Source organism: Schistocerca gregaria, chromosome 8 (genome assembly GCF_023897955.1).
Source record: "Schistocerca gregaria isolate iqSchGreg1 chromosome 8, iqSchGreg1.2, whole genome shotgun sequence".
NCBI lineage: Eukaryota > Metazoa > Arthropoda > Insecta > Orthoptera > Acrididae > Schistocerca > Schistocerca gregaria.
The window spans coordinates 87,699,432-88,851,080 of record NC_064927.1 but is presented as its reverse complement, the minus strand read 5'-3'; the positions used below and the strand labels follow the sequence as shown (position 1 = coordinate 88,851,080).

The following is a 1,151,649-nucleotide window of genomic DNA, read 5'->3' as shown; positions in this document are numbered from 1 at the left end:
GTCTTTGATCCCTCACCCTTGTCAACCTGTGAATTTTCTCATACTCCAGTGCTAATCTAACCACTGCATGGAGATCTTTAGGCACCCCAGTGCGCACCCACTTCCACATTTCTGGTGCTACACCTCTCAAAACTCCATCATTGGTCAGCCTCCAGCAGTACTACTTTGTTCATTACCTCACTCTGTGACAATTTATAAATGTGAACATTCAGATTCCTAATTCTATCTGTGAAGTCCTCTACAGCCCTATTATGCATTCTATACACCATATCCAATTGCTCACGAAAAAATGGTGCACTGCTTTGCTTCCTATATCTCTTCTCCAACTCTTGTCTCAGTTGATCAAAAGTCTCTGAATTGTGTAAAGCTTCTGTACACTGTATAAACAACTTCCTCTCCTATTAAATGCACTGTCGCAGTCTACAGTAATGTTTGTCCCAGCCAACACTGTATTCAGCCAATGACTTGAGAGCCTTTACAAATGAGATATCTTCAAACACCAGGAAAGGGAGAAACATGGTTAACAACATCCAGATCCACTTCTAGAGTGTGTGACTTCAACAATTCTATCTCCCATCTTTTTCTGCCATTTTATTATCCAAGCCAATGTATCTGCCCTCAATTGAGCTACCTCGTTTTACTAATGACCCTCCCTATAGACTCTTCTCTGATGACACCCAATGTCTGATTTTTCTCTTGACTCACTGTTACTCTTTTTTATGGCTCAGACATAATAAATAAAAAATAACACAAAACAGTAATCCAACACTAACCCAGACCGACCACTCTACAGCTACTTCTATTACCTATCTATTTCTTCTGGCTAATCATGAGCCACCTGGACTCTTCACATTGTCTAGCTGTGTGCTTAAAACATGTAAAGCAAATCAGTGCTAAAGAAACAACACAAGGAGAAAACTGCCCAAGAAAATTACTCTGTGTACAAGTACAGAACCAACAATTCATCTCTTGCATTATTCCTAAACTGTGACAAATCCATTGGTTCCTCCAGTCTTACAAACATAGCCCAAATATAATAATACCCCCTAGACTTTGAGCCCACGACTGTCATTACACAAGAACAAAAAAGATCTTACTCATCCAAACAATGATACTGTGGGCTCTGGCTCAGATGTTGCACTGCAGGGGAAGGCATATCTCGCACTGCGTAACATTGGCATCCCTGAAACAAATCTGAAGGGTGTAGTTACACACATGGTGGTTAGTGATAGTGGTGACAGATTGATTGGTCAAGAGGAAACACAGTTTGCAGTAATGAATGCCTTTATTTAATTCCAATAAATAATGTATCTCAGTTCAGTGAGGCAAAAACACCTCACTTTGGTCTCCCTGGCCAGCACTGATGTACGGGTGGTGGCTTCCACTGTGTAGCTGCCCTGCAACGGTGAGGCAAGCCCTGTGGCAGGTCAGCAGCCTCTGGAGGCTGAGCTCATGCCGTAAGTGGTATCATACTTCCCACGGTGGCACCTCCGCCTCGTACTCGTTTACCGCGACAACACGTGGAGAAAACCAGTGGGCTCCAAATTACTGCTCTCTGGCAGGAGTCAGATGGCAGCTGGCACTGGGGCACTAGGTCCCTCTAGGAACTCAGTGCCGGTGGCAGCTGGCACGGATGGCAAACTCAGCGGGGTTGTGGCACTGAGCGCCGTGAGAAACTTAATACTGGTTGCAGCATGTGCAGCCCGATCTCGAACGTGTGACTACTGCCAGAAATTCCCAATTGTCCCATTCCCCAGTGTGGCTCTTGGCATTGCGGTGGAAGTGCTGGACTCAAGAGATGAGAGAATATGTCTACCTCAAAATTGAGACAGATTTGTATCATTCTGGGGCATATTTGTTTCACTAAAATCTGATCCCTAGTCATGTTGCCCATGACGAGAGACTGGTCCTGGTGTGGAAACATTGACTCACCTGCATTGCCACTGTGCAGTGCAGTTTTCTCCTGAGCATAGGTAGCCTCCTTTCACAATCACTTTATGTGTATTTTAATATGACCAACATGTGGTCACACTTGCAGCTACCAGACTGTGGTTGTTGATGCAAAGCTTTCTCACTACTTCTCATTATTTTAGCTAAAAACTGGTTAGTGGAACATATCCTCAATACATGCTCTGTTTAATTTAATTTTTGTTGGTGAAAACTGACAGTTTTTGTCCACCAATGACATTTGTCTTTTCATTTACCTAAAGCTTCAAATATTAGTAGTGCAGCACACACATAAATACATGTTTAATAATGTAGCATACAATGCAAAAACAATGTGAGAAATGGCTTGCAAACAATGTGAATGTACTTTGAGAAATGTTTGCTGCCATTCTGGACAGATCCATCAACACAAAAAAGGTTGGAAATATATTGCAAAACATAATAGGAAATGGGTTTGCAACAGAAACATGTTTCCAGTAGCATTGTGTATGCAGCTTAACAAAAAAATGAAGAAACTGTTCACACTTTTGTTGCAATGAATAACTTGGCATTGTCAATCCAAAGGGCCCGGGTTCGATTCCCGGCTGGGACGGAGATTTTCTCCGCTCTGGGACTGGGTGTTGTGTTGTCCTAATCATCATCATTTCATCCCCATCGACGTGCAAGTCGCCGAAGTGGCGTCAAATCAAAAGACTTGCACCAGGCGAACGGTCTACCCGACGGGAGGCCCTCATCACACGACATTTCATTTCATTACTTGGCATAATGAGAGTGGCCCCATCTAGCACCTAAAAAATGAGAAACAAGTATTTCATATCGGGGAAAACTAGTCATAAAGAGTTAGTCTCATCACAGCCTAATTTGAATCTCCTCACGATTCTTTATGTACATTTTTGCACCTTTTGCATTGTAGTGATTTCTAAACCTTTCCTTTCGTCTTCCTCTACTACTACTACTACTAATACTACGCTGTTACTCTACTATTACTCCTTCCCTCCACTGTTTCACCCTCCCTCTTCCCCTTTTCTTTTACCATTATTTATTTGTACACAGTCAATAATATGTTGCAGCACGCAGTCACCACAGTCTGAAGTGGAGAAATCTACCGTCCCATGGCAAAGAAATGTCAGTGTATTCTAGAGATGGCCAGAAATGAAAAATTCAAGAAACTGAGAACCAAAAGTACAGGAATATACATCCAGGAACCAACACCTTTGAGGAGTACAACAGCCAGCCCTTTTTGAGTAATCTACTCACTTACTTGTGCCCATTCACTGCAAAACGATATCATGGGCAAGTACAAAATATTCTTAAAAGTTTTTTTACCAGCCAGATCTAAACCAAGTCAAACTAAGCCAGTGTGTCGTGTAGCAATCAGAATGACAAACAGGCAGAGAGTCGAAGCTGGAAATAATGAAGTATCCCAGAAGCTATTGCTTCGTCTCAGCCGAGTGAGAAGCCTGAATCATTAGTTCAGCAATGTGACGTTATTAAGGAGGGATCATAATGTAATTCTGACAGCACAGCATGATGCTGCAAGAATGAGTAGGTGTTCCACAAGAACACCTATCAGCCTGCTGGCATGATGGAAAAGCATTAACCTGAAGCACTGAAAGCTACTGTTGTGCCACCAAGGTGTGGCAAAGAAGTCCAGAAAATGAGGACACGTGCGGCCACGCTCGGCAAGACATAATGTTATTGCCTCAGGTGTACAGTAATAAATACTCAGACTTTCAGACCCACGTTTATTTAGTTACAGTGAACCAATTATGATGCAGCCCCGTGACATGCTACCTACTATTTTACTGATGACTTCCACCTTCAAGATTGCTGCCTACCTGTCTGCCAAACCTGGTCACTGTAGGTCACTATCATGTCATCCACTGACGTGAAGTCTTGGGGACATCTACCTCAAGCTTGCTGAGAGATCAGCTGACAGTGTTTGACTCACCATCAGCCCGACACTGTATCTGGATGGTGTTTTAAAGGCTGCTGCCTCTGACTTGCATCTGGTGCTCGCGGCCTACCTCTGGTGGGGAGGTCATGTTGTAAATTTGCACTTCCATCTACATCTCTTGTAGAGCAGCTGGGGTTCACTCAGGTACACCATTCTATATCCAAAAGAGTATCCTAGTAAAAAGTGTTAGACAATCCTGTGGTCAACGCCACTGTACGAGCTATGCCTGCCAATCCCTACACAGCATCACACCGAGGTTTACAGGAACAACCACAACAGGGACAATTGCCTCAAGAATCTGCTGAGGTGAACGAGTGAGCGTGTTGTGAGGTTGTGTGCTCTATCCACTGTTCTTGCCACAGATGTGGAGAAGATGGTTCAGTTGTAAATCTTAAATTGAATAAATACATGTCTTGCTAATGGTATTTCATTAGTGCACAGATAGCCAGCCAGTCTTAACCACCATACTCCATGCCTTGGCATGCTGCAACTGCAAGATTCTCAGCCCAGGTCATTACAGATTGGTGCCAGAAGTGTTTATGTCAGCTGCCATCAACATAACTGCAGTATCACCATTGTCGACATTGGGACTTCCAACCCACTATAATGTAACGAGGTTCGCGAGCAACTTTCTGTTGGGTTCTCTGGAGGTGTTTATTGTATGTAGTCATGCCGAATTGTAGGAGTTAATACCACTCTCAAAGTGTCATTTGTTGAACTACAGGAACTTGCTGACTGGTCTTTGTTTAGGGAAGATACCATGGAAGTGTATTTAATCAATACCAATGAGGTACAAATTGTGTAATCAGCACTAGCTGTGTGTGACATTTATAGACAGTTTCTGTCCTGAATCATAATGGGTTTTGATCCAGCATAGAAATTAGTTGTTGTCCATTGTTGTGTGTAGTGTAAGTGTAGTTTTTTCCATATCTCTGTTACATGGCAGCTGTAGAATATGCAAAATGATAGAAACAATGTGCTGCTAATACAGGTGAAACTGTTACCATTTTAACACTGTGAGTACAACTGCATGTACAGGGAAATGAAGGACCTTGTAGACAGGACAAAGCATTACAAGCTGCAGTACAGTAGCTGCAGTCAGGAAAAGGAGAAGCTAATGCATTGTTGAGTGTACCCTCCTCTCCTCTCAATCAATCAGCAGTGAACTTGATCCACCTTTTCTGGGAAAGATAATGGAGGATGCAGCTGTATTCATTAAAGATGTATTAACTTTTGCCAAATTGTGTTGTTGGATGGCTGAAATATGTTTATGCATGCCTAATTAATTAGTGGGAGAAGCTAAAACACATATAATGTGTCACGAGGCACTTAGTAAAGCAAAAATGATTCAGGAGTTATCTGATGGCCTCAGCCTATGCTACTGGAAACAGAACAGTGTAAGATTTTTCAGGAAAAACTAAGTATTCTGGTGCAGAAACACGAGTTAGTGGAATCCTTCTTGTATAGAATCCAGAAAGTTAATGCACAAACGTATGAAATGAATCGATGTGTGGGGCCGATGCAGTTTATTTGCATGAAGCCAAGAATAAGGCTCTCAGTGTACCTGTAGGGTAGATCCACCAACATGCTATCCACAGTCAGAATAGAGAATCTATCTGATCTGCCTACAGCTATTAAGATCTCGAGACATGTGAAATAATTCCGTATATGACAGGATATAGTGATCATTTGATATTCACCTCTGAAGTGAAGTGCAGCAGATGTGAACATATAGGTCACCTGCAAAGGCAGTGCCATCAATCAGAGAGTTATGACTGTGATCGCATTGGTCATGAGACACGAGAGTGCACAAAGAAGAAACAAGGGAAATGTCACCATATAAAGCATCCGTTAAATGCAAATGGGCATTTGTTGCCTGTTGCAAAGCATTCCCAGAAGAATGGAATGCTGCACAGACACATTCAGAGTTGAAGTGCTGCTTGTTAGGTGTAGTACACAGCAAGGAAGACAAGTTTTTAGTGGACATAGGTGCACACATGTCAGTGTGGATCTCTTGAGGACTGTTTATAGGAAGTTATATTGTGCACCAAAGCACCTGCAACCACTGATGGAAGAATTCTTTGATCAACAACAGAAGGAATAATAGAACTTAGTAATAGTCCACAGAGAGCAAGCATCACATCATTCTTAAAAAGTCACCAGATGGTACTAGGAAGTACAGTTTCTGTTGCAGTTACTGATACTTGAACACAAAAACTAATACTGACACATATCCTACCTCCAATATTACTGAGACATGGGCAATCTAAGCCAATGCAGATATTTTACAACATGGATCTAATAAGCGGATGTTGCCAGCTAGAAGTAGTTGCAGAAGATAGGCCATAAACCGCCTAAACAACACCATCTGCTCATTATCAGTAGCAGTGAATTCTGTTTGGGCTCAGAAAAGCACGAGCTACATCTCAGAGACTGTTAAATGGAAACTTTGTGGATTGAAACCCAAGAAATGTATAGTATACTTGGATCACATCATTGTACTTTTGAATGATATGGTAGAACAAGTAAAATGTTTGGAAGGAATATTTAAAAGCCTACAAACAGCATGTCTGATGCTCATCACAGATAAATGCCATTTTGTGCAGACAGGAGTTAACTTCCTTGGTCATGTAATGCAGGGCTGCAATGTTTCAGCACTCTAAATGAAAGTGGGTCATTTAGAATGCCTTTTTAATGCTCTTTACAAAAACGTAATCTGTTTTCTTCTAACATCCACAGTTTTTATGTAATTCATAAAGCTTCTTATTTTTAAATTTCCCATATAACATATACTGCAGTAGATTGTAAAGGGATTCAACATGATTGACTGTGATAAGAATGATTCTTCCTGAGTTGTTTAGAAGTACACAAATGCACCACAGGCACGTGAGTATAAATTTAAAGTGAAATTTGTGGATGTTGATATTACAAGGTCATCAAGAATATTATGTGTGAATGTCATGTGTTTTGTTACATCTGTAGGTCTCTGACTCTCAAAAGCAGGAGAGAGAACATAACCTCATTTGGGATTCCAGTAGTATGGAGAGAACAAGGAAACCATGTAGATGATTGCTATTTTTGTATGGTGAAAGTTGGCTGGCATAACAAGGACAGTATCAAAGGAAATGTTTATCAAAACAAAAATCAGCCATAAGACCCATACCACACAGTCCTCCCGGTACCGAGTGCCACGAGTTTCGAATCTGTGCCAGGCGGCACAGTTCTCAATTATCACTAGAGGTCTGTGCAGGAGTCACCACGCTCCTGGCCCACGTATAATGTCAGAGAGCCACTGTGGAGCAAGTGTTCCCAGCAGCCAATAGCAACGTACTCTGTCACATAGTTAAGCGCCTGCCTCTCACTCAGCGAGGCAGTCTGATATTCGTGTGAGTCCCTCGATATCTCTCTTACAGACATCGTGTTTACTTTGCTTATTTCCACGTATGAGTGGACGTTGTTGCTTTCATGAGGTTTTCGCTTTTGACCCCGTTACTTGTTGCATGTTGTTGTCATCGGTGTCTCGCTCGGCCGTCTGTCATTGTGCACTTCCAGCCTTTCCCATTCATCTGTCTTGTTTATTTGCAGGCGACTCCCATTCAGTCCCGCTGTGCTTTCGTTCACGGCCATCCACAACATTTTTGGTGTCGAGGTGAACGGTGGTAGTTTTTAGCATGGAGGCGAAGTTGGTCTGTCTTCTGGAGCAGCAGCAGCAGTTGATGCAACAGCAGCAGCTCCAGTTAGACATCTTACAGCAGCCGCTGCAGTTGCTAATGGACAAAGTTGATGCAAGGGATGCACCCACAACAACTTCCAAGTCCTCTGGTGTCCGATGCTTTCCCACGTCTGCCGTTGTCCCCACCATTTAATGACGCTACAGAAGACTGGGAAACATATTTACATTAACTGAAACATTTCACGGCCCTTCAGGTCACGGATGACTCGTAGTGGTCGTTTTTGTCTTGGGCCTCCCCAGACACATTCTTTCTTCTCCCCAAGATGGCACCGTTGTCCGATCCTGTGGCTCTCTCTTTCCAGAAGATATGCCTTTTGCTGACAAACTATTATTCCCAACACTACCATGTGGTCGCCTCTCGGGTGGAGTTCCACCAGTACCTCAAACAGCCTAGTCAATCGTATCATTCCTGGGTGATGGGCTTGCAGGGTCTCAGCCGTCAATGCGATTTTACGTGCTCCAGTCAGTAGTGTAAGGCTTTATATGTAGACTCCCTGATCTGGGATGTGGTGGTTCAGCTGGCTCCCAATCCTGAGGTCCGCACTGCAGTGTTGAAGCTCGATAACCCCTCCTTGGAAGAGATTCTCCGTATTGCCCACTCATTTGAAATTACTCAGGCAGCTAACGAGCGTCTTATGGCGCGGCCGCAGGTGGCGGCAATAGAGGAGTCACAGCGTGTTCCGCCCTCGCGATGTCGACGTGGCCCGGCCAACAGAAGCCAGCGCCATCAGGAATCCTCTTTGTCCAACGTCTCTATGGCATCGGCACCTCTGGTCGCCCCTAGTCGCCAGTCGCGTGGCCCTCTTCCATCTTGCTCACAGTGCTTTACTGCCCATTCTCCAACTGATAGTCCCCACCTATGGAAAACGTGCACCCTGTGTGACAAGGAGGGCCACATCCGATCGGTTTTCGCAGTCACTTGACTTGCTCCAGACCTTCCCCTCCTGGGCGCCAATATACTGTACACGCTCTACAATTGGTCGGCGGACTGGATGACCCATCAGTGTGGAAGCTTTTCCTCATGCTCCGCCTTTTTACTGAGAATTTCAGTTTTCAGGTGACACTGGGGCCACTGTCTCCCTGAATAATTTGGCAACATATACCCGACTGGGCTCTCCTGAGTTATCACCTCCCTCTTGGCGTTTGGTCTCTTATGGAGATTGTTCCATTCCCCTTCGTGGGCAGTTTGTCGTCCAGGCGATGTACAAACATATTCCCCGGTTCCTTGCCCTATTTGGCGTCGACCATTCGTCGGCTTCGAATATTTTTGGCCTGGATGCATTTCAACTGTTCGGCTTTTCAATTTCCTACGTAGTTAAGGTCGTTTCCACAGCTGTTCCTTGTCAGGACTTGGACGATCGGTGTTCAGCTTTTGCGTCGTTGTTTGCAACTTATCTCTGATGTGCTTCGGATTTTCAGGCGCACATCAGACTTCAGCCGTATGTGCAGCCTCGCTTTTTCTGGGCCTGACCCATTCCAGTGGCCTTACAACCAGCAGTCAAGCAAGAACTTGATCGGCTACAGGCTGCTGGCGTTCTGGAGCCTGTGACATGGGTTCCTTCGGCTATGTGGGGACTTTGGCACTACTGTCAATGCTCAGTCCCTCATACACACTTACCTCATTCGCCAATAGGAAGACCTTCTCGCCAAGCTTGCCAGAGGAGAGTACTTCTCAAAGATCGACCAGGCTGAGGCATACCACCAGTTACCCTGGGATGCCGATTCCCAGAACATCTTGGTTATCAACACACCTTTCAGATTATACAAGTACAAGCGCCTTCCGTTTGGTGTCTCTTCAACGCCAGCAATTTTCCAGTGGTTCCTGGAGCAACTTACGCAGCCTATCCCCGCCTGTGTGAATTATCTGGATGACATCTTGGTCACTGGGTGTTCCTGCCAGTAACATATGCAAAACCTCAGCGCCTTATTTCACGCTCTGCAATCTGCAGCTTTATGCTGTCGGCTGGACAAGTGTTACTTTTTTCTTTTTCAACCAGAATACTTAGACCACTGGCTTAGCAAAGATGGCATTCACCCTTTGGGTCGTAATGCGCGGCCATTGAGACCTTTCATCGTCCCAAGGACTTATCTGAACTCCAGGTGTTTCTGGGAAAGGTTACTTATTACTTAAAGTTCTTACCCCAGGCTGCCTCCATTGCTCAACCCCTCAATCACTTGCGTCACAATGGACTCCTGTGACCAGGCTTTTCTCCGTTTAAAGGTGATGCTGAAGTCGCCCCTTGCCTTACTCCCTTCTCTCCAGACGGCCCCTTGGTTGTGGCAGCTAATGCGTCAGCATATGGCATTGGGGCCATCCTCGTACATGAGAATGCCGATGGCTCAGAACAGCCCATCGCTTATGCATCTAAGATGTTGACCCCAGCACAATGTAACTACTCCCAGATTGAAAAGGAAGCCCTGGCAATAGTGTTCGTTATCCAAAAATTTCCCACCCATGTCTTTGGGGCAAAGTTCACCCTCCTGATTGACTGTAAACCCTTAGTTACGTTTTTCAGACCCCACTCCCACCTTCCAGAGTGGACGGCTCAACATCTCCAGCGCTGGGCGTTATTTGTACAGAATCAAAAATGGTTCAAATGGCTCTGAGCACTATGGGACTTAACATCTATGGTCATCAGTCCCCTAGAACTTAGAACTACTTAAACCTAACTAACCTAAGGACATCACACAACACCCAGCCATCACGAGGCAGAGAAAATCCCTGACCCCGCCGGGAATCGAACCCGGGAACCCGGGCGTGGGAAGCGAGAACGCTACCGCACGACCACGAGATGCGGGCTGTACAGAATCACGCTTACGCCATCCGGTATAAGCCCACCATGCTAATGGGGACGCTTTGTCACTTCTCCCAGCGGGCCCCGATCCTGCATTTGACAAACAGGAGGTCCTCTGCTTTCATATTGATTCCGCCCACCAGGATTCGCTGGATGGTCTGCCTCTTATGGCTGCTCACATTGTCATGGCTACACACTGAGACCCTATCTTGCGTGGCCCACAGGTGGCCCTCCCATATTACTCATCGGTTGCGGACTGACTTCAACCTGTGGTGTCACCTGTCCCACAGGCTCTCTGCGGTCGACGATGTCCATCTGTTGGCCACAGAGTCGGATGGTCATCCCTCCGGATTTGCGGCATCAAGTGCTCAGTTTGTTACACTGCAGGCACTGGGGGTATGTTTTGGCTCGTCGGCACTTATCGATGGTGATGTTGCCTGCCTGGTCTGTGTGTGTGTGTGTGTGTGTGTGTGTGTGTGTGTGTGTGTGTGTGTGTGTGTGGGCGCGCGCGCGCCACCAGGCAAGCCCCTCTCCCACTCGTTTGCACCCTGGCCTATGCCTCTCCTGCCCTGGAATCACATCCATCTCGATTTTGCAGGCCCATTTTTGGGAGTCTATGTGGTTACTTATAACTGATGCCTGCTCCAAATACACATACGTTGTCCGCATGGAGTCCACCACCATGGCCCTGGTCCAACTTCTCGCCATTGAGGGGTTGCCTCACACATTGGTCTCCGATAATGGGCTCCAGTTCACAGCATCCTCCTTCCATGACTTCTGTCAGGCCAATGGTATCAAACATGTCCGTAGCCTGCCTTTCCACTCTTTCTCCAATGGCGCGGTGGACGGGCTTGTCCACACATTTAAACAACAGTTGACGAAGGCGGTCGAAACATCTCCAACCACGTCGGCCCTTAACCTGTTCTTGACCACCTATCGCACCACACCAATTGAGGGACATAGTCCAGCAGAGCTCCTCCATGGGTGACAACCACGGACCCTGCTCCAATTGTGCCCTCTCAGCATTACAGTCCCGGCAGGGGCATGTGGGCCTGTGTGTACGGGGAGCAAGACGGGTTGGATGCCCGCCACGGCCGTTGTGGCCCATGGGTGGCATTTGCTGTCACTGCAGATGTTGAAAGGGTTGGAACACCCTCATCATAACCAGCTCCACCCGCGTATCTATCCAGGACTCTCGCCGCCGCCTCCTCCTCTGCTGCAATCTTTGGGTACAGACATGGTCCTCGAGTCCCGGGTGCTGCCTCCCACGAGCCTGCCGCCAGCCCTCCCTGCCTCCAGGTCTATCAGCAGCTCCCTCCTCCACCCTAGTCTCTGTATCGACCATCATGGACACCTTGGACATCCCTTCCTCCCTGCCAACTGCGGCTGACGAGCCCGGGTCTTCTCCTGTCTGCTGACTGCCACGGCACCGTCCGGGCGTTTCTGCCCCTATGTGCAAGTTTCAGGGGGGAGGGATCTGATACCGAGCATCGTGGGTTTTGAATACGTGCCAGACAGCATCGACCTTGATTACCACTAGAGGTCTTTGCAGCCGTCACACCGTAAGCCGTGGCTGCGCACACTCCTGCCCCGCATATAATGTGAGGGTGCCACTGTGGAGCACGTGGTCCCAGTGGCCAATAGTGATGCACCCTATCATGTATTTAAGCGCCTGCCTCTCACTCTGTGAGGCAGTCTGATATTTGCAAGTGTCTCTCAATATTTCGCTTACAGATATCGTGTTTACTTTGCTTATTTCTGTGTACAAGTGGATGTTGCTGATTTCGTGAGGTTTTAGCTTGTGACCCCGTTGCTTCTTGCGTGTTGTTGTTCTTGGTGTCTTGCTCGGTTGTCTGTCATTGTGCATGTCCATCCTTTCATGTTTGTCCGTCTTGTTTGTTTGCAAGCCACTCTCATTCTGTCCCACCATGATTTCGTTCACAGCTGCCCTACGACTGGAACGGTCACGGTTTCAGCAGTCCTAACATTCCTGTGCCTGAACCACCCACTACTTTAGAATCTTCAACATCATCATTGTCAAGAGAATCTTCAGATTATGATTATAACTCTAAACCCACAGGACAATCAGAGCCTTTTACATAAGAAGAATTGGTAAGAGATTTTGATCTGTAAAAAGAAGCAGCATAAGTTTCCAGGTCTCGATTAAAGGAAAAACATTTGCTTATCCTGGGCACAACATTCTATTGGTTTCCATCAAGAGAATAAGAATTTAATAAGTATTTCACTACAGAAGGCTCTCTTGCATATTGTAGGAACATTGAAGATCTGGTATTAAGATATGGTGTCACATACAACATGGCCCAGTGCCAGCAGCATATTCTATGCACTTGAAAGAAACCTATGAAAATATGGAGCTGCTGCTGAATGCATTAAACTATTCAAAACACCAATGAGATGTATGTGGAGAGCTGAAAGTAAAAGGACACCAGTCAGTCAAGCTTTACAAAGTTTCCTTGTTTCCTGTGCCTCTGGGGTATCTGTGCTTATGCATTGCATTGGAGTAGAATAGAATGGCCTGCTAGAACAACAATGAATACCGGGAAGAAAAATGTGATAAGAGAATCTGTGCTGAAATAAGAGAAAATCATCCTGCTGCCTCTTTGTATTACACTGGGAATCACGAAACAGTTCATCAAAGCATTGCCTAAAGATTGTGATTATTTTAAGCACACAGGTTCCAAAATTTCTCTTCTGTCTGGGGCTAAACTCAAAAGAAGAAATATTTATGGAACCAAATATTAGAAGTTTGGTGTAAGATGAAGTATCTGAAAATGAACTAACACAAGAAGAACAACTGGTTTGGACAGAATTTAAGAATGTGGTTGACAGTTTCTTAGGGAACAGGAAACACCCAGACTTTAAAGCCATGGTGGAAAATATGTTGATAGCTCTGAAAATTTTAGGATTGAATATTCTTCGTAGCTATCGTGACTTCTTCCCTGACAATCTTGGGCACGTTAGTGAAGAACCTGGAGAAAGGTCTCATCAAGACATGAAAGAAATAGAAGCACGTTGTCAAGGCAGATGGGGTGAAGGGATGATGGCTAATTACTGTTGGTCTCTAAAAAGAGATAATGTGGAGATTCAGCACAGAAGAAAACCTTGAAGACAAAATTTCAGTATGAAGAGGAAGCGGTACTGGAAAAGTGCAGTGTCTCTGTAAGACTTGAAATATGTTGAACTTAAACTGTGATTAGGTTCTATGACCAAATGCATGCTGTTTGATTTTGTTTAGTGTATACATATGTAAACAGTTACAGATTAGTAGTATAACTGTAAGTGTCTTTATTAATGTATTAAAATGTCTTAATATTGTATATAACAATCAAAAGCTTGCCAATCACAACAGTCTTTTATGTCTGTGTTCTACCGCCACTTGGTGAGTAGATTTTTTATCTATCCAATTAATTAATATTGTATATATTTAACAATTCTTTATAGCATTATTACAGTTTTCTCATATGTGATAACCAAAATCTGATACACCATTTTTCAGTAGAAACCAGCAGTTAATAAAAATCACCCATCAGGATTAAAATCCTTGAACAAAATTGTAGTTTTGCAGCCCTGTGTAATTGATGGAGAAGGTGTGAAAACCAACCCTCAATTAATTTGGTAGTCCAGGAGTTCACAACATGGAAAACAACCAAGCAACTTCAGTCATTCCTTGGCTTCTGCAATTATTATAGAAAATTCATCAAGGATTTTCTGAGAATTGCTGAAACATTAAACCATTTATTAAGAAAAGATATAAAAGTTGAAGGGACAGCAGAATTCCAAACAGCGTTTGAGGCATTGAAAAAAATATTTATATCAGATTCATTATTGATATTCTCAGATTTAAAAAAAATAATTAATCCATCCTTGTGCTCCTGGCAATAGCGCTCAGTCAAACATTAGACTGTGAATAAAATCTAGTGTATTATGCCTCTAGACACCTCAATAAGGTGTAACAGAATTAATCCACAGCAGAAAAGGAGATGCTAACAGTCTTTTATGGCATCACTTATTTGCATGGTCAGAAATTTTAAAGTTGTAACAGACGATGCATTGCTAAAATGATTGTGGCTATTAAAGAATCCCTCTATTACTCTGATAAGACTGAGTGAATTTCATTATAAGCTAGACCATAAACCAGGGAAGAACAAAACAAATGTGGATATGTTGGGCTGAAAACTCAGAATACTGAAAACACTAGGTAGAAGTGTGACTCCGTGCCAGAAGGCTAAAGGAAATGACAGATTGTCAGGCATTCAGATTACAGTCACAGTTTGTGATGCACAATGGCTTACTCTGCAGACAGATAAAATGCAGGCCATGCTTGGTAGTTCCAGCAGCTTTCAGGTCAAAGTTTGGAAAACAAGCATATGATCACATATTAGCAGGTCATGGAAGTCACAGAACTACAGACAGCAGACACATCTCCTACTCTTCCATGAGAATGTCAGTCAAGAAGGCTAGGAGAGTACTGTTACTAGAAAGAGCAGATAAACAGTTGTTCGCATCCCACTTAGTAAATGAATCGACTTCATTTACTTCCGGTACGATGGACGTGGAAGAATTATGGGTAAATTTTAAACACCTTGTAAGTCACGCATTGGGGAAGTATGTGCCGAAAAAGTGGGTTACGAACGGAAAAGACCCACCGTGGTTTAACAGCGCAATTCGGAGAATGCTCAGGAAGCAAAGACAGTTGCACTTGTGGTACAAGAAAGATTGGGAGAATGCGGACAGGCAAAAGTTAGTAGAGATTCGTGCTGCTGTAAAAAGAGCGATGCGCGAAGCATACAACCACTACCACCGTCATATCTTAGCGAAAGATCTTGCTGAAAACCGAAAGAAATTCTGGTCTTACGTAAAATCGGTAAGCGGGTCGAAGGCTTCCATCCAGTCACTCACTGATCAGTCTGACCTGGCAACGGAAGACAGCAAAACGAAAGCTGAAATTTTAAATTTAGCATTTGAGAACTCTTTCACGCAGGAGGATCGTACAAACATAACGCTGTTTGGGTCTTGTACAGATTCCCGTATGGAGGACATAGTGATAGACATCCCTGGGGTTGTGAAGCAGCTGAATGGTTTGAAAATAAATAAATGGCCAGGTCCTGATGGGATTCCAATTCGGTTTTACAGAGAGTACTCTACTGCATTGGGTCCTTACTCAGCTTGCATTTGTCGCGAATCTCTTGCCCAACGTAAAGTCCCGAGTGACTGGAAAAAAGCGCAGGTGATGACGCCTGTATATAAGAAAGGTTGAAGGACGTATCCTCAAAATTACAGACCAATTTCCTTAACATCGGTTTGTTGCAAGATTCTCGAACATATTCTCAGTTCGAATGTAGTGAATTTACTTGAGACAGAGAAGTTGTTGTCCATGTATCAGCACGGCTTTAGAAAGCATCGCTCCTGTGAAATGCAACTCGCTCTTTTTTCACATGATATCTTGCGAACCATGGATGAAGGGTATCAGATGGATGCCATATTCCTTGACTTGCTGAAAGCGTTTGACTCGGTGCCTCATTGCAGACTCCTAACTAAGGTACGAGCATATGGGATTGGTTCCCAAATATGTGAGCCGGCTGCGGTGGTCTCGCGGTTCTAGGCGCGCAGTCGGGAACCGTGCGACTGCTACGGTCGCAGGTTCGAATCCTGCCTCGGGCATGGATGTGTGTGACGTCCTTAGGTTAGTTAGGTTTAAGTAGTTTTAAGTTCTAGGGGACTGATGACCACAGCAGTTGAGTCCCATAGTGCTCAGAGCCATTTGAACCATTTTTTGAAACCTAATATGTGACTGGCTCGAAGACTTCTTAAGTAATAGAACCCAGTACGATGTCCTCGATGGTGAGTGTTCATCGGAGGTGAGGGTATCATCTGGAGTGCCCCAGGGAAGTGTGGTAGGTCCGGCTGTTGTTTTCTATCTACATAAATCATCTTTTGGATAGGGTGGATAGCAATGTGCGCCTGTTTGCTGATGATGCTGTGGTGTACGGGAAGGTGTCGTCGTTGAGTGACTGTAGGAGGATACAAGATGACTTGGATAGCTTTTGTGATTGATCTAAAGAATGGCAACTAACTCTAAATATAGATAAGTGTAAATTAATGCAGATGTATTGGAAAGAGAATACCGTAACGTTTGAATACTCTATTAGTAGTGTAGCGCTTGACACATTCACGTCGACTAAATATTTGGGCGTAACATTGCAGACCGATATGAAGTGGGACAAGCATGTAGTGGCAGTTGTGGGGAAGGCAGATAGTCGTCTTCAGTTCATTGGTAGAATTTTGGGAAGATGTGGTTCATCTGTAAAGGAGACCGCTTATAAAACACTAATACGACCTATTCTTCAGTACTGCTCGAGGGTTTGGGATCCCTATCAGGTCGGATTGAGGGAGGACATAGAAGCAATTCAGAGGCGGGCTGCTATATTTGTTATCGGTAGGTTTGATCATCACGCGAGTGTTACGGAAATGCTTCAGGAACTCGGGTGGGAGTCTCTAGAGGAAAGGAGGCGTTCTTTTCGTGAATCGCTACTGAGGAAATTTAGAGAACCAGCATTTGAGGCTGACTGCAGTATAATTTTACTGCCGCCAACTTATATTTCGCGGAAAGGCCATAAAGATAAGATAAGAGAGATTAGGGCTCGTGCAGAGGCATATAAGCAGTCATTTTTCCCTCGTTCTGTTTGAGAGTGGAACAGGGAGAGAAGATGCTAATTGTGGTACGAGGTACCCTCCGCCACGCACCGTATGGTGGATTGCGGAGTATGTATGTAGATGTAGAAAGGATGACACGCACATGGTCATCTTTGGCAAGACATAATGTCATTACCTCAGATGTAGAGCGATAAATAACGAGGATCTTTGCCCACATGTGATTCAGTTGCACTGAGTCAGCTATGTGGCAACCTCTGTGATATGCAGCCTACCATCTGCCAGACGACTTCTCCCTCAGAGATTGTCGCTCGTCTGGTCTGCCAAACCTGATCGCAGCGAGCTGCTGACATCTCGTCTGCTAGTGGGAAGTCTTGGGGACTTTACCTCTGGCTAACTGAGAGATTAAGTGATGTTGTTTGGCACACTGTCAACCCTTCACTGTTTAGGGAGATGTGCTAAATCCTGCTACCCCTGACTTGCATCAGAGAGCCGACAAAAGTGGCCACACCTACATCCGGTGGAGAAGCACATCGTAAATCTGCACCACCACCTACATCCTGTGCAGAGCTTAGGAGTTTACTCAGGCACATCCCTCCCCCCTTCCCCCAGACCCACAATGTTCATGAGAGTGTTCTTGTAACAAGCAGTAAACGATCCAGAGGTCGACTTCACTGTACGGGCTACACCTGCCGCCCTCCATCCTGCACAGCACCGCGGTGTTGTGCGAGTGGCTGCAATAGAGGCAGTGGCCTCGAGAATTTGCTAAGGTGGATGTATCAGCATTTTGCGCTTCCACTGCCGTTGGCATGCCCACAACACAGATGATGATTCAGTATTGTAATGCTTTAACCAAATAAGTGTGCGTATTGCTAATACTATTTCACCACAGCACAGAGCGCCAGCTGGTCTGCATCATAATATTTCATGTCTCGCCATCCTACAACTGGAAGGATCGCAGCCCGTGCCCTTACAGCCCCTTCACAGAGCTAAAAGAAAGAAAGAAGGAAGAACACCTTTGAGATGCAACGGCATGCTTCGATTGCACCAACACAGCTGTAAAGTGCAGAGTCAATTATATGCAGTAAATTGCACCTAATTTTCTGCATTTACTCTCACTCAAGAAATTGCAGATAACACCTGAGGTATTCACAAACAAGTTGGGCAATACCTGAGTAATTACGATGGAACTAGTTTCTAGTTAGTAAAAGCCATATTCATCAGTGTTTGTATATGTAGTAAAGGATGACTATTGTTTCAGGACATAATGCAGTAAAACATATCTTCCATTTCAGTTTCTTATAGATGACTCTAAAGAACTCTGTTCGCTTCTATACAGCGCACATCAAAAAAGTTTTGCATCACCCTGGTTCCCAGAACTCCTGAAGACAGACGTTGACTGTGAACCTTGTATCACAGTCACAGTCCTTTTGACTGTTCAGAGATGTCACTAAACGCGCCAAAAGATATAAACAACCATGCATGAGCAGCACCTATTAGACGGAGGGAGTCCGACAGCTGATTAGCTCCAGTCATTCCACCCGGAAGGAGGTACATGGCTCATGTTGTCTGTAGTTCAGCCATGCCTAGAGGGTCAATACCGAGGTTCGATCACGTCCGCATTGTTACCCTGTGCCAGGAAGGACTCTCAACAAGGGAAGTGTCCGGCTTCTCAGAGTGAACCAAAGTGATGTTGTTTGGACATGGAGGAGATACAGAGAGACAGGAACCGTCGATGACATTCTTCGCTCAGGCCGCCCAAGGGCTACTACTGCAGTGGATGACCACTACCTACGGATTATGGCTCGGAGGAATCATGACTACAACGCCACCATGTTGAATAATGCTTTTTGTGCAGCCACAGGATGTCATGTAATTACTCAAACTGTGCACAGTAGGCTGCATGATGCGCAACTTCACTCCTGACGTACATGGCAAAGTCCATCTTTGCAACCGTGCACCATGGTACAGATGGGCCCAACAACATGCCGAATGGACCCCTCAGGATTGGCATCACGTTCTCTTCACCGATGAGTGTCGCATATGCCTTCAACCAGACAATAGTCGGACACGTGTTTGGAGGCAACCCGGTTAGGATCAACACCTTAGACACACTGTCCAGCGAATGCAGCAAGGTGGAGGTTCCCTGCTGTTCTGGGGTGGTATTGTGTGGGGCCAACGTACGACGCTGGTGGTCATGGAAGGCGCCATAATGGCTGTATGATATGTGAATGCCATCTTCCAACCGATAATGCAACCATATCGACAGCACATTGGCGAGGCATTCGTCTTCATGGACGACTGTTCCCGCCCCACCGTACACATCTTGTGAATGACTTCCTTCAGGACAACGACATCGCTCGACTAGAGAGGCCAGTATGTTCTCCAGACATGAACTCTATCAAACATGCCTGGGATGAATTGAAAAGGGCTGTTTATGGACGACATGACCCACCACCCGCACTGAGAGGTCTACGCAGAATCGCCGTTGAGGAGTGGGACAATCTGGACCAACAGCGCCTTGACTAACTCGTGGATAGTATGCCACGAAGAATACAGGCATGCATCAATGCAAGAGGACGTGCTACTGGGTATTGGAGGTACCGGTGTGTACAGCAATCTGGACCACCACCTCTGAAGGTCTCGCTGTATAGTGGTACATCATGCAATGTGTGGTTTTCATGAGCGATAAAAAGATCGGAAATGATGTTTATGTTGCTCTCTATTCCAGTTTTCTGTACAGGTTCCGGAACTCTCGGAACCAAGGTGATGCAATACTTGATGCGTGTATGTTCAGAATGTTCTGTTCAACTAAAGTAACGCATGATATTTATTAATCACGCTAGAGATTCTGAAAATTGAGAAACTGATAGAAAAACTGGTCATTTTCGATACATGTACACTCTTTCACACAGCGCAAGCCCCCTCCTCACACTGCTGTCTCACCCACAAAGAAGTGTTCTATGACAATATTATCCTCATAGTAGTTTTGTAGTCTGGTTAATACTGATCCAAGCCTGCCAGAGATCACAGAACAATACATCCATTCATTCATTTTAATGTGCTCCTTACTGCGGAGTTACACATCATATGCTACGCGTTGTGTTTGTTGAGGCTCCTTTTCACCGGAGCGAACGGAAAATAAGGGACGAGCATTCGCAGACGATTCGCCACTTGTTGAAACGTTACAGTAAATAATAGTAGGCTTATGATGTCTGTTGAAAACAGTAGCCTGGGTTTGTTAAGGTTGCTCTTGTTTTGTCACATTCTAGTATCTTTAATTTTACAAGCGTGGAAAACAACTTGGGCAAAGGGAAGTATGTCCGTTCATTATTTAATAATAACCATTCGAGTGAAGAAATCGTTGCACATACTTATTGTTACACTCCTGTAGCATCTTTTACAGCTGAAAAGGAGAAGGGGTTTACAGCTTCTACAAGGTTGTAAATGGAGGTAAGTGAAAACGGAATAATTTCTGGCTGTCTTGGACTTAAGAGAGCAATTCTCATCCTTTTCAAGAGATTGCAGTCTTTAATTTTCCGATTTCAGGGTCAAAACGTAAAACGTGTTATAATTTTCTCCAGGTCAGCTCATCAGAGAAGTCCTCGCCTTCTGCATATCGATCTAAAGCAAGACAGTTTTTTTTCCTCCCTACATCGTAAAACCAACCACAATCATGAAATATGACATTAGAAAATAACCGGTTCGTACCTCTCTCGCTAATGTAAATCCCTCTTATGTGGTGCGACCAAAGATTCCAACGAGACTCAGCCTTAGATCTGATTTTCAAAATTATTAAATCATTTTTCTCTCACTAAGCAGTCAAACACTTTTCTATCGCTGTCAATGAACGCAAGTCACACAGCAGAGATTTTACACTGGCGACCGTTTACACAACGTAAATATACACAGATTTATCATATTTGTTATATAAATATGTACAAAGAAACAGTATTGTTGTTACATAAATGATTGTTTCACGTCATATGCAAGTGAGCGCAAGACGCCGAGCAAAATACAATGATAAGGAAATATTTTCCATAGTTGTGAGACAGTACAACTAGAACAGAAAAATCTGGTAAAAAGCCAATCCCAAAATATTTTCGCGATGGCAGCGAAACAGCACGTCAGTACGCATTCCTAATGCTTGTTAAGGTAGAATGTGGGAGTAGAACTGATTTTTAACGAGACCATTCTTGTAATGGAGCACAAACATGCTTAGCGTGCGTGACACAACTGTTTTGCAAAGAAATATTTTTCAGTAGCATTGGTAAGTTACAGCTAATCGTTATCTGGGAACTGTTTAAGTAGTGAACATAAGACGAATAAGAAAGAGAAGAGTACTTAATTTTGGAAATTCATAGGACCTACGCGTTATTATTGTTTAAGCTAAGTTTGAAATAACAGCCATGGAAAGTTCAGAGGAAGAGAACACCGACATACTATACCCGAGGCTATTGTTGAAAATGTTCATGGTAACAGTAGCGATTTTGTCGCATCACCAAATGACGCAACGTCACAGCCGGTGAGCAGCACCAGTTTTGAAGTAGCAAACCCTACTTCTGACCCTTTTGTACAACTATGTCAAAGGATAGAAGATTTACTCAATAAAAACTTGATGAAAACAATAAAAAACCTGTTAAAAGATGTGACCGAAACAATCAAAGACTTGACAAGACTCCAGCAAGATTAGCGGCTTTGACTAAAGATGATAGTAATTCTATTCAAATGCAGAATACATTGAAAACAGAGGTTGCAAATCAAGTCACTAAAGTGACATGCAGCAACTCAGAAGGAATAACTAATGGCATTTCAACGCTGAAAAGCAGAGTAAAAGAAGCCAGAACAGATTAAAAAACTTACAAATGATTTGATACAATGCGGTTAGAACATGCAACAGAACAGTTCACAATTCAACAGGTAGGTGAAATAGCAACAAAATATGAGAGACAAGTTGAAAATTTCATATGAGGGAAATAGGTTTCAGTGGATAACAGTTAGAGGGAGAACTGCAGAAGGCTGTTGAGCAAACCATTACCGATGTGTACACAGAGCAAAATACGTCAGTATTAAAGATACTCTCTGAGTTACATCAGATACAAAGAATACTTACAGGCTCTATCGAAATGGAAAGATCACCTGAAAACACAAATAAGAACACGATTAGAAAAATTAGAAGGAGAGTGAAATAACATTAATAAGGAAGCAAGGAATGATAGTAGCTACAAATTAATACACTGAAAAGCCATAGAAGCTGATACACCGTCCTAATATCGTGTAGGGCCCCCCGCGAACGCGCAGGAGTGCCGCAACATGACGTGGCATGGACTCGAATAATGTCTGAAGTAGGGCTGGAGGGAATTGGCACAATGAATCCTGCAGGGCTCTCCATAAATACATAAAGATACGAGGGGCTGCATGTCTCTTCTGAACAGCACGTTGTAAGGCATCCCATATATACTCAGCATTGTTCATGTCTGGGAAGTTTGGTGGCCAGCGGAAGTGTTTAAACTAAGAAGAGTGTTCCTGGAGCCACTCTGCAGTAATTTGGGAAGTGTGGAGTGTCGCATTATCCTGCTGGAATTGCCAAGGTCCGTCGGAATGCACACTGGACACAAATGGATGCAGGTGATCTGACATAATGCTTCCGTACGTGTCACCTGTCAGAGTCGAATCGAGATGTATCAGGGATCCCATATCTCTACAACTGCACACGCCCCACAGCATTGCCTCCACGAGCTTCAACAGCCCCTGCTGACATGGAGGGTCCATGTATTCATGAGGTTGTCTCCATACCCGTACAGGTCCATCCGCTCGATACAATTCGAAACGAGACTCATCCGACCAGACAACATGTTTCCAATCATCAACAGTCCAATGTCTGTGTTGACAGGTCCGGGCAAGGCGTAAAGCTTTGTGTTGTGCAGTCACCAAGGGTACACGATTGGGCCTTCCATTCCAAAAGCCCATATCGGTGATGTTTCATTGAATGGTTTGCACGCTGACACTTGTTGATGGCCCAGCATTGAAATCTGTAGCAATTTGCAGAAGGGTTGCACTTCTGTGAAGTTGAAAGATTCTATTCAGTCGTTGTTGGTTCCGTTCTTGCAGGATCTTTTTCCAGATGCAGCGACATCGGAATTTGATATTTTATCAGATTCTTGATATTCACAGTACACTCGTGAAATGGTCGTACAGGGGAAATCCCCACTTCATCGCTACCTAGGAGATGCAGTGTCCCATCTCTAGTGCGCCGAATATAACACCACGTTCAAACACTTAAATTTGATAACCTGCCATTGTAGTAGCAGTAACCGATTCAACGACTGCGCCCAGCATTTGCTGGCCGCGTGGTTTGACGCGCCATGTCACGGATTGTGTGGCCCCTCCTGCTGGAGGTTTGAATCCTCCCTCGGTCATGGATGTTTGTATTGTTCTTAGCATAAGTTAGTTTAAGTAATGTGCAAGTGTAGGGACCGATGACGTCAGCAGTTTGGTCCATTAGGAATTCACATACACACAAACATTCGCTGTTTTATATGGCGTTGCCGCCCGCAGTACCGTATTCTGCCTGTCTACGTATCTCTGTATTTGAATACGCATTCTTATACCAGTTTCTTTGGCGCTTGAGTGTAGTAATGATGCATGCCATGGTCCAGTTTCTCATGCAAACGAATGTGCACAAGGAGCAGCAGCTAACACAAACATAATACCACAAAACTCTATTACACGAAATGTGAGTGCAGGCAGCCCACTTTCAACAGTTATACTAGAAGAAAGTCTTCTAAAAAATCGACAGTTACAGGTGGTCACCCCAGAAAAGAAATCTGTTCATTCAGTTAATTTCGTAGCTTGTTCCCTTCAGCAACAAAAGATTCAGTGTGTATTGGGTTTGATACAAGCTGAGAGTGAGGCCGCGCTTTGGGCGTCCGAGATGGCAGAAAGCTGTCACACATTACTACAATTTGAAAATGCATTTCTGGTGAAATGTTGGTCACGTTGTGGGCAGGGAAGATTAAGAAAACAAGTATTTTTTCGAAAGCCATACAAGATCAGGCAGGGATCGTTACGAAAATATTTCGAGAAGTAGATAAGTAAGACTGGCTTCTGGGATGAACCCATGGCTCTCAGTAATATTCTACACATTTTGAAAGCAAAACTTCTATTTCAAATTAGAGAATAACTGGCACAGGCCCCAAAATCTAATCTAGAGTCTTTTTGTCGGTCCTCAATTCTGCGTGGTAGTGGTATTGCTATCAGACAACAAACAAAACAAAGATGCTAAAGAATGTTCATTATTGCCCTCCAAAACAGTCGCCACCCAGTACAACACAGTTTTGACAATGTTCGCACAGCTTCTGGAAACTAACAGGAAAAGGCGCCTGTGGAATCAATCGTAGAATGGTTGTCACACAATCTTTGATGGCACTCACGTCCGCACGACGTTCACCTTTCACGGCCCCCTTCAGACGGGGAAACAGGAAGAAGTCCTCAGGAGATGGAGAACAGTTACCATCTTCTGCGCACGGATCGCACAGCGTGCAGGGGCATTGTCACGGAGCTGCATCCATTTCCCAGTCCTGTGCAACTCTGGCCGAACCCGCCGGATATTCTGTAGCAATCGGATTGGTAAAATACAGCATTAATGATTTGAGCTGCAGGAACAAATTGTGGATGATGCCGCTGTTGTCGAAGAAGGCGATCTACAGTGCTTTCACCTTATTAGGGACAGCTATAATTTTTCTTCTTTTTTTGTCGAGGGGAAGTCGGTGAACACCATGATATCGATTGCCGTTTCGATTCCGAATCGAACTGTCCTACTGGCCATTAAAATTGCTACACCAAGAAGAAATGCAGATGATAAACGGCTATTCATTGGAAAAATATATTACACTAGAACTGACATGTTATTACATTTTCACGCAATTTTGGTGCATAGATCCTGAGAAATCAGTACCCAGAACAACCACCTCTGGCCGTAACAATGGCGTTAATACGCCTGGGCATTGAGTCAAACAGAGCTTGGATGGCATGTACAGGTATAGCTGCCCATGCAGCTTCAACACGATACCACAGTTCATCAAGAGTAGTGACTGGCATATTGTGATGTGCCAGTTGCTCGGCCACCACCCACAAGACGTTTTCAGTTGGTGAGAGATCTGGAGAATGTGCTGGCCATGGCAGCAGTCGAACATTTTCTGTATCCAGAAAGGCCTGTACAGGACCTGCAACATGCGGTCGTGCATTATCCTGCTAAAATGTAGGGTTTCGCAGGGATCGAATGAAGGGTAGAGCCACGGGTCGTAACACATCTGAAATGTAACGTCCACTGTTCAGAGTGCCGTCAATGCGAAGAAGAGGTGACGGAGACGTGTAACCAATGGCACGCCATACCATCACGCCGGGTGATACGCCAGTATGGCGATGACGAACACACGCTTCCAATGTGCGTTCACCGCGATATCGCCAAACACGGATGCGACCATCACGATGCTGTAAACAGAACCTGGATTCATCTGAAAAAAGGACATTTTGCCATTCCTGCAGCTAGATTCGCCGTTGAGTATACCATCGCAGGCACTCCTGTCTGTGATGCAGCGTAAGGGGTAACTGCAGCCACGGTCTCCGAGCTGATAGTCCATGCTGCTGCAAATGTCGTCGAACTGTTCGTGCAGATGGATGTTGTCTTGCAAACGTCCCCATCTGGTGACTCAGGGATCGAGACGTGGCTGCACGATCCGTTACAGCCATCTTATCCCTGTTGACTCAGGGACTGAGACGTGGCTGCACGATCCGTTACAGCCATGCGGATAAGATGCCTGTCATCTCGACTGCTAGTGATACAAGGCCGTAGGGATCCGGCATGGCGTTCTATATTACCCTCCTGAACCCACCGATTCCATATTCTGCTAACAGTCATTGGATCTCGACCAACGCGAGCAGCAATGTCGCGATAGGATAAACCGCAATCGCGATAGGCTACAATCCGACCTTTATCAAAGTCGGAAATGTGATGGTACGCATTTCTCCTCCTTACACGAGGCATCACAACAACGTTTCACCAGGCAACGCTGGTCACCTGCTGTTTGTGTATGAGAAATCGGTTGAAAACTTTCCTCATGTCAACAAGTTGTAGGTGTCGCCACCGGCGCCAACCTTGTGTGAATGCTCTGCAAAGCTAATCATTTGCATATCACAGAATTAATTCTAAGGGTGGAGGACAGGCTACGCTCACCCGGCCTCAGTATAACAGCAACAATCACGGGTGAACACTTGATGCGTTCCGCTATTGGTGACACACAACAGGGTGTGCCGACATCAGTGCCTGGCCGGGCTGACGGGAGCTCTCCAAAGTATAGAAGGAGACGTAGGATTGATGACAAGTAGCCCCCCTATCGTCCTGGTTATTCGAACAACAGTAACGCCAACTGGAATGAACAGAGCAATAGAAGTAGGTGGAGACCACCGCCAAATAGTTGCTCACAGTACAGTACGAATAAGAATTTTCAGAATCCACGTTGGCAATGCCACCAGAGAAACCAGTAACAATTTAATCAGCAGAGAAATACACTACTGGCCACTAAAATTGCTACACCACGAAGATGACGTGCTACAGACGCGAAATTTAACCGACAGGGAGAAGATGCTGTGATATGCAAATGATTAGCTTTTCAGAGCATTCACACAAGGCTGGCGCCCGTGGCGACACCTCCTACGTGCTGACATTAGGAAAGTTTACAACCGATTTCTCATACACAAACAGGAGTTGACCGGCGTTGCCTGGTGAAACGATGTTGTGATGCCTTGTGTAAAGGAGGAGAAATGCGTACCATCATGTTTCCGGCTTTGATAAAGGTCGGATTGTAGCTTATCGCGATTGCGGTTTATCGTATCGCGACATTGCTGCGCGCATTGGTCGAGATCCAATGACTGTTAGGAGGATATGGAATCGGTGGGTTCAGGAGGGTAATACGGAACGCTGTGCTGGATCCCAACGGCCTCGTATCACTAGCAGTCGAGATGACAGGCACCTTATCTACATGACTGTAACGGATCGTGCAGCCACGTCTCGATCCCTGAGTCAACAAATGGGGGACGTTTGCAAGACAATAACTATCTGCACGAACAGTTCGACGACGTTTGCAGCAGCATGAACTATCAGTTCGGAGACCGTGGCTGCGGTTACCCTTGACGCTGCACACAGGCAGAAGCGCTTGCGATGGTGTTCAAAAATGGCTCTGAGCACTATGGGACTCAACTGCTGTGGTCATCAGTCCCCTAGAACTTAGAACTACTTAAACCTAACTAACCTAAAGACATCACACACATCCATGCCCGAGGCAGGATTCGAACCTGTGACCGTAGCAGTCGCACGGTTCCGGACTGCGAGCCTAGAACCGCGAGACCACCGCGGCTGGCTTGCGATGGTGTACTCAACGACGAACCTGGGTGCGCGAATGGCAAAACGTAATTCTTTCGGATGAATCCAGGTTCTGTTTACAGCATCATGATGGTCGCATCCGTGTTTGGTGACATCGCAGTAAACGCACATTGGAAGCGTGTATTCGTCATCGCCATACTGGAGTATCACCCGGCGTGATGGTATGGCGTGCCATTGGTTACACGTCTCCATCACCTCTTCGCATTGACGGCACCTTGAGCAGTAGATGTTACATTTCAGATGTATTACGACCAGTACCTCTACCTTTCATTCGATCCCTTCGAAACCTTACATTTCAGCAGGCCAATCCACGACCGCATGTTGCAGGTCCTGTACGGGCCTTTCTGGATTCAGAAAATGTTCGACTGCTGCCCTGGCCAGCACATTCTCCAGGTCTCTCACCAACTGAAAATGTCTGGTCAATGGTGGCCGAGCAACTGGCTCGTCACAATACGCCAGTCACTACTCTTGGTGAACTGTGGTATCGTGTTGAACCTGCATGGGCAGCTGTACCTGCACACGTCATCCAAGCTCTGTTTGACTCAATGCCCAGGCGTATCAAGGCCATTATTACGACCAGAGATGATTGTTCTGGGTACTGATTTCTCAGGATCTATGCACCCAAATTGCGTGAAAATGTAATCACATGTCACTTCTAGTATTATCATCTGCGTTTCTTCTTGGTATACCAATTTTAATGGCCAGTAGTGTACTTACCAACAATCGAATCGTGCTCTGAATCCGAATGGGGAGCCACAATGTGGAAATTCAAATCCAGCAGTGAATGTAATCGATATCACCGATAATGCACATTCGGTGATTGAGAATACATCAAAATTGGGATGTTTGAGCAGATCTTTAACAACATTCCATTGTATAATACACCATAAACACCATCATATCTAATACACAATAACAAGGGAAAGAACGTGTGGGTTACACCGATTCCACGTATGCCTAGGAAGGAAGTATCCTTTGAAGAAAAGGTAATGCAAGTATTAATATCTTTAACACAAAGGTGAATGTGCGAAGCATTCAGTAGACAAGTATCTGTGTAGGGTTAATCAGTTCTCTGTTGGAGAAAATGTACTGCTAAAGACCCACTGAAACCATCATTGTCACAAAAGAAGGCTAGCAACAGGCATTGTCATTGTCAACAATTTAATTCATCTTGCTTTACTTCCACACCATTATTGCTCTGTTTACCTCTTATAATCACATTTTTCATACATTTCACTTCCTTGTCTCCTATGTTAATCTATATTGTCTCCTATGTTAATCTATATTCCGTTGCTTTCGTCTATGACATCTACATTTGTCTGATCCTCTCTCTTCCCCAGGTTATCATCAAATTCTTGTATTTTGATTTCATTATGAATAACCTCCCATAAAGTCTCCTTTTCAGTGTTTTTACAATTGTTTCGTTTATTTGGTACCTTCTCAATATTTATTATACAGGAAATTATCATACTTTTCATATTCGTCCATTCAGAGTAAATTTCAGTTTATTGATTCTTAATTTCCTCATTATAGATAAAAACCAAGTTCCCCACGTGAGTTTTCAGAAAGTTTGATCAGCTGATCAATCTCCTCATTGCACTGCTAGTGTCTTCAGTCTTCTAGGTAATTTGTATAATTTTGTTATTACTTTACTTAGTTTCTAAGAACGCCTGAAGAAACAAAGGTAACGATCTTGAAGTTGTACTAAATTTGCGAAATTTACTCGAAGTACCGGAGTATTTCTTCTAACATTAGCTGCATTGAATATAACGATATTACCTATTGGTGGCACAAGAAAAATGGACTACATATTGTCGAAATCAGAGTCACTTTGCATAATGGGGATGAAATCATCTCCCAAAACCTTCACTTACCGATCAATAGTCACTGTGGCATCTAGGAATACCGCACCGATTATTCCGTGACTGGACATTGCACACCAGACATTCACCCGTTAACGATCGCGAAATGCCGATTCTCAGTCTACCAAACGCGCCAATTTTGCTTAATAACGCATTCAAACGAAAGTGGCCTTCATCGCTAAATCACTATACTAATTCCCGTCATGCCCTGCGGCCAACTGCGCAGTTTGAACATCCTAACACAAACCGTTCAGAAGTTATGACGATTTTATTGCATACAGTCCAGTAACTTTCAGCGTGTATTCAACGGTTAATTCATGTCTCTTGGTAATTTACTAACGCATGGGAAGGAAAAATATAACAACTATTTCGTTAATTAAGTAGAAAATAATTTAAAAAAAAAAACATTATCCTCATGACGCAAGTGACAGTCTGCTTTCTCACCGCTTGGAGCGCTAGTGTCGCTCCAGTTGTCACACTGTTTTGGTTAGACTGTGGTGTACGTCGTACTGGACGACACTGCGGAATTATGGCGTGAATCGACCGTTAATCGATATCAAACAACAAACCGCTTGCCCTCCGTTGTTTTTGTAAAAAGGTCAGAGGCGGTCTTCGCATACCGGCCAGAAGTAGCGTAACAGTTCCCCGGGGCCTGCACTCGCTCGTGGATGCCGGAAGCGCCGTGTCCTACAGCGGCGCAGCGCTGGCAGCACCTCAAGGCCACCGCGCTATGTACATGTAACTACCCCACCCCCCACCTGCGCTCCACGGCTGAGGCTGTTTGTTGTGGCACGTGACGGTCCCGTTACTCTCCAGCTGCGCCCTGTCACTGCAGCAGTTATCCTGCCTCTATAATAGACGTTTACCGCTGCGGGGCGGGAAATCCTGTTCCACGGCAGTTCCGAACCATGCCGAGAGGCTACCAAAACAATGCAATGGGAGTCACCAAAAACCTTGCGCATCGTTTATTTCCTGAACGGTTCGAGATATCGAATCGCTCTTTTCTGCAAGGCATAGTAGGCAGAAGGACAAACAACTCAGTTGTATGGATAGTATTCCTGGCTCTCGTATCAGTCGAGATGGTGAACTAGCTACAGATTTTTTTTACTGGGACAATACCTAGTTGACAACATTCGAAAGCTTTTAAGAGCACTTCTTCTGTCATATAACACATGTTAGTGTTGCCAAGAAATATGCTAAGGCTGAAAAACACAACAGAGTCGCAGTCGGCTATTGCAGAATAAAGGCCAGTTTACACTGATCACGCGGCGTCACATCACGTCAAAACATTCTGCAATGCATTTCAAATGGCGGCAGAGACTGGCTGTTTCATCCCGTCACGTCACGTTACGTCCCATCACGTCACGTTACGTCACCGTCAAGATTTCAAGGGAAGAAAGTTTTGATGGCTTCCGTAATCCGTCCGCTGTTGATCACGTGACCCTCAAGCTCATTTCCTCCTGATACACGGCCATGCGCAGATCTCCACATTGCATTACGTCATGGTTTTTGTGGTTGATGTCAGTTGTTTGTCGTTCATTCTTTGATATAAATTCTTTCATTTCCTTATTTTTTTGTTAAAATTGTGTAATAATTAATGGAAGGAGGCACGCAGTAGGTTAATTGAAACAGTGAGGTAGTAGTCGGAATTGCACAACATGAGTGTATTATATTACTTGCTCCTTATTACATTTATAAACTGGATTCAAATGGTTCAAATGGCTCTGAACACTATGGGACTTAACTTCTGAGGTCATCAGTCCCGTAGAACTTAGAACTACTTAAACGTAAGGACATCACACACATCCATGCCCGAGGCAGGATTCGACCCTGCGACCGCAGCAATCGCGCGGTTCCAGACTGTAGCGCCTAGAACCGATAGGCCACCCTGGCCGGCATAAAGTTGATTCTTATATATACAGTACAGTATTGAATAGTTTACAATGAAATGGATTGCAAAATGGCTGAAACTTGTAGTAAAATACCTACTGTGGAAAAATCAAATTTATCAGTAAGTGGAATTTATTTGTACATTGTCAAGCATCAGTAGTGGTTCATTAAGAAATGGACTAAAACCTTCAGACACTGACACAGTGGCTAAACGCTTTTTTTGTGCACTGAAACCTTCAGATATCGCAAAGGAGGTAACATGCTTTTCTTGTGAACAAACATCAAGTTATGTATTAGAGTTATTTGTTTAAATATGTCTTTGTGGCAGACTTATTTATTATTAGTAGCTCCCTTGGTCGTGTGCGGGACAGTTTTGCAAGCATCAGTGGTCAGTATTTATGTGGTTTCCAAAACCCAACTACAAATAAGGCACTTGAACTATTAAAAGCCAAAAACAAGATTGACAGCTAATGCACAAAAATTTCCACTACACTGGCATTTAAATTTAACGCTGTGTTCCTTTTAGTAATCCTGGGCGCAATTTGACGTAAAAATAAAACCGGTTTTCGACTTACTAAAGTATTTACAAAATACAGATCCCTCTTCCTCGACTCCTTGTGTAGTGTATGAAATTCCTCTTCTGTATCATGTAATTACGTTTTTCGGGACACAGTCTTTTTTGCGTTGTTTTGCGCACCTCTTCCTTCTCTAATACACAAGCTATCCATGCGAGCTGCAAACCATTTGCATAAATGTCATTGTCGTACAAATTTGGACTCTAGCATCCACGTGCATAAAGCTACTGCCAGTTGCAGACAACTGTGCGAATTGAGTTGACGTGACGTGAACTGATTTGACGTCGCTGTGACGTGAAGGACGTGTGAATACACCTTGACGTGACATGAAGCTGTTCACATAAACATGAGCATGTGCACACATTTAAGTTAAAAATGTCAGCCAAAACATAAAGGTCACGTGTTTAATATCGTGTTGGTGCACCTCTGGGAAGCGAAACAGCAGCCATTCTGTGTGGCAGGGATCCAGGTATGTCACACCAGGTACGCACCGGCCACGCATTATCCGTAAAAGTAATGGAGGACGGTGGATATAAACCTGAACTACTTCAGTGGGTCATAATTTCCCGCCGCCAGATCGTGGAAATGGGAAAGTTGTTTTAATGATTGCAGCAGCTCTGAGAGAATCAGAAGTAGCGCCGGTTGCCAGCAAGCGGATTGTTGTTTCCGCGCATGAGGTCCTTTGTCCGGTATAATGTCGCGCTTGCTGGGCTCGTTATATACTTCGTTCGTAGCCTCGTCGGTTGCGGTTTGAGATGTCCTTCTGTGTGTGTGTCTGCTTCGGGCGGCGTGACAATAACGAGCATTCCGGAGAGAATCCAATGTGCGCGATGTTCCAACAAAGACAAGTGATGTTCTAAGCAGTGGCAAACACCCGTAGACCATCACTGGGTGCGGAGGTTACTGATAATGTTCAAAGACGCTTGGAGAACTCTCCAAGGAACACTTTGCATGGATTGGGTCAAAGACTGGCATATCACATGGCACATGTCAAAGCGCTACGATGAAATCGGCATTGCAAGAAACAGATCACGAGAAAGAATACGATACTCTCCAAGCCTTCAGGGGTTTCTTATTCAGCATCGAGACATACTCTCCATACCTATGTTTACAGAAGAGGTACGGTTCCAACTGTCAGATTACGGCAGCACAGAAAACAGCAGATACTGGGCTGGTGTAAACCCCCACGTCATCCACGAAACACCATTGCTTGATACGGTGCACGGTGTCAGCGTCCAGGGTTGTTGGCATCATTGTCTTTGATAGGAACTCAGACACTACAGTTTATACCGGCATCTTCGATTTGTGCAGCAGTTGTATGATGTCGAAGTTATAGAGGGTATTTACAACAAGATGGGGCCACGTGTCACACGTCTATCGCTTCCATACAACTTGTAACCGGTTTCTTTGGTGACCGAATAGTCTCAAAAAATTTGTGCCCCCCCCCCCCCCCCCAATCAACTGACCTCACACAGAAGTCCGACTGCACTGGGAGCCGCCGGTGTGAATGGAATAACAAGATATCCGATGTTAGGAAATAGCACAACAGTTGCGCTATTTCTTCACATTGGCATAATTCAAAAACAATGCCTGAAACTGATGAACAAAGATTCAAATGACAAGATTGGTCTTTGCATTGGATGTGACGTGTGAGGGGATATGCTGACGTAATCGGTGCTTGCCTCTACCAACACACGTGGCAACGTTTAACTTGACGCAATTTTGACGCTACAACTGCTAGGTTGTGAGCGTTTGCATAAATGAAAAAAAAAAAAGGACGTCGACATGGAGTGTTACAGACAAATCCAATATGTGACGAAACCGAACGACGGACCCATCGGACACCTCTTATTGTGGCATTTATGTTCCATGATGCTACTCCAGGCGGGTGTAAATCAATGTGCGCAACGTACAATAATAAACGCTAAAATGATGATTTGGCCTTGTCTGACTGCCGACCTAAAGCAGATCTTAGGATCTCTTCATTCTCTTTTTACATATAAATTACAATCTAAACATAAATGTATGATGAAGGCAACTAATACTATTAAATGATAAACGTTGTTGTTCAATACATATTTATTATAGATTAATATCAACCTTAAAGTATAATTGTCTTTATTTCCTAACTAAAATTATTAATCAATTGCCCAACTCTACCCCTTATTATGACTCCGCGATCTAGTATCAATGACGCGAAATGACTGACATCATCTACGTACCAAACACTAGAAGACGCTCCTTTCAAAGATCTCAGGTGGTGAGGAACCTCACTGGAAATAAACTAACGTGATCACAGCTGTTTAGCTTTATAGCCCTAATAAGCCGAAGCAATTTTCTACATCACCGTATGTACTGTGTCCGCTGCGTCAAAGTGATCGTTCTCATACTCGTCTGTGACAATAGAAGAACTTCAGCCACAAATAAACTCTTTCGAACACTAGGACGGTAGAAGGCGGTCCTCTAATACTTTCTCCTCTCTGTGTTCTACAGACGAGAAACGGCAACTCCCAGCCACAAGAACGGAGTTCTGATGTCTCAACGTAAGTATAGGCAGAAGAAGTGCTCTCAATTACTGAACGCTGCGTACCCAACGACGACTTCCAACCCGGAGGTGAAGTCCAGAATCGTGTATGGTCGCAACAGTACAGTGCCTAAATGTTCTAACTATAAATTCTCCTGAGAGCAAAGACAGCAAGTCCGTCTGTACCAGCAAAGCTGATACCGAGCGCCCGTCACACACGGGCGTTCACAATGGAAGATCTCGTCTCTCCACCGCTCGCTTCTCAGCAAGGACCGGCTCCCCACCCTCGTAATTCCGAAAACGAATCATATTCTCGAAACCATATTCTGCCTCTCTACAGATTCTTCCGAACGCCGACCAACCAGCGCGAAAAGTTTGCGAAGAAAAACCTATACTCGTACAATGGTAGGCTTCTGAGTAAAACTCCTTGGAAATAACCCAGCCTGCGTGGTTTCAGAAGTGCCGCTTCTTCGTTCCTCTCACGTGCGTCCAAGATTTGCAGAGTTCCCAGTTATCCTTCCGGTCGTCCACCTCATTGTGCTCCAGAGCTCAGGTGCCGCGACGTCCGTCTAGCTACTTCCTGTTTTTGAGCAGGACCAACACCTGTGCAGGCCTTCCACCCAGTGCTTGACTTCTGCCTGCCGTTTCATCTCCACTGGCATTCCAACATCTAGTGGTATAGGAATTCATCCTGTTAATAAAGAAACTCCGTCACTTTTCATGCAATAAGCGTTAACAATTGTTTACAAGGCATACGTGACAATGTCAGTCTCCTTTAAATATTCATATATACGATGTTCAACCTATCAAATGATACTTAATTGTGGTTGTAGTTCACGGCAAAGTATGAGGATGAGTGCTTGTAAGGTGCGAAATTATAGCCACTTACATTTTACAGTTACCATTGTTAGCAAAGCGGTTACCACAAACATGAATGTGCAACGTTTTCCTTTCAGTTCTTGCTCTGAGGAGGATAATCAGGCTGTTAGCTTGTTGATGTACTGAATATCTAACAATAAATCAATACTTAAATATACAGCTGTAAAACCAGTAATATATCCAGAATGAGATTTTCACTCTGCAGCGGAGTGTGCGCTGATATGAAACTTCCTGGCAGATTAAAAGTGTGTGCCCGACCGAGACTCGAACTCGGGACCTTTGCCTTTCGCGGGCAAGTGCTCTATCATCTGAGCTACCGAAGCACGACTCACGTCCGGTACTCACAGCTTAACTTCTGCCAGTATCCGTCTCCTATTGCGGAGACATGGCTTAGCCACAGCCTGGGGGATGTTTCCTTTCTTTCAGGAGTGCTAGTTCTGCAAGGTTCGCAGGAGAGCTTCTGTAAAGTTTGGAAGGTAGGAGACGGATACTGGCAGAAGTAAAGCTGTGAGTACCGAGTGTGAGTTGTGCTTCGGTAGCTCAGATGGTAGAACACTTGCCCGCGAAAGGCAAAGGTCACGAGTTCGGGTCTCGATCGGGCACACAGTTTTAATCTGCCAGGAAGTTTCAGTAACATATATTTGTATCGCCGGTATGTCGATATTTTTTCCATTTATATATTGATAATATTTTGCGGCATATTGAGGCTCGATAATGGTATATTTTTTAATATCGATAAATCGGACTCCGGATATTTTTTAAAATATCGACATTCTAGTCTTGATAGGAGAGTGTGCAAGAACAGTATACGGAAAACAGCAGAATTCCGTGAGGCCATTATACGTGAAATAAGCAACGCGGGTGAAGACAGAACGCTGCGGAATGTGGTGAAACAAGATCAGTTGTGCGTCGATGCTGATGGAGGGCACTTTCAACATTTGCTGTGGGGACTTTGTATGTACGTATGTATGTAATTTTCCAGGTGTATATTATCATTCCCCAAATTGCAAATGTGCCCCGTTATTGGTTCAAATGTTACAACTCATTAAAGTAGTTCAGGTTTATGTAAATCACACTGTTGTAGTACTAGTATTGGTTTTATTTAACCGTTCATTTCTTTTACAAGGATATTGGACATATCTTGGTATTAAAACTTAAGAAAAAGAAAAATAAAATAATTCAGCTACACAGACATTTACCGACAATGACAAGTAGGAACCATCCCGGCATTTACTTGATATAATTTAGAGAAACCACGGATAATCTAAATCAGGATGGCTGGATGAAGACTGGAGCCTTCACTCTCCCGAATTAAAAGGCCATTCTGTTTAAAACATTGCTGGCTCATTCAGTTTACCCCAGAGTGGTTTGATAAGTCTGGCGAATGAAGCAAGACAAAATATTTGTTTCGTAAACAACAGACGTTACTTCTCGGCGTAGTCTCCTTTAAGGGATGTACATTTGGTCCTGAAACTTTTTCATCCCATTGGAAAAGTAGGTTCTGTCAAACTCTGCAAAAATACGTTGACTGCAACTATCACTTCCTTATTTGATGAAAATTCCCTTCCAGCAAGCCAAAGCAAGCGAACAGCATTAAGTCACTTGGGGGTGGACGAATAACCAATTCAAAGCCAAATTCATCCAGTTTCGTTATTGTTATCGTTGACGTCTGGTATGGCACATTATCCTTTTTCCGTGTCAACACTTGTCTTTCTTTTCAGCCAACGTAAGTATCAAACGATCCAACAATGAAGCATAATAGGGCTCAATTAGAGTTCTGCGTTTTTCGAAGTAATCTATGAGGATTACTCCTTGGTAATCCCAAAAAACAGTGGCGCTCACCTTACCAGCTGACAAAATGGTCTTTGCCATCTTCGGTACACTTTCACCAACCTTTCACCTTCGTTGTGACCGCCGTTTTGGCTCTAGTGTGTAATGATGGATCCAGATTCCATCCACAGTCACAAATCGGCCCAAAAATATCGCGTATTGCGCTTGGACGTCGCCAGACATTGTATTGAAATGCTGTGCTGGATGCGCTTTCGGTTGACTATGAGCAATCGCGGCACCCATCTCGCACACAGCTGCTTCATAGACTCTTCTCCATGGAAGATATTATGCACTCGCTCAGTTGAGATGCCTACAGTCTCAGAAATCTCACGAATTTTTATTCGGCGGTCTTGCATTATCGTATAATGGATTTTGTCAATGGTTTCGTTTGTGGTGAGCACACTCGGACGTCACTAGCGCGATTCGTGCTCGGTGCGTATCCGATCGCGTTTAAATTCATTGATCCAGAAGGTCCCGAGTTCGAGTCTCGGTCCGCCACTGAGTTTTAATCTGCCAGGAAGTTCCATATCAGGGCACACTCAGCTGTAGAGTGAAAATATCATTCTGCAAATCCAGATGTAAATGGTCTTCAATTATGGTGCAGAGTCCGCACGAACTTTATCCAGTTCTGTTATGATTTATGCGGCAGTACGATTCTTCGAATGAAAATATTTAATAGCAGCACTGAACAAAGTTTTCTCCATTTTCCGTCGCAGTCGACACACTGACCAATTCAGACGGCTGCCAACAAATGAAGTGTACACTTTAAATTATTGAAACTCTTTATACGATCCTTGGAAAAATCAAGTTAATTAAAGCTGAAGGAGCAACAAAAATGTTTGGTTCTTTCACGCAACTTTACCGGTCTTATCAAACCATCCTCGTACTATACTGTTTTACGAATAAGTTATTTAGTGATGATAGAATACAGATGACATATTGTTCATTTGTTTCTCACTCTCAGTCACTGCACACAGTACACACATTACACACACCATTTTCATAACACTACACATACTGTCAGCTGATGTGCACCGCCCCACAAATAGCCGTTTCCTAGCCTCAGAAACTGAGTCAGCATCCCCCAACAACGAGTAAGATGTTGACAAGACAAAGACGATACGCTGTTTGTACTATACATTGCATATCTTTCGGCGTACGTTTTTCCAGGAGAGGAAAAAGAAGACGGGAAAATATGTAGGCTGGAAGTGTTAATGGATTTTCGATGTTTGATTATCGTTGTTACTTCTCTTACATTTTTTACCAGACCCCAACACTATGATATCTAAGCAATCATGCAGTGTGTAGAATGTTTCGATTGACAGTTACTTTTTAACAGCTTTTTTAAATAAGTTTGTCTTAGCAATTTCTTTAACCTCCTTTGATAATTTATTATACGAACTTGATAGAAAATGCTATTCTGAGTTTATACTTCCTTGGTAAATGTAATTTCAGATACCATAGACAGAGATGTTTGTGCAGTCGTTACCTGTGTCATTTTTAATGCGCAAAACTGTATTGGCAGCGTGTAGTTAAAATCCCCAGTGTTTTGAACGCCATTTGTGGGCCGATGGTTTGTGAGTGCGGATCTGACGCCCAGTGCCGTCCCAGATGTATTACAACGGGTCCACAGCACCATAATTTCATCTCCAAGACATTAGCCTGAGTCTCCTGTCATGCTCCCTGAACTCCCGTAGTACGAGTGTGTATTCTGACACGGGCAATTGTTCTGCTGGAAGCCGCGCGGTTTGAGGCGCCATGTCACGGACTTCGCGGCCCCTCGCGCCGGAGGTCCGAGTCCTCCCTCAGGCATCGGTGTTTTGTGTCGTTCTTAGCATAAGTTTAAGTAGTTTGTAAGTCTAGGGACCGATGACCTCAGCAGTTTGGTCTCTAGGAATTCACACATTTCTGCGCGAAGATCTAACGACATCCGAGAAGACAATAAGCGTGAAAGTACGCAGTGGTCCGAAATGACGTTCTCCATGGCTGTCATGGCACCTTCGATTACTATCACAGATGCGATGTAATCCTGGATGAGTGTACCCCATAGTATAATACTACTCCCCACCCCTCCTCCCCCTACCCCCCAGCCCTCAGACTACGTTCGTGTCGCGGTGCATGTTTCAAATAACCATTGTCCTGCATGTCACTGTATCTGGACTCGACTATCGACCTGGTGAAACAAGAAACGTCATTCATCCGACGAGGTGACACGTATCCACTGATACATGGTCTAGTCTCGGCGAACCTATCCTTGTTGCAATCGTAACTGATGATTAGATTAGATTAGATTAGATTAATACTTGTTCCATAGGTCATGAATACGACACTTCGTAATGATGTGGAACGTGTCAGGTTAATAAAAGATGTCTGTACAAGATATCACATTACACAAAATATTGCATGTCACTAATGTTGAAGCTAGTTTTTTTTCCTTCTCCTCCCTTAATTTGTATCTAAAAATTCAGCCAGTGAGTAGAAGGAGTTGTCATCTAGAAATTCTTTTAATTTATTTTTAAATGTTGGTTGACTATTTATCAGGCTGTTTGGTAGGTGACCAAAGACTTTTGTGGCAGCATAATTTACCCCTTTCTGTGCCACAGTCAGATTTAACCCTGGTGTTATAGCTATGCACACTGCTGTTACTTTTGAACTGGGTAGGATTATTAACAACAAATTTCGTAAGTGAATATATATACTGTGAGGTTACTGTGAGGATCCCTAGATCCTTAAATAGATGTCTGCTGCATGACCGTGGGTGGGCTCCAGCAATTATTCTGATTACACGTTTTTGAGCAATGAATACTTTTCTACTCAACGATGAATTACCCCAGAATATGATGCCATACGAAAGCAGTGAATGAAAGTAGGCATAGTAAGTTAATTTACTGAGATTCTTGTCACCAAAATTTGCAATAACCCTAATAGCATACGTAGCTGAACTCAGACGTTTCAGCAGACCATCAATGTGTTGCTTCCAGTTTAACCTCTCATCAATAGCCACACCTAAAAATTTTGAAAATTCTACCTTAGCTACAGACTTCTGTTCCAAGTCTATATTTATTACTGGAGTTGTGCCATTTACTGTACGGAACTGTATATACTGTGTTTTATCAAACTTTAAAGAGAGTCCGTTTGCTGAGAACCACTTAATAATTTTGTGAAAAACATCATTTACAATTACATCACTTAGTTCTTGGTTTTTGGATGTTATTACTATACTTGTATCATCAGCAAAAAGAACTAACTTTGCATCTTCATCAATATGGAATGGTAAGTCGTTAATGTATATCAAGAACAGTAAAGGACCTAAAACCGAACCCTGTGGGACCCCGTACTTGATAGCCCCCCCCAGTTTGAGGTATCAGCTGTTGTTTTAACATTACATGAATCACTTATTTCAACTTTCTGCATTCTTCAAGTTAAGTATGAATTAAACCACTTGTGCACTGCCCCCCTCAAACCATAATGATTTAGCTTATCTAAAAGAATTCCATGATTTACACAATCAAAGGCCTTTGAGAGATCATACAAAATACCAATGGGTGATGTCCGGTTATTCAGAGCATTTAATATTTGATCAGTGAAAGCGTATATAGCATTTTTTGTTGAAAAGCCTTTCTGCAAACCAAACTGACATTTTGTTAGTACTTTATTTTTTCAAATATGGGAGGCTGCTCTTCAATACATTACTTTCTCAAAAATTTTTGATAGAGCTGTCAGAAGAGAGGATCGGCGATAGTTGTTGACATCTGACATATACCTCTTTTTATGCAATGGTTTTACAATGGCATATTTCAGTCTATTGGGGAAAACACCCTGCTCCAAAGAGCTATTACATACGTGGCTGAGAATCCTACTTATCTGTGGGGAACAATCTTTAAGTATCTTGCTGGAAATGCCATCAATTCCGTAAGAGCTTTTACTTTTCAGTGAGTTTATTATTTTACTGATTTCAGAGGGAGAGGTTGGTGGAAATACAGTTGTTTCAAACTGCACAGGTATGGCCTCTTCTATTAGAAGCCTTCCCTATTCTAGTGAAGATCTAGATCCTATTTTCTCCACAACATTTAAAAATGATTATTAAAAATATTTTCAATTTCTGATTGTTTGTTAGTACACTTGTCATTCAGTTTTATGGCACTAAAGTCTTCCTGTGCTCTTGGTTGCCCTCCCTTTCAATAATATTCCAAATTGCTTTAATTTTATTATCAGAGTTACTGATCTCAGACATGATACACATGCTTCTGGACTTTTTAATAACTTTTCTTAGTACCGCACAATAGTTTTTATAACATTGAACAATTTCGGGGTCAGTGCTCCCTCTTGGTGTTAGATACAGTTCTCTTTTACGGTTGCAAGATATTCTTATTCCTTTAGTTAGCCAAGGTTTTTTATATGTTTTCTTGGAATTATGTTTAACTATTTTCTTGGGAAAACAATTTTCAAATACCATTAAAAATGTATCGTGAAATAAGTTATATTTCAAGTTTGCATCAGGTTCCACATACACTTCATCCCAGTCTAGCTGCTTTAGGCTTTTCCTAAAGTTTGCAATATTTATATTGTTAATTGAACACACTGCTTTGAAATTCTAATTTGATATACTGCATGGAGCTATGTCATGTACTGTAACTAACTGTGCACCATGATCTGAAAGACCATTCTCAACAGGATAAGCATTCATGTCCTTAAATTTATCTTGGTCTATAAAAAGGTTATCTATCAATGTCCTGCTGTTCTTTGTTATCCGAGTAGGAAAATCAATGACGGAGCTCAAATTGAAAGAACTGAGTAATACTACAAGGTCATTCTTCCTATTACACTCTTTCAGGGAATCAGCATTGAAATCCCCACAAATGATAATTTGCTACCCCCTGTCTGACAGATAGCACAACAAAGCATCCAAGTTTTCTAGAAATAGCTGGAAATTCCCTGAGGGGGACCTATACACTGTTACAATTATGAAAGTGCCATCATTTAGTTTTAATTCAGTGGCACATGCTTCCATATGTTGCTCTACACAAATTTTTTAGTTTCTAAATTTTTTACACTGTGGAAGCTTCTGACATATATGGCAACTCCTCCTCTCATCATATTATCTCTACTTACATGTGCAGTTAATTTGTACCCATTGATGCTAACCTTTTGCATATCAGTGACAATGTGATGCTCAGACAGGCATAGTACATCCATTACATTCTCAGTTTCTATATCTTCTAAACAAAGCAGAAGCTCATCAATTTTATTCTTCAATCCCCCAATATTTTGATGGAATATATTAACACTGTTTTTCACTTTACTTTTGTGAGTATCTTGAACTTTTTTAACATCTTTAGTACTTGCCTGGCTGAGTTTCGCACTGAACACTGATCTTACACTAAAAAAGAGTTTCCACCATGAGATGTAGTTCCTCCCCCCTTTAAATTTCCTGCTATCAGCCCAGCCAGTTTACCCTTCCCCTTCTTGTTGAGGTGTAGGCCATTTCTAGTATAGTCCCACCTACTGAGTGAATCAACAGGAACCACACCAATGTGTGACCCCGCACCAGATCCAAGTAGCCGTCCCAACTCCAAATTAACTCTCCCGACAGAAGAGCTCAAATGAGGCTGGTCGTGGCGCTCCAGAACCGACACAAACCCAACACTGGTATGACTCGATGCTGATGAAATACTTGCCAGGTCACACTCTCTGCTGTACCCCGGATCTCTGTCAATACTGTTGCCCGGCCCACCCACAATAACCACGGTATCTTCCTTAGTAAAGCCTCTACATAGTGAACCTAAATCCTCTGTAACCTGGATCAACATGGGAACACGTAGGGGTCGTCTAGTGTGGAGCCCCATATGTGAGGTGAACGGTGAGCTCCAAAACACTCGTGCTAGGGCCAGTATTGCACTCTGTCGTCAGATCTGACACAGATCACCGCCTATTCTTCTTTACAGAGCGGGGTAGCCTCCGACTTCCACGTTCTGCCATGAGCTGTATACGAGGTCCGTTCAAAAAATTCCGGAACTCTGGCCTCAACATTTTTTTACGCTTATCCTTTACTTGTTCTGGGCGGTCTCCTTCGAAATGCTCTCCTCCACAACTGATGCACCGCTCCCAATGCGGTTTCCACTTCTAGAAGCAGCCTTGGTACGCCTCTTGCTTGATCGCCGAAGCGAATTTTCGATAGGCCGCGGTGGCCTAGTGGTTCTAGGCGCTTCAGTCCGGAACCACGCGGCTGCTACGGTCGCGGTCGCCGGTTCGAATCCTGCCTCGCGCATGGATGTGTGTGATGTCCTTAGGTTAGTTATGTTTAAGTAGTTCTGTCTAGCGGACTGATGACCTCAGATGTCAAGTCCCATAGTGCTCAGAGCCATTTGAACAATTTTTTTGCGAATTTTCTTTTATCTCGTCTATCGTTGCAAGGCTTCGCCCTTTCAACTTCGGAAATAAAAAAAATAAAATCCGCAGGTCCAGGTCAGGAGAATACGTAGGATGAGGCAGCACAGTGATTTCGTTTTCTTGTGCAATAGTGACCCAGCAAAATGGGTGAGTGTGCGGGTGTGTTATCGTGATGCAAGAGCCAGAAATGGTCTCGACGCATTCCAGGCCGTTTCTTTCTCATATTTTCTCGCAAGCGTCGCAACACGTCTCGCTAGCTCCCTATGGCTCGAATTCATTATGAATTAATCCTTCAAAGAAAACTATCAACATGGCTTTCACATTTGACCTGAGCTGATCGTTTTTAGTCTTGTAAAACCTTCCTGATCCATTGTGAGTAATGAACTTCGGGCTCGACATCACAACCGTAGACCCAAAGCCTCATCACCAGTTATGATTCTCTTAAGAAACATCTCGTTCTCATTTGTGTGATACATTGGGCTTCACAGAGGTTAGTGTCTTTCTGGTCTTGACTCGTGATCCGTGTGACGAACTTGGCTGTGTCAGGATGTGATGACATGATCCAGCTGAAATGTTACATTCCACTGCAATCTCTCGGACAGTCAGTCATCCACTGACACGCACAATTTGACGTTCCCGACATGAGCGTCGTCGGTAGACGTCGAAGGGCTTCCTGAAAGAGGGTCATGTTTAACTACCGCCGGGTCATTTTTGAACCGAGTGAACCATCTGCAACACGGAGCACGGGTTAAACATTCATCACCGTAGGCTTCCTGCATCATTTGCCGTGTCTCTGTAAAGACGTTCTTGAGTTTCGCGCAAAATTTAATGCAAATGCGTTACCGCTCTAACTCTTGACATCTCGAAATTCGCCAACTTTGCGACACAACGTTCCACTCAATACTGCACTGAACAATAACTAGCAGATATACAACAATGGAAGTTCCGGCAGTTACACATTAAGCACAGGTATGTGCAGGGATGCCAACCACATTCGCTCCAACACATCATTGGTGCGAAATTGGGAATGTTCCGGAATTTTTCGAACAGACTTCGTACGTCCGACACCTCTCCGCCTAATCGTGGCCTGACCGCCCTTCAGCTACTCCCTGTCTACGCTCACGACTGCAGCCTGCGCACAGTCGACCAGCTTCACCGTTTCTGAGATGCTCAAAGCAATTGCAGCATCACAACATTCCGGCCTTTGTAAAAGTAGCTCGTCAGTGGATTTCTGCATTTGCGGTGGGTATCGTCGCTACAACGATCGCCCATTCGTCTCTGCTCCGCCTATATGTCGGGCTGGTGCATAAGTTTGTAGCGTTTCCCCGTCACGCGGGGTAGCCGAGCGGTTTAGGGCGCCTTGTCACGGTTCGCGCAGCTCCCCCTGTCGTAGGTTCGAGTCCTTCCTCGGGGATGGATGTGTATGTTGTCTTAAGTGTATGTTACTTTAAGATTAAGCAGTGGTAAACTTAGTGACCGATGACCTCAGGAATTTGGTCCCATAAGACCTACCACAAATTTCCCAAAATATAGGGTTTCCCGTAAGTTTAATAAACACAATACATACTCATACCGAATACTTGAGTCATCAGTAATGTATTCCCTTGCACTATTTAGAAGTCTGCCAACACTTTTCGACTCCTGGACTGTAGAAATCGCCTGGTTTTAAGACAAATAACTCTTCGAGCCATGTTGGAAGCACGTTCTCGTAGGAAAAGGAAGTTCCTTGAAGATTGTTCGATAGAGAGCGGGAAAAGTGAGGGCGCAAAATCAGGTGAATAAGGTGAGTGCGGAATGACTTCCCAACCCAACTTCTGTGCAGTGTTCCCTGTCAATCTAGCAGAAGGCGGGCGTTATGATGAAGCAGCGTCACTTCGCATAGCCCTCCTGCTCGTTCTTGGATGCGTCCGCAAGACGTCTCAGTTGTTGACAGTAAATATCATCAGTGATGGTTACACTGCAGGGAATCAATTCGTAGAAAACCACACCATCGCTGATTCACCAGATGCATAACATTATCTTTTGCGTATGTGCGCAGGTCTTAGTACAGGGAGTTGCTGCTTTGTCCAGGCTCGATCATTCCTTCCTTTTATTATATTAGCATGAAAACAAGATTCGTCGTCCCCAGTAACGATACAGGATAGAGGAATGATCGTGGTTGTTCACGAGCCAACTAATGACGAGCGAGCAGTGATGTACGCTGTGGGCAGGGTCAGCGAGAGATCCCGGCAGTGACTTGATGGGACCTCGGGTTTGGTATCGCGGTGATGCACTGTTGTGTTTTGTGGCTATTCTGCTGCGAGGGCATGTATAGGTTCTTGTTACTGGCCATTGAAATTCAGATGTGTCCATGGCGTGACCGAGGAAATGTGTGATGCTCGCCGCTGTTGCATGTGAAAACGCTTCGTCTGCCTTGTGTCTGTGCAGGGAATTATGTGAAGTAAATAGCTGATACCATGGCGACGTCTTTCTTTCACGCGTTGTTGAATATATTTCGGAATTACTTAATGGCCAAGAAATCCCACGTGGAAAATAAATGAAGCCATTTGCCGCCATACTGAGGCACTATTTTATTCTGCTTACATCTGTGTCAGTGGCCGAGCAACTCTAGACGCTTCGGTCCGGAACTGCGCTGCTGCTGCGGTCGCAGGTTCGAATCCTGTCTCGGGCATGGCTGTGTGTGGTATCCTTAGGTTAGGTTCAAGTAATTCTATGTCTAGGGGACTGATGACCTCAGATGTTAAGTCCCATAGTGCTTAGAGCCATTTGAACCATTTTCAAATGCCATGGGTTTGATCCTCGACCACTTCTACGGTTTTTATCTCTCGCTTTTCACTTTTTTCGCCTGTCAAACTGCACCCTGGTTGGAAGCCCACGTTAAACTATAACTGCCTGGTATGTTGGAAGCAATGCAACGGCATACCATTTACAACAGGGTCATTCCTAGTAACCACTGCGGCGTTCAGACCAACCACACTGATGACAGCTTTACCTTTCCACCTCCACAAATTTGCCGGACCTGGTCGTACAGAGAATGAAACCAACAGGTGTGTCTTCTTGCTTCTGGTACGAAAGTGTCAGCTTTCTTCCATTCTAGCTTGCCTGACGTTGTGTGCAAAACACCGTAGAGTCAGTAGCGGGGCGTTATCGGCCTTGCTCCATTTCCCGCAGACACCATTAACTCCATTACGCAACGAGCCGCTGTCTTAGAATCAGAGAAAGTGAAACATTTCTATGCTTATAATAACACCTTTCGCGTATTGGCAATCACCATTTCAAAGCATCTAAAAATAAAATGTAGCATACACTAAAAACAGACAAGTTAACAAACTCTAATAAAAAAAGAAAGAATTAAGGAAACGACGCACAACGAAAGAATTACCCGAACGCGACGGATGTCGTAGAGAACGTCTAGTTTTTGTATGTCTATTCTTGTGGTTGACGGTCTGCGGGACTTCGGCCTTTCACTTACGTAACAAAATGAAACACCTACAGCCGTCGTTTTGGTGTTATTTTATTATACTCCCACCAGTTTCGGTGATTCAATACACAATCTTTAAACCTTAACTGACACTGAGGGGTTGCAGTTGATGGTTGCAGTCGCATCGTCGCTTTTACAGTATTCCGCGGAAGCCAGTTCATAAATGTGGGCCACTGATGGGTTCGTGTATACGATTGCAGTTTACCCTTTTAGCGTCAGTTAAAGGATGAAAGTGGTACACTGAGTCACTGAAATTTGTTGCAATACAATAAAGTAACATCAAAACCTCGCTTCATTTTACTGGGCTCGGAGCACTATGGGACTTGACATCTGAGGTCATCAGTCCTCTAGAACTTAGAACTACTTAAACCTAACTAACCTAAGGATATCACACACATCCATGCCCGAGGCAGGATTCGAACCTGCGACCATAGCAATCGCGCGGTTCCGGACTGAAGCGCCTAGAACCACGGCCGGCGCCTCATTTTACTACGGAATATATGTACAGACAGATAAATAATAGCAATTTCACAAAAATTGAATGAATTATTCAAGAGAAAGAGCTTCGTAAACTGAGCAGATAAATAACGTGCTGGTTCACCTCCGACCTTTACGCAAACAGCTATTCGCCTCGGCACTGATTGGGAGAGCTGCTGGCTGTCCTCCTAGGGATATCGTGCCAAATTCTCTCCACTTAACCAGCTGGATGGAGGACCGTGCCGGTAATACAAATTCTCATTTGAGGAGAGATCCGTCGTCCTCGTTTGGCAAGATAGGATTTGACGAGCTTGAAGACATGCTGTAGAAACTCTCTCGCCGTGTGTGGGTGGGCATTATCTTGCTGTCATGTAAGCGCAGGGTGGCTCGCCTTGAAGATCAAAACGAGGGATGTACATAATATGATTATTGGTACCTTAATATGTACCCACTTCAGTGCGTTAGCTTCACTACTGGCCATTAAAATTGCTGCACCACGAAGATGACGTGCTACAGACGCGAAATTTAACTCACAGGAATATGATGCTGTGATATGCAAATGATTAGCTTTTCAGAGCATTCACACGAGGCTGGCGCCGGTGGCGACACCTACAACGTGCTGACATGAGGAAAGCTTCCAACCGATTTCTTATACACAAACAGCAGTTGACCGGCGTTGCCTGGTGAAACGTTGTGATGCCTCATGTAAGGAGGAGAAATGCGTACCATCACGTTTCCGACTTTGATAAAGGTCGGATTGTAGCCTATCGCGATTGCGGTTTATCATATCGTGACATTGCTGCTCGCGTTGTTCGAGATCCAATGACTGTTAGCAGAATATGAAATCGGTGGGTTAAGGAGGGTAATACGGAACGCCGTGTTGGATCCGAACTACATCGTATCACTAGCAGTCGAGATGACAGGCATCTTATCCGCATGGCTGTAACGGATCGTGCAGCCACGTCTCGATCCCTGAGTCAACAGATGGGAGCGTTTGCAAGACAACAACCATCTGCACGAACAGTTCGACGACGTTTGCAGCAGCATGGACTATCAGCTCGGAGACCATGGCTGCGGTTAGCCTTGACGCTGTATCACAGAGAGGAGCATCCAGATCTCTCACCAATTGAAAACGTCTTGTCAATGGTGGCCGAGCAACTGGCTCGTCACAATACGCCAGTCACTACTCTTGATGAACTGTGGTATCGTGTGGAAGCTGCATGGGCAGCTGTACCTGTACACGCCATCCAAACTGTGTTTGACTCAATGCCCAGGCGTATTGCCCGTTTTTACGGCCAGAGGTGGATGTTCTGGGTACTGATTTCTCAGGATCTATGCACCCAAATTGCGTGAAAATGTAATCACATGTCAGTTCTAGTATATTTGTCCAATGAATACCCGTTTATCATCTGCATTTCTTCTTGGTGTAGCAGTTTTAATGGCCAGCAGTGTACTTTCTCTCTGCACTGTGTCACCACAAACACCTGACATAATTTACTACCTGATGTTTTCTGCACCGTCGAAACTCGACCACTAAGTGGACTGCGCCAGTCAATACAGACTATTCGTTTCGCAACTGACCTTCTACCGTGGGGGAAACAGGCATTAATGGTTTGCTCTTGCCACATGTACTTGCAGGTACTAACCAACCTAAACACATACTACTCCTAACAGCTATATTTAGTAGTCTGCAGATGACTTAAATACGGTGTAATGTTGTTCAATACATTGTCCTCAGTCACCAACAAAAATATTCGCGCTTATACGCCTAACACTACATATGTATCGGGTGATCAAAAAGTCAGTATAAATATGAAAACTTAATAAACCACTGAATAATGTACATAGAGAGGTATAAATTGACACACATGCTTGGAATGACATGGGGTTTTATTAGACCAAAAAAAAGTTCACAAAATGTCCGACAGATGGCGCTGGACAGTAAAACGTCAGTGACTGTCCATGACAATCGTGTATAAAAGGAGCTGTCATTAGAGAGAGAATCAGATGCGCCAGCAGTCGCAGCATGTTGACGTTACCTGTCAAGGCGCTTTTAGTGAAGCTGTATTATCAGAATGGGGAATGTGCTAGTTCAGCGTTACGATCCTATCGCCATAGGAAGGGGATTCGAACGTGTAAAGGTCCGTTGTCAAATGCAGCTGTGCCGAGAATGATTTCCAAGTTGGAAGCCACGGGTTGTTTAGACGATAGACCCCGTAGTGGCAGACCGAGCACAAGGCGTAATGCTGCTGAGACAGTTCAGGAAGAAATGGAGACTGTAGCGAGTTCGTCTATGCACGGGGAAGTCAGCGCTCGTGCAGTCGCACCGGCATTCCATACACTACTGTTTCGTTAGCGCTTAGGCGTACCCTCCGATGATATCCGTACAAAATCCATCGGCATCATGAACTGTTACCTGGCGATTTAGTGAAGCGGAGGGCATTTGCGGTGTGGGCGTTTCAAAAGATGGCGGAAGATGACGATTGGTTGAGTAACGTGTTGTTGACCGACGAAGCTCATTTCACGTTCCGAGGGGATGTCAATGCCCACAAAAGCAGAAATTTGTCTACCGAAAAGACTAGAACTGTCGTGGAAACTCCATTGAACGACGAGAAAGTCACGGTATGGGTTGGAGTTACCACATCTACCGTTATCGAAGCTTTTTTCTTCGAGGAAATGCGTGATCCTGGTTTTGTAACTGTTACCGTGACGGGTGAGAGGTACACCGATATGTTACAAAATCGCATCATCCCCAGCCTGGCTGATAAACACCTACTGGAACGTACAATGTTTACGCAGGATGGCGCTCCGCCCCATATTGCTAGACGCGTGAAAGATCTCTTGGGCGCGTCGTTTGGTGATGGTCGTGTGCTCAACCGCCACTTTCGTCACGCTTGGCCTCCCAGGTCCCCACACCTCAGTCCGTGCGATTATTGGCTTTGGGGTTACCTGAAGCCGCAAATGTATCGTGATCGACCGACATCTCTAGGGATGCTGAAAGACAACATCCGACGGCAATGCCTCACCATAACTCCGGACATGCCTTACAGTGCTGTTCACAACATTATTCCTCGACTACAGCTATTGTTGAGGAATGATGGTGGACATATTGAGCATTTCCTGTAAAGAACATCATCTTTGCTTTGTCTTACTTTGTTATGCTAATTATTGCTATTTTGGTCAGATGAAGCACCATCTGTCGGACATTTTTTGAACTTTTGTATTTTTTTGGTTCTAATAAAACCCCATGTCATTCTAAGCACGTCTGTCAATTTTTACCTCTCTATCTACATTATTCCGTGGTTTATTAAGTTTTCAGATTTATACTGGCTTTTTGATCACTCGATATATACAGGCTAAGTCATATTAGAGGTACACCCCTTTTATTTCCTGAACGGCTACACATATCGAACAGCGGTTTCCGGCATATGTTAGAGCGTCGAGGGGCACTTATGATTTTCTTTGGTTAATGTTTTTAGCGCTGGTATCAACAGAGATATTGAAGCAAGTACGTTTTTTTAAAAAATGGAACCGTATTCATTTTATTACTGCATTTGATAGCTCATGAGAAGACAATTACAGTGATACAGCGTTTGTTAATGGGACATTGAAACATGTCGTAAAAATTTGGAGAAGTTCTGTGGTCAGAATTGGCAGTAGCGGTGCAAACACCGCCGGGTAGAGTCCCCGTGCTACGCTGTGTCATAATTTCAATGTATTTGCCTGTTTACTTGCCTGCATTGCAGGCCGCCAATTTCTCTGTCAACATTCGTTGCGTTCAGATAGATACATCAATGAGGAGAAGTTGGATACACTACTTTCTCGGTATATGGTGAATGTAAAAGAAGTGCTGTGAGAACTGTACAGCGGTATAGGGATATGTATCCGGATCGCCAATGTCCGACGCGCCAGGCAGCTGCACGAATTATTAAGACGCTGCTGCAGACAGGCTGCTCGAACGTCAAAAAGAGGACGAGAAAGAAGACTGCAGCCGACAGTGAACTCGGCGAATCTGTTCTGGCTACGACGCTAATGCATCCCCACAGTGGTCCGGGACGTACTGGCAAGGAATGTGGAACGGGCCAGGAGAGTGTTATTCGCGTCCTGCATCGACAGACTGTACATCGCTACCACCTGTCACTGCATCGGGAGCTCCACGGCCGCGAATTCGAACGTCGTATAGAATTTTGTCGGTTTGCCCTATAGCAACTGAGAGACGACATTACGTTTTTCCAACGTGTGCACTTTATCAATGAACATTAACTAACCACTCCAGTGTAAATTTGAATGGCATGCACTACTGGGTAACTGAAAATTCTCGCTGGCTCCGTCAGGTTCAACATCAGCGGCCGTGGACCGTAAACATACAGTGCGGTATCATAGGAAATCACAATGTAGGGCCCTACTTCCTCTCAGGCGTTCCAAGTGGTCATTCGTACACACACTTTTTGACGAACATTCAGCCGGTTCTTCTAGAAAGGTACCACTGATTATTCGACATTGTATGTGGCTGAAACACAAAGGTTGTCCAACTCACTCACGCCCTGTTGCAAAGCAAATACTGAGTGAGAACTTTCCTGGGCGTTGGATAGGACGAAATTCCGTTGTCAAGTGGCCTGTGAAGTCCTCCGATTTCACAATGTACACAATGGCGAAGCCCCAACTACGCCAGACGATATGCGTCGTCGAATCGTCAGTGCATGCTCTTCCACATCATCCACTGTAATTACATCTGTTCACCTTTCTTTAGAATGGCGAATGCAAATGTGCCTTTCAGTCAATGGTAAAGAGTTTGAAAACATGCGTAAGTAATGGATAAGGTTATGTTTTTGGGAGACAATATTTATGTCTTGTCACTTGGGTGGTTACCAAATCATTGTCAGTAAATTGTTTATTTCATTTATATGTGTACTACACTGCTTTACAATGTCAAATAAGTCGACAGCGTGTACTGCACGTAGCTTATAACACTGACATTACGCGCTTAAGTTCAGCATGAAACGAGGTTTCGTAAAGAAGAATATTTAATTTGTTGTGTATAGGTGGTCAAAAAAAATGGTTCATATGGCTCTGAGCACTATGGGACTTAACATATGTGGTCATCAGTCTCCTAGAACTTAGAACTACTTAAACCTAACTGAAACTGCTAACCATACTGTAATGTACAATCAATTTTGCAACACTAAAGTTAATTTAGAACATAAGTATCAACCATCAGAACACAAAGGTTTTCATTTACATCGCAAATGAAATGTAGAATCAAATGTGTTGGTTCTTAATTGTGAGAACAGGCACACTTGATATTTGTCGATTACAAAGCCATCTACCATGAATGAAAGCAATAGCCTTAGCGCAATCCCTGTATGCAATAAAAATGGGAGGGAGAGATTCCATCCGAAAATACAAAAATGATCCCGCCCAAGTAGGAGGGGTGGTTAGAAGGTGGTGACATAGCACATACAGATGTCGTCCTCCGCTCCCGCCCCCTCTTTGCTAATATTAATTTTTTATCTAGGATATTTTTTTTCGGATGATGCGTGGTTTGCGAGATTCTTACTTCATGAAACAAAGTGAGCATCTCTGCACCAGTGAAAGCAGTCTTTTAACTATGCAATATCCTGCCGTCCATGGTGGCGGAATGGGGTACTGACACGCTATGTGAATCGAGGTTGTCTGCTACATAATGACTCATCTGAGGTACTGGTGACAGACGGTTTATTCGGTATGGATATCGTGAGAAAGACCGCCTAAATTGTGGTCCTTCTTCGCGATTGTTACTGAATGCGGAAGTTGCGCGTCAAAATGATAATCTTCTGTTATTAATATTAAATAAACTGAACAGCATATTTAACTTTCGTTTCATATTAAAGCGTCCCTCAATAGCGTGCTATCATTCCATTATTTCACAAGTATTAACAACCAGCACAACAATGAACAATTTCTAAACGAAAAGACAGGCAAACCACTTCAGTGATCTTCAGATCACGCCTAACTTGGATGATGGGCGAATTGGTTCGGCTGTAAGATCAGAGCTGGTTCGGCAGTGTCGGAGGAGAGACGTGTCTGCCGCGGTCGGTGTTATTTAAGACTTTATGAGCAATTTCTGGTTATGTGGACACGTATGTGAGAACAGTGTGGTAGCAATTACGAAAATACGCAGTTCATTATTTTGTTGAAGAATCGAAATGATTTGTGACTCTAAAGTGGAATGTAATTGTGCAGTTTCTCGTCGTGTTCTGCTAATAAAAAGCAAGTAGCATCCCGTATAAGCAAACTGATTAGAAATTTAATTATTTCTAAAATATTTCTTTCCTCGCTAAGAGTTTATTACAGCCTCAAGATAACGGATTCACGACTTACGTGTTGTTTTCTGCGCAGAGGACAACTATAGAAGACTGCAGGTCGGTGAACATTTATTAGAACTTATACATTCCACTCAGGACGGTGGAAGCAAATAAGAACCTCACGTGCACTGCAATCTTAGTACAAACGAGATCAGTGACACGTCATCTATGGTAACACAGAGGAGATATGGAGGAGAAATATATTCGAGGGAAGGGGTTTATCACGTGCACGTGTATTTCTCGCTCACTCTCTCTCTTATTTTACTCGCCGTAATATACAAAAGTGTGTGTGTGTGTGTGTGTTTCCGTAAGAGCGTGCAGAAATGTAACAGGACACAGAGAATGCTCCACTGAACAATGTGAGGTAGGGAACCCGTGGTCGGAGAAGCCAGCTTAAGGAGATACGGAAGTTAAATTTGTCGTCCGCCTCATTTAGCATTACTGTTATCCAGCTTATTTGCAACTATCATGCATACAAGTTTAAATGTACTGTGCTGTTTATTTACTTGTATATTCTTTACCTCCTGCAAGGAAACAAGGAAGACGAGCCTGATTACCAGGAAGTCACGAAGCAGGTTTTGTTTACTTGACTTGTCCAAAAGGTGGCTTTCTTGTTTGTATTTACATTGTCCAATGACAGAACGTGCTGTTAATCAACGATGGACCCATTCATTACTCAGTGCTACTCAGAGACTATCAGGACAATGCGATGGAGCAGTACCAGTCCAGTATTTCCTGGTCGCTGTTTGGGGAGAGCCTGCGAGGTCACCTGGCCTCAATCCCCCTCATTACTTCGTATGGGGATATCTAAAACCCCTATGCATGAGTTCCCAGTGGATATGGAGATGGAATTAGTTGCCACAGTTGTAGTTGCCTGTGATGTGATTCGAAACACACCAGCGATATTTGTCAGGGTGAGTAAGAACCTTGTTCACTGGTGTTACGCTTGCAATAACGTTGATGGCCGTCAGTTTGAGCACATTTTGTAAGACACACTACAAATGGTACGTTCATTGTCATAATGATGGTATTTACAGTTAACTATAACTAAAGTAAGCCAACGGCTTTGCCGCAGTGGTAACACCGGTTCCCATCATATCACTGAAGTTAAGCGCTGACGGGTTGGGATAGCACTTGGATGGGTGACCATCCGAACAATGTTGGCACGCGGGGGGTGCACTCAGCCCTTGTGAGGCAAACTGAGGAGCTACTTGATTGAGATGTAGCGGCTCCGGTCTCGGAAACTGACATACGCCCGGGAGAGCGGTGTGCTGACCACATGCCCCTTTATATGCGCATCCAGTGACGCCTGTAGGCTGGGGATGACACGGCGGCCAGCCGGTTCCTGTGGCCCTTCATGGCCTTCTCGGGAGTTTTAAGTAAAGTAAATAAAATAGTACACAGTAATGTGATTTTATTGCTATTATCTCCTTAAGCTCACTTCTCCGACCCCCGATTTCCCACCTCATATTGTTCAGTGTAGCATTCTCTATGTCCTGTTAAATTTTTGCAAGCTCTTACGGAAACACCCTTTATATAGGCGAAGGTAGGGTAGAACAGGGTGCCTTTACTTTGAACAGTAATTTTTCATCTATTTCTTGTGATATTTAAGAAATATTAAACATTGTTCTTTGTTATAGATCTACAAACAGTTTTGCAAAGTAAGAATGCTAAACCAGTAATTAAACATGTTAAATTACGTCTTTTCTACAACTATGCACCAACACCTGCCTTTTAACTCAAGAAAGCACTCAGGGATGCAGCGGGAGGCCATTTTTCAGATGCAGTAAACACGACAACTGTGTGAGTCATTCGAAAATCACGTGATACTGGAGAGAATGATGCTTGATGCTCACGTGGGTAGCTCCCATGTAGGTGGGGCTTATTACTAAATGAAAGAAAGGCGAATGTTCATTTGATCGGGTGAAACTGACGTATGCCCCAGTTCGTTTCTGAAACCCCACTGGGCGAAGAAACGACGAAAGTTCAGCAAAAGCACTCATCGCCCGATACCAGTTGTGGCAAGAGGCGACGCCACAATGCGGTGCGTGAACACTACAACAATATAGGCAGTTGCGAGTGTGTACTTCGGGGGAACTCTGCTCTTAGAAGGGCCGTGCGCTGGACGGAGAGCATCCCTTTCTGTCGTGGCTCCGGAGCAGACATTTTGTTGTGAACTCCTGATATCTAGTAATACCTCCAGATTGGAGATCACAAGCTAAGAACTGGCTTACTTAAGTTCTGTCAATAATTTGAGGGCAACAGTGTACACATCGCTCAGTCTTAGTGACTGAACGTTTTTCGCCTCACAGAAACTTATGTCAGTTTACAACCGTATATTCAGTCAAGGCCAGAATAGAATTGTGAGGTCTACATGTTCGCTAGGCGTCGACGTTCCTGCCACTGATGCTCGCCAGAGCCGCCCACGGTCTGCACAAGGTAAGTACCGCACGCTCAGATGCTAAGTGTGGGAGTCACTAGAGTGTGTTTACTTCCGCTTGAGAGTGGAGTTGATTTGCGTAGTTTTCCCTCGCGCCCCTTTCAGTCACGTATTGCACGTGTCTTCTTGCGGCTTAAAACATGGGGAAGGCATTTGGCAGGTAGAACATACTGTACCGCTACAATAGTAGTACAGTCAATTGTGTGATTTTTATAACAGTGTCAGCGTAATATTTTGGGGTACATTTTCATGTGTTCGTTATACTTAAAGCTGTGTTAGTATTCGTTTTTGTATTGAAATTACGCTAGTGTAAGGCTTGTTTTGTTTAATTTTCATGTGTTTATCTTGTTTGAAGTTAGGTTCATTAAGATTTTCTTGTATTAATTTTTCCTTCATCGCAAAATACACAAACTGAACCCACTGCGTATGGCGATTATCATAATCAAAATATTTAATACAGGTAATACTTGTTTGATCTAAAGTAGTAGTTACCACTTCCTCATTGACACATTTTAGGTCATATATAACACCTATTATTCTGGTGTAGAACGTCACGTGGCGCCTGCCGCTGTGGCCGAGCGGTTCTAGACGTTTCAGTACGGAACCGCGATGCTGCTTCGGTCGCAGGTTCGAATCCTGCCTCGGGCATGGATGTGTGTGATGTCCTTTGGTTTAAGTAGTTCTAAGTTATAGGGGACTGATGACCTGAGATGTTAAGTCCCATAGTGCTCAGAGACATTTGAACCATTTTGAAGACCGCCCGAGCAGGCGTAGCTTCATCTTAGTGTTTCTTCTTCTCTGTTAATAGATGACTTGACATGTCATATACCAGTAGAAGGCTGAGAAATCGATCTGTTTAGAGGTGTATAACACACTTGATTTCTTTCGATATTTTGCGAATTATAAGCAACAGTTTTCCCGTTTTGTTCGGTATATCCCCCCCCCCCCACCCAAAAAAAAAGTGTATAGTGTGGAAAACAAAGTAGAAGAAAAGTGTGAGAAATGCCTGGTGGCGTTACACATATCTGTATTTATGTATTTCCTCGGGTATACCATACCAACAAAACCTAAAACAGTGTTCTCTGCACTTCTCGTCACTCCAATAAATAGTTACGATAAATTTTGTAAAGAATTCGTATCAAAAATAATATAATTTTGAGAAGAGTGTCTAAAATAAAAAATGCTGAGTTTCGTGAATGTAAATAATAAATATAGGATCGACAATGAGGAAAAATTATTAGTAACTCAATGCGTTAAGCAGACGGTCCTAATGCTTTTGGCTCATAAAGGTAAGATACTGGGCATTTGTTACTTACTGATCACATCTGTTAAAGACAGCTACAATACTTTCCCATGTGAAAATTTTGGCTGTTCTTGACAAATTATTCGCCACGTCTCTAACACTGGAAAATCATATACTCAGTAATTCGGTGGATTTTTTGTGTCATACAGCAGTTATTTTATTATTGCATACCACAAAGGTATGAATGCTGTATCAGATGTGCACCTGTATCGGATACATGATACTAATGACAGCTTTCGCTGTTTAATATGGCTTGTGAATCTTTCATCAACATCGTCGTTTTACAACTCCAGCTTCCAGGGTGTGGTGTACAACCGCTCGCCATCTTCTTCCGTCCAGGAAAACTTCCCATTTATGACCTTTCTCCCCCACATCTGATCTTACAGTTTCTATCCAACGTTTTCTTGGTCTTCCCCGTGGTCCTCTTGGCGGGTCTTTCACTGTTCGTTCTCAGTATGTGTCCGTACCACTGAAGGCTGCGTTTCTTTATGACAATGGTAATTCACCTCATTCCTAATTTTGTCATTTATAGTTGTCTGACTTATAGCGCTAATGAATTTAATTTCTGTTTCCAGAATTCTGCTGACATCTTTGTTTAGTCGGATACATGTTTCTAAACCATATGTAAGGACTGGTACGAAACAGGTTCGATACATCATCGCTTTTACTTTTCGTGGCGTTTTATCGTCCCAGAGAAGATTTTTGATTTGACTGGAAAAAGTGGATGCTCTTTGTGTCCTGCTGAGGACTTCCTGCTTACTGGCGTTGTCTTTCAAGATCATTTTTCCTAGGTGCTTGAAATGGGAAACAGATTCTACTTTGACTCCTTCTAGAAATGTATTTGAGGTTGTTGATGGTCATTTCTACTTATTTTTAGTGTGAAATTTCTGAATGTGTTGTCCCAATTGCGCCGTGGTAAAAATTGTTGTTTTGAAGAGCGCGGCCTAGCGCGTAGTGTGAAGCAGTCGCCCTCCATTTCTGGCGGTGGCAATCGCAGCTTTGGTGTCTCCCTCTGGTGGAAAGGGGAAAAGTGGCCTGTCCACGTGCATTTAAGGGGCGCTATGAGCTCGCCAGTCGGGCAGTCTGGTCAGTTGGTCAGCCGGGTCAGTGTGGGGCAGTCAGTGTCTGTCTGTCGTCCGGAGTTCTAGTATGTGTTAGGCCGCCAGTCTGCTCGAGTTGCTCGGGCAACAGTCTTTGGCGATTGGATCGATCGGTTGGTCGGTAGGGCACTGGGAAACAAGGTGACTTGTCCGTCTTGAGCGTCGGCGCATGTGAGGTCGCCACGTCAGTCCAGTGACTCGCGCCGTATGGCGAGGGGTAGTGGCTTCGCGGCAGACACGAGAAACAAGAGTCAACCCACGACCTCAGTCTGGCCGGGGCGAGCTTTGCCGCCGTGAGACGGGAGATCGGCGCGCCTTCCTGCGTCCGTTGAAGCGGCTGGCAGTGGAAGGTTCGGGAGAGCGTTTTGGGCGTGCTGCGCCAGGTCTTCGCCAGACATCGCAGTTTCTTAGATCGGCTACAGAAACGAACGCGTAAGTCGTGAGCAAAACCAAGTTCATCGTAAACAAAACCCAGAAGAAATGCCAGAGATGTAAGTCAGAAAGTAACAGCTTGCAGGAGGAGCAAAGTGTGTTAAGCAGCTGGGCGTGTAGACAGTCACTCATACGAGGTAGTATTTACTGCCCAGTTGCGGGTGTTAAGTTACTCGGTGGCTTTGAATGACTGAGACGACATGACGCCTTTCTCTCCTTTATTAGCACCCTGTAACGCCTCCGAGTCGCTATCGATATATTTCGCTGGCGGGGATCTTATCACCGATAGACTACGTTTTATGGCAGTCCTTATGAATGCGTTACAGAGTTGATACATAAAATTCTTATAACAGTGATAACTTGACTTCCATGTTTCACTGTAGTTTAACACCTGCAATGATGAATATAACAGCCACAGGAGTTCTGGCTGCTGCTGTAATAGGTGTGTTGAGTCATTTTTGTTGCTTCTGATTCGTACTAATACGATATAATTATACAACAAAAATATTTTTGTATCAAATCACACGATAACGATCTTCTGTTTCTGGAACTTGAAGGCGCCAGGCTGCTTCTCTTCACACGTGTTTTGTCACCTGGCTGATATTGTTGTTGTGGTCTCAGTCCAGAGACTGGTTTGATGCAGCTCTCCTTGCTAATCTATCCTGTGTAAGCTTCTTCATCTCCCAGTACCTATTGCAACCTATATCCTTGTGAATGTTTAGTGCGTTCATCTCTTGGTCTCCCTCTAAGATTTTTACCCTCCACGCTGCCCTCCAGTACTAAATTGGTTATCCCTTAATGCCTCAGAATATGTCCTACCAAGCGATCCCTTCTTCTAATCAAGTTGTGCCACAATTTTCTCTTCTTCCCAATTGTATTCAATACCTACTCATTCGTTATGTGATTTACGCATCTGATCAGCATTCTTCTGTAGCAACACATTTCGAAAGCTTCTATTCTCTTCTTGTCTAAACTATTTATCGTCCACGTTTCACTTCCATACCTGGCTACACTCCATACAAATACATTCAGAAACGACTTCTTGACACTTAAATCTAAACTCGATGTTAACAAATTTCTCTTTTTCAGAAACGCTCTCCTTGCCATTGCCAGTCTACATTTTATATCCTCTCTACTTCGATCATCATCAGTTATTTTGCTTCCCAAATAGCAAAACTCCTTTACTACTTTAAGTGTCTCATTTCCTAATCTAATTCCCGCAGGATCACCTGACTTAATTGGACTACATTTCATTATCCTTCTTTCAAGACACTGTTCATTCCGTTCAACAGCTCTTCCAAGTCCTTTGCTGTCTCTGACAGATTACGATGTCATCGGTGAACGTCAAAGTTTTTATTTCTTCTCCGTGGATTTTAATACCTACTCCGAATTTTTCTTTTGTTTCCTTTGCTGCTTGCTCAATATACAGATTGAATAACATCAGGGAGAGGCTACAACCCTGTACAACCCTGTCTCACTCCCTTCCCAACCACTGCTTCCCCTTTCATGCCCCTCGACTCTTATAACTGCCATCTGGTTTCTGTACAAATTGTAAATAGCCTTTCGCTCCCTTTATTTTACCCCTGCCACCTTTAGAATTTGAAAGAGAGTATTCCAGTCAACATAGTCAAAAGCTTTCTCTAAGTCTACAAATGCTAGAAATGTAGGTTTGCCTTTCCTTAATCTATTTGCTAAGATAAGTCGTAAGGTCAGTATTGCCTCACGTTTTCCAATATTTCTACGGAATCCAAACTGATCTTCCCCGAGGTCGACTTCTATTAGTTTTTCCATTCGTCTGTAATGAATTCGTGTTAGTATTTTGCAGCTGTGACTTAATAAACTGATAGTTCGGAAATTTTTACATCTGTCAACACCTGCTTTCTTTGGGATTGGAATTATTATATTCTTCTTGAAGTTGAGGGTGTTTCGCCTGTCTCATATATCTTGCTCACCAGATGGTAGAGTTTTCTCTGGACTGGCTCTCCGAAGGCCGTCAGTAGTTCTAATGAAATGTTGTCTACTCCCGGGGCCTTGTTTCGACTCAGGTCTTTCAGTGCTCTGTCAAACTCTTCACGCAGTATCGTATCTCCCATTTCGTCTTCATCTACATCCTCTTCCATTTCCATAATATTGTCCTCAAGTACATCACTCTTGTATAAACCTTCTATATACTCCTTCCACCTTTCTGCCTTCCCTTCCTTGCTTAGAACTGGGTTGCCATCTGAGCTCTTGATATTCATACACGTGGTTCTCTTCTCTCCAAAGGTCTCTTTAATTTTCCTGTAGGCAGTATCTATCTTACCCCTAGTGAGATAAGCTTCTACATCCTTATATTTGTCCTCTAGCCATCCCTGTTTAGCCATTTTGCACTTCCTGTCGATCTCATTTTTGAGACGTTTGTATTCCTTTTTGCCTGCTTCATTTACTGCATTTTTTTATTTTCTCCTTTCATCAATTAAATTCAATATTTCTTCTGTTACCCAAGGATTTCTAGCAGCCCTCGTCTTTGTACCTACTTTATCCTCTGCTGCCTTCACTACTTCATCCCTCAGAGCTACCCATTCTTTTTCTACTGTATTTCTTTCCCCCATTCCTGTCAATTCCTCCCTTATGCTCTCCCTGAAACTCTGTACAACCTCTGGTTTAGTCAGTTTATCCATGTCCCATCTTCTTAAATTCCCACCTTTTTGCAGTTTCTTCAGTTTTAGTCTGCAGGTCATAACCAATAGATTGTGGTCAGAGTCCACATCTGCCCCTGGAAATGTCTTACAGTTTAAAACTTGGTTCCTAAATCTCTGTCTTACCATTATATAATCTATCTGATACCTGCTAGTATCTCCAGGATTCTTCCATGTATACAACTTTCTTTCATGGTTCTTGAACCAAGTGTTAGCTATGATTAAGTTATGCTCTGTGCAAACTCTACCAGGCGGCTTCCTCTTTCATTTCTTAGCCCCAATCCATATTCACCTACTATGCTTCCTTCTGTCCCTTTTCCTACCCTCGAATTCCATGACTATTACATTTTTCGTCTCCCTTCACTACCTGAATAATTTCTTTTATCTCATCGTACGTTTCATCAATTTCTTCATCATCTGCAGTGCTAGTTGGCATATAAACTTGTACTACTGTAGTAGGCGTGGGCTTCGTATCTGTCTTTGCCACAATAATGCGATCACTATGCTGTTTGTAGTAGCTTACCCGCATTCCGATTTTTTATTCATTATTAAACCTACTCCTGCATTACCCCTATTTGATTTTGTGTTTATAACCCTGTATTCATCTGACCAAAAGTCTTGTTCCTCCTACCACCGAATTTCACTATTTTCTAACCTACCTGCCTGATTAAGGGATCTGACATTCCACGCTCCGATCCGTAGAACGCCAGTTTTCTTTCTCCTGATAACGACGTCCTCTTGAGTAGTCCCCGCCCGGAGATCCGAATGGGGGACTATTTTACCTTCGGAATATTTTACCCAAGAGGAGGCCACCATCATTTAACCATACAGTAAAGCTGCATGCTTCCGGAAAAATTACGGCTGTAGTTTCCCCTTGCTTTCAGCCGTTCCAGCACCAGCACAGCAAGGCCATTTTGGTCAGTGTTACAAGGCCAGATCAGTCAATCATCCAGACTGTTGCCCCTGCAACTACTGAAAAGGCTACTGCCCCTCTTCAGGAACCACACGTTTGTCTGGCCTCTCTACAGTTACCACTTCTTTGTGGTTGCACCTACGGTACGGCCATCTGTATCGCTGAGGCATGCAAGCCTCTCCACCAACGGCAAGGTCCATGGTTCATCGGGGGGACTTCTATTGTGATTTAAGAATAAATACCAGCTTTAGAACATTTCCGAAGGGAGCGTCCAGTTCTAGTGAAATTCGATGTTTTCTTCGGTAATGAAGTCACTTCATGGATCATTCAAATCCACAATAGTACCTGGACATTTCTCAGAACTGAAAGCAATCTGATTGCTATGCAACAGAGCCCCGAAGAATATTTCTCCATACTTTGGTTACCTCTTTCAGCTCAACATGGTGTCTGCAGCATCTGGAGCAGATTTCTACAACGGCGGAAGCGTGTAATCGCTATCAGTTTCACACTTCGACCTGTGTACGCTGTATGTATTTACCCACAACAGTGAACATACAGTTACTCACACACATAGAAAGACAATAGAAGGTGGTGTGGGAAAGATTTCAGTATAAAGGTCCTGTAGAGCTAAACAGTAATTAGCCTACTAGTAGTAGTAAACCAATTTTTTTTTTCAAATGAACCTTTATATATGGCGACTGTGACAGGACACGATCCTGATACAACAGTACATGAACAAAATGAATAGTGAACCTGCAATATAAGTATGTTAGGAATTGAGTAATTAATGTTCCATTGTGTGTATATATGTCTAGTTCTATAGAGTAACTACATTATGGTCCTTTGTATGTTTCATGCTAACGGAACGTGCGGGACTATCTTGTGAACAGAACGAGTACGCCGTCCCAGCAGCCGAGCAGAAACTTCAAAAGGGCCAGAACATTTGAATTACCAGCTTTCTTGAGCTTTTATGCATTGTAGTGACCTTTCACGTATTGATTTTCTAAATATGAATAGTGTTGCTACATTAGTTTTACTATAATTCCAGTATTTCAGTAGATATAGTAAGACAATATTTTATGTGTTATCTATGTATAGCGTTTGTGTCACATTATAAAGTGTACATTAACAGCATTAGGACATTAACTTTTTGCATGTGTAAAATTTAACAGTCACTTTAGTAGGACTTATTTAGTGGAGAAACTGTAAATTGTTCATTTACATGGTGATAACTAGATCTATGTTACAAAGCCAATAAGCAAGCACGCATCACAATGCCACAAAATGAATTCAATAGTGTGAATGCATCGTCAACTAGTGCCACAGAATTTAATACCGGCGTAGTTAGCGATATGTCGATTACGGCTGAGCAACCAGGAGTAATTAAGTCCCTCACGCAGTCGACACAAGTGGTTGCTAGTTCCGACATTCATATGTCGAATGAAGTCCAGAGAAATATGCAGCAACCGACAAACAACATGAATTTCATCCCTGACACAGACGCGTGCGAAAACGAAATGACTGTACCGAAAAATGTGTCGGTACAATCCTCATTAAGCCCAGTGCAATCGACAATTGCTGAGAATATCGATTTGTTATACCAGCTGATGTCAAGTTTAACTGTCATAACACAAGGGATTAAAGCATTGGAAATCACGCAATCCACGTTTGCAAATGACATGAATCGTAGATTCCAAGTATTGGAGAGTGCGCAATTTAATTTGGCTCAGGAGCAATGTAATAAACTAAAAGAAATAAATGATAAGATTACTGAAAAATTCCAAAGTTTGGAAACAAAGCAGAGTCACTTGATTGCCAGTCAGGCTCAACTCATAGTTACACAAGAACAACAGTATCAGGAATTAACAACCAAATACAAAGACATCTTATGTCGTCAAGATACACTAAATCATCAAGTGCAAGAAGTTATTCATGTACAGAACACTATTGCGCACGACGTGAATACAATTAAGTACGATAACGATCAAGCTGCCATTGAGCTTACTCGGAGGATAGACACTCTCAGGCTCGAAGGCGAGAAACACATAGAGAAACTTTTCAATGAACGTAAGATCGCATTCTCTAAGGACATTGAAGATTGGGCGAAAGAGCAAACCGAGACAGCGCGAAATTATCTTGACACAAAACCTTGAAAGAAACAGTTTCTAACGTGCAAGTTAACAACGAAGCTGCACAAGAACAACTTAAAGCAGAAGTTAAAGAGATTAAGGAGAATAAAGGAGATGAATTTCCTGCTTGGAAAGCAAAGATAGAAAATACATTAAAAGCATGCCAGCAGGACCTAGGAGCACATACTACTTGCAGTTTATCAAAAGCAGACGTTATTCCTGATGAAATCAGTGAAACTGAATCCATGCAACAATATCCAGGTAGCGGTGCACATTCACGTAATCAACCAGAAACAAATTATCAAAATTATCATTCACCACGAAGTAGCCACCTGAATACACCTGTGACTATGAATGAAGAAAAAATGCTTAAATATCGTCAATTCCAGATATTTATTCTACATCTACATCTACATCCATACTCCGCAAGCCACCTGACGGTGTGTGGCGGAGGGTACCCTGAGTACCTCTATCGGTTCTCCCTTCTATTCCAGTCTCGTATTGTACGTGGAAAGAAGGATTCTCGGTATGCTTCTGTGTGGGCTCTAATCTCTCTGATTTTATCCTCATGGTCTCTTCGCGAGATATACGTAGGAGGGAGCAATAAACTGCTTGACTCTTCGGTGAAGGTATGTTCTCGAAACTTTAACAAAAGCCCGTACCGAGCTACTGAGCGTCTCTCCTGCAGAGTCTTCCACTGGAGTTTATCTATGATCTCCGTAACGCTTTCGCAATTACTAAATGATCCTGTAACGAAGCGCGCTGCTCTCCGTTGGATCTTCTCTATCTCTTCTATCAACCCTACCTGGTGCGGATCCCACACTGCTGAGCAGTATTCAAGCAGTGGGCGAACAAGCGTACTGTAACCTACTTCCTTTGTTGTCGGATTGCATTTCCTTAGGATTCTTCCAATGAATCTCAGTGTGGCATCTGCTTTACCGACGAACAACTTTATATGATCATACCATTTTAAATCACTCCTAATGAGTACTCCCAGATAATTTATGGAATTAACTGTTTCCAGTTGCTGACCTGCTATTTTGTAGCTAAATGATAAGGGACCTAACTTTCTATGTATTCGCATCACATTACACTTGTCAACATTGAGATTCAATTGCCATTCCGTGCACCATGCGTCAATTCGCTGCAGATCCTCCTGCATTTCAGTACAATTTTCCATTGTTGCAACCTCTCGATACACCACAGCATCATCTGCAAAAAGCCTCAGTGAACTTCCGATGTCATCCACCAGGTCATTTATGTATATTCCCGAAAGGAAGTCGATCAATCCCATGGTATTTATCAAGCAATTTAGAGGGATATTGCCATGAATGGGGACTGAGCAACAAAAAATTATGTACGTTGCAGGATTCATACATGGAGATGGATCGATGTGGGCGTCAGAAGCATCCGATTGGTGTCAAGATTATGACCCATTTGAACGCGCTTTCTTGCACAAATACTGGAATAAGGGAGTACAAGAAAGACTACGTAAGGAGTTTTTGCCACAACCTTTTTCTTTCGAAAATGGATCTTTAAGAAAGTATTTCGAAAAGTATATAAATAAAAGCAAATACTGCAATGAACCAATCCCGACGCAGGATATCATTCGGATATTAAAGGGCAAACTTCCACTTGGAGTTAAGGAAAATCTTCTACATGTGCCTGAACAACATGGGGAAGATTTTCTAGCTACATTGGATTCAATAGACATTCTGTTCGAAGAATAACGTGTGCGCTATAACCAACCAAGTTAACAACCTAACAAATACTACAGTAACAACAAAGAGTATGGAAACAAACCTTTTGCACAAAATTCACCAAACCCACAGGTGAATTATTTCCAGAAAAACGTGAAATTTGGTAACGAAAATCTCGACCAGTGTAATCATGACCAACAATGTGAACAAACATATAAACGGAAATGGAGGAAGAGTAATGAGAAGAGGAAAGAATACTATCAAGAAGGGAATTATCAGAAAAAAACGCAGATCAGGAACCAAACCAAGAATATCATAACCAACCACAAACTTCAGGTTGGGTACCAAATGCTAATGCAAATGAATGGAGAAATCAATTACCAATAATAACTGACGTAACGGAGCAGGCATCTACTAATAATGGACAATCGTCAAACTAAAGTCAACTGTCAGAAGCCCCGACGGTGCAGTCGAGGAAGTTTTGAGGGGGGACAATTCAAGCGTCAATTTTTTTCGGTACAATGATGGCAGATTATTAATAGAAGAACTTCAGCAAGATATGATGCCTTGTCAAGAGGAACGTATCACTGAAGCTGTTGCGAAAATTCAGGCGGCAATTGAAGGTTTTACTGTGCAAGTTACTTTAGATACAGGAGCAGAAGTAAATGTCGTTTCTGAGAAGTTATTCCAGAAAGCAAATCCACCGATTTTTCCTGTTCAATGTTGTAGAATTGTAGGTCCTACTGGTCATAAGTCTTCTCAGATTAAAGTGCAGACTCAACTCCAGTTAGATATAGGAAATGTAGCTATAAATTGGTTGAGGATTGTATCCTGGGTATAGATGAATTTAGAGAGAAAATTGGCATATCGATTTTTCTCTAGGCCGTGCCAGTTTCACAATAATGGATCAAAAACATCAAGTGAATCTTCTCAGGGAATATAGTACCCATGGAAAGTATTGTCAGGGACGAAAGCTGCAAATAAAATGGATGCATAGCAAACCTGCACGGTATTACCAAATTAATTACTTGCAACCAGTCTTAAAACCTGAAGATGTGGTATACGAAAAGGTGCAAGAACCTGAATATTTGCAACAACATCAAAGAAAGCAATTACATTATCTTCTACAGGAATATCATGAAGACTTTCAAGAAAGACCTGGTGTAATCAAGGGATACACATCCCATTTAGATGTGATTCCACACCAAGTTTTCTGCCGTATTTTTTATGCAGTACCGTGGCACCAACGAAATGCAGTTGATGCGGAAATCCAACAGATGCTTGAATGGGATCTGATCGAACCTTCGACGAGTCCATACTGTAGTCCGCTTAATGTTGTCCCGAAAAAGTTCGTCTCGTGCTAGACGCACGGCAGATAAATAAGATTATCGTGCCCGTGCGATCTCATCCGGAAAATATAGATGAGTTAATTCAAAAGTTCGAGGGGATAAAATACTTAACAAATATTGATACGAGAAGTTCATTTTGGCAGGTGGCTCTAGACGAACCATCAAAAAAGTACACCGCGTTTGTACATGCACGTAGAAGCTATGAATCTAAGGTTTTACCTTTCGGGCTAAAAGTGAGCTCAGGAGTTTTTATAAATGCTCTAGATTACGCATTGTGACCTGCACTTCGAAGCAATTTAACTTTGTTTGTGGACGACATGCTCATAGCTACGACCACATGGAAGGAGCACGTTGATTTATTGAGAAGAGTGTTTGAACGTTTCAAGGAAGCAGGCATAACCGCAAATCTGCAAAAGTCCCATTTTGCACGAGATAAAATCAAATTTCTGGGGCATCTTATAAATGCAAAAGGCATCTTACCGGACTCCGAGAAACCGAAGGCAATCAAAAAGGCAATTAAAGGGCTTCCTCAGAGTTGTCTCTTTTTTCAGGCGTTTCATTCACGACCACTCTATTCATGCAGAACCGTTGTACAGCTTGTTGCGCAAAAGTACTCCGTGTGTGTGGACGCAACAATGCCAGAATGCATTTGAAGCAATAAAACATGCCTTATTCAATTCACAAATATTATGTCATCCAGATATGAGCCACGAATTCGGTTTGATGGCAGATGCTTCGGAAATTGGAATAGGTGTATGCCTCTTCCAAGTAAAGATGATAGATAGAAAATCAACTTTCTGTGCAATAGCTTTTGCTAGCCGACTCTTAACAGCTTGTGAAAGAATTATGCGACTACCGAAAAGGAAGCATTGGCCGTAGTCTGTTCATTTAAGAAATTTCACTATTACCTATACAGAGCGAAGACAACAGTATACTGTGACCACAAAGCGTTAAGTTTTTTGCAATATTACATCCTAGACTAGCCAGATGGGCGCTCTCACTCCAAGAGTTTCAGTTTGAAATTGAATACATAAGCGGACAAAATAATTTCATCGCTGATGCACTGTCTAGAATGACAGATGGAGATTTGTCAAATATCAACATCACGGACAATCAATCCGAATTTAAAGTTCTTATAATGACTGATAGAATATAGAGGAAACATTTTCTTGACCTGTGTAAGAACATGGGAAAACTACAGAATGAAGATCCTCGTTGGCATTCAATAAAGGAAACTTTGGCAAAACCTGGAAACGATGATCTGAAGAGACTGTACAAAGTTGAGGACGACGTCTTATTTTTCAAAGGGCATCTTGATTCAGATTATTGGAAGGTGTGTATTCCCGAGAAGAATGGGAATGACTTAATTTTGTACACGCACATAAAAAAAAATGGCTCTGAGCACTATGGGACTTAACATCTGTGGTCATCAGTCCCCTAGAACTTATAACTACGTCAACCTAACCAACCTAAGGACATCACACACATCCATGCCCAAGGCAGGATTCGAACCTGCGACCGTAGCAGTGAAGCGGTTCCGGACTGAGCGCCTAGAACCGCGGGACAACCGCGGCCGGCACACGCACATCACTTAGGGATATTTTGGAGTATTAAAGTGTGCTCGGAAGACTCAAGCATACTGCTACTTCCCAAATATTCGCAGGAAAGTACACAGACAGTTAAGGATATGTAAAATTTGTCAGCTAGCCAAACCAGGAAATGTTGTGTGAAAGATTTCCTACATCCTATTATACCCACTAAACCGCTGTCAATCATTTCGGTCGACGTCTGTGGTCCTCTACCATCATCAAGGGGAGGATGCAAATATATTGTAGCTTTTCTTGATATATGCACTAAGTATGTCAAACTTCATCCGTTAAAATCAGCTACTGGTGCTTCCATAGTCAAGAAGGTGGTCAAGGATTATATAGTCAAGGAAGGCAAACCAGAGGCTATTCTTTCTGACAAAGGGTCAATATTCACTGGATTTCGTTGGAGGCAAACATTAACCAGTTGTGGTATAAAAAGATTCTAACATCAGTGTACCACCCTTCGGCGAATCCCGTGGAACGAATTTTTCGTGAATTAAACCGGTTAATGAGAACATATTGCCACAACCAGCAATCCAAATGGATCGATTATCTTGACGATTTTCAGAAAATTGTAAACAAATACCACATACTACGACAGAATACACCCCATACGAACTGATGTTTGGAAAACAGGAACAGAATGTCTGGATTCGACCAATTCCTAAAGTATTTACCCACAACAGTGAACATACAGTTATTCACTCACATAGAAAGACAATACAAGGTGGTGTGGGAAAGATTTCAGTATAGAGGTCCTGTAGAGCTAAACAGTAATTAGCCTACTAGTAGTAGTAAAGCAATTTTTTTTTCAAAGGAGCCTTTATATGGGGGGAGACCCACATCTTGACCTACTCGTACCCCAGACCTCAATCCCGTAAAGTTTTGGTTATGGGGGCACATGAAGGAACGCTCTACACCACACCAATGAAAGATGTGTGGACACAAACGCTCGCGTCTTCAACGTGTGCCAACGAGTACAACAGCAACCGGGTGTACTTCAAAGATTGCGTCATTCCTTACGCCGGAGGGAAGAGAGGTGCATTGACATGAATGGACGCCACGTTGAACACCCACTGTAAACATGCTCTCTTACTGCAGAAAGTATGCATTTCCGGATCCATGTTAATTGGACTTATTTTTCTTGTTTCGATATTCGACACGGTGTTTTTGAACAACCCGTATATTACAGAGCCATCGGCCTTGCCGCAGTGGTAACACCGGCTCCCGTCAGATCATCGAAGTTGAGCGCTGTCGGGCTGGGCGAGCACTTGGATGGGTGACCATCCGGTCTGCCGAGCGCTGTTGGCAAGCGGGATGCACTCGGCCCTTGTGAGGCAAACTGAGCAGCTACTTGTCTGAGATGTAGCGGCTCCGGTCTCGGAAACTGACTTACGGCCGAGAGTACTGACCACATGCCCCGCCATATCGGCATCCAGTGACGCCTGTGGGCTAAGGATGACACGGCAGCCGGTAGGTGCCGTTGGGCCTTCCAAGACCTGTTCGGACGTAGTTTAGTACATTACAGTAAAGGTAACAAAACATCAGCTAGTCAGACGTCGATCCACGCATAAATTTCATAATAGACGAAAAACGCATTTCTGAGTGAGAACAACTTCCCAATCGCGTCGTGTAAGAAAGAGATGAAAAAGGCAATGACCACTCTCGGCAAAAAAGTTATTTCCTAAACGAACCTTTGTTTTTACAGTCTCAAACTTTCACCAACCATTTATAATGCATAAAGTAAAATTCGTTTTACAAACACAAACGACTTTTTCTTGCTCGATATCATATTTATTCGCGCTTTTTACATTAAAGGTATTTTCAGTGGACTTTTTCTGTAATAACACTCTTCTCCTTACGTATGATACTTGTACGTTACAAAACGTCAGACCTAACTTATTGTGGGGATAAAATGTTACTCACAGTTAAGAGCCAGTGCTGCCAAAAGTTGTGTTCCTCTCATCTGGTCATGGTTACTTCAAATTCAGTTATCAAAAAGTGGTAAATATTCGCCCACAGTCTTCAGGTTTTTTACTTTTGATTCTTGGTGTTTCGTGAGCTATTTCCTGGCAAGAACTTCAGACCTATCTTACGAGAACTGTTAGCGATTTTGTCGTAAATCAGTTTGTTCGCCTGGTATCTCTTGTCATAAGAGATAACAGAACAGCAACTGACATTGACATCAAGACTAGGATATTGACTTCCGATTCCCTACACACTGTAGGGCACGCTGTTAATTTGTCTCACAACACGAAGGATGCAGAGAAAACCATTTTGTCAGCTGAAAATGCGACGGCAAGGCCGCCGGACAGCCTGTGTCCCGTGTTCGGTTCCAGACTGCCCGCGCAGCACAGAAGTGAGTGGTACCTGTCGCGGCTGACCTTTACTGTGGCTCGCTGGATCAGTAGAGCGGTGCCGGCGATTGCCAGCGATGGAGGCGATATAGCGCGGGAGTAGAGCACGCAGGCGCAGCCGCAGATCGCGGTCAGCGGTTCCGCACGCGGCTGTGGAACGCGTTCTCCATCTCGAGACCGGGCAACGCGTAAGGCCTGCCGGACTCCGCTCACTCCCCGAGCAGGTGGCGCATTAGACGGACGCTGCGCCGGTGTCTGGGAGGATGTGGATGTAAATCCCTATAAAACTGTCCGTATTCAGGAGTTCCCTGAAGAATTTGACAAGGCACTGAAATACCTAAGTCGAAACAAGGTTCCGGAAGTAGACAACATTCCGACTGAACTACTGTAGTCTTGGGAGAGCCACCCATGACAAACTTCTATCCTCTGCTGAGTAAGATCTATCAGACAGGCGAAATAGACTCAGACTTCAAGAAGAATATAATGATTCCAATCCCAAAGAGAGCAGGTGTTGACAGATGTGAAAATTATCGAACTATCAGTCTCGTAAGTCACGGTTGCATAATACTAACACGAATTCTGTAGAGACGAATGGAAAAACTGGTAGAAGCCGACCTTGGGGAAGATCAGTTTGGACTCCGTAGAAACGTTGAACACTGGAGGGAATACAGACCCTACGACTTATATTAGAAGATAAGGAAAGGCGAACCTACGTTTGTAGCGTTTGTAGACTTCGGGAAAGCTTTTGATAATGTTAACTGGATAACTCTCTCTAAATTCTGCAGGTGTCAGGGGTAAAATACAGGGAGCGAAAGGCTATCTAGAATTTGTACAGAAACCAGAGCGCATTTACAAGAGTCGAGGGGCACGGAGGGGAACCAGTGGTTGGGAAGGGAGTGAGACAGGGTTGTAGCCTCTCCCCGATGTCATTCAATCTGTATATTGAGCAAGCAGTAAAGGAAACAAAAGAAAACATGGAGTAGGAATTAAAATTCAGGGCGAAGAAATAAAACCCTTGAGGTTGGCCAATGACATTTTAACTCAAACTTGGAAGATGATTCAAATGCCTCTGAGCACTATGGGACTTAACATATGAGGTCATCAGTCCCCTAGAACTTAGAACTACTTAAACATAACTAACCTAAGGACAAAAACACACATCCATGCCCGAGGCAGGGTCCGAACCTGCGACCATAGCGGTCGTGCGGTTCCAGTCTGAAGCGCCTAGAACCGCTCGGCCACCACGGCCGGCAGAGTTGGAAGAGTAGTTGAACCTAATGGACAGGGTCTTGAAAGGAGGATATAAGATGAACATCAACAAAAGGAAAATGAGGATAATGGAATGTAATGGAATTAAATCAGATGATGCTGACGGAATTTAGATTAGGAAATGAGACACTTAAAATAGAAAATGAATTTTGCTGTTTAGGGAGCAAAATAACTGATGATAGTCTATGACAGAGGATACAAAATGTAGACTGGTGATGGAAGGAAAGCGTTTCTGAAGAAGAGAAATTTGTTAACATCGAGTATAGATTTTCGTGTCAGGAAGTCATTTCTGAAAGTATTTGTATGGAGTGTAGCGTTGTATGGAAGTGAAACATGGACGATAAACAGTTTAGACAAGAAGAGAACAGAAGCTTTTGAAATGTGGTGCTGCAGAAGAATGCTGAAGATTTGGTGGGTAGATCACATAACTAATGGGGAGATACTGAACAGAATTTGGGAGAAGAGGACTTTGTGGCACGACTTGACTAAAAGAAGGGATCGATTGGCAGGACATGTTCTGAGGCTTCAAGGGATCACCAATTTAGTACTGGGGGAAGCGTGGAGGGTAAAGATCGTAGAAGGAGACCAAGATATGAATACACTAAGGATATTCAGAAGGACGTAGGTTGCAGTAGTGACTTGGAGAACACTGCAGGCGCTACCACCTGATTTTTCTAGGAACTTTGCTCACTGGAAGAGTAGTCGAAATAAGCGAATTCGTGTCTCGTATTATCCGTACGTACTCGACCGGATCTGAAAAAAAAGGATGGTCAAAGTCTTTGAGGAATTTTCCAGGTACTTTATGTGCCTTCTACCTTGACATGTCCTCAGACGAAATGATGGTTCAGTGGTTAGCATCGCGGCTTTATAATTTTGCGTCCCGTGTTCGAAACCCGACTATTAGAGTCCGCGCAGGATAGTCTGGCCCACGCCCAGTGACCAGTTACCGTTCAAAGCGCTGTACGAGTTCATTCGTTTGTGCGGAAAGGGGGGCCCACATTGTTTGCCCTCTTTCGGTGGGTCGGCGACAGCAGAATCGAGGCGCACGCCATGCAGTTTCGCATTTACGTTACTTCGGCTTCACGATGACGTCCCCATCATTTCGTTAATGGTCGTATTCGTATGGAAGTAAGAACACAGCACCAAATTCGAAAACATTTGCAATGAAAAATTAGGACAGCTATGACGTTGCGTGTGGAGCGTATTACATATGTTGCTGTGGATGAAATTTAGCTAACATAGTGAATTTTTTGTTTAGAGTTTGGTGGAGGTCACCAATGTTGAGAAAATAGCTCTGATGTAGCACACTCATTTGTGACCCTGTGCGACAGCAATAAAGGCAGAGTGAAATATCCATAGAATTCTTCATATTTCATAAAAGGTTTGAGATACTGAAGTGAGATTTTGGCAGCTGATAGCATGCAAAGAGGAGAATATTTTGCCATATTGTTACTTTTTTTTTTCACTTGCTGCTTTATATTTAATGACCCACCGCCTAATTTCTTATGGTGGGTCTTATATAGCCTCTTGGCCGCTGTGGCTGGGTCCGGGGTCCGGGGTGGCTGTTGTGCCATCACCCCGGCTCCCGTCCCCACCCACACCGTTGCCCGTGTCCCGCCACGTGGAGGCGGGCTTTGTATGGTTCTTATCTTTTTTTTTGTTATTGTGCAGCACATTAAAATCTTAAAACTAATATAAAATAAGTAGGATACAGACAGACAGACAAGTATACGAAAGAATTAAGAAAATAATAATAAAAAAACTTAATAATTAATAGGATGTTTGGAAGAAGTAGAGAAAAGGGAAAGGAATAGGGAAAGGAATGGTGTAGTATGGGCCCGTCACCTGGTTGTGGGCGGCGTCCAGGGTCTTGGAATGATCCTCAAGTCGCTGGACGTCGCTCACCATTCCTTCTAATGTCTGCCATTCTAAGTACTTACTTAACTATGGAAGGTTGAGGTACATTAGCCAACTAACCCTCCATGTCTAGTCTGCAAAGCTACCTTGTGATGAATAACAAATAATGCCCAGCTTTATGATCTGGCTCAGAAGTTATTGGTGGAAAGTTGTTATGGTAATGGTAATAGAGGTGAGATGGAATGTGGCTGTTTATTTCGGGCTTGCATGGCTCCTAATAAAGACTGTTCGGTTGTTAGCACCTCCCGGCCCCGCCGACAACACGGCCTGAACGGTGGTTTTCCCCGATCTACAAGATGTATCTGTCGGGTTGGGCTCAGTCAAGAGGAACCACAATTAAGATCCTTCCATCCAGGCCGTGTGCCGCCTCTTACCAGGAGGCGTAGGTCCCTTGAGGAGGTGCCTACCTTTAAGCTTTGGCTTCGATGGTATTGGTAAAATAGTGGTTATGGTAGCGGTTGTACAGGTGCATTAAAACTGACAATTTGTGTTGAAGCAATAAGGCTTATGATACTGCATAATGCGTTAGTTAGCACCTCCCGGCCCCGCCAGCAACACAGCCTGAAAGGTGGTTTTCCCCGATCTACAATATGTATCCGTCGGGTTGGGCTCAGTCAAGAGGGACCACAATTAAGATCCTTCCATCCAGGCCGTGCGCTGCCTCTTACCAGAAGGCGTAGGTCCCTTGAAGAGGTGCCTAGCTTTAAGCTCATGTTAGACATGGAGGTACTATTAACTATATACATATTTACATTTAGGTGCAATCAGTTTTCCAGAATTTATGTGACATATGCACCATTTGTCGGTCTTACGGGAAAAGTCTTTGAGGCCACTTTAGTTGACACTATGGGTCATACGCGCTGGACGCCTCAATATCTGTGTTGGTGCCTTGGTCTGCATCTGTGTCTTCTTCTTCTTCACTCGATGTATCAGTAATGTCTGTGATCCCCTGGGCATCCTGTTGTCTGGTTGTGCCGACTTGCCTTCTGTATGGTCTGTTGCGTAAATATTCAACATGTTGAATCTTTGAGATTTCGTCAGTCAGTGTATTAAGTTCAGTCCACCTTTCAGGATCGCGTACTATGGCATGTAGTTCATTTTGTGTGTTCAAGTGGTCTACGTGTACTGTGTGTCTTGTGATCGTGCGTTGTCCGCAGAAAAAGACGATGTGTTCAGGGGAACCTTCTTCCCCGCATGTGCATCTATTAGTCTGCTGCAGACTCACGCGGTTCAGGTGCGTGGGATAGGGGCCGTGTCCTGTGATGAAGTGTACCATACCGCGGCTGGGATCGATATGTTTCAGTTTTAGTCTTTCCCGGATGTCAGGGAAGAAGTTGTATACTCGGCGGCCCTTATCGCTGTTGTCCCACTCGCTCTGCCAGGTATCCACTCGCCATGTTTTAAGTTGGCGTGTTGACTCAATCGGTACACCAGTGATCTGCCGAACCTGGTCTATTCTCCCCATCCTAAGCCAGTACATTGCTGCACGGTACCTGATTGTGATGTCTATTGGGAAGATTCTCATGACCACACATAGTGCATCAATTGACGTTGTGTTGAAGGCCCCAGTAAATCGAAGTAAAACACGTCTTTGTCCTCTACGTACGATGGTTCTGTTGGTTGAGAGACTCAGTCTGTGGGCCCATGTACTGGCAGCAAAGCATAGTACTGACTCGAAGAGAGCACAATGGTATGTTCGTGTGACTGACAGGGGTAGTCTAAATTGTTCCGAATTTAGCCTTGCCAGTTTGTGTAGTAGCTTTTCTGCTTTGTTTGTGCATATTCGCATGTGTTCGTGGAAGTTCAAACGTTCGTCAATGTATACTCCTAGATAGCGTGTAACCGCGAGTCTTTTTATGTTTGTGTCCCCTATTTTGACTGTTGGGTTCCCGCGTAGGATGCCCTTTAACAGTGTGTATGTTGTTTTGGTTTCTGCTATCTTTAGTTTGTTCTTAGCACACCAATAGGTTATTGTATGAAGTGTTCCATTGGCTCTTTCTTCTAGCTGGGCCCGGTTATTTGCTGATACAACCACGAGTAGATCGTCAGCATAGGCGACAACTCCATCTGTCAAAGTGTGCTCCTCTAGTAACTGTAGGAGCGGTTCAATCACTATGTCCCAGAAGATGGGGCCGCAGATCGACCCTTGTGGACAGCCTTTTGTAATACGTTTGATTACTTTCTGATTGTCCATGTGCCAAACGACTGTCCTGTCTTTGCAATAGTCGATGAAGCTATTGTACAGGGATTCCGGCACCTGCAGGTGTCTGAGCCTCTTGAACAAGGCCGGCCACCACAGGTTATCGAAAGCACCTGATATATCTATCATAATGGCAAGTGTGTATTTGTTAGGTGTTTTATGTACTATTTGGAGTGCTCTGTTTATTGCGTCGTCTATAGATTTCCCTTCCCTGAAGCCGTATTGGTGTGGTGTTAGTCCCCGTAGTGTTCTATGTGCTCGTAATCGTTTACAAAGTAGTTTCTCTTGTATTTTACCCAGTGTGTTGATGAGGCATATTGGTCTGTATGACTTGGGATCTGAGGGGTCTTTGTCTGGGGCTTTTTTGATGATGACCGCCTTCGAGGACTTCCACACTGCAGGCACTCGACCCAGCCTTAATGCGTCGTTTAGCAATGTTGTGAGATATGGGGTGATCTGCGGTGCAATTTGTTTTAGTACCTCAGAGTGGATACCGTCTGGTCCTGGCGCCTTTTTGTTTTTTAGTTCTGAAATCGCTATCGCGACTTTTTCCTGTGCAAAAGGACAGACGACAGTTGGTGTAATGTATGCTGTGTCGAGTTCGCGTCTCAGTGCTGCTTGTTCTGGTGTGTCAGTGTCAGCGATGTCATCAGGCAGGAGTTTGCTTAGCAGGAACTCCGCTGTGCGTCTCCAGCCCTTAGTCATCGCGCCGTCTTCCTGTCGCAGCGTTCCCAGAACCAGTGGGCTCTTTACTTTTTCTGTCACTATTTTGTATGGTTCCCCCCAAATGTTTAGTTGTGTTTGTGCTGCTACATGGCTGTTCCAGTGGTCTTTCCTGGTCTTATTCAGCTCGAGTTTGTACCTGTCCTTGGCAAGCCGGTAGTCGTGTAGTCGTATTTGTCTTTCTCTGTCTGAGATTGCTCGTTGATAAAGCTTACGCTTACGTTTTGAGTCCTGTTTGAGTCGCGTTAATTGTGTGGTCCATGGAATGTTTTGGTGTTTTATCTTGCTTTGTGTAGGTATGCAGGTGTTCTGTATTTTTGTGATGATGTCCGTCAGCATGTGTGCTCGGAAGTCAACGCTACCGGTGATGTCGTGCAATGTGTGCTCATGTATTGTTCGTCTGACCCTATTCCAATCCGTTTTGTTAAATAACAGTCTTTTGGGTTGTGTGACTGAGTTGATGTTGGATGTACCATTTAAGGTTAGTGTGATGATGTTGTGGTCGCTAGCTGTGATCTGATCATGTACAGTCCAGTCTCGTACATGGTTAATGGCAGCATTGTTGGCGATGGTAATGTCTATGTTTGATGTGTAGCCGTTGTGTCCGGTGTAAGTCGGGTGGTGTCCTTCTTCGTTGAGTATGTGGAGTCCATTTTCATTAATGATGTCGTTTATGATTCTGCCTCTGTCGTCAGTTCTGTCTGAATGCCACAGGGTGGATCTGGCATTTATGTCTGCACAGATAAGTAGTTTCTTGTTGCCAGCATAATTTGCAAGATCTCTAGTCAGGTCTGCATATGGTATAATGCTGTGACAGAATTGGGCGTACAGCGACGCGATGATCCACGTATCCCCCTTGTGCGTGACTTCGACTGTAGCTAGGTGTTCAGAACAGAGTTCTGTGATTTTCACCGGGTATATTTCTTTGTTTAGAATTGTGACGGATGCCTTGCAGCCCGCCCCCTCCGCAACTGTCACCGCGCCTGGAGGGAGATTAGGGATTTGACCTATTCTGGTATATGGCTCCTGTAAACACAGAATATCACTTCTTAGTTCACGTAGGGCTTGTGGGAGCTCCGAGTTGACGAGTATACTCCGCATAGCATTAAGCTGTGCTAACAGCAGTTCGGGTGTTTAACAGTGGCGTAGCACTTGCTGCCAGTTTGACTATAATCGAAGTATGTTCTCCCATGAGCCCTAACGTGATCCTTATATAGCTTATCTAGGTCGAATGGCTCCTCCCTGCGCGCGCACACCTGCATGAGCAGATTAAGCAGGCTGTCAGGATCCGTCGGAATGTTTTCTGTTTTGAGAATGAGTCTGTCGGTTTGCTCCGATGTACGAAAACAGACCGAATCTCCATGAGGATGTAGGGTGCGAATAAGCATCCGTTGTGCCGTCTCTAATATGTCCCTCTTTTCTAGCCTACTTAATTTTACATTTAGGTCTAACTTATCGTATTTAAAACTAGTGGTGGTGGTGGCGTGTGTTGACGTGCCCGCTGCCGTGTCGTGCCGTGGTGGTGTAGTGGAGTCGTTGTGCGCCTCTGCGAGAAGCGCTGGATGGGTGCCCATGTTGGTCGTTGCGGGGGATTCCAATGGCGTTGACGTTGCGGTTGTTGATTTGGGAACTGAGGGTGTGTTTACACCACTGGGGGGAATCACTATTTTGACACAAGGTGTTGGAACAGCCGGCAATTGCCGCGGTTGGTCGTCACACGCTTTCACTTTTTTAACTCTCTTAGGCTGTTTAGGTTTATTACGTGGGTTTAGTTTCTTGAAGGCTGTGATTATTTTTGTGTGTTTTTTGTGTGTTTCATTTGTGCTATCTTGTTGTGTTTTAGATGTGTTGGGTGAGTGTACCTTAGTTCTAATTCGGTCTGACACGAGTTGGTTCTTACAGGTCTGCTCTTCGTCATTATTTGCATCGGTCGTATCAGCTTTGAGTATGATATGCGCACTGTCAGCTTTAGTTGCGGTTGTTGCCCCGACTTTATGCGTGTCATTTGCGGTGTCGGTCAGTGCTGTGGCCTGTTCAAGATTGGCATTGGGATTTGGTGGATCATTTTTGTGTACGCTGCAATCTCTGGCGTAGGGGCAGTGATAGACGTCATCTTCTTCCTCTGCCGATGAGTAAGTGTGAGTTATTATTCGTTTGGATTGAATGCAGCCTGGGGTGTCTGATTTGTCTGTGTCTTTTGTTTGAGTTCCATTTTCGCTGGCTTGCATAACGGTAGGGTTCAAAGTCTCACCTAAAACGAACTTAACTGGTTTGATATATCCTTCGCATTTCGTGGTATCGTATGTGCGTCGTTGCGTTGGAGTAGAAGGGCCTCGTTGGGTCGTTGGTGGTGTTGTTTTGCATGGTTGCTCTGGTTGGTCATATGTGTTGTAGCATCCTGATCTGTCAGTGTCGGAGTATGGGGTTACCATGTCTAATCTTAGTAGTTCGTCTTCAAGTTCGTCTATCCTGTTAATGAGGGTCGTCTGAAACGTCATCCAGTACCTTATCTGTCTTTTAATTAGTTTGGCGGGTTCTGGTACTATTTGTCCTGTCAATGTGAGATCGTCAATGTATTCGGTAACTGCGTGAAGGCTGTCTTCCAGGTTTGTACTGTTCATCAAGCCTGGGATGTATCCATTGTTGGGGTAGTCGTCTGCTAACAGTTTTTGCCTCTTACGCCAGAGTATTGCACGTAGGTGGTTTCGGTTTTTTGTCGAAGGTGACTTGTATGACTTCGTTTTAGCAGGGTGTGATTTGTGGAGCAGGTCAGTTGACGCAGGGGGGTGTTCAGTTGCCATAGTCAGTGCTGTCAATTAGTCTGTCAAGCAGTTGTTTGTAGGTCTGGCAGACCCCACCCCTACTCTTATTGCAAATTCTGTTTCTATTCCTACAGGGAATGCAATCGATGGGTTCTGATGCATGGCACTCTGCGCGTTTGTGACCCTTCTTGCCACACCTTGAACAGGTCGCACTTGTGTCTGCGCAAGCTTTGGTTGTGTGGCCTAGGTCACAACAATTGTAACACTGGCTTACGGAGGTAAAGTCTTTGACGGTTAATGATTGAAAGTCTATGTACACCCTTCCTTTTTTAGTGAGATACCAATAAATTCTGGGTGTAACCTCCAACACCTGATGGTTATATCCCTTTCCTTTTGGACCTGTGCGGAATCTGATTTTGACGTCTCTGTCAAATTCGTCTTTTGTGAGATCGTCGCTGAGGTTCTGCTCGTACAGACACTCCAGAAATTCTCTATCTGAGATAGTGTCTGTAACTCGGTGGACTATCACCAGAGGTTGCCGTTTTCTAGGCCCTTCACACGCAATGTTCTCTATGTCTTTCGTCTTTTCTATGATTTTACGGCAGTCCTCCTGTGTTGCTGCTTCGACAATAACGGCTGTCTTCGTGTTTCTTATCGATTTTATATGTAAGTTATCACGTCTTGGGTTTATTTTTTGTGTCAGTGTTTGTTGTACTGTTTTTGTGTCTTGATTGTTTGTTGATTTTATGAACAATGTTGTTGCCTGTTTGGCTTTGGCCGCCTCAATGCGTTTATGTTCTTTGGGTGCGGTGGATAGAGCTGCAGCATATGTTAATGTTTTGGCCTGTTGCTGCGCTTGTTCAGTGACTTTCCCTGTCAGTTCCCTGATCTGGTCTCTAAGTTCCTGATTTATTTCAACAAGCTTGGAGTTGTCCTCCTCTAGTTTATTAACCTGTTCGGTGAGTGTCTCAATGCGTAGGTCCTTTACTGGATCTGCTGAGTATTGCAATTCTCGCAGTAGATCTTTATTCTGTTCTTGCAGCAGTTCGACCTTGGCTTCTGCTGACGTAAGTTGAAATGCCAACGGGAATATTTTAATCCGTATTGTGTTCAGTACACTACTAGACACGTGTTTAGCCTTCAGTTCCGCTGCAATGTCATTCAGTAGCTCGTCAATTGCAGCGATCTTTTGGGTCGGCGACATGACGGCATATTCGTGAATACCAGACGCCATGCCTATTTGCGACACTTTGTTAGTGATGTTTGCCCTGCCAGGTGGCCCTCTTGTCGATGTCGGTGTGGTGCTTGCACCACTAAGTTGTCGTACTCGATCCAGGGTTGCGTGTTTATGTGGTGACTACTCGGTTGCCGCAAGGGCGCTACACTGTTACATGGCCGGCGGTGGAAAAAAAAAAAAAAAAAAAAAAAGTCTCCAAAGCGATATGCCAAGGCGCTGTGCTAAAGCGATGCGCCAAAAGCGATACGTCGTGCTGCGCGGCTGAGTGCGGATATTGTTACTATGCAAAACCTCTTTACCTACCATGTTATTCCACTAACTACAGTTTTTCGACGGAAGGGTGTAATTTTTAAGGGCCATCGATAGTCGCCGAAACGAGAACTGCTATGGGTTTTGGAACAACGTAAGTGAAAACATTAGTTTATTTTTGTACCGATGATTCGCTATTTCATAAGATACTGACTGTGTCTTTCCTCAGTTCCTCGTTTAATAAACTTAATGAACCACTGTTTCAGAACTCTCTCACAATTGTCTCTGCACAATGTGTTAGTGAGGCAAGACTATGTAAACTCCGCTCTTGTTTTGGTAAAATAAGCAAATTTTAACATGACAGCAAGAGAAATTTACTCAAAATTTGCTGCTCATGGCGCTTCTCTGAAAGCTGCGAATGGTTAACAACCAAGGCGAAAATCTGCCCGCAAGGCTAGCCGCGCGGTCTAACGCTCTGCTTCCCGAGAGGTAAAACGTGCCTGTCCCCGGCACGAATTCACCCGGCGGATCTGTGTAGTGGGCCCGTGTGCCAGCCAGCCTGTGGATAGTTTTTAGGCGGTTTTCCATCTACCTCGGCGAATGCAGGCTGATTCCCCTTATTCCGCCTCATTTACATAATGTCGGCGATTGTGCGCAATCACCGTCTCCACGTGCGTTCACACACACACACACACACACACACCACCACCACCACCATTACTCTACCACTCAAACTTTTGAGGTTACACTAGTCTGGTATGAGACGTCCGCTGGGGGTCGACTTTTTCGCCTTTTCCTTGAATAACTCGAAAACCATGGCTTCTAGCGTAACTGTTTCCCAGTAGAAAATTAAAGTAAGTTAAATTTCCTATGAAAAAGCTCCTATTAATTTTTCCTCTAGTACTAATTGTTCCCATATTCCAAGTGGTGTAAAAGCCACAATTAAAAAAAAAAACCTGTTTTAATGGTGTAAAATTAATTTTTAATATCCAGTGAACTTGGAAATAACAGAAAACATTCATTGCTTATACAGGGTGTTACAAAAAGGTACGGACAAACTTTCAGGAAACATTCCTCACACACAAAGAAAGAAAATATGTTATGTGGACATGTGTCCGGAAACGCTTACTTTCCATGTTAGAGCTCATTTTATTACTTATCTTCAAATCACATTAATCGTGGAATGGAAACACACAGCAACAGAACGTACCAGCGTGACTTCAAACACTTTGTTACAGGAAACGTTCAAAATGTCCTCCGTTAGCGAGGATACATGCATCCACCCTCCGTCGCATGGAATCCCTGATGCGCTGACGCAGCCCTGGAGAATGGCGTATTGTATCACAGCCGTCCACAATACGAGCACGAAGAGTCTGTCCATTTGGTACCGGGGTTGCGTAGACAAGAGCTTTCAAATGCCCCATAAATGAAAGTCAAGAGGGTTGAGGTCAGGAGAGCGTGGAGGCCATGGAATTGGTCCGCCTCTACCAATCCATCGGTCACCGAATCTGTTGTTGAGAAGCGTAAGAACACTTCGACTGAAATGTGCAGGAGCTCCATCGTGCATGAACCACATGTTGTGTCGTACTTGTAAAGGCACATGTTGTAGCAGCACAGGTAGAGTATCCCGTATGAAATCATGATAACGTGCTCCATTGAGCGTAGGTGGAAGAACATGGGGCCCAATCAAGACATCACCAACAATGCCTGCCCAAATGTTCAAGGAAAATCTGTGTTGATGACGTGATTGCACAATTGCGTGCGGATTCTCGTCAGCCCACACATGTTCATTGTGAAAATTTACAATTTGATCACGTGGGAATGAAGCCTCATACGTAAAGAGAACATTTGCACTGAAATGAGGATTGACACATTGTTGGATGAACCATTCGCAGAAGTGTACCCGTGGAGGCCAATCAGCTGCTGATAGTGCCTGCACACGCTGTACATGGTACGGAAACAACTGGTTCTCCCATAGCACTCTTCATACAGTGACGTGGTGAACGTTACCTTGTACAGCAGCAACTTCTCTGACGCTAGGGTTATCGTAAACTGCACGAAGAATTGCCTCGTCCATTGCAGGCGTCCTCGTCGTTCTAGGTCTTCCCCAGTCGCGAGTCATAGGCTGGAATGTTACGTGCTCCCTAAGACGCCGATCAATTGCTTAGAACGTCTTCTTGTCGGGACACCTTCGTTCTGGACATCTGTCTCGATACAAACGTACCGCGCCACGGCTATTGCCCCGTGCCAATCCATACATCAAATACACATCTGCCAACTCCGCATTTGTAAACATTGCACTGACTGCAAAACCACGTTCGTGATGAACACTAACCTGTTGATGCTACGTACTGACGTGCTTGATGCTAGTACTGTAGAGCAATGAGTCGCATGTCAACGCAAGCAGCGAAGTCCACATTACCTTCCTTCAATTGGGCCAACTGGCGGTGAATCGAGCAAGGTCAGTACATACTGACGAAACTAAAATGAGCTATAACATGGAAAATAAGCGTTTCCGGACACATGTCCACATAACATCTTTTCTTTATTTGTGTGTGAGCAATGTTTCCTGAAAGTTTAGCCGTATCTTCTTGTAACACCCTGTATTAAACAACATATTATCTTCGATTTGTACATTTCAAGAATCAACAACTGTATCATCGTCAGCGTATCAAGCAACGGTGCACCATTTGTACTCGTGCCATGGCACGGGCCGCAAACCACTAAAGAAATGATTCCTGCTTTTCGACGACCACATCGTTCCCCACACCCAGCAGAACATCGGCAAAAGATATTGCTCAGCATAGCTTGAGGTGCTGCTGGGATGGAGCGATCCGTCCTCCCTCGCTTCCACCCCCAGTCAGTCGTCAGTATGGGGTTGTTGAGCCACTGTTGTATCTGTAAGTAAGTAACCAAACATCAGTAAGTAATAAAAATGGTATTGTAACAATAATTATATACAAACAGACACACTTAATAAAATTAATTCACCTGTATAAAAACTCTAAAAGAGTGCTGGGGTGTAGCTCCTATGGTTTGCGGTAGTGAGGCAAGGTCTGGTTTTGACTTCATTGATGCCTTCATATCAGAGCTCATTTCTATCTTGCAGATGTTCATTCGATTGATACATTTATAGAAACATCTTTCACCAGCCTGTGCGATCTCCTCTGCTCGTGACGAGAGGTTATTGAAGATGTCGGATGTTGTCTTTATTTGCCTCGGGATCTACTGAAAAGCTTAATCAGTCCTCCTCTGCTGTTGTTGTAAGTGGCGGAGGTTGCGTGAGGCTATGCTAAAGGCATGGAGTAGGAGGATGGTTTCAGTAAAAGGAAGTTGCTGGAGTTTATCTGTTGAAAACAGTTTGGATTCAGCCTTGCCCTTACCAGGCTCCATGCAGTATGTGTTAGTGCCGGGCTGTGAAAAAGCATTCAGTAAAGCAATTAAGTCGACGTCTCCCCCAGTTATCGTGACAGTTCGGTGCAGGCAGCTTCACCTAAAGCATATCTCACTATCGTACCGTCAGCATCACCTGTAGTAACTGCTGTATCCATTCCCTTTGCTGTCGTTTTGTTACTAAGCAGTGCTATAGAGCCTGCTTTTGTTCTTTTCGTTTGCGAGAAAATGCTCCTGTTCAACAGTGGCAGTCGTGCTTTCATTAAAATTAATGTCAACTGAAGTTTCTGTGAAGACCCTTTTCTTCTGCTTTGCTCGTTTTGTACTGTTCACATCACCATAACAATCAAATACCACAGCAGAATTTCTACCATAATGTTTGAGCACATAGGCTATGTACTGATTGCAAAGTGCAGAAATACTGGTGCGCACAATGTGCGTTGTGTAAATATAAGGGCGGGCAGTCCTCAAGGTGGGGGAAGGCGCCTTTCCCAGAAAAAAAGCCCCAACAAAAGTACAGTGTGCCCAGGAATCAGCTACCGGTGCCAGGTGGTGCGCAGAGATGTACTTAGGTTTTGTTTGTATGTGTAGTTCTATCAATAACTGATATCTGTATTCCATTTAGTGTTAAAGGGAAAAAAACCATATTAGGAGGCTGTTTGAAACTGATTTTTTTGGAATTTGTTTGGGTAGAAAGAGTTAATTAGAATTTAACCTAATTTTTACATCATTTCATTCATATTTCATACAGTTTTCTGATTTTTTTAAAGCTGTGATGTCCGCTGGAGGTCGTGTGCATAGTTCTCCAATTCTGTACACTGTAGCCATTCCGATTTTCATCTGAAATCAAAAAGGCTTTGATTTTACATTAATAACTTATTTTCTAAGAATATTAACCTCAATCAAGGTGAAAAAAATTAAAATTAAAAATGTTGCAGGCGTTGGAACAGTTTACTTCGATTTTCACGATTTTTCTCTAAGTATGCAAATTTCATTTGCTCGTGTGGCTAAGGCCCCCGGTCGGCAGACCGTTCGCTGGGTGCTGGTCTCTCAATTTGACGCCACTTCTGTGACCTGCAGTCGATGAGGATGATAGGATGATGATGTGGACAGCACAATAGCCAGTCCCTGGGGGGGAAAATTCCCCGACCCAGCCGGGAATCGAAACCGGCACCAGAGGACTGACTTTGTCACGCTGACCATTCAGCTACCGGGGGCGGAAGAGTATGCAAAGAAAAATACCCTTAAAATCATGATATCATCTCGCACAAGTTGGTTCATATAATTCATAATTTTATAAAGAATCATATTATTAATTTCATAATGTTCGGTTCTGTACTTTCTGAGTTAGACTGCATGCAAAAGTGAAAAAAAGTCATTTCAAGATAAACACGTTTGAAAAATAAATTCTCTGAAACTAGAAATTCAAGGAATTTAACAATAATGTAAAATGCTTACCGATTAATCTGTGATTCCAGCACCATATAGTAATCCTTCTTCTTCCTCACAGGCTTCGTTTTGCGCTAGCATCAGTGCTTTCCGAGCTTTCCGACGTTCGTTCCACTCCAATGAACTACTTAGATTCTGCCAGCTCACGCGCTGCTTACCCATTTGTTCGGCAAAATTGAAGCTTTGCTTGCCTACTACAATTTCTACCTCGTTCATGACTATCAGAAGGAATGAATTTGCTTAACTGAATAAGCCCGCTGCTAAATACAAAGCCAATTCAACGACGTTTCGTCCGGAGTGCGAGCGTTTAGAGGCTAAACGCCAAATAGTGGAATTAAAACTTTCATTCGAATTTTTTGTGCGGCCACCTAAATATCTCTCCAGTAATGAACCCTTAATAAATCTGCGTTCGAGCCTGTACTCGATGTGCATTCGGTTCTATGCTCATAAAATCTAAACGAATGTGAATTTCGCTTTGAAATTTTGACAGCGTATTCTTGGATAGTTCAGCTAACGATTTATACATTTAAAAAAATCGAATTTTTTGAAACGCTTAATGTGGTTTCTCCCCTTGATACATGCGTGGAAAATAAACACTTCTAACAGGTGTCCTCGTACAACGCATTTTTTGAAATATCAAAAATCTCTAGGTGCGTCTGCGACATGCGTCGCCAGTGGTTTATGAGGTGCGCTGTGGAAGGGTCGGTATAACTTGCTGAGACATCCTGTAGTTGCTTCTTGCGACGTAGTGGCGTAGGTGGACTGAGGACTCACTAACTCGCCCTTCGCTTTGCAGAGGCACAAATAAGGGAAGGGCATCACGTCATTCCGTCTCATGCCTTCCATCATCTTCCACCCTCCACCGCCCCTCCCCGCAAACTCCACCCTCACCTGCTGCCACCTGTAACATCCTCAGAACAAAATTTATCCCACAGAACTTTTCTACTCTACGCAAATGAGCTGTAGTCATTTAATATTTGGTCTTAATCAACTTTATTTAACAATAAACATTAATTATATACCATTAAAACATTATTTTCATATTTTTGCTATTTTTCCACCCCTTGTAACGCTAAAATTATTGGTCCTAGAGAAGAAATAAATAGGACCTTTTTTTATAAAATTCAGCGTACTTTAATTATGTACTGGAATACATTGTCGCTAGAAATCTCAGTTTCCGAGTTATTCAAGGAAAACGTAAAAAAGTTACCTAAACGAACCACCTCCCTACTCCCCGCCAACTAAAACGCTCACACCCTACAGGTCAGGATTTTTAGCATGCTGTTCGTGACATTCCACCCTAATATTATAAAAAATTTGCGACTACACGAATTTTTTCCCGTAATCACCATTTTTTGGTCTGCGTTGACCGGGCTGCGGTCGGCAACGCCTATATAAGACAGCAAGTATCTGGCGTTTTGTTAGATCGGTTACTGCTGCTACAATGGCAGGTTATCAAGATTTAAGTGAGCTTGAACGTGGTGTTATAGATGGCGCACGAGCGATGGGGCGCAGCATCTATGAGGTAGCGATGATGTGGAAATTTTCGCGTATGACCATTTTACCAGTGTACGTGAATATCAGGAATCGAATAAACATCAAATCGTTGCGGGTCGTAAAAGATCCTGCAAGAACGGGACCAGCGACTGCTGCATAGAATCGTTCAACATCACAGAAGTGCAACCCTTCCGAAAATTGCTGTAGATTTCAATGCTGGGCCGTGAACAAGTGTCAGCATGCGAACCATTCAACAAAACATCATTGATATCGCCTTTCGGAGCTGAAGATCCCCTCATGTGCCCTTGATGACTGCATGACACAAAGTACGTCCTCGTCTGGCCCGTCAATACCGACATTGGACTGTTGATGACGGAAACATGGAGGTGTACGGGTATGGAGACAACCTCATGAATTCATGGACCGTACATGTCAGCAGGGGACTGTTCAAGCTGCAGGAGGCTCTGTAACGGTGTGGGGCGTGTGCAGTTGGAGTGATATAGGACCACTGATACGTCTAGATACAACTCTGACAGGTGACACGTACGTGAGCATCCTGTCTGATCACCTGCATCCATTTATGTCCATTGTACATTCCGACGGACTTGGCCAATTCCAGCAGGACAATGCGACACCCCAAACGTCCAGAATTACTACAGAGTGGCTCCAGGAACACTCATCTGAGTTTAAACACTTCCGGTGTCCACCAAACTCCCCAGATATCAGTATAATTGAGCATATCTGGGATGCCTTACAACGTATTATTAAGAAGAGATCTCCATCCCCTCGTAACCTTACGGGTTTGTGGACAGCCGTGCAGGATACATGCTGTCAGTTCCCTCCAGGGCTACTTCAGACATTGTTCGAGTCCATGCCATGCCATTTTCGGCACTTCTACGTGCTCGCGGGCAGGGGTGGAGTACGACTTTTGATATTTTTAAAAGTATTGGGAAAACGATATATAGATATTTAAAAAATATATCGGCCATCAATATACATAGAAATATGCTATTGATGTATCGACAGAAAAGATATCGACGTACTGACCAAAAAATATCGGCTGCGCATTGTAAATATACTGTCAGCTGTAGAGCTGTATATTTGAGTATTGATTTATTATTAGATACTGTGTACATCAACAACCTAAGTGCCTGCTTATCCCCATCAGAGCAAGAACTGAAAGGAAAACGATGCACATTCATGCTTGGTGATAACCACGTTGCTGACAATAGTAATTGCATGTAAAAGGTGTTAGATGGGTTCATCGCTAGGTTTCGTCACATATCGGATCTATCCGGAACATCTCCCTTCGACTTCCCTGGTTTTTTTTTTTTTTTTTTTTCATCTCTGCAAACGGCAGCGACCTAGCAGTTGTCGTGTCAAAGTTGCATGGTGAAGTTAAAAGTTGCAGTTTCTGTTGGTAGCGCCACGCACCGATTACGTCAGCTTTTCCCCTCACATGTCTCCACCCACTGCAAGACCAATCTTGTCATTTAGTTTTTTGTTCATCAGTTTGAGCAGCTGTTTTTGAAGGATGCTGATGTGAAGAAATAGCACAGTAGCTGCGTTAAAAATTTGTTTAACGCAACTGGTGGGCTATTTCTCCATATCGGATATCTTGTTATCCCATTCACACTGCACACCCATTGAAGTCAGACTTGTTTGTTTGCTTCACACCGTAAAAGAGAGAGACTGGACGTGATGAAAGCTCAAAAGTGGCAAGACGTCTTCACACAGTGAAAGTAAAATTATGTTGTGCTACAGTTTCCAAAGAACTACTTCAAATATTTATCGAAAATTGTGAAAAAATATTTTAAAAGATTTCAACACTCGACATCGATATATTGTTGAAAATATATTGCTGATATATATCGATATTTTATTGGAAAATTTGTCAGCACATCGATATATTTCAACAGCCCCAGCATGGAAAGCTATACTCGACATTTACAAAACTAAGCGTGTAGGATTCAGTTTGGAATGGCGTTTCTCCTACAGCGCCTGCCCGTAATCCCCACCACTACCGCTCTCTTCACGCATGCCCTGCCGACTGCGTATCTATAGGGCACGTTATTCTGCACGGGCTCTACTACACAAAGTGCTGTCCTGAGAATTTTGGCCATTTGGTGTACATTCAGTCAACAGCCAATATTCTACTAACAAGGAAACCTCCCCATCGCACTCCCCTCAGTTATAAGTTGGCAGAGTGTATAGGCCTTGAAAAACTGAACACAGATCAGTCGAGAAAACAGGAAGAAGTTGTGTGGAACTATGAAAAAAATAAACACAATATACAAACTGAGTAGTCCATGCGTAAGATAGGCAACATCAAGGATAGCGTGAATTGAGGAGCGCCGTGGGCCCGTGGTTAGCGTGAGCAGCTCCGGTACGAGAGGTCCTTGGTTCAAGTCATCCCCTCGTGTGAAAAGTTTATTTTCGCAAAGTTATGATCTGTCCGTTCGTTCATTGACGTTTCCGTTCACTGTAATAAGTTTAGTGTCTGTGTTTTGCGACCGCACGGCCAAACCGTGCGATTAGTAGACGAAAGGACGTGCCTCTCCAATGGGAACCGAAAACATTTGATAGCAAGGTCATAGGTCAACCGATTCCTCCACAGGAAAACACGTCTGATATATTCTATACGACACTGGTGACGATATGTGCGTCACATGACAGGAGTATGTTGTCGACCCACCTAACTTGTACACTTTGCGAATAGGTAAAAAGATTCTTCTACCTTGCCCGATTTAGGATTTGTTGTGGATGTGATAATAACTGCCAAAAAAGTGATGAAAACATAAGAGTTTGTCACATAAACTACAACAAATGAATGCAACAGTTTCACAGTCGCACAGTTTTCACTGTGCTCTGACAAAACATATGTTTTTAACGTTTTCAGATTTTTCCGTGTGTAAACCGTCATATCCTGCATATGTCCAAGCAAATCTGAACGTGTTCTGGAATTTTGGAGAGCGAAGTTGATTATGTGTGAGTACCCGAACTTTGATAATTGACTGAAAATAAAAAAATTAAACTTTTCGCTAGAGGGAAGACTTGAACCAAGGACCTCTGGTTCCGCAGTTGCTCAAGTTAACCACGGGACCACGGCGCTCCTCAACTCACAGTGTCCTTGATGTTGCCTATCTTGCGCATGGACTACTCAGTTTGTATATTTTGCTTATTTTTTTCGTAGTTCCACACAACTTTTTCCTGTTTTCTCGATTGATCTGTGTTCAGTTTTTCAAGGCCTATCCACTGTGCCAACCTATAACTAAATCTGAGGGGGGGTGCGATGGGGAGGTTCCCTTGTAAGCAAGTGGAGGTAACAGACCTGTCTGAATGGTCACTATGCAAGTGTGGGTATAGAGGGGCTATACATAGCATTTACAAAACTGTGGGTGTAGACCTCAGCTGGGAACGGCACTTCCCCTGCAAAGCTCGGCTCTTACCCAGAAGCGTCTGCCTGCAACCCCCACCACTACCTCTTTCCTCACCCGTGCCCTGACGACTGCGCATACACCGGTCACGTTATTCTGCCCGGACTCTACCACGTAAAATGTTTTCCAGCCGTGCTGAGAATTTTGGCCGATTGGTATACGTTCAGTGAACAGCCAATACGCTAGTGTACTTTGACGGAAACCGCGTGGGCGTAGCAACGGAAGCTAGAGGGAGTACGTAGCTAGGCAGCGGGCATCTTCCCGAGACGTCGCTCCCTGCGCTATTCCGCCGCAGGTGCCCCGTCAGCTGACGCAAGGACAGGCGGCTGGAGGCTGGGCTGGGCTGGGCTGCTGTTGTGCGGGGGCAACAGGTGCGCGTGGGCAGCAGGCTGTGCTGTGCTGTGCTGTGCTGCGCTTTGCTGCGGCCGACTTTCGCCGCAGCCGCCAGTTCGCGCCGAGTCGCCGGCGAGCGTACACCTAGAGTTCCGCCAGCTGCCGCTGCCCTTCCCCACGTCTCCCGCGATGCAGACGCTGCTGCTGCTGGTGGCGGCTTCGACGCTGTCCGCCGCTCTGGGCAGGCCCACCCTCTACCACGTCAATGACAACGACAAACTGGAGCCAGGTGAGTCGCTACCGCGTCTCGCCATCCCTCCCCTACGTCGTACTGCGTCCTTTCCTTCATCCGTCATTTCGTTTTGGTCCTCGTGTGTTCACCAACTTGGTGTCATACATAAATCTCGGGCAGGAAGAACGAGGGACATTTCATAAATAATGCACGCAAATAGTTTTTTACTTACACGTTTATTTACTTTTGTTCAGCATCTCTTTACAGTCCTTCAGTGTAGTCTAGCTGCTTTGCTACGACTGAACCCCAACGACTCGGAAGCTCTTATTATTCCATCCGGGTCACCACATTTCTTTGTATGTCGAATGGCGCGGGTAACGTTCAAATCGTTCAAATGGCTCTGAGTACTATGGGACTTAACTTCTGTGGTCATCAGTTCCATAGAACTTAGAACTACTTAAACCTAACTAACCTAAGGACATCACACACATCCATGCCCGAGGCAGGATTCGAACCTGCGACCGAGCGGTCGCGCGGTTCCAGACTGTGGCGGCTAGAACCGCTCGGCCACACGGGTAACGTGGTAGAAGCCCCTCCAGAGAAGGGTAACAAAGTCCATGCACACATTTTTTCAGCTTCGGGAAGTCTGGTGGACTCACGTCTAGGCTGTCAGGAGGATGTGGCAACACTTCCAATCCGTATTCGCGCAGTTTCGGTCTGCAACATTGCGGATATTCGGATGAGCTTTGTCGTGGAGAACGAATGGCCCAGCCTCGAGCAACTGAGGTCGAGTTTTGTGCAGTTTTCTGCGTAAGGTTTTACGTGAAGTTACGATAGTACACTGCTGTGATATTCGTTCCACATGGGACTCTATCTGTCATGATGGTTCAAATGGCACTAAGCACTATGGCACTAAACATCGGAGGTCTTCAGTCTCCTAGACTGAGAACTACTTAAACGTAACTAACCTATGGACATCACACACATCCATGCCCCTAGCAGGATTCGAACCTGCGACCGTAGCAGCCGAGTGCTTCGTGACTGAAGCGCCCAGAACCGCTCGACCACAGTGGCCGGACTGTCATGATGATTCCTTGGCGATCATGAGCAAAAATAATCGTTTCCTTGATCTTTCATTGAGCGCGTTGAATTTTTTTATGTGGAGAATCTGAAGCTCTCCACTCACTGGACTGTGATTCCAACTCGGGTTCGAAGTCTCTAATCCGCGTTTCATCAACAGCGACAGTTCGAGACAACAATCCTTGGCCTTCACGGCCGAATCGTTGTTTGAGCAAGGTTGCAATGTCCCCGGCGTTTTCAGCTGTCAAACTGTGTGGGTCCCATGACACAGTATTTTTTCTCTGTTTCAAATCATTTGTCAATACCGACATTGTGGGGATTCCTGTCGCTGCAGAGAGATTCTTGCAAGTCGTACTACGATCTTCTTCAAGAGCAGCTGCCACAAGTTTCACACTTCGTTCATCTTTTGTCGTTCTTGGCCTCCTGCTCTTGGATTATCGTCAATGTTCGTACGACCACCACGAAAGCAATTAACCCAATGTGAAACCGTACTATGGACCACTGTAAACTCGCCACAAACATCACTTATCGCACTGTCAGGTTTTTGCTGCGTGATCTTGATGTACGACCTCTGGTCACAGTACCCAAGGGCCCTGCAGGATCCATTTCTGCCTCTCGCCATGCTAGTGTACAGAGTGAAGAAACAAAAACATGTGCTTCATCCGCAACCGCCCAACTACATCTGATGTAATCCTAATTTTTCTTGCCGGCCGGAGTGGCCGAGCGGTTCTAGGCGCTACAGTCTGGAACCGCGCGACCTCTACGGTCGCAGGTTGGAAAGGTTGTAATCCTGCCTCGGGCATGGATATGTGTGATGTCCTTAGGTTAGTTAGGTTTATGTCGTTCAACGTTCTAGGGGACTGATGACCACAGATGTTAAGTCCCATAGTGCTCAGAGCCATTTGTACCATTTTTTTTTTAAATTTTCGGAACAATAATTCCTCTAAGAGCGTGCCCACAGATGACTTATCGACACTGAGTCCCTCATTTCTTCTAAGCGGGTTATGTGCCAACTGTGTTCACACAGCTTCATCGGCCACTGAATCCCGATAGGGTGAGGCAGCGGCCGGTATTTTAACTTTCCAGTTATCCACGGAATGGCCGTTGGAAATACAGTGTTCACCCACAACACATACAGTATGTTGGCCTGTAGAAGGCAGGAGTGCCGTTAGAGTTGGATGCACCGCTTTTGCGCAATGTGTGTTGTTCATCCCACGTAACTCCTACCTCAGTGGCAAGGAATTTCGTAGGTTGCAACCATTTCTAAAGGCAGGACGCCTTTCACTCATCTCAGAAGAGAGACCATACTAACCGCTGGGTGAAATATCATATCAGCCTTCTGCCTCTTCATGAGTATGACAATTTTTGTAGAAACATTGCCAACGAAAGAAAGAAAGACTGTAGATTTAACATTACTTTCCTTCAACAATCACATTCTTTAGTTCTATTTAATACTATAATGCTATCATCTATTTATTTTGCCTCCTACCAAAACTGTGGGGAACTTATCAGATACACCTCTGCTTATATTTTCCAGTAATGTTTGTTCTCCACTGTATCTGACATAACCTACATCTACAATCTACAACCATACTCTGTAAATCGCTGTATCGCTGTGAAGTGAATGGCGATGGGTACTTCCCATTGTACCAGTTTTTACGGCTTAATCCTGTTTTCGTATGGATCGCGGGGGAGAATGAGTCCTTAAATTCCTCAGTGCTCTCGTGTTATATATATATGAGACTGTAGCATATTCCTAGCGTAGTCCTTCACTTAATGTTCTACTTGACTCGCTTTCACTAGGCTATCTCGGAACGGTTTACGTCTGTCTTCAGGAGACTATCAGTTCAGTTTCTTCAGCGTCTGAGTGACAGTATCCTACGGGTCGGACAAATCTGTGACCATTCGTGGTGTCTTTCTCTGTGTACGTTGATTATGCCTGTACGGCCAAACTTTCAGGAAACATTCCTCACACACAAAGGAAGAAAATATGTTATGTGGACATGTGTCCGGAAACGCTTACTTTCTATGTTAGAGCTCATTTTATTACTTCTCTTCAAATCACATTAATCGTGGAATGGAAACACACAGCAACAGAACGTACCAGCGTGACTTCAAACACTTTGTTACAGGAAATGTTCAAAATGTCCTCCGTTAGCGAGGATACATTCATCCACCCTCCGTCGCATCGAATCCCAGATGCGCTGATGCAGTCCTGGAGAATGGCGTATTGTATCACAGCCGTCCACTATACGAGCACGAAGAGTGTCTATATTTGGTGCCGGGGTTGCGTAGACAAGAGCTTTCAAATGCCCCCTTAAATGAAAGTCAAGAGGGTTGAGGTCAGGAAAGCGTGGAGGCCATGGAGTTGGTCCGCCTCTACCAGTCCATCGGTCACCGAATCTGTTGTTGAGAAGCGTAAGAACACTTCGACTGAAATGTGCAGGAGCTCCATCGTGCATGAACCACATGTATCGTGGTACTTGTAAAGGCACGTGTTCTAGCAGCACAGGTAGAGTATCCAGTACGAAATCATGGCGGTGAATCGAGGAAGCAGAGTACATACTGACGAAACTAAAATGAGGTGTAACATGGAAATTAAGCGTTTCCGGAGACATGTCCACGTAACATCTGTTCTTTATTTGTGTGTGAGGGATGTTTCCTGAAAGTTTGGCCGTATCTTTTTGTAACACCTTGTATAGACGAGACTAGTATGGCATACACTTGGTATATAAGGGCAGTGCATTGGCGAAGCTGTCATTTGTACTCAGGTGATTAATGCGAAAAGGTGACTATGGCCGCACGACGGGAATTAACAGACATTCAACGCGGATGATAGTTAGTGCTAGGTGCATGAGGCATTCCTTTTCGAAAATCGTTAGCAAATTCAAAATTCCGCGAAACACAATGTCAAGAGTGTACCGAGAATGCCACATTTCATGCATCACCTCTCACCACAGAGAACACAGTGGCCGACGGCCTTCATTTAACGACCGAGAGCAGCGGCGTTTGCGTAGTGTTGTCGGTGCTAACAGACAAGCAACACTGTGTGAAGTAACTGCATAAACCGACGTGGGACGTACAACTAACGTATCTTTTAGGTCAGTGCGGCGAAATTTGGCATTTATGGGCTCTGGCAGCAGACGACCGACGCGAGTGCCTTTGCTAACAGCAGGACATCGAATGCAGCGCCTCTCCTGGGCTCGTGAGTGTATCGGTTAGACCATCGGTTAGACGACTGGAAACACGTGGACTGGTCAGATGAGTCTAGATTTCAGTTGGTGTGGCTCGAATGTGGCGCGGACCCCACGAAGCCATGGAACCAAGTTGTCAAGCACATGGCGGATCCATAATGGTGCGGGATGTGTTTACATGGAAGGGACTCGGTCCTGTGGTCCAACTGAACCGATCATTGACTGGAAATGGTTATGTTCAGCCACTTGGAGAACTCTTGCAGCCATTCATGAGCTTCATATTTCGAAACAACGATGGGAAATTAATTGGTGAAAATGGGCCATGCCACCGGGCTACAGTTGCTCGTGAGGCGTTTGAAGAACATTCTGAATAATTCGAGCGAATGATTTGGCTACAGACATCCCCCGACGTGAATCGCATCCAACTTACACTCCTGGAAATTGAAATAAGAACACCGTGAATTCATTGTCCCAGGAAGGGGAAACTTTATTGACACATTCCTGGGGTCAGATACATCACATGATCACACTGACAGAACCACAGGCAAATAGACACAGGCAACAGAACATGCACAATGTCGGCACTAGTACAGTGTATATCCACCTTTCGCAGCAATGCAGGCTGCTATTCTCCCATGGAGACGATCGTAGAGATGCTGGATGTAGTCCTGTGGAACGGCTTGCCATGCCATTTCCACCTGGCGCCTCAGTTGGACCAGCGTTCGTGCTGGACGTGCAGACCGCGTGAGACGACGCTTCATCCAGTCCCAAACATGCTCAATGGGGGACAGATCCGGAGATCTTGCTGGCCAGGGTAGTTGACTTACACCTTCTAGAGCACGTTGGGTGGCACGGGATACATGCGGACGTACATTGTCCTGTTGGAACAGCAAGTTCCCTTGCCGGTCTAGGAATGGTAGAACGATGGGTTCGATGACGGTTTGGATGTACCGTGCACTATTCAGTGTCCCCTCGACGATCACCAGAGGTGTACGGCCAGTGTAGGAGATCGCTCCCCACCCCATGATGCCGGGTGTTGGCCCTGTGTGCCTCGGTCGTATGCAGTCCTGATTGTGGCGCTCACCTGCACGGCGCCAAACACGCATACGACCATCATTGGCACCAAGGCAGAAGCGACTCTCATCTCCATTCGTCCCTTCATTCACGCCTGTCGCGACACCACTGGAGGCGGGCTGCACGATGTTGGGGCGTGAGCGGAAGACGGCCTAACGGTGTGCGGGACCGTAGCCCAGCTTCATGGAGACGGTTGCGAATGGTCCTCGCCGATACCCCAGGAGCAACAGTGTCCCTAATTTGCTGGGAAGTGGCGGTGCGGTCCCCTACGGCACTGCGTAGGATCCTACAGTCTTGGCGTGCATTCGTGCGTCGCTGGGGTCCCGTCCCAGGTCGACGGGCACGTGCACCTTCCGCCGACCACTGGCGACAACATCGATGTACTGTGGAGACCTCACGCCCCACGTGTTGAGCAATTCGGCGGTACGTCCACCCGGCCTCCCGCATGCCCACTATACGCCCTCGCTCAAAGTCCGTCAACTGCACATACGGTTCACGTCCACGCTGTCGCGGCTTGCTACCAGTGTTAAAGACTGCGATGGAGCTCCGTATGCCACGGCAAACTGGCTGACACTGACGGCGGCGGTGCACAAATGCTGCGCAGCTAGCGCCATTCGACGGCCAACACCGCGGTTCCTGGTGTGTCCGCTGTGCCGTGCGTGTGATCATTGCTTGTACAGCCCTCTCGCAGTGTCCGGAACAAGTATGGTGGGTCTGACACACCGGTGTCAATGTGTTCTTTTTTCCATTTCCAGGAGTGTATATGGGACATAATCGAGATGTGAGTTCGTGCCAAAAGCCTGTAGCAGCAATTATGGGCGGATGTAGGGACAGGGTGGCTCAATATTTCTGCAAGGAATTTCCGACGACTTGTTGAGTCCATGCCACGTCGAACTGCTACACTACGCCAGGTAGAAGTAGGTCCGACATATTATTAGGATCTACCCATGAGCCGGCCGGGGTGGCCAAGCGGTTAAAGGCGCTACAGCCTGGAGCCGCGCGACCGCTACGGTCGCAGGTTCGAATCCTGCCTCGGGCATGGATGTGTGTGATGTCCTTAGGTTAGTTAGGTTTAAGTAGTTCTAAGTTCTAGGGGACTGATGACCTTAGAAGTTAAGTCCCATAGTGCTCAGAGCTATTTGAACCAACCCATGACATGTGTCATCTCAAAGTATTACGAAATAGATTCGCGTTTTGCGAATCTGGATTGACGTCAACTTTTGTGACTACGAAGATTTGTGCCAGATCGGAACTCGAACTCGGAGTTCCTGCTTATCGCGAGGCTTCGGCTGTAAGAGCACGCTTCCAGGACCGCCCCAAACTTCCAAATGTCACCGAGTCTACGAACCTTACGCTCTCACGTTTCATGATTCCCACACAGGGCGAGACAAATATTTTATCGTGATTTTAGTACATCATTGATGGCTACAGTATATGTGTTTATACTGCTCTAATCGTAAGAACAATGTTGTTTCAGACATACACGCATGTCCCAACAACGTTATAATGTGAAGATAATGACGCTGTAGAAACACAGACATTGTAACCGTCGTATCCTTGCGTTGTCGGGCTAAAATGACGATGAAATAGTTCTCTCCCCATGTGCGGGAATCACGAAACGTGCGTGACATGTGGAATTTCGGGTCAATCCTGGAAACGTGCTCGGATAGTCGAAATAATTAAGGCGACCGCTCGCGAAGAGGGGGAAAACTGGGTTCCAGTCCCAGTCTTCCACAAACAGCTGGCACCACTCTGGATTCCCAAAATGCGAATCCGTTTCGTAAGAGTTTCCTAGTCTTTGCTTCAAAGATATAGATGTGATAGATCAAGCGGTGATGAACAACTTTTGTTTGAGACAAAATATTTGCTGACAGCCATGCGCGGACGAGATTTCACCGAACTCGCAGGGTCTATTAACCAGTTATGCTGCATACTACCTATTCCATAAGCTCATAGAGCAACTTTCAATAGGAAAAAGTTCGAAATAAGTGTCACAAGAAAAGATATTTTAGAAGCGAAGCAGGAACTTGGTGGGTCTTGCCCTACACATGCGGAGCAGTTAGCTGGATTATAAGCAACACAAAAGGCGCACGCACACCACATAGTGCCTATACCCTGCCGTCTCTCAGGCGCACAACCAACACAGAACACCACTTAGCGTCTCGTGGAAACGTTAACGAACACTATCACACACAGACGTTGAAGCAAACTTTGAAACACCCTGTATACATTTTCCGACGAACAACATTGGCCCAATTTCATTTGGTGTTCATTCTAGAAGAGTATGAGATTTAATGCTGTCGTTACTCAGCGCTAGGTAGTATGTATGCAGTATACAAAACGAAATTCATGAATTAAAATGCAGTTTTACGTCAGCAAGCAAAATGAGATTATTAGATCTCACTATTAAGACTGCTCAACAGATACTATTATTATGGAAGTCAGTGTTAATACTATACAGTGCTTTACTAGTGAAAATAATACGTAACGATAAAAGACTAACAGTATAGCATATGTGTTATACTTGGCCCTTTTAAGTACTGTAGAGTCAGATAAGCTCTGGTGAGTTGAAATATGAAATAAATGTCTATAATTTAGACATAGAGAAAGTATATTTGAATTGGTTTACACATAGCGTTGTACCAGATAGTTAGATTTTATGAACTATACACTTAAAAATTTTGAATGCTTGGTGGTTCAATGGTTCAAATGGCTCTGAGCACTATGGGACTCAACTACTGTGGTCATCAGTCCCCTAGAACTTAGAACTATTTAAACCTAACTAACCTAAGGACATCACACACATCCATGCCCGAGGCAGGATTCGAACATGCGACCGTAGCAGTCGAACGGTTCCGGACTGCGCGCCTAGAACCGCGAGACCACCACGGCCGGCTGCTTGGTGGTCCGCAGCTTTCATATATTTATTAAAAGACATCTTCTATAGACCACAGCACAAGAAAAGTTTTATTTGCCAAAATCTGTTTACGGGTTTATAGCCCATCAGCAGTGGCTTCTGATACAGAGAGACAAACAGCTGTATTTGCATCGATTTCCACAAAATGATAAGTGTACGTATATTGCAGTAGTGTAAGTGTACTTACAGTATGTACTTCTATAGCACTGCCGTGCTTGTCAGTTAACACGACAGCATCTGAAATGTGTCCTATAAGGTAATACACAGTTTTTCATGTACGTTATTGCTGTCAAAGTTTCAGGCAGACACAATTCTTCATTGTGTTTGACATAACTGTCATATAGAGTAAACATGGAACTGGCTGGCCAAGGACTCTCCATTTCCTGTTTTATTGTTTCTAAGATCATGAATGTCTGTGACGTGACAGTTTTTTACAATTGACATGTGAAGATGGAACATACAAAAGGTATGAGAATGCAAAATAATCCAACGTAGCACGTCAAATAAAACAAATTTTACGTGCAGGACACAGACTCCAAACCCAAATTTTCGCTTAAAACACTGTCGAAATTTTGTATATGCATCCTATTATGTAAGACTGTTTATTCATCCAATGTATAACCTGACTGTTTTTCCATAAGTGTGTATGTTTCAGTTTCCTCTAGAATATCTAATAATCTGTCTTTTTCTGGTTAGCGGAGAAGGTCATTACCAGAATGCTTGTATTATCGCTGAGTGCTGAGGGTTTGGCTCCACTAACGTTAGTATTCCTCTAAATCTGGCTTGGAAGTTCCTCCCTGTTTGCCAACACAAAATTTATCACAATCATTTGTATATCTGAATCATATCGATATTGTGTATAAGGTGTGATTTTGCATTGCCGTCTAGTGTTTGGAAATAAATGACTTATTTTACCAGAATATTTTTCTGTTTGCTTGCCCTTTTCTAATGTAATCTGATATCTACTCTTACTCTGTTCGTCATGTTTTTTGTGTGTATAATGTCATAACTACAGTCCTGGAAATGGAAAAAAAGAACACATTGACACCGGTGTGTCAGACCCACCATACTTGCTCCGGACACTGCGAGAGGGCTGTACAAGCAATGATCACACGCACGGCACACCGGACACACCAGGAACCGCGGTGTTGGCCGTCGAATGGCGCTAGTTGCGCAGCATTTGTGCACCGCCGCCGTCAGTGTCAGCCAGTTTGCCGTGGCATACGGAGCGCCATCGCAGTCTTTAACACTGGTAGCATGCCGCGACAGCGTGGACGTGAACCGTATGTGCAGCTGACGGACTTTGAGCGGAAATATGTCTCTTTATGGAATCGTGGATGGCAGGAATTGCTGTGAATCTTGCAGTCAGATGTATTAGGTTTTCGGAATAATGTGGACACCTTGAACTTTCAGTTCCATGTTAGTCTACGTGACAGTTATGTCAAACATTATCAAGAATTGTCAGTAACTAAAACTTTGACAGTAATAACGTACACTCCAAACTTTGTACTATGTTATAGTACATATTTCAGATCTTGTCGTATTAACTGACAAGTATGTCATTGCTGTAGAAGTTCATAATGTAAGTACACTTACATTACTGGCTCTGAGCACTATGCGACTTTACTTCTGAGGTCATCAGTCGCCTAGAACTTAGAACTAATTAAACCTAACTAACCTAAGGACATCACACACGACCATGCCCGAGGCACGATTCAAACCTGCGACCGTAGCGGTCGCTCGGTTCTAGGCGCTCGGTTCTAGGCAGACTGTAGCGCCTAGAACCGCACGGCCACTCCGGCCGGCCCTTACATTACTGCTATATGCGTACAGTTCTCATTTTATAGAAATCGATGCACGTCCAGTTGTTTGTCTCTTTGTATCAGACGCTACTGATGATGGGTTATAAACCGGAAAACCGGTTCTGGCAAATGAAACGTTTCTAGTGCAGCTCATGGTGTACATATGTCTTTTAATAAATTTACATACGGTTATCCAAAGCAAATGTGATAAAGGTGACTATTACATTGTTTACTTATATAGGACATAATAACAAATAAAATATGCTGTAATTACTTGTTACATTCTTTGTTTATTTTGAGTCAGGAGAAACAATTCGTAGTCTATTATTCACTGTAATGCACACAACACTGTGGAAAATTTGTCACTTTTTTCTGCGCTTGCTGGGTATCCGAGAGATGCGCACACAACACTCGATTCTCTTCTGCTGCGGACAAATTCCGAGCAAACGCGTCTCGATGCAACTGCGCCAAGGTGCGGTAAACGTAGCTCTTCACGTGACACCGCACGAAAGCACCGAGGCGAGCGGGTCCGGTGATGATGTGAACACCAAAGGAGTGGCCGAAGACCGTACTTCCGTCCGTGTGTACTCTTCAGGTGATGCGATCTTGGACAGAGGGCGCATCTCCACGGAATTCATTCGAAAGACAGCGCAACACACCACTTCCTACGCGCGTCTGTGTGAGCGCATTACCGCTGAGAAGGTGGTTAGATACGTTTGGTAAAAAAGGAATAAAAATGTTTGTTTCGTAAACAGCTCACCTTATTTCTCGATATAGTTGGCTTTGAAGGATATACGCTTGTTCCAGCTATCCTCTATCTTTTTTATCCCATCGCAAAAAAATAATAGTTGACTGCAACTGTTACTACCTCCTTTGGTGAAAATTTCTTCCCAGCAAGCAAAGTTTCAAGTTATGGAACAGGGAGAAGTGACTTTGGGCTAAGTTTGATGGCTGTGGAATCAATTAAAAGCCCAGTTCGTGCATTTTCGCTATTTTTATCGCTGATGTGTGGGATGGTGTATTAAGCATAATAGGATCCAGTAATGAATCCACATTTTCAAGTAGTTTCTGAGGATTATTCTTTGGTAATCTCCAAAAAACAAAAAAACAAAACAAAACAAAAAAACGTGAACATCAGCTTATCAGCCGACAAAATTGTCTTTGCCTCCTCTGGTGCACTTTCACCAGCCGTTGTCCATTGTTTAGACTGCCGTTTGACCCTGGTGCGTAACGAAGGATACAGGTTTCGTCAACAGTCACAAATCGACGCAAAAAGTCTTGCGGATTCCGATTAAATGTCGCCAGACATTGTGTTGAAATGTAGTGCCGTGGGCCCTTTTGTTCGACTGTGAGCAATCACAGCATCCATCTTGCAGACAGCTCCTTCGTAGATAATTCCCTGCGCAGGATATTGTGCTCTTGTTCAGCGGAGATGCCTAAAGTATCAGCAGTCTCACAAATTTTTATTTGGCGACAATGCATCAGCGTATCATGAACGTTATAATGACCTCAACTGTTCGGCCGGAGCGCACTTCCTCTTCGGTGGTTTTCGGACCACGTATGAATTAATTAATCCAACAGTAAATGATGGTGGATAGTCCGGTGAGCTTCATCCTATTTTTATCTGTGCGACAACCCAGCCCTTGTAATGAAAACGTTTAATAACAGTACACTGACCAACAAACGGCTGTCAACAATGAACTGTACGCTATATATTGTTGAAATTCTATATATTATCCTTGGAATAATCAAGCTTACCATCTATGAATACGCAACAAAAATTTTCAGTTCTTTCGTGGCAATTTCCCAGACTTATTAAACCGCCCTTGTGTTGTGAATGCCGGAGCCAGTTTCTGCTGTCAAACGCTTTTGTTCTGTCTCGAGAGACTAGGCTGGTCTGGCCTTAGTCCTTCTGAACGGGTTGCGGCCTGAGCTGTTTCAAGGCGAGTCGTTTCCCCAAGATGGCGAGGGTTTTCCAGCATCTGTTCGAAGTGAGCTTTGAGAAGGCCAGCCGGGGGACTGTGTTTACTGAATACTGTCGCCAGTGGGGGCGGGAAGCGGCGAATTCTGTTGCTGAGGCTGGCTGCTTGAAAATGCTCAACGATCGATAACTTCGTAGGACGGACTGGAGCACGTGGAATCGACCGGCCGACCACCAGTAAGTGTGAGCTGCAGAACTTGTGTACCAACGTGGAGTTTCTTTCCTGATTAACCGGGTGGTTTTTCGAAAGTGGAGAGTCTGCAGGAAACGGAGGTGGTCTTGTAATTACGTTCAGCCGTTTTCAGGTTTTCCTAGTCATGTGTTGTGGTTTAATGAGCTTGGACATGTTCATTACAAAGAGACGGTATAGCAGAGAGGGGAGTGACCAGCGAGAGGTGATGTTTGTTAACAGCGGCGGAGATCGTGAGGTTTGACTGAAGCCAATAAACCCCTTTTTCCATGAAATGTAGTATTTTTATGTGACTTTTTCCTGTTTGTCTTCGAATAATATTACTAATTTCTTGTTGTGAGTTATTATCGGCGGTAGTTGCCCGTAACTAGTTGAAGGCGCTATATGAACATGCACTACGGTAAAAAATAGTACATCCTTTAGAGGTTTACATATCGCTCAAGATTTATTGCTGCAACAGTGCATATGGAGTACACGAATTGATTACATTTTCAGATAAGTAGCACAAGCAGATGTGAGGCAGCAGGTTTAGACCCACGCTGAGATTACGACATTAGTGCGTGGTGTAGCCTCCTGAGCTGGCATCCAGTCGATCGTACAGGTGGTGAATACAGTACTGGGATACGTTATTCCACGGCTGCTCGACCTGTTCACGTGGTTCTGTGAGAGTTGTGAGGTGAGCAGCAGCACGAGCCACTTCTTACCCAATCATATTCCACACGTGATGGGGTGGAGACAAGTTTGGAATCATGCTGGCCGGGGAAGTTACTGCACGTCTTGCACAGCACATTAAGTTTCACGGACAGTGTGTGGGCGAGCTATTCTGCTAGAACAACACATCGCGTTGCGAGAGTGGGAAAAGAACGCGTCTAACAATATTCTGCACGTACCGAATGTTTGTTAGTTTCCCCTCCACAAACACCAAAATAGACAGAGTTGTAGTTTACCTCACACGAGACCATAAGGCCTAACCGAGCGAGGTGGCGCAGTGGTTAGCACACTGGACTCGCATTCGGAAGGACGACGGTTCAATCCCGTCTCCGGCCATCCTGATTTAGGTTTTCCGTGATTTCCCTAAATCGTTTCAGGCAAATGCCGGGATGGTTCCTTTGAAAGGGCACGGCCGATTTCCTTCCCAATCCTTCCCTAACCCGAGCTTGCGCTCCGTGTCTAATGACCTCGTTGTCGACGGGACGTTAAACACTAACCACCACCACCACCACCACCATAAGGCCTAGGATGGGGCCAATGCTCTTGGATAAAAGCACTCTATGAGGCAGTATTCACCATGTGTAGTCGTACCCACAAGTAACCACCACTTGCGTGCAGGCACAATCTGCTTTCATTGATGAAGACCACATCTGCTTTCATTGATGAAGACCACGGCGCGCCATTCCACCTTCCAAGTGATCCTCTGACGGCAGCAGCCGAGCCTTGCCCGTCGATGCTGTGGCGTGATTGGAAGACAGGCTAGGGGTGTGCGTGCCTCTAATCCCAGTGCTAATAACCAGTTCGCAACAGTGTGTTGACCTGTGCTGTGGTAGCTGTACGATCTGCCTCTGCTGCGGCGATGTTAGTGGGCGTCTGTGCTGTGTGGACATCCACGACCTCCTCTACAGGTGTGAGAATGTGACCACTGATACTAACATCGTTGCACAGCTAACGCAGGATGTCCAACTCGTGCGGCATTTTACCGAAAACACCACCCTGCCACTCGGAGGGGCCCCAATGTGACTTCTTACAAATACGCTCAGTTGGCTGTCGGAAGGACGAGAGCATCTCCATCGCACGGTTGTCTCCTTGCTTCACACGCTTGTACCACACTGAGCCCACTGGCTGTGTACACAGATAGTGTTCTTGTAGCTATCTGTTAACGGATGACGTTGAAACCATTATCAGTACGTCTACTAAATCCCAATCATCGTATAAGAATAAACGTCGTCTTTCCAGACGTACTAATTTTCTTTGCGCCAGTGTATTAGCAGTTCAATGGCCATCTCTCGGAATCAAGTAATTACATAGCAAGAAGGCTTTTAATTATTCACTTTGCTGTAGTGAGAAGTTTATCCTTGTCTCTCGGGTCGAAGCGATGCTGCCGAACCTTAATTAGACAATTTTTATACTATAGCTGAGTAGAGAAGTAAATCGATCCCGCCAATAAACGTACAACAATAGAGATACATCTGTTTTGGCTAACATATGTTAACATATATGTTTCAAGCAAGTGTTTAGCTTACACTGAAGCGCCAAAGAAACTGGCATAGGCATGCGTATTCAAACACAAAAATACGTAAAGAGACAGTTGTTAGATCGGTTACTGCTGCTACACGGGCAGGTTATCAAGATTTAAGTGGGTTTGAACGTAGTGTTATAGTCGGCGCACGAGCGATGCGACACAGCACCTCCGAGATAGCGATGAAGTGGAGATTTTCCCGTGCGCCCATTTCACGAGTGTACCGTGAATATCAGGAATACAGTAAAACATCAAGTCTTCGACATCGCTGCGGCCGGAGAAAGATCCTGCAAGAACGGGACCAACGACGACTGAAGAGAATCGTTCGGCGTGACAGAAGTGCAACCCTTCTGCAAATTGCTGCAGATTTCAATGCTGGGCCATCAACAAGTGTCAGCGAGCGAAACATTCAACGAAACATCATCGAAATGGGCTATCGGAGCCGATGTCCCACTCTTCTACTCTTGATGACCGCATTGAGACAGCCTTACGCCTCACCTCAGCCCGTCAACACCGAAATTGGACTGTCGGACGAGACTCGTTTCAAATTGCGTCGAGCGGATGAACGTGAATGGGTAAGGAGACAATCTCGTGAATGCATGTCAGCAGGGGACCGTTCAAGCTGGTGGAGGCTCTGTAACGGTATGGGGAGTGTGCAGTTAGAGTGTATGGGATCCCTCATACGCCTATACGACTCTGACAGGTGCCTGATCTCCTGTATCCATTCAAGTCCATTGTCCATATAGCCGGACCTGGGAAATTCCAGGAGGACAATGCAACACCACGCACGTCCAGAACTAGGAACACTCTTCTGAGTTTAAACACTTCCGCTGGCCACCAAACTCCCCAGACATGAACATTATTGTGCATATCTGGGATGTCCTGCTGTTGAGAGGAGATCTTCGCCCCCTTGTACTCTTACGGATTTGTGGACAGCCCTGCAGGATTCATGGTGTCAGTTCCCTCCAGCACTACTTCAGACATTAGTGGAGTCCATGCCAACTCGAGTTGTGGCACTTGTGCGTGCTCGCGGAGGCCGTACACGATGTCATACAGGTGTACCAGTTTCTTTGGCTCTTCAGTATATATAAGCTAATAAGCCAAACATTATGACCTGTTCAATAACTTGTTGGTCCACCTTTCGAATGCAAAACGGCGGCAATAAGGCGTGTCATGGATCCGACTTGTCTGTGGTAGCACCAGATGTTTGCACAGGTCACTCAATGCCCGTACATTAAGAGACGGTGATTCGTGTCCTTGGAGGTGGCGCCGAGTAGCCTCGCAGGCGCCTTCATCGGGTTCAGATCAGACGATCTTTCTGGCCCAGACGTCAATGTGAATTCGCTGTCGTGCACCTCAGAGCAGTGTAGCACGATTCTGAGCTCGTTACATGAACAATTATCCAGTTCGAAGACACCACACCATCAGGCGAGACATGAAGCTTGAAGGGACATATGTGGCTCACAGCAATGTTCACATAGTTCACAGCTAACACGGCGCCTCGTCAGGCGAATTTCCTCCGTAGCAAAATACAGTCCCCACTGGTCAGTGTCTGTGACGTGGTGCATGTTTCGAGCAGCTGTTTGCCTGCCAGACGCATAACCGGACTCAACCATCGACGTGGGTTAACGAGAAACGGGATTCATCTGATGGGACGAAACGTTTCCATTGACCTCAGTCCAATCTATATGATCGGATACCCGATGGAGTCGTATTGACAGTGTCGTCCGGATTAGCGTGAGAAGGCATGAGTGTGGTTTGCTATGGAGTTCTGTATCCGACAGCGATTTGTGTTTCCCGCGTAACACGGACGTGGACACGTCAGATGCACTTGAACTGCGAGCACCGACGCAAGGCGAGCCACGTCACGGGGCGCCAAGCATTTCGATCAATATTTGAAGTTGTTCTTCTGAAACTGCAGTAGAACATAATTTTACTTTCAGTGTGTGAGGGAGTGAAATATCGTGTGGCGAGGGCGTCCCGGCGGGTACACCTGTTCGCCTGGTGCAATCTTTCGAGGTGAGGCCTCTCTCTCCCAACATGACAAACGGGCGCGCTGTCCACCCAGCTACGGTGGCGGACTGTAAGGGAGCGGTACTACTTTTTGAGCTCTCGTCTCGTTCAATGTTTCTGTTTGACTGTGTGGAGCAAGCATAGATGACACAAAGAAGAAGTCCGACTGCACAGTGGGGTGGCGGTGTGGATGGAATAACAAGCTATCCGATGTGAAGAAATAGCACACCAGTTGTGTTAAGAAACAATTTTTAACACAACTAGTGTTATTTCTTCACATCGTCATTGATCGAAAACAGTTGCTGAAAATGATGAACAAAAATGTAAATGACAAGACTGATCTTGCGGTGGGCAGAGGCGTCTGAGTGTAAATGCTGACGTAATCGACGCTCGGCGCTTCGTACAGAAACTGCAACGTTTAACCAAGCAATTTCGACATTTCAACGGTTAGGTCGCTGGCGTTTTCAGAAATGAAAAAACATGGAAACCGACATGAAGCGTAAAATCTTATGGGACTTAACTGCTAAGATCATCAGTCCCTAAGCTTACACACTACTTAACCTAAATTATCCTAAGAACAAACAAACACACCCATGCCCGAGGGAGGACTCGAACCTCCGCCGGGACCAGCCGCACAGTCCATGACTGCAGCGCTCCTCACCGCTCGGCTAATCCCGCGCGACGAAGGCGATGTCTTTTGCTTTTTTGCTTGGTACATCGATGTTTCTTCCGTCGATATATCGATATATAGATAATTTTTACGGTATGTTGAGAACGATAACGATATGTTTCTTTAATATCGCTATATCGAAATCCTATATTTTAAAAAATATCAAAAGTCCTACTGTGTAGCCATTTTTGTCGCGGCATTGCACAGCCAAGTTGATTCGTTTTCTGGTTTCAAATGGTCATTTATTTGCTACGCTAGGTCTCGCATATCATTGTTTTCTGAAGTGTCTAATACCCAAGACCCAATTGGAAGTGAAGAAAACTCGATACGTTCTTGAGATAAGTTTTACTGAAATTACTTACAAAAACACAAACCAGACTTACATAGATTACTTTGCCAAATTAATTATGGAAAGTGTGGCTACAAATGACGAGTTGAGCGCAAGATACAGCAGCTGTACTTGAAGGCACGTCCACTGATGTCTGAAGAAGTGCCTCAGAGGATCCACTGGATTCCGACCACCGCGATGGCTATGAAGCACTCGCTGCGTCGTAATTCCGAGGGACGTCGACTTCTTGAGCTGAAGGACTAGGAATTCCTAGTAGAGACGCCTCAGGCATATTTTCATTTTCTTGGTACATCGACATGAAGAAATGGTAGAGTGCGTCACTGGCAGATTTTCGGTGCTGAATGTTTCTACGTTCAATGGCTCTTTCCTTTTTCCTTTGTTCACTCTGTACAATGGAATGTCATGTAACCTTGGAAACGTCTCCTTCATTTTCTTCGGCTGTTCTTGATGAGCAGCATCCTGAGACTGAGATGTAACTTCCACGTAATCACCCAAATTCACCTACGTTGTCCTCACCCTGTACATTACCCCGGGGGAGGACGTGTGGAGCCTTCACAGTAACTGCGTCGCAGCACTGCGTGGGGAAGGCAGAAGCAGCCACTGTGCTACCCCGCCCTTCGCCTCAGTTTCGCCGTTGTATTTACACTCGTGATCACAAAAGCCGCCACGCTGCCTTACCCTGTCCTTCGTCGGCTGCGTCCCAGTGTGCGCCCGTCCTAGAAATCAAACCCGTTGTCAAAGTCGCTTACTTAACTGTATGTCTCCATTTGCGGTCCATATCGTCGCTGGAATGGTTCCGCATTCGTTTGCGCTCCGCTTACATACTTTCCTTCCGTCTCACGTGACCGCAAAGCCGCCGCGATGGGCAGTGGTCAGAGTGTTTTGCTCACCTCTGATAAAAATCCTTGGCCGGTGGCACGCCAGACATGTCTGCGTATAGCAAAACCGTATTCACTCGGTTCTAGAGATGGAGCAGAGAGATGTGACCAGAGAGCTTGTCGGTTCAGCCGTCCACTCACGGGACGTGAAAACGCACGTAGACGAGGAACTGGTGACATCACAGCATGGAATTCGAGGCCAACAAGAGAGACAGGCCATCGCGCTTACGTCACAGCACGCAACATTGCAGATCTGCCGTCTCTCTGTGGGGGGGGGGGGGGGGGGGGGGCGAGTAACTATTTCCGATTACTTCGACAATTCTTAACAGCTCGTTTAAATGCATGCAAGTCATCAATACCACACGACAAAATTGAGACCTATAGTGGGTACCTTTTTGGATTAAATATTGATTTCTCGTGGACCCTTCACAGAGGCGAACGTTCCAGAAATATGGCGGACAAGCCTACTAGTGTGACGTCACTAGCTCGTTGCAGGGCCCATATTTCTCGTTGGCCCCGCTGGAATTCCACCTTCCACTACAGTGCGAAGCGTGAATGAATAATCTGGCACATCAGATTTTGGCGTCGTGGAGAGTGTCCAATAAGATCCCACGCTATTTTATCTCACATGCAGAACTGGAGTTGAATTAAACTACGTGTTTGGTGAGTTTTCCTTATCACAGTGGACGTGGAGTGAGTATAAGCTGTTTCAAAGCATCGCCAAATTGAGAATCTGTCGAAAACCCGTCTTTTTAGCTACCATTTGTTATAGTACAATGACAGTAACTACACATCGGTAGATAGTTCCTGTATTTGATGTTTTTAATGTTATAGCTAGTTCGATGTGAAAGTCGATGTTATTTATTATAAATAATGTACAGTAATTGCTGAAATTATTGCTGCAAAGACCAACGACTGGAGTGTTAGCCCTGTTGCCAGAATTCTTAACGTGAGTGTCAGTCTGTTCCAAGAGATGAACACAGATTTAAGTGGAAGTTTTTGCTGTTACGAAACTCTCGGTAAACTACACTGACGAGAAAAATAACTCAACACCAAGAAGGAGTTATGCGACATAAGTGAAAGTTGGTAGGCATGTCTCTACAACTGAAAGATGGGTTCTATTCAAAGTTCGCGCCAGTCGCATAAGAGCGGCGCTAGAGCATGCAAATCAGATGTGCTTTAAATACAAGATGTAACGGTCATACGCGTTAGTTACATTTGATATTGGACATGGTGAGTTGATATTAGTCAGGAATGTCATTATCAACACCTTGTCATGTAATAGCGCACCAAAAGGTGGATATTCCTTCTTCAATGCTGCATAAATACTTGGAAGGAATGTTAACGCGTTACATGAGTTCAGCAAGCCGTGATTGCCAGAATTTACGGTCCCAAGAAGACCGGGCACCGAACGGCCACATGGCACTGCCAAGAGGAAAGACCATAGTGTTCTGCGTATGGCTCTGGCGCAGCAGCAATTTGAGCAGTAGGCGACACCACAGCGGCACAACGAACTGTTGCAAAACGATTACTTCGGGGACAGCTCTGACCCAGACGCCGTGTACTGAGCATTTCAGTGTCCCCAAACCACCGCCGTTTCGACTTCAGCGACGTCAAGCGAGAAGTCATTGAGGGCAGGGTGGTGGTCTGTTATGTTTTCCGATGAAAGCTGGTTCCGTTTCGGTGCCAGTGATGGCTGTGTGTGAGTTAGATGGAGTCCGTTTGAGGGCCTGCAAGCAATCTTTCTGCGTGGTAGACACACTCGACAGACACTTTGAGGCCAGGGATGCGATTTCGTTTGACAGCAGAAGCCCTCTCGTGGGTGACCCACACACCCTGACTGCAAATCTCTACGTCAGTCTGGTGACAGCCTGTTGTGCTGCCGTTCTCCAGGGTGTTTTCCAACAGGTTAGCGCTCGCCCAGATACTACTGTTGTAACCCAACACGCTCTACAGAGTGTTGAAATGTTGCCTTCGCCTACTCCATCACTAGATCTGTCTCAAATCGAGCACATGTGGTACATCATGAGACAACAACTCCAGCGTCATCCACAACCAGCATTAACCGTGCCGCCGGCCGTAGTGGCCGAGCGGTTCTAGGCGCTGCGGTCTGGAACAGCGCGTTTGCTATGGTCGCAGGTTCGAATACTGCCTCGGGCATGGATGTGTGTGATGTCCTTAGGTTAGTCAGGTTTAAGTAGTTCTAAGTTCTAGGGACTGATGACCTAAGATGTTAAGTCGCATAGTGCTCAGAGCCATTTGAACCATTTTAACCGTGCCTCTACTAACCGACCAAGTGCATCGGCCGTGGAATTCCTTCACACAAACTGACATCCGGCACCAGTATAATGAAATTCAGGCACATTTCCAATGGGTTATCTTGCGCTTACATTATTCTGTGATCTTGAAATGTTTATTACTTAAATATGTTAGCTAGACAAATACACACATCAAAAAAAATGTTTTGCATCCGAGAGTTCCGGAACATGTACAGAAAATTGAAATAGAGGTCAACATAAACACCATTTCCACCGTTTTTATTGCTCATGAAAACCACACACTGCATGTTGTACCACCATAAAGCGAGACCTTCAGAGGTGGTGGTCCGGACTGCTATACACACCAGTAGCACGTCCTCTTGCATTGATGCCTGCCTGTATTCGTGCGTGCTTGAGGTTTACGAGCGCTAAACAGCGTGGCCACCAGCGCCCAGCCTGTATTCGTGGAGCCATACTATCCACAAGTTCATCAAGGCAAGGCACTGTTGGTCCAGATGTACCTCTCCTCAACGGCGATTTGGAGTAGATCCCTCAGAGTGATTGGTGGGTCACCTCGTCCATAAACCTCGTTTCAATCTATCCCAGGCATGTTCGATAGGGTTCATGTCCGGAGAACATGCCGGCCACTTAGTCGGGCGATGTCATTATCCAAAAGGAAGTCATTCACAAGACGTGCACGGTGGAGGCGCGAATTGTCGTCCATCAACACGAATGTCTCGCCAATGTTCTGGCGATATGGTTGCACTATGGGTCGGAGGATGGCATTCACGTATCGCACAGCCGTTACGGCGCTTTCCATGACCACCAGCGGCGTACGTCGACCCCAAAACAGCAGGGAACCTTCACCTTACTGCACTCGCTGAACAGTGTGACTAAGGCGTTCAGCCTAACCTGGTTGCCTCCAAATACGTCTCCGACGAGTGCCTGGTTGGAGGCATATACGACATTCATCGGTGAAGAGAACGTGTTGCCAATTCTGAGCGGTCCATTCAGCATGTTGCTGGGCCCATCTGTACCGCGCTGCAGTGTGTCGTGACTGCAAAGATGGTCCTCGCCATGCTCGTCGAGAATGAAGTTGCGCATCATGCAGCCTATTGCGCACAGTATGATTCGTAACACGGCGTCCTGTGGCTGCACGAAAAGCATTATTCAACATCGTGCCGTTGCTGTGAGGGTTCCTGCGAGCCATAATCAGTCATAGTCCGTAGGTAGCGGTCATCAACTGCAGTCGTAGACCTTTGGAGCCCTGAGCGAGGCATGTCGTCGACAGTTCCTGTCTCTCTGTATCTCCTCCATGTCCGAACAACATCGCTTTGGTTCACTCCGAGACGCCTGGTGACTTCCCTTGTTGGAGCCCTTCCTGGCACAAGGTAACAATGCGGACGAGATCGAACCGAGGTATTGATCGTCTAGGCATGGTTGAACTACAGACAACACGAGCCGTGTACCTCCTTCCTGGTGGAATGACTGGAACTGATCGGTTGTCGGAACCCCTCCGTCTGATAGACACTGTCGTGGATGGTTGTTTAGATCTTTGGGCGGGTTTAGTGACATCTCTGAACAGTCAAAGGGACTCACGGTTTTCTGCGGCGTTCGTAGGTACTAGCAAACAGAGTTAACGCGCAGCTGTTTAACGCGGATCTATTTTTTTGAATAAGCCGTATGGTTCTCGAGCCAAATAAAGCAGACCACGGCCTCTGGAGAGAACTGAGATTGGAGATCCCGATAAACGGGTGCTCGTCCCGTGTGAGGGCGACGCTGTCTTTCGTAAGGTCGGATGTAGCGTCCGCGTCCACGTCAACGTCAGCAGTCTCGCCCCGTGTGAGGAGGGCTTCGCTATTGAGTCTCGGCGTGGAAGCGCCCAGCGGGCGCTGTCGTGTCCCGGAAAGACGAGGGCGTGGGTTCGAGGGCGAGTCGCCCACCCACCGGGCAGCGGCGAAACCCACCTCCCACCTCCCGCCATTCGTGCTCGCCTCTGCTCGCGCTGCAGCCGCCAACACGCCACAGTGCGGCCCTCCTCTAACCACAATATTATATATGTGATCGTTCCAATTTAGGTTATTTCTATTTGTAATCCCTAAGTATTTAGTTGAATTTACAGCCATCAGACTTGTGTGACTTATCGCATAATCGAAATTTAGCGGATTTCATTTAGTGCTCATCTGAATAACTTCACACTTTTCTTTCATATGGTTCAAATGGCTCTGAGCACTATGGGACTTAACTTCTGAGGCCATCAGTCCCCTAGAACTTAGAACTACTTAAACCTAACTAACCTAAGGACATCACACACATCCATGCTCGAGGCAGGATTCGAACCTGCGACCGTAGCGGTCATGCGGTTCCAGACTGAAGCGCCTAGAACCGCTCGACCACAACGGCCGGCTCACACTTTTCTTTATTCAGGGTCAACTGCCACTTGCTCCACTGTACAGATATCTTATCTAAATCATTTGGCAATTCGTTTTGGTCACCTCATGACTTTACAAGACGGTAAATGACAGCTTCATCTGCAAACAATCTAAGATGGCTACTCAGATTGTCTCCTATGTCGTTGATTTAGATCAGGAACTATAGAGGGCCTATACCAGTTTCTTGGAGAACGCCGGATATTACTTCTGTTTTACTCAATGACTTTCCATCTGTTACTACGATACGTGACCTTTCTGACAGGAAATCACGAATCCTGTCGCACAACTGAGGCGATATTCCATAGACACGCAGTTTTCTTAGTAGACGCTTGTCAGAAATGGGTCGAAAGCATTCTGGAAATCTAAAAATATGGGACCAATTTGACATATCCTGTCGACAGCACTCTTTACTTGACGAGTGTAAAGAGCTAGTTGTGTTTCACAAGAATGATATATTTTTTTAATCCGTGCTGACTACGTGTCAATAAATCATTTTCTTCGAGGTAATTCATAATGTTTGAACACAGTATAATTATGTTACACAACCTTACTGCAAATCGACGTTAGTGATAGGGGCTTGTACTAGTAATTCATCGAATTATTCCTATTTCTCGTTTTGGGTATTGCTGTGACTTGAGCAATTTTCCAGTCTTTAGGTACGGATTTTCCTATGATCATGATGTCCCACACTCCGAAGAGCGTTGTGGACGATGCGACACGATGCGATGTTGACGGGCCCAGGTGTAAAGCTTTGTATCGTGCTGTAATCGAAAGCCCATATCAATGATGTTTCGTTGAATTCTTCACACGCTGACAGTTGTTGATGGGCCAGCATTGAAATCTGCAGCAATCTGCGGAGGGATTACACTTCTGTCACGTTGAACGATTCTTTCGCGCTGCTCTTGCAAGATCTCTTCCCGGCTGCAGCGATGTCGGCAATTTGATGTTTTACTGCCTTCCTGATATTTTCGGTACACTCCTTAAATGGTCGTATAGCAAAATCCCCACTTCACTGCTACCTCGGAGATGCTGTTTCCCATCGTTCGTGCGCCGATGTAGCACCACGTCCGAACTCACTTAAATCTTGATAACCTGCCACTGTAGCAGCAGTAACTGATCTAACATCTGCGCCAGACACTTGTCTTACATTGGCGTTGCCGAAAGCCGCTCCGTATCCTGCCTGTTTACATATCTCCGTATTTGAATACGCATGCTTACAGCAGTATCTCTGCCGCTTTAATGTATACCGACCGCGGCAGACAACATGGCTGTCCTCCGAGACTGCCGAACAGCCTTTGGTCTTACAGCCGAAGCACTTCGCCCGCCATCGAAGTTATTTGCGATCCGAAGACCTCCGAAGTGCTTCGTCTGCCTTTTCATGTGGAAACTGTTTTTCTATTCCGCTGGTAATCAACACTTTTGAAGTGATGGGATGAGAGCTCCTATCAAGAGGTGGTCCTATATGAAATGCAAGTAAATACACGGTTTAGTTTTTTTCTGTGTCAGTAACAGAAGTTTATGATTTTGGCACACTACTTCAGAACGCAGCACCCAGTCGCAGAGAAGGACCATAATTTAGGCGGTCTTTCTCGCTATACCCGAAACGAACAATCCATCTGTCATCCGTGCCTCACACCACATTACGTTATCATGCCACTGCTGACTTGTCATCTGATATAACACGAGCTTCTTGTATCTGGCTGATGTAAAACCATAAATATTACACCCGGACGACCATCGTTCGCGAGTATGGGAACAAGTCACATTCTTGCAACATTTTGGAGAGGCACAGCGGTATCATTCGTGGCGTCACGGTGCAGCAGCGATTTTGTTAGGTCACAGCTGGTCGTGACTGAGGGAATTCTGAGGCACAGCAGTGCGTGAATGAGATCCTTTATCCTCAAGTGATACCTGTCAACCGGCAGTCCCGCGAAGCCATTTTTCAGCAGTCCAATGGCCGTTCGCAGATGGCACCTGCCTCTATGAAGCGTCTGCGTGATGCTGGCCAGTCCATCCCCGCTTCTGTCTACGATAGAACACGTGTGGAACTAGCTCGAAAGTCAACACCATCCCAGTGTCGGTATCGAGGGTATCAAGAGCCAGTTACAACAGCTGTGGTAGACCTCGTCTCAAGACAGGTTACGGCGCCTTTATGACAGCATTCCCAACCGAACAGGAGCGTGCATTCAGGCCAGTGGATGCGCGACTTCATACTGATAAGCGTGTTCGTTCTGCTAAATTGTTTTACAAAAGCTGACTCGGTTTTGTAATCACTGAAATAACATCACACATCATTCGAACACGTCGCTAGCGTTGCTGCCTCTGGATCACGGAGTCTCGTGTCCGATTCCCGGCTGGGTTGGATAGTTTCTCTACCTAGGGACTGGATGTTTGTGTAGTCCTTATTATTTCACCATTGTCATCATCATTCGTAGCACTGCTTAGATTGGACTGTATAAATACTGGGATTTGGTACGAGCGCTGAGGACCGCGCAGTTGAGCGTCCCACAAACTAGACATCATCAGCATCCATCCCAACACGTGTTTCATTTCGTTTCCTTCTTCCTTTGCACGTGCTTCGCTTTTTCTCTCCGCCAGACTGTTGATCTCGTTAGTAGCTACTTACTCGTTGCTCGGCTGCTGCGGGATGCTCCGTACTGCTGCCGAATAGACCTTGTATCCTGACGGCGTGACGTCAGGCTGTGCGCCCGAGACACCTTACGTCAGTGTGGGAGACGTGCCGGAGTGATTCAGCGGAGGGAAGCTGGTGTGGACGAGTGTGGGAGGCCTCGGCGTCGGACGTTCCGGAGGTGACACAAGAATCACCCAAGCCTGGTCCCCTGCTGGCGGCAGTGCTACTGTGAAGTGGCGGGGCAGCGCACATCCAATAGTCGCGCCTAGTTCTCACTCCCAGGAACTCAGCAACAAACCGTACAGCTCAAGTGTTTAAGGGGAACTTCTAGAGTTATTAACAGCGTTTGCGACTGCTTACGTCTAATGGATCTAGGTTAACATGGAAAGGGCCCAGGGCGATCCACGGGTGTGGCGACAGACAAATGAAAAGAAATTCGAGGTGTAAAGTAATAACAGACCGGAGAGAGTGTGTGGAGTGGTGGGGACCAGTGAGACGATCTTACCAGCATGATTGCGAGTTTCGATACGTCCCGTAATTTGCAAAGGGAATTGGGGTAATGCGTCATACCGAACAGATTATACGAGAAAAATTCACTTCAGCATATATTTAGTCATTCTGATGTTATCACTGATGTCTCTTCTTTATAGCTGACGTGATAGGTGATGGTGTTAACACAAGCCGAACGGATTCGTATAATTTTCCCCGTGTGGGGCACCATAGCCGTATATTTGTAGACATAGATTGTAAAAGTCCGTCTCGGCAGTTGTTTACGTGGGTTTGCTTTACTTAATTAGGGAAAATTGGCCAAATTCTGCCTCGTTGGCCATTCTCGGGTGCTGTAGGTGTCAGTATGTCGAGAATGGCCTTTAAAGCCGAAAATGGCCACTTGTGCGTGCGTAATTAAGTAAAGCAAATACTTGTAGACAACGACCGAGCTGGAACCTTTCCGTCGAGATTGTCCTGTTATGAGGAGTGAGGCGCGGCAGTGTTATCACACACGACTAGAGAACGACGTCACCTACACGGACCACTCAACGCCCACACTGAGGTTGAGAAATTTCTCGCGACATTCCGTCAAACTGTCTGTGCCGCAGAGAAACCGATAGCTGTACTATCGGAAACGGCTGCGGATGAAGTAACCTCAGCCGCTGTCCTGACACCGTTCAGTAACGTTCCAGAGCACAGTAGTCGCCTTTTCTCCCAGAAAACTGAGATCACCCCCGCCACAATAAAAATAATTTTGTCCTAACATAAAAGTCACCCTTATGCACTTAAGCGTCAAAGAAACTGATACATGCATGCGTATTCAAATACAGAAATAGGCAAACAGGCAGAATACGGCGCTGCGGTCGGCAAAGCCAATATAAGACAAGAAGTGTCTGGCGCAGTTGTAAGATCGGTTACTACTGTTACAATGGCAGGTTATCAAAATTTAAGTGAGTTCAGGGTACATTAAGAGCAAGCCATTAGGTGCATTTGTGAGACGACGGTACGCTGCTGTCTGAGCACGCGACATTTCCGTCTTTCTTTCAGCACGATGCCTCGGTGTCCAGTTTCGCCGAAGATGGCTGTGTCTTAAACGTCTGTTGGCTACCACTTTCCCCGGATGTAAATCCATCAGATTTCTCTCTGTGCAGACATGAGGAGGCAATATAAATGCGCCGAAGCTTAAAAACGTAACAGACCTCAGAGAGCGACTTCTTGATGTTTGTGCTCGCATTCCGGTTCACGTGTTGGTCAAAGTCCATGAGGAGTAGATGAAGCCCATAACAACAATCCTTACAACGTGCTGGACAACACCAGCATTTGCCACGTCATGTACGGAATGCGACGAAACTCGCATGTAAGACATCACTGTTTTTGGCGTGTAACTCGCTGCCTGTTAGATGTTTCACAAGAGGCCCACTAGATTCGAAAATTACAGATTGCATCCAAGACGGCGTCTTTTCCATTCACCGCCATGTTGGTAACCTAAGCTCATAGCTATAGCAACCACTGTAGTGACAATTCGCAGTTGTTCACAAACACAACTTTTATTTATGTACGTTTACAAGGTTGATGACTGAACCACAAAAGAAAGATAACAACGATGCCAGTAAAAGTCTCCTAATTGAGGTAAACAAAAGTTCACTTCTAATTTTCCACAAAGGTTGGTGGCCAATCAGGTTTTGGCGTAGTGATACTTCCTGTAGGCCGTGGCTCGAGCTCCCCCTGCAGGAAGTAGTGCTCGGAATGTCTGTTTCCATTATCTTGTATGTAAATAGCCGATGTTTATCATGGCGCTTCTAGTACGCCTTGGACATAGACAACCTCATCCTCTGTGGTGTAATATAGGTTGCCGGTCCTCAGAGGCTACATTGGCTCCGGCATAACAAGTGGGAGTACAACTCGCCCTCTGAGCGTTCCGTGCCAACTTAATTACGTGTCTTGATAATAACAATAATAATAATAATAATAATAATAATAATAATAATGACCCTGCCACCGGTAACCTATGAAATTCTCTCACTCGCCATTCTGGAGCGTTTAGAAGCCCAAGTCGCATATCAAATGCGTGAATACAAAGGGGGCTTCAAAAAAGTCGCTCAGCAGCCGAACAGATCTACAACCTCAAAACAACAATGAGATATTATTCTTTAAGGTCCAAACACTCCCTCTCAGTCTTTGTGGACTTCAAGAAGACATACGTTTCCAGGGAGGTCTTGCTGAACATCCTAAACGAGTCCGGAGTTGACCTTAAACTGTAGGCATTAATTACAGCTACTCTAACTGATACTCTCGGATTCCTTTGATGTTAAAACAGGGGTCACGCAAGTTGATAGCCTGTCTCCAATGCTTTTCAGCTGCGTGCTTGGAAAGATCATCAGGACCTGGTGCGAAAGATTAATGGAAGCAAACTATTGCCCGTTGCGAGTTGGAACCAAATCGGATGGGATCGAGGTAGACTGCTTGGCTTTTGCCGATGACATTGCCGTTCTGTCAAACAACGTAGACAGCACTAGAATTCAAATCGAACTGTTAAAAGAAATCGCTGTACAAACTAGTCTGCAAGTATCATTTGAGAAAACAGAAGTCATGACTAACATTAAAGACGCCCCACCAAAAGTCCGTACGAAATATGGGGTCATCGCCCAAGTAGACGTATTCAAGTACCTGGGTGAGACCATCGTGAAAAATGGACTGGACAAGAAAGCGCTTAGGGAACGGATACACAAACTAGAAACAGCTTACCAAATATCCCGCACCCGCACGATCTACAACAAGAAATGCCTTTCCCATGTCACTAAGATACGTCACTACGAAACAGTTTTGAAGCCAGTAGTTTGGATGCAGCCCAAACCTTATCTCCAAACGCTGATAAAAGACTCCTCGAAGAACTGGAGATGAAAGACCGCAAAATCATTGGAAGAATCCTAGTTTCCAAGTACAACAATCGCATCCATCGAAACAAATCCAACAAGGAAGTCTCCAGTAAAATAGAAAAAATTACAGGCGCAATCGGCAAAAGATGGGCGCAATTTTATGGTCACCTCAAACGAATGGACGGAAATAGGTTAATCAAAAATATATTTCTCTTTTTTGACTAAAAATCAAAAACTACGATGCCACGGTTTAAAAACACCAAAGAAGACCTCCAGATGGTACATATCGAATCCGAAGATGCTTTTGGCAGAGTTCTTTTCCGAAAGGAGATAGTGACAAACGGAATAACCCGAGCAACCGAAAAGGAGACACGGTGCCCTTTGGACAAAAGTGCGCAAGCAGGCCCGTTCACAACGAATGAAGGAAATCTGGGCTCAGTGCTAAGAGCAACAAGACTCAACGTCGTCTTAGATGGCCCCAGCGAGTAAATAAATAAATAATAATTTGGTGTGGCTCAATGGCCTGGTGCAAGTCTGTCTACGGGAAGCCTCTTTGGAGACGCCGGCCGGAGTGGCCGTGCGGTTCTAGGCGCTACAGTCTGGAACCGAGCGACCGCTCCGGTCGCAGGTTCGAATCCTGCCTCGAGCATGGATGTGTGTGATGTCCTTAGGTTAGATAGGTTTAATTAGTTCTAAGTTCTAGGCGACTGATGACCTCAGAAGTTAAGTCGCATAGTGCTCAGAGCCATTTGATTTTTGAGACGTGTTGGCCCCTAACCTGCCATAGTTATCCAACTGGGGAAAGGGGACGTACAGTTAGAGGTGGAACCCGAACCACGTGTCGTTTGTGGCGAAATCTCACATGGTTGAGAGGTGGAGTGAGATTAAAATAATGACTGAAAAATCTCAGGTCCGCCAGGGGTTCGATTCCGCGACCTCTCGGTTTCCAGGCAACTGCTTCACCACCGCACTACCAGGCCAACATGTGCGTAGATAGTTTTTCGAGAGTGCATTTACGATTATCAGAATACGAGACATACGTGGCTGTATATTTTGACTGCACTGGCTTTGAAGCCTACGTTTTTCACAACGTCAAGGGACTGTAGACCTTAGTATTTGGCATAAATTTGAACCTGATACCTCCATCCGTCCCTGAGAAAAAGGTGTCTTAGCAGCCAGACAGAGGGATAACAGACTGACCCGGTAACGGTTCCGTCTCTACCGATTGAGGTTCGGAATCTATAAAATGAAGCTCGAACTTGTTCAAAAGTTAATTGATGCCCTCAGATCCTAAGCGCTAAAGTTCAGTGAACAGACACAGTTCTTACAGTTTGTCTCGGACCGCTATAGTGAGCTGAAAATAAGAAATCCCCGGGAAGATGGAAGTTACCAATATGAGAAGTCATAACTGCGGCCTGGCATTCGCACGAGCTTGTCATAAAATGCTCTGCCGTTACGAGTGCCGCTAGCACAAAAAGAGGACTTGTTCCTGTTCTTTTCGTCGTGCCTTTGTCCCTCATCGGGGCAGAGTCGGCACGGCTTTAATTGGCGTGGATCGTTTACAGCAGTGGTTCCCAAACTTTCGGAGACCATTACCCATGACTGCAACCAGATATAAGCTAGTAACCCTGCACTCCTCCCATCATTATGAACATTATCACCTAACTTAATTTTAGAATAAAAAGGAATTTTCTTTGAGCGCTTTCATTTTTAAGATGACTGCAGATAAATTACATTTACTTTTTATAGGGCTTTATAACACCAAGGACTAATGATTCAGCAAGACAATTGTTGCTGTTTATTTCTAAGAACATTTTTGAATAATAATGAAGCAGTGTTCAGTTTATGCCGAGTGTTAGCTGTAACTCCTTCTCAGAAAAGAAAGCTGACTATCCACATTGCGGATTGACACTCGTTACAGAACAGTCTCCCTCAGCACCACTCCTCTTCCTAGCGACACCTGCCTCACCCATTCCCTGCAGACTCATTTAAAATCGACCAAAGTGAAACATGTGAACTACTCATAGGCCTGCTGTTTGTACGTCACCTGATTGCTGGACCCCTTACTTCCCAACTGGTATAAACTGAAAGACGTCAAGCTGTCATGTTTTGTGCCCCACCCTGCCACTATTATTATTATTATTATAAATGATAATACAGTGTAGGTCCTAAAACAGCTTAGTAGCCATTGCCTAGTTACTAGTGTGTTGTGCTGTCGATTGGTTCATTTATTTTTACGAAGGGAATAAAGAAGTAATTTATGGTCTATTGTGGCAACCACCTGCAACTCAGACAACGTATTTTCATTATATTTCTAAGCATATGTGATTTCCACGTCTCAATTTTGCGGTCATAGATGCAATGCACAGAGTATGTATGTGAAGAGCATGTCGTTTGTACTTTCATTTCACAGACTGTAATATATATATCACACTGTGTCACGAATTAATGTTAAATTTTGAAACAAAAATGCAATTGCTGGAAATTAATGTAACCAGTATTACAGTTTAAGGAAATAATGATAATATGGATTTTAAAAATAATTTAGCGTCATTACCGAAACACAATTCAACGCTATTGTTTTTGCCCATCAGAAAATTACAAGGGTCGTTCCGAAAGTGATGACTCCTATTTTTATTCAAAAAATGGTTGAAATGGCTCTGAGCACTATGGGACTTAACATCTATGGTCATCAGTCCCCTAGAACTTAGAACTACTTAAACCTAACTAATCAAGGACATCACACAACGCCCAGTCATCACGAGCCAGAAAAAAATCCCTGACCCCGACGGGAATCGAACCCGGGAACACGGGGGCTGGAAGCGAGATCGCTACCGCACGACCACGAGCTGCGGACCTTATTTTTATTCATGCAAACTACAGAAGAAACATAATTCACAATAGCACTGCTAAATAGAGCAACATTCCACCTACGTACTGTTATTTTTCCACATAGTCACCACCATTCGTTACGCACTTTTGCCAACGATGAAGCAGAACTCGCATGCCGCGCTTGTAAAAATCGGAACCAGCTGAGGCTAACCACTTCCTCACAGCTTTGACAACGGCATCCGAGTCTTGAAAATGTTCACCACGTAGGCCATCTTTCAGAGGCCCCAAGATGTGGAAGTCTCTAGGCGCTACATCGGAACTGTACGGTGGATGTGATAAGGCAGTCCAGCCGAATTTTGCAACGAGTTGCGTGGTCGGAAAACTGGTGCTGGGCCGGCGTTATCATGTTGCAGGTGAAAGCTCGTCATCTTCTCTGGTCTTACCCTGGAAAATTCGGGCTTTCAGCTTAGTCAGTGTCGTCTTGCAGCGTGCTGAATCGACAGATTCTCCAGGCTCCAGGACATCCGAAAGACTGTGCACATCACTTTGGCAGGAACGTCTTGAATTTCTTCTTGGCGGAGAATTCGCCTGTCGCCATTCCCTGGACTGTCTTTTGAATTCCAGATCGTAGTGGGGGCACCACGTCTCATCTTCGGTGACGGTGCTGTTCAGAAAGTTGTTACCTTGAGCATCATATTGGTCCAGCAGGTCCCGGCAGATTTCCATTCGATCAGTTTTTTGTGCTGCTGTAAGCGTCCGCGGCGCCCAGGTCGCACAGACTTTGCGATAACCAAGGTGGTCCAACGTTGTTTCCGAGGCATTACAGCCGACGTTCAGCTGTGCACACAGTTCTCTGGTCGTTATGCGCCGATCAGCACGGATGAATTAATCAAGACGCTCATCGCTGCGAGGCATGACAGCTGTGCAGGATCTATCGGGCCGTGGCTCGTCATGCACAACTTCTTCACCGTATCGAAAGCGCCGCATCCGCCGACGCACATAGCTCACGCCTACTGTATCGTCTCCATAGACCTCTAGCAAGCGTCGAGCATTTCAATCGGCGCAGTTTCTTCAGCAGTGAGGAATTCAATCACACATCGCTTATCGCTGTTGCACAGGGTGACAAGTATTTAAACCGGTAAACTCTGGGAGGTTGTAGGGGACATCAAAACAAATATTTTTCCCTAATGTCATTTTTTCCTATGAGGATTATTTAAACCGGTGGAGGCCGTATTACGCTCTTCAGTTGTCAGAGGCCGTATTACCATCTTCAGTTGTTAGAGGGCGTATTACGCTCTTCAGTTGTAGGCTACTACTGTCCACCAGTGTAGTAGCGCATTGTCTCTGCTTACTACTGGAGCTATACACCTGGAGTGAGTGCACTGATATGGTTGGTGCGTACTACGTAGCGCACCACAACGGACGAGCTGCACAGCGGGTTTATCAACAACAATATCCTAATCGCCGCATCATACGACCTTCGCTGCTGTGTACCAACGTCTGAGACCGGATCATTTAGCAGATTACCTGGACAGGGAAGCCGTCGCACGGTAAGAACGCTGCAATTTGAGGAAGCTCTCATGCAGCATGTGGAGCAGGATCCTTCAATCAGCACTCGTACAATTGCGCGTAACATGGAGACGAGTCAGACAAATGTAAGAACAGTCCTTCGAGAGCAATTGTTACGTCCATTTCACTTACAGCGTGTCCATAACCTGGAACCAGTTGATTATCCACCCAGAACACAGTGGTACCTGGAACAGTGTGAAATGCATCCTACATTTCCATCCTCTGTGTTGTTTACCGATGAAGCAACGTTCGGGCGCGATGGAGTCTTCCACATGTACAATTCGCATGTTTGGAGTGAGGATAACCCATATGCCACAGTTACTAGCGCTCATCAAGTGCGGTTCTTCGTTAATGTATGGTTCGGTGTTGTTGGGGACTGTGTAATTGGACCGTGTCTGCTACCTAGGTCATTAAATGGCAAACACTATTACAATTTTCTCGCCAGAGCATTACCGGAATTACTGGAAGACATCCCGCTACCTACAAGATAAAGCATGTGGTTCCAACATGACGGGGCGCCGGCACATTTCAGTCGTCGTGTGCGTCGATTCCTGGACCGACGGTTCCCAGAAACGTGGATTGGCAGAGATGATCCTCTACCACATAATGCTCGATCCCCAGATATTTCCCCTCTGGACTTTTTTGTGTGCGGAGAGATGTGCAATCTTGTTTACGCAACTCTTGTTGCATCAGAACAGCATCTGGTTGCCCGGATAGTAGCATCATTAGGAACAATACTCCTGGGGTTTTTGCCCGTATCAGACAACATGATTCGACGGTGTCACCTATGCTTAAGTATCAACGGAGCCATTTTTGAAAATCAACTATAATTGAAATTGGGTTGTGTCAATGTGTTGCCTCTTGGTCATAAAAAAAAGGGAAAAGTGTTTGTTGGTTTAATTAATTTGCCGCCAGAGAAATCTTTCTCGACCGCTTTAAATACTCCTTATAGGAAAAAATGACATTAGGGAAAAATATTTGTTTTGATGTCCCCTACAACCTCCCAGAGTTTGTCGGTTTAATTATTTTTCACCCTGTATATGCGCGTCCATATCAGACTCCATATTGGAACATTCCTCTGCTTGCGCCAACTACCGCAGAACAGCGGAACCACCTGCAAATGAAACAGGAAGGTATAAGCATTACCACTACACCAGCGACATCTGGCGCGGATATCCAAAGGCACCACAATGAAATAGAGGCATTATTTTCGGAACGACTCTCGTAGTTTCACTCCTCAGGGGATGATTAGCCCCAAGTTGGGAAATACTGGATTAAAGGGTGACACAATGCCCTTCCTGTCCATGCCGCGATGAAATGTGTGTACCGCAACTACACTACTGGCCATTAAAATTGCTACACCAAGAACACATGCAGATGATAAACGGCTATTCATTGGAAAAATATATTATACTATAACTGACATGTGATTACATTTTCACGCAATTTGGGTGCATAGATCAAATGAAATCAGTACCCAGAACAACCACCTCTGGCATACGCCTGGGCATTGAGTCAAACAGAGCTTGGATGGCGTGTACAGGTACAGCTGCCCATGCAGCTTCAACACGATACCACAGTTCATCAAGAATAGTGACTGGCGAATTGTGACGAGCCAGTTGCTAGGCCACCATTGACCAGACGTTTTCATTTGGTGAGAGATATGGAGAATGTGCTGGCCAGGGCAACAGTCGAACATTTTCTGTATCCACAAAGGCCCGTACAGGAAATGCAACATGCGGTCGTGCATTATACTGCTGAAATGTAGGGTTTCACAGGGATCGAATGAAGGGTAGAGCCACGGGTCGTAACACATCTGAAATGTAACGTCCACTGTTAAAAGTTCCGTCAATGCGAACAAGAGGTGACCGAGACGTGTAACCAATGGCATCCCATACAATCACGCCGGGTGATACGCCAGTATGGCGATGACGAATACACGCTTCCAATGTGCGTTCACCGCGATGGCGCCAAACACGGACGCGACCATCACGATGCTGTAAACAGAACCTGGATTCATCCGAAAAAATGACGTTTTGCCATTCGTGCACCCAGGTTCGTCGTTGAGTACACCATCGCAGGCGCTCCTGTCTGTGATGCAGCGTCAAGGGTAACCGCAGCCACGGTCTCCGAGCTGATAGTCCATGCTGCTGCTAACGTCGTCGAACTGTTCGTGCAGATGGTTGTTGTCTTGCAAACGACCCCATCTGTTGACTCAGGGATCGAGACGTGGCTGCACGATCCGTTACAGCCATGCGGATAACATGTCTGTCATCTCGGCTGCTAGTGATACGAGGCCGTTGTGATCCAGCACGGCGTTCTGTATTACCGTCCTGAACCCACCGTTTCCATATTCTGCTAACAGTCATTGGATGTCGACCGATGCGAGCAGCAATGATACGATAAACCGCAGTCGCGTTAGGCTACAATCCGACCTTTATCAAAGTAGGAAACGTGATGGTACGCATTTCTACTGCTGTTTGTGTATGAGAAATCGGTTGGAAACTATCCTCGTGTGAGCATGTTGTAGGTTTCGCCACCGGCGCCAACCTTGTGCGAATGCTCTGAAAAGCTAATCATTTGCAGACCACAGCATCTTCTTCCTGTCGGTTAAATTTCGCGCCTATAGCATGTCATTCGAGGCGGCGCATCTCCCCGTCTCACAAGCGGTGCTTTATCGCGGCTATCCGGGCGGGTAATAAAAGCAAGTGATAAATCAAAGAGTAGAACTTTGACTCAGTTTCGCGCAGCAATTAAAAAAACTGCACACTGCACTACATAACTGACAAGTAAATGAAAACAGTTTAATTTCCCTTCATTATGTAAAAGTAAACCCTTGTCTACTGAATTAAAATCTCGATATGTATTTCTTTGAATAATAATACAGACACAGCGCTTCACAGAAATAGCTTGCTAACAGCAACTGAAACTGTAAACCCTAGCAGTTCAAAGGTAATTTTTCTTACATGTACACACATAAAAAGAGTTTTGCATCACCTCAGTTCGCAGAACTCCTGAAGATAGACGTTGATTATGGATATTGTATCACAGTCTCTTTCACTGTTCAGAGATGTCACTAAACCCGCCAAAAGATATAAACAACCATGAATGAGCAGCGCCTATTAGACAGAGGGGGTCCGACAGCCGATCAGTTCCAGTCATTCCACCAGGAAGGAGGTACAAGACACGTGTTGTCTGTATTTCAGCCATATCTAGACGGTGAATACCGCAGTTCGATCGCGTCCACATTGTTACGTTGTGCCAGGATGGGCTCTCAACAAGGGAAGTGACCAGGCGTCTCGGAGTGAACCAAAGCGATGTTTCACAGTATATGTAAATGACCTAGTAGATAGTGTCGGAAGTTACATGCGGCTTTTTGCGAATGTTGCTGTAGTATACAGAGAAGTTGCAGCAATAGAAAATTGCAGCGAATTGCAGGAAGATCAGCAGCGGATAGGCACTTGGTGCACGGAGTGGCAACTGAGCCTTAACATAGACAAATGTAATGTATTGCGAATAAATAGACAGAAGGATCCTTTATTGTATGATTATATGATAGTGAAACAAACACTGGTAGCAGCTACTTCTGTAAAATATCTGGAAGTGTGCGTGCGGAACGATTTGAAGTGGAATGATTATATAAAATTAATTGTTGGTAAGGCGGGTACCAGGTTGAGATTCATTGGGAGAGTCCTTAGGAAATGTAGTCCATAAACAAAGGAGGTGGCTTACAAAACCCTCGTTCGACCTATACTTGAGTATTGCTCATCAGTGTGGGATCCGTACCAGGTCGGATTGACGGAGGAGATAGAGAAGATCCAAAGAAGAGCGGCGCGTTTCGTCACAGGGTTATTTGGTAAGCGTGATAGCGCACGGAGATGTTTAGCAAACTCAAGTGGCAGACTCTGCAAGAGAGACGCTCTGCGTCGCGGTTAGCTTGCTGCCCAGGTTTGGAGAGGGTGCGTTTCTGGATGAGATATAGAATATATTGCTTCCTCCTACTTATACCTCCCGAGGAGATCACGGAGGTAAAATTAGAGAGATTCGAGCGCGCCCGGGCGCTTTCCGGCAGTCGTTCTTCCCACGAACCATACGCGATTGGAACAGGAAAGGGATGTAATGACAGTGGCACGTAAAGTGCCCTCCACCACACACCGTTGGGTGGCTTGCGGAGTATAAATGTAGATGTAGATGTTGTTCGAGCATGGAGGAGACGCAGAGAGACAGGAACTCTCGATGACATGCCTCGCTCAGGCCTCCCAAGGGCTACTACTGCAGTGGATGACCGCTACCTACGGATTATGGCTCGGAGAAACCCTGAGAGCAACGCCACCATGTTGAACAATGCTTTTCGTGCAGCCACAGGACATCGTGTTACGATCAAATTGTGCGCAATAGGCTGCATGATGCGCAACTTCACTCGCGACGTCCATAGCGAGGTCCATCGTTGCAACCATGACACAATGCTGTGCGGTGCAGATGGGCCCAACAACATGCCGAATGGACCGCTCAGGACTGGCATCACGTTCTCTTCACCGATGAGTGCCGCATATCTCGTGAACCAGACAATCGTCGGTGTCCTGTCTGGACGCAACCCAGTCAGGCAGAACGCCTTAAGCACACAGTCCAGCGAGCAGAGCAAGGTGGGGGTTCCCTGCTGTTTTGGGGTGGCATTAGGCGGGGCCGACGTAAGCCGCTGGTGGTCATAGAAGGCGTCATAATGGCTGTACGATACGTGAATGCCATCCTCCGACCGCTAGTGCAACCATGGTGGTTGGTGTGGTCTTCAGTCCTGAGACTGGTTTGATGCAGCTCTCCATGCTACTCTATCCTGTGCAAGATTCTTCATCTCTCAGTACCTACTGCAACGTACATCCTTCTGAATCTGCTTAGTGTATTCTTCTCTTGTCTCCCTCTACGATTTTTATCCTCCACGCTGCCCTCCAATACTAAATTGGTGATTCCTTGATGCCTCAGAACATGTCCTACCAACCGATCTCTTCTTTTGGTCAAGCTGTGCCACAAACTTCTCTTCTCCCCAATCCTATTCAGTACCTCCTCATTAGTTATGTGATCTACCCATCTAATCTTCAGCATTCTTCTGTAGCACTACATGTAATTTTCACATCTGTCAATAACTGCTTTCTTTGGGATTGGAATTATTATATTCTTCTTGAAGACTGAGGGTATTTCGCCTGTTTCATACATCTTGCCCACCAGATGGTAGAGTTTTGCCAGGACTGGCTCTCCCAAGGCCGTCAGTAGTTCCAATGGAATATTGGCGAGGCATTCGTCTTCATGGATGAAAATTAGCGCCCCCATCGTGCACACTTTTGTGAATGACTTCCTTCAGGATAGCGACATCAACAAATGGCTCTAAGTACTATGGGACTTAACATCTAAGGTCATCACTCCTCTAGACATAGAACTACTTAATCTTAACTAACCTAATGACATCACACACATCCACGCTCGAGGCAGGATTCGAACCTGCGATCGTAGCAGCAGTGCGGTTCCGGACTGAAGCACCTAGAACCCGATAACGACATCGCTCGACTAGAGTGACCAACAGGTTCTCCAGACATGAACCCCGGATAAATTGAAAAGGGTTGTTTACGGACGACGTGCCCACCAACCTCTCTGAGGGATCCACTCCGAATCGCCGTTGAGTAGTGGGACAATCTGGACCAACAGTGCCTTGATGAACCTCTGGATAGCATCCCAAGACGAACACAGGCATGCGTCAGTGCAAGAGGACATGCTACTGGGTATTAGTGATACCGGTGTGTACAGCAGACTGGACCGCCACCTCTGAAGTTCTTGCTGTGTGGTGGTACAACATGCAATGTGTTGTTTTCATGAGCAATAAAAAGGGTGGAAATGATGTTTATGTTGATCTCTATTCCAATTTTGTCTACAGGTCCCGTAACTCTCGGAACCGACCCGATGCAAAACTTTTCTTGGTGTGTGTATTATCAGCGGTGGACCTCAGACGCCCAGAAAGAAAGTGTCAATTTAAGTTGTCATAATTCAAGTTTATTTACTTCCGATACCACTGAGAGCGTTTAGAACTGCTTAAACATTATTTTTGTATATTAAATAATAAAAAATTAAATGATAATGGGAACAAAATCAACAAATCATAACATTCACTTCGCTCATAATTGTGTTTTGTTATAAAAGAACAACAGTTTAATTTCAGCCCACTGCGTAAAGCAAAAAGAATTTACTGTCTCGTTGTGAAACAAATTTTTTCACAAGGCACAGCCTCCTTTCTGTGTTTTCCACAGACGTCTTTGCGACACTGGGAGCAGGTAACAGTTGACTTTCCCAGCTTGTTGTAGTTGATCGTAGTAGATGCAGCACGGGTGGCACCGTCCGCTTGTTCCTGGCTCTGCTTTTGATGCTTAAGGTTCCGTAGTGCAGCTCAGCTTCCGTTGTGTTATGCTTCTTCGTTGATATTAGTACAGGACTCTGCATCCCGTGCAAATTTCAGGTCCGTTTATCTACATGAGGCCTTATTAGTCCGAGACCAAAGTTAGTGAGAAAAACTCTTCTGCGATTTAGCAAATCCTTTTTCCAGTTGAGAAGGAAGACTGAATATGCATTTATTGCTGCTATATCAGTGAGTGTGTAGAAGAGGGACATATGCCATCATCTTGTTCCTCTCTTCGTGATGTAATTACTTGCCATCTGGTCCACACCTGCCTTTGTAGATTTATATAAAAAGATTTGTGTTAGTCTTTTCAGAGTCTTCACTAATCACCCGTTCTGAAAGCATCAGAGTTAACGCGAGAAGAACTGGTGGCTTCTCTGTCTGAGGGTCAGTGTATGCACAGATGGACGACCGTGCTCTGTGGCCAGTTGTAGTCTTCAGCTCTTCAGGTACGTGTCGTCAGTTTGATCGCAGGGTGCTGACCAGTATCAGGGGAAAATGTCCATTGGTCCATTTGGATGCCGTGCATTTCCAGACTTTCCTGTGTAGACTTCCATGCTGATCACACATGTAATCCCAGAATCAGACAGAGTTCTGATAAGAATACCGTATTTTTCACGTTTTTTCTATTAGAAACTCCTTGAATGGGCAGGTACCACGGAACGAAGGGAAAATCTCATCCACTATGGTGTGTAGACCTGGAATGAAATACAATAGAAGCGAAGAATTCAAGTTTTCAAAAATTTCCCTGGCTGGAGCAAACTTATCAGACTCACGACGAATTTCTCTTGTATTCTTATCAACAAACCTCAATATTTTACTCAGTTCGAAAAATTGGGTCCCAGTCCATAGTACACTTGTTGACCCTGAAGCATAGACCATAAATGTTAGACAGGTACCTTATTGTCATGATTTGAACCCGGGATTAGTAGAAGCCTTGTATAACAAAATAATTCATCTTCGTCGGTGTGTTGAAATCCTAGTGAAGAGGCCTCTTCATTTGAGTGTAGTTTTCTTGGGTTCCTAGAGTGAAGTGTAAAAAGTAAGTCTATAGACTCTTTTGGAAACTGAGTTTTCATTGTTGCCTTAGTCCCGTTGTTTCCCACTCCATATTTTTTACAGAACGCCGATATTCTCGTTCCAATTTTGACAACAGATAGTATCATTAGCATCTGGTATCAGCCCCCGGTAGCTGCGTGGTCAGCATGACAGAATGTCAGTCCTAAGTGCCTGGGTTCGATTCTCGGCGGGGTCGGAGATTTTCTCCGCTCAGGGATTGGGTGTTGTGTTGTCTTAATCATCATAATTTCATCCCCATCGATGCCGAAGTGCCGTCAAATAGACTTGCTCCAGGCGAATGGTCTGCCCGACGGGAGGCCGTGGGTAGGGCTAAACTTCATCTTCATTCTCAGACGGCGAATCAGGTCAACCAGTTTCTCCCATATCGTCGTCCGAATCTGATTCGTTCAAGTTTTATTCAAGCACTCTTTCCATAGGGCTATCACGTAAACGTTGTCTATTCATGTTACTTGTTCAACAGCATCAGAAACAATGAAGATAAAAAGGTCGACTTCATAAAAATATGTTTGAAGGCAACAAATGGTTCAAATGGCTCTAAGTACTATGGGGCCTAACATCTGAGGTCATCAGTCCGCTAGAACGTAGAACTACTTAAATATAACTAACGTAAAGACATCACACACATCCATGCACGACGCAGGATTCGAACCTGCGACCGTAGCGGTCGCGCGGTTCCAGACTGTAGCGCCTCGGCCGGCTGAAGACAACAACGCAAAAGTTCGTTTCTATAATTGCTCAATTATAAATGAAATAATGAGCAACTAGCTTTGATTTGAAGTTCATATATCAAACGATGCAGATACAACGTAATAAACATGGAGTCAGTTCGGCTAGGACCTCCGTCCCCCGTTGCTAATGCTAGGGTTAACAATAACTCCAACAGCTCTAGCACAATTCTATAGCGCCCAGTTCAGATCGAATGCAATGCAATATTTGACTAATGCAATCTTGAAATTGACTACCTTTTTTTTTCGTGACATTGGCGAGTCGTGGATGCCGCACCTTATAGTCCGTGCCTCCAAAGCACAAACATCAGTTTCCCGACTACTGCAGTCTTCTAAACTATGCGTCGCACAGTGACATACGAGATACGTTCAAAAATTTCCTTTTACTTACTGTGCATGGTCTCCTTCGAAATACTCACCTCCACAATTGATACACTGCTCCGAACGCCGTTTCCACTTCCGGAAGCAGTATGCCTCTTGCTAGATCGCGTGAAGGGCAGTCTGCAAATTCTCTTTTATCTCGTCTAGCGTTGGAAATCCATTCGACGGGGTTTTCAACTTTGAAAATAGAAAAACGTCCGTTTTTATGCAATGGTTACGCACCAAGACGGATGAATGTACGAGTGCGTTATCGTGATGAATTAGGCCGTTTCCTTCTCGTATTTTCTCGCAGGCGTCGCAATCTCACGGACAGTCAGTCTTTGATTGGCACGCAACATTTCATTAACGTTCTCGACATGAACGTCGTCAGTAGATGTCGAAGGGTGTCCTGAACGAGGGTCATCCGGCCATTTTTAAATCGTGTGAACCATTCGTAACACCGAGTATGGCTTAAGCACTCATCACCGTAGGCTTCCGACATCATTTAGTGTTTCACTGTAAAGGTTTTTCTTCAATTTCACGCAAAATTTAATGCAGGTGGGTTGCTCCTCTGACTATGCCATCTCGAAAGTCGTAAACTTTGCTACATAATGTTCTACTCTATACAGCAGAACAATAACCAACAGACATACAACAATGAAACTTCCGGCAGTTACACATTAAACACTGGCGTTCGCGTAGATGTCAACCGCATTCCGCTCCAACACACCATTGGCGCGAAATTACGAATGGCCCGGAATTTTTTGAACAGACCGCTCAATTTTGCAGGTACACTAAGAATATATGAAGGGCTTATTTCAATAGTGGTACGAGTCCATTTTTGCTCATTCTGAGATACAGTGAGATACAGAGTCCTAAATTTAAATGAGCGCTGAAAAATCTGCAGTTGAGATATCAGAAATATTCAAGTATGTATATATTTTAAGGTATCTCAATTGCAGATTTTTCAGCGCTCATTTAAATTTAGGAAATATATATATATATATATATATGGAAACATTCCACGTGAGAAAAATATATCTAAAAATAAAGACGATGTGACTTACCAAACGAAAGCGCTGGCAGGTCGATAGACACACAAACAAACACAAACATACACACAAAATTCAAGCTTTCGCAACTAACTGTTGCTTCGTCAGGAAAGAGTCAAAGAGAGGGAAAGTCGAAAGGATGTGGGTTTTAAGGGAGAGGGTAAGGAGTCATTCCAATCCCGGGAGCGGAAAGACTTACCTTAGGAGGCAAAAAGGACGGATATACACTTGCACACACTCACATATCCATACACACATATACAGACACAAGCAGACATATTCAAAGGCAAAGATTTTGGGCAGAGATGTCAGTCGAGGCGGAAGTGCAGAGGCAAAGATGTTGTTGAATGACAGGTGAGGTATGAGTGGCGGCAACTTGAAATTAGCGGAGATTGAGGCCTGGTGGACAACGGGAAGAGAGGATATATTCAAGGGCAAGTTCCCATCTCCGGAGTTCGGATAGGTTGGTGTTAGTGGGAAGTATCCAGATAACCCGGACGGTGTAACACTGTGCCAAGATGTGCTGGCCGTGCACCAAGGCATGTTTAGCCACAGGGTGATCCTCATTACCAACAAACACTGTCTGCCTGCGTCCATTCATGCCAATGGACAGTTTGATGCTGGTCATTCCCACATAGAAAGCGTCACAGTGTAGGCAGGTCAGTTGGTAAAACACGTGGGTGCTTTCACACGTGGCTCTGCCTTTGATCGTGTACACCTTCTGGGTACAGGACTGGAGTAGGTGGTGGTGGGAGGGTGCATGGGACAGGTTTTACGCTGGGGGTGGTTACAAGGGTAGGAGCCAGAGGGTAGGGAAGGTTGTACTGTTCTTGCAACCAGTTCGCTTCACAATGCCCCACCAGCTAATCCGAGATGAAATGAACTTATTCCTGACAGAAGTATCCTCACGCAAAAATCCCATGCGCCGTGTTTTTTTTTTTTTCTAGCAAATAACTGACATTCTGTTCCACGTGACCCCCGAGCTTATGCCAACCCTCTGGGAGAAGTTCCCCTTGATGTCTGTAAGCGTGTGGAACTCTCGTTTGCTGCTGAGTCCCAGAGCAGCGCGTTGTTCGCAGACGTTGGACACTGTAAGTTGGACGCTGTGTAGGGATATTGGGTGACATTTCTGGCCATGGGTTTCCATACTCGTTCGTTACTCAAAATACCCTCCATAACCCACTGTTACAGCCCGTATGTGCGACAGTCATTCCGATGCCAACCCCTCCAGTTTTTCTGTGTTTTGAGTTTGAGCCAGACATTGTTGGTGTCGTACAATTGTTTAGTTTCCCCAGTAGCGTCGTGTTGGTTCGTTACCGTGCGACAGATGGCAGCAGCAGCAACAGGAGAGAGCGTTCCAAAACGGCGTCTGTCATAAGGCAGCGTCACTGCTAAAGGAATTACGCGAACGAAAATCCATCGATGGTTGCTGAAGGTGTGCGGAAACGGTACAGAAGGTGTGAGTGATGTGAGGCTGTGTGGAACGTAGAGGAATGTTCGGTACTAGACGTCGGCTGACCCGTGACGTAATGGCTGCTGTGACGTCACTTTTTGGTGCGTAGTTTGAATTGAATTTCTGTGTAGCCTTACATTATATCGATCGTCATCTCGTTGGTTTATACAAAAAGTAGTCTGTTAATCTTTGCGTGGGATTTGTAATTGCTTTTCAAGTATTCGTAGCATCTCGAAATTTGAGGCGAGCTCGGTGGCAAGTTCTGCTCCTGATTTTGAAGATGTGGAAAATAGTGGGAGTAGGGAACCGTATACCTCACATTCGTTTAGCTATTGTGAAATTAGCTGATGAATTGAGGGAACCGATGACTGTCATCAGTTTTGCCGGACTGTACAATTTAATTGTTTGCTACTGAAGCGAAATGTTTGTGGAAACGACATGACGTTTTCCTAGGTTGCGAAGAAACGCAGGAGCGATTTGTTTATGTTCCGCTGTGCATACGATTGTGTGTGGCGGTCTATTCGTTAGAGGGACGTAAATTGAGAAATCAATGCTTCCTATTACTTACTTACTTTTTCTGTTTAAGGTCTTCTACACTCCTGGAAATGGAAAAAAGAACACATTGACACCGGTGTGTCAGACCCACCATACTTGCTCCGGACACTGCGAGAGGGCTGTACAAGCAATGATCACACGCACGGCACAGCAGTCACACCAGGAACCGCGGTGTTAGCCGTCGAATGGCGCTAGCTGCGCAACATTTGTGCACCGCCGCCGTCAGTGTCAGCCAGTTTGCCGTGGCATACGGAGCTCCATCGCAGTCTTTAACACTGGTAGCATGCCGCGACAGCGTGGACGTGAACCGTATGTGCAGTTGACGGACTTTGAGCGAAGGCGTATAGTGGGCATGCGGGAGGCCGGGTGGACGTACCGCCGAATTGCTCAACACGTGGGGCGTGAGGTCTCCACAGTACATCGATGTTGTCGCCAGTGGTCGGCGGAAGGTGCACGTGCCCGTCGACCTGAGACCGGACTGCAGCGACGCACGGATGCACGCCAAGACCGTAGGATCCTACGCAGTGCCGTAGGGGACCGCACCGCCACTTCCCAGCAAATTAGGGACACTGTTGCTCCTGGGGTATCGGCGAGGACCATTCGCAACCGTCTCCATGAAGCTGGGCTACTGTCCCGCACACCGTTAGGCCGTCTTCCGCTCACGCCCCAACATTGTGCAGCCCGCCTCCAGTGGTGTCGCGACAGGCGTGAATGGAGGGACGAATGGAGACGTGTCGTCTTCAGCGATGAGAGTCGCTTCTGCCTTGGTGCCAATGATGGTCGTATGCGTGTTTGGCGCCGTGCAGGTGAGCGCCACAATCAGGACTGCATACGACCGAGGCACACAGGGCCAACACCCGGCATCATGGTGTGGGGAGCGATCTCCTACACTGGCCGTCCACCTCTGGTGATCGTCGAGGGGGCACTGAATAGTGCACGGTACATCCAAACGGTCATCGAACCCATCGTTCTACCATTCCTAGACTGGCAAGGGAACTTGCTGTTCCAACAGGACAATGCACGTCCGCATGTATCCCGTGCCACCCAACGTGCTCTAGAAGGTGTAAGTCAACTACCCTGGCCAGCAAGATCTCCGGATGTGTCCCCCATTGAGCATGTTTGGGACTGGATGAAGCGTCGTCTCACGCGGTCTGCACGTCCAGCACGAACGCTGGTCCAACTGAGGCGCCAGGTGGAAATGGCATGGCAAGCCGTTTCACAGGACTACATCCAGCATCTCTACGATCGTCTTCATGGGAGAATAGCAGCCTGCATTGCTGCGAAAGGTGGATATACACTGTACTAGTGCCGACGTTGTGCATGCTCTGTTGCCTGTGTCTATGTGCCTGTGGTTCTGTCAGTGTGATCATGTGATGTATCTGACCCCAGGAATATGTCAATAAAGTTTCCCCTTCCTGGGACAATGAATTCACGGTGTTCTTATTTCAATTTCCAGGAGTGTATTTGGCCTGCTGCTCGCGAGACAGAAACAGACCCTAAAACTGTTATACACTGGTATTCGTTTTGCCGGGAAGCTTGTTCGGATTTTGTTATGAGAAGGGGCAAAATTGGTGGGCTGGGTGTTATTATAGAAACTGATAAATCGCAATCTGAAACCAAAAAGAAGAAGTGAGGGGGGGGGGGGCATGATGTTGTTGGACCATGGGTCGGGGGGTCAGATGTTTCAGGGCATCACGCTTCTCCAGACATGATTTTTTAAGGTAATTAACGATAGGACAGTTTGTACTATGTTTCAGTTAGTAAAAATTTATGTATCAAATAGGTCAATCACAATGTCAGGTGAGTGGGCTAGTTATATGGGATTAGACGAAATTGGATACATGCATTTGGCTGTGAATCATTCAGTTGAATTTAGGGACCAAGAAACATAGGCATGTTCAAACACAATTGAAGGGTGTTGCCTTACCAATAAAAAGTTTTATTGGGCAAGGAAAAAGGAGAATTTGAGTAATTCAGTGTCATATAAATGAGTATGTCTCGAGGCAAAATGTTCCACAAAAACGATGCTTGTTTATGTTTCTTTTGATAGGTCTGTATGTACCAAAGAAAGAGAGTTGACACTCTGTTTATGGGTGATGCTCCATTTTTTCATTTTAATTTTTGCAGTTACTTTTGTTTTCTCAATTTTGTTTCATGTTTGCTTTCGATGTATGATGGTGGCTTTTTTAATAGTTCATAGACACCATCGATTTCTTGGACGTCAGCCTATTGGGAGGTACTAATGTGCTATTGGTAAGTACTGATGCGTACCCTGTTACAGTAATTTTCATTTGTATACTACTCCTGTATAACAGTGAGTTGCTGCGTGATGTTTCTTGCATTGAGCAATTGTCTGACGTTGGCAGTTGTCTGACGTTCATGTTCACGAATCTGTAGATAGCAATTGAGCATATATGGTGGAGGAGGTGGAGTGAAAAGAGAGATGTATTTTTTGGAACTATTGAAGAAGTTCCGAATTTCCGAAAGAGTGTTTACCTCGAGAGATTATACAACAGCTTAATGTCACAATAATGGACTGGTTTAGTTGTAGGTCCATGTTAGGATGGAATGTGATGATTTGGATGTGAACTGGCAAAGCCAACGATTCTTACAGTGGGAAATGTGTCTCTGGTGACACACTGATCTGTAGCGTAACCTGAGGTCTAGGTTAGGTTGAAATGCGACAGCTTGGTTGTGTGTTAGTGAAACCAATGAATATGACAGCGATCAATCTTCCTGCGGTGACAGGCTAATCCACAACGTAGCCTGAGGTATATCTTAGGTTATAATTCAATAATGTTCTAGTTAAAGCCAAGAAAACTACATGTGGTAAGAGACTCACCTCTAGAGTAGCAAGAGATCTGTGTTAGGTGTAATGTCGTTGAGGTGTCGAAGGAAACGAATGGCAACACGAATGTACAGTGCCTGGTTGATCTGTATCGTATGTTGTGATGTATGATGCTGTTTGCAATATCCTACTTGAATTTACAACTTCGCCGGATATTTGGACTATATGGTTCAGTTACGAGTTGTAAGTAGAAAACTGCAGCTGATATTATCAACAAATGAGTACTGTTGTCATAGGCTGAAAACATACTATCGGTTTACCGTTATCACTTTGTTCGTTGTGATGCTTGTTTGGGTTAGTTCGGAATATGATTCGATTTACGAGTAATAATTTATTAGAAGAATTTCGCTGTTTCCGAGTATAATATGAGCTACAGTTATTCGGGATGCAAATATTATTTCCGAGCATCATGGGAGCCATTATTAACAATAGAAGATCTTACAAGATAACAGTAGCAGACTTTGGAAAAGTTGCTGAACTTATAAGCGTATTCCTTGTTTACTATTTTGTATCATAGTTTTGACTCGTTCGGTTAGTAGCAAGTTTTTTCCAGTTACATGGACTGTATTTTGCGAAAAATAATGTGTAGCTTTTATTTTGGTAGTTTCCGGCAGTACCGCTAGTGGTAATTCTCGTTTACGATTCGATTTAGTGTCCAGTCGCTCATCTACAGTATTTGTAAATTCGTAAAGAAATGAACTTTTTTATATATGAAGTGTATTTTATCATACTTTCCATTTTTACCAGAATCATTTCTTTCCACTTCATATTCTATGTTAAGAAGACGAACTTCCGCTTGCAACGCCGGCGGGAGTGGCATTGCGGTTCTAGGCGCTACAGTCTGGAACCGAGCGACCGCTACGGTCGCAGGTTCGAATCCTGCCTCGGGCATGTATGTGTGTGATGTCCTTAGGTTAGTTAGGTTTAATTAGTTCTAAGTTCTAGGTGACTGAGGACCTCAAAAGTTAAGTCGCATAGCGCTCAGAGCCATTTGAACCATTTGAAGCGCTTGCAAGACGATAACGCCAACCCCACAGCAATTTTGCGACTATAAGACTCTACCAAATTTCGGTGGACTGTCCTACCTGGGACATCCACTGCACAGCCCAGATTTAGCACCTTCAGACCTTCACATTTTTGGGCCTACGAAAGATGGACTACGTGGCCAGCATATATGATTCTCTGACATGGCAGTCCTCAGCTGCTTACGATTTTTCGGAGAGGGGCAGACAGTCTCTTGCTGGTCGATGGCAAAAATGCACAACCAACGGTGCTAACTGTTTGGAAAAGTGACATTATGTAGCTGTAACCTTCCTCTATTTAGCTGTGTTTTCTGTATCTGTCATAGTTTAAATTAAAGTAAATGGGAAACATTAGTTTGAGAACAGCCTATGTACTCTGATAGAGAGAAAGAACAACACCACAAAAAATTATTAATTCAGACTAATGAAATTCGCGAATAGATTTGTGTAGGTCGCAAACGTAAGCGAGTAACATTGCAAGATGATGCAAGATGACAGGTTAACGTAGACACGAGATAAGCCTTTGCAAATGTGGAATGCCGGTACATTAGTAACCCTAGAATTGGAAATGCAAGTATAGAAACGTGCGTGCATTGTATTACACAGGTGCCGGGTGTGAGTTTCTCGGATGGAGGTGCATGCCAGTTGCATCTAGCCTCTCAACAGAGAGACAGTTAATGCTGGTTGTAGATAATACTGGAGTTCTCGTCCGATGATTTCCAATATGTGCCCGACTGGAAACAGATCTGGTGATAGAGCAGGCTAAGGGAACATGTTTATACTCCGTATAGCATGATGGTTTACATCTGCGATATGGGGCGAGCGTTATCAAATGTTCAAATGTGTGTGAAATCTTATGGGACTTAAGTGCTAAGGTCATCAGTCCGTAAGCTGACACACTACTTAACCTAAATTACCCTAAGGACAAACACACACACCCATGCCCGAGGGAGGACTCGAACCTCCGCTGAGCGTTATCCTGTTGGAAAACACCCTCTGGAATGCTGTTCATGAATGGCAGCTCAACAGGTCGAGCCTACAGTTTGAGTACAAATTTGCAGTCAGGATGACCACGAGAATGCTCCTGCTCTGATACGTAATCGCTCCCCAGACTCCAGGTGTAGGTCCAGTGCATATAACACGCAGATTGTTTACAGTCGCTCAACTCGCCTCCTCCTAACCAACACACAGCCATCACTGGCATCGAAGGAGAATCCGCTTTCATGAGAAAACACAACAGGCCTCCATCCTGCCCTCCAATGAGCTGTTGCTTGACACCGCCGAAGCCGCGAATGGAGATGGTTTAGGGTGAGTGGGATGCATACTGCAGGGCGACTGGCTCGGAGCTGTCCTTGAAGTAACCCATTTGTAGCAGTTCGTTGTATCCCGTGATCCCAGCTGCTGCTCAATTGCTCCTGCACATGCAGTACGATGTACCAGAGATCGACCACCAACACGATTCTCGTCCCTCTCGATAACGCTGCATGACCGTCCAGAGACCGTACATTCTCGTGACCACCGCTGCCAGCAATCATGTAAGTGGCTACGTGCCAAGTCTTTCTGCCGCGTCGAAGGAGGAACATGCAGCTTCTCGTAGCACAGTTAGACGACGTCATTCAAACTCAGTGACGTGTTGATAATGGCATCTTTGTCGGCTTAAAGGTGTTCTTGACTAATATCAACTCACCACGTCCAATTTCAAAAATAACTAACGCTCACGACCGTCGGTTTGCAGTAGAGTTTTGGATCATATGCTGTATTCAAACATCATGAATCACCTCGAAGGGAACGATTTATTGATACGTAATCAGCATGGTTTCAGAAAACATCGTTCTTGTGCAACGCAGCTAGCTCTTTATTCGCAAGAAGTAATGGCCTCTATCGACAGGGGATCTCAAGTTGATTCCGTATTTCTAGATTTTCGGAAAGCTTGACACCGTTGCTTACAAGTGACTTCTAATCAAGCTGCGGGCCTATGGGGTATCGTCTCAGTTGTGCGACTGGATTCGTGATTTTCTGTCAGGAAGGTCGCAGTTCGTAGTAATAGACGGCAAATCATCGAGTAAAACTGAAGTAATATCAGATGTTCCCCAGGGAAGCGTCCTGGGACCTCTGCTGTTTCTGATCTATATAAATGACCTGGGTGACAACCTGAGCAGTTCTCTTAGGTTGTTCGCAGATGATGCTGTAATACACCGTCTAGTAAGGTCATCCGAAGAACAGTATCAGTTGCAAAGCGATTTAGAAAAGATTGCTATATGGTGTGGCAGGTGGCAGTTGACGCTAAATAACGAAAAGTGTGAGGTGATCCACACGAGTTCAAAAAGAAATTCGTCGGAATTCGATTACTCGATAAATAGTACAATTCTCAAGGCTGTCAATTCAATTAAGTACCTGGGTGTAAAAATTACGAATAACTTCAGTTGGAAAGACCACATAGATAATATTGTGAGGAAGGCGAGCCAAAGGTTGCGTTTCATTGGCAGGACATTTAGAAGATGCGACACGTCCACTAAAGACGCAGCTTACACTACACTCGTTCGTCCTCTGTTAGAATATTGCTGCGCGGTGTGGGATCCTTACCAGGTGGGATTGACGGAGGACATCGAAAGGGTGCAAAAACGGGCAGCTCGTTTTGTATTATCACGTAATAGGGGAGAGAGTGTGGCAGATATGATTTGGGATGGAAGTCATTAAAGCAAAGACGTTTTTCGTCGCGGCGAGATCTATTTACGAAATTTCAGTCACCAGCTTTCTCTTCCGAATGCGAAAATATTTTGTTGAGCCCAACCTACATAGGTAGGAATGATCATCAAAATAAAATGAGAGAAATCAGAGCTCGAACAGAAAGGTTTAGGTGTTTGTTTTTCCCGCGCGCTGTTCGGGAGTGGAATGGTAGAGAGATAGTATGATTGTGGTTCGATGAGCCCTCTGCCAAGCACTTAAATGTGAATTGCAGAGTAATCATGTAGATGTACTGCGTGTATTTAAAGCGAACCTGATTTGCACATTCATAGTGGCGCCACTAGCGTCACCCTTATGCGACTGGCGCGAAATTTGAATGGACATCGTCTTTCAGGTGTAGAAAAACGCCTACCACATTTCGTTTATGTCACGTAATTCCTTCCTGGTGTCGCAGAGTATAAGAAGAAAAGCAGTGAGCTAGAACAGACCCCTGTGGCTCACCCACCTTCGCAGCGGGCGCGCGCTCGGCGTCGTGAGGTCAGACCGGCAGAGCGTCGCGTCCTCATTACAAGGTGGGAGCCAGCCAGCTCTTACCTGCCGCCGCGGATTTCTGCCTCCGGCCGCCGCCGCTGTTGCGCCACTTTGCAGGCGCTATTGGGCATCCGGCGCTGTCGACAACGCGATGCTGCCCGACGTTCTTTAGTTCCACTGTGAAAAGGAGTAAGGGAGATTGAGGTGTAACGTGCCGTCGACGACAGGGACATTGGGGACTGAGCGCAAGGTCAAGCTGGGAGGATGGGCAGGGAAACCGGCCGTGTCCGTTCCAGTATTTGTCTTGAGCGTTTTATGGACCTCGGGAAACCTAAATGTGGACAGTTGGACTGGAAGCTGGATCTCTACCTTTCCGAATGCGAGGTCAGTGTGTGTGGTGCACTGAGATGAGTTTATGACAGTTGGTGCCAGAAGTACTGTGGACGTCCGGAGCAGGAAGACTGCTGCGCGCAAACCGAATGACGCTGACCGAGAGAATGACGGCCTCTGGAGTGGTAGCGCCACCAGCAAGAGAGACGCGCGCTTATGTAACCGTGTAGAGCAGGAGTAGTCAGTCCGAGACTTGCTACGGAGTTCTGCAGAACGTCGGTGAACTCTACAAGTCGTCGAGTGAGACAGGCAGGTGTTGGTCTCCAGCAGAAAGAGAGCGGTGAATAGGATTGTCGTGTATGGACAGAGAATTGCTGCCTAGTCATTTAACTGACAAGGGAAGCCCACGACGATGGGGTCACTGATTTACTTCAAACTTTGTACACCTTTATTAGTCTATTAAAACAACATAATGAACAAGTAGTATGGTGCCCTACTCTGGCAATTCCGAGAAAATCGCTACAGAAGTTTTACCTGTCCGTGATGTAACTGACGTATCTGTGGTGGTCAAGTCGAGAGCAGTCGAGCTACATATGACGAGCGTATATGAAGCGACAGTTCGACTCCTGCTCCTACTTAACATATAATCTATTTTTTTCCTCACTCATCGTATTTAATTTATATGACATCTGAGAGGTAATATGAAGAACCATGTGTATTTCCACGAGGTTTTAGTGAATTTCATGTTATTTGGCTGCTTACTACTTCTAAATAAATTTATTTATTAGAACTAACATCTGTACGACAAGAAAATGTAGGAACACATAGAATTTTTTTTACTATTGCTGCCTGGGCGTGGCAACCATAATTTGGATATGAAGTAGGACGTGACCAGGTTGTGACTAAATTTGTAGATACAGTTCCAATTAGTGTCCAAAGAATATTCCTGATTCGTGGCCTAAGTCTCTGTACAATACTGAATCACACAGTGTCGTGTACACAGTTCCGCGTAGTCAGCGCGTACACAACTTTCCCACTAGAGCGCGCCCCGCTAAGAACAACAGCGCATGCGCAACGCTCGTCCGTCTCCGCACTACGAGATGGCGCTGCCTTAGAGACGGACCAAATTCTGCTTCCGCCGATCCACGTATTAATATGTAACGCAGCCAATGAGATTGCTGCTAGCGTAGAACCTTTTCTCCTCACGGATCACACTTGCGCAGCGATACCTGAATGCGCGAGGTATTATAACGAGTGTACAGACCTCCGATTAGTCAGTCAGCATTAGTCTGCATTTGTCTGTACCAGTCTGCATTAGTCTGTACCAGTCTATAGTCAAGTTTCAGTCTGCACCTAATAAGATTATCATATTCCTGTACATAGCCATGAAGAAAAATGTATAGATACTGTTGTCAAGTATCAGAGATATGTGAGAATAAGATTAACGTACCAAGAGCAAAGGAACTTCAGATTGTAAATTGTAAACAGCATCCAGACTCAAGTTACGTAATGTCTATGATTTTTATTATTTTAATAAATGTGTGTGAAAATTAATCAAGTTCTGTTTAAAGTGGGTCACCGTCAGTCTGCTACTTTAAGCGTGCAAGTGGCATTTCTATCGTCTGACCTAACGGCAGAAGATAAACACGCCACAATAACACCACGAGACATACTGCTGACACTCGCCTACTACGTTAGAGCGACAAGTCAAATAATCTGATGGTGTGTGTACGTAATGTCTTACAGTACGTACACCACACACAGCGAGCTAGCTAACTAGACAACGAACGACGGCACTGATGACTGCAACGAGCTGTCTGCAAGACCCCCTGACCCGGGGCCAGCGCTCCTGTTATATCGTGTAGCCAGAGGGCGCTGCAGGCCCCCAGCCTGCAATGGCACGACGTCTCGGTCGGTGGCAATGCCATGCGCCGCCGCCGGTCGCGACGGTTAACTGTGGCAAGCGATGAGACGGCAGGGCAAGCGCGCTGCTCGGTTGGGTCCGCGGAGACAACAGTTTTCCTGAAAATATATGACTGTCCTGATCTGAGAAACCCTTGATACATGCAATCTGGTCAGGTACCCGGAACTACTTTGCAGCTCGACGCTTCGAGCTGCAGACAGACACAGATACAGGTCTCATGAGGCTGTTAGCCGTGTGACGTTGATAATGTAGCTAGAATGAATAGTGTAAGTGCAAATTCTTTGAATATCACAGAATTTACACTTACACTACAAAAACGAAGATTTGAGCGGGAACCGTGAGCTCATATTCGTTTGTCTTACGTAGCTCGCTTGCTAACCACTTGACCACCGGTCCCTACGCACAGTCCCATCAGTTACATAATAGACGCGTAAAACTTCTCTTGCGATTTTCTCGGAATTACGACTTGCACATTATCTTCTTTTAATGGCCTACTAAAGGTGTAAAAAGTTTTAAGCAAGTTCGTGATTCCAAGCCGTGGCCTCTCTTTTTAAGTAGTGTTAGCTTGGAACAGTTCTGCCAGTTGAGCGTCAAGATTGAAAATTAGTTTTCTTCCAACTGTAATTCAGAGAACAATATTTGGTTTGTGTTCATTGAACTGATGTCAACGCAGGACACATAGGCCTAACCTGTATTCTACAATTGCTGTAACCAGCGTTACCAAAGTTGAGTAATATGCATTACTATTCACTATTTGTGTTACTATGATTCTGTGTGTGCTGGCCTAGAACTACGCATCCGTTCCAGCAAGACACCATTATCAGGCTTTCTCATCAAAGTGGACGCAGTCAGCGCACAACGCAGTGAGCTAACCATTGCGCCACCTCGTGCGGTAATTTCAGAGTGAAAAAAACTAAGTCGGCCTAAGTGGCCGAGCGGTTCTAGGCGCTTCAGTCTGGAACAGCGTGACCGCTACGGTCGCAGGTTCGAATCCTGCTTCGGGCATGGATGTGTGTGATGTCCTTAGGTTAGTTAGGTTTAAGTAGTTCTAAGTTCTAGGGGACTGGTGACCTAAGATGATAAGTCCCACAGTGCTCAGAGCCATTTTTGAAAAAACTACAAACAAGGAGAGACAGTACTTGTTAAAACATTATCTTCACAAAAACCGTGCGTTATTTTACTTATAAACACCTGGACGTGTTTCCAGACAAACCCTGTATCAACAGTCACTCGTAAAAACGTGCAAATTTCCAATGTTTACATGCAGACGTCATGGTAGAGTGTGGAAGGTATAACGTAGTAACCTGCCGCGACTGTAAACAAGGGAGAACTTGCGCCGCCCGACGGGAGAGGGTCTGAGTGAGTGTACAAGAAGCCAGCCCCCCACCTATCGCATCGCGGACTCTAGCCGTGCTACGATCTTGTGCCTTGTGCGGAAGCAGATCTGACGTAATGGTCACAGAGGTCGCCCACCCCTTGTGGCGTTGTGACGGTCGCACTCCAACCCTGTCATCGGCCAGCCTCAGTCTCCGCACGCGTTTCAAAACAAGAAAAGAAAACAACGGGCGAAGCAATACAAAGCATTCGGTGACGGCGACACCGCGGGTTCAGGTAGGAGCTCTTAGCGAAGCTGACGCCACCTCAATTCAAAAAGCCCCGCACTTAAGACTGCTACCTTTAAAGTGTCTTGCACAATACGAGTACTTCTCAACTATAGCAGACAGCAAAAAAAGGACCATTACCCAGGTATTTAACACCATAAGTACGTACAGTAATTTCTACTGTAGGAGAAGTAAGCTAAAATGCAATGAAGGTATATTCCACACAAAACGATTTGCCGATCAGTGATCACTGTAAACGTCCGACGCCGGTAGCTGAGTGGTCAGCGCGACAGACTGTCACTCCTAAGCGTCCGGGTTCGATTTCCGGCTGCGTCGGAGATTTTCTCCGCGCAGGGACTGGCTGTTGTGTTGTCCTAATCATCATCATTTCATCCCCATCGACGCAAGTCGCTGAAGTGGCGTCAAATCGAAAGACTTGCACCAGGCGAGCGGTCTACCCGACGGGAGGTCGTCATCACACGACATTATTATTATTATTACCACTCTAAGCGCTGATCCAAACAGATTCTGAGTCAACATGCTCCCCAACATTTAGTTACAAAAGACACAGTATCTTCTCCCTTACACAGTACATATCAAGTTTTTTGTTAATTATTTTCATTTTCCTTTCGGATAAATCGTAATGATGTGGAACGAGTAATTTCGCATGCACATCGTAAATTAATGTGTGAATATGGCTAATGCTCAACATATTTTTAAAAAATCCCTTAGTTAGTTAATGCTACCCACCACATTTTACAAATTACACACAAATTCTTCTACGGAATAGCAGTTGTTAAGGAGAACCTTTTTCATTTGGTTATGAAATATTACTCTGCCGTCTGTCAGAAATTTTTTATCCCCGGATAAGTGATCAAAACTTTTAGTTGCAACATTGTGCACCCGTTTTTGTGCTAAAGACAACCGTAATGTGTCATTTTTCCTCCTGAAATCTTCCTCGTATTGATGGAACTTTGGTTGTTCTTACATACTTCCGCTCCACCGCCGCATCACCAACAGACGACTTTGGCAGCTTTAGAAGGTCTGATATGTCCCTGCTGGAGTGTCACTCAGATGACAGGCAATGACTGCTCCGCCGGCCGGGGTGGCCGAGCGGTTCTAGGCGCTACAGACTAGAACCAAGCGACCGCTGTGGCCGCAGGTTCGAATCCTGCCTCGGGCATGGAAGTGTGTGATGTCCTTAGGTTAGTTAGGTTTAAGTAGTTCTAAGTTCTAGGGGACTGGTGACCTCAGATGTTAAGTCCCATAGTACTCAGAGCCATTTGAATGACTGGTCCACGTTCAAAGTCAGTGCGTTCTCGTAACCGACCCAGTCTGCAGTTACCGCTTGGCGTCATAATGCTATCCTCCTTATACACTGACGAGTCCAACTGTCGTGACATCTAGTAATTGCGTTATATGCGGTTGGTTGTCCGTATACTTTTGATCAGTCCGTATAATAATTAGGGTTTCTCCCTTACCATATGCGTAAATAGAGTGCGACAAGAATGTCCGCCGCGCGGGATTAGCCGAGCGGTATAGGGCGCTGCAGTCATGGACTGTGCTGCTGGTCCCGGCTGAAGTTCGAGTCCTCCCTCGGGCATGGGTGTGTGTGTTTGTCCTTAGGATAATTTAGGTTAAGTAGTGTGTAAGCTTAGGGACTGATGACCTTAGCAGCTAAGTCCCATAAGATTTCACACACATTTGAAGAATGTCTGCTTAAATGGTAGCATGTATCTTCAACCATCATCATCTTCGTGACTCTGTCTCAAGAGTCAAACAAACCTGTGACCATTCGTTCTGCCCTTCTCTCTATACTTTCAGTATCCCTTCTGAGTCCTACTCGGTTTGGGTCCGCCACACATCAGCATTATTCCAAGATGGGTCGCACAGGTGATTTGTAAACAATCTCTGTTGTGAAATTTTCGCAGTTTTCTACCAACGAGCCGCAGTCCGCCACCTGCTTTACCTACGACTGAGGCTAGTCGATGGTTCCATGCCATATGCCTAGGAACAGTTGCACCCAACTATTCACATAAGCTGACTGATTCAAATTATGAGTCATCGATGCATTAGCCACGGGATAAGACCTCTCTGTGTTTTGAAAAGTGCATAATTTTACGTTTCTGAACGTTGAAACGAAGTTACCAATCTTTGCACTACTTTGGCAGGTTATCAATATCTGCTTGGGTATTTGTGTAGCATGAACAAAGATAAGTGTGTCAAAAACTCTGTCGGTTTGAAGTAGTGAATGCAACAGTAGTCGTAATGGCTGCTGTGACGTCATTTAGAGGCGTGTAATTTAAATTTAATTTCTTTACAGTGTTATTGGTTGTCACAGACCTGTGACTATTCGTCATTTCCTACACCCCCCTCTCAGTCTTAGTAGGACAGGACAACATCACTATGGAACTGAATGGAAGGACCATAAATGATGAGTCACAGGTAGCAAACTTATTTAATGATCATTTGTTAAATGTAGTAGAAAGTATAGGGACAAACAGTTCAGGAGAAAACATGTAGCACTTATGCTCTGTGGTAGTGCGGTAGGACATAGTGTTTGGGCGATTTTTCGTGGTTATACTGACTCCCCCGTAGTGCTCTTAAGCAGTCGCTAAATGGCTATGAACGCGTTTTGCAGCAGTGTGTGCTGCCTACTGCTGAAGGACAGTTCGAGGACGATGACTCTCTGTGCCAGCGTGACAACGAACGGTGTCACAGTGCGGCATCTGGGAGACAATTCCTGAAATGGAGTGGCGTGCGCTCAGTCCCGACCCGCGCCGAGTGCAACAGTTTTGGGACGAGTTGGACTGTAGACTTGACTCCAGACCCCATCATCCACCACCACCACCTTCCCTGGTTCCCGCTCTTCTGCTCCTCCGCAGACATCCAAGCTCCCCACTGAAGATGTCCAGTTGAAGCCGTCACAAAGTCGAAGGCTGGACACAACCCATATTGCGTCCACTAATAGGCGCCCAGATGCTTTTCATCGGGTAATGTATATCGTACAATGAGAAGTACTCTCTACTACGCACTCCAGTTTTGTACGGTGCAGGTGTTGACGATAATGTAGAATTCACACCTCTCGCTTGAGGGCCTTCGTCTTCATACAACAGAGCTCACGTAACTCTGAGCAGGCTTCGGAAACGCGCACTTTGCGGTCTTGAGGCGCCACGTCATTCAGAGCTTGATTACCATTTGATCCAAGGTCGCTGGCAAAACACTTGGATTTCTATCGACAGAGCCTCTCCGTTACTTCCAATAACAGATATGCAGTCGACAGTGCAAAGCCCTATAATGACACGACAAAAAAGTGAAGTACCTAGAAGACATAGCAGGTCAATGTATCCTCTTACACGTACACACCATTGACAGGTACGTGAATGATTCGAGCTGCAGTTTGCTGTGACAAGTAGAACCACCACCGGTGTGGTTCGTGATTACTGTTGTTACCAGTCCAGGTAGCGTACATAAGGAGTGAGAACAGCGTCAGACGTTGAGTGGCCATTGTGAAGGACGCGCAAATGCCACGTGCTTGCGTTATCACCACCTGACAGAGTTTGAAAGGAGCCTCATTGTCGATCTCCATTTGGTCAGCTACTCGAATCGTGCTGTTACCATACTCGTGGGGCGTCCAGATGTGACAGTGGCCCAATGTGGGACTGCCGGGAAATGTGGAGGCAGGTTCTGCACGACCAGGTCTGACCAGGAGAAGGAAGGGTCGCAGTATTGCGCACCAAACACACACTCTGAGTGGGGCGTCCAGATGTGACAGTGGCCCAATGTGGGACTGCCGGGGAAACGTGGAGGCAGGTTCTGCACGACCAGGTCTGACCAGGAGAAGGAAGGGTCGCAGTATTGCGCACCAAACACACACTCTGAGTGGGGCGTCCAGATGTGACAGTGGCCCAATGTGGGACTGCCGGGGAAACGTGGAGGCAGGTTCTGCACGACCAGGTCTGACCAGGAGAAGGAAGGGTCGCAGTATTGCGCACCAAACACACACTCTGAGTGGGGCGTCCAGATGTGACAGTGGCCCAATGTGGGACTGCCGGGGAAACGTGGAGGCAGGTTCTGCACGACCAGGTCTGACCAGGAGAAGGAAGGGTCGCAGTATTGCGCACCAAACACACACTCTGAGTGGGGCGTCCAGATGTGACAGTGGCCCAATGTGGGACTGCCGGGGAAACGTGGAGGCAGGTTCTGCACGACCAGGTCTGACCAGGAGAAGGAAGGGTCGCAGTATTGCGCACCAAACACACACTCTGAGTGGGGCGTCCAGATGTGACAGTGGCCCAATGTGGGACTGCCGGGGAAACGTGGAGGCAGGTTCTGCACGACCAGGTCTGACCAGGAGAAGGAAGGGTCGCAGTATTGCGCACCAAACACACACTCTGAGTGGGGCGTCCAGATGTGACAGTGGCCCAATGTGGGACTGCCGGGGAAACGTGGAGGCAGGTTCTGCACGACCAGGTCTGACCAGGAGAAGGAACGGCCGCAGTATTGCGCACCAAACACACACTCTGAGCTCCCATCCCAGAACAAGTAACGGACTCCTTGCAACGTTCCGTGTAATACCACTCCAAGTCCACCCCATGTGTAGGCTGCTGTTATCACAACACACGTGGCTGCTTGTGGACTGTAGCCGCGACTGGGAAGTGCGAACAGCTATTGAATGGCGTCGCGTTGTATTCAGCGTTGAACTGTGCTTCTGCACTCTACTGGATGACCACCGTCGTTGAGTTCGAAGGTGACTTAGTGAGAGGTACCATTCCTCCAATATTTTGGATAGACACAGCGGTGTTACTTCTGACGTCACAGTTTGGGACCCATTAGCTACGATTTCAAGTCACAGCTGCTAGCGATTGGGGGAAAGCTGACAGCACACCAGTACGTTAGGGGCATCCTGTGTCCTCATGTGTTACCTCTCACACCATAATGTCTTGACATTTTTCAATGGGGCAGTGCTCGTTCATGGCACATGTGTCTCTGAACTGCCTGCCTGGTGTTGCTGAACGTGTCTGGTTAGAACATGTGTGACATCAGCTCATGGTTAACTTCGCTCCAGGATGTCAAGGGGCAGTCACGACAGTTGCCTCAGGAGAGAATACAGCGGCTTTACGACACCCTTCCCAACCTAATCAAATGGCTCTGCGCACTGTGGGACTCAACATCTGAGGTCATCAGTCACCTAGGAGTTAGAACTACTTAAACCTAACTAACCTAAGGACACCACACACATCCACGTCCGAGGCACAATTCGAACATGCGACCGTAGCGGTCGCGCGGTTCCACACTGTAGCGTCTACAACCGCTCGGCCACCCCGGCCGGCCCCAACCGAATCAACGCGTGGATTCACATCAGATGGGGCGAAACGTCATATTGATAATTGGGTAGATACACCCAAGTATTTTGTTAAATTTTATTCGATTTTGTAATCATCGAAATAACAATACATATCCTCTCAACCCACGGCCTTTAATTTTGTTTCACCTCTCCTGCGTGCTTCACTTTTTTGTCAGGCAGTAGAGTTTCAACGCCGCAGCCATTACCAAGCACTTACGTTCGACGCAGCCAGACACACGCTTCACCATACTACTCGGCATTCCTATCAGTCTGATCATTCCACCTGTCTCTTCACTGGTCCATTGAGGAGTGAGATTCCTCAGTGGCACGGATGCCCAGTCCGCTCACATGCTGTGCACGTACCTCAACTACTGCGAGACCTTGCTCGATTCTGACGACTCAGACCAAGTTCTTTCCCTCGCACAGCTTTGCACACAATAAAGGCACCATGCAACAAATATCAAACTAGCATTGAGTGTGCTCGGGTATACAAACGATTTTAGCATTTTAGCACCACTACAGAAAATAGGAAGGGTTAACGCTATCTAGGTTCCGCATAGGGGAAAGATTACATAGCGTGTTTCTCGTTCATAAATCGCATTTGAATGTTGTTTGTTAGTGATAAGATCGTGTTATGTCTCGCTTGACAACCAGAAATGTCTACCAGACTGTGTCAGTTGCAGCACCGTCACCCATCAAGACTGCAGTTTGTGATTCAGTAACGTTGCTGCTCGCGTTGAAGTGATCCGACGACTGTCTTGTAAGAAGAGAATCGATGGGTCCAGGAGATCCATGCTCAACGACATGGGGGATCTAAGAAGCTTCACACGAGTAGTGTGTGAGAAAACACACACACTGTCTACTCGACGTGTGGGGCAACCACAGATCGTCAGCGCTGCGACCATTATTCTAGCAACAGCAGACAGAGACTGTGGACACACCACAAGGTCTTTTGAAACGAATCCCAGCTCTGCGTGCAGTATCGCGATGCATGTATCCACGTGTGGAGGCTCTGAGTCGTGGTCGTATGGAGTGCCATGGGTACACAACAGATTCACTTCCGCCTGACATGTACGGTAATGTGGACAGCAGGTATTAAATTACTAACATGTTAAGAAAGAGGCTGCCCCCTACATTGGTGACTTCAAGATGTCTTCCAACAACACAACGTAAGACCACATGTGACCTGTGCTGCCCTGACCTACATCATTACAGGTATTGGACTGTTGCCCTGGCCACTACGTCTCCGGATCTCTCACCCTCTGAAACCAACATCTCCCAGATAGCTTCTACTTTTCTCGTCATCATGCACCCCTATTGTATGGTTAAAGACGAAGGCATCCACTTGGGTAAAATGTTCCAGGTGTAAACCAGCCACTTATTTAAATCACCAGGAGGAACTATGCAAGAGGGTGTCATCACCAGGAAAAATTAGTTTGGCATTCCAAGCGTCGCAGTGTGGAATGTTAGGTACCTTAAGTGCGTAGGTAGGTTAGAGAATTTAAAAAGGGTAAATGATAGGTTAGGTACAGTGGCAATTACTGCAGTTTGGTGGCAGGATGAGTGGGACGTCCGTTCAGGTGAGTATGGGGCTATAAATACAAAGTCAAATAGGGGTAATGCAGGAGCAGATGTAATAGTGAATAAGAAAATAGGAATGCGGGCAAGTTGCGATGTCTATATAGTGAACTCATTATAATAGCCAAGATAGGAAAAAAGCCAACACCCACCACAGTAGTACAAGTTTATACAACCATTAGATGCGCAGAAGATGAAGAAATTGAAAAAAGGAATTATGAGATAAAAGAAATTATTCGTATACACTACTGGACATTAAAATTGCTACACCGAGAAGAAATGCAGATGATAAACTGATATTCATTGGACAAATATATTATACTAGAACAGACATGTGATAACATTTTCACGCAGTTTGGATGCATAGTTCCTGAGAAATCAGTACCCAGAACAACCACCTCTGGCCGTAATAACGGCCTTCATACGTCTGGGTATTAAGTCAAACAGAGCTTGAATGGCGTGTACAGGTACAGCTGCCCGTGCAGCTTCAACACGATACCACAGTTCATCAAGAGTAGTGACTGGCGTATTGTGACGAGCCAGTTGCTCGGCCACCATTGACCAGACGTTTTCAATTGGTGAGAGATCTAGAGAATGTGGTGGCCAGGGCAGCTGTCGACATTTTCTGTATCCAGAAAGGCCCGTACAGGACCTGCAACATGCGGTCGTGCATTATCCTGCTGAAATGTAGGGTTTCGCAGGGATCGAATGAAGGGTAGTGCCACGGGTCTTAACACATCTGAAATGAACGTCCACTGTTCAAAGTGCCGTCAGTGCGAACAAGAGGTGACCGAGACGTGTAACCAATGGCACCCCATACCATCACGCCGGATGATACGCCAGTATAGCGATGACGAATACACGCTTCCAATGTGCGTTCACCGCGATGTCGCCAAGCACGGATGCGACCATCACGATGCTGTAAACAGAACCTGGATTCATCCGAAAAAATGACGTTTTGCCTTTCGTGCACCCAGGTTCGTTGTTGAGTACAACATTGCAGGCGCTCCTGTCTGTGATGCAGCGTCAATGGTAACCGCAGCCATGGTGTCCGAGCTGATAGTCTATGCTGCTGCAAACGTCGTCGAACTATTCGTGCAGATGGTTGTCGTCTTGCAAACGTCACCATCTGCTGACTCAGGGATCGAGACGTGGCTGCACGATCCGTTACAGCCATGCGGATAAGATGCCTGTCGTGTCGACTGCTAGTGATACGAGGCTGTTGGGATCCAGCAGGCGTTCCGTATTACCCTCCTGAACCCACCGGTTCCATATTCTGCTAACAGTCATTGTATCTCGACGAACGCGAGCAGCAATGTCGCGATACGATAAACCGCAATCGCGATATGCTACAATCCGACCTTTATCAAAGTGGGAAACGTGATGGTACGCATTTCTTCTCCTTACACGAGGCATCATGACAACGTTTCACCAGGCAACGCCGGTCAGCTGCTGTTTGTGTATGAGAAATCGGTTGGAAACTTTCCTCATGTCAGCACGTTGTAGGTGTCGCCACCGGCAACAACCTTGTGTGATGCTCATAAAAGCTAATCAGTTGCATATCACGGCATCTTCTTCCTGTCGGTTAAATTTCGCGTCTGTAGCACGTCATCTTCGTGGTGTAGGAATTTTAATGGCCAGTGGTGTAGTTAAGGCTAACGAAAATTTAATTGTGAAGGGGGACTGTCATTCGATAGCAGGAAACGGAAGGGAAGGAAAGACTGTAGGTAAATATAGACGAGGGGGAAAGGAATGAAAGAGGAAGCCACCTGGCAGAGTTTTGTGTTGTGTCGTACGAAAATAAACTCGCGGACACGACGATGGGGTTTTTGGTTTGCTATGCGAGAAGCGGTACAGTAACACATAAAATTAGGGTGTTACGAAAAGGTACGGCCAAACTTTCAGGAAACACAAAGAAAGAAAATATGTTATGTGGACATGTGTCCGGAAACGCTTACTTTCCATGTTAGAGCTCATTTTATTACTTCTCTTCAAATCACATTAGTCATGGAATAGAAACACACAGCAACAGAACGTACCAGAGTGACTTCAGACACTTTGTTACAAGAAATGTTCAAAATGTCCTCCGTTAGCGAGGATCCATGCATCCACCCTCAGTCGCATGGAGCCCTGGAGAATAGTGTATTGTATCACAGCCGTCCACAATACGAGCACGAAGAGTCTCTACATTTGGTACCGGGGTTGTGTAGACAAGAGCTTTCAAATGTCCTATAAATGAAAGTCAAGAGGGTCGAGGTCAGGAGAGCGTGGAGGCCATGGAATTGGTCCGCCTCTACCAATCCATCGGTCACCGAATCTGTTGTTGGAAGCGTACGAACACTTCGACTGAAATGTGCAGGAGCGCCATCGTGCATGAACCGCATGTTGTGTCGTACTTGTAAAGGCATATGTTCTAGCAGGACAGGTAGAGTGTCCCGTATGAAATCATGATAACGTGCTCCTTTGAGCGTAGGTGGAAGAACGAAACTAAAATGACGTCTAACATGGGAATTATGCGTTCCGGACACATCTACACATAACATCTGTTCTTTATTTGTATGTGAAGAATGTTTCCTGAAAGTTTGGCCGTACCTTTTTCTAACACCATATATTCTGTTAATTTCGTACAATGTATTTCCATAGGCATGTTCTGAGTATTTACAAGCGTCTATGAATATCAAAGCATCACTTGATGGAGATAAACTTCCAAGCCTCTTCTCTTGAAGAATGAGTGGTATAACGTCCACATAAAGCTCTTTGTAAGATATGTAATACAGTGGTGGCATCTTTATGGCGATGCTGTCGTCTTGGTTGTTGATACGAACGGGACCGAGCATTCCTCTGCTCCGCCGTAATAGATGAGCCGTTGCAGCGGCGTGGAGAAACTCTACTGGAGTGGCTACGCCGGCGTTGCTGATTCGTCGGCACCACATGCGTTGGCCATAGCTTTCTTTGGTTTGGTTGCTAGGTGCAAACCTTGGTTCGGCAACCCCCTCTTCTAACGACACCGCATTTTGAACAGAGCGTAATTCAATCATCGCTAAACTTGGGTTAAGAACAGCGTGGAAGAGGTCTGTAGACACTGGAAGCTTTTAGATTGATTATATACCGGTGACACAAAGATTTCGGCACCTGATTTTAAGCTTCAAGACATTTCCAGGGAGAGATGTGGACTCGGATCACAGTTTATCGATTATGAACTGTAGATTAAAACTGAAGAATTTCAAAAGGTAACATGTAAAGGCACTGGAATACTGACAAGTTGAAAGAGAGGTTAAAATGAAGGATTTCACAACCGGATGACACTGCTGATGGTAAACCTTTCGGGGCATGAGACTGGCGTCCACAAAAAGGTGACATCTTCAGAGGCGTTGATTCTCCCCTGCTCGGCAAGACTCAACGCCTCTGAAGATGTCCAGCGCAGTTCTGGACGAAACGTTAGGGACAGAAAATTTCGCGGACCACGGTCTTATACTCCGGAAGGCTCAACTAGCACCAAGGAAAGAGAGGTTGTAAGTAGGTTTCAGCTTCGCTGCTTAAAACATTTATTGATAATCACGACAGCTGTTTCGGAAGATTTCCATCTTCAAGCACGTCTGCGTTGTCTTGACGTACGTGAATATATAACATCTGGTATGACTGTACCTGGTGACTGTTTTAGTTAAATTTCACGTGCTTTTAAAATATCCATTTCACCACAGATGTTATATGGTGTCAACGGTCAAAAATTACAGGAAATGTTATACAAAAATATTACGGCACACTATATAAAACAGTACAAAATCGATATGAAATCGATATCTTAGGATTTCGTGTGAAATTTAACTAAAACAGTCACCAGATACAGTCAGACCAGATGTTACATTCGTATATACACGCACGTCAGGACAACGTACACACACTTGATAATGAAAATCTTCCGAAGTAGCTGTCGTAACACTCAATAAATGTTTTAGGCAGCGATACTGGAACCTAACTTGCAATGTCCTTTCAAGACATATATTTCACTGAAGGTCTAAACATCAAGAAAGAGAGGTTGTTAGTAATATTTACAAACGTTGAAAAAAAAACACAGCCTCACTTCTCACAGCAACAAAAACCGTAGAAAAGACCGAAATCTGCTTGTAGCGTCTAGTGTGCGTTTCCTCATGTAATTCTAAAAGTAGTCACTAAACCGAAACACCAGACAGGACACATTAAATGTGTCCTTGGATACACTGTCGTCAAGATACAATGTGTGACACCTCATTTAAAAAAACTTTTCTGTTATGTTATAATTTAAAATGGTAGTAAAATGAATGGCAAAGATTTAATTTGTATGTTAATAAATAAAAAGAAGGCTCAGCCTTAATATGTTTTGGGAGGCTATCCTTCCTGTTCTGCAACTGATCATCACTTTCTTGTGCAGCTGTGATTTCGTAATTAATAATGGTATTTGAAAACAATTTTAGTGTACTTATTACGTCACTGATACATTCATTCTCTACTACATTTTGGTGTATTAACTTGTCAGTTTCAGAATACTTTTCAGATCAATTGTGGAGAATGTGCTATGGACTGGTGTGGCTTCCGATCCGCCATTGGCGAGATTTGTTAACTTGTTTAAAATTCTGTTTTCACTGTACAGTTCAACCAGCATCTTCGGTGACGAAGTTCGAATACGTATCACAGTTATTTTGCTATTTCCATTAACCGCATTCTAAATTACGACGGACCACATCAGGAGCTTCGTGTTTTCGAATAGCTGCCTGGAACAACCACTAGCGAAAAGGTTAAACCTTCATACGCAACTCAGTCGGAAAAGGGTAATTACTTTATTTTATTGAAAGGTAACGTACATACACTCTCGCTTACACCATCCAAAGCAGGTATTGCTCAGTTTAACAACACTACGACACGCACGTGAATCTAACGATAAATAAATGTTTTTTAAGGTGCAATTGCTCATTAGACGTAAAGATGAGGAAGTACCACAGCGATTATCGTTGTTGTTGTCACCCGTTCTTTTCCGAAAGAAAAACTTGATTCGTTGTAGCGCATTTGTTGGAAGATTAGGACAAAAATAAGTAAAAACAATGATGAGACTTGAGCGCAACAGCGTCAGATCTCTAGTATACGCCCGTAGCCAGTTGCGCTAACGCCGCAACAGAAAGCTGGCGATTTCGCGTGTCAATGAATAGGCTCACAAAGATTTGCACATTGATTTATGGAAAAACGCTTGAGTAGGATATCGTGTAGTACAGCCTTTGTTACATCCATGTTTGTGGTACGGTCGTGGGAAAGATGAGCAAAATTGTTGGAGGTATGCTTCTTGCCTTGCAGTGATTCACGACAAAATGTGTTGGTGAGTCGCATGTTGCGTTTATAGTTCAATCACAATATTAGTGCAGTTGGCCGTAATCGGAAACTGTCGTTGGCGCTACAGTAAACAAGCTGAGTGGTGACTGAGGAGCACCATCGCACTGTTGATGCATTAAGCTCGGCTGTGCGTGTATTATCGTCCCGAGTAGCCCTGAGTCAAGATATGGCGACCGAAGCCCCCAAGCCCATTTTTGCATGTCCATCGTTCTGATTGGAGGTTTGAACAACTTCGGTCGACGCTTACGTAATAAAATGGAACACCTACAGCCGTCCTTACGATGCTATTTATTATATGGCTACCAGTTTCGGTGCTTCCGTGGACCATCTTCAGGTCGTAACTGACGCTGACGGGGTTAACTCTAACCGTATACACGATTCATTAGCGGCCAACATCTATGAGCTGGTTTTCGCAGACAACCTGTAACAGCGATGTTGTGTGTCCAACCGTCAAAAAAATGGTTTAAGTGGCTCTGAGCACTATGAGACTTAACATCTGTGGTCATCAGTCCCCTAGAACTTAGAACTACTTAAACCTAACTAACCTATGGACATCACACACATCCATGCCCGAGGCAGGATTCGAACCTGCGACCGTAGCGGTCACGCGGTTCCAGACTGAAGCGCCAACCGTCAACTACCAACTAGGTGCCCATATAATAAATAGAACTATAAGGATAGCTGTAGGTGTTGCGTCTTATTACAATAATATTGTTATCGACTTGCACACTACACGAGACTAGAGAGCCTACATACTGAGGCTCCTTATATGAGACAAGCTGCCTGTGGTATATGCATCGGCGTGCAGCCATGGAGTGAGGCATATGTGTGTGTGTGTGTGTGTGTGTGTGTGTACCACGGAACAACAGCCTGGCTAAGTTAACGAGCGTATTTCGCAAGCGGCAGGAGGTGACCTCCGGCTGTTGTGCTTGTGGGTGTTCTCCCAGCGACTTTTCACAGCAAGGAACGAGACAGAAACGTTGAAACCTTCTGGCCGCACACCAGAGGACGCTTTCATTTCCGTCTCACGAATCCAAATCGCTCCCCCTCCCCCCCCCCCTCCCCTCTCCCCCAGATCCACTCTTAACACTAGAATATTATTCTCTTTAATCTTATTAATTAACGACATAAATGTTTTTTACAAATTTAAAAACTTATGTGAAATCTTATAATGTAAGCTTCCAAGAAATGCTTTTAAGGCGTTTATATTGTTGATTGGCTGGATTTGGGGGAGGGGACCAAACAGTGAGGTCATCGGTCCCATCGGATTAGGGAAGGATGGGGATATAAATAGGCCGTGTCCTTGCAAATGAACCATCCCGGCATTTGCCTGAAGCGATTTAGGGAAACCTAAATCAGGATGGCCGGACGCGGGTTTGAACCGTCGTCCTCGCGAATACGAGTCCAGTATGCTAACCACTGCGCCACGTCGCTCGGGGTGGGAAACCACATAAAAGTTATATTCCAGCTGGCCGGCACTTTGGCCCTAGTACTTAACTTTATCGTGGATTCGATCCAGACCCGGCGAATCTTCCCGAATCCCGGAAGTAACTTGCTAAAGCGCGGCTATACAGAAGCACACTAGTAGCACTCCGTCGTCAGTCCACGAGTGGCCTACCGGGACCATCCGACCGCCGTGTCATCCTCAGTGGAGGATGCGGATAGCAGGGGCTCTCCCAGTGGTTATGATGGTATTCTTGACCGAAGCCGCTACTATTATGTCGAGTAGCTCCTCAATTGGCATCACGAGGCTGAGTGCACCCCGAAAAATGGCAATAGCGCATGGCGGCCTGGATGGTCACCCCTACACGTGCCGACCACGCCCGACAGCGTTTAACTTCGGTGGGCTCACGGGAACCGGCGTATCCACCGCGGCAAGGCCGGTGCCCTATACAGAAGGGTTTACGAATAATACTACATGTAAAAGAATTGAGATCCGTATCTGTGCAAAGATCAGTATTTCCATTTTAAAAATAACATATGGTAGAAATATGTGGACAGTTATGTTAGGCAGAGACAAGATAAGAAAAGGGATTATCAAATGGTTCGCAAAATGGTTCAAATGGCTCTAAGCACTATGGGACTTCACAACTGAGGTCATCAGTCCCCTAGGCTTAGAACTACTTAAACCTAACCAACCTAAGGACATCCACCACATACATCCATTCCCGAGGCAGGATTCAAACTTGGGACCGTAGCAGCCACATAGTTCTAGACTGAAGCGCCTATAACCGCTCTTCCACAGCGGCCGGTAAGGAATGTATCAATCAAGCAAATTTTGCAAAAAAAATTCATTTGCTAATAACCAGCTTTGAGACATAATTTGAAATAATCTTATTGATTAAATGATTTACGTCCACACTTCATGTTAACTAAACTACTTGTAATACATACTAATATTGCAAATGCGAAAGTAACTGTGTGTTTAACGCTTTCATGGTGAAATCGCTAAAGCGATTTTGACGAAATTTAGAACGATGATAGCCTAAACGCTAAGGACGAACATAGGCTGATTTAGGAAGGGTTCAGTACATTGTATTTATTGATATGAAAAATATAACACGAAATATGGAACAATAATTACGATTTGGAAGAGCTATTTATTCTGTGGTTTTGTTGTTTGATATGTTCCACACAATACGATTCAAAGTAATGAATACAATGTTTATACAATCCTCAGCGTGTTTAATCAATACTTCCACACCAGTATCAGTCATAAGCCCATCGAATTTTAGCCACTAAGCATCACGCTTCTCTTATGACTTCTGAGACGCTTGTTGACTCATGACTGTACAAAAAACAGAGAGACGTCGTGAGTTTATTCGTAGAGTGTGACAGATTTTCAGTGTGGCTGCATTTGATTATTATACGTGAGAGCAGTCGTGGGTTAACAGGCACACACTTTTTTTTTTCTTTATTGTTATTTTAAACACCTTGTACAAAGGTGGGCTGTCAGCAGCATAGGACGCTGCTCTTCAGCCTCGAGTGGTACAATATAAGACAGAAAAGGGGGGCTACAGATGATACAATACAAATGGTGGGCAAAAAACTGTAGACACAGAAAACAATATACATGAAGCTGTTCATGCTGGACAAGAAAAAACACTAAAACCTATTGACACAGCACACGAACACTGACGACCGCGACAGCACATGTGAACCGTGGGGCGTGACGGCGAAAGAACACCAAACACAAACACGAAGGCACACACACGACACACTGATGGCGATGATCTCCGGTGCGCGAATGTCTACTGAGCCTGTACGAGTCCATGGACCTGCCAAGAGAGGAGGAGGGGGGTCGTAGAGGGAGAAGGGAGAGCAGAGATGCCAAGGGCAGGGGAGATATTGGGGAGGAAGGAAGGGAGGAGGGGGGGAAGCCCGGGGGAAGAGGGGTGGAGGAAGGGGTGATGGAGGGAAAAGGAGAGAGAAGGGAGGGAGGGTGCCCAAAGGAAAAAAACACAGGAAGTGGGAGGGGAGGATCAGAGTTAATAGGAGGGGTAGATGGAGGGGATGAGGGCATCATCAGGGAGGGGGAGCTGGTGGAAGCCACCTTGGAAGAGGGTAAGAAGGATGGAGAGATGGAGAGCAGGTGGGACGTGGGAATACAGGTGCGGCAGCAGGTGGGGGTGGGAGAGGATGGGTGAGACAAGCGGGTGAGGAGGATCGAGTTTATGGGAGGTTTAGAGGAACCGTGTCCATTCGAGGAAAGGGGGAGGTGGGGGAACGGAATGAGGTCGTACAGGATCCGCTTGGGGGATGCAATAGGCGAGGCGGAGAGCATGGCATTCAAGGATCAGAAGGGATTTGTAAAAGGTGGGGGGGGGGGCGGAGATCCAGGCAGGATGGGCGTAACAGAGGATAGGTGTGGAGTATGGTGGAGGGGTCCAGACGCCACGTACGGCCAGGAAGAAGCTTGAGGAGACGGAGTCGGGAGTGTGCCATGGCTTGGATTGTCCAGAGATGGGGGGTCCAGGAGAGGCGACGGTCGAGGGTGATGCCGAGGTACTTAAGAGTGGGGGTGAGGGCGATAGGACGGCCATAGATGGTTAGATAGAAATCGAGGAGGCGGAAGGAAGGGGAGGTTTTGCCTACAATGATCGCCTGGGTTTTGGAGGAATTGACCTTAGGCAACCACTTGTTGCACCAAGCGGTGAGCCGGTCAAGATGGGATTGGAGAAGGTGTTGGGAATGCTGCAGGGTGGGGGCAAGGGCAAGGAAGGCGGTGTCATCGGCAAACTGGAGAAGGTGCATGGGGGGTGACGGCGGCGGCATGTCCGCCGTAGACAAAAGGTACAGAAGGGGGAGAGGACGGAGCCTTGGGGCACACCGGCGGATGGAAAAAACGTACAGACACATGACTGCAGATGATGTCATTACAAGTACAAACATTATAAAATATGGGCTACACCCAACTATAAATTATTTATTTCTTGCCGCAAGGGATTAGCCATCTGTCACAAAGCTAAAAATGTGGTCCAACTAATACATTCATATTTCTGTACATACTACACGAACATGTAATAAAAATGGGGATTCCTATTTAAAAAAAAAAAAACGCAGCTGATATCCGTTTGACCTATGGCAGCGCCATCTAGTGGGCCACCCATAGCGCCATCTGGTTTTTTCGTTTGACGCTTATTTCATGAGATATTTGGCCCAGTCACGATCAATGGACCACCCTGCATTGCTCCTTCGTGTTTACAGTATCTGATCAAAAGCACCAGCACAGCCCTATGTAATGCGCAATTGACCACTGGATGTGACGAGAGGTGTATTCCCCAGTATAAAAGGATTCGGAGATTATTTTGCTGCCAGTAACAGCAAAATGGAGCAGCCAGGAGAGTGAACTGACTTCGAACGCGGAGTACTCAGTGGCTGTCACCGGGCTAACAAATCCGTCAGAGGCAACTCATCTCTTGTGAAAGTGACTGTTGGTTATGTGACTGTGAAGTGGAAACGCGGAAGAACAACCGCAGCTAAAGTGACACCATTCAGATCTCGTGTTCCGACAGACAGGGATTTTCCAGGTTTGCGGAGGCTGTTTGTAAAAAAAATCACATGAAATCGGCGGAAGGAACCACTCTTGAGTTCCAAAGTGATTCCAGCAGTACAGCTAACATAGTGACTATGAGTACGCAGTTAAAAAGAATATGCATTACAGTAGTCGAGAAGCTGCTCAAAACCAATACACTTCTGAAGTCCATGCTAAGCCACGTTCGAGGTGGGGAAAGAGCGACGACACTGAACAGTGGTTGACGAAATGAATGACTTTGAGTAATGAATCACAGTATACCATGTGGCAATCCAATAGAATGGTTTGGGTTTGGCGAATCCATGCAGGACTTTCCGTGCCAGCATACACTGGTGTTCAAAATTAAAGCAATAAAATTTTGCAAGATTAGGTTCATTTTTCCACAAGACAGTATAAACAGGCGACAGTGAAGTAGAAACAACTTAAAGAGTACTTAACGTAAACAACTGCAAAATATTCTTCGTTTTTTCCAACTTAACACATTTACGCACACGTTCCGACAACTGGTTAGTGTGCTCAGGATGCGGTGTGCCTACATCTGGAAGGGATATAGGAATGACAACGACGGGATAAGCTGTGAATGATGTCATCAATCTCATGTTGAGGCATTGCTCCTGCAGAGTGGTTTGTGGAGCTGTCGTGACGCAACCCCTCTCCAGGTGCATCCCAGACATGCTCTACAGGATTCAAATTGGGAGAGTGAGCAGGCTACGCCATGAGTGCAGTATCTTCCGTTTCCAAGAGAACATGAACCATCTGCGCTCTGTGAGGTCGAGTGTTATAGTACATTAGTACAAAGTTCTGGGCCCACACCACCTCGCAACAACCGCAGATCAGGTCCCAAGATCTGGTAATGATATCTTACAGCAGTTGAACCTCGCTGATTCACCCATACAATTTCGCGAAGTGGTGTTGGTGTGGTTAACATAAGCCCTGTCCACACTGTTAGGGACCCTCCTCGATATTGGTCTCTTTCAACAGTATCTGTGTCCCTAAATCAAGTTCCGCATTCCATCCAGATGCAAATCCGTCGAGAATCACTCTCCAGAGCAAATCGGGACTCATCTGCGAATGAACATTGGTTCACAGTTCGACCGTCCAGGTGACATGTCGACGGCTCCACCCTATACGTTCGCTTCTGTAAAGATGCGTCAGAGGTACACATACGACAAGAAAGACCACTCTGCCGAAGCCTTCTGCACACTGTCTGCGTCAATATCAACAACAGAGCGATTCCCATTAAGCCATCTGGCCACAACAGTTTGCGACTGTCCTGCTTCCATTATTCTTATGGGAATCCATTGCAGAGAGCCTGGTAGGCGTCTTCTCTGTGCCATGCTGCACCGTTTGTGACTGTGTACGCAGCAACTGTGGATGTGGGACAACCCAGCAAACACTATTCTGTTTGACAGGTGCCCTGGCGTCTTCGTTAGTGGAGCGCAAAGCCACCTTTCCCGCAGAACACAATCGTACGGACATCTGTTGTCAGTTTGTATGATTACGCCGTGAATTAGACGCAGAACGGAGAAATAGTGGTTTGCTGCTTTAATTTTGCACACCAGTGTGTATAGCTCCAGGTGTGGTACCATAGATCGATACCACCCTCACTGGCGTCTCACAGTTGGCAACGGATTCACACGTTTCCGGCAGACGCCGATAGCAGCCGCTTCTTGTAAGAGCTTGACTTTATTGCTGTTTGTTCTTCTGTAAAGTTTCTTCACAGCACTTGGAGAATGCTACAGATTAAGCAACACTGGTGTTTACTGTATTTACGTGTTCGCTATCATTTCCGCTCCTGCCCAGCTTCCCTTCGGCGACACCAGCTGCCCCATTCTCTGTCTCACCCCTCCTAACCGTTGTGTACGACGAAGTACACGGTACCAACAGTGGAGTAAGGAGGAGGTGGCATTACGGTGTGGGAGTTTTATTGTGGTTAGGGCGTGTTCCCCTTATCGCACTTTAGAAAACGCAAAATGCGGAAGGGTATGAACACATTTTTTTACAACATTGCGTATTGTGTCCAGTAAAGGAACAGTTGGGAGATGATTACTGTATCAGCATAATTCACTCTGCCATAAACGAATATCTGTGAGACAATGATTTGCGGACAACAATATTTCAGAATTGGGCTGGGCTGCACAGAGTCGCGACCTGTACCCAAGGGAACACCTCTGGGATGTGTCAGAAGGTCGCCTTCCCTTAAGACCTCAGCGTCCAACATGTCTGCCTTTCTGCTCTTGAGGCAGAATAGTCTTCCACTCCTCCATAGATACTTAGGCACCCCACAGAAAGTGTCTCCGTCGAAGTTCCAGCCATCATAGAATGGAACGATGGCCACACACCATATATGTTTGACGAGACAGTAGGGTGAGCAAACGACCCGATTAATCCGGTTTGAAGCCCAAAAATTTGTCCCCACTTTTTTATTAAAAAACACTACAAATTTGTCCCAATTTTGTAAGGTTTATTTTCAAACTAGTTAAAATCTTTTCTGTCGATTTCATAAACTAACAATCGAAACTGACATTCCCTATGTTGATACCCCCTGATACGTATAAGCGCTGTAATCGTTGCGTACTCCATTTCTTTTGCTCAGGCATTGGTGTAAGGATCAATTTCGTAGAGTGCTAGCACGTAACAAGTTGTAATTATTATAAAGCCGAAACGGAAATCAAAGTTTTCGGAAGAACTCCAGCCGGCCGCAGTAGCCGAGCGGTTCTAGGCGCTTCTGTTCGGAACCGCGCTGCTGTTATGATCGCAGGTACGAATCCTGCCTCGCGCATGGATGTGTGTGGTGTTTTTAGGTTACTTACGTTTAAGTAGTTCTAAGTCTAGAGGGCTGATGACCTCAGACGTTAAGTCCCATAGTGCTCAGAGCCATTTGAACCATTTGAAGAACGCCAAAACAAATGCATTTGCTTCATTGCCACAGACAATGTTCGTTGTTCCATTTTCATACTTTTTCTGTTCCTGCCCATGATGCAAATTCTGAAAGACTTTTCAGCTTACTGCCATCACAGCGGACAGATGGGAGGAGTAGATTTACGCTGAAAAGTGCTGCGTGTGTGCTACTGACTTCTTTCAAACTCAGCAAATGGAGTTGTACTGTACCTGTTAAGCAAATCTGAGTTGTTGAATGAAATTTCATTTTCAACGAAATATGATTACAGTATGGAATCCATAAGAACATAAATTCCTTGTGTTCATTCAAAACTTTTTTTCTGTCACTATTCTTATACTATGCCTTTCTATATTCTGTATTATGAACGTTACATTTGTTAGTATGCTAAATTCTGCAGGTTTTAAATGTTCTTGTTTCAAAAAAATTATTCAAATGGATCTGAGCACTATGGGACCCAACATCTGAGCTCATCAGTCCCATAGAACTTAGAACTACTTAAACCTAACTAACCTAAGGACACCACACACGTCCATGCCCGAGGCAGGATTCGAACCTGCGACCGCAGCGGTCGCGCGGTTCCAGACTGAAGCGCCCAGAACCGCTCGGCCACTTCGGCCGGCCTTACAGTTTTTCCATTACAGTTTTGTCGTGGCGTAAGAATATGCACATGAGTATCTGGCGGTAGTATTGCGTACACAAGGTATGAAAGGACATTTCATTGGTGGAGCTGTCATTTGTACTCAGGTGATTCACGTGAAAGGGCTACCGACGAAGTTGTGGCCACACGACTGGAAATTATAAATTAAGAAGGCGGAACTGTAGTTGAAGCTAGGTGCAGGAGGCACTCCATTTCGGAAATACACTACTGGCCGTTAAAATTGCTACACCACGAAGATGACGTCCCACCGACGCGAAATTTAACCGACAGGATGCAAATGATCAGCTTTTCAGAGCATTCGCACAAGGTTGGCGTCGGTGGCGACACCTACAACGTGTTGACATGACAAAAGCTTCCAACCCATTCCTCATACACAAGCAGGAGTTGAACGGCGTTGCAGGTGAAACGTTGTCATGATGCCTCGTGTAAGGAGAAGAAATGCGTACCATCACGTTTCCGACTTTGAAAAAGGTCGGATTGTAGCCTACCGCGATTGAGGTTCATTGTATCGCCACATTGCTGCACGCGTTGGTCGAGATCCAATGACTGTTAGCAGAATATGGAATCGGTGGGTCCAGGAGGGTAGTACGTGGGTTCAGAAGGGTAATACGGAACGCCGTGCTGGACCTCAACGGCCTCGTATCACTAGCAGTCGAGATGACAGGCATCTTATCCGCATGGCTGCAACGGATCGTGCAGCCACGTCTCGATCTCTGAGTCAACAGATGGGGACGTCTGCAAGACAACAACCATCTGCACGAACAGTTCGACGACGTTTGCAGCAGCATGGACTAGCAGCTCGGAGACCGTGACTGCGGTTACCCTTGACGCTGCATCACAGACAGGAGCGCCTGCCATGGTGTACTCGACGACGAACCTGGGTGCACGAATGGCAAAACGTCATTTTTTCGGATGAATCCAGGTTCTGTTTACATCATCATGATGGTCGCGTCCGGGTTTGGCGACATCGCGGTGAACGCACATTGGAAGCGTGTATTCGTCATCGCCATACTGGCGTATCACCCGGCGTGATGGTACGGGATGCCATTGGTTACACGTCTCGGTCACTTCTTGTTCGCATTGACGTCACTCTGAACAGTGGACGTTACATTTCAGATGTGTTACGACCTGTGGCTCTACCCTTCATTCGATCCCTACGAAACCCTACATTTAAGCAGCATAATGCACGACCGCGTGTTGCATGTCCTTTACGGGCCTTTCTGGATACAGAAAATATTCGACTGCTGTCCTGGCCAGCACATTCTCCAGATCTCTCACCAATTGAAAACGTCTGGTCAATGGTGGCCGAGCAACTGGCTCGTCACAATACGCCTGTCAGTACTCTTGATGAATTGTGGTATCTTGTTGAAGCTGCATGGGCAGCTGTGCCTGTACACGCCATCCAAGCTCTGTTTGACTCAATGCCCAGGCGTATCAAGGCCGTTATTACAGCCAGAGGTGGTTGTTCTGGGTACTGATTTCTCAGGATTTATGCACCCAAATTGCGTGAAAATGTAATCACATGTCAGTTCTAGTATAATATATTTGTCCAATGAATGCCCATTTATCATCTGCATTTCTTCTTGGTGTAGCAGTCTTAATGGCCAGTAGTGTAGTTAGTGAATTAAGTATTACGAGATCCACAGCGTCAAGATTGTGTCGAGAATACCAGATCTCAGACGTTACCTCTCACCCCAGAAACGCAATGGTCGATGGCCGTCACTTAATGAGCTAGAGAAACAGCGCTTGACCTGGCTCGTGACCATATCGGTTGGGTCCAAGACAACTGGATAACAGCGGTCTGATCAGATGAGTTCCGACTTTAGTTGGTAAGTGCTGATGGTAGGCTTCGAGTGTGGCGCAGATCCCACGAAGCCATGGACCCAAGGTGCCTACAAGGTACTGTGCAAGCTCCTGATGGCTCCATGATGATGTGCGCTGTGTTTACATGGAATGGAGTGGGTCCTGTGGTCCAGCTGAACCGATCATTGACTGGAAATGGTTATTTTCGACTACTTAGAGACCATTTGCAGCCAATCATGGACTTCATACTTACAAAAAAAAAAAAAATAGACGCACCACGCCACTGGGCCACAACCACAACTGTTCGCCATTGATTGATTTGAAGAACATTCTGCACAATTCGAACAGTTATGGTGTATAATCAAGAGCGCCATTCGTGCACGGAATCCTGCACCGGCAACACTTTCTCAATTATGGACATCTAAAGAGGCAGCTTGGCTCTATTTCTGCGGGGGACTTCCAACGACTTGTTGAATCTCTGCAGAGTTGAGTTTCTGCAGTATGCCGGGCAAAAGTAGGTTTCACATGATATTAGGAGGCATACCATAACGTTTACCTCAGTGTATGTGTACATTGCTGTCGAAAACTAAAGCAACAAACTGAAATTTTGCAACATTTAGTTTATTTCGCCACAAAACAGTATACTCAGGTGATAGTAAAGTAGAAACAACATACAGAATACAGAAAGCAAACAACGTCAAAGTGCATAACGGTAGACAAAAATGTTCTTAGTTCTTTCCGATACACGGATTTACACACACATTCCGACAACTGATTAACGCGCGCATTATGGAGTGTGACCACCTGTGGCAGCCATACATCTACATCTACGTGATTACTCTGCTATTCACAATAAAGTGCCTGGCAGAGGGTTCAATGAACCACCTTCAAGCTGTCTCTCTAACGTTCCACTCACGACGGCGCGCGGAAAAAACGAGCAAATAAATTTTTCTGTGCGAGCCCTGATTTGTCTTATTTTATCGTGATGATCATTTCTCCCTTTGTAGGTGGGTGCTAACAGAATGTTTTCGCAATCGGAGTTGAAAACTGGTGATTGAAATTTCAGGAGAAGATCCCGTCGCAACGAAAAACGCCTTTGTTTTAATTATTGCCACTCCAATTGCCTGCCAATGAGGACAATATTATGGAATTGGAAGAGGATGGAGATGAAGATGAAATGGGAGATACGATACTGCGTGTACAGTTTGACAGAGCACTGAAAGACCTGAGTCGAAACAAGGCCCCCGGAGTAGACAACATTCCATTGGAACTACTGACGGCCTCGGGAGAGCCAGTCCTTACAAAACTCTACCATCTGGTGAGCAAGATGTATGAGACAGGCGAAATACCCTCAGACTTCAAGAAGAATATAATAATTCCAATCCCAAAGAAAGCAGGTGTTGACAGATGTGAAAATTACCGAACTATCAGTTTAATAAGTCACAGCTGCAAGATACTAACACGAATTCTTTACAGACGAATGGAAAAACTAGTAGAAGCCGACCTCGGGGAAGATCAGTTTGGCTTCCGTAGAAATGTTGGAACACGTGAGGCAATACTGACCCTACGACTTATCTTAGAAGAAAGATTAAGGAAAGGCAAACCTACGTTTCTAGCATTTGTAGACTTAGAGAAAGCTTTTGACAATGTTGACTGGAATACTCTCTTCAAATTCTGAAGGTGGCAGGGGTAAAATACAGGGAGCGAAAGGCTATTTACAATTTGTACAGAAACCAGATTGCAGTTATAAGAGTCGAGGGGCATGAAAGGGATGTAGTGGTTGGGAAGGGAGTGAGACGGGGTTGTAGTCTCTCCCCGATGTTATTCAATCTGTATATTGAGCAAGCAGTAAAGAAAACAAAAGAAAAATTTGGAGTAGGTATTAAAATCCATGGAGAAGAAATAAAAACTTTGAGGTTCACCGATGACATCGTAATTCTGTCAGAGACAGCAAAGGACTTGGAAGAGCAGTTGAACGGAATGGATAGTGTCTTGAAAGGAGGATATAAAATGAACATCAACAAAAGCAAAACGAGGACAATGGAATGTAGTCGAATTAAGTCGGGTGATGCTGAAGGAATTAGATTAGGAAATGAGACACTTAAAGTAGTAAAGGAGTTTTGCTATTTGGGGAGCAAAATAACTGATGATGGTCGAAGTAGAGAGGATATAAAATGTAGACTGGCACTGGCAAGGAAAGCGTTTCTGAAAAAGAGAAATTTGTTAACATCGAGTATAGATTTAAGTGTCAGGAAGTCATTTCTGAAAGTATTTGTATGGAGTGTAGCCATGTATGGAAGTGAAACATGGACGATAAATAGTTTGGACAAGAAGAGAATAGAAGCTTTCGAAATGTGGTGCTACAGAAGAATGCTGACGATTAAATGGGTAGATCACATAGCTAATGAGGAAGTATTGAATAGGATTGGGGAGAAGAGAAAATTGTGGCACAACTTGACCAGAAGAAGGGATCGGTTGGTAGGACATGTTCTGGGGCATCAAGGGATCACCAATTTAGTATTGGAGGGCACCGTGGAGGGTAAAAATCGTAGAGGGAGACTAAGAGATGAATACAGTAAGCAGATTCAGAAGGACGTAGGTTGCAGTAGGTACTGGGAGATGAAGAAGCTTGCACAGGATAGAGTAGCATGGAGAGCTGCATCAAACCAGTCTCAGGACTGAAAACCACAACAACAACAACACAAATTCACGTATCATGTCTGTGACATTATCTCCCATATTTCGCGATAATACAAAACGAGCTGCCCTTCTTTGTACTTTTTCGATGTCATCCGTCAGTTCCAACTGATGCGGATCCCACACCACACAGCAATACTCCAGAATAGGGCGGACAAGCATGATGTATGCAGTCTCTTTAGTACACCTGTTGCATCTTCTAAGTTTTCTGCCAATGAATCGCAGTCTTTGGTTTGCTCTACCCACAATATTATCTATGTGATCGTTCCAATTTAGTTTATTTCTAACTCTAATCCCTGAGTATTTAGCTGAATTTACAGCCTTCAGATTTGTGTGTCTTATCGCGTAATTGAAATTTAGCTGATGTCTTTTAGTACTCATGTGAATAACTTCACACTTTTCTTTATTCAGGGTCAATTGCCACTTTTCGCACCATACAGATGTCTTATCTAAATCATTTTGCAAGTCATTTTGATGATATGAGACTTTACAAGACGGTAAATGGCAGGATCATCTACAAACAATCTAAGACGGCTACTCAGATTGTCTTCTATGTCGTTAATATACATCAGGAACAATAGATGGTCTTTAACACTTCCTTGGGGAACGCCAGATATTACTGCTGTTTTAATCGATGACTTTCTGGCTATTACTACGAACTGTGACCTTTCTGTCAGGAAATCACGAATCCAGTCGCACAACTGAGGCGATACTCCGTAGGCACGCAGTTTGGTCAGAAGACGCTTGTGCGGAAAGGTGTCGAAAGCCTTCTGGAAATCTAAAAATATGGAAACAATGACATCCCCTGTCGATAGCACTATTACTTCATGCGTATAAAGAGCTAGTTGTGTTTCACAAGAACGATATTTTCTGAATCCGTGTTCGCTATATGTCAATAAATCGTTTTCTTCGAGGTACTTGATTATGTTCGAATACAGTATATGTTCCAAAACCCTACTGCAAATCGACGTTAGTGATATAGGCCTGTAATTCGGCGGATTACACCTACTTCCCGTTTTGGGTATTGGTGTGACTTGAGCAATTTTTCAGTCTTTAGGTATGGATCTTTCTGTGAGCAAGAGGTTCTGTATAACTGCTAAATATGGAGGTATTTTATCAGCATACTCTGAAAGGAATCTGGCCTTCAGATTGTCCAGTTCTTGTCGGAGATGGTGTGCGCTCAATGTACAAGAGTTTTGGGCACGCCATTCTTTTGTGTCGGGTGGTGGCAGCTATCCGCATGTAGGTACAAATCGGGGTGCGTCTTCGTCCTATACACGCTGTGGCCCAAAGCGCCGTCAGCTTGTCTTCTAATCAAACATCTAGGAAAGGTAGCATCCCAACCGTTTCCATCTCCATGGTGAACTTAATATTCTCGTGTCTGGAGTTGAGATGTATGAGGAAGTCTGCCACTTTATCTATTCCATGTGGCCACGCGATGAGTGTGCTTATAGGAGCGCCTGAGGCAGGAGGGGGATTGTCCTATATATACCTGGCGCCCGCCTACAGCCGGTCAGTTCATCAGCGATTGCGGAAATATTGTGTCCTATGCACACTCATACTAGGCTGTTCACCCGAAACTTATTTTGTCAGTGACGGTATTGATTGCGTCTTGCCACTGGTGTGCTTTATGTATGACCAGAATCTCTTTGGGTTTTCTGCCAGATTTCGAGACAGAATTTCGTTGTGGAAATTATTAAAAGCATCTTACATTGAAGTAGGAGCTATTTTTCGAACTTCTGTAAAACTTTGCCAGTCGTGGGGATTTTGCGTTCTTTTCAATTTGGCCTGACAATCGACGCGGCCATCTGCCCAGGGTGTCATCAGTCTCATGTTGAGGCAATAACGCCCATCCTTCTTGCAGCGCTGCTCGCAGGTCTTGGATGGAGAATGGCTGGTGGATGGAGAATGGCTGGTGGATGGAGAATGGCTGGTGGATGGAGAATGGCTGGTGGATGGAGAATGGCTGGTGGATGGAGAATGGCTGGTGGATGGAGAATGGCTGGTGGATGGAGAATGGCTGGTGGATGGAGAATGATTGGTGGATGGAGAATGGCTGGTGGATGGAGAATGGCTGGTGGATGGAGAATGGCTGGTGGATGGAGAATGGCTGGTGGATGGAGAATGGCTGGTGGATGGAGAATGGCTGGTGGATGGAGAATGGCTGGTGGATGGAGAATGGCTGGTGGATGGAGAATGGCTGGTGGATGGAGAATGGCTGGTGGATGGAGAATGATTGGTGGATGGAGAATGGCTGGTGGATGGAGAATGGCTGGTGGATGGAGAATGGCTGGTGGATGGAGAATGGCTGGTGGATGGAGAATGGCTGGTGGATGGAGAATGGCTGGTGGATGGAGAATGGCTGGTGGATGGAGAATGGCTGGTGGATGCTGACGTGATGCAGCCCGTGTCCCCAGTGCGTCCTAGACGCCCTATTCTATTAAAATCTGGAGAGTGAGCTGGCCACGCGATGAATGTAGTATCTTCCGTTTCTATGAAAACATCAACCACTCGTGCTCCATAAGGTCGAGTATTATCGTCCAGCAGCACTAAGACTGGGCCAACAGCATGTCGCAACAACCGCACATGACGTCCCAAGATTCTTCACGATACCTCAAAGCGTTTAAACCTTGCCGATTTAACCGTACAATTTCAAAGAAAGGTGTTCGAGTGGTCAATATAATTCCTGCCCACACCAGTAGATACTATCCCCCACCGGATGGCAATCCGTCGAGAATCACTGTCCAGACCAAAACGTGACGCATCTGTGAAAACAACACTGTCCACTGTTCTAGCGTCCAGGTGCCATGTTGGCGTTCCCTTCAGTGAGGTCGCGCCAGAGGTAGACATGCAGCAGGTCTCCGACACTAAGGGCCACTCTGTCGAAGCACGAGCAGTGGATGCTGCGAGGTGAGACGCCAGTTACCGTGCAGTACCAAGACGGTACCGTCATTAGCCCTTATAGCCAAATAACGGTTCTCTCTTTCTGATGTTACACGTGCTCGACCAAGCCTGGTCTTCGGCATACGCTTTCGATCTCGAACTGTCATCACATCCGAAAAACATTAAACACATCAGTTCCCACTGACCTGCTTCCATACTTCCAATCCCTCTCCACCTCAAAGAGCCACATAGGCGTCTTCTCTTTGCCATACTGCGCCGTCTGTGACTGTGTACACAGCGATTGTGGATGTGGGACTATTCGGCAACCATTATCCCGTTTGATAGGTACCCCGATGCCATCGTTGACATGGTTGCCGTCGTCTTCAATGCCATCTTCCGAGCAGAGCTTGACAGTTTGTCTGATTATATCGTGAATTAGATACAGAACGGAGAAACTAGTGGTTTGCTCCTTTAATTTTGGATACCAGTGTATATTTAATTACCATTACTCATATCAGTAACTGCTACGCTTGCAGAGGAGGAGAAAATGTTGGAAATAAAAAGCGTTACTTAATGAGATATTAAAAGTTGTCCCTTTTTTTCTATTTTGGCCAAGAAAAGTACACTACTGTCCATTATAATTGCTACACCACGAAGATGAAGTGCCACAGACGCGAAATTTAACCGACAGGAAGTAGATGCTGTGATATGCAAATGATTAGCTTTACAGAGCATTCACACAAGGTTGGCCCCGGTGGCGACACCTACAACGTGCTGACATGAGAAAAGTTTCCAACCGATTTCTCATACACAAACACAGGTGACCGGCGTTGCCTGGTGAAACGTTGTGATGCCTCGTGTAAGGAGGAGAAATACGTACCATCACGTTTCCAACTTTGATAAACGTCCGATTGTAGCCTATCGCTATGTGGTTTATCGTATCGGGACATTGCTGCTCGCGTTGGTCGAGATCCAATGACTGTAAGCAGAATATGGAATCGGTGGGTTCAGGAGGGTAATACGGAACGCCGTGCTGGATCTCAACGGCCTCGAATCACTAGCAGTCGAGATGACGGGCATCTTATCCGCATGGCTGTAACGGATCGTGCAGCCACGCCTCGATCCCTGAGTCAACAGATGGGACGCTTGCAAGACAACAACCATCTGCACGAACAGTTCGACGACGTTTGCAGCAGCATGGACTATCAGCTCGGAGACCAAGGCTGCGGTTACCCTTGACGCTGCATCACAGACAGGAGCGCCTGGATGGTGTACTCAACGACGAACCTGGGTGCACGAATGGCAAAACGTTATTTTTTCGGATGAATCCAGGTTCTGTTTACAGCATCGTGATAGTCGCATCCGTGTTTGGCGACATCGCGGTGAACGCACATTGGAAGCGTGTATTCGTCATCGCCATACTGGCGTATCACCCGGCGTGATGGTACGGGATGCCATTGGTTACACGTCTCGGTCACTTCTTGTTCGCATTGACGTCACTCTGAACAGTGGACGTTACATTTCAGATGTGTTAAGACCCGTGGCACTACCCTTCATTCGATCCCTGTGAATCCCTACATTTCAGCAGGATAATGCACCACCTTATGTTGCAGGTCCTGTACGGACCTTTCTGGATACTGAAAATGTTCGACTGCTGCCCTGGCCAGCAGATTCTACAGATCTCTCATCAATTGAAAAATATGGTCAATGGAGGCCGAGCAACTGGCTCGTCACAATACGCCAGTCACTACTATTGATGAACTGTGGTATCGTGTTGAAGCTGCATGGGCAGCTGTACCTGTAGACGCCATCCTAGCTGTGTTTGACTCAATACCCAGGTGTATCAAGGCCGTTATTACGGCCAGAGGTGGTTGTTCTGGGTACTGATTTCTCAGGATCTATGCACCCTTATTTCGTGAAGATGTAATCACATGTCAGTTGTAGTATAATATATTTGTCTAAAGAATACTCGTTTATCATCTGCATATCTTCTTCGTGTATCAATTTTAATGGTCAGTAGTGCATGAAAATCCCACTTTTGTCATAAGAAATTGTCCCCTATCAGATAGTGTACACCAAGCAAATCAAAATAATAAACTGTGACGTTAGAAAGATTGTCTGTCATTCGGAAATTTACCAGTAATCGCACTTCTCTCGCCGCATTCGCGACTGGAACGGGCGAGCTGCGAAGTTAAAGTGGTACATAAAGCACCTCGAGCAGTGTGGACGTAGAGGCAGGTGTTGGCGCTCCGTCTGCTGCGACCTCTCTCTTTCTAGGCGCCGTGGGCGTCTCTCTAGTAGTGTTGGCTTGGAATAAAAAGAAAGAAGAAAAGAAGGTGGTGAAGGGTGTGTGACGCTGCCACTCGGGTGCGGAATGCGGCCTGGGAGAGTACCGTAAATACAGCTGCCGCGGCGCCGCTCTAACCCGGCTGTACCTGGCGCGGTTTGTCCAGCAAGGCAAGGTCCTGGAGGCAGCGAGCCAAGGCCGGGCCGCATTTCACCGCGGCGCCGCTCCAGCTGTTTCCAACTCCGCCGGAAACTGGGCCACCACTTTCGCCCGTTCCAGCGGTGGTGTCAACCCGGGTTCCTGTCTCTCTCCACGCCAACCATGACTAGCTACTTACAAGGAGGGGCAAAAATATCGCCCGACCTGAATAGTACAGAGTCCAAGAACAGAGCACTGCGGATGCCCAAGTGTACCAAGTGTCTCCGATACCCTGTGACACATAAGACCCTGTTTAGGAAACCAGGACATAGGACAGCTAATACGCATACAAGATGACTAGAACTCTATAAAGAACATCGCAGACGAAGTACCACGAGCACAATATGCGACATACGAACAGGAGAGACCATACGCTAGAATAAGACAGGTTCCACATCGGACAGATCAGCGGTACATAGTCAACGACAAAGACACAAACACAGACACCGAATGGGATGCTGTACCACACACAGGAAGTGACGACGAGATAAACATACAAACATCGTCAAAGTAACCGAAGGTTGTACAACACTAAATCTGAAAACTAACTCAGTATGTAACTGTTTGTTATACTATTTCATAGCATGCAACACTATCTGAAGGTGTGACATTTCTTCCTCTTTCGCAGCATCGAAGTTTTACCGAGCCCTCGCACCAGGTGCAGCTGACTATGACATTTCAAATCAACTCCCAGTCTCCACTGTCACCTCAAGTTCGGAAACACATTATACTCATCTAATCAATACATCAAATTAAGTATTACCATTGTCAAGACAGCATATGTAACAGATGTAACCATACACGCAGAAGGTATAAAGGGGAGAACTGTCACATCATATGTAAGTCAAATTGCCATATCTTGTTTCTTCTGTTAAATACAGTTTTAATTTAAATTTAAAGTACATCGACAACCTATTATACATCTCATTTATTTTCATTATCATTATCTAAGTTAGCAATAAGTTTAAACAAAAAGACCATATGTACTACTAATAATACTGAATTTCTATGATATAACATCGAAAAGTCGCACAATGTACGACCTGCTATATAACAGGCAGCAGGTCTTTACCTGACAATTAATAAATAAACAAAAGTGCCAGTGTTCACAACTCCCTATCGGTCTGTGGAGCTTCAGCTTGCTGTTTACATCGTCAAATAGTAGCAATATAATAGTTAGGATACAGTACATGTCGAGATTCGCTGCAGTTTAACTAATCGTATCATTTCTTTTGAAAATAATTATTCGAGCACGTAGAAACGGTTGAAATATAAGAACTCCATGTCTATAGAATTACTACACATCAGGGGCATTTCACATCTGTTTCAGTGCCTGACTGGGTAGACTGCCGGTTTACGAACGTAAAAGACGAGCGTTCGAATTTAACTGGAGTCAGTCCTCATCTTTTTAAAATTTAGACCTGTGCAGATAAAACTTTACATCTTAGTTCGCTGCAAACTGTGCAGTTTTAGGCTTTTCTAGGTTCCATATTCTTTCAAGAGACTCCATTTTATAATAGTCTAATCGTTAACTAAACAGATAAATGTTCACAGCAAAAATATTGAACATGGTTGAATTTATTTGTGATTTCTTCGACCACCACCTGGTGTCTCTACAGTTTTCAGCTAAGAGAAACGTATCTGCTGGTTGGCATACGTCGTAGATCTCCTTCAAAATGGCTGATGTGAATATTCGCTAGCTCTGTTTGCAAACAGTGTTAGTGCATCTGAGGCAGGACGTCGTTATGGTGTTGATGCTTCCACAGCAAGGAGATGGAGTAGACGACTTCGAAATAATGGGGAGGTAGCGAGGCGTCCAATACTTGTAAGACCACGAGTCTCTACTCGGAGACAAGATGAAGAATAGGTCATGGCGCCCCAGAATGCACCTGTCACTCATATAGGAACTAAGGGGAGTTTCGCATTTCGTCGAGAACAACACTCAAAAGACTAAAGGACCGTGGAATGAGGTCCCGTCGTGCTGTTATCAAACAACCGTTGTCTGACGAGCAAGCCGTGGAGCTTCTGGGAAGATGTCGATTGGAGAAAAGTCATTTCCTTCGATGAGTGCGCTACTGTGACCACGAGCAGAGGTGCTGCTCTTGTTTCAGTACAGACGGGCAACGATATGACGCGGCCACACGCGCTAGAAGCGGACGCCGAAGTGGGAAATGTTGGGGCTGGCGGTCTTACATGGGTGCAGGAATCTTACAACGTGTCCAAGGCAAGTTCAGTTCAGTGTTCGATGAACATTTCCTTGAAAATTTTATGATTCCTCGAACTCGACTTTGGTACCTCTCTAACAATCCTACCACAACAAAGGTCAAAAATCAATTATGATTGTAGTATTGCTCACGCTGCTAAATATTGCATTTTGGGGCAACAACAAAGTTATATTATGTGGCAGGTGTCATTAGAGCAGAGTTAATAAAGTCATTATTTGAAATAATGGATAAACTAGGCAGTCATCTTTTCGTGTTCCCCACGCTGGTATCGTTGTGAACTCATGGCCAAGTCGTCGAAAATCTAGGTAGTGATGATTCCAAGCTCGGATGCAAAGAGGCCTAGGCGTTATTCCGCGATATTCAAAAGTTTTATAGATGTGTTTCATAAACCATTCTTGAAGATCAAACTTTTGCAAGTTAGGACAATGGTGATGTAAAAAAGTAATCAGCACTCCGAATTTAAGTTACACTTCTTTTTTATTACTTTTGTTGCAATATCACGTAACTGGATCCAAAACATCATTTCACAATATAAAACCTACTTGAAAATATCTTCCTCACTGTTAAAGTTCACATTGCGTCTTTTTAACATGACGACCAAAGCTTGACTCTCTAATAACCGCTTTCGCGCCCTAAAATCAGAGTTACTAGTCCGTCAAAGATCATAGTGACAAAAGAAAGAATGCACTTAAGAATAATATCATTGCAATATATACATATCGATGTATCGAAGTACCTCTTCATTAATGTTGTCACAGAAATATGTTTACTATTTTACAGAAACACAGTAGAATATTGCTGGTGTCGAGAGGTTGAGGGGAGGTGCCGTAATGTTTACGCAATTCAAGTACCATTACACCCCGAAGGACGTCTCACTTACCGACATGATAATTATCCATCACATACTATCAGTAGGAATCCGAGCTGATTTCAAAGGAGGGACAATGTTATTCATTGCCTTCAAAAAAGGTTCAAATGGCTCTGAGCACTATGGGACTTAACATCTGAGGTCATCAGTCCCCTAGAACTTAGAACTACTTAAACCTAACTGACCTAAGAACATTACACACATCCATGCCCGAGGCAGGATTCGAACTTGCGACCGTAGTGGTCAAGTGGTTCCAGACTGAAGCGCCTAGAACCGCTCGGCCACACTGGCCGCCCTATTCATTGCCTTCCATGGCCTCCAAAGTCACCTGATCTCAATCCCAAAGAGCACGTACGAGCTCAACTAAAGAAAGTTCTATGATAAAATTGACCAGACCCTCCTCCGGGAACTGTGAATGCGCTATGGGATTTGGGTCATTGTTCATGAGAGCGAACTGCCATGAATGAGAACTTTTTTGATACACTTGTAAATTCTATGGCTCGAAGGATCCGAGCTGTTCTTGATGTCAATGGCATGTCGGCAAAATACTGAAGCTATAGTAGCCTACGCTTCATTTCATTTTATTTCATTTCTTTGTAAAAGGACTACACAGTTATTAGGCCAACAATATTAATTTCAGAATACAAATCTATTTGGTGCTATATTATTTGTACTTTTATGGGAGGTCAGATGAATATCACCGTCCAAGGAATATTATTTGTATTTTTATGAGAGGTCAGATGAATATCACCGTCCAAGGAAGATCAGTTTTAGACATCAAATTCACAAACGGTAATTGGTTATTTACTGAAGACAACACTGAAAACAGTAAAATGAAGAAAATATAATTTAATAACAAAAAGTAAATAAAGCACGAAACATATGCGATGCGATTTAAAAAAAGCTGCGGTGAAATCCGTTCCAACACACATTACAGCTACCAGCACAGTAAGCTGGCACGCTACCAAGGGTATACCAATCTCTTCTTTTTAGGGTAACGCTCGAATAGGTCTACCGTAGTTGAAGAACGAATATTAAACTGGAAACAACAGATACTGGAAGGCACATCCACTCGCGTAACGACTTAGAAAAATATGCCAATCATCTGACACGTTTCTCTTAGCTGAAAACTGTACAGACACCAGATGGCGGCCGAAGTATTTATAGCTAAATAGATCCATTTTCAATATTTTTACTTCGACCATTTGTATCTTTGCGTAAAGATTAGACTATTATAAAATGGGGTCTTTTGAATGAATGTGGAACTTAGAAAAGCCTACAACTGCACAGTTTGTAGCGAATTGAGTTTTAAAATATTACTTGCACAGGTCTAAATAAAGAAATGCCAACTGATTCCAGATAGATGCGAACGCGTGTTCTTTACGTTCGTAAACCCTCAACCTATCCACCGAAACAGATGTGAAACGCCCTCGTTGTAGTAATTCTATCGGCGTGGAGTTCTTATATTTCAATCGTTTCTAAGTGTTCGAATAATTGTTTTTAAAAGAAATGATATGATGACTTAAATTGCAATGAATCACGGCATATGCTGTATCCTAACTATTATACCGCTTCTATTTGATCATATAAACAGCAAGCTGAAGATCCACGACCGCTAGAGCTGTGAATACTGACACTTCTGAACTAGGGCATGCAGAATGCTCTATATTATTCGGCTCGGGCAATCGTTTTGTACACTCAGGCTGTAGACAGAAGCATGGGAACGCTAAGAACACTTCACATTACAATGCCTAACATTGAGTATCAAGCTTGGAACGCGTCACAACCCTTGGGCACCAAACATTGTACCGTGGGGTGACACGTAACCCTTGTACAGTAAAGCGAGCCTGCGCGGTAGCCATGTGGTCCATGGAAAACCACGACATGGCTGCCCAAACCATCACAAACCACCGCCATATTTCACTCTTGGGACGTAAACTCGGCCAGCTGTTGGGAACAGCCTGAACAAGACTCGTCTGGCCAAATGGCTTTCCTCCATTTCTCCATAGAACAGTTTTATGGCATCGGCAACACGTTTTCCTGTTACTACCGTTTCCACCACTGATGCGCAGTTTTGGAATTCTGGCTTGACCTGCAATTAGCAGCTTTTAGGGCTCGTTCCATGTTGTTTTGGCGCTGAGCCGGTTCGCGAGAGAGAATTTCAGTTCTGCAGTGACTTTTGCGGCTCACGACCTCTGATTTTTCTTCAGAGTCCTTTTCAATTACCGTCTGCCACAATGACTCAAGACACACTTTCGCCCGGTCGTGACCTAGCGGATGATGGTTCTCCGCTTTCCTTCCGTGCGGTACAAATCTTCGATACGGTGCCTCTTAAAACACCAAACGCTTCGGCTGCCTTGGTTACGGAAGCACCCACGGTACGTCCACCAAGAATCTGCCCACACATAATGCAGTCACAACTAAACGGAACTCAGTTCTGATCAGGCACTTGCAACGTGTTGAGATCACTGCAGGGGGCGTTCGTGGGCAGATACAACATCGCAGCCTGCAGGCTTTCGTGTTAAAGAATCCATCTCTCGCGGTGTTTTTGTCCAACTCTGGTACTGCTGTGGGTTAGATCACAGATGGTACAGACCACACATGACGTCATTATATATCGATCATCCAGCTAGTGGCGACATTCATTTGCAGGCGACTACCAGTATACTCTTCCATTTAAGTTTATCTCAGTTGCAGTATTTGCGATGAAGGTACCTCCAGTACCCTGCTTAAATCTCCTACCTCGCCGACCGGTGTGGCCGTGCGGTTCTAGGCGCTTCAGTCTGGAACCGCGTGACCGCTACGGTCGCAGGTTCGAATCCTGCCTCTGGCATGGATGTGTATGATGTCCTTAGGTTAGTTAGGTTTAAGTAGTTCTAAGTTCTAGGGGACTGATGACCACAGATGTTAAGTCCCATAGTGCTCAGAGCCATTTGAACTGTTTTTTTCTCCTACCACGTTTGTTTGCACCAAGTGACATTTCGTTTCATAATTAATGTTGTTTTCGAAAACAGAATAATTTGGGATCGCATTTCTCGAGATACTGCAGTCAATTTATATGTTGAAACTAATAAATGGTATCATTATCAAGCAGTTACCGCCTATTTGAGTGAAAGTATTTGCGTATCAGTGTTATTAATTGAATGGTAAGGGTCGTTATACCTCATGTCGCAAAAATGCTTCAGGATATTTATGAAACATTAATTGCAAAGTCTTTCTTTTTTCTGCTCAACCTCATAACTTTTTGTTTGTTTATTTACAACATGCTCTATTACATACTATTTGTAATATTACATGTTTGTATTTTGTGTGTGTGTTCTGTAATGTTTATGTTGTATGATGATGATGGTGATGATGATGATGAGAGAAGGGACAGGGTGAGACACGGTACCGATGGACCATCACCACACAACACTGTCGCGTGCTCTCACTTCATCAGAAGCTGCGGAGAGGTTTGGTATTTAAACCAGCACGTTGGCGCAAAGAAACTCTACACTACCACCTCATTTCCCCCTGCGGGCCAAATACTGGCAGCGAAAGTTTTTTCCATCAACAGGAGTCGAACCGGCTTACCCCCGAGTCGAGCGACACGACACAAGTATCCGTTAGCAACCTCGCCCACGGAGGTGAGGAACCTCAGCGCTTGATTTACTTCATTTTGAATCTCGTTATAGTTTTCCCACTGCAGAAGTACGAAGGCATGTTTGTACCCTTCCTAAGAAAAGGGAGAATTTCAAGTCAGATGACTACTCAAAGCCACGCAGCAAACATTTTTCACCTCAATATTTAGGCGCTGAGGCCTTTTATATCGGAAAAAAACTAAAAGTCACATGCTGTGTCATCAATTTTCGATTTTTCTCCGCACTAAACGCCTTAAAAAAAAGAGGAACCAGAAAATTGAATGCTTGCTGCCAGAGTGCTATTTTTCTGCTACGCCTTTGGGAGTGGTGAACTAGAACACTCATACTCGAACACGGCCGTGTACTCGCCGAAGGACTGTAGTTCCGTCGCCTGTAGAAGAAAGAACATGTTTAGGAGTGCTGGTAACCCATTCACCTGTCCAGGTGCAAAAACAATAGCCATCGTACTGGTACTGGGAACCGCGGAAAAATTAGGTTAGCTGTATTGGTGCATGTGTAATACTAATACAACTAGTCGTTCAGTGCTTAATTTCAGCTACCAAAAAGAAAAAAAAAACTTTAGGCTAACTACAGGCTCCATTTCACACCGTGCGTAATGACAAAGTCGCCTCTTTGCACTCCACTCACGTGACTTAACAAGATGAGAACACGACGTTGGGGTCACAGATTTACTTGAGACTTTGTACGCCTTTGTTAAGCCATTAATACAACATAATGGCAAGTGGAAAGTAGCAATTCCGAGAAAATCGCAAGAAGAAGTTTCACGCGTCTTTTATGGAAGTGGCGTAGGTGCCAACGTTAGACTTCCTGGTGTCAATTGCTTAGCGTTCGTAAGACGGAGGTGTATGACGCGACTGTTCGTCTCCCACTCAAACTTAATTTTTAATTTGTATTTTTTGATCACTGGTCGTGTAATTCAATTTATACGGCATTTGAAAGGTAATACAATTAAAAATTCCACGTGTATTTGCATTAAGTTTTAGTGAATTTCACGTTATTTGACTACTTACTATTTTTATGTAAATTTAATTATTAGAACAAATATATTTAGAGGTATGGAAAAAACGCATGGAGTTTTCCTGCTGAAAGTATATGCCTGTCGTGATTTGCAAAATCCCTTACATGTGCAACCTGGTAAGATACCCGGATTTGGTACTTAACCTCCTTAGCGATGAGCAAGAACGAATGGTATAGGTGCAAATTCTTTGGATATCTGAACATTTACACTTTACAGGGTGCGGGAGCGTTCATAGTAGGATATTAAAAACACACCATCAGGCAGTAACGGTAATTTATTTATTACCTCTTATGTCAATTAAGAGTTAAAGGTATGCCATTTACTAATGTGTAAGTCATTGTCAATTGCGTGGATTACTTTTTGAATACGACTCCTGTCAAACGATGCCCCCTCCGCACAACACATTCATCTAGGCGGCATTGTAAGCTTTCCGTAACTCGGCTTAACGTATTCCCTGGAACTGCAGTTCTGGTGCGATCCTTCAACTCAGGAATGGTGGCACAAGGTGTTCGGAACACTTCTTGCTTCAGGCAGCCCCGAAGGAAAAAGTCTGCGCATGAAAGGTCAGGTGAGCGAAGCGACCAGGAAATGTCACCAAAACGGGAAAGTGCTCTACCGGGAAATGTCTATCGCAAGAAATCGATGCAAATTCTGGCTGTATGGGAAGTCGCTCCGTCTTGTTGAAACCACAATTGTTCCACATCCACATCGACCATACCTTATTGGGTAGAACGAAGTCTTGCAGCATCTTCAGGTGGCGTTCTCTAGTGACAGTTGCAGCCACACCGCGGTCAAAGAAGTAAGGGCCAATAATCCCAAAGGAAGCGACTCCACACCACACTGTGACACGAGAACTGTGCAAGGGCTCGGTGTGCAGTTCATGAGGCTCTACATCACTCCAGTAACGCGTATTCTGTTTATTTACTGAACCACATAACTGGAAATGAGCTACATCTGACATCAGGATGGTGCGCAACATTTGTGGATTTTGGCGAAGGACATCACGCATGGCCAAGCAGAATGTTTCGCGTGAAACGCAATCGCGAGGCCTAATTTCGTGAACAATCTGCAGCTTATATGGGTGAAAATGGAGATCTTCGTGCAATATTCTCCTGAAAGTTAGATGAGACATATGCACTGTTTGCGCATGACGACGAACATATAGTTTTGGGCTACGCAATACTGCAGCACGAATATTTTCCACGGCTTCTGGTGTCCGCACAGTTCTTTCGTACGACCGCCAGATGGCAGTCAAGTGGAGGATGCGTGTGAAGAAAGGAGGTTCGGAACGAACGAACGAAGTTCGTGAGCCGTAATATTACTTGTGAAAACCAAGCTCACACTTGGCGGTAGCTGATGGGGACGAGCGTAAAGGCATTTCCTACTATCGCTACCATCAGCCACCCCGCCGACGTCAGCTTAGTTTGCGCGAGTAATACACGAACTAGTGATGACAGAAACGATATACAGCGAGTACACAGCTCCCAATACACACGATTAAAACCAAGAAATCCAAGTATGATGAATAAATACGTACCTCTTATTTGTTGCAGATGCAATGCAAAACACACACACCTTCTTTACACACGAGCAATAGCACTTGGATTATGTATTATATTTCGCGTATTTCAAAAACGGCCCTAACGACTTGAATGAAATTTTGTATTTTGACTGATTTTTGCTTTTTCAGTTCACCTACATAGTTTTAGTTGTTACTATAAAACACACGTTTGTAGTTAGATACGTTCAAGCCACACAACCAAACTGGCATACCACGTAATTTTGCACCACCTTTCGCAGAAATCGACTCCTCTTTCCTGGCATACTTAAATAAAACAATAGATGCAATCAAATCAAACGTGACCTTTCATCAATTAAGGCATTACACGTATAAATCGAGATGCACACTTGTAACGTCATATGCATGTTTACTCATAAATAAACTATTTCTGACATATCTTATCATGACGCAGTTCGATTCTAACACCATTGACAATTTCAGACATGTCTTGCCCTCGGTGAGTAAGATGTAGAACTTTTTACATTGCGTAAGAATCGTGCCATCGCAGACTAGAATGAATCGTGATAGAATCGTGAAGGAATCGTAGGAATCGATTCGCAATGTGAGATTGAATCGTAGGAATCGAATCGGGAAAAAGAATCGTGTTGCCCAACTCTACAGCTAATTAGTACACGAATGCGGAACGAGCTGTCGCGCTTCCCTGCAGTACGCCATTGTACTTCGTCTTACAAAGTTCGAAAGCTAATTACTTGACCACAATGAGCTCTAACGCCAGATACCTGCGCACAGATGCATCGGTTACATAATAGACGCGTAGAACTTCTCTCGTGATTTTCTCGGAATTGCCATAATAGTGCACCTTTCAACTCGCATATTATGTTGTTTTAATGGTCTACTAAGGGTGCACAAAGATTCAAGAAAATTTGCAATCCCAGCGTCGTTGCCTCCCATTTTTAGATATTGGTTTAAAATGTTAACACGACGGCGATAATTCCGTACATAGTCTATATGTATCCATGGTCTAAGAATTGTAGGCAGTTTTGCAGTGGAGAGAAGTCCGCTGAGAACGTACGTCAGCCATGGTGTGTCTCTTTGCATCTCTTGTGTTATTTGTAATTCAGTGTCGCCATCGGACCACACGACGGCCAGCAGAAGTGGCAACGGCTCATCAGATTGTAGCAGGGTCATTTGTCGGCGCATTTTATCGCTGTGGCATGCCGATTGGGCTGCACTTATAGACAACAAGCTTCGGGACTTGAAACCTCTTCCCGCGGCTTGGACTTCCTCCTCACGTCCTTCTCGGCGGGAGGAGGTCGTTTTGGCCCGGCTACGAATTGGACACTGCCGGTTCACCAATGCCATCTCCTGACGGCTGCGCCGGCGCCGTTCTGTCCATGTGGGCAGTTGCTGACGGTCCGCCACATTTTAACGTCCTGTCCGGATTTTACTACCCTGCGTCTTGATCTTGGCCTGCCATGTATTCTGGATGCCATTTTAACGGATGACCCAAGAGCTGCTGCTTGCGTTCTTCGTTTCATCAACTTGACACACCTGTCTAAGGACGTTTGATTATGCTGCAGTTTTTTTAATCATATGTCTCTTAATACGTCTTTTATAGTGTTGTCCCTTTTAGTTGCTGTTTTAACCTTGTGCCTCGCGGTACATTCCTAAATTAGTCAGGGCGCTAACGACCATTGTAGTTGTGCGCCCTCAAACCACGAAAAAAAACGGCAGATGAGACCTTGGATGACACCTGTTACCTGTGGAATAGTCAGTGCTCCAACCCCTGGGCAGAAGTGGCTTAGCAAGTGGCGCGTCACAAAGCACGCAAAAAAATGTTTCAAATGGCTCTGAGCACTATGGGACTTAACATCTGAGGTCACCAGTCCCGTAGACTTAGAACTACTTACACCTAACTAACCTAAGGACATCACACACATCCATGCCCGAGACAGGACTCGAACCTGCGAACTTAGCGGTCGCGCGGTTCCAGACTGAAGCGCCAGAACCGCTTTTTTCTTTTTTTAATCTTACTTTGTTCGCTTTCGTTTGTCGCATTGACTCGGGGCGGACGCCGTAAGACATCCGTTTCAGTTCGTTGTTGATCGGTGCACTCAGTTTTTTTATTACAGAGGGCAGCTAACCCTCTGACCGAACACGCTGAGCTACCGTGCCGGCGAACCGCTCGGCCACAAGGCACGCGACTTCAGCTGGAACACACACACTCTTCTAACGCTGCAGCGCTTCCTGGGCTGATAGTACGAACCGCGGCGTCTGGCACATCACACCACTGGCAAGTGGTGAATGCGGCGAGCGACACTTTTTCCAGGCGCCACCTCTCTGCTAATGACATTTCACGAACGTTTCTCCTTTCGTTTTACGGTTTTCTCCGAAGACTGGAAAATGAGAAATGTTCCCGGCTACAATAATCATTTTGTTAGTTCTGTGGAGAAACAGCCATGTATTTACTATCACAGCAATGATGACTACAGCAATAGATAAAGATTGGGGAACGAGCGCAGGTGACATACCATAGACAGGTACGGTAATTAGAATTCATTAAATTTATTTGCGGAAAAAAAGAAGATCTATATTGTCAATAAAATTCTTCTGGGTTAGAGACCGCATTGTCATTTATAAAATTCCAACGTTTCGGCGTCTGTTGCAAGACGCCTTCCTCAGGGTGTGTTGCTAACTGCTGAATGAGCGCAAGTGTGGGTACATATATACTATGGAAGAGTGTTGTGATTGGATGTGAGGATGAGGAGAAAGGGTACTAGGAGTTTATTTAATTGGCGTTTGCATTGCGTCTTGTTATTGGCGGAAATAGGCGTTTTTCATAGGAGTTTCCTTTACTGCCTGCCATTGGTGGAAATCGGCGAATAGGAGACTTAGCGGCGACTGCAGCGTAGCGTTGTTTACTAACTGCCTAGTTTCGACTAGGCCGCGTCAGCGCTCTGTGTACCATCCTCCGCTGTGGCCTACCGCACGCCTGTTGCTTTGCGCGAGCTGTCCTTCCGCAAAGCTGTCACAGCAGGCAGCCAAGACGCTGGAAGTCTGTACCCGTCTTCTCTGTTCATATTATCGGGTCGCTTGGCTATTTCTATAGCCTCTCTAATCTTCCTCCTCAAACTAAACGGCTGTTTCGCCAGTACTCGGGCCTCTCGAAATTCGATGTTCATCCTGCACTGCTCATGATGTTCTGACACCGCTGATTTGCTATATTGTTTGAGGCGGATATATCTCTCATGTTCAGTTAGCCTCGTGCTTATTGGACGCCCAGTCTCACCTACATACACCAGTCCACATTCACACTCGATTTCATAAACTTGTCAATTGTATCTTTTGTCGAGCCCAGAATGTCTTTTATTTTGTTGTTGCTACCAAAAATCGGCTTAATACCTGCCCGACGGAGAATTTTGCCCAGACGTTCAGTAACCCCTTGTACATACGGTAGCACGGCGGTGTTCTGTGCTTCGTTCTGTATTTCCCTGTTGCCCTCCTCCTTCGGCGCCATGGTTTTGCGTATCAGCCTCACACACCCTGAGGAAGGCGTCTTGCAACAGACGCCGAAACGTTGGAATTTTATAAATGACAATGCGGTCTGTAACCCAGAAGAATTTTATTGACATTGACAACGGCCGCGGAAGCCTACGGTTACATTTAAGATCTATATTAATTAAACGACCAAACCCGGTGTACGGTCCACGGTGCGCTTCTGCGCTTGTAGGTTGCCTATGTACCACCTCCCAGGGACATCAAAATTTGATTTACAGTATTTCACGTAATCATTGCACCAAATAAAAAATTTAAAATTAATCTTTTGATTAAAAGGTATAATCTTACGTTAAAGTTTTTATCACCGTACCTCAAGTGCAACAGGTAGAAACTGTGTGCATGTCCTGAAACAATATATAACTGACGGCGCACGGAATTACCCACTTAAGAATGACAGCATTTACCGTGTTCCAACACTTAACACAGAATTTCAAACATTTACGAAACTTTTTCTCGCTGACACACCCATAAAATTCTGAAAGCTAAAGAATTTATCGCTTACTACATTTTCGCTTTTCAAGCACTAAAATTTCAGTGCCAAGGATGGCGTTATAAAAATATTCAAAAGTGTGTGAAATCTGATGGGACTTAACTGCTAAGGTCATCAGTCCCTAAGCTTACACACTAGTTAACCTAAATTATCCTAAGGACAAACAGACACACCCATGCCCGAGGCAGGACTCGAACCTCCGCCGGGACCAGCCGCACAGTCCATGACTGCACCGCATTAGATGGCGTTATAGCTTAATACTTCTTCACTAGTATCTCCATCCGCAACAGATTTTCTAGACAGTATGTGCATATACAACTGGATGTACTTGCAAAATTATGCAGCACATAGTTCAGGAGATATGGCGTCTTCAACACTAAGATACGTGAAAGGCTAGCTTTCTCTTAATACGGACAGAAAATTACCCAGACTATACTCATTCAGTATTTCATAATGGGAGCACTCAGCGACCTCCTACAAACTTTAAACGTAATTTCAAATGTCTTCTAAACTATTTCTCACGTGCTTAACGCCATATATTTAACACATTATTTCGTTTGCAAACGCATCAGACATTTGAATCTCTTTGATACATCGGAGCCGAGTGGAGTGGAGAGTTGACTAGTAGGGAATTAAACAGAAATACGTAAAGTGGTCTTGTACAAAACGTATCTCTAAATCTTTTTTACTAATTTGTTGACTATAATGTAATATCAAATCCTTTCGTCATCCAGTAAACACTGCCACGAACCCGTATAAAGTTTTGTATGTCACAAATATCCTGAACTACCACATCGATTTTACTCAAGTCGCTGTTTACTGAGGTATCCAACAGCGGGGTCTTAGACAGTAGCATATCAAAAGAACATTCTACAAGCCTTCTTCCCGAACATATTCTACAATTGACAACTCGTCTACGAGGTTATGGTTTCATTATCTATTCTGTGAAAGGAAAATGTTCTTTCACAGAAAAACAATAAGAAAATATGGAGTCTTCTCTCGATAAAGGTGTAGGTTCCGGAAGGGGGAGTGCGCCTTCAAACAATGATTTTCCTAAAGAACTTCACTTTAGTAATTACCCATCACTGTTGCAGCCATACCTACCAACGTTAAGTGATAAAAATAATCCATTCTGAAAACAGATAACAAGCTTGTGGATTGTAATTATGAAATCTTGTCCAGTTTTAGCACGAGCTTTAGCTCTGATGTCCTTTCTGTCGATGCTACAAATACAGTTCGGTAAATTACATAGATCCCAGTGAAGATCAGCTATTTTCTTTCAGATTCGTTGAGTTGATGGTGATAAATATGCAGGCTGTTGATGTTCTCGTATTGCCACTGACGTGCCAGCCACAGTTCTGGGACGGTAGTATGTTCACGGAAAAAAATTAAAGAAAAGCGGTATACATATAATCTCCTAAAATAATCTTAAAAGCACCACGTTTGTTCACATTTGCATACCAGTGTGGATACACCTACGAACGTCTTTTAGACTTTTGTTGATTACCACTAATTAACCCATAACACGTTCGTCGTTCGAAGAAGACGTAGTTCCAAAGTAGCAACGCTGAATCACTTGTCTTGGCGTCGAGTCATGCGCATGCCACTCCCCTGCAGTGTATGTGACACGCTTGGCCTTTATCTCACCTCAGGTATTGTGCCAACTGCTGCTCAGCTATTGGTCCGGGCTACAATTGGCACACACAGCGGTCGATATTACTTTTAACCATTGCATCGATAACGCTGTTTGTTGTTGTCACATCTTATAATCTTACACTTATTTCTTTTTTATGGTTGTAGGATGTAAATGCCGCCAGTCCACTGGCGTCTCAGTTATAACGTGCAATATCCATTTTGGAAGGCTGTTCCACAACTTATAAAAGTCGAGTACAGTACTAAAGTGAGTTCTTTTTAAGAGACCGTCTCCACTCCCTCGGAGCTTATCAAGTAAGCGTAGAAAAGATGTGGAATGATTTCAAAGAGGTAATGTCGACGGAAATTGAGAGATGTATACCACATAAATTAATAAGTGATGGTACTGATCCCACATGGTACACAAAACGGGTCAGATGGTTGTTGCAGAATAAACGAAAATCATGCCAAATTTAAAAGAACGCAAAATCTCCAAGATTGTCAAAGATCTGCAGAAGTTAGAAACATAGCGCGTGCTCCAAAGCGAAATGCTTTTAATAATTTTCACAAGGAAATCTGACAGGAAACCCAAAGAGATTCTGGTCACACATAAAGCACACCAGTGGCAAGATGCAATCAATACCTTCACTGGGCGATAACAACGGTGAAGTCACTGATGACAGTGCCACCAAAGCAGAGTTATTAAACACGGTTTTCCGAAACTCCTTCACCAAAGAGGACGAAGTATATATTCCTGAATTCCAATCAAGAACAACTGCTATGATGAGAAACATAGAAGTAGATATCCTCGGTGTAGCAAAGCATCTTAAATCACTTAATAAAGGTAAGGCCTCGGGCCCAGATTCTATACCAGTCAGGTTCCTTTCAGCGTATGCTGATTCAATAGCTCCATATTTAGCAATTATCTACAACTGCTCGCTAATAGAAAGATCCGTACCTAAAGACTGGAAAATTGCTCAGGTCACACCAATACCCAAAAAGGGACGTAGGAGTAATCCGCTGAATTACAGGTCCATGTCTCTAACGTCGATTTGCAGTAGCGTTTTGGAACATGTACTGTGTTCGAACGTTATGAATTACCTCGAAGAAAACGATTTATTGGCACATTGCCAGCACGGATTGAGAAAATATCGTTTTTGCGAAACATAACTAGTTGATGAGGTAATGAGTGCTATCAACAGGGCATGTCAAATTGATTCCATCTTTTTAGATTTCCAGAAGGATTTTGACACCGTTCCTCACAATCGTCTTCGAACCAAACTGCGTGCCTACGGAGTATCGCCTCAGTTGCGCGACTGGATTCGTGATTTCCTGTCAGGAAGTTCACAGTTCGTAGTAATAGAAGGAAAGTCATCGAGTAAAACAAAATTAATATCCGGCGTTCTCCAAGTAAGTGTTATAGGCCCTCTATTGTTCCTGATCTATATTAACGACACAGGAGACAATCTGAGTAGCCCTCTTGGAATGTTTGCAGATGATGCTGTCATTTACCGTCTTGTAAAGTCATCAGATGACCAAAACGAATTACAAAATGATTTAGATCAAATATCCGTATAGTTCGAAAAGTGGCAACTGACCCTGAATAAAGAAATCTGAAGAGTGTAAATTCAAATAAATACTTAGGGACTACAATTACAGATACCCTAAATTGGTAAGATCACATAGATAATGTTCCGGATAGAGTAAATCAAAGACTGCGATTCATTGGCAGAACACTTAGAAGGTGCAACAGGTCTACTAAAGAGACTGCTTACACCACGCTTGTCCGTCCTACTCTGGAGTATTGCTGTGCGGTGTGGGATCCGCATCAGGTGGGACTGACGGATGACATCGAAAAACTACAAAGAAGGGCAGCTCGTTTTGAACTCGTATTCTCACGAAATAGGGGAGACAATAACACAGACATGATACATGAAATGGAGTGGCAATCATTAAAACAAACGCGCTTTTCGTTGTGTAGGGATCTTCTCATGAAATTACACTCACCAGTTTTCTCCTCCGATTGCGAAAACATTCTGTTTGCACCCACCTACATAGGGAGAAATGATCATCACGATGAAATAAGAAAAATCAAGGCTCGCACAGAAAATTTAAGTGCTCGTTTTTCAGGCGCGCCGTTCTAGAGTGGAACAGTAGAGAAACAGGTTGAATGTGGTTCATTGAACCCTCTGCCTGGCACTTTATCGTGAATAGTAGAGTTATCACGTAGATACAGATGTAGATGCTGTATCCGATTGAAATGTCCACTTCATAGTGGAGGGTAATCAGTAATGAAACTATGCGACGGCTTAAAACTGCATGCCGAGCTGGTTCTTGAACAGGGAGCGTACTGCGGACATTGCTCGTAAGCAGTTGAGCTGTTCGTAATATTTTGTAAGCGGACTGACTGCGCAAGTGAGCATTTCAGCAAACAGTTGTAATCTACACGTCATACAGAAACACAGTGCATACTGTCGACATTTGCATTGCTCGCAAATACATTGCCTGACAAGAAATTGAAGCATCCTTCCCAAATGTCAACGTGCCTTCGAACGCATACACACGGCCGGCGTGTATTTGAATGACTTGAGCTGCAGTTCTCTGGGACAGGTAGAGCGACCATCAGCGTCCATCGAGTACTGTTCGTGTTTAGTGTTGTTACTCGGCCTCATAGGATATGCGCCTGAAGAGCCAAAGAAACTCGTATACCTGCCTTATATGTGTACCACCTCCGCGAGCACGCAGAACTGCCGCAACACGACGTGGCATGGACGTGACTAATGGCTGAAGTAGTGCTGGAGGGAACTGACACAGTGAATCCTGCAGGGCTCTCCATAAATCCGTAAAAGTACGAGGGGGTGTAGATCTCTTTTGAACAGCATGTAGCAAGGCATCCAAGATACGATCAATAATGTTCGTGTCCAGGGAACTTGGTGGTCAGCCGAAGTGTTCAAGCTCAGAAGAGTGTTCCTGGAGCCACTCTGTAGCAATTCTAGACGTGTGGGGTAACGCTTTGTCCTGCTGGAATTGCAAAAGTCCGTCGGAGTGCACAATGGACATGAATGGACACAGGAGATCAGACGGGATGCTTATGTACGTGTCATCTGGTGGTATCTAGACGTATCAGAGGTCCCATATCGCTCTAACTACACACAACTCACACCATTAGAGAGCCTCCACCAGATTGAACTTTCCTCTGCTGGCATGCAGAGTCCATGTACTCATGAAGTTGTCTCCATAGGTCCATCGCTCGATTCAGTCTGAAACGAGACTCGTCCGACATGTTTCCAGTCATCAACTGTCTAATGTAGGTGTTGATGGACCCATGTGAGACGTAAAGCTTTGTGTCATGCAGTCATCAAGGGTAGACGAATGGGCCTTCGATGATGTTTCATTAAATAGTTCTCACGCTGACACTTGTTGATGGCCCAGCATTGAAATCTGCAGTAGTTTCCGGAAGCGTTGCGCTTCTGTCACGCTGAACGATTCTCTTCAGTCGTCGTTGGTCCAGTTCTTTCAGGATATTTTTCCGGCCGCAGCGCTATCGGAGATTTTCTGTTTTACTGGATTCCTGATATTCACAGTACACTCGTGCAACGGTCGTACGTCTCCGACGTAGCGATGAAGCGCGGAATTTCATCCCCACTTCATCGCTACGTCGGAGACGCTGTGTCCCATCGCATGTGCGCCGGCTATGACACGAAGTTCAAACTCACTTAAACCTTGATAATCTGTCGTTACAGCAGCAATAACCGATCTAACAAATGCGCCAGACACTTGTTGTCTTATATAGGCGTTGCCGACCACAGGGCCGTATTCTGCCTGTTTACGTACCTCTGTATTTGAATACGCACCCCTAGACCAGTTTGTTTGGTGCTTCAGTGTATTAGGGGCGTGAACAGCGACAGATGTTAACTAACCACTGTGAAGGACGCGGAGATACCGCGCACTCATGTGAGGCAGCGATATCAGCACCGAACAAAGTTTGGAAGAACCCTAATTGTGGATCTCCATTTCCGTAGGTGGTCAAATCGTGCAACGTCCAGATTTGTGGGGAATTCAGATCTGACAGTCACCCCATGTTGGACTGCATGGCAACGTGAGGGCGTACATACTCGCCGTCAAGATGTTGATGTACCACATCTTACCACAAGGGACGATCGGCGTATTGTGCACCATGCAGATCGTAGCCCCTTCACCCACCTGACGCTGTCTAACGGGATCAAGTGATGGGCTCTTTGCAACACGCTGTGCCATACTGCCCCATCGATCCGACATTACCAGCTGCTGGACGAGACAGTTACCACCCTAAGCGTAGGCTGCCACTACACCACAACACGATCGGCTGTGTTTGGAGCTGCGAAATGAACCGTAGACTACTCATGAATGGCATCGCAACGTGCTCAGCAACGAATCGCTGTTCGGTGCCACCCCTGATAATTGCATTCGGCGAGTATGGCGACTACCTGCGGAGGTGTCAGTCTCCCAGCACTATGGAGGGTCACAGAGGAGCAGCGGAGTTTGTCATGACGTGGAGAACCGCCGTGTATGGCTTCAGGTCACAGCTCGTAGTGACTGAGGAAAGTCTGATGATACAACATATGTCACTGATACCCTTCTCCTCATGTACTTCCTCTCATGCGACAGTATCGTAATACCATTTTCCAACAGGACAACGCTCGTCCACACATGGCACGCATCTCTACGAGGTGTCTCAGTATTATTGAGGTACTGCTGTAGGGAACAATATCACCAGATCAGTCCCCGACAGAGGGAATAACTTTAACAGCAAATCCATCCCCGTGCCAGGTCCAGGATGGTTCAAATGGTTCAAATGGCTCTGAGCACTATGGGACTTAACATCTGTGGTCATCAGTCCACTAGAACTTAGAACTACTTAAACCTAACTAACCTAAGGACATCACAGACATCCATGCCCAAGGCAGGATTCGAACCTGCGACCGTAGCGGTCACACGGTTCCAGACTGAAGCGCCTAGAACCGCACGGCCACACCGGCCGGCCAGGTCCAGGATATCGACGACCAATTAAAACGGTTGTGGACCAGTTTGACATAGGAGAGGATACGACTACTGTCTGATAGCCTTCCCAAGCGAATGAGTGCATGCATCCAGGACAGAGGAGGTGCAGCGCCTTGCCGGCCACTGTGGCCGAGCGGTTCTAGGCGCTTCAGTCTGGAACCGTGCTGCTGCTACGGCCACAGGTGCGAATCCTGCCTCGGGCATGGATGTGTGTGACATCCTTAGGTTAGTTAGGTTTCAGTAGTTGTAAGTCTAGGGGACTGATGACCTAAGATGTTAAGTCCTTAAGTCCATAGTGCTCAGGGATGCTTTTTTTTTTTTTTTTTTTTTTTTTTTTTTTTTTTTTTTTTGCAGCGCCTTACTGATAAGAGGACTCGTACTGCGAAGTTGTCTGTACATTTGACTCGATCTTGTAATCACTGAAATAACACACTCTCTCAACCCTTGTAGTTTCATTTCGTTTCCTCTTACACATCTGGGTGCTTCAATTTTTTGTCCCGCGCTGTGTATTTTGTATTCAGTGCAGAGAGTAAGATAAAGGGGGAGACGAGATTAAACCAATTACTCTGTAACGACCCACGGGAGACTATGCACCAAACCACTAATAAAGTGTCCCTGAAAAATATCGGAAATTTTATCGGTGGATTTCGGGTTTACCGTAAACTGGAGTGGACCAACTTTGGCGTGAGACTATAGTTTCACAGGTGACTGTAGATAACCACTGAATCCAGCCTCCGAGTGAGATAGCCCTCCATCAGCCCAGTAGGTTTAAGTCCACTTCTCTCGGTGGACAGTGAGCCAGACCGAGTTGCACGCGTTTGGCAAGAAGAACTGCCCGTCACGGATGTAGGCCAGGTGCAAGGTGGTTGCTATGTAAATACGGATTTGGGAGTCAATGGCACAGTCCCGCGCGCTGACTCAGTCGGAGTGTCGTAATTGTTTGCTCAACACGCGGGATGTTTACCTAGTGGTGACTAACGCAAACGACGTTTTCACAGAGACACGCCGCTCTGCAGAAAAATTCCTCGTTCCGTGTTCTAACAAAAATTCCGCAAACCGCCATAGGACAGGTAAGTAACAGGGTGAGGCCTTCGAACATTGTTGGTTTACTGGTCCTTACTCATCAAAATATACAATGATACAAGACACTTTGTAATTAATAACACGGTAGATAATGAAGTTTTACATAATAACGATATGGTAAAATACTCTCCTCTTTGCATGATATCATTTGCCAAAATGTCATATCGATGTCTCAAACCGTTTATGAAATATTAGGAATGTTTTAGATATTTCACTCTGGCTTTATCACTGGCGCAGCGCGATCGCAAATCAGTGTGTTACATCAGATGAATTTTCTCAACACTGCTGACAGATTGATACCTCTGCCCGAGTCTAAAAGAAAGATTCAATGTGTTAGCTAAATTTGATGCGCAACAACATTTTATGTAATGTGCACCAAACGCAAAACCATAGCGACCTCTATGTTTTATTGCACACTTTTCCGAATTTCGCGCAGTGTCTTACTTTCTCGTAAATATCACGATAACTATGACCAGTAACGAAATGATCGGCACATCATCATGAATCTGAGGTACAAAGCTACACTACTGGCCATTAAAATTGCTACACCACGGAGATGACGTGATACAGACCCGAAATTTAACCGACAGGAAGAAGATGCTGTAATATGCAAATGATTAACTTTTCAGAGCATTCACACAAGGTTGGCGCCGGTGGCGACACCTACAACGTGCTGACATGAGGAAAGTTTCCAACCCATTTCTCATATACAAACAGGAGTTAACTGGCGTTGCCTGGTGAAACGTTGTTGTGATGCCTCGTGCAAGGAAGATAAATGCGTACCATCACGTTTCCAACTTTGCTAAAGGTCGGATTGTAGCCTATCGCGATGTGGTTTATCGTATCGGGACGTTGCTGCTCGCGTTGGTCGAGATCCAATGACTGTAAGCAGAATATGGAATCGGTGGGTTCAGGAGAGTAATACGGAACGCCGTGCTGGATCACAACGGCCTCGTATCACTAGCAGTTGAGATGACAGGCATCTTATCCGCATGGCTGTAATGGATCGTGCAGCCACGTCTCGATCCCCCAGTCCACAGATGGGGCCGTTTACAAGACAACAACGGTCTGCACGAACAGTTCGACGACGTTTGCACCAGCATGGACTAGCAGCTCGGAGACCATGGCTGCGGTTACTCTTGATGCTGCGTCACAGACAGGAGCGCCTGCGATGGTGTACTCAACGACGAACCTGGGTGCACGAATGGCAAAACGTCATTTTTTCGGATGAATCCAGGTTCTATTTACAGCATCATGATGGTCACATCCGTGTTTGGCGACATCGCGGTGAACGCACATCGGAAGCGCGTATTCGTCATCGCCATACTGGCGTATCACCCGACGTGATGGTAAGGGGGGCCGTTGGTTACACGTCTCGGTCACCTCTTGTTCGCATTGGCGGCACTTTGAACAGTGGACGTTACATTTCAGATCTGTTACGACCCGTGGCTCTACCCTTCATTTGATCCCTGCGAAACCCTACATTTCAGCAGGATAATGCACGACCGCATGTTGCAGGTCATGTACGGGCCTTTCTGGATACAGAAAATGTTCGACTGCTGCCCTGGCCAGCACATTCTCCAGATCTCTCACCAATTGAAAACGTCTGGTCAATGGTGGCCGAGCAACTGGCTCGTCACAATACGCCTGTCAGTACTCTTGATGAATTGTGGTATCTTGTTGAAGCTGCATGGACAGCTGTACCTGTACACGCCGTCCAAGTTCTGTTTGACTCAATGCCCAGGCGTATCAAGGCCGTTATTACGGCCAGAGGTGGTTGTTCTGCGAACTGATTTCTCAGGATCTATGCATCCAAATTGCGTGAAAATGCAATCACGTGTCAGTTGTAGTATAATATATTTGTCCCATGAGTACCAGTTTATCATCTGCATTTCTTCTTGGTGTAGCAATTTTAATGGCCAGTAGTGTATAAGTAAAGCAAAAAATGAAATTTTTTATCGAATAGTTTGAGTAAAATCGTTTGCGAAAGATTGCAGGACGCGTTGCTCGATTTTGTCATCGTCATCGCTGACCGGCCGTAAGGTCGAAAAGACTTACCGGCCTTCCCTTCTGCACAATCGAATGAACTTGCCCAGCGCTTTGGACGAAAACTGGTCACTGCGGTTCCTCCACAGTGACAGTATCCTGCGCGAGCTATACAAGAGATGGGCTGGAAGACACGATGATACTGTAGCCGCAAGACTTTCAGCACATCGTGTACTAAGCAATATCCCGTCGGTGTCGTTTCTACTGAGTGATTTCCGTGCACCAGCGGTCGACGAGTTGTCATCCAGTATCCACCAGTCAGAGCATTAGGGGCAACATAACAATAACTCTTCAGTTTTCTGGGTGAAATTGCTGAGATTAGGGGGAAAAAACAGAAAAATTGGCCAATGAGAATATCTGGGACAATGGCAGCAAGGCAGGCTGCTGAGTCTTTTCACGTCCAGAGGAGCACTTCAGGTGACTGAATAAAAGACAAAGAACAGGGAAAAGGAAGTCAGAAAGACGTCAAGGGTTCAATAGGGAAACGTCAGATACGTCTAACAGAAGAAAACAAGTAAACAGTTCAAATAGTGATGCTACAAATAAAAAGCTCCGAAAGAAGGTGGAATTTGGTGGAGATACTACAGCAACGGAAGAGAGCACAATATGTGTAATATGTTGTAAATAGTTTGAAGAAGGTTGGCTGAAATTCACTAGACGAAAAGAGAGAGCACATGTTGGTTGTGTAGGCAGTGAAAATATATTGTATTTTTTTATGAACATTACAATAATTGACCAGTGGTCTTTAAAATTAGTGAATTTTGTTCATATAATAATGCGTTTAATGGTTTTATTTACTTGTGTAATGTTATTTATCAATAAAGTCTGACAGTCTTCCTATTGAGGCACTGGCCGGTACTGGAAGATAATTTTTGCAGTGACTGAAAAACCACCTGTTTTTACTTCTACACGACCTGCAACTTTTGTAAACTTTCAGGGAAATCATACTTGTACATCCGTAAGCCATTAGTTTACGTACCAGAGTATTCTAGTAAATTCCCTAATTTTTAAGTACTTCACATTTTACATGTGTAAAGGTTAAGGTGGCCGGTACTGTAGGAGTCTCCCCTATGTTACTGTGTGAAAGCACTCTGATACGGAAGCGACCGATCAGAGAGATAGACGCCGGCCGCATGATGGCCGAGCGGTTCTAGGCGCTTCAGTCTGGAACCGCGCGACCGCTACGGTCGCAGGTTCGAATCTTGCCTCGGGCATGGATGTGTGTGATGTCCTTAGGTTAGTTAGGTTTAAGTAGTTCTAAGTTCTAGGGGACTGATGACCTGACATGTCCCATAGTGCTCAGAGCCATTTGAACCATTTTTTTTTTATAGATACAACATTGCTATTCAAAAGTAATGTCCCAGTTTTCTGTCCCGATCCTCGCTTTACTTCCCACTGCTGACAACACTTTCAGCCAGGGCACAGTAGCCACATGAAACAGGAATTAGAATATGACTTCAATACCCTTATTCGTTCTTGTGCAACGCAGCTAGCTCTTTATTCGCACGAAGTAATGTCCGCTATCGACAGGGGATCTCAAGCTGATTCCGTGTTTCTGGATTTCCCGAAGAAATTTGACACCGTTCCTCACAAGCGACTTCTAATCAAGCTGCGGGCCTATGGGGTATCGTCTCAGTTGTGCGACTGGATTCGTGATTTCCTGTCAGGAAGGTCGCAGTTCGTAGTAATAGACGGCAAATCATCGAGTAAAACTAAGTGATATCAGGTGTTTCCAGGGAAGCGTCCTGGGACCTCTGCTGCTCCTGATCTATATAAATGACCTGGGTGACAATCTGAGCAGTTCTCTTAGGTTGTTCGCAGATGATGCTGTAATACACCGTCTAGTAAGGTCATCCGAAGACCAGTATGTGTTGCAAAGCGATTTAGAAAAGATTGCTGTATGGTGTGGCAGGTGGCAGTTGATGCTAAATAACGAAAAGTGTGAGGTGATCCACATGAGTTCCAAAAGAAATCCGTTGGAATTCAATTACTCGATAAATAGTACAATTCTCAACGCTGTCAATTCAACTAAGTACCTGGATGTTAAAATTACGAATAACTTCAGTTGGAAAGACCACATAGATAATATTGTGGGGAAGGCGAGTCAAAGGTTGCGTTTCATTGGCAGGACACTTAGAAGATGCGACACGTCCACTAAAGAGGCAGCTTACACTACACTCGCTCCTCCTCTGTTAGAATATTGCTGCGCGGTGTGGGATCCTTACCAGGTGGGGTTGACGGAGGACATCGAAAGGGTGCAAAAACGGGCAGCTCGTTTTGTATTATCACGTAATAGGGGAGAGAGTGTGGGAGATATGATTTGGGATTGAAGTCATTAAAGCAACCTACATAGGTAGGAATGATCATCAAAATAAAATAAGAGAAATCAGAGCTCGAACAGAAAGGTTTAGGTGTTCGTTTTTCCCGCGCGTTGTTCGGGAGTGGAATGGTAGAGAGATAGTATGATTGTGGTTCGATGAACCCTCTGCCAAGCACTTAAATGTGAATTGCAGAGCAGTCATGTAGATGTAGATGTAGATTTTTGCACGCGCGACCGTATGACCGTATTACGTGTGAGTCGCGGTTGTAATAGACGAATATTTGCAAGAAAAGCGTCAAAATTCCAGCAGATGTTTAACAACGAAGGAAGTAAAGATTCTTAGATGATATTCTGAGTTCACGCATGACGAGGTGCCTAAACAGAATGGCCTTCTTCTTGCCAAACAGCATGGACTCCAGACACATCGCTCATGCGAAACGTGACTTGCAATTTTGTCATACGACATTCTGAAAGCCATGAATCTAGTTTATCAGGTATGTGCAGTATTTATCGACTTCAGAAAACCGTTCGCCCCTGTGCCTTATCGACGCTTATTGTCGAAAGAACGATCGGATAGAGTGTCAAACAAGAGTTTTGATTGGAGTGAGGATTTCTTGGCACAGATGACACAGCATGTTGCCTTCATGGAGAGTCAGCAACAGACATAGAAGTAGAAGTAAGCGTCAGTGTTCACGTTGTATATTAATAGTCTGGAATACAACTTTAGTAATACCTTCAGAATTTTTACAGATAATGCAGTTATCTACGATGAAATACTATCTGAAAAAGCTGCACAGATAATCTATCAAACGTTAATAGCGTGTCAGAGTAGTGCAGGTACTGGCAACAACTTTATATATTTAGGTATGTGAAACAGAGAACTTCGAGAAACCAAAAATTTAGTTCCTTCCGAGGACAAGTTACTTCAGTTGTGACTACAATACCACAGATGGAGTCATTGTTGTAATCGGTCACCTCATACAAACACCTGGCGACACTAATTTGTAGTGATACATCAACAGGCCTATCTCAACATGCTGAATGACAGTTAAAGCTGCCAGCAGACTTCAGCTGATTCGTAGAAAGCTATGAAATGCAATAGCTATACAAAGGAGATTTACAAAACACCCGGGCGTCCCGTCTTAACATATTGCTGAAATGTGTAGGGCCGGTATTAGACAGGACTAAGAAGGGATACCGAGGTACAAAGGAGGAAATACAAGTGGTTATATGTAGGTTTGACGCAAAGGGGTGCTGAAAAACCCACACTATCAGACAGTAGAAGATAGGCATCAATCGTCAGGGTAGAGCTACTTACAAAGTTCCGATGACCAGTCTGAAGTGAGGAATCTAGGAACAGACCACAGCCAGCCACGTATCGCTCCAGTAGGAAACGCGAAGGGAAGAATGGACTGCAGTGCGCACAGAGGCGTTTAAGCAGGCGCTCTTTCCGAGACCCAACACGAATGGCACGAGAAGCGGCCCTAATAAGTGGTGCAGTGGGAAGCAGCCATGACATGCATTCGGAGGGTTTGCAGTGTGCAGATGTAGAAATAGATCAATTAATTTTGGGAATTTTGCGCCGTGCTAGCTTTTATTAGTATTTTATTGTATTTATTTGGCCTCTGACAGCCCACCTATTTATGCAACTGGATCGTTGTTTAATACGCTTGAGACGCACTGTTACACCCACAAGACAGGACAGGTAGTTTAAATTGTGGAAAGGAGCCAAAATAACATGCTGTCAGTTACACTCGAAGATGAAACTTCATTTATTTGACTAAACATTACAAGAGCTAAAAAATTTTTTAAAAGAATACACAGCATTCATTTTTTGAGCTTTATTACCGGCTGAAGGCGCCATACAATCTCATGCCTCAAGGGCAAGACCACTTTAATTTTAAATCCGCTGAAAGCCAATAACTTAAGACTCAAACCAAAATCAGAAATTTAAAAGGCAGAAGTTCTTTCAATTAGGCTGAAGGTCCAAACAATCTCACACCTTCAGAGCGAAACAACTTTAATTCAAAAATCGGCTGAAGGCCCATCACTTAAGACTCAGACCAAAATAAATTTTTAAAAGGCTAAAGGCCTTACCCTAAAACAGTTCTTTACGTTAGGCTGAAGGCCCAAACAATCTTACGCCTTAAGTGCAAAACAACCTTAGTTTGAAAATCGGCTAGAAGCTATACAAATACAAACAACAGGAACAAATATGAGAAGACAGTACGCCCATTGGCGCTCAAAAGTCTCGAAGGGTCGGCCTGGAACTGAAACACTAACGCTAGCTTAGGTGAGACGGGCAGTCAGCCCAACCATTCTCCATCCGACGACAACCCAGCCGACAGACAGTCAACGGACTCATCGACAACATATCTTCCGCTCCACCCGACCAGCACACAACAGGGAGTTCAATCGAACAACGTAGAAGGTACTGGCGCCCACAACAAATTATACATTGAGCTGTCAAACTACACACCATGCTGGACAGCGACAAGACGATGAGGAAAATACGCTGCCTGAATTTACGTCAACGGCAAGGGTACGTAACCGGAACGTAAACGGACAGAAGGCAGAAGATTCCGCTGGTGCACTTCAATTCAAAATAACCAAGTACAGTTAAACTCCACCGGACGGTGGTTAAAATTTGCCAACTTCAAAACATGCGTTGTTGCTCGCGGAAATGTCCCAACAGCCGACAGCGAAATCCAAACGACACAATGTGACTTGCTGGTAGATTAAGTCAAAACTCAACTTTCGTGTCCAGGATCAGTGAGCCACGGACCTTGTAGCAATGGCAACAGTCCCACACACTCCGACACCGCCAGCGGCCCCGGCCAAACTACGCGCCACAGAGATTTCCTCGCTGCTCCACGCCAACCGCACACAGCACAGCCGGAAACTATAAGGGCTAGACCAAAGATAGTAAAATGTGCGAATATGGATGCACACCGCTGCTGCCACTCGCAGAGAGAAATGATAACAGCATAATCACAATAACTGCAGTAGACTAAACACCGAATAGCAACCAAGGTTTAACACAACATATTACATGAGCCAGCCACAGCTCAACGCTGTGCAGTCACATTAATGTGACCACCCGTCAAAAGCCTGAATGACCACCTTTTATGAGGCGGACTGCTGCGACAGATGCAGGAAGGTACTGATAACTTTTTTCGACATAACGACACGAACATTCCAAAATGCCATAATTGTGGCATGAAGAAAGCCAGAAACTATCTGCCGCATATTACCGTAAATGTAAAGAACAAGAAAGGAAGCAAAATGAAAAACAAACTTAAGTTACGATAGCCCTCTACGTGCAGCGAAAAACAGCAATACCGTGAGCGTAGCTGATGATCTTCCTATAGCTATAACTGCCTCTTCTACAGTTGAGCTATTGATGAGTCAGGTGAGACCTTATTTTATTTAGTTGTTGCTAAAAAATTACACATTTTATATAAAAAACGAATTTTAGCGGTGTAATTCTCCATTATTATAATCTGCGGATTGGTTCGTGATCAAAAACCTAAATGTGAAATTATCTTTAAAAAATGAAGAACACTCTGCAGCCTCGGATGTCCGGCTCCCGACTATCGAGCCGTCAACACTGCACAGCCATCGTAACAACGCAGCATTCCAGACTTGCGTCTGCCTCGATCCCCGTAAGTGCGCAACTTTTCTGTTGCACCATGAAAAATGCGAATTTCCTTCGGCACCGTGTGCATCAATTCGTTTCGTCCAACTAGGTTACACATTATAACATTTATCTTCAAATGGTCTTACCGAAAGCCCAAGAAGAGGTAACTGAGGGAAAGGCTGGTGGATGAGACCAAATAACGTGTCGCCGGTGTGGAGAAATGTTCTCGAATCGGTCGTGGTCAAGTCAGCGGCTACGAAATGACGTAAGAGGTCACGTATTCGGTTGGTGCAAAAGTTCTTAGCGTTTTTCAATAAGTGAAATAAACACGGCAGACACACGTAACGGAGACTTTAGTCATCAACAATATCTTCTGTTTTACGATGTACAACAGTCCGCCAACGCTGGGGTAACTTCCCGGTTCTGCGATTGTAGAAATCTCACAGTTTTGAGTCGAAGAACTGTAGCCATGTTGGGAGCACATTTTCATCCAGAAAGGAAGTTCCTTCAAGGTCGTTTAGTAGAGAGCGAAAAAGGTGGAAAACTAAGAGCACAAGATCAGGCGAATAAGGTGGGTGCGGAATGGTTTCCCAACCCAAATCCCGTTTTTTGTCAGTCTAGCAGAATGCGGGCTGACGTCATCGTGGAGTTGCATCACTTCACGCAGTCTTCCTGGTCGTTGTTGGTGGATAGCGTCTGTAAGACGTCTCAGTTGTTGACAATAAACGTCAGCAGTGATGGGGAAGCAATATTCGTAGACCCGACACCGTCACTGTTCCACCAGATGCATGACATCATTTTCTGTGGGTGCGTGCAGGTCTTTACACTGGGAGTTGCTGCTTTGTTTTGGCTCAACCACTCGTTTCTTTTCATTACATTTGCATAAAGACAACATTTCTTGTCACCAGTGAAAATGAAATGGCGTGTGACGAGGGTCTCCCGTCGGATAGACCGCTCGCCTGGTGCAAGTCTTTCGATTTGACGCCAATTCTGCGACTTGCGCGTCGAAGGGGATGAAATGATGATGATTACGACAACACAACACCCAGTCTCTGAGCGGAGAAAATTTCCGATCCAGCCGGGAATCGAACCAGAGCCCTTAGGATTGACAGTGTCGCGCCTACCACGTTCTTTTTATTTTTTTTAAATCTCATTTTGTTCGTTTTCGTTCATTGCATCTGCTCGGGGCGGACGTCGGAAGACACTCGATTCAATTTGTGGTTGATCCATTAACTCTCTTTTTTTGTTACAGAGGGCAGCTAACCCTCTGACCGAACACGCAGAGTTACCGTGCCGGCTACCACTCAGCTACCGGGGGCGGACTCTTGTCACCAGAAACGATACAGGACAGGCTGGTTCAAATGGCTCTGAGCACTATGGGACTCAACTGCTGTGGTCATTAGTCCCCTAGAACTTAGAACTACTTAAACCTAACTAACCTAAGGACATCACACACATCCATGCCCGAGGCAGGATTCGAACCTGCGACCGTAGCAATCACACGGTTCCGGACTGCGCGCCTAGAACCGCGAGACCACGGCGGCCGGCGATACAGGACAGGGGGTGGTCGGTGTTGTTTACGAGCCAATTTATGACGATTTGGCAGAGATGCACATATGGCCAGCCACTGATTTTGGTGGTTTTGGCTTAGATCATGCGGTGGGCATACACTCCATAGTTGAACCGTCCCCAATGCATGCAAATGTCGCACGATGGTGGAATGATCTCAGTTCAACACATTTTCCAGTTCTCGAGTACACTGGCGCGGGTCATTGTGGATTAATGCATTCCAAAGACTTTCATGAATCCCCGAAGGTCTTATTGAACACGGAGGGTAATTAGTAACGTCAAAATTATCCTCCTCAAAACGAAAAAACCATTTTCCTGCCGTGCTCTGTCCAATGGCGCTAACCTCATACACGGCGCAAATGTTTCTGGCTGACTCAGCTGCTATCACCCTTCTACTGAACTCAAACAGAAGAATGTGTTGGAAATGTTCCCCACTTGGCACTTGATTTTTTAGCGTCCACAGCTCCCCTCACTATCTCCAAATGACAAAACGGCATCATGTAAACACAAATAGCGACAGTGAACTCCAAATAAAGAAATGACACTCGATGAAGAAACCGATAGCAATAGGAATAGCTCCATGCAAAACAAAAACGCTACGAACTCATGCACTTACCTACGACAGTTGATACTCACCGCATTAAACTACCTATAATCGAAATGAAGCACCGTCAGACAATAATTCCTATAGACTAGCATCAGGCTATTGCGTATAGTATCATTTGGTCGACAAAGTTGCCTACGAAAGGAATATATATTCCTTTTAAGTTGACAAACCAGAATAACTAGAAAAATGATATGCACTTCTGCACTTCATACTAGAGGGGAAGACAGAGTGTAAAAGAAGAGAAGAGCGGAGGAGAATATCTTAATAACATAAAGCAGCGGAGAAGATCACCATGACCAGGTGAAGTATTACATACTGCGATTCAACAATAAATATGCGTCGTTTGGTCGCCATTATCTGTCAGTGGAGAGGCAGAAGAAGAAGAAACAACAATTTCAAATCAAGATTTATTCTCCTGATAAGACTATGCTTTTAAAAGAAAAATCACTTTTCTGACACATACAGCCTAATGCATGAATGCTGCTGTATGCATTATAAAGGTATTACATAAATATATTTCGTCTTATGAGACACGCATTACAAATGTGTGTTTCAAAGACACTATTATAGTGATGTATTCGACTTGTAGAATATTATCTGTACGGGGGAATGCGAGAGCATTTGGTGCAGAAACTTTGTAGGAGAATTAGCAGTTATAAAATTCATGATTCTCGATCACAAACTGCCTCAGATACACCGTGGTAAGCGGTCCAGACGAGTAATGTGCAAAATCAGATTACTCTGGAAACAGTTGCTGTCGAGGATCTGTATATTCACTGCACACTCGTGCCTGTGAGAATTTGTCGTGAGCGAGCAGAAAGATGCAGTCGATCTGGCGCCTTCACCTTGGGTGCCACAGATTGGATTTCATAATTATATCGGCTGATGGCTTACCTTGTGACTGGTACCGTTGCGCCGCGCTCTGACTTCGTTTCCCGGTTTTCTTAAGTTTCTGCTGAGGACGGAAACCGAACCGTTGTGTAACTCGCAGTTCGATTCGCCACAGACTGGTGCTAAGCAACGGTGTGGGCAGCCGCAGAGAGCTCTCTGTATTGTTGCGTACTGCGTCAAGTCGTCATTTGTTTTTTGTTGGCACTACGAGGATACGCGAAAAATAACCGCCGCGCAATTGAGGAGACTACCTAGCGACAATAGCAGAGGGGTAAACAGGCTGGGATAACAGGGGCAATCCCCACGAGGATAAAGTGCCGATGGGGAAAAAATAGTAAATATAAAGAAAAATTAAAATGGGACGGAAAATGGAACAATTTGTAAAATCAGTCACGAGAAGTAATTACCTATGTTAATATAATCAAAGATTCTTTTGGAAATCATTCTGACGTGAATTGCCCAGATCAGTCTGTATTAGGGTACGACCATTAGTTAACTGAGTGTATGGAAGAAGGGAACTACTGTAGATATTAGGAAATCTTTCAGGGAAAGCTATGACGCAGCATCCGTCAGAATGTTGAATGCAATGGTGTACAAAAATGAATCACGCTACAATTTAAATATGGTCTTTAAGAGCGTCGTAGACTACGAGACTAATCAAGAAACAGCCACGCTCTCCGAACTAGTAGAGGCTGTATACAAATTTTTTGGTCACAAAATACTACGGCTGCAGCAGTTAAGAACTTGTTCCGTGAATATTTCTAGCGTAACGCTAGAGAAACTAAATTTATCGCGTTGAGGCTAGCAGATACGACGCTATCTATACGCTCAGACTTAGGTTCACTGATCTTCTTAAGCATCTGATAAACGTCATTCGAACAATTATGAAATGTAACGAACGAAGTGTAGCAATAGCTCTCCCGTACGTGATTGAATCTTACAGCTTGGATATCATTTTAACGTCGAATGTAAAGTAGTAGAAAGAATCAATACTGCAGATGAGGCCATGTACGGACGTGCACCTGCAAATGATATGTTATGAACCGCGCTATTAGAAATAAAGGAAGATCAGAGAGTTCAGCATCCTGTCGACGACGAGGCTCTTAGAGATAGAGCGCAAACTCGGATACGGTAAGGATACTGGCTGTATACTTTTCAAATGAACCAACCTGGCAATTTCCACAAGCCTTTTCGGAGGGGGAAAGTAAAATTACGGAAAATCTCAGTCTGCATGGGTGGACTGGAATCTGAATCACTTCTCCCTGCCCCAAGTGTCTTGCTACTGCAACATATCGCTCGGTTGTTGTCAGAAACAGCCAGCGTCAGAGGATCATACGACACAAGGCACTTTCAACGTGATGTCTTCCAGAGGTAGCGGTATCACACCAAAGTCGGCAACGCGAACCGATGCGACAGACGTTAGCGAGGTTCGCAACCAATGGAAGGCGCGCCTGCAGACCCCGCCCCTCGTTCAGCATGGCAGCGCCCTCACGCCGGGCTCAGTGTCGTGTCGAGCGTGCAGCTCGTGGCCTCGTCTGACAGAGTTAGGACCGACGAGTTGGTAAAGCTCCTGATCAACTTGTACCTTACTAAATGTTGGCCATAGTACCTCAAGACAACATTTTGTTAATTAGTGCATCAGGTGATGCTTTGCTAGTCAACGAAGGTTGTAAATTGACCAGTACACCTGTTGAAAAGAAGTGTTTCAAATCTTTCATTCATTAATATAATAAATTTAACTAATATTCTATATGTTCCAGCTTGATGAGCCTTCTGCCAGAGCAATCTAAGAGTCCATAGTTAAGGCCGGACGAAGGTACTTTCGATTGGTCACAACATTTGTGAAAGATGAGTCATCGAGTGTAAGTTGTCTAAAAAACGAGTAGAAAAAAGAAGCATTTCGATGGACTTCGCGAGGACCAGAGGTTGCCAAAGCCCGTAACTTGAATTAGAATGGCACCTTATTTACCCACTGATTAACAACATTTATTGGCAACTAAATACATTGTATTAAGGTATGAAATATGTTGTCGATACATACACAGCAATAAAACTTTTTTTTGTATCTACCTTCAATGACTAAGATCCTCAAAATCAAGCACTGAAGTTTTTCTATGACATTTCCTCAAGACACAACCCTCTCCTTTCCAGCTTAGCGGATGTTGATAAGACTTACCTGCCAAGTACAAATATAAAAAATGTCTCGTGTAAAAGACTGATGTCGAACCACCCTGAAGTATGTATAACCGTCCTGATGAATCTAACAGAACCTACGGCTGTTGTCTTCACATGCTACTTACAATTAAAAATAAAAACACTTTGTTCTACAGCACGGGCGTCCTGCCTTTTAGCTTACGTGGGCTATGTTAGAAGAAGACGAGTATTTTTAGGACGCACATAATAAACTTGAATACTCATAACAACTGCCGATAGAATAAAGGAAGGTATGGATCAATGAGAGAATAGAAATGTTTGGCAGGATCTTCACATTATAATACTCAGTTAATCATAACTTTACATAAACGGAATTTTATGGACTTTTTTAACCCATCGTCTGATAGCTGATGATTTCTTGGGCCGCATTGATACTTGCTTTGGGCCGCGTGTTGGACACCCCTGTTCTACAGTTCGTCAGGAATGGTTATGAGGTTTAGATGTGCTGCCAGTAAATAACAGAAAGGTGCCAAGGATGAAAACACGCTGGGGAGGCAGTGTAACATAAATGTTGAAAAGTCGTAACTAGAAGCAGGACACTGTATGTCTTTCAAAAACATGTCCTCTCAAATTTTATGAGCGTGGTTGATTATTATTGAGCTTCCGGATATCCCACCGAGTTGTTGTTTCCATTTTATGCGTAGTATTTCGACGAGCGACACAGTCGTCTTCACAAGTCACTGCAACTTTTACCCTCGCTGCCTGGAATCCAATCACTGTGAACCACCGTAGGTCTCGCGCCGCTATTTATAGCTGAGTTTGATTCCCGACATCTACTACGTCATTTAATTGCTTCGTTTTGCAGATACTGCGCTGATACTCCGTCAATCGCAAATTCTCTCAGCGTTACCCAGCTCTGGTGGATGTGATGGCCAGCGAGATCTCAAAACATCCAGTGCCGGGTCGCAAGTTTTGAACTGAAACCTGCGCTCCTGTTCATTAGATTTTCCGACGCCTTTCTTTAGATAGAATTTTTTATCACACAGTCCCAAATACTTGGCGTTTTCCCCACGATACTGGCCTCTTCATGATTATCTTGCCACGGTTCGCGCGGCTCCCGCTGTCCGGGATTCGAGTCCTCTCTCGGGCATGGTTATGTGTTGCCCTTAGCGTAAGTTCGTTTAAGTTAGATTAATTAGTGTATAAGTCTAAGGATCGATGACCTCCGGAGTTTGGTCCCATAGGAACTTACCACCACCATGATTATCTTCGAGACAGAGCTCGGCGGCAGCTGATTTGCTCTGTTGTTTTCATCTGATCTGGTGCTGATGTACCTTGCATCATCTGACCTCGACTGTTGTGTTAGTCAGCCCTAAATAAGACACGTTACATTCGCACAGAAAGCGCTACACACCCGGCTTTCGAAGACATAGATTGTCATCCGCATTACAAAGAAGACTTTTTATTTTTATATTTCGCTCCCTTCAAATAAGATGAAAAGTCTTCTCCTGTCCTCTGTGTAACCATCTAGTAGAATTCCCGTTGATAGACTGTAACAACAGTTCACACAGAGACGTCCGAACAGTCATTCTTTACATGCTCCATCCGTAAATGGTACACTAACAGATTTAATTTTGGATTCAGTAAGAAGTATCATCTGCCGCGCGGTTTACTAATTCGCAGAGTGTGCGTGAAGATGTAGATGTGTAAGGGAATTTCGTTCAAGAATACGCACTATAAGGTTTTCTGCGTCGACTGCACATTTTTTTCCGCTGCAGCAGGACGTGGACACAAAGTCTGGATGTATATTGTTGCCCCTCTGATCTTTCTTAACATTCGCCTAAGAAAGAATTTTTGGTTAGGGTTGAAGGTGACATACGCGCATCTTAGCTTAACTAAGTTAACGTAACCAGTCACTGGAGTTTAATTTATTGCATTAGCTCCTAAGTTTACATGGTATTGCTCCCTTGTCCACGAGGTACAAGTGCGTCTGTCATGTGGTAGTACGAAGCATGTGCCGGTACCGTTCTTTTTTAATTTATTGGCTTTCAGAACTTGTCCATACAGTCAGTTAATCAGCGGAAATATCATATTAAAATTGGTTTTGACAATTACTTAGTCGTGGTCTCGTACAATGTAACTTAGGAGGCATAATGGACTGACTCGACACATAAGAATTACAATCAGAATATACGAAAACGACTAAACAAGACGAACACCGAATACAGGATACACACTGTTAATATGCAATAAAAACCCTAATGTTAACGCAATAAGAAGTCATAAATCGCCGCTGGTACACATGTGGGATATTCCCAGTTCAGTCCACATTAATGGCTATGTATTTAAATTAACAGTAAAGTGTTCTTTATACGTCCTGTGAGAAATTGTTTCAAAGGTAGCTGATAGAGAACTGAGCACTTGTGGAAATCTATAAGTGCCATCTAGACAGAGCTGGAGAATAGTTTACAAGCACCAGAATTGTGTATTACAGCCACACGTGTAGAAACACCAGTATTCATACTCGTACACATAGGAAATACATGGTGACATACATTTAAAAGCTGAGCGTTCCTTATTCTCCAGAATAGCACGTAGCGATACAGTCACTTAATTGAGCTTTGGTACTCCCCTAGCATTCTAAGTACCAGGGGCATCAGTTAGCAGCGCAGGGACTTATAACTTGTTGTTGGCACTGTTGACGAACACATACAGTAGCTTATATGTTGCAACATCGTTGGATGCTAACAAGGTTTGGTGGCTGCTTGGGAACTAATGACCAACAGCCCAAAGATTACCAACAAGGACTTTTATGTGGTGCATGTTATGAGGACATTGTAGAAATACACTGAAGAGCCAAAGAAGCTGGTATAGGCATGCGTATTCAAATACAGAGATATGTAAACAGGCAACACCTATACAAGACAACTAGGCACAGCATCTCCGAAGCAGCGATGAAGTGGGAATTTTCCCGTACGACCATTACACGAATGTACCGTGAGTATCAGGAATCTGGTAAAACATCAAATCTCCGACATCGCTGTGGCTCGAAGAAGGTCACGTTCGTGACACGTACGTATGCATCCTGTCTGATCACCGGAGTGCATTCATGTCCATTGTGAATTCCGACATCCTTGGGCAGTTCCAGCAGGACAATGCGACACCACACTTATTCAGAGTGGCTCCAGGAACACTCTTCTGAGTGTAAACACCTCCGCTGACCACCGGACTCCCCACACATAAAGACTATTGACCACACCTGGGATGCCTTGCACCATGCTGCAGGTGTACCAGTTTCTTTGGCTCTTCAGTGTCAAATAGACGTTAACATAATTTAAATTGCACGGCAGCCCACCAAGATCTGAGTACGGCGCCAGCTTAAATATTATTTATTTAATAAGTTTTTCACGTTTCAAATGTCTCTAAGCACTATTGGACTTAACATCTGAGGCCGTCAGCCCCTAGGCTTAGAACTACTTAAACCTAACTAACCAAGGATATCGCACACATCCATGTCCGAGGCAGGATTCGAACCTGCGACCGTAACAGCAGCGCGATTCCCGACTGAAGCGACTAGAACCGCTCGGCCACAACGACCGCCTTTTCACGTTTCAGACAAGTGGATCCATAAAACTGAAATGAGCCTATATGAAGTTTGATCGGTACGAAAACTGTTTATGCTTAATACACGAATAAAAGATTTTCGAAAACTGTATTAATTGTTGTTATGTTGTTGTTATATACAGTACAACCATCAAGAATAGACATTCGGCTTCAAAATGAATCGTAATTTTCATTTCAAATTCGACATAAGGTTCTTGACTTACACGGCAGACGAATGGTCACATTCGGAAAATAACACAAATTTTACCAAATTGTAACTTGGAAATTAGTGCACGTTTAAGAGATAACTTTATTAAAGTAGTTTTATTTTACAGTGACTGTTACATGTAAAAACCTGTTAATGATTTTAAAAAATACAAAGTCAAGTTTCTCGTTTTTCGTCAGATTTGAAATGGAATAGCTCGTCCTCTGCGGCGGTGCCCTACACTGGAGCGAGCTGTTAGGCTGCACTGTGAAGCCTCAGTTAACTCAGACATTTCCTCTAATATGTAAGCCTCCGCTCAGGGTGGGTGGAGGATCCGATACCGAAATATCAGTCCGCTCTTTCTTTGTTAGTGACGTTTATTTTCGGCAATATCGTTATACTAAAATAAAAAGAAATTGCTCACTATTTCCACCATAAGTATCGAGGCTTATGACGCCCTGCATTTACGCGCAATACGGTACTTTTATTTACGTTTCATATAGGCTGCCGGTCTTCGTACCAGGTACTTATCATCTGGGAATGGTCAGTGCCACTTTAAATCGCGTACAAGACAACAACGCCACGAATTCTAGAGTAATGTTTCAGTGTTTGGAAACCCTGCAAGTAGACATGGCTGAACATATCTGGCGAACTGATAGAAGCCCTGCTGGCACGGTAATAGGTCAGTACAGCCACACGAAAGTGTAACAGAAATGCTGGAAGGACCCTAACAGGAATTATTTGGAAGAGAGGCGCCATAGCTCTTGCGTTGCCCTGTTGAATAAACTTAGAGAGTCTGTATTCGAAAAAGACATCGCGATCATTATGCTGTCAGCAACGTGTATTTCGCGCAGGGTTCTTGAGAATAATATAAAAGATGACAGGGGCCCTACATATTCGTACAAGCATTCATTCCCCTCGCTCGATTCGCGAATGGAATAGGAATTAAAACCGGTAACTTACACTAATTCGAATAAAACATTCCACAAAACACGGGTCTAGCTTGCATTTGTTACAGGGATACGGCTGGTTGCCGTACCACGTTTGTCTTGAAGTTCAAGTTGTTTTTAATTTACATAACCCAATTATGAACGGAATGGATAGTGTCTTGAAAGGAGGATATAAGATGAACATAAACAAAAGCAAAACGAGGATAATGGAATGTAGTCGAATTAAGACGGATGATGCTGAGGGAATTACATTAGGAAATGAGACACTTAACGTAGTAAAGGAGTTTTGCTATTTGGGGCGCAAAATAACTGATGATGGTCGAAGCAGAGAGGATATAAAATATTGACTGGCAATGGCAAGGAAAGCGTTTCTGAAGAAGAGAAATTTGTTAGCATCGAGTATAGATTTAAGTGTCAGGAAGTCATTTTTGAAAGTATTTGTATGGAAGTGAAACATAGACGATAAATAGTTTAGACAAGAAGAGAATAGAAGCTTTTGAAATGTGGCGCTACAGAAGAATGCTGAAGATTAGATGGGTAGATCACATAACTAATGAGGAAGTACTGAATAGGATTGGGGAGAAGAGAAGTTTGTGGCACAACTTGACCAGAAGAAGGGATCGGTTGGTAGGACATGTTCTGAGGCATCAAGGGATCACCAATTTAGTATTGGAGGGCAGGGAGGGTAAAAATCGTAAAGGGAGACCAAGAGATGAATACACTAAGCAGATTCAGAAGGCTGTAGGTTGCCGTTGGTACTGGCAGATGAAGAAACTTGCACGGGATACAGTAGCATGGAGAGCTGCATCAAACCAGTCTCAGGACTGAAGACCACAACAACAACAACAACAACAATTATGAACTGTGATTGTGATTTGTGGGTCAATTCTACTGTATCGTTTAACAATGCTGGGTGTACTTACAAATGCTGAGTACGCCAACATTTATTTATTTATTCATTTATTCGATTACCCCTTTTGCAAGGAACGATAAATCAAAGATGGCGAAGTAAAACGCTGAAAATGGATGCTAAATAAAATAAAGTTGAAAACTGACGGCTGACAGTTACTTTGACGTCCTCTACAGAACAGCCGAGTCCCGCAACCATACAGAAAAATCAACTTTTGTTTTGCTTCTTTGGATTTAGTTATCGTTGCTTCCAGACTTCCTTCATCCTTAAAAAGTGTCGTTTCTTTTCTTTCTGGGTTCACGTTTTTCTTCCGCAGCCCTCTTTCTTTCCTGAAATCCTGCCTTTTCTGTTGTTTCTCTAAAACGTATTCTGTTATCTGTTATGTCCACACTAACTGCAGTGTTTTTCTTCTTCAATTTCGCTTCTGCGTCGACATCTGCATGCATAGTCTGCAAATCATACTTAAATCCCTGGCACAGCGTTCGTCGACCCACCTTCACAATAATTCTCTGTTATCTCACTCTCGAAAAGTGCGCGGAAAAGAAGAACGCCCATATCTTTCTGTAAGGTACAGTGTCAAAAGTCTTCCGGAAATCCAGAAACAGCACTGAACACTTGGTGTGAGTAAAGATTCAGTTGTGTTTCACAAGAACGATGTTTTTCTAAATACCAGTTGACTGTGTATCAAATGGCTCTGAGCACTATGGGACCTAACAACTGAGGTCATCAGTCCCCTAAACTTAGAACTATTTAAACCTAACTAACCTAAGGACATCACACACATCCATGCCCGAGACAGGATTCGAACGTGCAACCGTAGCAGCAGCGTGGTTTCGTACTGAAGCGCCTTGAACGTCTCGGCCACAACGGCCGGCGACTATGTACAGGGTGTTTCAAAAATGACCGGTATATTTTAAACGGCAATAAAAACTAAACGAGCAGCGATAGAAATACACCGTTTGTTGCAATATGCTTGGGACAATAGTACATTTTCAGGCGGACACACTTTCGAAATTACAGTAGTTACAATTTTCAACAACAGATGGCGCTGCAAGTGATGTCAAAGATATAGAAGACAAAGCAGTCTGTGGGTGCGCCATTCTGTACGTCGTCTTTCTGCTGTAAGCGTGTGCTGTTCACAACGTGCAAGTATGCTGTGGACAACATGGTTTATTCCTTAGAACAGAGAATTTTTCTGGTGTTGGAATTCCACCGCCTAGAACACAGTGTTGTTGCAACAAGATGAAGTTTTCAACGGAGGTTTAATGTAACCAAAGGACCGAAAAGCGATACAATAAAGGATCTGTTTGAAAAATTTCAACGGACTGGGAACGTGCTGGAACGGTAGGGCGACCGCGTACGGCAACCACAGAGGGCAACGCGCAGCTAGTGCAGCAGGTGATCCAACAGCGGCCTCAGGTTTCCGTTCGCCGTGTTGCAGCTGCGGTCCAAATGATGCCAACGTCCACGTATCGTCTCAAGCGCCAGAGTTTACACCTCTATCCATACAAAATTCAAACGCAGCAACCCTCAGCGCCGCTACCATTGCTGCACGAGAGACATTCGCTAACGATATAGTGCACAGGATTGATGACGGCGATATGCATGTGGGCAGCATTTGGTTTACTGACGAAGCTTATTTTTACCTGGACGGCTTCGTCAATAAACAGAACTGGTGCATATGGGGAACCGAAAAGCCCCATGTTGCAGTCCCATCGTCCCTGCATCCTCAAAACGTACTGGTCTGGGCCACCATTTCTTCCAAAGGAATCATTGGCCCGTTTTTCAGATCCGAAACGATTACTGCATCACGCTATCTGGACATTCTTCGTGAATTTGTGGCAGTACAAACTGCCTTAGACAACACTGCGAACACCTCGTGGTTTATGCAAGATAGTGCCCAGCCACATCGCACGGCCGACGTCTTTAATTTCCTGAATGAATATTTCGATGATCGTGTGATTGCTTTGGGCTATCCGAAACATACAGGAGGCGGCGTGGATTGGCCTCCCTATTCGCCAGACATGAACCCTGTGACTTCTTTCTGTGGGGACACTTGAAAGACCAGGTGTACCGCCAGAATCCAGAAACAATGGAACAGCTGAAGCAGTACATCTCATCTGCATGTGAGGCCATTCCGCCAGACACGTTGTCAAAGGTTTCGGGTAATTTCATTCAGAGACTACGCCATATTATTGCTACGCATGGTGGATATGTGGAAAATATCGTACTATAGAGTTGCCCAGACCGCAGCGCCATCTGTTGTTGACAATTGTAACTACTGTAATTTCGAAAGTTTGTCTGCCTGAAAATGTACTGTTGTCCCAAGCATATTGCAACAAACGGTGTATTTCTATCGCTGCTCGTTTAGTTTGTATTGCCGTTTCAAATATACCGGTCATTTTTGAAACACCCTGTATCAATAGACCGTTCTCTTGGAGGTAACTCTTAATGTTCGAGCACAATACATGTTCCAAAATCCTGCTACATATCGAAGTTAATGATATGGGGCTGTAATTTAGTGAATCCTTGAATACGGGTGGAGGGTGGGGGTGCCCTTGTGCAACTTTCCACTCTTTGGGCAGTTATCTTTCGTCAATCGAGCGGTTGTGTATGATTGTTAAGTACGCTGAAAAGGAGTTAATTGGTGCACAGTCTGAACCAGAAGAGTTGCATTTGTTAAGTGATTTAAGTTGCTTCACTACTCCGAGGATATCCACTTCTAAGTTACTCAAGTTGGCAGCTGTTCTTAATTCGATTTCTGAAATATTTATTTCGTCCTCTTTGCTAAAAGAATTTCGCAAGGCTGTGTTTGTACTCTTTTAGCAGCACTGTAAGTGATAATGTTTACATTGCCATCGTGCAGGGAAGGCATTGATTGTGTCTTTGTGCTAATATACTTTACATACGACCAGAATCTCTTTGAATTTTTTGCCAGTTTCGAGACTAAGTTTCGTTGTGAAAACTAAGTGTTATAAGCACCTCGCATTAAAGCCTGCGCCAGATTTCGTACTTGTGTAAAAATCCCGAGTCTTGTTGGTTTTCCGTTTGTTTGGATGTGGTTTTTTCAGCAATTGTGTCATCTGAGTTGGGAGGTCGGTAAAAGGATCCAATTATTATTTTATTCTATACTTATGCTATACTACTACTGGATTTTATACGTCCTTGCCAACAATGTGAGTTTCGATTTATATCTATAAGTTGGAGATCTTCTTGGTTAGTCTGTTCTTATCCATTCGAGTCTTCTTTTCCTCATTAGATCAGTTGGCTTCTCCATTTTAAAGTAGATCACTATGTTCGATCTTAACTATTACTTCTAGTTCCCATTGTTTTCCTTAGAAGTCTTCTTTCAACTTTTTCCAGCTGTCAACATCCCTGAATCTCGTTAATAAGCCGATATAGTATTTGTGTACGGCTTTTGCAACTGGAACGTTGCTGATACCTCTAGAGAATACGGTAGACGGTCTCCTACGCGCAGAGTACCAGGTTCGAACGTGTTTACGCGCGTTTCCACTAAACGGAAAGAGATTGGTGGAGTGCTCAGCAGTCAGATCTCACGTGAACGTGCAAATGGACGGCGTGGATGCAGCAGAAAACACGATTCATTTGGTGGAACGCAGTCATTGAACAAGCACATGCAGAATTTCTGCACTTATCGGTGTTTTACATGCAAGAATATTGCGGAAATGACGCACAAGCGACATCTGGCCTTATCATTGACAGAGATTCAAGAGCTCAAATAATGAGATGAAGGTAGCGATTCGAGTTTTGAAGTCGGCTAATGGCAAATCGCCAAGTGATTCAGTTTGCTGATGGTCTTGCATTTAGTCGTGGCGATATCACCAATAGCACCCGTAACTCACATGGGTGGTCCTACTAAAAGCCACATGGGTTTGTGGGGAAATGTTTTCAAGAACGCTTCTCGGTAAATAATGGTGTAGTGTGATGGACGATCTCTTGACTGTTGTGTTGCCGCATCGCCTCACAGGGTCCAAGTATCTTTACTTTCTTGTAAACAAGCGTCCAGCATTATTGTGAAATTATACAGGACTGGGCTTAAACTGACACACAATATTTTTTAGCGCAACGCAATCTGACTTTCAATAATCCCTATAAAAGAATGGCCCTGACTAACATTAACCTATACCTTTCACAAATCACTTACCTCACAAAAATATTCGTTACTCGAACTACTGCAATACAGCGAGCACCACCACTGATAAATAAAAGATTCAAACTACTGAAAGCACTTAACTACTGATAGGCATAGTTAGCAAATGCAAGATTTTGATAGAGAACAAACAATGTATTTACCTCAATAGTGTTCAAAAGTCATAGTGTATATAGCAGTTCATGACATCCTGTCTTACAAATTTCAAAACTCCGCCACTCTCCCCACATCCAGCACTGCTGACGGCTCACCTCCAACTGCGCAACGCTACGCGCTGTTAACATCCAGCTGCCCAACACTACAATAGCGAATATTGCAACAATGCCGACCAGCCTCAGACTGCACACAGCACAGTCAGTGATTTCCATACAGAGAGCTACGTGGCGGCAGCGTTACCAATATAAGAACCTTAACAGCCTACTTACAATTGGATGAGGTTCGTTTGGATACAAGGATGAGTACGTTTTTCCGGTGAGAGGCACTTTCTGATTATCTGGTGACGCATCTTCTAAACCAACCTTCCGTAGAAGATGCGTCAGCAGAAATGACCACATTTCTTGGCCAGGAAAGTCCTAGGAACGTATTCCTTTACATTTTTCCTGTGGGAGGTCATTCAAAGGCAGAGTCTACAAGGAACAAGTAAACGCAACAAGAGACGAACAGATCGGTCGGACTGTGAACAGTGTTCCTCCCCCCCCCCCCCCTCTCCCGAAGAGAACACCGAGAATGTGAGCGAAATTTATGAAAATCGTCTTTGAACTGACTCATTTGCATCTTCTTAACGTCTCCTGCATCTGGGTCAGAATGAGACGGCTGTACCCAGGTCCGGCTGGGGAACAGTTTTGCACAGAAGCGACTCGGCGTTTGTCGCCACCGCCGCCCTCCACTGTACACTTCCGCCCGCGTCAGTTGCGCTGCTACCTGTGATACGCACTGTTCTGGACTTCGGCGCTTCAAATTGTGATACGTCCTGTCAGCGCTGCCGGCGTTTGTGCCAAGCGCCAAGCTGAACGGAGATGGCTACCAGAGGCGTCACGATCGTACGGGAAGTTACCACAGTCAGTAGCATCTGCCCCTGCCGCACAAATGCAACGTTTGTGCACTGCGAGAATCGCAATTATTAGCGAGGGATGAAGAAGGGGGAGGGGGGGGGGGGAAGATGGGGGCGCAAAAGATAAGTCGCTTGTGTCGACAAAAAGTTGTCGAAGCAGACCTGTGACCTACACAGATAGTTACAGCTGTGGCGCATCTGACACCCATCTCAGCGTGGCATCCTCAAGCGGCGGCTTGGATCGCTTTGCCCTTAACCTGACACCTGCTAAATCTCTGTAACCAATAAGTATTGCATGCATGTTACACTGACGGAAAATGCACACTTCAAAAAAACTTTTGCATCACTCCGGTTTCCAGAACTCCTGAAGACAGACGTTGACTGTGGATATTGTATCACAAACACAACCCCTTTCATTGCTCAGAGATGTCACTAAACCCGCCCAAAGATGAAAACAACCATGCATGAGCAGCGCCTATTAGACGGAGAGGGTCCGACAGCCGATCAGCTCCAGTCATTCCACCAGGAAGGAGGTACACGGCTCGTGTTGTCTGTAGTTCCATGCCTAGACAGTCAATAACGCGGTTCGATCGCGTCCGCATTGTTACTTTGTGCCAGGAAGGGCTCCAACAAGGGAAGTCACCAGGCGTCTCGGAGTGAACCAAAGCGATGTTGTTCGGACTTGGAGGAGATACAGAGAGACAGGAAATGTCGATGACTTGCCTCGCTCAGGCCGCCCGAGGGCTACGCCTGCAGTGGATGACCGCTACCTATGGATTATGGCTCGGAGGAACCCTGACAGCAACACCACCATGTTCAATAATGCTTTTCGTGCTGCCACAGGACGTTGTGTTACGACTCGTACTGTGCGCAATAGACTGCATGGTGCGCAACTTCACTCCCGACGTCTTGGCGAAGTCCATCTTTCAAACCACAACACCATGCAGCGCGGTACAGATGGTCCCAAGAACATGCCGAATGGACCGCACAGCATTGTCAGCACGTTCTTCGTGCCTCCAGCCAGACAATCGTCAGAGACACGGTTGGAGGAAACTCGGTCAGGCTGAACGCCTTAGACCCACTGTCCAGCGAGTGCAGCTAGGTGGAGGTTCCCTGATGTTTTGGGGTGGCATTAACTCGCGTATACCACGAGGTGGGGTCTTTGGGACCCATATGTTTAAACAGAGATTTAAGGCAAAAATCATTTGAAATTTTTAATTTATGCTATATAACACTTATTTTTACATTTATTTAAGTGTTGCTTAAATATTTCTAGTTTATTTTATTGCACTAAACAAAGCATGCAGCGTTTTACTATCTTCTTTTAAACAGAACACATAAATAGACTGTTAGAGTACTGAATTTTACATTCTGAAAAATATACAATCTCTATAGCAAATAAATTTCCAAATAATACTAAATTCCAGAGTTTAAATTTACGCACAAAAATTCCATCCTATACGTGCATTCGATCTTAACAGACACTTTAAGTATTTCATTGTAGAAACAGACAGATCCCCATCACAACTTTCCTGAAGTTCTACCTCTGAATGATAATCTTGTTTGAAGTTCTACCTCTGAATGATAATCTTGTTCCATAGCAGTACTGTGATCACTGGTTGATGTAAAATCGTCGTCTTTTTCGTTTATTTCTTGATCTATACCACTGACACATTACTATATAGACCGATTAACAATTTCATCAGACTCGGGAAAGTTAAAAATGACACGTATAACACATTTTGAGCTATGTTGTTGTTGTGGTCTTCAGTCCTGAGATTGGTTTGATACAGCCCTCCATGCTAGGTACCGTAATGAAGAAAACAGATACGTAGTTCACGAGGCTCGGTCTAGCAGACTCCAACACCTATCACTAACACGTGTCAACAATAAACACAGAAGGCGATAACGCAACCGACAGCAAAACATCGTAGGCTTGGCTATTTTAAGAGGGTAGGGGGAGCATAGAAGCATTCCACCACAACTGGCCTTGGAGAGCGAGTTCGAAAATTTTCTCGCGGTCTGAGACCACACCTCGCGAGTTAAGGATACACGATGCAACCGTCGTAAGCGTTAGTTACTTTCAGACTGGACATGATGAGTCGATGTTAGTCAAGAATGCCTTTAAGGCAAGAAAGACGTCATCATCAACACCTCACTGAGTTTGAACGAGGTCGTTTAATAGAGCTGAGAGAGGCTGGATGTTCCTTATGCGATATTGCAGAAAGACTTGGCAGTGCAGCAGGCACTGTACATAATTGCTGGCAGTGGTGGTCGCGAGAATGTACGGTCGCAAAAAGACCACGAGGTTTCGGAAGGCCACGTGGCACTACCGAGAGGGAACGCCATCTTGTTCGGCGTGCGGATGTGGCACATCGTAATCATATCAGTAATTGCTACGTTTTCAGAGGAGGAGGAAAAGTTGGAAATAAAAAGCGTTACTTAACGAGATATTAAAAGTTGTCCCTTTTTTTATTTTTTTGGCCAAGAAAGGTAACTACTGAACATTAAAATTACTACACCACGAAAATCTAGTGCCACAGACGCGAAATTTAAACGACAGGAAGAAGATGCTGTGATATGCAAATGATTAGTTTTACAGAGCATTCACACAAGGTTGGCGCCGTTGGCGATTCCTACAACGTGCTGACATGAGGAACGTTCCCTACTGATTTCTCATACGCAAACAGCAGTTGACCGGCGTTGCCTGCTGAAACGTTGTTGTGATGCCTCGTGTAAGGAGAAAAAATGCGTACCATCACGTTTCCGGCTTTGATAAAGGTCAGATTATAGCCTATCGCGAATGCCGTTTATCGTATCACGACATTGCTGCTCGCGTTGGTCGAGATCCAATAACTGTTGGCAGAATATGGAATCGGTGGGTCCAGGAGCGTAATACGGAACGACGTGCTGGATCCCAACCGCCTCGTATCGCTAGCAGTCGAGATGACAAGCATCATATCCGCATGGCTGTAACGGATCGTGCAGCCACGTCTCGATCCCTGAGTCAACAGATGGGGACGTCTGCAAGACAACAACGATCTGCACGAACAGTTCGACGACGTTTGCAGCAGCATGGGCAGGAGCGCCTGCGATGGTGTACTCAACGGCGAACCTGGGTGCACCAATGACAAAAGGTCATTTTTTCGGATGAATCCAGGTTCTGTTTACAGTATCACGATGGTCGCATCCGTGTTTGGCGACATCGCGGTGAACGCACATTGGAAGCGTGTAATCGTCATCGCCATACTGGCGTATCACCCGGCGTGATGGTATGGCGTGCCATTGGTTACACGTCTCGGTCACCTCTTGTTCGCATTGACGGCACTTGACGTTACATTTCAGATGCGTTACGACCCGTGACTCTACCCTTCATTCGTTCCCTGCGAAACCCTACATTTCAGCAGAATAATGCACGACTGCGTGTTGCATGTCCTGTACGGGCTTCTGTGGATACAGAAAATGTTCGACTGCTGCCCTGGCTACCAATTGAAAACGTCTGGTCAACTGGCTCGTCACAATACACCAGTCACTACTCTTGATGAACTGTGGTATCGTGTTGAAGCTGCATGGGCAGCTGTACCTGTACACGCCATCCAAGCTCTGTTTGACTCAATGCCCAGGCGTATCAAGGCCGTTATTACTGCTAGAGGTGGTTGTTCTGGGTACTGATTTCTCGGGATCTATGCACCCAAATTGCGTGAAAATGTATTCACATGTCAGTTCTAGTATAATATATTTGTCCAATGAATACCCGTTTATCATCTGCATTTCTTCTTGGTGTAGCAATTTTAATGGCCAGTAGTGTATGTTGCCGAGAGAAATGTATTCTCGAAATTTCATTACCCTACATTAATTATGTTTTGGTGTTGCGATTATGTTTTCGTCGGTGTATATGGAATGTTATATTCGTATTATTCTGAAGTAACATAAGCTACAATACTTCCTATTTCTCCTGAAACGCTTTGCCTGTCAACGTAATAAATACGACATATTCTGCAGGTCTGCTGTCACTAGTACAGGAGAGATTGCAAGGCGAGGAGGAGCCCGCGAATGCTGTTCCAGGCGTCGCCTGGGCTAGGGCAGTGTGTGCGGGGCCAGGCGACGTGCGCCTGCAGCTAGCGCACGGGCAGTTGGCGGCGGCTGTGCTGGGGGAACGCAAGCCACGCCGGGTCAGGGCGGCAGGTGAAAGTAAGGCCGTGGCTCCGGAGGACGGCCTGCCTGGAGCCGCGCCAAGCGCAGAGGCTCGGCCTCTTCAGCGCTTCCACCGACGCACGGAGCGAAAGTGGATCTGCTCCATCAAACTGAAGCTGGCGGAAAGGGCTGATAAGCTGAACCAGTTAACCTTACCATTTAACGGGTGATCAAAAAGTCAGTATAAATTTGAAAACTCAATAAACCACGGAATAATCTAGATAGAGAGGTAAAAATTGACATACATGCTTGGAATGACATGAGGTTTTATTAGAACAAAAAAAAAAGTTCACGAAATGTCCGACACATTGCGCTGGACAACAAGACGTCAGTGACTGCGCATGACAATCGTGTATAAAAGGAGCTGTAATGAGGGAGAGAATTCCCCCACCTTCTCCTTTTCCTTGAACACATCCGGACACTATATATTGTCCGTCGCCTTGAACCCCCTCACCCCCTGGTGTCTCCCTTCCTCTCCACCCCCAACCAGTTGTGTCTCACCCTCTCTCCATCTCCACACCCTCCATCTCCTTTCCCAACACAACTTCCACCGTCTACCCCTCCCGGATGATGAGCTTCGCCCTGACATCTACCCTTCCTACCAACTCTAACCCCATCCTCCTGCCTCCTCCTCAGCGCTCCCTCTCCTCCCCCTCCCTCCTCCTAAGTGGCTTCCCCCTCCTACTCCCCCTCCATCTCTTGTGCCTCCTTCCAGTGTCTCTGCGCTCCCTCCTGCCCTGTCTTCCCTCTTGCTCTCCCGCCCCACGTGTCTCCTGCCTCTTCGTGAACCCACGGTTGACCCTCCTCTCTTCATCCCGCCGCTTCCCCAGTTGCTCCGTGCTCTCCCCTCCTTTTCCATCCTCTCTGACCTTTCCCTCGGCATGTCCCACTTGCTAGTTTTCTTCTTCGTCGTGTGTGCTCCAAGTGGGTTTTAAGTGTGTTGTTTCGGAGTGTTTTTAATACTGTGGCCGACTTTTAACCTGTGCATGCGCGTTCAGTGTCTTCTCTGTGTTTTAAGAGTCGCCAACTGTGTTTTTTAACTTTCTGGTGACTTTTTTAACTGTCCCCCATGAACGTCTCCATGTCAGTGTATTTTTACCTCCATTTTCTCCCCTTACTCTGTTTTATGTTCCCCTTTATTTCGCCTTATGATGTAACATTTTATTCTTATTTTAGTTGTCATGTCACTGCTACCGTGACGGGAGAGAGGTACGCCGATATGTTACAGAATCGCATCATCCCCAGCCTGGCTGATAAACACCTGCTGGAACGTACGATGTTTATGCAGGATGGCGCTCCACCCCATATTGCTAGATGCGTGAAAGATCTCTTGCGCGCGTCGTTTGGTGATGGTCGTGTGCTCAGCCGCCACTTTCGTTATGCTTGGCCTCCCAGGTCCACAGACCTCACTCCGTGCGATTATTGGCTTTGGGGTTCCCTGAAGTTGCAAGTGTATCGTGATCGACCGACCATCTCTAGGGATGCTGAAAGACAACATCCGACGCCAATGCCTGACCGTAACTCCGGACATGCTTTACAGTGCTGTTCACAACATTATTCCTCGACTACAGCTATTGTTGGGGAATGATGGTGGACATATTGAGATTTTCCTCTAAAGAACATCATCTTTGCTTTGTCTTACTTTGTTAAGCTAATTATTGCTATTCTGATCAGATGAAGCGCCATCTGCCGGACATTTTTTGAACTTTTGTATTTTTCTGGTTTTAATAAAACCCCATCTCATTCCAAGCATGTGTGTCAATTTGTGCCTCTCTATCTACATTATTCCGTGATTTATTCAGTTTTCAAATTCATAATGACTTTTGGATCACCCAGTATATCCTTTCCGAGGTATAAATATATTCGGTAAATGTTTAACTGGTATGCTTCGCTACGTTACCGACCCGTACACGAAAGCGCACGACATCAATAAGTTCCAAAAACTCGCGCCCAAAACTGTGATTTTTCAACGGGTGATATACCGGGTGGTTATAATTAAACTTCCCCTATTTAATACTCTATAACACGGGAACTAATTGCCGTACGAGTACCAAACTTGGTAGCATTAATATCCAACATACGGGGTGCACGATTTCCATGCGTCACAGCGCCACCGTCTAGTTCCAACTATGGCCACCGAGTGCCGTGATCAGTCATCGTGAGTTAGAGAGCCTGTATACAGAGAGAGTGGCCATAGGTGAAGTTGCCCGTGATTGGTTGATTAGCCTTGGCGCCATTTTTCTGCCAAACGTCTCTCGCGCTTCCTATGTCCGCCGTGCTTTTGAGTTCAATCGAAGTTCAGAGGACTTTTGGAAACGATTAAAAGGTATTTGAATTATTGAGAGCCTTGTTATGCGTTGAGCATGCATGTTCGATTTAGTTGTAAATCGTTTTTAGTACGTAATTAGCGTTTGCGATTTTAAATACGTATTGAAATAATGAAGTGTTTTGTGATGAAGTCGGTAGGCCTACATGTTTGATGTAAACACCTTGGTAATTGTACAGTATTGTTTTTGACATCTGTAATTCGTTCTGCAGACGTTCGTAAACGATGCCAGGTTGTGCTGCATTTGGTTGTTCCAATAGAGGCGAAGGTGGATTTCGCATGTTAGCATTTCCACGCAACGAAGAAAGACGAAAGCAGTGGGCAGTCGCAGTCAACAGGCTGACATAAATCCGATACAAAACAAATGGTATACACTATATATTTTTTTATATACGTTACTTTCATTGCAATATGTCTAGTAAACGAACTTTAAGGGAGATAAATGCAAGTAACGAATAATTTTTACAGCCACTGTATCAAATTTTCCTGTGATGTACATAGTAGGCTACTATGAGTATATTATAGCTGTAAAGAAAGGCATTTAACGAATGATTTCGTCATATTGTCTTGCACTTTTGATTGGGTGAGTGTGTACTCCACTACTCCACTACTGGCCATTCAAAAGCCCCGCCCGCAGTTTGACAGAAAAAGGGCCGCCGTATCGTCCGGTTGGCCACTCTCTCCCTATACGGGCTCTCTATCGTGAGTCAATAGTCTCACACAACTGACCAGTCGCAGTGCACATGTTGACGTGTCAACATGGACTTGGGCAAAAGGAGCAGGGCATTATTGGTGAAGCTCTGTTATCAAAACAACAGCAATGCTGGAGCTGCACTTCGAGAATATCGCCAGCTGAAAGGATTACGGAAGGGTCCTCTTTCTCCGCCTGCTGTGCGGAGCGTGATGAAGTTCCAGTGAGCTGGACAATTGGGCGTCGCTCCGGGGAGAGGCCGGCGACCGGTTGCACCGCAGTTGCTTGATGAAATCGCTGGTGCTATGGCAGACAAGTTGCACGCAATTCCCGACCGTCAGGCGGTGCGCGTGCCGTGTCCCGAAAGTTGAACATCCCGTAGTACATTGTACAGAAGGGCCTTCGAACCATTCTCAAATGGTATCCGTATAAAATCCATATCACACAGCGGCTTGAATCGCAGGTCGCACAACGACGTCTTGACTTCGCTAGTTTTGAAATTGACGAGGGCGGACCTTGGACCGTGCTGTGCACAGTCGAAGTTCGTTTTTCTCTGACAGGTGAGATGAACACACACAACTGCTGAGTGTGGGGATCTTCACCTCCAATCACTGCACATGAAGTTCCTCTGTGTGATGAACGTGTCGCCATATAGTGTGGCTTCACGGTTACGTTCATCATTGGCCCATTCTTTTTTGATTAGGTTGGAGTTCAAGGACCAAAAGCAGTATGAGTGGCCAGCGTTAGTGCCACATGCTTCGCCAACATGTCATACCCGCTCTACAGGAGAGAGACGCATTGAACGCAACAGTTTTCATGCACATCGCTCGTGAAGTTGACCTGCTTCTCCGAAACACATTTGGAAACGATCGAATTATCAGCCGATCGTTTCCAAATTCTTGACCGGAACGATCACCTGATCTCACTCCCTGTGATTTCTGGTTGCGGGGCTACCTGAAGGACGCGGCTTACCAGCGGAACGTCCACACAAGTTCTGACCTGAAGAGCAGCGTATAAAGAGAGGCAGCCACCATACTTACGGACATGCGTCGTTCCGATGTGCAGAATGCAGTCCTGCGCTTTCAGACTCTTCTGGACACTTATGCGCGCCGTATTGCCCCCCTTTTGTGGCAGTAATGGCACCGGTATGTAATGCTACGACGAACTGTAGCGGCACATTAAAAGTATTTCAGTGGAATTGATTGGGCGTTATTTCTCTTCTTCATGACCTTGACATTAATGCTACCAAGTTTGGTCCACGTACGTGTTCAATAAAGAGTGCATAATTACACTCCTGGAAATGAAAAAAAGAACACATTGACACCGGTTTGTCAGACCCACCATACTTGCTCCGGACACTGCGAGAGGGTTGTACAAGCAATGATCACACGCACGGCACAGCGGACACATCAGGAACCGCGGTGTTGGCCGTCGAATGGCGCTAGCTGCGCAGCATTTGTGCACCGCCGCCGTCAGTGTCAGCCAGTTTGCCGTAGCATACAGAGCTCCATCGCAGTCTTTAACACTGGTAGCATGCCGCGACAGCGTGGACGTGAACCGTATGTGCAGTTGACGGACTTTGAGCGAGGGCGTATAGTGGGCATGCGGGAGGCCGGGTGGACGTACCGCCGAATTGCTCAACACGTGGGGCGTGAGGTCTCCACAGTACATCGATGTTGTCGCCAGTGGTCGGCGGAAGGTGCACGTGCCCGTCGACCTGGGACCGGACCGCAGCGACGCACGGATGCACGCCAAGACCGTAGGATCCTACGCAGTGCCGTAGGGGACCGCACCGCCACTTCCCAGCAAATTAGGGACACTGTTGCTCCTGGGGTATCGGCGAGGACCATTCGAAACCGTCTCCATGAAGCTGGGCTACGGTCCCGCACACCGTTAGGCCGTCTTCCGCTCACGCCCCAACATCGTGCAGCCCGCCTCCAGTGGTGTCGCGACAGGCGTGAATGGAGGGACGAATGGAGACGTGTCGTCTTCAGCGATGAGAGTCGCTTCTGCCTTGGTGCCAATGATGGTCGTATGTGTGTTTGGCGCCGTGCAGGTGAGCGCCACAATCAGGACTGCATACGACCGAGGCACACAGGGCCAACACCCGGCATCATGGTGTGGGGAGCGATCTCCTACACTGGCCGTACACCTCTGGTGATCGTCGAGGGGACACTGAATAGTGCACGGTACATCCAAACCGTCATCGAACCCATCGTTCTACCATTCCTAGACCGGCAAGGGAACTTGCTGTTCCAACAGGACAATGCACGTCCGCATGTATCCCGTGCCACCCAACGTGCTCTAGAAGGTGTAAGTCAACTACCCTGGCCAGCAAGATCTCCAGATCTGTCCCCCACTGAGCATGTTTGGGACTGGATGAAGCGTCGTCTCACGCGGTCTGCACGTCCAGCACGAACGCTGGTCCAACTGAGGCGCCAGGTGGAAATGGCATGGCAAGCCGTTCCACAGGACTACATCCAGCATCTCTACGATCGTCTCCATGGGAGAAGAGCAGCCTGCATTGCTGCGAAAGGTGGATATACACTGTACTAGTGCCGACATTGTGCATGCTCCGTTGCCTGTGTCTATGTGCCTGTGGTTCTGTCAGTGTGATCATGTGATGTATCTGACCCCAGGAATGTGTCAATAAAGTTTCCCCTTCCTGGGACAATGAATTCACGGTGTTCTTATTTCAATTTCCAGGTTGTAAAACCATCCGGTATATGTTACTGGAACGCTATCCCAAAACCCGCAATCCGGTACCAGTCGCAGCATACGGGCAAAAAAAAATTCGATTTTTAATATTTCGCACACTTATTGAGCGAATTTAAAAGTTAAAGATACTGTAACAATGTACTTATTGATAGTTACATACATTTTTATATTAAAAGCTGAACACAGGAAGAAAAGTATTGCAGATGAAAACAGTGTGTTTGTCTCAAGCCACCTTAACTGACGGCGCGCAAATACTGGGCCTTCATTCATCAAGTATTTGAGGATGAGAGCACTCTGCGACTTGCAACAAACTCCACACACAATTTCTAATCTTTACGGAACCGTTTTTCGCTGACACCTCCCACAAAAGGATGAAAGGAAAAAAAAGTTTATCGTTTACTATATTTTCGACGTGCATGTAGCCAAGTTTCGGCATCAGGCCTGACGTTTTCATTTATTATTTCTTTACTATTAACTCTGTTCGTAATACATTTTGCAAACAGTATTCATATATACCACTGAATGTACCTGCAAAATTATATCATAGTACGAGATATAAAACAGGTCAGAACAGTGTTCAGAAGTAACAAAAAAAGCACGCCGTATTTAAAAGAACGGATAATCCGAAGATTCGCGAAGTTTCACAGGAACTCCAAATTTAACGTGAACGTCATTGCCAAATGGTTTTAATGGCTTTCGTAACGAAACTCTGTCTTGAAATCTGGCAGAAAACCCAAAGAGCTTCTGGTCGTACGTAAAGAACACCAGTACCAAGACGTAATCAAAACCTTCACTGCGAAGTGACAATGGTCATGTTATTAATGAGAGCGCAACTAAAGCATAGTTACTAAACATGGTTTTTCGAGATTCCTTCACCAAAGAAGGTGAAATAAATATTCCAGAATTCGACTAAAGAACAACGCCCAACATGACTAACATAAAAGCAGACATCCTCGGTGTAGCGAAGCAACTTAAAACACTAAAGAAAGGCAAGGCGTTCGGACCCGATTCTATACCAGTCAGGTTACTTTCAAAGTATGCTGATACATTAGATCCATATTTAGCGATCATATAACCGCTCGGTCGTAGAAACAACCGTACCCAAAGACGGAAAGCTGCACAAGTCACTCCAGTATCCAAGAAAGGAAGTAGGAGTAATGCAATGAATTACAGACCATTTCGCTGATATAGATTTGCGGTGGTATTTTGGAGCACATATTGTGTTCGAACATTATGAATACCTCGAAGGAGACGATTTAATGATAGACAGGCAACACGGACTATTGAGAAAATATCGTTCTTGCGAAACACAAGAAATAATGCGTGCTATCGACAGGGAATCTCGCGTTGATTCCACATTTTTAGCTTTCCAGAAGACCTTTGACACCGTTCCTCACGCAGCTTCTAATAAAATTGCGTGCCTGTGGAGTATTGTCTCAGTTTTGTGCTGGAATCGCGTTTTCCTGTCAGAGAGGTGTGACTGGAATCGTGATTTCCCGTCATAATAACCGACGGAAACTCGTCAAGTGAAACCGAACAGTATCTGACGTTCCCCAAGGAAGTGTTATAGGTCCTCTGTTGTTCCCTATCTACATAAAAGATTTAGGAGACAATCTGAGTAGGCCTCTCAGTTTGTTTGTAGATGATGCCGCCATTTATCGTCTTGTTAAGCCATCAGATGATCGAAACGAATTGCAAAATGATTTAGACAAGATATCTGCACGGCGTAACAAGTAGCAATTGACTCTAGATAATGAAAAGTGTGAAGTCCTTTGCGTGAGTACTGAAAGGCATCCACTAAATTTCAGTTACACGATAAATCACACAAATCTAAAGACTGTAAACTCAACTAAACTCTTAGCGATTACAGTCACAAATTACTTAAATTGGAACGATTAGATACGAATAACTATAACTGGAACGATCACGTAGATAATGTTGTGGGGAAAGCAGACCAAAAACTTCGATTCGTTGGTGGAACATGTAGAAAATTTAACAAGTCTACTAAAGTGACTGGTTACTTGCAGAGTAACCATGTAGATGTGGATGTAGACGTAGTGCAACATTTAGTTGCGTGAAAATCTAGCATTTGGTTAAAATCGAGTGCAAATTACCTTGTGTTTTATATTCATTCTGAAAGTTTCCATAAGAAGGACAACCCATTTTATTCGACAATGGTTTCGGAGTTTTCAACAAGCGCAGATATAATCTCGTTACTTAGGAGTACTGTATTTTGGCAAACCACCAAGAGGCAGCCGTGTTCCCATCTCCCTTCACCCTCCAAGCTCATTTTACACTCATCTCCTTTCAATCTAGATTTGACCTGAAGGAATGATCAGGAATGGTGGCGTTCAATTTTTTTGGCACTCCGTGATTATTACCGTCAGGGTTTTTGAAATAAGAAAATCGCTGTTCGACAGAGAAGCTACAACAATTTATGATGGCGAAAGTGCAAAGGGTCTGGAATGATTCAACCTTACACTTTCCCAGATTTCTTCATTTAAATATGCATTTTCCACATTTAAGAATGTCCCGGAAGACAAATGCATGACCCTAAATAAGAAGAATTTGGAAGAGAAGCTCGGCTCACCTCCGATGCAGCTCTTTTCGTTTAAGCAGAAGGGAATTGGAATCCTTCAGGAAAGAAAGGTGGTCGGAAGGAATTGTTTGAGGCCTTTAGTATGGGACCAAACCCGGCAGTTGCCTTAACTGAAATGGGTAAACACAGAAAACCATTCTCAAACTCGACTCCCAAGTCCAGGGACTGCTAGATCAGCAGCTCAGCACACAGAGCTACCCGAAGTCGGTACAGTATTTCGAGAAACTGGTTGTTGTGCGTTGTTTTATAACAAAATGCACACGACTGAATTCTGACAATACATGCTTTTCCTTCAATTGTGCATGTTTAGTCATCTGATAGTGTATGAATGCACGCATGTTTTAAGACTGAATTGTGCATGGAATTTCTGGCTTGAATTATTACAGTATCACAAGCGAAAATAGGTTTTGGACGAAGGGAGGAGGGAGGGATGCAAGGTGCAGTCGCAACTGCGTATCTCTTTTTCGTCGTATGATTGGAAATCAAAATATCTTTCAATTTCTCTACAGGGTAACTAGGTTGTGTATAATTTCGTTTAGGTGATAGGGGATGGGAGCCTGGACCTCTGCTGCCCCCCCTCCCCTCCCCACCCCCTTTGGGTATGTCCTCGTGTTTGGTTCTCTCTCCCTTCACTGCTGTAGCAGCGTCAAATTTGGTTGCTTGTGAGATGTAAAAACCTGATACAGTACACAAAATTAATGCCACAAAACGTCATAGCCAATACACATTTCAACACTCCTACTGTAGTTGCACTCGAGCAAACAGGAAGAACAGGGAAGGAAACCGGTTGTCTCTCTTCCAAAGGAATGGTCCCGATTTAGGGAAACCATGGAAAGCCGACAGGGCGCTCAAAATAAAACTGTCCCTGAAAATGTTCGCAGTACGACTGACGAGGGTTAGACCCTTGTTAATGCGCATCACAGAATTTGTTGGAAATGGCCACCGTTGATGTCGATGTAGCTCTGCGGTCGATTGATCGAACTGTGCGACACGTTGCAGCTATGCCTGAGAAATAGCAGCAATAGCGCTTTCATTGTTCTGCTCTAGCTCTTCCAGCTCTTCTGACCCACAGGTAAAAATTATAGGGGGAGGGACGAAGACTTAGCCAAATGGGATGGGGATCCATTGGATGCCGACCTCCCTATCACCTACTGTAAATGAAAATACACATTACCTAGATGCCGTGTATGTGATCAAAAGTACCCAGACACACCCAAAAAGATGTTTTTCATATTAGGTACACTGTGCGTCCACCTACTGCCAGGTACTCCATATCAGCGACCTCAGTAGTGATTAAAAATCGTGAGAGAGCAGAATGAGGCTCTCAGCAGGACTCGCGGACTTCGAACGTGGTCAGGTGATTGGGAGTCTCTTGCGTCATACTCTGTGCGTGAGATTTCCACGCTCCTAAACATTCCTAGGTCCACTGTTTCCGAAGTAATAGTGAAGTGGAAACGTGAAGGGGCATGTACAGCACGAAAGCGTACAGGCCGACCTCGTCTGTTGACCGACCTCGTCTGTTGATTGACAGAGACCGCTGACAGTTGAAGAGGATCGTAATGTGTAATAGGCAAACATCTATACAGACTATCACACAGGAATTGCAAACTGCTTCAGAATCCACTGCAAGTACCATGGTAGTTAGGCGGGTGGTGAGAAAATTTAGATTTCATGGTCGACCGACTGTTCATATGCCACACATCAAGGCGATAAATGCCAAACGACACTTCGCTTGGTGTAAGGAGCGTAAACATTGGACCATTGAACAGCGGAAAAACGTTGTGTGGAGTGACGAATCACGGTAAACAATGTGGCGATCCGACGCCAGGGTGTGGGTACGGCGAATGCCCGGTGAACGTCATCTGCCACCGTGCGTAGTGCCAACAGTAAATTTCGGAGTCGGTGGTGTTACGGTGTGGTCGTGTTTTTCATGGAGGAGGCTTGCACCCCTTGTTTTGCGCGGCACTATCACAGCACAGGCCTGCATTGATGTTTTAAGCACCTTCTTGCTTTCCATTGTTGAAAAGAAATTCGAGGATAGCGATTGCATCTTTCCACACGATCGAGCACCTGTTCATAATACACGCCTGTGGCGGAGCGGTTACACGACAATAACGCCCCTGGGATGTTTTGGAACGCCGACTTCGTGCCAGGCCTCACCGACCGACATCGATATCTCTCCTCGGTGGAGCACTCTGTGAAGAATGGGCTGCCATTCCCCATGAAACCTTCCAGCACCCAATTGAGCGGATACCTACGAGAGTGGAGTGGCCCAATACCACATTGAATTCCAGTATTACCGATGGAGGGCGCCACGAACTTGTAAGTCATTATCAGCCAGGTGCCCGGATACTTTTGATCACATAGTGTACGTACTATCGCTTGTCAGCGGTGCTAACGACAGATTTAAACTGCCTGTGCATTCGTAGCACCGTCGGCTATCGCCCATGCCTGTTTTTAGCAAAGACCAAACGTTGGTCTTTCTTGAGCTCAGTTGGTGTTTGGTTAATGAGTTCAGTTCTTACTTGTAGTTGAATTGAATGTGAGTGGTACCGTTTATTGTTTTTTTGCGCTGTGTGCTTTACCGACAGTTCCTAATTATGGATAAGTTTGCAGCAAGTACGAAGAGGAAAACCTATTTTGGTTCATCCACTAGCGTTATGGAAAGCTAAAAATACCTATGTATAGCAGTTTAATGTTAGCACTGGAGTCGTTATTTGGAGGCTGGTAGAACTTTGGGGTCACAATATTTCAGTATTTCAAAAGGCAGCGGAGCGGTAAACATAATTACAAATAACATTAAGTTAAAATCAGTGCATAAATGAAAAAAACTTGGATTTGTCTGTGTTGCCCAAAAGTCACGTTGATCAACAAAAATATCGCTCAAGTGGCGATGGCTGCATTTCTTTAAAAAAAAGTTGCTCAGTATTCTATCATTAGTAGCCCAAATGGAAAAAATATCGCCCAATCTGGTCACCCGGGCAGTGCCCAGTTATGAAAACCAGTTCTGATACAGAACAATGGGGAAGGCTTGTGAAAATAGGAAGGTGTAAGTGATGACAGACAGCACATTGTATAGTTCGTTCTTTTCTGACAGATTTTTTTCAGCAGGATGCTTGACTTCAAACCGACTGCGCCCTGTATCCCTCCCAGCCCCTTTCGCCCAAAATCTATTCACGCTCTTGTAATACTATAATAACTGAATCCAGGAACTCCATGCACGATTAAATCTTAACATACGCTTGTATTCATGCACTATCAAATGACTACACATGCACAATTATAAGAAAAACTTGCAATATGAGAAGTCCATCTTTGTTGTGACGCATTTCTTTTTTTCTTTTTTTTAAAAAAACTTACTCCTCCGACTTTAGGTAGCTCTGTGTGCTGAGCCGCTAAGCCAGCAGTCCCTGGACTCGGGAGGTCAGTTGGTTTGAAACCGCCCACTGGCAACCTTTGAAATGGTTTTCTATCGTTTCCCCTTTTCAAGTTAGGCAAATGCCGACGTTGCTCCCTTTTTTATGGGCCGCAGCCATTTCCTTCCGAATATCTTCATTTCCTGAAAGATTCGAGTTCCCTTACAGATACAGCCCCGCTGCTTAAACGAAAAGAGCTGCATCAGAGGCGAGCCCAGCGTCTCTCTGGAGACTCCAGGCACTAAATGCCATATGATAAATTAATAATAATCCAAATTTTCGTCATTTAGGCTCATGGATTTGTCTGTTGGGACATTCTTTATGCAGAAATGATATTTTTAAAACTGCAAGAAGTGAAAGGTGCGTACTTAAGTGAGAAAATTTGGGAACGTGTGAGGTTGAATAATTCCAAATACTTTCCATTTTCGCTACCAAAAATTGTTCTAGCTTCTCTGTCGAACAATGATCTCTTTATTCAAAAACCCCGTCGGTAATAATCACGGTCTCTCAAAACGTTAGTGCTTATGCATTCCTGACCACTCCCTCAGCTCACATCAAGACACAAAAAAAAGAGAATTGTAAAATGTCCTTGGAGGATGAAGGTAGATTGGAACATGACTGTTTCTTAGTGGTTTACCAACATATAGCACACCTAACTAACAAAATTATATCTCTGCTTGCTGAAAACTTCGAGATCGTTTTCGAAAATCAGTCTCTTTAAGGTACTCATTAAGAAATCGTACCCCACCCCCCTCCCTTTGACAAAGCCCTGGCTACGTCTCTGTCCAAAGTAATGGCGGATGTGAACCATTGACCCGGCAACATTTGATATGAAAGTGAGCGGTTGCTAATGTTGCTTCTCTGTACCCTTCGTGCCAAGTTTCAAACACGATTTTGACCATCTGCTGTGTACACACACAGCCATTTCTCGTGTAGCACTCCCTAGACAGCAATGCAGTCAACATTACTTGTTGCAGCTAATTGTCTTACGCTGACACCAGCGTTGTCATCAACTGCACCAAGTTGCTCCTCCAGTTGAGATGTCTTAGTTGCGAGTAGTAGCCTCAAAACTTTCCGTGCTCCCTAAGACCATGATCAGTAGCTCCAAACATCCTCATGTGTGGGCACCGTTGTCCTGGGGATCTCTCCCAACACAAACGTTGAGCGCCACAGCCAGTACCATCTGCTAATTTGTGCCAGTGCAACAAATGGGCATCTGCCAGCTCCGCATTTGATTCCAGTTCCATTGCACTGTACTGGAGACAAAGTCCATGAGAACATTAAACAGTTCATCCTACGTGGTCGATGATAGCATAGAAATGAACTGAATCACATGTCACCATTACCTTTGTTCAGGTGGAATTACGAACACTGACAGTGAACCAAAGAATTAAAGCTTACTGTACATTCCAGCCAAACATAAAAAAGAAACGTTGCTTTTAAGGCTAGTAAATTTTGCTCCTGCACATTTCCCGTGATTAATGTTATTGTGAAGAGAAGTAGAAAATGAGCTCCAACACAGAAACAAAAGTGTTTCTGGACTAGTGTCCAGATAACATATTTTATTCCTCTATGTGTGAGGAATGTGGCCTGAAAGCTTTTTGTTACAACCTGATGACATTAATCATGAAAAGTCTTTATGGTTTGAAGTCTCAAGGCCCTAATTGCATAGGTTTTATTAGTTTTGGATTAGTCACTCATAGACTAATGAAAAAGTAAAACCAAACTAAATGAGTTTCTGGCTCCGTTTTAAGTGAAACTAGTTTTTCACATTTTTCAGGGTCTTATCTCCTACACTGTGTGTCATACAATACATAACTTTGCAGGTGCACCCAGTGGTATTTGTGGATACTGTTCGCAAAATACATTGCGAATACAGTAAGCAGCAAAAAGTAAAAAATTGGACCATCTTGCTCAGGCTGAAGTTTTATCTTATGAACAGTAAAAATGTAGTAAACTATAGACATTTTTCCTTTAATTACTTTGTAAAGAAGTCAGCAAGACAAGATTTTGAAAGGATTTGAAATTATGAGTAGGTTAAACTTTGTTCGAAGATGTTAGATGCTGTCATTCTCAAACATTGGAAGAAAATAGCCTGGGTAATTTACACTCCCTGAGTTATGTAGTGTCTAGACGTATACTCAATTTCTAACTTAAACACTTAACGTATTGTCATCAACTTTTAAAATAAGAGTACACCTCTTAATGAAAGATTGTGAGAGCATTTTAAATTTTTATATCCAATCAATAATTATATGAATTAGGACTGCTGATATTTTTAAAAATACCGGGAATGCGGTATGTTGTTGCTGTGGTCTTCCGTCCAGAGACTGGTTTGATGCAGCTCTCCATGCTGTTCTATTCAGTGCAGGCCTCTTCACCTCCAAGTACCTACTGCAACCTACATCCTTCACAATCTGCTTAGTGTATTCATCTCTTGGTCTCCCTCTATGATTTTTACCATCCACACTGCCCTCCAGTACTAAATCAGTGATCCCTTGATGCCTCAGAACATGTCCTACCAACCAATCCCTTCTTCTAGTCAATTTGTGCCACAAATTTCTCTTCTCCCCAATTCTATTCAATACCTCCTCATTAGTTATGTGGTTTACCCATCTAATCTTCAGCATTCTTCTATAGCACCACATTTCGAAAGCTTCTATTCTCTTCTTGTCTGAACTATTTATTGTCATTGTTTCACTTCCATGCATGGCTACACTCCACACAAATACTTTCATACATTTAAATCTATTCTTGATGTTAACTAATTTCTCTTCTTCAGAAACGCTTTCCTTGCAATTGCCAGTACATTTTATGTCCTCCCTACTTCGACCATCATCAGTTATTTTGCTCCCCAAAAATCAAAATTCCTTTACTACTTTAAGTGTCTCATTTCCTAATCTAATTGCGTCAGCATCACAAGATTTAATTCGACTACATTCCATTATCCTCGTTTTGCTTTTGTAGACGTTCATCTTATATCCTCCTTTCAAGACACTGTCCATTCTGTTCAACTGCTCTTCCAGGTCCTTTGCTGTCTCTGGCAGAATTACAATGTCATCAGTAAACCTCAAAGTCATTATTTTTGCTCCATGGATTTTTATACCTACTCCATTTTTTTTTCCTTTACTGCTTTCTCAATATACAGATTGAATAACATTGGAGATAGGCTACAACCCCATCTAACTCCTTTTCCAACCACTGCTTCCCTTTCATTACCCTCGACTCTTATAACTGCCATGTGGTTTCTGTAAAGATTGTAAATAGCCTTTTGCTCCATGTATTTTAGCCCTGCCACCTTCAGAATTTGAAAGAGAGTATTCCAGTCAACATTGCCAAAAGCTAGAAACATAGGTTTGCCTTTCCTTAATCTAGCTATTAAGATAAGTCATAGGGTCAGTTTTGCCTCACATGTTCCAACGTTTCTACAGAATCCAAACTTATCTTCCATGAGGTTGGCATCTACCGGTTTTTCCATTTGTCTGTAAAGAATTCATGTTAGTATTTTGCAGCCGTGACTTATTAAACTGATATTTCGGTAATTTTCACATCTGTCAACATCTGCTTTCTTTGGGATTGGAATTATTATATTCTTCTTGAGGCCTGAGGCTATTTTACCTGTCTCATACATCTTGCTCACCAGATGTTAGAGTTTCGGCAGGACTGGCTCTCCCAAGGCTGTCAGTAGTTCTAATGGAATGTTGTCTACTCCCGGGGACTTGTTTCAACTCAGATCTTTCAGTGCTCTGTCAAACTCTTCACACAGTTTCATGTCTTCCATTTCATCTTCATCTACATCCTCTTCCATTTCCATAATATTGTCCTCAAATACATTGCCCTTGTATAGACTCTCTATATAGCCCTTCCACCTTCTGCTTTCCCTTCTTTGCTTGGAACTGGGTTTCCATCTGAGCTCTTCAGATTCATACAAGTGGTTCTCTTTTCTCCAAAGGTCTCTTTAATTTTCCTGTAGGCAGTATCTATCTTACCCCTAGTGATATATGCATCTACATTGTTCCATTTGTCTTCTAGCCATCCCTCCTTAGCCATTTTGCACTTCCTGTTGATCTCATTTTTGACATGTTAGTATGTTATTTTTGCCTGCTTCATTTACTGCAGTTTCATATTTTCTCCTTTCATCAATTAAATTCAGTATTTCTTCTGTTACCCAAGGATTTTGACTAACCCTCGTCTTTTTATCCACTCGATCCTCTGCTGCCCTTACTATTTCATCTCTCAAAGCTATCCATTCATCATCTACTGTATTTCTTTCCCCCATTCTTGTCAATCGTTCCCTAATGCTCTCCCTGAAACTATACACAACCTCTGGTTCTGTCAGTTTATCTAGCTCCCATCTCCTTAAATTTCCACCTTTTAGCTGTTTCCTCAGTTTTAATCTACAGTTCATAACCAATAGATTGTGGTTGGAGTCCACATCTGCCCCTGGAAATGTCTAACAATTTAAAAACTGGTTTCTAAATCTCTGTCTTACCATTACATAATCTATCTGCACCTTCCAGTATCTCCAGGCCTCTTCCCTGTATACAACCTTCTTTCATGATTCTAGAACCAAGGTGTTAGCTGTGATTAAGTTATGCTCTGTGCAAAATTCTACCTGGCAGCTTCCTCTTTCATTCCTTTCTCCCGGGCCATATTCAGCTACTTCTTTTCCTTGTCTCCCTTTTTCCACTATCGAATTCCAGTCACCTATGACTATTAAATTTTCATCTCCCTTCACTATCTGAATAATTTCTTTTGTCTCATCATACATGTCATCAATCTCTTCATCATCTGCAGAGCTAGTTGGCATATAAACTTGTACTACTGTGGTAGGTGTGGGCTTTGCGTCTATCTTGGCCATGATAATGTATTCTCTATGCTGTTTGTAGTGGCTTACCTGCACTCATTTTTTAAATTCATTATTAAACCTTCTCCTGCATTACCTCTACTTGATTTTGTATTTATAACCCTATAGTCACCTGACCAGAAGTCTTGTTCCTCCTGCCACCGAACTTCACTAATTCCCAGTATATCTAACTTTAACCTGTCCATTTCCCTTTTTAAATTTTCTAACCTACCTCCCCAATTAAGGGATCTGACATTCCACACTCCGATCCTTAGAATGCCAGTTTTCTTTCTCCTGATAACGACGTTCTCGTGAGTAGTCCCCACCCAGAGATCCGAATGGGCGACTAATTTACCTCCGGAATATTTTACTCTAGAAGATGCAATCATCATTTAACCATACAGTAAAGCTGCATGCCCTTGGGAAAAATTACGGCTGTAGTTTCCCTTACTTCCAGCCATTTGCAGTTCCAGCACAGCAAGGCCCTTTTGGTTAGTGTTACAAGACCAGATCAGTCAATCATCCAGACTGTTGCCCCTGCAACTACTGAAAAGGCTGCTGCTCCTCTTCAGGAACCACACATTTGTTTGGCATCTCAACAGATACCCCTCCATTGTGTGGTTGCATCTACGGTACATTGTACGGCTATGTGTATTGCTGAGGCACGCAAGCCTCCCTATCAACGGCAAGGACGATAGTTCACAGGCACGGGGAGGAGGGGTTTGGGGGGGGGGGAGAGGGGGAATGCGATTTATTGATATTTAAAAATATGCCATTATCGGCCCTCAATATATTGAAAAAAAATTGTTGGCATATCGATGGAAAAAATATCGACTTACCAGTCTATATAAATATCAGCTGCAAATTGTAAATGTACTGCCATTTTTAGTTCTGTATATTTAAGTGTTGACTTATTATTAGATATTTTGCATATTAACATGCTATCAGTCTGTCTATCCCCCTTAGAGCAAGAATTGAAAGAAAAATGATGCATGTTCACTCTTCAGCATAATCGTTTTGCTAACAATGGTTACTGCAGGTAAGTGGCACCCAATAAGAGGTGTCCCATGGATCTGTCATTCAGTTTCGTCACATCGAATTTTTCTGGAACACTTCAAGTCGACTTCCCTGTTTATTCATTCCTGCCAATGCCACTGACATAACAGTCAGAAAATTTGGAAACTTATGGTAATGTCTTATGGGACCAAACTACTTAGGTCATCAGTCCCCAAGCCTACACACTACTTAACCTAACTTATGCTATGGACAACACACACACCCATGCCTGAGGGAGGACTCGAACCTCTGACAGGGGGAACCGTGCGGACCGTGACAAGGTGCCTTAGACCGTGCGGCTACCCCACACCGCTGACAGTTGTCGTAGCCCCTCACACATCTCCACCTATTGCCAAGGCCAATTTTGTCATTTAGATTTTGGTTTATCAATTTCAGCAACTGTTTTTGAAGAATGCTAATGTGAAGAAATAGCTCACTAGTTGCATTAAAAATTGTTTCTTTAGCGCAGCTGGTGTGCTACTTCTTCACATCAGATATCTTGTTATTCCATTCACGCTGCCGTCCCCCAAGGCAATCGGACTTCCTCTTTGTGCCATCCCTACTTGCTTCACATGGTCAAAGAGAAATACTGGATGTGATGAAACCTCAAAAAGTACAAAGACTCCTTCACACAGTGAAAGTAAAATTATGTTTCGCTAAAATTTCAAAGAACAACTTCAAATATTTATCAAAAATTGCGAAAGTATGGTATAAAATAAAAATAAAGGCAATTGATATTGCCATTTTGATATCGACATATCAATATTTTATCAACAGCCCTAATACGAATTACAGAAAGTCAAATTTTTGTTGCCCCTGGAATTCGTTAGGTAAACAGCCTGCAGAGAGACTAGGTGACTGTTTTGACCTCTGTGTCAACTACAGACCTCCTTCATCTGCAGCTACGTATTTCCCTTTTATCCTGAAGTCTAGGGGTACAGCTTTACTGAATGTTGCATATCCTCTATGTAAGTACAAGAAAAGTTCCATAAATAATGCAACATATTTTTTTCCTCTCTCAGCCAATTTCAGCTGAGAAATGCAAAATTGTTGTGGGACATCATGGAATATTCCCACTTCAGCCCTTATAGATTCACAAAGTACCAGTGGGTGGTGACATTGTACATAGCATTCAAAATGGCGGCTCGGTGATGGATGTGTGTTCCAAGTAGAGAGCTGTGATTGAGTTTCTTTTGGCAGAAACCACAGCATTGCAAATATTCATTGGCACTAGTAGATTGTCTACAGAGACATGGCAGTGAACAAAAACACAGTGAGCCGTTGAGCAAGGGGTCTCTCATTATCACAGCAAGGATGCGCAAACCTGTCCCATCTCCCACGTGGCAGCCAGCTGCACACAGCTTTGATTCCTGCAATGTTGCAACATGTGGACATTCTCATTTGAGTTTATCAACATGTCACAGTCAAGTGCTTCACTACATAACTGGATGCTTCTGTTGGTAGTGCTGACACATGTCAACCAGTTGGACTGCTAGGTTCCTCATCGCCTAACATAAGACCATAGAGAGCAACAAGGGGTTATCTGTGTGGAATTGTTTGTGCATTACTAAGCCGATTGAGACAATTTTTTGTCAAACAGTGGCAATGTGGCTTCATCACTTTGAACCGGAAACAAAACGACAGTACGTGAAAAAAATGTTCAAAGGTGTGCCCTCAGGCAGTAAAGTCATGGTGACAGTATCCTGGGATTCTGAAGGGTTTTTCTGTTTGATGTCATCCCTCGTGGTCCAATGATCAACTCTAAAGTGTATTGTGCTATCCCCAGGAAACTGAAGAAATGACTTCAGCGTGCTCATCACCACAAAAATGCAAACAAACTTCTCTTTCTCCATGACGATGAAAGACCTAACACAAGAGTTCTATGAATGCTCTGCCAGGCACTTGTGATTTGCAGAGTATTCATGTAGATGTAGAAGTCTGTGGACCTGAGAGAAAAAACTTCACTGGGCTGTTCTTCCTCATCCACATTACAGCACAGATCTTGCATCTTCCGACTTCTGTCTGTTTGGCCCAATGAAGGATGCACTCTGTGTAAGCAGTACATTCATGATGGGGAGGTCATTGATGCAGCAAGATGTTAGCTCTGATGTCAACCAGTAGAGTGGTGCCATAAGGGCATACAGGCCCTTCTTGTAAGGAGTGTAAGGCTGTCACACTAAACGGAGATTACATTGAAAAACAGGGTTCTGTCGCCAGAACGGTGGGGAATATTTTTGGTGCACTGGAATCCTAAATAAAACCAAGCTACTTTCAGAAAAACATGTGTTGCATTGCTTATTGGCTGCTCCTTATTCTAGCCTGCCCATTTACTCCTTCATCAATTGAACAAATTACTTGATGGAAATAAAAATATGACATGGCAACAATTACTCAGTTACAGTCCATGGATTAGTTTCTGCTCTTAGAGGCTTACGTTATTGTTTTCTGCAGCTGACAGAGCTATTTCCCTGACATCTTTTACTTACCAACTGTAATTTCCTATCAACTTTGCATGTGTGAGAACATTATTTAGATTATGTTCATACTCACTGCATTCCTCCATTTACTTAGTGTTAACACTGTGTATCTTCGCAACTGTGAGCTCCTATCAACAGTGAGGAGAGACTAGGAACAGTACAAGAAGTGTCTCACCTTATCACAATACTTTATTTAACTATCTGTAATGAATTCCTGTTGATGAGACATTAAAATCTAATCCTCCTTCCTTTTCTTTTCATTTAATCGGAGAAATGTTCATCACATCACTCATTTCCGTGTTATGTTCCACACTGTTATGCTACTGCTAACCTTAACTTAGTAAGAGGAACAAATTCAAAACTGAAATCCAGAATGGCAGCTGCTACCAGTGAGAAAAAGACAATATATTCTGCTTTCAGTCCCTTGTGATCAAAACTGTAATTGGTCAGAGTGCTTTATTAATGACATGAAGAAAACAACAGTGCAAATTGGGCATGATGTTAAATCAGTTATTGCTTCATAACTGCTGCCTATCACTTTTCAGAATTTCTCAAAATGGAACCATATGTAAAATAAGGGGTAGACAGATGGAGCACAGAGACATGTAACAGGAAAGAGCATTCACACTACATTTTGAGCACTAACTCTTTTTCTATCAAAAGAACACACATTCAAACTCACAACCACACAGACACCCAAATGTACACTCCCATGGCCATGGCAAGACTTTCTATTATTTTAAGAAATGCTCCATCCAGGAACTTTTGTTATTGTCAAAATGGAACAGATTATAAATCCGTATATTAGGATGACCATGCTGCATATTAGAATAATGTCATGACACTATACTAATAAAAAAATGCTGGTACACATTTAAATAAAACTGTAAAATATAAAATTTTGAAGGTTGTTCATAGATTTTGGACTAATATGCCAGAAACAATCTGGTACATCTGCTTCAAGGAGAAATTGCTACTGTCAAATATTTTGCATATATTATTTCTGGTGATTACTTGTAGTATGAATCAAATACAAGATTTAAAAAAATAACATATAAATCCTTTATCATCCTGCGATAAATAAATTACAATTCAACAGCAATTTTGTGGCTTCTCTCTCTCTCTCTCTCTCTCTCTCTCTCTGCATATTTGGATAGTTATGGTTTTCGTCAAGCTACCTGCTGTTAAACAGCACATGGCATCTGCTATACAATCATATGACTGAAATACAGGTGACTCATCAATGAATAGAATTGTATGGGTATCTCTGAAAACAACAAACATATACATTAAAAGAAAGCACATGCATGAGCACTATAAAATAAAAAGGCAAGTAAATGTTACATTTCTTCCTGTTTATTGCATCAATGATAAGATACATTTTATTGGCAGATTCCAACAAATGCACAAATTTTCTGTCCCATAAGTTTAAAATTATTCACAGTTATAATTTGTATTATTTTCATCAGAAATGGCTGTTGTTGACAGAATTTATATAATGCATGTTAACAGCTTGTGTTCTGGCTACAGGAAAAGACATTTCACATATTCAAAACCTAAAGAGACAGCTTACACTACACTCGTTCGTCCTCTGATAGAATATTGCTGCGCGGTGTGGGATCCTTACCAGGTGGGATTGACGGAGGACATCGAAAGGGTGCAAAAAAGGGCAGCTCATTTTGTATTATCGCGTTATAGGGGAGAGAGTGTGGCAGATATGATACACGAGTTGGGATGGAAGTCATTACAGCATAGACGTTTTTCGTCGCGGCGAGACCTTTTTACGAAATTTCAGTTACCAACTTTCTCTTTCGAATGCGAAAATATTTTGTTGAGCCCAACCTACATAAGTAGGAATGATCATCAAAATAAAATAAGAGAAATCAGAGCTCGAACAGAAAGGTTTAGGTGTTCGTTTTTCCCGCTCGCTGTTCGGGAGTGGAATAGTAGAGAGATAGTATGATTGTGGTTCGATGAACCCTCTGCCAAGCACTTAAATGTGAATTGCAGAGTAGTCATGTAGATGTAGATGTAGATGAGCTTGACAATTATTGATGCAAGTTTGATGAGAGAGTTCGTTTATCTATTTCATGCTCCGGGTCACACATCCATGGAAACTCATGCACAGGATAAAATAATTAACTTACAATAGCTGAGTAATTAAAAGCCTTTTGATGTTATTCAATATAACTGAACACATGACACTTTCAGGAAAAGATTTTATTTTCTATCCACTGAACCCTTGGAAAAATGAAAATCATTTTATGACAAAATAACACATGGCGTAAAACTGAGTGTGAAGCACTGATTAATGACTTTATTTATTTATTATGTACATTTTTGAACAATAGCTATCAGTGAAATGTGTATTTTTCTTCTCCTTGGTTCACAATTGATTGCTTACGATATTTCAGTGGTTCCCAACCTTTCTTAGATCATTACTCCTGAGAGCAATTGGACATAAGCTAGTAACCCCCCCCCCCCCCCCCAAAAAAAAAAAAAAAAAAATCAGTCACGCCTCCCCCACAGTATTACCAACTTTAGCACCTAGCTAAACTGTAGAATGAAAGACTTTTCATGGAACACTTTTATTTTTAAAATTATGAAAGATGAATGACATTGTGTGTGTGTGTGTGTGTGTGTGTGTGTGTGTGTGTGTTTTAGAATTAATGACAAAGGTATTCATGGTGCATTGCAAGTGCTACCCATAACTCCTTTTCCGATAAGAAAGTGGAAAGGTAGACACCTGTTACAAAACATACTTCCCCTGCATTACTCCTCTCCATTGCGGCACTTGCTTGACCTGCACCCCCATTTAAAATCAACCAAGTTAAAATGTGTGCACCTATACTTACTGTTTGTAAATCACTCGATTGCCACCCTCCATACTTCTAAACTGGTGAAACTGGAAGACGTCAGGCTGTTAATGTTTTGTATTTGACCACAGCTGCTAATAGCAATAGTAATAAAATGATAATAATTACTGTGTACAGCAGTATAGTTGGTCTTATGTACTTACTCTTGTGTCATGCTGTAAATTAATTCATTTTCCTGTTTCAAAGCGAGTAATGAGAATTTTCTGGACTACTGCAAGTACTATCCACAGCTTGGAAAAGACATTTTCTTGAGATATTTAGCATTTGTTACAAATATACCCTACTTTTATCATTAGCAATATAGGGAAAAAGCACAACATGTGTGTGGACGATGTGAAAAACCTTTAACCTCTGCCACATTAATGGCAATAATTGAAAAAGTAATTATTGATAACTTATATAATTATTCATCTTAGGGTTGAAGCTCTTTTGTCTGTGTTCGCTTTAGCAATACATATGTTTTTGGATTGGGTCCACCTTTTTTAAAAGTAATTTAGTTTTGTGACTGAAACAGAATCAAATCGTTTAGTTTTCACCCCTCATAAAATTTCATTTTACCCCTCAGCTGGTAATTACCCCCATGTTGGGAACCACTGCTATATGTAGATACGAAGCTGACATTCAGCTCGATATTTGGTAGGAGTGATCGTAAAAGCATTTCCCATTTACAGTCACTCCCATCAGCCATCACACTGAGTGTCAACTTAGTTTGCACGTACAGTGCTGTGCAGCACCCATTGTGTGGAAGTTCTTGATAGATTAAAACTATGAGCTGGAACATGACCCAGACCTGTAAGTACTGTCCTCTAGTACTTCAAGACCAGTGTCACGCGAGAATACAATTTATCTGACTCAACATACAAAGGATATTTACATCTTGTAATGATCATTCAATTTCTCAAAATTCAGAAATAACATGGATAATCAAAGAGTCTACATTGCACATAACATATGATTTACTACCCACAGCAGTAGTATATTGAGGAAAGTAGATAAAGGATCATCCCTGAATAGCTCAGTTCATATGATTATTGAACATAAGAGGCAAGAAACTGGGTTTGAGACCTGGTCCAGCACACAATCTTAATCTGTCAGAATATTTCAAAAGACCACATATTTCACTTTAGACAAAAAGATTCATTCTGTGTACAGTACTGATACTAAGTAATGCAACTCACTTACTTCACAGATCTCTCATGATCTCTCTTTTGCTTTCAACAAACCAAATCCTTCTGTTGCTTTCTTTTTTATGGACACCTTTTACTTTCTGGAAAAAGGAATTGTCTTTATAGAACTAAAAATTCAGTTCTTTTTAAGAGCTGTCAGTCACACGCATCAGTTAATTATTTACAGAGACTGTTCTCTTCCTTAATTAATTAAGATTTCCACAAATGTACTGAATGAATACTTTTTTCTGTTCACAGTAATGGTTCCAGTATCTTCGACAGTGATTCCGTTGCCAATCTACCAAGTTAGTTCAGGAGTGGAGTTTGGAGGAAAAGACTACAAGAACCACAAGCCTGATGAGCCTATAAAGCTAATTACAGGTAAGAGTTTTTGTGGTTCCCTACAATTATCAAAATCTGCACAATTAATTTTTTTAGACTATACAACAGAAATAATTACATTAAAGATGTAATCAGTTAACACTCACTTGTTGTATTACATAAAGAAAAAAGAGAACTAAGAAAGTAAACAAAATATACTTTATTTGTTTGCTCTCTGTTTGATACCTAAAATTTCAAGCAGTTCAGAAGTCCTACTGCATAATTTACAATGACCTCTCTGAGAAAATGAAACACAGTTTAAAAATACAGTTAAATTTCTTTAAATAATTATAATAAATTACACAGTGAATCACTGATCTCAATATTCTGTTCTTTACATCTTTGAGTAAATATTGCAGCAGAAGGAACTACAGAAGGAACAGCACACAATCTTTAGTGGTGTAACTTTTCTTCACGCTACCAAACTATTTAAACTTGTTCTCTTTTCCATTGTAAAGTAGTCTTCATGTAATATCTTAGAAGCAGTAGTAGCTGAAAGTAAGGATATTAATGCACACTTGCCCCAGTGATGTTTCCACTCCACTTTTCTTTTGGCTTGTATAGTTCTGGCTCATAGTTACAACACTCTGAGGCAAAGCCACACAAAATGTATATTAAAATACATTTCTCAGTAATGGATTACAGAACATGAATTATCAGAACACATTTCAAATATATACCACATGAATTCACGTAATGACAGTCAAAATTTTTTGAACTGTTAATACTGAATGGCATTTTTCGAACAGACAGCAGCCAAGGCTGTGTCTTGAAATACTGGTCAACTCTGTGAAGCAGATATTTGGAGCAAGGTTGCTACTGAGTAAGGCTCTTATGGACCTCCTGAAGGCTAAGTTGCTTTATCTTAGCTGTTCTCCATCACGTACATGTCACAAGCAAAACTAGGAAGATGCCACATTAGGTTCAGTTGAGCCAATATCTAGTGGGTTTAATGCATGGTTCTATGTTATAGCTTACATCCAATGAACCCTCCCCCCATGAACCATGGACCTTGCCATTGGTGGGGAGGCTTGCATGCCTCAACAATACAGATAGCCGTACCATAGGTGGAACCACAACGGAGGGGTATCTGTTGAGAGGCCAGACAAACGTGTGGTTCCTGAAGAGGGGCAGCAGCCTTTTCAGTAGTTGCAGGGGCAACAGTCTGGATGATTGACTGATCTGGCCTTGTAACACAAACCAAAACGGCCTTGCTGTGCTGGTACTGCAAACAGCTGAAAACAAGGGGAAACTACAGCCATAATTTTTCCTGAGGTCATGCAGCTTTACTGTATGGTTAAATGATGGTGGCGTCCTCTTGGGTAAAATATTCCGGAGGTAAAATAGTCCCCCTTTCGGATCTCCAGGCGGGGACTACTCAAGAGTACATTATCAGGAGAAAGAAAACTGGCATTCTACGGATCCGAGTGTGGAATGTCAGATCCCTTAATCGGACAGGTAGGTTAGAAAATTTAAAAAGGGAAATGGATAAGTTAAAGTTAGATATAGTGGGAATTAGTGAAGTTCGGTGGCAGGAGGAATAAGACTTCTGGTGAGGTGAATACAGCATTATAAATACAAAATCAAACAGGGGTAATGCAGGAGTAGGTTTAATAATGAATATAAAAATAAGTTTGCGGGTAAGCTACTACAAACAGAATAGTGATTGTATTATAGTGGCCAAGATAGACACGAAGCCCATGGCTACTACAGTAGTACAAGTTTATATGACAACTAGCTCTGCAGATGACGAAGAAATTGAAGAAATGTATGATGAGATAAAAGAAATTATTCAGGTAGTGAAGGGAGACGAAAATTTAATAGTCATGGGTGACTGGAATTCGACAGTAGGAAAAGGGAGAGAAGGAAACGTGTAGGTGAATATGGATTGGCGCTAAGAAATGAAAGAGGAAGCCGTCTTTTAGAATTTTGCACAGAGCATAACTTAATCATAGCTAACACTTGGTTCAAGAATCATAAAAGAAGGTTGTATACATGGAAGAATCCCAGAGATACTAAAAGGTAATGGTAAGACAGAGATTTAGGAACCAGGTTTTAAATTGTAAGACATATCCAGGAGCAGATGTGGACTCCAACCACAACCTATTGGTTATGAACTGTAGATTAAAACTGAAGAAAGTGCAGAAAGGTGGGAACTTAAGGAGATGGGACCTAGATAAACTGAAAAAATCAGAGGTTGTACAGAGTTTCAGGGAGAGCATAAGGGAACAATTGACAGGAATGGGGGAAAGAAATATAGTAGAAGAAAAATGGGTAGCTCTGACAGATGAAGTAGTGAAGGCAGCAGAGGATCAAGTAGGTAAAAAGACGAGGGCTAGTAGAAATCCTTGGGTAACAGAAGAAATATTGAATTTAATTGATGAAAGGAGAAAATATAAAAGTGCAGTAAATGAAGCAGACAAAAAGGAAGACAAACGTCTCAAAAATGAGATCGACAGGAAGTGCAAAATGGCTAAGCAGGCATGGCTAGCGGACAAATGTAAGGATGTGGAGGGGTAAGATAGAAACAGCCTAAAGGAAAATTAAAGAGACCTTTGGAGAAAAGAGAGCCACTTTTATGAATATCAAGAGCTCAGATGGAAACCCGGTTCTAAGCAAAGAGGGAAAAGCAGAAAGGTGGAAGGAGTATATACAGGGTCTATACAAGGGCGATGTACTTGAGGACAATATTATGGAAATGGAAGAGGATGTAGATGAAGATGAAATGGGAGATACGATACTGCGTGAAGAGTGTGACAGAGCACTGAAAGACCTGAGTCGAAACAAGGCCCTGGGAGTAGACAACATTCCATTAGAATTACTGATGGCCTTGGGAGAGCCAGTCCTGACAAAACTCTTCCATCTGGTGAGCAAGATGTACAAGACAGGCGAAATACCCTCAGACTTCAAGAAGTATATAATAATTCCAATCCCAAAGAAAACAAGTGTTGACAGATGTGAAAATTACTGAAGTATCAATTTAATAAGTCACAGCTGCAAAATACTAACACGAATTATTTAAAGACGAATGGAAAAACTGATAGAAGCTGACCTCGGGGAAGATCAGTTTGGATTCCGTAGAAATGTTGGAACACGTGAGGCAATACTGACCTTAAGACTTATCTTAGAAGAAAGATTAAGGAAAGGCCAAACTTCGTTTCTAACATTTGTAGCCTTAGAGAAACCTTTTGACAATGTTGACTGGAATACTCTCTTTCAAATTCTAAAGGTGGCAGGTGTAAAATACAAGGAGCGAAAGGTTATTTACAATTTGTACAGAAACCAGATGGCAGTTATAAGAGTCGAGGGGCATGAAAGGGAAGCAGTGGTTGGGAAGGGAGTGAGACAGAGTTGTAGCCTCTCCTCAATGTTATTCAATCTGTATATTGAGCAAACAGTAAAGGAAACAAAAGAAATATTCGGAGTAGGTATTAAAATCCACGGAGAAGAAATAAAAACTTTGAGGTTCACCAATGACATTATAATTCTGTCAGAGACAGCAGAGGACTTGGAAGAGCAGTTGAATGGAATGGACAGTGTCTTGAAAGGAAGATATAAGATGAACATCAACAAGAGCAAAACAAGGTTAATGAAATGTAGTCAAATTAAGTCAGGTGCTGCTAAGGGAATTAGATTAGGAAATGAGACACTTAAAGTAGTGAAAGAGTTTTGCTATTTGGGGAGCAAAATAACTGACGATGGTCGAAGTAGAGAGGATATAATATGTAGACTGGCACTGGCAAGGAAAGTGTTTCTCAAGAAGAGAAATTTGTTAACATCGAGTATAGATTTAAGTGTCAGGAAGTCGTTTCTGAAAGTATTTGTATGGAGCGTAGCCATGTATGGAAGTGAAACATGGACAATAAATAGTTTGGACAACAAGAGAATAGAAGCTTTTGAAATGTGGTGCTACAGAATAATGTTGAAGATTATGTGGGTAGATCACGTAACTAGTTAGGAGGTATTGAATAGGATTGGGGAGAAAAGAAGTTTGTGGCACAACTTGACTAGAAGAAGGGATCGGCTGGTAGGACATGTCCTGAGGCATCAAGGGATCACAAATTTAGCATTGGAGGGCAGCGTAGAGGGTAAAAATCATAGAGGGAGACCAAGAGATGAATGCACTAAGCAGATTCAGAAGGATGTAGGTTGCAGTAGGTACTGGGAGATGAAGAAGCTTGCACAGGATAGATTAGCATGGAGAGCTGCATCAAACCAGTCTCAGGACTGAAGACCACAACAACAACAACAACAACAACAACAACAACAACATCCAATGAACAAATGGTGTTTCAAAGCACTACCACATTGAGGATCTCTCAAAAACACATTGTTATTGGTACAATTTGTATTAAGAAAATGTGGAATATGTCTTATTTGTGGTTAAAGAATTTTAGTTGTTTTGATATTACAACTCAAGTGTTAGGAAAAGGCTCTGCTTCAAAGCAATGGCCTATTGAAGGTGTGCCGAAAACATCATTCTTGGTACAATTTAGCATAATTAAAATGGCAGTTCATGACATATTGGCAATTAGGGTATCAGACAATGTGAGATACCAAAACTTGCAAGATCATGGTAGTGTAGCAGTTAAAATTCCAGAAGTCTTTTCATTCACCTCTGCATTTTCTAAAAGATCTTAAGTACTCTGTCTTCAGGCCACAAGTGGCCCATCAGGACCAACCAACCACCTTGTCATCCTCAGCTAAGGATGCAGATAGGAGGGGCGTGTGGTCAGCACAACTCTCTCCTGGTCGTTATGATGGTTTTCTTTGACTGGAGCCGCTACTGTTCAGTCGAGTAGCTCCTCAATTGGCATCACGAGGCTGAGTGCACCCCCAAAAAAAGGCAACAGAACATGGCAGCCCAGATGGTCACCCATCCAAGTGCCGGCCTCGCCCGAAAGCGCTGAACTGCGGTGATCTGACAAGAACCTGTGTATCCATTGTGGCTAGGCCATTGGCAAAAGATCTTAAGACTTTCTCATTAATTTAATAGAAGTATGTTCTGCAATATTAGATTCATTTATGTATAAGAGCTTTATTTCTCAGGAGGGACTTCATTATATTATGCAAACATGCTAGAGAATATGAGCCAACAAAGACTATTTTCTATGTCACTCCCTGATTTGATCACAGTTCAGTATTTATTTTGTCATCCAAAAATCGCAAACACAGCACAAGACTTGTGATGTACCAGAAGCATCACTCTTTCGTCACACAAACTCATTAATTCTGTGGATTTCGAACAAACTCATTAATGCCGTGGATTGAACAAACAAACATTAATCATCTCCTGTTTAGAACTGATAACATGAAAACTATTAAGCATGCAGTGAAGCTAACATCCATAGAATGAAATGTCTTTCCAAATCATGTCTTTTAGTACAGTTTGTTGTGGTAAAGTGTCGGGAAATGTAACTTCAGTAGATAAATATGCTACCTCTAGATTTTGTCTTGAAATTACATTTTGGTATTGTTTATTATCCGATTACGAAACAGAAAGAAGATAGAATATGTAAACTTCTGGATAAAGTGTGAATGCTCACCCCTCCCTCCCTCTGAAATCTTGGTTGTGGTGACAGATTGATGTGTAGTATAGCCCAACAAATGCTGCCGCCTTTCCCAGTGTGTAAACCAAGTGCTATACCTGGTTATGTTCAGTTCACAAGGCAAATTCTCTTTAATTTCATTAATTGTGTAAAAACAGCAGCCTTTCAGCAGTGATTTTGAGTTAAAAATCACACGGTGTGTGGTCGTCTCAAAAAAATAGGCCCACAAAAAGTAGTTAGAGCATGGTTTGGGAAAGAACTTATTTCAAGAGTCCAAGAGAATTCCCAAAGAAGAGATGGATCAATCAGATTAGACATGATCTGGCAGGATGATATCTGAATTTGCAGCAGATTAGCGACCAAATATGCCTACTTGGACAGAAATAATGGGTGAATCTTCAGAACATTCAACTGATGTTCCTTCTATTCTTGGGTCATCATCAGACAAGAATCACAGTTTGTCACAATCCAATGCACATACAATTTTTCAGCTAAAATCACATGACTAAGCCAGCTGAGATTCCAACCCCTTCTGGAAGTTCCCTGACAGTTTAGCAACAATTAATTTGCGCCAAACCATTGACTTTCTGAATGTGAGCAGTACCAGCTAAAGTCAAAAGCATCTCTCATTGATGACCATCTTTAGTGGACTAATGACTGTTTTTGAATTGGAGGAACCATTCTTAAAACTGCACTTGATTCCATAAGACAACTTCAAAAGTTTCCATTTTTCTCACAGTACTATGAAATTTAACATCGTATTATTACTCATGTAAATCAAATATTGCAAAAAAATCATCATAATCAGTACAGTAGCATTCACTCAAACAACAATAGTTCATAATCTAAGTGAGATATAAACAATGAAATACATAAATAACAGAGAAAACATGATAAATTTTGGCAAAAAGGCTTTATTTGTATGCAGGCACAGTTCTCAAAACCCTTATAGACTTAAGGATATATGTACTTAATAAAAATTATCTGTTTATAACAAGCAGTGAGATTTTGATTTTGAGCATTGTACATGTAACATATACATACTAAAGTTGTGCATCAGTTTTTGAACTAAAAATGAGTGTGACACATTGTCCAGTTTAATTATGAATGTCACCACAAAAAAAGACTTAATGGACAGAATAGATGATACATACTGACTTCCAAAAAGTTTGCACATATATGGTTCATTATTGTACTTTGACAATGTCTGAAATATCTGTTTCAGCTACAAAAAAGAAGACAAGTATCAAAAAAGTTGAGGACAACACTGGTGAATAAAGCAAGTAACATCATTTAATTTTCCCACACAGCATTAAAAACCTTTCTCTGGGGAATATTTCAGCAACCACCCAGTACTAAATACAAAGATTTTCATGTAACTGTTACCAGGCTGAACTCATGTTAATGCTAAACTAATGTGAGAATGACATTCAAGTACATCTATAACTGCAAACAATTATCACATAAATGTCTCTTACTGTAACCCCCATTTTGTAACAGTATTAACAAGAATGTGTAATAAGTCAACATATCACCCCATCTAGATGATAATAATATTGATAAGTGAAATTAATGTGTTAGGAAAATAAAATGCTTTGCTTAATATATTACAAATAATGTATAAACTAATGTAAATATTAAGAAAACCCAGAGTTATATACACAAGTTAATTTTATTTAGTTACTCTGTTTTACACAAAATTTCAAAACAGAATACAGTTTTAAGGTTGTACAGACATATATACAAATCGATAAGTGCAGTGCAATAAAAATTCTAATGTTGTTTTTCAGACTACAAGGTGTTTCATGTAAATATATTTTAATGAACATTATCAGTTGGAAGCAAAAAGAAAGTATATATCATGTATAAAAAAAATTACTGTATGTACAATGCTACTCGATATGTATTTCATTAGGTTATACAAGTGGCACTTAAACCTAATTCTATCGGTATCAAAAACATTTGAATATATTTTTGTAAATAATGTGAAATAAACATAATGCAAGAATTCTTTGGTATTTGATTTTTACATACCTTGAGCTCCTTCCTCTCAACCTTCAAAATTACAACTGCTATTATTTGTTGCTAGAAAGTAAAAATATAACGGTTTCTCCAAAAAATATCTTTTTTTTATTTACTATTGGGCAAAATCTCTTAGTCTATCAAATTCTCACAATATTATCGAAATACTTAGCTGAAAGAGCACTCTTGCTATGTAAAACAAAGATAATATGTTAATTTTGAAACAAATTCTACTGGCAGTGGTGAGTATACTACTAACAACTGCGTGGGGTAGTCGCTCAGTCTGAGGTGTCTTGTCACGGTCAGCACGTTTGCACCATTTTGATCCTCTTGAGTGTACCCCCAAACATGGCTCTGACTGTTGAAATCACCTATCACAATAGAAGATTTTCCTGTAATAAAATTTTCAGGTGGGGTAAAGGAAAAATCTGTTGCTGGAGGTTTATATATTGATATGACTGTACAGTTACTTAACTCAACAGTAATAATTTCAGTATTGTTATTGTCTGACTAAAAAACAATACAGACTTCAAGGTCATGTCTTATAAAAATGGCGCTTTCATACTGTGCATGTGGTCTTTCAGCAACCAGTTTCATTACAGAAACAGAAGGACGTCTGTGCTGGGTATCCCTATGTATTTCTTGAACACGCAAAACAGCACAGTGCTTAGTGTGGCACATGTTTTGCAAGAATTGTTGCTTGCAGGGAGATATTCCTTCGATATTCACGGATATTACAGAGGCAGGGGTAAAATACAGGGAGTGAAAGGCTATTTACAGTTTGTACAGAAACCAGATGGCAGTAATAAGAGTCAAAGGGCTTGAAAGGGAATCAGTGGTTGAGAAGGGAAAGGGACAGTGTTGCAGCCTATCCCCGGCATTATTCAGTCTGTTTATTGAGCAAGCAGTAAAGGAAACAAAAGAAAAATTTGGAGTAGGAATTAAAAATCCATAGAGAAGAAATAAAAACTTTGAGGTTTGCCGATGACATTGTAATTCTGTTAGAGACAACAAAGAACCTGAAAGAGGAGCTGAACAGAATGGATAGTGTCTTGAAAAAAGTACATAAGATGAACATCATCAACAAAAGCAAAATGAGGATAATGGAATAAAGTGGAATTAAGTCAGGAAATGAGACAATTAAAGCAGTAAATGAATTTTGTTATTTGGGGACCAAAATAACTGATGGTCAAAGTAGAGAGGATACAAAATGAAGACTGGCTATGGCAAGGAAAATGTTTCTGAAGAAGAGAAATTTGTTAACATCAACTATAGAGTAAAGTGGCAGGAAGTTTTTCTGAAAGTATTTGTATGGAGTGTAGCCATGTATGGAAGTGAAACATGGACGACAAGAAGAGAATAGAAGCTTTTGAAATGTGGTGGCACAGAAGAAAGCTGAAGATTAGAAGGGTATATCATGTAACTAGTGATGAGATACTGAACAGAACTTGGGAGAAGAGGAATTTGTGGCACAACTTGATTAGAATAAGGGCTCGGTTGGTAGGACATGTTCTGAGGCATCAAGGGATTACCAATTTAGTAGGAGGGAAGCATGGAAGGTAAAAATCGTAGAGGAAGACCAAGAGATGAACACGCTAAGCAGATTCAGAAAGATGTAGGTTGCCGTAGTTATTTAGAGATGAAGAGCCTTGCACAGGATAGAGCAGCACGGAGAGCTGCATCAAACCAGTCTCTGGACTGAAGACCAGAACAACAACAATGTTCCGCTGCCACTTGGTAAGTAGACATTTTATCTCTCCAATTACATTATATACATCATGGAAGAATTACCAGGCAATTTACTTACAATCAGTTGAGTAAGCAGTTCAGTATGTTAAAGGAAAGGAAAATTTAATTGCTCATACATTATCTAGGTTACCAGCTGGGGTGGAGATGGATATAAGACTGAAACTGTAGGGGAAAATTTCAAAAGCAGCCTATGTACCTGAAAGCAGTAAGGGATGGAAGGAAATTAGGGCAATTTGCAATCAGTTCAGAAGAAATCAAAACAATGATGATAATTGGAAACTTGTAAAAAGCTATACAGGAAAGATGGGATATAAAAAAGAACAACTTTACAATCAAATATACAAGGATATTTTATTTTATAGACACAGTTCTGACACTGACTCGAGAAAGTTAGTTGGCCAAACCAATATTTTGACACACTTTATAAGAAATACTCAAGTAAGTTTTGGACAATGAAGTGTATTCAAAAAATTCAGGAAAAAGTGTTTTCACAACGCTGCCAGAAGAGTCAGAAGGTTTGTTGCTAGTTGTGACAGATATCAAAGTGTAAAGGTTAGTAACAAAAAGAGTTGAGGCTATTTACAAAGAGTTATACCTGTTTGGCAAATTGCCAAGAGCAAAAAGTGGTTTTCAGTGTATATTTGTCATGGTAGATTTGTTCTGAAAATATGTAAAACTATACGCTTTGAAGAAAGCAATCCACAAGAAAGTCATTACTAAAACCACAAAGAACTATTTTCACAGAGTAGGCATACTAAAAGCAATTTTATCTCACAATGAAAGTCAATTCACATCAAAAGTACGGAAACAATTTAACAAAATCTACAACATAAAATATATACTTGTTTCCACTATCTCACAAAGCTGTAACATGACTGAACAACACACAAGAAAAATAAACTGTTTATGTAGAACCTATTGGATTATGGATCATTCAGGTTGGTTAGAATATACCAGTAGTTTTGAAGATGTAGTAAATAGGTTACAACACATCACAACAAGATTCTGACTGCATGAAAATTTGTATAACAAGAAACCCACTTTTCTCATTAGCTAACTTGCTGAAGTCCCAGCTTCCAAAAACATATCTGTCACTGAGAGAGAGGATGTTTTTAGACAAACTATGAAACAGCATTACAACAAGAGGATGCTGAGACATGATAGGAAAGTAAGACACAAACAATTTAAAATTTGAGGTTTAGTTCTAGCAAAAATTTATACAAAATCTAAAGCATTACATAGGGAAATTAAGAATTTTTGATATTTACATACAATCTTTTGAAATTTATCAAAGCCCACACTCTACTGCTTACAGGCTCATTTATCCAAAATCCAAAAAACTTTATGGACTCTGAAATGTAACTCAATTGAAACCACACATGCATTCTGACTAAGATAACACATTTTACACACCAGTTTGTTTATCCAGAAATTTTTATACCAATTTGGAATCTTCTTCAGACACATATGATCATTACAACCCTCAGGGGAATGCACACTCTTTATGCATTTTGTGTGTGACAAGCACAGGGTCCTAGCCATGTGACATTTCTTCAACATCAAACACAGTTTCTTATGTCATATTCCTGCCTTTTCCTGTTCCTATAATCCTTCTATACACACCCAACAGAACACATACTCACAGAAAACTTGCAATATATGATTCACATATGAGTACAATTTTATCATGCATATACCCACTTGAAACTCTTACCATTCATTTTGCACACATGCTATCAACCTGTTTATTACACCAAAATACTTATTCCTTTCGGATATAAATTTCCTGTACGCTTCTTGTGTCATGGATGAAAACAATTCCTAACAATCATTCTTTTAAACAAGAGAAAACTGATAATAAATCATCTATACTCATCTATCTGAATATCTGGTAAGATACATGCACATTTATTGCTCACATGCTTATATAAATTTACACCTGTCACTTTGCTTATTGCCACTCAATTTATTACATACAAACGATTGCATTGTGTACTACATTGCTTATTGTTCACACTTGTCTGTGTAAACCAACACTTGTTGCTCAATTTATTACACAGATGATTGAATGGATTCTATACTGCCATGCTTATTGCTCATATGTGTCTATTTAAAACACTCAGTTCCTTTTTTTTCCCACACACATACACACACAATTATATGAATTCAGTAGCAATTGCCTTATTATTCCTATGCTTATAAAAACTTGCTCTTGTCCCTTAGTTAATAACATATGTGATTGGTTGGACCTGCTTTTGTCACTTGGATTATAATTATGAATTACACTTGTGGCTTTGCTTAGTATCAGTCTGTTAATTAAAACTTAGTTACATAAACGTACATTTCTCACGATGCATTAAAATTTACTTAAATTATATAAACTTGGGCTTATGTGGAATTTTAATTACCTATATGAATATATGAATGAACTTTTGCTTCCCCATACATACAAGAACTTATGAACATTTGCATTTTGCTTTTACTTTTACATATTACACACACACACACAACACAATTTTGGGAGATCATGATATGTTACTGTGCATTGTGTTCAGGCAGTTTCTCATCTTATTGCACCAGTACATACACTGGAAATTATGCTTTACACATTGCATTGACCTAATCTATAGACAGGAGTTAATAGATATGTTTTGAGTAATCAATAGTCCAATGTTGGTGTTGACAGGCCCAGGCAAGGCATAAAGCTTCGTGTCGTGCAGCCATCAAGGGTACACGAGTGGGCTTTGGCTCCAAAAGCCCATATTGATGAAGTTTCGTTGAATGGTTTGCACACTGACACTTGTTGATGGTTCAGCACTGAAATATGCAACAATTTACAGAATGTTGCACTTCTGTCACACTGAACAATTCTCTTCAGTCGTTGTTGGTCCCGTTCTTGCACGATCTTTTTTTTTTTTTTTTTTTGGCCACAGTGATGTTGGAGATTTTGTTTTAGTGGATTCCTGATATACATGGTATACTCATGAAATGGTTGCATGGGAAAATCTCCACTTCATCATTACCTCGGAGACTATAATACCATGTTCAAACTCGCTTAAATCTTGATAACCAGTCATTGTAGAAGCAGTAACCGATCTAACAACTGAACCAGAAATTTCATGGCTCCACCAGTTTCATTAACACTTCATTGTTATTAGACTAATGATTTGGACACTTTATTGCCAGATACTTTATTATTGTGATGTAAAAAGATGGTAAATGATTCTTGAAATTGGATCTTCCTTGGGATAGTGAAAGTAAAAAAACAGAATTATATAAAAATATGAGTCTTAGTATGTAACTGCAAAGCATTATCCTGTCTGCCAGGGCCATTTTCAAAAGACTGTTACCACTGAAATAAAATATATTTTATTAAAACTAGGAAACCAACCAGGCAGAAATTATATTTGATATTTTATGAACAATCCACTAAAATGTAATTTGTGTTGTATAATTGTCTCTCTTGCTGCTTGCATTGTGAATGAGACTGATCTGAAGCAAGACTCATATATTGAGTAACACTATTTTATTTTACACTTCATATAATATCATTTACTGTTCTGATATCTGTCAAAATTCATGGTATTTCTTTAATTTTCTGTTCTTAACAGTCATGTCATTGCAAAAAAATGTATATAAGGCCCATGAGAAACCACTGTAGGGGAAGGAGCATTTGTCTCAAAGTTTCTGTGCCAGTCTCATTTGTAAATATGTAAACTATTCTGCCCCCATGAACCATGGACATCGGCATTGGTTGGGAGACTTGCATGCTTCGGCTATACAGATAGCTGTACCATAGGTGCAACCACAACCGAGGGGTATTTGTTGAGATGCCAGACAAGTTTGTTGCTCCTGAAGGGGGCAGCAGCCTTTACAGCAGTTGTAAGGGCAACAGTTTGGATGAGTGACCAATCTTGCCTTGTAACATCAGCCAAAATGGCCTTCGGTGCTGGTACTGCAAACAGCTGAAAGTGAGGGAAACTACAGCTGTAATTTTTCCCAAGGGTGTGCAGCTCTACTATATGGCTGAATGATGATGGCATCCTCTTGGGTAAAACATTCCACAGTTGAAATAGTACCCCATTCAGATCTCCAGACAAGGACAGTTCAGGAGGATGTCATTATCAGGAGAAACAAAACCGACATCCTATGAATCGGAGTGTGGAATGTTAGATCCCTCAATTGAGCAGATGAGTTGGAAAATTTAAAAAGGGAAATGGATAGATTGAAGTTGGATATAGTGTGAATTAGTAAAGTTCGGTGGCAGGAGCAACAGGACTACTGATAAGGTGAATATTGGGTTGTAAATACAAAACCAAATAGGGGTAATACAGACATACCTTTAATAATGTATGAGAAAATAGGAAAGTGGGTAAGCTACTGTGAACAGCATAGTGAATGCTTTATTGTACAAAAGATAAGAAACAATTCCCACACCCGCCACAGTTGTACAAGTTTTTATGCCATCTAGCTCTGCACATGATGAAGTGATTGAAGAAACGTACAATGAGATAAAAAAATTATTCAGATAGTTAAGGGAAATGAAACTGTAATAATGATGGAGGACTGGAATTTGGTAATAGGAAAAGGAAGAGAAGGAAAAATAGAAGACATATCATGAAAGAAGGTTGTATACATGGAAGAGGCCTGGAGACACAGGAAAATTTCAGATAGATTATATAATTGTAAGTCAGAGATATCAGAACCATAATTTAAATTGCAAGATATATCCAGATGCGAAACAAATACTAACAAAGAGATAGAGGGGCTGGCCAGTACTTACCTCAGCTCAGTACAGCTGATAGATACACAAAAAACAACCGAAAATTTACGTTCCTAGCTTTCGGAATAAATGTTCCTTCATCAAGGAGGAGAGAGGGGAAAGAAAGGGAAGAAGGGAAAGTGGATTTAGTTACTCACAACCCAGGTTATGAAGCACCAGGGAAAGGAAAACAGGGAGGGTAGCAAGGATGGAGGCATGGTTGTCAGAGGGAAGCTTCCCTGGCCAGCCCCTCTATCTCTTTGTTAGTATTTGTTTCACATCTTTATGTGAGATTTTCATTTATTATTAAGATATATCCTGGGACAGACATGGATTCTGACTACAATTCATTAGTTATGAACTGTAGATTACATACTAAAGAAATTGCAAAAAATGTAGGAAATTGAAGAGGTGCGGCCTGGATAAGCTGAAAGAACCAGAGGTTTTTGAGAATTTCAGAGGGAGCAATAGGCAACAGTTGACTAGGGGAAAGGAATACAATAGCAGATTAATGAGTAACTTTAAGAGGTGAAACAGTGAAATCAGCAGAGGATAAAATAGGTAAAAAGACAAGGCATAATAGAATCCCTTGGATACCATAAGAGATACTGAATTTAAATGATGAAAGGAGAAAATATAAAAATACAGCAAATGAAGCAAGTAAAGGGGAATACAAACATCTAAAAAATAAAATTGGCAGAAAGAGCAAAATGGCTAAGCAGGAATGGTTAGGGGGCAAATGTAAGGATTTAAAAGCATGTTCCACTACTGGAAAGATAGACACGGCCTACAGGAAAATTAAGGAGGCCTTTGGAGGAAAGAGAAGCAGCTGTATAAATATCACAAGCTCAGAAGGAAAACAAATCCGAAGTAAAGAAATTAAAGATGAAAGGTGGAAGAAGTACATAGAGGTTCACATAAAGGAGATGAACTTGAAGGCAATGTGATAGATATGGAACAGGATGTAGATGAACATGAGATGGGAGATACAATACTGCGAGAAGAATTCGACAGGGCACTGAAAGATCTAACTCAAAACATAGCCCCAAGAGTTGATGACATTATATTAGAACTAGTGGTAGCCTTGGGAGAGCAAGATATATGAAATAGATGAAATACTCACAGACTTCTAAAAGAATATAACAATTACAGTTCCAAAGGAAGCAGGTGCTGACACGTGTGAATATTACTGAACTAATACCTAAATAAGTCATGGTTGTGAAATACTAACATGAATTATTTATAGAAGAGTGAAAAAACTGGCAGAAGCTGACCTTGAGGAAGATCAGTTTGGATTACAGAGAAATGTAGGAATACATGAGGCAATACTGACCCTACAACTTATCTTAGAAGATAGGTTAATGAACGACAAATCTGTATTTTTAGACTTAGTGCAAGCTTTTGACAGCACTAACTGTAACACTTTCTGTGAAATTCTGAAGGGAGCAAAAGGCTAACTACAACTTGTACTGAAACCAGATGGTGGTTATAAAGAGTCAAGAGGCATAAAAGAGAGGCAGTGGTTGAAAAGGAAGTGAGACAGGGTTGTAGCCTATCACTGATGTTATTCAATCTGTACATTGAGCAAGCAGTGAAGGGAACAAAACAAAAAATTGGAGTAGTAATTAACATCCAAAAGGACTTGAAAGTGCAGTTGAATGGAATGGACAGGTTTCTAAAAGGAGGTTATAAGATGAACATCAACAAAAACAAAATATGTGGAAGTATTTAATGGAGTGTAGCCATGTACGGAAGTGAAAAACGGAAGATAAACAGCTTACACAAGAAGAAAATAGAAGTTTTAAAATGTGTGCTGCAGAACAATGCTGAAGATCATATGGGTAGATCACATAACTAATAAGGATGTACTGAACAGAACTGAGGAGCAAAGAAATTTGTGGCACAACCTGAGTAGAAGAAGGGTTAAGCTGTTAGGACATATTCTGAGACATCAGGGGATCATCAGTTTACTACTGGAGGGAAGTGGGTGGTGAGGAGGGGTGTAAAAATTTAGTATTGGAGGACAGTGTGGAGGGTAAAAATCATAGAGGGAGACCAAGGGACGAATACATTATGCTGATTCAGAAGGATGGGAGATGAAGAAGCCTTGCACAGGATACAGTAGCACGGTGAGCTGCGCCAGACCAGTCTTCATACTGAAAACAACAATCAAATCTGAAAAGGCACACACAGTGCCAACTTTGTACATTTGTACCATGGCTTGTCTTGTTGCTCGAATGACTTCATCACAGAAATAAACTACATTTAAGCTCAAGATCAGGTGTGGCACAAATTGATGTGGGCGTTACTACCCACCTGGTCAGTCTTGGTTATACCAGGAGTTCAACTTACTTCTTTTCTACAGCAACAGCAACAAATCAGCTCTACAAAGCAGATAATTCACATTCAGTATTTGATGCTTGCCCAATAGAGGAGACATTCAGTGGGTAGGTATATAGGTATGTAAACGATAAAACAGATGAACATTTTAAACTTAAGTATCTCAGATTTCTTTCAAATCTTCTTCATTTGACAATTGTAGTAAGATAAGAATGACCACCAATCTGCAGGTGAATATGACAAGTCCGTAGGAAATTACTCACCTACATAGTTTGAAGACTGTGAATTCTCAACACAGATTTAAAGATAAATGACTACATCTCTGGTCCTAATTCAGGTACTGCAATGGTATGTTTGTCACTCGGTTGGTTGGCTGGATGTCACGTTGTTTGGTTGGTAGGTAGGTAAGCAGGTTGTTGTCCCGAGACTGGTTTGATGCAGCCCTCCATGCTACTCTATCGTGTGCAAACTTCATCTCCCAGTACCTACTGCAACCTACATCCTTCTGAATCTGCTTAGTGTATTCATCTCTTGGTCTCCCTCTACAATTTTTACCCTCCACGCTGCCCTCCAATGCTAAATTTGTGATCCCTTGATGCCTCAAAACATGTCCTACCAACCGATCCCTTCTTCTAGTCAAGCTGTGCCACAAACTTCTCTTCTCCCCAATCCTATTCAATGCCTCCTCATTAGTTACATGATCTATCCACCTTATCTTCAGCATCCTTCTGTAGCACCACATTTCGAAAGCTTCTATTCTATTCTTGTCCAAACTAGTTATCGTCCATGTTTCACTTCCATACATGGCTACACTCCATACAAATACTTTCAGAAACGACTTCCTGATACATAAATCTATATTCAATATTAACAAATTTCTCTTCTTCAGAAACTCTTTCCTTGCCATTGCCAGTCTACATTTTATATCCTCTCTACTTCGACCATCATCAGTTATTTTACTTCCTAAATAGCAAAACTCTTTTACTACTTTAAGTGTCTCATTTCCTAATCTAATTCCCTCAGCATAACCCGATTTAATTTGACCACATTCCATTATCCTCGTTTTGCTTTTATTGATGTTCATCTTATAACCTCCTTTCAAGACACTGTCCATTCTGTTCAGCTGCTCTTCCAGGTCCTTTGCTGTCTCTGACAGAATTACAGTGTCATAGGTGAACCCCAGAGTTTTTATTTCTTCTCCATGGATTTTAATACCTACTCCGAATTTTTCTTTTGTTTCCTTTACTGCTTGCTCAATATACAGATTGAATAACATCGGGGTAGGCTACAACCCCGTCTCACTCCCTTCCCAACCACTGCTTCCCTTTCATGTGCCTCGACTCTTATAACTGCCATCTGGTTTCTATACAAATTGTAAATAGCCTTTTTCTCCCTGTATTTTACCTCTGCCACCTTCAGAATTTGAAAGAGAGTATTCCAGTCAACATTGTCAAAAGCTTTCTCTAAGTCTACAAATGCTAGAAATGTAGGTTTGCCTTTCCTTAATCTAGCTTCTAAGACAAGTCATGGGGTCAGTATTGCCTCACGTGTTCCAATATTTCTACAGAATCCAAAGTATTAAGCAGGTAAACAATACAAAATATGAACATTTTTAACTGCACCACCTCTGATTTGTATCAGATTCTCTACATTCAACATTCCTGGAAGATACAAATGACCACTATTCTGCATGTGAATATGACAAGTCTGTGGGAAATTCCTTTGTTGCAAACTTTGAAATCTGTGAGATATAAAATCATATTTAAAGATAAATGACTGTAGGTCCAGTTATAATTCAGTTTGCACCATGGAATTTCTATTATTTGGTTGGTTTGTTGGCTGTCTGTATGGTAGGTAGGTAGGTAGGTAGGTAGGTAGTTATGTAGCTATGTAAACATTACAAATGATAATTTTTTTCAACTTGAGAAACTCTGATTTCCTTCATTTTTCAATCCTGTAAGATACAAATGACCATGAGTCTGTAGATGAATGTGATAAGTCCATGGGGGATTACTCACTCTCAAAAGTTGAAAACCGTGAAACATAAACATGCATTTCAAGATAAATAACTATAATACTTGTTCTAAACCATGTACTTCAATGCTGTGTATCAGTTGGTAACACAAATATTTTGTTTTCTACACAAAAGATAAACATTTAAAACTTAATCATCTCTGATTCCTTTCACATTTTTTATATTTGACAATGCTAGCAGGATATGAAAGATCATCAGCCTGCAGATATACGTGACATGTTTATGAGAAATTACTGTTCTACAATGTCCGAATATTGTGAAAGGTAAATGAGTAATAGATAGTCTGTCACTGGCTTGTTTTCTGGTTGATTGGTTGGTTATGCAATTTTCAAAGCTTGCAGAAAATTATTGTAGGCTTGAGGGTTTAGGAGAAAGGGCTAATTTCTTAATTATGTGGTGAACACAAACCCATTATTGCATTTTTCTAAGTAAGCCATACAAAACTTAAAATTTTCACCTGAATCATCTTAGATTTATTTCTTATTTTATGCATTCAAAAATCCTGTTAAGATATGTAGCCACCAGTCTGCAGATGTTTATGACATGTCTATAGGAAATTATTGGCCTACCATGTTTGACTACTATGAAATTTAACCACACATTTCAAGATAAATTACTATTCCTATTGTTCTAATCCAGGTAATGCAATGTCTATCACTTGGTTGGTTGGTTGGTTGGTTGCTTCATTGGTTATGCATTTTTATAAAGCATTAGAAAATTATCATAGGCCAGAGTGTTAGATGGGGGGGGGGGGGGGCATGGCTGAATTCTCAATTTTCTAATGAACAAAAACACATTAATTTAGTAAATGACCAAAGATTTTTGTGACAGCATAATACACACCTTTCTGTGCCAAAGTCAGATTTATCCATGAGTAGTGTACATCATCCTTTCTTCTAGTGTTGTAGCTATGCATTTTGCTATCATCCCAATTCAAAAATAACAGCAAAGGGCATAGCTATGACACTAGAAGAAAGAATGCTCTTCAATATTCTGGATTAACTCTGAGCAGAGTGAATTGTGCTGCCACAAAAATCTTCGGTTATTTACCAAAACACATTAAAAGTCTGACAGATAGCCAACCGGCATTTAAAAACAAATTAAAAGAATTTCTGAATGACAAATTCTTCTACTCAATAGCAGATCAATTTTTTGATATATGTATCAACATAAGATTTCTTTGCTAAATTGTTGCAGAAGAAGCCGAGTAGCACCGTGGTGTAGTGGTTATGATACTAAATTGTTGCATGGATGGTTGTGAGTTCAAAACTCACCTGGACTGTACAATTTTAATTTCTATATTCAGTTCGAGTACATTCTAGAAGTATCCACAAATGTCAAGAATCATGTAATGGGATGTTCTGTAGCGATATATAAGACTATATTTCTTCTGGCAAGAGGCAGTTCGCTCCGCGCTCTTGTATGTGCAAGTGCTGAATAAACCTTCAAGTGAAGTTAGTGTTTGTCATTCACTTAATTACACCTTCTTCTACGTGACATTACTCTGGTGGAGACGCTGAGTATGGGAACTTGTGATAGCAAACTTTTTCAATGACACAGTGGCTCCCATCAGACCACTGCAGAGCCGCCTTTTACGTGGCAAGAAAACCGAGTTCGAGCCATATTCAACAGATCGCAATCTATCAGAGAAAGAAGAAGAAGAGGAGGTTACGATGACAGCAATTGTGTGCCACCACATGAGACATCCTCCTGGTTCCTCTGGTGATGATGGCGAAGATCCAAACAAGTGGCTGAAGATATATGAGTGTATAGCCAAATTTGACAAATGGGATGACAGTGTGTGTTTGCCTAACATATTGTTCTACTTGGAGGGCACTACCAAGCAATAGTATGAGAACAACGAGGAGAAGTTCACAAGCTGGGAAGTATTCCAGGTGGAACTGCGCAAGTATTTCGGCGACACACAACGACAGAAGTCAAGGCTGAAGATAAATTAAAGTGCAGGGCACAGTGTCCAGGAGAAACTACAGCATCCTACATTCAAGATGTCTTGGAGCTGTGCAAAATAGTGGGTCCTAAAATGGAGGAGGAAGATAAGGTTGCACATCTCTGTTGCTGAGGACATGTATCAAGCCCTACTCCTGAAGGAAGTTTCGACAGCAGACGACTTCATTAAATGGTGCCAGTATATCGAGACAATGCATCAAAAAAGAATAACACGCAAGAAGTTTGAACAGCTTCCAAACGTTGTATCGATATCTGTGATGGACAAAGCAACTGATTTCAAAAGTGTTCTTCATCAGATAGTGAGAGAGGAAGTTCAGAAGGCACTTGGATTGCATGGTGAGCAAAAAACCGAGACGCTTCAAGAGGTCATAAGGGAGCAAGTGGAACAGACATTGAACCCAATCTTTTGTCCTTCATTTCCCTTTCAAATGGTGAAAAAGTCAACACCCAGGTGGAGTTATGTTCCTAAAATGCTGCATGTGGGACCTGTTTGGGCACCAAGGAAAACTGACATCTGGAGGGCTCAGGATAGCCAACCGGTATGTTTCAACTGTGGACGACTGGGACATGTGGTGCACTATTGTTGAAAAAGGGGTGGATATTTGATGATGCCTGCGCCAGAAGACAGCAGACCGATCTTAGTCGATGCCAACTCCGGGAGGATGAAAATGAACAAGAAGATGTGGGTGCAGGACGACGCAGGTCACCATCACCACAAGCTAGCTGCCAGAGAGGATGCTCCCCAACATGCCGATCAAGGTCTCCATCGCCATTTAGAAGCCCCAGCCCATCACCTAGTAGCCGCAACCTGGAAACCTAAAAGGTGCGCCCTTCCTTGGAGGTGAGGCCGCAGAAGAGAAAAATCCTCCACCATCGATCACTACAAGAATGATGGGAAACTATGTCGATATCCTCATGGACAGCCGACCAGCCCAAGCTCTTGTGGACTCTGGAGCATGATATTCAGTCATTTCGGAGAAGTACCGTCACCATTTGCAGAAAACCATATTTGTCGACAACAAAACATCTCTGCTGAAGGTGGCTGATGGGAAATATGTAAAACCTACAAGAAGATGTACCGTTCGTGTGGGTGTAAGTGGCCATTCACAGCCCTTAGAATTCATCGCCTCACAAGAGTGTAGTCATGACATCGTTCTCGGATGGGACTTTTTGAAAGCTTCACAGGCAATTATAGATTGTGATCACTCGAAGATTTAGCTAGACGAGATGAGATACTGTGACGCGCATCTGAGTGTGGGGAGACTATGTGTGCTGGATGAAGTGATCATACCTACAGTCAGCACTAGAAAGGTAACTGTCACGTGTCATGCTGTGCATCAACCCATGGATCTTGTAGTGGAATGTAAGAGAAGCATAACACTAAAGAATAACTTGGTTATCTAAGCCTCTGTTGTCTCGTTTAAGAACAGATTCGATGAATTGTGGATAGTTAACTGTCGCTGAGAACCGCAGATCCTTCCAAGACGCATGTGCGTAGCAAACACTGAGCCTTTAATTGAAGAACAGCTGAGCATCATAGAAACCTCCCATGCCGAGTCTGTAGGCGAAATTAGTGCTACCACTATGAGACAAGATCTTCTAGCTCGACTATAACCAGATCTCACTAAGGAACAACAGAAGACGCTACTTGTCATTCTTCAGTCCACAGGTGAAGAGCAAATTAGACAAATAGACGGTGAAGCACCAGCTTAGCACTAGAAGCCATCAACCAATAAGCCAGAGGGCATACCGTGTGTCAGCAAAGGAACGTCAAATAATTTGCGACGAAGTAGAGAAAATGATGAAGAATGACATCATTCAGCATTCACAGAGCCCATGGTCGTCATGAGCAGTCCTCGTCAGGAAGGAGGATGGCAGGTGTCACTTTTGTGTTGTTTACGGGAAGCTTAATAAGATAAAAAAAAGGGCATTTACCCTCTTCCACAAATTGACAATACACTCGATTGTCTGAAGGCGGCTAAGTTTTTCTCAACCATTGACATGTATTTGGGATACTGGCAAATCAAAGTAGATGAAGCTGATTGTGAGAAAACTGCATTCATCACGCGTGAGGGCCTGTATGAGTTTAAGGTAATGCCGTTCGGTTTGTCTAATGCACCAGCAACTTTTGAACGGATGATGGATAATCTTCTAAGGCACCTGAAGTGGACAATGTGTCTTTGTTATTTAGATGACATTATAGTGTTCTCAGAGACATCTGATGAACATATAAAAAGACTGAGAGCCATTCTTAAGTGTCTCCAACAAGGTGGACTGAAACTTAATCCAAGAAAGTCTCTTTGGAGCAAAAGAAATCAAATTACTTGGAAACATTGTGTCAAACGAAGGTCTGTGGTTAGACCCAAAAAAGGTGGAATCTATAAGGGAATATCCTGTTCCTAAAAGTATTAGAAAAGTGAGAAGCTTCCTCGAATTATGTTCTTATTACCGTTGTTTTATCGAAGACTTTTGTATCAAAGCCAGGCCACTCACAGAGTTGTTAAAAGCCGATGCTAAATTCATCTGCGGTGGTGCTCAACAAGATTCTTTCGATGTGCTGTGAAAAGCTGACGACTGACCCTGTACTTGGTCTTTATGATGAGAGAGAACCTACAGAACTATACACAGATGCCAGCGGTTATGGGATCGGTGCTGTTCTGGTGTAAAATTTTGAATGGAAAAGAGAAGATTATAGCCTATGCTTCTAAGACACTTAGAAAAGCCGAGAGAAACTACTCAACTACAGAAAGATAATGTCTTGCTGTGACCTGGGCCATGTGCAAATTTCGGCAGTATGGATGGCCATTCACAGTTGTTACAGACCATCATTCACTTTGTTGGTTGACAGGTCTTAAGGATCCAACAGGATGACTCGCCTGGTGGGCACTACATCTTCAAGAGTATGACATTACCATAGTATACAAAAATGGAAGAAAACACCAAGGTGCTGATTGTCTCTCAAGAAAACCTGTGCAAGACCATCAAGGCTTTGAAGAAGATAGTGACTGTCTTGCTGCACCCCAGGATCTCTGTGCTGAGCAGGAGGAGGACGCCAAGATATCTCAAATTATGCTTGCCTTAAATCAGTCAGAGGCTGTGAAAGGACAATTTAAGGTAGTTAATGGATTACTTTATAAGAAAAACTTTGATTCGTTTGGAAAGAGGTGGCTACCAGTTATTCCTAAACACGAGCGCTTAGATGTCCTACAAAAAATTCCTGACACACCTGAGGTCGGAAATTTCGAATTTATTAAGACATATGATACAATCCGCAACAGATTTTTCTGGCCAGGTTTATTTAAGAGACTCTGTCACTATGTGTCGAACTGTCGAGAGTGCCAAAGGAGAAATGCAGTTCTTCAGAAACCACGTGGCCGACTCGTACCAATTCCACCAGCCTAAATGCCTTTCCAGCATGTTGGAATTGACCTCCTCGGACCAATACAAACGTCTGCTAGTAGCAATAGATGGTTTGTTGTTTGCACTGATTATCTGACATGCAATGCCATTACAAAAGTCGTGAAAACACCTGACACATCCCAAGTAGCCAAATTTATCGTGGAAGACATTGTATTAAAACATGGTCCGCCAAGGTCGTTAATTACGGATCGAGGGAAAGTTTTTCAATCAAATCTTGTGACAGAGAGAAACTTTCAGTGGAACGTTGCTCGTCACATGACGACTTCCTACCATCCGCAAACTAATGGGCCTTCTGAACGCCTTAATAAGACCTTGGCTGACATACTGTCAATGTTGAGCAGAGCAGCTGGGATGAGGTGCTACCTTTCATGATGTTTGCCTACAACACCGCCAAACAAGACATCATGGGATTTACGCCATTTTTTTCTGGTACATGGGCGTGAGGCGCTACGACGATGGATATTGTGTTTCCGTTACATTCTGATGATGTGGACGACGACTACATCAGCCAGGTGTTAATCAGAGCTGAGGAAGCTCAGCAGTTAGTTCGACTCCACATGCTGCAGGTTCAAGAAAATGATCGCCAAAGGAATGACGCGAGCCACCACCCTGTTGTCTACCAGCCTGGTGATCTGGATCTTCACTCCTGTTCAGAAGGTTGGTCTCTCTGAGAAGCTCCTCAGATGCTACTTTGGACCTTATAAGGTTATTATCTGATGTTACTTATGAAGTTGAAGATTTCTCCTCCGACACAAGACGACGAAAGATCAGAGATATGGTCCACGTCCTTCGAATGAAGCACCGTGGTGTAGTGGTTATGATAATAAACTGTTGCATGGAGGGTCACGAGTTCAAAACTCACCTGGACTGTACAATTTTTAAACATTTGCTATTTTATCATTTCTGATTTCTTTCATATTTTCCACATTTGTCAGTCCTGGTAAGATGTGAAATACCATCAGTCTGCAGGTGTCTATGAGAAGTCTGTGGAATATAAAGTCTAAAACCTATAAAATTTAAAATCGCATTTCAAAATAAGTGACTATAGCTCTGGTTCTAATCCAGATATTGTAACTGAATATATATCACTCGGAGGGTGGGTGGGTTTGTGATAGGTAGGCAGGTAGGTAGGTAGGCAGGTAGGCAGGTAGGTAGGTAGGCAGGCAGGCAGGCAGGCATGTAGTTACTCAACTAAATTCATTGTTGAGCATTTAAATACATCTTGCATAGCATTATCTTAGACCTCACCGTTTAGAATGTGGATGGAGAGCTAACTGCTTAACTAAATGATGCAGTGTGTTATGCTGCGGTCTTCAGTCCAAAGACTGGTCTTATGCACCTCTCCACACTACTCATTCACATGCAGGCCTCTTCATCTCCGGATGATTTTTGCAATCTACATCCTTCTGAATCCATCTACTTTATTCATCTCACGTCTCCCCTTTTGATTTTTACCTCCTTCCCCCTCCCCCCCCCCCCCCACCCCCTCCCACACACACACTTCCCTGTAGCACTAAATAAGTGAGTCCTTGATGTCACAGATTATGTCCTATCAAATGATCCCTTCTTTTAGTAAAGTTGTGCCCCAAATTTCTTGTCTCTCCAATTCTATTTAGTACCTCTTCATTAGTTATGTGATCTACTCGCCTAATATTCAACATTCTTCTGTCGACCAAATTTCGAAAGTTTATATTCTCTTCTTGTCTAAATTCTTTATCATCCATCTCTCACTTCCACACATGGGTACACTCCAGACAAATGCTTTCAGAAAAAAGAGTTTCTTAACACATCAATGTTAACAAATTTCTCTTCTTTACAAAACGCTCTCCTTGCCCTTGCCAGTCACATTTTATATCCTCTCTATTTTGCCCAAATAGCAAAACTGTCTACTACTTTAAGTGTATCACTTCCTAACCTAATTCCCTCACCATCACCTGATTAAATTCAACTAGATTCAGTTATCCTTGTTTTGCTTTTGTTGATGTTTATCTTACATTATCCTTTCAAGATCGTGTCCATTCCGTTCAACAGCTCTTTCAAGTTCTTCTAACAGAATTACAATGTTGTCAGCAACCTCAATGGTTCTATTTCTTATTTTATTCATGGCTGTAATTTTCAGCAACTTAGTATTATTTTTTCACGATAAATTTCAATCCATCAGTTGCAAAATAAATTTCATTATGCTTTACTGGTTTTGACAAATTAATTAGTCATCTTCAGAAGCTTTTCTGCCTTCTTCTTCCTACTCCAAATTTTTACTGCTTGCTCAATGAACAGATTGATTATCATCGGGGAATGGCTACAACTCTGTCTCACTCCCTTCTCAACCACTACCTTCCTTTCATGCCCCTTGAGTCTTTATAACTACCATCTGGTTTCTGTAAAAGGTGTACATAATCTTTAACTCCATTTATTTTACCCCTGATACCTCCAGAATTTCAACGAGACTGTTCCAGAAAACACTGCCAAAAACTTTCTCCACGTCTGTAAATGCTATAAATGTAAGTTTGCCTTTGGCTCTGAGCACTATGGGACTTAACATCTATGGTCATCAGTCCCCTAGAACTTACAACTACTTAAACGTAACTAACCTAAGGACATCACACAACACCCAGCCATCACGAGACAGATAAAATCCCTGACCCCGCCGGGAATTGAACCCGGGCATGGGATGCGAGAACGCTACCGCACGACCACGAGATGCGGGCAAGTTTCCCTTTCCTTAACATACACTCCTGGAAATTTAAATAAGAACACCGTGAAGTCATTGTCCCAGGAAAGGGAAACTTTATTGACACATTCCTGGGCTCAGATACATAACATGATCACACTGACAGAACCACAGGCACATAAGACACAGGCAACAGAGCATGCACAATGTCGGCACTAGTACAGTGTATATCCACCTATCGCAGCAATGCAGGCTGCTATTCTCCCATGTAGACGATCGTAGAGATGCTGGATGTAGTCCTGTGGAACGGCTTGCCATGCCATTTCCACCTGTCGCCTCAGTTGGACCAGCGTTCGTGCTGGACGTGCAGACCGCGTGAGACGACACTTCATCCAGTCCCAAACATGCTCAATGGGGGACAGATCTGAAGATCTTGCTGGCCAGGGTAGTTGACTTACACCTTCTAGAGCACGTTGGGTGGTACAGGATACATGCGGACGTGCATTGTCCTGTTGGAACAGCAAGTTCCCTTGCCGGTCTAGGAATGGTAGAACGATGGGTTCGATGACGGTTTGGATGTACCGTGCACTATTCAGTGTCCCCTCGTCGATCACCAGAGGTGTACGGCCAGTGTAGGAGATCGCTCCCCACACCATGATGCTGGGTGTTGGCCCTGTGTGCCTTGGTCGTATGCAGTCCTGATTGTGGCGCTCACCTGCACGGTGCCAAACACACATACGACCATCATTGGCACCAAGGCAGAAGCGACTCTCATCGCTGAAGACGACACGTCTCCATTCGTCCCTCCATTCACGCCTGTCGCGACACCACTGTAGGCGGGCAACACGATGTTGGGGCGTGAGCGGAAGACGGCCTAACGGTGTGCGGGACCGTAGCCCAGCTTCATGGAGACGGTTGCGAATGGTCCTCGCCGATACCCCAGGAGCAACAGTGTCCCTAATTTGCTGGGAAGTGGCGGTGCGGTCCCCTACGGCACTGCGTAGGATCCTACTGTCTTGGCGTGCATCCGTGCGTCACTGCGGTCCGGTCCTAGGTCGACGGGCACGTGCACCTTCCGCCGACCACTGGCGACAACATCGATGTACTGTGGAGACCTCACGCCCCACGTGTTGAGCAATTCGGCGGTACGTCCACCCGGCCTCCCGCATGCCCACTATACGCCCTCGCTCAAAGTCTGTCAACTGCACATACGGTTCACGTCCACACTGTCGCGGCATGCTACCAGTGTTAAAGACTGCGATGGAGCTCCGTATGCCACGGCAAACTGGCTGACACTGACGGTGGTGGTGCACAAATGCTGCACAGCTAGCGCCATTCGACGGCCAACACCGCGGTTCCTGGTGTGTCCGGTGTGCCGTGCGTGTGATCATTGCTTGTACAGCCCTCTCGCAGTGTCCGGAGCAAGTATGGTGGGTCTGACACACCGGTGTCAATGTGTTTTTTCCATTTCCAGGAGTGTATGTTCTAAGATAAGTCCCTGGGTCAATATTGCCTCGCATGTTCCTACATTTCTCTAGGGTCCATAGTGATCTTCCCCGAGATTGGCTTCTGCCAGATTTTTCATTCTTCTGTAAAGAATTCATGTTAGTATTTTGCAGCTATAACTTATTAAGGTAATAGTTCAGTAATAATCACATGTGTCAGCACCTGCTTCCTTTGGAACTGGAATTGTTACATTCTTTTAGAAGTCTCTGAGTATTTCACCTGTTTCATATATCTTGCTCTCCCAAGGCTACCAGTAGTTCTAACAGAATGTCATCTACTCTTGGGGCCATGTTTTGAGTTAGATCTTTCAGTACCCTGTCTAATTCTTCTTGCAGTATTGTACCTCCCATCTCATCTTCATCTATATCCTCTTCCCTATTTATCACACAGTCTTCAAGTTCATCTATGTTATATGGACCTCCATAGAATCCTTTCACCTTTCCTTTCTTTACTATGGAGCTTGTGATATTTGTACAGCTGCTTTTCTTTTCTCCAAAGACCTCCTTAGTTCTCCTGTAGGCGGTATCTATCTTTCCCGTAGCGAAACATTATTTTTAAATCCTCACATTTGCCCTCTAACCATTCCTGCTTAGCCATTTTGCACTTTGTCAGTCTCATATTTTAGACATTTGTATTCTTTCACCTTCTTCATTTACTCCATTTTTATATTTTCTCCTTTCTTGAAACAAATTCGATATCTCTGTGTTATCCAAGGATTTCTATTGCACCTTGTCTTTCTACCTATTTAATCCTTTGCTACCTTCCATATTTCATCTCTTTAAGCAATCCATTCAGCTTCTCCTGTATTCCTTTTCCCTGTTCTAGTGAACTGTTGCCTTGCCCTCCCTCTGAAACACTCTAACAAGCTATGGTTCTTTCAGCTTATCCAGGTTCTATCTTTTTATTTGCTACATTTTTGTGATTTCTTCAGTTTCTAATCTACAGTTCATAACAAACAAATTGTAATCAGAGTCCATATCTGCCCCTGGAAATGCTTTCAATTAAAAATCTGGTTCTGAAATCTCTGACTTACAATTATGAAATCAATCTGAATCTTCCAGCGCCTTCAGGCCTCTGCATCTAATGTAAAGGCTGCTGCCCCTCTTTAGGAGCCGCACATTTATCTGGCATCTCAACAGATACCCCTCCACTATGATTGTACCTAGGGTAGAGCTATCTGTGTCGCTGAGGCATGCAAGCCCTGCACCAACAGCAAGGTCCACAGATCATGGGGTGTGTGACGTAGACAGGCTCATTAATCAACTTTTCTGCTTAAACATAAGGTACTGAGCATGGCAGAGATCTAAGAGCCCATTGCGCTACTTACATTGGTACAAACAATGGAAAATTCGCGATGGAATGTAACAATATTAGGAAAAGGAAAGTTGCTACTCACCCTAGAGCGCAGGTGCTGAGTTGCAGATAGGCACAACAAATAAGCGACACAGCATCTCTCCTACTTGGTGAGTAGCAACTTTCCTTTTCATAATACTGTTACATTGGTACAGTCATAAAATAACTTTAGTTGTAATAACAGAGTATACAAACAGAAGGATTGATTGGCTACCTAGCCAGGATGTTAGCAGATAAATCCTAAACAACTTACAGCAAACACTTTTCATAGCTACCAGTCACATCAGCAGCAAAATTGTCTACTATAAAATGTATGCGAGTGATACACTTATCTTTATGATGACACCAATGAGTATCTTTACACAAACCTGAGCAACATGTACAAAAATATTAAATTCTGTTGAACATGATACCAATAACATAATCGACTTCTTAAATGTAAAAATCTACAGCAAGAAACATTAACATCATTCCAAAATTGATAGAAAACAGCGATTGACGTATGCACTTACAGTTCATCTTATCATCCAAACCACAATGAGATGTGACACAGCCAGACTCAGTAATGTATAGTTCTATGTAAAACTCCTCTTCTAATATACAGGGTGATCAAAAAGTCAATATAAATTTGAAAACTTAATAAACCACGGAATAATGTACATAGAGAGGTAAAAACTGACACACATGCTTGGAATGACATGGGGTTTTATTAGCACAAAAAAAAAAGTTCACAAAATGTCCGACAGATGGCACTGGACAGCAAAACGTCAGTGACTGCACATGACAATTATCATGCTTGGCCTCCCAGGTCCCCAGACTTCAGTCCATGCGATTATTGGCTTTGGGGTTACCTGAAGTCACAAGTGTATCGTGATCGACCGACATCTCTAGGGATGCTGAAAGACAACATCCGACGTCAATGCCTCACCATAACTACGGACATGCTTTACAGTGCTGTTCACAACATTATTCCTCGACTACAGCTATTGTTGGGGAATGATGGTGGACATATTGAGCATTTCCTATAAAGAACATCATCTTTGCTTTGTCTTACTTTGTTACGCTAATTATTGCTATTCTGATCAGATGAAGTGCCATCTGTCGGACATCTTTTGAACTTTTGTATTTTTTTGGTTCTAATAAAACCCCATGACATTCCAAGCATTTGTGTCAATTTGTACCTCTCTATCTACACTATTCCATGATTTATTCAGTTTTCAAATTTATACTGACTTTTTGATTACCCGGTATATATAAAAAAACAAAGATGCTGTAACTTACCAAACGAGAAAGCACTGATATTTTAATAGACACAATAAAAAGCACACAAACACACACCCAAATATTCAAGCTTTCGCAACCCAAGGTTGCTTCATCAGGAAAGAGGGAAGGAGAGGGAAAGACGAAAGGATGTGGGTCTTAAGGGAGAGGGTAAGGAGTCATTCCAATCCCAGGAGCGAAAAGACTTACCTGAGGGGGGGGGGGGGGGGAAAGCATAGGTGTACACACACACACACACACACACACACACACACACACACACACACACACACGTAAATGCAAGGAGGTTGGGCAGAGATGTCAGTTGAGGCAGAAGTACAGAGGGGAAGATGATATTGAATGACAGGTGAGGTACGAGGGCAGCAACTTGAAATTAGCGGAGGTTGAGGCCTGGTGGGTAACGGGAAGAGAGAATATATTGAAGGGCAAGTTCCCATCTCCAGAGTTGTAATAGGTTGGTGTCAGTGGAAGTATCCAGATAACCCAGACGGTGTAACACTGTGCCAAGATGTGCTGGCCGTGCACCAAGAGGGTGATGCTCATTAACAACAAACACTGTCTGCCTGTGTCCGTTCATGCAAATGGACAGTTTGTTGCTGGTCATTCCCACATAGAAGGCTTCACAGTGTAGGCATGTCAGTTAGTAAATCATGTGGGTGCTTTCGCATGTGGCTCTGCCTTTGATCGTGTACACCTTCTGGGTTACAGGACTGGAGTAGGTGGTGGCTGGAGGGTGCATGAGACAAGTTTTACACCGGGGGCGGTTACAAGGGTAAGAGCCAGAGGGTAGGGAAGGTGGTTTTGGGGGATTTCATAGGGATGAACCAAGAGGTTACAAAGGTTAGGTGGACGGCGGAAAGACACTCTTGCTGGAGTGGGGAGGATTTCATGAAGGATGGATCTCATTTCAAGGCAGGATCTGAGGAAGTCGTATCCCTGCTGGAGAGCCACATTCAGAGTCTGATCCAGTCCCAGAAAGTATCCTGTCACAAGTGGGGCACTTTTGGGGTTGTTCTGTGGGACGTTCTGGGTTTGAGGGAATGAGGAAGTAGCTCTAGCCATTTGCTTCTGCACCAGGCCAGGAGGGTAGTTGCAGGATGCGAAAGCTGTTTTCAGGTATTGGTGTAAGGGTTCAGGGATTCAGGACTGGAGCAGATTAGTTTGCCACGAAGACCTAAGCTGTAGAGAAGGGACTGTTTGATATGGAATGGGTGGCAGCTGCCATAATTGAGGTAGTGTTGCTTCTTTGTGGGTTTCATGTAGACGGATGTGTGAAGCTGGCCATTAGACAGATGGAGCTCAATGTCAAGGAAAGTGGCATGGGATTTGGAGTAGGACCAGGTGAATCTGATGGAACCAAAGGAGTTGAGGTTGGAGAGGAAATTCTGGAGTTGTTCTTCACTGTGAATCCAGGTCATGAAGATGTCATCAATAAAACTGTATCAAACTTTGGGTTGGCAGGCTTGGGCAACCAAGAAGGCTTCCTCTAAGCGACCCATAAATAGGTTGGCGTATGAGAGGGCCATCCTGGTACCCATGGTTGTTCCCTTTAATTGCTGGTATGTCTGGCCTTCAAAAGTGAAGAAGTTGTGGGTTAGGTTATCAGGGAAGAGGTTTTGGGTAGGGTAGCAGGTGATCGGCGTGAAAGGAAGTGCTCCATTGCAGTGAGGCCCTGGATGTGTGGGATATTTGTGTATAAGAAAGTGGCATCAACGGTTACAAGGATGGTTTCTGGGAGTAACAGACTGGGTAAGGTTCCAGGCATTCGAGAAACTGGTTGGTGTCTTTGATGAAGGATGGGAGACTACATGTAATGGGTTGAAGGTGTTGATCTACATAGGCAGAGATACGTTCTGTGGGGACTTGGTAACCAGCTACAATGGGGCAGCCAGGATGTTTGAGTTTGTGAATTTTAGGAAGTCGGTAGAATGTAGGGGTGCGGGGTGTCGGTGGGGTCAGGAGGTTGATGGAGTCAGGTGAAAGGTTTTGTAGGGTGCCTAAGGTTCTGAGGATTCCTTGAAGTTCCGCCTGGACATCAGGAATGGGATTACCTTGGCAAACTTTGTATGTATTGTTGTCTGAAAGCTGACAGTCCCTCAGCCACATACTCCTGACGATCAAGTGCCATGGTCGTGGAACCCTTGTCAGCCAGAAGAATGACGATGGATCGGTCAGCCTTCAGATCACGGATAGCCTGGGCTTCAGCTGTGGTGATGTTGGGAGGAGGATCAAGGTTTTTCAAGAAAGATTGAGGCTGACCAATTCATCTTTGTCTCTGTACTTCCGCCTCAACTGACGTCTGTGCCCAACCTTTGCATTTACATGTCTGCCTGTGTCTGTATATGTGAAAATGGATATTTTGTGTGTGTGTTTTATTGTGTCTATCAACATACCAGCGTTTTCTCGTTTGGTAAGTTACAGCATCTTTGTTTTATATATATTTTTTCCCACGTGGAATGTTTCCCTCTATTATATTCATATCTTCTTCTAATATACTTTTAATAATCGAATGTCTATCGGTGGGTGAGTGGGTGTTTGGACCGGTGGTTTGTTGGTAGGTAGGTAAGGACTAATTGCTGGTCTTATGTTTAACAGTCAACTTAATGTTTCTGTGCATGCTGCTCAACTTTGTTGTTAATGTGTTAAGCTACTCATTTGGTGACGTCGTAAAGATAATTGCATCACTCATATACTTTCCATAGTAGCTACTTTTGCTGCTGATGTAACTGGTAGCTACTATTTGTATATTTTGTTATTAAAACCGAAGTTATTCTACGATACTACCAATGAAAGTAACTCAACACACTCATAGATCTCTGCCACGTTCGGTTTCTTATGTTGATTATTCCTGATCATATTTATGGTGTCCTCTACAGGGACGTCAGTATACAGGTTTATGATGTCTAGTGGTGCAAATCTATCGTTTAAATACGCATGTATTTTATTTTATCAACAAGTTCATATACTTGTCCTCAGTGGAGGAGTTGTTTGCAAATGTGTATTGGGTGTTACGAAGAGCTGGCAGTTTTTTATTTAATCTATAGGAAGCGCTATTCCTATAACAATAGGCCTGATAGGGCAATTTTGTTTATGTATTCTGGTTTGCAACAGGAAGCAAGGTGTAGGGGGGGGGGGCTCAAAGTGATGCAGACATACACTTCCCATTTTGTTAGGACGTAATTGTAATTCTTAAATGTTTTCTTAATTTTGGTTTGGAATTTAGAAGTACGAACAGTTTAATTTGATTACGTTATTAGTATTGAAAAGTCTACCGTTTTCTCAACATATTTATTTTCAGGCATTATGGGTGCAAACTTACCTTTGTCAGCTTTAAGAGGATTACTGTTACAAAATTTGGAGTCTATATGGTTTAGTCTTCTGGTCAGTGTTTATATGTAAATTATTGTTTTGTAGGTGTCTTGTGATTGTTTCATTGGCTTTGAACGTTTATGCATGTCTTTTCCTGGAATTTAATTTTGCAGCATCACAAGCGAAATAAGGCTCTAAGTTATTGCCAGTAAGCTTTGGCTTTACATAATGCTTTATGCCTTTGTTTATGAGAGACATTCACTAATGTGAAACTAATATTAGTTAATAACTCTTTCATGAAACTGATGGGAGCCATCGCAGAAGGTTTTGGCACTGAAGCTCTATTTTTCTTCAGAGCTTCAAGTTATTTGTTATGATGGTTTTCTGAATGATGTCCTCAATGTAATGTAGCCCTTATATATAACTAAGTTGGAATGGCAATTTCCTAGTTGTACATGTAAACTGTACAGCTGTTTGTTAAGTTGGTCTTTACTTTTGTACTGCATTTTTATCTCTGTCTTAATCTGCATGACTTCACATTTTGCTTTAACTATTTTAGTGGCACCGTAACCAACTTTAATATTAACTTTTATATGGTTTGGAGTTACATGGGCTGATAGGCATTGCTTATCAGAATCAAGGTCGAGATTAGTGTTTATTAGGAAACTTCCTGGAAGATTAAAACTGTGTGCCCGACCGAGACTCGAACTCGGGACCTTTGCCTTTCGCGGGCAAGTGCTCTACCAACTGAGCTACCAAAGCACGACTCACGCCCGGTACTCACAGCTTTACTTCTGCCAGTTCGAGTCTCGGTCGGGCACACAGTTTTAATCTGCCAGGAAGTTTCATATCAGCGCACACTCCGCTGCAGAGTGAAAATCTCATTCTGGAATGTTTATTAGGTTTCTTTCGCTCCTTTTAAAAGCGTGAACATTTATCAGTACCTGGTGAGGTATTCTTAATGCTATTTTGTTGAAAACAACCTTAAGAACAGTTAGTCGATGCAGTCTTTCTACAAAATTTCATTCATTTAATTCCCAATTTCAAACATAGATGAACAAACACTGCTCCCTTTGACAATAACAACATGAAACACTACACTAAAATATAACAGCGAACTCTGTCACACATTAATAAAATAATTTACTTTACTTACTTTCAACTAGTTGTCATATGTCAATATAAAATCCACTGTCCTAATGTCTGTCTGATTATATACACTTATCTCTTTCAATTTATTTTCTTCCCCGTGTACACCACAAAATTTACAAAATAATAATATTTACGTAGCATTTTCTAACAAACTGGTTTCTACATTTATTTACTTTACTTGTAATTAGTGCTCATTGAACATAAATTGCTTGTAAAGACATGTTATACTTTGTAAATTTTCTACTGCCATATCAAAGTTCATACTCTCAGAAATTCTTTGGCACTGACATATTTGTGATATCACCGTCTTTATATACATTTTCTCACGTGACAAAAACTTTCCGGTGTGCACTTGCACAGGTCTAATACTTTACACTAAATGAATATATATACATCAAATAAAGCGCTTCATATATTCTTCAGCATTTCATTAACACGAGCAAACAACAACGTGACAGAAAAACATGGGATTTTCGACGTAAGTGAACTAACTCCAACCACTCAACCTTAAAGATTTGTTTACATTGTGTTCAATTGTTATTTTGGATACTTACGTTTAAATAGGTCTTTTCTAGCTATAGGGCACCACTGCCCCATGCAGCTTTCATCACAAGAACGAAGAAAATAATGTAAACGTAAGCAAATGTGTGTACTCAAACCCCTATATATCGAAGACCTGTCTATATCAAATTTTTCCTTCATTTATTTCCCTTGGAAGCCCAAAACCTTGACATTTTGAAGAAAACCCATTATATTGAAGTTTTTCAAAGATTCGAGAACGGCACATTTTTACCTCTATATATAGAGGCTCAGTGTACAAAAACACTCTATATCAAAGTCACGTCTATATGACGAAGTCTTTTGTATGGTACCTCACATATCAAAGTGCATGCAAATAGGGGAATCCCATTACCTCGTCTCCCTGCATCAATGCCTCAGTGAGATATGCGTCGAGTTACAGTTTCCACGTGTTCCATGCAGGTGCAATCTGAGACAGTGTTTGTTTTGATCAGATGTGAGCCACACATCTCACCTATTGGCTCTAAGTGGAAATGTCTGATAATTGCTGAAAAGCAAAAGTTAAATGACGAAGTGAAAGCAGGAGTGAAGAAAAAGAAAGTGTTGACAATAATCAAGAATGAAGACCGTGTGATTACCACAGATGAAGGGACACATCAGAAATGACAACAAAATACTCATTTCCAAGATGTAGGAAGAGTGTTTAGAAGAATGATTCCGACAACACAGGAACAATAATGTGAACAATGGGGGACTTGTTTGAAAAGGCAGATTATTTTGCAACAGTATTGGGATACAATACATTTCATGCGAGTAACAGGTGGTTAGAAAATTTTAGGAAAAGATACAGTATTGTTCCTCCCGCCATGAACTATGGACCTTGCGTTGGTGGGGAGGCTTGCGTGCCTCAGCAATACAGATAGCCGTACCGTAGGTGCTACCACAATGGAGGGGTACCTGTTGAGAGACCAGTTCCTGAAGAGGGGCAGTAGCTTTTTCAGTAGTTGCAAGGGCAACAGTCTGAATGATTGACTGATACGGCCTTGTAACACTAACCAAAACGGCCTTGCTGGGCTGGTACTGCAAACGGCTGAAAGCAAGGGGAAACTACAGCCGTAATTTTTCCCGAGGTCATGCAGCTTTACTGTATGATTAAATGATGATGGCGTCCTCTTGGGTAAAATATTCCGGAGGTAAAATAGTCCCCCTTTCGGATCTCCGGGCGGGAACTACTGAAGAGGATGTTGTTATCAGGAGAAAGAAAACTGCCATTCTACGGATTGGAGCATGGAACGTCAGATCCCTTCATCGGGCAGGTAGATTAGAAAATTTAAAAAGGGAAATGGATAGGTTAAAGTTAGATACAGTGGGAATTAGTGAAGTTCGGTGGCAGGAGGATCAAGACTTCTGGTCAGGTGACTACAGGGTTATAAACACAAAATCAAGTAGGGGTAATGCAGGAGTAGGTTTAATAATGAATAGGAAAACAGGAATGCGGGTAAGCCACTACAAACAGCATAGTATACGTATTATTGTGGCCAAGTTAGATACGAAGCCCACACCTAATACAATAGTACAAGTTTATATGCCAACTAGCTCTGCAGATGGCGAAGAAATTGAAGAAATGTATGATGAAATAAAAGAAATTATTCAGATAGTGAAGGGTGACGAAAATTTAATAGTCATGGGTGATTGGAATTCAAGTGTAGGAAAAGGGAGAGAAGGAAACGTAGTAGGTGAATATGGATTGGGGCTAAGAAATGAAAGACATTTCCAGGGGCAGATGTGGACTCTGGCCACAATCTATTGGTTATGTCCTGTAGATTAAAACTGAAGAAACTGCATAAAAGGTGGGAACTTGAGGAGATGGGACCTACATAAACTGAAAAAACCAGAGGCTGTATAGAGTTTCAGGGAGAGCATAAGGGAACAATTGACAGGAATGGGGGAAAGACGTATAGTAGAAGAAGAATGGGTAGCTCTGACGAATGAAGTAGTGAAGGCAGCAGAGGATCAAGTAGATAAAAAGACGAGGGCTAGTAGAAATCCTTGGGTAACAGAAGAAATATTGAATTTAATTGATGAAAGGAGAAAATATAAAAATGCAGTAAATGAAGCAGGCAAAAAGGAATACAAACGTCTCAAAAATGAGATCGACAGGAATTGCAAAATAGCTTAGCAGGAGGACAAATGTAAAGATGTACAGGGTTATCTCTCTAGGGTTAAGATAGATACTGCCTACAGGAAAATTAAAGAGACCTTTGGAGAAAAGAGAGCCACTTGTATGAACATCAAGAGCTCAGATGGAAACCCAGTTCTAAGCAATGAAGGGAAAGCAGAAAGTTGGAAGGAGTATACAGAGGGTCTATACAAGGGCGATGTAATTAAGGACAATATCATAGAAATGAAAGAGGATGTAGATGAAGATGAAATGGGAGATACGATACTGCGTGAAGAGTTTGACAGAGCACTGAAAGAACTGAGTCGAAACAAGGCCCGTGGATTAGACAACATTCCATTGGAACTACTGACGGCCTTGGGAGAGCCAGTCCTGACAAAACTCTACCATCTGGTGAGCAAGATGTATGAGACAGGCGAAATACCCTCAGACTTCAAGAAGAATATAATAATTCCAATCCCAAAGAAAGCAGGTGTTGACAGATGTGAAAATTACCGAACAATCAGTTTAATAAGCCACAGCTGCTAAATATTAACGCGCATTCTTTACAGACGAATGGAAAAACTAGTAGAAGCCGACATCGGGGAAGATCAGTTTGGATTCCGTAGAAATACTGGAACACGAGAGGCAATACTGACCTTACAACTTATCTTAGAAGAAAGATTAAGGAAAGGCAAACCTACGTTTCTAGCATTTGTAGACTTAGAGAAAGCTTTTGACAATGTTGACTGGAAAACTCTCTTTCAAATTCTGAAGGTGTCGGGGGTAAAATACAGGGAGCGAAAGGCTATTTAGAATTTGTACAGAAACCAGATGGCAGTTATAAGAGTCGAGGGACATGAAAGGGAAGCAGTGGTTGGGAAGGGAGTGAGACGGGGTTGTAGCCTCTCTCCGATGTTATTCAATCTGTATATTGAGCAAGCAGTAAAGGAAACAAAAGAAAAATTCGGAGTAGGTATTAAAATCCACGGAGAAGAAATAAAACTTTGAGGTTCACCGATGACATTGTAATTCTGTCAGAGACAGCAAACGACTTGGAAGAGCAGTTGAATGGAATGGACAGTGTCTTGAAAGGAAGATATAAGATGAACATCAACAAGAGCAAAACAAGGATAATGAAATGTAGTCAAATTAAGTCAGGTGCTGCTAAGGGAATTAGATTAGGAAATGAGACACTTAAAGTAGTAAAAGAGTTTTGCTATTTGGGGAGCAAAATAACTGATGATGGTCGAATAGAGAGGATATAAAATGTAGACTGGCAATGGTAAGGAAAGCGTTTCTGAAGAACAGAAATTTGTTAACATCGAGTATAGATACACGTGTCAGGAAGTCATTTCTGAAAGTATTTGTATGGAGTGTAGCCATGTATGGACGATAAATACTTTGGACGAGAAGAGAATAGAAGCTTTCGAAATGTGGTGTTACAGAAGAATGCTGAAGATTAGTTATGTGATCTACCCATCTAATGAGGAAGTATTGAATAGGATTGGGGAGAAGAGACTTTTGTGGCACAACTTGACCAGAAGAAGGGATCGGTTGGTAGGACATGTTCTCAGGCATCAAGGGATCACCAATTTAGTATTGGAGGGCAGCGTGGAGGGAGACCAAGAAATGAATACACTAAGCAGATTCAGAAGGATGTAGGTTGCAGTAGGTACTGAGAGATGAAAAAGCTTGCACAGGATAGATTAGCATGGAGAGCTGCATCAAACCAGTCTCAGGACTGAAGACCACAACAAACAAAGCAGTATTGTTTTCCGAAAATTGGGGAAAGTGCCAGTGTAGATAACAAAATCTGTGATGACTGAAGTTAGAATTGCAGAGGATCGTTTAAGATTACAAATCAGGTAAGGTTTTTAACACAAACGAACTTTAACTTTTTTATAAATGTCTGACTTTCAGAGGAGAAAAATGTTGCAGCAACAAGCTAAGCAGATATTGCGCTTCTGTTCAGTTAGCAGCAAATATGACCGATACAGAAAAATTTAAGGCACTTATGATTGGAAAACCAAAAAACCACAATGTTTTTTCAGGTGTAAGTCATTTCCTGTGGAGTACACAGCACGCAAGAAAGCATGGATGACTTCAGAAGAGTTTTCCAACTGTTAAAGTACTTTGATAGGAAACTGACTAATGAAAATCAAAAAGTGGTGGAGTTCGTGGACAAGGGCTGTGCGCACAATGCTACCCCGCAATTAAAAATCTGTGACAGTACCATTTTTCTCACCTAACACCACAACGAAATTGCAGCTCTTAGGTCAAAGAATACTGAAGAACACTAAAGAAAAGTACATGTATTAAGTGGTCCAAATGCCAGTCCACAACACTGAAGATGACAACATGACGACTATCGAACTCACTAGTTTCAGTTCTATCCAAAGGCGTCACCTTTAACACCTTTAGCTGTCCAGCAGGATGAACAGCCACTGCCAAACTGTGGCCAAGAACAAAGTAGACCACCCTGTGGACCACATGTAGCTGAATGTAACATGCTCGTCATCAATGGCTGCCTCACTACCCGAGCCATCTGGATCCTCTCCTCCAGCAGCAGCGGTTCTGAACTGCACAGATGCGAGTTATCCGTAAAAAATATTCTCCACTCCCATAATTATACCAGCCTCAACCTACGGTAACATACTGTCTCCACACTCTCCACCAAACAGTTTCCAACCCCTCTGTCCTATCACTTCCTTCCCATCATTCTAGTCTCCCACCTTTGCCAACGCACCATCCATCTTTCCCCCTCCTCTCCTTTTTCACTCTGTTTCCAACATCTCTCTGCCCCAAAACCTCCTGATGCTGCACCTGTTAGCATTCTAGTTCCTGCATACACTGCCAGACCACGCTCCTCTCTTCACCCATCCATACACTGCTATCCCTTCCCCTCCCCACCCCCTCTGGATTGCTACTTAATCCTACATGATGGCTGGATTCTAGCCCAAGCTGCCAGAGTTGGCAGTCGTGTGTGTGAGGTGTGCTTGCTTCTGTGAATGAATAGTGTGTGTATCTCTTGTTTTTTCAATGTGTCTTAATTGTGTGCGTCTGCACCTTAGCGAGTCATCTCTGCAGTAAGTAGGATTTTATCTTTTCCTACATAGTTTATATTCCTACGTAGAGTTTCCATTGATTCACTTCTTTTTTTATATACCCAAAACTAAACATAGGCCTACGTAACACAAAATTCACAGTGCAGTAATAAAAAAATTGTGGGTTGTAAACTACATTTCTTTCCCCAGAAAGCTCGACACATCAAATGAACGTTGTCTCCTCTAGAGATTCAATGTATCGAGATTTGGCTGTAGCCGCTGTCTGAAGATGAATGTACCTGTTTAAAACTGGTAACGATGCTACTTGCATAAATAAAAAAACATTATCAACAGTGGCTTGTGTTTTTTTTATTCTTTTCTAGACTCAACCTGTACTATGTTGGTTTATTGTAAAAGGAGGCTTGTGGCACTTACAGTTCTCAGGTTAGGAACTCTGTCAAACCAAAATCTGGCAGTAGCTGACTACATTTCTCAATGACTACATTTTCTGATGTCGTTATTTCGCATCAATCAATATGCTGAGAATGAGATCCACATGTCGATTAGAAATGCTACAAATCCTGAGAGCATTACGCTGCTCTTTTGGGCCTTTGGCACTTGCTCCACGCACCCTACACCTTCGGAATTATTCCATATCAACAGTTTATAAAAATCCATGTCAAGGTCCTTGGAACGTTGCCATAGATAACCAATACGATAGTAAGCTAACATTTCGCCAAACTAAAAACTGACTGCAAGCAGTAGTGTCAGCAAAAGGAATTATGCATCTAGTAATGGAGTAGCCACTGGGTATTTGTTAGATGAGACCATGAAATCAGAATTAAAAATAAAGGTTAATGATCCTGTGACTGTCATTGTTACCCTATAATAAACAAAAATTTAATACTTTAGCCACTGATTACCTTTGAACTGTGTATCAGGAGGGTGAGCTAAGAAGTCATTCTACTTTAACGTAAGCACAGTCACAGTAGAAAATACTGTCAATTTCCCATATTGTTTGCTCTCTTTCAAATTCATTAATTTATTATTTAATTTAAATATTAGTTTCATAACAACTGACATGTTACAAGTCACCTGCATAATTTCTGTACTGAAGAGTATGTAATGAACTTGCATAGTAAATGAATGCTGCAAACAAAATCATCATAATTCAAAAGATTATGTTTCAAACTGCTGACTTAGTCCAGACAAGTCCAAACATGAATGGAAAAGGGGAAAGGAAGTAATGTGAACACTACTATCAGAATATAATTTACAATAACATGATGCCGCTACTGCTTTACTTAATTATATCCCAGCTAATATTATAATATTCTGAACTGATGAGACTCGGAGAAGATAACATAGGAAAAGGGACAAGCCATGTTCACAGACTATTGACAACCATGATTGCTAGCCTGAGAACATTACCTGACTCCATGAGAACAAAACGTGACTACAGAAAATAAGAAAGAAACACACTACTTATTATTTTTATTGTCATATATACAGTAAAAGGTGCAATTCACATCAACAAACAATTTACAGCTTCAAGCATACTGGTGGGTTATTCTCTGGTTATGCTGAGGAGACATCCATTTTTTCTTCTTCTGTAACAAAAAAAAAAGATACATAACTACTTGTATGAGAAAAAAAGCACTATAGAGAATATACATGTTTAGCAAAGACCAAAATGACTTACACCAGGTGCCAGTCACAGAGTTATTCATCAACAGTGTATATGAGATTGTAATAAGAGGAACACTTACTTTTACAATAATGTATGGAGAAGTTATAATTTAAACTCCTGGATATACATGAAGACACCTTTCTGCAATAACACATTGTACAAGAAATTCAACATGTGAATTTCACATGAAAGTCTCAAAAACAGTGATTACCACATGGAAAAAAACTATGCCTAAAAGACCATAGTTGCTGTATAGGCTACCACCCGGTTGGCTGCACTTTAAAACACGCATACCGGCAGTCATGCTGCCATGTTTTCTACAGGCACCACCTCAGCACAAGTGTACTACCACGAATACTTACGTCGCTGCCAGTGATATGCAAGCATCTCCTCTCCACAGCTCCAGCGGCAGATCTACTTTAGTTCAAACATTCAATCATTGTCAAAATTATTTAATTGGATAGATAAAAAACCTATTCACCAAGCAGTCGCAGAACACACACATAAACGACTGTTGTGATTTACAAGCATTCGGAGCCCCTGGCTCCCTTTTCAAGCAGAAGGATTGAAGGGGAAAGAAGACTGGTGAAGGAAAAGGACTGGAGAGATCTAGCAAAAGGGGTTGATTTCGAGGAGATCACCACGAACCACAGGTCATGGGAGACTTATCATACCGGATGAGAGAGATTCCTTCTCATCCCGTACGCTAAGTCTACTCTGACCTGCAGTTCTGGGTGACTTACCCAAAACCTACCCCTTTTCCTAGACTTCTCCAAGTCCTTTTCCTTCACCCTTCTTCCTTCCCCTTCAACCCTTCTGCCTGAAGAAGGACTCACTCGTTCTGAAAGCTTGCCAGTCACGTAAGTCTTTTACGTGTGTGTTCTGACGCCACTTGGTGAGTAGATTCTTTATCTATCCAATTAAATAATTAGTTCAAACATTGATGCAGGGAGCCCTATTTTCTGTTTTTGCTATTTCATAACATTTACACACTTTAGCAATACCAGGGAAGGAAAGTTGCTACTCACTATATAGCGGAGATGCTGTGTCGCGATAGGCACAACAGAAAGACTCACACAATTATAGCTTTCGGCCATTAAAGCCTTTGTCAGTGTGGTTTCTTCAGTTCTCTAAGACTGCAGACATGTGCAAGTTGCATTTACGTGTGTGTGTGTGTGTGTGTGTGTGTGTGTGTGTGTGTGTGTGTGTGTGTGTGTGTGTGTGTACTGCTGACAAAGGCCTTAATGGCCAAAAGCTACAACTGTGTGAATCTTTTTGTTGTGTCTATCGCTACTTTGCATCTCCGCTATTTGGTGAATAGCAACTTTCCTTCTCTGGTATTGTTACATTCCATCCTGGATTTTCCATTGTTTGCATTCACTTACAGACTTTCCTAGCTGTCGGGGCTCGTCATCAATGGAATAGTCATCACACTGAAGACTGACTGAATTCTACACCTTTGCATCTGTATGCATTTCAACATTCAAATCTACTGTTAGCAACTGACACTTCAACTATACAAAACAAAGTTGTGTATTACTTTTACTATTTGATATTAGACGTAGAATAATTAAATATCTTATTAAATATTAATATCTTGTTATATATTAATTAGAATAATTAAATATCTCAATTGTCTGTCCATAAACCACATCTGTTCCTCGCTCCAGTTTCCACTAAAAAACCAAAAAGTGTGCCAGGGAAGTTACAGGAATAGTAAGAAATGATCAGCGGAACACAAATAATTTCTTCTAACATTTGGAGTCACAGTAATTGGAAACCTGCAATGATGGAACAGTGCCACTAGCAGCACCTTAGGGATGAAATGGCACTGTTGATGCGATTTTACTTTCATAAGATGTCAGTCGAGACTGCTGTACCCTCAACAAACACGAAACAAAAACTTTCCTCACAGAAGTTTAGCAAAGTCTGCGCACAGACAACTGAGCCACATGTAACAAGCCAATATTCCTTTTCATTATCAATCATAGCTTTACATGCCCACATTCGTGTCAGATTTTAGGTAGTTTCTCAAGGTAAAAAAAACTGGGTTGTACTTTTGGAGTAGAGGGCTGTGGAATGGTAACAGGGAAGGACAATGACTAACAAAGATTGAGGCCAGGAGAGTTACGGGAACGTAGGATATATTGCAGGGAGGGTTCCCACCTGTGCAATTCAGAAAAGCTCATGTTAGTAGGAAGATCCAGATGGCACAGGCTGTGAAGCACTCATTAAAGTGAAGAATGTTATGCTGGGCAGGATGATAAGTTGCTGATAATAGACTGAAGGTGCTGGTCTACTAGAGCAGAGATTCTCTAAGTGGAAGCACAGTAACTGGTCATAATGGCGTGTCCTGGGTGGTTGGGTTTATGGACTTGAGGAGGTGTGTAGAAGGTAGGAGTGCAAAGAAAGAAGGCTTCTGGGATGGGCCTAAAGCATTTGAGGAGATACTGGGGATTCTGCTAGATTTCTGGAATAGGGCCACTGTAGCAAGGTTTGTAGTTGGACGAATCTGACAGCTGGTGGACTACTCCTGCCACACTTCGTGCAGTTCAAAATAGTGGTTGACCCTTTGTCAGCAAGTAGGATGAGGTCAGGATTAGGTTTCAGGTGGTGGACTACGGTTCTTTCTGTAGATGTAAGGTTAACTTACATGCTCATGGATTTGGGGAATTTTAATTAAGCAAGGTTTGAAGGTACAAATTCTGGAAAGTTAACTGGGGATGATTTGGGTGTGGATAATAGGTGGAAGGAGTGAACTGAATCCAGTAGGTTTCAATGTTGGTCACAGATGGACTAAGGTGGAGTTGGTGGCAAAAAAGTGTTTCCACTGTAGGGACCTGGCAAGATAGAGAAGGTGTTTGGTTAAAGTCCAGTATGGACTAAATTGGGAGTGGGGCAAAAAGTAAGACCTTTGGAGAGAACTGATACTTCTGTGGGGCTAAGACTTTTGAAGCAAAGGTTCATGGTCATGTTTCAGGTCTGTTTACGCTCTGGATTCTGTGTGGGAGTGGGAGGAATTTTTGAGGGTTCAGTAAATGTAGTAGAACCACAAGGAAGGGTTTGTCAGCTATGAGGAGATGTGGGGGAGGTTTGGAGGCTGTTGCAGAGGTGGTGGATAGTGGTAGTCCAAGGCGAGAGCAGGATGTGAACAGGTTGTGGAGAGCTTTTTGAGGTGGTGATGTGCATGCTGCTCTAGTTACTGGATGGCGAGAGTTTCTATGTGTGAGATGAAATCCAGAAATTGCAGGTGGCGCAGCAAGCGAATTTTAAAGATGGAGAGCAGGTACTGCAAGGTGGTTTTGGCCAGATACACGCAATTTTGCTGGATTATATTGATGAGGGTTAAGGACTGGTGGAATCTCGTGGTTTTGCTGGATTACGTTTATGACGGTTAAGGACTGGTGGAATTTGAACAGGTGGAGGTCATCGTAGAAGGAGGGGTTGCAGCTGGAGATTGGTAATTTGATGGTAAGGTCATTTGTGGGGATGCCATGAGCCAAGAAACAATACACAAACAGCATTTGGGACTGGATTCTGGCTAGGGATAAGGAAACTCTTCTGTATTGGCACAGGTAGAAGGAGCAAGGATTCACAGTGGAGGACAAAAATGCGTAAAAAATTGTAAATAATGGGAAAACGTGTAAAAGAATCTGTAAAATACGCCAAAATATATGGGAAAAATCACAAAGAGGACAGAATGGATAAAGTATGGAGAAAAGTGATGAAACCTAAAGGAGAAGGCCCATAGGAAAAGGCGATAATAAACTGAAATTAATGAGAAAACACAATGAGATCAAGGATGAAAATAAATAAGAAGATTATAATGTGGATTGAAGTTCAGTGGGTGGATTGGTATGAAGAAGGGGGACAGCAGGTATGTCTACATCAAATGAGATTAGAGAGAGTAGAAAGAAGGGGGGAGGGGTGTACAAGTTTGTGGGGCACAGGAAGGAATTGAAAACAACACATGAAAATACGCGACAGTGATATGAGAAGAGAGATTGATCTGATAGTATGGGATTAACTACATCAGTGGGTGTAATGTAGGACTGGAGATGATGCACTAATATCAATCAGCGAGGTGTGTGATGCAGTTTGGAAGGTAACCGTAGAAAATCGGAAAGAGCAACAAAAGGATGGGTACCGAGTACAGTAGTGTTAGAAAATAATAACAAAGGAAAACAGCACTGGGTTACACAGTGGAAGGAAAGCTGCCAGGCAAAATCAAACAATGGAAAATGCAGGATGGAATACTAACAATGTTACGGAAATGATATATTGCAACAGAGAGGTTGAGTCAAGACAGACACAACAAAAAGACTACTACACATGTAAGCTTTCAGCAAGAAGACTACCTTCTGCAATAGACAAAATACCCACACACACACACACACACACACACACACAGATCTCTTACACCACCGCTGTCTATCTGCTGACACCAGACTGTAATCAACTGTGCATGATGGAAGAAGCAATATGGGTGGTGGGTTAAAGAGAAGGCTGGGATAGGGAGGAAGAGAAAGAGCAGGGTACCTGTGGGTGGTAGTAAAGTGCTGTTTGTGGGAGCATACAAAATGAGGTGGAGAGAGGGTAGGGCAGCTAGATGCAGTTGGGAAGCTAGACTGAGGGAGTGGGGTGAGGAATTGGAGGGGGGAGGAGCAGAAAAGGAGAAAAGTAAACAGACTGTAGGTTGCACTTATGGAATAGAAGGCTGTGAAGTGGGAACAGGGAAGGGATAGGTGCGTGAAGAACAATGACAAACAAAAGTTGAGGCAAAGAAGGTTATGGGAACGTAGTATACATTGCAGAAAGAGTTCCCACCTGCACAGTTCCAAAAAGCTGGTGGTGTTAGAAAGGATCCAGATGGCACAGGCTGTGAAGCAGTCACTGAAATGGAGGATGTTTTGTTGGATATTGCTCAGCAACTGAGTGGCCCTACTGTTTCTTGGCCACATTTCGTCAGTGGCCATTCATGTGGACAGTCAGTTTGCTGGTAGTTATGCTCACGTAGATCAAAGCACAGTGGTTGCTGCTTAGCTTTTAGATCACAGGACTGATTTTGTAGGTAGTCCTGCCTTTGATAGGACAGGTCATGCTTGTGACTGGAGTGGATTATGTAATCACAGGAGGATGTATGGGGCTAGTCTTGCAATGTCTATTAAAGGGATATGAGCCATGAGGCAAGAGATTGGGAGCAGGAGTTGTTTAGGGATGGATGAGGATACTGTGTACATTCGGTGGGTGGTAGAATATCACTATGGGAGGATGTGGAGGATAGTGGGTAGGACATTCCTCATTTCAGTGTACGACGAGAGGTAGTCTAAACACTGGCAGAGAATGCAAGTCAGCTGCTCCAGTCCTCAGTGGTACTGAGTCATGGGGGGAATGCTCCTCTGTGAACAAACGGTGGGATTGTGGGAGGTTGACAATGATGGGAAGGTAAGGAGTGGGAGATCGTTTCTGTACAATGTTGGGAGAGTAATTACGGTCTGTGAAGGCCTCTGTCTGTGAGACCCACGGTATATCTCAAAAAGGACTGCTTGACACTACAGATGTGATGGCCATGGGTGGCTAAGCTGTACAGAAGAGACTTCTTGGTATGGAATGGGTGGCTGCTGTCTGAGTTGGGATACTGGTGGCAGTCATTAGGTTTCGTATGGATGGAGGTACTGTTACAGCCATCTTTGAGGTGGAGGTCAACTTTGAGGAAAGTGGCTTGTTGGATTGAGGAGCACCAGGTGAAGCAAATGGAGGAGATGTTGAGGCTCTGGAGGAATGTGGGTAGGGTATCCTCACCCTAAATCCAAATCACGAAGATGTCATCAACGAATCTGAACCATTTGAGAGCTTTGAGATCCTGGGTAGTTAGGAAGAATTCCTCTAGATGACCCACGAATGGGATGGCATAGGATGGTGCCATGCCCTCTGCCATACCCCGTATTTGTTTGTAGGTGATGCCTTCAAAGGCGAAGTAACTGTGGGTGGTGATGTAGTTGGTCCCGGTGGCCAGGAACGAGGTTGTAGGTTTGGAAATTGTTGGGAGTTGGGAAAGGTAGTGTTCAATAGCAGCTAGATCAGGGGTATTTGGGGATGTTGGTGTAAAGGAAGGTGGCGTCAATAGTGACGAGCATGTGCTAAAGGAACAGGAACTATGCAGAATTAGTGAAACGAATGGGTTGGTATCTTTTATACAGGAAGGGAGATTGTAGGTAACAGACTAAAGGTGTTGGTCCGACGACAGCAGAGATTCTCTCAGTACGGGCACAGTAACTGGTTGCAATGGGATGTCCTGGAGGGTTTGGTTTATGGACTTCAGGAAGCATGATGAAGTTAAGAGTTCAGGGAGTGGAAGGGGTGAGTAGAGAAATGGACTCTGGGGAGAGTTCTGGGGTGGGCCTAAGGATTTGAAAAGAGGCTGTAGGCTGTAGATCCTTCTGGAATGGAATCATTGTGGCATGATTTATAGGGGGACGAATCTGACAGATGACTAAGTGCTTCTGCAGGGTAATCCTTGCAAACAACAGAGGGGGAGCCTTTGTTAGCAGATAGATTTTTAACGTCCTGCCGATATCACCCTATCAGTAGCACCAGGTAGCATCCTGTAAAACCACCTTTTGCCCAGCATAATAGAGGTACAGAAGCTAAACATGGCATGGGCTTAACAAGTGGTTGGAAGACATCTGGAGAAATACTGAGCCATTATTCTTCTATAGCTGTCCATAATTGTGAAAGTGTTGTCAGTGCACAATTTTGTGCACTAACTGACCTCTCAATTATGTACCATAAATGTTCAATTTGATTCATGTTGGGCTATCTGGATAGCCAAATTATATGCCTGAATGTCCAGAATGTTCTGCAAGCCAACTGTGAACAATTGTGGTTCACTGACATGGCGCACTGTCATTTATAAAAATTAAATCCACATTTGTATGGGAACATTAAGTCCATGAATGGCTGCAAATATCTCCAAGTAATTGAGCATAACCATTTCCCATCAATGACTGATTCAGTTGGATCAGACGACAGAGTCCATTTCATGTAAACAAAGCCTACACCATTATGGAGCCACCACTAGCTTGCACAGTCCTTTGTTGACAACTTGGATCTGTAACTCTGTGGTGTCTGCACCACACTCGAACCCATCTGCCCTTACCAATTGAAATCACTACTCGTCTGACCAGGCCACAGTTTTCCAATCGTCTAGGGTCCAACTGATATAGTCACGAGCCTATGGGTGGCACAACAGCTGATGATTTGCTGTTAGCAAAGGCATTCACGTTAGTCATCTGCTGCCATAGCCCATTAATGCCAAATTTTACCACACTGTTTTAACCGATACATTCATTGTATGTCCCACATTGACTTCTGCAGTTATTTCATGCATTATTGCTTATCTGTCAGTGGCCACTGCGTTGTTTATGGTGAGAGGAAATGTCTGAAATATGATAGTCTCTGTAAACTCTTGACACTGTGACTCTCTGAATACTGAATTCCCTTACAATTTCCGAAATGTAATGTCCCTTGCATCTAGCTCCATCTACTATTCAACAACATTGATACATTAGCGAAGGTGTGTTTGTCCATACACTAATTCAACCACAGTTGAATTAAGGTCTTCTCTGAAAGTTGTAGGAAGGTCTAGTAAGACAACAGGTAGGCTACTAGTCCAATACTCTATGGCATCTGAGTACTGACAAGAGTGTGGTAGGCACAGGTTTCAATTCATAGGTGTCACGCAATGTGGAAAGTGCTTTAAAGAGGTGTGACTGACTATTGGCCCTGATCGGTAATGACGTGGTGGGGAACACCAAAACATGGAATCCACTTACAAAAGGAGGTCATGGCTACAGTTGCATCTTTCATTGGGTACCCTTCAAGCCAACAAGAGAAACAGTCAATCACTATTGGGCAGTACTGACATCTTTTTGACAGCAGTGAGGATCCAATAATGTCAGTGCGGATACGTTCAAATTGTTGGATCGATAGGCTGAAGGTACCAATGGGACTGTATGTGTCAAGTTATTTTATTGCAGGGCCAAGCGTTGCACTGGCAGACAAATGCCTTGCAATCCTTCTCGATATTTGATCAAAGAAATCACTTTTTCACTAGTCGTACAGTAGCACGTACTCCTGGAAAAGAGGGGTGGCGTTGAGAGGACATTGCCTACGGCAGAAATTGGCTGTAACAGTTGCGCTTGTGGCATTGATACATTGCAGAATAGTACTGCACTCCAGAACGATATACGAATTCGTAAGACTTGAAAGCCTGTTGGAGTTTAGAGGAATGACTTCAGTTCATTGAACCCCGAGTATCGGCAAGTGCTATGATGTCGAGTTCTTTTTCAATAGTGTCCATGTGAGGTAGCGCATTTGAAGGCCTATTCTGCTCACCATCAACTTGTCGAACATCCACTGTAAACTGCGCAATGTAGTCTAGTCTAAGTGCCACAGCTCACACTGTGATGCCTCACCTGGCTTCTGACAGAAGACAAAGACAAGTGGCTTATAGTCTGAATTGCAAATATCTGAATTCAAGGTTGTGCCTAAACTTTTCGACTGAGGCATACACTGCATCAAGTTGACGATCATAGGTGCCAGTCATGTTGTAAATGATGATGTAATACAGCTCTGATGATATTTGATGCATTCACTATAATTGTGAGAGGACCATCAGGAAGAGGATGAACTAACAATGTGGCTTCTAAATTAGCAACTTTCACTCTGGCAAAGTATACTTTCTTTTTGTCAGACCACTGCAGCATGTCTCCAGGTTTAAGCAAGCCTTTTAGCATTTCATTGAAAGGCTCTGCCAATAATGCACAACTGCTCCCAAAAAGTTGACAAAAATTTGTGGAGCCCAAGAAATGGTGTAATTCATGTACCAGGTGGTTATAATTACTGTACAAATACCAAACTTGGTAGCATTAATGCCCAGAGTAATGGTGCAAGATTTCCATGCGTCGCAGCAGCAACAACCAGGTCCAACTATGGCCACCAGGTGCTGTGATCAGTCACTGTCATTCATAGGCTAACACACCGGAGCAGTCGCAGTGAACTTGTTGACGTGTCAACGTGAGCTTGGACGAAAGGAGCAAGGCATTATTGGTGAAACTCTTATTATCTAAACAATAGTAATGCTGCAGCTGCACTTCAAGACTATTATGGGCTGAAAGGACTATGGAAGGGTCTTCTTTCTCCACCTGTTATGCTGAGCATGAAGAAGTTCGAATCAATTGGAGAACTGGGTGTCGCTCCAGCATGAGGCCGATGACTAGTTGCACCACAGGCAGTGGATGAAATCGCTGTTGCTGTGGCAGACAACGCTGCGTGCAATTCCCAATCGTCAGGCAGTGCAGTTGCTGTGTCACGACAGTTGAACATCCCATGGTTCACTGTACGGAAGGTCCTTCAAACCATTCTGAAATGATATCCATGTAAGAGCCAGTAGTTTGCACCACAGGACGCATGACATGACTTCGAACTAGATTTTCCCGCAAGGATTAAAGTTGACGAGCGCTGACCCTGGACCATCCTATGGACAGGTGAAGCTCATTTTACTCTGATGGGTGAAGTGAATTGTCGAGTGCACGGATCGTCACCTCCTGTCACTATGCATGAAGTTCCTCTGTACGGCGAACATGTCACCTACAGAGCTACATTCATCATTGGCCCATTCTTTTCTGAACAGGTTGGCACTCCAGGACCAAAGACGTGCAGTGTGACTGGCCAGCGTTACTGCAATGTGCTTTGCCAGCATGTCATACCCACTCTACATGAGAGAGAGAGAAATTGAATTCAACTGTTTTCATGCAAGATGGGGGACCATCGCACATCGCTCGTGAAGTTAATCTGCTTCGCTGAAACACATTTGGAAACGAATGAATTATCAGCCGATTGTTTCCAAATGCTTGGCCGGCATGATCACCTGACCTCACTCCCTGTGTTGTGGGGCTACCTGAAGGTCAGGGTTTCCCCACGGGAACATTCACACGTGCTGATCTGAAGCGCAGCACATCATGAAAGGGTAACCAACATACCTAAGGACATGCTTCGTTCTGCTGTGCAGAATGCTATCCTGTGCTTTCAGACTCTTCTGAACACTGATGGGCGCCATATTAACCCCCTCTTTTTCAACAATAATGGTACCGTTATGTAATCGTATGATGTACCGTAGCATCACATAAAAAGTGTTTCAATTGAATTGATTCTGCATTGTTTCTCTTCCTCATGTCCTTGACATTAATGCTACCAAGTTTGGTTCTTGTACCATAAATAGTTTCCGTGTTATAATGTGTCAAAATAGGAAAAGTTTAATTATAACCACCCAGTATTTTAGTGGACTGTGGAAACTGAGAAAGAGTTTCCACTTTCTCTTGAGATGGTAGGATTCATTCTCAATTGGTAAGGTACACTAAGAATTTTACTTCAGTCATTCCAAAGACACTTTTTTTTAAGTTAATCATGAAGCTATGTTCTAGAGGACAATTGCTGTAGATGTGATACACTGTATTCATCATAAGAATAAACCTGATGTAAACGTTACACCATATATTCTTCCACATCTGCTTGAATCACATTGGATTTCGTTTCACATGGAGCAGAAGCCAAGCTGTGTCCAGTACAGTCAAGTACGATCATAAGGACATTTTCTATACTGCGTTATACGCACACAGACTGAGCGATAATACGGGACAACAGCTCTACCAGCACATTTAACTTCGACAGCACTGACCAGCCAGCTGGTCCAAATCATCTGCAACCATGTGAGAAGTTGCAGTTGAAACGTGAAAAAAAACTTCAAATGTCATTTAATTTTTAATGAGAATGAAAAGTCTGGCAAAACACCAGCACTATCGCACACTTCTTAGGTGACCAGACAGAAAGCATAAAATGCTCTCGTTCTCACCTAATATAGTTTTCTAATTACAAAGAAGTGTGGTGAAAATTCTTAACATAAACAGTATGATTTTTGTGAGCAAGCTGCGTGTGATGCAGAAGCATACTGCAGGGATCTCACCATATGGTTGAATACTGTAGCCACTGACAGAATCTACAAAGCCATCCAGGCACTGCGTTATCTCATCATCTTTTACAATATGCCATTCTATATCCCACCAGTGTTTGGCAGTGACATGTGATAAAGATGCGTGCATTAGTTCCAGTTTCTACAACACCTATCACTCTGGTTCATCAGGGACTACATGTGTGGTATAAAACAATGAACATAGTCCAAGTAAAGAGTATTGGGTTTTTCCTTTTTGTCCTAAAAATTTAACTTTTATGTTTTCTTAATTTAAGCAATCTTCATTAACAAACTTGCAAAAAATATCAATAACTAAGAATTTATATGTGAAATGAAAACTGGAATTTCACATGTACATGTAATTAGAAACAAGAAGACATGCATTATTCATTAAAAAAAATAATGGATTTTACAAATATGACATGTAGGTATATTTAAAAAGAAAAAAAAAAAAAAAAAGAGAAAGAAAGAAAGAAAGACCGAGGCGGAACTTGAACCAGCAATTCATGAGCTGCAACAGATTACCAACCTACCATGCTACCGATTCCACTATACATCCTCTGGGTACTTGTATCTTAAATGAATCAAATATAGTCCGTAGAAAACTTCAAAGCCGATTTTTTTTTTTTCTGTAAATTTGTGAAATCATTAAGCACAGCCTATTTCTCAGCACTTTTTAACCGTGTTTCACATGCGTTTTACTACGTAGCTAGAAGCAGCTCAGCCATTTACGTACTGCGTGTTAGTGTGACAATCAGAGTACAACAGAGACTGTGACTGTACACAATTTTTTAAATAAAAGCTACATAGCTAAAGCATGATTCAGAAAAATGTTGATCGCAGTTAAGACATTAGAATACCTTAAAGTTTCATTGAACATAACTTAGTAATACAATATCTGATGTATCAAAGTCGGACCTACCTCCAAGAGTATAACACCACCGGTGTACGTATGCTATTGCTCCAGAACCTCATCGTGTTTGTGTTTGTTTACATCAGGTTTTTTCTTGTGATGAACGGACTATAACTGCTTTGCCTTGTTTGACAACATTAGACACAACAAAACTAAATCTGTAGTTACTTCATTGACAATGTACTGGAAGTCAGGGAGTCATTGCACAGTCGAAATGGCATCTGCAGAAGTCCAAATGGAGAGCAAACAGCAGTTTTGGGTATATCGGCTGACACAGTGGGTATATGATTAAAAGCACAGACAATGTCTATAAGGCAGAAAACTGTTTTTCCATGAATGTGCATAGCCAATGCTTCAATATATGGCACAGGGTAGTGAGCATGTATCGTTCTCGCATTAAGCTTGTTTCCCACTTGGTAAGTCTTGGAATCTTTGTTTTTAATATATTTTTCCCATGTGAAAGATTCTTTCTATTTTATGGACAATATGGAGTGTTTTACTGGTGCTACAGTAGCAGACAGGCACGTTACTTCAGGGAACTGGTGAAAACATATAATCAAATGGCAATTCAGCAATGATCATTTTGATGCCTGAATAGTTTGCATGGCATAGGTGTCCACGACTAGACAACTGTGTAGTGTCAAGCATATGTCTATGGTTAAGGTCTGTGAGGAGGCTGCAAGACAAAAATTTGCTCCTACTATTGAGCATAACATGTTGGAAAGAATGAATCTCCTTATGAATGTGTGTTAAGATGGAAGTTTAGATTTAAGGTGACACAATGGAGTTCCACACACAGAGTACAACTGACTGGCTGTCAATATTTCATTGTGGAAGATGAGAAGAAGAATACACAGACATCAGAGCCTGGATCAATGAGGAATTGTAGCTTCAGAGAGCTCTCTTTTATGCATAGATAGTCCATTTTGAAATCAGCTGCGATCACATCTGACTTCGAGGGATATTTTCCTTACCTAAGGATGGTCAACATCACCTAGCTGCAGTTCCAAATTTTCTGTGATATCAGCAGACATTCTGCGTGGTGGACAAACATTTGTTTCTGCTTGACAATTATTGCTGTCATGATACTCGTGTGGAGTGTCAGATTTGTACGGCCATGACTTGGTAGCTAGTTCAGTTACTTGTGCTAGCAGTGTTTCAAGAGGGCAAGGCACACTGTCCAGTGGATATGGTAGTGGCACCAGTGGATGGATACATCTTGACTAGAATGAGATTTTCACTCTGCAGCGGAGTGTGTGCTGATATGAAACTTCCTGGCAGATTAAAACTGTGTGCCCGACCGAGACTCGAACTCGGGACCTTTGCCTTTCGCGGGCAAGTGCTCTACCAACTGAGCTACCGAAGCACGACTCACGCCCGGTACTCACAGCTTTACTTCTGCCAGTACCTCGTCTCCTACCTTCCAAACTTTACAGAAGCTCTCCTGCGAGACATGCAGAACAGAGTTCGAGTCTCGGACAGGCACACAGTTTTAATCTGCCAGGAAGTTTCATATCGGCGCACACTCCGCTGCACAGTGAAAATCTCATTCTGGAAACATCCCCCAGGCTGTGGCTAAGCCATGTCTCCGCAATATCCTTTCTTTCAGGAGTGCTAGTTCTGCATGTCTCGCAGGAGAGCTTCTGTAAAGTTTGGAAGGTAGGAGACGAGGTACTGGCAGAAGTAAAGCTGTGAGTACCGGGCGTGAGTCGTGCTTCGGTAGCTCAGTTGGTAGAGCACTTGCCCGCGATAGGCAAAGGTCCCGAGTTCGAGTCTCGGTCGGACACACAGTTTTAATCTGCCAGGAAGTTTCACATCTTGACTACTCATTCAGCAACTGTGAGAATTTTTCTTTGCACCCACAGGAAAGTGTAGCAATCATATATTCCATTACCTACAGTCATTTTCTGCGCTACCTGCCAGCACACAAAGTAGTTGGGATGGTGTATCAGGGTGTATACGCGGACAAGGAAAAAAAAATCCCGGATTTCCCAGTTAAAAATACACTTTCTCGTGGGTGGAAACATAGTTTTTCCCTGTTAATTGACAGTACATTCTCTCTTGGAACTGTGTAACTTATCAATCCTTTGAATGGTTGTGGTTTTATACATGGGCGTAGAATTACCTGGCGCTTCAGAAAACAAAACTAAGAGGAAAAAACACCTTTTGGAAAGATGTTTGATGTGCAGTAATATATACACTGCATATATTCATATTACGAAAGTATAAACTCTAATTCCACCAAATACCACATGTTACTTTCCGAAGAATTGAAATCGAGATTGCGATGTGTATTTGTAAGCCAGTAATAGCTCAAGTTACGTGATCTCGCCAGCCGATGACAGCGGATATTCAGAGCATAGGACACATGGTGTAGTCAGCCAATAGCAACATCACTGTTAAGTAGAGCGAACACACAAACAGGAAAAGTTAATGGTTTAAATTTATATATATAATGTTGATACAATAAAAACTAAACTTTCACATATAATATTGGTCTTTTATGGACGTATTACATTTTAAGATATATCACACAAATGTGCCAGTAAACTTTTTAATAACGACAAAAGTGTGACGATCTGAACTATAAATTCTTATAATGGCTCATCATCAAAGAGCTGATTTTTAAATGGGTCCCAGATTCCCAGTGAAGTAGGCATTGCCCTGATATTAAGCTTTTCCATGTGGTTTTGGGATGTAAATTTCCTTGGGTACCAGTACTTTGTTATCTCATGTCTGGTTCTTTGTTATGGCATAATGCCATACGTGCTAGAAGATGAAAACGTACACTTGAAATGCACTGCACAGTTGAAACTAGCCAACAGTTTGGAATTAAACCCTTTGTTTCAAATATATTGACTGCCTCAGCGGAAAAGATTAATGAAAGCAAATTTCTTCAGCAAATCGATAAAAAATAACTTCATTGTTCTGCATGGCAATTAATGCTTGACTGTCAGAAAGGGGGAAATAAAATAAATCTGAAACTAATAAAGTATTTTAGCCTTCCGTAATTATGTGAATGTATTTTAGTTCACGATAGCTCCTGGCCAAAGAAATCAATTTTGTTTTCATTGGACGTGAGTGCAGTAGACAAAGAGGAAACAGCAAAATCACTAAATGTAAACACGGGTCACGTGGAGACTACCCGCTTCCCTATTGTAACTTCCCTGTTGTGCATCAGACCCATATCTACGATATTTCCGAACCGGGCAATAGTAGATAGTGGCATCCTTCTATCGCATGTCACTGTATTTCGGTCTGTGGAATTGAAAGGTGTATATTTTGTACAGGATGCCATCACAATATATTCAGGACAATGGAAATTAAAATGTTCTATGGTGCCTCTCCTGCTTCTAGTCAGCCAGTTTGACATCTTGCCCCTCTTTTTTTTAAAAAATCAGAAAATTTGCACTCTTTATTCCCGATTAGCTAACAACTTGCTGCTTTACGTGACAAAATTAAGTATAGGATAAATAAAACAACAAAGAGAAGAGACGAGCAAGACAGTGCACATTTCTTCAATCCTAGCTCCTATAATTTTTTTCTCTCTATCTTGCTTTCTTTTCTGCAAAAGGATCTGTTACCTCATCAAAGTTGGTGAAACATTTTGCTACATGAAAAATCGAAATGATTTTGTCTAATACTGAAAAAGCTGTAATTACAAATAGGCCCAAGACTGGTGTGGCTTCTCGACCTGATTACCGGTATTTTGTCACTGTCTGCGATATAAAACAAAATAGGCCTTTATAATACTGCAGTAATATTAACACACACCAAATAAACGAGACTGTTTTGGCAGAAATGGTCATTTTTATAACACAGCAGAATATAATTCATAAAGTACCAATATCAAATTAGGCCTACTACAAACAAAAAGCTTTATATTAGGAAGTAGTTTTACACTTCATTCATACGCTCCAGTTTCTCAAGCATAAGATTTAAAAGTAGTAGTGCGAAATTTTGATATAAATTTGGAATTGTCATTCTTTGATAATTTAAGTGATTTCACCGTTTCTTCTCCTTCCTCGTTCTAACAAACAATGTTGTCCTCACTAATTCTGTATCTATTCCTGCCAATGTAAAAGCTTATTCGCCAGTTAACTTCACAAACTCTGCCAGAATCACCAGCTTAGTTATCCCGCGATTATTCTCTGGTTAGGCATTGTTATGTGTTCGTACAACCTGTTTTCGGTGCTACTTCCAGAACAGACCTTAAAGCGGCTGCTAGCCGGAGACTGTACAACTGGCAATTGCTGGTATAGCGAACTGGCCAAAAATTTTCTGTCAAAATTTCATTTTCTTAGATACACCGAGAAGATAATACGTAATCTTTCTTACCTGTTATTCCTGTTAGTTGTTTATTTGCACTCTGGTAGCCTGAGTCTATGGATTTCACTGGTAATCATAACAACGCTCATCATCGCAAACCCAATCAACCACATAATCAGACAGTGGTTGTCTTTCTTTCATTCGGCTATACTCTGATCAGCTCGTATAGCCCCTTTTTGTCTGCAGGAAAGTTTATTTCTAGATGTGAAGAGGATTCCACAGACAGAAGAGACATCACGTACACTATGCACGCATTCACAAATCAACTTATGATTCATTCAGCAATCAACTTAGAATGTGTTCAACGATGTTCAAAAACCAACTCTGACACATTTCAAAGTTATACGAATAACCGACAGACCAACGTGCACTGGATGCTAGGCGCTTTGTGAAACAAGGTTTTTCCCTCAAGCATATGAATTCTAGCAGTTGTTTTGATGGTGTAATGTATTATATACAACTTCACATTACTCTTAGTCTGAGAAATGGATAACAGAGAATACATGCATTTACTTTGCGAACAAACAATTCACTTTTTTGGGAAGCAAGTAGTGAAGAAGTTATCAACATATGCCCACAGTACAAAGAGGTATAGAATGAGATGGTTTTCTATATGGAGAAATATAAAGCATGTTAAACATGCAGGTAACACAAATGTAAGGGCCGTTTGTGAGACTAAACTAACGTCAGTGTCTCAAGAAGATGAAGGTTTTTATACAAGGTAATGAAACTTCCAAGTTTAAACAATAAGGAAGATAAAAAATAAATAAATAGAACAACATTGTTTCTAATAAAAGCAAAAAGTGTGTAGTCACATTAACCAGTGTGTGAACAGTGATTGCATATGTAAGCAAGTGTAGACAGCAAGGAAAACACAGTAACATTCTGTCCCTGATCGGTGTGGTGTAGTTTGTAATTGTAATTTGGTTTTCATATGAGGGAACAGTCGAGTTTTAAAAATGAGTTAAAATTTATTTTTGGGTTACATTCAAATCACCAACCTGTGGATATCATCATATAAAATTCGACAGTCAACCACACTAATAACTAAGCTATTGAATAATTTATGTGCAATTGGGTAGAACAACAATTTTCATTAACTGTTTAGTTTCGTTGAATGACACTATCCTTCCTGGCAACAGTGGGAAAACATATTTCGGAGGTAAATTAATATTAACTTCACAGTGCAAACATTTTTAATCAAGTTAGTGAACTTGTGCATTGACGGGGTGGCAATTTGCTGGTCATTCTCTGGAACACTTAAAAATGACTTTTCAGGAGTTTTGACAGATTTATCTGTACAGCATAGTACTACACACCATATGGAACTCTTTTTCCAAAACATAAATTCCAAAACAAGACAGCACTGTGAATTAGCATTACGACAGTAGGACCAGCTAGCTTAGCCAATGTCATCATAGGCATCACATGACTCAAATGGAGTGTATCAGTGGGCTCTCAAAGCATTTGAAATTCTTTTCACTTATTATAAACAAATATTTAAATTCAAGAGGAAAACAGCATGTTAGGAGCACAAAGTGACATAATTAACCATTTAAGACAGTTTCCTGAAAATCAATATCCTATTCAACAATTTCAGACTCAAAGAATAGTGTATGTCCAGCCATTTATGAGACCACTGATAGGATTTACACACTGAAACTTGCAAAAATGTCATCTAGCTGAAGTTTATAGAGACATGCTCAGATACAGGAGTTGACGGTGTAAAGAACTGGCTGCAAAATTATAATATTTGCTATGGTTTGACTTCTAATGACAATTATCATTTATTCACCTACAGTAACAGCAGCAACGATGGCTTAGCGAATGAAGATAGAGTTAAATCTGAAGACATAACATTAACAGGCAACAACATAGTTATACAAAATAACTACTTGAAACACTAGGCAGCAACATCATCTACTGAACTTAAAAATCAAATGCCCGCATGATTTTGCAGCACATAAATTGTATGCAAATCTGGATCAAAACAAATTTACTGATTATTTCAAAGTGTAAAATGCATGTAAAAAATGCACAATTTGTGTCACATAAAAATAAATATAATATGTATAACCAGTCATATTTTCCCTGACTTTTCAGCTTACCCAGATTTTTTATAACCTGGATGACCTACAGTCTCACCTCGTCTGGATAAATGAGATTTTAGGAAGAGTCACTTGAGAATATTTCCTACTGTTTACTATTAAACAAAAAATAATGAAAAGAATAAGATTTTCGAAATTCTGGATGCAAAAATAAATATTACAAACAGACACTTACCCATCTCATTAAACATAAATTCATCCTGATATTCCTTTAGGAACTGTGCAGATCTATTTTCATCAAAGAAGAGGGAGTACACTTTTTTCACATCTTCAATGCCAACCTGTATTAAAGTAAGTAAGTAAGTAAATAAATAAAAATAAGCTTTAAGCTTTGCAATTTGCATATCCCTCTCTCTCATCAATTTGTGTGTGTGGGCACACATACATCAGAGAGAGAGAGAGAGAGAGAGAGAGAGAGAGAGAGAGAGAGAGAGAGAGAGAGAGAGACTAAAATAAGCTCTGCAACTTTTACATAGACCATTATTGCCACGAATGGTTCCTGGCCTGACAACCAGTACAATCAACAATTTGGGCTGTTCTGAAAGAGCAACTTTGCTATTATTTAGCACACAAAATTATTAACACATTTTCGTATAACATAAAATAGGGAGTTACTGTATTCAGACACATACCTCAGTGCTCTTCCGACGACGAGCAACAAGGCTGGCAGTAGTGATGAGCTGAATCGCATATCGCAATGATGTCTCCAGTGCAATTCTTGTCAAAACTGTCAGAGCATCATCTGTCATTTCACAGTCCTCTTCTTCACACCTTAAATTAGCGATGAGAAAAATGTCATTCACCTAGGAACTTCACGAAGTATTATAAGAGAATTAAATATCAATATTTTGTGCTCTACAGAAACAAAAGGAAACATCTGATGAAGCTCACATATTGAATTATTGTAGTAACCAATTTAAGTGAAATTTCATTGTATTTATTAAATGTAACAAAGTCACACAGGAATTTAGAAACTGAAAACTGCAATTAACAATTAAGATAAACATTTGACAATAGTCACCAATGCACCAAACATGAAGGAAGCTAAAAAGCAGTGACTGTTAAAAAGATTTTGGAAGTGAAGTCTTCATCTGAGGGCTAACAGCATGAGCAGCAAGTAACATAAAATTCAGCATAGTAACAATCCTATACACAAAGATATGAAATTACCAGGGGATTTTTCTAGCATGCTATAGCAGTACAAGGAAAATGAAATAAATGATATTATAAATGAAAATTGAGAATAAACCTGAGAGCTCTGCAGGAGGATTTATAAGTGAAATAAAGAGTGAGAAGGGAATAGGAAAAATCATAGGTCTACAAAACGATAAATAAATTACTGATTAACAGGTGTGGATAGTGAGGTCTCCTGGGACTGGAACCATGTAAGAGAGCTGCAAGACTGATGACTGAATGAGTGCTGTACAGTAAAGTAACCTTGTAATTCCATACACAGGTGTCATATTAAGAAAAGCAGAGCTACCGTCCATGCAGTTCTGAGAATGTCGAATCTCACTTTTTGGGCTTTTTCAATGCCCTGTTGAATATTTAAAGCACACTTGCACAGTCTCAGAATTTTTAATGAATATATCATCATCTAATTTTGTAGGTATGAAGGTTATTTGGGGAGCGAGGTCTGATTTCTTATTAAACTGTTTTATTTCATACTTTACATGTTTCTCTATTTTTCTACATAGTTTCCCTACATGTTTACACATGTCATAAAAATCTACAAGCCTTTGCACCCCTTAAGTCACATATGTCTGCCATCTGTGAGAATAACCAGACCTTAACTGCATCTCTCACGTCATCAGTTGCAAAGCACTTGCTGCTGAGAAACTCCTTCAGGTAGTGAAACACACGAAAATTGCTTGACGCCAAGCCTGAATTATATGGTAGGTGAACTATCTGTTCCCATCCAAAACATCTGATCAGATTTTGGATGTGGATGGCAGAACGTGGTCTGGCATTGTCATGCAGCAACAAAACTCCAGATGTCAGGAATCAATGATGCTTATTCTGTATTGCACGTCGAGTCAGTGTAGCGCAATAAACGGCTGCATTTATTGTTGTCCCTTGCTGCATAAACTTGCCTAACAATACTCCAAGTCTATCCCAAAACACGGTTACCGTAACCCTACGTATCGAGACTGTCTGCTTGGCCTCTACTTTGACTAGTGAAATCATGTGACATCATTCCATTGAACGGCGCTTAAACTCTGGGGTCATGTGAGAAGCCCCTGTGACAATGTTCTCTAAAAATTGATCATCTTCCTCATGATAATGGTAAAAAATCAATAACACAAACCATTCTTTCCATTTTGTGTTTTTCAGTAACCAGCCTGGAAAAACAATGTGCACATAATTTGCAAAATTGCTACTTTTCAGAATTTTGTGCAATGTTGTTCTACCCACATTCGGAAATTCATGCCAACGCTAAATCTGAAGCTATGAATCACCAGTCTATAAACTTTTTTGTCCAAGACTTTGACGAAATCATCTGAGATCACCGACCGTCGGCCCAAATACAGTTCATCATGGAGATTTTCCTGCATTTCCTTGAAAGCTATCACTCACTCACACACTTGGCTGTCACTCATCACACCGAGTCCCTACAACTCGCTTATCTGTCTATGAATTTAAGCTGCTGCAACATTCCTTGCCACCAAAAACCAAATCACTGACCTTATTTCACAGTCAGTAAGTTGATCAATTGTTTTAAATATTTTGAACTCACTGTAAACAGCACACTGCGACAATATCAATGCAAATCAAGCCATTTGAAGAGCAAGGCATGCCAGCAGTCGGTGCACATGCCCATTTCAATGTCTGCGGGACATTCCATTAGCTAAAGAGCCTCAGACCCTACTTTCTAATTAACCTTGTACTGCATAACGGAAATGAAATAGGTGATAGTGAGATACGAGATTGCGCTGTGATAGGAAACCAGTGGTCGGAAATGCATACTTACTATGTTATAGACACACACAGCATACACTGCATAACAGCAATGTAGCTCATGGTAATTGCTCAAAGTGATGATGCAGTTTCGATGCAAGCATGGAAATGACACATTAAGTTCTCCAGCACTCTCTCAAAGACCCTTTGTGTCTGTTGTACCAGGAGACACGCAGCTTGGATGCTAGCAAGCAGATCTTTGTCCATTTCTATGGGGGTTTCATACAACGTCTTCACCTAATCCCAGAGGAAAAAATCCAGAGGTGCGAGATTCTGCGATTATGCTCGCCACGGGTGAGTCCTCCTTTCCAGTTCGACGATGAGAGCATGTGTTGTTCTGGTGCTCACAGACATTAACATTGAAGTGCATTTGTGCACCTTCATGTTGTAACCACATCCTTTCGCATACAACACGTAGTACATCTCCAAGAACTGTAGCAGCACATCTCACAGGAACACTGTACCAGTCAAATGAGGAGGCAGCAAACACAGTCCTATTAGGTGATCTTGGGCAATGCATGACCATACACTGTCAGAAAATAGTTCCTGATGGCCACCAATGTTGTTGGTATAGGCATTGTCCTCACTCCAGACATGGCTGTTGCAGCTGTTGAAAACACGATCACAGGTGAATGAGGTCTCATCTGTGAACTGTACAAAATTCAGCACTACAGGACTGTGGTGAATAATCAATTGATAGAAGTAAAGGTAAGGCTCAAGCTCTGTTGGTTCCAGAGCTTGCACACATTCTTTATGATAGGGATGTAATACCTGTTCCAACAGAACTTGCCACTCTGTATCCTTCAAAGTCTGCATTTCACTGCAAGTTGATGGACACTTATTGCTGGGTAGTTGGCCACGTGATCCAACAACATCTCCTCCAAGTCTGGTTAGTTAGTTAGTTATATTACTTGTTCCATGGATCATGAACACGATTCTTTCGTAATGATGTGGAACGTGTCAAAGTACACAAGATTCATTTATCCCAAATAATCATTGTTAGTCTTCTATACGGTACAATTGTTAATGCTTACTGTATTTCTTTGGCCTATGTCTAAAAATTCATCTATGGAGTAGAAGGAGTTGTCATTGAGGAATTCCCTTAACTTACTTTTGAATGCCGATTGGTTGTCTGTCAGACTTTTGATATTGTTTGGCAATTGACCAAAAATCTTTGTGGCAGTATAATTCACCCCCTCTTGTGCCAATGTCAAATTCAATGAACGGTAGTGAAGGTCACCCTGTCTCCTAGTATTGTAGCTGTGGACTGTGCTATTAATTCTGAAGTGATCTGGGTTACTAACAACAATTTCATTAGGCTGTATATATATTGTGAAGCTACTGGCAATATCCCTAATTCTTTAAATAACTGTCTACAGGATGATCTTGGATGAGCCCCAGACATTATTCTGATAACACGTTTTTGTGCAATAAATACCTTCTTTCTTAGTGATGAATTGCCCCAAAAGATGATTCCGTAAGAAAGCAATGAATGAAAATATGCATGGTAAGCTAACTTACTGATGTGCTTGTATCCAAAATTTGCAATGACACTAATAGCATAGGTAGCTGAGCTCAATCGTTTGTCTGGTGTTCGGATATGTCTTTGGTGGGAAACTAGGATGACATACTGTGGCATGAATGACTCCATCTTTCATGAGTTGGTATCCCAAGAGATAAACTTCTTCCAATTAGAATGACACCTGTTGGGAATGCTTTCTCTGTATGTTTTACAAATATTTCATCCTGCCACCCCATACGTTAAATGCATGTGCCAACTCTCATGCCGAATAACGTTCTATCTTTGACTATGCATCATGTACTGTACACAGTAATACACACTTGGACACATCAGAAGCCGTTTGAAGCAAAGGACACCTGACACCAGGGGTAGTGTTATATATGCAGCTCAGTTTAATACACTGGTGCAGTGCAAGGGGTCATCTCATGACACATGTGCTGTAAGTTAAGTCTTGTACAACATGTCTGTTTCGTGGTCATGGGTGTAAGCTGTTTATCACCCGCTGCCTGTTCCAGTGTACAACAGACACCCAGGATTTTTGGGCGAGTGTGGCAGAACTGCATGCACCATTGAAATACACGCATTCAGAATGGCGTCATTGCTTTGAGCAATTACTATGTGCTACATTGTTGTTATGCGGCAAACACTGTATGTGCCCCGAATATACTAAATATGCATTTCTGACTATTGGTTCCCTGTCTCTATAGAATCAGTTATGGGTCCACCATCACCTGTTTCAATTTGACCCAAAAGGTTTGAGACACCCTGTATATTTGAAAGTACACATGGCCAGATGCTTCAACAAGAAGTTCAATTCACTCACAGAGGAATATGTACAAATACGCATTTGGTCGCATTTAGTCCCAATGTTTAATTTTTTCTTAAAAATGTAATGTAGTGTGCCTTTTTTAAAACAATGAAGCTTCGTTCTCACATAAGGACTTGTTTATTCTAGCGAACTTAAATTGAATGCCACGGGCAGAACAGTTTTTCCTCAGTCTCATAGCTATCAGTCCTGTGTGATAAAAGCTTTGAAGTTATTGCAGTGTTGGTACTTTTTTGATTGTTCATAATATTGCTTAACGACGTTAACAACAAATGCGATATTGCCGTGTTTGGAGGGAACTACAGCCTTTATGAAATACATGAAACGTATTCATCATTGTGAATAGAAACACTATCACTTGTGTAACAAAATGACGACAATGAAAATTTGTGCTGGACTGGGGCTTGAACACAGACTTCCTGCTTATTGACACACATTTTCAATGTCGTCATTACATTATACAGCTGATGGGTGTCCATATTCACAATTTGAACACATTTCATATTAACGCTACCCGATCACAACTGCCCATGGAGGCATTTTCTGTGGTCGAGGTGAAAGTATACACTACAGTGAACTAGAACATGACTGTGCCTAGCCACTTGACTGTGCTAGCTCCTGCAACAGACAGATCTACAGTTCACTTTGTCAGTAATACGTGTTATTCCAAAATAGTCATTTATGCGAGTGGATAGCCCATTGTAGGTTAACACACAATGCAATATAAGTTTTCTTGTCTGAGAAAGTAATGCCTGTGCTAAACTGCTGTAAACAGAACACAGTAAACCAAAAAATCACCGCTTTGTCGTCAAGATAGTTGCGTCACAGGGCAATATCCCATACAGAGGTGGGTTACAAAGTAACTTATTCCAAATATGTAGTGACAATTGAAAATCCATGGTATACTGGGGCTTGAAATTTCTGTCAGTTGAAGAAGCAGTAGAAGTCCAACAAGCAAGCAGTTTATTCTGCAGATTGTTCTTTTCTCTTATGTGCCACTGCTCATCCCTCACTAACAGATGACAATCTACTCTCACAGAATTCATAAAGACAACTCTTTCTCATGCTGATGCTGCACATTTCCTGGCAACCACTTGTACTCTCCCACATCTTCTAATATGAGATTTACCTGACAGAATGACATATCCTTCCTTAGATTTGGGGACATGGAAGAATAAGAGATATATGATATTCTGTTGGTTACATTTATTGAATGAAGAGACACAAACGCATCACTTGCCCGAGCAGATATATGTATCTCTTACCCTTGCACGTCATTTTAACTGCAACACTAAGAGCAAGAAGCAATCACAGCACAGTAAAGCCGCCACAAACTTCCTTATTGCTTCCAAGAAGGAAAAGGGAAGAGAGGAAGTGTATATACTTAAATTGTAGCATACAAGCCAGTGTGAGTATTTTTGTATAAATGAGGAAATTTCTGTGCAATAGTAAGTTTTCTGATATTTCATACTAAAATTTCCAAATTTTTGTGTAACATCTTGCTATATCAACGAAAATGTTTTCTTTGGGATTAATGTTGCCAAGAGGGAAAGCAGTTTGTTTACAAAGTAGCTCTGCAAAGTAAGCTATCCATATACGAATTGGTCTGTACTGGAAGGGCCTATATCCAGTTCAATGGCTTTTGAACAATTACAAAAAATAAGAGTGTGTAATCCATTATAGTGTGTCTTAACTATGTGTAACACTAGCTGATGTTCAAACATTAGCCTAGAGTGGGTGATGAAACATTAATACTGGTCGGAGATCCTAAAAATTTTGACTTGGACACTTTCAGTATGGATAAATTCATATAATGTAAACTTCATAAATACTGACTAAAGAATAAGAAATGTGGTGTAGGAGTAAGTAAGGAGAAGGGGTAAAGCAGAAGAGAAAAGTGTCTCTGTGCTGCCAGTTAGGTGTGCTGTGCGAGAGAGAGAGAGAGAGAGAGAGAGAGAGAGAGAGAGAGACAACACATTCAAAACTTGATTGTTTTAATGGTAGCATGCACTCTTCAAACAATCTTTCATCTAAATATTTAGATAAATGAATACTCCACCTAATTTTTAAAATCTCTTTCAACTCCTTTTCCTGGTACGGTGACGTTGACACAATTATCATACGGTCAAGAAGGTCAAGAGGAATTCCATGAGGTGATCGGTAATTGGTGCCTCTTATCCGAGTTATGCCACGATTGGTAGCCATAATGACAACTGGAGCCATCTCATTCTCTAAAGCACGATTCAGGAATGAAAAGCACTCAATGTCTAACATATGGACCTAGTGTAGACAATGACAATATATTAGTCAATAAAGACAGGCAATCTTTAAATCTAAGCATAAATGGTGCTACAGCTAATGTTTGAGAAATTGTGGACTACATTATGTACTTAACCCTAATAATTCTGTAAACAAGCATCATGCAAGACTCAAACTAGATTATGGGCAGCACACTCTCATAAGCAAACAGACACCTTACTCATTACAAATTCAACAGTGGACATTTCCATTGTTTCATTACAAATTTATACAGTTCAAATATACACATCAAAAAAGTTTTGTATCATTCCTATTCCCAGAACTGCATGAGCAGCGCATATTAAATGGTCGACAGCCAATTAGTTCCAGTCATTCCACCAGGAAGGAGGTACACAGCTCATGTTCTTTGTAGTTCAACCATGCCTACACGGTCAATACCGCGGTTCGATCGTGTCCGCATTGTTACTTTGTGCCAGGAAGGGTTCTCAACAAGGGAAGTGTCCAGGCATCTCGGAGTGAACCAAAGTGATGTTCGGACATGGAGGAGATACAGGAACTGTTGACGATATGCCTCGCCCAGGCTGCTCAAGAGCTACTATTGCAGTGGGTGACTTTTACCTATGGATTACGGCTCGAAGCAACCCTGACAGCAATGCCTCCATGCTGAATAATGCCTTTTGTGCAGCCGCAGGATGTTGTGTTAGGACTCAAACTGTGCACAATAGGCTGCATGATGTGCAACTTCACACCCGACGTCCATGGCGAGGTCCATCTTTGCAACCACGACACCATGCAGCGCAGTACAGATGGGCCCAACAATGCCGAATGGACCACTCAGGATTGGCATCATGTTCTCTTCACCGATGAGTATCACATATGCCTTCAACCAGACAACTGTCGGAGACATGTTTGGAGACAACCCGGTTAGGCTAAATGCCTTAGACACACTGTCCAGTTAGTACAGCAAGGAGGAGGTGTCCTGCTGTTTTGGGGTGGCATTATGTGGGGCCAATGTATGCCACTGGTGGTCATGGAAGACGCTCTAACGGCTGTACAATACAAGAACGCCATCCTCCGACATAGTGCAACCACATCGGTTGCATATTGGCCAGGCATTCGTCTTCATGGATGACAATTAGCGCCCCCATTGTGCACATCTTGTGAATGACTTCCTTGAGGATAACGACATCGCTCGACTAGAGTGGCCAGCAAGTTGTCCAGACAGGAACCCTACTGAATATGCCCGGGATAGATTGAAAAGGGCTGTTTATGGAAGACGTGACCCACCAACCACACTGAAGGTTCCGGAACGAAGATGAGGCAAAACCTTTTTTCATGTGTGTTTGAATTTCATATTTTCTGTAACATACTGGACACTACCTTCCAAATTTAGTTTACAAAGAGAAAAATCAAATTGGATATTAAACTTACAATTTCAGGGAAATGATACATTAGGAAAATCCATGTATACAAGGATTCCCAAGTTCTACACGTAAAGTAAGCCGCACAAAGACAATTTTTGTTGCCATATGCTTCAGCGAGACAAACAAGACTATTCAACATGTAAAATCAAATGTAATTTTCATAAATTTTAGTGTCACCACAAAGCAATATTTTATAATTTTTGTAAAGTTACATTTAATATACCTTATGGGGAGTTGCAATAGTAAATTTGGCAGTAACTGCAGTCAGAGTTTGATGAGTACAGCTGCCCTGAATCTAAACTGAACTGACTTTACAAATATAAAAATACCCATCAAAAACACACATTCAAGTAGTATATGTGGAAAAGGAAAAACAGTTCCTGGATTTTCCGGTTAAAAATACATTTTTCCCCGAGTGAAAATACATGTTTTCTGTGTCAAGTGACAGTATACTTTTACTTGGAATCATGAACTTATCAATCCTTCGAATGGTAAAGGTTTTATACACCAGCATAGAACTTCCCAGCACTTTAGCAAACAAAACCCAACAAATAAAACAACACATTTTGGAAAAATCTTTGGTGCAGAAAAACATGTGCATTGCATATCTTTGCATTATGAAAGTATAAATACAAATTCCAATAAACACAGCACGTTATTATCAAAAGCATTGGTATAGATATTGCGATGCATTTTTCTCAAACAATCATAGCTCATGTCACGTGATCTTGCCAACCAATGACAGCAAATATTCAGAGCATGGGACACATGATGTAGCCAGCCAATAGCAACATCACAAAATAGTAGTAAGATCACACGAATAGGGAAAGTTAATTGTTTAAACTAACACAAAGAGTGTAGCTATAACAGAAGTTAAGCTTTCACATACAATATATGCCCTTTGTGCATGTGTTACCCTTTAAGATATATCAAACAGAAATGTGCAAGTAAAATTTTAAATGATGTCATAAATGTCTGGTATTCTGGACCTAAAATTTTTCTAACTGGCTGGTCCTCAAAAGTGTTAAGTTTCCAATGATATCTTGTATAAAAAGAAATTTACGCCGAAAGTAACACTTCTCACGCCATCATTCACAATCTGTTAGGCTTATTTGAACATTTGCCAGATAGAGCCAGGAAACTACCGTTACTGCACATGCACACCTACGACCATGTGAGAAGCTTATGCTTTGAGTTTGCTATGCTCATATGCCTTTCATTGCATTTCTGTTTGGACTATGTTTAGCACTGCGGCATGTTGTTCTGAGGAGACACAGAGTTATTGCACTTAGGGCAAACGTTGTATCAGATCCTATCCACATAAGGAACACAGAATAAGAAAGCAGTCCATGGCATAATACCCTTTTTGAAACTAGTCTCTACAGCTCAAAGTACTCTCATATTACTATGTGGTAATTTTAAAAGGTTTTTCTTATTCTTGCTCTGCAATACTGTTACATAGCATTTCCAATCAGGTTTACAACCACATAGCACTCCATACACAGCTAGTAAGAAGGAATACAAATTCTTGCAAAAATAAAAATTGTTTGAATCCTCCAGAACTACGAACACTTAAGTTTTTCATAACTTTTTCAAACTGTATAAAAATTACAAGGTTATTTGAGTAGCCAAGAAAGAGTGTAATTGGCAGGTTATGTCCTACTCCAGGAGTAAATATAAAGCCTTGTGTGGAGTCACAATGATAAAATCAAGGTAATTTGTTGAAGAATGGCATTCTGTAAATTTAAGAGGTAAACAACACAAATTAAGAAACAATGTAAAGCCTAGAGGAGGTACCAGGCAATTGCTGAAACAAGTCTTGTGATAAAAAATATTGCATTTCATGGAAGGCAAACACATACAACTTGGCTAAAGCTGTCAATATATTTTAAACAAAACATTTTATTCAATACCACTGATGAAATTTGCCCGCTTATTTATACTGAAGTGAACATTTACATATGTCTGTATGTATACAGCATTAAGAAATTTTACATTATGTCATAAAAAAAAAAAAAACAGAACACCAGAGAATCTAATGCATAATTGCACATGTATATGTCTAGATTTACAATAAAGTAAGTACCTACCTGGCATTAAGTGTTTCGGTGTGGTTTTCAGGAAACAGTGTGGAATGAACAACTTTGTTTCAAATAAGTTGACTGTCTTTGCGGAAAAGATTAATGAAAGCCAAATGTCTTCAGCAAACTGGTAAATGAAACTTCCTGTTCTATACAGCAATTAAGGCTCGATTGCCAATAACATGGAAATAAAAACTGGAACTAATAACATTTTTAATCTTTCATAATTATGTGACTGTATCTTAATTCACTTGATGGCTGCCAGCCACAGAAATCTGTTTTGTTTTCATTTGAAACAAGAGCTGTGAATGAAAATACCAAAATCACAAAAGATAAATATGGGTCATGTGGAAACTACCAACCCCCATTACAATTCCAATTGTTCTTTGCATGAGTGAATCTGGCAGCTTCGTGTGCCAGAAAAGTTTTTCTGGGTAGCATCTGGCTGCTTGATGCTACTCCATACTCCAAGTAACCAGCAGGAGAAGACGCTGTTGATATGTGACTTCAGGTCCATGCGCACACGAGCCTATTGGCAAGTGCTCAAATGAACCAAATTTAAACAGTTGTAATGACATGCTCATCAAAAGCAGTTTCCTGATACGAATTATTGCACAATCTTCATCCTTAAGCCTTTGATACATTTTGTTGTCAGCAGAGGCTTCTGTGCACACAGTGTTTTGCTGTTGTAAATGGTTCATTTTCTTTGCATCCTAAGTTTTATTATGGCATTTTTTTCTCTAGTTTGTGTTTTATTGCTGCAGATAATTCTGCAGTAGCAGACTTTGTTTCAGTTACGCTCAAGATCAAAGGAGGATGTTTACTTTCCTGGCAGTGAACCATTATTTATTGCACAAATTAAGACACACTTCACACAACCATCACATTTATTTAACATTGGGGGAGCTTCTTAAGCAATTTTCATACTACCTTTTGCTATGTAAATAATGAGTATAAAGTGGATAGGTTCTCACTTACAAAGAAAGAAAAGATAGCAATAGTTTCCAAAATTTGCAATGAATGAACCAGTTGAACAAATAACAAGCTTCTGCTTTAATTTGTTTCCTATAATGGCTATCACAGTCATGACAATAAACTGACAACACAGACATATACCAATGCCTTCAAGAAAGCAAAAGAATATCTTTGAAAGGATCACAGCCACAGTATCTCTTGTGATGTATACATATGTAATGGCATGTCAACTGCTTGACAGAACTGTTGATTTTGAAGGTAGACAATGAATGATGGTGTATGTTCTTAACCTGAAGTTATCCAATTTCTGCCAAATCAGCACTAGGAGCCGAGAGGATGACAGTGTCGATATTCAGTTTGCTAAATGCTGTAAGAACAGTTAACTGTAGCGGATGATCATGGATACAAAGCACAGTTGTGACTATCAAGTAACATGGATCTAAGAGTTTGCAGATCGAAACTGCTTCACACAGACAATAAGACACTAAATTTAAGTTAATGCTTATTCAAGAAGCAAACACCACAAACAGCAGCACAGAAGGAAGAAAATCTGATGTCACAAAACTTAATGTTCCTAGGCGGCATCAGGAAAAGAATAAATTAGAGATTGCCATATCTACACAAAAAAAACTTTTGGGGGACCAAGTCTCAGAAGGTTTTACAAACTGGAGCAGCAGGTGTTCACTATGTGTATAAGAAATGCAATTAATGCTTTCAAATTACTCGGGAAATTTGTGTTTATCTTTGGCACCTTCATTCGGATAATTTTTCAACTGCCCACATCACAGAATTCAAAGCAAGTAAAAGCTAGCGTGGGACAATGACGAAGAGGGTCCAGCTCATGTTATGATTCAGAACAACACTAGTTTAGTGACATCCTGTGGCAACTGACAAAAAAAGAACTGCTTGTGCATCAGCATCATAGAACTGCTTGTGCATCAGCATCATAGAACTGCTTGTGCATCAGCATCATAGAACTGCTTGTGCATCAGCATCATAGAACTGCTTGTGCATCAGCATCATAGAACTGCTTGTGCATCAGCATCATAGAACTGCTTGTGCATCAGCATCATAGAACTGCTTGTGCATCAGCATCATAGAACTGCTTGTGCATCAGCATCATGTTCTCTATCTCACATAACTCAACAACTGTTTACAGTTGACAGTGTCACATTTTTGAGGCACCTTTAAAATACTTATATTGATAAAAAATGTCTGTAAATTAATCAGAACACGTTAAAAATAAAAATTTCTTACGCTTTTTTTAAAAGAAGAAAAGAAAAAGAAGAATAGGAAGGAATGTCACCTTACATTCAAGATCATTTTTGAGTCAGGAACATACGCAACAACTATAAAGACTCAAAAATTGCAACAAAATGGAGGCTCAAGATAAAGTCAGCACTGTAGTTATGAACAACTACATCTGACTAATAGCTGATAAGAAGCAACTATGAAATGCCGACATGTTAACACGTTATTTGAACAAAAGTACCCAGACACCTGTTAGTGGACATTAATGTGGGTGTGTCCACATTCGCATCGATGATAATTTGAATTCTGCTGGGGTCACTCCCAATGAGGTATTTGAACACCTGGTAGCCCTTTTCCCTCCAGGGCCAAAACCAAATAAGACAGTGATGCTGAACACAAGATGCCTGGAATGAATTCAGTAACTCAACCCAAAGGGGTTGCACTCAGTTGAGGTTGAGGTTGGGACTCTGGACAGGCAAGTCAATTTCCGGAATGCTATTCTCCACAAACCATTCTCTCACAGACGCTGCTTTATGACACTGTGCATTGTCATGCTGATAACGACCAAGTGTCATATCTTAACTCTACTGTACATGACACACAATGCTGTAAAATGTGTTCATACCATTCCACATTTAGTGTGATAAGGGGATCATACTCTAAACACAAAGGAAACACCCCTGTATCACAACATCATCTCCTCTATACCTCACTGTTAATACTGCCTGAGAGCAGACGAAGTGCTCCAGTCATTCACCAAACTAAAACCATTCCACCCCATCACCACAAGGTATGCAGAGATTAGACAGGCCAAATCCCTCTGTCCAGTGGCATCACTCTTTACACCATTTTACGTTTGTTTAGCACTGACTAAGAAATGTGTCACTTATGAGAAGCTGCTTGAGCAATGTACCCAATTGTGCTAGATTAATTGCTGGTAGCGTTTTAGAACTCGAGTAATTTCTTCCACTGATTTTACACGATTACTCACAGCCACTTTTTGCAATGCTCGACAATCCCTCTCCATCAGTACACGAGATCTGCCTGCACTTTGTTTAGCTGTGAATGTGCCTTCACATTTCCACGTCACAATTACAACACTAACAGTTGACTTTGGTAACTTTACAAGGGCTGAAATGTGCCTGAGTGATGACATCCAATGACTAGATCACGTTCGAAGTAACTGAACTTTCCCAATCGACCCACTGCTGCTGCTGCTGCTGCCGGCAACATAATACTCACTGCCTCTTGTGACATCTAGCGGTCATAGTCCACAGCTCAAGGTATAGTGGTTACTGTTGCTGCCTTTACATCATGATGTCCGAGGTTTGATCCCCGAACAAGTAAGAGATGTTCTTCGCTTGGGGACTGGGTGTTTGTGTTGTTCTGATCATTTCATCTCATCTTCGTCAACGCTCAAGTCCCCAAAGTGGAGTCGAATAGAAATACTTGCACCAGGCAACTGAACAACGGTACAATCATTGTATTTCCACATTACACATGTCAGGATACTTTTGAACAGATAGTGTATTTTAGAGCTATAAAAACCTAGTAGAGCATTGGGATCATTTCGACACTAGTCTATATGGCCATAAAAGAATTTGTGAGAATACTCTTCAAAAGCATTCTGTCTTTTGTTCCTATTATCCCAGCTTCCTCAAGCTACAGATGCAAGCAGTTCACACTGATTTTATGTGCCATTAACAACAAGTATTACAAGACAAACGCCCCAAGACGTGAAATGAAGAATCCATTAAATACGATGGAACAGAACATTTAATGACAGGAAGTATATGGAAAATGGCTTTAGTTAAAACACACATGTATGTAAAGTGTTACCTCATCAATAAATAATACGCCAGGAACAATTTCTGCTTTGCCTTCTTCTCTCCATTCAGCAACTTTCATATCAATTTGTTCTCGCACTTCAAACTTTATTTCACCAGTATCACCTAAAATATGAAGAAGCCAGTGTCAATATTAGTAATTTGAACAATGTCAAAGTATACATAATATCATAAGAGATACCATGTGGTTCTTTCCAGAGAATAAAAAAAATGGTGATCTCTTTGTGAAAAGCTATCTTAAAGAAAGTTTTAAGGCAAAATAAACCCCTAACCTACAACCTTAATGAGATGCTAACAAAATTTAAGCCTCAGTACCCAAGTTGCTGTCAGTCTCTCACTGTTTATCACTATTGGGGCCCAGTCAAACTAGTGAAAGTTACCAACAGTTAATAGTTCCACTTTACCCCATAAATTCACAGCAAATACAGTCTAGTACATAAGTAGCATGACGTACAATTAGGGTAGGTTGGCAGCCAGACATCTAAGAATGTTACAAATATTTAAAGGGTAAATAGTTGCAAATGGCCTGAATTAACAGCATCCCAAATTGAGATACATCTTCACAACTATATGTTTCCCCACTCAACCACACCATCAATTAGTCTGAGCAAACTGATAATGAATTGGGTCCATGTAAACATGTTGATAGCTGTTTTGTTTTGGGTGGGGGGGGGGACAGAGAGATCATCTGTCACATCGGAATAGGGAAGGATGTCGGCCATGCCCTTCCAAAGGACGCATCCCAGAATTTGACTGAACTGGTTTAGGGAAATCACGGAAAACCTAAATCAGGATGGCTGGACATAGGTTAGAACCGTTGTCCTCCCAAATGCAAGTCCAATGTGCTAAGCACTGCATCAAACATGTTGAACAGATGATAATTTATCGCGGCAACATGTACACTGTTCCTGTGTCCCTGATACACAATGCATGTTGACTTTCAGTTGTAGTTCCAAAACTCTAAAGCTATTGAAAGCTAAGTAATAGAAACTGTGTAAAAAGTCCTATTTGGTGTTAAGAAATTCTTTCAACTGAAAAATGCATTAATGCCATTTATGTTAGCCATTATGCCTCAACTTGGTGAGTAACTGCTTACTGCTCTAATAAAACAACTTTGTGATTGATAGTTGTCACTAACAGTGGGAGGGGAGCCAGTATTGTCAGTTAGTACGAGCACACACGTGTTCTGATTCAATCAATATGAATCGCTCAGGGTTTGATTCTCCATGCAATAAGCCTTGCCTTCCAAAGCTCTGAATGCATCTAAAGAATATGCAACACAGCGAGCATGTGAAGCTCGAGAAAGGGCAGTGGTCGTCTGACCCCAACCCCCACTGTTCGATTCACTGAAAGTTCAATCACAAATTTATTTTATTTACAGTATGGAAGTTACACACAGTTGGTGACAAATATGCTAAACAGAAGTCTTAGTAGTCTGTGCTGAGTTCTTGTGACACACTTATTACATGTTACAAGGCACTTTAGCTTTGTTAATACGTATTTATGATATCAATTGTATTTTATGACGTTTAACTCTCATTTTTGTTTTGTTTTACATACAGTGGCAGTTAGTACTTCTCAAAATTCGGTCTCTTATAATTATGTAGGGCAAATAGATTACAATATCAATCACCACAGCAAAACCTCTATGCGGAAGGAACTTCCATACACCATCATACAGCAGATCCTGACCTGATCGTTCTCAAAGCAAATGAAGAATAGATTAACTACCTGGTCGATGACCTCTGCCTGCCATCACGTATATACCAGTTCTGCTGTAATCATCCCATTCTCAAGAAGTTTGGTGTGATCTCCACCACTTCTCAAACACACATGCACAACCTAAAATATATTTCCTTTGTCCCTTTCTCACTGCCACCACTCCCCAAACACTTACTTCCTACATGTTTTTTAAGATCCACAAGCCAAAATATCTGGAGTGTCCCACTGTGGCTGGTTACTGTGTTCCAACTGAATAGCTGGCTCTCAGAAGTTTCTATTCCTTTAGCAACAAACACACTGCCACTATTAATGTCACCTCCCTCTACACCGACATCCCAAATGCACATAGTTTCGTCACTAATCAACACTAACTCTCCCAACTCCTGGCACCATAACAACCTAGCTGGTTTCTGTGGTTAATTATAATCCCACCTACGATTTCTACTCCTTTGACACAGTCACCTGCATCTGAATGTGCACAAGGGTTTTAAGTAGCTCCATCCTATCCTGTAGTGAGAAATATCTTTGCTAACATTCTTCTAAAGTGATATTTCCCTTTCCACCAAATTCCCACGCAAGAAGCAAGAATTATGCAATTCCTCTGCCCAAGACCTTTTTTGTCCACACACTGTCATTTCCGAAATCTCAAAAGATATTGCATTATGAAAACAGCCATATCATACCCCAACTCTGCTGCACACACTGCACAGTATTCTACATGAGTATGAACTTGCATAAACACTCCACCCAGATGAACACAACTGCCCAACTTTGGCTAAGAGCCAACTTTGATCATCCAGTTGGGTGAAGTGCCACTCAACATGTTGTCCTCAACAAGTGCTTCACGTCCAGTGCCGCCAGCAGAATCTCTTACCCCCCTTCCGCCCCATTCAATGCTTACCAACACTTCTTGCACGATACCATCCATTGCCACAAAGGCCCACCCCCCCCCCTTTTTTTTTTTTGCACTTGCCCCCACATTTCTAATGATTTAACTGTTTCAAAAGGAAAATTCACTTTAAAATATGTATAAATTGGAAGGATGCAGAATGGCTACCCAGAACATACACACTTCCAGGAGATGAAATTCTAAGTACTGCCAAGAGACATACAAAAGTAGAAAAAAATTATCTTCACATTATGCCACCTTCCATAAATAGTATATCCATTTTATTTTGTGCACTGATATTTGTTTATTTACTGTAGTGTACACAGCCAGATGGTACACAGCCATACAACAAGAGGATACCACCATCCAAGCACACTACATGCTACAGATCAGAAATGAGCTCCGTATACTCGCTTTCAACTCCACAGAGAGTCCTATGTCGTCATCTTAAAACTCAATGTCTCTGTGTGCCCATATATTTGACTCTTGAGTCTCCCCTGTAGGACGCTAGTCACTTGCATCTGTTGTCAGGTACAACTGGACTTGGCTCACTCAGAAAAGAAGAGTGAGTACACAAGTGTGCAAGTATAGCCGCAGACTCTTGCGATTCCCACTACATACATGACTGTTTTGAAAGAAATTTCCACCATTAAACTGTTAATTACTATTCATTTATTACGCACGATCATGATTTTGACTTTATAGTGATTCTCAAATGCAAGTTGAAACACCACTAAATGTCCAGCCTGACTTAATGAAAGGAATAAGTTATTTACCAATGTAACGACTGGTCAGTTGGCTATGAATATTGTTCTGTTTATAAGTGGATTTATGTAGGTAAAACTTTTCTGAAGGCTGTTCTAAATTTATTCTAATATTTAATGTCTATTCAGAGACTGTCTAACAATTACATTGACACACACACACACACACACACACACACACACACACACACACACACACACGAGGTGTTACCAAGTGTGGAACGATAGTAATAGAAACTATGACAAAGCTGAAGTGTAAGCTTCAAATGGTGATTAATTATTATAATAAATTACATAAATGAATGATGACTGATAAGCTAGACAATTCACTGTTAGCCCATAAACAAAAGCTGCTATAGCCAAGTGTGCTCTTTTGCAGCTGGGATATAACAGATACATTGCTCTGTGCCCAGTTATTTTTTATGAGCCAGCACAAACTTTCTTATGGTAGAGGTGGAGCAAACAAGAATAAAGACATTTTGTCTGCATTAGACAAAATTTGTATGTTTCTTTCTGAAGCATGGACAATAGCATGAAACTCGTTCCAGATATCACTCATCCTCTAATGAAACAGATTTGTAATTGTATACTTGCCATCAACTAATTTTTGTCTTACACACTCATTGTCTCACAAAACATAGTTCAATTAAATGCCATCTGACCCCTACAATCAGTCATTTCACCTTGTCAGTACTTTACAGTAGCAATATTGCTTACTCATCGTCCATACTAAGCCACTCCTAGCCTCACACTCCTGCATGCTTGAGTAAATGCGAAAGTCAACGCATATGAAGTGATTGCGGTGTCACAGTTCTCAGACTAGTCAAACCAGTGAAACTACAGTGGGAACAATGGAAGCCTATTAACACTGATGTAACAATGGCACCTTGATTTGTGAAGCATGGAACTCAAACATTACATTAGTACTTGCTCCACGTCTGATCTCTTACTACACATCAGGTGTCTCCCAGTTCTGATCAGTCACCTCGAGATGACAGTCATATTACACAACTAAATTCTGCTACCGCCACAAGACAGTCAATGCACCATATCCATCCAACAATACTGTTTATTATTTTTTCACTGCAGTTCATGGTGAGAGAGTTTTTCAGCTGTCCCAATCCTAGATGTCCTGACTGACAATAGTGCCTCAACTGTGACTTGTATGCACAAGAAGTGTTTGTTGATTATAAAGCACAAGACAACTATTTTTTGACAAATGTGGGACTACAGTGGCAAGCATACCACATATACAGCGGTATCCTTTGCCAACCTGCCAGTTAGTTCCACAAGCTCCATGCAGCTCGTCTACATTCGTGTAGCCATTGGCTGCACCAGCTGCCAATGGACATGAACAATTAACATCTTAACAGCTGCTAGGTATGGAGTGATAGTGGAATGAACGGATGCCAAGTGTTAAGCCCAGTTAAAAACAATTATCGCAACTTAATTATAAACTGTCAGAGGCAGAAAAGACTACAAAATGTTTCAGATAGTCAGTTCTTATCAGTTATGTTAAGTATAGGACTAAGTGGTTAAGTATAGGACTAACTACCACACATCAAGCTATCACGTGTAAATAAATCACACTTATCGTTTTTTAGTATCTGCACTGGCATGACAATACGACTGTCAGCACTTCGCAGCCCGATGGAGGACTCAATACCTGGGGAACAGAATGATGTGAGAACAAAACTTACCACGCGAGTGAATCTACAGGAAGCAGAAAGTCTGAACCCTCACAGAGACATGTACAATGATAACTTAGCATGCAGATGGCACAGGCAGGCAGCTGCAGACTAAGCCTTCAGCAACAACACTTGGCACAATGCACAAGGTGAGGTACACAGTAGTTACACTCAGCATAAGCACTGGCCTGCTTGGCTTAATGCCGCCCGCAAATAAACACCTCCATCGGCAGGTCTGTCCCCTTGCTAAGTGCTGCATGTGCCCTCCATTTCAGGTTTCCACAGTATACCACAGTGCAACAGAGGCCAGCTCATCTGTCTACACCTCCATGTCCACTGGTGGGGATGCTCGAGGTTTACATCATGTTGTCACATTTATGTCCTAGATCCACAATGTGAAAGCTAATTTTGTGTGTGTGTGTGTGTGTGTGTGTGTGTGTGTGTGTGTGTGTGTGTGTGTGTACTATCATCTCTATGGAAACTATAGTAGGGAGGTAGTTTCCTGTTACTGTAGATGTTTAGCTACACTAAATTTTTAATATTCAGTTACAAACCCCCAACAATTACCTAATTATTTATTCTGGTAATTTATCTCCGTGCCTCACTTCCCCCCCTCCCAAATTCCCCCTCAGCTATCATCTTGAATTTTCCATTTTATTCCTGCTTCTTAATTAACTGCTCATTTGCCTTCCCATTTCTCTTTCTCTCAATTCTCATTCTGTACTTCAATCATCCCTTGACTGACGCTGACTGTGATTACTGGTATACTACCTTTGACATCAACTCTGTGACCTCTTCCGTCTTCATCTCCCTTTGTAGTCACAAGAGATGAGTTCCTCACAACCTGCAGCGGCAACTGCCCCTGGTTTGTAATCTTGGCTCAACGTGTACCTCTTTACTCCATAGTAAGGAATCTACAGTTCTGCATACACCTACTCCTACAGTAAGGAATCTACAGTTTTGAAACCTACACTTGTTATTTTTACTGGTGTGTGTGTGTGTGTGTGTGTGTGTGTGTGTGTGTGTGTGTGTGTGTGTGTGTGTACTCTTCTCTAATGTCAACGTGCTTCCCCCTCCCCTCACCTCCAATTCTTATAACAGATCACACAAGTTCCCAACAGAAGTGAAATCTGCTTCCTACTTCCATGGTTAAAGTTGATTTTGACTAACACCAACAGTGTAACCAACTATGTAACTAATGTGATACTGTCAAATCAGCTCAAGCAAATATTCACTCTTTCCCACAACTATTGTAATTAATATGTTTTCTGAGAGAATCGCAGTCACAGAAGAACACACTGACCTTACATGTTGAACAATGAATACGTTTAATAACTTCTTCACAACTGGACCTACCTACATTCATCTCATTTCAAAATCTCTCTCATTCTATGAAGCACATGTACACAGAAGTTACAGCATGTGGAAAATTATGCACAGTTTACCTGAGAACAGTGCGAGGAAGCCGTGTGTGCGACTGTTTATGACATCCACTTCGTGCAAGGTCACAGTGTGGACAACCTCCTTCCGTTTCTGCAGCTCTCCCTCTGGACACTGCACAAATCTCGTCTGCGGTCCCGTGGCGTCATAGTCACGTGCCCGTGTGAAAGAGCGGCCCAGCCTGCTTATCTTACCAGTAGCTTTGTCAATGGTCACCACATCACCAGCTTGGACCTAGAATAAGAAGTCTTTGATGTAGCTTAATGTCAGTCTTTAACAGCTGTAATAGTTAAGAGTTTCTGCTTAATGTCAAATGGAACTTAAGTTTACCACAACACTTAACCCATTACTGTGGAAATGTCCATGTAACAGCAGCTGTCTGGTTAGAGAACTCCTTTTCTCAGATTGGTCTGTGATGATTAAGATGCTATCTACGAAACTGACTGTGGATGAAAGACAACCAAGATCCTACTAGTATGGTATGCGAAAACCACAACATAATTTTTTCATGAAATACTGGATAATACTATAGGGAACATGTGGCCATATATTATTAGGATGTTCAAACAAAGCAAAGGCATTTTCACAATGTCTGTTCAGCTCAGATCTCCAAACTGATACAAAACTGGTTTTTATGCAATGGACACAGTACAACCATGTTGATAACCTTGGAACAGGCTATTAATGTAAATTATTCCAAACTTAACATTACAGCTGAGCAGACATAGCTTTCTTTATTATTGGTAACATAGCTGACTTCCAAATCATGCTTATGTCAGACTGAAAACTTCAATAGAAAATCTCATATAAAGATGTGAAACAATTACTAACAAAGAGATAGAGGGGCTGGCCAGTACTTGCCTCAGCTCAGTACAGCCGATAGAAACACAAAAAACAACCGAAAATTTGGTTGTCAGAGGGAAGCCAAGAATGATCTTTGGCTTCCCTCTGACAACCATCCTTGCTACCTTCCCTGTTTTCCTTTCCCTGTTGCTCCATAACCTGGGTTGTAACTAAATCCACTTTCCCTTCTTTCCTTTCTTTCCCCTCTCTCCTCCCTGATGAAGGAACATTTATTCCGAAAGCTAGGAACTTAAATTTTCGGTTGTTTTTTGTGTTTCTATCGGCTGTACTGAGCTGAGGAAGTACTGGCCAGCCCCTCTATCTCTTTGTTAGTAAGTGAAAACTTCAATACACTGTTTCCTGCCACTAAGTCACCTAACACCTGTTTCTGTTCAGGCAGCATTCAATAGTGTAAGACAAAGAAATGATAGAAAAGTCCTTGGTGGAATACAAATAATGGAAGGGCTAACAGTAACAACTCATCATATAGTGAAGCATTCAGTCACCAATATGCACATAAACTATACTAAAAAATTGTTAAGCTTCCTTCAGAGCTAAGTGAACCCCCCTCCCCCCTTCCATTCACACACTTCCAAATTTATACGCAGTGTGACTTTGTGATGATGTTAAAATGTTTCAGGGCTGATGGAGAAGAATAAATGTATCCATCTGGAGTAACAATACAATGAAAACAGCTGTTGCTACTCACTACATAGCAGAGATGCCAAGTTGCAGAAAGGCACAATGAAAAGGCTGTCAGAAAGTTACTGTTCAGCCATCAATTTGTAGTAAGGAATCCTGGTCCAGAAATGACTGAGTTGAAACTTATAAGCGAAAATCATTCTGATAACTCTTTATCAGTTTACTACTACTACTACTACTACTACTACTGCAAGCTCTTTCCTTGGCATACCTCTTCCTCTCAAAACATGGTAAACAAATAGTCTGCAGTAGAAGAGGTGTACTGACAGAGTTATCAGAATGATTTTCTGCTTGTAACATTCAAATCTGGTCATTTGCGGACTGGGGTCCCTTATCTCAAATTGGTACATTTACCCTTCTCCATCATCCCTGAAAGTTCATATCATCATCACAGAATTATCTTGCATTCATAGATTGACCTCAATCAATATTTAAAATGTGCTTCCCCAAGCAACAAAAGAATAAAGTATGGCATTAATAAGACATTTAAAAAGCTTAAATTACAGAAGCGAGTAAATACTATTACAAGAAATCCTGAGCTATCTTAAGGAATATCATTAAAACATAAAAAGAAACTCTACATATCAAAATTAATTATTCAGATAATAAAATTAGATTCTTCCTAGTGACCCAGCCTAGCTTCGATGGTTAGCACAAAGGATTTGTCTGATGCTACAATTTTATTTATGGGCTGCTGTGTAGAGTAATGATTAAAATCATAGAACAATGTTGGGTAACTGATTATTACCTCCAAATTCTGGTAATGGTTCTATCTGTATAGAAAGTGGAACAAAATTACTGTTTATGTTTTAACTGTAGACTATCAGATATTTTCTATGTATTCGAAATATTTCTTTACCTTCTACATCAATAAGCTCTTCAGGATTAAGTGTCGAGGTCAACATATTATATTTTGATGCCACAATTGCCAGGGCTCTATGCAACTGACTAAATAAAAGACACTGCATGCTTAGTTCAGTTCCAGCGAAGTTCAGTGTCTGACCCTGTGTTTATTAACTGTCATACCAAAGTCGATTTTAATGCATAGCTGGGGCCGTTTGAACTGGGAAGGTAAGTCCTTGAGTATCATTGGTACTCACATTATCAAAACAGTTTTTCCAGTTCTACAGCCAGTTACACCTGACCAAAATATTTTTGAGATTGGCTACTCAGTGTCTTGTTCCATTGCAAAATTGGTATGTGTCTGAATTCCTCAATAAAATAGTAAGTACATCTACTTTCAATATTAATTTATGCAGTGGAGTTAAAAGTGGCATTGGCTGGATGTTTAAAGGAATCAAACTACTAGGTCATCAATCCCTTCACCCTCGAACAGACAGGTCTATCTGACTGTAGATCAGATAGACCCTACTGTGCAAAACAAAGAGGAAGGAAACCTCAAGGTCTACCACTGCCAGAGAAGCTGAGCTACGGGACAAAAGAATACAGGGGGACAGAGGAAGAAAGGCAAGAAAACTGCCCCATCTATGGAGCAGCTGGAAGTCCCTGAAAGCAGCCTCCACCACTTACCAGAGGTACTCTATTCAGAGTTGCTTTGGAAAGACTAGAAGCACACACAGGGTGAGAGAAGTGCAGAGAGAGAAAAGACGAACAAGTCTAACAGACTTGTAGAGGGGGAGAAGAATAGTAAAAGAGTAGATAGGGTGATGACTGGGCTGGACCACCACACCCAGACAACTGCAGTCTGGTCTGGGCAGAGGAGTCAACATTGTGTACTGCCAGCCTCTCAATGGGCCAATAAGATTCAGTGGTCCTCCCTTGAAGAGAGTGGTAAAAGCCCACTTCACAAATAAAATGTAAAACTAAGTCAGCTGCTGGGGCATCATCTCTTAACACCAAGTACAGCAAGTCAGGGAAATTTAAAGAGTCCAACACAGGACAGCTAGGTTGGGACAATCCAGCAAAATGTGGACCACTGTCAAACAGGCTCCACAATACAATGGGGTATAAGTCCTCACCATGGAGCAGATGACCGTAAGTCAGGAAAGTATTGCCAATGCAAAGCCAGCATGGAGGCCCACCTCAGATTCGTAGGCTTTATCACTCACAGTTTGTTTGATAAAGTCAGAGTGAGCCATTCCATATTCCAGACACCTAATACGTGAGAGTGTAATACCGTTTGGAGGCTTGTATCAGGAATACCAATCTCAAGAGTCAGTTTACTGGTAGCCTGTTTACCCAGGCTCTAAGCAAGTTCCTTCCGCAGGATCCTGATGTGGTCCACGATCCAGATCCAGGTCACTGAGTGGCCACACTGTTCAAGGATGTACAGGGAATCCTGCATAGCAGCAATTTCCACGGGATGGCGAGGGTAGCACTGGTCGAGAGCTGGCAAACTGCTCAAGTAGTCGCTGCAGATGAGGAAGGACCCACCAGTGCAGGAATGGATCTGCTCAGGAGCAGGAGAGATGGCTACGAACTCTGCAGTGAAAACACTACAGCCATCCACCAAGGAGAGCAGTTTAGTGTGTCTTGCATGAGTATAAGCAAAGCCTACATGACCAGTAACAATTGAGCCACAGTGTAGACGACTTCTGAACCCTGGGATGCACCGAGGATGGAGAAAAATTGGTAGCAGAGGGCCCTTGGATGAACTGAGTCTTCTGGACCGCGTGATACGTCAAGATGAAGCTGTCGGCGAGGGACGCACCACAGCAGTTTATGGGTGTGGGTGAAAAGGAGAGGTGGAAGAGAGAACAACTGCAGTTTAGAGCAGAGGGGATAGACTGGATGCAGATTGTGATTGTAATCCCTGATCAGCGCTGTCTTTGCGGAAGGAGGATTACCGTGTTTGGAAAGAGGAGACACTAGTTCAGATACTTTAGGGGAGCTGTAAAATTGGGGAGCATAACTGACAAGCTATTGTTGCATCTGATCCACAATGGAGGGACCCCAACCATTCACAGGACTAGTTCGAAAGGCTCCTGTCACAAGTTGAAGCCTGCAGTGGTATATCATATCCAGTATCTCCAATGCTGAGGGCGATGCCGAACCATATGCTAGACAAACATAATTGAGGAGAGAATATATCAGGGCTTTGTACAGCTGCAAAAGAATAGTGCAATCTGCACGCCAGCTGGTGTTACTAAGGCAATGAAGTGTATTAAGGTGCAGCCAGCACTTTCCCTTAATCTGGTGAAGATGGGGAACCCATGTCAACCAAGATTCGAAGACCAGTCCTAAAAAGCGTTAAGTCTCCGCTACATTGTGTAATTGGTTGTAAGATTAATTTCTGGTTGTGGATGAACAATATGATGTCAACAGAAGAGCACAACTCAAATCTTGGTGGCGGAAAATCGAAAGCCATGGATGGGGGGTCCATGCCAGCATCTTTCCCGTGGCAGCTTGCAGTCAACATTCAGTGACACTCTTACTAGATGAGGAAAAGCAGAGGCAAAAGTTGTTCGTATACTAGAAGGGTGATACTGAGGACTGCACAGCTGCAGCATCCACTTTAACCCGGAATGTACAGTGCCGAAAACAGGAAGTTGTGGATGAAAATTGGGAGCGGGCTCCAGAGACCCCATTCCTGTAAGGCAACAAGGATGTGGTGTCGCCATGTGATGTTATAAGCCTTTTGGAGGTCAGAGAAGAATAGCTATAATATGCTGGCATTGGGTAAAAGCTGTTTAGATGGCAGACTCCAGGTAAACCAGATTCTGAGTAGTGGAACAACCTTCGTGAAAACCACCCTGGAACAGAGCCAGAAGACACCGAGACTCATGGAGCCAACACAGCCACCAGCTCACCAAGCAATCAAGCAACTTACAGAGAACACCAGCGAGATTTATTGGGCCATAACTGTCCATCTCTGGAAGGTGCTTAACTGGTTTCAGTACTGCGATAATGGTGCTTTCTCATTATTGCAATGGGAACTGGCCCTCGCTCCAGGTGCGGTTAAAGATGGCAATGATATGACGCTGACAATCAATCCACTGGTAGGTGTTTGAACATTTGGTTGTGGATGTGGCTTGGCCCTACGGCTGTAACAGAAGAGTGGGCGAGGACACTGTCAAATTCCCAATCATTATATGGCTCTAGGGGGCGTGTAGTAAAAGATAATTGGTTTTGCTCCCACTGCTGTTTTAGGACACGAAAGACAGGTTGATAAAGCTCAGACAGCATCATTCAAGGTGACACCAGGTACACCTACAGGTGTCTGGTATCCATAGATACATCATACCTCCGAAGGAGATGAACACAGCCTGATGGTTGAAATACACCATTCCCAGCATTCTTGCTACCGTCTTTTTATTAGGTGACAGACCCAGGCACGGAGCCACTTAAAGGCAATGACGTGCTCCACTGATGGGTGCCATGCCCCAGACACGAAGAGTACAAACTCCTTAGCACGAGTGGCAAGTTTTCAATTTGGGCACTGACAGCACGATCCCTGCATGGTCTGGGGGCTACAACCTTAGATTAATTAAAAAGTCTTGCCAGTGCCTCCAGGCACATCTTTTAAAAAAGAAAAATAAATAAATAAATAAAAACATTTTCCCTCTGTTATTGCTGACTATACAAAGTGGCTACTCAAACGTGTAGGGCGAGAAAAAAATGGAGAACTCCAGGTGTTAAGTATTTTAAATTTTGTGATCCATTAAACTCAATAAAATTAAATTTAAATATTAAACTAAAAACAAAGAATTCCCTGAGATGAAATTCCCCGAGATTTCTCTGATTTTTCTAAGTAAAATCTAATTCCCTTATAATTCCAGGTTTTTCAGAAGAATCGCCACCCTGCGCTATTAAGTCGGAAACATTTGTTTGCTTATTATTCAAATGATAGTCATTTTGAACAGTGTAGAAAAGTTGGTAATGATCATATGAGGGGCACTCAAAAAATGCAAATTTTTTTTCTGAAAACAGGTTGCTTTTATTCAAAACTCCTTTACACCCTATTATTGCCCATTCTTTTGAGTACAAAACATAATCTCCATTCAATGCAATGGCCTTATGCCACCTTAGAAGAGCCTGTACGACCACATGGTACCCCCCCCCCCCCACCCACCCACTCCTCCGATCGATATCGGGGTCAACATCTTGCTGCATCAGTAGCCTCTCCACTGCCCACACCCTGCTTCCCACAGAGTGCATCCTTTATTGGACCGAGCAGATGGTCCTTCATTGCTCTTTGTTGTCTTCTGTTAGGTAATAAGGAACCCAGCAGGCACACACCTTTGAGCACTACAACTACTAGATAAGTGTGTTGGCAATACCAACAGACGTGCAGATCTCGAATGAGTGTCCACACGTCCCAACACTGTGTAAGTCACAGCTGTGAGCAGTTGGCCAGCAGGTGGGAGATCAGACAGGTATGCGTGACCTTTGAAATTCTGCAGTGCTCTGATTTCCGTCAAAAGAAACTCAATGACAGCTCTCTGCTTGGAGCGCAACTCCACTACAGATGCCATTTTGAACACAACATATAGTACCACCAGATATTAGAACTTCATCAAATTATAGGAGCTGCAGCAGGAATATTCCATGATATCCCACAACAAATTCCACATCTTTTTGACGCGAAATTAATTTAGTGGGGAAAAATGCGTTGCATTACTTATGGAATGGCCTTGTAGTTTGTTTCTTGCAAATACTCCATACTGGTTGATAAATTTATTATTGGAATTTATATATAAAAATGTCCACAAAGTGTTCCAGATTTACCTGCTAGAGATTCAACGTATTTTGGTTGTGATCTATACCGGCTGATAACAGGTCCTGCAGTTTATGGTGCAGTTGTCTTGAGCCACTCTTTCATGATAATTTTGCCAAAGGAGCATCGAGTCAGTAACTGCACAAAATGAAATAATGTGATTTTGCCGCACAGCATATTGCATGTTTGGACAGCATTTTTTGTGATTGGGAATCGTCTCCTAGTAGGAAGATGGCTTTGCATGCTCCTTGGGAGGTTATCATGTGTTGTCTCTCATCACTAGATGGCATGGGCATGCTCTTCAGAGATTTTGGCAACAACTTTATTTCACAGATTATGGTAATGATAATTTCATATGGGTCAAGTCTCAACTTAATGTTGTCTCAGCGAATTGTGCCTCACTGGGCAAGTTCCAACCAGGAAAAGGTGACCTACAGAAACATGGAATCTGCCATTTCTGGCAAATCTCCATATCACTGAAAGATGATGGTTATGTTAACAAACAGAGCAAAAATCCTTGTCCAAATGGGGTTTGATCCTGTGACCTTTCGATTATGACACATGCACTTTACCAGTAGACTACCACATCCGAATACGAACGGGCTCCCAGAACAGGAGACCTACACTTAAATATGGAATCTGAACCACATTTCACTTCTGGCAATTGTCCACAACACTGAGAGGTCAATTCTAGGTGTGCACCGATATGAAACTTCATAGCATATTAAAACTGTGTGCCAGTCCGAGACTCTAACTCGTCACCTTTGCCTTTCGTGTGCAAGTGCTCTACCAACTGAGCTACCCAAGCACGACTCACGCCCCGTCCTCACAGCTTTAATTCTGCCAGTCCCGAGTTAGAGTCTCGGTCCGGCACACAGTTTTAATCTGCCAGGTAGTTTCAAAGAAACTACATTTAAGATCTGTTTTAAATCTACTTAAAATGAACTTACCTTTTCTTTCATGAGTGATTCAATCATCTTGCTACCCAAATCATAAATAGTTTCCATTTCAGTTGTCTTCAGAGTAAGCTTCCCGACTTTTGTACCAACGCCAGTTGCAGGCCTGTCAACTTGTACTTCAACCACTTCTCCCTCAATAATTTCAGTTTCCTCTCTGCAAGATTAAATTCTAATATAAGAAATTATTACAAACAACTGCTTATAGGATGAGTGATTTTCCAACTTACTTGATCCGCACTCCAATGGACTTTCTGATAGCCTGTGTCAAAGCTTCTGTCTTACTCATCTCCAAACTGTATATTTCAGAACCAGCCATACTTGTGAAAGGTGTGTCTTGACCCAACGCTTGTGCCAGTCCCATGGCAATTGCAGTTTTACCTACAAAATTAATTACACATTTATACATATGCAACAATGCCCAATATAAATGAAATTTTACAGTACTCTTAACCGACTGTGACAATTTTATGCCACTAACTAAATCATTAAACTACTACACAAAGAGACATGTAAGGAGAAAAGAAGGGAAATACTTGGCAGCTACATCAAATGTCTATATACCAACCATTACTCACAAGGTGAAACACCAGGGGAAAAAACTTCCTTAACTATGCATATGGATACTCTGTTCCTAAAGTCCCAAATTCTGAAAAATGAACTAGATAATCTGAAGGTCAATGGCACTATTATCTTTTCACTGCTGTCACCCATGATCCATCCTACATAACTTCCTCTTCACAAGATGTACAACACATTGTTACTAAATGTAATATGGATAGGTACACATTACTACTAAAGATAACATGGACAGGTAAAATATCTATACACCGAGCACTGGCAGAAGAAAACACATAATATATGAGGAGATGGATGTGGAAACTTTCAGAGCCGGTGGCTCCTCCTCCTGGCAGAAGGGTTGAAGGGAAAGGAAGATGCCTGACAAAAGGATTGGCAAGGCTTAGGAAATGGTGAGAGTTACAGAAAAGTCCCTCAAACCTTGGGTGACAAGAGATTTACTGGACAGGATCATTCATACTGATTATTACATTATTACTACAGATGTATGTAGCTATACACAGTGGGTAGCTTTCACTGAACCTGCTTTTACCTGTTCCTGGTTGTCCTGCAAACAGGACGGCTCTCCCTGCAATCTTGCCCTCTTTTATCATCTCAAGGACAACGCCAGCAGCTCGCCGAGCTGATAGCTGTCCCACCATTCCCTGGGAGACCTGAAATACAATGTAAAATCTTGAATTGGTGGTTCAAAGGGATGACTAATATCTGTGCTTCCACAGTTGTGATTGCTTTCTAGTCATGAAACTGAAATGTGAAAATGTGCCATGAAATACTTTTCACAAGATATAATGATCTGAGTAGTGATTCTACACATAAAAAAAAGTGGGCTTGAGATTTGCACACATGTTGAAGTAACCTGCGATTCCAATTGGATGTCAGTCTATTTTGTAGAGCTGTCTTCCAAAGTTTTGTCATTCTTTTGTTAGTATGTATTAATGACAAGACAAAAGTGAAATAGGTAATTATATAGTAGATTTCCTGCATCATAAATCTTGCACATCATACATAGAAAATGTATTATGATAAAACAGTATATATTACCAATCCATAGTTTCCAAACAATGACATTTTGTAAATTTAACAAAAAAATTGACACTAATAGAGAAATAATGTGAGTGCTACAGGAGTAATTTCACAGACATTGAAATATGTCTTGTGAAAGAAATGTTTAATTCCGAAATATTGACCAATTTCACCAGCTTAGTTAGTTTCAAGTAGACACATACTAACGCTCATACAACTATAGCATTTCACAGATTGTACATTATGTAATACAAAAATGGAACATAACATGATATTGGAAGAACATCAGAAATTCATAAATCATAGTAAACAGCATAGTATGCATTATAGCATGCATATGAATGTCCAGATTCACAACAAAGCAACTTGAATTACACTTTTCTATGGTTTTTAAGATGGAAATATTCTCAAAGTGTTCTCTCACTATTGTTTGTTTATTGTGGCATTATATTTCTGTTAATGCTGTGTATACAAGGTAATGAAAATGAGCATCTGAAATTAATTGAAACAAAACATTGAAACCAGTCTTTAGTCCAGTGATTCCAGGTGGTACAAGTAGCAATGTTACGTACTTTTCAGCAGTAGTAGTTTGCTCTAAAGGAGTACGATTTTTATATGTAAACCAGGAATCAAGCAAAAACAAGTTATTCTGACCAACTATTGGTCAAAAGCAGTTCTCATCTAATAGTTGTCGTTGTCTTATGCCCATTTTCCGCACTCTTGCTTGTTGTGACATAAATATTCCCTACTGCCCTTGTAAGATCATGCTCACAAGAAAGAATCATAGGGGGGCAGAGGACCTCCAACTTCATGCAGCACAACAAATAACCTTCCAGTCAATTTAGCATCCAGATAACAGCTGGCCTAATTGTGTACAAATGTGTTAAGGCATTGATGTTAGTTGACCTTGATGTAACTCTCTTCCAGGGTTCATTTGATATTTGTTACCTCTTCAAACCCCGATTGGTCGGAGTTAAAAACAATTCCTTACTGAACGACAAGATAAGTTTGTTTATCTCCTTTACAAATTTTCTGGCAGAGTTCGCAGTTTGCGGTGCATTGTCCAGTTGACACTTTGTTTGAAATTTCGTTACCTCAAGTCTTCCAATTCTGTAGCATTGTTTGAAGTTACACCACCATCCACTACTTCACTTGAAATAACTGATCTATGTCACATGCAATTTGATGTGCATAATGTTGTAGGTCACTATCATGTACATTTTATAAATTAAATTGATCATCCCTGAAACATGGAAAAAACAGTTTTTGTAACAAGTTCACCTTGTCTTCCCTTGAATATCCATAGTTTTTCTTATGCACTGCAGTCATATTGTTACAGACTTATTCTAAATCTGTTCATAATAGTTTTTCTTTTACTATGCTGCAGGTGATCTTCCTTGTAAGTAATTATGATTAGTACCCGCTCCTTGGATGACAATTTTGTTCTTTACTACTTTTCAATGGAGACAGGATTTGTAGCTCCCTCTGACAAGGATGATGAACTTCATCTCTCGACACTGTTTCAATATCACTTTCACTTGTTAAGCATATATCGTTGTCATTGTGGTCCTCATGTGCATTGCCCACACAGTCAAGCGTTTACAACACCACGCATTTTGCTGGCAAATCTTGCAGAAATGCTAATACTTCATCTGCCATTTCTTTGGTACTATGCATAATTTCTAGAGTTCCTTACTGATGAAATAAAATCTACATGGAATTTCAGTGAACATGTTTTTTATACATGAAAGGCTTTGCATATGCATCTGAACTGTGTGGTACTGTTTTTTAATGAATTTGTAATAGATGGTTCTGCATAGAGCAATGTATTTAATTGATAAACATTGTGAATGATGTGTATGCACAATACTGTGTAGGTAGTTGAGAACTGTTATATGATTTGAATCATTCAACTGCTGTCTTGTCAACATTAGTGATGGTTCTTCGCAAAAATTTCGGCTGAGCTTATCTCCAGTTTTTGCCAGCTTTCAGTGCCTATAACAATTTGAGCAGCAGTGCTTTCTATTAGTAGTTGGGGCTCTGGTGCTTTCCCCAACACAACCACGACAATTTACAACTGTTACACCGATAGTTCCTGTGTCTATGTTCTTCCTGTGTTTGGCCTGCACCCTTTGTGACTGAAGCTGTTTCCCAAGACCCTCTAACCTAAAATACTGCCGAGTCCACGCCAACACAGTCCCTGCTACCCATGTAGCTGCCTCCTGCATACAGCGGACTCCTGACCTATTCAGCGGAACCCGAAACCCAACCATCCTATTACAGTCCATCATCCATTAACAGCCTCATTCAATTCCTCCAAGCCTATCCCAACACAGATAGCACAAAAATGCAGTGCTGGGCTCTGATATTGTTTCATTATCAGTGTGGATTTTTATCCATACCCACTGCCTAACATCCGAATGGTGATTTGTTGACTGTTACTGATCAGTACAGAAACAGCATTTGATTCATCTGTGATATGTCGTAAAAAAAATCAACGCTCTGGATTTTCAAAATCTTCAAGGTTTTCCTCTTTATTTTCACCGCACTTCTGCAACAATTACATCTGACCAAGCTCTTCACGTTGTTTTGCAATGCATGCAAAATGTGTGACCACATAGTTTGAAAGAAATGCCCCACCCAGTGGTATGTCACTATTTTTCACATTGTCATGTGCTATCTGTGCACTCGTGTTCTGTTGGATGCAGAGAATGACAATGCAGATGTTGGGATTCCTCACTCCCTCCATCAGGAAGTTTTGTCATTATTGCATCAAGATCATTGAGGAATAGGTCACACAAAGCAATGTGCCTGATGTATTTGGAAGCGTATGGATGCCACGACTGAACAAATGACCTCCAATTGCATAGTTCGCACAGAACATCAATCAGCTCTGCCACAACAGTTCATTGAGTGGCCATTTCCATCCAGGCCATAGTGACACATCCATACTGACTTTGCAGATCCATTCTGGAAGATGTGATGGTTGTTGGAGATAGACGCACACAGTAAATTTCCTTTTGTTTTCCTCTTGACGTCCACGCTACTACTATTACAATATCGGCAATGTCTTCTTTAAGGCCTTCCATAGGTCCTAGTTGCGGTACTGATCACTATCCAGTTGCCACACTTTCAAATATGTGCACCACTAGGTACACCGCTGCATTTCCTACAGCCATCACCACAACATGAGGGTGCTCCCATGAATGACTACGGCACTGCTAATTACATGCCAGTGTCCCCTGGAGCTCCAGAAATGGGTGTTCATAAGTTCGAACATTCATACATTTACCCCATTTTTGTGTATTTGCCTGTTAAATAACATTTAGGCTTTCATAGTGGCCAGAGCTCGACATCATCTGAATACATATTGTACTGAAGAATGACAGATTTAGATATCTTTTGTATCTGTACATATTTCAATATTCCAGACTACTGTTAGCAACTGACGCTGCAACTTTTGCAACAAAATTACGAATTATTTTTACTATTTGATGTTAGATGTAGAGTAAATTAATATCTGAATTCTCTGTTCATGAACAGCACCTGTTCATCGCCCCTGTAGCCACGAACAAATCTCACAGCAGCCTAAGCCAATTGTAAACAGTTACGTGCCACCAACTGCACACACCCTCACACTAATGGTGAATCTGGACGGTTCATCTGAATGTTCAAAAGCCAAGTAGAGAAACTGTTCCTCCCACACAACAGTGAGTCTTAAAGACTTTTCTTTCCTCTTACTACTCCTCACCATGTGATGGGAAGTTGCCGGCAAAATTGTTACAATGTCGACACCATCTTCCTCCTGCATCACCTGTTGCTGCTGTGGAACCAATTTGCTCTGCCACGTCAGACAAAATTTCAGCTGCAGATGAAGTCTTCTTGATAGTTTTTGGCAAAAAATGGTTTTGAGAGCCCGGTGTCACAAAAAGCCTTAGTACGTTCTCCTTTCGTCAACGTTCCGCTGGGCTGCATCAGCATCACCAGAAACAGCAGTGGCCCTCTTGTAAGTCTGCCACATAATTTTTGTCCATGTCCACAGACCCATGACCTAGCATGCCACTGGGGTACATGCCAGCAATTACCTGCACCCCTCCAGCAGCCATGGCTGACATCTTCCGGAGTGGTGCCCACAGTGATCAATGTCGCACTGCCACCACACCGACGTTAGGGACCATCATGCAGCCTGAGCTGATGTCCGTGGCAGTGCCATCCCCCAAACCACTGCACGCAGGTATGGACAATGTGACCAGTTTTTCGGCCGGTGACGAATGAGCGCAGTTGGTATGGACACGGCCAGAAGATTTTTCATACACCATCACATCAGCAAGCTCACTCACATCTGAGTGCAGTCCGGCACAGAAACCATCGCCAAAGACGACAGCATTGTTGCTCTACCCAATCACATCATGAATGTTTATCATCAATTATATTATGTACAAGGAGGCTTTACCTTGTTCTGCATTACGTGATACATGAACATTCAGTGACAGTAACAAATACTCTTAACATTCCTGCTGATATGGATTGACAAGATCTGCAAAGAACCTGTGGATGCAAATTCTGTTGATGCTGACAGTACTGTAAAAGACTGTTTCATGGACCCAGCATTCTGCAACAATAGCAGGAACAGCTACACCTACAAAAGGAGCAGCAGCAGGAGCAGGAGGAGGACGAGGATCAGTTGCAGGCACTGCTAAATCCGAATATGGAATTGCCTGTTCATGGGAAGGTAGGAAAAGTACCTATGCCGTTTCTTGCTGCACTGCCATAAAAGATCGATCCAGTCGACAAAGCCAGCTTGTTACTGTCCAGTACGGCGGGGTTGTATGCAGTTGTGGAAAATTTGAAGCCCTCCACTGACTTCGAAAAACTCCCCTTCCATGAATTTTGTTGACTGCTTACACAGTATTTCAGACATCAAACTCATTAGGTGGTAGCACAATTGTAGTTTAAACAGCACCACAAGCACAATGCGCAATCATATGAGGTCGGGATCGCCAATTGGCACAGTCTCTCACATGAGTGTGATTTTGAGTGTCCCAAATGTACAGACACACGTATTCGGTAAGTGATTGACGAGGTAGCATTAAACCCTTCTTCAGCCAACACTGCTCAGACTGCAGAATCTCAAAAGCTTTTGGTGGCAGCAAGGGACATCCTTTCCGACAATTGGCTGGTGGTGCAATTAGGTGTGTACTGTAAACAGCCTCTGATCCCCCATGGGGTTCCCCACGCGAGCTCACCTACTGCTGAGTCACTGTGTGTTGGTGCTGTTGCTAATCCCAGAGCAGAGGCACTACCTATCGCCCATATCAAGTTGAGCAGCTTTGTGTCAATTGCAGTGTCTCATTTCCAGCAGCGCTATTTTACGGGACTTTGGCATCATTTTGCTTCTGCACACTCTACGATCCAGCAGTCCTGCCTCGACTGTCTTTCAGCTCGTGTTAACAGTATTGTCCGCACATGGAGGCCGTATGTTAAGATATGCCATCAGGTGTACCATTTAGCTTGGTTTGGGACAGGGTCATATACCATGCAAAGTGGTCTAGGGATTCCCACATAATCATCGCGGATTTTGCTGAAATTTTGTATGAACATTGGTAAAGTTTTAATTTCGCAGTATTTTACTTCAAGGGTATAGTCATTTATTTGACTCCCTGGTGCAACTAATGAAAGTGCACCTTTGCATTTTCAACAATCTAGAGAGAAAATTTCTTGAAAGAAACAAAACTTGGCCATCTTGACAACTTTGTGAGCTCTCTAAAGCAAAAACATAAAAAAATTTCCTTGAGAAATTTTCATAAGGGTAATATATGAGGCAAATTTGACTGAAAAAAAAATTATGCTTAAAAAATGTGAAGTTTAGCTTTTTATATCTTCAGAGGTAATTGCAGGATAACCTGGAACTTTGCACAAAATAACTTACCAACATGAGGTCTCAGAATATAAAAGATTTGTGCAAAAGTTTGTCGTATTTCTGTTTTGCTGTTGGTACTCCAGTTGCTGTAGGTTTATTTATCGACTGTCATTTTTTATTTGTCCTTTGCTGTTGCTATCTGATTTCACATTTTGTCATTTAGAGATAGTGAGTGAAGCCGTATATTCTAGAAAACTGAGTGGCAAGTGAAGAAATCGAAATGTTTCTGACATACTCTTCTGTTTGAATTCGATAGAGGGGTGACTGCAGTGGTGGCAGCCAGAAATATTTGCGCCATATATGGCGATAATGCCGCTGGGCAGAGCATGACAAGAAAATGGACCTTGCTGTTGGTGGAGAGGCTTGCGATGCAGATAAGCCGTATCGTAAGATAGGCCAGACAAATGTGTGGTTCCTGAAGATGGGCAGCAGCCTTTTCAGTAGTTGTAGAGGCAACAGTCTGGATCATAGACTGATCCGACCTTGTAACATCAACCAAAATTGCTTTGCTGTGCTGGTACTGCGAACAGCTGAAAGCATGGGGAAACTACAGCCATAATTATTCCCTGAGGACATCAAGCTCTACTGTATGGTTAAATGATGATGGCTGATGATGGCATCCTCTTGGGTAAAATATTACGGAGATAAAATAGTCCCCCGTTCGGATTGGACATAAGTTTGTGGTTCATAGAAAATAAACTAACGCTAAATCACAGTAAGACTCAGTTTTTACAGTTTCAAACACACAATTCAACAAAACCAGACATTTTAATTTCACAGAATGGGCATATGATTAGTGAAACTGAACAATTCAAATTTCTAGGTGCTCAGATGGATAGTAAACTGTCGTGGAATGCCCACGTTCAGGATCTTGTTCAAGGATTTAATGCTGCCATTTTTATTATTCAAAAGGTATCTGAAGTTAGTGATCGTTCAACATGAAAATTAGTCTACTTTGCTTATTTTCATTCACTTATGATGTATGGTATTATATTTTGGGGTAACTCTTCCCACTCTAAAAGAATATTTTTGGCTCAGAAACAGGCAGTTTGGGAAATAAGTGGTGTACATTCACAAACCTCTTGTAAACCCCTGTTCACGAGTCTGTGTATTTTGACATTTGCCTCTCAATACACATATATATTCCTTACTGCCATTTCTTGTTAACAATATTAGCTTGGCCTCTCAACAATATTAGCTTATTCCCAAGAATAAGCAGCTTTCACTCAGTTAATACTTAGCAGAAATCCAACCTGCATTTGGATCGGACTTAGTTAACTCTTGTGCAGAAAGGTGTGCAGTATACTGCTGTGTCCAGTTTCAACAGGCTGCCACAAGAATTCAAAAATCTTAGCAGTAATCCACGCACTTTCAAACCAAAACTGAAGAGTTTCCTCATGGATCACACCTTCTACTCTGTTGAGGAGTTCCTTTAAAATTAAGGTGATTCTTGTTGTATTGTTGATTGTGTTTACTTAAACTTATGGCTTGACTTTTTTTTCGGGTTTATAAACATTTTATTTTTATCTGTTATTACTTTTATGTTGTAATTTCATGTACTGACACGTTCCATGACCTTGGATTTTTGATCCTCAATTTGGTCCTACACTTGACACATGTAAATAAACAAATAAATAAATAAAAACTCTGGGCTGGAACAATTCTGGAGGGTTTCATTCCCTGGAGAAACAAAACTGGCGTTCTACAAATTGGAGTGTGGAATGTTAGGTCCCTTAATTGGGCAGGTAGATTACAAAATTTAAAAAGGAAAATGGATAGGTTAAAGTTAGATATTGTGGGAATTAGTGAAGTTCAGTGGCAGGAGGAACAGGAATTCTCATCAGGTGAATACAAGGTTATAAATACAAAAGCAAAGAGGGGTAATGCAGGAGTAGGTCTAATAAGGAATGTGAATAAGCTACTAAGAACAGCGTACAGAACACATTATTATAGTCAAGGAAGCTCACAGCCACCACAGTAGTACAAGTTTATATGTCAACTAGCTTCTCAGATGAGGAGGAGACAGGGAAAATTTAAGGTGTGATAAAAGAAATTATTCAGAGAGTTAAGGGAGATGAAAATTTAGTAGTCATGGGGGACTGGAATTCGACAGTAGGAAAAGGAAGACAAGGAAAAGTAGTACATGAATATGGGTTGGAAGAAAGGAATGAAACAGGAAGCCGCCAGGTATAATTTCACAATGATATTATTTAATCATAGCTAACACTTGCTTTACGAATCAGTATTTCGGAGATGCTGAGTTGCAGCTGGCACAATAAAAACACTTACAATTATAGCTTTCATCCATTAAGGCTTTCATCAACAATAGACAGACATAGCGTGCGTGATCGCACACCCGCACATGCACACGCACACGCGTTACATTCCATCCTGGATTTTCCATTGTTTCGTTTAAGAATCATGAGAGAGGGCTTTATGTGTGGAGAGATACCGGAGGGTTTCAGACTGATTATATGCTGATTAGACAGAGATTTAGGAACCAGATTCTAAATTATAAAACATTTCCAGGTAATTAATGGAAAATCTCATATAAAGATGTGAAACAATTACTAACAAAGAGATAGAGGGGCTGGCCAGTACTTACCTCAGCTCAGTACAGCCGATAGAGACACAAAAAACAACCGAAAATTTAAGCTCCTAGCTTTCGGAATAAATGTTCCTTCATCAGGGAGGAGAGAGGGGAAAGAAAGGGAAGAAGGGAAAGTGGATTTAGTTACTCACAACCCATGTTATGAAGCAACAGGGAAAGGAAAACAGGGAAGGTAGCAAGGATGGAGGCATGGTTGTCAGAGGGAAGCCAAAGATATTCTACTGCAGGTACTGTGCCAGCTTCAAACCAAAGAGGATGCATACAGAAGTAAAGAGGTGTATAGTATAAAGATGTAGGATGGAAAGATGCATGAATGGCTAAAGAGGAAAGGGAAAGAGGAGAAGACTGAAAAGTAAATGGGAGTGAGGTTGTTTAACGTAGGTTTAGTCCAGGGGGATGGCAGGATGATCTTTCTCTGCCACAGGAAACATTTTTTGGAACATTTCTGCGCCACCCGCGAACCTTTTTGCGTCACGCGCGATCTTTTTTGCGCACGCACGATCTTTTTTGCGTCACGCGCGATCTTTTTTTCGCTACTCGCTATCTCTGTTTTTGAGCAGCGTGTGTTCTTTTTCCCCTGATCTGGACATACTTGCTTGGTCTGGTCAACTTTTTCCGTATTTTTCTTATTCGGTGGTCTTTCTTTGGTATTTAACGTTACCAACACAATTTCTTTCTTTCTCGCCCTTCCTTCCGTGTTTTATTCCTTCTTATGATTACTATTCTAACTTTAGTTATTTAATTTCCCTACCCACCCGTTACCCACTATGTACCCTAATCCTATACCACATTATTTACATTCATTCCGGAAACATGCATTTACCGTAGCCAAACTGCAATCCCACACACTTTTCCTCCGTTCCTGCTTAACCTTTGGAATTACCCCTAAAGGACTTACCTTAAAAGTTCCCATCTCTGGGTGCAATTCCTCCTTCCACCAATCTCTCCTGGACTTCCAGAACCTTCAATCCTTAGCCCTTACCCAACTTGTCCTGAACCTCTACACTACTTCATGTAACCACCACTCCCAACAGCTCCTATCTCTCTTCAAAGTCCTCCACCTCTCAAACCCTTGCTTGGAGAACACACTCAGGAACATCATCCTAGAAGCCAGCCGCAAACTTGAGTCCCATGCCACACACCACCTGAAAAAACTATCCACAGTGCTAGTGCAACACCTAAGAAGTGGGGTCCCTCTCCCTATCCCTCACAAACACCAACCACAACAGAACCGTCAACAAACCCCCCTCATAGCCAACAAACCTAGCCTAGCCACCCTACTCAATCTCCCCATCCCAGCACATACCCCACATAGACCAAATCTCAACTATAACCACAGTCAAATGCCACATATCACCAACTCCAATTCAGTTCTAAACCTCTCATCCAGATCCCTCTCTCCTCAAGAGACATCTGTTCTATCAAAAGGCTTAACCTTTAGCCCCACACCTAAATTCAACCACACTGCCCTGGTTAAAGATCTCCTCTCTTTCACCCGGAACCTCAACTGGAAATATCACTTCACCACCCAAACACAGCCCCCAAATACTAGACCCAGTGTTGAACCTTGTTTAGAACAGTTCCGACCGCCTTCTCAAAGGGATCCTCCTCCCCTCCCCCAAAACCATCCCTTGCAGACGTTTCAGGAATTCCTCACATCCAGTGTTGCCTCCCAGTCCTTCTTGAAGAACATTCCGACAACCCCCAACATCACCCCAGCTGAATCCCGTGCCATTAAACAGCTGAAAACAGACCGCTCTATTGTAATCCTTCTGGCGGATAAAGGCTCCACAACTGTGGTACTTGACCGTTTGGAGTATGTGGCAGAAGGACTGCGTCAACTCTCCGACACCTCAACCTACAAAGTTGTTACCCTGGATCCCATTCCCTCCATTCAGACTGAGCTGCAGAAAATCCTAAAAATCCAAGGTCCCTCACAAGGCCTCACAATGGCTTCCATAGACTTACTCACTCCACCTGAGCCACGTACCCCTACCTTCTACCTATTACCCAAAATCCACAAAGAGAACCATCCTGGCCGTCCCATTGTAGCAGGCTTCAAAGCCCCAACAGAACGTATCTCAGCTCTGGTAGACCAACACCTCCAACCTATCACCTGCAGGCTCCCATCCTACATCAAGGACACAAACCACTTCCTAGAACGCCTCAAATCCATTCCCACTCCTCTCCCACCTGAAACCTTTCTTGTCACCATAGATGCTACATCCCTTTACACAAACATCCCACACACCCATGGTCTCTCTGCCCTTGAGCACTACCTCTCCCAACGCCCACCCGAAGATCTTCCAAAAACCTCGTTCCTTATCACACTTACCAACTTCATCCTCACCCATAATTACTTCACTTTTGAAGGCCAGACCAACAAACAAATCAGGGGAACTGCCATGGGAACCAGGATGGCTCCATCCTATGCCAACCTCTTCATGGGCCGCATGGAGGAGGCTTTCCTGAAGACCCAACAGCTGCTTCCCCTGGCCTGGTATAGGTTTATAGATGACATCTTTGTGGTCTGGACTCATGGTGAAGAAACACTCCTTAATTTTCTCCATAACCTCAACTCCTTTTCGAATCTGAATTTCACCTGGTCCTTCTCCAAAACCAAAGCCACCTTCCTGGATGTTGACCTTCATCTTGTTGAAGCTCACATCCACACCTCTGTACATATCAAACCCACCAACAAACAACAGTACCTTCACTTTGATAGCTGCCATCCATTCCACATCAAACGCTCCCTTCCCTACAGCCTAGGTATTCGTGGCAAACGTATCTGCTCCAGTGACGAATCCCTCAACAATTACACCAATAACCTGACCAGTGCTTTCCTCTCCCGCAACTATCCTGCAGACCTTGTCCACAAACAGATCTCCCGAGCAATACATTCCTCCCCGTCCAACAACAATATTCCTAGCCTCAGACCACACAGAAGCATCCCCCTTGTCACCCAATATTATCCTGGCCTCGAATACATCAATAAATTACTCCGCCAGGGATATGACTTTCTCAAGTCAACCCCTGAAATGAGATCATCCCTTGACAAAATTCTCCCCACACCACCCAGAGTTGCCTTTCGTCGTCCCCCTAACCTCCGTAACATCCTTGTTAAACCCTGCAATATTCCCAGACTACCTTCTCTACCCAGCGGTTCCTACCCCTGTAACCGACCCCGCTGCAAAACCTGCCCCATGCATCCCCCCACAACCACCTACTCCAGCCCCGCTACTAGGAAAACATACACAATTCAAGGAAGGGCCACGTGTGAGAGTACACATGTCATTTATTAGCTGACATGCCTGCACTGCACAGCCTTTTACATCGGTATGACAACAACTAAACTGGCTGAGCGCATGAACGGACACAGACGAACTGTCCGCCTAGGAGATGTCCAATACCCAGTAGCGGAGCATGCCCTCCAGCATAATTCTAGGGACCTAGGAACCTGCTACACTGTACGTGCCATTTGGCTTCTCCCACCCAACACCAGTCCCTCTGAACTGCGGAGATGGGAACTTGCACTCCAGCACATCCTTTCATCCCGCCATCCCCCTGGACTAAACCTACGTTAAACAACCTCACTCCCATTTACTTTTCAGTCTTCTCCTCTTTCCCTTTCCTCTTTAGCCATTCATGCATCTTTCCATCCTACATCTTTATACTATACACCTCTTTACTTCTGTATGCATCCTCTTTGGTTTGAAGCTGGCACAGTACCTGCAGTAGAATATCTTTGGCTTCCCTCTGACAACCATGCCTCCATCCTTGCTACCTTCCCTGTTTTCCTTTCCCTGTTGCTTCATAACCTGGGTTGTGAGTAACTAAATCCACTTTCCCTTCTTCCCTTTCTTTCCCCTCTCTCCTCCCTGATGAAGGAACATTTATTCCGAAAGCTAGGAGCTTAAATTTTCGGTTGTTTTTTGTGTCTCTATCGGCTGTACTGAGCTGAGGTAAGTACTGGCCAGCCCCTCTATCTCTTTGTTAGTAAAACATTTCCAGGAGCAGATGTGGACACTGACCACAATTGACTGGTTATGAAATGCAGACTAAAACTGAAGAAACAGCAAAAAGCCAGGAATTTAAGGAGGTGGGAGATGGATAAACTGAAAGAGTCAGAGGTTGTAGAGGGTTTCAGAGAGAGCATTAGGGGATGACTGAAAAGAACAGGGGAAAGGAATACAGTAGAAGAAGAATGGATAGCTTTGAGAGATGAAATAGTGTAGACAGCAGAGAATCAAGTAGGTAAGAAGATGAAGGCTAGCAGAAATCCTTGGTTAACATAAGAGATACTGAATTTAATCGATGAAAGGAGAAAATATAAAATGCAATAAATGAAACAGGTGAAATCGAATACCAATGTCTGAAAATGAGATCGACAGAAAGTGCAAAATGGCTAAGCAGGAACGGCTAGAGGACAAGTGTAAGGACGTAGAAGCACATATCACTAGGGGATACTGCCTACAAGAAAATTAAAGAGACCTTTGGAGAAAAGAGAACCACCTGTATGAATATCAGATGGAAAACCAGTCTGAAGCAAAACCGGGAAAGCATAAATGTGGGAGGAGTGGATAGAGGATCTATACAAGGGAGATGTACTAATTATTACAGAAATGGAAGAGGACGTAGAGGGAAGGGAGATATGATACTGCGTGAAGAATCTGACAAAGCACTGAAAGACTGAAGTCGAAACAAGGCCCTGGAGCAGATAACATTTTGTTAGAGCTACTGATTAGGCTTGGGAGAGCCAGCCATGACAAAACTCTTCCATCTAGTGAGCAATATATATGAAAGAAGCGAAATACCCTTAGACTTCAAAAAGAATATAACAATTCCAGTTCCAAAGAAGCAGGTGCTGACAGGTGTGAATATTACTGAACTGTCAGTTTAATAATGCTAACATTAATTTGTTATAGCATTTGTAGACTTAGAGAAAGCTTTTGACAATGTTGACTCAGATAATCTAATTCAAATTTTGAAGGTGGCTGGGGTGAAATACAGGGAGCAGAAGGCTATCTGCAATTTGTACAAAAACCAGAGGGCAATTATAAAAGTCACGGGACATGAAAGGGAAGCAGTATTTGAGAAGGGAGTGAGACAGGGTTGTAGCCTATCCCCGACATTATTCAGTCTGTATACTGAGCAAGCAGTAAAGGAAACAAAAGAAAAATTTGAAGTAGGAGCTTAAGTCCAGGGAGAAGAGGTTTGCTGAGGACACTGTAATTCTGTCAGAGACAGCAAAGGACTTGATAGAACAGTTGAACGGAATGGACAGTGTCTTGAAAGGATGATATAAAATTAACATCAACAAAAGCAAAATGAGTATTACGTAATACAGTCTAAGTGACGCCGAAGGAATTAGATTAAGAAATGAGACACTTAAATTAGTAAATGAGTTTTGCTATTTGGGAACCAAAGTAAGTGATGATGGTTGAAGTAGGGATGATATAAAATGTGGACTGGCAATGGCAAGAAAAACATTCTGAAGAAGAGAAACTTGTTAATATTGATTACAGATTTAGGTGTCAAGAAGTCTTTTAGAAAAGTATTTGTATGGAGTGTAGCCTTGTATGGAAGTGGAACATAAACGATAAACAGTTTAGAGAAGAAAAGAATAGAAACTTTTGGAAAGTGGTGCTACAGAAGAATGCCGAAGGTCAGATGGGCAGATCACGTAACTAATGATGAGGTGGTACCCACTAGAATTGGGGAGAAGAGACATTTGTGGTACAACCTGACTAAAAGAAAGAATTGGTTGGTATGACATTCAGAGGCATCAAGGGATCACCAATTTAGTACTAGAAAGAAGCATGGGAGGTATAAATCATAGAGGGATATCAAGAGGTGAATACAGTATGCATACTCACAGAGATGTAGGCTGCGGTAGTTACTCGCACAGAATAGAGTAGCATTGAGAGCCACATCAAACCAATCTTTGGACTGAAGATGACAACAGTTCGAGGAGGATCATTTTAACATTAGTGACTTTCCAGGTTCATGAAGAGCAGTGGGGTTTGGTGAATATGGTTTAAATGCATTACTTCGCAATGATCCGCATCAGTGTATTTGAGAACTGGCAAATGTGATGAACTGTGATCATAGTGTACCATTAGCATACAATGGAGAAGGTTCAAAAATCGGGTGTTTGAGTTACAAGTCGAAAATAAAAAAAAATTAAATCAGAGGGTGGTCATGCGTGCATCTATGCTTGCTGCTTGCTCATGAGCAACACCATTTCGTAACTGGTGACATAAAAGCGTGTATTTACATTAACACAGAAAAGAAAGGAATGGTTGAACCCAAACAAAGCAGCACATCACCGTACAAAGATAATGTTATGCATCTGGTGGAACAGTCACAGTGTGGTGTCATATTAATTGCTTCCCCGAGGTGTAACTACACTCATGCTCATAAATTAAGAATAATGCTGATAAATGGTGAAACAACGCTCTGGTGGACGGTTTGCGGGTTTAAATCACCTATGGGTGTGACCATACGGTGCATTTTACCTGCGGTCATTGCACGGTGGTGCTGCCAACAGTCCACGTACGCAGAGGTGTGTGGGTGCACGTCAGAGTACGGTGCAGCAAGTAAGTTTGCAGACATTTTCAGCTGTGCTAATGGTGACTGTGTGTTGAAAATGGCTCAAAGAACACATATTGATGACGTTATGAGGGGTAGAGTACTAGGGCGACCGGAGGCTGGTCAAACACAGCAGGTCGCAGCACGGGCCCTCCGTGTTCCACAAAGTGTGATCTCAAGATTATGGCAATGATTGGTTGGTTGATTGGGGGTTGAAGGGACCAAACAGCAAGGTCATCAGTCCCTTGTTTGAAATTTGGTCCATTCAGATAATGACACCTCATAAAAGTCGAACGATAAAAGGGAAAAGGCTAAAAGTTGTGAAAGTGCAATCATGTCGTCAATGGTAAAAACAAAATGAGGTAAGTAAGCAAGAGAGCGACCCCCAACCCTATTCTAGAGGCAGGAAATATCCCACCTCTGAAGCAGTAGAGGCAAGACCACCTGCGACAAAAGTGTTCAACCACTAGAATGTAGAAGTGCGTATGGGAAAAGGAGACTAGCCAATCCTAAAAAGTGATAAAAACAGAGTAAAAGGGGAAGAAAAGAGGATCTTGGCCACGGAGGGGAGTCTGGAATCTCCAAACATAGCTTATAATGTGGGAGACACCTGAACGCTCACCTTAAAACTGAGAACAAAAACCACTTTCCCAGAGGAAACTGAGAACCAGTTCGACTATCCGGGAATCGTCAGCCAACATTAAAGGTAAAACGCGGTGGAGTTCGCAGAGCCAAAAGAGGGGGGCATTCCACCAGAATGTGGGCTACTGACTGAAAGGCTCCACAACCATAAAGTGGGGGTGGCCCATTACGCAAATGAACCCCATGGGTCAGCCTGGAATGGTGATGCGGAGACGACAGTGTAGTCGAGTCCTTTCGGGAGAGGCAAAAGGAATAACATCACAGGCCTGGTGTCACCTTAAACGCACAAAGTTTATTAGACAGGGAGGTAGACTCCCAAGAGTTGGCCCATGATTGTCGAAGTGGTATTTGATGTGAAGCCATAAATCCGCACAGGAGGGGTTACAGAGAACGGGGGTTAAGTGACTGCTTCCCCAGCCAAACGATCAGCAAGCTCACTACCTGGGATACCCACATGGCCAGTGACCCAAGCAGCATAGTGAAGATCAGCGAGACTGTTTAATAAAGGTAAGGGCCTGGGAAATTGCCATCAATTCCACAGTAAATACCCCACATGTAGGTGGCAGCAGATGATTTTCTGTGCCAACAGATGACATGAAGGCATATCCCACACGATCAGCAGATTTAGAGCCATCGGTGTAAGAAACAGCAGCACCCCAAAACTCCCATAAAATTCGGCAGAAAAAGGAACAACACCATTGGGGGGGGGGGGGGGGGGGGGGGTTGGAATCTTTCGGATCTCGGCGGAGATCCATTCGAATTCGGGGTCAAGGAACTAACCAAGGGGGTGGTTGAGAGGGAGTGTGGGAGTAAAGGACAAGTAAGGAAGCTGAAAATCACGGCAAAGAGATGCAAGGCGGAGCCGAACCGGTAAACTCGCCGAGGGCGGGAATCAGGTGGGTGACGTCCATGGTCTGGGAATAGGGTGTAATAGGAAGGATGAGTGGGAGAGGAACAGACAGCAATTGTGTAAGACACCAGAAGCTGGGGCAGCCAAACAGAAAAGGGGGGGGAGGGATCCCATCTTCAACTGCGAGACTATCAAAAGGGCTAGTAGCGAAGGCAACGGTGGCCAAACGGATACCATGATGATGGTGGACTGGAACCAGCACGTGCAGTTTGGAAGGAGCAGCCAAACTATGAACTTGACAACCATCGTCCAAGCAAGACAGAACTAAAGCACGATAAAGGCAGAGAAGGATGGAGCGGTCCGCTCCCCAAGAGGTTTGGGCAAGGAAGCGAAGAACATTAAGTTTATCGAAACATCCTACCTTCAGAAGTCTGATATGGGGCAGCCAAGTGAGCCTTTTGTCGAACAGAAGACCCAGGAAACAAAACTGTGGGACCACAGGCAATTGTTGTGCATCGAGATATAGCTCTTGATTGGGTTGGATCGTAGTACGGCAACAGAAGTGGACCACCCGCGATTTTAAAGGAGAGGCTCCATGCACAGGCATGCCGTATAGCTCCATGGAGTTGTTGCTCTGCAAAGGCCATCAAAGAGGAACTAACCCAAATGCAGAAATCATCCACATACAGAACAGGGGCGGCCAAAGCACCGACAGAGGCCACAAGTCCATTGATAGCAATGAGGAAAAGAAGTACACTCAATACAGAACCCTGTGGGATGCCAAGTCTCCTGGGTCTGAGAAGAACTAAAAACAGTACCAACCCGAATCCTGAACGACTGATGAAATAGGAACTGGCGGATAAAAATCGGGGGTAGCCGACGGGTTACCATCCGTTCAAGCAACTTGGAAAAAAAAAAAATTGTCAGACTAATTGGCCAATAGCTTTCAACAAATAGGGTTTTTTTACCAGGCTTAAGGACAGGAACCACGAGTCTATCCCTCCACTGAGAAGGAAGTCACCCTGGAGCAAATACGGTTAAACACCCGGAGAAGATGTTGCCGTTGTGGAGCACTGAGATATTGAAGCAGTTGGTTATGAATGGAGTCTGGGCCAGGGGCCATGTCGTGAGAAGAAGAAAGTGCGGAAAGAAATTCCCATTCAGTAAAAAGGTTAGTTACAAGATTCTGACTGACAAGGGGTAAAACATAAGGCGGAAGCTTAGGCCTGCTGTTTCCAGTGAAGGAAAGCAGCTGGATAGGAGGCTGAGGCTGATGCCGTTGCAAAATGGGTCGCAAGATGTTCTGCAAGAATGAAAGGGTCCATACAAAGGAGATCTGGGAGGTGAAGGCCTGGGAGGGTGGACTGCCGATGGCAACCTGGGAGAAAGCGAAGTGTAGCCCATACCCGTGACAGAGGGACAGTAGAACCTAAGGAAGAAACAAAGCGTTCCCAACATATCCATTTGCTCTGTTTGATTAAATAACGGGCTTTAGCGAGAAGGCGTTTAAGGGTAATAAGGTTGGCAACGGATGGGTGCCTCTTAAGGTGTTGCAAAGTTCGACGGTGATCACAGATGGCAATGGCAATGGCAGTACTCCACCACGGGACTTACCAGCAACGAAATGGTCCAGATGAGCACAGTATAGCAAGGCTAGTGTGAACAATAGTGTCAGACATGTCACGTAGGACGTCATCAATACAACCCGACAAAGAGGGAGAACACACGACCTGTGCAGTGTACAGAGGCCCATCGGTGTGTTGAAAAGACCAATGAGTTAACCTGTCCAACGGGGAGCAGAAAGGGAGCGAGAGAATCAATGAGAAATGGTCACTATCGCAAAGGTCGTCATGTAGCAACCAGTGTAATGAAGAGAGGAGGGAGGGAGAAGAAAGAGAAAGACCAATGGCAGAAAAGGTACCATGACCGGCACTGAAATGAGTAGGGGAGCCATCATTAAGAAGGCACAAGTCGCGGTCTGCAATAAACTGGTCTATGAGAAGACCCAGTCTAGATGGAAATGCACTGCCCCACAAGGGATGATAAGCATTAAAATCACCGAGAAGGAGGAAGGGAGGAGGAAGTTGCTGAAAAAGGGCAGTTACGGCAGCAGGTGTAAGAGTCCTGTCAGGAGTGAGATAAAGATTGTAAACCGTGACCTCAGAATCCATGTGGACCCTAACAGCAACCACCTCCAATGTAGTCTGAAAAGGAATCCATGTTGTAATTAGTGGGGAAGTTTCAGCTGTGTCGAAGAGAGTCTGCAATCACTGAGCATTAAATCTTCGAAAAAGGCTTCGTACGCATCTGGAATTCACAATCTTTCGCAAAAGGAACAAATTGTCCAAACGATTGATTCTCCCGACTGACTGCAGTGTTTAACAGTAATAATAAATGTAAAGATCTCTTACAGCAAGCCAGCCACTGATTACCAAGATGAAGGACTCCACTAAAGATTCTATTTGACTGATTCATTTTATCACTATATCACATGATGAAATCTTATATTAAAAACTATACATAGATAAAAGAGAGAAAGAGAGAGAGCGAATGAAAACAGAGATAATACTAATAATCCTCCATTAGTCTAATTTTTCGCCTGTCTTATCACGGATCAGCCAAGAATTGGGAGGGCCTTACTTTACTGTACAGACTTATGAGTGAAGGTGAAGGGATCTTAAAGACAACAGATACATGTCTACAGAGACAAGACATTACTCAGAGATAGCGGCTAGCCGCATTGATCATCTATTCTTAGATTAAAGAGACGGCAACTTATTATCCGAACATTAAAATGTTAAAATGGTGACCGTGACAGGACACATTTTTGGACGTTGCTAAAATAATTTTGTTCTCTGTTTCATGTCAACTACGACAAGCTAACGTAACTGACGCTTGGAAAAGAGAGGAAAGACTCGCAGGTGATATAATTGGATCCACAAATAAAGCCTAATGACAGCACACTGGGTGCAGAGAAAAGGCCAGATCTATATTTTTATTACTAAAGCTTGCTAGTACAGTTGAAGTATACGCTTTTTTATTTAGTGTTATTTGATATTTGAACATTAATTATTTGTGTTCATGTTAGATATAGGAAGTGTTTTGATTGACTTGTCCCAGTTGCATTTATCTGTATGTTTACATTAAGAAATTAGACACACAAGTACTCTCGTGCGAAACTTCCCCACTAATTTCAGGGCCAATGTGATCAACAAATGATTCAGAAAAAACTCATTCGTTCATTCACTCCAGAACAAAAAAAGTCACAAACCTTATTTATGGAGGAAATCGTGTATTAAATCCATCTCCATTACATGTCCAGATCTCCTGTGATTCCACGCCTTAATTATTTTCCTTTTACAATCTCCTTCTCTTCAAAAAGAACCACTAGTGGCACAAATGTTAATTGGCTCGCTTTAGCGAGAAGGAAAGCAGAATATGTATATCTCAGAAACACGTCAATCCCTGAACAGATACTCCAGAAGCTGTCCTAGTTACCAGTCTAACAACCATGGAGAATGCATAATACGCATCTCTGTTATTTCAAAGAATAAATGCACTAGAAAATACTTTGGCGTCGATGAGCTGTCGCCGCATATATTACGAGAAAATAAGATCAGATAACTTTTCCAAAGTGAATGAATGTGGATGGTTTGATTGAAAATGATTAATTGGTGCATGGTAGAGGGTATTTGCTGTGGGGACATTACAACGTGCTAGCAACGTCTGTAAAGACCAACGTACAGACGCCACCAGAAGCCCGCAGGGGGCCGACCCAATTTCGACAGAAAACATGGAACCCACAGAGGGTCAGTGAGCGATCATCGGTAAAATGATATTCCTGTAGAACCACACAAGCTGCAGAGTAGGACAAAATAAAGGATTTCAACTCTGGAAGGTGACGGTAATATCCATTATAATTCCATTCGATAACCACAGAACGATGATTCAAATGAGGGTTGAACAGGCTAAAGCCAGTCATGCAGCCGGGTCACCACCCGTCACCGACAAGGAGGGGGCAACATCCATGAACAACAGGTCAGAATCTGGTTGTGAAGCTGGGGATGGGACCTCTGGTGACACCAGAGGCTCCTTGTTCCGGGACTTACGTTTCTTCTTTTCTGTTTGAGATCGAGGAGGGCTGTGTGGCATAAAAGAGCCAGCTGCAACAAGATCGGGAACAGAAAGAGATCGGGCAACTTGGGGGCCGACAGACTGTGGTTCCCGCAATCGTCGCATGGCAGCACACCTTTGGCCTGGAAGATGCCGAGAAGGGGTATCCTGGAGGGGTGGGGGGGGGGGGGGGACACCCTTGACTGGCAGACGCCGGAGAAGTGGGACACTTCTCCAGCTGGGGAGGGGAAGCAGTGCCCGGAGGAGAAGCTGTGGGAGCCAGGGGGGAGGAGAGGGGTCCAGGACTGGGGGAAGGAAGGGGTGAAGATGTAACTAAAGCATAACTAGACGTCATGGACACAGGGTGAAGACGTGCATACTTCTTACGAGCCTCAGTGTCGGTTAAATGATCAAGGGACTTGTACTCCTGTATCTTCTTTTCCTTATTATACACTGGGCAGTCTGGTGAATGTGGAGAATGATTGCCATGACAATTAACACACACAGGAGGGAGAACACAGAAACTCCCCTCATGGAGTGGATGTCCACAGTCACCACAGCAAGGGGCCTGCAAACAGTGGGAACACATGTTCAAAATGCAAGCACTTAAAGAATCTCATAGGTGGTGGGATGTACGGCTCACATCACATTGATAAACCATAATCTTTACTTTCTCAGGAAAGGTATACCCCTCAAAGGCCAGGATAAAGGCACCAGTATCAATGCAATTGTCCTTCGGACCCTTCTGAACACACCGAACAAAGTGAACACCCCACTGTCAGAGACTGTTCCAAAGTTCCTCATCAATTTGAAGGATCAGGTCCCTGCGAAAAATCACACCTTGAACCATATTGAGAGACTAGTGGGGGGTAATGGACACAGTAATTGTGCCAAGATGGTTACAGGCATGAAGGGCTGCAGACTGGGCAGCTGAAGCAGTTTTGATCAACAACGAACACGGCCACATCTTGCTCAGAGAGTCCACTTCGCCAAACTTGTCTTCAATGTGTTCGACAAAAAATAAAGGTTTGGTATTGGTGTAAGTATCCCCTTCGGTCCTGGTGCAAACCAGATAGCGGGTGAAAGGTTTCGCCCCTAGCCGATGGGCCTGACCCTCCTCCCAGGGGGTAGCCACAGAAGGGAAGGCCGAAGGGGCAGGGAAAGCAGCACTAAAAGAAACAGTTCCATGCAGAGAGATGGCCGCAGAAGAACAGCCAGTGTTCTGGACCCGTATGCATTTCATTTGCATAGTGTCCGCTCTGATACCACCCACTTCGATCAGGGGCTCTCCTCACGGTTGCCACCCAGCCACAGCAAGGGCCGTCTGGCACAGCGGCCATTGCCGGGAGTTCCAATGCTCCAGGATGGCGAGCAACCACTCCTAGGCTTACATGAGGAGGTCACAGCTCAGATATCAGAAGTGTGATTCCTGTATGGTCAGGGGGCTCAACAGAAAGGGTACATGACCCCACCACACGGGCTAGCTACCGTGCTGGCTATGCACCCTAGCATCAGACAACGACGTGAAAAAAAAGGTGGAATGAACAAGGAGGGCACAAGTCGGAGACACTAGGTAAGGTGCTTTTCCCCAAATGGCTCACACTACGGAAGGGAAATTTAGTAATGGAAGTCAAACCGCAGAGGAGGACCAGGGAATGCCAAAAGGACGAGGTGATTACGCAACAAAACTAAATTGTAAAACCAACATAACCAGGAGGATAGCAGGGCCAACATAAGCAAGGACATCAAGAGAGGGAGAGGAGAGGGTGAAGGGGAAGGAGCAAAGAGAGGAAAGGAGGGGAATGGCAAGGAAATGCAGCCCTGGAGAGAAGGAAGGCTGCAATAGCTCGGGGTCCCATGCTTGCCTCGCACATACTCACGAAAGAACCGTGAGCCCCCTAGTGGGATGGCAATGATTCCAGCAGGCAGTAAACATGTCCAGGTATCACAGTACGGGATGTCCACAGTGTACAACACCACAAGAAGACCGATATCTCACCATCAGTGCCCACCGACAGCCACGGAGTACTGCACATAGCCTTGCTTGGGAGCTTACTGCAGCCAGTGGAACAGTTGTCTCCAGTCACACAGTCTACAGACGACTGAACAGACACAGTTTATTTGCCCAAAGACCTGCAAGATGCATTCCACACAGGAGAGCCTGTAAAGCCCGGTGTCATGAACACAGTACATGGGCACTGGAAAAGTGGTCCCAGGTTATGTTCACGGACGAATCCAGGTACAATCTGAACAGTGATTCTCGCCGGGTTGTAATCTGGCATGAACCAGGAACCAAATACCAACCCTTTAATGTCTTTGAAAGGGGCCTGTATGAAGGTCGTGGTCTGATGGTGTCGGGTGGGATTATGATTGGTGCACATACACCCCTCCATGTCTCTGACAGAGGAATTGTAACAGGTCAGGTGTATTGGGACATCATTTTGCACCAGTATGTCCACCGTTTCAGGGGTGCAGTGGGTCCCACCTTCCTCCTGATGGATGATAAAGCATGGCCCCATCGAGCTGCCATCGTGGACGAGTGTCGTGAAACAGAAGATGTAAGGCGAATGGAGTGGCCTGCCTATTCTCCAGACCTAAACCCCATCGAGCACGTCTAGGATGCTCTCTGTCGATGTATCGCTGCACGTCTTCACATCCCTAGGACACTTCAGGAGCTCCAACAGGAAATGTTGCAAGAATGGAAGACTATACCCCAGCAGCTGCTTGACCATCTGATCCAGAATATGCCAACCCGTTGTGTGGCCTGTGTATGTGGGCACGGTGATCATTTCCGATATTGATATCAGGGTACATGTGCAGGAAACGGTGGTGTTTTGTACCACATGTGTTTCGGGACGATTTTCTCAGCTTATCACCAATACTGTGGACTTACAGATCTGTGTCTTGTTTGTTTCCTATTTGCCTATGCTATTAGCGCCCGTTTTGTGTAGTGCCATGTTGTGTGGCACCACATTCTGCAATTATCCTTAATTTATTAGCACGAGTGTATTATTGGGGACATTTATTGTTAACAACTGAGATGCCTTGCAGAGACAATCTGAAAACATTGACCAGGAAGACTGCATGCAGTAATGCTAATCTGTGATAATGCCTGCCCGCATCCTGCTAGACTGACAAAAACTACTATACAGGAGTGGGTTGATAAGTCACTCCATAGCCACCTTATTACAGAAACGGAATTTTTAGCCTACTTTTACAAAACAGTAGTCTTCTGCAAACTCTTCTGAACCACTCATTAGAAAGACCAATTTCTAAGCCATCTATAAAACTAGGCCTGGTTTTACAATGCAAGAATGTAAAGTGCTAAAAAATGACAAGAAGGTAGAGGAGCATTTAAAATATGCCCATATTCCTTTGGTACTCAAAGTAAATCTGACATTCTACATTCACTTGGGAAGGTAACTGTGAAATTCCTGGTGCCTAGAAATAAGATTGATCGTTTCTTGACTCCAACATGATGTATTTCAGCCTGTTTTTCTAATATAACAACTACAGAATCAAACTAGTTACAAACTTAAAAATTTAACAGTTTGTGAGCAAAGTACTGAACATCGTGGTAATAAAATTGTTGCATAACAGCTGCAACACATGTTGTGTGAAACGCCTTCAAAATTTACACTACTTCCGTGTTGTATATAGAGAATTTTCAGCATGTCTTCTTGAGCAATGCTACTGACATGCTAGTAAAATTTCAGTTTAAATTATAGTACATTGTGTGTTCACATAGTTTGCAGTTATGTGAATCAATGAAAAGTTGTGTAAACATGGTGGCTTACCAGGGCTGATTTCTTTTAAAGTGAGAAAACCAGTGTTCCCACTGCCAAGGGCCACACCCCGTAGCTGTGCACAATAGCAGCCACCGGTGAGTTTCTTACCACAGTTCCCCAAGCCTGATAATTGTTTCTTTAAACAGGATCCCAAGTCTGAAGATACATTTCTTTAAGTTTCAAACAACAAACCTACATGACATCTCTCTCTGGATCCTAACCTTATGCTTTCTTCAGGCTACTTTAACTTTTTACAGATTTCATTGATTTGCTGAAGAATGTCATGAGGAAAAGTATAATGTTGACCTGACAACGACACTGACGGTGCTGAAACAACTGCAATGCTGTGCTGTGCTGTACTGGAATCCAGCACTTGTCACTCCTTGGCGACTAGCAAAATTAATTTTTTGGATCGTGTGTGTGTGTGTGTGTGTGTGTGTGTGTGTGTGTGTGTGTGTGTGTGTGTGTGTGTGTGTGTTATAGCAAACTTCTCCTCAGCAGAAGTCTCAGAGATATTTTCAATCCACCATACATTTCATAAAAGCATGCAGCATACTGTCCTGCCTGGAGGCCTAGTATGTTTTGCTTTTGTACTGAGAGCATTAATGGCATTGCATTTGCTCTCAACACCACAGAAGAAATTGAATGAAATAAAAGAGTTACAAGCAGAGTTGTTGTGTTGTTGTTGTCTTCAGTCCTGGGACTGGTTTGATGCAGCTCTCCATGCTACTCTATCCTGTGCAAGCTTCATCTCCCAGTACCTACTGAAACCCAAATTCTTCTGAATCTGCTTAGTGTAGTCATCTCTTGGTCTCCCTCTACGATTTTTTCCCTCTACGCTACCCTCCAATACTAAATTAGTGATTCCTTGATGCCTCAGAACATGTCCTACCAACCAATCCCTTCTTTTAGTCACGTTGTGCCACAAACTTCTCTTCTCCCCAATCCTATTCAGTACCTCCTCATTAGTTATATGATGTACCCATGTAATCTTCAGCATTCTTCTGTAGCACCACATTTCGAAAGCCTCTATTTTTTTCTCGTCCAAAGTATTTATCGTCCATGTTTCACTTCCATACATGGCTACACTCCATACAAATACTTTCAGAAATGACTTCCTGACACTTAAATCTATACTCTATGTTAACAAATTTCTCTTCTTCAGAAACACTTTCCTTGCCATTGCCAGTCTACATTTTATATCATCTCTACTTCGACCATCATCAGTTATTTTGCTCCTTTACTACTTTAAGTGTCTCATTTCCTAATCTAATTCCCTCAGCATCACCCGATTTAATTCGACTACATTCCATTATCCTCGTTTTGCTTTTGTTGATGTTCATCTTATATCCTCTTTTCAAGACACTATCCATACCATTCAACTGCTCTTCCAAGTCCTCTGCTGTCTCTGACAGAATTACAATGTGATCGGTGAACCTCAAAGTTTTTATTTCTTCTGCATGGATTTTAATACCTACTCTGAATTTTTCTTTTGTTTCCTTTACTGCTTGCTCAATATACAGATTGAATAACATCAGGGAGAGGCTACAACCCTGTCTCACTCCTTTCCCAACCACTGCTTCCCTTTCATGTCCCTCGACTCTTATAACTGCCATCTAGTTTCTGTACAAATTATAAATAGCCTTTCGCTCCCTGTATTTTACCCCTGACACCTTTAGAATTTGAAAGAGAGTATTCCAGTCAACATTGTCAAAAGCTTTCTCTAAGTCTACAAATACTAGAAACGTAGGTTTGCCCTTCCTTAATCTAGCTTCTAAGATAAGTCGTAGGGTCAGTATTGCCTCACGTGTTCCAACATTTCTACGGAATCCAAACTGATCTTCCCCGAGGTCGGCTTCTACTACTTTTTCCATTCGTCTGTAAATAATTCGCGTTAGTATTTTGCAGCTGTGACTTATTAAACTGATAGTTCGCTATTTTTCACATCTGTTAACACCTGCTTTCTTTGGGATTGGAATTATTATATTCTTCTTGAAGTCTGAGGGTATTTCGCCTGTCTCATACATCTTACTCACCAGATGGTAGAGTTTTGTAAGGACTGGCTCTCCCGAGGCCGTCAGTAGTTCCAATGGAATGTTGTCTACTCCGGGGGCCTTGTTTCGACTCAGGTCTTTCAGTGCTCTGTCGAACTCTTCACGCAGTATCGTATCTCCCATTTCATCTTCATCTACATCCTCTTCCATTTCCATAATATTGTCCTCAAGTACATTGCCCTTGTATAGACCCTCTATATAATCCTTCCACCTTTCTGCTTTCCCTTCTTTGCTTAGAACTGGGTTTGCATCTGAGCTCTTGATGTTCATAGAAGTGGTTCTCTGTTCTCCAAAGGTCTCTAATTTTCCTGTAGGCAGTATCTATATTACCCCTAGTGAGATAAGCCTACACATCCTTACATTTGTCCTCTAGCCATCCCTGCTTAGCCATTTTGCAATTCCTGTCGATCTCATTTTTGAGGCGCCTGTATTCCTTTTTGCCTGCTTCATTTACTGCATTTTTATATTTTCTCCTTTCATCAATTAAATTCAATATTTCTACTGTTACCCAAGGATTTCTAATAGCCCTCGTCTGTTTACCTACCTGATCATCTGCTGCCTTCACTACTTCATCCCTCAAAACTACCCATTCTTCTTCTACTGTATCTCTCCCCCCCATTCCTCTCAATTGCTCCCTTATGCTCTCCCTTAAACTCTGTACAACCTCTGGTTCTTTTAGTTTATCCATGTCCCATCTCCTTAAATTCCCACCTTTTTGCAGTTTCTTCAGTTTTAATCTACAGGTCATAACCAATAGATTGTGGTCAGAGTCCACATCTGCCCCTGGAAATGTCTTACAATTTAAAACCTGGATCCTAAATCTCTGTCTTACCATTATATAATCTATCTGATACCTTTTAGTATCTCCAGGGTTCTTCCATGTTTACAACCTTCTTTCATGATTCTTAAACCACGTGTTGGCTATGATTAAGTTGTGCTCTGTGCAAAATTCTACAAGGTGGCTGGCTTCCTCTGTCATTTCTTTGCCCCAGTCCATATTCACCTACTACGTTTCCTTCTCTCCCTTTTCCTACTACCGAATTCCAGTCACCCATGACTATTAAATTTTCGTCTCCCTTCACCATCTGAATAATTTCTTTTATTTGATAATACATTTCTTCAATTTCTTCGTCATCTGCAGCGCTAGTTGGCATATAAACTTGTACTAATGTAGTAGGTGTGGGCTTCTTATCTATCTTGGCCACAACAATGCGTTCACTATGCTGTTTGTAGCAGCTTACCCACATTCCTATTTTCCTATTCATTATTAAACCTACTCCTGCATTACCCCTATTTGATGTTGTGTTTATAACCCTGTAGTCACCTGACCAGAAGTCTTGTTCCTCCTGCCACCGAACTTCACTAATTCCCACTATATCTAACTTTAACCTATCCATTTCCCTTTTTAAATTTTCTAACCTACCTCCCCAATTAAGGGATCTGACATTCCACACTCCGATCCGCAGAATGCCAGTTTTCTTTCACCTGATAATGACATTCTCTTGATTAGTCCCCGCCCGGAGATCCGTATGGGGAACTATTTTACCTCGGGAATATTTTACCCAAGAGCACGCCATCATCATTTAATCATACAGTAAAGCTGCATGTCCTCGGGAAAAATTACGGCCGTAGTTTCCCCTTGCTTTCAGCCGTTCGCAGTACCAGCACAGCAAGGCTGTTTTGATTAGTGTTACAAGGCCAGATCAGTCAATCATCCCGACTGTTGCCCCTGCAACTACTGAAAAGGCTGCTGCCCCTCTTCAGGAACCACACGTTTGTCTGGCCTCTCAACAGATACCCCTCCGTTGTGGTTGCACCTACAGTACGGCTATCTGTATCGCTGAGGCACGCAAGCCTCCCCACCAACGGCAAGGTCCATGGTTCATGGGGGGAGGTTGTTTTAACATGTCCATATCTTAGCAGGAACTAGAGAAAATCATAATTTTTTGCAAACAGATGAAACAACAGTTCAGTTCAGCATATTTTCCATGATGCATCATCCTTTTGGTGACAGAAGGAAAGGGGATATGTTAACATTGGGCCTCTGCTTGAATCTGCATGCATTTATGAAAAACAGTGGTGGATTGGAAATATACGTGGGTAAGCAGAAAGATGCTACAATAACCTTTGTGCACACACATGGGCCAGAAAATAAATTTTATTGGTCAAAAGGGAGGACAAATCCTAGGTTCCATAAAAGCATATTATTACAGCTATTCCAGTATTCACAGTGACATCATCTGATTGGTACTAAGTTTCCCTCATTATATTCTACAGCAAATTTATGACACCTGTAAAATAATTCAAGTAGATTGAAGGAAACATAAGGCTAGGCCCCTAAGATCTCTTTTAGCCCTGTCTCGAATACTTAAAGGAAAGTATGATCATGCTTGGGATCCTGTGTAAAGAAATGCATTTGAGGCCTGGGGACCTATGGTAAGGAAATACACCAATGGCTGCTGTTGCACAGCAGCCTGGTGTGGCCCCTTTGGTGATTGGGTAGCTGGCTTTCTAACTTCAAAAAGAAACCAGCACTGATTAAGCCACCACAACAACACATTTACAAAAATTTTCATCATTTCACATAAACAAAAAACACGCAAACACAGAATATGCTACAATGAAACAGATATAGTTCGCCATTCACTACATGGCAGGGATGTCGAGTTGCAAAGAGGCACAAGAAGAAGACAGTCAAACAAATTTTCGGCCAAAAAGACGTTCACCTGACGGACACACACACACACACACACACACACACACACACACACACACACACACACACACACACACACACACACACAGTCTCTCACTGCTGAGGCCAGACTGCGAGTAGCAGCGCATGACAGGAGAGGCAATCTGGGTAGTGGGAGTAAGGAGGCGGCTGGTGTGGAAAGGGAAAAAAAAGGATAGCAGGATAGGGGTGGGGAATGGTAAAGTGCTGCTTGTGGGAGCATAGAGGGACGAAGTGGAGAGAGGTTAGGGCAGCTAGATGCAGTCAGGAGATTAAACAGAGGGCAGGGGGGCCACGGGGTTGGGGGCAGAGGGAAATGAGAATAGTAATAAGACTGTGGATCCATTAGTGAAAGGGGTGGGAACAAGGAATGGGATAGGTGGATGCATGACAATAACTAATGGAAGCTAAGGCCAGGAGGGTTACGATGATGTAGGGTATATTGCAGGGAGAGTTCCCACCTGTACAGTTCAGAAAAGATGGTGTTGCTGGAAGGATCCTGGTTGCTCAAGCTGTGAAGCAGTTGTTGAAATGAAGAACATTTTGCTGGGCAGCATGCTCGGCACTTTGATGGTTCAGCTGTTCTTGGCCACAGTTTGTTGATGGCCATTCATGTGGACAGACAGCTCGTTGATTGTCACGCCAACATAAACACAGCACAGCAGTTGCAGCTTAGCTTGTAGATCATGACAGTTTTCTCAAGTAGCTCTGCCTTTGATGAGATAGGTGATACTTGTGACCTGACTGGACTGGAGTGGATGGTGGTGGTGGTGGTGGAGGGATGTATGGGACAGGTCTTGCATCTAGGTCTATTAAAGGGATATGAGCCATGAGGCAAGGGGCTGGGAGCAGGAATGGAGTAGGGATGGATGAGGGTATTGTGTACATTCTGTAGGCAGCAGAATACCACTGTGGGATGAGTGGGAAGGCTAGTGGGCAGGTATTCTGTCACTCAGCGAACTTACACAAAATGCTCATACATCTCTACTCCACCCCTGCTCCCAACCCCTTGCCTTTAGGCTCATATCTCTTAACAGACCTAGAAGCGAGACCTATCCCATACATCCTCCCCTACCATCATCTACTCCAGGCAGATCACAATCACCTCCTAACCCATCAAAGGCAAAACTACATGTGAAACCAGTCATGATTTACATACTATGATGCAACCTCTTTATTGTGTTCTATGTGGGCGTGACAATCAACGAGCTGTCTGTCCGCATGAATGGCCACCAACAAAAAGGCCAAGAAAAAGCTGGACCAGCCAACTGCTGTGTGGGCTACCCATCATGTTCTTCATCTCAATTGCTGCTTCACAGCCTGTGCCATCTGGATCCTTCCTACCAACATCAGCTTTTCTGAATTGCACAGCTGGGAAGTCTCCTTGCAATATATCCTATGTTTCCGTAACCCTCCTGGCCTCAACATTCATTAGTTACTTTCTACACCCAAGTACCCCCTCTCTTGTTCCCACCTCAGCACTACACAGAGCTCTATTCCACTAACGGACCTACGATCTTCTTACTATTCTCCTTTTCCACTGCCCACCTCGCCTCAATCGTGCCCACCATCTAACCTTCCGAATGGCCCAGCTGACCTACCCTCTCTCCCATCTCATCCCTCTATGCTCCAACAAGCAGCACTTTTCTGTCCTCCACTCCTACCCTGCTATCTCTCACTCTCATCACCTCACCTCACCTCACCTCAGCCTCCTTATCCCCAATACCCAAATTGCTTCTCCCATTAGGTGCTGCTGGACACAGTCTGGCCTTGGCAGCCAGAAACTGTGGTTATGGTTATGTGTGTGCGTGTGCCTGCACTTGCACTCTGATTTCTGCTCAACACCTTTTTCATTAAAAGCTTACTTGTCTGATAGTTCTTTTGTAGTGCCAATCTCCAAATCAGCATCTCTGCTATGTGGTGAGTGGCAATCTATCATTTTCATAATATTAAGTTTAATGCCAGTTTGATTCTATTGTTATCATACGAGGCATGTTTTTAAGTAAGTACCATTTTGAAATTAAAAAAAGATATGCTAAGATATCTCAATAATTTTATTTTTACATGAAAGCCTGTACCTTAATCTACGCACTGACGCCATTACAGTCTGATTCTTCCTTGTTTACGTTGTGTACTGAATGTTTAAGATGCCTCCGATAATCGTGAGTGCCGCCGACTGTGAAGTACGGGCTGTTATAAGATTTCTTAGTGCTAATGGCCTAAAAGTGATCGATATTCATCATGAGATCTGTACAGTTTATTGAGGAAACATTATGAGTGATGGAATGGTAAGAGCATTTAAAGATGGCCGTGCAAATGTGCATGGTGAACAATGGAGTGGGCGTCCTTCGGTCGTTAATGAAAGTTTGGTGCAGGATGAGGACAATAAGGTGAGAGGAAACAGACGCTTTACGATTTCCTCCTTGCGGGATGACTTTCCTCACGTTTCTCGTAGTGTTTTGTATCGCATTGCGACCGAGCACTTGAATTACCGAAAATTGTGCGCACGTTGGGTACTGAAAATGTTGACGGATGTGCACAAAACCAAACATTTAGACAGTGCATTGAATTCCCTTGAGTGGTACCACAATGACAGTGAAGATTTCTTAAGCCAATTTGTTACGGGTGATGAAACATGGGTGGTCTACGTCACACCACAATCAAAGCAACAGTCCAAGGAAGTTGAGCAAGGGCATCGTTTTGCTGCAAGACCATGCCCCTCCACATGTGGCGAATTTGACCAAAGATCTCATCACATTTTTCAATGGGAAACTCTAGATCATCCTCCACACAGCCCCAATCTTGCACCCAGTGACTGCCATCTGTTCCTGCATTTGAAGAAATACCTGGCCGGTCAGCAGTTTCAAGATGATGATGAAGTCAAAACAGTGGTGATGCAGTGGTTAACAAATCAGGCGGCAGACTTCTATGAGGAGGGTATCCAAAAACTGGTACAACGCTATGACAAGTGCCTCAGTATTGACGGAAATTATGCAGAAAAGTAGACTAAGGTATAGGCTTTCATGGAAAAAATAAAATTATTGAAATACACTCCTGGAAATGGAAAAAAGAACACATTGACACCGGTGTGTCAGACCCACCATACTTGCTCCGGACACTGCGACAGGGCTGTACAAGCAATGATCACACGCATGGCACAGCGGACACACCAGTAACCGCGGTGTTGGCCGCTAGCTGCGCAGCATTTGTGCACCGCCGCCGTCAGTGTCAGCCAGTTTGCCGTGGCATACGGAGCTCCATCGCAGTCTTTAACACTGGTAGCATGCCGCGACAGCGTGGACATGAACCGTATGTGCAGTTGACGGACTTTGAGCGAGGGCGTGTAGTGGGCATGTGGGAGGCCGGGTGGACGTACCGCCGAATTGCTCAACACGTGGGGCGTGAGGTCTCCATAGTACATCGATGTTGTCGCCAGTGGTCGGCGGAAGGTGCATGTGCCCGTCGACCTGGGATCGGACCGCAGCAACGCACGGTTGCACGCCAAGACCGTAGGATCCTACGCAGTGCCGTAGGGGACCGCACCGCCACTTCCCAGCAAATTAGGGACACTGTTGCTCCTGGGGTATCGGCGAGGACCATTTGCAACCGTCTCCATGAAGCTGGGCTACGGTCCCGCACACCGTTACGCCGTCTTCCGCTCACGCCCCAACATCGTGCAGCCCGCCTCCAGTGGTGTCGCGACAGGCGTGAATGGAGGGACGAATGGAGACATGTCGTCTTCAGCGATGAGAGTCGCTTCTGCCTTGGTGCCAATGATGGTCGTATGCGTGTTTGGCGCCGTGCAGGTGAACGCCACAATCAGGACTGCATACGACCGAGGCACACAGGGCCAACACCCGGCATCATGGTGTGGGGAGCGATCTCCTACACTGGCCGTACACCTCTGGTGATCGTCGAGGGGACACTGAATAGTGCACGGTACATCCAAACCGTCATCGAACCCATCGTTCTACCATTCCTAGACCGGCAAGGGAACTTGCTGTTCCAACAGGACAATGCACGTCCGCATGTATTCCGTGCCACCCAACGTGCTCTAGAAGGTGTAAGTCAACTACCCTGGCCAGCAAGATCTCCGGATCTGTCCCCCATTGAGCATGTTTGGGACTGGATGAAGAGTCGTCTCACGCGGTCTGCATGTCCAGCACGAACGCTGGTCCAACTGAGGCGCCAGGTGGAAATGGCATGGCAAGCCGTTCCACAGGACTACATCCAGCATCTCTACGATCGTCTCCATGGGAGAATAGCAGCCTGCATTGCTGCGAAAGGTGGATATACACTGTACTAGTGCCGACATTGTGCATGCTCTGTTGCCTGTGTCTATGTGCCTGTGGTTCTGTCAGTGTGATCATGTGATGTATCTGACCCCAGGAATGTGTCAATATAGTTTCCCCTTCCTGGGACAATGAATTCACGGTGTTCTTATTTCAATTTCCAGGAGTGTATCTTAACACGCCCTTTTTTTAATTTCAAAATGGTACTTACTTAAAAAACATCCCTTTCTTTTAAAAAAGTTTTTCAAGTTGGTTTGGCTCCATCTAACTTCCTAGTCATCAGGACATTCAGCACTACCTTCCCCACAGAGTACTAAACAGCTGTAGAATGTAGTACAAGATGTCAGATTTAATTTCATTACCAATGGAATATGGGCTTATATTTTAATGCATCTCCACCTTGTCACCACTTTTTAGGGCCTTACATGTTCACATTGCAAAATCAAATCTAGTTTTATGGGTGATTTAAAATATGATATTTCTAATGAAAATAGTCTAAGATAGTTTGCAGAAGACTTGTTTTTGGAAAAGTGGGCTAAAAATACCAATTTAGGCATTTCTACAAATATTGTCAACCTTGCCCTCACTTTGTAACCTATTAAAAGGCAGTTCTTCTTCTTCTTCTTCTTCTTCTTCTTCTTCCGTATCCGGATGCACCAATTATATCTTCCCTTCCCAGTAATTAGCAACGTAGTTTGCTTTGTCATTGACTTTCAAAATATCATTAGTGCATGTTATAGACATATCTGGGCAAATCAGTAGGTGGTCCAAGTCCTGTATTGCTCCGCATTCACACCTATCGCTATCACTGTAACCCCATTTAAATAGGTTTGATTTGCACCCAGTTACTCCAGTACGCAGCCGGTTTAATGACCTCCAAGTTGTAAAAGGTAGTTGAAATCCTGCAGATCCCTCCTCAAGTAGTTCCATTGTGGAGTGTGGCACCATTTCTTCCCAAAGAGATAGCCGCCTTGCAACGGGCTTGGTAGCGAGCTCTTTAGTAGTTTCAATGAAACTCCTGCGGGATTTCAGACATACACATTGTTTTCGGTGCATATGCAACGGGTGTCGAGGATCATTCATTTGTTTTGCTCTTTCGATCTCGGCGGCTACTTGTCTGCGGATAGTGGGTGGTGCTATGCCTATGATGGGATAAATGATGTCTGTGGGAGTTGGTTTGAGGCATCCTGTGGCAATACGTACAGTTTCGTTTACGGCGACGTCAACTTGCTTAGTGTGAGCAGAGTTCCTCCAAACCGGCGCCGCAAATTCCGCTGCTGAGATACTCAGCACCGGACCCGTGGTGCGCAAAACATGTGGTTGAGCTCCCCACGATGAACCTGTTAGCTTCCGCAGTATGTTGTTCCGGGCACAGACCTTTTTTTTAGTGTTGTGACAGTGCTGCTTAAAAGTGCTCTGTCCAATGTTACTCCCAGGTATTTTGGGCTGTTTGTATGTTTCAGCTCTTCCCCTGGCCATGTAACTCAGTTTCCGTTTGGCTTGTTTGTTCCTAAGATGGAAGGCGGATACTTGAGATTTACTAGGGTTTGGATTGAGATTATTGCCGTCGTAATAGGTAGCAAGTTCTGTTAAGGTTCCTGTGAGATTCTCCTCCACTTGTTCAAAGATTTTATCCCGTGTGGCCACTGCTGCATCATCAGCATATATGAACATTCGTGTCTGGTGGCTGATGGGAAGATCATTGGTATAATAATGTTGAATAATATTGGAGCCAAGACACTACCCTGTGCAAGTCCATTTTTCTGTGTCCTCCATCGGCTGTGTTTAGATTGTAAGGTTACATAGTAGTGTCTGTTCTGTAGCATGCATTTAACGAACATAGAAAGGATGTAGTCCTTAGTGACATTATACACTTTCTGGGTAAGCAACTTATGGTTAACTGTGTCATATGCAGCACTGAGATCCAGGAATGCGACCCCAGTTACTTCTCCTCTCTGATAGCCGTCTTCGATGTACTGTGTGAGATTAAGGATTTGGCCACTGCATGATTTTCCTGGTCGAAATCCAGCTTGTTCATTAATGAGGGCTTTGTCCACATAATCAGCTATGCGTTTGAGGATCATTCGCTCCAGCACTTTAAATAAATGACAAAGCAGTGAGACAGGCCGAAAATTTTTAGCTTCAGCTGGGTCTTTCCCTTGTTTTAGTAACGCAATAACCCGAGCTTTCCTCCACAGTTTAGGAATTTGCATTGTTGTAATACAGTGATTCATTAGCTCTAGGATCCATGCTTGTACTCCCGGTCCAAAATGTTTAATTTGCTCAGGTCTCAGATCATCGAGGCCAGCGGCTTTACTGTTTTTCAAATCACTGATGGCATCTTGTAGCTCCTGAATGAAGAACAAGCGAGCTAGAAAGCTAATCTCCTCGTTCAGTTTTCTTTTAATTTTGCCATTCCTGATCTTCCTTTTAGTTTTTTTGTTCATAAGTAGTTGGTGAGCTATGTGATCAGGTGTAACTTCACTGTAATTTGGTTGTGGTTCTCTTGGGTCATTGTTGAGACTTTTGACCAGTTTCCATGCCTTCCTACTGCTGTGCTTCATGTCCGTCTCTTGTAGGAGCTTACACCACTTTTCCTTTCTCGCTTCGGAGATACCAGACATCAGTTCCTCACCTGCCTGGATCGTTTCCTCTAAGAAGAGGTCCTTATTGTACAGCTCTTCATACTTTTTCAGAGCTTCCTTGCTGCTACTATTGAGTCCAGCGATATACTGGGTGCGGCACCCTCTAGGTATGCGCCGTCGAGAGATTTTCTTGACAAGGTCTATAAAAGTTTCATAGGATTGTATCTCTGGTTTAATTTCCAAGATCTCCTTATCAAGGTCCTCTGTGAAAAGTTCCCAATGAGCTTTTTTGAAATTGAAGCGTCTCTTGAAGGACATTACATCCGATTTGATTACTACAATAATGCAGCAAGTTATTGCTCTGTGTTGCGATCTTGGAATTGGGTCCTCGATTTGCTGTACATTTCGCAGTGATACCTTTTTGGAGACAAAGATGTTATCTGGATTATATCCTCGTTTACATCTTCTGCTGTTAAATGATGCAGGCAACTTTGGGTCATGTATCAATTTTGGTTTAGACTGGTCTGCCCAGATCTCCAGCATTTCACCATTGTCATTTGTCTCTTTATAGCCCCATGCGAGACCATGACAGTTAAAATCTCTTACTACAACTTTAATGTTTTTTGAATGGAAATTTCCAGGCTCCGTAAATTTGAACCTCGCACTGGGTGATTTGTTCACGGATGTTACAGTACATGAATGTAGCTCAATAGTTAAAATTTCTATATCTTCTTCGCAGGTCAGAGCACAGGAGCATATGTCTAAGTTCGGTTTCACAAATATAGCACTTCCGTACCTTTCGTGTGGTCTCTCAAGAACTAATTTCATGCCCTGTATTTTTGGTCTATGGCTAGTTGGTGCCCTGTGTGTTTCTTGTAACACTAAAACATCACAGCTGTTTCGTTTGCACATGTCAGATAATAAAATTTCTTTATTTACAGATAAGCCTTCAATATTGCAGGAAGTTGTCACTAGTGATGGTCTTGATAAAGGCCTTTTTTGAGTCTCTTCAAAGAGTAGTTTTGTCATCTTTGGTTTCGGTGCTCCAGCATTTGCAGGAATGGCCGACTAGGTCACCGATTGCTTGTTGTTCGAGTGGTCAACGCAATCTTCATGGAGGATCCTGCAGTGTCCCCCCAAAAAGGCAGTAATGACATGAAATTTTTATATTCTATCTTTCCATCGTGTCTACCTATGACACTATAAGTAGCATGACTCGCAGAACTCATCTCTTCGAAAAAATATGGTCCTATGATAAACAATTCCATCAACCTGCACCACACAGCCGCCTTTGGAGAAAACGATCACATTTTTTCAAGTGTGTATTTTTTCTCCTGACTGATTCAAATTAACCTTGGGAAAATTGTTCAAGAAATTTTTTTTTATTATTTTGCTTAAGAGAGCACAGGAAGTTGCACAAGACGACATTTTGTTTCTTTCAAGAAAATATTGCCAGATCTTAGACTTGCCGAAAACTCAGGACCGCACATTCAATAGTTGTGCTACAGGATCTAATGTACAGTGTGTTAACTGTAAGACGGCAGAGTTGTGAGGGGAGTGTGGGGAGAAGAGGAAGTAAGCATTGGCTGGCGAGGGGAGAGGAGCTGTTGGGAGGGGGGACAGGGCACGCCTACCAGTTGCAGTGCTGGCACTACAAATTGTGCGTCATGCTTACACGGAAGCAGACGAAAGGCTTGGAAGTAAACCTCGCTTTAAATGTTGTTTGTAAACGAAACTGAAATCGTCATGTACATTGATATATATATATATTTTATATGTGTGTGTGTGTGTGTGTGTGTGTGTGTGTGTGTGTGTGTGTGTGTGTGTGTGTTTGTCTACTGTGCGCTCACAAACCATTCATCCGATTACAATGAAACTTTGTCGAGTTGTTCTCCGAACGTACGAAAAGAGCAATAGACAATGTTTCAACAGTTAGGTTACTGTTGCATGCATAGCACAATTGATTAGGTAAAGGCTTGTCATGCAGCGGACCCGGGTTTGGATTCCCACTGCTCGCAATTTTTTATTTCAGTCCCCGCAATGTTAAACTATTAATTATTAAATTTAAATGAACTTAAACAGTTCATATAGTATAACATAACTGTCAATCTCTATATATACAAATGAATGTATGTATGTATGTCTGCCCTCTGTGTGTTTTGAATGTGTTTCGAAATAATACAGTAACCAGAGGTGTTTCCATACAAAGCAATACGGTAGCAAGGAAAAATGAAATATAAGGTAATTCGGATGAAACAGGGGGCTCCATCAAAGTGATCGCGAACAAAATATCTGAAATGAAAACTCACCTTTTCTTGCTAGGCGTTTGTGGTGATACGCCAGGATGATTCTTGGAAAACTTGTTTGGACAAATGTCGGTTGTGGAATGTCTTGCTTGTGTGGAAAGGGACAATGAATGGTAATAGAACATTCTGTGGACAGATAAAGCTGAATTCCAGCTCCAAGGACATGTCAACGCATGGAATGGCAGAATACGGGCAATGAAAAATACACAATCACATCAACTGGTACCACTTCATTCTCCAAAGGTGGCAGTTTGGTGCAGGTTGAGGGCACTGTTTATCACAGGACCATATTTTTTCGCAGAGATGAGGTCTGTGAGTCCTGCTACTTGTAGTGTCATTGGTAGACACTATGGGTCTTTTGTGCAGCAATGTCATTTCAATTCCTCAACAGCATGGATGTGTGGCAACAGTTATTTTTATCCAAGATCAGGCTCCTCCACACATTGAAAAGCCAGTGAAGTGGCTGCTGCAGAGGTGTTCTGGACATACTAGAATTATCAGTTGCCATTTTCCTACAGCATGATTGTCCAAGATCACCCAATATTAACTTGTGTGACTTCTGGCTGTGGATTTATATGAAAAATGTGTTCAGTGCTCAAATTACGAACTTAGCTAAATTGAAGGAACACACATTGCACAACGCCTGATACTCCTATCTGCTGTGAAACGTGCTGTTTCTCTATTTCAGATTGTGCACAAAACAAAGGACACCATATTAAACATGTCTTGCACCAGTCTCATAATTATTAGAAACTGGTGTAATTTTGCTTTCTATGCAACTTTTGGCCTCAGGGCAATTACAAACTGACTTTTCCATCCGATATCGTACAACCTTGCCTGGTGGATGCACTTACCCAACTAACAGGCCACAGCTGTTGATTGCTGAGCCTGTGCTGTCACGTACATTGAACATTACTGATTGGTAATTTGCAACTCAAACCACAGCCTTCATCTTGTGATTCATGATATTCAGATTCGATGTCATCCTGAGCAGTGGTTCTCTTTCTACATTGTTTTGAAATTGGTAATTTAATTACAAACATCCTGTTCATCTCAAAGTATTATACTGGCAAAAGTAAAACTTTACCAATGTTCTTTGAGAACATGTGCAAATGTTCACACAAAATTCCACCAAAATCCGTGATTGTCATACAAGAACCTTTCCCGAAACTAGCTATTTGACGCAGAATGGCCCAACAGTCAGTGAGCCGACACACTCGTGTTTTCAATGGTCTCAGCACCTATCTCCAGCTTATGTTGCTCACATTGATTGTGGATAGGTGACGGTTGAATTTCAAGTAGACTCTGGAGCCATGGTCAGTCTCTTAGATATATACAGGCTCTTGGGCTCCCTGGTATTGCAACAGCCATTACATCAAATTCCGTCTTATAGTAAACAGTATACTTCTTTGAGAGAGGCAATTCTCCATCTCTGAATATTATAAAACAGTAGAACGGCGACTTACAATGTTAGTGTTCAATTCCCCACTGCTGCAAAATACTTTTGAGTTTAATGTTTTTCTGTTTTTGGCTTCCAGATAGTTGATAGATGGTGTCTCAGTTGATTCCTTTTCAGGATTTGGACTCCCTACTACAGTTATACAACAAGCTGTTCAAGTCGACTTTGAGGCAGGCAAGAAATTTCAAGGCAAGTGTTTCTGTTTGGCCATCGATGGTCACTAAACTTTGTTGCCCCTGCCCCATTCCCTTCTCCATGCACGACAAGGTAAAGGCTGAGCAGCAGTGTTGGCAGGATCAGGGTGTCCTTTCCCCTATTTCATCAATTCAGTGGACCACCCCCTTGGTGGTGATTTAGAAGCCTGACAGCACCATGCGTCTTAGCGACAATTTTAAACAGCCAGTCGACGCACAATGTGTCGCTGATTCATATCTAATTCTGCAGCAGGATGAGTTGTTGGTGAAGTAGTTGTGGGAGGGGGCACAGTATTGTTCATGCATCGACTTGTGTGATGCATAATAGCAGTTTCCATTGGATGCAGCTTCTCAGGCTTTCTTAGCCCTCACAATCTCCTTTGGGCTTCACCAGTTTAATCACTTGCGTTTTGGAATCTCATCAGGTCAGGAATCCGTCAATGATATTTGGAACAGTTGACTCATGACATTCTCTGTGGTGAAAACTATCTCGATGACATCAGGGTTATGGGCTCCAGACAAGAGGTACAGGCATGTGACATATAGATAGTTTTTGAACACCTTCTGAAGAATGGTCTTCATTGCAAGCTGAAAAAGTGCATCTTTTTCCTCCCAAAACGTGTACTTTTTGGGACACGTGTTTATCAAACATGACTTCATTCCTAAGGACAAACACATCAAAGCCACCATCAATTTGCCAGAGTCCAAGAAACTGAAAGCGCTCCCTAGCTCAGATGGCAGCATACCGCCCACTGTGTCAGCATCAAAGACACACTCTTCAGGGCAGCATAATTATTCACATGTTAAAAAAGGAGCATTGGCTATTGTTTACAAAATCACAAAGTTTCATGATTTCTTGTATAGGGCACAGTTCCTCCTCTTCACTGACCACATATCTCCGGCTTCCTTATTTAGTCCTCGTTCCGAGCTACATATAGGATTGCCCACCAATTGCAGAAGTGGGCCCAGTTTCTCAGTAATTATTGCTATAGCATTCATCACCACTCCACTGCCCAGCATACCAATGCTGACACACTATCGCGGCTGCCAGAGGGGACAGATTTGGAGTTTGATCGGCAGGAGACTCTCGTTTTGTGCTTTATGATACCTTCAGGAAAAGTTTCCGGATTTTGTATTGACAGCACAGAAGGTTGCAACTGTCATTACTGCCAACCCACTCTTCTGGAAAATTGTTTCAGCTGTCCAGATGGCTTGGCTGGAGAGCGTTTCTTTGGGTGAGGATTTGGTGTGGCACGTTTTCTCTCCCAGACGATCGACTCATCGTTGTTCAGAGGGTCCTCATGTTTGCCACAGGAGGAGCAACACTGTCAAATGGTTGTCTCTCAGTGTTGCATCGCCACATACTCCAGCTACTGTATGCATTGCACTGGGATGTGACTCATATGAAGGCATTGGCACAATGTCACCTCTACTGGCTGGCAAACAACTGTGCCAGTGAACATCTGGTGCAGGCCTGTGGCAACTGTGTGCAGAACCAGTTTGTGCCACCACACCAATTTTGTTCTTAGCCAATCCTGAAGCACTCTTGGGACAGAGTACACATTAATTTTTCGGGTCCATTTTTGTGCAGCATGTGGTGGTGGTGGTGGTGATGATGGTGGGTTAATGGTTTGTCAAATTTGCCATACGCAGCCAAGCTGTCCTCCATATCATCAAATACCACTATTTTCTTCCCAAACACTAAGCTTAAATTTCATAAATCAGGATAAACTTATGTATTGTACAGAAGCATACTGCAAGAGGTTAGCTCCAACTAGTGAAATGGTGTAAGTAAAGATGATTAAAAGCTTCAAATGCAAGTGTAGATGAAGTATCTGTGTCACTTACAACTCTTACCGAGTCAAAAATTTTAAAGCCCTTTATGCACATTGCTAATTTATCGTGACTAATGGAGTGTTCCCTCACTGATTAAAAATTTGAAAAGCTATATCTTTATTCAAGAGTGGTAGCAGACGTAAATTTGACAATTATTGACCCCATCACGTCTCTCAGTATTCTCTAATGTATCTCAGAGATTAATGAAACAATAACTCTCCAAGTACTTGAACAACCACAAGCTACTGAACAGCAATCAACTCTGTTTTTGAGCAAGCAGAAGTACAGAAAGAGCAATAACAGATTACACACATGAAACGATTAGAAATCTACTTTCTAAAGCTTTTGATACTATTAATAATGGAATTCTTTTAGGCAGCTTGGAAAGAATGTGGATGAATGGGATAGGAAACAACTTGTTTCAATCATATTTGCTAAATATCATCACATTGTCTCTATCAACAAAATTTGTCAGGGAAAGTGGCCGCACTGTCAATATATAAAATTCTCCTGACGCAAATGGTCTTCCTCTGGTTATTTACAAATATATCAGTGTCAAACACACAAACATCTTACAGCAATGTGTGGTACCTGTTGTGTGCAAGGTAGTGAGTCACCATGTAATGATCCCTACTTCAGTTAGAAAGGGGAACACTATGAATAGTCACATGGTGTAGCTACAAGTTCCTCTCTCTTGTCTACAGCAGCAACAGACACCACAGAAGCAATTGAAGAAACTGCTTTCCAGTCCATCCCATTACATCCAGAACAATGGTTCTGGTATGCTAACAAAAGCTTTATTATCCAGCCATATGGAAAAGAAGAACTACAGAACTTCCGCCGACACCTCAATCAGCAGCACAGCAAAAGCCAATTTACAACAGAAACAGAAAATAATGTGGAAGCTTACTGAAAAAATGATGGTAAGCTTGGTCAGAGAGCATGCTATATAGAAAACCAACCAGCACAGATAGGCACCTGTGTGCCTTCACACACCATCACACTACACAAAAGAAATCCACCCTACACATTGTACCTAAGAGCACCCACAGGTGGACATCTGAAAGCATAACTCCAAAACCCTACATCTATATTTGGAACCAATGATTATGGAATGAAGATGATTGACAAAACAATGGCAATACAGAATGAAGGCAATAGGGAAGAGCAGAAGGCAATACAAAACAAACCCTGTTACCATATGTAAAAGTGGTCACTGAATGTGTAGGAAAAAATTCTTGCCCAGCACATATCAGGCCAAAGTAATAGATGTTCTTGGCTCAATGAAAGACACTGTCAATAACCTAATTCCGCAGGAGTCTACAAAATCAGCAGCAAGTGTGGATCAGTGTATGTAGGCACGATGGGGTGACTAATTAGCATAAGAGTATCTGAACATTTAACACAACAAAGTAAGCAGTGGCAGAACACCAAGAAGAGTGCGGCAAACAGATAATATTTCGAGAAGATGGCTTACTAGCCAAACAGCCATTTACCTGATGAGGAAGAAATAGCCAAGCAACCTCCAAACATGACTAGAGGAGACAGGTATAGACTTCCAGCATCTTGGTTGCCAGAAATAACAGCACTGCAGGACGACACCTCTCGCAAAGCAGCCCACAGAGACACGTGGCAGACCACACCAGCCACAGGTACACAGAGTATTGGCACATCCCAGCCACCACTAGGCACCAAGTAAACAACACTATGTCACAACTGTCGCCCACTTGTCACTTTCCTATTTTCACCAAAGGAAATAAATAAAGAAATCACCAATCAAGGATGTCCAACACCGCTACTACACATCCTCAACAGATCATAAAAACAGCTGCTTCCACTAGTATTTAATAACTTATGCTTTTCTCAGTCATCAGCAAGCAAAACACACAGGGGAAGGCCGTTTGCAACAGCAGCTGAAATGTCTGAGAATTTTACATATTGACAATGTGGTCACACATCGTTAAGAATTTGACTTACAGTCGCTTCAGCACATTCTTAATCATAAAATCAATTTCTGCTGCAGGCTGCAGTTGGTAACTATTTGCAAAATGAACACTGGGGAGGAAACATGACGAATTACAAGTCACATGATTTGACAAGATGGCATTTATTGCACAAATGCTGTGATATAAAACAGAATATTCTGTAAAATTTAAACTGCAAGCTTAGATTCCTGCCTAACCGCCACCTTGGAAATCAGGTCATTCCGAAAATAAAGCACAAAAATTTGAAACAATCATCGTGTTACTCTATACATCCGTATGTCACCACTTTCATTGTCTTTGCCAACTCACAAGCATATAACATTGGAATACAAAAAATATCACAAGACATCCTGTCTTATTCCGAGGCACATACAGTACAAGACATAAATATGAAAACCAGTAACCAACCTTATAATCCATAGCAGCCAGATCAATAACCATGAATCCTGCACTCTTCATGTCAAAAACAAAATTAGTCAATTCGTATCCTCCAGCAAAACATGTCACTAGATTCGAAGTTCTCATTGGCTACCATATGATATCACCCAATAGGGTAATGAAGTGCCAATAGCAGCATGTAACGGACGAGCCGCCACACTGTAAGTGCACTTCAGCACTTACTTATAAAAATGACATACAGTCCTCAGAAACTGCAGCTAAGATCATGTTGTTTGCAGATGACACTAGACTGATAGCAAGTGATGTTGAGGAATTTCTGTCTATAACAACAGATCACGTCATCAAGTCATTGCAACCACAGTTCCATGCCAAAATCTTGAGCCTTAATGTTAAGAAAAATTACATTCAACTTGAAAAAGTGTATCAAAACTTAAATCTCCAATTGGTACTGGGTAAAAATGACTTAGGAAGGGTTTGATGCACAAAACTTTTAGGAAATCATGTTGACAAACTGTAAAGACCATGTAACAAACCTCTCCCATTCTACATGTTTTGCTCTGAGAATCTTTTTTTCCAGTATAAATTTCAGAATGGTGTACTAGATGGTTTTATGGGAAAATTTGGCAATAAATAAATAAATAAATAAATAAATAATCCAAAAAATTAATGTGAAACTGGCAGTTCGTAATGAAATCAATTATTTTTTACAACTTATTGTGCAATTTGTCGTGTTCCCTGGAAAAAATGTCACATCCAAGGACAACAGCTTACCAACATTTGTAACTAATAATTATTGAATGTTGAAACTGCATTCGGCCTTCTTTTTCATCCAAACTGAGGTTCACGTGTAAGTTCACTTCACACATTTAAAAAAATAAAAAAGAGAGAAGAGCAGCACAAAATTTGGCAAGAAACAGCACCAAATCTGTCAGAAACTGATACTAAATTTGGCAAAAAACGACTTTGAATTTGGCAACAAAATAGCATTGAAATTGGATAAAAGTAACACGAAAAAGGAGAAAACTTAACACCAAAATTGGGGAAAAACAGTAGCAAAATAACATTGAATTAGAAAAAAAGTTAGCAAAAGATAACACCAAATTTCGGTCTAAGCTGTAACTATTTTTTCATGTCCCTAGATAACTAATAGTAGGTTAACATATTGACTGTCATGAAGTCACCAATGGACGCAGCCAAGGTTCACAACTGATGCTACATGAATGTCGGTGCCCACATGCTCCACTCTGTTCAGTACAGCGTTTTACCTTATTTTCTGTACACTGTACTCAGCTCAGTCCCGAAATACAAAAAAATGCGCAGTACAGCAATGTGTACTGTAAAAAACATAGTGGAGCATGTGGCTACCAGTGTGCACACAGCATTAACGCATGAACCTCTGTTGTGTCCACTGCTGGGCTCCTGGCAGTTAATGTGTTAGATAAAATTTCTATATTACAGGAAAGAGCTGTTTGAATCTTGGCACACAGCTCTACAACAGCTCACGGCAAGCACACATTTTAAAAGTTGTATGCGCTAACAGTACTCTCCCTGTACACATACAAGTATGTGGTGATGTCGTGAGCTAATCCTGGAAAACCCGCATGTCAACAGCGATTACCATAGCTTGCGACTGTGGGTCTCATCACATGGGGTGAGTAAAAACTCTTACTCTCATGACAAGTAAGCCATTTTGATGTCATCTATACTACTATATAAAGACAAGTTGGTGTTTAATGTTGTTATCAAAATTCTTGAAACGTTCTTGACAAATTCACTTCTAATTTTTAAACAATATCCCAATAGATACACTCCAATAAAAATAAGGATGCACATAACTTAATATTTACAAACAAACAAACACACACACACACACACACACACACACACACACACACACACACACACACACACACACACAGAGAGAGAGAGAGAGAGAGAGAGAGAAATCTCAAAAATTCTTGACAGATTTAATTCAAATTTTTACATGATACTCTAAATAAACATTCAGATGGACATACAATAAATTTTTAAACAACAATTTACAGATAAAACAACTGTCAGCAAGAAAATGCTATACTTTGCTGCAAAAATATGTGGTTTTGGTGCAGTCAGTTTTAACTACAATAGCAGGACATTTAAACCATGAGAGAGAGAGGGCTTCTTCCAGATAAATTCTTGCTCCTTATGTACGATTTTACTCACAAATATTGCATACGTAATAATTTGATGTTTTGTTTTCTTCTCCGCAATTGGTTGTAACAAAAACAGGTAAGTTGTATTTACAGTTAACTTCGTAATCCTATCTGTTCGCAGATCAAATCTATGTGAAATACTCTCATTGAAGCCACTATCAGCACTCATTCAGCAGGTGGAGAGGTCAGTCTCATATCCTGGGTACCAATGATCCCAAACAATAATTAAAAAAACTTAAGGAAAGGCGGGGGGGGAGGGGGGGGGCGGGGGTGAGACAGACACAGAGGTGGGAAGGAAAAGGACAGAGTGGTGGAGGAGGAGGGGATGGACAGAGGGATAGAGGGGCAGGGGAAGATGACAGAGTGGTGAGAAGGAGATGGACAAAGGGAGGGGAAAGGAGATGATGGACAGAGATAAGGGGGAGGGGGAAATTAGGACTAACTTACAATTGTCATACAGCTTTAGCAACTGCAAAGCATTGCCAGGTTCAATAGTTCTTTATAATGCCCTGCTATCAGACATAAGCAGGTTGGAGAAGGTAATGGCCTCTACACGAAATCCGAACCATTTGTTTCTATATGTAAATGAATGTTAGCTTACACAAATATTTGCCCCTCAATTATTGTTGAGTACTCTGTTAACAGGTGTACCATCCAGGCTATGTTTTGTCTTTGCACAAGAATGTTTCTGTTGTCTGTTTCCAATTTTCTCTGTTTCTGACTCAGTGCAATACACCTGCTCAGAGAAGGGAATGTGTCACAAGTATATGTATGACAGTACTGGCAAGTGTGTGTGTGTGTGTGTGTGTGTGTGTGTGTGTCATCTCATATGTTCATGTGTGTACTTTTTTCAGAAGTGTAATACAACAAAGTTTAATGTTATATCACTGATTATACTTCTAGTGTACGATATGAGTTCCTTGTAGTCTAGGTGCAGGTGGTATTCTTCCCTAATCATTTACAGAGGAAGGTGGCTAAGCCATTGTTCATGCACTGCAGTCTCATTCAGAAATAATAGGGTCCACCCCACTGAGCCATCTTCACTTGGTTTTTTAAGGTTTTCCAAACTTTTTAATGTAAATGGTTCTATTGATAAGGACATGGCCAACTTCTTGCCTTATACTTGCCCATTCCTATCCTCCTTTGCCTATGTTTTATGTATATTCTTTCTGTAATGTGTCTTACATGTCACTTTTGTGCCAAAAGGTCTCACACTGAATAAATCAGTAAATAAAAAAACTTAAAAAAATTAAATATATTCCCTCAATGGCCCTACGAACATTTTAGTTTTGTATTTAGATTGCTTACAATCTTAATTAGATGATGGAAAACCCGGTATGCATGTAACAATATTGTGAAAAGGATAGTTGCTACCACACACACACACACACACACACACACACACACACACACACCAGTCTGGCAGCTGAAACCAGAATATGATCAGCAGCAGGGCATGGCGGGAAAGACAACAGGGCGGAGGGTAAGGAGGGACCAAGGTGAGAAGTGGGAGGGATAGCACAGTAGGGATGGAGTGGGGGAAGAGGTGAAGAGAGGGTGAGGCAGCTAAGTGCAATCCAGCAGTTAGAAAGGGAGGGGGAGAGAGGGGGAGCAGGTACTGGAAAAGGAGAGAAGATTGGGTGCATTGGTGGCATAGAGGGCTGTGTAGTGCTAGCATGGAAACAGGGTAACGGCTAGATGGCTGAGGACAAGGACTAAGAAATCTCAATAATTAATCTCAATTACATATCTTATGACAGCAGCAGCCAAAATGTAATAATATCTAGTCTTTATTCATGAAAATACGTCAAGACCACAGCTCCTATATATTCAATGTGTATGCGTGTTTTTGAGCTATTTATTTTCATTGTATTTCGACAAGAAATCTTGTATCATAAGATGATATCTGGAAGGGTGAATGAATAAATAAGCTAACTGGAATCATTTTCTGTATTACTTGTAAATGTTATTTTTTAAAGTAAGTTAATATACCAGGTGCAATAACTGTAACGGTCATAAATATTTGTTCCAGGTAAAAAAAAGTATGTAGTTCAGCCCATGTTCTGACGATTAGTATTGTGTCTGCTTCCCATTGTTCATAATACACTTACCAACTGCAGCACAAAACAGAAGAGCCAAGTATACCGTAACCACACCTTTACTTCCAATGACAATCACTGCTAATGACTTGTTTTAGCAGAAGATAAGAATTGATTATATTTGTTTTCGATTATTACTGATACGACTATTATGCATTACAAACTTGGTTACTCATTTCTATATATATTTCTTGTGCTGTATGTTTCTAATAATATGGCAGGATTTCTTGCATTTTATAGTCCCATGTTATAATTTGCTTACAAGTTCACAAAGACATGTGACTGGAGGAAAATTGGCTGCGAGGACAGACTGATATGTAGTACGACCCAATGATCATTTCCAAACCTTTCTGTGGTAGATTCAAATGTCCCGATTTCCATGGTGGTTGTTACACATGAACCTACAAGTACAGTTAAAATTTTATGAAATATTTTGTTGCAAGTGAGAACATGTTGCACAACACAGTCCATTATGTCATAACATAAATGCATGCACTCCACATCATGACAAAGTTTATCGAGCACTATTTTCTCAAGGGTCATTCCATGTCAAGTCACCCAGGCCTTGACACCAACCATGTCAGATTTTGATGAAACTTGGTACAATTACTTCTTTTATCATTCTGAAAGCACTTGTAAAATTTTTTGCTCTATCTCTTATAGTTTTTTTTATAAATTTTTAAAGTTTTTAAATTTAGCATTGTTTCAGCAGTCGGAAATCTTAACTTAAACGTGTCCTCACAACTAAAAGAATTTGTATATTAAAGAATACTCAAGATATCAGTATGAAATTTTGGAGTAAGTTTGTGTATTATATCTAAACGTTAAAAAAATTACCATAGAGATATTAAAATCTTCCAAATGAAAAAAAATTTACAAGGTTTTTTTATTTTATTTTTTTAGCTAGCAGATGTTTAGTTTTACAAAAATTGCAATATCTAGTCTCAGACCTAATAGAAAGCTCAAATTTGTTTTAAAATACTCTTAATTGTACAGGCTATTAGATAAAAGAAAAATTATGTTGGCTTTTTAACCTGTTTAATAGTTATATAATTTTTAAAATAATATTAATTATAATTTAAAAATAAAAAGTACCGAGTGACTTAGACACCGAAAATAAGTTTTTGTCTTCTTGGAGTAACAACGTACGCTTGGATTTTGTTTTGTTACTCCTGTGTTTTGAAGTAAAAAATTATTACAGTGTTAAATAGTGCTTGAATAGTATTTTATTAAGTTTATTCGAACTTTCAGTAAGTACTGTTACTTAGTTTACAGAGATTCTTTTCCAATATCCTATTAAAGTAACCAGAACAGTAATAAGATCAAAAGTGAAATCAGTATGTCAAGATATTCAAACCTGTAGCATAGGGTTAGTTAAAAAATCTGTTTCCAAACAACCTACACACCTTCAAAAAAGTTACAACCGGTATCTCAATTGAGTGAGGAAGAAAAAGATTTGATCCACTTACGATCTGGAATTAATCTGTGTGAATTTAAGAATATATGTTCACACCACAGCTACTACTTTTTAAATGTTTTTGAAAAGTATCAAACAACATGTGTAGACCCACTAAAAAAACACAAAAAGCCCATCAAAAAATCGTTGATAAGTGTAGGCTTGGATCTTCCTGAACAATTACTGACAAAAAATATTAGCATAAAACCTGGACAAAAGCTTTGCTCAACACGCCGTAACTTTCGTGAGGAAAAATTAAGAGTTGAAGTCAATGAAAGTAAAACAGATGATGAAGTCATGGTTGAATTAGAATCATTGGAATCCAGAAATGAATCATTCGTACAAACAAACATTGCTCTTGATAATTTAGGTTCAACGCCAATAAAGCTTCATGGCTTGTCAGAACAAAGTAAAGGGTCTTATTTTAAAAGGAACGTTAGCAGTATTGAAAAGACTGCAAAAAAAGGTCAGTTTCAAAAGCATTAAAATATGATGCACCAAGTTCTGATTATGAGGAAGACGATACAAGTGTGGTTGAGAAAGCAAAGGATTTTGATGTAATGATTTCTCTTATGAAAGAGAAGATTTCATCTGTTGGGAGGTCTAGAAAAATCCAGATTCTGACCTTGGCTCCAGACTCTTGGAGTCAAAATAAAGTGATGAAAGAATTTAATGTAAGTGAGCACATGGTGTGACAAGCTAGAAAGCTAAAATCTATAAATTGTGTTTTGGAAACTCCTGATCCAAAAAAGGGCAAAACTCTTTCTGAAAACACAGTAAGACCTGTAACAGATTTTTATGAAAAGGATGAAAGTTCCAGAGTGCTACCTGGAACAAAAGACAAAGTAAGTGTTCAAAAAAATGTGTACATACAAAAAAAGACTCATTTTGTGTAACTTAAGGGAATTCTTATTATTCTTTCAAATGGGAGAATCCCGAGGTAGAAGTAGGATTTTCAAAATGTTGTTTCTGGAGACCTAAATGGTGTATCCTTGCTGGTGCTGCAGGTGCACACACACTGTATGTGTATGCAGTATCCACCAGAATGTTAAACTATTACTGGATGCTGTGAAAACAGAAGTATCGTATAAAGACCTAATTAAGATGCTTGTGTGCAACACGGAAAACCAAAACTGCATGCTACATCATTGCGACAGCTGTCCTGCAAATACTGCACTAACTGAGCACTTAACTGAAAAACTAAGTTAAGATTATGATTTAAAAGAAGAAATTGTAATCAGTCTGTGGAATAACACAGACAAGGCAGAAATGATCAAACAGTTTATCAGTGTTGAAGACTACATTTCTTTATTGGTTAGGCCACTGAAAAAGCTCACCCTGCACGCGTTTATAGCAAAATCCCAATCAGCGGCCTCTGAAAGATTGAAAGAAGACCCATCACCCAAATCAGCAATTATTGTGATGGATTTCAGTGTAAATTATTCCTTTGTTACACAAAATGAGATCCAAAGTTACCACTGGAATAGAGGTGGTTGTACTCTACACCCAGTTGGAGTTTTTCTATGAAATTAGGAAAACAATGTTTTTGTTTCCAACCACTGTTTTATTAGTGATGACCAAGAACATGACACTGGTTTTGTTAACTTTGTACAAAAAGAAATTACAAAGTGGCTGTCATTACATCATACTGACATTGACTCAGTTTACTACTTTATAGATGGTTGTGCTGGGCAGTGCAAAAATAGAAACAGTTTTAAAAATTTGAACACTTGAGAGACTAATTTGAAGGCCCAACACACTTTTTTTTGCAACAAGTCATGGGAAGTCAATTTGTGATTGCCTAGGAGGAACTATTAAAAGAATTTTAAGGAAAGCCAGTCTACAGCTCTCAGACGAAGAACAAATAATGACAGCAATCGATGGGTACAAGTTTTGTGAAAAAAATATTGAAAACATTCATTTCCCCTTTATTGGCAAAGAAAGAAGCCGATTTGTTATGGTTAAAACTAGAAAAACGTTTTCAGCAACCCGAACCATTCCTGGAATAAGAAGTTTTCACAACTTCAAACCACTTCCAACAAACCACCTTGAAATCAGAAGTACTACTACAGATAGTGTAAAACCCTCCGTAGTCTTTTCTTTCCATTCTTCTTCTGATTGGGTTCGTGTTGAACCATCCATAAATAGCTATGTGGCTGCAAATAATGATGGTAACTGGTACTTTAGACTGGTAAAAACAATATTCAATGATGAAGAAGATGCAGAAATTCTATTCTATTCTGGAAGAATGTATTACTTCAAAAAAGGCTGTATCAAAAGAACTGAAAGCTCTTGGATGAAGTGGAAAAACAGTTTGAATCAGTATTAATGTTTATTAAAAAGACAACATTACTCAAACAATTCAATGTTTCAAGCAATCAGTTGGGTTATACATAAGTGTCGTAAGTACACTATCTTTGTACAGAATTCTAATGTAATCTACTATAATTAATAAACATGTTAAAAAGCCATCATTATTTTTGTTTTATCAAGTAGCCTATATGTTTAAGAGTAAATTAAAACAAATTTGAGCATTCTATCAGGTCTGAGACTCTAGACACTGCAATTCTTATAAAACAAAACATCCGATACTATAATGGGCGAGGGCAATGGATTGTTCAGTTTGGAACTGATGTCTGTGCTTGTGTCTGTGTATGTGCGGATGGATATGTGTGTGTGCGTGCGTGCGCGAGTGTACACCTGTCCTTTTTCCCCCTAAGGTAAGTCTTTCCGCGCCCGGGATTGGAATGACTCCTTACCCTCTCCCTTAAAACCCACATCCTTTCGCCTTTCCCTCTCCTTCTCTCTTTCCTGAAGAAGCAACCGTCGGTTGCGAAAGCTAGAATTTGTGTGTGTGTGTGTGTTTTATTTATTGTGCCTATCTGCCGGCGTTTTGCCGCTTGGTAAGTCTTGGAATCTTTGTTTTTAATATATAACAAAGATGATGTGACTTACCAAACAAATATACCGACAGGTCGATAGACACACAAACACACACACACAAAATTCAAGCTTTCGCAACCGGCGGTTGCTTCGTCAGGAAAGAGGGAAGGAGAGGGAAAGATGAAACGATGTGGGTTTTAAGGGAGAGGGTAAGGAGTCATTCCAATCCCGGGAGCGGAAAGACTTACCTTAGGGGGAAAAAAGGATAGGTGTACACTTGGTACACACACACACACACACACACACACACACACACACACACACACACACACACACACACACACAAGCACAGACATCAGTTCCAAACTGAACAATCCATTGCCCTCACCCACCTAATCCTTCACCTACACATCAACTCGGCCAATGAACACACGCGTCAACTCCTATCCTTAATAAAAGTCCTCATCTTTCCTCTCCCACATCCACACCGGCTGTTGAGAGCATCCTCCTACAGGCCAACCGCAAATTAGAACAGCATGCCACCCTCCACCTCAAAAAACTATCCAATCTCCTGGTTTCCTACCTCCGGAAAGGCAACTCACTCACCCTTCACAACCTTTCCAGCAAACCTCAACCTCCTCTCATTGCACACAAACCCAGTCTCTACCATCCACTCAATCTCCCACTTCCAGCTCCACTCCCTCCAAAACAAAAATGTCTGCTTGTGTCTGTGCGGATGGATGTGTGTGTTTGTGCGAGTGTATACCTATCCTTCCCCCCCCCCCCTCTAAGATAAGTCTTTCTGCTCCCGGGATTGGAATGACTCCTTACCCTCACCCTTAAAACCCACATCCTTTCATCTTTCCCTCTTCTTCCCTCTTTCCTGACGAATCAACCGCCGGTTGCGAAAGCTCGAATTTTGTGTGTATGTTTGTGTGTCTATCGACCCGCCAGCGCTTTTGTTTTTTATCTTCAGATATGTATAATAAATAAACTTGCTGCAAATATTTGTGATTTTATCTAAAAGAGTTTTTAAGATAAGCAATTTTAAAGTTTTGAATACAAATTAAATTTACCATTTCCAAAGGTACGCAAAACATAAAAACTTTAAAAATTTATAAAAAAACTATAATAAGAGATAGAGCAAAAAAATTAGCAGGTGTTGTCAGGATGGTATTAGAACCATTTGAGCCAAATTTCATGAAAATCTAAGTAGGTGCGTGTAAAATTTATTTTTTATTGGGTGATTTGACATGGAATGACCCTCAATGGTTCTGCCAACCTATCTAGTCATTCACAGTGCAAAGAATTGACAGCTGCAGCACGCAACACAAAAGCTACCGCCATTGTAAGTGCACTTTTACTGGGTCTCAATGTGTAAACCTAGCTCATCTTAACGCAAGGACACCTACGGTTTTTTAAAAGATCATGGATGCCGAAGGGGCACAGGGGAGGGTGTTCGCCACTAGTATTAAAATTGGCTACCAATTGAAAATTACAAGTTCCAAAAAGAAACAATTATTTTAACTAAGGCAGTGAAAGAGAGAGATATCCTACATACAATACCTGCTGATATGTCACACAAACTACTTCAAGGCTGGAGACAAACTTCACAATTCTTTCTGAATGTGTGTTATTGCAGGATTATAACACTGTACACAATAATGTTTTGGTTTACTTACAGTATTGTACTTCTGCTTCTTTGTTTTAGCTTTCACTCAAACACAGCCCTGACTTTTCCTAACAGGAGGCTGATCTGCACATTTTATCATTTCTTTGATTTTCTTTTCTAGAATACTTTCCATTGATTGAACAATTTGATAAGCTAACCCTCTTGATATAGTTGTGTTTCTTCTCATTCCATCTCGGCTGTCGCTGCATAATATGGTGGTTGTACTGACACCACAGATACCACAGAAATGAAAATACTGATAGAGGCCATCTCTCTGTTTCCCTCTTGCAGGGGTATCATATGATCTATGGTATCAATTTCATCTTTATTGAAATTATAATATGTATTTATGTGGACTTTCTTGTTCTCGCGCCCCTTCAGTGCCTTCATCTTGATGCAATGCTGATAAAATCAATTTATATTTGGTTTTGTTTTTAATACAGGGGATATCATAGTAACTGGTGGCCTACATGTGTGTGTGTGTGTGTGTGTGTGTGTGTGTGTGTGTGTGTGTGTGTACATGCACACTTAATAAATATAGATTTCAGTCTGTCATGATCTTCATTATGCCTGGAATATGCTTCCTGTTTGACTGGAGAGTTCCTACTGTAGGAACACTGTAGTCTTGGTATGCCTGTTCCACCAAACTCACCAATTTGTAGTATTGGTCTTTAGTAATATAGGGTGATTCAAAAAGAATACCACAACTTTAGGAATTTATAACTCTGCAATGACAAAAGGCAGAGCTAAGCACTACCTGTCGGCGAATTAAGGGAGCTATAAAGTTTCATTTAGTTGTACATTTGTTCGCTTGAGGCGCTGTTGACTAGGCGTCAGCGTCAGTTGATGCTAAGATGGCGACCGCTCAACAGAAAGCTTTTTGTGTTATTGAGTATGGCAGAAGTGAATCGACGACAGTTGTTCAGCGTTGCATTTTGAACTAAGTATGGTGTTAAACCTCCTGATAGGTGGTGTATTTAACGTTGGTATAAACAGTTTGCAGAGAATGGGTGTTTGTGCAAAGGGAAAAGTTCTGGACGGCCGAGAACGAGTGATGAAAATGTAGCACGCATCCAGCAAGCATTTGTTCGCAGCCCAGGAAAATAGACTCGCAGAGCTAGCAGAGAGCTGCAAATTCCACTATCAACTGTATGGAGAGTCCTACGAAAAAGGTTAGTTATGAAACCTTATCGTCTGAAATTGGTTCAAGCACTGTCTGCAGCTGATAAGATGGATCGGCCGCCAGGCAGCCCGTGACAGAGCACTTCATCACTGGCCTCCAAGAAGCCATGATCTTACCCCCATAAGAAAAAATCGCAGGGGGTATGTTAAGGATATGGTGTTTCGGCCACCTCTCCCAGCCACCATTGATGATTTGAAACGAGAAGTAACAGCAGCTATCCAAACTGTTACGCTTGATATGCTACAGAGAGTGTGGAACGAGTTGGAGTATCGGGTTGATATTGCTAGAGTGTCTGGAGGGGGGCCATATTGAACATCTCTGAACTTGTTTTTGAGTGAAAAAAAAAACCTTTTTAAATACTCTTTGTAATGATGTATAACAGAAGGTTATATTATGTTTCCTTTCATTAAATACACATTTTTAAAGTTGTGGTATTCTTTTTTAATCACCCTGTATTTTGGGCAGTGTTTTTCACAGGTGAAGGTGTTCTTCACTGGCGAATAGTTTTGTAATCAAATCTAACAATTCTAAAAGGTTTCTTGAAACATTTTCTTGTCATAATGTTGTTGTAAACAGGCCAACCCATTAGGTCTGCGCAGATACTGTGCACACTGACATAAATGTCCTTATTTGCACCCACAAGTATCAGTATTCCTACAAAGGCATAATTCTTTCTCACTGCGAGAAGTAACATTTAGCCTAACTACCTCTTCATTTGAATGTTTTACTGTTGCACCCATGCCATGTGTAAAAAGCAACATCAAGGCTTCTCAAGGTGAAACATGGCTGGAATTACTCCAGCCTGGTCCCTTATTATACTTGCAAGAGACCTCATAGGTATTCTGGGCTGTGTGATCACATATCACTTTCATGAGGCACAGTCACAGCCTGATCTTCATTATCTGAAGCTACATTATGTTCTAAACAAAATCACTTTTCTGACTGAATCGTAACCCATAATACCATCCTCACCTTTACTTTCACTCGCTAAATTAGAATCTACACCTAAAATTTTCTTAAGAACTCTTTCTAAAAATGATTAGTGTGTTATTTTATTTTAGCCATTTCTGAGTCTCAATGTGAACAGCAGGGAACTGAACTAACTCACAGGAAGTACACAACCTAAATAATAGCGTAGTGTCATCAACTACTACTTGCTTTAAAAATAAACTGGCTGATGAGAACAACAAAATGTCTCCAACAAGAAATACAGCCATGTATTGTTGTAAAGTTGGGAAATAAATTTTACATGTAATGCAAAAAGCTAAGGGGCAGTTCGTTGAAAGTTTCATTATTTTCCAGTCAAAAAGAGGAATTTTCTATAAAATTTTCGACACCAAAGAGGAAAATGTCATCTAACACACACACACACACACACACACACACACACACACACACACACACACACACACACACACAGAGAGAGAGAGAGAGAGAGAGAGAGAGAGAGAGAGAGAGAGAAGAAAAATAATTTGCTACGTAAATGGAGTCAAGAGTACTAAACAAGACTTAAATGCGTATCCTGAATCAATGGAGTACAAAACACATTACATCAATGTGAATCTGAGAGAGGAGGGAATAGTGTGGCACAGCAATGGTCATCAGTATTTTGAAAGGCATTTAGGCAGTGACTTCCTTGATGAAGCAATATTTAATTTCTGAAGATAAATTAAAACCATTCAAGCAACTGTCCTTGGAAACGAACTGTTTGTAATTACAGGTACCAGTACAGAGGCAGATATTTTAGTCGTTAACTAATTCAAACAACTTGGACATAACTATCCCTTAACTGTAGGTATTAATAGTTGCACAGGACCAATGAAAATCAATTATGGTCTTGGTATGTATGGTTATGCGATTTTCATAGAGATCTTTGCTACACGAAAGGTCGGAAATCACCCATAATACCTCACATTCCAATTACTTCTGTTTCATTACTTCTCAGCCGTTTTGCGCCCTTACGAATGACTTAGATCATAGGTTCTCGAATTACTTACATGTCTTGGTTCGAGGGTGTCATCGAGTCCCAATCCTCGTATGTGTGAATGGGCTCCAATTCGCTCGATCCTAGTGATTTCTCTAACTTCTTGCACTTTGGCTGCTGCTACTGCCTACATTGTCAAACAAAAACAATAACTTACAAACAGGCACACTGAATCGTAGCACAGGTAAAATGTAGTATTAAGCTAACTCTATAAATCTGAAATGATTATATCTCAGTACTATAACTCAACTGGTAAAACAAGGGCAAACCGACATTTTACCTACATATTATAAAAATACATACCGCCATTTCCTACACAAATCACAACGTGCTTCAAACAGTATTTACCGCTGTTTACCTAGTAACAACCTGAGATTATATGCAACATGACAAGCGTTTCTCAGAGATAAAATTGATTGAATGAAAAAAATTATTAAAATCATAATTGTTAGTTTCATCGTGATAGCAACAATTTTAATAGCAACAATATTATTTTCAATTGTCATAATTAAATCTATTATTCGTTATACATCTAAAAAACACATAATAATATAATATTCATATTATCACATTAAAACCGTGATAAATCGGAGATATAAATACTTCAGCATAGAAGCGATGGAAATTCACCAAATCTTTAACAAATTTTATTTCTCATTATGACGTGATAATGTATAATTTAAGCACAGATATTCAGAAGCAAGGTAGGATGCGAGTGTCAGTCATACCAACCCAAATTGTAACAACATGTTCATGACATGTATGCCAGAGGTTTAAAAGTGCAGCTAAAAATAACAAAAAAAGAGAACAAGGAAGAACCTTTACGCAAAAATTTCCTTACACTTTTCGTAGTGCGATTCTGAATTTCATTCATTAATGGACACATGCTTGCAATTATTAGATCCTGCATTTTTATAATATTTTTCTTATATCTTGATTTCTTTATATTGAGTGAAATTGGAAGTTAAACTACATATGTCGACACTCATTTGCGAAATGTAAAATATTAAACATAAATGCTTAACTTTGGTTAGGGTGAGCAAGACTGAAACTCGCTATGGATGAATACCCAACCCAAATTACGACGAAACCGTGCCAAATCCTAAATGCATTTGTTTCTTCATTTTTCTTTCTTGTATTCATAATACGATTAGTTCAATGTCGTACCGAAAATTTACATTGGCGCTTCGGCAGATAAAATATATCGACTGAAAGTATATTGGTAGCACTTTCTTATTTCTTATCAGTGCCTTGAAGCATAGCGAAGATAAAAAGCAACTTCTCAGAAAACTAAATTTGTTCCTGAGAAATGGATGATGCTTACTTAGTAGAAATGATAAGACTAAAGCTTTAAATACCTAGATAAAGGTATGACGGTAGAGGGTGATAACTGGCAAGAGCAGGAACAGCTGATTTGCAGAAGCCATTTAATTGACCTTCAGTGCATATTTTTCAAAGAAAACGTAGATTTGTGCCATCAACATTTTTAAACGTAATGATTCCGCGTTGTAGTTATTTCCAATCACAGCAGCAGTCTCTTAAATGTACTGTATAAACTTGTTTCTATTATTAAACACAAAAAATGTACTATAGTGATGTTTTGTCATTGAAAGAGAATGTAACAACCAGTTCGATAGGAACTTGGAAGATGTTGAATTGTTTGGTAGACATGACTCCACATGTTTACGTATTTCACTTTTGGTAGTACTGACTGACGTCATTACCCACACAGTGTGAAAGTTTAGTACTGGACTGTTGAAAGAACGTCTGCTCCAGGAGCCTTAAAGGTTAAGATTTGCGACATTCTTGTGTTTTATTTTTGACCTCAGTGTTCCTCTAAACTCTACAAGCGAGATTGTTTCGTCGGGAAGCCACTGCATGCAGATTTCGCTGTCTGACGTATACTTCGAGCGCTTGTATTTGACCTAGCCAGCGCGCATGCGCATGGCGGTGAATACCCGAATGTACTAGTTTGAAATTTTAGGTGGGGAAGTACCTGAATTCGATGAAAGAACAGGAGACCAAGAAAAGTTTTCACCGCCAGAGAACTACTTTATGTAGGTGAGTTATAGCGATTGTTATTTAAATGATCGGGTCAATCAACGTCAGTTTGTTGCATATTTGGTGTTTTTTAAAGTGTGTTTCGGTATTCGAATTACAGTTGTTTACAATTTTTTTTGCAGTGTGTTGTCATGGATTACTGTTTACCTGTATCTGAACAGTCGCACCACATGCTTGAAAATTGTCGTTGTTATGATAGTTTCCCACGTCAACGAAAACGTTATTTTAGTTTTGTTGCAAGCTTTTGCCATTTTAGCGGAATAATTTTAAATGTTTTTACGTTTCATGTTACTATGAAAACTATTAACGCGTTTATTATTTCTATTTTGACACAAAGTAATTAATTTTGTTACTTGTCACTTATGAAGAACTTATTTTTGTTGGAGTTCATGACAGTCTGGAGATTTAAGTATAGATGATATAGTAGGTAGAAGATAGTTCTGTTTCTGTGTTCTGTTGTATATTAAATACATTAAAAATGTTAAGTAAGAATTTGGTTTACAGTGAGTAAACATTATTTATATTTCATAAAGAAAAAGCATGGTAGTTGGATTGTTATGGACACTGTAAGGCCGTAATAAACAGAAGGATTTTCGGAAACCGTACTAGTGTTATACAGGCCTGTACCATATTCACAGTTTTTGAATACGATGGCATGATTACTTTTATTGCCATGTAGGCTGACATTATATTAATTCTTATCGAAGTATACTTGCGTCTTTAATTTTCTGTGTCAAATAATTTATTAACACAAAACACAATGTATTTCCTAAAACAATGCTACCTTTTTTTCCCCCAGCATCACTCGTTCAAGTAATAGCAAGCATTGTTGTCCACTGATATATAATAAGTTTTTACCATTTCCGTGGAGTCATGCAATGACATTATGTTTATGGCAGACACTGTGATGCAACCAGAAAAATAAATTATACCAAGGCATACGCACACATAAGATGCACTATCTTGTCTTGTATCATATGCAGTATAATGCATCAATGTGTATTTCAGAAAGTGTAAAAACAAACAATGTTATCTCCTACCGTCTGTGTTCAATTCTCTGACAGTCTCCATGTCGTTATAAGTATCACATCCTTTTAAAAATAACACCACTACTATATTATACTACTCAGCAAAGAGTGCATTAAAGATATTTACACTAAATTATGCACACTATCAAGATTTGTCGGGTGATTTCGTTTTTACTCGCATTGCTGTACTCATTGTAATTTGCTCGACAAAAGTCATTCTCTATTTTTATAGTACAACTCTTGTATTCAAATCAAAACACGTTCTTGGCCTTGGGTCTGTTCTGACTGGCTGACTGCTGCCTATGAGGCAATATGAAGAGAAATTTATGAACACTGGATATGTGATGATCATATCAACATTCCTTCCAGCAGTAGTCTTACTAAGTAAATCATAATTCTATAATGGCACAGTCTCACTGTTGTGCGGTTGATTCATAAGGCAGTACAGAACAACAACTGTCATTAGAATTATGAGCAGTCAAGCTGCAAATTATGAGTCTATGGAGTTAACAGTGTTTCTAATTTATTAAAAAATACGCTGTTTTTGTTGTACTAGAAGCTTTTTTTTTTATTTAGATTCATGGTATGCAATATTCCCCAGGTTTTCTCCCCAATGGAAGGATAGAAAACATGCATGCACAGGTAAATGTTACTGCTTGTAGGTAGTTGTAGTCAGGAAAAATAACTGACAGTAACCTCACTTCTCATCACATTTGAGTTACTCCACATTGTTCAATTATTCTTGTACCCTTCTTCGAGGCTAGCATCTTTCTTTTAGTATATTTAGTTATGTTCAGCTTGCATAAGCACAAGAAGCATGAAGCAGTAGAACCTATTGTAACAGTTCAGTGTTAATATAGTCTACAGGCTAAGTTGCTTTTCCCCTTTCTCTTTTTTTACTTTTTTAAAGTTATTTTGACTTCTTGGTCGTCCCTGAAGGTTCTCCATCTTCATGTGGTGGAAGAAACTGTACGAATGAATAAACATCAATGGAAAAAAAAAGGAATAGTGATAACTGAATGTATCGATACCAGATGCGGCTTCAACTTTCAGTGCATAATTTATTCATGACGTAGTGTGTGATGTCATAGAAATAGGAGGAGAAAAGAACACTGATAATATTTCTTTTGAATCTGTGTTTGTTTTTGGTTTTTAGGTTGTGGTAACAGAGCAATCCATAGCACAACCCAAGGTTTAGGATGGGTTTGAAGATCGCAGTTCGGTTGCAAATTGGCAAACCAAGTGAACCAAATATGAAATTTGTGATGTTGTGCCACACTGATCTGTAGTGATAGCCCGAGTTCTATGTTAGGTTGGCAGTATTGAGTGCTTCAATTAATCAAAAAATCTTGTTAAATATCGAGTTAATATTGGAAATGATAGATTCTTTGTGATACAGGCTATACTAAAATTTTGTCACCAATGTCTGTTTAGATTGGGGGGGGGGGGGTTACTATAACAATCAAGTTGAGAATTTTTACAATACAAATTTCTCAGGCATTTAAGAGACCCCGTGGTTGTAAGTTTATGCAGTATAAAACAACATTTTTATTTTTGAAGTACTAAACACACATTTGAACACTTTATGGTTTTATGTCCTCTTCTTTGTAGTCCTTGGTCACATAAATATTGCACTCAGCATTTGCATTAGTTTTTAATGTTCTGCCAGTCACATCCATGCCTTTCTGTCTTAGTGGTCGTCAATGAAATGACAGTATATGAGATGTTGATATGGATTTTCCAGACAAATTTGCGGAAAAGTCAGAGCATAGAATTAAAACAGAAATTAAATGTAATGTATCATGTATAGTAATGGTTTTTCCATTGCGTGCAGAGAAGAAATTGTTAATGTTGAGTAATCAATATTAGCTGTTAATGGCATTGTATTTTGCTTGGTGAAACAAACCGTGTAACTGAGATACAACAAAGCAGGTTGGAATGTTGATGGCTGAATAATTTTCATTTCACAGAACAGCAACATTCAATTTAAACTTCTTGGCACTATTTGCTAGACAGCTCGTGAATGCTCATTGTGCCTCTGAAAAAGTCTTTGAAGTCGGGCTTCATTTGAATAAATTTGTATTTTGCACTGTCTCTATGCAAATGTGACATTAAACCTTAATCTTCCTTTTTTCTAAACAAATATTATGTTATGTAGGGATCTGTCTGTTGTGCTGACAGCAATTAACTGTTAAGGGAATACATGTGTATCAACTCTTAAGGGAATACATGATTAATTCCGACTAAGAACAACACATACTCACAAAACATTTCCATCTAGAGTACTAAGACATTTTTGTCATTTAATCTCAGACACCTGAGGCTGGTTGGTAAGATGCAAAACACAACCTTGTAATGTTCCATCTTTATAAGAATAGTGTACACCAGATCAACAACATACCTAATTAAGAGAACTTTATATCATTCCTAGAATTCTGGAAGAACAGTGCAAAATATGGCTTCTCTGGAGTTTTCATCATTGGCATCCATTAGCCAGCTGCAGCTGTGTCAGAGAAAATGCGCTTCATCACTTTACTGCTCCTGTAGTAATATGTTTCCTTCAGGTGTGCTTCTTTTAACTCCCGGGACTCTGTTTTTTTTTTCCCCTCCACATTCTATGACCTGTGCTGGTACAGTTTTATTTGTCACAACCAGTTATTTATCTTTTTTTTTTAATTTATTGTTGAACTACTTCAATTTTAATAGTCACGATCAGTAACATCTGTTTGTGTCACTCTGCATTCCAATTTATACTCTCTTCATGTTACTTATTTAGAGTTTAGGTACAGCATCTATTTTGTCTGCCTGAAAGTTTCACTTGCAGGTGTTTTCATTTATCTGCCACTGGTGTGTTCTTTCTATGCAAGTACAGTACAGTGTGGAAGAAGCTTAGGTTTTACTGCAGCATAGTTACTGAGAACTTTCAGCTCTCTCTGAAATGCAAATTATTGACTTCCGATTTTATTTTTCTGTTCTCCCCTCTCCCTTTCTTTCTGCCAGTATCGTGTTTGTCCCTGCACTACATATTATTCTGTGTTAATTTACTTTTTCTTAATACTCCTTTTGTTGCACTCTTGATGAACATTATCTTTCGCAAACAATAGGCTTTATCACACAGTTCCTCATTCCAGACTTTAAAATATTAATCCATTCTCTTGTCAGTATTGCTTTCGATTCACTGTAGATTGGTTTTATTCATTACATGGCTAGAGGTACAGTTATATGCCGTATCATGTTTCCATAAATTGTTAGATGTTTTAAATGTCCTGGTGGTAAACTCTGTATTGAAGACAAATGCCCTCACAAATTAGGAACATCGAGCAAAACTACCGAATGTAAATTCTGTTCTTGTTGTTGCTAGTTTGATGCAGCTTCCCACACAATTCTATTCTGTAAAAGTTCCTTCATTTCCGAATAACTTTTGCAACACACACCTTTTTAAACCTGCTTAGTGTGTCCATTCCTTGGTCTCCCTCTACAGTTTTTACTTCCCTCTGTTATAAAATTTTTGATTCATTGGTACTAAACGATATGTTCTATCAACCACTTATGTTAGTCAAGCTGTACCACATTTCAAAAGATTTAGGACACCATTTGAAAAGATTCTGTTCTCTTTTTGGCTAAACTGCTCCTTGTCCACATTTCACTTCCATAAAAGTTACACACCCTACAGATGCCTTCAGAAAAGACTTACTAATATTTAAATTTACATCAGATGTTAGCTGTTTATCTCATTTTCTCAGAATCACTTTTCATGGGTATTTATTTGTTTGTTCATCATTAAGCATTTGAAACAACAGCATAGACTTGTCAGATACATTACAGAAATAATCTATGGTTATATGGAATGTATACATAGTAGGGTCCGCAGCTCGTGGTCTTGTAGAACGTTCTCCCGCATGGATTCCCGGGATCGATTCCCAGTGGGGTCAGGGCTTTTCCCTACCTCAAGACTGGGTGTTGTGTCATCATCATCATCATCATCATCATTATTCATCCCCTTTACGATTGGAGGAAGGCAATGGCAACCCACCTCTGCTAGGACCTTGCCACATCATCCCCTATGCTCTTCGGAGTATGGGACATCATAATCATCATCATCATACACAGTGGGATAGGATTACACAAGGATTGAGCAGGAAATTGGCCATGGCCTTATCAGTGGAACCATTGCAATATTTATTGTAGCAATTCAATGTAACCAAAAACCACATGTACCTACTCTGCAAACAGGTTATCATGCACAAGAAGTAAAATCAGTGATATAATTAGAACATGAAGCTTTGTTCTATTACACTTCTGAAAAACATATAAACACATGAACACATTATTTAAAATGCCTGAAAAATATAAGCAGAAAAAGCCTGCTAACACTACATCCATCCCAGATTTATTGTAACACATTCCCTTTTGTGAGGAAGTTTATAGAATCACATTAGAAACCGGGAAAACAGGAAACCAACGGCAGAAACATTCTTGCACAGAGGAAAAGACTGCATATATCTTGCATCTGTTAACAAATTAAAAAGCACTCAACAATAAATGAGGGACTAGTATTTCTGAAAGGTGACATGTTCACTTATATTGTAGAATCTATTCTCAACAAGAAATGTTTTTAATTCTTTAAAAGCCATTTCTTTGTCCAACCTCTTGATGTATGTTAGTAATGCATTATAAAGAATCACAGCAGAGAGCTCACATGTCACAGTTGTTCAGGTTATGACTGTGGTAATCACTGTTAGTTTGCATGTCTCCAGTATTGGCTCCTATCACCAACACATATATTTATTGTGTGTGTGTGTGTGTGTGTGTGTGTGTGTGTGTGTGTGTGTGTGTGTGCTGCAAGCGCACATTTTTTTAAATTTTTTTTATGTGCTTGAAGTGAACCCTTTTCTGTTGTGTTGTTGTGGTCCAAAGACTGGTTTGATACATTTCTCCATGCTACTCTATCCTGTGCAAGCCTATCTCCAAATTACTATTGCAACCTACATCCTTCTGAATCTGCTTACTGTATTCATCTCATTGTCTCCACCTTCAGAATGTGTCCTATCAACTGATCACTTCTGGTCAGGTTGTGCCACAAACTTCTGCCCCCCCCCCCCCCCCCACCCTCCCAATTCTATCCGGTGCCTGTGATTACCACCTAATCTTCAGCAGTCTTCAAAAGCTTCAATTCTCATCTTGACTGAACTCTTAATCGTCCATATTTTGCTTCCATACATGCTACACTCCATACAAATACTTTCAGAAAAGACTTTGTTACACTTAAATCAGTATTCAATGTTAACAAACTTCTTCTTCTTCAGATATGCTTTTTCATGCCATTCCCAGTCTACTTTTTATATCCTCTCTACTTCGGCCATCATCAGTTATTTTGCTGCCCAAATAACAAAACTTATCTACTACTTCAAGTGTCAATTTTCCTAATCTGAGTCTCTGAGCATCACTTGATTTAATTTGACTGTATTCCATTGTCCTTGTTCTGCTTTTGTTGATGTTTATCTTACACAGTACCCTCCTTCCATTCAACTGCTCTTTCAAATCCTTGGCTGTCACTGACAGAATTACAGTGCCATAACCGAAGCTCAGAGTTTTTATTTCTTCTCCCTGAATTTTAATTCCTATTCCAAAATTTTCTTTTGTTTCCTGTATTAATATTATAATAATTTGCTACTTTTTGCCCTTGAGATCGCACAGTCATCTCTCAATATCAGATTAAAGTTACATTTATCTAAAAATGTCATCATTAGTTTTAAAATTAATATACTACTTTGATGAAGGAGTATTGTTATGTTAGTTGGTAATGATGATGAGGTCTGATTAATGGTTGTGTGAAATCTATTTCCTGGTTTGCCTTCAGTTTACATTATGCAAAAATGTAAGTGACACCACCTACTGTTATTCCATAACTTTCACAATAAGGATTAGCTCAAATGTGTATTCAGTGAAAATGGCTAAAGAATTATCCATGGTGATTTGCCTTTTCATGTAAATGACCATTAGCTCTATCCCAAAAAGCTACTCCATAAGCTGCAAGGGACTGAAGGTAACCAAAGCCATACATTCTATTTCTTTCTGAGAAGGGTGCTGGAAAAACATTCTGATGTGAATCTCTATGAGAGTTTTGGTACATGGTCTTTCCAGTTTAGATCTGGATCAACACACATTCCTATAAATTATGTATAGTGTATTGTTTTGCAAATATGATTGAAGCCATATGTGATTACAGGTTTTCTTGGCACATTTCAGCTGTGAAATCTTCTATTTGTTTTCTATCCCATTTATCCTCATTCTTTACAATTTATCTAAAAGAATGTGACAGTATCAAAAGTTTTTAAAAAATCAAATACATCTCCCACAACACTTTTGTTGTTTTCTATGTTTCTAAATAATTCATCTATGTAAACCATTATTGTTGTTCCTGTACTTTTACCTGTTCAAAAGCCATGTTGATCACTATTCAGCAGCTTGTGGTCGTTTTTTAAGTACTTGCTGAGTTGATCTTTCATTAATGTCTCAAATATTTTAAAGAATTTGGAGAGGAGTGATACAGTTCAGTAATTTTAAACTCCCTTCACTTTGAAATTCCTGATCTGTGGGGAACATTCCCTCAGTGAATGATAAATTAGGAATATGAGCCCAGGGCTTTGCATTTTTTGAAGCACTACAAGCGGTGTGTGGCACCGATACTTCAATTGCACCTGTGACATTCAAGCTTTGCATTTGGAAAGCATCTTTAGTATTATCAGTCTGCATTTTATATCCCATTTCCTCTGGTCATCATAGGTGATTTTGCTGCCCAAAGACAAAACTCATACAGCATTGTTAAAGTCTTATCTCCTAATCTACACCCTTCAGCATAACCTGCTTCAATTTAACTACATTCCGTTCTCCTGCTTTGCATTTGTTTATGTTTATCTCACAAAGATCATTCCAAATGTATAAATTTCACAGAGCCCCAGAACTTCCTTTTTTTAGTAACTTTACTCACTTCTTTAATTTTAAACTACTAGAAGGACATAGTACCAGCTAATTGAAAAGCCAGAAGTGATGTGCACTGCCCCTTGCTCCTGCCTCCTCTCTCAGTATGATGTGTTCTCTCATTCTCGAAGTTTGGAAGTGATGTATTGAGCCAGCCAAAGACTTAGTCTGAGAGGGAATCAAAGAAGAAATCTATAAAAAAGGAAATACACATTTCTAAAGTAAGCTAATGGAAGCTTGGAAAAAGTTTTAAGAATTTGAAAAAAATATGTTATAAATAACCAAAATACTTAGTGTGCATTTAGTTTGTCTCATTTTCAGTCTAACATGTTAATTTGTTTCCCATTTTGTTCTACTACATTTTAGAGGAACGCGTGACTTACCTTTCGTCAGGTGTGTGGGCTTTGAAATGTTGTCTTTGTGAACTGTGCCATAATGAGGAGTTTTAATTGGCTGTAGGAGAATAATAAGGAACAATTCTAATCTTATAGAGACGGACTGGATTTTTTTCTTTTTAAATGTAGTTTCTACAAATGGGCTGAGTTTACACTTCTGTAATAGTAATAATATTGTATAACAACTATACAGGATTCAGGAGCAGTTGCTTTTAAATCTTCTTCAAGTCAGTCCAGGTTCATTGAAGGTTAATCCTTCAATAAAGACATGTTTAAATGCCAATCCCAATTTTGGTTCAGCTGGGTTAGTGCTTAATCTTTAATGACTTAAACATTCACGAATTGGTGAGTGACCCATTTGACATCAACAGCAGAGTGAAAACTTCCCATGGATTTCACTGTGCATTACACATCTCTCACTGTCATGATGATAAATGTACATAATCATCCAGAATGAGATTTTCACTCTGCAGCGGAGTGTGCACTGATATGAAACTTCATGGCAGATTAAACTGTGTGGCCATCCGAGACTCGAACTCGGGACCTTTGCCTTTAACGGGCAAGTGCTCTACCATCTGAGCTACCGAAGCACGACTCACGCCCGGTACTCACAGCTGGCAGAAGTAAAGCTGTGAGTACCGGGCGTGAGTCGTGCTTCGGTAGCTCAGATGGTAGAGCACTTGCCCGCGAAAGGCAAAGGTCCCGAGTTCGAGTCTCGGTCAGGCACACAGTTTTAATCTGCCAGGAAGTTTCGTACATAATCATATTGGAACTGTTCTCCTGTTTACATTTTTGTTACATTTATGTATTATACCATCTGTCTCAGTGCTTTAGTAAATAAATATCAGACTACAAATTCTAATCTAGCGTATGAAAAATGCCAATGATAGCTATTGTTTGAATTCAGTATGAAATTCTGCCCTCTCCTTCTCATAAGTTTGGGTGAACTGGCTCACATTTTGAAGGAAAACAACGGCATATATCACTCCCGATGGTAGCATGCCAAAGAAGGAATTTAGTTAAAAACAGTGTTTTGGTTGATGAATAATTTACATGTGGTATTTAATGAAATGTTTCAATTTTTTTAGCAGCGTTTAGTAATAGTAGTAGTAGTAGTAGTAGTAGTAGTAGTAGTAGTAATTAAAGAGTGGGATGGCAATGGTTAGGAAACTGGGCTGGCATCCCTCAGCATCAGGGTTCCAATTCCTATCTTTCCATTTTGATTTTGATTTTTCATGGTTGCTCCAAATGACATGAAATAAATATCAGTGTCTTCATTAACAGAGTAAAATCATTGGGATGATGATTCATATCTTTCATCAATCAACCCTGCTTCATCTGTGTTACTTGTTCTAGCTTCTGTTTAACTAAATGAACAGCAAAAGAAATTAACAGAAGAGTGAAAATGGTCTGCTTTCCTGTTCATTAAATTAAATAGGGTTTACAAAACTATGCTTCTGACTTGTCTGAAAAGAGAAGTCTGTAGTCTGTGTGTGGTCAGTTACAACACATGGCAGTGTGTAATTAACTTAATAGGAAAAAAGTCAAAAAAGGTGTGGGTTGTTCAGCAAACAGTGGAGAGCTCTGTGTCATGAATTATTAGTAGACAGAGGAAAGCAAACACATTGGTTAAGGAAGTGACGTAATTGTGACTAACGAAAATGGAACCATAACAGAGTAATGTATCTAAAACCGAACCAAAGGCTGAAGGCCTATGGTCCCAGGGATTTGGTCTGGGTGGCAGATACTGTATGTAGAGGTGTCAGACAGCTGGTATAGACCTTCACTTATGTACTCCTGTCGGTCAAGTACACCAGTGGTAGGTTCTTTTTCTGCTGGGAAGATAATGATAAGAATCATCAGCTTTTAGGGAACAAAGAGCCTGAATAGGTTAGAAATAAAAATTAAACTGAGGTGAGCCCTGTGTATAGCAGGTGAATTTATTATATATGGACATTGGAATCTCAGTGCTGTATTCCAAAAGATTGGTGGGGAGAGGGGCAAAAGGATGACACAACAGAAGGTATTTGGAACAGAGTACGAAACAAAATGAGGAGCATGGGAGGGCAGCAAACCCCTCCCCTGCTGCCCAGAAGAAAAAAGAAAATGCGCTTCACAAATCAAACTCATCCTATCTGTTTCTTTATAAACTTTTATGACATTTCATCTCTTTGTCACCGAATTACAAAAGTTTCGCACCATCACTGTTACTTGATAGATTACAGGAATATAACATTAGATTTAGACATCACCAGATACACCATACATGGAACCTGGTGTGGCTTCAAGGTCGAAGTACTTTTTGAGTGGATCGGAGTACACACACACCATCTCTACACAGATTGATGGTATTGCTTGGTATTCCCTTGGTATGTACCATAGAAAATTTCTGGTCACCATGTTCTGCCGTCACTTTCACCATAAACAGTTCAGCCTTGCGCAGATGACACTGACGGTGCCATTTTCAGCTGTGTACTGCGATTTCACATGACAATCAGTTTACTGCAGAGCTTCATGGACAACAAGTTTCTGCCAAAATAAAGACGTCACTTACATTGAATGATATGTTTGTACAAATATATATAACTTTCTTTGTACATTATGATTTAATTAATATATTTAAAACCAATGTAAATAGTCTTTCAGATGCTTAGAATGTGTGTGTGTGTGTGTGTGTGTGTGTGTGTGTGTGTGTGTGTGTGTGTGTGTGTGTGAGAGAGAGAGAGAGAGAGAGAGAGAGAGAGAGAGAATATGTATTTTTATTTAATAAAATAAATGTTGCTGCAATTTATAGCATATCATGTATTGGAAGCTGGTTGAGCAGATCGTAAAAATATTCTGCCCATGCAGTCAGAGACATCAATCCACTTGTGGTTTTAACTGAAAATTTCTGAGAGCTTCCAGTATCCTTGTATCGTCAGTTGATGTTGTTTCTTCTCAGGTTACCAGCTAATGTAATAAATACATTAATACAGGGAGTGACACATTTATTTAACTTTTTCTGCCTAGCAGCAGAACAATACGTACAAATCCTATTCAACCTTTCCTATGTTATATATATTGAAGGTGGTAGGTGGGTAGGTATTGTGAAGTAGTTGCAATAATATATTTAGTGACCAATAAAGAGCCTTTCAATAGTTTGAAAATAATATGTAAGAAACTGTGCTGAGTTTCTTCCAACTGTCTCTCTTCTATAAAACTAATGGTATTGACACCCCCCCCCCCCCCCCATTCTGCCCCTTGGTTAAAGTTGCACAAAGCCTGTAGGGTTGATGAACTGTGAGGTCACTGTTCACCAATATTTTCTCATATATTTACTAAAAATATTACTTTACTTCCATACTACACGTGAAGGTAGCATTTAAGAAAATTTTTCTCACTTATCTGAGCAGTCATAGATGCTATGTACTTTTATTTTCGAGTACTGACAGGTTCTAAACAACATTCGACTGCTCATTTCCCTGCACAGTCAAAGATTGTGCAAATACCTTATGTATCCAGTATAGTGGCACTCTTATTTGGTAGTGCACTCATGTTACAGGTATAATTTTATTGTAACTTTAACCTCTGCAATCTTTTATGTGAGTATCTACATATTTATTTTTAAAACTCTTTATTTTTGTGAGCAGATTGTAAAAAAAAAAAAGTGGCCCCCTTCAGTGTCTAGAAATAAGACAAATCTTTCAGCAGGCTAGAATGTAAAAAGATATTGTGTAATTAAAATGAGTTGCTCAGTGTTTGCTAAATACAGTGTTGAATTTAATGGGGTTGAAAAATATTTACACCTTTTTTTAAAGTTTTAATCTTATTACATTCAGTATATTTGCATTAATAAGAGTGACAGATCCTTTGTACACTACTTTGGTTGTGATATTTTTCCTTCTTTTACATAAGTGCTGATATGTTGTGATAAGAAAACGTTGAATTTGGTATTTAGTTGTGGAAGTCCATGTAAATACCATTTCACAGAGAATCAGAAGTTTCCTCTCTTTCATGTGGCGCTAGACCACATACTGATAAAAGCTTAGTAACTCCTTTTAAATACTCAGATATTTTTCGCCAGTATTGTACTTCTCATTGGACCTCTTTGACAAAATACAGAATCGATGCACTCACAGTTCTTCCGCAGTGTATTGTACTGTCTTCATTCTGATTTTGACTAGTATTCTACCATTTTTCCAGTGAGGCCTACAAGACCCATAATTTTTCAAAGAAAACAAATGAGATGTCTTTAAGTTTATGAGTAGCATTACCTTTAGGAAGAAGTGAATACACAGATGATGTTTTGGCAGCAATGTTTTCTTGTTGAAAAAGAATGCCATTGTATTTCCATCTATTTTTGAATGCCAGTCCTGTTATATAGAATGAAAATCCTTGTCTATTCTTGCCCAAATCATTTAAAGCTTTCTGCTGTGCTTTGTTTGTTGTTGTGGTCTTAAGTCCTGAGGCTGGTTTGATGCAGCTGTCCATGCTACTCTACCCTGAGCAAACTTCTTCATCTCCCAGTACCTACTGCAACCCACATCCTTCTGAATCTGCTTACTGTGTTCATCTCTTGGTCTCCCTCTACGATTTTTACCCTCCACGTTGCCCTCCAGTGCTAAATTTGCAATCCCTTGATGCCTCAAAACATGTCCTACCAACCGGTCCCTTCTTCTTGTCAAGTTGTGCCACAGATTTCTCTTCTCCCCAAGTCTATTCAATACCTCATCATTAGTTATGTGATCTACCCATCTAATCTTCAGCATTTTTCTGTAGCACCACATTTCGAAAGCTTCTATTCTCTTCTTGTCTAAACTATTTATCGTCCATGTTTCACTTCCATACATGGCTGCACTCCATACAAATACTTTCAGAAACGTCTTCCTGACACTTAAATCTATGCTCGATGTTAACAAATTTCTCTTCTTCAGAAACGCTTTCCTTGCCATTGGCAGTCTACATTTTATGTCCTCTCTACTTCAACCATCATCAGTTATTTTGCTCCCCAAGCAGCAAAACTCCTTTACTACTTTAGGTTTCTCATTTCCTAATCTAATTCCCTCAGCATCACCCAACTTATTACAACTATATTCCATTATCCTCGTTTTGCTTTTGTTGATGTTCATCTTATATCCTCCTTTCAAGACGTTGTCCATCCCGTTCAACTGCTCTTCCAAGCCCTTCGCTGCCTCTGACAGAATTACAGTGTCATCGGCAAACCGCAAAGTTTTTTTATTTTTTCTCCATGGATTATAAAACCTACTCCGAATTTTTCTTTTGTTTCCTTTACTGCTTACTCAATATACAGATTGAAATGCATCGGGAGAGATCACAACCCTGTCTCACTCCCTTCCCAACCACTGCTTCCCTTTCATGTCCCTCGACTCTTATGACTGCCATCTGGTTTCTGTACAAATTGTAAATAGCCTTTCGCTCCCTGTATTTTATCCCTGCCACCTTTAGAATTTGAAAGAGAGTATTCCAGTCAACATTGTCAAAAGCTTTCTCTAAATCTACAAATACTAGAAACGTAGGTTTGCCTTTCCTTAATCTTTCTTCTAAGGTAAGTCGTAGGGTCAGTATTGCCTCACGTGTTCCAACATTTCTACGGGATCCAAACTGATCTTCCGCAAGGTCGGCTTCTACCAGTTTTTCCATTCGTCTGTAAAGAATTCGCGTTACTATTTTGCAGCTGTGGCTTATTAAACTGATTGTTCGGTAATTTTCACATCTGTCAACACCTGCTTTCTTTGGGATTGGAATTATTATATTCTTCTTGAGGTCTGAGGGTATTTTGCCTGTCTCATACATCTTGCTCACCAGATGGTAGAGTTTTGTCAGGAGTGGTTCTCCCAGTGCCATCAGTAGTTCTAATGGAATTTTATCTACTCCCGGGCCTTATTTTCACTTAGGTCTTTCAGTGCTCTGTCAAACTCTTCACATAGTATTGTATCTCTCGTTTCATGTTCATCTACATTCTCTTCCATTTCCAGAATATTGTCCTGAAGTGTGTCGCCCTTGTATATACCCTCTATATACTCCTTCCACCTTTCTGCTTTTCCTTCTTTGCTTAGAACTGGGTTTCCATCTGAGCTCTAGATATTCATACAAGTGGTTCTCTTTTCTTTCCTGTAGGCAGTATCTATCTTACCCTTAGTGAGATAAGCCTCTCATCCTTACATTTGTCCTCTAGCCATCCCTGCTTAGTCTTTTTGCACTTCCTGTCGATCTAATTTTTGAGACGTTTGTATTCTTTTTGCTTGCTTCATTTACTTCATTTTTATATTTTCTCCTTTCATCAATTAAATTCAATATTTCTTCTGTTACCCTATGTTTTCTACTAGCCCTAGTCTTTTTACCTACTTGATAATCTGCTGCCTTCGTTCATCCCTCAAAGCTACCCATTCTTCTTCTACTGTATTTCTTTCCCCCATTCCTGAAATTGTTCCCTTATGCTCTCCCTGAAACTCTGTACAACCTCTGGTTCTTTCAGTTTATTCAAGTCCCATCTCCTTAAATTCCCACCTTTTTGCAGTTTCTTCAGTTTTAATCTACAGTTCATAGCCAATAGATTGTGGTCAGAGTCCACATCTGCCTCTGGAAATGTCTTACAGTTTAATACGTGGTTCCTAAATCACTGCCTTACCATTATATAATCTATCTGATACCTTCTAGTATTTCCAGGATTCTTCCATGCTCTGCATTAACACATGCAAATAATTTTATTTTTTCTGGGTTATCAGTCTTGATAATTAGCTTCTTATTGTCGCGAGTCTTTGTCAGCTTAAGATACCTTCGGCAGTAACTGCAGATGGGTAAGAAGATACTCATTCAGTTTCACGTGTACTAGTGAATCTTATCAATGAAAAAATATTCAATTTTTGTGTTTTGTACAACAAAACTACTTATTTCTTCAATTGTTTTATTTTAATTTTAGTGCAACATTGACGGATAATGATGACATAAAGTTAAAATTACTTGCATGGGGAGGGAAAAATGGATGCAACTGGACACTACTGAAATAGCTGACAAACCAGGCCTACAGGACAGTTACATATGTTGTTCAGTAAAGTCGCTCAGGGATAGAGAAAGATAAGTTTTTCTCACATCGTTGAGATATTGCAATCAACACTCGTTTTCATGATCCCTGCTTGTGTTTTGTAAAAGCAGAACAAATAAGAATCGCTTTGTTCGTTTGTCTGGCGGTCCGACAGTTAAGAACTGTTTTTCTCGGAAAGAAGTAGACATATCAAGTTCAAATTTATGTCATATATTAACGTCGATGGTCCCTTGGAGGTTTAAAAATTTTAAGCTTCTATGTCAACGCAATTAAAATATTCGGCCATTTATGTTATGTCACATATTTAGATATTCGCAAACTCACTCTTAGGGATTCCCGTTTATGTAGGGTCATGAAGTTTTGCAAGAAGCAAGGTTTCACAGTACAAGTAAAGTAAAAAATTTGAATATTGTTAAATTATATAACACAAAAAATCTTTTTGCCATTAGATCACATATTACATTCATCATCTGTCAAAAGAATAATATACGAACATTGCTGCATACAAACATAAGTTTTAGTCATGTTTCAGTAAGTAAATGAAAAATATTTTATTAAATCTTTTACATCTCCATATATAAACTGAAGTCCCCTGCTCACTTCTTTCCGTATGTCAGTGCTACTCTGATGAACAATTGTAGAGATTTCGATATGATCCGAATTCCCGGGACCTATATCTTCTCAGCAAAAATCTCTTGAGATTCTCGATTCCCAGGGTGAATGAACTATGTATGTACGTAATTAGGTTCGTACGGAAAATTCATTGCGCGAGTCTTACTTGCACTTAGCTAATTTTTTTACTGTGTTATGCAGGTATAACGAGCTCCACCCAAACGATCCCAGAACGAGCAGAGTCATTAAAAGACCTACTGACGGTTTCGAGGCGAGGTATGCAGCACCATGGACTGCTGGCAACAACGGGAAGTTTAGTGTTCAGTCCTGAGGCTGGTTTGCAACTGTGGGTCACGACGAAATTCTACTCGGTCGTCTGTATACAGGATAGTAGAAAGAAAACACGATAAAATGGTTTGGTGATTTAGCGGTGTACAGGGGGACGAAATTTAGCACACATGTGGCGCCGTTCGCAGCAAAGACTCCAGGCCCGTTACGAATAGAGTCTGAGATCGTATGACAAGACACAGCGCAGACAACGTGCGGTCTTGTGATTGTTGAATGATAACGTCACGGAGACCTCGTAGGTAGGGCGCAGCCACCGGGTTTAAAACGTCGGAAATGTAACGGCTGGTGCCCAATTTACCGGCTATGCGAAACGATATATTCATCGTGATGATGTGCTCGGGATTGGGACTCGACTGTTACAGCATGCTGTGATCTGTGTGCAGCGCGTCTCTCTCATGTAACGTCAACGGAAGCCATAAAAGTGGTCCCCTCACTGGCCTCGCAGTCCGAGATGTTGCAGGCGTCGCCGCACTGTTGGTGTGGGTACTTCTCTTGCTGCTAACAGCCAGCCCACTACGGGACCCAAGGTTTGTGACGTGACTGAGCAATCCTGCGCGAACGATCAAAATCCGTCATGTCGCGCAAGGCCTCTGGAATCCTGCATTGCACTGAATGCTGCCTTCCTAAACCACCGATTCCGCATTCGGATAACAGTAGCCATTGTTATTGTGCAAAACAAGTAGCTCTTTATTCGCAAGGAGCAATGAGTGATATAGACAGAGGATGTCTAGTTGATTCAATATTTTGAGATTTCAAACGGCTCTAAGCACTATATGACTTCAAATCTGAGGTCATCAGTCCCCTAGGCTTAGAACTACTTAAACGCAACTAACCTAAGGACATCACACACATCCATGCCCGAGGCAGGATTCGAACCTGCGACCGTACCAGCAGCGCGATTTCGGACTGAAGCGCCTAGAACCGCTCGGCCACAACTTTTGAGATTTCCAGAAGGCTTATGATGCGGCTAATAGCAAGCGACTTCTAGTCAAATTGTGTGCCTCTGGGTTGCTGTCTCACTTGTGCGACTAGATTCGTGGGTCTCTGTCAGAATGGCTACAGTTTGTGGTAATTGATGGAAAGCAGCCAGTAAAACATAGATCTTTTTTTCAACCGATACTGACGTTCATCGTCTTGTAAAATCTTCAGGTGATAAATACGAATTATGAAATCTGTACACAAGATACACTGAAGCGCCAAACAAACTGGTATAGCCATGCGTATTCAAATACAGAAATACGTAAACTGGCAGACTACGGCGCAGCGATTGGCATCGCCTATACAAGACAAGTGTCTGTCGCAGTTGTTAGATCGGTTACTGCTGCTATAGTGGCAGGTTATCAAGATTCAAGGGGTCTGTCGCAGTTTTTAGATCGGTTACTGCTGCTATAGTGGCAGATTATCAAGATTTAAGTGGGTTTGAACGTGGTGTTGCAGTCGGCAACGAATGATGGGGCATAGCATCTCCGAGATAGCGATGAAGTAGGGATTTTCCCGTACGAGTGTACCGTAAATATCATCATTTCCAGCTTGAGGACCCTGCGCTTGTGAGTAGTAAACGTGATGTTTCTTTAATCCCTTTTAAGAAAGGTTTGCTAGTTTACGGTCTCGTACCGGTTATTAAGGGATCATATGTCAGTAGTAACATGTTTAGTATGTCCAGATTCCATTCTTCACGTGAGAATTTCCTGGCAAATGTTTGTCTGTAAAGACGAAATCAATGACAGATGGTCACGCACCTAAATATTGTGTACAGTCGGAGACATACGATGCCATCGATATAAATCAACATACAGTCTTGCTGTTTTAACAGTACAGGCATAAAATTTTGGAAATAGATTCTAGAATAACCCTAAGTCGATAGATGTGTTGCAGATCTACAGCTGTTAATTCTGCTGGTGATTCAGCATCAGCAAAAAATATTCTTCTGCTGTTTTCATCATTGGTATCGTAGCCTTGGTTGGAAACATCTACAATGAGTGCCAATGGATTTCTCAAAATTACTTGTGTGACTTTTTTACTCCATTGAACGAGTTTCTTTTCTTCTTTTGAACATATTTGTCACATCTATATGGATACTCTACAGATCACATTTAAGTGCCTGGCGGAGGGTTCATCGAACCACCTTCACAATTCTCTATTATTCCAATCTCGTATAGCGCGAGGAAAGAATGAACACCTATCTCTTTCCGTACGAGCTGTGATTTCCCTTATTTTATCGTGGTGATCGTTCCGCCCTATGTAGGTCGCTGTCATCAAAATATTTTCGCATTCGGAGGGGAAAGTTGGTGATTGGAATTTTGTGAGAAGATTTCGGTCGCAACGAGAAACGCCTTGCTTTTAATGATTTCTAGCCTAAATCCTGTATCATTTCTGTGCCACTCTCTCCCATTTTTGTATTAGACCTAAATCGTTTTGCAGTTTATTTTGACCTTCTGATGACTTTATTAGTCGATAAACGACAGCGTCATCTGCAAACAACCTAAAACGGCTGCTCAGATTGTCTCCCAAATCGTTTATATAAATAAGGAACAGCAAAGTGTCTATAACACTACCTGTTTTACTCGATGACTTTCCGTCAATTACTACGAACTGTGACCTCTCTGACAGGAACTCGCAAATCCAGTCACATAAGTGAGACGATATTCCATAAGCACGCAATTTTACTACGAGGCGCTTGTGTGGTACAGTGTCCGGAAATCCAGGAATACGGAATCGATCTGAAATCCCTTGTCACATCTTGTTGTTTATTTTATATGACAAATGCAACAAAAATTCGAAAAATGTAATTCGGGCTAGGAGTGTAGTCAGCCCAAACTGAAAAGATTCTGTATTTGGTTTTGGTTTTTGACAAGTCATTGAAATCTTCCGAGGAAGCCTTGCACATGTAGAATCTCATTGTCGATGCTGTCTCTGTTGCTGAAATGCAGGCATCCTACCGTAGTCATCAGCAGTGTGTATTGTGTTCATAAATAGCGTCGTTTCTTACAATTTTTGTTTCTTGTAATGTTTCAGTTTTCCGGTTGATTTAACCATTTTTTTCATTTGTAACGAATAGCTGTTTCATGAATAAGTCTAATTCGTATCGGTATGCAGTAGCGAGAAGATATTGGTGTAGGATTTTGTCAAACAATTATATCTTTATTCTTACGACTAATAAGTTGGAGAGGCAGTAAAGATTACTGAAATATGTTCGTATCAGAATCATAGTTATTTTCAAATTTTTCTTTAAACAGAATTTGGTGCGAGTCACCACCACCCCATTTATAAATCGAAATATAATAATAGCACACATGTATGATTAAGCAAGGCTTGAAGCTGATCTCCGTATGTGGCAGTCCTCTGATATGATTGAGTCACAGGGTAGGTTTATAGCCTCTTGAAGGATATTGTAACTCGGGCAGACCTTCTTATCAGCTGTTCGGATTATTTTTGTTGTTCCCTTGTCAGGGACGCTTCCACAAAGATTAACAAGAGTTGGATATGAGGAGATTCATGGGCTGGCATACGTTAATTCTGTGGTTCCAAAATTGTTCCTTAGTAGCTGTGTCTTACGCCTTTCGCTGCGTTCTCTTCACTCTAGCCTACCAACTCTAGTTTTGGAACTTAGAATTTTAGTGGTACCTTATAGCCAATTATGGATATATTTTTAGGAAGATACTTTCTACTTTGTGTGAAGCAGACCATCGTTTCTTTAACTCTGACGGTTTGTGTTTAAAATCTTTCTTTTCTTCATTAGGGAATGTAGGATCTGAAAATATTTCCCACAAAACCCAATCATTTTACAAACTTTTTCAGAACATCTCTTAATGAGGTCATAGAAACCATTTCTTCTCATAATTTTGACTTTCGAAGGACCTAGGATAAAAACAAAATGGCTTTCAGAATTCATTTCTGAGATGTACTAATGTACAAAAACAAATTGCGTTATTCAGCAGCTACTTTTTTTTAAAAAAATTCGAAATTTCGTAGAAAATCCGAAGAAATTCTGGTCGTATGTAAAGTACACAGGCGGAAAGACGCAGTCAATACCTTCGCTGCGCAGTGTCGATGGTACTGTTAACCGACGACTGTGCCGCTAAAGCGGAGTTATTGAACGCAGTTTTCCGAAATTCCTTCACCAGGGAAGACGAATGGAATATTCCAGAATTTGAAACACGAACAGCTGCTAGCATGAGTGTGTTAGAAGTAGATACCTTAGGGGTTGCGAAACAACTCAAACCGCTTGATACGGGCAAGTCTTCAGGTCCAGATTGTATACCGATCAGGTTCCTTACAGATTACGCTGATACAATAGCTCCCTACTTAGCACTCATATACAACCGCTCGCTCACCGATAGATCTGTACCTACAGATTGGAAAATTGCGCAGGTTGCACCAGTGTTCAAGAAATTTAATTACAGACCTATATCATTGACGTCGGTTTGCAGTAGGGTTTTGGAGCATATACTGTATTCAAACATTATGAATCACCTCGAAGGGAACGATCTATTGACACGTAATCAGCATGGCTTCAGAAAACATCGCTCTTGTGCAACGCAGCTAGCTCTTTATTCGCACGAAGTAATGGCCGCTATCGACAGGGGATCTGAAGTTGATTCCGTATTTCTAGATTTCCGGAAAACTTTTGACACCGTTCCTCACAAGCGACTTCTAATCAAGCTGCGGGCCTATGGGGTATCGTCTCAATTGTGCGACTGGATTCGTGATTTCCTGTCAGGACGGTCGCAGGTCGTAGTAATAGACGGCAAATCATCGAGTAAAACTGAAGTGATATCAGGTGTTCCCCAGGGAAGCGTCCTGGGACCTCTGCTGTTCCTGATCTATATAAATGACCTGGGTTACAACCTGAGCAGTTCTCTTAGGTTGTTCGCAGATGATGCTGTAATTTAGCGTCTAGTAAGGTCATCCGAAAAGCAGTATCAGTTGCAAAGCGATTTAGAAAAGATTGCTGTATGGTGTGGCAGATGGCAGTTAACGCTAAATAACGAAAAGTGTGAGGTGATCCACATGAGTTCCAAAAGAAATCCGTTGGAATTCGATTACTCGATAAATAATAAAATTCTCAAGGCTGTCAATTCAACTAAGTACCTGGGTGTTAAAATTACGGACAATTTCAGTTGGAAAGACCACATAGATAATATTGTGGGGAAAGCGAGCCAAAGGTTGCGTTTCATTGGCAGTACACTTAGAAGGTGCAACAAGTCCACTAAAGAGACAGCCTACACTACACTCTTTCGTCCTCTGTTAGAATATTGCTGCGCGGTGTGGGATCCTTACCAGGTGGGACTGACAGAGGACATCGAAAGGGTGCAAAAAAGGGCAGCTCGTTTTGTATTATCACGTAATAGGGGAGTGTGGCAGATATGATACGCGAATTGGGATGCAAGTCATTACAGCAAAGACGTTTTTCGTCGCGGCGAGATCTTTTTACGAAATTTCAGTCACCAACGTTCTCTTCCGAATGCGAAAATATTTTGTTGAGCCCAACCTACATAGGTAGGAATGATCATCAAAATAAAATAGGAGAAATCAGAGCTCGAACAGAAAGGTTTAGGTGTTCGTTTTTTCCGCGCGCTGTTCGGGAGTGGAATGGTAGAGAGATAGTATGATTGTGGTTCGATGAACCCTCTGCCAAGCACTTAAATGTGAATTGCAGAGTAGTGATGTAGATGCAGAGAGAGAATTTTTCTTTCACATTGTATTAACAAATACGCAGGGAAGCGCCCTGAACAACAAGTAAAAGCATTTATACTAATAAAAGTAGTAAGTAATATGAATGGAATTTATTATAAATCATGGTACATACCCGGGTCCTTGGAACCCATATTGCTCTTCACCACACTTCAAGTAAAAACACACTTCAATACATCAACAGACGCAGAGTGATTTCAAGCCAGTACGGAAGCTTCATCTGCCCTGCAGACGAGACGTGAATTAAGACTAGCTCTACCGCGTATTAATGCATCAGGAGCATACGACGCACTATTTCATCAATGCCCTATTTATCAGACTGACGTAGGAATTCAGTTATTCCTGGAATTACTCGCGTTTTAAAAGTGGGCTTCTGGCGAGCTTTTAGGACAAAATCCCCCCTTGTGTGACCAGTAAATTTCACGTCGCTCCGGCTCTGCAGGCCACAACGTAAATGAAAACCATCAAAACATAAAACATACCTGTGACTGCAGCTCGCCACGATGTGTGTGAGCGAAACGGATAGTACGAAATGTAGCTCAGCTGCTGTTGACGTGTCATTTCAAGGATTAAGCAACCGATCGGTAGAGAACATTGCACAGACAGTGAAGGGAAGGGCATGAGCTCAGAATTTGGTGTTATACAGTGTGTCCGAAGAGGAGTGGTCAGTATTCAGGGACATGACAGGAAAGATCATTCGAAGAAAAAAAATTGTAGTAAGTACGGGCTCTAAAATGCGTATCTTATCAGCTGTGAGTATCCGTTCATCTTCGCTACTCTGAAAGTCATCTGTTGTCTGGCTGCCTCCATAGTTAATTGTTGAGCGCGGCGAAATGCCATGCGAGGGGACTGGGTGTTGTGTTGTCTTCATCATCATTTCATCCTCATCGACATTTAAGTCGCCCAAGTTGCGTCAACTAAAAAGACTTGCACCGATAACTCTTAAGGTATGCACTTTAGAGCCAATGTCTGCTACACTTCTTTGCTTCGAATGATTTTCCCTGTCATATCTCTGGATACTGACCATGCCTCCCGGGAAACCCTGTATGTGAAGAGAATGTGGGGGTCCTTCGTCGAATTTTCGGTTGGATGCAAATCTACTTAGCACAGTGAAAAAAATCCAGTAAAGACTGCGGATTCTGAAGACAGAAAAACTTGCCTTTTGTAATAGTTAGCACTTCCCAAACGGAAAATCGATAAGCTGCAGTCAGTACTCCTACATAAATGGTTCACATCATTTTCCATTGACGAAAATTTATTAATGCAGGCTGGTAATCGCAAAAAGAGCGTTTCTGAAAAAGAGAAATTTGTTAATGTCGATTGTAAATTTAAATGTTGGGAGTTAGCGTGTTCTTTTTTTATATTTTTTAAATTTTTTTAGCCATCTACGTAAGTGAAAAGCAGAATGCTGAAAATTAGGCGGAAAAAATGGAATAACTAATGAGGAGGTACCGAACCGAGTTAGGTAAAAAGGAATTGATTGTACAATGTGACTAAAGAAGCTATCGGTAGGTAGATGCATTAAGGAATCGTCAATCTGGTAATGGAAACAAATGTAGGGAATAATAATTTTACTGGTTGACGAAGTGTCGAACACAGTAACCAGGTTAAAATGCATTTAGAACGGAGTAGCTATGGAGAAACTTGTAAAAAAACAGAACTGTAAATTTTTCAGTCAAGCAGTCTTTGGCCTGAAGACCACAGCGACAGATGTCGATATATTGAGAGTAATACAACAACTTTTGCATGACGTGTCACTTCTAATCGACGTAACTCGATAGAACTACCACCATACATAGAGAGTACTGCTGCAGTATAGCCCAGAAGCTAACTGAAAGAAATGTGCACTGAGACGAAAAGAGATTACGTTTTTATTCAAAGACAATAATTACACTGATGTCACAGCAATTATGATGACACCCTGGACATGGAATGAAGTGTCTTGTGGCTAGGGCCACCCGTCGGGTAGACCGGTCTACTGCTGCAAGAGTTTTGAGTTGACGTCATTTCTGAGACTTTCGCGTCGATGGGGATGAGATGATGATGATGATGATGATGAGGAGGAGGAGGAGGTCAACACAACACCCAGTCCCTCAGCGGAGGAAATCTCCGACCCAGCCGGAAATCGAACCCGGGCCTCTTTGCACGGCATTCCGTCGCGCTGACCACTCAGCTATCGGGGCGGACACACTGGACATTACAAAAGGCGGAACGTAGGAATTCTTTGAAGAGCGTGCGATCACCTCAGACGGGACTGCGCCATCTGCAACGTGCTACTAGTTCACGACAAGGCTGGTAAGGATTTTCTAAGACTACGTCTGCTGAATGGTTGTCAGCTCATATCACGGTAGCAGCTTCTCTCCGCAACGCAACCCACGTATGCTTGGCAGGATTTAAGAATGGGGGAGCGGGCATCCCAGTTCCTCGCCGAATACTCTTTTCATTCCAAGATCTCCTCTACATGCGCTGATCTATGCAGTCGCGCACTGACATTTATAAAAATGAAGTCGAGTCCGATTGCACCCCAGAAAAGAGGCACGTGACGAAGGAGTACAGCGTCACAATAACATTGACCGATGAGTGTGCCTTGTTCGAAGATTCTGAGGTCAGTACGCCCATGGACCATTATGTCTCCTCGCACCGTAACAACTGGACTACCGAAACGACCATGTTGGAAAATTCTGCCAGTACCTCGTCTCCTGCCTTCCGAACTTCACAGAAGCTCTCCTGCTAACCTTGGAAGGTAGGAGACGAGGTACTGGCAAATTGAAGCTGTGAGGCCGGGTCGTGAGTCGTGCTTGGGTAGCTCAGATGGTAGAACACTTGTCCGCGAAAGGCAAAAGTCCCCAGTTCTAGTCTCGGTCCGGCACGCAGTTTTAATCTGCCAGGATGTTTCAGACCAGTGGTATAGATATTGGGCATCAAAAGTAGAAATAAATCGACAACAAACCACAAGTAGACACATTATTCAATCTAAACATAAGCGACATGTCCAGTAACATCGGAAATGTAGGACAGGAACAGGTTGTACTGACTTAACTATACTGGGAAAGTGGCGTAGGAATTTTGGATGAAAAAAAATCTACAAGAGTAAGGCACACGAGATTCTGCGTATATTCATATCCAAGTCGAAAACTATATTGGAAATAGTATACTATTAAAAAAAGGAGGATTTCCTTAACGCTGAAAATGCGTTGTGACGATTTTAATGTGATCATTGAAAATTTGTGCCAGATAATGAGATTCGAACACGGTCTCCCCCTTTTCGCGAGCCATCCACCGCCTTTACAAATACGGATACCTGAGCTTCCGCACAGACTTACTAGCCTCAGCTACCATTTGTTCGTCTTCAGTTTCTCCGCCCAGTTTTCCACTAACTCGGAATAGCACAACCCAGGGAACGGTTGATTTGGCAGGCATGGTGTAACGGATGTCCGGTGTGGTCTGCTGACATACCGGTTTACGGAAGCGTGTATCTGGTCTGAAAGGATAGGCACCCTGCTTTGCCCCCCCCCCCCCCCCCCCCCCCCCACACACACACACACGTTCTCTTGCGGTGAGCTGCTTGAACTTCGCGCTAGTGGAAACACAAATCCCTGTTCTTGCTTTGCTTCCGAAACAAAGGCAGCACAATGTAGTGGTAACACGGAAAATGCAAATTGTTCACCACGATAACGCATTGGAATATGAGGCATTTTTGTGGGAACCTATGGCGAATATTCAAACGTGCAGAATGTCCTGGTAGATTTCTTAAAGTCCGGACAATGACCATGCATTCAGATTAACGCAGTATGACACTCGAAGCAACACATTACGTTACCGCAAACGCTTCTCGAGGAATCGCTGTTGTCTAATTTCATTGACGCCCTATCTGCGATGAATAATAGTCGGGTGTTATTAAAGCGCTACCACTTGAGTAGCTTAAAAATGATAAACTCATTGCTGTTACCACCTTAATTTAAACTGTCCATAGTTTGAGTTGCAGACGTTGAAATTGTTCGCGAAATGAAATTGCCGTCCTGATCAACCCTCGGTATTGCAGCGGCCGGAAGGGGGGGGGGGGGGTGGAGAGTACTTTCTGCCCATCTTTTAAAAATATCGTAATCTAGTCTGAGACCTTGTATTTTAAAATTGTGAAAGAAATATTGTTTTTAATGATTTCTTTTATCAGAATCCGTATGTTTTAAACTTTTCCGCAAAATTTGACCCAAAAAATATAAATGTGAGTAGTGAATGCGACTTTGCAGCAAATGTCGTATTCATAGTTTCGAGTTCACGTCCATTCTTATACATCTATATAACTAAAAATTGTACTGTGAATGAAAATCAGTAACAGTTAACGAAATTTGTATTTTTTAAAGTTTTTGTAGAACCCTTCCACTCGGCGCCAATGTCACAGGAAATTCTTTGGTGTTGCTGAGATTGTGCCAAAACATATTTTCAGGTTTGCATCCTATTTGTAGATTACCTACTCGTGGTTCGCACAAGGTACATCCCCACCTCTCCCTTTGGTATTACACGTTATGGAACATGCGTTGGTATTGCCAAGCTTAAGTGTAAGTGTTCGGTTTATGTATTTGTTGACAAAAGTTAACCACGAGAAAATTCGAAACAATAACACATGTCATTTCGGGATGATGGCGACTTTTGCAGATGATACAGGGTGTGCATTAAGTCCGAGAACACTTCCAAATATTTATTGCACAAGAAACAAACATTGTATAGATATCATACATATGTGATTTTGAAGAGAAACCCTGAAAGTTAGCTTTTTTGTTTTCTTTATACCGCCACAGCGTAGTTTGGTAATTTGCCGATAGTCAGCGCTAGTGACAAACATGCCACGTTCAGGTGCGGAGCGAGCGTTCTGTGTTGGGAGGTCGATAAAAACAAGTGTGCTACAGCTGTTCAACGGATGTTTAGAACTAAGTACGGTAAGAAGTCACCAACAAGGAATGCCATTTACCTACCACTAGCACAACAAATTCGTTAGGACGGGTTGCTTGTGCCCGGCAAAGAGAAGCGGACGTCGAAAACTGTACGGGCCATTTTTCTTCGCCGAGAGCACTGTCACTGGATATTCCTACTTGGACATGTTGCAGCGATGGCTGATGCCTCAAATACAATCGGACTCGACGTTCATCTTTCAGCAGGATGGGGCTCCACCCCATTTTCATCGTGAAGTTCGTGAGTACCTGAACACGGAGCTTCCGCATCCGTGGATCGGCCGTGCTACAGAAGGGGACAGTTGTTTCATGAAATGGCCTCCCCGATCACCAGATCTCACTCCGTGCTACTTTTTTTCAGTGGGGACGATAAAAGATCTGGTGTATGTACCGCTTCTACCACTTGATGCAGCACAGCTCCGAGAGAGAATACGGGAAGTGACAGCCACGGTCGACGATGCCATGCTGGCACGATAATGGTAAGAATTCGATTACCATATTGACGTCTGCTGGGTCATTCATGGTTCGCATATCGAATGTTTGTAAAGAAAAAAAAAACTTTCAGAGTTTCTCTTCAAAATGCAATATGTATGACATCTGTAAAGTGTTTAGTTCTTGTGCAATAAATAATTGAAAGTGTTTCCAGACTTAATGTACACCCTGTATATAAATGTAATTTAAGGTTATTAAACTTTCCCGGGGCATTTTGCCGTGATGTTCTGGTATCTATTAAATAGCCCAACGTTTCCATGTGCAGGGGTGGGTCGTAGGTGCGACAACGGTCCAGAGCACACGGCGGTTCGCCGTCGCTGAGAGAACGGTGGAGAAAAGAATGGAGCATACAAAAGCAATTGTCGCAGACGGGAAACATAAATCAGCTGTGGTGGAACACGCTTTGCAACCAGGAGGACATAATTTATATGACTCCCGGCAGCTGCGACCAGTTAACTACGGTAGGTTGTATAGAGAGGCGGCGGAGATTGGGAAGCACGTCGGTAGCTTTAATCGTAAGGAAGGAGTGGAGCGCAGCGGTTATCTGGCTTCCGGTACTGAAGAAATCCACGTTTTCCGCAACGGGGCGACGACGACGATGAGGTCAACAACCGCCAACGGTCGAATCGCGCCTACGTTTAAAACATACCAACCGCGCCCCGGACTTCTCTGTCCCGTTGTTAAGGTTTGAAGCAAACATCTAAGTCACATGACGAAGTGCGGATACTACTATTACAGTTAAACGTATTACGCCGAAGTTCCGAATTGGATGTTTGATTATCGTTTTTAGATTTGACCAGGCTAAAGGGTAATAAGCCGTTCAAAACGTGATTCTTTCTTTTACAAACTGCAGAACCACAGTTCCTCAGTGAATACACGCCTTCGTTGCACTATGAACGAGTCTGGGTAGTTCACCGCTCCCACAGGAGTAAAAGACAAAATGTCTGTCTGGCGGGAAGCATCTAGTTTTGTGGTTTTCTCTTTAGGCGCTTAGTGCGGAGGAAAATCAAAAATTGATGGCACATCTGACTGAAGTTTCCTTCCAGTACGAAACGCCTCAGTGTCAAAACATTCAAACGAAAAATGTTTGCTGCGCTTCTCTGATCAGGCTCGTAATATTAACCCTAGGACGCCTAAGGGGTCCGGTTCGTTGAACCCACAATTTTTTTTATGTCCCCTGCTTTTGCCCAAGTAACTTTCATGCTACACATTCCATTTGAGTTATTGTTTGTTGGCTATTTTATGACACGTTCGTGTCAGTATATTTTATAGGAAATTCCTGCTCTGAAAGAAAAAATAAACTTATTATGGGTACAGCAACCCCCCTTTCCCGTTAGGCTTCCATGCTATAGAAAATTCCCCTTAGTAGGATTTAGTATTTCTCATCTCTACAACAATGCAAGTTAGTTTCTTGTTGGTTGATATTGGCAACAATCGGTTTACTTTCAGAGGAAGTGATTGTTGGTGTCAGTCAGCTGTTATTTATCTTGTAAACTTGCAGTGAGTTAGTGCAGTTCCCTACTGTTCACACCCAGACTTAGAAATGACTAAAAGAATACATGACTCTCCTTTAGAAAGAGTTCTGGATGAAATTTTAGATGAAGATTCTGACTCGGGGAGTGAAAGTGAATATGAGGATGGTGTTATTGAGTATGATTCAGATCTGGAAAGTGATGTGGATGTTAGATAGCGCAGCTTCAGACAGTGACCATCAGGATGTTATTGTGGCCAAGTCTGGAAGAAGGTACGTAACCACACAGCCTAGAATTCCTCGGAGGTCTGTTGCTAATATAGTAAGAGAGTAGGCAGGAGTAACTCCAGCTGGTGTTTGTCATTCTCGTGGAGAAGCCTTGATGCTACTTCTTACGCCTGACATCATTGATGTTATAGTAAAACATTCAATTGAAGAGGCAGATAGGTGAAATGTTACTTTGACTAATGAGAGAGAATTGTATGCCTTTATAGGAATCCTGATACTTTTGGGGGCAAATAAGGAGAATTCTGTCAGCGTACATAATCTTTCGTCAGACCTAATGGGTCATAGCAAGAGAACGTTTCAAGGAGCTTATTGCAATCATAAGGTTTGATGACAAAAGTACCCGCCAGCTAAGAAGGGAAGCACACAAGTTCACAGCAATTCGTAATGTTTTCAACAAAGTCAATGATAGGTTTCCACTACTGTATAAACCAGGGGTCCACCTCATCATTGATGAGATGCTCAGTTTGTTTAGAGGGCGCTGCCCCTTCAAAGTATTTATGAAGGATAAACCGGGCAAGTATGGCATCTTCATAAGCATGATATGATATACGATGCGGTTGACAGATACGTCTTGAATATGGAACCCTATGCAGGTAACGTTCAGAATTTGTCGAAAGAAGAACGGGGTTAAGCAGCTGTCGTCAAGCGTCTGGTAGCACCTGTGAAAAATATAGGTCAAAATATTACTACAGACCGATACTACACCAAAACTACAAAGTTACTACAGTAGGAACTCTCCACTCAAACAGGAAGCACATTCCAGACATAATGAATAACACGTCAAATCGAGAAGTATATTCATCAGTGTTCTTGTTCACAGACCCATCAACAGCTAGGCCTCGAGTAACTTTGATGTCCTACATAGCAAAATCGAAACCAAGTAAAAACTTACTGATGTTGTCAACAATGCACCAAAATAAAGGCACTGAGGAGAGAACAACAAATCCGAGTTAAATGCATATTATAATTCAACTAAATGTGGAATTGATACTATTGATTAAATGGCGCATATGTACACCTGCAAGAGGAGAACAGAGCGATGGCCTCTGTGTATTTTACTCTCTCATCGACATTTGTACCCTCCCTCCCCCCCACCACTGTATGATTAAATGATGATGGTGTCCTTTTGGGTAAAATAGTCCCCCATTCGGATCTCCGGGCGGGGACTACTCAAGAGGATGTCGTTATCAGGAGAAAGAAAACTGGCGTTCTACGGATCGGAGCGTGGAATATCACATCCCTTAATCGGGCAGGTAGGTTAGAAAATTTAAAAAGGGAAATGGATAGGTTAAAGTTAGATATAGTGGGAATAAGTGAAGTTCGATGGCAGGAGGAACAAGACTTCTGGTCAGGTGACTACAGGGTTATAAACACAAAATCAAATAGGGGTAATGCAGGAATAGGTTTAGTGATGAATACGAAAATAGGAATGCGGGTAAGCTACTACAAACAGCATAGTGAACGCATTATTGTGGCCAAGGTAGATACGAAGCCCACGCCTACCACAGTAGTACAAGTTTATACGCCAACTAGCTCTGCTGATGACGAAAGAACTGAAGAAATGTATGATGAAATAAAAGAAATTATTCAGATAGTGAAGGGAGAAGAAAATTTAAAAGTCATGGGTGACTGGAATTCGAGTGTAGAAAAAGAGAGAGAGGGAAACGTAGTAGGTTGATGTGGATTGGGGCTAAGAAATGAAAGAGGAAGCCCCCTGGTAGAATTCTGCACAGAGCACAACTTAATCATAGCTAACACTTGGTTTAAGAATCATGAAAGAAGGTTGTATACATGGAAGAACCCTGGAGATACTAAAAGGTATCAGATAGATTATATAATGGTAAGACCGAGATTTAGGAATCAGGTTTTAAATTGTAAGACATTTTCAGGGGCAGATGTGGAATCTGACCACAATCTATTCGTTATGACCTGTAGATTAAAACTGAAGAAACTGAAAAAAGGTGGGAATTTAAGGAGATGGGACTTGCATAAACTGAAAGAACCAGAGGTTGTACAGAGTTTCAGGGAGAGCATAAGGGAACAATTTCAGGAATGGGGGAAAGAAATACAGTAGAAGAAGAATGGGTAGCTTTGATGGATGAACGAAGGCAGCAGATTATCAAGTAGGTAAAAAGACTAGGGCTAGTAGAAATCATAGGGTAACAGAAGAAATATTGAATTTAATTGATGAAAGGAGAAAATATAAAAATGCAATAAATGAAGCAGGCAAAAAGGAATACAGACGTCTCAAAAATGAGATCGACAGGAAGTGCAAAATGGCTAAGCAGGAATGGCTAGAGGACAAATGTAAGGATGTAGAGGCTTATCTCACTAGGGGTAATATAGATACTTCCTACAGGAAAATTAGAGAGACCTTTGGAGATACGAGAACCACTTGTATGAACATCAAGAGCTCAGATGGAAACCCAGTTCTAAGCAAAGAAGGGAAAGCAGAAAGTTGGAAGGAGTATATAGAGGGTCTATACAAGGGCGATGTACTTGAGGACAATATTATGGAAATGGAAGAGGATGTAGATGAAGATGAAATGGGACATACGATACTGCTTGAAGAGTTTGACAGAGCACTGAAAGATCTGAGTCGAAACAAGGCCCCCATAGTAGACAACATTCCATTGGAACTTCTGACGGCCTTGGGAGAGCCAGTCCTGACAAAACTCTACCATCTTGTGAGCAAGATGTATAAAACAGGCGAAATACCCTCAGACTTCAAGAAGAATATAATAATTCCAATCCCAAAGAAAGCAGGTGTTGACAGATGTGAAAATTACCGAACAATCAGTTTAATAAGCCATAGCTGCAAAATACTAACACGAATTCTTTACAGATGAATGGAAAAACTAGTAGAAGCCGACCTCGGGGAAGATCAGTTTGGATTCCATAGAAATACTGGAACACGTGAGGCAATACTGACCTTACGACTTATCTTAGAAGAAAGATTAAGGAAATGAAAACCTACGTTTCTAGCATTTGTAGACTTAGAGAAAGCTTTTGACAATGTTGACTGGAATACACTCTTTCAAATTCTGAAGGTGTCAGGGGTAAAATACAGGGAGCGAAAGGCTATTTAGAATTTGTACAGAAACCAGATGGCAGTTATAAGAGGTGAGGGGCATGAAAGGGAAGCAGTGGTTGGGAAGGGAGTGAGACAGTGTTGTAGCCTCTCCTCGATGTTATTCAATCTGTATGTTGAGCAAGCAGTAAAGGAAACAAAAGAAAAATTCGGAGTAGGTATTAAAATCCATGTAGAAAAAATAAAAACTTTGAGGAGGTTTGCCGATGACTTGGAAAAGCAGTTGAATGGGATGGACAGTGTCTTGAGAGGAGTATATAAGATGAACATCAACAAAAGCAAAACGAAGATAATGGAATGTTGTCGAATTAAGTCGGGTGATGCTTAGGGAATTGGATTTGGAAATGAGACACTTAAAGTAGTAAAGGAGTTTTGCTATTTGGGGAAGTAAAATAACTGATGATGGTCGAAGTAGAGAGGATATAAAATGTAGACTGGCAATGGCAAGGAAAGCGTTTCTGAAGAAGATAAATTTGCTAACATCGAGCATAGATTTAAGTGTCAGGAAGTCGTTTCTGAAAGTATTTGTATGGAGTGCAGCCATGTATGGAAGTGAAACATGGACGATAAATAGTTTAGACAAGAAGAGAATAGAAGCTTTCGAAATGTGGTGCTACAGAAAAATGCTGAAGATTAGATGGGTAGATCACATAACTAACGAGGAGGTACTGAATAGGATTGGGGAGAAGAGAAATCTGTGGCACAACTTGACCAGAAGAAGGGATCGGTTGGTAGGACATGTTCTGAGGCATCAAGGGATCACCAATTTAGTATTGGAGGGCAGCGTGGAGGGTAAAAATCGTAGAGGGACACCAAGAGATGAATACACTAAGCAGATTCAGAAGGGTGTAGGTTGCCGTAGGTACTGGGAGATGAAGAAGCTTCACAGGATAGAGTAGCATGGAGAGTTGCATCAAACCAGTCTCGGGACTGAAGACCACAACAACATCGACATTTGTGCTATCAATGCAACCACCATATTCATCCAGCAACATCCAAAATGAAATAAAAAGAAACACAACAAACGGCTACTTTATCTTTTGCCATCTTGGATGGAACTAGTGAAATTGCAGGTTGAAGTGCCAATGCAAGAGTGTTATCTCACCAAATTGTTCAATCAATGGAGACTATTCTACAAAATAAAATCTAAGAAGTGACAACAGAAGCTCGTCAGCTTCTTGCAGGGAAAGGTCGGTGCCATATTTGTGTAGAAGGAGCTAAAACAAAGAAGCAGAAGTACAACAATCTAAGTAAACCAAAACAGTATTGTGGACAGAGTCATAAACATGTGTGTAAGACACATTCAGAAAAAAATGTGAAGTGTCTTGCCTTGAAGTTGAGACTCAGAGTAGTCTGTTGTATATGAATACATCTGTATTTTGTATTGTAATATGTCATTTTTTATTCATTCAATCCAATATTTATAACAATTAGCAACATTTATAAACAGATGCCTTAGTTAAAATACATAAACCATTTTGAAAGTTGTAATTTTTCGTCAGTAAACTTATTTAATACCTGTGGGCTCGCCGAACCCCCCCCCCCCCCATAGCCGCCCCCCCCCCCCCCCGCCCCCATCCCCCCATTAGGCATCCAAGTTATAGAAAAAGGCTTGGGCGTCCTAGGGTTAAGGGCTGCCGCAAGTTCTGGAAATCAGGTAATTATAAACGTGTCAGGAAAATTTTAAAATACTGGAAAACTCGCCGTTTTTGTCTCAGTAGATGAAATTGTTTACTGAGGCGTGGTGCCTCGTCGCTGGCTGGGTGCAGCTGGGTTCGTGCGCCTCATTCCCTTCGAACCGCTCCCCTCAGCTTGCAAGTCAGTGCTGCCACCACTTGTTGCGCTAGCCTAGCAGCTGCCGGTGAGAGGCAGGGATCCGTGAGGAGTGGCTTGTTTGGATCTGATTCTCAAGAGTGTTGATGCAGCGGCCGGAGATGGCGGGTCATGTGTGCATGAGTTGTGTCTCGAGTGATTTTCTGACAAAGGCTGCGACCGAAAATTTGATTGTGAGGGTGTGGTTGTGTTTTCTATATGCCTGCCTGTGGCTCGGCGATCATCTTCACAGTGAGCTGCTACCTGTCCCATTACCTTGCGCAAGTTATCTGTTGCATGGATTGATCACTTCGATCTCATTTGTGACATGTGAATAGCTGGCCACATGAGTGGACTTCCACGACGGACGAGAATCGCAAGTCATTTCTGTGGGTATCTCTAATGGATCGGGCCTGCCGATCTGAAGCCCATCGTTTCCCACTAATGTGTAGGGCGTACTCATCCTATCTAGTCTCAGTGATCTACCCGCAGGCCGAATGTGGTCGTGTGTGGCATAATAGGGCGGATTTTTGTGGTTTACCAGTGGACCTAGGTCTGCAGTGCTCCTCGGCAGGACAGAGGCTAGAAAGTACATTGTACAGGGCGACATTTTAAAGGCATTTTATTTACTCTAGCACATTTTGCCACCTCAAAAAGTAGTTTATGTATTATGGACGATAAGAAACAGAAATTTGTGGCTGTCGTTGGCGTTTTATACACTGTGTACTCATACACACATAAAAAAATGTTTTGCATCACATCGGTTCCGAGAGTTCCGGAACCTGTACAGAAAATTGGAATAGAGACCAACATAAAACATCATTTTCGTCCTTGTTATTGCTCATGAAAAGCACACATTGCATGTTGGACCACCATACAGCGATGCCTTTGGAGGTGGTTGTCCAAATTGCTGTACACACCGTTGCCTCTAATACCCAGTAGCACGTCCTCCTGCACTGCTGCATGCCTGTATTCGTCGTGACATACTATCCACAAGTTCATCAAGGCACTGTTGGTCCAGACTGTTCCACTCCTCTACGGCGATTTGGCCTAGATACCTCAGAATGGTTAGTGGGCCACGTCGTCCATAAACAGCCCTTTTCAATCTATCCCAGGCACGTTCGATAGGGTTCATGCCTGGAGAGCATCCTGGCCACTCTAGTCGAACGATGTCGCTGAAGGAAGTCATTCTCAAGATATGCTCGATGGGGACGCGAATTGTCGTCCTTGAAGACGAATGCCTCGCCAACATGCTGTTGATATGGTTGTACTGTCTGTCGGAGGCTGGCATTTACGTATCGTACAGCCGTTACGGCAGCTTCTATGACCACCAGCAGCGTACTTCGGCTCCACATAATGCCACACCAAAACAGCAGGGAACCTCCACCTTGCTGCACTCGCTGGACAGTGTGTCTAAAGCGTTCAGCCTGACCGGGCAGCCTCCGAACACGTCTCCGACGATTGTCCGGTTGAAGGCATATGCGACACTCATTGGTGAAGAGAACGGGATGTCAATCCTGAGCGGTCCATTCGGCATGTTGTTGGGCCCATCTGTACCGCGCTGCATGGTGTCGTCATGGACGTCGGGAGTGAAGTTGCGCATCATGCAGCCTATTGCGCACTGTTTGAGTGGTAACACGACGTCCTGTGGCTGCACGAAAAGCATTACTCACCACGGTGACGTTGCTGTCAGGATTGCTCTGAGCCATAATCCGTAGGTAGCGGTCATCCATTGCAGTAGTAGCCTGAGCGAGGCATGTCATCGACAGTTACTGTCTCTCTCTATCTCCTCCATGTCCGAAAAACATCGTTTTGGTTCACTCCGAGACGCCTGGACACTTTCCTTGTTGAGAGCACTTCCTGGCACAAAGTAACAATGTGGACGCGATCGAACCGCTGTATTGTCCGTCTAGGCGTGGTTGAACTACAGACAACGCGAGCCGTGCACTCCTTTCTGGTGGAATGACGAAAACTGATCGGCTGTCGGACCCGATCCGTTTAATAGGCGCTGCTCATGCATGATTGTAACTCTTTTTGCGGGTTTAGTGACACCTCTGAACAGTCAAAGGGATTGTGTCTGTGATACAGTATCCACAGTCAACGTCTATCGTCAGGAGTTCCGGGAGCGGGGTGATGCAAAACCTTTTTTGATGTGTATATATTTTTCGAAATATATTTCCCTTAAAATAATAGACATAAAACAGTGGGTAATAATAGACAGTAACGAACATAGTGGAACCAATATTTTACTGGCGGTCACCTACAGTGTTGGTTCTCACAACTCGTCCATGCTTTGTACACTTATTTCAAGACGCCTACACTTTTCTGAGGTTATTTCTGAAATCAGTAAAGGTATTTTAAATCTGTTTTGAGACTTCAAGGAAATGCAAATGTGTTTCGTTGTATTGCAATAAAATAACAATACTGGTCTTAATGAAAACATGTACCATTTGGCTTGCTTTCTCCATCTAAAGATAGTGTATTACAAAAGATGTTGACGTTAGTACTTAGATTTTTGATCCCACGGGGAAGAAATGCAGAAGTTCTTAAATTTTTTGTCAACTTGTGTCATTATTTCCCCTTGAGATCTCAAAATTTGTCTGGGAAAAATGCTAAAAGTTGCCTGGAAGTCAGGGAATTTCACTTGGGGAAACTTGTGGCAAACATGATATTAATTCAAAAATAAATACTCTCGTATACGCGGTAACATTTTATAACGATATCAGTCCCTAGCGTCGGCTTGTAAATGCACTGAAAAAACGTGTTCGCAGTTTTTGATTGAAACTACCTTAATTGCGTAACACAGTACTGCTTCCTTTCGTACATCTTTTGGGGCAAACAAAAGCTGCAGCTTGGTATAAATATACTTTTACTGAAAGTACAATTACGATGAACTGAACAGTATTCCAAAGGCCCCTGCAACTGATGACGTGATGCGCGGTCTGTGTATATGTACGGTCTACGTGTTCCGCTTGACTTGTACCGCAACGTTTGTTTCAAAGTTCAAAAGTGGTGTAACGTCTCGCCCCCGCGCCTTAGTTCGCAACAAAGTAGTTTAAGCGGATGCCAGGCATCATTGGCGTTACTGAGTTACGTCCGGTTGTGCAGTAATATTGAAGTGTGAGGATTAAATTCTGATGTTGCGCTGTAGTATTGAAGAGAACAGAAACTTCTGACATGTGCTGCGCTACCTGAGAAGTGTTGTGCCGTCAGTGGGCATGAAGCTCTAGGCTTCTTAGTGTTCACTATCGTGTTTATCTACTACAATGAGTTCAAAACAAAAAGAAAGAACACTTGTATTTGAATGCTTCGAAATGTACAAATCATTTTCGCCCTTATGGGATGTTAGGGAAGATGACTATTTTTATAGTCATTTGGAAATTTGAAAAAGGTTCTCATATGAAAACAGACACAGGGGAAACATCTTTTACTTTGCTTCCCCTGTCGTCCCTTGTTCCGTATAATGTGCTGATAATTGTTACTTTAGATCCGTCTCAACTACAACTGAACAAAACAATTTTTTTATTTTGTGTCGTACGCGCTTTGTTTTTATTGTTTGCAAGAACGTTTTGTTTTCATTGTTTGCAAGACATCTTCAGTGGTATAAAATATATACCAGTGGCCTAAAATATGTACGTATTCGTATTTATACTACGTCGTTTTACGTATTCTACATTATACATTTAGGTTATAAACAGTTCTGGCACACAGAGACAAATCACTAAGACACACATTGGATAGCAAGCAAAACGTTCAGCAGTTGCCAAGAACATCAAGTAAATGAGTGTTCCTTTCTCAGAGCTGTGCAAACGAAGTTTTGTGTGACAGTAAGCAGAGGAGCAGCATCTACGAAATTTGCAAGTAGAAATTTAAACGATTATTACGTCATACGAAAGCAGATAGTGCCAGAAGTATTTATAACCTTAGTGTATGATGTCGAATACGTAAAACGAAAGTATATATAAATACAAATATCTATATGTTTTTGGCCACTGCAGATGCCTCATAAACAATAAATACGAAGAGCTTACAGCACGAGAAAAATGTTTTATTCAGTTGTAAAGAGACGGATTCAACATAATACGGCAACTAATTCGAGTAATTTATCAAATTTGGGCTATGAACAGGTAAAGAAATCTTATAATCATTTATCTCATTCAACCTTACTTTTCTCAGTTTTCGTAAGTGAACTTTACGCCTATTATATCGAGCGTAATAAAATGGAACACCTACAGCCGTCCTTGCGATGATATTTATTATATGGCCACCAGTTTCGGTGCTGGGTGTCCGGACGGCTTTTGAGACTTTATCACACAAGCGACTTGTATTGAAATTGCTTGCTTATAGAATATCGTATCAGTTACGTGAATGCCGTGATTTCCTGTCAGAGAGGTCACAGTTTGTAGTAATTGACGTAAAGTCATCGAGTAAACAGAAATGATTTCTGGTAGTGTTATAGGCCCTTTGCTGTTCCTTACCTATATAAACGATTTGGGAGACAATCTGAGCAGCCGCTTTAGGTTGTTTGCAGATGACGCTGTCGTTTATCGACTAATAAAGTCGTCAGGAGATCAAAACAAGCGGTGCGAAAATTGGCAATCCGTTACACTTCGGTTACACGACAAATCAGTCACATCTAAAGCCCGTAAATTCAACAAAATGTCTAGGAATTACAATTACAAACTACTTAAATTGGAAAGAACACACAGAAATGTTGTGCGGAAGCTAACAGACTGCGTTTTATTGGCAGGACACTTAGAAAATGTAACAGATCTACTAAGGAGACTGCCTACACTACGCTCGTCCGTTCTCTTCTAGAATACTGCTGGTCGATAAAATGATGCAGGATTTGTGGTGGATGTCATTAAAACAAAGGGGTTTTTCGTTGCGGTGGAATCTTGTCACAAAATTTCAAGCAACAACTTTCTCCTCTGAATGCGAAAATATTTTGTTGGCACCGACTTACATACGGAGAAACGATCACCATGATAAAATAAGGGAAATCGGAGCACTTAAAGGAAAACAATGGTTTTCGTTCTTTCCGCGTGCTGCACGAGATTTGAACAATAGAGAATTGTTAAGGTGGTTCGATGAACCCTCTACCAGATACTTAAATGTGATTTGTAGAGTTTCCACGTTGATGTAGATGTAGATGTCTTCAGGCCTTAACTGACGCTGAGAGGGTAATTCAACTCGTATACACTTTGTTGGTAGTTGATGGTTGGAGACAACATCGTTGTTACAGGTAGTCCGCGAAAATTATTTCTTATATGTTGGGCACTCATGGAATCGTGTATGCGATTTGAGTTAAACCTTTCAGCGTCAGTTAAGGTCTGATGATGGTGTACTGGAGCGCGGAAACTATTCGCCATATAATAAATAACATCGCAGGGAAGGCTCAAGGAGCAAGTGTTCCATTTTATTACGTAAGTGAACGCCCGAAGTCCCTCAAACCTCCAACCAGAAGGATGGAAAATTACATCGGGAGTTCATCCACCGTTCTTCGTTTTGGTAGAAAAATTCCCTCAGTAGCAGAAGAAATAGCTCAGAATTTCGGACCAGACAAAATATAGCGCTTGCAGTAACACTGCCCGTCCAGTCTCCACATTGATGTCAGTCAGTGGCAAGTCGCCTTTTGCTGCGATGGGGATGGAATGGTGGGATGTCTACACGGACGGAAACAAAATCGCAGGAGGAGATAAATACCACTGTTGTTGTTGTTGTGGTCTTTAGTCCTGAGAATGGTTTGATGCAGCTCTCCATGATACACTATCCTGTGCAAGCTTCTTCATCTCCCAGTACCTACTGCAGCCAACATCCTTCTGAATCTGCTTAGTGTACTCATCTCTTGGCCTCCCTCTACGACTTTTACCCTCCACGCTGCCCTCCAGTACTAAATTGGTGATCCCTTGATGCTTCAGAACATGTTTTACCAACCGATTCCTTCTTCTAGTCAAGTTGTGCCACAAACTCCTCCCCAATTCTGTTCAATACCTCCTCATTAGTTATGTGATCTACCCATCTAATCTTCAGCATTCTTCAGTAGCACCACATTTCGAAAGCTTCTATTCTCTTCTTGTCTAAACTATTTATCGTCGATGTTTCACTTCCATACATGACAGCGCTCCATACAAATACTTTCAGAAACGCCTTCCTGACACTTAAACCAGTATTCGATGTTAACAAATTTCTCTTCTTCAGAATTTCTTATATACACGCTATAACGGTTGTGAGCATTAGTTACCTTTGAGATTGGACATGGTGACTTTTTGTTAGTCAAGAATGTATTTAAGGCGACAAAGACGCCATTATCAACGCCTCACTAAGCAAGGTTATGTTATAGGGCTACCTGAAGCTGGATGTTCCATTTGCGATATTGCAAAAAGACTCGGGAGGAATGCAGTCACCGTGCATGATTGCTGGTAGCGGTGGTTACGAGAATGTACGGTTTGAAGGAGACCGGGCTCCGGACGGACACGTCGTGGCACTACCTTGGGGGAAGACCGTCGTATTCGGCGAATGGCTCTGGCGCATCGCACTGCATCTGCAGCAGCAATTTGGGCAGCATTTGCCACCATAGTGACCCAACGAACTGTTGCAAATCGATTACTTCAGCTAGACGCTATCGTGTATTTCACTGACCCCAAACCACCGTTATGAATGTTAACAAAGTATGTTTCGCAAATAGACACATTCAGAAAACCATGCACATGCTAAAATTCGGCATTCATTACATGTGCTGTATGGCGCAATTGATTGAGTACTTGATTGATTTGTGGGAAGGGACCAAACAGCGAGGTCATCAGTCCGATAGGAATAGGGAAGGAAATCGACCGTGCGCTTTCAAAGCAACCATCCCAGTATTTACCTTAAGTGATTTAGGGAAATCACGGAAAACCTAAAGCAGTCTGGCCGGACGAGGGTTTGAAACGTCGTTCTCATGAATGCGAATCCAGTTTGCTAACCACTGCGCCACCTCGCTCGGTATGGCGCAGTAATTTTTGTTTCCATATTTCTGCAATCAGCGTCATCCTGTTTCGTGCAGTGATATACAGATGGCACATTATACGTATCACAAATTCAGATATAACAATATACCAGTAAATTAAATATCTTTACTCATATGATTGAAAGTTTTCGTGCTTTTTAAAATTTCGAATCTCATTGTGAAAAAAATATGCGTATTTCACGGTACAGGTTATAAAATAATAATGAATCATCACACAAGATTCCATCAGATATGGATTGTTGCAGTCATAATAAATCAGTTCTTTGAATTACGATTTATGTGTGAATGAAAAAACTTACCAGCAGCGAAATTCGATCCCGAGACATCGAGTTTCTGTAACTTAAGTGCGTACTCGCAAGGTTGTGGACTCGCTGATTATTAGTGACAGTGCAAAGTGTGTACGCCTAAAATTTTCAATCTCGAGTTACTCAGAAACGTTTAAGAGTTACGTGTTGCTGTTTATGTATTTTACAGTACTAATCGTGCTCTGCGCACAGTGTCAATATGAATAAAATCGGTGTGGGGAAGTTCGTACCGTTGCCCATGTAAGAGTTTGTGCAGCTAATATCTTGCGATGGTGAATCTGTTCCACGTGACGGTGTCGGCAAAGAAAGTTGCGCGACCATTTAGAGAGTTTCTAGAAACTGATAAGTGGCGTGCTGCGAGGAAATGAAGAGACGTTGCGAAAGATGGAGGCTGACTGGGATTTCCACACAAGGCGTGTAGCGCAGTTTCCAGGGGCTGTGCTTAGACGTAAGCAACATTGCAGCAGGTTAGTGGAAGACAAAAAAATGGCTCAAATGGCTGTGAGCACTATGGGACTAAACATCTGAGGTCATCAGTCCCCTGGAACTTAGAACTACTTAAACCTAACTAACCTAAGGACATCACACACATCCATGCCCGAGGCAGGATTCGAACCTGCGGCCGTAGCGGTCGCGCGGTTCCAGACTGAAGCGCCTAGAACCGCTCTGCCACAATGCCCGGCGCATGAGTGGAAGACAGTATTCAGCAGGAGCAGTCTGTGGTGCACAGGACGTGTCTTTGTTGCGTTCGCGGCGTGCCGTGCTTCCACTTACGTAGTCAGACCCGCGTTACTTGTCGAACATCTTTCACACATCTCGTACAAATTCTGTGACCACTCTCCCAACTACGATCAAAGATCTCACCAAGACACCCCAGTACACCGTCAAAGCTTTTACGAAGTGTCTTCTGCAAAAGACGTAGGTTCTGAATCACCCTTCTAAAATAAAATCATGTGGATGAAAAGCAATTTACCCCTACAAATTCACACAGTGGTTAGTGTGGCCCTGGAGTTTATTGTTTGTTACTGCGCATGCTCCACGGCACATATACAGCTCGCTGCCACAATGTGCAGGGTGACAGTTATTGAGCTATATGAAATAAAATCGTCATAATTTCTGAACGATTTGCGTTAGGACGTTCAAACTGCACAGTTGGCAGTTGGACATGATGGGAATTAATATGCGTGTGTATGGTTTGGTTCAGAGACGAAGCCCATTTTAGTTTGGCTGGGTTCGTCAATAAGCAAAATTGGCCCCTTTGGGGGGCGGAGAATCAGCATTTCGCGATAGAGAAGTCTCTATTGTGTGTGTGTGTGTGTGTGTGTGTGTGTGTGTGTGTGTGTGTGTGTGTAGCTAAGAACAACACACACACCCATGCCCGAGGGAGGACTTGAACCTCCAACGGGAGGGGCCGTCCAATCCGTGACATGGCACCTCAAACTGCCCGGCCACTCGGCGCGGCTCTTCTTCCTCAACTGTTCTGTTGCTGTGAGTGACATATTTATGTGAAAATGGCACATAGAAATGAAATTTTACTAATTGAAGATGCTGCACGGTAAACATTGTTAGAAGAGCTCAGTCTTGAAAGAGACGTAAGTAACTTCCCTGATGAAAGTGATTGTGAAGCTGATTCTCGTGCAGCAGTTATGGACAATGGCGCAACTGATCAGTCTGCCGAATCTTCAGATGCGGTGAAGAAAACAGCCGTTGATGATAAGAATGGGCGTTGTTGGAATAGAGAAGGGCGACTAGTAATCAGTAACATTGTTGTCCATATGTGAAAATAATGAGTGAATGGATTCGTGAATAATTGAGAGCACCTCAAGACATTCGTGCAATGTTTACATTTAATTAAATTAATACCATCATCTTGTAATTAAACTGCCATTAAAGTTTTTAAATCCGCATCACTTTCAAGTGTAAACATTGAAAACCTACAATGACTTTTTTACGTACTCACGAATTTTGTATGCATTAAGACTAATACTAGTTGGAAAAAGTACATGACAGAGGCGACGTAAAATGCTTTTATTATATGTAGTCCAATTTCTTTATAAGATGTTCTATATACAGGCGGTTTCACCAGCAAACAGTTGAGGATCACTGTGACCGTTGTATGCAGTTCGTGTGGTTAAAGTTCAGTAGTACGAGACAGGAGAAGGAGAAAACTTGTGAGCAAAGAAGTGTGTAATCAACATAGAGACTCTATCTATGAAATATAGCGCTCTGCGTGGCCGCCATATTTTGTAACTTCAAGCAGTCTGAGTTACATATGTTGTGTAGACGCAAATGATACTTTGCTTTGTGGTTGAGATCTAAGGTATAATTATTTTTCTTAGTCATAATGCATGCCCAGTGTCACTTCAGCATACAGTTGTGGCAATGTATAGTGTTTAGGGTAATAAAAGAACAATCTATACCACCATAAAAAATGGACACAGCGTTTTATGAATTTAAAGCTACGTGATGATAATCTAGTTTACTGTCAGTGAGGAAAATGCGTTTATGTGGCATTGTTTTGAATCTCTTAATGAACTGGCTGAACTGCATGTAATGAATTATTCCTCTGTACGCAGATTTATATAAACGAGAAGAATGATTCAATGCACTTAGAACTCCCATATTTTAAGTCGTTTTTAATGCCCATAGTCATGGGACTCTATCGATCAAGACTGTGTACCAAAATATGAAGTGTCGACGTTTATTCTGAAAACGTTATAAAATACATTTCTGGAAGTGTTATTAGGCATATGAGTAGAAAACGTAAGTATTTATGCTGTTTGGAAGATTTCTTTGCTTCTCAGAATGTGACAAAACCGGGATTAACAACAGTAAGACTGCCTCTGAAATAATAATATATAATAAAATTATTCTGAGTGCCATAAATGGTATTTACGGATTGTATAATCTTAGTGGGGAAGCAGAATTTTCTCTAAAGATTACATCTTAATATACTCAGAATGTTGGGACGTAGAGGTTATTTACTGGTTGTCTCTTAATGTCGGGAGGAATCTTGTTGCCGTATTCTGACAAGGCTGCTGTTAAAATATTAATTCACCAGTAGGTTACATCATTTGTGCAAAACTAAATCAATGGAAGACGTGGGGAAACAGGTTAAACAAATGTACACAAAGTTAATTTTGTTTGAAGGACAGTGATGAACCTTCTTTGCAAATTGGCCTATGTCATACAGAAATAGTTTCAGCTACGTTTTAGTATCTAATAACTGCACTTGTAGATAACTGAACACTTTTTATTGTTAAAGATGTCAATTTGTGTGTACCGCAAACATCTTTTATTTCATTTATTCCTTATTCCTTTTCGTTTTACAACGGAAATATTATGTTGCCCGTAGAGATTTGTTTTTCTAGCTCAGTGTACAGTGTTAAAATAATACGACTCAGTTTAATCCATCAGATGATTCTTGACACCATGCGACTGTAAAACAATGCTTTTGCTTGTTAACAGTAACATTTGGTTTTATGCAGTGGCCGGCCGCTGTGGCCAAGCGGTTCTTTGCGCTTCAGTCCGGAACCGCGCTGCTACTACGGTCACAGGTTCGAATCCTGTCTCGGGCATGGATGTGTGTGATGTCCTTAGGTTACTTAGGTGTAAGTAGTTCTAAGTCTAGGCGACAGATGACCTCAGATGTTAAGTCCCATAGTGCTTAAAGGCATTTGAACCATTTTTTTTTTATACAGCGACAGCAGCTGGTTTGCATCAGATTTGTTGTGTCTTGTAGGATGGTGAATCATGCAGCCGGCTACACAACTGTATCAGTGTTCAATTTCAATGAATTGATGTTAAGAAATCTGGTAATCGTTTTTTCTAAATTATTTATTATCCTAGCGCAGTATGACATAAAACATGTGTCATAGCTTACATTAGAACGCTCAAACTCACACAAAAGCAACATAATGCTAGAACAATATACGTCTAGCGTACATGTTTTTAATTCTCCTCAATGGCAACGATAATTAAGCCTTTGATTCACTTTTTAAAATGTTTGATTTCCCAATAAATACCAAAGCCCTGCAGAAATGTACCTCTGATACAAATGTAAGGCAGTATTTCCAATCGTGAGACGTCATTTCAGTGGAAGGTAGGATAACCGTAAGTAAAAGTTATAAACAAATTCGCTTGAACCTGTGAAGAAAGACACATCGCTGATTACAAAAATAAGCATGTTTACACTATAGTACATTCACCAGAATAACGCAGCAACTAAACATCGTAGGAATCACGCTTAAGATGACAAATGCGCTTCATAATGGGAATTATTTCACTAAGCGCGTCGTGTAGGATATATAGAAAAATCGTGACTGGCCGGCAGAAATGTTAAACATATGATTCCGTAACAGGCCGTTGATGTTGCAATACATGGCGGCTAAGTGTCCAATGATTTGAAATATGGAGACGACATGGCCAGTCTGTCACATACATACATATATTAACATACTTCAAAGGCGCATCTGTTATTGAAGCCTGACGCAGCCACCTTCCCTCAGCAAACGGCAAGAACTTCCGTGTGTGGTACTATTACGATTTTCTGAAAGGAAATGACGTTGTAAGCCTTACGAGGTCGTTTAAGCAGGTATTGTATTATGGCAAGATACATATACATACGTTTGAAGCAGACTGTAATTCTCTGAAGAACACTCAAATGAATAAGGACACTTGCTATCAACGACAAATAGCCCGTTCCACTTACACGTGCACATCTGTAACGTGCATACTATTCCAAGAAAACTGAAAGTTCAGACGATTTTTTTTTTTTAATTTCAGCGCTTTATCTTTGAGAAGTCCACCACTTAATAATTTCCCTGCACGACTGTATTCTCATCTCATTTCGCCTAGCCTTCCGCTGTAGCACTTTTATTTTTCTCTTTGCACTCGCTAACTCTGTGTGTTTTTCCCTCAACTCTATCGTTAGTTTCCTTTTGTGTGGTGACGGATCTAATGGGAGGCTCATCACAACTTGACGTTGAACTTTCATAACAACCTTGCAGCTACATCACTAGCATCTACACGAACAGGAAGCTTCCATGAGCCGACTGTTTTTGAAAATACGATGGATACGAAGAGGAAACAAACGGAATAGCATCTTATCGAAGTCTCCTCGTCTGACCAGCTAAATCCATGTCTTCTCCATGAAAGTGCCAGGCACAAACGCCTGAAGCATTTCTTCCAGTTCTCCCCGCGAACTGCTTTTACTCAACCTTCCCTTTGATTTTTTTCCTTTCAGGAATCAGAAATTTCGTAATAATTATGAGATGAGAAACAATAATAACTAAGAGCTAGGTGACTGCCTCATTAGATACAACCACATCAGTTTGTTAAAACCCGTAAAAATATGCGCTACTGACCATTAAAATTGCTACACCAAGAAGAAAGGTGATGATAAATGGGTATTCATTTTACAAATATATTATACTAGAACTGACATGTGATTACATTATCACGCAATTTGGGTGCATAGATCCTGAGAAATCAGTACCCAGAACAACCACCTCTGGCCGTAATAACGGCCTTGATACGCCTAGGCATTGAGTCAGAGCTCGGATGGCGTGTACAGGTACAGCTGCCCATGCAGCTTCAACACGATACCACAGTTCATTAAGAGAAGTGTCTGGCGTATTGTGACGAGCCAGTTCGTCAGCCACCATTGACCAGACGTTTTCAGTTGGTGAGAGATGTGGAGAATGTGCTGGTAATGGCAGGAGTCGAACATTTTCTGTATCCAGAAAAGCCCGTACAGGACCTGCAACATGCGGTCGTGGATTATCCTTCTGAAATGTAGGGTTTCGTAGGGATCGAATGAAGGATAGAGCCACGGGTCGTAACACATCTGTTCAAAGTGCCGTCAGTGCCGAACAAGAGGTGACAGTGACGTGTAACCAATGGCACCCCACACCATCACGCCGGGTGATACGCCAGTATGACGATGACGAATGCACGATTCTGATGTGCGTTCACCGCGATGTCGCCAAACACGGATGCGACCATCATGATGCTTTAAACAGAATCTGGATTCATCCGAAAAAATGAAGTTTTGCCATTCGTGCACCCAGGTTCGTCGTTGAGTACACCATCGCAGGCTCCTGTCTGTGATGCAGCGTCAAGGGTAACCGCAGCCATTGTCTCCGAGCTGATAGTACATGCTGCTGCAAACGTCGTCGAACTGTTCGTTCAGATGGTTGTTGTCTTGCAAACGTCCCCATCTGTTAGCTCAGAGATCGAGACGTGGCTGCACGATCCGTTACAGCCATGCAGATAAGATGCCTGTCACCTCGACTGCTAGTGATACGAGGCCATTGGGATCCAGCACGGCGTTCCGTATTACCCTTCTGAACCCACCGATTCGATATTCTGCTAACAGACATTGGATCTCAACTAACGCGAGCAGCAATGTCGTAGTAAGATCAACCGCAATCGCGATAGGGTACAATCCGACCTTTAGCAAAGTCGGAAATGTGATGGTAGGCATTTCTCCTCCTTACGCAAGGCATCACTACAACGTTTCACCAGGCAACGTCGGTCAACTGCTGTTTGTGTATGAGAAATCGGTTGGAAACTTTCCTCATGTCAGCACGTTATAGGTGTCGCCACCGGCGCCAACCTTTTGTGAATGCTCTGAAAAGCTAATCATTTGCATGTCACAGCAAACTTCTTCCTGGCGGTTAAATTTCGCGTTTGTAGCACGTTATCTTCGTGGTGTAGCAATTTTAATGGCCAGTAGTGTGCATAGATTATTTAAATCCCGGTGGTACTTCAAGTAAGACATACTGTAATGCAATTATTTGTGCTAATAAAATGTCGTGTGACTAGGGCCTCCCATGGGGGGAGACCGTTCGCCGGGTGCAAGGCCTTCGATTTGACGCCACTTCGGCGACTTGCGCGCCGATGGGGATGAAATGATGGTGATTAGGACAACACAACACCCAGTCCCTGAGCGGAGAAAATCTCCGACCCAGCCGGGAATCGAACCCGGGGCTTTAGGATTGACAACCTGTCGCGCTGACCACACAGCTACCGGGGGCGGACATTATTTGTGCTTTCATATAGTACAAAAGCAAATATACATAAGATGTTCCTGCATCAGCATGGATTGAGACACGTTCCGTTCCTTGTACCATCCATCTTCTGTACGAAGAATTAGCAGCCAAACATGACGCTTGTATTAACTATTACTACAAAACTCTAAAGTTGTCGTAGTTATATCAGCTTCTCCCCAAGGTTTATGGCTGTTTTCGTAGCACACAAACTGTTTTCTACACGTCCTTTTGAATCGTTATGTGGCGGCGAGAGCGTAGTGTTGTCTAATAATGTATGTCTGTGGTCAATGTCGTTTATGTAGGTCGTTCCCTGTGCGCGGCTCTATTATCAGCATGGCGGTTTGGAAACCACCATCAAGCATGTAATTTGTAATTTTCAGATGGAAAGGGGATCAGGTGACATATCAAGCAGACACAGAATTACAGGAGAAAAAATGGTGTCTTTCATTTGAGCATAGCTTTATTCATTCTCTGGTTTTGCCATATTTTGTACAAAACAAGATAAATGCTGCTGATGATAAACATAAAGGCTACTGAATGAGCTCGAGATGATGCACCGTTACTTTACTTCTACACAATTGCAGCGTCGTTACCTTTTGGCGGCAGGGAAGTAATTATCGTACGGTGCTCCACTTTATAAATCTATTGTACCGTTTTGACCGGTTCTTTTGGCGGCAAACTGCAGTACTGTGGTGCTCATTTTGCAATGTGGAGATAACAAACGCCCACCTGCAAACAAAAAAAAACTAATTGCGTAACTCCAATTTGCATAATAGATGGTGGTTTTAGCATTTGTTCGAAGTAATCAGATGTTGTAAATGATTAAAAAGTTGCCTGAGGAAGATGATAGTAGTAGTAGTAGTAGTAGTAGTAGTAGTAGCGTAATGGTTATCTATCGGTGACAAATTCTATCTATCAGTAGCAATGTTAGTTGAGAGAATATCTGCATATCTATTGAGTAAAAATTGAAGTTTATAAAGAAGAATTAATATTATACAGACAAGACTTGAGACATTTCACATTTGATTCTTTATAAGAAGATTAAGGACGGAGAGGAATACCATCACCTTCTTTTAGTATATGTATACTGTCTGACGGAAAAGGAACCATCTAGAAGCAGAGGAGAAAACAAAATGGAACTGCAGGAATTGAGGAGGTAGGCTGTTCGATGTTACTTCAGTGATTACAAAGTAGAGTCAAGTGTACGAAGAACTTTGCAGTATGAGCCAGCACGATCTGCGGACCACTGGAGTACATAAACATCTTGCAAGACAGTTCATAAAAACAGGTGCCGTGCGTGAACAAGTCCTGCCCTGTTGAAGAACGGCACAACTATACTGTCACTTGAGAGGTAACACACGAAAACGGAGAATGTGTGTGACGTGCAGTTGTGCCGTCGTTGTTCGCTCAGTCACTACCAGCCATGACGTCAAGAGTAAACTACTGTGCCTGTGGAGTCTCCGCAGTTCTCCGCCACGCTCGTCGACGGTAGTTAGTTGGTTGGATTGTCTGGGGGAGGAGACCAGACAGCGAGATCATCGGCCTCATCGGGTTAGGAAAGGATGTCGGCCGTGCCCTTTCAAAGGAGCCATCCCGGCAATGCCAGGAGCGATTTAGGGAAATCCCGCAAAGCCTAAATCAGGATAGCCGGACGTGGGATTGAACCGTCGTCCTCCCGAATGCGAGTCCAGTGTGCTAACCAGTGCGTCACATCGCTCGGTGTCGACGATAGTCATCCGAGGTGTTGGAGAGCCGCGAGTCATCGCTAGGACAGCGCGGCGCCGGTAATCGGCTACCCCGTATTCCCCAGTTACAGCGGCCTACACACTCGATAGTCTGGCTGCCGCCAGTCTCCGACCAATGATGCGTGGCGACACGCAAAGTTGCAAGAAATGCATTATTTGTCCTCGGATGGCAGGTGCAGACATCGCGGCGTTATGTTGCTCTCGGTGCGCAATACTGCACTCCTCCGACGGGAACCTTGACGACGAATATGGCTGCCCTAATGATCCCATGCCTTTCAGCATGTAGGCAGTTTCACATCCGAATGCCTCGCTAATCTTTATGCTGCACGATTCTACTCGATCAACGCTAATACACTCTGGTGACCATTCTGCCTCTTTCAGAGAATTGCAACTCTATATACATTTACATATCTGCCGATGGTGCATTCGGGTTTGTTTACCGCCATGTATTACACTTGATTTGTTATAACAGTTAAGGAACAATAATACACAGAACAAAGTAGATAGATGGCAAAGAGTTTCCCTCGCTTAGGCTAAGTAAGGGGAACCAGCCACAAATTTAAATTGTAAAATAAGGTTTCCCAAATCCTGAAGAAACTGACCCCAGTCTAGACAGTGTAAACTCCAGGAGAAAGAGGAAGTAGAAGAAAGAAGATTAGATTACACTTGATGAGTTACGCACCATCTTCCAACACGCAGCTCGTCACCTTCGCCGAAGCAGTACCTCCATACTGTGTTGAGGCGGAACTGATATGCTGCTGGTATTCTGCGTTGTGCAACTTTGCGATCTTAGGTCCACACTCCCACAAGGGGTTCACCACCCTTTGGTGGATTGGTGCTTGGGACCCAGTCTTTGCAGCATCTCTTCCCTTTCCGTGCTGCATATATATCCTCCTCCTATTCGTTTTCCCGCCTTGGGAACACGTCTTGGATAGTTCCGGGAATTCGTTTCGATCCTCATATGTTTTTCCTTTCTTTCTTCATTCTTCACATTTTCCCCTTCCTCTGCTTCTGGTTGACGTTCCTGTTTGTTTCATCTTCCTGCCCATGTGCTCCAGAAGGCCGTCCCATTCATTCAGGTGACTGGGTAATGCATAATTCCCAGCCGTTGGTCGACAGTGCTCGTACATACCTTTGGTACAGGCCAGGCACAGGAGGCGTGACTGCCTGAGATGTTACCTCTCCCAAATGCCAATTGGCTCTTCTGTCAGAAGTTTGGGTGACTTGAGGCGTGAACAGTCACATAAGCCAGATGAGCCACCACCTGAGGCAGTGTCCACAGTTGGAAAGAGAGCACCATTGGAGACGCTGTCAGTCATTTGGGATTTTTTCGCAATGAGCCAATCACCATCTAATCAGACTCTCCAAGCAGCACCTCGGTTCCTCATTTTATCGTGTAACTAAAGAGGTCACTCCTTTGCTACAGTTAATCCGTTTATTATTCAGAAAGGTGTCGATGCCCTGTGAAATCCTGCTCTTGCTTACGTAATGGAACGTGCCTTCTGGTCGGTTAGTGTCGAATGTACGGTTCCTCTCCGACAGTGCTAGCCAAACCTCAGTGCATGACAGACGTGTGGGATTTAATCCAAGAACGCTGGCGTGTAGGAACTGAGCACCGCCAGATCTTGCGCCCTTGCCGGCCGAAAATAGATGATGGAAATTTCTCCCAAATGCTCTGCCCGCGGGTCGATCGGGACCGCACTGGAGCACGCCTGGTTGGGTCAGAGGAAAACCTCTCCGTAACCGTTGAGGAGGCGCCTATGCAGGATGGCGATCGCCAAGGAAAGTTGCAGCGTTCACCCTGAGCTACATTTACTCTTTAATTAGCTCTACAAGTACGGTGCGCAAGTCACTGTGCGGTGCTTGGCGGAGGGTACACGGTACCAACATTATCAGTTTTCTTCTCTGTCCCATTCGCGCATTGCCCTAGGGGGAAATGGTTGTCTAAATTCCTCTGTCTACACCTATGTCAATACTAAGCAAACCACCGTAACGCGCACGGCAAAAGGTATAGCCCATTAAGTCATTAGAAGTTCTTCCCGTTCCATTTACGTATGGAGCGTAAGAGGAGTGACTGTGTGAATGCTTCTGGGCGTGCATTAATTATTCTAATCTTACCTTCATGATCCCTATATGAGCAACACGGAGGGATAGTAGTATATGCCTAGAGCCACCGAGCCGGCCGGAGTGGCCGTTCGGTTCTAGGCGCTACAGTCTGGAGCCAAGCGACCGATACGATCGCAGGTTCGAATCCTGCCTCGGTGTGTGGTATCCTTAGGTTAGTTAGGTTTTGGTTCAAATGGCTCTGAGCACTATGGGACTCAACTGCTATGGTCATCAGTCACCTAGAACTTAGAACTACTTAAACCTAACTAACCTAAGGACATCACACACATCCATGCCCGAGGCAGGATTCGAACCTGCGACCGTAGCAGTCGCACGGTTCCGGACTGCGCGCCTAGAACCGCGAGACCACCGCGGCCGGCTTAGTTAGGTTTAATTAGTTCTAAGTACTAGGCGACTGATGACCTCAGAAGTTAAGTCGCATAGTGCTCAGCGCCATTTGAACCATTTTTTTAGAGCCACCGATCTATGTGGCGCAGTAGTTAGCACACTGGACTCGCATTCGGGAGGAGGACGGTTCAAACCCGCGTCCAGCCATCCTGATTTCGGTTTTCCATGCCGGGATGATTCCTTTGAAATGGCACGGCCAACGTCTTTCACTATATTTCCCTATTCCTATGGGGCCGATGCGTCTTTGTTTGGTCCCCTCCGCCAAATCAACCAACCAACTGAGGAGTCATCGTTTAAAGCCGGTTCTTGAAACTTTGTTAACAGACTTTCTAGCGATACCCCAGGTCTACTCTCGAGAGTCTGCCAGTTCAGTTCCTTCAGTATCTCTGTCACACTCTCCCACAGATTGAACATCATTCGCTCTGCGCTACACTGTATATCCTGAATATTCCCTATTAGTCATATTTGGTACGAGTCCCACACGCCTAAGAAACATTCTAGGATGGCTCTCATGAGTGATTTGTAAGTAATCTTCTTTGTAGACTGATTGCAGTTCCCTAATATTAAACCAATAAACCGAAGTCTGTCGCCTGCTTTACCCACAACTGAGTGTGTGATCATTCCTTTTAAGGTCCCTGCAAAGTTTTACACCCATGTATTTGTATGAGTTGGCTGATTGCAACAATGACTTACTGATATTATGGGATACTACGTTTTTGCGTTTTGTGAAGTGCACAAGTTTACATTTCTGAGCATTGATCCGGCCGGGGTAGCCGAGCGGTTCTAGGCGCTACAGCCTGGAACCGCGCGACCGCCACGGTCGCAGGTTCGAATCCTGCCTCGGGCATGGATGTGTGTGATGTCCTTAGGTTAGTTAGGTTTAAGTAGTTCTAAGTTCTAGGGGACTGATGACCTTAGCAGTTAAGTCCCATAGTGCTCAGAGCCATTTTTTGAGCATTGAGAGCAAGTTGCCAATCTTTGCACCGCTTTGAAATCTTGCGAAGATCTAACTGAACATTTATGCAGCTTCTTTCAGATAGTACTTCATTATAGATAACTGCATCATCTGCGAAAAGCCAAATGTTACTATTAATATTGTCTGCAAGTTCATTAATGTGCAACACAAACAGCGAGGGCCCCATCAACTTCCCTGGGGCACATCCAAAGTTACTTCTACAGTCGACGATAACTCTCTATCCATGATAACATCCTATGTCCTCACTAACAAAAATAGTCCTCACTCCTGTCAAAAATTTCACTTGAAACCCCCATACTATTATCTTTTGACAATAAGCATAGGTTTGGTACTGAGTCAAATACTTTTCACAAATCAAGAAATACTGCGTAGTCCTATTGCCTTGCTGCAAAGCTTTCAGTATGTCATGTAAGAAAAGTGTAACTTGAGTTTTGCTTGATCGATGTTTTCGGAATCCATGCCGCTGGCATTCAGGAGGTCATTCTGTTCAAGACACCTCATTATGTTTGAGCTCAGAATGTGTTCTAAGATCCTACAACAAATATTGCTCTTCTTCTAGATGGGTGTGACCTGTGCTTCTCTCCAAGAACAGGGCACGGTTTTTTGTTCAAGGTACCTTCGATAGATTATAGCTAAAAGAGTACCACTATAGAATCCGAGCGGGATTCCATAGGCCCCTGGAGCTTTGTTCAATTTTAACGATTCCACTTGTTTGTGAATGCCAGTGACACAACTACTTATTTCATTCATCTTTTCAGTGATACGAGGATAAATTGGCTCACTTCTCTTCCTTTGTCAAGGAATATATGAAAACGGGATTAAGCATTTCAGCTTTGCTTTGCTATCCTGAGATTCAGTTCCTGTCTCATTCGGTAGGGAGTGGGCCACTAACTTTGGTGCCACTAACAGCCTTTACATACGACAACATGCAGTGTGAATTTCTATCCCGATGCGTTTGAGTTTCTTTTCTACAGCAACAAGTACACTACCTCAATTTTCCGCTTGCCTATCCTTTCGATGTACACTTAAATTTTTCCCAAAAACCTCACTGCTATCAATTCAAGGTTTCAGCCAGATTTCTGTACCTACAATTATGTGAGCTTCACTATTTTTTATGAGCGCTTCGAACTCTATCACTTCGGCAGTATACCATTACGATTTTAATACTCTCACCTGCAGATTGCCATTTTTTCGTTCTTACAGTGATACCTTCGAGTTTCCTACAGCTGTCTTTATCTGGATTGGATGGAGAGTCGCCTAATCTCAAAAATCCTTGTGTGCACCCCACACATAGTCAGTTAGCTGAGTAGCAGCCTCCGATGTGTAGTGCACACCTGACTCATTTGAAGGACATTAAAACTCTCAACTCTGTGGCGGAACTCCAGGAAGTCGCAAACTAGCTTGGCACACAAAACGGTCGAACGCGCTGGTTCTGTCCTTCCACTCGACTCTGAAGCAAAGGGCAACGACCAGTTCTGAAGACAATGCTGCAAATTATGAGCTTCGTTGAAACTCTATGCGCAAGGCTGTTCTTCCCAACTTTTGCCAGTCGCTGGAATGTCCCAAGTATGACGTAGGAGCCCAGACGACATGCATCGTTTGTTCCAAGGTGTGCCACAATCTGCAGTTGGTTGCACCCTGTCCACCCCATTATCTCGTTTATTTCATTTTCATGATCGTTACGTCAGATATGGATTGGTGGCAGAACAATGGTTGCACAGTCATCTTCGAGTACGGGTTCCCTAAATTTACGCAACAGGTTTTCGGGAGTACTACGTCCTTTTTCTTCCAAGGATTTCCATATCCCCGAGAATCTCTGTTAAACTTTCTTTTGGTCTGTGCAGACATGTCACGGTGCTAACAGCCAGTCTCTGAATTGGTTCAGTGTCTGCTGTCATGGCTTCTTGCTAAGTACTCCGTTCACTAGGATAGTGCTCCAGGATTGGCGGCACAAGCGTCTTGTGCGCTAGTTTCGCTATAGGCGCACTACATTTACCTAGAACAATTTCAACACCCTGTAATCTTCCACTCGTCTTCACTAATACTGTTTCTGTTTGATCGTCCCATTTCATATTACCCCCAAACACGTTCATGATGCGGTGTGCTCAAATTGTTCTCACCCAGCTGCTTCCAGGGGCTACAAAAATTTCATATAATGTATTTCATTTAGTTTAAAAGTTCAGGATACTGCCATTAAGAGGTATAATCTTACGTTGAAGATATATAACACAGTAAGTTTTCTGATTACAAGCTGTGCATATGTCTTCAGACAGTGTAACTCATGGCGCACAAATTACCCAGACTATATCCCTTCAGTATTTGAGAATGAGACCGCTTTGCGACTTACAACAAATTTTAAGCATGTCTTCAGACCCCCCCCCCTGACATCTCCTGCATAATACTGAAATGTAACAAATTTTCTTTCTACATTTTCGCTGCTAATGTAATGATACATCGGCATCAGGCATGACGTTTTAATGTATTACGTCTTTAATAGTAACTCTATTCGCAGCACATTTTGCAGATAGTATCCACACGTGCCAACAAACGTACCTGCAAAATTATATCATTGTATGACGCAAAGTTCGTGAGATATGACGTCATAAACATTCCGATTGGTCTTCATCCATGAAGGTTTAACATTCTTACCGTTAAATATTTAATATATTAACTCATTTGCAAGTAATGAAACGTTTGAACCTGTTTTATCCATGATAGTCGAGTAATATGGGAGGGGAGGTTTACTGTTAACTGAATTTTTATGATATAATTGCTGCTAACACGTAACGCAGCTGTTTTCATAATTTGGATTTATACGAATATAGTATTAATAAAGTATTCTAACGAAATTATCATCCAGATAGAAGTGTTGATTTTCCATTTATAGGTTAGTGTGCCTGCAGTGCTTTGTGATAGCAAAGCTTTACGTCTTCATTTAGGTAGACACTTCACAAGTTACCGTACGGTGCGTGGCGGAGGGTACCCTGTACCCCTTCTAGTCATTTCCCGTTTCATTCGCAAGTGGAGCGACGGAAAAACGACTGTGTATGCCTCCGGATAAGCCACAATTTCTCGCATCTTCGTTGCCCTCATGTGCAATTTATGTTGGCGACAGTAGAATCGTTCGGCAGTCAGCTTCAAATGCCGGTTCTCTAAATGTTCTCAATAGTATTTCTCGAAAAGGACGTCGCCTTCCTTCCAGAGATTCCCATTTGAGATCCTGAAGCATCTCCGTAACACTTACGTGTTGTTCGGACCTACCGGTAACAAATCCAGCAGCCCGCCTCTGAAATGCTTCCTTCAGTCCGACCTGGTACGAATCCCAAACACTCGAGCAGCATTCAAGAATAGCTCGCACCAGCGTCCTATATGGGGTGCCCTTTACATGTGAACCGCCCTTTCCTAAACGTCTCTTACTAAACCGAAGTTAACCATTTGCCTTCCCTACCACAGTTCTCACACGCTCGTTCCACCTCATACCGCTTTGCAACGTTACGCCCGGATATTTAAACGATTTCACTGTATCAAGCAGGACACTAGTAATACTGTATTCGAACATTACGGGTTTGTTTTTCCTATTCATCCGCCATTTATCACACCAACTGGAAATTATGTCTTAAGTCATATTGTGTCTACCTACAGCCACTCAACTTCGATACCTTACCGTACACCACGACATCATCAACAAACAACCGCAGATTGCTGCCCATCCTGTCCGCCAAATCATTTATGTATGTAGAAAACAACAGCGGTACTATCACGCTTCCCTGGGGCTCTCTTGACGATACCCTTGTCTTTGTGACAGAAAACTACAGTTTAAATGATCACTGCGGTAGAATTATACTAAAATGTAGACTTTCACGGCCGGAAATATCACGTCCATTATAATTATCCCGGCTGTTATGCCGTGGTCCGATGATGAATTTTGTCTCAATTCCCAACGTTTCGTCTCCGACTGCGGGAGACATCTTCAAAGGGGTCCGTAACTCGATGGAAGGTCAAACACACCCACTGGCTCGCTACTGACTGCCGCTAAATTCCGTGTCCGCGCACTCCCGCGCTGCGGTGTGACGTCACGCGTTTTGAAAACGTCGGTGCAATTGGCCGCTGTCGGTCGCCGTTGCCATCACCCAGTAGTGGACGGGTGATACACATCTTCTTGTAACACCGGCATCCATATACCGTTTAATTTCACGCCCTCCTCCTTTAGGTTTAAATTATTTGGGTGTTTAGCGATTTCGATTGCCTCCATGTAGAGCCTTTCGTAGTATCCGCTTGTGACCGCTAGTACTTGCGTCTCGCCGGCCGCGGTGGTCTCGCGGTTCTAGGCGCGCAGTCCGGAACCGTGCGACTGCTACGGTCGCAGGTTCGAATCCTGCCTCGGGCATGGATGTGTGTGATGTCCTTAGGTTAGTTAGGTTTAAGTAGTTCTAAGTTCTAGGGGACTGATGACCACAGCAGTTGAGTCCCATAGTGCTCAGAGCCATTTGAACCATTTTACTTGCGTCTCCTCGAAACGAATATTGTGGTTCCCTGGCTGGAAAGCACGCTCCGCAACAGCTGATCGTTCCGTTTCTCCTCTTCTACAATTTCCCTTGTGCTCTTCCAAACGTTTAGAAACAGTTCTTTTAGTGGTACCCACATAAACATCACCACAGCTGCATGGGATCCTATACACTCCAGCTTTTTCCAAAGGTTTGCGAGCGTCCTTGGCAGGCTTAAGGTATTCCTGTATCTTCCTGGTGGGCTTGTAAATTACGGTAATATTCCGCTTCGTCAAGAACCTCCCTATTCTTTCCGTTACATTTTTAACAAACGGCAGGAAAACCTTAGATTTTTGCAGTAGCTTGTACGTCAGTATGATTTCTGCGTGGCTGCCTCAACGCACGTTTTATTTCGGCGGACGAATATCCGTTCTTCATTAGTGCATTGTGGAGATGTTCCATCTCAGCGTCGAGCAACTCAGGTTCACAAATATTTCTAGCTCTGTCCGCTAACGTCTTGATAACACCCCGCTTCTGTTGTGGGTGGTAGTTCGAATCCCGGTGCAAATAACGGTCCGTGTGCGTGGGTTTGCGGTATACTGAGTGGCCCGAACTACCATTTTCGTTTCTAAAAACAAGCACACCGAAGTAATGTGATTTGCCGTCTACCTCCTCCTCCATTGTAAACTGAATTCTCGAGTTTATACTGTTCAGATGTTCGTGGAACCGGCTTAGTTCCTCCCTGCCATGTCTCCACAGCACAAACGTGTCATCTACGTATCGGAACCATACATTTGTTTTTTTGCTAGCAGTACCTAAGGCCTGTTCTTCGAATTCCTCCATAAAGAAGTTTGCAATTACGGAACTTAGGGGGCTTCCCATAGCCACGCCATCCGTTTACTCATACAACTGGTTTTTTTTTTTTTTTTTTTTTTTTTTTTTTTTTTTTTTTTTTTCGGTGCTAAAGTGCTGTCCACATTGTGGATTGGACTTTCAAGGTTGCAAGGTGGGAAATCGTTATTCATTATGTATGTGATGTATCTTTAGGAGGGCGTTGGGCTCTAAATGGTCCTTTCGACCTCCTCCCCCTCATCTCACTCCGCCAAGATCGACAGTGGTACTCTAAATCTATGCCATGGTGCTGGAAGTACTGTTCCCACTGAGTCTAGGTGACGGGAATGTGGCCTAAGGGCGTCAATTTTATCCACGAGCTTCTGCGTTCGTTCCCTGATTTGGTCCTTTAGGGGAAGAATCTGAAGTTCATCGTGCAGGTCTACCGTATGAGTCCACCGGGGAGCATTAAGAACTTGTCGGAGACATCTGTTTTGGAGCCTCTGCAACGTCTGAATGTGGATATTGCTGGCTGTGCCCCACGTCGAGCTGCCATACAGGAGCATAGGTTGTATAATGGCTTGATACAGCCTGAGTTTCGTCTGGGTGGTCATGTCAGTGCTCTTGAAGATGGGATATAAAGAGTATATCGTCCTGGTTATGCTCATCTTTTTCTCAGTGACGTGATCCCGGTAGAGGAGTTTCTTATCCAGCGTCACGCCAAGATACTTGGTGCGTTCGACCCAGTCAACGTCAACATTAAAAAGGTTGAGTTTAGTGGCGAGTACAGGCCGACGTCTAGTGAACATTATGGCTTTCGTTTTGTCTGTGTTAACTTTTATCTTGTTCCTAATTAGCCATTGTTCCGTGATATCCAGCTGATCTTGTACACGTTTGATGCCGTATCCAGTCGGCGGCTGGAGGAGAGAGAAGCCGTATCATCGGCAAATTGTGCCAGAAGAGAGTGGGGGAGTGTCGGTAGGTCATTAACATAAATGGCGAACAGAATCGGCGAGAGGACCGAACCCTGTGGAAGTCCTTCGGCTGCCTGTTTGAGGTCTGATCTGACGCCGTCAACCGTGACGTGGAAGGTCCGCTCCGTAAGGTAGTTGGCCAGGAGTTTGACGTAACACATCGGCAGATTTGTCTGTTCACGGAGCTTCGCGATGAGGTTGTCGCGCCAGATGCGATCGAATGCGGCTTCCACATCTAAGAAGATCGCTGAGACATAGTGGGTCCGGTTCATATTGTATGTAATGTACTCCACGATTCGAAGTAATTGGAGTTCCGCTGATAGGTGTTCCTGGAAGGGAAACTGTTCGTGGCGGATGACATTGTCGGCGACCAACGTTGGGCGAATCCGGGCCAATAGAACCCGTTCAAAGATCTTGGATAGCGTGGACAATAGGCTGATTGGCCGATGATGTTTCGGTTGCCGTGGGTCCTTCCCCGGTTTTGGGATTGGGAACACTTTGGCCGTCTTCCAAGGCGTCGGAAAGTAACAGTTTGCCATGCAGCTGTTGAAGATTCTTGTGAGAAGTACCACTGGCTTCCGGGGGAGATGTTTGATTTGATCGTTTGTTATAGAATCCGGACCAGGTGCTGAGTTGGTCCCTAATCGGCGAATAATCTGGCGAATCTCCTGTGGGGTGGTCAGTTCCGGGTTGTCGTCGTGTTGGCGAGTTCGAATCCAGAGAGCTGTATTTTGAATATGTTCCTCGTGGTCAACGTCATTGTCGTAAGGGTGGCCACGATTTAACGTATTTTGGTCGGCATAGGTAGTAGCGAAGACTTCTGCTTTTCCCAGCGCATCGAATATCTGGCGGTCTCCCTCCTGTATGGCGGTAGTGCCCCTTTTCGGGTTTCGGAGACTGCGTATGAACTTCCAATCGTTTCTGGTTTGTAGTTGGAGCTGCGCCATTTTATCCTCCCAACGCTCGGCCCTCCATTCTTGAGCGCGTTTTCGGATTTCTCGGGAGAGACGGTTCATCTCCCGCCTGTCTTCCGGGTTTCGGTGGATTTGCCACCTCTTACGAGCACGATTTTTTAGGTACTTTAAGTCCTGTATCATCGGCGGCAAGGTGTGGAAGTTCGATTCCGGGAAGTATGTCACCGTAGAAGCGTCGTGGAAGGCTTTCTTGATCTTGCCCGTGAGTCGGTCGATTGTATCATCAATAGTAGCTGGCGTCGAGACATCCACAGTAGGACGTACGTTATTGTTAAGCCAACGGCTAAACTGATCCCAGTTGGTGGATACCTTTTTCGGCAGGGACGGGATCGTCAATGCCCGGGTGATGACGCCCATGACGGGGTTGTGGTCTGAGGTGAGGTCGTTGACGCTTGTGAGGTGGAGCTCTGGGTCGAATCCTTTTACCATGGCAATATCTCCAGTACATCTGGGTGGTGGGCAGCGAGATAAGGTACGTATGTAGGTTCCTCAGGGCCGATAGTCACTGCTTGCAGTCGTTCTTCAAGGGCGTGAAGTAATTCGCCTCTTGGGTTTGCTACCCGGCTGTGCCACATTTGATGTTTGGCATTCAGGTCGCCACAAAGGAGGACCTTGTCATAAGGATCGAAAAAGGTGCTGTGCGGGCGTAAGTACGCTGCCACCAATGTGATTTTCCCCAGAAGCGTGTTTATTTAGACCATCGTCGCTTCTAAGGACGCAAGCGGAGGTGTATCTATGCGACTGTGTGAGATGGACGGCCGAAGGAAGATAGCCGTGCCACCGCCACGTCGTCCTTGGCGATCATTGCGATATCCAATCATATTCTTGAGCTTGAACGTCTGAGTCTGTCTGAGATGCGTTTCAGTGAGGAAGAGGATATCCACTTTGTGTTTTTCAATGAACTCGTTAATTTCCGGTTGCTTGTTGTGAAGTCCGTTTGCATTGAACACGCAAAATTTAAGGTTGGTTCTTCGGATGAGTCTATTTTCCATAAAGAGCGGTGAGGAGGTCCATAGCCCCTCCGATTAGGGCAGTGATTTTTGTGGTGAGATCTGGTGCGTTGATGAAGTTGCGGGCAGTCGACTGCAGGATGGTAAGGATATTCTGTTGATTTAGGGCCGCGAAAAACTGGCCCAGTAGACCGATGGCTTTGGCGAAATCTGAGGTGGCGTCCTGTGGAGCTGCTGATGGCGGAGACGGTGCGGTTGTGGAAGCTGTAGGAGGTGGCGGAGGCGGAGCAGCCGTCGCCCGTGATAAGGTCCTTCGTTGACGAACAACCTCGCTATAGTTCCCTGTTCCTCGCAGCGAGTGTGATGGCCGTGGTTGATGAAGTCGATCCTGCGCTGGCGTATTGCTGGTGGAAGCATAAACGATGGTAGGTTTAGTGGCAGCTTCCGCAACAGGTTGGCGTTCCAAAAATCGTTGGTGCTGTGCCTGATAGATTTTGATGGCTTCTTGGAACTTTGGGCATCCTCTCCAAGATGCAGGGTGCCCTTCAGCGTTGCAGTTTACACAAAGCGGCGGCAGGGCCCTAGATCGTGTACACGATCTCGTTTCGTGGTGACCAGTACACCGTACACAGCGTGCCGGCATCGTGCAGTAATTTGCGGTGTGGCTAAACTTCTGGCAGCGTTTGCACTGGGCAGGTCCATCTTTGTTCTCGTAATCTTCTATGATGACTTTTGTGTACAGCATATATTTAACGTCATAGATCGCCTCATTTTCCTTTTTGTGAGGAAGAGAGACAACAAAGACTGGTTGAGCTTTCAGGTTTTTCGTCTGTTCATCTCTCTTTTTAAACTGGTAAACGTGGGCATCGTGGAACCCAAGGTCAACAAGTTCGTCTTTGACCTCGTCAGCGGTGATTTGCGCTGGGAGGCGCTTGATGACCACTTTTAATTGTTTGTCCTTGGACTGTTGATGGGTAAAATGTGGGATCTTCTGGGCCTGGAAGAAGTTCAACGCTTTCCGGTGGTCTGAGGTTGACTCAAAGTGATATTTGAGTCTTCACGATAGATCGCCTTCACAGGCCCATCGAGCTGTTTTTTCAGTTCAGCATTGAGTTTCAAGTACGGCCCAGCAAATGTAATTGTGATCGGCGGCACGTTAGTCTTCGTCCTGGATGGAGTCTTCGAAGGATGTGACTGTTGTCCGGTCGGTTGTGATGTAGACTGAGAAGTAGTAGATGTATCCGCGATTTCCATCGCATCCTGGAGTGGTTCATACCTGTTTGGCGTTAGAAAAGTCGGTGGTGGCTGTGCAGTGTCTGTGGCGTCCAAAGATTTCTTTCGTTTCGCGGCGTGCTTTGGCGATACCAGCGAGAAAGGATTTCCGCCCTCTGCGTCCTGGGTAGGATCTGGGTCCGGCGGCGGGACTGCGTTGTCGTCATCTGAGGTGTCGTGTCGTAAAAGGTCGCGTCGTGATGGTCGGACGCGAAGTTTCGTAGTTTGTTCCATGGCTCTTTGTAGTCGATCCCTTTTCAGTTGACGTATCTTCTGTTCTATTACTTGAGTGCAGTGAGATTCCATGTCTGCCGACGTGAGGCTTTGGTGACGTGTGCAGACCTACACGCGGATTCTGACCTTGTCCTAGAAACTGACCTTGGCCTAGAAGGACGCGGGCTTGCCACCCGCAGGTGGGGCCCTGGCCCTTCGTCGTCCCCTACTCTATCCAGCCCTGCTGTCCGGCTATTCCGGACAATCTGTCCTAGCTCCTGATTCGCCCTAGCCAGGGGAACACGACAATAGTGCTAAACTCGCTAATAAGCAAGTCTGACGTAGAGCTTTCAGCGCCAAAAGTTGCGAGAGACTAATAGACTGTCGCAGCTCCGAGCACTAAGGGACTCCAACCCTTTCTTGACTGTTCATTCCACTTGAAGTATGTGGTCGTCAAACAACACTTAAACAGTTCAGAAATATCGGCAGGAAAAATTCGATCCAGCTATTCCAATACATCGTTAAGTGGAACCATGGTAAACAGCGATACCACATAGAAGCTGACCAATATGTCCTCCGGCTGGACTACTATGCCATTCAATCTGCTGATGAAATGTGTCGAATTCTTTATATAAGAGTCCGAACGGCCCACATTTGGTTTCAACAGCCTAGTCCAAAACTTGGTAGAATTAACCGTTGCATAACAGTACAATGCACGTCAGATGAGGTTACCCACTTTCGTTTTGCCCATTGTCTGTTGTTTGAATATTACAGGGAAAAGTGTTGTGTGTTTCCAAGGAAGAACGTCTCGCGTAGTATCACACTTTATAAGCAACGTTCCCGATACACAGTGTTGTATTCTAGAAAAAATGTTGCAGAAATAAATACAAAAGAGAACATGACCACTAAGTCACCATATTCTCCGGGAGCCATGGCATCCACTAACAAATGACATAATTTTCATTTGTTTTCTTTGTAATTGCAATAGAAAAGACGATACAATGATTCCGGACTTAAAAATTACGGAAAAAACAATTATGCGGGCTGTTAAAAAAAGTGTTCCATATTTTGGAAGGTAGCAGGAAAGACCAAAACAAGGGCGAAAAAGTCCAGTAAACATGGCATCTACAATGCATATGTTACCAGCTATGAGTACCTGCCGTGTTGTGTCCTGGCACCGCCCTATCACTAGCTCCAGACGGGACGTCGGCGACAATGTGGGCTCGTACTAGTTACCTGTCAGGGAGTGAGAGGCAGGAAGTCTGCCAGGATGATTAACAGAGTCGATTTGGGAATGGGGAGGAGAAATTGTTGGCTACGTAGGAAGTGAATAAGGATGTGAAAACACATAAGCATTTACGTTAAGATCAATTTATTTCCCAATTGGCCAGCGATAAAGTGTCGTACAGTGCCTTTATTTCGTTGCAAATCAATGAGTACGCCCTACTACTGTATATGTTAGTCCTGTGCAGCAACTCTACTTTCCTGAGTGCTACCTTCGACAATGAGAGGCGAGTGCTGTGCTTGCAACTCGTTCCGACGGTACACAATCAGATACAGTAGGCGCCCGACATAACACGGTTGACTTGCGCACGCTTTACTCCTGCGTTATAGCGTATCCGCGGTATACCGAGATGTGGGAAGTTAGGCAGAATACATAATGCAGTATTATTCATACTATACTACACAGTATTGACATTTAAAGAACATTAGAAGCGAAACGTTTCAGAAAATTACCGCATAGGGTACAGTAGTTAGACAATCTTCACTCAGATAACGACAAAACGATAAAACGAGCACCGGCCGCGGTGGCCGAACGGTTCTAGACGCTACAGTCTGGAGCAGCGCGACCGCTACGGTCGCAGGTTCGAATCCTGCCTCGAGCATGGATGTGTATGATGTCCTTAGGTTAGTTAGGTTTAAGTAGTTCTAGGGGACTGATGACCTCAGATGTTAAGTCCCATAGTGCTCAGAGACATTTAAATCATTTTTTGATAACACAAGTTTTAATACGGTATATAAAGCACACTATCAAATACAGTATGGTAATTTACAACACAGCATACAAACTAAGGTACGTCATTAACCTTCTGCTTCAAAGAAGTCAGTCAGGCAGGTCATTTCACGGATTTCTTCAGTAAATATTAATGCCCATCAGCTGCACAACTGAATTTCATTTGTTTCACTTTGTCGCTCCATTCACGTATTAACTTTATTTGTATTAGCCAGTATTCGGACATCATCCGTACTTTCTTCTTGAGCTTCACCATCCTCTTCCTTGGCTGCTTCTCTGCTCTTGTTTCGAACAACATAAATAATGACCTTGTCATCTATGATCTCCGAAATCGGTTCTTCGTTTGTCGACAATCACCAAACAGTTCGTCTTCGAGATCACTGTAGAATATCAGACTCGATGTACTGCTGTTGAAATCTGTGTCACTACAGCGTTCATCTGTTGCATTTTCTTCAACGGAACCCTTGTTCCAGCAATTCTTAATAGTGGTTGGCTCGATGCTTTGCCACGTTAGGCGCACTGAATACGCAAAACCGTTAAGATCTACAGATTTCAAGAACATTTTCTTATTCTCATCTGAATGCGGTGAGCAGTTGCCGGTGCCATGTCCCCAGCTGATGCAGTTGCTGAATTAATGGCATACTGTTTTTTGGTAAAAACAGAGTTTTTATTTTTTCCATCTTGTGATTGCAATGCATCAGCAGGTTGATGAGGTGGACAGGGTTCAAGGATTATTAGAGCTGCTTCTCTCAGCTTTAGGCGAGCGGAGGAGCTTCTTCACTGACGAGGCCAAGTCTTCTTGAAACCAATAAAAGTGTCACATGTCATCCAGGCATTCTTTGAATGGGTGTAAGTGAATTGTTATGGTGACATGTTTATATGTTCGAAACATCTCTTACTATTACCTGTACAAAGAGGTTTCGCTTTATAGCTGCCCGTTTTATTTGTGACAAAGAAGAGAGTTATTCTGTCTTTATTCATTTGCAAATTCGTCTTCCTGATTTGTTTTTGTTTCTAGAGTTCTGGTTGGAAGCAATCAATAATAAAGCGCCGTTTCAACACTTTTAGATATTTGATTATCATTTAAATTTTCGTCTAAAATTACTTTGTCTAGAATTTCAGGAGACTGTGAAGCAGATTCACTGTCGTAACCTATTGCTTCTCCTGTGAAGTAAATTCACCATCGCAGTACATTGCTTCTCTTTCAATTCCATTAGGGGTTTTAATAATTGGCCCCCAAAGTAACACACTTTCACTTCTCTTTATTAAAATCACTTATAAAGGCATTCGTCAAATTCACTATCTTCTCTAGTTTAGTCTTTTTTCTGTCAATTGCCACATCACTTTAAGATATATTTTTAAAACTTCTAGGTTTATTCTCTTCTTTCACCTATCCCGTGATTGTTCGGTCAGGCACGTTACACTCGCGTGATAAACTTGGCTTAGTTTTAGGATTCTTCTCACGATCAATAATTTTTTGTTTCCGTTCTGTGACATCGTAACAAGCGCACAAAAAATGTGGACAATGAATGCATAAGTTATGATCGACATGACGGTTGTGCTCATTTAGATGATTGCCAAGCACTGTTCCGTAGTAGTCACCTTGTTGACGGCGTCACAATTTAACCGTGAGATGTGTATTGAAAGCTTCCTAGTATATGTTGATAAGACAAACCAAAGGTAGAGTTTAATTACGTCCATTGAGTTTGTTTGTTGTTTCGAGAGCTTGGAATATTGCAGCAGTAAATTATACTATAAAATATAATTTGCGTGCAAAAATCATTCTTAAATGATAATTTATTTATTTTGGAGAACATACTTTATACCGCGATATATCCGAATCCGCGGAATATTGGGGTTGAGGCAACAGTCTGGATATATACCCCTGTAAAAGTCAGACGGTGTGAGGAATCTTATTGGTGTCTGGTATGGGGTGTCTGTAGATGGGAGTCCAACTTACAGAAGCTATGGCGATAGCGGCGACGCCGGCACTTGTGGCCGAGCGGTTCTAAGCGCTTCAGTCCGGAACCGCGCTCCTGCTACGGTCGCAGGTTCGAATCCTGTCTCGGGCATGGATGTGTGATGTCCTTACTTAGTTAGGTCTAAGTAGTTCTAAGTCTAGGGGACTGATGACCTCAGATGTTAAGTCCCATAATGCTCAGAGCCATTTGATAGCGGCGTCCATCTTGAAAGCCGCCACGTCGGGCTTGCGTTATGTGTTTCAAGTGGAAAGGAGGTTATGTGGCACATCGTTTTGAACTACACCTTTCTCAGGAATACACGTGTGAAATCTGTTTTAATATATCTTGTTTTCGTGTAGGAGCTATAATGTGTTAAAGTGTAGGACACTGGTCAGAGTCGACATTACAGCATATGCTCGATATGGGCTACATTCCGCTGCACACATAATTTTTACCAGTCCTGCTGCACACGTCGTAGGATCTGTGAATCAACAGTCACACGGCTCCTCAATACGCCGGCAATGATGGCGTACGTTGTTGATTTTTACCCCGTACACAATGGATTTCAGATGTCTCCACAGATAAAAGACAAGACGTGTAAGGTCAGTGGAGCGTGGTGGCCATTCGCTAGGACCTCTCTTACCAGTCCAGTGACCTCCAAAATGTTCATCGAGAAACTGTCCGACAAGTAGCGTAGTAGGCTGGTGCACCGTCTAGGAAGAAGGTTGGGCAAGTCACCGTGCGTGCGGATTCAGCAGCGTTGGAAGCACGTAATCAGGGAGCATGTTAAGACACCTTTCGTCATTCGAGGTTCGATCAATAAACACTGGACGCACGAGTCTCGTCTCCCACATCAAGCGATCACTTTCTGACCACCATTAGTTCTACAGGGATCCACCCACGGGCGTTTGCGTCTGACTAATAATGATGATTCTGTTTGTTTACTTCTCGTTGGACATAGAAATTAGCTTTGTCACTGAACAGCGCTTGTCGTATGATGTTTGGATTTCTCTTGTACTGATCCAGAGGGCATTCTGCAAACTGCGCCCGCCGATCAGGGCCATCCTCCGAGACATTATGTTGCAACTGTTAATTTGTACGGGTGCCATTGGTGTCTGTCATGTGATAAATGTCGTTTCTCTCAAGGTGTCACGAATTGAAGACAGCTGCCGTCACCCTGGTACTTCATCTATCACTCATTAACACAATTTGAATGTGTTCCTGCTGTGTAAGTGCCGTTGCGAATCACATGCATCAATAAACAGAATTGGTCACTTCCTTGCAATTTCAAAGTCTGGTAAGTCACAGCTCCTACACATATAAGGTTATCATGCAAACAGATTTCAGAGGTGTATTCCTAAGAAAGAGGCAGTTCAGAATAATGTGCCACATGCCCCATTCCCATATTAACCCTCCCGTTACCAAGCTTTTCCACACCTCTATTTTACCATGCTGGGTACTTAAACTACCCCAAAAGAGTTTAGTGTTGTGTTGTAATATTTGTTCTCAGATTTCGTTATTTCCAATGAATGGGTTTATTTATTATTGAAAAACAGCTATTCAGGTTATTAGAAGTACTTGAGGACAATATTATGGAAATGGAAGAGGATGTAGATGAAGATGAAATGGGAGATACGATATTGCGTGAAGAGTTTGACAGAGCACTGAAAGACCTGAGTCGAAACAAGGCCCCCGGAGTAGACAACATTCCATTGGAACTACTGACGGCCTTGGGAGATCCAGTCCTGACAAAACTCTACCATCTGGTGAGCAAGATGTATGAGACAGGCGAAATACCCTCAGACTTCAAGAATAATATAGTAATTCCAATACCAAAGAAAGCAGGTGTTTACAGATGTGAAAATTACCGAACTATCAGTTTAATAAGTCACAGCTGCAAAATACTAACGCGAATTCTTTACAGACGAATGGAAAAACTAGTAGAAGCCGACCTCGGGGGAGATAAGTTTGGATTCCGTAGAAATGTTGGAACACGTGAGGCAATACCGTCCCTACGACTTACCTTAGAAGCTAGAGTAAGGAAGGGCAAGCCTACGTTTCTAACATTTGTAGAGTTAGAGAAAGCTTTTGACAATGTTGATTGGAATACTCTCTTTCGAATTCTGAAGGTAGCAAGGGAGCGAAAAGCTAGTTACAATTTGTAAAGAAACCAGATGGCAGTTATAAGAGTTGAGGGGCATGAAAGGGAAGCAGTGGTTGGGAAGGGAGTGAGACAGGGTTGCAGTCTCTCTCCGATATTATTCAATCTGTATAATGAGCAAGCAGTGAAGGAAACAAAAGAAAATTTCGGAGTAGGTATTAAAATCCATGGAGAAGAAATAAAAATATTGAGGTTCGCCGATGACATCGTAATTCTGTCAGAGGCAGCAAAGGACTCGGAAGAGCAGTTGAACAGAATGGATAGTGTCTTGAAAGGAGGATATAAGATGAACATCAACAAAAGCAAAACGAGGATAATGGAATGTAGTCGAATGAAGTTGGGTGATGCTGAGGGAATTAGATTAGGAAATGAGACAATTAAAGTAGTAAAGGAGTTTTGCTATTTGGGGAGCAAAATAACTGATGATGGTCGAAGTAGAGAGGATATAAAATGTAGACTAGGAATGGCAAGGAAAGCGTTTCTGAAGAAGAGAAATTTGTTAACATCGAGTATAGATTTAAATGTCAGGAAGTCATTCCTGAAAGTATTTGTATGGAGTGTAACCTTGTATGGAAGTGAAACATGGACGATAACTAGTTTGGACAAGAAGAGAATAGAAGCTTTCGAAATGTGGTGCTACAGAAGAATACTGAAGATTAGATGGGTAGATCACGTAGCTAATGAGGAGGTATTGAATAGGATTGGGGAGAAGAGAAGTTTGTGGCACAACTTGACTAGAAGAAGGGATCGGTTGGTAGGACATGTTCTGAGGCATCAAGGGATCACCAATTTAGTATTAGGGGGCAGCGTGGAGGGTAAAAATCGTAGAGGGAGACCAAGAGATGACTACACTAAGCAGATTCAGAAGGATGTAGGTTGCAGTAGGTACTGGGAGATGAAGAATCTTGCACAGGATAGAGTAGCATGGAGAGCTGCATCAAAGCAGTCTCAGGACTGAAGACCACAACAACAACAACAACAACAACAACAGAAGTATTTAATCAGACCACATTTTTTTATAACTTTTACTTAATTCAGTAGTCAATGAACAGAAAACTGTCACCGCAGTAAAATAACAGAAGACTTGTTTTCCAATCTTCGTTTCTCTTGCAATCTTGACATGGTTGTGGCGTTGGTAACTCGGAACACTGGGTCTGGATCAGTGCTGTAGGAACTGCAATACCACAAGCTTTCTGTGCTTCTTGTACATCTTTTGAAGAGGGTTGATATTTTTGGCTCTTTCTTCCATGTTGCCTTTGTTGAGTCCAAATGTCAATTCAGTCGTGAAGAGTTTACGTTGGCTTCAGTTATTCTTCTGCCATTTAGGAAATCTTTGAGCGTACAGAACATATGCCTCCAGTGCTGCAATATCTATCATTTCCATGAAGATTCTTAGTGGCCACCGCCTCGTTTCTCTAACACAACTGTATTCTGTTGTCATTTTGTCGCCATTATCTACAGCACCTTTGGTTTTGTTGTAGTGCAGTATGATTTCGGGTTTGTGTTCACATTCGTCACCACTCACTTGTGTCTCATTATGCTGAGTAGAAGTGGTATTACTGCCTTTCCCTTTTTTGGAACATAGGAAACTGGGGTGAAGTCATTTGTGAAACCAAACATTGAAGAGTGAACTTCTCTCTTTCTGTTTGGCAACAATTCCTTTGGAATCTCATTCTTATTGGTCCACAAGGTACCAACCAATGTCGCATTTCGTTTTAGTAGTTCAGCAGCCAATGGTAAACTGGTGAAAACATTATCAGTTGTTACACCATGACCGTTATTAAGAAATGGTTTCATCAGATCCAAAACAACTCTCTGTCCTAGATTCACTTCCCGAGTATTGTCCACCATTCCTGGGTAAATTTGGATCCGTAATAAGTAAGATGTCGCTACATCAGCACAAACTCAAGTTTTAGTGCCATATTTGCCAGGCTTGCTCTTCATATAAACCTTAAAAGGGCAGTTTAGTCGGTACGTTGCTAATCGTTCATCGATAGTGACGTACTCATAAGGTTAGAAGTTCTTGCACAAGTTAGATTGAAATTTGTCGAACACTACCCTGATGGCTTGTAGGTTGTCCTTCAATTCTCTGTGCTTTTGTGTCTCTGTTGTCAAATCGCAAGAATTTCAGTATAGACAAAAATCGGTTTCTTGGCATGGCAGCAGAAAAGAATGGTTGCCGTGGTTGCCGAAAGGCAACATTACCTCCCCACAGATCGGAAGCTCTTTGTGCGATGTCCCTGAGTTCGACCAGCTCCTATCAGAACTGGTAATACAGCGTACACTTCAGTTGCATTTATGTCTCTCCGTGTCGTTTTGTTCGAAGAATGAGCTGTATTCCACAAAAAATTACTCGTTCGGCTTCAGAATTGCATATAATTTCCACGATCTCTTTGCTAGAAAGTTCTTTTGACATCCTTACTTTCAGATGAAATACTGACTCGTGTAATGACAGCTCAACAGTGAACGTCAAATTCAACTCAACAATAGTAACCAGCAACAATAAAAAACATTGTATCTATGGCAAAACTCAACAAAGAAGATAAATGACAGATATATATCCCAAATTCTTCTTTTTCTACAAATAAGAAAATAAGACGTTTCATACCAAGTGGGGTAGTCTCACAATCACACCAATAAGTGACTTGAATAACAATGACAAAGCCAAAACAATTTTCGTCAATGATTTTAGTACAGTGTCATGAAATGACAGGCATGTGGCCCTTCAGATAACATTATTATAGGGAAAAAATCAACCTGGGGTAGTCAGAATACCTCGCTCGGTAATGCGAGGGTTAAACAGATAACCAAAGTCGAAGACAGCGGATTTCGAGATGGCCGTCGCTGTCGCCATAGCTCCTATTAAGTAAAGACATCCCCCCCCAGACGCCATTACGACTGGTCACACCGTTGCTCCACGCTGTAGTTTAACCACCGTCGGAGACACGCGCGAGGCAGCCCGTTTCCACTGTGGACTGTGAGGCGGGCACGTGTTGCAGATGACAAGAGCCGCGGGGAGCCGCGCGTAGAGCAGAGAGGCGATGGGGGACGGCGAGCCGCGGCGCGACGCGCACTGGCAGAGCATGGTGCCGCCCGGCGGGCGCAAGGCGCTGCCCGAGCCGCAGGTCATCGTGCGCAAGTTCCTCTTCCCCAACCTCGCCAACGGCGCCGGCAAGGCAGGCGCCGCGGGCGCGCCCGCGCTCGCGCCCGCGCCGTCCTCCACCACCTCCGGCGCCGCCCCCGCCACCGGCGCCGCCTCCGCCACCACCTCGGCGCCGACGGCCGCGGTGGCGACGGTGCCGCCGCTCGTCGCCTCTGGCTACCGCGTGGTGCCGCGCCGGACGCCCACGCCGCCCAAGGGGCCGGCGGCGGCCGGCGCCGGCTCCGCCTCCTCGTTCCCGCCGATCGCGCCCAAGGACGAGTTCGGCTGCCGGTACTTCTTCCTGAACGCGGGCGGGTCGACGGTGGGGCTGGTGCCGTACCGGAGCGTCATCAAGCGCGGCGCGGACGGGGCCGACAAGTCGGCGGCGGAGAGCCACACGGCCAAGCTGCTGGTGCGGCCCGGGCCCGCCGCCTCGGCGCCGCCCCCCACGCTGCGGCCGGCGCTGCCGCCCCCGGCGCCGCCGCAGCGCGTGTCGGTGCAGCCGGCCGGCGGCAACCTCCGCCTCCAGATGCACCCGTCGCCGGCGCCGCAGCCCGCCACCGTGCTGGTGCGGCCGCTCAACGGCGTCGCCGTAGCCAGGGCGGCCGCCCCCCAGCAGCAGCAGCAGCAGCCACCGCCTCGCCCCGCCGCCCCCGGTGACGCCCCCTCCGGCGCGAAGACCGTCATCGTGCAGGGCTCGCCCGACGGCAAGTCGATCGTGCTGAAGAACCCGGTCATCCTGCAGCCGTACGGCTCGCTGCAGGCGGGCGGCAGCAAGACGGTGGTGCTCAAGGGCCTGCCCAAGGCGGTGGGCTCGGCGCCCGGCCGGATGGTGGTGCTGCAGTCCAAGGACGGCGCCGCGGCCTCGGCGGCGGCCTCGTCGGCGACCGGCACGACGGCAACCGTCACGACGACGCCGGCGAGCGCGGCGGGCCGCAGCTCCGGCGCGGACACGGGCACGCTGCACCTGGAGGTGGTGGTGCAGCCGCAGCGGTCGGCAGGCGCGCAGCCGGCGGCGGCGCCCAGCGTGGTGGTGGCGGCGCCGCTGCACCTGCCGCGGGGCGTGCGCGTGCTGCGCGTGCCGGCGCGCGACGTGCTGGTGGCCGACGTCGCCTGCCAGACCGAGCCGCCCGCACTCAGCGTGCCCGACACCATGCTGCGGCTCAGCCTGCGGGAGCTCGGCGCCGCCGACCCGTTGCCGCAGCCGCTGCCCGCCTCCGGTGAGTGCCCAGCCCCACTGCTCTCTTGTCACACACACAAACAAACTGCTATAGGCGTCCGTATTCAAAAACAGACACGTGCAAACAGCCACAAAACGCCTATACACGGTCTTTCAGGAAACATTCCTCACACACAAATAAACGAAACATGATATGTTGACATGTGTCCGGAAACGCTTAATTTCCATCATAGAGCTCATTTTACTTTCGTCCACCTACCCTCCAATGGAGCACGTTATCAGGATTTCATACGGGATACTCTACCTGTGCTGCTAGAACATGTACGACACGACATGTGGTTCATGCACGATGGAGCTCCTGCACTGCACATTTCAGTGCAATTGTTCGTACGCTTCTCAACAACAGATTCGGCGACCGATGGGTTCGTAGAGGCGGACCAATTCCATGGCATCCACGCTCTCCTCACCTCAACCCTCTTGACTTTCATTTATGGGGGTATTTGAAAGCTCTTGTCTTCGCAACCCCGGTACCAAATGTAGAGACTCTTCGTGTTCGTATTGTGGACGACTGTGATACAATACGCCATTCTCCAGGGCTGCATCAGCACATCCGGGATTCCATGCGACGGAGGGTGGATGCATGTATCCTCGGTAACGGAAGACATTTTGAACATTTCCTGTAACAGTAAGTCGCCCTGGTACTTTCTGTTGCTGTGTGTTTCCATTCCATGATTAATGTCATTTGAAGAGAAGTAATAAAATGAGCTCTGACATGGAAAGTAAGCATTTCCGCACACATGTCCACATTACATATTTACTTTCTTTGTGTGTGACGAATAGCCGGCCGCGGTGGTCTAGCGGTTCTAGGCGCGCAGTCCGGAAACGCGTGACTGCTACGGTCGCAGGTTCGAATTCTGCCTCGGGCATCGATGTGTTGGGACTGATGACCAGAGTAGTTAACTCCTATAGTGCTCAGAGCCATTTGAACCTTTTTTTGTGTGACGAATGTTTACTGAAAGTTGGCTGTACCTTTTTGCAAAACCCTGTATAAGACAAGTGTCTGCCCTTGTTAGATCAGTTACTCCTGCTACAGTGCCAGATTTTCAAGATTTAAGTGAGTTTGGACGCGGTGTTACAGTCGGCGCACGAGCGATGGGACACAGCATCTCCTAGCACCTGAACATAATCGTTCAACGTGAGCGAAGTGCAACCCCTCCGCAGATCGTTGCAGATTTCAGTACTGGGCCATAAGCAAGTATCAGCGTGCGAACCATTCGACGAAACATGATATGGGCTTGAAACTTCCTGGCAGTTTAAAACTGTGTGCCGGACCGACACTCGAACTCGGGACCTTTGCCTTCCGCGGGCTTCTACCAACTGAGCTACCCAAGCACGACCCACGCCCCGTCCTCACAGCTTTACTTCTGCCAGTATCTCGTCTCCTACCTTCCGAACTTTACAGAAGCTCTCCTGCGAACCTTGCAGAACTAGCACTCCTGAAAGAAAGGATATTGCGGAGACATGGCTTAGCCACAGCCTGGGGGATGTTTCCAGAATGAGATTTTCACTCTGCAGCGGAGTGTGCGCTGATATAAAACTTCCTGGCAGATTAAAACTGTGTGCCCGACCGAGACTCGAACTCGGGACCTTTGCCTTTCGCGGGCAAGTGCTCTACCAACTGAGCTACCGAAGCACGACTCACGCCCGGTACTCACAGCTTTACTTCCGCCAGTTCCTCGCCTCCTACCTTCCAAACTTTACAGAAGCTCTCCTGCGAACCTTGCAGAACTAGCACTCCTGAAAGAAAGGATATATTGCGGAGACATGGCTTAGCCACAGCCTGGGGGATGTTTCCAGAATGAGATATTCACTCTGCAGCGGAGTGTGCGCTGATATGAAACTTCCTGGCAGATTAAAACTGTGTGCCCGACCGAGACTCGAACTCGGGACCTTTGCCTTTCGCGGGCAAGTGCTCTACCAACTGAGCTACCGAAGCACGACTCACGCCCGGTACTCACAGCTTTACTTCCGCCAGTTCCTCGCCTCCTACCTTCCAAACTTCACAGAAGCTCTCCTGCGAACCTTGCAGAACTAGCACTCCTGAAAGAAAGGATATATTGCGGAGACATGGCTTAGCCACAGCCTGGGGGGGTGTTTCCAGAATGAGATTTTCACTCTGCAGCGAGGTTCGCAGGAGAGCTTCTGTAAAGTTTTGAGGTAGGAGACGAGATACTGGCAGAAGTAAAGCTGTGAGTACCGGGCGTGAGTCGTGCTTGGGTAGCTCAGTTGGTAGAGCACTTGCCCGCGAAAGGCAAAGGTCCCGCGTTCGAGTCTCGGTCCGGCACACAGTTTTAATCTGCCAGGAAGTTTCATATCAGCGCACACACCGCTGCAGAGTGAAAATCTCATTCTATGATATGAGCCGAAGGCCCACTCGTGTACTCTTTAAGACTGCACGACACAAATCTTTACGCCTCGCCTGAGCCCGTCAACACCGGCATTAGACTGTTGATGACTGGAAAAATGTCTAGTTTCAAATTTTATCTAGCGGGTGGACGTGTACGGGTATGGAGACAACCTCAGGAATCCATGGACCCTGCATCTCAGGAGGGGGCTGTTCGCACTGGTGCAGGGTCTGTAATACTGTGGGGCGTGTGAAACTGGAGTGATACAGGACCCTTGGCACTTCTAGATACGACTGTCAGAGGTGACACCTGCGTAAACATCGTGCTTAATCATCTCATATGCATTCTCAATTCCGTCAGATTAGGACAATTCCAGCAGGACAATGTGACTCCCCACACGTCCAGAATTGCTACAGAGTGGTTCCAGGAACGCTGGCCACCAAACTCCCCAGATATGAACATCTTTGAGCATAACTACGATGCCTTGCAACATGCTGTTCAAAAGATATCTCCACCCCCTCGTACTCATATGGATTTATGGACAGCCCAGCAAGATTTATGGAGTCAATTCGTTCGAGCACCACGTCGGACATTAGTCGAATCCATGCCACGCCGTGTTGCGGAAATTCTGCGTGCTCGGGGGGCCCCTACACGATACCAGACAGATATACCACTTTCTTTGGCTCTTGCAGCGTAGTTGGCATTTAAACTTTTGTAATTTTGACCATTGAGAGTTGACTCTAACTATAACCCTCTACCACAGATTAATAGTGGAGCAGTGAAACATAAACGAGAGAATAACACCAAAATGAGCGAATACTGACCGCAGTACGTGTCAAAAGGTTTGGGGCAAAAACTACGCAATACTTCGTGACTTGCGCGAAAAATGTGGGAAATGTTTTTTGAAAAGCGTTACTTTCAAACTAAATTTCCTGTTACGTAATATGAATTATGTTACGTGTGAGAATGTGCGATGAATTTCTTAAATCGTGAAGCATTTGTATCTAATCGAAACGTAGCACTTTGAGGACCACATAGAAAACTTAAGGGCCCAGAGGACCAGGCATTTATGCAATTACTTAAAAAAATTTTGTTACATTTCTGTTCGACATGTCATAAAATGTAACTCAAGTTAAAAAATGTCCACCGTTCGAGGTCAGTTTTTTCATGTTTATTTTAGTTCTTTCATAGATTACAAATCATCCAATAACGTTGGCAAAAGGTAGAATTATTCTTTAAAAAATGAGTACGAGGTGAGTTCTTGATCAGCTTCACACGCAATGGCTTTTCTGTGCAAAAGTATAAGCGCTCGACGGAGGATTTATTCAAACAAATAACCCACGAAATGTTAAGTTCACAACAGTGAAATATTCAGGTCCTACAATCAAAGCTGTGCTCTGCAATATTGTATGTGGAAGATTAACTTTCCTTGTAGGTATTCTGATATGTATATTAAACTATTAACTTGTCCTATTTGTGTGTCCGGCTTCTTCGCAGGAAAGTTGCTATTGACTGACTGCCATCACATGTTCCATGCTCTGAATATCTGCTGTCATTGGCAGGCGGTATCAGGTTAAATGAACTACACTAAAGAGCCAAAGAAACTGGTACACCTGCCTAACATCGCGGAGGGCTCCGCGAGCACGCAGAAGTGCCGCGACACGACGCGGCATGGACTGGACTAATGTCTGAAGTAGTGCCGGATGGAATTGGCACCATGAATCGTGCAGGCCTGTTCATAACCCTGTAAGATTACGAGGGGGTGGAGATCTCTTCTGAACAGCACGTTGCTAAGTATCCCAGATATGCTCAATAATGTTTATGTCTGTGTTGTTTGGTGGCCAACAGAAGTGTTTAAACTCAGAAGAGTGTTCCTGGAGCCACTTGTAGCAATTCCGGACCTGTGGACTGTCGCACATCCGTCGGAATGCACAGTTGACGTGAATGGATGCAGGTGATCAGATAAAATGCTTCGTACGTGTCACCTGTCAGAGTCGTATGTAGACGTATCGGCGGTCCCATGTCACCCCACGAGCTAAAGCTGTCCTCTGCTGACACACAAGGTCCATGGATTCATGAGCTTGTCTCCATACTCGTACACGTCCATCCACTCGATACAATTTGACACAAGACTGTTCTAACCAGGCAACTTGTTTCCACTCATCCACAGCCCAATATCGGTGTTGACGGGCCCAGGCGAGGCATAAAGCTTTGTGTCGTGAATCGTCATGTGTACACGAGTGAGCCCTCGGCCACGAAAGCCAATATCGATGATGTTTCGTTGAATGGTTCGCACGCTTACACTTGTTGATGGCCCAGCATTGAAATCTGCAGCAATTTGCGGAAGGGTTGCACTTTTGTCACGTTAGATGATTCTCTTTACTCGTCCTCTACCCATTCTTGTAGGATCTTTTTCCGGTCGCAGTAATGTCGGAGATTTGATGTTTCACCGGATTTCAGATATGCACAGTACACTCGTGAAATGGTCGTACGGGAAAATCCACGCTTCATAGCTACCTCGGAAACGCTGTGTCCCATCGCTCGTACGCCGTTTATAACGCCACGTTCAAATTGACTTAAGTCTTGATAAACTGTCAGCATAGCAGCAGTATCCCGTCCAACAACTGCGCCAGATACTTGTTGTCTTATGTAGACGTTGCCGACCGCAGCGCCGTATTCTGCCTCTATATATATCCGCATTTGAATATGCGTGCCTATACTAGTTTCTTTCGCACTTCAGTGTATGTTTCGCTTTCAATAGAGCATCGCAATCCCGATTTCAATGCTTCGGAAGCTACCGTGCTGTATTTGGTGAAATTCGTGTTTACGCTTTAGTAATATAGAAATATACAGTGTACATGTCGCGCATCTCAGATTTTCCAAAAATGGTTTGTTTTCTGTTGTGATCCGTTACCTGAAATGTGGGAAGTTCTGCGCCGGTGGATGAAATCTTTAACATTTAAAGGACGTGTTACAGCTCCAAGGAAATGCATTCTGACAAGTATGACTCAAAAATGTACTTTCACCGGGGGTATAGCGTATTTTCCGGGTGGGGAACAGTTTATTTTCTCTCGGGAAAAGTGTGTTTTTACCTGTTGAAACAGGAGAAATCCGGAATTTTTTTTCTTGTTCGTATATACACCCTGTATATGATTTATCTTGCTGTAACTCTGCTTTATAAATTTTATAAAGTAACGCTAGTTCCCTGGTCCATAAATAACCATGGTTGTGGAACTTGCGGGCGGTTGAAAAATTTTGCTTCTAAGGAGCATTCTAAAGTGGGTGAAAAAGGTTGACCACGCCTGCTTTAGGCTGACCAGGGGGCCACCAGAGACGTAACTAGTGCGCAGGAGTGGTGTGGCTCGCACGGGATGCAAACCCTGAGGGGTGACGAAGCTTGCTACGTTCTATCGTACGAGCAAATCGGATAATCGTTTATTTCGTACGTCTCTGTTGCAGTAATATACAATTTTTACTGCAGTGCTAACCGGTTTTGCGCTGACACGCCCATTCTGAAACCACACACCTTATTATACAGTAACTACGCTTTTGTGTCCATAGGCGCATTTTCCCCGCTAAAATGGCGTGGAAACAAACATTATTCTCATACAGTGATGTCAATGATCTTAGTATGATATATATATATACAGGGTGTTACAAAAAGGTACGGCCAAACTTTCAGGAAACATTCCCTCACACACAAAGAAAGAAAATATGTTATGCGGACATGTGTCCGGAAATGCTTACTTTCCATGTCAGAGCTCATTTTATTACTTCTCTTCAAACCACATCAATCATGGAATGGAAACACACAGCTACAGAACGTACCAGCGTGACTTCAAACATTTTCTTACAGGAAATGTTCAAAATGTCCTCCGTTAGCGAGGATACATGCATCCATCCTCCGTCGCATCGAATCCCTGATGCGCTGATGCAGCCCTGGAGTATGGCGTATTGTATCATAGTCGTCCACAATACGAGCACGAAGAGTCTCTACATTTGGTACCGGGGTTGCGAAGACAAGAGCTTTCAAATGTCCCCATAAATGAAAGTCAAGAGGGTTGAGGTGAGGAGAGCGTGGAGGCCATGGAATTGGTCGCCGAATCTGTTGTTGAGAAGCGTACGAACAATTGCACTGAAATGTGCAGGAGCTCCATCGTGCATGAACCACATGTTGTGTCGTACTTGTAAAGGCACATGTTCTAGCAGCACAGGTAGAGTATCCCGTATGAAATCATCATAACGTGCTCCATTGAGCGTGGGTGGAAGACGAAACTAAAATGAACTCTAACATGGAAATTAAGCGTTTCCGGACACATGTCCACATAACATCTTTTCTTTATTTGTGTGTGAGGAATGTTTCCTGAAAGTTTGGCCGTACCTTTTTGTAACACTATATATATATATACTTGTCAGCCAGATCATTGTGACCCCCGGTCTACCATCAGTGTAAGCGCGTCCAGGCGAGAGCAACGACACCTGCCAGTCAGGCACAAGCACGGCGCATGCAGTTTCAATGAGTGCGCTGTCAGTGGGTAGAACAGGGAAGGCGCCCGAACGACCTGAGTTTGACCGAGGGCAGATTGCGACGGTCGGGAAGCTTTGCACGAGCATTTCGGAAATTGCACGACTTGTCGGGTGTTCGAGCAGCGCTGTGTCGAATGTCTTCAACACGTGGCGAAACCAAGGTGAAGCCACGTCCACAAGTCGTTGGGTTGGGCAGATGTCTGCACGCTGCGGGAGCTATGAGCTGCACAACTGTAGACGACGTCTGCCTCCCGTAGAAGCACACCTGCGAAAGTGCACTCCGGCTTGTATTGGCAGCATTCGTGTATAGTCGGATGTAGTCTTTGATTTCGTGCAACATGTAGCAGCAGGATGAGGGTTGCGAGTTTAGTATGTAGGCACTAAGTGTCCACGGACGAGTTTCTTTTAGCGCGCTAGAGACGGCGGAGTTGCAGACTGCATAAACCTATTACCCCCGCCCTGCTGCTGCATGTTACCCCCGTGCTAAACAAGTGGCGATAACAAGTCAGATAGCTTCCCACTACGTGGCGTTAATATGTCCCAAGCTCCGTTAATGTTATTGTTGAAATAATTAATCAGTGTAGGTATTTATAGATCGAAAGCTACTAATTTTGACTGCGATTAAATTAAGTGGCGACAAATATAATCAACAAATAATTTGTGACTTATCACCGGTAGCGTTATGATCCATTGTATTGACATCGTCTTAATAATGGTCTGGTTTTAACTGTATGATTAAAAAACTCATCTTCTTCTCTGGTTTTTATTGTCTTCAAACGTAACTTTTTTTATTCTTTTCTTTTTCATCAGTGTACTGACTGGTTTTGATGCGGCCCGCCACGAATTCCTTTCCTGTGCTAACCTCTTCATCTCAGAGTAGCACTTGCAACCTATGTCCTCAATTATTTGCTTGACGCATTCCAATCTCTGTCTTCCTCTAGTACCATGGAAGTCATTCCCTGATGTCTTAGCAGATGTCCAGTCATCCTGACACTTCTCCTTATCAATGTTTTCCACATATTCCTTTCCTCTCCGATTCTGCGTAGAACCTCCTCATTCCTTATCTTATCAGTCCACCTAATTTTCAACATTCGTCTATAGCACTACATCTCAAATGCTTCTATTCTCTTCTGTTCCGGTTTTCCCACAGTCCATGTTTCACTACCATACAATGCTGTACTCCAGACGTACATCCTCAGAAATTTCTTCCTCAAATTAAGACCGGTATTTGATATTAGTAGAGTTCTCTTGTACACAAATGTCTTTTTTGCCATAGCGAGTCTGCTTTTGATGTCCTCCTTGCTCCGTCCGTCATTGGTTTTTTACTGCCTAGGTAGCAGAATTCCTTAACTTCATTGACTTCGTGACCATCAATCCTTATGTTAAGTTTCTCGCTGTTCTCATTTCTACTACTTCTCATTACTTTCGTCTTTCTCCGATTTACTCTCAAACCATACTTTGTACTCATTAGACGGTTCATTCCGTTCAGCAGATCATTTAATTCTTGTTCACTTTCACTCAGGATAGCAATGTCATCAGCGAATCGTATCATTGATATCCTCCACCTTGTATTTTAATTCCACTCCTGAACCTTTCTTTTATTTCCATCATTGCATCCTCGATGTACAGATTGAAGAGTAGGGGCGAAAGGCTACAGCCTTGTCTTACACCCTTCTTAATACGAGCACTTCGTTCTTGATCGTCCACTCTTATTATTCCCTCTTGGTTGTTGTACATATTGTATATGACCCGTCTCTCCAAATAGCTTACCCCTACTTTTTTCAGAATCTCGAATAGCTTGCACCAATTTATATTGTCGAACGCTTTTTCCAGGTCGACAAACCCTATGAACGTGTCTTGATTTTTCTTTAGCCTCGTTTCCATTATTAGCCGTAACGTCAGAATTGCCTCTTTCGTGCCTTTACTTTTCCTAAAGCCAAACTGATCGTCACCTAGCGCATTCTCAATTTTCTTTTCCATTCTTGTGTATATTATTCTTGTAAGCTGCTTCGATACATGAGCCGTTAAGCTGATTGTGCGATAATTCTCGCACTTGTCAGCTCTTGCCGTCTTCGGAATTGTGTGGATGATGCTTTTCCGAAAGTCAGATGTTATGTCGCCAGACTCATATATTCTACACACCAACGTGAATAGTCGTTTTGTTGCCACTTCCCCTAATGATTTTAGAAATTCTGATGGAATGTTATCTATCCCTTCTGCCTTATTTGACCGTAAGTCCTCCAAAGCTCTTTTAAATTCCGATTCTAACACTGGATCCCCTTTCTGTTTCAAATCGACTTCTGTTTCTTCTTCTATCACATCAGACAAATCTTCACCCTCATAGAGGCTTTCAATGTATTCCTTCCACATATCTGCTCTCTCCTCTGCATTTAACAGTGGAACCCCCGTTGCACTCTTAATGTTACCACTGTTGCTTTTAATGTCACCTAAGGTTGTTTTGACTTTCCTGTATGCTGAGTCTGTCCTTCCGACAATCATATCTTTTTCGATGTCTTCACATTTTTCTTGCAGCCATTTCGTCTTAGCTTCCCTGCACTTCCCATTTATTTCATTCCTCAGCGACTTGTATTTCTGTATTCCTGATTTTCCCGGAACATGTTTGTACTTCCTCCTTTCATCAATCAACAGGAGTATTTCTTCTGTTACCCATGGTTTCTTCGCAGCTACCTTCTTTGTACCTATGTTTTCCTTCCCAAATTCTGTGACGGCCCTTTTTAGAGATGTCCATTCCTCTTCAAGTGTAATGCCTATTGCGGTATTCCTTATTGCTGTATCTATAGCGTTAGGGAACTTCAAACGTATCTCGTCATTCCTTAGAACTTCCATATCCCACTTCTTTGCGTATTGATTCTTCCTGACTAATGTCTTGAACTTCAACCTACTCTTCATTACTACTATATTGTGGTCTGTATCTATATCTGCTCCTTGGTACGCCTTACAATCCAGTATCTGATTTCGGAATCTCTATCTGACCATGATGTAACCTAATTGAAATCTTCCCGTATCTCCCGGCCTTTTCCAAGTATACCTCCTCCTCTTGTGATTCTTGAACAGGGTATTCGCTATTACTAGCTGAAACTTGTTACAGAACTCGATTAGTCTTTCTCCTCTTTCATTCCTTGTCCCAATCCCGTATTCTCCTGTAACCTTTTCTTCTAGTCCTTCCCCTACAACTGCATTCCAGTCGCCCATGACTATTAGATTTTCGTCTCCCTCTACATACTGCATTACCCTTTCAATATCCTCATACACTTTCTCTATCTGTTCATCTTCAGCTTGCGACGTCGGCATGTATACCTGAACTATTGTTGTCGGTGATGATCTGCTGCCGATTCTGATTAGAACAACCCGGTCACTGGACTGTTCACAGTAACACACCCTCTGCCCTACCTTCCTATTCATAACGAATCCTACACCTGTTATACCATTTTCTGCTGCTGTTGATATTACCCGATACTAATCTGACCAGAAATCCTTGCCTTCACTGACCCCTACTATATCTAGATTGAGCCTTTGCATTTCCCTTTTCAGATTTTCTAGTTTCCCTACCACGTTCAAGCTTTTGACATTCCACGCCCCGACTCATAGAACATTACCCTTTCGTTGATTATTCAATCTTTTTCTCATGGTAACCTCCCCCTTGGCAGTCCCCTCCCTGAGATCCGAATGGGGGACTATTCCGTTATCTTTTGCCAGTGGAGAGATCATCATAACACTTCTTCAATTACAGGCCACATGTCCTGTGGATACACGTTACGTGTCTTTAATGCAGTGGTTTTCATTGCCTTCTGCATCCTCGTGCTGTTGATCATTGCTGATTCTTCCGCCTTTAGGGGCAATTTCCCACCCCTAGGACAAGAGAGTGCCCTGAACCTCTATCCGCTCCTCCGCCCTCTTTGACAAGGCCTTTGGCAGAATGAGGCTGACTTCTTATGCCGGAAGTCTTCGGCCGCCAATGCTGATTATTTATCAAAATTTAGGCAGTGGCGGGGATCGAACGTGGGACCGAAGACGTTTTTGATTATGAATCAAAGACGCTACCCCTAGACCACGGAAACGTAACTAGTATACAGTCAAAATTGACAGTGGCTTTTAATTCGATTTTAATAATAGTCCAGAATTCAACGTAAATATATTGTTTTAAACTCTGTCATAATTACATGTTGCCAACAAGATGCTGATATTTATGACCAATACAAACTTAAACTGGTACTGATACATCGTAAGTAATTTGGCGCGATCTCGTAACCAAAGACGTTAATACAGCACAAATGAATTATAATCGGTTTACAGAGATATAAACTGTGGTGTGTACTTTGTGCATTAAAAATTGTAATTTATGTGTCATTGTGGAATATGATCAGCGATAACTTTTGTTTTTATCACGTGAAATTATCACGATAACTAATTTTGTGGAAGTTCTATTTTTTTCGATCATTTTACATTCAAAACGTTTCTTGTTAGCTGCAAAAAGAGAAATTAACTGTTATAGCCTAAAAGTACATTAATGCAGCGTGTTTCTTGCGCAGAATGCAGAAATCGCTCAGTTCCCGACTGAAGTGGCACCGAAATATTCCAAAGGGAAAGTGGTATCGTAAGATACAATTTAGATTGAATTGATCAAATCTTGGCATGCTACTTGCCTATGACATCATTTACTAAAGTCACACGAGACTCATGTGGTAGTCATTCCAAATGAGGAGATGTGCGTCACGGAGAATATTAGTGCCAAATTCCACGAGAATACTTTCCAGGAGGTGCCAGGCAACGTATTAGTGCCTACGACACACATTCTGCAAAAGGAAAATCAGATCAGTTTTACCTCATACTGCGGCTTATCAACATTCGTTCTCCCCACGGGCATTCGCGTATGCAGCAGGATGCTGGTACGAGAACAACCCTCCGCTACACACCGCAAGGTGACACGTGGAGTGTACGTGTAGGTGGTAGGTAGACATCATAAGCTACGTGAGCAAAAGCTGAAAGAAGAAGACCGAGGCTTGCCGTTTGAAGCATGCATTTTTAAAGGGAATTTTTAGCTGTAGGAGAGACGAAAATAGATGTTCTGGGCATTGGACTGGCGAATAGCGAAAGATATGACCGTTTCAGATACTTTACCGTTTCATCCAGTGCCGAATCACAGCTGAAGTATACCAAAATCGGACAAACAAAAAATAGTCCAACTCCTTTCTCTGGAATAGCGATACAGTTGTTTCCACCCCATCCTGTATAAAACAGCGTTTCCTTTGTCATCACAGTTATTCGGTAATAACAGTATGCCATGGAAATGAACTTACTGCTGAAACGCATCCACACACTACCCACAGGGAGCTAAAATTGAAAGCCGCTCGTTTCCAATTTAATATGACGGAGAACGGAAGCCCTTTTGTTTTCTACGTCCAGCACCGTAAAGTTCTACATCAACATGGATACACTGAAAATCACATTTAAGTGCCTGGCAGTGTGTTCATCGAACCACCTTCACAATTCTCTATTATACCAATCTAGTACAGCGCGCGGAAAAACGAGCACCTATATCTTTCCGTGCGAGCTCTGATTTCCTTGAGTTTATTATGTATGCAGGCGTTTCGGAGGAGAAAGTCGGTGATTGAAATTTCGTGGGAAGATTCCGCCGCAACGAAAACCGCCTTTGTTTTAATGATGTCTACCCCAAATCCTGTATCATTTCAGTGACACTCTCTCCCATATTTCGCGATAATACAAAACGTACTGCCCTTCTTTGAACTTTTTCGATGTACTTCGTTAGTCCTATCGGGTAAGGATCCCACACCGCGCAGCAGTATTCTAAAAGAGGACGGACAAGCGTAGTGTAGGCAGTCTCCCTAGTAGACATGTAGATGTAGGTCTGTTACATTTGCTAAGTGTTCTGCTAGTAAAACGCAGTCTTTGGTTAGCCTTCTCCATAACATTTTCTGTATGTTCCTTCCAATTTAAGTTGTTCGTAATTGTAATTCCTAGGTATTTAGTTGAATTTACGGTCTTTAGATTTGAGTGATTTATCGTGTAACCGAAGTTTAGCACTCATGTGGATGACCTCACACTTTCCATTACTTATGATCGGTTGCCCGTTTTCGCATCATAAAGATATCTTTTCCAAATTGTTTTGCAATTTCTTGTGATCTTCTGATGACTTTACTAGTTGATAAACGACAGCGTCATCTGCGAGAAACCTACGACCGCTGCTCAGATTGTCCCCCAAATCGTTAATATAGAAAAGGAACAGCAAAGGGCATGTAACACTACCATGGGAAACGCCAGAAATAACTTCTGTCTTACTCGATGACTTTCCGTCAATTACTACGAAGTGTGACATCTCTGACAAGAAACCACGAATCCAGTCACATAACTGAGACGATATTCCATAAGCACGCAATATCCATACAAGCCGCTTGTGTGGTACACTGTCAAAATCCTTCATGAAATCCAGAAATACGGAATCAGTTTGAAATCCCTTGTCAATAGCACTCAACATTTCACGCGAGTAGACAGCTAGTTGTGTTTCACAAGAATGAAGTTTTCTAAATCCCTGTTGGCTGTGTGTCAATAGACCATTTTCTTCCAGGTAATTCATAATGTTCGAACACAGTATATGTTATAAAATTGTGCTGCGTATCGACCTTGATGATACGGGCCTGTAATTTAGTGGATTACTCCTACTTCGTTTCTTGAATATTGGTGTGATCTACTCAAGTTTCCAACCTGTGGGTAGGGACCTTTCGTCGAGCGAACGGTTGTATGTGATTGTTAACTGTGTACGTATTAGCATCATCTGAAAGGAACCTAAGACTTGCTTTCATTAAGTGACTTAAGTTGCTTTACTACTCCGAGGATACGTACTTTTACGTTACTCATGTTGGAAGCTATTCTTGATTCGAATTCCTCTCCCTTGGTGAAGTTAGCAGACAGTGTGATTCTACTAAATCGCGACCCCCCACCGCCAGGTATCAGGCGTACCTCGCTCTGTACGTCATCTAAGAGGCTTCTCATTGGAGCGCTTGTCGGTACGCTCCTCGCACGGCTGCGACAACGAAATGACTGCCCACTGCCCACCTGTATCCCGACCTTTCCCGTGTTGGTCCACTATTAGCTAATTTGGCCACGTTGGCCCACCTTACCGAAATAGGACGCAGCTTGGCACGTGAACAGAATGAGTAAGAAGCTGCTAATTCCGAGAAAAGATATTTCACAAGTGTTCAAAGAAGCCTCTTAGGAATTCTCAGAACGCCTCCTGTTGTCGCCATTATAAAGTGGAAAATGTTATCTTTCCTGGAAAAGCAGAGTTGTCCCTTCTTTCCTCGAAATTACACTCGGCGAGATATGTTATCGATCTCACCATTCATCGCGCGATGTGTGGCGAGGATTAACAGTCCCAGATACCAAGCAGTCGACACAACACCTCGGTTATCTGTGCGTTTTCAGACACCCTTTCTGCGAAATTGCAATCAAAGATAATAGCAGAATACTGCTTCTGAGAAATCGGAGATGACAATGTTTCTTTCTGATACCGTGACATTTTGTCAGGTGCATATCGATAAAAACTATTTCTTGGAACTAAACTGAGTTCCACTAAATCACGCCTCACAAACGACTTGCAGCACTCTGCGTTATATCCCGACTTCTAATAGAACTTGTTTAACGTTTCAATGTTTTGAGAACTCAGATTTTCGAAATATTGTGAAATTCAATGTTTCACTCAATGTGAATCGTTAAAAACGTTTTCCCAACTTAAGTCTTTGCTACGGATGCGTTATTCGATCTCGTTCACATACGAGGGGACTACAAAAGTAAGTAACGCATGACGTCCGACGCGAAGACCATTCCATAACGTTGTTCGTCTGCAAGTGAAATGGCGCGGTGAATATAAACTTGCTCCTAAATCTAAAGTGGACAAAATGTCTAAGTTGCAGAGATCACCGTGTGATATTCTGGCAGTATATGGACGAAATTCAGTGTCGCCTCCAGCCGCAATGAAATTGTAACCAGTCTGGCCAAGACCGTGCAGACACGTGGCTGATGCTGATTGGTTGAGAAGAAAGGCCATCGACGTCGATCACAGGTGACAATGGCCAGGCAGTGGAGAACTGATGCGCAGCAGTCGCAGATTCTCAGACTACAAGGACATTCACACAGCGACCCTCGAATGGCTCCGTGACCAGGGAGCGGATTTGAACTGTCGAGGAGTTGAAAGCTGCTTACAGAGACTTGGGGCTATTTGAAAAATAATGTCTTGTGCCTGTGCCATTTGAAGGTGTTCTGCAGCATACAATAAAAGCTCTTTTTCCTGCCACAATAATGTATAACTTACCTTTTTTTTAAGTCTCCTCGTATATACTGTGCAAGGCACTGAAAAAGTGCATGGGGTAGGGTACTTTGCAGCGATTTTCTGCCATTTTTCTACTATGCTATTTAGGGAAGGATAAATTACAGTCTATATATCGCTGTACGTGCATTAATCTCCCTTATCTTACTCTCACGATATCTGCGCAACATTTAAAATGGTAGCAGGCGAATTGTTGCACAGTCCATGTCGAATACCCGATGTTTAAATTTACTCGTCTGGCTTGCGTGAGAGCTGCGTGGCCTTTCTTCCAAACCTTCCTATTTAAGTTCGTGCAGTGTATCAGGCTTTCGTAAGGGCTGCACCTACGTGTTTACGGTCTCTGGATTCATCGAACGTCTGTTGCCACGCCTACTTGATACGGACTCGAAAGTTGGAACAGTGCTCTAGAATTACTCACATTATAGTCTTCTACGTGATTTCCGTACATAGGATGGCCCATGTAAGTAGTACAAACTGATTTGGTTATTACTAGATCTAGTGTATATTTGCACCAATTTGACTTAAAGGTAAGGTGTTACCATTACTGAAAAGCCACACACAATTATTTTTTTTTTTTAAATACGTCGCCTAAATGGAGTCCATTTTAGGCGATCCATCGCTGAAGACTTTCCCGGTATCCCTCGTTACGTTGTCAATCACTTCTTGACGAAAAGCCACTCTGTCTTTCAGGATTGCGGCATTCAACCCATCAGTATTGTGGACTTGCTGTGAAATAAGTTGGCTCTTGAGGTGATCCCACAGAAAACAATGATTGGCCGAGAGGTGAGATCATCTCGCCACCGAATCGTGAGAGTAATCTATGTCCAAAATGACGCGACAGTGTAGTCAGTATGGGCTGCAGGTCCTTTTTAGTATAACAGTATCGCATTTAGACGATAATGTCCCCGCATACGTGGAATGTAGAAATTGTTAATCATTTCGGAATTGACAATCACTGGCCGACCGCTAAAAAAATTATAACCAGCTATTTTAGTGAACTGTCCAATAATACAGCAGACGACGACATTTGAGCTACCCCGGGGCTTTTCACGAATGACCGACGCGTTTGTACCCGAAGGTTGGCAAACTCATTCCGACAAAAGTTGCCCTCTTCTGATGTCACAACATTTGTCAGAATGTGTCATACTGATAAATTCTGTCCAGTAGTGTTGCACAGAAATTGCGCCTACTCACTTTTATCTCGCGGCCGTCACTGTTTAGCCACGTGCAGCTTATACAGTAATGATCTGGAATGGCGACGGGCCGATCGCTGTCGACTTCGTTGCAAAACTGCCCTAACTCGTCGGGTATTTTTCGCCGTTCGAGCTGACATCTAATGTTCACTAGTCAGATATTGTCCTTCTGCCTGGAACACAGAAATGGCGGTCTCTCACGGGCACATTTTTCGTTGTACGGCTATAACACTATTCACACTACAAAATCTGCGCATTCCCTCAGTACGTACCTGCATTGGAAAACGTAGCATACCGAGCTGAGAGCGGCTTACCATTTGGCTCCTGTGCGATGCGGCAGGTGGCGGTGTGAGCACATATACATCTTAGCAGGGAAGCCAATTGAAAAATTTCTATTTCCCGGGGACAACTCTTTAGAAGTGTCGCACTTTTCCTAAAGCTTTCTAACCAGTAAAAAGTGTTGTCGAAAGGGAAAGAGTATACCTGGCGGATAGTGGCAGATCTGGACCGCCTGGCGCTTTGTCACCCCTTGTGTGGTAGGTGTCGCAATTAGACAACAGCTGCTGAGAAGTCCAGACAAGGACAGCAAACCTTCTGAAGAGTATTCAGGATCACAGTAGCTGTGTCTCTCTCTTAAACTGCTGACCAAAAGCAATAACTCCGTTTCGATATTTAACGTACGTTGCATAGTATATTATTATTATTATTATTATTATTATTATTATTATTATTTTCGATTATTCCCATTTAAGTAGAGCGTTTGAACTTGAATTCCTCTATGATGGTTGTTTATGTTTTTTTCTGATTCCAAATTTTCTTCATGTGTTCACTGTGTTGTTTCTTTCGCTCCGCTGTCCATTTGCATCCTGGTCTCTTCTGTGTCGTGGTGTCAGATTTACGATTTTTTATGATGTTCATGAATTCAGTTCTATTTTCTGCATCGTTTGCTGTTATGTGTGCTTGTCTGAGGTCCTCGTCAAATTCTTTTATCCATTTTGTTTTTCCCCTGCCTGAGTTGATGACTTTAAGAATTCGCTTTGAAATTCTGTTTTCATTCATCCTGTGGATATGTCCGTATAAGTGCATTCTTCTTTTCCTTATTGTATCAGTAATATTGTCTGTGTATTTATATAATTCTGATATTGGTCTCTTCTTCCAGATTCCTTGCTCTTGTATCAGGTCAAAAACTTTCCTGAGAATTTTCCTTTCTTGTTTCTCTATTTCTTTGATTTTAGTTTGCCCACTTATTTGTGTTGTTTCAGATGCATACAGTGCCTCCGGAAGTACGACAGTGTTGTAGTGCCTCAATTCTGCCCTAATGGATATGGACTTTTTGTTATAATAGTTCCACGTGAGATTATATTCTTTCTGTAGTTTTTTTATTATTTCCTCATTGACCTTTAGGTTGATCCCTGATGGCTGGATAATTTCTCCCAGGTACTTAAAATGTGGTACGTGTACGATTTTCCCATGGGTTGTCACAATAGGCTATTTGTTTTGTGGCACTCTTTCTATGTACTGGGTTTTCTCGTATGAAATTTTGCAGGCCAGTTCTTTGTGCAATTTCGTGTAACTTCTCTATGGCTTTAGTCGCTTCTTTTCTATTATTTGTGAGGATTGCAAGGTCATCTGCAAAAGCTAAACACTTTTCTAATACCAATTTGGATTCCTTTGGCTCCTTTTTCTCGTGTCCCGATAATTTTTTCAAGAATGATATTAAAGAGTAATGGTGAAAGTCCGTCACCCTGTCGCACTCCAGTTTGGATTTCAAATGGTCCAGAGATATCCCCCATAAATTTGACCTTGGAGACCGTGTCAGTTAATGTTTGCCGAATGATTGTTCTTGTCTTTCTGTCAATGCTGAATTCTTCCAGCGTATTGCAGAGCGCTACTCTGTCTATTGAGTCGTAGGCCTTTTTAAAATCTACAAAAGTGACCACTGTGTTTCGGGTGTTTCTCACCTGGAGAATCATTTTCAGATTCCTGATCTGTTCTATGCAGGATCGTCCCTTGCGAAGACCAGCCCGGTATTCTCCTATTTGTGGGTCAGCTTGTTCTTCTAATCTATTCATGAGAACTTTTGATAGGATTTTATATGTGACCGGCACGACTGAGATACCCCTGTAATTATTTGGTTCAGTTTTGTCCCCTTTTTTGTGGAGTGGATGGATGAGTGCGCATTTCCATTCAGAAGGGATCTGTTCAGTTTCCAAATGTTTAATATGATTTTGTGGATTTTTCCTGTTAATCTTTCATCATTTAACTTCCATAGTTCTGCAATAATTCCATCTTCTCCTTGGGCTCTATTGTTTTCAGTGTCTTGATAATTTCTGCTGTTTCGTTGATGGTTAGTGGTTTAGCGTCGGGATTTGGTGTAGATGTCTGGTAGTGAATATCCTCAGTAGGTCTTTCGCAGGTGAGAAGTTTGTTGAAATAGTCTGCGAGGATTTGGCAGTTATTCGTGTTAGTTTCCAGTGAACCATCCGGTTTCTTGAACCAGAGATTGGGTGGTTGGTATCCTGCAATATGTTCTTCAAACGTCTTATAAAAATTCCTGGTGTTGTCCTTCTTAAAGTCTTGTTCTATCTCATCTAGTCGGCGTTTGTCATAATTTCTTTTTTCCCTCCGAATTGTTTTCGATGTTTGTTTTCGGATTACTAGAAATTGTTGCCATTTTTCTGATGTTTTGTTACTATTGAAGTTTTTCCAGGCATTGGTCCATTCTTCTATTGCCTGGTCACATATTATATTCCCCCACCTGTGTTTCTCCTTCTCGGGGGTTGACCCAATTTCATCGTGGACGTCCACAAGTTCTGTCCAGTTTGTGGTGTTTGTCTGACTGATTTCCTGTAGGATGTTTTCCTTGTTGAGTTTTATGTATTCGGGGTCTGGTCTGAGCACTTTGTTTAGTTTTGGCTTTTTTTCTATTAAGTTGTAATCTGGTCTTTATCTGTAGAAGATGGTGGTCTGATTCAAAAAATCCTCTTCTCGTTTTCACATTCAGAATTTCTGTTGTGTTACTCTTGGAGATGGTCACATGGTCTATCTGGAATTCACCCAACATTGTGTTGGGTGACTTCCAAGTATACAGTTTCTTGTTGGGTTTTTAAAATTGTGTTGACATAATTACGAGGCCGAAATTTTCGCAAAAGTTAATCAATTTCCACATTCTTGTTAGTTTCCTTGTGCGCTGTATGGATTCCGGTGATTTTTCCTGTATTTTTTCTCTTTGCCTAATTGTGCGTTAAAGTCGCCTAACAAAATTATTACATGGCGTTTGGCAATTTTGTTTTTCGTCTCTTCAAGGTCATTCCAGAAGTCATCCACTTTCTGGGGGTTCTTATTATAGTTATTTGTGGGTGCGTGTGCGTTGATCAAGGTATATGCTTTGTTGCCCGATTCGACGGAGAGCGTTGATATACGTTCTGGGGCAGACTGGAAGTCAATGACAGAGTCGCTGATAGATTTGTGGACTACAAATGCTGTACCAAACTGTTTGAGACCTTTCTCATTAGTTTTAACTGCTGGTTTTCCTTTGTAGATCCTGTAGGTGTCTGTGTCAAAATGGTTTTCGTCCGTAAATCGTGCTTCCTGGATTGCAAGGAGTTTGATCTGGAATTTTTGCAGCACGTCTGTAAGTTGTTTAATCTTGCCCAGTTTGAAGAGAGCATTAGTATTACCTGTGCCTCAACCTTAAGCGTAACATGATGCTCCTGGTCCCCCGGAATCCGATGACCAGGTAAAGCCAGCCTTGCGACTGGTGCCCGGGGTAGTGGATTCATTGCTTGTGTTACCATCATGTTTGCTTTTCAACTTGAAAACTAACTTGGTGGTGGTCCTTCCGAGGAAAGGTCACGAGGAATACCGACTTGATTGTTGACATCAAGAAGGTTGCTGCAGCCGCACCATCTAGGCGAACAGACGCTGACCCCTTACCGCTGGATACCAGGCAGACGTTAGTGGATTTCGGTTGATAGTTTTGGTCCACCCCGGGTATTTTATTTCCCCGGTACCCTCCATATCTGGAGAGCATTCTCCTATACGCCACCTGGGGAGGCGCCCGATGGGAGACTACCAACTTCACACGGGGTTATATGTATATGCAGACTGCTTCGATGAATGAAAATTTGTACCTAGGCCGTGATTTGTTCCATGTCTCCTGCTCACTAGGTAGATGTGATAAGCAGTACGCCACCCTAGCGCAGCGGCTTTGCACAACTGCACGGACTGCGCTAGCACACCACCTACACCTCCCTTGAACAACCCAAACTCCCATTCACGCCTCAGCCCACTTGGTATTCTCCCTAAACTCAAACAGCATTACAGAGGCTCTCCGACTGTATTGGAATAGTACCTCAGCATCGAACGAGCGCTGGATCCTGCCAGAAGCCCAGGCATAGGTGGTTTCATCAAATGAAACTATATATGATTCCAGAGACATTTTCAAATGTCAAAACACCTGTGATGTTGGAGAGCCTCTGCAATTCTGTTCGAGTTTAGGGGGAATCCCAAGCAGTCTGAGGCGCGAATGTGAATTTGGATCGAGGAGGGAGACGTAGGCGTGCTAGGGTAATCCGTGCACTTTGCCAGTGTGACAAAGTGGTTAGCGCATCTGAGTAGTGAGCAGTAGGGTTGAGTTCGAATCTTAGCATTGGTACAAATGTCATTCGTCGCTTCAGTCTGCATATATACATCAGTGAGGTATGAGGCTTGAAAAGTTATCTGAAACAAATAGCTCTGAGCACTATGGGACTTAACTTCTGAGGTCATCAGTCCCCTAGAACTTAGAACTGTTTAAACCTAACTTACCTAAGGACATCACACACATCCATGCCCGAGGCAAGATTCGAACCTGCGACCGTAGCGGTCGCGCGGTTCCAGACTCTAGCGCCTTTATCAGCTTGGCCACCCCGACCGGCTTATCTGAAGCCATATAGTTTCATTTTACAGGGTGGTAGGAAATTCCCGTTACAAACTTTTTGGACTTGTAGAGGGTAGTGAGTACAGAACATTTTGAATAGGAACCCATGTCCGGAGTCGTATCGTTTGCGTTCTACGACAGTTTCAATTCAGATGTCTACCTCGTCAACGTCTGCTTAGGGCAAGAGAAACGTCTCGGAGTTCCTTGTCCTGGTATGAAACAGGGCAGACACGATGACGTGTACTACGTCAAGCGATCCCCAGATGTCACTTATTGTCCGCTTTACTGTGAGACCGAGTCAGTACCTTTGCATCACCGATAGAGGAAACATGGTGCAGTACACGTTTGCGGAATATACAGACATGCTCCTTGTGTATGGCGAAGCTGGAGGTAACGGAAGAGCTGCTACTCGGCTGTGTCACGAACTTTTTCCACACTGTCACCCTCCATCGCACAAACTGTTTGGCCAAGCTACACAACGGCTACGAGAAACGGGTTCCTTCACCGTGAGGAGGGCAGGACTGTGGTGCTCCACGGCGACACCGCACTCCCGAATTTGAAGAGGGTGTAGTGCGTCGCATTGAAGATAGCCCGTCAACGTGTGCGAACAATTATGCCTGCAATGGCTATTAGTCAGTACCGTCTTGGACGTTATGCATGAGGAACAATTTCATCCGTACCATTACAAAGGGTACGCGCTGTGGGTCCAGCAGACTTTACACAACGCGTCGCCTTCTGCACATACATTCCTGGAAATGGAAAAAAAGAACACATTGACACCGGTGTGTCAGACCCACCATACTTGCTCCGGACACTGCGAGAGGGCTGTACAAGCAATGATCACACGCACGGCACAGCGGACACACCAGGAACCGCGGTGTTGGCCGTCGAATGGCGCTAGCTGCGCAGCATTTGTGCACCGCCGCCGTCAGTGTCAGCCAGTTTGCCGTGGATACGGAGCTCCATCGCAGTCTTTAACACTGGTAGCATGCCGCGACAGCGTGGACGTGAACCGTATGTGCAGTTGACGGACTTTGAGCGAGGGCGTATAATGGGCATGCGAGAGGCCGTATGGACGTACCGCCGAATTGCTCAACACATGGGGCGTGAGGTCTCCACAGTACATCGATGTTGTCGCCAGTGGTCGGCGGAAGCTGCACGTGCCCGTCGACCTGGGACCGGACCGCAGCGACGCACGAATGCACGCCAAGACCGTAGGATCCTACGCAGTGCCGTAGGGGACCACACCGCCACTTCCCAGCAAATTAGGGACACTGTTGCTCCTGGGAAATCGGTGAGGACCATTCGCAACCGTCTCCATGAAGCTGGGCTACGGTCCCGCACACCGTTAGGCCGTCTTCCGCTCACGCCCCAACATCGTGCAGCCCGCCTCCAGTGGTGTCGCGACAGGCGTGAATGGAGGGACGAATGGAGACGTGTCGTCTTCAGCGATGAGAGTCGCTTCTGCCTTGGTGCCAATGATGGTCGTATGCGTGTTTGGCGCCGTGCACGTGAGCGCCACAATCAGGACTGCATACGATCGAGGCACACAGGACCAACAACCGGCATCATGGTGTGGGGAGCGATCTCCTACACTGGCCGTACACCTCTGGTGATCGTCGAGGGGACACTGAATAGTGCATGGTACATCCAAACCGTCATCGAACCCATCGTTCTACCATTCCTAGACCGGCAAGGGAACTTGCTGTTCCAACAGGACAATGCACGTCCGCATGTATCCCGTGCCACCCAACGTGCTCTAGAAGGTGTAAGTCAACTATCCTGGCCAGCAAGATCTCCGGATCTGTCCCCCATCGAGCATGTTTGGGACTGGATGAAGCACGAACGCTGGTCCAACTGAGGCGCCAGGTGGAAATGGCATGGCAAGCCGTTCCACAGGACTACATCCAGCATCTCTACGATAGTCTCCATGGGAGAATAGCAGCCTGCATTGCTGCGAAAGGTGGATATACACTGTACTAGTGCCGACATTGTGCATGCTCTGTTGCCTGTGTCTATGTGCCTGTGATTCTGTCAGTGTGATCATGTGATGTATCTGACCCCAGGAATGTGTCCATAAAGTTTCCTCTTCCTGGGACAATTAATTCACGGTGTTCTTATTTCAATTTCCAGGAGTGTAGTTCCTGCACCGTTGCATTGACGCACCCCTGTTTCCACGTTGAGTTCTCTTCACAGATGGAAGTAGGTTCACAAGGGATTGTGTTCTAAATGCTCGAAATAGCCATGTCTGGACGGACGAAAACCCTCAAGCCACGCATGTTCAGTGATTTCAAGACCGGTTTGGAATTAACTTGTGGGCAGGTATTCTGGACGGTCATGTTATTGGACCATACCTCCCTCCATCCAAGCTCACGGGTCTCGCATACTAATTCCTACGACACGTAATGGACCCGTTCTTGGTAGCTGTGCCATTGAATGTACGTCAGGAAATGGGGTTTCAGCATGATGGAGTACCACCTCACTTTTCACTGACTGTCCGGCAACATCTAAAGAGGCGGTATGGTGAAAGATGTATAGGCCATGGTGGTCCAACCGCGTGGCCGCCACCATCACCAGATTTAACCCCTATGGAGTACTTCTTGTGGAGTCGTATGAAGAGCCTAATTTATGAGACACCTGTAGAGACAGAGGAAGATCTGCTGGCACGAGTTCTGACCGCTGCACAAGACATTGCAGAGACACCAGGTGGGATGGGAGAGTGTACCAGTACATGCTTCGTAGGTACAATGTGTGTAACAACGTTGGTGGTCGCCACATCTAGCCGCTGTTGTAATGCATTGGTACGTCGCGGCTGGTGCCGTAGATGCTGGGTTGTTTTTGTTGTCGACTAATGTAAACCATAAGGCGTAAGTTGTAATGCAAATGCGTAAATAATAACGGAACGAGTCAGTATTCTTTTCAAATGGATTGCAAAAATTGTACTGGGTCACGCGTAAGTACATTCCTCACGTGGGTGTGGATGCGATAATTATCTGCATTGAAATTTTCTTAGAACGGAAACTATTCGTTTCCGGACATGGGTTCCTATTCAAAATGTTATGTACTCACTATCCTCCACGTGTCGTAGAAGTTTGTAATGGGAATTTCCGACCACTCTGTTTTGTATCCAACTAGTGCAAGCCAACGAACACCAGAAAAGTTCGAATAGTGGAAAAATCGTGTACTCGCACATTTTTGTGCAGTGGTAGCACGGAATGCTGTAAACAAGATAATTAAAAAAAATTACCGGTGGCGTGTGTGCGTCGAAGTGCTGGGGCTTTTAAAGGTCACTTTTTGATGTTTTTCGTGAATAACTCGAAAACCGCGACTTTAGCGAAAGTATTTCCCGGTACAAAATTAAACTACATTAAATGTCCTAGAAAAACGACCTGTTAATTTCTTCTCTACGACTAATACTATTCGCATTCTAGGGGATGGAATAATCGCCGATTATTAAAAGCAGTGTATCTCTGTTATAAAATTACTGTTCACTGTTAAATGAAGTGGTTTTAGAAGAAGTATTAAATGTGTCTATCACGTCTAAGTGCTGCACAGACGTGTTAATGTATAAATTATGTCCTAGGGGTGTGCGAGGAGGCAGGAACTGGGGCTAGAACCGGTGGTCTAGCACTTCCCTCCTTCGTAGATCTGCAAAATGAAGAGCGAGCTGGCGAATCTCCAATCTTATCTACCGACACGCCATAAGAAGGAACTACATGGTGTTTCACAAAGTTACACCTACCCACCGCAGCACTCCTTACGAATCACTGGCGATGCAGTGTGCAGACATGCTGGGGGGGGGGGGGGGTGTTTGTTTTCCACGAACTGCACTAACACTACACGGAACACAGATATGACTTTCTAAAATAAAGTACATTTACAGCAACAGATGCTCCTCGAAAAGACCGTTGTCTTCCGTCCAGTGATCTCCATTTGAGTTTCCGAAGCGTCTCCATAATACTCGCGTGTTGTTCGAACCTACCGGCAACAAATCTAGCAGCCCGTATCAGAATTGCTTCGATGTCTTCCTTTAATCCGACCTGGTGGGGATCACAAACACTCGTGCAATACTCAAGAATAGGTCGCACCAGCGTCGTACATGCAGTCTCCTTACAGGCGAACCACTCTTTCCTAAAAGTCTCCCAATAAATCCAAGTCGGCCGTACGCATTTTCTACCCCAGTGTTCACATGCATGTTCATATCGCTTTGCAACTTTACGCTCAGATATTTACACGAATATTACGAGTTTGTTTTCTTACTCATCCGCATTAACTTCAGAGGTCATTTCTAAAAATTCCGGAATTTTGTTCACAAAATTTATCTATGCGAATTCTCTTTTATCTCGTCCATCGTTGCAAATCTGCGCCCTTTCAACTCGGTTTTCAACTTTGAAAATAAAAAAAAGTCCGCAAGGGTAAGGTCTGAAGAGCACGGAGCGTGAGCCAGCAAAGTGGTGTCGTTTTTTGTGCAACAGTCACGCACCAGCGTAGATGAATGCGAGGGTGCGCTACCGTGATGCAGTAGCCGTGAATTGCTCGCCACATTTCAGGCCGTTTCCTTGTCACACTTTCTCGCAGGCGTCGAACACGTCCAGATAGTACCATCGATTAACAGTTTGTCCCTGTGGGACGATTTCATGATGAACTAATCGTTCAGAGCGAAAGAAAACTTATCAGCATGGCTTTGACATTTGACCGGGCCTGTCGAGTGTTTTTTGGTCCTGGTGAACCTTTCCCGACCCATTGTTTAGATTGAACTTTGGTCTCGACATCATAACCGTAGATCCACGTCTCATCACCGGTTGTGATTTTCTTAAAGAACATCTCCTTTTCGTTTGCGTGATCCAAAAGCTCTTCACAGATGGTGAGGCGAAGGTCTTTCTGATCTTGACTCCTGAGCCGTGTGACGAACTTGGCAACACGATGCGTTGCAAAATGCTGTGTTATGTCGTCACGATATGATGGATCTGAAATATTGCATTTTTCTGCAATCTCTCGGGCAGTCAAGCACGAACAATTTCATTGACTTTCCTGAGTTAGCATCTTTGGTAGCCGTCAAAGGGCGTAATGAAGGAGGGTCATCTTCAACTTCTGTCCGGCCTTTTTAAACCGTGTGAACCATTCGTAACACCGAGTACAGCTTAAGCACTCATCACCGTAGACTTCCTGCATCATTGCTGTGTCTGTTTGAAGGTTTTCTCGATTTTCACGCAAAATTTAATGGAGACGCGTTGCTCCTCTAACTCTGCCATCTCGAAATTGTACGACACAACGTTCTACTCAATACAGAATACAGACAACTAACAGACATGCAAGAATGAAATTTCCGGGAGTTACACATTAAAGACAGGCGTGTGCACGGATGCCAACCGCATTTCGATCCTAGACACCATTGGCGCGAGATTACGAATGTTACGGAACTTTTTGAAGGGGCTTCGTACATTTTTGCCCAATTAGAGCTAGCTGTCACTCATCACACCGGCTACAAATTTTGTCTAAGTCGTCTGTACCCTCCTGCAGTCACTCGATTTTGACACCTTCCCATACTCCACAGCGTCATTAGCAAACAGCCGCAGACAGCTGCTTCACCTGTCCGCCGTATCACTTATGTGTACAGAACACAACAGCGGTACTATCACACTTCTCTGCACTTCTGACGATATCCCCCTCTGTGATGAACACTCGGTGTCGAGGACAACATACTACGTTCCCTTTAGAGCTACTCGCGTACCTGGGAACTTATTCCATATGTTCCCACCTTCGTTAAAAGTCGGCGGTGTGGCACCGTGTCATATGCTGTACGGAAATCTAGGAGTTTGGAATTCCCCCCCCCCCCCCCCCCCCCGTCGCCCTTCATCCATGGTTAGTAGTATGTCGAGTGAGGAAAGGGCATGCTAAGTTTCGCACGAACGGTGCTTTGCGCAAGTATACTGATTTGTGGACAGAGAGGCTTTTCCCTATCAGGTAATACTAACACAAGAAACCCATATGGACACGATCTGTGTAAATCTCAGCATACTATTCTAAACTGCTATGAAATTGATTCATAGTCATTCTGTATGGCACGTGTAACGATCTCCCGGGAAAGGCAACTTCGCTTTTCAGTTTATGGACAAACTGTAACTCCTCAGCAACTCCTGTCCAGCTCTGCTACTTCAGCAGCAAAATAACTTCACTGAGATCGTGTCTATATAGTGGAGGTATTTTCAGTTTATAAAATGAGTTCAAAAATGGTTCAAATGGCTCTGAGCACTATGAGACTTATCATCTGAGGTCATCAACACAGCAATGCCCTCTACCGCTAACCTAAGGACATCACACACATCCATGCCCGAGGCAGGATTCGAACCAACGACCGTAGCGGTCGCGCTGTTCCAGACCGAAGCCTCTAGAACCGCTCGGCCACTCCGGCCGGCTATAAAATGAGTACTTTGGTTAGATAGAGCAGCAGTCAGTCGTGGAATTATGTTGCTTTAATATGACATTTATAGCCACAACGCAGATCAGATAATGGTTGAACTGTGTAAGAATTCACTTGAGCACCAACAACTGCTACAATTCCGCACTGCATTGATAATGACCTGACACAGGTCGAAATCTGATCTGCGTCGTGACTATAAATGTCATATTAAAGCAACTTAATTCCGCGACTGATTGCTGCTCATCTAATCCAGTAAAACCACAGACGTTGCGTGCACCCACTCCATGGAGGGCAACCTGAAATGAGTACTTGTCTGCAGTTGTTAAGTGAGCTATTATGAAAAAAAAAGTTTAACAGGTGGAGCTGTCAACTGCGTACACACTGAACGGCCTGTCCCGAACGTAAGTCTGTCCGTGTGCATTATCCACTGACTAGTCGAACATTGTGACCACATAGTTAATAGAGCGTTGCTCCACGCAGTAGAGCAGCGATTCTGCGTGGTATGGATGCGGTAAGTCGTTGTTTTTGTTTTGCAGAGGTATTTGACACCATATATCTAAATATGGGTCACACTGTTGCCGTAAATTGCGCGACGGTGGTTCATGGGCGCGGAACGGACGCCAGGTTGCGTCCCACCTGGTTCTGATCAGGGGAATTTGGCAGCGAAATTACCGTGTCACATTTTTGGACTCTAAACAAACGGTTATCTTGCTGGAAGATGACATCGCCTGTAGGGAAGACATGCAGCGTCAAGGAACTCAGATGGTCCGCAGTAGTGGTGACGAAGTGAGCAGATGTCGGGTACCTTCGATTCCTGCCACAGTTGCCATGGAAGCTCAGATGAGAGTACCACACAGCACAGCAATGCCCTCTGCCGCTTGGGCCAATGGCGCGGTGAGTGTTTCGCGCATTCGTTCACCTGGATGACGGTGTATCAGAAGACGATCATGAACTTACGATCGTTTCACATTTGTCCGACTGCCGCGTAAACGGCGCCGGTACACGGCTGGCGGGAGGTGCAGTGCATGAGACATGTCATACCTGTCAGATGGCGCTTAAGCGGCGCACGGCTTCCCCTTCCTGGTGCTGCTGTGTGAAGCCGCCGACGGCAAACCAGGGCGACCACTGGAATAGCGGCTACTGGCCATTGATGGCGTTCACATCTGGCGTTTATTGTTCCAGTCTTCAATCCTTGCGTCTTCTTTCGCGAAGAACTATACTTTTTATTAGCTGTTTTTTAACATCATTGACGCTGAAACATTTTTTGAAACGAAAGCAAGCAAACCAGACTCGGTTCTGTTCAAAGTAAATGGTGGTTCGAGGCACAAGCGAGATCAGCATACGTAGTTTTTCCATGGAATTAATTCGTACTTAAACGGCTTCGACGGCTATGAAGTAGTGAAATTCCATCTGAAAGCGTTCCAAACCTTTTCTGAAATAAAAAATCCAGTTACTGTAGGCTAGTAAATGAAAGTGTCGATGCTTATCCTAGCACATTCCATGGACACCATTCAGCAGTCACCAACATACCGTACAGCCGGCCGGGGTGGCCGATCGGTTCTAGGCGCTACAGTCCGGAACCGCGCTACCGCTACGGTCCCATTTTCGAATCCTGCCTCGGGCATGGATGTGTGTGATGTCCTTACGTTAGTTAGGTTTAAGTAGTTCTAAGTTCTAGGGGACTGATGACCTCAGAAGTTAAGTCCTATAGAGATCAGAGCCATTTGAACAATTTTTTTTTTAAATGAAATGTTTCAAGTTTTATCTTAAACGTCATTTTGCATGTAATATATTTTCCGTTACAATATTATATTTTAATACATACGTCTTTGCTTCTTGAACATCTTTCAAATACATAATATATAATACAGGCTGTTTCAAAATGAACATACCTGTTTTAAGGCGTTGTAGCATTTATTACGTTCGACTTGCAATTATAAATGATACACAAAATGAAAGAGCAACTCAAAACAGTTTTGTTTGTATACCTGTGGGCAGTGGGAAGAGAATGGAGTGACAAAGTGTGACTGAAAAACGTCTTGAACGAGTGCGAGTCTGTCAGGCTTAGCCCCAAGAAATATCCACGCGGAAAGTTGATGGGCCTTTCTTTTTCGGTGAATGAACTGTAACTTATGCTTCTTATCTTGATGTGCTGCAGCTATGGCCCGTGCCTCAATGGGAAGAAGCTGAACAACACGTCTTTATTTGGGAGCAAGGCGGTGCGCCGCCTCACTGGCGTAGCTCAGTACGCGACTGGTTAAACGACGCTGTATCCGACCGGTGCATTGGGCTCAAAGGGCCGGCTGACACAGCATTTTATGCATGACCTCCACGTTCACACACGATCTGACGCGATCATGGGCATGTGCATCCTATACCAGCTGATCTATCCGAATTTAGAAACAGTGTTATTGCAACAATTACTCCTGACACATTGATCGCCTATCGACTCGATGTGTGATCGCACTGTTCACTCCGAATAATTGTAATAAAAACTGTTTGCGTTTCCCTTTCGTTTGGCGTACTATTTATAACTGCAAGATGGATGTAATATGTGCTACAAAGCTTTAATAGCCGTATATTCATTTTGGAACGCCCTGTATATTGAAGTCCTTTGAAGCAATATTAGAAATACCAATGAAATTTAAAATTCTACCTTTTCCCAACTTGTGTATAAGTTCCATACATCCTCTGAAGGATGTTTTGCGGCCTTGCACTTACATGCAGATCGTGGAAAGTTTGCATAGTCATCATAAACGTATGAAAACTTTATCACTATCGTTTCTCAGGTCCTCAAAAAGTGTAACCTATTTCTCCTCTTTTTTTTTCAAGCCTCTTTTAAACAACATCCGTGCAACTAATTTAGTGCGATCGATTTCTTTAGTTGTGTGTCAAACTTTAGGCACGTGTGATATGCTGCAGTGGCTGTAGCCTGCCAGGCACTGTCGGCTCTAGATATTTCCATTGATTGTATGGTGCAATCTTCAGGATGCCGTAACCACTGCAACGTAATGGGGGATGTCGCTGAGTCAGTAAGAGAACACGTAGGAGTTGTCTGCTGCGAAGCCACATGTTCAGCAGTACACAATGAACGGTGTGGTCCGAAACCGGCATTCGTCAGGTCTGTGGCGTATGGTCGCTTATCATACTTTACAGAGCTGCACGCCGCGCAGTCTTTCATTTTCTGTCCAGCATCAGACCGTGGGAAGGCGATAGAAATCCTGCCTCGGGCATGGATGTGAGTGATGTCCTTAGGCTAGGTAGGTTTAAGTAGTTCTAAGTCGAGGGGACTGATGACCTCAGGTGTTAAGAGCCAATTGAACCATTTTTGAACGCTAATAAATAAAAGATTTAGGAAATATAACAACAGAAATATGTTCTGAAACCATTACTGAACAAGTTACTCTTAACCCAGGGCTGCCTCCACTGACATAAACACATTCACAAATAGACACAGTGTGGAGAAAAAACTCATGAGCAGCCATGTACACGTACACAATGGCGGTAGTATCTCGTACGCAAGGTATAGAAGGGCAGTGCATTGGAGGGGCTGTCATTTGGACTCAGGTGATTCGTGTGTAAAGGTTTCCGACATGATTAGATGGTTCAAATGGCTCTGAGCACTATGGTACTTAACATCTGAGGTCATCAGTCCACTAGAACTTAGAACTACGTAAACCTAACTAACCTAAGGACACGACTCACATCCACGCCCGACGCAAGATTCGAACCTGCGACCGTAGCAGAAGCGCACTTCCGGACTGAAGCGTCTAGAACCGCTCGGCCACTTCGGACGGCTTTTGTACTCATCTGGCCTAACATCCCACAATGCCGGTAATGACTTCTGCATCTAATTGTACACTGAAATAGTGCTATTGAGTTTTGAACTCATTTTCCACGCGACAGCTACAAACGACACTCCTTGGTCTGCGTAGCACTTGAGAGAGTGTAAAGGATATTGTAAATACTGCCCATAGAGGGCACAGTATTCATAGGCAGCGCAATATATTTAGATTTTTTTTTAGCTCCCTTGCCAGTATGCCCGTCTTCATCACGACTCCCTCACTTATTTCCTTCTTCTTCTCCTGCATCTTCCTGTCCTCCAATTCATACTGAAAGTACTGTTTCACGTAGAGTACTTGGAGATGATGTGAACTACAGCACACGTTACTACTTTGGGAGCTCAGTCTTTAATAAAGGCATAACTTTTGTGACTGATGTATTCATCAACGTGTAATTTCTATTTGCATGCAATCGATAGCCCCTACAAAAGTTAGCAGTCGAAATATTTTTTCCCATACTAGCTTAGCCGTATTAAATGCATTTCAGACGAGAATCAAATACAGTCGTGAACTTTTAAAAGTATCTCATCTATGACATCGTTCACTGTTTTACACACCCGGTCAAGACCAAAGTCTGCGGCTACACCAATCAGGAATCCAGAATCACCCACATAATGAAAACGTATTTCCATCCGTTTACAGTGTATCTACACTCCTCCACGCGTTTCAACACGTACTGGCATTAAGTCCGCAGTTAAAATGTGCACATTATCAGTTTGAAATCGCAACAGCTATTCACATCTACATGCATCCCGATGAACCTGATAACGTCCGTCGTATGACCAGTAGGAACATCGCCATGGCACGAACTGACGGACAATGCTTAAGAGCCAGCATGCCGAACCACCGTCTTACGAATAACCTAGATATATCTCAGTCAGAAAACTACCCTTTATTCACAGCCTACATGCAGCTCTTCCGGAAATCTCAAAGATACGTCTTGGCATATTAGGATTACAACTTTTATTCACGTGCAACTTAGATACCTCTTAAAATCGTGCAACAACTCGTTTTTATTCACATCACTCATTGTGACAGCTGCCCCCCGCCTCGAGACCGAATGCCACACGTGACGCGGTGACTGAAGCACATAACTGGAGATGAATGGGGGACCATTCTAGTGACGATACGGGCCGCAATGGGGAAGTCCGATGACATAATACAACACATTGTGTCACGAACCCTCCCAAGTAAGCCAAGTGACGTGGCGAGCCCGTGGGCGGCGCCTTGCCGGAAACAAAGCATGAGACGCGTAGAAATCAGTGAATATTAAATTAGATGTCAGATTCAGGACCTTTTGATGAGCAACAAATCACTGCTGAATACATAATTTGCGTATCAATTTTATTTCGAAATACCTAAAAATTTAATCACCAATTAAGCATCAAAGTAATTACAGAAAGGAAAGAAACCTCATAATAGGCAATTCCCTACACACAAAGGAACAGAAATCTGTAAACAGCTTTCGTCTGCTATCATTTTGCGGGGAATTAAAGAGGCTACTTGATGGTCAATAGTATTGTGCAATATAAGTGTTGTTGAACGATATAGGCATTGCTCCTATTGTTATAATTACTCTACTGAGACGCAGTTGCGGCAAGTAAGCACTTACACTATGTAATCAAAAGTATATGTTTTTCATATTAGATGGATTGTGCTGCCACCTAATGGCAGGTACCCCATATCAGCAACCTCAGTAGTCATTAGACATCGTCAGAGAGCAGAATGGGGCGCTCCGCGCAACTCACGGACTTCGAACGTGGTGAGGAAATTGGATGTCACTTGTGTCGTACGTCTGTACGCGGGATTTCCACACTCCTAAACATCCGTAGGTCCACTGTTTCCGATGTGATGGTGAAGTGGAAACGTCAAGGGACACGTACAGCACAAAAGTGTACACGCCAACTTTGTCTGTTGACTAACAGAGACCGCCGACAGTTGAAGAGAGTCATAATGTGTAATAGGCACACATCTATCCACGCCATCATACAGGAGTTCCAAACTGTATCAGATACTCTGCAAGTACAGTGACAGTGGACGGGAGGTGAGAAAACTTTGATCTCATGGTCGAGTAGCTTCTCATAAGGCACACATCACGCCGGTAAATGCGAAACGACGCCTCGCTTGGTTTAAGGAGAGTAAACATTGGACGGTTGAACAGTGGAAAAACGTTGTATGGAGTGACGAATCACGGTACGCACCGTGGCGATCCGATGGCAGGGTGTGGGTATGGCGAATGACCGGTGAACGTCATACGAGGTGCATTCAAGTTCTAAGGCCTCCGATTTATTTTCTAATTAACTACTCACCCGAAATCGATGAAACTGGCGTTACTTCTCGACGTAATCGCCCTGCAGACGTACACATTTTTCACAACGCTGACGCCATGATTCCATGGCCGGCGATGGCTTCTTTAGGAGTCTGTTTTGACCACTGGAAAATCGCTGAGGCAATAGCAGCACGGCTGGTGAATGTGCGGCCACGAAGAGAGTCTTTCATTGTTGGAAAAAGCCAAAAGTCACTAGGAGCCAGGTCAGGTGAGTAGGGACTATGAGGAATCACTTCAAAGTTGTTATCGCGAAGAAACTGTTGCGTAACGTTAGCCGGATGTGCGGGTGCGTTGTCTTGGTGAAACAGCACACGCGCAGCCCTTCCCGGACGTTTTTGTTGCAGTGCAGGAAGGAATTTGTTCTTCAAAACATTTTCGTAGGATGCACCTGTTGCCGTACTGCCCTTTGGAACGCAATGGGTAAGAATTACGCCCTTTTTGGTGGCGGTGAATTTGTGTGCTTCCATTGAGCTGACTGGCGCTTTGTTTCTGGATTGAAAAATGGCATCCACGTCTCATCCATTGTCACAACCGACGGAAAGAAAGTCCCATTCATGCTGTCGTTGCGCGTCAACATTGCTTGGCAACATGCCACACGGGCAGCCATGTGGTCGTCCGTCAGCATTCGAGGCACCCACCTGGATGACACTTTTCGCATTTTCAGGTCGTCATGCAGGATTGTGTGCACAGAACCCACAGAAGTGCCAACTCTGGAGGCGATCTGTTCAACAGTCATTTGGCGATCCCCCAAAACAATTCTCTTCACTTTCTCGATCATGTCGTCAGACCGGCTTGTGCGAGCCCGAAGTTGTTTCGGTTTGTTATCACACGATGTTCTGCCTTCATTAAACTGTCGCATCCACAAACGCACTTTCGACACATCCATAACTCCATCACCACATGTCTCCTTCAACTGTCGATGAATCACACCACGCAAATTCAGAAAACAAATGATTGCACGCTGTTCAAGTAAGGAAAACGTCGCCATTTTAAGTATTTAAAACAGTTCTCATTCTTGCCGCTGGCGGTAAAATTCCATCTGCCGTACGGTACTGCCATTTCTGGGACAAATTTACAATGAACGCGGCCTCATTTTAAAACAATGCGCATGTTTCTATCTCTTTCCAGTCCGGAGAAAAAAAATCGGTGGCCTGAGAACCTGAATGCACCTCGTATGCCAGCGTGTGTAGTGCCAACAGTAAAATTCGGAGGCGGTGGTGTTATGGTGTGGTCGTGTTTTTCATTGAGGGGGCTTGCACCCTTGTTGTTTTGCGTGGCATTACCACACAGCATTGATGTTTTAAGCACCTTCTTGCTTCACACTGTTGAAGAGCAATTCGGGGATGGGGAATGAATCTCTCAACACGATCGAGCACCTGCTCATAATGCACGGCCTGTGGCGGGGTGGCTACACGACAATAACATCCTTGTAATGGACTGACCTTCACAGAGTCCTGACCTGAATCCTATAGAACACCTTTGGGATGTTTTTGAACGCCGACTTCGTGCCAGGCCTCACAGACTGACATCAAATGATTCAAATGTCTGAGCACTATGGGACATCAGTTCCTTTGAACTTAAACCTAACTAACCTAAGGACATCACACACATTCATGCCCGAGGCAGGATTCGAACCTGCGACCGTAGCGGTCGCGCGACCAACGTCAATACCTCTCCTTAGCGCAGCACTATGTGAAGAATGGGCTGCCATTCCCCAAGAAACCTTCCAGCACCTGACTGAACGTATGTCTGCGAGAGTGGAAGCTGTGATGAAGGCTAAGGGTGGGCCAACACCATATTGAATTCCAGTATTACCGATGGAGGGCGCCACTAACTTGTAAGTCATTTTCAGCTACGTGTCCGAATACTTTTGATCACATAGTGTATCTATTATGCTACGATACCATGCAACTGGCGATTCTTTAGACTAGACATGGACTAAAGGATTATACTCGGGTAAGTACTGTATACACACAGAGGTAAATATCTATAAATACCTTTATTCATAACTTCGTATTAATTAATTTTTTTCCCAAACATCTTCCTCTGTTGCCGTCCCCTACATTTTCTGAGCAAACAATCATGATTCATCACTCATAACACTTCCGTTTTTGTACTCAAAATGAAATGGTTCTGAGCACTATGGGACTTAACTTCTGAGGTCATCAGTCTCTTAGAACTTAGAACTACTTAAACCTAACTAACATAAGGACATCACACACATCCATGCCCGAGGCAGGATTCGAACCTGCGACCGTAACGCTCGCGGGGTTCCAGACTGAAGCGCCTAGAACCGCTCGGCCACACCGGTCGGCCTAATTATTTTACAGTTGATGCTTTATACATATTCGGGTAATATATGTATATATATAGGGGAAGCTGTAATTTTGTATGCATCTTGCACACATTATATACGCTGCATTTTTGCTCTTGCAATACAAAACAAACTTGGTTTGCATTAATATTTTTTAAAGGTCCTCTGCCGTCGCACAGTGTGACAACAAACCACACATAGCGTAATTTTCCGCTTAATGGTGGTGACGATAGCTTGTGGCGTGAAATGGAATATATTTTGATACACTCATCTCCGGACGAGATTCCTATTTCTGTCTCGACGATACAAGAGCAGCTTTGAATCTTTATCAAATTTTTAGCCGACGATAAAAATAGGAATCTCGGGTTTGCCCAGCGATGTGCGATTCGGGAGACTGGGGGGGGGGGGGGGTTATAATACTGAATGATGGCATTGTTTTTTCATCTTGTTGAAACATCGCCGTACAATTATGGATTTGTTTGTCAGCTAACGGAAGGTTCATCGCATCAAATACAATATATTAATCGTTAGCTCTGTTTATTTGCAATTCAACTAACATAAAATTGAAAATAAATATTTCCGTAAATGGATTCGAAGCCACGACCCTCGGCTTACCGTTTTGTAATCTTTCCGCTGCGCCTACCGCTGCTTGCAAACTTAAGCTACCGTAAATGGCTCATGCCTTACCCTACCCGCGTCAAGAACGCTATTTTTTTCTAAACGCTCAGCCAGCTGGAGCCTCTACTTCTATCAATGTCACTTGTGGCCAAGCTTTGGCTATGCCTAAAAAGTGGACGAAATCGGTGATGATGAGTAGGCACAGTGGAAGTATGATTGCAAACACAGTTGTGCAGACCGTGGGCACCCGAGCGTGGAATTGAGGGGAAGTTTCTTTCTTAGGCAGTGCTGCCAAAGTTTGGGAAGTCAGTCTTTCTGCTAATTTTTCCTTATTTGGGAGCCGGGTGCCTTTCATTTGGCATCTTCTAATTGCCGCGGTTTGTCAGTCCTAGCCTCGAACTTCCGAACCACGCCACATTTCTTGTTGTCAGCAGGTGCGGGCAGCCAGTGGATTGTCGCTTCTGTACTTCTGTCTGGAAATTTCTCGGCGGGCGTGTTAAATGAAGCTTGTAATATGCTAGTGTCCTCCCCCCCCCCCCCTCTCTCTCTCTCTTTATATTTCTTATCTGTTACTTTGTCCCAGCTGGATTTACCGAACCCCGTGGCAGTTGTTCAATTAAAAATTGTCTAGGGAGGACAAAACCAGCTGCAGATATTTCATTTCATTGCCGTCATGTTAGGACTACGTGTAGGCCTGCTCTACCGTTGCTCGAGATAGTAGTCCAGTACTCCAGCGTGCAGTCTAAAAATCGTCACTGTGAAGTCAAACTAGACGCTGAGTATCCAAAGTCCACAAAACTAAAAATAAATATATTGAAAGGTTCAGTACATGTGACTTACCAGGTGAAGGAACCTTAAAGTCCGCTGGCTAGTTCTTGTTTTATCGTACGAGCCACTTCTGTCCAATCCGTACGCATTGGCGGCTGTTGTCTTGTTTAAATTGGTTCAAATGGCTCTGAGCACTAAGGGACTTAACATGCGACCGTAACAGTCGCATGGTTCCGGACTGAAACGCCTAGAACCGCTCGGTCACAGCTGCCGGCTGTTTTCTTGTTAACATGGGTAAAGATTACTAAGATTCCTTTACTTGTTGTTCGTTTAGACGTACGTCATTAAACTGCTTGCTGAATTTTGAGTACGTTTATTAGTTGTTGTTTGCCCGTATTGTATTTCCGTCTGCGAGGTATGGGCGCAGCGATCCGGAGGCAGGAGTTTTCCCGCACGCCGGGCCTATCGTGTGACACGAGCCCTATCTAGGGGAACCCCCGCCTTGTGTAGTCTGCAGACGGCTTGCGACTGGCCACTCATTTCGCCAGCCAGAAACCGTATGGGGGAAAAAAACTGCGAACTTGTTGAAGACTCGTAATACTATCCGAATCCGTCAGAACAAGATTCGATTCGAAAAATGTAGTTCAAGGAAATTTAGACACAGCCCTTAGTAAAACTACGAACACAAAATTTTGGCGTAAAGGATGTTTACTGGAGAAAACTCAACGAGTGATATTTTGTCACATATGAAAAACTGATTGAGCCCTTATTTTTCTGAGTTTTGCTCAAAAGCGCTTCAGACTAACTGCTCTAAGCCCTGAGGGGATTACCTAACTTGCGGGTTACTAGTGCATAGTCTGGCGAGGGAAAAAAATCCATCCCTGATTCTTGAAAGAATCGACCCCCATGTACAAAACGTTATTAGCTCAAATACGTGTCACAGAAATGATATAATTTTGCAGGTACATTCAGTGATAGATGTGGAGATGTGGATACTCTCTGCAAAACGGTTGCTAATAGAGTTAACAGTAACGAAGTAATAAATTAAAGCATCATGCCTCCCGCTGAGGTCGTTCGGCAATAAACAGCGAAAATGTAATGTGCGGGTAAGCTTTTTTTGTTTCATCATTTTGAGGGGAGCGTCAGCGAAAAAAATTTCACGAAGGTTTAAAATTATGTGGAAAATTTGTTGGAAGTTCCCAAGTGGTCTTAATCTCAAACACTGAATGAATATAGTCTGAGTAATTTGTGCTTGCTAAGCTATTACGCTGCCTCAAGCCAAATCACATAGTCTCCAATGGTAGTACTTATCTTACTGTGTGTAACCTTTAACGTAAGATTGTACATGTTAATGAGTAGATTGTGACAGCATTTTAAATTCGATGAATAATTATATTTAATACTGAAAATTAAATTCCTTTTGCTCCTGGATGCCGATACGGGAAACTACAACTGGGATAAAGGACCTCGTTCCAGAAATCCTTCTGATCGTCACTCTTAATTGAAGAAGAGGGCAGAACAGAGACAAAGAAGGGCTACATGATTTTTCACGGGTCTGTGCAGTCAGCGTGAGTCAGAGATGTGTTCAGCAAATTTCAGTGGCACACGTTATAAATGGAGACTGCATCGCGGAGAATCTAAAGCGGCTCATAGACTGTCTGTAAAATTATCCAATATTAGTTAGTCCGTTTGTGGATAAGATTCAAGGTTGTGCAACGTATTTTGCGCAGCTTTTTCATGGATCTACAGAAAATTAGGTCTTTTTTGAGCAAATTGCTTAGATTGTATAGTCTCTGGCAAATATTGTATTCTTTGTCAGTTCACTCTGGTGCGCTTTATTTTTTATGTTTCGCGAGTTGTTGAGTTGTGAAATGGAAATCAACAGAGCGGACTTTCATTTGAGAATTATTTGAAGTTATCAGTGATTCGAAAGCCGTATGGTGTATTAAGTGAAACAAAAATACTAGTCGCCAAGAGAAACAGAACAGTACCATCAGTTGCCGAAATGGATTGGCTCTGAGCACTATGGGTCTTAACATCTATGGTCATCAGTCCCCTAGAACTTAGAACTACTTAAACCTAACTAACCTAAGGACAGCACACAACACCCAGCCATCACGAGGCAGAGAAAGTCCCTGACCCCGCCGGGAATCGAACCCGGGAACCTGGGCGTGTACAATTACTAAAGAACTGAAATTCATTGCGGGAAAGTTATAGGAATGAACTGTAAAGAATTATAAATTCAACCAGAAGCGAAGCTTATTCTAAGGAATTACGGGAGCCATGCTATCAACCTTTTGAAAGGGTAAGAAACTTTTTGCGCAGTGTAAATAAAAATGTGTGAGTAGTTGGTTTTCTAATTGAATTTACATAAATGCCATTATTACGCATATTTAATGACAATTGCAAGTATAACCATTTGTAAAAAGTGTTCATTCTCAGAATGTTTCGCCTATCAAATGGCTCGCTGATCCTCAAGTCACACAGTAAATTTTTATGCGCCAGTCTCCCTCTCTTGCTACACTACTCAATCCGTCAACGCTTCCTGTTTTCCTTGCGTTATTCAGCAAAGCCAGCCCAACAGCAAATAACAGATCGCGTCCTTACCCGCCAAATTTGCCAATTATTGATAGTCTACGGACCGCTCTACTCGCAAAATTTCGACTGCCTACATTGTAAAACAAAGAAAAGGAGAAAACAGAAGATTAGGAGTAAAACTACATAGCGGAATAGCCTGAATTCTAAGTGTCTATAACAGGAAGGAGATTAAACCTCACGCACACAGACTATGAAAGTCTTTCGTCGCTCGTACCATCTGCGGATGGAGTACGAAAGTTGTAAAATGGTACTGGTAAACTGGCTCCACTTAGAGCAGATGTACACGTATGTATTTTCCCCATATCACTTAAGCTCCATATTGCTGAAGGTTCTTGTAAGTTTTTATCGTTCACTCCTGCGGTATTTCATAATGTTGATATACGTCATCCCCTTCTCGGAAGGCTTTTTCCTGACCTCTAGCCGCGAAACAAGTTTATTAACATTTTTCGAAATTCTGATCTGTGTTTCACAAAAGTTTCACTTTTTCTAAAACTGAGCTGTCATTCAGTACACTTACTCTTTAACATTTCTTTCAATTCTGTTTTCTATAAGAAGCTCAACGGACACAATGTTAGGGACCACCTTAAGCGGTGATGTGACTGTCCACGTGTGGCGTTATTTAGGGATGCGAAGTAGTGGCGTGTAGTTCCAGCCAGATGCATGGAATCAGAGCAGAAAGATGCGTCGACGGGGAAACGTGACACAATGGGTACCCTGACCACACCGTGAATGAAGTTGTCCGATTTGGTGGCGCATCAGTGTGGACTGTCCAAATGGTTCAAATGGCTCTGAGCACTATGGGACTTAACTTGTGAGGTCATCAGTCCCCTAGAACTTAGAATTACTTAAACCTAACTATTCTAAGGACATCACACACATCCATGCCCGAGGCAGGATTCGAACCTGCGACCGTAGCGGTCCCAGACTGTAGCGCCTACCGGCCACAGCGGCCGGCGTGGACTGTCCATCGGACGTAGAGGGAGTGGCAGCCACTTAACACTGCGTAACAAGAGTTGGGGTAAAAAGATGCTAAAAGACGGGGGCCGCAGAAGAATGTCACGCTTGTCAGTAAAAATGTGTGACCGGGGCCTCCTCCCGTCGGGTAGACCGTTCGCCGGGTGCAAGTCTTTCGATGTGACGCCACTTCGGCGACTTGCGCGTCGATGGGGATGAAATGATGATGATTAGGACAACACAACACCCAGTCCCTGAGCGGAGAAAATCTCCGACCCAGCCGGGAATCGAACCCGCGCCCTTTGGATTGACAGTCTGTCGCGCTGACCACTCAGCTGCCGGGGGCGGACGTGCTTGTCAGTGAATGCTTGTCGATCGAAACATTGCGAAGAAAATTGCAAAGAGCGGGCATTTGGGGTCGGGTCCATCGTGTTTGGAGTATTCGAAAATAATTGGCACTACCAATTTTTTGTTGTGTTCCCTAGGAACCATTTACTGGAGAAACGAATAAAGATATTACAGGTATTCCCCGCCAGTGTCTACGAGCTTTTGCCATCATGCTGGCTGCTTGCGTATCTGCGTAGCGAACCATTCTTTGGGTGTATACCGGCGCCACTGGTGATTAACTGCATGAAGTTCGTCATTGGTGGTGAACTTCTTACCTGTTTCATTGTGTCGAATGGGCCACAGTCGCTAGGAGCCAGATCCGGCAAATATGGGAGTCTCGATGGAAGAACAGTAACTTGCGAATGGTAAAAAAATAAATGATACTGTGGCATTGTTGGCCGCGAGGCCCCATCCGGGGAAGTTCGGTCGCCGGGTTGCAAATCGTATTTCAGGTGACGCCTCAGTGGGCGATTTGCACATCGGTGATGGTGAGCTGGTGATGAGGACACCACCACAGCCTGTCCACGAGCGGAGAAAATCTCCAGCCTGACCGGGAATCTAACCTGGGCCCGCAGCATGATAGGCACGTTACCGCTCAGCTAAGCAGAGCAGTCAGAGACCGGTGACCAATGACCAGTTGCTTAAAGAACTCCGCTCGATCTGCACTGTATTGTTGCACCAATTGTTGGCGTATGTCCACACTTTTGCGCTTGTGCACAATGGTGGGAGAATGGGGCACCCATTGTGCACACACCTTCATTTTCAAATCCGTCTGGATGATAGCGTGGAGGGTTCCTTTTCACAGACTTGTGACTTGGCTGTGCCTATTGTCATTGACGCACGCGGCATTATTTGGTTTCCGTTTGGTTGCTGGACGTCCAATGCATTTGCGTTTTACGTCACTGCCATCCCCGAAGTCTTGATACCCAACGAAACATGGATCTGCAGCTTGATGCTATGTCTCAACATATGGCTACTAAACTCTTATACATGGCTGAAGGAGCCACTCCACCGTCGCTCATGCTCATCCGCTTCCATGTTGTCTTTTCGATGTCCACCAGCGAACTGTGAAGCCGTATCATACCGCTTATATGTCTTCAGCAAGCCTGACAGAAACTGAACTGTAGAACACCGGAGGCGAGTAGTGTAGCCCAACAAGTTGCCTCTTTTCGAATGATGCGAGGAGTGAAACGGTCAGGTGGTCCAACGAGGCGTTTAACCCGTTGTGTGGAGACTGTTTTAGTGTACTAGCAAGAAGTGGTTCTATCGTTGATTTTTTTTTCTTTTTTTTTGGGGGGGGGGGGGGGGGAGTTCGTACGACGACTAGGATCCACTCATTCAGGTCACCGTGATCATTAACCAAGACATTCTTTCAACATTATTCGATAGCCAAGCGTTGCCTTTTGTTCAACAAGGCTGCATTTTTTTCCTTTTCGAGGCCGCATTTAGACAACTAGGGCCTGCGATGTGATAAATTTTGTGCGGACCATAGTGCTTCACTCGGTAAAATATTCCGGAGGTAAAATAGTCCCCCATTCGGACCTCCGGGCGGGGACTACTCGGGAGGACGTCGTTATCAGGAGAAAGAAAACTGGCGTACCACGGATCGGAGCGTGGAATGTCAGATCCCTTAATAGAGCAGGTAGGTTAGAAAATTTAAAAATGGAAATGGGTAGGTTAAAGTTAGATTTAGTAGGAATTAGTGAAGTTCGGTGACAGGAGGAACAAGACTTTTTGCCAAGTGAACACAGGGTTATAAACACAAAATCAAATAGGGGTAATGCAGGAGTAGGTTTAATAATGAACAGGAAAATAGGAATGCGGGTAAGCTACTACAAACAGCATCGTGAACGCCTTATTGTGGCCAAGATAGACACGAACGACAAATGTAACGATGTAGAGGCTTATCTCACTAGGGGTAAGATAGATATTGCCTACAGGAAAATTACAGAGACTTTTGGAGAAGGGAGAACCACTTGTATGAATATCAAGAGCTCAGATGGAAACCCAGTTCTAAGCAAAGAAGGGAAAGCAGGAAGGTGGAAGGAATATGTAGAGAGACTATACAAGGGCGATTTACTTGAGGACAATATTATGGAAATGGAATAATAATCCCAATCCCAAAAAAAGCAGGTGTTGACAGATGTGAAAATTACCGAACTATCAGTTTAATAAGTTACAGCTGCAAAATACTAACGCGAATTCTTTACAGATGAATGGAAAAACTGATAGAAGCCGACCTCGGGGAAGATCAGTTCGGATTCCGTAGGAATATTGGAACACGTGAGGCAATACTGACCCTACGACTTATCTTAGAAGCTCGATTAAGGAAAGGCAAACCTACGTTTCTAGCATTTGTAGACTTACAGAAAGCTTTTGACTATGTTGACTGGAATACTCTCTTTTATATTCTGAAGGTGTCAGGGGTAAAATACAGGGAGCGAAGGGCTATTTACAATTTGTACAGAAATCAGGTGGCGGTTATAAGAGTCGAGGGGCATGAAAGGGAAGCAGTGGTTGGGAAGGGAGTGAGACAGGGTTGTAGCCTCTCCCCGATGCTATTCAATCTGTATATTGAGCAAGCAGTACAGGAAATGAAAGAAAAGTTCGGTGTAGGTATTAAAATCCATGGAGAAGAAATAAAAACTGTCAGAGACAGCAAAGGACTTGGAAGAGCAGTTGAACGGAATGGACAGTGTCTTGAAAGGAGGGTATAAGATGAACATCAACAAAATCAAATCGAGGATAGTGGAATGTAGTTGAATTAAGTCGGGTGATGCCGAGGGAATTAGAAGCAAATCGAGGATAATGGAATGTAGTTGAATTAAGTCGAGTGATGCTGAGGGAATTAGATTAGGAATGAGACACTTAAAGTAGTAAAGGACTTTTGCTATTTGGGGAGCAAAATAACTGATGATAGTCGAAGTAGAGAGGATATAAAATGTAGACTGGCAATTGCAAGGAAAGCGTTTCTGAAGAAAAGAAGTTTGTTAACATCGAGTATAGATTTAAGGGTCAGCAAGTAGTTTCTGAAAGTATTTGTATGGAGTATAGCCATGTATGGAAGTGAAACATGGACGATAACTAGTTTGGACAAGAACAGAATAGAAGCTTTCGAAATGTGGTGCTACAGAAGAATGCTGAAGATTAAATGGGTAGATCACCCAACTAACGAAGAGGTACTGAATAGGATTGGGGAGAAGAGAAGTTTGTGGCACAACTTGACCAGAAGAAGGGATCGGTTGGTAGGACATGTTCTGAGGCATCAGGGGATCACCAATTTAGTCCTGGAGGGCAGCGTGGAGGATAAAAATCGTAGAGGAAGAGCAAGAGATGAATACACTAAACAGATACAGAAGGATGTAGGTTGCAGTAGGTACTGGGAGATGAAGAATCTTGCATAAGATAGAGTAGCATGGAGAGCTGCATCAAACCAGTCTCAGTACTGAAGACCACAACAACAACAGCTGTGATTACTTCTTGCAATTATAATAAATGAAGTTACAAAATGGAAAACTAGAAAATATTAATTTTTAAGAAGATATAAATTATACGTCCTTTGGAAGTCAGATCTGGAAGCTGGAGAGATGTGTAGAGATTCAATACGAGTCTCTAACCGTTCTTTCCACTAACCTGTCGTGTTTTAAAGTTGCGTCCCCAGCGCATAAGACAGCTCGTCGGTCAGCTGTTGTGCTGTCATTTCGAACCTGTGATTGCGCTTTTTATGGGATACCACCTGCCCAGGTTGGTCTCCACATCTACAGAGTGCAAGATCTGTAGTACTGACAATGATTGTAGGCGACGCTTCTCATTAATGTATCCTGTTTGTTTATTATTTAAATATTCTCTCATTTTACACTGTCTTTTACAACACTCGACATAGCTTTCTTAATCGTACGGTAACTTGTCCATCCAACTTCCGATATAGAGTCCGATATCTCCGACGCTCCAGAACACCCGAAACTGAGTTGTGTGTCCGGCCCTCTCAAACGCCCGAAACAGAGTGACTAGCGCAGCCGAAGTACTTCGTCTCTGAGGCGCGCCAAAGCGACCCGAAGGTGTCCGAAGCACTTCGGTTGCAATATAGTTACTCTTATCTTTCCCAGAACTAGTAAAATTTAATATACAAAAACGATAGACTCGAAGGGCAACCATGAGCGATTGTCATGCTAAAAAGTGGGATAAATACAATGAAAAGTATATAAATAATTAACGTATCTAACACCCGAATGTACCGACCAATCAGAAGCAAGTTCAGTACAATTCGCGGACTCTCCTACGGAACTGGTACATACTGTCCTATCTGTCGCTTGTACCTCACTACTTCGCGTGTAAGAAGCTGCATCAAGGCGAGCTTCTAGCAAAATAAAATACTGGCAACTACAGCCAGGAATATCACAAAGAGAGAGAGAGAAAAAAAAAACAAGATAAGGAAGATTAGTGCCGGAGATAGTTGTCCTTTCACTAGAGCAGGTCGAATAGGGTGGCCTCAGAATGTATCCTCTATCCCGAAGTCCTTGGGCAGGGCGTTCCATTGTTAATTAGATAATTCACGTATCGGATATCGCGAGTCGATTCATTTCTCGTTTAACTGTTCTAATGTATACGTCTTGTTAGTGTTTTGATACTGTGTATGTGTGTGTTCATTAGCTAGATTACTTGTGCCACAGTTTTCCAACGTTAATTACTGTAATCATAGGTTGAACGTGGCACTTGGTACAAAACCGGACGCGATCTATCCTTCTTAATCTACTGACAGGCGTCTGTTCTACTTTCTCTGTGTATTACTATTTCATCATTTAGTCTCGTGTGTTGTATGCCATGTAAATGTTATTGTACAATGATTTCGTCGTTGCTGTTAGTGTCAGAAGAATTAGCTGTGTAGAGCTGTTTCTCTGAGCTAAACCATTTGTCTAGCTGCCGTCTGACTCGATGTCAGTACGATCTGATTATAGATAGTGCGTTCAGTATTGGAGGTTCCTTCTTCTTCTTCTTCTTCTTCTTCTTCGGTAGCGCCACAGCCCTTGGCGGGCCTTAGCTTCTTCAACGATTTTCCTCCATATTTCTCGGTTGTTTGCTGCTCTTTTCCACCCCCGGACTCCCATACGTCGTCAATCCATATTTTTCGAGGTTTCTCTTTTCTGCTAGCTGAATGGATAACACGCTTTGTCATTTTCTTTTTTAATTCTGTCGTCTGTCTTGTCCCTGCCTTGTATCAGTACTTGTAGTTCGGCTTTCTTCCTCCCTTATTGGAGCATAGATTTTGCGCAGTATTTTCCGCACAAAGGTTCTTAGTGCATATTTGTGATGTTCAACGTCCATACCTCTCCCCGTATGTGATAACTGGGCGGACTAGGGAGTTATATATTAGTAGTTTTGCTTTCTTGCAACAAGGCTTATATTCTGAAAAGTTGCATGTTTGCGAAGTAAGCTCTGTTTTATGCTTGTATTGTTTCTCTTATAGGCTTTCCAATACTGTTATCATTTGTCATTAGGGCTCCCAAGTACTTAAAAAGAGCACACTCCTTTGAAGCATTTTCAATTGATGTTTAGGTCTTTAGGGGTTCTTCTGGCGTCAGATTGCGACATTACCATATATTTTATTTTGTTGTCATTTACTATGAGGCCAATTTTAATGGGTCCGATTCCATTGCCCGGTATGTTTCTTGGATTGTATTGATATTTCTTCCTACTGTAGCAATGTCATCAGCATATGCACATATCTGGATAGTTTTCGTAAATATGGTGCCTCTTTTCTAATATGGTTTTCAATTTCTCGCACCACGCCATCGTTGGGTATGAAAGTCCAGTACGACTCACGAGTCTGGGCGACTATTTTCTGTGGTTGGCTCGTTCAGTGGCGGTGTCCCTGCGCGGTTCTCGCCTCTATTTCCTGTGGTATGCGGTTTAGGACCCTGCCGCACTGGGATGCCGCGGCGGGTCTGCTGGCAGAGACGCCAGACAGAGGCGTGGGGCGCAGTGGAGCCTCCCGTGCTTGACATCTACCTGAGTGTGGCAGCTCTGCCGGCAGGCCTGCCAACCTGCCAGAGTAACACACGCCGGCTTACGGCTGCTCCCGCACTAGAACGCCAGCAGTACTGCGAGCGCCACCTGCCGCTCACCCCTACCTAGTTATTTTCCCCCGGCTTTTCTGGGAGCTTCTGTATCCGGAACTTTTACCTGCGAGATTCAGATGAGATCAGCAAAAAGGGATATTCCATCTCAGGACTACTCAAAACGCGAAATGGGAAAAAAAGTGTTGGGCATTATGAGCCTCATGTATCAAGCAAGGTCAAACAATAAGCGTCTTCACCTTCTAACCACGTTCAGAATACTTGTAATGCATGTTTTGGACCCTGATCAGTTGAAAATCGTGGAAATTATCGATCGCTTATTTCCTCACATCCTGTTCCAGATAGATTCTCCAAACAAAAGAACTTGACACCAGAGACAAAGCACATTTTACTGTCCGGGCTATGGACGTTTGCTCAAAACCTACTTCCAGACCGAAATAGCACAGTTACATCTCCTACTGCAGAAAGTGATGCATACGGCCCCGATACCGAGCGGTCTATTGCGCTGCAGTCATGGACTGCGCGGCTCGTCCCGACGGAGGTTCGAGTCCTCTCTCGGGTATGTGTGTGTGTGTGTGTGTGTGTGTGTGTGTGTGTGTGTGTGTGTGTGTTCGTCCTACCTACCTACCGAATAGACAGATCACAAAAATCTTTTCCTCCAGTGAGATTACTTTCCTTAAAACAGTGTCCTTTTCAGTCAGTTAATTTCTGGAGATCTCCACTAATTCGTCAAATGAACAAAATGACATTGTTAGGGCGCTAGAAAATTTAGCACTGTAATTCCTTAAATGATTGTACAGCGCGTGAAGTAACCCGTATATGTCATGACCAGCAATGAAGGGATCTACTCGGAACGTTGTTATTTCGAACTTCCACACTAAGCTACTAGCTCTTCTGCTCAGCACAGACTGAAGGCATTCGTCTCGCTGAGCGCTGCCAGCAAACCTGCCGTGGCGTCCCAGTGTGGAAGGCGGGGGTTTGAGGCTTCTGTACCCCTTAGCGGTGAGGCGTGGTTGCTCCATGTTAGCGGTCATCGTTGTCCAGCAGTGCTTATCTTGCTTTCACTGTGGCTCTACGCGCCGTTACAATCCAAAGTCATCGACAGCAGCTCGTGTCGCCAATTTCATCCGAAGTGGGCTGCTTGCGGTGCGCTGTGGATACGATGCTACTTGCACAGGGCAGCGCATGTGCGATCTCGCATGTGGAATGTCCCGTGCGTCGGACGATTTTGTTGCAGCCATGTGCATCTTGACCATGGGTACTGACCGTCCGTGCAAGGGGGGTCCCCAGGGAGGGGATCGATTTTTTGAAGTTATCTTTACGTTCGTGTAGGTTGGGATACCAAGTACCACACCCTGCAGGCGTTCACTCTGGTGGGCCCTAGTTTGCGAATAACTGACAAAAAAAATATTGGGATTCTTTTCTGATTAACTAGAGCCTTGAAAATAGTAGTAATTTCAAAATGGCGTCATAGCGTAACGGCTATCTTATTTCCGTGGTACGCTGAAGGTTTTAGGTGCGAATGCTGCAGGGTTCATTTTTACATCTTTATCGAAATGACTGCGATCATTATTTCTTATTGAGTTAATTGTTCAGAATACCATTTTTTCATTTCCTTAGAGTTAATTTCTTTTCTCGTCATTTTACGTTTTCGCCCATATCATTGCAGTTATTGTTTCAAATACTCGTTTGCTCAAATTTCGTTTTATTTACAAAACGTCCTTTCGTTGAAATGTTTATCTGCATTATTTTATCCATGGTGTGCCAAGAATTTGTTATAAATGTTTGTATGACTATTACTATTCAAAAAATTACATCTTGTGATAAAAAATAAATTTTTGGCACCACTGCACAACCAATATAAATACGTTATTGCATCTTCAGGGCTACATTCGATAGATCGATATTCTCGAAGATTTAAAAATGATATAGATAAATATTTTGAAATCGAATGGACAAAGATCCTACATGTGAAATAAAAAAAATTGAGCAAATAAATTAGTTAGAAAAATAATAACTATTACGGGGCAGAGAGAGGATTGGAAATAGAAATAATTATACTTCAACCAATGAATGAAAATGGAGAAATCGGCCGTGGTAGAGCACGCACTGAATGGGACCGACCACGTAATAAAATTCGCCGACACGGAAGTTCTGGCTGTAGAGAAGCACTATCACACTCGCTTGTTCAGAGAAGCTGTAGAAATACAAAAACACGCGAACAGTTTGAACAAGAAAGAGGAAAGCCTTAAGGTAAACTGATCCTGGCTTCCCGTACTGCAGCGAACGACCGTCGCAGGAAGGAAGAGGAGAACGGCACCGGAAATGACCGCGGAGAAGCCCTCGGACGTTGGCGCGCCAGGTACATATAGTCTGCGGCCGCGAGCTCGGCTCCAGTTCACCACCGGCAATGGAGGGTGAAGCTTTGACAATGCTAGCCACTCGTGCTGGCGAAACGTCAGAAAAATCATTAGATGAACGTCGGCCGAAGAACCCGAGACAGAAACCAATAGGCAGTTTGTCAACAAGTGGCCACGAAAGCCTTAACAATTTTGAAATTTAGAGAACCAGCACTTGAGGCTGACTACAGTACAATTTTACTGCCGCCAACTTATATTTCGCGGAAAGACCACAAACATAAGATAAGAGAGAGTAGGGCTCGTACAGAGGCATATAGGCAGTAATTTTTCCCTCGTTCTGTTTGGGAGAGGTACAGGGAGAGAAGATGCTAGTTGTGGTACGAGGTACCCTCCGCCACGCACCGTATGGGGGGTTGCGGAGTATGTATGTAGATGTAGATATACAAAAAATAAAATAAAGTATTGCGATACGACGCTGTTTCGAAATTACTGCTACTCTCAAGGCTCCAGTCAGTCATAACAAACAACTTTTTTTGTCGATTAGTTGCAAACAGGGGTACACCAGGGTGAAATGCTGCACGGGGTGATACTTGAGTTGGCGACTGTGTAAGTGGTTTCAAAATGTCTCTCCTTGTTGGACGGTTACGCCCATAGCGCGTGCAGTCATGTGACGCGCCCAAATATCCCATTTGCCGTGGTAACAGGTGCGCTCTCTCCCTCTCTGTCGCTCCACAGGCCCGCTCCCTTTATAGAGTAGCTGTCTCCATTTTAATTACTCTTGAGTGTCAGTGCAGGCTGAAATTCTCTCTTGAACCGCGAAATACCTCAGCGCCGTCTATAGGTGGCGCAGCAGCCCATGGTTCTGCTGAACACCTTTAATATACAGCTCCTTGTTGCAGCATTTGGATTCTCCATATTTTCAGTTCTGGTGTAAGAAACCGGGCGCCCGTGGCAGAAGGCTGAGATGCACTCAGTTTTCCCTGTGCTCCAGTAGGGCAGCCCAGAAAGTAACTTCGAAGCAGGAGCAGACGGCGTGACTTGGCGCTGCGACATAACGGTGTGCAGGTGCTAATACGCAGCCGGCCTTGGCGCAAGCCACGCACGCAACTGGCCACCAGCGCTCGAAACGCTTCCCTCTCTGACGGTTTGCTCCTTGCAGAACGTTTCGCTGTTGCTGGCCCCTGTCAATTAATGCTTGATCGCTTGTAGCGCTCCGTACCGTTTACTCTCGACCATAACACCCATATCGTGTGAAGCCTTGTTGCATCCGAACATGCTGGACCCGCAACATTTTGCCTTGTTAGATCTCATTCAGACATCGCATATGTCAGTGTTAGCTGTAAAAAACCATTCAGAAGCCAAGATAGCAAAAAATATTTTTATTCAAGAAAACCGGTCTCAACAGTCATTGCTGTCATCTTCAGGTCTTCAACGTATCTTTGTAGTAAAACGTGCTCATTTTGCGCTGTATCTCATGAACAAGAAGTCAAGTGGGTAAAACTCAGCGCAAAATGAACATGTTTTATTACAAAAAAAGTTTAACACCTGAAGATGACACCTAAGACTGTTGAAACCCATTGTCTCGGGAAAAAAAATATTTTGTGCCCTCTTGCCTTTTGAATGGTTTTTGAGAAAACAGATCGCCTCTCAGTACCCCAATAATGAGAAAAATCAATCACTTTTATCTGCTGTGGCTGCAGCTGCGAACCCCCTTAAGTTGTTCCCACCGAGCCACAGTACGGTGTCTGGGAGAGGATACTGCCGGTACCATTATCTGGATCTACATACTCATACAACTCCGCAAGCCATTATTAGGTGCGTGGCGGAAGGTACCCTATGCAACTGTTGGTCATTCTTTCCTGTTCCACTCGCGATAGGAGCGATGAAAAAACAACTGTATGCACGGCTCCTTACTAGCCCCAATTTCTCGTATTTTGTCTTTCGGTCCTTACACAAAATGTACGTTGGCGTCAGAAGAATCGTTCTGCATTCAACTACAAATGTCGGTTCTCTAAATTTTCTCAATATTGTTTCACGAAAAGAATGTCGTCTTCCCTCCATGGGTTTCCATTTGAAAACCACAAAGCATCCCCGTAATACTAGAGCGTTGATCGAACTTAACGAGGAACAGCTTCGATGTCTTCCTGTAATCCGACTTCGTAGGGACCCCCAACATTCGAGCAGTACTCAAGAATGGGTCGCAGTAGTGTGTCACTCGCCATCTCCTTTACAGTTGAGCTACACTTTTTCCTAAACTTCTCGCAATGAAGAGATGCCGGCGAATCGCGATCCCTACTGACGTCCTTACGTGCTCGTTCTACTTCATATCGCTTTACAGAGTTACGACTACATATTTAATCGACGCGATTGTTTCAAAAAGCACACACTATATTCGAAAACTTCAGGGGAAGCTGCCAGTCATCACACGGAACAGATATTCTGCGCAAGTCACCATATATCCTCGTACAGTCAGCGTCGAAGCCTTACCCTACACTACTGCCTCATCAAAGAACAGTCGTAGATTCTGCTCACCCTGCATACAGGGAACAAGAGCAGCCCTGGCCACGTCCCCGTCTACTTTTCCTTTCCGGAATCGCGCGTGTGAGAACGACAGTAGGCCAGCACAGCCATGTAAGCTGTTTCAAATTTCCCTGATTTTTCCGGTCATGTTCACTTTGCGAGATGTATGTGGAAGCAAGTAATACGTTGCCTCACGTCTCAGAACGTTCGCTCACAGTATTTTAACAGTGAAATCAATGCTTATCTTGTAGCGTCTGCGACCGGAGTTTCACCTGTATTGCCATTATGTTCCCGCGCTTATAATTGAAACGATGGCGAAACGCGCTCTGTAAAATCTTGCCCCTCCTCCAATGTATCGCTATCTTAGAGCTCGTTTTATGCCGTCGTTCCAGTTTAGTTCACTCCTACATATATTATGTTTGTTACTTTGTTTAGTGATTTATCGAAAGTGGTGTAATGAACTTCAACGGGTATTAATGCCCATTTATCATGTGTACTGTACGCTCCCTTTAATTATATTCCTTGCCAACTAAGGTTGATGACCTTCAGATTGTCCTGCATTTCGCTGCTGTCTTCTGGCGCCGCAGCTTCCCCAAATGTAATAGTGTTGTTCGCGCAGAGTCTTACGGCGCCAAAAAACGCTCGAATAGTTTACTCCGCGAGTTACAGTTACGTCAGCTTCGGTCTAGTTGCGAAAGTGGTGTTCTGTCTCTGCGTAAGTATTTAATTTTTAACTAGAGTTGACCGAAAATACACTGAAGAGCCAAAGAAACTGGTACACCTGCCTAACATAGTGTGGGGCCCCCGCGAGCACGCAGAAGTGCCGCAAATAACGTGGCATTGACTCTACTAAAATCTGAAGTAGTACTGGAGTGAATGGACGCCATGAAACGTGCAGGGCTCTCCATAAATCACTAAGAGTACCAGGGGGACGAAATCTGTTGTGAATAGCACGTTGCAGGGCATACTAGATATGCTCAATAATGTTCATGTCTGGGGAGTTTGGTGGCCGGCGGAAGTGATTAAACTCAGAAGAGTTTTCCTGGAGCCACTCTGTAACAATTCTGGACGTGTGGGGTGTCAAGTTGCCCTGCTGGAATTACCCAAGTTCGTCGGACGGCACAATCGGCACGAGTGGGTGAAAGTGATCAGACAAGATGTTTACGTACGTGTCACCTGTCACAATCGTATCTTTACGTACAAGGGTCCCATATCGCTCCAACTGCACCTGCCCCTCGCCATTACACAGCCTCCACTGGCTTGAACAGTCCCTTGGTGACATGCATGGTCCATGGATTCATGAGTTTGACTCCATACCCGTTCACGTCCATGCGCTCGATAAAATTTGAAACGAAACTCGTTCGACCAGGCAACATGTTTCCAGTCATCAACGGTCCAGTGTCGGTGTTGATGGGCCCAGGCGAGGCATAAAGGTTTGTGTCGTGCAGTCATCAACGGTACGCGTCTTCGGCTACGAAAGCCGATATCGATGATGTTTCTTTCAATGGTTCGCACGCTGACACTTGTTGATGGCCCAGCACTTCTGTCACTTTGAACGATTCTCTTCAGTCGTCGTTGCTCCCGTTCTTGAAGGCTCTTTGTCCGGCCACAGCGATGTTTTATGGGATTCCTGATTTTTACTGTTCACTCGTGAAATGGTAGTACGGGAAAATTCCCTCGATGATGCTGTGTTCCATCGCAGCGCGGACTATAACACCACGTTCAAACTCATTTAAATGTTGATAATCTGCCATTGTAGCAGCGGTAACCGATCTAACATTTGCGCCAGACACTAGTTCTCGTATGTAGGCGTTGCCGACCGCAGTGCCGTATTCTACCTGTTTACATATCTCTGTATTTGAATACGCATGCCTATACCGGTTAATTTGGCAATTCAGTGTGTAAGGATGATGCGGAAATAATTTTTCTTTTCATAACTGCCATGTGAAAAACTTTTAATAGATATACAATTTAGATCTTCTCTCTTGGTCACAGAGAGTGTGGTTGTCACACGGTAATTCGAAGGGTTTCGTGAAGCAAATACGAGCGGACACTTACTGTGGGTCGAGAAGTCATCCTGTGAGTGCAAATTTTCACGACTTGTTGCAACTGTTGTTTGTTTATGCCATAGATAGTCCTGTGAGCCAAGTGACGTGGGAGGTTTTTCAATTCGCATTATATGTCGCCACCTGCGACGCAAGAGTGTTTTACAAGGGAACATTTCCGAGTTTCAATGATTTTGATGAAACATGGCGGGTGTGTAGAGAGCGCATAATAGCGCAATACATGATTTTTGTTTGTGCTGAATTTCACTTTTAAGGGGTAATACACACCCTTAAAGCTTGTTTGGTTGAGAGGGAATGTCTTCGGAACGATGATACAAAAAATGTTCGTCATATAAAAGTTGAAATGTAATTAATGTTCTTGAAAACTATATAATCAACTTTTGCAATAATTTGAGATTGCAAAATACCCGACCACCATTAATTTTCTTTGAAAAAATGAAACGTTTTTCACAGTATGAAGTAGATTCAAGCCTCATACATCCCTGTGTAATAAAGCTGGTTGGTGAAATAAGCTGTACACCTTGTGCTGTCGGAGTATTTTCAAGATACCTAATTACAATATCTAATCATTCACTACTATTCTAATTACTTATTTTACTTATATTTGTTGTATGTTTTAAATTTTTATTCTACGTTTTAGTTTCATATTTTTTGTTTCTTTTTTTTATTTTTATAATTTTTCTAGTTGATCGTTTGACATACGCTTTGTTTCGTTAGTTGAAAGCAACCAGTAACTCATTACTGTGATAGAAAATAATTGTAATAATGAAAACCTGTAACGAAATGCTTAAAACAGAAAGCTTTTTTTTTACACCATACAAATAAAATGAACGAAATTTTTTTCACGTCATATACGTGCCTGAGAAGACAATATGAAATAAAATTCAGCAGGATTTCAGCTTGTCGTGGGGGATCCCCTAAATATCCTGGTCTGTGTCAGGCATATTTCAGTACATTGGTAAGTCTTCGCGAAGAGAATTGATTATGAACCAGCTTTATTATATTGTTTCCCAAGTCAAGATTGACATCATAATCATTCAATATTACTAGATCTGAAAGTTTACCCACAAAGTTCTTCCGTCATCGAAAGCTGTATACGGCTGTGCTCTCGAACCCTTTCAGATCAACAGATGAACAAGTTCCTCGTCCTCGGGCGAGATACTCTGAATCGTTCATTCGCATAGACCACCGCAAGAATCTAACATAATACAAGATATCTCTCCCTCACTAGGAAATAAAACGTCTTTCAATTATCTTTTGACCTGGTCAGGCTTTTAAAATTATGAAATGCAGGTGTTCAGTGAGGTAAAAATGGCAAAATATAGCTCATACAAATCAGGATATTTAGAGGGTCACCACTACTATTCGAAATCCTGCTAGATAATGTTTTATATTGTCTTCTCCGTCGTGTATATTACGTGAAGAAATTGCGTCAATTTCATATGCATAGTATAAAAAATGTCATGTTTTAAAGATTTCCTTACAGACTTTAATTATTGTAATGATTTCGCATCATAATGGAGAGTTATTCGTTATTGTCAATTGACAGAACTCACAAATGTGAAATGGTAAACTAAAAAAAGAATAAGAAACATGAATTTAAAACGTAAAATAGCAATTGATAACATAAAACAAAACAAATATAAGTTAAATAAATTATTTAAATAGTAATGAATGTTTAGATATTTTAATTAGGTATGCTGAAAATATTCAGACAGTACAACGTGTTGTGCGTCTTATTGTCCAAAAATATTATTGCAGTTAACAGCGTTATTACACAGAGATGTATGAGGTCTGAAAGCTTTTTTAATTTATGTTGTATCAAAAGTTTACATTTTCAATATTAATTTATGGTGGTGGGGTATTTTGCAAAATTTCAAAGTATTAAAACGTTGATTATACACTTTTTAAGATCATTAATTAAAAATCAACTTTTGTATGAAAAACGTTTTTTTTACATGTCATCTTTTCGTAGATTTTCCCTCTAAATCTAAAATGCTAATAACCTTAAGGGGTGTGTCTTACCCCATAAAAGTGAAATTGGGGACAAACAAAAAAAAAAGTATTTGCACTATTTTGCCCCCTCCGCACACCCGTCAAGTTTCGTCAGGATCGTTTATTGACGCTTGGGAATGTTCCCTTGTTGATCGTGTTTCAGATATTAAATTTTTTTTAGAGAAACGGGTTTTGTAACGAAATTGTCGGACTTGTATGTGCAGCAGTAACAAAGGAAAGGAACATAAATGAAAAATTATTAGCAGATTAAACGAGCGTCACCTTTCCTTCTCAACATGTCCCATAAAATCTGAATCTTTGGGCCGCAGAACGAAGCGGAGGTGGGTGGCCGTGTGTGTCTGTCGGTGCATTAATTTGAGAACAGCAAAAAACTCTGTACAAATCGACGGGCAATGAACGAACGTGTTTCATGTCACGAAAAAGTCTGTTGCTGAAAATTTAATAACGTAAAGCGAATGTGGCATTTGCTTCGACACTAATTGTATGACAGACAATTATCTAGCTGCGGATGGTGGTCTTTCATGTTTCGAGAGAGAATATCCCGTAGTGTGGTGGGCAATTTCAGGCCACGTGCGATCAACATGTGACTGCTGCAGTAAGAGCGAGCAAAGTGGATGGTCTGGCGTGCGTCAGAGGTGGACTTGTACGTGACACGGGTAGCCGCTTCGTGTCTATCTAGGCGCTGTCGGATCGTAGGCGAAACTAGCAAACCAGTGGCTTCCTTGGGTTACTGTCCCATTAAGATTAAGAGTTTGCAGAAAACGAGCACAGTGAGCTAATTTCCGCTGGTGCTTTTCGTGAAAGCCATTTCTTGTAGTTACAGAACTATTACTTTGCATGGCGGAAAAATTATTTCTACCACCTGTCCAGACGTCCCAAGGACTTTGTATATTAACACTTTGGGAGGAAATTCAGTACGTTTTGCGTTATCCGGTTCTTTTTGGAATGAAAGGAAGCGAGCGCGAAACTTTCACCTTACGGCAGTCATAGTTCGATGCAGGTGAAAATTTCCCACCGTAGACGAGGGTGGAGGGAAAGTATTGTATCTTTTAGTTTATGCAGTTAGCACAGAAGCGGTCACGTAACGCTAAACAGCACACAGACGTCTGCATTAAAAAAGAAAACACGACGCTCCCAGAGGCTTTCGTGTGAGCACGAGAAACCGCGTAGTATTATACTTATCGTTCCCTTATTCACGATCAACATTCGTGTAAAAACTTGAAACAACGTCCAGTAGAAACAGCATCACTAACTTTCGCAACCAACATCTGTAAGCAGACTGTAATCCATGCGTTAGTCACCAACTAGGGTAATGGTAACAGTTATGAAGGTTTGATCAGTTTCATGGCGACTGTAGTGAAGCTGGTGAACGAGTTTTTTGTCATCTATGACGGTCCACCCAACAAGTTAATATGTCTAGCATGTCGTTGATCACAGTTTTGTGTGTTCAATTTAAAATTTGAAACATTTATTTTGCGGCTGTTTAATTAGACATTTGGAAAAATATGAAGAGTGGAAATAAAGAAGCTTCTAAGTCCCGCCTTTTTAACAAAACGGGTTTTCTACAGATACATCAATACTCAGCAAACCACCGTGAGATGCATGGCAGAGAATACGTCCCATTGTACCAATTATTAGGGTTTCTTCCCGTTCCATTAACGTATGGAACGCGGGAGGAATCAGTGTTTGAATGCCTTTGTTCTTTCAGTAATTATTCGAATCTCTTCCTCACGATCTCTGTGTGAGCGGTACACAGAGGATTGTAGTATTTTCCTAGGGTAATCATTTAAAGGTGTTTCTTGAAACTTTCTGAGGCGTGAACTATCCCATCTTCAAGAATTCTCCAGTTCAGTTCCTTCTATATCTCTGTGACACTGTCCCACAGGTTGAACAAACGTGTGACCATTTGTGCTCCCCTTCTCTGCATATGTTCAATATCCCCTGTCAGTCCTATCTGGTACGGGTCCCACACTATTGAGCAATATTGTTGAACCGGCCGTATGAGTAATTTGTAAGCATTCTCGTTCGTCGACTGGTGCACTTCCCCAGAATTCTATAAATAAACAGAAACCTAAAAAAAAGTCTGCTACCATAGTAGCAGCCTCTGACTTATTTAGGGAAACCGTACAGTTCTCATTCTTATGGCGCAAGTCCAGGAAGCCGCAGCCTAGCTTGACTTGGAACCATCGAAGTCTCTGGTTCAGCTCTTTCACTCGACTCAGAACCAAAGGCCCACGATCAGTTCTGGGGACAACGCTACAAATTGTGAGCTCGCTGAAACTCCACGTGCAAGGCTGGTCTTTTCAACTTCCTCTGCCAGGCGCTGCAATGACCTAACAACGACCTCGGAGCCCAGACGACAGGCATCATTTGTTCCAATCTGCGCCACGATCTGGAGTTGGTTGCACAATGTTCCATCAGTGGCTGCCGGAGTATCCTCTTCAACATGCTGCATGAAGTCCCCAGTCACACACTGTCCCTTGCCGCCATTTCCCTAAGGGGTGCCATCATTCGCAGTACGTTTGAACTGCCGACAATTAATAGACCATACCCTTTTGTGTTTGCCTCCTCTTGACATCGGACAAAACACGTTTCCCAAAACAGGTGGAGCCTGTGCCACAGTTTAAGTTTCAGTAACAGATAGCACCTCAAACTTGTTGGTTAGGGGTATCGATACAACATTCTTTGTCCTTCCTGGCCCCCGTCCGCCCTAACAGGAGGCCTATATCTACCACCGACACGCCACTCAGTCAAGTGGACGGATAATGACGTGTCCAGTACTTTGTGCGGAGGAGACAGGATCGACAGGAAGGGATGGCACTTCACGTCCTTTGGAAGACGTATCCCAGGTACACGACTCTCGGTAGCTCCTCCGCCAGTGGTATGACAGTAGTCATGCCGATCTCTGACTGCTTACGAAGTCAACCAACTCACCCTGTGTTTGAGAACAGCATTCACAGTCTAGCTGAATTTTGGCTAGTGCAATATACTACAAGGCTGTGAGCAAATAGCCGGCCGGAGTGGCCGTGCGGTTGTAGGCGCTACAGTCTGGAGCCGCGTGACCGCTACCGTCGCAGGTTCGAATCCTGCATCGGGCATGGATGTGTGTGATGTCCTTAGGTTAGTTAGGTTTAAGTAGTTCTAAGTTCTAGGGGACTGATGACCACAGCTGTTAAGCCCCATAGTGCCCAGAGCCATTTTTTGTGAGCAAATAGCTTTAAATTAAGTCCGCTGGTTGGCCATTAATCTGTTGAGCTAAAAAGTTGCCAATTCCCTCTAAGAACTGAAAGAAATACACAAAACGAGATTTCTATTAAGGAAACACAAAAACCTGTTGACTAATCTTGCTGTTTGCGACCTGTCCGCACCCTTACTTAAGCGTCACCTTGCTGACGTGAAGTCTGACGGTTGTTGTGAGGACGCGCTATGGTCAACACACTGGGCTTGCGTTCTGGAGAAACTGGGTTCAAATCCATGTGTGGCCATGCAGGTGTAAGTTTTCCCATCGCCAGCATGCTTCCACTGGAAACTTCGCGGCCATTTTCCTTCCTAGTGCTTATTAAATCCCAACTTGCGCTCCATCTGGCATGATCTCGCTCGTCGACAGTCATGTGTATCATTAAACGTATAAGGCGATAGTACAGTCTGAGTTGCAGGCTGCTGACTTGAGGGCTTGCAGGGGCAAACAAAAATGTTATTTTGGTGCTTAATATAATTATTGACCGAAAGCAAAAATTTAAAATGTTGTCGCAATTTACAAATTGTGAGCCATAATATTATGCTAAAGATTTAACACAGTAAGAACAGTATATAAGTTCGAAACTGTGTACATGTCCTGCGGCAGTGTAACTCGCGGCGCGGAAATTACTCTGGTTACATTCCTTCGGTAATGGGGAATGTGAGCTCTTAGAGACTTCCAACAAAATGTATACGTAATTTCAGACATTTTCCAAGCTTTTACTCGCTGACACCCCGCACAAAATAATGAAAGAAGAAAACTTTATCGCTTACAACGTTGTCGTTGTCCACGCGGCACAACTTGAGCATGGCATAATTTAGTAGTTCTTTAGTATGTGGTGTCACAGCTTGAAGCCACGATTCCAGCGGATGGAGTGTCCTACAAGAGCCTTGGTGTCGTTGTGTCTTAGCCTTCGGTAATTTTTAAGTGACCTCTGTTAATGCAGAGAAATGACTCGGAGGTTAAGGCAGATGCTCGTACGGGCGATATACCTGTAATTGAGCGGAAAATCAGGAAAATTGTCGTGTCCTCATCTTTAGTCCTGCCAGATATCAACAACGCATCAACCGTCTCCATAATACTGAGCATGTAAACTGATACAACGACATTGTGTCCCAAATGAGTGATACTTGTTTAAATAATAATAATAATAATAATAGTCATCATCATCATCAACAACAACGATCGTTTGTGATACAAATAAATGGAAGAAAATTGTGGTATTTAGACTGTCGTTTCAAGTTATTAATGGTGACGAACGGCGATTGTGATTTCAGTTGGCGGATTTATGTAGGCATGATATGCAACCAGGGCCGGTTTAAGACTCAAGCGACACAAGTCGCCGCTTGTGGTGCCGAGGTGAGAGTGCAAGGCTTGTTCACAGCTGCAGCGAAAACTGACGTTGATGAAGGGCGGGACGGTGACGTCGCCGAATGATAAGCCGCTTGCGTGCATAAACGCTGTCGAATCAGCGGCACAGCGTGCAAGCCGTCGCTTCTTGAATATGATACGATGTATTGCACCATTGACTAGTTTTTGAGTAGTCGCAGTCTCATCATCGTATGGAGCCGTTACAGGAACACTTGTTTTATCAGACATGTGTAGCTAGACACGATGGTCATGTTGTCGCGGGAAATAACGTAAATTTGAGTGTAAGTTAACATCAGGTCAACAACTCGAAATGCCAGGACACATTCTACAATGTCAGATATTTTTGATCTAACTCATTTTTAGGTGCAGTGTGTCATTCAAGTATTTCAGGAAACAATGAAGTATGTTTTTTTTTAATATTTACTATTATTAACCGTTCAGGAGAAATAAAGTTCAGTTGTCAGAAAATAAATGTGCAAGAAATTACAATTAAACACCGTCTGAAAAAAATCAAATCCCTAAAATGTTCCGGAAAAAAAGTTTCAAAATTGCTTCGAAACTTATTCTAAAACAATACTTTTCTAAAATTCAGAAAAATGCGTTAGCTTCAAATACATAAAGAGATAACGCAAAATACAAAGAGGAAAAAACAAACGTAAGTTAAAACAATAAAGTCAAATGAATTAAACGACAAAGTGCAACTAGACTGCAAAGCTAATACCTTCCTCTAGCCTTGTAAGATTTATTCTCGTTCATATCGAAAGCACAGCTGTTACGTTCTCTGCTGGTGCCTACAAAGTGACAAGGCAGGAATTTGCAGATAGCATCTGTTTCTGGTTCAAATGGCTCTGAGCACTATGGGACTTAACTGCTGTGGTCATCAGTCCCCTAGAACTTAGCACCACTTAAACCTAACTAACCTAAGGACATCACACACACACACACACACACACACACACACACACACACACACACACACCAATGCCCGAGGCAGGATTCGAACCTGCGACCGCAGCGGAAATGTATGCCTCTCCATCAAAATCGGAATTGGTCAGGCTTTAAAATATACAGGGTGTTACAAAAAGGTACGGCCAAACTTTCAGGAAACATTCCTCACACACAAATAAAGAAAAGATGTTATGTGAACATGTGTCCGGAAACCCGTACTTTTCATGTTAGAGCTCATTTTAGTTTCGGCAGTATGTACTGTACTTTCCCGATTCACCGCCATGATTTCAAACGGGATACTCTACCTGTGCTGCTAGAACATGTGCCTTTACAAGTACGACACAACATGTGGTTCATGCACGATGGAGCTCCTGCACATTTCAGTCGAAGTGTTCGTACGCTTCACAGCAACAGATTCGGTGACCGATGGATTGGTAGAGGCGGACTATTTCCATAGCCTCCACGCTCTCCTGACCTCAACCCTCTTGACTTTCATTTATGGGGGCATTTGAAAGCTCTTGTCTACGCAACCCCGGCACCAAATGTAGAGACTCTTCGTGCTCGTATTGTGGACGGCTGTGATACAATACGCCATTCTCCAGGGCTGCATCAGCGTATCAGGGATTCCATGCGACGGAGGGTGGATGCATGTATCCTCGCTAACGGAGGACATTTTGAACATTTCCTGTAACGTGGTACGTTCTGTTGCTATGTGTTTCCATTCCATGATTAATGTGATTTGAAGAGAAGTAATAAAATGAGCTCTAACATGGAAAGTAAGCGTTCCTGGGCACATGTCCACATAACATATTTTCTTTCTTTGTGTGTGAGGAATGTTTCCTGAAAGTTTGATCGTACCTTTTTGTAACACGCTGGAGAATAAAATATTTACAAGGATAGAAAAGGGACAAAAGTGGTTTGTAGGTTTGTCCGTATGTTGGCAGTATACACGTGTTCAGGATAAAAAAGTTGAAAGATACACCAATAGAATGAAATGTTTATTACATAACTAATTTCTTTACTAGCGTAAGAGGTAGGCATAGATGTCCATGGAAAGTAGTAGGTGTGCACATGAACTGAACATCTGTTTGTGGAAATATGGCAATGTGAAATAGTGATGAACAAAAGAGTTTCAGGTAAAATAGTATGGCCAGCTACAGGACCCTAGCGTCTGTCTATACATTACCCAGAAAATAATGTCGATGAAACGCCTCCATCTGAAACTCGAGAAGCGACTGGTTCCATATCATACCTACGTAAACTGTCTTCTAACTTGCGACGACTATGTAATTGTAATTACGAATGTCCGCTAAGTGAGTAGTAGTGCGGAGTTGGCACTGGAGGAGCGGCCTATTTGGGAGCAGGCGGCACGAGCCCGCTATCCGGCAGGTCGCGTTACGTCACGCCGTTACGTAAACAGCGGCGCAGTGCTGGCTGCTCGCCGGGGAAGTACAGCGCCGGGCGGTGACCCAATGGCCGACAGCGGCTGCGGGCTGCTAGCCGTGTTTTCTTCTTGCTTCCAAGTGTACTGCCCTGCAGGTATCACTAAATTTCGGTTCTTCCCCTAGGTACGAATTTCACAAGGACAGAGGCTATTCAGAGTTCCATCAATGACCGGTGTAGGCACTCGACATCCTACTCAAATCCGTCAACACCGTAAAACGTCGCAAATGAAACGATCTGCTCGTCGATTAAAAAAAAAAAAAGAGAGTAAACGGACTGACAATGCTCCGCCCTGAACCTAATTCGACAGTGGACAGCAGTGTGGTACGGACGCTACCCTGCGGTCGGGTTTCTCGAACAATTTTTCATTCGATGAGAGTGCTGCTTTTTCTCACCTACTGACCACTTTGCTTCAACTTTCTGTTTCGCTTTTCTCTGGAGATGTCAATATAACACTTTAAAAAAAATGTGTCTATGTTCAAATGGCTCTGAGCGCTATGGGACTTAACATCTGAGGTCATCAGTCCCCTAGAACTTCATCTCTGTCAGACCACTTCAGATTTCTTGGAGCCACTTGCAACAGGGAAATTTGATATGCTGTTTTTATTCATCCGCACCAAGTGGCTGTAAAACATCATTCTGCATTTTTCTCATCGTTATATGGACACCAAACCAGCAGGAAAACTTCCACTGAAAAAATATCTCAGGTCACTCACAAAGAAGCAATGCCTCGTAACGTAAAACTACGACACCATAACATGCCTTTGTACCATAAGCCTTGTGGCGGCAGAAACCGCAGCAATTACAGGAACGTCAAAAATTAGTGAGATCGAGAAATGAGAACAGAAAATTCCTAGAAACATCCAAGGCGCTGTTCTCAGAGACGGATGCTTGCACCAGACGAACTACAAAGGAGCTTTACGAAAGCCCAGACAACATCGCAGGAGAAGATGCCTACTGCCCTGCGAACGGACGAACGCAGACTCACTAAGGAAATGTTTAACATCTTCAATCCAACAAAAATAAAAACCAGTTGGATGATAGAAACAGAACAAAACTTAGAACAACTGTAAACTCAGTAGAAGAAAATAAGGATGGACAACAATTCCAAGATACAATCATATATATAAAAAATTACGTCTCACGAAAAGAAACAACAGGCAAAAATTGGACATAGCGAGGGAAAAAACACAGTGAATTAATGTAGAGGTTTTGGCAGCAAAAGAAAGGGGAGTGAAGCTGTCATTCGCTCGAGTTTAAAATAATCGAAACTTTATATTTTTTCTCAAGCAAATACCGGTTCACCTATCACACAATTACAAAATTTATCACGTAATGATACAAACAGGACATCTGTGTGACTTTATTACGAAACATAAAACACAGTGCATTATACAACAAAATTTATAAATATAAGCGCACAACTGTGGGACGTAATTAGTCGACAAATACATTAGTCTTAGTGCATCATTACAGGAAGAGCCACATATTTTTATACATAGTATGTATATTATAATGGACAAATTGTAGAAAAAAACCCTACAACAAAATGTTGGTGTCTCTAGAGGAGATAAAAAGCAGGACGTGTTTTATGTAACAGAAAGTCACAGGTGCACCACTTCCCTGCTGTGGTTCCGCGAAGGTCATGACGTTATTGATGTTCGGAGACCGTATTTACCGCCGTCTGAACAATATTATTTTAGAGATGGTGCTGAAAATGTCGTACGTTTATATTAACGCAACAACTGGCATCTGCGTGCTAATGGTTGTCCAACACGCTCAAAATAAGCAGATGTTTGTCGAAGACTGGCTACAGCTTCGTCCAGACGAGCAACCACTGCCAGTAATGAAGCTGCCAGCAGTAATGAAAACTCACCCTTCGTAACTGTCAGGTGTAACTGTGTTTCAAATCATAGTCCTGTGTTAGCGTGTTGCATCCGAAACAATGAAAACAACTGTTTACGTTGGCCTAAGAGAAGCCCAGCGTCAAACCCTTCAAGGAAACGTTACACCTGTGACATTTGTATCACATAGCAAAGTGTTTCTATTTATCTTCTCTAAGCAATCTAAAATTTTGTATACGTAGTTGTTTTTACACCTTGCATTTATAAGTATACTTATGAGACTAAGAAACGCTCCTCAGATTTTAAAGTTTCGTTTTACAGAGACGGATTAAATGGCAAATACATTTGGCAACAGACCTATTCATGGAACTAAGAGAAAAATAAGCATTAATTTTTAAAATTTCCTACTGTGCCATTGTTCTTGGGTGACAGTATTTAGCACGTTCTGTGCAATGTCCTCTTCAGTGACTCAGGAATCACAGCATGGAGAGGATATTACTATTAACAATTGTCTCGTTTTATTAGTACTCGTGTGACCTGCTGTTTGTCTGTTATTAGTAACAATTTCTTCTCTCGTAAGTGCCGAGTTGAGACACCAAACTTGGCGTCGAATCTATTGCTGGATCGCCCAATACCGTGCGCGTTTGATGTTACGGTGCGCGTCAACCAACATCGTCCGCTCCGTGTTTGTTTGGTTGTCCAGTGCACTGTGAAAATGTATGGTAGAGGTATGTTTGTGGGAAGTAGATGCGGCACCCTTTTCATATATTATCTTCGAAGACCAGAACCCCTACTTCTTCTTGAAGTTGCTTCTCTGTTGTCCTTACGATGCTGAGTAGACACCAGTCTAGCCTTCCCATAAGTAAATGTCCTTGGTGTTTCCGGGCACCGAACCCGTGTCTCTCGTGTTGCATTCGCACATGCTGACCTTTCAGCTATAGAAGGGAACATTTGTATCACCAGATAACATTCGGCCTTAGAAACTGAGCTGAAAGAAACTACAGAAAAAAAGGAAAGGAAATAAAAACAACTAAGGGGAGCTTAGTCAAACTCACGGCGTACGAAAGCGAAATACATAACCCAGTGGCAGTAATTTATAGTTACTTGCCTGGTATTCGACCATGACTGTTAGTTACAATTAATAAATACGTATTACAGTAATTGGGCCCATTACAGTTTGTTGGTATCTTGCTTAAAATTTTGTTTCTGAAATATCGGAATTCGTCGTCACACAACTGTGTCACATGTTTATTATGCAGTTGTTTTTCCGTGGTATTATTGTTAATGGCGTGTGTAATGGAGCGCCTGGAGAGAAAGTAGACCTCAGGATGTCTGACAGACTCTTAGCGTAATTCGATGTTAAGCTCTTCTTCTTATTCCAAAGACTGCGCGATATGTCTATCTCGCTCACAGAGAAAACTTCAGTCATTTCCTTGATCTTCCAGTGCGTCTTTCGCCGTTCGGTCTCAAATCTGTACTGTAAAACTTCTTTCGGCACTCATCCATCTTGCATTCTGTTAAGGTCTGAGAACCATCTTTTTTATTTTGCGGGATTCTGTCTTCAAAAATATTCGTTTACGTCACTTCATCGTCATTTTTAAATCCATCCGGTCTCCTGCATCCTTTCCCAGATCGGGAAACTAATTCCTTTCCCAGACCGGGAAACTAATTGCCGCTGTTAGGTGCTTAATGAAATGTTTAAATTTCTCAGAAAAAAATTTCAAAAATGTTCAAATGTGTGTGAAATCTTATGGGACTTAACTGCAAAGGTCATCAGTACCTAAGATTACACACACTACTTAACCTGAATTATCCTAAGGACAAACACACACACACACACACACACACACACACACACACACACACACACATGCCCGAGGGAGGACTCGAACCTCCGCCAGGATCAGCCGCACAGTCCATGACTGCAGCGCCTCAGACCGCTCGACTAATCCCGCGCGGCTTAAATTTCTCATTTGCGTTACTTAGACGTAGGGGTGCGGGGGGGGGGGGGGGACTGGAATAACCAATAATTTATGTAATTTCCTTCTTGCCTTATTTGCTTTTTCTCCCAGATTATTTTCTAGATCGACGTCTACATCTACACAGATACTCTGCAAATCGCATTGAAGTGCCTGGCAAGAGGGTTCATCGAACCATCTTCACAATTCTCTATTATTCCAATCCCGTATAGCGTGCGGGAAAAACGAACACATATATATTTCCATGCGACCTCTGATTCCCGTATTTTGTCATGGTGATTATTGCTTTCTATGTAGGTCGGCATCAACAAAATATTGTCGTACCCGGAGGAGAAAGTTGGTGATCGAAATTTCGTGATAAGATTCTGCTGCAACGTAAATACCTTTGTTTTAATTATATCTACCCCAAATCCTGTATCATTTGAGTGACACTCTCTCCCCTATTTCACGATAGTACAAAACGTGCTCCCCTTCTTTGAACTTTTAGTGTCCAGCCAATAAAACGCAGTCTATGGTTATCCTTCCCCACGACATTTTCTGTGTGTTCCAATTTAATTTGTTCGTAATTGTAATTCCTAGATATTTAGTTGAATTTACGGCCTTAAGATATTACTGATTTATCGTGTAACCGAAGTGGATGTGGATAACCTCACACTTTTCGTTATTTAGGGTCAACTGCTAATTTTTTCACCTTACAGATAACTTTTCTAAATCGTTTTGCTATTTGTTTTGATAGCCTGATGACTTTACCAGTCGATAAACGACGCCGTCATCTGCAAACAACCTAATGGTTCAAATGGCTCTGAGCACTACAGGACTTAACTTCTGAGGTCATCAGTCCCCTAGAACTTAAAACTACTTAAACCTAACTAACCTAAGGACATCACACACATCCATGCCCGAGGCAGGATTCGAACCTGCGACCGTAGCGGTCGCGGGGTTCCAGACTGAAGCGCCTAGAACTGCTCGGCCACTCCGGCCGGCCAAACAACCTAAGAGGGCTGATAAGTTTGTCTTCCAAATCTTTTATTTAGACAAGGAATAGCAAGGAGTCGCATCTGTTTTACTCGATGGCTCTCCGTCTTTGATCAAATTGTTTCACATTGTATCTGGTACATGTTAGTTTGTGATCGACACCATGACGACGGACGTAAATCATGCCACAGTCAAAGCATTGAAACTGTTTAGTAAGTCAGTGAGTGTAATCTTAGGGTTTGTTATGGTAATACGATACAGTTGGAGTATCGAGTAGTTTGATATATCGGCAGCCCTTCTCGGATAACATCTTCTATAAGCAGATAACACGAATATTTAATAAGGCATGCACGAACTTTGCAGATCTCTTTAGGCGGTGTTCTCCATATCTCATATTACTGCAAATAACTAAATGTTCGCCGATTACTGTTTAAGGCATCCGTCATCCCTGCGAAAAGGCGCTCTTACAGAACGCTGCTTAATAAAGTTGGACAAAGTTTTATTATGATCCGCCATCTTCGTTTTAATATAGGCTCATGAATATATATGTTGTACATGGTGTTACGTGTTACTGCAGATAATGATCGTCAAAGTTTAACTATCAGTGGTGGTCGAAGAAGGGGAGTCCACCATAAGAAAACATAAAGTAACGAACAGAGTGAGTGATCTATTAAGCATCCATGTGAACAAGTTACCTGTGAACGAAGTAACCTTATCTTGGACATGTTATGTACTTCTTTTCCCTCCAGGTTTCCCGTAACGCCAAAACAATAAAACCAAGGAAAAAAATCATTTTATCATTACGAAACATGTATTTGCATTGTGACAGTCTTGATTAGGACACGGGGTTAAAGTTGCAGACAAGACAAGAAATCAGATCACTTGAACGAAGTGGATAGTCTTCTTCTGGCACTCGACACAGTGTCCAGCATCGCTCGCTTGAGGCCTTCACTCGAAAGGCGTCGGTGGCCTCTTAACTCCTGTAGTTATCCGATGCTGTCTGCTTTTCCACTGGCTGAAGGGTGTCTCCACCAAAGATCCATCGTTCTTCCATTGTGACAGCCGATCGTTTGGCTCATCCTGACCACTTCCCAGAGTAAAGTAATATATTGCAGCAACATTTAAATAAAGAAATGATATAAACATTTGATCACACTCAGATAATTTACAATAAATATAAGCTAGTATTCTTGTGCAAGTGCACTCACGATAAATGACGACAGATTGTCATCAGATTTTGTTTAACCAGTTGTTTACGCCTTCTTATCAGAAGCGTCTTTTCACTCTCTTTTTACAAAAATGGTGTCAGTTAATACATGCGATTTACCACTTCTTAAATTACTATGACGTTGTATTATGAGTGGTAATTAATGTTTAAATAAAGTTACTGGTAAAATAGTAAATTGTTCTTTAAATAAGTAGACAACTATGAAAAAAATGTGAGGTATGCACGCTGTGTTCGTTTGCTGTGTGTATTTGGAGAATATCATGCTCTGACAAACATCTGTGTAACAAAACATATAAAAGATGTCATAAGTAAATAATAAAGTAGATACTGATGAATGACATTCAGGGACTATAGCTCTCTTGCAATGCTGTCATCTGAGATATTGTATTTTGAAGTCGCATGAAGTGTTCAAAAGATCAGTGAAAAATGTTTATTCACTGTGAAATGTTGACTTCTACAGTTTTAAAGATATTAAAATATTGCTGTGCATCGGATGAACCTCATTTTTGTGAGATCGCAGATGTATTCAGACGTACTTCAATATTTGATTATCAATTATTACGCCGAGGGCCTTGCACGCCGGTTCCCTTCACATCACCGAATTTAAGCGCTGTCGGGCATGGCTAACAGTTTGATGGGTCACCGTCCGGCTCTGCCGAGTACTGTCGGCACACGGGGGACACTCAGCCCTTGTGAGGCAAACTGAGGAGCTCCTTGTTTGCGAAGTAGTGGCTCCGGTCACGAAAACTGACAAGGCCGGGAGAGCGGTGTGCCCCTCCGTATCCACATCCGGTGACGCCTAGGGGCTGAGGATGACACGGCGGCCGGTCGGTAGTGCTTGGTCTTCAAGGCCTGTGTCAGACGGTGATTTTTGTCTATTATTATGGAATCGCAGAGAGGCACCTTTCAGCTAGTCTTGACACTCCGCATTGTCTCCTGCTCAAAGGCCACGCGAACAACGGCCGCCCAAATTCCCAGCTTTGGCATTTCCCCACATCCGCACGCTGCGGCTCGCCCATCCGTGGCGCTTTGTCTGCGGAGACCACGTGGCGCCGTGGGCGCGAAGCCCCCACAGCCGAATTCACCTTAACCTCCCAGCAACCCAAGGACGTTACGTGATGGACGGAATACGGCGAGACGGTAATGGCAGTGACTCCATACGTGTATGGAATAGGCCGAACCGATACCCGCTTCTGCTCCGTGCTAGTCGCAGATGGAAGTTTCTCCCGTGCAGCGCATTAATAAAAATGGTTCAGATGGCTCTGAGCCAGTCCCCTAGAACTTAAACCTAACTAACTTAAGGACATCACATACATCCATGCCCGAGGCAGGATTCGAACCTGCAACCGTAGCGGTCTCGCGGTTTCAGACTGTAGCGCCTAGAACCGCTCGGCCACCACGGCCGGCGCAGCGCATTAATACGCGTGTGCATACATGTCAGGTGAGAAGGGTATTCTGCCGCGTACATGAAAGTAAATCATCAAGTAAAGTCCGTAGATGCTATTCTCCGCCCCTGGATCCATTGTCCAGTTGGAATATTGACGATAGCATGGCCTCTTATCTTGAACCAAGTTCCAAATACAGGGTGCGTCAAAAAAATGTATACAGACTTTGAAGTGGCATAGAAAATTTATTTCCCGTTCTGCAGTGTTAAATTTCTGGAAATGGAAAGCTTAAAGTCCAATTGGAAAAATAAATGTACTTTGCAAATGTGATTAATGTTCAAACTGGTGACCTTCAGCATCAATACATTTCTGAGTACGAGTGTCCAATGAGATTTCTGCGCACACCGCCTGAATCTCATTCCAAAGTGTGTCCAGGTAACGTGGTTTACGTTTGTACACCTCATCTTTTACTGTGCCCCATAAGAAGAAATCCAGCGGCGTGAGGTCTGGAGAGCGTGCAGGAAACTCGATTGGTCCCCTGCGTCCTGTCCACTGGCCTGACACATTGTGATCCAGGTATGCTCGTACGTCCCTATGATAGTGCGGCGGGGCGCCATCTTGTTGGAAATAAAACTCATCATTGCCGTATAATGCGCGAATGGCAGGGAATATGGAGTCAGCAAGCATTGTTAGGTACGTTTCTCCAGTAACAGTACCTTCAAAGCGGAGAGGCTTGCAGACAAACCACACCACACATTTACACCAGACAAATTCACAGCCATTTCAACTTTAATGTGAGGATTATCTTCAGCCCAGTACACACAATTGTGCCCTTGACAGTTCCATTGAGTTTGAATTGGGCTTCATCCGACCAAATTATGCTACCCATTTTGGATTCCGTAGGAATGTTGGAACACGTGAGGCAATACTGACCTTACGACTTATCTTAGAAGAAAGATTAAGAAAAGGCAAACCTATGTTTCTAGCATTTGTAGACTTACAGAAAGCTTTTGACAATGTTGACTGGAATACTCTCTTTCAAATTCTAAAGGTGGCAGGGGTAAAATACAGGGAGCGAAAGGCTATTTACAATTTGTACAGAAACCAGATGGCAGTCATAAAAGTCGAGGGGCATGAAAGGGAAGCAGTGGTTGGGAAAGGAGTGAGACAGGGTTGTAGCCTCTCCCCGATGTTATTCAATCTGTATATTGAGCAAGCAGTAAAGGAAACAAAAGAAAAATTTGGAGTAGGTATTAAAATTCATGGAGACGAAGTAAAAACTTTGAGGTTCGCCGATGACATTGTAATTCTGTCAGAGACGGCAAAGGACTTGGAAGAGCAGTTGAACGGAATGGATAGTGTCTTGAAAGGAGGATATAAGATGAACATCAACAAAAGCAAAACGAGGATAATGGAATGTAGTCAAATTAAATCGGGTGATGCTGAGGGAATTAGATTAGGAAATGAGACACTTCAAGTAGTAAAGGAGTTTTGCTATTTAGGAAGTAAAATAACTGATGATGGTCGAAGTAGAGAGGATATAAAATGTAGACTGGCAATGGCAAGGAAAGCGTTTGTGAAGAAGAGAAATTTGTTAACATCGAATATAGATTTATGTATCAGGAAGTCGTTTCTGAAAGTATTTGTTTGGAGTGTAGCCATGTATGGAAGTGAAACATGGACGATAACTAGTTTGGACAAGAAGAGAATAGAAGCTTTCGAAATGTGGTGCTACAGAAGAATACTGAAGATAAGGTGGATAGATCACGTAACTAATGAGGAGGTATTGAATAGGATTGGGGAGAAGAGAAGTTTGTGGCACAACTTGACTAGAAGAAGGGATCGGTTGGTAGGACATGTTTTGAGGCATCAAGGGATCCCAAATTTAGCGTTGGAGGGCAGCGTGGAGGGTAAAAATCGTAGAGGGAGACCGAGAGATGAATACACTAAGCAGATTCAGAAGGATGTAGGTTGCAGTAGGTACTGGGAGATGAAGCAGCTTGCACAGGATAGAGTAGCATGGAGAGCTGCATCAAACCAGTCTTAGGACTGAAGACGACAACAACAAATCCCGGTTCACATCTCACCATCTCCTGAACCCATTCACAAAATTCTAACCTTCGATCTGGATCGTCGTCACTTAGCTGTTGCACCAGCCTTGGAATGTACACACGTAACTTGCCTTTCTTCAGAATACATAGCTCACTTCTAGAACTTACATTACTCTCACGTGCCGCTTGCCTTGAAGATTTTTGAGGCGAACGCTGAAACAGTGCCAAGACCGCAGTTGTGGAATCATCACTTGTAGCTGTACGAGGTCGCCCTGATCGACCTTTATGCACATCACACACTGTTCCATGAATTTCGAATTTGTCTCGTAGACGTGTAATTGTTAACCTTGAAGGTGGTTCTGTACCATACTCACTTCTCCACTGTCTTCGAACCGCAGCTACATTCTCAAACTTCCAGTACCACTTAATTATCTGCTTCCGCGCTTCAAAGCTCAAACGCAGGTCCGCTATGTTGCAGTTACTTCTTTGCCACTGCTGCCACCTGTTGGAGAAACATATCATTACTTTCTCACAGATATTGAACCTTGTAGAACGGGAAATAAATTGTCTATATGACAGTTCAAAGTGTGTGTACATTTTTTTGACGCACCCTGTATATAACAACGCAATTGATCTGCATCATGTCACATGCTTCCAACAAACATCATGGTTCAGTTGTCGTATTTGAGTGCATACTTAATTACATACTGTGAATCTCTAGTATATACTCTGCTGCATTATATTTTTAGAGGATTTGTGGATGATAAACACCTTCCTATCACACTGGACACACGTGTGATAACTACTGCTTGGTGTTTTTCTAGCACATTACCAGCTAAGCTGGAAGAACGTGCCTGATAGCGCAAAAGGCCGGTTGGGAGCCTCGACTCAACTTTTCGGTTTAATGTCTCACCCCGTTTGGGCTTCCTCGTGTGTTCATATACGCATTGTAAAATTGTGCGCAGTGTCTAACGTAGAAGGACACTGGCAAATGAAACAAGGGTGCAGGTCTTACATAATAAGGGGAAGGAATTGTCTTAACTACGAAAAGGAGGCAAGAAGTCCAGATTAGCCGGTTTATTGCTCTTTGGAGCATACAAATAGTAGACATAAAAGCTATTTACTCGTGGAAAAAGACAGTGAAACTGTTAGTAAAAACAGGGAATTACTTGATTACACTCTTCAGTGGGTCGTAGGGAACTAGGAAAACAAAAATGAAAAATTACCATCTCTAACGATGTTGCACAAAATTTACTTTCTCCATTAGGACAGAAACAGTTGCATTGTTCATGTTAAAAGAAACAGTGTGGACAATGATCCACCAGGATAATTGCTGAAGATGTCCTTCTCCTCTGGAACCGGTCCAGTTCGAACTTTGCGTCGTAATGCTGTGGTTTTTTTATTTTATATAACGAACTTATCTTTGTACTTCACACACTTATCATTGTGCTATTGTGGAAATTGCACTAATGTTAATTTGGCACTGTTGTAACTACTTCTGGCTGTATGATCTTTGCTGCTCAAAGCCAAAAGCAAATATAAAAAAGAAACAGAGTGTCATCCTCGGATCTGGAACCCGGAATTCGCTCACCTGCGACCGTTGAGACCCCTGTCGTCGGAAACAAGTACCTCAAGTACCGTCCTCAATTCACTTCTGTACTCTGCCGAGTCTTCTGCGAAAAAGCATCCCGCCTAAATATTTCTGAACCAACCAAAATGCGTGACTAGTGGACGAGGGGAGAGCGACTCTTCGAAAAGAACCATCCTAATAAAATTTTCGAAGTAACGAAGTGAATGTGCTTCACACAAGGGAGGAGAGAGAGAGAGAGAGAGAGAGAGAGAGAGAGAGAGAGAGAGAGAGTGTTTGGTAGCGGCGGCTATGACACCACTTTGTCGCGACATACTGTACTTGAATTCAGAATGCTTTGAAATATCGTCTAGTCGTTTAGACAAAAATAATAGCCTCGCGCCCGTGGACGTGTTTTCGGGACGCCGCGTGGACATTCCGACCGTGGCCTGTAACCACTCAAGAGCTGCGCTCCGCACTCCATCTGTTTAGTTTAACCCGTAACCGGGCATGTCTGTTCGAAGAAGAGAAGAAACTTGAATGTAATGGATCACCGGCGGCGTCGCTCGGGTCACGACGTTCCAGTGCGCAACAGGTTCCACATTTCTAGCTGACAAGTTTACCAGCGCGCGACGCCTGTATATAAGAAGGGTAGACGGACGGATCCTCAAAATTACAGGCCAATATCCTTAACATCGGTTTGTTGCAGGATTCTCGAACATATTCTCAGTTCGAATATAATGAATTTCTTTAAGACAGAGAAGTTGCCGTCCATGCATCAGCACGGCTTTAGAAAGCATCGCTCCTGCGAAACGCAACGCGCCCTTTTTTCACATGATATCTTGCGAACTATGGATGAAGGGCATCAGACGGATGCCATATTCCTTGACTTCCGGAAAGCGTTTGACTCTGTGCCCCACTGCAGACTCCTAACTAAGGTACGAGCATATGGGATTGGTTCCCAAGTATGTGAGTGGCTCGAAGACTTCTTAAGTAATAGAACCCAGTACGTTGTCCTCGATGGTGAGTGTTCATCGGAGGTGAGGGTGCCCTAGGGAAGTGTGGTAGGTCCGCTGTTGTTTTCTATCTACATAAATGATCTTTTGGATATGGTGGATAGCAGTGTGCGGCTGTTTGCTGATGATGCTGTGGTGTACAGGAAGGTGTCGTCGTTGAGTGACTGTAGGAGGATACAAGATGATTTGGACAGTATTTGTGATTGGTGTAAAGAATAGCAGCTAACTCTAAATATAGATAAGTGTAAATTAATGCAGATGAATAGGAAAAAGGATCCCATAATGTTTGAATACTCCATTAGTAGTGTAGCGCTTGACACAGTCACGTCGATTAAATATTTGGGCGTAACATTGCAGAGCGATATGAAGTGGGACAAGCATGTAATGGCAGTTTTGGGGAAGGCGGATAGTCGTCTTTGGTTCATTGGTAGAATTTTGGGAAGGAGACCGCTTATAAAACACTAATACGACCTATTCTTGAGTACTGCTCGAGCTTTTGGGATCCGTATCAGGTCGGATTGAGGGACGACATAGAAGCAATTCAGAGGCGGGCTGCTAGATTTGTTACTGGTAGGTTTGATCATCACGCGAGTGTTACGGAAATGCTTCAGGAATTCGGGCGGGAGTCTCTAGAGGAAATGAGGCGTTCTTTTTCTGAATCTCTACTGAGGAAATTTAGAGAACCAGCATTTGAGGCTGACTGCACTACAATTTTACTGCCGCCAATTTATATTTCGCGGAAAGACCACAAAGATAAGATAAGAGAGATTAGGGCTCGTAGAGAGGCATATAGGCAGTCATATTTCCCTCGTTCTGTTTGGGAGTGGAACAGGGTCGCAAGGAGTGGCTCCCTTATAAATCTCTCCACCTCACAGCATTTGAAAGGGCAACCTGCCGCTCTTTTGTGTACGGGGACACACAGAGACAGACGCCGCCTCTAAGTCCACGGTGACATCGGCGAGGAGTCGCACACTCCTGTTCCCGAGGGACGCGGGCCAGAAGAGAGTCTAATTATAAGCGAAATCTCACTTACCATAATAACGGTTAGAAATTCTCATTCACTGTCTTAACACGGAAGTACGCCCACCGCGTGCAGTGACGAACATACGTGGCTGCGCAAGACCGGAAACAGAGGATGAGTCGAGAAGTAATTAAAGAAGTAAGGTGACACATCCGGGAAGTTTTGGCGACAAACGAAACGCTACTCTACCCATAATTTGCGTATCATCTAGTTGAAGTATCCAAAGCTTCTCAATAATTATAGAGACCTTGTAATAACTATTTCCTACACACATAGGAACCGAAATCTGTAAACAGATTTCGGCTGCCATCATTTTGCGATAAATTAACAAGTTTTCCATTACGGTGGCGGCCGTTAAAGTCATTCAGGTTTAAACCGAGCATCTTCTTGCTCTCGTGGCGCGCTTGAACACAGAAAGGCCCGCCGTCCCAGCCGTCAGGGCTGCGCCAGGTTTGGAAACCTCCGGTCCATAAAGGAAGCGACCAACCCCATGGCCCAGCAGGCGACTACCCAGCAAGTTGGCATCAGAACCATTATTTTCAGCCGTTGGCACACTAGTCTGAGGTGCCGACTACCTAACAAAACTGCTGAGCATCGGCGCTTCGCCTCATTCGCCAACTTCTTCTTGGAAAATCCACTAGTTGCCGTTTCGCTTGCGAGCACCTCTTGCCGGTAGGCATGCTCCACGAACGGTTCGTGAATTCGAGCATAGTCCAAGAATGATACGCAGATTCGATCGCCGTTTCGGTCGTTTGGGGACCACAAGTATTTCCCGATGAACGGGAGAGCAGCAGCGCCAGCCTTACAGTAAGGTTCACGAAATTCTGTCGCCGCCCCCTCCTGTGTTGCCGACCTTTCCCTGAATTGTTTTCAGTTAAACTCTTGTAGCAATAGGTAAATGCTATTCCTATGTGTCATTCTGTAAATGCGTCTATGTCAGTTTAGGCTGCCCTAGGTAATGTGTTAATTTCAGAATAAATTTCTCCGCCAGTACCCATTCAAATTAGTGGCTCTCTACTACTAGGATCGTGGTCCATGCCTTCGCACAGTCTGATACTGGCTAGAATAATGACACGACTTCCTGATGGGCTATCAATAATTGCCCCTCCAACTAACTGGGGCAAGCTCCTTTCATTAAGGCCGCCTGGGATACAAAAACTGTGGCAGTCAGCTTAGGTGCGGTACCACAGAAAGTACAAACTTCCAGACTCCTGCACTCATTTCTGGTATCCTTTAAATCTATGTTCATTCTCCCTATCAAGATGACGGAACGTGGCATCATCAGAGTCAGCGAGGCAGTTGACAGACGCGCTTAACTCGTAGTTGCTGATGTGTTGGTAGTAAACAATCAGAGGTCTACAAAAATATAACAGATTAATAAGTTTATTTGCCATTTGTACGCTTTATGATTGAGATATCATCGCCCAAAGAAGTGCAACCTCGTAATTATCTCCCACTGCGACGCTTAAGTTTGAAATTTGATTCAAAAGTCTATAATGGTGAAGGGCCTCTCGACCTTGGCGAAGCTCCGGAGAGTAAGGTGTCGACACATGCGGAAGAAAAAAACTACCGCAGCAGCTCAGAAATTCATGTGACGTGTAAGGTGGGTTAATTATGACACATTGGCATCAAATTTTGCCACAATTCTGTCCAACTCAATCTTGGGCGGGTCACACGATGGGAAACACGTCACACCCCATCTTATCCACATTTCACGCCGTCCTGTAGCACCTCTGCTATGGGGGTCAGAAGCGCGACATCCATCGTTGAAATCACCTGACGAACGGGTTTTGAGGGTTTTGCCTGTCGCCAGATGCTAAGTCAGCCGCGATGCACCACTCAGCTAATGGGGGTCGAAGTCTCTGACAGGTACATTTTTAATGTGATCAACAAAGGTACGTGGGCGGCACAGGGGGTGCTGCCGAACTGGGGTCTGAGTGGGTAGGGGTTCTTACAGTTACCCATTGCCGTTTTATTCACGCACATGCCAATGTTGCGCCGCTCCGAGATCACGCCACACGAGGACGCGAGACAGGAGGGCTCACAAAGAATAAACCCATTGCTGCTTCGGATCACGTCGAGGTTTCGTCGGTTGGTGTTGAACGGTCGCTAGCGGTCCCGCCCTCTACACCAGAGCAACAATTGCGCTCGCACTACACTCGAAATCGCACTACACTTCGGATCGCGTTCAGTAGGCTTGTAGCCTCCAGTACGTTCTTCGAGTAGGCTGGTATCATTCGGGATGTGAGCAATGTAGAACGGTGTCAAGACTGTCGTCCTGTTGCTCGTCCCACTGGAAATTGTCGTTTTTGACCGCGAAATGTGTGGGAATGAAAGCCCCAAGGGAAGAGCTGGTTTCATTGACGCACTTTACGTTGTCTCCTGGCGGCTTTTCGTGTCGATTCTGATTGACAGTATGTCTGAAATGTATTCGTCGTTCACCCGAAGAAAGCCGCGTGGTTTATACGGTAGCCGTCATCATTCTAACCTCCATCGCAGAGGTGTCAGAAGAAGGGATGAGTGGGTGTGACGGCCTTCTCGTCGTGTGACACGTCCATTGTGGAGAAATTTGGTGCCAATGTGACATCATTATGAACCCCCATACAGCTCACATGAACCTCTGAGTTCTGGCCTTTGTTTTTCCCATTGTCTCGACCAACAACTTGCTGTTTGAAGCGTCGCCGGGCCCGAGCGTGATGTCGCAGGGAGATTTGGACATTTGTGGTAAGTACTACCGGACCAAACTTCTGAGGTCATCGGGCCCTAGGCATACACATTACTTAATCTAACTTAAACTAAGAAAGACACACACGCCCATGGCCAAGGGAGGACTCGAACCTTCGACGGAGGAAGCCGCGCGAACCGAGACAACGCGCTCTAGACCGCAGGGCTACCCCACACGGCAATGTCGCAGGACTCCACGCTTTTGCACAAATACATAGGAAAGTTGTAGGCTCCATCGAACCAAATTTCAAAGTTACACGTCACAATGAGAGACAATTGGACGGTTTCTAAAAAAGAACGTAACTTTGTATACCTGTAGGTCATTTCGTGGTACACACTGAGAGTAATGTTCTTCGTAGGAACAAATAGGCTTGAATGCTGATACTCTGATAGTCTCTGAATCTTAGGTATGTTTCGTAGCGTCGTGAAAAACTACACACCAGTAAGGAATTATCCAAATGGGACGAAAATCGCGCGAAGTGATTTATTCAAGAGAAAGAACTTCATAAACTGAGCAAGTCATAACTCATTAGTCCACCCTGTACACGCAGTTATTCGGCTTGACATTGTTTGATAGAGTTGTTATATGTCCTCAGGGATATCGTGCCAAATTCTGTCCAATTGGCGCGTTAGATCGTGAAAATCCGAGCTGGATGGGGGTCCCATAATGCCCCAAACGTTCTCAGTTGTAGATCCGGCGTCGTTTCAGGCCAAGATAGGGTTTGGCGAGCACGAAGACAAAGAATAGAAAGTCTCGCCGTGTGCGAGCTGGCATTTGCTTCCTGAAGTGTAAACCTATGATGGCTTGCATGAAGGGCAACAAACCGTGTCGTAGAATATCGTCGACGTAGTACTGTGTTGTAAAGGTGTCGCGTATGACAACCAAAGGAGTCCTGCTGTGAAAAGAAGTGCCACTCCACACCCCAGTCCTGATTGTCGGGCCGTATGCCTGCCGACAGTCAGGTTGGTATCCCACCACTGTCCAGGGCGCCTCCAGACTCATCTTTGCTGGTCAGCGGGGCTCAGTTTGAAGCGGGAGTCATTGACGAATACAATTCTACTCTAGTCAGTGGGATTGCAGGCCAAGGATTTTGACTAACACACCAGTTTGACAGAATATATATCCCTCAGGAGGACATCCAGCAACTCCATCAATCAATGCCAATTCAAATAACTGCTTGCATAAGGGCCAGTGTTGGACCAATTGCTCAGAATAAATCGTCTAGTTTTTCTGAAGCTGTAATCATCTGGAAGAGCGAAGTTGCGCGCGGCGCGCTGGAGCGATGTTTTGAAATGCCGCCACCGGTGTCAGTGTGAGTGGCGCGCATAAATGCCTGGTCATGGTCATGGACAAAAAAAAAAAAGAATCGACAGGGCAATATATTTGTGAAAAACATAGTATTTAATAGATACACATCAAACACTGTTTGCCTTTATTACTGTAATTTGTGAGCTGAGGATGAACTTTCTGATGTCTTCGTCACAAAGCTTCCCGCCCCCACCTCTTTGACCAGCAGTTTGACGGGGCTCCGGACCTCACCGTCGGTAGAAAGCAGTTTTCCACTCACAAGCAACAGATCAGTAATCTGGAGGTGCCTGGTAAGGGTTGTCTGCGGTTTGGCTGATGACATACGAACCTGAATCCCGGAGTTACATGGAGGCTTTGGCTGTGTGGGACGAGCATTGTCACGCAACAGCCACACTTCCTTCATTCACATTACCCTTCTTACGTCCTCTACAGCCATAGTTTTTTACGGTTTCACAGCACTGCACAGGCAAACACTGAGCGAGAAGAAACCATTTGCGGTCCCAAAAGACAGAGGCCATGTTTTTTCTGCGCGAAACACCGGCTTTGAATTTCTTTGTTGATCGTGAGGAGTGCTGTCGTCACTGCATTTCGTCTTAGAATTGAAGTGGGCCACCAGCGCCTCGTGGCCAGTCGCTAGAACCAAGGAATTGTTCACTTAGCAGTTGGAAGCCCTAGCCACACGACATTTCATTTCAGCGCCAGAAGAAGTTTCGAGGTTCGTTGATTGATTTGGGGGACGGCAAAGGTCATCGGATTAGGAAAGGATGGGGAAGAAAGTGGGCCGTGCCCTTTTAGAGGACCATCGCCTTTATTTGCCGGAAGCAATTTACGGAAATCCCGGAAAACCTAAATCTGGATAGCCGGACCCGGGTTTGAACCGTCGTCCTCGCGATTGCGAGTCAGGAATGGTAACCACTGCGCCACCTCACTCGGTGAATTCCCGAGAAGACGCGATTTGTATTGATGTGTGAACTGTTTTGTGTCTACCTCAAACACGTTTCAGTAATGGTTTCTGTGAGCACCATGGGACTTAACATCTGAGGTCATCAGTCCCCTACAACTTAGAACCACTTAAACCTAACTAGCCTAAGGACATCACACACATCTATGCCCGAGGCAGAATTCGAAGCTGCAACCGTAGCGGTCGCGCGGTTCCAGACTGTAGCGCCTAGAATTGCTCGGCGTTCATCTCTTTAAAAGTCAGTGGACGGTCGCCTCAAATCATTTCTTCGATCTTCTTCAGCACCTCATCCATTGTTCATCACGAACATTGGTTCTGCCTCCTTTAAACCCACGACACCACTTGTACACATTCGTACAATTCATCACATCAACGCCGCAAATCGTTCTGATTTCGTTAAAAATCTGAAACGGCGCATTTTCGTTTGGAGGAAGAAACAGCATTATTCTCTGACCGCGCAACCGACGCCTTTCTCATAAACACATCCACTGCAGCACAGCACTGCAACGAAGAGTTTTCAGCGGACTTGGGCAAACTACAGCGCGTTCTACTGCTTACATGATGTTCTTGAAAGCAGTGCTCCCAACTTCGTCAGAAGAAAAAAATCTCTTTGAACGCCAGAGGCTCAGAACCCTTACTTTCTGTTGACAGTAACAGTTATTGGTCATTGTACTGCCTGCGGTACATTTCGTCCGGTACCTCTGTTATCCTTGACAGACATTGAATACATGAACAGGTCGGTAGCTGAAGTGAGTCATCAGTTTGGTTTTCAATATTATGGCCTATTGAAATTACGTTAACTCCTACGTCGCGTTTCAACACGCTGCGTGTTTTGTCGGCGAAGAAATGAGGCACGTTGATGATATGTGAACGTAGAAATGAATCCTGTTTCCCGTCGAATTGTTACTGTACTTCTAACGTGACCCTTTTTTTCCCTACATATGAATGATTCTCACGAACTTACAGAAGTCTATGAAGGATACATAAAGAAATGAAGACAGTCGCTTCTTGAACTTGCAAAGGTTTAACATAATACAGACAAATTCTGAGCTGTGTTACGTGAACTACCTTAACAATATTTAGTAAATTCGTATTTCTACCTTTCCTGTAATCAGAAGCTTGTTGGTGTTAATTGTTTCAATCATGTAGTGAAGATCTAACTCCCATTAATAAAAATTATGCGTAAAGTTTGTTGTAGGTCGCGAAGTGCTCTCATTATGAAACAGTGAATGAATATGTCACGTGTGCTGTTGTAGCTCGCTAATTGAATAAACGTTGGTAGCGTGTAGCCGGTGTAGTGAGATGGTATCTTGCGGCTCACCTGCTGACAAGCTGTAGTCACGCCAACAGAGCACAGTGGGATGCGGTCTGGATGACGCACTGTACACGTGTCTTGGGGCAATACACGACAGCTGCTGCCGAGACGGGGAGAATTCGCTCCGAACGAATTTCCACAAAGAAAGAGAAAAGTAAATACCGAACGACCAGGAAGTGAACTGGAAGGTGTATGTGAAAGTACCATGTGATACTCTGAAGAAATGAAGTTGCTGATTGATCAGTAAGTGCCAGTTACCTCGTTGCCGACGATAGCAGAGGAACCTCGCAATCGTGTTGTCGAGACATTAAGCAGAAATGTTTATTTGACTTGCAGCAGTCTTCAGGTTTGGCAAATAACATCCGGTAACTCAGAAGTGCGCATACACCGAGGTGACAAAAGTCTTGGGATAGCAGTAAGCTGCGCGGGATTAGCTGAGCGGTTTAAGGTGCTGCAGTTACGGACTGTGCGGCTGGTCCCGGCGGAGGTTCGAGTCCTCCCACGGGCATGGGTGTGTGTGTTTGTCCTTGAGATAATTTAGGTTAAGTAGTGTGTAAGCTTAGGGACTTATGACCTTAGCAGTTAAGCCCCATTAGATTGCACGCACGTTTGTTGGTGGAGCTGTCATTTGTACTCACCTGATTCGTGTGAAATGATTTGCGACGTTTATGGCCACACGACGGACATCAACAGACTTTGAACGCGGAATGATAGTTGGAGCTAGACGCGTGGGATTTCCGATTTCTGAAATCCGAAGTGTCTAGAGTGTGCCGAGAGTACCAAATTTCAGAGATTACTTCTCACCACGGCTAACGCAGTGGCCGAGGGCCTTCACTTAACAACCTAGATCTACGTTTGTGTTGATGTATCAGTGCTAACAGAAGAGCAGCGCGAAATGAAATAACCGCAGAAGTCAGTGTGGGACGTACGACGAAGATATGCGTTTGGACAGTTCATCTAAATTTGGCGTTAAGGGCTCACGCAGCAGAGGACCAACGCCGAGTGCCTTTGCTAACAGCACGACATCACCTGCAACGCCTCACCTGGGTTCGTGACCGTATCGGTTCGACCGCAGACGACTGGAAAACCGTGGCTGGTGAGATGAGTGCCGATTCCAGCTGGTAAGAGCTGAAGGTTGGGATAGTGTGTGGCGGAGACCCCACAGAGTCACGGACCCTAGTTTCAACAACAATGTGCAAGCTGGAGATGGCTGTGTTTACACTGTACAGGCTGTGTCCTCTGGTCCAAGTGGACGGATCATTGACTGGAAATGGTTCTGTTCAGCTGCTTGGAGATCATTAGGAGCTGTTCATGGACTTCATGTTCCCATGGAACGTGGGAATTTTTATAGATGATAATGTGCGTTGTCAGCAGGCAAAGCTCTTTCCAATTGATTTGAAGAACATTCTGAACAGTTCGAGCGAATGGTTTGGCCAGCCAGATCGCCCGACATGAATCCCATCTACCCTTGGGACATAATCAAGAGGCTGGTTCGTTTATAAAATCCTTCACCGGCAACACTTTTCGTAATTACGTGTGGCTATAGAGGCAGCTTGGCTTAATATTTCTGCAGCGCATTTCCAACGACTTATTCGAGTCCACGCCACGTCGAGTTCCTGCACTACGCCAGGGAAAAGGAGGTCCATACGATATTATTAAGTATGCCATGACTTTTATCACCTTAGTGTCCAATGTGTTAATTTTTCCTGCAACAGTTGTCACAGTTGACATAAGGTCATGTAAAATTTCAGTGAGCATGATTGTTTTATTTCGTTTCCAACGGTACTTGCAAATTATACAGTTCACTTGCTTAATTTCTAATTAGTTATTATGATTTACCAACCTATGCTGTCGTGAAAGAACTCCACGTTCGTTGAAATATCCAGAGATACCTTTTCGGACTTCTTTCACCGGTTCTGTTGTATCGTGTGTTTTGCAAGGTAAGCAAATCAGTCGAAATAAACATGGTCGACCACCAACATGTTCAGTATGAAGCCAGAGTTCTAACTTTGCACAGTAATATTGTGCCATTCTTGGTCTCGCACTTTCGCCCATTATATTACTGTCAGTATTAATGAGCGTGTGAGGGCAACTTTAGGTCTAGAGAAATGGTAATCATTGAGGACCCGCCAGGGTAGCTTCTTGGACTCGGGTAGGCGCGCCGGCCCCGAATCGAATCCTCGGCGGATTAACGACGAGGGCCGATGTGCCGGCCAGCCTGGATGTGGTTTTTAGGCGGTTTTCCACATCCCCTTAAGTGAATACCGGGCTGGTCCCCATGTTCCGCCTCAGTCACACGACCCGCAGTCATCTGAACACTTTCGCACTATTCCATGGATTACACTCGACGCAGACGGTTGGGGTACACTAATTCCGTCCCGGGGATACGGGGTGGCGGCAGGAAGGGCATCAGGCCATCCCTTCAACATTCACATGCCAAATCCGATTAACGATGGCTGACCCTGCCTAACTGCGGGACAAGGCTCAATCGATAGATAGAGAAGTGCTAATCATTGAGAAGTTGTACCGATAACTGTTTGTATACACCTATTTTGACTATACCAGTTGAAGTACGTTCTCTCAAATTAAATGACTGAAATCGATGTTTGAGAAACCGATTTTATTTATCACGCCATGTCCGCCATTTGACACCCGTCGGTTTACTTCGGACAACCCGTGGACTGCAGTTCTGAGCCCCCCCCCACACACACACACACACCCTCGCCGGTGCTGCAGGGTTGTCTCCCGCCACCCGCCTATCGCTGTCGTTGACTCAGTCTTGCCTTATCTCGCGGTACCCAGCAGAAACCATTTTGATCATCTTACCGTCGATTCGCCTCGCTACACGTCCCGGCAATCTCCTTGTCGTCCCCATTGCGGTCTAAGTTACATCTTCGTCTACAGCCTGTTCCCTGGTACACTTATTTGTTTACGCGGGTTTTCTGGTAATTGCCAACAACTGCCTCTCCATCGATAGCTGACCACTGCCTCAGTTAAGGGTTGTTGAGCATTCAGAAGTCCTTGGTTCACTGTCAAAATTTGAAATGGGCAGTACACACTGAATGCTGTCGGTTCCAGATTGATCGGACTAGTAATTGTCAAAACTTTATCCTTGTAGCAATAACACTCCATCTTCTCTGCTCATTTCTTTTCCTGATCAGCCTAGTCTCCGTCTCCCCTAAATATGAAAATACGGTAACTGGTTGTATGCTGGCCCGTGTGGCCGAGCGGTTCTAGGCGCTTCAGTCTGGAACCGCGCGACGCTACAGTCGCAGGTTCGAATCCTCCCTCGGGCATGGATGTGTGTGATATCCTTAGGTTAGTTAGGTGTAAGTACTTCTAAGTTCTAGGGGACTGAGGACCTCAGAAGTTAAGTCCTATAGTGCTCAGAGCAATTTGAACCATTTTGGTTGTATGACTTCGTTATTAAATATTCTACACAGATTAGTTTGCTATTGTTGATACTACATTATTTTCATTTTATAATTTTCAAGTGTGCTTGAAAACATTTTCTATGAAATTCTTCCGTTATTTGTTGAGGTATTTTCTTCACAAGAGAAACGGTAAAATACGGAAGCGAGTCAAGAAATAAGTCGCAAACGCTAGATTGCAGCGTATCCTTTTAAATTACGTCTCCGCACGCATGAACAGGACGGCAGAACATGCTGCGTGGAAGGTAGACGACACACAGCAATTCGCGGCAAATGCTTAATGATCTGCAGTCAGACCAAGATGGCGTGTGTGGTGTGTGTACCTGACTGGAACACCATGATTTTTGTGAAAAAGAAGCTGTCCGCAGAGAAGATTCTCAGTGGAATTCGTCTCGTGTGTGGTTAGAACTGTATTTCGTGGAAAGTGCTGTTCCTCATCGCACCGTGAACATCCGATCGCATGACTCGTCCACGATGGCAATGGGCAGAATTATAGTGAATTGTGGTGAAATTTGGTGCCGGTGCGACCTCGTTATCCCACATTCCTCGTCCAGTGAACTTCTGAGCTGTGACCTCTGTCTCTTATGTGTCGACACCTCGCTGTCTGAAGCGTCGTTGAGGCCAAAGGCTGCATCGGAGGGCGCCACGTTTTTGCGCCATTACAGAGGGAGGTTTTACGCGCTTTTGAGCCAAATTTCTAGCTTTAACATCGCAAATGACGGAGATTACGGCGTTTCGAAAAAGTTATATTTGTTTCGTATATAGTTGGAACAGTATTTCATGGACAGTTCTATGAAACTATGATTTTATCCATACTGGATGAGGGGTCATGGTTGTGAATGTCAATGTTACAAAATATATCGGCTCAACCACTTGTTTATAGTGCAAAACACTAAGATTGACGCGTTTCGGAAGTCAAGCTTCCATCATCAGAATAATAAAAAGTAAAAGAACCTGTTAAAACGAGCTAAAATGGAACATGCACCAGGCACAATAAAATTGATAATAAAATTAAAACATCGTGGCTACTTCCCTTATTGCAGCCGTGTCTTCCAAGGTGCATCTCCACATAGTCGTCAAAATATAAATAAACTCTGAAATGGTGTCGCCTATGGTGTTTAACATCTAACCACATGGCTCTCTCCTCTGTCGTCGTAAACCGCCGGTGCGTCTTCGTTGATACCACACACCACGTAGCCAAACACGACACAGTTTTTCAAGGCCTATCCACTGTGCCAGCTTATAACTAAATCTGAGGGGGGTGCGAGGGAGTTTCCCTTGTTAGTATCGTGTTCGTCCGTCTGTGGAACGCAGTAGAGGACTGCTTCTACGTGGCATGCATCGACAAGCCCCTGGTAGGTTTCTGAAGGTCTGTGGTATCAGATATCTACGCACAAGTCACGCAACTCCCGTAAATCACGAACCGGTGGTTCGCGGACGTGGCGCTAGTGCACTGTATGCTACCATCGTGTTGAGATCAGGGGAATTTGGAAGCGACGTCATCAGCGTGAGTTACCACTGTGCTCCTCAGACCACTGTCGCTCGATTCTGCTGGAATAAACCATCACCGTTGGGGAAGACCCATTGTGGAACGTACGTGGACGGCAGTGATGCTCACGTAGTCGACGGCTGTCATGGTGCTTTCAATTATGGGGCGCCCCATGGAAGTACAGTTTAATGTCTCCTAGAACGAGGCCGCCTCCACAGGCTTGCGTCCGTAGCGTGGTGCATGTTCCGCGCTGTCTTCCGTGTGGAGGACGGTGTATTCGCAGACGACATTCGGCCTGGTCCAACTAGCAACGTTATTCGTACGACACCGTTCCATTGATCCACGGTGCAGTCTCGATGATACCGTGCCCATTGCAAACGTAAGTGACGATGTCGTTGCTTCAACAGAGGAACACAAACAGATCCATCTGGTGCATAGCCCCAGTTCAACAGTTCGCTGAACGGCGTGCTCCGAAACGGTTATGCCGGCACTAACACTGTACTGTACTCTGCAGTCAGACCTGCCACAGATCGCCCTCTTACTGCTTTACTAATCGGTCAGGGCTCCTCGTCCTGTGATGAGGCAGCGACGTCCAACGCCTTGTCGCCTGCCTGTGTTATCATCGTCCTTGAGCAGCTTTATATACTTATTCAGGACAGTAACACGCGAATAATTGACAAGCTTCGGCCATTTCCGACATTCTCGAATACCAGGCGGCGGCCCTCAACAGTCAGCCCTTGGTCAAAGCCTCTCATGTCAGTGCATTTCCAGATTTTTGCCCCGTATCGTCATTAGAACGATTCCCCATCTGTCTCTCCGCCGTTTATGTAGCGGTTGGCTGTAATTAAAATTGAAAAAACACCATGAAGAAGAGAAGCCATAGAAGGACCACAAGCACAATCAACCACAAGAACACAGCAGCCAGCCACTGCAAACAGTAGTGGGACCTTCACGTGACACAAAACTCAAACACCGTAGTAACCAGCCACTGCACTGTGCAGTTGCACCTGTAACTAAATGTATCAACAAAGCAATTAAATGTACTGAGCTCCGACTACTAGTAAGTTCTCAACTTACAATAGCGAAATAGCATAATCACCAAAAGTAAAACGTTCTTTACATTGTAATAAAATAAAGTTTAATGAAATAAATAAACGTAACACTAAGGCTAGGCCCGCCATATCCCCATCAGTAAGGGGAGTGAAAAAAAATTAAAATTGCAGTTGGTCACAGATGTCGATCGTGGGCCGTAATTACCGTATGGCGGCGAAACGTTGTAGATATTCAAATACGTTATGTGAAACCGATTTACACTAGGAAAAAAATTAGTTCCAGTTTTGGCCACCAGGTGCAAATCTGGCGCTGTACAGCATCTCGTCGTCGTCTCCAGTGCTTATATTGAACAAATTGTGTAAGCGACGGTTACTAATAAAATCAATATTATGCCTTTCCCACGTGTTCCATGTTTTCAGCCCACGTCCCATTTATAATGCATATGGAAACGTTTCTGTACGTGAATGAGATTTTCGCTCTGCAGCGGAGTGTGCGCTGATATGAAACTTCCTGGCTGATTAAAACTGAGTGCCGGACCGAGACTCGAACTCGGGACCTTTGCCTTTCGCGGGCAAGTGCTCTACAAACTGAGCTACCCAAGCACGACTCACTCTCCGTCCTCACAGCTTTACGTCTGCCAGTACCTCGTCTTCTACGTTCCAAAGTTTGGTCGTGAATCGTACTTGGGTAGCTCAGTTGCTAGAGCACTTGCCAGCGAAAGACAAAGGTCCCGAATTCGAGTCTCGGTCCGGAACACAGTTTTAATCTGCCAGGAAGTTTCGTTTCTGTCCCTCTCTTTCAAATTCTGAAGGTGGCTGGAGTAAAATAGAGGGAGCGAAAGGCTATTTACAATTTGTACAGAGAGCAGATGGCAGTTATAAGAGTCGAGGGACGTGAAAGGGAAGCAGTAGTTGGAAAGGAAGTGAGACAGAGTTGTAGCCTCTCCCCGATGCTATTCAATCTGTATATTGAGCAAGCAGTAAAGGAAACAAAAGAAATTTCGGAGTAGGTATTAAAATCCATGGAGAAGAAATAAAAACTTTGAGGTTCGCCGATGACATTGTAATTCTGTCAGAGACAGCAAAGGACTTGGAAGAGCAGTTGAACGGAATGGACAGTGTCTTGAAAGGAGGATATAAAATGAACATCAACAAAAGCAACACGAGGATAATGGAATGTAGTCGAATGAAGTCGGGTGATGCTGAGGGAATTAGATTAGGAAATGAGACACTTAAAGTAGTAAAGGAGTTTTGCTATTTGGGGAGCAAAAATGATTGTCGAAGTAGAGACGATATAAAATGTAGACTGGCAGTGGCAAGGAAAGAGTTTCTGAAGAAGAGAAATTTGTTAACATCGAGTATAGATTTAAATGTCAGGAAGTCATTTCTGAAAGTATTTGTATGGAGTGTAACCATGTATGGAAGTGAAACATGGACGATAACTAGTTTGGACAAGAAGAGAATAGAAGGTTTGGTGCTACAGAAGAATGCTGAAGATTAGATAGGTAGATCACATAACTAATGAGGAGGTATTGAATAGAATTGGGGAGAAGAGGAATTTGTGGCACAACTTGACCATAACAAGTGGTCGGTTGGTAGGACATGTTTTGAGGCATCAAGGAATCACCAATTTAGTACAGGAGGGCAGCGTGGAGAGTAAAAATCGTAGAGGGAGACCAAGAGATGAATACACTAAGCAGATTCAGAAGGATGTAGGCTGCAGTAGGTACTGGGAGATGAAGAAGCTTACACAAGGATAGAGTAGCATGGAGAGCTGCATCAAACCAGTCTCGGGACTGAAGACCACAACAACAACATCACGTGTTTCTTACATTCACAGCGTTAGATTTGCATCTGGTGACCAAAATTGTAACTAATTTGTTTTTCACTGTAAATCGGTTCAGCATTAAGGTATTAGCATACCTACCAAGTTTCGCCGCCGTACGCTAATTATAGCCTACGCTTGACCTCTATAATTATAACCACCTGGTACTTTCCACAACACGTCTCGTGTCCGCAAAGCCACCGCGCGGCGGTCGGCTTAGTGGTGGACAGTTGTAATGTTTCGGTCCGTCCGGTTCTCATTAGTGTAACACAATAGATGGAATCATTGGCTGTCTGCCTCAAGAGCTGTCGGTACGGGTTTTGTGTTAACTGCCTCCACTGGACTCGCGTTGGGGAGGACGGTGCTTGGTGTTCTTGCAAACATACAGTTTTAGGTTTTCCACGGTTTCCCTAAATTGCTTGAGGCAAATGTCAAGGTGGCTATTTTGAAAACTACACATACCAGTTAGGCTGTTGACATTTATAAAAATATCGGAGTCTGATGTATAGATATTTAAAAATTATCGTTGTCGGTTCTCGAGATATCAAAAAAAGTATTGATATATCTACAAAAAGAATATCGACGTGCCAACCAGCCTGCAAAAATATCAGCTGCACATTGTAAATGTATTTAAGTACACATTTATTAAGTACATTATATTATATCTGCCTCCTTATCCGCCTTAGAGCCGGTATTGAAAGAAAAACGATGCAGGTTCACGCATGGCGATAACCATTTTGCTAACAATGGTAACTGCTAGAAGTGCCACATTAAAAGGGTGTCCGATGGGTCCGTCGTTCAATCTCGTCACATATCAGATTTGTCTGGAACACTTCATGCCGACTTCCCAGTTTTTTTTCCTGCTAACGCCAGCGTCCTAACTGCTGTAGTGTCAAAATTGCGTGGTGAATCTGAATGTAGCAGTTTCTGCTGGTAGCGCCAAGCGCCGATTACGTCAACATTTCCCGTCAGTCGTCTCCGACCACCGCAAAGGCCAATCTTGTCATTGAGATTATGCTCCTTATTTTCAGCAGTTGTTTTTGAACAATGCTAATGTGAAGAAATAGCGTTAACGTGGTATTTCAACGCAGTTGTTTTGCTAGTTCTCCACATCGGAAATCTTGTTATTCCATTTACCCCCCCCCCACCCCCAAGTGCAGTCGAACTTATTTATGCCACCTATACTTGTTTCTCACAGTCCAAGAGAGAGACTGGAATTGATGGGAACTCAAAAAGTACTAAGATTACTTCAAAAAGTGAAAGTCAAATTATGTTCTACTATAATTTCAGAATAACAGTTTCATACACTTACCGAAAATTGCGAAAAAATATATAATAAACATATCGGCACTCGATATTGCCATTCCGATATCGATATTTCGTTATAACGGTTCAAAAATATCGTCGAAGATCAGCATTGATATTTTTTGCAAAAGTATCGATATTTTATCAGTAGCCCTAATAACCAAGTCCTCCATCATCTTTCCCCGACCCAATCTCGCGCTTCGTCAGTAGTTACCTGGTCGTGGGCGCGACATTAAACAGTAATCATCCTTCCTTCCCTCCCCAAAGCTTCAAGTTGTCACATCGTAGCCACTTCCTAGTCATTCCAACACTGCAGAGGCCCTCCCATGATGCTGTGCGAATTGTGTGAATAAAAATGAATGCAGGGAGTACCCGTTATATCGGCTTATAAGACGTTCTGTGTACTGTGAAAATCGTTTGTAGTAAAAATTCGGGTGGCACATTGCAGTGGAGCGATTTTGTAATGTGAAACATATATCTTGGTGATAAAATCTCCCAAACACCAGTGTCGCAGTTCTGGACAGGTATTGAAGTTTAATAAGTAGACTTGGGTTACGCTCTGCAATATCGACTGCCAGGTAATAGCTGCGCACTCGTTGCTCGGTGCACTATAGTTACGGATGACGTAACGCTCGCCAACGCAACAGCTCTTCTACGCCTTAGTTTTACGTTCAGTTTGCTTACTGAGCTGAACCAGTCGCTACCTTCTCAGTTTCCTACTGTAAAACTCTTCCTTGGTTTCTTGTTCTCTACAGACGAATCTAGAGGGCGTTTCTTGAGGTGTGCTCTCGCGGGTCTTGATAGGCTATAGTGGGCCACGTTTTCATGGACTACGACTCGTGTGAATGAAGCGTCGTGGCGAACAGTGTGACCGCCAAGGCAAGCATGAGGGATCACTCCTCATGTCATATCTGCTTTATCTTCAGTCACGAGCTTTGCCTCTGCCGTGTCAACGATGGGTTGGGAGATAAAAATACGAGAGAGGGAAATTCTGCGGTTTCCCGAACTACGCAGGTACCCGGTGTCGTATTTTTCGGAACACGAAATGAAAATCCTTTGAAGAGTCTTCTGATGATAGTTAGCCAAAAGTCCCGTTAAGTTTTGTTTTTGGATGTACTGAATATATAATATAAGTATGTGATTTGGAAATCAGTGGTAGAATGCTTTCTGGAGTGCAATGAAAATGAGCGTGAATCAGTGCCCTTCAGATAATTTGCGTATCTAGTAATGAATTCTATTTGAACCATTTCAAATGTTCCTGATACCCTGCGTTGAATCCACTATCAACTTTTCTTCTACCGGTTCTATCGCTCGATTCATTCTCTGTGCTAAAGTAATAACGTGCCACAGCAATGCCTCTGCGTCGTGCATGGCGTCGTCGCTGGCGGCGCAGCGTACCTGTGTATCACAGTTAGAAGGCGATTGATATTGACTCGGATGGGCAGTTTAATAAACAGCAATTGATTGGAGGTCCAAATGTTTTTCGTGGATTGCATCTGAACTTCACCTATGATGTACAAGCAGTGTTTGGAGGTAGTACCTGGCTGACACTTGCTGTTGTATGAGGCAACCAAGCAGATTAAGTGGCCTTGAAGCATTTCCAGATGCAAACATTTTGGCTTGGAAGACATGGAGTATGGGTGTTGCATACATTTGAAATCAAGGCGCTGCTGTTACGTCAGTGCTGCACCGGCTTCCTTCCTTCAAATGGCTCTGAGCACTATGGGACTTAACATCTGAGGTCATCAGTCCCCTAGAACTTGGAACTACTTAAACCTAACTAACCTAAGGACACCACACACATCCATGGTCGAGGAAGGATTCGAACCTGCGACCGTAGCCGTAGCGCGGTTCCAGACTGTAGCGCCTAGAACCGCACGGCCACTCCGGCCGGCACTTCCTTCCTTCCCCCTATAGTATAGGGCCTATACTGTAGCTCGTGAGTATGATCGGTCTGAGAACTGTAGCGCTTCGTAGTCGTGAGCTCATTCCCTCTTCGTAAAGCGCGCAGGGGTGTGAAGTCGTGATGTAGCACGTAATTTGACTGCGCGATCTTGCTGTTGTAGTGCAATACTTACAGGGCGAAAATGCCCTACTTTTGGCATCAGATGGCTTATAACGCAGCTGTTAGGTGAGACTGTGGAGGGAGTATGACGAAAATCAAGTGATGTAGGATATAGTATAGCAAAAGTTCTTCAGAAGAAGAGAAGAATGATGACTGGTTAAAGTTCGATACTATGTTCCACACTTCGAATGGAAAACACATAATTCCGTCCAGTGTGAACAAATGGCTGTATTTTTTGTTCAACTGTTTTACAGCAGTCTTCAATTTTTATTCATATACTTGGAAATAAATAGGCATACATTGTTCCGTATACAGGATGAACCAGAACTGTATCGACAAACTTTGAGAGGTGGTAGTATGGATCGAAAGAAGAAGAAAATCTAGGAAACATGGGGTCTATAATGCATACCTTAAGAGCTGCAAGTAATTTTTCATTCATCTTCGCTACTGTCGGACATATCTATTCTACTGGAAGCTCTTCATTTCCATATTGTTGAGGAGGTAGTATAGACACAAAAGATCTTCCGTGAGCACGTGTTCATCTTCGCTGTAATGCAATACATCTCTTCTAGGAAACGTGTGCTCATAACTTGTAAGGTACGTTCTCGTATTTTAGAACCCATATTCATTGAACATTTTTTTTTTTCCTTGTTTTGGTCCATACTACCACCTCTCGGTTATGGAAAGGAAGAGCTTATGGCAGAAGAGGTATGTTTTACAATATCGAAGACAAACAAGTGATCATTACTCTTACTGTGTGTATTTTACAGCCCAAGTGTACTAGAATTTTTTTCTTGTTTTAGTCCATGCTACCGCGAATAAAATATAGTAGCTGGTGGAATTCTGGTTCAGTACTGACTGATAAACGATCAGTCACTATAGTGGTATATGATCATCGTGATGCCGAAGGTTGCGTCATTAGCAGCAATGCCAAGAGTCCGCCATTGTACACTCGAAGAAGAAAAGACGCTCCACGGAGGAATTATCCGAATGGGTTGGGAATCGGTAGCTGTGACGTACATGCACAGACAAACAAACGATTACCGTTTTATAGAAATTGGACGACTTATTCAACAGAAAGAGCATCACAAATTGTGCAACTCAATAACCTCTGGTCCTTATGCAAGCAGTTATTCGGCTTGGCATTGATTAGTAGAGTTCTTGGCTGTCCTCTTGCCTAATTCTTCCCAAGTGGCGTGTTAGGTCGTCAAAATCAGGAGCTAGTTGGAAGGCCGTGCCCATGCTCCAAGCTTTCTCACTTGGAGAGAGTTCCGACGACCGTGCTGGCCAAGGTAGGATTTGGCGTGCACGAACACAACCAGTAGAAACTCCCGCCGTGTCTGGGCGGGCATTATCTCGCTGAAATGAAAGCCTCGTCGTGAAGGGCAGCAAGACAGGGCGTAGAATGTCGTCTACGTACCGCTGTGCGGTAAGGGTGACGCGGACGACAGCCAAAGGGTCCTACTACGAAAAATAAATGGCACTCCAGACTATAATTTCTGGTTGTCGGGCCGTACGGCAGGTGACGATCGGTTTGGTGTCCACTGTCTGTGGTGTCTCGAGACATGTCTTCACTGATCGTAGAGGCTCAGTTCGAAGTGGGACTCATCGCCGAAGACAATATTACTCCGGTCAGTGAGATTCTAGACCGAAGACGTGTCTGGAGGCGCCCCGGACAACAGCAGGACACCAACCTGACAGTGTCACCGCTATACGGCCCGTCAGCCAGTAATAACGGTTTGGCGTGTCATTTCATTTCATTGCAGAACGCCTGTGGTTGTTACCTGCGGCACCGTTATAGCGCAGCGGCACGTCGACGATATTATACACCCCTTTTTGTTGCCCTTCATAGCCAGCCGTGCGGGGGTCACATTTCAGCAAGATAATGGCCGCCTACACACGACCGGAGTTTCTACTGGTTGTGTTCGTGCATGCCAAATCCTACCTTGGCCAGCACGGTCGTCGGATCTCTCTCCATGTGAGAACGTTTGGAGAATTATGTACAGTACCCTGTAACTATCTTGGCATGTTGACGATCCAACGTGCTAATTGGACAGTATTTGGCACGATATCCCCCAGGTGGACATCCAACAACTCTGTCAATCAGTGACAAGGTGAATGACTGCTTGCATAAGGGCCAGAAGTGGTGTTATTGACTTGCTCAATTCGTGAAGGTCTTTCTCCTGAGTAAATCATCTAATTTTCCTAAAATTGTGATCATTTGTTTGTCTGTGCATGTACACCACGTCTACCTATTTCCGTCTCTTTCGGATAATGACTTCATGATTTTTAAGTGTACTTGCTATTAGTGCAGTGGCGCCCCTTTCTATGCGGGTATAGTTCACTTGTACCCGCCAAGAGTCACAATCAATCAGTCACGTCTCCGGGCGTACGAAGATTCCGAGTTCGGAGATGACGTTATAGTATGTGCCGGAAAGTCTAAATTGAGTAGAAAGACCTCATTTATGATGACTAAAAACAGCGCGAGTGAACTACGTACAACCCAAAAGCATTAGTGGAGTCATGCCCGGAAATGTGTGAAAAGCTAGCACGAAATCTTGGCTCACTACCGCACCCAAGACGCACAGAACGAAGCTCTAAATGAGGCAACGGCCTTTTGTCTGTATCGCCCCTGGTGTGAACATTATGCTCACTAACAGCAGTAGCACTATTTTCTTTTCAGAACTTATTAAAAGTGGTTTTAGTTCCGCTGTTCCGACCTAGATTTTCGGGACGTTTGCACTAGCGTGTCACCTTGCTGCCACTGAGCTGGGGAAAAATTCTATAACAGTCTGTCCAGCCCTCATGGGTACAGAATAAAAGATGAAAAAGAAAACAAACAAAAAATCCTGTGTATTAGAGGATTAGTTGCGCATTCGTCGTTTTGGAGAGTGGTTCTCTTGGTCATTTCATTCGTTTTCCGACTAACGCTTATGTAATATGCGGAAGGCGGAAAGAAATTGGTAATTTAATCTCGGGGAACGTGCGATAGAGCAGAGTTTGTCAAAGAATTGTTGCTATGGCCCTACCAACAGCAACGAGTGCACGTTATGTCAGCCTCCGTGGAGAGCTGGTGGCAAGAATTTTTTAAGCCGCCCGCGGCGACCATTCTTTACACGCAAAAAATTACCGAGGAGGTTGCGCAAGTCGTGTCCAGCTCGTGGCCATGCTGGACACTGGTAATTCGCACGTTTACTGCACAAAAAGCTGTCTGAGAAAGACAAGTTGTTTGTCTTATTTGCTTACTGTAACTTGTTAGAATAAATAATCGCCGTGATGATGAAGCTCTTTACATGTTTTAGGATGGGGTCCGCCTTTAGCAAAACACAGTTTTGTTTTATATCCCAAACATGTTTCACTGCAGTTGCAGCATCACCAGTGGCCTTTTATTTTAGGGCTGTAAAACATAAAGAGTGTTTTTTACTGTTTGTACACATGCAAATATTAATTTTTAAAAATCGTAATTACAAATTTTTGAAGAAAACACAAAATTATGTATTCATACCTTTTCACTACAGGATGTGGTTATCCTGAGGTATTATGTTTTTATAGTGCCTGTTTTCTTCCACTGTTTGTAATCTGCAACCATATACAACTTATAATAGACAAATTATTTAAGCAAACATTTCGATTCGGAAACGTAGAATTAATTAATTTCAGGCATACCTTAAATAATTTGTCTATTATTAGCTGTATATGGTTCCAGATGAGAAACTGTGAAAGAAAACAAGCACTATAAAAATATAATACCTCAGGGAAACTACACCATGTGGTAAAACTGAATGAATACCTAATTTTATGTGGTCTTCAAAAATTTGTAATTACGATTTTTAAAAATTATTTATTTACATGTGTACAAACAGTAAAAAATACTCTATATGTTTAACAGCCATAAAATAAAAGCCCACTGATAAAGGCGTATCCCATCCATAAACATATTTATTGTCAGAATAAAATACTATTCATAGTATTCTGTACATTATTAAAAATAAATGAACGTCGCCGGTATATTTAACTGTTAAAAGCATTGTGCTTTTTATACCGGTGTCCAAAATTGAACTAATTTTTGCGTGATGTGTCACTGTCAAAGTAAGCCAGCTCGTTACAACTTGGACTATGTATAGAAAGAACAGTAATACGCACTAAGAAGTAAAGAAATAACGCATTTGTTCAAAGACTGACGTCCTAGCGATTTGTGATGGTCCCCGGGATTTTTTATGACTTTATTAAATTTGTTATGACTTTATTAAATTCTATTGTCTTTCCTGATTACATTGATGTATACATTATAGGGTTTCAAATGACCTGTATATACCAAATTTTAATGTTACGACAATGTATGCCGCCACGCGCCCTTCATTTCTATTACAGAAACCAGTATTATTTCGAAAAGCACTGGGAACTTCCCGTTTCCAGCGATTATACATTGTATATGTTCATCTACATCTACATCCATACTCCGCAAGCCACCTGACGGTGTGTTGCTAACAGTGCGGGTTTCTAGTGTCTGCAAATGATTATCTTTGCTAGTGTTCAAACGTGTGTGAATTCCTAAGGGACCAAACTGCCGAAGTCGTCGGTTCCTGGACTTAGACACTGCTTAAACTAAGAACAACACACACACCCATGCCCGAGGGAAAGGAGGACTGGAACCTCCGGAGGGAGCGGCCTCCTAATACCTGACCTGGCGCCTCAAACCGCAGCGGCCAATCCGCGCGGCGATCTTTGCTGGTATTTACTTTTGTTTCGCCGAAGCAGTTTTTTCACGTGTTACTGAGTGTTTGTTGCTTAAGTGCTACATATATTTGTGGAAGTACCAGTTCACAAATAAAACAAGCCACACTGTTCAAAGTAACCTGTGCATCAGTACTTCAGGAAAGAAATTCCCACATGTCACGCCTCCTGGTGATTCAGATTTTTGTGTTAACAGTGACGCTGTTTGTAATGGATTTGTTGTTGATGATGTGGGAATCTTATTTTCTTTGATAAAGGAAGCGGCGAAATGTAAAAAATGTGTTGTTGTAGGCTGTCTGGAAATAACTGAACAACAATGCCACATACCCTCTGCCAAGCACTTAAATGTGAATTGCAGAGTAGTCATGAAGATGTACAATGTAGCAGGAAGGGTTTAGCGTCAAAATTAGTTGTTCTGTGTAGATCCTGCAATAAATCTATCTCGAAAATGACTTCGAACATTGTGCATAATTCGTATGATGTGAAGAAGTTAGTGTATGCAATAGGAAAGGATAAAAAGGGCTGCTCACAAGTTTTGTTGTATGATGGACCTTCCTCCTCCTCCTCCTCCTCCTCCTCCTCCTCCTCCTCCTCCTCCTCCTCCCAGTAGGTTCAGCAAGTACATAAAAATACTTTCAGGTGGGTTGACGGTTGTGTCTATGAAAAGTGCAGTAGAAGAAACTGTAACTATTAGTGGAATCAGGGACATTCTGTTGAACTTGGTGGGACATGGCAATGTCGAGGACATCGTTCGTTGAATGGTGTTGTAAGTTCTACTTCTCTGGAGAATGGAAAAGTTGTTGATGTTGAATGCTTGTCTAAGTACTGCCATACGTGCCATGGTATCACTGAAGGTCATGTTGAACATCAGTGTTCTAAGAATTATGATGGTTACATTGGAGGTATGGAGTGTGATGGTGCTCTACAAATATTTCAGAACTCGGTGCCCGTTTATAACGTTAGATATACGAAGTACGTAGGCTTTCAATAAAATTAATGATTTCGATGTTTATGGTGATATGAAATGTCGTGTGACGAGGGCCTCCCATCGGGTAGACCGCTCGCCGGGTGCAAGTCTTTCGATTTGACGCCACTTCGGTGACTTGCGCGTCGATGGGGATGAAATGATGATGAGTAGGACAACACAACACCCAGTCCCTGAGTGGAGAAAATCTCCGACCCAGCCGGGAATCGAACACGGGCCCTTTGGATTGACAGTCTGTCGCGCTGACCACTCAGCTACCGGGGCGGACGTTGTTTATGGTGATACCTAGGTAACAAAAATGTAGTGTTTTGGACATGTGCAAAAGAGAATGGGTGCTACATTGAGGAAGCTACGAAGAGAAATTAAAGGAAAGTTGCTATCTGATGGAAAATCTCTGTTTGGCTTAGGCAGATTGGCAGAAACTGAAATAGACCTTCTTCAGAGTTATTACGGACTGGCCATTAGAACAACTGCACCTCTGAATGATGTTGCAGCTGTGAGAAAAGCTGTATGGGCCACCTAATTTCATACGTTGTCCACAGATGACCACCCTGTTCACTGACTTTGCCGTAAAGGAGCAGACTTTGGTATGCTTTAGGAATGTTCTGAGGCACAGTGTAATTGGACTCATATCTTCATTCGCAGTTTTTGAATTTTTCAGAATTCAGATACAAATATTTCGTAAAGTATATAACGCATTGCTCTATTTTTTCTGTAACTTGCAATAGTCCATACTTATGTAGTAGACCTAAGCTTTATCGCAGAATCAACTAAATTACAGAAAAATGACAGTGTTACTAGGAAAAAAGTATAAAAATTAAAATGTAAGATGTGATATTTTTTATCCTTGTAATTTACAAAAAAGTAGAATTAAATAGGTCTATTACCTCAGCCATCATGTCATGCATATCTGATAAAAATGTGGTCTCCTTCAAATATATAACATTGGATTAAATGGTACCTCAATTTGAGTAAGCATTTTGGAAACAGAAAATTGCATCAATTTCTTTGTAATTTTTTTTAATAGCCCCAAGCAGGTTCAAAAATATTTAAAATACCTCTGATTTGTTTAGAAAGTGTGCTCTATTGCCTGATATCAACAAAAATCTGTAAAACATATACATTATAAACAGTGCCTGAAAGAAATAGGTGTTGATTTTTACATAATATTGAGCCGGAAAAGTACCCTGTATTCGTAATATAAACTAGAGAATGTTTTCGTTTCTCCAACAGCCGAGCGGATGCGCAGCGACCGATGGTTAGGATAAAATAATACTTTGTATTACATATACTCTTGTTGAAACACCCTATACTTTCGTACTGGAGTTTCCCACACGAGTGTACTATCTCTTACTGCAGAGCTGTTATTGTGTTATCGTAACAGATTAACAGCATCCGGGTACTTCTGGTGTAATTGATTTTTCGGCAGTCATACTTACCCTGTGAACACTACGTTAAGAGTGGTCTTGACGCAACCAGCCGTTGGGATTCATTACAGTTGTCTAGCTTTTACTGTTCAAAATAAACAGCTGTCTTGTAACTGTTTTGTGTGTTAGGTAACTGCACAAAATTAGGAGCGCTCATTGCTGGGCGACTATCGTTTTAACGCAACAGCTCCACAACAGGTCGTTTCCGAGCTGTAGGTATATGGCGAATGTTCCCGAAAGTGGTGATCCGTACTCGGCTGTGATCTCATTATTAACTTGTTTTTCTGCAGTGTGCTTGTCAAGAAGACTTGATGTTTTTTTTCCGATGTGAAAGCTCTCTCTGACATTCACCGGGACGGGCAATTTGCCGAAATCATATCAGCGTACACGCTGCGATCGATGGCCGTTCTTGGAAACGGCGAGATAAATTCTGCTAATCGCTGATACCGCTGGACCACATCTTGTGATGCTGCGAGAGCCATATTTTTTCGTCTGTCAATACGTTTTCCGTAGAAAATCCTGTTAAGCAATGGTTGTCTCAGTCGCAACTTTATCATCAGAGGATGACCTGAATCCCAAGAAGTTTGTCAAGCGATTGTTTGTCGCCTACCCGTTTTTCATTACATTTGGATTTACCCTCCAGCCCCTACACACACACACACACACACACACACACACACACACACACACACACACACACGGATGGCGGAGGACGGGTGTCTACCCCCGACCGGGGCGGGTATATCATTTCGTGTCATCTTCACTAGAGTCGCGAGTCGCCCATGTGGTGTCCAAAAGAAATAATTGCACCTGGCGGCCGAGCGACCACAGGCTCGGTCTATAAAGCCATACTATATTTATTTTATTTTACTCCGAAGAGTGAAAGAAACAGGTACACCCGCCTAATATCCTGTAGGGCCGCCGCGAGCACGCAGAAGTGCCACAACAGGATTTGGCATTGACTCGACTCACATCTGAAGTAGTGCTGGAGGGAATTGACACTATGAATCGTGCAGGGCTGTCCATAAATCCGTAAGAGTACGAGGGGTTGGAAATCTGAACAGCACGTTGCAAGGCATCCCAGATGTGCTTATTAATTTTCGTGTCTGGGGAGTGTGGTGGCCAACGGAAGTGCTTAAACTCAGAGGAGTGATCCTGAAGCTGGCCATAGTATTTCGTAAACAAAGTTTACAAAGGGCAGCGCATTGGCGGAGCTGTCATTTGTACTCATGTGAAAATATTTTCGACGTGATTATGGCCGCACGATTGGAATTAATAGATTTTGAATGCGGAATGGTAGTTGGAGCTAGAAGAATGGTACATTCCATTTCGGAAATCGTTAGGACAGTACGGCGACATTTGGAATTAATGGGCTGTGGCAGCAGATGACTGACGCGGGTGCCTTTGCTAACAGCACGACATCGCCTGCACCGCCTCTTCTAGGCTCGTGACCATGTCGGTTGTACCTAGACGACTGGCAAACCCTGGCTTGGCCATAATGAGTCCCGATTTCAGTTGGTAAGAGCTGATGGTTGGGTTAGAGTGTGGCACAGCCCATACGAAGCCCTGGACCCAAGTCGTCAACAAACAGCTGTGCGAGCTGGTGGTGGCTTCATAATGATGCAAGCTGTGTTTGCGTGAGATGGACGAGATCTTCTGGTCCAATTGAAACTATCATTGACTGGAAATGATTATGTTCGGCTACTCGGAGACCTTTTGCAGCCTCTCATGGACTTCATGTTCCCAAACGACGATGGAGTTTTTGTGGATGACAATGCGCCATGTCTCCGGGCGCAGTTGTTCGCAATTTCAAGAACATTCTGGACCATTTCAGCGAGTCCTTTAGCCACTCAGGTCGCTTGACAGGAATCCCATCAAACATTTATGGGACGTAATCGAGAGGTGAATTCGTGCACAAAATCCTGCACCGGTAACACTGTCGCATTTCTGCAGGGCTACAGAGGCAGCATGGGTGAATATTTCTGCAGAGGAGTTGCAGTTACTTTTGAGATCAAAAATGTCTCTGAGCACTATGGGACTTAACTTCTGAGGTAATCCGTCCTCTAGAACTTAGTTAAACCTAACTAACCTAAGGACATCACACACATCCATGCCCGAGGCAGGATTCGAACCTGCGACCGTAGCGGTCGCGCAGTTCCAGATTGAGGCGCCTAGAACCGCTCGGCCACCACGGCCGGCACTTTTGAGTTGCCTCCCTACGCTGGGATAAAGGAGGTCCGACACGATATTGGGAGATATCCCCAGACTTTTCCCAGCTCAGTGTACAGAAGTGCAAAAAGAACCGTTGAATTTTTCCAGCCGCACGGGATTAGCCGAGCGGTCTGGGCGCTGCAGTTGTGGAATGTGCGGCTGATCCCGGCGGAGGTTCGTGTCTTGCCTCGGGCATGTATGTGCGTGTGATGTCCTTAGGTTAGTTAAGTTTAAGTAGTTCTAAGTTCTAGGGGACTAATGACCATAGATGTTAAGTCCCATAGTGCTCAGAGACATTTGGAATAAAAGGGAGAACCGAAAGAGGTACCACACACCGTCAGGTGGATTGCGGAGTATGTATGTAGATGTAGATGTGCAGACTTGTGACAGGCAGTGTAGCCTCTCAAGATAAATTTGACATTGACAGGGTTGGATAGATTACTGGTGTCACCAACCAAGCTAAATGAAGTAAATACAGTAATCGAAGCAATGGAGATTCTGTGTTATTGTGACAGGGAACGCTCTACGTTTGTGGGCAGTGGGAAAATTAATATGGAACCGTGACTTCGGAGTGCTCCCAGATTATTGACTCTGTGGAGGGGTAGGGGGGCCGGGGAGGGGGCACCGCAACTGTAGCACGATACGGGAGACAAGAGGATGTGGCACCGCTGTTTGCAGCTAGCGGCGCAGATCCGTATCACGTGTTGGTAGGCGTACGTGGCGGGGGGCGGGAGTATGCGAGATAAATCCGTCTTATCTCGGTGATGCTGGACCCAGGATGCTGGGCGGCCATTTTTACTGCTGCTAACCTGTGAGCTGGCGAACTGCTTGCTGTTTGTAAGGCTGCTGGAGAACGCATACTGCGGAAGGCCAACCATCCGCGTTCCTTATCCTCGTCGACAGCTGTCAGCACTCTTTTCCCGCCTCGTCAGCATCTTCAGAGACATCTGACACAATCGTACTCTTGTGAAACTCAGCTTGTCCTTTTCTCGTATGATATCCTGCGAACTATGGACGAAATTAATTCCATACTCTAAGATTTCCGTAAAGCATTTGTTTTCACGGTGCCCCGTTGCAGACTGCTAAGGAATGTATGGCCTGCAGGAAACAGGCTGCCAGATATGCGAGTGGCTCGAAGACTTCTTAATAACAGAACCTAGTACATTGTCCTGGACGGCCCGTTCTATGGCTGTTCGCTGATGGTGCTGTAGTGTACGGTACTTCGAGAAAACTTCTGTTTAGTGGGACAAAATAAATGTCTTGTCACTAGGGCCTCCCGTCGGGTAGACCGTTCGCCGAGTGCAAGTCTTTCGATTTGACACCACTTCGGCGACTTACACGTCGATGGGGATCAAATGATGATGATTATGACAACACAATACCCAGTCCCTGAGCGGAGAAAATCCCGACCCAGGCGGGAATCGAACCCGGTCCCTTAGTATTGATATTCTGTCGCGCTGACCACTCAGCTACCGGGGCAGGACGTTCAGTGGGATGAATGGGAAATAATTCTAAATGTAGAAAAAAGTAAGTTAATGCAGCTGAGTAGAAAAAACAATCCTATAATGTTCGACTTATGATGTACTGTAGCCATGTATGAAAGCGAAATATGAAAGACAAACAGCGTAGAGAAGAAGAGAACAGAAGCTTTCGAAATGTGATGCTACAGAAGAATGCTGAAGATCGGATGGGTGGATCACGTAACTAATGATGAGGTACTGAAAAGAATCGGAGAGAAGAGGAATTTATTGCACAACTTGACTAGAAGAAGAGATCGGGTGGTAGGACACATTCTGAGGCATCAAGAGATCACCAATTTATTCAAATGTGTGTGAATGCCTAAGGAACCAAACTGCTAAGGTCCCTAGTCTTACACACTACTTAAAATAACTTAAGCAAATAACAACACACACATCCATGCCTGAGGGAGGACTCGAACCTCCGACGGAGGGAACCGCGCGAACCGTCACCAATTTAGTACTGGAGCGTGGCGTGGAGAGTAAAACTCGTAGAGAGAGACCAAGAGACGAATACACTAAACCGTTTGTAGGTTTTATTAGTTATTCGGAGATGAAGAGGCTTGCACAGGATAGAGAAACATGGAGAGCTGCGTCAAACCAGTCTCCGGACTGAAGACCACAACAACAACAACAGTGTTCGAATACCGCGCGGGATAGCCGCACGGTGCAGGGCGTCTTGCCACGGATCGCGCGGCTCCCCCCGTCAGCGGTACGAGTCCTCTCTTCGGCATGGGTATGTGTGTTGACCTTTGCCTAAGTTAGGTTAAGTTAGATTCATGAGGTTGTAAGCGTAGGGACCGATGACCTCAGCAGATTGGTCCCACAGTCCTTACCGCAAATTTCCAAACCATGTTCGAATTCAACAGTGATAGTGTGATGCTTGACACAGTTACACCCATTGAATAATTGGGCGTAACGTCGCAAAGCGATATAAAATGGAACGAGCACGTAACGACGGTGATAGGGAAGCTGAATGATTTTGGGAAAATTTTTGGGAAGTGGTTAATTTGTTAAGGAGACCGCATATAGGACGCTAGTGCGACCTAGTTTTGAGCACTGCTCGAGTGTTTGGGATCCTTACCAGGTCGTATAGAAAAAAGACATTGTAGCAGTGTTAGTCTTGCTACAGCAAAGCTGATGACTGTTCAGTTATAGCAGTGCAGTACCTGAACAGATCTAGTCTTGGAACTCTTTCTGCTATTTAACTGGAATTCCCTAGAGCGGGTTGTTCTCCCCCTATTTGTTATCGCGTGAACCGTTGTAAGAGTTCGGCATGGTAAACGACATCGTTAAATAGTCAACTATACACGAGAAAGAGGAGCCAGGTCGTCAGGATACCATGTAGATATGGACGCCCTGCAAGTACAGTACAGCTGTAGGTGGACGCACCTAGGGCTTCATCACGGTGTTACGGCAAATGCTTAACTACTTCTGATTTTCTTCTCAGACACACGAAATGTAGATATGCAGTCTCTTTACTATAAGTGAAATTTGTGGTACACATTTACCGGAAAGTGTACATTTAAACCTGTTCAACTCAAAATACTGGAGGGACCGCAGTTAACTTTGACCATGATTCACGCCCGATTTTTTCGAGATGACCATGATTTTTAAAAGTGTACAATATTAAGATTGGCGCGTGTCTATTTACGGCGTCAGGCTCAAGGCATCGTATAGCATTCCTTGTACTTTAGGACGACTGAAAGGTACCAGGACTAGAATTAAATTGCGCCTGCGCGTGTGACCCTATTTCCTGTTTTTCTCTAACAAGGGGACCACACGGCAATCGGATGGTTTTAATTTTTTATATTTATGGTACATGAAGTTTAAAACTCAACTATACCTCTCCCAAGGCAGTTCGATACAGCTCTCAAAAATTCAGTAGAAAATCGCATGAACATCGAATAATAACGGAGCAAATACTGAAGCAACGGAACGTGAAAACCGCGTGGCAGTTCGTTGCACACTCTTGGCTTCTTGAGCCTTAGAGAGGCACATTAGTATTATTCTCGTACCAGAAACATGCATAGGTCCACAGTTAACATGCCACATCGTCTTTGAGCAAAAAGTTGGTACACCAAGGTTTAATCTGGCAAGATGGGGCTGTATTACAGGGGACAGTATTAAATGTGATTGTGGAGACTGACTGTGATTGTCCAGCAAACGCTTCGCTGTCGACTGTCTCCAGCCTCTTGTATTGCAGAAAATTTAATGGAAGTGGCCAAGTTTTTGCCAGAGATGATGTGGCCTATTAACTGTGCACCCATGTCTACTCCTGACAAGACAATAATGATAATAGGCCTCTGTAAGGCTCAAAGAGTGCCCTGCCACGTTCCACGCGGTTTTCACGTTCCGTTGCTTACATCAAAAGGCGATGAAGCGGGTAGCTGAAAAGTCGCTGCCGAATCTCCGTGAATCACTATCATGCTTTGATGCGTCATTATTCGACGTTCATTATTAATGTTTCGATGGCGTTTTAGGTAGTTTTTATATACACTCCTGGAAATTGAAATAAGAACACCGTGAATTCATTGTCCCAGGAAGGGGAAACTTTATTGACACATTCCTGGGGTCAGATACATCACATGATCACACTGATAGAACCACAGGCACATAGACATAGGCCACAGAGCATGCACAGTGTCGGCACTAGTACAGTGTATATCCACCTTTCGCAGCAATGCAGGCGGCTATTCTCCCATGGAGACGATCGTAGAGATGCTGGATGTAGTCCTGTGGAACGGCTTGCCATGCTATTTCCACCTGGCGCCTCAGTTGGACCAGCGTTCGTGCTGGACGTGCAGACCGCGTGAGACGACGCTTTATCCAGTCCCAAACATGCTCAATGGGGGACAAATCCGGAGATCTTGCTGGCCAGGGTAGTTGACTTACACCTTCTAGAGCACGTTGGGTGGCACGGGATACATGCGGACGTGCATTGTCCTGTTGGAACAGCAAGTTCCCTTGCCGGTCTAGGAATGATAGAACGATGGGTTCGATGACGGTTTGGATGTACCGTGCACTATTCAGTGTCCCCTCGACGATCACCAGAGGTGTACGGCCAGTGTAGGAGATCGCTCCTCACACCGTGATGCCGGGTGTTGGCCCTGTGTGCCTCGGTCGTATGCAGTCCTGATTGTGGCGCTCACCTGCACGGCGCCAAACACGCATCCGACCATCATTGGCACCAAGGCAGAAGCGACTCTCATCGCTGAAGACGACACGTCTCCATTCGTCCCTCCATTCACGCCTGTCGCGACACCACTGGAGGCGGGCTGCACGACGTTGGGGCGTGAGTGGAAGACGGCCTAACGGTGTGCGGGACCGTAGCCCAGCTTCATGGAGACGGTTGCGAATGGTCCTCGCCGATACCCCAGGAGCAACAGTGTCCCTAATTCGCTGGGAAGTGGCGGTGCGGTCCCCTACGGCACTGCGTAGGATCCTACGGTCTTGGCGTGCATCCGTGCGTCGCTGCGGTCCGGTCCCAGGTCGACGGGCACGTGCACCTTCCGCCGACCACTGGCGACAACATCGATGTACTGTGGAGACCTCACACCCCACGTGTTGAGCAATTCGGCGGTACGTCCACCCGGCCTCCCGCATGCCCACTATACGCCCTCGCTCAAAGTCCGTCAACTGCACATACGGTTCACGTCCACGCTGTCGCGGCATGCTACCAGTGTTAAAGACTGCGATGGAGCTCCGTATGTCACGGCAAACTGGCTGACACTGACGGCGGCGGTGCACAAATGCTGCGCAGCTAGCACCATTCGACGGCCAACACCGCGGTTCCTGGTGTGTCCGCTGTGCCGCGCGTGTGATCATTGCTTGTACAGCCCTCTCGCAGTGTCCGGAGCAAATATGGTGGGTCTGACACACCGGTGTCAATGTGTTCTTTTTTCCATTTCCAGGAGTGTACATGAATAATCAATAAGGTGATGACAACCGACGAGCTTGTCTTTCAGTCGGGATGCACACCATGCTCGATCTGTTACGGGAACCAGGAACTGCGAGTACGGGGTTCGTGGGTAGGTGTCGCTAAGTCAGTATTGAGTAACAGGCTGGGAATTTGGGCCGAAAGGAAAGCGTACTCGGTTGGCCATTAAGAGCTGTACTCTTCTGAAGCACGCCCCCAAGACAGCTAAACACTGTTAACGGGCGTTTCAAGTTGCAGCCTCAAGACCGTTAGAGAAAGATCAGTCGAGATAAATGGTTTCAAAAGCATTGACTGCCCAGTTATCACGAAATATATTTTATGGTATATTTCGTGGCGGCTCTGCGTTGGTGCCTTTTAACTACGGGCCGCGCCCGGTGTGTTCGTAGAGGTGGCGGTGTGAGCGGTGTCGCAGCCACAGAGCGGGGCCGGGCGGCTATCTGGTGCTTGGCGAGCACGCGCTATCGCACCGGGGCTTAGATAACGCGCGACCACAGGAAACACTTGTTGGGGGAGCCGAGCCGGGTCGCAGCTCGCCGCGTGGCCCGTGAGACCACTGCGGAACGCACCCTCTATCATACCCCGCCGCCGCCGGACGATAGCATCAGCTCCTCTTAAACAACTACACCACTTTCTCCGAGCTGACAAGAGTCATGAGATACCTCTTAATAATGTGCCGGACCTCCTTTCGCTCGGCGCAGTGCAGCAACTTCTTGATGCGGCGGGTACTCAAAAAGTCGTTGGAAGAAATATTGAGCTACGATGCCTCTGTAGCCATCCGTAATTGCGAAGGTGTTGTCAGTGCAGGATTTTCTGCAGGAACTGACCTCTCGATTGTGTCCCATAAATGTTCGATGGGACTCATCTCGAGGGATCTGGATGGCCATATCATCGATCGACTTGTCCCGAATGTTCTTCAAACCATTTGCGAACAGTTGTAACCCTGTGACATAGCACGTTGTCACCCATATAAATTCCACCGAAGTTCGGACATGGTGTCCAAGTAGCCGAACATAGCCATTTCCTGTCAATGCTCGGTTCAGTTAGACCTGACGAACGAGTGACCCCGTCCATTCCATGTACTCTGAGCTCACACGATTATGGAACCACCACCAGCTTCCAGAGTGCCTTGTTGACAACCTGGATTTATGGCTTCGTGGGGTCTGCGCCACACTTGAACCCAACTGAAATCGGGATTCATTTGAGCAGCCAAGGTGTCCTCGTCCAACCGACATGTTCACGAGCCCAGGACAGGCGCTGCAGGTGATGTCGTGCAGTTAGCAAAGGCACTCGCGTGGGTTGCCTGCTGCCATAGCCCATTAACGCCAAATTTCGCAGCACTGTCCTAGCGGATACGTTCGTCGTACGTTCCACATTTACTTCTGCGGTTATTTCACACAGTGTTGCTTGTCTGTTATGAAATTTGGTATTATCGGCTCTCTCTTAACGATGTGGATCTTGCAGTAAGGAATTCCTTAACGATTTCCGGAATGTAATGTCCTATGCGCCTAGTTCCAGCTGCTATTTCGCGTTCAAAACCTGTTAAATCCCGTCGCGCTGACATAATCACGTGTGAAACCTTTTCACATGAATCACCTGAGTACAAATGATTCCGCCAATGCACTGCCCTTTTATACCTTGTGTACGCTATACTACCTCCATCTGTGTAAGTGTATATCGCTAACCCATCACCTCAGTGTAATGTAACCGGTTCTCTCCCCTACGTAACCAGATACTGGTCCAAGGGGAGGGTGGTGGGTTTATTTAGGTCACAACCCCTCTTCTATACGACATTTTACTAAACGTTTTTGTACTATTACGTAAACAGTGCGTGACAAAAGACTCAGTAGATGTGGTCGGATGCCGAAGTCATTGCGTACATGTACACAGGCCATCGGTGCGACTGTAAATGATTAGAGCTGCAATTCCCTGCCGGCCGGTGTGGCCGTGCGGTTCTAGGCGCTTCACTCTGGAAGCGCGTGACCGCTACGGTCGCAGGTTCGACTCCTGCCTCGGGCATGGATGTGTGTGATGTCCTTAGCTTAGTTAGATGTAAGTAGTTCTAAGTTCTAGGGAACTGATGATCTCAGATGTTAAGTCCCATAGTGCTCAGAGCCATTTGAACCATTTTTTGCTGCTACGGTCGCAGGTTCGAATCCTGCCTCGGGCATCGATGTGTGTGATGCCCTTAGGTTAGTTATGTTCAAGTAGTTCTAAGTCTAGGGGCTGGTGACCTCAGAAGTCCCATAGTGGTCAGAGCTATTCGAACCATGTTTTTGCAATTCTCTGAGACGGATAGAATGGCCACCAGAGAGCGTTAGTGTTGCTCGTGTTTAGTGTTGTTACCAGGCCTGATGGGGTATATAAGGGCGTGAATTGCGCCAGATGTTGAGTAATCAGTGAAAAGGATACGACGATTCAGTGCACTCGTCTCAGGTAGTTATCAGTATCCGACATGCCAGAAAACAGTCGAGAAAATAAAATTACTTTGTGCAACTGGTTGTTGATTTTTGCAACACGACGCGTATAACCTGATACGTCTCTCTCCATCCAGATATACGTACAACATGCAAACCATTGGATGACTTCCTTACACAACGAACCTTAGTTATCCTAAAGTTTGCATTGGGTAATTTTTTAATGCTCTAGAAAAGCGTGCAAAACAGTCAAAAAATTGCACTCCTTTTGACCAATGGTAGGTAGCAAAGCACTCTATGCGTTAACCTATACTAGCAGGTCGTGGTATCAGTCTTACGTCATATTAAAAATAACTATCCACATACTGAAAGTACACACACGTTAGCTGACCCCAGACCTACTTCGGAAATTTATTCCTGTGACCGCCATCGCCTTAGTGAAGGTTGGCGACAATCGCGGGGTATTATTGTCATCCATTCTCAGCTCCTCTTATCATTATTTCAATATCTGAGCTGTCTTGCGACTTTACTGGATGTTGTGACCATGAATCTCGTTTCTAACCAGTGGCGACAGGAATGGCATCCGGCCACCCCTTAAATTAACCATGCCAAATACGACCTTAACCATGCTAACCCTGCTGCAAAAATTCTGGCAAAGACACAAGAAAAAGAAGAAGAAGAATCTCCTTTCCAACCATGCACACGAGTAAAGTGTTTTGAGCACATCTTCCGAAGCAAGGAGCACGGCTTATGGCAACACATCATCGAAGAGGTTGCGTGGGGGGGGGGACATTAATAGTAAAGGAGAAGAGTTTCACGATCGAAGAACTTCCGAGAGTGACTCAACATACAAGGTAATGCCAAAACTGAGAACGAAGATACTATCCCGTGATCGGAATGAATTTTCATTCTGTGTCCGAATGTGCGCTGATTTCAAACTTCCTGTCAGGTTAAAACTGTATGGTGGACTGGGACTCGAACATGAGAGCTTCACGTTTCGCGGAGGTATCGTGAGTGAGATTTCCATGTGTGGCTCAGCGACCCTTCCGCAAAAATGCAGTTCCGACAGTACTCTGCAGCTACAAAGGCGCGTCGTTACTCATACTTGAGTCTCTGACTCAACAGAATTGTTGCACGTGAAAAGCAAAGGACTTAGGTTCGAGTCTCGATCCAGCCTATAGTTTTAATGTACAAGTACCCCGTCATGGCCTTCTGAAAACAGACGAAACTCTAAAGTACAGAGGTCCGAGAAATCCCCATACCGCTCTTAACTTGGTATTTTTGCGAAAATTCACTGATCAGCCGGAGCATTATGAACTGTGGTGAATCTAACATCAGACGTAAATGCTGAGCACAGTGCAAGTGTGTAACATCTAGTGCACTGCACGTTCCTAATGATGGGCTTCCACAGCCAACGAGTTGTGCGTGTGCCGATGTTAATACCACGACATCGGCAACTGCGACTGAAATAGGCACGCGACCATCGGCACTGGCAGAGCGTTGCATGGTCTGATGAATCATGATACCTTCTTCACCATGCTTATGGGAGGGGGTGCAATCCGTCGTCTTCCAGGGAAGCACTTCCTGACACCTGTACTGAGGGATGGAAACAAACTAGCGGCAGGTCCATTATGCTCTGGGGAACAATCACGTGGCATCCATATGTCCAGTGGAGCTCGTGCAAGGCACCACGACGGCCAAGATGTATCGTACACAGGTTGCAGATCACTTACGCCCATTCATGACAATCATGTTTCCCGACGGTAGTGGTATATTTCAACAAGATAATGCGCCTGGTGTGGTTGGAGGAATACAGTGGCGACTTCTAGTTGATGTGCTGGCCACCAACTCGCCAGATTTGAACGCGATCGAACACATCTGAGATTTGATTATACGTGGCGTCGGCGCTCTCCATGATGCGCGGGAATTAAGTGACTTGTGTGTGAAGATGTGGTGCCAACTTCCTCCAGCGACCTACCAAGGCCTCATTGCTTCCATGCCACGACGCGTCGCCGCTGTTATCTGTGGCAAAGTTGGACATAGTGTCTGTTAGATAGCTGGTTGATCAGTGTAAATAATTGTTTAACTGGTGTTGGTACGGTCGGTGCGGACGAGAAACTTCATTGTATTATATTGTTTTGTTTCAGTAACTCATTACTTCAGTTGGTAGGCGATGACTGATGTGAGTGGACAGTAGTTTAGGAGTGAACAGTTGTATGTGTGGTTGGGGGGGGGGGGATGAACCAGCGTCCACAGACAGTGCAAACGACGACAGACATAATCATAGTGGGTACGTTTAGAGACCGCTTTTGCCAGCCCCAGCCACGTAAATCAACCTGCTTGATTGGCAGAAATGAGCTTTTTCTTCAGGCAGTGTCCAAGGGAAGTAGCGCATCGGATGTAAGGAAAGGCCAGGCGGCACACGGGTGCTGTCGTTACTCCTGTAACTGGGCAGCCCCCAATGAAGTCATTTCGCTACTGAGCAGCTGAAATGCAAGCACGGCCGTAGCGATGCATGAAGGTAGTTAAAACGAACCGAAAATATTTAGGCCGATGCGTACGAATGAATTATCTGACGAGAACGTGGAGCAGTGAGTTGGGGCCTGCGATGGATATTTTTTTGGCACAATATCCAAACCCCTATCTCACTTAAGAGTGTAATTTTCTGATTAATGTGCGATATATAGCACTTCACGCAGGAAGAGTGTGTTTAATGTGATATAAGGAAAATCTCCATTATGAAGAAGAGTTCGAAAGAGAAGATACGGGTACGAATGTAATCACGATACCTGTTCTGGCGATATTGTTTTGAACGATTGTTGTGGTCTTCAGTCCAAAGATTGATTTGATACAGTTCTCTATGTTACTCTATGCTCTGCTAGCGTCTTCATCTCTGAGTACCTACTGCAACCTACATACTTCTGAATCTGCTTAGTGTATTCATCTCTTGGTCTCATTCTACGGTTTTTACCCTTCACACTACCCTCCAGTATTAAATTGGTGATCCTTGATGCCTCAGAAGATGTCCTACCAACCGATCCCTTCTTGTAGTCAAGTTGTGCCACAAATTTCTCTTCTCCCCAATTCTGTTCAGTACCTCGTCATTAGTTACGTAATCTGAATGAAATTAATGCAGATGAATAGGAAAAAGAATCTCATAATGTTTGAATACTCCATTAGTAGTGTAGCGCTTGACACAGTCACGTCGATTAAATATTTGGGCGTAACATTGCAGAGCGATATGAAGTGGTACAAGCACGTAATGGCAGTTTTGGGGAAGGCGGATAGTCGTCTTCGGTTCATTGGTAGAATTTTGGGAAGATGTGGTTCATCTGTAAAGGAGACCGCTTATAGAACGCTGGTGCGACCTATTCTGGAGTTCTGCTCGAGCGTTTGGGATCCCTATCAGGTCGGATTGAGGGAGGACATAGAAGCAATTCAGAGGCGGGTTGCTAGATTTGTTACTGGTAGGTTTGATCATCACGCTAGTGTTACGGAAATGTTTCAGGAACTCGGGTGGGAGTCTCTAGAGGAAAGGAGGCGTTCTGAACCAGCATTTGCGGCTGACTGCAGTTCAATTTTACTGCCGTCAACTTACATTTCACGGAAAGACCACAAAGATAAGATAAGAGAGATTAGGGCTCGTACACAGGCATATAGGCAGTCTTTTTCCCTCGTTCTGTTTGGGAGTGGAACAGGGAGAGAAGATGCTAATTGTGGTACGAGGTACCCTCCGCTATGCACCATATGGTGGATTGCGGAGTATGTATGTAGACGTAGAGATCATAATGTTTTGGGTCCTGAGTGTACATGCGGTATGCTCAAATGACACCGTAGAAATGGCCAAGAAATCACAACCACAGTTCAGAAAGACAATTGTGTAAAATCGAATATAACTTCACAACTTTACCTGCAAAACAAAAATGACGTTATTGGTAAATAAACGCGTAGCTAGACGCAAAATGAAAACCTATCTCTGCAACCAGTAAAATTTGGACGCTTGTTACATGGAATGTTGTACTTCAATGTATTATTCCACTCTTCTACGTCCTAAAATATTTATCGTACTTTCTGAAACACCTTTTATGTAGGTATTCCAATATACAGTACACCGGGATGACGATGGTGTTATAGTCTGCACTTATAAGAGCCTGATTCGGTTCGAATTAAAGGCAGCCTAAGACGCGACCATCGTCCCAGTTGACCTCCTGTTGCGTCATTGAGTACACCGGCCGTGATGACGGAGCAGTTACGTGAGTGGTGGCGTGCTCGCCATGGAACGATGTCCCAGACCGCCGTGTTATGGAAAACCTGATTTAGATTTTCCAAAGTTTTTTCTGACTCACTTCTGGCGATCGGTAGTACAGTGGTTTCTTGTCGAAACAACCGCTGGCTCCCTCTCCAACTGCGGTGAGTGCTAAAATACTATCTGACCTTGTATTCGTAATCACGTCGCAGTAGGATTGGGAGGCCTTTTCTTAGAATTCAGATAAGGTGTTCGGAGAACGAACGCCAGCTCTTCTCGTAACACTACATTCTATCAGTGTTGACACTTTCGTTAACATTGAAAAATTATAAAAATAAGTATATTGTTGGCTACGTTGTATCATTCTTCGAAATTTTACTGCAGAGAATCAAACTGGCTTTGTGGCTGCCGTGACAGCTGTTTTCCTACTCACGCTCTTGTATAGCCACCAACGATCTTGAGTTCTGCGCAGAACCAAAAATTAAAGTTTCGACTTTTCAGTGTGAAACGCAACAGCCGCCGTTATAGTGAAACAAGCTATGTCTGAAATTTTTGAAACGCAACAACAGTTTGAAGATCACGAAGTATCGGCCTGAACGTACTTTAGCCTGAAAGTATTGCAGGCGGCAACTTGCGTTCGTGTCTGCTCAGTCTTACGGAGTACCACGAACTGGTTTATTTGCTGGAAAATGTTGGGCGGCTACGCGTCACACAGTGCATACGTTTCTGCCATTGTGTAAATTTCCGCAACTCTTATCGGTTCCAGCGCGAACTCGCGACCGTTGTATCCAGCTTACCTGTAGCGACTGGTACACCAGGTGGTGCTCATCCAGTCGCTGCTGTTACGATCGTTTCATCATTGTTATTATTCAGAGATGCTTACTGTGTCTGAACGATAGAGATGCCTATCACGCAGTGGTGGTGACCTGATTTGTTGTACACTCATCGCAGAACCTCTATATAACTACTTCCGTCATACCGTTTTAATCGCACTTTGGAACGCGTGAGATTGTCAATGTTGATACACCAACAAATTAAGCATCTTCTTTCACAGTGTTCTCACGGGTTACGTCCATACCCTCCTCCTTTCCATTCAGTCAACTCGATACAGCCAACTGTAACACACACACACACACACACACCACTTCACTGTTGTGCCATACGTCATCTGTGGAAGCTGGCATGACGGCCTGGTAACAGTTCTACACGCTCCAGTGTACTCGTGTTAGGGGGTGGCCAGGAGTTTGGCTGCTGAGCTTGTAACGTGGGCTAATAATGGCGACACTGCATTTTAGTGAGCACATAATGTACGTGTGTGTAGTTGGCCCTTACGTCCACTTGTTGCTGCGTTCCGGTAATTTTCACAGTAGTTCTAACCCTAAGATATTTCGTGTGTCGTTCAAAATGGTTCAAATGACTCAAAGCACTATGGGATTAAACATCTGAGGTCATCATTCCCCTACTAATTAGAACTACTTAAACCTAACTAACCGAACGGCATCACACACATCAATGCTCGCGGCAGGATTCGAATCTGCGACCGTAGCGGTCGCGCGGATCCAGACTGAAGCGTGTAGAACTGCTCGTCCACTGCGGCCGGCCTTGTGTGTCGTATTTTGTTTACTAAATGTGGATGTGGAGTTGTTAGGAAGTACCTGGGCACCTCTACTGCATGCCCTGCGATACGTCGTTGTGGAGGACATAAGTTCACACACTGGTTTCCTGCGGCTCCCCACGCTAGTCTCTCCTGTGCTACGCAATTCATCTCAGGTAAACGCCTCCAACCTTTACTGTCTGGCGGAATTACAATGTTACTGGAAACCTCAAACCTTGTTTTCTCAAACTGCGACATTGTCGCGAAAGAACAGACCCGTATATACAATAAGTTTGGAAACTCGTTGTTTTCTCTTCTGCCTAAATCACTTTCCAAATTTCTTCTTTGTTTCCTTTGCTCCATGTCCGGCGTACAAGCTGAATAACATCGGTGGTAGGCTACAGTTTTTGTCCCCTTCTCCTCCCAAATGCCACTTTCCTTTCATGTCCTTCGACTTTCGTAATTCTGATGATATATGTACAAATTATGAATAATCATTCGCTCGTTCTATTTTATCCCTAGTGCCTTCGGAATTTCAAAGAGAATGTTCCGGTCAATATTGTAAAAAGCCTCCCCGAAATGTACATATTCTAGAAACAATGGGTTTCCTTTCTTCAGACTATCTTATACGGCAAGTCGTAAGGTCAATAACCCCGCGCGCTTTCCTACACTTCTGCGAAATGCAAACTGGTGTTTTCCAAATCGTGCCAGTTTTTTACAACGATGAGGTCTTGCACAGTATACTTCCCTAATTCGTAGCGTTCTCTGATATGAAGTACACATCTGTGAACAGTGACTCTTGGAATGCTGACCGGATGCTGCTAATATTTGAACGGGTGCTCTTTTGAGGAGAGCGCGTAGTCTATTTCCCGTACCCACATCGAAACGCAGCCAGAATGATCTGGGAAGTCAGTCCGCAGCTCGCGGTCCTACGGTAGCGTTCTCGCTTCCCGCGCCCGGGTTCCCGGGTTCGATTCCCGGCGGGGTCAGGGATTTTCTCTGCCTCGTGATGACTGGGTGTTGTGTAATGTCCTTAGGTTAGTTAGGTTTAAGTAGTTCTAAGTTGTAGGGGACTGATGACCTCAGAAGTTAAGTCCCATAGTGCTCAGAGCCATTTGAACCATTTTGATCTGGGAAGTCACAAGGGAGTAGCGTGTGCCTTGACAGTTCGCAGGCGTTGATCGCTGAGGCAGTCGGTGCCAGGTGCTGGGCCGACGCGGTTTTCGGCAGTGGGCGGAATATTACCAAACGGCGCGCGCATGCGGTGCCTCGTACGAACACCTGCACGCAGGGGCGCCAACATGCTGTTCGCGGCTGCACGGTTGAGGGCGGCTTACCGCTGAGTCAAACGTACCCTGTTGAACAGGAATTACGTTACTGACGAGCGGAAAATAGCACTAATACGCTGCGACAGGTAGTTCCTTACTTCTTTTGTGGCAGAATACAACTTGGAGGAGAAATAATCTTGGGATTGCATCTGTGAGTCATACTGCAAAAGGAATAATATCCTTTTCTTACAAATGAAAAAAAAGAAGGAAGAGACGAAACCTTCTTATTTTTATCCAGCATGCAACATTTTTCCTTCCAGTAAGGAGGGTTAATGTGTAGTCAAGGTCTGTCATGCTTTTGAATACAGTATTTATCCCAGGTGATACATGGTGCGGGGTGGTCTCGACGTCAAGTCTTTTGTAGGCTTAGGACTGGCCAGAATCGCCTGTTGCAGTGGACCGTGAACTGTAGAGCGTTCTTGAACAGCTTGCGCAAGGATTGGGTTTTTAGGGGGAGGAGACCAAAATGCGAGGTCATCGGTCTCGTCGGATCAGATAAGGAAGTCAGCCGTGCCCTTTCAAAGCAACCATCCCGGCATTTGCCTGGAGCGATTTAGGGAAATCACGGGAAACCTAAATCAGGATGGCCGAACGCGGGATTGAACCGTCGTCCTCCCGAATGCGAGTCCAGTGTGCTAACCACTGCGACACCTTGCTCGGCCTTGCACAAGGAGCTTCTGCGTTTGGTGGTAATGGCTGACGACATCCGACTGTTGTATGAAATCAGTTTATCTACGGTTTACTTTCGAAAAAAAAGTTGATTGATATCTCCTACTACTGCTCCTTTGATCGCATTCACAGAAGGATGATCTCGAACGTATATTCAGTGAAGATGGCCGGGAAATGATCCATGATTAAATCCAATGTGAATTATGGAACTTTTATTCTCCTTAATTGTGTGGAACAAGATTTGTCGGTAATATTTCCTCGTTACTGCGTGCCAGTGACTTATATTCGCTTTCCTTAGGGACTTTCGTTGTATCCATTGTCAGTTTTTTTAGAGATGAGCTGAGGCCTGCCTATCGTGGAAAAAGCTTGTGTAATCCGTTGAAATAACTTTTTTACTGAGAGGTTCTGGAAGTAAAACAAAGCTCCAAGTATAGGTGTGGCTTCTGCAAAAAACCTGCAAGTCTCAGTAGGAAGCGAAATGAATTCCTAATAAACTTTGCTTGGATACAGGAACGCGCAACCCACTCTATCGGTACCTGTTGTTTTTGGCGTCTTCGGTATACATCTCGAAACACTCCGAGAAATTATCAGCATTGCAGATTCTTACTAATTGTTCCGCTTCGGCGAACGTTTTTCTTGCAAAATAGAAAAGTCCGATTCTAAAGCTATTTCGTTATACTGGTAATCGGAATTAAGACAGTGCTCGCATTCTTCTGATACACTTCATTGCCTTACGTCTATGAAGCCTGTTCATACATTTGGCTTTTGGGCATTGTTTATTCTGTGCCCATGCCGTCTTGAGACAGTCTGTTAAGTTTCGGTAATAGCGGCTGGTCAGTTGTTTTCGGGAGGAGTATGTCTGTCGCTAATTTCCATCGTAAGGCCTTGGGCATGGGGCTAACTACGGCTATTCTACTTCAGAGGCACCCTGTGTAAGACGCAGGTGTGCTTGTATCATAAGACTGCTGTGTGTGTGTGACAGAGAGAGAGAGAGAGAGACAGAGAGAGGGGGGGCAGAGAGTTGGCGCGTGAGCTTCAGTCGGGATTCACCGCGCGTGTCTGATTCACTTACCGTGCGGTGTAGCTGTTCCAAGGTTGCCTGCTTTTTACGCCAGTTTCCCTGCACACACAGCGTGCTTCGAGTACCACCTGCGAGCCCCTGGCTCGGCGCCAAGAACGAAAGCCTGCGCAGTATTTGTGTTTACATTCGTCGGAAAATGCCATCAGCGCCGCGCACAGCGATACTGCGCATTGCAGTCAGCCCCCAGGTAGTTCTCGCATCCTAGGTACGTACGTATTACTTACAGGTAGTGGGTAACGCCATTAAGATGATGATGCACCGTATGGTGTTCTCCACATAGCTGTTCTGCGGGATACTTCCTACGGTCGTGCGCGCACGTTTGATGGAGCACTCTTCCCACATTGACTGTCGGTGTTAATCAGCAGTGTAGCATTTGAACTGACGAAGGCGAATATCGATAGACAAAGGAAACATTTGTAAATGCACATCGCCCGCCTGACATTTACTTCCATGTCCATTCTTCATATTTGGTTTACGGTGTGTGTAAACGATACGCTCCTTCATATTACCGACGGATTGTTAGCAGTGACACATGTAGACCCTGAGCTACGCTACAGAACTTAAGCTTTATTATGTATTTATATGTGTGGCGGAGGGCACAATTCGCTATTCCAGTAATCTCTGATAGATAATGGATAAGAATAGTGCTACATCTCTAGCATAGTCAACATATAATCTTACGGGGATACCATCTGGGCCAAAAGCTATCCTGGCGTCTAAGGATTTTAACTGTTTTACAAACCCAGATACACTAAACACTATGTCAGCCATCCTCGCGTGTGTTCGGTAATTGAAAGGGCGAATGGTGCTGAAGCCATCTACCGTAAACGAGTTTTTGAAAGCTAGGTTTAGAATTTCAGCCTTCTGTTCATCATCATCAGTTACATTGCCCGTACTGTCAGCAAGAGAAGGTATTGCATTATTTGTAGCGTTCATAGATTTTACGTACGACCAAAATATTTGGGGGTTATTTTTAGAATTGTTTTCAAATTTGTTAAAAGAATCTCTTATTGTCCTTCTGACAGCTGCTTTCATTTCGCATAATTTCTGTTTGTCAGCGGGGCAGTGACTACGTTTAAAACGACAGTGCAAAATTCTCTGCTTTCTCAGCAACTTCCTAATATGTTTGTTGTACCAAGGTAGATCCTTTCCCTCCCCTATATTTTTGGTAGGCACATTTCTCTAGCACGTGGTGGACAATGCCCTTAAGTTCCGACCAAAGCTGCTCAATATCTTTGTCCTGCGGTGAATGCTTGGAGCTGTCTATGAAGATATTTAGTAATGACACTTTTATTAGCTTTCCCAAACAAGAAAACTCTACGCTGTTTCTTTGGTTTCTTGCACCTTCCACTGGCATAGAAGCCACAAAATGATATTATGGTCGCTAATACCTTCTTCTAGATTAACTTCCTCAAAAAGATCAGGTCTGTTTGTCGCAAAGATATGTAATATGTTCCCATCTCGAGTTGGTTTTTTAACCAATTGCACAAGGTTGAATGTTGAGAGCGCTCCCAGAATAACTTCACACGAATCTTTGCTTCTGCCCCCTGTGATAAACGTGTAATTTTCCCAGTCAATGGATGCCAGATTAAAGTCGCCACCTATAACTAATGGATAATTTGGATATTTATTTCTTGTCTACTTAAGACTTTCCTTGAAACGTTCTGCAACGTTTGTTGCGGATCCTGGTGGTCTATAAAAACATCCTAATACAATGGTCAATTCTTGTCTTATTGACAACTTTATCCAGACTATTTCACAGTCCGACCCAGTATCGATCTCAAATGCGCTTAAACAGCTTTTAACTGCAATGAACACACCACCTCCCATAGCATCAGCCCTATCCTTCCTAAACATTTTCCTAAACGTTGTCCAATCCGAGTTCATAATTTCACTGCTTTTTATGTCTCGTTTCAACCAGATTTCGGTACCTAATACAATATTGGCATTGCTACTGTTTATTTCGGAGAGTAACTCGGGGATCTTGCTACAGACATTTCGACAATTTCGTACTGTAGCGCCTGGACACGTTTCCTGTCTGCTGAAATCGTTGGCATAATCTTGAGATCACACTTTATGGCACATGGAGGGCCGTGCTACGACCTTCTGTGTTTGACCAGCCCCCAGTCGCCTCTTAGTGTTATCAATATGTGATCTTTGAGTCAAATGGTTCAAATGGCTCTGAGCACTATGCGACTCAACTTCTGAGGTCATCAGTCGCCTAGAACTTAGAACTACTTAAACCTAACTAACCTAAGGACTCACACACATCCATGCCCGAGGCAGGATTCGAACCTGCGACCGTAGCGGTCCCTCGGCTCCTGACTGTAGCGTCTGCACCCTTACTCGCTGCACCGTACTCTGACATGCACCAACACACCTCTGCGTATGTGGACCACTGCCAGCGTCACCGTGCGACGACCGCAGATAAAATGCACCGCATTTAAACCCGCAAACCGCCCACCAGAGCGTTGTTTCGCCATGTATCAGCATTATCCTTACTTTATGAGCATGAGTGTATATAGTTTTCGATGACACGTGATAATAAGATTAGGTTAGCGGTGTGGGGAAATAAGTTTAATACTTGCTAATATTTATTGAAAGGAAGTAAATTCGTTTTACTGTGGGATCTTTAATCTTGGTACGAGAAACAAAGCTGTTTCCGCCGTTGTTAATGCTGCATGACAGGAATGTCGTATAGCCATTACTGCGGTTGGATGTTCAATAAGAAATGAAGTACACATCTTGCAGACTCTGTTCTCAGGCGCAGCCAAGGTGTTTGGAGTAAGAAACGGCTGAATAGTTTCCTCATCTTATCTGCAAAGTGAGAAGTAACGTTTTTCCCTGTGATACAGTTTTGTCGGTGATTTCCCGTCGACAAGCTTCCCTGTGGTCTTCCTCATGGGTTGTGCAACTGAAAGTGCGTCTCTCTCTCTCTCTCTCTCTCTCTCTCTCTCTCTCTGACATTTTCCCCTCTGCCTGCATTCCGGCACGATGTGCACTGCAGTTTATTCTTGTTATTAGTTGGACAAATAATATATATGCACTGAAGAGCCAAAGAAACTGATAACTGCGGAATATCGTGTAGGATCCCCGCGTGCACGCAGAAGTGCCGCAACTCGACGAAGCATGTCTGAAGTAGTGCTGGAGGGAATTGACACCATCAATCATGCAGTATGTCCATAAATCCGTAATAGTACCAGGGGTGGAGATCTCTTCTTAACAGCGTCTTGCAAGGCACACTAGATATGCTGCGGAGTTTGGTGGGCAGCGGAAGTGTTTAAACTCAGAGATGTGTTCCTGGAGCCACTCTATAGCAATTGTGTACATGTGGGGTGTGTCATTGTCCTGCTGGAATTGCCCAAATATGTCTGAATGCACAACGGATATGAATGAATGCAGGTGATAGACAGGATGCTTATGTACGTGTCACCTGTGAGAGTCGTATCTAGACGTATCAGGGGCCCCATATCACTCCAAATGCACACGCCCCACACCCTTACAGAGCGTCCACTAGCTTTAATAGTCCCTTGCTGACATGTACCCGTACACGTCGATGCGCTCGATACAGTTTGAAATGAGACTCGACCGATCAGGCAACATGTCTCCAGTCATCAACAGTCCAATGTCGTTGACGGGCCCAGGCGAGGTGCAAAGCTTTGTGTCTTGCTGTCATCAACGGTACGCGGGTGCGTCTTCGGCTACGAAAGCCGATATCGATGATGTTTCTTTAAATGGTTCGCACGCTGACACTTGTTGATCTAGCATTGAAATCTGCAGCCACCTGCGGAAGGGTTGCATTTCTGTCACGTCAAACGATTCTGTTCAGTGGTCGTTGGTCCCGTTCTTGCAGGATCTTTTTCCGGCCGCAGAGACGTCGGAGTCTTGATGCTTCACCTGATTCGTGATACTCATGGTACACTCGTGAAATGGTCGTACGGGAAAATCCCCACTTCATCGCTGCCTCGGAGATGCTGTATCCCACCGCTCGTGCGCCGACTAACACCACGTTGAAACGTACCAAAATCTTGACAAACTTCCATTGTAGCAGCAGCAACCGATCTAACAACGGCACCAGACGCTTGTTGTCTTATATAGGCGTTTCCAACCGCGGAGTCGTATTCTCCCTGTTTACATATCTCTGTACTTGAATACGCATACATGTACCAGTTTCTTTGACGCTTCAGTGTTATAGAGAATATTAATGTTGCTATTGATTGTCACAAGTTCGCCGTATGAGAGGGCCCAACTACGTCGTCCGGTACCTAGCCGTAAATTGTGTTGCGGTTCAAAACCACGTAGAGCTCGTATGAAATGTTCAAATGGCTCTGAGCACTATGGGACTCAACTGCTGTGGTCATTAGTCCCCTAGAACTTAGAACTACTTAAACCTAACTAACCTAAGGACATCACACACATCCATGCCCGAGGCAGGATTCGAACCTGCGACCGTAGCAGTCGCACGGTTCCGGACTGTGCGCCTAGAACCGCGAGACCACCGCGTCCGGCTATGAAATGTTGCTGGGATCCGCATAAATATTTATAGAAGGTGGCCACTGTCAACTCAGATGGCTGAGATTGTCAATGCTGACTCTCAAAAGAGAATGTCGCTCTCGTAAAAAGGACCATCGATCAACATGGAAGATTCACCAAACCTTGAGTGTCCTGTCACCGCAAGTTTGATGGCAAAATCGGGAACTTGGTAGCCGCGTAAGACACGCACACAAGACAAATTGAACGAAAGACGGAAAGCACGTATACTCGGAAACGGGTAACAGCCGACGGTGGTATTTAATGTAGATTCCCACTTCTTATGAACCAGCGCGTTCCGGCAATCGGTTCTTCCAACAGGGAGGCATTTATTGCACATTGCTCGTTCGCAGAAGTGCCTCGAGAGGTTATTCCCGGAAGGAAGCCGCCACTATCGCAGCTGCAGGATTAGCACGAATCCGGTAGGTGTTCCCCACTTGTTGATCGCCAAATGACGCGATTCCCATCGTCGTGTGTCGGATGTCTACAACGACAGTTCGTCTGCAAATACCATTTAAGATTCTTCGCGGAAATTATGAAGACCGTTTGTGAGAGATGAATGTGAGAGTAAGGTGTGGTTGGCTGCTGAATCCTACAAGAGGCGAGAGAGCAAATATTTGCGCAAAGCAGCAGCGCGGTGCGTTATCTGGCCTCACCGGGACAGCCAGCCAGCCTGTGCTCCGCCGCTACATCGCCGGCAGTCGCGACGGAGGCACGCGGGTTTGTGCGTATCGCTCCTCCTCCTTCTTCTACAACTACTACTTCCTCTCTCGCTCTCTCTCTCTCTCTCTCTCTCTCTCTCTCTCTCTGTCTGTCTGTCTGTCTGTCTCTCTCTGCAAAGTAAGAAGAAAAAATTCCCGTCTTCAGGCCACGAGTGGCCTACCGGAACCATCCGACCGCCGTGCCATCCTCCGAGGAGAATGCGGATAGGAGGGGCGTGGGGTTAGCACACCGCTCTCCCGGTCGTTATGATGGTATTCTTGACCGAAGCCACTACTATTCGGTCGAGTAGCTCCTCAATTGGCATCACGAGGGTGAGTGCACCCCGAAAAATGGCAACAGCGCATGGCGGCTGGATGGTCACCTATCCTGCCACGCCCAACAGCGCTTAACTTCGGTGATCGCACGGGAACCGGTGTATCCAATGCGGCAAGGCCGGTGCCTTAAAATTAAGAAGAAACTCGGTCTATTTTCGGGAGACTGCGTTGCTGCGTAAGACGTGGGTTTGATACTCAGTCGGACAGTCTTGACGTTGATTCCTCACAAAGCGTTCCACCTTCTTCAAAGTTTGTCTCGCCGTGACAGAGTCGCTAAGTGTTGGCCAGGGTCCCACGAACAGTTTGGAAACTTTTGTTATTACTTTATTTTAATTCCGCCGCTGTATGTGTTTTGTGCAGACTCGTCAGGTATCCTAAGGAAGGAAAAGAGCGTGTTACTCCTCTTTCAGAGTTTTTAAACGTTGTATTTTAGTGTGTGTGTCGTAGACGAGGCTGCATGCATTCTCCACAAGTGTCACAGATTAAATCTCCGACTGAGTGGCATTGTCTTCAGGCGAACACGACAAGTGGGAAAATAATAAGATGATCTTCTTATACGACATATCAAGGTTCCCACTTACTTAAAATTTCTTTTAGATTATTTGGCTGTTAATATCACCTTGTCAAATCTTTTCATAAAAAAAGTAAGTGCTGTTTGGAAACTTCGTTCAGCAAATGATTTCATAATGTAAATTATGAAACGCAGCAATTTTTTAATGTGTTTGCTCTCTGACATTGAACCTTGTTTAATGATGTTGCAAAGCAGACCTCGATTGTCGATTAAAATGAATGGATAAATCGGTTGGCATCGTTGGTATGCAGGGATGAGACAGGCTTCTCCAGCTGGTGGATCTGTGAGGAAAGAGGCTTCAACGACATTATTTCCTATGTTTTAAATTTCCGAACGGGTAGGATTACAGAGTATGCAACGATTCACGTTCCGCAGTAATATTGTAATCGTAAGGCGATAACGGAATTAGGGAATTAGATTAGGAAATGAGACATTTAAGTAGTAGACGAGTTTAGCTATTTGGGAAGCAAAATAGCTGATGATGATGGTCGAAGTGGAGAGGATATAAAATGTAGACTGGAAATGCCTAGAAAAGCGTTTCTGAAGAAGAGATCTTTGCTAACATCGAGTATCGATTTAAGCGTCAGGAAGTCATTTCTTAAAGTATTTGTGTGGAGTGTAGCCATGTATGGATGTGAAACATGGACAATAAATATTTTAAACAAGAAGAGAATAGAAGCTTTCGAAATGTGGTACTACAGAAGAATGCTGAGGATTAGATGGGTATATCATGTAAGTAATGAGGTGGTACTGAACAGAATTGGGGAGAAGAGGAATTTGTGGCACAACTTGACTAGAAGAAGGGATCGGTTGGTAGGACATGTTCTGAGACATCAAGGGGTCACCAATTTAGTATTGGAGGGCAGTGTGGAGGGTAACAATCGTAGAGGGAGACCAAGAGATAAATACACTAAGCAGATTCAGAAGGACGTAGAATGCAGTAGTTACTTGAAGAAGCTTGCACCGGATAGAGTAGCATGGAGAGCTGCATCAGATCAGTCTCCGGACTGAAGACGACAACAACAACCATAACAAGCCGATAAGCGAAGCGTTAAAAGAAGATTCGAGAGTACCGAAAACTTTCGCGTATCTTGTAGTTTTGCTGCTGTTGAAATTAGTTACGCAAGCGATGGAACGGCTGATAGAAGAATATGTGCTTCAGATGTTCAAGAGAACCACAACACAAACGCCGAAGTATGAGGAATATGATTGCCAGAAAATTTCCACTCGAAAGTCCAAATGGCAACGTAGAACCATGATAAGTTCATTGGACCCTAGCATCAGCCGGCAACAGACTGAATAAGTGTAATCTTTGCAATTGTTTTCATTAAAGAGGAAAAACGCTCTAAATTTTCTTGAAAGCAAAGAATTGCGAATGTGTTTGTGTTATGCTGGTTAAAATAAAAAATATACGAAAGCCGTGATTATTCTCGTTGTTTACATTTATAGTTACGTTAGAGATTTTTGATAGTGGGTAAAATTGTTTTGCCTAGGATTATGATATGTGACCTACTAACAAACTGTACAGCAGATTTGATCAAGCAGCCCCTGAAACAGGTCGTAATGTATAATTCACACTTCATCAATCATATTTTATTGACATTATCTTCCTAATTTGTACTTCAATAAAACTCTCTTGAGTGGTTCGATTATATCACTGCAGGCATTAGAAATAATCTCATACACAGCAGGTACTGAAATGGGAATCGATCAGTAACATAAGCTTGTCCCGTTACTAAAAAAACAGGGTATATATGCTGGTCTTTTTTCAGTTTATTTTAGTCGTGTCTAATTCGTGTCCCACTTCTAAATTCCCTCCAGAATTACAATGAGAAGCCAGCGAAAAGCATTGAGTAATACGTGTGCAAAGTTTAGGATCTGTGCTATTGCACTGCCTGTATTGTTCAGAATTATTTTGCTGTGTTCCTTCGCTACTTTCCACGTATGTCCGAAGAAACATTGCATCGTAATTCTGAAAAAACACAGGCACTGCAAAAATGGCTCTGAGCACTATGGGACTTAACGTCTGAGGTCATCAGTCCCCTAGGACTTAGAACTACTTAAACCTAACTAACCTAGGGACATCACACACATCCATGCCCGGGGCAGGATTCGAACCTGCGACTGCAGCGGTCGCGTGGTTCCAGACTGTAGCGCCTAGAACCGCTCGGCCATTCCGGCCGGCAGGCAGTGCAATACAGTACTTTTTCGCCGGCACCGGGCAAACGACTTTCAATTAAATTTTCTTCCTTGAATGGGAATATACATAACGAATGTAGAAGTACAAGCTGTAAACAGATGGTTGACGACATGTGGAAGTTTGGCTGTGGCTGTAGAGTGTGCTCGGATAGCCTAATGTAAGGCGACCGCTCGCAATGAGCGGGAACTCCGGGTTGGAGTCTCGGCCAGGCAAAAATTTGCATTGTCGTCAGTCTATTACACCACTGATGGTTGTCTATATTCGCAAGTGCGGGTACCTTTCACGCAGTTCTAAAGAAAGCTTTAGCTGCAGTTAAATATTTAATTGCATTGCCTCTACACATTTCACGTTTACGTACAAACCGAGACAGCTAAATTCTTCCTTTGCTACGCCATTTTGCTTGCGTCGTCAAAAACAGTGAATCGTATCTCCAACTTCCCGGTGTTGCTTTGTATGGTGTCGAAACATGGACGCGGCGGCGGAGTAGAAACGCTTAGAGGTTTCTGTGATGTGGATCTGGAGAAGAATTGATGGTATGAAACGCAGAGATAAAGTAAGGAGTGAGGATATGTTACAAAGGGTGAACAGGTACTGAAAACAGTGAAGAGCGGGAGGGGGAGAGAGAGAGAGAGAGAGAGAGAGAGAGAGAGAGAGAGAGAGAGAGAGAGAGAGACGCTGCGTCACTGGATGAGTAGGTTAAGTTCCGCGTTGTGGCCCTAGACGGGCAAATCGGACGTGACCGACCGCCGTGTCATCCTCTGCCAGTGACGTCATCTGATGATGGAGAGACATGCCGTCAACACACCTCTTTATTTTGCATTGGAACCGCTACCGCTTGGTGTGGTAGCAGCTGGCCTCACAAGGCTGAATAAACCGCATACCAATATTCCCACATAGGGAAAAATGCCTAGCAGTAGTCAGAATAGAACTCGGTTCCCCATCATGGCAGCATCCTAACCACCTCTGTGTTAGGAGGGACTGCATAATAAGGGGTGCCTTGGAAGGAATGGGTCTGGGAAGACGTCCAGAGGTAGAAGATACCAGTTAACGGACGACATCGAGATAAATGCAATGTGAAAAGGATGACATAAAACCGGAGGACTAAAAAATGCTGAACTTGCTATGGGCGTGCCTAATGAGCGGAACATCGTCAAACCTCACTCCTCAAAAAGAATCCTCTAAAAGAAAAATATCAGTGCCACATCTAAAGTTCGACTGTCGCTAATCTTAAAAGTATTCATTATCGTCTCATATATTACTGAGAGGTAAATGCACACGAGTGCGAGATGCTATAATCTGGACTGTTATTATGTTCAAGTCCTAGCTTAATAGTGTTATGAAAATTCTAACAAAGTTCTTAACCAGCTTACTTTAAATTTTTTACGCATTACTCTTAACAACCGTTCGGACAGACATAGGATACAAACTTATTTAATATATGTATATATAAAAGCGGAAAGGTTTTCAGTAAAAATCGCTGAAATTTCTTGACCATTGTACTTCAAATTTTTACTCGATACTCTAATAAAACTATGGATAGACGTAGGCTAAATACTTCTAAATGAAGATAAACGATAGTTTATTTACTTCAGATTTTTGCACAGTGCGCTATTAAACATTCAGATGGACACAGGCTGTTTATTTTTTAAACAACTATGTACAGGTTTTCAGTTAAAACCGATTTATCTGCTTATAATTACAATAGTACTAGGGAACCTGAATCGTCCGATACCTCATAATCTTACCCGTTCACATATTTAAACCGTGCGAAATACAGTCTTCGAAGGTGTAAACTCAAGAGCGAATAGGGCCTTCAGTAGGGGGAGCGACCTCTTGCAGGAAGAACGATTCAACCGCCATGACTATGGATTAATTTCCTGTTTACAGTGCTGTGTGTAGATTCTCTATATGTACATTTCTTCCATATGCTTTAATAGTTACTGATTCTGTAGGGGAAAGTATGATAAAGTGCTCATGACGGGACGTCTCTCCATTGCATATTTTTTGTCCCGCCTGGACATTGCTGTTGCCTGCGGAAAAGTGGTCAAACTATAAGGGGCAATCATATGAAAACGAAACGGCTGGAGAAAAAAGTAAACTATTCATTATTTCAACAGTTATCGCCCAAACTGTTAGTACTTTTATTCCACTATGAGACAAAACGGTCAATGCTATCTGTTCCCACGGAACAGTGACTCTGCCTAGGCGTGCATCTCTTCGTCTGAAGCAGTGTCCTTCTTGAAGGCTCCAGAGATATGGAAATCGAATCAGGAGAGATCAGGGCTGTGTGAAGGATGTGTAAGGGCTTCCCAGCGAAATTCTGCAGTGTACTCGGCTGAAAGCTTGGTAAAGTGTGGGCACGCCCAGAGGCCTTTGCACATTCTGCACACAGTCCCGATCTCTCAATTTTTTTTCCAACTGCCTCGTTTTCATCTGACTGCTAGTTCTAATATACAACATTACTGTTGTCAGTGAGTCTGGCAAGAAAGCTTGTTCCATTATTTTGTCGTAAAATTTTTTCTGCTTTTTAGTGATCTAATGTACGGAAATAATTAATATTATTCTTGTTATCTGACTTATAGATGAATAATACATTTTTACCGCATCAGTGTCTGAACAACATTTTTTGCGCTACAAATGTAGTTTCTTACTGTTTCTCTCGGTTTATTACTTTCATCTTTGAACCACTGATGCCTTCGCGATATCCGATCGAGAAAAGTCGCCTCAGTAACTGTCGTGAAAAGGGATGAAGATTTACACTCCAAAAAGAGTGCATCATGCACAATACTTATCATCTGTCACTGTACATTTTTGTGACGATTTTGAATCATAATTAAACATCAGAAAACAGAGCCCCAGCAATCCGAACTGCTTTTTAACCAGAGGCGAATAACGATTGAGCACTACGTTAAAAAAAATGAAAAGAATATCACGCATGAAACTGAAAATACTTAAGTGCTGTGTGTGATGTGTGGCAGAAATGCACTGCAAAGAAGGGATATTCTTCACAAAAGCGTAAAAAACTATTGATTCTTTTTGTCGACAGTAGTAATACTTGTATAGGAGTTTCTCTAATACGTAATGTTTGCAGTAAATGTTTTTTTGTTAATACTAGAATATTATTTCTGAAAGAAACTCTTAAGTAATACGTTATCCGACGAAATAATTTAGTGTAGAATAGTAACAATGTGAATGTCAGATTCTGAATCTATTTTTAAATAAAAGGTCTGTAAAATTGTCACTTTTCACGTGATTAGAATGTTCTCAAATTCGAGCTCCAGTCGGTCCTAGTTACCACAGATTACCGTACCACAGATTACCGACTTGTTACTGTAATTAAGTTGTATGATTTAAAGCCGTCTGTGTTCTCTTATATTTGACCTAATACAAACCTCTGATTGTAAACGGGCTGCTGCAGCCGTTTGGTGTTGTACTAATGCCGGAGGATCAAGATGCCTAGGATAACTGTCCATAAATCAGAACAACAAACATTGAATGCTGGTTCAATATTACTGGTCACTTACCCCTTTACCCCTTTAGGTAGGCCACCAGGTAAGGTTCAAATGGCTGTGAGCACTATTGGACTTAACATCTGAGGTCATCAGTCCCCTAGAACTTAGAACTACTTAAACCTAACTAACCTAAGGAAACCACACATCCATGCCCGAGGCAGGATTCCAACCTGCGACTGTAGCGGTCGCGCGGTTCCAGACTGAAGCACCTAGAACCGATCGTCCAAGGAGGCCAGCGCCACCTGGTAAGCCTACAGAAAAATGCATAAACACTGACGGAAAAAAATGCAACACCAAGAAGAAGTTACACGACATAAACGGAAGTTGGTAAGCGTGTTTGTAGATTCGCGTAAGAGTGGCGCTAGTAACGCCACTATGAGTGTGCACACCGGGTTTGCTTTAAATACACGCTACCTTTGAGATTAGACGTGGTGAGTTGATGGTAGTAAAGATTGCGTTTAAGGCGACAAAAACGCCAGTATCAACACCTCGCCGAGATTGAACGAGGTCGTGTAATAGCTCTAAGAGAAGCTGGATGTTCCTTCTGCGATACTACCGAAAACTTGGCAGGAGTGTAGTCACTGTACGTGGTGGTTACGAGAATGTACGGTCGCAAGACGCCCGGGCTCCGGACAGCCACCTGACATTACCGAGAGGGTAGACCATCGTGTTAGGCGTGTGGCTATGGCGCATCGTACTGCATCTGCAGCGGCATTTGGCTCCGAAGTGACGCAACGAACTGTTACAGATTGGTTACTTCATCTAGACGCCCTGTAGCGTGATTCTGAAAATTCAGTGGTGTTAAGCAAGATCTCACTGGAGGCCGGAGTGAATAAAAAGTTGAATGAAATTACAGTGAAATCCAGACCTTGAAATTCAACCACTTTCCCAATTCTATCCTTCCCATTACTATGTGCAGATCTTAGTATCTACTTTCAGTTTTATGCAAATTATGTGCAGATCTTAATTACACATTGCAAGTGTGATGGGCAGCTTCAATGAGGAACTGTGCTTCGATGTGATTTGTGTGAAATCTTATAGGACAACCGCTTAGGTCATCAGTCCCTAAGCTTACACACTACTTAACCTAAATTATCCTAAGGCCAAACACACACACTCATGCCCTGACAGTTCGGTTAATCCCGTGCGGCGTGGTTTGATGAAAATTCAGTTTACCCTAGAGTGTTCTTTTTATCCCTGCGGTGATAACTTATTCGTTGGAAAATAAATACTCTTTGGGCGTGTCGGCACACTGCGTGGAGGGACACGCTGCGGAAGAGTCGGAATAAGTTTGGGAAACAGGTGTAGTTGCTCCTTGTGACGTAATAGGGGGGTGAGATCTCGCATGGTGTGATGTTTGCGTACGTCTGGTTATGATTAACCATTAATAGGCGGTCGTCTGGTGATAAATTGGGTCGAAAGTTGAACGAAGGCACTCGTTTGAAGGGTTCAGATGGTTCTGAGCACTATGGGACTAAACATCTGAGGTCATCAGTCCCCTAGAACTTAAGAACTACTTGAACCTAACTAACCTAAGCACATCACACACATCCATGCCCGAGGCAGGATTCGAACCTGTAGCACTCGCGCTGTTCCGGACTGAAGCGCCTAGAACCGCTCGGCCACCCCGCCTTCAGTTTGAAGGGCAGGGGGAAAAAAGTGCGGAGGGGAGAAAACTTCTGCGATATTTGGGCCGGGCTGTGAGAGCAGTAGCGGTTTTCTTGCTGCAGAGAGAGCCATCTTTGACGATGATGTTTGGTTTGTGAGGCGCTAAACTGCGCGGTCATCAGCGCCCATACAAAGTCCCAATTTTTACACAGTGCAAAGTCTACACAGTCCAATCTTCTTTTGCCAGTTCCCGGGCAGAGAAAATCCCCGATGCGATCGGGAATCGAACCGGGACCCCGTGATCCAGAGGCAGAAACGCTAGCCACTAGACCACGAGCTGCGGACTAGATATCTTTGACGTTGTGGAGCTATGTTACTCGGCGGCTACAGCTGGGTACCGGTGTCGGTCAACATCAACATACCTGTAACAGACGGGTTCATCATCAGTTAGTGTCCCATAGGTCATATACATGCGATTCACAGTGTAGGGTATCCTCCTCGATGGCTGAGTGGCGTTCCAGAACGGCGGTCTCAACCTCACAAAAGTGCGACACAATGCTTTGGTGCTTTACATGTGAGCGATGATACGAAATTGGCGACAACGAAAGCATACGATAACATCAGCTCTGATAGAAGTACTTGTTCCGCCTTCGTACGAACCCACGTTAACGGTGGGCAACATTTCGCCTTCTCTTACACACATCGCCTCATTTTTTGCTGATTATGGTTGCGTTCGTCTGAATGTGCCTTCGACGAGAATACCCACGACTCGGGAGATCTATCGGTGCTTGATGGATCACCATGGCTGCAACGTAATGGAATTGAAATATCCAACGAAACCTTGGAAGCACATTTGGTGTGCAGTGCATACTCCATTACTCTCAAACAGCAGAGAGATCGATGTGGTATATTCTTATAAACCGTAAACTTGTGACCAGGTGTCGATTTCATACAACTCATATGGTCGATTCTCCTCTTTGCAGAGGAAGAACATGGTTTAGTGTGTGGCGGAGCGAGGGACGTCTGTGTGCTGACCCCTGACTTGTCGAATACTGGCCTTCCTTCGGCGCACTAACTACACAGAAATCACATCGGATGTACTTTTTCCCTAACAAAAGACGTATGTGGTCTATTGGATCGCTGGACATGCGACAAAATATTTGTTTTCGTACGATATTAAGTCCGTGATGGATTATTGGGTGTACTTACAAGAACAAAACGAGCTCATACGGAGTCATACGAAATACAGCACTTACTTTTCGAATTTTTTAGGAATTGTTTTTCACAAGCTTGGCTGTCTCAGAAATGAGAACTTCTGCAGCAGAACGACTAGAGACACAGTACTGCACGATTCAACTATATTGGCATGTTGCAGTTCAAATATATTGGCATGTTGCACAGTGAGACGACAACTGCCCCCACCTGTTGGCGCCAGTTATGACTGGTCCTTCAAATGGTCGACGGAGAAGAAATGGTTGCCGCCCACAATGGCAGGTATGGTGAAGATTTATATGGCTGGATGCCAGATTCTTGATGGGACACCGCGTGCTGCAGGGATTGTGATGCAGATGATATCTTCGTTTTCACTCCCGTCGCTGACTAGGATTGTCATTTACTTTATTCACGTAAAAAAAGGCGGCCTCTACTTTGATTTTATGGTTTCCAAATTGTTTTTACTGTCTCAATACTTTTCTTATCCGTAGGACAGCACAGTTGTACGAATAAAGGTTGTTTGTTTATCCTGCCTCCCTGTCCCACGGAAAAAAAGAAAGAAAAAACTGTCATCGCGGCGGATAGTTGTGGAAAGAGGCTCGCGTTCGATTCCCGGCTGGGTCGGAAATTTTCTTCACTCAAGGAGTGGGTGTTGTGTTGTCTTCGTCATATTATTTATCTCCATCGACAAGCAAGTCGCCGAAGTGGCGTCAACTTGAAAGACTTGCACCAGGCGACCTGTCTACCCGAGGGAAGGCCCTTGCGACGCGAAATTTCATTTCGTACAGTTTACTGTAGTACTGGTGGTTTGCTTGTGCGTTAGTGTGCGAGCTTGCCGGTTCCCTGCTGTAGCCTCTTAGTCGGCTGTGATATTAGCTGGCATAGCCAGTCAGCATTGCTGATGTGCATGAGGTTGCGGATGTTGTCGCTTTTGAGTGTATGTTAGCTCGCCGTAGATGGTTATGCCCTATCTAGCAGTGTCTTTGGCCACTTATGCTTCCACCTGTGGTTGTGATCATAGCTTCCTAGAGTAAGGGTGAAAGGACTGCTCGAGTGTCTCGACTCCTTTATAGTCGTGTGGCGAGTTTTCCTGAGTTCCTTCGTGAAAGTTCCGAGGCGGTATTCATTGTGAAGGTCCTCGGTGGGGGTGTAGCGTGCAGCGTTGCTAATGAAGCGTAGCGCGTTGTTCCGTACGATCTGGTCCCTCGGCCCACCGGCAGGGAGACTGCCGCGCCGCAGTCCTGGAATAGCCATTGCGTGTCGGCCGGAGGTACGCTGCACTGTACGGTCGTCATCCGACCCGCCCAGGCGCGCGAGTCACCGCTCTCGACGGTATGCGAGGTTTCGCCGTCTCCTTGCGTGCTTCGGAATGCGAATTTAACGACCGGCCCGGCGATCGTCTCGCAACGATTTAACGTCGCTGTCGCATGCCTCTCGTAACCAGCGTGCTTCGGCACGTGTGACCACTGTCTTGTGCACGGGCGGTAGAGCTGGGCCTGAAAGGCGCTCTCTAGGGAAATGAACCCTGCTTCCGCAACCGTCCCTATACTGCTGCTGCTGTTTGCTCTTCAGTGGCCGAAGACTATTGTGATGTAGCTCTTCACGCTAGGCCATCATGTGCAAGCCTCATCCTCTCTCAATGACTACTACAACCTACGTCCGTACGAATCTGCTTACTGTTTTACAGTCTTGTGCTCCCTCCATAGTTTTGAATCAGCGCCTTTCCTACGCTCCGTTACCAAACTGACGATTCCTTGATAGCTCGAGACTTTGACATCTGTTGTAACCTAAAATTCGTTTTTCCGCCAATTCAGCTCGGAACCTCTCCGTTAGTTATTCCATCTACCTGTCTGGCTCCAGCATTCTTCTGTAGCAGCGTCTTCTTTTCTAAATAATTATGAAAAATCCGCCTCGATTGCACAAATTCTTCAGAACAAATATAAAACAGTTTGCCTAAATAGGCATAGTCAAAGGCTAAAATCAACACCTACGCCCTTTGACTATGCCTATTTAGGCAAGCTGTTTTATATTTGTTCTGAAGAAGGCGTGGTTACCCACGCTGATACCTAGGTAAACACCAAGTAGTTTGTGCAATCGACGCTGATTTTTCAATAATTATTTCGATACTTACGATTTCTGACGCGCTGCAATGCCAAAAGTTCTTATCTTCTTTTCTAAACTAAGTTCCTTCCACATTTCTGTTCTGTAGAGAACTACATTCAGTGACAAATACCTCTAGAAAATCCTTCATAATATTTAAACTTACGAGGGAGTGCTCATGCCTCCGAATTTTTATGTGTAAACTATAAAAACTTTTTAAGTATAACAAAGTTTATTAACATTCTACGTCATTATTCTTCGCGTCTGAACATTTGCAGCCCTTTGCCGCTAGAGCCTTCCGAATTGTAGGGTGTAACATGGCAGTGCGTTACAGAACTACCTCGAAGCGTGAGAAACAGCGTGCCGTAATCGAGTTTCGAATTCGAACAGTTCGTCCACACATTGAGCAGTCCTTGTTCGCCATGACAGTGCCAGACAACACACGAGCGTTGCGGCATCTGCAACAATCCGACACCGGTTCAGTGTCATCGACCACGCAAACATACTGTCCCGACTTGGACCCATGCGATTTTCAGCTGTTCCATAACTTAAAGAGCACCTTCGATGACTTCAGTTTGATGGTGGTGAAGCGATGTAAGCAGAGGTGAGGTTGCGGCTCCGTCAACAGAGTCAAATATTCTGCAACGACGGTATCAATAAACTAGTCCCTTGTTGATAGAAATATATTCGTCGCCTGCGTGACTATGTGGAGAAACAAATATGTATACAAGATTTAAGGCATGAAGAATAAAGATTTAAAATGTTAACAACATTTGTTTTATTTAAAAAGCTGTAAGTCTTTTCGCATACAAATTCACAGCCATTACCTTTCACGACGCACTCCTATTGTCAGGTGTAAAGATTTCCCATTTTTAAAAATATTTCTTCGTGGTATCACCAGCCTGCAATTTAAATTCTTTCTACGTCGGCCGTAATCAGTTATTTTGTTGCCCAAAATTGCAAAACTCATCTATCACTTCCCCCCATTTCCTACTCATATTCCCTCAGCGTCACATGGTTTTCTACGACTACTCTCAGTTTAATTTTGTACATGTTCGTGGTTAACTTCTCTTCGAGACGCTATCCATTGCGTTCCACTGCTGTTGCCATCTCTTGTATAATTGCAATCTCTTTAACAAACCACATGGTTTTTATTTCTTCTCGCTCAACTTCAATGTATTTTTCAAATTTCACTTTGATGTCAATCACAGCTTGCTCGATGTACGGTCTAAAAAACGTCGGAAATACGCAGCGACGCTGCCTCGGTGACCTCCAACACTAACTCTCGCAATTTACTTCAAAAGCGTAATTTAGGTTTAAGTAGATGTTCAGGTATATCTTGATTAGTCAGTGAAGATCTTTATTTTGGAGCGCGTGTCTCTTATCTGCTTATTGTGTGTTGTGCATGTGTCAGTCTGAGGTGAATGTTGGCTGGTACCAGCATGTGTCAGTCTGAGGGGAGTGTTGGCTGGTACCAGTATGCCTCCACTCAGCCATCGGGTGACAGCTTGTGCGCTGCTGGTATGGAGCATTGACTCAAAGCAACTGAATAGTTTTTCCAACTATGTACGTGTAGAGTAAACTGGTAACTTTTGAGGGAAAACTTCGGCTAGGGACAGACTGCGTTACACTGAGGATCTCTACTGTAATCAATGAGGGGGAACAATAAAACCGCTGTTCTTCATTACCTTCGTCAAATTTCCGCTTCTGACCTTATTACAGGCAATATTTCTAGGTAGTCTTGACTTCCACTGGCGACAGCGTTGTACAGATTTTTGTACTTGAACAATGGCGGAACTGATTAACCCGTAGTAGTGTCGAGTTTTCATCTGGTGCTTATGATAATGGCTATAGACATACATGTGTAACAACGCTAATAAAATACCAGTTTTTTTTTATTTCTTCACAGAACTACAGGGGAACACAGATTCACCACTGCGTCTCTCGCTTCACATTTACCAATAACCTGATGGAAAAAAAAACTTGCACAGTTTTCTAATCGTGGATGGCATTTTCCTGGCACTCTGCACTTATGCAGCGACAGTGTGAAAATCCCATAAAGGGTCGGTTTCTCTTGTGAATACTGGTGTGCATTAAATTAAAAGCCAGTCTAACCAGGGAAATGAATCCAGTTGTGTGCTGGCTACAATAGCTACCCATTGTGTAACCTTCTATTCTGGTGTGCTGTTACATATAACTGCTGTGACTGCTTGTTAATACAACTCGCGTTTCGGTTTATTGATGTTTTGCACCTTAAATCTCTACCGACCAGCGATGATGCGCAACTTGTGCACTTCGCCAGTTGCTGTAGGATGTCAGCAGTGCTCTCCGCGAAGTACATTCAAGCAGATGATGCCCTCCACATTAACGTCGTCGAACTGTCGAAGCGCGTAGTGTGCCAATGAAAGAAAACGTTGTGACGACACAGAATCTGTTTTTTTTTTATTTTATTTATGGGTCCCAACCCACACAATAGAGTCCATATGAATGCAATAGTTACGTTACATCTTATAACGAGAAACGCCGAAAGATGGTTCGAACGCGGTTCGTGTTATAACTAGCTGACAAGCCGGACATTGTCCGGGTATTCATATTGCCAATATTGTATTAGAAAACGGAAATAAAAGAAAAAATAAAAACAAAAAATGAACTGTGTCTGTGTATCGAAAAATTTTCTTCCCCGAGGTCTAACCATCACTGCTTACAATTATTGGCAACAATTGAGACGTCGACCAGACGCCTGCATTCTGCTAGACTGACAGAAAACACTTTACAGGAGTTGTTGGATTGGGAAGTCATTCCGCGCGCATCTTATTCACCCGATTTTGCACGCTCGCCTTTTCCGTTCTCTATCGACCAACCTCCAAGAAACTTCCTTTCCGGATGAAAATACTCTCCGATCATGCGTCGGCAAGTTCTTCGCCTCAAAACCACATCATTTCTACTGTGGAAAAGTTACAGCAGCTCTGGCAGACTTTTGTAAATAGTGAATGAGATTATATTATCGATGACGACTAAAGTCTATGTTATGTAAATTTGTTGTGCTTATTAAACGTATGGAAAAACGCGACGACCGTTCTCACCAACCCAATAAGATGCAGTTTCGTTTGTATTGGCATACGCTAAATAAGTAAATAAATAAATTGGCCAAAAATAGTTCTCCTCATCTAAATGACTTCTAAGGCAATGTGAGTTTAACCTCCGATCCTCAATTTTTTTTTCCTTGCCTTGAAACAAGATTGTGGTTCGCTGTTGCGGCAGAAACCTGCGGTGAAATAACATACAGAAACATTTGTCCTGTTGTCAGACGATGACGTTGACATTTTTTTATGTGTATAATAGCGTTACGTGCAGTAAACTGTGAGAACTGTGCTGGAATCTAAGCGAAATTTGGTTGGCTTATACTGGAGTCAGACGTCGCCTCCACGTGCGATAGCGGATGCCGATAGCGACAGTCGGCCAATAGCGCGAGGCGCGCTTCGGGATGGGCGGGGCTCTCTGTGTCGGCAGCTGTTTGTGGACCGGCGTTTGCCGACGCTTCGCCGGGACTTACCGGCGCCCACGACGCCGACTCAGCTAACAGTGAGCCAATAGCAAATTACGAGCGTCTGGGCTTTAATAGTGGCGACTGATTATCACAGTTGTTGTAATGTAGATCCGTGTTTACAAGCTCTTCTGCCCTTTTAAATAGTACAACCTGTTTTCAGGTCGTAGAATATCCTTAGCAGTGCCAGTTTCGCTGATTCTGTTGCTCGACCAATCTCTGTAATAGTACTGAAGCGAACGGCTCGCAGTGCTTCCTTCATCTTAGCAGTCAAGTCGAGGTTACAAGCTCGTAAGTCCAGGGAGTGTGGTGGATGATAGAGCACTTCCCAGAGCCACCGATCGAACAGATCAGACAGATGCCCCCGAGCATTGTTCAGAAAAGGGTGGGTGCAGAAAGTGTTGCCGATTGTATCTCAACACTACTTGCAGATTGTCTTCCAAAAATAAACAGTACAGCGCGCTGACGGTCAGCCGGTGGAGAATGGTATGCGTTAGAATGACATGATAATAACTTTCACTTCAGAGGGGTTCTGGCGAACTTTCAATCATCTTGGTGATCCGTAATGATGTCATTTGTTTGACTGTCGTTTGAGGTGTGGCGCAAGTCTGATCCACCATGATCATACGTCGGAAGAAGACCTCTCATGGCGTCCGAGTAGATACGAGCAGCCAATTCTGCATTTCCGTCACATCAAGAGGGATCCATCACGCCCAGGCGGCTCCTCAGGATTTGAAGCACTGTTCGTATGCGCTAATCATGTATCTCCGGCCACCTCACGAATACTTTGTCGTTGATCACTGTGCAGTTACGCGGTAAGAGCAGACACTTCCTTTTCTGTGACACGGGACGACCCGGCCTACGAATGTCTGCCAGTTTTTTTGGCGTCCCTCGTTGAAAAGTCGCCCCCACCCCCTAGCCACTCTTCTGTAAGGCAGTCCTGTTACTCATACATTCCGCGTCCCACCGTACAGGGCATGGCGGTACATTTTCGATTTTCTTTTATAGTCTGTTTGCGCATGCAGCGAGAAACAAATGATGATATAATTGATGACGACGTTGTGTTTATTGATGCAGTAACTGCATTTATTACATTACAGTGTCCTTTTGACATGCATGCATGTCTGAAGAAAGAGACACTGTCCTAGCCGATTTGCGTTCACATATTGTGAACACACATTAGCGTCAGCTGCTCGCGACAGATGAAAGTTTTTGACGAACCGGGTCTCGAACCCGGTTTTCCCGCTTGTCAGGAGCTGTCGCCTTAATCACTTCAGCTATCCGCGCACGCCGAAACCTCCGTATGCTGCGCACTCATAGTCCAAATGCTCGCGGCACAAAGTTTCAGTTGTGACTTGTAGCAGACGCTAATGTGTGACCACAATACGTGAATCCGTTTCATGGAGAAACTGTGATAAATGTGTCTTTGTTCACACAATAATGTCTCTTCATGTTAATTTCATGATCCGTACGCTGGATATCCGATGGTGACAGAACATCGGTCGGACGATCAACTTCAATTCAGCTCCTCTACATTTACTCGACAGAGTTTCTCCAGAACTACACTGGGATGACAAAAGTCATGGCCTACCTTCTAATATCGTGTCGCGCCTCTTTTACCAGATGTAGTGCAGCAACTCGACGTGTTATGGACTCAACAAGCCGTTGGAAGCCCCGTGCAGAGATATTGGGTTGTGCTGCCTCTATAGCCGTTCATAATTGAAAAAGCGATACTACCGACATCTGTATATGTGCGTACCGCTATCCCATGACTTACTATTCTCTGTCAGTCTCCCAAGGTGTTCCGATTCTAAGTTCCCCGAGAATCTGTGCTACAAAAAATGGTTCAAATGGCTCTGAGCACTATGGTACTTAATATCTTAGGTAATCAGTCCCCTAGAACTTAGAACTACTTAAACCTAACTAACCTAAGGACATCACACACATGATGGCTGGGTGTTGTGTGATGTCCTTAGGTTAGTTAGGTTTAAGTAGTTCTAAGTTCTAGGGGACTGATGACTAAAGATGTTAAGTCCCATAGTGCTCAGAGCCATTTGAACCATTTTTTGAACATCACACACATCCATGCCCGAGGCAGGATTCGAACCTGCGACCGTACCAGTCGCGAATCTGTGTTACACTTTAGCATCGGCTGTACAGCCCTGTTTTTTTTTCCAAGCCCAGGCGCTGGATTAACACTCTAGTCGAATAGCGACAGGTATGCAATCTCATTTACACATGCACCGCACTTTCCCAGAACCGTTCAAACAAATCTAACAAGGAGACGACAGTGGATTTCAATTTTCGTATTTTTTTATTTTTGTAGTACACGAAGTTAGGAGCTCAAAATCAATCAAGGAGTTCAATGCAGTTCTAAGAAATTCCAAAAAAATCGAGTAAGAAGTTTTCTGAGTGTCTTGTTTGGATAGCCACATGGCTCTGTGATAGAACACTCATATGCCACCAGGGAGCCTTGGGTACTATTCTCGGCTGACGAGAATTTTTAAACAAGCTGCATGTTCTACGAACATTGCAGTGAAGCGTAAAAGGCAGCAGATCAAAAAATGGGTGTCACTCGAGACTAGTAAAAGCTGAATCGCTGACACTAGTTTCGTTCGGTCATAATTTTTTTGATTTACCACGTTTGTTTCCGTCAGGAACTTTAGTACTGAGGATAACTACACAGTAGCTGAAATTGATCTTCAATAGACAGATTAAAAATTTACGAGCGATGCTGCCTTTCCTTCTGTGTTGGTTTTATTTCTTTCCATTCAATTGGAATAACTACGTGATTTAAATATAAAACTTATCAAATATACGGAGTGAACATTATCGAATTATCATTTTTATCAAAAATGTGTGTCTTCATATTTGTGATTACGTATCGAGCAGAGAAGTTCAGCTTTTATTACAAATATAAAGTCTTGGCCACCAATGTTTTATTAAACATTATTATTTAAATTTAAAAAGTTACATTTTTTCATCTTTGCGTATTTTACACTTCACTGAAAAGTACATAGAACATGCACATTTGATTAAATATTTTCCATTGGCTGGAATCGCACCTGTGTGGCCCTTGGGACAGGCCACAGAAACCAAATGACGACCTTGCTGTAGAGTAGGGGTGTCCAGCCTATTAGGTTACCTGGGCTCATTGGAAGACGACCAGTATTGTTGGGCCGCCCATAATATACCTAACAATGTTCGCTGAGCAGAAAAAAGGGGGCCGTTGAAGGTGCATATAGTTATCAAGAGGGAATTAATCTGGCATATATATGTGATTTCATTGTTTTCATAACCCTACATAAACGAAATTTTATGGATTATATATATATCTTTTACCGATCATATAATAGAGCTCGCGTCTTGGTCCGCATTCATACGTATTTTGGCCGCAAGCGGTCCACTGGCCTCGGTTTGGACACCCTTGCTTTAGGCTACTAGAGAATGGATTTTCTCGAGAATTGCTTTGGGGAACTGACATTTGAGTTTTCAGCATCATGTAACGTGAATATAAAAAGTGCAAAAAATGGTATTGGCTTGTGGTTTGTTTGTAAGTCTTTACACACGCTTCTTAATACTGTCCTGTAATTATAAGGTGACGTGATGTTCTCAGCATGCTCACCGCTAACCTCATAATCAGGTACTATCATCTTCTCTCTCTTTGTTATTAGCATTATCTTTCACTTATCAATATTTAAAACGAGCTGCCATTTTTTAAACCAAGTGCAAATTTTGCCAAAGTCTTTGGTTCACTTCCTTACAATCGTCCAAAGCGATATTTCCCTGCACACACCAAAGTGTACACATTCCACTTTCAACCTGCACGGGCTCTCTTGTTAATCAGGCAGGCAGGCTGCCACACGTCATGAGCAGAACGGGCAGACTACTTTACATCCACCCAACCCAAGCCAAGCCACACCGAACCCAAGCAACCTGAAGGAAACTTGCTTACCTGCCTGTCTGTGTGCCGCTGTGCTACGCTACGTGGCAATTTATTTTGTACACTTTCTTTGTAGTGTTATGACTAGGGTTCGGAAGTTGACGAAAAGTCTTTATTTTTACGGGGGTATCACAAGACGAAGCTCGATTAAATATATATATTCATTTTGGGTCATTGTTGGCCAGAAATGTGGATTTTTATTTTTCAGTTTCTTCCCTTTGCCGTATGTCGGACTAGTTAATTTACTTCGATATGAATGGTTTTCTCTGCAACGTCATCTGTTTTCGACTAGTTCTGACTATTCTCAGTTCGAAACATCATCAGGTCTCCGCCGATAGACGTTTTCTGTACTAAGAACCTTCTCTGAAAGTCGAGATCCTTTGCACAAAAGAACCTGAAAATATCTATTATATTGCAACGCAAAGTGAAATAATGTTCTGGGAATATAGTTTCAGTAACCGTAGTATGTTTCAGCAAAATATGAGCCCATACTTTTTCCAGGATGTACATCGCGAATTCTAAGTGGCGCAAATAGTTCATTGTAAATTTCAAGTGCATATTAGTATGACGAAGTTCGTTTTCCATATCATGTTTATCTAAAAAGTATGTGTGAAAAAAGAAACTTTTATTTTATACTAAGCTTTCGTTGCACTACGTTGCATAACGCCAGAATGTGGTTTTTAATATGCACGCGGCTATATCCTTTTGCTATTAGCCTCAAGTCATTCGCACACATTTAGACACATTTCTCAGCCACTAAGTCTGCTTTCTTCTCCTTCAAAATACTTATGGGGTGAGGAAATTATTGGTCAAATTTATAACAATGTCCTAACACTGTATTGGGGACCTAGAAACGACGGAGAGGCTTCGTCCCCGCCGTAGCCCTCAGTGGTTCACAACCCCACAACAGGTTACAGCAGTCCTTTCACTCCACGGCCGCCCCCACGCCGAACCCAGGTTTATTGTGCGGTTCGCCCCCCCAGTAGACCCCTCGCCCCTCTTGGAAACGCCTCACACCTGACGAGTGTAACCCCAAATGTTTGTGTGGTAGAGTAATTATGATGTACGCGTACGTGGAGACAGTGTTTTTGCGCAGCAATCGCCGACATAGTGTAACTGAGGCGGAATAAGGGGAACCAGCCCGCATTCGCCGAGGCAGATGGAAAACCGCCTTAAAAACCATCCACAGACTGGTCAGCACACCGCACCTCGACACTAAACCGTCGGGCGGGTTCTTGGCGGGGACCGGCACGCCTTCCCGCCCGGAAACCAGTGTGTTAGACCGAACGTCTAACCGGGCGGGCTATGTCGTAACATACTCGCGGTCTGCATTGCGAGACACCTATAGGTTTATTTATAGCTGCCTGAAGAACACATCAAAACTTCCCTTGCTGGAGTTCAGCTCTGTTTCGTGACTCGTATATATTCCCCAATTCTTAATTTCTTCACAGTCTCCTTTAAGTTTGGTTTGTTCATTTTGCCACTTCCACCGTTATGATAAATGAACTGCAGCCAAACTAGCTACGCAAACGTATACCTGGCAATTCTGTAGTCACATTGGGTTGATAGCGCAACCTATTGTTAGGTGGAGCAGGTTGGACGGGTCCCGAGAAACTTGCCAGGCTGCAGAAACACAAGCTGACCTGCTTTGACCACTGTGCTTCAGTGAACATTTACTCCTGCGTTTCCGTTGCGGCTGGTTGAGCTGCTTTAATGGTTGTGGCGCAGGCAGGCTGGGAGGAGGATTTGTACTCTTCTAGGGTCTTTTTTACAGAGCAGCATCACCAGCGAGCAGTCTCATAGTGCTGCTGTCCCTCTACGACAGACTATTGTGTCCCTTCTCCGACAATCTGTTATCTCTACTGAGAACGGTAGAGGCACTGCTACAATTCCTCTGGGCACAGCCGATGTTAGTTCCGGTTGTGTGGAGCATTCGACCCTTAGGGTTCTCCAGAATGAGAATTTCACTCTGCAGCGGAGTGTGCGCTGATATGAAACTTCCTGGCAGATGAAAACTGTGCGCCCGACCGAGACTCGAACTCGGGACATTTGCCTTTCGCGGCCAAGTGGTAGAGCACTTGCCCGCGAAAGGCAGAGGTCCCGAGTTCGAGTCCCGGTCGGGCACACAGTTTTAATCTGGCAGGAAGTTTCTTAGGGTTCTGTTAGCTTAATGTTCTCCAACCAGATAGGTACCTGTCTCCGTATATTGGTTTCGACGATCTAGCTCTCTACCTCCATCGTAGTATCTGTGGTAGACTCAATCTGATAACACTGAACAATAAATTTAAAGTGTGTAAATTGCATGAGTTCGAGTTAGTTATGTTTATTTCAGTATTTTCAGTATAAAAATAATACAAAATCACCGTCTTCATAAATAATTAGCTCTAGTTTTTTTAAAAAAAGTAATCAAAATTTTTGTATAAATAACTCACTAACTAAATATGCATTCATCTTCCAAGATTCAGCATAATAAATTTTAAGCGAATAATTACTTCAATTATGTTATGTGTTATGCATAGATAAATTTCAGTGCCATTCTGGAAGTACAAAAGTAAAACATTAAGAAAAAATGAAGGTGATATTACTCTACTTTGTACCAGAACTATGTAAGCACAACAGAAAATATGTAAATTAAGTGGTCACAAATACATATAAAGGATTACAAATTGTAAATGCCCATATGTGAAGTACACACAGTTACATATTTCGTTCAGAGATAAATTCAGATGATGACCATTTTCGCTGGCTTGACATTTATGCACATACTCGGAACTTCCCTTATGACAGTCCTGCAGTAATTGCTAAAATAGTAGGTCTCCACTTTCCGGCATACCTCTTCTCAGATGTGACAATATCTTCATGAAATCGCTCCCCGTGTTCAGCACTTGCTGCACCACAATCTTTGGGGAAGAAGTCAAGATGACTATGAAGAAATGTATTTTCAATGACATGTTGCAACCAAGTTTTTCATAAGATGAAAACATGTTATCTACAACCTTCTTGTAATTTATTGCTCGTTTGTTCCCTGAGAACTGTAAACAGACTGTCTTAAAACATTCCTAAACATGCCTCTCATCATTTTATATGATTCCATCAAAAATATGGTCTCCAAAAAGCTCTCGAATCTGTGGGCCTACAAAGATGCCCTCCCTTACTGTGGCATTACTTAAGTAAGGGAAGTTTTGCCTTAAGTACTTAAAGGCGTTACCATCTTTGTTCATTCCCTTGAGAAAGTTTTTCATGAGACCCAACTTGATGTGTAAGGGTGGGTCTACTAGAGGTTCACTCTGAGTGTTCTTTATACCTGGTTGAAGAGATTTTCTGGTGGGCCATTCATATTTACTGTAATAAAGACGCACGAGCTCGGCGATCCGATTTACAGAGAGAGCAGCAATACTAAGCATATCCTAACTGCATACATAATAGCAGTGCAACCAATTTCAAGTCACCGCAAATGTGCCACTGAGAGTCATTATACTTGATGGCTTCTAGTAAAATTTTCATGTATTGGTATAACTCTTTCATATGCACACCATGCCCAATTGGAATAGAATGAAACATTTACATTGCTTGCCAGAAAATTGTGGTGCTGCAATCTCAGCCTTAGCTTTAGAGAGCTCCAAATCTCTAATGAGATCACTTAATTCATTTTGAGACAATTTTTGTGCATCATCAGTTGATGTTATATTTGGAAAAAACCCTCTATATTGTGATGTACATGGTTCTGGACATTTAGAATCCCCCACAGAAGTAATCTCGTACCCTGTCTGTGGTTCAGGTATTGGCAATCATTCCCCATGTAGAACTGGACTTATGGCAGATGAAATGTTAGGACAGATCACAGTTCGCTTCTTCTTCTTAGATATTCCTTCTTGACAGAAGGAACACACGAATGTAGCAATCACTGACATGATTAGTTGGCTCTCGCCAGATCATGGGCACTGCAAAGGGCATTGAGCGTCCTTTCCCATCCATCCAATTCCTGAGGTTACTGGCACAAGTGTTGGAGATCACATGTGGAATCCAGGGTTTATCCTGATCACCTATTTTGCCCCCAAAATAACAGCTGTAAGCTTTTTTAATCAGTGGAGTTATTTGCTGTTTTTGCGAAGCAAATGTGCCCTGTCCACGCACATAGCAAAATGTGCCAGCACTGGTTACACAAACTCGTGGCATTTTTGTTCACTTCAGTAGCAGTCTACTTGAACAATTGGTAGATAATCTGGAAAAAAATGTGCAAAAATTATTACATGCGTTATTGAAGTCATTGAAGTTGAAGAGGAGGGAGACAAAAAATCACTAAAATTGGTATTAAAATATTTATATCCAAAATATTGCACGCTAGTAAGACCAGGGACAATAACATAATCAGATGTTCAAATGTGTGTGAAATCATATGGAACTTTACTGCTAAGGCCATCAGTCCCTAAGCTTACACACTACTTAACCTAAATTTTCCTAAGGACAAACACACACACCTATGCCCGAGGGAGGATTGGAACCTCCGCCGGGACCAGCCGCACAGATAATACAATCCATTTGTTACTAGTTATTATGAATTTGACAAACCATTATAATATTTTATTTTAAACTTACCATAAAAAATCCGTATATAATTATCTCAGCGTAATAAAAGAGTGTGAAATTAAAACTAGAGCTAATTTTGAATTGTCTTTGTGATATTCGCGATCAGCACATTAGAATTGATAGGAATTGGCTGTTTTCATTAGCGTAATGTACATAATGTACGTATAATGTACATACAAAGAAGGGAAGGCAGAAAGGTGGAAGGAGTATATAGAACGTTTATACAAGGGCGATGTACTTGAGGACAATATTATGGAAATGGAAGAGGATGTAGATGAAGACGAAATGGGTGATACGATACTGCGTGAAGAGTTTGACAGAGCACTGAAAGACCTGAGTCGAAACGAGGCCCCCGGAGTAGACAACATTCCATTAGAACTACTGACGGCCTTGGGAGCACGAGTCATGACAAAACTCTACCAGCTGGTGAGCAAGATGTATGAGACAGGCGAAATACCGTCAGACTTCAAGAAGAATATAATAATTCCAATCCCAAAGAAAGCAGGTGCTGACAGATGTGAAAATCACCGAACTATCAGTTTAATAAGTCACAGCTGCAAAATACTAACGCGAATTCTTTACAGACGAGTGGAAAAACTGGTAGATGCGGACCTCGGGGAGGATCAGTTTGGATTCCGTCGAAATGTTGGAACACGTGAGGCAATACTGACCTTACGACTTATCTTAGAAGAAAGATTAAGGTAAGTCAAACCTACGTTTCTAGCATTTGTAGACTTAGAGAAAGCTTTTGACAGTGCTGACTGGAATACTCTTTTTCAAGTTCTAAAGGTGGCAGGGGTAAAATACAGGGAGCGAAAGGCTATTTACAATTTGTATAGAAACCAGATGGCAGTCATAAGAGTCGAGGGGCATGAAAGGGAAGCAGTGGTTGGGAAAGGAGTGAGACAGGGTTGTAGCCTCTCCCCGATGTTATTCAATCTGTATATTGAGCAAGCAGTAAAGGAAACAAAAGAAAAATTTGGAGTAGGTATTAAAATTCATGGAGACGAAGTAAAAACTTTGAGGTTCGCCGATGACATTGTAATTCTGTCAGAGACAGCAAAGGACTTGGAAGAGCAGTTGAACGGAATGGACAGTGTCTTGAAAGGAGGATATAAGATGAACATCAACAAAAACAAAACGAGTATAATGGAATGTAGTCAAATTAAATCGGGTGATGCTGAGGGAATTAGATTAAGAAATGAGACACTTAAAGCAGTAAAGGAGTTTTGCTATTTTGGGAGCAAAATAACTGATGATGGTCGAAGTAGAGGGGATATAAAATGTAGACTGGCAATGGCAAGGAAAGCGTTTCTGGAGAAGAGAAATTTGTTAATATCGAATATATATTTATGTATCAGGAAGTCGTTTCTGAAAGTATTTGTTTGGAGTGTAGCCATGTATGGAAGTGAAACATGGACGATAACTAGTTTGGACAAGAAGAGAATAGAAGCTTTCGAAATGTGGTGCTACAGAAGAATACTGAACACAAGGTGGATAGATCACGTAACTAATGAGGAGGTATTGAATAGGATTGGGGAGAAGAGAAATTTGTGGCACAACTAGACTAGAAGAAGGGTTCGGTTGGTAGGACATGTTTTGAGGCATCAAGGGATCACAAATTTAGCATTGGAGGGCAGCGTGGAGGGTAAAAATCGTAGAGGGAGACCGAGAGATGAGTACACTAAGCAGATTCAGAAGGATGTAGGTTGCAGTAGGTACTGGGAGATGAAGCAGCTTGCACAGGATAGAGTAGCATTGAGAGCTGCATCAAACCAGTTTCAGGACTGAAGACAACAACAACAACAACAACAACAATGTACATTTGGCAAATTATATGTAGACGCGCACGCGGTGTTTAGCTGCACTTGGTTACTTTACTTGTTCACAGTAAGTAAGGGTTCACCTGTTGTGAATGCATGTGAAACCAAGTCTGCATGAACATATCGTGGATACCGCGAGACAGTGCTGTAAGGCGACGGTTGCGGCTAGCTGCATGTGGTCCAGAGAATAATGTTCCTGACCTGATGATCGTCCTGCAGTGGATTGAAAACTAGTCAGTGGTACATTAAAAAAAAAAGTGGTTGCACATTATAGCCAGAGAAATTGTCAGGAAGCGTGCGGGGAAAGTAATGACGTCACTTGTTCGCACGCGCGCTTGCGTCACTCACTCGCGGATCCACGCCAACGCCAGCGTGGTGTCGGCGCTTGGCCGAATTCCGAGCGAACCCCTTGCACGTGGGCTACTGGCAAGCGCGACACAGTTTTGCGCCCAGCTGGCGCCAGCTGTACACGTGGCTGGAGGTCAGTGGCGCTGCCGTCAAGGCCGGTCCAGGTTTCGTCGCGCGGCGTCGCGCGCTGTCCGGGCGAGGCGGTCGTATATTCCGCACTGCCTCCTAACGAACAGTACACCGGCGTCCATACCAGCTGCATTGAGAGTTTCTAGCAACCGAAGCACATCATAGCGTTCTCAACGGAGACAGGTCTTCAGTCGTAGCGGTAACTTCTGGCGCATACGAAAGCGATGTCATAGGATCGTTACTGCACAGAATATGCGTAAATGAAATAGTGGATAAGTCCTAAGTTCCACGACGTATTTCGCGGATTATGCTGTTCTATACGGAGCATTCACATCGCTAGAAAATGGTACTGTAAACCAGGAAGATGATAATCTGAAGAGAAAGTTCATTCATAATTTGAAATCCATTCGCTCCCCTACTGAAAGTTCTGGCGTTTATAAGATCATCTGTGATACCTGCTCCTCCTATTATATAGGGCAAACTGGACGTGCTTTCACCATCAGATATAAACAACATCTTTCTCAAAAGAACGGCACCAGTCCCCTAAATTCATCTTTTGCCGATCATCTCTTAATTACTGGACACGTGCCTAAAGCCATAGGCGACAACAATATTCTGCATACCGAAAAGAAGGGGCGTAGGTTAGATGTTTTAGAGGAATTAGAGATTTTCAAACATCTCTCTCGTCATGATGGCCTCATTCTCAACGAACAGCTGCAGCTGCGAAATAAAAACTTTTTCGACTCTATAAAGCCATTGCTTGATCTTTGATTCAGATTTCCTCATGCAGTTTGCCGAAATGTTGCTTTCCTGTTTTCTTGTATGTCATAATTGACGTTTTATTACGTTACATAATGTATCTTTTTCAAGCAGATAAATATGTAACTTCATCCTATTATTATTAGTGTTTACATTATGCCTAAATCAGCTTCATCACAATTTCATGTGTCTACTTTTGAATGTGCAGTAGTCTAGTTGTTTCTGCGGCTACTAGATGGCGCTCGTAGCAACACCATGTTTACTTGCCCACACTTTCTAACGTGGGCATCTCAGTCTTGTTGCAACCCTTGTTCACTCAAGTACGAGCAGCCCTTAGCGGCTCGCCATCTTATTTACAACTATTCATGACGTCGCCTTTCCGGCTTAGATTTTTTAAAATGTGACTTGTAAGTACTGCATCTCTTTCCAGTCAGTACAAACAATAATTTTATTAATGTATTATATACCTAATATGTTTTAGAACAGTTTGTTTAATTCTGAAGACGACGCTCATAGTATCATAGTAGCGTCGAAATCTGGCAATTTTCACTTAATATTTGTGACCGAGGGCTTATTTGTTCTAATATGGCACGCTCACTGAACCTGAGTAGCTATGTTCAAAGTTTTTAAGAAGATATACTCTTGATTCAGGGAGTAGGAATTGACTCTAAAGACAAACAGATTTACCGTGTTGCATATAGATAGACAGGAAGTTCCGTTATTGTATCGTCACAGGACTGCAGAACAGCCACTGGAAGTTATCGCGTCCATAAAATATTTGGGAGAATGCGTACGCAGCGCTTTTATGTGGAACGACCACATAAAATTAACAGCAGGTAAGGTAGAAGCCAGACAGATTCGTTGGAGGAATCCTAAGGAGTGTAGTCCATTGACAAAGGACGCAGCGTACAAAACACTCGTTCGACAGTACGTGCATACATTAAATGTCTTCGCAATTGCGAATGTGAACGACGATCAACGGTAGAATGTAATGACGACAGTGAAAATTTGTGCGGACCGGTACCCGGACCTGTGTTTAGCTTATCGCGAGCGCGCTTGGATAGTGATAGTCAGTGTGGGATCCGAACTACATGAGACTCATTGAGGAAACAGAGCAGCGCGTTTCATTCCAGATTCATTTAGTTAGCAGGAAGCAGGACTCAGATGCTCAGCCAACTCCGGTGGCAGAAGCCGAAAGAGAGGCGTCCTGCGTCGCGCTATGATTTACTGTGAGAAGTTCGAAGAGCGTAGTATGTTTCTCGCCCTTACGTCTATCTCACGAAAAGACTGTGAAGGTAAAATGAGGGAGAGTCGAGCTCACTCGGAGACGTAACCAGCAACCGTTCTTCCTGTGAACCATTCGCGGCTGTAACAGCAAGAAGGGAAAGTGACAATGGAACCAGAAACACCCTCCGCCACGCACCTCACGTTGACTTGCGAAGTATCGATGTAGATGTAGCAGGGGCTTCCCAACGGCGCCACCGACATCCTAGCGTTCACTGGGAGACAGGGTACCAACACAACTTGCCAGGCAAAACAGGATTTCCAGAAAATTCATAAACTCCTGTGCTCGTAGTACAGGAAAATCGGGGAAAGCTGAATGGTCTGACGAGGCTATCTTACAGGAGACGGACCCTCTTCGATTTACTCCATACGTACAGGATGTGAGAATCTCAGTATCCGGACGCTTCCCAAAAATCAAAAACTCAGGATAAATCGTAATTGGAGATTTGTAGATTTTCAAAGTACTGTTAAGTACAAAATGTTTCCACCAGTGTAACAGAGCTGCCTGTAGCCCAGTTGTTAGCTTATGTCTTGTAATAGCGAACTCACTGTTTTCATTCTCCCTAGAAGCAACTATTTTTTGCCGTTATTTAAATCCTGTATGTATTATCAAGTGCAAACTTTGCTTATCAAATAACAACTTGTAGTAAAAATAACATTTTTTTACTAATTGCATGAAATACATTAACATTTGATACAATAATGCGAAATGTCTTACTGATAATGAAAAAATCCAATTATTTTTTTGAGAATAAAAATTAATTTTGTTATCTAGTTGCGGATCGATTCTTCGTGCCAGCTTTTAATTCATAAAGAATGTGAGAATTAAATGTACCATAGGTTTCCGCGGCCGTTGTCAATGTCAATAAAATTCTTCTGGGTGAGAGACCGCATTGTCATTTATAAAATTCGAACGTTTCGGCGTCTGTTGCAAGACGCCTTCCTCAGGGTGTGTTGCTAAACCAGCTTCTTACCACAATGCAGTTTGCTGCTCTTTCTGTTTAAAAACTTACACTTGTGTGTTTTATGGAATGGATGGCCCACTTTTTCAGTTCATCAAAAAATGGGAGGGAGGGAGGGGAAAGAAAGCTTACTGTACCAGGGAGCAATGTGGACATCTTAAATGTAGAATTACAGGAGGTTTCTCATATCAGTACCCTGCATTTTAAGAGCCTTCAATGTCTGATTCCTCACCACTTACAAACATAGTCTTTTTGTTTGAAGAGAGAACTGCGCAGCCTAGCTGGAAAAAAAAATGAAGCCAGGATGATGTTTGTATATCTTTATGTACTATCTTATGGTAACTTTGATGCCATGGAATGTAGGTTTGTTATGCCTGGACACAAGCTCTATTCGTCGGATCGTCATATACTCTGATCGACAATCGCACGAAATGCTTCAAACTTCAGAATGTGAAAGACATCAAAAATGTAACTACTGCTGCTAGACCATCGCAATCCCACTAGTGTTTATATGTGACAGTACAAACTTTCTGCGATTGTGGTAGTACCTCGAGAAAATAAGCAATGGATGAATGAACTGTGATTATGGTTTCTTTCATACTAAACCCATCAGAACTGCACTAAAACTAATGCGAGAAACAGCGCACTGTAAGTATTGTATATGTTCCAACTACACTGTAAGACAGAAAAAGAAAAAAAAAAAACGCACTACGAAGGAATTATCCCAATGGGACAGAAATCAGTAAATGTGTTTTACGCGTACAGACAAATGATTATAATTTCAGAAAAATTTGATGATTTATTCAGGTGGAACAGCTTCACAAATTGAGCAAGTCAGTAACGCGTTGGACCGTCTCTGGCCCTTATGCAAGTAGTTATTGGATTTGACATAGAGTTGTTGGATGTCCTCCTGAAGCAATCGTACCAAATTGTGCCCAGTTGGCGGATCGCCAGAATCCGTAGCTTTTTGTACATTTCTGCCTACAATGCTTTAAACGTTCTTATTTGTGGAGACATTCAGCGACATTGCTGGCCAAGGTAGGATTTGACAAGCACGAAGACAAGAACTCTCACCCTGTGCGGGCAGGCGTCAACTTGCTGAAATGTAACACCAGGATCGTTAGCCATAAAGGGCACAAACAATTATACTCCAGTCAGTGAGATTGGAGGTCGAAGACGTGTCTGGGGATGCCCTGGACGGTGATGAGATACCAACATGACATACAGCCTGACATCCAACAGTAATGATCTGGGCTGCCATTCCATTTCATAGCAGGACCCCTTCGGTTGCATCCGCCACACACTTACAGCGCAACGGTACTTGCATGATATTCTACGCTTCGTTTTGTTGCTCTTTACGGCAACCCATGCTGGGCTTGAACTACAGCTAGATAACGCCCGCCTGCACACGGCGAGAGTCCCTGTTGCTTGTCTTCGCGCTGGCCAAACCCTGTCCTGGGCAACAAGACCGCCGGCCTCTTCCCAGTGGAGAACGTTTGGAGCATTATGAGGACAGCCCCCGACCTTCTCGGGGTTTTTACGATCTAACGCACCAGTTGATCAGCATTTGCTACGATATCAAAAAATGGTTCAAATGGCTCTGAGCACTATGGGACTTAACTGCTGAGGTCATGTCCCCTAGAACTTAGAACTACTTAAACCTAACTAACCTAAGGACATCACACATATCCATGCCCGAGGCAGGATTCGAACCTGCGACCATAGCGGTCGCACGGTTCCAGACTGTAGTGCCTAGAACCGCTCGCCCACTTTGGCCGGCGCTACGATATCCTTCCGAAGGACATCCATCGACCCCTGTCAAGTCAATGCTAAGCTGAATAACTGGATGCGTAAGGGCCAGAGGTCAACCTACGATTTTTTTACTCGCACAATTTGTGAAGCGCTCTTTAATAAATAACCAATTTTTTAATGAAATTGTAATCATTGCTTTGTCGTTACGTGTACATCTTTTGATTTCTGTTCCGTTCGGATAATTCCTTCGTGGTGCGTTGTTTTCATTTCGTGTTGGAATGAAAATCCATAACAACTACAATGAAAACTAGCGCAAGATATCACGTAGAGGTCTACTCCAATGCTGGAGTGAGGAAAAGTACCACGAAAGCGCTCGCTGCGTGCGGTGTTAATGATGTTTTGTTTGTTGGGCGCTCAACTGTGCGGTCATCAGCGCCCGTCCAAAGTCTCAGTTTTTACGTAGTCCCACTGTCACGAATGATCATGATGATGGTGAAATGATGAGGACAACACAAACACCCAGTCCTCGGGCAGAGAAAACCACCTGCCGGGAATCGAACCCGCAGCTACGCTAGTTACTAGACCACGAGCTTCGGACGCTGCGCGCGGTGGCTTAAGATGTGGCCGTACTTGGCACCGTCTCGCGCAATTTCTGCCCACTGCCTCAGGCGTTAATAGCCTGCCGCCAACATCCGCCGCTGAGAGCGTTCTCTTCCTAATTCTTAGTATCTTCTCTGATTAAATTACCTCTTAACGTTCCGAAACGCTAACAATTTGTAGTTCTGTAATTAGGTGTCCGCCTCCGTAGGTAAGTGGTCCGCGCGACTGGTTGCCATGACGGAGCGAGATTGCGCAGTGACCAGCACACTGGATGACGCTTCCGACCACCCAGTTTTGGGTTTTCCGTGATATCCTCAAATCGCTTCGGGAAAATGCCGGGATGGTTCCAAAGGGCACGGCCGACTTTCTTCCCCATCCTGCCCTAACTCTCGACTATAGTGAAGCACGGTAGCTGCGCGAGGTAGCCGAGCGGTCTAGGGCGCCTTATCACGGTCCGCGCCGCTCCCCCTGTCGGTGCTTCGAGTCCTCACTCGGGCATGGATGTGTGTGTGTGTCACCTTTAGCGTAGGTTAGTTTAACTTAAGTAATATGTAAGCTTAGCAGTTTGCTCCCATAAGACCTTAGCACCAATTTCCGAAGCACGATAATTAAGATACGTTCTATCCTGTGCGTTACGCGTACATCGACTCAGTAGCTTTACCGGCGCATCTGTCTTGGACAGCACTGGCCAGGCAAGCGATCCATCTAACCTCCAGTGATGTGAACAGTTGCAGTAAAGACGTGAAAAGAGACGAGCAGAGAACAATATATCTTTGAATGTCTTTTAATTTTTAAACAGAAGGAAATTGTATCTAGCAAAACTCAGGTGACCTGACGGTAAAAATAACATGCAATTTTGTCATATGATGACATGCCCTCTGGGGAATAATTTCAATACTGCTACGTTGATAACGAGGTGATCAGCAACAGAATCCCAAGCCACCAAGAAGTCCACAATTCGTCCTTTTTCTATGACGTTCTTTTCTGCATTTCGCCTTCTTTCGGTAGTGACGTGTCACAAAGCTTCGTGCATTAATTACAATACGTTTGGCAGCTTACAATTTCTTGTTACTTCGCGCGACAAATCCCTTATTTTGGCTCCAGATCAGTCCTGCTGCGTTCAGATCGCATTGGTACGATGACGGGTGTAAAAATGCGCCATTTGTACACTGTGCTCGACACCGTGAAAACTATTGATATCCAAGTTCCTACGACGCTTATCACTCTGGCTCGTGTGAGACCCCATCTGTCCTGTAAAACAATGGCCATATTCAAGTATGAAAAGAATATTTGATTTTTCATTTTCTCAAAAAAAAAAAAATCGATTGTGTAGTGTTTTCTTAACTTCAGCGGTCTTTTAACAGTCTTCTATAAAACATCGATACTTAAGAATTTATATCTGCAATGGAAACCAGAATTTTGGGTGCAACATGTAATTAGAAAGTAGAAGACGTGCATTTTTGTTAAAAATAATCGATAACTATGAGTTAATTATCATATATTTGACGAATTTCATATTTAAATGATCTAGGTATTCAAACCGAAAAATTATAGACAACGAGGTCGAACTGTCACCCCAAAGCATACGCGATTATCATTCTACGAGGCTACCGACTACGTCACCCGTAGAATTTGAATGTGTCGTACTAATTATTACATAGTGTTTATCGAAAAATGTCACAGCTGATTTTTCTCTGTAAGCGTGTGAAAAACATTAAGAACAACTTGTTTCTCGCCATTAACGGTGTTGCGCGCGTGGTTCAATACTAAGCGAAAACACTGTCATCCATTTCCACAGTACGTATTAATAGCGAGACAACCAGAGCACAAGTAGCGTTTACGGAGACTGTGACTGTACACGATTTTTTAAATAAAAAATACGTAGCTAAAGTATGATTAAGAAAAACTTTGATGGCTGTTAATACATCACAGTGTCGTAAAGTTTCATTTACAATGACGTAGTACTAAAATAACTAATAGATGAGTTCAACCTACTTCCAAGAACGGGACAACACCAGTGTACGAGAGTTACGGCTGCTGTCCAATGATCGCCCTCGTATTTGTTTGCATCAGGTTTATTCTTATGATGAACGAAGTACAGCTGGGATTTTCCTTGCTGAGAGCATTGAAACTTGATGCATTCTGCCTTGTGACTCCGACTGTGCTAATACTTGGGTGAGAACTAGAGGCTCCTAGGTGTAGGAAGTCGATTGCCCGTCGATACACGCGCCTGGATGACACGATACCGCTGAGAATGACGCGGCGGCCGGTCGGCATCGCGCCGTCCACCTGAGAAATGTCCAGCCAGTCGTTCCACAGTTTTATTTGAAAGAGAGGGTTTGTGGCTATAAGCTTTATGCAGTCTCTCAACAAATGCCGCTTCGGCCCCTGAAAGGCATCGGATTATTATTATTATTATTATTATTATTTTTTTTTTTTTTAAATCCGATGAGGGTGGAGTTTGTAGCGCATTGCTGGCAACCCTCGCTGAGTCATTGGCCGCTATCTAAGCCCTGCCCGCCGACCGTAGTGGCCGTGCGCTTCTAGGCGCTACAGTCTGGAGCCGAGCGACCACTACAGTTGCAGGCTGGAATCCTGCCTCGTGCATGGATGTGTGTGGTGTCCTTAGGTTAGTTAGGTTTAATTAGTTCTAGGGGACTGATGACCTCAGAAGTTAAGACACATAGTGCTCAGAGCCATTTTTTAAATTCTGCCAGAGGTGTCTTTTCACTGACACTTGCACAGTGGCCACCCCATCGCTAAAACCTGCTACAAAAATGTGGTCACACATTGCATTTTCTGCCATATTGACCCATAAAAAGTAGTAATAATACAAGGTATTGCCACCAAGCGTTAGCCGTCGACTCAAAAAAGTAACATTGCTTAATTAAGTTTTTGGTTTTTTTGGAGGTTCTGTTAAGCTAGAGGACTCAATTTTTTTTCACCTTCGTGCGCTAGGATCTGTATAAGTCATGAAAGGTTATGGAAAAGGCTGCATGTTGTTACATATATTCGTGAGTTTATACTCCACTTGTAGGCATCGGACATGGATGTGTGTGATGTTCGTAGGTTAGTTAGGTTAAAGTAGTTCTAAGTTCTTGGCGACTGATAACCTCAAAAGTTAAGTCACATAATGCTCAGAGCCATTTGAACCATTTTTCCACTTGTAGTTAAGTTACAGTTAAATTGTTATAACACACTGAATGCAGTATGTGTCATAAATGGGAAAAAGGGAAAAAAAAGTGTTCGTAATTTTGCCCCCATGAAAATTCTCAAAAAGTATACTTAGTTTAAGTGTGCTCTCTGCCGCCGTTGGATAAGCAGCTGCCAGCAGCAAGTCGTATACCCCTAGCTTACTTATTTGTTACATAGTTTAATTTAATTGCGTGTTTTTGGGTACTTGCATTGTTTAATTCATATATTTCGGGCGTATTATAGTATTTGACAGTTGTAGCATAGCGCTTTAGTGTTTACTTGGTAAATTCTTATTTAAATTGCGTGTGAGTTTCGTATAGGAGGTGTAATTTCGAGTTTCAGTTACTGTAATCGTAAATTCAGGCAGATTGTAGTGCAGTCGTTAGGCATTTGTACAGGTTAGTTGATACATTCTTTGCGTGTTTCGCTTGCGTTATCTAGGCACGGAATCGTGTTTCAGTAACTGTTGTTCAACATCGATTAGAATGGACAGGGACTGCGATTGCTGTGTTCGGATGAGGGCTGAGTTGGCATCCCTTCGCTCACAGCTGCAAGCGGCGCTGACTTCGGTCGCGCAGCTTGAGGCTGTTGCCAATGGGCACCACTGTGGGGAGCCGGACTCGGGTATCACGGGGATGTCAACCGCGTCCCGTCTGTCCCCAGATCGGTCTGCCGCTGTGGTTGCCCCGGTTGCTGCCCGCAGTGGGCCTGAGCCCTCGCCTGTGGTTGATTGGGAGGTCGTTCCAAGGCGTGGCAGGCAGCGAAAGGCGTCCCCGGAGGCTGATCAGAAAGCCTCTCCGGTGCGTCTGACAAACCGGTTTCAGGCACTGTCTCTGGCTGAGCCAGATGCAGCTGCCAGCCCTGTTTCAGAGGATCATTCTCAGCCTTCAAGGTCCGGGCAATCGCAGAGGGTGGGCTTATTTGTAGTTGGGAGCTCCAATGTTAGGTGCGTAATGGGGCCCCTTAGGGATATGGCGGCTAAGGAGGGGAAGAAATCCAGTGTGCACTCCGTGTGCATTCCGGGAGGAGTCATTCCTGATGTGGAAAGGGTCCTTCTGGATGCCATGAAGAGCACAGGGTGCAGCCAGCTGCAGGTGGTGACACATGTCGGCACTAATGACGTGTGTCGCTTTGGATCTGAGGAAATTCTCTCTGGATTCCAGCGGCTATCTGATTTGGTGAAGGCTGCCGGTCTTGCTTACGAGATGAAGGCAGAGCTCACCATCTGCAGCATCGTCGACAGAACCGACTGCGGACCTTTGGTGCAGAGCCGGGTGGAGGGTCTGAATCAGAGGCTCAGACGGTTTTGCGACCGTGTTGGCTGCAGATTCCTTGACTTGCGCCATAGGGTGGTAGGGTTTCGGGTTCCGCTGAATAGGAGTTCACTACACTCAGCTGGCGGCTACACGGGTAGCGGAGGCTGTGTGGCGTGGACTGGGCGGTTTTTTAGGTTGCGAAAACACACTTGACCTCTTAGCCACAAACAATCCAGAGCTGATAGAGAGCATCATGACAGATACAGGGATTAGTGATCACAAGGTCGTTGTAGCTAGGTTCAATACCGTTTCTTCCAAATCCACCAGAAACAAACGCAAAACAATTTTATTTAAAAAAGCGGATAAAGTGTCACTAGAAGCCTTCCTAAAAGACAATCTCCATTCCTATGCAAATGTAGACGAGATGTGGCTCAAATTCAAAGATATAGTAGCAACAGCAATTGAGAGATTCATACTTCATAAATTGGTAAGAGATGGAACGGATCCCCCGTGGTACACAAAAAAGGTCCGAACGCTGTTGCAGAGGCAACGAAAAAAGCATGCGAAGTTCAGAAGAACGCGAAATCCCGAAGATTGGCTAAAATTTACAGGCGCGCGAAATTTGGCACGGACTTCGATGCGAGATGCCTTTAATAGGTTCCACAACGAAACATTGTCTCGAAATTTGGTAGAAAATCCGAAGAAATTCAGGTCGTATGTAAAGTACACAAGCGGCAAGACGCAGTCAATACCTTCGCTGCGCAGTGCCGATGGTACTGTTACCGACGACTATGCCGCTAAAGCGGAGTTATTGAACGCAGTTTTCCGAAATTCCTTCACCAGGGAAGACGAATGGAATATTCCAGAATTTGAAACACGAACATCTGCTAGCATGAGTTTCTTAGAAGTAGATACCTTAGGGGTTGCGAAGCAATTCAAATCGCTTGGTACGGGCAAGTCTTCAGGTCCAGATTGTATACCGATTAGGTTCCTTTCAGATTACGCTGATACAATAGCTCCCTACTTAGCACTCATATACAACCGCTCGCTCACCGATAGATCTGTACCTACAGATTGGAAAATTGCGCAGGTCGCACCAGTGTTCAAGAAAGGTAGTAGGAGTAATCCATTTAACTACAGACCTATATCATTGACATCGGTTTGCAGTAGGGTTTTGGAGCATATACTGTATTCAAACATTATGAATCACCTCGAATGGAACGATCTATTGACACGTAATCAGCATGGCTTCAGAAAACATCGCTCTTGTGCAACGCAGCTAGCTCTTTATTCGCACGAAGTAATGGCCGCTATCGACAGGGGATCTCAAGTTGATTCCGTATTTCTAGATTTCCGGAAAGCTTTTGACACCGTTCTTCACAAGCGACTTCTAATAAAGCTGCGGAGCTGTGGGGTATCGTCTCAGTTGTGCGACTGGATTCGTGATTTCCTGTCAGGAAGGTCGCAGTTCGTAGTAATAGACGGCAAATCATGGAGTAAAACTGAAGTGATATCAGGTGCTCCCCAGGGAAGCGTCCTGGGACCTCTACTGTTCCTGATCTATATAAATGACCTGGGTGACAATCTGAGCAGTTCTCTTAGGTTGTTCGCAGATGATGCTGTAATTTACCGTCTAGTAAGGTCATCCAAAGACCAGTATCAGTTGCAAAGCGATTTAGAAAAGATTGCTGTATAGTGTGGCAGGTGGCAGTTGACGCTAAATAACGAAAAGTGTGAGGTGATCCACATGAGTTCCAGAAGAAATCCGTTGGAATTCGATTACTCGATAAATAGTACAATTCTCAAGGCTGTCAATTCAACTAAGTACCTGGGTGTTAAAATTACGAACAACTTCAGTTGGAAGGACCACATAGATAATATTGTGCTGAAGGCGAGCCAAAGGTTGCGTTTCATTGGCAGGACACTTAGAAGATGCAACAAGTCCACTAAAGAGGCAGCTTACACTACACTCGTTCGTCCTCTGTTAGAATATTGCTGCGCGGTGTGGGATCCTTACCAGGTGGGATTGACGGAGGACATCGAAAGGGTGCAAAAAGGGCAGCTCATTTTGTATTATCACGTAATAGGGGAGAGAGTGTGGCAGATATGATATGCGAGTTGGGATGGAAGTCATTAAAGCAAAGACGTTTTTCGTCGCGGCGAGACCTTTTTACGAAATTCCAGTCACCAACTTTCTCTTCCGAGTGCGAAAATATTTTGTTGAGCCCAACCTACATAGGTAGGAATGATCATCAAAATAAAATAAGAGAAATCAGAGCTCGAATAGAAAGGTTTGGTTGTTCGTTTTTCCCGCGCGCTGTTCGGGAGTGGAATAGTAGAGAGATAGTATGATTGTGGTTCGATGAACCCTCTGCCAAGCACTTAAATGTGAATTGCAGAGTAGTCATGTAGATATAGATGTAGATTTTCCCTTTATAATATACCAGGGGCTTCCCTTCTTACAAATCACTTGAAAGCCCTGGCCCGATAATGTTTTCAAGTTTTTCGACATTCTAAATATGTGACATATTAATTTCGTTCAAATGATGCACTATGGAACTTAACATCAGTCCCCTAGAACTTAGAACTACTTAAACCTAATTAACCTAAGGACATCACACACATCCATGCCCGAGGTAGGATTCGAAGCTGCGATCGTAGCAGTCGCGCGGTTCCTGACTGAAGCGTCTAGAACCGTTCGGCCACCGAGGCTTGCGACATATGAATTTATATCTCTGTAAAGATGAAGAGCATGTTTCGTGTGCCGCGCGGGAATAGCCGAACGGTCTCAGGCGCTGCAGTCATGGACTTTGTGGCTGGTCTCAGCGGAGGTTCAAATCCTCTCTCGGACATGGGTGTGTGTGCGTGTTTGTGCTTAGGATAATTTAGGTTAAGTAATGTGTAAGCTTAGGGACTGATGACCTTAGCAGTTAAGTCCCATAAGATTTGACACACATTTAAACATGTTTCGTTATTACAAATCAACCATTTTGTGATCCATTTCCCTCCCCTAGTGTTTTCCATATTAAAAAATCTTTACACGTAACGAATAAAATGAAGTTTGAGTAACAGTTCTAAATTTCGTCTGCATGGAAGCTACTCAAACAGATCGTCTCAACAAAACAATGGGCTCAGGTCACGCATGCACGCGAAGCTAAACATTTGCTACTGGTTGTGGTAACCGAAAATATCCAGGGGGACGAAATTAACAGAGGGGACGGTATTAGGACCCCACACCTTACTCAAACAGATCGGTGCGGCACATAACCACAGTACACTGCTAGAGGAGCTAAAAAGATAAGTATCTTTTCGAAAACGGTTAAGAAGTAACCTACAGTATATTGGCCTGATCCAGCTGAAACATTTCCGCTGATGCCGAAACGAATTACTGTGCTGCCCTATAATTCATCAGTGGGCTGTGCCGTTTTTTGGCTCCTCTAGCCGACTATTTTTTATGATGACTAAAACTTCATGACTACTTTTCTTATTCGTAGACATGGAAATATCACGTATCATGTGCCCCAGCAATTCTCACAGTCGAAATTTATTCATACGCTGTCTCGTATCGCTCCTTCCAAGGACTCTGGGGCAGTCCTTTTGCGGCGGATGGTTTAATCTTGCACTGAGCACCATTAGGCAGTTATTCGCCAGAGAGACTGCTACAGAGCGCACAATATTTGCTGACCGCTCGTATTATTCAGTTCATACAGAAACCCGTGGTCTAGGGGTAGCGTCTTTGATTCATAATCAAAACGTCTTCGGTCCCACGTTCGATCCCCGCCACTGCCTAAATTTTGATAAATAATCAGCATTGGCGGCCGAAGACTTCCGGCATAAGAAGTCAGCCTCATTCTGCCAACGGCCTTGTCAAAGAGGTCGGAGGAGCGGATAGAGGTTCAGGGCACTCTCTTGCCCCTAAAGGCGGAAGAATCAGCAATGATCAACGGCACGAGGATGCAGAAGGCAATGGAAACCACTGCATTAAAGACACGTAACGTGTATTCACAGGACATGTGGCCTGTACTTGAAGAAATGTCATGATGATCTCTCTATTGGCAAGAGATTCCGGAATAGTCCCCCATTCGGATCTCCGGGAGGGGACTGCCAAGGGGGAGGTTACCATGAGAGAGAACGATTGAATAATCAACGAAAGGATAATGTTCTAGGAGTCGGGGCGTGGAATGTCAAAAGCTTGAACGTGGTAGGGAAACTAGAAAATCTGAAAAGGGAAATGCAAAGGTTCAATCTAGATATAGTAGGGGTCAGTGAAGTGAAGTGGAAGGAAGGCAAGGATTTCTGGTCAGATTAGTATCGGGTAATATCAACAGCAGCAGAAAATGGTATAACAGGTGTAGGATTCGTTATGAATAGGAAGGTAGGGCAGAGGGTGTGTTACTGTGAACAGTTCAGTGACCGGGTTGTTCTAATCAGAATCGACAGCAGACCAACAACGACAACAATAGTTCAGGTATACATGCCGACGTCGCAAGCTGAAGATGAACAGATAGAGAAAGTGTATGAGGATATTGAAAGGGTCATGCAGTATGTAAAGGGGGACGAAAATCTAATAGTCATGGGCGACTGAAATGCAGTTGTAGGGGAAGGAGTAGAAGAAAAGGTTACAGGAGAATATGGGCTTGGGACAAGGAATGAAAGAGGACAAAGACTAATTGAGTTCTGTAACAAGTTTCAGCTAGTAATAGCGAATACCCTGTTCAAGAATCACAAGAGGAGGAGGTATACTTGGAAAAGGCCGGGAGATACGGGAAGATTTCAATTAGGTTACATCATGGTCAGACAGAGATTCCGAAATCAGATACTGGATTGTAAGGCAGCAGATATAGATTCAGACCACAATATAGTAGTGATGAAGAGTAGGCTGAAGTTCAAGACATTAGTCAGGAATAATCAATACGCAAAGAAGTGGGATATGGAAGTTCTAAGGAATGACGAGATACGTTTGAAGTTCCCTAACGCTATAGATACAGCAATAAGGAATACCGCAATAGGCATTACACTTGAAGAGGAATGGACATCTCTAAAAAGGGCCATCACAGAATTTGGGAAGGAAAACATAGGTACAAAGAAGGTAGCTGCGAAAAAACCATGGGTAACAGAAGAAATACTTCAGTTGACACATGAAAGGAGGAAGTACAAACATGTTCCGGGAAAATCAGAAATACAAGTCGCAGAGGAATGAAATAAATAGGAAGTGCACGGAAACTAAGACGAAATGGCTGCAGGAAAAATGTGAAGACATCGAAAAAGATATGATTGTCGGAAGGGCAGACTCAGCATACAGGAAAGTCGAAACAACCTTTGGTGACATTAAAAGCAACGGTGGTAACATTAAGAGTGCAACGGGAATTCCACTGTTAAATGCAGAGGAGAGAGCAGATAGGTGGAAAGAATACATTGAAAGCCTCTATGAGGGTGAAGATTTGTCTGATGTGATAGAAGAAGAAACAGGAGTCGATTTAGAAGAGATAGGGGATCCAGTATTAGAATCGGAATTTAAAAGAGCTTTGGAGGACTTACGGTCAAATAAGGCAGAAGGGATAGATAACATTCCATCAGAATTTCTAAAATCATTGGGAGAAGTGGCAACAAAACGACTATTCACGTTGGTGTGTAGAATATATGAGTCTGGCGACATACCATCTGACTTTCGGAAAAGCATCATCCACACAATTCCGAAGACGGCAAGAGCTGACAAGTGCGAGAATTATCGCACAATCAGCTTAACAGCTCATGCATCGTAGCTGCTTACAAGAATAATATACAGTAGAATGGAAAAGAAAATTGAGAATGTGCTAGGTGACGATCAGTTTGGCTTTAGGAAAAGTAAAGGCACGAGAGAGGCAATTCTGACGTTACGGCTAATAATGGAAGCAAGGCTAAAGAAAAATCAAGACACGTTCATAGGATTTGTCGACCTGGAAAAAGCGTTCGACAATATAAAATGGTGCAAGCTGTTCGAGATTCTGAAAAAAGTAGGGGTAAACTATAGGGAGAGGCGGGTCATATACATTATGTACAACAACCAAGAGGGAATAATAAGAGTGAACGATCAAGAACGAAGTGCTCGTATTAAGAAGGGTGTAAGACAAGTTGTAGCCTTTCGCCCCTACTCTTCAATCTGTACATCGAGGAAGCTATGATGGAAATAAAAGAAAGGTTCAAGAGTGGAATTAAAATACAATGTGAAAGAATGTCAATGATACGATTCGCTGATGACATTGCTATCCTGATTGAAAGTGAAGAAGAATTAAATGATCGACTGAACGGAATGAACAGTCTAACGAGTACACAGTATGGTTTGAGACTAAATCGGAGAAAGACGAAAGTAATGAGAAGTAGTAGAAATGAGAACAGCGAGAAACTTAACATCAGGATTGATGGTCACGAAGTCAATGAAGTTAAGGAATTCTGCTACCTAGGCAGTAAAATAACCTATGACGGACGGAGCTAGGAGGACATCAAAAGCAGTCTAGCTATGGCAAAAAAGGCATTTCTGGCCAAGAGAAGTCTACTGATATCAAATACCGGCTTTAATTTGAGGAATAAATTTCTGAGGATGTACGTCTGGAGTACAGCATTGTATGGTAGTGAAACATGGACTGTGGGAAAACCGGAACAGAAGAGAATAGAAGCATTTGAGATGTGGTGCTATAGACGAATGTTGAAAATTAGGTGGACTGATAAGGTAAGGAATGAGGAGGTTCTACGCAGAATCGGAGAGGAAATGAATATGTTGAAAACACTGATAAGGAGAAGGGACAGGATGATAGGACATCTGCTTAGACATGAGGGAATGGCGTCCATGGTACTAGAGGGAGCTGTAGAGGGCAAAAGCAGTAGAGGAAGACAGAGATTGGAATATGTCAAGCAAATAATTGAGGACGTAGGTTGCAAGTGCTACTCTGCGATGAAGAGGTTAGCACAGGAAAGGAATTCGTGACGGGCCGCATCGCATCAAACCAGTCAGTAGACTGATGACCCCAAAAAAAAACAGAAATTTACTGATACTTGTTGTTCCTACACACCTTAGGTGAATGAAACAGGAAAAGCGGGAAATGTACCGGTAGCAAGAAAGACGCTCTGCCACGTACTGTAAGGTGCCTTGCGGAGTGTAGATGTATATGTGGCTGATGTTAATTTCCCGCGCTGAGTCCCGAATAACCTCGTCGTCGAAGGCATGTCGAAACCCACATTCCTTCCTTTTTCCGGTCGGGCTTGTGGCGGTGTGTGGGTGTACGCATGAGCTGTCCGTAATTGTGCGCGCTCAAAGTCCCCGCCAGCAAGGGAGCCGTGGGCGGGCGGTGCTGTCACGAGGACGTGCGGCATCACCTCTAGAATTAGGAACAGGCAGCCCCACACCCTCCTTAAGTTGTCTCCGTTCCCGCCGCCGGGGGAGAACACTAATTATGCGTCATGTTCCCCAAACAGACAAGTTTTGTGCAGGCCAGCAGAATACTTTCTCAGTGCGAAGCGGGGGAAGTTCCCGATAAAGCTGTTTCCGTTATTGGCTGTCGCAGGCGTCAGCTTAGCGTAGCTGCTGCAACAAGTAGAGAACACTGACTGTACCTCGTGGTTCCCGAACCAACCTCACTTCAATTAATTTTCGGAACCAACTACAGAGTGCTTAACTTAGTGCCACGTAAAGGCGCCTAGGTGCAGTTGTTTCCGGCATACACTGTCATTGGTGATACCGTAGGGTAGCGCCTGCACTTACCAACGTCTGGTACTTTAGAGGTTTCCCATGCTCAACGGTGCCACGCGGAGTGGCCGCGCGGTTTGAGGCGCCATGTGACGGACTGCGCGGCCCCTCCCGCCGGAGGTTGAGTCCTCCCGCGGCCATGGGTGTGGTGTGTATGTCTTAGCAGAAGTTAGTTTACGTTACTTTAAGTAGTGTGTAAGTCTAGGGACCGATAACCTCAGCACTTTGGTCCCTTAAGAATTCACACACATTTGAATAGTTCAACGGTGGGCTTGTGCAATAATCTGGTCATGTTTCGTATAAGTGTTATACGGGACTAAAACCCGAGCTGTCGCCATCAATACCCCGAAATTTCCGGTGTGGATGGTACCCTGCAAATGGACTATTCCCGTCAATTATCGAGGCCCCAGAATGTGCAAACTTGTATCTCCGTAGGTGCTCTATCCATGAGTCTGCCTGCCGTGCGGAAGGCCCGTGTTCAGTTTCCAGTAATGCCAGGGATTTTGTCTTCATGGGAGCACTGGGATACGGTACACTCCGAGGCCAGTGGACGAGTTGCTTGAAACGAGTTTGTGAATCTGACAGAGAGCTGCGATGACTCCATGGCCTTCATGACATGGCGGGTGGCGAGACGACTTAATATACTTCCTTCCATCTAAGCTGTCAAGTCGCATATACACAGTCGCCACATACATTGACAATATAAAATATCCCCAGTTGTGACGAAGATCGTGAGATTTCCGTTGGTCGTCAGGCGACTGCCATAAACGGTAATCCCCTCCAACATATTCTGGCCCATCCCCAGCCTAGTGACGTATTCGGCTGACAAAAACACGGTCTTGTTCAGCAACAGCCCGTCCAGCTCTCATCAGTACGAAATGAAAGAATGTAAGAAAAAAAGTCAGCTACAACGTTGATGCAATTGCTTTCATGAAAATGTTTTCAGAGCAGTGCGTACTGTTCCTTGTTAGACTCTAGAACAGTGGTTCCCAATCTTTCAGAGATATTTACCTTTCAGGTTTTAGCTGGTACCCCATGGCCCCCTCCCCCAACCATCAAGCTTCAGAACACTTATATTTAAAAGAACTAAACATGAATTTTATTTAGTTTTGTAGGTGTTTTATTAGACTGCGAAGTAATGGGCGAATGATATTATTTATACTGCTTATTTTTAACAAACTCATTTTAATATATCGATTAAGGAATTTTCAGTGCAAAGAGAGTGCTATCTTCAACTCCTTCTCGGGCAAGAAAGTTAAGTTGTTACAAAACATACTTCGTCAGCAGCACTGCACTCCCTAACGACGCCCGCACCTTGCACCACCATTTCAAATCAACCAAATTAAAATGCGTGCAATGTACTTACTGTCTGTAGATTACTTGATTGCTGAACTCCTTACTTCCAAACTGGTACAAATTGGAATACCGTGCGATGCCAAAGATTTGGTTTTGAACACTACCATTAATAATAATACTTAGGCTCTACTGCAGTGTAGTAGCCGTTACATAGTTATTGTTGTCTTGTGCAGTCAGTTAGTTAATTTGTAGTTGCGAAGTGAATAATGAAGCAATTTCCGGTCTATTGCGGGGACTACCGCTAATCTTATGTGATGTGAAAGTCACAATTTTACTATCATACGTGTGTGACACACAGCACGTAGTATGTGTTTAGTGTGTAAACTATCTAAGGAAGATGTTGTACATACGTTCGTTTCACAAGCTGTAACCTCTACCATGCTGTGTCACTCGCTAATGCTAGTATTTGGAGGGAAAAAAAGAAAAAAAAACATAATTTTTGGTAATTTAGGTCACCAGTATTACAATCTTTCGAAATAGTGATAATAGTAATGATCTTTTAAGAGTAATTTTGTCGAACCATTTTGTTTTTCCCCCTCAGAACATTTAATTTTACTGCGCAAGGGGTAATTGCCGTCAGATTGGGTACCACTGCTCCTGGGGGTATCACATTACTCGCTCCAACATTCCTGTCCAGCGAGTTCTCCTCAATTGCTGCGAAATGTTTTCCCGAATATCCCGATCTGTACAGCTGAGGACTCGCATTACTTCGTCAGGATGAAGAAACGAACGTCCGCCTCGGTGATTGCGCAGTGCAGTGTTACCGATCAGTCTTGACCATTGTCACGGAATTTCCGTCAATTGGGTTTGTACTTCCGAAGGAAGCTACATCTGGCTGCTGCGGTTTCCCGAGCGTGAGTTGCGTCTTCTGTAGCTCTGGATCGACGTTTCGCCGAAGTCTTCTGCCCTGGCATCTCCGTTGAGTCCACAGGTTGACGAAGGCATCGCGGGCGCTTCTGAGCTCACGAAACGGCCGAACCTGCAGTTGTACCACAGATCTCTCCCACACAACGGCCTCCCAGTAGCTTGGATTACAGGAGCGCGCCAACACTCCCAGCAGTCAGTTGCTGACCGAAGGGGTCCGGGTTCGATTCTCGGCAGTTGGAGATTTTTCCCCGCCGTGAGACTGTATATTGTGTTCGTATCGTCATTAATGATATACCACTGTTGAGATGGTTGTGTGGGCATCTCCCGGAAGCCAACAAATAAAAAATGAGCAATATCGTGTGCCGTGTAGCAGTATTCCCCCTTGAAGCCTTGTAGCGAGTTTTTGATCGCCGTGGCGAAAGCAGGCGGGGAAATACCGAGGGGATCTCCCTACTCGAACAGCTGGCGAAGCTCTGAGGCAAGCGGCGCGCCGCTTCTCCGTACGGCGGAACTCCACTCCCGCCGCCAAACGGCTGACAGGCCACTCGGAAACCACGCCCCCATGCTGTGGTGAGGTGGGCGCGCGCCGGCCGTGCGTCACATCCGGTGATATACGGGTGTTCTACAGGAGCCAGGCGCCACGTGGAGCTCTGTGGTTCCCGGGGCACGCCTGCCCAGTTCCTCCTCAAACCACGAGCGTTCTGCCAGCCGAGTAGCTCACGTCAGATACTCGCCTGGTCCTCGGCGGACGCTATGTGAGCGGGAAGCGGAGAGGTTGCCTGGCGCGCTTCTCCTTACTGGAGCCGAGTGCAGTGGGCAGCACACGGGTTCGGTTCCCCGTCCGGTCAGCCTGATGCGGGTTGTGTGTGGACATTTGCCACGCTGGTCATTTGCTACTCTGGACATTTGCCACGACTTTACCTGCTCCGAAGGGTTGGGTCCCTTGTCTCCCCCTCCCCCCCCCCCCCCCTCCTCTTCCTCCTCCTGCTCCTCCTCATGGCTGTCGCGCAGTAAAGGTACTTACTGAGCCTTTGCCTTGGTTTACTTAACACAGGACTACAATCTCTTTACGATTTTCCGCCACATTTCTAGAGAGACTTTCGTTGGAAACTGTTAAAAACATCTCACATTGAAATCTGCAAATTTCCAGCCTCAGTAAAACTTCGCCAATCTCGGAGATTTTGCTTTCGTCTAAATTATACGTGCCTTTTTCGGTGCTCCTGCAGCAACTTTCTGTCGTATTTTGTGTACCATAGGGGATCAGTTCCGTCTCTTATTAATTTATTTGATAAGAATCTCTCGTGTGCTGTTGACACTATTTCTTTGAACTTAAGCCACTTATGGTCTTCACTTACATGTCTCTTAGAAAGACGTCAACCGAATTTTTAGCTGCTTTTATAAATAGATATCTTTCTCGTTTAGTTTTGGTCAATTTCTTTGTTACGGAAGTGAGCCCCGCAGCGACTGCGTGTCACTAATCCCTGTATCCGTCGTGATACTCTGGATTATTTGTGGCTAAGAGGTCAGGTGTGTTTCGTAACCATTTACAATTTGAATGGCCTCGTGAACGAATTGTTCAAAATAATTTTTAAAAAAGCATTTAGAACAATTACAGTCTAAAAATGTAGTTTTGGCAACATACGGAAGGTAGATTGAAGTCATGCCGACTATAATTCTAAGAGTAGCGTACCTATTTGTGATGAGACTCAAGTTTTATTTGAACTGTTCAGCAACTGTTTTATTTGAGATCGGGGATCGGTAAAATGAGCCAGTTCTTAATTTATTCCGGTTGTCGAATAAAACCTCTGCCCATACTAAGTCACAGGGACTATCTGCTTCAATGTCGCTTGTGAGCTGAAACACACATTACATTATTTTTTCTTAAGTTGTGCTTCTTGTTTCTGTTGTAGTGCAGATCATTATAATTACGGCTTTTCCCTCCATATACTAGGATGCTTTCTCTGTGACTCTGTAAATACCAGAGCTAAACAACGTAGAGCAACAGCGTACGTTAAAAGCATAGCATTCTGTATTACTTAATTTCCTTATTTTCTGCCATTTTAAAATTGTATGTCGACTTTAGATGACATGTCAATCATAGATGTTCTTATCTCTATTTACTGAACGTATTTTCAGTCATTTTTTGAACATTTTCCCTCTACACTTTATTAACTAATGTATCGGCGCAAGAGACATCGGATTCTAGAGAGTGAATTAATATGGAGTATGTCGTTCTTCTTCTCAAACATTCACATTCCCACTTTCTCTTTCCTTATCGTCTTTTGGGCATGTAGTTGTTGTAATTAAAGTAGGCACAAATGCAGTGATCAACAAGAAATGATTAGCCTGCATTCGCAATCTCTTTGCGTCGTTCCTTTCTCGTTGCTTCCATACCGGTGGACTGTTTCTATCGCAATCAGTAAGCGTGAAAGTAAGCTACCGACAGACAGAGGGATCTATATTTGTACTTGGCAGAACTAATTACATACTGACATAATAGTCGGTATTACTTTCGTTTCCCACTAGTTATAAATATTTCGATTTCGGAAAAGAAGCCTGTTTTTCGCCAAGATTTCGAAGAAGGTGGTCCCTTATGTACTAGTTGAATCGAGTAAAATGTGGAGACGGCGGTTTGAAAGCGGACAGAAGTAGTATGAGGAAGGGCGTAGCTACCTGTCGAAGGGGCAAGTGTGGCAAATGTCCGGCATTCGTGCGGGTTTTCCGTGACATCCTTGAACGTGTTAAGCAAAACGACAGAGTGATTCCTCTGATAAGGACGCGGCCGGTTTCCTCGCCCGTCCATCCATCTCAGATCATATCTAATAACCTTGTCGTCGACGGGTCATTCAACGCCAAATCTTCCTTTCTTCTGCTATCTGAGTTAATCACATGCGATGTGTCGTATTATGTGCGGAAAGTTGAAAATGAACTGCAATAACTTTTTTAAAATCTTCTTCCTCGGCGTTTGCCCCACAGTCTAACGGGATCCGCTCTTTTGGCGCTCTGTATCCATTTGGTGCGATCTTGCGTTCGGTCAGAATGGAGCCCAGCTTTCTTGAGATCTCTGTGGACGGTTATATAGCCAATGCTCACTCGGCTTCCCAGTAGGTCGTATACTGTCGCCCTTTAACTAAAACTCTCCGTTTTGCTATTGTACCTTGGTCCGCTCGAAGTACATGTCCGTACCACCGTAGACTGCTTTCCCTAATACTCTCAATGACTGGGGCATCTCCGTATGGTGTTACGCCACATTACTCGGTGGGCCTGTACGCCCACGTGCTACCGCTCTATTGTTCCACGTCGGAGCCAACGTCTTGTTGCATCAATAACCTCCCCACCGTCCACGTACTGCTTCCCGCGGAGTCCATACGTCATTGGCCCAAACAGATGGAAGTCGGAAGCCGGAGATCCGAGATACGAGGATAGCACTCCAGTGAAGTTTCGTTAGCTGCCCTCGGGTGTGAGCCCTTGCCTTCTCATGGAGGAGAAGAAGTTCGTTTGCATTTTTGTGGCGACGAACACGATGAAGTCGTTCCTTCAGTTTTCTGAGGGTATGTGCGGCCTACGGTTATGTGGGAAATGCGACCTGTGACGACAGACAGCTTGCCCAACGGCTCACCGTGCTTTTTCTCACTTACAGATCTCCGTATACATTCTGCAAGCGAATATCTGCGATAGTATGATTTTACACCAAAAGAAAAGCAGTGACAGACCTCTGCTTGGAACGCACTTCTGTTACAGACATCATTTTGAAGCCTGCGTTTAGCGCCGCAACCTATTGAGACTTCATTATACTATACAACTTAAACGAGGATACTCAGCTATGTCCTACAGAAAATTTCGCATTTTTTCAACCGAAGTTGGTTGGGGAAAAAATGAATTACATTATTTATTGAACGCCCGTCGTACTTCCATATTTTGACAGGTGTTAGCTTTCGTTTTTTTGAAACATAAAGGCAGTTCTTCTATGTTGGACTCGTCGTTGAGGATCGTCCTTGTCTTCCACATCTCGGAGGCACCACCCGTCCGACACCTGGGGACGAACCTTCAATGGGTTATATGCACTGCCGAGAGGATTCTGCCCTCCTATGGAGCGCGGAAATAACACTTCTCACTTAAATTCCAATTTCATTCTATCTGACCACTTCTTCTAATAGCTTCTTTCGAGGCGGATCTTTGATCAGAATGTCACGTTCTTCAGTCTTTATAGCTATCAAATCACTTCCGATTTCGTGTTCATATGCTTAAAAATTCACACCCTTTCATCGGTTATATTTTATTTTTTCTTCACGACATTAACGTGAACATTTCACAATGCCCTAGCCGGTTTGACAAGCCAGTGGTCATCTTCGGACCAGAGACACGCACTGCATGCGGTGTCCGTTTGACATGGGCTAATTCGCCACCAGCTGCCTACATAGAGCACGCTGCATGGATTGACTCAAAAACTTGTCGTTGTCGCCTCTTTCTTCGTTGTTTAATTCTTAGCAGTTGTACTCAATCTTTCGCATGAGAAAGTTTGGATTCATTTTCTTAAGTGTTCGTTGGCCAAACTGATGATGCCATGCCGTCACTCCTCCGCGCGCATACACCTTTTTCCCCACCTGCGTACCTGTGTGTGTGGAGTGGTTTACTGACGACTGCGTATGGCGCAGCTTAGATGATATGGATGGCTACTAATAAGAGGAAGAAAGATGATTAGCAAAGCCAGCACATAGTTCAATAGTTCACTTCTCATGGATACACGAGTTACTGCTGTGGTTGAGACATTTGTATAGAGCGGTGTTCAAATTCGCATCTGCCCATCGAGATGTAGGTTCTACATAGTTTCTGTGAATGAGTCAATGCGGATGCCGGTATATGTCGGTTGAAATATATAGGCAGAAGTTACATCCAAGATAACCAGTACCTAATCTTAGGAAAATAATTGTGTGTTAGCGGACTTTCCCCATGTAACTGCACGGAGTTTGTATTTTCTACTGAATATGATTCACGCTTTGAATACAGGTAAATCCGTGGAGAATTAAATATATCTCAAAACTGAGAGTTATTGAACCAGTGAATCCAGAGAGGGGCATAGAGAGTCTCTTCGACTGTAACATACACTTTTCCTAAAAACATAAAACACTGGAATCTTCTTTTTAAATTTTTTTTAATAGTTGGGTATCAACCCCTTGTATCACATCTTGTGACAGTCAAGCTGGATACATGATGCCTTTCTGCACTCATCCCGAACTGAGCTTGTGTTAGTCCATAATATCCCCTACGTCGACAAGACAAATTACAACCTGTCTTCCTTTCGAGTACCATTTCTGTAATCCCGACATCCAACTGAAAACGTAGTGAAATGAACACATCACATTTTCTTCAGAGTTTTCTCCTCAGAGCACCGGACGATCTTTCACTTCTCAGAACACCTCTTCTACCTTACCTGGTGACAAGTGTGCACGAACTGCGATTCCAAGTACCGCCGCGTGAGAGATTTGATTTCTCGGAAACAGGCCTTTATCAATAACTGTTTATACATGTTCCACTTGTCAAGTTTATCGCATTTATTTCCAAGAACGCCTCATCGCGTTGTTTGGTGATATTCAAAGAGGGATTTGTAAACATTGTTTGCAAATAGTATCACACAATAGTCGTTTATTTTCAGCAACATCATTTGAAGACATGATATTGGAAGCACAGGAATTTTTAGTTTGATCAAACTTTCAACAATGGAGAAGGCACGATGAGTCGGAGCATTGCCATGGTGTAGCACCCAGCTCATGTCTTTCCACAAGGCAGGCCTTTCCGCGCAAACGCTCGAGGACACATGTGTAGTATTCGTGGTTAACTGTCTGTCCTCCAGGGATAAATTCATGATGCACAATACCGGTAGAATCGAAAAAAAAAATCACCAACATTGTCTTCACTTTCGACCGATTTTGCCGTGCTTTTTCCGGTCTTGGTGAACCTGGAGTCTTCCACCGCGAAGATTGCACTTTGGTTTCAGGATCATATCCATATACCCACGATTAGTCACATGTAATTACCCTATTTAACAAATCTGGGTCATTTTTAGTCCGATTAATCAGTTCTTGGCACCCTTCGAGTCGGTATTGTCTATGGTCACTTAACAAAGCTTTTGGAATGAATTTTGCGGACACTCGATGCATGTTCAGATCTTCAGTTAAAACTGACTGAACTGAACTGAACTGCACAGAAACTTAAATTAAGTTCATCAGCCACCTCCCTAATTGTAAGTCTACAATCAGAGCGCACTAAGTCGCGAACTTTCACATTTTAATTAGTTTCTGAGGTGGAAGGACGGCCGGAGCGTGGTTCATCTTCAAATGATTCGCAGCCCTTTTTAAATCTATTGAGCCAGACAAAAACATTTGACTGGCCAATACAATTATGTCCAAAAGCTGTTTTTAATAGTTCGTAAGTCTCAGAAGCTGATTTCCCGGTTTTAAAACAAAATTTCGCACAAACTCGTTGCTCCGTTTTTATGTCTGTTTTCACGCAGACCGAATCTGGCAACAAGCCCTAACAGGCCCGCACTCAAGCAGCTGACACAATGAACTGAATAATGGAAAAGCAGTTTCCTGCCTGACAAACCAGTAAGCAGTAGCGGATCCATTCTTAAAACTTTCCAATCACACCTCGTATGGCCACCCGCTGACTTTTGTGATTCTTGCTCAGAGCATGCGGCCCTCATCGACCAGATTTTCTTTAACGTTTCCCATTGCATAAACGTCGTACGATGGTGGAATGATCACAGTTCTCCACATTTGCCAGTTCTTGGCTGCAGTGACGTGGTTCGTTGTGGATTAATGTGTTTTAAACAATCTTCATCAGACATGGGAAGTCTTCTTGAACGCAGAGAGTCACTAATCTCAAAATGATCCGCCTGAAAACCATTTTCTTGCCCGCTCTCTCCAGTGGCAATATCGCAATGCACAACGCGAATGTTCCTGGCTGCTGCCTCCGCTGGTGTCACCCCTCTACTGAACACAAGCATACATGTTGGAAATGTTCAGATTGCTTCGCTTGGCATTTTATTTTCTAGCGTCCACAGCTCCACTCACTATCTGCAAATGACAACCTTTAAACTCACATAGTAAAAGTGAAATACAAATAAAAAATGACAAACGATAAATAAACCCTTAGCAACCTGTATACCAACATGGAAAACAAAAACGCTATGAACTTATGAGCCTTTAATAACTTAGGTTTGAAAAAATAGTTCAAATGGCTCAGAGCACTATGGGACTTAACATCTGAGGTCATCAGTCCCCTAGAACTTAGAACTACTTAAACCTAACTAACCTAAGGATATCACACATATCCACGCCCGAGACAGGATTCGAACCTGCGACCGTAGTGGTTGCTCGGCGCCAGACTGTAGCTCCTAGAACCGCACGGCCACTCCGGCCGGCGCCAAAGGTGAATTACCGGCTAGATGTTGGTATGATATTTTCGGCTGGATGTGTTGCGGTCGGCAGACGCCTAGCGCGTTGGTCTTACTACATTAACGCTTTGGTTCTCGCTGCGACGCCATTCTACGGCAGAAGCCACCTGATTGGCAAGCCTGTGGTGCCTCCCTTTATCTGAAAGACCATCCCCTCCCTCCCCCCCTCCCCCTATCTCTGTCGCCCTCCCGTCTCTGTGTGTCTGCCTTCGTCTCTCTTTCCTCTTCCTCTTCATTGACTTGCTCAATTTGTGAACTCCGTTGTTTTGAATAGTCCAATTCTTCTGAAACGGTAATCATTTGTTTTTGTGTACATGTACATGTACATGAACGTCACATTCGAATAACTTTCTCGTGTATTTTGTCCCTCTCGTATGACGAACGTTTCCTTAACGTTTGGCCAACAGCAAAACTCATTAACTACTTTTAGTGTCGTATTTCCTAAAGTACTTCCATCAGCATCACACGATTTAATTCGACTACATTGTATTATTCTCATTTTTCTTTTGTTGATGTTGACCTTATTACCTCTTTTGAAGACACCACCTGTTTCTTTCAACTGCTCTTTCGAGTCCTTTGGGATGGGTATATGTAAAGCTGTAGCACTGGTGTTTCCCGGTCACGACAGCTGTCCACCGTTTATTGGATAGCAGAAGAGCGCAACGAGCAGTCCAATGTGTATGCAGCGCTGACGGCGCAGCGACTTTGAAAGCAGGCTCGTTAAGTGCCGCCTCCACAGCGGCTGTTGCAAAAGCTGGGGCCGCCAAGCGATGGAAGCGGCGAATTGAATGCTGCTCGTTCTGCACGCGCCCTGTCTGACGCCGGGGCGACACCGGGCTCGCTTTACCGCCTGCATACACTGCACGTCTCACAGAATAGCAAGGCGCTGCGGTTCAAATGTGTGTGAAATCTTATGGGACTTAACTGCTAAGGTCATCAGTTCCTAAGCTTACACACTACTTAACCTAAATTATCCTAAGGACAAATACACACACCCATGCCCGAGGGAGGACTCGAACCTCCGCCGGGACCGGCCGCACAGTCCGTGACTACAGCGCCTGAGACCGCTCGGCTAATCCCGCGCGGTAGCGCTGCGGTATTACATGTGTGGGCCACTTTCAGCGGCACAGCCAACGGGGCGTAGCAAAGCGAACAGATTCATTTTTAGTGAGAAATGGCAGGACAATAACGAGAAGGTGTCCGTTGTAAATCGGTATGTACGGGCCGAGGAATAACGTCGGAGACTCCGCTACAGGAGCCGGCCGGAGTGGCCGTCACGTTCTAGGCGCTACAGTCTGGAACCGCGCGACCGCTACGGTCGCAGGTTCCAATCCTGCCTCGGGCATAGATGTGTGTGATGTCCTTAGGTTAGTTAGGTTTAAGTAGTTCTAAGTTCTAGGGGACTGATGACCACAGATGTTAAGTCCCACAGTGCTCAGAGCCATTTCAACCATTTTTGACCCCGCTAGACTAGTGGAAATAATTAACATACGGATGGGACGCAGCTGTGTACTGTGTTCTGGGACGATTACGTTGTCACTGCTTGCACACTGTCCATTTCCAGCCACTCGTGCCTTGTCGTGAAGCAGCAGCGGTGCTCCTCGTAGTTTCCTTTCCACAACGGCGGCTTTTGACAGAGACAGGCGTCGTGAGCACGGTGCTGAACGCTCTGCGCTCCAGGGACTGGTTCAGCAAACACAGCGCCGTCCAGATGCCCCATAGGTACAAGTCCACGGAGTTTAAGTCCGGGGGTCTAGCAGACCACTGCCTCTGCGTCCTATCAAGTGTCAAGGGAAGGAGTCGTTGAGGTGTCGGCGAACTCCAGTGCGGAAGTCAGGTGGTGCTCAGTCAAGCAGAAACGACGTAACCTGTCGTACTGCCAAAGGCACGTTGTGAGGCAGCCCAGGCAGGGTATTCCGCAAGGAGCGGCCCAAGAACCATCGACAAAACCCTTCCCCTAGAGGGAAATTCGCTGCTGATAATCGTTGCATTCGTAGTACGTGATAGGGATAGTAGCTAGTACGTGATAGGGATAGTAGCGGCTGTCGTAGAGGGTACACATAATCGTACTTTGGCTTACACCATGTAGGTGGGCCACTTGCTTCTGGCTCATAACAGGGTTCATCTCAATATTCTGTAGTACCCGGTCCTTTAAGTCTGGTGTACGCAGCGTCCGCCGCTTCCCCGTGGGCCAGTCTACCTGAAGGGACCCATGGTAGTTTAAACGCCCAAAGACGGCTTGCACGGCTTGCAGTGTTGATTCAAGTGGTTGGTGTCTGTGAAGATAGTTGTTTCGGGATAGCTGTGCTGCCTCCCGACCGTTTCCACCTGCTTAGCCGTGCACAAACAGCATCTCGGCTTGTTTCTGACATGAATACCAGACAATTCTTCTGCTTACAGTACTGTCAGTCACACACCCTGTAACGCAGAAGGAACACTCGGCACGTGGTAGGAGGAAATGTCATTCATCATAGGAGAAAATGTCATTCATCAGCGTCACCTACCGTGGCTATGATGCGTTTCCAGACACATGTTCACAGGTGTTTTTCTCTTCCATTTCCTGTCAAGAATCCGTCCCTAAAGTTTTTCTGTTTTATTAATCTTTGTTCTGTACACAGAAGCAAAATAAGTTGTGTCAAAGCTCTGTTCTGTGTATTTGCGAGTGGCTCATGCTTCCTGCCACATTATCATTACAGTACGGGGCAAAGCTGCCATATGGTATTGCTGGTTTCAGTCAACGAGGCTGTTATTTTACGGATGATGATGTTTATGAGAAAATCACAAGTACATAAAATTTTAGCAAAATCTAAGAAGAGCTGCAGAGGATCACGTTTGACGGCAGGTACTGCCAGTTGACATTCAGGACCCAAAAATGTAACTGAGGATAGGTAATTGTCTTCAAAGTGGAATTTCCAGTACCCTTTCAAATAGTGATATGGGAAATATCGGTGTACAGTGCCGCATTTTCAGCATTTTCGCAGCGATATTAGTTATGAATATGAAAACGTCATCAATAAATTAATAATTTTAAATATGTTTTGTGAAGATGATGCCAAACTGGTCGTGAGTATTTAGAGAACATCATAGTTCACTGCTAACAGCTGCTCACAAATACTTCTATATTACAAGCAGTTTGAGTCCCCCAGACCATCAGCAGGTACCCTGTATAGCAAAGGTGAGAATACATGAAGTGCATTTCATATTTGTCAGTACAACGCTATCTGTTGTTAATGCTCACAACAGATTGCTTTATGTAGACAGTTAAATGCGAAGTGCATTTCACGTATTTTCTTCTTGGCTATACAGAGTACCTGCTGCTAAAATTTTACAAGTTATTTTTACATTTAGCAGCGAATCATGGACATTACATAAGAAAGACATAAAAACCATACAGTCAGATGAAAAGAAATTTGTAAGGAAAGCTGAAGGGTAAACACGCAGTTAAGAGAATGGAAGACGACGGATTAGAAAAGTTTTCGGTCATAAACCAATAAGAAAGACCGAGAAACAGATGGGCTTGGTGTACACAGGACATGCTGTAAGACTCAGCTTCATGGAGTGAAGAAGACATATTGAGCATACACAGATGGAGGATTACTGTTAGATTACACGACTGTCGATAATTCCTTGAACACAGAACCATAATACATCTATGTGTACATACACACAATGAGCTGAAGTAGAGTGATCAGATAAAACTGGTTTTAGAAAAAGTAGATGTCAGACTGTGATTCAGCAGAAAAATCCTACAGAAGTGTGATTCGCCCACGAATGAGCTACCTCACAGAAATCTTGTTCAACCATATTTTCAGTACTGCTCATAGTGTGAGATCTCTATCTCGCTGAATTAATAGAAGACAGAGAGAAGATCTGATAAAGAGCGAGTTGGGGTTCGTTTGATAAGAAGAAAAGACTGAGCCAACATATTATTTCTCTCGTATTCTAATCGCAAAACAATCATGACAGCAAGTCCGGAAAATTCGAACTGATACGAAGGCTTTTCGAATGGTTCTACCCATGCACCAGCCTCACATGAGAAATGGGAAAAGGGTAAATATTTAATAGTGATACCAGAAATATCCTTCACTTCCCATAATATAGAGTTACACATAGAGTCGATAAGCTAATAAATACGATTCCTTCAATTTTCTGTAACCTTCATCTATGTAAACATATTCATTTCTTTACAATTGTGATTATTATTATTAAAAACTTCCACTCCAAGTTTCAACAGTTGCTGTCATTAAGAGAGAGCAACCTACACATCAGAGGGTGGAAAACTATTTCTTGCTCCTGACATATAGCCTACCATGCAAAACATGTTGATAAGGTGGGCCAATATTATGCCTTCAAAACATATCCGTCATGTAGGGCAACCTACATGGCAGGGGCTAAAAGAATGTGTGTTTGCCCATATCACTGCCACAATTGGAGCAAGGAAGTTATAACGCTCACAGTGCCACTACTGGTACAGTTTGCTGTTTGTGTGATAAATTTCACTGAACTCGATCCAGAGGTCTGGGAGGAGATCCTTGACATACATTCATGCATGCATGCATACATCTACATATATAAACAACCTAATTTGTATGTGTTGTTGTTGTTGTGGTCTTCAGTCCTGGGACTGGTTTGATGCAGCTCTCCATGCTACTCTATCCTGTGCAAGCTTCATCGTCTCCCAGTACCTACTGCAGCCTATATCCTTCTGAATCTGCTTAGTGTATTCATCTCTTGGTCTCCCTCTACGATTTTTACCCTCCACGCTGCCCTCCAATACTAAATTGGTGATCCCTCGATGTCTCAGAGTATGTCCTACCAACCGATCCCTTCTTCTAGTCAAGTTGTGCCACAAATTTCTCTTCTCCCCAATTCTGTTCAGTACCTCCTCATTAGTTATGTGATCTACCCATATAATCTTCAGCATTCTTCTGTAGCATCACATTTCAAAAGCTTCTATTCTCTTCTTGTCTAAATTATTTATTGTCCACGTTTCACTTCCATACATGGCTACACTCCATACAAATACTTTCAGGAACGACTTCCTGACATTTAAATCTATACTCGATGCTAACAAATTTTTCTTCTTCAGAAACGCTTTCCTTGCCATTGCCAGTCTACATTTTATATCCTCTCTGTTTCGACCATCATCATTTATTTTGCTCCCCAGATAGCAAAACTCCTTTACTACTTTAAATGTCTCATTTCCTAATCTAATTCCCTCAGCATCACCAGATTTATTTCGACTACATTCCATTATCCGCGTTTTGCTTTTGTTGATGTTCATCTTATACCCTCCTTTCAAGACACTGTCCATTCCGTTCAACTGCTCTTCCAAGTTTTTATTTCTTCTCCATGGATTGTAATACCTACTCCAAACTTTTCTTTTGTTTCCTTTATTGCTTGCTCAATATACAGATGAATAACATTGGGGAGAGGCTACAACACTGTCTCACTCCCTTCCCAACCACTGCTTCACTTTCATGTCCCTCAACTCTTATAACTGCCATCTGCTTTCTGTACAAATTGTCAATAGACTTTCGCTCCCTGTATTTTACCCCTGCCACCCTCAGAATTTGAAAGAGAGTATTCCAATCAACATTGTCAAAAGCTTTCTCTAAGTCTACAAATGCTAGAAACATAAGTTTGCCTTTCCTTAATCTTTCTTCTAAGAAAAGTCGCAAGGTCAGTATTGCCTAACGTGTTCCAACATTTCTACGGAATCCAAACTGATCTTTCCCGAGGTCGGCACTAATATATATATATATATATAATTAGACTATTAAAAACTGTCACTGCATTAGTTACGGTTGAGGACCATTTTGAACTTCTCAGGTCCGCCAGGGGTCGACGGGGACCAGATTAAGCATCACTGGATACCGCAGACACAGCAGTTCTCTCTCAGATCCAAAACAAACTGCTACGTGCGTCACATACTGAGCCACAGACGGACCTGCTAAGACTACCCGCTGCCAGGTACAGTGTGATGGCATAGCGTGCTACCGTCCACAGGCTGGGAAATCTTAATTGTGGGGTGAGGTACTTTACGAACTTGACATGAACTCATGTGTAGACAAGTCATATGTCCATGATTTCCATCCAGCCATGCAGAGTTTCGCAGTGGTTTCCCTAAACTGCTTAAGATGAGTGCTGAGATGGTTGCTGTGAAAGGGCACAACCTGCCTCCTGTCCCATTCTTCTTCAATACTTGTTCGTTCTCCTAATGACCTCGGCGTCGAGGAGCTGCTAAATTTTTCTTAGCTTTGGCTTTACCGAATACAACTGCCATAATTAATTGCAGTTGGTCGTTCTACTGCCGCAAAATAATCATGTACATATATAAGTTACGTTTTAAAATAGTTTGTATTTGAATATACGACGTTCCATTTTTATGCGTGTAACTTGCTGGTGATCGAAATTATAAAAGAATTTATCATGGCAAGATTAGGGACATGAAGCCCTGTTTTACAGATAACGAGGTGTTCTACGTGTTTACTACATGTTGTTTACTACATGTTGTTTACTACATGTTGTTTACTACATGTTGTTTACTACATGTCTTACGTCTGATGTGGAATCCAACACAAAAAAATAATTGTGACATAAGTGGTGTGAGCAGTAGCAGCAATATGTGAAAAAAATACCGTAATTATAACCGTTCATGAAAAGCTCTAATGACCATCTGTTAATCATTGTTTAAACACATGAGTAACGTCCCTCACATAGATAACAATCACAATTTCATTGGAGTTACAGCAAAAGAAGTATAAATTTTGTAAAACTGGTGTTTATACCATATTTTTATTATTTATTTTATGGCCTTCATTGGACAACTCTAGTCAAAAATACAAAGTTCTAAACAAGTTGTTGCAGAGGGATACAATTTGGTTCAACAATAACTTAATATGATATTTAGGTAATATAATTATTAGAGTCTATTCTTATATGAAAGGTGTTTTGCTCTTCTGTCTGCCCAATATTTCTTCATTCTTTCAGATATTTTCTTTCTTTTTTCATCTGAGACAACTCTTCTTGTACTCCTTTTATTGATTTTCATTTGTACTCTGGTTTGCAGGTCTTCCAGTATTCTGGTTTCCTCTGTCTTGTTTTTTAGGTCATCTTCTGTAATTTGAAGTTCTTTTATATCTTCCTTAATTTCTGTGATCCATTTAATGTCGCTCTTGCTATTCCACAATTTCTGTATTATTTTTTTACTAATTCCGTTTTCTGGAGTTCTGATCAGATGTCCAAAGAATGAGATGCGTTTCTTCCTGATTGTGCTCATGGCTGGTTCTATTTTCTTATATACTGTTTCATTTGATGCTATTCTCCAATGTCCATTTATTTTATACTGTTTATTTATACATGTTCTAATTTTTCTTCTTTCTATTTTTGGTATTCTGTCGATTTCTGCTGTATTCGTTGTTTTGAAGATAGTTTCAGCTGCATACGTTATTTCTGGTTGTGCAACTGTTTTATAGTGTTTAAATTTTGCATCTATAGATAGGCTTTTTTTGTTGTATGTAGTTTTGGTAATGTAATTTGCATAGTTAGTTTTTTTATTCTTTTCTGCCATGATGGCTTCTCATTTAGATTGTATGTTATTATTTCGCCTAAATATTTAAATTTATCAAGAATTTTGATTTCCTGTTCTACTATTGTAATTTTGTTTGCAAGTGGTGGATCAGTTAGCATAATCTCCGCTTTTCAAATGATATACACCATATATAGCTCATCTTTGTGCAAACTTTAAAGTCAGTTGCAACAAAAGGTGTTATTTGAACGAAATGTCCGCCTCCGTAGCGTAGAGATAGCGTTTCCGCTTATCACGCAGGGGGTTCGATTCCCGGCAGGGGACTGGATGTTGTGTGTCCTTCGTCATCATTTTCATCATTGACCCGCAAGTCGCCGAAGTGACGTCAACTAAAAAGGACTTTCAATACGGCGGCCGAACTCCCCCGAATGGCCATACGCTCATTTGATTTTTTTTAACGAAATAGTTGTGTGCAATTACAGTTGATGTGCACAATATGCCTTCTGATGTACCGGGTGACTGGGATCCATTCTCCTCGTTGTCGCCCCGCCTCCTCGGAGTGACCGCTGTCGCCTATGGTTCTTATGTTGCCGGTCTCCTCCTCCCCCTCCCTCCCCCCCCCTGCCGCATTTGTAGGGTAAAGGTTTTGATGTGGCTGATTACATGGACACTCAAAATTCCTTGCCGGACGTAGTGGCCGAGCGGTTCTAGGCGCTACAGTCTGGAAACGCGAGACCGCTACGCTCGCAGGTTCGAATCATGCCTCGGGCATGCATGTACCGGGTGAGTCGACCTGTTCTTTACCGCGGATGCCACTGTGGCTTATGCCCAAGATCAATGTTACTTCTTTTAGCCGAATTAATAGCCTTCTGAGATGCTGCGTAATTTCATAAACAACTGGGTTTTTTCCGAGATCATGACTGTTGTTCGGGAGTCGGTTAAGATAATAATTTTGCGCTCAGTGCATTTTCCTTCGTTGTAGGCAGGTAAGTTCCAACTTACTGTGAGCAGTGCACGTGTGAGGAAGGGGAGGGAGAGAAAGAACTGACAATTTGCTTTACTGTTTGGCACAGAGACCTGACCAAATATATTCATTTTTTATGGGATAGTTGAGCTTGTTCGTAAATTTAAGGAGTAAGAGTTGGAGCCGCCCAAACGACGGCCGCGATGTCTCATTCCCGCGCCCGCGATTCACGCCTCGGTGATTGCTGCAACACGTGGCAGAGGGGCAGGTGGCCAATCAGCCCCGGCGGGGAGTCCCCTGCTGGTGGCTTTATCTGCCTGACCACTGGACCCGCCACCTTTCCGACTATCCTCTCGTCCGTTCCCAGAAGTGGCCGGCGGCAGCAGATAACGTCCCATCTCTTGCAATTCCTCTCGCCGCACACAGTCACTTCTGAAAATTTACAATACGTCTCACTGTAAATTGCCCTAAACTGCATATATACGCAATTGTTTCAGAGAGGAGCCTACGATTGAGTACGCTGTTGCGGTGCCTACTTGCTTCGTGGCAGCGTACTCATATTATGCAACAAGTTAAACCTATTGAATTGTGGGCTTCCGCGGATACGTCTACACCTACATCTACGTGGCCGCTGTGCAAACCACACTTAGGTGCCTGCCAGAGGGATCATCGAACCACCTTCGCCATAATTCTCTGTTATTCCACTCTCGAACAGAGCGCGGAAAAAAACGAACACATACATCTATCCGTGCCAGATCTCCCTTATTTTATTATCATGATCGTTTCTTCCTGCGTTGGTCGGCGTCAGCAAAATACTTTCGCATTCGGGGGAGAAAGTTGATTTTTGAAATTTCGTCAGAAGATCTCGTCGCAACAACAAACGCCTTTGCTTTAATGATGTCCATCCCGAATCCTGTATCATATACGTGACCCTATCTCCCCTATTTCCCGATAATACAAAACGTGCTGCTCTTCGTTGAACTTTCTCGATGTACTCAGTTAATCCTACGTGGTAAGGATGCCACACCACGCAGCATTACTCCAAAAGAGGACGCACAGGCGTACTGTAGGCAGTCTCTTTAGTAGATCTGTTGCATCTTCTAAGTGTTCTGCTAATAAAAAGCAGTTTGGTTCGCCTTTCTCACAATATTTTCTGTGTGTTCTTTCCAATGTAAGTTGTTCGTAACTGTAATTCCTACGTATTTAGTTGAATTTAAGGCCTTTAAATTACCTCCCCGTGGTCTAGGAATAGTGACTTCGATTAGAAATCAAAACTTATCCGGTCCTGCGTTCGAAACCAGCCACCGCTTACATTTTCATTAATTATCAGCACTTGCGGCCGCATTCCGGCATAAGAAGTCACCCTCATTCTGCTAACACCCGTGTCAAAGAGGGCGGAGGAGCTGACAGAGGTTCAGGGCACTCTTGTCCTTCGAGTAGGAAACTGCCCGTGACGGCGGAAGAAACAGTAGTGATCAACGGCATGAGGATGCAGGACGCAGTGGAAATATAACGTGTTTCTACAGGACATGTGGACTGTAATTCGACAAGTGTCATGATGATCGCTCCATTGGCAAAAGATTCCGGAATATTTCTCCATTCAAATCTCCGAGAGGGGACTACAAAGGGGGAGGTGACCATGATAAAAAGATTGATTAATCAACGAAAGGATAACTTTCTGCGAGTCGGGGCGTCGAAAGTCAGAATCTTGAATGTCGTAGGGAAGCTAAAAAATCTGAAAAGAAAAATGCAAAGGCTCAATATAGATATAGTAGGGGTCAGTGAAGTTAAAAGGAAAGAAGCAAGGATAATCTAGTCAGATCAGTTGGGGTAAGATGAACAGCAGCAGAAAATGGTATAACGGGAGTAGGATTCGTTATGAATGGGAAGGTAGGGTAGAGAGTGTGTTACTGTGAACAGTTCAGTGATAGGATTGTCCTTATCAGAATCGACAGCAAACCGGCAGCGACAACGACAGTTCAGTATGCATGCCGACATCGCAACCTGAACATGAGGAGGTGCAGAAAGTATATGAGAATATTGAAAGGGTTACACAGCACATAAATGGAGATGAAAATCTAATACTCATGCAGTTGAAGGGGAAAGGGTAGAGGAGAAAGTTACAGGAGAATATGGGCTTGGGACAAAGATTGAGAGAGGAGAAAGACCAATTGAGTTCTATAAAAAGTTTCAGCTAGTAATGGCGAATACTCTGTTGAAGAATCACAGGAGGAGGAGGTATACTTGGAAAAGGCCGGGTGATACGGGAAGGTTTCACTAGCATTAAGTCATGGTCAGACAGAGATTCCGAAGTCAGATACTGGAATGTAAGACGTACTCAGGAGCAGATACAGACTCAGATCATAATATACTAGTGATGAAGAGTAGGTTGAAGTTTAAGAGATTAGCCACGAAGAATCAATATGCAAAGAAGTGGGATACGGAAATATTAAGGAATGACGAGATACGCTTGAACTTCCCTAAGCCCTTAGATGTAGCAATAAGCAATAGTTCAGTAGCCAGAAGAGTAATGGATATCTCTAAAAAGGGCAATCACAGAAGTTGGAAAGAAGAACATAGGTACGAAGATGGTAACTGCGGAGGAACCATGGATAACAGAAGAAATATTTCAGTCGATTGATGAAAGAAGGAAGTAAAAAAATACTCAGGTAAATTCAGGAATACAGAAATACAAGTCACCGAGGAATTGAAATAAATAGGAAATGTAGAGAAGCTACCACAAAATGGCTGCATGAAAAATGTGAAAAAATTGGAAAAGAAATGATTGTCGGAAGGACTGACTCAGCATATACGAAAGTCCATACAACCGTCGGTGAAGTTAAAATCAAGGTTGGTGACATCAAGAGCGCAACTGGAATTCCTTTGTTAAATGCAGAGGAGAGAGCAGATAGTAGGAAACAGTACATTGAAGGCCACTATGAGGGGGAAGCTTTGTCTGGTGTGATAGAAGAAGAAAAAGGAGTCTATTTAGAAGAGCTGGGGGGTCCACTATTAGAATCAGAATTTAAAAGAGCTTTGGAGGACTTAAGGTCAAATAAGGCAGATGGAATAAATAACATTCTATCAGAATAACTAAAATCGTTGGTGGAAGTGGCAACAAAACGACTATGCACCACAATGTACGTGTCTGGCAGCATATCATATCTTTCGGAAAAATATCATCCACGCAATTCCGAAGACTGCAAGAGCTGACAAGAGCGAGAATCATCAAACAATGAGTTCTCTAGCCACGGGTTTGCCAAGCAAGCCTGTACACATTCAAGACAACGTCTGTCAGTTTCACCTCACTTAAGCAGACCCGTCTTCGTAAGTGTTTTGACAGTAGTGAGAATGGCCACAAATACAAACAAACCAATCCTGGCATTGATTTATCACTGTGTTTAAAGAAGCAGAAAATAAGACCCTGATCAAGGGAATGGCTTAAAATGAGAGATTTGCCCATTAATATATGCTAAACGAAATATTACTCTCAGAACTCGATGATTACATCAACTTTCTTCGAATGGATAACGACATTTTTTAACATTCTTTAAGGCCCTCTTTAAAGGAGCAAACTTACTGTCGAGTTCACTCGTATCTAGTCACGGTTGTGTCAAACAAAACCGTACACGCATCAACAAAGCTTGTCAAATTAGCCTTACTTTTGAAGCAGTTTCGTGTGTTCTATATGTTGGCATTAGGGAGAATGGATATAAATACAGATAAAGCATTATGAGAAGGAAGGAACAACTACGCAAAAATTTATTCTCTTCTACACATTCCCCTAAGACAGTTCATTAAAATATCACAGCGTACGCCGGCTTTTGTGGCCGAGCGGTTCTAGGCGCTTCAGTCTGGAACCGCGCGACCGCTACGGTCGCAGGTTCGAATCCTGCCTCGGGCATGGATGTGTGTGATGTTCTTAGGTTAGATAGGTTTAAGTAGTTCTAAGTTCTAGGGGACCGATGACCTCAGATGTTAAGTCCCATAGTGCTCAGAACCATTTGAACCATTTATCACAGCGTAGGAACATGTAGTCCACATCGTTCGTGGAAGAACCGGAGAACTTCGATTTCTTTTGTCTCATTCCACTTGTGTGTGCCTGTATGCATAAAATACTGATTTTGTTCATAACCTTTTCATCGTAATATGTGGCTGGGAAGGATGCTATACCTGTACAAGACGGCCGGAGTGGCCGTGCGGTTCTAGCCGCTACAGTCTGGAACCGCGCGACCGCTACGGTCGCAGGTTCGAATCCTGTCTCGGGCATGGATGTGTGTGATGTCCTTAGGTTAGTTAGGTTTAATTAGTTCTAAGTTCTGGGCGACTGATGACCTCAGAAGTTAAGTCCCATAGTGCTCAGAGCCATTTGAACCATTTGATACCTCTACAATTTTAATAATTGTCAGTGCTATTTTGTTTTTATACTGGGCCTCAGTTTCCGTGGTTGTGGAAACTCACTATATAATGAGATGAATTGTAATAAAACAGTTTTGCTGTATACATATGCGGCGAAACATCGTCAGAAATAACGTCCGCTATCTTGTCAAACATTCTGTCAATCAAACTTCCTGGCAAACACGTAAAACACGACCCATGCTTGAGAAACACGTCAAACAGCACCGTACACAGTCAGATGTTTGGCAAGCGTAGTTAACTTTGACAATAATGTTTGATCGTGTGTGGTGCCTTAAGACAGGGATGTAGTCTTCCGGTCCCACTGTTCAGTCTGTACATCGAAGAAGCAGTGATCGAAATAAAAGAAGGTTCAGGAATGGAATTAAAATTCAAGGTGAATGGATATTAGTGATACGGTTCGCTATGACATTGTTATCCTGAGAGAAAATGAAGAAGAATTACATGATCTGCTGAATCAATAAAGAGTGTAATGAGTACAGAATATGGATTGAGAGTAAATCGAAGAAAGGCGTAAGTGGTGAGGAGTAGCAGAAGTGGGTACTGCGAGAAACTGAACATCAGGTTTGGTGGCCACGAAATAGATGATGTTAAGCACTTCTAGTACCCCGGCAGCAAAATGACTAATTACTAACGGAGCAAGGAGGACATCAAAAGCACACTATTACTGGGCATTCTTGGCCAAGAGAAGTCAACTAGTCGTAAACACAGGACTTAATTTGAGAAAGAAATTTCTGAGAATGTGCATTTGAAGCACAAAACTGTAGAGGACGACAAGAGATTGGGATACATCCAGCAAGTAATTGAGGACGTAGGTTGCAAGTGCTACGCTGAGATGAAGAGGTTGGCACAGGAGAGGAATCCGTGGCGGGGCGCATCAAACTAGTCAGAAGGCTAATGGCTCAAAAAAGACTTGATTGAATTGGTTCAAATGGCTCTGAGCACTATGGGACTCAACATCTGAGGTCATAAGTCCCCTAGAACTTAGAACTACTTAAACCTAACTAACCTAAGGACATCACACGCATCCATGCCCGAGGCAGGATTCGAACCTGCGACCGTAGCGGTCGCGCGGTTCCGGACTGAGCACCTAGAACCGCTAGACCACCGCACTTGATTGAATTATCGTGCAACCCAAGTTTGATGGATTCCTTTTAACATTCGTGTGGATGACCTCATACTTTTCATTATTTAGGGTCAATTGCCGATTTTCGCACTATACAGAAATCTTACGTAAATCGTTTTGTAATTCTGATGACTTTACTAGACGATAGTTACTTAACATAAACTTTTTCGGGGTGTGGTGCCGCGTCAGAACTTAAAATAACTGTAACCGAATAAAACTGACGGCCACGGTTGCAGTGGCTTTCGTCAGCGGAGGACGTCTTAGAGGATCGAGGGAGTTTTCACCCTCACTAGCCAACCGTAGAAACTACTATCCCATCCCAACCTCCTTTCCCCTGAATACATCCTCCGTAGATAGAGACCAAACGCTGGGTTTCATGCTTTTAAGCGCCTGATCCTTTCGACATTCTGAAGCCTCCCGCTCTCCCCCAACCCTCTCACCCTTTGCCAAACTGAAGCAAAATGCACGAGTCGCCGACTACCTACTGTTATCGGCTGTTCCATTTCTTTTTTCCGGTCTTACAAACAGACCATACAGCAATTGAATTTATGTGATTTTTTAAAATATTTATAGTACATAAAGTCCAGTACTCACAAATATCAATACATCAAAGCCTTCTGATGCAATTCCCAAAACATTCTCGAGAAAATCTGCTTGGAAAGTTATCCGAGGGTCATTAATGCCATAAAACATTGCCCTTTTTTCCGACAGGACGTATGGCGCTGTGGTAGATCGTTCTCCTGCCATGTGTGGGGTCTGGGTTCGATAACTGACCAGTGCACACAAGATACATCAAGATGGAAAAAAAAAAATCAGTAGCCCTCGCGATTCTTGATAGCTATATAGCTGATTTATAAAAGACTGTTTCGATTAAGGAAATATTTTCATGTTTATGTATTTTACGCTTCATAAAAATGCTCGTGGAAGAAGCAGGTTTGTTTGAACATTTGCCATTGCAGAGAATCGAATCCATGCCAACCACATGGCAGGCTAACATTCTGCCACAGAGCCATTCAGTACCTTCGAAGAAAAAACATTGTTTTGTGGTATTAAAGACTCTGGAAGAACTTCAAAGTTAATTTTCTCAAGAATTATTGAGAGTTGCGGTGAAGTGGTTTGACTGATTGATGTTTCAGTTTCGAAATTCACGTATCATAAACATGAAAAACACACAAAACACTATTGTCGTGTGGGCTCTTCACTAAGATTTGAAGCGAATGTTCTTATTTTTATTTATTCATTTATTTTGTATAGTCAATTTTCTTGATTATAACAATGGACCGTTACATGTAGAATTACATGGACGTGACTTTTCATGATAATCTAGTTACTTTCATTTTACTTTTTCTCCGTTTTTTTATTTTTTATTTTATTTTAATTTTTTTTTTTTTTGAGACATGCAAAAGTGGCGCGCGCAGCCGTAAGTGTCGTTGAACCACTTGCACGTTTTTCACTGGGGCGATACGATAAGGAATGCGATTTGCAATACGACGCGGAAGCAACCCGCATCGGCGGAGCATATAAAAAGCCCTGTCGAAGCGACTCAACGGCTTCAGACTGGGACAACAGCGACGCATTTGGTGGTCGCAACACACAACTTGTCTCGTAAGGTACACGGCAAAGGAAAGCTCAAGTCATCCCATCTGATGTCGCTTTAAAAAATTGTTTAGCGTAGATGAAGCAAAGCTACAGCAGTTTCTGTGGTTAGTTTCTCAATGAAACTTTTATTTAGCTCGTAAAAAGTTTGTCACCGTTTTCGGATTCGCATGCGTTCTCCGCTGTGTCGTCTTTTAACTCGACTTTGAGTGGGGAGAAAGAGGGGAGGGGGTTCCGAATCTTACAGTCTTGAGTTTACAGCTTGATAATCAACTGCTTTTCTTTTCGTTATGGCGTGTAATTATTGTGATGTCCGCCCCGAAAGCTCAGTGGTCAGCGTGACGGATTGCCGTCCTACGGGCCCGAGATCGATTCCCGGCTGGGTCGGGTATTTTCTCCGCTCAGGGACTGGGTCTTGTGCTGTCTTCATCATCATTTCACCCCCATCCGGCACCCATGTCGTCCAATGTGGCGTCGGCTGTAATAAGACCTGCACCAAGGCGGCCGGACCTGCCCCGCTAGGGGCCTCCCGGCCAATGACGCCAAACGCTCATTTCCATTTCCATTATTATGATACTTGGCAAGTAAGTAAACCGGCGAATATGTTTGGAAACGTTTGCACTGAAGAATGTAGTCGCTGGCTAGTTGACGTTTCGTGGGTTTTAGGGACATAGATCGTTGCGTACGAAACATCGCTAAAAGATAGAAATTGTTTTTAATGGTGGAAGGGGAGCGATACCTCTATCTATTCCTGAGAAAATACGTGAGATGTTTGGAGGTTGCCCGCTAGCAGATCGGCAAGCTAAGTTCCGCACGGGGAACCAGTTCTGCAAGGTTTGCAGGGGAGCTTCTGTAAAGTTTGGTAGGTAGGAGACGAGATACTCTCAGAAGTAAAGCTGTGAGTACCGGGCGTGAGTCGTGCTTCGGTAGTTCAGATGGTAGAGCACTTGCCCGCGAAAGGCAAAGGCCCCGAGTTCGAGTCTCGGCCGGGCACACAGTTTTAATCTGCCAGGAAGTTTCATATCAGGGCACACTCCGCTGCAGAGTGAAAATCTCATCCTGAACACAATAATTAAATTTAAAGCTGTGGTTAGCAAAGCATGTGAAAACTGAGATTATGTTTCAGCAGATTTTTCCTAATCATCGCAACTAATTGATCAGACGCGTTAGACTTCCGAGAACCCAAAAGCAAAATACGTTTCTCTTCATAGACGTAAAGTTTCCTACTTCTGTGCTCCTTAAGTAACAAGTACGACAGTCCAGCCAGAAACCTTCGTTCAAAATTATTTAATTCCTTAATACCTCGTAACTTTTTACTGTTACGACTCAGTTCCATAGCCTCGAGGCCACAATAAAGTAAAACAGAAGTGCACACACATTACATACACTCTTCGGTCAGAATGTGGCAGGCACGACCTTCACCTGTGGTTGGCTATACACTGTTTTCGATTACTCCACTGGCGCCTGGGTGAGAAAATTTTATCGATGTCAATTATGTACAGTTGTAATCCTGGGGGTTTTGGCACCCATCCCGGCCTGCAATCGACTGTTACTGATCGTTTGACTCCAATTACGTAACATTGGATATTATGTTTCGAGGCATACTTGCGTTCGTAATTAATGGTTCAGACATGTTTATGTGAATACTCAGGAACAAAGCTATAACAAACACAATATTCAAGCACTAGTATTCGTCACTGTTTATGTGCGTTTCGCAACTAGTTTGTTCCTGTGCCATTCCTGTTTAAAGTTAATTACCTTGCTTTTGAGCAAAGCGATTTCGCGGAAAGAAAAAAATCACCAGGGTATGGCAAATTCTGGTACTTGCAAACCCCAGAAAAGGGAAGTGCAGGATGGGAAAAACGGCAAAGCATGAAATTGCAAGAAAAGGTGGGACAAACCTTTCGTGGCTGTATACAGGCGTGCAGTCTGGACAGATAACTTGGACGTGATATATAGTTTGGCTGAAAGTGCACATGGTTGTACACAGAATAAAATAATCATAAGTAAGATAGACAAAGATGAAACTTCTTACATGGTGCCGAAGCTTATCACGTATACGTAAATTATCGGGAACGTAGGATTAAATATTCAAAAGAGAATATTATTGAAACTAAACTCTGTAGTGAGAAAATACTCTTCAGCAGATTAGTTGTTGATATGGTGGTGGTTGCATTTTCAAAAAAGGAAATTGACAATACGTTGCTATCTGATGCACTAAGGAAGAAAAACTTACATGCAAATGAGAAGAAAAGTATTTTACATACTTTCCTAATATTTCATATGTCTCGCCACCCTCATATTCCATCAGAACCCCAGAAGCTTGACTTCACAGACCTCGAAATGCCTACTTAAATACTGTAACACAGAACATTCGTGAATAACGGCAAGTTTTTTTTTAATCATACTTCGTACGTGAGACAGAATGTCGTCCGCCAGTGGTACTTGATCCCACTTATCTTTGAAGAAGGAGGAGGACCCGGGAACGGTTTCGTCACAAAGAGGCGGCGACTGTCCGCTATTGTAATTGTGTTTACGAGGCCGTGTCGCGACGCATACGGGAGATATGCAGTGTCCGGGGAATCACCGGGCAGTGCGGCGCGCGGCGTTGCCACGTCGGCGGCCGCGTCTGCGCATGCGCGCCGCCCGCTCCTGCTCGAACCGGCCAGCTCGTACCGCGTAAAGGCGGCGCATTTCTCGAAACTGGCCGGCTGTCCCCAAGGCCAGGGGCGGAGCCACCGCGCTGCTGCGTTATCAGCGGAGCTCGCTCCTAACTAGAACAGGACTTGTCTCTGTTTACCTGGGGAAGCAGGAGGACCAGCTGCGGCGTTGCTCTCTTCCTGCTCCAGCTGTCTGACAAATCGATCGATATTTAAGCTCGTGGCCTGCGTATATGGTTTTTAAAAAGAAAGACCGATATATCGTTTTAGGTAAGTCGACTCCAGTATTCCTGCTAAGTACTATACTGTTCCGATACTGCGGTAATGCCCCATTATTTTAATTTTTAGAGCGAGCATCATTGAATTAAGGAGCAGTGGGCGGCAAGTCACAACTAAAGGAACGTGTACCGCTAATCTCGTTTAAAACGAAGATACTGCATTAATGATGCAGATTTAATCGTTTCGAATGTGCCTGGGAACGTGTGTGAGACGGTTGAGCGCGGGGTGGGAGGTGGGCGGGGGGGTTACTCGTAAAATTACTAGTAGAAGAGAAGCCTATAAAATTAATTGCAGTCTAACATAAGAGAAATAATTGATCCGTGAACGGAGACAAGACTGTGCAAGGTGTTTATACCATAAGAAAGTAAAAAAGAAGTGGCTGCGTATGTTCCAGTTAGATAGAAAAACCGTTCTTTCCACTATCATTTTGTATTCGCGTACTATTTTATGCCTCCAGAAATGGTACCAGGTTACTGAGCTAGAAGAGAGATACGTGAATGGTCATCTGATTTGCTATACGAAGTTTTGATGAGACCGTGTTTCCAAAGGGGAAGAACTGATTTCTTAAACAGAACGTCGGTAAACGGAAGGTAAACCGTTAGTAATTGAGTACAGAGTTACTGGACTCATTCATATTAGTTAAATGTGTGGAACGACGTTTCGAAACCATATGCCGCAGAAGGCGAGCGCGCGCACACACACACACACACACACACACACACTGGAGGAATGAGATGTAGTAGTGACAGAATTTAGAAATTTAGTTTATCTGCAAGGGTTAAGGTACGTACAATATCAAGATCCTTGTGAGGTGTATTCTTGGATACAATTACCGCAGTGATTCTAACCAGTGAAAATTATTGTAACTTTGTCGGATTCCTCAGGAGAGTAGAAGCAATTCAGTTGGCGTGCTTGTTGGAGTGTTGTGCCAGTCAGAATGTTAAGAGGCTATGGGGAATTACGTGGGATAGACGAGTGTGGATGAAATTACGAACATAGGCGTAACTCTACTCTTAGCTTTCGCAGTGGATCTACGTTTTCCACTGAACTTGGTATGGCGTGGAATCCGCTGGAAGCGTGGAGAAACAAAGTAAACTGCAAATGGGTAAGTTCGTACGAAATTGCGATCGTAGATAGAGCTCTTAAAGCTCAGCATTATGCTTGGTAAAAGCTTTTGGTGTTCACACAGAACAGTTATAAAAACCTGACTGGCGCCACGAATCGATCTACGCTTAAAAGAGGCGAAGCAATTTCTATATCGGTATTGATGCGTTCAGTGCTACAGCAAGTAAAACGTCAGAAAAATCATCAAACGAACGTCGGCCGAAGAACTAGACACAGAAACCAATAGGCCTTTCGTCAAGACACTAATTATCATATTTCCAGTTTTAATTAAACGTGCTTTTTCCCGTATTAGCAATAGAATTCATTATTATTAACTTGAGATAAGATAACAGTGAATCCGAACCGCGCAACGGCTACGGTCGCAGGTTCGAATCCTGCCTCGGGCATGGATGTGTGTGATGTCCTTAGGTTAGTTAGGTTTAAGTAGTTCTAAGTTCTAGGGGACTGATGACCTCAGATGTCAAGTCCCATAGTGCTCAGAGCCATTTGAACCATTTAATAGTGAATCCCCCTCAGCACGTATTAGACACCGTGAAGAATCTCGGCAATTGATGACTGCCTGCCACGTTTAGCAAAGTCTCGTTGAACGGTTATAGATTCACTGAAATTGTAAAGCACCCTTTCCGAAAATTAATCAAACTCTTAATTTTACAAGACATCTGTCTATTCCCCTCAGCGTAATTTACTACTCATCGAAAATATTTTTTAAGCATGCCATCGTAACATTCTAACGATATACTAAGAAGTTTTCGAAACAAAAAATGTTCAATCTTCACTACTTTATTCGATGACAATTTTCTAGCAATTTCCAGTTTGAAGATTGTCACTTCCAGTTTCTAACAGATCCTGGGGAGTAGGAGATTTATTACTCAGTATATCATTAAAACCCATTTCGCTCAAATAATGTTGATAGCACTGCGGTCGAAGTGGATATAATGGTACGGACTGTCTGAATATGTGGATGTTATCGTTCGTCAGAAATTGACAGGGCTGCCAACTGCAATCAGAGTTGGCAGGCACCTGGGAAAGAATTGACTATGTTCTTCTCCATGGAAAAAAAAATCTTTGCTTCGATATGCTGTAGGGAAGGCACGAGATTGTGTGATGGACGTGAGAACTAGTCTGCTCCCCTGCTAGCGGTCGTAGTGTCAGCCTTTGATCCGCTTCGCAAGGAGCCTTCCTGCGTTGTGTTCCCAGATAGTAACAACTGCCTGCTTCATAATTTACCTAACGGAAAGCCTCAATATTGTCTATACCGAATTTAAGCGTAAATCTCTAGTCCATGTCGTTTGTGGCAGACATCGTGCACGTATTGAAAACAGACGATTGGTAAGTGCGAAAATGGCATCAGATAAATATTTTAATGTTTGTGATGCTGTTATGGTGTTGAATCTAAGACTGATTTGGTGTAGCTCACCATGCTATCCTCATTTCTGTGAAACTACCGCAACCTACATCCATTGGAAGCTGCTTACCCTATTCGAGCCCTGATCTCCGTCTGCATTTTGTGCCCCACGAAGTCCTTTTCATTACTGAATTGACGATGCTTTGGTGCTGGACTTGCATTCGTAGCACGACGTGCCAAATCCCCTCACCGCCCTAGTAATGTGTTTTCCGTGATTTCCTTCAATCGCACAAGCTGCATCTCAGGGTAATATCTTTAGAGAGGTAGAAAACGTGTCGGATGCCTTCCTCCATCTCGATCTTGTGCTCCGTCCTTAAATATTTCCTTGTCGTCCTACTTTGACCTACCATCTTCCTTTTGTATCAACTTAGTAAATAATCTTTCTCGTATTTCTGAAACGTGATGGTTAATTGGATGCGAAGATTCCTGAGCAAAAATATTTTTTGTGACATACTGAAACGGTGAATATCTATCCTTTTAAGTTCTGTAAATATTACAAACCCAAATGAACAGGGAACCTGTAACTAATCCTTGCTTAAAAACGAAAAGTAAGAATTCGAGTTGAGATAAATGTGCAGCGAGAATAGGAATCGTATTGTACGAACGTGTTTCAATATGATGACAGTGTCCAACACACATCTGCTGCTAATAAAATGAAGAAATATAGCTTTGTCGTTATATACTCCTGCATACGATTGGCAGGATTGCTAGCCTACATTAGTCTGATACCATTTATTGTCAGTAATATTTTATCACATTTAGTGTTCGGACTAAAGGAAATAATCCGTAAAGAATCGTGCAGAGGTCAAAAGGGACACCATAGACCCCTCGAAAACATATAATAGCGGGAGGATAGTCACACGCGATTATGTCTCCCAGTGAACAATCTTCTGAACCTCACTAATTTTTATGTTTATCATACTATCTGTGAATGTGAAACAAATATTGTCTGTAGTTGTTTTCCATATTTGTTAATAGTTTTTATAATCATGCCAAATGTTGTGAATTAAATTGATTTTCTTGCTACATAGTACAGGTGTCTTTTATAAGTTTTCATCGCATTTTATATGTTCCGCTCAGAGAGTAAATAACAGAACATTTAATAGTCATTGCAAAAGTTTGGCGGCTGAGAAACAAGTGTGTCGGATGATATACACGTTCACGACTGCGGCGCCATTTTGGGAAATGCCGAATAACGCAAACAACCCAATTTCTTTCTTTACCGCCTTTGGTGTCGCTATGAGCTCTTCTTGCTATCGGTGGTAATGCTAAGAATTAACTCGGTTACACCTAATCATTGCAACTGCCGAAAAGTGCAACTTGCTCATGCAACATATGCGCGTCATTGCAGAGGCGACGGTACATCTTCTTCTTCGTATTATTATTATTATTATTATTATTATTATTATTATTACTATTTTTGTTGCTAAACAGTTAGAAGTAATGCAAAATCTGTGCTGCTGCTTTAATAATATTTCGTGCAACTTGCCTCTCTCCACGATAGTTTTTACAATTGGCAAATGTCATCAATTTAAAAGTCTTACTCCACAGTATTTAAGTCTGATTTTTGAACGCCCCAGTGATCTTTTTTCCCTTCTGAAGAATCTTCTTCTACCACTGTCTTGATGATTTTTCTTTCTTACGATCTCGTTATGTGATCGTTCTTCTTGCTTTTATCACTTGTACAATGTCTGTTTTTTAAATACGTCAGATATTTCATTTTTTTCTTTAATGGGCACTTGCCTTGTGATAGGTTGACATAATCTCCATGTATATTTTGAATAGATAACACAGCCTACCGATTCTGTACAATAATGTATTTTACTTTCTTCAGCTTTATAGAATGCTTTCAGCATTGTGGAAAGTAAAATCCGATGCATTTTCGGCGTACGTGAGGTCTAACAAAGTTCACCAATTCTTTATAAGATTCCACGTTCTTCCTTAAATAAATTCCGATAGTTATCTGGCTCTGCTGCAACGTCTCTTACCGTGTCGCTACGGTCGTCTGTTTAGTTCATTTCACTGCCCGTTTTATTTAATTTTCTCGTTGCTATAAAAAAGAAAAAACGTAGGGAGTTTCCTATCAAGTACTACATTTCCAATTGGTTACTCGCATTACTGTATGATTACTGATCTTGTTTCACCTTACACAAAATTTCGTCCATGTTAATTTTCTTGGCGCAGTCTCAATTACGTAGACTGCCATCAGAGCACCACAGGCCATCAGTTGACGTCACGGACCAGTCGACGCGACAATCAGCTCGCAAGCAGAAGGCGGCAGGCAGCAGGCGGCGTGCGGCGAGTCGGCCTCTGTGGTCGAGCGGTTGTAGGCCCTGCAGTCCGGAACCGCGCTGTTGCTACGGTCGCAGGTTCGAATCCTGCCTCTGGCTTGGATGCGTGTGCTGTCCTTAGGTTAGTTAGGTTTAATGTAGTTCTAAGTTGTAGGGGACTGATGATGACTTCAGATGTTAAGTCCCATAGTGCTCAGAGCCATTTGAACCATTTAGCATGCTGCAGGAAGATGTCTCTGCAAAACATATGTGTAGACAAAGCGTTAGTAGGCGGACGGTACGGACAGAAGTAGATTTTCTCTCCAACTCGCCTTCTACGAATAACCGAAGACATTTATGCCCTTCTTAAAGGAAGTGCGATGCGCTTCCCTACAATCGCGTTCATAGATCGCATGTAATATAACTAAAAAATCGTATTGTAGTACAGACATTGTTTCAACTGTTGACCACAAACTTACCACTGCGGATATCCGCAGTAACCTCCATTAATATGACAACAATATTTGTAAAGTCTCTCTACAGCACAGCAAATTTCCTCATACAGGAACATCGTCGTGTAACATAGCGGGACTGATTACTCTTATATTCGGCAACATCGCCTGCCTTCGTCATGTAGAAAGTATGCTGCCAATCACAGCTACACCAGTGAGTCCAAATCTCTGGCAGACCAAACAGCTCCCAAAATAAGGTAAAACTGTTAGGATGGCTCATTCGCGAAGGACAGAGCCGGTTTCGTTTTCCAGTCGGAGATTGAGCTTTGTCTCTAATGACCTCGTCGTCAACAGATGAGTAAACCCTAATCAGCCTAAACGTACAAAGTGTATGGCAGACGTCAGAGTCAGAGTATCTCGGTCTGCGAAACAGTGAAAAAAGTTAATAGTATTCTTCAGCCTGAAACAGTTTGATTTATGCGCTGCATGCTCTCAGCTGAGACTGACAATGAGACTGAATTTCACGCATGTTTCTGTTATTGTGCTTAAGTAAAGGTTGCTCGTTTTCTGACCCAATGAAGATGAAATGATTCCGGGTTCAGCTTAGGTATAAATCTGCGGGTTCTCAACGTAGGGATAAGTCTCCACAGTTTTACGACAAGTTCTGGTTTGCTTACTGCTCATTCGTCACATAACAAGGAAGAAAGTATATGTTTATACAGAAATGTAAAGATAGTAACGCACTACGCCGTTTTCCTAGTCAGTAACGATTTCGCATGTAACGGCGGCAGACAGGAAAATCACTAACAGGGAACGAGGTGTTTGGAAAAAAAAACAGTAAGGTTCTCGTTACACGATGGATAAAGAACTAAAATTTCGTCTGGCCCGCAAAGGATAATATTCTAACTGGAATAAGTAATTAAAGCTTCTGAAACTAACAAATGGTTCAAATGGCTCTGAGCACTATGGGACTTAACAGCTATGGTCATCAGTCCCCTAGAACTTAGAACTACTTAAACCTAACTAACATAAGGACATCACACAACACCCAGTCATCACGAGGCAGAGAAAAATCCCTGACCCCGCCGGGAATCGAACCCGGGCGCGGGAAGCGAGAGCGCTACCGCACGACCACGAGCTGCGGACTGAAACTAACAAATAGGGCCTAAGCATCTGCAGTGTTATTTCTCTGCACTTAAACACTGGGGTTGAATGTTTCTGTTGCTAATTACTGAATAAATCCTAAATATGTTATCAACAACACATGATTCCTTTCTTCTATCTTTCCTGATGTGTTAGTGTTAATATGGCTTCGTTGTATCAGTTGTTTGTATGTCCGTATTTCTCTTGGTCTCTGCATTGCACAATATCACCCTAATATGGTACAATATATTGCGCAATATTATGAGTGAACGTAAATAAAGATCTGCAGTAGACTCAGTATATTGAGCAAGCCGTCAATACGGTTTGCAGTTGGTCTATATTATTGCCCAATACTCGTGTATACGGCGAAGTATCGTTCTCTAAGTAGTGTAAGTATTCACGTAAATTGTTTCAACTAAAATGTTTAGTTTTTTGCCAGATAATACCTCATTTATGACTCTCTTGATAGTAATTGTCTCCGTATTCTTTCTTCGAGGACTTATGCTTTAATAGTATTAGGATTAATTGAGTTTCAAACTTCGATTATGCACAATGCACACACATCTCCGTATTTTAAAATCATTTTTATTCGCTTTCAGACCACCTGGCACTTATAGATTACATCACAAGGGGTTCTGGAACACATTATATGGAATTTGTATACTATGTATTCAGAGGAATCTTTTACGCAGTGGCAAACATACAGCGGAAAGTGGTTGAGATTCCCCAATTAAATGCTCGACCACAGGCGGTCTCGTGGCTGGTTGCGGCTTTGACACTCATTACACGTCTGCCAGATTTGCGCAGCTAGCAACGCACCAAGACGAGCTCAACCCTTTTGTGCTGGTCGAGAAATACCGTCACCGTATGCGTTCCTCCCTCGCTCCTGAATGAGTAGTTGCCGCATAGGAATCTTCCACGGTGGGAACCTATCTGATTAGACAGTACATGTAAATTTCCCTGGTGGTACGTAACGCGCTGTTACTGACGCAATAACTTATTTACGGCTGACCGCGTTGAGGAGGAGAGTGGAGGTTTGTACCGTACCCTGGTGACCCAGTTGACCACAAGAGACAGGAAGTTCGACGGCAGCTGTTACCCATTCTCGAACTGAATTGCTTATTCGGTAAGAGGATAGTCGGTTTTTGCGATGGGCCGCGCAACGTCCCACGTTACGCTTCCATAAAACTGGTTTCCTGAGCGATCGGCGCTGCTGATTAGTACTGGATACGCTTTCCGCAGTTAACTGGCGAAAAATTACTGCGATTTGAGATGCAGCTTATCTTTCTTTCAAATTGTGCTTCGCATCAGAGCTAAATGTTAGCAAATCTTTTTTCTAAGGTTTTGTCTGGAGCGTAGCCTCGTATGGGAGTGAAACGCGGACGGACAAGACGAGAACAGTGCTTTTGAAATGCGGCGCTACAGAGGAATGCTGAAGAGTAGGTGGGTGTATAGTATAACTAATCAGGAGGTACCGAATCACGTTGTGGAGAAACGTAATTTTGTGGCACAGCTTGACTAAAAGAAGGGATCAGTTGACAGCACACATTCTCAGGAGGCATAAAGGGCTCGTCAATTTGGTAATGGAGGAAATTGGGGCAGGGGGCGGGGTAACAAGTGTAGAGGGCGACGACGGCTTAACTGGAGTAAGCAGATAGAAATGATGGATGTAGGTTGCGTTAGTAACAGGGACAAAACGCCTTGTACGTGATAGGCTAGTGTAGGGTTTTGCGTCAGATCGATTTTGGGGCCGAAAATCACAACAGAGGCAAAGCAAGTATCTTTGTTGAATGGGTAGACAGATCCAAAATCAAATAAACTCTATCCTGACGTCTCAAGAAGCGTCCCATCCCCCTTTTTTTCCAAAGTTTTACCCTAAAGTTATTTGGTGATGGTGTCAGGACAGCAACGAGCCACAAATTTATTTTCAGTTCCTCTATTCAAAGGGTACCGTTACCGGTTTCGAATCGTTGTGATTCATCCTCAGACGGTTTACACGCTTTCTTTATGACATGTGGTGTGTTTTTTACAGATTAATTGTCCTAAAATATAAATAAAACATAATTATAAACACATAATTATAAACAAGCCACATACAGATGGTTGCGTTACAGATTTTCGTTGCATGTGACGTACGTGAAACGTCGGTTTGGAGTGTTTGTTTTCATAACATTCGTCCAACAGATGTAACTGCATTCCCACTGCATTCTTATTGTTACACACGTAAATTGTTCTCACTGAACTAAATTTTTCAGTGAGAACAATTTACATGAAACGAAAATCTGTAACGCAACCATCTGTGTGTGGCATGTTTGTTTTATTTATATTTTAGGACAATTAATCTGTAAAAAACACACCACACGTCATAAAGAGTGTAAACTCTCTGAGGATGAATCACAACGATTCGAAACCGGTAACGGTACCCTTTGAATAAAGGAACTGAAAGTAAATTTGTGGCTGGTTGCTGTCCTAACACCATCACATTTGTCTTCTAACAACAGTCACGGTCTCCATCATGTCATCATATGACAAAATTGCAGTAAAGTTATTTCTTCTACAGTTCCATTTACTTACTCGATCTAGCCATAGAATCTTTACCGTTGGAATTTTCGCCACCCCTTCCCCTCTCCTCTCTCTCTCTCTCTCTCTCTCTCTCTCTCTCTCTCTCTCTCTCTCTCACACACACACACACACACACACACACACACACATACATGCGTGTCATATCAACCTACCATATCATTTAGCCGAATTCTGCCACAAAACTGATTTAAAACTCCTAGATTCAACTCAGTATCAGTTCATTGAATGTCCGATTTGCCCGTCAAGTCTGCAGCATTGTTTCGTAAAAGGTATTTGGAAACTTTAATTTTCCTATCTCTGTAGTGTGCGTCGTATAATGGCATTCCCTCTCAGTACTCTCGATTGTAATGCTATGTCCTTACCGAAGGAAGCTGAGCGTAAGGTACGTGTGTTGCCATTTACGTGTGCTATGTGACGCAGAGCTCGTCCCGCCCTGCTCCTCTCCCTTTCTACATCTACATGACTACTCTGCAATTCAAATTTAAGTGCTTGGCAGAGGGTTCATCGAACCACAATCATACTATCTCTCTGCCATTCCACTCCCGAACAGCGCGCGGGAAAAACGAACATCTAAACCTTTCTGTTCGAGCTCTGATTTCTCTTCTCTTATTTTATTTTGATGATCGTTCCTACCTATGTAGGTTGGGCTCAAAAAAATATTTTCGCATTCGGAAGAGAAAGTTGGTGGCTGAAATTTCGTAAATAGATCTCGCCGGAAAACGTCTTTGCTTTAATGACTTCCATCCCAACTCGCGTATCATATCTGCCACACTCTCTCCCCTATTACGTGATAGTACAAAACGAGCTGCCCTTTTTTGCACCCTTTCGATGTCCTCCGTCAGTCCCACCTGGTAAGGATCCCACACCGCGCAGCAATATTCTAACAGAGGACGAACGAGTGTAGTGTAAGCTGCCTCTTCAGTGGACTTGTTGCATCTTCTAAGTGTCCTGCCAATGAAACGCAACCTTTGGCTCGCCTTCCCCACAATATTATCTATGTGGTCTTTCCAACTGAAGTTATTCGTAATTTTTACACCCAGGTACTTAGTTGAATTGACAGCCTTGAGAATTGCACTATTTATAGAGTAATCGAATTCCAACGGATTTCTTTTGGAACTCGTGTGGATCACCTCACGCTTTTCGTTATTTAGCGACAACTGCCACCTGCCACACCATACAGCAATCTTTTCTAAATCGCTTTGCAACTGATACTGGTCTTCGGATGACCTTACTAGACGGTAAATTACAGCATCATCTGCGAACAACCTAAGAGAACTACTGATTGTCACCCAGGTCATTTATATAGATCAGGAACAGCAGAGGTCCCAGGACGCTTCCCTGGGGAACACCTGAAATCACTTCAGTTATACTCGATGATTTGCCGTCTATTCCTTCCTCCGGGAGAGGCAGCGGTGTCGTGCTCGCTGCCACGTGGTGGATCTCGTCCCAGTGCGTCGTGGAGCGGCGTACGTGCGCGTGGACAGGAATCTGGGCGGCAGCGTTGTCAGTTGCCGCCGACGCCGACGCCGCCGCCGCCTCTGTTCTCGGGCTCGCTTTGTTTCAAGCGGCATCGTCGCTCCTGTGCGCGATCGCTCGACCCTACTGTTGCCAAGCACCCTCTCCCCGTCTTATACTAGGTCCGGTCAAACAACTCAGAAACTTTGCCCACAAAATTTTTCTGTGTTTTTACGTATTGTGCTTAGTCTCCTTCGAAACACTCTCCTCCATTGATTTACCGCTCCCAACGCCTTTCCCACTTCCGGAAGCAGTCTTGGTGCGGGTCTTGCTGGATCGCACGAAGCGCCGTCTGGGAATTTTCTTTTCTCGTGTATCATTGCAAATCTTCGTATTTTCAATGGGGTTTTCAACTTTGGAAATAAATAAATAAATAAATAAATAAAACGCACGGGTCAGCTCTGGAGATTACGGATGATGAGGCAGCACAGTGATTTTTGTGCAAGTCACGCACCAACAAGGACTTGGTTGGTTGATTCGAGGGAGGGAATCAAACATCGGATTAAGTAAGGATGGGCAAGGAATTCGACCGTGCCCTTTCAAAAGAACCATCCCGGCATTTGCCTCGAGCGTTTTAGGGAAATAACGCAAAACCTAAATCAGGTTGGTCGGACGTCGGTTTGAATCGTTCTCCCGAATGCGAGCCCAATGTGTTAACTACTGCGCCACGTCGCTGGTTCCAACAGGGATGAATGAACGGATGCGTTATCGTAATGCAAGAGTCACGAATTGTCTCGACATATTTCAGGTCGTTTCCTTCTCACATTTTCTCGCAGGCGTCCCAACACGTCCCCATAGTTCCATGGATTAACAGTTTGTCCCTGTGGCGTGAAGTCGTGATGAACTGATCCTTAATAGTGTGAGAGTTATCAGCGTTGTTTAACGTTTGAGCTGACCTCACGAAGTCTTTCTTTTTCCGACTCGCTGTGAAGATTGAACCTCGGCCTCAACATCTTAACCGTAGGCCCACGTCTCATCACCAGTTATGATTTTCGTAAGGAATATCTCCTCCTCGTTTCCCCGATCAAAAGCTCGTCACTGATTGCGAGACAGAAGTCTTTTTGATCAGAGACATAAAGCCGTGGGACGAACTTCGCGGCAACACGATGCATTCCAAGATGCTGTGTCAGGATTTCATGACCTGATCCAACTGGAATGTCACATTCTTCTGCAATTTCTCGGACAGTCTGTCTTCGATGGGCACGCAGAATTACGTACACGTTCCTGACATGAGCGACGTCGGTATACGTCGAAAGGCGTCCTGAACGAGGATCATCTTTGACTTCCGTGTGAACCATGCGTATCGCAGAGTACTTCTTAAGCACTCATCACCACGGACTTTATGCACCGTTTGGTCTGTCTCTGTGAAGGTTTTCTTGAGTTTCGCCAAAATTTAACGCAGGCGCGTTGCTCCTCTGCCATCTCGAAATTCGCAAACTGTAAGACTCAACATTCTGCTGAATACAGCACTGAGCAATAACAGACATACATCAGTGAAACTTTTCGTTAGTTACAGATTGGACACAGTCGTGTGCAGAGATACCAACCGCATTTCACTCCAACACCATTGGCGCGAAATTACGAGTATTCCGGATTTTTTTTTGAACAGGCCTTGTACAAACGAGGCGACAGGCGCTCTCTGCTCGACACATCACAACGCCTTAACTACAATCGAAATGTGGGTATTTTGAGTAGTCTCTCTAGTCCTAAAGCTTTAAACATGGCTGCGTTAATTTTAATTTTCCCACTACTGAAGCGCCTAGAACAGCACTGCCACTGCGGCCTGCTTGTTGATAACATTGTAACTCTGCAGTAAACGGCAAAGGACGTGGAAGATAAGTGGAACGGAATGGATAGTCTCGTCGAAAGAGGTTATTAAGATGAACACCAATAAAAGAAAACCCAGGGTAATAACAGTGTAGTCAGATTAAATTAGGTGATCCGGCGGGAGTTAGATTAGGAAATGAGACACTGAAAGATCAGTTTCGCTGTTGTGCAGTAAAATTATAGTGTCCAAAGAAGGGGAGATGTAAAGTGCAGTGTGGCGAAGATAGTTTTGAAATGTGGTGCTATGAAATAATGTTGAAGATTATATTGGTAGTACGAATATCTAATAAGGAGGTACTAAATTGAATAGGGGAAAAAGATATTTTGTGGCACAGCCTGAGAAAAGGAAGGTGTTGGTAGGAGACAATGTGAGGCACCAGGCAATCGGTAAAAAACGTAGATGTATACCATGGTTCGGTTACAGTAGGCAGCTTGAAATGGCGGTAGGTTGTGAAAGTTGTGCGAGGATGCGGAGATTAGCACAGGATAGAGCTGCATCAGACCAGTCTTCGTACATAATCCATTTTGAATGCATTGTGAACAGAATTATTGGTTTAGGACATTGTTGGTGCATTTACTAGGCCTGGACAAAGATCCTTACCTATATTCCATTAACTTCTACATACATCATCTCAAAAATGGCTCTAAGCACTATGGGACAACATCTGAGATCATCAGTCCCCTAGACTTAGAACTACTTAAACCTAACTAACCTAAGGGTATCACACACATCCATGCACTAGGCAGAATTCGAACCTGCGACCGCACAGCAGCAGCGCGGTTCCGGACTGAAGCACCTAGAACCGCTCGGCCACAGCGGCCGGCGATACATCATTTCATACACGTTATTAAAAAATGTCACATTTGTTGTTGTAAACTGATATATCGACTGAGATGCGTACTTTTGGACTTAGGAAATATTTTTGGACAGATTCGCCGTAGCTTTATCTACAAGGAGTTTGCATTCTTGTAGTGTGTCGTTAATATCCGTGTTTTTACGCAGTCTCATTTCTATCCTAATCACATTTATTTAGTATTCTATCGTTGAACCAAAGTTAGCCACCTCACACACGAGCGCGGCCGTGTAATTGATTAGAAGACAGGTTCAGAGTTCAGTATGCTTGCACTATTACGCCGCGGTTTCCAGTTGCCGATTAGTTTCACCCGTCTACAGAAGAGTCCTCGTGCGGCCAAATATAAGACGACGACGACGACGACGACGACGACGACGACGACGACGGCGGCGGCGGCGGCGGCGGCGGCGGCTGCTGTGTGTTGTTGCCGCATCATCAGCTCTTCGCTGCTTACAGTGGAGAGGAAGCGTGCCCACTTAGCTATACTCCGTTCATCATAAGAATAAACCTCATGTAAACGTTACTGTAGGTATTCTTCCGCGTTTGCTGGAACCTCATTGGATTTCGTTTCACGTGGAGCGAAAACCAAGCTGAGTACAGTAAAGTACGGTAATGAGGATACGTTTTATGCCGTGCGTTACGCTTACAGCGACTCAGCGATAATAACGGGGCAACAGCTTTACCGGCGCGTTTAACTTGGTCAGCACCGGCCACGCAAGTGGTCCAACTAATCTGCAACGGTGTGAACAGTTGCAGTAAATATGTAAAAAGCGATGAGCAGAGAATTATATAGCTTTGAATGTCATTTAATTTTTAAACAGATGGAAAAAAATACATGGTGGTGTTCTGCATTTCGCCATTATTCGGCAGTGACGCGTCACGAAGGTCAGTGCATTAGTTCTTGTACGTTTGGCAGCTTCAATCTCTTGTTATTTCTCGTTTATACATCTACCACGCTACTACGAATATAAGTAAAATACTGCTCATTATATTTGTTACATGTTGTCAAATGATATGGTTCAAATGGCTCTGAGCACTATGCGACATAACTTCTGAGGTCATCAGTCGCCTAGAACTTAGAACTAATTAAACCTGACTAACCTAAGGACATCATACACATCCATGCCCGAGGCAGAATTCGAACTTGCGGACTGTAGCGCCTAGAACCGTACGGCCACTCAGGCCGGCGTCAAAACGATAATAGTTGTTTTTTGTCTGTAATCTTGTGAAAAACAATAACAGCAACGTGTTCCTAGCCATTAACGGTGTTCCGCACACGTGTTTCACTACCAAGTAGGAAGCGGTCTCATCCATTTCTGCGGTACATACGAACTGCGAGACGATCTGAGCACACGTAGCGCTTACAGAGGTTGTGACTGTGCACGACTTGAAAATTACGTAGCTGAAGTACGATTAAGAAAAACGTTGATTGCTGTTAATATATCAGAATGTGGACCTACTTCCAAGAGCGGAAGACCACCAGTGTACAAGGGCTACGGCTTCTGACCAGTCATCGCGTTTGTGCTTGTTAATCTCAGGTTTACTCTTACGATGAACAGAGCGTAGTGAGACGGCAGCTGCGGACAGGGCGCCATCCGCCTCCCGCCTCCCGCCGTGTGCCTAGAGCCGCGTCTACGCGGAAGGCCACGCCCCCCGGCTCCCCACTGCCGGCGCTTATTCACTGGCGGATGCGCCTCGCCTCCTGCCACCTTGATGCGGCGGAAACTGATAAAACGGTGACCCCCTCTTCCTCTGACATCAGGAGAAGAGGGCAACGGCGCACTATCTGTTTCTTCCGTCCCACGAACGCGGCTACGTACAGTCAACACTCAGGAGCCACGGTGGAGCTTATTTAGCGTTCAAGCGGGGACGATATTCTTACGTCGCCCTTCTTTGATGAATTTTGCACACCATACAAACCATACTTACAGTCGTGTGAAATTATGGAGTTCATTTAATTTATGAAAAGATGAATGAGCTGTTACATTTTAAACTTCATGTTTAGAAAATTCTCTTTCTATAGTTATCTCAATTTTTTGTCACTGTTCTTAATAGTTTTGGAAAATTCTGGAGTTTCTTACACTTGTAGGTATGGTTTGTATGTTGTGCAAAATTCATGGAAGAATCTCTCTTACTTATGAAGAAAAATGTACGTGTAGCAACAAACGCAGCCAAATCGTAAGTGAAAAAATAATGAAATTTCACGTATAAAAAAAATTATCTTTTTGAACTTCCACTGCTATGTGTGCGACTCCTGAACCCTTCCTGGTCATGCTGACAAAGTTTGATGAATTTATTTGTAAAAGTATAGGCAGTTGAAATTGAAATGTTCTGTGGTGCCTCTCCTGTTCCAAGTCTGCCCGTTTAACGACCTACCCCCCTTAAACTCTTCACTGCAGACGTACAATAAACTATCGCAGCGAAATACTACTTAATTCCTATACTTTCTCTGGATCTCAGTCAAGTACTTACGGGTAACAGTCGATCCAGGACTACATATTCAACATCCTTCGTGAAAAACTTAACTATTCATTCGTCTCATTATGGACGGTTCGCCCGGTCTGGGGAAGTTCACCCGAAATGGACATTCAGAGACAGCAAAAAACTGCAAGAAAACACTTCGTGGTGTCTTTCACGCCCCACGGCATTCCCTGCGACATCCCTACGCGACGCAGCAGTAGAAATACACTCCTGGAAATTGAAATAAGAACACCGTGAATTCATTGTCCCAGGAAGGGGAAACTTAATTGACACATTCCTGGGGTCAGATACATCACATGATCACACTGACATGCACTAGTACAGTGTATATCCACCTTTCGCAGCAATGCAGGCTGCTATTCTCCCATGGAGACGATCGTAGAGATGCTGGATGTAGTCCTGTGGAACGGCTTGCCATGCCATTTCCACCTGGCGCCTCAGTAGGACCAGCGTTCGTGCTGGACGTGCAGACCGCGTGAGACGACGCTTCATCCAGTCCCAAACATGCTCAATGGGGAACAGATCCGGAGATCTTGCTGGCCAGGGTAGTTGACTTACACCTTCTAGAGCACGTTGGGTGGCACGGGATACATGCGGACGTGCATTGTCCTGTTGGAACAGCAAGTTCCCTTGCCGGTCTAGGAATGGTAGAACGATGGGTTCGATGACGGTTTGGATGTACCGTGCACTATTCAGTGTCCCCTGGACGATCACCAGAGGTGTACGGCCAGTGTAGGAGATCGCTCCCCACACCATGATGCCGGGTGTTGGCCCTGTGTGCCTCGGTCGTAAGCAGTCCTGATTGTGACGCTCACCTGCACGGCGCCAAGCACGCATCCGACCATCATTGGCACCAAGGCAGAAGCGACTCTCATCGCTGAAGACGACACGTCTCCATTCGTCCCTCCATTCACGCCTGTCGCGACACCACTGGAGGCGGGCTGCACGACGTTGGGGCGTGAGCGGAAGACGGCCTAACGGTGTGCGGGACCGTAGCCCAGCTTCATGGAGACGGTTGCGAATGGTCCTCGCCGATACCCCAGGAGCAACAGTGTCCCTAATTTGCTGGGAAGTGGCGGTGCGGTCCCCTACGGCACTGCGTAGGATCCTACGGTCTTGGCGTGCATCCGTGCGTCGCTGCGGTCCGGTCCCAGGTCGACGGGCACGTGCAGCTTCCGCCGACCACTGGCGACAACATCGATGTACTGTGGAGACCTCACGCCCCACGTGTTGAGCAATTCGGCGGTACGTCCACCCGGCCTCCCGTATGCCCACTATACGCCCTCGCTCAAAGTCCGTCAACTGCACATACGGTTCACGTCCACGCTGTCGCGGCATGCTACCAATGTTAAAGACTGCGATGGAGCTCCGTATCCCACGGCAAACTGGCTGACACTGACGGCGGCGGTGCACAAATGCTGCGCAGCTAGCACCATTCGACGGCCAACACCGCGGTTCCTGGTGTGTCCGCTGTGCCGTGCGTGTGATCATTGCTTGTACAGCCCTCTCGCAGTGTCCGGAGCAAGTATGGTGGGTCTGACACACCGGTGTCAATGTGTTCTTTTTTCCATTTCCAGGAGTGTACATACAAGATGCTGCAGTAGAATGTGCAGTTGTAGAGAGATTAGACAAGTTAGCTGCGAACTTGTACAGATAAATCGTGGGTTTGTTTAACCTGTTCATCAACCAGGTAGGACAGACCAGCGAATATGGAAACCACTACAAAAGGCCATGGACACTCCTGAAGCTGTAACAGCAATGCCACCTGAAGAGAACCACACAGAAACCACAATGAGGAGATAAACAGGATAAACCCTGCAGGCTTGTCACTACGCTACATTCGTGTACTCACGTCATCAGACGGCTGGTAGGACATGTTCTGAGGCATCAAGGGATCACAAATTTAGCATTGGAGGGCAGTGTGGAGGGTAAAAATCATAGAGGGAGATCAAGAAATGAATATAAGCAGATTCAGGAGGATGTAGGATGCGGTAAGTACTGGGAGATGAAGCAGCTTGCACAGGGTAGGGTAGCATGGAGAGCTGGTCATCAGAGACTGTCGCATCTTCTCTGCACGTTACACCGTCAGAGATTTCGCGCCGTAAGTTTCCATACGCCTCTCCGGCAGTCTAGCCACAATTTTGCATCTAACGAGATAAAAATCTGCTAAGGTAATTATTCGGGCCCAGGATACAGTGGTAAGACAACATGATATGAGAGCTCATGATTCTCCAAACACTGCATTAGTGTTGTTCATTACGAAATCCTTTTATTTTATTTTAGTAGCTGCGGGTCACACAAATGGTATCTTAACCGGTCTCGGCATCTTAAAGTCATCAAGTGACTTTTGCCGAAGTGTTTCAGTAGACTTGACTGTGACCATTATTAATATCAAATCAGATTACAGTAACTAGTTATGTGTATTGTTTTTCCCGTCAGCGATTTGATTTATGCATAATTAATAAATAATAGTCGATTTATATGAACCAATTTTTGTGGAAAACCTGTGGCGCTGCCTGGTTGCATGAAGCAAACATAATTTTGTAGTGACAAGGCTAAAATTTATATGGTTTGTGTTATTGTATATGGTACAGTAATGTCATTGTAAACAAATTTTAGTGGATATTGTTTCTTTTCATGTCATTAACGTTCTTCAGAGAAAAATATGGAAACAGCATGGAAATGCATGTCTGAACATAAATGAAGATGCTGAGCTGTTGTAGTTGACCAGGAACAACACGTCTGCAGTGTTCTCAGTACGGTGTGTAGGTCGCGGTCGGAGCAGTGCTCTGTGTAGTCGTGAGCGCTTTATGTCGGGGCTAACTGAATTCCAAAGTGGACAAATAGTAGGTGCTAATACGGTGTTAGCTGTCTCAAGAGGTACCCTATCGAAGATTTATACCGCATACAGGGAAAGCGAAAGATCGTCATCTGCTAAGTAACAGCGCAGAAGAAAGTGTTTGTTGAATACTCGTGAGATACGGTGATTGAGGAGAATCGCGACGAAAAGTAAGAGGATAGCAGCTGCAAAAGTCACTGCAGAAGGGAATTTCGCACTCGGGAACCCTGTCAGAACCAAAACAGGAAGGGTGCTCCATAAGCTGGAAATGTCATGAAGAGCTGCAATTCCAGAACTACTCACCAGCGACCCAAATCCCCGTAACAGGAAAATGTAGTGCTTAAGCTGTAAAACGTGGACTCTGGAGCAATCGGAGAAAGTTTTGGTCGGACGAGTCTTGTTTCACACCGTCTCCAGGGTGTGGCAGCGTTTACTTCCCAATAGTGGCGCACGGGGGAGGTTCGGTGGTGATTTCGACGCAAATACCGTGGTATTCCCAGGGCTCCATGATTACTCTGTGAGGTCGCATTACTGTCAAGTATTATGTGGCTAGTTAGGCCGATCAGCTAAATCCCATGTTCCCATTTGTCCCCCGATGGTGGTGCTGCATTCCAAGACGACAGGGTCCCTGTCCACACAGCGCGCCACCGAGAAACGGTTTTGTGAGCACAAGAATGAATGGCCCCTTCTGCCCTGGCCACCATAATCACATCTCAATATCATTGAGCTCTTGTGGTTTACATTGGAGACAAGGTTTTGTGATCGCTATCCATCTCCATCATCGGCACCTGAACTTGAACTCGCCTGTGGCTCTACACCTGATTCGCCTCAATGGGCAACGAATCCGCAATTATATGTTCGTTCGGCCTCCTGTGGAAATCTAAAATTAGCTTGCATGGAGGACACGGACGAGGACTGCAGATAGGTGGCGCTATGTGGACATGTGAGACGGCTGGGGAGCGCGGCGACGTAATCCGCACACCGTATCTGGATGGCGCAGTGGTTAACGCAGCAGCGTAGTAACCAGGAGATTATTGGTTCGAGTCCAGGTCTGGCACTCGCCGCCGCTGATTTCGCACAAGGTCCCGACGCAACTGACATCATTACCTCCCTTTTCTTTCCTCTTGCCCTCCCCCCTTCTCCCTTTATTTCACGTAATATTCTGCTTTAGACTGGGCAGTAATTATCAGTAGTAATGATACTTACGCTGCACCAAAATAAGTCGTCCGCCATTTTACAATTTAATAACATACTGTGAGACGTAGGCTAAGAATGATTCCATGGCTCATTGAAAATTACTAGGCTTAACCGGAATAGTCACGGAAAAATTTACATAACTTTTGAGTGTAGTGAAATTTATTTTTCGAAGGTTTCTTCCCAGCTTGCCTACGGTCCCAAATATACAAACCTGTTTGGAGGTGAACGCATGCAACATCACCTTCATGCATATTAAACGAATCTTAAATATTTTCAGCCTTGTGACACAGATTACGAGAAAGCTTTCAACTCGTTTTAAGCAAATTTTCTTACGCTGAAAGTGAATCCTCGACAAAGCCGTCATTATTCTGTACTCACTGCACCATTCTTAAATTTGCTGCACGGCCCGCAAGTTATTGGTTGTACTATATCCACTTTTACAACCAGCTTGTTCCTCTGACTGCTTAAATTCAATGCTATTTCTTTACATTTCGTGGTAAATAGTGATTAGAGTGGATTTTGATAGATCTTAAGCTTTTTATCTCTCTCCTTTCTTGTCGAAAAGTAGTAGTACAGCACTGTTCCAGTTTTCGGAAACTGTTTTCTTTTCTGCGAATACTGTTGAGAGTTCCTTTTGCAGTGCTTTCCGTTTGATTTTAAACCATTTCTATTGAAAAAGCCTCTTCTCCAGACACATTTCGTTTCTTCATACACAAAATCTGGAACTACTTGCGTAATGTCAATTTTTCATTATTAACAGCCTACGTTTCTGATTAAACTTTTGAACTATACCTGTATTTAAAAAAAACAAAAAAAAAAAAAAAAAAAACTTTGAGTACCTTCTACAAGTTTGTCTTTAATAACGTAGTGCCAAATGTCGTCATAACTGATGAACTGTGATATATATACTAGATTAGATATAAAAAATACATTAGATTCTGTTACGTTTTCTTCATACTCTTATTGTTCTTAGCTGTTATTCTTCCCAAATTTTCATTGTTTTTCTCACGTTCTTTTGAAGAAATTCAAATTGTTGCTGGTTGGGACCTCTACTTAATTTCTCCCACGCTTTACCTCGTGGTTCACTTTTCCTGAAGCAATAATGATCTGAGAATGATACAAACAGTGGAACACAATGTCACTCTGTAATAACACTTAATACTGTCTACATGTCATCCTCTCTCTCTTTTTTATAAATCCTGGTCGCCCTTCATATTTCTGCTTACGGTGTCAGAGCGTCAGTTTTTTTTTTTTGTTTATCTTTTTCATGCTCCAATAAATGTTCTTTCGAGGTCAAAAACTATTGTTTGAAGCAGGCAGAGCGGCGCGTATGAGAACTGATGTCCTGGACAATTATTTGTAGTGTATTGTCTTCTTAATTGTTTACGCCACAGTTACTCAATATTTTAATTGATTATGTATTAAACATAATTAAATGAAGAGAACACATGAAAAGACATGTGCATGAAACGTATCGAACTACAAAGACAACGAAAACAAGAAGAAATACCTTTATTTTTTTTTCAATGTGCGTCACCGTTGCGATGATAGTTATCTCTTGTGGTGTTTCGGACCGTCACTTGCAGCACTTAACTTTATAAAAGAAGAAAACTGTTGTTGTTTTGTACTTTTCACGTATTTTTATTGTCTCTTTATTTGAGGGCAGTTTCCACCACTTACTCCGCACCTTATCTACTGCGATCACTATTTTGGATTTAAATGTAATGAATTGTGTTATCAAAATATCTCGATACCGGGAGATTATTCTGTACAGTCCCCTAGAGATGGCTTACACCTTATTGGAAGGAACAGTGGAATATTGTGCCTTGTACATGACGAGTTTATTACGAAAGGGAGAAAGATAAGGGTTGAACGACAAGCGCTGATCGAATAGGCATGCTGCAGAAGTCGGCCGTATACTTCTCCGAAGCGACTTCCGTGACATCCGTCTCAAGGGCTTTAGGAAAACCATCGTATGCCTAAACTAATTGAAAAGGATCCGCTTTGCTTTGTCGCTTTTACCATTTCTTTTCAGAGTTGGAAAAAATGGTGCAGTAAATTATCTCAAGTGTCTATCGTCTAACTTGTTCAAAATATTTTGTTATGCTGTCTGTGTATTTGGTGTTGTGCTCTTAGATGCAGAGATGGAGTTTTGTGGTAGTTCTCTACGCGAAACCCGATTCTTTGAAGATCACTCCCCAATATTAGAATATTTGCCCTTGTGCTTTTTATTGGTAGTCATACTGTGCGCTTATCTTACCGGTAAGTGGAACCTTTCAAAACTGAAGGGTACGTTAGCGTTGCCAACCGTTCCGATGTATCGGATCCGCCACCGTTATGGACGTTCTTGTCCCGACATCACTAAAAAACCCAATTTTTCAAAATACTGTTACGAACTTAGCTCAAGTACTGTAGTAACGTCATCAACATGTAAATGCAGCCTCAGTTTTATTTATGTCAACAAGTTAATGTTGACAAGGTCGTCTTACAGATGTTGTATGTTGGGTATCCTGCATCGACGATGATGCAGCCACCTTCTAGATCTAGTGTCATCATCAGACTTATCCAGCAGTACGGGGCTGGAACTATGTAAGCGGCGCCACGCAGAAGACTCAGGCAGTTCCCATTTGAATAGCGATCTGATAAGACTGTTCTTTCAAAACGTAATACGAACAATGAATGCAAGTTTGGAGTGTAAACTGCGTATATATATGGCGTCAAGTGTGCAGTGACGTGTACATGGATGACTGAAGTGTTGTTGTCTACTGTTGACTTACCTTGTCATAACGTACGAAAATACCTAAAGATGGAAAGAGAGTCATTTGTAGGGTGATTACACTAAAGAAACGTCTTCTATCAAGAAATGACGTAACGGATAATAACGTGAGATTTGCAGCTGTTTCATCTCAGTAAGTCATGGAGGTAAGGCAGATGTGAGGCATCACATTTCTACTAAGAATCATTCAAATAGATTCGTGGTAGCATCGACATCGAAGTCTATTTCTACATTCATTACTAAAGAAGATCCCCAGATAAAAATTGCTCGTTGCTGCTGCAGAACTAACAACCGCTTATCAAGTTGTCAAGCACCATCAATCCTTCAGATTGCACCGTAAAACTGAATGCCGCGCTGTATCCTAACTCTAAAGGCGCCGCAAAACAGTCTACAGACAGGAACAAAGTATTCTCTTACCACACTCCGTGTCCGAATTCATAAAACAATTGAAAGAAGTTCCATTTTGCGACAAAGGCACAGACACATCGAACCACAAGATTCAAAAGAAGTTTCCTTTAGTTGTTCAATACTTACCTGAAACTGACGGAATGCTACAGAAACTGTTGAAGTTTGATTCGCTGAATAACGAAACATCGGAGACGGTTGAAAAGATCTGTGTAGACACTTTCAAGATAACTTCAAATTCCGTTAAATAAAGTAATCACTTTTTGTGGAGTCAGTAGTAATTCCAATACCAACATCGGAGTCCTTCATCGACGCGGCCAGTGGGACATTCGAAAACATTCAGGAGTATTCCTAAAAACTCGAAACCAATCTCGAGTATTTCCCTTAAAAAAAAAAAAACTGCAAGAGCGAGAGGGACGACCTTTTTTACCTTCTATTTTTTCATTTTTCTTCGTTATTGATTTATCGAGGTATGAGGTATTGCTTAGTTCTAAAGGTATCGGTAAGTGAGGAGAGAACACCATTACAGAATAGTTTAATTAAATAATTAGAGATTCGAGGAAAAATATACTTAGTATTGCACAAAAAAGTCATAATGTATAAGAGATTTCTATAGAATGAATTGTGAAGTGCATCATTTTACTGTTACTGAACTACTATTACTGAATCCGCTTTGAATTACATGATCCACTTTGAATTACATGTTGGGTAATACTTTGCGTTCTTCAGAAGTGTCGCTTAAACAGAAACGTAATGAAGATCTGTAAAACATATCCATAGTTCCGTCACTTTTAGGTGTTGACTCGTTCGATTGTTACAAGCTTTGTACAAATGTTTTATTGACTGGGGCGTATTATCTGAACAAAGAGCTAATACCTATCTAACATCACAATATTAGGTATTTCCAACACAAATAACATAACGGGAGGATTGTTCAGCGGTCACGTGAAACAGTCGTGGCCGGCTGACTCGCCACGATGTTGTCGCTGCCGACCAACAATGTTGTCTGCTCGGCGCATCTTCCATTGTTGTGCAGGTCCTGACAGGATCCATTCGTTGCTGAAGTCTACCTTTTCTTTTTCCAGATTACCCCGCGCTGTGGGACAGCGACAACATTGTTATCCGTAAGTGCTATTTATTTTTCGTTTCATACCTATTTTTCTTTCATGCTAATTTTTTGTTAACGGTGCACAAACATTCTAAAGCAGAAATCAGCTAGAATAAAACTGTTACTTCAATATTCAGCCATACTTTTTGCAGCAATTTTGTGCTGTCCTCAAACCTATATGGTTTCAGCGAAATTGGGTATTGTTTTGCTGGAAGTTCGATCGCACAACACTGGTCTTTTCACAGAAATATTCGTTAAAAAAAGAAGTGTTTCTATAAAATTTTCCACTGCGAAGCAGTCTCGCCTTGATTGGACAATACTGCGTGAAATACTCTACGTATGACTAGCGTTATGTTGTCTCGTCAACACTTTTTAGCTTTTGCTTAATTTCTCTTGACACTTTCGCTGCTCTAGTTTTTATATGGGTAAGAGGTAGGACCTTTGTTAAAAACTATTAAATGTGTTATTACCGTAATTATAAGTAGCTCAGAGCTTGTTATAAACCGAATCAATGTTCCTCGTATTTATTATTCCAAACACAGCTATATATTATTTTAATGTGAAATTAATTACTATTTTTGGTGCGTGTTTCCACTTGACTCGGGATGTAGTAAATTGTGTGGTGCGCTTTGCGTGTGGATTTCGTCAAAAACTCCAGCGCGCTCCCACCTCACAACATATTACCAAGAATTCCATTTTGATATCCTATTTGAATGTGCTTAAGTCCAACACAATGTTTACCGTTTTGGTTACATGAACAATTTTGAAATTATTGAGAAAATAACTAGGATATACAATACGATAATATTCATTAAAGGGGCACTTTAAATAACGGGAAAACCGTGTTACTGTCCATTGATACAAGACGAGATTTTGTAGAACATTACATCTAACACTTGTAATTTATTCAAATACTATTGTGTTAAGAGACGTAACGCTACTGAACTAATGCAACTATTTCAACATAATTGTATTATCTAAGTCTAAGAAGTAAGGTGGAACACTGAATTTTGGTGTTGAGCTACGGAAAGCACAAAGTAGGACTGCTGTTTGTGCTGTAAAAAACATGATCGGCGGCCTTCTTCTGATTCTACCAGTAATACTGACCATGTGAAGAAGCAGTTATAAAGGTCGAACACTAACTGCCGGTAATGAAGATGGTCTCTGGTGTTAGTGCTCGTAAGTGGCGTGTACGTAATCGGCAGTAATCAACGCCTGGCTTAATCGCGTTATTATCGTCTCCATTATTTAGTTAAACACCTGGGGCCAATGACAGAGGACGATGCATATGATAGGATAGTGACCAGCATAGAACGATCCTCTGACTCAGTTGAAATGAGGACTGGGTCGGTGTGGGCATTATGAAACAAGTCATCCCCATATTCAGTTGAATTAATTTAGGGAAACAAAAGAGAACCTAATTGGTAACTGGACGGGGATGTGAAACTTTCTCCTTCCAAATATCGACTCCAATGCATTGTCTACCGCACTTCGACACATGTGTAAAATTATTATTATTATTATTATTATTATTATTATTATTATTATTTATATAAAACTCAATATGAATTAATTTGTTCGCTCGTTCCATTAAACACTGTTCAAAAGTGAGTACGTAAAGTGTTCGCCGTATTCTCATGCGGAGCAAAGATAATCAATTTTTTAACTTGTAATACCGTATTTTAAATTATGTCTATGCTGAGTTGAGTTCCGCCGCAGAGATTAATAGGGGCAACAATACTAACGTAATGCCTCTGATACCGTGGGAAGTCTTACGTTACAAATGGACGAACTTGTTTCCTTACAACATTAAATAACGTACTGGTACTGCACATTAGCTTACGTTTCAGTGTAAAACTATAATTTGTTGTAGAAGAAAACGCTGATTCGAACAAAACATCCCGCATTTAATTAATTAGGTAGGTATGCCTTGTGTGCTAATGAAACAGTTTGTGGTATGCGTCTTCTTGAAAATGTACAGTTAGAGGAATAGAAAGAATTGTCAGTTCGTCAATATCTGTTTGACAAAGATACAGAAATTTGTTGAGTTGACTGGATCTGTGGCTGTGAGGCAACGTATCAATAAAAGATGTAAACAGCTTATTTAAACAAACTTTTTCTTACTGTAAGATGCTGCTGTTTTTTAAAATAGGCAGCGGTGTTGCATTGCGTCGATGCGTCTAGTGAAGTGACAGAAATTATGCTTGGGTAGTATTACGTTATTGTGGGCATATGGACTCTGTACACTGTTTAATTATCGAGGCGTAGTATTAGTATGGAAGATGTAAGCATGATAGATAGTTTCTGGGCAAGTCTGTTAATTTTATCGTATACACGACCGTAGAATTTTTCGGAGTCTGTATCAGATGGATGCGTTGCCAGGATTGTATCGTGTGAGAATCGCCAAAGTGAAAGCGCTACACAAACGCTCAGGAAATACGCCGCCTTTGCGGCTAATTGGAAGGTGTTTGTTTGGTTGGCATTTTCACAGACGATTTTGTGTGATCATTTTCACATGTATGTCACGACGGAGCTGTGGTTATTCTCAACAGGCAGGGTGTCCTATACTTAACATTCGGTGGCGTAATTCACATATGTTGGCGTACATTGTGCCTTTCACAATTGGTTTTTACAAGTTGATAAACGAGTAAAAATACTAATTATATTTATGGATTCTTACGTGACGTCTAGGTAGAACAATGACATATTTAAGGCTGAAAAACCAACAGACTGCATTTTCGTTCTATTAATTTATTTCGATCCGATTTTTAGCATATTCATATTGGGCCATCGTCAGGAAACAACTGACTAGCATCCACAAGAGAGACTAGTGTGAAGGAAACCAAACATTAGAAACAAATATACTTCCAGCGCGCACACAATCTGTGGTCATGACATTGAGTAATGTCAAATAGAGCAATCATCACTCATGTTAAGTCTCACTGTTAAGCTAGAATTTACAAGTGGTTAATATCAAAACACATACATAACCAAAACACAAAATACTGAATACCCATCTTGTATGGATCTGTATTACTTAACCGTTGAAACTGTGAACGGCCCCGGTTGCAGGTCGCCTATCTTACTGCTTCTAGGGGTAACAAAATAAATTTGATTTTCAGTATTTCATATAATTAATTATTGAATTTAAAATTCTGCCGTAATCAGCTCTTATTAAGAGATGTAATCGTACGTTAAACGTTTAACGCACGTCAAGTATTAAATTTAGAAACAATGTACGTATACGCTCTTGGCTGCGTAAGTGACGATATGCAAATTACTGTCTACTACGATCATGCACTATTTGAGAACGAGAGCACTTCGCGGCATCCAACAAACGTTACATATAATTTCATGCCTTATCGAAACTTTTTCTCGCTGGCACTCCCTATGAAGTAACGAAAAGAAAGTTTGACGCTTACTTCACTTTTGCTGTTGCGCTATGAAACTTGAGCATCAGGCATGACGTTTTTATTTATTAGTTCTTTACTAACAGCACTATACAGAACACATGTTGCAGACAATATGTACGTATGCCACTGATTGTACCTGGAAAAGTAAATCATTGTATGACACACAGTTCAGGAGATATATCATAAACAGTGAGATGCGAGAAAAACTAAATTTTCTTAAAACTGTGCGTGGGTTACGCATACTGTATTTATGCAATATTTCATAACGAGTGTACATTTCCAACAAACTTTAAACATAAATTTAAGCTACTTCTAAAATTTTTCTCGCTTGTAGCCACACACAAAATTAGGGTTTTGAGTCTTCAGCCATAAATGTTTTACATGCTTGACGTCAAGTATTTAACTCATTAGCTCATTTGTAAATTAGTCAGGCGTTTTTGAAGCTAATTTGTAAATAGGCGTAGATATCGTAGGTGGGGCGCGCATGGGAGGAGGAGTTACTGCTACGAATGTAATACTGTAAAGGCAGTAGGAAAAACCAAAGTGCGGTATGTTACATGTCAAATGTTCATGCAAATTTCAAGAATAAGTGCAGAACCGTGACTTAATTTCGGCTAGAGCGCGAAGCAACAAGTAGGCACCGGTAATTAAAATAGTATACCTGTATTAAATTGCAGCGTAACTATAATTTGTCGCTGCGCCTGCACCGTAGAACGTGACAATGGATGATCAGTGTGCTGTGATGAGCATGGGCCAGGTACTGTGTGTGTGTGTGTGTGTGTGTGTGTGTGTGTGTGTGTGTGTGTGTGTGTGTGTACAGTATACCCAAGATAAGTTGAGTTTCATTCGGGAATTGGGATCGGTACATATCGCCATTTGTTTACGACTACCAGCAACTTCAGAGATCCATTAGCGCGACGAAGGTTCGTGTTACGTGTCTCAGTGAGAAATAACGTAAGAAGTATTTGAAAAAAAAAAAAAAAAAAGGCTCTGAGTACTATGGGACTTAACTACTAAGGACATCATACACATCCATGCCCGAGGCAGGATTCGAACCTGCGACCGTAGCTGTCGCGCGGTTCCAAACAGTAGCGCCTAGAACCGCTCGGCCAGTTCCGTCGGCCGAGTATTTGAACATAAGCATCTTTATAAAGTGCTTTCATCAAATCTTTTTCCTTCTGTGATGCCATAGCTTCTGACAAATGACATTTAAAGCCTTTACTAAACATGTAACGCCGTGCCTCGTCACATTTTAGAAATTATGCACAGTGCACAACCACAGTTACATTGCGGTACATATGTGGAAAGCGCCACGTGAAGTTGACTCTGGAGATGCTTCGAAGATGAAAAAAGCTAAAGTCGAATATTTTCCTTCTGGCAGATAACACAGTCGTACAACATTTCTAAAACGACAGCAATGCAGTCATTGACTGGCATCATTGTTATTGACCAGTGCTCGGGGACAATCCACCAAGCTTTCTTCATGCATGCCAACTACCGCATGGAATGACGTAATAGCCGAAATTGCTCAATTGTGGAAAACAAAGAACAATTAGAGCCCAAGACGGAAATGTTGTCATTTCAGAACACTGATTCGTCTGTCAATCAGCCTCTGCCATGTCACTGATTGCGCGGCCCCTCCCACCGAAGGTTCGAGTCCTTTAGCATAAGTTAATTTATGTTGTGTGTGTGTCTAGGAACCGGTGACTTCAGCAGTTTGGTCCCTTAGGAATTCACACACATTTGAACAATTAGCCTTTTATTTAATCGCAGAGACGGAATTTATACACAAGGAAGATATTCGTTTAAAGGCCTCGTTTAAACGGAGCCGACAATAAGTTGCGAAACTGTTTCGGAACTGTACCGCCAGCCAATGCGATTGAGCGGCGTGCAGTGACGCATTGGCGAAAAAATTCAGTTTCGGGATCATCATACTATTAAGACAGGAGAAACTGTCAGTTGTCTGTGTTTTCAGGTTACTCTGCTCACAAGAGAAACTCTGCCCATCAGATTTTGCTACTGAATATATTTAACATGAAGAATTATTGTAATGTTCTTTCTGTAGTGGAACTTTTACTTAGCCCATTTTCTTATAGACTGGATATGATAGGCTCTACCATGTTCATAGCGATATTTTTATTTGTGTGTACTGCAGACAGAACAACGTGACTGCCATATGGAGAAGAGAGAAAATGTGCCTTTTAATACAGCTAACGTAGGTATTTTTTCGCCCATCCATTCCGTAAACCGGTGTAATTTGTGAGCTATTACAGCGGATAACTGCCACTGGAGCGCGTTATGATCGTGCATACCCCGGTGAGGCACACGTACCGTTTGCGCAAGTCGCTTTGTTCCTTAGCGTTCAGCAGCATGTTAAACTCGGTGCTTTCGAACGCAAGCTTCAAGCGTATCGTCTGTCTGCCGACGGTTTTACGTCTTGCTTGCACTAGACTGAGAAGCCAGTTTCTGAAACCGGGGTTGCTAAACTAGTTTCCTAAATGGCTGTCTGCAGAGCGACAACAGTTTAGACATTGAGTGCTGGAGCACCACGGCGTCCTTTCAGAAATTAGGACTGGGCGTTTAAATTAGTAGCGGTGGAATTCCTTCTTCTCTGCTTGAAATCAGTACAAAAAGGAAAGCACATGTCTGGATTCGTGACTGGCTAAGTCATCAGCTCTGTTCTGCGACGTCATTAAAAAAACTATGGTATAACACTCCAAAAGTTAGTTCAACCACCCGAGAATGATAACAGAAGAATTCGCGGATCCTCTTTACTGTGTTCACGATACATTCGGAAATTAAGATACTAAAAGCGAAAATCAGTATCGTCGGAACTGAAACTGCAGGTGACACTGCCTTTTAGTTTGGCAAATGGATATTCTCATACGTCTCTACAGTATTCATATTGCAATTGGCAAATCCGTTCCAGAGCGCGTATCAGTCTGACTAGCGAGTAGCGAGCGACTGGCCCCATTTCCGAGGCAATCGACTGACGCAAGGCACGGCGTGGAGCTGCGCGAAGATGTGGCAACGTGGCCGGCCTTCCGCCCTCCTCTCGTTTTCGGGGGCCGCTCGCTCGGCAGGTCAACGCGACGTTCTCAACAGCTGGCCGGGACGGATTTTCCGCTACCAAGCGTGTTATCCTCAGTCCGCTGTTAGCAGTGGAGTACGCCACACGCGATGCAGGTCGCCTGCCGTAGCCGTTCAAGAGGTTGTGGTTTGGCTGATGTCATTCCCCACTCCTGGTGTCATTTCGGCCCCCTGTGGAATCTTGTTGTTGTTATTGTGGTCTTTAGACAGAAGACACAAAATGGCTCTGAGCACTATGGGACTTAACATCTATGATCATCAGTCCCCTAGAACTTAGAACTACTTAAACCTAACTAACCTAAGGACATCACACAAGACCCAGTCATCACTAGGCAGAGAAAATTCCTGACCCCGCCGGGAATCGAACCCGGGAACCCAGACAGAAGACTGGTTTGATGCAGCTCTCGACGTCATGCTATCATGTGCACGTCTCATAATCTCTGCATAGCTCATGCACTCGACGTCCATTTGAGCCTTTACAGTTATAACCCCCCCCCCCCCCCCCCCCCCACACACACACACACACACAAACACACACACTCACGTTCATTCTCACACTCACTGTCACTCACTCACTTGTATTACCAAACTGACGATTTATTAATACCTCAGGATCCATCCTTTGAATCGATCTATTTTTTTTAGTCAAGTTGTGGCATAAATTTCATTTTTCTGAGGTTCATTCAGTAGCACCATTGTACACTGTTGTAGTTGTTGTGGTCTTCAGTCCTGAGACTGGTTTGATGCAGCTCTCCATGCTACTCTATCCTGTGCAAGCTTCTTCATCTCCCAGTACCTACTGCAACCTACATCCTTCTGAATCTATTTGGTGTATCCATCTCTAGGTCTCCCTCTACGATTTTTACCCTACACGCTGCCCTCCAATACTAAATTTGTGATCCCCTGATGCCTCAGAACATGTCCTACCAACCGATCCCTTCTTCTGGTCGAGTTGTGACACAAACTTCTCTTCTCTCCAATCCTATTCAATACTTCCTCATTAGTTACGTGATCTACGCATCTAATTTTCAGCATTCTTCTGTAGCACCACATTTCGAAAGCTTCTATTCTCTTGTCCAAACTATTTATCGTCCATGTCTCACTTCCATACATGGCTACACTCCATACAAATACTTTCAGAAACGACTTCCTCACACTTTAGTCTATACTCGATGTTAACAAATTTCTCCTTCAGAAACGCTTTCCTTGCACATTGCAAATCTATATTTTATATCCTTTGTACTTCGACCATCAACAGTTATTTTACTCCCCAAATAGCAAAACTCCTTTACTACTTTAAGTGTCTCATTTCCTAATCTAATTCCCTCAGCATCACCCGATTTAATTCGACTACATTCCATTATCCTCGTTTTGCTTTTGTTGATGTTCAACTTATATCCTCCTTTCAAGACACTGTCCATTCCGTTCAACTGCTCATCCAAGTCCTTTGCTGTCTCTCACAGAATTACGATGTCATCGGCGAACTTCAAAGTTTTTATTTCTTCTCCATGGGATTTTAATACCTACTCCGAATCTTTCTTTTGTTTCCTTCACTGCTTGCTCAATATAAGAGGTTGAATAACATCGGGAAGAGGCCACTACCCTGGTTCCTAAATCTGTCTTACCATTATATAATCTATCTGATAGCTACTAGTTTCTCCAGGATTCTTCCATGTATACAACCTTCTTTTATAATTCTTGAACCAAGTGTTAGCTATGATTAAGTTGTGCTCTGTGCAAAATTCTACCAGATGGCTTCCCTTTTCATTTCTTAACCCCAATCCATATTCACCTACTATGTTTCCTTCTCTCCATTTTCCTATTCTCGAATTCCAGTCACCAACTATTAAATTTTCGCCTCCCTTCACTACCTGAATAATTTCTTTTATTTCATCATACATTTCTTCAATTTCTTCATCTGCAGAGCTAGTTGGCATATAAACTTGTACTACTGTAGTAGGCATGGGCTTGGTGTCTATCTTAGCCACAATAATGCGTTCACTGTGCTGTTTGTAGTAGCTTACCTGCACTCCTATTTTTTTAATTCATTATCAAACCTACTCCTGCATTACCTCTATTCGATTTTGTATTTATAACCCTGTATTCATCTGACCAAAAGTCTTGTTCCTCCTGCCACCGAACTTCACTAATTCCCACTATATCTAACTTTAACCTATCCATTTCCCTTTTTAAATTTTCTAACCTACCTGCTCGATTAAGGTATCTGACATTCCACGCTCCGATCCGTAGAACGCCAGTTTTCTTTCTCCTGATAACAACGTTCTCTTGAGTAGTCCACGCCCGGAGATCCGAATGGGGGACTATTTTACCTCCGGAATATTTTAACCAAGAGGACGCCATCATCATTTAACCATACAGTAACGCTGCATGCCCCTTGCTTTCAGCCGTTCGCAGTACCAGCACAGCAAGACCGTTTTGGTTAGTGTTACAAGGCCAGATCAGTCAATCATCCAGACCTTTGCCCCTGCAACTACTGAAAAGGCTGCTGCCCCTCTTCAGGAACCACACGTTTGTCTGGCCCCTCAACAGATACCCCACCGTTGTGGTTGCACCTACGGTACGGCCATGTGTATCGCTGAGGCTTCAAATGGTTCTGAGCACTGTGGGACTTAACATCTATTGTCATCAGTCCCCTAGAACTTAGAACTACTTAAACCTAACTAACCTAAGGACATCACACAACACCCAGTCATCACGAGGCAGAGAAAATCCCTGACCCCGCCGGGAATCGAACCCGGGAACCCGGGCGCGGGTCGCTGCGGCACGAAAGCCTCCCCACCAACGGCAAGGTTCATGGTTCATGTACACTACTGGCTATTAAAATTGCTACACCACGAAGATGACGTGCTACAGACGCGATATTTAACCGACAGGAAGAAGGTAATATGCAAATGATTAGCTTATCAGAGCATTCACACAAGGTTGGCACCGGTGGCGACACCTACAACGTGCTGACATGAGGAAAGTTTCCAACCGATTTCTCATACACAAACTGCAGTTGACCGGCGTTGCATGGTGAAACGTTGTTGTGATGCCTTGTGTAAGGAGGAGAAATGCGTACCATCCCGTTTCCGACTTTGTTAAAGGACGGATTGTAGCGTATCGCGGTTGCGGTTTGTCGTATCGCGACATCGCTGCTCGCGTTGGTCGAGATCCAATGATTGTTAGCGGAATATGAAATCCGTCGGTTCAGGAGGGTAATACGAACGCTGTGCTGGATCCCAACGGCCTCGTATCACTAGCAGTCGAGATGACAGGCATCTTATCCGCATGGCTGTACGGATCCTGCAGCCACGCCTCGGTGGGGACGTTTGCAAGACAACCATCTGCACGAACAGTTCGATGACGTTTGCAGCAGCATGGACTATCAGCTCGGAGACCGTGGCTGTGGTTACCATTGACGCTGCGTCACAGACAGGAACGCCTGCAGTGGTGTACTCAACGACGAACCTGGGTGCACGGATGGCAAAACATTTTTTCGGATGAATCCAGGTTGTGTTTACAGCATCATGATGGTCGCATCCGTGTCTGGCGACATCGCGGTGAACGCACGTTAGAATCGTGTATTCGTCATCGCCATACTGGTGTATCACCCGGCGTGATGGTATGGGGTGCCATTGGTTACACGTCTGGGTCACCTCGTGTTCGCATTGACGGCACTTTAACATTGGACGTTACATTTCAGATCTGTTACGACCCGTGGCTCTACCCTTCATTCGATCCCTGCGAAACCCTACATTTCAGCAGGATAATGCACGACCGCATGTTGCAGGTTCTGTACGGGCCTCTCTGGATACAGAAAATGTTCGACTGCTGCCCTGGCCAGCACATTCTCCAGATCTCTCACCATTTGAAAACATCTGGTCAGTAGTGACCGAGCAACTGGCTCGTCACAATACGCCAGTCACTACGAGCAAGCAGAGATGCACAAATTGCCACCCGCTGATTTTTTTTTTTTTATTATTATTATTATTTTTGCTTAGGGCATGCGGTACCCATGCACCTGATTTTTGAGCCTTCCGAGCTGTAATCATGATGATGGAATCGTCAGTCCTCGAATACACTAACGTGGATCATTGTACATTAATACGTTAAACGATTTTCATCAGATCCCCAAGGTGTGAACGTGGAGAGTCACTAATGCCAAAACGAACCTCCTTAAAAAGAAAACATTTTATTGCAGTGCTTTATCCAGTGCCATTGTCCCCAGTCGCGGCGAAAATGTTTCTGGCTGCCTCCGCTACAGTCACCCCTCTACTGAACTCAAGAGAGAATAATATGTCGGAAATGTTGCGTTTTCTTCACTTGGCACTCCATTTTCTAATAGGAACACTGAAAGTGAACTAACTTATGAAAATGGCAATTGGTAAATAAATCCATAGCAACGAGAATATCAACATGTAAAAGAAAAACGCTACGAAGTTTTGCACTAACCTAATAAAAGTAGATGTTTATTGCTACAATACTAGTGGCATTTCCTTCTTCGAGGACCCTGATATTAGCACACCAGTCTTGGAATTTTATTTTCAGGGTTCTCTTCAAACAGTGCCGATGATACCCAAGCAAATTACGTTCCTCTCCCCCCCCCCCCCCCCCCCGCCCCCCTCTTCCCCTTAGGTGAAACAACAGTACTGGTATATTTCCCTCCCCATAGGTGATACAATTTATAAAGGTCGTAATTTCGGCATAGTATCACAGTTCCCATTCACAGAAATAGATGATATTGAAAACTCAGGATCTGCCAGGTCAACACTGACAAGCTGTTATTGGCTGAAGTATGAAGAAAACAAGAATCATGTGGGCAGGTCACTTAATTAGGATGGAAGAGTATCGCGGGTAGCATTCACAGCATCCATGGAGAGGCAGAAGGGGCGTACAAGATGGAGGAATATCAACGGAGATTCCGAGTCGATGGGCCTCGGTGAAGAACGAAGAACAATAGACCACGAAAGCCGGGGAGAAAGATGATTGGTGGAGGAATGTAGAGCGCTCAGCACTAAACAGGGGGAGGAGGAGGAGGAAGAGAAGATTAGGATGGGTGATAACAGGATTGTCGACAACCCTTTTCCGCATGCTAACGAAAGCAGTGGCAAAACATTTGAGGCAACATTGACCGTACCACGTTTTCCTGTATCAGACGCGCGCAGAACGTGATTGGCCGGTGCTGTTTCGCCTGTGCCCGGTGGGAGAGGTGGGCGTCTGGCAGACCTTGCTGTAGCGCACGCGGCGACTAAGCCGCCTGGCAGCGGCGACGGGGGCCTCGGCATCTTTTGGCTTACCTTGGGCAGCGCCACTCCTAGGACCTCTGTGTTGACACAAGGTACAAGCGCATTAATGGAACCACTCTTTCCCTTGGGGCCTTGATTCCCAAACATTTCGCTGCGCAGGTTAGCCGCGATGTCTAGGGCGCCTTGCCACGGCCCGCGCTGCTCCCCGCCGTCGGAGGTTAGAGTCCTCCTTCGGTCATGGGTGTGTTGTCCTTAGCGTAAGTTAGTTTTAAGTTAGATTAAGTAGTGTGTAAGTCTAGAGACCGATGACCTCAGCAGTTTGGTCCCATAGGAACTTACCACAAGTTTCCAAGTTTTCCAAACATTTCGCCGTCGAGGAAGACAGTTTGCAGTGCAGTGAGCAACAGAACGACGACATTCTTGACAAAGTTCGACACTGCTGCCTCCCCCTAGGCGTTTCAGCCCTACACTAAGGGCCTAGTGGGGCTGTAACTCCATTGAACGTGATCTGACCCCTTTGGAGTGTAGTGCGACCGCAATTTTTGTTCTGGTTTATAGGCCGGAACTGTCCAAAACCAAACGAAGAAATGTGAACATGTTTTATGCTTTCTCAGGGCTTCTGTTTCACGTCCTCCTCTGGCATGATCACGAGGGGGAGGGGGTACTAATTTGTCATGTGCGTGAATAAAATGTCAAAGGAGCCATCTAAGAATCCCTAGTTCGGCAACACCCTCGGTAGCATCCACGCACCTTTGTTGAACATTTTAAAAATGTAGCCTAGGTGTCGGAAACTTTGGCACCAATTTCGTCTCGCGGCTGCTCTAACGCCTTAGGGCTACGCAATCACTTCGACACTCCTTAGGAGAATTTTGCCTACTTTCAGGCGCTACCGTAGTCGCAATTGGTATCGGTATCGGTTTCCGACAGGTACACTGTTAAAGTGCTCAGCAAAGGTGTCTGGGTGCCACGGAGGGTGTTACCGAACTGAAGGTCTTAGAGGGACCCTTTGACATTCTATTCGCCCCCCCCCCCCCCGACCCCAATGATCACGTCACAGGAGAGCGCCAGAAACCCTGAAAAAGGGTAAAACCCTTTTGCTGCTTTGGATCACGTTCAATTTTCGTCGTTTAGTTTTGGACGGTCCCTAGCGGTTCCACCCTTTATACCAGAACAAAAATTGCTTTCGCACTGCACTCGAAACGACTCAGTTCGCGTTTAGTGGGGGTTACAGCCCCACGATGTCCTTAGTGTTGGGCTGAAACGTCCAGGAGGTGTCGAACGTTGTCAAGAACGTCGTTCTGTTGCTCATGGCTCTGCAAACTGTCGGTTTTGACGGAGAAATGTGTGGGATAAACGCACCCAAAGAAGAGGTGGGTTCATTGACGTCTTTTTGCCATCACCTGAGGGCCTTGTGTGGCCATTCTGAGCGGCGGTCTCCCTGAAATGTCTCCCTAGGCCACCCAAAAGGAAACCGTGTGATTTCGTCAACGCTGGGTGTCGCAGTACTGATCTCCATCGCTGAGGCGTCAAAAGAAGGGGTGAAATGTGCATAAGAGGGGCTGTGACGAATTGTCTATCGTGTGATACCCCCACTGTGGCGTTGGCAGAATGTTGTGAAACCATTAACCCACCTTACAGCTCACATGTGCTCCCGATTTTTCCCCTTTTTCTTTCTTTCTTTCTTTCTTTCTCGACACTTTGCTGTTTAAAGCGTCGTCGAGCCCAACGGTGATATCGCAAGGCGTCGTGCGTTCGTACCATTATAAGGGCAGGTTGTAGGTGCCTCGGAGCCAAATTTCAAACTTACGCGTCGAAATGAAAGACAATTACGGCGTTCGAAAAAAAATTTCTTTTAATTTTGTTGCGCACTGAAGCTCTAACAGCGATGCGCCTTTAATCTCATCTGTGCTTGTAAAATATTGCCATTCATGCTTTTCTCCGATATCTGGAACAGAATAAAGTCACGTGGCGGATACGGAGGCTGGAGAATGATTACACTACAATTCATTGATAAAAATTTACGATCGTGAAACTTTGTGTGAGCTGCATGTACTATCGTAGTGTAAATTCTAGCAACTGTTTTGCCACGAATCCAGGATTTTGTTTCCAAATTGGCGTCATGCGAACAGTGTTGATCTGGTAAGTGGCATTCCTCACTAACCGTTCGACGTTGTGGTAAGAAACCACCCTGCACTATGTCTTTAAAATAGAATAATAGAGTGAGCGTAACCCGTACATCGCACTTGGCGAGCTCTTCTCGGTCTTGCCGATGCAGAATTCTTCCAGTGGCACGACTGAGCCTTAGTTTCGCCATCACATCTGTGACGACATCACGACATCACATGTTCAGTAATTGGGCAGCTTTATTGACCTCGTGTAGTGGCTCCTGAGAAACTTGCAATCACCGCAGTTTTTGTTCGAAATTCAGCAGTTTCGCTCTCACGTTTCACGCTCGAAAAAATCGTGGTATCAGGCAACCGATTGGCTAACATCAACGGAGCCCCTGATTGTGAATCTGTGATCATTTACATTAATTTCTTTCAATTTTTCAACGTTTTCGTCGGTTGACGATGTTCTGGCGCGTTCAGGTCGCTTCACGGCCTTCTCCGAAGTGATTGTTATTGTCGTAAACGAATGTTTTACTCAAAGCAGACTTAGGAAAAGCAATATCTAGCATTTCTCAAACTCTGTTGCACACTTATAAAACAGTTTAATACAAATTTTCTGATCCATTTTATGCAAAATAAGTAACTTCAATACTGCCAAAACACATGTGACGCTTTCGACACATGACACAGACTGAACATGTGAACGACTAACAATGAACAGATATTTTTGACATGTTTGCCAACACAACAACGAAGAAATCGCTTAAATCCGACTAATGCAAGGAGTGATATTAGAAAAGAGCCTGTTACTTTCTGGTCGCACATTTCGTACCCACAAGTAATTTTACAGTATTTTTATTGTACGTGGTTGCACAGTGAAACCATTAATAAACCAGATGATGTTCACTTTAGAAAGTGTTGTTGGTTTATGTATTCCAGATGCATGATGATTAGTTATCACAATCGTCATTCATAGCAATAATAATAAATTCTCCTAACAGCTGTGCATAGTACAATAAGAGTTGTGAAAAGACTGAACCTACACGTTACAGAAAGTTTGACAAACTTGCGCGCTTGACAATCTGTAGGAAGTTTTGCGCGAGCTTTTGGGCTGTTCAACTTGCTCGAGGCTTGATCGATTATCAGTCATGCAAGTTTGTGCGTGTTTACCAGCGTGGACGTGCTTGACCGTGTGTGCTGATAATGTGCAGGCATGTAAAAAAATCTGACATCTGTATTTCAGCATATTTATTAGTCGATGTAATTGTTTGGTGATGTGTTTTCACGATGTAGATCACTCAGAAATAGAAAAGTTACGGTGCATCACCTAGTATGCTTGAGAAGGTCCTAAAAAAGTTCACGCCACTGTCTCAGCTTTGTCATTGAGTACATTGTGCCCATATTTTCTGTTACTTAGGTGTCTTTGTAGAGGTTCAATTTGTAGCCTTTCTTGAGTTTATTAGATTTTGATCTATGTTACACTGTGTCGTTAATGTGATGTAATTGGTTGGGGTGTTGTTCCTAAATGCATTTGTGTTCCTTAAATCTTGTGCGGTCTGAACTACATACTGTGTGCTAGGTATTCGTTGCACTTTATCTTATAGAGGCCTGAGTATGAAAATGTCTCTTTTGAATTTAATGTTGTGACCGTGTGCTATAGATTTTGTTGCTGTTGGAAAAAGCAACTCTTATATTACAGGTTGTCAGTACATGAGCCATTTTCTGTGAAATCGCACAAAAGTGCGGAATGCGTACTTTTATGGTGTCTGACTGTTGTTCATACTTTTGCGTGTATCTATTCCTTTCCTAACTTTCTTAGCCATTTTGTGGACGAGTGCAGCAATCGGAGACCTGTGATGAACACAGCTTGCGCAGTTCAGCGTTCTCTTGCAGGACGTTGTAAATCTCAGGGTTAGACCGAATCGCGGATGGCACGGCATTTTTTTGCTCAGTGGCAACATTCTGCTCGCAGACAGATGTAGGTAGAGAGAGCGCCAGGGACGCTGTCGGGAGTGCGGCAGGAGGAGAGTGCTCGGGTGCGTCCTTGAGGTGAAGCCAGTGCTGGTCAACGTCCGGCGCTGCCGCTGTCCTCCAAGCCTTCTGCGAACTCCTCTTGCGCTAGCTCCAGACGACGGACATGCCTTTCGGCTCTACCCGCTGGCGGAAAACGAAACACTAGAATTCGGCAACTCCTCCCTAAGCGCCTCCTGAGTGCCACGCACGAACTCGGCAACTTCTACTTCCTGATGGCGGACTAGCTGCACAATCTCGGCAGACTGTACCAAATCTGAACGGAGCAAGTTCAACACTGATTTAGAAGACATCATCGTTCGTGTGAAACATCACTAGCTCTTTACACACACAAAGTGTTAAAAATACTATTGACAAGGGATTTCAAATTGATTCCGTATTTCTAGATTTGACACTGCACCACACAAGCGGCTTGTAGTGAATTTGCGCGCTTATCGAATATCGCCTCAGTTATGTGACTGCATTCGTGATTTAATGCCAGAGAGGTCACAGTTCGTAGTAATTGACGGAAAGCCATCGAGTAATACAGAAGTGATTTCTGGCATTCCCCCAAGGTAGTGTTATTGGCTCTCTGCTGTTCTTTATCTATATAAACGATTTAGGAGACAATCTGAACAGCCGCCTTAGGTTGTATGACATGATGCTGTCGTTTATCGTCTAGTGAAGTCATGAGAAGATCAATACAGCTTTGAAAACGTTTTGTAATAGATATATGAATGGTGCAAAAATTGGCAGGTGACCCTAAATATTGAAAAGTGTGAGGTCATCCACATGAGTGCTACAAGGAGTCTGTTAAACTTCGGTTACACTATAAATCAGTCTAATCTAAAGGCCGTAAATTCGACTAAATACTTAGGAATTACAATTACGACCAATTTAAATTGGAAGGAACACGTAGAAAATTTTGTGGGGTAGGCAAACCAAAGACTGCGCTTTACTGGCAGGACACTTAGAAAATGCGCTTTACTGGCAGGACACTTAGAAAATGTAACAGACCCATTAAAGAGATCGCCAACACAACACTTGCCCGTACTCTTTCGGATTACTGCTGCGCGGTATGGGATCCTTACCAGACACGATTGAAGTACATAGAGAAAGTTAAACGAAGAACAGCACGTTTTGTATTATCTCGAAATAGGAGAGAGTGTGTCACGGACATGATACAAGATTTGGGGTGGACGCCATTTTCAAAGGTTTTTTTGTTACGGCGGAATCTTCTAGCGAAATTTCAGTCACCAACTTAATCCTCCGAAAGCGAAAATATTTTATTGGCGCCGACCTATATAGGGATTAACGATATAAAATAAGGGGAATCGCAGCTCGCAAGGAAAAATAGGGGTGTTCATTTTTTTCCTCGCGCTGCACTATAGTGGAACAATAGAGAATTTTTGTGAAGGTGGTTCGATGAACCCTCGGCCAGGCACTTCAGTGTTATTTGCAGAGTATGGATTAGATGTAGAAGTGCATGACCTCAGCCACTACTTACAACGTTCTTAAACAATATTTTAAATATTGGAACAATGAACAAGATACAAAAAAGAAAACAAATCGTACGTGAACAGTGATTTTATTACAAGTTTTACATACAAAACTATTTTCTGGGAACAATTGTATTTCTGTTATCTTACGTTGTGCTCACGGGTGCTTTGTGAGAAACTTCCTTCACAAATTTTAATTTGCCAGTTTCACCATTTCTGAGTGAATCTAATTTCTGTCTATGCTTGTCTCTTTCTGATTTTGGTGATGTGGCCATTTTTTGCATAGTTATTTCTCATGTAGGTATCAGTTTGTTCATGCTTCAGACTTTTCGCAGACTGGAAGATGTTTGGCTGCGGAGCTTCAAAAGAAGCATTGAAACGGAAAAGTCTTGACTAGCTTCAGTTGTTTGCTGTGAGGAATCGCAAGCCCGCGTCTCGTGGTCGTGCTGTAGCGTTCTCGCTTCCCGCGTCCGGGTTCCCGGGTTCGATTCCCGGCGGGGTCAGAGATTTTCTCTGCCTCGTGATGGCTGGGTGTTGTGTCTTGTCCTTAGGTTAGTTTGGTTTAAGTAGTTTTTTCTAGGGGACTAATGACCATAGATGTTACGTCCCATAGTGCTCAGAGCCATTTGAACCATTTGAAGGAATCGCAATCTCCTTTCCATACTTTAGGAGGAAATAGCGCATCTTGGTCATCAATTTAATTTTCAGTTGCATAATCGGCGAATTTGGTGAATTTTTGATCTCTATGTTGATCACATCAGCAAAGACGTAAGGATCACCATGAGGATTTAAATAACTCTGCCCTAAGAAGTAATCTGGTCACTGACCTTATTCACTGTTCTGGTCTTTGTACGTCGAAATAAAAAAAAATCGTTTGTATTTTTCGCCACCTGAGGCATGTTTGTGGAAATTTGAAGGCAAAATTTTTTTTTAAGGTCGACGGCTTAAGCAATAGGCATAACCCTTCGTAGCGTGAATGGTGTATGCTAATTTTAGGAATAACTGTATTCTGCAATTTTTAAAAGGCAAACAATATTCTATGCTAAATATGGCAGGTTATCGTTTTACAGTAATATAGTTTTCATGAAGTAACAATTTAGTTTGTACGTACCAAATTTCAGCCAGGTGAAAACGATGAGTAATCTTGATTAATGGTAAGGCAGCTGTGATGGACTTTTTGAAGTCATTTACTACCGTTTTTGTATTAGAAGAGTTGCCTCTCAATACAATGAACAATTTTCAAACAAAATTCGTGTTTCTTACTATTTATTAGGCTAAACACTAATTGTATGTAAGAGGCTCCAGAGTAGCTGTGGATAGTGGAGAACTGTAGAAAGTGTTTCACTACATATTGAAAAGTACCATCCACCAATATAGTTTCCTGTTGACATAAGTGTTGTAGATTGGAGTCAGCTGAAAAAACATCCATTTGCTATAAGGCAATCTGAATTTTCATCGCTGATTCTTGGCGGTTTCGCCATACTCTTGAACAAGCGTGCCAGAAAGTTTCACGCGTGAGTAATATTGTTGAGCGAATATACCGTACATCCTCTCTCGTTAATGTGTTCACGGTTGTCGGACTGTCATTACTTCTTTGCGCATAAGCTTTGCTGGTGTTTCGCTTCAACAGAAGTCTCTTGTATAACAAGTGTTCTGGAACTGGTGTGTGCTCACGAGTGCCTTCCAAACGCGAAAATGTTTTCGCTGCATACTGGAAATAATTTAACTGAACATAGCGAATTTTTACTGCACCATCACCATTCACGTTTTTCAATTCCTAAAACTCTTCTTTGAATTTATAACCACTGAGTGTTAAATGCATATTGCCGCAATCAACTAAAATATGTTGCAAATCGGGACTTTCTAACATATATTAGCTTCGATGACAACTTGAATTACAAAATGACACACGCACAGATGTTAATCGTGTTACTGGCAGACTGCATAAATCTTCTGTTTTTGCTGACACTTGTAGAGTGGGCTACACTGTAACGCTTCTACAGCATACCTTCCAAGATGGGTGTGAATATGTATGATAGGGTGTGACTGATCATGTTCAAGTCTGGAACAGTGATTTGTTGTAATGCATTCCTCGATTTATATTGAAGTGTCTGAAGTTCCGTAAAGTGTCTGAAGTTCCGTAACACCTAAGTGACTTACTCCTGTTGTAGAGGGAAACAGTTCAAGCCCCTGGGCATCTTCAAATGTTGGGAGAGCTGAGGCGGGGTGATCATTCGATAGTTGGCCCTCATACTGGAGATGAATCGACATTGTCGAATACGTATTGGCAGCATGGTACTCTTGGAACAGGCAGTTGACAGCTGCAGCTGTTAAGCTTTTCTACGTAACACCCCACTTAACAGCCGCAAATAAGTACTCACTTAATAAACTGAGAATAACTGCAGTACATAAACAAGAACTCACTGAAGCTATTTTGTTTAGTCAGGTAGGTGGAGAGGAAATTTCATGTCCCGGAAGAACACTACAGTTGCCGTATCGGATGACTAAAAATAAATTTGCCCCTCACGTATAAATTTGTGAAGCCCCCCTAGGTGCTTGTTGCGACGTAGTGAGGAGAGAGAGGAATCACCTACTCGCTCTTCCGTTTGTGGGCGTGTGAAGGAGGCAAGTGCGTGCATGACCGCAAACCCGCGACCTACCTTCCCACGCGCTTCTATCCTTAATCCCCCTCTCCACCCTGTTACACTCCCTAAACACAATGTATCCCTTAATTTGTCTCTACTGCACTTAGACATGGTACACAGATTTAACATTTGACTTTAACCCACTTCATTTCAAGATAAATATTGATTTTAACTCATAAAACAAATATTTAAAAAAAATGCGGTTTCTCTTTCCGTTGCAACGCAGAAAGCTTTAGTCCTAGAGAAAAATATATAGGCTCTACTTCTTCTTTTTTGCTGAAAATTTTCCGTTGTTTTAATTTTGTACTGGGAAACATTTTCGCTAGAAGATGTAGTTTTTGAGTTATTCAAGAACAAATAAAGAAATGATTTTCAGATGCCCCTACCCCAACGCTCACACACCATCGGTGTTACCTGAAAGGCGTTTCTGAATAACTGTGGGCTACTTTGCAGAGTGCGTTACTATTTTTACCGAGGCCAAGTCAGCTTGTTTCAACTTCGCTAAGAGTTCGTTTCTCGTTTAATAGTATTAAATTCCTTTTTCATTCATTAGTCTTACAGTTAAGCGCAAGAATTTACACAGTTTGTTGTTCAATCTCTAGAGAAATGCCAATAACAGCATTGCTGATTACTCTTGCTACAAACAGTGTGAGACAGAGTTCGGGCATATGAAATGAAGAGAGACATAGCTTTACAAGTTCCTGGGAAGTAAATCATAAAGGAAGGGAGCTGCCAAACTAGAAGTGCAGAACAGAATGAGAAAGGGATCTAAATTTTTTGACCAAGTGCGGTATCTTTTGTGGGAAATGGAAGTTCCTGCGAGAGACAAACACGTCATATTCAAAATGTATCTCTTGTCGATTATGACATACAGCTTGGAGTGCTTTGTAATTAATAAGGCAGATTCGAGCAAGTCACAAGCATGCGAATTGGCGTTTCTGCGATCAGCGTTGCTGGAGACTGAAAGAGAAAATTAGGAATGAAGATACCACGAGAGGTGCAAGTAACTGACAGACTGAGTACTGCACAGATCAAGTGGTTTGGAAATGTGAAGAGGATGAAGGATGACCGCCTGCCAAAACAGTACGTGAATAGAAATGTGCAGGTGAAAAGACCTATACAGCGGCCGAGAAGAAGGTGGCTGGATCAGGTTAAGGAAAATCTGAAGACTAGGGGAGGAAACTGGGAGACAAGAAGTCTGTCAAGACAAAAGCAAATCGAAGACAAATTGTTCAGGAACACACTATCTGGGCCGCTGGAAGGATACGGAGATTATGGTGGTGGTGGTGGTGGTGGTGGTGGTGGTGGTGGTGGTGATCGTGATGATGATATGTTTTGACTATAGTTGTATAAATAAGTCACCCTGAAAGTTTTAATCAAAATGTCCACTTAATATTACAATACGACATCATGTTCAGAAGTTAAATACAAGGGCGTGCTGGTAAGTAGTACCTTGAATTTTTTATGTGAAATCTCTTAAAGCTTTTTAAATAAAACCAACGTTACCAACTTTTTGCGTCTTTATTCCTACTGTCTCCATTTTTACAGATCTCAGACGCTAGAGTGCTCCGAATTGTAGCGTGTAACATGGCGCTGTGTAACGTAACTATGTAGGTTTGTGAGGAACAGCGTGCTGTAACAGGTTCCAATTGGAAGAGTTCGTCTACACATGGAGCACCCTATCCTTGAGCGCTGCGGCATCTGCAATAATCCGACGCCATGGATTCAGTCGTCGATCATCCTCCATAAACTCTCGACTTGGTCTCATCCGATTTTGATCTGTTTCAAAATTTAAAAGAACGCCTTCGAGGTCGTCACTTTGATAGTGATGGCTGTGCGAGCAGAGGTGAGATTGCTGCTCTGTCAACAGTCAATTCTGTAATGACTGTATCAACAAACTGGTCCCTCGTGGGAGAAGTGTGTTCATAGCCAGTGTGACTGTGTTGAGAAATAAGTATTGTAGATATTAAGAACGATGACGTAGAATGTTAATAATGCTTGTTTTACTGAAATCCTTTGAGTTTCTATATAAAAAAATTCGGAGCCATTTCTTTTTAGTACGCCCTCGTACTCTAATAATGCGAGTAATTGTTTCGTAAATAACTCGAAATCATCAGATGCAGCGCATCTATTCTAAACTGCTAACCACTGCAAAACTGCGGAATGTATTTTGTATTACTTCTTAATATACAGTGTGTTACAAAAAGGTACGGCCAAACTTTCAGGAAACATTCCTCACACACAAAGAAAGAAAATTTGTTATGTGGACATGTGTCCGGAAACACTTACTTTCCATGTTAGAGCTCATTTTATTACTTCTCTTCAAATCACATTAATCGTGGAATGGAAACACGCAGCTACAGAACGTACCAGCGTGACTTCAAACATTTTGTTACAGGAAATGTTCAAAATGTCCTCCGTTAAGCCCGTCTCACACGGAGCGAGATTCGCTGTAAGTTTCCTTGCCGGCTCGCGCTAGGGCTACCTTGCTGGGAACCTTGCAAGATTTCCAGGATAGGTCCGGTGCTATTTTTCTTGCAAGGTTCCCTGCGTGCTACCTGCGTTGGCCAATCATGAGGCGTTTCGTTTCTGACGTCAGATGCGGAAAGCTTGGGCGGGAAGCCTTGGTTGATAGTCGCTTTTCTGCTGTTGTGAGGTGCGGTAGGAAGTTTTTATAATTACTAAATAATGGACCCGCAGTGGTCCAAGGAAGCGATTGAAGCATTGATATGTACTTATAGGGAAGAGCAGTTTCTGTACGTCGTCAAAAGCGCAAACTATGGTAATAAACACTTGCGTGCAGAGGCACTCGAAAGAGCTGCAAAATACCAATACATCCTTTCGTATAAAATTTGCAAAGGATTTACGATCTTCTATCCTATAAAATAAAGTCGTATATAACAGTCATTATTGGTATATTTATAAAATCGAACAGTAATGAAATGGTGATACTTTTCAAACAATAGTAGGTGTTATGCGAATTTTCAACTCTTTATGAAGCATGGAGAGCACACCTTTTCCAGCGTTTCTCCTCATAATCCAGTTTTTCGTCCATTCTTTCTTTCTTTCTTCTTCTCTTATTAGCATGCATTTCTGCATCGTTTAGCACCAAAACAGCTAATAACGCCAGTTTGCTCTGAACATCTGTTTCTGAAGCAGCCATCTTCGTTCAATACAACATGCAGCCGATCACAACACAACTAGCTGCCGGTCTTGCACCGTGGGAGAGCTTTGGCATGGAAGATAGCCGGCTCCTTTCCCTGCAAGCCGGCAGGCATGCACGCCATCTCGCAAACCTGCGGCGAACCTTGCTCCGTGTGAGACGGGCTTTAGCGAGGATACATGCATCTACTCTCCGTCGCATGGAATCCCTGGTGCGCTGATGCAGCCCTGGAAAATGGCGTATTGTATCACAGCCGTCCACAAAACGAGCACGAAAAGTCTCTACATTTGGTAAATGAAAGTCAAGAGGGTTGAGGTCAGAAGAGCTTGGAGGCCATGGAGTTGGTCCGCCTCTACCAATCCATCGGTCACCGAATCTGTTGTTGAGAAGCGTAAGAACACTTCGACTGAAATGTGCAGGAGCTCCATCGTGCATGAACCACATGTTGTGTCGTACTTGTAAAGGCACATGTTCTGGCAGCACAAGTAGAGTATCCCGTATGAAATCATGATAACGTGCTCCATTGAGCGTAGGTGACTGACGAAACTAAAATAAGTTCTAATATGGAAATTAAGCGTTTGCGGACACATGTCCACATAACATCTTTTATTTGTGTGTGAGGAATGTTTCCTGAAAGTTTGGCCGTACCGTTTTGTAACACTCCGGTCTCCACTTTTGAGTGTGGTTCGTGGTCCATACAACCGCGCTTTGTGGCTAGGCGGACGAGTCGTGTCCATATTGCTACACATGGCCGCTATTCAGTCATGCGGCCATATTTTGTGTACGAATCGCTTGCGGTTCATCAGATTGCCAGGGATTTTCATGCGATCAGTGACCGAACGCTGCGATTTGTCCACACATGTTCAGTCTACGAAGCGAATGATCGCCCTTTCGACGAATAGCTGCGATCCGTCGGTCGTTGTAGGGCTCTTAGGTGTGCACATTGTCGATGAGTTGGACATACACCAATGCCCTTAAATATCCCTATGGTGAGAAATGCAATGGATTCTATGGAGGGGCCGTGCTACCGGGCCTCCTTGACTGACCAGTCACCTATGAAACTTTCCGCCGAGGTACTGTCTTAGACAATGAGGTGGTGCCCTATAAACCGCAGTCGTCGTCGTTCTGCAAGGCTAACGTTCACCAATAACGCTGGCAATTGGTCGCGCTTCGGGCTGCAACAGTAAGACGGACTACGTCACAATACTAGACATACTTGTCGCAGATAAAACTACCCATATCTCAACAAGTATTGATTTCTGGACGCATAATCACAGGAAGTTTTCCCACTAGTCGTGACTCGATATGCCTCTTCTACAGAGGTATGTGAATTTTTAAAAATTGTTTGTCTTTGCTGCCGCCATATTTTCACTAGTCAGGAAATGTAGGAAGGGTTTGCAGATCGCACTCACGCCCAGTGGCAATTGTATCGAGTTGACGCGAAGTTGGGAGTGCGTTCGTATTTGTAAAAGCTTTGATCAGTTATATGGCGAGACTTAAAATATTTGGGTATTTCCAGATTGAGCATTAACGCAATCACTGAAGAATATTGGCAGCTGCCAGCTCAGCAATCCACGGAGCGAGTAAGACTGGGAGGAAAAGAGCTGTGTTCTACAGTACACGAAAATGGTTGTAGCTGAAGGAAGACATGCAGTCTGACATGGTCGTGGAGAAAAACGAGCGGAAAACAATCGACGTGCATACTACACAAGTAGGCAGGGCGTCGATGATTGCACCCGTAGCGCAGAGTAGCGTTACCCTTGCTCTGCTGTTGGCTTTTCAGCGTTTTGTAGAGGTGAAGGCAACAAATATGTCAAGATAATAGCCCTGCCCTTCCCCTAGTCTACAATGTGGTGGGAAGGGGCGGTCCCTATGATTGACGAGGGTCCCTGATTGGAGTGGAGCTAGCACGCGGCCTCGGCGGGCGGTGATACTCGGCAGCTAAGCGAGGGCCGGGGACTCCCCGGGCCCCGGGCAGCGGATCGCAGTCGCTGGTGCCTCCCGCCGCTGCTGCGACGGATTAGGTCAACGCTCCTTGGCCGCTCAACGAACGCAGAACATAGTCGCTAATGCAGTGTACTAATTTGTGTTGCTACAGTTATGTTGTTAGGGATAACAAAATTCACTAAACGAACTGCGCATTTTAATGGGCGACCGCCATTCCGTGGCGGGCTATTACGAGCTCAGGCGGGGGGGAGAGTGACGTAGGCGAGTGGCCTTTAGTGTCTGTTTGCCTGGGAAGATTTTGAGTGTTTATTGTGAAGTGCACCGATGGAAGAGCTGCGGGGCGACGACAAACTGCGTTATGGACGACGCGTCTTCGCTCGTCTGCTCCGCATTTGCTAACCTTGGCAGCAGTTAGGAGGTAACACACACTGACATTTGAGCAGCGCCTCCTGCATTTTGAGAAGTTCCTCCGCACGTAGGCGCTGCTTTTGGCTAACGAGTTTACTGCGTAGGTTTGCCGTTCTGTCGTATTTACGTAGGTCGATTCTGCCCGTTCCACTGGTAAGCAAAGCTCGAAATTATTAATTTTTTTTTTTTTTTTTTTTTCCCCTCCAGCAGTCCGTTTGACTAAGGTAAGATAACGAGGACTGACAAGAAATTTCCCACGGCACAATACGAAACACTTTAATCTTGTATCTACAGTATCCTTTCTTGTTCCTTAATGTGTTTGCGTTCTACCTGTGATTTTCCGAACCAGAGAAGTGTCATTTCAGCACAGTATATAACTCACGGCTGTTAATTTCGGAACGTTGCAATCAAATGGTTAATACGTTGTTGCTCATACGTTCAAGAAGCATATCTGGCAATATTTGAAATTTGTTGGCCTCTTCTGAAGAGTTGGAACTAAATCACAGAGCACTGGTATCTTTGAGTGTATCATCGTAAATAATAGCGCGTTTCTAAGACACACTGCGAAGAAATGCGATATCACCAGGAAAGACTTACATGTGATTCACTTTAAGTTTGTGTGCAATGTCACATGCCAAGATTTGTACATCCATGTATGTTCATCGACGTTAAGTAGTGTGAAGTTACGTTATGCCGTTTTCATTATTTCTAATAGGTCTGGTTGTTTATGTTAATATGCTGTCGACAACTTACCACGGAATACCTAATACATACAATTTTTGAATATTTGGATTTTAATACTTTCTAGAATGACTTTCCTGAAAAATTACTTTCGCTCTGCGACCATGTTATTTCCGCACCCATAGTAATTCCAGTAATTCAGTTTTCGAGTTCCACGTTTCACATTTTAGAACTTGACTACTGAATTAATGAGTTATCTGACTGTGCTGTGGTTATGTGGTTTCAAATGGCTCTGAGCACTATGGGACTTAACTGCGGAGGTCATCAGTCCTCTAGAACTTAGATCTACTGAAACCTAACTAACTTAAGGACAACATACACATCCATGCCCGAGGCAGGATTCAAAAACCTGCGACCGTAGCGGTCGCACGGCTCCAGACTGCAGCACCTAGAACCGCTCGGCCACTCTGCCGGCCGTAGTTATGTGACCTATATTCATTCAACACTAACAGCTACTTGTCAGTACTTATTTATTTATAAACAAATTCTATGACGGTACTGTAATTCAAACCAAAAGCTGGCAGTCAGTCTCCGTTTTAATCTGTCTACTCCAAACCAAATTTGACAAGAACACGTTCATCCCACGTACCTGCGTTCATGTACGGAAGATATGTTACCGTCCACTTCTCTGACTTATATGCAGTTGCACTAAGCCTGCTTTTTTGGTATATGTTTTATCTATGCATAATTTTTATTAATAGTAGGTAAACAGTTTTTCGGTTTCGTACATTGCTTAGAAAACCAACAACAGTGCCTCAAGAGGTTATTTTTTGATACAAAAATTGAATATTGTCGGAAATAGTCAAAAGTTTTTAAACAACGTGAGACATTCAGGAACTACCGTTGGTTGAAATTGGTTTGGCATCTATTGAAGAAAGAATGTATGTGATACATTGACGGGTCACTGCATAGCACGTCCCTTTTTAAGTGTATGATATAAAGAAAATGCCCACAGACCGCGACAGGACTATTGTATAGCAACCATACAAATATTTAATTTTTGGTGGAAGTTACAAATATTTAATTTTTGGTGGAAGTACGTTATTAAGAAACCTCGACGTAAAAGTTCTCTATTGAGGTTAGCAATCCATACCAAGAATACAGTTAAGAATGATTTGATAGGAGGAGGAGGGGGGAGTAGTTTTGAAAATTGGGTCTGGCCTTTCGGGGTAAGACTATCACATCCAGTAATTACAATGGATCACTCTTAGCAGACATTAACATTGGTTTATAATTATGCGACTGTATTGGGATTTTTGTGCAGGGACTGCTGTTTCAGTTGCAGCCGAGCAATTACCGTAATTTTCGCAAACCTTGGTAGATAGTCTTGAATGGAAAGAGAAGGCGAGCCATAGAATTTCGCTTGAAAATTCTGATAAAACTTAAGTTTTGGATAAACATTTCGAATTCGGAACTACTGTTTTGCCTCCTCTTTGCAATGGACTGTAGCCAACAAGAACCCGCAGTAGTGCGTGTATTGTCAGGTTACGGATTTGTCTTTTTCCAATGTTATTCTTTCGCTATGCTCTATAGCAACATAGCAATTTTTGGGCCAGGTGTGACCATTATAATAGCCGCTTGCTTACCTGCTACGATAGCACACAGAACAGCAGAGTATCGCACATAAGGTGTAGCGAGTCGCAAGTACGGCATTACATAAAAGATCAGTAGTGGCTACATACAGTACTAGCTTAGCTCTCTCTGCTTCACTCGCGTAGACTGTATGGTCTGCATAGATTCTTTATTGTTTAGTTGAATTTTTATGTTGTTCATAAATTGCAACACCTTCTAAACTTTACCCGCTAATCAGTCATGGAAGGCATAGTCTTTTCCTTATATGCTTGTGGCCAAAAAGCGATTCTGGTTGCTGGAGTTCCAAGGTTTTGCTAGTCATACATTTTGCGTTCTTGTGGAGATATTCCATAAAAACTTTCCTCACCTAAGACATATTTCTTTTTATCTAACCGAGGAGTAAAATAGCATAGATTTAGCTTTAACAATTTTATTAATGTAACGGAATATCTTCTTAAAAATGTTCATCCTGTTTCTCGCTCCCTTAGGGGTTGAAGTTTCAAAAATACTGAAATATATTATCTTTTTTGTAACCGAGAAGTCAAATACCAGTTCAGTTTCCATAGATGTGGCGTTGAAAACGCATCCATTATTTTACCCCCATAGTGACCGAATTTCCAAAAATGCTGAAACATGTATTTTTTTCATTTCTGACTGGAAAACCAAATACCACTTTTTGTAGTTTTAGCTTCAGAATTGACATTATAGCGACATATTAAAAAAACGACAGCTTTCATCCCCTATTGCACGCCCTTGGGGGTTAAATGTCAGACAATCCTTTGCTTAATATATCACAAATTTTGGCCTGGCTTATGTGTTTAATATTTTGATACTCATGTTTTTTAGCAAATTTGCAGGATGGTAGCACAGTAATTAAACACATAAGCCAGACCAAAATTTGTGATACACTTAACACCCAGACAGTAGTTTGGCAAAAGACCAGGTCCGTAACGCACTTTATCCACTACTTATACCTCGTTATAAACTATGGGGCAAAGTTCTCGCGACGTGATTTGTTGCCCACTTTGAACTGAGATTACGCCAAATGAATTGCTTTCTGAAGTCTACTTGCAACATTTGTGAGTAGAGCACACAAAGTTGTACCACTGTACCCAGAAGCAAGAGTCTAGCTGTTTTACATGAGGAACAGTGGAATGTCAGACTTGACGATATCTTCACAACTTTTCGGTCTCTGTAAAAGGCTCTAGCACCTCAACCAAGGTACAGGTGAGCGTGAAAGTTCGCATAAGTTTATGTAGGGCACTCAGGTACATCCTGTACAAATTTCATCAAAATTGAAAATGGTCGAGCTGGGAGCCCTAAGACACTTCACGTGGAATGACCCACACTCTCTCCAAATTTCAAGTTTCTATCCTTAGCGGTTTGGGTTAGGATGATGAGTCACTCAGTACATTGCGTTTTATATATGTAGATAACAGAAATAATGTAGATCAGTTATTTAAATAAGAAATTTTCGAGTCGTATTTGCAAACTTACTTCCAAGTTTTCCCTCTCGACGTGCCATACTTACGAATTTCCCCCCATATCACAGTTGACTGGGAATGCGCTGTAGCTCACATATTGTAAGGGCTCCTTTGATGTTGGCAAGAATTAATATGTGCAATTTTCAGTAGTCGCTACCATTTAAAATTGGTAGTGAAAGCAGTGATATTGTTGAAAACGTACGGACGTGAGAAATATACTCAGTAAATTAAGTTTTTATAGTAGTGGTACCACTCACGGAACGTGCCTAAACACTTGCCGTTTGTTTTTTTAATTACCATGCATACCACACAATTTTCTCCAAAGGTCAGTATTGTTCCATGGGTGACTGATTATGTATAGTTGATCAAAACCTTTCGCCAGTCAGTGTATCTTTGTATCACTTGCCACTTTTGTTTCAAATGTCTGCTGTTGCGGCTACTTACGTTATTTTGTACTAATACTAACAGTTTTATTGGCCCTGCGTTTTCTGCTCAGTATTTCAGTTGTCTTTCCAACTTCGTACAAGCTCGTAGGCTACTGGTTATCTTTTAATTGCATAGGCTGTGAAGAATGGTTCTGGTGGCATTGTATGAAGTTAAACAATGCCAGGTCAATATAAATACCTTGATGTTTCAAAGTAAACCTCCAGTAATGAATTAATACTGTTTGTTTTTCTTCCTATTAACGCCTGATTTCTTTCTGGCACGATGTAAATTTACCCAGACGTTAGCTAAAGAAAAAACGATTTGTTTTTTTATGACTGGTCGAAATTTAACATGAATGACAGCGTAAATTTGTACCAGCATTAAAATTGCAATTTTGCTCTAGTAGCGCATATTTAGTTCACATTTTCACTTTTCCATGCACTCCGTAACTGTTGTTGTTGTTGTTGTTGTGGTCTTCAGTCCTGAGACTGGTTTGATGCAGCTCTCCATGCTACTCTATCCTGTGCAAGCCTCTTCATCTCCCAGTACCTATTGCAACCTACATCCTTCTGAATCTGCTTAGTGTATTCATCTCTTGGTCTTCCTCTACGATTTTTACCCTCCATGCTGCCCTCCAGTACTAAATTGGTGATCCCTTGATGTCTTAGAACATGACCTACCAACCGATCCCTTATCCTAGTCAAGTTGTGCCACAAACTCCTCTTCTCCCCAATCCTATTCAATACCTCCTCATTAGTTACGTGATCTATCCACCTTATCTTCAGTATTCTTCTGTAGCACCACATTTCGAAAGTTTCTATTCTCTTCTTGTCTAAACTATTTATCGTCCATGTTTCACATTCATACGTGGCTACACTCCACACAAATACTTTCAGAAACGGCTTCCTGACATTTAAATCTATACTCGATGTTAACAAATTTCTCTTTTTCACAAACGCTTCCCTTGCCATTGCCAGTCTACATTTTATATCCTCTCTACTTCGACCATCATCAGTTATTTTGCTCCCCAAATAGCAAAACTCATTTACTACTTTAAGTGTCTCATTTCCTAATCTAATTCCCTCAGCATCACCAGATTTATTTCGACTAAATTCCATTATCCTCGCTTTGCTTTTGTTGATGTTCATCTTCTACCCTCATTTCAAGACACTGTCCATTCCGTTCAGCTGATCTTCCAAGCCCTTTGCTGTGTCTGACAGAATTACAATGTCATCGGCGAACCTCAAATTTTTTATTTCTTCTCGGTGGATTTTAATACCTACTCCGAACTTTTCTTTCGTTTCCTTTACTGCTTACTCAATATACAGATTGAATAGCATCGGGGAGAGGCTACAACCCTGCCTTACTCCCTTCCCAACCACTGCTTCCCTTTCATGCACCTCGACTCTTATAACTGCCATCTGGTTTCTGTAAAAAATTGTAATTAGCCTTTCGCTCCCTGTATTTTACCCCTGCCACCTTTAGAATTTGAAAGAGAGTATTCCTGTCAACTTTGTCAAAAGCTTTCTCTTAGTCTACAAGTGCTAGAAACGTAGGTTTGCCCTTCGTGACTCTAGCTTCTAAATAAGTCGTAGGGTCAGTATTGCCTCACGTGTTCCAACATTTGTACGGAATCCAAACTGATCTTCCCCGGTGTCTACTTCTACCAGTTTTTCCATTCTTCTGTAAAGAATTCGCGTAAAATGTTACAATGCCTGTTGTGAAGTGTAATTTACTTTGTGTCCAATATATTTTTAAAAAATTAGTAAAACGTGGTACAAATTTCCCCTGATTGACTGTATCGTCCCCGTATTTCTCATTGCCGCATAATTTTGGCCTTGAAGACATTTCAGACATCGTGATTTGTTTCACATCAAATAATTATGAAAAATGAGCTGTTTTCTACGTCCCAATCTCTGCTCGATTATATTTCTGGGTGAAGATTTACACTGCTGTGAAGTGGTTCTCGCAAGTGACACACAGCATATTTCACAGTGTTATATTGATCCCACAAATCATATTGGGTTATGGATACTTTTATTACGCTGCGTTTACTCACAATTTTTTTGTCGCCTTAAGTCCGACGCGTTTCATAGATACATCTCGATTTTCAAGAACCACGTTGACATATTTTTGGATGTTAAAATCACCTGTACACTAAATTCACGACGGAGGCGCCTAATATGAAATTGACGAAGAAAATATCGTTTACATAAATAGATGTAGTGAGTTGTGCATTTAAAATTTATTACTCTCTTGCAAAGACTGCACGAGATTTACTGTAGCTATTTGCATAGGGTGTAGCTCAAATTATTAATGCCTGCTTACTATTAGAGAGTGTGTGTGTGTGTGTGTGTGTGTGATCCAGAAATATTAACGCGCTGTTTTTCATTCATGAAGACTGATGAAGTGAAACGAAATGGACTACGTGGAGAAGTCAAATGTACTTCAGTATTTGTAGATACATGACTTCATGTTGTGGCGCTGTGTTACAACCGCAAGAGTTGAAAAGTTGTCAATTCCTAGAGAGGACATGTTTTCCACCTTTACATTTCCCCCTCTTTTATCGCAGAAAATGGTCTTCTCTTGTATGGACTGATAGAATTGTCTTCTCTTTTATGGACTGGTTGACTGATGCATAGATGAGGTATAGATGTACAAACCTACTACGGTTTGGCATGGCTGTGTTGCTGAGAGTGTAGTACGTACAATAGCTTCGTCGTGTTGAATTGGCTGTAGGGTCGATAAAGCACCGCGGCTCTTCCTGGTCCAGGGGAATATGAAACTGCTGCTGCGATTCCTTTTTCAGCAAGGAGACGTGGTGTTCGTTTGAGAATTTGCGGCGCATGACGGTCGGTATTAACTGTACTGCTGCCGTGTTCATGTTGTTCAGCGAGACCACGCGTCAGTGTCAGACCTGTGCCAAGCTGCAGCTCCTCGACAAAGGTAACAGAAAAAAGCTTGGTTTGCATCCATCTTGATTGCAGAACAGCGCAGCAACAAGGAATCGACAAAATTTCCTTTCAAAATTTGAACAAAAAAAGAAGAAAAAGCCTATCCCTGCCGCCACCCTCCATTACCGCTACCACCTACCGTTGCGGACGTCCATGCGTCGAAGTAGTACGTTGGCCACAGTGAAGTATAGCTATAATGAGAACGAGACCTACAAGGTACGCCGCGGTAAGACTGACCGCTGATAGCGGCGGGCCGTGCTGTTATGATGCACGAGTACTCCAGATAATGCTAGGTGCCCCATTTTCTGCCCCATTCGCAGATGGACTGAGGAAAACAATGACTTGACTGAATGCCTTCATAATTACTTAATCTCGCTTATCTTGTTCTCACAGTCTTTCCACGAAATACACGACGGATGAAGCAGAAATGTTTAACAGTTCTTCATAAACGCTCTCCCTAGCTTTATCTACCGTCGCCGCCTGCGATACGACTCGTGTTTAATGTCTTCATCATATTTTTAGCCTTTCTATCGCTCCCAACGGCTTATAGGGTATACGCGGATGTAATTCTGTATTGTTTGACTCCTGAGACTTCGATGTATTGATATTTTATTTCACACTATCGAAATGGACAGCCTGTCACATCATCAGATGTGCATGAAAGCTGAAGTACATCAGTCGTAAATAAGGTATGTATAATCATGAATTCGTCTATTCGTCAACGTAGTGACAATGTTGCAGGTCTCTCAGTGGTGACAAGTTTCATAGTCGGATTCCCACACTACACATGCCTAATTTTTGACTACAGCACGTGTTTTGAAGTTAATTTGATGATGACACATAATGTCGCGAAATCAATCACGTGAAAAAAAAATTAATACAGCGTAGTCTCAGGGGACAAGTAGGTTAGAGAAGCTCCTTAAGAGTTATGTCCAAACGGCGCCATCGAGAAGCCAGAGCGGAAGCTTTCTTCCGTCAACCTCTCTCTTCTACCCTACAGCCTCCAAAACGACTCACGAATTTGCTCCGTGTGATATTAGGTTAGGGCAAAGAGGAACAATGATGCAACACAGAGGTTTGAACGAACGCTTTCCACCGAGAGAGGTGGTGCACTAGTTAAGGCACAGAATTCACATTCCGGAAATCAGTGGTTCAAATCCTTGGCGAGGGATCTAGATCTAAGTCTCCCGTGATTTCTCTACGTAGCTTAAGACAAATGACGGGATGATTGCTTTTGTATGAAACGCAAGCTTTGACCGTTCGGCGCTTCTGTTCCGTCTGTAACGACCCCGTTGTCGATAAGACGTAAAGTCCTCAACTTTTGTATGAGAGTATAATCCTAAGAGTGTTCCTTCGGTACCTCATGCTTATCTGGATCTGAAATTAATAAATACAGCTGACTCCTTGACATCTATTCCCCGAAACGGATATATGAAAAGTTATGGCGGTCCGGGACTGGAACCCGGATCGACCCAAACGTTCAGTGGACTACGGTATGACATGTGAGAGTTTGGATCGGTCCGGGGATCGTGTAAGTGGGAAATCCGGGTTCGAATCCCGGTCCGGCACAAATTTTCATATGTCGTTACTGGGTAACAGATCTATACCTAATACAGCGGATTATTGTGGAATTAGAATGAGATTTTCACTCTGCAGCGGAGTGTGCGCTGATATGAAACTTCCTGGCAGATTAAAACTGTGTGCCGGACCGAGACTCGAACTGCCTTTCGCGGGCAAGTGCTCTAGAACACACAGTTTTAATCTGCCAGGAAGTTTCATATTCACCAGGCTGTGGCTAAGCCACGTGTCTGCTGTATCCTTTCTTTCAGGAGTGCTAGTTCTGCAAGGTTCGCAGGAGAGCTTCTGTAAAGTTTTGAAGGTAGGAGACGAGATACTGACAGAAGTAAAGCTGTGAGGACGGGGCGTGAGTCGTGCTTGGGTAGCTCAGTTGGTAGAGCACTTGCCCGCGAAAGACAAAGGTCCTGAGTTCGAGTCTCGGTCCGGCACACAGTTTTAATCTATTGTGGAATTGTTTCATATAGTTCTGGATCGTCAACAGTGTGTTTCAGACATGCATGTAAGAAAGGTAGGTAATTTCACTAATTCAAACACCTGTAACGTCGACTTCAGCAATCTGTGCTACCTCCCATACTACCTCCTAAGTGGATGGATTTCTTCACATTTACTACATACAACGGTTTCGGTTTTCTTCATTTTTATTTTCATGTATTTTCTTTCTGAAAATACTTGTTCGTGATTTCTGTGGCCTCTTGGGGACTGTTTTCAAAATCCGCTAACACTTCATCATTTGCAAATCTAAACGTTTTTATTTTCTCCATGTATACTTTTTTTTTTAGATTCGTTATTTGTCTCCTCAATGTATGTGTTGAAGAGTAATGGGGAAGGGCTACGTTTTTTCTGAACACCTTTGTTCACGAAACTTCCTGGCATATTAAAACTGTGTGCCGGACCGAGACTTGAACCCAGGAAGGTTGCCTTTGCGGGCAGGTGCTCTACCGACTGATCTTACCCAAGTGCTACACCCGACCCGTCTTCGCAGCTTTACTTCCGCCAATGCTTCGTCTCATACCTTCCAAACTTCACAAAAGCTCTCCTGCTGTCAGGAGGGGTCGTAAGTGTAAGTCGTGCTAGGGTGATTCACTCGGTACAGCACTGCATGCTAGTTAGTCTCGATGCAGCACTCTGTTTCAATCTGCCAGGAAGTTTCATGTCAGCGCGCACACTGCTGCATAGTGAAAATTTCATTCTGGAAACCATTGTTTATTCTTACAAATTTTTACAGTGACGAGCCTATATTCTCTATAAATACGCTTGTCTTTCAAATGTCCCATTAATCGCGAACTGCCCCAATGGCTGGAATTTACTACCTCGAATCGTTAAAGTACCTGTTAAGAGACTTCTGTTTGCATAACAATTAGCTACCATGGGGGGGGGGGGGGGGGGGGATGAAACACGAACCTCTTACATACCAATTTCATAACTGAGTTACCTCGGGCATGGATGTGTGTAATGTCCTTAGGTTAGTTTGGTTTAATTGGTTCTAAGTTCTAGGGGACTGATGACGTCAGAAACTGAGTCGCATAGTGCTCAGAGCTATTTTATCCACAACTGAGTTCCAGTATATCCCGCCTACTGTTGAGATTGAAGGGAGATCGGTATCAATAGAGACGGAGCACGCTCTTGGGTTGGGGAAGTTTCAGAGTGAAACCGGCCAAGTATTCACAAGGGAACATTCCAGCATTTGCCCTCAGCGACGCTGAGAAGCTACTCGTATTCGAATGTCCAGATGAGGCTCTGACTGCTCTTCTCTCGTATACGATTGTAAAATCTTAAAACTGCGTGACAGCGGTTGGTATACTGTCTGGAGAGGTAAGTGTTGCATTTCCGTCATAAGGTTACCCCGCAAATGAATTAACATCTCTTGTTGCGTACAACTAGAAACGTAAGTTGGACCTACAATATCCAGCAACACGTCTGGTTCACCTCTACCTTGATGGATCGACATAACATTTGATAAACTCGGTCTTATTCTGCCTGATTTCCTAGAGGTCCAGCACGCCATTGGCACGTGTTCGAAGTGAAAGGTAGGTTGAACGCTGCTTCGTTTACCTTTGTGACCATTAAACGAATGAATGAACAAAAGATTGAATGGTGTGCGCCTTCTTTCCTGGAGCGAATCTTTTCATTTGACTTCACTTCAACTGCTTGTTGGCAGTTTCGCTATGTGTTTTTTTTAATCAGCTTCTCATTTGTATTGAAGAGGCTGATTAGACCCCGCTCCAGACCTTTCTTACATAGAAGAATCTGAGATAATTACTGGGAATCGAACCCGGCTCTTCGTGTAAACAGTTAATAACACTGAACCAAGGAGACGGCTAAACTCTGTCATGTAAAAGATTTAGAGAAGGAAATGTATGTGGTGCATGTTATCAACAGGTCGCTCACATAGTACTGTGCCTTGCATGCTATAGCATGTTTATCTCTCGCATGTGCTCATGGGAGACGCGTTCATCGGGAAATCACCCGCTATTCTCATGCAGCAGCTATCTCTGAATGTAACACGAACGCAAGGCAGTGTGGTTTGTCACCAGATAATGGGCGAGCACAGAAAAACCTAAAAGATACGTAAGAGCCTCGGCCCACAGTTTCACTGTTGAGATTACGTAGAACCAGGCCCTGTGCAACTGCCCCTCCACGCAAGTAAATGCCGTTGACCAGCCGCAGATATTTAAATTACAAAATTTGAATTCTACTTCTAACGGTATTAGTCTAAAACATCACCATGCCTCAGTTTAAGTAATTAATTTTTCGTCCGTTCGCAAGTATATGTATGCAGCAGTCCTGGTAGATTCTGTAATCCCCGGACCACAGTACCTTGTCGCACAGCCTGAGGTGGCAAGTGGCGGTCCCCTTCGATAACGTGTAGGTGGGGTATGGTAATCGAAGGAAACGTGGGGAATAAAATTGTGGGGTAAGTTCTAAGGCTTGGGCACAGACAGCGGGTTCAAATGGATCTAGCTTGAAATAATTATGCAGAGATCATTCGGCCGAACTGACCAGAATGTTCTTCAAACCAATCGCGAATAATTGTGGTTCGGTGACATGGCGCATTGTCATCCACAAAAATTACATCGTTATTTGGGAACATGAAGCACATGAGCGTCTGCAAATGGTCTCCAAGAAGCCCAATGATCGGCTCACTTGGACCAGAGGACCCAGTCCATAATGGAGCCACCACCACTTGCACCGTGGCGTGTTCATAACTTGGGTCCACAGCTTTGTGGGCCTGCGCCACACGATTTTCCAGTTATCTAGGGTCCAGCCGAAATGGTTACGAGCGCAGGACAGGCGCTGCAATCGATGTCGTGCCATTAGCAAAGGCACTCCCGTCAGTAGTCTGCTGTAGCCCATTAACGCCAAATTTCGCCGCAGTCTACTAACGGATTCGTTCGTCTTTCCCCTAATGATTTCTGCGGTTATTCACGCAGCGCTGCTTGTCTGTTAGCACTGCTTGTCTGTTAGCACTGACAACACTACGCAAACGCCGCTGCTCTAGTCGTTACGTCAAGACCGTCCGCCACTACGTTGCCCGTGGTGAGAGGTGATGTCCGAAATTCTCGTAACATTTATTTTCCTAACGATTTCCGAAATGGAATGTCCAATGCGTCTACCACCAACTACCATTCCGCATTCAAAGTCCGTTAATTCCCGTCGAGCGGGCGTAGTCCCGTCATGTGGACATACGTCGGAAACTTTTTCGCATATACCTCTGAGTACGAATGACATCTCCGCTAATGCGCTGTCCTTTTATACCTTGCGTACGCGATGCTACTGCCGTCCATTTACGTGCATATCGCTATCCTGTGAATTCGGTCATCTCAGTGCATAGTCTTTTGTATTCTGACTTTCCAGGCAAGGACATCTAAACAGGCGACGATACACAAGTAGTTTTGTTGCACATGTGCCAATTTTGTGTCCTTGTATGTAGGAAGTCACTACTGCACACTTGTTTCTTTTATGCTTTTCTTTAAAATTTTACTTAGTCGATCTTTCATGAAGCTGGCCCGTCCAGCGTTAGAATGAGATACGCTCATCGTTGAGAAATTCTACGAGGAGTTTGAAGAGTCTTATATATTCTTTCGCTATTAGAGATGACCGTTAATGTGCAGTCGACACCCAACTGTATGGTAGCTTCAGGACATTGTCTTCCCGTTTTCTTCAGCGGACACTCAGTCTTCCACTACTACTCAATCACATTTGGGGATGTCTGTTCAACACATTCTGTAAAAGTATTATCTGAATCAGCTATGATTTAACTCCGTGTTAGTAATTGTTACATATAACGTTCTTGAAACATTCCTCCTCGTAAACAAGTGTTTTGCACTACTTAATGATGTACGAGGCGTGTATTTTAGTAAGCACAGTTTTGGAATTTAAATAAAGATGTGCTAAGATATGTCAATACTTTTATTTTTACATGAAAGCCTGTACCTTAATCTACGCACTGACTCCATTACAGTCTGATTCTTCCTGGTTTACGTTGTGTACTGAATGTTTAAGATGCCTCCGATAATCGTGAGTGCCGCCGACTGTGAAGTACGGGCTGTTATAAGATTTCTTACTGCTAAAGGCCTAAAAGCGATCGATAGTCATTGTGCGATCTGTGCAGTTTACGGAAAAAACATTATGAGTGATAGAATGGTAAGAAAGTGAGTGAGAGCATTTAAAGATGGCCGCACAAATGTGCATGATGAACAACGGCGTGGGAGTCCTTCGGTCGTTAATGAAAGTTTGGTGCAGGAAGTGAACAATAAGGTGAGAGAAAACAGACGCTTTACGATTTCCTCCTTGCGGGATGACTTTCCTCACGTTTCTCGTAGTGTTTTGTATCGCATTGTGACCGAGCACTTGAATTACCGAAAATTGTGCGCACATTGGGTACCGAAAATGTTGACGGATGTGCACAAAACCAAGCGTTTGGACAGTGCATTGACTTCTCTTGAGCGGTACTACCACAACGACGGTGATGATTTCCTAAGCCAGTTTGTTACGGGCGGTGAAACATGGTGGCCTACGTCACACCAGAATCAAAGCAACAGTCCATGGAAGTTGAGCAAGGGCATCGTTCTGCTGCAAGACAATGCCCGTCCGCATGTGGCGCATCAGACCAAAGATCTCATCACATCTTTTCGATGGGAAACTCTAGATCATACTCCGTACAACCCCGATCTTGCGCCCAGTGACTCTCATCTGTTCCTGCACTTGAAGAAAGACCAGGGATGTCAGCGTCTTCAAGTCGACGCCGATGTCAAAACAGTGGCGATGCAGTGGTTAACAAGTCAAGGAACACCTGGGCGGTCAGTGTCTAAAGACGACGACGACGACGACGACGACGACGAAGTCAGAACCATGGTGACGCAGTGGTTAACAAGTCAGGCGGCAGACTTCTATGAGGAGGGTATTCAAAAACTGGTACAAAGTTATGACAAGTGCCTCAATATTGACGGAAATTATATAGAAAGAAGATTAAGCTACAGGCTTTCATGTAAAAATAAAATTATCGAGATATCTTAGCACGTCTTTTTTAAATTTCAAAACTGTACTTACTTAAGAAACCACGCGTCATATTTACCTACAAGGTCTGCATGTACTTGTGCGTTTTAGAGGCCTTCAGTAGTTGTACCTGAGGTATGGAATCTACCAACTCTAAAATCGTCGGATAAGATGTACTGACGTGAATAGGCGCTACGGAGTGTATGTTAGAACTAGAAACGTAGTGTAAGACTGTTGGAGGGATTTTCAGCTTGCCCTCGTATTGCTAATGTCGCATTAATTTACTACGTGTGCCACCACCGCTACAGGCCCTTACTTGTACACTTGCAATCGCGTTTGCCGCCTGTTTGTTTTGGTGTGTCCTGATAGTGCTGCCTGTGTAATGGGATTTCTGTGCGTGACGAAGCTCCCGCGAGTCCCCTTTATCGCGACGACTGCGGTGATTCCCCGACTTCCACAAAGTCTGCCCTTGTGCTGCCCGTCTCGTTGGTCGTAGCTAGTTCAGTTCTAGTGCGCGTAGCGTAGCCATGGCGCGTCTGCGGTGTACAGGTACGTCAGAACTCAGAGTTGGCCCAGTGCAAGGCATCCAGCCACGGCCGAGGCATCAGAAGAGGTTGTGTTGTCCGACCGAGGGGGTGGAAGGTGCCCCTGCAAAGTATATCATTGTGAATACTCAGAACATCGCGCAGTAGTGTGCAGAAAGTGTGGAACTTCATCTTAAATTCCGGGTAGAAACGAGTAATTTGTTTATTTAAAAGTTTCTCCAACGCATGGATTGAGTTGCCAAGCAGGAACAACTTTAATCTCCGTTGGAAGACTTCACTGTGGTCGTGTGTTCTGCTTCTAATGGTAGCTGTGTGTTTCGCTCCCACTTTTTGTACGACAGTGAAGACCTATACAGTGTATAGCATATCACAAGCCCTAGAGTTAACATTTGTGACTGTTGCTAGTGCTCTCTAACGCGATATGGATTGCAGACAACCAGTTTCATGATGACTAAATTTAATAAATTTACTATGCAGCAGTAGAAAAACTTCAGTTGGTTGCTCGCATGCCTACAGTATTTTGCATATGCGAATCTCAGGCACAGTTTTAATTTCTTTGTTGAACAATTGATCTTCATTATTTTATTTTGAGCAACGAACAGTTGTAATTTAAGTGAGGAGCTACTCCAAAAATATCCCGTTGGGAAATCTTCGAATGAACATATGTTAACATACTGATTTCTTGGTCTCCGGAGTTGGCAGTTGCCCATATGTCAGTGCTAAATGTTTTGGCATGTCTACTATATGGCTTTTAGGTTTAACCGTCCATGTGTTCGCCAGAGACCTTGGAAGTATCTGACATGCTTACCTGTTTTTGTTAGTCACTAAATTTATGGAAGGTGGAATATTTTTGACAATACGAAGCAGAAGTATAATAGTTCCCTCCTTTTTTGGTTCGAACTTTAAAGCTGGCAATTTATGCAAGACTAATTTTCAAAATCGTACAATTTATTATTATTTGTTCTTTGCTCGAGTAGATAACAATAATTGGATCATCTTTCGCAAGTAATAAGAGTCTGAAAGGACCCTGAGTTTTCCTGCTTTTCATATTCAGGTATGATGAAGTACTTTATATTAGATTAAAAGTTCATATTGCCTCTTCATAGCATATGAGATAGTTTGCTAATTCGGGATGTTGAGTTTAACATGTGAAACTGGAACAGCAAGATAGAAAAGTCACATTCAAGCCGATTATAGGAGTGTATTGTATTTACGCTGTCGTAAATTGTGTGTGCTTTTACGGCTGGGCAGATATGGTGAAAGAGACCGAGTAGCGAGGTCATCGCTCTCATTGGATTAGAAGATGGGGAAGGAAGTCGGCCGTGCCCTTTCAAAGGAACCATCTCGGCAAATCAGGATGGCCGGACGCGGGCTTAACCGTCGTCCTCCCGAATGCGAGTCCAGTGCGTCACCTCGCTGGGTTGTGCTTTTACGATAAATATTTTTGCTGTGGGGCCTTTTAGCACTTAAACCGTCTGCGAGCACTTTACAAGTTGTTATACCATTTTTCGTAACGTTCGAAATAGATTTTTAGATTTTTTTTGGTGTTGTGAATATTCCAATGTTTTTCCGCCTTCGCTCTTGTCCATTGTACTTTACGTTGGTCCATGACAGTCAAGCAGCTATACGAAATGGTAAACCTACAAGGAAACATACTTTAATTTTCTGAATGAGCGATGCAACATGACCTACTGCTTTGCAGAGATTATTTTTCCTTCGGAAAAAGTTTTCTTTTCAATAGAATATTTCGGATGTTTTGTTATGGTCTGACTGATGATTGACCATTTGTATGCAACACATTTTCATTGATTTTATTTTCCTTAAAAATATCGGGGTCTTCGAACGTGTAAAGAATTACCGGTTGAACAAGATTATTATAATAGGTCGAATAACTAGGCAGGGTAAAAAATAACTTAAGTTGACGATACGAAAATAGCGAATTTCAATGATACATCGAAACAGTCTCTCATAACCGGGAAAAATGATTGCATTCTTGTGTCTCAAATGGGATAATTAAGGGAACACATGATTAAATTATCCCAAGAGCTAATAAAGCAATGATAGTGTTCTCACCTTTACTGAAACCTAAAACCCCGCACATACAAATATCAGAAGTCATTTTTCACCACATACTTTGACGTGTCTGGTTGATCGGCGAAGACTCGCCTTTCCACTGAATGTGTGACCGAATTTACGTTGCTCTGTCTAAAATTTAATCACACAGCATAGAGGCTGTCGCTAAACAAAATGTTTTATGGCACAATCATGAAAATGGAGGAGAGAAAATATCTTTTGTTTGTTAATGGGTACTTTTTGAAAATTTTTATGTGGTATCTGCTCCCAATAAGATTTACTACTTGCATATGACGTGTCTTTCACTTCCAACAGCGCCTTGTGTATGAAATAGTGCAGTAGCACAGTGACTTGGATTCAGTGTTAAGCCGTAGATCCCTCCGTGTGATTGGTAAGGAGGGAAAGAGCGCATCACTTCGAACTGGACCAATCGAGTAAAGCCGGACTGAAAGCTGTAAGTTGGTGTTAATTTCTTCCAGTCAGTCATTTTGCGGGTCGACAAGTAAAACATTCAATCATGGTTGTCATTCAGCAAGAGGGCAAGGGTAATGTAATGCCATGTTGCGAGTGGTAGTAATTTAGTTTAAATTATCACCTCATATTTTGTTTGCAGGTACGTGTCTGCAATTCTGCTGTAGATGGAGATCTTCACGCCAAGTACCCAAAAGTAAAAGGCGCATAAAACTGGAAGTGTAGATGGGCTGCGCCATTTTGGCTTGGCCCTCTAGCGGAGTGTTTCAGTACTGTGGTGCGGGGATTCCCATGTGTGTCGGAATTGTGGGCACATACGTGGCAACAAACAGAAAAATAATTACGTAACTGTTTCGAGCTATTAATGAAGAAATTGACTAGTCCTCGTATAGCCGTTTTGTACTACTCCTGGTGAGGACTTCGGCAGGGAAAGCGATGCTTTGGTTCTGCCTTCCAGTTTATCCTTAGTCGGTGCAGACCATCCCTGCTGTGGTATCATATGCGTCGAAACATGGGGCTAAAGTAATGCTTAGTGCCAAACTGGCCTATACTGATGCTGCCAAGTCCCACATATACACGGTTGCAGCCTCCAATGGGAGTAGCTTCAATTAGGTGAATTTTCACCCTAAAGCGGCCCTTAGGACTATGTGACATTCGGCAGTATATTGACTGTCTTCTTCAGAAAGCCGACCGATGTTGCACGATATTAGTGTAAAAACTTGCGCGAAATTAGTGTAAAAACTTGGACGTGCACAAATACGTCTGATACGAACTCCAGCTGTTATTTGGTCCTCGGCCTAGGATTGCACTCGCGTAAAAGGAAGTGGTGTAAGAAGAGAGGAAGATAGATGCATGAAAGTTTAGTACTCACTAAACTCAAGGATAAGCAGCGAAATGATTATCGGAACATTGCGGATAGACGCTCGCTCGCTCATTAGATGTGCTTTCCGCGTATGGTTACTCCTGTATATGTGATTATATCTGCGTAATATCTAGTTGTTTATTTAGATACAGTTTTTAAAACAAGAAGTAAACACAATTTTTATTTAAGCTGTGTTAGTAAATTTTTTCACCCTAGCAAAAAGTTGATGGCATCGATGTACTGAAGCTCGTCAGCACTATCTCCGCTTCTCGATGCATGCGTAAGTCTTTCCTATAATGCGTCCATAATAAATTTAATTTCATTACTAATAGAAGCCCAGCTGCTTCCGGGTTGATTTGTCAATATTTCGACACCAGCACTGTTTTCTTTTGGGGATTACTTATTCGTTTCATTTAAGATACCATAACGCTGGCAAACCCCATGAATACTTCATAAAGAACAAGCGGTCCTGATTTAGAACCAATTTTCATTTCGAAACACATCAAATCGCGCAAAATAAACAGTTCAGCAGACGAGAGTGGGCTGACAAATACAATATTAGCGAGAAACCATACACACCAAGGAGTTTTCGGTAGACTCGTCAATATATTGTAAAATCTGTAATATTACATAATATAACACGACATACTGCACAACATTATTCACAGTCCAGGGCCCGCTTAAAGCAAGGAGTTTGTGTGAGCATACCGATGGCTGCCGAAGCTGTCTCGTGTAGTTGCAAGTCAGCAGATGGGAGGGAGAGCCAACACGAGTCGGGGAATCACCAGAGTGAAGGGCCTGGCCGTTTTACGTAATAAGCGACGTCGCAGTCAACACACCGTACCGTGCGACGATGGCTTGTGGCACTCCGGTGCTACAAGAGAGGGCAACGTTTTCTCACGAATCTGTGTATTGACTTTCGGTGAATCGTCTGAATGCCGTCGACGCTGACTATATATCGAAGGTAAAATAGCGTTAGTGTAGATATATATATTTTGAGAAATTAAAAAGAATGATCCTCGTTTGAACGAAGATGTTACCTTTAGAACAGGCGTTTCCGTCAAGATAATTTGTGAAGGTTGAATAAAACATTTCACCATTTTCATTGCTTTTAAAACAATATTTTAAGAAGATATTCAGTTACACTAAATATACGATGGGCGACCTTGAATTCAGAAGGTGGCAGGGGTAAAATACAGGGAGGGAAATGCTGTTTACAATTTGTGCAGAAACTACATGGCAGTTATGAGTCGAGGAGCATGAACGGGAAGCAGTGGTTAAGAAGGGAATGAGACGTGGTTGTAGCCTATCCCCGATGTTATTCAATCTGTATATTGAGCAGGCAGTAGAGGAAACAAAAGAACAATTTGGAGTAGGAATTAAAATCCACGGAGAACAAATAAAAACTTTGAGGTTTGCCGATGAGATTATAAATCTGTCAGAGATAGCAAAGGACCTGGAAGAGCAGTTGAACAGAATGGACAGTGTCTTCAAAGGAAAATATAAGATGAACATCAACAAAAGCAAAACGAGGATAGTGGAATGTAGTCAAATTAAATCAGATGCTGCTAAGGGTATTAGCTTAGGAAGCAAGACACTTAAAGTAGTAAACGAGTTTTCCTATTTGGGAAGCAAAATATCTGAGGATGGCCAGAGAAGGGAGGATGTGAAATGTAGACTGGCAGTGGCACGGAGAGCGTTTCTGAAGAAGAGAAATTTGTTAACATCGAGTATAGATTTAAGTGAGAGGAAGTCGTTTCTGAAAGTATTTGTATGGGGTGTAGCCATGTATAGAAGTGAAACATGGACGATAAATAGTTTAGAGAAGAAGAGAATAGAAGCTTTTGAATTGTTGTAATACAGAAGAATGCTGTAGACGACAACAACATAACTGGGGACTGATGACCTTTATGTTTAACCCCCATCAAACCCCAAAACCAACCAACCAACCAACAACATCATACGAGGGGCGTTCGATAAGTAATGCAACACTTTTTTTTCTGAAAGAAGGTTGGTTTTATTCATAATTCCATACACCGTATTATTCCCCACTCTTTTCGCTACAAAACCAGATTTTCCAACATAATCTCCGTTCAGCGCGACGGCTTTACGCCACGTTACTGAGATGGCCTTTATGCCCGCTTGGTACCACGGTAGCAGGTGACGTCGAAGTCAACGTCCTGATGCATCAATAACTTCCCCATTATCCACATACTGTTTCCCGCGGAGTGCAGCCCTCATTGGGCCAAACAGATAGGTCAGAAGGGGCGAGATCCGGACTGTAGGATGGATCGGGAAGAACAGTCCGATTAAGTTTTGTGAACTCCTCTTGGGTGTGCAGACTTGCATGAAGCTTTGCGATGCCGTAGAGAAGGAGAAGTTTGCATTTTTGAAGGACAAACACGCTGAAGGTAGCTCATTACACTTTGAGTTGATCGTTGCACCATTAAGCGGAATAATGCCTTCAGAGTCACAGAAAACCGTCGCCGTGGCTTTACTTGGCAGCATAACTGTTGTAGCGTTGTGCCAGTTCGTTTCCGGTTCAAAGTGATGGGCCCATGTTTCATCGCCCGTGACGACATTCGCCAAATATTGTGACGATCAGCCACGTGACGCGCAAGCAATTCTGCGCAGATGGTCCTTCAGTCCTCTTTATGGCCTTCTGTTAGGTTGTTAGGAACCCAGATAGCACAAATTTTAGAGTGCACCAACTGGCGGTCGAGTGCGCCAGCACCACCAACAGAGACGTCCAGTGGAGCAGCAAGGTGCTCGATTTGACTGTCATCCGTCTATCGCCTCGAAGTCACAGCTGTGCGCGGCCGGCCGGCACGATGGAAATCGGACAGATTTGCGAGTCCTTTTTGCGCTGATGACAGACTGACAGAAGCCTCGCCCAACGACTTGCGTTTTGTTCAGTAGCAGGTCTCCGTAGACATTCTGCGAGCGCATATTCCTATCTGCGATGCGTTGGCTTTCAACCAAAAGAAACTCCGCTTGGAACGGACCTCCGTTCCAGACACCATGTTGAAGGCTACGTATAACGCCACCAACTATCGGAACTTGATGAAAGTACGGAGGCTGAAGCGATAATATTCCACAGTGTTGAACAACAAAATCAGAACTTTTTCAACCGAAACTGGCCGAGAAAAAAATTATTGCACTACTCATTGAATGCCCATCGTACATTAATGCAAATATCAGAAAGAAAATATTTCTAAACTGAAAATTTTATTTTGAAATCAGTAATTTCAATAATTTAAGTTGTGTGCAGGATCACAGTTCTGTGTTTGTTCAAACGAATGGCATTTTGTGGTGTTCTGTGAGAACGACCTGTGATGTGTCCATTGAGGTGTAGTACTCAAATATTAAAAACTAGTAGATGTTGCGCCGGCCAGTGTGGCCGAGCGGTTCTAGGTTCTACAGTCTGGAACCGCGCGACCGCTACGGTCGCAGGTTCGAATCCTCCCTCGGGCATGGATGTCTGTGATGTCCTTAGGTTAGTTAGGTTTAAGTAGTTCTAAGTTCTAGGGGACTGATGACCTCAGAAGTAAAGTCCCATAGTGGTCAGAGGCATTTGAACCATTTTTAGTAGATGTTTCAAGGTATTTATGTTTCGTCGCAGTTGGGATATTGAAGTTGCACTGCTTGGGAGTCCATCAAACTGAATAAAACTCAAAAATGTTATACTCATATCAGAAATTACGTTCGTTTATCTTCGGATTTTCTAAAGTTTTAAATCAGATACTTGTTTTCAGAATGAATTTTTGACTCTGCAGTGGTGTGTCCGCCGATATGAAACTTCCTCGCAGATTAAAACTGCACACCGGAACGAGACTCGAACTCGGGACCTTTTGTCTTCCTATGGCAAGTGTTTCACCATCTGAGCTACCCTTTTCACCATCTGAGCTACCCTTTGTTTCTTTCTGGAGTGCTAGTTCCGTGGGAGAACTTCCGTAAAGTTTGGAAGGTAGGTGACGAGGTACTGGCGGAAGTAGAGCTGGGGGTTGAGTCGTACTAGGGTAGCTCAATTGGTTGAGCACTTCCTCGTACAGTACCAAAGTCCCGAATTATATGCCAGCAAGTATCAGGTACATTTTTTGTATTATTCATCACAAACCCAACCCTAACAGAACTTGACACGAAAGGACAAAAGGAAAGCTGCCGACACATCCTGATACGCGGCAGTTTGCCGCCACACACACACACACACACACACACACACACACACACACACACACACACACATATATATATATATATATATATATATATATATATATATATAGTAACAGTTTTACAATATTACTAACTTTATTACAGTTAACTTTTCTTCTGTATATTAATGATATATTAAGTATTTCACAAAGAAGAGTTCGTATTTCTTTCATCACGAATTATCTTATATTTTACAAAATATTTATACTGCCTAAAATAGATATATCCTGTATTTATGTCAATTATGAAATTATATTTAATTTATTTGACTGATATGCCATTCCAACACTCGACCACACATTTTCAGCAATTTTTCTTAGCTGTGTAAAATCTTGTATTCTGAAGATGTTGTTTTTACACTATTCTTTCGTTTCCTTGCGAGTTTTCAGCCTTGATATCTGATTCTTAATTATCCCTTCTAAAGATTTCAAACCACTGCTGAATGACGTGAATAGTCGCATTGTTTCGCAGCTACAGGTCGTCGATTGAGCACTTGTAAGGACTGATCGGGAAATATAACGTACGTGCCATATCTTGCACCTCACCACAATCACAGAAAATGTCACTACCATCTTGTAATCCCACCTTGATAGGTTGTGTATACTGGCGCATCACCTTTTCGTTGCCTGTTGAGGGGTCTTCAGGGTATCCCACTCCAGTTGAATACCTGTTGGTTCAGTTTCTTGTGGTGGATACTGTAGGGGATATCTTATGTCCACGTTGTTCATGAAGCTTCTTCTGGATTTAAATCTGCACGGTAGATTACATGCTGTTCATCAAGGATCTGTGTACTGTATTACCGATCGTCGTATTCATGGAGCAGAGAAACCTGCTGCACTTTTTTTTTGTTCTTTGTTTTTTTTTGGGGGGGGGGGGGCACAGACTTCATACAGCCACTTGTTAAGGCGGGTGGCATCCGTATGAATGCACGGGCAGCTCTAGTCCAGAGTGGGCAGGCACACTCGGCAGTGGGAAAGCACAGGGCAAGCCTTACCAGCTGTTCTCAGGACAGTAAGATTGTTTTCGTGTATTGTTTGTGTCATTGAACAATGAAGTTCCAGGACCTGCGTGCTTTTTAATATTCCATTTTTTACTTCAACGTTTACTTAAAAGAATCTCAAAATAAAGCAGAAGTCTCTTCTTTAGATAAAATGACCTTATCCCACTACGTATCAGCTCATTAAAATACCATGATATCGAATATACTTTCTTTATATTATGAAACATAAAATTACTTCACTAATCCAAGGTATTGTATATTACAGTAATCCCTGGCTGTGTCCGTTAAATTTAAAACAGGCAGAGCAAGTATATTTATGTGCTCTTGTCCTTGACCATTACATTACATTGCTTCACAAGAACAGCTTTCAGGATTTTTGGGCAGTGTGCGTTCATTGACTGGAGGAGCTAATTTTTATTCAAGAGCGTAACCATCGGTTTGTAGCTTCTTGAAGTCGTACTACATATTAAACAGTATAGGCAGAGACTACGTTCACATGAATACTCTTAAATTAACTCCCAAGTGTTTGACAGAGGGTGCATAGAACCATTTTCAGACTAAAGCCTGACGTCTAAATAAACGAATACTGCTGTCATGTAAAATGTGGAGGTCCAATGCGTCCCCATGCCCAGTACAATTTTTGATGTTTCTTTCTCGAGAATTCCTCAAATTATTCGGTTTCAGATGGTCTTTGGCATTAATTGAGCGTTTCATGAGTTTAACAAGCGCTGTAAGTGAGATGTTCATTAGTGAGCCGAAACATTCTGACTCCTCCTTAATATCGTGTTGCCACACCCCTGGAGGGCGATAAAACAGCTGCTCTGCATGACGTGGATTCAATAAGTCCGTGCTATGAATTTGCCACCAGTTGTCTACGCGAAGGTCACGCAATCGTCGCTTTTCTTTCGCACCGTCACCAGGCGGCATTTCGTCTCTCGGCGGGTACTGGTCATAAATGTTTTGTCTGATTAGTGTAGATGCAGATTTTTCTTTTGTTCTTGCGGGGATCGATGATACACTGTCGTGTGACTCTGGACGACAAAACCGTTGGGCTACGCATCTCGTGCACACGTAGGGGTGTTTTCCAAAGCAGTAGAAAGTTTTCCTTGTCGACCCATACATAGGCACTCACGTTGCCCAACCACTGGAATCAGTGACAGAAATGAGGAAATTGGACTCTGCCCTGAAGTCACTAATCTAAAAACTAATGCGAGGCGTAGTTTAGAGGGATTGAAGCAACGACGTTATTTCCCTGTAGAACATTGACAAAATTTCATCAAGAGATGACTTTTGGCATTTACCTATGTACTCAAAATGATCGTGTGTTAGCCCGGCAAACCACTTTGCGTTGTCCTAGTTTGAATTAGGTCCATTAGTTTTGATTTGCGACAAAATGTGTCACTGAAAATATTTTTATTAATACGAATACCAGCAACCACCATATTAGATTTCCTAAAGAGTCCAAGTCTCATGTGTAAATCAGCTTGAAAAGTCTGATTATTTTACAAAGGTGTTAAATCGAAGACACGCCACCAGGCTGTGCAGCTACGACGAAAACACGAAACTTAAGACAAGTAGTACTGTGTACATTTGGTATAAAAAATTTAAAATTAATTGCAGAAACGTGATCAATGCTGGTCGTTGGACTGCTTGGTGGCTCTTCCTCACGTGGGACTACCGCCACTTTGACACGGCACTGGCCGAAACTGGCAAATAGTGGAAAGTAACAGCAATTCCTGACGGGGGCGGACGTGTCCTCTTTTCCGAAATTTTAGATAATATGCTTGCCGCACTGTAGTAGTATCCCATTTATTTACTTGTTCGGTATTTGCAAAAGCAATCATCACATTAAACGCTTGGCACAATGTATTAACTACTGTATTGTTATAATTATGCAGTGAATTATAGTATTCGTCACAAATTTTCTTAATTCTGTGCTACAGTACAGACATCCTTTAGCCCCCATATGGTGAGTCAGTGTGTCTGTATATTCCTTCAGTTCACTCGCATACCTAAGTACTTCACACACAAGTAAATGGTCCATTGATTAGATTTCATCGCACCCACGTTCAGTAGTTTCTGATAGGCCCTATTTGTTCATCAGCTGCTAGCATTTGTCAACACTCGTTCTGACATAGATCAAAGTTGTCCCCAGTTTCATCGAGAAGTTGAATCCTTCGGTCTTCTTGCTGAGGTCACCCACCAAATTTCGGTTCTTATGTTAAGTTACAGCTCATAGTTTTTATCAAGTTGTCTTTGATTCGAAACCTGGATGTTCTTCATCGATATTCCAGAAAGGTGGCGTAGATTTAGTCTGTCTTTACGTGCCAGGTCTTACTGTATAAGACTTTCTGGGTTGTCTAGGACTTTTCTTTGTACTCTGTGATTGATAGTGATCGCCTAATTTCGAGGGGGTCTGTTTTTGCTAGAATGTGTAATCAGGCACTCGGGCTGTCCCGGAGTGTTCCAGAGATTGATCGCATTGTGTCTTTCAGTTAGACGTCCGCTGTCTTTATCCTAACACAGTAGCAGTGATTCTGCCCAAAAAACAAGGGCTATTGCACAGTTGTCTCGTAGAAAATCAGGTGTGGTTGTTTGACTGGCCACTGAAATCTCTGACCTACACGCCATAGAAAATTTTAGTGTGGCCGAGAAAATTAGTTCCACGACGCTGTTTCATTTTTGGTTTGTACACTCGCATACCATCTCTCCTGTTACGGGAAACGCTTTGTTTACGTGCATATTTTCAATCCCCCTCTCCCCCCTCTCCCCCCCCCCCCTCTCTCTCTCTCTCTCTCTCTCTCTCTCTCTCTCTCTCTCTCTCTCTCTCTCTCTCGCGCGCGCGCGCGCGCGCACACACACACACACACACACACACACACACACACACACACGAGCACGCGCGCGCGCGCGCGCGCGCACCAACGTAGGTTCACGATGTCTTGTTCGAAGGTGGTAACATATTAAACCTACAAAGGCATACACTATCGTTTATACAAACAAAAGCGTAGTAAAGTTTACACATTTCATTCGTAATGATGACTGTTGATAAATGTAAATAAAACTGTTTAGTGTGTCAGTCATTTGACAAGTGAATGACGCAGCACACTGTTTTATTTATGTAGTGAAGTTTAAGATCCCCCACGCCTGCGCAAGAGCTGGTCACTGCCAGAAATCCAGTACCACTGCCGCAAGACAATAGGACATTAATTTGAGAATCATCATGTCAGCTGTTCTAGGAGCGTTTTCTCCGTGAGTAGTTCGCTATGTCCCAAGTTCTTCGACTGCGGACGTAGGGCTACGTCGCTTGTTTATGACACCCAAGTATCGCAGGGTTGGAACTCCACATCCACAAAGTTGGGAGACTGTTCTTACTAGTAGGTGCAGGTGTGTTTTGCAGCGTCCAGGGTTACGTTTTGGTGTGTTTGAGTGTTATTCAACTCGTCCAAGAATCCAACCGTTTATCTTGTTTTGGAAGTATGAAAACAAATTTCACATTCAGTGTATGAGACAGTCGCGCAAATTCTTTTATCTAGTAATTGCTGCGGTGATGTTGCAGGTAGTTATATGGGCTTGTGTTTCTGTTACGAACAGCAATGGGTGTCCGATTTCTGGCCACTTACTGTATTTCGTGCTTGCTTGTACTAAATAAACACTGAGTAGAAGTGTGTTTGGATTAGTTTAATTTGGAAACTGCTACTGGCTCTTCGAACTTTGTTAGTCGTGCATTCCAAGCAAGACATCAGCGGAAGCAATCAATAACACAATGATATAATTATGTGCAATTGTATGCTTGCATACGTTTACCGTAGTGACTGTCACCCTTGCGCTTTTTGTCTGATTGTACGTAGAAATGAAAACGTTACAAAAATACAAAACATTTAACAAGGAAAAATGGCAGAGAAAATCAGACACAATAAGAGTACCTTTGTTCTAATTAAGGAGAGTGGGTACCCAGGCTTACGACTTGAACAGTCTGTATTGTAGACATCGTACGACCGGATACAGACGTCATCTCGTAACCTGTACTGCATGCATCTACCTCAGACTCGGGAGACTATGGTATTCTGTCTTGCAGGCGTTGAACTATGTCGAAGAAAGTTCGCAAAAGTGAGAAAACACCCGCAGAATTCTGCACTCGTGGCGGCAGGAGAATTCTGCACTGGTGGCGGCAGGGAACCGCCGTTCCGAAACTGCCGTTGCACTCCCACGTCGGAGTGGTTACCGCTAGGCAACGTGTAACTTGCTTACTGCTGCAAGGTCTGTGAGTGTCGTCATAAAGATCTGGTCATTGCTGGAACAGAGCTCTGCTGCCGGCGAAGACTCATTAGCAAGTAAGCCACAGCGTGTACCACAGTTACTATGCCTACGCTCGCCTTAGATGAACACACATCAAAAAAAAGTCTTGTATCACCTCGGTTCCGAGAGTTCTGAACCCTTTTATTGCTCATGAAAACCACACGTTGCATGTTGTACCACCATACAACGAGACGTTCAGAGGTAGATATTGCTGTACACACCGGTACCTCTAATACCCAGTAGCACGTCCTCTTGCATTGATGTACATCTGTATTCATTGTGGCACACTGTCCACAAGTTCATCAAGGCACTGTTGGTCCAGATTGTCCCAATCCTCAACGGCGATTCGGCGTAGACCCCTCAAAGTGGTTGGTGGGTCACGTCGTCCATAAACAGCCCGTTTCAATCTATCCCAGGCATGTTAGACAGGGTTCATGTCTGGAGAACAAGCTGTCCACTCTATTCGAGCGAGCCGGCCGGGGTGGCCGAGTGGTTCTAGGCGCTACAGTCTGGAACCAAGTGACCGCTACGGTCGCAGATTCGAATCTTGCCTCGGGCATGGATGTGTGTGATGTCCTTAGGTTAGTTAGGCTTAAATAGTTCTGTGTTCTAGGGGACTGCTGACCTCAGAAGTTAAGTCCCATAGTGCTCAGAGCCATTTGAACCATTTGTGACAGCCTACTTCTGATTTTTACAAATATTTAATTAAATGAAAAATATATATTTGAGGCATTTTGTTTCTCGATTAAAAACATGGACAGTTACATGCCCCGAATGATCTTCTTGGGACACCAGGGCATGTTAAAACCGGACTGTCCCCGCAAAAGTGGGACGTCTGGTTGGCCTAGTATTAGGTTACAGTTGTTAACTTTATTAAACTCTTCGTGGTGGTGGTCTGCATAGTTACATTTACAGTGAAATTAATCGCATTAAGGGGTGAAGAATGGACAGTTACATGCCCCGAATGATCTTCTTGGGACACCGGGGCATGTGAAAACCGGACTGTCCCCGCAAAAGTGGGACGTCTGGTTGGCCTAGTATTGGGTTACAGTTGTTAACTTTATTAAACTCTTCGTGGTGGTGGTCTGCATAGTTACATTTACAGTGAAATTAATCGCATTAAGGGGTGAAGAATGTAAGTAGCAGGTCAAGGCAGCTCACATTACATAGGGTCGCGGCAGAAATAGCAATGTGTTGTATAACGTTCCAGCTAACGTCAAACAGCTATGCTTCAGTTTTGAAGGACTCTCCAGCGTTGGTAAGAACAGTTCTATTAAGACAAAAGCGTCACGATTCTCTCAAAATAAACGCTCCGGATTAGCCGAGCGGTCTAGGGGCTCCAGTCATGTACTGTGCGACTGGTCCCGGCGGAGGTTCGAGTCCTCCCTCGGGAATGTGTGTGTGTGTTTGTCCTTAGGATGATTTAGGTGAGCAAACACCTGTCACTTTTCCAAAATGTCGTTTCGGGTGATTGACTCATTTATGAAATACTGCGAGTACACCCTATACATCGTCTTCTTCTCTGACGACGCTAATTTTTATCGCTAACTAATGTGTGTGTTTCTACTGTCATGTCCCGTGTCGTCAGAACTGGTGTCGCGTGATTGTAGCCTCTAGTTTATTTTCGTGTTCTTTTGTTTAACCGTAGCGTGGGCTCTTATACACACACAGCTTCCTGTTATTACTTCGCTACGACGATTCATTTCTATTTTTTTTTTTTTTAAGTGTTTGAATGATATGTTGCTCAGTTATCAGAGCAGTTGTTCCCTGGTAGTATTAGTGTGTGATCTTCTCTTACGAACTGTCAGCGACATTATCCGCTTAGTGTGTAATTTTTTTTCTGAAGTACAGGATGCCGAATACATCTGGGTCACTTCGCAGTGACGCTCTCAAGGTTCTTGACTCCTAGATGTTTAGTGACGTGAATAGGGTGTACAATAAAAGTACCGAAAACGTTGAGTTCTTTCTGCGGAACAGGAAACTCGTCATCTTTCAAGAGAGAGCCCCTGTCCAGAAGTGCATATAGTCTGTGCTCTGTGGGGCGTCGAGATTTGAGAATGGTGTCAGAATTTATTCGGTTTGTGTTTAATTCCCTAATTAATTGCACAACCCATTAGGCATCAGTATAACTAGGTTATACGGACAGTTTCTAATAGCTATCCTGTGCATTCCCAGCATTTTTCCATTGTCCATTTGCTTGTTCTGTGTTCTGCACCAGTGCAGTAATCTTGTTGACGACATTACTACTTGTACACCAAACAGCATCTCCAAAATGGGGAATAATCAGTAGACATTTGGTGTGTCCTTGTCCTTGTATGGTATAAACGATCTGCCATTGTATATCCAAGAAGTAGTGATTTTTTTTATGATGATGCAGATAATTTAATCATATCTAATGGAGAAACTTAGGCTTGAAAATGTTAATAAAATTTTCTAGAAATGTATTAACTGGTTCACTGCAAATGGACCACCAGTGAGCTAAAAAAATTCAATACCTGTATACCGATTTTGTGCTGCGTACGGCCTGAAAACACAACGAGAAATAATGCATCAAATGAGCCACAATATTCTGAGTTCTTGGCTGTTTCTATTGATAAGAATCTAGGCTCTGCGACTTTTGCATTCGGACGTAACACTTGGAACATGAAAATGTGAAAGTTCACTTACTTCTACTTTCATCCCCTATTGTCTTATGGATTCGTATGCTGGAGTAACTTGTCGTCGAGGAAGAAAGCGTGTTGCAGAGAATGGTGTAATAAATGGGAGCCCGATGCAGAATCTCCTGTTGAGTGCGCTTTATCTGTTTGGCAAACTGACAACGGCTTCATAGAATATTTTCTCTTTTACGAAGTTTGTTGTCAACAATCATTCACCATTCTAATATTCAGAAATATAATATTACGAGAAACAACTTGCACTATCCTTCACTCTATGTTAGTGCGCGGCGCTGGAAGGAGTGGCGTATTCAGCCATAAAATCTTTTGACTATCGACGTAGTGATGTAAAGAACTAAATAGATAGTAGAATTAATTTGAAATGTAAACTACTTCATCTCGGAAGAGTTTATAAATGTCTAACAAAATAAAAGGGAGGTTTACTTAAACCGTGGACATAGAATGTTTTTATTCAACCTGTGCCGGTTGCACATGCTTTTGCAACCATATTAAGACGTAGCTTCGGAATATAAAGTGCGTCAGACTCGTAGCGATTGCATCTTTGATCCTTTAGAAGGTATTCCCGTAAATTGCAAAGATTTTCCTCGTTCACCTGTCCTGGTGTTAAATGAAGCGTACAAAGCAGGGGAAACGTGCTGTCCGCTGAGGACATTAGCAGGGGAAGGCCCGCCAAATCGACAGTCATGCTGGAACTTTCTTGTTCCTGTCCCTGGATCCGCCGCTGTACCGCTGACCCGTTCGTGAATGTGCAGTCAGTAACAATCTCGTGGAAATGCAATGGGCTCCTTCTGTCCATCTGCCCAGAGGTGACTTATTTTAAAACGTCATAGTCCATTTGTCATTTACTGACCGCCAAAACATTTTTGTCTTAAAGCGTCATAGTCCATTTGTCGATCCCTGAAGGCCAGTACATTTCATTTAGTGTGACATCCACCTGTGAACTTCTTATCATTGGTGCTGCGGTCTTCAGTCCGGAGTCTGGTTTTATCCAGCTCTCCACTTTAATCTAACCCATCAAGCCTCTTCACGTCTCCATATCTACTGCAACCTACATCCATTTGAACGTACATACTTCTTGCCATAGCAATTTTCAATCTCTCCGCCTGCCTTGTCTCTGCTTTACCGTGTTTCTTTTCCCAGTGGAACATTCCCAGTTTCTTTGCGGCAGCAAGTTGTCACCTCAAGTGACCGAAACTCAGTTGCTACTTCTTCGTAGTATCACAGGCAATTTTATTTATTTTTGCTTAAATTCTCATTCTCATCTTTATTGGCGTTGTCATAAATTTCATCTCGTAAAGTGATGTTTCAATATCGTCTCCAAACACCATTTCCTCTGCTACTTTTTCTTCGTTTCTTCTTTAATCCTTCTCTGAACCATAGGTGAGCGCTATTCGGAAATAACCTGAACGTATGGATCTTTTGTCTTCTGCATGTTGGTGTTCCACACGAACGAGTTTAGCTGTGATATTACAGAACTTGAATATCAGAATGGGTTTAGAATGAGAGAGCCTGTGTCAATAGCCTGTTCGTCCCAACGAACATGTCATTGAATATCCAAAAGAGCGACGATTGATAATGTAATACGTAAAAAAAAGCCTATGATAGTGTTTTAGCAGTGTGTGCAGTTGAGAAATACTCATAATTTTTCCATTGCTTCCCCGTAGGTAGAGGCCTCAGACATGGTTGCCTTTCACGTACATTATTGAAACTAGGGATGACTTTTCTATGTGTGTAGAAAATCAAACGAATTGCGTGTGCCGGCCGTTGTGGCCGAGCGGTTCTAGCCGCTTCAGCCTGGAACCGCGCGACCGCTACGGTCGCAGGTACGAATCCTGCCCCGGGCGTGGATGTGTGTGATGTCCTGAGGTTGGTTAGGTTTAAGTAGTTCTAAGTTTCTAGGGGACTGATGACCTAGCGATGTTAAGTCCCATAGTGCTCAGAACCATTTGAACCGCATTTTATTTCCAAAAAGCAATCGAAATGTTGTGCACCATTTTTCACACAGGCCAGTATTTACGGTTTTGTATAGCTCATAAACGACAAAGGGGACGACCGTAATACTAATACGTACGAAAATAATCACATTGTGAATATTTAATGGAGCAGCTTTGGTTGCCTGATCTGGTTAAAGTCATTTTACTGAGGTCGTTCGTATGAATAAGAAACTGTTGTTAGTTATTAACAAAAGCGTTGACCAAAACAAACAGATGGAACGGAAATTTTCTCGGTAAGATTGGTGGCACTTTGAGCTGCCGACATTTTGGTGTGTGTCGAAAAGCCCCTCTCGGTCATGGAAACAATGGTCTAGAAAGTGTAGCCAGATGACTATCAAACCTGGAAAAGTTATACGTAAATTACAGGTTCATGGGGACGATGTTGTCTTAACAGAAGATCGAGAGGTTATTAAGTACGTGGTTAAAATAACTTGTGAATTGATAAGAAACGGGAAGAAGGGAGTGTCTGGATATAGTATAGTCAGAATGAACGGCTTTGGGGATTGAGGTGTTCCATTTATTCATTGCTCTTATATTGCACAACTTTCCACAATATCACGTCAGGTTTCAGTTGGATAAAGCGACATGGCACACTTTTAGGCGGGATCACTAATTTAGCATTGGAGGGTAGCGTGGAGGGTAAAAATCGTAGAGGGAGACCAAGAGATGAAAACACTAAGCAGATTCAGAAGGATGTAGGTTGCAGTAAGTACTGGGAGATGAAGAAGCTTGCACAGGATAGAGTAGCGTGGAGAGCTGCATCAAACCAGTCTCAGGACTGAAGACCACAACAACAATAGGCGGGCAGAATTACCCCGTAAAGATTTGATGCCATTAGTACAGTAGGGCTTCAGAAGCAAAAACGATTGACTTTTTGTATCGGATGCCTGGAGGAATGAAGGATAGGAAAATCAGTTTCAAATTAGTAAATTTTCTGGTGGTACAACCTGAATATATAATTTCTCAAACTGTATTCCGAGGGGTTCTTTTTGAAGACGAGAGACACAGGTCTAAATGCAATCCATCGTTATTTATAAAGAATTAACTTATTTGGCTGTAATCGTCAAAACTTTTTTTATGGTCTAAAATTTTACCGAACCACATGTCTCGTTAAACATGAAAATCCGAGCTTTCGGCATTGTCCACCTTTGTCATTGTCAGGTAAACAACTGACAGTGGAAGAATTAACAGAATCACATAGCTCCCACACACTGCTGAATGCGAATCCCGTGTTCGTTAAAATTGTACATGCACCATATCAATAAGGAAGTTGGGGAAGAATTTTAATAGACATGGTATTCACTGTCGGCTGTGCATGTGATAGAGCACCAGATCTCGGGAGACTACATATGAGTATGTAGTGTCGCTGCGAGTGATGTTTTATCGTGGGCGTCAGTATAATCTTTGAGCATCGCTATCGTTTTGGTTCAGTTTACTTCTGCTTTCTTTACGATGGCAGTTGTGGATACTGTCGAAAGCTCGCATTCTCATAGAGAATTAATGCGACAAATCGAGAACATTTACTGCGACGAGTCTGACGGGAAAGACATCGTGGTTATGTTTTTGATGGATTTCTTAAAATTTCGATGTTTTTTTCCCAAACTTCATATTGTTTTCTTATTACGTTTTACTGGGTATGTCGTATACAATTTTGTTTCTTCGGCGGGTCCCGATTTATTTCATTAAAAATGCTAAGGTCATCGTTGGTTTTCGTTTTTAGGCCAAAAAATACACCAAGAGCGTAGTGTATTTCGGTTTTCTTTTTTAGGCCAAAAAATACACCAAGAGCGTAGTGTATTTTCTTGTCTTTGTTGACTCGGTAATACATTAATTGTGAAGATTCATATGTATAGTTTCGCTAGTTTTTATTGCTTGACAAGTCACCTTCAAAATTGTTTGAAGAATTTATTTCAAGAGTTATTATTTTCGAATAGTTTTTCCAAGAGTAAGTGGTGGTGGTAGTCTCGAGTTAAACATCTTTGGTGTGTTTTCCTTGTTGATTGTAATTACAAACACTTGTGACTAAACAAAACAAAAACATTAAAATATTGCAGCAGTGTCTTGATTATGGGCTTTTGTTTTATGTAGTAAATATTCTACAAAGTACCAGCGGAAAGCAGTTAGTTAGTGCACATTATAGTGTTTCGGCGGAGTGATATTAGGTGAGACTGAAGTGTATAGAATTACAGCCAACAAGTAAAAACTCCAATACAGCCAAAAATGTAAATACAGAATATACGACACTACCGTACTACTCGGAAAAAATATTCAAAAATAATAAGTTCTTAAACAAATCCTTCCGATTAATTTGCAGACGACATGTCACGCCATAAAAGCAAGCCAAGTTGTCGATATACACCTTCAGAATTAAAGTTGTTTCAGGTGAGTAATCAAAGGGAAATAAAAAGTGCACTTACGCTTTCTAGGCGTTCAAGAGAAACACACGAATTTTGTGTAATATTTTTACAGAAACAGCCTCACCAAGGATGCAGGTGCGGTACATAGAAAACAAATGTTTTGCAGAAGGCGTAATTTAAAACCGAAGTTCAGCTAACTTTACCGTATTGTTGGTGTACAGCGGCACCCACAGGCTGACAGCTGTACACAGCAACAATTTATTTTACAGGTCATCCAGCCGTGTCTTAATTTGACAAAATTGCATTGAACTATATTGGCTATTTGGGATGCTGATTGAAGAAAGACCTCGATGCATTAGGCAGGAGCTGTCGGTAGTGTGTGTGTGTGTGTGTGAGAGAGAGAGAGAGAGAGAGAGAGAGAGAGAGAGAGAGAGAGAGAGAGAGAGAGAGAGAGAGCCTGCCTGCCTGCCTTCTACTTGTGTAGGTGGTTACCGCAGGTTGATACGGACGCTAGTAAGTGGAAATCAAACGCGGAAGTGTGACGTGCAAGGAAGAGCGCGTTGTGGAGTACACGTGCGGCGCGGTGTGGCGCAAGTGCGGCCGAGCCGGAGGTTTTTCCCCGGGAGGCGCGGCGCGGCGCTGCCGTCGCCACGGCGCGCTGGAGGCGGTCAGTCGTAGGCAGACCGTCGGTTGGATCGGGTCGCTTTCTAGCGCGCTGAGCAGTCGTGGCGCCCCTCGAGCTTCCAGCCCAGCCTCCCGCGGAAGCCTCCGTCGCCCTCGGCCGCCGCGCCATGGTCGCCCTGCACCCCGTTCCCGGCAGTGTCATTGTCATCGCGCGCCGTTCGCCGGCGCTCAGGCGAGGAGGTTCGTCGCTAGCATTTTCGTACCGTCGCAACCCGTCCCGTTGTCGGACGTTCAAAGTTGCTTTGTTGGTGTAGTGAAATGTCCAGTGCGCGTTTCTCTGTCCTCTCCTCTTCCCGTATTGTGTGCACATTGTCGGGTAGTACGTGAAGAGCACGGCGACAGACTGGCGTCACGGATTGTGAGAAGATTCAGTGAGTCGAACCCGGCACGCTTTGGTGTGGCGATACGGTGCCACGTTCTCCAGCTACGCTCCAGTTAGCAAGGTAGCGTTACTTTGTTCCGAACTAGATTGATGGCACATGCTCTGTAACATTAGCGCCCCTGATTTTATGTATTTTGTTTTTGTTTGTAGCATATAATGCAGAATGTGGAGTGGTAAAGAAAGGCTAGCCTCATTGAGGAAGAGCTTCGGAGTGACAGCTGTATGCTCCCGTTAGTTATATCCATCTTCGACATTACCCATTTGCACGATAAATTTACATGATCCCAAATGTTAACTTCCAATGCACTACTAATTAGGGTTTATCGCCGATGCATTTGCGTTTGATGGAAGAAAGGTAGTTGAAAAGCCTGTATACGTTCATTAATCCCTGCTAGTCGAGTTTGGTATGTGTCACGCACACTAGAGCGATATTCTACGATGGGTCGCGCGAGTGTTTTGTAAGCGATCTGTCGGTAGTGAGAGAGAGAGAGAGAGAGAGAGAGAGAGAGAGAGAGAGAGAGACAGCCAGCCAGCCAGCCTGCCTGCCTGCCTGCCTCTACTTTCTTGTTGTTGTAGTAGTTTTATCTGCTCTCGGGACGCGGAACCAGCTTCTTTAAGGACAGGAAAATAATTTCTTAGACTTCAGTCGTGGTTCTTCCTCTAAGATCTACCGCCATTTTCCATGTAGGGAGCGACCCTGTTTGCAACGATGCTTCTACAGGGCTTATTGTAATTAGTCAACAGGACGCGCCACATCACATCATGGCAAGGACGTGTCTCGCAATCTATGCGTGTCGTGACGTTAGAGCGTGACTGTTCTTTTCGATGCATCCCTGTTCCCGCTCTTTAAATAGACTTGTTTCTGACTGCTAGTAACTTACAGCAGACGCATCTTGCCTGGTATTGGTACAGGGACGACAGGCGTGCATAATTGTGCCCCGTCGACATGTGGAACACCTCTGAGACATTGGTTGTGTCTGCCACCGACAGAAGGATTAATTCTGCCCCTGCAGCTCCTTTCAACAACAGGATTATAATTGGCGTCCACTTAAAACGGTGTTTCGATAAACATGTCTGTATCGACTTAATAGATTTTGTTAATGGGAAAATTTGCAAGCGAGGGAACCGTAGATGAAAAATAGATTTATACGGATGACGGTAATACTGTAAGTCTGGCCGAATTCTAGCACTCGGGACACTAGCATTTATCCGCTACAAACAGTTTAAAAATTGTTGGCACAATCATTAAAAAGGTTTTTATTAGGAAGCCCGTAGTAGCATTACAATTACATGTTTGTGTGTACGCAATTACAGATAATTGCGTAATGACGTAACAATCACACGTCAGTTTATTTTGTAGCGGACTGTTTTACATCTAGAAAGCAATCCAAAATTCTAAATATTATTTTCATGTTCCATGGATCACTTTGACGATATATCTTAATGATGTGGAACGAGTCATATTACATTCACATTTCAAATTAATTTGTACAAATGTTTACATTCAGAACACTAAGTTTCTTTTTTTTCCCGAAACGGAAAACTATACACATAAGCTGCGAGTTAGTCAGTCGTGACCACAACCTTCTGAGCTTCATAGTAATGAAAATGCTACGGAATGGGAGTTTCCAAGGATAAATTTTCTCAGATTGTTTTCAGACTTTTACTTTGCTGCCTGTCAGACATTTTATATTGCTGGATAAGTGATCAAAAATTTTTGTTGCTACATTGTACATCCCTTTTTGTGTTACGAAAAATCTTAATTTTGAGTGGTGACCTTTTGGCATTGTTCCTTTTGAACTGTAGTGGATTATTTGTTAAACTTGAAGGGAATAAATATGTGTTGTTGTTGTTGTCTTCAGTCCTGAGACTGGTTTGATGCAGCTCTCCATGCTACTCTATCCTGTGCAAGCTGCTTCATCTCCCAATACCTACTGCAACCTACATCCTTTTGAATCTGCTTAGTGTACTCATCTCTCGGTCTCCCTCTACGATTTTTACCCTCCACGCTGCCCTCCAATGCTAAATTTGTGATCCCTTGATGCCTCAAAACATGTCCTACCAACCGATCCCTTCTTCTAGTCAAGTTGTGCCACAAACTTCTCCCCAATCCTATTCAATACCTCCTCATTAGTTACGTGATCTATCCACCTTATCTTCAGTATTCTTCTGTAGCACCACATTTCGAAAGCTTCTATTCTCTTCTGGTCCAAACTAGTTATCGTCCATGTTTCACTTCCATACATGGCTACACTCCAAACAAATACTTTCAGAAACGACTTCCTGATACATAAATCTATATTCGATGTTAACAAATTTCTCTTCTTCAGAAATGCTTTCCTTGCCATTGCCAGTCTACATTTTATATCCTCTCTACTTCGACCATCATCAGTTATTTTACTTCCTAAATAGCAAAACTCCTTTACTACTTTAAGTGTCTCATTTCCTAATCTAATTCCCTCAGCATCACCCGATTTAATTTGACTACATTCCATTATCCTCGTTTTGCTTTTGTTGATGTTCATCTTATATCCTCCTTTCAAGACACTGTCCATTCCGTTTAACTGCTCTTCCAAGTCCTTTGCTGTCTCTGACAGAATTACAATGTCATCGGCGAACCTCAAAGTTTTTACTTCGTCTCCATGAATTTTAATACCTACTCCAAATTTTTCTTTTGTTTCCTTTACTGCTTGCTCAATATACAGATTGAATAACATCGGGGAGAGGCTACAACCCTGTCTCACTCCTTTCCCAACCACTGCTTCCCTTTCATGCCCCTCGACTTCTATGACTGCCATCTGGTTTCTGTACAAATTATAAATAGCCTTTCGCACCCTGTATTTTACCCCTGCCACCTTTAGAATTTGAAAAAGAGTATTCTAGTCAACATTGTCAAAAGCTTTCTCTAAGTCTACAAATGCTAGAAACGTAGGTTTGCCTTTTCTTAATCTTTCTTCTAAGATAAGTCGTAAGGTCAGTATTGCCTCACGTGTTCCAACATTTCGACGGAATCCAAACTGATCCTCCCCGAGGTCCGCATCTACCAGTTTTTCCATTCGTCTGTAAAGAATTCGCGTTAGTATTTTGCAGCTGTGACTTATTAAACTGATAGTTCGGTAATTTTCACATCTGTCAGCACCTGCTTTCTTTGGGATTGGAATTATTATATTCTTCTTGAAGTCTGAGGGTATTTCGCCTGTCTCATACATCTTGCTCACCAGCTGGTAGAGTTTTGTCATGACTGGCTCTCCCAAGGCCGTCAGTAGTTCTAATGGAATGTTGTCTACTCCGGGGGCCTTGTTTCGACTCAGGTCTTTCAGTGCTCTGTCAAACTCTTCACGCAGTATCGTATCTCCCATTTCGTCTTCATCTACATCCTCTTCCATTTCCATAATATTGTCCTCAAGTACACCACCCTTGTATAAACCTTCTATATACTCCTTCCACCTTTCTGCCTTCCCTTCTTTGCTTAGAACTGGGTTGCCATCTGAGCTCTTGATATTCATACACGTGGTTCTCTTCTCTCCAAAGGTCTCTTTAATTTTCCTGTTGGCAGTATCTATCTTACCCCTAGTGAGATAAGCTTCTACATCCTTACATTTGTCCTCTAGCCATCCCTGTTTAGCCATTTTGCACTTCCTGTCGATCTCATTTTTGAGACGTCTGTATTCCTTTTTGCCTGCTTCATTTACTGCATTTTTATATTTTCTCCTTTCATCAATTAAATTCAATATTTCTTCTGTTACCCAAGGATTTCTAGCAGCCCTCGTCTTTTTACCTACTTTATACTCTGCTGCCTTCACTACTTCATCCCTCAGAGATACCCATTCTTCTTCTACTGTATTTCTTTCCCCTATTCCTGTCAATTGTCCCCTTATGCTCTCCCTGAAACTCTGTACAACCTCTGGTTCTTTCAGTTTATCCAGGTCCCATCTCCTTAATTTCCCACATTTTTGCAGTTTCTTCAGTTTTAATCTACAGGTCATAACCAATAGATTGTGGTCCGAGTCCACATCTGCCCCTGGAAATGTCTTACAACTTAAAACCTGGTTCCTAAATCTCTGTCTTACCATTATATAATCTATCTGATACCTTTTAGTATCTCCAGGGTTCTTCCACGTATACAACCTTCTTTCATGATTCTTAAACCAAGTGTTAGCTATGATTAAGTTGTGCTCCGTGCAAAATTCTACTAGGCGGCTTCCTCTTTCATTTTTTAGCCCCAATCCATATTCACCTACTATGTTTCCTTCTCTCCCTTTTCCTACACTCGAATTCCAGTCACCCATTACTATTAAATTTTCGTCACCCTTCACTATCTGAACAATTTCTTTTATTTCATCGTACTTTTCTTCAATTTCTTCATCATCTGCAGAGCTAGTTGGCATATAAACTTGTACTACTGTAGTAGGTGTGGGCTTCGTATCTATCTTGGCCACAATAATGCGTTCACTATGCTGTTTGTAGTAGCTTACCCGCATTCCTATTTTCCTATTCATTATTAAACCTACTCCTGCATTACCCCTATTTGATTTTGTGTTTATAACCCTGTAGTCACCTGACCAGAAGTCTTGTTCCTCCTGCCACCGAACTTCACTAATTCCCACTATATCTAACTTTAACCTATCCATTTCCCTTTTTAAATTTTCTAACCTACCTGCCCGATTAAGGGATCTGACATTCCACGCTCCGATCCGTAGAACGCCAGTTTTGTTTCTCCTGATAACGACATTCTCCTGAGTATTCCCCGCTCGGAGATCCGAATGGGGGACTATTTTACCTCCGGAATATTTTACCCAAGAGGATGCCATCATCATTTAATCATACAGTAAAGCTGCATGTCCTCGGGAAAAATTACGGCTGTAGTTTCCCCTTGCTTTCAGCCGTTCGCAGTACCAGCACAGCAAGGCCGTTTTGGTTAATGTTGCAAGGCCAGATCAGTCAATCATCCAGACTGTTGCCCCTGCAACTACTGAAAAGGCTGCTGCCCCTCTTCAGGAACCACACGTTTGTCTGGCCTCTCAACAGATACCCCTCCGTTGTGGTTGCACCTACGGTACGGCCATCTGTATCGCTGAGGCAAGCCTCCCCACCAACGGCAAGGTCCATGGTTCATGGGGGAGGGAATAAATATACTGTGAGGCAATAGTCAGAATGCATAACTCCATAAACAGCATGGACGCTTGTGCCCATAGCTATTCTGCGCCCTAAAACGTTATGAAAAAAAGGAAAAATCATAAACAGCTGTCTAAAAGATGATTGTGGGCGATCGCCAAATATTATTCTTCAGCACCTTTTTGCGCAATGAACTCTTTCTTAAAGATGAGTTACTCCAGAGCATTATTCTATAATAAGTTATGGAATGAAAATATGCGATATGTGTCAACTTGCTGATAGCTCTCTTCCCAAAATTTGCAGTGATTCTAAGTGCAAATGTGCCTGAACTGAGTTGTTTTAGGGATTCCAAATGTACTTTTTTGCAATTCGAATTTTCATCAGTATGGACACCTAAGAATTTTCAAGTTTCCACCCTATTTATTATTTCCTCACTATGTATCTCGCTTACATTGGCGTGGGACTCATGTGCAGGACTGAATACACTGCGCCTTTTTAAAATTTAATTGCAGGAAACCAGTCATTGATACTTAAAGAATTTTGTTTACCATTTCATCTGTTTCTATATGCATGCTTGGAGTGAGTACAACGTTGGCGTCATTTGCAAAAGGAACTAATTCTGGTTGAAAGATCGGATACATATGAGGAACAATAGTGGGTCTAAGATCGAGCCTTGGGTACACCCCCCCCCCATGTGATTTCCCCCCCCCCCCCTCCCCCAAGTCAGGATGATGGTTTAATTAGTAAGAACAGCTTCCTGAATTCTTTTGACTAGATGCTACATATATTTGTTGGCTATACCATCAATCACATGAAACTTAATTTTATCTGAGAGAATACTGAGATTCACACGGTCAAATGCCTTCGATAAGTCGCAGAAAATACCATCCGGCTCTATTTTATTATTTAATTTTTGGTGAGTGAACATGTAAATGGTATTCTCAGTAGAGCAACCGTTTTGAAATCCAAACTGTGATTTTCTAAGGATATTGTTGTCAAGATATGATACACATCACCTTCTCCAAAATTTTGCAGAAGTCGGCAGCGAAACATTTCAGACCACAGAGGACGTTTTACATTAATAAAACGAGATGAGCATGGTATTACAAATACACGATTTTAAATACGTTTAATATGTTATCCATATTAGCGCAATTTGTTGCCATTTGCCGATTATAGTGCATGCCTTAGTGTGCAAGTGCACAGTATAGTAGGCGCTTTGGTGGAGAACGTGTGTAGTAGACATACACAACACGGTTTGTTTACATTCCCCGCCCGTACCCTCCCCCCCGCGCGTGCATCTGTCGCACCACGGATAACCCCAGCTGCCCCTGCTTACATCAACGGGTGTGCAGCGAAGTGTCGCAACACGGCACGTTTGTACGCGGATGGCGACTCGCGTAAAATCCGCCGCTGGCATGGTACTAGCTCAGATTCACCGCTTCTTTGTACTATGGGCTATGTAAAGTAGTTAACCGCATTCCGTGTTTATTTTGCCACGAGTTGAAGTTTCTAGGGATTCGCATAATTTGTTCACGCATTCGTATTGCTCTTCTAGATCCATCAACATCTTCACATTGAATACGAAGACGGGAACAGTTTCCATTCTACACTGCATGGAAATTTGTCTGCATTTCTATTATTTTGTTTATTGAATGAAATTCAGGATATATTCAGACACGACAGCTCCGATGATGGCTTTTATTTTACAACCAGTCTGGAATTTTCAGAGCGTTTTCAGGTACAAAGCTATGAGTCCTGTAATTGTAAAAGCGGTATTGTTATTGACTGTTTGCCAGCGCTGAGTCAGTTGACGGGACAAGAATCTGTCTGGGTTTTGTCGGAAAAAATCCTCCGGCTTGATTTGAATGTAAATGTACACACACACACACACACACACACACACACACACACACACACACACACACACAAAGAGGGAGTGAGACTAGTACTTTAATATTGTATGTTACATGGTGACTTCAAAATTACTGTTTTGAAAGATTTGTCAATGGGATTATCCTATATGATGAAATCGTGTCAGACGAGTGTGCAAACTGACATCAATGTGTGACATTTAGGAGATGGTTGGTAGTTAAACTAGCCAGATACTCCAGTGAATATACACTGAAGAGCCAAAGAAACTGGTACACCTGCCTAGGGCCCCCGCGAGCACGCTAAAGTTCCGCAACACGACGTGTCACGGGCTCGACTGATGTCCGAAGTAGTGCTGAGGGAATTGACACCACGAATCCTGCAGAGCTGTCCATAAATCCGTAAGAGTACGAGGGCGAGTGGAGATCTCTTCTGAACAGGACGTTGCAACGCGTCCCAGATATGATCAGCAATAATCATGTCTGTGGAGTTTGGTGGCCAGCGGGAGTTTAAGCTCAGTAGTGTGTTCCTAGAGCCACTCTGTAGCAATTCTGGACGTGTGGGTGTCTCAATGCCGTAGTAGAATAGCCCAAGTCCCTCGGAATGCACAGTGGACATGAACGGATGCAGGTGACCAGGTGCGTCACATGTCAGAGGCATATCCAGACAGATCAGGAGCCCCACATCATTTCAACTGCACACCATTACGGAGTTTGAACAGCCCTCTGCTGCCATGCAGGGTCCACGGATTCATGAGATTATGTTCATACCCGGATACATCCATCCGCTCGATACAATTTGAAACGAGACTAGTCCGACTGGGCAACATGCTTCCAGTCGTCAACAGTCCAATGTCGCTGTTGACGGCCCAGGCGAGGCGTAAAGCTTTGACTGGTGCAGCCATCAAGCGTACACGGGTGGGCCTTCGGCTCCGAAAGCCCTTATCGATGATGTTTCGTTGACTGGTTCGCACGCTGACACTTGATGCCAGCATTGAAATCAACAGCAATTTTCGTAAGGGTCGCACTTTTTGTCATGTTGGACGATTCTCTTCAGTCGTCGTAGGTCCCGTTCTTGCAGGATCTTTTCCCGGCCACAACGATGTCGGAGATTTGGTGTTTACCGGATTCCTGATATTCACGGTACACTCGTGAAATGGTCCTACGCGGAAGTCCACACTTCATCGCTACCACGAAGATACTGTGTCCCTTGGCTCGTGCGCCGTCTACACCACCACCTTCCAACTCACGTAAATCATGACAACCTGATATTGTAGCAACAGTAACTTATCTAAAAATTGCGCTAGACACTTAGACATTGCCGATCGCGGTGCCATAATCTGCCTGTTTACATATATCTATTTGAATACGCATGTCTAGGAGCTTCAGTTTACCTCTGACAGCGATGGTCACCGACAGAAAAACATACACACTGAGCTCGTCCTGATGTTGTTAAATTCCTTCACACCCAAATCGCAGTAAAAGATAACGTAATGGACCCCTTCGATTTTTCATAGTTTGATATATAAAGACAAAAGGCATAAAGAAGACTCGGGACTCTTGGCCATTATCCAAGTTTTCCGAATTTACCTCTCAGTTTTAATTTTTATAAGGAAAGGTGCTTTAAATAAGGAGCGAATGTAAACATTAGGGACGCTATAAGTCAGTCTAGTTCCCCATGCATTCGCTGGCATGTATGAGATATTAAGTTTGAATTTACTTATTTGTACGTACAGTTTTTGAGCCAGGTTTCGTTTCCCGTGCATCCTTTTCTTCTACCTTCATTCAGTTTAATTCTGCAAATATTGTCAGAAATTATTTATATACAACAGAATAATACAATGCATGACGCAGGTATCAGTTTTTCAGAACTTAAAGAAGGTAATTAAGAAGGTGCAGGTTCTCATGTGGGAAGTCGGCTGCCAGTTGCACACGTCATATTAACATTTTTTAAGAATAAAAAAAGCCCCGCAAGAGATGGCGCTTTGTTCTCACTCTGTCTGGACCTAGGATCAGTTTCGAATTACCGTTACACGTTAGTTACTGTATTGCCAGATGCAAACCTTTGCTATTTAGCGTACGGGGTAAATCTCTCTCTCTGACAGCAAAATTTACCGTCCTGTTTCGTGTGTCTGGTTGGTGTCTCAATCAACTGCTGTTCAGTGCACTGTCTCCACACAGTTGACAGAATGTGAAACGTTCTCTAGTTCACCTCCCACGCACTTTTCACACACTATGGCGAAACGTAATCTGAACACACACTTGACTCCATACTCCATGGGGTATGTGCATGGGAGGTGAGCTGGCGACCGAAAAAATCTGTGAAAAAATGTGTGGAGACAGTGCACTGATGAACAGCAGTTGATAGAGATACGAAACAGGACGGATAATTTTGCAGATGACATGCAGTCAAAAAAAAAGACGAAAAAGAGTTCAAAGAACCGGTGTATAATAATGTAGGTCATTTAGCGATGTAATTTTAATAAATAAAAATTTGACCTACAGAAGATGACACATAGGTGTCGAAAAGTGTCTGGGTAAATATTAAAAAAAAAAGGAACTAATTGTGTTTGCACAAGGTGGATTTTCAAAACACCCCTGTTTTAATATCGCAAACACGGAAGAACATCAAAGGGAGCTTCAGATCTTAGTAAAATGTTACATACTATTGGGTAAAAACTCGTGACGTCAATTGACGTCGTCAGCTGCAGACCACAGAGAATTGCATCACATTCTTCTAACACTAGCGCATGTGCCATGTAAAAAGCGTAACTGTGGAAAAGAGCTGTTTAAATTCTGAAACTTCCGGTGATAGAACCCAAAGATAGCGCATATCGTTGTTGAATTTCGGGGAACACCCACCCCCACCCCCGTTTTAGAACCGCGCTCGTGCAAAATTCGTGAACGATATGTGGCAGACGAAGCTCGGCCAGTTTTTGGCGCTCGCCCTGCCCTGCCTCCGGTTTGTTTTCCCCAGCTGTAGAAAGCTCATTGAAATAATCTTAGATTGGTTCAGTTCACGTTATGGTGTGTAACACTTTGTGCGTATCCTGCAAGTACCCTCTGTGTGTATCAGTAATGTTCACTCTTCCTCAATGTTGCCAGGTGCAGGAGTGGTTGATGGAAACCTTTGATCCCACCCAAGCTCGACGCGTCCCGTTGGCCATTCTCGGTGACCTTTTAGTCTGGTTCTTTCCACGTAATGTCTGAACGCATTGATACTGCAGTAGATACATTAATCATATCGCCAAAGGCTATTTCGTAAAATGCACAGGTCTACGTATCTCTAAATTTAGGGTGTAGTAATCCTTGGATTATGGGGTTATGTTGGATAACGTTTGCTAGTGGACAAAGAACCGTCATCTGAAGTGAATCAGTAATATTACCAGACGCAGAGATGACCTTGTTCATACCTACCAACTCTCCATATTTAGGCGGGAGACTCCCGATTTTCCACTTTTTCTCCCTCGTCCCGATTATTCCAGTATTTCTCCCGGTTTTTACTAGTTATCGTCGAACTTACGATATTTGTTTTGAAAACCCGCCATTTCAGTTTTTTTCCCGAGAGTTGCCGGAATTCGTTGCGAATTAGTCGACCTTATACGTATCGAAGACATTTTTCTCTTTACTTATTCTGACCATCACTAAACTGACACACAATATTTTTAGCGCAACGCAATCTGACCAATAATCCCTAAAAAAGAATGGCCCTGACTAATAATAACCTATACCTTTCATGAATCACTTACCTCACAAAAATCTTCGTTACTCGAACTATACAGTGAGAGCCAATACTGCCAGCTAAGTAAAAATCTAACTACTGAAGACACTAACTACTGATAGGCATAGTTAGCAAATGAAAGATTTTTGATAGAGAACAATTATCTTCATAGCGTTCTAAAGTCATTACTTCCTTTTCCTGACGATCACACGTCCAGATCGTCCGCTCAAAACTCTGGCATTTCTCTCTCCGCATATCCACCACTAATGGCGGCTCACCTCCAGCTGCCTAACGCTACGCGCTGTTCACGTGCAACTGGGTACCAACGCCTGCTGCCAGTTCTCCCGCTATAGCAGGGGCAGTTGTCCGCTGGTCGTTTTTCACAATTCCTCTTATCTTTGTTAGTGAGTTTCTGAGGACGCCCCTGTGGCGGACGACTGACGAGAGTTTTCCTTATTTCCATTTCTGTACGATGCTAAATATAGTTTTTCGGCTTCAGTTGACGACCTCGCCTATTTCTGCATATTTTACCTCACTATGCAGCCGCACAATAAGCCTCTGCTCTTCCACTGTCGTTTCACTGCCTTTACGGGCCATGGCGCTTTTTACTAGACATGTGCTTTCCTGTAGTACGAGACACCTGCCTTGCCTACACAAACTGCTAGCTGCCGCCGAGATGTGCCTTTGACTGCGATTACCTTGTCCAGCAGGGCGGTGCCTGATTATTTTTGTCCCTCGTGGAACAAACGCAGATGATGCTAACACAAAACTAATCGTTCCAGGTAGAAGGTACAGTGACATTCGCATAGTCGACGTCTTTCAAAATATTCCCTGTATTATGGCACATACACGGATACAAATTTACCGAACGAGGTGGTGCAGTGGTTAGCACACTGGACGCTCATTCGGGAGGACGACGATTCAATTCCGCGTCCGGCCATCGTGATTTAAGTTTTCCGTGATTTCCCTAAATAGCTTCAGGCCGCGATGGTTCCTTTGAAAGGGCACGGCCAACTTCATTCCCTATCCTTCCCTAACGCATGTAACCTGTGTCTGAATACTTTTGTGCGCCTCTGTACGCAGTAAGGTACCGAGGTTGGAGGTATAGTCAGATATCTCTGAGCAGCAGTGTCTGTCTGGTACCGTGCAAATTCTCGTAACTTCCTGGTAAACATTTCATTAAAGGTAGCAACATTAGTGTTCGATCTAGTTGTCGATGGCTTCGGTTACCTCATCGGCGTCATTCCCAGTTCTTCGCTTCCGATGACAATTCCACCTAATTTTCATATAACCTTACACGATACTACATTCAGTCCTCTCTATCTTCATCTGTTGATTGGGCGGAAAAAATCCTAGACCCGGTGGGGAATCGAACCCGGGACCCCGTGATCCAGAGGCAGGAACCCTAGCCACTAACCCACGAGCTGCAGACGGGATTTTTTGGGGGAGGGGTGGACGGGGGGGGGGGCGTACGTTCTAACGTCCCGTTGACGAGCATGTCATTAGTGGCGGAGCAGAAGCCCTTATTGGGGAAGGACTGGGTGTTTTCCTCATCATCGCATCATTCTTCGAGAAGTGCCGAGACGGGAAATGGAAAGATTTGGAACTTGACCGGCCTGCAAACCATCATGATCCCCTCCCCACCTCTGTCCCCGTGACGGGCGTGTATTATGGACTGCTCTGCTCATCAGAAATGGACTTTCTCTTTTACGTATTTTGGTTCTTCCATTACTGTGGGTGTCTACCTTATCTTTGTTGTCCACTACGTGAACTTGTGGAGCATACACAGAATCCGTTGTTGTATATTACAATCAATACTGCAGTAATGTCGTTTATAAAATAGCCGAATGTGGTGTAACTGTACTTAGAGTTTACAAACAGTGGACAACAAAAGTACTGACGCCACTGTAATGCTTCTATTTCTGGTGAATAGAGGCTTCAACAACATATGCAGAGACAGTACAGCAATAGCATAAGATCAGCGTTTTGTCGTCTGTTTTTAGGTTTTATTCGCGGCATTTACTGGATGTCAAATCTAAAAACCGAAATATCGACATTCTGTGGACTTCAATTCGTAAAATACACGTAACTTGCTTCATTGTTTTAAGTGTTAGACTAGCCTTTATCCGAGCCTTCTGATGTGAGGGACAAAGTGTGGAATTTTTTTTACTGGTATGACAGTTGCCAAATTCTTCATTTCTCACATATCTCTGGTTGTATTTATGTGATGAGTGCCACCAACGTGTGTAAACTTTGTTAGAAATTGAAATGAGTGTCATACGCGTACAGGTCATCTTTCATGCTACACACATAAATAAATTACTTTTACACGAATGTCTCTTTTATTTTGCTTTTTGGTGTATTTTATGAGTCAACTAAAAATAATCACGTTGCAGAGTTCACGGATCATTTTATTTAATAATAGTGGGAATCATTTTATTTAATAATAGTGGGAATAGCACAGCACTAAATTTGAGGTCCTCTTAACTTCTGCCAGTGGCCAGAAACCGTAACGTAGCTGATAGCCCCTTCTCGCTGCTTCTAGCCTGTCCCGTGACTGCATTCCTTTTCGTCGAGAGTGGTTTGATGGGGTTGTATGCCTTTTCATTAAGAGTAGTTTGATGGGGTTGAGCAGCCCCGAAATGCTTATCGCGTTATTACCTCTAAAATAGCCAAGACAAAACCCCATTTTTATTTTAAACCGGTCGGGGTCTCGTAGAACGTAAACGCAGAGTGGAATGGGTCGGGACGTGTGTAGGCTGACAGGAAATTGGTCGGTCGGCCGACAGATCGGTGGTCGTGTCTTAATCGAAGTGTCGGCGCCTCTGCCCGCAGGACCCGTGTCGTCGTCGCCCCCCCAGACGCACCGGACGCCGTCGCCGAGCGCGAGGATGCCCGCCGCCGGAGACGTGGTGGGCTCGCCTGTGGCCGCCGCCGCCGCCAAGTTCGGCAAGCACCGGCTGCCCGCCGACCCCAGCACGGGCGACGCGGGCCCGCCTGCCAAGCGGCCGCGCGCCGCCCGCGACCTGGCGCTGCGCCTCTTCGCCTTCCGCGACTGGGCCTGCTGCCTCGAGCCGGACGACCAGGGCAACGTGTGAGTGTCGCGCACCCGCTTACCCTATTCCTGTCTCTGTCTTTCTCTGCACATTTTACCACCCGCACCTCCCTCCGGTACTGAGTCGGCGTCCTATCGACCTGTCCGTTTCACTGGTCGGGTCGTGCCACAACTTCCGTCACTACGTACTTATCGCTTACGTCGTCTACCCATCTAATCTTTGTCACTCTTCTGTAGCGCCACATTTAGAAAGCTACTGCCCTCTTCTCGTCAGAACTCTTTACCGTCCACATTTCACTCTAATAAGAGGCTACACTCGAGACAGATATACCTTTGTGACAACTTCCTGACCCTTACGTCTACAGGCTGTTACAAAAAGGTACGGCCAAACTTCCAGGAAACATTCCTCACACACAAAGAAAGAAAATATGTTATGTGGACAGTGTCCAGAAACGCTTAATTTCCATGTTAGAGCTCATTTTAGTTTCGTCAGTATGGACTGTACTTCCTCGATTCTGATGATCAAATTGTAAAATCACATTAATCAGGGAATGGAAACACACAGCAACAGAACGTATCAGCGTGACTTCAAACACTTTGTTACAGGAAATGTTCAAAATGTCCTCCGTTAGCGAGGATACATGCATCCACCCTCCGTCGCATGGAATCCCTGATGTGCTGATGCAGCCCTGGAGAATGGCTTATTGTATCACAGCCGTCCACAATACTAGCACGAAGAGTCTCTACATTTGGTACCGGGGTTGCGTAGACAAGAGCTTTCAAATGCCCCCATAAATGAAAGTCAAGAGGGTTGAGGTCAGGGGAGCGTGGAGGACACGGAATTGGTCCGCCTCTACCAATCCGTCGGTCACCGAATCTGTTGTTGAGGAGCGTACAAACACTTTGACTGAAATGTGCAGGAGCTCCATCGTGCATGAACCACATGTTGTGTCGTACTTGTAAAGGCACATTTTCTAGCAGCACAGGTAGAGTGTCTCGTATGAAATCGTGATAACGAGCTCCATTGAACGTAGGTACAAGAACATCTTTTCTTTATTTGTGTGTGAGGAATGTTTCCTGAAAGTTTGGCCGCACCTTTTTGTAACACCCTGTATATTCGATGTTGATAAATTTCTCTTCTTTAGAAACACTTCTCTCTCCATAGCTGGCATACATTTAATATCGTCTCAACTTTCACTATCGCCAGTTATTTCATTACCCGGAAGCTAAAACTCGTCTACTACTACCCGTACCGTTTTCTTATCTCCTTTGCTCGGCACCGGCCGATTTACTTTGACCGGTGCCGTCGGCCTCGTCAAACTTCCGTTCATACTTGTCGTATACCGTCTTTTCGAGGCATGTCTGTTTTGTGAGACTGTCTGACAAAACTACACTGTTGTCGGCTAACCCGAAGTTCTTAAATGAAATTGTCACACTGCAGAGTAGTGTGTGCCGGTACGAAACTTTCCGGAAGATTAGGGCCGTGTGGTGACTGAGACTCGAACTGTGGAGCCGAGTTAGTGTCTGGCACACAGTTTTAGTGAGCTGCGAAGGTTCTCGAATTTTCTATTTCTTCTCCTAAAACTTTAACTCCTACTCCAAATTTTTCTCTGGCTTCCTTCACTGTCGCTCAATCTACGGCTCGAATAACACGGTGGACGGTCTACGTTCCCATCTAGTTTCCCCTCTCGAACACTGCCTCCTTTTTCTGTGCTTAGACTCTAACTGCCGTCTGTTGTTTGTACGATTTGTAAATACCCTTTTCTCCCTATGTTTTACTCCCACTTAAAAGAATTTTAGAGTGCACTTTCAGTAATGAAAGCCTTCTCCAAATGTACGAGAGCTGTGAAAGGTGGTTTGCCTTTTCTTATTTCCTCATGTGTACTAGCATCTCTGCAGAACCCAAACTGAACTTCCAAGAGACTGGCTTCTTCCCATTTTTCCATTGCTGTTAGTATTTTGCAACTGTGACTTATTAAACTGACAGTTCATTAATATTCACACCTGTCTGCACCTGCGTTCCTTGGAATTGAGATTATTATATTGTTCTCGAAGTCTGAATCTTCCATTTCATTTTCGTGTATGTCCTTTTCCCTTTCTATAGTACTGTCTTCAACTAAGTTTCTCTTCTATAGCCATTCTATATACTCCTTCCACCTTTCACCTTTCTCTCGTTCGCTTCATACTGGTTTTCCATCTCAGCTCTCGACATTCGCGCCGCTGCTTTCCTCCGAATGTCTTCTTCATTTTCCAAATGTTATATGTGCTTCTACATCCTTATTTTTGTTCTCTGGCTATTTCTGCATAGCCATTTTGCAAATCTTGTTACTCATTTTTCAGACATTTGTATGCCCTTTTGCCTCCTCCTACATATATTAAATTTTGTATTTTCTCCTTTCATAAGTTAATTTCAATATCTCATGTGTTACTCAAGACTTTCTACTAGGCCTTGTATTTTCACCTATTTGATGCTCTGCAGGCTTCACCATTTCATCTTCCACTGTATTCCATTCCCCTGTGTCATGCAATCTTTGCCTAATGCTCTCTTTGAAACTCGACAATCTCTGGTACTTTCAATTTATCCAGGTCTTATCTCCTTAATTTTATTCTTTTTGCAGCTTTTTCAGTTTTAACTGACAGTTGTGGACAGAGTTCCTAGAAATATCTTACAGTTTAATATCTGGTTCCAAAATCTGGCTTACCGTCATATAATCAATCTGAAACATTCTGGTGTCTCCAGGTTTCTCTCACTTATACAGCACCCTTTTAAGATTCTTAAACCAAGTGGTAGCAATGATTAATTTATGACTCTTCATAATTTTGCCAGGTGCTTCCTCTTTCATTCGGTTCAAATTCACCTGTTGTTTTACATTCTCTTCCTTTTCTTACTATTGAATTTCAATGAAGTTTCTCTCTCTGTTAACTGTCTGAATAATTTCTCTCATTGGTTGGACTATGATATTTATTCATTTTCTTTTCAAGTGAAACAACTCTGTAGCTGTTCTTTCACTTGAACCATTTATTAGTTCTTTCAACTGGAACCACTTTTTAGTGTTTAGTTGACTGAGTTAACCCCTCTTTTGAGTGCAACTCATCTTTTCATCATTTAAAACTGATTAGTACATTGTTGTGGATTAAGTTCTTCCAGGTGCAATTATGTAATTAAGTAAGTAGATGTATCATTGAGTGTACACAATTGAGCAAAAAAGTTTTTGTTAGGGTACATGAAGAGGAAAGAAACACTACCAAATTCTAGTAAATGAATGCATTCCAGTTCTACTGAAAAGAGATGTTATATCTATTAATTAAAAATCACCTGAATCTTATTCAGCCATTTACATGTTGTAGTGCCTCGAGAATTTTTGGGGTAAATTCTAGAGACACTCGTATTTCCACCTTCTCGAACACGCGTTATTTTATAGATGAGTGTGTGAAAGAGAAACTGTGTCTGCTGCGCCACGATTATGTTTGTGCAGGACTGGCATGTATTGCACAGTTGATCAGCACTGGCAGGTAGTCGCAGCGCAGCGCTTTCCTCAGAAGTTACACACTCGAGCACAAAGAGCAAACACAGCTGTGCTCCGTGATGGTGCTACATCATTCATTATTGAGAACAGTTGAATGTTGTTAAAGAAAAGAAAATACATTTACTTATTCACTTACTTTCGTGAGGTCCGGATGGTGGACTTGCTAGAGCGCTCTAGATTGTATTTGTTATAAAGTATGTAAGAGTATCTGTCGGACCAGTAATTGTTGGGATTACAAAAAAGAATCGTTTATGTAGTGTCTTGTTTGTGGAAGTGAAAATATAGTGAGATTGGTTTAAAAGTATTCAGAGTGTACGGAGTTATTTAAGAGTATACAAAATTCCTCCAAAACAGCATCTTATCTTCAGAGAAGTTGTTCGGCAGACAATCACAGCCGGCTATCCTCAAAAGGTGATTGACAAGACAACTCCACGTAAGCTCAATAATAACCAGCACCACACTGCTCCTTGTAGTCGCTGGAAACCACCAGAATGTGTGGAAGAGAAGAGTACATTAACGGCTGTGTGCAGATCATACCCGCTCATACAAACTTGTTTATATTTTAGAGCTTTTGAAAAGTAGTAGTATAATACTTCATGGACACAAAGTACTTTTCACATTCGCGCTTTTGTCTGCAACCACATTTGCACCACCCCTGGACTGCTTGTTAGAGACGTCTAGTAATTAACCTCTTTAACTAACCAGATACCCACATTTAATGCTAGAAGTACAAAAAATGTAGATGGAGAATCAACCAAAAAATCCAAAGAGAGATGTGGAAAGAGAATTGAAGTTAAACTCGGTAACTACTTTGAGCTTTGTTGCTGATACTGTAATTCTGTCAGTTGTAAGAAACGACATGAAAGAGCAGTTGAATGGAACAGTGTTTAAAAATAAAACAAAGTTAATGGAATGTAATTGAATTAAATCAGGTGACCCCGAAGAAATAAAATTAGGAAATGAGACACTAAAATAGTAATTAAGTTATTTGGGCAGTAAACAGATGGTGGCCGAAGTAGAGGGGATATAAACTACAGACTACAAATCTAAATTTGGTGGACTGTAAAGTGATCTATTTGATCTGTCATCTTCCTGAATGTGAATCCATTGTCTTACCACCATGCCACTCCACTAGTTAGAAAATGAAGTCTTTTATTTTACAATTGTCCATTGCTGTGTACTGTCTGTGAGTGATGTTGGTTTTTTTCTAGTAGGGCTGTCTTATTTTTCATCGGACTTTGCAGTGCTAACCTTTCAGCTTGAATACTATTCCATCGATTAAACAAAATTATCACCAAATTGGATAATTATAGTGCTAAATGCAGATAGGTGAAATTTTAAGGATATTGTCAGATTTTTAGCTATATCTATAATCTTTGTGTAACTGTGGTTAGCTCACAATTGTTCACTTTTCCATGCAAAATATTTTCTATTAATGTTTTTTACTGGTAGTTAAATACTTTTCATTGACCTAATCTCTGAAAGTCTGACTATTTTCATCGTTACAGTCCCCTCCACTGCGCTGTACTAGCAGGTGATATCAACCGAATCAAGCGGCAGTGCTGTGTCCTGAGAGCTCGCGACTTCTCTCTGGATATCTGCAATAATGAGGGAGAGGTAAGGACAACTTCACTTTACTTTTACACTGCACCTGTAGTGCAGCCATCAGATCAAGTAGTTCTCAAAAAATTCCTGGGGTCTTTGACTTTTCTGTTTCGTCATGCCCCTTAAGGCCAGCTTGAATTTGCTGCAAAAATTTAATGCCATTTATCAGTTTACTCAAGATATACTGGTGTTTTGAGACATTTTCGTTATGTGTTTATGTTAATGCGGTAAGCACTGTCGGGCTGGCATATAATTTCCACTTTCCCTAGCACTGAAATTCAATAAAACCATTTAAATGTTCTTCACTAGAATTGTGTTTCTTCACCTGAATTGTGTTTCTTCACGTTTGCTTGAAAACTTTTTAAGTCTGTCATACCATCCTCAGTCCAGGCATTATCACTGCAGTTTGTCACAAGACAGGTGAAACAGAAAAATGCGTTTTTCACTTCACCCATAACCAGTCAGCTGCATTGTATGTTATTCCATTGACATTTTGTGTATATCATTGCCTGGATTTACACTGTTTCTGTTCTGGATTGATTTTCAGGCCTGGTCTGAGCGCCCCAAGTTCTTTAACTTTTATCCTACTGGCATGTTCCAGATTTCTACCTAGTAATTGCATACGAAATCCGTACTGTGCTGTTTTTGAACTCATGATATGTCACAGTTACTTGGAAAATAGTATAGCTTACTTTACTCAGGCACAGTACCCTCACAAAAAGAAACACAATCACAAAAGTATGCCCGTTAACTACGAACACTGTTAGCAAGCAAGGAAACTAAAGTAATGGATCATATTTCACGCACCTCGTTCCACTAACTGTTCGTCAAACTCTCGCCAGGAGGTCATGCTTATGTTACCTTATCCAAATGCACTCTGCTGCGAGATTTACAAACTTATTTTAACAGTGGCTAAAATAGTCAATAGAAGAACAGAAACAAGTATCTAAAATTATTTCAAAACAGTAATAGTGAATGTCGATTAGTGACACACCAAAGCATGACAGATATATATATAGAGACAGGGATTCGATAGCAAATATTAGCAATTGTATTCCTTTTCATGTGGTATAAGGTGTGCGGAGGTTGGTAGAACGCGCTTAGTCTGAGTGACTAGAGCCCACAGGCTGGCCATAAGGACTATACTCTCTAGAAGCTACGCCCCCAAAACGACTGCTACATAAAGTGGCATTTCAAGGCACAACGTTATGACTAGCAACTACCTGTTTGAAAAACATCCCTTGATATTGCATATCAATGGTTCCAAAAACATCGACCAGCATTATTTAAATCCATGTGGGAAATATGCAGTATATATCTTGATGATGTAACATGTAGTTCAGAAATTTCTTTTATATATATTTTGGGGTGGCTCTGCCTCAGTGCCTTTAAATACTAACTGTGCCTGGTGTGCACATTTTCCCTTCTCGCAGGGCTGGCAGCCCATACCCACAATATACGCTTCTGTGAAATCGGAGCCAGCTCGTTGCTATGAGGATTTTAAAATAATAAAGTAACCAATGAATAACATTAAACAAACTGAAGTCAACAAAGCATTTCATAATAAGTAACAGGTTCCACCCAAATTCTTTCTGATATTGGTGGTATTGTAAATGATGTAGTACGGGATTGAACTCCATGGTTAAATTATTCATGCATATTTTGAAACCATCCCACCTAGTCTGCCACTAAGTTGCACTGTGAGTCAGGTTCCGCACTTACCTCTAAATTTTCATGTAATTGGCTGAATGAGCCAGTTTTCAAATGTTAGTTTTTCCGTGTATGGAATGGACCTCAAATTTGTATTGATTGCCAGGCATTGAAACAAAATTTCTTGTCTCCCCCCCCCCTACACACACACACACACACACACACACACACACTCTGCAGTACTATGTTTTTATCATTTTTTCCTGCAAGTGATGTCAATATGATCTGTTTGAAGATGCCAGTAACTGATAAACATTTGTTATTTTGGTTTAGTAATAACAGCTGTGTTCTTGTAAAGGGCTCTTACTGAGAAGAAGTGTTGGGGGGTCCATGTTACTTATTTTTTCTTTAAGAAATAAGTATTTGTTAGCAGTAAACAATGGTAAATCCAGAATGGAAGAAAAATAATATTACAAAAGGATTGGACCATTAGTCTCCATATACAGGAGATGTTAAATTTCAGACAGGCAAACTGAGTTTCAGGCACTGTGCTGCTTCCTATGTTAGCATGACAACCAGCAAGCTGTCTACCCACATGAACAGCCACTGACAAACTGTGGCTAAGTGACAGTTGTGCCACGCAGTTGCTGAAAATGCTGCACACCATAGTGTACTTCACTTCAGTGACTAATTCATGGCCTGTGGCATCTGGATCCTTCCTACCAACGACTACATTTGTGAACTGCGCAGGCGGGAACTCTCACTGAAATATATCCTTCACACACTCCTGCCCTGCTACATCCTCCTCCTCACCCTCGCTACCCATGGATTGCTTCTCCCACCAAGTGTAGTGGCTGGCAGTCCAGATTTGGTGGCCAGAGACACTGTGCGCGCGCGCCTGAGTGTGTGCGTGCGTGTTATGCTCGCGTCATCTAATCCAGGAGGAGGCCTTTTGACCAAAAGCTTACTTGTTTATCACTCTTCTTTGTTGTATCTGTCTGTGACTCAACATCTCCACTATGTCGCGAGTAGCAATCATGCCTTTTCATAAGTTTTTTGCAGAAAAAAATGCTAGTTTTCTTTCCTCTACGGATTTGTTGGTGAAAACTCGTATAAAATGCTTTGGACCTGACTATTATATTACTTTGTTGCAGACTCCATTACATCTTGCTGTTATACATAAGATGACGGAAGCTGTAGACATACTGATCAAATTTGGAGCAAAGCCACAATTCAGGGATAAAGCTGCCAACACTTCATTTCATTTGGCTGTACAGAGGGATGCACATTGTCCAGATATTCTGTGGCGCTTGCTGACAGCACCAGGTCTTCGGAAAACTGATCTAGAACTGTTCAATGATGATGGTAAGTATAGCATTGTAGTCAAGAGTATCATTTCCGTGGTGTTTCATTGTGCCATGTGTATAATGATTTGTGAACTCGCAAGACACTGATGGTAATTTTCCATTTTGCAGGTTACGCACCAATGCATCTGTGTGCTATGTATGATAAAGTGGAAGAACTTCGGGCGTTGATTTCCAGTGGTGCCGGCGTAAATTTAAAGGTACAATCTGTGAATATATGTGTGTAGTGCAAACTGTTTCTAAATTCTTTCCAGAAAATTCTTTTTAAGAGGAAATAGTTTCTCTAGGAAGTTCATCATAAGAATAAACCTGATGCAAACAAACACTAAACGCACGCGATGTGATTGGTCAGAAATTGGAGCGCACGTACATAGGTATTATGCTCTTGGAAGTAGATCCTACATATGCATCTAATTACCAAGTTACATTAAATGAAACTTTAAGCTATTCAAAATGTATTAAAAGCGATAAACTTTTTTCTTAAACACGCTTTAGCTATGTAATGCTTATTTAAAAATTGTGTACAGTCACAGTCTGTGTACTGTTGTGCTCTGATTGTCAGGCTGTTCATATGCAGTACAAAAAGGGCTGATGCTGCTTCCGCTCCATAGTGAAACACGGTTAAAAAGTGCCAAGAAATAGGTGTTCTTAAAGTTTATCATAAATTTACAGAAAAAATGGGCTCTGAAAGTTTTTTGAGGGGGACTATTTGATACAGTTCAGATATTCCTGCAGATTGGATGGATATCAGAATTGGTAGCATATTAGAGTGATAATCTTGTACAGTTAGTGAATCACTGCTTCAGTTTGAAATACCTACATCTCTTAATTGTAAAATTCATCATCATTTTTATGAATACTGCACATTTTTTGTTTCAAATTACATATTGCAACGTGAAATTTGCGTTTTCATTTCAAATATAAATTCTTACTTATCGCAATATTTTATGAAATTATCAAAGATTGCTTAAATTAAGAAATCGTAACAATTTAATTTTTTAGGACAAAAATAAAAAACCAAATACTCTTTATTTGGCTTACATCCATTGTTTTACACCATAGATGTAGTCTTACACAACCCAGTGTGATAAGTGTCATAGAAACAAGAAAAACAATCATTTTCTCAGCATCAAGTACACTATACAAATGATGCATTTTTACGTTTGCCACTGTACCATTACATTATGAACTCAACATAACTGATGTGGAGCCAAACTAAGGGATTTGTTGCGAGAAATAACAAGACTGTTAAGCTGCCACATGTACTGTAACTAATGCATGAATCTTTTTGAGATGTCACTGTCGAACACTGGTGGTATATAGAACTGCACATCATAAAGGAAGAGGAGAAAATGCGGCACCTGGGTGGCTTCGCGGAATGTGTTGTTGATAGACTCGATACTAACGTAATAGATGACAGTTCCAGAACTGAAATGAATTATCGGATTCAAATAAGAAAGGAGCAGAGAGATTAACAGATGACTAACTGTAATTAATATCTTCAGCGGCTTCAGTATTCAACAATACATTGAAATCCCTGCAGTACGCTTTTGCATCACACAGAACATTAAGAAAAATTACCCTGTGTCTAAGCTAGGAATTTTTGTCACTCTTGTTTGTAATTAGAATACTATGTTAGGTGAGAAAGACGACATTTTAAGCTTTCTGTGTGGTCACCTAAGAAGCATGCGGTAGTACTGGAGTTTTGCTGAACATTTCATTCTCTGTAAAACTTAAATGACATTTTAAGCGACACTGTTTCTCTGCTCATCTCTTTTTGTGTCTGAACTGCAGCTGCTTACATCATTGCAGGTTAGTGGGACCAGCTGGCTGGCCACTGTTGTCAAAGTTAAATGCACCTATTCTTTGTTTTTTCCTATTTGAGAGAGAGAGAGGCACAAAGAGAAGAAGCGGCAAAGAATGAAGTGGATAAGTGGAGTAAAGTCTTTGGCAGATGGAGCAGGCCAAAAATAATTGTTGTGTTCTAGTTCACAGGGTCACTAAGAATCAGAATCAACTAGACAAACACACAGATAAATAGTTTGGGAGGGAGCAAATGTTCTCACCTTTTGTATTACTATATTATAACCAGAAACAAATGCAATTGGGACAAACAATTTGGTTACACTAAGATCACTGCCAAAGTGTTAGAGAAATTGTTTACTTGGAGGGCAGTATACAGGGTGTTACACAAAAAAGAAGCAGAAGAAAAAAAGGTTATGTGGACATGTGCCTGGAAACACTTACTTTCCATGTTAGAGCTCATTTTATTAATTCTCTTCAAATCATATTAATCATGGAATGGAAACGCACAGCAACAGAACGTACCAGCGTGACTTCAAACAGTTTGTTCCAGCAAATGTTCAAAATGTCCTCCATTAGCGAGGATACATGCATTCACCCTCCGTCGCATGGAATCCCTGATGCGCTGGTGCAGCCCTGGAGAATGGTGTATTGTATCACAGCCGTCCACAATACGAGCACGAAGAGTCGCCACATTTAATACCGGGGTTTCGTAGACAAGAGCTTTCAAATGCCCCCATGAATGAAAGTCAAGAGGGTTGAGGTCAGGAGAGCGTGGAGGCCATGGAATTGGTCTGCCTCTACCAAATCCGAACACTTCGACTGAAATGTGCAGGAGCTCCATTGTGCATGAACCACATGTTGTGTCGTACTTCTAAAGACACATGTTCTAGCAGCACAGTATCCCATATGAAGTCATGATAACATACTCCATTGAACGTAGGTGGAAGAACATGGGGCCCAATCAAGGCATCACCAACAATGCCTGCCCAAACGTTCACAGAAAATCTGTGTTGATGACGCGATTGCACAATTGTGTGTGAATTCTCGTCAGCCCACACATGTTGGTTGTGAAAATTTACAATTTGATCATCAGAATCGAGGAAGTACAGTACATACTGACGAAACTAAAATGAGCTCTAACATGGAAATTAAGCGTTTCTGGACACACGTTCACATAACATCTTTTCTTTATTTGTGTGTGAGGAATGTTTCCTGAAAGTTTGGCCGTACCTTTTTGTAACACCCTGTATAGTGGTCTCAGTTTCTATTGAAATATGCTAGAAATCACATCATAATATAAGGGCATTCAAAAAGAAAAGAGCTAGAGGCAAAATTACAGAAACCAGTACCTTTATGTTAGAAGTACTTAACCCTGGCTGTTGAGAGGCTTGTCCCACTGTTGTTGAGGCTTGTTCCACTGTTGTTGAGATGCTTGTCCCACTGTGACACGAGGTGCTGAATAAAGTTCCTGGTGCTGCAATGTTAACCAGTTCCACACATACAGCTATATGTTGTCCAAAGTGAATCGTTTTCCCCTATGCTGACGTTCTGACCATGATGGCTCCCTTCTGATTCACTTCCTGCAGCACAGGACAACAGTGAATGCGCAATGTTACTTACAGACCTTGACCACCCTTCGCCAAGTTGTCAAATCAAAACAACCAGGTAGTTTCACCCAGGGGGTCATTTTGGTCTACGGCAATGCGAAGCCTCATACGGCCAACACAGTCGCTGCACTCCTGCAGAAATTCAAATGAGAAGTTATTGCCCTCCCTCCATACATTCCGGAACTCTCTCCCTGTGACTAAACCATTTTTGGTCCCCTTAAAAAGGCTTTAAGTGGGTAAACTATTCACCTCCGACGACGACGTTCAGCTGTATGTGCGGAGCTGATTAACATCACAGCCCCAGGAATGTTTTGTGACAGCCATTCACCACCTTGTGTCACAGTGGGATAAGTGTCTCAACAGCTAACATACAGATACTGGTTTACGTAATTATGCCCCTGGCTTGTTTCTTTTTGAACACCCCTTATAATATTGACTAGCCTTGCTGAACATGTATGAGCATATGATGAAATTGATCATGTAGTACACCCGTAACAGAAAAAAGTGTTTATCAAGCCATAGGATGCCAGGTGTTTATAACTCCAGTTCTCACGACAACATAATGTTGTTTCTGTTCTCTCAGATGCTGTGTGGTCATCTTATACAGATACCGATACCGAATGCTGTTTTGTCAAAAATTCACATATTAAGACTGTAATACTGTAAGGTTTATATTAGAAACAGCAACCAGCCACAAGTGTGTTTAACAAGATTTGTTTGGATCACATTTTTCACAAATTCGTCTTCAGATGGTTTTTGCCCGTTTCGTGTTGGTTTCTTGCTTGACCCTCATTTTGTATCCATTACTGATTTGCTGCACTAGGATGGACAGAAATATTTTGTTCACTACTTCATAAAGTTTATGATAGATTTATTTCTTATGGCCTCTATCGAAGCATTTATGACATTATTACAATGTGAAACGTGGTGAAAATTTTTGTGATGTATGCTTGCGTGGGATGAAATCACTGTGTTTTCATTGTGAATTTTGAAATTATCACATTAGTGTGCACTACACATGTGCTGTTAAATTCCTTGTATAACACCTTACACCACATCATTCTCTGTTTAATGGCGGCACACGCGATGAACATTTACAAAGTGTGGTCAAGCTTCACGTGAGAAACATAAACACTTTTCAAAGATCTCACAGTCGTAAAAAGGTTATAGATGCTGTTTGTATGTGTATGGGCTTAGTTTTCCTTGCCTTTATATCCAGTGGTAAACGCAGTATACAGATTGGAGTACAGTAGAAGCAGAAAACTGAGGGATTTTCTTGCCACTTACTAAAAGTTTGCAACTACTTAAAACTGACATCTATGTACTACCAACAGTGCGATCATAAAAAGCTCAACCTACCTGAAATATAAGAGATCCTCACCCTTGTACTGTCTCACTTTTAATAATAGTCTCTAAACAAAAGACGGGTTTGCAATGGTAAGCAGTTTTGCTGAACTGCAAGCTATCTGCATTAACCATCCGAAACAAAAGTTCTTCTCATCTGTAAGCCAAATAAGCAGTAAAATTATTTACCAAGAGAAATATGTAGATAACACTCTCCTACTGCTTGAAAGATCTGAGCAAATTACATGACATCATTAAATTCACTGTCACATGAAATAAACAGTAGCATTTATTTGCTGGACGTTAAAATATCTAGCATCAATTACAAACATCACCTTGGTATATTTCGTAAGCTAACAACTACAGATATTACCATCGGTAACACATTCTGCCACCCAAACCAGCATAAGAGGGCTAAGTTTAGATCAGTGTCTCACCATATGCATCAAATACCTCTGAGCTCCAATGAACAGCAAAAGAAAACAAGCATAATTAAATCAGTTGATTATTATAAATGATACGATGCTTTAGTAATAGATATTTTCTCCCAGAAAATAAAGAACTGCTGACAATAAATCTCTCCAAGAAACATCTACAGCTACTGTGAAGGGCATGAAATCAACAAAGTATTCAGTTGTACCATGTTTAGGCCTACTTTTGTATAAAATTTGCTACCTGATCAAAAATAAGAATGTTAAATTCAGCTTTTCTGCCAATAATAAACTTTAACAGTAAGTTGCCACACACTTCCACACATTAGTAACCCCCAAAAAAGATCAGGAATCTATAAATTGAACTGTAATAACAGTCCCAAATTCTACATCGGCCAAATAGGCAGAAAGTTTGAAACAAAGTTTAAAGAACATCTGTACGTCCTACAATTGAGCAAATCAGCCTTTGCCATCTATCTCGCAGAAAATAATCTTACAGTAGACAATATAACCTCCAAATCTTATACCTTACAGATAAGGGTGGTGCAGTGAATCTTCTAGAGGAGATTGAGATTAATATATGTAAGAACACTTTCTCTGATCTCATTCTGAATGAACAGTCAGTCATCCAACACCTCATTCCTAAATAATTTCCGAGAGTTCTTCTCGTCGTCTAAACAAACATTTTATTCCCATACTTAAAGATAGCCATAGTATTTTAAAAGTTATACCTTGACTGTTAAATATATACTGAAATAACTGTAGGCTGATGTATTAAAACATTAGTGTTAAGCATAAATTTATGTTCTCCAAGGAATTTAACAGCACTTGCATAGTGCTTATCCCCAAATGTGATAATTTAAAAAAAAGAGAGCACAGGATGATCCCATCACACAGATGCATCCAGCATGATAGTTTTCACAACATTCCACATTTTAATAACTTTTAAAACCTTTTCATAAACGCTTTGATAGAGGTCACAAGAAATAAATCTGTCGTAAACTGTATCAAATAGTGAACAAAATACTTTGTCAATCCTGGTGCAGAAAACCAATATGGATAGAAAACGAGGCCCCAGAAAGAAAAGAAAATGAAACATGTAAGAACTATCTAAAAACTGATTTGTAAAAAATCTGAAGCAGTGTCATGGTCTGATCCAAATAAACCTTTTTAATCCATACTTCTGGTTGATTGCTATTTCAATTATAAACCATTTTAGAATTTTCAAAGCATTTTCCATTTCTTGTTTATTGTTTGTACAGTGCTTGTCATGTCAACCATCGGATCAGTAGCAATTGTATGAATTACCTGTATTAAACTACTTGGACTTCAGAAAAGAAAGTATGGTGATGTAATCCTTTCATGTAATGTTATTTTTTCTATGGAACTATCAAGAAAGCTTTAGCAATAATACCTTGAAATCCTTGTGACAACCCCTTGTTTATTCTTTGCCTGCACTCTGACTGGTACATGATGTTATTAATATCTGTGAATGATGATGATGATGATGATGATGATGATACTTGGGTGTCTAATAAAAAGCTAAGTCATGAACAGTGAAAATATTGCAGTTCATTTGCATATGGTCACCAAGTTTGACATTCTTACCTTAGTTTCCTTTCTGCATGAATAGAATTTGTCTCTGGGACTAAAAACATAACATTTGCTGAGACAGGAGGGAATGCTACAAGACTATCACCCACAGTGGACACACATTCAATAAGCTCCTCTCACAGCTTAAATGTATTCCATTTATCAGTGGGAACAAGTGCGCTCTCTCTCTCAGAGGAAAATGTATTTGCTTCGCCCTGACATTTAGCTTGTTAGGCTAAATTTTACTTCAGGAGTTTGCCTATAGAACATTCGAAAATATGAAGTGCAGTTCTTGTAAAACAGTTCTGTGCTGTGTTAATGGGGATACTTATAAATGTTGAGTGCCTGTAAAGTATTATTCTGTATATATCGTAGACAAAACCTCTGCTTTCTTGTTACAGGATACAAAAAGTGGTCGCACTCCACTGTTCCATGCTGTGGAGACAAATTCTGCTACATGTTGTCGTGTCTTGCTGCATAGTGGTGCCAACTCCACAGAACAGAATTATGCTGGGCACACGCCTATCATCGCAGCTTCAGAATTCGCAAATCCAAATGTTGAGGCTGCAATGATAAATCATAAAGAAGTACACGAGGACATTATTGCACAACTTGAACGTGGAAGACATCGTAACAGTGTAATGGAAAATTGACTTTCTTCAGGTGTACTGAGAGAGAATTGAACAAAGCATCCGTTTTGAGGGATGTAGTAAGTTTTATTGTGATCCTAATTTTAACTTTGGACTGGAACATTGGACACACAGTAAATGTATGACTGTGTGATTATGGGAAATACTTTTCTCATATAACTTCAGCCAGTGTGATATTTATTGAAAGAAGTAGTAGCTCACGACATGTCAGCTTCATGAAGTTACTGCACCACTGTGGTCCTGTTAATATTGTCATATTTTTTTAATTTTTAGTCACAACTGAAAGTTAAATGTCTAGCACTTCTGCTTATGCAGATTGACTTGTTCCAATGTGTTACTGCTTCTCCTATGCAGTTAATTATCAACAAAGCAGCTGTAAACATTGCAGTGGTTACAAATAAATAGGGCCAAGGAGCTTCTTGAGATGTGTGTTCTGGATGTTGTTGTAAAGAAACAAAATTGTAAACATTGCGGTGGTTACAAATAAATAGGGCCAAGGAGCTTCTTCAAATGTGCATTCTGGATGTTATTGTAAAGAAACACAATATCATTGGAATTGTTCCTGTATATGATTGAATGTTCTGAAATTGTTAAATGAGTGAAAAATATCAAGGCAGTATTTGAAGCTCAAGTGGAAACATCAGTTGAATATGCTCTCACCATTTAAATAACCTTGTAGAGTTGTATCTATGAAAGGTTTATCCACAAATAACATGTGTTCTGTCAATCCCCCTAACGTGATAGTGATTGATGTACTGTAAAGAGTCAAATGAGAAATTTCGCTATGAAATTTGTGTTTTGCAATATTTTTTTTATTTTTACTCTGGCAGTTATTATAGAAGTAAAGTTGTCGAATTGCGTAGCAACATGTTATTTTTATGTAGTACATTACCTTTTGTCCAATTAGTTACTATTATTTGAAGTGTGATTCATCTTGTGGGTGTACATTAACATTCTAGATTTGTGTGAATGTGAACATGAACGGGGTGTAAGAACTTGTAGTCACAAAACTGAACATTTATTTTCGCACGTTAAAGCACAAACGTTTCTTGCGAATCCTCTGTAAAGTACTGATCTACGTATTTATTTATTCAAACAAAGAGTACCTAATTTGTGTAGAATGTTTTAATTTCCACAGAACGTAATTATAGTGTGCCTGTGAATCCACAGATATTTGAGTATTATGTTCTTTTTTTACAAGATGTACTTCTGTGAGCAATACCTCATAATTTGAGAGCATTATTTTGATGTTATGATAAAAGTGACAAATTTCTTAATTCTGACATCCACGAAACTCAGTGCTTGGATCATATGAAAACATTAAATGAAACATGCATGGCAATGTGAATTGAAGCTGATAAACTAAACAACAAAAATTGAGAGTAAATTAATGTAGCCAAACAATTTTAAGAAGCACTAAAAATTGCATGAAAGCATATTCTTTTTTATATTTGGTAAAAGGTTTTTCTACAGAAACATTACTTTCTTTGTATGTCTAAAACAACACTAATTATGTCAAGGAAAAAGAGTGTCTGTCCTTTTTCTTTGTTCGGCAAAAAAAAAGCAAAGCTTTCAGTGCTTCGTCACTAAGTTGTTGTATTGGTTGTGTGTACTGGAACAGAAGAGGATGCAGTGTAATATGTACTACTACTATTATTTGTCAAAAAATAAGCATAACTTGGATGTGTGCTTAGATGAATGTGGCTTATGGGACTGCTATTTCTGTAAAGGATTACATTCCATTCAATTTAAAGAGAATACTGTCACATCCTATGCCTATGAATGCTAAAGTTTCTTTTTCATTATAATTAAGAATGGCTTTCTGGAAGTATTCTCAATTGTAAAAAGTGTTTTTTCCCTTTTCGGAAATGGTGTGTCCTTTAAGTAACATGCTAAATATCATGATTCAGGCTGTGGAAACTTGTCTTCAACATAATCACAGATATGGAATAGCTTTATGAAGTCCTACAATACTGCATCTTCTCCAAGTTTCAATGAATAATGTAAAGTGAAATGTAGTTTCTTGTACCCAGGCATTGTATGTTTTCAAAAATGAACATGTATGAAATTTGTTTGAAAAAATACTTGATTAGTGAAGTGATTCATTTATGGCTAGAGTTTTGTGGTGTCAACTTAAATGGAAAGCCAGGATCTACACCGGGTAGTTAAATTTGTTTGCTTGCCGGGTTCCTGGCTGGCTAATTTCGATCAAATTAATATTATTGTAATCCTGTTCCAGCCACACATTTAGGTAATTGTATAATTTATTTAATGACAGTGCACCACCTAAGATGGTTAGTAGTTTATATAATTATTGTTGAAGTATATTTTAAGAATGTGTGTGCATACCAGCACTTGAAAAGCGAGCTTATCTTTACTGAACTATTTATGTTATCGATTGGTAGAAGAGGGGTTAAAACAAACTATAGATCCCTCTTTTACACATTACCACCTCTGTAGTTGTTGAACATATAAAAACAAAATGCATCCTTCAATAAAATGTTTCATTTCAACCTCCCTTCATTGTGATTCATCAAAATAATTTGTAAATTAAATTAATTAATATTTACCACTCTGTGTACAAAATAATTTTTTGTAATTAATGTGACAGGTAGTGAGTGGATCGACACCACAGATCAGTGCGCCCTGCATCCATAGGCCTACATCTATTTTTAGGAACCCCCATACTCTCTGCTTTACTTGTAAGCTTCCCCTGCTGGGTTTATTAAACAAAAAATAAATTGTGCAGAAAGAATTCCTGTATCAGCCTGCAGAAGAGCTCCGGCAAATGTATGGCTGAATAAAAATCTGGCTCATTTCATATGCGTATAAGGTAGATCATACATTTTACCCTATGATCAGCTTTGCTTGTGCAATTTATAAGCTGCCCTTGTTTGAGTATACCACACATGCATTCCCTTGAAAAATATTAATACCTGTTAATGCAGTTAATTATGATTTCTAGCATATGTGTTGAATTTGTTCACCCTGTTGGTACTAGAGTTTTAAATTGCTCCACAGTGGTGACAATTATGTTAGACATTCTTCATTTTTTCCTTATGCTTACAGGGAATATAACGGAATTCCAAACATGTCGGGGAAATATCATGGAATTTTGGGAAAAAAGCTGGAAATATCTCGTCTTTGTCTCAGTAGATGAAATGGTTTGTTTACTGAGATGCTGTGCATTGTAACTGGTTGGGTGCAGCTGAGCACGTGTGCTGCTTCCCTACTCCCTCATTCCTACTGCTTCTCACCTTCCTACCTCTCCCCTCAGCTTGCAGTCAGTGCTGCCACCACTTGTCGCCATTGGTGTAGCAACTACAGATTAGAGGCAGGGAGGCACGAGGAGAGTTTGTTTGGACCTGATTCTTAGATACTGTAAATGCAGCGAGCACACACAGCGGTCATGTGTGCACGATTCGTCTCTGAGTGAATGTGTGTGTGTGTGCTCTTGTTATCTGACAAAGGCTATGGCTGAAAATTTAGTTGTGAGAGTGTGACTATCTTCTCTACGTGGCTCAGTGATCGGCTTTATGGTTATTGATTTTCAGAATATGTGCAGAAGTTATCTGTTGCATGGTTTGATCATTGTGGTCCCATTTCATCAGCATGCTGTCGGTGACTCACTGGACACACTAGTGGATTTCTCCTACAGGCCAAAGCTGCAGGCCATTTCAGCGGGTATCTCTAATGGATCGGGTCTACCTTTAGTTTCCCACTAATGTGCACGCCCTGCAGATCAGATCAAATCTAACCGATCTGCACAGGCTAGGTCTGTTTGAGTGTGGCGTAAGGTAGTGAATTTTCGTGATTTATGCATGGACCCAGGAAGCAGCACTCGTCGGCAGGTCAGAGGCCAAGGGTGATGGATTTCAGAAATTGTGACTGTCTCACGGCAAGTATGTTGCAAGGTGTGGCATTTTATAGACTTATTTATTCTAGTACATTTTGGCACTTAGAAAGTACTTTATATATTAGAACAGATGGACGTTAAGAAGAAGAAAATTGTGGCAGTTGCTGGCGATTTGTACACTATGTACTCAAATATTTCTTGAAAGAAAAATAATACCTGTAAAGAAATTGTGACACTGCTTAGAAACAGCAAGACTGGGCAGGCATTTAGAAGTGCATGTCTGAGAAAGTCCAACTAGGCAGCTGCACCCTACCTGGCATAATTGTCCAGGTCGAGCTTAAGGAGGAGGAGGTAACAGACCAGATGATTGGTTGCCATTGTGAGGCCTGTCAACAAAAACTGGTGAGGCAGGCAAATACAGGCCAGCCAAGTCTTGATTTTTGTTGTACTGGCAATGGGCCATGATCTAAGACATGATTCTGCGCCTACCATGTAGCCTCCTAATGCACACTGACCCTATGATTTAAAAATACTGGCTATAAAAACCTACATAGGCCAGACTGTCTCATATTACTGGTCAGCAAAATGTTGGAAAGGCTAGTAATTAACTGCGTCTACACAGTACGCATAACAACACAATGGCTTAAGTAAGCTCTGTACAAATTTAGGGAACAGCATTACTGGGAATCACAACGTGAGGGATTCACTCAAGATGATGTAAAATCATTAGATTGCACAAGGGTGGGGGGCGGCAACCGGAGTACTCGTCACAAATTACGAACTGCTGTAGTAGTAAAAGACAGAGTAGGACCTTGGGTAAGATTGTTTCTGCAGGAGAGAACAGAGCATAATTGTTACAAAGGAAGTCTCAGAGAATGTGTCAGAGCTATTACGGGATTGAGTGACTTCGCTGGCATTACCTTGCAACAACATAGAGCTGGGTGAATACAAACGGCAGGAGCATTAATGTAAGCAAGAGCAAGTTGTTTAATTTCTGTTCAAGAAAATCCAGGACAACATTTGGATCCAAGTTAGTGTAAGAGATACTCTTATGACACCTAATTTTAAGTAAATCAAACAATGAAAAATACAGGATGGAATGTAGCAATTTGTTGCTAATTTTAAGTGTATAGGAGTGAAACTTCATACCAAATTTCATTAGGGTTTCCATGTGAGACGGGTAGTTTGTAAGACAAATGAGGTCCTCTTTCTGTTAATGATCAAGCTAGATGGCCCAGTGGGTAGCACACTGGACTCTCATTCGGAAGCCCGACAGCTCAAACCCATATCTGGACTTCCAAATTTAGGTTTTCCGTGATTTCCCTAAATATCTCCAGGCGGGATAGTTCATTTGAAAGGGCACAGCCGATTTCATTCTCCATTCCAGACTTAATCCGAGCTTGTGCTCTCTCTAATGACCTCAATGTCGACGGCACAGTAGACCTGATCTTCCTTCCGGTAATGTGAATTTTAGGGGCTGTTGAAGGAGAAGCAAGAGAATTGCTTCTTGACACGTCCTCATCTAAGCATAGTTTTTATTTATTTATTCATTCATTCATTCATTCATCCCATACAGGGACCATCTAACTATGATACAGGATACATTATAAAACAATGAAAAAAATCTCTGCTATACATGTTCATAGATTACATACGTATATTTGGTGAGTAACAGACCATCCACAATTGTGGCCGATTGCGTCATTTACCAACTATCATTAACTACTGTGCACTCACGAGATCCAGCAGGGACAAAACAACACGTTTCAGGAAGATAGGACAGGTACTTGGCCATGACGTTGCTGAAGGAACCATCCTGGAATTTGCCTGAATGTAAGAAAACCACGGAAAACTTAAAGCAAGATGTCAGGACAGAGTACTCTCCATCAGAAGCATGAAGTCACTGTTATCAGCAGAAATGCTTCTTTCCTTTTTTCCCCCATTGTACAATGTTATTTTGATCATACACAATTTGAGTGAGAACTCATTCACCATAGCCATCCAAGGTGACGCCAGCAAAAATAAGAAGGGAAAAAAAAATCCTCTGTTCAGTCCATTTGGAAAACTGGAAAGAGATGTTGAGTGCAGGATAATGACAAAACATTTCTATCATGCACCATGCATTTTGGCACATTTGCTTGTAAAAACATTTTTAGTTAGTTTCATGTTCCACATATCATTTTGCATAGTAATTACTCCCCACCACCTAATGCACTTTGCAACAACAGAAATTCTTCTACGGAACAAGAGTTGTTAAGGAGAAACTTTCGGTTTGTTTTTAAGTTTTACTTTGCTGTCTGTCAGACATTTTATATCCCTTGGTAAGTAATCAAAAATTTTAGCTGCAGCACTGTGCAGCCCTTTTTGTACTAAAGACAAACTTAATATGGAGTAACAAATGTAATTTTTTCCTTCTGGTACTGTAATTTTTTCCTTCTGGTACTGTAATTTTTTCCTTCTGGTACTGTAATTGTGTACATTCCTGTTACTTTTGAACTGCAGTGCTACAATAAACTTCATGAGGGAAAAATACACTGTGAAACAGTAGTAAGAACACCCAAATTCTCGAATAGATGTCTATAAGATCATTAGTGAGCATCTTGTATTATTCTTACAGCACATCTTTGAGCTATGAAGACTTTCTCCCTTAAAGATGTGTTACCCCAAATCATTTTTCCATATGACATTGTTGAATTAAAATATGCAATTATGTCAGCTTATTTATTTCTCCCTTCCACAAGATTTGCAATGATTCTAGGAGCAAATGTGGCAGAACTGAGTTGTTTTAAGAGTTTCAAAATATGCTTTTTCAAGTTTATAAATTCTCATCAGTATGGGCAGATTAGAATTTTGAAGGTACCACATTATTTTCTCACTATGTGTTATACTTATCATTGGTGTAGTACTGATATGTTTGGAATGAATGTGTTGTCTTTCTAAAATTGAGAGGCCATTTGCAGGAAACCAGCACTGTTTACTGGTCATTCCTTCTGTTTCCGTGTCTATACTTCAATTGATTATAATAAGTGTCATCTGCAAAAAAAAAAAAAGAACAAATTCTGCTTGTCATATTAGTTGGTCAAAGTATTATTGTACCTGGAAGTTTTTGTGATATTTCATGAGGACATGCAGAAGCCCTTGATAGTATATGCACATTTGTCTTGAAATCATTCACAATGTGATGCATTTTCCTTACACACTATAGTATTTGTTTAAGGTAACACCATTGCCTGTTTTCAATAATGCCCGCCAGAGGCCAAGTGCAATATTATCATGTCGGAGAAACATATTAGATGAAAGATGATTTCCAGATATGAGGAACAATAGTGGACCTAAAATTAACCCTTGGCGAACTCTACACATGATTTCTTCCCAGTCAGAATAACATGCCTGGACTATATTGGTTGGATTACTAAGTACAACATTCTACATTCTTTTGATTAGATGACATTATCCATTGACTGGCTATACCATCAATCCCTTAAAACCTCAATTTATCTAGGAGAATACTGTGATTCACACACTCAAACACCTTAGGTCGTAGAAAATACCAGTTGGTACTATTTTTTGTATTTAATGCACGCAAAATTTGACAAGTGAACATGGATCTGGAACATTGTGATCATACACTGTAATGTGACAGTGTTGTGGTTGTCTATTTTCATTATTAACTCCTACTCTGCCCTCTAGGTGATCTTTGTGCAGTATGCATTACTTAAGAAGTATGTTTTGGCTGCTCTTTTATAGAGATGTATTTTAGCAATTTGTCTCTTTGCACACTTCGTTATATAAATTTATTACCTGACAGAAGAAAATTCTGGTTTGAGTTTGGTTTTCAATGCAGTTCTTATAGCACTTGTAGCCATTTTACAAAGATTAACCACAGGTTTTTTTTTCTGGGAAAATTTCAGGAATGCAGCAATTATTTTCATGATGGAGGAGCTATAATGGAACTCATTGGAAAACTGGAGAGAAAAAAAAAAGGAGAGAACATGGATAGAGGCGTCGCTTGTTGCAATGCATGGGCTGGTGTATGTTGATTATGGAGGAGAGGCCAGATGCTAGAACATTTGCACAAAATAAATGTGGTACATTGAAACAAATATGTGGTCATATAGCCTTTAACTTAATTTTTTTACATTTACGCACTAAAGACTTATATAGGCCATAATTTTTAAAAAAGCGTTATAGCTTCATTACAATTAAATGTGTCAATAATAATGATAAATGAGGATGGCAACAATGGTAGTTACTCAAAGGCGTCACTATATCGATGGTGGTGTCTTATTTTAATCAATTATTATTCGGCACTATTTGCCAATTTCGATCACATAGTAATTATCAAGAGTGTAAATGTATTCCGATGTTAAATAGTCAATAAAAAAAGAGCTGAATGGAGGCATGTAGGCTTACATAGTATCACAAATGTGAGAATGCCGTAGGCGTGCATGCAACCATATAAACACAAGCAAAATCAACTGTTCGTGGTTTTATTGCTTCTTCCGCTCACACTCATTGTCATACAATATATATATATAATAAATGACGTATTGTCTGCCATGCACTTCACGTTTGTTTGCACAGTATGGATGTAGATGTAGAAAGGTATGTGCAGGTATTTTCAAGTTAGTGACCACCAATTGTTTTAACGACACCCATACGTCCCATATTTACTTACGCTCAACAGAGATCCTGTTTATCCAGTTTTCCAGTGATCATTGCAATTTTCAAACTAAATATAAACTCTGATTCTCATAAGTTCACTGGCATCAAAAACTGTAGTTAATGGTCTATTAATTAAAGAGTGGGCTAAAAAGAGGGGATTTCAAGCTGCTCTTCGCTCACTTTGATTGAACTCACTTGCTACTGTACGAAAAGTAATTTTTCACCATGTTCCACAACTTGGAATAAACTGGCCATTGTCACAATTTTGAAAGATTCCTGAACTCCATAGACGTTTGTTTTTGTTCTGAGAAAAAAACCTAATAAAAATAGCGTGGCAACTATTCTCGCCAATGACACGTGTAATAAAATATGTAGGTCTCATTTTTGAAATACATATTACTCCCGTCTGTGTGTTTACATCAGAGGACTATATCAAAGATGATGTAAGGGTGGGTGAGGTCGTACGCTGCTTCAAAAAAATAATAGTAGAGACGCCGGGTTTGCGATTATGTGCAGCATAGGAAAGTGACAGTTGGAACGATGGGGACAGTTTACGCAAAGGTAAAGGTGTTGTCTATTTTTCTATGTTTTTGTGTATTTTTACGTGAATGAGCTTCGTACTGTGTATTATGTTGTTATGGGTACATTTAGGCTTCATATAAAACAACTGATTCATTTGATAGGCATGTACTAGTTACCTCGCATGTACTTATTTGTGTTTCAGGAACAGTTTATTGAAAAGAACGAATCGTTCGGGAGTGGTAAACCGAGACATCTAAATTTAGGAACCAACGACCAAGTATGCTGAAGTCAACATATGAATGGAAGCTGTGTTTCAACGTTTGTATATGTGAAGAATACTATTTCAATGCCATTTTCGTTTACAGGAAGCCGAAGAATGCACAAGCGGTAAGAAGACAATAAAGTTGGAAGGCATACAGGTATGCGAATTAATTCGTAAAGCAGTGTGTTGTAAATCGCTATACAGTAAATGATTACCATTATTATAACGTGTGTACAGGCTGATGGTAATAAGGACTTGGGGCACTTGCGGAATGTAGACTACGTTAATTATTGGAGAGATGCAATTGAGATCGCTAGAGGGCGTGATTATTTTGAAGGCAGACACAATCATCATGGTATGAGGGAGCGCAGTATTTTGTTTTTACTGCCTCACACGGTACATACGGCAACAGAGTGAACCCAAAGGTGTCTGATGTCAAAACTATTTGTAAATTACTTAACACGGAATTATAGTTCCCTGGTTTGTGGGAATGAAATGGAAGAGAGAGCGTCTAATATGAGTAGGAAGAATGTTCCCCACATGCCCCCTACATTGGCAGTGTATGTATGTGAATGTAGAACAGTACACAGCTGTTGCTGATGATGCCTCAGCCCTGTGTGACATCCATCGCATTGATATTGAAACTACTGTAAGAACTACAGAAGATCCTCCAGCCAGTTTCCCCATTCCGAAGCTGTTGATTCATATAGTTGATGTGTGATCTGTCAACTTCACAGTGTAAATTGACAGGAGCTTCATCCAGTAATATAATGTAGGTACACTTGTATGCAGTTGGTAACTGTTTGCTCCACTACCCTCATCTAGACATTTAAATGAGCACTGATAATTGCTAATACTTTGGCTGTGCAACACTGTTTCTCCAATTCGGGTGTAGATGTAGGGATGTGCATATGATACAGCAGTTAAGGGAAGTTTGTCATTTAAATAGATGGCCCAGAGCAGAGTGGGCACTTAAGGTTAGAAATATTGGTTGTTAATTATATGTTCATGGCCATTAAATGGTTCCTAGCCAATTCTTTGCAATTATACTTCGGAAAAGCACATAATGTGCAATTCATAATTCGTAAGGCAGTGCCTGCTTAAAATATGATGAGCAGATAGAAGTTGACTGTGTGAAGTTCTTGGGAGTACAGCCTGGTAATGAATACAGTGGGGTGAATTTTACCACAGAACTGCTGAAGTGTGTGAATAAATTTTTGTTTTCAATGCAGATGTCAGATGGGTGGAGGAAAAAAAAAAATTACTATGCTTCCAAAATGGAAATTTTATTGGGGTAACTTGTCAAGCCAAGCTAAAGTTCTTAGAGTGCAAAAACACGTAATAAAATTATTTGTGATGTAAAGAACGTCCTACAGAAGCTGTTTCATGGAACTGGGGAGACTAGCTACTGCTTTCTAATGTATTTATTTCTTAATGAAATTTGTCATAAATTCTATCTCTTTATTTATTTATTTTTTGACCAACAACTCAATTTATGGAATCATCACTAGAAATAAGAAGAGTCTTCACAAATATTTGAAACTACTTGCTTTGGTCCAGAAAGCTGTCAGTTGTTAAGGAACACACATTTTCAATAACTAGCCAACAGCTATATAAAACTTAACTACCAGTAAATTTTGGTTGAAGAGGAGCCTAAAGGATGTGGTATTGTTGGCTAACACCTACTCCATTGACAAATTGCTTTGTAGAACCAACTGACATGTATATTTTGTTAATATCAAATAATGTGAGCTTCATGTAAAATCTGTTTTCTGTACAGCTTCAGTACAGTAAACTTATCAATCTAAATAAGTTTTCTAAATTGATTTTTCTCTTTGGGGATGTGCGGCTACAGCAGCTTAAGAATTATCATGTGCACATCTGTATATTTGTACATTTACATTTTTTGCGACGAGTCTGTTATTACTTTTTAAGTGAAAATATGTTTGAGATCTTTGGATTTATTCCAGATTCATGAGGATTATTTCATGTGTGTATAAGATGCATTAGCGTATATTTTTTTCTCTGTAAATATGTCTTACGTGTGCCATACTCTGTATCTACTGAATGTCAAGTGAATCTGATCCAATCTTGGGCACAGTAAACTCACCTTCTGCTTTTGAATGTGGAAAAGCTATTAATTGATTGACACATTTGTTAAATCAGCACTATCCAAAGAGCCACTGTTGTATGCATCCCACACTTTAATGTGTCCCATCAGGCATAACGCTTCTCGATTGAACGGAGACTACAGATCCTCTATCAGCCACAGAGTAAATTCACATATGTTATTACACAAACCTCATAATATTATTTATATGAAGGGCAAAAGGAAGAATTAAGGAATGCAAGTAAAATGTGTTATCTAAATTTGAAATGGCAAGTACTGCTTTTGTGTGTGTCTACTGCTGACAAAGGCCTTAATGGCCAAAAGCTATGATTGTGTGAATCTTTTTTATTGTGCCTATCACAGATCAGCATCTCCACTATATGGTGAGTAGCAACTTTCCTCCTCTCGTATTGTTATATCATCATATAGTTGTACATGAGGACACAAAAGTATTCATCAGAAGAATGTCTTGCATAACTTCGTGACTGCTGTAAACAATAGTATAAGTATGCGTGTTGATGTCAGCCTTGACACTACATTTATGTCCACATGAGCACAAACAGAAATATCACAAATGCTAACTTTAATATAGAGGTTTCCTTTATTTGTAAAGAAAAAGAGTTGTTGTTGTTGTTGTTGTTGTTGTTGTTGTTGTTGTGGTCTTCATTCCTCAGACTGGTTTGATGCAGCTCTCCGTGCTACTCTATCCTGTGCAAGCTTCTTCATCTCCCAGTACTTACTGCAACCTACATCCTTCTGAATCTGCTTAGTGTATTCATCACTTGGTCTCCCTCTACGATTTTTACCCTCCACGCTGCCCTCCAGTGCTAAATTTGTGATCCCTTGATGCCTCAAAAGATGTCCTACCAACTGATCCCTTCCTCTGGTGAAGTTGTGCCACAAACTCCTCTTTCCCCAATTCTATTCAGTACCTCCTCATTAGTTATGTGATCTACCCATCTAATCTTCAGCATCCTTCTGTAGCACCACATTTCGAAACCATCTATTCCCTTCATGTCCAAACTATTTATCGTCCATGTTTCACTTCCATACATGGCTTATACTCCATACAAATACATTCAGAAACGACTTCCTGACACTGAATCTATACTCGATGTTAACAAATTTCTCTTCTTCAGAAACGCTTTCCTTGCCATTGCCAGTCTACATTTTATATCATCTCTACTTCAACCATCATCAGTTATTTTGCTCCCCAAATAGCAAAACTCCTTTACTACTTTAAGTGTCTCATTTCCTAATCTAATTCCCTCAGCATCACCCGACTTAATTCGACAACATTCCATTATCCTCGTTTTGCTTTTGTTGATGTTCATCTTATATACTCCTCTCAAGACACTGTCCATTCCATTCAACTGCTCTTCCAAGTCCTTTGCTGTCTCTCACAGAATTACAATGTCATCGACGAACCTCAAAGTTTTTATTTCTAATCTATGGATTTTAATACCTACTCCGAATTTTTCTTTTGTTTCCTTTACTGCTTGCTCAATATACAGATTGAATAACATTGAGGAGAGGCTACAACCCTGTCTCACTCCCTTCCCAACCACTGCTTCCCTTTCATGCCCCTCACCTCTTATAACTGCCATCTGGTTTCTGTACAAATTGTAAATAGCCTTATGCTCCCTGTAGTTTACCCCTGCAACCTTTAGAATTTGAAAGAGAGTATTCCAGTCAACATTGTCAAAAGCTTTCTCTAATTCTACAAATGCTAGAAACGTAGGTTTGCCTTTTCTTAATCTTTCTTTTAAGATAAGTCCGTAAGGTTAGTATTGCCTCACGTGTTCCAACATTTCCACGGAATCCAAACCGATCTTCCCCAAGGTCCGCTTCTACCAGTTTTTCCATTCGTCTATAAAGAATTTGCATTAGTATTTTGCAGCTGTGACTTATTAAACTGATAGTTCGGTAATTTTCACATCTGTCAACGCCTGCTTTCTTTGGGATTGGAATTATTATATTCCTCTTGAACTATTATTATATTCCTCTTGAACTCTGAGGGTATTTCGCCTGTCTCATACATCTTGCTTACCAGATGGTAGAGTTTTGTCAGGACTGGCTCTCTCAAGGCCGTCAGTTGTTCTAATGAAATGTTGTCTACTCCCGGGGCCTTGTTATGATTCAGGTCTTTCAGTGCTCTGAAACTCGTCACACAGTATCGTATCTCCCATTTCATCTTCGTCCTCTTCAATTTCCATAATATTGTCCTCAAGTATGTCGTCCTTGTATAGACCCTCTATATACTCCTTCCACCTCCCTGCTTTCCCATCTTTGCTTGGAACAGGGTTTCCATCTGAGCTCTTGATAGTCATACAAGTGGTTCTCTTTTCCCCAAAGGTCTCATTAATTTACCTGTAGGCAGTATCTGTCTTAGACCCAGGGGGGATAAGCCTGTACATCCTTACATTTGTCCTCTAGCCACACCAGCTTAGCACTTTTGCCTTCCTGTCGATCTCATTTTTGAGACGTTTGTATTCCTTTTTGCCTGCTTCATTTACTGCATTTTTATATTTTCTCCTTTCATCAATTAAATTCAATATTTCTTCTGTTACCCAAGGATTTCTAGCAGCCCTCGTCTTTGTACCTACTTTATCCTCTGCTGCCTTCACTACTACATCCCTCAGAGCTACCCATTCTTCTTCTACTGTATTTCTTTCCCCTATTCCTGTAAATTGTTCTCTTATGCTCTCTCTGAAACTCTGTACATCCTCTGGTTCTTTCAGTTTATCCAGGTCCCATCTCCTTAATTTCCCACATATTTGCAGTTTCTTCAGTTTTAATCTACAGGTCATAACCAATAGATTGTGGTCCGAGTCCACATCTGCCCCTGGAAATGTCTTACAACTTAAAACCTGGTTCCTAAATCTCTGTCTTACCATTATATAATCTATTTGATACCTTTTAGTATCTCCAGGGTTCTTCCACGTATACAACCTTCTTTCATGATTCTTAAACCAAGTGTTAGCTATGATTAAGTTGTGCTCTGTGCAAAATTCTACTAGGCGGCTTCCTCTTTCATTTCTTAGCCCCAATCCATATTCACCTACTATGTTTCTTTCTCTCCCTTTTCCTACACTCGAATTCCAGTCACCCATTACTATTAAATTTTCGTCTCCCTTAACTATCTGAATAATTTCTTTTATTTCATCGTACATTTCTTCAATTTCTTCATCATCTGCAGAGCTAGTTGGCATATAAACTTGTACTAATGTAGTAGGTGTGGGCTTCGTATCTATCTTGGCCACAATAATGCGTTCACTATGCTGTTTGTAGTAGCTTACCCGCAGTCCTATTTTCCTATTCATTATTAAACCTACTCCTGCACTACCCCTATTTGATTTTGTGTTTATAACCCTGTAGTCACCTGACCAAAAGTCTTGTTCCTCCTGCCACCGAACTTCACTAATTCCCACTATATCTAACTTTAACCTATCCATTTCCCTTTTTAAATTTTCTAACCTACCTGCCCGATTAAGGGATCTGACATTCCACGCTCCGATCCGTAGAACGCCAGTTTTCTTTCTCGTGATAACTATTTTACCTCCGGAATATTTTACCCAAGAGGATGCCATCATCATTTAATCATACAGTAAAGCTGCATGTCCTCGGGAAAAATTACGGCCGTAGTTTCCCCTTGCTTTCAGCCGTTCGCAGTACCAGCACAGCAAGGCTGTTTTGATTAGTGTTACAAGGCCAGATCAGTCAATCATCCCGACTGTTGCCCCTGCAACTACTGAAAAGGCTGCTGCCCCTCTTCAGGAACCACACGTTTGTCTGGCCTCTCAACAGATACCCCTCCGTTGTGGTTGCACCTACGGTACGGCCATCTGTATCGCTGAGGCACGCAAGCCTCCCCACCAACAGCAAGGTCCATGGTTCATGGGGGGAGGACAACACTAGCAAAAGTTAAAGAGGGAGTAGGAGGAGGAACCAAAGGGCTTCCCACAATGGTAACAACGGTCCCCATCAGATCACCAAAGTGGAGCAGTGTTGTGCTTGGTTAGCATTTGGATGGGTGAATGTCTAGTTCTGCCAGTCGCTTTTGGCAAGTGCGATGCACTCAGGCCTTGTGAGGCCAGTTGATGACCTACTTGATGTAGTAGTAGTGACTCTGGTCATGAAAGCTGACGATGGCTGGGAGAGTGGTTTGCTGATCACATGTCCCTCTACATCCAGTCATACCTAGTGCTGAAGATGACATGGCAGTCAGTCTGCACTGTTGGGGCAGAGATGGAGTTGGAGGAGGGCAGAGAATTGTACATAGAGGTCCGCTAGACCCACATTAGTTTTTAACTGAAGCTGAAGTTGGATGGCTGGCAGGAATTGAGGATGTGCTATAGAAAATGTTTTCACCCCTAAAGCTTTGATGTGCTGGTAGATATAACCCTAATTACATGTCTGTGCTGCTAATCACAACTGATGTGTTACAGAATTTGGTTTTTGACAGAGTAGTCATCATTAACAGCATTTCTCACTAGTTGTATTTGTGTGTTTGACTCCAGTCTGTTACCTGATCAATTTCTTTTTTTTGTTTCTCTTAATAATTGCAGAATGCACTATTTCATTCCTCAGTTAGCAGTGATCAGTTTTTGAATGGTTTCTCCATTAAAAATCCATGTCGAACTGCTACAAGTTGGAAGATGTTAATATGCAGTGATTTTAAACCTCTTTTTTTTTTTCAGAGAAACTTAGTTTTGAAAACCCATTAGTGTTTACCTAAAGCACTCCAGGCTATTTTTACTGTTGTGTTTATTTCTTTCCCTGAAGGAAAATTGTTTTTTCTATAGCTACACTAGATGCAAAAAATGTGAAATTTAGCTTCTTATATGTCTGAAAGAAATTGTAGGATAAATCTGAAACTTTGAATGTAATAACATACCAATATAAGGTTTTAGAATATAAGGGACATACTCCTACTGCTTTCCAGCAGTTAACAGATTGAGGGCAAAGTTGATTTTTGTAAAAACGCCAAAAATGGCTATTTTTAGCCAATTTGTACAAAAATTCCTTAAAAAAGCTTTATATAAGCTCCCCACACCGCTGTCCCCCCTCTCCTCCCCTTCTACATTTGTTTAGTACTCTGAGGAAGGTAATATTGAAAATCCTGATTAGGAAATGAGATGAGCCAGAACAACTTGGGAAAGAAAACACTGTCTGTCTTTTATCATGACTAATCATGACATATTTCAGCCTGTTTTTCTGTTACGCTAACTATAGAATCAAACTGATTATAAATTTAAAACTTAAACGGTGCACTACAAAAACACCGAACATTGTGGTTGTAAAACTGGTACAAAGCTTTACACCATTGTCACATTGTGGAACTGTGGGGAAATTCATGGCAGAGTGTGTGACTTTTTTGGAAAGGATTTATGATATAGAAAATCTTGAGTATGTCTTTTTATTATGCATTGCTATTGACATGCTAGCTTAATTCCAGTTTAAAGTCCAGCATATTGTGTGTTCACATAGCTTGTGGTTTATGTAAACTGAGGAAAAATTGTGTGAATGAGTTGCTATGCCCCATTGTGGTTTAACAACTGCCAGTTTCTTTCAGAGTGAGAAAACTGTCATTCCCATCGTGAAAAGGGGCTATGGGTGATAGCTATGCAGCAGCAGTTCCTTTACTACAGGTTCTCAAGAGTGATACGGGTTTACTTATACAGGATCTCAGACCTGATTGTACATTTCTTGAAGTGTCAGAGAACAAAGCTGGAAAAGGTCTTTTTTTTAGAATTCTAAGATTATGTTTCTACTTTGATTTTTTTTTTACAGGTATCATTAATTTGCTATAGAATGCCATGAGGGAAACTATACTGCCAACGAGACAGTGTCACTGAGAGTGCTGGAATAAATGCAGTAATGTGAAGTTCCAAACCCAACCCTTGTCACTCCTTGATGGCCAATAAATGAATTTTTTTGGCCACGTGGGTGCATAAAGCTTATTAAACATCCTTTTCCTCAGCAGAATCCCACAGATATTTTCAGTTCACCACTCTTTTTCATAAATGCATGCTGCATGTTGTCCTGGCCGGAGGCCCGATATGTATCGCTTCTACACCTAGAGCATTAATGGCCAGCCTGTGGTGATCCTTGCTCTTCTGCTGCTTGTGAGAGGTAGTGTGTCCGGAGCCTCAGTTCAGCTGCCTAAGGAGACACTGTAGTGAAAATGAGGTTCAGCTATCATATCAAAGTGTCTGCAAAAGTGTTATCAAATTTCCTTTGATCAACTAAAGAAGAAATTGAAGGAAATTAGTGTTACAAGGAGAGTTGTTTTAACGTGGCGTACTTCAACAGGAACTAGATAAAATCATCATTTTAGGCCAGTTGCTGAATCAACAATTCAGGTCAGCATATTTTCAGATGATACAGATTCTGTTAAGGCCAAAATTAGTGACAGTAATGAAGGAGATTTATCAACATTGTATCTCCTGCCAGGACAACACACTACATACATATATGCAAAAGAGTGGTGGATTGGAAATATTGAGAGACTTTTGCTGAGGTGATGGATGCTTTAATAAGCTTTGTGGACACTAAAATAGTTTCCATCAAGTAGTGACAAGTGCCGAGTTCAAAAACAGCACTTTATTGCGGTAATTCCAGCACCCTCAGTGACATCATATGGCAGGCAGTATAGTTTTCCTAATGACATTCTACAGCAAATTAATCAAACCTGTAAAAAATTCAGGCATCCTGGAGGAAACAAAAGTGTAGATTCTTAAAAGACACTTTTCTAGCTTTGTCCTCTGACACTTCGTAGAAATGTGTATCCAGGACTGGGAATGTGTGATAAAGAAACCCACTGGTGGTTGTACTCTAAACTGTAATTAAACTAAGAAGTCAGTAGCACTGCTCAATAAAAAGATGTACACAGAATTTTCTGTTACATGAATCTCTTGTAAAAATTGGTAGGACATAGTCCATATCAATTCACGCAGAATAGGGCAAAATCTTACCTTGTTATTGAATTTAGCAAATGTTAAAATGAAGGACTAAATAAGGAACATGTATTTTTTTTGTTTTCTACAAAAAAAATTTCTGCTCTGAAATGCAGTCCTCCAAAGATGACGCTGCGCATACCATTTTGAATATATGAATTTTGGAAAAAAATTTAAAATTCTGTATCTCTGAAACAGTTCTAGATATTTTGTTGTTGTTTTTTATTTGAAATATAATTGAAATGATAATTAAATGGACACCCTAGCTGCAAACAGGTGTTGATGTACTTCATTAGGGACATGTTGAAAATGTGTGCCCCGACCTGGACTCGAACCCGGGATCTCCTGCTTACATGGCAGATGCATCTGAGCCACCGAGGGCACAGGGGATAGCGCGACTGCAGGGACTTATCCCTTGCACGCTCCCCGTGAGACCCACATTCCCAACACGTCCACACCACTACATTCGAGTGCACCTGAGATAAGTCCCTGCAGTCGCGCTATGCTCTGTGCCCTCGGTGGCTCAGATGGATAGAGCGTCTGCCATGTAAGCAGATCCTGGGTTTGAGTCACGGTTGGGGCACACATTTTCAACATATCCATAATGAAGTACATCAACGCCTGTTTGCAGCTAGGGTGTCCATTTAATTATCATTTCATTTCTAGCATAGCTGCATGGCCATCTACGGTAACTGTTCTTTCGGGAACAGATACTATCGTCATGTATAGTTGAAATAAAATTGCTTTACAATTACAAAGAAATCCTCCATTTGGACATTCTTTCACTATAACATTCTAAACTTTTTTTTATAATTTGTGGATTTTTTTTCAAAAGTGCCAGTTCATAATTTTTTTTTTTTTTTTTTTTTTTTTTTTTTTTTTTTTCTCTATTGATTAATACCATAGGGTTCTACATTCCCTGAAAAGGAGAGCGTCTACTTTTTGGTTGAACAGGTTTTATAAACAGTTGAAATTTTTCCCATACATAAAACCTGTTTTATTACCACATTATTACATAACAGGCTCATAAAAATCAAAACTTAGCCGTATTTAACATAATTTTAGTTTTGAAAGGTGAGTAAGAGACTCATTTTTCAAGCATTTTAAATGGTTCCAAAATGTATGTGAAAGGTCCAAAGACTTAGATTTAAATTTATACAACTTCTGTGCAATCTGTTTTGTATTTGGTTTGGAAGGATTGTTTTATACCATGGTGCTTCAGCAGGCCGCTTCACCACCACAAGGCCCCTTCCCGTGGCCAGAAGCACTGTATACCGAGCAACACATGCTGTCTTTTTTTTTTTTTTTTTTTTTTTTTTTTTTTTTTTTTTTTTTTTTTTTTTTTTTTTGAAAATATGTCACTTCTACAAAAATTAAAACCTGGTCATTACTCCAATGATACCCTTGTACTTCTTGTGGGAGAATTACAGACCAGTTCTCAGCAAAATCATAGTGAAGCACGAAACATAATTCTTCAGCCTGTACACCCCCTTCCACTTCTGCAGTGTGTTATTGTTGCAATTTCTTCAGATGCTGGTGTGCTACTGCTTTCACTGGCCATTTACCAAGTTCATCAATGAAACTGTCAAAGGCAACAGTTTTCTTAATTGGTTTATTTTCCTCCTATGTCACATATGTAATTTCTGCTGAGTTATCTGCTACGTCTTCCAGGCCAAGAGCCTGTAAAGACGCCCTCTATTTCCGGGGCAATCTCTTGCTTTACATCACAGACTACCAAAGATTTCACATGTGCAACCAAGGTATCAGGTGTCACATGCTCCAGGAAGTTCTTCAGAGTTACCACACAAAGTTAAAACTCCATGCAGGACACACATAAACAGACATCTCTATGTGGGTGTGGAACTACCCACTTAGGTTGTAGTGCATAAAAGTTTGATCTTCCAATATGTGAAGTTTTATAGTTGCTCTTAAAAATTGCAGAAGTTTCTTTAATACTGCGAGTCATGTACCTCTTCACTTTCACAAGTGTTTTACCTTGAGCTGTTACAGTTATAGTGTCTCTTTTGGTTGGTACTCTGGCGAGAACAGTCCCATTTATCTTCCAGATAAAAAAGACTGCCTTATTGAAACTTGAGCTGCTTCTACTGGATGACTGTAATAGGAATCTGGTCTTCCAAAGACTCCTTTCACAGACCTCACATTTCATGATTTTTCTACCATGTACTTTGATACTGATGAAATGTGATTCAAAATTGTTTACTTTGATAATGTCTTAGGAATAATAGTTAAAACTTGCACCTTATCACTGTTTGATGCACATTATTCAACAGCTCAATTGATATTTGTGATAAATTCCTATCAAGAGGTGCTAGAGTGATTTGGTTCATTTTCTTCTGAAGATGAAATTTCTACTTTGAAGAGTGCGGTCAGTTTTACTGTACTGTATTCATCCATAGCTGTTGCAATTTCTCTGCACTTTCTTGATGCCTAGAGACTTCACTGTCAGTACTAACACCTACCTCTGTATTCGACTTGCTCAAGGTTTTTAATGCTTCCTCTATTGATGCAAAATCACTATCATCTGCACCATGGGAGTTCACCTTGTTCAGATATTGTCATTGTTGTTATTCTGTCAAAACACTTAGAACACAAATAGTTGTCATTGGAAACATAGACTTCAAATGAGAACACTTATTCCCAACCTGAACAAAGTTTGCTTTTTTTGTCTGTCTTATATATTACTCTTTTATGGATATGAAAATAGTCAGCACACTTCACTCTGCTGTCCGCCCCTGGCAGCTGAGTGGTCGGCGCGATGGAATGTTGTACCTAACGGCCCGGGTTCGACTCCCGGTTGGGTTGGAGATTTTCTGCACTCAGGGACTGGGTGTTGGTGTTGGTGTTGGTGTTGTGTTGTCCTTATCATTTCATCCCCATTGACAAACAAGTTGCCGAAGTGGTGTTAACTCGAAAGACTTGCACCAGACGAATGGTCTACCTGACAGGAGGCCCTAGCCACACAGCATTTCCATTTACTTCACTCTCCTGTGGCCCCAGTCAGAAGACATTTCAAACTGTGTTAACTGGCAAATTCCTCACAGAAGTGCAGAACTCACTGGATGGCCTCAGATTTCTTAGAAGCCTCTCCAGTAAACAAATTAGCATTGAACAACTACAATACAGTAATCTGCAATGAACAACCACGACAAAGAAACTGACAGGGAACTACAACAAAGTGTAAGAAATGTCTGCAACAATGAAAGTGAAAAGAAATAACTGAAACAAAGAAAGTGGCAAGAAATAACTACAAGAAAGACAATAGAAATAAACATTGTAGCGAAGAAATTAGTAAGAAAACTTCAGTGAACACACATATTACCCTTGGAAGTTACAAAAAATGATTAAAAAAAACCTTTACAACTTAAAAGTAGAAGCTCTCCTATACAGAGAATGTAGTAATACATGCTGCTAATCAACAGAAAAAAATCTAACTTTTCTGGATTGATATTTTTGAAAAAAGTTTTTTCTTAAATTATAAAAAAATTCAAAAGGTGACACTAAAAGAGCTTGGAGAGATATGTCGAAACGGAGGATACCATTGTAATCATAAAGCAATTGTCTTTCAAATAAAAAAAAATTCTAACAAAATATCTAGACCTGTTTCGAAGATTTAAAAAAAATTTCTGAATTTCGTGTCTTCAAAATGGAGTTCATAGTGTCATCTTTGGAGGCCTGTATCTCAGAGCTGGAATTTTTTTGGAGAAAAAAAATACATGTTTCTTACTTACTCCTGAATTTTAGCATATGCTAAATTCAATAACATCTGAGACTACGAAGGTAACGCCCCTGCCTGGAGTGATATGGATTATGCCTCAGGCAGACTGCTGTGAACTTCCCCACAACTTGCACTTGCCAGTCATCAGTTATTTTGCTGCCCATATAGCAAAAGTCCTCTTCAAGTGTCTCATTTCTTAACCTAATTCCCTCAGTATCACCTTATTTTATTTGACTATATTTCATTATCCTCTTTTTGCTTTTGTTTGTGTTCATCTTATATCTTCTGTTTAAGACACTGTCCATTCTGTTCAACTGCTCTGCCAAATTACAATGTTATTGGCTAACCTCAAAATTTTTATTCTTCTCCCTGGACTTTAATTCTTACTCCAAAGTTTTCCATGGTTTCCTTTGCTGCTTGCTCAACGTACGGATTGAATAACATCGGCGGTAGGCCACAACCCTGTCTCAGTCCCTTCTCAACCACTGTTTCCTTTCCATGCCCTTTGACTCTAAGGCTGTCTGGCTTCTGTACAAGTTGTAAATAGCGTTTCACACTCTTGTGTTTTACCCCTGATGCCCCCAGAATTTCAAAGAGCATGTTCTGGTTAACATAGTTAACAACTTTTTATAAGTCTTCAAATCCTGTAAATTTCTTCCATCATAATTTAACCATACAGTAGAGCTGTATGCCCTTGGGAAAAATTATGGCTGTAGTTTTCCCCTTGCTTTCAGCTGTTCAGAGTCGTAGCACAGCAAGGCTATTTTGGTTATTACAAGATCAGATCAGTCAGTCATCCCGACTGCTGCCCCTGCAAGTACTGAAAAGACTGCTGCCCCTCTCTAGGGATCATACACATGTCTGGCCTCTCAACAGATACCCCTCTGTTGCGATCTACAGTACATTTATTTCTATCGCTGAGACACGGTTCATGGGGTGGAGGGGCAAGAATCACAAAAACATAAGATACTGGCTACCTCCTTGGCTTCAACAAATATGGTTAAAAGTTAAATGTTCCCCCCCCCCCCCCCCCCCCCCTCATGTTACTCATTCTTCCACTCCTTATTTTTTTGCTCCTTTCTTTGGTTTTACTGATTCCTCCTGGGATTGACTCTGGCACACCCTTGAACTGTCATAAATGTCTGGCATGTGTAGTTGTTGACCTCGTTAGCAGTTGTATCTTCACTTTCACAGATAACGTGGTTTCAGTAACTTCTTATGGCTCTTTGTTCCGTTTCAAAAACTTCTGCCTCTTCCTTTTGGAGTATATGAACTCTACACCGCCATCAACTGGTCCACATTGTATTGAAGTTAAGTTCCCATATGCTTCACTGCCTCCTTTTGGCTTTCCAATGCCATGGTGTTCGCTTATTGAACCTTTCCCACCTTCTCTCATAGTTCTCACAAATTCTCAGACTGACACTCAGCTCTCTCTTTGCTTAATCGTATTGAATGACAATGCCTCCTTTTTGCCATATACCATCTAGAATGGCGAAAATTCTGTGCTGGCATGTACTTTGAATTCTACACATTGACTACAAAAATGAATGTCTCCCAGTCAGTATGGTATGAGTTAAAATAATAACTAAGCATCCTTCCAGTTGTGCTGCCACTTGACTGAGATGAGGTGGACTAGTTCTTAATTTTTTTGTCTTTCAACAACTGTCTGTTTCTTCATCATGTCTGACATGGAGTCTGTCCATTGATCCATGATTATTGTCTCTGACACCCTAAACTCCAACACCCATATATTGACAAATGTTTGCATGACTGACTGCCTACTGGTCTGGCATCGACACCACCTCAATATAACATGAAGGTGTCTATTAGCACAAAAGATCCCCTGCTGGAGTTTGGTTAAACAGCCGTAACATATCCAACCCGATAAGTGGAAATAGTTTAGTCTCTTCCAGCAACCTCTGTAGTAGTACTTCTTTCTGACATAGCTCTGCTTCTGATTTGTTACTCTGATCCTCCGTGGCCAGACAAAATGTGATCATGTATTTCACTAAGCTTCTCTAGCACAACAGCTTGTGGTCCTAATATTGTCTCCTTACATAACAGCCTGTCACGCATGCTGAACTGCCGCTGCTTACTTAACTGCTCACGTTCTCCATCGGCACTCAGTGCTGCTTGCCACTTGGCAAGGTCTAGTGCTTGTACAGTTTCTACCTTCCTGGTTAGTGCGTCCACATTTCTGTGTGTCTTTCTAGTTTGTGGATTACTTCTTACTCAGATTCACTGAGTTTTAATGTCCATTCTATCATTTCTTCAAACCTAGTAACCACTTCAAAGCGGCACGGTAAGTCACTCCTCCCAGACAGATAACACTCGAAGTGTGTTACTCCATACATCCCTAATGTTGCCACTAAAGTTCCCGTTAACAATGTAACTTCCTTGGTGCCAAAATTATCCACATTGATGGGTATTACCTATCTTCCATCCCTTTCTTGTATGTGTATAATACTTCGTCTTCCTAAACAACACACTACATCTAACAAATCATCATCCCCTAGCGGTTCCACTATTCACAACTTACCAACTGGTAAGCCAGGCTCCACACTCACTCATATTGACTTCCCACTGTATTTTGACACATAGTCATGTTAATTAAGCCTTAATGCTTGTACTTAAGGTTTAACTGGACTGCCTTGTACAACAGACATTCCTCGTCACAAATCAACAATGATGACAGCTTTTCCTAGCTGTAGTATTTCCCCACTAAGTTCCTCCACATGTCATCAAAGGTCAATTATAAAATGGTGCTGTGGCAGTAAGTCCAACCCTAGAATCATTCTTTAGCCCTTGCTTACATGAGACATCTCATCTGTGTACTGCCTGAAATTGATTGCTTCGAATTAAAAATTCACCATTATCGATCTGAGTGACTGTACTTCATTATCCACTAACTCGTGCAAATTATAACAGGTTGAGTCCCATTGCCTCCTTACCCACTAAATCTCTCGAGGCCACTGACACACAGGCCACGTGTAAAGCTAAAAAACCTTTCCCCATCTGCTGCACCCATTATGGCACACACTGAGAATGCCTTGTGGCAGTTCTGGGGTGTCCTGAGTTTATGGGTGGTTGTCATTACCCTGATGACCCCTACCATGATTCCAGCAATACTGCAACTTCCTCATACCACCCCTACTGTTATTACCATGAAACCACTGATAGTTCATTCTGTCCCCATTATTCCATGATGAATGTTACTGCCTCTGCACTTTATATTTGCACACACACACACACACATTTGCTCACTCTCTTATCTTTGTCACAACATTGTTCTTTTCGGATTCCATTGCTAGTCTAACTGCTGCATGGAATACCTGGTCATTTCAAGTGCTAAATCTCTCAGAAAACCATTGAATGGTCTGTGCTTGGTTTCCTGTAACAACACCCTGTTTGCCTCATCGTCCTGTGTCAGTTTGTATGGATCCACATTAATTTTGCTACTCGTGTTTACAAAATTCTCTAATGCTTCATTAGGCCTTAACTGATTACAAAAAACTGCCCTCTGTTTTGTTCCTTACATATTTGCACCAATCCTTTTCTGAGCTGTTCAAAAGTTTCTGGCTTGGCCACTGCCTCTGTGCATCATACAAAGGACTTTGCTTCTTCTGACTGACAGTGACAATCTTGCAATTTGAAATGACTTATTGTCCAACAAGTCCTCTCTGCTGATGACAAGAGATCCTCCACAAACTATAACACATTCTTGGATGACTATCACAAAAGGAAGTAGCAACATTTGCAACAGCTCGAACAATCCCTATGCTGTGCAATTTTTACAACCCTAACTTCTCATTTTTCTCTACTAGCTCATTATTCGGAAATGTATTGTCTTTTCTTAACCAGATTACCTTATCAACTAACTATTGCATAGCTTCCTCACCAGTGAGAGCGCTTGTGTGTCTGATTTTGTCATAGCATCAACCATATATTTACGAATTCAATAACAACTCAACAAGAACAGAACACTCCTTAGTTAACAACACTATCACAGTTATTTCTTAAAATCAAGAGCCACCTGAGCTCCCTGCACTGTCTCACCATATGACCAAAACAATGATTTGTAAAACAAACAACTGCAAGAAATTTGCCACTAGGGGGCAGAATGCCCAAGTAAATTGCACTGTGCACATTATACGAGCTCTAGCCATTGATCCTTAGAATTACCATTAAACCGGGATACGTCCACCGGTCCCTGTGGCCTCACAAAAGTACTTTACACTTATGATGACCTGTAACTCTCAACTCCCATGATAGTCACCAAAACACAAATAGCAGTCTCATTCATCCGCCAGTGAAGATCTGTGGGTTGCGGTTCGGGTGTTGTTCTGTGGGGTCGGTACAGCCCCCGCTGTCCAGACGGTGACTTCAGTTCTTCTGACTCTGCTCTGGAGAATTGGGGCTGATTTCTGTTGCGGCTCTATAGGGTCAGCAGTAGGGCAATCGGTTGGTGGGGCCTGGTGACAAACTGGTAAAAGAGAGAAGTATTTTATTAGACTTCAAATATGTGTCTCGTCGTTGACCGTGTGAGGCAGTCACACCCCACACTGGTGCGGCAGACCGACGCTAGCCAGCCAACGGCTGTCGTCCACCTTAGCGAAGAACTACACACGTCAGCACTCCGAGTCGCTGATGTCAGGCTGAGCAGCCTGCACTCTGTAGCGCGTTGAGGTCCTGATGTCAGTGACGTGTTCCTTCTTCTTTCTGCGACCACATTCTGTTGCCGAGCACCCACAACTGTGTGACTGAGGTCTGTTTCACATACATCGCACAAAAGAGGAAAGACAGTCTTGCACGGGACACGACCCACTACCCTGTGGCAGGAATCTGGTGACGACAGGTCAGCAGTGCTGTGGCACCGAGTCCCTGAGAAGAGACTTACTGCAGGTGGCAGCTGGCCTGACCCAGTCTCAAACCTGTGGCTGCAGCTGCCAATGCCCAACTGTCCCTTCATCTAATGTGGCCCTGATGTCGTTGTGGTGATGCTACAGCCTGAATAAAACTGCTCCAAAACTCACAGCTCTTTATACGGCTCCAGGGTGCGTTTGTTGCACCATTATGTAGCCCCAGTCACTTATCTCATAAGTCACCATATCTCGTGGTGTAGGTTTTGCTGAGCACAGCTAGACCATCTACAATCCTTTTGCGTATTTGTTGATATGTTGTAGAAAGGCCCTCATTTTATATTTGACACTGAGTGTCATGCTCACAATATTACATTATCTTAAATGCTGAAAGAACACTGCACACATAATATAATGGGGGCTACATTTTAATGAAGACTGCCACAGCCATTATATGCCTGGCATGGCACTCCTCACCAGGATGTTGTGCCCTTAATATTACTGGCATGGCATTCTTTCCAACATTGAAAACAAATTTGGCACGGCTTTAAAAGTGTTAAGCCTGTCTCGAAAAATGTGTAACAGAAATTATGTTTCACAACTAAGGTGCACAAATTTTCAATACTTCAGTTGGTAAATGATCATAACCATACATCTGTTGACACTTCAGGCTTAATTGTTGCCCAAGCTTCTTTTCTAACAGTGTCCTGTTGTTCCTGTGAATAGAGCATACTACAAGTTGGTGTTGTACAGGTTGTGAAGGGTTCGTCGTCAGATTAGACAAGACTGTGTGCACCTGAGGGGAGTTTGAAGAAAGAGTTACATCAACTGAATTTTGCTATATACTGACACCTTGAAGTACATAGAGGCTCGCTCGGGAAGAATGTGAGGCTACCTGCCATCCTAGGTGATGGTAGTGGGTCAAGAAGTATATGGGGAGGGAGGGAGGGAGGTAGGTAGGTAGGTAGGTAGGTAGGATGCCTCTCCCATGCTTCCTATTTTATCAACGGGTTACTGGAAATAATAGTCCCCACTAAGGACATGGATTTACCTGGCACATAAGGTCTGAGGGAACTCAGGATGGACGCACAGTTCAAATATCTGATGGAAAAATTTGGAATAATATTTGCACCAAACCTTAAAATATTCCCAGACTATCTAGCCATCCTGCACACAGTTCTACAAAGAATTTGGATTTGAGATGGTATACAAAAAGTGATCGTGAAAGATTTTGATTATTTCAGTAATGGCAGTATTACTTGCACCCTTGCTCATCAATGAATTGAAAACTGAACCTTTTTGTTGCTTGCTGGATACAGTCTTTACTAGATCCACATTATTTTTTTTTTCTGATGGTTATATAATTCTACTATCAAAGCTAATAGAAAGGCTAGAACTAACTAAGATTTCTTAAAATTGTACAACATTTTCTGTAATGAATGTGCATTGCAGACAGGTCACTATTCTTCCACAAGCTTTTATAAAATGAATGAAAATTTATGCCAAATTCAGATTTTGACTCAGATTTCCTAGTTATCAGGAGCAGTCACTTTCATTTTATATGATTTCCTCTTCTGTTCGTGTGTGATTCTGATTATTTGTACCCACACTGGCAGCCTGTCAATATTGGGGTGTGTTTTATATATGTTGCAGGAAATTAGATTTGTAAAATGTCATAGGTGTGAAATATGTGAATGTATTTTATGAATTGTTGAAGATGCGTGCACTGTACATCGCCTACCTCTGAGAGCCTCTCAAGGCTACTGTTGCAAAGGAATTCTAATGCTCATCACAAATCTAGGCATGTCAAGGTCACACTTCATACTTAAAATATTGCAACCACATCCAAGTAGTGAATTGTGTAGACTGAGCAGCTGATAACAAAAATAGCAAAAGTAAGGAGTGAGAATCAAAGTGGGGTGCAGCACAGGGAGCTGAGATCTGTGACCATGAGCTGCCTAGTTTAATAAGGGCGATTATGAGTGATTCTAAATTTCCTGGCTGTCTGTATACTCTTAAATTTCATTGTTAATCTTTCCCACCCTAACAACTAGGCCCTCATTATTTGATAATCTGTCATCAGCAGCTTTCAAACTGAACAATTCACTTAAGACATCAATGAAAATATGTTACAGTGATGCAGCTATCCTATACACTTAATTGCAAAATCACGATTAAAGGTTAACTGAATGAAGAAAGGAGAATTTCTAAGACTTCATTTTCTGAAAAAAAGAGGAAGAAGAAAGAAGGAATATTGGTATGTAACATCCTGACTGTGATGATGATCTCATTAGAGACTGAGCTCAAATGGTACCAAGGAGAATAAGGAAATAGTCTCTACGAGTATCAACTCAATGTGGACCGTGCCAGCTGTCAGCACAGCCATTTCCAAATGTGCGTTAATGTGCTTCACATTGTTGACAATGCATGGGAGGTTGATACTTAAACACTTTCACAAAAGACTCATCAGTGCTGTGAGTCTGAAGGTACTGTCTTCACCAGGCCACTGCTGCCATTATAGACTGCATCCTTGTCTGTATCGCTAGTGCAACACTGATTATCATCACTAAATAAGGCCCAGTCAGTTTTTTTTGTATCAGTTGTTTTTTAAGTCTTTAGTTTGTATCATATGTAATTAATGCTTTTACTTATTATCAATATAGGCTCGAGTGGACAAAATACATGTTGATGGATTAAATCGGACAAAAGATGACATAGTGGTGGAGACCGTGTCGGACTTGTTCAAGGCCCAAGACTTTCAGCAGGTGCTGCTAGGAGCACACAAAGTTCGTGAAAAACTTGACGCTCTGGGATGCTTCCGCAACATCGGTATCTACATCGATATAAGCAGCGGGCCAGGTGCTACTCCACATGGACTTGAGGTATGCCAGTATCTATCAGTTTCTATGTTTGAAATATGAGATTCATTCTGAATGTTGATAGAATGTTTGGTTATTGAATGCTTGTTGGTATTTTGCAAAAGATAAGTTAGATTAGCAATTGATGTGATGTGTTTTGTACCAAACCTCAATGGAGTGAAACAGGTAGGAGCTTGCCATCGCAATGTTCTAATAGGGGCTAGAGTGCGATATTGTGCTCTTAGTATTGATCTGTGAGCAAGAGGCTACAGAGGAGTAATTGAATCACAAAAGTTTTCAGAACCTTTGACGATTAAGTGCTTAACATGGCAACACCAGCCTTTGCGCTACTGTTCCCTTTTACATGTAGTGAGTCTAACCTCCAATATTTTGTGTTCAATTATGTACACAATGGTAAGGAGAGATGTGGTTCAGAGTGGTGCAGCAACTGTCGTAGGAAAGCTGGACGGGAGCAGAAATGGTTAGTGACAACACAGCAAACGGTAGATTTACGTAACTTGTATTTCTTCAAATTTACGAAGACTCGATACAAACAGTGCAACAAGAAATAGACCAGCTGTCGATGTCAACAAGGATGAAGCACAAATGGAGTCGTAGCATAGTGGCTCCAAGCACGAGCTGGCTGAGTTGCTGCTGCTGGCCATCCTCTATTGCGGTGACAGAAGGCCCTCGTGGTACAGAGCCTCTGGAAATGTAGCTCAGCGGACACGCACCATTGGGTCCGCATGATCCCACACGACCACTGTCGACATCAAACAGGTACTTGTAATTCCATTACCAACGTAATGATGCCAGTGGGGTGATATTCATAAGTGATACCACACAACTATTCTTCATATTCCTCCAGGGGCCCATCTAGTAATGGCTGAATATGGACAAAATGAATCTGAGGATCCCGAGCTGCAGACTTGCCACTTTGAAAAGTCCTCTGGAATCATAAGCTCTGTGTATGTTTCGGCGACCATCGCTGGGCACGATAGTCGTATGTTTTGCCTGTATTGGTAGCTGGGAACTCTCAACCTTAATGAAGCATGCTATGTGCATATGGGGTGGATGGCTGTTGAAGTGAAATGATGATTAGCTTGTAACCTCTGAGGCACTTCCCTCACATTAGGTATGTGAGGCTTCGCCTGAGTTGCGGAATGTTCCCTTCGCTGCTGATAAGGAAAAAGTGAAGAACCTTACAGTGGAAAGTGAACTACAGAGTCCACCAGAAAATGTATACATTCTTTGGCAGGCTCTATTGAGATATCGATATTGTCATCCAATTTGAGTTAAGAGTGTGTTGCACTATGGTCTTTGGCTCAACAGATGTTAGTACTTTCTTCTCGGTATTGAGAAAACGAGATGGGTGGTCCACACTTGACATTCGAGTAACGAAAATGTATTGTGAAGTGGTTTTTCAAGTTTGATAATGCCGTTGAAGTGCAGTGTCAGTGGAGGTGTGAGTTTGAAACAGAACTGCCAACCCGCCTAACAATTAAACACATTATTGATAAGTTTGAATTGCATGGAATGATTTGTGATATTCACAAAGGAAGATCAGGAAGACAGCACACAGCCACAAGTCGTTTGTCAGCACTTGTGTTGGAAATGTTTATTAATTCTCCACAGAACTCTCCTATGCAATGTGCACATGAAGTGGGGGTTAGCAGTACAAGTATACAAAGAATTCTGAAAGTGCAAAGTGGAAATTTTACATTCCACAATTACTGCATGCGATTAATAATGATGATGATCCTGATCACCGCATGCAATTTTGTGAAGGGTATCGGCAAATGATAACTGATAATGAACAATATGTGTCAAAGATAGTGTGCAGTGATGAGGCACAATTTGAAATGGAACCATGAATCATCATAACATTGTGTACTGGACATAGGAAAATCCGCATGTATATGTGGATAAAGTGGTCAATCTACCAGGGATTCGTGTGTGGTTTTGACTGTCGCCCAGGGGCTTAGTAGGACCCTGTTTCTTTGATGCTACTGTCACTGGAGAAGTGTACATGGAAATGTTACGCACATCAATTTTTCCAGGTATGTATGTGTTTTATGAAGCTGATGAGATCTTCTACCAACAGGATGGGGTGCCACCACACTACCACCTAGGCGTTAGAGCTTTCCTGGATGACAATTAAGATGGCCAATTGAGTTCCCTCCACAGGATCTAATACCTATCGACTTTTATGTGTGGGGAACTGTGAAAGATGTCTATCGATGTAAGCCAAACATGCTTTAGGAACTTCGCCAGGAGATTACAGCGATATGTGAAGCGATCATTGACTGATTTAGTTGCATTGACCGCTCATTGTTCTGTTACGTGTATAGCCACCAACGGTGAACATTTTGAACTTTTAAAGCAACCAAGTGCTATACACAAGGTTATACAATGAGTGTGACATGGGTTCTATTTCTGATATTAAAGTATGTGCTTCTAGACCATTTTACCGTGGGAAATTCAAATATGTAAAAAATATCTTTGTCAGGAATACTTTTTATGTAAAATATATATATATATATATATATATATATATATATATATATATATCCGCAATTCATGGCAAACAGAGATGTTATAGAGAAATACGGGTATGTTGGTGCATCCAGTCATGATGGAATGTGATAATTTCTTGTGCAACAGCAGGTGGGAAGAATCAGAAATCATTAGGTTATCCCTCGCCACACCTATGTCATTAAGACCCCCTGAAACATCTCATTAACTCGAACGGTGACAGCCGGTCGCTGCCTCAGCAGTAAAGCTTCACGCCTCCCAGGGGCAGGTGCATCGAGTTTACAACAGTGGCGTTAGCCGCAATTTATGTCAGTCTTAACGAGTGGGTGTTTTGGCTGACAAGTAACTGTCTGTCATATTTCCGAGCACGGTTGAATTTTTTAGTTCCTGTGTGTAAACGGATTGAGCCTGGTGCTGAAGATAAAACGACTGCTTGTTTTTACACATCATCTTTCCTCTAGTTCCCTACTATTAATTTAATACAGGTGTATCACCAAAGCGGTATTTTTAAATTTGCAGAAATGCCACGTCGTCGTGGATGTCAATATAAGCCAGACAACTTTTGCTACATCTGTGGGAAGTTCACTTTTGCCAGAAGAGGAAGAAAATTTCTTTAGTCATAAAGAAAGCATACAAACATTACTTTGGAGTTGAGGTAGGAGAGCAAGATAAATAATGGGCACCACATTTCTGTTGTTAGTTACTGCAAACTAATTCAGTGGTGGAAAGGTAAAGAGAATGCCATGGTGTTTGTTGTTCCCATGGTGTCGAGGGAGCCTAAGGACCATGCTACTGATTGTTATTTCTGTCTAACAAATATTCAGGGTTTTAGTAACAAAAAGTCGAAGAGGAACATTGTTTACCCAGATCTGCCTTCAGAGAGAATGCCAGTGCAGCATTCCAACAACCTTCCAGTACCTTCAAGAGCTCGAGGTCAAATTCAGAGTGACAGTGAAATAAGTAGTACTGAAGAAATCACAGATGATGATTCTGTGTATCACTACACAAGTGAGTCATCGCCACATTTGTTAACACAGGCAGATTTAAATGATTTAGTATGTGATCTAGGACTAAGTAAACAAAAGGTGCAGCTGCTTGGTTCAAGTTTACAAGAGTATAATCTACTGCACCAAAGTACTAAAATCAGTGTGTTCAGGCACAGAGAACATGCCTTTATTTCTTATTTTTCAACTGACGGAGCACTGACATTTTGCAATGATGTTGCTGGCCTGATGAAAGTGCTGAACTTCACTTATATTTCACAGGAGTGGAGACTTTTCATAGATGCATAGAAAACAAGTCTGAAGGGTGTTTTGCTCCAAAACAGAAATAAAATACCCTCTGTTCCAGTAGCTTTACGCTAGTTTGACAAAAGAGAATTATGAATTTGTACAAAGGATGCTAAATTCATTAAAATACAATGAACACAAATGAAAGATATGTGCAGATTTCAAGGTAATTGCTATGGTACTGGGAATGCAACAAGGCTACCCAAAGTATGCCTGTTTTCTTTGCGAGTGGGATGTCAAGACCGAAATTCTCACTACATGAAAAAGAAATGGCCTAGGTGAAGATGGAAAGTTGGCGAAAAGAATGTACAACGTGGACGTCGGGTAGCTCCTGAATATATACTACTTCCACCACTTCATGTCCAACTTGTCCTGATGAAACAGTTTGTGAAGTTCATGGATCCAACAGTCTGTGGGTTTGCGTATCTAGCTACCAAATTCCCTCGTCTTTCAGCTGCAAAAATAAAGGAAACTGTATTTGAGGGCGCACAAATCAGGGAGCAGCAGAAAGATGCAATTTTTGAAGCATGTTTAACTGATAAAGAAAAAACTGCCTCTTTCATCTTTCGTAAGACACCATTGTCCTTATAAAGCCATACAGCCAGCATGGTAGCCAGTCCGTGTGGTGGGGTCATTAAGTACCCTTTTGGGTGAGCCATCTGACAACACAGGGATTATACTTCTGATACCTGAGCTGCTACCTCCTTGTATACACACAGGAGTGGTTGCTTGTCATTCTGGAGTATTGGAACTCCTAGGAATGACAGCTGTGCAAGATGGCCCATACTGTCTGGGTGGCACCCACAGAGAGAGCCTATGAGATTGGAGTGGGTGGTATCAGGGCAGACACTTTGCGTATGCAAATAATATTGGCCTTTCTTCTATGGGTGTCTTTCCATTGGGAATGGATCTTTTAATGCTGCTTCTTATGATCCTGCACACTGTGACTACCTCCTGGGAGGAGGGGCTGGCTTGCCAGCTTGTGGTGGAACCCTTTTCCCACTACCTGCTCTGCACCAGGACTGATGGGGGCACTTTCAGTGTCCCAAGCCATTCTTTTTCATGGAAACTATTGAAGACAAGTTTGGCAAAATAGAGTCTCTGAGTAAGATGTGACTGGATTCACTTGTTGATTAAAATTTCTTGTGCCCCTCAGTCTGCAGCCCTTCGTGCTTGTGACAATGTTGACGACATCCTAGTGCCCATTACTCCTGAGCGGTCTTGGAATTTGGTTCAGTGTGTCATTTCACATAGATACCTCATCCTGTAAAGTGATGAGAAACTTCAGGGCAGTCTGAAAAGGCGGAGCATTTATTTTGTTCAGCATGCTCAGAAAGGCTGTAAGAATAATCTCATCAATACCAGTGCTTTGATTCTGGCATTTGAGGGAGATAACCATGCAGAGAAGGTCAAGGGTATGGTTATTGGTGTGATGTGAAGCCACATGTCCTGCCACCCGTGAGATGTTTTTGGTGTTTACATTTCAGGAACATGTCTGCTCACTGTACAGCAGACCCTTTCTGTGGGGAATGTGAATACCCACTCCATGAGGGGAGCCCCTAGGTTCCACTACCTGTGTGTTAAGTGTCATGTCCATCACTCTCTACGCTCGCCGGGTTGCCCTGTTTATGAGAGGGAAAAGATCATTAATTCTACAGTGTGGCTTTTCAGCAATATGATCATCTTCACCCTGTGCCTATGCCATCTAACTTTTCCTCTGTTACATCCTTTCCCATTCCTCCCTCCTCCTTACTTAGTCCCACCGCCTGTTCTCTCCTCCTCCCCTGCAGTTCTCACTCTCTCCCTTTTGGGTACTGCTTCTCCTACTCCACTGAAGAGGTGTTCCACTGTATTGGTTTCTGCTGTTGATGGGCAGCCCCCTCTCAGGTACCTACTCCTTGGCATCTCCCAGACTGGAGGCCTCAGTGCTTATCCAATGGAAAGTAATGGATATCACTGTCACCTTCTGGACTTGCAATTTCTTATTTCCTGGTATTCCGCAGCTGGGTTCACCCACCACGAATCACATTTTACATTTGCCCTTTCTGGGTTCCATGATCTCTGTCAGAACCAGGTCAACTGTTTTGGGGCTTCCAGTGGCGTTTATATGTTGGGCCGTACAGACATTGTTTGTACCTGGATTCCCCTTTATACCACATAGGAAGCAATTTCTGTCTGTGTTCACTTAGTCAGGAGTCACGGTTTGCAGTCCCTCATCTCCCTCCTGACAAGCCACCTATGCCCACTGCCCTCCTCCAACAACTCCCCCTTCCCTTCCTTCCTCTGTGGGGATTGTAATGCCCATCATCCCTTCTGGGGCAGTGCTTTCTCATCTAACAGGGGTCTCCTAATAGACCAGTTTCTTGTGGACCATGACCTGTGCATTCTTGATGATTTCCCTACCATTTTAGTGCCGCTTATGACCTCTTCTCTGCCATTGATCTTTTGCTCACTTCCACTCGCCTTCTCCCTTCGTTATGTTGCTCTACGCACAGTGACCACTGTGATTGCGACCACTTGTTCCCATCCTGGCCCCCAGTGGCCAGGTTCCTGATGACCAAGTTATCCTCTGGACTTGCACTGATTGGCCTCTGTATACCTCCCAGGCCTTGTTTACCCCCATTGTCAGGTTGTGTTGATGAAGATGGCCTTGATATGTGTGATACAATTATTCACTGTCCACTCTTCGACAGGTGGTGGAGCACGGCCATTGCTATTGGTGATCACTGTTGAGCCTTGCAATGTGTTGAGCGCCAGCAGTCTTCCGACTGTCTTCTTACCTTTCAATGCTGTCACACCAAAGTCTGTTACTTTATGAAACAGAGCAAGTGGGTGTGTTGCGAACACTTTCTCTCCTCCCTAGCTTTTACTTGCCCATTCATTACAAGTGTGGGCTATACTCTTCACCCTCCAAGGCTGCCAACGGCCGTCTTCCATCCCAGGCCTTGCCCTGCCCAGTAGCCTTTGGATGGATTCATTGGTTCTTGCAGAACACTTGTGACCCATTTTGTGACGACATCTGCATCAGCTTTCTATCAAGCTGCCTTCCTCCTGTGGAAACAGTGGGTTGATGCTTCCAACATACATTTAACCCCTTTTCAGGCAAAATTCTACAATTAACCTTTAATTGAATGGGAATTTCTTCTGGCCATCTCGTCCCACAATTTAGATCATGGCCCTGATTCCATCCAGAACTGATAGGTTCGACACTTCAATCCTCTGCAACAACAGTATCTCCTCCAGGTGTTTAGTCATATTTGGATTCAAAGCTATTTTCTCCTCTCAGTGAGTGTACTATCTTGTCGTTTCTTACCTTAAGCCTGTTGTCCCTCAGTAGTTACCAGCTGAACAGTCTGACTAACATCCCCTGGAAGTTATTCAAGCACAAGCAGGTGGAGGCTCATCAGCTCTGTTCGGCCCTCGAATGCCAGGGCTATTTGTGGCTTTTAGGAGGGATGAGCTCTGATCAGTTACCTGATTTGATTGGAAACCATAGTTTGGCAACCATCTTGTCACTGTTTCCTTCAGTCTTCGTAAAGCCTATGACATGGCTTAGCACCAACACATTTTACTTACACTCCATGAGTGGGGTCTTCGGGGCCCCCTCCCAGCGTTTATTCCCCAGTTCCAGTCCCACTGGCCATTTAGAGCTCAAGTTGGAATCATTATCAGTTCTTCAAAGATGCAGGAGAATGGCATTCCACATGGTTCTATATTGATTGTCCTTCTTTACCTCATTGCTATGAATGGCTTCGTGGCTCTATCAGACCGTATATGGATGATTGCTGTATCTGGGCTAGTTCTTACTCAATAATTAATGGAAAATCTTATATAAAGATGTGAAACAAATACTAACATAGAGTTAGAGGGTCTGGCCAGTACTTACCTCAGCTCAGTACAGCCGATAGATATACAAAAATCAACCGAAAATTTAAGTTCCTAGCTTTCGGAATAAATGTTCCTTCATCAGGGAGGAGAGAGGGGAAAGAAAGGGAAGAAAGGAAAGTGGATTTAGTTACTCACAACCCAGGTTATGAAGCAACAGGGAAAGGAAAACAGGGAGGGTAGCAAGGATGGAGGCATGGCTGTCAGAGGGAAGCCAAAGATATTCTACTGTAGGTAGTGTGCCAGCTTCAAACCAAAGAGGATGCATACAGAAGTAAAGAGGTATATAGTATAAAGATGTAGGATGAAAAGATGCATGAATGACTAAAGAGGAAAGGGAAAGAGGAGAAGACTGAAGAGTAAATGGGAGTGAGGTTGGTTAACGTAGGTTCAGTCCAGGGGGATGGCGGGATGAAAGGATGTGTTGGAGAGCAAGTTCCCATCTCCGCAGTTCAGAGGGACTGGTGTTGGGTGGGAGAAGCCAAATGGCACATCTGGTGTAGCAGGTTCCTAGGTCCCTAGACCAATACCCAGTAGCGGAGCATGCCCTCCAGAAAATACGAAAAGATCGTACAGTCATATTTTCTGTTTACGTTTTGCCACAGCAAATCTATAGAATTTCGTTTAGTTGTTCTTTGCACTCTCAAGCAATTTAACTGTAACGCACCTCTTCATTATTTAACTAGCATTTATGGAAAGTAGTGTAAAGTTTAAGTTGTTGTTTCAGAAACTTTGCATGTTTTTGTTTACACAGTTACGTATAGACCAAATTTGTGGAACCATATTTTCGTGTTTATCTGTAATTTAACTGACTTATTCTTAATAAACTATTATGTTCATCATGAGTGTAATGTGCTCAACTTGTCGTAGAATTGTTTGGTCGGGGCTTTGGTGTGATGGGTGCTGTAGTTTTTTCCATGTGGGTAACTGTAGTGGTGTGGGAATAGGGGAAGTAAATGAGACTCATCAGTGGTTTTGTAGGATTTGTAGTAGAGTTGGGAAGATACTAGAACAGGAAGGGAAAATTGACACCCTTCAGGCTGAGTTAGAAAAGGCCAGGGGAGATCTTGACAGGTTAAGGAGGGAGAAGGGTAAGGAGAGGTGGGAAGTGGCAACAGGAGGAACAGGTCTAGGGCTTTGACAGCTTCGTGGTGAATGTGGAAAATATATTTGACCTGTTGCTTCAGTTAGGAGCTTGTGACCCTCAAGCAGTTCCAGGTGTAGACAGGGCACAACAAACTTTCAGGAGCAAATTGAAAAGTAAGAATGTAGGGAAATCACTAAAGAGAAAGAAAGTATTGTTGTTAGGTAGTTCCCATGGAAGAGGTGTTGGCCTACTTTTGCAGGATGAACTAGGATCAGAATACCAGGTCACCAATTTTTTAAAACCTAGTGCTGGTCTGGAGCAGGTGACAGAGGATTTAGGATCACTTTGCAAAGATTTCACTAAAGAAGACATCATGGTTATAGCGGGTGGGGCAGGTAATAGTTTTGACAGAGATCCTGGGTACAGTATAGAGTGTGACCTGGCAAAGATTGCATCAGCATCGAAGCATACTAGTGTTGAGTTTGTATCTGTTCTTGGGCACCATGACCGACCTCATTTGAACTCTTCCGTCAAGAGTGTTAATTTGGAGTTGTAACGGCTACTTATGTCGGGTGCAGGGTCACACATTGGTGTGGCTCCTGTTGATTCTCTCAATAGGTGGGGTTATACTAGGCATGGCCTTCACCTCAACAGGAAGGGGAAGGGTAAACTGGCTGGGAAAATAGCAGGAAAGTTAAAGGGGGGAGGTTATGTCGTGAGTGATAAAATACCAGTGGCTATAAGGTTCAGAAAAGACCCTTTTTTAGGGTAGCAAAAGAAACCAAATCTTAAGAGATGTTAGGACTGAGACAAACCTTCAGTTTGAGAAAGAAACCAAAAAACATAATCCTAGCTTATTACATCAATATAAACAGCTATTGGTTAAGAATTTTCAACAGTCACCAGATATTTTAACTCTACCCAATTTTAACTCAGTCAGTGTGAAATGTCAGCTATCTTTATTGCATCAAAATATTCGAGGACTGAGAAATAAAATTAATGAATTAATTAATTATCTGCATAGATGAATTAGTCTTCAGACCCAGCTGACATAATCTGCCTCTCTGAACATCATGTGACCACTGGTATAGAACTTTTAAGTGCTACATGGTTTATGTTAACATCTCACTTTTCTAGATCAGGAATGGAGAAAGGAGGAGTTGTCACATTCATCAGGAACTGTCATAAATCTAAGAACATAGACAGTCATAATTTTTGCCTAGAACAGCATATGAAAACATGTGCAACAGAAGTGGAATTCCACAAAAAATTCTTCATAATGTTAAGTGTATATAGAGCACAGGTGCTGGTAACTTTAATCTGTTCGTAAACCACCTTGATGTTGTACTGGCCCATTTAACAACCAAAAATGAAGAAATAGTGGTTGCTGGTGATTTCAATGTAGATTTCCTTAAAGACTCTCCCAGTAAGAACTTATTTGAGTTAGTAACACTATCATTCAGCTTAATTCCCACAGTAAAGTTCGCCTCTAGGGTAGCCAATTGCTCGCAAACAGCCATTGATAATACCTTTATAGAAAAGTCCAATGAACAAAATTATATTACAGAACCAATAAGTCAATGACCTCTCAGACCATGACATGCAGTTCCTTCTGTTAAATGTTAATACTGAACGGGATATCAAATCTGTTAAATCTGAGCTCAAGAGGGTAATCAATAAGCCAAAAAGTGATTATTTTAGGACACTCCTCAGAGACATTCACTGGACTGATGTTTACCATGCTCATGGCATGAATGAAAAATATAACACTTTTCCTAATGAAGTGCTTACCTTATTTGAACACTGTTTTTCCCCCAAAACTTACCAAGGTTAGAGCAGAGTCTACAAACAAGCCATGGATTACTCAAGGAATAGGAGTACCTTGTCAAACAAAAAGAAAACTGTATCTGTCAATCCGAAACAGTTACGATGTTGATGCTATAGCACATTACAAGAAATACTGCAAAATAGTAAAGACTGTAATACAGACATCAAAGCAAATATATTACAAGGAAAAGATAGTCATATCAAATAACAAAATAAAGACAGTATGGGATATAGTGAGGGAGGAGACCAGCAGAACCAGACATGAAGAGGGACAAATAGCATTAAGAGTAAATGATATCTCGGTGACAGATGTGTATAGTGTTGCAGAGCTTTCTAACAAACATTTTATAACTGTTACTGAAAAGATGGAGTTATCAGGTTCTGTAGATGCTGCTATGGAATAGCTGAGACCAGATATTTCAAGTAACTTCCATAATATGAATGTGACCCTCTCTACCCCAGCAGAGATAATGTCCATCATAAAATCTTTAAAATCAAAAACATCTAGTGGGTATGATGAAATATCAACAAAGTTAATTAAAGAATGTGATTCTGAGTTAAGTAACATATTAAGCTATGTGTGTAACCAGTTGTTTATCAGTGGAGTATTTCCTAAACGGTTGAAATATGCTGAAGTTAAGCCACTGTTTAAGAAGGGAGATAAAGAAATAGCATCAAATTTCCGTCCAATTTCACTTTTGCCAGCATTCTCAAAAATTTTTTAGAAAAAGTAATACACAATCGGCTTTATAACCATCTTATCTCAAATAACATACTGTCAAAGCCACAGTTCAGATTTCTAAAGGATTCTGATATTGAGAAGGCTATCTACACTTACAGTGAAAATGTGCTTAATTCATTAGGCAAAAAATTGCAGGCTGCTGGTATATTTTGTGATCTGCCAAAGGCATTTGACTGTGTAAATCACAATATCCTTTTAAGTAAATTAGAATATTATAGTGTAACAGAAAATGCTGCAAAATGGTTCAAATCTTGTCTGTCTGGCAGGAAACGAAGGGTATTATTAGGAAACAGACATGTATCAAGCGTCATCCAACTGGTAACGTAATACATGTGGGGTCCCCACAAGGGTCCATTTTAGGGCCCTTACTTTTCTTGTGTATATCAATGACCTTTCATCAGTAACATTACCAGATGCCAAGTTCATTTTGTTTGTTGATGATCCAAACATTGCAATAAATAGCAAATCAATTGTACTCTTAGAAAGATCAGCTAATAAAATATTTGTGGACATTAATCACTAGTTCCTAGCCAATTCTTTGTCACTAAACATTGAAAAAAATACACTACATGCAGTTCAGAACTTACAAGGGGTGTCCCATGAGTACATGCCTAACATATGACAACAAGCAGATAGAAGAAGTGGACAGTGTCAAATTCAACTGGGAGGAGCATATCACAGAACAGCTGAAGCGTCTTAACAAAATCTCTATTTGCAATGTGAATTGTGTCAGACATAGGGGATATAAAAATGAAAAAGTTGGCATACTATGCTTACCTTCATTCCATAATGTCACATGGGATTATTTTTTGGGGTAATTCATCAAGCCAAGCTAAAGTTTTCTGGGCACTAAAACGTGCAGTAAGAATTATATGGGGTGTGAACTCAAGATCATCCTGCAGAAGCCTGTTTAGGTTACTAGGGATACTAACTACTGCTTCCCCAATAGATTTATTCCTTAATGAAATTTGTCATTAAAAATATCACTTTTTCAAATCAACAGCTCAATTCATGGAATCAATACTAGAAATAAGAATAATCTTCACAAGGATTTAAAGTCACTTAAATAACTTTCCAGCAGCCATAAAAAGCTTAACAACCAATGAAATTCAGTTTAAGAGAAGCCTAAAGGATTTCTTGGTGGCCAACTCCTACTTCATTGATGAATTTCTCAGTAGAACCAACCGATTTTTATACAACTTCTGCACCATTTCAGTGCAGTAATGTGTTCATTGTAAATAAGTGTCACAGTAGTTGTATTACATGTTTATTACCTTATAAATAAATAAAACACTTTTTTATCTTAAATTCAGTGCATTAGTATTTGTAAAATGATTCTTTCATATAGTGTTCATTAAAAAAAAAATGACGATCATTCCACTTGGGACATGTGGAATGGTACATTAGCTTTTTTGTTTGAGTTGTAAATATTTGTCATGTATTATTGTTTTTCTGACATGTTCTACATCCTGGTGGACCTCCTCACTACGGATCAATTGGAATGAAAGCAAATCTAATCTAATCTCAAACATTTCATGGTTATCGGGCATTCTGTCAGAACCGTGTCTGCCCGGTGCAGCGTCTGACGGGGTCTGCACTTTGGTTTGCTCTGATGTCATTAGTGACTAGATCCCCCTACATACCAACCTGAAAGCAATATAGGTTAGAGTGCAAATGACTCTGGCAGTCACTATTTGTAATGTCTACCTCCCTCCCTTACGTTGAATTGCTACCTTAATCCAGCACCTCCCGCTACCATTTCTCCTCCTTCGGGACTTCAATGCCCACCACCCACTGTGAGGGAGTGCCACTTCAACTGGTAGAGATCTACTTATTGACCAGTTTGTTTCGGACATTGGTTTGTCTCCCCTCAGTGATGGTTCCCGTTCCCACTTCAATGCCACTCATGGCACCTTTCCTGCTATCGATCTCCGACTTCTCCCCTACCCTCGTGGCTTCCCTACATTGGTCATTCCATAATGACCTTTGTGACAGTGACCAATTTCCGGTAATTCTTTCATTCCCCTGCTGTTGCAGGGCAGACAGGCTCCCATGTTGGGCATTCCACAGGGCCAATTTTCCTTTATATATTGTCTGCTGTGCACTTCAGCAGCTCCCTCTTGAATTCCATTGATGCAATCATGCAAGGTGTCTCTGGCACTATTCTTTATGCTGCTGGCACTGCTGTACCCCTATCCACAGGTCCCCCTCATCATCAGCTGGTACTGTTGTGGACAGAGGATGTCGCAGCCGCTGCCCAGGACTGCCGATGGGCGCTGCAGCGATTTAAACACCACCCTTCACAGACCAACCTCCTCGCTTTTAAGTGTCTCCATACTAAAGCACGTGACCTTATTAAGCAGAGTACAAAGGAATGCTGGGGGCCCTGTTTCCTTCCTGGGGATGTGTGCCTCTTCATTACAGGTTTGGTCCAAGCTCTGTAGTCTTCTGGGCTGCCAGCGACAGTCAAACTGTTCAGAGTCTTAACCTCCAAGGTGCTCTGTGCACTGATCCATTGGTCCTCGCAGAACACCTCATGACACATTTTGCGATGGCAATGGCTTCTTCTTGCTGTCCTGCTACCTTTCTCCAACGCAGAGTTGAGCAAACCCCCCTCTGTTTCGTAACGCACCACGCTGAGCCGTATAACGAACCCTTCACTGAACGGGAATTCTTGCAGGCTCTTACTTCTTCTCAAGACATGGCCCCAGAACTGAATTCCATCCACAACCAGATGATCCAACACTTGGATGTTCCCCATAGGCAACATCCCCTCAAGATCTTCAACCGTGTTTGGCCGATGGGTGCTTCTCCGTCACAATCATGAGACAGTATAGTTACCCCTGCCCTTAAGTCTGGGAAGAACCCAATGTCCCTCAACAGCTACCACCCAGTTCATCTGATGAATGTGCTTTGTAAACTGCTCGAGAGGATGGCAACTTCAGATTATGTTGGGTACTTACATCTTCGGGCCTTTTGTCCCCTTACCAGTGTAGTTTCCAGGCAGGATAATCCCCAACTGACCATTTATTCAGATTGTAAACGGTCATCTGATAGGCTTTTACTGATCGCCGGCATCATGTTGCGGTCTTCTTTGACCAACATAAGGCATATGACATGGCTTGGCACCATTGCATTTTAGTCGCCTTTCATGACTCGGGCTTCCGTGGTCCCTTTCAGATTTTTACCCGTGAGTTTTTATCTCACCGGCTCTTCTGGGTTTGAGTTGGCACTTCACTCAGCATCCCTCAGATTCAAGAGAATGGTATCTGACAGGGTGCTGTTCTAAATGTCACACTCTTCCTTGTAGCCATCAATGGGCTTGTAACATCTGTTGGGCCTCTGGTTACCCCAATGTTGTATGTCAACACATTTTTGCATCTTATGCAGCTCCCGCTCTGCAGCATGTGCTGAGCACTGTCTCCAAGGCACCATCCGCTGGGCCTCTATATGGGCCACCTCCCATGTCTTCTAGATTTCTCCCTCTAAAATGTGGGTTAAGCATTTTTGCTGTCAACCCACAGTACATCACAATCCCGGACTTGATTTAGGCGACCAGCTCCTCGATGTTGTAGCACAGTCCTATTTCTTGGGCCCTATTTTTGATAAAAAGCTGACATGGCTGCCTTAATTCGACACCTAAAGACTACATGCATGTGTAAGCGTAATGCTCTCCATCTCCTGGCCCACACATCTTGGGGTGCAGATCATAACACTCTTCTCCATCTTTACCGTGCTCTGGTCTTGTCCAGACTAGATTGTGGTAGTCAGATTTATGGCTCAGCAGCTCCTTCCACTTTGCAACTGCTCGACTCTGTTCACCATTGTGGGGTGCATCCTGCTATTGGTGCCTTTCACACTAGTCCCATTGACAGTTGCCTCACAGAAATGACGATTTTCCCCCTTTACAAATATGACGGAGCCAACTCTTGGTTTCTTATGCAGTTGCCATTCGCCAGTTCCCTGACCATCCCGTGTGCCTTGTCGTGTTTGCCAACGAGGGATGTCTTTCTCCCGACACCCGCTGACAGGTGAGATTGCTGGTTGGCATGCGCCTCACTTCCCCCTGTCGGGATCTCCATCCCAACTCACAGGAATGCACCCCATGTCTTCTCCCATACCTCCTCTTGGAAGGTGCGTAGACCACAAATTAGGACCCATCCATTCCAGGGTCGTAAGATTTGTCACCCCTACGGTTTTCCGGTGTCTTGTGCATGCCATCCTTGCAGAGTTCCAGGGTGACACCTTCTTCTACACTGATGGTTCTAAGACAATCGATAAAGTGGGATACGCTTTCACATCTCCTACTGGCTTAGAACACCATTTTTTGCTGGGATCATGTAGTGTGTTCACAGCAGAGTTTCTAGCCATTCACAGAGCCCTCCACTTTGTTTCTCAGGCCTCCCTCCACAGTGTTTTTAATTTGTTCAGACTCAATCAGCCGCTTGTAGGCTATTGACTGATGCTATTCTTGCCACCTTTTGGTCTCTGCTATCCATGAGCTTCTCTCTGCCCTTGGCCGTGCCACCTTCTCAGTTGTCTTTCTCTGGGGTCCAAGTCGTGGACATCCCAGGGAATGAACTAGCTGACCGTTTGGCTAGAGAAGCAAGTACTACAGTTTGGTGCTCTTCCTTCCTCTCCTCTTGGAAGAATTCCACTGTTTTATGTCTTCTATGCATTGGTCATACTAGCCTCTCATTGTTTCCTCCTACGTAATGAACCACTCCCATGATGTGATCATGTACCCAGACTGACAGAAACCCATATATTAGTGGAATGTCCATTTCTTTTGACCCTTGATGGTAAGTATAGTCTTGTCGATTCCTCGAGTTTAATATTAGCAGACAGTTCATGGATCGTTGAATCTATTCCTCAGTTTCCTCCGTGAAAGTGGTTTTTATTTCCAGATATAAGGTTTTACTTTACTCCTAGAACAGCGGCAGGTTAATTGCAATTGGGATCTCACTCAATGTCTTCTTAGTCTGGGACCCCATGACCACTCCCCCATGGAAAGACTGCCCCTTTTTGTTTCAGTTTTTAGATTTGGACTCACCTTTTATGCCTTTTACTATATGTGTTTTGACTTAATTATTTTATAATTTGACTCCCCTGACTGGATCTGTTCACTTTTAGCGGCCGCTCTTTCTTCTGTGACTAACTTCAGAATTGCGGGACTGATGACTTCACCATTTGGTCCCATGAATCAATCATTTATTCTTTTTGACAACAAGCTTACTTGGTTGCTTCATATCAGTGCCTTTATCGGGCCTCAGTCCTGTCCTGTCTGGACTGTGGTTGCCATGTTTGTGGCTCAGCTGTTTGCTCCACACTACTCCTCTTGAGCTCTGTATACAATTGGCATATCTGTTTGGCTGCTTGACTTTTACACCAGCCTAGTCAGTAGTCTTCTGTTGACGCAGGGACCCCTCCCTGGCGGTTCCAGATCTTGGTTTCCTATGCTGTTGCTGTCCGCTTTTTCCCTGCTTACCATTCCTATTCTATTCTTTTCACAGCTTCAGGACATCTCTTGCCTCCTGCCTGCCCTCAAGTGGGTTTATTGGTTGGGCTCCATTTCGCTTCTCTCCACTGCGATTTCCATGTTCCCTCTTTGTCCTGTTCCCCACATTCTCACCCGAACACCCCATTCTCTTGGTTAGTTCCTCAGCTCCAGATTTGAATGGCTTTCTCATGTAGTCTGAAAGTCTCCATCAGTCCAATGGTGTTCTGTGATTGTTTTTGTCCATTTTTATGGGAATTGTGGAATACTATTGCTTTTTTACACTGACTACTATAAATCTGTCGATCACGTGGAATATGCCTTCACATCTTCCGTTGATACAGACCACCACCTCGTGGTGTTCATTGATGGCCATTTACCAGGTCCTATACTTCATTAAATGGTCCTCCCTCCCCTGAATTTTGTCATGTTTGGACTCGATGAATTTCCTTTAGGCTTTTGCCTGCCACCATTTGGTCTCTGCCATGTACAGCCTCCTCACCAATCGTGACCATGCTACTTGTTTGGTTTATTTTCTTTGTGTTCCTAGCCAAGTCGGTATCACAGGCTTGCTGATGGAGCAGCCAAGTACACCCTCCTCCAACTCAACCTCTGTGATCTCTTGAGGGGCAGATTTGCCGGCTTCATGTCAAATTCCTTTTTGCTCAGTCATGGGCTGACTCTTGAGGAGTCAGCAACCAGTCTGACGAACTTTGTGCATTCTTTCCTCTGCCTCTCCTGGCGGGAATCCACCATCCTGTGCCTTCTTTGTATCAACCATACTGGGTCGACACATGGTGTTTTACTGTGCAACGAGTGCTCCCCCCTCCCCTCTTTTTGGTGTTGTGCTGTCCCCTGTCTCAGTGACCCATATTTTGCTGAAATGCGCCCCCCCCCCTCCCCCACCTTTTTCGCCTTTCACGCTAAATATTCCCACCCATCCTCCTTAGTGGGTGTTAACGGATGACCCTCATACAGTTATGTCTGCCTTCAGTCTTCTTCCTAAAATTGGTTTGTCCTTCCAAAATGAAGCATATGAATTTCATTCTGAACTTGAGAGTCCCTTGGTCAGCATTGACATTGGTTGGTTGGCCTTTGACATTGCCTCCACACTGGCCAGCCCCACCTCCAACTTTTACTTATGTTTTGTCTGGTCTTTTGTGCTATTGTCTTTCCCCTTTTCTTGTCTTCTTCCCCTGTTGTCCTCTTTGTGTCATGAGAATGGTATGATATGTGGACTGGGATGGGTTGGCAGCAGTGCCAGTGCCCTGTCGCACATAGCGCCTTTTGGGCCCCCTTGTTCTTGCCCCTCCTTATCTGCCACCAACCACTCCTGTTCCTTACTCTTCCTGCTGTTCAGACATTCCTTCTGTCTCTTTGTTTGCTGTTTTCCATTCCCACTGACTGGATTGTTCTGTTAGTGTCCCTCCTCCCTTAGGTGTTGGCACTTTGGACCGTGGGACTGATGACCTTGTTGTTTGGTGCCTTCCCTTACTCTCCTCCCAATCAACTATTCTAATTCAGAAGAGGAGTATACCTCTAGTTCTGTTAAGAAACACAATTGTTTGCTTTAATGAGCCACTTGTAACTTCTCAAGATGAAAATAGGTTATACCTTCAATTTGTCAAGAGATTGAAATGAAAAAGTTGACGGAATTGCTGTGAGTGGAGAGGATAAGAAAAAGACAGTACATTATGTGCTTTGTTTTATTTTATATTATTCTTATGTATTATTTATGTATTCATTCATTTGTTTCTCTTGCTTTGAGAAGTGTCTGCAATGGTGGGTTTTAAGTTAACCCTAAACCTTTCGTATTGTCTTGTTAAAATTTGCTTCTTTTTCCAAAACATAAGTGTTTACAAAGATTCTTCATGCCAACCAGCATGGATTTCGAAAACTTTGATATTGAAAAACTGTACACGCTCCTATTTCATATGACGTACTGAAAGCTGTGGATCAAGCCAGTCACATAGATGCAATATGTCTTGATTTCTGAAAAACATTTTGATTCAGTACCATATCTGCATTTATTGTCAAAAGTATGACCATATGGAGTATCAAGTGAAATTTGTGACTGGATTGAGAATTTTTTTGGTATAGAGGTCACAGTATGTTGCCTTGCATGGAGTGTCATCGACAAATGTAGAAATTATTTTGGGTGTGCCTCAGGGAAGTGAATTGGAACCCTCACTTCACATTGTGTGTTCATGACCTTGTGGACAGTATTAATAGTAACCTCAAGACTTTTTGCAGATAATGCAGATACTTATAACGGAACACTGTGTGATCTACGAAAGAGATTGCATACAAATCACTTGTCGACCTATTCTAGAATATTGCTTCAGTGTGTGGGATCCGTACCAAATAAGACTGACAGGACTTATTTATTGTAAGCAGGGAAGGGCAGCACAAATGGTCACAAGTTTGATTTTGGGAAGAGTGTCACAAAGATGCTGAAGAAACTGAACCATCAGACACTTGAAGATAGATGTACATTACACCAAGAAAGCCTACTTACAAACTTTCAAGAATTGGTTCTAAATGTAGTACAACACACTGTGTATTGTTCACATAGGGACTGCGACGGAAAGATTAATTACAGCATGCACAGACACATGTAAACATTCATTCTTTCTCAACTCCATACATGAATGGAATAGGAAGGAATCCTAATAACTTCACTGTGGTTTGTGGAGTACATGTAGAATAGTTTTTTTAAATCATATGAGGAAGATTCCAGAGCAGTGAGTGGGTGCAAGAGATTCTGTTTCCCTGTGTGAACATGCATTCAACTATCTGTCGTCAGATGACAATAGGACACCTGATAAGGTCAATGCAGGTAGCATTTGGAGAACACTACAAGGGACATAGCCCAGGGCTATCGTGCAAAAATGTGCAAGGTTCCCAGCAGGGAAGCAGCCTAGCAGAAATGATCCTGCTTGGAAAAAATTTCATGAGCCGAAAAGTAAATTTACAGCTAATCTTAATCTGTGTGAGACAGTCTTAAATGCGGAATTTAGGAATATAGTACAATCCCCTTCATATTACTCCCACAGGGACCATGGAAGACAATAGTAGACTCATCTTAGTGTGCATGGAATCTGTGCCAGGAACCATTCTTTCTGCGCACCATATATGAATGGAAGGGGAGGGAGGGGCAGTGGAGGATATAAACATCATTCAACTGGAGGACGTTGCGAAGGGTTCATCAGAAATCTGTGGCAAATGGCTGTGATGATAGAGTATAATGTGTTGCTTTCAAGGCCTTGTCATCTTATATCATTGTCTGACATCATCACCACCACCCCAGTTTTCTTCTATATGTATATGTCCTTAGCACCTCCAAAAGGTGCTCCTTCACTTCCTTCTGAATGTTGCTGTATGTGCTATTGTCAAAGATATGAAGTGTCTTCCCTCCTTGCCTCCAGTTCCTTTGCACATACTCTTCTGGAACTGTTTTTGGAAATCCTTCCTTCCTTTTTTTGTGTGTGTCATTTCCAGACACATTTAGTGTGTGCCCTATCCAGAGACATGTTCCTATTTATTGTAGCTTTTGTGAAAATGTAACCACATGGTGACATATTGTGTGTTTCTTCATTGGTCATTTTAATTTCTTTTCAGAGTATATTTGTTGTTGAACACAACAGAAAACACATCACCTCTTATATCAAACCAAGTATACAATATTTGTATCACACTTGTATGTTTGTTGAAATAGGTAACATTCCATGTTCGTGAACTGAAACGTCTGATGGGAGGAGTGAACACAATGGTGGGGAACAACGAGGGATCTCTGGTTGTCGGACTACGGGCACCTAATCTGCTTGGTCGTGGGGAGAAAGTCAACTTCGAGTACAGATACGGTTCCAAGAGAACGACTGGCATCGATATTGCATTTAGCAAGCCTCTTCGTGGAAAATGGAGTCCAGTGTAAGTTGTGTGCTTGTTTGTTTGGTGTAATATACCAATCATAAAAGTTTTGTACTACCTGAAAATCTGTAAAAGTATGTGGACTTACATTAAAGAGGAATAGGGATCAAAACAATAAACGTATAAGAAAATAACATAAATAGAGTAGATGTCGAGTCGCAGACAGGCACAATAAAAAGACTGCTATACATTTAAGTTTTTGGACAAAAGACCTTTTTCTGAAGGAGAAAACTCTCATCATGCCCTGAAATGAAGAATATCGTACCCACTATTCTTCCCACCTGTGCCCAGTGAAATTCCACCACTGACCCAACCTACACAGTATCCCTGTCCGTCTCTACTCCAGCTCTGCTCCTAACATCTTATCTCGTGGCTCATATCCCTGCAATAGACCTAGATGCAAGATTTGTCCCATACATCCTCCCACCATCACCTACTCCAGACTGATCACAAGCATCACCTATCCCATCAAAGGTAGGGCTACCTGTGAAATCAGTCATGTGATCTACAAATTAAGTTGTAACTATTGTGCGGTTTTCTACATGCGCATAACAAACAACAAGCTGCCTGTCTACATGAATAACCACTGACAAACTGCGGCTGAGAGACAGCTAGAGTACCGAGTTGATGAATGTGCTGCCCAGCATGATGTGCTTCATTTTGAATTGCACAGGTAGCAACTCTCCATGCAGTATATCCTACATTCTTGTAATCCCTCTGGCCTCAAGATTCACTAGTCCTTGTCCTTCACCTACCTATGCACTTCCCTGTTTCCACTCCAGGACTGCACAGCCTGTTATTCAACCAGTGTACCCAGTAATCTTTATCCCCTCCTCTACTTCTGTTTATCTTTCCCCTCCCTCCTCTCTCTCTCCAATCTCCTGAGTGCAACTAGCAGCCCTGCCCCCTTGCTACCATCTCCCTGCATGTTCCCACAAGCAGCACATGTCCTGCTATCCCTTTGCCTTCCCATTCCAGCCTTCCTCATATTGTCCACTGCCCACTGAATGCTTTTCCCATCAGGCACATCAGTCAGCCTAGCCTCGGCTGCCAGAAACTGTGTGTGTGTGTGTGTGTGTGTGTGTGTGTGTGTGTGTGTGTGTGTGTGTGTGTGTTTCTCCCTCTTATAGAAGTGGTTGAGGTGTAGCTGCTCCAGCCTTGCCTGATTGTTAGCAGCCATCTTGAGATCATCCAGTTTGTGAGGAAGAGTGTTCCTGCAGTAGCGCATTGCGAGTTTCAACTTGTGCATAGCACACACTGTCAGGTTCATGATGACAGTTGTGCAGGCTATTTGATTTGGTCGATTACTTTAGCCTGGGGTGAGGTGGGCACAGTGTGCTCATGGTTATTGTCTCGAAAGGTGAAACCATTGCAGAAATATTGACTTTGGGATTGGGCAATAAATATGAAGATCCTAATTGTGCACAGCCCTCAAATTACCCTCAGTAGTGACAAGAAGCATCAGGCAGCACACGATACTGATCCAAAACGTGGCTGATCCACCTACCTGTTGAATTGCGTGCTCGGCACTTGGGCATTGTTACCCAGTCCTGGTTTTTGGGACTCCTCTCTGTTAAGGAGCTGACATGGCTCACCCATGTTCATTAACTAAAGACCAATTGCAAGCGAAAGCTTATCTCCCCCCCCCCCCCCCCCCCCCCCCCCCGACTGCTTTGTTGTCAATCCTCTAGGTGTGCAGATGATGGTCCTTTCTTTATATTTACTGGGGTCTAGTCTCACCCCAGTTGAACAGTGGTTACCAGGTTTGTGGCTCTGCAGAATGTTTGGCTTTGAAATCATTGAACCCAGTTCATCATTGTGGAGTATGATTACCCACTGTCATCTTCTGTACTAGTCCTGTAGGCAGCCTCCTTGCCAAAGTGGGGATCTTACCTCTTCAGTTCTGATGGTACCACCTCTTACTCACCTAAAGTTACCATCTGACAATTTCCCAGCCATCTAACTTACCAAACTCTTTTTGCATAGAAGGAGCAGTGACGTCGTGACATCCACTCTCATGTGGAATTTCCAGTTCGAATATGTTTCAAGACTGTTTGCTGGGATCTCCATACAACCCCTGTAGAACATGCCCTCTTGTTTCCCACCAGTCCCCTCCCCCACCCAATCTTCCTCTTTGTTTAGTACCCAGACCACAAATTAGGACTAGTATTGAAAGTTTGTCACCACCTGATGTACTGGCAGGATTACCAGGCTGCTAACATAATTTATACTGCTGCCTATAAAACTGTGGATAGGAAATGATTTTGATAAAACAGGCCTTCCTTGACTGTGTTGTGATTTTTAGTGATTCAGTGAGCAGTCAGCAGGCTGTTGGTCACTGTTACTCGTTGTGGGGCAGTGAGTTAATATATTGTGTTTCTTAGTTGATCACTGACTTTTTACAAGAGCCTAAAAATTATTTTTGCAGTCAGCCAGAAAGTGATGGAGAACATATTGACCATAGTTTCCAGTCTGCAAGTCTACATTGTTCTTGCACTCATTGAAAGAAAAGTTTCTTATAACTATTTACTGAGCAGGATCAGGAACTACGATTATAAATAAAAGTTCTTGAACTTAATCTGATTCAGATATTCAGTAACAGTTCACACACAAAACATAATAATGACTTCTGATCATCAAAGTTAATTGCTATCGACAAAAGTGGAAAATAATCTCATTACTTGCAACGTGGTTTTGTTAATATTATAGGTGGCACACAAACAGTTACTTCTGAGAAACCTAAATTATCCAGGACAGTGTACAGTCTTTGTGTTCACTTCCTATTTGTACCTAAAATGTGCGTTTAGCAGCTTACTGGCTGTGACGTCACCTGAGGCAGTCAGTGTTTGACTGACGTGGACCGATCGATAACTGTGTGCCAAATGTGTTTTTCAGAAATCTAAATGATCCAGAATGGTGTACAGTTGTCAAGAGTTCGCTTCCTATTTGTACCGAAATCGTGCATTTAGCAGCAGACTGGCAGTGACGCTGTCCGAGGCAGCATGTAAGTCGGCATTTGACTGATGCAGACACAGTGATAGCTCAGTGCAAAGTGTGTGTGTCATTGCCTCTCAGGCCGTATTTGTGTATGGACGCAGTGGAATGCCAAATGAAACATCTGCCTTTATCTGGTTTATGCCCTGGTAGCAGCATCTAAAAGGCCAATTTCTCAGACACACATTATAAAATAACACTATTGTTTATCAATTTAGAAACTTTGTTATTTTTGTATAAATGAGTTAAGTTGGCTTTAAGCACAGAAAAACTTTTAGCTTGATGGGATTTAAACTTTGCCGGCTATAATTTTTAGAATGGAACTGACAGTAGAAGAACATGACCGCTAAACTACTTCGTTACGAGTCCTTGTATTGATTGATATTTACATCAAAGCATTGAAGTTTGTTATATCTTTATTTTTTAATGGATGTAATCAAGTGCTGTAATCAGAACTCCTATCATTAATATAAATGATACTTAATCTATTACATATAAAGACGTTGTTGTTGTTGTGGTCTTCAGTCCTGAGACTGGTTTGATGCAGCTCTCTGTGCTACCCTATCCTGTGCAAGCTTCTTCATCTCCCAGTACTTACTGCAACCTTCTTAATCTGCTTAGTGTATTCATCTTTTGGTCTCCATCTATGATTTTTACCCTCCACGCTGTCCTCCAATGTTAAATTTGTGATGCCTTGATGCCTCAGAACATGTCCTACTAACCGGTCGCTTCTTCTTGGCAAGTTGTGCCACAAACTCCTCTTCTTCCCCAATTCTATTCAAAACCTCTTCATTAGTTATGTGATCTACCCATCTAATCTTCAGCATCCTTCTGTAGCACCACATTTCGAAAGCTTCTATTCTCTTCTTGTCCAAACAATTTATCATCCATGTTTCACTTCCATACATGGCTACACAAATACTTCCAGAAATGACTTCCTGACACTTAAATCTATACTCGACATTTAACAAATTTCTCTTCTTCAGAAACGCTTTCCTTGCCATTGCCAGTCTACATTTTATATCATCTCTACTTCAACCATCATCAGTTATTTTGCTCCCCAAATAGCAAAACTCCTTTACTACTTTAAGTGTCTCATTTCCTAATCTAATTCCCTCAGCATCAACTGATTTAATTAGACTACATTCCATTATCCTTGTTTTGCTTTTGTTGATGTTCATCTTATATCCTCCTTTGAAGACACTGTCCATTCCATTCAACTGCTCTTCCAAGTCCTTTGCTGTCTCTGACAGAATTACAATGTCTTTGGTGAACCTCAAAGTTTTAATTTCTTCTCCATGGATTTTAATACCTAGTCCGAATTTTTCTTTTGTTTCCTTTACTGCTTGCTCAATATACAGATTGAATAACATCGGGGAGAGGCTACAACCCTGTCTTACTCCCTTCCCAACCACTGCTTCCCTTTCATGTCCCTCGACTCTTATAACTGCCATCTGGTTTCTGTACATATTGTAAATAGCCTTTCGCTCCCTGTATTTTACCCCTGCCACCTTTAGAATTTGAAAGAGAGTATTCCAGTCAACATTGCCAAAAGCTTTCTCTAAGTCTACAAATGCTAGAAACGTAGGTTTGCCTTACCTTAATCTTTCTTCTAAGATAAGTCGTAAGGTCAATATTGCCTCACATGTTCCAATATTTCTACGGAATCCAAACCAATCTTCCCCGAGATCGGCTTCTACCAGTTTTTCCATTTGTTTTTAAAGAAGTCATGTTAGTATTTTGCAGCTGTGACTTATAAAACTGATAGTTCGATTATTTTCATATCTGTCAACACCTGCTTTATTTGGGATTGGAATTATTATATTATCCTTAAGTCTGAGGGTATTTCGCCTGTCTCATACATCTTGCTTACCAGATGGTAGAGTTTTGTCAGGACTGGCTCTCCCTAGGCCGTTAGTTGTTCTAATGGAATGTTGTCTACTCCCAGGGCCTTGTTTCGACTCAAGTCTTTCAGTGCTCTGTCACTCTCCTCATGCAGTATTGTATATCCCCTTTCATCTTCATCTACATCCTCTTCCATTTCCGTAATATTATTCTCAAGTACATAGCCCTTGTATAGACCCTCTATATACTCCTTCCACCTTTCTGCTTTCCCTTCTTTGCTTAGAACTGGGTTTCCATCTGAGCTCTTGATATTCATACAAGTGGTTCTCTTCTCTCCAAAGGTCTCTTTAATTTTCCTGTAGGCAGTATCTATATTACCCCTAGTGAGATAAGCCTCCACATCCTTACATTTGTCCTCTAGCCATCCCTGTTTAGCCATTTTGCACTTCCTGTCGATCTCATTTTTAGACGTTTGTATTCCTTTTTGCCTGCTTCATTTACTGCATGTTTATACTTTCTCCTTTCATCAATTAAATTCAATATTTCTTCTGTTACCCAAGGATTTCTACTAGCCCTCGTCTTTTTACCTACTTGATGCTCTGCTGCCTTCACCACTTCATCCCTCAAAGCTACCCATTCTTCTTCTACTGTATTTCTTTCCCCCCATTCCTGTCACTTATGCCCTTATGCTCTCCCTGAAACTCTGTACAACCTCTGGTTTAGTCAGTTTATCCAGGACATTATTCTTCCAAATTTAATCTTTAGTGAATTACCTGAAAACTATTAGAGATAGGGTCACGTAGTTAATGTTTTCACATCAAACTGAAGCTTCATACCAGCTTTCATCTTTCTAAGTCTAATGTTTAGTGCCTTCAATTTTTCATAAAAATGCAGATTTTGACTAAAATATTGCTCTGATCAAGTTGAGACTTGTAACAGTTGATTGTGACGTACATTTGCACACTCTGAATAATTTTTGGCTTTTTAGCTTTGTTATTTAACACCACTTGTTTTTTGCTTGAAACAATGTATTTAGTGAAATGTATTCATCAGATATTCATGAGATTTAACAGTTTTAACGTTAGTATACTGAAACATATGTTGACAAAGTTTGGAAAAGCTACTTTAATTTTTAATTTCATTCTTAGATTATGGTGCTATGCATAGGCACGTTATGATGTGGCACTAGTAGCAGTGAACTGGGGTAATTTCTGGTCCACTCACTTTGCCTCTGTATCTCTCAAATGATACAGCGCATGTTTCACCCCATCACTCCCTATTTGTCTTTGTGAAAAAATTTATGTTTGAACAAAATTAAATATTAGAAACAAGGGATGCTACTATAGCTCTTTAAAAAAAAAAAATACTTTTTCGATTTAGATTTTTCAGTCTCTACCAGAAAGAGAAACACACAAAAGATTTCACTTTTCAGTACTCACTTATTTAATCACAATCGTGGGCACCACTGTGTGTGTCCATATGAACCACTTTCACTAAAATGTTAGAGGTAGAGGTGGAAAGTTACTTTGCTGTTTTTCATTATAACAAAAGGGAAAGGGGAGGATTCACTTTAGATTGTACCCTCCTTCTCCTCCTCCTTGCACCAGAGAAACAGGTAACATAGCCTAAGCTTCTGTTCTCAACTAACATCTAAGGGCGGGAAAAACACATTCCATAATGTATTCTCCTTCTATCGTTTAAATAAACAGTTGAGAAGCTACCAGAAATAGTTTCTTTTTTTAAATTTACTGTTTGGAAAATTATTAACTTCCTCAAAACCATTATTGACAATAATTTGCTTTGTTATTGAATCGTGCACTTTGCATATTTTTTTTACCATAGCTGTTATCTTCTGAAAGTTAGCATAGGGTTTTGTGTCAGTTGCTTTTTAGGCTAGTTTGCAGTTTACTTTATTATTTTGGATACTGCTTTAAGTAGAAAATTGAGTAACCTTTTTAATTTCCATCTTCATACGACTCAATTATCATGTGGATTAGTGTGCTAAAGAAGTAATTTGTTTGACAGCAGTTATTTTGCTGTGTCAGAGGTATAATTAGAAAGCTGTTTTTATTATTACATCCAAATATTCTACAAGCTGAATTTCTTAACGTATTTGTTTACCTGTATTTCATTGTCTGTATTTATTTGTTAGTTGACCACCTTGCTTAACCAAGATCATGTGTTTCTCAGATCTCTTCACTAGACATGAGGGAATTACTCATTAATTTTCCACGTTTCACCATATTTGTCAGCCTACTGACGTCATTACTCCTATTTCTCTCTATTTTCATTTATACTTATATTTCTGCACCTCTTTCTCCCTGTTATCTTCATCAGCCTGCCGACTCATTATTTACCTACATTTTTGATGGGATTCTCGCACCACTTCACATCTCCTCCAATTAATATCAAAACACTTTGGCTAGCATCTGGTGGCACCTTTTTAGTACTTGCCCTTACCTTTAGACAGTCTTAACCCGAACCAAAAATTATTAATTTATGCAGAGTCTGTTGTTTCAAATTTTAGCAATTTACAGTTTCAGTAACTTCTCTTAACACAAAATATGTTGTATTTTGTAGATAGTAATCATTTTAATGGATTGTATGTATTATTTATTTACTTCAGCCATTTTCCGTTATTAGTGCTCATATGTTACCCAGTGTTATTTTAACATTTAGAATTTACTATTGCAAACTACCTTTGTGCTCAGACGGCAAAGACTACCAAATCCACCAGTTAGTCCCTCAACTGTTAGGGGTAAAACCCAATGGGACCCGGGGCAAGTAAAGCTAGCAACCTGCTTCCCTGTTACTTTAAATGTCATGCTGGCAACAATCAGAGCAAAATGCCTCGGACCTTTGGAGGTGACGGAGCCTCACCTCCAATTGACAAACCAGGGATACGACTCTGCAAACAAATGGTAATGAGATGGGGAGCTATTAATATCATTGGGGCTACTCTGGGAAGAAGGTAGAGTTGGCAGAGGCTGCAAGTAAGATGGGGTTGGACGCTTTAGCTGTTAGTGACATTTGGGTAAGGTGTGAGAAAGAAGAGGAAGTGGGAGAATACAAGGTTTACCTGTCAGGAGTCAAAGCAGGAATAAAACAATGGGGAGTAGGGCTATACATCAGGAAAGAAATGGAATCCAGCGTAGTTGCAGCAAAATACGTAAACGAACAACTGATGTGGATAGATTTGATAGTGTCTAACAAGAAAATTAGGATTGTGTCAGTATATTCGCATTGTGAAGGGACAGATCAAGATAAGATGGATAGTTTTTATGAGGCACTCAGTGATGTAGTTGTTAGAGTAAAGGACAAGGACAGTGTTCTGCTCATGGGTGATTTTAATGCCAGGATTGGAAATCGAACAGAAGGGTATGAAAAGGTTATGGGTAAATTTGGAGAGGATATGGAGGCCAACAGGAATGGGAAACAACTCTTGGATTTCTGTGCCAGTATGGGCTTAGTAATCACAAAGTCATTTTTTAAACATAAGAACATTCACCCGTATACTTGGGAAGGCAGGGGAACCAGATCTGTCATTAACTATATAATAACAGATCAGTAATTCAGGAAGGCTGTGAGGGACACACGTGTATTCAGGGGATTCTTTGATGACACTGATCATTATTTAATCTGCAGTGAAACTGGGATTGTGAGGCCGAAAGTGCAGGAGGTCAGGTTCATATGTAGGAGAATAAGAGTGGAGAAACTTCAGGATAAGGAAATCAGCCACAAGTACATAACAGCAATCTCAGAAAGGTACCAGTTAGTTGAATGTAGTCAATTACAGTCATTGGAAAAGGTATGGACAAGGTACAGGGACACAGTACTAGAAATGACTAAAGAATGTCTTGGAACAGTAGTGTGTAAAGGTAGGATGAAGCAAACAGCTTGGTGGAATGACACAGTCAAGGCAGCCTGTAAAAGGAAAAAGAAGGCGTATCAAAAAGGGCTACATACTAGAACTCAGGTAGACAGAGAAAGGTATGTTGAAGAAAGAAACAAAGCCAAACAAATAATTGCAGCATCCAAGAAGAAATCTTGGGAAGACTTTGGAAACAGGTTGGAGACTTTGGGTCAAGCTGCTGGAAAACCGTTCTGGAGTGTAATTAGCAGTCTTTGAAAGGGAGGTAAGAAGGAAATGACAGGAAACCTGCTGGTGAATCCTGTTGACGCCTTGGGCAGATGGAGGGAATATTTTGAAGAGTTGCTCAATGTAGGTGAAAATACGATAAGTAATGTTTCAGATTTCAATGTACAGTGGGATAGGAATGATGATGGAAATAGGATCACATTTGAGGAAGGGGAGAAAATGGTCAATATATTGCAGTGCAATAAAGCGGCTGGGGTGGATGAAATTAAGTCGGAACTCATCAAATATAGTGGAATGTCAGGTCTTAAATGGCTACACAGGATAATTGAAATGGCGTGGGAGTCGGGACAGCTTCCATCAGACTGGACGAAAGCAGTTATCACACCAATCTTTAAATGTGGAAACAGAAAATATTGTAACAACTATAGAGGTATCTCTTTAATCACCGTTGTTAAACATGCATAAAGTTCTTTGTTTCCACTGAAATTTTCTTCGATTTTTCTCTAGTTTCGACTAACACAAGATCACCAAAACTAAAACTAGTGGGGAAGCTTTTGCATTCTCAGGTATTGTTGAAAGGAAAGTGCGAGTATTAGTTGAGGACCAACTGGATGAAAATCAGTGTGGGTTTAGGCCTCTTAGAGGTTGTCAGGACCAGATCTTTAGATTACGGCAAATAATGGACAAGTGCTACGAGTGGAACAGGGAATTGTATCTATGCTTTATAGATCTAGAAAAGGCATATGACAGGGTTCCTGGAAGGAAGTTATTGTGTGTTCTACGAGATTATGGAATAGGAGGCAAACTTTTGCAAGCAATTAAAGGTCTTTACATAGATAGTCAGGCAGCAGTTAGAGTTGATGGTAAATTGAGTTCATGGTTCAGAGTAGTTTCAGGCGTAAGACAAGGCTGCAACCAGTCTCCACTGTTGTTCATATTATTTATGGATCATATATTGAAAACAATAGACTCGCTGGGTGAGATTAAGATATGTGAACACAAAATAAGCAGTCTTGCATATGCGGATGACTTAGTTGTGATGGCAGATTCGATTGAAAGTTTGCAAAGTAATATTTCAGAGCTAGATCAGAAATGTAAGGGCTATGGTATGAAGATTAATATCTCCAAAACGAAAGTAATGTCAGTGGGAGAGAGATATAAACGGATTGAGTGCCAAATAGGAGGAAAAAAGTTAGAACAGGTGGACGGTTTCAAGTACTTAGGATGCATATTCTCACAGGATGGCAACATAGTGAAAGAACTGTAAGTGAGGTGTAGCAAAGCTAATGCAGTGAGCGCTCAGCTATGATCTACTCTCTTTCGCAAGAAGGAAGTCAATACCAAGACTAAGCTATCTGTGCACCGTTCAATCTTTCGACCAACTTTGTTGTATGGGAGCGAAAGCTGGGTGGATTCAGGTTACCTTATCAATAAGGTTGAGGTTACGGATATGAAAGTAGCTAGGATGATTGCAGGTACTAATAGATGGGAACAGTGGCAGAAGGGTGTCCACAATGAGGAAATCAAAGAAAAACTGGGAATGAACTCTATAGATATAGCAGTCAGGGCGAACAGGCTGAGATGGTGGGGTCATGTTACACGCATGAGAGAAGCAAGGTTACCCAAGAGACTCCTGGGTTCAGCAGTAGAGGGTAGGAGGAGTCGGGGTAGACCAAGGAGAAGATACCTGGATTCGGTTAAGAATGATTTTGAGGTAATAGGCTTAACATCAGAAGAGGCATCAATGTTAGTTCTGAATAGGGGATCATGGAGGAATTTTATAAGGGGGACTATGCTCCATACTGAACGCTAAAAAGGCATAATCAGTCTTAAATGATGATGATAAAACTACCTCTCATATTGTCATGTAAGTCGTCATTCGCGTGTAGTCATTTTCGGGAATAATTCTTACCCACTAGGAAGACATTACAGACTTACAGCATATGTACAACATGAAGACATGTATTCCTTACTTGTTATCATAGGACAGAATAAGAGAATGAAATAAAGTTTCATCCATCTGGGACCACACAGTACGCCAAACTGTCTACCTGCCAAAGAGCGGCAGGCTCCGTACATAGACTAGTTACTGTCATTTCCAAATCACTTCAGATCTACAGTGTTTCATAGACCTAGTGCATATTCCAAATGGTATGCATTTGCATGAGGTTTACTTATTATCCTGAATGGTCCTTGTTAAACATGCATAAAGTTCTTAGTTTCCACTGAAATTTTCTTAGATTTTTCGCTAGTTTCGACTAACACAAGATCACCAAAACTTAAACTAGTGGGGAAGCTTTTTCATTATACCACCTTTTTCTGTCTGAAGCTCTTTTATCAGCAATTTGATGTTTTGGGTGCACCTTAGCCTCTATTTCTTTTAGGATATAGTTCTCTTCCGCACTAGAATTATTACTGAATTCAGTACCTACCTGCAAGTATCTTTTATTCCTTATTACTCTAATAGGCTGTTTCCATGCTTCATTATTACTGCCTCTCTGTTTATCAGAAATTTGATCTATTGTTAAGTCACCTATATCAACTGGTATCAAAGCCTCAGGTTATACTGGCCTAGAAAGTTTTCCAGTAGCACCTTTTATTTTTAAACCAGTTCCTTTCATGACAGTAAATTAATTTTTATTAGGGTTAGAATCAAAGAATGCTTGGGACAAAGAACTTACTTCAGTGCCACTCTCAAGAAGACAACTCTCTGTTACTTCTGAGATGTCAGTTTTTATAACAGGATTAGTTACTCTAGTTTCCAAAAAAAAAGTCATCCAACAAAGCCTTTACAGTCTGTTTCCAACTAAAGTAATTTTATGCAATTGCAAGTACATTCACACATAGATTCATGGGTCATCAATTTCTACATTCTCAGCTACTTTTCCAAACCTGCCTACCCATTTTAAATCAGAGCTCTTGACAACTTCCTCTACTTTCGTTTGGTGCACATTAACTAAACTATTCTCTACCTGTAAGCAACTGCATCTCTACATTTTTACAGTTTGTGGCAAGTCAATACAGCTAATAGGTTCCTTGACCTCATTAATACTACTATCCCCTTCATCCATCAATCTGTCCTCTCCAAAACTTTGCAAAACTGACTCTACTTCCTCTATTGAAACTTTTGCCATCAGTTAGCCAACACTGTTGAAGATGTAAGCGTTTAACTCATCTTCATCCTTACCAGCTCCATACCTGTTAATTTCTTCCTCCCTGTTATCTGATGCATTTTCTTTCTCCTCCTTGACCCATTTTCCTAAAATGTCCAAAATGCTGTCAAAGTGATAATGAGAATGGATTAGCACATCACTGGCACTCTCTGTTTGTATTTTATCATCCCTGTTACCTGTTTGTGTGTGCTGACTGACTGTGGTTTGTGCTTTTGTTACGAGCTGTGTTACTGTTTCTGCCTTGTGAGTGCCAGTTTCCTTATAGACAGGACGTAGTTTCTCACATGCAGACTGTTGTGTTCGTTTGATACAGAATCAGATAGGGCAGCATTCTGTTCACTGTCATGTGTCAATGGCACATTAATTACATTTCTGCTTTTGTCATAATAATTACTGTGTAAGCGCGGTGGCTGTCAATCCGCTCTTCCTCTACAATGGCTCTGACTACGATAATTAGATCTTGTATCCTGAACCTCTATAATTCTAACATTCATGTTTCCACTGTCATTATTTCTGTTGTTTAGATGATTGTTGGAAGACCTATTATTATTTTGCACCTGCTCCTCAGCAGCAGCAGATACTTTTTGTACTTGCTCCAGATATTCAATGAATCCATTCACATTATCTCTAAGAGCGGAAATGACGCTTTTCTTCCAAAACCAAGGCAGTTTATCTTCTGGTCCCTTGATAATCGTTTCCAGTTTCATCTTTTCTGTCAGATATGACAGCTGTGAAACCAACTTTTTAGAGGATTCTTTTACTGATTTACATCCTGGAGCAAACTTTTTATCTCTGCAAAACTCTCTCAATAGATTGTTTTGTTTGTTGGGTGCCACATACTCATTAAGAAATGCAGTTTTAAATTCAGAAAGACTTTTGCTTTCAATCATTACATCAGCTGACCATTGCAAAGCTTCTCCTGACAAATGACCTCTTACGAAAGAAATTTTTTCTCATTCCAACCATGTGGTAGGCAAAACATCTTCAGAATCTTAGGTAGTTCGTGCAGCAATGTTGACCATTGTACTGTGGTGGTGTAAAAGTTAGCATTTCTGCCTAGCAAGCAAGAAGACCTGGGTGCAAGTCCCAGCCACAGCACAAATTTTAATTCATTTCATGTGCTTCAGTCATTATATCTTCAGAATCATTCCAGAACTGCAATAGGTGAATTTATTTGCCTTGATCAAAACGTAAAAATTGACAACATCTGATGAAAGTGGCAGCAACTGAAGCAACATGTTGTTCAGTGGTATTATAAGAACTACCAGAGGTTACTTTATTTTTCTATGTTAGTAATACTAGTTCTTCTACTTGTAGTTCCACTACTTCCACTCTTGTTGTCAGAAGATCTTGTATCAACATCCTCACATAATTTCACACAGATTTTACTTTCTTTATATCTTTATGACAAGCATTTACTTTTGTAGTTGCTTCGTCAAATTAATTAGAACAAAGTTTGGATTTGTTGCCTATTCTTTCTGACAACCTCCATTCTACAGGCTCATCTGCATCTTTGACAACTTTGCGAGCTTCACTAATTTTGCTTTTGAAAGTACTATACAGTTTATTGAGCTGTTGCCCTAATTTCACTTGCAGATCATGGTGGTTGCCATCAATTTTTATAATTTAAACTATTCAGTTTTGAGGTCATTTGGTCTTTTAATGCTTTATTAATATCCTTTAGTTCTTTACTACTAGATTCAATGTTACTGTTTAACTGTTTACTACTAGATTACATTTTATTGTTCAGTTCTTTATGATGTGGTTCCAGTTCAGAAAACAGTAGTTGCATCCAGTTTGGTACCTGTAAATTTCCACTTGGCCTTTCCATCTATTTTTAAAGGAATTTCTAGCATTCCCTGACTTGGCTGAATTTCAGACATATTGAACTCAGTTTCATGATCTGATAACTCTAGTAATTCCCCTTTTTTTTCTTTTTTGACCCCTACTTCAGTTACCTTGTCATGAGAAAATGGTTCTAACTTTGCAGTAATACTGAACTTTACTTCTGAGTCTGGTTTTATTACTTTGATGGAACCATCCTTATTAATTTCAGTTTCTGATTCTGAGGATTTGTCATCAGAGACTGGTTCCATATTACTTTTCACATTATTCTTAGCAATACATTTCACCTTCATTAGTCTACTGGAAGCAACTAACAAATACTTTACATATTCAAGACTTAACTTAACTGCCTGACCTTGATGAATGATGCTGGCGCGGTGCACCAGCATATGTGATGTGAAGCAGCATGACATCATGCAGGCAGCAGCAGCAGCAGCTGTGGCGGTGAGGACGACTACGAATGTCAGCTACTGCAGTAGCTACAGAGGGCGGGACGCTGGGCACCGATGAGCTTGCGCAGTAGCTTGCAGCTGGCTCACAGATCCATAGATGCATGCAGCTCCGTGATGATGCACCGTCATCTTCTAACCTAAGTGCTGGTGGTAGCTGTGATCTAGTATCATCTTCTACCATCACCATTAAGGTTAATGTGGCTAACATTAACAGTTTAGTTCCCACACTCGGAGCAAATCTCAGCACTGTTCTCACACTGGTTTCGGCATATTTCACTTTGGTATCTTGTTGGTACCTACTGAATTCGCTGTTTAGTATTGGTCACTTTCACTGTTCAAATTCCCGGCTGATATGCACCACATATGGGATGGCAGGTTAATTAGTAGAAATTAGAATATTTACTGTCTTTTATGAGAGCCTGAAAACTATTTTTGCGGACAGCCAGAAAATGATGAAGAACTTACTTACCATGGTTTCCATTCAGCAAGTACATATTCTTCTTGGGCTCGTTGAAAGAAATATTTCTATTCTCTATTCAGTCAGCAGGATCACGAATTACAATTGTAAATAAATCTGATTGTAATCTAACTGTAATCTGCCAGGAAGTTTCACATCAGTGCACACTCCGCTGCAGAGTGAAAATCTCATTCTGGTAACTGTAATAGTTCACACGCAAAACATTCCTGACGACGACGACGACCCTATTGTAAACAGCACTAGCAGCAGTTCAGAGGTGACCTCTACAGCAAGTTCCAATTGAGATAGTCATCTGATCATCAAAGTTAATTGTTCGCCACAAAAGTGGAAAATAATCTCACGACTTGCCATGAGGTTTTGTTAACATTATGGGCGGCACACAAACTGTTACTCCCATGAAATCAAAGCAATCCAGGATGGTGTACAGTCCTCGTGAAGTCACTCCCTAGTTGTACTTAAACATGCGTTTAGCAGAAGACTTGCTGCGACATTATTTGATGCAGCCGGCATTTGACTGATGTGGACTGATTGATAGCTGGGTGCGAAGTGTGTGTTTTTCAGAAATCTAAATTATCCAGGATGGTGTACACTTCCTGTTTGTACCGAAATCGTGCATTTAGTAACATACTGGCAGTGACGTCACCGGAGGCAGCGTGTAAGCTGGCGCTTGACTGATGCAGACACAGTGATAGCTCAGTGCAAAGTGTGTGTGTCTCATTGCCTCTCAGGCCATATTTGTACATGGACGCAGTGGAATTCTGAATGGAACATCTGCCATTATGTGGTCTGTGACCAGGCAGCAGCAGCTAAATGGCTGCTTTCTTGGACACAAATTATTTCATAACCCTGTTGTGTATAGATTTACAATCTTCATAATTTTTATGTGAATGAAGTTAAGTTGGCTATAATTGTAGACATTTTTTTTTAGCTCAGTTTCATTTAAATTTTGCTAGCTAGAATTTTTAGAATGGAACCATCAGTAGAACATGACCACTGAACTACTTATTTAAGGTCATTGTATTGATCGTGATTTACATCAAGATCTTGAAACTTGTTATATCTTTATTATTTAATGGGTGTAATCAAGTGCTGTAATCAGAACTTCCTATCATTCTATTACAAATAAAGACATTTCTGTTCCAAATTTAATTTTTAGTAAATTACTTGAAAACTATTAGAGATAGCAGAATAGGGTCACATAGTTAATGTTTTCATATCAAACTGAAGCTTCATACCAGTTTTCATCTTTCTGAGTCTAATGTTTAGTGCCTTCAATTTTTCATAAAAATGCAGATTTTGACCAAAATATTGCTCTGATCAAGTTGAGACTTGTAACAGTTGACCGTGGCATAATTTACTTCTTAGATTATTGCACTATACCTTGTATGACGTGCACAGGAGTGTTATGATGATGTGGCACTAGTAGCAGTGAACTGGGATAATTTCTGGCACACTCCTTTGCCGCTGTGTCTCTCAAATGATGCAGCACTTGTTTCGCTGCATCCTATTACTCTGTAATTTCTGCAGTTGGGATCTCCTCTCTGATGTAGTCATACTGCTACTTCAGTCCCCCCTCCCCCGCATGTTCTAAGTCATGTTGGTATCATTAATAAATTTGCCGACCATTTGATTAGAAAATGATCATTCACCCAATATACACTTTGGCAAGGTGCAGAGTTGTGGATGCAAATAACACTTCTCCTTACGCAGAGATCGAAGATACTGTCCTCTGTAACAAACGCTGCACTATCAAGAACATACACCGCATGGCACTCCTCTTTTCATTCCTCTGGAAGAAATCTACTCTCTTATGAACCTCTGCATTGATCCTACCAGATTAACCTACAGTCCTATCTTTTGCAGTGAACCACATGCACATTATGGTTGTTGAGCCTTGTACACATTAGCTCACATCCTGGTGGAATGGCTGTCTCCTTCCCCCTAACCCCTTCCCCCCGCCTCCCCCCCTTAACCCCATCATCCATGTTTTACTTCTGTACATTGCTTCACTCCAGGCAAATACCTTCAGTCTATATTATTTAATAATAAATTCAATGTTAGTAAATTTCTCTTTCTCAGAAACGCTTTTCTTGCTGTTACCAGTCTACATTGTATTCCTCTCTACTTTGGCTGTCATCAGTTAATTTGCTGCCCAAATAACAAAACCTATGCACTGCTTTGTGCCTAGTTTCCTAATTTAATTCCCTCAGCATCACCTGATTTAATTTGACAACATTCCATTATCCTTGTCTTGCTTCTGTTGATATTCATCTTGTATGCCTCTTTCAAGTCCTTTGCTGGCTCTGACAGAATTAAGTCAGCAGCTAACCTTAAATTTTTATTTATGCTCCCTGAACTTTAATTCCTACTCCAAATTTTTCTTTGGTTTCTTTTACTGCTTGCTCAATGTACAGTTTGAATAACTTTGGGGATAGGCTACAGCCCTGCCTCACTCGTTACTCATCTACTGCTTGCCTTTCATGCCCCTTGGTCCTTAAAACTCTCATCTGATTTCTATATAAGTTGTAAATAGCTTTCACTCCCTATATTTTACCTCTGCTACCTTCAGAATTTCAAAGAGAGTATTCCAGTCAGCATTGTCAAATGCTTCCCCAAGCCTACAAACGGTATAAACATAGGTTTGCCTTTACTTAACCTATCATCTAAGATAAGCAGTAGGGTGAGTTTAGCCTCTTGTGTTCCTACATTTCTCCCAAATCCAACCTCACCTTCCTCGAGGTTGCTTTCTACGAGGTTTATCCATCCTTCTGTTTCATGTTAGTATTTTGCAACCCACCAACTTATTAAACTGATAGTTTGGTAATATTCACACCTGTCAGGAACTGTGTTGTTTGTAATTGGAGCTATTTTGCCTTGGTTACACCTCTTTGAATCTATTTTAATTGCTTTTAGATATGGTGAGCCCATTTTTCTGCTTCACCATGTTCTATGTTTTAGGAATAGAACTCAGATGAGGAAATACCTTAAGGGTTCCTTATTCTTGATACTAGGTGGTGACAAGAAGACAGTTCAACACATTTTAATGCTTTCTCGGAAACAGTGAGTGCTGTCATTTTTTTTAATACTTTGACTATCACTGATTGGAACGTGGGACAGCTGTCGGAGGAACGGCCCCCATTGTGTGCGTAGTGCCAGAGGACACTTGCCTCTCCCTACAAACTTGCTGACCAGATTATTTCTCTCACCTTAGTTTGTTATTGTCAGTCCAAGTGATGTTCATTATGGTTTTAGCCTTCACACATTTTGTATTATGAATCTCCTGGCTAGTAAGCCTTGTTTCCTCCATGTCATTAACTGGGTTGGTGCCGGTAATGTACTGGTGAGTTCTCTTTTGCTACAGGTGAGTCCTGGAAAAGCTCACGTCTGCTCTCTGACCTGCATACCAGGCAGTTGCGTTGTTCCAGTCCAGGGTGGTGTTGGGTGACAAAGCACACTCCTTTCTAGCTGGCTTTTGGGGGTAATGGGAGGATTTGGGGGCATGTTGGGATATGGCACAGGAAATCTGTTTGTGGACTAGGTCTGGGTTATAGAGCATGTCCGTGAAGGCCTTTTTGAGACCTTAACCATACTGTCGAAGGGAGTTTTTGTGATTGCAGATACACTGTGTCCAGGTGGCCAGGCTGTGTGGGAGGGATTTACTTCTTTTTTTCTTTTATTTATTTATTTATTTTTTTTTTTTGTGTGTGTGAAAGGGATGACCACTGTCAAAATCCATATACTGTTGGCCCCCCTTCAGACCTGAATTTTATCTGGAGGAAAATTTTTATTTATGTGGTAATCCTCTTAGGTGATTTTTTAAAATGATTTTAGATGCAAAATTCAGACAAAAATATGTACTCATTTCCAAAACATACTTTATAAACTTGGCTTCATTTTATTGACTAAAATAAGTAATGACAAAATAGTCTCTGTTGTAATAATTAGTAAAATGATCATTCAATAATTACTGTGCAAAATAACAATATGAATATTCTGTTATATAGTGGAATATAGTGAACCAACCACATCTGTGTATTTTGGTGGTCACATTCTCCTGCACACTGCTATGTTGTTTTACTGATATTTTCATAGTGATGCCAAATAGCTGGCAGTACTTTCATCTGATGAAAATATTGAACATCATTCATTGTAGCCATAGGGTCTAAAAGCATTAAAGTGCACACAGCTGTGGATGGAGCTATCAGATAGGAGAAGCTCAATGTCCAGGAAGGGTGCACGCTGTGTTGAAGAAGACCATGCGAAGCTGATGGGACAGAAGGCCCTGAGGCTGTGAAGGAATGTGGGTAAGGTATCCTGGCTCTGAGCAGCCCAGATTGTGAAGATGTCAATGAACCTGAACCAGACTATTAGTTTGGGGTTTTGGGAGGCTAAGAAGGTTTCTGCTAGATGGCCCATTAACAGGTTGGCATAGGAAGGTGCCATGTGGGTGCCCGTGGCTGTGCTGTAGATGAAAAGAATGCATACTTATGGTGATCACAAATTGTTCGTGTGGTGTATACAACAGTGGAATAGGAGGCGATGCAGCAAACGTCTGAATTTTGCTGCTCGACTTTCATGTAACTTCTCTTAGCTTGAGAATTGGTAAAGTTATATAGAAATTTTTGTCTAGTTTTACTCTATAAAATGCACGACTGGTTAATGTCTTAACATAGCTCCATGCACAGGCCAAAACTTTCAGAAAAAGTTCCAGTGCAGACAAAGTGACATATAGTGAATCATCTGCAGTTGAAAGTTGCAGTCCTTCCTCACAGAACATATTCTTATCAACACTTGGTAATTTATAAAGTTTTTCATTACTAGGATGTAATTTGTACCACCATCAGTGATATAGTTTCCAGTATATTCTGTGCGAGATGAACTCCTAATCTTTTCTGCAACGGGTTCCTCATGGGGTACAATGTACATAGACCTCAGTAAACTTTCATCACTCTTTGTGTATGATTTAGTTGTACCATTTTAAAGAACAATAATTTTCCAGTGTTCCTGCAATAGAATTATTTATGTTACCACCTGTGAATTTCTGCTTCTTATTTTTGTGACTAGCAATTAAAAGGACTACCAGTTTGATAGTGAAAGCATATTGAGGATTGTGGAAGTTAAGTAGGTAAAATAAATTTTATTTTGATATAATTTAGAAACCTCATGGATATATTACTCCTTATAGTGAAGGGATTGAAAAGTAATTATGCATCTACCCAATTGTGGCACTAGATTTTTGTCCGCCCTGAAGAGGATAGCAGATTCATGAGGTGAGTTGGCCCCAGATATTTTTTCTTTTTTTTTTCCCCAATTCTGTTGCTCAGTGCCTCCCCTATATACGTTTACTAACACCAAATTTTATTTTGTATTTCTTATCACATTTGATTTCATCAGCTACCATCCAGTATATAGACATTTCTTGTTCATTTACTTGGTGGACCATGACTTGGTAGCAAAGTAATCACACCCATATTTTTCATTCACCTCTTTCTCAGACATGACACCAATGCTTCTTCAATGGAACTCTAATGGCTACTATCATCATTTGACCAGTGATTTGATCTAATGGCTACTTACACCGTAATTGGCATAGTGCTTCAGGAAACACAGTTTATGGCAAGACACATCCCTGCTCTGAAAAACTGCCAGCCCTACTGTACTAGTCACGTTAGTATGGAGAGTGTGTCCTGTGGTGTCTGTAACATCACATGCTCCGATATTTTCAGTGAGCTGGTCCTCCTTACCAGTGCGCTAGAAGTCGTGGGTGTTATTGTCTACTTATTAGTTTGCATAACAATATATAATGTTTATCTACCCCCAGAAAGACCTTTCCATTATCATAAGCTTTTAGAGTTTGTAGCAATCACCCTGCCCTCTTCCTCTTGTTGGAGACTTGAATGCCCATAGTTCTTTGTGGGATGGTGACACTGTGTCCCACAAGAGGCAGAGTACTAGAAAAACTCCTTTCAGAATTGAACATTGCAACCCATTCCATTGTGGCCCACGGAATATTTTCAGCTATTGATCTCTTAGTTTGCAGCCCAGGTATCTTACCCTTGATTCAAAGGCGTACCTATAGCAATCTTTGTGACCGTGACCATTTTCTTATTGTTCTCTCCCTCTCCACTTAGACATCTACGCTTTCTCCTCTGCAGCCACTTTTGTAGCAAATTTCTATAGGATACTATTGATATTATTACTCATGCTGCAGCAGAAAAGATACTCTGCTCCTCGGGCTCATCCCGATATCTGGCAGTGCCATGGTAATCTGAAGATACAGCCCTAGCTATCAGGGAATGCTGCAAGACACTGTAGTGGCACAAGTGCCTTCCTGTGTGGGTAATTTAATAGCATTCAAGAGACTTCGGGTAAAAGCGCAGTTTTTAACAAAGAAAAGGAAACAGGAGTGTTGGGAGCAATATGTCTCAGCTATGCGAACCCACATGTCATTGTCCCAAGTATGGACTACACTCCAATGCATTTGCGGCCATCCACCACCCATGGCAGTTCCTGGTATCCTTGCCAATGGTAACATCTGCACTGATCCCGTGGTACGTGCCGAATGTTTTGCAGCACACTTCACTGAAGTGTCAGCTTGCAGTAATTATCATCCTCATTTCCTGACCCGGAAATACCTTATTGAGCAGCATCCACGATCTTTCTGCGCATACAGCTCTCAGTCGTACAATGTACCTTTTAGTGAAAGAGAGCTTCACAGTGATTTTGCAATGTGTTGAGATACAGTCCTGGACTTGATAAAATCCACGACCAAATGCTCAAACACCTTCATGCCAACAGCATGAAACATATCCTCTGGCTTTTTTATTGCATTTGGCAGGAGGGAGTAATTCCCCCCCCCCCCCCCCCCCCCCTGTGCAATTGGTGGGCAGGTATCATTATCTGCGCTCTGAAACTGGGAAAGGATCCACATATTTTAACTGATTACTGGCCAGTCTCTTTAATGAATGGGCTGTGTAAGCTATTCGAAAAAATGATCAACTGCTGTTTCTGTTGGTGCCTTAAAGCCAGAGGGCATATTTGAAGATCCCAAAGCAGCTTTTGGGCTTTCTGGTTCACCGTACATCACTTGGTTAGTTCGGAATCCACAGTGCGCAATGCTTTTGCGTGTCGCCATCTGATTGCCATGTTTTTTCATCTACAGAAGGAATACGATGCCACCTGGCGACATCACATTCTCTCTACACTGCGTAAGTGGGGATTCCGAGGCAGGTTACCAATTTTTATCGAGGATTTCTTATCTCTCCAACTTTTATTGGGTCCAGATAGGTTCGAACCTCGTAACCACTATGTGCAGGAAGCTGGAGTCCCTCAGGATCAGTTCTGACTGTAACGCTGTTTGCTGTCACCATCAATGGTATCGTAAATGCAGTGGGTCATACAGTCTCTCTGTCGCTATGTGTGGATGACCTTCGCCTGTACTATGTCTCTGATTACTTGAACTTCTAAGTGCCAGCTTCCGGGGGCTGTCTGGAGAGTCTGTGACTAGTCTCTGAACCACAGCTATTAGTTTTCCCCTACAAAGTCACGATTTATTCACTTTTGTTGACTTCGTACTGTGCACCCACACACCATAAATTGATCTACATGACCAGTTACTTGAAGTCGCTGACACATTCCAATTCTTAGGTATTTTATTTGACCACATGCTAACTGCACTGGGCAGGTGCATGTCTGCCAGTTCAAGGTAACTTGCATGAAGAAGCTGAATGCTCTGTTTCTTTAGTCACCCCTCGTGCAGCACAGGCCACCCAGTGTTTCTGACATTGTCAAAGAGCTGATTTTATCCCGCTTGGACTGTGGGTGTGTTGACTATGAGTTGGCAGCACTGTACGCACTGAGCATTCAACACAATGGCCTGTGGCTGGCAATGGTGACCTTCTGTACGAACCCTGTAGACAGCCTCCTGGTGGAAACTGATGACCTCCCCTGTTGCGGGTTAGACGATAGCAGCTTCTGGCAAGTTATGTAGTCAGTCTGAGATATGTCTGCCCATGCATATCGCTCATCACTGTTCCGTAACCAACAGTTCAGACTGTTTGCGCATTACTCAAAACTGGGAAGACCACACAGGATCTGACTTTATTTTCTACTGGAGGACCTCCAGTAGTCTCCGTTAGTTGGTGTTCCTAGAGCTCCCTCTTGATATTTCCCATGTGCTGTACCATGTCCTGTGATATGGATGGACCTCTTTTGTGACCCCGAGAAGGATGCTGATCCCATCCTTCTCCGACACCTGTTTCTGTCAATCCTCCACGGTTATTCTATTTCGGTATGCATCTTCACAGGTGGATCAAAAGTCAACGACAGGGTTGATTACACTTCTGCACATACAGGGGGACATGAGAAGTACTCTCTGCCGAGTTCCTGCAGTGTATACACTGCAGAGTTGGTTGTCATCTTTCAGGCGTTGCGCTACGTCAAATCCCAGGCCAAAATGAACTTTTTGATCTGTAGTGAGTCCATGACTGGCTTAAAAAGCATAACTTTGTGCTATCCCAAAAATCTTTTGGTCACAGACATCCAGGATCTACTGGCTGCCCTTTGAAACTCTGGAAAGACGGTGAGCTTCATCTGGACAACGAGCCACTTAGTCATTCCAGGAAATGAACTTGCCGACCGTCTAGTTAAAGACTTGATGCTGGGATACTAGATCCAGACTTACGATTACACTTCTGATGCAATATTTTCGGGCTCTGGGAATTTGAATGGCAGGCTACTACGGCCCAACACAAGTTGAGAGTGATTAAAGTGTCCACTAAGGTGTGGCATACATCTTTACAGGTCTCTCTGAAAGATGCCATTGTGTTGTGTCTCCTACGTATTGGCTACATGAGACACACCCACGAGTTTCTTCTGTGTCAGGAGGATCCTCCTCACTCCAGCTGCCGTAGTCTACTGACACAACGCACGTCCCTGTCGAGTGTGCCCTGCTGGCAGATCTGCGGCACACTCTTAGCTTGCCTACCTCACTACCTTAGGTGCTTGCGGATGACATGACAGCTGCTACCAAAGTGTTGCATCTCCTGAGGGAGACTGGATTTTACTCTAACCGTTAATACTCTTCCATTTCCAGTGTTACGGGCGGTTGTGAGGATGAGAGCCCCCCTCTGTGGCCGGTACCCACCAAGCAACTGCAGGTTACTTTCTTCCCCTCTCACCTTGTTCTGCTTTTTGCCCCCCTGTACAAGATGCTGCCTAGTTTATTTATTTTCTTTCTTTCATCTGTTGTGGTACAACTGCTGTCATGCCCTTTTAAACTCTTTGACTTGCTTATATAGTTTTGGCCGGCCGCGGTGGTCTCGCGGTTCTAGGCGCGCAGTCTGGAACCGCGCGATCGCTACGGTCGCAGGTTCGAATCCTGCCTCGGGCATGGATGTGTGTGATGTCCTTAGGTTAGTTAGGTTTAATTAGTTCTAAGTTCTAGGGGACTAATGACCACAGCAGTTGAGTCCCATAGTACTCAGAGCCATTTGAGCTTATATAGTTTGAGCAGCCTAGTCCTCATTATTTTTGTATTTTACCTTTTGACATGTTTCGCTTATGATAAGGAGGGACTGATGATGCCGTTGTGTTGGTCCCTTAAACACACAATCATCATCTTGACTAGCCAGTTATTGAGTTTCTTTGGAAAGCTGCTGTCACATACAATGTACTGTAGGTTAATTGGCTGACTTCTTGTTATTCTTGTAATTGCATATTTATGTCCTAGATTTGTAATTTCATCAATTGTTCCATTAGCAGGTGTAGCTTCAGTGGCTATTAAAATTTATAAATACATTACGATATACATTTTTCAGGTTTACAACATCAGTCTTCCAGAGAGGTGCTGAATGGCCACCATCAGCGTACAAGCAAATGGACCGGGGCATTCTTCTCGATCTTGCCTTCTCATCTTCTTCATTGGTATGAATAAATTTATTGAAAAACTAACTAAAACTAACTGAAACTTATCTATTTTACTTATTATTGTATACAACGATTAAAAAAAAAAAAGCTTTCATGCAGTCATTTGATTTTGAAAGTAGATAAAAGTATAGTGTGAAAAATTGTGAAATGGGATCTTCTCCTGGAGGTGTTTACACCAATGAACCACAGTTATTTCAAAAGGAAACTGCACATACTCACATTAACCACATAGACATCCAAATGTACACACCCACAGCTGCAGCGAAACATCATTTATTGACAGCATTGTATGGCACCAAGTATTGACCGACATCCGAAGTGCTGAGGACTCAATATGTGTCATGGAAATGCAGATACTGAGCAGGTCATTAGACATTTCCGTGCTCAATCACACGAACAAGATCATGAGTTGATAATTAACTGGAGTGACACCAGTCAATGGAAAGATGCAAGAATGGAGACTTTCATGGTATGCACTCATCTTACTGGCACCACCTACTTCAGTCGTCAGCTCAGCCGTTCATCTCACTGTCGAAGGCCAGAGACAACAAAGAACAACTCATTTATGGTGGCTATACAGTATAAAAGCAGTTGTAAGATCAAAAACACAAAATCCACAGGGAGCATTAAAACTGTAAGAAATGGTGTGCATTGACCCAAAAAGCAGACCCTGCTCCAATGGGATGGTGAGGAGGAGGAGGAGGAGGAGGAGGAGGAGGAGGAGGTTATTGAAAGCAGTTGCCTGGTCTGACGGAGATGGGGACGGGATAGGGAAGGATGCACACATTATTCTGTGCAGGAATTTTCATTATTATTCATTGCTGATTCAGCTCTCTTCCTTTCCATGCCCTTTTACCTTTGTTACTGTCTTTCTTTACTTATCTACAACTTATTGTCCATTCTTTATTCCTTAATATTTCTGTCATTTCTTCTCCTCTGTGCTACCTGCCTTCAAAATACGTACTGGCCACCCTCTATTATGCTAGTTGAACCCCTCCTGTTGTAATGGCCTACCACACTAATGAGTGCCACATTACAACTCTTTCAGCAGTGACCCCTCATCGAACATCTCACTTAATGAGCTTACCTTTAAAATTGGCATCTCAGACTGTCGCCCATCTTGCTGCAAGAGCACTCACCTTTTCTAAATCCGCCAGTCCTTCATCCTCACCATAACCTTACAATACAAGCTCGAACCATACTTGACGACCTCCAGTCATTTCGCAAAATCATTTTACTGTGTCACACAACTTCCTGATTACCATCATAGAAACTCTTGCTCTTATGAAAGTTGGGATAGCATCATGTGATGAGGCTGTCCCAGCTACTCCTGTCTTATGCCTACGTGATAATCCCTATGGCAAAAAAAAAAGGAAGCCTACTGCTGTGATCCCACCACACCATCAACCCATCATTGCTTCCGCAACCATGTCTTGCTAACATATTACGCTTTCCATTCCTCCAAAATTTGCTACACCATCCATGAAACACACTGCCGCTGAACGCCCACTTCTAACACTGTTGTAAAATTTCCTGCCAAAACTCTTGACTTCTGCAGAAGTCTCATAACTTCCAATGGCTTCATCTTTGTCACAAAACTGATGTTCAACCATGCTGGACCTGAAAAGGACCTCTTTCCTTTACTCATTCCCTGGAGGGGAAACATTTCCTCTTCCTACACTCCACTGACAGCAGCTAACAAAAATTCCACATAGAACTGTGTTTAAAACAGTTATAACCTCCCTCCAACACTGATCCTCCTCTCCTCCCACCCAGTTATCCTATGAGAACTTACGGGAATTCCTCACTTCTAACTTGGCCTCACCTTCCTTTTCTAAATCCCTACCCAGTGAGTCCAACTTCACTCCTATGAAATACATAGCTATCATAATTAGCTGCAACAGATGAGAAGGTGTGCTTTGTTGGTGCTCAGCATTTTAGCAATTTTGATCAAGATAAACTCATGCTGCAGTGTTTTTCTTCAGTACACCAGAGTAGAAGTGTGCACAGTATCAGCTAAGTGAAAATCTGTACAATACACAAATTTTTTTATATATAAAAACAGACCTTGGAATTTGCCTTTATGTGAGACCGTGTGCCAATTTGAACTTCTGCATTCCCTTACTTTACTGTTCACATTACTTCAGCATAATCTCTTACTGATTGTATCAATACCCATTTGTATTGCGATATATAGCGAAATTTTCAACAGTTGTGAGTGCCGTGATAAACTCTTACTGCTGCGCGGGGCAGCCACGTGGTCTGAGGCACCTTGTCACAGTCCGCGCGGCCCCCCTCTGTCGGAGGAGGTTAGAGTCCTCCCTGGTGTGTGTGTGTGTGTGTGTGGGGGGGGGGGGGGGGGTGTATAGCCTAAGTTAAATTAAGTTACATTAAGTAGTACGTAAGCTTAGGGACCGATGACCTCGGCAGTTTGGTTCCATAAGACCTTACCACAAATTTAATTTAAAAAAAACTTATAGTTATCATCAATTATATGCTTAAACTTAGTTGTACTCTTGTAAAATTTATGAGAACAGTAGGTCTACCCTTGTTAAAAAAAAATCATTTTCTAGTTTCATTGTACAATTATGTGAGAAATAGGTTACTTTGAAGAATATTCAAATGCTTACAAAACTATGTTCTCGTAAGTTATTGGTACGAGTGTTTTGGATACTTAATTTGTTTCAAAGCAAAGTGTTTTTGGTTCACAGTTCTGCCAAAGAATACATCACCCCTGAATTTCATTGTGCGAGGGCTATTCAGAAAGTAGAGGACGTTTCCGTCTGACGCCACTAGGTCCGCGCCGATCACATATGTTTTGGTATGTGCGTGCTTGGCAGCTCAGTCGGCATCCATCTGTGACAGGGAACGTGTCTGTACATCTGGTTTTTTCGATATTCGAATTTGGAATATGTGCTGCAATTGAAAAATCCGCCAGTTGTGAGGTGCGGTCTGCGATATGGTTTTTGTTGGCCTCCTAAAACCTATAGAAATTTATCGTAAACTGTGCAGTGTGTATGGAAACAACATAATGAGTCAATGTTCCATCCAGAAATGTTGCATTTGGTTTAAAAATGGCCGAACCAACGTTCATGATGAAGAGAAGAGTGAACGCCTGAGCATTGTGACTGACGATCTTGTCGTTAAAGTTGATGGAGCGATTCGTGAAAACCGTCACTTCACAATAACGGACCTTTCGCTTTCTTTTCCACAAGTTTCTCGGACTTGGTTGTTTGAAATTGTCACTTAAAAGCTAGGGCACAATGGGTGCCCGAAATGATTACAGAGCACCATAAAGAACAACAAATGGGGGCAAAGTTGACATTTCTGGAGGCCTACTACAAACATGGTGATTCATTAATGGATCGAATCATAATTGGTGATGAGTCTTAGGTGAAATACATCAATTGGGAGACAAAATTACAGTCCATGGAGTGGGGTCACACAAGGTTCCCCCCAAAACCAAGAAAATGTATGCTAATCTTGTCAGCAAGGAAGTTGGTGGCGACATTGTTTTGGGATAGGCAATGTGAGCTGCTTACTGATTTTCTTGAACGTGGAGCAACCATAAATTCTACCCGGTACTGTCAAACTTTGCACAGCCTTATAAGAGCAGTTCAAAACAAACGCTGAGGCAAGCTGACGTCCAAAATTTTGTTTTTGCGTGACAATGCCCAACCTCACACGGCAAACCACAGTAAAGAACTCCTTAATTCATTCAAATTGGAAATTTTTCCTCATCTGCCCTACAGCTCCATTCTTGCAGCAAGTGACTTCCACTTGTTTCCCTAGATGAAGAACTGCCTTGCAACGCAGTGCTTTGATGGTGATGCGGAACTCCAGGCATGTTCGACTCACTGGCTGAAACCTCAGGTGGCAGAATTTTACATTTAAGTTATTTCAAATCTTGTACACCATTGTGATGAGTGCCTCAATGTGTTTGGTGACTATGTGGAAAAGTAGCATGTCAGTCGCTCTTTCAGATGTATTAATGAAATGTATTTCTTGTACTTAGTTTTCTTTAATGCCAAAATGTTTCTTCGTATATTAGTGCATGTAAACACGCGTTTTTGAGAATTTTCGTAAGCTACCATTGTCCTTTACATAATCTGCGGGCAATTTGCAATAAATCGGAGTTTGTGATTTAGGTACTATAGCAGGTGTTATAACTAACATCCCCCCTCCCCCCATGAACCATGGACCTTGTCGTTGGTGGGGAGGCTTGCGTGCCTCAGCGATACAGATAGCCGTACCGTAGGTACCACAGCAACGGAGGGGTATCTGTTGAGAGGCCAGACAAACGTATGGTTCCTGAAGAGGGGCAGCAGCCTTTTCAGTAGTTGCAAGGGCAACAGTCTGGATGATTGACTGATCTGGTCTTGTAGCAATAACCAAAACGGCCTTGCTGTGCTGGTACTGCGAACGGCTGAAAGCAAGGGGAAACTACGGCCGTAATTTTTCCCGAGGGCATGCAGCTTTACTGTATGATTAAATGATGATAGCGTCTTCTTGGGTAAAATATTCCGGAGGTAAAATAGTCCCCCATTCGGATCTCTGGGCGGGGACTACTGAAGAGGTTGTCGTTATCAGGAGAAAGAAAACTGGAGTTCTACGGATCAGAGCGTGGAATGTCAGATCCCTTAATCGGGCAGGTAGGTTAGAAAATTTAAAAAGGGAAATGGATAGGTTAAAGTTAGATATAGTGGGAATTAGTGAAGTTCGGTGGCAGGAGGAACAAGACTTCTGGTCAGGTGACTACAGGGTTATAAATACAAAATCAAATGGGGTAATGCAGCAGTAGGTTTAATAATGAATAGGAAAATAGGAATGCGGGTAAGCTACTACAAATAGCATAGTGAATGCATTATTGTGGCCAAGATAGACAGTAAGCCCACGCCTACTACAGTAGTAAAAGTTTAAATGCCAACTAGCTCCGCAGATGATGAAGAGATTGAAGAAATGTATGATGCGATAAAAGAAATTATTCAAATAGTTAAGGGAGACGAAAATTTAATAGTCATGGGTGACTGGAATTCGGTATTAGGAAAAGCGAGAGAAGAAAACGTAGTAGGTGAATATGGACTGGGGCAAAGAAATGAAAGAGGAAGCCGCCTGGTAGAATTTTGCACAGAGCACAACTTAATCATAGCTAACACTTGGTTCAAGAATCATAAAAGAAGGCTGTATACATGGAAGAAGCCTGGAGATACTGACAGGTTTCAGATAGATTATATAATGGTAAGACAAAGATTTAGGAGCCAGGTTTTAAATTGTAAGACATTTCCAGGGGCAGATGTGGACTCTGACAACAATCTATTGGTTATGACCTGTAGATTAAAACTAAAGAAACTGCAAAAAGGTGGGAATTTAAGGAGATGCGACCTGGATAAACTAAAAGAACCAGAGGTTGTACAGAGTTTCAGGGAGAGCATAAGGGAGCAATTGACAGGAATGGGGGAAAGAAATACGGTGGAAGAAGAATGGGTAGCTTTGAGAGATGAAGTAGTGAAGGCAGCAGAGGATCAAGTAGGTAAAAAGACAAGGGCTAGTAGAAATCCTTGGGTAACAGAAGAAATATTAAATTTAATTGATGAAAGGAGAAAATATAAAAATGCAGTAAATGAAGCAGGCAAAAAGGAATACAAACGTCTCAAAAATGAGATCGACAGGAAGTGCAAAATGGCTAAGCAGGGATGGCTAGAGGACAAATGTAAGGATATAGAGGCTTATCTCTCTAGGGGTAAGATAGATACTGCCTACAGGAAAATTAGAGAGACCTTAGGGGATAAGAGAACCACTTGTATGAACATCAAGAGCTCAGATGGAAACCCAGTTTTAAGCAAAGAAGGGAAAGCAGAAAGGTGGAAGGACTATGTAAAGGATCTATACAAGGGCAATGTACTTGAGGACAATATTACGGAAATGGAAGAGGATGTAGATGAAGATGAAATGGGAAATATGATATTCCGTGAAGAGTTTGACAGAGCACTGAAAGACCTGAGTCGAAACAAGGACCCCGGAGTAGACAACATTCCATTGGAACTACTGAAGGCCTTGGGAGAGCCAGTCCTGACAAAACTCTACCATCTGGTGAGCAAGATGTATGAGACAGGCGAAATACCCTCAGAGTTCAAGAGGAATATAATAATTCCAATCCCAAAGAAAGCAGGCGTTGACAGATGTGAAAATTACCGAACAATCAGTTTAATAAGTCACAGCTGCAAAATACTAACAGGAATTCTTTACAGGTGAATGGAAAAACTAGTAGAAGCCGACCTCAGGGAAGATCAGTTTGGATTCCGTAGAAATACTGGAACATGTGAGGCAATACTGACCTTACAACTTATCTTAGAAGAAAGAATAAGGAAAGGCAAACCTACATTTCTAGCATTTGTAGACTTAGAGAAAGCTTTTGACAATGTTGACTGGAATACTCTCTTTCAAATTCTAAAGGTGTCGGGGGTAAAATACAGGGAGCGAAAGGCTATTTACAATTTGTACAGAAACCAGATGGCAGTTATAAGAGTCGAGGGACATGAAAGGGAAGCAGTGGTTGGGAAGGGAGTGAGACAGGGTTGTAGCCTCTCCCCGATATTATTCAATATGTATATTGAGCAAGCAGTAAAGGAAACAAAAGAAAAATTTGGAGTAGGTATTAAAATCCATGCAGAAGAAATAAAATGACGTTCACCGATGACATTGTAATTCTGTCAGAGACAGCAAAGGACTAGGAAGAGCAGTTGAATGGAATGGACAGTGTCTTGAGAGGAGGATGTAAGTTTAACATCAACAAAAGCGAAACGAGGATAATGGAATGTAGTTGAATTAAGTCGGGTGATGCTGAGGGAATTAGATTAGGAAATGCGCCACTTAAAGTAGTAAAGGAGTTTTGCTATTTGGAGAGTAAAATAACTGATGATGGTCGAAGTAGAGAGGATATCAAATGTAGACTGGCAATGGCAAGGAAAGCGATTGTGAAGAAGAAAAATTTGTTAGCATCGAGTATAGATTTAAATGTCAGGAAGTCGTTCCTGAAAGTATTTGTATGGAGTGTAGCCATGTATGGAAGTGAAACGTGGACAATAAATAGTTTGGACAAGAAGAGAATAGAAGCTTTTGAAATGTGGTGCTACAGAAGAATGCTGAAGATTAGATGGGTAGATCACATAACTAATGAGGAAGTATTGAATAGGATTGGGGAGAAGAGAAGTTCGTTGCACAACTTGACCAGAAGAAGGGATCAGTTGGTAGGACATGTTCTGAGGCATCAAGGGATCACCAATTTAGCATTGGAGGGCAGTGTGGAGGGTAAAAATCGCAGAGGGAGACCAAGAGATGAATACACTAAGCAGATTCAGAAGGATAGGTTGCAGTAGGTACTGGGAGATGAAGAAGCTTGCACAAGATAGAGTAGCATGGAGATTTGCATCAAACCAGTCTCAGGACTGAAGACCAACGACAACAACAACACATAACTAACATACTGTGATGCATCTAGTTTTCCCATAAAAAAGAGTAGCCCTGTATATTACTGGCATTTATGGTAAATTAACTCTGTTTTCGAGTTAGCTAACAACTATAATAACCTCCAAATGTTTTAGGAATCCAGTAGGTTTTTGTGTTGTGTTAATAGAAATATCATTTTGTTTATTTCCTTCAGTTCTTGTAGGGAATTAGCAACTTTTTGACTCAACAGATTAAAAGATAATCAGTCGGCTTAATTTAAAGTTATTTGTTCACAGCCTTGTAATACTTTGCACTAGCTAAAATGCAGCCCCATTGTGACTGCTGTTCTTGAATACAGCATGAATTAATTGACATTCGTAAGCAGCTGGAAATCACCCTGACTACTGCCAAATGATAGGCAGCTGCTGCGAATTGGTGTGTTGGAAGAGCTCTTGGGAGTCGTGTACCAGTTATACTGGTACCAGAGATACCTGAAGTACTATTCTCTCCGGTGGATTCTGTCTCAGCTGCAGAAAGTACAGGATCTGCTTCCACTTGACTGTGAGTGGCTTGTCAATGGTGGATCTAGGCATCCTGTACAGATGGGGACTAGGGAGGACTCAGGGTGTTGTACCGATCTTCCTAACCAACAAGTTTGAGGTGCTGTCTCTCACTGAAACTGAGCCAGTGGGACTCATTTCCCCTGTTGTGGGGAAACCTGTTGTGTCTGGTGTCAAGAGGAGGGAAAATATAAAGGGTAGGGGTCAACTAATTGTCGGCAGTTCAAGTGTATGGTAAATGGTGACACCTTTAGGAAAATGCAACAAGGGACAGGAAAGGACACACAGTGCATTCTGAATATATGCCTGGGGGCCTCATTCGACATGTTGCAGAGGCTATTCCAGCAGCCATAGAGGGAACAGGGTGTACAATCAACTGCAGATCGTGACACACATTGGAACTAATACTTTGGTCATTCCAATGACTGGCAGAGAAGACCAGCCTTGCACATGGAGTTTCAACAAACTCACAATTTGCAGCATTTTCCCCAGATCTGATCATGGCCTTACGGTTCTGAGCTGAGTGGAAGTACTGAACCAGACACTTTGAAAGTTCTGTGACAAGCTAGGCTGCGACTTCCTGGACTTCTATCATGATGTTGAGAACTGTAGGGTCCCCCTAAATGGGTTATGTGTGCCCTACACATCAGAGGCTCCTACTCAGGTAGCTGACTGTGTATGATTTAGACAAGTGCCCATCCAATCCAGATAACAATAGCTGTAGGAAACACAGAAGTATCGATGTAACACTGAAAGAAATGCCTCCCACAGGTGAGAGTATTAAAATCCTAATAGTAAACTGTCGAACCATTCACAGTGAAGTGCCAGAGTTTGAAGTGCTGATGAAAAGCAGTGAAGCTCACATAATAGCTGGTTGAAACTTGAAATTCATATCAGTGAGATTTTTGGAGAAAATTTAAGTGCATATCGAAAGGATAGGTAAATGGGAAATGGAAGTGGTGTATTTGTAAGCCACTGAGGTAGAAATTGAAGCTGTATGCACGGCTGTTTGGGCAAGACTCAGCATCAGGGGTGGGCATAAAATGATGATTGGATCCTTCTACTGCCCACCAGATTCATCTCCTCATATAAGCGAAAACTTGAGAGAGAACCTCAGTTCATTTGTACATAAGTTCCCCCAGCATACTGTAATCATCAGTGGAGACAATTAATTGCAATTTTGTTAGTGCTGGGAAGGATAAGACATACTGTGAAGCTTTACTAAATGCTTTCCCTGAGTCATGATGGAAATATATTGGATCTAATGGCAAAAAATAGACCTGACACCTGACGTCTTTGAGGAGGTCCACACCCAAACTGGTATCAGTGAGAATGACACAGTTCTGGCAACAATGATTACCAAAGTATAAAGGACAACTAAAACAAATTATATCTATATCTATATATATATATATATATATAGATCTCTGCCCAACCTCTTTGCCTTTACACATTTCTGCCTGTGTCTGTATGTGTGTGTGTGTGTGTGTGTGTGTGTGTGTGTGTGTGTGTGTGTGTGTGTGTGTGTGTGTGTGTGTGTACCTGCCCTTTTTTTCCTCCTAAGGTAAGTCTTTCCGCTCCCGGGATTGGAATGACTCCTTACCCTCTCCCTTACAACCCACATCCCTTCGTCTTTCCCTCTCCTTCCCTCTTTCCTGATGAAGCAACCGTGGGTTGCGAAAGCTTGAATTTGTGTGTGTGTGTGTGTGTGTGTGTGTGTTTGTGTCTATCAACATACCAACGCTTTCGTTTGGTTAGTAACATCATCTTTATTTTAGTGTGGGCAGGTTGTACCGAGATATGAATGTTACATTGTGCCGTTTCCGTGTTATGTAGCATTGAAGTTAGCCAATCAGATCGTCGCACACGTAAATTCAAGTTTCAGCTAATGTGACAAAGCACTCGTGGGGCAACACCGCTCCTGGCAGGCCGCTTGCATGCGAGCGCGCGATGCCCCGATTGGCTAAATTCTATGCTAAATAACTCGGAAACCCAGCAACGTATCGAATTTCTTTCTTAACATTCAAGTCTCATTACAACCTGCCCTGTAACATCCCTACAAGCATTTCATACATTTTCTAACCACCCTGTATATAGTGGTGGATGGTGGTGGTGCTAGTAGTAGTAGTAGTCCTTTCCATAAGGTAGCTGATAAATGCTTGCGTTTTCTTAAAACTCATTATAAATTCTATAAACAATTATACATTAAAAATAGTTTCGAACTTATCAATAAAATCAGAAATACACCAATTACATGAAATGATGATTGTTTCTTTGGATGTCGTCAACTTATACACAAACATATCTATTGATAAAACTGTTAGTCATTCAGCATAATTTAATGGAACAGAACAAGCTTTCTGTGAGGGAAGTAGATTAATTCATTGGTCTACTTACCACAATTCTGAAATTTAACTACTTTAAATTTAATGGGGACATTTATTCTGAACAAGATGGTCTCAGTATTGGAAGCTCAATATCTGGAATGCTTGCTGATATCTTCATTAATTATCTGGAAAACAGATTCTTTTCTGAAATTCCTTCGTTGGCAGACAAAATTGTATACTGCTTTAGGAACATAGATGACACACTGCTGCTAATACATGGTAATGATGATGCCATCAATAATATAGTAGCCAAATTTAATAACTTGCATCAAACAATTAAATTTACTCGTGAGACTGAAACAAATAAATCTTATTACTTTTCTAGATCTATCAATTCAGAATGAAAATTGCAGGCACACATTTGGCATCTTTTGCAAAGAGACTTGTACTGATGACATTGTGGATTTCACTTCAAACCACCCAGTTCAACATAAAATGGCGTTTTTCAATTTTGCTATCAATCGGTTGTTCAGAATTCCATTGTCAAAAGACGAACACGATGATGAAATGGCAACAATAAGACACATTGCAAAAGTGAATAACTATTCATATGACTTATTAGGTGCAATACATATAATAACATAGCCAATAAATACAAAAATAGGATGACTCTTTACAATAATATGGCTTCTAAAGAAAATACTAAGTTTGTTAGTTTACCTTACTATGGTAAAATGAGTACTAAGATTGCAACTATCCTTAAAAAGTACAGTGTGAGAGTGTCTTTTGGAACCAAAAATAACTTAGGATGTATTTTGCAAAACTCTCTAGATGCAAAGAACATATTCCATGCTTCTGGAGTTTATAAAATTGATTGCCTAGACTGTAGGGCTGTTTATGTTGGCCAAACAGGAAGGAGGCTGGAAATTAGGTATGGGGAACATGTCACATGCGCGTGCGGAGACACACACACACACACACACACACACACACACACACACACACACGCTGTGTGTGTGTGTGTGTGTGTGTGTGTGTGTGTGTGTGTGTGTGTCTCCGCACGCGCATGTGACATGTTCCCCATACCTAATTTCCAGCCTCCTTCCTGTGTGTGTGTGTGTGTGTGTGTGTGTGTGTGTGTGTGTGTGTGTGTGTGTGTGTGTGTGTGTGTGCGCGTGCGCGTGTGCGTGTGCGTGTGTGTGTGTGCGCGTGCGCGTGTGCGTGTGCGTGTGTGTGTGTGCGTGCGTGCGTGCGCGCGCCACTGTATACCTGCCCTTTTTACCCTTAAGGTAAGTCTTTCCGCTCCTGGGATTGTAATGCCTCCTTACCCTCTCCCTTAAAACACACATCCTTTCATCTTTCCCTCTCCTCCCCTCTTTCCTGAAGAAGCAACCGTTGGTTGCGAAAGCTTGAATTTTGTGTGTATGTTTGTGTTTGTTTGTGTGTCTATCGACCTGCCAGCACTTCTGTTTGCTAAGTCACATCATCTTTGTTTTTAGATATATTTTTCCCACATGGAATGTTTCCCTCTATTATGTTTACTTACAATGAAACATAACGTGCTGACTTTGACATCTAATGTGAGGTTGCTGCATAAATGCAAGAAGGGCAGGTTCCTCGAGCTCCTAGAAGAGCTGGAGATCTTCTGCCATCACAAGAATGCAAACAGCAACCTGATCATTTTTCGTAGTGACCTGATCATTACACTGTTCAGGGAATTGTTTGAAAACTTGGTGCTAGGAAGTAGTGTAAGGTTTGACTCAGGGGGAAGGAAACAGCTCCTGCCATCTTGCCAATATGTAGCAGCCATTAGCATAGTACTGTATGAGTTTGATGGTTATAACATTGAATCTACAGAGCTTTCTCCATGGTACATTAGCTTAGATGCATGTTCATTGTTAATAACAGCAATTCAGTGTATTGGTTTTATTGTATTTATAAGAAAACTCAGTTTGCAATGACAAAGAGATTAGCACCCTTTACATCTGTAACGGGATGTCAAAGTTAAACCAACCATCCATCTGGCTGACATTTGGTGCCATCTATGAACTATTTAGTAAATAAGGGGAACAATATACCTGTTATGATGTTTAAATAAAGGGAGAAAATAATACAAAGATAAAAACATTTAAATCAAATCAACTCTAATAGTTGCATATAGCATGTGCCTTCTTGTGTCTGAAAGAAGAAAAGGTTTTACCCATCTGACATTACTCAGATGTTTAAAGAACAAACAAACTACTCGCAAGGAGTGAACCTGGAAATTTTTTTACATATATTTTTTTATATTTCCTGGCAAACATGAAATAAGTCTGACAGCAATGCAAAGAATTTATACTTATGTTTTATTTTATCTAATTCCCATGTAAATTTGAAGTGTTTTACTTCCCTTCAATATTACATATGTAGTTCATATAGAGGGCATTGCACAACCAACCAATGTGTTCTCCACACAGCCTACCTTCTTTATACAGTAGTATTCAAAGAACTGTGACTGACACCCGAACAAAAGGACTTACATGCATTGAGAATATAAAATAGTGGTATGTAATATACAAGCCATATAAGTTATGCCATTAGTTGTATCTTTTTATTATATCATCTGACTATGTACTTCTTGTATTTTTAGCCTTGAGAATGGCTAGCTAGTAGCCAAAATCTGGATTTGTGTGATAAAATCTAAAAAAGGATGACTGACTGATGCACTCTATAATTTATATGTCGCAAACAGTTGCTGAGTGCACCCACTTTCCAAATGGAAGGTAACCTGACTTATTTATGGGTCATCTGGAGGAATGCTTCCTATCCATTCAGCACCTAAAATTCCTTGTCTAGTTCAGATTTATTGAAGACAGTTTTATGATCTAGGCTCGTGGTGTGTGTCCTTACTCTATAACCTCGATGCCTACTCGAAATCTACTTCATCTGGCCTTCTCAACTTAATGAGTAACCTTCCTATATGTTGATTTCCACCTCGCAAATGGCTCCTTAAGTACTTCTGTTCTTATCAAAGACACCAACTGCCTACAGTATTTCCACTCTAACTGCTGTCACCTATTCCATCTCAGAAAGTCTCTTCCATGCAGCCTCCCCACCCAGGGATGCCACATATTCAGTGGTAGGCAGGTGTCGAAATATCTTGATAATCTTTCCAGAGCTTTTATCGATGGATGGTATCCTACTCAGTTCATCTCCCGTGCCATCTCCTCTTCTCTGAACCAGCCACCAAAGAGCACTGCTCCGATCACCCAGCATCACTCTTGTCTTGAGAAACTCAACATCATCCTTCACCAGGACTTCAACTACATCTCATTATGCCTGGAGATGGATATCATTCTCAAAATTCCACCCACATCAGCGAAAGTAGTTTTCTGCTGCCCACACAACTTGACATTGTATCCTTGTTCATCCCTATTACAATCGTGTTCCTAACCGTGCTCCCCATGGGTAGTTGCAGCTGGTGATCACATATTAATGTGCTACAGGACACTTCAAATATTGCACTAAAATTATGTCATTTCTCTTCAAATGTGAACAGGAAATAATACTTAAGTTACACCAGTTCTCTTTGAGTGTGTGCTAGTATGCAAATATAATGGATGAAAACAAGTTTTGTAGTGCTCTCTACTCAATAACCCGAAACCAGTGTGAGGTGCTGATACAATGGTCAGCCACACTACAGTCAACTCAGAAGGAATGCAGCTGCCTGTTTTAGGCTGCCCATGCTCTGCTGTGACGTCATCCCTGCTGGCACTGATGGTGCTAAGTTGCTCACAGCAGTAGGTCAGTATTTTTCTTTGAACACTCCATGTAAAGTATTAAGCAAGCATAGAGTATGAGGGATTTTAGAGCACCACTTGGCATAGCGATTCTGTGGCTGAGTGGTTTAGCATATAGAGCGGCAATTCATTGGCTCCGGTTCTAATGCCACTCCTACCGACATTTATTTTATGTTATTTTATTCCTTTCAGTGTTAAACAATTCATTATAAAATTTGACCCTTTGACTGCTACAGATCTGCTCTGCATTTTGTGCGGAGAACAGCTTTGTTGTTGCTGTACTGCTTGCGTAATTCTGCTATCTATGCACATAGATGGCGTTTCAGCTGCTATTAAATACTTCCTATCTTATTTTAAGAAAATTATTTACTGAAGCAACTTGATGTATGCCCATCGTAGAGTTTGATGTCATTGCTCGATAAAGATCTGAATTTCTTTTTGTTATTCGTCATAGGTACGGTGCTGCATCAAATTAAGTAAAAGATAGCATGCAATTTTAAGAGTTTGCAGAGGCAAAAACATATCATGTAAACTCTGCATATGCTTGATTTTAGCTCATACATTATTGTATATGAAATACAGATGAGATATTGAAATTTTATTTAAAATTGAGAGTAGAATGCTATCTCATTTTGTTTTCGAGGTATTGGCTTTTATATCCATCAGATGATTGCATGCGACATGTCCATTTCTGTTCCTGCGCGTCGGGAATTGTGTGGTCATAACAACCATAATATTTCGTGAGTAGTTCAAGCACTGAAGGAGGTTTGGGTTGAACATCCTGTGTACGTCGACGTTGTTAAACACAGAGTACAAGCTTGGATGATGTTATGAATGGGGAAGGAAATGGATCATGCACTTTCAAAGGAACCATTCCGGCACTCGCCTGGAGCAATTTAGGTAAATCATGGAAAACCTAAATCTAGATGGCTGGCCACGGATTTGAACCGACGTCCTGCCGGTTGAAAGTCCACTGTGCTAAACGAGATATTTTGCAAATGATAGCATGCAAAGAGGCACTTATATTTAATGGTAAATACTAAAAACTTTTTTTATTCATGCAGGTTTGGAAATAACTTGTCCATAGCATTGATTGGGTCAGAAGAATATGCGTAAACACACCAATAAGTTGTCTAAATATAGAGAATGAGAGTGGTGGTGTAGGAGGGCACTTTGGGTGTAGCTGTGAGATGTGCTCAGCTGATGAAGCAGGTAAAGATGTGGGCTGTGGCCCTGCTCTGAAATAATTTCTCTCTTTATCAGGTAGTTTTATTAAATTGTAAACTGCATTGTGGTATGAACGTATCATTCTGGAAATGGGCAGAAAAAAAAGTTTATGGGGGGAGAGGGAGGGTGGGGAGGGAGGGTGGGAGAGAGGGGGGGGGAGAGAGAGAGAGAGAGAGAGAGAGAGAGAGAGAGAGAGAGAGAGAGAGAGAGAGATGAGGGGTGGGAAGAGTGAGAAAGGTTTATGAGGGCAGGGGGGGTTGAGAGCAGAGGGCGGGGGCGGGGGCAGAGAAGAGAGGATGCAGGGGAGGGGGGGGGGGAATCCTCGCTAATGTTCACAAACTGTTTATTTTTTAGAAATGAATTTCGTGTTTTGTGTGGTAATATGGAACTTGAAATATTCTTAAATACAATTCATACATCCTGTTGTGAGGACTCTATATTCATAGGTCAGATGAAGATTTTCTGTAACATTAAACTGACATTTAGTAGTATTACTCTTTGTGTTTTCTCAATCATTCGGCTGCAGCTGCTTCGTGTCTCCTGGGTGGGTGCCAGATATTTCTGAGCAGTGTACGTGTTGGACAGTAGTAGAGTGCATTGTCCAAATAAAATTGTGCTGATGATTATAGGCCAGATGAACAGCTCGGGCAAGCCAGTTTGATCATTAGTGCTTAAAATAAGATTGAAGTGCAGAATTTATATTACTAAAATTTACAAAAAATAGCAAAATGTATTTACATGTTGAACAGTAATGCTTCTGAATTTTCTATTCTGTTCTCAATATTATTAAGGTGTTATACGTTATACATATTACTCGTCTGACTTTCCTGCTCTGCTAATGAACATTGCAACCTTCTGCACCTAGAGGGCTCTGAATTGTAGCTTGTAATATGGCACTTCACACTGTAACTATATGTCACTGCGTAGGAGACCCTCAGAAAACTGAAAGCATGAATTTGAAGAGTTTGTACACTCATGGAATACCCTTTCCTTTGGCATGACAGTGTCAAGCCACAGACAGGTGCTGTGACACTTGTAACAATCCGATGCCTTCCATTCACTGTCATCGATCATCCTCGGTATGGTCCTGACTTTGGCTCCTTCGGATTTTCATCTGTTTCAGAAACTTAAAGACCACCCCAGAAGACTTCATTTTGATAGTGAAGAAGTGGTTCAATGGGGTGAGACTGTGGCTCCTTCAACATAGTGAAACATTCAATAGTGACAGTATCAGTGAATTGGTCTCTCATTGGGAGAAAAGTATTTGTTGCCAGGGTAACTGTGTTGTGAAATAAATATGTAGACATTTAGGATAAAGATAAGTTTTCACATAAGAAAGTTGGTGACATTACTTTTCAGCTTGCCCTCAATAAAAGGTTTTTTTATGTATCTTTATCACTGTGTGTGTGTGTGTGTGTGTGTGTGTTTTAATTTTTTTAACATTGTGTTGTTGTTACAGATACAGCACAACTTACAGTGGGAGGGTAATTACCGTGATCTATCGTGTCTCACACGAGCTGCAGCATTTGCTGTGCGAGAGCAAGCTGGTCCAACCCTCAAATCGAGCATTCGACATATTATCACTGCTGACAGACGTGACGCTCCCATATTTCCATCAAAAGGTGGACTGTTTCAGCTGATAACAGAGTTTGCTGGACTCGGTGGTAACATAGGGTTTCTGAAGAACGAGCTCATGCTGCAGGCTAATGTGCCTCTGTTGGAGGGAATAGTGAGTAATGGCAAGAGATAAAACATTATAATCAAATTCATAAACTTAAGAATGAGTCAAATCTATAAAAGGAAGGATTTGCAAAATGAAATTAATTTCATATTTGTAACAGTATTATGAAAAGGAAAATTGCTACTCACGATATAGTGGAGATGCTGAGTTGCAGATAGGCACAAAAAAAAAAAAACGCACTCACAGTTAAAGCTTTCGGCCATTAAGGCCTTTGGCAACAAAACACACACTCACTCACTCACTCACTTCCTCTGCAGCTTGGTTTTAGCACTTGGTAATGAAAAGGGTTCCTGAACAGTTTAATGAGAAGAGATACTAACAAATATTTTCTTCAAAGCAAAGAGACATAGGGCAGGGCCTGAGAACACATTGGGAGGCCACCTTTGTAATTTTATGTCCTTTCATTTTCATTCATGGTCAAGGATAAACCTTATATGTGGATATTGGAAGCTGGTATTTTATTTGCTCAGCCATACATTTATAACATTAATGTTTGATGTGCCCTGTTTGATATTGTTAATTCTGAGATCTCTTCGTGGACAAAAATGTACATAGTATTTTATAGTCTCTCTCGAGCAGGTTTGCAGTTAGTAGCAGAACAAATGGTGCAGTGATTGGGACATGAGACATATTTCCTGGAGCTGTATTATTTTACTCCATTGCCAGCCATTCCAATTCAGATTTTCAGTAGTTCCTGTAAATAACTGCAGTGTATTGTTGAAGTGTATTCTCAGCTACAGATTGTAGTTTGTTCTGTTTTTGTCCTTGTTTAGCTGACCTTGTGCTGTACATCTAATGTTCTTGACAAAAAGTTAAAACTTTCTTTCCCTTCCATCATTTTTATGAAAAATGAGAAACAGGTTAAATCAATGCAAGGGTAAATCATCATAATCACTCTAATATTGTCCATCTAAAGGATTGGAGAAGCGATTGTGAAGGTAACCATTAACATTATGTAGTATGCATCACACAAGTATGAGAAATGTAATCCACAGGCAGGAGTCGAGTTCCCATCATCTGGCTGTCTTTGTTCAACCCTTCATACAGCCACACTTAAAAAGCACAAAGTAATCATAAAATTAAAATATAATAAAAATATTCAGACATGAAGTTCACATCTTACTTAAAAATCAGTGATACCTGATTGTTTCGCTTTGCCATCTTATTGCCCATTCACTGAAGTTCTCATTTCCTATTGTGATAACATGGGCCACGTCTGCTTCAAGTCACAATAGCTGCATTGTCATGCACTAGCTAGTTCTTTAAACAAGTAAACTGTCCAACTGACAGCACTGGGCCATTAGTTGCTCCATAGTATTCCAAGGAATATGTAGAAACATCAAACGAATAGTATCTATGCATGGTGGATTACTGCTAACCTCAAAAAGACCTATAACCTGTAGAAGAAAGTGTTACTGCTCTTTACTGTTTTTATATTAAGCACATTATCAAATCTATCTCAGTGAGTTGTGGGGGAGAGCAGTAATGCTTTCTTTCATGGATTTATGGTTTGTTCTTGAGGGAAGCAGTAATATACATGAGCATTTGGCATAGATACTATTGGTTTGTTGTTTCTTCATGTTCCCTGTAATGGAATGCTATGGAATGGCTGATGGCTCAGTGCACTCAGTGAAAGCCATACACTTGATTGTAGTGCACAGAAAGGTGGGGGGAAAGGTAACTGTTGTGACATGAAGCAGATGTGACTGGTGTTATCACTACAGGAAAGAGTCACTCCTGTGACTGGACGGTAGTATAGAGAAGTGAAACAGACAATCAAGCATTGCTGAATTTAAAGTGAGTTGTTGACTTTATGTCCAAGTACTTATATTGTGCCTTTATTTTATGACTACTTTGTGATTTTTACCTGTAAGAGTGTGTGTGTGTGTGTGTGTGTGTGTGTGTGTGTGTGTGTGTGTGTGTGAATGCAGACTGCCAGATGACAAAAACTTGAGTAGCTGTGGATTACATTCATCACATTTGTATGTTTCGTTAATTACTTGAAAAGAGGTGATCACACTTCCTGTCTAGATGTTGAAGGTATATGTGATACATTTGCTCTTTAAAGCACTGTATGTACAATTTAACTTGTCACTTTGTAGTTTGATCAGTGGCTGTAGTTTTATAGTTTTTTTTTTCTTTCTTCCAGATTCCAATACTTATGCGTCAGTGCCAGAAAAGAGGGTTTAGTGGGCTTTACCATATGAAAAAGGGAACTTAACACAGACTACACAAATTCTCAGTTCTTAAAACAATTTTAAAAGTAGAATTAAGAATAAGATTCTTTATTGGCCGTTCAGTATTTTCTCATACAATGGGCTTCACCAATAAGTTCAATTACAGTATAAAGATGGTGAATTATACCATAATCATAATAAAAGAATAGGTTTAGTTGGATATAAATGTGTAGGACTTAATTTCTGCAGTATTAAATTTAATATTCAGATTTTTTCCCATTAAATTTAGTAATTAAATTTTTCAGTTCTATAAATAATGGATGTGTTAAGTAAAAGGATAATGACCATTCTCTTGTTTTGTGTTGCTAGGTTATTCAGGGTGGAGTTCAAGGTGGACTGCTGACACACTTAGCTGGAGATAAACAAGTGAGCATCTGTGACAGGTTTTTCCTCGGTGGACCACTCAATTTAAGAGGGTTTGAGCTTAGAGGAGCTGGTCCTCACTCTGATGGGAATGCCCTTGGTGCTGATGTGAGTTGTCAGACATTATTATTATTATTATTATTATTATTATTATTATTATTATCATCCTCTTCTCAGAAGTTATGTCTGGTTAAAAATGGAAAGTGACGCGGACCTTGATCAAGCGTGACTTCCTTTTAACTGTACGGTATATGTTACATTGCATTTAGGAACTTTCGGGTAATTGAACATATATCAATAATTACAGATTTCTGTAGTTGTCTGTATAAGTTTGGATGTAGCTGTATTGTGTTGATGTACTGGAGGATATTGCGTCAACTTCATCCTGATGCCACATGTCCTTGACTTCCTCAGCCAGTTGGATGTATTTTTCAATTTTTTCACCAGTTTTCTTCTGTATATTTGCTGTATTGGATATGGATATTTCGATTAGTTGTGTAAATTTCATCTTTTCATTGGTAAGTATGATGTCAGGTTTGTTATGTGGTGTTGTTTTATCTGTTATAATGGTTCTGTTCCAGTATAATTTGTATTCATCATTCTCCAGTACATTTTGTGGTTCATACTTGTGTGTGGGAACATGTTGTTTTATCAGTTTATGTTGTGTGGCAAGTTGTTGATGTATTATTTTTGCTACATTGTCATGTCTTCTGGGGTATTCTGTATTTGCTAGTATTGTACATCCGCTTGTGATGTGATTTACTGTTTCTATTTGTTGTTTGCAAAGTCTGCATTTATCTGTTGTGGTATTGGGATCTTTAATAATATGCTTGCTGTAATATCTGGTGTTCATTGTTTGATCCTGTATTGCAATCATGAATCCTTCCGTCTCACTGTATATATATTGCCTTTTCTTAGCCAAGTGTTGGATGTGTCTTGATCGATGTGTGGCTGTGTTACATGATACGGGTGCTTGCCATGTAGTGTTTTATTTTTCCAATTTACTGTCTTCATATCTGTTGATGTTATGTGATCTAAAGGGTTGTAGAAGTGGTTATGAAATTGCAGTGCTGTAGCAGATGTATTTATATGAGTGATTGCTTTGTGTATTTTGCTAGTTTCTGCTCGTTCTATAAAGAATTTTCTAAAATTGTCTACCTCTCCATAATACAGGTTTTTTATGTCATAAATCCCCTTCCTTCTTCCTTTCTGCTTAATGTGAACCTTTCTGTTGCTTAATGTATGTGATGTATTCTATATTTGTGGCATTGTGACTGTGTAAGTGTATTGAGTGCTTCTAGGTCTGTGTTACTCCATTTCAATACTCCAAATGAGTAGGTCAATATTGGTATAGCTTAAGTATTTATAGCTTTTATCTTGTTTCTTGCTGTCAATTCTGTTTTCAGTATTTTTGTTAGTCTTTGTCTATATTTTTCTTTTAGTTCTTCTTTAATATTTGTGTTATCTATTCCTATTTTTTGTCTGTATCCTAGATATTTATAGGCATCTTTTTTCCATCGCTTCTATGGAGTCGCTGTGGTTATCCAATATGTAATCTTCTTGTTTAGTGTTTTTTCCCTTGACTATGCTATTTTTCTTACATTTGTCTGTTCCAAAAGCCATATTTATATCATTGCTGAATACTTCTGTTATCTTTAGTAATTGGTTGAGTTGCTGATTTGTTGCTGCCAGTAGTTTTAGATCATCCATGTATAGCAAATGTGTGATTTTGTGTGGGTATGTTCCAGTAATATTATATCCATAATTTGTATTATTTAGCATGTTGGATAGTGGATTCACAGCAAGGCAGAACCAGAAAGGACTTAATGAGTCTCCTTGGTATATTCCACGCTTAATCTGTATTGGCTGTGATGTGATATTATTTGAATTTGTTTGGATATTAAGTGTGGTTTTCCAATTTTTCATTACTATGTTTAGGAACTGTATTAATTTAGGATCTACTTTGTATATTTCCAATATCTGTAGTAACCATGAGTGGGATGCACTATCAAAAGCTTTTTGTTAATCAATGTATGTGTAGTGCAGTGACCTTTGTTTAGTTTTAGCTTGATATGTCACCTCTGCATCTATTATCAGTTGCTCTTTACATCTCTGTGCTCCTTTGCAGCAGCCTTTTTGTTCTTCATTTATAATTTTGTTCTGTGTTGTATGTGTCATTAATTTCTGTGTAATGACTGAAGTTAATATTTTGTATATTGTTGGTAGGCATGTTATGGGGCAATATTTTGCTGGGTTTGCTCTGTCTGCTCGATCTTTAGGTTTCAGATAAGTTATTCCTTATGTAAGTGTATCAGGAACTGTGTATGGGTCTGCAATGTAATTGTTAAATAATTTAGTTAGATGTGAATGTGTTGAGGTGAACTTCTTTAGCCAGAAATTTGCTATTTTATCATTTCCAGGGGATTTCCAATTGTGTGTAGAATTAATTGCTCAGGTGACTTCATGTTGCAAAAGTATCACTTCAGGCATTTGTGGTGTCATCTTGTATGAGTCTGTTTCTATTTGTATCCACCGTGCATGTCTGTTATGTTGTACTGGGTTTGACCATATGTTGCTCCAGAAGTGTTCCATGTCTGTTATGTTTGGTGAATTGTCTATTTTAATGTGTGTGTTATCTATTGTCTGGTGAAAATTCTTTTGGTTTGTGTTGAATGTTTGGTTTTATTTCCTTCTATTTTCACTTTTTTTTGCATCTTCTAAGTCATTTGGCTAATGCTTGTAATTTCTGCTTCTTTTCATCTAATTGCTATATCACTTCTTTTTGTGAGATTTTACCTAACCGTTTTCGTTTTTTGTCTGATATTTCATTTCTTGTAAATTGTGTTAGCTGTCCGATGTCTTTTCTCAGTTTTTCAATTCTGATCTGTAGCCTGTGTTGCCATGCTGGTTTTGTGGGTTTCTTCTATGTGTTGGTTGGTTCTGATCTCTGCCTAGTGTGTATATTTAGTGTAGTGAGTGCTCCTACATAAGCCAGTAGTTGTAACTCTTCCATAGTTGTATTTTCATTTATTTGGTTGTGTATGATTGTGTTGATAGTTGTTGTTGTTGTTTTGACGTGTGGGTTATTTGGTGGTCTATGCAAGAATGGTCTGATGCCTGTATTTGTGTCTTTGTATTCTATACATGTCAACTGAAATTTTTCTTCTACATCTAACCTGTGTGTCACTTCATGTTCTAATTGTGCTTGTTCTGGTGGCTGCCTTAAGATTTTGGTTTCCTCTGATTGTTTAATTGATGCATGTGTTTCTTTGCTCTAGGATGTTTGATTGCATACTGTATTTTCTTCTTCTTCTTCTTCTTCTTCTTCTTCTGATTGCACATTATTTTGTTCCAGTATTTGTTGCACTTGTCGTTTTCTAGTTCTGGCTGGGGTATCCTGTTTTTGATTATTACATGAATCTGATCAGCTAGTCATTGTTCTGTTAAAAATTTTAATTCTGGGTATCTGGTAATAAATGTTGTGTATACTTGTGATTTGTATCCAGTTGTGTTGGTTCCTAAGTTTGTTGTTTGGTAGTAAGAGAACATGAGGTGTTGGTTAACTTCATCTGTCTGTCTTTGATTTCCTTCTAGAGTGGTTGCAGGAAACATATCCTGCAAAGCACCTCTATTTGGATTTAAATCATTTTCCGTGTGGCTAACAGTGTTGTTGCAGTTGTGGATGGGCATAGGGTTCAAGCGTCGTCCTCGACCATGACAGCGCTTGTCCGAGGCTTCATTAGTCCTGTCCTGAACCAACTAATCACACTAAAAGGGCGGATAGCCTTTTTAGTGGATTGTTCTTTTCGTCGCCTTTTACAACTGGCAGAACATACCGGAGGCCTATTCTTTTCCCGGGCCTCCACGGGGTTTATTATTATTATTATTATTGTAATATCCAATGAAGAAAAATGAAGCAATGTGATTTAAACTTTCAGGTAAACTTATTCCATATAAAAATGGTGCCAGTGATCAGTCTATGCAGATATTAAAATGAAAAATTTAAAGAAATGTAGCCCATCCTGAGTTCCTGTTGCTTTGACACCTGTTCCTTGTTTCAAGAGCTAAGAAAAGCAGATGGCCCTAATTTTAAATGTCTTGAAGGTAACAACTAGATGACAGGCCCCAAATCTCATTATGAGTAGTTAGGGAACTGTATTGACACAATACAGTAATTTTGCTTATGATTACAACCACCCAATTTGAACATTGCATTTCTTTATGTTTGAACATTACCAAGCATTTTTGGCCAGCTTAAGAACAGACGAATTAGTGCAGATGTCATCTGCCAACACCAGATAATTAGGACTGTCATTAAATTGAACCAAATTCATGTACAGACTAAAAGACTCATATGGCCTCATTTCTTGATGAAACTCTGCTATGAGACAGAGTGGTTGCATGCAAAATTTATGAAGTTTGTTTAGTTGTTTCCTGTATTTTAGTAACCTGCGTTCCTGATAAAGTATTTTCACCGAAAACATAATAACAAATACACTGATGTCCAAAATTAAAGCAACAAATGGAAATGTGCAATGCTGCATTTATTTTGCCACAGAACAGAATAAAAAAAGTGACAGTAAAGTAGGAACAATGTAAGACATACAGAATGTAAACAGCTGCAACATGCATAATGATAGACAAAAAAGTTCTGCATTTTTTTCAAGTTAACTGATTTACACACATTCTGCCAGCTGGTTAATGTATTCAGTGTGCGATATGATCACATCTGGTAGCAATACGGGTCTGATGATGACTGGGTATGCAGTGAATGATGTCACCAATCTCCTGTTGCTGCAATAACGCCCATTCTTCCTGCACAGCTGCTTGCAGGTCTTGGAGAGTGGTTGGTGGATGCTGACACGATTCAACCCATCTCCGTAATGCATGCTCTAGGGGACTGAAATTGGGAGAAGGAGCAGGCCATGTCATGTATGCAGTGTCTTCTGTTTCCAAAGAAACACCAACCGTGTTCTATGAGGTGGAGCATTATCAGCAAGAAAGCTGGGCCCACAGAACCTCTCAACAGCTGCACGTGAGGACCCAAGATCTTGTCGCGATACCTGGCAGCAGTTAAACCATGCTGATTCACCCCTACAATTTCATGGAGGGGTATGTGAGTGGTCAACGTAATCCCTGCCCTCACCATTAGACTGAGCGCAAATTGTGACGCGTATAGCACATGAGAAGCGATACGACACTACAGCACGACGCGCGAGTTCCGCAAGTGTCCAACGCATATTGAGACACGTACACGTATCTGCACATGCCGATTGATGATGCTTTGTGCTGACAGAAATGAAATGCGAGCATGCTGTAATATTTCCCAAATGATTTTACAAAAATAATTCAGTAAAAATATTTCATTTTTACCTTGCTTGTAGCTTTATATGTCAGCGTCGTGGAGGAGTGCCCATCGTCTCTCTAATGGTCATACATATTGTGATAGACACATTTTAATAAGACACTATGCAAAATTTGAAAAATAGACGTCGCTAAGATTTCGTGTTTGGTGTGTACTACACCATATGTTGCTGCGTATGAAATGTAGCTAACATGTTGAATTTTTGTTTAAACTTGAGAGGTGGTCTCTATCTGCCTCCGATCTTGAGAAAATGGATCCTATGCAGTGCGCTCACTTGGGATCTCATGCCCACAAGAATGAAATACTCGCAACTTCCCTCATATCTCCTAAAGTCCTTGAGACATCGAAACAAAAATTTGGCGAATGATAGCACACAAGGAGAGAAGAGTAGTTCGCCTATTCATAAACACAGGGAACTTTCTAATCTATGGTGATATATCAGTACTTACACTTCCCTTTTTATTTTTTTCACTCCAGTGATTGTAATTTTTTAAGAGTTACTGACAGCTGTGGAAACGAGAGTTTCTTAGCACGAAAATAAACATGAAATTTCTTCTCTTATGTTACTGCAAACCAACACTATGAGGTTTTTATTAAGCTGTTGAGCTCTGTGATTGCCAATTACTTGTTTATTGAGACACTCTGTTTTAGAATTCTGCCGCAATAGCTGTAGAGAGATGACTTTGTGCAAATTACATTTTGACAATGGAAGTACAATTAAATGTTGTTACTCATAAATGGTGATGCTTCTTCAAATGAGAAAAGGTTAACAACTCGCGCAAAAATTAATTGCCAATTCTGTTGGAATTGTGGTTGAATCTCTGTTACCCATCATATTTTTAACACTGAACGACTAGAATGAACACTTACCATAGGATTTTATCCCTTCTCTTGATCTGAGCAGTATTCCTTCATGTGGAATGATAGGCACGTGTTGGATGCTGGTTACTCACCTATGGCATGCCAAACTGACAGTGTGTGATTGTGAATAAAATAGTTGTTACTGAGAAATACAAAAAAATTGATCTATCGCACAACACAGTGCTCAGTGTATTGTCAGCAGTGGAGGATAATGCGCGTGACAGGAATGCAGAAGCTAACCATGTGTGCCTTGTGAGCTGGAGTTCGAAAAACAGCCATGAAAGTAGATCTGCCTTTGTCAGCAGTACATTTCAACAAATTAAATATATCTAATCACCACACACTTTTAGGATATTCCTACTTTTGTGATAATACTGACCATTTTTTTTCATTTGTATAATTAGTTTATTAGTGCTGGTAATGTACACACAACAATTGAAATGCTTTTTCTCATCGTGGCGAGCCAATTAAAACATTGCTATTTGTGACTGCTTTTCGGCTGTTTCTATCTTGCAGTAAAATGTGATGTCCACATGTACGTAGTATAATGTCTCTTATTACATCCATATCCAAGTAAAGATAGTGGAACTTACGTACTTCATTGGACACATTTTACCAGAAGCACAAAGAGGTCATATCTGTGGAAATTACGCATTTTCGACTTTTTGAATTGGATTGTAGAGATATGTCAGCATAACAGGCAGCAAGTAGATAACCTTGTTTTACTTTCCTGCTTTGCTTCTAAATCACATGATTTTATAATATTCCTCAGTTCCTTATTCACTGCCTTCGCGATGAATCGTCTGTCCCTTCTTACAATTTGAAAAAATTGTGGAGGCAAAAGATATAATCCCAGTGGCTAATGGCCTACTAGTTACTGAACTGAGCATTGTTCTTGACGAAAGAAGAAACAAAACAAAAGAACTGTACAGATATTTCTAATTGAAAACTATTATGCTCTAACTAAAATAGGTGGAGCACTTAAATGGCGAAAAACAAAAGAGTATTCAATGATAATAAAATTCAGTATACCATAAGGCTATATTTTTCAGACGGGCAATACTTCCACTGCCCATATGTGCCATGCTGAAGTGAGAATATGGCAGGATTGTCATTCCGCTCCCCTCCTCACCTCTCCCGCAGTGCTCGTGTGGCACACGGCACGAGAAGCTGTGCCACAACCACAACGCCATGCGACCCTGCGCAGGTGCATGTCTCGTCCCAATATATGTGGTCCCATTTGAACCTGTGAAGTTAAAAGAACATGCACTGTGGTGCGTCGCGCCACACGTGGTATACGCATCTCAATTTGCGCGTAGCCTTACGGATTCTCCTCAGTACAAGTACCTTTCCACAATGTTTGGCTTGCTAAATTGTGTTCCCTATCTTCTCCAGATGTGAATCTGTCGAGAATCACTCTCCAGACCAAATCAGGACACATCTTTGAAAAAGATCATTTGCTCACTGTTTGACCATCCAGGTTGCATGTTGATGACTCCTCTCTAGATGTTTCCTCCTGTGAAGACTCATCAGAGGTACACACACCTCAGGTCTCCGAAAATAAAGGCCATTCTGCTGAAGCCTTCTGTACACTGTATGTCTCAGTACAACACGTCCAGTTGATGCTAGTTGCTGTGTAGTACTAAGATGGTACCATAGTGCCCTTACAGTCAAATAAAGGCACCTTTTTATGGTGTCATCTGTGGTCAGCCCTGCTCTGGTCTTGAGATAGTTTTGGTCTCCCTAAACTGTCACCACATCCGGGAAACAACGGAATGATTCACATTAATCCATCAGGCCACATAATTTTGTGACTGTTCTGCTTCCATCTTTCCGGTGGCCCTCCATTGCAGAGAGTTGTTAGGCATCTTCTCTGCACTGTATGTTACTGTGTACACTACAGTTGTGCATATGGGACTACTCGGCGAGCACTATCCCATTTGATAGGTGGCTGGTGTCTTCTTCGTTGGCACGGTTGTCCGTCGATCGGGATGCTGTCTTCCATCCAGAACACAATTGTATGGACATCTCTGACAGTTTGTATGTTTATATCACGGATGAGACATAGTATGGTGAAACAGCAGTTTGTTGCTGTAACACGTAATGTGCAGCTAACATAACATTACAGTGCTTGGAGGAAATGGGAAAGTGCAGCAAGCGTAATATTACCTTGTGTCAGTTACAATTACTATCAGTGGCATGGAAAGTATATTTATGACTCCCACTAAGTGTTTGTGGTCTACAAACATTGTAGTCTCTGCTGTGAGTGGCTTCACTGGAAAAATTCTTCCTTACTGAAACCTACGCTATTGCTGTTTACTTCGTAGGCTTTACCCGAAGTTGGAGTTATCTCTGTTTCGTGTGTTTTGTGCATTGTTGTGTAGATTTTGTGTACAAAATGTGTAGTGGAGAAGAGAAACGTTGGGAGCAAATGATTTACGAAGTCCTCGACGAGTCTGCAGATCACGAAAATGGAGTATTTGATGACGATTCAGATTATACGTCAACTGAAAATAGTGGTAAGTCAAGATTTGTTTGAAGCTGAGTTGCTGCATACATTTATCAACTTCAAACAAATCAACAGATTTTGTAGTTATCAATTTTTCTTCTGCAATTGTACCAGGAAACCTGTTCAGAATGGAAAGTGGTGTGAAGGTGCCTTTGATGGTGACTGGATCGATGCAGACGAAATTCCTTATGTAACTATATACAAAAGCCCTCATGGAGTGACACATGATGGAGCACTTGAGGAATCAAGTGAACCTTTAGATGTATTCTATTATGAGAAGGAAAGTCGCTACTCATCATATAGTACAGATGCTGAGTACATTGTTTAGATGTATTCTTTTGTTTCTTTGACAGTGCTCTAATAGCACCTACGAAGGAACAAACAAATTGGTATGCCAGGCAAAAACTTGCAAAGTTGAGGTCTGACAATAAGCTTCTGCCTAATTCAAGGTTCAAACAATGGAAAACAGTGACAAAAGCAGAAATGAAAAAATTGTTGCTATTTTTCTGCATATGACAATAAGTGAGAGATGAGACATGAAGAGTCACAGGAGCACTGATCCTGTTGTCAGCTGTAATTTTTACCCCACTGTTTTTTTAAGGGAGAGATTTATAAATATATTATCCATGTTTCACCGGACAACAAACGAGCAAAGAAGAAAGGTGAAAAAGGATATTGGTGTTCTTTATGTAGTTAGACCTCTCCTCATTACAATAAGAGAAAAATTTCTAAGTATGTATCCAGAAGGAGCTGTAACAGTCACTGAAGGAATTTGTCCCTTCAGGGGAAGGATGGGCTACAAGGTTTGTATGACCAGTAAACCAAATAAGTATGGTATGAAGCTATTGAAGCTGTATATCTTGGCTGAATCCAGAAGAGATTTTATATGGATTTTGAAGTGTACCGTCGAAAATATGAACAACAAGATAACAGTGCTTCTAGTGTTGTGATGAGTTTGACCAGCAAGGTGCTGGGTAAAAGGCACCCTGTGTATGTCGACTGTTTGTACAGCAGTGTACAGTTGAGAATACTGGTCTTGTTGGGACAGTAATGAAGAACGGGAAAGGACTGCTAAAAACACTAAAGGAGGCAAAGCTAAGAAAAGGGGAATAAGTTTTCTGCTTCAAAGAGAACACGCTTGCTGTGCACTGGAAGGATAAGGGGATGTTTGGATGACCAGAATGAGACACACAGCAACAATGGAGAGTATCACAACAAAAAAATCAACAGGAAAAAGTTAAACTTGCAGCAATTCTTGATTATAATCAACACAATGCTGGGGTGGACCTATTTGACCAACAACTCTCATGTGGTGCTCTGGACTGAAAACAGTGAAGTGATGGAGGAAACTGGCTTTTTACTGAATTGTAATGGCAGTATCAAAAGCCTGCATACTGCACAATTGTAACGAAGAAGAAACTAACAACAACAAATTTCATACAGATAATATATAAAAGATTGGTGCTGTAGAGCTTTTCTTGAGGCTCTGGAAAAGTAGCTTGACTCTAAAAGAAACACTTCCCTAATCATGTCACCATACCAGAAGGAATGAAAAAAAAATCGGTGAAAAGGAAACATTTTTAACAGGGAAGGCTGGGAGGAAGGGCAACTCATTTGAGTGCACCAAATGTAATGTCAGGCTGTGTATCTCTCCTCACTTCAAGTTGTACTGTATCGTGCTCCATTATGAACACTAATATTCACTTCTATCTTATGTTTTGTGTTATAAATATGGTGTGAAAAAGAATTAAACAGAAGGATCACGTGTATGTCAGTACTGGAGGTTGTCCTCCCACCCCCCCCCCCCTCCCCCCCACCCCCCGTGCAATAAGTAGTATTGAATCGAAATTTCACATGTGTATTTAGTTTTGAGACTATCAGTACCAAAATTATTGTATATGAAATAGAAAGTCCAAGAAATCTAGCAATGTTTGGAAATGCCAACAACAGATTTTTATACTTAAGTTACAAGTTCTCCAAAAACAGAAATTTCTGCCAGTCCGCAGGAAATAGAATAGAATCTTTATTGTCACACAACACGTTACGTACAATCATTTGATTGAAACATTCTTGACTCATCAATGAATAATTCTATGCCTACCTAAGTATACCTAAAACAAGATACATTTAAATAAAGGATATGGATGCCCCCAGAAACACATTACAACATAAAAAGATAATTACATGTCAGATTTCTTCCTTTTTCTTAAAATTTCCACAGTGGTTTGAAATCATTCTTTGGAAGTATTTTTCATGTTTGTTTCTGTAGTTTATAAATATGGATATATTTCAAAGACCACATACATCCATAAAAGTAATATATATGTTTCCATCTAGATATTTAGGTACATAGTTCACATGAAACATAGTTTATAAGTATGGACACACATAAAAAGAACATATATTTCCATTAAAAGGGAACATAAGCATACACACATAACTTAATGTAGAAAAAACAGGAAAAAAAGACATGTAATATCTCCTACTTGTCTTCCTCGTTTAAAAAAGCATCCACCCTGTAGTAGTATTTGCTTTTTAAATATTTTACAGTGTTTGCACTGGTGGATTATAGCTTGCAGCCCTTCAACTTGGAATGGATTTTATTGCTAAGCTTCAAAGCCATGTTGTTGTTGTTGTTGTTGTTGTAGTTGTTGTGGTCTTCAGTCCTGAGACTGGTTTGATGCAGCTCTCCATGCTACTCTATCCTGTGCAAGCTTCTTCATCTCTCAGTACCTACTGCAGCCTACATCCTTCTGAATCTGCTTAGTGTATTCATTTCTTGGTCTTCCTCTACGATTTTTACCCTCCACACTGCCCTGCAATACTAAATTGGTGATCCCTTGATGCCTCAGAACATGTCCTACCAACCAGTCCCTTCTTCTCGCCAAGTTGTGCCACAAACTCCTCTTCTCCCCAATGCTATTCAAAACCTCGTCATTAGTTACGTGATCTACCCATCTAATCTTCAGCATTCTTCTGTAGCACCACATTTCGAAACCTTCTATTCCCTTCTTGTCCAAACTATTTATCGTCCATGTTTCACTTCCATACATGGCTTATACTCCATACAAATACATTCAGAAACGACTTCCTGACACTGAATCTATACTCGATGTTAACAAATTTCTCTTCTTCAGAAACGCTTTCTTTGCCATTGCCAGTCTACATTTTATATCCTCTGTACTTCGACCATCATCAGTTATTTTGCTCCCCAAATAGCAAAACTCCTTTACTACTTTAAGTGTCTCCATTTCCTAATCTAATTCCCTCAGCATCACCCGACTTAATTCGACTACATTCCATTATCCTCGTTTTGCTTTTGTTGATGTTCATCTTAAATCCTCCTCTCAAGACACTGCCCATTCCATTCAACTGCTCTTCCAAGTCCTTTGCTGTCTCTGACAGAATTACAATGTCATTGGTGAACCTGAAAGTTTTATTTCTTCTCCATGGATTTTAATACCTAGTCCGAATTTTTCTTTTGTTTCCTTTCCTACTTGCTCAATATACAGATTGAATAACATCGGGGAGAGGCTACAACCCTGTCTTACTCCCTTCCCAACCACTGCTTCCCTTTCATGTCCCTCGACTCTTATAACTGCCATCTGGTTTCTGTACAAATTGTAAATAGCCTTTCGCTCCCTGTATTTTACCCCTGCCACCTCTAGATTTTGAAAGAGAGTATTCCAGTCAACATTGCCAAAAGCTTTCTCTAAGTCTACAAATGCTAGAAACGTAGGTTTGCCTTACCTTAATCTTTCTTCTAAGATAAGTTGTAAGGTCAGTATTGCCTCACGTGTTCCAGTATTTCTACGGAATCCAAACTGATCTTCCCCGAGGTCAGCTTCTACTAGTTTTTCCATTAGTCTGTAAAGAATTCCTCTTAGTATTTTACAGCTATGGCTTATTAAACTGATTGTTCGGTAATTTTCACACCTGTCAGCATCTGCTTTCTTTGGGATTGGAATTACTATATTCTCCTCTAAGTCTGAGGGTATTTCGCCTGTTTCATACATCTTGCTCACCAGATGGTAGAGTTTTGTCAGGACTGGCTCTCCCAAGACCGTCAGTAGTTCCAATGGAATGTTGTCTACTCCGGGGGCCTTGTTTCGACTCAGGTCTTTAAGTGCTTTGTCTAACTCTTCACGCAGTATCGTATCTCCAATTTCATCTTCATCTGCATCCTCTTCCATTTCCGTAATATTGTTCTCAAGTACATCGCCCTTGTATAGACCCTCTATATACTCCTTCCACCTTTCTGCTTTCCCTTCTTTGCTTAGAACTAGGTTTCCATCTGAGCTCTCGATATTCATGCAAGTGGTTCTCTTTTCCCCAAAGGTCTATTTAATTTTCCTGTAGGCAGTATCTATCTTACCCCCAGTTAGATAAGCCTCTACATCCTTACATTTGGCCTCTAGCCATCCCTGCTTAGCCATTTTGCTATTCCTGTCGATCTCATTTTAGAGACGTTTGTATTCCTTGATGCTTACTTTATTTATTGCATTTTTATACTTTCTCCTTTCATCAATTATATTCAATATTTCTTCTGTTACCCAATGATTTCTACTAGCCCTTGTCTTTTTACCTACCTACTTGATCCTCTGCTGCCTTCACTACTTCATCCCTCTAAGCTACCCATTCTTCTTCTACTGTATTTCTCTCCCCCATTCCTGTCAATTGTTCCCTTATGCTCTCCCTGAAACTCTGTACAACCTCTGGTTCTTTCAGTTTATCCAGGTCCCATCTTCTTAAATTCCCACTTTTTTGGAGTTTCTTCAGTTTTAATCTACAGGTCATAACCAATAGATTGTGGTCAGAGTCCACATCTGCCCCTGGAAATGTCTTACAATTAAAAACCTGGTTCCTAAATCTGTCTAACCATTATACAATCTGATACCTTCTAGTATCACCAGGATTCTTCCATGTATACAACCTTCTTTCATTGATATGGGGTATTTTCAAATAATGTTCTTCTGTGGCGAGGTAACATGCAATCTTGTTTGTTCCTTGTTCCATAAGCATGCGTAAAGGAATTTCCCTCAAAAAGACATGGCTTTTTTTTAATTCAAAGAGAAGTGTTTCATATATAAATATGGAAATGAGTGTCAGTATGTCAAGGGTTGCAAATAAAGGTTTGCATGAGTGTCTATTGTTTGTTCCAGTCATAGCTTCCTTTTTCAACTCCCCAGCATATTCAACAGTTTGTTTGGTCCTGAAGTGTACAATTTGTGTTTTTGTTAAGTTTGGTTTCCTAGCATAATTACTTATTCAATTTTCTAGTTCTTGAAGAGTCTGTTTTGTTTTTGTGCTAATTCTTCAGTGTTTCTACAGCAGACTACTGCTGTTGCGTCATCTGCATACAGAACAGTATCTGAAGTTACCTTATCTAGCATGTCATGTATATAATACAGAAATAGTAATGGACGTAGTATGGACCCCTGGGGTACACCTGCTTGCTTCCTCCCAACTAGAGCAAACTTTCTCGCCCCTTATGTTTCCTATTTTTGAGATATTACTTGAAGCAATCTAAAGATTTTGCATGGAAGCCATTAAGAAGCTATTTTGAGGAGCAGCTGCTAATGGTCTACCATATCAAATGCCTTACTGAGGTCACAGAAGATACCAGATGCACTCTCCTTGTTATCGAAGCATTTGCTTATTTTAGAGATTAGTTCATTAATAGTGTGCACCGTACTTTGGCCCTTCCTAAGTCCATACTGATTATTAAGAATAATGTTATGTTTTTTTGTTATATTTTTCTAGTTGGTTACTCACTACTCGCTCAGATATTTTCGAAATAATTGCTAGTATTGATACTGGGCGAAAATTTCCTATCTCCTCTTGTCTGCCCTTTTCGTGGAAAGGTCTAACTTCCACATACTTCAGCCTACCTGGAAAGCATCCCTCATAAAATGATTGATTTATTATGTGACAGAGTTGTAGTGCAATATTATCACATCCTGCCTTTATTATTTTTGTTGGGACTTCATCACATCACCCATGATTTGAGATTTTTTTGGGATTTTATAATGTTAGCCACCACATAGCAGGATACATGAGTGAATTTGAATTCAACTGATCTTTGTTGCTTTATATTGGGATTTGGGTGTGAAAAGTGAAATGTGGATGATAAATAGTTCGGACAAGAAGAGAATAGAAGCTTTTGAATTGTGGTGCTACAGAAGAATGCTGAAGATTAGGTGTGTAGATCACATAACTAATGAGGCGATATTGAATAGAATTGGGGAGAAGAGAAATTTGTGGCACACCTTGACTAGAAGAAGGGATTGGTTGGTAGGACATGTTCAGATGCATCAAGGGATCACCAATTTAGTATTGGAGGGCAGTGTGTAGGGTAAAAATCGTAGAGGGAGACGAAGAGATTAATGCACTAAGCAGATTCAGAAAGATGTAAGCTGAGGTACTTATTCAGAGATGAATAGGCTTGCACAGGATAGAGTAATTACTACTGCTATTACTATTACTACTACTATTACTACTACTACTACTATTACTACTACTACTACTACTACTCTGCAAATATGCTTAGAATTTGTAACTATTTCCTCATCTATTTCTAACGTGTCATTAAAACTCTGTTTTTATCTGCACCTATTTCACTCCTGACAATTTGCCATACAACTTTTGATTTATTTGTGGCATCTGATATGTATTTACTGTTTGGCATTTGTATTGTGTGATTGTGTTTCTACTCTACCAAATATTCTTTTGTATTTGTTTACATAGCTGACAAATTTTGCATCATGGTTGTTCTTTGCTTGCATGTGCAGTTTACTCTTTCTAATACTGGAGATCCTGATGCCTTCAGTTATCCGTGAGTTCTTTTTCTAGTTTTTGTCATGTGGTGTTATGAAGGGAAAGCATTCATTGAAAACACTCATGAATTCTGATACAAAAGAAATGTAGTTTGTGTTTACTAAGTACTGCTTGCTGAAAGGCCAGGATGTTTCATTTAGTCTTGAGACAAATGTATTCACATTGTCTTGGCTGAAGTTCCTCACTCGATTCACTATTACAGTTTTATCTAAATTTGGCAATGGGATAAAAAGGGTTGAATGGTCAGATATACCTAATTGTAAGAAGAACTATATTATCTATTCATGTTGCAGAAGATGCTGTTATTCTAGTGTACTCAATAAAATTTAATGTTAAGCCATTTTTAGATAACATGTCCTTCAGAGAAATGGAAAACCTGTCATTGGCTCTTACATTTAAGTTGAAGTCAGCACAAATTATGACCTTTTTACATAACTTTTCTACTTGCAATCTATACAGAGAGGTTTCAAATTTGTCTAAAAATGCACATGTAGAGTACTAGGCAGGGAAATGATATATACTAACAATTAATATGCCGTATTTCAAGTAATTAAAAGTATGCCAGACTTCAAAGCTTAGTGATTCTTCCACTAGAATGCACGATCCTTCAGAACCGTTTTTCTACATAAACCCGCTGCTAAATTGTAACCTGAAAGTGAGTTTATCAAGTTTATATTTTCACTTTTAAGCCAGTGCTCATTTAAGCATAAAACTTGTACAGAACATGTGTTCTCCAGAAGTACTTCGGGTTCATACAATTTGTTCATCATTCCTGCGGATAGACTGTCTATGTTAAGATGCATTATGAAATTATTACGAATTAAATCAAACAGAGAATCATTTAATTGGTCATAGAATGTGGCACATGAGTGGGTTTTTAATTCTAAATTGCATACCATTATTTTGTGTCTCACGGACCAAATTCCATGGGAATTGGTCCACTCTATTAGTTTCCCTGTGAAGGATCACCCAGCACAATAACACTTATTTCAAGTTTTGTTGACAAGAGAGATCTCTTCAAGAGCATTGCTTGTGTTAGAAGATAGCATCCTTTTACTGTAATTGTTGAGATATATTCCATGGTAAGTGAAACAGGCTCTTTAATAGTTAGTAATGTCTATCACCTTAACATTCACAAACTTGTCGCAGAAGTTTTTCAGCTTCAAATTAGTAAGTATAATTTCTTTGTTATTGCACGACCAGTCTGGTAAGTCATACCTTAGTGGCAATGTTGTTACGATGACATTGGTGAAATACAGGAACCGCAGCACTTTATGCACCTTCCTGATAAAGGCACCGGCTTTGTTCCAATAGATGTTATTAGCACCCTCTGTGAGCACAGCACAATTAGTCCTTACGAAATCAGAACATTCTTTAACACTCATTGCTACTCTATCGAAATTTGCTTGCGGTTTTACAATGCCAGAAACTTGCACACTGTCATTCACATTGTTTGCCAATAATTCCGGAATGTTTCATGCATGACTATCGCCAAATAGTTTAACTTCTTTATTTTTGGACCCTGTGTGTGTGTGTGTGTGTGTGTGTGTGTGTGTGTGTGTGTGTGTGTGTGTGTGTAAGGACACAAGATTCTTCTGCAACCACCAGTATATTATAAATTTGCTGAAGCAAATGTTAACGAACTGTTTGTCAACTTTACACGGGGTAGGAACACACACACTTATGTATATTCTGAAAGTGCTTCATTAAAATAACATGGTTAATTATCTACTACAAGCAAAGGTAGACTGTTGACAGACCGTTATTATTGAAGTTGAGAGTCCCATATGTTCCGTGGTGGTTAACTGAGATTCCATTTGGGATTACCAAAATAATACTGTCTCTCAGTTCCAACATGGCTGAATACACATTTTCTTTATTTCTTTCTTTTTTTCTCTCTTTTTTTTTCGTTTTTGTCTGCTTGTATTACGAAAACTTTTCAGGGTTCAGATTATTGTTCACTAGTTGCACACGAGTTTAAAATAGGTCACACTTGTATTCAATTAATACCACATTAAAATCACATTCGGCACTTAATAGCGGTGCCACAGTATTAGAGCACTACAAACTTCTGTTCACACAACATAACCAGTGACTCACTCAGACTCCAGGTCCACAGTGAGCAACAAAGCTAAAACTGTGGCGGCCATGCCCGACTGCATTCAATAGAGTAGGCACATCACTTCAAATGCCCAAAGATAATTTTATGTTGGAATGAAAGTGTTCTTACACTACTCTTTTGTAATGCTGGTTAGTTTAATGGAATAAGTTTCAGATATACATTGATTTTTGGGATTTCAGTGCATATTTATGACTGGTGAGCCTTTGCAAGTGAGCTTTGATATGTTGTGTAGAATTATCTTTGACAAACATGTTTTTCTTTGAGTTGGTGCAGATCCTTGGAGTTTGGCACCAGCCAGTTCGTTCTTTTTCATTGGTATGTGCTAACATATTGCACATGTGCTTGAATAAAATACTGCCAATCTCTTCTACAACTAACGCGAGTGTTATTCCTTGGTACCTACCCATCCAGAATTCCTACAAACGTGTTTCACCATTTTTGAACTGAAGCTTTATTAATCACGTTTCATTAACTAATGTTATCTGTCTGCAAATTTTTATAGGGTGAACTTTTTTGCATTCAATAACCAAATACTCTATGCACCTCTCACTTGGTGTGATTATAAATTTTGTCATTCATTTCAAAATTGCACAAAGAAACAGTTAATGACTGTTCCTGCTCACTATTAGCATCATTCAGGCACCAAGGAAGATCTGTGACACAGCAGCAGGGATGGTGGATGAATTGCACCTTTCTCAGGTCAATATGTTCTTTACTTTTAGGATGATATTCAGTTTTCAGGCAGTGAGTGGTTGACACAAACTGGACTGAATATTTGCTACTGTCCTATAGAGTGAAACAATTTTGTTATGTTAATGCAGAAAATGCCTCACCAAAAGAGAAATGTGATCTTTAACTGTAACCTTTTATTAACAGATATAACTTGATATGACAAGGTTAAGAAAATAGTATACATGGTCAACTCAGGGTGTTAACACTTTAGAGACTAGCCACTTAGAAGTATATTGGGCCTAGAAAACCAGCCATTTATGCCGTTATTTCAAATGTCACTGTCACATATGTAATTGATGGATTTTCAAGGGTAATACATAACGAAAAGGCCAAGCTTCAAGATTTATTTTTCGTATCTACTTTAGTTCTCTGCCAGATTACAAATTTTAAAATGTGGCAGCAAGTGCCATGAGAGTTACTGAGTACGTTTTACCTATCGGGTGTCCAAAATTTCTTTCTCGCTCAATAAACATGACGTATTTGTGGCAGAATCATAGCAAACTGCAAAACATAATGAGTACACACAAGAAATTATGTCAGTGTGATCATATTGGCAACAGCAGCTGTTAAATTCATGACTGTTTCTTTTGAAATAATTCTAGAAATTGACAACAGAAAGCAGCACTAATTGAGGGGCAGGTGGCAAGACATCCATACATTGTTCTCATACAAAATAAATCCAGTTTTCGAATGATAAGTGGCTCACACATTGAGAAAGTTGCAGCGTTATTTCTACCCAGGTGTGTTATTTTTTTAAAATTAAGTTGCAGCCTGAGCTATGCTCAGGCTTGGTCTCCAAAATGTTGAACTACATTGGCTTCAACATTTACTGATAAATGTATATATATGAAGGAACTATGCATTATCACCTAAAAAAGGTTGCATGTTTCATGTAAATACAGGTAATCTGTCTACCATCATCACCAGTATCAAAAAGCAGGTTTGTAACTTGTCACTTCTCAGTTCAGATATTGATTTTAAACTTGGCTGAATTGAAGACTGAAAATAACTGTGCCCGTAAAATACCACTTGTACTATTTCGACTGGCTGTATACTGTAATTGGGAAATGCTGTGCTGGTCAGTGATTTTTGTAGTAGGCTGCTAAATGTTGTATATAGAAATTCATTTTATTTTATTTTATTATTTATTTATTTACTTATTTATTTTTTGTGACAGAGGGATGTAGCAGAACTGCTTCAGTAGAAATTGATGTTTTTCTATTTTTCTATTTCATCTTCCTAACTTACGCTGATTGATTTATGGCTTGGGAATTTCTTTTAAACTTATAAGTACTATAGATGCTCAACTGAAAGTTAAAAAAGCAGACAGATGGTCACAAACTGATGAAGGGACGTTTCACTTGTGTGTCGCAGGTGTACTGGGCTGCAGCCGTGCATTTGTACACTCCGCTACCTTTCAGGCCGGGCAAAGGCAGCCTGGGGGACCTGTTTCGCACACACGTATTCTTCAATTGTGGGAATATTGGAAACTTCAGGTTCAGTAAGTAACAGTACTGCAATCATTCCACTTTGGTGTTTTCTTTTTAGACAAATATCGAGATGAACTTAAACTGAGAGACCACCCACATGAGCGGCTATCACTTGTCAACTTAGAAGTTGTTTATTTTTGTAACTTTTATATCTTTAAAGTGTCTAAAAAATGCATGATACTTAGTAATGCAGTTTAGTGTAAAATTATCATCAATATAATTCTCCTTCTCCAGTGAAAAAAATTCTAATTGTAAACCTTATGTAGAGGAGTCATTGAGTAGCAGACGTATACTTTTAGAAAAGACTGTTGGACATATTAGCTGTCATAATAAGTATTTGATTAGATGTAGAAAAAATGAAACACTCAAAAATATGGTCATAATTCTGATAGTGCAAATTTATGACTTTGTGAATTTACAGCTTTTAAACTTTTGTCCGCATTGGTTGTAACTTGCTCTGCCTCTCTGGAGCCACTTTAATGCAAGTGTGCCAAATCTGTACATAGGTGTGAGTAAGAAGTTTGTGAAATACTGTTTTGACATTGGGAACATGCTTCTTTCACTTTGTGGAAATGTGCAGTTTCTTACCTGCAGCTGGCATTTGAACTCTGTTTCCTTTGAACATTTTTATGTTGCGATTCACAAATGCAGCCCAAGTGAATGAAATGAATGAATGTGTCATTAAAGTAGCAGCCTGGTGCTGTTTAATTATTAACATTGCTGTTATGTATTATTTTATTTGTATTTTAAAACTGACACTGTTAAAATGTATTACATTTTCAGGAGAGGCACTATTCTTCAACACGATTGACAAAATTAAATTGTAAATCGAAAATCATTAACTTAATTTCGTAATAATTTGCCAGTTGCTTATGTTTTTCCATTTTTATTCTGAGTCGTATATATAGCTGTTGAATGTCAGTATGAGATTATTTTTAAAATAATATTTTGTATATGTGTACATGAGGTTGACATACTATGCAGTCATATCATTCATTACTTTTTGCATGGAATAACTTGTTTTGAAGTAAGATTTCAAAACACAGTGGGGAGATGTGTCCATGTCCCCTCTTCTTACCTTGCCTTCAACATCGCGTGAATATGAAGACTCTGCTTATCATTCCACTGTACAGTACTTTGAGCTCTAGCATTAGATGACTGCAATGTGATGGAGTGAGTGACAATTGGTATATGCAAAAATTTTAAAGCTGTACATTCAAAAGGTCATAACTGTGAACTATCAGAATTATGGCCCAAATTTTTGTACAGGATCAATTTCTGGATCTTATACCTTGCAAGTAAATTTTTTTCTCCTTAAAATATGAGACCAAGGTGGTGACATTTCACTGTTACGTAAGCAATGGTCTTTTGCAGGGTGGGTAGTAGGACGCAGAAGCAGGGTAGGGATGGGGGATGATGCTAGTGCAGCCTGTGGGAGTACTTAGGGATGTGATGGGGACAGAGTAGTGGGCTGACAGGTTTAGCATGAGAAAGGAAAAGGACTAAGCAATTGTGCTGATGGCAGAGGAGGTGAAGCAGTTCTTTAAGTCCACCATATTGTCATGGGCAGCACGCTCTGCTGCTGGATGGTCCAATTGTCTCTCAGCCATAGTTTAGCAGTGGCCATTTGTGTAGACAGACTTAGAATGTGGCAAAGTGGTTTCAGTTGGTTGGTGGATCACGTGGCTTCTTTGACAGGTGGATCTGCATTTGATGGGGCGGGAAGGGCTTGTGGCAGGACTGGAGTGGGTGGTGATGAGAGGATGTACTAGTCAGGTCTTGCACTTTTGTCTGTTGCAGGGGTACGAGTCATGGGGGACGCTTATCAACAGACAAACTAATAACAGATGCCCAAAATATTCTCCCTTCTAAACATACATGCACTTACTGAATCGTGTACTATTGCATCCACTCAAATACTCTGACAGTTTGCAATGGTTTTTGAGTCATTCGTGACATGATGATGAAGAGTTTCTATATCCGGGTGATCTGCTGCATAGCCTAATTATTTAAGGTGCCCCCAGGGATATTAATCGAAGGGATTCAGGGTGTAACGTGCAGACCATGGAACAGATTTTCCATTACCTATCCATCCGGCATATACCTGCCAGTGGGTCTCAAACATTGAGATTGAAATGTCCTGGAGCAATGTCATGCTTGAATGGCATTTCTTCTTAATCTCAATGGCACATCTTGTAGCAGGTCTTGGACATTGTTCTGAGTGAAGTTCCTGTAAACAGCACCTATAAGATGTGCTGGGAGAACACGTCACCCTACCAGTCTGTCACCTACAATTCCAACCCACACATTAATGTTGAACCTATGTTGAAGTCTAACTTGTTGTAGAAATTTGTTATTCTGTCTTTCCCAAACATTCCCACATTGGTCAACAAAACTGAAAACACACACAGGTCGGCAGTTTGTATGTTACAAACCATTGCCAAAAGAGGTATGGTGGGTGACTGGCAGGTGTAAGGCCCTGCACATGTTGAAGGGGTACACAAGTTGCTCCTCAAGTATCTTCCTTGCTGGACTTGGAGGTGTACCACACGACAGGGTCACTTCTTGAACAGCCCTTATAATGTGCTGTCCCTCATCGCGTGGTCTTCATCAGTCAGTAGTCTGTTGTGCTATAGATCCTTTTTAGGCAAGACGATGAAACACAGTGGCAAAGGGTGGAAGGGTGGAAGTGCTTTCTGCAGCCTCGTGCTTATTACCATTTGTGTGGTGCTACATAAAAGTTATGCCACCTGATCAGAAAATGAATAACCTGCCATGTTTTAACTCAGCACTTTCAGTTTAAGTTAATACTCTTTAGGACTCAGTGAGTCAGACAGGTGCATAGATAAGTGAAGTTGTTAGGCTGCTGAACATTAATTTTCATTAATAATTCAAAAACAAATAATTTTTGTACATAATTTTTTGTGAACTTTTTCCCTTGTTTTGGTATAAGGAACCTGTCCTCAAAGTTTCTAAAAATATTTGTTGAGCTCGATTAGTTACACATGTGCATGTATCCCATTCTGTTGCTGCTTGTTCTTAACTATTCTGCCATCTCCACTGCTTTCTGTGTCTGTTGTCACCGTTTGCCATTACAAGAAGCTGCACTTTCATGGAAGTTTGGAGATTTGGTGTGTTTGTGATTTAAAGTATCAGGATATGGGATATTTGTTAAAATCAACATTTGAGAGTAGTTGGTGGTGTAATACTTCAAACTGGGCATTTTTTTACTGTTTATGATAACAGAAATAGCATATCTAACCATATTAGTTTAGAGCCTTATGTTAAAATAAATCTTATTTAACTTCTAAATTATGACACAGAATTGCTAGTGAGTACTTACACTTTTGGAAGGGGAAAGGTGAAATAGTGCAAAAGTAAGACACACGTTATATGACTTTGGAAAAAAACAGTTCCTCCATAAAGGAGGAAGATCACCCACTACATGTGTGTGTGAATGATGTGCCCTTCTTTTCAACATTTCAACATCTTTCATAAAACAAACAGCAGGTTTACATTCAAGCTGATGGAGTTGCAATGGTAAAAGCAGACATCGGGTAAGAAATGACTTCATTGGTCACATGCTGCATTTTGGATTTTATCCATCATCAGATATCCAGGAGTGATTACTGCACATAGATATGGGGCTGCAAGTTGTATATGAAACAGAAAATTCGCAGACTAGACTGTAATCTTTCTCAGTTAATGGTGTTAATGATATAAAGACAAAATATTTTTATCAGTCAGTCTCAAGACAATTTGACTGTGACACAGTTTCGATTTTTTGATCAAAGCGAGTGATTTTTGTTTCAGCGGAGGATTATCAGCGCAACTTCGAGCAGTTGGCAAACAACTTGAGATCAGCGTACGGACTCGGTGTGGCATTGAGGATAGGGCAGGTGGCTCGACTTGAGCTGAATTACTGCATACCAGTCCGCATTGCTGCTGGGGATCGACCGTGTTCTGGAGTGCAGTTTGGCGTCGGTGTAAATTTCTTGTAGAATATGATGTTGTTGTGACTCCTCTGTGGGGCATTGTTGCAGCAGTGCGTGTACAAGCTCTTGAAATATAGTTTAGTTTCTGAGCTATAACTGGTGTTATATTTTATCCTGTGTTGAACTATTACAAATAAATTGTTACTCCATCAGTTCTTCACTTTCCTTCTGTCTGCAGTTTAACAGTTAGATTACTCTTATTGGTTTTAATTTTGATGTCTTTCTGTAACATCCTTTTGACACTTTTGCACTAACAGTTTCCATTTTTTTCAGTTGTTGACACTTTTTGTGGTATGAGATTCAATATGTTTTATATCCTTGAAGTGTAGTTGTCGTTTCATGGTTTTGGAAGTGTGTGTTAGCTATTGTAGCTTTAGCTGCCCAGAATGTGTGTTGATCGAATCATGATTGAAGGTACACAACGTAGTAGCAACCTCACAAATTCTCTTCAATAGCCGGTAAATGATATGTGATTCACACTTCACATATTTTCAGTAACAAACCATGAAAACGGAGACTCTCGAAACCTGCATTGTAATGTTGATGCTGCAGTGAGAATGCCTTCTGTAGAGCACAATTAAACAGCTATAACACCTCTTTTTTTCCAACCATGTATACTTTCCCTTTTTATAGGTAGTAACTAAGGAAGTGGTCTGCATGATCTATTTACTTCATGTATTTATTATAATCCAGGTTTTGGATTATGTGATCGATTTTTCTACATGTGTTCTGTGTGGCAACTTAATTTTCATTATGTATGATAGAAATTATTTGTATCATTTTGGTCTTCGATGCTCTCCATAATTGTGCGAGCGGTTCACCCATTTGTTAATATTTAGTTTGAAACACATTTCATTTTGCATTCTTTAACTTTTTCAGAAATTCTATGTTTTGTTGCAGTGATCCACAAACCCGAATTTTCTTTGTAAGCTTATGCTCCACAAATTCTAAATTGTTCTGGTAATTATCCATGTGTAGATGATTACTAGAGACCGGATTATGTGCATGTGCATATTTTAACTAAAAACCAGTGACGGTGCATAATTCTGCCCTATGTTTACGATATTTTAAAAATTTAGACGGGTGCTCTCTAACTCAATCTAGTTTTGATGTCTCACAGATTGGTCGTGACCTAGAACTGCATGCAATGTCTAATCAAGAGGCCACTGCCTAGCGAAATCATTGTAGAACAGGAACAGGAACAGGCAGACAGTCACTCCTCCTGCGCCAGCATCCCTGGGTAATCCCCTCCACTGTCATACCTTCTGCGTCGGCAGAATTAAATTAAACTACACAAGCTTTTAGTCACATGTTCATTGTTTCAGTTTAGCTTTCTATTTACTTGTACACAGTTGAACATGTTTACAACGTGTAGTGTGTGACTTATGTGCCATGCTGGCAACAAATTTAACGCCATTTGTGGATAGCTGACCATACTGGAACATTTACATTTGACAAAATTGATTTATATTGTCGAGTTTGCGAGAAAAATGTTTCGTGCAAAAAAAATTTTCAAATAGACCAGCATGTCAACACAAGTCTTCGTATCGCAGGAAGGCAGAAGAAAGGACTACAACTACTACTTCTGACAACAGCAAGTTGCAGTAGCGGGGATTTGTCCAAAGGTAACCAAAAAAGTCGGTTTAAAATGGATCTGTGTGAAGCATTCATTGCAAGCAATATTCCTCTTCACAAACCAGAGACTGAAAATAGTGCTAGACAGTTGTAAGGTTCCTTTGTATTTAACACACTCCTGGTTTGACAAATTTACAAACCCTGTCCTCAAAGGCTTCCTTCACAAACATTGCTTAAATCAAAATATACCAGATGAATCAACATTGCATAAAAATTACATATCAAAAATTTACATAAATGATCTGGAAGAAAGACGCAATGAACTCAAGGACAGCATTATCTGGATCTCCGTTGACGAAACTACAGACAAGTGACCATTTCATCGCAAATTTAATTGTTGGTGCTTTAAAAGACGAGCCTCCTTCTTCCTATTTAATTTCCTGCAAAGAACTTGAAAAAGTAAATCATTCTATGATCATCAGATTTGTGAATGAGGGTATTAAAAATATTTCCAGAATCTTCTGCAAATTAAAGGGAGTTTGTGTTTCTTTCAGATGCTTCCTCCTATATGATCAAAGCAGAAAAAGCCCTCTGTGTATTTTATCCAAGTTTGATTCATGTGACTTGCTTTGCTTATGGAGTACATCGCCTTGCTGAAGAAGTATGTCCCACGTTTGAGAATGTAAATGACCTGATTACAACCACAAAGAAAGTGTATCTAAAGGTTCCTGCTCACGTCAGGACCTACAAAGAAAAGTTAGCAAATGTGCCTTTACGTCCCAAACCAGTGGTAACTCATTGGGGTACATGGGTCCAAGTTGTATAGTTTTGCATTTAACATTTCGAGGCCAGTAGAGGGGTAATGCAGAGGCTTTGGCATTTTGCCAGTGCAGGGAAGATTTTAATGATTCCGATATCAAAAAAGACATTGATGTGATTAGCACCCATTTTCCCCATATACCTGCAAGTATTAAAATGCTTGAAACTCAAGGTTTGGTATTGAATAAATCTATTCAATTAATGAATAAAATTATTCTAATTAACTCATTGTCAGAGGTATTCCCAAGAAAACTTAAAGAAAAGTTTGAAAACATTTTAAACAATAACCCAGGCTTTGGACTCTTGTACGAAATAGATAGTTTTATTAATGGGGTGGGTTAACTTTTACCAGAAACAATAAGAGGTCACCCAAATTCAAATACTGCCCACTTACCTTAGTTGATGTAGAACAGTCCTTGTGCGCTTATAAAAATGTTCTGAGTGACCGTAGACACAATCTAACTATTGAACATTTGGAACAGTACTTGGTTGATTATGTTCACAATAGTAGACAAATGTAAAATTGTAAATGATGCTTTGGTCCAATAGTATTAATTAAAAGTTAATGCTGTTCAAAAAAACTTCATAATTGCATGTTGTTTTTTAAATAAAATATTAGGGAGTTTCTGAGCATGCCCCTCTACATGTGATACATCACGAAGTTGTGACTCACTTTTATTGCATCTGCTTGTTATCAACAACAGTAGCAAAGAAGGAACAATTCTTGAAACATGGTACACGTCCCCATTTTGCAAATTTTTAGAAAATTATCCCAGAAAGGCTTCCTTCCTAACCTGTACCAGGAAGTATTCAGAGAATATTAGCATTCTAAATGCACCGATTTTTCACGTGGCCAGCGCTCTTCCTCGTAATTGATATGCTCAGTTTCATCTTTGAGATATAATGCGTGCAGTAACTACTATGTTTTTTTATTATTGGGTCTTGCATGTTTCGACACTGTTCATGCATTTTTAAGCATTTTCACGCATGGATATTTTAAGGTTTTTTTTATTTTTATTTTTTTTTTTAAATCCGGAGTAAATTTCAGTATATTTTGAAGGAGGGAATATATCCCATTATGGAATCGCACAGCATCTGGACAAATATACCATATTTTATAATTTTCGATGGGCTATAAACTATAAAACATAATTGTCCATGCCATGGTATCATCCCTTCATTGATCAAGGTGTTTTGACCAAGATAAAGTTTCCTGAAACCATAGAGAAATAATCAATTATAGTTTGCACCCTGAAGAGTCAGCATTATCCAGTTTATTACTGTTACCCGAAAAGTGTACAAATCATAATATTTGTCGAAATCTATTATGAGAGATTGTTTTGCAAAATATTGGTATTTCCAATAATGGATTTGTCGACCAATAAGTTTTCAACCCCCCCCCCCCCTTTCTCTTTAAGAATTACAAACGCAAAACATTTTCTAAGTTTGGCTGCCTTCATGTCGACAAATTTGCCACTTTTTTGTCTCTTTTTTTCCTTCTGATATTGTTACCTATACATTTTTTCACTAATAGGTTCAAACAAATAATTCAATGACATCCTCAATTTCTGTATATCTCTAGAAAATATGTTAGGACCCAGAGATCCTTCAGATTCATTATTGGTCCTCAGTAAATCCACATCTGACCAATCTGCACTGCAATCATCATCCGATTCTTTTGTCTCACTTGGTAATGGTAGCGTTGGGCAGATTCTCAGTGTACATATTTCAGAAGCATCGGAAGATTGTGTTTTTTTTGGCAATGTAATGTCTTCTGTTTCTTCATAATCCTTAGATTTGTCCACTGGGGTGAACTGTCAACACCCTGCTTTACGTGAAAGTCTTTGAAAGGCTCTGAAACTGGGTGCTTCATGTCAGGAAGAAAACGAGTGGAAACTGGTGACTATCATGACAATGTGCCATCTTATACCTCCTTCAGTGTTAGCGAGTTTCTGACCAGGCACTGCGTGGCAATACTACCCCAGCCACAATACAGACCTGATTTGGCATCAGCAGACTCCTTTTTGTTTCCTCAAATAAAGAGAAGCTAGAGAAGCTTAAAGAGCTGATATATACCGTGAATACCACCGTGGTGAGGTGTCTGAAGGAGGTTCCCATCAACATGTTCCAGGAAGTCTGTCAGAGCTGGCAGAATTGCTGAAAAAAGTATATTGATACCCAATAATGCTGTTTTGAAGAGTGCAAAACATTTGTATTATTATTTTCAATAAATTGTTCTTTGTGGACTTACTCAACTTATTTTCTGCACACAGCCTGTACATAGTAAATGTGTGTTATTCTGCAATACATTTATTGACAGCAACAATGTGGATGTTATAATTCAGCCACCTACCCTCATCCACCTCTCAATAGACATTGCAGATTTTAAAATTACAACAGCAACAATACCATAAAATGAAGTAAAATAGAACACTTTCTTTTGTCGAATGGTTTCTCCAAATTAACTCAATTACAACTATAATCTTTTATGTCCAAAATCATGATGACCTTGTAGCCTGTATGTTTCTTGTACATTTAAATTTAGTTTTTATGTAAAAATCATGTATCCTATGTTACCCTGCAGAATGGGGTAACATAGGACACTGATCTTTTATTTTACAAAAACTGTTTTTGCAACAGAAGAGTAATGAAAGTTATTAAAAATGAAATAATTTGCAAGAAGAAAGAATTTTGTGTTGTTTAATTTTGAATCAGTGGTATAATTTCAAATTTACATTAGTACAAAATTTAAACAGATCACAGTTCAAATTTAAACTTGTGGTGTCCTCATGACACACTTATTGGTGTCACTAATGCTGTTATTGATGTAATTTCCACTGCCATCAAATAATCATCATCTGGGAAAATATATATTTTAGTGATTTCCCCAAGAACTTGACCTGAAGCTTTCCCTGATCATGTACTTTTGCACATGTGCATAAAACTTTTCATATTCCTTCCTAGTGTCCTTGGTGTACACAAGTTTCCAATTACAAATGTACCTACAGGCATACACCTTGGAGAAAACGTTGTATTTTAAATGACAATTGGTTTTCTTCATTTTCTCCTGCTGACTCCTCTTCAGATGTTTCAAGAAACAATATGCTACCATCTGAATCAGTCATGAACTGAATACATGTCACATTCAACACTAAATGATGTGTCTGTTTTCTTATCTTTGTTGCTTTTGACATGTTTCCTTGAAATCTCAGGAACTGTAGGTGTAGTGCAATTCCTTGGTGATATAGTTTTTCCTGTCAGGACACCTGTTCTTTTCCTTTTATTTTGCAAGCACTGTACTTCTTTTCTTCTGGTACATTCAAGAAAATTTTCTAAGATTTGAACCGATTGAGACTGATACTTTTGAGTGCAAACAATTTTCTCAGCACTTGTTACCTGTCTGTAGCAATAACATCTGTACTTCCAAGTATTGATTTCATATTCTTTTCACAATTGATGCCAAGCTTATCATGACATTTCTTTAGCCGTCCAGGACATCTACCTTTTGGTATACTACTCCTGTTCTTCTGTTTCCAGTCATCAGTTGCAGCTTTCCACTCAATTTTTAAAGGCCTGAAAAATGCAACATTAAGTGGTTGGCATATGGTTGTGCTGTGGAAAGGAAGGAAAGCAAATGTGATGATGGCATTCTGACATTCAGATTTTATCTTTGCTGATATACGGCTGCTTAGATTGTCTACCATTAAAATTTTTGGAGATTCAGTGACAAATTGCTTGAAATGAGCCAAACTACCAATCTGAAACAGTGTTCATAAACTTTCATTCTGAGCCAACCACTTTTGATTTTGTTATTATCTATTTGTTTTGGGCCGCCTCCTGTTCAGCTGCTGTACAGATTTTCTGCTTTATATGTTACACAGGGAGGCAGCAGTATCCCTCTAGCTGTTCCTGAAATATGAGTTGGTCAGTTAATAATTCTTTTGGGATGTTGGCAGCAAAGTCTAATCATAGTTTACAGTGAGATAAATTTCAACCTTCAATGATAGTTGTAATTCATCAAAATATTGATTTATTATTTTAGAAATGACTTGAGAGTTTGATCATTGTAAATTCTGAGTCAATCTTTGTGAGAATTTTTGTTTGTCATGACATAAGAATCATAAAACCCCATCTCCTTCAACAGGACACATTAATCATCTTCAGAAGTTGTGTGAAGTCTTCCCTCTTTTCCACTCCTTACAGCATATACATGATGGTCTAAAGTGGATCTGGTGATTTTGTATAAGTCAGTGGCTCCTCTTAGAGATATGCCTTCATTTGTCACTGTATCAGTCATTTTTTTGTAGTTCATAACTGAGATCACAATATTTACATGACCAAGGCTGCCTTTTTGACTTTCTAGGCATAATTATTCTCCTAAAATAGAAAAATAGTATCAATATGTTGAAACTGTTCTTACAAGTAACAATGGCGGCAAAAATACGACTCTCAAATAACAAGGGGTGACATAGGAAGCTGTCCCATGTTACTTCATCATTGTTACTTGAAAGTATTTTCACATGCAGCATTACTTGTGTTTGCAGCACTGAACTTCCAAATGTACCAGTGTTACATCAATATTTGAGGTAATGTTATGAAAGCGTTGAAACTGACTCAATAATGGTCAGTTCAGGACAACCAAAGTTTCTTGGTGCATATTTCAAAAGTAATTTAAACACCTGACATTAAAAAATAAGTTCAAACTGCACCTTTAACAAATTCAACAACTCCTTATTTCTAAATGTACCAGCACTTTTCTGACAATGTTCTTGTAATGTAAACAATATTTCTAGGACACCAGTACAGCTAAAACATGCACTTAGCACAATCAGTGTCAAAGAGGCTTGTGTTACCTAGCTGTCCTATTTCACCACATTTTATGATGATGATAATAATAATAATAATAATAACAGTAACAAGAACAACAGCAACAACAACATATGTCGCTTCACATAACACTTTTGAACTACAATGCTTTTTTTTTTCTTGCCTTATGTGGAAAACTTAGTTCCCAAAGACCAGCCAAGTATAATACTGTGCTAGTAATTATGATCCAATTTCTCCGGTTCCTTATTTCCAAAGTAATTATATGTTGTGTACAAAAGCAAATATGTCTGCATTTTTAAAATAATAATAACTTGACTAATTCTCAGTATGGTTTCAGGCCCCAACTCTCAGCAGTCAAAGCTGCTGGAAGTGTTATTTCTTTTGTGCAAGCCTTTTTGAATCAAAATTATCTGGTTGTAGGAACAGCAACATCCCTGACCAGTGAGAGCAAGTGTGTGGCATCTATATGGCTATTCAGGGCATGCAGGGGCTGTCAGGGGCTCTTGACTTCTTGTTGAAATATAGTGACAGTGACCATTTTGCTAGAACCTGCATTAATTGAGAGTTGCACATTGTGAGAGGCTGTGACAATGTCACAGCTTGCACAAGGGCATCCTCAATGTGTTCAAAGGCTCATAGCATATCTGGCACCTACACTCATGCTCATAAATTAAGGCTAATTGCAGAATGTGGTGCCATACAACATGGCACTACATTAAACTGGCGCTAAGAGCATAGGCACATAGGGAACACATACAACACAGATCTGCAAGTCCAAGGTATTGGTGATAAGTTGAGAAAACCATCCCGAAACACATGTACTAAAAACACCACTGTTTCCTGCTCATGTACCCTAACATCAATATGAGATATGATCACCATGCACATCTACACAGGCCACATAACAGGTTGGCATACTCTAGATCAGGTGGTCGAGCAGATGCTGGAGTATAGCCTCCAATCTTGCACCAGTACCTGTCAGAGCTCCTGAAGTGTCCTAGGGGGTTAAAGACGTGCAGCAGCACGTCGAACGAGAGTATCCCAGACGTGCTCAATGGGGTTTAGGTCTGGAGAACAGGCAGGTAACTCCATTCACCTGATATCTTCCGTTTCAAGGTTCTCCTCCATGATGGCAGCTTGGTGGGGTCGTGTGTTATCATCCATCAAGAGGATGGTGGGCCCCACTGCACCCCTGAAAAGGCTGACATACTGGTGCAAAATGACGTTCCGATACACCTGACCTGTTACAGTTCCTCTGTCAGAGACACACAGGGGTGTACTTACAATCATAATCCCACCCCCTGTAAGCAGGTGATCCTGGGTTCGAGTTCCGGTCGGGATCAAAGTTTTAAAACACGAGACCCAGTTGATCTGCCACATTGGGAATATCCCATTTCATCAGATGCTTTTAGTAGCAGAAAATATCAATAGGGATGTGTTATTTGGCCTAGACTGGCTATCAGAATTTAATGTCATATTGAATTTTGAGTAGAATTTTCTTTATTTTGGAAAAGGTGACTACAAATATTGTGTAAAGTTTGCGATGGACAGCTATATTGGTAAACAAACAACTGAGAATCAATGTTTACGATTAACAGCAACAGCACAGTTGTCACCAGAGATTGAAAATGTAGTGCCTCGAGAATTTCGAAGGAAATTCTAGACACACTCATATTTTCACCATCTCGAACACACCTTATTTTAGAGATAAGGGTGGTAAGGCAGAACTATGTCTACTGTCCCACAATTATGTGTTTACAGGACGGGCAGGTATTGAATGGACGATCGGTGTGAGCAGGTAGCCAGTGAGCCCACCTGAGAAGTTACACGTACCGTCCGTGGAGTAAACGCATGTCAATATTCATGTTCCAAAGGATTAAGAGAATCTCGGTGTATATAGTTGCTTTGTCCACTTGAAGTGTACAATAGCTGTTGCATAATCGATAAATTAACTGCTAAAGTAAATCGTCAAGTGAAAACTGCCAAAACGTGGTGACTAAAGTGAGCAGGACATGAAAAGGAGGAATTTTTTTTTTGAAGAAGATTGAGATAAGAAAAAGTTGAGAGTTGCCAGAGCAACCCATAATAACAAAATGAAGAAACTAGTCAGCAACATTCGATAAAGAAGATTTGGGTGTAGGGAGAAAAATCCTCGCACACGCAGTAACCAGCCAATGCCAACGCCGATGCAGTAACCAGCTGACGTCGATGCAGTAACCAGCTGATACCGACACAGTGACCAGCAAACACTGATGCAGTAACCAGCCGACGCAGTCACAGGAACATGCCACCATCGCTGGTTGCTGCTTGAGTTGCTGACTTCGCATCTGCTGACACCAACGCGGATGCCGTGATCAACGTGTGACGTTGCCAGTGCCCGTGTAGTTCACTGGTGGTGTTCTTACACACATCTTCTCCTGAGTGAGCTCAAGATAATAACTATTTGAATGTGAACTAAGGTGGTTATTACTTATAGAGGTGATTTTTTTTAATGTTAACAAGAGCTAGAAGCAAGATGAGTAGGAATCAAGAGCAACAATTAGCAGAACCAGTCACAGCTGTCCGGGTGACTAGGGAAATGCCAGACTGGTCTGAATAAGTAAATTTAATTAAAGCACAAAATGCTTCTTTGAAAGATGAACTGTGTACGAATTTAAGCCTTAAGTTAGATTCAGTGAATATCCAATTAAATAGAAAATTAGATGCTCAGAGTGAAAATTTAAGTCTGCTAAGGATGGAATTCAATACTCTGAATAATAAAGTCGAGAATCTGAAAGTAGAGTTAACGAGTGAACTATACAGTTCTTTAAATACTCATGTTAATCAATTATTTGCTGAATTTGACCAAAGACAGGAGGAAGAATTACAGAATTTGACCAAGAAACTGGAATTTGACATTGAAGACAAGTGTAGTAGTGTAGAGTCGTAGTTTAATGAAAAATTAGGATCATTTAAAAATGTGTGTAATGTTACATTCAACGCAGTGAAACAAAGGTTACATACTTTAAATGATTCCATTGAATGACAAAGACAAACTGTTCCCTCTTGTCCAATCGGATTTGCAGGAGTCCAAACTCGAGTAAATGTGGCAGAAAGAGATTTTAAGGAAAAGCTAGCAACCTCAGACACCATAAATATAAGCGGTACGGAGGAACAAGTAGAGGAATTAATCGACCGGAAAGTGGCTGAGAGGGTAAACACAGATAACATTCCACCACGTTCAGTGTCGGAACTTGACGATACTAAAAAAGTTGTAGACGATTCGTGGAAAGAATTCAAACTAGTCCAGAGTGGATTATAACATAAAATAATATTTCCTGATGTGGTGTTATGTAGTAAAGGGGTGATTGTTTTGTTGTGGTGAAACCTTTACATAAAATTTAACGAAAAGTACTAGAATACAGTTGCTCAGGTGAGGTTAATATCAGATCCATGGGATCCAGGCGGAGTCACATCTCTTCCCCAGGGATGTTAACAATCTGTGTTAACAGGCAGAGTGACAACTGTTGGATCCCGAGTTGGATTTAGTGTTACTTCCTTACCTGTTTTCCCACACTGGATTCTCTTCAAGTCTCATTCTATCCTGTATTCTGTTCTCATCCTATTATACTGTCATAGACTGTAGTACTTGTCTTAACAGGTCAAACAATCAAGTGTTGCAGCAAATCACTAACATCAAGGTCATACTCCTTCTTGTGGAGGTAGCTGTAAGTGGTCTTGCCATTATATTCAGTCTTACTTGGTTTACGGGTGCTACAATTCCCCTTTGTATATTCACCATGATGAACTGGGTTGTTATATCAAGTCAAGACTGAAGCATTAGGTAATATATCATAATATATGAAATAGCAGCATGCTCTGTTCTGTTCTTGATGTAAAAGTGATACAATGCGTATGTTATGATATATAATTTCTATTAGTGATGATGCGATACATAATTTGGTATGATATATAATTTCTGTTTGTGATGGTATGATACATAACATGATATAATATATGATTTCTATTTATGATGATGATGTTGTCGTCGTTGTCGTTGTCGTTGTCGTCGTCGTTGTCGTCGTCGTCGTCGTCGTCGTCGTCGTCGTCGTTGTCGTTGTCGTTGTCGTTGTCGTTGTCGTTGTCGTTGTCGTTGTCGTTGTCGTTGTCGTTGTCGTTGTCGTTGTCGTTGTCGTTGTCGTTGTTGTGGTCTTCAGTCCTGGGACTGGTTTGATGCAGCTCCCCATGCTACCCTATCCTGTGCAAGTTTCTTCATCTCCCAGTACCTACTGCAGCCTACATCCTTCTGTATCTGCTTAGTTTATTCATCTCTTGGTCTCCCTCTACGTTTTTTACCCTCCACGCTGCCCTCCAATACTAAATTGGTCATCCCTCGATGTCTCAGAACATGTCCTACCAACTGATCCCTTCTTCTAGTCAAGTTGTGCCACAAGCTCCTCTTCTCCCCAATTCTATTCAATACCTCCTCATTAGTTATGTGATCTACCCATCTAATCTTCAGCATTCTTCTGTAGCACCACATTTCGAAAGCTTCTATTCTCTTCTTGTCTAAACTATTTATCGTCCACGTTTCACTTCTATACATGGCTACACTCCATACAAATACTTCCAGAAACGACTTCCTGACACTTAAATCTATACTCTATGTTTAACAAATTTCTCTTCTTCAGAAACGTTTTCCTTGCCATTGGCAGTCTATATTTCATATCTTCTCTACTTCGACCATCATCAGTTATTTTGCTCCCCAAATAGCAAAACTCCTTTACTACTTTAAGTGTCTCATTTCCTAATCTAATTCCCTCAGCATCACCCGACTTAATTCAACTACATTCCATTATCCTCGTTTTGCTTTTGTTGATATTCATCTTATATCCTCCTTTCAAGACACTGTTCATTCTGTTCAACTGCTCTTCCAAGTCCTTTGCTGTCTCTGACAGAATTACAATGTCACTGGCGAACCTCAAAGTTTTTATTTGTTCTCCATGGTTTTTAATACCTACTCCGAATTTTTCTTTTGTTTCCTTTACTGCTTGCTCAATATACAGATTGAATAACATCGGGGAGAGGCTACAACCCCGTCTCACTCCCTTCCCAACCACTGCTTCCCTTTCATGCCCCTCGACTCTTATGACTGCAATCTGGTTTCTGTACAAATTGTAAATAGCCTTTCGCTCCCTGTATATTACCCCTGCCACCTTTAGAATTTGAAAGAGAGTATTCCAGTCAACATTGTCAAAAGCTTTCTCTAAGTCTACAGATGCTAAAAACGTAAGTTTGCCTTACCTTAATCTTTCTTCTAAGATCAGTCATAAGGTCAGTATTGCCTCATGTGTTACAATATTTCTACGGAATCCAAACTGATCTTCCCCGAGATCGGCTTTTACCAGTTTTTCCATTCGTTTGTAAATAATTCGTGTTAGTATTTTGCAGCTGTGACTTATTAAACTGATAGTTCGATAATTTTCTCATTTGTCAACACCTGCTTTCTTTGGGATTGGAATTATTATATTCTCCTTGAAGTCTGAGGGTATTACACCTGTCTCATACATCTTGCTCACCAGATGGTAGAGTTTTGACAGGACTGGCACTCCCAAGGCCATCAGTTGTTTTGACTCGGGCCTTTCAGTGCTCTGTCACTCTCTTCACACAGTATCCTATCTCCCATTTCATCTTCATCTGCATCCTCTTCCATTTCCGTAATATTGTTCTCAAGTACATCACCCTTGTATAGACCCTCTATATACTCCTTAGAACTAGGTTTCCATCTGAGCTCTTGATATTCATACAAGTGGTTCTCTTACCTCCAAAGGTCTCTTTAATTTTCCTGTAGGCAGTATCTATCTTGCCCCCTAGTGATATATGCCTCTACATCCTTACACTTTTCCTCTAGCCTTTCCTGCTTAGCAATTTTGCATTTCCTGTCGTTCTCAGTTTTGAGACGTTTGTATTCGTTTTTGCCTACTTCATTTACAGCATTTTTATACTTTCTCCTTTCATCAATTAAATTCAATATTTCTTCTGTTACCCAATGGTTTCTACTAGCCCTTGTCTTTTTACCTATTTGACCCTCTGCTGCCTTCACTATTTCATCCCTCAAAGCTACCCATTCTTCTTCTACTGTATTTCTTTCCCCCATTCCTGTCAATTGTTCCCTTATGCTCTCCCTGAAACTCTATACAACCTCTGGTTCTTTCAGTTTATCCAGGTCCCATCTCCTTAAATTCCCACCTTTTTGCAGTTTCTTCAGTTTTAATCTACAGTTCATAACCAATAGATATTGGTCAGAATCCACATCTGCCCCTGGAAATGTCTTGCAATTTAAAACATAGTTCCTAAATCTCTGTCTTACCATTATATAATCTATCTGATACCTTCTAGTATAGTATGATGATATGATACATAATATGATATGATACATAATTCTTATTGACGGTACATGATATATAGTTTTCTACTTATTATGGAATAATTTATACCTTTTGAAAAATCCTAAGAAATTTTGGTCTTATGTCAAAGTGGTAGGTGGATCAAAACAAAATGTGCAGGCCAAAATACTAAATGTCTGTTTCCAAAGCTGTTTCTCAGAGGAATGGTGCACTGTAGTTCCTTCTCTAGATTGCCACACAGATGACAAAATGGTAGATATCAAAATAGATGACAGAGGGATAGAAAAACAATTAAAATCACTCAAAAGAGGAAAGGCCGCTGGACCTGATGGGATACCAGTTCGATTTTACACAGAGTACACGAAGGAACTTGCCCCCCTTCTTCAGCGGTGTACCGTAAGTCTCTAGAAGAGTGTAGCGTTCCAAAAAAGGAAAAGGGCACAGGTCACCCCTGTTTTCAAGAAGGGACGTCAAACACATGTGCAAAACTATAGACCTATATCTCAAATGTCGATCAGTTGTAGAATTTTGTAACACATATTATGTTCAAGTATAATGACTTTTCTGGAGACTAGAAATCTACTCTGTAGGAATCAGCATGGGTTTCGAAAAAGACGATTGTGTGAAAGCCAGCTCGTGCTATTCGTCCACGAGACTCAGAGGGGCTATAGACACAGATTCCCAGGTAGATGCCGTGTTTCTTGAATTCCACAAGGTGTTTGATACAGTTCCCCACAGTCATTTAATGAACAAAGTAAGAGCATATGGACTATCAGAAGAATTGTGTGATGGGATTGAAGAGTTCCAAGATAATAGAACGCAACATGTCATTCTCAAGGAAAGGTTACAGTACACTTGTACGCCCACTGCTTGAGTACTGCTCACCTGTGTGGCATCTGTACCAGATAGGGTTGATAGAAGAGATAGAGAAGATCCAATGGATAGCAGCGTGCTTTGTTTCAGGATCATTTAGTAATCACAAAAGCGTTACGAAGATGATAGATGAACTCCAGTGGAAGACTCTACAATAGAGGCGTTCAGTAGCTTGGTACAGGCTTTTGTTTCACCGAGGAATCAAGCAGTATATTGTTGCCTCCTATGTATATCTCGCGAAGAGATCATGAGGATAAAATCAGAGAGATTAGAGCCCATACAGAGGTAAACTGACAATCTTTCTTTCCATGAACAATACGAAATTGGAATAGAAGGGAGAACCAATAGAGGCACTCAAGGTACCCTCCACCACACACCGTCAGGTGGCTCGCTTAGTTTGGATGTATATGTAGAATGTGATATGAATGGGGAGGGTTCGTACCGGTTTTCAAAAGGGGTGGGTAGTGTACCTAGGTGAAGGTGAGAAAGTCTGTTCTGTAGGAGGCGTTTAACTTCATACCTCTTCCGGCTTCTCACTCATTTACCGGCGAAGTGGAGATCCTGGGGAAAGGGGGTAGGAAGGGTTTCCTGTCTTTGGGACTATCTTCTTTCTCTTCTTCCCTCTTAGCAACCATTTCTTTTTTTTCCTTTATTTCTTCTCTTTTGAGTACCAGTCTATCTTTCTGTCTGTCCAATTGCATACATTTGTATTGTTGAAGTCAACTAATTTTACATAAGCTGGTGGAAGAGTCAGGCTACACAACTACACATATGCATACACACAGTGAAATACAAATATGCAAACGGGGGGAATACAGTTTAAGCTAATGTAAGAACTGTAATGTGTTGAAGGAGGAAAATTGTGCACATAGCTGTAGGTATGAGCACATGGTCGTGTGAGTTGACAGTTCCACATTACATACAAGTATGTACGGAGTAGTACCATGGTCATGTACAGGGATATTGATGTAGGTAAGAGCTGAGAGTATTAATGGTTATGACGACAGAATAAAATCACTGTAGATGTACATTGGTTACAGAGTGTAAGAAGAAACGTGTGTGTGTGTGTGTGTGTGTGTGTGTGTGTTACTAACTAATATTCCCAAGTATCGTGTCTTCTGGAAAATTAGTACTGGAAGAGAAATAGAGGACTAAAAAGGGTTAAAGGAGGTATTGTGAAGCAATTGTGATGGATAAAGCAGGATATTAATTTTTCCAGGTAGTTTTGAAACATAGTGTACATAAATTTGGGCAATGGACAAGGAAGCCTACTCATGAAGGATAAGGAGGGCTCACCCAGAGTTGGTTCGATGGATAAGGGCAGATACGCAGACCCAAGGAAGGCTGACCTATACTGTGCGGGCAGGGGCGCCAAGAAGGGGATTGACCTGTACCATAGTGTATTAGGAATTTGTTTAAAGGGGCGCATCTACCAAAACAAAAGGATGTTTACCATTGGTTAACGTATAGGTACTGTGTCTAAAGAGGACAGTATCATGACAAAAGTCACACACTTTGTAGAGATTATTCCAGTAAGTTTGAATTCTTGTTCGCACTCGCAGTGTTATGCTTGTGTGAATAACATGTGTTGAGAAGAACACCTTTATTTACCCAGGTTTCCCCCAAATTGTAATAAATAGTGAATAAATCCATACTCAGATAAAGTAGCGTGCGAAGTAAGAGCAAATAGCAACATACACTTGGGTAATGAACACTCAGAGTTTACGATTGGAAAGGGAACAGAGAGATCCTTGTCCTTACATAGTTTAAATTATTCCAAAGGTACATGATGTATTAAGTAATCAAGTGTTAAAAGGAACACTGTTATAACCAAGAAGTAATGTTATATAAATACAATAATATTGTACATAATGAACATGTATAAGATATTGTGTGTTCGAGCTAAGGAAGGGGATATATAGTGCCTTGAGAATTTTGGAGAAAATTCTAGACACACTTGTACTTTTACCATCTCAAACACACATTATTTTAGAGATAAGGGTGGTAAAGTAGAACTATGCCTACTGTTCCACAGTTATGTGTGTACAGGATGGACGTGTATCAGATGGATGATTGGCATGAGCCCACCCGAGAAGTTACATGTACCGCCCACAGAGTAAACCCACCGTACTCTGTGAAATTAAAAAACATTGTTGGTATAAACATTTGAAGGTTGTTGAAAGAAGAGATTTTTATTCATTCTCTCACTTACTGCTGTAAAATTGGGACTGTTGCCTTGTTATGCTTGAAGAGATTTATAAATTGTATGTATTGAAAGATGATTGTAATAAAGCCTGTCGGTCCAGAAGGTGTTGAGCTTACAAGAAATGTTTAGTGTATGAAAACTGCTACATGTTATGAAAATACGGTGTTCAAAGCAATATTGAGTGCAGTGAGTTATTTTAAAGTATAGAAAATTCTTCCAGAGCAGCATCTGTTCTTACGAGAAGAAGCTGAGCAGAATATCGCTGCCTGTTATCGTGAGAGAAGTTCGGCGAAACAGCTCCAAGTAAGTTCAACAGCCAAAAGGGGAGTGTGTCTTGCACATTAGTACCACACTGCCAGAAAAAGGCAAGTTACATGTCACATTGTGTTGATGTACAGGGCAAAATAAATAAATCGCCGATATTAACCAGTGAACAAAACCCAGATTTATATAAAATTCTCATGCAATACGAAGAAGTATTTTCTGTTCGTCCCAGTAGTATTAGTGATTATGTATATAAATTTGAAATCAAAGATAGTAATCCATTTTTCTGTAAGCCTTATCCAATACCGGTAGGTTTAAAAGAAGCAGTTAAGGAAAAACGTGACAAGATGATTGACAATAACATAATAGAATGTAGCTCTAGCATCATGAGTAACTGCTTGGGAGTAGTAAAAAAGGCTACAGGAGGTGTGTGGTTAGTACTAGACGCATGTACTTTGAATAAGCATATAGAGACAGACCCATTAACATCGATGAATTATTGTCCAAATTTGAAAAAGCAAAGTATTTTAGCACGATGGATCTGATTACTGGATATTGGCAAATTTGGTTACATCCTGAATCAAAGAAATATACAGCATTTCTATTTGATGGGAAATCGTATCATTTTAATGTGTTACCATTAGGGCTAAATATCTCAGTATACATGCACTGGACGAGGCATTACGAAGTGAATTGTTAAAGGATTTAATAACATGTATAGATGATATACTAGTAATCTCATCTGCCTGGGAAGAGCATTGCCTGACCTTAAGTAAAACACTGAAAAGGCTTAAAGAAAAAAGTACTACGGTAAAACTGTCTAAATTGCACTTTGCGAGGCAAGAGCTTAAGTTTTTAGGGAATATTGTGGGTTTGGGACCAAGAGGCCAATGATACGTTTGAAAATGTGAAAAGAGCACTGGACAAATCACCCATATTACACCATCCGGTTATTGGTGAGCCATTTAAAATTTCAACAGCTGCATCCGACTATGGTATAGCACCAGAACTTTTCCAAGGAGAGTGGGGTTTGGAAAGTATATACAATCACCAAGCTCTATCATTTTTAATAAGTAGCCAGTTATTACATAGTAGATGGATGCGGTGGATGTTGTTCCTACAGGAATATGACATTAAAATACAGAGTATAAAAGATTTTGAAAGTATTGTACCTGACACTTTGTGTAGGTTACCTGTAGGCATGAAAGTGTTAAAACGTATGGAAGGGCCTGAGTAATTTTTGCAATTAGCTTTTTGACAGTAGAATATCCACATAACAGGGTACAAGAAATGGCTGGAAGAATAACTGAAAACAAGAGAGAGTAACACGCATGTTAAGTACAAAATGTATCCAATCATTCCTAAGGCATTACACGATCTTATAGCAGCAGATTTCTTTGGACCAATTATGAAAGGGAAGGGAGGAGTCTCGTACATTTTTGTGTTAGCTGAAGTATATTAAGTTGTATCCAATTAAGAAAGCAAATACAACAACCGTGCTTCACTGTCTGCAACAATACTTTCTCAAGGTAGGCAAACCAAAACGATTTATTACAGATAATGGACCATAGTTTATCAGTAATGAATTTAAAGAATTTTTAGCGTGGGGAGATGTTCAACAAGTATTAATCTCCAACTATAATCTGTCTTCCAATCCGTGTGTAAGGGTTATGAAAGTAATTGGGAAATTGTGCCACACCTATTGCCATGAAAAACACGTCATGTGCATCGAAAGTTAAAGACTTTGAGCGTATTTCAAATGAATTACCCCATTTATCAACTGGATTAACACCTTTGGAAGTAATAGGCAAACTCTTTGTGAGAGAACCCCTTAATGAATGTTTTACTTGACCAGAACAATCTACTGTGGCTTACAAACTTAACCAGACAATAGTTTCTAAGAACTTGGTTGAAAGGGCACAACAATGAGTAAGAAGACATAATGAAAAAGCTATTGAATCTTAATAGGTCGATGACCTGGTTCTAGTAAAACAGCATCTTCAGAGCTCTGCTCTGAAGAGGGAGACGCATAAATTTTTCCTAATGTATGAAGGGCCTCACCGAGTACAAGCGGTGATACATCCCAAAGTAGATCCTACAACAGGATCAGAAAAAGGGAAAATACGATGTAAAAGACATAAAGTTGTATATTTCTCAGGGATGTTAACATTCTATGTTGGAGTGACGACTGTCGGATCCCTAGTAGTTTTCGGTGTTTCTTCTGCAATAAGATTTTTCTGCACTAAATTCCCCCAACTTCTTACACTATCCCCCTACTACCTACTTCTTATATTCAAGATGGCGGCGAGTATTTATGTACATGATGTTACTGCTAAATTAAATTACAGTGATGTAGTTAGAAAGATCGCTTGTGTGAAGTGCAAAGTAAGCTTAAAATGTATAGTGAACGTATTTTCAAGTTTACAATCAGTAATCATAGGATTAAGAAGAGAAAATGACAGCCTAAAGCATGAAAATATGGAGCTTAGGTGGAAACAAAACATGGGTGTACTGCCGAAAGTTAGCACTTATAAGTCGATGGAATGGAAGATAGTGAACGGCAAATGTAAAGCACTAGGGGAAAAAAGTCACTTACAGTGAGTAAACCAAGTTTCGAGTGTGATTAAGTGTGAAAACAATTTTAATATCCTTTATTCTAAAAACTGTAGTCATGTGACTGGATAAAGTATGAGATAAATTCGAGTGTGTCTATGGAAAACGTTACAGAAAGTAATCTTCACTGCAAAAAAAGTGAAAACTCTCGCAAAACAGATTTGCCCTACCTTTGCCTCAACTCTTACCAGAAACCAATAGTGATAAATGCGAAAGTGTGAAATGTGTCGAAAACGAATTTAGTAAACTATGCAGAGGGGGGGGGGGGGGGGGGAAGCGGTAAAAAATACGGTTGTCAAACCGTCGAAAAAAAAGGTACAACGTTCTCTTATTAACAGACAGCCACTGCAGAAATTTGGCGAGTGTTTTACAGAACAATTACAAAGATATCCAAGCAATAGGAATAGTGAAACCAGGTGCAAGTACGAAATCTGTTACTGATGTCGACATGCAGGGAAACGAGAATGAATATATAGTGTGTATACCTGGTGCCAATGACATCGCAAGAAATGAAGAACGAAATTTCCTAGCAAGCTTGGAAAACTCCCCAGAAGCAAAAAAATCACGAAACACCATTATTACAACTCTGCCTTACAGGTATGATCTCGTGTACAATTCCTGTGTAAATAAGTTGATTCGAAAAACAAACATTAAAATGAAACATGTGTGCTCGTTTTGGCGAATGTAAAATATTAGATATAGGCAAACTGAACAGAAGCCTACAAACGAGACATGGTATGCACCTAAATTTTGAAGTGATACAGTGAGCAAATCTATTTAACATCGTCAGCCACAGTTACAAGATTTTATGAGGTAGGTAGGTCATTTGAAAAATTCACATAAAATATATTTTAGAAAATTTTGGCATAGTGATTGCAGGAAAATTTACCAAGATATATTATGAGTATTGTGCAGACAATAAGATCTTATTGTGAGGAATTGTTAAGTAAATTTTGATACACTGTAGGTCATTCAATTGATGGATACAATTTGATGAACTTTGTGAGAAATTATCATACCACATTAGAATTTCAATTGGTGGTGGATAATGTGTAAGTGTGTAAATTTTTTTGAATAAAGTGGATTGGGCTGAATCTAACTGTAGAGAAAGTTAGTGGTATAGACTTAAGGAAAACAAGTAACCTCTTCACCCCCAGTTCCTTAAGAAATCAAACTTCCACGTATGAAACAGCTTCGTCTGATGCTTAATGTGTTAAATATTTGATCTTAAGCATGTAAAATCTTTAGGGTGGAAGACTCAGAACTCAAATTCTGTTGCTTTCATTAGGTTGGCATTATGTACAAGTTGTTGCACATTGGCTGTTTCCTTGGCTTTGACACATTCTGTTAACTAAACATAGGTCTGTGTAGAACTGAACAATTCATAAAAAAAAACACTTCCCATATTTAAAGTTAAACAGCTGAAGTCAGTGGCCACAGGACGTAGTACTTGCATTTTTGCATTTCTATCTTTATTATTCATTCTTTTGAGCTCGTCGGCTGTTTACTAAAGGTACTATTGGGTAGAACTAAACACTTACTTTTTATGAAATTGAGGTTGTCACATATCGTAGGGTAGTAATAACAAACTTTTGATGTCCCTTATACATTTATTTAGCACTGAAACAAGCAAGAACAACATGGCAGTGCAAAAGTTGCTCACTGAGAGAGAGCACCACAGCGCGTCTTCCTCACCCCCTCTGCCCCCACCGTGGCAGTGCGGAGCATGACAGAGGGAAACTTCCTCACTCGAATTCGTAATTGGCGTGCCAGCGCGGCATTTGAAGACGGTGTCCAGCACAGGAACTGGGGGCTTCGGAAACTGTGCTGCCAGTGTCTTGTGTGATGAACAGCTGTGTCAGTGGTGGAATGTTGCTTGAATCATCTGCGGCATCGGGAGGTGGAGCAGCAGCAGCGACAGGCAGATTGGAAGCTTCAAAAAGTGGGTGGGAGAGGAACCACGCCGGTTTTAAGTAGTTAACAGAAACTGTTTGTTGTTGTCCAGTTACATGAATTACGAAGGTATTCATTCTGCGATGTAAGACATGGTGTGGGCCCAAATAAGGTTGTTGCAATGCCGCTTGCACCAAATAGTTGCACAGCATAATGAATCCTCATGATGCAAGGTCTTTGTGGACAAACACCAGTGGCGTGGAATGAGAGCGAGGCAGTGGGGTGCACAGGCACCTGATGTGTGCATGTACCTATTCCACACAGCCATGCATTCAAGGTCGGCCGGAGTGGCCAAGTGGTTCTAGGCGCTTCAGCCTGGAACCGGACGACCGCTACGGTCACAGGTTCGAATCCTGCCTCGGACATGGATGTGTGTGATGTCTCTGCCTCGTGATGACTGGGTGTTGTGTGATGTCCTTAGGTTAGTTAGGCTTAAGTAGTTCTAATTTCTAGGGGACTGATGACCTCAGCAGTTAAGTCCCATAGTGCTCAGAGCCATTTGAACAATTTTTGATACATTCGGGTCTTCTTTAGGGGCAGAGCAGACACCGATTAAGACCCAAGGAAGGGCATCAGACCATAACCTACCCTGGCACATGAGTGTGGCTTTGAGAGTTTGGTGCCACCGTTCAACCAGGCCATTCGCCTGTGGGTGATAGGCCATGGTGTGGAATTTGGCTACACTGCACAGCTCGCGCAGTCATGCAAAAACCTTGTGGATTAAAACTGTCGTCCCTGATTAATAGTGAGGGAAAGAGGGTAGCTGAACCTCACGACCCATGTGTCTGGTTGTACTGTTCAGTATGACTCCATTTGCCATGTCCTTGGCTACGTTTTCCACATGTGCATCTCTGCTCGAGCGTATTACTACACAGCTCTCTGATTTGTGCACACACAAATTTATGAACTTCACACTCAGAATGATGTGTTACACACCTGCATTGCCTCTGCTGAATTGTCATTTCCATGGCACACGATACGTCACCTATCTGTAGAACTGCAGCAAGGTGAACCAACACATTCATCTACTGCATCTTCTCACCACATTGCTACTATGTTAAGCATTCCATTGACTGCTGTCTTTTCTGCATCACCACTGATGAATCTCCAAGATGCATATGTTCATGCTACTTGGGATTCCATGCATCACATGGCTTCTGTGCCATGCCTTCCTTCTCCAACTACAGCCGAAGCCACAGCCATATCGCCCAGACGCGGCAAGGTCAGTGAACTGCCATTGCATCTGGACCCCCTCTTCCCCCCTCTCGCTAGTCTCCCTTCACAGGGATCAGCTATCAGTAATGGCACTTGCCATAGCCTGTGTGTTATAAGGCTAGGTGCCTTAACACTAACAAACTTCTGCGCACGAAAGAAATTGTTCAGGATTTGTTGGCTTCATGCAAGCTCTGTCCCTCCAATAGCAACTGGTCTTCATATATCTACCTTGTTCCTAAAAAGGACAGCTCCTTATGCATGTGCAGGGACTACAGGTCTGTTAATGCTCCCACAATTATCGATAACTATCCAATTCCTCATCTCCAGAATTTCACGCAATTATTACATGGTTTTAAGTTCTTCTCTGTCTTAGATTGTTTGAAGACATATCACCAAATCCCTATGCGCCCGCTGGATATTCCAAAGACAGCCATAATCACATCCTTTGGCCTATTTGAATACTGTTACATGCCTTGCAGCTTAAAAAATGCTGTGCAGACATGGAAAGGGTTCATTGATTCTATTTTGCTACCTCTGCTTTTAGATTTTGTTTATTTGAACTACATTCTGAATTTTTTCTCCTATGCCGAGGAGCACCAGGTTCACCTTGATGCTGTCCGATCAGCCCTCATTACCAATGGCATGGTGATTAACTACGATAAATCTCATCTCTATTCTACATCAGTTACATCCCTAGGGTCATACTGTCTCAGCCGACGGACTCCGACCAATGGATTCTCATGTAAAAACCATTCTTACCATGCCTCTTCCTGAAGATTATGCTCAACTCCATCGTTTTCTGGGTATGGTAAACTTCTACTGCCGCCATATCCCTCAGGCTGCCTCCATCCAATTGGCACTCACCGATGCACTCTCTGGCAAAAATATCATGGGGAAACAGGCGAAAGTATTTGTTGTAAACATTCCCCATAGGCAGGACTTAACAGAAAACTCATGTGTAAACAGAGAAATCATCGCAACAAATCCAAAATTCAGGAAGATTTGTAGCAGTTTTGTGCACACAACTTTCATTGAAGCGACGACTTCAGTAAGAGAGCATTTTACTAGACATGGACTACACAGAAACAACCTAGGCAAGAAAGTGCTGGCCAAAGAAATTCTCCAGGTGATAAAAACTGCAGGAGTGGACACCCATGTGAAAATAGCACTACCTGCAACAGGTTCTCTGCCAATGACAACAGAAATGAAAAGTGCACCTACAACATATGAGGAAGAAACATCTGCAGATACACTCTGTGATGAAAAAAGTACATCTGTGCCAACATGTGAAGTATCACAGTCACCAGTGGCATCATCAGTAACAGCAAGGGAAAAGGAAGTAACTGTAGCAATACCAGCAGAAGTTTCACCAGCAACAGTAACCACATCACCAGTAGCAGAAGTTTCACCAGCAACAGTAACCACATCACCAGTAACAGTAGTGGAAAAGGCAGTACCAGCAGAAGTTCCACCAGGAGCAGTAACCACATCACCAAGTACAGCGGTGGAAAAGGAAGCAACAGTAGCACTACAGTGCAGCTTAAGGAGGAGCCAAAGGAAAAATACATCTGTGCCACTTAGTGATAATTTTTATGGTTTCAAGCCAAAAAGAAGACAAAAATGTGAAAAAACTGCCTGCAAACTCACAGATAAGTAACAGTAGTATCATATTCTTAAACATTCAGGGTCTTGAAAGTAAAGTTGAAATACTGGAGGAGGCAATGCCACATAATAAGTACTCCTTCCTGTGTTTATCTGAACATTGGCTTAAACCAGGACAAATTGAATACTATGTACCAGAAGGCTATAAACATGGAAACAGTTTTTGCAGATCTCAGTACCGCAAAGGAGGTACTGTTATCTTCGTTTCAAAGGAAATAGAGTTTAGACCACTAGATCTTAGTTGGGCATGTGAAGAGAAACACTTTGAAATTGCTGGAATCATATGTGATGTAATGAAACTTATCTTAGTGTGTATATACCATACCCCTGACTCAGATGAAAAAATTTTCTTAGATAAGTTAGACAGTATACTCTGCCACATAACGAAGTGGAAACAATATGTAACTATAATTGGGGGAGACTTTAATTCAGGCTTTGATGTAACATGTAACAAACCAAGTGTAAATAAGTTACTAAACATGCTAAGGCAGCACAACTTCCATCATGTAAATTCTGAACCGACAAGACTAAAAGCGTACCTGGACAATGCTTTTGTCAACTGTACTCATGATATTTACTCCACCAATGTAAAGGAATTTGCTTTCTCTGACCACTCTATCCTAACAGTAGAATTAAGACATATTATGAAAAGGAATGGGAACAAGGCCACACAAAAAATATCAGAATGCAATACCTTTATACTAACAAAAAACAATCTCGGAAAACTAACACACCAACTAAACATAACTAACTGGGACAAATTATTTCAAACATGTGGTTCTAATGCGCAGTTAGTGTATGAAACATTCCACAATTACTTAATAGGGGTTTTAAAAGCTCATCTTGTACCAAAGAAATATCACAAAACAAGAAAGGGTAAAATGTGGTACACGAAAGAGTTGGAGAATCTAAAAAATAAGCTAATGCTGTTAAAGTGCCTAGGCAAAGTAATTAATTCTAAGGAAATTAAGGATCTTGAAATCAATGCAAAAAAATTGAATAAGAAAGAGCTACAATTGGCTAAACAAAGATACAACACTAATCTCATAAAAAGTAGTAGAAACCAGTGCAAAACTGCCTGGACAATAATTAAGACTGTCAAAGGTCAAATAAGAAACTTTGATGAGACAGTCCCAATACCAGTAGATACATTCAACAAATATTTTGTAGGCTGTGCAGATGAAATAAAAAACTTGATCAGTAAACCCAATGTGACGCATATAGATTATCTTAAGACTACAAACCGAAATCATAATCAGGCCGGACCTTCATTGAAACACCTTAAAGAGGTATGTCAAGACGAAGTTATCAAAATTGTCAAAGAAATGAAAAATTCACATAGTACAGATATTTATGATATGTCAAGCAATTTACTGAAAGAAGTAATACCTTACATTGTAGCAACATTAACATATTCTATAAACTTGTGTCTTAGAGAAGGGGTCTTTTCTGATTCTCTCAAACTATCCAAGGTGACTCCAATCTTTAAGAAGGGAAGCAAAGCTGAGCCTGCTAACTACAGGCCAATTTCACTAATTCCAACACTAGCCAAAGTCTTTGAAGGCATAATGTATCAGCAGATCTATGAGTACCTAGAACTACACGATATGCTGAGTACATCACAGTTTGGTTACAGGAAAGAAAGGTCAACCATACATGCCATTGAACTCTTAGTGAGTGACATTTTAGCAGCATTTGAGGACCAGGCTCACATACAGGTAACCTTATGTGACCTGAGCAAGGCCTTTGACTGTATTGACCACTTTGTTTTACTCTCTAAACTCGAATATTATGGAATATGTGGCAAAAGTTTAAAACTCGTCAAATCATACCTTAATAATAGGAAGCAAGTGGTAAGCTCAGGAAGTAATGTGTCAAACACAGTTGAGGTTCAACACGGAGTTCCACAGGGATCTAAATTAGGACCACTTCTATTCCTCATACATATAAATGACCTACTGGCAAATATTAATGTAAAGACATATATGTATGCAGATGATACAACTCTGCTGTCTGTAAACCATGATTTTGATAAACTTGTAAGCAGTATGAATTTGGCAAAAGAAAATGCAACATCATGGTTTAATGCAAATGGGCTACTATTAAATGAGACAAAGACCCAGAACATGTGGTTCAGTCTATCAAAGACTACAAAAATACAAAAACAAAGTGCAAAATTTTTAGGTATAATCCTGGACAACAAACTAACATGGGACTCTCATGCAGGACACATAGCAGTTAGGCTGTCAAGAGTTATATACCTGTTGAAGAGGCTGATGTTCTGTGTGACATCGGAATATGTAAGGACAGCGTACTTTGCTTTTTTTCAGTCTGTTTTAAGGTATGGGCTAACGCTCTGGGGAAATAGCAAAAAAATAAATGAAATTTTGGTGATCCAGAAGAAAGCAATCAGAGTAATAGCAAAGGTAGATAATAGGACACATTGTAAACCATTGTTCATTAAATGTAGAATTTTAACAGTTATTAATCTATATATTCTTGATAGTGTTAACTTCATACTTGCGGAACTACCTAATTTAAGTGTAATGAATCAAAGACATGACTACAATACAAGAAACTGTACTTCTCTGATCTTGCCACAGAATAGATTAGCAAAAACAAACAATAGCCATAAGTACATGTCAATTAAAATATATAACAAATTGTACAAATATGCCACAAGCATGCCAATCAAATTATTTAAGGAAAAGCTACACAGCTTCTTGTTAATGAACCCATTCTATTCAATAGAAGAATTTTTAGAAATACCCAATATCAACTTAAGTTAAATGTGTTAAATATATTTAATAAAAATATTAGGTTAAGTGAACTGACGAAGTGTATTGCATGTAATAATGCTGAATGACCAATAAAGAATCAAACCAATGCTCGACACATTTGATAATCTCAAAACTGCCGTCGCCAAAGCTGTCACACTCGCTCACCCCAATCCTGAGGCCCGTGTTTCTATTACAACCGATGCTAGTGACTCAGCTGTGGGTGCTGTTTTACATCAGCACACTACCGACTCCACTCAACTGCTCCACTTCTTTTGAAGAAACTAACTAAGAGCCAGTGTAAGTGGTCAGCTTTCGACAGGAACACCTCGTGGTTTATGAGGCAATCAAACACTTCCGGAGTGACCTCACCGGCTATTTTCACAATCTACTCAGATCAAAAGCCTCTCGTGTACGCAATACACATCCCACCTAAGGGCCTTCTGCCGATATGTTTCCGCCATATGGATTATATTTGTCAACATTCCTCAGATGCTTGAGAGCAACGGATTCTAGAACATACAACGATGATGTCATGGTCACCACTGTGGTTATCATGTATCATAGAGTGGTAATAAGACACTTCAGATGTCGTTTATACATTTATTTAGCACTGAAGTGAGGGGAAGTACAAAAGTTGTGCGCAGAGAGAGAAAGAAGTAAAGAACAAAGATGGTACAAAGATGCTAGAGTCCAAAGATATTGCACTTTACATCAGAGGCACCACAAACTAAAACTGCCAGTAGTGCCTCTGACAGTCATAGAGTGGCGCTTATAATCCAGTAAAAACGCACCAGAGTTCACGGTGTGATGTATCTTGAACCACATGTTGCAAAGTGATGTAATTTTGTAGGTGCGTTATGTGTATGTGTGGATACCATTTGTAAGTTGCCTCGCGAATACAGTTGGTAATAAAGAGTAATCAATAAGAACGTTGTACCTGACATTAGGTGGTACTGCACAAACAGCAGGAATGTCGTAAGCGATAAACTTGTTTTTCCTTTCATTATTTCGTTGTGGGTGTGAGGAGAAAAATTATCAAACAAGTGATGAATAGTTTGGGTAACGTCGCTCTTTGAGTTACACTGCCTCTGGTCGTATACACAGCTTCTCACTTGACTTTTTTATAACAAGATGACGGAGACGTGTGTACAAGTGAGTAGTGATCTTGCAAAAAACGAAAATAATGTTGGTAAAACACAATGTGTGTAAACTGTACGTACGAAACTATGAAGCTAAATGAGTGTATATGTAGCCTTCAGTGTATTGAGTGGTGAGATGTCTAAACTTCGAAAAGAAGTAAGTGAGCCATTAGTCAAACAAATGTCCATTTCTCTTCTACAAAAAACCTCTAACGAGTGGACGAAAATAGCATATAAAACAGAGATGTAAATAGAAAAACATCGTCAGGGAATGATAGCACCAAACAGTTGGCGGTTAAAAACAAATCTCATGTTCTTTCTGTGAGCGAAGAGGCGGATTTAGGCCTAACATCGATAAGGGAACCCTTTCAACAGAATGGTGATGCAAGCTCCAAGTTCAGAATTAAAGCAAACAATAACGGTGAGAAACGAAGCATACCATCTTCTACATGTAGTAATGGGACGAATGAGAAAGACAATATCAACAGAAACGTACAACAGTGCAAACAAGAAAGTTGTGTATTATTTTTAAAGGACAGTCACGGCACAGTCTAACATAACAGTCGCGACACTTCGCCTCGATTTTGCTGCCTTCAGCGCCCCAAGCGACCGGTAGGTTGAACTGTGAGTTCGGCGCGATCGTGAAAGCGAATAGTGATTGTTTATTTTGCTTTATACACTGGTTTTTACCATCGGGAGGGTTTGTAGCGCAATAAATTCCAGCAGCAACAGGAAGAAGACACCACAGCTGTCTTTTTTTTTTAGGTTTCCTAAGGATCCTGAGAGATAAATACCATCATTATTTATTATTTATTTTAAGTTTCTGCTACCAGGCACTTTTTATTTTATGTTTAATTTAACATAATGCAATGCGTTTCGGACATATTTTTTTAATTTTCAAGCGTTTGTACATACATATATACATCGAGAAATGTTACTTAAAATAAACAATTTCAAATTAGATTAATCTAGAACATTTTGTTTTTTACTGTAGCTGCTGGTGTGGCATTTGGGGGGAAGTAGGGGGGCAGTGTATATATAGAGATCGAAGTCAGTGATGTCTTCTGCTGGTTTTCTTCTCTGTTGTTGGTTATGTATCTCACAGCAGTTACATCCTCTTGCTGCTTCACTTGCATCACTGGTGTAATGGCAGAGCTGTTGATAGACATCACACTATTGCACATTATTTTGTCACTGAATGTCACTGCACAAATTGCTTCGATGTTGTACACACAACACAAGATGGCGGACCATCATGTTACTAAACTGTGTCGTCAGGATTCACTTGCAAACTGTATGTGTATAAATGGTGACTGTTTCGTTTTAGGAGCAGAAAATGGCTAGTTAATAGCAGACGAGAAGACCTTATGAATAAAGACCCAGTTTTCCTGTATAATAATATTAGGTTTTGTACGCTACATTTCGAACAAAACTAGTTAATGAACGCAGACAATAACAAACTCGTGTGGAATGCAGTACCCACACAGTTTGACATTCCAAATAAGCCATCTCAGCTGACGATGAAGAGAAAACTGCCACAAAGATTCGACAGTCAATATAAAGCTGTAAAACAGTCCTATGACACAGAAGCAGCCAGTTCAACTCTCCATGTATCAGTGACAGATTTGTGTGGATCATCAACACAGACCTGCTTTGACGATGAAGTGGTTAGATTAAGTGCAGCTCTTCGTGTCTTACAAAAGCGTGTGAAGTGTCAGAATGTGCAAATCGCTAGACTTCGAGCGAAAATATTATGGGACAAGGAAAATGCCTACAGACAGATTCTTTGAAAATTATTCAAATATTTGGTTTTTCGTAAAATGTAATGTAATCAGCTCATTATAATGTTTTCAGTATATTTCACCCACTATTTGGCAGTTGCTTGTCCCACTTAGAATAATATAAAGATGAAGGTCGTATTTGTGGCGACAGGTGACAATGACAAACACAGTAGGCCTACAGAACGATAAACGAACTGTCGATCGGTTTTTCATGTAGAGGTACATGTCTGTGCTTCTTACATGTGAATCTGTGTGTTTATATTCTTTTGATATCAATATGGTAAGCTGCAATTCTGTCCAATGTCACAAGTGTTTCTTCACGAATGTGTTGTAGCTTCCCACTCTATTCATGGTTTTTGTCCCTATTTGCGCTTATTTTAGAATCATTTTTAGAAACATATATGCCTTCTGATTCCACACAAACTCTTGGAGACAAGAAAATAACTCGAATAATTCGGAAATTACGTAGGAAATGGATGCAAACAAACATTATGCTTACGACGCGTCTGACGTTCACCTTACCTGCCACTTGGAGCGCTAGTGTCGCTCCATCTGTCAAATGGCAACTTTCACAGCAGTGAGTTTCGCGACTGTTAGTTAGACTGTGGTCATGGCAAAAACATGACAAGACATTTCAAAGAAAACAAAAAAAATACAATGCAACAGGTATTGTGAAGCTAGAAGCAACATCGAAAAATATTGTTGGTGTCGACTTACGCGATAAAATGTCGGGAAAAAATGACTACGGTATGTCGTGTGTATAGTGGGTTCAAATGATATTGCAAAAAACGAAACAAAATGAAACTAAAAACGTTTCTGGAATGCAATAAACAACGAAATACAATAGTTGCAACTTTGCCACACAGATATGATCTAATGTATCACTCGTTTGTCAACAAAGAAATTCTGAAAACTAACATTAAAATAAAACAAATACGGTTTGTTCTTTGATTGGGAAATGCAGCGTCCTTGAGATAGGCAAATTGGACAGATGCCAGCATACCAAACACGGAATGCATCTAAATTACGAATGAAAAAACTATGTGTCTAAAATGATAAATGAAATCATTGCGAACACAGAGAGAGAGAGAGAACAGCAAAATTCTATGTACCAGTATGGGCCCAGTTCCAGCAGCAGAAGAAGCATCATCATCAAAAGCAGCAGAATCCTCAGTGGCAGGACCAACAGCTGAAACATTCACACATGCAGCATGAACTGTTGCCCATCCTACATGTAACAGAAAGCTCAAATGGCTCTAAGCGCTATGGGACTTAACATGTGAGGTCGTCAGTCCCCTAGACATAGAACTACTTAAACCTAACTAACTTAAGGACATCCATGTCCAAGGCAGGATTCAAACCAGCGACTGTAGCAGCAGTGCAGTACTGGACTGAAGCACCTAGAACCACTCGGTCACAGCGGCCGACCAACAGAAAGCAAAACCAGCGTTTGTTTATGGTGAGTAACATGAGAGACAAAAGGATTCCAAGTTGCATGATACGTCTCTCTCATGTGTTCAATACGAGTCTTCTACACCTCAAGCAATACTATCAATTAGTGTACTGGTGCTCTAGTGGCTAGCATTGCTGCATCTGGATTAGGGGGTCCCAGGTTTGATTCCCTGCTGGGTTGGGGATTTTTCACTGCTTGGGGACTGGGTCTTGTGTTTTCCATATCATTTCATGATCATCATCTTCATCATTTGTGACAGTGTCTAGATTGGATTGTGGAAAAAATGAACTGTGTAAGAACTGGGACTTTGTACGGGCACTGACGACTGTGCAGTGAGCACTCCACAAACCAAACATCATCATCAACTAGAGTACTGGAAAAAGACACTCCTAGCAAACATCATGCAAATGTAGGGGCGAGCAAAAATCAAACTTTCTCTTTATTCCACCGAAATAAGTGTAATCTCAAGAATAGTTGGTAATAGATTTAAAAGATGAGAGTGAAATTGAGCCCGACATAGTGCATTTCTCAGAACATAATGTTATGACTGGAATCCACATGCAACAAATTGAGAACTTTAATTTAGCTGCACATTACTGTTGAGGGAAAGGTTTGGGTTGGTTACACCAAACAACACCCATTTTGCAGTAGTTCATTTATTCACCTAAACACATGCAAGGTTCACAAAGAACTGAACATGGCGAAACAGACCAAAGACAATGCTCAGATTCCAAAGGCGATGCTTGGAGTACAGAGACGAATGTATATCGATGCTGGGGTCAGCCTCATCGGCGCCACATAGCACCCCCCCCCCCCCAAACCCCACAGTACTGTGTACTCTTCAGAGGCTGGGGGAGGGTGTGACTAAGGCGTCGGCAGGGGTGGTCCACGGTCAGCTCGACAGCATCGTGGGTAGATGTCATGAAGGAAGGTTCGGCGACCAAACCTGGAAGTCATTGTAGCGCGCCGGGTGCCACACTGGGCATGCTGGTTGTGCAGCGACAGGTAGGCCGGCAGTTTTCAGATGGAACGGAGTGATGACGACGATGACTCCAGTGGGCATGGCGAACATATGAAGTATGTCCAGGTCGATGTCGGGCGAGAGAGAACACATTTCACCAGCTGGCAGGGAATGGCGGAGGTTGTGTCATGAGCACTGGGTGAAGGGAAACACACGCTGAACAGTGTATAATTGCGCAGTTTTATTGAGATATTGTGGATCATGTCCGGGGGGACAGGCACAAACACCTTCAGCGAGGGCACGTTCAAGATGGGGGGGTTTGGGAAACCTCGACAGGCTGAGGCAGGCGATGTTGGAGAGGTCAAGGGGACCGGCGCCCGGCAGCGAGGGCGTGATTGTAGGTAAGCTCGATGTGGGGAGCATGTGGTCACTTGACGGAGTGCGTGAGACCAGAGTAGAGGGCGAGGTCGGAGGAGAGTTCGACGATTGGAACTGGAAGACACTCGATCGAGTGTGTCAGTCTGACGTGGAGGGAGTGGTTGGAGCATCTGAGCCACGACAGTGAGTGGTGTGGTTGTGACCTGAAGGGGGTAGAAGAAGGCTTGACATGAGCAGGCTTAAGTCTGTTGAGAGAGACTGTAACAACTGAATCTTTCATCTGGATGTCATAGGTGTTGGCTGAGTGCCGGAGAGCTTGGTATGGGCCGGTATATGGAGGTTGGAGGGGAGCACGGACAGTGTCATCTCGGAGTACGACATACTCACAATTGTCCAGAGATTTCAGGATGTGAACCTTAGGGTGGGAATGGCTGGCAGGCGGAGGAATGTGGAGCTTGATGAAGTGGCGTCTCACGCCATCCACGAAGGCAGGTAAGCCAGACAGGGAGAGAAGCAGAAGGGCTTACAAGTTCGCCAGGAAGAACAATGTTCTGGCCGTATATAAATGTGGCTGTTGTGCCTTTGAGATGTTCCTTATAGATCGCATGAATCCCAAGTAGCACAAGGAGAAGGGCCTCCGTCCATAGAGAGTCATGGCATCGAACAGCCGCCTTGAAAGTGCGGTGTCAGTGCTCAACTAGCCTGTTACTTTGCGGATGATATGCTATGATATGGTATGGATGCGCTGGATGCCACAAATATTACAAATCTTGTTGAAAAGGGCTGACTCAAATTGTCTGCCCTGGTCAGTCATGATGATAGCTGAACATTCGAAACGTGATAGCCATGACTCGACGAAAGCTCAAGCAACAGTTTCTGCCATATTATTGGGGATGGGGACAGCCTCAATCCAGCGAGTTGTTTGGTTGATAGACAAGAGAACATAACGAAAATCGTTAGGGGGGGGGGGAGAGGGGAGAAGGCCAGCAATATCAATATGAATATGCTGGAAACGCCCAGGAGGGATCGAAAAGGCTCTGAAAGTGGTGGGGGGTGAAGTGTGCTTGTGTACTTTGCAGCATTGGAACGCGACACAGGAGTGTGCCCATTGCTGGCAGTCCTCGTTGACATTTCTGCACACAAAGTGCTCCGCTACGAGGCGGGCTAAATTATGCAATGCGTTGAAGACAGCTCGATGGAGTGTGGTTGGGATGAGGGGGCATAATGTGCTAGTTTTGTCGTCGCACCAGATCTCACCAGAAATGGTAGGGAAGGTGGTGCGGATGAAGTGTACTGAAGAAGTAGAGTCTGAAATCAGGTTTTGTGTTTCCTCGTCGGCGACGTTAGGCAGTTCAGAGATGTCTAACAGTGAATGGACGGCGTCGACTCGTGAAAGGAAATCAGCAACTATATTGTCAACACCCTTTATGTGTCTGACATCGGTGGTGAACTGAGATACGTAGTCCATGTATGTGAAGTGGCGAGGAGGTGGGTCAGCTGGCTAGTTTGTAATGGCCACAGCCAGGGGTTTGTGGTCCATTAAAACATAGAAAAGACATCCCTCGGCGTCAGTCTTAAAATGCTTGATCGCTTCGTACACCACAAGAAACTTCCTGTCAAACGTGGAATACTTCTGTTGTGCATTGGTGAGCTTGCGCAAGAAAACTGCAGAGGCGAAGTATAGCCGTCGATTGTCTGGCTAAGGACAGCGCCGATGGCAGTATCGCTTGCGTCTGTGGTGGTGAAAAGCTGCGCATTGGGATGAGGATGCACAATGGTGCAGGCCTCGGCAAGAAGATTTTTCAGGGCAGTGAAAGAGTCAGTCATAGCAGGGGTCCATGGAACGGGCCGAGATCCAAAAGTGTTGGTGCCTGCCAAGTCGTCTGTCAGTGGATCCTGAATCTCCGCAGCCCGAGGTAGATGCCAGCAATAATAATTAACCATCCATAGAAAGTGCAAGAGCTCTTTGAATGATAAGGGTCTGGGTAGGTTTAGTACTGTTTGTACTTTCTCAGGGGGTGGTGAAATGCCGTCGGCAGAGACCCGAAAACAAAGAAAAGTGACAGAGGGTCGATGTAGCTGCAATTTGTCCTAATTGGTCTCGATGCCTCCTGCCACAAAAGTGTTCATAACAGTTTGCACATGTCAAATGTTACCCTCGATGGAGGAGCTGAACACAAGAATGTCGTCAAGATATGCAAAGCAAAATTTTAGGTCAAATAGCCCTTCGTTGATGAAGTGTTGTCAGGTCTGGGTTGCGTTTTTCAGACCGCAAGGCATGAATCGAAACTGAATAACCCGATCGGTGTGGTGATTGCTGTCTTCTCGATGTCTTCAGGTGCCATGGGGGTCTAGTGGTAGGTCCGTTTGCGATCAATGACAGAGAACGTGGTCGCACCTGCGAGGGAACTGGTAAAGTCGGCAATGTTGGGTATGGGGTAGGTGTCCATAATTGTTCATGCGTTTAGTAGACGGTAGTCTCCACACATGTGTCAGGACCTGTCTTTCTTGGGTGTCATGTATGGGCTTAGACCAGCTACTGGCCGAGGGTTCAGTGACGCTGGAGCTTAGTAGTTCAGAAATCAGATTTTTAAGGTCGGAGAGGTGCTTGGGACAAAGTGGATGTGGTTTACTGGAGATCAGGGGACTTGGCGTGAGGCGAAGCTTGTGAACCATGCCATTTGTGATGATTGAAATGTTACCTGTGGTGCGGGAAGTGGTTTGTTTACAATTTGTGGTGGGCGGGGCAGGCGAGGCGTGGTCATGGTGTTCAGAGCCACTTGGCAGATCCGATGGGAGCCAAGGCGGTAAAGTGTCCCAGGAATCAATGCGACAAGATGACCGCTGGCCCGAAGCAGTGGCACCATGATTGGGTGAGCTCGGTAGAGCTCGTGAGCTGTTAGTGAGTCCATTGTCCGAGGGTGTGGTCTGTGGCAGTGTGGTCACAGATGAAGTGCTTGGTGCGAGTGCACGGTTTGTGTTGTCAGTGGTGGTCACATGGTGGTGCGCAGGAGCCGAAGTTGCATAGTTTGAGGTGCTGTCTGCGAGGAGTGGGGTAGGAGCCGTCAGTTCGGGAACAGATGCAGCTCGTCGTGCATGCACTCTTGTGTCCAGCCGAGTGTCAAATGCTGCTGTGTTAGTGGGGCGTGGCCCTGCGGAACTGTTAGTACATGTTATGGCAGTCTTGATAGCACAGTTACGAGAGGTAGTGGGAGGTAAACACACAGAAGGTCTATTGCTGGGATTGCAAACAGATTCGGCGCACTTACTGACCTTGCTTTGTCCTTGTTGTAGTGTCTGTAATTCCTTTGCTGCATCGGAGAGCTGGAGTTGTGTTTTGTGGAGCTGGAGGGAGAGCTTTAAGTTCTCCTCACTTAGGTGAGTGACGTGTTCAAGCTCAACAAGGCACTTGCGTGTGGTTTCTTGTAATGTTGTCGACAGAGACAAGCATGTACAGATGAGATGAGCCCTTACCAATGTGTCACAGGGGGTGGGGAGGTGGAGGAGGGGGGGTTGTTTGACAGAGCACATGGGAAGTGAGTCTGGGACGGATGATGAAACACAGTCTTTCGCACTAGGTCCAGTGAAAGTTTGTGGTATCACAAGAAGTCAATACTAGTATAGGTTTGTCAATTTCGCACACTAAAATAGTCCACTCAAGTTTGCAGTTTGTGGAGAGTGAGACGACATGGGAAGTTGAACCCGAATATTGTAGTTTAGTTGAATTCACGGCTTGCAGTGAAGTATGATGAGGGCAGATGTTCAATGACACTAAGGACGTAGGCAGCAGGGAAACATCGGCGTCTGTGTCATCTAGGAAAAGGTATCCTGACGAAATGTCTTTAATATAAAGTCGTCCGCAATTATCGGTCATTCCCAGACAGAATGGAGCACTGGGGGGTGCCTGTCATGTTGTGTGCAGGAGGAGGCACCCGGACCTACCTGCGATTGGAGTTTGGGAAGCAGAAGGGTGGTCTGCAGTTCCGTGCCGTCTCACCAAACTGTGTGTGGAAGTAACAGTACAGGTAGTGTGGTTGCATTTCCTGCGGGACCTTTGTTGCCGGTGGCAGTGGCCAAGGTTCGGTGGCTGTAGCAGGCTCGGTTGCAGGAGGGGGCGTGACCGTGGGTGGAGCCGGTGAAGCCCCAGTAGTCCCAGTGCGACGCTGGCCGCATCCGGCCACAGGACGATGAGCCTGAACCTGAGACTTGTTAGGTAGGCAGTGGCTGGCAAAATAGATCAGTGATGCATCGTGAAGCTTGACAGCAATTGTCATTCTTTGTTCGACAGGTTCGGGTGACCTCTGAGCCAGATCAAAGTGGATGTGAGGAGATAGTTTATCTGACCAGACGGTGAGGAGAGCTGTGTCAGCGAGCAGTTTGGCACTGACCAGGGCATGTAGCCATCTCCAGAGCTGGGAAGGTTTGAGTGTACCGGGTAAATGAGTCCGAGGCGTCGACCAGATCAGCAATCAAGTCCTCCTTGTCGTGCAGGTGGGTGATGAGGCACAGAAACCTGGTTGACTTATCTAGTTTGTAATAGTTGAACACTTCGTCCACAATTTTGAACAAGGCTGTTGCTCTGTCGGGACTAAACAGCAGCAGCGTCGGTAAGCATTGTAGAATGTTCGGAAGAACAGGTTGAGTTGAGATCGTCAGGGCACTGCCTGAATCGTACTGTTGTTGCTGTAGTATTCCAGGAAAGTGTGCCTCCAGGGGATGTGGCTACGACGGCTGTTTGGGTGGCAACGTGAAGATGACACGTTGTGGTTTAGCACGATCCATCACGATGCAGAAGGCTGATGGGGGTGAGACACTGTAACGCGTCGATTGCAGTTACGGAAGCTCAACACATTACGGGTGTGTTCGGATTGACGCCTCGTGGAAGACCGATGCGGATAAGCACCGAGATGTGCCAAGAACGGTAGCGGAAGCTCGACTGGAGCCAGCATGGGGGCAACAGGTGAGAAAAAGTTCAAAGTTTAAGAACGCATGTTAGTCTGTGGATAGCTGGATGTTTGACCAGAGCTGGGGCCACCTGTGTTGCAGGGAGGCTGCGGAGGTGCGGGCTGTCCAGAAGCACAGTGTGGGAAATGATGTCGAATGCGGGATGGAATGTGTGAATGTTCACTGTTCATAGTCACTCCACTCAAAACCATGTGTGGATAAGGTGAATGTCATGGCACAAAACACTAAGGTGTAGCAGTGGGAAGGAGGTGTAGGTCAGGCACAGATAACAAGTTGTTGTTTCTGTTGCAGGCCAAGGTATTGAAGTAGGAAGGCATGTGGTGATGCTGAACTGAGGCAGGTGTGGGCGTGGTCAGGTGCTGAGGAGGTTTACCTGTGAACGAAACAGTTCCACCCACGTGGCAGGTATCCGTGTGGTACTGCATGGATTGCGGCTTGACAAATCGTTGTCCTGGTGGTGGTACGTTGCCCAACGAAGCATTTGCAGAAATCGGCATTGGTCCCACACTACACGGAGATCCATAAGAGGTAAGTGCACAGTCGATGAGGGAGGGCAGATGTGGTGAGAACAAAGGCGTTTGATAACCGGAGTCATGCACACTCCAAACCTCACTTATTGTTGCACGCTCGAAAATGTCCGGCAAGATCAGCGTAATCGTCAAGTGAGAGGCATTGTGTTGCAGTCCTGGTGGATGTAAATCGCCTGCCACACGATGCATGTTGATCACAAAATCCGGCAAAGTCATTGTTCGAATGCTGTGTCGATGTAAAACACGCAAAAATAACCGACGCAGAGGTTGCGGACACAGTAGAATGGCGACAAAGGAAGACCTTACAACTCAGGGTACTAGTGAGGGAGAAGTTCTGGTTGGTTACACCAAACAATACCCATTTTGGAGTAGTTCTTTTATTCACCTAAACACATGCAAGGCTCACAAAGAACTGAACATGGCGGAACAGACCAAAGACAATGCCTAGAGTCCAAAGACGATGCTCGGAGTCCATAGACGAACGTATATCGATGCTGGTGTCGACTTCATCAGCGCCACATTGTAGATCTATTATGTGAAAAAGGTGGAGTTGCAAAGTTTGTAAAAAATTATTTAGTGTATAAATCTCTAGATTTAAGCAAATACTGTGATGAACAGCATTTAGAGGTGTGTGGCATCGAGTTAACAGCAGACAATGCAACAATTATTGTACTAGCTATTTACAGGGAACCTGCTGGAAATCTGAATGTATTTCTGAGACAAACAGAACCACTTATGTCGCAGCTATGTAACAAAACTAAATCAACCATTGTTATGGATGACTTCAATGTGGATGTTTTAACAGAAAATAGAAACAAAATGGACTTTGAACAACTGATGTACTGTTACAACTTAGTGCCAGAAGTGGACACTCTGACTAGAGTAACTTTAGTAGTAGCAGTAGTAGTAGTAGTAGTAGTAGTAGTAGTAGTTTATTTATCCAACGACAATGTACATTCTATGGATTTTGTTAGAGAACATAGTATAACAAAAATAAGATAAAGGTGTACAGTTTCCTACATAATACAATGGTTCATTGTACCCATCACAAAATTTTTGGGCAATACAACTTTGATTACTGTAATAATATAAAAGTATGAGAAGGATCTTTTACATGAAATACATTACAAGTAACTAATTGATTTAACACTTTTGTTCAGAAAAATTAACATTGAGGCTGAAGCAAGCATTTGATTTATGGTACTATTTACATATAGTAAATGAATGTAGTTACTTGCTACAAGGTTATTGCAGATATTCATTTATACTATAATAGCAGTTGGTCATTAAGGATTTAAACATTGCTCCCTTGAATGTAGACAATGATTTTATTTCTTTTGGCTGAGTGGAAATTTGTTGTACAAAATAGTACCCTGAATGTTGGTTTGTTTTTGTGTTAAAGCCTTGTTTACTCTTTTTATGTGGATGTCATTGCACAGCCTTGTGTTGCAGGAATGAAGATCTGAGTTGGTTTTATAATTATCAATGTGCAAGTTTTATAATTATCAATGTGCATTTTTATATTAACAACACTTTTTTTATATAGAGGCATTGTACAGGTAGAATATTTAGGTGTTGAAATAACTGTTTGGAAGATGTTAGCCTTGTACTATTTGAAATTATTCTAACACCTCGTTTTTGCAAGGAGAAGATGGTTTTCATGTTTGCCTTATTATGACCCCAGAGGGTTAGGCCATAGGTGATAGCAGAATGGATGTAAGCAAATTAGACAGTTCTGCTACACTCTCTACTACTCATGGTACTAATTATGCGTAATGCAAAGCAAGCAGATCTTGACTTGTTTGTGATGTAGAGAATGTGGGCTTTCGAGTCTAAATTTTCATCAGTTTGCACACCTAAGAATTTTGTGGCTGCTGCTCTTTCAATTTGTTTATTTTGAATTTTGAGGTTCACATCATGATGAGACTTTGTTTTGCTGTAATCTATATAATCAATTTTTGAAATATTTAAGGTTAGCTTGTTCAGTTTAAACTAGTTTCGTATGTATTCCAAATACCCTATTTATGTCTGTTACAACAACATATGTGTCATCAGCAAACAAAGTTACGTGTGTACCACTGATTGGGATCTTGATATCATTTATACATATAAGAAATAAGAGATGGATGGATGGATATGGTGGATATGGGCACTCAACAGTGTAGTCTTTAGTGCCCGAACGGAAACAACAACGGATGAGTGTCACTAAAATGCAGCATGTGCTAAAATAGGACTAAAATTAAAAGTGAAAGGCTACATAGGCAGTTTGCACGTCAACAGTTGCAAAGTGGAATGCAGCACATAAAGAGGATAACTGCAAGAGAACGTAGGTGAAATTGTTAAAATGAAGCACAGAGCACATGTTTGGAACTGGCCTATTACAAGTATAAAAAGGAGTGGTAAGCCACTCGGCAACACACTAAAAATTCCAACCTAAAATTTTTGGCTGAAGCCCAGAAACATCACAGTACCTTGAAACTTTCTTGACACTCGCCTCATCATTGGCTAGAATCGAGGGCAGATCCCCACTAATATTAACTTCTGCCATGATAGAACGATATAAATCACACTCAACTAAAATGTGGCGTACAGTGATTCGTACGCCACAGGCATCACACAGTGGGGGTTCCTCTCGCCGCAGTAAGAAGGCATGCGTAAGAGGACAATGTCCTATGTGAAGACGTGTAAGGGTCACTTTGTCACGCCTAGGTGACCGGCAGGAGGAACACCACGGCTGGATGGTGGATTTCACCAATCGTAGCTTATTTTCCCTCACCGCCAGCCATTCCTCCTCCCACAATTGCATACACTTCCGCCGCAGCACAGAAACAATACCTTGCAAAGGAATAGAACATTGTGTCACCTCCGGTAATCTGCAGGCGTCCTTGGCAGCTCTATCAGCTTGTTCATTTCTCCGTATGCCCACATGCCCTGGCACCCAGCAAAAGGACACTTGCTTGCCCTGTGGTTGGAGGATGTACAGTTGGTCGTAAATCAGCTGTTCCAACTTCTCCGCTGGGTACAGGTTCTGCAGTGACTGTAATGCGCTCATTGAGTCAGAGCAAATTAGAAAGTTTTTGCCCTGAGTACACCGTATCTACTTCAATGCTTTCAGGATCGCGTGAAGTACTGCGGAAAAAACAGTGTATTTCTGGGGAAGGCGAATCCTGATGACACGTTCGGGGAACACTACTGAGCAGCCAAGAAAATCCCCCTGTTGGGATCCATCAGTGTATACTACTGTAAAATCATGATGCCTATCTAAAATGTTAAAAAATAAAGATTTGAAGGTAAAATCTGTTGTACTGTCTTTCCTAAAATTTGCCAAATCTAAAATCAGTCTGGGCCTCTGGAGGAGCCAAGGTGGGTATCTGCTCCAACCTCGACATGAAACATTAAAACCGGCCACACCCATCTCTAAAATTTAATCCTTTGCACGAATCCCATAGGGCCTTGTTGCTCGTTGCCGGTTGCGAAAAAGCCTTTCCAGTGGAGGCCGAGCAACAGTGTCGTATGCAGGGGTGTACGGTGTGGATAATGTTTGATAGGCCTGGCGCACCATTAGTAGACGCCGCTGGAGGTGAAGTGGCGGTTCACGTGCCTCTGCACACAGGCTCGGTATGGGGCTCGTTCTGAATGCCCCAGTGGCCAGCCGAATCCCCTCATGGTGCACCACATCCAACAGCTTCAAATAAGTGGGTCTTGCAGACCCATACACCGTGCATCCATAATCAAGCCGGGACCGCACGAAGGCTCTGTAAAACCGGAGCAGACAAGTCCTGTCTGCTCCCCATGTGTGGTGACCAAGACATTTTAAAATAGACAGCGCCTTAAGAGACCGTTTTCTGAGTTCCTTAATGTGTGGCAGCCACGTAAGCTTAGAATCAAAAGTGAGGCGAATAAACTTCACCGCGTCCTTAAAATTCAGAACGGTGTCCCTCATCTTCAACTCAGGCAAGTCAAAAATGGAACGAGAACGGTTAAAAAGAACACACACTGACTTATCAGTTCAAAACTGAAAACCACTCCTCTGTGCCCAGTCATCCAAACGTCGGAGAGTGAGTTGCAACTGACGAGTCGTCGTTGCAAGGCTGGAAGAAGAGCAAAATACAGAGAAATCGTCCACAAACAAGGAACACTGCACAGGACGTTTCACAACAGATGTAATACTATTAATAGCAATAGCAAAGACCGTCACACTTAAAACACTACCTTGAGGGACACCATTCTCTAGTTCAAAGCGACTAGACAGTACGTCTCTGACTCGGTACCGAAAATAACGTGGCGACAGGAAGGACCAAATAAAATTGGGAAGACATCCACGAAAACCCCATTCGTGGAGCTGCCTGATGATAAGATGCCTCCAAGTAGTGTCGTATGCCTTTTCAATGTCAAAAAATATTCCCAACAGGTGATGCTGGCGCAGGAAAGCCTGTTGTATGGCCGCCTCCAGGAGGGCCAGGTTATCAAAGGTGGAGCGATACCTCCTGAAACCACACTGAAAGCAACTAAGGAGTTGTCTGGATTCTAGCATCCAGACAAGGCGGCGGGCGGCGGTTGACCATCCGCTCCAAGGTCTTTCCCACACAGCTTGTGAGGGCAACACTATGGTAACTACCAGGGCACGTGCGATCTTTCCCAGGTTTTAAAAGAGGAATTAAAATTGCTTCACCCAACGAGTCGGGGAAGTGACCGGACATCCAAACTAGATTAAAAAGTCGGAGGAGGATTTCTTTATTTCTCCCTGTGAGGTGCCGCAGCATGCTATAGTGGATTCTGTCCTGACCAGGGGATGTATCACGAGCCCCACACAATGCAGAATCCAGTTCCCACATGGAAAACGGGCAGTTGTACTCTTCTGTATTGGGTGAGCGGAAGTCAAAACTGCTCCTCTCAGCAGCCACTCTATGGGGCTGGAAAGCTGGATTCTGACTGGCGGTTGCACTAATAGCTGCAAAATGAGCCGCCACAGACTGGGTAATATCTTTTGGGGTCGTGTGGAGAGTACCATTCCACATTATAGCAGCCATAGGGCACCTCCCACCTCTCCCAGAAATCCTCCTGATGGTCTCCCATACAATGGAACTTGGTGTACAACGATTAATGGTGTTAAGGAACTGCTGCCACGATCTCTTCTTGCTCTCTCGTATAATCCGACGACACTTTGCCCTCGCCACCCGAAAAGCTGCAAGGTTCTCTACAGTTGGCTGGCATTTGAACGTACACAGAGCTGCCCGCTTAGCCCTGATTGCACAGCGGCATTCGTCGCTCCACCCAGGGACAGGCTGCCGCTTTGGTTGTCCCGTGGACTGTGGGATGGACGCTTCACTGGCGCAGTGGATCACTTCAGTAATATGATCCACCCATTCCTGGACACTGACCCGATGTTCAAACTGGGCGAGTTGACTATACAGTTCCCAGTTGGCTCTACCGAGCACCCATCGAGGCGGTTTGCTTTCTGGTTCCACTGCATGTGGCAGGTGAATCCGGATGGGGAAGTGATCGCTGCCATGTAAGTCATCAACCACTTCCCATGCAGCAGTGTGGGCGATGGCTGGAGAGCAAAGCAATAGATCAATGGCAGAGAACGACCCAGTTGCAATGCAAAAATGCGTGCTTTTACCTGTATTTAGCAAATGGGCACTGGTAGACAGAAGAAGCCTCTCAATTGCTCTACCCCTGGGGCAAGTACTCACAGAGCCCCAAAGCATATTGTGTGCATTAAAATCACCACAGAGGATGAAGGGGTGGGGGAGCTGTGTAAGAAGATCACTGAGAGCCTCTTCATCAAGCACATCATGTGGGGGCAGGTAAAGCGAACATATTGTTAGCATATGGCGCACATGTACTAATATTGCAACTGCCTGTAAATCCGTCGTGAGGGAGAGAGGCGAGTGGTAGTCGGTGTTGACGAAGATACCTACTCCTCCTCGAGCTCTCTGTCCACTCAGGTCGTCCTTTTTGTGGAGGACATAACCACGTAGCTCTGGGGTGTACGTTTCACTGAAATTTGTCTCTTGCAGACATACACACATAGGTCTATCCTGAATCAATAGACGTAGTTCCTCCACATGTGTCCTGAACCCTTGCAGGTTCCATTGTAGTATGGGAGCCATCACGGTGGTTGTATTTTCTGCCTCTCTTTCCGCCGAGGTGGGGAGACTGCAGCGGGTGGAGGCTCAGTCTTGGGGCGAGATGATTGCCCCATATTCTCAGACTCTATCAGCTCTGGGGAAGAGTCTGATGAAGCGTCTAGCGGGACCACATTAACATGATCCGAGGGTTTACCAGCTGATTTAATCTGTTGGTGCTGCTTCACATGTGCTTTCCTTTGTTTAGAGGGCTTTGGTGGAACCGGAGCTGGGGCGTTAATGACCATGCTGGGCTTTGGAACAGCCTCAGCAGTCGGAGATGCCTGGGGCTCTTCAATGTGAGCTACTGTACCTTTCTCTGCAGTTCTAGGAGGGGCTACAGGCTCTGATACAGTTGCTGCCTTGCAAGTGCACTGACATGTGCACGTGTTCGTGCCAGCACTAACAACCTCCGTCTGTGTAGATGCATCGACCTTCAGAGGCGGCTTCTGAACAATGGAAGCAAAGGACGTAACGAATGTGGGGGGCTGCATGGCCTTAAAGATCTTTTTGGCTTCACTGTAGGGGATACGCTTAGTTGTTTTTATTTCTTGTATTTTACGTTCCTCTAGGAAGATTCTACAGTCCCTACTCCAAACAGGGTGGCTTTCAGAACAGTTTATACATCTGACAGGCGACGAACAGTCAATTCCGTCATGGGCAGCCTTACTACAGTTCCCACACATCACTTCTCCCTTACATCCTAGAGTTGTATGCCCAAAACGCTGGCACTTAAAACAGTGCATTGGGTTTGGGACATAAGACCGGGAGTTTAGTCGAAGAAATCCTGCCTTGACGTGTTCTGGGAGTTTGGGGGTATTGAAAGTAAGAATGAAGGAGTCTGATTTCGCCAGGTTCCCATCCACCCTTTTCATGATGTTCTGAACGCCAACAATTCCCTCCTGAGCCCACTCACTCTTTAATTCTTCTACAGGAATGTCCACGAGATCCCTACAGGTAACAACACCCTTACTGGAGTTCAGGGTGCTGTGAAGCTCTGTATCGATAGTGTATTCCCCCAAGCTTTTAGCTGTTTGAAGGTTAACTGCTTGCTGAGCAATTGATGTTTCAACAAGTAGTGTCCCATTCCGTAAACGCTTCACTGATTTTAATGTGCCAGCTATTCCTTCTAGACCCTTTTGGACATAGAATGGCGAAACCTTTTCAAAGGAACCCTCTTTCCTTTTTATAATTAAAAACACAATCTGGTTTTCAGTATGTGCTCTGTTACTCTGAACTGCTGTTCGTTTGCTGACGCCGGAGTCAGGAGGACTGGCTAACCTAGCCCTCTTGTTCGATTGGGCGGTAGTGCCTACCAGCGGTGCACCCATCCCACTGGCCAGTGAAAAATTAGAAGGAGGAAAAGAGGAAGAATTCGTGGTATTCATGGTCGTCCCACGAACAGCTAGGGAAACTTATGTCCACCCAGACAGAGCCCCGCATGCCTGGATAAGCTTTGTACAACTGAGGTGCGGCAGGTTCCCCAGAGGTTGCCTGCTACTGTTCCACCTCAACAGCCATGCATCTTATCGGCGCGCAGCACACCTTAAGATTGAAGGGTTTTTTATAGAGGTATGTACCGTCCTTGCAATTCAGGCAACCAAGCCAAGATCCCCGGTCCCTAAGACACACAACGTTCCACCGTTGCGCCAAACAGTGGTCGCTGAAGCATGCCCAGAGCTTACGGTATCAGCAGACTGGCGGCGCACACCAGTCCACAGCTTGAGGACCCCGGGTTCGCCAAGCCCGTACCCAGCAAACGAATGCTGACCCCCCTGAGGGAAGAAATAAGAGAGGTCCTAGAATTCTGCCCTGAGGTACTCTGATTGGAATAGTCTGCAGGCGTGATCTGTGCACAATGCTTTGGTTTTTACTGTTTACTGAGGTAGCTTCTACTATCTGTTTTCTACTGTGGAGATATGACTGAAACCATTTTAATGCAACTCCTCATATACCTATAGCTTCTAGTTTGTCTAGCAAGATATCATGATCGAGAAGTCCAAGTTTATTTCTACTGTACCGTTATTTCTGTCAGGTCCCATTACAGTGTTTTCAATGGTTTGGATAATTGCTGTTTCCATGCTCACGCCTTTGTGAAAACCGTGTTGGTTTACAGACTAGAGATTGAATTTTTTGAGGTAATTTGTAGCTACATTTTTCATGACGGTCTCTATTATTTTTGAAAATACAGATAACAAAGCTATTGATCTATAGTTTCTCACTTCATATATATTACCCTTTTCATACAATGGTTTTATTTTTGTAATTTTTAAACTTTGTGGGAACACCACTTCTGTTAATGATATGTTTATGATATGTGAGAGTGGTTCTGCTATGACAATAAGCACTTTTAATTATGACTGAACCTGGTACCTCATCAATTCCAGAGGACATTTTATTTTTCATTGTTTTTATTATCTTGAGAAATTCTATTTTATTTGTGGGACATAGCAATACTGAATTACAACTTTGCTCTCTTTGAACTGTGGTACTGCTATACCCAGAAATTTTTTTACTCAGATTGACTTGAGTGTTTATGAAATAGTCATTCATGTAATTTGCTAGAGTACCATTTCTGAGTAACACACCATGATCATCTTTTAATACAATGTCCTCTTTGCTGTCACTATGATTACTTTGTCATTGTGCATTGTCTTGGCTGTTTTAATTACTTTCTTATAATTTTTTTTATATTAACATATTCTGCAAAGTGTTCATCTTGGTTGTCTTTTCTCAGTTGATTGAGAAGTGTTAGCTTTTGACTGGATACTCTAATAGCAGGTGTTATCCACTGGCTGCTATTTCTTGGCACGACATTAATTCTTGTCAGTTTTTCTGGAAAACACATCTCAAATATGGATGTGAAAGTATTATAAAATGTATTGAATGATTTGCAGTTGATGATTTTGAGTATACATCTTCCCAGGTTTCTTTTGCTAATGACTGAATAAAAATATTACCTTTTCTGGGTAGAAGTGCCTTACATATTCCCACTTGTATTTAACCACCTCAGGTACAGAAGAATTTATGCATGTTACTAGTGTGTTGTTGTCTGAAAGACCTAAGTTTACACTTTGTGGCTCAGTAACATCACTTTTGATATTTGTGAGGATATTATCTAATAGGGACAAAGATGACTCTGTTATTCTAGTTGGGTCTGTGAAGAGTAGTTTCATGTGAAAGCTGTTTAGAATACTCAAAAGCTTCATTGTTATACAAATTGTTTAGCACTGCTTCCAAATTAAAAAAAATGTTTTTGTCACCTAGTGGTGACCTATATATTGATATGACATTTAGTTTTTTATGCTTCTCCTCAGATTTTTGCTCTATGGCACATGACTCAAAATGTTTCTCGATATTTAGATGGTATGTTTCAGATCTAACTTTATACTGCAGCCCAGCCCTAGTTTATATGCGGACTCCACCATTTTTACAAACATTGCAGAAATAATGAGATACTAATTCCAAATTGCTTATATTTATAAGACTTAATTTACTGACCCTGCACCAATGTTCTCATAGACAATAAAGAGATATCTACAAAGTTGTTTATGATGACTTCTAATTCTAACACTTTATTCTTGAGACACTGAATGTTCTGACTCACTGTCTTGAAAGTTTTGCATGTATTTGTCATTTTGTCAATACCTGGTGAAGTGTTGCTTTGTTGCTGATTTTTGAGTTATCTGCAATTTTCAAGCTGATTTGTCACAATCTCTTCCATTTCTTCGTTTGGTGCCATAAAAAATCATCACTAAGTGAAGCAGCTGTACCTGGCCTTTGGCTCCTCCTCAGGCAGTGTTGATCAGCTGCTACTGCTGTTGAAGTTCAGTGGCTGCTACTGTTGGTGCCGTCGATTACATGGTTTCTCGTGCAGTGACTGTGTGTACTTTTTTTGCTGACACTGTTTCTGCTGGAGATGGGGCTGCTGCTGTAACTGATGTTACTTTTTCCTCAGGTACTGATGGTTCTTCTGCTATTGATGTAGGTTTAGTTGTATTGCTGTTTCTTCTGTTGTTGTTGTTGTCATCATTGTTTTTATTCTTGTTGTCGGTGGTGGTGGTGGTGGTGGTGGTGGTGGTGGTGGGTGGTGGTGGTGGTACTGGTACTGGTACTGCTGCTGCTGTCATTTGTGTTGTACTTGCTACAACTGGCTTTGGTGTTTTTACTGATACTGCTGTTTGTGTTGCAGATATTTAATTGTAGATAAGGATATTTACAATAATTTAACTGTGAAAAATGTTATAAACAGCCTTTCTGATCATGGACGGCAATTCCTCTCTCTAAACCAAATAAATGTATAAAGGAAAGAAAATTTCATTTGAAAAATGTTAGGATTGTAAATGAACACATTATTGAAAGCTTTAATAAGCAATTACAGCTAGTGGACTGGTATTCTGAGTATGCTGCAATTGACATTAACTCAAAATGTAATATTTTCATCATTGAAGCTACAAGTCATTTTGAAGAAACCTTTCCAAAAAAGTCAGTGAGAGAAAGCCTGTTAAAATCTGGATTACTAAAGGTATCAAAATTACTTGTAAAACAAGAAGAGGACTATATGCAGCAGCCAAGAGATCAAATGATCTCAGTAGGAATATGCACTGTAAACTCTACAATAAAGTTCTGAATAAGACCATGGGAACTACAAAGAACATGTGCTTGAAGGCAGAAATTTATTTCTCCAGCAATAAAGTAAAAACTATTTCTAATTTTGTAAGGAAGGAAACATGGAAAAATGCAGTTTGTAGTGAGAATATCCAAATGATTGTTAGCAATCCAAAAATAGTTGCAGACACATTAAACAATTTTTAACAGTAACAGAAAAGATGGGTTTATAAGGCTCTATGAACCAAGCCATCAATCTTTTGAAAGCCAGAGTACCTAGCTCAGTGCAACACATGACGGTAAGAACAGTCAGTCTTCAAGAAAGTAAAAACTCTACAGGAATTGACAATATTTCTAACACATTATTAAAATACTGCTGCAGCCATGTAAGTAATGTCCTTTGTCACCTTTTTGATGCATCACTTACGCAGGGAATAGTTCCTGAGAGGCTTAAGTATGCAGCTGTAAAACTGCCATATGAGAAGGGAGATAAGATGGATGCTGCTAATTATTGGCCAATATCACTACTGACAAGTTTTTAAAGGTTTCAGAGAAACTAATGCATGCCAGGATCATTAAGCATCTCAGGGTTCAAAGTCTTTTCAGTGAAAGTCAGTTAGGATTTCAGAAAGGTTCGTCAACAGAAGATGCAATATTTGCATTTGCTGGCAAAGTCTTCGGAATCTATCAACAAAAAACTAAATGTGGTTAGGTTTTTTTGTGACCTAACAGAAGCATTTGACTGTCAGTCACCAGATTCTTTTATAAAAAGCTCAGTATAAGTGGCTCATCAGGGAAATGGATTGACTCGTACCTGTCAAACAGGAAACAGAAATTTGTAGTGGATAGTCAAATGGAGTCCTGTTATCTTCAGAATGGGGTACCATCACATGTGTTGTTCCCTAAGGCTCAGTTCTGAGCCCCCTACTTTTTATTATCTTTATAAATGATATGCCTCTCTGCACAGAATATTGTAGATACACCATTTTTGCTGATGACACTACACCACTTATTGATAATTCAGTAGATAAACTTGAGGAAAGAGCAAATAATGTTTTAAGTGAAACAGTGAACTGGTTTAACATTAATAGCCTTTCTTTAAATTACAGGAATACAAACTATTTTCAGTTCCACACAACATTCAAAGATGAGGAAATAGTAGTAAAAATAGGTGAGCAGGTGATAACCAGGGTGTATATGTCAAAATACCTAGGCTTGCGTACTGACAGCAAACTGAACTGGTCAAACCAGGTCCTGGATCTATGGAAAAGATTGAGTTCAGCAACTTATGCATTATGCATTCTTTCTTCTTATAGATGTATGGAAACCATGATGTCAGCCTATTATGGTTATTTTCATACCATTATGGCATATGGAATTATATTTTGGGGTAATCAGTCACTGGCTAAAAAAGTACCTTGTGCACAAAAAAGAGCCATAAGGATCATGTGTTGAGTCCATACTAGAGCCACATGCAGGAATCTTTTTAAGAAACTTGGAATCCTCAAATCCACTGTGCAATATATATTCTCTTTGATGTGCTTCATAAGGAAAGAAAAATCCATTTTTAAACTGAATAGTGAGTATCATAGTCATGAGATGAGAAGAAAACATGATATCCAATATGAACAGCCAAATCTGAGTATGGTACAGAAAGGAGTCCATTTCACTGGCTGTAAGATTTTTAACGTCCTCCCTTCAAGAAATAAGTGTTTGGTAGAAGATGAGCTCTTGTTTAAAAAAAACTTTAAGGCAGTTTCTATTACAAGGATCATTTTATATGATAGAAGAGTTCCTGAACTACAATTTTTAACATTTCTTTTATTGTTAAATGCAAACATGTGCCTAAATTTACATTTGTCATCCTGACTATCCTTTATTGTAAACACATATTTTGCAAAATTTATTGTCTGTAACAGTTATTATTTTGTGATATTTATTTATCTCTGAAAATTGATTTTCTGTTGTAGAACCTAAGTTACTGTTTACTGTAGTATGAAATTATTATTTTTTTGGTTTTGTGTGCTACCATAGATCTCTGACACATCCCATATGCTGTGGTACTGCCACAACATGGATCACTGGAACAAGGAATCAATAAATAAAATAAATAAATAGTGCAGTAAATATTGTCAGCCATAACCAGTCGTGCTAGTTCGTTTGCCCCATTTACTCTTGAGAGCCTATGGTATTGCTGATGTGTAGTTATTTTTTAAATTATAAACAAAGTTGACAATTATTACCATTATGTAATGCTCATCAATGTAAATATGTTTCATTTATTCCATCAAAACTGTGTGCCAGTGTCTGTGCAATTTTAGCTGCAGACTGTGAATATGAGCATTATCTCATCAACTATTCATTCACACAAATTTACAGAACCAGAGCTAAATCAATTATGTTCACTAATATTCAATATTTGACTGTAAATCTAATTTTCATTATACATAATCATACTAAGTCACTGTAGTAATAATTAGTGAATCTCAGACATGTAGAGCATACACATTCTCTACGGAAAACATGAAAAATCATCAGCTACAAATAAATTCTAATTCTAAATGCATTTCAACATTTGCCAGGCCCATTGGTGCCATTACATTGTGATGAAGTTGTATAGGGTCCATTTTTCCTTAGCTGTGCGCCACTCAGGGAGCGTATACCATGAGATGGCCAGTGAGGAATCTGTCAGGCACATGCATGTGCACAGTCAGTGACTGAATGCTACTCACATGGGTTTGCAATGTGGATAAAGTGCTATGTCTGGGAGTAACCCTTGACAGGCTTATCTTTCAGAGAGCATTTAGCAAAAACAGCTGAAAAATTGGAAACAAGAAACAACATCATTCAAAACATATGTGGGAGAGCATTGGCATCGACACTACATTCTTCTGCTCTGGATCTTGTCTTCTCACTAGCTGAATATTGTGCCCCAATTTGGCTAATCAGTCCAGATGCACAAAAGATGGACATCTACTAAATAACATCATGAGAATGATTGCTGATGTTATCATATCGACATCTACGGAATGGCTGCCAGTGCTAAGCCACATTCCATCACCTTAAATTCATTACAGATATACTCTCATAAATGGGCACAAAAAGATCGTGGCTAGCAAAAATCTATCATTCCATCGAGATGTCAATGATGCAAACCACAACTGACTCAACTCTACCTGTCCACCAACAATAGCAGCATGTTCACAACAGAAGATGAGTGCAACCTTACTAATGTGTGGACTCAAGAATGGACTGGAAAACAAAACAATAATATGCTCCATGTCACCCAAAAACTACTGCTTTCACTTGTCATACAAAACATGGTCAATGCTAAACAGAATTAGAACCTGACTTGGCATTTTACACTTACGGGGTAAGCAATTATTCTAACTTTGTCATTGTGGAGGACCATGGGCATTCATAAACATCACAGTAGGATGCCCCACAAGATAGTATGATGGTAAACCAGAAGACTTCTTCCTGGTGGCTCCGTAGTTGATATATTACATAAATGACCTAGATGTATGTTTAGCAGATTTTATATTGTATATATTATGATCTATACACAATGTGTTTATTTTTCTGATGTATCAAAATGTGTACAATGATTAAATAAATCTCTCTGAGTGATTCACAAGAAATAGGTGTTGTTTAATAAATTTGTTAGTGTGACCACTTTCTGCAGTGAGTATATTCATTTTATAAAGTGAAATGCCTTTTTCTTGCTGAAATCTATATTTATTTATGTCTCACACATGTTTAACCTTCAATATTAAGTATTTTCACTCGATTTAGTAATGGCAGGTGTGTGTCTAGTTGAGGCAGGATACATAGTGAAAATGTATACTAAATACACACAAGACATTTCAAATTATAAAACAAATATGGTGAAGTTAAGTTTTGAATAGGGATTGACTATTTGTTATGTCTTTAAGCTCAGTGGGAATAAAGCTCAACAATTTTTGCATCAACATGCTTAGTACTTCTCTGCACTGGGACAAATGTTTGATTGATAGTGTATGTTGGCAGAATATTGAAGAATGATCAGTGGCATGAAGATACAGGAGGTAGCAGAGGCCACTGAATTAAAAATACATAGTGTGTATTCAGAAGACATGTAGTCTGTAACTGGGCAACTGATTCCTGATTAGTCACTAATTCGGATCTCCTGGAGAGGATTTCCAGCTGATGTGACCATGTGAAAAATGTTGAACATTCAACAGAAGGGTAACTCTCTCTGAGTCAGAGCATGGAATGTGATAAGTGTGAATGTGGTAGGGAAGCTAGAAACTGTGAAATTGGAAATGGGTGCTAATGAAATGAAATCAAAAGAACATAATGATATATGGTCAAACAAATGTGGGGTAGATTCTGTAGTAGGGGAAGGAATACAATAGTCATGTGAAAATATGGGCCCAGTAGCAGAGATGAGATAGGAAAAAGACTAATTGACTTCTGCAATACATTTCAGCTACTAATAACAAATACACTGTTCACAAATCAGAAGAGGTGGAAGTATATTTTGAAAAGGCATGGAGATGTGAAAAAGTCCCATCTATTTTATATCATACGCAGACAAAGGTTCCAAAATAGTAAAACAATACTTTGCACTTTTCACCTGCACACACACAAACACACACACACACACACACACACACACACACACACACACACACACAGTAAACAGAAATCTGCACATTAACTAGAATGGGTCTACTCCTGAGCATACAGACCACATGACATACCACAAAGTGACATTTAACATGTCCTCACATACAAGCATCTCCATGCAAACACCTGAAACAAGGTAGTTGCAAGGAACAGAATCCTTGGAAAACTAACTGGCACTAAGTGGGGCACCCAGACTACTGTACTGCACTTTGAACCGTTTCTTTAGCACTTTGCTTTTCCACACCTGAGTACATATGCCTTGTCTGGTGTACATTGTTGCATGCAAAGAAGATTTATATTTTATTTATTTATTCATCTGGTAAAGCTCTACAAATTGTTGGATATCATTTGCATCACTCTCTCTCTCTCTCTCTCTCTCTCTCTCTCTCTCTCTCTCTCTCTCTCTCTCTCACACACACACACACACACACACACACACACACACACACACACACACTGAATTATCATGTGCAACAATGCTTAGTTAAGCAATGCTTTATATACTGTATTTGAAATTGTCCTCTAAAAGGAAACACATTATGCTAGACCTCAAGCAGAAACTCAAAATTTTAGATAAGTTAAATCGAGGTTCTTCACAGAGACCCATTGCTACTAAGTTCAATGTTGGACGAGCAACTGTTTATGACATCAAAAAGAAACAAAAAGAAAGAAGATGTTATTTGGCAGTACTCAACACAAATGGATAGTGAGTGATAAAGCATGCCACCATCATGTATCATCATTGCGACAGTCAAAAATTAGGGACATGTTTCATATGAGTGATACGACTGTATCCTCTACATTTTATAATTGTATCCTTCAGTTTACTAAAGTACAGTACACCATATCCCCCATGTTTTAAAAACAAATGAATAAAATAAATTTCAGACACTCAATAATCTGGCACTTCTGCTAATCTGGCTAATACAGTGAAGTGCCAGGAATGGCTGGATTAGAAAATGTCTAGTGTAACTTCAACATTTATTTGAACAGTACAATAAATTCATTATATTTGACCTTGCTTTTGCAGCAGTAGCAGTTTTTGCATAGTCTTGCTTCCTGTCTGTTGTACTTCACATGGTTTACAAATTTTGCCACTGAATATAAGCTGTGATCTAATAAGAATGCCCTTAGAGATATGTGAAACAGAGAAAATGAAGAAATAACTTTAATAATAATAAACCTTTAATAATAAACTTTAATAATAATAACCTTTGGACTAGTGACAGGATGCATGAAGCCCACTCCAGTGGAAAAGCTCTACCAAGCTTCAGGTTTCAGCAGTCCCAAGTCTTGTAGGGTAGCTCATGAACGTAATGAACAGTTACTATACAGTAGCCTTTTGGATTAAAAAGACTAAAACCAAGATCTGGTTCTTTGGTTACACCCTGTCAGCTACTTCATTTTAGAACACCCACCAAGGGGTGTTGAGGTAAACTAAAAGTCATGAAAATGCTAAATTTTATCAGAACTGGCATAGCCCCTGTAGAAATCTGACAAAATGGAGCCTATTAGAACATGATTTCAAAAAGTGTGACTGTGGAGAAATAGAAAACATGGAACATCTTTCAACATGCCAAAATTGTCTTACACATTGATCCATAGATGACACCTGACTAAGCAAGCCTGACGCTTTTGACTGAGCCCAGTATTGAACCAAAAAATTGACAGCTCCAGACATAAAAAAATAAAGTAAGGAGTATGTAAGGCACATGCAGGATCAGACATAGACACAGATCTCAATTTAGTAATGATGAAGAGTCAACTGAAGCTTAAGGGAAATGTCCAGAGAAGAATCGATTTGAAAGGAAGTGAGGTATTGTAGTGAGGAGGAATGATGAGGTACATTTGAAGTTTTCTAGGGCTATAGCCAGTACATTAATCAATATTGCAGTAGCAGTTCAGTTGAGGAGCAATAGACATCCCAAAAAAGGGCAATCACAGAAGCTGGACAGGCAAATATGAGCACAAGGAAGATATCTGGGAAGAATCCTTAAGTATCAAAAGCACTATTTCAGCTGACCAATCAAAGAATGAAGCACTTAAATATTTATTAAATATAAGGAATACAGTAATATTAGTCAACAAGGAAGGAAATGAAAAGGAAGTATTGGGAAGCCAAGGCAAACTGGCTGCAAGTAAAATGTGAAGAAATTGAAAAAGAAATGGATGATGTAAGGACTGATTAAGCACAGAGCTGGTTTCAGAATATTTTTCCAGTCTAGTAATGTATCATTTGGCATCCTCAGCCCCCCTCCATTTTTTGTTGTACATGTCAGTTTTTGCTACTATACGTGATATGCACTGTATACAAATCTTGCATTTGGGTGCACCTGGTGCCCCTCTCAGCTTAGAGCCCCAAGCATCCACTACTAATTGTGATATGTCCTGTTTATACAATGAGGTGGCAAAAGTTAAGGGATACCTCCTAATACTGTGTCTGACCTCTTTTTGCCCAGTGTAGTTTTGCAATTGGCTTGGCATGGACTCAACAAGTGGTTGGGAGTCCCCTGCAGATATACTGAGTGATGCTGCCTCTACAGCAACGCATAAGTGCTGCCAGTGCAGGATTTTGTACACAAACTCACCTCTCAGTTATGTCCCATAAATTTTTGATGGGATTCATGTTGGTGAATCTGGGTGGCCCACTCATTCATTCAAATTGTTCAGTACATTCTTCAAAGCATTTGTGAACAGTTTTGACCCAGTGACATCTTGCATCATCGTCAATAAAAATTCTGTCGTTGTTTGATAACATAAAGTTCATGAATGGCTGCAAATGGTCTCCAAGTAGCCAAACATAGCCATTTCCAGACAACAGCCAAGAGGTCTGAGTCCATTCCCTGTAAACACAGCCCATACCATTATGGAGCCACCATCAGCTCACACAGTGCTTTGTTGATGTGTTGGTCCAATGGCTTCATGGGGTCTGTGCCCCTCAGCTCTTACCAAATGATAGTGGGTCTCATCTGACCAGCCCACAATTTTTACAGTAACCTAAGGTCCACCCTAGATGGTCATGAGACCAGAAGAGTTACTGTAGGTGATGTCATGCTGTTAGCAAGGCACTCGCATTGGTCGTTTGCTGCCACAGCCCATTTATTCCAAATTTCACAACACTGTCCTAACAGATATATTTGTCATACATCCCTCATTGATTTCTGTGGTTATTTCATGCAGTGTGCCTCTACACAAATGCCATTGCTATAGTTCGTTAAGTGAAGGCCATCAGCCACTGCATTTTCTGTGATGTGAGATAATGCCTGAAATCTGGTGTTCTCGGCACACTCTTGTCACTGTGAATCTTGTAATATTGATTTTCCTAATGATTTTTAAATGGAATGTCCCATGCCTCTGTCTCCAACTACCAATCTGCATTCAGAGTCTGTTAATTTTGCTGTGTGACCACAATCACATTGGGCACCTTTTCTCATGAATCATCTGAGTTCAAATGACAGCTTCATCAGTACTCCATCATTTTATAACTTATGTACACAATACTACTGCCATTTGTATATGTGCATATTGCTCTCCCATAACTTGTGTCACCTCAGTGTAAATTTTCAAGTTGTGATGCCCCTTTCATTCTAACACCCCTGCTTAAGTATGTAGGAAAACAACCTTTGGTGAAATTAAAAGCAAAACTATGAAAATCAAGAGTGGAATAAGAATATTGCACCACTATTAAATGCAGGGGAAAGATTGGGCAGATGGAAAGAGTATAATGAAGGCCTCTAAAATGTGGACTCTGTGTGATGTGATATAAGAATAAACAGGGATGCAGTATGAGAATCAGAGCTTAACAGTGCTTTGAAATAATTATGAACATATAATATGGGAGGTGTTGATATATTTATCAAATTTCTTAAATCACTGGGGAAAGTGGCAAACAAATGGTTATTCAGTTGCTTTTCTAGAATTAATGAGTTTGTAGACCTACCATCCTGAACATAGCAACAGCAGATAAGTGTGAGAGAAACATAAATCATTTAATTATTATTGTTTTAATATTTATTCTTTCAATAGGAATTTTAATTATTAGTCCTAATTATATTAGAATTTTATTAGGTTTTATGTGTGGGAACTAACACACAATAAGTTTAAGAGTTCATTCATCCAAGTTGCTGACAACAGTAATATCATGAGAATGGGAAATAAAATTGAGAATCTGTTATATGATGATCAGTTTGACTTTAGGAAAGGTAAAGTCACCAGAGAGACAATTCTGACATTGCAATTAATAATGGAAGCCATGCTTAAGAAAAATAAGGTCACATTTATAGGCGTTGTTGATGTAGAAAACATTTTTGACAGTGTAAGCTGGTGATCTGTATTCTCAGAAAATATGTGTAAGCAGTAGGAAATGATAGATAATGTACAATATGTGTAAGAACTAAGGAGGAACAATAAGAGTGGAAGACAAGACTAAAGTGCTTGCACTAAAAGGGGTACAATACAGGCACGCAGTCTGTGCACCCTACTGTTCAATCTCTATGTCAGAGAAGCAATGATGAAAATAAAAGAAAGATTCAGGATTTGGATCAAAATACTGGGTGAAAGGACATCAGTGATCAAACAGGCTGATAATACCTCTATCTTCAGTGAAAGTGAAAGAGAAGTACAAGATCTGTTGGTTTGAATGAACAGTCTACTGAGTGCAAAATATGGTCTGAGAGTAAACCACAGAAAGGCAAGTGTAATGAGAAGTAACAAAATTAGATTAGTGAGAAACTAATCATCAAAAGATGGGACCATAAAGCAGATGAAGTAAAGAAATTCTGCTACCTCAGAAGCAAAATAACACATGATGAATAAAGCAAAGAGGACATAAAAGGCATTCTAGCCCAGGAAAAGAAGGGTTTCTTGGCCAAAAGAAGCCTTCTAGCATTGAGCATCAGCCTTAATTTGTGGAAGAAATTTCTGAGGATTTGTGTTTGGAGTGCAGCACTGTATGCTTGTGAATCATGGACTGTGGAAAAACTGGAAAAGAAGACAAAGTGTTTGATCTGTGGTGCTATAGAAGGATGTTGAAAATTGAATGGACTAATAAAATAAGAAATGAGGACACAAAATGAGTTCCTTGGTACTAGAGGTGGCTGTAGAGAATAAGAACTCTAGGAGAAGAGAGAGGTTGGAGTACATTCAACAAATAATTAAGAATGTGGGGTGCAAATGATATCCTCTGATGAAGAATTTTGTATAGGAGAGGTATTCATGCCAGGCTGCATCAAACCAGCTGGAAGACTGAGGACTTCTTCTTCAGAAGATCTGAGCATCAGTGTAGCTTTCAAAGAGGGGAGGAAGTTCTAGGACTTACTCTACAAATGATTGTAATCACTCTTCTCAGAGCAATGAAGATTTTTTGAGCAATAGGAGATTTTTCCCTGAAGATTCCATATAAAATTAATGAGTATGCATAACCAAAGAAACTGCCTTTCTGACCATTTGGTCTCCAGTGAAAGAACACTATTAATGCAAAAACAACTCAACCCAGTCGCTTCATAGCTTGAAATATATTATTTCCTCATTTGAAGTGAAATACCAGGAACCAGCTCTCTGTAAATGCCAGTTATTTAATGTCACTGTGTACTCCCATTGGCTTTTATGACGATTGAAATCACATAAAATTTGTCTTGCTTAGGAGGAATAAAGGGGGTTAACAGTAAACTAGTTGAAGACTTGTGATAGAACATTGTTGGTCTGTTTACTTGAAATACCTGATTTCTTATTTAACAAGGGATTCATAGAACTTTATTACTCACCATGCAATTTCCCAATTACTGATGAGAATAATATAGTTACTTCACCAGGAAATATTTTATGTAGAAAAATGTTACTGATTAACTAACTACACATGCAAACTGTGGGAAGGTCAAATTTTGATTGAGTTAAAAGTTATTAGTTTTTGGATTGGTATTTAAAAGCACTCATTCTCCTCCTTTCAACAAATGTTTTACTTTTTCCAAAAACTTTACATGTCAAAAACTACTAAAAATTTTTGTGTCTTAGAATGTTACAATCTTAAAATGTAATTATTTCCAAATTTTAATGTCAGAGCCCTGTTTTCAAGTACGGAAATTTTCACTAAAGTTACTTTTCATTGATGTCTCAATGTTTTTGCCGCTCCGTGAATGGTCTCCTTTTTAATTTGTTAATTACTCTGATTAGAAAATTTCACTCTCTTGATAAATTCTAACAACTTAGGGCATGCTCTTCCACAATGAACTGCTCTCCTATTAAATAGTACCAGAAAATTGCCTTTTGATAATTATGCAGCTGTTAGTTAAACAAACTCTCATCAGTGTCTATTGTGTCTTTGCCTCTTTCAATATTTCTGATTTTTATGTCAATATGTAACATGTAATTTCAACAAATTGCAATATTTCTGATGTAAATGACTTGGACAGAAGCTGGAATTAACCCAGCTGTCCAAAATGAATTCACACTTGCCACTCACACCACCAATGGTGCTGCAAGCTGCATGTGGCTACCACAAGACAAACATTGGAAAGAAGCCATGCCATGGATGCAATTGCTGTGTCGCCTGATGGGATCCCATTGCAGACTTTTCTGGTGTAAGCAGGCACACCACCGGGAATGGCAGTGCTCCATATGATCTACATACTACACCAGTGGCCTTGTGATGACAACTACCAACTTGGACCTGGACTGCTCTTCGACTGTATGTCTCCATACTTCTTGTTGACTGTTTGTGTATCCAGTGCATAAGCAATAAAGTATGCTAGTAAGTGTAAACCTCAAGTAGTGATGATGAGTATTTGGACCTTCTGTGTTTTGATTGATCTACTGTCATAGACCCAGAACTGGTGCAGCAGTTGCTGGCACAACAACAGGGACTGTGTCACTTGGATAAGCAGTTAATGGGGCTACAGTGTCAGCTTTTACTACAACAACAACTGTTAGCATTGTCTGTCAGTAGTGACTTTGCCCTGGCTGTTCCTCGATTTCCTTCCTTTGTGGATGGTGTTGACCAGTGGGACACATTTACAATGCCTCAGCCATCATTTTTCAGTGTACTAGGTAACTGACACTGATTGAAAGTGATCCTTTTTTCTGTCATGGTCCTCTTAAGTTGTATGCCCTCAGTGTTTCATTCATGCTTACACCACCTGCAGCAGTCAGCTATCTGTTTTGCTTCTGGTGTTCATGGTCAGGTTGCTTCCATGTGGCATGTCTTGCTTTACAGCTGTGTACAAGCTGATGCCATTCACACCATTGGCACTTTGCTTAACCTGGCATCAGGAAACTGAATACTGGGGCCTCTTCTTCTTTGGTCAATAGTTCTACCTATGTGATGTTGGACTCTGTTCCACTGTACCCATTTCAGAGGAAGTTGGTCATGACATTATGTAGCAGGGCACGTTTTTGATGGATATACTCGTATAAAAATGTATTTTGCACACTTTCATTTTTTGTAGTTTCTTCTAGCACAGTAGAAAACATTTTTGGGTTAGATGCCATCAATTTCCATTTCTGAGAATGTGCATTTGGTTTCCCTGGATATTCAGTTTCAAGGCACTCCTTTCCGGAATTGTTAGTCCGTGTTTAGGTCGGGTGGCATTTTTTAAGGTACATCTTCACTTGAAGCGATGTTTGGCCCTGTGCTTTGTGTGGGAATTCCCAATTCTTCATGTCCTCCAGGACACGGTGAAGATGGAACTGAACAGGTTGGCCACCCTCATGTGGTCAACTGCACATAAGGCAGTGATTATTGTGCCAAAGCAGGCTGGTGCTGTGCCTTGCCCTGTATTCCCTGGGAAAGCACTCTCTCCTCACCACTGATCCTTCACTTCATGGAATCAGACTGGTGCTCTCCCACCAGGACTCCAATGGCTCTGAACACCCAATGCTTCCATTTCCGTAACTCTCATCCAGGCTCAGACTGACTACTAACAGACAGAGAAAGAGATGGTGGCTACTGTCTAAGCAGTGAAGCAGTTCACATCTATCTGAAATGCATGAAGTTTCAGTTGATCATGAACCACAAGCTGTTAATTGCATTATTTGGTGCTCAATCTGGACTCCCAGACAAAATAGCACAAAGGCTTCAGTGTTTTGCATTGTTTCTGTCTGAATGTACATATGATATCCTCTACAAACCTTCTGGTCATCACATAAATACTGATGCTCTATCTTATCTGCCAGTTGGGCCAGATCCTGAGTTTGATGCTCAGGAAGTTATCGTTTTTCAGCTACATTGTTTTTCAGCTGTACTCTGAACCAATGTTGGCCATTGAGGAGTTCCCCCTCAATGCACCAGTGGTCATGGCTCTGACACCAGCTAACCCCATACTCCATTCCATTGTCCAGTGGATTTCACATGGTTGGTTGCAGAGATTGTCCATGTACAGCCACAGATCCCTGAAGACATACTTCGTCTTCTGGCCATGACTACCTCTGTGATGGGATTCTCCTTCTCCAGATGGACTTGTGTCATTATTCCATCAGCACTGCACCCAAACGTCCCCAATCTCCTATTGCCACTGGGGTGCTTAGTGTATGAAGCAGCTGGCCAGCCTGCCTATTGGCCGGTCATCAACAGGGATCTCAAGTTGATGGTACGGTCCCCAAGGTTTCTTTCACCATGGCCCTAGGCAGGCCACTGAGAGTGTCTTCACATTTACTTTGATGGCCCTTTTTTTGCAGTGGATGTGGGTCACTGTGGTTGGCTCATTCTCCAAGTTTCCTGCTATCCACCCAATCCCTTCTATCACATTGACAAACGCCATTCAAGCCTTGTCTAACCAACTTTGGTATTGAGGACCTCCCATTAGCATCGTGGAAAATGGCCCCATTTTACCTCCACACATTTTGCCTATTTTTGTGAGTTCCACGGGATCATACCACTGCTCACCGCACTGTTTCACCCACATTCCTCGGGGGTGTGGAACTGATGGTGTGGACTTTCAAGAAGCCAATTTTGCACACAGTGCTCTCTACTTCCATTGATGAGGCCCTTATGCTGTTTTCAGCCACCTATCCAGCCACACCCATTGTTGGGAAGAGCCCTATCAAGTTACTACACAGGTGGCTACTGCAGACATTCCTTATGCTGCTGTCTCCACCAGGACCTCAGTCTCCCCACCTGGTGCCTGTCACCAGTTCCAGCTCAGTAGCCCCATGTGGGTGCTGTCATTTGATCACTGTCCCTCCTGGGCTCCTGCTACAGCCCATGGCTCTTACAGTCAACGAAAGTATGAGGTCTTGACTGGGGGCCATATTTGAGGGTGCCACAAGAACCACCGATGCCCCAGGCTGCCACAGTCAGTACCCCAGCCCTGGACTTCCCACTTCATCTCCCACCTCTCCAGTCACCAGCTCCACTTTGCCCCGGTTGGGTGCTCTATGCCTTGGGGGTCACAGAGTGGACCCTGACAGCCCCATCTTTCACTATTCCAGTTCCAGGTGGGGCTGGCCCCATCTCCAGTGGCCTCTCTGGGCATGGCTGCAACTGCTTGTGATGGTCATGGGACTGTCAACATAGAAATGCTACATGTCACAGAATTCCATGCCAGGGGCTCTCCTAGTCCCAATGCTGACTGCTGTCCTACCACCCCCTTGTCACAGTCAGCACCATAGGGGCCAATTCCACACCTATATGCTGTCATCAGGACCAGGGTGTGTGGGTGGGGGGTCGATATAACTGACTTGGACAGTGTGATGGAGTTATCACAACTGTCCGAAACTGATGCAGGCTTGTGACTCGCACCACCGATGGTGCCACCAGACAAACACCTGAAACACATGAAGCAAAGTTGCATCTCGTGACAGATTCCCTTGGCCAACCTGCCTGATGTAAGTGGTTGCTCCACCAGGACCAGCATTTTTCGTTGGTGCTCGGTATGATCCGCTCATGTTGCCAGCTGGCTCATGATGACAACTGATGCCTTGGACCCAGACTACTTTATGATTGTGTGATTCTGTACTTCTTGTTGACCATTTGTTTCTCCAGTGTATACAGAATAAAAAGGGGTTATTAAGTGTGAACCTCAACAATTTCTTTATTATTCACATGTATAAGCAGACATCATGCATAAAGCCTTAGTCAGTCTGCAGTTAGCTACCAAGACATTACCATTTATAGTACACTCAGCCATCAGCATGCAGTCATTACTCAAACAATCTGTCTCATAATGTAATTTTCAGTCTGTGCCCAGAATGAAAATACAGCGCCATACAGTTTTCAGCCTATGCACCATCGTGCAGTTTTCATGTGCACTAAGTAGTCTAAATGTAATCTTCATGTTATTAATCAGTCAATGTCAACTTTGTGCAATTTTGTTAATTAGTGTAGTCTATTGATCTGTATGAGATATTGCATGTTGCAGAGCCAGTCATCAAAATGAAAACATTGTATGTAAATAAATAAGAAGAGATCGAAAAACAACTGAGGCGGTGCTGTGTACTTTAATAAACAGATGTTTATCAGGTCTGTTAATAGCAAAAGGATAATCAACAAATAAAAGCAATGACACTCCAGAGTTACAGTTCCAGTCAGTAAAACTACAACTTGGTGAACTGTTCTTGTTCAGGGTCTTTAAGATATCATCACAAAATGTGAAGACTGCCTGCAATACATACATTCTTTTAGAAACAAAGTTGCCTTTTATTTAAAATACTGCCTTTTATTTAAAATACTGATATCTTCAAGTTATCTGACTATCCTAGCATGCAAAAATTATTTTGTTACATTACCTCTAGAAATATACCTTGGTATACTGTTGAGTTAGTGATATGGCTCAATAGTCTATGTATTTCAGTTGGGCAATGTTTCAGTAGCGTACATGAAATGTTGTCAAAGCCAGATAACTTCCATCTTTTAGTGAGATGAGGGTATTAATAAGTTCTTTGGTGCTTACAGGTGACAACATTATTTCACGTAAAGTATTTAGAGCTTGCTGCTTTAGGACATCCACCAGCTCACCTAGATCTGACTTGCAGCCCATCTGCTCAGTGACATGTAGGAAGTGTTCACTAAAGGTCTTGGCAATCTCTTACTTATCACTAATTCTATTATTGTTGAGATTGCGGAGAATATAGGAAGTCTTGGTGGAAGCAACACCTGTCTCACTTTTTATAACATTTAGATTAAGAAACAAACAAACGAACAACACACAAATGGCCACAGTCTTCTCCAGGCATGGGCAGTGGGGTATACTACAGGCATGAGGTGATGAAGGAGAGGGACAGCAAAACAGAAGTGGGAGACGATGGTGTAGTGCTTCCTGTGGGAGTATGCAGAGATGTTGCAGGGACAGTGTATAGATGAAATTCCTATGAGGTATTTTTCTCATGTTAGTATATATCTTGACTCAATACACATCCCTGAAGTTTCTGTTTCTTGATGTGATTTATTGAGCATGATGGATGGATAAGCAAATGAATGAATGAGTTAATTAATTAATGAAAGTGGGCTGCTACTTGCAGCATTGGGAGAACTTTGCTGGGAAGAGGAAGGGAAAGAAGAGGGAAATGACTATACAGGTAAGCCGAGGTGGTGAGGGGAGGGGGGGATGGGTGGTCACAGAATATGTGTGGGAGGTAAGGTTAGGAGCAGGCAAGGGGATAAAGGCAGTTGGGACAGAGTCTAGTGAAGGTTGTGGCCAGGGGGCTATGGGAACAAGGGATACATTGCAGGGTGTGTTCCTTCCTGCACACTTCAGGAAAGTTGGAGGGGAGAATCCAGATGGCACAAGGTGTGAAGAAAGTGAATTCAATGACTGAGTGGGTAATACTCCTTACTTAGCATCACAAGGTGTGCCCGTTACACCAAAAAACATTTGTAGTAATGAAATGTGAAGAACATACTTTTAAGAAGATTTTACCCCTATACATACAATAGGACCCCAAAGGCTTAGCTAAGTTACTAAAATTAGTTAGGAAATGTATCATGGAATGCTTCTAGTAGAAATGTCATTATCACCACAAGCTGTCAACTTCTTGGAACCAAAGCAACTGTAGGAGTATGGTACCTTACAGCAGAAGTACACCAAACTCTTAATTACAGTAAATGTGGCATCATGAATACAGGCTGACAAAAAAAGCAAAGAAACCAGAAGGGGACTGGGAGACACAATGAAACTCCACTTTTTGAGAGGGTATGCAATATCATTCTGGGGATTTAAAAAATTGAGCCAAATTTACACAGAACTTGCCACTACAAGACTAATTATTAGTATAACTTTGCACCGTGTGTGGCCTTGATGCATGCACTGATTTGGTTGGGAAGGTTACCATGGAACCATTGTGTCTTCCCCTGAGGCTATCTGCCTCACAAATATTGTAAGTGATTCTCAGTATCTTGTATACTGGCCTGTGGACTGAGTTGATGTCCAAGTTGACCCAAAACATATTCCATCAAGAACCAAACTGAGGACCTTTCTGGCCATGTGAGTACTTAGCATTATGCAGGTACGTCATAAAAATGCATGCCATGTGTGGAATGTCACACAACAGTTAACAAGTAAAGATGCAAAATATTGCAGAGTGTGGTCTCTGGCCTGTGAAGCTCAGAGCTCTTGTAAAGATAAGTGTTTAATTGAGTAATAACTATTAATTAAGGAAATATTACATCATAAGTTGGTAAATTAATAGCTATTGTAAACTATCAATTGGAGGTCTCACATTTTTTGTGTACTTTCAGAAAAAAGTAAACATTTCACAGGCACAAATTTTGGACTAGGATTTATTTATGTTCTCATATACTGTAAGTTACATTATATTTCAATAAAGTAAAGTTTGTGTTTGTTAGTGTATTCTTACACACTATCCCTTTGATTCTCTACTAAGTGAAAAGTTCTGAAATAAGTGGAAAGTTTATATAGTTTAGGCTTAATTCTTTGTTTACTTTTTGTTTCATCATATTAACAATACAGGTTAAATCGTTTTTGATTCTCAAGAATTTTTGAATTAGTATGCAAACTTTAGATCTAACCTTTCTAAGAAATTTAGTGTATTAATTGAGTAGTCTAAGACATTATTCTTGTTTTACTTAGACAAAAGCTAAAAGTTGTTTTGCCATGAGTGAGAAGTGTTTGACTTGCCATAGGACTGTCACTTCCAGGGTGTGGTGTGAGCGTTGTTGCAGTTTCTTTCATGTGGGTGACTGTAGTGATATGGGAATTGGAGAAATAAACAAGGCTCATTGGTTGTGTAGGATTTGCTGTAGAGATAAGAAGATAGTTGAACAGGTGGTGAAGATTGCTGCCCATCAGGTAGAACTAGATAAAGTGGAATAAGATTTGGAAGGTTAAGCAGGGGTGGAGGGGGGGGGGGGGAAGGGAAAAGAGAGGTAGGAAGTGACAACAGGTTAACAGGTTATAGAAGAAATATGAATAGGACTTTCTCAGGTAGTGTTGTTGTTAATGTGGAAAACAGGTTCAATCTGTTGTCATAGTTGGAAACTGATGAACCACAAGTGATGCAGGAGTAGACAGGACACAACAGACTTTCAAAAAGTGTTGAAAAGTAAAATGTCAAGAAAAGTTGTGAAGAAGAAGAAAGTTTTCTTGTTAGGTATTTCACATGGTAGAGATGTTGGTCAATGATGAACTAGGGTCAGGATGCAGGGCTGAAGGATGCACTAGGGTTGCAGGATGAACTAGGATCTGTCACAAGTTTTTTTTAAACCGAGTGCAAGACTGGGTCAGGTGATAGAGGATGGAGGTTCACTTCGCAAAGACTTTATAAAGAAAGACATCATGGTAACAGTGAGTGGGGTAGGCAACAGCATAGATAGGAACTCTAATTATTCAATTGTGAGTGACCTGGCAAAGATAGCTTCAGCAATGAGACATACTGGCATTCGACTTGTGTCTGTTCTGATGCACCATGACCAGCCTCATCTAAATTTTTCTGTTAGCTGAGTTAACTTAGAGGTGGAATGGCTGCTTGGATCAGGTATGGGACCTCATATCAGTGAGGTTCCTGTTGACTCTATCAGTAGGTGGGACTATACTAGGCATGGTCTTCACTTGAACAATAAAGGGAAACCTGTCTGGGCTAATAGGAAATAATTTAAGGGGGTGGGGGGCACTATGACAAGTGGTAAAGTAGCAGTGGTTACGAGGGACAGAGCAGCAGTTTGTTTAGGGTAGGGAAGGCAGAAAAAAAGATGTTTGGAGACAGGCTGAAAATGACATTCACACTGATGAAACAGGCAGCCAGAAAGCAAACTTTAATGTACGCAATTCGTGCAGACAGCCTCTGATTGAAACTAGAGATACTCAAAAATTGACAGGAAAATTAGATTCATCCAGTTGCAGTTCAGCCATTGCACAAAATCAGTTATCCTTATTACATCAGAATATCTGAGGACTAATGAGTAAGCATAATGAGTTCCTTATTTGTGTTGAAGGATTAGAATCGAGCAAACAGACGATATAATCTGCCTCTCTGAACATCATTTGACCATTGGTATAGATATGTTAAATGTTACAGGATTCATGTTAGCTTTTTACTTCTGTAGAGAAGATATGGAAAAAGGGGGAGTTGCCACATTTGTCAGAAAGTGTTTGGATTTCAAGAATATTGATATTAAAATTTTTTGCACAGGGCAGAACTTAGAAGCTTATGCAATAGAAGTAGCATTTCATAATAAGTCCTTTATAATAGTAAATTTATACTAGATCAACTTCAGCAAATTTTAACCTATTTATAAAAAAATCTGAAAGCTCTGTTGTCACATTTTGCAGTAAAAATAAAAAAAAAGGAAATAGCGGTTGCTGGTGATTTTAATGTCAATTTATTGAAAAGCTCTGTCAGTGAATGATTATTGCAGTCAGTAACACTATCATTCAATTTAGTTTGTACTGTGAACTTTGCAACTATGGTAGGTAAATGCTCTGAGACTGCTATTGATAACATTTTTGTTGACAAATTTTTGGAAAAAGTCATATCACAAAACCAATAGTAAATTGTCTATCTGATCATGACATGCAGCATCTTGTGTTAAATATTGAAACTTGTCAGGATAAAAAAATCTATTAAATCTGAGTACAGGAGGGTAATAAATCAGTCAAATATTGAGAAATTCAGGAAATTGCTCAAAGACATGAAATGGATAGATGTTAAAAAAACTTCTGACTCAGATGGAAAATGGAAAGCATTTGTTAATAAAGTTACTTCCACTTTTGAAAATTGTTTTCCCCTGATGGTAACTCAAATCACACAGAAGTCAAAAACTAAACCATTGATTACACAAGGAATGAAGATATCACATGAGAGAAGAAGGAGACTGTATCTACTATCTAGGAACAGCTCTGATGTTAGAGTTGTAATGCATTACAAAAAGTACTACAAAATACTGAAGCAAGTAATCCAGAAATCGAAGCAGCTTTATTATGAGAAAAAGATAATTACACCGGGCAACAAAATAAAAACTGTATGGCATATAGTGAAGACAGACACAGGTGGGACCAAAACGAAGAGGAACAGATAGCTCTAAAAATAAATGAGACTTTGGTAACAAGTGCATGTAGTGTTGCAAACCTCTTAAACAAGTACTTAATTTCTGTTACTGACAGCTTGGGGTTATCAAGTTTGGTGAACAGTGAAATGATGTATCTGAGACCAGTCTTTAAAAATAAGTTCAGTAAAATGGAAATGACACTCATGTCTACCAAAGATATAACATTCACATGCAATCCTTAAAATCTAAAGATTCTAGTGGGTATGACAATGTATCAATAACGTTAATCAAAAAGTGCTCATGTGAGTTGACTTCTATCTTAAATTATTTGTGTAATCAATCTCTTATCAGTAGAACATTTCCAGACTGATTAAAATATGCTTAAGTTAAGCCTCTTTTCAGGAAGTGGCATAAAAAGATACCATTCAACTACTGACCAATTTCACTTTTGCCAGCTTTCTCAAAAAAGATTTGAAAAGATTGTGTTCAAGCATCTCCTTAAGCATCTGTCTGTGAATAGTATACTGTCCAAATCACAGTTTGGGTTCCTTAAAGGTTTTAAAATAGAGAAGGCTTTTTAAGTTACAGTGATAATTCATTAGATTAGAGAATTCATTAGATAATAAATTAGAGGCTCTGGCATTTTCTGTGACCTGTCAAAAGCCTTTGACTGTGTGAACCACAGCATTCTTTTAAGTAAATTAAAATTTTGTGGTGCCACCAGCAATGCTGTGGAATGGGTGTTGTTGAGAAATACCTGTGCAGTAAGCAACCAGTCTTCACCTGATTGGGAATGAATTAATGTGGTCTTCCTCAACATTCCATTTTCCGTCTGTTGCTTTTTCTTGTGTACATTAATGACCTCTTATCTGTTACACTACCAGTTGCTAAGTTTGTTTTGTTTGCAGATGATACAAACATTGTAATAAGCAGCTAGTCAAGTATAGATTTAGAAATAGGTGCTAATCAAATTTTCACTGACATTAATAAATGGCCTAAAGCAAAATTCAGTGTCCCTAAACTTCGAAAAGCCCATTATATGCTGGTTAGAACCTGCAAGAGATTTCCTTCCAGCATGTGTATAACATATGAGGACATGTAGCTCGGTTGACAGTGTTAAATTTCTGGGATTACAACTCGATAATAACTTCAGTTGGGAAGGGCATATCACATAATTGCTTAGGTAGCGAAACAAGTCTGTATTTGCAGTGAGAATGATGTCAGTTATAGGAGATATAAATATAAAAAAAAATCTTGCATGCTTTGCTTACTTTCATTCTATTATGTCATGTGGGATCATATTCTGTGGTAACTAATTAAAATGAGCAAACGTTTTAGGTGTGCAAAAACATCTAACAAGAATCATTTGTGGTGTAAATTCAAGAACATCATGTAGAAACCTGTTCAGAAACTTTGTATTCAAACCACTGCTTCCCAGTATATTTATTCCTTAATGAAATTTGTTGCAAGTAATGTATCTCTATTTCCAACCAATTGCTCAATACAATGTATCAGTACTAGGAATGAGAACAATCTGCATAAAGACCTAAAATCACCTACCTTGGTATATAAAGGGGTCCAATATTGAGGCACACACATTTTAAATAAATTGCAGCAACCATTAAAATCTTGGCTTCAGATAAAGTATAGTGTAAACAGAGTCTGAAAGACTTTTTGGTAAGCAACTCCTTCTACTCTATAAATGAATACCTTAACAGGGACTGTTAGACCAACTCAAATGAAAATGGTTGTTAGATGCCAGTTTTGACAGCACTCGGTCACAACAGTCAAGGTTAGGTATTTTGTGTGTGATAAATTTATTAATAGTGCATAACAATGTTTCCTTCTGACAGCATATTAATTCTATAAATATTAACAGTTCCATTTACTGTAATGTATTCACCTATTTTGACAATCTTCTGAGAATGAGCAGGGTAGTAAGTATTAAATTCAAATGTTTTATGTCTTTATGTTATAGTTTCTGACTTGTTCCACACTCATGAGTATCATCTCATTTTTTGGGTCTGTTGAACGAAAACTGAATCTAATCTAATCTAATCTAGAATGTCTGTAATGTACCATTGTGCTTTCAGAGTTCCCTCAGTCACTACTAGCCATGACCTAAAGTCATATCCAGTGGACTTGCACATAATGATATCAGGAGTAACATCACTGTGCCTCTCCAAAATGTTGGGAGAGTGGGATCACTCCTGAGGTTGCCAACATACTTACTGACAATGGTCATCTGGGGTACTGCAGCACCACAATTCATTGTTGAACACAATGCTACAGTGTTCATCAACACCCCATGCTTCCCAGCCATGACACAAGCCCAAAAGCAATCATTTGTCTCGTGGTGTTAACGGCAGCATGCAAGTGGGATGGAAATTACTTTGTCCAGCTGCTACTAGTCCCCAGCTAATAATGTGTGATGACAAATAACATTGTGGGGAGTGAGTTACTTGTTATCAGATGGCCAATACAAATGTGAAGAGCTCAGTGCACAATATGTTGATCTTACCTCGGCACACTCAGATGTGGCCGACTGTCACATTTGAATTCATCACAAACCTAGACAGAGCACAAGTCTGCCAGTTGGCCAAATGGAGACCCTCAATGAGGCTGCTTTGAAACTGGGATAGGTGCTGATAAGTGTCTCACACCAGTATGCCTCATTTCCCTGTCTTTCAGAAGTATCACTCAGCAATGATGCTGTTTGTGTCCCATAAATACCCTACCAAGTCTGGTAAGACAACTAAATGTGAACAACACTATTGCACTCTGGATTCTAGTTGTCACAGAGAATTGGAACTCTGTACAGGTACACACCATCAGTGTGTGTGTGTTCATGTACAAAGTTACTCTGGCATCTGACCACATCTTCTGGGTGCTTCACTTTGGATCACAGGCTGTGTATTCATGGTGCAATTTCATGTATACACCCAAATTCTTGTTTCCATTTTGCACAGTATTTCAGTAACCAACCCAGTCACCTTTTCAGGTGTTGTGAGTTTTTCTGTTACATGTACTCACTGCCTAAACCCCAAAGAGACTCCAAAATATTGTGCAAAGAGTGGAAACAACAACTTGGCTGCACAGTGTACAGTACACTATTAATCAATCATGCTGAGAAAATCTTAGAGATCCTGTCATAATGTATCATACCCCCTGAGATCTGTCAAGTGCCACAGTTTTCATACAACTGTAATACATAACTGCCAGCCACCGTGTGGAAAATGTGGAATGGCTACTCTTGCTGAAGGAATCAAATGCACCAGTTCTGACTTCTGTGTGAGCCACTCATCTAAATACCCAGTATGGGGCAAAGAATGCCTTGTCTACCTTGACGAGTTGAGAATGCAAAGCTGAACATGACTAAACCTATAAAGCTTGAGTTACCTAAAAGTTGCAACACAAATATTGCAGAAATGGAAAGTACTACTAATGTACAGTTTTACAGAATAGACTAGTAGTGAGGGGCTCATATTATTAGCCTACAAACAGATTGTAATAATACTTAGAAAGTGTATTTTTTGTACAAACATACACTTTTTTATATGGAACAATGCCTATTAAAAGAAACAAACTAAAAGTAGGGCAAATTGGAATGTCAGTGGTGTTTGTTGCAGGATTCTAGTGCAAGTCATTTACGAGATACCATGTTTTCAAAATTTTTGACACCGATGCTTGTTTGTGCCATTCAGCCTGCGTAGTTGTTAGTTAAAGTGTCATCATGTTTGCTTACGGTATGCTTGTGTGTTCCTTCAGGGCACTGCAACTTGCTAGATGTTTAGTGTGTGACAATTCGAACAGTAAGTTGTGAGTGGACAATGGGATTTACTGATGCAGAAAAAGGTGACATGCTTTTGGTGTATGGAGAGTGTACGAAGAATGCAGTTCATTCTTGTATGGTGTGTGCAGAAAGATATCCCACTAGATGTCAGTCATCTTGGCAATTATTTATCAGCCACTTCAACCAGTTAAGTGAATGTTGTGGTGTAGCACCTAGACAGTGCAACAGAAGGAAACAAGTGATGACAGAAGAGATGGAAATTAATGTTCTAGCTGCTGTTGCAGTTGATCTGTACATTAACTCCCACACAATCACACGAGGAAGTTGCATGAGTCAGGCAAATGTCCTACCAATTCTCCATCAATATAGATTCCATCCATATCACATCTTTCTTCATTGAGAGCTACATGGGAATGAATATGAGACTCATGTTAACTCATATACATGGTCATTAAGACAGGATACTGAAGATGTATGATGTATCTTGTTTAGTAAAGAAGCCGGATTTACCAATCCTGGCCAGGTAAACTGCAAAAACATGCACTATTTGTCTATTAGCAGTTTACATTGTCTACATTAGATGGAACATCAGCATCAGTGGTGTATAAATGTGTAGTGTGGGATAGTGAACCACCACCTCATAGACCCATTTTTCATTGATGGAACACTGAATGCACACAAGTATCATAGTCTGCTAACAGACCACCTTCCAAGAATGCTAGAATATGCTCCTCTGCAGACTAGGAGGAGCCTGTCCAACACATAGTGCACAAGGTACTACAGCTGGTCTCCATGAATTGCTTCCAGATCATTGGATTGGATGCAGAGGACCTGTATTTTGGCCAGTGCTGTTCACTGGATTTGACACCTGTAGACTTTTCCTGAGGTGAAAGTGAAAGTAGCTGTCTGTAAGGACATACCAACTACACCCAATGACATGCAATGATGTATTTTGCAGCCTGCTTAGAAATCTCCACTGAAATGCTATAATGTGTGCAGCGGTCATTCCATACCAGACTGCAAGAGTGTATTGCCACTGCCAGTTGTCATTTTGAACACAACCTGTAATGGTCAATTGTCTCATTACTGACCAGAATCCACATAACTGTTGTATGCACTTGTGTTGTTCTTTAGTGTGTGCTACCACAAGCATTGTACAAGTGCTGGTGTGGGAACTTTTCAAAATATATCTTGTAAACAACTTGCAGTAGACTCCTTCAGTAAACGCCACTGACATTCTAATTTAACCTTCTTTTAGTTTTTTAATGTTAAGAGACATGGTTACATTTAAAAAGTGTATGTTTGCACAAAAAATACACTTTCTAAGTATTATTGTAATCTGTTGATTGGCTAACAATATGAGCCCCTGACAACTAGTCCATTTTATGAAAAGTGCATGAGAGTGTTTGGCCCTATATTCACAACATTGTTTATAGTTGTCTTCTAGAAAAGCACTGTGACAAAAGTTATCAATATAGATTTGACCTGTGGATCGTAACAAAAACAGATGCTCATAAAAGTGCATGTGCTAAAGTAAAGTTACCAGTGAGCCTGACATTAACTGCTGGTCAGGTCCACCTATCACTGTAATTCAAGCATGTACCTCTACCTCTATCACCTTCAGTGCAGCTATTCAGCCTCTGTAAAAGTTCACAGTCCATGGGACTTTTACAGAACATTTATTTGCCTCACAATGCATCTCTAGAGGAGATACTGTTTCTGACTATTTGACAGCATTCTTAGACTCTGCTATTTGTGGCAGCATTTAATGAACACAAATGGGAATCTGTGACAATTTGCCCTAGGAACTGAGATGCTTGGAACTTCTGGAACATCTCTGGCATTCAGTATCAGATAGGCTTGCAGTGGGTGTGGCTTGGCTCAAATTGTCTGTGGCTGAGGAGAAAGTGAAGCACCATTAGCTAGTGTGGAGTATCAGTTACAAGGCTATCCAGGAACAAGGAAGTGAACGAGTGGTTGGCTGGGGTGCGCCAGGTAGCAGCAGCCTCCATATCAAAGCCACATAGCTGCAACTGCTGTGAGGACAGGGTTGAGAAATGGGCATTGAGTGCATGCTTTCTGCCTGCCACTTCTCACTGCTGTGTACAGAGTATGGTGGCTGGATACATTTTGTGGAGTACGGGCAATGAATGCAGGCTGTCTGATTACCATTTTCTTGCTGTCATGTACAGAAGACAGTGCCAGGTAGTTGTTGCAGAGCTACAGGCAATGAGTGCAGGGTGTCTGTCTGGTATCTTATCACTTGCCATGTGTAGAGTACAGCACCAGCGTGGATGCTACGATTGTCATGTTTCGATAAGTATGGCATGGAACCGATGGGATCATATTACTGTGGTGCTCAGCTATGGCTGCAGGAGGTGATAGCTGCCATACCAGTAATCACCAGGGTGAAGGCTTTGCCTGCTTGTTGTGGTTCCCTGCATCTTTTTTTTTTCTGGTAAAAGCTATGTAGTCTACTTTACTCATTACTGTTGTGGGATGGTACAGCAGTGTGACAGATTTGTAAAGTGTGGTTTCTCAGTGGTCAAGCAGTGTCATTTGGCTGACTTTATTATCAGTAAGTACTCAGGTGATGTTTTGGGACAGACATTGTGGTCAATTGTATATATGAGTGACACTGATTTGCCCATCATTCTTCTTCTTTAAGGAACTGCTTTTTTTGTTGACTCTCTCCTGCCATGTTTGCATCTTTAATTTAGTTGAGTTAATGTTGCGTCCTTGCATCAGCTTGTGTCCTTGTTAAGCTGTGGTTGTCAGTGTATCAGTCTCTAGTGTAAGTGAGGGGCTTTCTTTGAATCCTAAGATTCTGTTTTGTTTGACCCATGTTGTAAAATTAGTGTTAAGTTTGGCATGTTGTTTGGTTACATGTATCTGCAACTGTTTGTCTTTAAGTGATGTAAAGGACTATGAAATTTTATTCAGGAGTTAATTTATGAGCTCTTCCAGCATTTGATTACTTTTCAATATTTATTGCACTGGTATCTCTGAGATTGTTAACAAATGGTTCGATATATGTGAAGTTGTTGATATCTTCATTTAGATTAGCACATACATTTGTAGCAATATTACAATCTAATGTAATATTAAATTGAGGAGAAAAGGCATGTAGCTAGTCCACAGCAAAAATGTTGGCATTGAATGTGCTTTGAGTGTTAGGATGAGAACCCAGTGTCCACTGAACAATTTCCAGTAGCAAAGTGATTGTGTACTCCTTACATATTGTTACTGGGGTGATTTATAAAAGGGAGCAAAGTAGTATTTATTGGGCATTAGCTGTATTGCTAGTTCTAATATTTTCTGGCATTATCTGGTACTGATTGCTAAATGATATGTACTGTACACTGAAAGCTATCCAAATGAGCATTTTGCTTGTACGTAAGGAATGTAATGCTTCATGAATATGAACATTGCATACGGTACTGTTGTAATAGAGTGAAGTTTCAACATGTGCATGGCATTTCTGCTTGTGTTGAGCTTGTATAAACTTTCTGTGATGATATAGATGTATTTGTTGTTGTTGTTACTGTTGATGTTGTTATGTTTGTTCCAGTGAACACTGCAGTGTGTGTTTAAATATTTGTATTTAAATCACAAATATGTGAGAAAAGAGTGTACTTTATTTAAAGGTCATATGTGGTTTTACAGCTGTGGATCATGATGATTTCATCATTGTCATTACTGATGTGCTGTCTGCATACAGACCGGTACAGGCTTCAGCAGCAGCTAGAGGAGGACTTGCACCATTCAGCTTAAGACTGTTATCTTTCTGCATTCTTACACTTCTGAAATCTGTGAGTGGAAAATTCTTTGTTGGCTGCTAAATGGTTACAATGCATGTGTTTTGTAATATTCCCAACCAAAAATTGCATAAGAGTTCAGTACAGTAATGCCTTTTGTTTCAGTTGTGTTCGACAGATCACTAGTCAAAATTTAACATACATTATTACTCAGTAATAAGTTCCTGTTGTTTAATCGAATGTTTGCTTTAGTATGTCTTCTGTGCACAATTTAAATACTTTAGTGTTACTAATGCAGTACTGTCATTTTTTTTTTTTAGACTGTGTTTTGCACTGGGCGGAGCACGAGACTTGATAATCATTTACTTGCCATGTGCCAGATGAAACACCTGTATTTAGCATTATCAAAGAAAGGAAAATCCAGGATGGAAGAATGACAATATTATGGAAAGGATAGTTGCTACTCACATTTACATCCATGTGAACGCATACACAACTCGCACACACATACACAACTCGCACACACATGAACACATGACCATAGTCTCTGGCTTGGTCATGTGTGTATTAGCTGCATTTGTACACCTCTCTCTCTCTCTCTCTCTCTCTCTCTCTCTCTCTCTCTCTCTCTCTCTCTCTCTCTCTGTGTGTGTGTGTGTTGTCTATTCTGATGAAGGTGTGTTTGCCCAAAAGGTTTGTTTGATAGCCTTTTTGTTGTGTCTATCTGTGACTCAGCATCTTCCCTGTGTGGTGAATAGCAACTATCCATTTCATAATATTGTCTTTGGCACTGCATATACAAAGATTTACCCAGCTATGTATCCTGTTCATTCCCTCAATGACCAAGTAATCTTAGTTTTTTTCCTATCTGAAATGTATTTTTGTGTTTTCAAACAGTTTATTTTAATGATAACCACACAAATGTGATGGCAACCGCGATTCACTACAGTGTTTAAAATAATTAACACTAAAAATCATTCTGGAAAGAGAGCATGAAAAGTAGTGAGACAATATTTTTAAATTAATCAAATATTCTTTCATAGCATATATAGTAACTCATTTTACTTTTATTGTGTACTTCTCAGTGTCTTTAAATGGCTTATTCTACAACACACAACTACCAGAATGCTTTTGGATGAGTTAATGTTTATTCCAGATACTTGCTAGCCTATAACCCAATAAGTGTTCTGGCATGTTCATTGCGTTAACAAATGTTGAAATGTACTGTCAAAAATTCCACATGGACAAGTGAAATGTGTATTGGATACGTGTTGTCAACAGGAACATTGAAAACAGTGCACCAAGAGGGAAGAAAGGTGCAGATGCAAGACTTTGCAAGTAAGTAGAGTGAGATCTGATATGCAAATGATCCAATGCTCACTGGCATTGCAGTGATGCTACAACTGTGCAGGGAGTCCTATTAAACAGTGCATAGTGGACAAGTCATACACATGATCACACTCCAACTTTAGGAGGAAGTTAGTACGTGCAAATTGTGAGGCAGATGTGTTTGGCAATATTTCTCACAGTTAAGCTACTTTGAAACAGGCCTAATCATTGAAATAAAAACCACCGGCTTGCCAACACACTGTGCGACTTGCCGAATCAATTGTTCCGAGTGTTCTGTAATACAAGCTTGGGAACAATGGACATGATAGGGCACCCACATGTGATGTACTGGGGTTGAACGACTAGGAAGATGAAGGATTGTGCAGCAGGTGGTCCGGAATTCTAAGTGACTCACTCCACACTACAAACAGATGCATGGGTGCCAGTTGTTCCACAAACCATTTCCAGATGCATTACAGAAATGATTTTGCAATTTGTGCTCCCTGTACACCCCTCACAGGTGCAGTCTGGATTGGAAAGTGGTGTCGGCTTGTAATCAGTACATGGTGCTCAGGTTTAGAAAAAGATACTGTATCAGTTTATTTGCTCATGGGGATTACATGACAATGATTTTCAGCAGAAAGAGAGAAGATAAATCCAATAGCCCCAGACTCACCTAAAATGAGAAGGGAAATTTCAGAGATGAAATAACTAAGCCACTTAGCATCTGCTCTAGGTGGCAACTTGGAAGAGAAGAGAAGAGAGTGGTATTTTTCAGTCATGGCTCAGAGAACCATCAGCCTCATCAGTTGTGTGTTCTGACAACATGATTTGACTGGCAAGTCACCTTTGCTGATGGTGATTGTGGATATTCTGGCATGAACTGATTGACTGTTTTCACGTCAGCTGAAAGGAATTGGAAAAAAATAGGTGGACTCTTTGTGAAATTTAAATACTAAAAATTACTCACATTTAGTGCCTGAGAGCACCTTGTACAGCCCTTGCTGTGTACTGCTATTAACACTGAGAAATTAGTGACTCTGAATGATTTGGGCTGCCACAAATTGGCACAACTGTGTTTAGTGTTGAATCCTGATTTGTTTTGTGTGTGTGTGTGTGTGTGTGTGTGTGTGTGGAGGGGTGTGTGTGTGTGTGTGTGGGGGGGGGGGGGGTGATAACAGCATACTGTTGTGGAGGCAGCCTGGTGAACAGCACAGGTCCCCCCCCACCCCCCCACCCCACCCCTCACCCTGCTGGTGCACACCACATACCACATCATGTGCGAAGCTGGCATTATGGTCTGGGGGCCATAGCCTATGATAGCCAGACCCTTCTAATTAAGGTATGTGGAAACGTAATGGGCGAACATTGTGTTGATGCATTCTGGACTCCGTGTGGAGCCTTTCCGACTTGATCTACCAGGGGCATTTTTCCAGCAAGATAATGCTTATTCACATACAACTCAAGTTGCTGAAGACTTCCTATGTTATGTTCCAACTCTTCCATGGCCAGCCAGCTCGCTGGACTTGTCCCCTATCAATGGTATGTGAGATGCGCTGAAATGCCAGATACCACCATGTCACTCTGTACATGATTTGGAGGTGGCTGTTCAATATTTTTGAGCCAGTCTGCCTCAGGACAATGTCAGACATCTAAGCAAATCTATGTCAGACTGTGTTGTGGCATGTATTGAAGCAAAAGATGGTCCAAGACATTTCTGATGTCATATTGTATTTGTCTATGAGTACACTCTGTATTTGTTTATATGTCTCAATTTTTAAATCAAGCGATTCTCTCATCTATATTATTACATCCAGTAAATTTCATTTCTATCCAATCTAGCTCTTGGTGCACTATTTTCATTGTTCCTGAATGTATGCTAAATGGCACAATATGTACAAAAAAGTTGCTGGTATGTGCATAATTCTTTTCAGTTTCTGTGGCCTTTAAAAAGCTTTATTTGTTAGCACATTTCACATGAGAGGTGAAGAGTCAACTGAAATGGTAAAAGTCAGTATAAAACAATTACCTCCTTGCAGCCAGAGGAAAGAATGTAACTGCAGTTATCATAGGAGAGAAATAAAGCTGTGAGACAGTCTTGGATGCTCAGTTGTTGGAGGATGTGCCAGAAAAAGGCTAAGGTCACAGATTTGAGACCCTATCAGGTGTACAGTTTTAAACTGGCAGAATGTTTCAGACATAATGCTTGTTCAAAGCTAATGTCTCTTATTGCACATATTTGTTTCATCATTTTATTTTGAATAAGCTTGGTGTCTTTTTTTAAATTTGAATACCAAGTTAATCTGTTGTTGATTAATTTGAAGTAAGAGGTGTAATAATTTGAAGTTGTTGTCACTGTGAATATTTTGGTCTTGTTTGGATGAGTGTTACCCATGCAACAGGTATTCCCCCACTCCCACCCGACACCCTCACACACACATACACACACACACACGGTGATTACCACCTTTAGAATCACTGCTTCTTATTGCTCCAGACTGAGAGTAGGGGAGGGAAGGGGGACCACAATCTATCATAGGTGTGGTGGGCAAACTGTCGGATGACATATCCTGAAATGACATCCATTCTGTCTGATATTGTGCCTACAACACCTGAAATAACTTTTGCAACTCTCAGATCTCCTCAATATCCTGGTCAGGCCCTATGCTCCTTCTACACCCATTTTCCTACCATTGGCTCCTACCTCTGTGACCATCCACTCTGTAAGACCTGCCCTATGCACTCTTGTACTACCTATTGCAGCCCTGTAACTGGCAAAACATGTATTATCAGAGGGAGACTCATCTGTGAAATGGCATGTTGCATGCCAGCTGTAATTTAAACACTGCTGAGCCTTTCACATTGAAATGACTACCACCTACTTATCAGTTAGGTAAATGGGCATAGATAGAGGGTGTATATTGGCACCACACAGTATATTGTTCAAAATGACAGTTGTGAGTTCAATGTCTGGTTTATCACATATGCAATCTCAGTTCTCTCCTGCACCAGTTTCTTAGGACTCCAAAGGTGGAAACTATTGTTACAACATTGCTTTGGCTCTCACCACCCCTACTTGGTCTAAATTTATGTTAATTTCTTTAGATCTCAAGATTTATTTTCAATAACTATTCATTTTACATTTCTATGTCTTTTATTTTCTGACCTTTCTATTTCCACCTTTCACCACACCTAACTATCATATATACTTCATTTAGCTTTCCACTCTTATCATCTCATACACAATGTTTTTTCAGTAATCTCTGTCTTTCTTGTTAGCCTGTGTTCCATCTTTAAGCTACCATGTTTTCAGATCTTGTCCAGTGCATTTCCCAACAGTCAGTCTTTCCTTCTTATCCTGTCTAGTAAGTCTCCCCTGATCTAGGGTTGTGGATGATTTTTCTGTAACTCTCCCCATTTCCGAAATCTTGCCAGTGTTTTTTGTCCACTCCTCTTCCTTCCCTTTCAACACTTCTGCCAGGAGGAGGAGACACTGGCTCCAAAAACTTACATATTTCCTGACTTTTACGTAAGTTTTCTCCTGCCACCTCATAATGAGTAGATATTTTTATGTATCCAGTTATCATACACTGGCCCAAAGGAATCCTAGCTCAGCAGCTGTGCAGAACAATGTACTAACAATAACTGATATTTTTTTAGGCAAGTAGTGCCCACATACTTGTATTTCTTAATTGTATATGCTGACATATATATAGCATAAGAATACCATTTTTTCCCAGTTAACTATTAGTTTAAATGAGTACTGTATTAAACCCTAATGACCATTTTTAAATATGTTATAAATAGAGTATGCATTTAAACCAACAGCTCAGTGGAAATGAGATTGTTCTTTGAATTTATTACAGCTGTTTTGCTCACATGGAAGAAGCTGGCCTATGTAGAGTAACTGTAGTAGTATCCATTCTATAGCATAAGTAAAAAAGAGAGATCAGTGCAGAATATTGTTTAATTGCCCCTCTTTTGGCTTAACCAGAGGACCTCTATCTCCCCTGAGAATGATACTGCAGATCAACAACTATATTTAAGCGAGCTGAAGGGATGTTCAGTCACTTATGTGTGTCACCAAAAAAGTGTTGGATGCCATATATCATAAGTACTTCACACCAATGTGAACCAACAATGCCTGTGCCCACATTTTTAATGACTTTATTCCCCATTCTTCATACTGCTGGCAGCAAGACTGATACACAGGTGAATGTAACATCCAGGCTTAGAAAACTCAGCAGCTTCTCACGTGCCAACAGTATCTTTTTTCATTATTATTTAGCATACAACACAACTGTTGCTCCAATTCTTAATACAGGAAATAGTAGCAAGTATCATTTTCTGCTGAAATTCAAGTTACTTGCATGAAATATGCTCTCCCAGTGACTTACTAACAGTGTACAAGATTATGACCACAGAAGAATGCTCGAAACATAGGTAAGTCTGATGTAGTTTTTATGGGTTTGGGCTAATCTGCCCACAACTCAGTGCTTTGAAAAATACATTTAGAGTCAACATAAATGTGGTACTTCTTTGTCTTAGCTTTAGAGGTCCTCACTTTTCACTGCTACAAAAGAACAAATGATGTCAGCCTCATACTTCAGGTCATTGATGTTTTGGTACTTAATAAAACTAAATGCTCACATACACTATGTGATCAAAGTATCTGGACACCCCAAAAAAGTATGTTTTTCATATCAAGTGCATTGTGCTGCCACCTACAGCCAGGTACTCCATAGCAGTGACCTCAGCAGTCATTAGACATTGTGAGAGAACAGAATGGGGCCCTTCGAGGAAGTCATGGAAGTCGAACGTGATCAGGTGATTGGGTATCACTTATGTCATACATCTGTTCATGAGATTTCCACACTCCTTAAAATTCCTAGGTCCACTGTTTTTTATGCGACAGTGAAGTGGAAATGTGAAGGGACATGTAGAGCACAAAAGTATACAGGCCAACCTCGTCTGTTGACTGACAGAGACTGGTGACCATTGAAGAGGGTTGTAATGTGTAATAGGCAGACATCTATCCAACCGATCACACAGGAATTCCAAACTGCATCAGGATCCACTGCAAGTACTATGACAGTTAGGCAGGAGGTAATAAAACTTGGATTTCATGGTCGAGCAGCTGCTCATAAGCCATACATTACAACTGTAAATGCCAAACAATGCCTCACTTGGTGTAAGGAGCGTAAACATTGGATGATTGAACAGTGGAAAAATGTTGTGTGGAGTAATGAATCATGGTACACAATGTGGTGATCTGATGGCAGGGTGTAGGTATGGTAAATGCCCGGTGAACATCATCTGCCTGTGTGTAGCGCCAATAGGAAAATTTGGAGGCGGTGGTATTGTTATGATGTGGTCATGTTTTTCATGGCTGGGGCTTTCACTCCTTGTTGTTTTGCATGACACTATCACAGCACAGGCGTGCATTGATGTTTTAAGTTCCTCCTTACTTTCCACTGTTAAAGAGCAATTCAGAGATGGCGATTCCTTTTTTCAACACGACCGAGCAGTTGTTCATAATGAAAGGCCTGTGGTAGACTGGTTACATGACAATAACATCCCTGTGATGGACTGGCCTGCACAGAGTCCTGACCTGAAGCCTTTGGGTTGTGTTGGAATCCTGACTTCATGCCAGGCCTCACCGACTGACTCAATACCTCTCCTCAGTGCTACGCTCTATGAAGAATGGGCTGACATTCCCCAAGGAATCTTCCAGAACCTGATGGAATGTATGCCTGTGATATTGGAAGCCATCATCAAGGCTAAGCGTGAGCCAACACCACACTGAATTCCTGCATTACCAATGGAGGGCACCATGAACTTATAAGTCGTTTTCTGCCAAATACTTTTGATCCCCCCCATGAACCACGGACCTTACCGTTGGTGGGGAGGCTTGCATGCCTCAGCGATACAGATAGCCATACCGTAGGTACAACCACAATGGAGGGGTATCTGTTGAGAGGCCAGACAAATGTGTGGTTCCTGAAGAGGGGCAGCAGCCTCTTCAGTAGTTGCAAGGGCAACAGTCTGGATGATTGACTGATCTGGCCTTGTAACAATAACCAAAACGGCCTTGCTGTGCTGGTACTGTGAACAGCTGAAAGCAAGGGGAAACTACGGCCGTAATTTTTCCCGAGGGCATGCAGCTTTACTGTATGATTAAATGAGCGTGGAATGTCAGATCCCTTAATCGGGCAGGTAGGTTAGAAAATTTAAAAAGGGAAATGGACAGATTAAAGTTAGATATAGTGGGAATTAGTGAAGTTCGGTGGCAGGAGGAACAAGACTTTTGGTCAGGCGAATACAGGGTTATAAACACAAAATCAAATAGGGGTAATGCAGGAGTACGTTTAATAATGAATAGGAAAATAGGAATGCGGGTAAGCTACTACAAACAGCATAGTGAACGCATTGTTGTGGCCAAGATAGATACGAAGCCCACATCTACTACAGTAGTACAAGTTTATATGCCAACTAGCTCTGCAGATGACAAAGTAATTGAAGAAATGTATGATGAAATAAAAGAAATTATTCAGATAGGGAAGGGAGATGAAAATTTAATAGTCATGGGTGACTGGAATTCGAGTGTAGGAAAAGGGAGAGAAGGAAATGTAGTAAGTGGATATGGATTGGGGCTAAGAAATGTAAGAGGAAGCCGCCTGGTAGAATTTTGCACAGAGCACAACTTAGTCATAGCTAACACTTGGTTTAAGAATCTGGAAAGAATGTTGTATACATGGAAGAACCCTAGACATACTAAAAGGTATCAGATTTCAGATAGATTATATAATGGTAAGACAGAGATTTAGGAACCAGGTTTTAAATTGTAAGACATTTCCAGGGGCAGATGTGGACTCTGACCACAATCTAGTGGTTATGACCTGTAGATTAAAACTGAAGAAACTGCAAAAAAGGTGGGAATTTAAGGAGATGGGACCTGGATAAACTGAAAGAACTAGAGGTTGTACAGGGTTTCAGGGAGAGCATAAGGGAACAATTGTCAGGAATAGGGGAAATAAATACAGAAGAAGAAGAATGGGTAGCTTTGAGGGATGAAGTAGTGAAGGCAGCAGAGGATCAAGTAGGTAAAAAGACGAGAGCTAGTAGAAATCCTTGGGTAACAGAAGAAATATTGAATTTAATTGATGAAAGGAGAAAATATAAAAATACAATAAATGAAGCAGGCAAAAAGGAATACAAACGTCTCAAAAATGAGATCAACAGTAAGTGCAAAATGGCTAAGCAGTGATGGCTAGAGGACAAATGTAAGGATGTAGAGGCATATCTCACTAGGGGTAAGATAGATACGGAAAATTAAAGAGACCTTTGGAGATAAGAGAACCACTTGTATGAACATCAAGAGCTCAGATGGAAACCCAGTTCTAAGCAAAGAAGGGAAAGCAGAAAGGTGGAAGGAGTATATAGAGGGTCTATACAAGGGCAATGTACTTGAGGACAATATTATGGAAATGGAAGAGGATGTAGATGAAGATGAAATGGGAGATACGATACTGCGTGAAGAGTTTGACAGAGCACTGAAAGACCTGAGTCGAAACAAGGCCCCCGGAGTAGACAACATTCCATTGGAACTACTGATGGCCTTGGGAGAGCCAGTCATGACAAAACTCTACAATCTGGTGAGCAAGATGTATGAGACAGGCGAAATACCCTCAGACTTCAAGAAGAATATAATAATTCCAATCTCAAAGAAAGCAGGTGTTGACAGATGTGAAAATTACCGAACTATCAGTTTAATAAGCCATAGCTGCAAAATACTGACGTGAATTCTTTACAGATGAATGGAAAAACTAATAGAACCCGACCTCAGGGAAGATCAGTTTGGATTCCGTAAAAATACTGGAACACGTGAGGCAATACTGACCTTACGACTCATCTTAGAAGAAAGATTAAGGAAAGGCAAACCTACGTTTCTAGCATTTGTAGACTTAGAGAAAGCTTTTGACAATGTAGATTGGAATACTCTGTTTCAAATTCTGAAGGTGGCAGGGGTAAAGTACAGGGAGCGAAAGGCTATTTACAATTTGTACAGAAACCAGATGGCAGTTATAAGAGTCGAGGGACATAAAAGAGAAGCAGTGGTTGGGAAGGGAGTGAGACAGGGTTGTAGCCTATTCCTGATGTTATTCAATCTGTATATTGAGCAAGCAGTAAAGGAAACAAAAGAAAAATTCGGAGTAGGTATTAAAATCCATGGAGAAGAAATTAAAACTTTGAGGTTCGCCGATGACATTGTAATTCTGTCAGAGACAGCAAAGGACTTGGAAGAGCAGTTGAATGGAATGGACAGTGTCTTGAGAGGAGTATATAAGATGAACATCAACAAAAGCAAAACGAGGATAATGGAATGTAGTCAAATTAAGTCAGGTGATGATAAGGGAATTAGATTAGGAAATGAGACACTTAAAGTAGTTATGCTATTTGGGGAGCAAAATAATTGATGATGGTTGAAGTAGAGAGGATATAAAATGTAGACTGGCAATGGCAAGGAAAGCATTTCTGAAGAAGAGAAATTTGTTAACATCGAGTATAGATTTAAGCGTCAGGAAGTCATTTCTGTAAGTATTTGTATGGAGTGTAGCCATGTATGGAAGTGAAACATGGACGATAAATAGTTTGGACAAGAAGAGAATAGAAGCTTTCGAAATGTGGTGCAACAGAAGAATGCTGAAGATTAGATGGGTAGATCACATTACTAATGAGGAAGTATTGAATAGGATTGCGGAGAAGAGAAGTTTATGGCACAACTTGACGAGAAGAAGGGATCGGTTGGTAGGACATGTTCTGAGGCATCAAGGGATCACGAATTTAGTATTGGAGGGCAGCGTGGAGGGTAAAAATCGTAGAGGGAGACCAGGAGATGAATACACTAAGCAGATTCAGAAGGATGTAGGTTGCAGTAGGTACTGGGAGATGAATAGGCTTGCACAGGATAGATCAGCATGGAGAGCTGCATCAAACCAGTCTCAGGACTGAAGACCACAACAACAACAACAACAACTTTTGATCACATAGTGTATACATGCCTGTGTGCCCCACTGCGATCAACACTATTGCTGTTTATACTGGTACTTACTTTCCCACTAGCTCACTTTTAGCCTAGACGTTGCTGTTGTTCATTCATGTCCTATGCTGTGAATTGCTTTATGCATTAGACATGACTTATGCAGACAGAGCAGGGTCATCATCCTTATCAGCTGACACTCAGTTACACAAAATGTGTTCATTATGCACCAGTATGGCATACTGCTGATCACTCTACCATGAACTGAATTTTTAAGCTATTATTATTGTTTGATGAGTCTAGCTCGTCATGCTGCCGTCAAGTCCTTGCATCCTTTGATAGTTACAGCATCTCATATTAGGCAATGTAGTGTGATCATATGCCCATAGTTTGAAATTGTATGCACTTCAGCAAATATTACAATGACTTATCATGCTGTTTTCTCCTTTGTGGGTTGTCTCTGTTTTGTGATGCAGCAGGTTGAGACTTTTGTTCACCTGTTATGAAAAATTTCTTGATAGTATTACTTTTGTCAAGAAGTGGTATTTAAAATCTGTTACACTGAATATTGGGTAATAGTTGACAAAATTTAGTGGTATTTCAAACATTAAAGAGAGTTTTTTACCTATATTTTATGAGACCATGGTTCCAGTGATGAAAATAATGAGCAAAGTTCAAAAAGTGGTGTTGATGCATCTTGGCCACAAAATTGGCTGAAAACATACCACAAAAGAAACCATATATTCTTGAAAAGGTAGACTTTGTTCCATAAAATTACTGATGACACAAATTTGTGCCATGAAACTGACAAGAACAGATGAAGCTACAGAATAAAATTGAAATCTTATGGTACCTTGGTTATTTTGATGTTGCAAATAACAAATAAAGTTTGATACAGTTTCGCTAATCAAGAGTGACTTTATTTGACAGACAAAAAAATCCATTCACCAAGTGGCAGTAGGAGAACACACAAATAAAAGGTACTATGTAACTGTCAGAGACAGTGGCTGCTTCTTCTTGCAGAATTGTTGAAGGGGAAGGAAGAGGGGTGAAGGAAACGAAATGGACAGGTGCGGTTCAGAAAAAGGGGTAGAGTTTGGGAGAGCCACCTAAAAGCCCAGGTCAGGAGAGACTTACTAGACGTGATGAGAAGGAAAAGCTGTTTGTTAGGGACTGCACTGGGTGAGATTTGAAAATCTGAGACCTTGAAGATGGAAGATAGGGAAATATGCAATACAGATATTGCTGCTGAAACTTGGTATCTTATAGATGTGGGAAGGGGACAGCAAAAAAATAGACAGATCAGAAAATGAAAGATGTAGGGAACTACTTGTAAAACAGAGTGAAGAAAGGGGTAGTTACTGTGAAGAAGTGCCGAGATGAAGAAATTAATGTAGATTTAGGTCAAGTGGGTGATAAGAACCAAGGACATGTTGTAGCACCAGTTCCCACCTGAAGAGTTATGAGAAACTGGTGTGTGGGGGAAGAATTCAGATGGCACATATGGTAAAACAGTGACTGAAGTCATGACTGTCATGTTGTAAAGCATTCTCTGCAACAGGATATTGGAGGTTGCCAGTACACACCCTCTGCCCATGCCCTTTCATCCTAACTGATAACTTGGTGGCAGTCATGCTGATGTAAAAGGCCGAACAGCATCTGTATGACAGCTAGTATATTATGTGTATCATTTCACATGTATCTCTCCTCTTGATCGTATATCTTGTCCCAGTTTCACTGTGACAAGATGTCATCTTCATGATCTGGACTCACAGTGAAGAACAACTCCAGAATTTCCTCTCCAACCTCAACTCCTTTGGTTCCATCAGATTCACCTGGTCCTACTCCAAATCCCATGCCACTTTCCTAGACGTTGACCTCCATCTGTCCAATGGCCAGCTGCACACATCCGTCCACATCAAACCCACCAACAAGCAACAGTACCTCCATTATGACAGCTGCCATCCATTCCATATCAAACGGTCCCTTCCCTACAGCCTAGGCCTTCGTGGCAAACGAATCTGCTCCAGTCCTGAATCCCTCGACCATTACACCAACAACCTGAAAACAGCTTTCGCATCCCGCAACTACCCTCCCAACCTGGTACAGAAGCAGATAACCAGAGCCACTTCCTCATCCCCTCAAACCCAGAACCTCTCACAGAAGAACCCCAAAAGTGCCCCACTTGTAACAGAATACTTCCCGGGACTGGATCAGACCTTGAATGTGGCTCTCCAGCAGGGACACGACTTCCTAAAATCCTGCCCCGAAATGAGATCCATCCTTCATGAAATTCTCCCCACTCCACCAAGAGTGTCTTTCCGCCATCCACCTAACCTTCATAACCTCTTGGTTCATCCCTATGAAATCCCCAAACCACCTCCCCTACCCTCTGGCTCCTACCCTTGCAACCGCCCCCAGTGTAAAACCTGTCCTATGCACCCTCCCACCACCACCTACTCCAGTCCTGTAACCCGGAAGGTGTACACGATCAAAGGGAGAGCCACATGTGAAAGCACCCACGTGATTTACCAACTGACCTGCCTGCACTGTGATGCTTTCTATGTGGGAATGACCAGCAACAAACTGTCCATTCGCATGAATGGACACAGGCAGACAGTGTTTGTTGGTAATGAGGATCACCCTGTGGCTAAACATGCCTTGATGCACGGCCAGCACATCTTGGCACAGTGTTACACCGTCCGAGTTATCTGGATACTTCCCACCAACACCAACCTATCCGAACTCCGGAGATGGGAACTCGCCCTTCAGTATATCCTCTCTTCTCGATATCCGCCAGGCCTCAACCTCCACTAATTTCAAGTTGCCGCCGCTCATACCTCACCTGTCTTTCAACAACTTCTTTGCCTCTGTACTTCCGCCTCGACTGACATCTCTGCCCTTAACTCTTTGCCTTTAAATATGTCTGCTTGTGTCTGTGTATGTGCGGATGGATATGTGTGTGTGTGTGCGAGTGTACACCTGTCCTTTTTTTCCCCTAAGGGAAGTCTTTCCGCTCCCGGGATTGGAATGACTCCTTACCCTCTCCCTTAAAACCCACATCCTTTCATTTTTCCCTCTCCTTCCTCTTTTCTGACGAAGCAACTGCCAGTTGTGAAAGCTCGTAATTCTGTGTGTGTGTTTGTGTGTTTTGTTCATGTGCCTGTCTGCCGGCGCTTTCCCGCTTGGTAAGTCTTGGAATCTTTGTTTTTAATATATATATTTTCTCAAATGATGAATTTACTATGTCTGCTAGAGGTTCCTAATAAACACTGCACTAGCTTTGATGATAACATCTGGTATCTCATCAGCACCAACTGAATATTAAGTAGATAATCCCTTTATAATTTTAGACAGTTCCTTACATGGATAATGTATTTGCATGAATTTTGTAATTTGACTAGTCTCATTGTTGGGCTGTATCCCATAATGGTGTATTTATCAAGTGGCGTGCTGTGTTTGAGAAATAATGGTTGAAAGCACTACCCACTTGTGTCAGGTCAGTTAGTTCATTGTTATTTATAATAATCTCTATATTACTGTGAGTAATTGACCTTATACCTTATATATCTTTGTCCCTGTTGTGTTCCACTTGTTTGTTTTTTGAATAGAGTTAATGTAATTGTTTTCTAGGGAAAAGTTATTTTGTAAAAAAATGCTAAAGGTGGCAATGAACTTATATTTTTTAATGGTATCATTACAGTTGTATACAGCTTTCCAATTTTCAATGTTCAAGAGAAAACAAGAGTAATCCACATTTTTATATACTGAAATTTGTTACAGTGCATTTTGTTACATGTTGTTTTGAGTTTCCTGTTACATTCATTGTAAGAATTTGAGCACAGTGATCAGTAAAACCCATGTTTACCGTTTGTGTCTTAAGGCCACAGCTGCATATATTTATCAAAATCTGGTCAATAATAGAGGCAGAAGTTTTAGTGCCAGTTGATCTTGTACAAAATAGCTGTAGTAAATTTATACTATCATCTCTGAATTTACTAGATTTTGAGAAGTCACTATTGAAGTTACCAAATGTAATTATATTTTTCTCAGGAGAATAATTACTTCCAAAAATTCCTCCACATCATTATAAAACACTTTTTTGTCTCCATCTTCTAACCTGTACATGCAAATAATAATTGTTTCTTGCCCTGATAGTTCAAATATATAGGTTTTTATGTCTTCAGCAACTGCCTACACTCTTAAAAATGCACACACACACACACACACACACACACACACACACACACCTAATATTTACCATAAATATTGACAGCTACCAAGAGTACAAGAGATTGACCTCATTCACAGATAATTCATCACACCAACAGTTTGTACCCCTTGTCAGCTTAAAACTGTATGTACATCAACTACTGGCACTAGTGTATATCTTTCCGCATATTTTATAACATTAATCGATGTATTACCCCAACCTTTAGGCAGTTAATATATGCTACATGCAATCTTAAGACTCCTTGCCATGTAAATGTTTGCTCTCATAATCACTCCCCCCCCCCCCCCTCTCTCTCTCTCTCTCCTTCTGCCTCCAGCCCCTCACTTCACATCTGTTTATTAATCCCAATCAAAGAGTGTAATGTATGTATGACTTTACTGTTGTTGCCAAAATGATCATTGTAATTTAAGTCTGTAACATTTCACCTAATTGTGATCAACAAGTATGAAGTTTAAGCCATTTTAACATTTCACCTGGTTATATAAACAAGTATGAATGTTTAGCGGTTTTAACTTGTCAGAATTAGATTTATATACCACCTGAAGTACACACACACATATATTTGACACCTCAAAACAAACACCGCCAAATGCTTAAAGCAATTATTCTGTAATAATGTTGTTACGATGTATACTCTTTGCACTTTGCGATTATGTCCTCTCTTCTGCTATACGATCCTTACACCCAGCTGATTTGATGCCATATTTGTTTACAAATGTGGCAGTATACATGTGATGTGTTACGACAGCAAAAGGAACCTGTGACCACTGAAGGTACTGTAGTTTACTTATTTAATGTTTACCATTAGATATCAGTTTAATTTTTTTGTCAAAAGTAATCATAAACCATATTCTGAAATAGTGTCTCGTTTTCTCCACTAGACAGTGTCACAAGTTCCTCCAAAAATCGTAACACAACACACACACGAATGTAATACTTATTAATGTAAATCCACCCGATGATGGAGGTTTAAACCTTTGAAACGCGTCGTGGAAATAAATAAAACGGTGACTGGCAACAGTGAACTTGTTGTTTAATTTAATTTCCTTTAATATAACACAGTTACCCCCATGACTTGATATTTTCCTACAAAAGATGTTTGCAAGGTTGAACTGAGGGCGGTATGCCAGCTCTAACATACCTTGTTCAAACCATTATTCAGCAAACATAGGGCAGAAATATCTTTCAGGCTATACAATACGATTGCTTACTTTGCAATCTTCCACAGCAGCTATTGAAACCAATTTTTATTTGTTTGTCTGACTCAGGCTTACTGGAACAAATTGATTAGAATTTTACACCACTCTGCATTTATTTTCAAAGCATCTTAAGTGGCCATTTTGTAAATATGGGTATACATGTTTTTACATTTATAAACAATGAAAATTCCAGATTTAAATATCAACAATATTAGGAAAATGATTGCTACTCACTGTAAAGATGAGATGCAGACAGACACAGCTGAAAGATAGTCACACATACATACAGAAGCAAGCACATGTCATGCACACATGACCACTATGCAATCACACATGGGGCAGGTAAGGGAGAGGGATAGCAGAGCATGGTTGGGGGGGAGAGAAGAGTGCTTCCTGGTGGGGTGTACAGGGACTAGATGATGGCCTGATGAGACTGCCCGGCACAGTGACAGGAGATGGGGTGTGGGAGAGAAAAACAGCAGTAGAAAAGGAGAGGAGCAGGAAGGGGAAAAGAAGGGCAGGTGATTTTGCAGAGGGCGCCACACAGAGGGTGGGTGGCTGAGAAGAGAGAGGGGGTGTTAGGACAAAGGAATCGGAAACTGTTGGGTGGAGAGTGTGGGGGTACTAGGTTACCACAAGTTGAGACCAGGATACTATTGGACACAGATAATGTTTTGTAAGAATACAAGCGAAAAAAAACTGTTATGGATGAGAAGATCCAGATGTCCAAGCAGGTTGTGAAGCAGCCATCAAAATCAAGCATGTCATGTTCAACTTTGATCTTTGCCGCAGTTTGGCAGTGGGCGTTCATCCTGGTTCACAGCTGGTTGGTAGTCATATTTAAAGCTGTGGAATGGCCACAGCAGAGATAGAATACGACATTGCTGCTTTCACATGTGGCCTGGCCTTCAATGGAGTAAGATAAGCCTGTGACAGGACTGGAATAGGAAGTGCTGGGGGTGGATTTGACAGGTTTTGCATCTGGGTCTTCCACAGGGATATGTTTCCTGTGGAAAGGGGTTGGGATTGGGACTGGCATAGTGATGGACTACAATGTTGTGTAGGTTGAGCGGGTGATGGAACATTACTGAGGAGCGATGGGGAGGATCTTGGGTAGGATGTCCCTCTTTTCAGGGCTGTTGTTGTTGTGGTCTTCAGTCCCTAGACTGATTTGATGCAGCTCTCCATGCTACCCTATCCTGTGCAAGCTTCTTCATCTCTCAGTACTTACTGCAACGCACATCCTTCTGAATCTGCTTAGTGTATTCATATCTTGGTCTCCCTCTATGCTTTTTACCCCTCCACGCTGCCCTCCAATGCTAAATTGGTGATCCCTTGATGCCTCAGAACATGTCCTACTAACCGGTCCCTTCTTTTTGTCAAGTTGTGCCACAAACTCCTCTTCTCCCCAATTCTATTCAATACTTCCTCATTAGTTATGTGATCTACCCATCTATCTTCAGCCTTCTTCTGTAGCACCACATTTCGAAACTTCTATTCTCTTCTTGTCCAAACTATTTATCATCCATGTTTCTCTTCCATACACGGCTACACTCCATACAACTACTTTCAGAAACGACTTCTTGACACTTAAATCTATACTTGATGTTAACAAATTTCTCTTCTTGAGAAACGCTTTCCTTGTCATTGCCAGTCTACATTTTATATCTTCTCTACTTCAACCATCATCAGTTATTTTGCTCCCCAAATAGAAAAACTCCTTTACTACTTTATGTGTCTCATTTCCTAATCCAATTCCCTCAGTGTCACCCGACTTAATACGACTACATTCAATTATCCTTGTTTCGCTTTTGTTGATGTTCATCTTATATCCTCCTTTCAAGACACTGTCCACTCCGTTCAATTGCTCTTCCAAGTCCTTTGCTGTCTTTTTTCAGGGCATGATGATAGATAATAAAACCTCTGACATTTCTGGTTGCTTTAAACTGAAAATAGTGTTCCTTTATAAAGTTGGCGTGCATTTTACTTATGATGTTTCTGCTTCTTTTTGGCAACCCTCACAACCTACATGAAAAACAAATGAACAAACATAAATGCCGTAATACTGTGCTGAGTGTGAGTACACGCAACAACAGTTCTGTTTCCAAAAGTGGAGTGAAGTGTAAATAACACCAATGCAACATAAGAGAAAGTGCAACAAAGCAAAAGTGGCTAAGTGGAAATATGTAATAAAGTTTCTTTTGACATCATCCTCTGCTAACAAAGACGGAAGAAACAGAATATGTGAACAAGAGGCAGAATCAGCAGAAGTAAACTGCACTTCAGTTTAATAAAGAAATGCTGTTTTCAATCTAAAATAACAAAAAATGTACAAACATGTTTCTCCATAATGACTATGATCACACTTTTTAAATAAAATTGAAATGCATCTGATGTAAAATTCTTTTTAATTAGTTGCAGTAGCAGTAATCTTAACACAGAAACACCAATAATAATAATTGATCAGTCAAATTATTTAACATTATTGCTATTTCAGTAAATTTATTGGGCAGTGAGTGAACAGTCCACTGGAGCAATTTAAAATTAGGCACAGGGAATATATATATCATTTATTGTTTGACCACTTACCTCCCTTTTTGCTCTAGCGTCTCTCATGGAAAAAAATTCTCATATGTGGAATTCTTGGTATTTGCATTTTGGGTTTTTGTTTCACTGGATGTAGGATTCTGCCTTTCTGCTGTTGAGATGTTTACAATTTCTGCTTTATTACAGTCCATTTTCACCCATCTATCCATTAATGACTGCTTTGTTGCTGTATTTGTTAGTTCAAAATTCACTTCAGTAGTTGTGAGGCTGTTTGTTTGTTTTTGCTTGTTTGTGCTTAAATATTGGTCCATAATTGTCTGTTAGTTATTATTTGGTGCTTCCACTACAAGACAGTCACTTTGTAGCTGATGTACATGGGTTAATAGTAAAGTTTGTCAGTGAAGTGTTTCATTTTCATGTAAAGAGTTATCTTTCAGAAATGGTGTGGCAGAAAATTACAGTTTACGCCAAGATTGCAGCGTTACTTCTTAGGAGCCTGAGAATAGTTTTGTTTGGTAGATTTTAGTAAAAAGGAATTATAACCTCTCCCCGCCCCCCCCCCCCCCAAATTGCAGTTCTTACGTTGTTGTTTTACAATATTTTAGATCAGTTTCACAATATGTATATGCATGGAACAACATTATTAGAGTCATCTCATTGGTGTTCTGTTGTCTCCTAGTTGTATCGTCAACATCTACCTTCCCAATGAATTTACTGCCACAGTAAGGCCACATGTTGCCCGGAAGACAATCATAAAGAAAGGATGGTTCCTTTAGTTTCCTCCAATACTTGCAAATATATCCAGCCAACTGTTAATGATCCACAGCATGAATTACACCATATTTATGTTGCAAAAGTGGAGGAGTGGTGTCCCTGCTAGCCACAGACATATGTTGTTATTAAGCAAAACGTGGCTGGTGCACCAAAGAGGGACCTGTAGAGGGTACTAAATTGAATTACGTGCTATTCCATACTGGGGTGTCATACTGATGTTGAGGCAGGCCTTTTATCATTGATAGGAAATGAGTTCAAAGAGCTGGTAATACGTCTGAGAGTAGCATATCTTGTTTGAGTCAATGTGATAAGACTGACTGGTCATGATCTGTTGTTGTTGTGCTCTTCAGTCCTGAGACTGGTTTGATGCAGCTCTCCATGCTAATCTATCCTGTGCAAGCTCCTTCATCTCCCAGTACCTACTACAACCAACATCCTTCTGAATCTGCTAAGTGTATTCATCTCTTGGTCTCCCTGTACGATTTTTACCCTCCACGCTGCCCTCCAATGCTAAATTTGTGATCCCTTGATGCCTCAGGACATGTCCTACCAACCGATCTCTTCTTCTAGTCAAGTTGTGCCACAAACTTCTCTTCTCCCCAATCCTATTCAATACCTGGTCATGATCTACCTTTGAACAATTTTCTGTACTATGACATACATATATTTGAGCCAGTATAAGCTGTAAGGAAACCACAAGCAGCCATCATCTTTTCCTTATTATTTATTGGCAGTTTTAATGTGAACTGTCTCATATTCTGAGGGTGTGCCATTTTCAGTGTATTAAAGTACAAGGGCAAATAAAACATAAATGAGATTTTATTTAAAAAAATTGTTTATTGAAAAACAAAAGGCTGTTACAATTTATTTATTCACACAGTTTCCCTCTTTGATACGTTTGCCTTTTTTTTTTTTTTTTTTTTTTTAACAATGTGTATCCCCCATCTTCTTCAACAGCTCACAGCATTGATTATTGAATTGAATTGAATTGAATTTTATTTGATCCTGTGAGATTACATTGTGTACAGTAAATGTATGTGTAATATAGGACATGTCAAAGTGTTAACATTCCTTATCACTTATTTTTCTACACCTTTAGTAACAATATATACAAATTGAATGGCATAAGTATTCTGCAACACTGTAAAACTCTTTTTCAATGAGATAGTCTTTAAGCTTCTTTGGAAAGTCATTGTGAAGTACACTATCTTGCAGGGTTTTGGGCAGACTTCTTAGTAGTCAGATACCAAAGTACTGGGGTCCGTTTTCTAGCATTGCCAGTTGGTGGGGTATGCTGCGTACTTCATTCTTCTTTCTTGTATTGTGGGTGTGTACACTAGCATTTGTAATCCAGTCCTCACTACCTTTTGTGATGTACATTATTGTTTTGTATATATACAACGATAAAAAAGTTAAGATATTTAAATTCTTGAAATAGTCCTAATTGGTTTTTTTTTTTTTTTTTTTTTTTTTTTTTTTTTTTTTTTTGTAATGTGAACACTCGTTTTGTCTCTTGTTTGTTTGAGTTTCCACACACAGTCACTCCATACTGTAAGTATGGTTCGAAAAGTCCATGATACACTGTACACAGAAGGTTCTTGTCTGAATACTGTGATAGCTGCATCATTAAGAATATGACAGAGCTCAGTTTCTTACAGACATTATTAATATGTTTTTTTCCCCCATTTCAGTTCATTATCCACAATAATAGAATATAGCAGATTCTACTTCTTCCAGCCTTGTTCCATCAAACTCAAAATCCATGTCTACAGCCTTTTCCTTGTTTTTAAACACTGCAAACATAGTCTTTTTCCAACAGCCATTGAGCTGTGAGATTTGCAGATATGTATGCTCTTCTCTCAAGCTGTTCCATATTTTGGTCACTATTTAGTATTGTCATGTCATGAGCATACAATATTTTCTTTTCTTCCTCCTCAACACCTATATCATTAACAAATACATGAAATAACAATGGCCCCATTACCGAATTCTGCGGCACTCCATATTTGATGGATTTGGTTTCTGATTGGTACGAGTTTCCTAATGATACATACTGCTTGCGGTTGCACAAGTATGATTTTATCCATTCACCTGGTTGCCCCTGAATGCCATAGTTGCTTAATTTTTGTATCAGCATTTCATGGTCAATAGTGTCAAATTCCTTTGAAAGATCCAGAAACATTTTTCTCATCAAGGACTGTAAAATGTAGTCTATTAGACTGACAATTGCTGATTCTGTAGATTTACCCTTTATGAAACCATGTTGTGCGGGCATGAGAATGTTATGTTTGTCCAAATAGTTAACTAATCTGGTATACGTAAGCATTTCTAGGATTTTTGAGAAACCTGATATCAGTGAAACTGGTCTGTAGTTGTTGGGATCATCCCTACACCCTTTCTTGTACACTGGCACTACCTTTGTTATCTTCAGTTTTTCTGGAAAAATTGCATCTCTGAAAGAACAGTTTGCTATGTTCTTCAGTGGTGTTATTATCTCCTCACATACCAACTTTATTACATGATTTGATATTTCATCATCACCAGCTGATTTCTTGGACTTCAGTTTCTGTATAGTTTTCCGTAATTCATCTTCTGTGACTGGTCTTAAGAACATAGTACTGCATGATCTTTTTGGTACCTTAATACCCTTCTGTTTTTGTCTATTTCTTTCCAATTTTAGGTTTTCTACTACACTGATATAGTTATTATTCAGTATGTTTGCTATTTCCATACCATCTGTGACCACTGTGTTGTCTATTTTAATTGACGTAATAACTTCTTCTTTGTTTGACCCATCTTTTTCCTTTCTTACAGCATTGATTGCATTCCAAGTTGCCTTTGCCTTGTTTTTTGAGTTCGCTATAGTGGTGTCAATTGCTCTTGCTTTCGCTTCTCTTATTGTTTTTCTATACTTCTTTTTTAACATTTTATAGTTTTCAGCTTTGCCCATTCGTCTCACGTCCTGAAGCTTCCTTCGCTGTTCTAGTATTTCACTGGTAATCCACTGTGTTTGATCTTGCTGCTTTTCTTGTCTCTTTACTTTGGGAAATGCTACATTAAAATGGTACTTAATTGTTGAAAAAAATGCATCATATTTTTCATTTACACTCTGGGCCTGTAGGGTTTCACTCCAAGTTTCCTTACTTAATATTGTTCTAAAGTTGTTGATATTTTGTTCACTGATGATCCTAATTTCTTTGGTTGTTCGTTTTGGTTCTGATACTGAGTCATTACTTCTGCAAAAGCTGATTAGTTGTCCACGATGATCAGATATTTCTGTCTGAACTACATGTGACTCATAGCTACACATATTAGTAATTATGTTGTCAATAATTGTCTCACTTTGTGAAGTCACTCTTGTTGGTGCAGTTATTGTCACTTTCATGTTATGCTGTATTAACAATTCTTCAAAATCCTGTCTTATTTTTGTGTCTTTTCCCATGTCAATGTTGAAGTCTCCACATATAATAAGATTTCTCTTCATATTCATTCTCAATAAGCTAGCAATTTTTTTTAGAAAGATGCTAATATTGCCACATGGTGACCTGTACACACAAAACACTCTAAAATCCTCTGCCACTATACCAGTAACTTCAAAGTCTTTTTCTCTTGCTATGGGAAATGTAGCAGCTTCACTGTTTACATTCTTTGATAGAGTACCTGTTTTAATATATATACAAACGCCACCACCCTTATATTTAGATCTGCAGAAGTAACTAGCTAGTTTGTAGTCCTTTATTGCCACATTATGTATTTTACTTTCAGTTAGTCCATGTTCACTTATGCATAATATGTCTGGTCTTACTCCACTCAGGAGTACTTCTGCTTCTAATTTTTTGTTACCAAAGTATTAAATATTTTGATGAAGTACTTTTCTGTAATTTTTCTTTTGTTGGTTTACATGTTGTGAGTTGTATTCTGGGGCAAATTCTTTAGTATCATCTTTTTTTGTATGGTGCTTATATTTTTCTTTTCCAGCTGGAGTGTATGATTTTTCACCCCCTTCAGGCCATATTAGTTTTCCTTGCATCTAATGATTTTGCAGACATCTGCAAACATTCTGCTCAACGTTACAGACCCCAGTCTATTTAAATGCAAGCCATCCTTCGCTAGTGAGTTTTCACATAGGAATTTGTTTGGGTCTATAAAAATTGCCCCAAGACTATCACATTGCTCTTTAAGAGCACAGTTTATTTTGTTGATATATTTTTCACTCACCGACCTTCTGTTTATGATTCTGCTAAGTATCAGACGAGATCTTGCATACATATTTCTTGCAGAACGGATCATGTTTCTTGTTTCGCTTGCCATTTCTTCCTCACTGCTGCTCCTTAACGAATTCGTTCCAACATGTATAAACAGCCCATTATAGTTATGTCTGGTTTCAGAATCTGGTTCTGTAGTATCTTGTCTTGCATTTACCATATTTTTAAAATGTTTACCTAGTTGATGCGTTCTAGTACCAGGTCGTACGTCGATCTTGCAATTGGGGACAGCGGTATTCTTCAGCAGTGAATCGCCAATTATTAAAAAGTCATTTTCCTTTTGTTGCGTATCTGTCGCCTTGTATTTCCTTTTGCTGTATGTCACCACCTTCCATTTATATTTATCTTCTGGTTTTTGGCTTACTGAGTTTACCGAGACATCAATGGGAACACTTGAAATGATGTTTTTAAAGTATGATCGGTCGTTCGTATTTTCGTGATCTTCTTGCTTTTCCGTTTGATGGCTTTTACACACACAGGATTTCTTTTCTTGTATTAATGTATTGTTTTCTTTCTTGATTATGGATTGCTCATTCAAGGAAGTCAATGAACAAAATGCCTTACTAGTAAAAAAAATGACTGAAAGAATGTTGCCATCTGAGATCAAGTCTTTGCTTTCAATAGGACTTTTTCCCCTTTCCTCTGCTACTCCTTACTGGCTTATTTGGATTCAGGAGTGTAGTAGTGGACTCATGTATTAATGCATCATGATATCACTCAAAATTTCATCACCTTCTTTCACAAATCTTGCTCTAAGCCTCTGGCAGACTTCCAAGCATAGGGCTATAGATAGAGACATTCTGAATGAACTACATTTGGCAGTCTAGAAAGGAATGCGCAATCCCGTCAATGACTACTATAGCACAATATTGTCAAATGATCTTTCACAAAACATAGAGAAATTCTGATCATTTGTAAAGACTGTTAGTGGCAGCAAAGTTAGTGTCCTGTCCCTAGTGAATAAGAGAGGAATTGAAATTGAGACTAGTAAAGCAAAAGCAGAAATGCGTAACTATGTTTTTAGATGTTCCTTTACAAAGGAAAATAAAGGAATAATTCCAAAAATTAATTGTTATACCACTGAGAAGATGAGTGAAATAGAGACCAGTGTCAGTGGCATTGAGACACAGCTGAGATTGCTAACACTGAACAAAGCCCCAGTGCCTAAAGGATTCTATACCCAGTTTCCAGCTGGTTAGCCCCTCTATTGCCTGTAACCTATGCTGCCTTTAACCTATCATAGATCCCTCAAACAATAAATTTTGGCCAGTAGCTAGAAGAAAGTACAGGTCACACTCATCTACAAGAAGTATAGCAGAAATGACCTACAAAAGTATGTGGTGTACCTTCACTCATGACACACATGATTTCAGAGTTTGCGCATCTGTGCAGTTCACAGGCTGCTTGTAGAGGCTACCTGGTTTGGCCCCCTGGCACACTCTGGTGAGAGCCGCCAATGAAACAGTATTATTTGAGCAATCAAAAACAATTGCTTGGCCTACTGTGTAACCTGTATTACTGTTGTCCAGTCAACGTGTTCAATGCTACACAAAACCTGTACGTCATTTTATCTTGTGTGTTTCTCTATAAACTACTATGTTCCATAAATTGTGTTTGTTTTTCCTGTAGCAAACTTGTGGTGAGGGAGGTTTATGTTTTCTCTGCATGTTAGTGTCAGCACTAAGTCACCCGACAAACATCTTGATGGAAGAAATACTCCAATGTATAATTTCCCAGCAGCAGGACTTCGTGGAACAGCTGCAGGCTCTCACCAAAACTCTCAATCAAGTGGCATCTTCATGTTCATGGCAGATTACTCTCCCATCAGTGCAACTGTTGCCCTTTCTGGCATATGCTGAATCAGTTGAAGAGTGGAGCTACTATGACACATGGTTGCACCATTTCCAGGTGGGCAACACAAGCCTGTGTAGGGCTTCCTTTCTTAACTGGCTTTCAAAGCACGTTTCTCAATTGTCGTGCCAACTTGCACCTCAGCAAGAACCAGCCAGCTTATCATTTGATGGAATGTGCAGGCTTCTCTCAACCTATTACTGCAACAGCATGAATGTCATTGTGACACATTTAGAATTTTACTGTTGTCAGAAATGCCCAAACCAGTTTTACAAATTACATGGTTTGAACCATTTTCATAAATCTGCCACTGGCACCCATTCACCCATAATGAATCTGAGGCTGATCCCATTGTGTTATTATTCATCTGGCCCCCAGACAGAGAAGCTTGTGAAAAAACACTTCAGTTTGAGAATCCAACATTTATGAATGTGTTTAACATAGCACAGCTCTTTGAAGTGCCATGGGCTGCAAGTGATTAGATTACTGCATGGGGGAAGGAATCGGAAATTTAGCAACCAGCCCCTGCTAGGTCTGCTGAAGTGTTCAGGATGATAGGAAAGCCATTGCAACAGTACAACATTGCACGGGCCAGTGTCGGTTATGGCCACTGCAGGAATAGGCTGCATGACAACAGCGATCACATGCCCCCTCCCTCCCCTCCCCTCTCCTCCTTCTGTCTTGTCTGTACTGCTTCATCCGACATGGGCATGCTGTGTGGTTGGTTGATTGATTGGGGTTGAAGGGACCAAACAGCAAGGTCATCAGTCCCTTGTTTCAAATGTGGTGCATTCAGACATTTCGACATCTCAGAAAAGTCAGAATGATCAAAGGGAAAAGACTAAAAAATGTAAAAGTGCAGTCATGTCATCAATGGTATAAACAAAGTGAGGGAAGTCAGCAAGAGAGCAACCCCAAGGCTATGCTAGAGGCAGGAAATATCCCACCTCTGATGCAGTAGAGGCAAGACCACCTGCTATTTGAAAGTGTTCAACCGCTTAAAGGTAGAATTGTGTATTGGAAAAGGAGACTAACCAATTCTAAAAAACAGAGTAAAAGGGAAAGAAAAGAGGATCTTGGCCAGGGAAGGGAGTTGGGAATCTCCAAACATAGGTTACAGTGGGAGACACCCCAACTCTCACTGCCCTGCCCCAACACCAGAGTAAGATTAAAAACCTTAAGTTAAGGGCCTGGGAAATTGCCATCAATTGCCATCAATTGCAGTAAACACCTCACATGTAGGTGGCAGAAGATGATTTTCTATGCCACTGTAGGACGTGAAGGCATATCCCACCCAATCAGCAGATTTAGAGCCACTGGTGTAAAAAACAGCAGCATCCCAAAACTCCCATAAAATTCGGCGGAAAAAACAATGGAACACCATTGGGGGAATGGAATCTTTAGGACCTCGGTGGAGATCCATCTGAATTCTGGGCCAAGGAACTAAACAAGGGGGGTTATTGAGGAGGGAGCTTGGGAGACAGGACAAAGAAAGGAAGCTGAAAATCACAGCGAAGAGATGCAAGGCAGAGCCCAACCAGTAAACCCGCCTGAGGGTGGGAATCAGGTGGGTGATGACCATGGTCTGGGAACAGGATAGAACAGGAAGGATGAGTGGGAGAGGAACGGACAGTGATTGTACAAGAAACCAGAAGCTAGGACTGCTGAACAGAAAGGGGGTGGATCCTAGGTTCAACCAGGAGCTATCAACAGGCCTAGTAGCGAATTCACCAGTGGCCAAACGGATACCACGATGGTGGACCAGATCCAGGAGGTACAGTGTGGGAGGTGCAGCTGAGCCATAAACTTGATAACCTTAGTCTGACCAAGACAGCACTAAAGCCTGATATAGGTGGAGAAGGATGGAGCGGTCCGCACCCCAAGAGGTATGGGAAAGGACGCGAAGGACAATGAGTTTACGGAAACAACCTACATTCAGAAGTCTGATAGAAGGCAGCTAAGTGAGCTTGCTGTCAAAAAGAAGACCCAGGAAACGAAACTGTGGGACCACAGGTAATTGTTGTGCATCGAGATAGAGCTCCAGATTGGGATAGATCGTAGTATGGCAACAGAAGTGGACCACCCACGATCTTAAAGGAGAGAATTGAAAACGGTGTGAGAGGGTTCATGCAGAGGCACGCCATACAGCTCCCTGGTGCTGCCACTGTGCAGAAGCCATTGAAGAGGAACTAACCCAAATGGAGAAATCATCCACATACAGAGCAGAGGTGTCCAAAGGACCGACAGAGACCACAAGTCCATAGATAGCAAAGAGGAAAAGAAGGACACTCAATATGGAACCCTGTGGGATGCCATTATCCTGGGTCCGTGGAGAACTGAAAAAAGTACCAACCCGAACCCTGAATGACCGATGGAACAGGAACTGGTGGATAAAAATTGGGAGTGGGCCCCGAAGACCCCACTCATGAAGTGTAAGTAAGATGTGACAGCACCAAGCCGTGTCATAGGCCTTGCGAAGATTGAAAAATACTGCAACCAAATGGCGGAGCTGAGAAAAAGCCTGCCGAACTGTGGATTCCAAGCAAAGTAAATGATAGATCAGAGACTGTCTCTCTCAGAAGCCACACTGGTAAGGGGACAATATTTCCTGAGATTCGAGGACCCAATTGAGCCAACGGGCTACCATCTGTTCAAGTAACTTACAAACAACATTTGTTAGACTAATTGGCCAATAGCTTTTGACAAACAGGGGGTTCTTACCAGGCTTAAGGACAGGAACCATGATACTTTCTCTACACTGAGAAGGGAAGTCACGCTGGAGCCAAATACGGTTAAATACCTGGAGAAGATGTTGCCATTGCAGAGCACTGAGATGTTGAAGCACTTGGTTATGAATGGAGTCTGGACCAGGTGCCATATTGTGAGGAGAAGAAAGTGTGGAAAGAAGTTCTCATTCAGTAAAAGATTTGTTGTAAGATTCTGACTGGCAAGGGGTAAAACATAAGGCGGAAGCTTCGGTCTGCTGTTTGTGGTGAAGGAAAGCAGCCGGATAGGGGGATGATGCTGATGCTGTTGGAAAATGCGTCACAAGGTGTTCCACGAGAATCAATGGGTCCATGCAAAGGCCATCCGGGAGATGAAGGCCAAGGAGGGTAAACTGCCGATGGCAACCTTGGAGAGAGTGAATTGTAGCCCATACCTGTGACATAGGGACAGTAGAACGGAGGGAAGAAACAAAGCTTTCCCAACACATCCATTTGCTCTGTTTGATTAAGTAATGGGTAATAAGGTTGGCAATGGATGGGTGTCTCTTAAGGTGCTGCAAAGCTTGATGGCAATGGCAATGGCTGTTCTCCACCATGGGACTCGCCAGCGGCGAAATGGTCCAGATGAGCGCGGGACAGCAAGGCTAGCAGCGTGAAAAACCACGTCTGACACGTCACATAGGACGTCATCAATACAACCCGACAAAGAGGGAGAAAAAACGACCTGTGCAGTATATAGAGGCTAATCGGCGTGTTGGAAAGACCAATGAGGTAACCTGTCCATTGGGGAGTGGGAGGGGAGTGAGAGAATCAATGGGAAATGGGCACTATCGCAAAGGTCGTCATGTGGTGGCCAGTGTAATGAAGGGAGGAGGGAGGGAGAAGAAAGAGAAAGATCAATGGCAAGGAAGGTACCATGACCGGCACTGAAATGAGTAGGGGAGCCATCATTAAGAAGGCACAAGTCATGGTCTGCAATAAACTGGTCTATGAGAAGACCTCGTCTAGATGGAAAGGCACTGCCCCACAAGTGATGATGAGCATTAAAATCCTCGAGAAGGAGGAAGGGAGGAGGAAGTTGCTGAAGAAGGGCAGTTAAGGCAGCAGGTGTAAGAGTCCTGTCAGGACGGAGATAAAGATTGCAAACCGTGACCTCAGAGTCCAGGTGCAGCCTAACAGCAACCGCTTCCAATGTAGTTTGAAGAGGAATCCATGTGCTAGCAATGTCCATATAGACCAACGTACGAACACCACCAGTAGCCCGCAGGGGGCCGACCTGATTTCAACAGAAAACACGGATCCACAGAGGGTCGGTGAGTGATCATCAGTAAAATGAGATTCCTGTAGAACCACACAAGCTGCAAAGTAAAACAAAATAAGGGATTTCAACTCCGGAAGGTGACGGTAATATCCATTACAATTCCATTGCATAAGCACAGAACAATGATTCAAATGGTGGTTGAACAGGCTAAAGCCTGTCATACCGCCGGTCACCACCTGTCACCGACAAGGTGGATGCGATGTCCATGAACAACAGGTCAGAATCAGGTTGAGAAGGTGGGGCTGGAACCTCTGGCAACACCAGAGGCTTCTTGTCCTGAGACTTATTTTTCTTCTCCTTTTCTGTTTGAGATCGAGGAGGGCTGTGCGGCATAAAGGAGCCAGCTGCAGCAAGATTGGGAACAGAAAGAGATTGGGCGACCTGGGGGCCCACAGACTGTGGTTCTCGTGGTCGTCGCATAGCAACAGACCATTGGCCTGCAAGGTGCCAGGAAGGGTATCCCGGGAGGGGAGCCCTTGACTGGCAGATGCTGAAGAAGTGGGACACTTCTCCGGCTGGGGAGAGAGAGCGGCACCCAGAGGGGAGGGTGTGGGAGCCACAGGGGAGGGGTGGGAGAAGATGGGTTCAGGACTGGGGTAAGGGTGGGAGAGGAAAGGGCGAATATGTAACTAAAGCATAACTAGATGTCATGGACACAGGGTGAAGACGTGCATACTTCTTACGAGCCTCAGTGTGGGTTAAACGATCAAGGGACTTGTACTCCTGTATCTTCTTTTCCTTCTTATAAACTGGGCAATCTGGTGAATGTGGAGAATGATTGCCATGACAATTAACATACACAGGAGGGGAACACAGGAACTCCCCTCATGGAGTGGGCATCCACAGTCACCACAGAGAGGACCCTGTGAACTGTGGGAAGACATGTGTCCAAAAAGCAATCAGTTAAAACACATCATAGGTGGTGGGATGTATCATTTCACATCACATTGATAAACCATAATGTTTAATTTCTTAGGGAGGATGTCCCATTCAAAGGCCAGGATAAAGGCACCAGTATCAATGCGATTGTCCTTCGGTCACTTCTGAACACGCCGAACAAAGTGAACACCCCGCTGTCCGAGATTGTCCCGAAGTTCCTCATCAGTTTGAAGGATGAGGTACCTGTGAAAAATCACACCTTGAACCATATTGAGAGACTGGTGGGGGGTAATGGACACAGGAATTGTGCCAAGATGGTTACAGGCACGAAGGGCCACAGACTGAGCAGCTGAAGCAGTTTTGATCAACAACAAACCCGACCGCATCTTGCTCAGAGAGTCCACTTCTCCAGACTTGTCTTCAATGTGTTCCACAAAAATTAAAGGTTTGGTATTGGTGAAAGTATCCCCATCAGTCCTGGTGCAAACCAGATAGCGGGGGAAAGGTTTCGCCCCTAGCCGACGAGCATGACCTTCCCCCAGGGGGTAGCCATGGAAGGGAAGGCCGAAGGAGCAGGAGAAGCAGCATGAAAAGAATCAGTTCCATGCAGAGAGATGGCTGCAGAAGAATGGCCACAGTTCTGGACCCGTATGTGTTTCATTCACATAGCGTCCGCCCTCATACCACCCACTTTGATCAGGGGCTCTCCCCACAGGTGTCACCCAGCCACAGCAAGGACCGTCTGGTACGGCGGCCATTGCCAGAAGTTCCATTGCTCCAGGATGATGAGCAACCAGGCTTAGGTTTACATGAGGAGGTCACAGCTCAGGTATCAGAAGAGTGATCCCTGTGTGTTCAGGGGGCTCAACCAGAAGGGTATATAGCAACCCCACCACACGGGCTGGCTTCCTTGCTGGCTATGCACACTAGCATCAGACAATGATGTGAAAGAAAAGGTGGAATGAACTTGGAGGGCACACATCAGAGACATTAGGTAAGGTGCTCTTCCACAAATGACTCACACTACAGAATAGAAATTTAGTAATGGAGGTCAAACCCCAGAGGGGGACCAGGGAATGCCAAAAGGATGAGGTGATTAATGCTACAGAACCAAATTGCAAAGCCAACTGAACCAGGAGGCTAACTTAAACAAGGACACCAAGAGAGGGAGATGAGGGGGCAAAGGGGAAGCAGCAAGGAGAGGAAAGGAGGGAAGCGCAAGGAAATGCAGCCCTGGAAAGAAGGAAGGCTGCAGTAGCTCGGGGCCCCGTGCTCGCCACGAACGTACTCATGAAAGGACTGTGAGCCCCCTGGGAAGGGGGGGGGGGGGAGGGGGGGCGCATGCTTTGTGCCCAAAGTGTTTGGCTGTTTGAAAAAAGTGTGGAAATAAAGGCTGCATTGCATCAGTGTGTAACTCCTCTTCAGATGTGATGGACACATCTTCTTTATCAGAAGTATACTTCCATCTCTTCTGGGATGAGGCCACTATACACCTAATTGTCAATACACTGATGGTCATAAAATGTGTCTCTACAATGACTGTCTCCCTGAACAAATTCCTCATTGACTTGTTTGTGTCTAATGAACTACTAAAAATGGCAAGTGGATACAGAAGCTGCAGTGACCTTAGTAAATGCACAAAAGTACATGGACTTGGGGTGCCCTAACCTTACAGGGAAGTTGGTTAGCTACAATAAAAAACAGATTCCAATCTTAGGTCAGTTTTCCACTCCTGTCTCTTACAAAGCTATTGTTTGCCCTCACATCTTCCTTGCTGTGGATGATTCCCATACCACAGATCTGTTCAGGTTAGATTCATTTGACACTTTCAGTCCTTCATTGCTGGCGAGGTAAATTTAGTGTCAGATTGAGTTCCACATCAGCAGCTGGAGTCCCTCTGCTCTGGGTTTTCATCTCTGTTTTCCCCTGAGCTCATTTGTGCTACCAGTTTCTGGGCCCACATTGCCATGAAAGAGTCTACCTTCCCTCGTCTTCTTCAAGCATTTTAGGTGCCTGTCTCATTGTCAAGGCTGAATTAGACCATTTGACATTGCTTGATATCATTCAGCCTGTTTCTTCCAGGAAATGGGCTACACCGCTGCTCATCATTAAGAAGCTGATGGGTAAGCTTCCTCCCTGCCAGTGTCCCAATTAATGTACAGTCCTAGAGATGTACTCTTTGCCCTGCCCTGACAAATTGCTCACAAATTATGAGGTGGACAATATTTTTCTAATATTTCCTTATCAGAAGTATACTTCCAGCTCTTCTGGGATGAGGCCACTATACACCTAATTGTCAATACACCTTTTGGCCTACACGAATACCAACACTTGCCTTTTGGCATTCCCAGCATGCCCACAATTTTCCAGCATTTTTAGAACAGCTGACAGCTTCTGTGCCCTGCAGCATAAATTACCTTGAAGATATCATTGTTCTGGGTTCTTCCACTGAAGACCACTATAGTTATCACTTATAGTTTTTTTCCAGTCTGCTGCTCTCAATTGCAATCTTATCAAATCTCAATTCTTTCAGCTGTCAGTTGAGTACCTCAGTTGTGAAGTTTTTTTTGCAGAGGTCACGCTGTTGTTTCACCATGTTCACACAATTGTGGCTTTGCTGTGGCTGACCTCTGTTAAGGAACAGCAGGCATTTCTAGGTTTTTACTGGTTGCATCCACTATTGTTCAGCCCCTGCATGTGCTTTTGTGTAAAAGTGTGCCTTTTCCTGGTTCCCAGCTTGTGACTGAGTGTTTGCTTTGCTTAAATCTAAGCTTCAATCTACCTCATGTCCGGCCACTTTCCTACCAAGTTAGCATCTTGTGTTGGCTACAGATACCTCTCAGCACAGTATTGACTCAGTGTTGGCACACAAATACGTGGTTGTGTCTGAACACCTACCGCTTATGCTTGTAAGACTTTAACTCCCACTCAGCAGTGGTATTCTCAGACTGAAAAGGAGGCTTTAGCGATGGTGTTTGCCCTCAAGAAACTTCACATTTTCCTGTATGGTTCCAGTTTCCATTTAATTATGGATCACAAACCATGATCACTCCTGTTAACTCTTTGGCTTCTATGCCTGACAAGGCAGCACGTTGTTTGCAGCTATGGGCTCTCTTCCTGTCCTGTTATCATTATTAGGTCCATTACTGGCCAACTGTGCAACACACCAATGCAGACACCTTATCTTGCTGTCTGATTTTACCAGATTGAAATTTGATCAGGATGAGTTGCATTGTTTCTATTTAGATACTGAGGACTAGAATGAGGTCGACAGTTTTCTCATCACTAGTGCAATGATAGCATTGGCCATCGTCGTGGCCAAGGTCCTCTCTTCTGTGCCGCACTGTCAGTCAGAAAAACCCCTGGGCCACGCCTCAAATCTATTGCAATTATTTCTCCCTCCAGCACCACCTTTCTGTGTTTGACGGGGCTCTTTTGTTAGCTATGGAGGACACTGTTCCCCGGATTGTGATTCACACTTCCTTATGCCATAATGCACTGTTGCTTCTGCGTTTTGGTCATTGGGGGACCTCTCACACCAAAGCTGGCCTGCTGGTAAGTGTATTGGCCAGGCATAGAGGGGGTCATTATGTGGCTTTTGCCACTTCAACACCCTGTGTTCAGCAACAGGCTGTCCCACAGGCATCTTTTCCTCCCTAGCCGACACCGCAGCACTTGTGGGAGCATCTACATGTCAATTTTCTGTGTCCTTCCTAAATTAGTATTGGCTCATAGTAGTGGTCACCTGTTCCAAATTTCCCTAGATGGCACGTTGTCCATCCATGTCTGCAGCAACCGTTTTCTCAGCCATAAGATTTTTGTAGTTGGAGGATATCTATATACTGTGGTTACTGATTACAGGCTCCGGTTTGTTTCTCAAGAATTTGCACCTTTTTGTCAGGCTAGTGGTGTTCACCATCTCACAGATCTCCTGTTTCACCCCCAGTCTAATGTTGAGGCTGAATGCATGGTTTGAATATTTAAAACTCAGATTTGGAAGTATGTTTCTGGCAGGTCACCTGAAGCTGCTGTGGACCATTTTTTGAGTTTTCGCCATTTCATTCCAGTGGGGCACAAGAGCCCAGCAGAACTGCTACATGGGACACCAACTGTGGACTCTCCTCCACCTGCTGCATCTGCCACTGTGTCCATCTGTGTCACCAGCTCCACAACGGTTCCAGCTGGGTGCACCAGTCTGGACTTGTGGTTTCAGCCTCTGACTGAACTGGGTTCCTGCCATCATCGAGCATCACCAAGGACAGCACCTGTATGTTGTCCACACTCCTGACAGGTGGATATCCCATCAGTTCAACCAGCTGTGGCCGCACAGCCATTCTCAATGGACCACCGCCTTCTCTGCCCCTGCAGCTGCCAATGCCTATTCCTGTGTCACAGACAGTGTGATTCACACTGAAAGTGGGGGTCGCTGCCTGGCAGATCACTCTCAGGGATTCTTGCCCCTACCTCACTCCTTGACTATTGCTACTGGGCAGGGCTGCCCTGGTTTGTTTCTGCCACTGCACCTGACATCACAGCCACTGCCCCCTCTGTTGCTGGCTCATGTATGGCTGTTGTCTCTGACACCCCTGCTGATACATCCATCACTGACCACTGACTTCAACAAAGACTTTGTTATGGAAATGCCATCCCCAGTCCTGTCCAACGGCCTCGCACAAGAAGGGGGACAATGTGCCAACCTGTCCCCTCATAACTACTGCCCCTACTTGCTGGTGACTGCCTGCCACATGCTGGAGCAGCCACCATTGTCAGTGATGAAATGGATGTCAGCACCATCATTGACATTTCCTGTGACTCATAATCTCAGAGCCTTTGAGACCAGTGCCTTTTTTTCCATGGTACCAGTGTTTTTGGTTCCTTGTGCTTTTTTTCTGTACCATGCATTTTTCTGTAACATGTGTTCCTTTGTGTATCATGCATTTTTTCTGTACATGTTATTTTTCTGTGCCTAGTGTTTTATGTATGTATGTGTCTTTCCCACCAGTGCTATATAAATCTGTACTTTATTTTATCCTACATGTTGCTCTATAAAGTACTATGTACCATAAATTGTGTTTGTTATTGCCATAGCAAAATTGTCCCATATCCTTGAAATCCATTTGTAGTAGAATCATGAAACATATTCTGTGCTCAAACAAGATGAGGTATCTCAAACAGAATGACCTCCTCCTTGCCAACTGGCATGGATTTTGATAACATAGGTTATGTGAATGTCAATTTGCAGTTTTCTCACATGACATCCTGAAAGCCATGTATCAAGGCAGTCAGGTACATGCAGTTTTTTTCAATTTCTGAAAAGTATTTGACTCAGAACCACATTTAGGTTTATTATCAAAAGTACGATAATATGAGGTATCATACAAAATATGTGACTGGATTGAGGATTTCTCGGTAGGGAGCATACAGCATGTTTGATGGTGAGTAATTGACAGATGTGAATTAAGTTTGGACATACCCAGGGAAGTGTATTGAGTTCCTTGCTGTTCATGTTGTATGTTAATGATCTTGTAGACAATATTCACAGTGAGCTCAGATGTTCTGCAGATGATGCATTATCTGTAAGGAAATAGTCTGAACTAAACTGTACAAATATTGTCACTCTCCTTACACCACAAGCATGTCACTTTTTGCATGTTTTGTTGGCACATTAGCAAAGGTTCTTTTCTGAAGCAACCAGAACTGAATTAACAGTTATTGCTGTAATATAAAGTGGGTTCACACACACAACTAATGTGGCACCCCAATTTGTGGCTTTCTGTAGTGGCATCATGAGTTATCATTCACACAGGACACCACAAATTGTATGCAATTGCACAGCTTTCAATATGGCATTAATTGAAATCATATGGGTGGGTATGAATGTTAAGTGCAGGTTATGGTATTAGTGTTGTGACACAAGTTAAATACAAGGAAGATGAAACCCAAATGTTAAATCCATAAATACAGAGTCCATCAAAAAAATGTATACACTCTTTGTTGGTCTCCATTGAGATATCGATATTGTCATTTGATTTGAGTTACAAGTGTTTTCTAGTAGGGTCTTTGGCTCAACAGATGTTAGTACATTCATCTCAGTATTGAGAAAACATGATGGCTGGATCAAGCTTGACTTTTGAGCAACAATAATGAATTGTGAAGTGGTTTTTCAAGTTTGATAATGCATTGAAGTGCAATGTCAGTTGAGGCAGGAGTTTGAAACAGAACTGCCAGCCCACCTCACAATTAAATGCATCATTGACAAATTTGAATTGCATGGAATGATTTGTGATATTCACAATGGAAGAGCAGGAAGACAGCATACAGCTACAAGTCCTGCTATCATCTATGGGCTTAGTAGGACCCTTTTTCTTTGATGCTGCTGCCACTGGAGAAGGTATCTTGAAATGTTACACACATCAGTTTAATCAGGTATAGATGTGCTTTATGGAGCTGATGAAGAGGTCTTTCCAGGACATTGATTTGGACAAAGAGGGCCCATTGACTTCCCTCCATGGTTGCCAGATCTAACACATCTTTGCTTTCACTTGTGGGAAACTGTGTAAGATAATGTCTATTGACGTAGGCCAAACACGCTGGAAGAACTTTGGCAGGAGATAACAGCGCCACATGCAGCGATCTTCACCATAACATTGACTGAAGTAGTTGCAGTGACCACTTGTTCTGTTATGTGTATAGCCACCAACAGTGAAGATTTAAAGCAACCATGTGCTAAACTGAAGGTTGTACACCTTGTATGATCAATTATAAAATGTAAAATAAACACATAAGAAATACTTTTCGTTCCTAAAAGTGTGTATAAATTTTTCTGGCGGACTCCGTAGATTTCATACAGGGATAAATCAGGCCCCACAAACACATTTATACAAGAAATAATACTTGGTGACAAAAATGCTGTCTGCAATGGCAAACTATCCAACAGCTAGCATCTAAATATCGTCTACAGACATGCTACTCTTCCAAGATTTTTGAATCTTATTGTATTAATTGGTATAGGCATCATCACTGTCATCATCATCATCATCATTTAAGACTGATTATGCCTTTCAGCATTCAGTCTGTAGCATAGCCACCTTATAAAATTCTTCCATGATCCCCTATTCAGTGCTAACATTGGTGTCTCTTCTGATGTTAAACCTATTACTTCAAAATCATTTTTAACCGAATCCAGGTACCTTCTCCTTGGTCTGCCCCAACTCCTCCTATCCTCTACTGCTGAACCCATGAGTCTCTTGGGTAATCTTGCTTCTCCCATGTGTGTAACATGACCCCACCATCTGAGCCTGTTTGCCCTGACTGCTACATCTATAGAGTTCATTCCCAGGTTTTCTTTGATTTCCTCATTGTGGACACCCTCCTGCCATTGTTCCCATCTACTAGTACCTGCAATCATCTTAGCTACTTTCATATCCGTAACCTCAACCTTATTGATAAGGTAACCTGAATCCATCCAGCTTTCGCTCCCATACAACAAAGTTGGTCAAAAGATTGAACGGTGCACAGATAGCTTAGTCTTGGTACTGACTTCCTTCTTGCGGAAGAGAGTAGATCATAGCTGAGCGCTCACTGCATTAGCTTTGCTACACCTCACTTACAGTTCTTTCACTATGTTGACATCCTGTGAGAATATGCATCCTAAGTACTTGAAACCGTCCACCTGTTCTAACTTTGTTCCTCCTATTTGGCACTCAATCCGTTTATATTTCTTTCCCACTGACATTACTTTCCTTTCGGAGATGCTAATCTTCATACCATAGTCCTTACATTTCTGATCTAGCTCTGAAATATTGCTTTGGAAACTTTCAATCGAATCTGCCATCACAACTAAGTCATCGGCGTATGCAAGACTGCTTATTTTGTGTTCACATATCTTAATCTCACCCAGCGAATCTCTTGTTTCCAACATATGATCCATAAATAATATGAACAACACTGGAGACAGGTTGCAGCCTTGTCTTACCCCTGAAACTACTCTGAACCACGAACTCAATTTACCGTCAACTCTAACTGCTGCCTGACTATCCATGTAAAGACCTTTAGTTGCTTGCAGAAGTTTGCCTCCTCTTCCATAATCTCGTAGAACAGACAATAACTTCCTCCTAGGAATCTGGTCATATGCCTTTTCTAGATCTATAAAGCATAGATACAATTCCCTGTTCCACTCATAACACTTCTCCATTATTTGGTGCAAGCTAAAGATCTGGTCCTGAAAACCTCTAAGAGACCTAAACCCACACTAATTTTCATCCAATTGGTCCTCAACTAATACTTGCACTTTCCTTTCAACAATACCTGAGAAGATTTTATCCACAATGCTGATTAAAGAGATACCTCTGTAGTTGTTACAATATTTTCTGTTTCCATGTTTAAAGATTGGTGTGATTACTGCTTTTGTCCAGTCTGATGGAACCTGTCCCGACTCCCAGGCCAATTCAATTATCCTGTGTAGCCATTTAAGACCTGACATTCCACTGTATTTGATGAGTTCCGATTTAATTTAATCCACCCCAGCCGCTTTATTGCACTGCAATCTATTGACCATTTTCTCCACTTCCTCAAATGTGATCCTATTTCCATCATCATTCCTATCCCATTCTAACTCGAAATCTGAAACATTACTGATCGTATTTTCACCTGCATTGAGCAACTCTTCAAAATATTCCCTCCATCTGCCCAAAGCATCTACAGGATTCACCAGCAGTTTTCCTGACCTGTCCAAAATACTTGTCATTTCCTTCTTACCTCCCTTTCGAAGACTGCTAATTACACTACAGAATGGTTTTCCAGCAGTCTCCAACCTGTTTCCAAAGTCTTCCCAAGATTTCTTCTTGGATGCTGCAATTACCTGTTTGGCTTTGTTTCTTTTTTCAACATAACTTTCTCTGTCTACCTGAGTTCTAGTATGTAGCCATTTCTGATACGCCTTCTTTTTCCTTTTACAGGCTGCCTTGACTGTCTCATTCCACCAAGCTGTTTGCTTCATCCTACTTTTACACAATACTGTTCCAAGACATTCCTTAGCCACTTCTAGTACTGTGTCCCTGTACCTTGTCCATTCCTTTTCCAATGACTGTAATTGACTACATTCAACTAACTGGTACCTTTTTGAGATCGCTGTTATGTACTTGTGGCTGATTTCCTTATCCTGAAGTTTCTCCACTCTTATTCTCCTACATATGGACCTGACCTCCTGCACTTTCGGCCTCACAATCCCAGTTTCACGGCAGATTAAATAATGATCAGTGTCATCAAAGAATCCCCTGAATACACGTGTGTCCCTCACAGCCTTCCTGAATTACTGATCTGTTATTATATAGTTAATGCAGACCTGGTTCCCCTGCCTTCCCAAGTATACCGTGAATGTTCTTATGTTTAAAAAAGGAGTTTGTGATTACTAAACCCATACTGGCACAGAAATCCAAGAGTTGTTTCCCATTCCTGTTGGCCTCCATATCCTCTCCAAATTTACCCATAACCTTTTCATACCCTTCTGTTCGATTTCCAATCCTGGCATTAAAATCACCCATGAGCAGAACACTGTCCTTGTCCTTTACTCTAACAACTACATCACTGAGTGCCTCATAAAAACTATCCATCTTATCTTGATCTGTCCCTTCACAATGCGAATATACTGACACAATCCTAATTTTCTTGTTAGACACTATCAAATCTATCCATATCAGTTGTTCATTTACATATTTTGCTGCAACTACGCTGGATTCCATTTCTTTCCTGATGTAAAGCCCTACTCCCCATTGTGCTATTCCTGCTTTGACTCCTGACAAGTAGACCTTTTATTCTCCCACTTCCTTTTCTTTCTCACCCCTTACCCGAATGTCACTAACAGCTAAAACGTCCAACCCCATCTTACTTGCAGCCTCTGCCAGCTCTGCCTTCTTGCCAGAGTAGCCTCCATTGATATTAAGAGCTCCCCATCTCATTACCATTTGTTTGCCAAGTCGTATCTTAGGAGTCCCTGGTTTGTCAGTTAGAGGTGGGACTCCGTCACCTCCAAAGGTCCGAGGCATTTTGCTCTGATTGTTGCCAGCACAATATTTAAAGTACCAGGGAAGTAGGTTGCTAGCCTTACTTGCCCCGAATCCCATGAGTTTTACCCCAATGGTTGAGGGACTAGCCGGTGGATTTGGTAGTCTTTGCCGTATGAGCACAAAGGTGACCACGACTCAGAATATGTCCGAGATGCCCAGCCTTATTCCAAAGTAACTGGTATCCCGACTGTCGAGACCACTTACTTGGCCACTTATAAATTGCCCGTGGTTCATGAACTAGGACATTACTACAGGAACCCACACCATGAACCAATTGGTATAGGCATTTCAGCTAATTAATGTTTAGTTGAACAGCTGCCACATCACACTCGGGAGCTACTATCTGCATATAATCCACAATTTATACAATGCCTGGTCTCACAAGTCACAAAGTTTATATGGCTCGCTTTTTTAGGTGGATATATTAAGTTTATCTATTAATCCAGGAATCTTTTAACGTCATTGTTTATATACATTATTGGTGGTATGCCTGCACATGCACCCAAACACATACATAAGAGAGAGAGAGAGAGAGAGAGAGAGAGAGAGAGAGAGAGAGAGAGAGAGAGAGAGAGAGAGAGAGAGAGAGAGAGAGAGAGAGAGAGACTCATTGCTGCAGAAAATCAAACCTATGGTTCTTTTCTGACAGCTGCAGAAACTGCCAAAGTGTATCTGCCAATCACTACTTTCAATTTTTTTCAGTAATAAAAAGAAACACACGGAAATCGAATGGAGTATAGTAGCAATTACTCTGCAATAACTGCAAATGAATGCTCATATTCTGAAGTACCGCCACTGATGAGCAGTTGTGGAAGGAAATTAACACAGAAAAGTACAACCAAGATGAACTTTTTGTGGCATGACAAAAGTTGCATCTCTCAAGTTGCACCCATAAAAACTGAGGGTTCACACATGCATCTGCAGTATGTCACTAGCTGTGGTGACACTTTTATTGTATGCATAAACCTGGCTTAATTCTACTGAATCCTCCACTCTTTTTGTAAATCAAATATCAGTTGTGAGTGCTTGATATATACCTAACTGATTGCTAAGCCTTTTTGTTCATAAGTCTCCAAAGTCCAGTCAACTAATGAGAACCAAGTTGCCATCAGCCAATGAAAATATTCAGCATGAACTGACTGGAAATTAACTTCTGACATTTACAAAACATTTGTGTGTCAGCAAATGATTGGAGAAACAAAAGAAATACAGGGTGTATGGAAAAGAAACACCCCATTTATCATGTCTATATATCTAAAACTAAAAAAAACATATACAATCCAAAAATGTTTTTTCATACCTTTTCATGAGTGTTCAGTATGCTTCCCTTGAGATGCACGGCATATGTCAATGCGATATTGCAATGGTTCCCACACTGCAGCAAACATGTCTTGAATTACAGCTTCCATAACTAATGTCTGAGATAGTTCTGGAGGGAAATGACACCATGAATCCTGCAGGGCTGTCCATAAATCCGGAAGAGTACAAGGGGTGGAGATCTCTCCTGAGCAGCATGTTGCAAGGCATCCCAGATATGCTCAATAACGTTCATGTCTGTATAGTTTGATGGCCAGCGGAAGTGTTTAAACTCAGAGGAGTGTTCCTGGAGCCACTCTATAGCAATTCTGGCCATGTAGGGTGTCGCATTGTCCTACTGGAATTGCTCAAATCCGTCGGAATGCACAATGGACATGAATGGATGCAGGTGATTGGACAGGATGCTTATGTATGTGTCACTTGTCAGAGTCTGATCTAGATGTATTAGGGGTCCCATATAACTCCAACAGCATATGCCCCACACCATTACAGAGCTTCCACTAGCTTGAACAGCATTCTGCTAACACGCAGGATCTGTGGATTCATGGGGCTGTCTCCATACCCATACACATCCATCCACTCGAAACAGTTTCGTCCAAACCAACATGTTTCCAATCATCAACAGTACAATGTCAGTGCTGAAGCCCCACGGGAGGAGTAAAGGTTTGTGTCGTGCTGTCATCAAAGATACACGAGTGGGCCTTCAATTCCGAAAGCCCATATCAATGATGTTTCGTTGAATGGTTCACATTCTGACACTTGTTTATGGCCCAACATTGCAATCTGCAATTTTTGTAAGGTTTGCATGTCTGTCACATTAAATGATTCTCTTCAGTCATTGTGGGCGAAAATCTAGCAGGATCTTTTTCCGGCCACAGCGATGTCAAAGATTTGATGTTTTACAGGATTCCTGATATTCACAGCACACTCGTGAAATGACCATACAGGAAATCATCGGTAACTCGGATATCCAGTGTTGCATCGTTCATGCGCCAACTATAACATCATGTTCAAACTCAATTAAATCTTGATAGCCTGTCATTGTAGCGTCAGTAACCAATCTACCATCTGCACCAGACACTTGTTGTCTTTTACAGGCATTGCTAACCGAAGTTCCATATTCTGCCTGTTTACATATCTCTGTATTTGAATACACATGCCTATACCAGTTTAATCATCTTGTAGTGTTGCAATTCTTCTTGTTATGTCCGTGCTTGCTACAAAAATAGGACAAGGAATTTCGCCTCATGCAAGACACCTTTTTGTCTAGCATAAGGCACAATTCCTCATCCTATACCAGTTTCTTTGGCACTTCGGTGTGTAATATGCTTCATTCACTTTCTTCTGTACAGCAAATGAAAAACCCCATATCGTTGTATGTGGTACAATGGATGGCCAATAAATAACAATAATAATAATAATAAATCACGATAAATGATAACAGCCAAACAGTTGCAGGACAAAGATTTATTAAAATCCTGGACTACAGTTTTGGTATATCTAAATATACCATCATCAGAAGTAAAATACACCTGAACAGGAAGACACCTTCATTAGCAAAAACTTAGCATTGGAACTGAGAAAGATTTTTTTCTTCTCTTTATTGTGATTTTAACATCTCATACAAAAGGTGGGCCAGCAGCGGCAATATTACGCTGCTCTTTGGCCACAGTCAGTACAAATAGAAATAGGAAGATACAGAAAAACAAAACACAATGGTGGACAAAAAAACAGTAGACATATGAGTAAAAAAAAATGGAACCGTTCAAAGGTGTAGTAAAAAAAAAGTTCAGCATTTGAGCACGAACACTGACAACTGAAATGATGCACATGAATGATGGAGCGTCGGCAATGGAACACTGAAGCACTAACACGATGGCACACACAAGGAAATGATGGCGATGATCTCTGGCGTGCGAATGTTCACTTGACGTGGACGAGTCCACGGAATTGCCAAAAGGAGAAAAGGTGGGGGAGGAGGGAGAGGGGAGGGTACGATGCTAGTGGCTGAGGAGATGGGAGGGGGAGGAAAGAAGGTAACGGGGGAAGGGGGGAAGGGAGGAGGGAGGGACAGAAAGGAGGGAGGGAGGGAGGTAGGGAGGGAGGGGAGAGAGGGTGCCCTAAGGAAAAAATACGGGGTGTGGAAGGGGAGGATCAAAGTTGATAGGGAGGGGGTAAATGGAAAGGATGAGGGCATCATCAGTGAGTATTTCAATTCCCCATTGGGGCAGGCTGGCAGCAGCATATGCACTGCTCTTCAGCCGAAAAACATAGAACAAACAAGACATTTATAAATAACAAAGGAGAAAACATTATGAACATCGAGAGAAAAAAGGGTAACATCATGGAAGACAATAGATAAAAGAGGGGTTGACTGTAAAATGGAAAGAAAAACTGTAAAAAGTAGCACACACAAAAAACCACACACTGGGACACTTAAAAGAAACAAGGCCCATTATTACCAGAGCATAAAAGTATCGACAGATGGTGTAGCACATAACAAACACTGACAGTAACACTAAGTACACAGCCAGCACACAATTAAAATCACACCTCGACGCACAGGAGAAACAGCACTAAACACAACACTGACGTGGCACTATGATCAAAACGGAGGATCTGCCAGTCGCAAGGTGATGAGGGAGGAGGGATAGAAGGGAGGGAGGGTAAGAGAGGAGGGAGATGGGCGGGAGTTGCGCCAGATAGGGCCAGGTAGGGATGGACATGGGAGGGAAAGAGACAAGGATGGGAGCAGGGGCTCGGGGGGGGGGGGGGGGGGAGGGGAGGAGGAGGAAAATCTGCTCTAGGGGAAAGGAGGGGAGAGGAAAATAGGGGGCCCTGGGTGGGGGACAAGGCCAGGCTATAGTTGAGAGGAAGGGTATATGTCACGGCACAGTTCATCATCCGTGAGGGTCTGAAAAAGAATTTTTTTTAATGTATTTTTGAAGGGGATGGGGTGGCAGCAGCATAGTATACCACTCTTCAGCCTACAGAATTTGTTTTACAAAGATGAAGACAATAAATAATAAAAACAGGTGATAAAATCGGAGACTTAAATGGTATCACGGTGGAAAATAGTGGAACTTAAAACATAGAACAAAGGGTTGATGACGCTAATAAAATACATATGAAGCAGACAGGTAAAAGAAATGACAGACAAGTAAAGAAAACATGGTGACAGTTTGGTTTCTGTTCGCAAGAGATATAAAATGTAAACCCAGTGACAGCATGGTTTCTGTTCGCAACACTTTGGAAAGACGGACAACACTGAACATTCACTTAAACACTGCATTACAAAATTGGCACAGCCGAGGGCATATGGCGGGAAAGGAAAGGGGAGGAAGGAGAGGAAAACATGAAGTGGGGGGGAGGGGGGAAAGGAGCCGATGGAAGACAAGGGGGGCATGTGTTGGTCAGACGCGACAGGGTGTGGGAAAGGCAGAGGAGGGGTATACAAAAGGACTCGGAGGGGGGGGGGAGGGGGAGGAGAGGCAGAGAGTGGTTAAGTGGGGAGAAAAACAGGATGGAAGGGGGGAAGAGGGATCCCAGGGAAAGGATAGAGGAAAGGAATGGGGGGTGAGGATCAGAGTTGATAGGAGGGATAAATGGAGGGACGGAGGGCATCATCAGAGAATGGGAGTGGGCGGAAGCCACCTTGGGAAAGGAGATGAAGGGTGTAGAGATGAAGGGTAGGGGGGACACAATGGTGAAACCGTGGCAGAGGGCGGGGATTGGAGAGGAGAGGAGAGGAGCAACCAGGGGGTGAGGGGGACCGAGGCGTCGGGAGGTGTAGAGTATACGGATATGTTCAAGGAATAGGAGCAGATGGGGGGAAAGGAGTGACGTCGTAGAGGATCCGTGTGGGGGACGGGACGTGTGTATGGAAGGTGAGGCAGAGTGCATAGCGCTCGACGATCTGGAGGGACTGATAGAATTTGGAGGGGAGGGGGGGAAAGAAAAAACACTATAGCTTAAGCTATAAGCTATAGTGTTTTTTCTTTCTCAGACACCTCCTTTCTCCCGCAGACCTTGTCTGAGGCCATGGAGGCCCACGTTCCTTCCGTCGCCATCCACCCCCACCATCCTACTTTACCCCCACAGGCCGTCCTTCACCGTGAATCCTGCCATCTCTACTGTGCCTTCCTTCACACGCGTGACCCGGTCTTAATGCTACCCTTCCTATCAACTCGTCCAAGTATTGGTCAGCCTTCCACTGCCTTACCGGATCTACCACCCCCCCCCCCCCATCCCCCACTGCCTCTCCTTCATGATAGCCAACCCTTCCCTGACAACTTTAGTAAGGCCAATCACTTTGCCTCCTACCTCTCCGATATCTTTACCATCCCAGACATTCCCTAGTTCGATTACTCCCTCTTCCCAGATGTCTGCGATCGGACTGACACCTCTGTCCCTTTCCTCGCCCCTGGCTTCCAGTACTTGGACAACATTGCACACAACGAACTACTCAGGATATCATCACTACACTCCGCACGAAATGCAACACCATTCCCAGTCATGATTGTGTTACCTATCGCCACATCCGTGAAGCTCCTGCCTCCTTCCTCTCCAACCTGGCCAGGCTATATAATGTGGTCCTGTCCACTGGCTACTGCCCCGACCTGTGGAAAACCTCCCGTATACTGATGTTCCTTAAACCCTACTAACCACCATTCGCTGCCTCCTCCTACCATCCCATCAGCCTTACCTCAGTCTTCAGCAAGGTCCTGGAATCCATCCTCACCCGATGCATCCACCTTCATCTCCTCTAGCACCGCCTCCTTCCCACTACCCACTGTGGCTTTCGACCATCATTCTCTGTCGATGACCTTCTCCTTCACCTCACTCATCTCCTGTCCGAACAGCTCAACTCCCGTCGCTCCGCCATCTTCCTCTCCCTCGACCTTGAGCGTGCTTACGATGGAGTATTGCATTCCGGCCTCCTCTTCAAGCTCCAAACCTTTACCCTTCCTATCAACTACATCCGTCTGATCGAGTCCTTTCTTTCCCAACGTCCTACCTACGTCACCATCCATAGCACAGATTCCTACACCTTCTGCCCCTCTGCCGGTGTGCCCCAAGGTTCTGTCCTCTCCCCTCTTCTCTAGCTTTTGTATACATGCGGACATGTCCTCCATCCACCATCTCCAGTACGCCGATGACACCTCCTTCCTTGCCCTCGTCCCCACCCTGCAACTCTCCCAACACCTTCTCCAATCTCATCTTGACCGGTTCACAGCTTGGGACAACCAGTGGCTGCTCAAGGTGTGCATGGTGTGGAGAATGCCCGCCCTCCAACAGGTGTTGTAAGCCTTCTCCAAATCGAAGAACACAGCCACCGTCTGGCGCTTACTCAAAAAGTTGATCATAATGAAGGTCGACAAGGTAACTAGGTGGCCAACAGCAGAGCGGCGCTTACGAAAGCCACATTGAACATTGGTAAGGCGGCGTCGAGATTCAAGGAGCCAAACCAATCGAGAATTTACCATGCGCTCCATCACCTTGCAGACGCAGCTCGTAAGGGAAATGGGGCGATAACTGGAAGGAAGGTGTTTGTCCTTTCTGGGTTTGGGTATGGGAACAACAATTGCTTTACACCAGTGTGTGGGAACATGACCTTCAGTTCAGATGCGATTATAGGCGCGAAGAAGAAAGCGTTTACCCGCAGGAGAAAGGTTCTTCAGCATCTGAATATGAATACCATCGGGTCCCGGAGCAGAGGATCAGGACCGGGCGAGTGCGCTTTCGAATTCCCACACGGTGAAGGTGGCATTGTAACTTTCACGATTCAAAGACTGGAAAGAAGGTGACCGTGCCTCCTGCGCTTGTTTTCGGGGGAGGATGGCAGGGTGGTAATGGGCAGAGCTCGAAACCTCCGCGAAAAAACGGCCGAAGGCATCTGAGACATCCTCAGGATCCACAAGGACTTCATTCGCTACATCAGGCCAGAAGTCGGGGACTGGACCTTGGTGCCAGATAGCCCATGCAGGCCACCCCAGACAACCGAAGGAGGAGTAAAACTGTTGCATGAGCTGGTGAAAGCCACCCAGCAAGCCTTTTTGCTTTCTTTGACAACACGTCGACATTGAGCACAGAGTCGTTTCTAACTGACACAGTTCGCCATCGTAGGGTGGCGTTGGAAGGTACGTAAAGCACGCCGCCGAGCACGAATAGCGTCGCTGGATGCCGTAGTCCACCAGGGGACTGGGACTCGACGGGGGGAAGAGGAAGTACGAGGGATGGAATATTCGGCAGCAGTGAGAATAACGTCCGTGAGGTATGCGACCTGACTATCGCAGCTGCAGAAGTCTTCATCATGAAAGGTCGACAGGGAGGTGAAAAGCCCCCAGTTGGCTTTGGAGATGTTCCAGCTAGTAGAACGTGGAGAAGGCGTGTGATGCAGGAGATGGATTATGCAGGGGAAACTGTCGCTCGAGTATGTGTCAGACAGAGCATACCACTCGAACCAACGTGCAAGTTGGATAGTGGATACTGAGAGGTCCAAGTGGGAATAGGTATGCGTTTCGTCCGAAAGGAAGGTAGGGGCACCGGTATTTAAGCAGACTAGATTGAGGTGGTTGAAATGGTCTGCCAAGAGGGAGCCTCTCAGGCAGGATGCTGGAGAGCCCCAAAGGGGATGGTGGACATTAAAGTCTACAATCAACAAAAATGGTGTAGGAAGCTGAGCAATCAGTTGTACCATGTCTGGCCTATTAAAGGCAGACGACACTGGAGTGTAAACATTACAAATGAAAAATGTGGAAGTGGGGAGAGTAATTCGGATGGCAACTGCTTGCAGATCTGTATGCAATATGATTGGATCGTAATAGACGTCATCTCGAAACAGTGACATGATCTCTCCATGAGCCGGAATACCTGCCACAGGGGGTAGGTCAAAACGCACGGAGGTATAGTGTACCAGGTCAATACGATGCATGAACGTAACTTCGCTTCTTGGAGACCTACAACAGGTGGACAGAGCATCCGAAGGAGCAATTTTAGCTCCTCTCGGTTGGACCGAATGCCGCGAATATTCCATTGAAGAAGTGCCATTATGAAAACGAAAAGAAAAAGAAGAAACAAGAAAGGGCCACCTCGATGGCCACTGAGGGCCTAGCTTCGAGGGAGCACTGCTGGTGAGTCATAGTCTATCAACTCAACAGTTGCGTCTGCCACCTTCCTGAGCTGGTCAGGAGGGGCAGCTTCCTGCGCCGGTGAAAGGCCGGATGATCGGCAACCAGCGGTGCGGCCTGGCGAAACTGAAGATGGCCGGGGACGGCAACCGCTGAGTGGCGCAGGAGAAGAAACGCGCCTCGGCGGAGCTGGAGAACTCTTTTCACTATGAGCCTTCTTTGAAGAATTACGTTTTGTACAAAAAAACAGTCGATGGCTGTTAAGTTCGGGTACGCAAGAAATCTTCGCGTGTCTGTTCTTTTTTGAAGGTCCGAACATCTGATTTAGAGGACCTCGTCTTAGCAGTAGCAGATGATAATCTTTGAGCCTTAGGGTTGGGGGGAGGAAGAGGAGACGTTGAACGGGCGATCTTAGCACTGGCCGATCTGACGACCGAATCGCTAAATGTTAGATCGCATGGCTGTGTAGCTACCTCCCTGGTAGGCCGCGGAGAGGCGAGAACGGTATTGTATTTCCCTGCCGGAAGCACAGTGGGCTTTCTGCTATTGAATAACTTGCGAGCAGCCAAGGTCGACACCTTCTCTTTCATTCGAATTTCCTGTATACTTTTCTCATCTTTGTAGACGGGGCAGCTGCGAGAGTAGGCAGCATGGTCACCCATGCAGTTGACGCAACAAGTGGATGGAGGTGGACAGTCACCCTCACGGGCGTCCCTGCCACAGGTAACGCATTTAGCCACACTTGAACACGACTGCCGTGTATGGTTAAACCGCTGACATTGGTAACACCTTGTAGGGCTGGGTACATACGGCCGAACAGAAATGATCTCATAACTCGCTTTAATTCGGTAAGGCAACTGCACATTGACGAATGTCAGGAATATGGTTTGGGTCGGTATGAGGTCCTTGTCGACCCTTTTCACGACCCGATGGACGGCTGTCACTCCCTGATGAGAGAGGAAAGACAGAATCTCCTCATCAGTTAGTCCGTCGAGTGACCTGGTATACACCACGCCACGCGACGAATTCAAGGTGCTGTCGGCCTCCATCCGTACTAGGAATGTGTGTAAGAGAGTGGCTCGAAGTAATTTTTGGGCCTGGAAGGCGCTCTCTGTCTCCAACCGCAAGGTACCGTTGCCAACCGAGTACAAGATATCACCGGTTCTGCAATCGCATCTACACGTTCTGAATGACGAAAGGGTTGACTGTTGAAAAATAGTGACCGTCAGATCTTGTGACAACAAGAAACTTCGGTGCTGGTGGTAGAATTTTCGGAACAGGAGTTTCGTCTAGCTTTCTTTTTTGGGCAGAAGAAGAGAAATCCATTGCGGGTGAATTCCCCATGATTGCCAGCGTCTCCGATGGCGCGCTCCTTCCATGTGCCCCCCCCCCCCCCCCTTTCAGATGGCAATCCCGCATTAGGTGTTTGTCCACACCTCAGGTCACACCTCCCGAGAAACGGACGGAGGGACCAATCGGCACGTTTGGAAGGTAACAGCTCAGGCAACCACCCCTCCCTTGGCCTGGTGCGCGCCTTACTCGTCGATCCAGGGCGTTGAATTATGCGCTACCTTGTCACAGGCTATGCATGCGAATGCGGGGGTCGGCCTTCAGACATGCACAGGGAGGAAAGAAAGGAAGAAAGAAGAGAGGAAAGAGAGAGTGAGATAGAGGGATAAAAGAAAGAATCTCAAACGCCGAAGCGGAGAATAAGACACGGAAAGGAAGACAAGGAGAATAGGGCAAGGAGAATGAGGCAGAAATAGAAGTAAGGATGAAACCAAGGAGAAGAGTGAGTGTAGGGAAAGATCAATAGAGGAAGAAAGCGTGAGATTGGAGAAAAACAAAGGAAACAGGATCCTGGAGTGTTCAAATGTCCATCTCTGGATGAAGGCTCGATACGTTAATCCCAAGAAGAGGGAGTGTGAAGGGGAGGTAAGGGGGGGGAGGGATTGGGGACGAGGAGAGATGGGAAGGGTGGTAGGGCAGCCCAGAAAGGAAGGAGAACTGCACTAGCTCAGGGCCCTGTGCTCACCACATATCCACAAAAGAGTTGTGGATCCCCCTCACCCGCTTGCCTCTCCCATCCTCTCCCACCCTCGCTGCAGCGCCTGTATTCCCACGTCCCATCTGCTCTCCATCTCTCCACTCTCCTTACTCTCTCCCAAGGTGGCTTTCACCAGCTCCCCCTACCTGATGATGTCCCCATCCCCTCCATCTACCTCCTATCAACTTTGATCCCCCCCTTCCACATCCTGTGTTTTTTCCCTCGGGCACCCTCTCTCCCTTCCCTCCGTCCTTCCTTGCTGCTCCCTCCTCCCCCTGGGCTTCCCCTACCCCCATACCTTCTTCCCCCCCTGTCCTCTGCCACTGGCATCTCCACTCTCCTCTCTCCCTCCTCCCCCACCTTTTTCCGCTTTTGGAAGGACCGTGGACTCGCACACGTACCGTGAACTTTTGCACGCCGGAGATCATCGCCATCGGTTTTGTGTGCGTGTGCCATCGTGTTTGTGCTTCAGTGTTTTCGCCGCCCACGCTCCATCGTTCACGTATGTCATCTCAATCATCAGTGTTCGTGTACAATGCTGAGAGCTTTTTGTTTTTCTATGCATGTGAACAGCTTCGTGGTTTTTAATTATTGTGTCTACTGCTTTTTGTCCACCGTTATGTTATGTTCATTCTGTGTCTTCATTGTTTCTCTTCCTACTGCCTGTGGCTGAAGAGTGGCGTACTGTTGCAGCTGCCAGCACCTTTTGTATGAGGTGTAAAATCGCCTCTTTCCTTCCCACATCCCTCCCTACCAGGCCCTCTTCAGCGCGCCCCCCGCCCCTCTCCCCCTCTCTTCCCCTCCCTCTCTCCCTCCCTTCTTCCAGTCTGCCTCATCTCCTTGCGCCTGGCAGATCCTCCGTTTTGATCATCGGCAGTGTGCCACGTCAGTGTTGTGTTTAGTGCTGTTTCTTCTGTGCGTCAAAAGGTGTGATTTTAATTGTGTACTGGCCTTGTACTTAGTATTACTGTTAGTGTTTGATATGTGCTACACCATCCGTCGATAGTTTCATGCTCCGGTCATACTGTGCCTTGTGTTCTGTTAATTGTCCAAGTGCGTGGTTTTTTGTGTGCGCTACTTTTTAACGGTTTTTATCTCCATTTGACAGTCGCTCCTTTTTTGCCTATTGTCTTCCATGATATTCCCCCTTTTTTATGTCTATGTTCACCATGTTTTCTCCTTTGTTATTTTTAAATGTCTTCTCTTGTTTGTTCTATATCTTTCGGCTGAAGAGCAGCATATATGCTGTTGCCAGCCCGCCCCGATGGGAAAAGGAAAATAAAATCTTTCTTAGTTGCGATGCTAAGTTTTTGCTAATGAAGGTGTCTTCGTGTTCAGGTGTATTTAGATATACCGAAACCGTGGTCAAAGATTTTAATAAATCTTTATCCTGCAACTGTTTGGTTGTTATCATTTATCGTGAATAATTTCAACAGTTTCATCCATGTTTAAAATCTTGAAATAACAATAAATATTCCGTTATTTCGGAGAAACTTGTGTCTTGTCATTCCACCCTCGTATTCGAAGCTATGAATGGAAGACTCGTTAAAGATTGATTACGGAATTTAACAAGGGGCTCTGTTTTCTATCTGAAACGGTTTTCTGAGATTCTGCGCAACAACTGTATGAGAAAGAGACTAGTACGTCTGGACAACATATTTCAGGGATGCGATCGCTTTGAGCCCGCCTACGATTGTCTGGTGAAGACGATGTGACGGGTCGGGCCTGAGAAACAGCTCCTCCCCGTGTTCTTTCTCTCCCTCCCCCCTTGTCCTCGTTTCTCTTTATTCTATTAGAAGAAGTTTGGGAGGGAGAGTAGTTCTGCAGGGGGTCGGGGAGAACTTATTACGGCAACGGACCAGAAGTTGGGCGCTATCTGCCGGCGTCCAGCGGCGCCCCATTCTCTGGAGATATTGGCTCCAGCCGCTGGAAACGGAAGGCGGGCTCCAGATTGGCATTTCCCTTCTCGAAAAGAGACGAATACCGCAATAAAGAGGCCGAGCTCTCGCATTTGACCTTCACATTTATGCGGACGACCGTCATTCCCAACAGAAGTGCATTACGGCTCATACTAAGAGAAAGACCAATCTCTGGATACACACTGAAGGATAGGGAGTGTACATCTTATTACGAGGCTGCTTTCTGACATTACAGAGACGGTCAGAAGAGGAATAAGCTATGAGCATTTGGTATCAGGGCCTATGGTCTCCGGCGGCTCGTTACAGAGTAATAATCTATTTACGATTTATTCGGCTTGTTACCTCACTCGACATTGTTTCCATTGCGGCGGAACTTGCGGAGGAAGGCCGCAGGAAAACAAGTACGTCATACAGAGAAGCCACGACGTGCCGCCTTTGAGACCACACTACGTATGTATTACCGACTATCGATTTTTTTAAATTTTTAATTAATGGTCACGGCTTTGTTAATTACCTTAATATTACGTTTACGGTAATTGATTTACCAGGCTGGAAGATTTTATTTTATAGGTCTTTTTAATCTTCTACTTTTTATACTGGTTTTTACAACTGTATGTTTTACCTTGCCAAGCTAGTAGCTTCACATTATTAATATTTGGACTTTTCAGGTGGAATTTAAGTGTGGATCCAATTCTACGTGGAGCATGTCAGTACATGTTTTATTGTCAGACGCTCGCTTTGCCATGTGAAGAAATTTTAATTAATGACTACGCATACCGCATTTTAACCATAACATTTTTGATACTGGTTAATCATGTACTCTAGCTATGGTGCCCTCTGCTGGCCTGTTTCCTTGTATGAATACCAAACGCATTCTGATCACCACCAGCGCTTACTATGTACCTACACGTTTAGTTTGACGTTGATAGTACATCAGAATGTTTTATGGTATGTATGGCTGGTGTACATGGCTGTTAATCATGTAAACATTTTACCTTTCTTATGTAGCTCTAAGACTTTTATAGATTTAACACCAACAAATTAACTTAATTGCTTACACACTGTTTTTGATTTTGTAACAGATCTGAAGATGACAGTAGCCGAAACCGGTCATAGTGAAATGTAAAAAAAAAGTATGTCATCAAAACGGACCTGTATAATAAAGTGCCAAACATATGATCACGGACTCATTTTCAGACTTTATGTCTTCAATTGACACACAACAATGCTCTTAGCACGACTGACACTGAAATGCACCAGTGTGTACTGACTGAGTCATCTCATTTCTCTTTATTTCATTTGTTTAATTGGTTTTCGCATCTGAGACATTCTGGTAGCTATTAAACATTTCACTGTCGATTGTGAGCAGCCTCAGTGATTACAGCGATTAAGCCATAATTTCCTGTTTTAATTTTGTGTTCGTAGTGGGTCCGAATTTTCCGTAGCTGTATATGTGGGCCACACAAAGAGGTCAGGAAGGGACACATGTGGGGGCAGTCCCTGGGAAAGTCGGTCCCATGCTGAGAGGAGTTCAGAGGGCGAACTGAGGGTGAGAGAGGTTGCTGGTGGTTTTGTTTAGGCCAGGCGCGACCGGCAGCTAACACAATCACTTTCTCTGAATACAGTGATCAGTACAGCTTTAAGGTCCATATACTGTACTTGAAAACACCCAAGCTGCGACGAAAGTTTGCCCCTTTGAAGAATACTGCCTATTTTTACAAAGCCAAAGGTATTCTGTCTGACCTCCGGTCTCTAGAGTATGCTGTGGCCGGGGACCTTCCTAGAAATCAAGATGATCTCTGTCTTTTCAGTGGGAAAAGAAATGGTTGAATTCATTTTAGAGTGTCGTTTTTCGCTTTGTGTGGGTAAGGTGCTGCCACCTGGAAGTTGTCTCCACGCAGGAGTGTTGTAGAAAATGCGGGAAGGAACTCAATGGGCTGCTCCTTACAAAATTACTAGATATTAAGAGATTTCAGCTTGCTTTTTGAGAGTTAAAGACGTACGGGAACCCTGAATTGGGTGAATTATTACATCTGTCAACAGTGGGAACTTTAAGGAACTGTCCACGCAGAAACACATACTATTGGCTTGTTGGTAGACTTTTCCTACGACGGGAGGTTAGCAGTTTTTTTTTGTACACTTTTTCTGGTGAGAATTTAACGGAGCCTTGGCATTGGCGAAAAACAGTTTGATAGGCAGATTAAAACTGTGTGCCGGACCGAGACTCGAGCTTGGGACCTTTGCCTTTCGCGGGCAAGTGCTCTACCAGAAGAGGTTCGCAAAGAGCTTCTGTGAAGGTCGGAAGGTAAGAGACGAGATACTGGCAGAACTGAAGCTGTGAGGACGGCTGGTCAGTCATGCTTTGATAGTTCAGTTGGTAGAGCACTTGCCAGCGAATGGCAAAAGTCCCGAGTTCGAGTCTCGGTCCGGCACACAGTTTTAATGTGCCAGGAAGTTTCATATCAGCGCACACTCCGCTGCAGAGTGAAAATCTCATTCTAGTTTGATAGGAACTTCGGGGAGAACAAAGAGGAGTAGCTCCGGGTCAGGGACTCTGATTCGGCACTACGAACGACGAGGACACAGCTCTGCCGAGGGGCTCTGGTCCGAGAGCTGTGCGAAGTTCAGCGGCCAGTCTGTCAGGATCGTCCAAGCTGCTCCATGCACCTTCTTAAATCATGGTGAGAATCTGCAGCACAGGCCATCCGCTATGGGAGTCAGTAATTGCTCAGTATGCGTGTGATTCTGACTAGTTAGCGTCCGGAATTTTCGAGCTTGTTGTTAGACTTCCAAGGTTCATTAACGACTCAGTTTGCTATGTAACATCCTGTGTCTTGCGGCAGCGTCGGAGCAATCACTTTGTGGATACACCGATTGTTTCTTTCTATCAGTGTTGTCTAAGATGACGATTATTGCCTCCTTCCTTGTTTGCTGTGGTCCTTGTCAAGTCAATCAGTTACTAGTTTCAGTTGCTCATTATCCATAAAGATCAGATGTATTTTTGCTATATACAATATTTCACTAGATATAATTCTTTTGTAATAATTCGTGTTATGTAAGTTCTACACCAAAAAAAGAAGGAAAACGCTCATCACGAAAGAGTTTGCAAATTGGTCACAAATCGATATTTACACAGGTGTCAACAAAAAATGGAAAACTGCAGACTCAGACGGCCGATGGATGAATGTGTGACCCTGCGGCGCCGTTTCACTACGTAACTGGCAAAATAGCAAATAGGCGACATGTCGATAGCAGGGTAGAAAGAGTTCCCGAATTTCATTCCGTGTATTAAGTAGGACAATAACTGTCCCTTGCAGACAGATACGTGAATAATATACATAGACGGTTCAAATGGCTCTAAGCACTATGGGACTCAACATCTGACGTCATCAGTCCCCTAGACTTAGAACTACTTAAACCTAACTAACCTAAGGACATGACACACATCCACGCCCGAGGCAGGATTCGAACCTGCGACTGCAGCAGCAGCGCTGTTCCAGACTGAAGCGCCCAGAACCGCTCGGCCACAGCGGCCAGCACACACAGATGTCAGCATATGAGGGAGGACGTGAAGTTGGGCTGAAAGAAGCCGGTTGGAGTAATCAGAAAATCGCTTTACATTTGGATACGAGCGGTGCTACTGTTCGGCGATGTTGGCAAGAAAGGCTGAAGCACGGCCGAACACAGAATCAAGAAGAAAGCAGTCGACCTACAGAGACGTCAGTACGTGAGGACCGAGCAATCGCCAGAGAGGCACCGGAGCCCCGGACTCATCATCGATCCGACGTACAGCTGGTGCTGCAGTGAGCATAGAGGCCATTAATAGGCGCCTGACAGAAAGGGGGCTAGGCTCTCGGAGCGCGCTGCGCCGACTGCCGCCGATCTATGCATACCAACAAGCCCGCTTGCAGTGGTGTCGGCCACTTGTAATGACACTGACTGGAGTGCAGCCATCTTCAGCGATGAGTCCTACCTCGAAATGAACCCTGATGAACAGCGGGCGCCCTGTGACCGGGCATACTGCCCGACGACCAAGTTGATGATAGTCTTCGGCGCCATTTCATTTGATAGCAGGATACCTTTTTTAGTCATCTGCGGCGTCCTTACAGCACAGCCGTACGTCGAAGATATTCTACGCCCCGTTTTGTCCGTTAGTACGTGCACATAACATCTACCGATCCTGTGTGACGCGTCGTCTTCTTCGTCTTAGAGTATGTTTTGGCTACATACACATACGAATACAAGCGCTAAACACGTGATCCACTTCTCTGTCGCTTCCAGCTATCAAATATTTCCGGGGGTCCCGCCACGCCTTCCGTCATTGTTACCTCGCGACCGTCCTGGTCGCAGTTACAACAATAACATTCATCGATCTTTCGGTCTGTCAATTTCAGAACAGTAAAGCGGACGCGAGGAATTTGTGGTTCCCCGCTCACAGAATTTTTCTCATAATCTTCAAAATCAGGAGTAGAAACTCCTTATTTCGTGATGCTACAAATAATTGAAAAACTACTACAAATCCCTCGCTGCGCATACGTCAAAGACAGAATTTCGTTTCTGATAAACACAAAAAATTAACGAAATTGCTTTATGTATAAATCAACGAGATTGCGATCGACAGAATGGACGGTTACACAGAAATTCTATTCAAATACGCACGAAAACGTCACGGCTCAAAGCCGGCAGCCCATCTTAGTATATATATATAGTTAAGGCTCCCCGACCACTTGACCATCTTCTTCTTCTATGCGAATGCACAAACAGTGCCCGAACTCTTACGGGAATCGGCAACGCGCCGCGAGTAGTGAGTATAATGGGCGGGGCAATATGTTGAGAATGTGGGTTTCGCGGGAGGCGTGCCAGAGATAAATCCCTCCAGCCACGCTATCCTCTGTGTCCTCGGTGGCTCAGATGGATATAACATCTGCCATGTGAGCAGGAGATCCCGGGTTCGAGTACCGGTCGGGGTACACATTTTCATCTGTCTCCGTTGACGAATGTCAACGCCTGTAAGCAGCTAAGCGTGTTCATTTCATTGTAATATACCACCATGAGATAAAAGAAATTGTAAGACATTTACAGGGACAGATGTGGACTCTGACCACAATCTATTGGTTATGAACTGTAGATTAAAACTGAAGAAACTGCAAAAAGGTGGGAATTTAAGGAGATGGAACCTGGATAAACTGACTAAACCAGAGGTTGTACAGAGTTTCAGGGAGAGCATAAGGGAACAATTGACAGGAATGGGGGAAAGAAATACAGTAGAAGAAGAATGGGTAGCTCGGAGGGATGAAGTAGTGAAGGCAGCACAGGATCAAGTAGGTAAAAAGACGAGGGCTAGTAGAAATCCTTGGGTAACAGAAGAAATATTGAATTTAATTGATGAAAGGAGAAAATATAAAAACACAGTAAATGAAGCAGGCAAAAAGGAATACAAACGTCTCAAAAATGAGATCGACAGGAAGTGCAAAATGACTAAGCAGGGATGGCTAGAGGACAAATGTAAGGATGTAGATGCTTATCTCACTAGGGGTAAGATAGATACTGCCTACAGGAAAATTAAAGAGACCTTTGGAGATAAGAGAACCACTTGTATGAACATCAAGAGCTCAGATGGAAATCCAGTTCTAAGCAAAGAAGGGAAAGCAGAAAGGTGGAAAGACTATGCAAAGGGTCTATACAAGAGCGATGTACTTGAGGACAATATTATGGAAATGGAAGAGGATGTAGATGAAGATGAAATGGGAGATACGATATTGCGTGAAGAGTTTGACAGAGCACTGAAAGACCTGAGTCACAACAAGGCCCCGGGAGTAGACAACATTCCATTGGAACTACTGACGGCCTTGGGAGAGCCAGTCCTGATAAAACTCTACCATCTGGTAAGCAAGATGTATGAGACAGGTGACATACCCTCAGACTTCATGAAGAATATAATAATTCCAGTCCCAAAGAAAGCAGGTGTTGACAGGTGTGAAAATTACCCAACTATCAGTTTAATAAGTCGCAGCTGCAACATACTAAAGTGAATTCTTTACAGACTATTGGAAAAACTAGTAGAAGCCTGCCTCCGGGAAGATCAGTTTGGATTCCGTAGAAATGTTGGAACACGTGAGGCAATACTGACCCTACGGCTTACCTTACAAAATAGATTAAGGAAAGGCAAACCTACGTTTCTAGCATTTGTAGACTTAGATAAAGCTTTTGACAATGTTGACTGGAATACTCTCTTTCAAATTCTGAAGGTGGCAGGGGTAAAATACAGGGAGCGAAAGGCTATTTACAATTTGTACAGAAACCAGATGGCAGTTATAAGATTCGAGGGACATGGAAGGGAAGCAGTGGTTGGGAAGGGAGTGAGACAGGGTTGTAGCCTCTCCCTGATGTTATTCAATCTGTATATTGAGCAAGCAGTAAAGGAAACAAAAGAATAATTCGGAGTAGGTATTAAAATCCATGTAGAAAAAATAAAAACTTTAAAGAGGTTTGCCGATGACTTGGAAAAGCAGTTGAATGGTATGGACAGTGTCTTGAGAGGAGTAAATAAGATGAACATCAACAAAAGCAAAACGAAGATAATGGAATGTTGTCGAATTAAGTCGGGTGATGCTTAGGGAATTGGATTTGGAAATGAGACACTTACAGTAGTAAAGGAGTTTTGCTATTTGGGGAGCAAAATATCTGATGATGGTCGAAGTAGAGGAGATATAAAATGTAGACTGGCAATGGCAAGGAAAGCATTTCTGAAGAAGAGAAATTTGTTAACATCGATTATAGATTTAAGTGTCTGGAAGTCGTTTCTGAAAGTATTTGTATGGTGTGTAGCCATGTATGGAAGTGAAAAATAGTTTGTACAAGAAGAGAATAGAAGCTTTCGAAACGTGGTGCTAGAGAATAATGCTGAAGATTAGATGGGTAGATCACATAAGTAACGAGGAGGTAATGAATAGGATTGGGGAGAAGAGGAGTTTGTGGCACAACTTGCCAAGAAGAAGGGACCGGTTGACAGGGCGTGTTTTGAGGCATCAAGGGATCACAAATTTAGCATTGGAGGGCAGCGTGGAGGGTAAAAATCGTAGAGGGCGACCAAGAGGTGAGTACACTAAGCAGATTCAGAAGGATGTAGGTTGCAGTAAGTACTGGGAGAGGAAGAAGTTTGCACAGGATAGAGTAGCATGGAGTGCTGCATCAAACCAGTTTCAGATACCATAATCTTGAAACATCCAGAAAAAATAAAAAGGAAAAGTAAATAATCGCTACAAAATTAGAAGTTATTTTGCCACGATTGAAACTTAGTAGAAATGTATTGCATTACTCTGAGGTCACGACAGTGATAGAATGCTTCCCACTTTCGTCGCGGACCTCTTTTCCCCGGCGTAGTGCACCAACTCGACGTGGCATCATCTCAATACGTTGTTGTAAGTCCCTTGCAGCCATGCTGCCTGTGTAACCGTCCGTAGTTGTGAAAGTGTTGCCGATGCAGGATTTTGCGCACTAACTGACTCTCCATTATGTCTCCTAAATGTTCAGTGGTATTTATGTGGGGCGATCTGGGTGACCAAATCATTCGCTCGAACTGTCCAGAACGTTCTTCAAACCAACTGCGAATAATTGTGGTCCTGTGACCTGGCGCATAGCCATCCATAAAAATTCCATCGTTGCTGGGGAACATGAAATCCATGAATGGCTGCAAATGGTCTCCAAATAGCTGAACACAACCACTTCCCGTCAATGATCAGTCGGTTGGACTAGAGGACCCAGTCCATTCCATGTAAACACAGGCTACAACATTATGGAGCCACTACCAGCTACACTATGTGATCAGAAGTGTCCGGACACTCCCAATAAGCATATATTAGGCGTATTGTGCTGCCACCTACTGCAAGGTACTCCATATCAGAAACCTCAGTAGTCATTGTATATCAGCAGAATGGGGTACTCCGCGGAACTCACGGACTAGCGCCGGAACTCACGGACTTCGAACGTGGTCAGCTGATTGGGCGACACTTGTGTCATACGTCTGTACGCGAGATTTCCACGCTCCTAATCATCCCTAGGTCCACTGTTTCCGATGTGATAGTGAAGTGGAAACGTGAAGGGACTCGTACATCACAGATGCGTACAGTCCGACCTCGTCTGCTGAGTGACAGAGACCGCCGACAGCTGAAGAGGGTCGTAATGTGTAATAGGCACACATCTATGCAGACCATCACGCAGGAATCCCAAACTACGTCAGGATACACTGCAAGTACTATGACAGTTAGAGGTGAGAAAACTTGCATTTCATGGTCGAGCGGCTGCTCATAAGCCACGCATCACGCCGGTTAATATCAAACGTCGCCTCGCTTGGTGTAAGGAGCGTAAACATTGGACGATTGAACAGTGGAAAAACGTTGTATGGAGTGACCAATCACGGTACACAATGTGGCGATCCGATGGCAGGGTGTGGGTATGGCTAATGCCCGGTGAACGTCATCTGCCAGCGTGTGTAGTGCCAACAATAAAATTCGGAGGCGTCGGTGTTATGGTGTGGTCGTGTTTTTCATGGAGGGGGCTTGCACCACTTGTTGTTTTACGTGGCACTATCACAGCACAAGCCTACATTTATGTTTGAAGCACCTTCTTGCTTCCCACTTTTGAAGCAATTCGGGGATGGCGACAGCATCTTTCAACACGATCTAGCACTTGTTCATAATGCACGGTCTGTAATGGACTGGCCTGCACAGAGTCCTGACCTGAATCCTATAGAACACCTTTGGGATGTTTTGGAACGCCAACTTTGAGCCAGGTCTCACCGACCGACATTGATACCTCTCCTCAGTACAGCACTCCCTGTAGAATGGGGTGCCATTCCCCAAGAAACCTTCCAGTACCTGATTGAAGGTATGCCTGCGAGAGTGGAAGGTGTAATCAAGGCTAAAGGTGGGCAAACACTATATTGAATTCCAGCATTACCGATGGAGGGCGCCACGAATTTGCAAGTCATTTTCAGCCAGGTGTCCGGATACTTTTGATCACATAATGTAGCACAGTGCCTTGTTGAGAACTTGGGTCCATGGCTTCATGGGGTCTGTGCCATACTGGAACCCAACCATGAGCTCATACGAACTGTAATCGCGAGTCGCCTGATCAGGCCACCGTTTGCCAGTCGTCTGAGGTACAATTGACATGCACACAAGGGCACGAGAGGCGTCGCAGGCGATGTCGTGCTGTTAGCAAAGGCGCTCATGTCAGTCGTCTGCTGCCGTAGAACATCAACGCCAAATTTCGCCACACTGTCCTACCTGAAACGTTCGTCGTACGTCCCACATAAATTTCTACGATTATTTTGTACAGTGTTGCTTGTCCATTAGCACTGACAACTCTATACGAACGCTGTTGCTCTCGGTCGTTAAGTCGTTGTCCGTGATGAGAAGTAATGCCTGCAATTTGGTACTCTCGGCGCATTCTTGACGCTGTGGATCTCGGAATATTTAATTACCTAACGATTTTCGAGATGGAATGTCTCATAAATCTAGCTCCGACTGCCATTCCACGTTCAAAGTCTTAATTCCCTTCGTGCAACTATAATCACGTCGTAAACATTTTGACATGAATCACACGACTACAAATTAGAGCTCTGCCAATGCACTGCCCTCTTATATCTTTGTTAGTTATGCTAAATGTGCAGGTGTTCCCCAGGGAAGCGTCCTGGTACCTCTGCTGTTCGTGATCTATATAAATGACCTGGGTGACAATCTGAGCAGTTCTCTTAGGTTGTTCGCAGATGATGCTGTAACTTACCGTCTAGTAAGGTCATCCGAAGACCAGTATCAGTTGCAAAGCGATTTAGAAAAGATTGCTGTATGGTGTAGCAGGTGGCAGTTGACGCTAAATAATGAAAAGTGTGAGGTGATCCACATGAGTTACAAAAGAAATCCGTTGGAATTCGATTACTCGATAAATAGTACAATTATCAAGGCTGTCAATTCAACTAAGTACCTGGGTGTCAAAATCACGAACAACTTCAGTTGGAAAGACCACATAGATAATACTGTGGGGAAGGTGAGCCAAAGGTTGCGTTTCATTGGCACGACACTTAGAAGATGCAACAAGTCCACTAAAGAGACAGCTTACACTACACTCGTGCGTCCTCTGTTAGAATATTGCTGCGCGGTGTGGGATCTTTACCAGGTGGGATTGACGGAGGACATCGAGTTGGGATGGATGACATTAAAGCAAAGACGTTTTTCGTCGCGGCGAGATCTATTTACGAAATTTCAGTCACCAACTTTCCCTTCCGAATGCGAAAATATTTTGTTGAGCCAAACCTACATAGGTAGGAACGATCATCAAAATAAAATAAGAGAAATCAGAGCTCGAACAGAAAGGTTTAGGTGTCCGTTTTTCCCGCGCGCTGTTCGGGAGTGGAATGGTAGAGAGATAGTATGATTGTGGTTCGATGAACCCTCTGCCAAGCACTTAAATGTGAATTTCAGAGTAGTCATGTAGATGTAGATGTATCGCTGTCCCATGACTTCTGTCACCTCGCTGTATATTCATAAAATGATTTCACTCAACCCATTGAATCTCTCAATTACTTTTTTCTCGAACACTTGCTCCTCTGAGCGTTGCGTGGGCTGGCACTTTCAGATGTTACAGCTCCATCTCTAAGAACACAGTACTTTAATTATAGCTCCGTTCACAGCTCAACGTCACAACGAAGTTATTTACTTGAAAGTAATAGCTGCTACAATACAATATCCCTTTCTGAGCTGTTAGCAAACGACTGGGGTCTCATTAATGAATGGGTAGCAAGAGTGGACTATAGATTCCGATAGAACAAGAATGTTCGATGTTATAGTAGGATAATGTTATTAGAGGTGGCAGTACAGTTTCTTTGACCTTGTTCTTCACATCTGATAGTTTACTGGCTTAGCCCATGACATTTCTACTTGAAAGCAACAGATTAATCAGTGATTTGTATCCTAACGCATCAAACTTCCTCAACATCGTGGGACCCAAGTACATATCAAAAAGCATATCTCAGTTACTCGTTGTTTAACTTTAAGTTTTAGGATGATTTTCAAATTAAATCTCCCCAGCTCATTATCATAAATCAATACTGATAGTACCTCAGGTTGTATTTTTCTTTTCAGTAACTGTTGAAACTTCGTTCAGTTACTCTGTTCAGTTCACGGGTGCTGTTTAGGCCCTTCTTATTCTGTCAGAAATGAAGACGTACAAATTCTAGGGAACTGCGACTTTATGTTACTCGTTATGCCCTATCAGATTTAGATGATGTGATCCAGATAATCACTAAATCCTCTGTTCCGGATAGTCATAAATAATATGAACCCCTTGTGTTCCAACACCTCCGAGTAAGATGGAATACTCACATATTGGATGTAGATAATCAATATACTGGGATTACATTTAACAGTCTAAACAGTTTGGACTGCCTTCAGGTCAAATTGTCAACGTCACGAATAGGCGGCGTCGGATGATGACAGTCTACATCTCTCTGGTTCGGCGCACGCAGCTTACGGTAATTTTGTCTGCCTGGAACTTTTGCCAGACGGCACCTGGCTCTCTTCTGCGCGTGGGCATACATCGCGAATGATGTCCGATACTTGGACACCATATGAAGTCCATCACAAGAACACACAAATCCTTAGAAGCACTCTTCCATGTCTCTGAGTCCGTCCACAGATACAGAGAACGTGGGCTTTCCTAATAATATCCCATAGGCAGATTTCGCGTTCAATTACAGCTTAGCTTAGAAACATTTATTTTGCTCAAGTTACCTCCCAAACGTATTGAGGTATATTGTCTCCTCGCAACAAGCGCTGTAGGCCATTCAGAAGGAACATATCCTGTCTAACTTCCAATGGGGATAATGTGAAATCGAGACTTATAGCAACTAACGCTTTCGTGAGTCGCATTCTACATGTCTTTCAAAGAATTCTCATGTGTTTCAGGGCGTGCTGTAGGTTCAGGATAAAATTCTTATTACAATGGTGAGTCAATAAATAAGTCGTAAAAGACAGAATAATACATATCGATTTAAACTTCGCACCTATCCGTATCTAGAAGGTGGCAGCACACGTCACGTAGTAGGTAGCCGACGCACAGTATTCCGCGGCCAATGGTTAATGATCTGCAGCCAGACCAACACGGCAGCTGTGCTGTGTGTGTGCACCCTACTAGAGCAACGCAATTTTTGGTAGCTGAGAAAATGTCTGGAGACCACGTCCGTAGCGTAATTTGTCCTTTGTACGATTACAACTATATTTCACGGAAATTTTTGTACAGTTGGATACAGGAATTCACAAAGGATAAGAAAAAGTCACCAACAGGGAACGTCCTGGCCTCTGTCTATCCACTGATGAGACGCTGTTTCCACGTCTAGGGGTATTTCGCTACCCTCAACACATATCGGTATTGCGTGTTGCAGCAATTTCAGGAACCAAATAGACTTTACATCCCGAGAGGCCACTCCTTAGATGCGAACGCACCCACAAGAATTCTATGTTGCAGACTTTTAACGCCTTGTCGAAAGAAAGGATAAATTTTAAAGTTTAAAAAGGGAGTGTAATGAAACTGAAAATAAATTTCAAGCTGGTACCGGCGGTTATCATGTTTGCGACTTAGTTATTGACTGATCGTTGTAGTTGGCGAGAGGACTTCCCCATCCTCACCTCGAACATGGAGCGACAGACCTCCAAACTACGTCTCCTAAGCGTCTAATTTAGCACTGACGTTTACCACACCAAACAGGCTTCAGTGTCGATTTCTGAGTCTACATGTCTGCATGTAATACTCAAAGTATTTCCACATTTAAATGGAGACATACTATCTTTGATTTTTATCAGCGACTGAAGTAAGAGAAACTTGTAAAACTACCTAATATTTCTGCCGGTAGGAGCAACCAATATTGTCTAGGCGAAAGTCCTGTTTGAAAGGACAGATTATGCGCTAAGATGTTACATATTGAAGAATAAAGAATATTGTACGGAATATCGCCTAACATTCTGACTTGAGCGTAAAGCGAAAATTACCCAAATGACCATTGTTATCGATATGGGCCCAATATTTAATCATCACTGAGTGGTCGCGTTCGAGTCTCAGAGACAAATTGTGTGAAAATGATCTTTGAAATAAGCCGAATTACTTATTATCACGAAAAAGCTCGCTAAGCGATATAGATATCCGTATCAGAGCAAGTATCGGACAGACACGTTTCCTTGTCGGCGTAAGATACAATGTCTTGTCACGCAACAATTCTATTAAAACAGTACGAAAGCAAATGTGGGAGACCCAAATGTTGTAATCAAAGTAGTAAAACTCAGTGAATCTACAGAAATTACCTAAACACTGTGATGAGACAAAGAAGTTTGTGAAATAACAAGATTTACTTTTGTTGAAACTTCCTGGCAGATTAAAACTGTGTGCTGGATCGAGACTCGAACTCGAGACCTTTGCCTTTCGTGCGCAAGTACTCTGCCGTAGGAGACAAGGTATTGGCGGAAGTAAATCTGTGAGGACAGGTCGTAAGTCGTGCTTGGGTATCTCAGTTGGTAGAGTAATTGTCCGCCAAAGGCAAAGCTTTCGAGTTCGAGTCTCAGTCCACCACACAGTTTTAATCTGCCAGGAAGTTCCATATCAGCGCACACTCCGTTGCAAAGTGAAAATTTCATTTTAGTTTTGTTGGGCAACTGTACCTCCGGTTAATAGTTCCAAATCAGGACATGGTTCTAGCAAAAGCCAAACCAGTGCACGCAGGCCGTATGTTCTCGCTGAATCAGTCCGTACGCGCCATGATGCATGTAACAATGGGAGACGGCTGACGATCCGTAGGTTCATTTCCGAGGAAACGATCCTCTATCAGTTGGTTCACGATGGCCAACGCGATACGGTGTGTTGCGAGTGCGCTTCGACTACAATTCTGGAGAAGTACTTCCTCCGCTGGAGGCAGTATGCTAAGGTAAGTCACATTCCCAGTTCAGCTCAGAATTACCTGCGTAACAACTCTTTATGTCCAGATGTTGAACGACTGCCACATTTGATACACTGCTCAGTTTTAGCACATCTAGACACCATTCGGCGAACGACATTCGCTTACCATTCAAAGATATTATACATTCTGCAGATACTTGCAGCGATTTAGCATCTGTTGATGCTACCTCGAATACTCGTATTTACATCCGAACGCTCAGGAACACCATTCGTGTGGTGTAATAGCTGCCCCCGATATCGATTAACACAAATAGTAAGTGCTTTCGTAAGAAATTGTTTCGCAATGCACCTAACGACGTGAAGAAAAATGTGAGACTGTGACTGTAAAATGTGACGACCCATAATTTTCGGACTCACTCTTTCTTTGTCTCGATCTATTTGTCTATCTGTCCACATACCTAGTCTTCCTCTTATTACCAACTGTTTTAGAATCAATTAATGTTTTTTCTTTTTATTTTCTAGTGATGTGAAAACAGTTTTATGTAAAGTTATCAGTTTATGGGCCACTTGTACAGTCTGCGGTTAGCAGCCGGTTAAGCTCTGTTCCTCCGCCCCAGAGCCGGACGCCATCCGCATTCAGATGTGCAGCACCTTTCTCTTGCGAGCAAGCACTTCCAGCTTAACATGTACAACCGCATCTGGGCAGAGGGCACATTTCCTGGACGCTGGAGTGAAGCCACCGTCATACCCATACCTAATCCTGGTAAGGACAAAAACCTTACTTGTAGCTACCGCTCCATCTGTCTTACCACCTGCGTTTGGAAGGGGATGGAACGTATGATTCATGCCCGGCTGGGATGGTGGCTCGAGTCTCGCAATTTACTGACGAACGCACAGTGCCGATTTCGAGCGTGACGTTCTGCAGTTGACCATGTCGTTACTTTGTCCACCTATGTCATGAATGGTTTTTTGCGGAAAGATCAGACTACGGCCGTGTTTTTAGATTTGGAGGACGCCTTCGACACCTGCTGGAGTACTGGTATCCTCCATACTCTTTACACGTGGGGCTTCCGTAGGCCCCTGCCCTGTTTCCTTCAGGAAGTTTTACAGGACCGAGTTTTCAAGGTGTTTGTGGGTTCTGCCTTGTCGGACACTTTTATCCGGGAAAGCGGTGTGTCTCAGGGTTCCGTCCTGAGTGTCGTCCTCTTTTCTACCGCCATTTACTCCATCATGGCGTATCTCTCGCTGGGCATCTCCTGCTCCCTTTCCGTTGACGATTTTGCCATATATTGCAGCTCTCTACGAACCTGTCTCACTGAGCTGCGTTTTCAGCGATGTCTTGATCGTCTTTACTCCTGGAGCATCGTCAGTGGCTTTCGATTTTCCACTGACAAAACCGTTTGTATGACTTTCTGGGGAAGCAAGTGGTTTTTCTCACCATCTCTACACCTTGGGCCCGTTGGCCTTCCGTTCGCTGAAACTACGAAATTCCTGGGGCTCATGCTCGATAGGAAACCCTCTTGGTCCTCCCATGTGTCTTAACTGGCAGCTCGCTGTATGCGGTTCCTCAATGTCCTACGTTTCCTCAATGGTAAATCCTGGGGTGCCGATCGAACCACCCTCCACTGTTTGTACCAATCCCTTACCCATTCGGACCTTGACTATGGGTGCTTTCTTTGTGCGTCTACACGCCCATCCATCTTACACCGTCTCAACACTATCCACCATCGTGGCATTCGTTTGACCACCTTTTACATCAGCCCTGTTGACAGTCTGTATGCTGAAACTGCTGAACTACCAGTGTGACTTTCTCCTCAGAAGGTATGCATGCCGTTTGTTGCCTTGCGTAGCCCGCCATCCTATGCCTCCTTTGATGATTCCTTTGATCGTCAGCATGGGACGCGTCCCTCTTTTCTGTTACCTCCTGCAGTCCGCTTTCGCCACTTGCTACGGTGGCTTAACTTCACACTACCTGCAACTTTCCCGGTGGGTGCGCAACCTTCACCACCTTGGCTTCGTGAAGCGGCCCCTGTTAACCCTGGACTTCTTTCGCTTCCTAAGGACACTACTCCTGCCTCACTCTATCGCCTCCAGGTTTAAGACCTTCGCATGAACTTCGTGATAGTGCCTTTGTAAACACTGATGGTTCTCGGACTGACCGTGAGGTCGGGTGTGGCTTCGTCATTGTCACCCGTGTCTTTCGATATCGGCTTCCGGCACACTGCTCAGAATTTACAGCCGTGATCTTCCCCCTACATCAGGTCACGGAATACATCCGGAGGCACAGGCTTTTCAACTGTGTCCTCTGCTCAGACTCACTCAGCGCCTTTCAAAGTGTACGTGCGCTTTACACCGTCCATCCCCTAATGCAGCGGGCCCAGGAAAACTGTCCCTTGCTCACTCTTGGTGGAGCCTGTGTCACGTTTCTGAGGGTTCCTGGTCATGTCGGTCTGTCAGGAAACGAGGCTCCCGACGCTGCTGCCAAGGCTGCACTCCTCATACCTGAGCCCCTGAGTTTCTATATTCCCTCTGATGATATCTGTGTTGCTGTCTGTCAGGAGGTGGTGTCCCTTTGGCATCGCCGATGGTCCTCCCTTCACGGGAATAAGGTCGGGCTTATTAAGCCTCTCCCAGGAGCTTGGACGACTTCCTCTAGGCCCTTCCTCCGGGAGATCATTTTAACTAGACTGCGTATCCGGCACTGCTTTTTTTGGCATCGTCATTTGATAAGTGGCGCTACCCCACCATTTTGTACACATTGCGCCCAAGCTTTAACTGTCCGCCACTTCCTGACGGAATGCCCATTTTTTAACCGTTTACGTTCCCGCTTGTGTTTGCCGTCTGAGTTATCGGCCGTTTTAGCAAATGACGCATGGGCTGTCGACCGCTTTTTACTTCTTATCCGCCAAAGCAATATGGCGAAGGTCATTTCATTTTTAGTTTGGGACCTCTGTTTCTGTATGGTCTCTTTTTTAGCCCTTTTTCCACCTGCCTGTATTTAGCTGTCTTCTATTATGTCAATTGGGACTGACATATAGTCGTTTTTTAAATCCTCTCTGTCTTCGTGCTCTGTAGTTTTGACTTGGGCGCGTATGAGCCTATTGTTGTTTGCGCCCTAAAGCAAATCAAAACCAAAACCGATCTCTTCCTGGAATAGCGCTAGAAACGCGTTGTAAGGACCCGGAATAAGGCCTAACCGGAGAATAAAGTCGTGCAAACTTAACTGGTGACTTATGGCCGGTTAGCGAACGTAACTGGGGAATAAGTTTTCAAGATGGCAGGAAAAGTGAAAAGTGACGGATGCAGACAGAGATGACAAGATTTTGGCTGAACTGTTCATGAGAATGAGAAGAAAGTGAGACGATGTCGATTCCGATTTTGATTACACAGGCCAACAATGGAAAAACTTTTTTTGCTGAAAATACCTTATTCTTATGTTTTTAAAGTGGGAATCCCAAATATGATACTTTAAAATGTGAAGAAATGGTGGGTGATACAGTTTTTTTAGTTAAATTCATTAAAATAATCGGTTTTTCAATAATTTAACAGCTTTTATATAGTTAAAATAATTTAAAAAGGAGTTGTAATGAATGTTGATGACGTCAGTTGTAATGAATGTTGACGACGTTGGTAGCACTGCTGAAAAACATTTGCTGGCAAAACAGGTCCTTTCTATTTTTGTTAACAGATGGTGTTTTGTTTACGGTCAACCTAACCTCACTTTCCCGTTTCCTGTACATGTGCTCAGTACAATGTCTAATCGTGGTTGTAAAAAGTCTGCTGACAGTTTGTTATATCTCTGGTGAATTTGTGATTAAAAACAGCATAGAAACATCACAGACGTGGTGAAAAAGTTTATCTATCATACTTTGGATCTAAACTTGGTGATCAAGATAAATCTTGGGCGCTGCATAAGGTATGTTATGTGTGTGTTGAAGATCTGAGAAAATGGTCCAAAAAGGAGAAAAAAGCCTTTAAATTTGCTGTTCCTATGGTATGGAGGGAGCCAAGAAATCATTCCGATGATTGTTACTTTTGCAGTGTTGATATTACTGGTCATAATTCGAAAAATAAGAAGGTAAAAAGCTACCCTAATCTTCCGTCCGCCATCCGACCAGTAGGGCAAGGTGTAGATTTGCCGGTTCCTGAACCACCAGATGATTTAAATTCTATTCCAATAGAAGTATTTTCTAATGTACAATGTGATTTAGATGAACCAGATGATGATGAATTCTATTGCAATACAGAAATTCTAGAGTCCAAATTGTTTACTCAGACTGAGTAAACAATTTGGCATCTGGGCTTAAAGATGGAAAAAGCTGAATTGCTTGGCTCTAGATTAAAAGAAATGAACTTATTGACAGCTGGAATCAGCATATACATGTATAGAAAGCGAGAGCAGTAATTTTCTAAGTTGTTTCAACAAGAAGATGATATAGTGTATTGCTCAGTCATTCCCAGTCTGATGAATGAGTTTGGTATTGAATACAAAAAGGAAGACTGGAGTCTATTTATTGGTTCATCCAAAACTAGTTTAAAGCCTGTTTTATTACACAATGGTAACATGTATGCATCTATACCTGTTGGACATTCTGTACATATGAAAGAAAGCTATGAAAACCTAGAAATAGTGCTGAATAAAATAGGCTATTCTGCTCATAGTTGGATGATATGTGGCGATCTAAAAGTAATATGCATGCTCCTTGGTCAGCAAGGTGGCTTTACCAAATTTCCATGTTTGTTGAGTGAATGGGACAGTAGGGTTAGGGATCAACACTGGTGCAGAAAGAACTGGCCTGTGAGGGTGTCTCCCTCAAACCTGGTGAGAAGAACATTCTACGCAAAAACCTTGTAGATCCAAAAAACGTTCTCCTACCACTTCTACATATAAAGTTAGGCCTAATGAAACAGTTTGTAAAGGATTTGCCTAAAAATGGACCTTGTTTTAAGTACCTCTGCCAAAAGTTTCCACACCTTTCAGAAGCTAAACTCATAGAAGTCGTCTTTGTCGGTCCTGATATTAGAAAATTGGTGTTTGATGTTGACTTTGAATCCACAATGACCTTAAATGAAAAAGAAGCATGGGTATAATTCAAGCAAGTCGTTACAAAGTTCTTAGGACATGAAAAAGATCCAGAATATGTTTCTATTATAGTTACAATGTTAAAGAAGTTTAAAACTTTAGGATGTTTAATGAGCCTGAAAGTTCACTTTTTGAACAGTCACCATGATTACTTTCCAGACAATATGGGAGACATTAGTGAGGAGCACGAAGAACGTTTTCACCAGGACATTAAAGTGATGGAAAACCGCTACCAAGGTCGCTGGTACACCAACATGATGGGGGACTACCGTTGGTCACTTCACCGAGAAGTTCAGCAAGAGACTCATCGTAGAAAAAGCTACACAAGAAGCTTCAAAGAAAAAACGGAAAGAAAATACAAACCAATTCCAACTGCCAAGTGAAACCTCTATTAACACATGTCATTGTTTTAAGTAGCTTACTGTAAATACAAACCATGCTTATGTTGTAACAAAGCGTTTCATTAATTTCCCCATTTACCGTATAGCGTACGATTTTTATACTATATAATAAAAAGCATATTGTTCGAAACCTATGGGTGATACAAGAAAACTAAGGCTGAATATGGATTCAGCTCATGAAAATCTATAAAAATCTCCTATCAAAGTAAAAAAAAAGTTTTTCAAAAAAAATTTTCGTTGCCTGTATTATCAAAGGAAGCCGTACTTTGCCTTTTAATTCTTGTACGAGAGAAACTGTAGCTTATGACGAACTGGTGATACTATTTCTCTGCTTTCTTAAGTAATACTGTTTATTTGTAGCAATATGCCTTTGATTTCCGCACTTCGTGAATTCCGTTATGTTACGTATGTAAATCAGGCACATTAAAATGGTGCAAAAATAGTTCCTGTTTATCTGTATTACAATCGCTGCATAGTGGAAAGGACTGTTTCGTTTTATTTAGCAGACAGTGCTATAATAGACTTAACCTAACCGGAAAACCACGCCAGTTCTGTATGCTATTTGTATTAACAGCTTATGTTTTAGACAAAACATCGACCTTTCGTGTTGCAAAGCGTTTTGATAAAACAGTGGTGCCCTAATATCACTCAGCCACAATACGTCAATAGCACAAACATTGTTCCACTGTTTTTTTAATGGGAATGCCCCTTTTTGTAAACACCACAGCAGTGTCGGAACAAATTCCCGCCTTTTAGTGAAAATATTACGATCACAGGTCCATTAACGCTTCAGACCGACAACTTTGTCTCCCATCTACAATCATTCACTGAAGCCTGTGAATTACTTCTGCTTGCTCAGGCTAACCTTATCACAGTAAGATTAAGAGTGAAATTAGTACGTTTCTTTTTTTCTTTAAGAAAGGTAATGCAACCTTAGTTACAGAACATAGCTGTTGTATGTAAATAAGTCACGGTTCTAAAATATCCGTAATGGATAATCATAACATAGCTGTTGTGTTTCTCAGTTGTTAGTAGTATCCACTTAAGCCCACCTATGTTTATCAAAGAATAATAGCTATATGTAGGTTATAAGAGCAGAACAAGACTCTAGTTATTGAATCTGCGTAGTTGTAGCAAGTGTAATGCATGCCTGGAATGCTATGTTGTAACAGCTTTATGTGAGCCGCTACATAGTTCTATGAATGCTAAGATCAGTGTAGCCAACCATTGTGTAGAGTTACGAGTACTGCTACGTTGGGTCAGAGAGGCATTAGTGGCCACTGGTCAGCACCCACTGTGAGGTAGTGTGGTGTGCGTACTGTAAGACCTTCGGTACACACACCATCAGATTATTTGACTTGTCGCTCTAACGAAGTAGGCGAGTGTCAGCAATATGTCTCGTGGTCTTATGGTGGCGTGTTTATCTTCTGCCGTTAGGTCAGACGATAGAAATGCCACTTGCACGCTTAGAGTAGCAGACTGACGGTGACCAACTTTAAACAGAACTTGATTAATTTTCACACACATTTATTAAAATAATAAAAATCATAGATATTACATAACTTGATTCTGGATGCTGTTTACAACTGACAATCTGAGGTTCCTTTGGTCTTGGTATGTTAATCTTATTCTCACATATCTCTGATACTTGACAAAGTGTCTATACATTTCTCTTCTTGGCTATGTACAGGAATATGATAATATGATTAGACGCAGACTGAAACTTGACTATAAACTGGTACAGACTAATGCAGAATGGTACAGACTAGTGCAGACAAATGCAGACTGACTAATCGGAGGTCTGTACACTCTTTATAATACCTCACGTGTTCAGGTATCACTGCGCGAGCGTGATCCGCGAGGAGAAATGGTTCTACATTAGCAGCAATCTCGTTGGCTGCGTTATATATTAATACGCGGATCGGTAGAAGCAGAATTTGGTCCGTCTCTAAGGCAGCGCCATATCGTAGTGCGGAGACGGACGAGCGCTGCGCCTGCGCTGTTGTGCTTAGCGGGGCGCGCTCTATTGGGAAAGTTGTGTATGTACTAACTACGCGGAACTATGTACACAACAGTTAGTTTAGCTTATTAGGTATGAATGTATTGTGTGCTTTGTGTAATGCTTGTGCTAAATTTTATTTAATTTACCGTCCAATTTGTGTTACATTCCCACGGACTCCATAGCCCTCATTCTGGTGATGAAAAACTAAATGTGAATTACTGTTAAATTTTTTGCTATTACACCTCTCAGCACCATTCCGCTGCCTAGTCAGAATCCTTAAAATCAGTCAGTTTGCACTTCCTCTTAGCTACGTTTTAACAGAATTTATCATGATTATAGGATTGGTGTTTTATTAGATCATCAAATGATCGGCGAGGTGGCGCCTTTTTATCAGTTTAATTAATTAATATTTAAATAAATTTGGCCCACTAATCAGAAATTTTGTGTTTGGTACTTGTTGCAGGCAAGCAAACGTAGCCTCTACTAGCAGATTCATTCTTGGGAGTTAAGGAACCAGTAAAGAGATATTCTGTGTAGCTGATCTTATCAGAACCTTGCAGTAGTAAAAGACGACAGGTGTATTTCATAATGGCGACCCTTTAGCCTAGGATCTCGTTCAAATTAGGAGCCCTAATTGCTAGGATATACTAATAAATGATTAAGTTTCCACAGGTGTCACAATTCCAGTTTGCGAACAATCAGCGTTGAAAATATTGCGTTGCTTATACCGTGTTGCTTTGTTATTTTTACTTGTGTGATTTTGGAGGAAATTTTCTTTATGTGTTATATTCATGTACACTCCTGGAAATTGAAATAAGAACACCGTGAATTCATTGTCCCAGGAAGGGGAAACTTTATTGACACATTCCTGGGGTCAGATACATCATATGATCACACTGACAGAACCACAGGCACATAGACACAGGCAACAGAGCATGCACAATGTCGGCACTAGTACAGTGTATATCCACCTTTCGCAGCAATGCAGGCTGCTATTCTCCCATGGAGACGATCGTAGAGATGCTGGATGTAGTCCTGTGAAACGGCTTGCCATGCCATTTCCACCTGGCGCCTCAGTTGGACCAGAATTCGTGCTGGACGTGCAAACCGCGTGAGACGACGCTTCATCCAGTCCCAAACATGCTCAATGGGGGACAGATCCGGAGATCTTGCTGGCCAGGGTAGTTGACTTACACCTTCTAGAGCACGTTGGGTGGCACGGGATACATGCGGACGTGCATTGTCCTGTTGGAACAGCAAGTTCCCTTACCGGTCTAGGAATGGTAGAACGATGGGTTCGATGACGGTTTGGATGTACCGTGCACTATTCAGTGTCCTCTCGACGATCACCAGAGGTGTACGGCCAGTGTAGGAGATCGCACCCCACACCATGATGCCGGGTGTTGGCCCTGTGTGCCTCGGTTGTATGCAGTCCTGATTGTGGCGCTCACCTGCACGGCGCCAAACACGCATACGACCATCATTGGCACCAAGGCTGAAGCGACTCTCATCGCTGAAGACGACACGTCTCCATTCGTCCCTCCATTTACGCCTGTCGCGACACCACTGGAGGCGGGCTGCACGATGTTGGGGCGTGAGCGGAAGACGGCCTAACGGTGTACGGGACCGTAGCCCAGCTTCATGGAGACGGTTGCGAATGGTCCTCGCCGATACCCCAGCAACAACAGTGTCCCTAATTTGCTGGGAAGTGGCGGTGCGGTCCCCTACGGCACTGCGTAGGATCCTACGGTCTTGGCGTGCATCCGTGCGTCGCTGCGGTCCGGTCCCAGGTCGACGGGCACGTGCACCTTCCTCCGACCACTGGCGACAACATCGATGTACTGTGGAGACCTCACGCCCCACGTGTTGAGCAATTCGGCGGTACGTCCACCCGGCCTCCCGCATGCCCACTATACGCCCTCGCTCAAAGTCCGTCAACTGCACATACGGTTCACGTCCACGCTGTCGCGGCATGCTACCAGTGTTAAAGACTGCGATGGAGCTCCGTATGCCACGGCAAACTGGCTGACACTCACGGCGGCGGTGCACAAATGCTGCGCAGCTAGCGCCATTCGACGGCCAACACCGCGGTTCCTGGTGTGTCCGCTGTGCCGTGCGTGTGATCATTGCTTGTACAGCCCTCTCGCAGTGTCCGGAGCAAGTATGGTGGGTCTGACACACCGGTGTCAATGTGTTCTTTTTTGCATTTCCAGGAGTGTATTTTAAATTACGTTGGGTGTGACAATAAATGTAAGAGGCTGTGTGTGACGACTGTGTTAGGTAGCGTGTAATTATAGCATGCTCCAGGCTATGAAAAATAATTCGTCAAGGTAGGGAATTTGGTTTTTCGTGAGCACTGCACTCGCCGGACAATGTGTCTAAGGCGTTCAGCCTGACCAGGTTGCGTCCAGACACGTCTCCGATGATTGTCTGGTTGAAGGCATATGCAACACTCATCGGTGAAGGGAACGTGATGCCAATGCTGAGCGGTCCATTCGGCATGTTGTTGGGCCCGTCTGTATTGCGGTGCACGGTGTCGTGATTGCATCGGTGGACCTCGCCATGGACGTCGGGAGTGAACCTGCGCATCGGGCACAGTTTGAGGCGTAACACGACGTCCTATGGCTGCACGAAAAGCATTATTCAACATGGTGGCGTTGTTGTCAGGGTTCCTCCGAGCCATAATCCGTAGGTAGCGGTCATCCACTGCAGTAGTAGCTCTTGGGCCACCTGAGTGGGGAATGTCATCGACAGTTCCTGTCTCTCTATACCTTCTCGATGTCCGAAAAAAAAAATGGTTCAAATGGCTCTGAGCTTTATGCGACATAAGTTCTGAGATCATCAGTCGCCTAGAACTTAGAACTAATTAAACCTAACTAACCTAAGGACATCACACACATCCATGCCCGAGGCAGGATTCGAACCTGCGACTGTGGCGGTCGCTCGGTTCCAGATTGTAGCGCCTAGAACTAAACGGCCACTCCGGCCGGCTGTCCGAAGAACATCGCTTTGGTTCACTCCTAGTGTTGAGTGATGTGGTTGGTGTCCGTGAGAGTACACTTGTTTTTAGTACACTAGACAACTGGACGCTTCCCATGTTGAGAGCCGTTCCTGGCACAAAGTAACAATGCGGTCGCGATCGACCCGCAGTATTGACCGTCTAGGCATTGTTGAACTACAGACAACACGAGCCGTGTACCTCCTTCCTTGTGGAATGGCTGGAACTGATCGGCTGTCGGACTCCCTCCATCTACGAGGGTCAGTCAAAAAGTAATGCCTCCTATTTTTTTTTCTACGTTTAATTGTCAGGAAATTTAAATGCAATTACATAGGTTGAAAACCACAACATTGAGGATCATTTTGTCATTTTTCAATGTAATCTCCGCCCATCTCTACAGTTTTGGTCCATCTTTGAACAAGGGCATGTATCCCAGCACGGTAAAAATCACAGCTGTGCTTCCTAAGCCATTGACGCACGGATGTTTTGACGGCCTCCTCATCTTCAAAATGAATCCCACGATGAGCTTCTTTTAGTGGCCCGAACAGATGGAAGTCTGATGGTGCCAGGTCAGGGCTGTATGGGGGATGAGGCAAAACTTCCCATCCAATTTTGACAATCTCGTCAGAGGTGTGACGACTGGTGTGTGGTCTTGCATTGTCATGCAAAAGAAGAACATCTGCCATTGATTTTGTTGGGCGAACTCGCTGAGGACGTGCTTTAAGTTTTTTGAGGGTTGTGACGTATTGAACAGAATTTATTGTGCATCCCTGCTCCAAAAAATCAACCAGAATCACACCCTCTGTATCCCAGAAAACTGTTGCCATAACTTTCCCTGCCGATCGCACAGTTTTGAATTTTTTCTTCCTCGGCGAGCTTGTGTGACGCCACTCCATTGACTGCCTCTTTGATTCGGGTTCAAAAAAATGCACCCATGTTTCGTCCCCGGTCGCAATTTTTTTCAGAAACTCATCTCCCTCCAAACGGAAGCGCTGCAAGTGTTGTTTTCCTTGCCTCTTGATTCTGATCGGTTAACATTCTTGGAACCCACCGTGCACAAACTTTTGAGTACCCCAATTGTTTAATAATCGTGATCACACTGCCTTTACTAAGAGAAATAATGCGACACACTTCATATGCAGTAACCCGACGGTCACCACGAATGATGTCATCAACTTGCTGAATGTTGTGTGGAGTCACTGCACTCACCGGCCTGCCGCTCCGCTTTTCGTCAGTCAACGGTGTTTGCCCTTCAGCTTCCTTACAACGACGAACCCATCGTCTAACAGTGCTGACATCCACTGTCACAACACCATACACCTTCTTCAGTCTTTCATGAATGCGTATGGGCGTTTCACCTTCTGCATTCAAGAATTCAATCACACAACGCTGTCTCAAACGAACATCGATGTCGGCCATCTTACAAACTTCTGCTGTGCTGCCACCTGTTGACACAGAAAGTTACTACTGCAGTGGATTGCAGAAGAAGGTTTGAGGAATGGCGCCAAATTCAAATTTTTCACTTAACTTAATTTTTTTAAGTAGAAAAAAAATGGGAGGCATTACTTTTTGACCGACCCTCGTAATAGGCGCTGCTCATGGATTGTTGTTTGCATCTTTGGGCGGGTTTAGTGACATCTGTGAACAGTCAAAGGGACTGTGTCTGTGATACATTATCCACAGTCAACGTCTGTCTTCAGGAGTTCTGGCAACCGGGATGATACGAAACGTTTTTGATGTGTGTGAAATACCCGCGGTGCGAATGAGAGCTGTAGCGCGCACGCACACGACGGTACGTGAGTTTCAGCGGGAGTGTACCTCGGCCTATTGGTCCGAGGCGGCTCAAGACCGGCTAAAGCACAAGATAGGAACACGTGCTGCGGAACAACCAGTATCTGTACAGTCCGGGCTACTGACAAGGCTGCGCATCATGAAACTTCCAACTCAGTTGCGCCAATCGTGCTAGCCGGACGATATAAGGACGATTTAGAATCGTTTCAACTGCTGTTACAGGAGTTAGAGTACGACAGTGGGCAAAGGAAATGGAACAGTTTGCAGAAAGTGACGACGCAGGACGAAGCCAGAAAACGAGTCGCGGCCGCAGTAAAACGCGGAAGCGTACGAGCTCACGGGTAGGCGAGTACGCGGATAGTAATTACCAACCGTATCAAGATAAATGTGGGAATGGAAAAAAGCATGATAAATATACAAACGAATGGCGTAGTGGCCATCACGACGCGCGTGATTACCGTAATAGCGAAAATACGATCACGGTAATCGGCCGAGTACACCACGAATTAGCGGTGAAAACTATGGGCAGGCCCCGATCACGTGGATATCAAACCGGCTGATCCACGAAAAACCTCACCGGAAAAGGAGGGGAAACAACAGTTATGATCAGTGAAGACCGAGGGAGATGGTGTTAGTCCACATCCGATGACGGAAAGTTGCTAATATATCCGCCGTCCGCGGATAGGAAAATCTCAGAGTGTGAGTTATAGCGTTTTTATTTAAACTAAAGCCTTTCTTCAAAATTTACAAAACAATATTCGTGAGGTAGGACTGATCCTCCAAGCCTACCAATAACTAAATCAGAGATTCTTCCAAATATAAACTGTTTGTAGTAACCATACAACTTCACCAAACCAAGCCCCGGGCGTCTCGTGAAGAGCAGCGCAGAGTCCAAATTGCTGTCACCTGAGCCCGAGGACGAGAAGAGGCCCTGCGAGGATGGCTCCGGTACGCTGGCGGCGGTGGACGATGACGCGGCGGCTACAATGACACCAGTGGGCTCGTTCGGCTTGAACCACCTCTCCAGTTTTTTTTTCTTTATTGTAATTTTAATCACCTCATACAAGGCGGGCTGTCAGCAGCATATTATGGTGCTCTTCAGCCTTGAGTGTTACAATAACATGACATATAGCTGGCACAGATAATACAGTAAAAACGGCGGGCAAAAAAATGTAGATACGAAAAACAGTAAACATGGAGCCTTTCACGCTGTACGAAAAAGAAAAGCACTAACGCTTGTTGACACGGCGCACAAAACACGGATGACTGCGACGGCACATGTGAACAGTGGTGGCGTGACGGCGAAAGAACACTAAGCACAAAACGAAGGCACACACACGAGACACTGATGGCGATGATCTATGGCGCGCCAATGTTCACTGAGCCTGTACGAGTCCGGGGACCTGCCAAGAGAGGAGGAGGGGGGGTGGGAGAGGGAGAGGGCAGAGCAGAGATGCCAAGGGCAGGGGAGATAGGGGGCAGGGAGGAAGGGGGAGGGGAAGCTCGGGGGAAGAGCGGTGGAGGAAGGGGACGAGGGAAAAGGAAAGAGAAGGGATGGAGGGTACCTAAAGGAAAGGACACAGGAAGTAGGTGGGAGGATCAAAGTTGATAGGGGTAGATGGAGGGGAGGAGGACATCATATGGGAGGGGGAGGTGGCGGAAGCCACCTTGGGAGAGGGTAAGGAGGGTGGAGAGATGGAGACTGGGTGGGACGTGGGAATACAGGCGCGGCAGCGGGCAGGGGTGGAAGATGATGGGCGAGACAAGCATGTGACAAGGATCGAGTTTGTGGGAGGTGTACAGGATCCGTATCCTTTCAAGGAAAAGGAGGATGTGGGGGAAGGGAATGAGATCGTACAGGATCCGCGTACGGGAGGGGAGTCGGATGCAATAGGCGAGGCGGAGAGTATGGCGTTCAAGGATTTGAAGGGATTTATAAAAGGTAGGAGGGGCGGAGATCCAGGCCGGATGGGCGTAACAGAGGATAGGGCGGATGAGGAATTTATAGGTGTGGAGGATGGTAGAGAGGTCCAGACCCCACGTACGGCCGGAGAGGAGCTTGAGGAGACAGAGTCGGGAGCGTGCCTTGGCTTGGATTGTCCGGAGATGGGGGGTCCAGGAGAGGCGACGGTCGAGGGTGACGCCAAGGTACTTCAGGGTGGCGGTGAGGGCGATAGGACGGCCATAGATGGTGAGATAGAAATCAAGGAGGCGGAAGGAAGGCGTGGTTTTGCCTACAATGATCGCCTGGGTTTTGGAGGGATTGACCTTGAGCAACCACTGGTTGCACCAAGTGGTGAACGGGTCAAGATGGGATTGGAGAAGGTGTTGATAGCGCTGCAGGAGGGGGGGGGGGGGGGGGGGGCAAGGGCAAGGAAGGCGGTGTCATCGGCAAACTGGAGAAGGTGGACGGAGGGTGACGGAGGCGGCATGTCATCCGTATACAAAATGTACAGAAGGGGGGAGATGACGGAGCCTTGGGGTACACCAGCGGAGGGAAAAAAAGTGTAGGAATCCGTGTTATGGATGGTGATTTAGGAAGGACGGTGGGAGAGAAAGGAGCCGATCAGACGGACATAGTTAATGGGAAGGGCGAAGGTTTGGAGCTTGAGAGGAGACCGGAATGCCATACGCGGTCATAAGTAGTTTCGAGGTCCAGGGAGAGGAAGATTACGGAGCGACGGGAATTAAGCTGTTCGGAAAGGAGATGAGTGAGGTGAAGGAGAAGGCCTCTCCAGGCTCCTGCACCAGCCTAAATACTGCTGGCGCATGGATATGGCTGGCTCTATTTGCCGTCACGTGTCGAGCGGAAGGAAAGAGGTCCGCGGCTGTAGAGACCTCTTGCAGCGCCGTGGACGCCTCCTGATGGTCTCTGGGAAGCGTCTGTGTTTCCGGGACGACCGGACAGGCTGACCCCTACTCGGTCCGGGGCCCGCTGTACCGGTCTGCTTCGCGGGAAGCGAGAGTTGCAGGCGCTTAGTCTGGACACAGTAGTTGCAAAGTATTTTACGTAGGTCAGGAAGACATGAGAAAAACATTACTTTAGGAACAAATGGATAACAGGATTTCAGCCATTAGTCCGGTGATTACCATTTCAGTGAAAAGGGTATCACTGGACTGCGTAATCGACACGAGGAGTCCCATCTGGATTGTTAGTGAGGCTGCATTCTGGACATGCGAGGAGGTGGAAGCTTGGCCGACATTACCGTTGCGAGGGACGAAGGTGAAAGGATTAATATACGGTAAAAGTGTAGAAGTGGCGGACTAGGATCATGTTGAAATGCCAGGGCGAGGAGTTCGAGGAAAGCTTCTTCATTGTGACTTTAACGAGCACCGGAGTAATTTTAGGGGTAGACTTCACATAGTTCACTTGCCAATTGTAGACATGGGTGGAGGTATTATGTCTCTAAACAGAGAGGGGAACCCTACTGAACTGAAATTCAACAATTGAGTCATAAGGGACGAATCGGAAGCCAGCTGCCTACAAATTCTCACCTACCCAGGGTTGAACTAGAAACCGGAGATCCTCGTGAACTGTATTAGTGGAGTGAGCTTACCGCTACTTGCGCACGGAAGGGATGGGGTTTTCAGAAAAATAATCGAAGAAAGCATGCATAGCGTAGGAGACATGTCAGAGGACGCCCGTTTAAGATTGCTAGAGGTTCTAAGGAATCACGAAAGAATATTTTCGGAAGCAGCGGATGCTATAAAAGGCATTGAATATAGGTTCCGAGTAGGGGAAGACAAAAAGTTTTTAGTGAGGCCGTACCGCATTGCGTTAGCACATAAAGAAAAAGTGAAGGCAGAGGCCGCGAAGATGCTCGAGCAGGACGTAGTCGAACGCGCTGTGAGTTCGTACAACTCACCACTTTTAGTAGTACCGAAAAAGGATGACTCGGTGAGATTGGTGCTGGATTCTCGGCAAATCAACACAATTATTAAAGCAGAAACAGACAGACCGGAGGGCATGGAAGAATTATTGCAAATTTTCCTTTATTGATCGCCTACATGGCATGCTGTACACATTATTTAAGTAATGACAAATTTAACGTGGTGGCTTAAATCATTTAATCCTTATCTGTGAACATGGTCCACGACCGAAATCGGTTAACATTTGGGCTTATAATAAAAACAGATGATGGTGAAACATGCATTTTATACATTTGTACAAAGCGCTGGGCGAGTTCATTCATTTGTTCGTAAGGGGAGGCCGATAAGTGTTTTCCATCTTTCGACCGGTCAGCGAGGACAGAATCGACGCGCGCACCCTGCAATGTTTCCCAAACGATTTTACAGAAACTAATCAGTAAAAAGTTTTTATTTTTGCTTTACTTATAGCTTTATACGTCAGATTCATGATGATGTGCCCATCATTTCGTTAATGGTCATAGTTATTGTGATATTTACGTGAAAGTAAGACACTGCGGGAAATTCGGAAAAGTGTCCAATGAAAAATAGAGGTCGCTATGATTTTGCGTTTGGTACATATTACATAACACGTTGTTGCATATGAAATTTAGCTATCATACTGACTTTTTCTTTAGAGTTGGGTAGGCTCTATCTGTCAACAATCTCGAGGAAACTGATGTGATGTAGTACACTCATCTGCGATCGCGCCGCGCCAGCTATAAAGCCAGAGTGGAACCCACAGAATTCCTCATACTTGATAAACGGTTTCAGATACCGAAATGAGATTTTTGCAACTCATAGCAAGCAAAGAGGAGATTATTTTACCATATCGTTAATATGTAAAACTTCATAATTCCAGTAACTACGGATTTCTTCGGTGAAATAATGTAATTTTTAAGAGCCATTGATGTCTGGTGAAACGAATAATGCTATGGGACTTGGAACAACGTATGTGAACACATTGCACATCTATTTTGTGCTTTAACGTAAGCTACTGATTTTACTTTTCCTCAGTTCCTCACTTAGTAAACCACTGTTTCAGAACTCTTCCAATCGTGTCCGCACCACATGTTAGTGAGGTGAGACTGTGTAAACTCCACTGCGTTTTGATGAAAGAAGCAAATTTTGACATGGCAATCAGAAAAACGTGTAGGTTTTACTCACAGATGCTGCGAAAGTTACAAACAGTTAACAAGCCAGGCGTAAATAAATAGCTGCATTTTCAGGGGAATTCGTTTTAGATACTAACGAAAGCAGAGGTGACAGTAGATCTTTTTGAACGGCTGCCGTGCAGTGTGGGCGTGGAGGGGCCCCACTTAAGGGAACATTGTATGTCCTATGACGCCAATGTTGAAATATCGAATTTTGTGAACCATTATCTTGGAAACTTTTATTTAAGACACCAACTTACAATTTTCTATAGTTATTTAATGCACCTTTCTAGATACACTGAACTAGGATTATTACTAAAATTGTATTGTGGGGCGTATTTTCTTTTTTTTCGAACACTCAATTTTTTGACAGAATTTTGTAAATAAATGAACATATAAACAAAACAACTCGGTATATTTTTTTATTATTCTAGTTTCATATGTGTTCAGTCTCACACTTGGCATGTTATGAAAATGTCATGTCTCTACTATCAGTACCTGTTTAGAAAACGGGTCATTTATTGCAAAAATGTAATTCAGAGATACTTAGGTTTAAAATATTTTTTATTACAAATTCTTGTACAGACTTACATTTCTGAATCTTTTATGCACTAGAATTGCCCTGGCCCATAGTCTATGTCTTCTTCAGTGTCACAACAGCCCAGCGGTTGCCTCCTCCTTTTCTTTCTTGCTTCCTTTGTCAATTGCTGAGCAGCTAAATCTGCTTCACGTACACGATGCTCATCCAGTTCCTGCAGTCCTTCAGCTTTGTTCTATCCAAATATTACCTCTAACTTCTCCAGAACCTTAAGCCTTTCATAGTTCCCACCATTGAAAGTTGTTACAGTATCAAGCACTGCTAACTTTAGAGTCATAAGGCCAAAAAATACATTTTTAGGTACACGGCACCACACAACATGCAAAGTTTACCTTCACCACCACAAAGACAGCAAGAGACAGTTTCAGAAAGAACTTGTGCAAGGATTTGCAGATCAATAATGACGTTGTCCATAATATCATTACTTTTTCCACTGTCACCTGTTTCTAAAGTTACTTTCCTTTCCGATGCACTAGAAGGCGTGGTCACTTCAGAAACATTGACCAGCAGAACCCTCCTGTCTTTCCGGACCACCCATGCGACGAGAGACGCCGCGTGGGAATAGCAACTCTTCACCGCATGCAGTTAGAGAGGAAAACATTCATATCTTCCGAGTTCTCAACACTAGAATTGTAATGTCCATTCTCGGATATACCTCCCCAAATCGAATTACTAAGAGTAAGATAATTGCTGTAAACATGAGAGGGGCAGGCCACTGTGTGCATCGGAAAGGCATGTCACCTCTCAAGGTTGCTCCGTCGGTACAGAGGACTGATGACAGAAATCCCATGGTACGGTGCAAAACTCCTTCCCATAGAGGAAAATCAGCTGCTGGTAATCCCTATGATAGGGTTAGTAGCGGATGTCATGCAAGATACACTCAATCCTACTTTGGCTTACACCCTGTTGGCGGGCCATTTGTACTAGGGTTCGTCTAAACATGCAGCTGAGCCTGATCCTCCAAACATAGTGCACGCACAGTTCACCGCCTCCCTGTATATTCGTCTGCCTCACACAACCCTTATCACAAAAATGCCCAAAAAAGGCTTGAAGTGTTGATTGATGTGGTTGGTGTCCGTGAGAATACACTTGTTTTTAGTATAGGCGCGCTGAGTCCCCACCTTTTCCACAAAGCCGTACACAAACACCATCTAGGGTTGTTCCTGACATGAATAGCGAACCATTCTCCTGCTTACAGCACGCTGCGCCGATTACACAGCCTGCAACACACGAGGAACACACGGTACGCGGTCGGAGAAACTTTCATTCGTCAGCGCCATGTACTGTGGCAATGAGTCATTCCGGACACGTGTTCATAAGACCTTTTTTCCCTCCATTTCCAGTCAGGAATCCGTCCCAGCTGTTCGTCGGTTTCATTAATGTTCACCCTGACATTTACAAGTTACTAGCTTAGGTACTCTCTGCCGCTCGATATAATACATCTACATCCATACTCTGCAAGCCACCTGACGGTGCGTGGCGGAGGGTACATTGAGTACCTCTATCGGTTCTCCCTTCTATTCCAGTCTCGTATTGTTCGTGGAAAGAAAGATTGTCGGTATGGCTCTGTGTGGGCTCTAACCTCTCTGATTTTATCCTCATGGTCTCTTGGCGAGATATACGCAGGAGGGAGCAATATACTGCTTGATTCCTCGGTGAAGGTATGTTCTCGAAACTTCTTCAACAAAAGCCCGTACCGAGCTACGGAGCGTCTCTCCTGCAGAGTCTTCCACTGGAGTTTATCATCTCCGTAACGCTTTCGCGATTACTAAATGATCCTGTAACGAAGCGCGCTGCTCTCCGTTGGATCTTCTCTATCTCCTCTATCAACCCCACCTGGTGCGGATCCCACACTGATGAGCAATATTCAAGCAGTGGGCGAACAAGTGTACTGAAAAGCGAACACATCCCCTTGGGTACAGCTGTATATTCAGAACAAGTAACATCCATTATTTGCTGTTCTTCCTAGTGTTGCTTTTTTAATGACGAGAAATGCAGTTTTCGATCGCTCTCTGAGCTTGCAGAGAGAGAGAGAGGGGGGGGGGGGGGAGGGGGTTAACGAGTGGCGGGACCCGTCGGTGCAGTGTTCCACACGTGACAGGCAGGCACCCCGCTTCCCGGAAACCGCCCTAACAATGGCGGGCCCCAGAGGAATGTCCGCACCACAGATCAGGCCGTGTGGACACCCCGGACGCGCAACTATTCGCGAGGAATGCAGCCAGCAACAGGCCGTGCCCTTTATTATTTTGGCGGGCTAGCGGTTTAATCGATGCAGCGAACTAACGGCTGAAACATCTGCCCATAGGGCGAGAATTTATAGGTGAAATTCTGTAAAGCCGGAGCGACTTTCCATCATCGACATACTGAAGGTACCTCAGTAGCTGCACTGCGGAGTGTACCAAGCGAGCTACTGGCTTTGAACTCTTACGCGCAGTTTCATTTATATTAATAATACACTGAAGAGCCAAAGAAACTGTTACACCTGCCTAATATGGCATAGGGCCCCCGCGAGTATGGAGAGGTGCCGCAACACGACTCGAGTAACGGCTGAATTACCGGATGATCAAAAGTCACTATAAATTTGAAAACTGAATAAACCACGGAATAATGTAGATAGAGAGGTATAAATTGACACACATGCTTGGAATGACATGGGGTTTTATTATAACAAAAAAGTTCACAAAATGTCCGACAGATGGCGCTGGACAGCAAAACGTCAGTGACTGCGCATGACACTCGTGTATAAAAGGAGCTGTAATGACAGAGAGAATCAGATGCGCCAGCAGTCGTAGCATGTTGACGTTACCTGACAAGGCGCTTTTAGTGAAGCTGTATTATCAGAATGGGGAATGTGCTAGTTCAGCGTTACGATCCTATCGCCATAGGAAGGGGATTTGAACGGGTATAGGTCGGTTGACAAATGCAGCTGTGGTGAGAAAGATTTCGAAGTTCGAAGCCACGGGTTGTTTAGACGATAGACCCCGTAGTGGCTCACCGAACACAAGGCGTAATGCTGCTGAGACAGTTCAGGAAGAAATGGAGACTGTAGCGGGTTCGTCTATGCACGGGGAAGTCAGCGCTCGTGCAGTCGCACGTCGCACCGGCATTCCATACACTACTGTTTGGTTGTCACTTAGGCGTACCCTCCGATGCTATCCGTACAAACTCCATCGGCATCATGAACTGTTACCTGGCGATTTAGTGAAGCGGAGGGCATTTGCGGGGTGCGCGTTTCAAAAGATGGCGGAAGATGACGATTGGTTGAGTAACGTGTTGTTGACCGACGAAGCTCATTTCACGCTCCGAGGGTCTGTCAACGCCCACAACTGCAGAATTTGGGCAACCGAAAATACTAGAACTGTCGTGGAAACTCCATTTCACGACGAGAAAGTCATGGTATGGTTTGGATTTACCACATCTACCGTTATCGGGCCTTTTTTCTTCGAGGAAATAGGTGATTCTGGTTTTGTAACTGCTACCGTAACGGGTGAGAGGTTCGGCGATATGTTACAGAATCGCATCATCCCCAGCCTGGTTGATAAACACCTGCTGGAACGTACTATGTTTATGCAGGATGGCGCTCCACCCTATATTGCTAGACGCGTAAAAGATCTCTTGCGGGCGTCGTTTGGTGATGACCGTGTGCTCAGCCGCCACTTTCGTCATGCTTGGCCTTCCAGGTCCCCAGATCTCAGTCCGTGCGATTATTGGTTTTGGGGTTACCTGAAGTCGCACGTGTATCGTGATCGACCGACATCTATAGGGATGCTGAAAGACAACATCCGACGCCAGTGCCTCACCATAACTCCGGACATGCTGTACGGTGCTGTTCACCACATTATTCCTCGACTACAGCTACTGTTGAGGAATGAAGGTGGACACATTGAGCATTTCCTGTAAAGAACATCATCTTTGCTTTGTTTTAATTTGTTATGCTAATTATTGCTATTCTGATCAGATGAAGCGCCATCTGTCGGACATTTTTTGAACTTTTGTATTTTTTTTTGGTTCTAATAAAACCCCATATCATTCCAAGCATGTATGTCAATTTGTACCTCTCTATCTACATTATTCCGTGATTTATTCAGTTCTCAAATTTATACTGACTTTTTGATCACCCAGTAGTGCTGAAGAGAACTAACACCTTGAATCCTGTAGGGCTGTCCGTAAATCCGTAAAAGTACGAGGGGGTGGAGAGCTCTTCTGAACAGCACGTTGCAAGGCATACCAGATCTGCTCAATATTGTTCATGTGTGGGGAGTTTGGCGGCCAGTTGATGAGTTGAAATTCAGAAGAGTGTTCCTCGATCCACTCTGTGGCAATTTTGGACGTGTAGAGTGTCACGTTGTCCTGCTGGAATTGCCCAAGTCCCTCGGAATGCAAAATAGACATCAATGGATGCAGGTGATCAGACAGGATGCTTACGTATGTGTCACTTGTCAGAGTCGTATCTAGGAATATCAGAGCCCCTGTCACTCCAGCTGCACAAGCCTCACACCATGACAGGGCCTCCACCGGCTCGAACAGTCATGCATGTCAGGAGGGTCCATGGATTCATTAGGTTGTCTCCATACCCGTACACGTCCACACACTGGATACAATTTGAAACGAGAATCGTCTGATAATGCAACATGCTAGCAGTCACCAACAGTCCAATATCGGTGTTGACGGACACAAGCGAGGCGTAAAGCTTTGTGTCGTGCAGTCATCAAGGGTACACGGGGGACATTCGGCTCCGAAAGCCCTTATCGATGATGTTACGTTGAATGGTTCGGACGCTGACACTTGTCGATGGCCCAGCAGTGAAATCTGCCGCAATTTGCAGAAAGGTTGCACTTCTGTCCCGATGAACGATTCTGTTCAGTCGTCGTTGGTCCCGTTCTTGTCGCAGTGATGTAGGAAACTTAATGCTCTACCGGATTCCTGATATTTACGGTACACTTGTGAAATGGTCGTATGCGAAAATCCCCATCTCGGAGATGCTGTGTCCCATCGCTTGTGCGCTGACTACAACACCACGTTCAAACTCACTTAAATCTTGATAACTGCCATTGTAGAAGCAGTAACCGATCTAACAACTGCGCCAGTCACTTGTCTTATATAGGCGTTGCCGACCGGAGCTCCGTATTCTGCCTGTTTACTTATCTCTGCCGGCCGATGTGGCCAAGCGGTTCTAGGCGCTACAGTCTGGAACCGCGCGACCGCTACGGTCGGAGGTTCAAATCCTTCCTCGGGCATGGATGTGTGTGATGTCTTTAGGTTAGTTAGGTTTAAGTAGTTCTATGTTCTAGGGGACTGATGACCTCAGATGTTGAGTCCCATAGTGCTCAGAGCCATTTGAACCATTTACTTATTTGAATATGCATACCTATACCAGTCAGTTTCTTCGGCGCTTCGGTGTATATCGTGTGGCTCAATGGATAGGTGCAAGACTGCCAATTAGAGGTGGAGAGCAGTTAGTGTTCCTATCCAACCACAGTTGTGCAGCTGGGAAACGTAATTGTGCAGTACGAAGCAATGTCGTTTCCGGCGACTCCTGATATTGTTGAGAAGATGAGGCTAGATTAAATACAGACTCAACATTTCCGTTGTCCGACTTGGATTTGATCACATGACCGCTCCGTTTCCAGGCAAGCACTTTATCTCTAGACTACCAGGCTGTCGAAAAGCATGCCCATATTATGATACTAAATTTTGTCCGGGACGACTATTTACAATAGTTCCAGTTTCTTTACTACGACCAAGTTTTGCTGGATATTTTGCTCTATCGTAAGGCAAACACTGGCCCCTACTACAAAATTTTCCGGTTTGGTAACTGACTAAGACAATATGAAAGCATTGGTTTCAGTGAAAGAATCCGATCTCTGCACGGAGTTGGAAAAGTCCCCACATCCCTACTGACCAGAGTCACATTGGCACTGGGAGGCATCTGCTTATAGACTGGATCCAGGGGGGCCACAGCACAAAAATTTAAAGTTAAGTCGTTGTTTTGATAGTGCGCTATAATCATTAGATCACTGACAACATTTATTGATCTTATTCCGCTGCACAAGTGTTGTGAATTAAATCAGAATCCATTTTGTGAGACGTTCTCCTTACATTTTATCCTAATTGCATACTAAAGTTGCTTGGTATAATCTCTTGCTTCATTTACTTTCCGATTAGGTTTTTATTTGTAGACATCTCACGTTTTGTGCCCTTTTCACATGAGTGCTTAGAGCGTAGCTTATAGCAATGTAAATACACTCCTGGAAATGGAAAAAAGAACACATTGACACCGGTGTGTCAGACCCACCATACTTGCTCCGGACACTGCGAGAGGGCTGTACAAGCAATGATCACACGCACGGCACAGCGGACACACCAGGAACCGCGGTGTTGGCCGTCGAATGGCGCTAGCTCCGCAGCATTTGTGCACCGCCCCCGTCAGTGTCAGCCAGTTTGCCGTGGCATACAGAGCTCCATCGCAGTCTTTAACACTGGTAGCATGCCGCGACAGCGTGGGCGTGAACCGTATGTGCAGTTGACGGACTTTGAGCGAGGGCGTATAGTGGGCATGCGGGAGGCCGGGTGGACGTACCGCCGAATTGCTCAACACGTGGGGCGTGAGGTCTCCACAGTACATCGATGTTGCGCCAGTGGTCGGCGGAAGGTGCACGTGCCCGTCGACCTGGGACCGGACCGCAGCGACGCACGGATGCACGCCAAGACCGTAGGGGACCGCAACACCACTTCCCAGCAAATTAGGGACACTGTTGCTCCTGGGGTATCGGCGAGGACCATTCGCAACCGTCTCCATGAAGCTGGGCTACGGTCCCGCACACCGTTAGGCCGTCTTCCGCTCACGCCCCAACATCATGCAGCCCGCCTCCAGTGGTGTCGCGACAGGCGTGAATGGAGGGACGAATGGAGACGTGTCGTCTTCAGCGATGAGAGTCGCTTCTGCCTTGGTGCCAATGATGGTCGTATGCGTGTTTGGCGCTGTGCAGGTGAGCGCCACAATCAGGACTGCATACGACCGAGGCACACAGGGCCAACACCCGGCATCATGGTGTGGGTAGCGATCTCCTACACTGGCCGTACACCTCTGGTGATCGTCGAGGGGACACTGAATAGTGCACGGTACATCCAAACTGTCATCGAAACCATCGTTCTACCATTCCTAGACCGGCAAGGGAACTTGCTGTTCCAACAGGACAATGCACGTCCGCATGTATCCCGTGCCACCCAACGTGCTCTAGAAGGTGTAAGTCAACTACCCTGGCCAGCAAGATCTCCGGATCTGTCCCCCATTGAGCATGTTTGGGACTGGATGAAGCGTCGTCTCACGCGGTCTGCACGTCCAGTACGAACGCTGGTCCAACTGAGGCGCCAGGTGGAAATGGCATGGCAAGCCGTTCCACAGGACTACATCCAGCATCTCTACGATCGTCTCCATGGGAGAATAGCAGCCTGCATTGCTGCGAAAGGTGGATATACACTGTACTAGTTGCCGACATTGTGCATGCTCTGTTGCCTGTGTCTATGTGCCTGTGGTTCTGTCAGTGTGATCATGTGATGTATCTGACCCCAGGAATGTGTCAATAAAGTTTCCCCTTCCTGGGACAATGAATTCACGGTGTTCTTATTTCAATTTCCAGGAGTGTAACTCTCTCTCTGTACCAAATGAAACATTTCAGTATTGTAGTGGTTTCTCTCTTTAATGTATCTGGTCTTGGTCAAGGAAACTCCTTTCTGCTGGAGACACAAACAGTTGGAATATTTTGCTGTCTCTTGAGGAGGTGCCTTTCACTCAAAGTTCAGGTTTCATGTTAGCAGACCGCATGAGCAGCCGAACATGCCTTTCAGGGATTATGCTGCAGGTGCATTGGATAGTGGGAGGTGGAACGATGGACTGGCGTCTTCTGTAGCAGAACGGGAAACCAGTGATGGAAAGGTTGGATGATGATGAAGTCCCATACTCCGTGACAGAGCGTAGGGAAACGATGCGGGAGACCCGTACCGCCGTACTAGGCAGGGTCCTAGTGGAGGTGGTTTGCCATTGCCTTCCTCCGACCGTAATAGGGACGATTGATGATGATGAAGACGACGCAACAACACCCAGGAAAAATCCCTGAGCCCGCCGGGAATAGAACCCAGGACTCCTTGCTCGGGAAGCGAGAAGGCTACCGCGAGAACACGAGATGCGTACGAAAGGTTGGGAACTCCACTTATTGGCAAATTTTCGGTGGGGTCACCAGCCGTCCACTTACCACTATCCCTTTGTGTTTTGGTCTCCAGACATCGTTTCCACAAGCTGTGTATATGGTCGCACGTGGGTCATCAAAACTTCGAAACCCTGCTGTTTCCGTGGGAACACTCCACGAAGGCTACGAAATTCCCAGGATTTCCGCCAAGTCTGGGCGTGGGGATGCGACGATATTTGGTTCTCGTTACCGTAAACACTAATCTCATTGACGGATACATGTTTTACGTGATGGCTGGAGCTAATGAACGGACTTCCAGCTCCTTCGATTGAGGGGCATGTAAGCCCTCGTTGGGACTGGCTATAAGGACTGTGCCAAGTACCTTTCTGGAAGGCTAGAAAAATTTAGAGAAGCATTCTATTTCGGATTCTCATCTGGAGGCGAATTCTGTTTCTGCTTCCGCATTTGCACGCGTTTTTCTTGACTTCTGTGTCTGGCAGGTTTTCGAAGTTCCAGTCAGAACTTATTGGCATCCATGGTCGAGAATCGTGAAGATGGTGAGCGCTGCCACTCGTGAGACCCACCACCTCGCCGTCTGTTGGGGCACTGGTAAAGATCCTCGTGTTCTACCTCTTCCTCGCTCCTTGATTCGCGTGCTCAGCCCTGCCGGCTACAGCGATCGCCATCTTCCTGCCTCCTGCTACTTCTAATTCAGCTAAACGGACGTCTCTTTTTGCACCAACTGCAATTTATTTTGCTTCTGTACACGATTTTGCTAATTTCAACATCTTTTTCCAGAGTTCGCTAATTTCAGTACAAATTCGCTTCGTATGTTCTCCGGGCTTCTCTTCCATTATTCGTTCTCATTGCTCCTTTGTTTCATTTAATTCCTCTCTTTTTCTTTCCCTCTCTTCTAAGAAGAGCCAAAATAGCATCCTGCGGTAGTTCATATGCCATACTGTTAACAGGAATCTCTGAATTCTCACTCTGTGTTACGTTGGCACCGACAGACCGGCTTGTTGTCCGCTGGGTTCTGGATTGTTTCAATGGCTTCAACAGATTCCCTGCGGTGTGGCTCAACGGAATCCGCATTATTCTGAATTGAGTGTGTTTCTCGTTCATGATCAATTTCAGAACAGTGGGGAACACTGGCATCTGGACCTGTCTGCTCCGTGTTCTCTAACACCATCTAGTGCCCTGCCGTCACTGCCGCCAAACTGCCCCAGCTTGTACTTGTAATTTGTACGATTCGGTCTCTTAACAACATCGCCTTACTGCTTGACAGCAGTGAGAAGTGAATGACATTACCACACTGCGCTAATTAAAGCTGGAACGGACCTAAAATCTACCATTACTTTCTCGACACAATAATTAAAGAAACTTTTACTTTCCAAAAATAACACATACCTAGAAAACAATCTTATATAAGCTAGCGACGCTGTTCACAACGCTGATTTGCGACTATCGTCATGAATGTGGTGCAGAAACCACAAAACTTTGAGTCACCATGGAAGGTAACAGATAAAGAAACGTAACTATTAGCACATAGGCGCCGGCAACATAAATCTACCGCGGATCTAAAAAAAATTTCAGCTGATTGATGAGGGAGACAAAAAGGAACTACAATGGATCGGTGTGGTCCGTAGGGTACGAATACTGAAGCAGGGGTCGATAATACGGAAATTGACCTCGTGTTTGCTATTATGGATCCCTTAACTAATACGCACGGTAGGGGGACGGATCACATTGTTACGCAAGTCACTGCCAAGTAGGTTTATACTGAATCTGTACAAGGTCTGTAACGCTATCTTATCATGGCCCTGATATAAATCCTACGTGGGGTGGCTAACCTCTCATATAATTCATTCATTAAATTTATTGGTCGAAGTTCTCCGCAAAAAATGATGATGGGAAAGCACACTGGTGAGTGTGAATGTTCAATAGATAAATGCCGTCCAATTCTACAATTCCGTTTATTTTCTTTGAATGGAACACAAAATTGATCAAGAATTTATACAAGGAACAATCATGTATGTCAACGAAAACCAAACATGTAAATGGTCCTCACTAGATAGTGGTGCTGGTAGGAACCTAGCACAAACGATGCAGCATGGAATCTAGAGTGTTTCTCGTACGAGTAGGGGGTGCAAACAGAACAGGTGAAATGTATAACATCGATAAACAAATTGGTTATCGAATGCAGTGCGACGGTATCACCGAAGAAGGGAAAGTCGTTCTTCTGATGCCACCGCTTAGAGAGCCCAATTCGAGTTGTCGGAGGATGAAAAATTGATTTAACACCTACAGGCCGGAGATAATTGTACACACATAAAAAAAAGGTTTTGCATCACCTCGGTTCCTTTCACCAACGGCTATCTACAGCAACATCAAGGTGTCACAATGCAGAACTTGTTAGGTTCGACACTGACAAGGTAAATCATGAAAAGTTTAGAAGAAGGCACATGATAGAAATTACAAATAGGTTTGATGCTCTCAGGACACATGAATATCAAAACGAGGATGTAAATAAACAGTGGATCACTGTGAGGAATAATATCAAAGAGGCAGCGAAGGTCACAATAGGTACAATTAAGAAGAACAGGAGGAAACCGTGGTTTGATGAGAAATGCAAGAAATTGGTAGAGGAAAGGAGAAAAGCGCGATTAGATTGGGATAGAATGGGAGACAGAAAACGAGAGGAGTTCTTGAACTTGAGAAGGGAAGTTGGTCGTAGGCTACGGGCAAAGAAGAGGGATTAATTGAACAATCAAGTTACAAAAATGGAAAGAAACAGTAAAACAAAAAACATTAGGGAACTTTACCTAGACATAAATGGGTATAGGAAGGGCTTCAAGGCTAGGACAAATGCACTTCAATGGGATGCTGGGGGAATACTGACAGACCCCAGTGCTATATTAAATAAATGGAGGGCGTATTTTGAGCATCTATTAAATGTACACCAGGAAGCAGGAAATGAGCAGGCATACGAAATACATACAGCAGAACCCCAGACACCTGAGCCAACGTTAAAGGAAGTAAGAGATGCAATCAACAAATTGAAAAAACATAAAGCACCAGGATCAGATTGCACAATTGCAGAATTAGTTAAAAATGGGGGACAGAAATTGCTGGCAGTAGTTCACAAAGTGATAACTATAGTATGGAACTCAGAGATGATACCTGAAGAGTGGCAGGAGTCGATTCTGATCCCAATTTTTAAGAAAGGTGACAAAATGGATTGTAGTAATTATAGAGGGATATCGCTATTACCAGTATGTTCCAAAAATGTCTCGAATGTTCTGCTAAGTAGGCTTACACCACATGCAGATGAAATTATGGGGGATTACCAAGCCGGCTTTCGGAGGAACAGATCAACTATAGACCAAATATTCACCCTGCGTCAAATTTTGGAAAAGAAATGGGAATACAATAAACCAGTTCATAATCTTTTCATAGATTTTACAAAAGCATATGATTCAGTATTGCAGTCAAAATTGTACCAAATTCTTTTGGAACTTGGAATACCAAAGAAGTATGTTAGACTTATAGAAGCGAGCTTGAAAAACACAAAAGGTAGAGTACACGTGGGGAAATTGGAGTCAGAAGAATTTGTAATAAAGAACGGACTTAAGAAGCAGGGAGATGCCCTGTCTCCGCTACTTTTTAGTTTAGGCCTAGAATATATTGTACGAATGACAGCAGATAATTCAGAGGGTGTGGAGTTAAATGGAAATATTAAGATATTAGGGTATGCAGATGATCTAAACATCATTAGCGATAGGAAAGAATCTGTAACAGCAAATGCGAATGCGTTAATCAAGGCTAGTGAAGATGTAGGTCTAAGGATAAGTGAAGACAAAACTAAATACCTGATTACTACCAGAATGCCAACAGCAGTAAATCAGGAAATGTTAAGAGTTGGAGACATGCAGTTTGAAAAAGTGAACACATTTAAGTATCTAGGCGTGGACATCACTTCGATAAATGAGATTGAATCCGAACTGAAGAAGAGATTACGGGCGGGAAATGCGTGCTACTTCTTACTGGATAGATTACTTTCATCACGGATATTGTCTAGGAATTTAAAGATTAGAATATACAAAACTATTATTCTACCAGTTATGCTGTATTGGTGTGAGACTTGGTTTCTCACTGTGCAAAATGAAAAGCCGTTTCGAGTATTTGAAAACAAAATTTTGAGGAAAATTTTTGGAGCAAAAAGGGATGACATTAGCGGAGAGTGGCGAAAACTGCATAACGAAGAGATCCACGAACTCTATTCAAGCCCTGACATAATCAGTATTATTAAATCACGTAGGCTGCGATGGGCGGGACACGTAGCTCTAATGGATGAGGGCAGGGCTGCGCGCAGAGTACTGGTAGGGCACCTAGAGGGAAAACGTCCTGTGGGGAGACCGAGGTGTAGATGGGAGGGCAATGTGAAGGCTGATTTGAGGAGCCTAGGTATTGAAGGTGAATGGAATAGCCCAAGACAGGGACAGATGGCGAAAATACGTTGCTGCGGTAATGGACTCTCGAGTCCGGTATAACCAGTGAGTAAGAAGTAAGTAAGTATCATCTCGGTTCCGAGCCGGCCCGGGTGGCGGAGCGGTTCTAGGTGCTACAGTCTGGAACCGCGCGCCTGCTACGGTCGCAGGTTCGAATCCTGCCTCGGGCATGGATGTGTGTGATGTCCTTAGGTTAGTTAGGTTTAAGTAGTTCTAAGTTCTATGGGACTGATGACCTCAGAAGTAAGTCCCATAGCGCTCAGAGCCATTTGCACCTCGGTTCCGAGAGTTCCGGAGCCCGTACAGAAAATTGGAATAGAGATCAACGTAAACATCATTTCCGTCTCATGAAAACCACACATTGCATGTTGTACTACCATACAACGACACCTTCAGAGGTGATGGTCCAGTTTGCTGTACACAGAGGTACCTCCAATACCCAGCAGCACGTCATCTTGTATTGATGCATGTCTGTATTCGCCGTGGCAGACTATCCACAAGTTCATCAAGTCACTGCTGGTCCAGCTTGTCCCACTCGTCAACGGCGATTCGGCGTATATTCCTCAGAGTGGGTGGTGGTTCAGGTCGTAGGTAAACAGTCATTTTCAATCCATCCCAGGCATGTTCGATAGGTTTCATGCCTGGTAAACATGCTGGCCACTCTAATCGAGCGATGTCGTTATCCTGAAGGAAGTCATTCACAAGATGTGCACGATGGGGGCGCGAATTGTCCATGAAGACGAATGCATCACCAGTATGCTGCCGAAATGGTTGCACTATCGGTCGGAGCGTGGCACTCACCCATCATGCAGCCGTTGCGGCGCCTTCCATGACCACCAGCGGCGTACGTCGGCCCCACATAGAGCCACCCCAAAACATCAGGTAACCTTCACTTGCTGGACAGTGTGTCTAAGGAGTTCAGCGCGACCGGGTTACCTCCAAACACGTCTCCGACGATTGTCTAGTTGAGGTCATGTGCGACACTTATCGGTGAAGAGAACGTGACGCCAATCCTGAGCGGTCCATTCGGCATGTTGCTGCGCCTATCTGTACCACGCTGCATGGTTTCGTGGTTGCAAAGATGGACGTCGCCATGGACGTCGAGAGTGAAGTTTGAGTCGTAACACGACATCCTGTGGCTGCACGAAAATCATTATTCAAAATGGTTTTCAGGGTTCGTCCGAGCCATAATCCGTAGGTAGCAGTCATTCACTGCAATAGTAGTCCTTGGGTGCACTGAGCGAAGCATGTCATTGACAGTTCCTGTCTCTCTGTATCTCCTCCATGTCCGAACAACATCCCTTTGGTGCGCTCCGAGACGCCTGGACACTTCTCCTGTTGAGAACCCTTCCTGGCACAAAGTAACAATGCGGACGCTATTGAAGTGCGGTATTGGCCGTCTAGGCATGGTTGAACTACAGACAACACGAGCCGTGTACCTCCTTCCTGGTGGAATGACTGGAACTGATCGGCTGTCGGACCCCCTCCGTCTAATAGGCGCTGTTCATGCATAATCGTTTACAGCTTTTGGCGGGTTTAGTGACACCTTGGAACAGTCAAAGGGTCTGTGATACAATATCCACAGTCAACGTCTATCTTCAGGAGTTCTGGGAACCGGGGTGATGCAAAAGTTTTTTGATGTGTGTAAGATCGACGCACGTTGCAAGGCGGTGTGCGGTTGACGGCTGTTGCAGGTGGTCGGCTGCGCTGCAGGGAGATGGGGCTCCACCATGCAGACAGGCCGATGTACGAGCTCAAAACTCTAAGTGTTTGTCTGGGTGGCCGGACAAGTAAAACTGCCAATGAACTTGCCCTGTAGCGGACAGGAATCACGTCCTCAAATTCACTTCTGCACCCTACCCAGAGAGCGATTTAGGCCACAACGTGGCCAATCATAGCCGAGAAAAAAAGGTTTTAACCAATTATGCCCTGACCACAAATTCGTCTAGTTTGCCACTACTGTAGTCCATCAACCTAGATGCCAATACCGTTCCTTCCCTCCAAATTGCAACGGTGACTGCAGACATGTGCTGACGTAACAGTCTAGCAGCCTATCACAGCCTCTGCAAAGACATTGCGCAGGATTAAGATAATTGGGGCGTTACGTGTGGCGCCGTTCTGTGAGATATCACGTGGAATTCGGCTACAATTTCTCCAAAACGTCCCAAACAGAAAGACAATGGAAGCGCCGAGTTGGGGCGTTCCTGTTCAAAACATGAGGCTTTCGTGAGAAAATTGCCGTCAGCGATTTTAAAGACAGCGAGCGTCCGTCGCTGTGGTCCCTGAGACTCGACGCCAAAAGAGAAAACCGCCAGCCAGGGATTGGGACTCTGTCTGCAATTCTCAGTGGCCGGATGTCACCCCTCATCCTGCTGTTGGTGAGCGGTTGGCCTGCTCACAACCCAAAAGTCGCCACTCGTGTACGACGTGAAATGAACACAATTACCATATGCATGCTTGCTCTTCCTGATCTCGTGCATGCTGGTACATAGCATGCGATTACCTGCTTTGCGTGACAGTGTAGTGCAGTAGCGAAACGACATTAATTTGCACGTACACACGGCATTGCTCAACATGACCCGCGACGGAGGGCGTTCAAATGCATCGTAGTGGAGACGAATATGCATCGGCAAAAATTTTAAGCAATTTTTACTTCACCTGTTTGATTCAAATGCGTTGATGACTTCGAAAGCAATAAACACTAAGAAACTGAAGTAGCTCAACAGAAGCAAAACATATTTCATGAGGTGCTGGATCAGTTCCACAAGGAAGACGGAGAATCGCCTTCAGAAGCCCTGAGTTCCATTCTGGGACACACACTTAGAACGGAAACTATTCACCAAATGAGTTAAGACCTAATTTCATTTTGCCAAATATGCGGGGAAATTACAAACAACCGAACGATTTCAGATGTATGCATCTCCAACGACATTTGCATCAAGTACAACTCTTACACACACACACACACACACACACACACACAAACACACACACACACACACACACACACACACACACACACACACATTTTAATAGTCTATGCGCAAAACACTATCAGCATCGATAAAGTGTCAAAGCAGAGTAATAGTGGTAAATGACGCAGTACTGCGCTTTCGCCGCGCGGGATTAGCCGAGCGGTCTCGGGCGCTGCAATCATGGACTGTGCGGCTGGTCCCGGCGGAGGTCCGAGTCCTCCCTTGGGCATGAGTGTGTGTGTTTGTCCTTAGGATAATTTAGGTTAAGTAATGTGTAAGCTTAGGGACTAATGACCTTAGCAGTTAAATCCCATTAGATTTCACACACATTCTTACTGCGCTTTCGTTGTTTGGGATGAGGCTTTGATATACATTGTAATATTCACTGAGGCGCTTCATAGAACAACTCAACATTTGTGTAACAATAATAGGTGTATGGGCGGCAGTGCTGTTTTCCTCCCTGGAGACTTCTGTCAAACTTTACCAGTAATAGCAACAGGGACGAGAGCAGACGGAGTCAACGGATTTGCAGTTGCCTTTTACCATAACATGTTAATCTAACTCCAAAATTAATCAAACAAATCAGAAGTACAGTAGCGAATGCGAAATAACACAAAGAATTTAAAATTTAAACTTCAAATTAAAACATTCTCGGATGTCTTGGAATTCCCAGGGCTGATATGTTGTCAGTACCGATATCAGTAACATGCAAAAATTGTCGACGTTTCGATTCCTGGGATGGATGAACTAATTGCATGCATTATTCTCATTTTTTAAGTAAGTGAAATGACACTGGGTAACGTACATACCTCTTCCGGAACTGAGAAACACCATTTTAAATATATACAGGGGAGCTAAAAGTCTGTCAACATTTGAAAATTGAACACTTCAGGGAATAAAGTAGGTACAGGTTTAAAAATTGGCACCGATGATTGAAATGACATAGGACTTTATCGAGAGAGGAAATGACCAACAGATGGCTCTTCATACATTACATTATCAATAATTAGCACAATAATTTGTGTTTAGCAAAGACGGTATTCTTTATGAAAAGTGCTTAAGTTGTCGGCCGTCATTCATCAACAATACCTATAGTCGAAGAAGAATGTTGTGAACAGTACTGTATAGCATATCACTTTGAGAAATCGTTATTTACGTCTTTCAATTCTGTGGTATTGATTGAAGTTATGCAACCATGCACTGCTTCAACAAAAAAACACTGTAATCTATGTCTCGCGCAGTTTAAAGTGAGTAACTTAGTAGGGCACTATCATGCACTTTCTGTAAGTTCTGTCGAGCATCCTTGAATCGCGCAAACACCAGTTTTTGTGACAAGCTCGCTTTGTCCTCGCTTGAATATCCGTAGTTTTTATTACGCACTACACGATCATACTGCTGCGGACTTACTCGAAATCTGTTCATAATGGATTTTTAGCTGTCCTTTGGATGATCTTCCAAGCACGTAATTATCTTCAGCACCCGGTCGTTAGCCAACGGTTGTCATTTAATGCGTTTCACTGGAGGCGGGACTTGTGACACTCTGTCCGACAAGGATGACGAACTACACGGCTCGTCTTTCAGCACCACTTTTACTTGTTAAGCCGGCATCGTCACCATTATGTTCCTCAGGTACATTGTCCGTTCAGTAGAGCGTATACGACGCTAAACATGTTTGATCGCCATTATGGGGCGCATCCCTCTTCTCTGTTACCTCATGGAGTCCGCTTTCGGCACTTGCTACGGCGGCTTAACTTCACACTACCTGCAACTTTCCCGGTAGGTGTGAACCATTCACCAGCTGGGCTTCTTGCGGCGGCCCGTGTTCACCTTGCCCTTCATTCGCTTCCTAAGGACACCTCTCAAACCTCGCTTTATCACCTTCAGTTTCACGACCTTCACATGGAAGTTCGCTATAGTGCCTTTGTGTACACCGATGGCGCCCTGACTGCCGTGGGGTTGGGTGGGCGTTCGTCATTGTCTCCCGTGTCTTTCGATATCGGCTTCCGGCACATTGTTCAATATTTACAGTCGAGCTCTTTGCCCTGCATCAGGCCAAGGAGTACATCCGGCGACACAGCCATTTCAATTGTGTCCTCTGCTCAGACTCATTCACCGCACTTCAAAGTGTATGTGCGCTGTACACCGTCCATCCCTTAGTGCAGCGGGTCCAGGAAAACTGTCCCTGGCTCACTCTTGGTGGAGACAGTGTCACGTTTCTGTGGGTTCCTGGTCACGTCGGTGTGTCAGGAAACGAGGCTCCCAACGCTGCTGCCAAGGCTGCAGTCTTCGTACCTCAGCTCCCTCTAATGATATCTGTGTTGCTGTCTGTCAGGAGGTGGTGTACCTCTGGCATCGCCGATGGTCCTCCCTTCACGGGAATAAGGTCGGGCTTATTAAGCCTCTTCCAGTAGCTTTGACGGCCTCCTCTAGGCCGTCACTCCGGGCGGAGATCATTTGAACTAGGCTGCGTATTGAGCGCTGCCTTTTTAGGCATCGTCATTTGATAAGTGGCGCCACCCCACCATTTTGTACACATTGCGCCCAAGTTTTAGCTGTCCGCCACTTCCTGACGGAATGCCCATTTTTAACCGTTTACGTTCCCGCTTCGGTTTGCGGTCTGAGTTATTGGCCGTTTTAGCGAATGATGCATTGGCTATCGACCGCGTTTTACTTTTTATCCGGCAAAGCAATATGGCGAAGGCCATTTAATTTTTAGTTTTGGACCTCCGCTTCTGTATGGTCTCTTTTTTAGCCCTTTTTCCACCTGCCTGTATTTAGCTGTTTTCTGTTAAGTCAATTGGGACTAACGTATACTCGTTTTTTAACTCCTCTCTGTCTTCGAGTTCTATAGTTTTGACTTGGACGTGTATAACCCTAGTTCTTTTTGCGCCCTAAAGCAAAACAAAACCAAAACCACATATTCCAGTGACTCGTCTTGCAGAAAAGTTAATATTTCATGTGCCACTTATTTCTCACCGTATGAAATTCCTTGGGTTGCTCTTTGACGAAATGTCAACTTCTGCACCTGTTTTAGTACATAGAACGCAATGTTTTGTTTCTACGTTGTTGCCATTACTGCGCTTTGTATCAAAAGCCCTAGCACTCTAGCAGTGTTGTCAGTTACTTGTCGTGTCAGCGTTTCAACTCCGCTCCGTAGCCTCATGCTGTGCTCACCAATGCATACTTCCAGGCCCGCTCCCTGTTGCCATTAGCAACCGATACTGTGGTGGCTTCCAATTCCATGAGCATCAATGGGCTTTTGTGACTTGCTTGTAAGACAGCAGTAACAAGAAGGTCTTACTTCGGTCTTTATACAGGGTGGTCCAATGATAGTGACCGGGCCAAATATCTCACGAAATAAGCGTCAAACGAGAAAACTACAAAGAACGAAAGTCGTCTAGCTTGAAGGGGGAAACCAGATGGCGCTATGGTTGGCTCGCTAGATGGCACTGCCATAGGTCAAACAGATATCAACTGCGCTTTTTTAAAGAGGAACCCCAATTTTTTATTACATATTCGTGTAGTACGTAAACAAATATGAATGTTTTAGTTGGACCACTTTTTTCGCTTTGTGTCAGATGGCGCTGTAATTGTCACATACGTGTAAGTACGTGGTATCACGTAACATTCCGCCAGTGCGGACGGTATTTGCTTCGTGATACATTACCCGTGTTAAAATGGACCGTTTACCAATATGCAGAAAAGGTCTATATCGTGTTGATGTATTCAATATGCCCAACTGGTGTATGCTATGTATGCTGCTCGTTATCCTGGACGACATCATCCAAGTGTCCGGCCCGTTCGCCGGATAATTCCGTTATTTACGGAAAGAGGAAGTGTTCAGCCACATGTGAAACGTCATCTAAGTCCTGCAAACAAATGACGATGCCCAAGTAGGTGATTTAGCTGCTGTCGCGGCTAATCCGCAGATCAATATCAGACAAATTGCGCGAGAATCGGGAATCTCAAAAACGTCGGTGTTGAGAATGCTACATCAACATCGGTTGCACCCGTACCATATTTCTATGCACCAGGAATTGCATGGCGACGACTTTGAACGTCCTGTACAGATCTGCCACTGGGCATAAGAGAAATTGCGGAACGATGACAGATTTTTTGCACGCGTTCTATTTATCGACGAAGCGTCATTCACCAACAGCGGTAACGTAAACCGGCATAATATGCACTATTGGGCAAAGGAAAATCCACGATAAGTGGAACATCAGCGACTTTGGCGGGTTAATGTAATCTGCGGAATTATGGGAGGAAGGATAATTGGCCCCCATTTTATCGATGGCAATATAAATGGTGCAATGTATGCTGATTTCGTACGTAATGTTATACCTATGTTTCTACAAGATGTTTCACTGCATGGCAGAATGGCAATGTACTTCCGACATGATGGATCTCTGGCGCATAGCTCACGTGCAGTAGAAGCGGTATTGAGTAACATATTTCATGGCAGGTGGATTGGTCGTCGAAGCACCATTGCCATGGCCCGCACGTTCACCGTATCTGACGTCCCCGGATTTCTTTCTGTGGGGAGAGTTGAAGGATAGTTGCTATCGTGATCCACCGAGAACGCCTGACAATATGCGTCAGCGCATTGTCAATGCATGTGCGAACATTGCGGAAGGCGAACTGCTCGCTGTTGAGAGGAATGTCGTTACACGTATTGCCAAATGCATTGAGGTTGACGGACATGATTTTGAGCATTTATTGCATTAATGTGGTTTTTACAGGTAATCACGCTGTAACAGCATACGTTCTCAGAAATGATAAGTTGACAAAGATACATGTATCACATTGGAACAACCGAAATAAAGTGTTCAAACGTACGTACGTTCTGTATTTTCATTTAAAAAACATACCAGTTACCAACTGTTCGTCTAAAATTGTGAGCCATATGTTTGTTACTATTACAGCGCCATCTGTCACAAAGCGAAAAAAGTGGTTCAAGTAAAACATTCATATTTCTTTACGTACTACACGAATATGTAATAAAAATGGGGGTTCCTATTTTTAAAAAAACGCAGTTGATATCCGTTTGACCTATGACAGCGCCATCAAGCGGGCCAACCATAGCGCTATCTGGTTTCCCCCTTCACGCTAGACAAGTTTCGTTGAATGTAGTTTTTTCGTTTGACGCTTATTTCGTGAGATATTTGGCCGGGTCACGATCAATGGACCACCCTGTATATACATTGCATTTGTTAGCCCGAAACCGGTCGTCAGTTTCAATATATGAAAGCCATAAAATTGAAACGGTGATTTATATGTCTGTTACGACGCTCAGTTGCGTACATCCCCAATCTTGAAGCAACCACTACTCATTGCTCAATCAGTTGACCTTAGTTACTGACTACACCTGTTTTTGTGTATTTGTAACCATAGGAGTACCTATCACATCCAGTCTACATTCCTGTAGAAAAAAAGCGAATTTTCTTTACGTACTCGAGCCAACTTTATAACTGAAGTGAAAAAATATTGTTTCACGTTGCCTGGCACTGCACCGCTGTCAGCGAGACAAATAGGAAGTGCCGATAAGAGAGAGAGGGAATATATTATTCTCGCCCCCCCCCCCCCCCCCCCCCCCCCGTGGACAACACTAGCAATACCTGGGCCATAGTCGGCAACGACATGCAACAGCGGCTTCCAGCAGTATTAATACCCCGCCAAACCACAATATTGCTTCGTACTCCTAACAGCCCTACCACAACAAAGGTCAAAAATTTAATACCGATTGTGGTGTTGCTCACGCTGCTAAATACTACATTTTCGGGCAACAGCAAAGTTATTATGTGGCAGGTGTCATTAGAGCACAGTTATTAAAGTCATTTCAGGTAATAATGAATAAACAAGGCACTCATCTTTTCGTGTTTCCAACGCTGGTCTCGTTGTATAATCATGGCTCAATCGTCGAAAATCTAGGTGGTTATGAATCCAAGCTCGGATGCAAAAAGGCCTAGGTTCTATTCTGTTATATTCAAAAGTTTTGTAGATGCGCTTCACAAACCATTCTTGAAGATTAAACCTTTCAACGTTAGCACAATTGTGATGTAAAAAAATAATCAGCCCTCCGAATTAAAGTTACACTTTCTTTTAACTGGTGTTACTGAAATATCACGTAACACACAAAACATCACAATACAAAACATACTTGAAAACATCTTCCTCACTGTTAAAGTTCACATTTTAAAAGCTGACTACGTTATGCGTCTTCCCAACATGACGTCCAAGACTCTACTTTTTCAAGGTCCGACTCTAACAACTAACTTATCACTAATAATCGCTTACGCGCCAAAAATCAAGAGTTACGTACGTCAAAGATGATAGTGACAAAAGAAAGAATACACATAAGAATAATATCATTGCAACTTAAACATATCGATGTGTCAAAGTACCTCTACATTGTTTTTGTTGTGGCCTTCAGACCTGAGACTGGCTTGATGCAGCTCTCCATGCTACTCTATCCTGTGCAAGGTTCTTCATCTCCCAGTACCTACTGCAACCTACATCTTTCTGAATCTGTTTGGTGTATTCATCTGTTGGTCTCCCTCTACGATTTTTACCCTCCACGCTCCCCTCCAATACTAAATTGGTGATCCCTTGATGCCCTAGAACATGTCCTACCAACCGATCCCTTCTTATAGTCAAGTTGTGCCACAAGCTTCTCTTCTCCCCAACCCTATTCAACACTTCCTCATTAGTTATGTGATCTACCCATCTAATCTTCGGCATTCTTCTGTAGCACCACATTTCGAAAGCTTCTATTCTCTTCTTGTCTAAACTATTTATCGTCCATGTTTCACTTCCATACATGGCTACACTACATACAAATACTTTCAGAAACGACTTCCTGACATTTAAATCTATACTCGATGTTAACAAATTTCTCTTCTTCAGAAACGCTTTCCTTGCCATTGCCAGTCAACATTTTATATCCTCCCTACTTCGACCATCATGAGTTATTTTGCTCCCCAAATAGCAAAACTCCTTTACTACTTCAAGTGTCTCATTTACTAATCTAATAGCCTCAACATCACCGACTTAATTCGACTACGGTCGGCCGTGGTGGCCGAGCGGTTCTAGGCACTTCAGTCTGGAACCGCGCGACCGCTACGGTCGCAGGTTCGAATCCTGCCGCGGGCATGGATGTGTGTGATGTCCTTAGGTTAGTTAGATTTAAGTAGTTCTAAGTTCTAGGGGACTGATGACTTCAGAAGTTAAGTCTCATAGTGCTCAGGGCCATTTGAACCATTTTTTGAATTCGACTACATTCCATTATCCTCGTTTTGCTTTTGTTGATGTTCATCTTTTATCCATTCCGTTCAACTGCTCTTCCAAGTGCTTTGCTGTCTCTGACAGAATTACAATGTCATCGGCGAACCTCAAAGTTTTTATTTCTTCTCCATGGATTTTAATACCTACTCCGAATTTTTCTTTTGCTTTCTCCACTGCTTGGTCAATATACAGATTAATGAAATCAAATCTGAATGTTGTCTCAGAAATATGTCAACTACTTTACAGAAACACAGTAGAATATTACTGGTATCGAGATGTTCAGGTGAGGTGCCGTAATGGTTACATAATTTAAGTACCATCACATACTGCAGTCACACTGCAGCGATACTGACGGCATAATTCACCCCGGGACAGAAACTCGTAGATATCTGAAGAATATGACTGACTCCTATGATTGATTGGCCTGCGCAGTAAGGCGATATCTGTGCTTTTCGTCTGTTTGCGCGCAGCTTTCCAGGCGAACTTGTGTGTCGGCAGCTACCGCCGGGCGTTGCAGGCCAGCGCGTGGGCGCACGGCGCCGGCGGGGGAGGGGTGGGGGAGGGGGACAGTGGCGCCACGTGTGGCGGACTTTTAGCTCTACAACTACAGCGACTACAGCTACAAGTGCGGGTACGAGGGGCAGCGCCGGCGCGGTCGATATTCGGCTTCCCGCTCGCCGCCCCGCCTGCGCTGCGCTGCGCTGACCCACTGCCGCCCTAGCAGCGAGCTCTCGCGGGTGCCAGAGACTTCGTTGCTGTTCCGGTAATGATTGCGATGCCACAAGAGAGGCAACGCTGCGTAGTGACTTGGCTTCTAAGGGACTCTATTGACGACTGAGCTGTCCCAGGTTCCTGCCTGACCAAAGCATCGGAAATTGCAGCGCACACTGACCGGAAAAAAAGAAATCTCGCGACACCAGAAACAGTTAATGGAGGGTAACTTTTGTCTCGCTAACCAATTAACCCTATCAGTGTACGCCTGCGAAATTGTCACACGAAGTGTACGCAATGGCCACGGCGATCCTCAATAATTTGCTGCTCGAACTGCCAGAAAATAGAATATTTTATGACGAAATGGCATGAAGTTTTTGAATCAATATTAGTATTAATGTATCCAAATTTCGAGACTAAGTAAAAACTCTCATGGAAATTTTTCTATGAAGCATGTTGAGTGGGCAGAAGAGCCAACACCGTGTTACTAGTGGGGGCCGAAATGCACGCGTTTTAGCTCACGCCGGCTGGCGTGAGGAGCGAAGAACTATACTGACATGAGGTCTGGAACATGAGAAGGAATTAGAATTCAGAAATCGGACGTAATTAGTTTGATACTGAACTTTAATCCATTAATGATGAGCGTCGCTCATCAAAATTATCTGTTCAGAATAGTGACTGAATATGGCGCCTTGCTAGGTCGTAGCAAATGACGTAGCTATGCTAAACTGTCGCATCTGCAAATGAGAGCGTATGTAGTCAGTGAACCGTCGCTAGCAAAGTCGGCTGTACAACTGGGGCGAGTGCTAGGGGGACTCTCTAGATCTGTCGTGTGGCGGCGCTCGGTGTGCAATCACTGATAGTGGCGACACGCGGGTCCGACATAACGGACCGCGGCCGATTTAAAGGCTACCACCAAGCAAATGTGGTGTCTGGCGGTGACACCACAAAGGAACTTGAAAGTGATCAGAATTTAAAAACTTTCTTTGAGGTTTAATTCGACGAGGATGATGTTCAGTTAAGAAATGCACATATTATACGAATATTTTAAGGTGTTCTCAGTTGCTCCTAAAACTGTTCATTCGTTATTTCTACATTCTTGGAATATGGATTACAATGTTATTGGTAACTGGCAGGTCTGTTCTATTAGGGGCAATAGAGTTTCAACAATGACCGATCTTACAGTGGACGGCTGTATTTTGTTCATCACTGTCTGAAGACTTGACAGATTGATCAGTTTCGCTATTGCACATAACTACTGCACAAGCGTCAGCTTCAGAAACACTTCCTTCAGGAAAGTCACTTATGCCACTTTCACTATGGAGTACGTCTAATGGCCGAGCGGTTTTAGGCGCTTCAGCCCGGAACCACGCTGCTGTTACGGTCGCAGGTTCGAATCCTGCCTCGGGCATGGATGTGTGATGTCCTTAGGCTAGTTAGGTTTAAGTAGTTCTATGTTCTAGGGGACTCATGACATCAGATGTTAAGTCCCATAGTGCTCAGAGCCATTTGAACCATTTTGCGTTCATCTAACAATGCTTGCGGTGTACCATTTTACGTCAGTAAAATGTCATTACTACCTGCCATACTCACGTAAATGATCTTCTCACTCAGCGACAGAACAGCTACACGATGTGTACTCCAGCGTCAGAGTGACCCTTCAAAAATATTTCTTTCAAGTGAACTAAACAACAGTGCCTCACAGCCTCCTCTAGGTCTCACCCAATGCTGAATTTACATTGCTCGTACCGGGACGTGTATCTGCAGCGGCACATGCACAGTAACAAACAAAAAACTCCAGGGTCAGAGCGAGCCTGGCGTACATTTGTAGCGTCAAGTGATGAGTATTCCAACACCAAAGGTTAATGCAAGCGCAAGACAAGCTATTGGAAACGTAAAATGCTGGTGCAAGGATAACCGGTGTGACTGCATGCGTTGTGTCTTACAACAGCCGGATGTCAGTTTGTGCGATGGACCGTTGCACTTTCTCGCTCAATACTGGGTTGATAAATGCAGTTTGTGGACGACGCTGGCGTTGTCGTCTGATAATGTCCCGTATGTGTTCGATTGGAAATACATCTGGCGATCGAGCAGGCCAAGGCAACGTGCCGACACACTGCAGAGCATGTCGGTTACATCGGTTTGTGGGCGTTATCCTGTTGGAAAGTACCCCCTTGAATGCTGTTCATCAACAGCAGCACGAACCACTAGACTGACGTACAGATTTGCAGTCAGGGGGGGTGTAGGCCAGGAGTGTCTAGCAGATAGACAAGTTGTTTCCAAGTCTTCAACTGGCTGCCTTCTAATCAAGACCCGGCCGTGACTGGCACCGTAGCAGAACAACCTCTCGTCAGAAAACACAAAAAACCTCCTCTCTGCCCTCCGACGAGCTCTCGCTTGACACCACTGAAGTTGGAAATGGTGGTGGTTTGTGATGAACGGAACGCACACTACAGGGCGTCTGTCTTGGAGGTGTCCTTGATGTAACCGGTTTGTAACAGTTCGTTGTGTTACTTCGGTGCGGACAGCTGCTCAGACTGCTGCTGCAGATGTAGCACGGTGCACCGGCGCCGTACGACGAACACGATGCTCTTCCCTCTCGGTAGTGCCACGTGGGCGTCCGGCCTCCGGTCGTCTTGCGACCGTAATATTCTAGTGACCATCGCTACCAGCAATCACGTACAGTTGATACATTCCTGCCAAGTCTTTCTGCAGTATGGCAGAAGGAACATGCAGCTTCTCGTGGCCCAATTACATGACCTCGTTCAATCTCAGTGAGGTGTTGGTAATGGCGTCTTCGTCGCCTTGCAGGCATTCTTCACTAACATGTATTCACCACGGCCGATCTCAAACATGACTAACGCTAACTCATTGCTATAGCGCCCATTTAACGAAAACCTGATTTGCATCCTCGCAGTGGCACTACTAGCGTCCCTCTTACATGACTCGTCCGAAATTTTACACTACTGGCCATTAAAACTGCTACACCAAGAAGAAATGCAGATGATAAACGGGTATTCATTGGACAAATATATTATACTAGAACTGACATGTCATTACGTTTTCACGCAATTTGGCTGCATAGATCCTGAGAAATCAGTACCCAGAACAACCACCTCTGCCCGTAATAACGGCCTTGATACGCCTGGGCATTGAGTCAAACAGAGCTTGGATGGCGTGTACAGGTACAGCTGCCCATGGACTGCTACGGTCGCAGGTTCGAATCCTGCCTCGGGCATGGATGTGTGTAATGTCCTTAGGTTAGTTAGGTTTAAGTAGTTCTAAGTTCTAGGGGACTGATGACCACAGCTGTTTAGTCCCATAGTGCTCAGAGCCATTTGAACCATTTTTGAACAGCTGCCCATGCAGGTGTGTGTGTGTGTGTGTGTGTGTGTGTGTGTTTGAGGTTTACGGGCGCTAAACAGCGTGGTCATCAGCGCCCAAACGCATAGAAACAGGAACACAAGCGGTGAAGGGACGAAGACGGACGCCGAACAAGGAGAACGGCTAAAAGACACAGGCCTGACGCAGTTCCAAATGCGCACATACAGAGGCAAAACAAGAGGAGAAGAAACACACTAAAAAAGGAAAGGAAACACAAGGAAAAGAGAACAGATACCGAAGGGAAACAAGGAGGTAATCGTGACTGGCGGACCTCTTACCTAAAACCTGGGTGAGCCAGTCACCCAGCAGCACATTAAAACCTTCTCCCTAAAATCCGAGGCAACAGATTGGACAGGACACAAAACCGTAAGACCTTAACCACAGTCGCTGCGTCGTCTTGCAAAATAGAGGGCAAATCCGGTGGCAAGGAAACCACCGCCCTCTGGTCAGAGAATAAAAGACAGTCAAGTAAAATGTGGCGGACAGTAATCTGGACGCCACAAGCACTGCAGATTGGGGGGTCCTCCCGCCGGAGTAAAAAACCATGCGTGAAGGGACTGTGTCCAATGCGGAGGCGAGTGAGGAGAACCTCTCATCCCGCCTGTATGACTGGTAGGACGTACGCCATGGTCGCGTAGTGGCCTTTACCAGACGCAGCTTATTGTCAGAAACTGCCAACCACTCCTCTTCCCATTGATGCATAACACGAAAACGCAAAAGGGAGGTTACAGCATGGAGGGGGACGGCACATTCAACAACGTGAGGGAGGGAACATGCATCTTTGGCAGCCACATCCGCCAGTTCGTTTCCCCTAATACCCACGTGCCCCGGCACCCAGCAGAAAGAAACCTCCTTCCCCTGCCGTTGCAGGTGGAGTAGGGCATCATGGATGTTCTGGACGACCGTATCCGCTGGGTACAAGTGTTGCATGGTCTGAAGGGCACTCAGGGAGTCAGAAAAGATGAGGAACTTAAGACTGGTAATACATCTCATCTGCTCCAATGCCCGCAAGATTGCAAACAATTCGGCATCGAGGATGGTAAACGCCACAGGAAGCCGTAACTTGACGACTCGATCAGGGAAAACAACAGCACAACCAACAAAGTCCCCCTGTTTAGAGCCATCTGTGAATACAGGTACATGGTCCGGATGCTGGTTTAAAATATCGTAAAATAAGGAGGTAAAAACAAACGCCGGAGTGCAGTTCCTCCGGTACTCCGACAAGTCTAGAAGGATGCTGGGCCTCTGGAGCAACCAGGGAGGCAGGCGAGTAAAACCTTGTCGTTGGGGGGCCACACGCTCCACACCAAGGGACTCAAGCAAATGCTTGGCACCAATCCCAAATGGTTTTGTTGCCCTGGGACGACTGGAAAAGAGACGTTCCATAGGCGGTCGGGCAACGGTAGGGTACGCAGGGGAGGTAGGACAGGCAAGGAAATGACACACCCGTCGCACCATGAGGAGTTTCCGCCGGATGGCGAGCGGCGGTTCCCCTGCCTCAGCACACAGGCTGGGGATGGGACTGGTACGGAAGGCACCAGTGGCCAGCCTGATACCCTCATGGTGTACTGCGTCAAGGATCTTCAGATACGAAGGCCTTGCTGACCCATACACGGTGCAAGCATAGTCAAGACGCGATCGGACGAAAGCCCTATAAAACTGCAGCAGACGCGCCCGATCTGCTCCCCAGGACCGATGGCTCAGACACTTCAAAATATTCAGTGCCTTCAGGGCCCGCACCTTGAGGTCTTTAAGGTGAGGCAACCACGACAACTTGGAATCAAAAGTGAGGCCCAGGAACCTCACAGTGTCTCTAAAAGGAAGAACGGTGTCCCTCAGACGCAATTCAGGGGAGGTAAAAAGACGCCGAGAACGATTAAAATGAACACACACAGATTTGTCTGCAGAAAAGGTAAAACCCGTCTTTGCAGTCCATGCCTCTAAGCGCTTTATCGTAAGCTGTAACTGCCGACTAGCACTGACAAGACTGGAGGAAGAACAGAAAACAGCAAAATCGTCCACAAACAAGGAGCATTGGGCAGGACTCCGGATAGTGGACGTGATACTGTTAATAGCAACGGCAAAGAGGGTGACACTTAAAACGCTGCCCTGAGGAACACCATTCTCCTGCACGTACAAATCCGATAGCACATTACCAACCCGATACCGAAAGAGGCGGTGAGAAAGAAAGGACCGAATGAAGATGGGGAGACGGCCACGAAAGCCCCACTCATGGAGTTGATTGAGGATAAGGCGGCGCCAAGTAGTGTCATACGCCTTATTAATGTCAAAGAAGACCCCTAGACAATGCTGGTTACGTAGAAAGGCCTGCTGGATGGCGGCCTCAAGCAGGGTCAAGTTGTCTATAGTGGAACGACTTCTCCGAAAGCCACACTGAGAGGGGCTAAGGAGCTGCCTGGTCTCGAGCAGCCAAACCAGGCGGCGGTTGACCATGCGTTCCAACGTCTTCCCAACACAGCTCGTCAAGGCAATACTCCGATAACTACTGGGATGCGTTCGGTCCTTCCCTGGTTTGAGGAGGGGAATCAAAATTGCCTCCCTCCACGAGTCAGGGTACGTGCCAGATAACCATATCATATTGAAACAGTTCAGGAGAACTTCCTTGGATGGCAGCAACAGGTGCCGCAGCATGCTGTACCGGATTTGATCATGACCAGGCGCTGTATCATGAGCCACAGACAGCGCAGAATCCAGTTCCCACATTGTGAAGGGGCAGTTATAGGGTTCAGAATTTAGAGACCGGAAGTCCAAGTGACCCCTTTCGACGGCAGTGAGGTAGCGGCAGAAATCTGGATCACAGTTAATAGTGGCGGTAGATTCCGCAAAATGCATGGCCAGTGTCTGGGCAATGTCTCTCGGCGCCGTGAGGAGACATCCCTGATGCAGCAATGCCGTGACAGGTAGCTGGCTGAGTTTCCCGGAATTCCTCCTGATGGCTTCCCATACTTTCGTAGAACTAGTGGAGCGAGAGATGGAATTCAAGAACGATTGTCATGACCGTCGTTTGCTCTCTTTAATCACTCGCCGCGCTCTGGCCCTTGCCACCCGAAAGGCCGCAAGATTGTCAGCTGAGGGACGGCACTTGAAGCGGCGCAGTGCTGCACGGCGGGCGCGGATGGCTGAGTGGCACTCAGTGGTCCACCAAGGGACAGGACGCCTCTTGGGATGACCGGATGACCGTGGGATTGACAATTCAGCAGCATGAGAGATCACGGCTGCAACGTGGTCTACCCATTCGTGGACGCTGGCACGGTGTTCCAAAACAGCCAGTTGGCTGAAAGTGTCCAGTCAGCTCTGCAAAGGTGCCACCGGGGCGGCACTGGTAATGCCACAGCCTCATCCAGGAGGCGAATCCAGAGGGGGAAGTGGTCACTAGAATGGAGGTCAGCTGCAGCCTCCCACAGAGCAGAATCCGCGAGTGCTGGAGAGCAAAAGGAAAGGTCAATAGCCGATGACGATCCGGAAGCAGTACAGAAATGAGTGGGAGCACCAGAGTTGAGGAGGCACAGTTCTTCAGACATCATGACGCTTTCCAGAATGCGACCCCTGGGGCAAGTAGTCGGAGAGCCCCATAAGACATTATGAGCGTTGAAGTCCCCCAGAAGAAGAAATGGGCGAGGGAGTTGGCTAATAAGGTCCGTGAGAGCCTCAGAGTCTATCGCATCCGGAGGTGGTAAATAAACAGAACAGACTGTGGGCCTCCGACCCACAAGAATGTCAACTGCAACTGCTTGCAAGTCGGTGACGAGAGGGAGCTCAGATGAGGGGTGCACGTCACGGACAAAAACCGCAACACCACCCTTTGCCCTTTGCCCCGTCAGATCATCTTTTCGATATACGGTATAGCCGCGTAAAGAAGGAGAATCAGTGGCCCGAAAATGTGTCTCTTGGATACATAAGCACAAGGGGCACTCTCGTATAAGGAGTTGTAATTCGGCCACATGCGTCCTGAAACCATTCAGGTTCCACTGTAATATGGGAGGCAGTGATCAGGGTGGCTGAACTTTCACCCTGCCTCTGTGCTTTGGAGGAGAGACCATACTGGCCGGAGATTTATTCCTGGGGCGAGAAGATCACCCCCGGTCGACATCAATGTCCATAAGATCCGATGACGACCCACGGGAGATGTCAGACAGTACGATGGCATCATCATCGGACCGACGCTGACTAGTCTCCTCAGGTGGCAGAACCTTCATCTTCTGAGGCTTTGCCTTGGGGGGCTTGGAATGCAGAGCCTTGTCAACAGTTGGAGGTTGACTCGCCTGGGCAGAAGGCGCCATATGGGGGGAGGCTGGAAGTACCTCAATGTCAGCAACCACGGCCTTGTCCGATGTAGCGGGGAGAGCCGCAGATTGCAAAACAACCGCAGCAGCACAAGTGCACTGGCAAGCGCAGGTTTTAGTGCTAACACTAGCAACCTCCGTTTGTGTAGCAACAGTGGCCAGTTGTACCGGTTTTTTGAGAGCGGAAGCGAAAGATGTTGAAAACACAGGAGGTTGCATGGCCTTAAAGATCTTCTTGGCCTCACCATAGGGGATGCGCTTAGATGTTTTAATCTCCTGTACCTTCCGCTCTTCGAGATAGATGGGGCAGATCCGGCTCCAGACAGGGTGACTCCCAGAGCAATTCACGCACTTCACAGGCGATGAACAATCGGCTCCGTCATGGGCAGGCTGACCACATTGACCACACGTGGCTATCCCATTGCACCCCAACGTAGTATGCCCAAAGCGCTGACATTTAAAACAGCGCATTGGGTTGGGGAAATATGGCCGTACGGGCAAACGCAAGAACCCCGCTTTAACATGCTCCGGGAGTCTCCGGCAACTGAATGTGAGAATAAACGAGTCAGATTTGACGAGGTCCCCATTGACTCGTTTCATAATGTGCTGCACGTCAACAATTCCTTCGTCAGCCCACTCAGATTTTAGCACGTCTATGGGGATATCCACCAAGTCCCTACACGTCACAACACCCTTACTATAATTCAAAGTGGAGTGGAGCTCGGTCTCGACAGCGTACTCTCCTAGACAATTTGCTTTCCGAAGGGCAGCGACTTGATGGGAACTAGAAGTTTCAACTAACAGAGTCCCATTGCGCAGTCGCTTTACAGATTTCAGTGTTCCTGCAATTCCTTGTGGATGTAAAAGGGAGAAACCCTCTCAAAGCTACCCTCCTTCCTTTTAATAATCGAAAACACATTCTGATTATCAGCATGTGCTCCATTACTATATTCTGTTAAATCTCTAGCAACACCAGGCGCTGGAGGACTCGCAGCGCGTAGCCGCTTTTTCCATTGGGTGTGTTTTCCTACCAGCGGCCCACCCAAGCCACTGGTAGGGGGAAATGTAGAGGTCGAAGGGTCCATTGCAGTCCCACGAGCAGCTAGGGAACTAAAAGCCCGCTCAGACAGAGCCCCGCGTGCCTGAGTAAGCCTTATACAACTGGGGTGCGGCAGGTGCCCCAGAGGTTGCCCGCTTGCGACTGTTCCACCCCAACAGCCATGCATCTTCTAGGCGCGGAGCACACCGAAAGATTGAGGGGTTTTTATAGAGGTTGGCCTTCCTCGCAATCCAGGCGGTCAAGCCAAGATTACCATTCCCCGCAGCACACAACATTTCACCGCCACGCCGTACGGTGGTCGCTGAAGCATGTTCGGGGGTTACGGTGACAGGACTCTGGAGGCGCAGACCAGTCCCCAGCTCAGGACCCCGGGGTCGCCAAGCCCGTACTCAGCAAGGGAATGCTGAGCCCCTGGGGGCGCTGCCCATGCAGCTTCAACACGATGCCACAGTTCATCAAGAGTAATGACTGGCGTATTGTGACGAGCCAGTTGCTCGGCCACCATTGACCAGACGTTTCCACGTGGTGAGAGATCTGGAGAATGTGCTGACCATGGCAGCAGTCGAACATTTTCTGTATCCAGAAAGGCCCGTACAGGACTTGCAACAAGCGGCCGTGCATTATCCTGCTGAAATGTAGTAGGGTTTCGTAGAGATCGAATGAAGGGTAGAGCCAAGGGTCGTAACACATCTGAAATGTAACGTTCACTGTTCAAAGTGCCGTTAATGCGAACAAGAGGTGACCGAGACGTGTAACCAATGGCACCCCATACCAACACGCCGGGTGATACGCCAGTATGGCGATGACGAATGCACGCTTTCAATGTGCGTTCACCGCGATGTCACCAAACACGGATGTGACCATCATGATGCTGTAAACAGAACCTGGATTCATCCGAAAAAATGACGTTTTGCCATTCGTGCACCCAGATTCGTCGTTGAGTACACCATCGCAGGCTCTCCTGTCTGTGATGCAGCGTCAAGGGTAACCGCAGCCATGGTCACCGAGCTGATGCAGCTGCAGATGGTTGCTGTCTTGCAAACGTCCCCATCTGTTGACTCAGGGATCGTGACTCGGCTGCACGATCCGTTACAGCCATGCGGATAACTTGCCTGTCATCGCGACTGCTAGTGATACGAGGCTGTTGAGATCCAGCAGGGCGTTCCGTATTACTCTCCTGAACCCACCTATTCCATATTCCGCTAACAGTCATTGGATCTCGACCAACGCGAGCAACAATGTCGCGATACGTAAACCGCAATCGCGGTAGGCCTCAATCCGACCTTTATAAAAGTCGGAAACGTAATGGTACCCATTTCTCCTCCTTACACGAGGCCTTATAACATCGTTTCACCAGGCAACGCCCGTCAGCTGCTATTTGTGTATGAGAAATCGGCTGGAAACTTTCCTTATGTCAGCACGTTGTAGGTGTCGCCACCGGCCCCAACCTTGTGTGAATGCTCTGAAAAGCTAATCATTTGCGTATCACAGCATCTTCTTCCTGTCGGTTAAATTTCGCGTCTGTACCACGTCATCTTCCTGCTGTAGCAATTTTAATGGGCAGTAGTGTAATAGATATCATCTTACAGATGTAGAAAAGCGCTTATCAACTCCTTCTTGGTGCTGCAGTTTGTTTCTGTCAGTGTATTTACTCTTTGAAAAGCTATTTGATCTTTGGCTTTGAACTTTCTCTTATTTGTGACAATGCTTTTAATGGTTGATATATGCTACGTGATACGATTCAAACTAAACAATACAATGCTTATACAATCTTCAATGTGTTTAGTACATACTTCCACATTGTTTGCTGCGATAATGTACGCATGTACAACTACGATGCTCTCTGTTCAGTATTTGAGAGCTACAGCAGTTAGTAACTTAAAAAATTAAGAAACTTTTTCTAGATGACAACCCCCACAAAATGATGAAAGGAAAGAAGATTTTCGGTTACCACATTTTCGCTGTTCATGCTACAAAACTAAAGCGTCAGGTGTGACGTCACGACGTTCCAATTTATTACTTCTTTGCTACTTACTCTATTCGCAACACATGTAGCTGACAGTATCCATATTCGCCGCTGAACGTACCTAAAAATTATATCATTGTAAAACAACAGGTTCACCAGATATGAGAGGACGAGATGAAGAGAGAGAGGTGGGGAACAGCAGGTGGACAGACAACAGACTGGTGGGTAGGAGACAGAGAGTAGGGGGTGAACGAGGTGGATGGAGAGAGGAGGAAAAGGACAAGGACAGGAAAGGGGTAGTGTAGAAATGGACTAATAGAACTGAACTGAATACATATCAGGACAGTGGCAGGTACTCAAATAGTACTAAATAAAATCGGATACTGCACAACTTACGTGAAAAATAATGTCACAAATTCTGTTACAAACGCAGAGATAAAAAAATAGAACATTAGCTTGCAGCAGGATGCAAATCTATTTCCATCGATTCTGTGACTGCATGCCTTCGGTCATTACACCGCGGTGAACTCATGAAAATCCAAACATCTTACAATGCCCTGAAAGTTTCTACCACAGGTATATCATTAACTGACATTTAATTATATAAAACGTTCCAAGAGTGATATGTTCGTGATAAGTCTTCAGTGTGCTGTTGGCTTAAAATGACATATCGTCACAACACACAACTTCTGATAGGAACACAACGAAATACGACGAAGCCAATATGGTGTCCGGCTGCTGTCGACTTTCGTGGTCGCATTGAGTTGCAGTGCGACTATTTGAACGTTACTCAATCAGTAAAGCCAATTTCTCGGCATCTTCGAGATGCAAATCAGGTGGTGTGCTAGGCTGTTCCGTGAAGGTCGATGCGACGACAGCAGTAGGAATTGTAATCATCACAAACGTAGCACGTAAACAAGTTGGAAGAATGTCTACGATATAGACACAGAGATGAAGTCTAGGACACAACTAGCATAGAATATCACTCGTCGACTTTGACAATCTCATCAGAACGGCGGACAAAACGACTTGCCTAAATCCAATATACGTAACATACGCACTGTAACAAAGATTATAGTTTTTCCTATGACATCACAAGCGTTGGTTTTGTCAACTCGAAGCCTTACTGCCACCTTTCAGCCTAAGGCAGACGTCGGGCAAAGCGGGTGATTATTGTTACGAAGAACGAACGCTTCAGTTGTACTGGAGATATCAGCGACGTTTCGAAAACAGTTTGCTTTCAAACATAACGGCAAGCCAATTGGATAAGAAATTGTCGGTTTCGGCCTTCCGTGCCCATCAACAGATCATAAGACGTTTGAGTAGTTCTCTCTAACCACTGTCAACACAACATTGTCAGTTTTGTTAGACTGAACTACTACAGCCGTCTTACGAGCTGAAGATGGGCGGTGGCGGCAAAAAGTGTTAATTTTTTATTGAAAATGGTGCGGTAGCGGGTCCGTGTTGGATATGAGAAGCTGGTGAAGAGTATACCGTTTGTATACCCCCCGTAACCCCGTAACTGTGGGTGATACTTAGTGTTGTATGGCCATCATGATTCTCTATCTTTCAGGATAGTAAATTTTAATTTTGATTTGCATTGAACTTTCACATCAGAGTCTAATTCGTAATCATAACTGTACCGTACTTACGTTTTCAATAAATAATCGCTTAAGACTGTTTGTCAATAATTTCTTGGGTATCTACAGAGTCAGGTCAATTGAGGACGAACATGATAAAGAAAGGAAGATTTTAGTTTGTGAAAGCTGTCAGAAATCATCGTTAAAATTCAGTTATTGATTTTAGTAGTTGCCCAGACAACCAGCGATGCTATTCAAATTGACTCTCAGTAAAATCGGCGAATCGTTGCCCACTGTGGTAGCAATTTCACTTTTAAATAGTGGGTTTCAACAATAATATTCGATAGTAATAATTCTCAGATAATAGAGATGCGTGCTTATCATTAACATATGGTTTGTAGCTCTTTCCTACCCTTGAAACATCCAAATATTGACTTGTCAATTCACTTTGTCGATGTGTGATAAGATCAAAGACATATTGCTGACTTTAGCAATCCTCAAAATTAAATATCTTTTTCATACGCTATTAACTTTTTAATTAAAATCCCACAGTAAATACGACTATATTTATCTTCTTCTTTGGTGACTAAGGTAGTAATTACCGTTCAGTGAAAATCCGTTATTTTACAGAAAACACTTTCTGAATGGAGTATGCGAGAATGACCAAAATCGATAAACTTTCGTTTTCAATACAATAATGCAAAACAGTGAAATAAGAATGAAGATCATATGGTGCTTCAAAAATAAGTTGTCACAAACTAACACCATAACCATCAGAAAAAAGCACTAAATACCTCATGAATATCAGCAAAAAATAAATCCGAGTGTTGGTATCAATTATATCGAAATGTCATAAAAGAAAACAATTTTTGCGGTCCCTGGTAATGGCAAAGGGAGAAGGTGTGCCTTTCGGCCTGTGCAGGTGAAAAAAAAAATCAACAAATCTCGTAAGCTATTTATTTAACTTCTATATAACAATGTAGTCCAGAAAAAGGTGATTAGTAATAAAATTTATAATGCCATCAATGTTTGTGAGGCAAATATAACGATACACCATCACATGTTGTTTTAAAAATACTGATTCTTTGATAAAATCTCTTCTTATACCCCGCCAGCTTACAGCGCTACTCGTATACAACTCAAGCACAGAGTTAGTGGCTTATTTGCAAGTTATTTATTGCAGTGCTCCAGATCATTTACGCGTTTTAAATGCTCATATAAGTAACTGGTGCAGTGTTACATTATTTAAATCACGATGACACTGTTACATGCTTCCAAATCGATCGGTTATGTTGAATGAAAATAACGATCGTTTACAGTTATCATTTTGATAACAAAGTTACGTGTAGAAAGCTGTCCAAATCGTCATTTCCTTGCCAATGTAAAGGATCTCTCTTAAGGAACTACTCTGTTCAAAATGTTCAAATGTTTGTGAAATCTTATGGGACTTAACTGCTAAGGTCATCAGTCCCTAACCTTACACACTACTTAACCTAAATTATCCTAAGGACAAACATACACACACCCATGCCCGATGGAAGACTCGAACCTCCGCCGGGACCATCTACACAGTCCATGACTGCAGCGCCCTAGACCGCAAAACTACTCTGTCAAGTCATATTTGGTAGTAATAATCATGTTGGTTTAGAAACAAATTCTTCAGTATCGTAACTGATGACTTCTGCAGTCCAATTCCTACTTAAGCCCTTTTCATATTGTCGTCTGTTCGTTCTGCCTCACGATTCAGTACATCGACTATTTTGATTTTTTCGTTAAAGATAAACAAGGCGACAGTACTGATGATACGAACGACACATTTTTTGCTTCTTGTGAAACCCCAAGAAACATTGATGTCACGATTTTGGTCATACACAGTGTAGCCGGTCGGGGTTTAGTAACAGTAGATACTGAGTGTCAGTAACAGTCCCCGTGACTCACTGCGGCGGCGGCGCGGCCTTCTCCTTGTGTGCGTTATTAAGAAGCGGCTACGGCGTGGCCCGGAGTTCTCTGTCCCGGAATCGAACCAGCGACCCTCAGGTTAGGCGTCTTCCGGCGAACCCCTAGGTTTACAGACGACCCATTTGGTGAGGGCACAGTCCCTTCGTCCTCACCAGGCACCTGGGTAAGTACCATACGAACTTCTTTCTGGCCACATCTGGGATGGCAACTTTGAGCCGTCCTATTGGAGCGGTACCGACATCTTCTTCTGTCGATCAGAGTAGCGGCTAAGTCGTTGTAGAGGAGTATGACGTCCGCTAACTAACCAACGGTCCGTCCGCCCAGGCGACGTTTCTCCGTGTCTGCGTTCGCCCCTCGAAGGACGTTCTCCAAAGATCACCTCACGACCACTTGTCGGAGGTATTTATTCGATGTTTTTGCCAATGTCGTGAAGTTTCTAGGGTGGCGACTGACTCTTCGGTCGTTCATCTATGCTTCTCACATTGGACAGAAACGTTACCAGTGTCATTCACGTGGCGGCTTCCCTTGTTGAATTGTTGACGCTTTCGAATATTGTGGCTTAATGTGTCAATGTCTCTAAAATGTTCACTTAACCTATAACAATTCTTTACTTATTTTTCTGCTTTGAACGACAATAAATAACGCATAATTACTATAAATAACTATTATACATCATACAACAGTAATAAGGAAAATGCGAAGTTCATTTTCTCCTTGCACCCATAATTCAAATCCATCTCCAACATATCTTTCGCTTCCATGATGGATAGCTGCTGGAACACGGAAATACCGTTCACCAGATGTTTTCTGATAAGACAGTTCGCAGATAATTCTGTAACTACAGTGTAATTTATTGCCTTTCTCTCAAATTATTTCGAACTTAATAGAGAACTTAACCTTTCTGTGATGAATTCCAGTTTGACATTTATTTTAAGATCTATTGCAAATCAAGCAACTTAAAAAATTTCTAACTGCACATCGGCATCTGCGTTTATTTCCTGGAAAACACTTCCGGAAATGGTTTCAGATCTTTAATATCTGCAATGTAAATACGAGAGATATTTTGCGCAAACAAACAGTCAAAGGGTCGTGTCCAGTCACACCATCATCCAGACTAACGGCACATTGAAACATCCACCATACCGAGGACACAAGCCAGTGGCGGTAGTATTATGGTATGGGAGACTTTCCCTTTGGGATTAAATATGACCTTTGGTGATAATTCACGACACAATAAAAGCTGTGGATTGCCTGAACATTAATGAGTCCTCCTGTCTGGTACAGCCCGCCGCGGAATTTGAATCCGCGCCAGACGACATGGACGTCGAAGAGCCCTAGAGGTCTCTGCACCATCGCGCCGTAAGACGTGGCGGCGGGCGCCTCCTGGCCCACATTTAGTGTGGGGGCGCCACAGTGGAACACGTGGTCCCAGCGGCTAATAGCGGCACCCCCGATCATGTATTTAAGCGCCTGCCTCTCTAATCTTGCGTACGTCTCTGGACATATCACCTCGCCTTATCCAGCATATTTACTTTCTTGTTCCGTGTACGAATGGACGTGGTTGTCTAGTTAGGTTTTCTTGTGACTATGTTGTTTCGATCTTTTTGTTGTTGTCGTAAGGTCCTTCGTTGGTCGTGTCCGTCATCTCCCGTTTGTGTTGTTCGGAGGCCGCTCTGTGGGTCCCACCGCGCTTTCCGTCACGTCAACCCCGCGACCGTTCCGGTCGCAGTTACAACAACCTGCATCCCTTCTTTCCTGCCAATGTTAGCATCTGTCAGTAAGGCAACTGTCTGTGTCACAGGGCCAGAATAGTGCTACAGTCGTTTGAGGAGCATGACAGTGAAAACACTTAAATGTCTTGCCCACCAAACTCGCCTAGCCTGATGCCAGTGGAACATGCCTAGGACGCCATCAGACACTAATCTCCACACCCAAAAATTGTCGGCCCTGAGTTTGCGGATCTTGTGTGATCTGTACGTAGACATCTGGTGCCAGGTATCACCTGCAGCGTACCGAGGACACTATGAGTCCGTGCCACGCGGAATTGCTGAGTTCCAGAGGAGGACCAACATAGTTATCCAGAAGTCTTTTTGCCCTATTACACGTTCACAGATATTGAACTTTTTATTTGTGTATACCACAGACGGAACATCATAACTGTCATATGGCGAAGAGAGGAAATACACGTTTTTATAGAGCTAACTTAGGAATTTTAGGTGCGTCCTTTTTCTTGAACAAAGTGTATGGTTTGTGAGCCAAATAAAGCCGACACCTGCCATTGGAGAACGCTGAGAGAGCAAAATCACGTTAATCAGCTTGTCCTGTGTACCAACGGCTTAAGAAAGAAAGAGTCTGCGAGTGTAAAGCGAACCGATGACCCTGTTATCAGACCGTGGCCTCGCCATACTCACAAAACTAAAGTAGGAATGTTCATTAGCACAGATGTAACAGTGACACCTTGATCTGTGAGGTATGCAACCCGGAATATTATACTCAAAATCGTTTCGTCTCTGATGGAGGAAATAAATAAATCGCCAGGTCCTGATGGGATTCCAATTCGGTTTTACAGAGAGTACTCTATTGCATTGGCTCCCTACTTAGCTTGAATTTATCCCGAATCTCTTGCCCAACTTAAAGTCCCGAGCGACTGGAAAAAAGTGCAGGTGACGCCTGTATGTAAGAACGGTAGAAGGGCGGATCCTCAAAATTACAGACCAATATCCTTAACATCGGTTTGATGCAGGATTCTCGAACATATTCTCAGTTAGAATATAATGAATTTCCTTGAGACAGAGAAGTTGCTGTCCATGCATCAGCACGGCTTTAGAAAGCATAGCTCTTGCGAAACGCAACTCGCCCTTTTTTCACATGATATCTTGCAAACCACGGATGAAGGGTATCAGACGGATGCCATATTCCTTGACTTCCGGAAAGCGTTTGACTCTGTGCCCCACTGCAGACTCCTAACTAAGGTACGAGCATATGGGATCGGTTCCCAAATATGTGAGTGGCTCGAAGACTTCTTAAGTAATAGAACCCAGAACGTTGTCCTGAATGGTGAGAGTTCATCGGAGGTGAGGGTATCATCTGGGTTGCCCCAAGGAAGTGTGGTAGGTCCGCTGTTGTTTTGTATCTACATAAATGATCTTTTGGACAGGGTGTATAGCAATGTGCGGCTGTTTGCTGTGGTATACGGGAAGGTGTCGTTGTTGAGTGACTGTAGGAGGATGCAAGATGACTTGGACAGAATTTGTGATTGGTGTAAAGAATGGCAACCAACTCTAAATATAGATAAATGTAAATTATTGCAGATGAATAGGAAATAGAATCCTGTAATGTTTGAATACTCCATTAGTAGTGTAGCGCTTGACACAGTCACGTCAATTAAATATTTGGGCGTAACATTGCAGAGCGATATGAAGTGGGACAAGCATGTAATGGCAGTTGTGGGGAAGGCGGATAGTCGTCTTCGGTTCATTATTTCGTGAATCGCTAATGAGCAAATTTAGAGAACCAGAATCTGAGGCTGACTGCACTACAATTTTACTGCCGCCAACTTATATTTCGCCGAAAGACCACAAAGATAAGAGAGATTAGGGCTCGTAGAGAGGCATATAGGCAGTCATTTTTCCCTCCTTCTGTTTGGGAGTGGAACAGGGAGAAAAAATGCTAGTTGTGGTACGAGGTACCCTCCGCCACGCACCGTATGGTGGATTGCGGAGCATGCGTGTAGATGTAGATGTAGATCTGTAGTTCACATCAGTACCGTCATCCCTCACCACTGAAGCTCCATAATTTGAATGTTAACTTTCTGAAACAACATACTGCAAAGCAAACTAGGTTCCATCGCAAAAGAAGATGAAACTTTGGAGTGAGCTGACGTGTGCGCTGTACAGTGAGGGAGCTTCTCTCTGGTAACCCTAAGGCCCCATTGGCTGGTTGGAGCTGTCGGGTTCTCGCAGCTACTGCGGCGGCCGAGATGCGATGCGGTCAGTCCACGGCCAGCGACCATTTGAGGTCTGGGCCTGCGCTGCGTGCATAATCGATGAGCTGTCCGCCAAAGTGCGCTCCGATGTTGAGCGCCTCGCTCCAGTTGCTGCCCCTGGCGTGCCGCCCCCGCCACGCGCCCCCTGCAGTACCGGCACTTCGTCGGACGCCATGCCAAGCAGCGGCCTGAACACAGGTGATGACTGCGTTCCTTTACTGCGAGTGTCTTGGAAATGGACGTTATGCCACATTTCCTTTTGTCCCTGTATGAGGACGTTCAATAACATTTCTTTTTTCTGAAAGCAGCTTAGTTTTATTCACAGTCAAATCACCACACTCTTTTAGCAACGAACCCCTATTTTCAACATAATATCCGTTCAGTACGATGCCCCTACATTACCTTACTGGGAGGGACCGTATTCACACATGGTACCGCTCTACTGATCGCCATCATAGCCATCGCTTAGCTGCATCAGTTACTTCCTCATCACCCACATAGTGCTACCGAGGGAGCATTAGGCCAAACAGATGGGAGTCGCAACGCTCGAGATTTGGGCTGCGAGGTGGATGCTGAAGAACAGTCCAATGTACACTCCTGGAAATGGAAAAAAGAACACATTGACACCGGTGTGTCAGACCCACCATACTTGCTCCGGACACTGCGAGAGGGCTGTACAAGCAATGATCACACGCACGGCACAGCGGACACACCAGGAACCGCCGTGTTGGCCGTCGAATGGCGCTAGCTCCGCAGCATTTGTGCACCGTCCCCGTCAGTGTCAGCCAGTTTGCCGTGGCATACGGAGCTCCATCGCAGTCTTTAACACTGGTAGCATGCCGCGACAGCGTGGACGTGAACCGTATGTGCAGCTGACGGACTTTGAGCGAGGGCGTATAGTGGGCATGCGGGAGGCCGGGTGGACGTACCGCCGAATTGCTCAACACGTGAGGCGTGAGGTCTCCACAGTACATCGATGTTGTCGCCAGTGGTCGGCGGAAGGTGCACGTGCCCGTCGACCTGGGACCGGACCGCAGCGACGCACGGATGCACGCCAAGACCGTAGGATCCTACGCAGTGCCGTAGGGGACCGCACCGCCACTTCCCAGCAAATTAGGGACACTGTTGCTCCTGGGGTATCGGCGAGGACCATTCGCAACCGTCTCCATGAAGCTGGGCTACGGTCCCGCACACCGTTAGGCCGTCTTCCGCTCACGCCCCAACATCGTGCAGCCCGCCTCCAGGGGTGTCGCGACAGGCGTGAATGGAGGGACGAATGGAGACGTGTCGTCTTCAGCGATGAGAGTCGTTTCTGCCTTGGTGCCAGTGATGGTCGTATGCGTGTTTGGCGCCGTGCAGGTGAGCGCCACAATGAGGACTGCATACGACCGAGGCACACAGGGCCAACACCCGGCATCATGGTGTGGGGAGCGATCTCCTATCTGGCGGTACACCTCTGGTGATCGTCGAGGGGACACTGAATAGTGCACGGTACATCCAACCCATCGTTCTACCATTCCTAGACCGGCAAGGGAACTTGCTGTTCCAACAGGACAATGCACGTCCGCATGTATCCCGTGCCACCCAACGTGCTCTAGAAGGTGTAAGTCAACTACCCTGACCAGCAAGATCTCCGGATCTGTCCCCCATTGAGCATGTTTGGGACTGGATGAAGCGTCGTTTCACGCGGTCTGCACGTCCAGCACGAACGCTGGTCCAACTGAGGCGCCAGGTAGAAATGGCATGGTAAGCCGTTCCACAGGACTACATCCAGCATCTCTACGATCGTCTCCATGGGAGAATAGCAGCCTGCATTGCTGCGAAAGGTGGATATACACTGTACTAGTGTCGACATTGTGCATGCTCTGTTGCCTGTGTCTATGTGCCTGTGGTTCTGTCAGTGTGATCATGTGATGTATCTGACCCCAGGAATGTGTCAATAAAGTTTTCCCTTTCTGGGACAATGAATTCACGGTGTTCTTTTTTCAATTTCCAGGAGAGTAGTTTTGTGAGTACCCCAAGAGGCGGACGGGTGTGCCAGGACCACCAACAGTGACGTTCAGTTCAGCAGTGTGGTGCCCGATTGTGACCCATCAATCACCTCTAATGAGAGTGTCCGCACGTTCCAACATACGATCGGCTGGCACACATTAGATCAGACAGGTTTACGCGGCCTTATTCCGATGATGACAAACATGTTGCCCAACCATTCGCCGTCCTTTTGTTCTCTGTCAGATGCCCATAGACGTTCTAGATGCGCCTATGAACGTCTGCGATATCCTGGTTTTCCGCCAAAAGAAACTCAGTGACAGCTCTTTGTTTGGAACACCCGTACATTACAGACGTCACTTTGAAGGCTGTGTGTAACGCCACTACGTATCGCAACCTCGCTGAAGCGGGAATACTCCTCAATGTCCCGCAACGAACTCCGCATTTATTCAAACGATACTGGACGAGAAAAAATGTATTGTATTATTTACTGAACGCTCCACGTAGAATTACGTCAATCCTGGTTCACACGGAGACACCGGTTTTGCAGAACACGTTTCTCGAAACGAGCATGGCGAAACTAACTTCATAAATGGCTGTATAAACGACGAAATCAGTGCACACTCCAGTTCGACATTTTTTTCAGTACGGAAGCGTCATTTTTGCCTCTGGTAAAAAGAAAGCTTGTGGCAGTTACATTGGTAGTGGCGGAGTTTGAGACTGTCTGCCTGAAATCAGTGCAAAAGAAAAACAACACACGTGTTTGAATTCTTGGCTGGATAAAGAGTAGATGTCAACTCGGGTGCTCAGCGACGAAATTTTAGTAGATTGTTCCAGAAGCTACTTGAACCACCAAAGAGCGAACTCCAATCAATTCACGTATCTTAACACGGTTCAAGACGCTAGAAGGCCAGTGTCGCAATAGTTTGTGAAGCATTATCTCCGGAATTGAAACTGACGTGGAAATAGCATTTTCTTTTTAACAACTCAAGTTCTTTATTCCTTGTCCCTGTAGTTTCTATATTGTTGTGAACAGACGAAACTACAATCGTCCAGTCATAACTGTTGGTTCTTTCATGATTAATAAAATTCTTTTCCGGGCTATTATGCCGTGGTCTGATGGATTTCGCATTGTAACCCAACGTTTCGTCCCCATCTGCGGAGGACATCTTCAAGGGGGTTCGTGGCTTCTGTTAACTTCCGAAACACACACTGTCTCACTACTGACTGCAGCAAATTTTTGTTTTCGCGTGCTCCCGCGCATAGGGGTGACGTCACATGTTTTGAATACGCGAGCGCAATTGGCCGTTGTCGGTTGCCACCGTCCGCTGTTGCTATCATCCCATGGCGGAAGACTGGTACACATCTTCTTCAGCACCGGCATCCAGATGTCATACAATTTCACGCCCTCCTCCTTCCTATTAAAATTCCAGGGGTGTTTCATAATCTCTATAGCCTCTCTGTAAAGCCTTTCATGATATCCGCTTGTGGCTGCCAGTACTTGAGTTCTATCAAAATAAATGTGGTGGTCTCCTGACTGCAAAGCGTGTTCCGCAACAGCTGATATATCAATCTCTCCCCTTCTACAATTGCCCTTGTGCTCTTCTAGTCGTTTTTTGACCGTTCTTTTTGTGGTACCCACATATACCTCCCCACAACTACACGGGATCCTGTAAATTCCTGCTTTTTCCAGCGGTTTACGAGCATCCTTAGCCAATCTCAGGTGTTCTTGTATCTTCCGGGTAGGTTTGTAAATCACCGCGATATTCCGTTTTTTCAATATTTTCCCTATGCGGTCAGTGACGTCCTTAATAAAAGGCAGGAAAACTTTCGATTTTGCAAGCGCTTGTGCATTGCTATGATTTTCACGCGGCGGTCTTAACGCTCTTTTCATCTCAGCAGCCGAGTAACCATTCCTGAGTAATGCATCAGTGAGGTGTTCCAGTTCCGTATCCAGTAGCCCAGGTTCACAGATGTTCCTCGCTCTATCCGCCAACGTTTTTATTATGCCTCGCTTTTGTTGTGGGTGGTGGTTCGAATCCCGGTGTAGATAACGACCCGTGTGCGTGGGTTTCCGGTAAACTGTATGGCCTAAGCTACCATCCTGTTTCTTGTAAACTAGCACATCCAGAAAATTTAGTCTCCCTTCTGTCTCCTCCTCCATGGTAAACTGAATCTTCGGATTAATACCGTTTAGATGTTTGTGAAAACGGCCTAGTTCCTCTCTGCCATGCCTCCACAACACAAACGTATCATCTACGTAGCGGAACCAGATATTCGGTTTTTTGTTGGCAGTTTCTAGAGCCTGCGCCTCGAATTTTTCCATGAAAAAGTTAGCTATAACCGGGCTTAAGGGGCTCCCCATTGCCACGCCATCAGTCTGTTCGTAGAACTCATCGTTCCATTTGAAATATGTGGTCGTAAGGCAATATTTAAATAGTTCTGCAATGTCGGGAGGAAAAATTCTATTCAGCTGTTGCAACACCTCATTGAGAGGAACCATAGTAAATAGCGATGCCACATCGAAACTGACTAACATGTCCTCCGGCTGGACCACTATGCCGCTTAATTTACTGATGAAATGTGCAGAATTCTTGATATAGGAGTCCGATCGTCCCACATGCGGCCGTAATAGCGTTGTCAAAAACTTGGCAATAGAATAGGCGGGCGAACCAATGGCACTCACTATAGGTCTCAGAGGAACAAGTTGTTTATGAACCTTCGGCAAGCCATAGAGTCTTGGTGGCAGCGCAACTGAATTGAACAGACTTTTCTGAACGTTCTGTTCGATAGAGGACTGCTTAATTAACCACGTAACAGTTCTAAGAACTTTATCAGTCGGGTCTTTACTCAGCTTCTTGTAAGTCTGCGGATCTAGTAAGTCATTAATCTTGCTGTGATAGTCAGTAACATTCAAAACCACCGTCGCATTTCCCTTGTCAGCGGGGCCAATGATAATACTATCGTCCTCATTTAGGCGTTTTATTACATTCCTCTCACCCACGGTTAAATTACAATGTCCTCCGCAGATGGGGACGAACCGTTGGGTTACAATGCGAAATCCATCAGACCACGGCATAATAGCCCGGAAAAGAATTTTATTAATCATGACATTTCCGGCCGTGAAAGTTTACATTTTACAATTGTTGGTTCTTTGCTAGAAACAGTAAAAATTGAAATTTTCGTTCACTTTATTACCTTAATGAATAAAAGATTGACATTGACACATTTATTTGCTACAAGAATACTTGATAATTTAGAGCCCTCGTGGAGTGACAAAGCAAGACTTAATGCACTAATTAACAAACTGTTCTCTTGAAGTACAATGTTCGAGCTTTACGAGAGAAATTTTAACACCTCGTTGATCCTACACTATGATTTCAACTGTTCAGATGTGAGGTCACCAACTAGGGCAGAGCTCGACACAATATTGTCCTCAGCTGCAACGCTGAGAGGCCGCCGTGGACTTATGGAGTGCCTTCCATTGGTTGTTGCGGACTGCAGCGAGTCCTCGCTAATGTCTCTGGTATCGCGTTGTCGAGTTTGGTGTGGCACCGCCATCTCTGGATGATACCATTCATATCACGTGTCGACGTCCAGGATTGCCAGAGTCCTTCCGGAAGCTCCTGATCCATCCATTTGAGAACGTACTTAATTTGAGACGTCACGTTTTCCGCTTCGTACATGTCAAATTTTGTCTGCTGTTAGTGCCACGTTGTACACTTCGGGTAGCTTTCAAATTTGTCCTCCTGTGCTTCTAGTGAATTCACTGTCTTCAAGATGGCTTCATATTGAGCGAAAAGCATCTACACAGGTTTACAAATCGAGAAAGGGATTTTTGTTCAAAAATGTTCAAATGGGTGTGAAATCTTATGGGACTTGACTGCTAAGGTCATCAGTCCCTTTGCTTACACACAACCTAAATTATCCTAAGGACGAACACACACACCCATGCCCGAGGGAGGACTCGAACCTCCCCCGGGACAAGCCGGGAATTTTCGTCTGTCTTATTATTTCTGAGGGAATGTATATCTGGCCAATAACTCCAACATCACCAGTCATTCGGTATCAACATCATTTTTGGTGCTGCGTCGCACTTTCCTATTGTAACGATTATCTCTAACGTCCCGGAAGCAACTATGCCCAGCGTTAACTGTTCAGAGACCAGCAGTTTTGCCAGTCCCCACATCCCGCTCCAGTTTTCGAAAATCCACGTAACCTAAAATCACACGCAACTTACAGTTTCGTGTGGATCGCCTCGAAACTGAATAGTTTCGCCAATGACTTTCGCCGTTCAGGACCGGAAATTCACAATGACTGGCAGCACATTTTCGAAACATAGTTTCGTACCACAGTATCTCTGTGTAAATTTGACTTCCCTCGTCAAACGAATTTTAGGTACGGAGGTCATACACTGCAAAATTTATATTTACGACAAGCGAGCGCAATTACTGTTGAATTTCAGGTAAGAGATGTATTCACTGAATAGCTCACCTCTGATGTTAGATCTATGCACTGGTATGAAATACCTACACATGATGAAGTTTTGTTTGAAATGCCAGTGTGAAACTGATCAGCAACCCAGAAAAAGTCAATGATCTTAGTTCATGAAGCAATGCATAATTACACAAGGTTACACGAATTTGATGTCACATTTTTTTATTTCCACTTCAGTTACATGCCAGAGAGAATTCTTATAATCTGTTTTGATAATATTTGATATTGTTCAAAATCATACAACGTGGAATACTTATGCACTGACTTTGTTGCTGAACGAAACAATAAACTACCTACAAAGTGAAAAATCAGAAAACTCAAACACTCCACGAGTTGCACGGTCATCAAAGGAAAATATCCTCCGCAGGAAATCAGATGGTCGCGGTTGACTGCTTGCGATTCTATTGTCTGTGACGGACATGGTGACAGCTTTGTTTGTGCCGGATGACGGGTGAGTGCGGATACTCCGCGTCACGTCCTGAGAAGATAAGTTTTAACTTCACTATAAGGAGCACGTAGAAGACGTGTTTCAAGTCACAGTTTCTGTCCATTAGCAGCAGGTCACTGGTACTAACTAGTATCAGTAATTTATAAGTCGTCTGTCCATTTTTTCTTTATTCACAAATCTGTCAATAGCTTTGTAACACGCCCGGGGATACAAATGGGGGTGGGGGTCCTTTTAACTGTTGTCGTTTCGATCGTTTCTTGACCCTGCGCCCTATCCACACCACGTCCCTGATAATCTGGCCGTGGTCCTACTGTTCTGCTCCACACTGCTGCTGGCTTGCCTGAAATTAGCTATCGATACATGGAAGCGGGTTTAGGGAAGCCACTCAACGTTAAAACACGACATTAATCTACGTCTGGTATGAACAACTATATTCTGAGACGCTAAAAGAAGGTCGCAGGTTGCACTGTTTACACTCTAAGTGGTAAATATTTATCCCAATTAGTAATCTTGAAGGTTATCTGTCCACAATATCACTTGGACGAGCGTACGCGTACCGAACACGGCACGGATGGTTGTTGACGATGCGAAAGCCGAGTAATCGAACGAAAGTTCTTACGCTCGCCACACATATACAGATTTCTTTTGGTACCAGACCTCCTTCACACTAGTAATGATATAACACCGTCCGTAAAGTTAATTTTTCAGTTCTCAGTTCTCACTTGTACGAGCGTGTGCGTAACCGTCGCGGCGTGGCTCATTGTTGATAATGCGGAAACGCTCGCTACAAGACACTGGCACTTGTTTGCACTCTTTTATGGTAACTAATTTTTGCTATTAACATTAGTTCATTCTGAGGGACCGAACACGGCCCGGATGATTGATACAGTACCATACAACACGCAACGAGGGGATACACAAATACGTTATCGGCGGCATGCTCATTTTTACTTCTTGACGCACTTTCCTCTGAATAATTTCCATATTTGATCACTTTAATGTAATAGCAGTTGTAGCAACACTTCAACTTCCATACTAACAATGCCGCTCACATGCAGAGCTACCCACAACACAACATGCCAGTTCCGTGTCCCACGCTCGACTCTACAGACAGCCGGCCGGTGTGGCCGAGCGTTTGTAGGCGCCTCAGTCTGGAAACGCGCGAACGCTGCGGTTGAATCCTGCCTCGGGCATGGATGTGTGTGATGTCCTTAGGTTAGTTAGGTTTAAGTGGTTCTAAGTTCTAGGGCACTGATGACCTCAGATGTTACGTCCGATAGTGCTCACAAGGGAACCTACCCATCGCACCCCCCTGAGATTTAGTTATAAGTTGCACAGTGGATAGGCCTTGAAAAAACTGAACACAGATCAATCAAAAAACAGGAAGAAGTTGTGTGGAAGTACGAAAAAATAAGCGAAATATACAAACTGAGTAGTCCATGCGCAAGATAAGTAACATTAAGGAGTACGTGAATTCACGAGAGCCGTGGCCCCGTGGTTAGAGTGAGCAGCTGTAGACCCAGAAGTCCTAGGTTCACGTCTTCACTCTAGTGAGAAATTTTAATTTTTTATTTTCGGAAAATTATTATCTGTCCGTCCGTTATGTTTTCATCAGTTTTTGGGGAGTGATTATCACATCCACAAGAAATCCTAAATCGGACAAGGTAGAAGAATCTTTTTACCCATTCGCCATTCGACAACATATTCCCGTCATGTGACGCACATGCCGTCACCAGTGTCGTATAGAATGTATCTGACATGTTTTCCTGTGGAGGAATCGGTTGACCTATGACCTTGCGATCAAATGTTTTCGGTTCCCATTGGAGAGGCACGTCCTTTCGTCTACTAATCGCACGGTTTTGCGGTGCGGTCGCAAAACACAGACAGTAAACTTATTACAGTGAACAGAGACGTCAATGAACGAACAGACAGATTATAAATTTGCGAAAATAAATAAAGTAAAGTTGTCGTTCGAGGGAAGACTTGAGCCAAGGACCTCTTGTTCAGCAGCTGCTTTCGTTAACCATTGGACCACGGCGTTCCTGGGCCCAGTTTATCCTTAATTTTGCCTATGTTACTCAGTTTGTATATTTTGCTTATTTTTTTAATAGTTCCACACAACTTATTCCTGTTTTCTCGATTGATCTGTGTTCCTTTTTACAAGGCCTATCCACTGTGCCAACTAAATCTGAGCGGGGTGAGATGGGGATGTTCCCTTGTCAGAGGCATTTTTGAACTCTACAGACACGGCTGTAGCAAAGATACTCCACAACTAAGCCAGCGATATGACAATACGCTTAGGACTTCATTTAAAATGAACAATCCTTTCATACATACTTGTTTATAAAACTAACAATTTTTTTAAAAATTGGACGATTACTGCATCGCGATGCGATAATAATCATCAGCTTTTCATGTCTGGGTTAGATTATATAAATCCTCTCACTCTACGGCCAAGGTTACTTAATTTGAAATCCAGCGTTATTTTAAAATGAAGTGGCCAATTTATTGCTGACCTCGGCGATGTCGCCGCGCAGCGCCCGCGGGTGAGTGCCACGCGAGCGCCGGGACCTGCAGTGTCGGTGTCCTGTTGCCCAGGCTTGCGGACGCAGCGCTCCTATTCTAGGCACAGCTGAGAGACTGCCGCGTGCGGCAGCTGCGCTCCGTGGCCCGGAACTCGGCTGACTGCTCCCTCAAGCTCTACTGGTGGGTCCCACGCAGAGCGCCGGAGGGAAGCTGCCGACCGCCGTCGTTGTGGTGAGCCTCAGTAGCCCCTGCCGCCCCGCCCAGGCCAGCTCGTTCACGGCCAGCAGACAGCTCTGCATCCAGGAGGACGCTAGTTCACTTCCCGTCCCAGCCCCTGCCGACGGCAGCTTGCATTCCGCTGGACGACGCCACCCTGAGAGCGCAGGCTAGCAGCCCTCTCTCTCCTTCCACGGGTGATGCTCCAAGGTGCGACGCGCCCCACCACGGCGATGACGCGTCCGTCCAGCCGAGACTGGGGGTAACTTCAGCGGGCCGGTTGGCCGCCGATGTCCATCACCAGAAGCTCGTCGTGGTAGGCCAGCAGCTTAAACAATACTGATTCTCTCCGGTTGTAGACGCGGACAAAATGGGGACACGACTGCTCCATTAGAGCCTCCGGGCTCGCTTATTTATACGTCTTTTCCCTAATGAGCCGTGGCGCTCGTTACTGGCGCACCAGTCTCTTGGATGTCCATTATCGATCCTCCGATGTTTCGTAGCTTTGCTTGGCTTGTTGTTTTCCGCATTCGCGGGGCGAGTGGCAGTTGACGTTTGCTCGGGCTACCTGCTGAGACGCCGCGAGGTACGAGGTGGGAAGCAACCACGTATATGTGGAGTTGGCTGTACGATGTCTGCCGCTTCAGGATGGAGGATATGTGTTGCCTGCCTGCCTGTATGCTCTCCTGATTTTGCTAGCCGTGCCTTGCGACCGCCTAGCTTGCGTTGCTGCCTGGTGTATCCTACACAAGCCATACCGGTTGACCAGCAGAAGTGAAGCAGCTTTGTGTTTCTTTAAAGAAAAGGAGGAAATGTATAAGACCTTTTGTAACCAATTTTGGCGGCCTCTTAAGTGTGGCCTTAGCGTTTACACTCCCTTTGGGGGAGAGCTAATTCTTTTAAATTTAAATACTTGCGGTTCCCTGTCGTGTCTAATCTTTTGGTTATTTCTTTTAATTTTCTCTTTGGGGTTCCTTCCTTGTGCTTGGTTAAATGTTTACTTGTACAATATACATAAATGACCTGGTGGATGACATCGGAAGTTCACTGAGGCTTTTTGCAGATGATGCTGTGGTGCATCGAGAGGTTGCAACAATGGAAAATTGTACTGAAATGTAAGAGGATCTGCAGCGAATTGCCGCATGGTGCACGGAATGGCAATTGAATCTCAATGTAGACAAGTGTAATGTGATGCGAATACATAGAAAGATAGGTCCCTTATCATTTAGCTACAAAATAGCAGGTCAGCAACTGGAAGCAGTTAATTCCATAAATTATCTGGTAGTACTCATTAGGAGTGATTTAAAATGGAATGATCATATAAAGTTGATCGTCGGTAAAGCAGATGCCAGATTGAGATTCATTGGAAGAATCCTAAGGAAATGCAATCCGACAACAAAGGAAGTAGGTTACAGTACGCTTTTTCGCCCAATGCTTGAATACTGCTCAGCAGTGTGGGATCCGCACCAGGTAGGGTTGATAGAAGAGATAGAGAAGATCCAACGGAGAGCAGCGCGCTTCGTTACAGGATCATTTAGTAATTGCGAAAGCGTTACGGAGATGATAGATAAACTCCAGTGGAAGACTCTGCAGGAGAGACGCTCAGTAGCTCGGTACGGGCTTTTGTTAAAGTTTCGAGAACATACCTTCACCGAAGAGTCAAGCAGTATATTGCTCCCTCCTACGTATATCTCGCGAAGAGACCATGAGGATAAAATCAGAGAGATTAGAGCCCACACAGAAGCATACCGACAATCCTTCTTTCCACGTACAATACGAGACTGGAATAGAAGGGAGAACCGATAGAGGTACTCAGGGTACCCTTCGCCACACACCGCCAGGTGGCTTGCGGAGTATGGATGTAGATGTAGATGTAGAAGTGACTCCTGGTTAAAACTCGGAGAAGGTATTTGATGTTACTGTCGCTTCCGGCATTTGTCTTTTCAATTAAGTGTTGTCATCCCTTCGAGCGACCTGGTGTCACTCCTCGTTATTTAATTCTGGTATATGTGCACTTAATTTTGAATTCGCCATTTGAATTAATATTTTGGAGCGCAGTATAGCACTAAGGCAACCTCATTGTATACCACCTTGTGCCCCGGTCTAGCACCTTAATTTTCAGTGGCACGAGTTAGCTCCGCTACCGGTTTTACTGATGTGCTCCCTTCAAAATCTTGCCTTGTGTAAGTTTGCTCCATGTGTGTCTGGGAACACAGAAATGAGCCTTAGTGTGACTTCAGTGCTAGTCAGTTAATGCAATCTTCATTTGGGCTTGGTTTCCACTGAAGAGTTTGAGTGGAGCGTAGTGTGACTGATTTGTTATTCATTTAATTACTGAAAGTTTGTTTATTTAATAGGGAGCAAAGCATTTAAAGAATGTTGGTATTAAGTCCCCTAGTTGCTGGGTGTTGCTAATTCGTTCCAAATGGCTTACTACTTATTCAGTGGCAATTCTGTTGATTAGTTGGTTACCATGAGTACAAATTCACGCTATTTATTTGTTGCCGGAATTGTTAAAGTGTCTGTGTCGTGATTCAATCACTAGCTACGTGTTTGAGCTAAACTGACATAAACCTTACATTGCCTCATTAAAATTTGTTGGCAGCAGAAACGCTAAAGAGAACTAAGTTTTGTCACTGCTTATGTTAACCTTTACTGGGTGCAATATTTCATGTTGTTAAATTTCGTCTTAAAATGTGTATTTCTCTGATGGAATAAACGAGTGATAAAAGAAAAAAGCAAAGGGGTTGGACCTTCCTACTGTGTCCGGTTTGTAACATGTATCACCTACGTCTTTGACGTGGTTCCTCTGGAGGGGACTAGTGGTGTGCTCTTTGACAATTACAACGTCAGCTTTCCTCCAGACCGCTTCGGCTCCAAACACAGGTCACGAGGCGCAGTTGTAGCTGCAACGTATGGGTTCTTTACAACACGTAGCTGCCCTGTTTCGCCATGACTACTTCACATCCGTATACAGGGCCCCTCCGGGCCGTGCCTTCTAGCTCGCGAGCGATGTCGTAAATATGCCTCGCCGAATTGTTTGCAAAATATCAACATCGCCCGCGTCTGCCATCCGATGTGACCATCGGACCCTTAACAACTGCCTTCGATCCATAGCTGCTCGAGATTTACAGGAAGTCCCCAAACCCACGCCTGTACTTTTTCGTGCGCAGCAGTATGTAATATGTGACATCAAAAAATAGCAGTGCTACAGTTATACTACTGGCCATTAAAATTGATACACCAAGAAAAAATGCATATGATAAACGGGTAATCATTGGACAAATATATTGTACTAGAACTGACATGTGATTACATTTTCACGCAATTTGGGTGCATAGATCCTGAGAAATCAGTACCCAGAACAACCACCTCTGCCCGTAATAACGGCCTTGATACGCCTGGGCATTGAGTCAAACAGAGCTTGGATGGCGTGTACAGGTGCAGCTGGCCATGCAGCTTTAACACGATACCACAGTTCATAAAGAGCAGTGACTGGCGTTTTTGACAAGCCACCATTGACCAGACGTTTTCAATTAATGAGAGATCAGGAGAATGTGCTGGCCAGGGCAGGAGTCAAACATTTTCTGTATCCAGAAAGGCCCGTACAGGACCTACAACAAGCGGTCTTGCATTATCCTGCTGAAATGTAGGGTTTCGCAGGGATAGAATGAAGGATAGAGCCACGGGTCGTAACACACCTGAAATGTAACGTCCACTGTTCAAAGTGCCGTCAATGCGAACGAGAGGTGACCGAGACGTGTAACTAATGGCACCCCATACCATCACGCCGGGTGACACGCCAGTATGGCGATGACGAATACACTGTTCCAATGTGCGTTCACCGCGATGTCGCCAAACACGGATGTGACCATCATGATGCTGTAAACAGAACCTGGATTCTTCCGAAAAAATGACGTTTTGCCATTCGTGGACCCAGGATCGTCGTTGAGTACACCATCGCAGGCGCTCCTGTCTGTGATGCAGCGTAAAGGGTAACCGCAACCCAGCTGATAGTCCGTGCTGCTGCTAACGTCGTCGAACTGTTCGTGCAGATGGTTGTTGACTTGCAAACATCGCCATCTGTTGACTCAGGGATCGAGACGTGGCTGAACGTTACAGCCATGCGGATAAGATGCCTGTCATCTCGACTGCTAGTGATACGAGGCCGTTGGGATCCAGCACGGAGTTCCGTATTGCCATTCTGAACCCACCGATTCCATATTCTGCTAACAGCATTGGATCTCGCAATGTGGCGAGCAGCAATGTGGCGATACGGTAAACCGAAATCGCGATAGGGTACAATCCGACCTTTAACAAAGTCGAAAACGTGATGGTACGCATTTCTCCTCCTTACACGAGGCATAACAACAACGTTTCACCTGGCAACGTCGGTCAGCTGCTGTTTGTGTATGAGAAATCGGTTGGAAACTTACCTTATTTCAGCACGTTGTAGGTGTCGCCACTGGCGCCAACCTTGTGTGAATGCTCTGAAAAGCTAATCATTTGCATATCACAGCATCTTCTTTCTGTCGGTTAAATTTTGCGTCTGTAGCACGTCATCTTCGTGGTGTAGCAATTTTAATGGCCAGTAGTGTATATTGTAGTGTAACAGCATAATAACCATTTTATTGATAAAAAATGTAATGATCGTATGGCACTGTTAGCCAGGAGGCCCCATCCGGGGAAGTTCGGCCGCCGAGTGCGTCTGATTTCAGTCGGCGCCACACTGGGCGACTTGCGCGCCGGTGATGAGGATGAAGTGATGATGAGGTCAACACAACACCCAGTCCACGAGCAGAGAAAATCTACAACCTGGCAGGGAATCGAACCTGGGCTCGCCGCATGGGAGACAAGCACGTTACCACTCAGGCAAGCAGGCGAACATTCTTATTGATAATAGAAACTGTTACCTGTGGCCACTCTCAGTAAACCGATTTAACTCAAGTCCAAATGTTTTCACAAATTACTCATGAGAATGTTGGTAATTTATATTAAAATGTATAATATTTATTTGTGTGATAGCCATTTAAATGTTATTGTATTATTTCTGGACGTCTCAAACAGTTTGGCCTATGTAGAGGGCTTCGAATGTAGTCTGTACTATTTTATAAATTCGTGACTCTATGCGTTTATCTGTCTATGTCTTTGTGTTGTGTTTCAGTGAGTGTTGCAGTTTGTTATGTGTTCTGAAGGCAATGTTAATGTTGTCCTGTCTGAAAACGTTTGCTATTTTTTAAGTGCGTTTGCCTGTGAATGGTGTGCTCAAACGTCCCCTTAGAAAAATTTATAAACTACTGTGTTCATAAACCTCTTACATTATTTGATTTTCAAATAGCTGAGCAAAACTGAATGTACTCAGACATTTCTCTCTTTACTTATTCTGATCAACACTAAACTGACAAACAATATTTTTAGCGCAACGCAATCTGGCTTCCAAAAATCCCCACAAAAGAATGGCCCTGACTAACAATAACCTGTACCTTTCATCAACCACTTACCTCACAAAAATTTTCATGACTCGAACTACTGCAATACAGCGAGTGCCACTACTGCCAGCTAAATAAAAGATTCTAACTACGGAAGGCACTAATTACTGATAGGCATACTTAGCAGATGAAAGATTTTGAGAGATAACAAACAATTTATTTACCTCAATAGTGTTCAAAAGTTATTTTATATATATATATATATATATATATATATATATATATATATATATATATATATATATATATATATATATCACTTCATGACACCCAGTCGTACAAATTTACTGTCTCTGATGGACACACGGCCAGATCATCCGCTCTCAAAACTCCGCCGTCTCTCTCCCCACATCCACCAATGCTGGCGGCTGACCTCCAACTGCCCAAGACTACAACAGCAAATTCCAACAATACAAACCAGCCACAGACTGCACGCAGCACAGTCAGTGATTTTCATACCACTGGGTCCACCGGATCCCGTACGACCATTATCGGCGTCTCACAGAAACTTGCAATTTTTTTGTCGACGCTGTGACGCCCATGGGTTGGTATCAATATGTCTTACCACAAAAAGCAATTAATAGAAGAAATTAAAAACATCGATATACTCCATATCATGTGACACTACCAACCTATACACAAACATACCGATTCCAGAATAAATTCGTCAGTTCAGACCTCAGTTCAGACCTCATAAAACATAAAAAAACTATCATTCCCTGAAATTGTAGAATTCATGGAGCTTCTTCAAGTAGTACTAAACTGCAAATATTTTCTATTTGATAATAAAATTTAATGGTAACAGAAAGGTCTTTTAGTGGATTGAAATGTAGCATGTAGAAATTCCAGTTTACTGGGGGGAAAAAATTCAGGCACTCGAACTTTACAGCAATACAAAAATGTCTCTCACAGAATTTCGTCCTGCGCATATTTCCGGCACGTTCAAGACTGGAAGTCTGGCAACACAGCGATCACATGGACAGTAAGTACCTCTGTCAACATATATGAATATTGCTGTGCAGTTGCTCCAATGAATAGTTTTGGGTCAGCATGGAGGAAGGTGAGGGTTCGATTCTGGGTCGAAGTGCATTTGTTTTTATTTTCTAAATGAAGTCTGCGTTGTACGGTATCTGTCGCCTTAATCGTCATACAGCGATAATTGTGGATCTTCAATGTACACTTACATCTAAGAACACGGAAATAGAAGTGAAATCTTTTTCATCGATCAGCTTTTAAAGAAGCCTTTTTCACGTCCTGGACGCGACCTGTTTCGCACCATTGCATCTACTGGATTCCAAACCTGTTTTCTGTGTACCTTTACACAATCGTCCCATCGATTAGTACCAACTATTGTTCTTGCCACTTTCATGTCTACTATATATGGTTAGGACATTACGTCACCATTGGGGCTGGCAACGTACTTTGCAAATAATTTCCAAACTCGTTTACCATATGTATGTATTATCACCATGGAGCCACTAATTATGCTTTCAACATTGAGTTTGATGAGCGCGTGCTGTTTAGTAAATATCTCCTCCCGTTAAATGGTTCAAATGTCTCTGAGCACTTAGAGCTATTTAAACCTAACTTACCTAACGACATTACACACATCCATGCCCGAGGCAGGATTCGAACCTGCCTCCGTAGCGGTCGCGCGGTTCCAGACTGTAACGCATAGAACCGCTTGGCCACCCTGGCCGGCTCCACGCGTTACTATTATTATTATTATTGCTACAATCGACGGAAATGTGGAAACATCACGTCCATTACCGTTGGGGAAACACTGTAATTTGAAAACGAAAACTCCACAACTAGAAATGTCGGGATGGATCACGCAGAACAAAAGCTGTAAGAGAGATGATTCGCGTTAGGTGGAACAGCCCACTGCAACTAATATGTTTTACTGTATGCGCTGTTCACCAGATAGGGAGGAGCTGTTAGCGGCGTAAATTCATACACATGTCGTATTTTCCTCTTGTGTTATTCTAAAAAAGTGCGGCAGACGTATGGCATGTACAGACGATGAATATGTGGATATGCTTCTGGTCCTTGGTACATCTGGAAGCCAGGCTATTGTTGCCGGTCGTGAATATGCTGCTGTATGTACTGGTCGACGTGATCCAGATAGAAATGTGCTTCGACGTCTGGAGACAGGTTCACTCCCTCCACCATAGTGTCACAGAGGTCGTCCACGCATTCTCCGTACTGCGCCTATTGAGAGAACTATTCTGGAGGTTATACACCGAGAACTGCAGCGAAGCACACGTAGCGTAGCAAGGCAGCACGAGCGTGGACTGCAGCCCTGTCAATGCAACACCTGCATCCCGGAGACCGCCGTCTGTGGATGCAATTCTGCTAATATTCGCACCAACAACAGGAGGCCAACGACGACTTCATAAACCCTGTAATATGGTCGGATGAAACAGCATTCACTCGTGAGCGTTCTTCAATAAGCACAATGGCCGCCATTGGTGTGACGTTTAAAGAGCACGTCATCCGCGACAGTGGATATGAAGTTCGGTTTGCCATCAACGTCTCGGCCGAAATGTTGGGGAGCAGGAGTTCGAGCCTCTACTTGTTCCATGACCGGTTGACTGCACGAGGGTATCGTGCACTGGAAGATGTTCCACATCATGTTCGGGCAGAAGTTATTTTTCCGACATGATGGTGCACCTCGACACTTAGGAAGTAATGTGCGACGATATTACACAGAACATTTCCAGAGAAATGGCTGGAACGAGGAAATGTATGGCCTCCGCGTCCACCTTACTTAAATTCCTTGGATTTCGTCCTGTTGGGTCACTTGAAGTAGCACGTGACACGCGGAAGAACGCTGCTCTTGTGTCTGTGGATGCAACCATGGTGCGAAGCGCCCAGAATTGTATGGTCCGGTGGGAAGCACTGTTCTGGACGTACAAGGGGCTGGCTTTGAGTTGTTTGTAGGAGGAGACCAGGCAGCGAAGTCAGCGGTCCCATCGGACTAGGGAAGGACGTCGACCGTGCCCTCTCAAAGGAACCATTCCGGCATTTGCCTGGAGCGATGTAGGGAAGTGGTGGAAAACCTAAATCAGAATGATCGGACGCGTGATTGAACCGACATCTTCCCGAATTCGAGTCCAGTGTGCTAGCCACTGTGCCAACTCGCTCGGTGGGTCGCTTTCAATATCTGCTCTGAGGACAACGCATTCCTTTGTGATCATCGTGCGGTCATTAATACGGAACTTATTATTGTCTCGCGTAGCTAATGTGTTACATATGAGTGAACATATTGCAAGAAGTATAAATGACTAGCAGATGTTTAGATATTTAAAACTGTGCAATCACCTTTAGCGAAATTGATGTAGTTTTCGAAGTAATCTGTCTTATAACAGATCATTTCTCTTTCTGACTTGTCTGACCACGTTTTTGTTATGTTTGCCGTTACAAAACACTGAGCTATGTAAATATCGGATTTGTGTGGCTCAGGAAACGGTGCATGCTACAGTATTATATGGCAGAATGAAACTGACAAATAAAAAGAAGGACGCCTCTACCTAGAATCGAACCCTCGACATCCTGTATGCTAGCTCAAAACTCTATCCACGGAATCAACAGAACAGCAGTACTCTTCTATGTTACCGTACTCGTGATTACAGTGGTGTCAGATTGCCAATCTTTAATGCCCATTGCTATTTGGGGAGCAAAAGAACTGATGATGGTCGAAGGAGAGAGAATATAAAATGTGGACTGGCAATGGCAAGGAAAGCATTTCTGAGGAAGAAAAATTTGTTAACATCGAGTGTAGATTTAAGTGTCAGGAAGTCGTTTCTGAAAGTATGTGTATGGAGTGTAGCCATGTATGGAACTGAAACATGGACGATAAATAGTTTGGACAAGAAGAGAATAGAAGCTTTGGAAATGTGGTGCTACACAAGAATGCCGAAGATTAGATGGGTAGATCACATAACTAATGAGGACTCATTGAATAGGACTGGGGAGAAGAGAAGTTTGTGGCACAACTTGACTAGAAGAAGGGATCGGTTGGTAGGATATGTTCTGACGCATCAAGGGATCACCAGTTTAATTTAGGAGGGCAGCGTGGAGGGTAAAAATCGTAGAGGGAGACCAAGAGATGACTACACTAAGCAGATTCAGAAGGATGTAGGTTGCAGTAGGTACTGCACAGGATAGAGTAGCATGGAGAGCTGCATCAAACCAGTCTCAGGACTGAAGACCACAACAACAACAACAACAACGCCCATTACTTCTGGAAATATTGGTAGGACGAAATTAAGAGTGGCATTTGTAAATTTCAGTACCAATTTGCTTCGAAACTTGGGCAGTCACTCTGCGTTTGGAAAAATGGAGCATACAACTTTTCACAGAACTTACAGTCTAGAGATTCTGTTACTATCGTAATTAGTGTGCAGTCCTAAAGCATCGACTGCACACGGACCAGCGTAGCGCCGCAGAATGGCGTCAAGAAGTTGCTCTGCCGTGCACCAAGGAGCGGGCATAGCCACATCTCCAGGAAGACAGAATTCAGATCCCCCTGTCAACGCAGACTTAACCAGCCGCCTATCGCTGGTCAGCCCAGATCGGTCGCAAACTTGGACGGCATCATTACTGAGTATTGGGAAGACGATGTTTAGCCTACAATGTGTGAGTATTGACAGAGGGTGAGGTACTTGCATGCAGGAGGCGCAGGGAGCACACGGATCAAGTTAAGTTGTATTTCTCTCTTTAATAGAAATAGCGGCTCTAGGCGGTTCAGGACTCTGTGATGTCCTGAGGAAGTAGTTCTAAGTTCTGGCGGACTGATGACCTCACATGTTAAGTCCCACAGTGCTCAGAGCCATCTGAACCCTTTGAAATAGAAAATGTTTTGTGCAGATGGTTTCGGATTCTCGCCACTGCCCATCGCAACATCTCTCCTTCCTTGTTTGTGTCGGTGCTGACTCCTACAGTAGCCGATACGCCAATTAGAACAGTAAAACGTTGCAAGCTTGTAAAAAGGAACTCTTTCTATACACTTATGGAAAACTAATCCGAAGGAAAACGTGTGATATCTATGAAATGAAGTTCGTGTGCCTTCATAGGAGTTACAAGGGACAGTGAAATGTAAACTAGACAGATGGAAAAACAGTAAGTAAATTCTTTCTTATATCAAAAGTAGTCATCGTAATTGTTCATAGTTTCATTCCACTGTAAGACAAAGCGTTCAGTGCCTTCACGGAAAAATGTGTCCGGTTGTGTATGGAACCATGATTGTATCCAGACGTGCACCTCCAAACTCCGAGAAAAGTACAGAGATCAGGTCTGAATTGGAAGATATCTAAGGGGTTCGCAGCGGAACGTCTGCAGCATAGCTCCGTGAAAGTCATGATGAGTTTTTCTTTCAGTGCAAGGGCCCTCTATTCCTTGACTTTCTGGAACAGGGGGACAGAGCTAGCGCACAGCTGTACATGCGCACTTTCAGCGCACCATTAACTCCAAACTCCCAGGAACGCTGACTGGCGGCGTCGTTCTGTTGCGGGATAAAGTCTGCTGACGTGTTGCCAAGGTTGTTTCGTCTACGCTGAAGCCCTTTCACATCTTCCATGCAGTCCCTGTCTTTTCTCATAGGATTTCCACATTTTGGAGCCCTGGAGAACGACATTCGTGGCCGTTAATTTGGTTTAGAGGAAGAGCTGCACGCCTGGGTTCAGTCATGGTTCCGCAGGCAATCGCAAATATTTGTCTTACTTTACTTTTGAAATAATAAACAGTTTATGTACTTTTTTGGGTTCCGTGCCTCTGTAGTATCGGAACCCTGACAGAACCGCTCTGTTGTAAGTCTCTGTCCGACAAATAGACACGTCTAGTTTAAATTTATGTCTCATATTAAGGTCTATGGTTCGATGGCAGCGTAAGTCAGTCCAGGCAATACGGTCATTTATGACACATATTTTGATATTCGAAAACTCACCCATCAAAACTTGTAGAGTACACCCCGTCGACATAGAATCATGAAATTTGGGAAGAAGCGATTACAGTACAAGTAAAGGGAAAAATCTGAAATTGTTAATTTGTAATTATATTACAACAATGAAAAATATCTCTATTGTCATTTGTTATCGGACTTCGAACTTAAAATTAAAACACTCATACAGATGTAAACCAAGAGAGCCATAAAACACTCGGAAATATTAGAATCTATGGGACCGATATCTTCCAAGTATCAATGTCGATAACAGGAAAAAGTCGTGAATGTCCAGGATTCCCGGAATGTATGAACTGTCTGTATATATAATTAAGTTTATGCGGAACCCTTAGTGTGCGCACCTGGCCAATTTTTATCCATCTGTCTCGTTTTCATTGACCAACCCTTATTCTATTACAATATCGTAAATATTTTACCAGGCAGCGGTGTGTCGTTTGGGGGAGAAGACATTGTTTCGAGTCGACTGTCCGATGCTGCTTTAAAGTGTTAGGTTTGATTTACTCTGTACATTCAGAATTCCGTTTGATGTCAGCTTAGTCGTAAAGCGTTCCGGCTGAGAGGTGGTATTTCCGACGGCACGGATTGCTCCCTTTCCTCCCCCCCCCCCCCTGCCCTCTCCGTCGGCCATGCTCTTGCCGCTGGCGACATCAGTTAATTCCGCCCCCCCCCCCCCCCCCCCCTCCGCACAATCCTCTCTTTCATCTCTTCTATCGATACAGTTACGGAGGGCGCTGCGTCAACGCCGTGTTCCGAATGCTTGCCGTCGCCTGAAAGGGTTGCCCATCACAGTCCAGTGATTCCCTCAGGAACAAATCGAAAATAAAACTCGAACTGACGGTTCGTAGAAGGTAGGGATACTGCGCTTTTTACAAGTGTTCTGGATAATTGAATTAAGTTTTTTTTCGATTATTGGACGACTGTGTTCATTTTTAGGGCTTCTCCCATCGCTTTGAAGTAGAAATCCATACTACCTCCCGATTTGCTAGACACAGGGCTAATGTGTGTACAGTCTGATTCAGATGTAAAGCAAGAGAGCCATAAACCTTAGATTACGCGGCTGGTATTGTGAACTGGCCGGATTTGGGATCCAGGCTGTTGCCATTCACAGGCAGCCATATTAGTATCAAATCTGGCAGTACCAATGTCCTACTTTCCAAACCTCACAGAAGTGCTCTGCTTTCGCATTTTTTGACGCTAGTCGGTTTTAATCTGTCTGAAGATACAAAACGGTGTCCAGTAAACTGCAGAGACGGCGATTTATTTCATCAGGAAATATAATCGCAAATTGCGAATACAGTACCACCACATTTATACAATATAGTGGAAACAAATGAAAACTAAAGCTACACCGGACGCGAACCCAGATTTCCTACTTTGCACTAGTGGTCGCTTTAATCTCTTCGGCTATCTCATCACACTGCAAGGACGAACCGAAATTTCGATATGCCCCAGTCTGCGCTTCGTGTAATGCTCACTACAATGATATGCACAGGGCGAGATTTATTTAGTTGTCCCGTCAGGTTGCCTTAGATTTTGGCAGAGTCTGTAAGATTATATATTGTAATGTAAACAAATTAAAATTTGTGCTTGACCGGAGCTGGAAACCGGATTTCGCGCTTTACTCAAGCGGTCGCTGGTTCAGCATTCCGAGCACAAAAACTGTCAAATCCATACACTCCACCAACGAAATTCAAGCGAAAGCTAAGACAACGTGACGAGACTGCTAATTAGGTCCCTCTCCGTGCACGAATCACATCATTGTGCGAGCACTGTACGAAGCAGACTGTGGGACATATGGAAGTCTGTGTCTGCCCATGAAGAGTGCTCAGACAGCCTAAGCAGTTAGGGTGACTGCTCGTGTAAAGCAGGAAATCCGGGATCTAGAGTCCCTGTCCAGAACAAATTTTCATTTGCTTCCAGTGTACTATATAAGTGTGGGCGCCCGGTGTTCGCAATTTGTAAATACATTTCCTGATTTAGCGCCAGCGGTGTCTCTACCTTCAGAAACGCTTACGTGTCCTAAATAACACTGTACAGAACTTAACACACATTGCAGTAATATAGATTCGTTTTACATGTATATCGTCACTATTTTAACTTTATAGTTTCAAGAAATAAATGGTCTCGGTGCACTTCACGCAATAATTCTGTATGAAAATCTGAACTTTCGACAGTAACCATCCCTGTTGTCGTCACTGACTGTCGAAGGAAAGTGCACCGAGAAAATTTAATAAAACAAACCCGCCACGAATGTGTTTACAGATCGTACAGTTCTCGACAAAACGACAACTACTCTGTTGGCCATGAAAACTGCAACATCACGAGGGCGGCAGGCAACAAATGTCACACTGGCGTGAATTGCAATTATATTGCTTATGCTTCGTGTCGTACTAGGGCTCGACGGCAGTTGTATGTGCCTAGCTGCCTACTCACTTACGAACTCAACTACACTCCTGGAAACTGAAATAAGAACACCGTGAATTCATTGTCCCAGGAAGGGGAAACTTTATTGACACATTCCTGGGGTCAGATGCTGGATGTAGTCCTGTGGAACGGCTTGCCATGCCATTTCCACCTGGCGCCTCAGTTGGACCAGCGTTCGTGCTGGACGTGCAGACCGCGTGAGACGACGCTTCATCCAGTCCCAAACATGCTCAATGGGGGACAGATCCGGAGATCTTGCTGGCCAGGGTAGTTGACTTACACCTTCTAGAGCACGTTGTGTGGCACGGGATACATGCGGACGTGCATTATCCTGTTGGAACAGCAAGTTCCCTTGCCGGTCTAGGAATGGTAGAACGATGGGTTCGATGACGGTTTGGATGTACCGTGCACTATTCAGTGTCCCCTCGACGAACACCAGAGGTGTACGGCCAGTGTAGGAGATCGCTCCCCACACCATGATGCCGGGTGTTGGCCCTGTGTGCCTCGGTCGTATGCAGTCCTGATTGTGGCGCTCACCTGCACGGCGCCAAACACGCATACGACCATCATTGGCACCAAGGCAGAAGCGACTCTCATCGCTGAAGACGACACGTCTCCATTCGTCCCTCCATTCACGCCTGTCGCGACACCACTGGAGGCGGGCTGCACGATGTTGGGGCGTAAGCGGAAGACGGCCTAACGGTGTGCGGGACCGTAGCCCAGCTTCATGGACACGGTTGCGAATGGTCCTCGCCGATACCCCAGGGGCAACAGTGTCCCTAATTTGCTGGGAAGTGGCGGTGCGGTCCCCTACGGCACTGCGTAGGATCCTACGGTCTTGGCGTGCATCCGTGCGTCGCTGCGGTCCGGTCCCAGGTCGACGGGCACGTGCACCTTCCGCCGACCACTGGCGACAACATCGATGTGCTGTGGAGACCTCACGCCCCACGTGTTGAGCAATTCGGCGGTACGTCCACCCGGCCTCCCGCATGCCCACTATACGCACTCGCTCAAAGTCCGTCAACTGCATATACGGTTCACGTCCACGCTGTCGCGGCATGCTACCAGTGTTAAAGACTGCGATGGAGCTCCGTATGCCACGGCAAACTGGCTGACACTGACGGCGGCGGTGCAGAAATGCTGCGCAGCTAGCGCCATTCGACGGCCAACACCGCGGTTCCTGGTGTGTCCGCTGTGCCGTGCGTGTGATCATTGCTTGTACAGCCCTCTCGCAGTGTCCGGAGCAAGTATGGTGGGTGTGACACACCGGTGTCAATGTGTTCTTTTTTCCATTTCCAGGAGTGTATAAAGTGCTGCCGGAGTTAGTGCAATGCCCGCTTTAGACATCAAATAAATAAATTAATTTTAATCTCTGGCAATGTAACTCAATCTTGCGAAGTTTGGACACCTGTTTTGCAACGGAAACATTGTCGTAGTGAAATAACAAATTAAATGTGCAAATGAATGATTATATTTATAATTTAAGTGTCGTCTAATTAGGATAATTTGTAGGACAATTAGGTTTGGAAATGCAAAGCAAGTTTGCGGTTAACAAAATTCATTTATTGACTAAAAGCTCGCCATAAACCACAATGAGACCCACTCATAATCAGTTATTAGTGAAACGAACATTAAGTGTAGCAAAATTTACAGTTAAGGTTGGCTCACTAGAAGCTAAAATGGAGAATGAATGTACCGGTACCGCTAACACTTTTGAGGACACCTGAAGTCTTTCTCCAAGACGAGCTCTACTAATCTGCGCAACGTGCATTTGAGAAGAAAACGGATTCGAGAAAACGTCTCTCCTCTCCTCTAGAAACAAAAGACATTTGTTGGGGGATTCATCTAAATGCAAGAGGACTCTGCCGAAATTTTCCATTCATAGCTTGACAAAACGTCGCTTAATGTGCAACAGGCCAATACTGGCTGACAGGAGTACCACTCTCATTGGCCGCAACTCTCGCGGCACGGACCAGAGGCGAAACGACTTGTCTGATTGGAGCACAAGCTCGGGAATGAAAGGCACCTAATTCTTTCACAGTGCACGGCATAGCTGGAGGCACATTCTTATATCTGCCTGCAGGAAGGTGCCTTCAGTCACCTTCAATGGCTAAGCAGCCAACGGTTCATAGAGAACTTTGAACCGTTGGCTGCTTAGCACAGGCTATAAAGGCGGACGCCAACTGCACCGACAAAAGCACTCTGCTAGTGGCCTGACCTCGTAGACTCTGACAAACTGTAGTCCCCTGAGAAGGTATTTCCGGTACATAGATAGCCCGGCAGCCGGCCACCGAGTGCAGAAACGCCCATCCGGATTTCCTCGTCTCCGTCAAGACAGTTTGAAGCGTTATTCCTGAGCTAACAAGCAGCGTACTCTCTTCCAGCATAGTTAAGTCTGGTACTGTACACCTCTGAAACTGTCACAAGAACTGTACGCCAGGGTCACAGCCATCCTCCATTATTTGCTGGAGAAACTGCCTGAATGTGAATGTAGAATATTTTGAACGAAATCGGACTCTCGTATAGTAAACTATTTTATTTCAATTCTGGCATGTACACAATAATTAAGGCTAAGAAAAAACTGTCATGGAAGTTTTTCAATGCTGAAACTTGAAAGTGATATGGAGCTAAAGACTTACTTTACAGTTTAATTAGACAAACATTTAATATTATACAAATAATTTGAGGTATTCTCAATTACTCATAAAACCATTAATTCATTATTTACACTCTTGGAATATCGAATAAGATGTTATCGGCGACTGGCCGGTCTCTTCTCTTAGGAACAGTTGTGCTCGAACTGTAGTAAACACACTGCTGGGTCCCTTTTACTCCTCTTCCGTCTCGATGTTTACGTCCTGCGGGTTGCTGCTCGTCCCTTCCGCAGGCGCTGCTCTTTAGGAGATAAACAGATACGCGTCTCGCTAGTACTTGTTGTGTTTGTATTCGGTGCTGATTGTATTAACATTCTGCTTCGTGTCTCAACGTACAGTGCATCGTGTTTATGAACAACTTAGGCACTGGGATGTCGTATTTATCTGCGGACATCGCTCAAGCAACTTTCAAGTGAAACGTCTTACCTGTGTAGGAATATACATCATGAATGTACGAGTACATGTTGTTGATACATGGTTGACGAGGTATGGAAGTTTGTGTCCGGACGTGAGTCGTATTCAGATACCCTAGTTCCTCTTCGAGCGCCGAGCGGGAACGTTGTTGTTTATTTCACTTGCCGCTGCGTCGCTTTCCGCTCCGCCTTACTGTCTGTGTTCGTCTACTTGCAGTGGCGTCGCCGCTCCGCTATGGCTACCATGGTTTCCAGGTGTTTTCCACGGAAAGCTACTGTGAGCTTTACTTTCGATAAAACAAAGCGAAACGTGCAGCCCGGGTCTCTAGAAATCCACGACTGGCTTGTCGCTACAATTCATGTGAACTCTGATCAGGTCCACAGCGCAAATTTTGATGCGGACGAGTACGTGTTTTATGTGAAATTTATGGATCCCCTTCACGTTGACAGATTGCTGTAGGGACATGGTTCTCAAGTCCCGTTCAAGCATTGCGATAATTCCGTTAGTATGGTGTCACTCGCAGATGCTGAAATCGAATATACCAATGTTTGAGTGTTCAACCTCCCGCTGGAAGGCGATGACAACTTTCTAAAGGACGTATTGACTCCTTATGGTAACCTGAAAAACGTCCGTCGTGACCGCTGGTCTACTCAACAAAGATTACAGTGGAGTTCATTCCGTGAAAACGCACGTCAAATGCAATATTTCATCACATTTACAAGTGTGTGGTTACCGCGTCCGTGTCATGTGTACTGGTCAAGGGGGAAGCGGTTTCCTATCTAATGAAAGTGGACACGTTCGGTCTGAATTTCCGAGGAGGGATTTTGTATTAAAGCCGTCATTAATGCAGCGTCGCAAATTGACGGTTGCTGATTTGTACATTCCACTCCCACCGTCAGCCAGTTCTGATAATCGTGTCAACGAATTTCTGCCTTTACCTCCGCGAAAGTTTCATAATCCTATTGACCCCAGAACAGAACCTATAAAGCAACATCGCACTCAGGAAGGTGATGGTGAGGATTTGGCTGTGCCTTCTGCGCCAACCTCCTTCGCATCGATTGTGTCCTCTGCTCCTCTCTATGCTACGATACCTCCCGTCCGTGGTACGGTGAGCGGCGAAGAAGTTATCTCCAGTATTCTGCTTGAGAAGTGGCTCCTTCTGAGCTGCCTGTGTGTGGAGAGGGAGCGGAGTCCCCTCTTCGTCTTTGTGTCCTACGTTACAGTCTGAGACGATGCAATGTCCTCCTGTTCCTTTGTCTTCAGCCGCCGACTGTTTCCTGCCAACTGCAGCAACTCCCGAGGAGAATAAAATTAGCGACCAGTTGTAACAGTAGTTCCACAGAATGCTTCCGCCTTAATGATTGTAACTGCATTACATGACCCTGGTTCTGAGGGGCAGGAAGCTGTGCCTATGACCCCTCCCACGTGTTCGTCTGCAGAGGCCGCCATTCCACGTGGCTGACAGAAACAGCGTAGACAACTTGACCATGCTGTGGCACATTAGAAATATAAGAAAAAAGGTTGCGATGACGGGGGTTCTGGTTCCCTGATGTCTGAGTCCTCTGTGGATTCCGAAATGGACCTTGACTCTCAGCTGTCAACCTAATTCTACTCGCAGGTTACCTACATCCCTGTCCAGCTGTGACCAGTGACCCAAGCCTACACGTCCCTTTCCTTAAACGTTAATCGTTGGAATCAGAATTACGATTGGCTTCGTTGCATCTGTTCATTTATGATTCATGTGCGGACATAGTTTTCTTACAGGAGGTGTTATTTAGTAATTTCTCCTTACCTGGTTTTCGCATGATCTTTAATGTAGCATTCGAATATTCTATGGGGACCGCCTTATTCTTTCGCGAAGGCATTGCTATTGCTGAGGTGGAAATGTTGGATTTTGGTAGGGGCATAGGTTGTCAACTTTTTAATCTTGGTTCTTTTATATGCCCCTTCTGGCACTGGTCGCGCAATGGATCGTTCGCGTTTTTATAAAGAGGATATTGTCTGGATGTTGCGTAAGAGTCCCCCAGGTATTCTGTTCGCTGGTGATTTTAGCTGCGTGTCGCGTATTGCAGATCAATCACCTAATTTTAATTTCTCTCGTGAATTACATTAATTGGTCCTCTACTTACGCCTAAAATTCGTCTGAATATGTAAATACCCGACATTAGTCAAATTTACCCACTTTGCCGCGAGTTCTAGTAGAAGGTTAGATAGGTTTTGCTTATCAGACTGCCTAAGTGATAGTATTCTTAATGTTGAAGTCATCCCAGCTTCCTTTACGGATCACTGTGCTCACCTAGCTACCGCTCTCTCGATGACAATGTGAATCATGTGGGAGCGTACGCTACGGTCCACTGGGAAATACTTTTATACTCTTCCACCCTTCACTGACGGACACAGATAGCATAGCCGAGGCTCAGGCAAACTTTGATACTTTTCTGTGCTGTCAAAGCGCGAGACTTTCGGAGAACTTATGAATATTACTATTCCATCCTGCGTGAATTTTATGCTGCTTCAGATCACGCCCCTCTGCGAATTGCAGATGTTAGGCGTGTAAAAGTAAAATTGTTGACCTTGAAGAGAACACAAATGGAAGGGTTGATAATGCGATCGAAGCCGCGTTCAATGGTGACGGAAGAACTGACCTCGTTATATCATTTGCTTCGGCATCAGACCCGTCGCCGACGAGCTTGTATTTATTCTCACACAACAAATGATGGACGTATCAAACGGCGCAAGCTGATATAGTGTGTATCTTACACAAGTAAGACACCTACGACATCGATGCGTCCAATGAAACCTTCTACGACCCACTTGTCAGCATCTTGGATACGACAGTTACACCTGAACATATGCAACGCTCCTAGCCGCCTTTCAGCCTGAGGAAGTTTACAAACTTATTGTGGGATTGCCTTCTCAAAAGTCCTCACGTCTCGATGGACTTCCCAAGGAATTTTACATGCGATTTTGGCCGTTGTTGGGTACTACCTTTACGCCTCTTTTGAATGAAGTGTTACAGGGTAGAGTAGTCGGAAAAATTCATCTAATCCAGAAACGCACTGCACTGGCTGCCCCTGATAGCTTTCACCCACTTTGTTAAACTTTGATTATAAGACTGTGGAGAGAGCAGATAACAGTAGGATGTCTGCTCCGATGGTTACGATTGTTGCAGAAAAAAAAACAAAGCTGCGTACCTGGTCGTACCATTCTTACCCCTATAGTCGAGTGTCGTGACTTAGTTTTGGTTGCTGCTGTAACGTCCGTTCCTAGTGCCCTTGTTTTTTTAAACTTCGATAAGGCATTTGATTGTGTTAATCACGACTTTTTGCTTCGGATTCTGGAGCAGTTGGTTTCATAGTTGACACATGGCGAGTTCTCTCAACTCTGTTTACGGGTATTTCGGCTTGGGTGGTTGTTAATGGCCAACTGATGCCCCCAATAAATATCTGTAGGGGAGTGCCTCAAGGAAGGCCGCTGTCAATGACTTTGTTTGTGTTGTCTTTGGAGCCGCTGCGTCGGATGCTAGCATCCTAGCTGAGAGGTTGGACGCTTTACGGCGGTACTAGAGGTGGTCGTGCATACGCGGATGACGAGATGATTCTACTTCGCAGTCCTGCTTACATACCTCGGTTGTACGTTGTAATCGATGATTTTTGTCGGAGTTGAGGTCCAAAACTTAATGACAGTAAGGACACTTAGTTCATTACGCTGTAGAAGGCGAGTGGGAAGATCAGATGAACTTCATGCAGTACATGATAACAGCCTATTGGACATGCTTGCGAATGTCTCAATATCGTTTACCCCAGGGAAGTATTTAGAATTGACTGTGGCCGGATTCGGAATGGCGAAGGGAAGCGACAATAGGCAGCTTATGGCGGCTCAAGCTCTGAGAAAGTGGTAACGCAGTGTGGCCTCCAGCCACCTTAAGATGAGTGACAGCATGGGTGGTTGACTCCTACCCCATGCTGATGTACTGGGAACCAGATGGAGAACTTTACACCTGTTGATAAATGTCCATCATCCCATTTTCTGTGAAAGATGCGAGAAAGCCATGCAAAGCTACAGTGGAGTGGTCAACAGAGTTCAAAATATGCGTGTTCGTGACTATAGCAACTTCACGGTGAATTCACGGTCCGCAGAGCCTGAAGTAAATCAGGTGAAGGGTTACAGCATGAAATACGCCGGCCTCCGATGGGAACATAGGACCGAGGAATTTTAAGTACTCTCCTGGGAGTCAGAATTCCGGAAAACTTGGTGTTTGTGCACACGCTAACATTGATGGGTGGCCTGGGAGGAACTATATAGCAAAAGTTGAGAAGAAGGGAAATTTTGTGGGAATTTGTTCACTTCCCAGAGCAGGCATTGGTCAGTGCTGGGAAGTGATGCATAATTAACACGACTTGCGGTGCAATTGGCATAAGTGATTTTGCTGGAGGGGTAACTGAGGCAAAGAGTGGACTGTGAGAAGTCTCCGTAGGTCTTCCGTTCCCAGCTTTCCTAGAGGGCGGAAGTGGCGTTCTTGACTCACCTTGCCTGAGAAAGAGTGAGCATCTCTGCAGTTTAGGACTTAGCAAAGGGAACGATTGAGCTTGGAGATAGGAAGTTTTGGTTCAGCTATGTACTGAGCAAGATAGCTAGGAGTCAATAGACGAGCGCAGCCTTGCAGCACCATGAGGTCGGCCAACGTCCACACAACGATGCCGCTCTGCCATGCTATATTCGGTGATATTGCGCCTGCTCCAGCCACTGATTAATTTGTTGGATCACGTCAGCAAAGTTTCCACGAGGGCTTCATGGGCCGTGTAGAATTCTTCTCGCACTTCGTATTACACCTGGGTCATTCGATAGGAATTACTTTTGAGTATCGTGCTTTACTCCACGCAAACGCAATTTATTACCACTGCCTGATAGGAGAGTCTTGAAATGCCATGATTGAAGGTCTTGAGTTAAAATAAATTTATGCTAATCGACTGCAGCTGTTTTCAATCAAGTGGTTGAAATCCAAAGTCAGTTTCTTAATTAATTTTGTGTTACACATTTGCATCTAATGTTCAATAGGTGAATAAAACATCAGTGTGCACCCCTTTTTAATTAAAAGAGATCAATTATGAATAAATTAATGTCAACACTGCCACCGCAGTTCAATCAGAAGTCACAGGGACATATTACTTTTTTTGCATTATCCGATATTGCGGCAGTTTGCACACTCTGTTGATCTGTTAGTCAATTAGTTGGGGTGAACACACGCCAAAACCAACTAAGTGACGGGTGGGGTGATACAAAATAATTGTTGATACATATCATGTAAGCTTGGTGGTAGTTTGTCGGCTACATTCTCGGTTTTTTTCTTTTTTAATTATTATTATTTTGTTGTCATAATTAAGTTTTTCTCCCATTTGCAGCTTATCTTACATGATGATTTGACTATGGCCTACTGAAGTGTTATGATAGTACCAAGTCATACTGATAAAGAAATGGTAAGGTGATCACTTGCGATAAGCGAGAAACCAGAGTTCGAGTACAGGTCCTGCAGAACTTTTCTTTGGCGTCATTCCATTATACAGCTGATGGTTGTCCATTTTCACAACTGCGCAAATATCTCCTGTATTTGGCAATGGCTGCAGCTCCTCTTCCTTCGGACATGCATCAAACGTCCATCCTGTAGTAGGTCTCACTCAATGCTGAATATACATTGGCAGCAGCGGGCTGTGTGTGTGCTGTGGCACATGCACAGTAACAAGCGAAAAACGCCAGGGTAAGACTGAACCTGGTGTACACTTCTAGGATTAAGCAAACGTAAAGAAACTGAAGATAATAAAACATCGCAAATTGTGATATGTGAGTGCAACGTCACAACGTGATTGGATATGCAAATGATTAGCATACCACTGCAACCACACATACTAGGCTGCAGCAATGCCATCTACATTCTGCGTCGAGGATGTTAGGCATGTAAGTACAGATATTGCTCCGAGGTGACTGAGGAAAGTGAACTGAACAACATTCCGTTAGTATTTGTTTTACTTGCAAACTAGTAATTACAGCTATGACAAATTGTATGTTTTTAGGCTGGGTAGGACCTCCTAGTAGATGTGGCAATTGTTGTTGTTATTGTTGTTGTGGTCTTCAGTCCCGACACTGGTTTGATGCAGCTCTCCATGCTACTTTATCCTGTGCAAGCTGCTTCATCTCCCAGTAACTACTGCAACCTATATCCTTCTGAATCTGCTTAGTGTATTCATCTCTTGGTCTTCCTCTACGATTTTTACCCTCCACGCTGCCCTCCAGAATTGGTGATCCCTTGATGTGTCAGAACATGTCCTACCAAGCGATCCCTTCTTCTAGTCAAGTTGTGCCACAAAATCTTCTTTTCCCCAATTCTATTCAATACCTCCTCATTAGTTATGTGATGTACCCATCTAATCGTCAGCATTCTTCTGTAGCACCACATTTCAAAATCTTCTATTCTCTTCTTGTCCAAACTATTTATCGCCCATGTTTCACTCCCATACATGGCTACACTCCATACAAATACTTTCAGAAACGACTTCCTGACATATAAATCTATACGTGATGTTAACAAATTTCTCTTCTTCAGAAACGCTTTCCTTGCCATTGCCAGTGTACATTTTATATCCTCTCTACCTCGACCATCATCAGTTATTTTTCTCTCCAAGTAGCAAAACTCCTTTACTACTTTAAGTGTCTCATTTCCTAATCTAATTCCCTCCATTATCCTTGTTTTGTTTTTGTTGATGTTCATCTTATATCCTCCTTCCAAGACACTATCCATTCCGTTCAACTGCTCTTCCTTGAATGTCTCTGAAAGACTTAAAATGTCATCGGTGAACCTGAAAGTTTTTATTTCTTCTCCATGGATTTTAATACCAACTCCAAATTTTTCTTTTGTTTCCTTCACTTATTGCTCAATATACAGATTCAATAACATCTGGGACAGGCTACAACCTTGTCTCACTCCCTTCCCAACTACTGCTTCCCTTTCGTGTATCTCGCCTCTTACAACTGCCATCTGGTTTCTGTACAAATTGTATATAACCTTTCGCTCCCTGTATTTTACCAGTGCCACCTTCAGAATTTGAATGAGAGTATGCCACTCAACGTTGTCGAAAGCTTTTTCTAAGTCTACAAATGCTAGAAACGTGGGTTTGTCTTTCCTTAATGTAGCTTCTAGTCGTAGAGTCAGTATTGCCTCACGTGTTCCAATATTTCCAAGGAATCCAAACTGATCTTCCCCGAGGTCGACTTCTACCAGTTTTTCCATTCGTCTGTAACGAATTCGCGTTAATATTTTGCAGCCATGACTTATTAAACTGATTGTTCGGTAATTTTCGCATCTGTCAACACCTGTTTTCTTTGGGATTGGAATTATTATATTCTTCTTAAAGTCTGAGGGTATTTCGCCTGTCTCAAATATCTTGCTCACCAGATGATAGAGTTTTGTCAGGACTGGCTCTCCCAAGGCTGTCAGTAGTTCTAATGTGAATGTTATCTACTCCCGGGGCCTTGTTTCGACTCAGGTCTTTCAGTGCTCTGTCAAACTCTTCACGCAGTATCGTATCTCCCAATTCATCTTGATCCTCTTGCATTTCCATAATATTGTCCTCAAGTACATCACCCTTCTATAGACCCTCTATATACTCCTTCCACCTTTCTGCTTTTCCTTCTTTGCTTAGAACTGGGTTTCCATCTGAGCTCTTGATATTCACACAAGTGGTTCTCTTTTCTCTAAAGGTCTCTTTAATTTTCCTGTAGGCAGTATCTATGTTACCCCTGGTGAAATAAGCCTCTACATCCTTACATTTGTCCTCTAGCCATCCCTACTTAGCCATTTTGCACTTCCTGTCGATCTCATTTTTGAGACGTTTATATTCATTTTTGCCTGCTTCATTTACTGCATTTTTATACTTTTTCCTTTCATCAATTAAGTTCAATATTTCTTCTGTTACCCAAGGATTTGTACTAGCCCTCATTTTTTTACCTACTTTATCCTCTGCTGCCTTAGCTACTTTATCCCTCAAAGCTACCCATTCTTCTTCTACTATATTTCTTTCCCCCATTCCTGTCAATTGTTGCCTTATGCTCTCCCTGAAACTCTGTACAACCTCTGGTTCTTTTAGTTTATCCACGTCACATCTCCTTAAATTCCCACCTTTTTGCAGTTTCTTTAGTTTTAATCTACAGGTCATAACCAATAGATTGTGGTCAGAGCCCACATCTGCCCCTGGAAATGTCTTACAATTTAAAACCTGGTTCCTAAATCTCTGTCTTACCATTATGCAATCTATCTGATACCTTCTAGTATCTCCAGGATTCTTCCATGTATACAACCTTCTTTTATGATTCTTGAACCAAGTGTTAGCGAAGATTAAGTTATCCTTTGTGCAAAATTCTACCATACGGCTTCCTCTTTCCTTTCTTCCCCCCAATCCATATTCACCTGCTACATTTCCTTCCCTCCCTTTTGCTACTATCGAATTCCAGTCACCCATGACTATTAAATTTTCGTCTCCCTTCACTATCTTAATAATTTCTTTTATTTCACCATACATTTCTTCAATTTCTTCGTCATCTGCAGAGCTAGTTGGCATATAAACTTGTACTATTATAGTAGGTGTGAGCTTTGTATCTATCTTGGCCACAATAATGCGTTCACTATGCTGTTTGTAGTAGCTTACCCGCATTCCTATTTTCCTATTCATTATTAAACCTACTCCTGCATTATCCCTATTTGATTTTGTATTTATAACGCTGTAGGCACCTGACCAGAAGTCTTGCTCCTCCTGCCACCGAACGTCCCTAATTTCCACTGTATCTAACTTTAACCTATCCATTTCCCTTTTTAAATTTTCTAACCTATCTGCCCGATTAAAGGATCTGACATTCCACGCTCCGATACGTAGAACGCCAGTTTTCTTTCTCCCGATAACGACGACCTCTTGAGTAATCCTTGCCCGGAGATCCGAAAGGGGGTCTATTTACCTCCGGAATATTTTGCCCAAGAGGACGCCATCATCATTTAACCAATAGGAAGGCATTAATGCTCATTTTCCCCTGGGCAGTAAGTCATGTGTTGATGTGTGGACACATCAGTGCAAAAGACTAGTCTATACAGATAGTGGTAGTCCACTTACTGGTGCAGTTACGAGTGTGCAGAAAACAGCAGATAGTGCTTTACGTGATATTAGATGTGGAGAAAAAACAACAAACAGCCTGAAGTGGATAAGTTTTAGGGTACCAATAACCACGCTCACCAATAATCACTCTCACCAATTATCATACCTCTAACACCCTGTATAAGGGAAGGTTATGCAGCGTGTTACTCACGCAGATATCGTATTGGAATTACATTTACTTGTTAGAAGACCGAGCTATACCTTGTGTAAGAAGAAGAAACGCCCACCAGCACCTGCTGGAACTCTACGAAGGAGCGACCATGTCCTACCATCGTCATTCTGTGATGCTGCTCCTCGCTTGGGTTGGGATTCGCCGACTGTAACGCAGATATGGAGTAGTGAGTAGAGGAGGGCCATACTCATCGACATGCAGGATCTAAACGACTCCACGTGACTAGCCCGCGAGAGGGCAGACGATCCACGTGATTTCAGTGATGTGTCTTGCCGTTCTGACCTTCATCGCAGAGCCGTTTAAGGAAGGTTTGAAATATGGTTAAGAGGGGGTGAGACGACTTTCCCATCGTGTGACGTGTCCACGGTGGTGTTGCACAAAACTGTGGTGACATTAAGTGCCAGTGTTACATTATTAATGCTCCTTCCACGTCACATGAACTTCCGGCCTCTGGCCTTTTCTTCACGTGTATCACGTGTTGCTGTTTGAAGCGTTGTCGAGCGCCAGTGTGACGCAGCAGGGCGCCTCGCTTTTGCTCCATTATAGAGGGAGGTTGTAGGCAGCTTTGAGCCAAATTTCAAACTTGGCAGGCAATTACGGGGTTTCGAAAATGTGGTCTTTTCATTGTGTTGCGCTGTATATATACACTTCATATTTCATGCAGGTTAAGATAGGCTATCCAAATTACACCATCTGCCCCGGTATGAGGATGAAGTAAGTTTGGTTGTCTACCCTTGCCAGCATGAAATATTTTACAGGCCGGATTGCCCATCCTGTATTTGTGTATTAATGGTCACCTGCGGATTGCCAGGTTCTCTCCGTCATAAAATGAAGAAAACCTTTATCCTGCTGTATGCCCACCAGGCTAGGAACAGCAGTCTCATCATGTATTATGTTCAGCTCAGTGACTACTTTCAACCCTAAGCCTCGTCTTTAATTTATAGGTAACAACATTTTTCGCAGAAATTTTGGAATAAAAATACAGCGATCTATGTGTGTCATACGTGTCAATTAAACTATAATCGAGATATGCATGAGTGTGTTGTTAGCTGTTAAGCAGGAATTTTGTGATTGTTTCATAGTTTGTACATGTGTATGTACACTACTGGCCATTAAAATTGCTACACCACGAATCTGACGTGCTACAGACGCGAAATTTAACCGACAGGAAGAAGATGCTGTAAAATGCAAATGATTAGCTTTTCACAGCATTCACACAAGGTGGGCACCTTTGGCGACTCCTAAAACGTACTGCCATGAGGAAAGTTTCCAACTGATTTCTCATATACAAAGAGCAGTTGACCGGCATTGCCTGGTGAAACGTTGTTGTGATGCCTCGCGTAAAAAGGAGAAATGCGTACCGTCACGTTTACGACTTTGATAAAGGTCGGATTGTAGCCTATTGCGATTGCGGTTTATTGTATCGTGCCATTGCTGCTCGCATTGGTCGAGATCCAATGACTGTTAACAGAATGTGGAATCGGTGGGTTCAGGAAGGTAATACAGAACGCCGTGCTGGATCCCAGTGCCCTCGTATCACTAGCTGTCGACATGACAGGCATCTTACCCGTATGTCTGTAACGGATCGTGCAGCCACGTCTCGATCCCTGAGTCAACAGATGGGGACTTTTCCAAGACAACAACCATCTACACGAACAGTTCGATGACGTTTGCGGCAGCATGGACTATCAGCTCGGAGACCATGGCTGCGGTTACCCTTGACGGTGCATCAAAGACAGGAGCGCCTGCGATGATGTACTCAACGACGAACCTGGGTGCACGAATTGTGAAACGCCATTTTTTCGGATGAATCAAGATTATGTTGACAGCATCATGATGGTCGCATCCGTGTTTGGCGACATCGCGGTGACCGCACATCGGAAGCGTGTATTCGTCATCGCCCTACTGGCGTATCACCCGGCGTGATGGTATGGGGTGCCATTGGTTACACGTCTCGGTCACCTCTTGTTTGCATTGACGACACTTTGAACAGTGGACGTTACATTCCAGATCTGTTACGACCCGCGGCTCTACCCTTCATTCGATCCCTACGAAACCCTACATTTCAGAAGGTCCTGTA

At 42.9% G+C, this 1,151,649-nt stretch overlaps 4 protein-coding genes and 1 long non-coding RNA gene across 6 annotated transcripts; 3 read left to right on the top strand and 2 right to left on the bottom strand.

Annotated features, from left to right (window-relative positions):
* The first annotated feature begins 69,027 nt into the window (after nt 1–69,027).
* Nucleotides 69,028–260,801, top strand: LOC126285032 (uncharacterized). Its single transcript, XM_049984356.1, has 5 exons — nt 69,028–69,174; nt 71,690–71,789; nt 92,216–92,542; nt 253,120–253,242; nt 260,017–260,801. The coding sequence occupies exons 1-5, from the start codon at nt 69,028–69,030 to the stop codon at nt 260,067–260,069; spliced, it is 750 nt and encodes a 249-aa protein (XP_049840313.1). The 3' UTR covers nt 260,070–260,801.
* Nucleotides 260,802–295,549: 34,748 nt separating this feature from the next.
* Nucleotides 295,550–404,083, bottom strand: LOC126284384 (ruvB-like 2). Its single transcript, XM_049983270.1, has 11 exons — nt 403,710–404,083; nt 403,420–403,533; nt 345,088–345,208; nt 344,207–344,357; nt 343,971–344,133; nt 335,804–336,032; nt 329,288–329,400; nt 321,518–321,738; nt 314,785–314,923; nt 314,328–314,433; nt 295,550–295,693 (listed from the first exon to the last, which is right to left on the bottom strand). The coding sequence occupies exons 1-11, from the start codon at nt 403,713–403,715 to the stop codon at nt 295,662–295,664; spliced, it is 1,395 nt and encodes a 464-aa protein (XP_049839227.1). The 5' UTR covers nt 403,716–404,083; the 3' UTR covers nt 295,550–295,661.
* Nucleotides 404,084–404,677: 594 nt separating this feature from the next.
* LOC126285340 (nascent polypeptide-associated complex subunit alpha, muscle-specific form-like) lies at nt 404,678–793,027 on the top strand. Its single transcript, XM_049984656.1, has 8 exons — nt 404,678–405,467; nt 478,105–479,467; nt 700,671–700,709; nt 775,576–775,834; nt 780,831–780,939; nt 783,732–783,942; nt 784,053–784,141; nt 791,124–793,027. The coding sequence occupies exons 2-8, from the start codon at nt 478,147–478,149 to the stop codon at nt 791,373–791,375; spliced, it is 2,280 nt and encodes a 759-aa protein (XP_049840613.1). The 5' UTR covers nt 404,678–405,467; nt 478,105–478,146; the 3' UTR covers nt 791,376–793,027.
* LOC126285342 (uncharacterized) lies at nt 626,356–799,912 on the bottom strand. Of its 2 annotated transcripts, none has more exons than XR_007551622.1 (3): nt 799,642–799,912; nt 788,714–788,855; nt 626,356–628,269 (listed from the first exon to the last, which is right to left on the bottom strand). It is a non-coding gene; the product is annotated as an uncharacterized LOC126285342 (long non-coding RNA). The 2 variants fall into 2 exon arrangements; XR_007551623.1 differs by lacking the exons at nt 788,714–788,855; nt 799,642–799,912 and adding exons at nt 630,541–630,670; nt 630,806–630,869 and having other exon boundaries at nt 626,417–628,269.
* On the top strand, nt 799,784–910,547 carry LOC126285341 (sorting and assembly machinery component 50 homolog B). Its single transcript, XM_049984657.1, has 10 exons — nt 799,784–800,454; nt 800,618–800,692; nt 800,781–800,834; nt 821,005–821,223; nt 841,780–841,991; nt 866,696–866,801; nt 883,603–883,872; nt 886,431–886,592; nt 906,285–906,411; nt 910,214–910,547. The coding sequence occupies exons 1-10, from the start codon at nt 800,434–800,436 to the stop codon at nt 910,399–910,401; spliced, it is 1,434 nt and encodes a 477-aa protein (XP_049840614.1). The 5' UTR covers nt 799,784–800,433; the 3' UTR covers nt 910,402–910,547.
* Nucleotides 910,548–1,151,649: the final 241,102 nt, after the last annotated feature.

Bases quoted from the DNA above. Each gene is read 5' to 3' on its own strand.
- LOC126284384 (XM_049983270.1), bottom strand. The intron at 345,209-403,419 runs GTAAGTAATTCG...ATTGTATTTCAG, and splicing joins ACACCCTCGAACCAAGACAT to GTCTCCCAGGGAATGGTGGG. The intron at 314,434-314,784 runs GTATGTGTCTGA...ACTTTAATACAG, and splicing joins GTCGTCGGAAGAGCACTGAG to GTTGGCATTGAAGATGTGAA.
- LOC126285340 (XM_049984656.1), top strand. From the start codon at position 478,147: ATGGGGGACGGCGAGCCGCGGCGCGACGCGCACTGGCAGAGCATGGTG. The intron at 775,835-780,830 runs GTGAGTGTCGCG...TCATCGTTACAG, and splicing joins CCGGACGACCAGGGCAACGT to TCCCCTCCACTGCGCTGTAC. The intron at 784,142-791,123 runs GTACAATCTGTG...TTCTTGTTACAG, and splicing joins GTGCCGGCGTAAATTTAAAG to GATACAAAAAGTGGTCGCAC.
- LOC126285341 (XM_049984657.1), top strand. From the start codon at position 800,434: ATGGGGACAGTTTACGCAAAG. The intron at 800,835-821,004 runs GTATGCGAATTA...TTATCAATATAG, and splicing joins TAAAGTTGGAAGGCATACAG to GCTCGAGTGGACAAAATACA. The intron at 906,412-910,213 runs GTAAGTAACAGT...TTTTTGTTTCAG, and splicing joins TATTGGAAACTTCAGGTTCA to CGGAGGATTATCAGCGCAAC.
- LOC126285032 (XM_049984356.1), top strand. From the start codon at position 69,028: ATGGGAAAACTACAGAATGAAGATCCTCGTTGGCATTCAATAAAGGAA. The intron at 69,175-71,689 runs GTGTGTATTCCC...CACAACACGAAG, and splicing joins TTGATTCAGATTATTGGAAG to GATGCAGAGAAAACCATTTT. The intron at 253,243-260,016 runs GTAAGAGTTTTT...TATCTGTTTCAG, and splicing joins GCCTATAAAGCTAATTACAG to CTACAAAAAAGAAGACAAGT.